This window comes from Anolis carolinensis, chromosome 3, assembly GCF_035594765.1.
Source record: "Anolis carolinensis isolate JA03-04 chromosome 3, rAnoCar3.1.pri, whole genome shotgun sequence".
Taxonomy (NCBI): Eukaryota; Metazoa; Chordata; class Lepidosauria; order Squamata; family Dactyloidae; genus Anolis; species Anolis carolinensis.
The window spans coordinates 100,847,360-102,000,792 of record NC_085843.1 but is presented as its reverse complement, the minus strand read 5'-3'; the positions used below and the strand labels follow the sequence as shown (position 1 = coordinate 102,000,792).

Below are 1,153,433 nucleotides of genomic sequence, written 5' to 3'. Positions count from 1 at the left end.
GAAAACATAAGGCATCATTCTTAAGATAGCACTTCTGTGGGGTCCTTTGCCTCTCAAGCCCCATAGTCCAGAGGAGACACAATGCACCATGTGTTGTCGAAGGCTTTCATGGCCGGAATCACAGGGTTGTTGTGTGTTTTCTGGGCTGGATGGCCATGTTCCAGAAGTTCCAGAAGTTCTTCTGAAACATGGCCATACAGCCCGGAAAACACACAATGCACCACATAAAAGTGGTTAAGACATCACTTCTATAGTGTCCTTTGTTTCTCAAGCTCCTTGCTCCAGAGAAAACTCAAGATATTATTCTTAAGACACCACTTCTATGCGACCCTTTGCCTCTCAAGCCCCTTACTCTCTAGAGGAGATGAGCACCATTTTGAGAACACTTCTTTTTATGGGATCTACACTGTCTTTAAATCACTAATACACAGAAGGATCATGGAGGGGCATTTCATAAAATGTAATGTAATGGAGATATCCACAACTTCCTATCCCACAGACAGATACCCGATTTTAGGCATTTCTATGTGCATGCAATGGAGTGGAGTCAAATTGTGACCTTTTTTTTATAAATCCTCCCATTTCTACATGCCGTGGAGACGGAGTCCCACGCTGGGGAGATGACCAGAAGCAGTCATGTGCCATTTGATGGGCTCCATGGGAATTCAACTTTGAACTGCCTTTGATGTGTGTATAACAGAGGAGGAAAATTATCTGATGAAGTCTTTAGTCTCATTTGCAGGGTTGCCATAAATTGGCATCGGCTTGATGGCAGCTAACAATACCATAGTTATACTGCCATGTTGGGGGATTCTGGGTGCTGTAGCTTTTCAAACCTCTAAACATGCTAGATGTCATTTTCAAACTGGCTAATTTTTAATTTTGGCATCATGTTAGCTAGCTATAACGGAAGATGTCTGGGCAGTTTGTGAGGAAATATAAGTTATAAATTGCAATAAATCAATAAATAGACAAGAGACAAAGAGGACCATGCACTCCAATCCCCTGCCATGCAAACTACTGCTGCCTCTGGAGTATAAATGAATAAATATCAATTTTGGGTTGGATGCCTCTCAATGCCCACTAGTCTGGAAAAAATCCACTCCCCACAAAGCTAATGCCAATTTGCTTTGTAGTATTTTATCAGTGCACTGAAAGATGCTGTTGAAATCCATTTACAATAAGACTATATGTTGTAAGATTTATATTATTGAAGTCATGTGCTTGGACATGGAGTAAACCTCAAAGCCCACAAAATATAATTTATTTTTATTTGTATTCATTCTGAAGCCTTCAAGCCATGGCTAATTTTTGAAAGCGACTTTTCCATGGCCCAGATTATTTATTGGAAGAGGCACTGGAGCAAATCTAATAAAGTTCAAAGATGCAAATATATTCGCCAAATGTAAATGTTTTTGTTTAAGAATAGTCTAATGGGGATTCACAATGGCAACCTTTAAAAAATAATCAGCTAATGCTTTCCATTCCTTCATACAAGGGAAACAAATCAATCATTATTCCTTTGATGTTGATGGGAAATTAGCGAGCTTTTTGGAAGTGAGGAACTTTATATTCTGTATTCTGAGTAGACCTCTCATAATGGTTTCAATTGTGCACAGAGAAGGTTGAGAAGGCCTGATATCTAGTTCTAAGCGATGGGCAAAACAGTCACCCAGCTTAGCAATATTATTTGTAGACTACAACTCTCATTTTCCTTTCAGGGAAGAGGCTTGTGGCCTAAAAATTAGCTTTGTCAAAGTCATGAGTATATAAGCAAAAAAGAATCAGAGAAATCGGAAGCTCAGTCTTGAACTAATTTCTTTCCTGGGCAATCGCTGAACTATTTATTTACTGTTCAAGGGTTTATTAAAATGTATAATTATGTATATTTTAATGGATATTCTTAATTTTATTGTAATTTTTAATCTTGATGGATTTTTAAATTTGATGACAACTGTTTTTAATGTGTATGGTTATACTGTAAGCCGCCCTGAGTCCCCTGATGGGTGAGAAGGGCGGGGTAGAAGTGATGTAATAAATAAATAAATAAATATTTATTAGATTAGTCTGAGGGAAAGAAATGGGAAGATAAATACATTGTTATGGAAAAATGAAATAGCACATTAGGAACTTCAAAGAGAAGGAACTGCCAAAGAGATATTCTATCACATGGAACTAGTAGATAACAGTTGCTTTCTCCACACCAATCCTGTGACTTTCAGTGGCATGATTTATTGACAGAATATATCACTGTAGCTCATGGCATTAAAAAAAGTTCTTGAAACAAAAATGAATGTTCAAAGATGAACAATAACATCAAGATTAGATGCTGTGGGTTTTTAAAAATCAGGGTCATGAAGAGAGGGTTTTGAGTTTGTATTGACATTAGCCTCATGTCTCTCTTAGGCAGAAAAGGTAGGGATTTCCCTCCAGATGACCACCTTCCATATAGGTCCTGATTAGATCCTATGAAAGCCTCTAGTCCCTCCTTAAACTACAAATGTAGGACTCCATGGGATGCATCCATAACTGTTGGAGTGTATGAAAGATCCTTTATATGTAACTAATTATATTTTTATTAGAATTGTTCATGGCTTCATTGACCTGGTTAACTACTTGTTCATCCCCTGGCTTGCAAAACCCCAAAAGCAGTGCTAGATATCCAGAATTACATAAATATATATTATTATTTAGATAACTATCAAGAGATATCCATATCAGAAATATTGAAAGAATCTCTATGTGAAAAATTAATTATACAACTATACCCATATTCTATGGGTGATAGAATATGGTAAATTTTAGTTTGTTTATTTATTTGCTTTGAGCACAGAATATGGATAGGTTACCATACTCTTTTTTTGCAAGTCACCTGCAAATTTAACTTAATCAAAGACAGTTTTACAGCTTTAGTTTTGGGCTGCAGTACTCAGTGACATAACATGGCATCAATTATACTTCTAAAGATAATTGTTTAGGATTAGCAGTAATCAGGCATGTAGCTGGGGGGGGGGGGGGCTTGAGGGGCTTCATCCCCTCCCCGAAATTCTCAGGGTGGTCCGCGAGAAGGCCTTACATTTATTATTTAAACTGTTATGTTTATTCATATCATGATCTGATCACCATGCTCAATATATCCCATATGCATGGGGGTATTGGGATAACAATACAAAAGGTATGCTAGGGTAGATCCTCTCTCACTCAGACTCAGCCCCCCCTCCAAATCAAAATCCCAGCCCCCTCGAATCAAAATCCCAGTCCCCCCCCCCCCGAATCAAAATCCTGGCTATGGGCCATTTATCAGGGTTTTTGCTGATGTTTAGTATAAAACATTGTGTGGGTTGGTCAAGGACTGGGCTGTGGCACAGGCTGGAAAGCAAGCCAGCTGCAACAAATCAACAAATCAACAAATCACTCTGACCAAGAAGTCATGAGTTCGAGGCCAGGCCGGTGCCTGCGTCTTGTCTCTGTCTCTGTTCTATGTCACGGCATTGAATGTTTGCCTTTATGTGTGCCATGTGATCCGCCCTGAGTCCCCTTCGGGGTGAGAAGGGCAAAATATAAATGCTGTAAATATAATAATAATAATAATAATAATAATAATAATAATAATAATAATAATAATAATAATAATAATAATAATGCACAAATCTAGAACTAGTGGTTAAAGAATGATTATCCATTTTACAATCCTCAACAAAAAGGGATCTTTTTTTCACTGTGAAATTCAGAAATGAAAAAAAATGCCCTTTTAGATTTTTTTCTACACAAAATTTCTCTGCCAGAAACATGTGGGAATTTTTGCACAATATGTGTTTCTTGAACAGAAAATGATAGGAAACATGTTTCCTCACCAGAAATATTTTTTTCTGTGAAAGAAAAAAAAAACCTGTACAGAGAATCCTATTTACTCCATTTTTAAGAGAGAGTGAATTTTCAACTTCCAAATTGTCTTTGGAAACTGCAGTTTTCTAGTCCTCTCATTGGGTGGAGAGAAATTTGTTTAATTCTGTTTATTATTTACAAAAACTGAATAAAGATTTACATTTTTAAACAGTGTGTGTGTGTGTGTGTGTGTGTGTGTAGATATATAGATATAGAGATAGATATACCCACACAAACATATAGAAGTCCTGGACATAGGCTGGGGTTTGTTTCCATTGATACCAAAAACTGTGAATGCTTAGATCCTATTATCTACAATGGCATAGTCACACTATATACAATGACCTATTTCCATTATATAGAACGGCATAGTAAAATAGGATCCCTTATATAAAATGCCTTCTGGATTAAAAAATATTTTCAAGATGAGCCATTTGTGTTTAAATGTCATCCTGTTCTTCGCCTTTCAACAACAATTACACATACACTCATGGGGAACATGGAACTCCTCGGATTAGAAATCAACAACAAATAGTAGATGCATACTATCAACTCCTCTTCAAACCCTTGCTTCTAATTGCCAAACAGCTTTGTTTTAATGCATGAGCTCCATTTCATAACTCAATGTCGTTTTTATACTATTACATAAACTTCTTCTGGCAGGTTTTAAAGGTCTATCTGGAGTTATCACAGAAAATAATTTAACAGAAATTTAAAGAATTTCCATCCTCCACATTTGACCTATCTGAAGTCTACAGAGCATGGTCAGGTACACATCACACATTTCTCCTTCATTTTGAAATATTCTCAGAGGAAGCTGTGCAGAGAAACAGAAACACCAATGCAATAATGAAAAAGAAAGAAGCATGTCTTATAAACCAGGAAATGAGAACAGGAAGGAAACAGAAAAAGAATTGCTAAATTCTAGAGGATCCATTAGACTTAAACATGAAAATGCACTGGGTGATTTTGAACAAGTCATATTCTTTCAGCCTCAGAAGAAAGATATGGCAAATCCTTTGAACCAATCTTGTCAAGAAACCTCAATGATAGGTTTGTCTTAAGGTTGCTATGAATTGGAATGTGAAGGCACACAACAACAACAAAAAATTCTAGGCATTTTACTTTGCCCATGATCAAGCCGGATAATGGTGGGACAGGATGTTTTCAAAAGCCATGATACTCGATTTATGTAGTTTGTGGTTCATCTGGCCCTATGGAAAATTATGACCACATAACTAACTAAATCCACATATAATTTTCTGGATTTATTGTTTTAAGCTTTTGGGGTGTGGGGAATGGAACAGAAAGAGGGAAAATGTCTCTGGAATGACAACACCATATATTGAATCAGTGACTTCAAAGGAAACAATTCCATGAACTGTAATCCTTGTCACAGATGGAGAAGCCACATAATAATGCCTCGAAGCAATTGCTTAAATAGTAATTTTGTCCTAGATACAATAGACATAAACAACACCACATCATTTCTCTATTCCAGTGTGCTTTAATAAAATATACCAATTAGTACTGACATAAAGGAAGTCAAATGTAAAGTATTTCTCTTTGTGGCATGTTCTTCCTGAGTAATTTTAACTGAAATACACTTCTACATGGACAGGTCTACACATCCCATCTGTGACAACAACATTGATAGTTCCCATATGTCTGCTGCATTTCCATTCTGGCAGTTGACCCAGGAACCTGGTAGTAGCTGAAATCCATTTTGGGCTGTTGAAGAAACCACCCAATCCAGGCCACCAAAGTGTTTTTAACCACAAAGTCACAAACTTTGCATAAGTTGCAATTCTGGCAGTACCTATACCACCATATCAATTAGGACCTCAGCCACCGAGTGACTCTCAGCTAGAATCTCTCCTTCTGCAGGTATTTGATGCAGATTTCGAAGAGTTATCTCAAGTTTCTCTTTAAGCCTCTCTTGCTGTACACTTGAGCATCTATGATACAAATTATGTAGGCAGATCTATAGGTATTGAGATTCCTTTTATCAGAAGAAAGCAACCATTTAGTTCATAGTTATGCCAGAAAGAATAAGAGCATAGTCCATGATGAAGTGAACAAATTAGCCTTATTTACAATATGCAGCAATATACAGAGTTCCAGGAAAGTATCACAGTTTTCCAAGAATGTCACTATCAGTTTGCCACTTTTCTTCCCTTGCTATTATGCTGGCATTAATGAGATAATGTACTTCAAAGAAAAAACATATGTGTTCTTGGATACAGCATGTTGATAGAATAAGAATTCATTCTTTTGTAACATTCATGTATCTGTAAAGTCAGTTCTTTAAAAAGGCTGAGATCCTAATCGGAAATACTAGTGTAAAATCCTGTCCCTGTCTCTCTTCTCCATGCATGTAGGATTCACCATCCTCCTGCCAGGGCCCCCTCCCCTAGATAGCCACCAAGGACTCTTCCGCACATGTCAGGTTCTTGGGATCTCTCAGAAAAAACCACAGCACACAATGGTTAAACATTTTATTCTCGATCACTAAAATACAAGCAAGACAGTTATAAAGAAGGAATTTTACATGGCTGGTTTTATACTCTTTTACACCCCAACACCCCCCCCCCTCCTGTTCTCTAGTTTCTACATTCCCATAACAAATGGCAGGTGGCCTTATCAGCATGAGTTGCTTTCTCCTCCTTCCTCCTCACATTCCATGTCAAGATGACTTATGCGGCCCTTATACTCAAGGCCAACAAATGGCATCCTGACATAATAACCCAGGCTAAGTCAGGTTAAAAAAGGGGGCAGCTAAACTATGTTTAGCCAAAATGCAGGAGGAATCAAGTTAAAGGCTTCAAAACATGTGTTTTAAAAGTTGCCCTATAAACCCGGTTCTTCTTGGGTGCTTGAAGACATATATTAAATCTGTTTCGGAGGGGGTTTAGGAAACCCACTCCGAAGCGGGCTTAAGTCCCCACATCCTGGAGAAATTAATGGGTTTTCCTGTGGGATGTCCTCATTGTAGCACAGTCACTATTGCGCTGGAATGAGAATCCCCCCTTAAAACCTTTGAAATAAAATAAAAATGTACCGGTTTACCACTATGCCTCTCTATGTTGCGCTGGGAAGCAGGAAGGGGGGGGAGGAGCAATTTGGGGCCCCTGCCTCCTAGCACAACATTGATACACACCAGGAGCCTCCAGAGAGGCATAATGACAGCCTGGTAAGTTTTTATTTTATTTTAAAGGTTTTAGGGGGGATTTGGGGAGGGAGTGGGTTCCCTCTTCACTTCTCTGGGCCCATGGGACCTAAAGAAACAAATTGGGCTGTGCATACTGACCCCTTGGTAGTCTCAGTGTGGTCGAACCCAGGCGGCCATCTGCACTCAACTTAATCTGTCCTGCAGCAGGGAGTTCCGCAGATCAGGAGGAGCCATGCTGAGACCAATCCGGCCATGCCTGCATGCCCCAGCAGCAGCTTAAAATGTATCTTTTGCTCCTTCTCTGTGCCTTCCAAACTTTTAACTATGTAACAAAACCTCTAATAAAGAATCTCCTTACACTAACCTCCTCCCTAATGGCTATTATGTATCCTTCCTTGCACTGAAACATGATCTCCCTCCAGATCTCAGCCGCTTCGCCTTCCCCTCCCTTTCTCTCGCTCTGAGCAAACTGCGGAGCTGTGGTTTCATCCCCCCAGTCCCTATTTCCGGTGATATCTCCCTCATTTGGACCCCAAGCATGACCATCTTCTATACCACTAACTCAAAAGGCCTCCCCGTCAGAAGGAGACCACCCGTTCTCAAATTAATAAAGTTTTCGGAGGCAAATCAGCTGATTGTCAAAATCTGTCAACTGTCAAAAACGGAGTTTCCTCGCGCTGCGACGCAATTTTCTCTGGAAGCACGGACTCACAAAGGTTCAGACTACGTGCTGGATGTGGAGGGGGCCACCCAGGGTTCCCTGCCTTCCATTCATGAACTGCCCACATCTCCAGAGTGCCCCTTCCCACTGACCTTTGACCCAGAGAGGCTGCTTCACCCAGATTGTCGCAAATTGAACTCCTTTTCTGAACTTTTATTTCTTTATGGATTCCTACATTAAAACTTGGGCTTTGGGATTGGTGAAATAAGATTAAATATGTTCCCACACGTGACCTGTGTATCCTGCATGCCCCCTTTTCCCCTTTATCACCATGAAATATATTTTATATTAAAGAATGACCGAAATCTGACCTAGGAATCAAATGGACAGATAGTTGCAACACCCTCCAGGGGGGATAATCCCTTGCACCAGGAAACTGTCAAACACCCATCTTTGTGTGGACAATAGATCTGGTCTCCCCTCATTAAACATCGGAGCTGGCCCATTTAATGGAAAGGTGACCATCTGGTTTTCAAACCACTTACAATAGAGACAATCAAAACCTATGATTGTCCCGGCTGTCAAAATGAACTAAGACTCTTTCAAAAACAAATACAGCCCATTTGATCAGTACTGACTCACTGGAATATGGCAAAGCCTGCCAGACAAATATGTATATTTGCACCCCAAGAAGCAGTTTAGAAACTACCTTGAGGGTTTGAAAAGGCTCTCAGTATTTCCTTCTGGACATTTACACAATGACTCAATCATAATCCCTTGCTAATCCGTAGCAAAATTATTGTTTTCAGTTTAGCCCGTCTCCTCGTCTCTGATTGGTAGGAAACACCAAGGCACTAGGAGCTCCCTGATTGGACGGGGGTTTGCGCCACCGCTTCAAGGACCAATCAGCGAACAGGAGGGCAGGGGAACAAATGGCGCAAATTCAAGTCGCGCCCCCCATTTTCTGTATTATAAAAGTTGTTGATCTGTAATGCATGATATGGCTCCTTTTTTTTTTCGTGTCAGGAGCAACCGGAGTTGCTTCTGGAGTGAGAGAATTGGCCGTCTGCAAGGACGTTGCCCAGGGGACGCCCGGATGTTTTGATATTTTTACCATCCTTGTGGGAAGCTTCTCTCATGTCCTCGCATGGAGCTGGAGCTGATAGAGAGAGCTCATCCACACTCTCCCCAGGTGGGATTCGAACCTGGCAGCTTTCAGGTCAGCAACCCAACCTTCAAGTCACTTAGTCCACTACGCCATCTGGGGGCTCCTTGACAAACGATTGCAGGCTGTCATCCTTTTCAGCTGAACTGAATAAACAACTCGGTCTTCTTTCTTCATGTCTGAGAGTGAGATTTTTGCAGCAAAACCTTGATTTATAGTGCGCCCCCCCCCTTGCCAGGATTCTCGAACCTGCAGCTGGGGCAGGAGCGGGGGTTCCCTTCAGAAGGGGATTCCCTACCAAATCATAGCTCGATATCACCAGTCCCCACAGGGCCCATACTCCATTAGACCCGGGTCTTTCAGGAAGGCTCAGGTCTAATGAAGTATCTAAATAACATGACAAAACCGGGTTTCCCTTTTCCTCTTTTACCAGAGGCATTTTTGTTTGGATGCCTCTGGTAAAAGTGCAGGAGCTCATGCATTGTGGGTTGTGTCTGGGTGGACCTCCTTTTCTTTGCCTGCATATCCCTGCAGGTATGGAAAATGTTTTTCTCTCCCCCTGCCATCTGGACTCCCTCCAGCCCCCCATTTCCCCCTTCACTTACCTTACAAGCAGGCCAGTAACCATTACCTCTGTTCTTCCTCCCTGGAAGATCCAACAGGGGGCCTTGGAGCAGAAATTCCCCCTTCACTACCCAAAGCCCTCCTCCTGCTCTTCCAAGGGAGGGGAGATGGAGGCAGGGAGGCTTCAGACCTTGTCTAGTCTTCTTCCGGTAAGTGCAGGGGAAGTTAAGGACAGGGGAGGGAAGGCTAGCAGTGCCAATGCCCAACTCTGTTGATCTCAGTTCAGCTAGGCTGAGTATCTGGACATACACACCCTGCAAAATCCCAGGGTTTAGGACAGCTGTGTGGCCTCCATCTCAAGAGGAAGTGGGACTTAAAATTCCAATTTCTCTTGCATTTTTTCCTTCTGGAAAGGGTCCCAAGTGACCGGGAAGGATTTGGAAAAACCGAGAAGTACCTGGCTATCTTCCACTAATAGCATGGATGCATGACAATTTAATGCATCTTCCAGGATCTTCTGTGTCTTCTTCTGAGGATAATATTAGCAATGTGCATCAAGTTATCAAAACAGTCAGGTGAACTACATGGCCATGCTAGGGGCCAAGGAAGATAATGGTGAGTCCAATAGTGAGAAGGACATTGTATGAGGGAGGTAGTAATTCCTTCCTCCTCAATAACCAGAAATAGATATACACTGACTTAAATTGTACAAGATGTCAGTTCATATCTTGGAAAGTCAAATTGGTCCACAAAATTGTTTTTACTAGAATGTATTAGGAGAAATTTCCATTTTAGGAGTGTTCCAACAACTTTTTGTGGTGTCTTCCAGCGCCACTGCAACACTCTGTACAAATCACTAAAGTATCTTCAGAGCTAGACAGCCCATAGGATTCAGCCAGAACAAATCATTATATGCTAAAGAAGAGCTATTGATGAGTTTTAAAAATAAGTATTTTAAAATTTACTTTTTAAAAACTACCGTATATGTTTGTCAGTCTTGTTCTAATTACTGCTTTTTGGAAGAGAGTAAGAAGAACGATATATGTATAGTAGCTTTACAGGAATTCCTTCTAGATTCATAATCACTTGCTTCATTTTAAACAACTCCAGAAATAAATTTACAATATTCAGATAAAATTAAGGGGCTGATATTAAAGCATGCAATGCTTAGAAGATCCCACTTCCTATTATTGTAAAGAGCTGCTGCATATGTCAGGACCCTCTGCAAACATGTGCAGATGCAAATGACTAATCTGTAAGCAACATAATGCCTACTATACATATAACAGATGTCCATTGTAACAAGGGGCACATTAGTTACATGTTTATATTAAAAAGGAGGAAGGAGCTTTCTATTTTACAGTGGGGAGTTGTGGGAAAGATTTCACATACACTTGGTGAGGTGGAAAATGATAAATATTTGCAAATGTTTATTCAGGTGCCCAGAGAAGTACATTGCTGAAAAGAGGGAAGGAAACAGCAAATGCAAATGTGACTGTGAGATGTTTCACTGATGCCTCTCATTTTGATGACAGTGAGACTGAGCCACACACCAAGAGACACAGTTCAGAATAGTGATATTTAAAGAGCCAGCCAGTATATTACATAGAACATTCATTTCACTGCCATACAAGCACAAGATGCAATGAGAGGATAGTTTCCCTGGGGGAGATGAAGGAGAGGCAAGGACAGATTACAGCAACTATAATATTTTCTCTTTCTAAGTAAAGTCTCCTTCATCTCTAGTCTTTTGTCATTCAGAAAGATCTACTACAAGTTGTATCCTTACATGCATTTCATAAAAAAGGTACAAAAATGAAGGACTTGATTGCACAAGGCAGGTAAAGTGTCACTGAAGCTGGACCATCACTTTTGATGGCAACTTTAATTTGCTTCTCGCTATTGATGGGCAAAGCCATCAATAACTCCCAATCCTGCAAAACTCTCATCACCTGCCTTGAAGCAATAGATCGCTCCTTTTTCTATTCTATCTTGTTGGCAAATAATGATGTCTGGGATAGGATTCTCCTCCTCTCCAATTCCCTTCCCAATAAGTGTTAGAAACACCCCATCTGTGTAATACTCTCCTTCTTTGGCCCCTTCCACATAGCTGTATAAAATCCCACATTATCTGCTTTGAACTGAGTTATATGGCAGTATGGACTCAGGCCGCTTCTACACAGCCCTTTAAACCACACCCAATCTGGTTTAAGAAACCCGACTGGGCGTGGGTTAAAATCCACACACAACTTACAAACACCCACACTTTCCTGAGGGGGTGCCTAGATGCCCTGCTGGACCTTCCCCCACCAGAAAACTCCCACCTTCCCCCACCAGAAAAGCCTTAAAAAGACTCCAGAAAATCCAAGACAGAAAAACTTCTTAGGGTTTTCCTGCTTTGTGTTGAATGAATTTGCTTTTACCTGAGGCATAGTTTGGATAGGCTGCCACTGTTTTTGTTTGCTGTGTTAATATACTTATTTCTGTTCTATCAAATTTATATCAAAAATGTGGAGTATGAATTACAGTATGTTATGTAAATCCATAAAATAGAGGAAGGTATTTTTTGAAAAAAAATAGTTGTTTGCATATTCATCCACAAATCAATACTTGCACATCTAGGGATGTAATCTAGTAATGTAGCAATTTATACAAGCAGCTAATTTTAACATAAAAAGCTAAAATGCATACTGTAATACTGCAAAACAAGTCTATTACAAAATCTCAGAAAAATCAAAAACAGATTAAAAGGAGACATTCCAGAACCTGGATTTAAACAATAAGACAAATAGAGCCAAGGCTTCCACACCCATCTATGGGAAACTAATTAGTACTCAGTAACAACTTCAACTTGGAAACTAGCCCTGTTATTTCCAAGCATGGCTTTATCAGCATTGTCTTTCAGGCAATATGCTCTGGAGTTGTGACATTTTCCCCTTCTAGATCTATAATCAAGGTATTTCTTACAGCATGTGTAAATAATTACATACAGAGAACTTAGCATCAGTTACAAAAACTAAAGTCTTGCTTACTTGTTCAAGAATGGTATGCCATCACACTGACATTCAACTTTCTACAACTATTTCAACACATATATACTTCTTGTATCCCACAAGCCAAATAATTACTTATTTTCCCTTTAAAAAAGAAAAAAGCAGGCAGCTTTTATGCTAGAAAGGGTGGATTTTAAACTGGAATCTGGTTTCATAGGAGTCTATGACTCAACATGATCTGTCTCGATACAACACTTTTGACAAGAACTGGCTTGCATCCCAACAGAATTCTTTCCTAATTCCATCACATTAGGAAGAACGAATGTCTTGAGAGTATACAAGCTTGACAATACATGAAAGTCACACTTGCCTGATGGCCTCTACACATTGTCACTGGGTAATGGTTTAGTCAAGTACACAGTACTGTGCAGCTGTAAGGTTATTCAAATACAACAAACAACACATTAAAAAAAGCCCATCAACTTTTAAATTTCGAAAAGGATCAATATTCCAGTGGTCCGTTACTGGAATCTGAGTTATGAAAAACAACAGAGAGTATGTTTTTAGGTTTCATCAAATTATGAACAGTATCAAGGTATTCTCTCAAAATACCAGGACAAGTTGACCCAATAACACTGACAATGCAAAGTAAGGCTGGATCTACACTGCCATATAATCCAGTTTCTAAATCTTCTTTGAACTGAATTATATGAGTCTACACTGCCACATAATCTAATCTAAAGCAGTTAATCTGGATTCCGAAACTGGATAATTTGGCAGTATATATGGTGCCTAAATCTTCCTCTCCCAGCATGAGAAGGGAAACACAAAGGTGTGTTTGAGCTTGAGGTAAAAGTGGCACCCTTCCCCTGGGATTGCCAGATAGAATACGGTAGAATAAGGGAGGGGTCACTTTTTCTTTTCATTGTTGTGTAGATAATCAGTGTCTGCTGACATGATCTCTTCTATACAGCTACAAAAGAAATAGAAGCTCAATGTGTTGTCGAAGGCTTTCATGGCCGGGATCACAGGGTTGTTGTATGTCTTTCGGGCTGTGTGGCCATGTTCCAGAAGCATTCTCTCCCAACCTCTGAGGATGCCTGCCATAGATGTGGGCGAAACGTCAGGAGAGAATGCTTCTGGAACATGGCCACACAGCCCGAAAGACATACAACAACCCAATAGAAGCTCACTTTAAAGGTGCTTCTAGACAGCACCAAAATCCATGTTTTAAATGAGGGTTAAAAAATCCCTTATCACTGACTGCTGCTCCCCACACAGTCCTGGATTGGGTTCCCTCTGTCATCACAGGCTTTCTCCGAACAAGATGAAAGGTGGACAAGGGACATCTGGCAGAAGGTGTTATGTGTTGGACTGTATATGTGCACATGCAAATATCTTAATAAAAATATAAGGAGATTTGATGTGCGCATATGAGGTTCAGCACTTAACAAAGTGATTTTTTTTAAAAAAAAATACTTCCACCAAATGTTTTCTTCTTTTTAATTTATGCAAGCTCTATTTAATATTTTAAAGTGTAAAATAAAGAGTTTCAGAGTTTTCTAATTGCTTTCTACTTGTGTTTCTCCTGAGCCACCTGTGTGTCCTTTTGACAGCCTGACCAATTGATCAGCTGTTTCAGGCTTTTAAAAAGGGCACATGCACTGGAGCAATGTATACAGGGGAAAGGAAGGAAAGCACATTTTTGCATAACTGCATGGATATACAGTGATGCGAATATGCACATTTTCTGTCCAGAATCAGGATATAAACAGACCTTTTTAACATGTGTTTTTCGTCCATTGTCGCAAATTAGCATGGATTTACTGCTAGCTTAATTTAGCCACCCCCCTTTAAACCCAGTAACTTCTGCATTTGGGGTGCTGTGTAGAAGGGCCTAAGGCCTGTTCTACACTACCATATAAAATCCAGATTATCTGATTTGAACTGGATGATATGGCAGTGTAGACTCATATAGTCCAATTCAAAGCAGAATGTATATTATCTGTGTTGTCGAAGGCTTTCATGGCCGGGATCACAGGGTTGTTGTATGTCTTTCGGGCTGTGTGGCCATGTTCCAGAAGCATTCTCTCCTGACGTTTCGCCCACATCTATGGCAGGCATCCTCAGAGGTTGTGAGGTATGGAGAAAACTAAGCAAAGAGGTTAATATATATCTGTGGAAAGTCTAGGGTGAGAGAGGTCAGTGTGAATGTTGTGTAGTTAATCACTTTAATTAGCATTGAAAAGCTTATCTGCTGTCTTCTTCCTGCCTCTGGGGCATCCTTTGTTTAGAGTCGTTAACTGCCCTTGGTTGATTCATGTCTGGAAATCCTCTGTTTTCAGAGTATTGCTTTTTATTTACTGTTCTGATTTTTGAGTTTTTTAATACTGGTAGCCAGATTTTGTTCATTTTCATGGTTTCTTCCTTTCTGTTGAAGTTGTCCACATGCTTGTGGATTTCAATGGCTTCTCTGTGTAGTCTGACATGATAGTTGTTAGAATGGTCCAGCATTTTTGTGTTCTCAGATAGTATTCTGTGTCCAGGCTGGTTCATCAAATGCTCTGCTATGGCTGATTTCTCTGGTTGAATTAGTCTGCAGTGCCTTTCATGTTCTTTGACTCTTGTTTGGGCGCTGCATTTGGTGGTCCCTATGTATACTTGTCCACAGCTGCATGGTATCCGGTAGACTCCTGCAGAAGAGAGAGGATCCCTCTTGTCCTTCGCTGACCGTAGCATACATACCATACATCAAGGGAACTACTGACCGCATAGGGAAGCTGATGAAGAAGCACAACCTACAAACTATTTACAGACCCACGAAGAAAATCCAACAAATGCTATCATGTCAGACTACACAGAGAAGCCATTGAAATCCACAAGCATGTGGACAACTTCAACAGAAAGGAAGAAACCATGAAAATGAACAAAATCTGGCTACCAGTATTGAAAAACTCAAAAATCAGAACAGTAAATAAAAAGCAATACTCTGAAAACAGAGGATTTCCAGACATGAATCAACCAAGGGCAGTTAACGACTCTAAACAAAGGATGCCCCAGAGGCAGGAAGAAGACAGCAGATAAGCTTTTCAATGCTAATTAAAGTGATTAACTACACAACATTCACACTGACCTCTCTCACCCTAGACTTTCCACAGATATATATTAACCTCTTTGCTTAGTTTTCTCCATACCTCACAACCTCTGAGGATGCCTGCCATAGTTGTGGGCGAAACGTCAGGAGAGAATGCTTCTGGAACATGGCCACACAGCCCGAAAGACATACAACAACCCTGTATATTATCTGCTTTGATTATATGGATTACATAGCGGTGTAGATCCAACCTAAGATTGTTTAGTTACACGACAACCAGCATCTACTGACATTCCTTCTGCTACATGATTATATATAAAAAAGACAGGAAGTATCTCCAGTTTTCCTGGCAACCTTGAACTATTCTTTATTTTCCCATTCTACCTTCAGTAATAAATTGGATTGATAGTTAAATCAGTAGTGTTCCATTAGCCAGTCAGAAGCCAACAGGGGGTGCTAGAGAGAGAAGGATCATCTATTTCATGGGGGTGGGGGTGGGTTGAAGGAGTAAAACCATTTCGCCCTGTTTTCCTGTTGTCCCCCGACCCATTTCCCCATCTTGGAAACAATCCTCATTTATGCTATGAAAAGGGGGAAGGGGAAATAACCAGCAAAAATGGGGAAATGGTTTTCTTCCTTCAACTTTCCTCCTAAAATGAACTATCCTTCTATCTCTAGCACCCCCTGGTGGCCTCTGCCTGGATAATGGAACAGTACAGTTAAATCCTCATGTTGACATCAAGGGCAACAAGTAAACAAGGGGGCCTGGGGCTGAAGGGTATTTAGGAGCAAAAAGGTTTGTTTTGTGTGTGTGTGAGAGAGAGAGCGAGGGGAATCCAGTGGAGAAATGCAGCCATCAAAGGATGGAGGGGAGGCTAATGAAGCCCTCTAGCCACCCATAGTATATAAATAAATATATATTTCATATGAGATAAATTTTAATATTTTATGTAAAACATTCTATATTTTTATCTAAAAACTTTTAAAGGAATAGATTTATTTGGCAGTCATCATTTCTTGTTTAGTATTGTAGTGTGTGTATTGTTCTTCACATTCAGCAATAAACATATAAATGTACTTGTAGAAAACAATTCCTGAATATTTAGGTATGTCCCAAAGAGATCAAAAGAGCCTTTAAAATTCTCTTTAAAAAAAAAAAAAGAAGAAGATCTGAAGTACAAATTCTTTTCTGGACCGTTGAAACCATCCCAAGAGTTCAGGCATTCTTTGTTATAAACAATAAGCATGCTCTGCAAAACTAAAGTCTGTGACCCACTGCATCATTCAAATGAATTAAGATTTTGTTGAAACACATAAAATTATTTAGAAGGAATAGAATTTATGACTGCAAACATTTCACAGGAAATCTCACAATATGTAAAAGGAGGGACCCATATGCACTACACAATCAGGTGCTGTGTTGTGTCCTTTGGAATCTTAGGATTTGCAGTTTAGACAGGGGCATTAAAAATTCTCATGAGACTACCAATCCCAGAATTCTCTATTATTATTATTATTATTATTATTATTATTATTATTATTATTACCACCCCTCTTTTTCTCCCCACAAGGGAGACTCAAAGCAGCCATAGGATGGAACCATGGCATTAAAGGAGAATACAAGTGCTATAATTGTACAGTGTTAATGGAGCACTCACTATTTTTTCACATTTTAGAAATATGTGGATGGTGTTCTGCTGTGTATAACAATTTCTTGGCTTCCCTTTAACCAATATGCAAAGCCCAGCAAGATTAATGTTTTAAACCCAGAAAGTAGTCTTATATTGTTACACATAGCCAGATATTCTACTGGCTGATAGCAGCTTAACAGAGTTTCAGAAATGGCTATTTCCTCGCTTTGCGTGTCGATGGCGAGGGAGTGAGCTCAGGTATTCAAAGTATGAGCAAAATCCCTTCCGCAGATAGGATTTCTTTCTTGGTTCTGTGTAGAAGTTGGCTGTTTGGAGGCACTGTCAAATTAAAAGAAAATATGAAGTGGAAAAGAAAATATTTCTTAAGGAAATTACAGGTCTGATGGCAGGGCATGGAGGCTGCTAGCCATGACTAAATGACCAAGATAAAGGCTGCAGGAAGAGATGACTGAGAAGAAATAAATCCAGACCTGAGAATATCAATTTTAAACAAGGCAGTAATAGAACAGAACAAATGTAAAGGGAGAACTCCAGGGACTCATAACTATCTGTCTTCCTACCACAATTACCCCGTTGACATACAGCTGTTTGTACACACATGGTTGTATTTCTTTAACTCTAACCATTTCTAGCAATATTTTTGGAACTACAAAGTACTCATCTGATGGGGTTCACCTTGTGGTTGGAAGAAAATAGTTATAAATGCACCCTCAGAGAAAATGAGAAAGAAAACAATTGACCAAAAAGAAGCCCTCAAACATCTCTGACTGTATTTTGGGATTGGAGACGTAACAATCGTGCTAAAAGGATTTCCTTTCTAAAGGTTATGCGCATTCTGTTTTAAGCCTATCCCCGAATGTGTCTGTGTCAAGGGGAAGAAAGCATGAAGGGTGATTGGAGGCAGCAATACTATGTGCTTTCATAAATGATAAACTCATAAAAATTAAACATTCCTTTGTGGTTATACCGGACCTCCAACCCCATTGTCTTTAAAGCTCTCTCAACTGAACAATCTGTATAAGCCTCTGGCAGAAAGTATTTGAAGAGAACAGTTCTTCACTCTGAGAATTGTCTTTTGCCTCTAGCAATGACTAGCTTTCGAGTGGCAAGGTGACTGACAGACAAGGCGGCCAGAGAATTGTTTTTCCCGGGACAAGCATTCTGGAGACATTGGTTCACAATGTGTTATTGTCACACCAAATTTCGTTTACTGTTTCTGTTCCAATTTCCATAATCCATTTATATGCATGGCTAAATTGACGATTCAATGAGTTATTTTGGTTCACAGCATCAAGTCTCAGATGCTTTTCTGAAGATTTGTTTCTATGTGACTTTTAAAAAACAATTTGGTTTTTTTTTCCTTCTTGAGAAATAAGACTACATAACCAACATTCCTCTTGAAGCTGCACATTTATTTTAAATTGCTGTAGATACTTTCTGTATGGTCTGTTCCTCATTTCATGAAACCTAAGAAAGAAACACAGTTTCCTTTTGAACATTTCATTTCATTCATTTTGAACGTTTGGTCTATGGAAACAGACTTGCAGTGAAGTGTTAAGATGCCACAAGCCAAGTGATAGTGTAAGGAAGCTACTAGGGTGAAAACGATGCTATTCATTAGGAAGGATATATTTCTGTTTTTCATAATGCTTCAATTCAAGTTCCAAGCCCACTAAAATCTCATTTTGCATGTTTGCAGAAACTTGAAATGATTTCACTGCCAGGGCTAACCTAAGACTTTTCATTGTTAGAGATTTACCTTTCGATAATTTTTTTCAAAATCAAAAGCAAACCATGGCTTAAATAAAAAAAAAGTCATTGGAATCAAAACTGCCATCAGATATATCAGTAAACATTAAACTTATTTTTAGTGTCACTGTGTGGTTCTCAATCTTTGCTTCTTCAGATATTTTGGAATTCGGCTCCTGAAATCCCTCAGCCTTGGGCATTCAGACCAGAGCTTTTGGATTATTTGGTCCAAAATATCTGGAGGGCCAAAGGCTAAGAACCACTGTTGTAATTTGTAAGATAAACTACAAAATGCATCACCATTTTCCTAACAAACATGCTCCACTCAACAATATTTTCTCTAAGACCATTATTCTAAAATAACTGGAACAGAGACCATTGAGAAGAATATGGAACATTACCACATGCTGTTTGGATCCACTGTTATGTAGCAAATTGAATGTGTGATTTAATGTTTCTAATTAACAGAAGATTGTTAGGATAAAATAGCATAGGACTTGCCGACCAGTTGTCAGCTTTGCCTCCAATGAAGGTCCCTCAACTAGAGCATGTAAGTGTTATTATTTGGAGTATACTTTCTCTAAATTCCCTAGCCCACTATATGTATACTGGGTGCTGTTTGTACAAAACAGCGGATGTTGAAGATGTACCAGGAATAGCCTTGGACCTTCTATTCACCACTTCCCCCCTTAATCCTTTCCAATGCCCCTTAACATCAAACCTTTCCCTTACATTGAAACCTGTTGGGAACGACTAAGGACTATAAAAGGGAGGGAAGCCCAACCTTTTTTCCCATCTGCTACCTTGCCCAAAGTAAACTAGCAGAGAGAATCTTCCATTACCTTGTCCTTCCCAGTTTAAAATTGTTTAAGATCAGTTTAATAAGGGAAATATGTGCAGGTAGAAAATATGCTGGAATTTTTTTTGGGGGGGGGAGATTTTTATTTGCGAAGTCAATGCCCTCATTCTCGCCCTGCTCCAATAGTAACACCCCTAAGACTTTCTCCCGTTCTTGTAACTATCTAAAGATGCAACTCTCGTCTATACTCTTGATGTGGCATTTCATTTCATCCTAATTCATTGAAACACTTATTCCTAGTCTTGAAAACCCAGAAATTTGTTTGAATTGGCATTTATAATAGTATCATGAGCTTAGATGGCCTCCTAGTGGTCACATGGCCAGTCAGTCCAGAATTACACACACTAGACATCATATAGAGTGTTTTCACTCCAATGGCACTTCCTTTTAAGAAATATTATTTCCCATTATAGCTAACCACAAGCCATTCAGTAGATGAGATCTATTGGCTAGATGACAACTATGCTGTGTACTCAACCATTTCCCATGCACTTACAGCATTTTAAAGTTGAACATAAAGACTATATTCTTCACATCCTGCTGACTGCAAAACAACTGCATGCAAAACACTTTTAAACTGATGATATTTCACATAATGGTTTGGGCAAAAAAAGCTTAGAAACATCATAGAGTGAAATCATGACTCTGCCATCAAAAATTGATCCCATGAGAAAAAAACCCAACAAAAACATAGCCTTAAATGTGTAGATGGCAGAGATTTTGCTAACACATTCCATATATTAACATTTAGCCTAAAGAACACCAAATTAAAAGTATTAAGGCTGCTATCACATGGTTGTTGGATTCTACACCCTCTGTGATGAGCTGTCTTTGGAAAAGTCTGTCTTTTGAAAAGGAGATCTGTACTCATAATTCACCTCAGAATTGCCATGCCCATTTCAATAGGCTTTGCTACTCTAATTTGAGTAGCAACAGTGTTCTGTGATAATGTTGCCTTTTAGTAATATTCCACTGCAGTTGAGGAACATTTCCCAGTAACTGTCTTTGGCAAGTAACTTTGTTGGTTGCTGGCCCCAAAGAAAACCACATTATTTATGACTGGGTACACATTACACAACCCAACAAAAACATTGGAGTCTCAGTTTTAGGCCTGTTTCTGGGTGAATTTGACTTGCTGATTCTGAAGATTGCATTGGAGAAACCTGATCAGCTCTAGTTTCTTAGATATGGTTATCATGGTTTTCTGGGTGAGCAGAGGGCAACTGGTATATGGGATACATTCTATATCTCAAAAACTAGAGCTAATGGAGGGGGAAGTGGTGCCATTTTTGGAATCAGCAAGTCAAATACACCCAGAAACAGGTTTAACATTTCAGGTACCAAAATGTGTGTTGGCAGTGTTATACCATAGCCTCACTGATGAGTTTGTAAGTCATTGTTACTCTGGTCTTCTCTAACCTGATAACCTCCAATGTCTTTTATTACAACTCCTATTACCCTCAGGTGGAAAACTGGTGGAACTACACATGTTGGAATGGATATCCCCATCAGGACGGAACTGCCATCCAATTAAGCTAAAAAGGCAGAATGGATTTGTACTTTATTAGTTGCAGTCAACAATTGGTGGGTTACACTCAGTCAGTCAATGGTCACAAGTTTTGGGACTTGTACGTCAAAACATCTGTAGGGCACCAAATTGAGAAAGGTTGCTATATATAGACGGTGACTCACGATACAACCAAACCTTGCTCTTTAATCAAAGATTCTCCTTGGGAATGAAAGAAATGTACTGATTTCTCATGCATTAAATATTAAATGACGCACAGTGTTTTACACTGTGATCTGAAGTATATGTGAACAAACCTTCAGGGATTCTTTTGCAAAGTTTCTCAGTGTAGAGTCCTTTCTTTCTGGACCCTGAAGCCTGTCTCAGGCATCTGTAGTAGAGTGTAGATTAAGAGTGCTTGAAGCATAACAGAAAGATAAAAAACATTTCTAATACACAAAGCTTGTTTTGAGTCCTACTTTTAGAGTAAGGAACTGGTAAAAATACCTCTGAGTATTTTTTGCTTTAGTAAAGGCTATGAAATTCATGGGTTTGGCAAAAATAGACAGAAACCTGAAGGCACGCACGCACGCACACACATGCACACACACACACAGGAAAATATATATTAAAATTTATTGAAATATGAATGATAAAAAGACTTACCTCAGTATTTATCAAATTGGAAATACTTGGATTTTGGATTGTCATTGTATTTTTAAAAATAAGAATGGAACGTAACAATAGAAAGTCTTAAGAGATTCTTCCATTTTCAGATTTAAATTTTTATTCTTCTTGTCCTTGCCTCCTCAATCTGCATATTAAATGAATTTTAAGTTTTTATTTTATAAGCCTAGTCCAATAGGTGAGTAGGTGCAATTATTAACTTCTTCTCAAGGAAAGCTTTTGAGACCTAGCAGTTCTTGTTGGTTTCTTAAACCTGCAAGGGTAGACTGTTTTTCCAACATACTTTGCTGTATGCCACAGTTCTTATCCAGAGATGAGAAAATTCTACTGGTTCTCTCTCTGCTCCCCTATTTCTTTTTTTTGTTATCACTGTTGTTATCTATATTTCTGTCAAAACCAAACAATCCAACTATCTCATTTTGTCTTGGACTCTTCTAAAATTAGCAAGCAAGCATATACATATGTTGTCCCTTTCCATATGTCTCTTGCATGCACATTCCCCCTCTGGCATTTTGAGCTTGACTGACTCTCATGTACTACTGTAAACTCATGGCTTATTTATGCTCAACAATTCAAAAATTATAGAAATAAAAACCTGAAATGTATAAAATCATGTATTCTTGTTTGGTAGATTTTTATTCATTGTGGCACAAGATATAATTTAAAGACGTCACTGGATAAGTAACTGCGTCAAAATTAAGACAAGTGTATTTATAAGAATATTATAGACATATCTTTTCCTTGTGAAGGGAGGAAAAAACTTTGAAGTAGCAACATATTGCCATCTGCTGGCCCCAAACACTTTTGCAGTTAAGCTATGACTTGCACTGAAACACCAATTCTTTTTTTAAAGACAGTATGACACTTTTGGTATGATTTCTTCTGGAATTTTTATGTGGGATCCTACAAATACTTGTTCAATGTACAGCAAGGGTATCCCCTTAATTCTGATTGATTCAGGATTTCAGAAATAAGAAATGACTTATTTCAGTTTCTGATTTGGATTCCAGTTTGCTTTAAAATTATATATTTATAAATATATATTATATATTGTGTATACAAAATTGCATTAGTTCTGGAATGGCAAAAAGATCTTTGGGATTTCTTGATGTTTTCTTTAGGCACGGCCTTTCTTCTGAAGGATTAACTGAAATTGCTTTCTAATAGAGTCTAATATATATATTTTTATCATATTGCATCAAATCTTAACATATTGCATCAAATTTTTAATTTTTATTTGCACTTCCGCCTCTAACTTGCTCACTATAAAATATATGGCTTTTAATGTTTCTATTCCACATTAGTGTTCTTCATAGTGAAAATATATGTCTCCCACAAACAGGTTAGTTTAAAAGCACAGAAACCAGCTTGTGCACTTCAAAGAGAGCCTCAATACATGTTGTGGTAATATTACTAAGTGCAGTGATTAAAATAATTCTTTTTCTTTAAAAAAGCAGTCAAAAGTTGTTTTCTCTTGCATATGAAAATACCATTGTACAAAAAAGAAGACTTTTTGCAGAATATACAATCATCTGAATGGCAGATACATAAATATATCTTAGCAACATCAAGGCTGCAGTTTTTATCATACACGCAGCTTATATTGTACGGAGTGGTTAGGCCTTGAATTGTTATCGCATTTTTCCTTCTTATGACGATTACAAGCAAGAACCAAATTCATAAATTTTACAGTGCTACTTAAAAAAAATTATAAAGTGAACATAGGGGGTTTTTTTGTTGAAAAAACAAACAAATGGCATCTCATCTGCTTGGTATAAAACAAAGCTGGAATTTGGTCCCCAGGCTTGTTCTTCCTTTGGCTGTGAAAAAGCAATGGCACTCCAAGTGGAATTCCCCACTCATACTAGTGTTTCAGGGAGAGAGTCTGGATTATCAGGTGATAAAATTTCCCAGATTTGCCATCGATCCCTTTGCCAGTCATGCCAGTCTGGCTCTGATAAATGCTTATGGTTCTGCTCGCTCTCTGGGGCTGAAGCCCTCCTCTCTTTTTGCTCTTGTTGCTCCTCACATAGGGTTGCCTGCTCAGGCACTTGAGTCATTATTCTTGCTCCTATGGTCCCTGAATGGGAATCTGGCCTCCGAAGCCTCCACAATGGATTCTCAGTTGGAGAGGCAACAGGCTGCAAGGTGCAAGTTGGCTTTGCCTTGTCAGGATAAGGTGGTGGCGGCCTATCTCTCCGCATTACTTCAGCTTGCCTCAAGTACAAAGGTTTTCCCGTGTTGTGCAAACAAGCTGCATCTGAGTCTTGTTCTGTAAGGTGTTCTGTGTTTCCCGCAGAGAAATGCTGCTCTGGATTGGACTGGCTGGAATTCCTTCTGCTGACCTCCATTTGTGGGGTGCTGCAAACCCGAGAGAGGGGGGGATGTGGGCGACATTCAGGTAGGGCGGCTGCAGTCTGGCTCCTTCGGATGGCTTGCCTCCCGTGATCTAATTCTGTGTTGCTCCCCCGCCACTGGGATGAGGGCAGTGACAGGTTTCCTTGAGAAAGAGAGCACTGCCCTGGCCGCAGCGAACTGCTTTCAAAGATGTCTCCATGGGACCCTGCAGAATGATAATCAGTAATGAGGCATGTATGTGGTTTTTACAGCTAGGATATTACATTATGAATAGATAATAAAACTGACCATTTCATGTAATTCAAAGTTAGCTTCCAACTGCTGCCGCCAGACAACAAACTCTCACAAAAACAGGGTTGTTGTGTGTTTTTCAGGCTGTATGGCCATGTTCCAGAAGTATTCTCTCCTTACGTTTTGCCCACATCTATAGCAGGCATCCTCAAAGGTTTTGAGGTATATGGAGAAACTAAGCAACTTCCACCCTGTGGAAGTTCCAGGGTGGATGAAAGAATTCTCGTCTGTTGGAGGCCAGTGTAAATGTTGTAATTAAAAAATTCAAAAATCCGAACAGTAAATAAGGAACACTCTGAAAACAGAGGCATTCCAGACCTGAATCAATCAGGGGCGGCTAACAACTCTGAACAAAGGATTCCCCCAGGCCGGAACATGAGGCTTGCAAGGCCATTTAATGCTAATCAAGGTGATTAATTAAAGAATATTTCTGGAACATGGCTATACAGCCCAGAAAACACACAACAATCCTGTGACTCTGACCTTGAAAGTCTTCGACAACACATCTCACAAAAACATGCAAAAGAAAGCCTTTAATACACATCAGTGCTCTGTGGCTTGTATAATCACTATCCGGGTCTCACAACTGGTTCTATCTGTACAGCAAAACTACTTTCTTAAATACCTGTTTGAAACTGCATTAAACGGTCAGCATAGATGGGATTAGAGATAGGACTATTGCCTTTTAATATAACATTGCCATTGTTTGCAAGCTATTCTATATGGCTGATCCAAGTGCCTAAAGCAAGTTGTTATTTTGGCACACAAAGCAGAAAATCTCAGAAACACCTTTCCTCCTCCTTGGTAGCAAAAACAGAACAGGAGCAACAAATTAAATTACTGCACTCCCACTTTTCTTTCAGAACACCTAGAACCTGCTACTGACAAAGGTTATCTCAACCAAACTACTCAAAGGTAGAAATGGCCCAGTGTTTTCCTAGAGCTGGGAAGGCTTAGATAGAAACTAGGAAAATTCAGGACTCCTCCCTGCTTTTTCCAAGTACATTTTTCTGTTTTACAGGTGCATAATTCAAAACTTTAATGGGTGTTAGGGGAAAAAAATATGACCAAATATTTTCTTCTGGAATAAGTGAGATGATTTAAAGACAAGGCTTAACTAATCCAGAATGTCAGTAGCTGAGATGACACATTTTGTTAAACATGGATAAATGAACCTGTGAATCTGGGTGCAACAGATACTTGGGACATACTGCGACCGATATAAGTTGCATTTTATGACACAGAATTTGGATAACACTGTGACAAGGCGGCGGAAAGAGTGAAAGCCAAAAACCATGTTCATGAAGGAGAGGCAGTGTTTTTAGGGGGAAGAAGGGAAGCGAAGAAAAAGAGGGATTTTCCAAATTGGTTTACAGAAGTGTTAAGGTCTTACAACAGTGGTTCTCAAACTGTGCTCTGGGGAGCACTTGAGTCTTTGTGAGAAGTGGTCAGGAGCTCTGCAGGTGTAGCACCCCCCTGGAGTATCTGCTATTATTATTATTATTATTATTATTATTATTATTATTATTATTATTACAAAGACTGGATGTCCACCTGTTGGGGGTACTTTGTGTTTTTACTGCATGACATAAGGGGGTTGGACTGGATGTCCCTAGGGGTCTTCCACTGAAATACTGTTACATTTATTTTAGTTTAAATTGCTCTTCATTTTAATTATTGTATTTTTTTGCACTGTGTGAAGTAGTTCACACAAACACTCTCCATGGCCCAGCCCATGCCACACACACATACACACACATTATATATAATATAATATAATATAAATTTCTTGGGACTCCATGAGAAACTTTGCTTCAAAAAGGGCTCAATGGCTGAAAAAAGTTTGAGAACCCCTGTTGTAAAATATAGCTCCTTGAATTTTGCTGGTTGTTGCCTTCTCCAGATCCATTTGTTCCATTCTTTCTGCAGCAGGGGCTGCTGGTAGCAATTTCTTGGATTTGCACTAGGGCTCTTCCAAATAATTTTCTTTTTTGAAATAATAGGAGGGGTTTGCAGGTTAGATTTTTTTTCTTGTTTTAATTCTTGTTTCTAGAGTTATTGTGCACACTTGCCATTTTAATGATTCACCATGGCAACTGTAAGAAAATGTAAGTGAATAAAAAGGAGTAGGAAAGAATGGTACTTTTTTCTGTATATCTCTGATTTTAAAAGAAACTTACTAAAAGGTAAATATAAGATATTGTAGCTGGTGCAAGGAATTGTCTAAAAACACCCAAACAACAGACATTTTTCCATCAATCCCTTTGGCAGAAATATTGTTTGGATCACTGTTTGGAGAAATGTTGTTCTAAGGTTAAAAAAAATCCCAAGAACTACAATAACAAATATCTTGAGACATTTATCTAGAAGAGCACAGAGCTAAATCGTGGCCTGTTTTATTTTCATTTTTCTTCTCCTTGCCTTCCCTCTAGTGGACATTGATAGGACTGCAGTAAATCCAAGCCCTCTTAAAATCAAGAAGGCTTTTTCTGTCTTAGACTACATAGGACTTATGCTGGCTGTCCCATCATAAAAAAAATCAGAAATCCTCATTTGCTTTCCTTTTTGCTTTTATCACAGAAAGCTGGGCACTATCAGTTTAAGGAAGGAAGGAAGGAAGGAAGGAAGGGAGAGGAGGGTTGTTCATTCTGACAAGAGCTAGTAAGCTCCTATTCACTGGTGGTGATCTAAACTCAAACCTGCTACAATAACCCCCTTGTGAGTTAGCCCACTTTAGGGATATCAAAAATTGTCAGACACCTCATTCAATCATATACGAGCAAACAAGACTGGTGGTCTCGTGAATGGCAATCAGTGTTATCATTCCATGCAACATAAGACACTAAAATTAAAATAATGTACTATTTTTTTTAAAAAAAAACAGCTAAGCATGCAACATGCAGTGGTAAGCATGACTAAAGTGCCACAAAATGTATACCTGCAATGTCTGTATCTTTGCTACCACTTTTCAACGTTGAATGCCAGGTTCCCCATATGTCAAAATAGTCTTCTGAAACATCTACAGGGTAAGGAAGAATATGAGGGAGATTATCTGGTAAGAATTCTTCAACAGAGATCTGAATAAGGACAATGGCCAGGATCCCAATAACCTTTTAGCCTCATCTTCAAAGGGTTCAAGCTAGCACAATAATTTTATTTATTTGTTCCTCCCTTTGAACAGCAGATTCCCATGCTTTATCACAACTTGCTTTTGAAACTTTACAACGTCAGGGTGAACAGGCAGTGCCTTTCCAGGCCAAACTCTCAGACTTACAAAACTATTTTACAGCACTGGAATTCTGTTCTAAACATCCTCAAGAAAAATATTTGTCTTTTTCAAGATTTCTAAAAGTAAGTAAAGACTCAAGATGAAACTATGTTATAATTGTAATTGTAAAAACGATTTGATGACGTATAACAGACAGACCTGGATCACGACTCAAAATGCACCTTCTAAATGTATGTTTCCATGGATATTTTAAAATTAATGTTCAATTGTTTTAACGGTAATTTGTTTTAAAAACCAAGTTGTTCAGCATCTAATGATTGCTAATTGTAAGGCTGCCTGAGTCCCCCCGCCCCTCGGGGGTGAGAAGGACAGGATATAAATGCTCTAAATTGCTTAGATTTTAGCTGTTTTTGTAAGTCACTCCAAGCCCTGGGGGAGTGTTTTTGAGATTTTTTAAAAAGATATTTTAAACATGTTTTTAAATTGTTAGATTTTAGCCTTTCTTGTAAGCCGCCCCGAGCCCTAGGGGAGTTTAAATAATATAAGTTTAAATAATAAATAAATAACAAAATAAATAAAATACTAGTGTTCTGAATCTATGTGCCATAGATGGGAATTGTGCAGCTTTCCAGATGTGGTTATAGCTACTCTGAACAACATTAGTCAATACAGTGAATGCTGAGGACTGTTAAAAGTTGCAAACTAAAATATATTGAGAGCTGCACAATTCCTATCCCTGCTATATTCAACATCTCAGTAGTAGCTCTTTGAAGACCTTTGTAAAGGTGTTATATGACTGATGCTATATTATGTGTATATTTTACAACATTTAAGACCTTAAAGCTTGTATATTAGAATGAAGAATGGCAAGAAGTGTACTCTGTGATCATTGCCTTTACAGAGTTAAGAGCATATGATGAAGCCAGTTCTGGGAGTTCAGCCACCTATATATCAATAATAGAATAAATGGAAAATATAAGAGAGTCTAGCTGAAGGGGTTGGACTATCCTCCCTGCAAAAAGTGTACTTAATTGGTACAATAGTTCTTAATCATGTTGACCCATATATGATGTGATCATCCGAAGACCGGTAGTCAGAATAATGATATATCATTAAAATGTCTATCTGATTGATGGCACTTTAAAAGGCCAGTAAAATTTAATTTTCAATTGGATGATGTGTGATATTGAACACATAAATGATTACATGTCTGGTCTAGTTGGCTAATAAAAAAATACCACTAAAACATTACTCTTTTTAGTTGAACAGAAGACCAGTAGCTATTATTCCTAACAGGTAAATAGACAGGAAGAGCCTGAGATAGTATAAAAGAATGTCCAAATGACAGAAATAGTAAGCAGTGTGTAACTGCTTCAACTACTTATACGGTTGCATATAAACAGCTACCTAACATGCTGTTCTTATGAAAATTACCACACCCAATAATACTAGTAATAGTTAGGCTATTGGACAAATGCCTGTTATTGAAATGTGCAATGGGTGCCTCAGGTCTGGATATGTGCAAAATTTGTGGTTTTGTCCCTGGATCACTGGAACTATATTAATTTCATAATTTAGTCCTAACAGGGTAGTTCTCATAATCAGATGCCAGGATACTTTGAAGAAATTCCCCTCTTACAAAATGGAATAAAATGACCATTTTAGAAATGGAAAATTTTCTATGGAAAAGTTAGAATGCTACTCTGTAGAGTTAAAAAAAAACCAGGGCAATGCCACTGTGCATACTCATCATACCTTTCCCAAGCCATGATCCAAGGGAATTTTCTCTTGATTTTGGTTGAAAATTGCTAATCAACGTGCATTGTTCTGGTACTTTAAACAACTTCTCAGAACTGTGAGACATGTCTTCTTGCATTGCCAAAAGAGACCGTTCAGAGAGCACTGGGGAATTGTTGTCATAAGGTGAGATGTCGCCACTTGAGGCTCTATTTGAATCTATGGACGAATGTCTGCCTTCCATGGAGAAAGAACCTTCCGACTGGAGCGCTTCTGGGCTTCTGATAAAAGCATACAGTAATAAAGTTCAGCCTCTTAAAAGCTGTGCATGTCAACAACATTTGGACAAGATACAATCATGGATGCTGGAAGGAGTGCATTTTTATAACAAACAATGATGTGAACGTTTTTCACAATACATAAGTAAAAACTCACTACCACAATATATTGAAGACAACAACCACAAATCAATACATATTGCAATGAAAGTGCTTTCATAAAATGAACTGAAGACAGAGCTAACTTCTTGTGTTACATAGATTGTTTTCTTTACCATGAGATTATTTTTGTTAATGTGTTTAAAATGATTTTTCTATAAGGGCATACTCCAGGTTTGTGTATGTTCCATATACACAGTCTGGTAAATTACTAGAAAAGAAATATATGAATAATAAAGCAAGGTAACACAAGAAATGTTGAGGGTGGGATGGAAGAACACTCTACAAACACCTTGCAAACTTCTTAAAGTACCTTACCTTAATAAGATTTGTGACCTTCTAGATCTTCTCAAATGAAAATTCCAAAGAACTTAAAACAGGCCACTGCTGCTTTATATAAGATTTAACAAGAAAGCTTTCACAGCAAGAATTTTGATTTTAAGTTTAAATGATAGCTTGACTTTATGTTACTGTCCTGCTGGAGAGTCAGCTTCTCATCCTTGTAAGTCCAGGGGTAAGGAAAATCCAGAACTAAACAGTCATCACAGTAAGCTACAGCAGCAAGCAGCGTCATAGCAATGCCCAGTATGGCTGTATGTTTTCATCCTAACAGAGCTGTATTAAATCAGGCAAGCTTTCTTTTGTATTCCCATCAAGACAAAAAAGAGAAATGTTGAGGCTATTAGCTAAAAGTAACAACAAAGACTACATTCATAATGCTTCCAATATAAAGGGCAAACAGCACTCCCAACACACATTTCATATCCTTTATATATTGTCTCAGGGCAATCATCATGAGAAAGAGGTATTGAGCAGTTCTTACACACTTCTCTATGGAACGAGTGACTTCCACTGGCATGCATGTGCTCAATTCACACTGCAGAGTTTCAATCTTTTTCATTGAATTGATCTACATTTTAAATCCACCATCAAGTATCGTCAGTATAATTCCAAGAGTATAAAAGTGGGTATACATTTTAGTGGTTTACTGAGTTGGTAACTAGATTTTTATCTCACTTATTTTTGGTTCCAACTTCTCATCTGGGGAAAGGCACAACCCAAACAATTTGTAGCCTATTCTATTCAAACTGGAATAGAAACAGGCCATGTCTAAAGAGAATAACATTTCCTGCATGCTGAACAAATGCCCCTCTAATCTTCTAGCTCAACTCCTTCCCATAGCTTAATGGTTGCTGCTGAAAACATGCTAGCAAAAAATGTGATTTCTTCTTAAGGAAACATGTTGTTTAAATTTTTTTTTCTTGAGGGACAAATGACACTGAAAAAACAAGTAAATATAAGAAAAGTACCAACTTATTTTCCAAATTAATAAAGAAGTTCTTATGAAAGTCAACTGCAGCTGCCAAGTTATAGGCAAATTATCTATGATTATATGTAATGTTCACCCATGAATGTATTCAAAAACAAACTCAAGCACTTACATTCATTTAATATACTTGGCAGTATTACTGAAACTTTAATATTTGCATCATTGGAACCCACTAGAATCAAGCAATATGGACTTGTGATCAGGTCAGCTCTTGTATGTGTTGGTTTCAATGGAATGGAGATGTCATAATCTGCTAGATCCCAATCAGCAAACCCAGCTGACTTGAAGATTTTGGCAGCTCCTGTTTACGATCTTCATTGTTCTATCAATTAAGCAAATTAGGAAATAGTAAAAGTAAAGGTTTCCCCTGCCGTTAAGTCCAGTCATGTCTGACTCTGGGGGTTGGTGCTCATATCCATTTCTAAGCCGAAGAGCCTGCATTGTCTGTAGACACCTCCAAGGTCATGTGGCCGGCATGACTGCATGGAGTGCCGTTACCTTCCTGCCAGAGCGGTACCTATTGATCTACTCATATTGGTGACAACTGCTAGATTGGCAGGAGCAGGAGCTGGAGCTAACAGCGGCCGCTCATGCCGCTCCCGGGGTTTGAACCTGGGACCTTTCGGTTTGCAAGTTCAGCAGCTCAGCTCAGCACTTTAACGCACTTTGCCACCGGGGCTCCAAATTAGGAAATATGTATGTCTAAACTGGGATTTCCATACTTTTAGAGAATGGTTGATTAATCGTTATATAATACATTAAATCAGAATTCCATTTAACATTAATGTAGAGAGAACCAGCTGCAATACACCTGCTTTTCACGAATCCATACCACTCAATATGCCAAGCAACCTGTGGGTTTTAAATTGCACAATTAATGTATTAGAAAATCATTTTTGTTTTGTAATTGTATCAGCAACACAAACAATTGCAACAATAAAGACTATAAATAGTCACCTCTCTTATAAAAGAAATACAGCAGAGTCTCAATTATCCAAGCTAAACGGGCCGGCAGAAGCTTGGATAAGTGAATATGTTGGATAATAAGGAGAGATTAAGGAAAAGCCTATTAAACATCAAATTAGGTTATGATTTTACAAATTAAGCACCAAAACATCATGTTATACAACAAATTTGACAGAAAAAGTAGTTCAATACACAGTAATGCTATGTAGTAATTACTGTATTTACGAATTTAGCACCAAAATATCATGATATATTGAAAACATTGACTACAAAAATGCATTGGATAATCCAGAACATTGGATAAGTGAGACTCTACTGTAGTAGGTTTGACATCATAGTAATTCACAGCTTATTATTTTTCTTTTAAATCTTTGCTAACAAGATTTTGAGACTAGAAGCTTTCGAATAATCCCAGGAAATAAAATACCCATTTGTAATTAAAGGAAACAAGTTACTCACGATGACTGAGATGCTTTCCTCCTCAGCAAATAGTCAACAACATCAGGGTCAGTCTCAAGCAGACTAATAAGAACTTCATTTTGAAGGTCAGCGGGGACCTATATGTGAATGAAAAAATTAGAGAGGTAAGTACATAAACATGCAGCACTGCATTGTTTAGACCAAGGTAAATTGTCATTAAAGTAAGACAAAACACCTAAGAATAGCAGATCACTAACTGTAAATTGCTATTTCCATAGCATGTACACATAAATGCTGCAAGTCGCTTCTGGCAGCCAGCACACCAACGTCTTAAATCAAGAAACAGTTTTCTAAGATCTACAGAGATACTCGCAGGAACACCTCAGCAAGCGAGAGTCCAGAAGTGGCAGGTTAGGACCCGGAACTGCAATCAGTGGCTGAGATCGAATGAGAAACTCCCTCCTGGGCATACAGAAGACTGGGCGGCTTGGAAGGCGCTGAAGAGACTGTGCTCTGGCACCACGAAATGCCGAGCCAATCATATGAAATGGGGCTACAAAGTGGAGTCCACGAAATGTGAGTGCGGAGAAGAGCAAACCACAGACCACCTGCTGCAATGTAGTCTGAGCCCTGCCACATGCATGGAGGACCTTCTTATAGCAACACCAAAGGTACTCCAGCTACTGGTCAAAGGACATTTAGCATAATGCCAAGTTTTAAACTTTGTTTTTAAATATATTACAACTATACCTTCAGTTTTACTTCTGATACAAGAATAATAATAATAATAATAATAATAATAATAATAATAATAATAATAATAATCTTAATAATAATCTTAAATATAGTTTGCTGTGAGTAGTATTATTTTATTTCTTTGCCATCAACTCTCCTTTTCCTTTCCTCTTATATGGTCCAGATCTGGCTTTCACAACTCTCTTTGGAAGTGGCTTTGAAGGAATATTTACATATTTCCTTTCATTTACAAAATTGGAAAGTCTAGAAAGATGTGCAGGTTGAGGTTAGGATGGAAGTGTGAGATGAGGAATGTTATCTCCGAATGGTTATCCAATTTCTAATGAATGGTTTAAGACATGGCCTTGTGTGCTCTTCAATGTTCAGAACTTGACTGTGATACTTAGACCATTATTCTTTCACCTTCTCTTTGTTAAATGGCATGTATTCCTGGTATTTGAAGGAATTTATGCACTCATCTGTTTAAATTATTTCATGCTGCAGTGAATCCTTTTGATTACATCTATGGTTTCTGTACATAAGGCTAGATATCCCTATGCACTTTCTATTATTTAAATGAAGAAAATAAACAGATTAATTTCATCGCTCTTGAGTAGTACACATTTGCAGGACCATTCACAGCCAAATTTTTTTCTTGTTGAGACATGGTCTAGAGTCCAGATAATAGAATCCTACATACCATATTAAATGTGGCAGGCATATAAAATGTTTCTAGTTTACAGAGGTCTATGTGAAGCATATAAAATGTTTCTAGTTTACAGAGGTCTATGTGAAGCATATAAAATGTTTCTAGTTTACAGAGGTCTATGTGAAGCATAGTAGGGGCTGCCCCTGAAGACAGCCCGGAAACTCCAACTGGTTCAAAGATCGGCAGCCAGATTTAAGCACTTAAAACCATGTATGGCTCAACTTCATCCCACAGATTAGATCACCATGACAGATGATCCACAATTTTATCACACATTTCTAGTGAAACAAGTTTAATGCAGCCCTAGTTATATAAATCTTGGAAACTACTTGTTGAACATACCTATCTTCCAGGTTGCGATGCTGCAGCTTTATAAAAAAAATAGTGTAATTGATATTTGACTATTTACTATTGTGCTAAAATCACTAGCAGATTGTTGGTGCTGATCCATCTAGGAAATGAAAACAATCGCTCCCCATATTATGTATTACTCCTGACAAATAGAATCATCTTGACCTGACAGTAAACCCATGCAGTAGGCCAAATATCACATTCTGTTCTATTGGATTTTATTTTGCAGATCTTGCTCCAGTTTCAGTGCTGAAGCCATTCACAGCTGGAAGAGAGAAAACTTGGCAGCACCACATTGAAGCTGTACACTCTGGGCCCATGCTCTTGGCCAAATGTTTCTCTATTTGAAACTAGTTGATATATCAACATCTTAACTATAAACAGTGCTCTGGATTCTTCCTACTCGTTTAAAGCATTAAAAACAATTTGCTGCTGATTTTATGTGGAGCTATGAAGAGGTTGTTACAACAAAATCAGCAAGGCCATTTCTATTAAACTATCACCCCAGAAATCACAGCATATAATCACAGCATATAACAATTTCTGGTGAATGAGATAAGCAACTGAAATAAGACCACCACTTTACCGTGTCCTTTTTGTAAATGGAGAAGCAAGCTCAAACAGCTTGATATAAATATGCTCTCAAGTATAAGAAGCAATTTGGGGCAGAGGTAGCCTAAGAAGGAAAACATTGGCACAAACAGGACACATCTCTCCAGAGAAGTTTTTTTATTGTACGTATCTGATGTCAAACTGACACACATCCACAGTGCTCTCTGATTATAAATATGTCATTTGAAATGGTATATTGTTCCTTTGCATCCAGCAAGCCACTTAGCTTGGCCTTTAGAGCTGCAGGATATTTATCAGCAAAACAGCTCCATGAAAAAAACCATAAATAAATCTGTACTACTCATTTTAAACAACAATACAAACTGACATGAAAAAACAGATTAAGGCTATTAGAATCAAAACAATCCGCAGGCAGATTATTCATCTTTAAGCCCAGCAGCCAGTAATTTATGGCTCTCCAAATGTTGCTAGACTGAAAGTCACATCATATTTCACTATTCATTATGTTGCCTAAGGCTGATGGAAGCCATGTTCCAACATTTGGGGAGCCACTTTAAACTTGTTTACTTGTTTCATATATTTAATATTCTGCCCTGTTATTGGAAATTATATGGTTCAAAAATGTAATAGGTTAAGCTTTATGGAGTTCATAGAGCTATAACTGGACAGTATGACTTCATATTTTAGAAAAAGAAAGGTTTGTATTAATTGAAATAGGTTTCTTGGAATCTAATAATTTCACATGCTCATGCTACGAATGTGCATTCCTTTTATGTGATCACATAATAGAAAATGTCTAAGAGATGTCCATGAAACACAAACAAACACATTCAAGCAGCAAATACAACAACTGTACTTGTGCTAATTCATGGAAATTTGTTGCTGGCATAAAATACTGAGAAAAGTAAACATTGAGGAGATAGGCTTCAGTGAAGCACAATTGTGATGAAGGATGTGTGTTGTTCATATGTTCCATTTGCTGCACAGAAAACTGTCAGTGTGGGAAGGCTTCAACAGTTGCTTTACTCATTTTTAACAACTCTTTAGTTGCCACTTCACTTTGTGTTATACACTGTGACTCACATACAAATTACTGTACTTTCCTATTTCTAAAGTACAGTATACTCAGTACAATTTTCTACTAATCATTAATACCATAATGATTTTGAAAAAATATGTGTCAAGTACAAGTTTACATTTCTATTCTTTTTTTCCTAGATGAGAAAGCTCTTGTTCTTACAGGTCCCCTTTACATGCAGAATCTGTATCAATGCAAACTAAGAAAGTCTTCACTTACCATGAAAAGCATTTCATAGTTTTCAACCATCTTCTGCACCACAGTAATAATTGCATTACTTTCTTCAGCACGTGCTGTACTTTGAACTGTGAATTCTTTGTCTGTTGTCTTCTGTTTATGCAACAGATTAGGTCCAAATATAGTAGCTAAGTTGAGTGATGTCATTTTGTTACCAAGAATCTATGGGAGAAAACAGCAAAAATGTGTTCTTTACTCTTGAAGTAGCTACCTAGTAGTGTTGTGCATTTGTATGGAATTGCTATCTGTTTCTGTATGTTCCATTTGTATGGCCCCAGTTTCATTTTTGGATGCCACTTCCAAAAATGGGTGCCTATGCAAATAGAGTTTCGAAAAAGGTCTGAAACAAAACAAATATTTTTGTGCCTGCCAGGGCTGCAGGCCCTGGGAAGCACCGGTGCTTCTCTCTTCCCCCTTAACTGTGTAAAGCAAAGGAAAAAAACTGTACTGTAACATCAGCGTGTGTGGACGCGGTGCATCTTCAGGGTCTGGGACATGCACACGTTTTGGGCCTGCTGACCAGACGCATTCTCCTTGGAAAAAGACTACATCTGATGAGCAGGCCTGTCAGCAGGTCCTGAAGTGGAGCACCAAAATAGCATATCTTACTCGATGCTTCGCTTCAAACCAAATGCCAAGCGCATCTCCAGGGTCTGAAGTGGAGCGCCCAGTAAGATGCACTATTTTGGCGCTCTGCTTCAGGGCCTGCTGGTAGGCCTGCTCGCCAGATGCAGTCTTTTTCCAAGGAGAGTGGTGAACAGGCCCAAAACGCGTGCGCGCACCAGACCTTGAAGATGTGCTGTGTCCGCACATGCAGATGGAGTTATAGTAAGGTTTTTTTCCTCCTTTGCTTTACACAGTTAAAGGGGGGAGAAGAGAGAAATGCCCTGGCAGGCATGAAAATCAGATGACAAACAGTTACCATTCCCACTTTTCATTCGTTTCACTGGTGTTTCTGAACCAGAGGGGGGTGTACAGTTTCGTCCATTCCGAATAAACAAAACAGTATGAAAACATGAATGAAACGGATGAAACAGTAACCGAGTACAAGTCTACTTCCGAGTACTTTGTTTAGGCTACATTTCTTTTCTTAACCACATTAGGAATTTGCATTGTTTCAGGATCTTGAATAGTCTGCCATAAAAGTGTACATTCCTAATTTGTTCTAAGTCTGTCAACACAATTTCATTTTTCAGTCTTAGCTTGTCATCAGTGTAGCCATATCCATCAAACAATGAAAACTGAGGATCATCAACACAACCATGGTATTTTAGAATATGAAGCAATTTACGAGTTGATTCACCCATTACACTTATCTTACAAAGGGTGCTGAAAAGGCGCTCTTTACAGTTGTTTTGCAATGTCCACGTTATGCAGTATAAATACCATTTCATGTGGTGAGTTTCTACTTCTATATTAGTGATTGATGGAAAAATAAAAGTTCTGAAATGAAAACTTCTCAGCAGGTGCAACATCACAAAAGAAGCACCATGCAATTTTAAAGAGGTAAGAAATTTTGCCAGTAGCTAATTTAATGACTAACCTAATCACAAAACTGTTGATTAAAATAATAGAAAATCTGCATTCATATTTATTGATAAGGAAAGAATCCTGACTAGATAATTATTGTGAAAGAAGATAAATACAGTACTCTAAATTTAGAGTTATGAATAAGAGTTATTTATTTATTTATTTAACTAGCTGTGCCCTGCTACGCATTGCTATGGCTTATGGGAATTCTTTGTTGGCTAGGTGGAATAGCAGTGAATAGCCTTGCAGCCTCAAAGCAGCCAGGCTTTGAAGCTACAAGGCTATTCAATGGTATTCAAGTTGGCCAACAAAGGATTCCCCTAGGTAGGAAGCAGCCAGGCTGTGATGTTGTAAGGTTACTGAGTGCTATTCAAGGTGGCCCACATAGGATTCCCCTCAGTAGGAAGCAGCCAGACTTTGAAGCTGGAAGGCTATTCAATGCAATTTAAGAGGGCAACAAAAGATTAGTAGCTTGGCACCAGGACTCCTTGGCAGAGAAGGCAGAACTATGAATCCCAAGATTGAATGACATTGCTGCATGGCAGTTGAACTGGTATCAAAATGCAGTAATCCTGCAATGTTGATGAACTCTTAGGCTATGAATAATACAGCATGATCCTGGGCTTTTACAGTGCCGTCACTGGGCCGCCCTGAAACTCAGGGCTGCTCCTAGACCAGCTACAAACTGAATATCTGACCAAAGGGTGTAAGTCCACAAGCCACTGGGCCCCTGGTGAAGGAAAAAAATCCATAGGAAAGCCCTGAGGACAGTTTTCCCCCAATCCAAAGATCGCATGATATATTAGGAATAGTTCCAAATTCTCATTCTTCATAAAAGGTTTCAGAAGGTGGTCACTGACTCCTATCTCTCATTAACATCAGTTACAAGCATCTGCCAAACCTACCAAGATAAGTTTTATTCTCTCTTGCAAACCACCAAAAAAGTCTCACTCCCCAAATCAGATAGATGAACTCCATCATGTCTGGGTAACCCAGGCCTGTGATAGATGATTTCCAGATAAGGAATATAGAAACCTAAACCATTTTAAAGGGCATGCCTTTCCTCGCTGTCAACCTATTTATGAGCAGCAGTGAACATTCCTTGGGCAATATTAATGGGAAATAAGGGCAGACCAAACCAACCTTGTTTTTTGGACAAAAGTCTTGGATTTTTTCAAAATCCTTTAAGGTCTGTATGGTAAGTGCTTTCTCTTTTAGAAGGTTCAGTTTGCTGCCTTTCAGATGGATGAGGCAGGAGGACAGAGTTGGCTCAACAGCAAGAGAAGCCTTAAAGGCAAATGATTTTACGTGTGGCAGAGGTCAACAGAGCTGCCCACTACATAAATGTACTAAGTGGAGGCCCATTGTGCTCCTCATTATTTGCATATGGTGAAGGCCGATTAAGCCATGATTGCTGGTGTATCCATAAGTGTGAATGGTCCATGTATTTCAAGATCTCTACAACACACATAATACACATGATGGAGAAAGAACAGTACTAATATAACAGTGACATTTGGTAGCTGATTTTGAGACAATCATGCAGTTCAGTGGTGCTCAACCTTTGGTTTTCCAGGTGTTTTTGACTTAAACTCACAGAAGTTTAGAATTGTGAGAGCTGAAGCCCAGAACACCTGGAGATCCAAAGGTCAAGAACCACTGATGTAGTTTGTTTGTTTTAGGATCAACATCCCATCCATTCAATTTTCCTACTAAAATGCAACCAGGCACTGGAAAGTGTGCTTTGAAAAATACAAAACCTAATGCAAGCATATACATATATAAATACATATTCAAATACTCCTAGGGAAATAATGACTGCCATTTAAGGCTATACTTTACAAAGTTTCCAAAAATACTGAATACATGAACATTCAAGACCTGATAATTTTATTATTGAATCAAAACTAATTTCGAGACAATGTATTGTCGAAGGCTTTCATGGCCAGAATCACTGGGTTGCTGTGAGTTTTTTGTGCTGTATGGCCATGTACCAGTAGCATTTTCTCCTGATGTTTTGCCTGCATCTATGGTTGGCATCTTCAGAAGTACTGTTGGCAAGTGAAACTATATATCCACAGATATATATATACTCCACTTGCTTCACTGCTAAAAGAACCTCAGAACATGCCAGCCACAGATGCAGGCAAAATGTCAAGGGAGAATGCTACTAGAACATAGTCCTACAGCCCAAAAAACTCACAGCAACTTAATTTAGAAACATTTCAAATCCATTTATATCTAAATATGCATAATTACCATTAAATTACCAATAAATTACCATTTATTTATTTATTTATTTATTTATTTTTACAACTCCTGTGTGGGCATGGATTGCCCCTTTGGCCTTCCTAGAATGATCTTTCACAGTATGTGTCAATGACTAGTGCAGTGATTCCCAACCAGTGGTCCCCAAGAACTAAGATATGGTCTGCAGCCTCACCGTTACTATGCCATTGAATGAGAATAACTGGTCTCGTGAAACTCTCTTATAGTGCCAAGGCAATGGGGATGTTGGGAGGAGAGAGGCTGACTACACACTAAAGGCATGACAACAAGACTGCTGACTGCTGCTTCTCCTCCCCCTCCCTCCCCCTGAGTAGAGTCATTCCATGTGGTGCCTGGAAACAGTGTCTCTGTTTTTAGGCCTGTTCCTGGGGTTATTTGGGGTGGTGATTCAGAAAATTGCACTGGATAGACCACACCCGCTCTAGATGGTCCCTGGTCAAAAAAAGGCTAGGAACCACTGGTCTAGTAGAAGGAGGAATCCACATAAATGGAGCATTCCCAAATTCTACCTCACAGGTGGGAATGACTGCTTCCTTCTTGCATTACTGTTTATAAAGTAGATCTACCAAAAGTTGATTGAACTTGTCTATTTGCTTGATGAAAATAGATGGGTTCTTCTATCCAGCAGCTTTAAAGATCTCCTCTAATGATACAATACGCTAAACTCTACATTAGGACATTCAGCCAAAACATTCACATTGCAGTTTTTCATTTTGCTTTTTCTCTCACCATGGTACATACAGGAAAAAAATGAACTTACTTCTTGGCTGTCTTCGTCTATTCGGTCTTCTGCATGGCTAGCTACAGTGGCGAGGAACTGCAAGAGTCGATGCAAAGTGTCACAGTTGCAGGGAGGGAGAAGAAAAATAAGAAGTTGCAACGTGCTTAGTTGTTCATGAGGCTCTAATACTAAAAAAGAGGAAAAAGGTATTCTAAGGTGTACATTTATAGTGAGGTTCACAAGTGCATTCACTGCTATCAATTAACAAATAGTGGATATTTTATTATTTAATATTCCAAGGATTAAACATCAAACTGTGGTGGTGGTATCTGCCCTCAAGTCAGCTTAAACTTATGACAACGGTATCAAGGAATCTTGGCCCAAAGAAGTCCTGCTCAATGATCAAATACTGCTATGCAACATCATCAAACTGCAACTATATAACTACAGAGCAAATGTTTATGCTGGTCTTAAACTCAGTATTCTAGACATTCTAGAATTTCATCCATGGTTAACATCAGTTCAACATTTTCAGTTGATTTAAAAGTGTTTGAGAAAAAAAACTACTACGAATGACATCTTTGCAACTATCCTTTTTCAATGGCATTTTTGTGATAGCTAATGACTGAAAAAATGGAACAAAATAATAATAATAATAATAATAATAATAATAATACTTTATTTTTGTACCCTGCCTCTATCTCCCCGAAGGCACTCGGGGTGGCTTACATGGGGCCATGTGTGTTAATTTAATGAATCAGGCAACAATAAAATTGCACTGCTTACAGAGAGTGTTGATAAAAGGAGTATAAAGCTCTCGAGTCAGGAGTGGGTCAGGCATGTCACGAAGGAATTCCTTTAGTAAAGCAGCCACATCATGAATGCTATGTTCTTCATCCAACACCACATCTACACCACGATCAAATTCCTCACGTAACTATGGAAATTAATTTGGGGGGGGGGGAGAAATCCCACATTAAAATATGTATATTATACAATTTGAACATGACACAAAAAAGGCTGATGTGTAAAATTATAAGTTTGGACATTCACTAGAATCTGTCAAATCTGACATCTAAGATAATATTGTATGATTGTGACATGGATGCATTACTTCTGTATTATTTGAAGATGAATGGGCATTTGTGTTAATCATACAATCATAGAATAATAGATTTGGAAGAGACCTCATGGGCCATCCAGTCCAACCCCCTGCCAAGAAGCAGGAAATCACATTCAAAGCACCCCTGACAGATGGCCATCCAGGATCTGCTTAAAAGCCTCCAGAGAAGGAGCCTCCACCACACTCCAGGGCAGAGAGTTCCACTGCTGAACAGCTCTCACAATGAAGAAATTCTTCCTAAAGTTCAATGGAATCTCCTTTCCTGTAGTTAAGTACTGAAAAATGCACTGGTAGTATTATAAAGTATTAAATAATATTAATGTTTGCAATGTAGAATTATTACAAGTAATATCACATGTGAAATGCTGCAGTGATGCAAACATAATATTAAGGAAACTAATTTATACTCACAAGTTTAGGAATCTGCCATACAGTGGTTCATTTAATTACAGTTAAAGCAAACTGCATGCTTTTACTTAATTATAATCTTTAACGTAATTAAAATTGGAAGTGGAAGTTTTTGATTTCCTCTTTTTGCAGAGAAGAGAAGGGTAATACATGAACTTAAGGCTTGATACAACTAATGAATCCTCTTGTTGCAAGATTCATGGACTAAGTGAATTTGCAATTGAAAGTTTCCCATGTTTTTAACTTTGTGAAACTGAATGACGAAGATCCTTTTCAGAATCTCATTTCCCCTCTCCCCTTAAAAATATGCATAATTTTCTTTGCAGCACATCTCTCTGGAAATCATTGTATTTCATGCTTCAGGAAAATAGAAAAAAAGATAGGCCTAGTTTGTGGAAGGAGACACTCAAAAGTATGAAAATAAAATTTAGCTAAAGTAAAAAGAAAATAAGCTGGTGTTGGAAAGAAAAGGAAAAATAATTTAGGTATATCTCTAACAATACCACCCATAATGACCAAGAGGTGTTTTACAAGATTGATAGTATCTGGAATCAGCAATTGCCAGATGGCAATTGGAATGCAACTTCAGAAAGAAACACTACTTTTTACTACAAAAATAACTGGAAAATATATATAAAGAAAGAACATAGCTCATGATGACACTTTCAGAATGCATGCTTTTTTTTTTTTTGGGAAAAAAACCTTTTTTCATTGTAAAATTTAAAAAATGAAAAGCTTTGCAAGTCATACTCTTCTCATAGATTTAGACAAAGGATAGTACAGTCCTCTGGAAGTTGTACTACTCAATCCCAATATAGTGTTGAAAAATGCTTGTAGCTGGTCCAATCTGTGGTGCTCAATCCTGTCCTAGATCTTTTGTTTGATTAATCCAGTTAAATGCTATATAAAACAAAGCTTCCTAATACTAATTCCTAGGATATCATAGATGAGATACAAAAAAGGTGCATTTATGTGAAAGACTTGCCTGTCTTACTCTCTTTTTTGAGCTCCCAACTCGGAATATACCTACTGTTTGGAGACCTAGAAAAGAAGAAGCAAACCACTGATTATTTGAAGCTTAAAAGAAACACTTATATTATTAAGACAATTATGATACTTCGATACTTTTATGTATTTGTTTTGCTGCCAAGCAGCTCAAAATTATAACATAACTTATTATCGTCTATTTCACTCCTGACTCCAAGAGTATAATTTCCATAGGTCAACAGAATTATACCTAAACTCACTCAGAAAAAGTTAGAACTGATTACGTTTCCTCTTCAAGAAGTATCCTTGCTATTCAACAAATTTTGAGTAACTCTATGATAGCTGTCCAAGGATGACACTAGAGCAGTGATTATCAACCTGTGGGTCCCTACGTGTTTTGGCCTACAACTCCCAGAAATCCTAGCAAGTTTACCAGCTGTTAGGATTTCTGGGAGTTGAAGGCCAAAACATCTAGGGACCCACAGGTTGAGAACCACTGCACTAGAGCGAAGTCTAAGATAGATCTGGGTTATAACCCACCCATCTCATTTACTAAAAAGATGCTTCAGCATCAGCTCATTGAAATGGTCAAAAGTATTGTTAAGTTGCCTTTTGTACTGAAAGAGAATGATCTTGGATGAAGATTAACCTAAGCCCCTTCTACACCGCCATATAAAATCTAGATTATCCAATTTGAACTGGATTGTATGGCAGTGGATTATCTGCTTTGATAATCTGGATTATATAGCAGTGTAGAAGGGACTTAGAAGTATTCAATGTGTTCCTTTGCTTCCCGAGAAGAACAGAGTATGGTAAAAGTCTGAATATACATGTATCCCAGAATTTGGCATATTTTCATAGAGTTTAAAGGGGGCTCACTGCCCATCAACCTTCTACTCAATCCTCAAAGAGCATCCTCAGTAGGTAGCTGTCTAGCCTTAGAGAGAAACTCCACCACCTTCAGATAATTGGTTCCATTTTCAAACTGATCTTAGTATTAAGAAGTTCCTTCAGATCCTCCATCAAAAACTATTCTCCTGTAATTAAAAACCATTAGATCTAGCCCTACCCTTGAAGAGTACAGAACAGGCCTGTTTCCTCCCCCCTTGAGATATTTAAAGAGTGCAAACATGTCACCCATCAATCTTCTGCTCACCATTCTGAACATGCTGAGTTCCCTCAATCTTTCCACATATATTTGAACAGAACCATTGATCAGTTTCCTGATAGTTTTCCCACCCCATCCACCTGCAACCCAAAAGAGGTAGGGAATCTGGTTAGAATATTGGTGATACTTAACATATCCTGTTTTTTTCTCGTGATTCCTCACTCCCCCCAAAAAGTTTGCTTTTCCATTTAAAAATGGAAATATAGAAGATGTTTACCTTTTCCACTTAAGGGTGGTGAGCAATCTAGTAGAGAGGGATGTTTTTGCCATGGGGAATGGCTTTAGGAGAGAGGACTCTGAAATCTGATTGGGTTTGCAGCCCCATGGCAGCATTTTGGGCAAGAGAAGATCCGTACCATGAACGAGAATACTAGAAGTGTGTATCCCTAAAAGTTACACCAATCAGTCTTAAAGCATTTCAAACTGAAGAACACTTACCATGTTTTTCTAAATGCTGGCAGCAACTGTCTACAAGCCGAGGAACTTGCCTGTAAATAGGATTAAGACTAAGTTTCTTGTCCCGGGACTTTTCTTTCTTGCTCTGCGCTTCAGCAGGCAATGACAGCTGCAGAGCTTCCAGCAGTCGAGACTGACTGTCGTCAAGATCAGTAATGGAGTCCACAGACATTGCACCCTGCAACACACATGGATGTAAAATATAGATGTTTCATTCTGAAAACAATTCAGGTTTAAAATCTTTGGCAGACTTGCAGTTTATCTACAAGGGCAGATCACGGTGGACAATCTTTGATTTTAAGCCAAAAGCAAGCCTCCAAGACTATATCACAGAATTCTTTCTAGTTCACAGTCCTTTTACCTCTTCGTTGCAGCTCTTCTGATTCAGGGCTATGGCAAAGCAAGATGACTTACCAGACAGAATCTTCATCATCACTGAGTTTACTCGATTTATGAGTACATTTATAAGGGTACAAGTTTGGGCGAGCAGCATATGTATCTTTATAAATAGACTTAATATGCTGCCATTAAAATATCCACCTCAGCGGTCTATTATAAAAAATGATTTAAAGCATTAAACAATCAAATATAAAAGATATAGTTATTTGAAACAATAGAGTAGATGAAATAGTCATGGAACAAACTCTTAAAGAATTCATTAAGAAGTGCATATGTAGTGTGCTATATTTTTAAATCTTTTATTAGAAAGCATGTTTCCAATAAATACACTTTAAGGGTTTTATCTGTTTTTAATCAGGTATTTCAATAATGTTATTTAATTCTTTGTTAAATTATTGTAAGGCACTGTGAATCTCATCTTGGGAGAAAGCTTGAATATTATGGCAATTAATTAATTAAATGTGAACATTACTAGTTTTCATTTTGAGTCACTTATCAGATATTGGTTATTGCATATTTTTCAGATGTGAAATATTAATCAAATCATTGACCCTCAAAAGTATACAAGCCAACAAACTTGAAAATAGATTTTTTTTTTAAAAAAAAGAACAGATTAGTTCAGTTATGACAAATTGTTGCTGAACTATATTATATAGAAGGCTAAAATTCTAATCCAATAAAGTGCAATGGTCCATTTTAGAACTGAAAACACACACAGCATATTCTTTGGATAGCCAAAGAATAACATTAGGTATTATTGGGCATTGCCAATCCTATAATAATTGTCGTGCCCCATGAGGGTCTTCATGGGGCATGACAATTATTAAGCCCTTTTTAGTTAAGCCCTTTTTAGCTAGAGGAATTAATATTTTATGTACAGTTTTTGTGGGGTCAGTCTAGACCAGTGGTTCCCAATCTTTGGACCTCCAGGTGTTTTGGACTTCAGCTCTCACAGTTCCTAACAGCTGGTAAGCTGGCTGGGATTTCTGGGAGTTGAAGTCCGAAACACCTGGAGGCCCAAAGGTTGGGAACCACTGGGATAGCCTCTTTGTATTTGAAGCCTCCATTGTCCTGTCCCTTTAAGAATCCCCTCAGGGACAGAGCTTCCGGTTTTGGTTGAATGTTTAAGATATAGATACTGGAAGAACGTAATTTCTTCCCAGTTTGCCTTTCTAAATCTCTATTGTGCATCTATTGCAAATGGAAGATAAAGCTAAAGGGTGTCAGATGGTTAGGTTCCTTAACTATTTCATCCACGAAATAGTTCTGCTAGTGTACCAACCACTGCGCTGCACTACAGTCTCCCTGCCTGAGCTACCCGGGGTGGTCTCGGGCCTGGCTTTGGAGTCCCAACAGCTCATTGTGCTGGAGACTTCAATGTCCATGCCGAAGCCACTCGGTCCGGTGCAGCTCAGGACTTCATGGCCACCATGGCAACTATAGGGCTGTCCCAACTAGTATCTGGCCCTACCACAGAGTAGGGCACACACTTGACTTGGTTTTCTGCCAGGGATGGGAGGAAGGTGGCGGTGTGGAGGAGCTTGCAATCACTCTATTGCCATGGACCGACCATTACCTGATCAGGTTTAGACTTGCTGCGCCCTCCAACCTCCGCAGGGGTGGAGGACCGACTAAAATGGTCCGCCCTAGGAGGCTTCTGGATCCGGATGGATTCCTGATGGCTCTTGGGGAGCTTCCTGCCACCTCGGCTGGTGACCCTGTCGATGCTCTGGTTGGCCTCTGGAACTAGGAGGCGGCTAGGGCAATAGACACGATCGTTCCAGAACGTCCCCTCTCGAATACCCGAGCTAAACCATCTCTTTGGTTCACTGAGGAGCTGGCAGCGATGAAGCAAAAGAAGAGGGGACTAGAGTGCATGTGGCGTTCAAAGGCGAGGGAGCCAAACTAAACACGGCTATGTTCCTATCTCAGGGCATATGCCACGGCAATAGATGCTGCAAAGAACATTTTCTTTGCAGCTAATATTGCGTCCGCAAAGAACCATCTGGCGGAGCTGTTCCGAGTTGTCAGAGGTTTGTTATATCCCGTTCCCCAAGACGAGATCCCTGACAACTCGGCAGCCCGCTGTGAAGCATTTGCTCAGTTCTTTGTGGACAAAGTCGCTTTGATCCGTTCTGGCTTTGACACCATATTAACGGCAAGTCTTCAAGGATGTAGCAAGAGCACCTGCTTGTCCCATTTTGATGGATTCGTTTCAGTTGGTTCAGCCTGGACAAAGTGCTTGGAGAGGTGAGGGCTACCACATGCATCATAGACCCCTGCCCATCCAGGCTGGTGAGAGAAGCCAGAGGGGGATTGGCCGAGTGGGTGAAGGTGGTGGTGAATGCCTCCCTTCGGGAAGGCATATTTCCAGTGAGCCTTAAATTGGCTGTGATCAAACCGCTGTTGAAGAAGCCATCACTGGACCCCACTCAATTGGAGAACTATTGGCCTATCTCCAATCTCCCCTTTTTGGGCAAGGTTGTGGAATGTGTGGTGGCCACACAACTCCAGGCATTCTTGGTAGATACCGATTTTCTGGATCCGGCACAGTCTGGTTTCAGGCCGGGCATGGTACCGTGACAGCCTTGGTTGCCTTAGTCCATGATCTATGCTGGGAACTGGACAGGGGGAGTGTGTCCCTGCTGGTTCTGCTGGACCTCTCAGCGGCCTTTGATACCATCCATCACGGTATCCTTCTGGGGCACCTTGCTGGAATGGGGCTCGGGGGTACTGTTCTGCAGTGGCTCCGGTCCTTTCTGGAGGATCATTCCCAGATGGTGTCACTGGGGGACACCTGCTCAGCCCCACAACCATTGACTTGTGGGGTCCCACAGGGTTCAGTACTGTCCCCCATGTTGTTCAACATATACAGGAAGGCGCTGGGAGAGATTATCCGGAATTTCAGGGTGTGGTGTCATCTGTACGCAGATGATGTCCAGCTCTGTCACTCCTTCCCACCTGTCACTAAGGAGGCTGTTCAGGTCCTGGCCACCGTGTCGGACTGGATGAGGGAGAACAAATTGAAACTAAATCCAGACAAGACAGAGGTCCTCCTGGTCAGTCCTAGGGCCAAACAGGGTATAGGGTTACAGCCTGTGTTGGACGGGGTTGCACTCCCCCTGAAGACATAGGTTCGCAGTCTGGGTGTTCTCTTGGACACATCACTAAGCCTGGAACCCCAGGTTCTCAGTGGTGGCCAGTGGAGCATTTGTACAACTAAGACTTGTGTGCCAGCTATGCCCGTACCTTGGGAAGTCTGACTTGGCCACGGTGGTCCACGCTCTGGTTACATCCCGTTTGGATTACTGCAGTGCTCTCTACATGAGGTTGCCTTTGAAGATGGCCCAGAAGCTCCAACTAGTACAACGGGCAGCAGCCAGATTAATAACTGGGCCGGTTTACAGGGAGCGTACCACCCCCCTGCTAAGCCAGCTCCACTGGCTGCCGATATGTTACCTAGCCCAATTCAAAGTGCTGGTCTTGACCTATAAAGCCCTAAATGGTTCTGGCCCAATCTACTTGTCTGAATGTATCTCCTCCTATGAGCCAGGAAGATCCCTAAGGTCAACTGGTGAGGCCCTGCTCTCGCTCCCGCCTGCCTCGCAAGTGCGGCTGGCGGGAACGAGGGACAGGGCCTTTTCGGTCGCAGCTCCTCGGCTGTGGAACACCTTCCCCAGAGATATAAGACAAGCCCCAACCCTTTTGAGTTTTAGAAAAGCCTTAAAAACATGGCTATGTGCCCAGGCTGTCGATGAATAAATGATAATGACGACCTGGACTGATTTATGGTTAAAGCACGAGGATATTGGATGAACAGATTTTAAACATATGTTTTATATTTTTATACTGTATTAATTGTTTGTAATGGATTTTATTTACTGTTATGTTTAATTATGAGTAGGCATCGAATTGTTGCAAAATGTATACACCACCTTGAGTCCCTTTGGGTGAGAAGGGCGGGATATAAATATTGGAAATAAATAAATAAACACATTTTGCTTAGAGCTTTTTTTTTTCTCTGCCACTGACACCAATGCACCTGACTGCTCTGTGAAGTAGTAAGAGAGCTGCATAGAAAGTGTAGCTTCCTTAGGAATACAATCTTCATGACTGATACTGTGAAGATGAGGAGAAAAGTCTGCTGACTTTTGCTCAGAGTTCAAAAAAGAAAACATCTCTGCTCAGGGGCGCATAACAAATGCAGTACTGTCACCACTATGCACCCACCTACAACAAACAGCTTTCTGAAAAACAGAAAGTTAAAAAGAAAGAGGGGTTAAATAAGTTTGTTCCTTGGTCATTTGAAAAGATCAACTAGAATCTGGGGAAAAGTAAAGTTTCCAAAGAATCTTTGTGTCCCCTGAGGTGTTGGCAAGAAACTTGTGTCTATCTCATGCTCTCCCACGAACAGCTGGGAAAGAGAGATGACCATTAAAATTTCAATTTTTATCATTTCAATCAGGGCTTTAATTTAATTACATGTCAAGAGACCCATAACCCTAACCTCTGCATGCAGGGCAGGGCCTGGGAATATCCCAAAATGCCTAGGGTACACACATAAAATTAGCAGACAACTTACTCTCCTCCGGGCCCGTGGAGCTGGTTCTGGAGTATTTGGTGAAGTGGATTCATTTGGTGTTTCCGAGGTGGAGCTAAGAGATGAGTTACTGCTTGAGAGTTCCTTGTTTTGTCTTTTGCTCCCAAATGGTAGAAGGGAGGCTACAAATTCTGAAACATCCCTCTGCTCTTCCTTCTGAATGTCCTGCTTCAGTTTGTATGCCCGATCATTAGCTATTACCTGTGATAAAGGCATGCCAAATGCCTGGGGTACAAATTCTGGAAAACAAAAATGAATTTTTATATTGGAGCTACTAATCTTAAAAGACAGTCATCACTTTTCTGATGTTTTTAGTCAGGAACAAACACAGCATTTAAATGGATTCAATTAATACTAAGTAAATAATTTCACCATAGAAAGTATCCTCATCACTGTAAATCTACTTGGTGTACCTCTATGATCTCAAAAGTTGGAGAAAATATCACCCTGTTCAGACTTTCATAACCATTGTATTGGACAACAATTCCCTAAATCTCTTGTGAGATGGGTGTTATCATCCCACCTGGCATATTTACTCAAATCAATGTGCACCTTTTTTGACTGAATGATCTTGCCAAAAGTGAGGTGCACATTAGATTCGATAGCACATTACAATTACGCACCAAAGGAGGGTTCCCAACTGGCCTCATTCAGCCTCTGAATGAGGACGGTTGGGAAGCCACTCCCCTCCACCAAGGCTGGCGAGTTTGCCAGGCTCAGCACAGAGGCGACACTACTCTCTCTTTTACTTTTCCCCTGGGTTTCTGATGCTTCTCCCAACTGGGGAAATGCAAGACAGCCCTTCTTCCTTCCCAGCTAGCTTCTCTCGTCTCTCCTCAGCTGAGAGGCAAAGAAGAAGCAGGTTCCCCCTCAAGCTGATGCTGTAAGTGAAATCATTTCTGCTTGCACCCTGATGGGAATGGGCACAAAATGTATGAATAATCATTTTGTTTGTTTGTTAAAACTGAAATGTGCATTACAATCAATGGCACACTACATTCCAGTAAATATGGATAGTTGAAGATGTTTTGAGTAATGCTATAATAAATGACAAAAATTGGGTAAGGGAAGGTAAAAAAAGAAGAAAAAGATTGAAACAGAATGCAAAATCCCAATGCTTTTTTGCAATTTACTGAACAGTGACTGACAGGTAAAACTCGTTCAGTCGTCTTCGACTCTTTGTGACCTCATGGACCAGTCCACACCAGAGCTCCCTGTCGGCCGTCTCTGCCCCCAGTTCCTTCAAGGACGAGCCAGTCACTTCAAGAATACCGTCCACCCATCTCGCCCTTGGTCGGCTTTCTCTTCCTTTTTCCTTCCATTTTCCCCAGCATCATGATCTTCTCCAAGCAATTTGGTCTCTCGGTCCTCTGCCTTTTCTGAACCCAACTTGAACATCTGGCAACTCTTGCTCCATGGAAGCAAGAAGCTCCATGGAAGCTGAGGCAAGGCTATTGTTATTGAAAGTGTTGGCTTCCTATTGTTATTGAAAGTGTGGGCTTCCAGAGGTGAGGAGAGGAAGCAGGAAGGCAGCTTGCTCCTTGGTTTGGGTAAGGCCTGTCTAATTCCTTAAAAAACCTGAGAGTGTGCACTCTTTTCTTAGATTGCCTACTCTTTTCTTAGATAGCCTTAAAAAAACTGTGTCTGTTGGACTCTTTACCTTTAAAAACCTGAGTCTGGGCTGATTCTTGAGTGTGGGCTAGCTGTAATTAAGGCTTGCTGTCTGCTGTTGTTTGGAAGCTGAGGCAAGGCTATTGTTATTGAAAGTGTTGGCTTCCTGTTGAAGCTTTCTGAGCCAGCGTCACGTTCTTACAGTATATACAATAAACATAACAACATTAAAAACACACACACAGGAAGGTGGATAGCATTCTGCCCATAACACACACAATCCTGCTCGGTCACTTCACTCACCAAGAGATGGATCAACAGCAAATACTTGCCACCACATGCACAAGTTGCGGCATGTTCACCTTCTTTGCACAACAACTACTCAACTACACCTGCACCAAGTGTAAACAGATTACTCTGATGGAGCAGAGGATCGAACAACTCGAGGCCCGCATTAAGACCCTTAAGGACATTCAGGCACTTGAGCTCTTCTTGGACACTGCACAACACGCTGCTGTAGATCTGCAACCTGCATCACACCAACACCACCATGATCAGGAACTTTATGGGGAGATCAACTCAAAGGTAGACAACTCTCAGGCTTGGAAGGAGGTCACCCATAGAAAGAGACACAGGACCAGGCAGCCTCCACAGAACTCCTCTGCTCAGCTGCATTTGCACAACAGATTCCAAATTCTCACACCATTAACAAACAATCAGGAAACACATCTTGTGGAGGACCACAGTTACTTAGATACCACTCAGAGGGCCACTCTTGATCAATGCGCAGGGGATAGCCCTGACGGGGACAATGCATCGCCACATTCAAACTTATGTAATCATGCAAATGCTCCATCCCCAATTGTAGACGAGGCACAGCAGGAACACCCTTGGGAGAGTGATGGGCTCTTGGACGCATCTCAATGGATTGTCATTGATGAATGCACTGGGGATGTCGAGGAGGAGGGCAACACTTTACACCTACACAATTCACTCCAACAGGAACACACTTCAGGGGACATACACACTGTCTTGCACAAAAGGGACCCTGTCAATCCTCAAAGGAAACAGGTCTTGGTAGTAGGTGACTCCTTCCTTAGAGGAACGGAAGCCATCATTTCCAGACCAGATGGGATGGCTCGAGAAACATGCTGCCTCCCGGGGGCAAAAATACACCATATCACTCAGAGGCTCAGCAGGCTCCTAAAGCCCCATCACCCTCCCCCCTTATGTTGATTCATGTAGGTACCAATGACACCGCTAGGCATACTTTTCAAAAGATCACAAATGATTTTCGAGCCCTCGGAAGTAAGCTAAAACTGTGTAATGTACAGGTGATCTTTTCATCCCTCCTCCCCGTTGTAGGACACGGCTCTACAAGGGCCGGAAAAATAGTACAGGTCAATAACTGGCTCAGAAAATGGTGTCAAGAGGAGCATTTTGGCTTCCTTGACCATGGTCTACTCTTCCAGGAGGATGGCCTACTGGCAAGTGATGGGGTGCATCTCACACAAGTAGGAAAACATCTTTTTGCACACAGACTCACAAACTTCATCAGGCGCACTTTAAACTAGATCCACTGGGGGAGGGGAACAACAGCCTGGCAAACACTATATTACCCACGACCACAGGGAACTGCCAAAAGGCTAAATGGAGGGCTGCACAAACACAGCAAGGACCAACTACCGAGAGCACAATAATCCCAAATAAACAGCTCAAGGGGAGGTCACAGGGGCTTACACTAATGCACAGAGCATGGGAAATAAGCAAGACGAACTCCAACTTTTAACACAGCACCACACGTATGACGTCATAGGCATCACTGAAACCTGGTGGGATGACTCCCATCACTGGAATGTAGCCATTGAGGGCTATAACCTCTTTCACAGAAATAGAACAAAGGGGAGAGGAGGGGGAGTAGCTTTATATGTCAAAAACAGTTACGTTGCAGAAGAAATGCAAGACTGTAATCTGGGAAACCAGCTTGAAAGCATCTGGATAAGAATCAAGGGAACCGGGACTCAAAAAGATCTCGTCGTGGGTGTCTACTACAGACCTCCGAACCAGGATATAGAACTTGATGAAGCCTTTTGTCAACAGCTGACCAAACAGGCACAAAGAAAAGATATAGTAGTCATGGGCGACTTCAACTATCCTGATATCTGCTGGAAAACAAACTCGGCCAAGAGCACAAAGTCCAACAAATTCCTCACTTCCCTTGCAGACAATTTTATGGTCCAGAAGGTAGAGGAGACAACAAGGGGATCAGCAACTCTTGATCTAATCTTAACAAATGTGGAAGACCTGATCAATACAGTAGAAGTCGTCGGATCCTTAGGGGCAAGTGACCATGTTCTCCTGCAGTTTGTGATACAATGGAGGGCTGAAATTAAGACAAGTCAAACACGCATTCTGGACTTTAAGAGAGCTGACTTCCAAAAAATGAAGGAAATACTGAGCAGCATTCCATGGATGCCAATATTAAAAGACAAGGGAGTTAACGATGGATGGGAATTTTTTTTAAAGTGAAATACTCAAGGTGCAAATGCAAACAGTGCCAACAAAGAAAAAAAATATGGCACATGCGAAGAAGCCAGAATGCATGTCCAAAGAACTTCTAACTGAGCTAAAACTCAAAAGTGACATGCACAAGAAGTGGAAAAGGGGAGAAATCACCAAAGAAGAATTCAAACGTATAGCCAACTCCTGTAGGGAAAAGGTTCGCAAGGCTAATTTACCAAAAACAAGTCATGCCAGACTAATCTGATCTCTTTTTTCGACAGAGTTATGAGTTGGGTCGATACAGGGAATGCTGTGGATGTAGCCTACCTGGATTTCAGTAAGGCCTTCGACAAAGTCCCTCACAACCCTCTGGCAAACAAACTAGTAAAATGTGGACTAGACAAAACTACGGTTAGGTGGATCTGTAATTGGCTAAGCGAACGAACCCAAAGGGTGCTCACCAATGCGTCGTCTTCATCTTGGAAAGAAGTCACGAGTGGAGTGCCGCAGGGTTCTGTCCTGGGCCCGGTTCTGTTCAACATCTTTATTAATGACTTAGACGAAGGGTTAGAAGGCACGATCATCAAGTTTGCAGATGACACCAAACTGGGAGGGATAGCCAACACTCCAGAAGAAAGGAGCAGAATTCAAAACGATCTTGACAGACTAGAGAGATGGGCCGAAACTAACAAAATGAAGTTCAACAGGGACAAATGCAAGATACTTCACTTCGGCAAAAAAAATGGAAATCAAAGATACAGAATGGGGGACACCTGGCTAGACAGCAGTACATGTGAAAAAGATCTTGCAGTCCTTGTGGACAACAAGTTAAACATGGGCCAGCAATGTGATGCGGCTGCTAAGAAAGCCAACGGGATTTTGGCCTGCATCAATAGGGGAATAGCGTCTAGATCCAGGGAAGTCATGCTCCCCCTCTACTCTGCCTTGGTCAGACCACACCTGGAATACTGTGTCCAATTTTGGGCACCACAGTTGAAGGGAGATGTTGACAAACTGGAGAGCGTCCAGAGGAGGGCAACTAAAATGATCAAAGGTCTGGAGAACAAGCCCTATGAGGAGAGGCTTAAAGAACTGGGCATGTTTAGCCTGCAGAAGAGAAGGCTGAGAGGAGACATGATAGCCATGTACAAATATGTGAGGGGAAGCCATAGGGAGGAGGGAGCAAGCTTGTTTTCTGCTGCCCTGCAGACTAGGACACGGAACAATGGCTTCAAACTACAGGAAAGGAGATTCCACCTGAACATCAGGAAGAACTTCCTCACTATGAGGGCTGTTCGGCAGTGGAACTCTCTCCCCCGGACTGTGGTGGAGGCTCCTTCTTTGGAGGCTTTTAAACAGAGGCTGGATGGCCATCTGTCGGGGGTGCTTTGAATGCGATTTCCTGCTTCTTGGCAGGGGGTTGGACTAGATGGCCCATGAGGTCTACTATTCTATGATTCTATGATTCTATGTATTGCTGGAGTCTGCCTTGCAGGATCTTGAGCATTACCTTACTGGCATGTGAAATAAGTGCCACTGTACGGAAGTTTGAACATTCTTTAGCATTTCCCTTTTTTGGTATGGGGATGTAAATTGATTTTTTCTAATCTGATGGCCATTCTTGTGTTTTCCATATTTGCTGGCATATGGCATGCATCACCTTGACAGCATCATCTTTCAAGATTTTAAACAGTTCAGCTGGGATCCCATCGTCTCCTGCTGCCTTGCTGTTAGCAGTGCTTCTTAAGGCTCATTCAACCTCACTCCTCAGGATGTCTGGTTCTAATTCACTCACCACACTGTCAAAACTATCTTCTATATTTTTATCCCTCCTATACAGATCTTCTGTGTATTGCCGCCACCTTTACTAAATTTAGAACATTATGTGTGCAGAAATTGAAGTCATATAAAATTCAGGATGGAAGTCAACAACAAAAGCACCACAATAGTTAATAGGGTAAAGATTTCAATTTGGAGTTCTCAATAAGGAAAGCCTGATCACAAATTATTTTTATCTCTTGCCCCACTATATTCTAATACTTTGATCTGGAACGAGGGATTGCATTGAGTCTCCTGCTTAATGCAATTGCGAATGCATATTTTTAGACCATGCTTTAACTTTGGTAAATGCTAAAGTGACACAATCACAAAGTTATTATAACAGGGTTGTTGTCCAACTGAGCATAAAGGATGCCTACAATTTAAACAGCATTGAAATACAGAACAAATAATGTTCAAAACAGTATCATTTCTAAGAACTAAGGAACATGCTGTTTTATATTCATTGTGGGACTCTACTCTCTCTATGGGAGAGGCAATTACATGCTAACATCACTAGTGGAAATTACTGTTGGAATAAGTTAAACATAAATGGCAAGAAATACTTTATATTAACACAGAATGGGCAAAAAGTAAACATGGAAGAAGAACATCTATTTTCTGGTTATAATAAATGAAAAATCAAATATTTATTCACAGCAGTGAATCTTTTCCTGGAAACAACTAGCAATGGAATGTGGTAAGGAACTCTAGCATTCCACCAGGTATTATAAAATAACAGCTCTGCAAATATTCATTGAAAAGATATAGCCATATTGAATAGCTCTTCGTTACTGGTGTGCCAAACAAGGTATCAATTTGTATTGTCCATTCAAAGCAGAGAAAAACAATGCAATGCAATGACTCATCTGCCTTCAATTACTGGTACCTTTTACCACACTATTTACAAATATTATTTTATTATGTAGTGATAGAGTTTCAGGATAATACTTTACTGTACCCTTTTTTTCAATAGGAAAAGTGGGTGTTGGTTCCAACCACTTTATTTACATAATAATTGGGATGATTTTGTTTCTGAACACTTGATCTTCTATTAGTTTACAGAAGGAAAGGGGGCAATTTTGCACAGAACTATGCCCCCTTCCCTTCTGTAAAGAAGATAAAGACACACAAAAAGATGCATTAACTGGCCTTTTTTAAGCTTGACTTTTTAGGTTACTCCACTTCTGGAGAGGTTTGTTGATTCTCTAGGAATAAATCATACAAAGCAATTAATTAAAAAGTGATTTAGATTTTAGAACTCTCCCTTCAATTGAACAGTGCTTAGGGAAATACACTGTCAAAGTAAGGTTAAAATCAACACTACAAAACAGCAGTTCTCTTGACAAAGTTGCACACCATTTGACATTAAGGAAATGCAAACACTATATATTTCTGTTCATTTTTGAAACAGTAATGAACATTAACAATAAAAGCCTCCAATCATGTAAAGTGTCACAAACTATTTATACTAAAGTGGCAAAATGTATTGAAAAATGGCTCATGAGTTAGTAGATAACAGAGGACTCTCAATTTATTCTCCATGATTCCAGTTTAGTTGCGTCATGTTGCATATTCAAGTCCTTCCTGATCTTATTCTCCATAGGTGATTCAAATGGTAATCATTACTCTTTGCCCAAGGAACCTCCAAGAAGATTGCTTCATCCTCCCAGTGCCTCATTGCATGTTGGCCACATAAGTATTTTGGAAGGCCAGAAACTACACAATGCAATGAGTATGTACATGGGCTTAAACCAATTACTTTATTATTATTTATTATTCTGCAGTATTTTAGTGTCATCGAGCAAGGAAAGAAGGAAAACCAATGTAGTGGCCGATCTTGTCTCAAAGTCCCTAAATTGCCTCCCCTTTCAGGCTGTACTGAACTTTTTGTTTTTTCCTATATACGGCTACAGAGAATAAGATGATTTTTATCAGATGAATACAGTAGGGTCTTGCTTATCCAACCTTCACTTATCCAACATTCTGGATTATCCAACGCAATCTGCCCGCCCAGATCCAAAGCTGTTTCTCTAGGCAGCAAGGACTGGACTTTTTACGGATTTAACTTCCGACAATATTGTTACTGTAAGTTCATTTTATGCAATTCTATCTTTATTTGTAGTCAATTTTAAGTAGTCAATATTTTTGTAGTCAATGTTTTAAATACATTGCAATGTTTTGGTACTAAATTCATAAATATAGTAATTACAGTAGAGCCCTGGTTATCCAAGATAAAGGGCGGGCCCAATCTCGGATAACCTAAGAGCTCGGATAGGGCGAGGCCTCGCCGAGGGAAGTCTCCCCGGATCTCCCTTGGCAAGGCTCTTGCTGGAGGAAACTTTTTCCTCCAGCAAGGGCCTTGCCGAGGGAGAACCGTGGCAAGCTCCTTGTTTCTCGGAGGGATAGGCCCTTGCTGGAGCAAGGGCCTGTCCCTCCGAGAAATGTGGAGCATGCCCCGGATCTCCCTTGGCAAGGCCCTTGCTGGAGGAAAGAGATTCCTCTAGCAAAGGCCTGGCCGAGGAAAACCTCGCTCCTGTCCCTCCAAGAAACTAGGAGCGTGCTGAGGGTTTTCCTTGGCCAGGCCATTGCTGGAGGAAACCTTTTCCTCCAGCATTGGCCTGGTCGAAGGAGATCCAGGGAGACGTCCCTCGGCAAGGCCTTGCCCCTTGGAAGGAGCCCACGAGCCCTGCTGCCTAACAGCACTCTTGGGTTGCTTCCCAAGGGGCGAGGGCTCAGCCCAGAGAAGCAGCCCACGAGCGCTGCTGCAGCAGCAATTGCGGGCCACTTCTGGGACGCTTCCTCCTCCCTCTCGAGTTCCCTTCGCGAGGGAGCTCCTTCCTTTCCCTCTCCTTCACGCGAGCTCCCTTCGCTCATGAGAAGGAGAGGGAGGAGCGCCCTCGGCGGCACCTCAGATAATACAGAACCTCGGTTAACTGGAGCTCGGTTAGCCGGGGCTCTACTGTACTACCGTGTATTGAACTGCTTTTTCTGTCGATTTGTTGTAAACATGATGTTTTGGTGCTTAATTTGTAAAATGTTAATGTAATTTGAAATTTAATAGGCTTTTCCTTAATCCCTCCTTATCATCCAACCTTTTCGCTTATCCAATGTTCTGCCAGCCCGTTTAGGTTGGATAAGTAAGATTCTACTGTATCTGCATGTTAGCTAAATGAAGCCCAATAATGCTTCTGCCTCAGTGTGTATGAATCCATTCTGCTTTTTTTTCAAATTTCGGGTGACCCCAGTTCTATTTTCTGGAAGATTCCAGGAGATTAAGAGGGGGCCATTCATATTTGTAATTTGGAACCCTGATTTCCGTTTCCATTTCAGGAAGAAGTTTCCAAAAATAGAACCGGGGAGGGGGGCACCTGAAAACAGAATAGGACACCCCTACTTCTTCTAATGCTTTCTAACTACAGCTTTTTTTGTAGTGAGCCTCATAATGAAAAGGAAATAGATATGCCCACTTCTCTCTTCATATATGGGGCATTATTGTACACTATCATTATAAAAAGCCATCTGACAGCAAAGGAATGCAAGATTATTTAGTTAGAAGAGGATAGACTTTTGTCCTTTAAAGTTAACATGTTTCTACAAAGAACAAATCACTGTTGGAAATAGACCTACACAATATAGACTTTATTTCCTATGGCCCAAGTGAACCAGAAGGAGCATGACTCAAAAGTTCCTAGGAAAATGTGGGGCTCTTGGCTTTGTTTCCAACTTATCGTGAGTTAGGGGTGATCATTAACATTGGTAAAGTGATATCTCTGGTGAGCAAAGTGACTGAAGTCTCAAATTCCCCAAATAAACTCAGTGTGATCTGCAAAAAGTATGAGATTGCCAAGAGACTAGGCCTGCATTCAAACACCATAGTTTTCCTATTCTATGAGAAAACAACTAAGTTCTCTAGTAAGATTAGTTTTTTAAAGACACCAATTGCTTAACAAAGAAAAGCTTGTGAGCTTGTGGCTGTTCATCTGCATAAAATCATGTCATAGAAGGATTTATGAGACATGATTCGGAAATCTTCCAATTTCTCTTTCCCTCGTCTTTCAGTTAATAAATCCTTACCACTACACTAGAATTAAATCAGAGGCTTAGCATATAAAACAAGACAGCTGCAAGGCAATGGTTGCATGCAGGCAGACTTAGAAGAAAGTCACTGTGAATGAGAATGCTCAAGACACATCTGTGGAAGGACGCCTACATGTGCTGTGCTGTACAGAGCAGAATGTTTGTATTGGACAAGTTGCCTGGCAATGGAAAGCATTCACTTTATAAAATAAACTTCTGAAATGCTTATTAAAAACACAATTGTGTGAGCAGCTAAGAGAACATTTTTCAACTCACTGTCAAGCATAAAGGAGAAGGGTGGGGGGTTGAGGGTAGACTATGAATGTTGCTTGGGACAGCGTGGGCTGACGATGAATCAAGTCACCACAGTATACCCAAATCCTAACAGGGAAGAACAATGTTGAACAGCTTATTTAAGTGGCCGGGCATAATGTACAAAGGAGGGACCCCACAAAGAAAAATGAGGGCATAATCTTGCTAAGAAGGCAGTTGGTTTTTCAAACTTCTTCATACACAGCACACACACAAAGCATACACTCAGCAATTTAGCCAAGAGCATGTTTTCTCCACCAACCATATTTAATCTGATGGTGCTTCTTAAGAAAGTAAAAAGAGCTAGCTGTGGACCAGACAAAAGTTTCCTGTGTATTTTGTTGATGTGCACCTTCAAGATCTTTCTGACCTATGGTGACCCTAAATTGGTCTCAACTGGATTTTCTTGGCAAGATATATTTAGAAGGAGTTTACCTTTGCTTTCCTCCTCCTTCCTCTGAGGCTGAGAAAGTCTAATATTCCCAAAGTCATCCTGTGGGTTTCTGCTCCAAAGTCTTGGGCCCCTTTCACACAGCTGTATAAAATTCACATTGAACTGGGTTATATGACCGTGTGGACTCAGATAACCTTGTTCAAAGTAGATATTGTGAACTATCTGCCTTGATATTCTAAGTTATATGGATGTGTGGAAGGGCCCTTGGTCCTCACTTAAACCACTACACTATACTAACCTTCTTGCTTGTGTACTGCATATATTCAATTGCAATGCAGCTTTAAAATATAATATGTGTGATGGCACATCAGGGGAAAAGAAAACTATATATCTGACTACCCGGTGGCTATTGGTATACCCTCTGATGTACTTCAGTTCTTAAAATAAAAACTCTTGAGACTGGATAAAGTTAACCAAATAAGTTTACTGAGGCAAAGGCAAAGTTAATTTCAGTCAGGATTCTTGAAAGGTGAATCAAAATAATATATTACAGAGACGAGGTTTGCTTATTGAATTTAGTTACACTGGAAATAAATACGACTATATTTGTATAGTATGAGGTAAAATACTTTAATATAATTGTGGTAAGTCACTTAGTTATTAATCTATATATATAAAAGGGTAATGAAATTTCGGCCTAGGACAAAACAACAAAACTACACATCCCATAAAACTAAACTTGGCAGCACAACCCCTCATCCATGCCTCTACGTTCATACTCCAGAAATCGGCCAGACTTTGAGACTGCAAGGCTATTCACTGCTATTCCACCTGGCCAACAAAGGATTCTCATTAAGCCACAGCAACGCGTGGCCGGGCAAAACTAGGACAATATAGAATCAAGATGGCAAAGTTCAAAACTATAATGAAAAAAACTATACTATAATGGTTATGAGGTAAAATACTCCAAACTATAATGATATGATACTATTTTGATGGAAAATGCAGACTATAGTGGTAAATGCCTGGCTATATCTATATATATAAAAGAGTGATGGCATCACGGCGATTCACAAAACAACAAAAGTACAGGCCCCCCAACCTCAAAATTTGACAACACAACCCATCATCCACGCCTCAAGGTTGATACAACAAAAAGAAAAGAAAAATAAAGTCCTAATTAGAGGGAGAGCAATACTTTTTTTTATCCAATTGCTGCCAGTTTAGAGGGCTAATCTCTGCCCACTTGGTTGCCTAGCAACCAAGGGACAGCCAGGTTTCAGTTAGGGGACAGGCAGATTTAGGCCTCACTTAGACTTCTTCCACAGATCATCTAATTTGCACTGGATTATATGGCAGTGTAGACTCAAGGCCCTTCCACACAGCTATATAACCCATTTATAATCTTATATTATCTGCTTTGCACTGGATTATCTTGACTCCACACTACCATATAATCCACTTCAGTGTGCATTTTATACAGCTGTGAAGAAGGAGCCTCATATAATCCAGTTCTCAGCAGATAATATAAGATTAGAAATATACAGTAGAGTCTCACTTATCCAACGCAAACAGGCCGGCAGGATAAGTGAATATGTTGGATAATAAGAAGGGATTCAGGAAAAGCCAATTAAACATCAAATTAGGTAATCGTTATACAAATTAAGCACCAAAACATCATATTATACAACAAATTTGACAGAAAAAGTAGTTCCATGCGCAGTAATGCTATGTAGTATTTACAGTAGAGTCTCACTTATCCAACACTCGCTTATCCAATGTTCTGGATTATCCAACACATTTTTGTAGTCAATGCTTTCAATATATCGTGATATTTTGGTGCTAAATTCATAAATACAGTAATTACTATATAGCATTACTGTGTACTGAACTACTTTTTCTGACAAATTTGTTGTCTAACATGATGTTTTGGTGCTTAATTTGTAAAATCATAACTTAATTTGATGTTTAATAGGGTTATCCTTAATTCCTCATTATCCAACATATTCGCTTATCCAACGTTCTGCCGGCCCGTTTATGTTGGATAAGTGAGACTCTACTGTACTGTATTTACAAATTTACCACTAAAATATCACAATGAATTTAAAACACTGACTACAAAAACATTGATTGTGAAAAGGCAGACTGCGTTGGATAATCCAGAACATTGTATAAGCGAATGTTGGATAAGTGAGATTCTTCTTTAATATGAAATAATTACTGGGATAGAATAATGCAGAACAATATAATCTCTAAAACCAGGACAGTAAATAAACAGGGGAATTCCACACAGGAAACAATCAGGGCCAGCTAACACCTCCCAACAAAGTATTCCCATCATCAAAGTCTGGAAAATCCTCTGTTTTCTCAGGGCCACAGACAGTAGAAGCACATAAAATATCACAAAGAACACCACTCTGAAAACAAGGGAATTCCAGACAGGAAACAATCAGGGCCAGCTAACACCGCCCAACAAAGTATTCCCATCAGCAAAGTCTGGCAAATCCTGTTTTCTCAGGGCCACAGACAGTAGAAGCACATAAAATATCGCAAACAACACCACTCTGAAAACAAGGGAATTCCAGACAGGAAACAATCAGGGCCAGCTAACATCTCCCAACAAAGTATTCCCATCAGCAAAGTCTGGCAAATCCTGTTTTCTCAGGGCCACAGACAGTAGAAGCACATAAAATATCGCAAACAACACCACTCTGAAAACAAGGGAATTCCAGACAGGAAACAATCAGGGCCAGCTAACACCTCCCAACAAAAAATTCACTCAGGGAGGAAACAGCCAGGCTTTAAAGCTGCAAGGCCATTACATCCTAATCATTTTTCCTAATTGCAGCATTCATACTTGCCTCCAAAAAACAAAAAAAAACCAATCAGAAATATTGTATATTCACAACCTTTAGGAAATAATATCCCCTGATGGCGCAGCGTGTTAAAGCGCTGAGCTGCTGAACTTCTGGACCGAAAGGCCACAGGTTTGAATTGGGGGAGCGGAGAGAGCCCCCACTGTTAGCCCCAGCTTCTGCCAACACAGAAGTTCGAAAACATGCAAATGTGAGTGCATCAATAGGTACTGCTCCGGCGGGAAGGTAACGCCGCTCCATGCAGTCATCCCACATGACCTTGGAGGAGTCTACGGACAATGCTGGCTCTTCAGCTTAGAAATGGAGATGAGCACCACACCCCAGAGTCAGACATGACTGGACTTAATGTCTGGGGAAAACCTTTACCCTTTACCTTAACTACCACCAATTCCTCAATACTTTATTTCCCATACCACCATACTTCGCCACAGCAACGCGTGGCCGGGCACAGCTAGTTGTCTATAAAGTGAAGCTATAATGATAAGGTACACATTATAATAACTATAAGGTAAAATAATCTAAGCTATGTTGGTAAAATACACTAGGCTTTGCTGATGGTAAGTACAAGCTATCATGACTATATGGTATAGTACTAGACTATTGAGATAAGGTATAAACTATAATGTAAAATACTAAACTAATAATGGTAAAATACTCTAAGCTTTAATAGCTATATGGTAGGCTATATGAGGCCTAGAGGTAGCCTATCCTCTAGGCCAGGGGTCCCCAAACTTTTTAAGCAGCGGGCCGGTCCACAATCCTTCAGACTGTGGAGGGGCTGAATTATCATTTGAAAAAAAAATACAAACAAATCCCTATGCACACTGCACATGTCTTATTTGTAGTGCAACAACAACAACAACAATGAAAGAACAATACAATATTTAAAAATAAAAACAATCTTAACCAACATAAACCTATTAGGATTTCAATGGAAAGTGTGGGCCTGCTACTGGCCAATGAGATAGTCAAGTTAATTAGGATTGTTGTTGTTGTTGTGTGCCTTCAAGTCATGTCAGACTTTGGCCGAGCCTAAGTCTAAAATTAATTATTTATTTACTGCATTTATTTACTACATTTATATTCCACCCTTCTCACCCCAAAGGGGACTCAGAGCACCTGTATGTACATACAATATATTATATTATTAGCATAACACTATATTACTATATTGAACTATACCACTATACTATTATATAATATGTAATATATAACATATAATTAATATTATTATATGGTATTACTATTAGTATTATATTGTATAACATAAGATTATCTATATTATATGTATATACAATATATTATATTATTAAAAGTTATATAAAATATTATATTATAAAACTGAGGGTGGGGGCCAGGTAAATGACCTTGGAGGGCCGCATCCGGCCCCCAGGCCTTAGTTTGAGGACCCCTGCTCTAGGCTATATGATACGTACTGGCTTTAATATCTATTAGGTAAAGTACATGCTATATGGTATGTACTCTAGTTTTTATAAGGACAGGTTGCTTACCTGTAACCGTGTTTCTTCGAGTGTACTCTGTGAATTCACACTAATGGAGAACGCTGCACCTGCGCAGGCTCCAACGGATACTCTTCCAAGCTAAAGTTTGAAATTTGGCGGTAACCCCGCCCCTCTCCCCAGAGGGTATAAATGGCGCCCTCCGCGCCCGCTCTCCAGTTCCTACGCCGCAAAGGCAGCGAGAAAGGGAGAGGTTTGCATGTGGGGAAGGAAGGGCGGGATTGTGTGAATTCACAGAGTACACTCGAAGAAACACGGTTACAGGTAAGCAACCTGTCCTTTTTCTTCGTGTACTCTGTGAATGCACACTAATGGAGACTAGCAAGCTGAGGTGTAGGTAGGTGGGATAGCAAACCCGATAACCAGTCTAGTGTCCAAACAACACATTTATTGAGCACAAGGTGCAAAAACAAGCAAGTGCAACAGTCAAGAAGACGATGCAGCAGCATATAGTGCAAAAAAACCGATCCTTGCTATTAGGACCCAGAACACAATCACAACATTGTATGTGAGCGATAGTCTGTAAGAAAATACAGAGGTAAGTATAGACCCATTTCCTGAAAACAGAGGTAGAGGTATTCATGAAATACATTTCAGTGCAGTGGGTAAGTATAGTACACAAGCACTACGTTAATGAACCCCTGAACACATGGAGTACATAAAGGGTGGATGACAGCGGTCAGCTTGTAAGAAGGATAAACCAAAAAAAAACTGGTTTTGAGTAAGGCAACAACATTAGGCAAGGCAGGAGGAAAGGATAGACCTGGCAAAGGCCGAGTCCTTGAGGTTCTTTGAGTCCATCCTGTAGTGTGAAACAAAGGTGGATGGAGTGGACCAGATAGCCGCTCGACAGATGGAGTCGAGAGGGACGCCCCTCAGGAAGGCCGTAGAGGTGGAAAGGCCCCTCGTTGATCTAGGGCGGATCGAAGAGGGGGGTTGGCGTTTAGCCAGCTGGTAAGCGAGTTCGATAGTCTGAGCAATCCAGTGTGAGAGTCTTTGAGAAGAAAGCGGTTCGCCCAGCTTATGGGTAGCGTAAGCCACAAACAATCTAGGTGACTTACGTATGTCCTTAGTCCTGTCCTTGTAGAAAAGGAGGGCTCTCCTGACATCCAGGAGATGAAGTTTTCGTTCCAAAGAAGAAGAAGGATTAGGGAAGAAAGCAGGAAGTATTATGTCCTGGTTCAGGTGAAAAGCAGAGACCACCTTAGGTAGGAAGGTGATGTCCGGGCGAAGAACAGCCCTGTCGTGGTGGAAACGGAGGTAGGGTTCGTCCACCCGAAGAGCAGCCAGTTCCGAAGGCCTGCGCGCAGAGGTGATAGCGATTAGGAAGGCAGTCTTCCAAGAGAGAAGGTGAAGGTCTGCCGAGGCCATAGGTTCAAAGGGAGCTGAAGCTAGTTGAGAAAGGACGAGTTCGAGGCTCCATCCGGGAGTTGGAGGTTGAACTGGAGGGTGCAGGTTGTTGTAACCTCGAAGAAAGGTCTTAATGAGATTGTTAGAAAAAAGAGAAGGTTGTCCCTGACGCTGGAAATGCCAGGAGAGAGCAGCGAGATAGGATTTTATCGAGGCCAGAGAGAGTTGACGATCCGCAAGAGAAAGTAGGAAGTCCAGGATCAGTGGGATCAAAGTAGACGTGTCGGTCCCGAAGGAAAGTTTGGAATTTTGCAAGCTTGTAAGCATAGGCTCTTGACGTGGCCGGCTTATGGGCGGCACGAAGGATCGCCTGCAGGTCTGGGTGGAGAGAATTTAAGGAAGTATCCTCCAGGCAGTCAGGTGTAGGGACGGGACGTCGGGGTGGAGGACCTGTCCCTTCTGTGAAGATTGTAGATGAGGGAGAGTTGGGAGAGTGCGGGGAGGATCCGCACACATCCGGAGTAGAGTTGGGTACCACGGCTGGCGTGGCCATGCAGAGGCGATCAGGATGGCCGATGTCGGCGTTAGATAGAGTCTCTCTATTACCCTCGAGATGAGAGGGAAGGGAGGAAAAAGATAGACGGGCTCGAGGGTCCAGTCGAGGAGAAACGCATCTCCGAGACAGCCCGGAGTCGAGTTTGGAGGTAGTCTCGCTCTGAAGCGAGGAAGTTGAGCGTTCGAGGGGGAGGCAAAAAGGTCCAGAGCTGGCCAGCCCCAATCGTCGAAGACGGATTTCAGGATTTTGGGATCGAGACCCCACTCGTGGGTGGAGGTTGTCATTCTGCTTAGAGTCTGCTAGGGTGTTTTGAGCCCCCGGAAGGTGAACCGCTGACAGGGTTATGTGTCTCGCTATGCACCACAGCCAAATGTCCATCGAGAGAGTCATCAGTTTTCTCGAGCCCGTACCCCCTTGTTTGTTGATGCAGTACATAGCTACTACGTTGTCTGTTTGTATCAGAACAGTCTTGTGGGGAAGAAAGCGAGCAAACGCCCGGAGGGCTTTGAAGATTGATAACAGTTCTAGGAAGTTTATGTGGTGAGACTTTTCTTGGATGGACCAAAGGTCCCTGACGGTGAGGTTTGACATGTGGGCTCCCCACGCAAAATTGGAGGCGTCGGTCGTGATGGTGACTGACGGGAGGGAGGGATGGAAGGGAAGTCCCACACAAACGTTCGCTGGGTCCTGCCACCAACGAAGGGAGAGGCGAACGTGGTTCGGTACCGTGAGAAACATTGAGCTCGGATGCCGATGGGGTTTGAAAGAGTCTATAAACCATCTTTGGAGAGGTCTGAGACGTAGTCTGGCGAAAGGAGTAACCATGACCGTGGAGGCCATGTGACCCAGAAGAACTTGGACAGAGTGGGCTCGGATCCTGCGGTTGCGGAGGAGGAGAGAAAGGTGTTGTTGAAGGGCTAGGAACCTGTCCTTCGGTAGGGAGGCGGTTTCCGTGATGGAGTTGAAGAGAGCTCCGATGAAGCGGATCTCTGTGGTTGGGAGGAGTTGAGACTTTGAGACATTCAACTGAAGGCCCAGCCGTTGCAGGAGAGAAAGAGCTTGAGAGACGTGGTTTTGAAGGGATGAGGGGTCGGACGCGACAATCATCCAATCGTCCAGATAAGGAAAGACCATAATGCCCTGTTTTCTGAGGTGCGCTGCCACCACGGCGACCACCTTCGTAAAGACCCTTGGGGCCGTGATGAGGCCGAAAGGGAGAACTGTGAACTGGTAAGACTGTCCCAGGAGCTTGAAGGAAAGGAAGCGTCTGTGGGATCGACGCACCGAGATGTGGAAATACGCGTCGCGTAAGTCTATAGAGGCAAAGTAGTCTCCGTGTCGGAGCATCGGGAGAATGGAGGCCACCGAAACCATTCGAAATTTTGAAGGCAGAATGAAGAGGTTTAGGGGCCGCAGGTCGAGGATAGGCCGAAGACCTCCGCCCCTTTTGGGAACCGTAAAGTATCTCGAGAAGAAACCTCGAGTGTCCTGCTCGGAAGGAGAAGGCTGGATTGTGCCCTTCGCCAGAAGGGAGTCGACCTCGGAGCATATTTCCGGTGAAGGGTCGGTGTGGAGAATGTGACCCGTGGGGGGCAAAGTTTCGAATTCCAAGGCATAGCCGTCTCTGACAATGCGAAGAACCCAGGCATCTGAGGTTATAGACTCCCATTCGCGGTAGAAAGGAGCTAGGCGATCGAGGAAAGAGCAGAGAGGAAGGATCTGGTCGGGGCCTAGGAACGGCATGGCAGTGGCAGTAGTAGTGAAGGTAGAAAAGTCCCCGAGAAATTGGGCGTCAGGCCCGTCGCTGGGGTTGTGGCATAGCTGCAGCACCCTTGCCCCGACCTTTCGGGACCTGGTGCTGGCGGCAAGGTTGTTGCTGATGACTGTGGTGACTCGAGCTGGACGAGCGTCAAAACGGCTGGTGACGAAAAGGCTGAGGGTAGCGACGGTACCGTTGCGGGAACCATCGGGTCCACTGAGTCTGAGGCTGATCGATCCCGCACTTTGTTGCGAGAATCTTGAAGTCATGATTGGACTTCAGTTTGTCATCAGTACCAGAATTGAAAAGGCCCTGGGTGTCGAAAGGAAGGTCTTCGATCACCTGTCGAGAGGAAGAAGAGAGTCCTGAGGACCGAAGCCATGCATGCCGTCTGATCGCGACTGCGTGGGCAATCATTTTTCCGGCGGTATCACCGGTATGCTTAGCCATTTGAATTTGGTGGTGTGCGAGAGAGTCCGCCTCCTGTTGGAGGGTCGAAAGGACTGACCGGTCTTCGTCAGAAAGTTTGGCGAAGAAAGGTTGGGCTTTCTCCCAGAGGATCTGTTGATAAGCGCCCATGCAGGCCCCGTAGTTCGCCATACGGCAAAGGAGGAGAGCGCCGGAGTACAGCTTGCGGCCTACCACATCGAATCGTTTACCCTCCCTGTCGGCAGGGGAGTTGGAGTGTCGACCCGACGATTGGGAGGCCTTTACCACCATGGAGTTTGGGTCAGGGTGATGCTTGAGCCATTCCAAGGCTTCGTCATCGGTTCGGTACCAGGCCTCTATTTTCTTAGAGGTTGGAGGTATCGAAGATGGAGTCTTCCAAGATGCCTGGATTACGTCCAGGAGGTATGGAAGAAAAGGCAGCAAGGTGGCTGGCGGGGCTTGGGCTTGAACCCTCTTGAAAACGGGGTCGGTAACAGCCTTTGAGGTTTGTTTAATTTCCATCCCCAGAGCGTCTGCCATTCTGACCATCTGGTCGGAGAAAGCCCGAATATTATCCGTCGGGGAAGGTGGGTCGACCTCGTAGGCGTCGTGAGGCGGGGAGAGGTCGAGACCGAGAGAGACAACGGAGGCGGAGAGTATCGACTCGGGGCGTTCGATATCGGGGTCATCCTCCTCGGGGCCTTGAGGGGACTGGGGAGGAGAAACAAGCACAGAGTCCTGATGAGGTATCACCTCAGGAGCAGCGGGAGCCGGCTGTGGAGGAACGCCCTTGGACGCGGAGGCCTGGGCGGCACGGGCTAAACGCGTCATCTGTCTACCCCTCTCAGGTGTTTGAGCCGGGGGAAAGAGTTCTTGTCGAGCCGGAAGACGAGATGGTGCCGGCTGGGGAGCCTTAATAACTGTCCTGACCGACCGGTCGGGGGAGGCTTGAGCGTCCGCATCCGAGGACTGACCATGAGGAGAGGAAGAGGAGCGGAGGCGTTGTGCTGGTTGGATAGGAGAGGATCTCCTAGAGGAAGGCCCAGAGGAGGGGACGTCCTTCTTCGAAGACGCTGAGGAGGACGACCTCTGGATCATTCGTTTCTTTGCTGGGGGTTGCTTCGACGCGACCCTCAGCAATTTTCCTGGCGTCGGGGGGATCGGGCACACAGCTGCCGAGTCAGATTGAGCCCGTCTGGATTCCTCCTGAGCCCTCTTGAAGGCAATCTTCATGGCGGAAGAAGATGGCGGCGAAGCCAGGCGGGATCGAGTGGAAATGGCCGAAGCCACCGAACTCGAAGTTGATGAAGGGCCCATTTTGCCCGACCGGGTGGATACCGTAGCGGTGGTCACCGTGCAGGGCGGTTTGGTCGGTCGCGGTCTCGAAGTTTTTGAGGTTTTAGATGATACCGATGGAGCAGGCCTGGACGCCATCGAGGCCGAGGTGGAAGTAGAAGCCTCAGGAGCAAGAGTTTTTTCGTAAAGAGCTGCGCGGAGTCTCGCAGCTCTATTTCTTCGGGCCTGAGCTGTAAAGGCCAGGCAAAAATGGCAGGTACCGACGACGTGGCTTTTGCCGAGACAGAAAAGGCACTTAGCGTGCCCGTCGGAATCTGGAATCTTAGCGGCACACTGAGTGCACCACTTAAAACGCGTGGTTGACATAAGAACGAAGAGTCCGAAGTGAGCTTTGCGGCAGAAAAAAAGGAACTGGAGAGCGGGCGCGGAGGGCACCCTTTATACCCTCTGGGGAGAGGGGCGGGGTTACCGTCAAATTTCAAACTTTAGCTTGGAAGAGTATCCGTTGGAGCCTGCGCAGGCGCAGCGTTCTCCATTAGTGTGCATTCACAGAGTACACGAAGAAAAATCTATATGGTATATACATGCTATAGAATGTCAGTTTGGATTGCCAGGCCAAGAAACACAGACAATTTCTGGCCTTCTTCTTTAAACTCTGACACAGAATCCCAAAAGGGAGTGAAAAAACCTATCAGATAAGCTCTGAGGCAGCAGGGCTAAACCAACTCGCCCAAACCTTTAGGAGGGTTTTAGGCTCCACCCCTAAAACTAAGTGCAAATGGAAAAGTCCACACCAAAGGGAGAATTAACCAGAAAATGAACAGAGGAGGGAAAAGCTAGGCAAGACATCACAATATGGACTTCTGCAAAGAAGAGCATAGATATTTTAAAAGTTCACTTATATAACCAATTTTCAGAATATTATAGTTTTGACCTAAGTGCTATTATTGTCCCCTTAATGTCATTGTATTTATCATTGTAATGTTTATTGCCTTGAGTCTTTCAAAAGCCAACTAGGGATATACAAATAGAAATGAAGCATAATTCAAAATAATGTATATTGCCAAGTTTTGTACACATAATTTTTATGTCCCATATCAAATATTCTTTTATTGCTTGTTTTGAATATTTTCAAGTCGTACATGATTGAATCCATGGATACAAACTCTGTGGATATGGAGACAAAACTGTACCTTTAAAACTATTATAATGAATTTACTTGCTTTCCTTGTTCAGTTTGAATAAAAGGATGGAATACATCCTTAAAACCTTTTTTTAAAACCTTGTAACAGTAATAAATTGCATACTATCTATATAGTAATTATGATTGTATTTTGTAATACTTGTATTCCGCTTATATAGATACATATTTTGTACTGTACCTTTATCCTTGTTTTTTTCCTTTCCAAGGGAATCCAGTTTCTTTCGTAATGATTTCTTCCTTTTTTGTCCATCTATAAATTATTTAAAAATATGTAGAAAGAAAGAATTAGATGAAAGGTGTGGCATAACTGATAGTGGAGCAGAACAACTTGCTTTAAGTATGCAGAAATTATAAAACAAAAACATTACAAATACCTGTGTAAATGTATGTAAATGTTGTATGGAAACAGACAAATTATCTTTAATCTTGCAAGTTAGGCTATGAAATCATGTATTTAACAAAGTGACTGTGTTCTACAAATGTTTATGTCTCAATAAATTGTACTGCTCTCTAAATTATTATCATTAAAATTACTGCATCTACTACAGGGAAAGGTGTGGTTTTGGGATACTCATAAAATTTGCTGTCAGTGCTTACTACAGGGAAATTCATTGAAATATTTACAGTGGGCCTGCAATATTTGCAGTGCATTATCTGCGAATTCAACCAACCATGGATTCAAACTACAGTACTGTACACAAAACCACATGCAGTATTTTACACAACATTGGTACTGTGTTTATGAGGCTGAAGAAGCCGCAGAGAGATGTGTGGCTGCAGAGAGACATGAAGATCTGTGAAATCGTGGGAATTCTAGCCTAGTACTTGGTCAAAATCCATGCCTCTCACAATTTCACTGATCATCACATCTTTCTCCAGTATTTCATTTCTGCCCTTATTTATATCCCTTATTAATTGCCTGGGGTAGGCTTTTACCACAGGCCAAAGACTTGTCATATTTAGATATTTTAAGGGAACTAGAAGATATTCAAAATCCTTTTGAGGAACATGAATCTGACACACTCTGGAACCATAATCAATTAATTCTTTCAAATAACTCTCACTAGCTCAAATTGCAGTATACAGTATTTACTATCTATAAAACGACTCAGAGGAAACTTCTATCTCCCATGCAGTAATATTTCAGGCTTGTGGGAGGACAGACAATCTACACTCCCTTTTGTAGAGGGATCTTTGGCTCTTGCAAAGTGTAAGTGGCAATAGCCATTAAACTCACCTGGAAGAGTGGGCTATTATGAGAATAAAGCGAGGAGGGGAGCCAAAGGTGCTACAGTAGAGTCTCACTTATCCAACCTTCACTCATCCAACATTCTGTATTATCCAGCGCAGTATGCCTTCATAGGACTGAACTTTTTACAGATGTAACTTCTGACAGTGTTGTTACTACAAATTCATTTTATGAAATTCTATCTTTACTTATAGTCAATTTTTAGTAGTCAGTGTTTTTGTAGTCAATGTTTTCAATACATTGTGATGTTTTGGTGCTAAATTCGTAAATACAGTAATTACTGCATAATGTTACTGTGTATTGAACTGCTTTTTCTGTCGATTTGTTATGAAACATGATGTTTTTGGTACTTAATTTGTAAAATCATAATGCAATTTGACATTTAATAGGCTTTTCCTTAATCCCTCCTTATTATCCAACATTTTCACTTATCCAATGTTCTGCCAGCCCATTTATGTTGGATAAGCGAGATTCTACTGTACTTAGAACACATTGGAGGAATAGTGGGGAATATCTATACACATAATAAAAGTGAAAATCTGTACATGTGTACAGTTAATACAGACAATCTCTGGACTCCACAAACAGGCTATAGTTCCCAGTGCTGAGGAGCCACCAAGTCACTCCCTCCCAGGACTTAGCAGGTTACAGCGAGCACATCTGTGTTCCTTTCTCTCCCCATTTGCATGACCCCACCCACTGCCTCTCCCTTAACCCTTTCCTATCCTTTCCTATGGCACACAGCAAATAGAGGAATTGATCAGCAACTCCAACATATTGGAGAGGTTTGGGAAGAATTCACCATGATTTATAGGAGTTGTAAGGACTGGGATGTATAGTTCACCTGCAATCTAAGAGCACTCTGAATCGCACCAACAATGGACCTGGAACTCACTTGACACACATGACCAAATTTGCATACTGGCAAGGTTTGGGGGTGACTGGTCTTAACATCCAGGAGTTATAGTTCACCCATATTCAGAGAACACTGAACCCATCTGATGATGGATCTGAACCAAACTTGGCACACAAATTCAACATGGCCAGCTGGGAACACTAATGGACTTTATCTCTGGGAGTTACAGTTCACCTGTATTCCGTGAGTCCTCTGAACCCCACCAAGGATGCATCTGGACCAAACTTGGCACACAGACCCAACACTGCCAACTTGGGGTGATTGACCTTGGCATCAGAGAGTTATAGTCCACCCATATTCAGAGAACACTAAATCCAGCAAGTGATGGATCTGGACCAAACTTGGCACAAGATCCAACATGGCCAACTGTGAATCCTGGCATGGTTTCGGGGTGATTACCCTGGGAATCTGGGAGTTGCAGTTCACCCTTATCCAGAGAACACTGAACCCAGCAGAAGAAAGATCTGGGCCACAATTGGCACACAGACCCAACATGACCAACTCTGAATACTGGGGGAGTTTTGGGAGGGTTGACCCAGGATTTTTGGCAATAGAAGTTCACCCATATCCTTATGCATTTTCTAATGGGAGCAGTCATAAAAAATAAAAGCAAAAACTGAGGTTTTTTTCTAAGACATAGCGTAACATATGACCAAACTGATATCATCTCACATCCAAACGCAAGCAAGGCCCTTTTGAAATAACCCAGGCATCGCCGGGTACCCAAGCTAGTATATAAATAAAAATTAGTATTTGTATGCAAAGACATACTTTTCTCCTGCATAACAATTTAAATAGGATTCAAGTGAAAAATAATGAGAAAGGCTTCTGTTAAAAAAAATCAGTGGATTAGATTAATATAGAAGAAAGTCATTCAACTGTAGGACACTAAAATTGTAAATGGTAATAATACATAATAACTCCCAGAGTATGTTCATATCTTTGAGTTTGAGGCTGCACTTCCTCCTATTGATAATCTGCTTAATTCGGGCATTATGGCAGTATTAAATGGCTGAAAATTTTCAACAGTTAAGGCATCCCAGGCGCCATCTACCCTGCCATATAATGAAGCTTGAAACTGCATTAAATGGTTAGTGTGTAGACTCATATAATGCAATTCAACGAAATTAAACTGCATTATATGAATCTAGCGCTGACCATACAATATAGTTTTAAACAATAAACAACTTGGAACATTAGCAGGCAAATTTCCGCAACAGTGCATATGGCCAACCTGTGAATTGTTATACACACATTTTTGGAAGAAGGCAGACCTCCCAACAATAGAAGAGTGGATACTTAGTCTTTTAAAATAGCAGAAATGGACACATTAGCAATGATGAACAAAGAAAAAACACAAAAACATTTTATCAAGAACTGGGAACCATTTCTAAACTATGTTAAAAAAGGAAAAAGGAAAAGTTTTTATAGAAGGCATCATAATTTAACCTGTTAAAATCTGTGTAGGGAATTTATAAATAATAAATATTAGGCCAGGGGGAAGAATAGAAAAACAATGTAATAGGTAGAAAGAACAGAATTATATATGAATGACTCAAACCCAAGGGACAAGAAGTCACTAAATTGGAAGGGGTAGGAGAAGGGGAGAGCATAATCAAACACAAATATTGTATAGATATTAGGAAGTATTGCATTGGTTCATGCATATATACATGTATATAGATTTATTTCACTGTTTTCATGAATATGTAAATTAAAAATAAAACATATTAATCACCAGATTGTGCTTTTCCTGCATGGAAGGGGGTTGGACTAGATGACAAATGTGGTCTCTTCCAACCTTATTATTCTATTATTCTCCAGGTGAGAGTAAAGCCATTCAAAAACAAGTATTTTGATTTCCAGTCGATAATAAATGTCTATATTACCATAATTACCAATATCGCCCACTTTTAACTAACTCACTAGACCCAGCAAGCTTGTCTCTTCCTGAACATTTCTGGTCATCTGTTTCAGGTGACTAGGGTCATATCAGTTCAAAATTAAGACTGGAATCCTGACTGATAAGGATCCAGAATGTTTCCTCAAACATTCCTCAAAGCAAAAATCCACCATTGTGTCCAAGAAAGGGAGGTTTGGCCTATACAATGTTACAAAACCATAAAATGGTATTAAAGTTTTAGAAACAGGGTTAGCACTGTTAATTTTCATGCTATTATTTACACATTAATAACCATCTCAATCAATTCTGAGATAAGAGTTGACACTAGTGAACATAGTACCTTTTAGAAGGAACAATTCTAAGGAGATTTAGGATGTGATGTAAAATTTTAATGTGAAATTATACTAGCCTTTAGCATACAGAAATGCTAAAAGCACTCTCATGGGCCAGTATAATTCTTTCAAAAAATAAAGTAATTAGTTTTAGGATTATAAACTGCTTAACATGAGCATTTAGAGAGGCGATGACTGTTCTTTTGTATGCTGACTGCTCAAGAATATTCTATTTGACAATGTCAGAATTTGTCCTAAATGTAATGCATAAACAAAAGGCAACAGGAAATGCCAAGAGCTCCAACCAATAAATTCCACAGTTTCCCAGTTTTTAAAAAAAAGATCTTTAAAAGAATTACTGGGGAATTTGGCTGCGCAAGAAACTAATGGATTCACTACCCATCACTAAAAAGATAATTTATCTGATTCTAACTTCTCTTCCTCTATTTTGAAAAAGTCATGCAGTCCTACTGCCACTGAAAAATTAAACAATATGCTCTTTAAATCCAATATCTGACCTGGATATAAAACCCGGAGAAAACTGCATGCAATGCTAACAACAGAGTATAATTTGAAATAAAGATACGGCAATCTGAGAAAACTCTATATGCAAAACTTTATAGGACCTCACTACTACATTTTCTTTTTCACAGAACATTTAGAAAATGTTTCACTTTCAAAATAATGGATTTGAAAAGTGTCTGTTGTTTTCTTTAGGAGACAGTTGTAGCCTTCACACTGGTAGCTTTTACTTTTCTTAAATGGGAAATAAGACCTTTTATTCTGGAAAAGTGCTAACATGGAATAAAACTGTCCTTCATATATACATTTGTATGTGCATAAACATGGCAATTTGATTAGATCAAGGAGTTTGAAAAATACAATTAGTTTTTCCTTGCTAGATTGAAAATATTATCTATGCTATCTATGATAAAAATAAAATATTAAACAACTCCAGTACCTTGTCAAATTTAAAGAGTTTATTCTGTGATTATCACCATGATATCAAGAGTTTAATATGACCATCATATGCATTTCAGCCCTGGTTACAACTGCTGCTAGGAAAAAATGGAGCTAGGAATCCTAAACAATCTACAAATAGATCTAAATCTCCTTTATACCCATTCTCTGTGCAAATGAATGTAGGGCAGGGTCTTGAGGCACTGCATAAGTGAATGCCTTAGACGTCATAACATTCAGCATCTGTTTCTATGCAGAGTCAACGATGAAGGCTTTCTCCCCTGGGAGGGGAGTAAGATATTTAATTGTTGTAAGATGTCTGTCTAATACTTTAGACCTCTGTATTATGTAGGTTATACATGAAGACTCTCTTGATGGTGAAGTTGAAAGCAATAGTGGACCAGATTGCCCTCATTGAGCATTTTCTTCTACAGTAGCTTTATTTAGTATTTTTATTTTATTTCAAGGAAAATTCCATGGTTGAAGCTTTCTTAGTTTTGCATCATTCTCAGTCTTTCAAAACAAAGCTGATTAAATGTGCTCGGGAGGAAAAATATATTCCATAAAAAGGTTACAAAAGTTCAAATAATGTATCATACTAGTTCTTAAGCCTATTTTGCCTTTAAGCAAAACATAACCAGATGAAAGTATTTAATATCAAAAACGGAGTGTACCACTACTACACTTTGGGAAAAGCAACAATAAAACAACTAAAGTAAACCCACTCATAAGACTGCTACTCCCCATTGTTATAATCCTGAAATACATTCATTAGATTAGTCCTGATAGGCACATGGGGGAGGGCCTGTATCCTTCCTGATGATTTATACCCCAGCTTTCATTAGTCCCTGCTCACTTTGCCAGTAATAACAAATAATGGTAGTTGGAGTTCAACCTCACCTCTAGGTCCACCCATCTAGCAAGAATATCAATATCATATCAACATCATATCGATTTTTAAAATTAAAACACCACATTTAAGCACCTGAACAGGGTTACTACAAGAGCTAGCATGACGTAGAAGTTTGTGTGTTGGAGTAGTATCCTGTTCAGTCAAGGAAATTCACTGCTTTCCATGGATGAGACAGGTTTTAGGCAAATTGCATTTTCTTAATCTAAAAAGGACTCAATGGCAAACCTTTTTGGACTCATTTTGGCAATAAAACCTTAAGATAGCCTTGCCATGAGTCAAAGCTTACTTGAAGGTAGAACACAAGTTTGTTTTGGGGCTGAGACACTCCACCTATCCATGCCACTATATTAATTACCACTTTCTCTATTTCTAAACTATGTACATGCCCAAGTAACACCCATGTTGGATAGATACAGTCAGGGCCGGCCGGAGATATTTTTTAATGGGAAGCGGGGGTGCTGAAAAGCGCCCCTGCCACCGGCCCCGCCTCCCATGCCCTGGCCCCGCCCAGCGTGCCCTGGCCCCGCCTCCCACGCTGCATGGGAGGCGGGGCCAGGGCGATTAGTGAGGGGGGCGGGGCCAGAGTTGGCCCCGCCCCCCGCCCAGCGTGCCCTGGCCCCGCCTCCCACGCAGCGTGGGAGGCGGGGCCAGGGCACGCTGGGCGGGGGGGCGGGGCCAGAGTTGGCCCCGCCTCCCACGCTACTCCCGCTTGCCCGTCTGGCCTTTTCTAGCAGGCCAGACTGCAGCAGAGGTCCCTCCAGGCCGCGATTGCGGCCTGAAGGGACCTCCGCTGCAGTCTGGCTGGGTGGGGGGGTGGGGCCAGAGCTGGCCCCGCCTCCCACGCTACTCCCGCTCGCCCGTCTGGCCTTTTCTAGCAGGCCAGACTGCAGCGGAGGTCCCTCCAGGCCGCAATCGCGATTGCGGCCTGGAGGGACCTCCGCTGCAGTCTGGCCTGCTAGAAAAGGCCAGACGGGCGAGCGGGAGTAGCGTGGGAGGCGGGGCCAGCTCTGCCCCCCCCCCCCGCCCAGCGTGCCCTGGCCCCGCCTCCCACGCTGCCTGGGAGGCAGGGCCAAGGCACGCTGGGCGGGGGGGGCGGCGTCAGAGCTGGCTCCGCCTCCCACGCTACTCCTGCTCGCCCGTCTGGCCTTTTCTAGCTGGCCAGACTGCAGCGGAGGTCCCTGTAGGCCGCGATTGCGGCCTGCAGGGACCTCCGCTGCAGTCTGGCCAGCTAGAAAAGGCCAGACGGGCCAGGGCGCACTGGGCGGGAGGCGGGGCACCGTCAGGGCGGTGCCCCGCCTCCCGCCCAGCCTGACGGCACCCCCCCAGGCCTGCGCCCGAGGCGGCGGCGTCAGGTGCCTCAATAGTGGGGCCGGCCCTGGATACAGTTTTCCATTTGATCTTTTGCTCAGGAGAATAATTATTTCTTCTATATATGGAACAGCACCTTTACATTATAAACAAAAATATTATAACCAATGAAAAATATTATAATACACACTCAGGAGGACAGTCACCCCCATCCAAAAACTCCACATCACCCCAAGTTGCTGCTATCTATGCTCTCTCTAATCAAGCTAACTCTTCTTTTTAATAGTCTCTGCTCTCACCTTGGTAACAGAAGTATTATTGTTCTAAAGCAGTGGTTCTCAACCCATGGGTTCCCAGATGTTTTGGCCTACAACCCCCAGAAATTGCAGCCAGTTTACCAGTTGTTAGGATTTCTGGGAGTTGAAGGCCAAAACGTCTGGGAACCCACAGGTTGAGAACCACTGTTCTAAAGTATTTGAGTTGAAGTAAGAATCAATGCCTTTGCAAGTTTTACAAAGTACAATCATGGGTGAGTGAGTCGATGATTATTGGGATTTGTAGTTGAGGAAATTGCAAGGCTCAAGTAGATTCGTCCTCTGGAGCTTTGGTTTAGTGAAGATATCCATTGATACTTCCCGTATTTACTCGAGTCTAATATGCCAGCTAATCTAATGAGCACCTCAATTTTCCAAACCCTGAAACCCAAACAAGTATTTACCATATTACATGAATCTATTGCACACCCTATTGTTGTTGTTGTTGTTATTATTATTATTATTATTAATTCATTTCTATCCCACTTTTTCCCATGGATTGGATTCAAAATGGCGTACGAAAATTTAAAAAACACAAATACATATGCATCGATACATAAAATACATAATCAACTAAAAACATCATATGCCAATTTAGAAAATATCCTAATTTGAACACTCCATATATAAATTTGGAAAGGTAATTTAGTCAAAAAAAGGTGAAGATTAGAATTGAGTAAATACAGTGGGCAGAAATTGCAAAGAGGCAGATCTACCTAAGTTTTAGGAGAACAAAACATGCGGTGTGTCTCAGGGTAAAACTCATTATTGGTCAGTAAATTTGAAAACAGTATGAAAAGCATAAAATAGTTGAATTGACTCAAGAAAGCCCCAGCCTTCAGTTTGCAAGATCTGAACAGGGTTGGGGACAGGTTCTCTTGGAGGTACCCAATTCACTGGGTCACCATAAGTTAAACCTAAGGTGATGGCCCAAAAAGACAACAACACTAAACAATAGGACCATGAGAAATATTAAGAGCTCTTCAACAGTTAAAAATACTATCTCAGAACTTGGTATGCCTTCCTTTCCTGGAAAAAATAGGGTAGGTATCTGTTACAAGTGCTGGACTATAATTAACCATTTCCTTTCCAAGTCTATGATTCTAAAAAAAAGTTGCTGGAATTAGTGATGGCTAGTGAAAAGCTATCCTATTTGTTTTTGGATCATTGTGTGCTCTTGATGTTGACTATCGTGCAATGAACAAGGAAAAGCTTCTCATCTGTCCTAACTGCCATCATCCACTCGGGCTTCTCTTTCTCCTTGGGTGCAGATAGTGTCTTTTTGTTTTGCTCCCCAACAATGTTTTTGGCTTCACTCCAAAGTTCATCTCACTCCCAAATCTATTTTTTTTTTTACATTGTGTTTAAATTCTATGGGGATGCTCTTCAGGTTGTACAGCTGGTTCTTTATGTTTACTTTCTTTTTTGTTATCCCTACAACAGGCAAATAAGAGATTAACAAAACCCATCTAATTGAAGAGCATCTGGGAAAAAAAATATCATTCCAATGTAGTTCCAACTGGGGGAAAACTCACAATATTTATAAAGCAATATATACACTGTTTTTACGTGATATATATATATATACACAGTAGAGTCCCGCTTATCCGACCTCCGTTTAACCGACACTCCATATTATCCGACGCCATCTTGTGGCGGATTGGAAACATTGCATCCTTTGCCTTCATTCAATGCACAGCGAGAGCCTCCTGCGAAAAAACATCTCCGGAGGGAAGGGAGGTGAATCGCCCCATTGGGGGCCATTTGTATGCAAGGGAGGGAGGAGGGAAAAAAGGAAACACAATGGCTCTCCTCTCTCTGCTCTTGGTGCATGCAGAGCCTCGGTCTCCTGCTTTGGAGATGTCTCTCCAGCACAGCATAGTTTCCAAATCAGTGCGAGAAAAGGGCTCATGATTGGAAGGAAGGAATGGAGGGGAGAGAAGCCAAGGCAAGGGCTGGGCTTGGGAAAGGGAGCCAGGGCTGGCGAGTGGGGAGGGGGGGGCTCCCTGCCTTCTGTCATCTCCTGACCTGGCCAGGTGGGCGGAGAACCCCCCCTTTCTTCCTGCACACACACACTTTGCTCCAGATCCTCTCTCCCTCTCCCCTTTTCACCCCCACACCCTCCTCCCTCCTCCCTCCTCCTCCTCCTCCACCACCACCTCTTCCTCCCACTTTTACCTCTGACAGCCTTACAGCAACTTGCACTTCTGACCTTTTTTTTTAAGAGGCTATCCAGCCCCATTCTGCTAGGCTGGAAGACATAAGCCAAGCCTTCCCAACACAGACCACTAGCTCCAGGTGAGATTCTGGAGACAGTTGACCAATATCAGTGTTTAGCAAACTTTGGTTTTCCAATGTTGCCATTGCTCTATGCTCAATGTGGGATTCTACAGTATATCAGTGTGTTTCCAACTCTGATCTTCCAGGTGTTTTCAATTTCAAACATGATGTTTTGGTGCTTAATTTGTAAAACCATAATGTAATATGACGTTCAATAGGTTTTTCCTTAATCCCTCCTTATTATCCAACATTTTTGCTTATCCAACGTTCTGCTGGCCCGTTTATGTTGGATAAGTGAAACTCTACTGTAGATAGATCATAGCAGATCCTATGTTAAAAGCATCACCTCCCATTTTCATACCTGGGAAAAAATGGCTCTTCTGAAATGGTGCTTGCAGTGTTTTACAAGAATGTATATTAGACAGATAGGCTGGCTTTATGTATGCAAACACACCTGGCTGCCTATCTACCTGTTCCCCGATATGTTATGAACACTTCTTAATCATAAAATCCAAATTATTAATCTAATCAACCAACTGATTAAACAATGTAATTTTACTTGAATATAGTGCAGTAGACCATTAACGAGTTGCATGGGACCCTTCTTCACCCATTCTATTTCTGTCATATTTGATAACTTTGTAAACTTGGAAAACTACAGTGTAGGGACTGAAACTCTTTGGTTTATTTTTCAATTTCTACTTCTTGCCAATTATGGCTAATAGGGAGTGTTTATCGAAATGGAAGAGAAAAAGTAATTTATAAGCTTTCTCCATTTGATTATGGATAGATTTTAACAATACACTGCCAAATGATATCTAATCTAAAAAGAAGATAGAACAGACTGTACTTATAAAAGCAATTATGGCCTATGGGATCTACCAATGTCTCTTAAAACCATTCTTTTCTCATAACTATAGAAATTTGAACTATGCCACCTATAGGTCTGCTTTAACACAACTGTGACCTGTGAAGCTCCATGCACAACATAGGTAAAGGTAAAGGTTTCTCCTGACGTTAAGTCCAGTCGTGACTGACTCTGGGGGTTGGTGCTCATCTCTATTTCTAAGCCGAAGAGCTGGCGTTGTCCATAGGCATCTCCAAGGTCATGTGGCTGGCATGACTGCATGGAGCGCCGTTACCTTCCCGCCGGAGCGGTACCTATTGATTTACTCACATTGGCATGTTTTCGAACTGCTAGGTTGGCAGGAGCATGCACAACATAGTCATACGAAATAAAACAGCTTCAGAACTCCTGAAAGTCATTTCAAATATTACTTTATCTATATTGGATTAAATGAACCTAGGAAAACGGTATATACCATGATTTGAACAGTGATACTCTATGCTTGGGTCACTTGGTAGTATTAGGTATAGTTGCTAAGGTTTGTCTACAGCTATTATATTCTCTTACAGTGGTTCTCAACCTGTGGGTCCCCAGGTGTTTTGGCCTACACCTCCCAGATATCTCAGCCAGTTGACCAGCTGTTAGGATTTCTGGGAGTTGCAGGCCAAAACATCTGGGGACCCACAGGCTGAGAACCACTGTTCTATTCTGAGAGAAACAATGCTTTTTCAGCCTCCTGACTAATATTGCATTCCAAGCCCTTTATGGAGTGTCAAACTTATTTTCACCAAGAGTCACATCAGCCTTGTGATTGTCTTTGACGGACCGGTTGTAATTGTAAGACTGTATAAATGTAACTGTATTGTCCTGGCATTGAAAGCGTTGGGGGCCACATAAAATGACATGGCAGGCTAGATTCAATCCACACGTCTTGTGTTTGATACATGTAATCTATGGGGACTGCCATGTATGAATATAATCAGAGTTAAGTTACTTTTTGAACAACAAATCATTGATTGTGAATCTAGGATGGCAACTATTTGACTAGGGTTCTGGGAATAGTGATCTACAATTATTAACTTTTCCCAAGCTCTAAATATACTTTTTTACTGCCATCAAGTTGATCTCAACTTAAGGTGACCCTATAAATGGAAAACCTCCAGGTTACCCTATCTCAACGGTCATGCTCGGATACTGCAGACTCTGGGCTGTGCCTTCCCTAACTGGGTCCATTAATCAGGAATGCAGCCTTTGCATCTAATTTAATTTTCAGTTTTTAAATCTGGGGCACCATTTGCTAAGGTGATGCTAAAACTGGTAGAATTATCTACTGACATTTAGAATGATGCTTTCTACATCTGTAGGAACAGTTTGGATACTTTAACAGCATAGTTAGTGATTAAATACAAAAGACGAGCAACTATTTTAAAAGCACAAAAATAATTTAAAAGTAGTCAACCTCTATGTAGAAGACAAATAAGCAATTAAATATGGCAAAGAGCAATGTAAACAAAACTCTAAAAAGCTTCTCCTTGCCAAAATAAATACAAGCAGAAAGCACATTCCCACTTTTATTCATAGCTGAATAGAAACATACTGGGCACAGAACCAAAAATAGTATAGTAAAGGTTCGGAATGTTAAATTCCTTTCTGCTCAGTTAAATCACTATCTCCCCCAAAATTATTCTTTTCATTTACTAGGGGTTCAGTACTGATCAATCAATTAATCTAATTTTGATTATCAGCCTACAAGTAAAATATTAAAGAAAACAACTCACATCTTGAGCATCTTACTTGGAAGGAGGAACAAACAAAGGAGAATAACACATATCACTTCCTGTCAGGATCTTTGCATACCCTCAGCTAGCACAGAAGTTATGAACAGTAGTAAATGAAAGCAATCCATTACACTAAGTCACTTTATCATCAGACTTTTGTGCTTGGTTGAGGCTGTTTATAAAGTCACTGAAAAGTTATAAAAGGGGCTGCAAACCTCAGGGTATTTCTCTCTCCTTTTGACTATGTGACCTGTTGATAGCTGTTTTGTTACAAGAGAAATGCCCTGGCCATCTGGCACAGAGAACAACTAGAAAGATATTTGAAACTGGACTAACACATTTTGTACCTGTTGTATGCTGAACACATGAAAGTTGTGAGTAAACCAAATATGTTATTTCCATAAAAGTCTGCTTCATTTTTGTCTCTCAAATGCATGATATGAAACAAGTTGTTTTATGGGAGAGTACCTTTTTTGAGCACTGAAAAAAAACATTTCTAAAGCTGGGTTGTTGTATGTTTTCTGGGCTGTATGGCCATATTCCAGAAGTATTCTCTCCTGATGTTTCACCCACATCTATGGCAGGCATCCTCAGAGGTTGTGAGGTATGGAGAAACTAAGCAAGGAAGGTGTATATATATATATATATATATATATATATATATATATATATATATATATATATCTTTGGAAAGTCCAGGGTGAGAGAAGAACTCTTGTCAGTTGGAGGCCAGTGAGAAAGTTGTAGTTAATCACCTTAATTAGCATCAAATAGCTTTATCTCCTGGCTTCTTCCTGCCTGGGGGCATCCTTTGTTCAGAGTTGTTAACTGCCTCTGGTTGATTCATGTCTGAAACTCCTCTGTTTTCAGAGTGCGGCTTCTCTGTGTAGTCTGAACAGCTATCATGTCGGATTACACAGAGAAGCCATTGAAATCTACAAGAATGTGGACAACTTCAACAGAAAGGAGGAAACCATGAAAATGAACAAAATCTGGCTACCAGTATTAAAAAACTCAAAAATCAGAACAGTAAATAAGAAGCAACACTCTGAAAACAGAGGAGTTCCAGACACATCAACCAGAGCTCCCTGACGGTCGTCGCCACTCCCAGCTTCTTCAAGGTCAAGTCAGTCACTTCAAGGATAACATCCATCCCTCGGTCAACCCATCTTCTTTTTTCCTTCTATTTTCCACAGCATCATTTTCCACCATTATCTTCTCCAAGCTTTCCTGCTTTCTCATTATGTGGCCAAAGCACTTCATCTTGGCCTCTAATATCCTTCCCTCCAGTGAGCAGTCGGGCATTATTTCCTAGTTGGATCTTCTTGTGGTCCAAGGCACTCTCAGAATTTTCCTCCAACACCACAGTTCAAAAGCGTCTATCTTCCGTCGCTCAGCATTCCTTATGGTCCAGCATTCGCATCTATAGGTTACTACGGGGAATACCACTGCTTTAACTATGTGGACCTTCATTGATATCCCTACTCTTCACTATTTTATTGAGATTGGTCATTGCTGTCCTCTCAAGAAGTAAACGCCTTTTGATTTCCTGGCTGCAGTCTGCATCTGCAGTAATCTTCGGACCTAGAAATATAAAGTCTGTCACTGCCTCCATATTTTCTCCCTCTATTTGCTAGTTATCAATCATACTAGTTACCATAATCTTGGTTTTCTTGATTTTTAACTGCAACCCAGCTTTTGTACTTTCTTCTTTCACCTTGGTTATAAAGCTACTCATCTCCTCCTCACTTTCAGCCATCAAAGTGGTATCATCTGCGTATCTAAGGGTGTTAATGTTTCTTCCAGCAATTTTAACTCCAGCTTTGGATTAATCAAGCCCCGCACATCACATGATGTGTTCTGCATACAAGTTGAATAGGTAGGGTGAGAGTATACAGCCCTGCTGTACTCCTTTCCCAATCTTAAACTAGTCTGTTGTTTTATATATTTTAAATTTTATATTTTTTAAATTATATATTAAATTAAATATATTTTAATATATAAACTGTTTCATATATTTTAAATTGTTGCACTAGCTCTTTACTATTTATTCTTTAAATGATGCCCTTTAAAGCAGTTTTCTAAAAAGCTGCAACAATGTAAAAAGGGAGAACAGGAGGAGAAAAAAGATGGACATTTTTGATAAATATTTATCACCACTGAAACTACAATGAACTAGCCATTTATTTAACATTTTGAAGCTAGCCATTTTATATGTATCAAGTGTGAATTCACATAGGCAGTCATTTTTGTTACTATTCACATGACTGCTACTTTAATTCACATTGTATCACTTTAAAATCCCTTTTAAAAGAAATTAAGTGACTGATCTGCTAAATTATGGGTATCTCTCCAGATGTTGCTGAACTACAGTCCCAGAGATAGCACAAATTGTAATGAATAATAGGACTTGTAGTTCAACATTGAGTGGAGCACATGTTCCCCATCAGTACACTAAATACTGTCAGTACAAAAATATTACAACTTGCCTTCATCAGATCCAAATGTTCCCCGGGAATATATAGTTCTAACATAAATTTATACGAATGGAAAAAAGAATAGGGTTATATGGTACTGGGTTTACAATTGATCTTCCTATGTGGGCGGTATCACAATGATGTCTGTTTATTTAAGGGGAGTTCATTCAGTGTAGAATCTCTTCTCCTTCTTAGGTGATACTATCAGAGGCCAAACATATTTTAGGCATGGCATCTTGAAAGGAGAAGAGGATCACAAAATCCCTTAAATCTTTACAACACTATAAATGGCTCTGACTCATAATGTGGCTATTTCATGACCTCTAGAAGAGCCTTAAAACAATGTTAGTAGATGCTGTGTTTCCCCAAATAAAGCTTACTTTTACTGTTTTTCCTTGCACCTCAATTGTTCTAGCTTCACCTTTTTACACAAGTAAAATAGCCTTAAGCTCGAACAGTACTGAAGTTCACATAACTCAGATGCAAGGTATGTGTGAAGCAATCAGCTGCATAGATTTTATGTAAGGAGAGCCCTGCCAAGTCAGGCATACGGTGGTTAGCATGATTCTTCCTAAAAGATCACAAGAAAACCAGTGAAATAACAGCCATATGATCTGGTAAAGTTTTATTTATGGAATTCTGGAATCTTGAATCCTAGGTGGAAAGGGGAAGGGAAGCATGTAAGGGCAAAACTGTATAATGGTAAGTGGAAGTAACAGGCCCCAGAAATATCTCAAGGTATTCATGCATGAAGCACCTCTCAGCCACACATGGGCTATATATGATTCATTTTCCTAACATCCCTAATATTTCCAATAATTTTTGAGCTGATAGCAACCCTTCTCCTATACACAGTCTGAATTCATGTTTGCTATAGGCATTTTTCAGTTCCAAAGATGGGAGATTGCTACTAATTTTTTAAACAATTTTTGTTGGTGAATTTAGGGCTATAAGGGAGTCTTTTGTGCATCTGTTACCTCAACTCTTCTAAGGGCTGCCCAAGACTGACCTAAAGTACTTACATAACTACCTCTTCCTTAATCCATGAACATGCAGAAAGTAACTAGGTTTTTTTGAACAACTTTTTGAGTCACAATTGCACAATATGTATCTAAGATTTGAAGAAACAGGACCGTCAAGGCCAGAACACTGATGTCAAATAAAATAAAAATGGTGACAGATAAGTGACTTTAAGTAGATAGAAATTACTAAAAAATTAACCCTCTGTGATTTGCATTTTAACATTTCAAGAAATTTGTCACTTTTCTCAGAAGACTTAGAGTGCATCCTTACCTTTGGGAATAGTTATCTGACATCCTAGGTCACAGTCCTGCTGCAACTGATAAAAAGCCACTTCCTGTAGGCGGGCACGCTCCAATTCTGAAAGACTTTGGACAGGCACAGATTTGAGTCGAACACTGCGCCCCGACATACTATTCCAAGTGAAGTCACCCTGCAGAAAACAAAACAGGAAAATATGAAGCAGCAAATAAACTTCAGACATTCAGTGAAAACACCATACAATCACTTCACAATTAAAATTATAACTCTTTCAAATTTGGTATTTATTTGTTTTAACGTAGCCAGACTTAATTTTTATTTTTGATTCCACAATCAGAGATGGGTAATGCCTTCATTTTCCACTGGGTGAAGCAGTTACCCATACAAAGATTTCAGAAAGATGCTTCATATAAATCTCACTCTTATTCCATTTCTAATTCCACACTGGATGTGCAAGTAACTGCATCTCTTCTCACATTGGCACTGCAAATTATTATAAGTGAACTGAAGAATATGTATTTGTACAATGTCCATGTATTTCAATTACTTGTTTAACTATATGGGCCAAGGAAGATTATTTACAAGATTATTTACTTTATATGCCACAACAAATTTCTTAGCAATATACAGTTGGCCATCTGTACTCACTCCAATCACTTTTGAAAAACCAAGGAATCTGTGGTTCATTATGCACACAAATGAACCACATTTCAGAGAATGAGAAATGAGAGAAGGGTAGAGAATCAATGATCCTCATAAACAAAGTAAGCACCTAATTTGCAGTAGATTCCAGATTCAAGGCATCTCCAGAATAGACAAAGAAATTCCTTCATGAAACTTTTGAGAGCCACTACCAATCAAATGTGACAGTACTGGGCTACAAAGATCAAAGATCTGCTTCTGCTTCCATGTTTTCTACATGAATAAGAATAAACTTCGTATTTATGAATTCTTTATAGTACAGCCCTTCTCAAATGAGCAAAACTGTGCTTTGTGTAAACCATTAGTGTGTTTTTCTGTTTGGGCAAACCACAACTAAAATTCACCAAAGTTTTTTCTTCATTTGGGACAAAATAACAAACTTTAACTGAAATCCATAGCCTTGTTGGGTGAGATGGAAAGATATAAAGCCTGAGTCCACAAGGCCCTGGTAGGACTGAGAAGCCTGCTGTTCTGCTGCAGAAGAGGCCATCTGGAGGAAGAAGAAGGCAGAGGAACTGACGTTGGCGTTGTTATTTTTCTCCCCTTTTCTGTTCTCTTCCTCCCCTGTTAAATTTATGTTGTTTTTAGTAATTATACTGTTTTTAATTGATTCTGGGCCATTAATACTTGTTGGTTAGTGTTATTGATATTTTATAGGTTTACTAGGACTAGGTTATCACGCAATTCCCTAGAAATGACTGACATTTATGGAAACCATGAAATGTCTGAATTGTGCCAGCTGATGGGAAGGTCTTTTAGCCTAGTCCTCTCTCAGCTAGTAACCTTGAACGAGAAAGTAGATCTTCTTCTTAAAGGATTCTCGTTGATGGCAAATAACTTTCCTCAGCATAATACCCCTGGGGAGGGAATTAATATCATTGGACATAACTCAACGGAGATCAGTTGGCCCTCAGATATGATCGGAGAGGGAGAGATTGGACAACATAAGGGTAGCAAGGATGAAATACTAGACAATGGGGAAGCTGAGGGACGAGGAGATCTGTCTGGTGAACAACATGGACAGGGAAAAGATAAGAGTATGGATTTTGAAACGGGAGCACCAAAGCAGATAATGAACACTGCGTTGGGGATGGACTTTCCCCTCTGGTCTGCAGGATGCCATTATGACCATCCGTTTCAAGTGGAACAACTGGCATTTGATATCAAAGACTTTCAACTGAATAGAGGCAGATGGATGTCAAAAAGAGGGATTCGGAGGTCCTTGGCCCAAATTCTTTCTAGGAGCCTGAAAGAAATTAAGATTAAGACCATCTCTTGGCTTTACAAGGACTTTCAATCCTATGATCACTCGACTCGCCTCATTACCACCTTTGAGGACAAGCGGTTAATAGAAGAACTATGGGCTCTCAGATCCTGGCTGAACTCTTGGGGTATCACCATCAGAAGGGTAATTGTAGACCCCTCGACTCGCCCTCTTATGCCCAACCTGCCCTCACATACCCGAGCCCCGGCTAAGTCAAACAAGATGTTTAACCCTTTGTGCAGGTCCTCTTCCCCTGTAAATTCGCTTTCAGTTAAATCTGCTCAACCCCTCTCCATACCCTGCCCACAAGCCCAGCTTTTTAACACCTTGTCAAGCTGCTTCGAGAGATCTCCCTCCTTTGATAGGCTCTATCTGTCCCCTTCTCTAGACACTACTCAAGATGGAGATCCTTGCAGCCCTTTGAATTCAGGGAGCTGACTAGGCCCTCTTAATAATAGGCCCTCAGTAGAGCCAGGATCTCTGGGGGGTGGGGTCCGGGGGGAGGGTTCCATTGAGGGTTCCATCGAGGTCGTGTGGGGGAGGAGGGGGTGCGGCCAACAGTTTCCCAGGGAGAAGCGCAACAGGTGTCTTGCGACCCTGGAGAAGGTTAGGTGTGGTAGCCTCCATGGCAGCCCCTCCGGGTTGAAGGTACTGCTGCTTAATGCCAGATCCGTCAGTGGGAAATCTGCAATTATCCAGGACTTAATCCTGGATGAGCAGGCGGATCTGGCTTGCATCACCAAGACCTGGTTGGATTAACTGGGTGGGGTAAACCTTACCCAGCTTTGTCCTCCGGGTTTCGGGGTGCATCAGCAGGCCAGGCCTGGAGGGCGGGGAGGTGGGGTTGCGGTGGTCTTTCGGCAGTCCATCGCCCTGGTCAGATGCGCCGTTCCGCAATCTGCTGGGTTTGAGTGTCTCCACTTGAAGGTGGGTACCCGGGACAGTTTGGGGATTCTGCCGTCCACCCCGCGACACAGCAGTCTCCCTACCTGAGCTAGCTGAGGTGATCTCTAGCGTGGTGTTGGGCTCCCAGCGCCTTTTGGTATTGGGTGACTTCAATATCCATGCTGAGGCCACCTTGACAGGTGCGGCTCAGGAATTCATGGCCGCCATGACGACCATGGGGCTGTCCCAAGTAATATCGGGTCCCACCCATCAAGCTGGTCATACACTTGACCTGGTCTTTGTTGTGGGTGACGGTTTGGTCAGAGTGGAAGAGCAAACTATTCTTCCATTGTCATGGTCTGACCATTATCTGATCAGTTTAAGACTCACCGTGTCCTCAAACCTCCGCAGGGGTGGTGGACCCATTAAGATGGTCCGCCACAGGAGACTTATGGATCCTGAGGGACTCCTGACGTCTCTTGGAGTTCTGTCTGCTATGGAGGCTGACGATCCTGTCGATGCCTTGGTCGCTCGTTATAATACCGAGTTGTCCAGGGCTATTGACATGATCGCTCCCGAACGTCCCCTCTCGCTGCGTGGAGTTGCCTCGGCTCCCTGGTTCACCAGGGAGCTGGCGGAGATGAAACGTGGGAGAAGGAGACTAGAGTGGCGCTGGCGGAGAACTCGCGACGTTTCTGACCGAGCACGGTCTAAAGCCGCTATTAGGGCTTATTCCGTGGCGTTGCGGGCAGCCAGGAAGGTTTTCACGACTGCCCGCATCGCGTCTGCAACAAATAGATCTTCTGAGTTGTTCCGAGTTGTTGGGGAGCTCCTCCACCCTTCTCAGGGTGGGGGGGCACCTGACTCCTCGGCAACTCGGTGTAGCGAGTTTGCTCACCATTTTGCAGACAAAGTCACTCAGATTCGTTCCGACTTGGACGCCAGTCTTGATGCATTGCCAGGTGAGGTAACCGAGGCATCTGTCTGTTCGATCTTGTGGGATTCGTTTCAGTTTGTGCAACCTGATGATGTGGACAAGATTCTTGGAGCGGTGAGGGCGACTACCTGTGCCCTAGATCCCTGCCCATTTTGGCTTTTAAAACAGGCCAGTGGTGGGTTAGTTGATTGGTTTGTGGCAATAATTAATGCCTCTTTGGGGCAGGGCAAATTTCCATCTAGCCTAAAACAAGCAGTGGTAAGGCCTATTCTGAAGAAGGCCTCATTGGATCCGACCAATCCGTGTAACTACAGGCCAATCTCTAACCTACCATTCTTGGGCAAGGTCTTGGAGCGGGTGGTTGCCTCTCAGCTCCAGGGATTCTTGGAAGATACGGATTTTCTGGACCAATCGCAGTCTGGCTTCAGGCCTGGGTTCAGTACCGAGACGGCTTTGGTCGCCTTGGTGGATGACCTCCGCAGGGAGCTGGATAGGGGGAGTGTGACCCTGCTGGTTCTCTTGGACATCTCAGCGGCTTTCGATACCATCGACCATGGTATCCTTCTGGGGCGGCTCTCTGGGATGGGCCTTGGGGGTACTGCACTCCAGTGGCTCCAGAACTTTCTGGAGGGTCGTTCCCAGTTGGTGAAGCTGGGGGACACCTGCTCGGACCCCTGGCCATTGACCTGTGGGGTCCCGCAAGGTTCTATTTTGTCCCCCATGCTTTTTAACATCTACATGAAACCGCTGGGAGAGGTCATCCGGAGTTTTGGAGTACGGTGCCATCTCTACGCGGATGACACCCAACTCTACTACTCTTTTCCACCTAAATCCAAGGAAGCCCCTCGGATTCTGGACCAGTGTCTGGCCGCTGTGTTGGCCTGGATGAGGGTGAACAAACTGAGACTAAATCCTGACAAGACAGAGGTCCTCCAGGTCAGTCGTGCGGCCGATCGGGGTATTGGGTGGCAACCTGTGCTTGACGGGGTCGCACTCCCCCTGAAGGCGCAGGTCCGCAGCTTGGGGGTCCTCCTGGATTCGGGGCTGACACTTGAGGCTCAGGTGTCGGCCGTGGCCGGGAGGGCCTTTGCACAACTAAAACTTGTGCGCCAGCTGCGACCATACCTCGAGAAGTCTGATCTGACCATGGTGGTCCATGCCTTAGTTACCTCTAGACTGGACTATTGCAATGCGCTCTACGTGGGGCTGCCTTTGAAGACGGCCCGGAAATTACAACTAGTACAGCGATCGGCAGCCAGGCTTCTAACTGGAGCGAATTACAGGGCACATTCAACGCCTCTGTTTAAGGAGCTCCACTGGCTGCCGTTTACTTTCCGGGCCCAATTCAAGGTGCAGGTTATCACCTACAAAGCCCTAAATGGTTTGGGACCCACCTACCTTAGAGACCGCATCTCCCCCTACGAACCCGCACGTTCTCTTCGCTCATCGGGGGAGGCCCTCCTCTCGCTCCCACCACCCTCGCAGTCACGGTTGGTGGGGATGAGAGAGAGGGCCTTCTCCGTCGTGGCCCCCCGGCTTTGGAACTCGCTTCCTAGAGAGATCAGGCAGGCCCCCACCCTCCTCTCCTTCCATAGGAGCTTAAAAACCTGGCTCTTTCAAAAGGCCTTTGATATTTAATCTGGTGTTGGACTGATCGATCTGCCCATTTTATAATAGCCCCATTCTTGAGGTGTTGCCAATGCTATATTGCACTTTGTCCATTTTAACTGTGAAATTACCTTCCCCATTTCGGCCCATTTCGGCACATGTTGCACGTTGCCTGGGTTCTATGAATTAGTCTCCAGTGTTAATATTGTATGTTTTATGTTGATTTTAACGATTGTTTTTACTGTAATTGATGTTTTTATTGGATAACTGTTTTATTGTTGTGTTTTGATATTTGATTGTTTTATCGGGCAAGGCCCCATGTAAGCCGCCCTGAGTCCCTTCGGGGAGATGGGGCGGGGTATAAAGTTATTATTATTATTATTATTAACTGATGCAACAGTAAATACTGGTTTGGGATTGCACTTAAACCAAGCAAATGAGTTCAAAATTACATCAAAGAATGATGTAAATTCTCAAAAACAAACAAGCAAACAATAGTTTAGAAGTGCATGCCTGCTTTAATATTGTTTTACTGAGTCAGAAATCAAATGTCCACAGGTAGCAGAGGTTAGGATCTACTAGCAATGACTGTCAAATCAGATGCAGCACAAGACTTACACAAAACCATCTGACTCCTTGAAATGATATATTAAGCACAAAGCAAAAGTATAGGCAATAAATTGCAATCATTGCTACAAAATTACTTCAAAAATATGTTATGATTTAGATTGTGATACAGTATTTATTACATTTTTATAGAAAATAAAATTGCACAATATATTTTAATAGGCAAACATTTAATTCCAAAACAGAAAGTGTGAATTTTGAAAAAGTTATTCTACCTTGAAGCCTCAATATACAAATTAATATTAGAATAAAAGTTTTATCGGGACTGCCTTAATGTCTACCTCAGAATTGACTAGAATATTTGTGATCTAAAATACAGAATATCATTACAGCACACAAGTGAGCCAGAAAGCTTGCAGGCACTCTAGTCACAAAGTATTTTTTGAATGAGAGGCAGAACTACTACATGCTTATACTGGTGATTTCAACATATATGTACTTCGTAGAGTAATGTGAAGCCGTAAAAGTTATCATTAATCTAATTCTACAAAGCAATACACATGTATATTTTGGTCTTATGACAACATTGAAACTTTAATGACTATCTGGGACACAGATGTGAAACAGTTATACTACAGTAGTACCTGTCCACAAAACTAGTGCTGCAGCACTTACAGGATCAGAATATTGGGCTCTACTTGTGAAAGGCTATGACAAAGTTTAGAAAGGGATGAGAGGAAAAAACCTTATGTCAATTATACATTCAGTTAAGGAAAGCTCCCCCAGGTGCTGCTAGAAGACACTTCTCATTACCGAGCACCTGCATTGCTAAGTGCTGGGGAAAGATTAACTACATGCATCACTTTATATTTGTGGTTTTGACTTTTATAGATTTGATTATTCACAGATTTAGTTAAAAGTGTTCTCTCTAGGAATCTCTAGGCTCCGCAGTGTGACTCTATTGTCAACACCCTCCATTCATCCTGGAAGACCTTAAGATTTCTAGAGAGAACATCTATCTAGGAATCGCTTGGTCCTCCAGTGTGATCCTATGGCTAGTGTCCAGCAGAAGTCAACTATAGAGTCATGTCAAGTTATATCATATTTAAATTGTATCATTTCCAGGTATTATTTTTATATATCATGACTAAAAAATTAATGGATAAGCATACATTTCTATATAGGACCGCAAAGGAAAAAAGTTGTGCAAATGTTCAGTCTTCCCCACCTGTACACACATGGGCTAACCTTGCACTAGTTCTCAGAGTCTCTTGCAGGTCACTGTAACATTATTGGGATAATGCCAGTGAAGACTGTATCTGTCAAAACATTTTTGGAAAATGCTGTGTTATGAATGCTGGAATCTCCTGATCTACCACAAATGACCAAGAAATGTTTACTTTCAGCTGTCTGTTTTATTTAAAAACTAAAATATATTTAAAATCCAGACCAAAGCAAATTAAAACTTCAGACTCTTGACAAAGAGGGCATAATATAGTGGAATTTGATTTGCAAAAAACATTGCATACTCTGCTTCCCTTGTTCTTGAAAAAAGAACAAGGGAAAATGTCATTTGTAGATCTTCCCACCTTCATGGAACACATCTTCCCTTTGATGACAAAAAAAATCAGAGAAGAGAAAACATGGGAAGCTGACAGTCCCACAGAATAAATAGATGGGAACAAAGGAATTCCTTTAGTGTATAAACAGATTTATTTATTTTAGCATGAGCTTTCATGGATTAAAAACCACTTCCAGAGATATATTGACATAGTACAATATTTAAGCCTCAGATATAATGCAATTATATCACTGAAGGAAGTGGAAACAGAATGAAGTATAATGCAGAAAAGGAAAGCTGTCAAATGGCCAGAAGACAGCAAGCAAAATCACCCTGTGCAAAGGTCTCTTACATGATCTGCTACATTGCCAGTTCTCTCTGGAGTACAAAAGAAGAATGGGATGATGATACAACTACATCAGATGAAACTTGTTTCCTTATTGCTCCCCTCTCCCCTTACCTAAGAATGTAAGGTCCCAGGTTTAGTCCCTGGCATCTCAAGTTAGAAGAGAGGATCAACGTGATGCAAGGCAGTCCCCGAGTTATAAGCATCAAACTTACAAATGACTCATAGTTATGAACAGCGTGAAACAACAGGAAGTGAGAGAAATCTACCCCTGGAAAGGTAAATTCACCCCTAAAAGAGTTATCATGGGGGAGTTATCAAGTCTTTTATTTACGGTCAACGACCAGTATAGAATCCCATCTTACAATCATCCATCCACATCAGTACAGTGTTTGCATTAGGTTCGGATATAAATTAAAATTAACACCATTATAAAAGATACTTACCGTATAAGACCCTACTCTGACTATAGGTTTTAAAAAGATACCCTACACCTTAAAACTATATCATGTTAAAAACATCTTGTTCCATATGGTCTGACTGCTGAATGTCACTTTTTATTTTTACACACTGATGCACAGAAGCAGGCCAATAATCTTATAATTCTGGAGTTGCCGCCTATTAACATATAGTCCAATATATCTTGAACATTTGAGCCAGACAGGCTTACTAGCACTAGACTGTAGATTCCCTTAAGGGGGTTTTCACAGCTAGGGCATCTAAAAAGCATATGCTCTGAGGAATCTATTTCAGCAAGTGGGCAGGGGCAAAGCCTCCTTTCAAGTAGAATTTTCTTATATTTGCTCTCTAACATCTTGGATGTCTGGCCAAACTGAATGATCTTCTCAGGATGCTGTTATCAATGAAGTAAAAATAAGGCGCTGTAATTACTTGCCATCTTAAATGTTCTGGTGCTAGAAATTTAGGTGACTTCATGAGTTCTATCTGCCTTGGTATATCAAAACTTTTCTGACTAGTGCACAGGCCCTATCATCTCCCATAGCTAGAAGGGATTGAGTGGAAAGACCCATCTGTTGTAGGGCTCTTAAGACTGCCCTGAGCCAGCTGGACTGGAAGTTTTTATGAAGAACAAAGGGGATAATACCATGATGATTATGGTGACAACTTAACCATTTTGATAGATCAGCGTTTCTACCTATAGCATCCTGGTTTCAAATCTGATCCATTAATTAGAAACATTACTGGGGATCCGTATAAGCAATCTAAGAAACTTAGATTATACCCCTTCTAGTGGAGCAAATGATGAAGTAGACCCCAGAAAAGAACCACAAATGAATTGCAGGATTCTTTTTGCTTTAAACAATTTCAATGCTGCAGGGACATATACGACTCCCCTAGTTTTATATACTGTTAGGATACTATTAGCAGATCTATCACCTATGCATGTCATTTAGCTATAGCGAGCAGATTTAGTACCTGAGGCTTGAAGTACTGAAGTATGATGCAGGTCATATTGTCTTTCCCAAAATGTATATGCTGCAGTTTACGTCATCATTAAATTAATATGAATGCATTACTAATGAGGATTGTTTTTCATTCCCATGGCAGGGTTCTAATCCTCACTGTAGGAAGTGGTTCGTTAGTGATTGGTACAAATCAAGCGGTTATCATTAATTCTTGGGAACTCCCAAAATTCAAACAGTCCAAATACTGCCCTTTAGTTTCTTTCTTTGTTTTACAAAGAAACATTTATTTTGGACTGAGAGAAGGAAAAATAGCCTGTAAAATTTCCCACTGTTATGAAAAACAGAAACAATTGCTAGAGTTACAAGATACTTTTAGACTGAGCCAGGAGATGACCAGTCTTTATTTGGGACTGCTATACTTTGCAGTAAGTTGTCTAATTTGAAGATTTGGTTTAGAAATGGTGGGTGGAGGTGGCTACCTTTGGAAAATGGTTTTGGAATTCCTGACACCCCTGCCCTACACAATTGAGGTTATTAAATATTCAACTTTAGATACATGAAACATTATATTGAGATATATCTTCATTATAAAATATGGTGCCATTTTTTCTTTAATCATGAAACTATGGAACAGCCTGGGGACATATTTTGCTTAAAATTCAGCAAAGGGTTTGACTAGATAATTAACTGACAATTGAGGTTTATTTTTTTTAAAAAAATGAGGTAATAATACCCAGGAGGCAGCATAGTGCAGTGGTTTAAGAGTTGAACAATGCCTCTAGAGAATGGGGTTCAAATTCCTGCTCAGCCATTATACCCACTGGGTGTCCTTGGGTAATCCACACTTTCTCAGCCTCAAAGGAGGACTACTCTTTCAAAGAAAACCCTGTGGTAGATTTTCCTTAGAGTCGCCATAGGTGGGAAACAATTGGAAGGCACACAACAACTACTACAACCAAATGCACTCAGCCATAATAATGAGAACATTAAACCTTTCATCAAGCTATGCAACATATCTACTTTCAGAGCTATCACACATTCATTTACAAAGATAATTGAACCCTAGCAAAAACTTCAAAGGATTTTCAAATAAACCATGTAGTTAGTCATATAATTGACTTTAATTACACATCACTTATGCTGGTGAAGGTCTTTTCCCCCTTTCCAGCTTATTAGCAGCGCATGCAAAATCACAGGAACAGACAAAATAAAGATCTCTGAGAATGTTCTGCTTGTTGACTTTTAATTTACTAAATGCCAGGTACAACTGTCGCTCTTTTTAAGCAAGAAATATGTTCTGTATAGATAGAGAAACATTGCTAGGACAGGGCCTTGTTCTTTATCTATTTAAAGCAATGAAAAATTAAAACAGAGTCATTTATTCTTTCTAAGCATTACTACAGCACTGTTGTAGATTTAAACAACAATTTTCTTACCCATTAAACACATCTGATTTCCCATGGACGTTCTTTGTTGATTTGATAAAGCCAAGGATGAAGACGTTTAATCCAGTTTAAAACTCTTGCAGGAAAGAGAGACTGAGATACTTCCCTGGAGTCACCTAACATCAGTTGTCTTAGAAACAGGCTGCACTCCTACAGTTCCTTTAGCTGCCAAAGATATTTACCATCATAAATCATAAAAGTCAAAAAGAAATCGTTATCTAGATTCTCAAGTTAGCTCTACAGACTTATTCTTGCCAACTGCTATGTTAAGTGTACATATGAGGAAAAAAGTAGATACAGCACAATCTGTTAACTTGCTGCTTATCTGAAGAAGATTGTTTTGAACCAATACAAGAACTAAATATCTCGTTTTCCTTCCAAAGAAATTCTTCTGCGCTGCTATACAAATGCAGAACTGAGCTGTAACTGTGCAAAGTTTCCTTATTAGGAACACTCAAAAGAATGCTGCACACATCTGGTAAAATCCATTTGAGTCTGGTAAAGATATCTGATCTCTCTCTCTCTCTCTCTCTCTCTCTCTCTCTCTCTCTCTCTCTCTCTCTCTCTCTCCCCCTTCCCTCTCACCCATTCTCATACAAGGCTATCCGTCCTTTTATTTTTAATCTTTTCATGCAATTTCTCTAACCCTAAGAAATTACACCACCATCTGCAATATGCTTAAAAACAGAAATTACACACGTGTTAACTAAATGTTACATAAAAACAACAAAAACAAAGCCTTCTTTTGAAAGAAAAAAACCACATACAATTAACTTCGTAACAATTTACCTGTAATAGTACCACCAAAATGGGATATATGAACCAATTCATGCACAACTAATTTTGGAAGAAGTTTAAAATGTTAATTCATGATTAAAATGGTATTCACTTCACCCTACAAATAGAGAATTCAGCATTTGTTGCATTAATATGGGACATAAATTCAAGAATTAACATTTGTATGTGCTCAAACAGTTTGAGGTAGGTTTGATGGATATTTTAGGGATGATAGTCTTCATTGTGCCTTTTGCCAATGTGTTTCTTTTTTTCCTTGGTGTTAAGTTTTAAGGCTGTAAAAATGGCCACCACAAGATCTCTACAGACAGGGTGATGCAGCAAGACCTTAGAAAAACGGCACCGCTGTTGCACTCCACCCCAAGCACTCAAAATGGTAAGCACACTGCTTCCCAAACTAGATAGAGGAAGAAGGAGACCACCTTTCGTTCTTCAGTTTGGACAAGAGAAAGATAATGATATGGAAGCACTTCCCTCTCTGCCTTTAGCCACTGCCTTCACATAGGGTACTTAATAGAGGCTGATTGTTTTTCTTGCTATTCTACCCCCTTCCTTTTTATGTTGTGTTTTATTTCTTCTCCCTTATTTAGATACCCATCACTATATATATTTGCATAGATGGAGACATTTTAAGAGCAGCAATACAATTTATTCTTCCCCATTAAAAGGTAAGGTAAAGGTTTTCCCCTGATGTTAAGTCCAGTCGTGACCGACTCTGGGGGTTGGTGATCATCTCCATTTCTAAGCCGAAGAGCCGGCATTGTCCATAGACACTTCCAAGGTCATGTGGCCGGCATGACTGCATGGAGCACCGTTATAACCTCTTAAATAGACAGATGTTCTCCTTTGCTTTAGCTCTTCCTTGCAGGGATGGGCTCATTGACCTTCCTTCCTTCCTTCCTCCCTCCCTCCCTCCCTCCCTCCCTCCCTCCCTCCCTTCCTTGGAAACTTGCTGCAGAACAGCAGGGACCAGGTGCAATTGTGGACCAGGATTATAACTGCTTCACAATTTCCAGCAGTACCTGTTTTCAGACATATGATTGCTCTTCAGTTAGTATATAGAGTATAAAATGGTAATGTATCAGGATTTGATTCTGTGTTTACATGTAGGTGGCCCACAGGGAACTGGTGCCTCCAAACAATATTGAGCCACAACGCCCCCTCCTTTTCTTCCACCACACTTTTTCCTGGCATTGTCCAAGTAAAGCTGTTTATTGCCTGCTCCATTCGTTCCACCCATGAATATATCTTCTAAAAGCCATGACAGCTCAAAAGCTGTGCTCAAAGATATATCTCCGCATACTGGATATGAAGGGCAAACAAAGGTTTGCTTTACAGTCCTCAAATATAGAAGGAAAGACATACACTTTTAGAGGCATCTGAATTTCCACTGCATAAAAAGAATGTTATTGGAAGAGCTCTACACACTCCTGCTATCTCCAGAATAATCTCTGCTTTGACAATTTGCACCTTCTGATCAACATTTCCAACAATGTCAGAGCAGGCAATGCTAGGAAGTGCTTTTCTTCTTGGTTCCATTTCACAGAGATAAAAAAGGGGGAAATCAAGCAGAAACACTGAGAACTATGTTCCACAATGGAAACAATACCAGGAATTCAACAATGGAGACAATTTAAAGCAATCACTGATAATTAGGACAACGAGCTTAAGGCGGGGGGGGGGGGGGGGAGAGAGAGAGGTCAAGCAAACAAACCACACATCTTCTCATCATTATATTACTGGCAAATCATGCTCACAGAGAATGACTGGCCCAAGGTCATCCAATAAACATCATGGGTTACTGGAGACCAGCATTTGAATCCATCAAGCCCTAATCCAAAAGTCTAACTACTATACCATACTGGTTCTCAGTGTTATATATAGATTATATTAATCTACTATCGCAGTTAAGACTATGGGCATAGTCTCCATGTTTTAATAGATGAAAAACATAGAGATTATGCCCCATGCAATTGTCTTAGGTCAAAACCTAAGCTTATCTAACTGTTAAAAAAAGATGGCCTTCTTTATAAAGTCTTTTATGCCCCCTCGGCCTCTGCAGAGTCTTTGGCATATGAACAAATTGTTGAATTCCACCTCTCTATACATTTCTGCTCTGGACTGGCTCCAAATTCCACAGAGCTGTCCAGATGCTCCACCTAAACCCAGGACAGTGGAGTCCAGGCTGGCGAGTCATTCTGAACCCGATTCGGCCTTGGTCACTCTTACCAGATCTGTTGTCCCTGTCATGCCGATGCAAGCAAGGAGAAGGTTTCACTCTGTATTAAGGACTGGAAGTGCCTGGATGTCACGTGAACATCCAGGTTCAATTTCTGGTTAAAATCGGGGGTTTAGGCCAGTGTCAACAAACCCTAAGTTCAATATGAAAACATTTTCTAGATTTTTGCAAAAGTAATGTATTGACTGTAATGTTTGGGAAAATTGAGGTGATTACCTTTTCCCAAAGAAAATTAAATACAAATAACAGAGAAATAGCAAGTAATTCTGGTCATATACCATAAATACTTGTGCTTATATTTCGATTCTTTCCTAAAAGCGCTCATAAAGAATATTCAGTAGCCAGGATTACTTATGAGTATTTTAGGAAATACAGTAGAGTCTCACTTATCCAACACTCGCTTATCCAACGTTCTGGATTATCCAACGCATTTTTGTAGTCAATGTTTTCAATATATCATGATATTTTGGTGCTAAATTCGTAAATACAGTAATTACTACATAGCATTACTGTGTATTGAACTACTTTTTCTGTCAAATTTGTTGTATAACATGATGTTCTGGTGCTTAATTTGTAAAATCATAACCTAATTTAATGTTTAATAGGCTTTTCCTTAATCTCTCCTTATTATCCAACATATTCGCTTATCCAACATTCTGTCGGCCCGTTTACGTTGGATAAGTGAGACTCTACTGTAATGTTAGATTTCATAAATATGAGATGAAAGGAATGGTTGCAGAGAATAAAAATGCACACATGTGTTAACTCTTTGCAACATTTCCCACATGTGTTACAATGCTCACAATTTTATGACTATAGTAGCCTAGCAAAAGGAAAATTCCTGTACTCATCAAATATTAGGACCATGTCCTCCAATCTTCTTGAAGTTGTCCACTCCAATTTTCCACTGAGTTCAGAATTAGTGCTAGAAATGTTTTCTCCTATTCTTCTTCCACACAGGCATTCCAATTCTGTTATCAAATTTCCCTGTTTTGAGATTGGTAAGAGGACAAAGTTGCAAAACCTAAATGAAAAACTACATGAAAAACTATTTAAGGAATTTATTTATCGTTTCTCATTCAACCAATGCCTTTGAGGTGATGTACAAAACATTATTCAAATTAAAAATACATAAACAGATAAACATAATTTCCTTACAGTACTTTAAGAGCTGAGGATAGTTAAAGCAGCCAGATATGGTATTTCCATTTTTATGGATCAAAGCCACACAAAATATTAGTCCTAGCAGCAACATCAGAAGCTCACCTGAGAATCAGCTGAGGTGCCACTATCAATAAAGCCCTGTCATGTGTACTTACCAACCTATTTGTTTACTTATTTAAGAAACGTATTTATTGTCCTTTGGTTCACCAGGTCCTCCCAGGGTGATGTAAAAGAGGTAAAGTACTTTTAAAACCATCATTAAATAACTAGAAATCAAAATAAAATGTAGACTTTCAGGGATAAGCAACAAGACCTCAAGTGAGGATTTCAAATTTCAGACAGTTAGCTACCAAATTTAATATCTATCATTAAGCCAACAAATCTGTATAGTTCATTTAAAACATTAAACAGCAAACAAACTGAAAAACTTTTAAGCTTGCCTATTGGCATCGACTCAGATTTTCAGAGCATAAAATATATTGTGTTTGTCTTAAACATTTATCTAATAAAGATTATTCATATTTCCCTTGTCAATTTGTGAAATATATAGCTGAGTAATATCCGCACCTAAACAATCCTTAATGGTTAAAAACACATGTATTTTAACACTTGCCTTGTCTTTAGTTTGTTTAGTTAATGCTTTTTCTCTCAGTATTCACATCTGGTATGCTATTTCACTCACAGACATCAGCTACTCGCCATTTTCTTTTTACTAGGAGAGGAAATAATCAAGTCCTCAAATCACTACTGCACTGAAGGTTCCAACATTCCTTGCCATTGGCTATTTGATGGAAGCCCAACAACACTGGAGGAAAGCATGGTTCTCATCCCTAAACTTTTAATTTTAAACAACTAAAGAGAACACAAAATATATGGATACTGCTATTTGACTTTTTCTGTAACCTGAAAGATCTTTTGCCTAGGAATCTGTATGGGAATTATGGAATACAAGTGCATTGCTGTAGTGATGGTGTTTTTTTTTAAGACGTTTTAAAACCAAAATGAAAACACACCTATTTATTTATTATCCTGGATTTCTTTCTATTTGAGACCCCAAACAATATATACTGTGAGATCAACAAAGCACAGACATATTTTATTCCCTTTCTTCTACATTTTATTTCTATATTGGTATGCTACCACCCAATGAATGGTAGGGTAAATTTCTGAATTTCTCCATTTTTGTGTGGGTTGACCTATATTTATTCTTTAATTCAATTTTGCAATGGGATTTTTTGTGTGGTTATATATCATAACTCCTTATCTAGTCAAATCACCAGTTTAGGGAAATTCCATGCTATAGAATCAATTGTGAACAAACAGTTGAAAAAGATTGTGTTTGCAGTCAGTAAGCTCAGCTCAATGGAATGTGCCTGTGTGCCTGTATGCTATGTTGGCTCATAAATGTATTCTACTTGTGCAGCCAAAACAGATCTGAAAATGCACTGCCTCTTTCAAATAAATATAGAAAGAGGGTTCCAGAGAATAGATTAAAAAGCACTATTTTAAGTGTTCCAAATATTTTTGAATACAAAAGTAAGATGTCCACATAATCTCAGTTTTGTAACGTTAAAATTGTGTTCTTGTTTAGAATGATCAAGCCAATGGGAATGTACAGAGTTTGCCATGTAGCAAATTGACAGAATTTCGTGGTTTAATGATCCAAGAGGATTTCCCTTTCCACACTGAAATATTCCGCCTCATCAAGTCCATGGAATAATATATTAACACCACATCATGCAGGGAAGAATCATGGCATATGTTCATTGTCAGTGTAAGTGAAGTGCAAAGGCTGTTTATACTCTGCTCATTAGCATAGCATGTATGTGTTCCAGGTCTCCTAATTTAACAGACTTGCCTGATCTTCTAATCAGTCTTCTGGATAATCCAGTGCCTTCAGAAAGTACTCATCTTGTTATCAAGTAAAGTGATGGAAATTCTTATCTGAGCAGCATTCTGAGATAACAAATTTATTTTCAACTATGATTGCAAGTCTCCTTGAACTGCTTCTCCTTCCCTCCCAAATTTTCACAAGAGCCACTGAGCCAGTGTTCTGCCTGGCCCTTTCTTTAATTCTCTACCCCATTTCTTTCTTTCTTCCAAACTATAGCATAGTGCGGAGTTTGCACCATGCAACCATTTGATTGCCTTTTTCTTCTTAATTTCTTTCATATTTCAATATGTCTTCCTTTTCGTATGGATGCCTCCTAATGTCTGTTCTACATTCTTCAAGTAAAAAGGTAGTTTTCCCTAGCTTTTACCTATTTGTTTGTTTGCCACCACTATGGTTTTGGCCACTTCCTATTTCTTTTTTCTTTTAGATGCACTTAAATTTGTCCAAACCTATAGAGACAGTGAAAATTTGCATGAATGTCCTTCATGTAATTATTCTGCACCTCAAAAGACTGCATCTTCTAAATGGAATATATCTTTAAAGGTAAAAATGGTTTACATAGTGAAACTTGGCTCTACCTCTGAATGCATGAAGTGAGACTGAGAGGTTCTCAAGAGCTAAGCAAACTGGGGGGGGGGGGGGGGATGACTGAGAAACAGCAGTGCAGAGGTTGGCTTCCAGCTCTTTCAATTCTGATAAGATACAAGATTATGAAAAGGTGGGCAGCAAAAAGGTGGGAGATTGTCTTCAGCTTTTATTGAGAATTTGGAAGGAGGTGGGACTAAACATGGCTTCCAATATCCAGAAATGTCCTTTTTATTTGCATTTATTGTGATAGGTGTGCCGTCCGCCGGACAATAAAAAGCTATAAATCTGAAACGTGCTGTCCTTTATCCGGGCGAACTGCAAATCCCTATAAGCTGTCCTATAGATATTGAACGACTGAGTCTGGATAACTTCAAAAAAGGATGTTTATTCATACAAGGCTGTAAACCTGGCACAGATCTTAAAGTTGCAGAAAATGAAACAAATTTCCATAGGTTTTAGTTGCAGAATTATCCCTGGTTCCAGAAGGCAAAGGTGATTATAAAACCACTATACCCTAATCACGCTGTCTATATTAGAAGGAGAAACTCTTTCCTTCCCTATCTTTACAGCAAAGATTAGTTCTAGAAGCGATGGAATAACCCTGCTCCTCTAACTAGATTTTCTATTCCAGATCAGTATAATTCAATACTTATCTAATTTGGATAGGCTTAGATTGGCCTGGTTTTGAGGATGATTTGTCCCAGTTAGCCTTGCACAGCTCCAGCACGTTGGAAGACTATAGCCAGAATGAAGCTCCAAAATGGAGACTAGACCCTGGTAAAAAGGGCGGTCCTAAGATGTTGCACTCTTTGACCAATCACTGCAAAGAAAACTGCAGCCAGCTCTTGCAGATTCCAAGCCACCTTTCCTAGGCCTTTGCAGCCAGAGGCTCAAACAAAATGTAAAGGAGGGAAAACAAACAAACGACCAATAGGTAAGGCAAACCATCGTCCTGGGGGACGGAACACTCCCCGCTAAATTCCCAGGATGTGGGAATTTACCAATCAAAAACATACAAACACCTTTGTATACACAACAATACAAACACTATAAAACTTACACACTTTGGACAAGCAACACGAGATTGCTGGTTGGTCTGTCCAGGACAGACATTTTGTCCTTACTATGAGTCTTTACCTGAACTTTTCTAACCTTACCGTCAGGGCAAGGAAAGGTCTTTAGTGTAATGCCCATAGGCCAGGCATAGCGGGGCAAGTCTTTGTCCTTTAGCAACACAAGGTTTCCCACCTTGAAATTGTCCTCTGGGGTTTGCCAGAGTCTTCTGGTTGGAAGCTGGCTTAAGTATTCGGCCTTCCACCTCTCCCAGAAGTGGTTGGCTAAGGTCTGCACATGCAAAATTGGTGCCACAGTCCGACCAAATTGACTTAATTGGCCCTCTGAGGGCTATGAACCTTTTCAATGCGTTTATGAATGATGAAGTGTCCATTCCCTCTGCAACCTCTATATGGACAGCTCGTACTGACAAACAAGTAAACAAAACCGCACATCTTTTGTTATTTACAACACCACCCCTGGTTTTCCTAGTGACAACCTCCCAAGGACCAAACACATCGATTCCCACATGGGAAAGGGGTGGGTCTGTCAAAGTCCTATCCTGAGGTAGTTCTGCCATTAACTGACTTTGACAGTTACGTCTGAGTCGCCGACATTTGACACACTTAAAAATAACACTGCTGACCAAACTTTTAGCATTTACCACCCACAGGCCTTCATTTCTAAGGGTCGCCTCAGTCAGAGTTCTACCCTGATGATGGATCCTTTCATGGTGATGCCGAACGAGCAGCAATGCAGTGTGACTATTAGGGGGTATGATGATGGGGTTTTTTATGCACGCCTTGAGTTTAGCTTTGGCTAACCTTCCTCCAACTCTCAAAATACCCTCCTTGTCTAGAAATGGGTTTAACTCATTTAGAAGACTTTGATTAGGGATGTTGAGCCCTTGCTCTAGCCTAGCTATTTCCTGCTTGAAAGCAGATCTCTGTACTGACTTGAATATGACGCTCTTAGCCTTTATCATATCCTGGACCTGTAAAGGCTCACTATCTTTGCAAGCTAAACGATGTATAAGCCTAGCTACTGCTCTAAGAAGACTGTGCCACTCCGAAAAACATTCAAAACGGTGTGGTTCCAGGCAAGATCTTTGGCCCATCTTGATTTCTGTGGTCATCTTGCAAACTTTCACCTCTGCACTTCGTGAGACTTGAGCATTCATAATGTCCGAAAACCTTTGCTCATCTTTCGAGAGCGCTATGGCTTCGTCTCTCTCAGAGACTTTGAAGGTGGAGGAATACTCTGGAGTTATTCCTTGGCAGTAGACTGAGATGTGACTTAGGCAACTGCGCACAAGTGTAGGACGTCCACCTTTAAGCACCTGTGCTTGATTGGAGTCCAACGACGATGGTGGGTGCATCTTGTTTATGCACACTGGGCCTGTAACTGTCCAGCCTAGTGGTAGCAGCTGAGCAATGGGCGCCCCTGGAGGTCCCTTAACTTGGTCGTTCACATAGAACAAGTTCGGACAGTCCGCACCAAGCAGAAGGGCAATGTCCACATCTGGCCGAAAGGCCAGTATGGCATTCTTTAACCGTCGCAAATGTGGATGAGCCTCCACAACTTCTCTAGTTACAATTTGTTTTTTGTTCCGAGGGATGGAGGAACACTCAATCAGGTCTGGCAACTTGAACTGTCTCTTCTGGTCGCAAGAGGAGACAACAAAGCCAGATGCTATGCGACCCTGCAACTTCTTTTTTCCTGCACATGTAGTCATGGTGTAATCGACCATCTTGGTTTTAAGGTCAAACATGCGGAAGAACTCTGGAGTAGCTAGGGAGGCATCGCTCTGTGAATCTAGGGCCACATAGAGTCTCTTTTTAAGCCAAGGGCTCTTGGATGGATATACATCCGCTAGGCAGATAGGATGACAGACTCTGAACTGGTGCACGTTAGAGCATAGTTCAGTGCAGGCGACCGATGGAGCATCCTCCTGCATCCGTGACGCGGCCTGCATGTTGGTGGCTTCAGTAGATGACCCTTCTTTGGAAAACGTGTCCCCTTTGGCGTGGGAGACAGCGTCAGAGTTGTGCATCGCGGTGCAATGCTTAAGGCTGTTACACCTTGCGCATTTGACATCCTCTTTGCAGTTGGATGCAAAGTGAAGAGTTGCTCCACAGCACCTAAAACATATGCCCAGCTTCTGTACAATCTGTTGTCTTTCTTTATAAGGCTTCTTGCCAAATTCCCGGCAGTTGGCCAAACTGTGAGGCTTTTGGTGAATGGGGCAGAGCACCTCTTTTACCTCCGACCTGGGTTCATCAGTCTTGTGTTGAGTTTCGACTGCCTTTACGCTGACAGGTCTATTGGCCTCTCTAGATGGTTTCTTGTCCACTTTAGGTGCCTTCTCTGGCTGGGTCCCTTGGTATAAGGTGGGGAGGCCCGTCTGTGGATCATTCCTTTCTCTGGCTGCCCTGGTGATGAACTGGACCAAATGAGAAAATGGAGGGTATGCCTGGGAGTGGGCCTCCTTGTAGTTGAAGACCTCCTGTCCCCAGCGTTCTTGCAAAGTGAAGGGCAGCTTGGTCAAGATCTGCCTCTGGGACAGGTGCTGATCGAGGCACTTCAAACCGGGCAGTTCTGGATTCTCCTTGGCCGACTCTAATTCCGCAAGGAGATCGCTGAGGTCCCACAAGAGTTTGAAGTCTTTGAGTTTTAAAGCTGGGAACCTTTGGAGCTTGTCCATAAGAGATGCTTCAATCTCTGTGCTGGCCCCATACCTCTGCTGCAACCTGGCCCAGGCCTTTTCCAGGGCTTTGTCGGGATCGGCTACGTGGGCTGCGTAGATCTTCTTAACTTGTGAGGATGAGGCTGGGCCCAACCATGCAGCCAGAAGAGTCAGTTCTTCCTCAGGCAATAACTTTAAGTCTCTGATTGCTCTCTGGAAGGTGGCCTTCCAGAGAAGAAATTCCTCAGGCTTGTCCGAAAACTTTTCGACACCCTTGTCCTTAAGATCTCTTCTGGGGCTTCTGATGATGGAGACAAGCTGGGACTCTGGCGTCGAAGGGAACAATTGAGGAGTTTGCTGTTGTGGAGTGGACTCCCACCGTGTACCTTGCGTCAACCTTTGGCCTCTTGGAGGGATGACATCGACCACTGACGAATCGATGGTTCCCTGTGCAGCTGTCTGTAGGGGCCAACTAGCACTCGGCCTTGAGGCCCTGATTGACTGACCTAGGGTTTTAGCAGGAGGCACAGGTAGCTCGAGCAAGGGTGAGCTCCCCGCTATGACGCTCTGCTCTGCAGGAAATTCAAAAGTGACTTTGGGGCCCTGCTCTGGGTAAGGAGAGAAGTCTCCCTGTTCCTCATCCGAAAACTGACTGTACATGCTGCCAAGGTGCGCAAACACTTTGGCAGAAGGGTCCTGTATTGGTAACTGGCTTACATTTTCTTCTGTGAGTGGCTCAATTAGGGCCTTGGCCAAAGTCTCAGCCCTTACCCTTTTGGCTGCGGCATCCATCTTTATTCTAAGCATCTCTATACGAGCCTGTTCTATTTGCATTTCGCTTTGTCTACGGGCCTGTTCTATTTGCATTTCGCTTTGTCTTTGGGCCTGTTCCATTTGCATTTCGCTTTGTCTTTGGGCCTGTTCCATTTGCATTTCGCTTTGTCTACGGGCCTGTTCCATTTGCATTTCGCTTTGTCTACGGGCCTGTTCTATTTGCAGTCGTTGCTCTTCTTCTTTAAAGGGAAGGGTGAGATCAGCTGCCTTAGCATCAGCCTCCGCCCCCGCTACCTTGCTCTTTAGCTCCAGACGTGCAGCCTCCTTAATGTGCAAGGCAGCTAGGGAAGAGATGGCACTCCCAGCAGCAGAAGACTTGCTAGAGTGGCTATGTTTAGATGATGCACACTCCCTTAGTTTAGATACCTGGCTAGAGCGGTTGGACTTAAGACTAAGTGCCACAGCAGGTGATTTTAAAAGATTGGTCTCATGGCTGCATAAGGAAGACTGATTTCCTTTTGGCTCAGACCTTAGATTAACAGGTGGAGAACTAAATTCCAAGGCATCTAGAATTGCCCTCACCTTATTTTCTTTCTCATTAGTGTCAGCTAAGACACTCACTATTTCTAACTCTGAATCCTTGGCGTTAATTCGCTCGAGGACCTGGACTATCTTAGACACCAAACCCCTCCAGAGACCGAAGGTCTCTTCAAGGTCTGTCTGTAATATGGATGGCACCCTTGTAATACCCAAGCTCTCAATTCTGTCCATCAATGTTACAATTCGCTCCCATGCCGAACCTAACCTCACATGGAGGAGCTCCTTTTCATCTATTAGATGGGCTAGCATCTTGGCTGAAGGGTGCTTTATCCTTTGGGGCCTTTCATTCCTACTTTCAGCCTCAGAAGGAGGTATACCATCTGTATCATCTTGAAATTGCATAGACATTATGTATTCTTAATAGCAAGTAAATTTACAACAAAGGCAAATGCAATATACCTGCAAGTAAATTTACAATAAAAGCAAATTCAATATATAATACAATTCACAGCACTTAACCATAGCAATATATATCACTAAGTAACTATACTTTACAAAGATTGTGACCTTTGGCGCCAGACTTTGGTGGGCAAGCTGCAAAATGTCAACTGACAGCAACTTGCCACTTGATACCTCCCTTGCCCGAGTGACGTAAACTGCCAAAATGGCGACTTCGCCAAATTTTCAAGCACCTCGTGCTCTGCGGCTCGAGGCCTGCCGCCGAAGGAGCACCGAGGCTGGCTTTGGAAAGGAGGAGAGAAGAGACGCCTCCTCCCCGCTGTGAAGGGAGGTCACCACCGCAGGTCGATGAAGCAGGTCACCACCGCAGGACGATGAGGCAGGTCACCACCGCAGGACGATGAGGCAGGTCACCACCGCAGGACGATGAGGCAGGTCACCACCGCAGGACGATGAGGCAGGTCACCACCGCAGGACGATGAGGCAGGTCACCGCCGCAGGTCAATGAGGCAGGTCACCACCGCAGGACCATGAGGCAGGTCACCACCGCCGGACCATGAGGCAGGTCAAAGCCGGACGAGTGCTCCGGCCGAACTCCTGATGAAGAGGCTGTCAAAGCCGGTTGAGTGCTCCGGCCGAACTCGCAGCAGCGTTGCCAGGCCTGTCCAGGTTCTAGCCTGGTTTTGGTGGGCTCCACGCCTCAGAGCCAGCCAAAGAACTGTCGCTGGTGCTCCGCGGCTCGAGGTCTACCGCCGAGGGAGCCCTGGACGTTGCTGGGAACTGCACAGCCTGTGCAAACCCAGAAAGCCACTGGGCTACGTGCGCACACGCGAGCCAAATAGCAAGGAAATAGAGCCCCACTATTTGACTCCTTCAGGTCTGAGAGCGGGCTCCACTGCCTCAGACGCTGGTAGAGTCTTTAGGTATGCAGACTGAGCTCAGGCGGAAAAGCCGCAGCCTATACTAAAACTTCCTAAACTATAAAAAACTATAAAGCCGTGCAAGCTAGCTGAAGCGGAAAAACCGCTGATCGACCTCAAAACTGTGCCGTCCGCCGGACAATAAAAAGCTATAAATCTGAAACGTGCTGTCCTTTATCCGGGCGAACTGCAAATCCCTATAAGCTGTCCTATAGATATTGAACGACTGAGTCTGGATAACTTCAAAAAAGGATGTTTATTCATACAAGGCTGTAAACCTGGCACAGATCTTAAAGTTGCAGAAAATGAAACAAATTTCCATAGGTTTTAGTTGCAGAATTATCCCTGGTTCCAGAAGGCAAAGGTGATTATAAAACCACTATACCCTAATCACGCTGTCTATATTAGAAGGAGAAACTCTTTCCTTCCCTATCTTTACAGCAAAGATTAGTTCTAGAAGCGATGGAATAACCCTGCTCCTCTAACTAGATTTTCTATTCCAGATCAGTATAATTCAATACTTATCTAATTTGGATAGGCTTAGATTGGCCTGGTTTTGAGGATGATTTGTCCCAGTTAGCCTTGCACAGCTCCAGCACGTTGGAAGACTATAGCCAGAATGAAGCTCCAAAATGGAGACTAGACCCTGGTAAAAAGGGCGGTCCTAAGATGTTGCACTCTTTGACCAATCACTGCAAAGAAAACTGCAGCCAGCTCTTGCAGATTCCAAGCCACCTTTCCTAGGCCTTTGCAGCCAGAGGCTCAAACAAAATGTAAAGGAGGGAAAACAAACAAACGACCAATAGGTAAGGCAAACCATCGTCCTGGGGGACGGAACAATAGGCAATGGGACTGAAAATAATCTTCTTTTTGGGAGCATTACATTGAAAATGTAAACTTTTGGATTCCATTTTGCTAGGCCTGCCTGGTTAAGAAAAGATTGCATAGGTTCCCAACCACAAACAGCCCTTTGCTCTCAAATTGTTCAGTTACTTGTGCTTGTAAATGCATGGACATAATATATTTTTGTGTGGTATCCCCTTATTTGGGTAACAGGGAACTCTGCAAACTAAGCGTGCCCATGCCCTTTGACTATATATGTCGAAAGAGATATATTTCTCATTGGCCAGAAGGTAATGAGATGAGGCTAAAAGACGCCATTTGTTCCTCTTATAATATAGTAAACATCTCACATGCCTGTGATTTTGGGGGGGGGGGGGGAGGGTTGACAATCTTTTGAACAATTTTCCCTCACTTGAAGCAAAAAACACCTGCTCTCAGTATTGCCTATCTTTTGAGCCTGGCAAGCTGATTGCCTTAGACATGGGAGTAACATTTTTGCTTTAAAAAACATATCCTTCTCTCAACATACTGCAATAGTTGCACTGAGCTTGATACTTAAAAATGAATTATATTTCAATAACTATCTATCAGAAGCTACATAAGCTCATCAGAACTATTCAATGCCTTCTTTGCCTCAGTCTTCTCATAAAAAGAAAGCCAGCCTCAACCTCAGCAACATAGAGTGGATGAAGGATTGGGGGAAAGCCAACCCCAAATAGAGAAAGAAGTCATCCAGGAATACCTGGTTGCTCTAAATGAATTCAAGTCTCCAGGGCCGGATCAACTACACCCAAGAGTATTGAAGGAACTAGCGGAAGTTATTTCGGAACCACTGGCAATCATTTTTGAGAGTTCTTGGAGAACGGGAGAAGTCCCAGCAGATTGGAGGAGGGCAAATGTGGTCCCTATCTTCAAGAAGGGAAAAAAGACAACCCAAACAATTACCGTCCAGTTAGCCTCACGTCGATACCAGGCAAGATTCTGGAAAAGATCATTAAGGAAGTGGTCTGCAAACACTTAGAAACAAATGCAGTACTTGCGAATAGTCAACACGGATTTACCAAAAACAAATCATGCTGGACTAATCTGATCTCTTTTTTCGATAGAGTTACAAGCTGGGTAGATGCGGGGAATGCTGTGGATGTAGCCTATCTGGATTTCAGTAAGGCCTTCGACAAGGTCCCCCATGACCTTCTGGCAAACAAGCTAGTCAAATGTGGGATAGGCAAAACTACGGTTAGGTGGATCTGTAATTGGTTAAGCGAATGAACCCAAAGGGTATTAACCAATGCATCTTCTTCATCTTGGAAAGAAGTGATGAGTGAAGTGCTGCAGGGTTCCGTCCTGGGCCCGGTTCTGTTCAACATCTTTATTAACGACTTAGATGAAGGGTTAGAAGGCATTATCATCAAGTTTGCAGATGACACAAAACTGGGAGGGATAGCTAGCACTCCAGAAGACAGGAGCAGAATTCAAAACAATCTTGACAGATTAGAGAGATGGGCCGAAACCAACAAAATGAAGTTCAACAGGGACAAATGCAAGATACTTCACTTAGGCAGAAAAAAATGAAATGCAAAGATACAGAATGGGGGACGATGCCTGGCTCGACAGCAGTATGTGTGAAAAAGACCTTGGAGTCCTCGTGGACAACAAGTTAAACATGAACCTACAATGTGATGTGGCAACAAAAAAAGCCAATGGGATTTTGGCTTGCATAAACAGGAGTATAGCGTCTCGATCCAGGGAAGTCATGCTACCCCTCTATTCTTCCTTGGTCAGGCCACACCTGGAACACTGTGTCCAATTCTGGGCACCACAATTAAAGGGAGATGTTGACAAGCTGGAAAGCATCCAGAGGAGGTCAACTAAAATGATCAAGGGTCTGTAGAACAAGCCCTACGAGGAGCGGCTTAAAGAACTGGGTATGTTTAGCCTGCAGAAGAGAAGGCTGAGAGGAGACATGATAGCCAAGTACAAATATGTGAGGGGAAGTCATAGGGAGGAGGGAGCAAGTTTGTTTTCTGCTGCCCTGAAGAATAGGATATGGAACAATGGCTTCAAACTACAGGAAAGGAGATTCCACCTGAACATCAGGAAGAACTTCCTCACAGTGAGGGCTGTTTGGCAGTGGAACTCTCTCCCCTGGACAGTGGTGGAGGCTCCTTCTTTTGGAGGCTTTTAAGCAGAGGCTGGATGGCCACCTGTCGGGGGTGCTTTGAAAGAGATTTTACTGCTTCTTGTAGGGGGTTGGACTGGATGGCCCATGAGGTCTCTTTCAACTCTACTATTCTATGATTCTATCAGAAAGCTTTGAAAATGTGTCAGATAAACACTAGTTCGAATTATTTTCTTGGAATTTTTTTTTAAATAATCAATGGCTTGAATCCCAACCTTTTACTCAGTTTACATAACGAAAACTAAATTCCCAACAAGACCGCTAAAAGAAAGTTAAGCTCATACTTAGTACTTGTCTCTTTCTTTCTATGAATCAAATCTCCGCAGTAACAGAAAGCAAAATAAGTATCTTAGCTATTGAAAATCAACATGAACAAATAAGAAAGCTGATACAACATGAATGCAAAGTAAAGAAAATTGTTTAGAATTCTTTGAGAGTAACAGCATTTACAGCTCTTTGCTGTGACTTGATTTAAAAAATCCATGTTGTTTTTCAATTTAGCTGTCTTGCCAAACTTTGCTAGAAGCTAATTCTCCAAGTATGAATACCGTATTTCATCACATAATAGTCACAATGCCATAATAGTTGCACCCCATTGTTTTGTACTAAAATTGGTATTTTTTGCTTTGCTCACATAAGGGTTGCATCCTCGATTCATCGTCCCAATGTACTGCTGGCAGATGAGACAACCAGCACACAGTGTAGCCAATGGATGAAGGCAGTCTCCCACTGTAAACAGTCTAACTAGGCTTCCTTACACAAAAAACAACTTTGCCTGCCTGTCCTCCCCTTTCAGTAAGAGCACTTTGTTTGCTTGCCTGCCCCCTTTCAGCAAGTGAGCTTCACTCAAGGACTCCCTCACTAGACACTCTTCAAGCCACTGACTCAGCTGTGCCTGAAAGGTGAGTGGGAGGGCGAGTGAGTGTATCACCCTTGTTGAAAGGAGGCAGGCGGGTGAAGCTGTGGTTTATGTAGTGCAGCGAGACACATGGAGAGGGAAACCTAGTTAGTTTGTTTACTGCAGGAAGGCTGTCTTGTTTTTATATTTGCCCTGATTATTTTTCAACCACATTATAGCGGCACCCCTCTTATAAAAGAAAAGTGATAAATGTGTGACTATTATGCAATGAAATACAGTAACCAAGAAGAAAGAGAAAGCTGAGGTTCCTCTGAATACAGTGAACCTCTGTATATATGGATTCTGCATCTATAGATTCACCTTCCACAGTTTTAATATATTTTAAAACTCCTAAAAATAAATCTTGAGTTTGCCATTTTATATTAAGAACATCATTTTGCTACACCATTGTACATAATGCGACTCGAGCATCCACGGATTTTGGTATCTATAGTGGGTCTTGGATGCCCAGAGAATGCCAAGGGCCCACTGTACCAGAACTGGGGAGCACAAACAGAAGGCTGTTGTTATCCTCGTGCAACAGTTGTGGGTTTCCCATAGGTATCTGGTTAGTCCCTGTATGATCAGAATGCAGGCCTACGTAGGCCTTGTCTGTCTGACCACACATGACTTTCTTGTGTTCATTCATTACCCCAAAGAACCAAGGACTTCCTACTAAATATCTATATTTTATATGATAAGTTATGGGATTATTTTTCACTTTTGCTAGATGGTTTTGGTGTTTTGTTTTTGGCTGACTGTGCAATTGAAGGAATACAGACAAGCAATTCTTACTGCTTTTACATAATTAACCATTTTCCAACTTAAATGCTATTCATATACATCATTCTAGCTTAGTAAAAGGAAGTTTTCATGATATCTAATTACTGAAGCCTTTCAAGTACTCGAAATTATAAGTTTATGTCATAATATGACTCATGTTTCTTGCTTTAGTGGTACTTTTTAAACAGGGGTGAAAGAACAAGCATTGGCATATAGTTTTCAATATTATGTCTGCATAAAAAGTAGCAAAATGGACAAGTTTTGCTTTCAGTGTAAACAAGTAAGCATATTTATCTGATTTACATCAGTATAAACATCGAAAAAATTTACATGGTTTCATGTAAATTACAGACCCTGAAAAGAGTAACATTTCAACATTTTACATGTAATGAAATTTGGAAAGAGTATAATTTTAGAAACCTTAACATTTTAAAACATTATTTAAGCTTGCCCTTTAGGCATCTCAAGATGGAAAATCTGAACCTTTCTGAACATCAATGCAATCCCTAGTGTCCCGATGGCCGCCAGTTTTCTGACTCTTTTTAAAAAATGTATTTATACTGCACCAGGACTGTTGATATATGCAATACGGTGTATAAGCCTCCCACGCATATACACATATAGCCTAGGATCCAACTGGGTACTTAAGTTGATGGAAGAAACCCTCTCAGAACACAAAAAACTGGGGTGATTTCCCTCCCTGTGCAATGCCCATGAGATGTTCTTCTTTCCCTTTTCCCCACTTCCTGTCCTCAAAACACTGCCCTGAAGTATTTGTCAGCACTCCAGAATAAATACTGAAGCTGTGCAGGAAAATCCTCTCTTCTATCATCTGCTTGGCATCAGCATAAGTACTCAATTGAATTTTGGCTATAGTTTTAATCAGATCTCAAGTCACAGTATTCATAGAACTGCTATTCCTCCCCTATTTGCAGCAATGTAGATGAATTTCAAATCCTCACTGGTTTGAGGTTGTTTCCCAGCAATTTATAAGGAGAGCTAGTATCTACCAAACCACATCAAAGATGATGGTGTGAACAGGACCAGTGATATGTTTTAATCTGCTGTAAGCCATGCATGATGTCAACTTTACATTTCTAAATCCATGAATGTTCTGTTTCTTCCAGACAAAGAGCAGAAGAAATAAGCCAATCCCTCCCCCTGCCCCTAAAATACAGAGCATGAAAGCAAGCAGAAACTGAAAAGATGGGAGTTCTAGAGACACCTTGGATGCATATGTTGTATGTGAGGGAGAGACAGAGGGGCAGCAATCACATTCTGCACAAAACAAAAATGATGAAAGGAATGGAGGAGTTACAGAAAGAAAGAAGTATTACCCTATATACTCATGTATACGTCTTGAAATTTTAGTCAAAGAATAAACAAAAAAAACCCTGGGATAACCTATCTGCAGGTTGATTTAAGAACTGTATCTTAACTCTTTTCAAATAAGTGACTCTTTTCTTCTCTGAGTAGTTGGAAAAACTCCCTTTGTGCTAAGGCACTACTTTTGGTCTTTTTGAATCCTTGGGCAAGGAACAGAGGTGGTGGCAGCCACGGCCAGTTGGCCCATCAAGGAAGCATTGGCACATTCCCCTCTCTGTGGAATGACCCTTGACTTATCCATATCGTAATCCATAATTTTGTCTCCAAAGCCTTATACACGAGCATGTACAGTAAGTGTCATGTAGCCTACATAGAAAAGGAAGATTAACAGAAGTAGAAGGGGCTTCTGTTATTTAAAGTTAAAATGCTTTCTTATTGTTATAACTAATGGATAAGATCGTTGGAATTTAAGTGCCATACAAAATCTGTTACAGCCATTTCCCTCATTTGGCTTATAGTAGTAGTCATTGAGGGTACTGGAAGCTGTCAATTCCTATTTGCAGCCAGAAACAATTCTAACATTACTGAAAAGAGGCAGTGATAAGATAGTTGTTCAAAAGTCTCTCCCTGAATTCCACCATATTAATAACTACCAGCCAGTTTCCAAGCATTCAAAGCTTCTGGATGACACAATTTGTTTCGATCTATCTCAGTATGGTGTCAGGCCTGGTTAAGGAACAGAGGCTGCTTTAGTCATCTAAGGGCCCTTCCAGACAGGCCCAATATCCCAGGATCTGATCCCAGGTTTTCTGTTTATCCCAGATTATCTGGCAGTGCGGACTCATAAATCCAATTTAAAGCAGAAAACCTGAGATCAGATCCTGGGAGATAGGGCTTGTTTGGAAGGACCCTTAGCGGAGGATTCAGGCTACAGAATAGACAGGAAACGCTGTTCCTGAATATACCTCACAACCTCTGAGGATGCCTGCCATAGATGTGGATGAAATGTCAGGAGAGAATGCTTCTGGCCATACAGCCCAGAAAACATACAACACTGTTCCTATTGGTAAAGCTCATGCTTTATCCATCATTATATCCAAAACAGTAAATTGATTTTGATTTCAAGTTAGTGTTTATCTTCAGTGGACTGGATGAGGGTAAACACACTGAAGGTTAACTCAGGCAGGGCAATTCTGATTAGGCAAAAGGCAAATTACGAAACAGGACTTCAACCTGTGTTAGAATAGGTTGCATTTCACCTAAATATTCATATTCAAAGTTTTGATCTTTTCCTGGATTCAGCCACTGCCGTGTATACCCAGGTTTTAGCAATGGTGGGAACGTATCTGCTAAGGTAAAGCCAATGTTCTAACTGTATCTATTTCCTGCAGATATTAGTTCGGTCATAGTGATGTATTCCTTGGTTACATCCTGCTTGGATTATTTTAAGATGTGGTTTAGAACATTCCACAGATTGCAAATGATGCAACTAGGCTGCTCAGAACACATGGTTCCAAGGATAACACTTAACCTGCTACTATCTTAAGCAAATAGGTATAGCTATTTCCAGGTTTAATTAAAAGTGCTCATTATCTGAAGGACTATATTTCTCCATAATAAGGAGAAAAAGATCCCTTTTGTAGAATAATCACTGTCACAGTCAGACCTGGTGGGGATGAATAAACAAACTTTCTCCATAATTGTGCCCATGTTGTGAAACTCCCTTCCAAGAGGCTAAGCTGGTTCTCTCCTTGTTGTCCTACCAACAGGCAACAATCTTTTTTATTCAGGCTGACCTTTAGCAACTATCATATTTCATCTCATAATAGTAGCACTTTCCCCCCTTCCTTTTGGAAAAAAGGGAGAATACAAATGTTATGCAAGGAAGAAACCCTTTTTGTTTGGAAACAGTAAGGCAGCTTCCACAAAATAAATGCTCCCTAGAGCTTCCTCCACATGCCTTTCTGCCCTGCCCTACCAGTTTTGCTGGCCCCTTTTAAGCAAATGCACATCTCTCAGCTATTCATCCCTCTGGAGCCCCCAGTGGAGTAGTGGGTTAAAGCCTTGTGACTTGAAGGTTGGGCTGCTGATCTGCAAGCCGCCAGGTTCGAATCCCACCCGGAGAGAGCGCGGATGAGCTCCCTCTATCAGCTCCAGCTCCATGCAGGGACAGGAAAGAAGCCTCCCACAAGGATGGTAAAACATCAAAACATCCAGGCGTCCCCTGGGCAACGTCCTTGCAGGCGGCCAATTCTCTCACTCCAGAAGCGACTTGCAGTTTCCCAAGTTGATCCTGACATGAAATAAAAAAAAACCCTGGTCAGAGATCCAACCACCCACCCACCCACCCACCACTTCGCTCACTCACTTGGTCACCCTTCACTCACTTGGTACTCCATCCACCCACCCAAAGACCTCACAGCCCATCCGCCCAAAGATCCTCCCTCTCATTTATAATCACATACACTCTTGAAGTGGCTTTTCTGGAAGCAAATGGTCATTGAATGGATGGGTGACCAAGTAAGTGCCTGTATGAGTGAGTGAGTGAGTAAATGGCTGGCTAAGCAGGCAGCAGGGCGGGCGGATTGGTGGGTGGCTGGGCAAGTAAGTGAAGCAAACTTGTGACTCTTTGAGCGGGCGGATGGGCAAGTGGATGGACTGGTAAATCAAGGGTGAGACTATTACACAAGGAAAACAAAAATACTCTTACACAATGGGGACTATTATACGAGGAAATACAGTAAATGCCTACTGATGAAGGGGCCTTTAAACGGTGTATGTGCTGCATTTCCCCCCTTTTCCTTGATGCACTTTCAAAATTACATCATCATATTAATTAATATCCACCCCTTCTCCCTATACTGGTAATCAAGGCTGCTAACAACGTATTAAAACAATACAAGTTAAAAGAATATAAAAATCAAAATAAAGGTACAGTATGAATATAAACTTAAAAAAACAATTAAACATTAAAAATATCTTACAAACACAACATTAAAAGTCTAACCTTTATCAATTTCTAAAAGCTTGGAGGCTTGTGTAGTTTATGTTTGTTTAGCAATTTTCCCGGTTTGACTGTTCTGTAAACTCTTGTATGTTATTCACTTAACAGCTATGGGTCCATGGACCATAATAAAGTTATATATTAATAGCTTGGAGGCACAAAATAGTTGCATCGTGGTCTCCTCTCCACAGTCTGGGAACAGCCTCCAGGGGCAGGCACTGAGAAGGTACTCTCCTTAATTCAGTTTTGCTTAATATCAAATCAACTTATTTTTATTTAATCTAACTTCTTATGATGTTTGTAATTGCAACTTAAAAAAATCATATCTTGAATCACAGTTCTGAGGAAAAGATGGAATACTAATTAATAACCATCAATGCACTCTCTCTTGCATTAATAAACATGCATAAAATTTAAAATCAATACATGGCACCCTGAAAAGGAGAATCAAGTTGTTATTGAATTCAAGCAGGATAAATTGAATCTGGGTCTATCACTAAATCCCAACCTCCCAGGCAATGTAGAAATGCAAAATAATACGTCTTCTGAAGCAATGCATGTATAATGAAAGGCTGCATGCACAAATAACACTTCTAAGCATGATCTAATGTCTGAAAATGTATGGCATCACAGATTTGTTGATTGAAAAAAAAAATGCTGATTGGCTGTTGTATATGTGGAAACTGTTTAAATATGAGACAAAGTTGAGAAAAGTTCCTAAACTACCAAGCTTCTGAATCAAAACAGGTAACAAGAATACCAGAAAGCTTCTAAGAGGTAAGTGTACATTGGTAAATGTTGAGTATTTTTATCTTCATGATTTACTGATATTCTCTACACAGGGTTACAATATCGATTTACGTGTATGTTATGTTTTTTTCCCCAGAAAGATTTAGAATATAGAAAAGTTTGAAATAAAAACTTAGCCTTCAATAATATCCAGTTTTCAAGATCTTGCAGAATTGTTCACTGATTTGTTTAGGTCTCCTATAATATCAGCAGTCATTCTTAGCATTTAACCTTGTTTTGTTTTTGCTTTATTTTGTTTTTATTCTACTTCATGATCAAGTAAGCCTCAAATAAGAGCAGTCAACTGATTTTTTTTTAAATTAACTTTTTGACTATGAATTAGAAAACTAACTGTTTAGTTCCAAAAAACACAACTTTGAAAGGATTATAGAATCATACTCATAGAACCACAAAATTGATAGATACCACAAGGGCCATGCAGACCAACATTCTGCCATTCAGGAAAATATTAGCAAAGCACCCTAACAGATGGCCATCCAGCCTCTGCTCAAAAACCTCCAGAGAAGGAGACTGCATCACACTCCGAGGCAGCATATTCCACTGTCTGACAGCTATTGCAGTCAGGAAGTTCTTACTAACATTTAGGTGGAAATTTCTTTCCTGCAAATTTTATCTATTGTTCTCTGTCCTAATCTCCAGAGCAGTGGTTCTCAACCTGTGGGTTCCCAAATGTTTTGGCCTTCAACTACCAGAAATCCTAACAGCTGGTAAACTGGTTGAGAACCACTGCTCCAGAGCATCAGAAACAATCCTGCCCCCTCCTCAATATTATATTCTTTCAAATATATAAACATGGCTATACTGTCCCATCTCTTCAAACTAAACAGACCCAGTTCCCTAAGCCACTACTCACAGGGTTAGTTTCCATAGCTTTGCCCATTTTGGTTGCCTTTCTCTGGACACATTTTGGTTTGTGAATATCCTTCTTGAATTATGGTGCCCAGAACAGTGGACACAGTATTCCTGGTGAGGTCTGGCCAAAACAGACTAGAGTGGGATTATGAGTCCTCTCAGTCTCAAAACTATACTCCTATTGAGTAGTAGTTTGGTAATTTGGATATATTCAGTGCGGGATTTACCATTATGCTTAGGTCTACTTGCGTACTGGGCCCTGTTGGCCAGGGGGCTCTATATTCCTGCCAAAAAAAATTTTTGACGATGGATTTTGCTTATGTGATGGAATTTTAAATTTGATGGTGTTCTGTTTTGGAGTAGAGCCCCGGTGGCAAAGTGCGTTAAAGCACTGTGCTGGAGACCAAAAGGTCCCAGGTTCAAACCCCGGGAGAGGCATAAGTGGCTGCTGTTAGCTCCAGCTCCTGCAAACCTAGCAGTTTGAAAACATGCCAATGTGAGTAGATCAATAGGTACCACTCCGGCAGGAAGGTAACAGCGCTCCATGCAGTCATGCCAGCCACATGACCTTGAAGGTGTCTACGGACAATGCCAGCTCTTCGGCTTAGAAATGGAGATGAGCACCAACCCCCAGAGTCAGACATGACTGGACGTAATGCCAGGGGAAACCTTTACATTACCTTCTGTTTTGGAGTGATTCTAAACATAATGATAGAACTGATAGTCCATGGGAGTGTGCCACAAAGCAGGCAGTCTAGGCCTGCTCTTTCAGGGCCCAAGGAAGGGGCTTCATAACTGAACTAGTTCAGGGCCTCATTTGTCCTAAATCTGGCACTGGATATGCCTCTTCCAAGGGTTAGAAAAAGAAGTCTTCTTGAACTCAGTGGAAACCTCCACAAGCCTTACAGCTGAACTCTGAAACTCTTAAAGCAGAGGTGTCAAACTTTGTAGCCCTCCAGATGTTTGGGCCTCCATCTCCCATAAGCCCTAGCCAACTTGTCCAATGGCCAGGATTTTTGGGAGCAGAAGTCCATAACACCTGGTGGGCTACAAGTTTTGCCTTAAAGGCAAAACAAAATTAATAGTATGTTATGGGGAGCTTAGGGGAGGTCCCAAATTTGCAGGATCCAGAGTCCCCCAGCCTTCACATAGGCATCTAATATGGCAGGAAATTAATGTCATTCCTTGGTTACATAGGAAGCAAAACATTAAAAGAAGAGAAAAATGGTAACAGCAAAGGGAAAAGGAAAGGAAGGAAAGGAGCAGCTCCTATATTCTTTGTAGTCTGCTGGTGCAAACCCAATAGAATTTTGGATTAACAGATCCAGTGACTTGCTATCATCTGTACATAGTTGCACTGATATTAATTGCATTGATTTTCAGTTCAAATGCAGTCCTATTAGCTTTAGTGACCCATAACATTTCCTATTTGAAATTAAAATTGCCTGTCAGTTTTGAAAACATACTTGAAGAAACAATTTAGGCTCTTTTTTTCACTCAGCCTGGAACAGAGAGGAGGAAGTGTTTGCTTTTTGCTATCTCCATGGATCAAATGAAGGACAAGTTTTAACTTTCACTTAAACTGTTTGTTTATTCCTGTGATGAAATCGTTCAGTCTACTAAAGCAGTATTTTCTCATAACATCACATAATTGAGGGGGGGGGGGAGCTCTGTAATACTTAGAACATGAGGCATGCAAATTGTTATACTAATCCAATCTCAAGCTATGATGTTAACTCAAAAAAGAAACGCTGCAGACAGATAATCTTGTGCAACTCCGAAGGTGAGCAAGACCATTGTTTAATTGAGGATCTTCACTAGATTTCAAGATTAATCTACATTTCTCCACCGAAGTTCAGCACCTTAAAATTTCATCTCAGTGGCGAGAACTGGTGTGCCAGACTTTCTTGTTGAACTAAAAGGGACTTAGATTGGATTGTATCCAAATCCATTAACATTCAGATGAGACAACACAGCTCTCTTTACATTTTAAAAGTTAGTTTAACAAAGAACAGATGAGATATACCAATACTAATTATATATGTTTGTGTGCCTTGAGTTGACCTATCAAGGGAAAAAAAGGCTTCTCTTTTATATTACAGGACCTGCAATGAGGAAGATGGAAGGCTGGACTTTGGTTATGTGCCTTTTAAGTACCACATTTGCTATTCCAGTAAGTGCCCGTTACTAATGTCAAACTACTAAATGAAAGCAATTAGTGAAGACTGTACAGAACAGTTAATGACAGTGAAGGCTTACACCTAAGGTTGAGCAAATGTCTTTCTTTGAGTACAGTCCTCCCTTTGAAGAGTGGCCGAAAAGTAGCCCTCTCTTGGATTGTCTAGCTGGTTTAAAGATAACACAGCATAGGAAGAGAAAGTGGGTGTCATGCAGCAGCCCTGAATAACCCTCTAGAGCAGAGGTTTTACCCTTTTTTCTTCCACAAACCCTTTGCTAGTCAGGTGAAAACCATACTTCCCTTCTCAGAAAGTAGCAGAGAATAGATTTATGAAACTCCAAATGGGCGTGTCTTTAAATTAATTTTTAGGATTATTCAAAATTGTGTTCTACAACTTTTCCACAATTTCAATACTTGATAACCTAACATGGTTATCAAATGGTCATTTTCAGCAAATGTTTAGAAATTTGAGTTTACCATTTTCACCATCCTTACTAACCTTTTTGCAGGTAGATATTCACTGTAACCAGAAAAACAATGCATTAAAATAAAAACCACACTAAGCTTATGCTATACACCATGGACCTCAGTTAAGAACCTCTGTTCTAGTGGATTAAGCAGCTACAAAGGTCGCACTATCACACTTGTGTCCACTATACTGTATTTGTGTTTAATTCACAATAATTCATTCTAACTTTACTCCTATAAATACAGGCAATTTCCTAGTAACAAGCATCTGACTTACAAACCACTCATAGGTACAGACGCAGGTGAGATAACAGGAAGTGAGAGAAATCTACCCCTAGGAAAGGAAATTCATTCCTGTAAGGGTTATCATGAGGAAAAGGTGTCTCTACTGAAACCTTATAAATCCTTGTTTCCACAACAAGCAAAATTTAGCACATACAGCAATGGCTGTACTTACACTTAAAAATGTACCTGTTTCTGACTTATGTACAAATTCATCTTAAGAACAAACCTACAGAACCTATCTTGTTCATAACCTGGGGACTGCCTGTATAAGCAAGCAGCAGAAAAGAAAAGAAAAAGCAAGCAGAAGCATATTTAAGCAGCCTTGTGTCCTCTTTTCTCTTCTTTTTTTGGTGATATGTAAGAGATCACCATATTTACAACATATATACTATCAATTTCCTTTCAACCTCTGTTTTCCATTATAATTCCCAATATTACAATTAACACTTTCTTAATGGTGCAGCGGGTTAAATCACTAAGCTGCTGAACTTGCTGACCAAAAGGTCGGCAGTTCAAATCCAGGGAGTGGGTTGAGCCTGCATGTCCTTGCAGGTGTCTACGGACAATGGCGGCTCTTCAGGTTTTTTTCGTATCAGGAGTGGCTTGAGAAACTGCAAATCACTTCTGGTGTGACAGAAATGGAGGTGAGCACCAATCCCCAGAGTCGGACACAATTAGATTTAATGTCAGGGGAAAACCTTTACCTTTTTATATATCGACAACCTCTTCTTATCTATATCTACTTACTAGAAAGTTCAAAATTATGCAACTTGGTGAGAAAAAAAGTTGCTTGAAAAAAGACGTAAGGAGACAGGATACAGATTTTTTTCATTTTCTAATACTATCTAATGTACCTTGAGAAGGGGATTAATGATGAACCTAAATATGTTTGTTTTCCTAATGATAATATGTTACTATTTTTTCTACAGTTGCCACAACATCCTGGTTATATCAATTTCAGTTATGAGGTACCAATTTTTAAATTCTGTTATACTCTTGTTTTTCATATTAAATTAATACAGGATAGATCACATTGTTACTCTTAAATCACTGAATCTGGCATAGAATCATAGAATCGTAGAGTTGGAAGAGACCTCACAGGCCATCCAGTCCAACCCCCTGCAAGAAGCAGTAAAATCTCTTTCAAAGCACCCCCGACAGGTGGCTATCCAGCCTCTGCTTAAAAGCCTCCAAAGAAGGAGCCTCCACCACAGCCCGGGGCAGAGAGTTCCACAGCTGAACAGCTCTCACAGTGAGGAAGTTCTTCCTGGTGTTCAGGTGGAATCTCCTTTCCTGTAGTTTGAAGCCCTTGTTCCGCGTCCTAGTCTGCAGGGCAGCAGAAAACAAGCTTGCTCCCTCCTCCCTATGACTTCCCCTCACATATTTGTACATGGCTCACATGTCTCATCTCAGCCTTCTCTTCTGCATGCTAAACATACCCAGCTCTTTAAGCCGCTCCTCACAGGGCTTGTTCTCCAGACCCTTGATCATTTTAGTCGCCTTCCTCTGGACGCTTTCCAGCTTGTCAACATCTCCCTTCAACTTCGGTGCCCAGAATTGGACACAGTATTCCAGGTGTGGCCTGACCAAGGCAGAATAGAAGGGTAGCATGACTTCCCTGGATCTAGACGCTATACCCCTATTTATGTAAGCGATATAGTGTCTAGATCCACTGCTAATTGGATGTAGCATGGTTAATTAGATAGCCTATGTTTTCAGGTGCTCTGAACAAATATGGAATGTGTTGGAAAAGTACCCTGTACATCAGAAAGGACAAAATGTGGTGGAGAAATAAATGTTTTCCTCTCAATGTCATTATGTTATGCTACAGTTTTTGTAGAAAAGCATATTATCAAACAAATCTCCATTCAATCCATATGCAGTATTAAATGTGCATGTATTCAGCTCATTATACTAATACCAATCTCCAACTTAGAAAATATTGTATTAGTTACCTGAAAGATCTATTCAAACCAGATTTGAACGTAGTACGATGGTTCAATTAAAGCTGCAGGAATAGACCTGAGAAAGTTGGGTTTTGCATGTTTCACTGCGAATGTAATGTGCAAAGTGATTTATGTCATATCAGTTTTATTTATTGAAGGCATGAAGAGAAAGGAACAAGAATGCTGGAAAATAATCTTTATACAAACCAGTGCATCAATGCGTGTCATGTCTCACAAAGTAATCTATTTGAACTGTCATGAACATAAGAACTGTTTTTGTATATCCTCCAGGTAATGACACCTTTAAAATGGTACCAGAGCCTAATAGGACACCAGGTATGTCCTCTATGATATTACCACATTTTCGTATACAGTTAATCTGCACTAAGTTTAAGATTTTTTGAGGTGCAGCACATAAACTGTAGCTTTCGTAAATGTTTTTCATGTCAGGAGCGACTTAAGAAACTGCAAGTTGCTTCCGGTATAAGAGAATTGGCCGTCTGCAAGGACGTTGCCCAGGGGATGCGCGGATGTTTTTGATGTTTTACTATCCTTGTGGGAGGCTTCTCTCAGGTCCCTAGATGGGGAGCTGGAACTGACAGAGGAAGCTCATCCGCGCTCTATCCAGATTCGAACTGCCAACCTTCAGGTCAGCAACCCAATCTTCAGGTCAGCAGTCCTGCCAGTACAAGGGTTTAACCTACTGTGCCAGATCCATGGGGGATATCTTTCTCAGTTCACCAAAACGGTTCACCACTCTTTGCTCCAAGACAATCTTGCTGATCCAATGAATTATGGTTACAAGCCTATAGAAAGCTGAACTGCCGTAATCACATGCATACTACCACGGATGACTCTGTTTTGAGTCTGTTTTGATGCTCAAACAAGTTAACACATTCAACCTGTGAAATGAGCTTTTTGAAAAACGTTTCTGTACATTTAGACTGTTATGTGACAGTTTGTTTCAATATCACTGCTGATAATGCATTAGTCATGGTGCTCATTAATATGATAGAAGACGGTGACAGAGAAAAAAGGAGATAAAGAAGGGAATATTTGGTTTGTACAGGTAACATGTGATACAGCATCAGCTCCCACTATATTGTGATCTAGCAAAAAGCTGAGCCACAGCCAAGAGTCACCGTCCTTTAAGTGATTTGGATTGATACTTGAACACTTGCAAGTTTGTGTTGTGTTTCTATACATATAGGGAAAAGTTTGTTGTGTATATACTTGTGTACACAAATTGCCATGTGCATGTATCAGTTATTTGTTTATCTATTAATTTTATTAATAGCTATCCTTTCCTGTATCATGGTATCTCAGAGTAGCATAGAGGTAATACTTATTTGAGCAGTTTGAAACAATTCAGAATTTAAATGTAAAAAGTCAGATAAAGCAGATTTTTACAGTATTAAATAATTTATCAAGTTAAATGGTTGAATGACGTTAAAACCATGTACATGTACTTTGGAAAAAATACATTGGGATCCAAAGGCTTTAACAAAACATAATGTTTTAATTTGGTTCCAGAGCAAAGACAGAGCCAATAAAACGCCTAGGATTCCAAAGACAGGAGTTGCACTCCAACAACAAAGGACTGAAGTCCCAAACTAGCTTTCACATTGACATTTTTCATAGTTTGTTTTGTCTTGTTATATTATATATCATATAAATGTAATAACCAAATTTAATTCCTTCCATTTACAAGTATCCACGTTATGGCTTTGAACCAATGGGAGGATGGATGCACCATGCTGCAGGACCAACAATGCACCAAACTACCTTCCAAAGCCATCCTTCAGTGCACTCAACTCTCCATCAAATGCAGCCACCACATCCAGCACTGAACCCACACATGCAGCCACCTGGGCACAACCCATTTGGGCCAATGCCTGGTCAAAATACATTGATGCCCCAGTTTCAACCAGCTCATGGAGGACCAATTCATCATCCATTCCAACCACATGCAGGAGAACACCCAATGCACCCTCAGCAAACAGGGAATCCAGTCCACCCAATGCATCCTCAGCAACCAGCAAATCCAAATTCACCAATTTACCCAGTTCAGCAATTGCCACCACTGATATCAGATACACCTCTTGAATCATGGCCACCAGCTGACAAGACCAAGCAAGAAGAAGTGGTAAGAATTTCTGTAACATTGCCATGCCCATAATATAGTGAAAACAGTACCCTATGTAGATATGATATGCAAAGCTTATTATGTCCCAATATATTTTTAAGAAAACATAGCACTTTCCTCTCTTCTTACCTAGTAGCTTTGGAAAATTTGATGTCCTGTGTTATGTGTGAAGTGATTAGAAGTGTAATTACAATAGCATTTCTCATATGTATGAATAGGTGACCAGAAGAGTGACTATGATAGCATGATGCTAAAACATAAAAGCTCTGTGGCCTAAAAACTAGCTTATTGTGGCAGGATCTTCCAAGGATAGCATGTGCTTTCAGCCACAGAAATTTGTCACATAACAATTATGTTCATGAACTCTTCCATACGGTAGTACAGCCTACCACTTAGTTCTTTCAAATTAAATTCAGGATTATCCACTTCAGGTGAAAAGCCAAACTATTTGCCATAACAGATCAGTTATTTTTCCTAGAAACAAGGGATACATCACATCTTATTTCAAATTTTAAAACAAATCATTGCTTTTCATATCATAACTGCATGCATATTTGAAATTGCACAAGACCACATCAAGTTTCCAAGATTTGGTTAATGTATAAATGTGTAAACAAGCATAGCCTAGTATACAACCTTAACAACATGCCGGTCATGTCTGCGTATAACCAGTCCTTCACCTTTAGCTTTATACTGTTGCAGATGCATTGGTGAATCAGTGACTTTTATTTCACTACACTGAAACAAGCAGTCCTGATAATTAAGACAGATATTCAGTAAGAATCAGCTTCAAATGTTGGCCTTTTTCTTCTTCTCTTCCAGGACTAAAAGACCCAAGAAACCAGAATAATGCAAAGAATAATCAGGCCTTGTATTTTGCTTTCAAGAACCCATACTTTTACTTCAGTGAGTGATATATGGTTCCATTAACCCACAGTTTTAGTAAATGTTGTAACTAGATGGCAAACTAATGTGAAGTAGCAAATAATAAAATATGTTTTGATCAATACTCAATGTGTTTTTAATTTTTGAATTGTATTTAACAAATCCAATCCTACAATAACATTGGCTTGGGAGCAAGATAGGGCATTTCCAGACAGGTGCTTAATCCAGGGTAAGAAAGTGGCATTTAAAACCCTGGTACCTTAAGGTGAGTCCTCACACTGAGACATTAGTATCGGGAAATTATCTCACAGCATCCAGAATGGTTTGGATAATACAAATTGAAGGGAACCGCAAAAGGTATGGGACATCCAGCAGAAGTTTCTTTTTCTTTTTTTCTTATTGACATCCCAGGATGCGCTACACCTCATAAGCGCTGAAGTGGATATAACAAAGTGCACCCATGCAGATTTCCTGTCATCATCTCTCATCACCCTCCTGGTGCCTTGAAGTTTAATTTCAGAAATATGAGAACAAAGGAATGGTTGGAGATTTCTTATGGGAATTACTTTCCTCTCTTACTTCTGTTTGGCTCCATCTGTTTACATCCCTCACCAGCTGTTTCGACATTATAAAATGAGCATAAGCGCTGGAGCAGTTTACATCAGCTTATTGCAAGGAACTCTCATGGCTTTCTTTAAGTGCAGGGCTATACAGTACTCCATAGCAGCGCATTTTTACCTGATCGCATATTTTAAGTGAATATTTTTATTGTTTTTCACGACATCCAGTGCAGATTTTCAGTGCACGTCATCTAGCCACCTTCCCTTTTATTCCAGTTTCTTCCAGAATATAAGGCCTGTGTAGAAAAGGCTGTAGTCTCCCTTCTAAAAAGGGGGAAAGATGCCATCTATAAGCACACAAACTTTTGCTATATATCTAAAAAGAGTTCATTTGATTATTTGAATGAATTGTCATTCAGTCATTACAGAATTACAAAAATATAGCATAAAATATCAAAACCATGTTAGAGTATAACTGCTAAGAGAAAAATCTATTTATCAGAGTGTGAAGAAACATTTCAAAATGATAGCTCATTAACACTTGCCAAAGGGGTGGCTATTAAAAACCAACAATCAATTCACTGATTTACACAATACACGTGGAATATCCCTTAAAAACAGAATCCTCACATCTGAAATACTTCAAAATCCAAAATTGTCCACACTTAAGCTTTTTGATGATTCAAAATATGCACATTTTGTTTCGTACACAAAAGTATTACAAATATTGTGTATAAAATCACCATTGGGCTACAATAGACATACATTAAATAAGTATTACTTTAAAAATGTAAGTACTCAACATAAATGATTAGAAAAAACATCTCTTTTATCATACTCTGGCCTGGCCAGCCACCAGAGTTAATCCAGTCACTGCCTGACTTTGATCAGGAAGTTCTGGTACCATCTGCTACTGTTAAAAGCTTTGGTGTTGTGTTGGACTCATCGCTGACAATGGAGGCCCAGATCACTGCCATAAGTAAGCAGGCCTTTTTTCATCTTCGTCAGGCAAGGAAAGACAGAAGCATTGGCAACGGTAATCCATGCAACAGTCACTACTAGGTTGGATTATTGTAACGCCTTATACGCTGGCCTTCCGAAGACAAAAACCCAGAAGATCCGAATGGTCCAAAATGCGGCGGCCAGGCTGCTAGCGGAATCATCTATAAGATCCCATATTACACCGATTCTAAAACAATTGCATTGGCTACCAACAGAACATTGGATCTCTTACAAGATACTGATCCTGACATTTAGAGCTCGAAATGGCCAAGGACCATTATATCTTAGGGACTGCCTCATTCCTTTTTTCCATCAGTGGTCACCTCGATCCTCCCAGGAAAATCTCCTATACGTACAGGGCCCTAGGGAGGTACACCTGGAAGCTACAAGGCTTTTCGATCTATTCTCCAATTCTGTGGAACTCATTGCCTCCATATGTTAGAGCAATGTCGGAGTTGCGACCTTTTGTAAAAGCGCTCAAGACTTGGCTGTTTGGTTGTGCATTTAAGTAAATCAGATCTAATTTGCCAAATAGTCACTGCTGAATGTTTTTATGTTGAATGTTTTTTATATTGTGGAATGATATTTTAAATTGTAAGTCGCTCGGAGCACTCTGGTGGAGAGCGACTAATTAAGAAATAAAGTGAAGTGAAGTGAAGTGAAGATATGATAAAAATTCTCTCCACATTAGAGTTAAGAACAGGAAGGACATGGGACAGAAAACATGATTAATCAGGAAGTAACTGTTGATTTTGAGCCAAGAATCCTCTATTTGCCAATGGGGAAAAAGACTGCAGAAAGTCTCAGGAGCCATGTCAACTGGCAAGGAGTGAGTATTTTGTTTCCCATTGCAGATTCCTAACTCTGCTGGGATTGGGAAAGAAATGGCAGCATTTACTTGCCACCTCGTGCCATTCCTAAAGTTGCTTTTTGGGACTTGGGGGAGGAAAAAAGTGAGCAAATGGCAAAAGGGGCTTTGAAAACAGACTCAAGCTATTGAAATTGAGAAACATTCTGACAGCAACACTCTCAAGGATCCCAAATATTCTTTAGTCTGCTGTCACCTCCCTTTCTTTCCTTAAAAAATTGGAGGAGAAGGGACTATTTTTCACTGTTTTCATCTCACTGCTGTTAGAATTTTGCTGAGTTATACATAACTAGTGGTATTTCTATTTATAAATTCCTATATACAGCTGCTCATGGGATACATTTCACAACTGATGACTCAATTGAAACTGGCAGGAACAGAAAAGCGTATGTTAACAGATTTCCTTCCTTCCTTCCTTCCTTCCTTCCTTCCTGCCTTCCTTCCGTCCGTCCGTCCCTACTCTGCCTCTGTTTATAGTGGGCCAGAATTAGTTGAATTACCTCTTCTAAAAAATTAGCAATGTGTGCGTCTTATCTGCCAAAGATTTCTGGTGCTTCACCGAATTACAAATCCAAAGATTCCATCGCATTAAGCCGTGGCAAAGTGGTGTCAAACTGCATTAATTCTACAGTGTAGATGCACCCAATGACATTTGATCAAAGCAACAGTCCAAAAATCAGACTCTGATTACTAATCATTCTAGTACCTGCCAAAATATGAGAATATGCAGTAAAAATAATATAGTATTTCATTTTTTTTTTTTAAAAAAGGATCATTTTTTGCAATAGCAATAAGTTATTGAAAAGAACATCCAAGGCCACTACAAGCTGAGAAAATGCAAGGTTAAACACTTTTTTGGACGTGGAGACAAGCCCTTGACTCATTCAGATACAATTACAGTAGAGTCTCACTTATCCAAGCCTCGCTTATCCAAGCCTCTGGATTATCCAAGGCATTTTTGTAGTCAGTGTTTTCAATATATCATGATATTTTGGTGCTAAATTCGTAAATACAGTAATTACTACATAGCATTACTGCGTATTGAACTACTTTTTCTGTCAAATTTGTTGTATAATATGAAGTTTTGGTGCTTAATTTGTAAAATCATAACCTAATTTGATGTTTAATAGGCTTTTCCTTAATCCCTCCTTATTATCCAAGATATTCGCTTATTCAAGCTTCTGCCGGCCCGTTTAGCTTGGATAAGTGAGACTAGTGTACATACCATGGGCTCTTGGTATCCACTGAAGTTTGGTTCCCCTGTAGATAGCAAAATCTGCTAATGTGCAATTCCAGTATAAACAATGGCATAATAAAATTGTGTGCCTTGTATAAAATGGCAAACAACTCCAATGAGTGCAGGAGAGAGGCTAAGGATATGTGAAATGGTGGAAATTACATCAACATGGTGCACAACATGTGGCAAAATCAAGGTTTGCTTTTGGGAATTTTTGTTTATGAGTATTTTCAAGTCATGGTTGGTTGAATCCATGGATGCAGAGGAGCCCATTGTACAACAGTTTCTTGTTACAAGGAGAAGCTTTAGCCAGTCCTGAGTTTTCCCCCTTTGTTTGCTTCTCTTCTTGTGACCTATAAGAAGCTTTGCAGTGTGTTCCTTCTAATGTTTGTTATAGCCAAAGGTTGTCACGACTATGGCAAAACCTATTCAGAACATGTAGTTTTTCCCACAGTGATAAACTCTAAAATTCCATTATATTTAAATAAAACCATTCAACTCAATATAAAATATAGGGTCTTGGCTGACAGATGTCTCAATGAGTTGAAGCACTTAAAAAACTGCTTAAAATAATTCCTTTTCTTGTTTTCTTCAGTTGTTTGTGTTGTAATTTTGCATGTCACTTCAAAATGTACTCTAGAAAATGAGTAGGTCATGAGCTATTGCTGCAGAATCACTGAATAGTGCCCTGGTGGAATGGAAACAATTACTGTTCAATCTACACTTGTCACCAGTATAGACTGGACTAATACTGAAGCCAAAAGAAATGTATGTTTTGGAGCCAGGAGACTATACTCCTCTTATATTACATCACAAACTAAAAACAGCTTTCCCTCTCAATGTGTTTGTTAATTTTTCATCCTTTAATTGTAGCAAAATGGTGTTTTGAGCCATTTGGAGAAATAGTGCTTTGTTCTAAGGACCAAAATAGAATATGGGAATAAGAACTAAATCCCTTCACAGAACATTTATAAACATTCTAAATTCAGTACATGAAATAAAGTACAACATATCAAGCATATTTCATCTTAGAAACATTTGAGGTTTGTCATTTTTAATGAAACAATAGGTACTGAGCTTATTTTATTTCTACATTAGATTCCATAAAAGCGCATGTGTGACAATGAGGTATTCTATGTTTACGTGCAGTAAAATAACTGTTTTTATGAGCACTACAACACTGTAGCATAGTGCTGTGATATAGCATACATACACCACATATTTACATGTTCTTCAGCTTTTAGAAGTCCCCAAGTACACACACAATTGTACCTGCTGAAAAAGCTGTTTTGACAAGCATGCCTTTCCTAAAAACTATTCCGTGAAGATTTGAGACTTTACAACTAGAATTCAGGTTATCTCATGCTGTCCTAACTTCCACAATGCCAGGAAATTAAAGTAAAGACTGGTGCTGCCCCAAAATCAAGAAAAAAGTGTGCGCAATGTCACAAATTCTGATTGCTTAGAAATTACACTTACTGTGCCTTGATCTCACTGGGAAAAAAATCAGATGGAAAGGATAAAACTAATTTTAAAAGCCCACACTGGCCTGTATTGCTACACTCACTCATGGACGTAACTTAATATGTAACATTGATTTATTTGTGCCAGAGATGCATCACAAACAACTGGATTTTAAAGTTTTCATTTACTGTATTTGACTTCAGCAATGTTACCATATGGCTAATTCTGACTAAATACTTGGCTGTGTGAACCTTGACTGTTTAGATTGAAATTCACACAGTTGACGTGAATCACTTTTCAAACCTTTATAAAAATATGCTAGGGGAAATTATAAGCAATGAACAAGACTCACTCCTTAAAATATCTATATTCGTAAATGTACACCAAAACATTGTTAACTCACAGATTTAAAAAATATACACAATGTTCTTGATTTTCTGTTATGTTCCTAGTCTAAATCAAGCCACAGAAAAGATCTATAAGGCACTATCATCAAGAGTGAATGCATGAAATCTAAGTGTGACCAGCTGAATGAATGGGGCCAGATACTTGTTGGTTTTCTATCGTTATGAAGCTGGGGTTCTCATGGTGTTGTTTGATTATGTTGTGCTAGTTGCTAATTACTTCATTTTAGGGATTTTAAAATAATTGTTTATTTTATTAGATATGCTTCTTTATGATGGTGTTGTTCATTTTATTGTATGTCATGTCTTTTTGTTTTTATATGCTGTTCGCCACTTTAAGTCCCAACTCGGGAGAAAAGCAGGATAGAAATAAATAAATAATTGATAACAACAACAACAACAACAACAACAACAACAACAACAGCATGACTATATTGCCACATTAGATTAAGTAAGGTGGGAGATAATTTTTTTCATCAAGTTGCAATTGGTTGAAGATATCCTAATCATAGGCCTAATTGTAATTCAACAGAGTAAGCCATGTCATCACGCCACAGATCTTTTTGCAGCCAAGAAGTAGCTAACAGTAGTAGAAAGCCAACCAAGAATAAAGCATATGCAGGACCTTGTCTGCAAATAGCACTTCTCCATCCGGGTGACATATTATGTAGGATATCTGAAACAACTCATGCCCTTCATTGTAGGATGTCTCCATTAGGAAGGACAAGCCTGTTACTAGAACAGACCATTATCAGAAAATAATATTAATGCTACATTTTCCTGGGGGGAAAAACAGCTTTGTTCCTTCAGGGTTTATGTCCATTTCCTAATTTTGGGGGTTAACAACCAGATTTGTTTTGTTTTCAGTTGGGAATAACAGTGGCGATATTTTTAGCTTTAAACATCATTTTGGTTACTTTGGAGAAGGAAGCCGAAAAGGAAGTCTGCCAGTTCCTCAGAAAAAATGTTCCATCACATGTGAATGTGTTTTGGGGCACTTGGGTGATGGGAAATAACCATAAAGATTCCTGAAGATATAGTCCCTAATACACTCAAGGCATCAGATCCTGTCTCATCTTGGAGGCTAAGTAGATTAATATTTTGATAGGATATTGTCAATGAATACAAGATGCTGTAAACTATACTCCACAGGAACTGGAAAAACCATCTCTGAGGATTCCTTGCCTAAGAAAATCCTATGAAGTTCAGAATATCACTTTACGTCAACAGGCGACCTAAAGATATATGTGCACATGGAGAAAATCCCTACAGGGTCACTCATGTATCTGGATGGCAGTTAAAAATGGTATACTGAACAAAGAGAAAAACAGGTCATTCCAAGTGTTTCACTCTTTGCAGGGCCTATTTATAACCTTGTTTCTACCCATATCATACATTAAAGAGCACCCGTATGAGAGTGCTTTACGAAAATTCATAATCTTTATTTCTAAACTATGGAGATCTATATTAAGCAGCATCTATTGAGATGCAAGAAATAAATGGGCTAGGGCTAGGGAAGATATACACAAAGTGGATCTGATCCAAGATGTTGCAATGCAGGAAAGTTATTATTTTTTGTGATTACATGAACAGAGCTTGTTGCTCAGACACCCATATACCAAACAGTGATAGCAGAACTAATGATTAATTATCCAACAGCAGTTTTCAGAAATGACTGTTGCATTATATGAAGCAGAGAAGTATGTACTTTAGAGTAAGAAGAATCAAATATTTAAGGTACATGCTCCTGATTCTTGTCTTGTGAAACTTTCTATTTCCAAGGGAGGGAGAGAAAAACAAAACTGTAGTAGCACCTTTACGATGAACTGATTTTTATTTTAGAATGAACTTTCAAGTGGATATAAACCCACTTCTTCAGATGCAGTACTGAGTTGTCTGTGGGATCTCTGGCATAAAGCGTATTTTTACAGTTGTGAGATTGGGAAAGAATATAACAGGACTCAGAAAATGCAAAAATCCAAAATTTTCAAAATGCTTCCACATTAATTTTTTTCCTCCCACACCCTGGTGGAATATTTTACATACCTTTAAAAGATTATGAATACCTGTTTAAGGGGTGTATCCAACACCACAATTCAAAATGGTTGGGTTACTGCTTATTTTTTCCTATGGTTAATCATGAGACATGAGCGATCCATGGAAAAAATTATTCTAAACTCGCTTCTAAAGTAGGGGGCGCTGGTGCTTCGTTTCTGAAACTACTTCTGAAATTTGGCCCTAAAAAGTTTTGAAACTTACAAATATTCAGAATATTCTAAATTAATTTGTTAATGGCGGACACCCATGCACGGTGTCCAAAAACAGCACCGGGGGGAACTTTACAGGACTCTCCTGCCCTCATTTTTTGAGCTATCTTCTTCAAACTTGGTACAGTGGTGGAACACATTTAAAATTGCTAGCTCACCAAAATTCAGAATGTTTCACTTATCCTCTGATTTTTGACAAATTTTCATAGTTTTTGTAATAAACCATTTTTTAATAATTGTAGAAATCTGTTCCTGGTTTGAAAGTCTTATTTCCTGTTTCATTGGGTTGTCTTTACTTTGAAAGTCATTGTTCTACTTCAGAAACTTTGTTTTTGTGGCTGAAATTTTGTTAAATTGGTGGACAGTGTCCCAGGAAACCATATGTGCTATAGCACCATGTCCCTTGCGCAAAGACAAAGTTCAGGCAGTGTCATAAAATTTTGACATGTTTCTATGACAGAACCAATTAGGAAATGACATTTATCACCCAGGAACAGAAATCATAGTACACCATCAAATCACTCCTGACAGATGGCCATCAGCCTCTGGATAAGGAAATCTGTTCCTGGTTTGAAACTGTTTCATTGGGTTTTCTGGGGCTGAGAGTGTGACTTGCCAGTGGGTTTCCATGGCTGAGTGGGGGAATGAAGCCAGAGTCATAGTCCAACTCTCAAACCATTACACTACACCATGCTGTCCCAAAAGGGGGCCCGCTGTTTCTTCCTATGAGGCTTAAAACCTCAGTCTTGTTTTTTTATGAATGCTCCCATGAGAAAATGTATTAAGGATGCGGGTGAACTACAATTCACAAAATTCTTGGGTCAACCCTCCCAAAACTCCCCCAGGATTCACAGCTGGCCATATTGGGTCTGTGTGCCAAGCTTGGTCCAGATCAATCACTTTTCTTCTTATCCCAGATTATATGCAGTTGGGACTCATATAATCCAGTTTGAATCAGATAATCTGGGATCAGATCCTGGGAATTAGGGCAGTGTAGATTCACCTGAGGCCTTGTCCCTATATCCCAGGATCTTATCCCAGATAATATGCAGTCGGGACATATATTATCCTCCTCCTCCCCCTCCTCTTCTTCTTCCTCCCCCTTCTCCTCCTTTCGGAGGAGGTTTGCAAAGCTTTGGAGAACTTTTGTGCAAAAGAGGTAGAGAGAAAGGGAAGCCAAGGGAAACTTCTTCTCCTTTCCCCCCTCCTCCTCCTTCCTTCCTTCTTTTCTTATCCCAGATTATATGCAGTGGGGGCTCATATAATCCAGTTTAAATCAGATAATCTGGAATCAGATCCTGGGATATAAGGCACTGTAGATCTTCAACACTCTATCCCAGGATCTGATCCCAGATTATCTGCTTTGAACTGTATTATATGTCCACACTGCCAGATAATCTGGGATAAGAAGTTAATCTAGGAGTGGATTTCTTCCAATGAGGCTTGGCCTGCTTCTAACCAGGAGGAGAGGGAACGAGCTCAGTAGTGGGGCTTATGTCACATACACACAAATATAGAGCAAATTTTAAAAGGAAAAAAACATAGATTTAAAATGCACCCTTTTCACTTCCCAGAATGATACTATTAATATTATACATATATTAGCTTTCCTCGCCCATTTCCAATTTTCCTCTCCCCCTGAAGTCACCAACCTGGGTGGAGAGTTCTAGTTTGGGGTTTTGCCAGCACAAAACCAGAGTGAAGGGATCTGGATCATGGATTGGGATTGATCCCCCCTCTTTTTCCCCCTTTCCTCACTTAAAGCTTCTGGCAAAAGCAGGAGGGAAGGCTGCGAAGGGGAAGAGCAAGCGGTTTGCAAGGGAGATCCTGCAATGCCAACTTCCTCCTCTTGCAACCCAGTTTAAACAACCACTCCAGGACGGGGAAAGGGGAAAGGGATTTCTCTCCTGAATAGCAATCACAGCCAGCCACCAATGCCCTTTGCTCTTGCAACCTGGTTTAAGAGGCCCATAGAAAGCAACCACGGGGAAAGACAAACGAGACTCCCTCCCTTCTGCGATTGGCCACAGGGAGGCAAGGCAAGCCCAGACTAGTCTGCACCTCCCTCAAACCAAGTTTGGATGCTTTAAAAATGCATGGCTTGTTGGCTTAAGTACCGAAAAACATATGACACCATTAGAAAAATTGGCTATCGTGGTTCAATATCACGGGATACACACGATGGGATAACCCGCTTCGAAACACGATTCAAAAGTGACAAAACAAACAAATTTGATCAGACAAATGAAGGATTTGATTTTTTTGCCCTACTCTATTAATTACCTCTTTGCCTCTTCTTTCTTTGAAGTCACAGTGGCTTAGAGAAAACAGCCTAAATTAACTGACAGACTTACCTATTTTTAAGGGAGTTGAAAACTAGACAAAAATAGTTTTTAAACAAAAGCATAACTGAAAAATCTCTTCAAAGATTAATGTTCAATACTTCAGTTTTATACCAGATGTTTAAAAAAATAAAGTTACAAAGAGATGAATGCTTATAACCTACTAGTATAAAACAGCCAGCAAAAATGTATAAAGGAAAAATAAATTTCTGAGTGCCTGAAATATCATTAAATTTAATGTGAGTATTGCTTTGCGTTTTGATGGTCCTAAATGCTAATTCTTCCAGATATAAACTAATATATAATTGTACACACACAAGAAACAATTTACAGTGACCCATGGGTTTCTGAAGCACCCACTTCTCTGGGGTGGATGAAAAGAAGTTCTGAAACTTTGCCTTACATTTTTCAAAGAATAGTATAACAAATATAAAATAAATTTCCAGACACATTTATTAGGCTCATCATTGGGGATATTTTGGTGTTTAAATCAAGTGGTAACATGTTGCTGCATGCCCTCAAGTTGTTTCTGACTTACGTTGGCCCTTTAACAGATTTTCTTGGTACAATTTGTTCAGGGGGGATTTATCTTTGCTGTCCCTCTGAGGCTGAGAGAGAGCACAATCTGTCCCAAATCACCCAGTGGGCTTCCATGGCCAAGCAAGGATTTGAATCGTGGTCTCCAGAGTCAATATAATTCAATGCTCATACTGACCACACTGACTCTCAATGGCACACCTTTTAGATATATATTCACAGAAAAGTTCAAATGAATTTAGAATGGAAAATACTGCCCCATTATGTTATCATAACTTGCTATATCTGAGAAGAAACAGTTAAACAAAAATAAAATCAAAAACTCTCTTGTAGCCATGCAATGGGGAGGAAAAATACAAGTAAATGGTTTACCACATCTTACTCTTGTTAAAGTGTACTGTGGTTTAACATAGAGGCTACAGTTACCACTAGACTGATAAGAAATGTTGGGAACTATTAATTCAACAACATCTGTGAAGAGGCACACAATTCCAACCATGCCATAGCCTGCCTTCATCTGTAGCCACAGAACTACAAAATGGTTGGCAACTCCCCAGTTTTTATCTGCTCAAATTAAATCTGTTCAGCTACACTGCAATTGGTTTTTCAGCAACTTAGATTTTCCATTAAAATTGGCTATTATTTCCTGCTTATCTGAAACACTAAAGGACTTTGCAAGGTAATTCTAGTTCTAATTGCTGCTTTGAACTGAGACATGCAGTATTTGCAAGATGTTTTTCCTTCAAAAAAACTATGACCAGAGAAGAGGAACGTGATAAAATATCTGCCTGTAACTGGTACTAGCATATGGTTTATATATACAAAACTCTTCCTTGTGTATATAATTTCCATCTATAGAATTTTCTTTGTAGAACTATTTGTACAATGAGATTTATTTGAAAGTTTTGGCGTTTTTCTCGACAAAACCCCCCTTGATCTTGTACATGCAACAGAAGTAACTTTCTCTTTCATGCTGAGAGGAAATTAAAGGTCTTTGCTTTGTTATGTGTTTCTTTCATTGCAGAGAAATGATTCCACACATTTAACTACAGTTAATTAATTGTTATAACACTGACCCCCACATAACTCCAGTTTGTAACAAGTCTCCCACTACCTTAACAAACAGAGAAATATTGGAGAGGTCAGCATCCTTAAAGCCAGATTTCCCTGACACTGAAATTGTCAGAGATACTATCATAACACATGATACCTTTTTTATGACCTATGCCTCTACCTTCAACTTTGTCCATATCTTATTTAGTGAACTCAATGATACAGAACCACACTGTTGGAAGACTAAAAATGTTGCTGTTACTAGCATGCATGAATTAAGACTATTTTATAATAATTAAATTAAATTTTCATGTTAATGAAAATGTTCAAGGCAAATGTTTTACAGCTTTTCTACTAATTCATTATTCTACATATTGTTCACTGCTTGTTGTTCCCTCAAGCTACAGTTTCTATTTCCTTTCTTATAAAAGAGCTTCGCTTAGGAATGTGGTTTGATGGCATCACTTCATTAGGAAACCAATCCAATCTGCATAAGTGATGTTGTATTTGTACTGTGGATCAGGGTCTGCTCATCTTGTTAGTATGACATATGTAGCAACTGATAGATCAGTAGCATTTAAAACTACTGTGTTCATGCAAGAAGCCATGCATTAGGGTCACAGAAAGATAGAAGAGATCACAAGGACCATCCAGTCCAATCCCTGCCATGCAGGAAAAGCACTCCCAATGCCTGTGCTTAAAAATTTGCAGAAAAGGGGACTCCTCCACCATCTTAAGGCAACATATTCCAGTGTTGAACAACTATCTTACGTATCCATATCCAGAAATCCAAAATGACCCAAAATCCAAAATGGTCCACATGGATAGTTGAGACCTTCTGATGGTTCAATGTACACAAACATTACTTTATGCTCCGAATCTGAAGAGAACATTGTCTATTCATTGTTCAGCAATTCATAGAATCATTGAGTCGGAAGAGACCTTGTGAGCCATCCAGTCCAACTCCCTGCCAAGAAGCAGGAAAATCGCATTCAAGGCACCCCTGTTAGATGGCCATCCAGCCTCTGTTAAAAAGCCTCTAAAGAAAGAGCCTCCACCATAGTCCAAATCACTTTTATTTTCTTTCAAATATCTGATATTTATGTAAAGCCCAACTACATTTTTGGAACAAAAAAGTATTTTTCATTTGTATTTTAAATTATCGGGAGTAAATAAGTCCTTTGTCGTCCATAATTTATGTTGCTATTTAAGTTTTCTTCCAAATGAGCTACTTTTTCATGGTACTTGGCTAAACCATGATTTGAGGAGATTAGTCTGATTAGCATTAAGATTATGAAAATTTGTTCTTAAAATTGTACAATTCATTCTTCAACAACAAAAGGCCTTTTATGCAGACACCTTTCTCTGCTATATTACTTGCAGAAGATAGCTTCCCAATAACATTAGAACTGAAAAGCAGAAGATAGCACGGATATGCTAGTCCTGCACAAAAGATCACTCCCACATATTGCTTATCTCTTTCAGTTTCACAAACACTGACCTTTGAATGTGAGGACTCTTTGTAAACTTGGTGTAAAGACAATTTGTCTTAAGAATTCCTGCCTATGCATGCACATACCTGTATGTACTGGAATCTGAGTCAACTTAAAGCTTGCTGGTGTGCTGGTTCATGTCAACATCAAAATGCAATGCAGGTAGAATAAGGATATTGGATTTCCCACTTGTAATATGGATTTTCTGCTCATGGAAAATTGATTGCCCACCAAATTTCCTACAAAACAAGTTTGCAATTTTTTCATAGACTGTGTAACTCTCATTGAGAGTTTTCAATTATAGTCAAATTCTCTCATAGTAATCATGGCAATCAAATCAGATTTTTTTTTAAAGCTACTGTTAAAACAAGAGTCGTTATCGTTGCACAAATATATCTGAGGCTGCTTCTACATAGCCATTTAAACTGGATCAGGGCATGGATTAAAGCGAAATGCTTTGCTTCAGAGTGCCTACATAGGCACTCCAGGACCCAGCTGGAAGCTGGGATGGTGTCCACAAAGATCTCACCTCCTCAAGCAAGATGTCATGAAAAGAAGCAGACTATCTGATGAGAATCGGTGCCAGAGCAATTTAGAGCAAAACCAGAAAGGGAAAGTGAGGGTTCCCATGAGCATGTTGCAATTTCTTCCCTGGGGGAGGCGTTGGTTTACCTTCCAGCTGAGCCATGTATCTAGTTTCTTTTTTCAAATACTTTAACGCTAACCCTGTCGTCACAAGTGCTCCCCACTGTGGTCTTGGATTCCTGTTTGGTTTTGTCTAAAATATTCAGCAGGAGTCTCACTTATCCAACATAAACGGGCCAGCAGAATGTTGGATAAGCGAAAATGTTGGATAATAAGGAGGGATTAAGGAAAAGCCTATTAAATGTCAAATTATGTTATGATTATATCAATTAAGCACCAAAACATCATGCTTTGCAACAAGCCTGCCACTTGTTTGGGAGTGTGGCTACACTTGTGTTGTTGTTGGGTGTGTTGGCCTGCTGCGCATTGCTGACTAGAGAAACAGCTGTGGATTCAGGTGGAAGGCAGATTGTGTTGGATAATACAGAACATTGGAGAAGCGAAGGTTGGATAAATGAGACTCTACTGTACCCTGTTTCTGGCTGGATGTGTGCCGCTGCGTGCATCCTGACCTCAAGTTGCCTTCATGTTGAATTTTAGTGCCTGTATAGAAGAACCCCAAGGCTTCACAGCTCTTTATCTGTGTGATTTCTTCTTTGGATTTCTGCAAACATGCAATTTACATGGATATTCACATATACTCAGCAATTAACTGGAACAGTTTTAAGAGTTTATGTATACTACTATTTTAAGGCTATACTCTTATGCATATTTATTTTGGAAGTAACCTCTCATAATTCAACTATTTCAGGCTAAATGAACTGATCCTCAATACTGGATCCTATTCCATTTCTTCTCTACTTAGCTGGAAATGTGTCTGCTGTGAGACCAGGATAGCTGTTTCCAAATGAAACATTTAAATGTGAGGTCCCACTAGACTTGTGCAATTTTGCTGGAGGGCGATCTGTTTTTAAAATTTGAATTTTGTTGGGTACCCAGACCCATTTTCAGGAGCCTCCCAAAAATCAGCTAATGGAAAAATCTGTTTTCAGCTAGGCAGCCGAAAGATCCGACCCATTGGCAAGAATGGGAAAGTTACGAGATGGTCCTGGAAATCCTTTCCTTTCTTCCTTTCAAGGGGGCCTGGGTTTGAGGAACAAGGTTAAAGAAGTATCCTTCCTGGGCTCCTTTTCTTTCTTCCTTTCAAGGAAGTCCGGGTTTGAGCAATGGGATTATGGGAGCATGTGGTACATGCTTCCAAATAGAAAGAAGCCATGCCTGGCAGCAACATGGGCTATTTCAGCTGAAAAAACTTGGTGTCTAAGCTCTTACCATTACAGCCAGCCAAACAAACCACATTAGCCAAAAGTAACCAACCAAACCGAATCTGTGCACAAGCCTAGGTCCCACCCACCTACTAAGAAATAAGCAAATGCATTGTATCAAACTCCATTCTGGTTATGTAAAGCAGTCCTGTATCAGCCAGAGCAAAGCAGCATCCAACTCTCCAGCAACCAAATGTAACTTTTAAATACCTGACTTTGTACTTGAAATGTGTAGCAAGTTCAAAAGCAGAATAATTTCCATTATTGCAGCAGTGACACAATTCATCTGGTACATTAATCTTAACATTCCTCAGAAGTGACTCAGGGATGTAGAAAAAAAACATTCCCACTATCTGATCAGAAGCACGTCATGTTTCCCACACATAAACGGCTAACAAAAAGTACTGGACAATTGCACCACAGCACCATTTTCATGCTTACTTTGTTAAGACAATCTCTGTCTGTTTAGAATTTCTGTGTTCTTCAAGATATATTTGTCCTTTATCTCACCCCACTCATAGTAACAAATAGTTTTCAGAGAAAAAAATAGTGTAAACCCAACCTTTCAGTTAAATTTTAATTGTAGTAGGCACAGCAAAGTGAAGATATGTATTTATGGAGAAAACACAAATGAAAAGATCCTTAACCTGACTGGCATATAGTTCGACCTTCATATCCACAAATTCTGCATCGACCTACAGCTTGAAAATATTTTAAAGAAATGTTTCCAAAAAATAAATATTGATTTTGATATTTTATTTAAGGTAACCGTTTCATTATGTCCATTGTACATAATGGGACTTGAGCATCCACGGAATTAGATATCCTGGAACCAAACCCCAGCAATTACGAAGGGTCCACTGTACTGAGGATTGCTATAGATAAACAAGAACAAAATGGAATCTAACCTATCTATACATATAACGAAAGTGAAAATGTGTATGTGTGTATGCGGTGGAGGGGTCCACTTACAGACTCCCACCTCCACAAACAGCTATAGGTCCTACTATGCAGGAGACGCTAATGGCCCTCCCTTCACTGACACTGCAGGTTACAGTGAGCACCATGAATATGTCAAACGAACACCATATTGCCCACCACCCAAGTGAAAGTTTTCATTCGGGGACAATTTCATCCTAGATTTTCTGTTTTTCCTCCACCAAAGACACATCCCAGTGTTCCGTTCTCTCTCCACTGGTGTGGAATTTGCATGGCCCCGTCCACTGCCTCTCCCTTAACCCTTTCCCTCCTCTTCTCTATGACATACAGCAAACAGAGCGGAATTGATCAGCAACTAAAGTTACTGGAGGGGGTTGGGGGGACTGACTCAAAATGATGTAATTTGTAGTTCACCCTGCATCAAGACACAGCTCTGTAACCCCCCCCCCCCCCCCAAGCGACAATGGACCTGGACTACATTTGGCACACAGAACCCCCATGACCAGGTTTGTGGGGGATTGATGTTGATTTGGGGGAGTAGTAGTTCACCTACATCCAGAGAGCACTGTGAAACCAACCAACAATGCATCTGGACCCAACTTGCCACAGATGCTGGGGTTTGCAGTACCTTCACTCACTTCTAGAGACCACTGTGACCCCCACGAATGACGGACCTGGACCAAACTTGGCACACAGACCACCCATTACATACTTTACATCCAGGTGCAGTTTGGGGGAGGGTGGACCATGGATGATGGGATTTGCAATACCTTCACCCGAGTTGGCTCCCACAGATCACTGTGATGCCCACAAATGATGGACCTGGACCACACTTGGCACACAGACCCCTCATGAACCACCTCACATCCTGGTTAAGTTTGGCAGAGGATGGGCCATTATGGGATTTGCAGTACCTTCACTCACTTTCAGAGACTATTGTGACCCCCTCGAAGGACAGACCTGGACCAAACTTGGCACACAGATCCCCCCATGACTCATTTTACTTCCTGCTACAGTTTGGAGGAGGACAGAACACGGATGATAGGATTGGCAGTCCCTTGACCCAATTCAGCTCCAACTTCAAAAGACCACTGAAACCCCCACGAATGATGGACCTAGGCAAAACTTGGCACACAGACTCCCCATGACTAACTGAACATACTGCAGGTGTTTTGTGGGAACTGACCTTGGTTTTGGGAGTTTGGGAGTTGGTAGTTCATCCTTATCCAGAAAGCACTGAACCCAGCTAACATCAGATCTGGACTAAACCTGGCACACAGACCCAAAATGGCCAATTGTGCATACAGGTGGGATTTGGGGGTGATTGCTCTAGGACTGTGAGAGTTGTAGTTCTCTCTTATCCAGAGAACACTGAATCCAGCCAACAACAGATCTGGACCAAACTTCAGTGATATTACCTAACATCCCAAAACAAACAATGCCTTTTTCTAATAACCTGGGCACCGCCAGGACCCCAAGCTAGTATATAATATTATTTCAAAAGCATGTTTGCCTTCTGCCAAAACAGCACACAATCGGATAAATGAAATCCCCAAATCCTTCCCCCCAAGCACTAGTAAGGCCCAGATCTGCTAAAGAAAATATGTTTGTAATTTCTTTCTGGTCATTCTATCTTAGTGCAGTTTTTTCAAAAAGGGAGTTGGAGAGGTATAAGGTTTAATAGCAGAAGAAATCTTCCTCAACCACCTCTTCAAAATGTGTGTTCAACAGTCTCACATTCCTATTATCCTTGATCAGAATGGGTTTCCATGGATTTTCTCTAAGGTCCTTGTTTTCCTTACTGAACCTGAAAAAAAAAAGACTCAAAAATGTTTTGAGTACATTCAGGGGAAAAGTATCACTTCAAATCTATCCACTGAAATTTTCCATGCACTTTACATGACAATATCCTTATAAAACATTGTTGATGCTTCCCAGTGATCAGAAGAATCAGAGTGGGTGGCATCAAAACACATTATTATTAAAATTATTATTATTAGTAGTAGTAGTAGTAGAAATAGTAGTAGTAGTGGTAGTAGTAGTATTACATCTTATTTTCCCCCAAAACTAGGCTCAGAAATGCTTCCATGAATTTAAAAAATGTATACAAAAAGCACAAAAATGTAAGCAAGCACATTTAAATTGTTTTTAAAATGTAACTACACTTTTTATAAAATTAAAACTACTTAAAACAAAAGCCTTTCTGGAAAGAAGAGCTTTCACTTTACTGATATGATGGCAAGGAAGGTGTAAAAAAAAAGTCTTTCTAAGCTGGAAGTTGCCACCAAGAAAGCCTTCATGATCTCTTACATGTGACTACAAATATAGGGCTCACTGTCCTTGTGCAAAAATGTGATAATTGAGAAATGAGAAACAGGAGTCAGTAAGCCAGGATAACTCCAGATATGAAGTGTGCTCTTGCCCCCCCCCCCCATCTCTCTCTCCCAAATTAAAATAGTCAAGAAAGCAAATAAAAAAGAGAGAATACAACCCAATGGAGACTGAGCATGCTTTGTGCACTATTACAGTAACAAACCACTGACAAATCAGTTGGGAAAGGGAAAAGAAAACAGGGAAAGGGGTTCACAATGCAAAGGCCGTACTTGAACACCTCACAGTTTTCTAGATGGCACAGATAGGGTGCTGACACCTTCAAATGGGGGAAATGTTGTAGGCTACAATGTCTAATTGTAGAAATAAGAACAAGAAAAACAATTTCCAACAAATTGGAAATAATGAAGCTGGAAGAATAATTTCACTGTATTGAGGGGTTTTTTTTTCTCTATAACAAGCCATACATTAGGTTATACCAGGTTTGGAAGCTTCAGTTAGTTTAAATCATGGCAGCCAGATTGGTTTCTGGCACATGTAGGACTGATCATATTACACCAATATTAAAATCACTCCACTGTTGGCCAAATCCAACCTCCCACCCTCCCAAATTGAGTTCTAGATGGCAGCACACTGTTGGCTAAGAATAGAATACTACATACAGATCAAAAATACCAAAACGTATCAAATCACCTTAATACAGGACTTGGAAAATTGTGCTTTACAGCAAAAGAATGCCTATCCTAAGTGTGTTTTCTCGATTCCTGTAAAAGTTGTTCAGGTATATTTGGTATTTTTTGGGAAATAAACTGCACAATTAGTTCCTGGGCAAAGAAAAAAATATTATTACCTTTCAGCCCTACATGGTTTGGATCCACGTTACTTATAGTATCACCTCCTCCCATATAATCTGGAACATATCATCAGGTTCTCTAGGGGACATTTACTTCTGCCAGGCTGGCAACAGTCACTCGAAGCACTTTTTCTTCAGCTGCACCTTAGACTATGGAGTGACCTGTCGGAAGACACTTGACAGCTGAATATGCTGTCTGCATCTAAAGCAGCATTAAAAATAATCTCTTCTGGCATGCTCCTCTAGATTAATTTTAAATTGCAAGTTTTGAAAAATGAATTGACTGCTTTGAATATATTAGTTCTATGTGCTCTTTTAACAAATGTTATGTGTCTTTGAACTAGTGTTGTGTTTTAAGTAATGTTATGTATCCAATCTCTTGATGTAATCCAGCCACAAAAAGAAGTGGGAGAGAAACCATCATCATTATCATACTCGCAATGTCTCCTAAAGAAAGCTTTTCTTAATTGGATCTAAATTGTTTCTGAAGCCTGAAATGAGATGTGAAGTTCAAAGGAGATTGTATGACCCAGACATATACAGTTTTATTCAGTATAATGATTATTAGTCCATTGGAGAATCAGTCCTGATAAAAGAAAGGAAATTAAGACAGATTTCCTCACACTGAGATATAGGTTTTTTTAAAAATCAAGTTCATTTTGGATTAGTAATCAGGAATTTGGCATTCTCATTCTCTTGATGGATTTCACTTCAAGCCAAGGTACTGCTGAAAGGCACAATCCATTTATTCAACTGACCTATAATATCTAATACCATTCCAAACAAGCAGGCTTTTCCAATCTGGTGCTCTCCAGATGTGTCGGATTAACCCATTCCTTATAAGGAGGGAATAATGGAAGGTGCAGGACAACATATCTGCAGGGCACTGGGCTCTACAGAGAAGGTTATAATAAAGAACTTCTACTGTAAAAAGATTTACTATTTGAATCTTTGGTTTCTTGGTAACAAATCCCTGTTTCAGGAAAACTTAACTGCATGTTTATACAGACCACTGCTTGCACCAGTCACATCTATCAGCAAAAGTGCAGGAAAGGAATCCTGCAGCAATACAGCATGAAGCAAAATTTAGTCTTGATTAAAAGGTAAACTACAATCAAACCAAACAGAACTATTACGTATTAACTAGCAAGGTTTGGCTCCTAGCAAATTAAAAAGCATTACATTTAGTCACTATGCTTCTAAAAATGACTTAAGTCTTTTTAGCACTGTATATCCTATTAAATAAAAGTATCTGCTGAAATCAAGCCAAGTTATGAAGCTTTATACCGGATCCATGAACAGGATTTTTAAATACTTTGGCTTGGTTTACAGGATGTATCAAATAGTTTCATTAAGGAAACACTGATAATATAATGCAGAACTTGAATTCTTTTTTAAAAACTGAATACAATAAGAATATAATTAAACCATCAAATAAAAATAAATAACTTTATTTATAACCCTACCTCTCCTAAGGGACTAGGCATTATCTTAATCATACCAGTACCCATATCGCACAAATAAACCATTTTATTTTTATGCAAAATTTGTGTTTATATATTTTTTGCTATATGCTTTTATCTTGCAGTACCAGTATACATGCTAAGAAGTATTTACAAATGATATAATGGAGGCTGTAAAAGCCTTTAACAGCAAGGTTTGTGGTGGGACTCTTCATGGGGACAGAGGGGCTTTGATGAAGGGGGGAGGACAGGAGAGACTTCCTTCAGCACCCTCACTGAGAGTGGGCCTTCTTATACTTCGCAGGCAGGCAGGGGCCTCTGTGGCCTTCTTTTAGGCATTAAAGAGAAAGGAGAAACAAAGAAGGGGGTTCTCCTTTTGTCCTGGAAGGAAGTAGAATGCCTTTTCTCTGGGAAGTCCTTTCAGGATGTGATGCCTCATGGGCCTTGTAGTCCTACTCCTAGTGCCATCGTGGCAGATGAAGACGAAAACATGGCGTTTTCACCGGTTCAACAAGAGCCGGAATCTTTCCAGCTGCCGGATGTTTTCGCCCAAGAACCCAGTAAAACAGACCTTGGGCATTCCTCACCCCCGTTCCCTAGGAGACAGTCCTATTCTGCAGACAGGGGAGTGAGAGAACAGACTCGCAGGAGCTTACGGATTGCAGCTAAACAACAGGCTGATTAGCCATGCTTCCCTTGGGAAATTCTAAGGAGTTTCACATCTGGACAAAGTTGGGTTTCGTTTCCCGTTCTCTAGGGAAAGAGGCAGTTGGCGGGAAAACGAGACCCCAATATAGGTGCCTGGCACGTTAGAATTGTTGCGGAGTCAACAGAGCAGCTCCAGAAGCAACTTCGTGTTTCCAGCCTTGTGTGGACTTCGCAAAGTCCGCAACCCCAGTTCCTTGCTTTCCGGATCAAGTATTCAAGATTTGTCTAGCCTTGTTTTTAACCACGGACCTTGTTCTTAGAATCTCTGTTTCGCCTTGTTCCTAGTCACGGACCTTGTTTAATGATTCAAGTTTGTTTCCAGCCTTGTTCTCAAGCTACCTTGGACTTCAAAGACTCTGGGCATTTTCCTCACACTATTGCTTGGCAATAGTGTGTGTTTCGGTTATTGGATTTAAAACTTTGAACTCTAATATCATTTATTGGACAATACATTTTTGGACTTTATTTGACCTCATTTGATAGGTCAGCTTCTGAACTATATTCTTCACTTGTTTTTATTACTTTTATATATTTACTTAATAAAGATATTAGATAGATATTGGCCTCTGCGTCTGGTTCTTGGTGCTCCGTTGCCTCGGGTGTGACACAGGACCACTGTTGGAACAGATTGATAGCATTTCAATTCATTTCAAAGCAGAAATCTGACTTGACATACGAGCAATTTGAGTTATAAGCTTGATCACAGAGCGAATTAAACCTGTATGTCAAGGTATCACTGTAAATACTTCCTTTGCCCTCCCTTCAAAACAACTGCCTCAAGTCCATGCTGAAACTAATCCATGTCTCTTTGTTACATGTGTCTTAGCCCAAACTACTTCAAACAAACCATTATTTCCTCATAAACAATTATTACACCTTGATTTTCAGTAGGGTTATTGTTTATATGCCTGAAAAATGTAAAATGCCTGTCAGAAGTAAGGAATGTTGAGGGGAAGGTAGCAAATCTCTACGAAGTGAAAGTGACCTTTCATCATGAGGCCAGTTCCAATCTGCAAGCTATGATTGTCCTGGATCCTGGACTATCATAGCTCACAAACTGGGAGCTGGCCTTATCATGAAAAGGCAATTCATCTATGCTTCTACTGTATATATCACAGTGAGTAGTAAATCTACTGAGTAGATCACAATGAGTAGTAGTAAATCTACTGCTGTAATCTGTTGAGTTCTGACATTTCCCACCCCCTCAAAGGAATGCAGCCTTCCATTATCTTGTCTCTTATTACATAGCTTCAGATAATTTTCATCAAAGAGCAGAAAAGAACAATTTGTCTAGAAACAAGTATTTTGGGTATGATAACAGAAGCAAGATATGCTAGATATCATTTTCACAACTGTAGAATCATATGTCAATCCATATGCTAATAAACAAATTACACTGTATGACATCATCTCCCAAGTTGGTGCCTTTCTGGCATTTTTGGCTTGATATGTTACACAAAACAATTATCAATCATAGTAAGATGTTTAAAACTTTTTGTAAGTTGTTTAAAACATCACACCGAGATATCATTTTGACACAAAAACCAGTACTGCATCATCTTGAAACTAGTCAAAATAACTGAAATGGCAAACCTAGCCATGACTATGCATGTGTGAAATATGGTTTTCTTTTTGCACTTGTCTTTTAAATTTAACACGAAATATTTCTGAATGCTTAAAGATACTGACATATAGTACATAGAGTCAAGGTCCAACAGAGCAGGTGTGAATATCCTGCTAATTCCAGATGTTACTGGACTGTAACTTCTAATATCTCTGACTATTGGCCAGTAGATATATTGATGGACACTGGAGACCAGGGCTATCTACATATCCACCACCTTTGTGATGGCGAATGACTAGGAGAAAAATTCTACATTGGATTTCTCTTCCAGAGAAAACAAGTTTAGAAACAAAACAAGTTGTTGTGGTCTGAATATAACGTAATGTACAGTACACTTATTATAAAGTAACCATAATTAACCCAGTGTACTCAACATTTGGGTAAGCTCAAGCCTGATGTATTCAATTGACATGTGTGCATGCATGTGCATTTCATGAAAAATTAATGGTACAGCTTAAACATATAATACACATAATACACATGGTGTGATCTATTGCTGACATAAACTCTCATTTCTGTTCCTATTCTTACACATAGAAATACGTAGATAATATGGTGCTAACCGTAATAAATCCTTTTTGTGAAAAATGTTACAACCTCATCTTAACCCTTCTAGCAACTTTCAGTGCCTTTTGCTCCACTTTTCAGTTTGTTTCAGTCTTTCAAGCAGTATTCCATTCAAAGATTTATAACGCTTCTATAGCCTTAACAATAAGGTAGACTCCTAATATAGCCTTTAAAGGTATTGTTTACATTTCTGTGATTAGTATGTCAAGGTTGTAGTGATCCAATTCTCTCTCTCTGCTCATACGTTACCCCCTTTTCAAGCAAAATGAATTAAACAGAACAAAAGCTTTTTTGTTCTAAATCAGAATTCATAAGTTTTAACACAGACTTATACTTTTACATTTACTTATAAGCAACATGAGAATCGCATTAAGTGATTTAAAAGTGGTCAAAACTTTGTTAGCTTTGTAGAAACTCAACATATTCTGTACAAACATACAGACACGCATAGAAATTTAAACAATTCCTTTTAAGGCTGCATAGTTTCTGTCTCTAAAAAAAATCCTTCATGAAGTGCCTGAAGTGGGATGCTAGTTCTGACAATACTCTGTCTTAAAATAATCTACATCCTATGATACCTTGTGTTTTGCTAGCTTGAAAGAAAGGGACAATGGAAATTGAAAGTTGAAACAATGGGGGAAATATTGAAAAGACTATTCATTATTTGGGTAAAAGAGTCTGATTACAGAGTTTACGTGGCTCTTATAATGACAGGAGGTAGAATCCTTAGTTCCTAAAAGGTATTTTGGATCCCAGTATTACTGATGTCTGCTTAAAACCCAGAAATTCTTTCTTGATATAGATTGTCTTCTATTCATATATTACACCATTTCTGATGCAAGCATCAGGGTATCTCTGGAGATGGAAGATGAAGGCACTACCTGTACTGCCATACCATGAACAGAAAACAACTGTGAATTATCAGCTGAATCTTAATTCATTACTGGCATTTGGAAAGCATTGAAAACTGCACCTGAAGGTAGCAGCTTACTTCACAGGGCAAAGAGGAGACAATGCTTAGATCCAGGAACTTGGTGGTTTCAAAGGAAATAATTGGTAGCAGGGCCGTAGCCAGAAAAAAATTTGGGGGGCCGTTTGAAACATTTTTTTAGCTAATCATGAAGAGTAGTGCCATAATGCAAAATAGTTTAGAAATCAGGCTTCATCAATAAACTTCAGTGGACACTCATGGGGATTTGGTTAACCAGTTAAAATTCATGAGTAAATCAGGTTTAAAAAAAGCTGAAAAATACAGCCCTGGTTGGGAGTCAGAGCTTGCTCATACCAACTCCACAAATATCACAACATCTGCCACCTGTGGAAGCTACGTCATTTCCTCAACTGTAGGATTAACCCTTATCTGCAACCAATGAAGAAGCATCAAAACATGAACAATCAAAACTATAACATATAAAGATTCTGAACACAGAATAAATTGTTCTATTAGAAAGAAAACAAGGGAAAACCAGATGTACTGTACATATTTTAAAATGCTTCATCCTACACTGTTCCAAAAGGTATTTGCCTCTCACATTGTTTCATGTTCTGTTATTTATTTCACCCTGTGTATCCTATCCAGGAGAGATGTGAGTGGAAATATTTCCATATCATACATATCAATCTATCTATCGACCCATATCTGTTAGAGCTAACATGCAAAATATAGGATATTAATTTCCAATTATTAGTTCTCGGGAGAACCAACCAACAAACGAACAACCTGGTAATGCTTCTATTTCTCAAAATCTCTTGTTTCTCAATCGGTCACAAGTACAAATACTCTAGTTAAGATAAATAGAACTGACAAATAGCACAGAGAGTTGGGATTATACCACAGCAAAAGAACGTGAAAGTATGGTGAAAAGATATATTATGTACAACTCTCTTAAAATGTGTTCTTCAGATATAGTCACTTTCATTAAATATAAGTGAAGAGTAAGTTATTTTCTTATTACTACAAATATTATAATAAAATAACTTACATATGTAAATCTGACTGTATTTCAATGTAATATTTAAGCTAAAAAGTACAAAATTCGGTAACATTATTTATTGCTTTACTCTAGTGCCTCAGCTCTACTTTTCCCAGAAAATCTATGGTCACTGGCACTTATGGTCATTGTTTTCAGGGAGCTCAACAGCAAAACAAGTGTGAAATATATTTGCCCCACTGATTCAAGTTTAGTTTTCTGCCTAAACCTAAAAATACGTACTCCCCCCCCCACACACACACACACACGTTATGCTCTGTCTGCATCCATAAGAAATACAATGTGTCCTTAAGAAAAACCTATCTGTTAAGCAGTTGAATGAATTCTATTGAAATGCTGTGCTTATTAAGCTATCTGATATGAGGGATCAGCAGTTTTTTTTCCCCAATATGCCAAACACAGTGTTGAGTAGATTTGTTTCTTTCTTTCCTGGAAACTCACCAGGAACCAGAAACGACTGCTCATGGACTGACACTGGGTCCAAAGAACACCGTTTTGAATATTGTTGCTGTAATGTATTTCTCAGTGATATAACAAAACATTGAATAATGTTATCAAAATCATGTTTTCTTCAACAACAACAATGTTCTATATACTATTCCATCTTGGTTTCATGCCACAGTATACCCACTAAGAGGAGATGAAAGAAGATGCATCTAAACTTCTGCAATCATCAAAGCAATACATCTAGGATGGAAGCAAATCCATGTGGGTTTTGAAAACATACTACAAGGAAAAACTATAACCCATTGTGATTTAAAATTCCTGAATTGCTTTAAAAGGAAAAATGTTGGTTATGATGGGAAAGAAGGCTGTATCACTCAGAACAAGTTATATGTTGTGTGAATTCTAAATGAGAAAGGAAAGTACAAAGACCAATGTATGAGTCACTCCTTGATCTGAATTCCCTCAGAGCCATGAGAAGCAGAGATAGTAGCAACAAGATGAAAGATTTCCCCATTTGAGGGAAAAAATAAAGAACTGAATTGGGGTAAAACAATGAGATTTCTTGCATATGTTACTTGATTTCAAATCATATCAGACTTACCCAAAAGTGCATGAACATCTGGGAAGTCAAAATTGTTCCTCTTAAATTAAGCACTTAAAATGTAATTGAGATATAGTTGTAATAAACAGCATCTTCAGACAGTAGGCACACAAAGAGCAATTTTTCTTATAGCTTGGTGAAATACAGGCACAAAATAGGTAACTGGATTTTCCCAGAATGACACAAAAACAGAAGCTTGGAAGGAAAAGCCCTATGCCATTGTAACATTTCCCCCTAAACCAGGGGTTCTCAAACTTTTTCAGCCATAGACCCTTTTTGAACCAAAAGGTTTTTTTGTGGAGCCCCAATAAATGTGTGTGTGTGTGTGTGTGTGTGTGTGTGTGTGTGTGTGTATCAGGCATGGGTAAACCTTTGGACACAGGGACCATGTTGCATTTTAAAATTTGACATATGGGCCTGGCCCGTGACATATGGGATGGAGAGTGTTTGTGTGAACTAACTGAAAAAAACATGGACAGATTCCCATGCACACTGCACATATCTCATTTGTAATGCAAAATAAAATAAAATAAAAAGCAATACAATATTTAAAATGAAGAACAATTTTAACCAACATAAACTTAACAGTATTTCAATGGAAGACTCCACCCAGTCTAACCCTTTCTGCCATGCAGTAAAAGCACAATCAAAACACCCCCAATAGATAGCCATCCAGCCTTTGTAATAGTAATGGGGGCAACCCCAGGGGCCATCCAGTCAACCCCCTTAATCTATGCACAATCAAATCACCTCCTGAGTGGTGGGAGGGAAATAGGGTTTTGGAAGCAAGTGGGGGGGGGGATCTGGGCAACAAAAAGAGTCTGGGTGGTGAGGGTGGTGGGGAAGAAAGAGTCTGCGCCTCGGGAGGATGCTGCTGCTCTTGTTTCGGCAGCTCCAAATATTAATTTCCCTGCATTTCTCAGGAGGAAGAGAAGGAAAGAGGAGGAGGTGGAAAGCAGCATGATGCCTTGGAGCCCCTTACTATCATTTGTGGATAGTAGCCCCTTACTATCATTCTGGCATCCCAAGTTCTAAATAACAGCACAGATAGATACATGGATATAAAATGACAGGAGTAGCTCTGTGTAATCTTGTATAATATTTATTACAACCATAATGTGCTCTGTGTAATCTTGTCCAATATTTATTGCAACTAGAAATCTACTTCAGAAAGAATTGAATATCTTAGATTATACAAATGGCCTTCATTAAGAAACTGAATACCATCCAACAGTTATGATTGCATTTTTCTCCACTATTTGCTTCCCTCAGAAAAACCTTAGATGCGGTAGTTATGTACATCTATGCAATCTAGATAGAAAACCAAATCCTTTCCTACACAAAATTTCTAAATCTTTGAAAAAAGAGATTTAAGATTAAAAAGGCAGTGTAGCTGGCATATTTTCAGTTGCTTATTTCAAAATCATCCCACACAATACTATATCTAGTGTACGCGTTACATATACTTCACAGGAAGGAATGAGCAAAAGCAGTTTATTTTGTGTAAAAACCAAGTTTTTATTTTATAGCATTACAATTAATGTTTGCATATGTGCTTCTGAGAATCCCTTCCATTCACCTCCCCAAAAATGTACGGAAGAATACTTTGTTTTCCCAGGAGTGGTGAGGAGCAGAGAGGGAAACACATCACATGTTGTAAGGAAGTGCAGTATGATCCCCTCTCCCATATTGGCACCGGATATGTCCCCAGAGTTACTGCAGTTAGCAAAAATAATGGAAAATATCAAATACCAAACCATGCATACTTTAGAATTGCTCTAAATAGGCTAGAAAATGCCCTGCAGACGACAGCTATCCAGGCATTTTCTAGGTGCTCCAGCATAACTCTATAATCATTTTCCAGCAGACGTATACCATAGCACTAAACTGGAGGACCTAGAAAATTCCCAGTGGGGACATATTTTGTTGGATGCGAGTAAATGAAACTGCAGGTAATGGTCCTGTCAATATGGGGGTTATACTGTATCTCAAATTATTATATCAGTCCTGTTTGGTACTGATAATCACTGTTATGTATCTTTTTTGAAGTTTAGGTAAAGGTAAAGATTTCCCCTGACATTAAGTCTAGTCATGTCTGATTCTGGGGGTTGGTGCTCATCTCCATTTCTAAGTCAAAGAGCCGGCATTATCCGTAGACACCTCCAAGGTCATGTGGCCGGCATGACTGCATGGAGCGCCGTTGCCTTCCCACCAGAGCGGTACCTATTGATCTACTCACATTGGCATGTTTTCGAACTGCTAGGTTGGCAGAAGCTGGAGCTAACAGTGGCCGCTCACGCCGCTCCCAGGGTTTGAACCTGGGACCTTTCGGTCTGCAAGTTCAGCAGCTCAGTGCTTTAACACACTTCACCACCGGGGCGAAGTTTAAGTTTAAGAATGTTGTAAATGAAATGCATATAGTGCTAGTGGTGCTTTTATTTGTGAGTTCAGAAAGCAAACACGGACAGTTCTGCATGAACCGAGAAATAATGAATCTACTGTGAAGATGATAGGAAATACATTAGATTTTATTCATGCATTTGCTTTCCCACTAAACATTATTTCACTAGTCTCTAGTTTCCTATACAATACACAATAAACATTCAGTCTTTTGATCATTAGAACATTACATGCAACCAGAGTTAAATCCATTTGCTGCATATAGTAATATAATTATTTGGAAATGTGAGTAATCAAACAATTTTCACCAATATAATATTTATACAGTATTTAAGCAGTTTAGCTTCTCATGTTTAATGTAAATAAACTTTACAATGCAAAAAAAGCAACAGCCACAATAGTAGGCCTTTGGTATACACAGGGGGGTTGCATGCTCATTTCCCATTTCATACAATGACATACATACATACATACATACATACATATGGCCCATGTGGTTTCCTCTAACTCCACAATATTCAAGCTGTGGATGGTTGAAAACATTGATGCAAAATCCATGGATGTGGAGGGTCAACTGTACACACAATTAATAACTACATGTTAATATCTGTTGTGGCTGTCAAAACATGCCAATGGAACAGCATGCTAAATAAGGATGACGTCTTTGCTCGTTGTATATTTCCTTAAAGCAAACTGCAGTACTTGAGTTGTTTGCTCATACATTAATTGTTATGTTTAATAGAGACACAGTATACTAAGAAGCCCTTTCTATTAGAAAACTGGTATTCAATACACGGAAGAGATTAGTCATACTACTTTTCCTGTCGACAGGACTTAACAAAAAGATTAGTTTAAAGTAATGATGGAAAGTGAAAAAAAAAACAGTGAAGCCGTGATGGCATGCAAGTATTTTCCAGTGTCATTATAAAATATTACTTACAAACATAACTTTCTGAAGATTCAACTCAAACAGAACATCAGTCAAAAACATACTGAATAGAAAGATATAGGTCTGGATCACACATAACAGTAAACACTGTTGTAGTTAGCCGAATCTTGCATTTTATCACCCTAATGCAAATTGCCAATTGGACTAACATCAAGGAGTAGACCTACTGAATCAATGGAATTGACTTGTGTTAATTTACCATTCAGCTATTGACTTAATGGACCTGTACTAGCTGATACTAACAATTGGATTTAAGCCACTGCTTTCATTAGAAAATGGAAATATAATTCATCAAGAAACTGTTCTCATATGTTCTATTAGCACCGAGGATCTACATCAACTATATAAGATTTTTTTCATGTCAGGAGTGACTTGAGAAACCACAAGTCATTTCTGGTGTGAGATAATTGACCGTCTGCAAGGATGTTGCCCAGAGGACACCCAGATGTTTCTTTGATGTTTTACCATCATTATGGGAGGCTTCTCTCATGTCCCCACATGGGAAGCTGGAGCTGACAAGAGGGAGCTTATCCAGGCTCTCCCCGGATTTGAACCAGCAACCTTCAGGTCAGCAGTCCTGTCGGCACAAGGATTTAACCCATGCGCCATGTACGGTATATGCCTGGAATTAACTGTAGTTAAAAAGACTTATCAGCGGAAAACTATGAATATGTTTTCCCCTGGTTACAGCAATATTTATCTTATTAATAATTAAGCTAGGTGACTGCTATATATCACGAATCATACATCAACGTTTTTATCTTCAACACTTAACAGAGAGTAGCTACAGCCTGTATTAATAGCATACCTTCATGTCACCCCATTTTGCTGCAAGCAGACTCCAAAACAGCAAAAGCTGCTTTAAAATGGTTTCTATTCCTGGTCAGAGCTACTCTTTGTGGGGAGTGTGGCACTTTTGTATAAATTAGGCCTATTTTTGGATTAAAACACATTAAAGCATAGGTAAGATGAAAAATCTTACTGTCTTCCAAAGAAGCTTTGGAATGAAAAGTTCAATTTACTTTCCTATTCATTCAAATTTGGCCTGGAAATGAATTATCACAACAGGGTGCTATTAGCTTATTCCCAGCCACATAAAGTTTCAATCAACAGACATGACAGTATAAAACCTACAGATTTGTGTTGCTAAAGGAAAACAAAAGGAAGGGAAAAATGGTTGCCGGAAAACTTTTGGCTCATGCTGCCATGATATTTTCTGCTGTTAGCTGGGAAAAACTGTTTGTAATGACACTAAAATCTGAGGAAAGTTCCAGCAGACATTACTGTTTGGATGCTTTATACCCATTTCCAACAGCATCTGCTTGCTCTAAATGTTTTTGTTTGCACTTTCCTTTTTTTCTTAACCCATTCTTGATATTTGGGGCCCAGAGAGTTCTAAATGCTTGGATTAGCTGTACTGGATTTAGAACACAATAAATACAGGAAATCCGTTCAGCTGTACGCTCTTGATAAAAAGAGGAATACAGTTGCCTATAAAACTCTTTTTTAAACCCCATAACAAACTCATCTGTGGGGGTAAGACATTTCCTCAGAGATCTTTGACAACAATGCTCCCTTAAAATTGGTGAATGCATGCCAGTGGGTGCAGCTACACAAGGCATGGGCAAACTTTGGCCCTCCGGGTGTTTTTTTTACTACTGGCTGTTAGGAATATTGGGAGTTGAATTCCAAAACACCTGGAGGGCCAAATTTTCCCCATGCCTGATCTACACTGTAGAAACAATACAGTTTGACACTACTTGAATTGCCATGACTTAATGTTATGGAAGCATGGGAATTGCAGCTTTATGAAGCACTTTGACAGAGAAGGCTAAAAATATTTAAAACTAAAATACATAGCATTGAGCCATGCCAGGTAAAGCAGTGTCAAACTGAATTAATTCTCAGATGGGCCCAATGTCATGCATATATGTATCTTCAAGCCTATGGACTTAGAATGACCCTATAAATTTCACCGGGTTTTGTTAGGCACTGACTACTCAGGGGTGGTTTTAGCCATTCTTGTCCCTGAAATATAGCCTATAGCACCTGGTATTGGTTAACCATCCAGAATTTATTACAGCCAGGAAATAATTGGGTATTTCTGATAGAATTTGTGAGCTCTCACTTCTTCTTACAGCTCACCATACATCCTAAAAAACTTCTCTAGTGAGTTTCTCATCCTTTCAGAGTGATTGTAGGGTGCAAGGGGTGGGGGAGGAACTACAAGATGGGGGCACATCTGGTGTAAGTAGTGGAATCCAGCCAAAGTATATGATTGGATTCAAGCATAAGTGAAAATTTAAGACATTTGTGAGATACATAAAAAACACCCTAGTTTTGTCAGAGACAATTCTGTGGGCCCCAAACTTAACTTCCCAAAGAAAAAGTGTCAGCAAATCCAACTACTATACATAAAAGATTGGTTGCTCCACTCTGTACTTTCATCAGTGTGTTAGCAGTTGCTAAGCGAAGTAGTATTCTTTAGGTCTTAAAGTTCTGTGACTATATTAGGTTGGCTGGATACCAGTCACCTCTCTTTACTGCAGAAAATTGCACATGAATTGCACATATTAATATAATTATAAGGCAAATTAGAAATAGCTCAGGGTTTTTTTCATGAATTCTGGATTCTCTTAATGGATACCTGCTGTAATTCAAACATCCTAAGGGCACCAGATCCTGTCTGATCTTCAAGCTAAGCAGGATTATCCCTGGTTAGTATTTAGATGGGAAACCACCAATGAATGGCATGCATTGAAGGTCACATTTTAGAGGAAGGAACTGGCAAAACCATCTCTGAGTATCTCTTGACTAAGAAAATCCAGTGGAATTTATGGGGTCTTTATAAGGCAAGTACCTGAAAGAATATACACACATACAATAGCTACACTACACAGAAATTATAATCAGGTTGGTCAATGAAGAAAAAATACAGTGAGCTTTCATGTTCTTGGCACCGCCTGTGTGTAAACAGGCTTAACAGTACTGGATGAAATTAATGTTTAGAACTTTTAAGTATTATGCAACGTATCAGGATTATTTGATATACTATGTGAGTAAAGGATAGATTATTTTTGTGTTTATTTAAACAGCCCGGGGCTGTGGCGCAGACGGGAGAGCAAGCCAGTGCAATTAACTGCAATGAATCACTGACCAGGAGGTCATAAGTTCGAGGCCCGCTCGGAGCTATGTTGTTTGTCTTTGTCCTGTGTTAAAAGGCATTGAATGTTTGCCTATATGTGTAATGTGATCCGCCCTGAGTCCCCTTTGGGGTGAGAAGGGCGGAATATAAATGCTGCAAATAAATAAATAAATAAATAAAAGATTGCATATTTCCTGAATGTGCCAACAGTAATATGCTGCTATACAACAATAGCTTCAGAACAGATAAAGCTAGAGTGGATAGAAACTAAAAGCATGCTTATACATTTTTAAGCAAAATTAAAAATATTAAGCATATATTGAGATCCAGGCATAACATTTAAGCTTTTTCTCAAAATGACAAAGGGAAAGATTATTAAAGGGATCAGTGGTAGGTTTTCCCAACTCTGTTAACATAGAGCCATAAAGGAGTCAACTCAGTAGTATGTTAAAAATATGTATTCCTTTACCCTATGCTACCTTTGAACCCTCTCACCTGCCACTAGCCGCTGAACAAAAGAAACAGCAGCAGCAGGGTAGACTTTTTTCCTAGCAGCACTGCTTCCATACAAGTTATCATCTTCTTTTAACTGGTACATCAGAACAACGGTCCGGGGAGGTTGAGTAGGATGGCGGGAAATATGAGTTTTAAAGGCCGTTTCACTGTATTTAATTCTGTCTTAACTACACTGTTAAAATTTAATTTTTTTTAACTTTCATACTGCACTTTTTAAACTTGTCTGGTGTGGATTGTTAGCTGCCTTGAGTCCCCACAGGGAAAAAGACAGGGTATAAATAAAGCTAATAATAATCTCCTATTAGACACATAGTGTGGTCTTTTATATACATACAAAATAGTGATTCAACAAAAACAGACAATGTTGTAAGTTAAGAAATTTAAGTATGCTTCACAAAATGCATAAAACAGTTAGAGCAGAGTACAGTGTTCCCTCACTTATCGTGGGGGTTACGTTCCAGGACCACCCACAATAAGTGAAATTCCGCAAAGTAGGGGCACTATATTTATTTCAATATTTACACATTATATTAGTTGGTGGCCTTTCTCCCCTTTGCAAGCCTTCTTCCTGCACTTCTTCCTCTGAGGTGCCTGCCAGTTTCCCTTTTGTGCATGCGCCTCCCTCTTGTCAGCATCCAAAGTGGCCTGGCTGGATGCTAACGAGAGGGAGGGCGCATGCGCAAAAGGGAAACTTGCACCTTATGCGCATGCGCAACTCTCAGGAAAAAAAACGCGAAGCAGTGAGGGAGTGAAAAGTGAACAGCAAAATAGGGAGGGAACACTGTACTTCTTTATTGGCAGTGGAAAAGATCAGCAATGCATATCCATAAATTCAGAATATAAAATCAGAACACAGCTGTCAAGTTCAAGTTTTTAGCATCACCAATCTATCCAACAAACTGACATCTATTTCAGTAAATACTCAGTACTTTAAAAATATTTGACCTGTAATTTTAAAGCTTCCAAACAGAATCCAGATGCCTGACATACTCAGGTATAAGTTTGGAAATCTTAGTAAAAAAATCAATCCAAAAATCTGGACCAATTTATCTACAGGTCAGTATGAGTACTGTATATTAACCCTTATCGCAAAAGGAAGACCCCTTTCTCTGGATAAAGTGGTAAAATGCAAGGGCTGAATCAATCCTGGGAGAATCTGAAAGAAGCACCAAGTCCCTCTATTCCAGTGGTTCTCAACCAGGGGTCCCCAGGTGTTTTGGCCTACAACTCCCAGAAATCCTAGCCAGTTTACCATTTGTTAGGATTTCTGGGAGTTAAATGCCAAAACATCTGGGGACTTGATATAAGGTAATATGTTTACCTTACAAGAACATCTACATATATACTTCACTACTGGTAGTGCAGCAGGTTAAATTGTTGAGCTGCTGAACTTGCTGACCAAAAGGTGGACAGTTCGAAACCAGAGAGCGGGGTAAGCTCCCACTGTTAGCCCCAGCTTCTGTCAACCTAGCAGTTCAAAAACATGCAAATGTGAGTTGATCAATAGGTACTGCTCCGGCAGGAAGTTAACTGCACTCCATGCAGCCATGCTGGCCACATGACCTAGGGGGTGTCTATGGAAAATTCCAGCTCTTCGGTTTAGAAATGGAGATGAGCACCAACCCCCAGAGTTGGACACAACTAGACTTAATGTTGGGGGGAAACCTTTACCTTTACCTTAACACAAAAGATGACATACAACAGGATACCCTTTCCTGTACTTTAAACCCATCTTTTTAACCAGTCTTAACCTATGGTTTTGATAATGGTCTCTGATTTTGGCTTTGTCGAAACCACTGATCACCTTAACCAAACCTGCAACTATGCTTGTTATTAGCATGTTTCTTCAACAGCCCACCATGGTTAACACTAACCAAAGCATATTGTGTTTGGAAACACAACCTTTATCACAGATTATAATGAATTGTGAGTAGTATTCTCATTTGGGTTGGCTTGTTGTAAATACATACTTTTAATAGTGTGAATTGTTGAAAATAACTTTGTTTACATATTCAGCTATGGACTTCATGAGCACTGAATTCTCTTTTGCCATAGCAAAACCTTTGCTCTCAAATAATGTTTTCAATTTCACAGACAAACAAAGTATAATTTATCTAAAAAGAACTGAGAGTTTGTATTTCTAGTCTGATATGCCACTGTTATCATTGTGTCAAACTGTTCTTGAAAAACAGGGCTACTAAAACGCTTTGTGCTCTGTTCTCTCATGATATTTCACACTTTCAGGTTTGCATTGCAACACTGTTACAAAATACTAAGAGGTTTAATAGTTTTGGTTCCCCTTCCCCCACCAAAAACGCAACTTCAAAGGAAATGTTTGTACAGAGGAAATGTCTGCTATAAACTTGTGGATACATTTAGCTGCTAGTAGAGTTACAGTTTCTAGTCTTAAAAGGCCTAAAACTGTTTCACATCACTTATGAAGTAAAAAGTACTTTTTAGTAGCGAAAATGGAATTTGTCCTGGAAACCAGAAGAGCCATCCCCAGACCCATCACTCAACTAGAATATCAAGTCAAATCAAATACCCTCAGACTCAATCATTTATTTATTTATTTGTACCATGTATATGGATTCCTCATTAGAACAATAGTCAGAAGAGATCACATAGGTCATCCAGTTCAACCCCATTTTACTATGCAAGAAAAGCACAATCAAAGCACCCCCAACAAATGACCATCCAGCCTCTGTTTAAAAGCTTCCAAAGGAACCTCCACCACACTCTGAGGCAGTGAGATGTTGTTTTATTATTATCGTTGTTATTATTATTATTAACTTTATTAACTTCTACTGTTGAGCAGCTCTTACAGTCAGGAATTATTTTTGTCTTGATAAAGTCTAAATATTTTGTTGAAGGATAACACATATCCACATATCTAGAACAGAATTTCTCAAACTGTTCTCCTCGAGATGTTTTGAACTTCATCTCTCACAATTCCTAACAACTGGTGAACTTGCTGAGATTTCTGGGAGCTGAAGTCCAAAACGCCTGGAGAAGCAGAGTTTGAAAAACACAGCTCCTTCACCAATTACCACAAGACAGGACAACAGGATCTACATCAGTGGTTCTCAATCTGTGGGCCCCTAGGTGTTTTGGCCTAGAACTTCCAGAAATCCCAGCCAGTTTACCAGCTGTTAGGATTTCTGGGAGTTGAAGGCCAAAACATCTAGAAACCCACAGGTTGAGAACCACTGATCTACATCTTACATTTGTTCAAACCCTTAAAAACAGGCACCAGAAATGCTTTTTAATATTGCCTTCAAAATCAAGTGCAAAATATCCTACTGCTTATACCAGTTTAATTTTACCAATGCATTACATCTAAAAAGAGTATCTGCAAGAGTAAACTCGTCTCGGTGTTCATGTTTGTTGTGGGGCTGCTATGTGCATTTAGCAAAAAGTAAAGCTGTGGATGAAAGTAGGTAAATAAAAAACTTAATAACAAAAAGCATGGTTACACTCCAATTAACAGGACAATAACATCCTTCTCAATGTGTGTTTTGCAGTAAGGATCACAGATGGCATTATAATAAGTAATTTCTCTATGATATACTAATAGATTGTTTCAGCCTGGTATTATAATAAGACACTATTTAGTGGTTTTCAATTATTTAAACTTCCTCCTTCATCCATGCCAGCTCTTCCCAACCTAGTGCTACCCAAATGTAGACTCCAAGTCCCATCATCCCTGATCACTGCCCAAGGTGACTGGGGTAGGATGGAGAAAACTGTTCAATGCAATTAAAACATGTCGTTTATACTGTTGCTTGATAATACAGCCATCTCCCCTTAATTTTTATCCACAGGTTGGCTTTTTTCACCCATAGCTCACTGAATAAAGAATTCGTGCCTCCTACTTTAATGAAAGCTCCTAAACACAGACATAAAGCATAACCAGCTCTCAATCAGTCAGAGTTAAAAGCTTTGCTGGAACAAAACCTCTTACTGGCATCAGCACAATTATGAAAGATTTTACAACTTTTGAGTCATAAAACATACAACAGCCAGTTATAACTTATAAACACAAATTCTGCTCGTTGCTTTATAGTTTAGCTTGTTTAAAGCAAGAGGTCCCCTCTGTATGTGCATCAATGGCCAACAAAGACACCAGGAGTACAACATGGGGACAAAGGTATAGCATCTCCTGTTCAGGCTCCCCAGAAAGTGTGCAGAAAGAGAGAGACATACAGGCTCCAAGAGACCTAACATGTTATGGATTGTATTGCAACTCCAAAACAAGAAGCAGACATTGTATGTTATGAACTATTCTTTATTTTTGATTATTGTTTGAGATTAAAAAAAAATAACAGGAGGCCTATAACTGGAACTTCATAAACAAAACAGTTTCCTGAATTTCTAGGAATCTCTGACAACTACTCCAGATCCAAACATCTGCTTGCTAATATCCATCACATATTAAAACCATGCACTATGTAACTTATTTCAAGTTATAACTCTCACTAAAACTCTCATAAACATAATCTCTGAATATGCATACTCAACATCCAAAGCTACTTATGGTTTTTAGATTTTTTTTTTTCCTCTAAGGATTGTTTTCTTTCAGCTCAAACTCTAATCCTTGCCATGTATCTAAACTAAAATCAGAAACAGTCATATGAAATATCCTAAATCTGGTGAACAGTAACTATTATTCCAGCCATTTAATCATTACTATTTAATGGTAACAAATGTTAAATGGGCAGTTTGCACCCATACCCATTATGCATGGAAGCAAACTCTGTTGAAATCCAACCTCATGCATTAGTAGCTGCATTTTCTACTTAAAAGTTCCATATTCTACCAGCAGAAATGTAGTTTTTGAAAGATATAATAAATATAGAAGCACTGAAGGCTGAGAAAATGTGAAATCATTCTCAACTATGCACTGAACTGAAAGAAGTATTGCTTTCAGTCACTGAAAATGTATTTCACTTCACCTATTTAAATTCTAGTAGGATAATTAACAGTGGATTCAAGCTTAACTCTAAAAAAAAACCCCAGCTATGTAATACATGTAAAAGGCATGTGTTCCATCAAAATGTAGTCTGTATGTTGATTGTTTATTCTAGTACAGATTTCTTGTATTATTCTGCTATACAGAATGGCCTCCATTTTTGTGGGGCAGTGATTTCACTTACCAACATCCAAAAAAGTTATCTCTAGGCATTTTCTAGGTCTAGGTCTATGGTATTTTTTTTACCAGAAGTTGATCACAGAATCAAGTTGAGGGAGCCAGAAATGCTACAGAGGTGTTCTCTCTAGGCATTTGCTAGGGCCCCCAGCAGGATTCCACTGGAAGTCATTCATGTCAATAGGTTCACTATTATCCATGATTTCATGTTTCCAAATTAAGTCCAGAAACATATCCCCATTGATAAAGAGGCCATATCATATTCTACTTTTATTGAGAAAAAAATATGACATTAGAATCTGCCTAAATATGCAAACAAAAATAGTACAGGAACAGATCAAGAAGTCAAAACATTTGTTGTCCACCAATGAGAGGTCAATCATAGAGGCATGTACTACACAAACTTGAGAACTGAATTCCAGTACTGATTCAACAAAACAGGACTGATTACCTTTTCTGCAAGTGATATTTTCCATACTACACCAGCAGAGATAGTAGTAGCAAATTTTACATGCTTTTAAATTACTTTAACATTTACATATAGCTACAAAAAGCAAACTACACCAAGATAAGGTGGTTGGCTTTAAAACACAAGCTTCACAACAAATGCTATCCATGTTAATAAAAAATAAGTTCCTCAACTACCAAGCTTCCCAAGACATAATATAATATAATCTTATCATATAAGGAGTTGAAGAAATAACGAGGAGCTTTATTGATAGTACTTTCAAGTATTAGTGATTCACCTCTCAATTTAGAAAGATGAGAATTAAATCTCAGTGCAACTCTGATTTAAGTCTCATTATTATCTTCAAAACACATTGTCTGTTAACAGCCTGACTCCAGTAAAGATTCAATGACTAATTAAAGCTGCTATGTTACATGGAACCTTTGAAACAATTTAAATGCTTTAAAATATTCTGTAGGAAAAAAATTCTGAATCATAATCCTTTGTCATGATTTCAAGATTTTTCAAACATGTTATGTTTGTATTTTTGCTTTTACAAAGAACTTTCAACTAGGTAGTATTCTGTCTCCAGTTTATTGAAGAAAAATACTACAGTGGAACTTTGACTTAAGAGTGTCTCGACCTAAGAGCATTTTGAGTTAAGAGCCCTCGTTTGGCCTGTATTTTGCTTTGAAATAAGAGCAGCATTTTGTGTTAAGAGCTAGGGCAAGAAGGAGCGCTAGTGCAAGAGTGCAGGACTTTAGGGCTTCAATGGAGCAGCCTCTGAACCTCATGCCTTGTGCTCTTGTCCACTTTGGGAGATTGCTCTCTGCTTTGCTTTTGTCCACTTCGAGGAACTTTGGGTTAGCTGATTTTATGCGGTTTTTATTCCTGGTATGTTTGGCCTCATGAAGAGAGAGAAGGAGAGAAAGCAAGAAAGGGAGGGAGGCTGGAATGAATACAGTATGAAGAAAATTATACTTCTGCCTCTTCACTTTGTGCTTTATGCTTCCTTGCCACAACTTTGTGCTGCTACCATTTTAAAGTTAATCTTTCTTTTTTATTGTTCCATGTGAAAGTGCACTAATACATTATTTGTTATTTTTAAAGTACATTTTCTTATTTAAAAATATGTAACAAAAACATGGAGCGGGCCCAGAGTTGATTAATAGCATTTCAGTGCATTTCAATGGGAAGAGTCACTTTGAGATAAGAGTTATTTGAATTAAGAGCTCAGTCACAGAACAAACTAAACTTTTAACTCAAGTTATCACTGTATAATTTTATTTTGGCACATAATTCATGCTGAGAATTTGGCACACCCATTGAAAATATAATTCCCTGGATCTTTCCAACTTTCAAGCTTATATAAACAAATGAAAAAGATGCCATGAAAGCATCCTTGAATTTAATTACTGTTAGATATACTTCAGAACAAGAAACATAACATTCATTAAGTTTACAAGGATGACAGTTGTCTCAACCCAAAAATGTCAGGCCTTAGAAAATATTGATGGTTTTTATGATAAACATCCCAAATTTAATAAAATAATAAAATATAAATGTCATAAGTGAGCATTATGTTAATTGGATTTCTTCCTCTATGCCACTTTAAAATTAAATGCAAGTTCTTATTTTCATCAAAAATGAGAAGATTCCAGCTCAGTAGAAGTAAAAACTATCAGTTCTCCACATTCACTGGGGTTAGGGGCACAGGAGCCCCATTAAAGGGAAAACGCACAAATAAAGACATTGCAATTTTTTTTAGGTGAGAGAACACTTCTCTATGAATTTCTAGTTCTTCTAGCATGACTATATGGTCAGCTTCCTCTGAAAGCTGAACATAGAATGGCATTAGATGACCAAGAGATTCCTAGACAGGTTTTCTATCTAGGGACATAGAGATCCTGGGGGACCTAGAGGACTTGGAGAAAATTCACCATAAAGTCTTACTAAAGGACCTAAAGAGACATTTCTTGTGAAATCCATAAAAGTTAAAATCGCAAACCTGGAGGGACGATTGTAGTAGAGGCAGATTCTAGGCCATGTCTTGGGGGTTTGCATTTTCCTTATCTCACCCCATTTATCTACAATGAATTGCCAAGAAGAGGATGTGATGAGATAAAAAAGGGAAGAACTGCCATCAGAGATGACCCATTTCCATTCTATGGGTGGCAAAAATGAGGGGATAGAGGAAGGGATAGGGGCTTAGAAAGCTCCCTCGTCCTTATTCCTTCTGAGGTGGCACAGCATGGAGACAAGACAGGCGTATATCCCCTTCATTACTCTGGCAATGAGCAAAAATATTTAATTCTATCATTTCCAATCTTCCTTTGTACTGCAAACAGCATTGAGAAAGATAGCAAAAGACCCAATCTTCCCTCTTGTGCTTTCCAGAGAAAAGTCAAGCAAGGATGCATTTTCTTTGGACAATGCCATTGGGACCAATCCTCACCAAATCCCAACCCAGTGAGAAAAGAAGATGAATGAACAGCAGAAATGACAGCTGTTGAGAATTGATGTGATGTTTGGTAAGCAAACAAAGAGAGGTGCAGTTGTCATTTTCTCTTGCTCAGTTGTTTACCTGCACTGACATTTTTGCAAGTACTATGTACACCAACAAACCACTGACTCATTTCAACTTCCTGATAACCTATTTCAGACCCAAAGTATCCTGAATAGGAAAAAAAATGCTTTGAGTCTGGGGCTGGAAGACTGTGCATATTAAGGTCACAAAAGTTGTACTAGGACTATTTGAAGTTGTGTGCAAAAGTAAGTTTCTGTTCATGGCAAACCAATCATTCATATGTATTCCAAGAAAAATGTATGAGAGGATACTACAAAATTACCCAAGCTTCTCTCAGAAAAGGCATGCATGGGAAGGGGGGGGGGCGGGGGGAGAGAACAGCATCAAAAACAACCAAGACACAAAAACAAAAACAGATGTGAAGGAAGGACCACATATGATTAGTTTGGCTTTTCTTTTTCCCTCTCTGGGGGAAGAAAGATCTTTAGGATATCTAAATGAAAAACACCAAAACTCCTCCAAAAGAGGATTGATGCAACACACCAGTAACCTTTTTAATCCAATATTTCAGGAACTGGACATATTCCATGTGCATATCATATTCACATATAAAGATATAACACATCTCAGATCACAAATACTAATATTTATTGTATATATTGGAATGGGAGTGTGCATATTAAGTAAAGTACACTATATTTATGCAACTATTCTACATTAAATAGAATGGCCACTATAACATAGAAAGCTAATAACTTCATGTCACAAAAAAAAATCACGAGTTGCAACTGAAAACTTGTACAGATGCAACTTCTTATATTTACAGGAATAGCTATATCTTTAAGTGACACAGCATATCACTTACAGACACATTACTTCTTGACGTCCACAGAAATACAAAAACACTCAGCAATAACAGAAAGACCACTTAGTGCAGTTATACTTAATGACACACATACCATTCATTTCTCCCCATTGCTTCTCCCAAACTCCCTTTTCCCCAGCACAGCTGCTCTTTCTTTGCATGCACTGCATGCATGCATATGCATATTCCTCATTCACTCATATACACATCTATCTGCTCAAATGTATAGACTTCCCAGTTATCACTCAGATGCACACACTCTCCCCTTATAAAGTGCCTCCATGACCTTACCACAACCTCCTGTGATGTTCTTCTTACTTATTTTTATTAACTCAAAATCAGGTAGATTTTTGGTAGATTCAGGGAAATTTGATTGGGTTTAGGGAAGCTTTGTCCTCAACATATCCTTTTATGTACCTCCAGGATACTGCTAAAAATACCTCTGTTAACATCTAGTTTGTAAAAAAAACCCAAAAAAACCTAGCATAAAGTGCAGCTCTAGAAGAAGCTGGAAGGTTCACTTCTATTTGCATGATATTGAGTCAGAGTGTCTTCACGACTTTCACGCTACTCTTCTATGTGGGGAGGCTACCTTTAAAACTATTTAAATCTTCAGAGAACTGAGATTGTTACTCATAAAAATATACAAACCACTTTGCTTGGTTGGAGAAAGGGTCTCTCCCACCTGACCTTTAAAAGCTGCTGTTCTTTCTGTTCTACTACATTCACCACTCCTTCATATGCCCACTCACTCACATACACTCTGTCATCTGTTTCATGCACAGCCTCTTCCCTTACCGCTTTACTCCTCTCTACCACTTTCTTTACCAATTGTTGTTGCTGTTGTTGCTGTTGTAGTTATTGTGTGCCTTCATGTTGTTTGTGATTTATGACAAGCCTAAGATGATCCTATCCTACGGTTTTCTGGGGTTAAGAGTGTGGGATTTGCTCGAGGTCACCCAGTGGGTTTTCATGGCCAAGCAGGGATCCAAACCTTGGTCTCCAGAGCATAGCCCAATGCTCAAACACAATTACACCATGCTGGTGCTCACCCTTTTTGCTTCTTTCCAAAGGTTTCCTGCTCTTCTCCACCCCATTTTGCTCCTACCTCTAAACCAGTGGTCTTCTTAATTCTTAAAACTCCAGAAAGCAAACTGTGGTATCTCTGTTAAACTTTCACCACATTATTTTCTCAATCCAAATTGGGTTTCAGACACTCAGTAAAATAAACTAATCTAATCTTCACTCGTATTTTTAGGGTTGTCTGCAGCTTCTTTCTGTGAGTCCTGTGCAATAGACAAATATACGGGGAAGCATTAGAGAGAAGAAAATTTCTAAATATCATCTCCTCTCCTAGAAAATGATTTGGCAAAGGGGAAGGGAGTCCAGGGAACAAGCAGCTAGGAACAAAGATCTTCCAAATCCTTCCATGTGTTGACTCCAATCCAAACTGGGCCTCCCTATTTAGTTAGGAACACGGTAATAACCAGCTTGCTCCTCTAGACTGCTTTTGGGCATCCTGTGCCGTTGTTCTCAAGCAACTCAAATCTCCCTTGCATCTATCCCACTGCTGCTCTCACAGAAGGCAAATCAGAACAGGATGGATTATGCGCCTAGCAGACACATTATAAAGCACAGAGAGGCATCACAAAGACAAGAGGGATTATTCTTTTTAACTTTCATGGAGTAAGAGGAGGGTATTCACACTTCAGAAGAACCAGGTAAATGTAGGCATGGCATCATTTGAGTTGGAAGCACATTGAAGACCAGAAAAGACCTCTGAGATGCTCAGGGAAGCCAACTCTGTTCTTCCAAAACTTCCACCAACCACCAACCCACGGCTCCTTGAATAGCACTGCACATTTAAACCCCCCAAATGCCCTTCTAAGCACTAAAGCCACAAAGTGCAAGTTCTCAGGAACAGCCTGCTCTGGTCAACCAAGTGTGGACACAACACTGCCACATGTTGCCACAGGCCTGCCTTATCTGGACACTCGAAATGCTCAGGCATCTGAAACTGTTTGCCTGGGTAGCTCAGAATGTGACACCTTTGCTTTCCAATGGCACACAAACAATTTCCTGCACAAATAACATGATCATCAATCTGTATGCATACGGTATATGGAACATAAAAAAAGAATGTTGTCAAAGGCTTTCATGGTTGGAATCACTGGGTTGCTGTGAGTTTTCCAGGCTGTATGACCATGTTCCAGAATCATTCTCTTCTGATGTTTCTATGGCAGGCATCCTCAGAGGTTGTGAGGTATATTGGAAACTAGGCAAGGGAGGTTTATATATCTGTGGAAGATCCAGGGTGGGAGAAAGAATTCTTGTCTGTTGCAGACAAGTGTGAATGCTGCAATAAATCACCTTGATTAGCATTGAACAGCCTTGCAGCTTCAAAGCCTGGCTGATTCCTGCCTGGGGGAATCCTTTGTTGGGAGGTATTAGCTGGCCCTGATTGTTTCCTGTCTGGAATTCCCATTTTCTGAGTGTTGTTCCTTATTTACTGTCCTAGTTGCCAGATTTTCTTCATGTTCATGGTTTTCCCCTTTCTGTTGAAATTGTCTACATGCTTGTGGATTTCAGTGGCTTTGCTGTGTAGTCTCACATGGTGCTGGTTAGAGTGGTCCAGCATTTCTGTGTTCTCAGATAATATGCTGTGTCTAGGTTGGTTCAACCAGTCCTCTGCTCTGGCTGACTTCTCTGGTTGAGTTAGTCTGCAGTGGCTTTCATGTTTCTTGATTCGTGTTTGGGCAATGCTGAGTTTTGTGGTCCCTATGTAGACTTGTCCACAGCTGCATGGTATATGGTAGACTCCTGCAGAGGTGAGAGGATCCTTCTTGTCCTTTGCTGAAGGTAGCATTTGTTGGATTTTCTTAATGGGTCTGTAGATAGTTTGTAGGTTGTGTTTCTTCATCAGAAACACAACCTACAAGCCACCGTATTAAAAAAAAACCTCTAAAATCAGGACCGTAAGGCGCAGCAGGTTAAACCGCTGAGCTGTTGAACTTGCTGACCGAAAGGTCGGCAGTTCGAATCCGAGCTGCTGTTAGCCCAAGCTTCTGCCAACCAAGCAGTTTGAAAACATGCAAATGTGAGTAGATCAATAGGTTCCACTCCAGTGGGAAGGTAACGGCACTCCATGCAGTCATGTCGGCCACATGACCTTGGACAATGCCGACTCTTCAGCTTAGAAATGAAGATGAGTACCAACCCCCAGAGTAGGCACAACTAGACTTAATGTCTGGGGTAAACCTTTGCCTTTATTACAGGACAGTAAATAAAGAACAACACTCTGAAAACAGGGAAATTCCAGGCATGAAATAATCAAGGCCAGTTAACACCTCCCAACAAAGGATTCCCCCAGGCAGGAATCAGCCAGGCCTTGAAGCTGTAAGACTTTTCAATGCTAATCAAGATGATTAATTGCAACATTCACACTTGCCTCCAACAGACAAGAGTTTTTTCTCCCACCCTGGACCTTCCACAGAGATATAAACCTCCCTTGCCTAGCTTCCAATATACCTCAAAATCTCTGAGGATGCCTGCCATAGAAACGTCAGGAAAGAATGCTTCTTCTGGAACATGGACATACAGCCCGGAAAACTCACAGCAACCCATAAGAAATGAATTTCGGCTTAAACTTGGGTCTTAGGTCTCATTCGGCAAAGATTACAAAATAGAGGGGGCGGGGTGCGAAATAATAATGTCATATTAGAGATACTCAAGCTTGCAGAGAAGTGCAATTCCTGAAACTGGCAGGTTAGCATCCAATTGAAGGCGAGAGGGACCCCCTCCTTTCTCCCCGCCCCCCGCCAGAGCCCCTGAGGGGACGGAGGCAGGAAAGCCGCTTCTTCTTCTTCTTCCATCCAAGGGAACGCATGTGGCTCCCGCTCCCTTCGGGGTCCCCTTGGCACCCCCACTTCCCGCCAAAAGAGCCCTGTCGTTGCCCGCTCCGGGTCCGTGCTCAGCTCACCGCATAGTAGAGGGAATGCCTGGCCTTCAGCAGCGCTGCCTCCCCTCCGGAGGGCGGAATCAGCCCCAGGTCCCCCCGGCGCTGCAGCATGGCTGGCGGGCGGAGAAAGGGGGCTTGGATTTAAACCGACTTCGATGCAGCCCGGAGCCCTGCCGCCTCCCACCACGACCGGGCAGAGAGCATCCTCCTCCTCCTCCTCCGCCTCCTCTCAAACTACTTTCCCCACCGACTCAGTCCCTCGCCAAGCCGGGATGGGGACTGAAGCGCGGCGGCTGGAGGAGCCTGGGTTGCCGCCTCTCGGAGGGCGGGGCGCTTGGGCTCTGGGTGGCCCTCCCGCTTGGCTTCCCTTTTCGGGTTGAGGCGGAGGAGGAGGAGGAGGGCGAACGCTTCGCCTCAGCAACAGCTGGAGGCGGGAAATGTCCTGGTTCTTCTTCTTTCCTGTCCTTGGCTTTTTAGGGCGGAGGGGAACTTGGGACGCCTCTGTACCACGAAGGCAGCCTGACCCTGCTTTAACTGCCATTGCTCAATTATATGGGATCCCGGGATTAGCAGTGTAACGAGTCACCCTTTGGCAGAGAAGCCCAAAGATATAGTCCAGTGACAAGAAATGCCATTTAGCATTGAACCAGGGCAGTTCAAGTGGCATCAAACTGCACTGCACCTACAGGCGCGCCCTTGCTTGCACAGAGAGGGGGGGGGTCTATATTGCCTTGAATGTGGCAGTTTTTTCCCAGCTGATTTGCCTTGCGCTCCTTTGTCTCTATACCAGGCATGGGCAAACTTGGGCCCTCCCTCCAGGTGTTTTGGACTTCAACTCCCGCCGTTCCTCACAGCCTCAGGCCCTTTCCTTTCCCCCCTCAGCCGCTTAAGCTATAGGAAGAATTTCTTTTTAAAAGATCTTCATGTTTTAGAATAACCAATTCAAGAGAGAATTCAGTAACCAATCATGTTTTAAAGGAGATACATATCACCTTCTATTCAAGGTTTTAAAAAGGCTTTATTTACTAAGGGGAAGGGGAACGAATTATCTTCGCAGTTGTCATCTACATCAGCTGGGAAATTTCAAAAACACTAAGCATATTGAATATCATGAATTCCTGCCTCAGTTCTGTTCATGCTGTCTTAAGCGACATAAATCTGGAAGAAGAAAATAGTCAAATTCACCTACTGGTATTAGTTGTTAGAGGTAATATGAATGAGTAATTACTAAAGCAGTTAGTGGTCTTTCAAAAGCTGGGCTAGCTGTAAAATGTTACTGAGCTAATGTAAGGAAATCATTAACCTTAAAACCTCTTCTTTAACAAAGCTCAGAATGGCATAATCCTACGCCTACTTGGCTGCAAGTAAATCTTTTCCAAATTAAGATTAATTTTTGAACAGCCATGGGTACGATTGTGCAGTGTTCCCTGCTTTTCTTCAATCTAGCAAGACATTTTATTAATTCTACAATATATTCTCTTGTTGCATTTTGTGTAAGGCATTGTTGACTTTCAATCAGTGAAAGACTGACAAGTTGATGCTTACTATCTAAAACAGAAATATGTATATAAAAAGGAAAATGAATAATAATAGAACATAATCTTACAACCTACCTTTAGAGATAGCATACAACTGTGCACATGGTGAAATAATACTGTTACTATCTTTCATCTTCAGTGAGTAAAGTAACAACATTTTAAAAATTGGGAAGATTACTTTCTCTACTACATCTCAGAACAGTGACTTTGAATAAGCAGATTACTGTTGACATTAATATTTTCCTTAAACTTTTCTCTTTTCGTTTGACTGTGAACCTTTACTATTTGCTGAGGTTTGATCCCAGGACCTTGGTGGAAACCAAAATCCATGGATGCTCAAGTCCAATTATATACAATAGTATATAATTATACAGAATGTCAAAATCAAGGTTTACTTTTCAGAAATTTTGATTGAATCCATGATACAGAATCAATGGGTATGGAGGGCCACTGAATATTACTTTGCAAAATCTGTACAGTGCAGTAACCTACAACTGATGGGACATGACTTCTTAAATGTGCATATAAATGTCCTGGACAGGTGACTAATTATATGTGAAAAAACAAATAAAGGAAAGGGTCAAATATATGTTTATGCAACCATTCCATGTTGGAGCTGGTGTGACCGACGAAGCCATTGCAGGTTGAATTTATTGTATGGAAAACTATTGTGACAGTTCAGATTAACCCGATTTACTCAAATCGAAGAAGGAGATGAGCCTTCATATTCATATGAAACATGGATTCCATCATTCATCCTGTCAGCTATTTCAGAATATCTTAAAATAGCCATACAAATTCAATCATGACGCAACTATAGAAAAATCAGATACCATCTGATTGCCAGATGCAAGGGAAACTTGACACAGATTCGAAAATATCCTGAGCATATTTTTAAGCAATAGGAATCAATAACTTTGCCAGAAAAATCTTCACAGTCATCCTCAAAAGAATCTATTTATTTTATGGTGTACTGTTTTAACATAATTCAGTGCTACAATAGACAAATACAATTTTAAAATGCCAAAGTCCTTGCAATTTTCAATTATTCAATTGTTGACAAATGATCTAATCCATCTGAGGCATTTTTATTGAGATCCAATCAGTATATTTTTGCAAGAGTATCTTAAAACGTTGACAGCAATAATTATTTTAGATATTTCTCCCTTTTGCCGCTTTAAAAAATAAAAATAGCCAATATATATCTTCTATTTTAAAAACAAAGGAAGTCAATCTAAATAGATGACATCTAAAATAAAAAGATATTCTAAGAGAGTATTTTAGATTCTCTTTGAACAGATATGTGGACAAACAGTAAAAATAGGAAAGTTTGAATTACCTCCTGTCTCCTATAAAATTATGTAATGGATCCATAATTAAAGTTAAACCAGTTAAGGACATTCTCAAATAATATACTGTATGTAACATTGCCTGAGTTATAATACAAAAGTATACATTTAATAAAAACAAACATTCCATCCTACCTGCTCACCCATCAATATTAATACCACAAATGTTACTTTTAAGAAATTCTAACCTAAAATTAATATTAAAAATCCATTATAGCAGGATTCAACACATGCTGCAATTGAGTTGGCTAGAATATGGAATATTTTGTTTTCTTTTACTATTTCTAAACTGCTCTGGGAACTTGTTGAAAGCAGATAATAAAAACATGACTAAATAAATACTTTCTGAAAAACAATTACAGAAGCCTTGGACGAATTGGTTGAGAATTTAAAAGAAAGAAAAATAATAGAAAAGAGAATCAGGCTGAACTGGCCCAGTTTGAAGGCCATCTGGATGGGGAATTCTATTGTTGTTGTTTTTGTTGTATTAGGTATCTCTCTTCAAAAACGGTTCTATACAATTTTACAGTTATTCAACAACATGCCAGGGTTAAAGAGACAATGTTGCCAATTGGACACAACTTTAAAACAATCTGGGGGGAGTTTAATTTGAGCCAATGGTTTGTTGTTTTGCCCCAAGTAAGTTGACATCTATTCTTGCATCAGTTAATCATCTGTTAAAAGAGAGTAATTGTGGCCTATCTCAGAATATTTATTTGAGAAGAAGACACAGAAGTTTGCGTGTTTTAGAACAATTTTTAACTTATTGGCTTCTTCTATTTTCCCACTCACCCATGAACCTTAATATTTGTTGGGTTTTTTAAAAAGCTGGTTCAAGTAATGGAATGTATAAACAAATCCAATTTCCCAAGAAGAAAATATTGTATAAATATAGCATGTGGTTACATTCCCAAATAAGAAAGTTATAGTAATCTTTGGTAATTGTAGACTGTACATGAAGACACCCTAATGCCAGTAAATCATTTTGTGGGGTTTGTTATTAAGGAGAACTTTTAAAAGTCAACTAGCTGTGCCCAGCCACGCGTTGCTGTGGCTTATGGGACTCATTTGTTGGACAGGTGAAATAGAAGTGAATAGCCTTGTAGCCTCAAAGCCTGGCTGTTTTCTTCTTATGCGAATCCTTGTTTGGTGAGCTGGAATACAATGGAATAGGCTTGCTGCTCGGAGGGCTGCATACTTGCATTCTAGGGAAATAATTTTTTGGGCTGCTAGAATTGCACTGAATAGCCTCGCTACTTCAAAGGCTGGCCGCTTTCTACATAGGGGCATCATTCGTTGCCCAGGTTGAATGGTATGGAGTAGCCTTGTGGCTTCAAAGCCTGGGTGTTTTCTATCTAGGGGAAATCTTGGTTGGCCAGGTTGAACAGCACTGAATAGCCTTGCTGCTTGCAAGCCTGGCCGCTTTCTACCTTGTGGAATTCTTGGTTGGCCAGGTTGAATAGCAATGAATAGTCTAGGTGCGGCAAGTAGGAATACTGTAATTAGTCACCTTGATTAGCATTTAATGGCATTGCAGCTTCAAAGCCTGGGTGCTTCCTGCCTGGGCAAATCCTTTGTTGGGAGGTGTTAGCTGACCCTGGTTGTTTATGGAATTTCCCTGTTTTCAGAGTGTTGCTCTTTATTTTATGTCCTGATTTTAGAGATTATATTGTTCTGTATTATTATACCACAGTAATTATTACATATTATATTTGTAATCTTCTATTATCTGCTTAGAACTGGATTACATGAGGCCCCTTCTACACAGCTGTATAAAATCCACACTGAACTAGATTATATGGCAGTGTGGACTCAAGATAATCCAGTTCAAAGCAGATACTGTGGATTAAGTGCCTTGGCATTCTGGTTATATAGCTGTGTGGGAGAGACTTGAGTCTATACTGCCATATAATTCAGTTCAAATCAGATAATCTGTATTTTATAGGCAGCGTAGAAGAGACCTGAGTGAAGAGACCTGAGCGCCATTCTGGCTGCGTGGGTTGCTAGGAGACGAAGTGGATGGAGCCTACCCTTCTAACTGGCAGCAAGGGGGAAAAACAGTTCTTCCTCTTCCTCTAATTTGGACTTTATTTTTCTAGGTTTTTTTGTCTGAAATACATAGACTGAATGATTATGTCTTTTGTGGCCAAATTTGGTGTGAATTGGTTCAGTGGTTTTGTTGTTTACTCCATAGTAAAACGTCACATTACATTTTTATATATACAGTGTTCCCTCACTTATCGCGGGGGTTAGGTTCCAGAACAAACCACAATAAGTGAAAATCCACAAAGTAGGGATACTATATATTTATACATTATTATTTACACTATTTTAGGTCTTTATGAACCAATTGTGTGTTGACAAATCACCTCCTTCTCCTCTCCTTGCCACTTGGACTCCTTTTCTCTCCCTTCGGCTTCTCCTTCCTTAGGCTGTAAATTGTAAATTTTTATGATTTATAATATTCTTTTAGATTTTATTGAAAAACCGCAGAAGAGCAAATCTGCAAAAAGTGAACCGCGAATTAGTGAGGGAACACTGCTTAGATAACGAAGAAGGCATGAAACCCACATTTCACTGTGTTTTATACAATTTCCTAAGCAGCAAAATGATCCTGTAAATGGTAGAGTCTTATGACAACTCAAAGTGAAGGGTTTTATTGTAATGAGTCTTGTGGTGTCTTAGAGATGAACATATTTACTGGCAAGCATTGAGTGTCACAGGGGGAACCTGCGTGTAAAGTACATAGTGATGATGGACACACTGTTTACACATGGATCAGGAATTCTTATGCATACTGAGATTAAAAAATAAAATAGAAACATCAAGGGAACAAAAATATGATATGTACACATCAAGCCCAAGATTCTAATCAACTACAGATATGTATTTGGGCAAATAACTGAAGGTATTTTGGAGGACATATGGATTTTTTCTATATAAAAAAAAAGATTGTCCAAACTAGAATAAACACAGGATCTATAACATGAATTCCCAAACGAAGGCCCCTAAACCTGATGCGGCCCTCCAAGGTCATTTACCTGGCCCCACCCTAAACTTTAGATTTAGGGTCACCCTAAGTCTGAAATGACTTGAATGCACACGACAACAATAATCCTAATTAACCTGACCATCAGCCAAAAGCAGACGCACGCTTCCCACTGATATACTGGTAAGTCATATGCACAGTGTGCATAGGAATTTGTTCATGGAACTGTGAACTGCCCTCTGCTTTAAAAGTTTGATCTATAACAACAGTGGAAGCTCTTAGGAATTCAAGAAGCATCAACTTCAAATGTCTCCTGTACATAACTAGGAACCACATAAAGTCTTTTTGTATCTCACTCTTAAGCATGATCTCATTGTTTTATAAGCAAAATAACACTCAATGTGTATGTGCTGGCAATCAAAGAATCCATAGATTTCTGTGCAATTGGGTTGATTAACGGTAGAAAATGGCAAATGACTTAAGTGGGATACTGATCTTAAAAAGGTCATTAAAAGTCATTAATTCTATTAAATACAACAGGGAAAATCAACTTTAGGAAAATCACCACTCGCAAACCGTTTTACACTCCTTGGAAATCTTTGTTGGCCAGATATAAGCATATGACAGGAATCTAGCTCCCAGTGGCTTTGAGTCTTTCATTTCTCCCCCACACCCCTCTGAGTAATAAACATAAGGGATGGGTTTTTTTTTTTGGGAAATGAGCTTTTGAGAAAATCCAGAATACAGACACATTACTAGATTTTATCCTGGGAGCCAAGCTTTTTAGTAATGACGTTTACTTTTACTTAGCCCCCTTCTACATTGCCAGATAATCCATGTTATGACAACAGAAAATCCACATTATCTGATTTGAACTGGATTATCTTAGTCTACACTGCCATATAATCCAATTCAAAGCAGATAGTGTTGATTTTATATGGCAGTGTAAAAGGGACCTCACTGCCGTTTTCTAAGACCACAACTGTTGTAAAATACCTTGTGGAGGAGAAATTAATTCATCATTCAGAGGTGATAAAATCATAATATAGAACTAAAAATGCATTGGTGAAGGAAAGAAAATAGTGAAGTTAGTTTCATGTTCCTGTTTCAAACATTTCATTTTTACTGCTTTTGAAAAGTAAATGTTATGTGAGTATCATGCAGTGGCAGAGTTAAATTAAAATCCAAGTAGCATTCCAAGGATAGCAGTGTAGAATGAGAGTAACCCCAGTATTGTTTTCTTAAGATCTCACATTGCCAACAAGGCCAAATGAAGTAATGCACTGTGTCAACATATAGCATGCTCCAAATGAACGGTCACTTACCCATGCAATTAGCAAAGCCTTTCAAGAGAAATTACTCTAACAACAATGGAGAAAATGGAGAAAAAGAATTTTAAAAATTCTTTTAAAACTTTTTAAAATACCAGATGCTTTAGAAAAAAGTAACAGCCATCCTAAAGCTGCAGCTTAGCTGAACACATTTCATCTTGCTTCTTGTTTAAGTAATCCATTTTGGACTAGGGTGGATTTCAGTGTTGATGAGTTTCAAAATGAAGGAGCTAACTCTAAATGCTAAGAAAATAAATCAGTTTCTGTGCCACTTCTTTCCATCCCGGAAAGAATGCCTCTCTTCTTTGCAGAGTCAGATGAGTGGATAAGCTTGCCCAGAACAGATTAAGCTGGTTGTCACACATTTGCAGACCTCTCCAAAACTAAAGTTTGCTGATCCAGACATTGTGGAGTTTATGGAGCCAGGCTCATGATATAAGTTATTTCCATAAGACTCAGGTAAATACACACAGTATCTATTTCATTTAGGCAACTGCTTTTCATTTTCGAAAGGATATTAAGTCAGCTTTAAACTAAAATCTAAAATGCATTCAATGCATTTCTGTTTATTTTTCCTTCATTCAAGTAAACTGTTTCATCCTACCCAGTCATATTCTTCCCTAAAAATTCATTGAAATGCTAGTTTTTCCATGGTTAAAAATTAACCATGCCCCCATGCAGAATCACTTGTTTTAAATTCTTGGGAAGGGTAGAATATAGTGCTCAAACATTACAAAAATGAAAAGGTTCCATCGGTGGAGAAAACCATGAGGCTTGTTAACATAATTGAATGTTTAAAAGAGCAAGGCAATTGTGGAAGACTAGGAGAAATATTAACCCAAGAGATCTACAAAATGTGGTGGAAATTCACAACACAACCCCTAGACCAGTAGTTCTCAACTTGTGGATCTCCAGATGTTTTGGACTTTACTTCCCCAAAATCCTAACAGCTGGTAAACTGGCTGGGATTTCTGGGAGTTGTAGGCCAAAACAACTGGGGACCCACAGGTTGAGAACCACTGCCCTAGAAGACATTTTGGGACATTTAAGGACACATTTTGGGCTTTGGAAAATTAGTGTATTCTGAGAAATCTAGAACCTAGAAATGCCTAGAGAAGTTCTGTCTCTGGTAAACAAAAAAAAAGAAAGAAAGAAAACATTATTGTGCTTATTCCTATATTCTCCACTTTCACATGGGTCCTGTATCCTTAGCCATTTTGAAGTGGAAGGCCTACTGTTCTTGTCTGTGTTGCTCCCTTTGCTTTCTCCTCATCTTTCACCCATTCCCTTCTAACGTTACACTCTTTGTGATTTTTCCATTCTATTGAGTTTCTCCCTCTCCACGATTTTCCCAGGAATCATAAGATCTAATTGCAACACACATCACTTGGAGGATTTTAGTATTAATTCCCCGATTCTTGGGAAAAACAAATTTGGTTCTATAGCTTCCTTCTTGACTAGGATTGCTGATCACTTTGGTCCTAAATATGAAAGTCTGTACTGTACTTCTGGGCTATTTATGTATTTATTTACTATATTTATACTATGCTCTTCTCACCCCAAGAGGGGACTCAGAGCAGCCTTACAATAGGCAACAATTTGATGCTGTATAAAATACATGCAATAAAATAAACATATATATTAAAATCAAAGAGTTATAAAACATATCCACAATAAAATCAATTATTAAACCCACAAACTCCAAAATCATAATCCAAGGCTGTTCCAGTCTTCATTTCACTATTTTGTTTTGACTTATTGCACTGAAAATGAGCTACTCTCATGTGAAATGTAGGAGTGAAAAGGGAACTAAACAATTTCTCCTGCTAGGCAAGCAAAGCAATGTGTTCTTAAAGTTCAAAAATCTATCATAACTCCAATGCTTTTAAATTTTTAATTTTCATCAGTAGCTTCAAAGCTGGGCAAGTAGAGGTGGAATTACCTTTAAATGCTTAAGATAGGCCTCCAGATATATGGATGAACAAACACACAGTGCATACAACTGTTCTAAGATTTTGCTCAGAAAATAATCTTTTTCAAAGTTACAACTAACTTTACTGAAGATAAACTGAATAGAAGATAAAGAAGAAATCTAAGCAAGCTATCTACTGAAAAAGAACATGGTGATTGCAAAAGAGTAATTTCATTCTGAAACATTGTTTTGCCAGATTTAAGAAGCAGCCACCGCTTTGAATCTTTTAATCATCTTTATAAAGAAGTACTTATATTTATCTTTCCATGTTTCTATTTCACATGAACGAAAAGCTCTAAGAAATCACGTTAAGAAAAGGTATACACACCACCTGCCTCTGCCTGCTATGGTAACACTCAGCCAGGGGCGGTTCAACCGTTAGGCCAACTAGGCCGTTGCCGGAGGTGCCATTCCCTATGGGGCACAGTTGAGGCACTCCCGCGTGCATGCATGCACGCATGCGCACGTGGGAGCGCCTCAACTGCGCCCCCGGGAAAATGGCGCCACCCATGCCTCCTCCTGCTTCGGGCCAGCGTGGACTCGCCTTCTGGCCAGCCTGGGCCTTCCGGCCAGCGTGGCCTGCCTTCCAGCCAGCGTGGACCCGCTTTCCGGCCGGTGTGAGACCACCTTCCGGCCAGCGTGGGCCCGCCTTCTGGCCGGTGTGAGCCCGTCTTCCAGCTGGTGTGGGCCCACCTACCGGGTGATGTGGGAGGCTGCCTCCCGTTGGAAGTGGCGGCGTGTGCGCTCTCCAGTTGCTTCAACTGGCGGGAGGCAGCTTCCTGGTCCAGGAGGCTGCCCCCCGCTGGTTGAAGTGGCTGGAGAGCACGCACGCTGACGCTTCCGGTGGGAGGCTGCCTCCGGCCAGAAGCAGCAGCGTGCGCGGTCTCCAGCTACTTCAACCGGCAAAAGGCAGCCATCTGGACCAAGAGGCTGCCTCTCGGGAGGCTGCCTCCTGCCGAGTGAAGTCTCCGGACTGCCTGGCCATGTTTCAGAAGCATTCTCTCCTGATGTTTCACCCACATCTGTGGCAGGCATCCTCAGAGGTTCTAAGGTCTGTTGGAAGCTAGGTAAGTGGGGTTTATATATCTGTGGAAAATCCAGGGTGGGAGAAAGAGCTCTTGTCTGTTTGAGGCTAGTGTGAATGCTGCAATTAGCCAGCTTGATTAGCATTTAATGGCCTTGCAAATTCAAAGCATGGCTGCTTCCTCCCTGGGGACATCCTTGGTTAGGAGGTGTTAGCTGGCCCTGATTGTTTCCTGTCTGGATTTCCCCTGTTTTCAGAGTGTAGTTCTTTATTTAGGCTTTTCCTTAATCCCTCCTTATTATCCAACATTTTCGCTTATCCAACACTTTTATTTTTCAGTGATTGGTTTGGGGGGGGGGGGCGCCAAAATTCTGTTTGCCTACACTTGAAAATTACCTTGGGATGGCCCTGCACTCAGCCACAAGACACATTGTGATCACCATAAAACAGTGCATAATGGTGTCCAACACCAAAAATGCATTTAAAACATTCCAATTTCAGGTGGAAGCAGAAATAGCAAATAGAATACATCAACATAAGAACTATATTTAAAAAAAGATGAATGGGTAATGGATTCATTTGAGTAAGAGTCTACAAAGTCTATAAAGACAAACCTCCAGTTTCAGAAATGGAGGCTGTAGTCAAAACAGTTGGGAAAATAAATCACCTGCTTCAACCTACAGAGACAGAATCTACTCTAATTCTAACTAAAATATGTCAATAATTATGGAAAACAAAACAATGACACATAGATTAAAAATGCTCAATATACATTTTAATCCCCAGTAAATAGGAATCAGAGATTGCAGTAACCAGAAGACCATCGCATTGATTTCCCAGACAAAAAAAATTGATGCTCAAAATTCTACAGCAAAGACTTTTGCCATATATGAAGTGAGAAATACCAGATGTACAAGCTGGGTTCAAAAAAAAGAGGAGGCACTAGGGATCATATTGCACCATAATGGAGTGCACAAAAAAAAATTCAAAAGAAAACCTTTGAAAAATATTGCTATTGTGTTTTCCCACTTGTTCTTTCCCACTGTATCTTGAATCTGAAGAATTATCTTGATAAAACTTACAATATAATTAGCTTTTCTAGAAAGTACATCTTTATCCTGTGAAACAAACAAATTTATCTTTGTTGCTAAGAGTTCAGGTTGCTGAGTTGATAAGGCAATGGCATCTTCATTATAAAACTTCCTCGAAAAGGAAGTCAGGATGGTTCCATGCCTTTTGAATTTCTATTTGGCAGTCCAGACTGCATAGGTTAGTTTCACCGTTTCAAAAGTTGGAATGGTTGGGGTTATTTTAAAATAAACATTAGTTTTACAATTCTAACACACATCACATTGAGGTCTCAACTGGCCAAGAGATGATAAACAAACACTTTTATAAGAAATAGCCCAATCAATTATGGTTAGCAAAGTGCCAATTTAATTTTAATTTCCTTTTTTAAAAAGAGAAGTAAATATTTGAAGATATTTTCCTGGTCTATCCTAAATTTTGCTATCTTAAGTAAGGAATGTGCAACCTATTATGCTCCCAAAGCTGCATCCAGCAAGGGGGCTCTCAGAAAGAAGGACTAAAGATCACAGAGTATGGGTTTTTAATATTTGGAGTAGATAGAAATTGAGGAAGAGAGTGCTTTAACTCAGTTGGTATAGCAGCTACCATTCGACCAGTAATTGTGGAACAGCAAAGCCCTTTACTGACATGACAGAGGGGAAATCAGTGATGAAAAAGTGAACAACAAGCCCTGGAGGTACTATGCACAATCCAAGACCTGTGTAGTCTCTCTTAAGAGCTGAAAGATTTTGACACAAATGAGTCACATGCTCCAAAATATTTTTGCCTCTTTTTCTACTGTTTTCCATTTTATCAGCTCTCCAGAATATCCTATTGTCTCATGATGTGTCCAAAGTATAACAGCCTATGTTCAGTTGTTTTGGCTTCTAGGGAAAGTTAAGACCCATTTATGTCTTTTTGGCAGTCCAGTAACATATTTCAAAAGAGTTGATTCTCTTTCTGTCATCTTTTTTCACTGTTCATTTCTCACAACTATACATAGAAAATGGAAGTCTGACTTTGGTATTTAACTCATGTATTATCTGCATATAACAATATACCTTCTGAAAGTCCCAAAAAACATATATAGCTTTATATTCTAGAAAGCTAGGACTACAATGCTTTCAAAAGCAAAAAAAGAGAATATATTTACCGACTACTTCAAACTGCCAATTGCTATGACAACTCTCACTTTAAATACCCCTACTATATATGCTGTGATAATTACTACTCGAAATAACCCTAACCTACACTCTATTGAAATAATAACAAATTTGCTTTGATTTCCCCTTTCCCCGACTCTTCTAACAGCCACTTTACCTGCTCTGCCAAACTGGCCTGTTCACCCCCCCCCCCCCCACCAACACAGCAAGGGCTCCCTCAACCGCCCACTCTTTCAGCCCAACTTTCCCTTCTGGATCCTCCCCTCTTCTCTCTCTACTCCTAGCCTGAGCTGCTATCTCTGTCCCTTCTCCTAGTGGATCTCTCAATAGAACCAGCAACATGGTAAGTGAACATTTTAAAAATCTAACCAGATAGAAATTTTAGCTCTGAAAAAAGAAGGCATGTCCAGGAAAAAGAAAATGTATGGTATCCCTAGGCTTGGCATGGAACAATAATAATCAAGTACATATGTTTAACCACAAATTCCTAAATTATAGTGTATGACACTATGCACCTTGGCAGTGCCTTCACATACATACACACATACACACACACACACACACACACACACACACACACACAAACCACTATGCAATGGTTTCAGTGTGAGCATTCTAATTTGCATTTTAAAACAAAGTTCCCCACTATATAACAAGAAACTCTACAAACTAGGATAACTGAGCTTATGTTTTCAGGAATATCTCTGCATAGTTTCCTACACACAAAAAGCCAACTTATAAAAGGGAAGAAAAGGGAAAAGATACTATTTCAAAAAGTGAATTACTTATGGGCATGCTAAGCTGATAAAGTCCCTTTAAAATGCTACGGCATTCTCTTTCCAAGTTGGCTCTCAACTAAGTTGTTTAATTTTTTGAGAAAGAGAGAATTTTGCCAACATTTACTGACATGTACATTGTTTACTTGAGTTCCATCCAGTTTTGTCCCTTGGTTTTTTATGTCTCAGCTGAACAGAAGCAAGGAAAAGCTTAGCATTAAAAATAGGAATTTGTTAATGCAGATATAAACACTGTTTTTTCCAGCTTCAATCAGATATGGGTAGCATGGAGTTCCCAAGCACTGCACAACGGAAAGTGTCCGGATTATGGGAGAGGTCTTGAAAACTGACTCCTAAGACCAATATTGCTGTTGGCCTCAGAAAGACTTGATCACACACACCCTACTGGCAGGAAGATAGTAAAGTGTCTGCCAGAAAGCAGACAAAAGGTGAAAGGAAGGTGAAGGCCAAAAGGTTCTTCAAGGAAAAGTATTCCAAGGCAACTATACCGAACTGAGAAAATATAGGAATGTTAAAACTAATTTTCAAGATGATGAATTTTTTGGGGGCTAATGGATGCTTTTTACATTATTCAGAATCTATTTTCAGAATACATTCAGAATCGGTTGTCTTTTTAATAGCTCCATTTTCTTCTAAGTTTCTCAGACTGCTGTATCTGTGTTTAACTGAAAAATTACTGGGGCAAAATGTTCCCAGCATTATCTGAAGACAAACTGGAAGTAGCACGTACTGGTAAGGTCATGATTTAGGGACACTATGAAAAATAATAGGGAGAAAGGCTTCAAGCAGAATTCAAGTAGATCAGATTTCATGAACTCTCTTCTCCAATGCCCCCAAATTACCACTGCTGTAACTTATGGAAGAGATTCATTTGACTCTCTTCCTTCCAGTATTGCGGCACTATGTATCCCTCAAAACTCTGTACTAAGTAAAGGTCATTCTGTGTGATAAGCCACTTGCAAACCACTTGCAGCAACAGACCTGTGACACAAAGTTGCTATACTATGATGTTATCTATTAAAATCCAGGTCGTCAGGAGTGGTCATATGCATATCTCTGGTATCTTACAAATATTAGTGCATTGCAGACATGTTAAGGTCAACCTCTGGCAGGAAAACAGATTGCATGGCCAAAACTCAGTTCAGTCTAAACTTAAGGACAGACTGGTCTAACAGCTTTTTGTACAATATTGGTTCTTATTTAAATTAAGAATGCCCTTTATTTCTAGTGAAAGAGGGGAGGCAGATCAGGAGCAACAGCCTACTCTTTCTGGAAGTGATCTGTTTGAATTATTTGATACAGGAATTGATAGAAGAATACTAATATCTTCCCCCACCCCCAATTTAGAAATTGAAAATTAAAATGCATTTTTAAGTCAAAAGATGAAAATAAAATCAGGGGAAAATAGAACCATAAAATAAGCTTCACTGGCCAAAATAAAAATGTACTATGGTAATGCCTATGAATTAGGCCAGTTCAAGGATTTAAAAAGACGTTGTTAGCAGTAAATGTTAAAGCAAAGTTGTGATGGAATAACTGCAGTAGTTAAGCCATAGTTCCATCTTTTAAGACCTGCCAACTGTTGACTCCTTACTAGCACAATCGTTGGTCTGCTATGCTATCCATAATGGATGATTATGCATCTGGCCAGTCTTTTTCTATGTTCAAACAAAACAAAGAGAACATATTTTTCATGTTATTCTACATATCAACTTTTATGAAGAAATATGTTGTAATGTATACTTTTGTAAATATTATGGTTCAACTGTGAATATTGATATCTTAAGATGGAAAATTAGAAGAGACTGTAGATACTCGACTCTACAAAGTACTGGGATAATTTCAGATTCTATCTACCATTTTGCAAATATAAATTCAGCTTTTACTCAAAACCATCACAAAGCATAAGTTCTTTAATAGCAAAGCAAAGCAAAGCAAAATAGTACCAGTACCCAGATTAACCTAAATTTCCATATTTCCAGTACCCTTTTGCTTTCTGTCTTTGGTCTATAACTAACTACAGACACCATGGCTTGAGCATCAGTTATTTTCAACACAACCACATTCAGGATTTCTTTACCATCTTCCTTGATGAAGAATTCTATAAACTCGAAATTTGTCCAATATTTCATGATCTCTAAATTTAGCCTAATAAACCATTTTATCTTAAAATCAATTACAAAATAAAATGGTACGTTAAAAATAAACTCACATTTTATGATGTCAGTAGACAGAACTTTTCATTCCATTAAGTAGTTGGGCTAGTTCCAAATTGGGCTAGTTCCAAACCGACTCAAGGTGACACAGAACATACAAATTAATCATAAGAATTAGATGGAACTACAGATGGTGGCAAACGAATCACACAGGAATCCAGGAACCAAAGGACAAATCATTCAAGGAATCAGCCCAGATGTCATTTATGTACCTGGAGGAAAAAACAACTTTACAACATTCAACTTGAAAAGAGGAAGAAGAGGAGGACAGACTTTAAGACTATGAGAACTCTTCTCCTGAAGACTGCTAGATCTATGATCACCACCAGAAATAACTCTATCCACAATGTTTGCTGTGAGTTTTCTGGGCTATATGGATCTGTTCCAGAAGCATTCTGACATTTCGCCCACATCTATGGCAGGCATCCTTAGAATTGTGAGGTCTGTTGGAAACTGTTGACCTCACAACTCTGAGGATGCCTGCCATAGATGTGGGCGAAATGTGAGGAGAGAATGATTCTGTAACATGGCTATACAGCTCGGAAAACACACAGCAACCCAGTGATTCTGGCCATGAAAGCCTTCAACAACACAATGTTTATAATGTTATTTCTCAAGCAACAACCATTGTCCATGATGTCCACAAGTCCATATTATGCATTCCTTCTTCTCTTTCCAGTACAAGCTTTTTTGTGGTGGTCCTTAACCTGCTGATTAAAAAAAATCACATTTAATAATAATTTCATAGATTTAAGATGTGAAAGTGGACTCTTTTGTATCATTCCATCATTTTCATCATAGGGCCCATCTACACCAACCACTTAGGTAGATTCAGTGACGGTTTGGCAGAAACCGATGTCACTGTGCAGATTATTAGATTGCATGTCTGGAACAGGTGCAAGGTCAGGATAGTGATTGCATTAATCATAGAAGGTGGCCTCGAACAGGTTCCAGAATCCATAGAATCTGCAGCTCAATGCTTGCTTTGGTGGCATGAGTTGTATAGCAGCCACAACTTGAAGGTAGTTTCAAATTGCATTATATGATCAGTGTAGATGAGTCTCTAATCTCACCTCTTGTTGTCACCTCGTAACAATCAGGATCAGTCTGTTCTAGTCTTACTTCCTTAAACCTCTGATGGCCTCTCTATCCACCACTCTCTTTGATAATGGAGCAGTTACTCTGGGAAAGAGAAAGGTACTGAAGAAAGCCGGGGATGGAGTTATTCTAATTTCACCCCTTGTGTCACCACCCCATCCTCAAGGAAGAGAACAATAACAACCTTGAGAAGGAGGCAGAGACAGTCCTTAAAGAAGTCATCCACAGGCTCTGAAAAGTGAATTTGTGAGTGGGAAGATTGGGATGCTTCAAAGTGGCAATACCTGAAAGTTTCCCTTTCCCTTCCTTAGGTGCAGGGAAGAGAAGCTATTTTCAACTGGAGGTTGAATTCTGTAGGTTTAATTTTTGGATATTTGTTTATTATGGACTTTATTAATACATTCTCTCTAGGAATCTCTAGGTCCTCCCTTGTGACTCTATGGTTGATGTCTGCATTTCTCTAGGCATTTGTAGGTCCTTCAGCAAAAAATGTGTTTTTATTTGCAGTTTTGCCACATTTGCAGTGGGCCTGTGACCTTATCTCCTGCAGTAATACTGTTCTTTTAACACCCTGAAACAAAATTCCAGAAAGCACTGTGAGCATTCGGCAAAAACCCTCTTCTCTACTGCTCTGCTGTTACCCATTTTCACGAAGGCAAGCAGCAGGGAAACATCTGAGTATCAGTAAGAATCTTATTTTTAAAAAACTTTTCTTTAAACATCTTATTTTTAACTGTTTAGAAGAACTTAGTCAAGGACCTTCGGTTATGGTTAAGCTGAATAGAAAAGTGGGGAAAGGGAAAGAGAACAGAGAGTGTCTGTTTTAAGAAAAATCTTTCACACAGCCCCTCATTCTTCCATCAACTATGGTTTGCTTTAGTGAATGGCTAAAAATAATCTCAGGAATTCCTGGAAATCAGGATACTTTATAATAACAACAATAACAACAACCATAATATAATAATTTTTTAAGAACCTGTGACATTCCTAACTAGAGGGGAGCAGAATGATATGGAAAACGGCCACGTGAGAGAGTGTGTGGGAAAGAAAGAATATGCCTGCCTGCTTTTCTCACTAGCTCCATCTACTGCTGTTACTTATGTGAACCTATGCAGCTGCCTGGCCTTCTAGTTCACTAGCATTGTTCATGTGTCATTGTTCACAATCAAGATTGATTGAAGTCAAAGGTTTTGCTCCTGCTCTTCCCGATTTTTGTTATTGTTTTTATTGCTGTAAGCTTTCAAGTAATTTCTGAAGGCAATCACCTATCATGGGGTTTTTTTTTGGCAGAACGAGTTCAGGGTGGGTTTACTCCTAGCTTCCTCTGAGACTGAGAGAGTGTGACTTGCCCAGTGGGTTTCCATGGCTGAGATTTGAACCCTTGCTCTCAGTATCCTAGTCCAACACTCAAACTACCAAACCATGATTTTAAATTTTTATACTGGCCTCAACCTTCAGAGCTTATATAAAATGTTCCTTGGACATGCTGAGAGCAGACAAAAATACTCTGTGAATAGAAAACATGTCTATTGATCTTCAAATTAAAATGAAAAAGAACAGGAACAAAATCTGGGGCTTTCTTGTCTTTTGAATCTGGATGCACAGTTTGCTACATAACAATTATTTGACCACATTTTGTCACAGCATAATTAGAAGTTGTCCGCATCCATACAGGTAAGGCATTTTTATTGGCTCCAGAAGTCCTTCTTATGACTGTGCAGTTCATTCACTCCAAAAGCTTTAGTAAAAGCTTTAATTGAGTTATCTGAGGTGCTGAATCCTCTCCCCCAATAGTTTCTACACCTTGGACATCTCCTTTAATGTTTGCACTAAAATCAAGAGCAAATTCACTCCCCCACTGATGTGGGTGCCCCTAACTACCACTAGTGGCATCAAGGCACCATGGAAAGGTAGATGAGAATGCTATCTGGGCAGCAGATGTCCCTGTTACTCTCTGGCTCAACTTTCCAGATAGCTTCTTGCTTATGCATATGAATTACAAAAAATGAACATCCTACAATATACAGCTCTTGGGCCAACTACTGAGCAAAGCAGAAGGCAAACCATCATCTGCTTCTGAGAGATGGGGTTCAGCTACAGTATTATTGCTAACAAAAGATATGGTGTTGAGATGGCAGCTGTAACAAAATACTATAATCATCCTAAAATTGGTTTCACACCTTAAATGTCTCATTACTGTTGGAAACTGAACCTAAAAACCTCCACCAGTGTAATTTATCAGTATCTGGAAGCACTAGAACAAAATCCATTTGAAAAAAACCTTTTTTTATATAAGCACAAAAAAATACTTCACTGCAGCTTTCTTTTCCATAAAGGTTACGGTCACCCTCGCTTAATTTTACTCTGCAATCATGAACCTCTTTGTCAAAGCAGGAACAAAAGAATGATAAGGTGGCAGGTATACATTTGTCGCCAAAAATCAAATTTCATACAATGACACAATACTGCAGCACAAAGTGTGGGAGTAATAAGAAAAGCAGTATTACATTTGAACTGTATCTCCTTAGCTATACTTCCCTCTCACATTTTCTTGCTTTATTAACAAGGAATGATTTTACATCCACTTATATCATCTTCACAGTAGAAAACTCTCTGCCTCGGAGTCTGATGGAAGCTCCTTGCTTGGAAGTTTTTAAACAGAAGCTGGATGGTTATCTGTCAGGGGTACTTTGTGCTTTTCTTGCATGGCAGGGGATTGGACTAGATGGCCCATGTGGTCTCTTCCAATTCTATGATTCTATGATTCTAATATATCTAACAGTAACTTCCCACAAGGTCCAGAAGTTATCTTCAAGTATGCTACCTATGTACAGTATTTGCTCAATGTATAAGAACTGTCCCCATATTTCCTTTTTCTAATCTTGCCATTTGATATTATCTCTCAGGTACTGTAAAGAATATAATCTTATCAAGGTAGCCTACTATATAAACACATATAAATGCAATTGTTCCTTAAAGTCGTGGCAATGTGGAAGAGTACCATGAAGCTAGATTGTCAAATTCATGCCTTCTGAATATGATACAAGAAACTGACTTCTCCACAACATTTGGAATAATTGACGGAAGCATCTTGGTACACTTTTATTTTCATTGTATTTCATTGCTTCAGAAACTGGAGCATTAGAAAAAGTTCAACGCATTTTGCTAATAACAGTTATCTATAAACATAATACTGTAATCTGTTTACATTAATCTATATATATATAAATGTTATGTTTGCTTTATTTTGGAGTAAACAGCAAAACTATTGAACACAATCATACCAAATTTGCCCACAAAAGATATAGTCATCCAAAATATGTCTTTAAAAAAACCCTAGAAAAAATAAAGACCAAACAACAAAATGAAGACAAAATAAAAACCCCATTGCTTACCATGCAAATGCATAGCCCCCCTGAACTGAAACAACTACATTACCCAGAAGACCTTGTACCTGTGGGCGGAGCCTAACCCCACTTCCTCAAAACATTGCCATGGTGGGCGGGGCTTGCGGTTAGCAACCATTGACAGCTGCTCCTTCCCTTTCCTCGGCCCTTTTCTCCCTCAGAAGAGAGAGCATGCCCTGAGAGCAGCAGTGGTCCTAGGTTTTTTCACTATGTACGCAAACCTAGTGCCGCGCCCCCCCCCCCCCGGAAATTACACACACACCCCCAATTTACCGGCGACAGTGCGCTCTCCAGCCGCGGAACTCCAGGAAGTCCTTGCTATTCTCACGAGATTTCGCAAGATTTCTGCAAGATCTCACAGAAATCTTGCGAAATCTCACAGAAATCTTGTGAAATCTCACGAGAATAGCAAGGACTTCCTTGTTCCGCGGCGACTGACCCAGTGGTCACCGCCGTGAGAGCGCCCAGCAAGGGCTGCGCCGAAGCAGCAGGTTCATGGGCTTCCATTACCAACCGGCCCTACCTGAGAGAAATACAGCTGTATTATTGCGTTAAGCAACTGTTCTCAGGAGGGAGAGCAGCCGCTATTTACATAGCTCTCACATCTCCTTTCAACTTTCTCTTCTACAGGTAAACAGACCCAGCACTTTAAGATGCCCCTCAGAGGGATTATTCATCCCTTTAAGATGCCCTCTTTCTTTGGACAACTCCCTCTTCAGTCATTATTATGACTATTATTCTTCTTCTCATTATTATTCAGGGAGGAAACAGCCAGGCTTTGAAACTACAAGGCCATTCAATGCTAATTGCCCTCTTTCTCTGCACATCCTCCACTTCTGAGTTGTTGTTGTTATTGCTATTATTATTATTATTATTATTATTATTATTATTATTATTATTGAGTTGCTGTGAACCATGAAAATGAGTTCACACCCAGCATTACAAAACTCTACAACCAGGAAGGTAAATAAAGAACACTCTGAAAACAGGAGAATTCCAGACAGGAAACAATCAGGGCCAGCTAACACCTCCCAACAAAAGATTCCCCCAGGAAGGAATCAGCCAGGCTTTCAAACTACAAGACCATTCAATGCTAATTGCCCTCTTTCTCTGCACACCCTCCACTTCAGAGTCATTATTATTATTATTATTATTATTATTAAGAATAACACTCTGAAAACAGGAGAATTCCAGACAGGAAACAATCAAGGCCAGTCTTTGAAGCAGTGATACTACTCTCTACTACTGAAGCTGACTAACCAAAGATTCCCCTAGGTAGCAAGCAGCCAGGCTTTGAAGCAGCGGGGCTATTCATTGCAATTCTAGCTTCCTAGCAGCAACTCTATTCCATTGCATTCCAGCTCACCAAACAAGGATTCCCATAAGAATAAAACGTCAGGCTTTGAGGCTGCAAGGCTATTCACTGCTATTCCACCTGGCCAAAAAATGATTCCCATAAGCCACAGCAAGGCGTGGCCAGGCAAAGCTAGTATGAATCTAAAAATTTGGTAAGACTTACGTGTCAATGTAATGCTAACATGCTTAAATCTAGAATTTACATGACAGTTGAAATTCTTAACTGAATTTTAATTGTAATGTTGGTGCTGTTGTTATTACTGGTCATCATGATGCTTTGACTTATTGCCATCCTATGAGAGAACTCCATGGTCATCAGTAACCTTGCTCAGGTCTTGCATCTTTGTGCCCCGGCTTTCTTAATTGAATCAATCCATCTGTATTGCGATATTTCTTTTTTCCTACTACCTTCCATTTTACCCGGTTTTATTGTCTTTATCATTTCATCTCATGATACGTCTAATGTACCCTAGCTTCAATTTAATCATAGCAGCTTCAAGGGAGAGTTCATGCTTGATTTGCTTTCAAACCTATGGCTCTCTCCCAGCATCACATCTCAAACACGTTGACCATCCTTCTGTTTTCTTCACCGTCCAGCTTTGTCATGATTTTTGTTTTCTTAATATTTACCTGGAAAATTGCCTTTGCTCTTGCATAGTCATTACAAGTCTTTGTTATTCTCTGCTACTAACATAGTGCCCAATTCATATACTGTTGATGCGCTTTCTCCAATCTTCACACCTCTTCTTCTAAATCTAAGACCACTTTCCATATACTATGTTATGCCTATAAATTAAAGTTTGGCCATATCTTATCCTCTTGCCAATAAGGAACCTTTCTGTTTCTCCATATTATGTTCCCTCGCATCCTGAGTATCATTTATGCATCAGATATTGTGGCAAGCTATCAGATCTTGTGGCAAGCTCATTCTTTTAAACCATAACTTCTTGTGACCAACACAAACAAAGGATTTGCTATTATCTATAAAGCACAGGTTGATTTTCCTATGAAATTCTTTGGTGTGTTCCATTGCTCAACCTATGTTGGCAATATAGTCCCTAGTACCTCTTTCTCTTTTGAACCCAGCATTTCTAACTCTATATATGGCAGTGTCAAAGTGGATTATGAATATAGCTGATTCCTATAATTAAACCTTAATTTCTTTATAAAAGCCAAAATCAGGCCTACAAATAACCGACAACTCCTGCTTGTGGAACATTCTGAACCCATTCTTTCTCTTAAAATATAAACTATTGTATTTTTATATATCTGTGGTATATATCTGTATATATCTTCAAACCTCATCGCTGTCTCCAACTTGGTATAAATTGTGTTCAGCCAGGTTGGTAGCAAGGCCCAAAGTTTTTGATGAGTCTTCTTGATAGTGAAATGCCACCATGTATGAATTGTTATTTTAAATATCAGCATGCCTAAATGTAAGAAATATTATAACAAAAGTAGATGCTTCTATTCAACATAGTAAGCCATGCCCTCCTCTCTCCCCATGCAAACTGTTATTTTTGCAGTAGGGAAGCAGATAAGAAAGAACATATCTTCATTATTAGCAGGGTTTTTATTTTATTCTTGGAGGTTGAAAATTACCCCATAAACCACTATTGCTTGAACTTCAGGTGGTTACAACACATTTTTGTCTCCATGTTTTCAGTTGCAATAATGGTATATTTATTTACTATACTTATACCCTGCACTTCTCACCCTGAAATGAACTCAGAGCAGCTAACAATTTGGCCACTTAAGTCTCACAGTGTATAAAACATCATATTAAAACAATATACAAATAAACATATAAATGCAATAAAACTGTCAAAACTGTTAAAAACATAACAGTTGGGATTAACTTATTTGAGGTACACATCATATTTGTTATTTTATGGTTGAAAAATAACCCTATTAACTTAAATTGATATTTATTTTCTGGCTCTCAGTATTTAGATTTTGTGAAATATCCTTCATTTTATACTTATAAACACTTCCATAGATATGAGGCATTTTAAACTCTAAAATACATTTGTTTATTGATGGGCTCATTCATAAAATATCCTCATTGCAAATTTTCAAATGAACTTGAGCTAAAGTGGTCACGTTGCACTATATATTGGCAGAATGATCAAAATAGTATTTTATATCTTATTTGAAGGCATATCAACCACTGAAGGGAGAAGGTTAGGAAGGACCTATCTATGGCCTTGTATGTTTTCAGGCAAGATAAGTTTTTGCATCGTAGTGTAGAAAACAGATAGGAATTTGGGGGATTGGGGTTTTTTGTATTTATCTACAATTAAAAGACCTAGAGCTCCTTGTTGGTTAAATTGGAATAGAAAATTATGTTTTGACTGAACATAGTGTTTAGACTCCAGGACATGGCTACAAATCCTTTATGCAAAGGCACTTATGCCTAGTTGAAATAAAACTCTATATGCATCAGGATTGGTACTGCTCCAAAGAATTATGGCATTTCCTCTTAGGTAATGAGCAACAGTCATCTCTTAAGGTTTCTGGAAGCTTCAATGAAAACAAAATGATTTAAGTTAATAATGAATCTAGCTCTATATTTTGATTCTTTTACAATCGTGATTTGAATAGCACATCAATAGTAAAGGGGAAAATTTTTGTTTCTTTCTTGTGACCCCATTTTGCCATTGTACAGCCTTCTATTTGTACATGTTTTTGTATTGCCACTGCTTTAACTGAAAATTGCAGACTTCTCCTACCAATTCTCTATATTTTTAGAACATGTGTTTAAAATATTTACTCATTATTTTTCAAATGGAAGTGTTCTTGATATATCATAGTATAGATATCAAAAGAAACAATAGTGTCCTCTTTTAAAAACACACACCAAAGAAAGCAACTATAGTAGAGACTCACTTATCCAACATAAACGGGCCGTCAGAACATTGGATAAGTGAAAACTTTGGATAATAAGGAGGGATTAAGGAAAAGCCTATTAAATGTCAAATTACGTTATGATTTTACAAATTAAGCAGCAAAACTTTGTGTTTTATAACAAATTGACAGAAAAAAGCAGTTCAATACACAGTAATGTTATGTAGTAATTACTGTTAGCACCAAAACATTGCAATGTATTGAAAAAATTGACTACAAAAAATTGGATACTAACAAGTTGACTTTAAGTAAAGATAGAATTGCATAAAATGAACTTATAGTAACAACATTGTCAGAAATTAAATGAATAAAAAGTTCAGTCCTTGCTGCCTAGAGAAACAGCTGTGGATCTGGGCAGGAGGCAGACTGCGTTGGATAATCCAGAATGTTGGATAAGCGAATGTTGGATAAGTGAGTCTCTACTGCATGTACTTTGTGTGCTGTTGTGGTTTAGAGTTATTCTGGCAAAGAATGGTCATAACTGGTAGCAATAATAAAGCCCCAGATGCTCTGGGCAAAGAATCTGAAGTATAACTCATTCATAACTAAATGTGAGTTTCCAGTGAAAGTAGATACTTCTAGGGGCTGTTACTGGAGAATTTGGAAGTGTTGAAATGTTTCAAAAGCATGAGAAGCTAGAATAACATTCAACATACATAACTAAAATCATATCCTTGTTTTTGTTTTAAAATAGCACTTGCGGGTCACAGGGGTAACTCTTGTGAATGCACCCAGATCTTGGCAAATGGGGCATTGAACCAACCGAACTTCACATGTTTCTCCTCTGCTGGAGAAACAAGCAGTAGCTACTACATGTGCAAAAAACAACAATAACACTTTGATAAGTACAAAGAATGAATGCAGCAGTAGCTTCAAAGCTGTGAGATTAGTTTTAATCAGCAAACAAATTTTGAACCATAAAAAGGGATGTAAATATCTGCACTAAGTGAGGTCCTGTAGTGTTGTAGCACAAACAGTTTACATCTCCTCTGAAAATTAAATTGTGATTTGCCCCTTTTACACACCCATGGTTGCCCGTTCTTTCGGCATTTCTAGGGTCCTCTCTCTCTCTCTCTCTCTCTCTCTCTCTCTCTCTCTCCCTCCCTCCCTCCCTCCCTCCCCCTTTTAGGAAGTAAAAAGGCCAAGTCAAGTCAGTCGTACTTGTTGCCCAAGCACTAACTGCATTATAATATGCAAAAACAAGATATGTTTTATGCTAGAACATACACAATTTAAATCCTCATAAATATGCCCACTAATGAGTGTCTTGCCTATTTTAGCCTTTCCCTTTCTTCCTTTCAGGAGATATGGATATAATTCATCAAAGCCGAGTGCTATGACTCTATGGCCAACTTTTGCTGGAAGCTGATCACAGAATTGCATTGGAGGACTTAACAGATCCCTAAAGAGATGTTTTGTCTAGACATTTCCAGATTTTCCAGCGTGACTGATGGAAATTGACTAGAGTCACATTGAAGGACATAGGGATTCATTGAGAAAATGTTTTAAAACAAATCCATGAATAATCAAAATAAAAATGTGGAGGGACAACTATATTGCCTTTTCTCTCTTCAACAGTAAATAAAATCAATTGTAAACTCTATCCTAGCACCAGAATCCCTTAATATTTGTTCCATGTTCAATAAACACGGATAAAATTTTAAACACAGAGACAATTAAAAGACAAATAAACCATAAAAATAGCAACAACAGCTCGCAATGGGTTAAAAACATTCCAGCAGTAACCTTGCATAAATGGGCTAGGTGAACAGGACAGTTTGCAGTACATAATACAAGGGATATATTTTCTATTTATTTATTAAATCCTTGTGAATGCCTGAACATGTAGCTTATATATATATTTCTACAGAAATTGTTGACTTTCTTCTACACCAACATTCCACAAAAGCTAATTACTTTAGGAGCTATGAAACAGGAAGAAATCATGGTGACTAATATACAATAAACTCCATTAAATACAAGACATCTGGCTTTGCTTTTGTCAACATGGATGCATTAGGAAGCTTCTAGTTTGTTGCACATATCAGTGCCTACATAAGAAGAGAGGGGAGAGTTTTTGTGTTATTAGTTCACTGAAAGGCAGCTCCGAGATGTCATTTAGGGTCAAGCTTCCTGCTAACACTGAAGCTTCAAAGTGTTGTCTTTTTTGCTCTAGAGCTGAGCTGGGGCCTCTGTCGGAGGGAAAATCTGATAATATCCTCTGCTAATCAGCCCAAGTCCCACAAGGCAACATAAAACATTGGCAGTAAAAATGAAGACCAAATCTGAAGAAACGAATGATCAGATTTTCTTGCAATTGCAAACCCAATAAAAATGTTTTTTTTTTTATTCTCCTTCCAAGTGTTTTAGAAAAAGACTACAAAAAATAAAGCTGCCCTGGAGATTCAATTGAATTGTTTTTATTTCAAATGTATGCTCCTAAAACTACAATTTAAAGAGGATGAAAGATTTGTGAACTGACTTTTGAGTAGATGGGTTCTTTATCCATTCACTACACATGGGGCCAGTACTTGAAGGTATGGATGAGAAAAACATGAAAGAAGTTCCTTGGTCCATATGTGGCCTGTAAGCCACAGAATATTCACCACAGATCTATAACTTCAGATGAATGCAACTGAGTTTTGTCAGTTTAAAGATAGCTACAATCTAATACAGTCATTACTGTGCTGTCGGCTGGGGTTTAATTGGCACTTGTCTTGATAGAAGATGCCATCAGTGGATTTAAGTGGATATGATTTCTCCTCATGTACCCTATTTTAAATGTTCTTCTTTATTCCATCACCTCAGTCCAGTCTAGTTTTCCATTCTACTCAAAATGCTCTGGAAAGTTTTCTTTGCCCTTTATTTTACATCCTCCAATATTTTCTTATTTTATCAAATTAATTCTGGACCCAAAGTAGGATTTTTGTTGATATTCCAAATCCACTTAATTTCATAGGCACATGATAAAGGAAATATTCTGAAAGGGAGTCATCAGGAATTGTTCCATGATCTATCTGTAGAAGGAAATCTCAATATTGGCCAAAAAGTTTCACTGTGTTCACTGTTACATTCAGGATACTTTAATGCAGTAGGATGCTGGTGAGCTCCAATCTTTTTTTCAAAATTGGAGTTAAATGAGAGTAATAAACAACCTCTCCCTTACTTATTTTTTGACAATGCTTCAGAGACAAAAACCACACCTTCCCTTATTGGGACAGGCAGAGATTCCTGGAAAATACAATAATTGGCTGGCTGTCTATAAAAAAAATTGTGGCACCCTATCTACAATGATTCCATATCATGCACAGCTGGGAATCTTTTGGAAAGATTAAAAGGCCACTGTATTTTAAAATATTACTCTAAAAATTCATTTTAAAGAGTAGATAAATTGCAAGATGCAAAGAATATGTTACACACAAAATGACACAACTCTAGATAATGGTCTGATTTGATCTGTAAAATGGGAAAAGTAATGCTAAGCCCTTGATACTTTTCCCATTTTGAATTATTTCTAGCTAATTCTCTTCTCCCAAGTGGGATTTAAAAATGAATAATAGAATATAAATCCCCAAAACCATCTATTCCCAAATGCAAAAAAAAGCCTACTCTTTTTTAAAAAACATCACTCCATAAGTCCTCTGCTTCTAGTTAAAAAGCAATTTGCCACCATCTCAAAGCACAGAACACTAATTATGAATAACAAACTACAAACTAGCTTCATCCATCCTGGTTCCTTCCTAATGTGTTTAACTATAACTCCCACAGTCCCAGCAAACACATCTAAAAGTGAAAGGGCACCACACTGGGGAATGCTGAGGCTTCCTTCTTTCCTGTTTCACTGTACAATCATCTGTAACATGAACAGTGAACACTTATTGCAATGATACTTCCCATGGACTGAGTTCAACATAGTTAAAGGATATACAGGAAATATCCCAGTGTCTGTCCATTTTCCATAAATGTAATTAGACTTCACATGGGTAACTTTTTCATGGCCATTGTTAAGCAGATTCAGAGTGGGGGAATGGGTATATACAAATTCCACATATAACGAAGTCTTTGACAAAGACTTTTTATGCCTGTCTAACAGCCACCTTAATCTCCTCTATCTGAAATTTTGACATTAGCATTGCTTAATATCTTTACAAATAACTTAGATGACAGAATAGAAGGCATGTTTATCAGATTAAGAAATGACACCTGATTGAGTTAGCAAATACCCTAGAGGTCAGAAACAAACCTCAAAATGTTATTGACAGATTTGAAAGTTTGACCGAACTAACAAAATTAATTTCAACAGGAAAAAAATGTACATTACTACAACTCAGCAGGAAAAATCAGCAGTTATCTTGTAGGTGCTTTGATCCTGACACATGATGCCTTTGACTATTGGTTGCAATGTTTTCCTTTTGATTTTTAATCCATTTCAAAAACCTTGCCTTTTACTCCCAAGTTTTTCAGAAAATCCAAACTTTTAGGCATACAGCTGTTTCACTATGTCATTGGGGGAAGAGCTAACAGTGGGCAGAATTTGTCAGAAGGAGGTAAGTATTTCTGCTGGAAATTGAGGCTTTTTCCTCAATTTTAATTTAATTGTTAAAGTGAAGTTATTGTGCATGTATACACACATATCAGAATATTAGTATTAGTACATCTCTAATTAACAGAAAATATATTTATTCAACATGCAATATGGGGGGGGGGAAGCACAGTTCCACAGCCATGAGGCTGAAAATAACAGGAATGACTGTCTCCAGTTGGAAGGTGGGTGAGGCATGGGGGAAGGTGTGGTTGGTTGTGGCACTATCACTATGATATGTGTATAGTTATCACAGCAGGACAATGCAAACCAGGAATACATAACATGGATCTACAGTGTCATGTGGAAACCAAGGCTGTATAAATAGGAGCATAATGTCCAGATCAAGGGATCTAGTAGTGCTACTCTATTTTGCTTTGGTCAGGTCTCAATTGGAAAATAGTGTGCAGTTCATTTTAAGAAGGATATTGAGAACCTGGAACATGACCAAGATGACCAAAGGTCTGAGAGCTGGGCATATTTAACTTGGAGAACAGAAGACTGAGAGGTGACATAGTAGCCACCTGTAATATTTGAAAGGATGAGATTTAGAAGATACAACAATCTTATTTTTAGATGTTCCAGAGATTACAACATGAACTGGTGAATTCAAATTACAAAAAAAAAAAAAGATTTGATCTAAACATTATGAAGAATTCATTCACAATAATAGCTGTTCAACAGTGGAGTTATTTGGGAGTCCTTAAACAAAAAATCTATGGAACCGTTTCAGGAGAGCTTTAGTTGTAAATTCCTGTATGGCAGGAAGTTGGAAGGAGATGTTCTTTGCAGTTCTTTCTAATTCTTCTATGCTTCTAAAATTGTGAAAGAGGGCTGGAGAAACATAAGCATTCAATACTTAGTGCAGCAGAATGCCAGCAGTAAACAATGCAATAAACCTGAGCTAAGAAAGAATGAGACTGTATTCCAGTCAAACCTACTGTAGCTGTGAATGTTAGCCTACAACAAGCAAGGCAAGCTTCCAGAATCTCTTTGTGAGCATACATGAATAGCAAAATAGAGTGCAAAGGGTAAACCAGATAAACCTGTCTTACCAAATTCCCCTAGCTGCATGTTAAAGAAGTATATATCTGGCCAACAAGATGAAAACCATATGAAAAATGGAAACTGGTGAAAGTCATCCTTTGCATGTGTTTTGAAAGAAACCTTAAAGTCTTCTATCCACGTTGACCTGTTCTTCCTTTGGTTGTGTAGGAACCTATCCCTATTTTTTCCATATTATTTCCGCCTTGGATACCAAATTTCTGAAGAATAACCTATTTTGTTAACTGAGGTACACAAATAGTATCATTTATACTGATTGTATCACAACATTAACCATCCAAATTCTAGGACTATGGACCAACATGCAATAGTCATCCCACTAATATGAATGAAGTTGTGTACATGGACACCTATTTCTGGACTGTGCACAAGAACAGAATTCCAAGGCACAAAAATATCATACCTAATAATGTCCAAAAACAAATGCATAACTATTGTCACAACTGCAAAGCAAAACTGAGACAGGCCACTATCACACTGTTTTCATCCACTAACAATAAAGGGAATTTAGAAGTCATAGAAGCATAGAATAATAGAGTTGGAAGAGACCACATAGGCCAACTGATATAAAATTATCAGGCGTACTTATCAACACACTCATGTCTGCTTTTTCTTGAATGTGAGCAACAATATTGCAACCTCCAGCAGCTGATGAAAGAGGCCAGCTCAAACATAAATGTACACTGGAGTCCAAAAACTTCAGGAGAGTTTTCATGAATATCAGATTCATCTTAAATCAACAGAAATCAGTGTTGGAATCTACAGCTGCAACAACATTAATATCTGTTAAACAGTTCACTGTTATGTGAACTTTCAGCTTTGATTTTTGTTATTACCATGCCTCTCTGTGTCAGATAAAGATTTTATTTTACTTAGTAATATTAGCTCATGCACACAAGAACAAAGAATAGCCGTAAATCAGGATTCAGATCAGCTTTAAGCATAAATTTAATGGGCACATTTAAATTGACTTTTCTTTTCTACTTCTTAATTCATACAATGAGAATACCTGATTTGTGAGTTAATGAAAGCCAAAAGGCCGAAAGGCAATATGTATATTAAATGTGCAATGCAAAACTGTGAATAATAACAATACTTTGGTTACTTTTTAATCGTTAACAATAAAACCTCTCAAAGGTTGTATAAAATGATGTGAAGGACATGTATGACTAAAAAAAATACATCCACAAAGTCCAATATAGTGAAAACTAGCTAGTAACGAACCCTATTGAAATGCTTATTACAGATCTAGATCATATTATTTTGTAGGCGATTGCTATAGAACCTGCCTATTATACTAAGTTGATTCCATTATGCACACTTTTAAAGTGAGATTGAGGCACAATAAATGGAAATACATGTTTTTCAAGATGGATTCTACTTTCAAAGCAAAGTTCAAAACTTCTCTTTCAGTCTATTAAAACTTCTGTGCCTTCTAAACCAGGTCTGCCTTAATTTTAACCTACTAGCACAATAAACACAACCTAAATAGTAGCTCGTGAAGAGTTCAAATAACAGTCCATGGGATGCAGCTGGCCTAGGAAGAAAGGCAGGGTTGGGTTTTTGTATGTCTTTCGGGCTGTGTGGCCATGTTCCAGAAGTATTCTCTCCTGATGTTTCGCCCACATCTATGGTAGGCATCCTCAGAGGCTGTGAGGCATGGATAAACTGGGCAAGGAAGGAAAAAAATATATATCTGTGGAGAGACCAGGGTGTGACAAGAGTCCTTTGTCAGTTGGAAGCCAGTGTTAATGTTTCAGTTAATCACCCTAATTAGCATTGGAAAGGTTTGTCTTGCCAGGGGGGCATCCTTTGTTAAGAGTCATTAGCCGTCTTTGGGGCTCCTCTGCCCTCAGAGTGTTGCTTCCCATCTACTGTTTTGATTTTTGAGTTTTTTAATACTGGTAGCCAGATTTTGTTCATTTTCATGGTTTCCTCCTTTCTGTTGAAGTTGTCCACATGCTTGTGGATTTCAATGGCTTCTCTGTGTAGTCTGACATGATAGTTGTTGGAGTGGTCAAGCATTTCTGTGTTCTCAAATAATATACTGTGTCCAGGTTGGTTCATCAGGTGCTCTGCTATGGCTGATTTCTCTGGTTGAATTAGTCTGCAGTGCCTTTCATGTTCTTTTACTCGTGTTTGTGCGCTGTGTTTGATGGTCCCTAGGTATACTTGTCCACAGCTGCATGGTATCCGGTAGACTCCTGCAGAGGAGAGAGGATCCCTCTTGTCTTTCGCTGACCATAGCATTTGTTGGATTTTCTTTGTGAGTCTGTAGATAGTTTGTAGGTTGTGCTTCTTCATCAGTTTGCACTGATCAGGGTTGCTGAGTGCTTGGCTCTGAGTAGGGATTTTAGGTTGTACTTGATTTGCTCAGAAACAGAGCTTGGAAATATGTAAGTTACAAGCAATATAATTACAGTACTGGGTGACAAAGTCACATTTCAAAAGTAACAACACAAAGGAGATCAACAAGAGATATGACAAGAACTATTCTCTAATTACTTTCAAAAGCTCCTTTAAAGAAAAATTTTAGAAGTATTTTTAGCAGAACTTTTGAGGCTCTGTTTTAAAAAAACTGCAACAATAATGCTAACAATCTGCTTTTTTGAGTGTTACATATTTCATTATTCTCATGAAGTCACTTTTCATGGTCTGGTCACAAATTGCACTATTCTAAGAAGTGGTTGCAAATTAGTGAAAGTGGAGGAGACTGCCAACTAGACAGAACCTATGCTATTATTTCAAAAGATCATTCTTTCAACCAACATAAAATAACAAAATAATTTTCCAGTCCATGTATTTCAAGAAATTGCATTTACAATCAACCACAGAAAACTGAGTAGTAGTCGCATAGAGCAGGAGGTGAGGCGCTACACCTGTTGCATCAGCTGTTGTGGAAGGACACAGGACACATTCTCTCCATGACCATACGAATCTGTTCCCCTCTATTTCTGCAGTCCCAAATGCTTCACTCTGAGGAATTCTTCCTCAGAGTGAAGGTGGGTGGTTGTGGAGTATATGTATCTGTTCTCCCGTATGACAGTCTCAGCCTGTCTCACAAAGGTTTGCTCCATTGTCCCATTACAAGTAGCAGCTCATACACGGGAAATGGGCACACACTGGAATCCCATATACTCTGTTATATATTTAGCAAGAGAACTAACTGGAGGGCATTTCCTCCCTGCACTCATGCATTGCACGCTAACTCAGGGCAGTTCCATTAAACATGCTTTGGAGAGAGTTTAAGTCTGCCCACCCGGCGCGGGGGGGACGGGACGGGACGGGGGGGGGGGGGGGACGGGACTGGGCTTTCCTGTGGGTGGTGCTCATTGCAGTGTGGTAACTATCGTGGTGCAATGGGAACACCACAACCCCCCCCCCTCTAAAAGCCTTAAAAATACAGGCAAACCTATTGAGCTGCCATTAGCAACACACACACACACACACACACCCGCCCCCCGCCACTTCCTGGAGCATCATTGGTACATTTCAGGAGCCTGCAGAGAGGCCTAATGGCAGCCTGGTAAGGTTTTCTTTATTTTTAAATCTTTGTTGGGCGGGTTTGGGAAGAGGGTGGGCAGCATCTCACATCTTTGGGCTCCAGGAGTCTGTCCCCACAGGGCCCATAGCCCATTAGATCTGGGTTTTTAAAAAAGGCCTGGATCTAATAGGTTATCTAATTAATTTGGGACCAAGCAGGGTTTTCCTGCTTTGTCTCGAATTAATTTCCTTTTACCAGAGGCGTTGTTTGGACGCCTCCAGTAAAAGCACGAGAGCATTCATATTTTGGGCCCTGTCTGGATGGGCTTCAAAGTCTACAGTCTAATTCCTGTGTCCTTCTCAACTCTCCACAAGAACCTTCCAGTTTCATTCAGTAAGATTTCCGTTACCATGGAACATATATCCACTGTTTCAAATACTTACGTCCAAGGAGAAATTGCCCATCAATTGAGAAGCTGTTTTGTGACTCAACTGAGATAAAAGCAGGATGATGATGATTGATATTTCATACACAACAAGACTGATACACAACAAATAAGATCACTTTGCTGGCTGTTGTATTTTATCACATGTTGGACACTTCCCAAGTGTTTTTTTGCAATGCCAATGCTGATATATAACATTAGTCTTCTGTGCCATCTACTGGCAGGATTTGGTAGACTGAAAAGCATAAACTTCATATATGACTTCATGATTTTTATTTAAAGAAGGAACAACTTCCTAATTCCAGTTTAACATTCTGTATATACGGTTAGTGCATAGTTCTTCTTTGTGCACAGTTTTTATATATATTCAAAGAACTATTACAATATATTAAGAAACAGGTTCATTCTTACTGTTAGATGTTTGCAGTTTGGGTCTATTGGTTCTGCAGGGAAATATCTGTAGCCTACTAAAGTTAAAGCTTTGAGGGGGGGGGGTTAATGCATTATCATTTTAAACTCTGGGAACAATATGAAAAGCACAGTCCACACAAATTTTACTTAGCCTTTGCAATGGCTGCCTAAAAACCTACCTCAACTTGGTTTGATGTCACTGGGTGAAAAGACTAAAGGAAGCATACCAATATATACCAGATTTTCCTATTTGCTTCAGAACTATGTTCCATATGTTTCAATTACTCTAAAGTGCTACAAGTCATGATGTACAGTCACCATTTTGGATCACAAGTAACTACCTTTCAGGCCACCAGAGATTATTTCAAGCAACATGCAATAGCACTGGAAAGATGTTCTTCTTTAACCCTTTAAAGATGGTTTTAAGCTGGTACAGGGAAAGGTCTAGGGTTACACACTGATAAGCCTATCTCAGCCCAAATAGATCCTGCCTTTTAAAGAAGTGCTCATGGCAAATTGAGGGAACAAAAAAAAAACCCTTTGAAGCCTTCATGATAAAACACTCTAAATAAGGGGAAAACATATTCTGTTTCTAGCAGATCTTTAAAGTACACACATATTCTTGGCATCAAAAGAGGAATGCTGTCCCAGATGCCCAAAATACATTTCAGTTTAGCTGCACATAAATCTTTTACAAAATTTTTCTACAATCTTAGAAGTACTTTAATATATATGGGTTACATTTTTTTCTTTACATATATATGTGCATATGTGTGTGTCATACAACAGATGCACACACATTGTGAATGCAGACACAATTATGCAGGTATACACATTCATGCCTGTACAAGTATATATTCTCCCTATCTTATCAGACTATTTTGTAAGGGATGATTCAAATGCAGTATCAAAATCTCCTTTCAGAGTTACTATTCTTACAGTTCCAAGGCCACATCCAGATTAAATGTGATCCAGGATGTACCTACACTTTAGAATCAATGTAGTTTGACACTAATTTAACAAATTGCCAGCCAGTGCAACTATGATAACAAGAAAATAATAAGGTCCCTGTAACCTGCTCTAGTTAAAAGTTTGGCTGCAGCTCTTTTGAACTAGCTAAAGTTTCCAAACTCTTCAAAGGCAGCCATATGCAGAGCGTGTTACAATACAAATGGGAAATATTAAAGGCATTTACTACCATGGCCAGATTTAGAGTCTCAAGGAAAAGGCACAGTTAGTACACAAGCTTTTAATGTGTGAAACCACGTCTGGCTAATGCAGACTCATGGGCATTAAAGTTCAAAGACGAGTACAGGAGTACATCCAAACTTCACATCTATATTTTCAGGAGGAGTGTAATTTCACCTAGAATAGATTGAATCCCTATTCTAGCTGCAGTCTCCAGGCTAAATGCAACTATAAAGCATACTTAGGTTAAAAGTGGCAGAAGATATCATCTGATCTCCTCACTGTTTTTGCACAGAGGACAACCAAGTGTTTAAGTCCAAAATATGAACTGGTTCGTTTCCTATACAGTTAACCCACCATATCCATGTATACACATATTCAACCATCCTCAGCTTGAAAATCGTCAAAAGAAATCTAAAAAAGAAGCCTTGATTTCTTTTCATTTTCTATGATAAACACCCATTTACTATGCCATTACAGTACAATGGGACTTGAGCAGCCATGGATTTTGGTACCCATGGGAGTCTTGGAACTGAACTCTCATGGATATCAAGGACCCATTGTAAATGTTAAATAATGAGATCAGGATAAAGTGGGAAACCTGTGACTTTCCAGATGTTGATGCACTACAGCTTTCATCATCATTGGCCATACCACCAGAAGACTGAATGGAAATCTCACCAGGGAGAGATTGGAAATTAGGAAACTTCAACATCTCAAAATCACAGGTTCCCCAACTCTACTGTTGCATTAAATTTCAAGTGGGCAAAATGTAACTAAATAGTTATGAGAAAGATCATATATTCTGGTTCTCCAAAATCTTCAGAATATGCAAGATGTATTTTACAGCCATCAAAAATCTGCTCTGAAACTCAAATACTGCACACTGTAACCTACATACTGTACTATATCCTGTTTCATCTTATCAAGGAATTTTAAAAATGCATTTAGCAAATACTAAAACAAGGAAGTGCTTTAAAGTGCAATTCAGTAGTAAATGTGTCCCTGTGCTATCAAGTTGAAGCAAATACTGTTTCAAATGCTGCAAAGGAAAGAATCCCAAAAACTTTTACAGACTGGTTTGATAAGTCCAGTTTCCCACCCATAGCAAAATGCATCTTTGTATTTGGAATGGGAGGAGGCTAATGTTTCTGGATAAGCAGCTATTCAGCCTTTAAGTCAGTCATGCCAAAAGCTGGGAATGATATTCCCTTCTAGGATTTATTTTATTTAATGTCAATACTGCACTTGGTCCTTTACAAGTAAAAGAAGAAGAAAAAAGTTCCCTGCATTCAGGCTTACAATCTAATTAAGGCATGACACACACAAAAAAGGAAATGGCAGTATGGGATGGGACTCTTCTTCTCTCCCTCCGGACAGTTTTCATCTTCTTCTGGGCCCAAACAGGATGGAGCTGTGCTTGTCTCTGCTTCTCTCACACACAGGACAGTGGCAGTTGAGACAATGGGAAGACGTTTCACATGTTTTGGAGTCTAGTCTCGATGGAGCTATACCTGCCTCTTATTTTCTCCCTGCAAGGAAAAGGCAGAGAAAATTGGATAACTGGGTTCACTGGATAAACCCAGTTAGCCTGTATTGTGGTAGCCACAAAATAGCTTACATGGTCCATGCTGGGAAAGAAAATAATAATGTATCCAGACCACAACTGATATATCTGCATGTTGTTTTTAATTTCTAGCCATTTTTCTAATACTGTTTCTGACCTGGGGTATACGACCTCTTCTCATGGGTTGGGAATTAGTTGAGGAGGCCAGAAATTGCTTTAACCATCTTTATCTGGGAGCTTCATTCATAATAAATAACTGCTGCCTTGACCCACTGTTTTAGCCATTCTACCTCCCAAGTGAACTAGTAAATGGCATGCCTAAGTTCTAAGATCCTACCCAAGGATTATTTTGTTTCAAAAGTTGGCAATCTTGCTATAACAAATTCCCAAATATTTACATGGCCTAGTCCTATGATTATCATGGAATAATAGAGGCACATATTAGCCTCTGTTACCAGTCAGAAAACTGACAGAATCTATCTGGCTTCCAGTAAGAATTTCATGGCAAAGAGAAGGCCAGATAAGACTCAACCATCAGTAAGTTTCAGAGTAGCAGTTCCAGTGTTTGGTTTTTTTTTCTACTCCCCATTGTCTTTTCCTTTTGTATCATGTTTCAAAAAATGTAAACAGCTGACAAAGTCAATAACTAACAGTAGTAATTAATAGATACTAATATCCTAATATTCTTGTCAGCGTTTGACTGTGTAAACAACCAAATTGTTCAGAGGTCACAGAGATCTATAAAAATAGGTACCTACAATAGGATACAGAGAGCTGTTCAGAATGTTGCAGTGATGAAAGAACGGCCAGATTTTTTGAGGTCAAAGACATATTTTCCCATGTTTGCACACAGTATATTTTTAATTGCCTCCAGTTGCAACAGCACCAAAATATATGACATTCCTGGCCCAGCCCAAGTCAAACAGGAAACTGTCTCTGATAGTTATGCTCTGCTTCTAATTTTAAAGTTGAGAAGTTAGAAAGAGTTGCTCCATAAAAGGTCCTGCAATAATATTGCCATTGATTAATTAATCTAAAACATAATTACAAAGAAATTTAATCCTGTCTTGCATTCACCTAATGATGCTCATCTGAACTTTTTTTTTTAAAAAAAATGTAGTTATTCTTAAGATTCACTTTCTAGTGGGGAAGGGGAAGATACAACAGACTGAAGACAAAATAAATCCACTGATCTAAGTGCTCCATTATTCTTATAGAAATTCTAAAAGAAATTTCCAATGACAGTCATTGTATTTCATGCATTCCATTTGGGATCATGAGGTAACAATATGGTCAATATACTAATGGTTTGGATTTATCTATGTGGCCACCTGCATGTAATATTTAAAGATATATAAAAGTAAGATATTGAAGCATTCACATATATTAATCAAACAAGATATGGTTACACACCCGTAAACCTTTCAATTTTAAGCTGTTTACCATACATTATGATCACTTATCTCCAGACACTTGGTTGGGTTCTAAGCATTCCAGAACTGAACATACACACTTACCAGTCTCTTTCCAGACTAAGAAAAGCATTAAAATACACTACAAATAGCACCACTAACCCAATTCCATAAAGAACAACGATCTGGAAACAGAAAATATCTCCTTCAGCACCAGAGGAGGGCAACTAAAATGATCAAAGGTCTGGTGACCATGTCTTATGCTGAGCATCTTAAAGAGCTGGGTCTGTTTAGTCTGCAGAAGAGAAGGTTGAGAGTAGACATGATAGCCTTGTATACATATGTGAAATGATGTCATAAGGAAGAGGGAGCAAGCTTATTTTCTGCTGCCCTGGAAACTAGGACTTGGAGCAATGGGTTCAAACTGCAGGAAAGGAGATTCCACCTGAACATTAGGAAGAACTTCCTGACCATAAGAACTGTTCAGCAGTTATACTTGCTGTCTGGGAGTGTGATGGAAGCTTCATTTTGGAGGTTTTTAAACAGTGGCTGGATGGCCATCTGTCAGGGGCACTTTGATGTGCCTCTTCTGGACACCTTCCAGCTTGTCAATATTTTTTGAACTGTGATGCCTAGAATTGGACACAGTATTCCAGGTAAGGTCTAACCAAAGCAGAAAAGAAAGGCACCATGACTTTACTCAATCTAGACACCATACTCTTTTTGATGCAGCCGAAATCAACCAACGCAGCCCAAAATCAACCAAAGCCAGCATGGCCAATAATAATAAAAAGTCAGGTAATAAAAGTCAACATCAAAATAAAACCATCCGACCACAGTTCTGCCAGCAGGGGAACCCCCCCCCCCCCCCACACACACACACACATAGGCTTTTGAATTCAAGTTTTAATGGTAAATACTTGTAAGAGGATGCTAATTATTGCTGTATTGTTTTAATTGTACTGTTTATCGTTATGAAATGTATTTTTTTTTAAATAATAGCTTAATTCTACAGTATTTTAATGCTGGATTTTGATATGTTTTTAACCATACTGTAATTGTTTTAATTCATATGTGGTCATGAGTCCCAATCATGGGGAAATGCCAGGGTATACATTAAGAGAAGGAGATTTTGATCATGGTGATGACAGAAGTTAAAATGCCTCAAGTCCACGAGATTCATTCAGTCCAGAAGAGAAGTGCAAAATATTCTCAATACAAAATCCTTTTTGAGAAATGCAGTTTTAAAGAATTGCAATACACAATAGCATTTCTACACACAAAGCAGATTGAATACTAAGAACATTTATTGGGCACTTGCTTTCAACCAATAATAGTGAGAACATTTCTAGAATCAGTCCAAATCAGTATACTTCTAATTTCCACTTGGGGGCATCTGAAAACTGCAGTAGTTCGTTTGGAAAAATAAACTGGAAGTTACATGAACTATTATTCTGCTCATTGTTATCTGCTGTCATATATTAAGCATATTTGCTATTTATCCCAGTCCCAGATCAACCATCTAAAAGAGAGTTTTGTTAGATCATAGGGCTAACCTCAGGCAACATATATGTGATCTGCAACATCTCGAGCTGAATTCATTAGAATTATTTGATGTATTGTGCATCTGTCCTACACATTATGTTCTGCCCCCACACTATGCTAACTACTTGGAAGGTGAATTGGCTGCACAGGGAACAGATTGGAGACTATATAGTTGAATCAAACTGGAATTTATTAACTGACAAGAATTTTAGAGTTTCTCTCCTCCTGAGTCTCATTACAAAGTCTTTATGAGGAGAGGTGAAGTATTTGAAAGATAGACACAGTTCTGGCCAAACTGAGGCTCTTGAATCTTTATTTCTTCTTATTGTCTCTTTTGTGAATGGTGTTCAACTATCTCTAAAATAGGGGAATAGTGTCTAGATCCAGGGAAGTCATGCTCCCCCTCTATTCTGCCTTGGTCAGACCACACCTGGAATACTGTGTCCAATTTTGGGCACCACAGTTGAAGGGAGATGTTGACAAGCTGGAAAGCGTCCAGAGGAGGGCAACTAAAATGATTAAGGGTCTGGAGAACAAGCCCTATGAGGAGAGGCTTAAAGAGCTGGGCATGTTTAGCCTGCAGAAGAGAAGGCTGAGAGGAGACATGATAGCCATGTACAAATACGTGAAGGGAAGTCATAGGGAGGAGGGAGCAAGCTTGTTTTCTGCTGCCCTGCAGACTAGGACGCGGAACAATGGCTTCAAACTACAGGAAAGGAGATTCCACCTGAACATCAGGAAGAACTTCCTCACTGTGAGGGCTGTTCGACAGTGGAACTCTCTCCCCCGGGCTGTGGTAGAGGCTGTGGTGGAGGCTCCTTCCTTGGAGGCTTTTAAGCAGAGGCTGGATGGCCATCTGTCGGGGGTGCTTTGAATGCGATTTCCTGCTTCTTGGCAGGGGGTTGGACTGGATGGCCCATGAGGTCTCTTCCAACTCTACTATTCTATGATTCTATGATTCTATGAAAATGGTCTCAATATTTAACTCTGACTGGATTTGAATACAGCTCATACAGCTTTGACTGGATGTGCTATTATGTAGACTTTTCAGCCTTCCTCCCTCTTCATCTTCCAGTCATGAAAGGGTGACTATTACAAGAAAGAGAAGTGCCTTGCCTGAGGCTCCGCCCCTGAGGGAATTCTTAAAGGGGCAGGGTGACAGAGGCTTCAAATACAAAGAGACTATCTAGACTGACTCTCCAGAAACTGTATATAAAATATTAATCCTTCTGACTAAAAAGGGCTTAACTAGGGATAAACAGTGAAGGTCTTCACAGGGCACAATACATTAGGTTGGATTCAAACAAGTTAAATCACACTTTAACTCTTGATTTAATTGAGCGAGCAAATGTGCCACTAATTTGGACCTCAGTGTGAATAATTTGCAGCATTAGACTCAAGTTCTTTTAATATGTAGTATTCCAAGTTTTTACAACTACTGGTCAGTTAACTGTGCAAACTAAAAATACAGTTTGGTGAACAACATACAACATAAAATAGTTACCTCAGCCCAACATTGCTCTTTATGCACCCCATTTCAATTTGATCTTGTAGGCTTTCTGTTATTCTCAGAATTAGCTCTCTTGATGACTTCTGAGAATTTTGTCTTAAGTATACATTGAGTTATCTGAATATATCAATTTCCTGTTTCATGTACAAGGTTCTTTTTTCCTTTTTAAAAATATCTTGTTTGCTTGGCTGGTTTAACTGGATTATCTCATTTGTAGATATGTTTGCTCTCCTTCTTCAAAGAGTTTATTTTTAGAAGGAAAGGAATCTATAAAATGGATATACATAACATAACTAGTGCCAAACATTTCTCCTGCTGTACTCCGGTCCAGCATATACAGTATTATAAAATTGGCTCCCAAAGCTATGAGAGTGTTGTCAAATTGGCTCTTGGTTTTATCAGATTTCTTAATTTGTTACAAGAGGTCACCTCCTTTGGGGTACAGTCAAACATTGCCGTACCAGCATTGTATCTCATTTTGTTTTCCTTAAAAAAATGAAGTAATTACCCTTAAAGTTAAATAATTTTATCTACAACCAAAGAGTGCAGTTTGAGGCCACTGACAGTAATCTGAAACTCCTGCAGACAGTCTGTTCTGCATCAGCATACAAAAGATAATTAAGATGGGTTCATGCAATTTTAGCTCCAGATGCAAATTAGTAAAAGGCAATTATTGCAAAGGGCATAAGCCATACAGACACCAGCAATACAATAGACCAGTTTTATGAAGTGTGACTATAAAACCTCTTACTTTGATATGGAAGTTCTACAATTTGTTTGAAAATAATGCAAACCTCATTAATGCCACTTTACCCACACACCTCATTACCATATGGAAGTCAAACAGCATACCTGGCCTTCTTACTAACATCTATATTGTACAATGCTGAAATAAAGTGCATCAAGAGGCAAATCTTACATCAAAGGTAGCGTCTTACATTAAATATCAATTGTGACCTAGTATCACTTATCTGCAAGCAAAGCGTAATTTTTACTAGAAAATACACCTTCTACTGCAATATATTACTTCAGGAATATGAATACAAATATTCTCTTTCTTCTTTCCTTGTAAGGCTTTTCTTGACACCAGTGAGACCTCTAGAGCCTGCAATACTATTTTTGGAAGTTAACCACTTGGGACTGTTTTTAGGAATCTGCTGAAGTTGTAGCCTTGTCCATTTGCCCAGTTTTTTTTATGCTGTCATTTTCTCAAGACGGGAAATCCTACAAAGTTTCAATCTTTAAAGTAAGGAAACATATCCCCAGAAAGCAATTCAAAGAGCTTTCTCTCTCTTAAAAAAAAGGAGATTCCTGCTGATTATCTCTATTAATTGGTTAGCTCCCCAGATGCCCAACATATTCCCTTACACTCTTAACTCTTATTATTCTTAAAGGCATTTAAGATGATAAATTCAAGCTTTAAGCAATGTAGAACTTTGGAAGAACCACAAACAAAAAAGCAATCACATATAAAATAAGGGCCACTTTTGAGACCCCAAAGTGTGTAAACACGGTGGGGAGCTCAAGTCTCCCCAGCTGACAGTTTGCTTCACCATAATTTGTTAATGAAATTGCTTCCTTGTCATCTAATAGTGGATTTCTGATAGCATACATGAGTTAAATCAGGGATAGGCAGGGCGGTGGTGCAGGCTGGTTAGCAGCCAGCTGCAACAAATCACTCTGACCAAGAGGTCATGAGTTCGAGGCCAGCCCGTGCCTGTGTCTGTCTCTGTCTCTGTTCTATGTTACGGCATTGAATGTTTGCCTTATATGTGTGCAATGTGATCCGCCCTGAGTCCCTTTCGGGGTGAGAAGGGCGGAATATAAATACTGCAAATAAATAAATATGTCTACATTTGAGAATTAATGCAGTTCAACACCATTTTAACTACCATGGCTCAGTGCAATATAATACTGTGTTTTAGTTTTACAAAATCTTAAGCTTTCTCTACCAGAATGCTGGTGCTTCACCAAACTGCAAATCCCAGGATTCTATAGCATTGAGTTAAAGCAGTGTCAAACTGCATTCATTATAAAGTGTATATGCACCAGCACCACCACAACAATAGTTTTATGTCTTACCCATCCCTACCTGTGGCTTGAGGCGGGTTACAGAATAGTTAAAACACATAAACATTGTAAAGTTCCTATAAATACACATATTGAAATGTATTTCTATAAAATACATATTAAAATACACAGAATAGAGATTAAAACGCAGGACACGAGTTTAAAATTAATGATCAAAACTGGCTGGGTAGGTCTTTAGATTATTTTTAAATTCTGACAGTTCATTTAGCTGTTGGAGCTCTTTTTGGCAGGTCGTTCCACGGTCTTGGGGCGGCCAATGAAACAGTCCTCTGAGTGATGGTTGCCAGCCGGGTTCTGGCTGGTTGGAGTAGCCATCCCCCAGAGAACCTCAGTGTTCGGGGCAGATTGTATGGGGGAAGGTGATCCTGTAGGTAACCTGGACAAAAAACATGTAGGGCTTTAAAGGTCTAAAGAAACCCTAGGTACTGTAAGGAAACAAGCTGCAGAAAGCTCTGTGATGCATATGATTCTTTTTGCTGAGGAAATTAGAAAAGACCATCCCAATTTATATACTAAATTAAGTATATATTATCTGAATTTCTGTCTCTAACAATGGGATTTTGTACAGATGTGTACCTTATCAATAGGACTTGCAAATAACTTTCAAATGATAAATCATACAATAATAATAATAGTAATAATTTTTAGTTATAACCTGCCCTATCTCCCCAGGGAGGCTCAGGGCGGTTTCCAACAAAGGATGGCAAACATTTAATGTCAAAAGTCAGACGCCAATTAGAGAGCAAAATAGAGTTTATTAAAGCAACAGTCCAAAAAATAGCTCAACAAACTAAAAAGACTTAAAACACTTAACTTTCAGTGTAGAACAAGAGGGAAAAACCCCAAAAAACAAGAACTGGCAAATAATCCGGATTAGCCAGAGATATAATCCAGGTTAAATTTAAAATTCTAGAACTTGACCCAAAAGTTCACAATGGGCTGAAAAACGGAGGCATGAACTAAAGCAAGCAGTATTGAAGCCCACAAACCTTTTCCAAAACTCAAAAGTACAAAAAGGAGTTCAAAACAAACAAATGCCCAAACTGAGCTAGGGAACTCCCAGTTGAGAGCAGCAAAGCCAGTGAAATAGCGAGATGCTGGCGAGCTCGCTGCAACCGCTGCTGGAACGTACACCAAACCAAGAGTTAAAGGAGCAGAGCGGGAAAGCGTCGTCAAGCCGGTCCAAAGTCGGGATAAGCAGACAGCGTCGGTATCAGGAGTGAAGGTAGTAGTCAGCAACAGCAGACAGCCATGGAATAGAGAACGATGCCAAGCCACGGATTGAGAGCGAAGAGCAAAGCCGAGTCAAGTTCCAGTCCAAGGTCCAAGAGGTTGAAGTCATCCAAGAAGGTCACAACACAAAATGGCACAGAGAGCCAAAGCAACAAGGGCGAACAGCAGCTAATACAAAATAGTAATAACATTGCAGTCCAGGAAAACCCACACAATTCCAGCCCTCCGTTACAGAATAACCCAGATTAAATTTACATCCATTGCGAAGTCCCAGTCCAGTCTTCAGTAACACACACAGGAAACTCAATGGCGCCCAGCAACACCTTGCCACACGCAAGGTATAATGGCCAAACAACCCCAATATATCCAGGTCTCCCTGGGCTTCCAAACTATCCACGCCCAAAGAGCAGGTGTCTCAACTTCTTAATCTGAATCAGAACTCCACACAGCCAATGCCCTTGGGTCAGGTGTTCCGAATTCCTAATCAAAGTCCCAATCATCCTACCCATGCCCAACTCTATCCACACCTGTGGACCCCCTCCCACTCCTCCAAGCCGACTAAGTGGGATCTGCTTCTGAAGACACCCAAGCTTCCCCAGCATCAGCATTATCCATGGGCCCCGATTCGTCCCCAAGCATCTCCGGTGCCCGTGCCCAGTCCGTGCCCAATTCCTCTGTTAACACCTGTTCCCCAGCATCCATTTCCACCTCAGGATCCCCACATGAATCCTCCTCAGAAGACTCCCCATCAGTCTCCCTGACCCTTTTCCTAAACAAATCCTCCAATGAGCCCTCCTCGCAAGGGTTTTTCCTTCCTCTCCTGATCCCACCACTATCATTCAGTCTCCAAAGGCGCATTCACAACATTTAATGCCATAATAAGCAGTATAAACAAAACAAAATAAATCAAACTAGTAAACAAACAAGTCAATACAAACTTATAGTAACCAGCCAAAAAGGTAAGTAATTAAATAGACGTGGTAGATCGAAATCAATCACACTTATAGCATAATAAAAATCTAATCAACTAAAACCAAGTATGTAAAACTCTAATCAACTAAAAACAAGCTGAGCAACTCATTTGGACAAACACATCTCTCTCATCATTTACAGGAACAACATTTATAAATACGGTAACTGGTAAGGCAACATCTACAATAGAACCCCATAAGGCTACAGTCCACTTTTTAATTTCCTACACTCCAAATCACCATTTTTTACCCCCAATTTTCATCCCAGTTTTGTTTCCTGGCAACGTATGTGATTCTATAAGAATACAGTAGAGTCTCACTAATCCAAGCCTCGCTTATCCAAGCCTCTGGATAATCCAAGCCATTTTTGTAGTCAATGTTTTCAATATATTGTGATATTTTGGTGCTAAATTCATAAATACAGTAATTACAACATAACATTACTGTGTAATGAACTACTTTTTCTGTCAAATGTTTTGTATAACATGATGTTTTGGTGCTTAATTTGTAAAATCATAACCTAAATTGATGTTTAATAGGCTTTTCCTTAATTCCTCCTTATTATCCAAGATATTCGCTTATCCAAGCTTCTGCCGGCCCGTTTAGCTTGGATAAGTGAGACTCTACTGTATTTTTATTTTCAAAACTAGAAGTGATTGGTGAGGCACATGCATTTACTTCGGGCCTCTTTCTTCGAGCAAGTGATCTTGGCTCAAAGATCCTTTCTAGTGGAAAGCACACCAAACAGAAATATTTATATTCACAATTGTTCTCCTAACTCTATAGATATGCTTAGTTGTAAACATTTTTGTTCAATAGCACTCTTTTGAAACATAGTTTATATTAGCAAATAGTGCTCATATTAAAGTTTTTTGTTCTTTCCATTAATTGGATTTTCAGTTGAATAATGTGATAACAAATCATGCATGAAAACGCAACCTTGGAAACTGTTATCTGGGGGATTCATGTCAACTCTGATTTACCCATTCACTTTCATTTCCAATATTCTTCAGTACGGGAGAATAAGCTTAGGGATATATCTGTGCTGAAAATGCAAAAGTCACTTTGTAGTCTATAGATGACATTTTCCTTCAGACAAAGGAACTGAGCCAGAGGTTTGCCTGCTTCCCTAAATGGATTGATATAGGAAGAGAGAAACTATAGAAATAGATTACTGCCAAAGAAATCTGAACATAGTTCATTGACTTGAACTATTTTGTCTTTCTTTGTGTTTTTTTTAAATGTCTAATGTGCTCATTAACACCTATTTCCACATCAGAGTTGCTAGGTCAAGAGCATCCCATAAAAATCTCATAGCCAAAACTTAAGATTTAGGGATCCCTTCCCTGCACTGATGTCCCTAACCATGGTGCATTGTCAACTAGAATTCCTCAGGACATGTAGAACAAATGTAGATCAAATAATAAGCACATTCCCTAAAAACATTCTAAAAGGCGAAAAGCTGGATTTCAATGCAAGAGTTTGGAAACAAATATGTTATGTCTAAATAAAATATATTACACCTGTTACAGAGTTGTTAAAGGGAAGGAACCTGCCAGGGAGAAAAAATTATAAAAGGGGTGACAAACATAATACAGCACCAATGTGACTGCATGGAGATTCAAAGCCAGACCTTTAAGAACTATAACCTCAAAATTGTCAAACCTACAGGTTTGGATGAGCAAGCCTACCATTTTAATTTTCCCTCACATTAAAAAAAATGCTTCATTTCTCTCCTTCCAGGGTACAAACATTTTTGTAATGTTTTATTGAAAATTAACTCAAATGAATTTCTTATCATTCTCTGTTGCTATTCTATTTCCCAGTTCGTATTTAGGGGAAAAATCTTATTTATATACAGTACTTTATATACCAGAGAAAGGAACTGCAGTGAAAAGTACTGTTCAACACCAAGGTAATTGGCTGCATAAAAAGTTTATTTTCACAAATTCATGACATTTGATACTTACTCCCAGGCAGGGCCGGCCCTAGGTAATTTGCAAGTGTAAGTAAGCAGTATTTTTGGTGCCCCTCCCCCCCCCCAAACCAATCACTGAAAAATAAAAGATAGAAGGTAGAGGTGAATAGAATATAAACACACACACACACATATTTATATGTCACATATGGTCCTTGCATATGTGTTTGTATGTGTGTGTGTGTATATATATATATATATACCAGTATATCTTATCTCACTTATCCAACACTCCCTTATCCAACGTTCTGGATTATCCAATGCATTTTTGTATGTTTTCAATACATCGTGATATTTTGGTGCTAAATTCGTAAATACAGTAATTACTACATAGCGTTACTGCGTATTGAACTATTTTTTTCTGTCAAATTTGTTGTATAACATGATGTTTTGGTGCTTAATTTGTAAAATCATAACCTAATTTGATGTTTAATAGGCTTTTCCTTAATCCAACATATTCGCTTATCCAACATTCTGCCGGCCTGTTTATGTTGGATAAGTGAGACTCTACTGTATATACATACACATACACACAATGTGGAGAATATGTGGCAAGGTAGATAGATAGGTAGGGAGCCACAACAGAAAAACCTTCCCTGGAGCAAGGCCTAATAATAATGATAATAATAATATTAATAAATCATCCCAACAAAGGATTCCCCCAGGCAGGAAGCAGCCAAGCTTTGAAGCTGAACGTCTATTCAATGCTAATCAAGGGGGGCAATTGAAACATTTATACCTGCCTCCAACAGACAAGAGTTCTTTCTTTCTCCCACCCTGGACTTTGCGCAGATATATAAACCCCACTTGATTACTTTCCAACCTCTATGGATGCCTGCCATAGATGCAGGCAAAACATCAGGAGAGAATGCTTCTGGAACATGACCATATAGCCCAGAAAGCTCACAGCAACCCATTTGTCTTTACCATATTACACAAATGTAATGTGCTCCTCAATTTTGGCATAGTCATTTAGGCAAAAAAGGTGTGGCTGAGATTGATGTAAATATGGTAGTTTTAGCCTTCTTACTCAGATAAAAGCTTAAATAGGGCTACAGTAACTAGGCTTTGGCATTTTGGAGAATATGCTCAGCATGATAACTATGGTCCTTGCCCTCTGCTGAGCATGAGAATGATAAGCAGACCATCTTCTCAACCTCTGACAACTCTGATGGCAAGGCTGGGGTGACTTACTTGAAATGGAGACAAAGTTAGTAGATGCAGGCGAAACGTCAGTATTTTAAAAACTCTAAAATCAGGACAGTAAATAAAGAACACCACTCAGAAAACAGAGGAATTCCAGACAGGAAACAGTCCGGGCCAGCTAACACCTCCCAACAAAGGATTACCTCAGGCAGAAAGCAGCCAGGCTTTGAAGCTGCAAGGCTATTTAATGATAATCAAGGTGCCTCAGACAAGAGTTCTTTTTCCCACCCCGAAAATTCCACATATATATAAACCCCACTTGCCTAGTTTCCAAGAGACCTCACAACCTCTGAGGATGCCTAACATAGATGCAGGCGAAACGTCAGGAGAGAATGCTTCTGGAACATAGCCATAAACTCACCACAGAGTCAGGGAAAACGGTCAATGAATGTCGGTGCAGTAGAAAGGAGAGGAGGAAGGAAGGAGGGAGGGAGAGAGGGAGGAAAGAGAAAGAAGGGACAAAGGAAGGAAGGAAGGAAGGAAGGAGAGAAGGAGTGAAGGATGGGAGGGAAAGAGGAAGAAGGAAGAGGAGAAGGAGGGAGGGAGGAAGAGGGAGGGCACCAGGGAATCCTCAATCAGGGCCAGCTAACACCTTCCAACAAAGGATTACCCCAGGCAAAAAGGAGCCAGGATTTGAAGCTGCAAGGCTATTTAATGCTAATCAAGGTGGCCAATCACAGCATTCACACCTGCCTCAGACAAGAGTTCTTTTTCCCACCCTTAACATTCCACAGATATATAAATCCCACTTGCCTTGTTTCCAACAGACCTCGCAACCACTGAGAGTGCCTGTAGAGATGCTGAGGGTGACAGGGAATGGAATCCTTTTGATCCCACCGCTGCCACCAATTTATGTGGAGAGCTGAGGTGACAGAGGATGGAATCCCCTTTGAATCCCACCGCTGCCACCAATTTATGTAAGGAGCTGAGGTGGCAGAGGATGGAATCCCTTTTAGAATCCCTCAGCTTAGCCACCAATATGTACAGAGGTGAGGTGTCTGACAGGAATGTGTGTCAGAGATGGAACCCTCTGATCCTCCACACACACACACACAGATACCACCACTTAATAAAGATGTTTTGTGAGAGATGATGTTAATTAATTATTTAGTTGACTATCTTCTTCGCTGCCACCAATGGAGAGACGTCAGGCAGATGGCACTGGTTCCTTTAAGCTTTCTCTATTTGTTCCACTTCGGGTGTTGATGTTACTTAACTTAATATGAGAGTATGACAGAGGCTTGATTAGAATAAAATCAAAACAGGTTTATTGCAGCTACAGAGCTTGATGGTTTCAGATAACTTGGTAAAGGCACTTCGCTTAATGGTTACAAACGGTTATGAGGTGGTTAAACTTTCAAAAATACTTCTTTCTCTGGATTACACTAAACCCTGATCCTCCTGGATCCCTTGGGATTAATGTTCCCTAATCCACAGATTCTATAACTGACCCTAGACAAATCACCTAACTTGCCTAGTCTGGTCCAACCTAAATCTGACTCAAATCTCTTTATTTAAGCCAGCCTGATTCTCCACACAAGAATCAGATCCTTCCCTGTGACTAGGAAATCACAGACTGCTGGGTTTTAAAATATTCCCCCTATTCCTTTCCAGGCGGCGGTTGGCTCCGCCCCTGTTGCTATGGTAACCTGTTCTAGCACTCTAAGATGGCTACCTTCCCCCATACATATTGTCAACTTAAATACTCACCATTTTAACTTAGCCAAACCTGGCTGTATAAACAAAATCAAATACACATATCATCTATAAACAAAATATAATTATACACTTCTTCACAGTGCCTTCCAAGGCAGTCTTCACTTCAGCCTCCTTCAGAAGCAGGAGAAGCAGGGGGCATGGTCTCCTGGAAGGGGCGTGCCCTCTATGCCCGTAGGCCCCGCCCCCTCCACAGCCCGCACGTGGCCCGATCAAGATGGCGGTTCTCATGGGTTGTATGGCCATGTTCCAGAAGCATTCTCTCCTGAAGTTTCGCCTGCATCTATGGCAGGCACCCTTAGTGGATGTGAGGTCTGTTGGAAACAAGGCAAGTGGGGTTTATATATCTGTGGAATGTTTAGGGTGGGAAAAAGAACTCTTGTCTGAGGCAGGTGTGAATGTTGCAATTGGCCACCTTGATTAGCATTAAATAGCCTTGCACCTTCAAAGCTTAGCTACAAGGCATTCCCTCCTTGCAGAAAGGGAGAGCAGGGAAAAGAGGAAGGAGGGAGGGAGAAGAGGGAGGGCGCCAGGGGATCCAGAAGCCCAGCAGCAGCGGAAAACAAAGGGCTGAGCCCGCTGCTGCTGCTGCTGCTTCTGGGCGTCGGAGGGCAGAAAAGAGAGAGAGGCGCCCCGGGGACACAGTTAAAGGGGCAAGGCACAAAGAGGGCGGGGGAGCAGGGAGGGGGGCCGGCACTGCGCCCTTCCAGGCTCCGCCGGCTCTTGCGCCTTCTGCAACCGTATAGTTGGCATATGCCTTGAGCCGCCCTTGCTCCCAGGTTTACCACAGGAACAAGGAAACGAATTTGAAATTTTTCACATAGAAATGGATGCCACTTCAGAGTGATGCACAGTAGATGCTGGAACAATTGCTTCACTGAGAAAGGAAGATGCTTTGTCATAATTCAGTTACTGACTGAATTCTTGCCCCATTTTCAAGACCACCCAGTAATAGGGGGGCTTTCCTTTTTGCCAAACCAAACTGTTACTTGCCCTCACATTTTCCAACTATGTAGATTAAAATGGCTAAGGTCAAATGGGGCTGGCATATTATTGGAGCCTTGGCACAGATCATGCCTTTCCAAAGCTCAGAATGATTACTTTTACTTCACACTGAAATATTTATATACTACTGTGCTAAATCATAAATATTATGCTTAATAAAACTGATACTGACAACCCACTAAAAACTTGGCTGTTATAAAATTCGGAGCCCTTGTACCACTGTTCTATTTCACCTGGAATCAGACAGTCAGACACGAATCTAAGGCTGACATTTCCGAAACCCATCAATTTTACAGATGGTACAGCAGTGCAGAGAAAAATAGTCTACCTTTATGAGTTCCACCTGCTTTTGACTTAAGAAGATAACTATAGGCTGTGCAGAAAATGCATCAAAACAATCTGATAAGGTGTTAACTCATTAAGGCTTAAGGGTAAAGCTTTGGGAAGATAAAAATATTAAGCCTCCAAAGAGTAATTTCTTCTCTCTCAACCAATTTCATTCAGTTACAATTTAAATAGGAATGAACAAGAAGCATTTTATTCCTGAATACATCTGATCTTCCAAGTTCCTGACATCCCTGGTTGGGTCTCAGATTATCTGATTAAACTAGATTATATGAGTCTACACTGCCATGTAATACAGTTCAGATCAGATCATCTCAGGACCGGCCCAAGGGAATCTTCAGGGGTACGCAAAAAAAAATTTGCGCCCCCCCCCACTGCGCCGCAGGAGGCGTGGTCAGATCTGGCCCCGCCTCCCACACCACGTGCGGGTGCCCTGACCCTGCCCCCACGGCGTGGGGCAGCACGGGAGGCGTGGCCAGACCTGGCCCCACCTCCTACGCGTGGGCAGCTTGGCCAAGGCGCGCACGGCAGGAGGCAAGGCCAGAGCTAGCCACGCCTCCCACCCCCGCACACCCTGTCCCAGGCAGGCTGCAGCGGGAATCCGGTCCTTCCAGGCCACGGTGAAGGTCCAGCCGCGGCCTGGAAGGACTGGACTCCCGCCACAGTCGGGTTGGGCCAGGGTGCCCGCCGCGGGAGGCGTGGCCAGCCCCGCTTCCCGCGGCGGGTTACCCTGTCCCAGCCAAGCTGCAGCACGCCTGCTGCAGCTTGGCTGGGACAGGTGCCTGCCGTGGGAGGCGTGGCCAGCCCCACTTCCCGTGGCGGGTTACCCTGTCCCAGCCAAGCTGCAGCGGGCGTGCTGCAGCTTGGCTGGGACAGGTGCCCGCCGCGGGAAGCGGGGCTGGCCACGCCTCCTGCGGCGGGCACCCTGTCCCTACGGCACGCACCGCAGGAGGCGGGGCCAGACTTAACCACGCCTCCCGCATCGCGCGGCCATGCCTCCCACAGCACGGGAGGCAGGGCCAGGGCGCCGGAGGCGGGGCCAAGTGTGGCCACGCCTCCCAGGGGCTCGATAGCGCCCCTGGGAACATGGCGCCCAACGCGGGGGCGTGGCTAGTGTCCCGTGTTGGGCCGGGCCTGGATCATCTGAATTTTATACAGCAGTGCAGATGGGGCCTCACTCTCACAGTCGAATTATACTGCGTCTGTCTTTCTTCAATTGACTGAAAGAGTCTACAGCAGCTGGAAATTCGGCCTTGAATTCACAAAGTTTTGATTTAAATGATAAAACATACAGATATAAATATGTATGAGCCATCCTTTATCATGAGATCTGTGGGTAAAAATATAAGAACCAATTAAAAAATTTAAAAAATAAAAAATCACATAAGCTAAATACATATTAATTTTTTTTACAAATTAAACCAGATTAAAGGTTTAAATCAGTTTACAACCATGTACATTTCAATAAAAGCTGCATTTTAACTTGGCAGTGGAATGAAACCAATGCCAGTAATGACCACGTCTTGAAAGGGAGAATGTTTCACAAACTGGGCAACTGCAGCAGAACCAGGGCAACTGCAGCTATAGATCTTCTCACATTAGTCCCATTGGCAGAATACATCAAAATATGTGTATATGTTGTAGTGGTAGTGGTGTGTTTTCAGTTCATTTTTGTATTATAGTAACCCAATGGTGAACCTATCACAGGTCTGAGGATGTGTGAGTCATCTAAGGTCATCAAATGGGTTTCCATGGCCAAGTGGGGAATTGAACCCTGGGCCTCAAAGTTGTAGTCCAATGCAAACCACTACGCCATACCTGCTTGTGCATGTGTATTTATCCATACACACACACACACACACACACACACACACACACAAAGAGATATGTTCATATATGCATGTGTGTACACATATATTTCCTTTTAAAAGATTCAGAGCACTACTTATACTCACACTTTAAGATTCTTCACAACCTGGAAGATCAGCAGGAGTCTGCTATTTAGAAAAGTACACACATTTTCATTTGCTTTTATCACCACATCTCTTCAACTTTTCAGATTCAATTTTATATTTTATATGAGCATCTTTCTCAGATTAAGCATTTTGAAACTGAAGTAATGTATTCCCTGTGACATGTCATACCATGAATAAATATATTGAAGCAGTTATAAGCTAGGCAGAAATCACCATGGAAAAGGCACTTAAGTGTTTTAAAAAAAGACACATCATTATGGAATTTTAACTGCCTGTAGGTTGCCTACTTAGGCTGGATCCACGCTGTTAAATAATGCCATTTTAGCATTATTTAACATTATTATTACTAATAATAATTACTAATGCTTTCTTGTGTGGTCTTTTATGGTTAATAACCACATTGGGGGATTTTTGTCAGGCTTTCAGCACTTTGAGGGAGAATCTTACTGACAAAAAGAGCATCTTTGCAAGTATAAGAACAAATCAGAGCACTTGAACTGATATGCTTTGTATCATATCAATTTTGACAGTGAGAATGGAGTTTGCATGTGATACTGATAAAAAGTTGTTGTTTACAGAAAACTAGTACATCAAAGATAATGTGATGCTAAAACTTTTTGTTAGAGAAGATTTTAAACATGCAATTCCCTACATACAGCATCATGTGCAATACTTTTCTAACTAGGTAGTGCCATGTGAGCTCTCTCGGTATTGGTGTTTTTATGGGACTGAATTCTTGCACTCTGAATTAAATGTAGCCTATAGATATCTTAGTTTAAACAAAGTGTGAGCAAATGTGAAAAGAATAGGAGTCCCTGCATCTCGCAATGTACTTCCCTTGCCCAAAAGTAAGCCAAACACCAATAAAAAAAGTAAACTTCCAACTCTGCATTCAATAAGGTGGCACAGTGGGTAAAACCCTTGCGCCGGCAGACTGCTGACTTGAAGGTTGGGTTGCTGATCTGAAGATTGCCAGTTCGAATCCAACCAGGAGAAAGCACAGGTAAGTTCCCTCTGCTCCAGCTCCATGAGGGGACATGAGAGAAACCTCCCACAAGGACGGTAAAATATCAAAACATCTGGGTGTCCCCTGGGCAACGTCCTTGCAGACAGCCAATTTTCTCACACCAGAAGCGACTTGCAGTTCCTCAATTCATTCTTGACACAGAAAAAAAAATCATATAATCACCTCCCATACTATTTTTTTTCAAACAAAATGTAAGCATCAGTTCTTAAAACAATAAAACTCTGTGAGACTGGTTATCTTTTTTTTACTTTTTCCCTGAATGTGATTACAATAGCAGCACACATTTCAAAACTCATAGTGATGTTATTCAGCACACAGTTATGCAAAGTCCACTTTCATTATAAATGTGTTATACTAAAGGTAACATATAAACAGCATAAATCCTATGAAACCTTCTGTGAATGTTATGTGCCACTGTTTTTGTATCCTTTTACAGTACAGTTCTGATAAAACACTGCTTTAAAATGGAAACTTATTCAATCTGTATAATGTCACACATACCTAAAATGTTATACAAATGTGAAACTTAGAAACAACTTCACACCACTCCCACCCCAACATGTATTTCAAAAACCTATCTCTAAGAACCAAGAAATAACTTGAAGTGAGCTGCATTTCAACCATTAAAACTCAGAGTAGTGTTCTTGTGGCTCCGTAAATATTTCATTAATATCTTTTACCCAGCTAAACAATGCTCTTTTTATGTAAGGTGGCAATGAGTGCTGAGTTTTTCTATTATCACTAAGCTCATTCTGAGTAACTTTGCAGCAAAATCCTTTTAGCTAATATTGACTTGCATACCTGCAAACAAAGATGCTCTTAACATTGACACAGAACTATTGTTATAGTTGTTATTATATTTATTCAATTCTATCTCATTTTTCCAGTTCATGATTCAAAGGAGCTTAAACAAATTAAAAAATACATTGTTAAAAAATATACAACTTTAAAACAGCTTAAAGAATTAAAAACCATATTAAAACTTGCACGCACACACACCAGCACAATTAGCAAGATGCAACACCTTGTGTAGGTGAAATAAGCCTTATACAATCAATTATACTTGGTCCTTGTTGCATTGGGGGGGGAGGTGACCTTAAAGGCTGATCATTTTATCTGCTCTGCGGTGGGGATAATGATTCCTCACCCCTGCAGTAAAGGAACATTATAGTACCATTATATTCTGCTTTGGTCAGATATAAAATGGAAAATGTGCCTAGTTCTGGGCATTACAGTTTAAGAATGAAATTGACAAACTGAAATATGTACTGGTGGCAACCACAGTGCTGAATGGTCTGGAAGTCAGACAATGAATATGAATTTCATATGCTCTTCCTGGGCAAAGAATACTCAGAGGTGGTTTTTAAAGTTCTGAGAGGGTTTCGTACATTTAGTCCAGAGAAGACTGACAGATGATATGACAGACATCTTTAAACATTTTTTAAAAATCATTTTTATTGCAAGGTTTGTAAGCAACAGTGTTACATTTTCTTTAACATCATTTTTCTTGACACAATAAAAACCAAATTGACTGCTATGGATGGTTAGGGAAAGGGAGGAGAGGGGGGGTTGGGCGAGGAGTACGAGGGGAGGGGAAGGAACAGGAGGAGAAAAAAGGGGGGAAAGGGAGAGAGAGAGAATGGTTAATAAAAAACAAAACAAAAACAAAACAAAACAAAACAAAAAACAAAAAAATTATAAACACAGTTGCTATAATTTTCCTACTACTTCCAGAGTCCGTACTATGGCTTTTTTTTTTTTTTACATTCTCCTTTATAGTTGTATAGATAACTATACATTTGCCTTTTAGAATCGCCCTGGGGTTCTCAATAATCCAACTTTATATACATATTTATTTTTTCTTTTCGTAAGTAATCTATCAGTGCTTTCCAATCCATTCTGTTAATTGATATTCTTTAAACATTTGAAGGGCAAGCTTGCATTCTACTGTTCAAGAAGATGGGCTTCAAAACAATGGATTCTGATTCCAAGAAAAAAGGTTCCAAGCTAATATTAGAAACAAATTTCTGACAGTAAAAGTGGTCTGACAGTAAAATGTGCTATCTCAGAATGTGGTGAACATTTCTACACTGAAAGATTTTATACAGAGGTGAGACAGGTACCACTTGGGGGTGATTTTCCAGGGGTTGCCTCCATGGCCCTTGGAGTCTCTTCCAGTTTTATCAATCTGTTATCTATTTTCCTTCTTCAGAAAAAAGTAGGAGAAAGTGACTTCCAAGATAACTCAACAAAATTGCAAAAGCATCATATACATAATAATACACAGTGCTCCTTTCATTATGTTTTTTGATTTCCCGCATTGAATCATCATTCTTTTATTTATTAAAGCAGGTCTACCACATATGGGGAAAAACTGAATTTAAAGATTTCTAATACTTAAATCGTCGTCTTTTCATCTCAGGACTTAACTGATAACAGATATTCTTGAATCAGTGATCATATCATGAAAAACAGTTTTTATTACAAACTTGCAAATACTACTTTGAGAACTGATTTTGGTACTAGAGCAGATATTAAAATATGCTTAGACACTGTATGTCTTCCAAGTTTCAGAAAGGCTGTTTGACCTCTACCTTGACTTCTGACACTTCTAAGCTATTTGGAAAAACCAATAACACACCTAAGAATGTCTATTAGTTCTGTTGGTGGTCAAGAACAGCACCCATCACATTATCAACTGCCACTAAAAGACCAAATTCTAGTTTAATAAGGCAGTAAACAAGCAAGTCAGAAAAGTCTTTAGTCATTGATTACTGGCTGCTTATTAAGACAGGATTAGAAACAAGGCCATCTTAACAGCATTACTGGGTCCTGCCTACACAACCACTCACAGAAATAAAAAGAGAAGAGAAGGCAGAGGACCCCCCCCCCCCATGACCCTCCCAATAGAGGGGGGCACTTTCCACTTTCCTCTTGGTGCCAAATGTGCCCTGTGTTATGCACAGCATAACACACCCACACCTCCTTTTTGTTTGTTTTTTCCTGGACCCCCCATAGGAAAAGGAGAAAAGGGAAGATGTGAAAAAATGTCAACGAAGGAGAAGTATACATCTTTATTGAAAGTAATAAAAACTCTTAACTCTTAACACTTATATCGTGAATGCAGACATGCCAGCTCTTTGCTACACATTGTAATTGTTCTCCTTCTACCAAATTAGCAATGTTCTGGCAAATGATCAGAAAATTAGTGTTAAATTCTGGTCTGTGCAAAAATTAGCACTCGTCCTCTCTGCTTGTGAGGCCTCCGGGCAACTGCCCAACATGCCCATGCGTTGAGACAGCACTGATTGGGAAATTACCTTTAAATCATAGGTGTTGAAAAAGAAGTCTATGTGAATTCCAAGCATTCATAACCATTGGGTATACTGGCTAAGATTGATGGGAATTGCAGTCCAACATTTTAAGGGCTGCACTTTGCCCACTTCTGCCCTGGACCATTGGGTCACAAACACAAATGCTTTATTTGGAACTGTACACAATGTACTTGCAGTGGCAAAAGAATGCCTCTGTTCTAATAGCCGGAGAAGGATTGTAGCTGGCAGAAAAGAAGACACTTTAAGGCCAGATTTACATAATTCCAAGTCAAAGCCAAAACAAATATTATGATTAAAAAGCCAACTTCCATTCAGTGTCCCTTAATTACATTTTATTTGTTTTTTGAAAAAATGTTGAATTACTCTATTATACATTTCTACAAGAGCCTAACTATTTTAAAAGTCTCTGATCCTCTCTGATCATGGAAGCTTAGCAGGTTCATACATGGTTAGTATTTAGATAGGAGAGCACAAATTAACACCAGGTTCTGTAGTCTATATTTCAGACTGTCAAAACCACTTCTGAATATTCCTTACCTAAGAAAACCTGATGGTGTGTGGGACTCAATTCTTTATATCACAACCAGAAGATAAATGGGTAGCTGACCTGGGGGGGGGGATTTCATGCAGAACTATTCACTCACAATGAATTCTACATAAAGTATAATATGTGGAGTTTCATATACAGTCAAGCCCTCTACATTCTAGTTGATTCTACTGTAGCTGTAGATGCTTGCCTACAATACTCAAGATAAGCAGCAGCTCCCTTCAGAAAACATTATTGAGCATGTTTAGACTGCAAAAGGAAGAGAAAATAAATAAGCTCGCTTCAGCAACTACCCTTAGCCTGTTAAAGAAACACTGATTTATATAAGTCTGGCCACCAAAATGGAAAGAAATGTTGAGGCTGGTCAAAGAAAAAAAATCTTCCATTGATGCGTTTTAAGATGTTTTCAAGTTATCTCTAGGAGGTTCAAAATCTTTTTGTTTATTTAGCCAAGGCCAACCTCACCTGGTTGCTTCATTCCACAAACACCTATTGGTAGTTTGAAATTAAAAAAATCACTGAAATACATTAGCTGTTCTCTCTTTTTATAGTATAGGAATCTATTCCAATCCTTCACATGTTATTTCTCTCTCTGGTACTACATTTTCTGTTAAAAATGCCAAACCCAGGGAAGATAGCTACTTTGTTAACTGGGTAATACTTGAATCTGGATCTACATACACTGCAGTTGTCTTCCAGACTAAGTCTGCCCACAGCAGTGGAAAAGATGAAGCAGCTCCTCTCTCAATCTCTTTCTCACTCACTCTAACACCTGCACACATTTCTCGGTGTCATTTTTGCCGCCCAGCTAAGCAGTTCATCCTATCCTTTGTAATGTCCTCTAACAGCTAAGAAAAATAACACAGACTATACATCTAAAATACAAGCAACTGAAAAATTACATAGCATAAGAAAACATACTCTGACAGCTCCTGAAACTATCTCTTTTCTTTGAAGAATTATTATCTACTGCTATATAAACAAGATCACTCAAGAAAATTGGCTTAATACCAACAATAATAGATATCCCTGTGGGGGCACTAGTTTCCCTATTTCTGAAACTATCCTGCAAAACCTAGAATATGCTCTGTTGAAACATTAGCGCCATCTATTCCATTTTAGCCTATGTAAACTCTTATGGTATAAAAATTTAAAGATTGTTCCAAGAAAGTTCCAAAGTTTCCAGGGACTGACTACAGATGACAGTATCAATTCAGTCTCTCAAAACCTGTTTTTTCTTTGAGCACATAAAAACATTGTGTTTGCGTTGTGTGCTTCAGGCCATTGCCAATTTATAATGACCCAAAGGCGATCCGACCCTTTCATGGGATTTTCTTGGCAAGATCTGTTCAGAGGGGGATTTCCCTTTGCCTTCCTCTGAGGCTTAAACAGTGTGACTTGCCCAAGGCCACCCAGTGGGTTCCTACAGCCAAGTGCTGAACTGTGACACTGGAGGCCCTGGTCCTAGTTCAACTCAACCACCCCATCAAGTTGGGTCTTACATAGCCATGTGACAAAATATTTTTAAAATACATATTTGATTGTCCAGAAGATATTCTGCTTGTGGTTATATACAAACATGTGAAAAATGATTGATACTGACAATATAGGGAAGGACCCAGGTTACACACAAGATAGGTTCTGGAAGTTTGTTCTTAAGTTCAATTTGTATGTAAGTCAGAACAGGTAAGTTTTTAAGTGTAACTCCTCTCTCTCTCTCTCTCTCTCTCTCTCTATATATATATATATATATATATATATATATATATATAGGTAAAGGTTTTCCCCTGATGTTAAGTCCAGTCGTGACCAACTCTGGGGGTTGGTGCTCATCTCCTTTTCTAAGCCGAAGAGCTGACGTTGTCCGTAGACACTTCCAAGGTCATGTGGCTGGCATGACTGCATGGAAAGCCGTTACCTTCCCGCTGGAGCGGTACCTATTGATCTACTCACACTGGCATGTTTTCGAACTGCTAGGTTGGCAGAAGCTGTGGCTAACAGCGGGCACTCATTCCGCTCCCACTCAGCAGCTCAGTGCTTTAACACACTGTACCACCACCAGGGGCCCAGATATATATATATATATATATATATATATATATATATATATACACACATACACACACACACACACACACACACACACACACACACACACATACTGTGTGTGTGTGTGTATATATATTTACACACACACACACATATATACATATATACACATACACACAGAGAGAGAGAGTTTTGGATGGCATAGGGAAGTGTTAACACTCGATAATGTTTGTTTTGCTGTCTGTGCCCCTATTAAGAAGATTTCACTGCACTTTATGTCCCTGTAACAAATGGATTTTGAAAAATTTGGTTTGTCATGGAAACAAAGATTGGTGATAAAGCTTCAGTGGAGACACATTTTTCCCATTATAACTCTTACAGGAGTGAACCTCCCTTCCTAGGAATATATTTTGGTCTTACTTCCTGCTGCCTCACCCTCGTTTGAAGCTAGGAGTCAAATGTAAGTCGAATGTTCGTAACTGCCTGTACTACTGTAGTCTCAATTAGAGCAGTCCAATCAGTCAATTGTTGAAGTATGTACAGCTGCTTACAACATATAAATTCCACTGATTCAATGGATCTACTTCAATTGGGACTGCTAACAGGATTCAGGTTTTGATCGTAAGTAATTTCCCTGAAATGCCAGTAAAATGTTTTTAGGAACCCTTTCACTGTTCTTAAAGAAAAAGAAGTTTTCCCAAAGATAACTTACTTCAATAACTTAGGTGATCCCTCTTAGGCTGAGGATGATGGTCCTCCATTTCTGGTGTCCTTGGGGTGTGTCCGTAGGTGGCTGAAGAGACCTATTCTTGATCTGTATGTTCTACTGCAGTGAGGGCTTTGTTATTTATTTTTTTGTTGGCTGATGGCATTGCTGACTTCCTCCAAACTAGGCAGTGCTGCAAGCTCATCCCTGGTTTGTTGTTGTGGGATTTGTGAGAGGGCCTCTTTGGCCACATTGGAGCTGCTATTCAGAAGGTTCTGGTAGTGCTCTTTCCAACATAGTGCAATTGATGTTTTGTCCTTCAGAAGTTTGGTTCCATCTGATGAGCATAGAAGCTGTATGCCATGGTTTCTTGGTCTGTAAATGATCTTTGTGGCTTTGAAAAATCCCTGAGCATCATGGGTATCGGCAAAGTATTGGATTTCTTCAGCTTTCTTTGTCCACCAGATGTTCTTGAGTTCTCTGGTCCTTCTTTGGACCTCAGCTTTTGCACTGGCATAAATCTTTTTCTTAGCAGCACAATTGGTGTCTCTCTGCCATGTTTGAAAGGCTTTCCTTTTGTTATCAATTGACTGTTGGATCTCTTTGTCATTATTGTCAAACCAGTCTTGATGTTTCTTAGTTTGATATCCAATGGTTTCTTCGCAGGCTGTGATGATGGAGGTTTTCAGTTTGTTCCAATGTTCTTCAACATTTTTGGGGTGTTCTATGGGTAGATGATCCTTGAGTGTTGTTTGGAGAAGGGCTCGTTTGGAAGGCTCCTGAAGGGCTTGGGTGTTCATTTTGCACCTTATTTTTCTTCCTTGGAATCTGCGTTTGGGGGCAATCTTGATAACCATCGTGGATCAGATTAACCTGTAGTCTGTCCAGCAGTCATCAGTACCTGTCATGGCTCTTGTGAGAAGTACATCACGGCGGTCTCTGGCACATGTAATTACATAGTCCAAGAGGTGCCAGTGTTTTGACCGGGGGTGCTTCCATGATGTCCTGAGCTTGTTTTTCTGGCGGAAGAGCGTGTTGGTGATGACAAGGTTGTGTTCTCTGCATTTGGTGAGAAGCAAGATGCCATCTGAGTTGCTGTTTCCAACCCCGTCTTTTCCTATGATCCCTGGCCACAGGTCGGAGTCCCGTCCAACTCTTGCATTAAAATCCCCCAGGAGGATGATTTTGTCCTGCTTAGGTAACTCCGATAGGACGGTGTCCAGCTGTCAATAAAAATTTTCCTTGATGTCTTCATCAGCATCTAGTGTTGGTGCATAGGCACTTATGATGGTTGCCTGTTGGTTTTTGGCAAGGTTAATTCGGAGAGTTGAGAATCGTTCATTAATGCTAATGGGTGCTTCAGTCAGGTGCTTCACCAGGTCATTTCTGATAGCAAAGCCAACTCCGTGTATTCTTCATTCTACTTCAGGCAGTCCCTTCTAGAAGAAGATGTAGACTCCCTTTTCTTCCTTCAGCTGTCCCTCTCCTGCTCTCCGGGTCTCCTGAAGAACTGCTATGTCAATGTTAAAGCATCCCAGCTCCCTTGCAATGATAGCAGTCCTGCGTTCGGGGCATTCACTGTAAGTGTTGTCCAACAGTGTCAGTACGTTCCATGTTCCAAAGTTCATTTTTCTTTTTTGGCTGCAGAGTGGTGACCCCTCTGGATGCAGCAGTCCAGTCAGGGATAAGAGAGACAATGTTTAGGGCACCTTTTCTAGCCCCTTCGTCGTGTGGGGTGAGCAGAGCGGATCCTAAAAAGGGCTGCTCAGTCATGGATACAGCTGGTGGACTACTCAACTGCCTTGGACCTTGAAGTAGAATGACTGAGTCCATATCCACCACCCATGTGCCAGTCTGTGAGTAGGAGCTTCCAGATTTCACAGTCTTGCCCCCATTGCCACTCGCTGATCGCCATGGGACTTTTGTTGGTTTGTTTTTCTTTTCTTTGGAAGACACCTGTGCGTGATTTTTTTTTAATGTGTGGAGGTCAGTGCACAGCCAGTCAACACACAGTCTTCACAGAGAGAGGTTCCAGCAGTGGCGTGATTAACACAATGACAGTGGCTTCTCAGTCTGTTGCAGCCTTCTTCCACCTTCACGGCCGTTGTAACATGTTATCCTCCGCCTGCTCTGCCGATGAGGTCTTAGGGTCTTCGGATTGTTCTTGGTCTGGAACCTCCCCCTGTGACCCCTCCTGGGAGTGCATGACTCCAGTGGTTGTGCCCGCAGGTTCATTGGAACACGCAAGCCCCCTCACCACGGCAAGGTGGCAATCCATCGACAATCCATCCCAAAGATAACACTCAGAGATTGGCCATATACTGTCATGGCTGTGTGCCTTCAATTCATTTCCAACCTAGCATGGGTTTTCTGGGCAAGACTAGTCCAGAGTGGATTTGCCATTGGCCTCTTCTAAAGGTGAGAAAGTGTGATTTGCCCAAAGTTCAGCCAACTAGACTTTTTAGAGTTCTAGTGCAACATCCAAACACTACACCAAGCTGACTTCCATACACATTTGTTTATATTGTTGTATTCCTTCAAGACATTTGTGACCTATGCCAACACGAAGGCAAATTGATCACAGTGTTTTCTTTGAAAGATTTTTGCAGAAGATGCTTGCCGCTACCTTCTTCTGTGACTGAGAGAGTATGGCTTGCCCAGTAGGTTTCATGGCTAAGAGGTGATTCAAATGCTGGTTTTGAGAGTTGCAGTCCAATGCTCAAACCACTATACCATGCCGGAATACTGGAGCTCTATTTATTTGACAGATTGATTTATATCCTGTATTTCTTCCAATGAAGATTCACAGCAAGATAATTTGATTTATCTTTTAAATTTTTCTCCAAAGCTCACTCATAAAAATGAAACAAATACAACAGAAAAAATTATATTACAATTCAAATAAATTATAATATTAAAACAGAGTGACATTAAGCCAATTTATTGTTCATGGCTAGATTTGAATGAACAGTAACCTGTAAAATCAATGTTCAAGTTTCATTGATTCAGTTTCCCTATTTGAGTGTGGGCTAACTATTAGATTTAAGTCAATTTAATTAAAATGACTTTAAGTACTGCATCCATCTACTAAAAATCCCATCCCAAACAGCCAGTCAATTGCCAAAAGTCCACATGAATGAAAATGGGTTTTCCCAACATTTTCCTAAAATGTACATTATAAATAGATAGATTGCTGGAAAATGGCTAACAAAACAATGACCAACCACCAAAAACACTATTTTTAAAAGAAAACTAGTGACAGGCTTTGCACATACGTTGGAGCATTTCTTTTCAATGAAAATATTTAAAACTTTACCATAAGCACATACAAACCTTCATATGTATTTGCCCTGCTGGATTTGTGTGAATTTTATGATGCTATGCTTACAGAAGGAAGAAGGTTTTATTTTCAAGAAAGTAAATTCTCAATAAAGAAGAAGACAAAACGTTATAACTCATGCAACATACACCCCCTTTTCAAGTAAAGAATACTTGGTTCCAACGCACACAAAAACATCTGCCTATGCAAGACACATAGTCTAAACATTCTGAAGCCCATCGTAATACTGTTTACATACAAACTGCTATTTCTATCAGGTATTGATGTCTAGAACACTCACTGACTGATGTTGAACTGCAAGACTGTCCAGGAGTGGTTTTACAGTCACAAAACAAAACAGTCTCTATGGGCATTATGTTACACATTCCTACAGCTATCAAAACTACAAGAGGCCAGCTGCATAGTTTTTGGAATATCCTAAGCAAATAGATTACTATACTATAAAGATTACTATAGGGATGGATGGAAAACTTCTTTGTTCGGCTGTCTCCTCTACCTTCCCCACACCATGCATAGGCTGGATCTACACTCGGCTATATCCCAGGATCTGCTTTGAACCAAATTATATGTATGAGTCTACAGTGCCAGATAATCTGGGATAAGCAGATAATCTTGGATCATATCCTGGGATATAGGGTACTGTAGATCCAGGGCCCTTCCAGTCATGCCTGAATCCCAGGAGGATATTTTATCCAAGTTCCTCCCAGGATGGAGGCCCCACACCTTCCTCAAACCCCAAGCTCCTTCAATCCCCCGGGGGAGGGGTGGCTACATGTCCTCCCGGGTCTATCAGAGGTTGACCAATGAGAACATGGAGACAGCCCGCAGCACCCTATTTACCCCCAAAACTTACCTGAGGGGTCCACCTGCATGCTCAGGCATTGAAAGTTCCTGGCACATCAAAATGATGCAATGGGAGGTTGGGGGTGAGGAATCTTTCCAAGTGTTTAATTAATATGGAGTAAACTGGAAAATTCCAGTTTACTCCAGATTAATTTGGGTTTATCTAAGGCGTCATTTGGATGCCTCAGGTAAACCCGAGACAGGTCCTATATTTTGGGTCTCAACTCAGTCTCCTTTATCCATCTTCTAGTCTTGGGGGGGGGGGGGGTGATGAAGAGAGCTTACCCTTGATTCATGTATGGGGAGTGGGAGGGGATTCCGTCAAGTTGCTGGTAGCTAAGGCTGGATCTACACTGTCCTATATCCCAGAATCTGATCCCAGATTATCAGTTTATCTCATATTATCAGACAATGTAGACTCATATAATCCAGTTCAAATCATATAATCTGGGATAAGATAATGGGATGCAGGGCAGTGTAGATCCAGCCTTAGAGCAACCAAATAAATGTCTCAGGGTTTCCTAAGGCCCTTTCTACACTGCCATATAATCCAGATTATAAAAGCAGATAATCTACATTATATGCTTTAAACTGGATTATATGAGTCTACACTGCCCTATAATCCAGTTCAAAGCAGATAATCTGGATTTTACATGGCGGTGTAGATGAGGCCTCAGCCATCTGTCATACATGTGATTGGTCAGGGAAGGTGATGGACCCTTCTTCTTTAAAACAGTATCTTGCTTGATTTCCACACTTTACAAGTAAAGTCTGCTTTGGAGCCTGATATGTTGTAAATAATGTAGGATAGATCTCTTGCAGTTCAATCCAACTGCAGTGCTCAATAAAGTCTGACTAATTATGTTTACAACTTGAACAGAAAAAAATGGCATTTGCCAGTCCTAGTCACAGAAATCATTCACGGACAAGGTAACCTTGATTCATCCTGTTTTGTTCTTATATTTTAAACTGTTTATTTTCTCAAACAGCATCAAAATAAAAGGTTAAGTATGCTTTCATGCCTCTTTACTCTGGATTTAAACTGGATGCTATTTATTGAGAACAATATATTGTACGCATTGCAACATGAGGATGTATTGGTCTCCAGAATTTTTTTTTAGAAAAACCAGACTGTGGCTTGCTACTAAAATTCAGTGGCAAATTTGTAAGTGTACTATAATCAACAGGTCAAGGAATCAAATGTGTTATAGTTAGTGGGATTATCTGGTGCATGATATAGGTTTCAGGTGTGTGTATGGTTTGTAATGTGTTTTGTGCTGTTGTTTGGTTGTTATGGTGAACTTCTATATTAATTAATAAAAAATATACTGGAAAAAAGTGGTATAATTAAAGGGACAGCTGCAATTCATCAAGGTATAGTGGTTTGATAGTTGGGCTAGGATTCTAGGAGATGAGGGTTAAAATCCTTGTGTAAACTCCATTGGGTGATCTTGATGAACTCAAATTTTATTGGCCTCAGAGCAGTGGTTCTCAACCTGTGGGTCCCCAGGTGTTTTTGCCTACAACTCCCAGAAATCCCAGCCAGTTTACCAGCTGTTAGGATTTCTGGGAGTTGAAGGCCAAAACATCTGGGGGCCCACAGGTTGAGAACCACTGCCTCAGAGGAAGGCAATAGCAAACCTTTTCTCAATAACTCCTGCTAAGAAAAACCTAGGACAGCATCACCATGCCTCATAATTATCTTGGGGGCACCAAATAAGGTAAAGGAACAGACAACTTATTTCCATAAAATCTTTCTCATTCTGGAAATAATATTAAAAGCAAATTAAGTATATTTGAGTTCCACTTACATATGGATATAAATGTAGCAATAAAATGTAATAGTGCTGTAATGTTGACTGTTCACATGGTGCAGAAACATCAATCAGATGCCTGAACCTGCTTGTGGTACCCAAATATATCAGTGAGCACCTTAACTCAGCCTTTCCCCCATCAAATAAACCAATACAGATATATGAAAATAGAAACGCTGCTTAAGATTCTTTCTTGAAACTAACTGGTATAAATGTCAAACAAAAAAAGAAACTTTGAGATTTACATATGTGTAGGCAAGAGGTCATTTTTACACCAACTGCTCTTTAGATGTAGGTGGGAGAAAATACTGTAGGAAATAAGTTGACAAAGAGTTCATTCACCCGCATCATAGAAAGGCAAGATCATTTGCAGTTTTACCACTGGTTGAAATGAGATGCATGGGGTAACTTATTTGAAATTTAAATGATAAATACTTCTATTGATTGATCCAGTCAAGACATATACATACAAAGAAGAATTGTTCATTGTCTAGTAACTGCTTATGCACATTTGTTAGTCGCAGAGGTACTTTCACTGACATTTTAAGAATTCTTGCAGAACAGATTTTGTGCAGCTATCGTGTCATTTTCCCAAATACTGTCTACCAAATTATGAACTGTGTCACTCCTGGACTAAATGTTGCTGAACTTGCTTAAAACTGAATTGTTTCACTTCTGACTGGCAACATCAAAGAACTGTGGTCCTCAAATCTGAAAATAAGGGGAGAACCATACTATAATTGAGATTGCACTTCCACAAAGAAGCTGTACAGAGTCTTCTTCCAAGTTGCTTTGTTCATCAGCTCTGCCATCCCCTCTGACAGATATGATCTAGCTCTCATTAATTCATGCCTCGGTAAACTCCTCATTGTAAATGTGATTATTGTAATGTGTTCAATATCTGTCTGCTTTTGAAGATATTCTTAACACTTGTAAATAACACGTGTATGAATGTTGAGTTGTTTAACTATGAGACTACATAACACAGGTCCTTAAAGAGTTGTACCAGCTGCCTATTTGTTACTGAGTCCAACTCAAGGTGCTGATTTGTGATATAAATCCCTATGACTGGTTAGAAGCTGGATACTTAAAGCAGTATATCTTCTGAAATCATCCTGGCCATAAATCTGCACTAGGAAAGCTCAATTAATTATAACGCTGATTTATGAAGTCCACACTATCATAGTCATAGAATCATAGAATAATATTCCAGTTCAAAGCAGAAAATGTGGAATTTTATTCAGCGTGTGGAAGGGGCCTCAGGCCCTTTCTACTCTGCCATATAATCAAGATTTTATTTGTTTTATTTTATCATGTCAGAAGCAAACCAAGGGTACAAGTTGCAATGTATTTGAAAATACGAGCAAAGTTAAAACAACAACAACAACAATTTGGAAGTATACTACACATCCTTTGACCAGTAGCTGGCCACTTGGAGTGCCTCTGGTGTTGCTGTAAGAAGGTCCTCCATAGTGCATGTGGCAGGGCTCAGACTGCATTGTAATAGGTGGTCTGTGGTTTGCTTTTCCCCACACTCACATGTTGTGGACTCCACTTTGCAGCCCCATTTCTTATGGTTGGCTCTGCATCTGTTCAGCACCTTCCAAGTCACCCAGCCTTCTGTGTGCCCAGGAAGGAGTCTCTCATCCAGTGTCAGACACCAACTGAGGTTCCAGTTTTTAGCCTGCTACTTTTGGACTCTCGCTTGCTGAGATTATCCAGATTATCAAAGCAGATAATTCATATTATCTGTTTTGAACTGAATTATATGAGTCTACACTACCATATAATCCAGTTCAAAATAGATAATCTGGATTTTATATGGCAGTGTAGAATGGGCCTAATATACTCCAGTTCAAAACAGATAATCTGGGATCAGATTCTGGGACAAAGGGCAGCATAGAGGGGGCCATAGTTAATGGTGGCACTGGCTTTATATGGATTTGTTGTTGATACTGACCCACTGCTGTGTATTTATTTCAGTTTTACAATACACTGTGGATAGTACTGAAATAATTCTATTGCAGACAGAATATCATTTTTGTATATTAAATAAATATTGTGCTATTGTGCATAACTGAAAAGAGACTTTTATGCAATGGAGCATAGCAACATCACTGGGGATATAGATCATGCACTCCCCACTTTAAATCAGACATATTTTACATGCGATTACTAAATCAAGGATGAGTGAAATCAAGCTAGACAATATTTTTAGCTCAAAATTTAGCAACAGATTTCTTGTCTTGAAAAATATGCAAATTATTTTACTGTAAAGACTTGATACAACTTGTTTATAAGTAAAACATAGGTACATGCAAAGTAACTATATTGTTTGACAGCTGAACTTTCCACAGAACAATATTTTTATAGCACATGAAATCTCCTTGAACTTATCTGTTGGAAAACAAGCTGTAACTTCTGAGAAGGATGATTTCATCATGCACTTAAAACTACTTATTGGAAAATAGGTTTGATGAAAAATATTGTATTCCAAAATTTGGCCTAAGCTTCATCAAACCAAACTGAGTGCTGAAGAATTCCAAGTGACCTGTTAACATACATAGACTTGCAGCTCAGTAGGCGACATGCCTGAGGGGTCATGTTTTACATTACCATGGAAGCAGCTGAATAAATTTATATCTCAAGTCATACCACTGCTGCGCTGCCGGTACACATATATTAACTGATGCCGCATCTTGTTTAAAGGCCAATTAAGCACTGCTTGCACAAATAAAACAAAATCACTAGGAATGTCAGAGCACTGGAAGTGGACATAACAAGCTACAGTAAAACAGCTACTTTGAAAAGCAAATACCCTGAAGCTAACAAGCACTTTGCTGCCTTTAAAGACACTTTCTTTCATTTATCGGGTTTATTTGAGCACACTAAAAGGCACTGCTCTGTGGAAATTGAACTATGCAATCTGGAAAGTGAAGAAAAAATGTAGCTACAGAATACTGGACTGAACAATTTCAGGGTCATTTTAAAAAAAAGTTCCATCATGTAACACAGACCCTTTTCTTGCTAGAATGCTGAAGCATATAAGAAAGATAGCCTAGACAATTCTATTCTCCAATGTAGTAGTTTCTCATAGGAAAGGCCAGATTTGCTAAAGATATCACTACAAGAACATTCAACCCCAACCTTACCCTATTGCCTGTGTGACATGGTATGGGATATTTGTGTATTGGCTTTTAGATCCACTTCTGAGACTCTGAGTGCATCTACACTTGAGAATTAATTCAGTTTCACATAATCTTATTTTTCTATGGGTGAGGCACCAGTCTTCTTTGGCAGAGAAGGCTAATGATTTTGTAAAATTCCAGCTTTTATGATTCCATAGCATTGAGATATGGCAATTAAAGTGGTGTCAAACTGCATTAATTCTACAGTGTAAATATACCCTGAGCTATTGGCAACAGAAGGGTACCATTCAGTTCCTCCTGACTACTGTGAAAACTATGAGATCTGTATCTTATGGACATCAGTATGCAAGGCCTGCTCCTCTCCATATTAATCTTGCTCTAGCATTTAGAAAGGTTTATAGCAGTAATGTGTGCCACCAATGTAAGGTAAGAAGGGAGTATAAACATAAACAACATCACAATCCTTATTGTTCCTATTTCAGCAGGTGAAAACAGAGATTGTGAATAGATGTGTTTCTTCCAACTCTGATTTGCAATGGTGAGGTTCAAAACTACCAGACCACAGGGTCTAAACTCTAATACTATTTATTGATGTGCTACATAGGCACTGTTACCCCAGTAAAAGAAACACCTTTTTCATGTAGCACACAAAAGGAAATACTGGTCTACAAATGTATTTGAATACATATCTGCATTTTATATGCATATTCCGAACATAATCTATGCAGACCTTAATCTGATCTACTGTTCTGATGCACTACAAAAATAAGCAGGATCATTTGCCGCAGTCAAAATCCACCACAACTATTGAAATTCGGAGCATGTCCTACTACTTTTGGCATAGATAAGTCAAGACTCACTAGAAAAGGCAAAATACTTGGGAAGACAGAAAGCCATAAGAAAAGAAGAAGGTCACATTACATAGAGATAGACTCAAGCAAGGAAGCAATGACCCTGAATCTGTAAGATCTGAGCAGGGCTGTTGATGGTAGAGAGTATTTGCAAGGCTTCCTAAACAGGCTGATTTCCCTTTTTGTGGAGTACAGCTGTAGCATTTTCTGCAGAGACTACTATAAACACAGCACGTTGTTGCTAACAGATTTTTATAAATGGGTAGCGTTCAGAAACCTTTTACTGTTGCCTCATTTTTGTGACCCCATTTGGTGACAGGACCCACAGTTTAAGAAGCAGTGATCTTCACTAACTCTCTGCTTGCTCTAATTTCTACAACCAGAGACTAATCGGTAGCATGGATATTAAAGCATTTTTTTTCTAGTTAAGCAGGAATACACCATTGATTGAGCTTTGTTCTTCTAGTGGGTCTCAACCTAGCTAGGGAGGAATTACCTAACCTAAAAAAAACTGTAGACCATTTATGTTACTTAGCCTACTGTAAATATATAATGAATACAATAAACCAGGATATTCATTTCCCTCTTGAGCTGCTGATTCTTAAAGAACTACCATCAAGGATGGTAATGAGGAGAAATACAACAGGCACCATCCTATACATGGCCATGGAATTGCCAGCACAAACAGAAAGTGAATAACAACATGTCAGTAAATTGATTCCTATTTGAATACTGAGAAATATCTATTTTCTTGTAATAGATGTGCTAGCTGTAGTAATGCTGTCTTGAATCAGTAACTGTGTCATCATTGCACATTTTCTGCAATGGGTAAAGTTCTTCACCTCTGCCTTCACGGGATTCTATTGCTCATTGGTTCTAATGTTCATCTTACATTTTCATTCAGGAACAGCACAATGGATATAAATGAATTTTCTTGGTTTGTGGCCTGGGTAGATGGGCCTTAAGTAAGTAAAGTAATGAGTTCATTGTTTGCCTTGAAAGCAATTTGTTCTTCAATATCCAATGTTTCACTTACTCACGCTCCCAACCCCCCCCCTCCACTCCCACCCCCCAACCAAGCTGTCTGTACTCCTCTCTAGATCCTTCAGTGTGAGTATGGCATGCCTTTTGCCCAAGTAGATTCAAAATATGGAGTTTACTATTATCCATGGTTTCAGGTATTTAAAGGATATGTGGGCCACATTATATATCACCTGGACTATTTGTAATATATGTGTGTAAAATGGCATTCTATGATCAAAATATGAAAGCATTATTAAAGATACTAACAGTTAAGATGACTGGATTTCTGTTATTCTAACTATAAGGGTGTTCTACTTTTGGACAAGATTTCAACATTTTCTGCATAGCAATTCATACTACGGAGTAGGACTGAAAAGTTAACAGTCTCAAACAGCTGTACAAAAAGTGAGAGGAATGTTGAATCAACTATTTAGTTCTTTTGATGTTTCAATAGTTTTATTATAATGTTGGGTAACAGAACAAAGCCACACTTTAATAATTTTCCAATTTGTTGAAATATGCCATTTCCTCTTCTATCATTTCATGTGCAACATTAATAAGAAACTGGAAGCTAATGATAATTTTAGATTTAAGCGATGGGCCCAAGAATGTTTCTTTCCTCTCCTTACTCATGTGGCTTAGAACAATTACTTTCTTTTATGATCAAACCATAGTTTATACTTATGTCCAAAACCAGCAAGCTATCCAGATCAGAACTTTCCCACAAGCTATGGTCTGATAAGAAGCATAAGAAATCAAGAAGAAACCATTAGAAGGAAGGCAGAACACTCAACCCCGATTCTTCCCTCTTTGGCATGGATAAACAAACAAGCAAGATCTCTACATCTCATAGGGAGAAAAGTTTTGGTCTCCTTAGGAAATTTTAAGACTAAAGGAGAATTTTTTCAACCAGAAATTAACTATGGCTTAAAAAAATAGTTATTTAAATTCAGTATGTGGCGCACAGAGCTATCCAATAGTCTACAAGTGGGAGCAATATGCCTTCCCCGTCCCCCAGCCCCTCATAGTTTCCTACCTTTGGGTGAAAGGCACTGAAGGATAAGCTTACTACAGTATAAGTAAATGTACAATTGGGTTGTCACAAAGTCACTTTGGGAAGCTAGAGGTAAGGAGTTTTTTTTTAATTTGATATATTCACCTCCATGAAGATTAGAAACACCTCTCCCTGTCCACAACCTCATTCACAACCCCAGTGCTCTTCTTTCTCTTTTGAACTTAATCCCTTGATTCTTCCTTTCCTCCTCTAGTCCCTTCTTGCATATTACCCTTTTCCTTCACACAAATGCTCATTCAGCCTTTCCTTTTGCTCACTCTCTTCTCTTTATCTCACTTGCCAGAAACCAGAATCATATTTTCTGCCTCTCTCATTCTCTCTCTCTCTCTCTCTCTGAACTATTTGTAGTGTTTGAAGGCTCTATAGCAGGCATGGCCAAACTTCGGACCTCCAGGTGTTTTGGACTTCAACTCCCACAATTCCTGACCTCAGGCCCCTTCCTTTACCCCTTAAGTGGCTGAGGGGGAAAAGGAAAGGGCCTGAGGCCATGAATTGTGGGAGTTGAAGTCCAAAACACCTGGACGGCCAACATTTGCCCATGCCTGCTCTATAGAGAGAAGCATTAAATGGAGGAGCCTGGAGGCCACCTGAAGAAACAAATGCACTAGAGTGGCTGGTTTCTTATTCTGTAGCTAAGGAAATATTCTGCCCAGTGATTGAGGAAATTAATTAATCAATTTTAAAAATAAAAATACTGTAACAGCAAAATTGCATACCTCCTAGAACCTCCTTGTATCCATGCCATAGTCTTGGAACTATGGTTGAAACACACACATATTAACTGACAGATTCACTTTATTAGAAGTCACTTGATGTTAGACTTGTACATTTGAAACTTTCTCTATGTTAAAACATTACATTAAAAATAATAGTGGAGCATGAGTGAGTGACAATATGATCACTGCATTTTCTCAGCACAAATGTATCAAGGAGTAAAACAAAGTCACCACAGGAAGCTTTCTTTTAAAGCAATTACTTTCCAGGCAACAAAATAAAATCTTGAAAATCTTACCCTAAGATGCTCTTATCTTGTTTTGAACAAAATTATTCAGGACACAGAATGATTCACTGTATGACATTCCAATTTAATATTCAGTTCATCTGAAACCTAGAAGCATGCCATAATCCAGTTATGCAAATACACAGCAAAAAGATAACTTTTGAAATTGTGTATAAGGTACTACTAGTGAAACAAACCATAGTTTATACTTTATTACTAGTAGCTTATTTCGTTAACAGAGGAAGGATCATAAAAAAGATTAAATGTTAGCCTTCATTATCGTACAACTCATCATGAGAACACAAAGGAAAAAGCACTTTCATATTACATGTAGATTGGGAAATTAAGATTTAGTGCCAGCAGTACATCACTGTAGTTCAAATTAAGTATGAAAATGACTGATTCTAAAGTTGCTATTCGATGATCCTCAAAGAGTCTTTTGTGTGGCACAAAAATCTCCCTCCAAGATCTACAACAAATCCCAAACCAAAAAGGGTGAAATTCCGTGTTCTATACTTCATCTAAACTCTATCCCTGACTTTAAAATGCCAATGAAAGGCATGTTGGAAGTGTGATAGTGATCATTTATATCAGGGGTTCTCAGATTTTCTTCAGCAGTTGAGCTCTTTTTGAAGCAAAAGTTTCTCGTGGAGCCCCAAGAAATGTTTATATATTATATATTATATTATCTATATATAATGTATGTACATCAGGCACGGGCAAACATTTTGACACGTTGTGTTGCCAGGCCAGTGGTAGATGGATGGAGAGTGCTTGTGTGAACTAACTGAAAAAAGGAACAAATTTCTATGCACACTGCACATATCTCGTTTGTAGTTTGGGGGGAGAGAAAGAACAAGACAACATTTAAAGTGAAGAACAATTTTAACCAACATAAACTTAACAGTATTTTAGTGAAAGACCCCAGGGGCCATCCAGTCCAATCCCCTTCTGTCATGCAGGAAAAGCACAATCAAAGCACCCCCAACAGATAGACACCCAGCCTTTGTAACAACAACAGAAACGCCAGTGGCCATTCAGTTCAACTCCCTGCTGTCATGCAAGAAAAGCGCAAAGGACCCTCTCAGCAGTGGGAGGAAAATAGGGTTTTGGAAGCAAGGAATGCGAGGGGGAAAGGACCTGGCCGGTGAGGGGGGCAAGGAAAAAAGCTTTTGGAAGCAAGGGAGCCAGTGGGAAAAGGCTTTTTGGTGACAGAGAGGTGAGAAAATGGACTTTTTGGGGCAAGGGAAAAGGGCTTTTGGAGGTAAGGGAGGGAAGGGAGGGGGATTAGAAGGAAAGAGATGGGAAAGCCTGGAAGGGGGGGGAGGATATTAGTGTGGAGCCCCTCAGTATGCTTCTTAGAACCCCAAGGGCTCCATGAAGCACAATTTGAGAACCACTGATCTAGAGAAAAATATGAATATGCTAAATCCACAGTCCCAACTTTCAATCAACACAGCCCCATGGAGAGCTATAGGGATAGCCCAAAAATAGTTAAATGAATTCTCTTTCAATGCTGTCAATGGTGGGGGAATTGTGTATCAGAGAGAAGACAACCATGCAAAGGGATTGGAGGTAGGTAGTCAAAAGACAGGTGCCTTTACATTTCTGTACTCCCATCAAGAGCAGTATGAGAGTGTGGTGGTGTTAAGGCTTCCTTATCTTAGGACTGCAGAAAAAAACAGTTATAAAGGGGTAAAAAAAACACCACTGAGTTTTATTTTTAGCCTCTGGATTATGGCTGAGATGCAGTCAAGCAACTTCAAAATGTTTTCTTCTCTCTGATTTTCCAAGAACTATTGCAAAGGAACATTTTGTATCAAGGGATTTCAGATGTATATATCAAGCATAAAATGCATAACATTGTCTCTGGCTGCAGTGACTGTATTGCTCTTGAGCATTCCTTATCCTTCCATGCCAAGTTCAGATATATGTTTGTGCACAAGTTATTCTAACACAAGAATAAAATGTGGTGCAGTCAAGCAATTGAAAACCATTGAAGTAAAATTACACATATGAAAATCATTTTGAAAGACAGTCCCTGTGGAGAAAACACAGTAATGCTTTTTTTAAAAATGAGTTAGATTTGACATGCATAAATAATTGTTAATGTGAATGGTGATCATCAATGTATTGTTAACAATGCCTGTTCTTAAAACTTACCCTTATGTATTTTGAGAATATGTTTCCCAATTATTAACATCAATGGAAAATCAATACAGGGAATCAAACTCATTTTCTGAAGTAGAATTAATATTTTTATTACCAGATCCTAATGTTTCCTGAGCATTCTTTTAAAATTAATGCTTTAGAAATCCAGTTTCAGTCCCATGTTTGATAAGATTATTTTAGTTTGCAATTTTCAGACAAAGTGGACACAATTTGTATTTCTTGATCCTGCTGTCTATGGACAAGTATGCATTAATCATTGTGCAGATAACAATCAAATGGGGCATACAATTTGAAACATGCACATATTTACACCCATTTGGGAAAAATATGCAAAGAAATGAACAAGCCTTCTATTGCTGAAAAATACACAAAGATAGGGTCAGGCATAGATCAGATATGAAGAGAGAAAGGAAAGATGCTGATAAATGTGAATGTGTACATTCTTAATCTGCATTTTTGGTGTTAGTTCGGTTAAAGCATACTCAGCCCTCCCTTGTTCCCCAAAGGCAAAATGTTCTGCTTTGATTAGAAGTTTGTAAATGCAAGATTGCAAAAGGAACAAAAATATCCATGCCTCACTCTCATTTCCCTCATCTATCATGTGCCAAATTATTAGTGCAAACCTGGACAACCATTTTTATGAACCACATGACCCGAAGTTGTGAAAGTTGAGCAACAATGCTATCTTCCTCTTCTGATTTTCTTTCCCCTCCTCAAATAAAAGCACCATGGTGAGTCTATTCACACTCTTAACAAGCAAGATTTACCTCAGTGAGAGCTCGCTACCTTGAAACTAGACTTCTTTGGTCACTTCAGCTCTGAGTCACGGGGAGCTTCTAGACAGCAATTTATTGTGGGTAAAAATGGGTTAAAGTAACCCGTTTTCACCCATGTTGCTGGCCCCATAGGCACCCAAAAGAAGTGGGCTTTCCAAGTGGTTGTCCTCATGCCAACACGGTAACTACTACACTGGCATGAGGCCACTCAACCCCCCCCCCCCCCCAAAAAAAAACCCCTTAAAAATAAAGGAAAACGTATTGGGTTGCCATTAGGCCTCTCTGCAGGCTTCCTGGAACATACCAATGATGCACCAGGAAGTGGAGGGGGGGTCGGAGTGATTTGTCCCCCCCCCACCTCTTGGTGTGCCATGGGTACATTCCAGGAGGCCTATATAGAGGCCTTTGGGGTTTCATGGAAGCAAGGATTGGTGATAAAGCTTCAGCGCAGACACCCTTTCCCCAAGATAACTCTTACAGAAGTGAATTTTCCTTCCTAGGGATGGTTTTCTTCTCACTTTCTGTTGTCTCACCCCCATTTGTAACTAGGAGTCATATGGCGGATGTTTGCATCTTGAGGATTGCCATTATGTTTGTTTACAAGGGAGCCCCCAGTGGTGCAGCGTGTTAAAGTGCTGAGCTGCTGAACTTGCAGACCGAAAGGTCGCAGGTTCAAATCCCGGGAGCGCTGTTAACTCCAGCTTCTGCCAACCTAGCAGTTCGAAAACATGCAAATGTGAGTAGATTAATAGGTACCGCTCCAGCTGGAAAGTAACAGTGCTCCATGCAGCCATGCCGGCCACATGACCTTGGAGGTGTCTATGGACAATGCCGGCTCTTCAGCTTAGAAATGGAGATGAGCACCAACTCCCAGAGTCGGACTTGACTGGACTTAATGTCAGGGGAAACCTTTACCTTTACCTTTACTTGTTTACAATACTTACTTTACACAGATGCATATTTATTTTGTTTTGAATAAAAACATTGTTGAAACCTATTGAACTGCTACTCCTTTTTATGAAGCAGGAACACATTACTATTCTTTCCGTGTTATTTCTGCCTTTGGTACCAAGGTTTCTGTTAAGGAAGAAATGCATCTTCATTGTTAATTGAGGTATGCTTGCAAGGTTTTAAATCTTAACATGCTTTCCCATGATACTGAGAAGCAATGGTTTTTTCACAGAAGCCAAAACATCAGAAATGTTTCAAAGGGAAATAGAACTCCAAGAAATTACTAAGACATGAAATGTAACATCTTCCTTTTCCAAGAAAGGAAATAAAACAATAGTCGGAATCTATAGCAGTTTTTTTGGTTGCAGCTATCTACCTGTATCTTTAGGTGTTGTGTTTAAGAACATCAAAAGGTACCATAGTTGTTCCAAGTGACCAATAGAAACCATCTCAGAAAGAGGTAAAACTGCCCATCTATGGGCCCTTCTACACAGGCTCAAACCCCATGATAGGTAATAGCTTTACCTGAGTTGTCCAAATGACGCCTCAGGTAAACTCAGATTAATTCAAAGTAATCTGGGTTTTCCCAGGTTACTTAGGCTTAATTAAACACCTCAACAGATTCGGGCCTTACTGAAAGGTCCAGGTCTGTTGAGGTGCTGGGCGTGTGGGGATTGAATTCTGGGACCACATTCCACGATCCTCAGGGTCAACCCCCATTGCCATCCCAATTCTTTAGGCTCCTGGAGCCCAAAGGATTGGGAAGCGCCCACTGCCTCCCCTCCAGCACTCTGTTTTCCCCAAACCCAGTGCTTAAGAAGCCATCTTTCTTACATTCATGCAGAAGTTATGTTAGCTTTCTGTGACAAAACCCTTAATGCCAGGAAATGGTACTACCATTTCACAAATAGTGCCCTGACTATTGAATCAATGCATATTTCATTAGAGGCTGCATTAATGCAAGTCCCTACTTTTTTATAACAGTTCTTCAAAAAATTATGTTGAAAGATAAATATAAAAATATTACAGACTTTATGCCTTAAAAGAAATACACAAAATTCTAAATAAGTTTATCATACAATTTAATGGAAACTACTAAGATAACTAGCTTCTTACTGGTGAGAAAGCTATTCTCAGCATAAACTTTTTAATAAAGTTTGGTAAGAGTTTTATTAAAGATGTCATTAGCAATTAATTATATATGTAATCTAAACTTTTTTCTCTTCCATATTAGAGTACAGAAAATGAAATAGAACATGTTTTGTGAAATACAGTTGCCATAGATACAACATGAAACACAAACACAGAAATTCTTTGTAATATAATTGTTTGGAATATAAACATTCTCAGTTGTAATTTTCCAATTTGAACTGTTTCCACAATATTTTGCAAACAATTTTCATTCCAAGCAAATTCAAATCAACCCACATCTCGAAAATCTAACATTCAGCATTAATCCCTTCTACTAGCATAGTAGCAATTCGTTGTCGAAGGCTTTCATGGCCTGGCATCACAGGGTTGCTGTATGTTTTCCGGGCTGTATGGCCATATTCCAGAAGTATTCTCTCCTGACATTTCGCCCACATCTATGGCAGGCATCCTCACAATCTCTGAGGATGCCAGCCATAGATGTGGGCGAAACATCAGGAGAGAATACTTCTGGAACATGGCCATACAGCCCAGAAAACATACAACAACCCATAGTAGCAATTTATGATGCTTCCCTGGACAGACCCAACCTAGCTACAGTAATCCACAGAAGTAGTAATAGTAATAACAATAACAATAAAACATTTTATTTGTTATCATTTGTTTATTTTATTTGTTTATTTGTTATTTGTTATCAATAATAATTGATAACTCAATAATAATTAAAAAAACTTTTAATTATTATTGAGATAGCTCAATAATAATTAAAAAAAACTTTATTTATACCTCGCCACCATCTCCCCGTGGGGACTCGGGGTGGCTTACATGAGGCAGAGGCCCAAACAACATAGGACAAAATATAGGCAACATAATACAAATCACACTATAAAAAGATAAAACAGTAATACAATATATCAATTAAAACAAAAATACAGGATAAAAAATTGCATTTAAAAAACATAAATGGTAAAATCATAATAAATATAGGATAGATTATTAAAAACTCTCCGGGGCTGATTAATTAATGACTGTATCTCCGAAGGCCTGCCGAAACATCCAAGTCTTCAGTTGTTTCTGAAGGAAGGTAGAGAGGGAGCCAACCTAATTTCCCTGGGGAGGGAGTTCCAGAGTTGGGGGGCCACGGCCGAGAAAGTCCTCTCTCTCGTCCCCACCAAATGCAGTTGTGAGGAGGGTGGAAGTGAGAGAAGGGCCTCCCCGGAAGATCTCAGCGATCGGGTGGGTTCATAGGGGACAACGCGGTCACAAAGATAGGCAGGTCCCGAACCATTTAGAGCTTTATAGGTAATAACCTGCACCTTAAATTGGGCCCGGAATATAATCGGCAGTCAGTGGAGCTGCTTGAACAGGGGGCTTGACCGCTCCCTATAAGAAGCTCCAATTAGTAACCTGGCTGCCGACCATTGTACCAACTGCAATTTCCGGACCGTCTTCAAGGGCAGCCGCACGTAGAGTGTGTTACAGTAATCCATCCTTGAGGTAACCAGAGTGTGGACCACCATGGTCAAGTCAGACTTCTTGAGGTATGGTCACAGTTGCCGCACTAGCTTTAGCTGTGCAAAGGCCCTCCCGGCCACCGCCAACACCTGAGCATCAAGTGATAGCGATGCGTCCAGGAGGACCCCCAAGCTGCGGACCTGCGCCTTCAGGGGGAGTGTGACCCCGTCAAGCACAGGTAGCCACCCTATGCTCCCATCGGCCTTACGACTGACCTGGAGGACCTCTGTCTTGTCAGGATTGAGCTTCAGCTTGTTGGCCATTACAGCGGCCAGGCATTGGTCTAGGATCCGAGGGGCTTCCTTGGAAGTAGGTGGAAAGGAGTAGTGGAATTGAGTGTCATCTGTGTAGAGATGGCACTGAACTCCAAAACCCCAGATGACCTCGCCCAGCGGTTTCATGTAGATGTTAAAAAGCATGGGGGAAATAATAGAACCTTGCGGGACCCCACAGGTCAAAGGCCAGGGGTCCGAGCAGGTGTCCTTCAGCTTCACCATCTGGGATCAGCCCTCCAGGAAGGAGTGGAGCCACTGCAGTACAGTGCCCCCAAGGCCCATTCCCAAGAGCCGCCCCAGAAGGATATCATGGTCGATGGTATCGAAAGCCACTGAGATGTCCAGGAGAACCAACAGGGACATACTCCCCCTGTCGAGTTCTCTGCGGAGGTCATCCACCAAGGCGACCAAAGCTGTCTCAGTGCCATGACCAGGCCTGAAGCCAGATTGGATTGGGTCAAGATTATCGGTGGCATCCAAGAATCCCTGGAGTTGAGAGGCCACCACTAGCTCCAGAACCTTGCCTAAAAATGGGAGGTTTGAAATTGGTTGGTAGTTCGATAGAATAGAGGAATCAAGAGATGCCTTTTTTAGAATTGGTCTAATAGTTGCCTGTTTCAGGCTAGATGGAAATTCCCCTTGTTCCAATGAGGAATTGATAATCCTCAAAAACCAATCGACCAACCCTCCTCCCCCCCCCCCCGGCAAGCTTTATAAGCCAAGTAGGACAAGGGTCTAGAGCGCATGTGGTTGGTCTCATTGCTCCAAGGATCTTGTCCACGTCATCAGGCTAAACAAGCTGAAACCAATCCATCAAAGTTGACTCAACAGATGCACTAGGTACCTCAATTGGAGCTGTATCAAAATTGGCGTCCAAGTCGGAGAGCAAACGAGCGACTTTATCTGCAAAATGATGTGTGAACTCGCTGCATCGAGCGACCAAGTTGTCAAGGGGCTCCTCCCCCTAATGAGGATGAAGGAGCTCCCAGATAACCCGGAACAACTCTGCTGGTCTATTTGTTGCAGATGCGATGCGGGCAGTCGAGAAACTTTTTCTGGCTGCCTGCAATGCCACGGAGTAGGCCTTAATGGAGGCTCTAGCCTGTGTTCGGTCGGTGAGGCTTCGAGTCTTCCACCACTTGCACTCTAGTCCCCGCCTCGCCCGCTTCATCAAAGCCGGCTCCTTGGTGAACCAAGGAGCCGACTTGGCTCTGCGGAGCGGGAGGGGGCGTTCAGGGGCGATTGAGTCAAGAGCCCTGGTCATCTCGGTGTTATAGAGATCTACTAGGGTCTCAACAGGATCATCAGCCAACATGACAGGAAGTTCCCCAAGAGACATCAGGAATCCATTTGGATCCATAAGTCTCCAGGGGTGGACCATCTTAATCGGTCCACCACCCCTGCGGAGGTTGTGGGTCACGGTAAGTCTAACACTGACCAGATGATGGTCAGTCCATGACAATGGAAGGATGTTTTGATCTTCCACACCAACATCTCCCCCGTTCGTCACAAATACTAGGTCTAAAGTGTGTCCAGCCTGATGAGTGGGACCAGATATCATTTGGGACAGTCCCATGGTCGTCATGGCAGCCATGAAGTCCTGAGCTGCACCAGATGAGAGGAGGTACATAATTAAAATAGAGATAAAACATAACACCATTAAAATACATATATTAAAAGACATTGCACAAAGCTTAAATACTATTACCATGAAATGGACAGTTTAAAATTGACTAGGTAGATCTGTTAGAAGGGATATGTTTTTAATTCTGTTTTAAATCCTGACAGCTCATTCTGGTGTTGAATCTCTTCCAGTAAGTCATTCCACAGTCTAGAGACAGCCAATGAAAAGATCTTCAAGGTGAAGGATCTCCAAAGTAAGGCCCATGGGTTGGATATGGCCCTCCAAGGTCATATACCTGCCCTGCCCCCAAAACTTTAAACTTGGGTTTGCCCTAAGTCTGAAACGACTTGAAGGCACACAACAACTCCTAATTAACTTGACTAGCTCATCAGCCAAAAGCAGGCCTACACTTCCTATTGAAATACTGATAAATTTATGATGGTTAAAATTGTTCTTCATTTTAAATATTGTGTTGTTTTTTCATTATTATTTTTGTACTAAAATAAAATATGTGCACACGTTGTTTTCAAGCTATAATATGCCCCCTCCAACCAACCAATCAAATAAACAGTTTTTACAGAGCAAAAAACAAAGATGAACAAATACAGGGGAGAGAAAATATCTCCCTCAAAATGTCAGTTGGTAATAAGTTAATAGAAGATAGAGGAGAAATCTATGAGTGCAACACACTTTAATGAAATTTCTGCTTTTAAGCAGCCAGTTGATATAGATTCTAGTCACACCCTCAGCTGATGCCATACACATTAACGAATGCATCTGCCCTTCAACTGACCTGCCAGGTTCTCTATCAGTGCATCCCCCACTTCAGCCCAGGCGGCTTCCTGAAAAAGATCTAATATAATTTGAATGCTGATTGTTCTATTAGCCAAAATTCAATTGCTTGTCCCAACCACAATAAACGCATGGTCAATGGAGCTTACTTAATTGTTGATCTATCTGTGTGTGCACATCTTCAAGTCCCCTGTCAATATATGGTGATCCTATGCATGCCAATGGTTTCTCTAAGACACGAATACTCAGATGATTCTGTTTGTTTCTTCCTCTGAACTACAGCACCTGCTATTTGTTGATGATCACTCATCCAACCATTAATCAAAGCTGACTCTTCAAGTTCCAACTAATTCAATATATCTGTTTTTCCTGGGATTAGGCCTTTGGTTCACCAAATTCACTAGGAAATTTGAGAACAATTTCTATATCTTTAAGGCAAATATAAAGTAAGCATAAAATATCTATTGCACACTTTTCCATACAAAGAGGTATGGATGGGTATGGTTAAGAGAGACAATGTTAACTTTAGGGTAAAAAGCTTGAGGAGCCAACTATTTACTAGTACAGTGTTCCCTCACTACTTCGCAGTTCACTTTTCACAGCCTCGCTGTTTTGCGGGATTGCGGATTTTCACTTTTCGCTGGTGGTCCTGGAACGTAACCCCCGCGATAAGTGAGGGAACACTGTACTACCTCCCTTAAGATCCTGTAATATAAAGTACTACTCGAAAGTAAACTCCTGTCCATCACTCAACAAAAGTGGCTCAGATGACTCATCAAATGTTGAGTCAGGTGCTATCATTCTAGGCTTGCAAAATACACATACTAATTGCATGAATGCATTTAATACACTTTGGAGGATTATTGTCTGGGAAACAACAGAAAAATTGGAAGCAGTTTTAGGGGTGGGAAGAGAGAATCAGTTATCATTGTCTCCAGGCTGCTATCTGCATTTCACATACCTTTGGCACATCTGATAAGCAAACAGTAGCTTTGGTAAACTTAATAACTAACCCAATAGGAATTCATTTCTGTTCTATGGTAACATTTCCGCTTCTCCAGGCATTTGGGGACAATTCCAGCCTGCTCTTAATGGATAGTGACACGCTTTAAAAATCATTTCTCTCAGCTCCCCTAGTAACAATTTTATACTTGTGTCCCTGCAGCAATATCCAGCATTAAATAAGCCTATTCCAGCTGCCAAATGATGGAAAAACAGTTGAGGAGCAACCAGCTGAGAATAAAAAGAAGATAGGTCTTTTATACATCTTTTTATAGTATTAAAATGCAAGGACTCATAGAACTTTCCAAAACAGTAAGACTAATGATCTTGTTTTCAATACATTGGATGGAAGAAGAAAAATGGGGAAGCAATATACAAAAGTACTCAAATGTAAAAGATAGAATATCTCCATATAAAGGCTAAAGGTTGGCATAGAATCATAGAATCATAGAGTTGGAAGAGACCTCAGGGGGCATCCAGTCCAACCCCCTGCTAAGAAGCAGGAAATCGTATTCAAAGCACCCTCCACAGATGTCCATCCAGCCTCTCTTTAAAAGCTTCCATTGAAGGAGCCTCCACCACACTCCGGGCAGAGAGTTCCACTTCTGAACAGCTCTCACAGTGAGGAAGTTCTTCCTAATGTTCAGATGGAGTCTCCTTTCCTGCAGTTTAAAGCCGTTGTTCTGCATCCTAGTCTCCAGGGCAGCAGAAAACAAGCTTGCTCCTTCCTCTCTATGACTTCCCCTCACATATTCATACAGGACTATCATGTCTCCTTTCAGCTGTCTCTTCTGCAGGCTAAATATGCCCACTTCTTTAAGCTGCTCCTTGTAGGGCTTGTTCTCCAGACCCTTGATCATTTTAGTCACCCTCCTCTGGACATTTTCCAGCTTGTCAACATCTCTCTTGCACTGTGGTGCCCAGAATTGGACACAGTATTCCAGGTGTGGTCTGACCAAGGCAGAATAGGAATGTATGTTTACCATTACTTACTTGTCAGTAAAGAGGGAAGTTACAGGGGCTGTTTGTTTGTTCCTTTTACACAAATGGATTTTGTCAGCTACATCTAACCCCTTTTACTATATCGGAAAGCCAGAAGCCCAGTGGGAAGGAAGAACTAGTGGCCCAACATCTTGCTGTGTGAGTTCCAGCCCATGGAGCCAGTGTAAAGGGAGGCAGCTCTCTCCAGGCCCATTCAGGGTTCAGCTTCTTTGTGGCTGTCACTTCAAGGCTACACCAAGATCCAGGCAAAGGAGCAAAGCTAGACAAAAAGCCCTTATGACAATACCAATATAGCATGGGTTGACTTTGGATGAGATGCAAAATCATCAGCCGGGATTAAATGAGTTTTTAATCTCTGAAATATTGAAATACTGAGATTTAGTCTGCAAAGAGCTGTTGTTGTTATTCAGGATGAAGTTTATTGTTGATTATTGTAAGCTACTGTCAAATGGTTTGTTTTATTTATTATCTTTCTGATACTTTGTTTTCAGATCCTCCCCTCCCTCTGGCCTGTTACTTTTGGGCTTCTTTCAAGAAGATAGGGCAGGTTATAAGGAATATATTACTATTTCAACCATAATAACTTTTTGCTTCATTTTCAGTGGCAACCTTAGCAACTGCAATCATTTTTATCATAATGCAACACCCTTTCACATTTTATGTAAATGTAAATTGAGGAACAAATATTTCACAGAGCTCAAGGTGATCCAAGGAAATATGGCCTGCAAAGGGATAAGAAGTTCCAGATGCAAGCTGACAACATGAAAAATTAGCAGGTACAACAGTGCCAGAATAACGGCTGGGAATAAAGTGTACTGATACTGTTAGTTGCATGGCAAATTTGTTTATGGTTTCTCTGTGTCAAGACTACAGTACAGATATGGAAGCCAGAAAGCAATACACTAGTAGTAGCTCAATACATACAGCTCATCCATAAATAAGTAGAATTTATTTCTAAAGTCATTTTATTCTATCAAATGGCTTTCCTAAGCTGTGGCTATGATGCAATAACTACTACTGAGCAAGCACTCAAGTTGACAGAGCTGAACATTAATTGCTTTGAGATAAGATGATCTTCCAAAGTGCATATTAAACAAAACATACTAAAACTGTTGGAATTGCATTTCCGTTATCAAAATTGCCAAACAAACCTGATCCCAGTTATTGAGGAACAATAAAAAGGAGAAAGTAAATAATTCTGTCTTACTTGCTATTAAGTGAACATTTTATGTTATTAGGAATGGCTGTGTTAATGTAACAAATTCCAAGGCATCTGAATTAATCATTCATGTCTCCAGGGACATTCCCATTCCTAATTTGCACAGATGACTCAGACTGCAAATTGCTTTGGTCCATATATTTCTTAATACTGAGTCACTTCTGTATCTTCAAAAGCCTTCTAAATTACATTTTGTTGTAAACATATAGGGTGCATCTACATTGTCGAATTCATGCAGCTTGACACAACTTTAATTGCCATGGCTCAATGCTATGGAATCATGGGAGTTGTAGCCTTCTCTACCAAAGAGAGCTGGTGCTTCATCCCAAACTACAAATCCCAGGATTCCATAGCATTTAGCCATTACAGATAAAGTAATGTTATACCGTAATCATTTGACAATGTAGATGTACCCAGAATATTTGAGCCAATATCTCACTGAATGATACTGGGACTGCTATCCCAAACAGTGACACAGGTCACTATTTGGTATCTCAAGGGGTAAAATTGCTTAGAAGTGGGAGAGAAGAATTTACATTGTAAGTCAGAATCAAATCCTATCAATATGATAGAAAAATGGGATCAGTTAAACTTTTAGTAAAGTTAATGGATGTAATATGAAGAACTCTACGGTTCAGGTCTCTACCTTTATCCTTTCTCTGTATTGTACTACATTATTTAGATCAGGGGTCCTCAAACTTTTAAAGCAAAGGGCCAGTCCACAATCCTTCAGACTGTTGAGGGGCCGAATTATCATTTGGGAAAAAAACCCCGAACAAATTCCTATGCACACTGCACATATCTTATTTGCAGTGCAAAATAACGACAATAACAATGAAAGAACAATACAATATTTAAAAATGAAAATAATTTTAACCAACATAAACCTATCAGGATTTCAATAGGAAGTGTGGGCCTGCTTCTGGCCAATGAGATAGTCAGGTTAATTAGGATTGTTGTTGTGTGTCTTCAAGTCATTTCAGACTTTGGGCGAGCTTACATCCAAAATTATTTATTTATTCATTTACTACATTTATTTACTACATTTGTATCCCACCCTAATCACCCCGAAGGGAACTCAGAGCAGCGGTATGTACATACAGTATATTATATTATTAGCATAGCACAATATTAGCATTATATATTACTATATTGAACTATATCACTATACTGTAATATTATATGTAATATATAACATATAATTAATATTATATGGTATTATTATTAGTATTATATTGTATAAAATGATAATATTATTATCAATATCATATGTATAGACAATATATTATATTATTATTAATAATATTATATTATAAATGAGGGCAGGGGCCAGGTAAATGACCTTGGAGGGCCGCATCCGGCCCCCCGGGCCTTAGTTTGGGGACCCCTGATTTAGATCCTCTCTCTCTCTCTCTCTCTCTCTCTCTCTCTCTCTATATATATATATATATATATATATATATATATATATCTGTGTCTGTAACAAAAACCCTAATTTATAGGCACAAACCACAGCTCAATGACTCAGATTCAAAAACCAAACACCACAAACCACAAACCAGGATGTAACTAATTAGGCAAAGTGTATAATGAAAGTAGTAAATATTGCATATTTTTAGAAGTACAGTCAATCTTCCATATTCACAGACTGTGCATCCATGGATTTCATCACCTGTGGTTTAAAAATATATTTTTTAAATCCTGAAAGAAAGCTTTAGTTTTGCCATTGTATATAAGGGATTTTATTATGTCATCTATATATATAAAAATGTTCCGACCATTTCTAACTTAAAGTAAACAGCGAAACTACAAACCCAAAACCCACAAAACTTGGCCACAAAAGACATGGTCATCCCCACTGTGTTTAGACAGCAAAAAAACCAAGAAAAATAAAGTCCTAATTAGAGGGAGAGGAATAATTGGTTTTTTTTCCCATTGCTGTCAGTTAGAAGGCTAAGCTCCACCCACTTTGTCTCCTAGCAACCCACTCAGCCATTTAATGGCGCCCAGAGCCTCTTCAATCAGGCCTCTTTCACACTGCCTATAAAATACAGATTATCTGATTTGAACTAGATTATATGGCAGTGTAGACTCAAGTTCCTTCCACACAGCTATATTACCCATTTATAATTTTATATTATCTGCTTTGAACTGGATTATCTTGAGTCCACGCTGCTATATAATCCACTTCGGTGTGCATTTTATACAGCTGTGTAGAAGGAGCCTCATCTAATCCAGTTCTAAGCAGATAATATAAGGTTATAAATATACAGTAGAGTCTCACTTAGCCAACATAAACACCCCAGCAGAACGTTCGATAAGCAAATATGTTGGATAATAAGAAGGGATTAAGGAAAAGTCTATTAAACATTAAATTACGTTATTATTTTACAAATTATGCACCAAAACATCATGTTATACAACAAATTTGACAGAAAAAGTAGTTCAATGCACGGTAATGCTATGTAGTAATTACTGTATTTACGAATTTAGCACCAAAACATCACAATATATTGAAAACATTGACTACAAAAACATTGACTACTAAAAGGCTGACTGCATTGGATAATCCAGAATACTGGATAAGTGAATGTTGGATAAGTGAGACTCTACCATAATATGAAATAATTACTGTGGTATAATAATACAGAAAAATATAATCTCTAAAACCAAGACAGTAAATAAAGAGCAACATTCTGAAAGCAGAGAAATTGGGAATTCCAGAAAGGAAACAATCAGGGCCAGCTAACACTTCCCAATAAAGGATTCCTGCCACACTAAGACTTTTCCCCTAGATAGAAAACCCCCAAGCTCTGAAGCCACGAGGCTACTCCGTCCCATTCAACCTGGCCTAGCAAGGATGCCCTATGTAGACAGCAGCCAGGTTTTTAAGCTGCAAGACTATTCAGTGCAGTTCAAGCTGGCCAAACAAGGATTCCCCTACTAAGGAAGTAGCCAGGCTTCAAAGCTACTCTTTGATTGAGGGTGCTACTCCAGTTACTCCAGAAAACGGCCAGGCTTTGAGGCTGCAAGGCTATTCACTGCTATAACACCTGGCCAACGAATGATTCCCATAAGCCACAGCAATGTGTGGCCGGGCAAAGCTAGTTGTATATAATTGGGACTTGAGCATGCAGGATTTGGGGATTCATGAGACATCCTGGAACCAAAATCCAGCAGCTATTGTTATCAAGAAATTAGGCCTCCTAAATAATGAATTCTAAATTAATATAAATGAATTTATATTAAATATTTTCTCTGCAGTCCCGCAATGCCAGTGGTCTGCCTTCCAATGTTTCCCAAGCCAGCTGCACCTGCCTCCTTCCAAGGACTGAATTAACTGATATCACCTTTGGAATGCTACCTAGCCCCTGAGCATGTATACCTGTTCTAACTAATCATCTCCAAGATCACCCCATCCCCATTGAAAAAAATATCTCATGAACTTATGAACTACAACCTTTTCCTAACACCCTGGATGGTATGACTAGACCTTCAGGCTAGTCTTGCACCCAACTGGGAAAGCCCATTTTTGGGGGTTGGACATGGGTTTTCCCCATGTCTGGAAGCATCCCGGCTTTCATTGATATTGTCTGAACTATCAACTGCTGGAGATCTGTGTACAAGTTGAGGGCAAAGCTTAGTCTGTTGAAGTGTTGATCACTTGCAATTACCCATTGTATTTACTGGACTATCTCTGTGTGCTCACCTGGACTGGGCCATAGGTTTCCAGCCAATCAGAGGCTGACACAGGTAGTTTGAATAGCTCTCAAAGGGCCCTTCTACACAGCCATATAACCCAGAATATCAATGCAGATAATCCACAATATCTGCTTTGAACTGGAATATCTGAGTCCACACTGTCATATAATCCAGTTCAATGTGGATTTTATACAGTTATGTGGAACTGTAAAAAGTGAATAAAATGTTCTGTATTTTCCAATGCTTTATGTCAGTACTTTGAGCACTAGATCTGCTGCTATCACGTTTGGCCATTAAGACTAAAGACCCCTGCTTTTGCCTTCATACCCTACTGTGTCCCATTCGACCTTCTGACTGCATGACACGCCAGGCTCCCAGAATCACAATTTTGTGGTAACTGAAATCACTCAACATTATCAATTATTGAACAGACTTGATAATTAAAACAATTCAGCTAACATGTTAAACATCCTATGATACAATTTTTAAAATATGAATAAATAAAATCATACAAATAGGCAGATTTTTTTTACAAGGGTACATGTTATTAAGGGCAAGATGAAAGTCTAAGCAACAACAACTCTGTATGAAGTACAGAATAATTTTAACACTTGTTTCAGTATGATCTACACTGAGTCACCAAATGTTGTTGGACTTGTCAACTCCACAAAGCCAGTCAGCATGGGGCCCATTAATATTGTATAATTAGTATGCTAATTTTCCACCTTAATTGCCACGTGGCTCTCCTATGGAATCATAAGACTTGTAGTTTAGGAGGGGCAGTTAAAATTCCTGGCTAGAGAATTCTAGTGGCCCTGATAAACTATAAACTCTTAGATGCCGCAATATGCAACCATTGAAGTTAAAATGAAATAATGGCACTATCATTGTGTAGCACGAATTGGCCCATAATCAGTGGCCAGAGATTGTGACAGCTGAAGTCCAAAACACCCAGAGGACTAAAGGACACTGACCTTCAGGCTTGTTTTGCTCTTATCTTGATCCCTAATGCACTTTGGCAAAACATCATTTAGCCATACACATACACACCCTTTTAACCAGGTTACTTCCAGGTTTTACAGCATGTGTAGAAGAGCCCTCAGACTAGCTTATTTTCACATTAATTTGGAATGAAAAGAGACCCCGGTGCCGCAGTGGATTAAACCACTGAGCTGCTGAACTTGCTGAAGGAAAGGCTGGTGGTTCAAATCCAGGGAGCAGGGTGAGCTCTCACTGTTAGCCCCAGTTTCTGCCAACCTAAGCAGTTCAAAAACATGCAAATGTGAGTAGATCAATAGGTACTGCACCGGTGAGATGGTAATGGCACTCTATGCAGTCATGCTGGCCACATGACCATGGAGGTGTCTACAGACAATGCTGGCTCTTTGGCTTAGAAATTGAGATGAGCACCAACCCACAAGGTTGAACACTAGACTTAATGTCAGGGGAAAACCTTTACCTTTACCCCTTGGAATGAAAAGTGAAAAATGAGATTGGTGTGCAACCACACATACATCCTTTGTTGCATCCAAGCACCTCTATTCATCTTCTTTTAAAACAGCCACTGCATCACTGGCAGTATAAACTGGACCTGAGTTACTGAGATAAAACAGATCCCAGCCATAAGTTTCAAGATTCTTCTAACCTTGTGCCAATGGTGATGTCATTTTTTAACTAAAAACAAAAGCTAAAAATAGCTGGAGTATAACTTTACAGTATTTTCCCATGTTTGGAGCCCTGCCAGGATTTCAAAGCCTACACAAAGAATTTAAGTATTGATTGATGTTCTAGACCAACTATAATAGCAGTCAAGAATATTTTAATATCAAAGTCAATTTGAGGGTAAAGTAAGAGGCTATGACTCACTGGACTGCTAATTTCAAATAATGTTCACAAGACAAATGAATTAACAGCTGACAGCTTAGCTCCCATAAAGGGGAGAATAAAATACTTCTAACAAGACATCCACACTTCCTATATGGTTCAGTTCCACAGTCTATTACTTGAAAACTTTAGAGATCAACCTCCAAGACCATTACTCATTGATTTCAATAGGAGAGGAACCAAAACAACAAGTTAAACATGAGCCTACAATGTGATGTGGTGGCAAAAAAAAGCCAATGGGATTTTGGCCTGCATCAATAGGAGTATAGTGTCTAGATCCAGGGAAGTCATGCTACCCCTCTCTTCTGCCTTGGTCAAACCACACCTGGAATGCTGTGTCCAATTCTGGGCACTGCAGTTGAAGGGAGATGTTGACAAGCTGGAAAGTGTCCAGAGCAGGGCGACTAAAATGATTAAGGGTCTGGAGAACAAGCCCTATGAGGAGCGGCTTAAAGAACTGGGTATGTTAGCCTGCAGAAGAGAAGGCTGAGAGGAAACATGATAGCCATGTATAAATATGTGGGGGAAGCCATAGGGAGGAGGGAGGAAGCTTGTTTACAACTGCCCTAGAGACTTGGACGCAGAATAATGGCATCAAACTTCTGGAAAGGAGATTCCACCTGAACATGAGGAAGAACTTGCTAACTGTGAGAGAGAGCTGTTCGGCAGTGGAACTCTCTGCCCCGGAGTGTGGTTGAGGCTCCTTCTTTGGAGGCTTTTAAGCAGAGGCTGGATGGCCATCTGTCAGGGGTGCTTTGAATGTCATTTTCCTGCTTCTTGGCAGGGGGTTGGACTGGATGGCCCATGAGGTCTCTTCCAACTCTATGATTCTATGATTCTATGAAACCATCACTAGACCCCATGAAAATGGATAACTATTGATATTCATTAAATCCTCTTTCCCTTTAAATACTTTTCCCCAAAATTCATTTACATATTTACATTGCTTCACAACTCAAGGGATTTCTGGATGACACGGATTATCTGGATCAATTTCTGACTGGTTTCAGGCCTGGCCATGGAATGAAGACAGCTTTCGTCACCTTGATAGATGATCTACATAGAGAACTTGACAGGGGGAGTGTGTCCCTGTCCTCTCAGTGGCCTTTGATATCACCAACCATGGTATTCTTCTGGATCACCTGGCTGGGATGGGATTTGAAGGCACTGTTTTGCAATGGCTCCATTCCTTCCTGGAAGGTTGTACCCAGATGGTGGTGTTGGGAAATGCCTGCTCGGCCTCACGACTGTTGTCTTGTGTTGTCTCACAGTGTTCAGTTCTGTCCCCTATGTTGTTTAATATCTCAGCTGCTGGGAGAGATCATCAGGAGGTTTGGAGTTCCATGTCATCTGTACTCAGATGACACCCAACTCTACTACCCATTTCCACCAAAAGCCAAGGAAGCAGCCAAGACCCTGAACCAGTGCCTGTCAGCTGTTGTAGACTTTATGAGGACTAACAAATTGAAATTGAATACATACAAGACGGAGGTCCTCCTGGTCAGTCGAAAGGCACATCAGCGTATAGGGTGGCAATCTGTGTTGGATGGGCTCATGCTCCCCCTGGAGACACAGGTCCGAAGACTGGGGGTCCTCTGAACTCATCACTAAACCTGGAGGCTCAGGTGTTGGCAATGGCCAGGAGGGCCTTTGCACAATTTAAACTTGTGTACCAGCTGCAACTGTACCTTGAGAAGCCGGACTTGGCCATAGTGGTCCATGCCATGGTTACATCCCATTAAGACTACTGTAATGAGCTCTGCGTGGGAATGCCCTTGATGAGTGTCCAGAAACTTCAATTAGTACAGAGATCTGCAGCCAGGTTATTAACAGGTGCTGGACCCAGGTAGCATACTACCCCCCTCCTAAAGCACCTGCATTGGCTTCCAATTCCTTTTCGGATCTGATTCAAGGTGCTGGTTTGGACCTTTAAAGCACTAAATGGTTCAAATCCTATATACCAATCTGACCGCATCTCCTCATACCAACCTATCTGAATGTTAAGATCTTCTATCAAGGCCCTCCTCTCATTGTCGCTGCCATCACTAATGAGGTTGGCAGCGATGAAAGAGCCTTTTGATGAAGACACTTAGCTGTAATGATAGGAAGGCTAACTTTTATTGAGTTGTGCTAAGATCAGGGCCGTAGCCAGAAAAAAATTTCGGGAGGGGTTTTGAAAATTTCGGGGGGGGGGGTTTAACCCCTAGCACACACCCCTCCCCGCTACAAACCTGTCAATATCTGCTTGAGATAGTGCCTGGAGGGACTCTTAATGTTTTGTGTCTCATAGACTTAGCATGGGGATTTGGTTAACCAGTTAAAATTCATGAGTAAACCAGGTTTTTTTTATAACCTGAAAATTTTCGGGGGGGGGGGGGTTGAACCCCTAAAAACCCACCCTCGCTACAGGCCTGGCTAAGATCACCATCTATCTAGTTGAGTTGCCTGCAATAACTGTATTAGACAAATGTTTTTAAAATGTTTATTTATTTCTTATTGTAAATTTGTTTTAAAGGTTATTGTTTTACATATGTATATTGTTTTGTATTGTTTTTTATATAATGTTGTACGTCGCTTTGGATCCCGTTTCGGGAGAAAAGCAGGATATAAATAAAAATGTATTATTATTAGTAGTAGTAGTACCGTAGTAGTTGTAGTAGTAGTAGTATTAATTGTATGAATACTGGTGTGATATTATAGTAATATACACATTCCTCCATACACATTTTCTATTATTATTATTATTATTATTATTATTATTATTATTATTTTCTCTTATTCTGTACTTCAAAAAATTCTGGCCTTCTCAAAGGTTAAGACCTTTCTCTGCTAGCAGGAATTTGGAGCAGGATTCAGTACTGAAAAGTTATCCTGCTGAAAGTCTTTACCAGCCTTGTGTGATAAGATTTTGAATGACAATTATTCAAAAATCATCAATCTTGTATTTCAACATAAGATATGCCCTTCACTTCAATTTGATACTTTCTTCTGTTAATGAAAATCAATTCAAAAAATGTCATAGCATCCTCAAAGAAGGCAGAAAGTTTTTCCAATAGTTATCACCTGTTCTTAATTTTTTGGTCTAGCTCAGCAATCTCTCTTCTGTATTCCCTATATTCTTCATATTTCTCCCCAGCAGGATAGAAAAGTCCTTAGCTAAAGATTTATCGGCTTCACTTTTCCCCCCAGGGAATTTCTCCAGCTTGATTCCCTTCTTGCACTATTCATAGCCATTCAATATACATTTGTTTATACATATTATCATTCTCTTTTTCAAATAAATTCTCCCTAATAAACCTAGGAAGAGCAATATGGACTCCGTTTGCACATTTGTGACTAAACTTTAAAAAGCAACGAATGCATCAAAATATTATTTACAATAGTCACAATAGCTTCTATACATATTATCAGAAAATATGTGTCCAAACAAAGGAAACATAGCAGAAAATGTCTGAGAAAGGAATATCCAAATGCCACTTCAGAAATATTGTGTCCATACTCTGGTTTCTCTTCAGATCGTATAAATCTTTCGCCCTTAGAAATATTGTGTCCAAGATGCATAAAAATGTTTTAGGAAGCACTGCTCAAAGGGAAAATTAAATTTTGTACCCAACTTTCAATATAACATATTCTTTAAAAAGAAATCCCTGTAATATTGATATTCTGCAAAGAGAGCTATGCAAAGAATTTTATTATTGTCTTATGGGGTTGGGAGAAGGAAACGAGAACACCGATCTGAATATCCATATACACGTTCCATGTGTGTGTGTGCGTGTGTGCTGCAAGTTTAAACTTCAACCACTGTCAGCTCTCAACCATATTCTGGATCATACTGAACTCTTTCAGTTGGGGACAACTACGTTAACTCATTCGGATTTCAGACAGAATGTGGGATAAAAGCCAACTCTCTTTCCTTTCCATATAACTCCAAGAACATGATATTACAGCATATTACTGTGTTCCTATTAATCAACAAAGTCTCCGTTTCACATTAAGGTATTTTCCCAACTAGAAAAAGCTTAGGAGGAGAGTGATTGTAATGCTGCATCATGACAGATTACAGACATTCCACTGGCCAAATACTATTGTTTAATGCACTACTTCTTAAACTGTGGATCTCGACTCCTCAGCTCAGGGGTCATGAAAAATTAGGGAACAGTAAAAGGTTTCTGAATGCCAGCCATGTGCACAAATCTGTTAACAACAATGCGTAGTTTCTACAGTGGGCTCTGCAGAAAAGGCTTCAGTTTTACTTCATAAAAAGAAAAATCAGCCTGTTTAGCAAGCTTTGAAAATATTGATTTATTATCAGTAAAAATGATTTTATACCTATTTTATATACTTGTATACCTGTGATCACGTAAAAGTTTCTCAGGTGGAAAGGGGTTGCAAGTGGAAAATTTTTAAGAAGCTCTTGTCTAATATAAATGCACACATTATATACATGGATGCATTAAACTGAAGTAAACTAAAGTATAGAAGCCCCAAATCACAAGAAAACAAACTTGAATAAAAAATTAATCATTTTATAATGAAACAGCTGGTTAGTGTGGCACAGCTGGTTAGTAGCCAGCAGCAATAAATCACCAGTGACCATGAGGTCATTTTTTCAAAGCCTGGGTCGGGTTTAAAGCTTCTGACCATGAATAGCCTAGCTTGCTGTTGACCTAGAGCAGCTCGAAAGCAGATGTCTCTGTAAGTAAAAAATTCTAGGTACCGCTTATGTGGGGAGGATAATTTAACTAAATTTATGACACCAGAAATCTGCCAATGGTGGGCGAAAAACATGAGGAAGTACTTCCATCAAAAGGACTTGAAGTCACAGTGGATGATGAAGCGACAGCTCCCCCTATGGCTGGAATCGAGCATAACCTCATGAAGCCAGAAGCTGGAAAATTGTTAAATAGCCTCTGATTGTCTCTCTGTATATGTTGTATGTCTGATAATGGCACTGAATGTTTGCCATGTATATGTGCATTGTAATCCTCCCTGAGTCCTCTTCGGGGTGAGAAGGGCGGAATATAAATACTGTAAATAAATAAATAAACAAACAAACAAACAATAATTAATCCATTGAGTTTTCCCAACTCAATAACATGAAATATGAAATGCAGGGCAAGGGCCCGAATTTTGCGAATTGTGTGGATACTCCCTCCGACAATCCAGTTCAAAGCAGGTAATGTGGATTATCTGCCTTGATATTCTGGATTATATGGCAGTGTACAAAGACCCTGAGTTAGGCCCCTTCCACATGTGGCAGTGTGGACTCAGATAACCCAGTTCAAAGCAGATATTGTGGATTATCTGCCTTGATATTGTGGGTTATATGGCTGTATGGACTTGTCCACTCAGACTAGTACCCTTGGATGACAACGACAAAACTATCTGATTGGGTTTGTTGTTCACTCTGAGCCCTTTCACACAGCCATATAACCCAGAATATCAACACAGATAATCCTCAAATTCTGCTTTGAACTAGATTATCTGAGTCCACACTGCCATATAATCCAGTTCAATGTGGATTTTATACAGCTGTGTGGAAAGGGCCTCAGGGCCCTTCCAGACAGGCCCTATATTCCAGGAACTGATCCCAGATTTTCTGTTTATCCCAGATTATCTGGCAGTGTAGACTCATATAATCCAGTTTAAAGCAGAAAACATGGGATCAAATCCTGGGATATAGGGCCTGTCTGGAAGAGACCTGAGGCAACAGTAGACTTTCTGGTTCTGATATCTTTCAGTTTCCTTTCAGTTTTGACATTCATCTTGCCCCCTTAACTCTGGTAGCTTTTACACAGCTGTATAAAATTCACATTGAATTAGATTATATTTGTTTGTTTACAGTGTGTTTATATGGCAGTGTGGACTCAGATAACCCAGGCCCCTTCCACACAGCTGAATAAAACCCCACACAATCTGCTTTGAACTAGAATATATGACAATATGGACTCAGATAACCCAGTTCAAAACAGATATTGTGGGATTTTCTGCCTTGATATTCTGTGTTATATAGCTTTGTGGAAGGGCACGCAGTTCAAAACAGATATTTTGGATTATCTGCTTTGATATTCTGGATTATATGGCTCTGTGGAAGGGCCCTCTGTGGAAGTGGGAAAAGAGGAAAAGACCAATGGGACAGAATCAGTGGGAAGAGACACACAGAATACCTATATATTTCAATGATGAAAAATGTACATTAAAAAAGCTCGGAAAGATTCAGAACTATACAACATATGTTGCATCTTGTCATTACTGATTTTTTAAAAAGAAAAATCCCCAGATTTGGATCCTGTGTGGATGTGCCCTGAGGCTGGCTTTGGAAAAACATGGGACACTTCAGCTGCGCTTATGCAGGCACGTTTTCAGAGGTAAAAATCAGACCTCACACTGCTTTATGTTTTTATGGGGCAGATGTATGAACATGACTTCTGCTACCACATCTAACCAGGTCCCAAAAACAAAGATAAATCCATTTTGCTTAGCAATAAACAATAACCAGGCATATTTTGAGGCTTTTATTGAGCGCTGGTATAAAGAAACATGACTCAGAACATGGCTGTCATTGAGCGCTGCTTAATACATAGCCAGGGTTAAATAAACACAGTCGCATCCTGACTGTAAGCAGCAGTGTTCAGCTGAATTTAGTTACTGCATGCACAAGTCTACTTGGATGAATATTCAAACTAAGCTTTCAGCTCAATTTCTATGGAACTCTACTCAACCAGATTCCTTTAAACATCAATGGATCAGTCCTCCGTGACCTCCTTGGAAAGAAATTGCAAACCAGAAATTCCAAAGCGAATATAAGAAAAGCAGGAGGGGCAACTGTGGAACAAAACCCCCAAAGCTGTACAGTTCTGAAAAAAATATATTTTTGAAAAATACAGACAAGTACCCATGTCCAAGTAAGCCTATTGTACAATCCTAGTAAACTAGAAAAATCAAGTACTGAAATAGTGTGATTTTGAAAACAACATATAAAGTGACAGAAATCCAATTACTCAAGTTCTTCCCCAGAGCAGTACAACTACACCTTTACAGTACACTGGGATGACAATCCTGTAAATGGTAGTGGGACTGCAAATCTCAATTGTACTTGCCAATATTAACAATGCTGAGAACTCTTGGGAGTTCCAGTCCAACAATATTTGATCAGCTGGAAATATTGTCAGAGTATTACGTCCACCTGTGTTTCCTAGAGGAGAGGTACCTTACCTACAGACCCTTGTTCAAGGAAATGTTTTCAGAGCACAATTCATTAAACCTTATTTAAAATATATTCTCCTCATTCCTTTCACTGTCATCAACTTTGCTGTCTTTTCCTTTCTTGTACATCATTATCAGAAAAATGTTAGAAAAACAAGAGTAGTGGAGTCAACTTTCTCATCCCTCCCCCCCATCAGTTCAAATTTTCTTAAATGATTAACTTATGGTCAGGGTCGTCTTTTTTAAAATAAATCTCTGTGTAGGACCTAGAAATATCCAGGTAATGTATATATGATAACAATATCACCTCTTGATCAAACTATTCGAGAAGATACTATAATCTGCCTACATCTCTTGAAGTGTAGCTAATAAGAACTACAAACAGAATTCTTACCTTATAATGAGAAGAATGGAAAGAATTGTAGTCCAAAACACAGGGAGAACAATATAATTCCTACCTCAGATGTAAAGCCAAAGTTAAGCCTACCCATAGAAGACTAACTGAAATCAGTGGGATTTAAATTAATCGTGACTAGCAAGCTTAGATATTTTAAAAAGTCACCCTAAAGAGAACTAGCACTGATTTAACCTGAAATCCATTTTCAAATGGATTTATGAATTTGCAGCATGCCTGCATTGTCAAAATCCATCTTTGGTTCATATGAATGCCATCCACATTAAAAATTATCAGTCATATTCACCTTCCAAACAAGATGTTTGAATAAAGATATGAAACGTCAACAAAAACATGTAGCTAAAAGACGCCCCCCCCCCCCCATTAGAATGAGATAGAAAGTTTGGCAACAGGAGACCTTTAAAAAGGGCGAAAGAGGGAGGGAGAAAGGGAGAGAAAAGAGAGAAACTTGATTCATAGTTTAAAAAAGAAATGCCTTCAAAGTGAAATTGAAGAAATCATATGGGGTTTTTTTTTAATCTGCAGGCAAACCATGCATGGGTTACATTTCCTCTTGGCCCTCAATCTATCATACTCCATGTAGGCTCCAATCTCCTAATGCTTACAAATCTCTTTAACATTGATTACATCTCTTATGAACACAAGACACTCTTGGTTCTATAATGCCTACGTTCCTATGGGAACCCAGCCCAAAAGTAATACCTCCTATGGGAAGCAAATGACATAACAGAATGAGAAACATTTCCTGTTGGTGAAATATTTTTAGATTGTTCAGCGAGCCAGGAGAACAAAGAGAAATTGGAGCTGGGTAACTGCTTACTGAAGTTACTCTTAGTAGATTGTAACTAATGAACGTGGTGTTTCCAAGTGTGGTGTTTTACTCTAACAAACCATTTGATATGTGTTCTTTTTAAAGGTGTGATTAATGAGAAGCAAAGTAAAACTCGAACTAAACAATCAAGAGGTTGGCTCAGTCACCAATGCTACACTGTAGTAGTAAAACATTCTAACAAAAATAGATACATCTCTTTTGTATATAAATTAGGCTTGATCGATCCACGAAAAATTTGATTCTAAACTCGTTTCAAAACTAGAGGGGGGCAGCGTTTCGTTTCTGAAGGTATTTCCGAATTTTGCCCCCCAAAAAATTCGAAATTAACAAAAATTCGTTATCTTCAAAATTAATTCGTTAATGGCGGACGCGCATGCGCAATTCCCAAAAACAGCACAGAGGGAGAGGACTTTACAGGACTCTCCCACCCTCATTTTTTGAGTGATCTTCTTCAAACTTGGTACAGTGGTAGAACACATTTAACACTGATAGCTCACCAAAATTTGGAACGTTTCCCTTATCCTCTGATTTTTGACGAATTTTCATAGCTTTTATAATAAACCATTTTTTAATAATTGCAGAAATCTGTTCCTGGTTTGAAAGTCTTATTTCCTGTTAAATTGGGTTGTCTTTACTGTGAAAGTCATTGTTCTACTTCAGAAACTTTGTTTTTGTGGCTGAAACTTTGTTAAATTGGTGTGTGTGTGATATATACTGTGTATATATATATAGTCCCTGCATATGTGTGTGTGTGTTTGTGTGTGTGTGTATATAGGTAAAGGTAAAGGTATCCCTTGACATTAAGTTCAGTCATGTCTGACTCTGGGGGTTGGTGCTCATCTCCATTTCTAAGCCCAAGAGCCAGTGTTGTCCATAGACACCTCCAAGGTCATGTGGCCGGCATGACTACATGGAGTGCCATTACCTTCCCGCCAGAGCGGTACCTATTGATCTACTCACATTGGCATGTTTTCAAGCTGCTAGGTTGGCAGAAGCTGGAGCTAACAGCGGGCACTCACTCTGCTTCCGGGATTTGAACCTGGGACCTTTCGGTCTGCAAGTTCAGCAGCTCAGTGCTTTAACACACTTCGCCATCGGGGCTCATGTATATATAATATACATACACATACACACAATGTGGAGAATATGTGGAAAGGTAGATAGATAGATAAGTTGGAAGCCACAGCAAAGGCACCTTCCTGGGAGCAAGGTCTAATAATAATAATAATAATAATAATAATAATAATAATAATAATAATAAATCCCTTACAATATCCAAGATGGCTCACTGCTACAGAATCTTGGGAGGTTTAGTTTGGTATGGTACCATTATTGGAAGAGAAAGCCAAGCTGTAGGAGTTGAAATCCAATCATTTCTCCTCCCTATAGAATCAATTTTATATGCATTTTTAGCTACAGAAAAGCTAAAATCAGGACAGTAAAAGAACAACACCCAGAAAATGGGAATTCCAGACAGGAAACAATCAGGGCCAGCTAATACCTCCCAACAAAGGATTCCCCCAGGTAGGAAGCAGCCAGGCTTTGAAGCTGCAAGGCTATTCAATGCTAATCAAGGTGACCAATTGCAACATTCACACTTGCCTCCCACAGACAAGAGTTCTTTCTCCCACCCTGGACCTTCCACAGATATATAAACCCCACTTGCCTAGCTTCGCACAGACGTCAAAACCTCTGAGTATGTCTGCCACAGATGTGGGTGAAACGTCAGGAGAGAATGCTTCTGGCACATGGCCATAGAGCCCGGAATACATACCACAACAGTGTGATCCTGGCCATGAAAGCTTTCGACAACACAACCACAGTATCCATTCAAGTTCATGTAGCGTGGTATGGAGACCTGTATTGGGGGGAGGGAGGGTGCGAATCTGGGCCCCTGGGAGTCGTAGTCCTCCCTCCCTCCCCGGGAGCAGCCGAGGATGGGCCTGGCCCACACCCCCTCGCATCCCGGGCCTCTTCCTCCTCACCGCCGGGCCCCTCTCTGTCTCTCTCGGTCTCTCCATTCCCGGCTCCATCCGCCGCCTTCCCGCCTCACAGAGAGACACCAGGTCTGAGCTGAGGTGAGGCGGCGGCGGCGGCGGCCATTTCCCCCCTCCGTCTTCCTCCTCCTCCTCGGCCTCCTTCCCCCTCGCCCCCTCCCATTGGCTGAGCCCGTGACGCCCCTTTTGCTGAAGGGCAAAAGGAAAGGGCCTGAATGGTGGGAGTTTGGGTGATTTGCAAAAGCTTTTTTTTCCTAACGAAAAAAACGACGAAATAAGAAAAAACGGCCTCTCGCGATTCGAAACCGCGATATCCAGACGTGTGGACAATCAAGGCCGTATATTGCTTCAAAACTAATGAAAATAACGAATTAATAACGGGTAACGGGGAAATCGAATTATTTGAGCAAGCCTAATATAAATGTATTCTTTGTAACATTAATACCATATTCTTAAATAAAATATTAGCAACAGCTCCCTCTGGGTGAAAACTAGATCACAGATTCCATCAGGATTAATAGAATCTCAGCATTAAGAACCACTAATGGCCCTTCCACACAACCATATAACCCAGAATCAAGGCAGATATCCACAGTATCAGCTTTGAACTGGGTTACATGAGTTCACAATTCCATATAATCCAGCTCAAAGCAGATACTGTGGAATTTTATACAGCTGTGTGGAAGGGCTTGTCTTATCCATAGAAACTGTTTGAATTACAAACTCCATATTTTGTCTCCATAGTGGCCCCCCGGCTCTGGAACTCTCTCCCCAGGGAGATTAGGCAGGCCCCTACCCTCCTTATTTTTCGGAAGAGCCTGAAAACTTGGCTCTTCCAACAGGCTTTTGGCGACTGATCTCCTTAGTTTACCCTGTTGTTTATCCTACTTTTATAGTATTTTTTACTCCTTAGCCATACATAGTTTTTAGGTGTATGCCTTCTTCAGCACTTTAATGGAATAATAGTCCCTGGTACCTATCTCTCTCTTAATTGCATCGTACAAAACTATTCACACTTTTCTGGCCCACTTCCCCTTTTAGGAGCCATCTCAGGATTTTATCAAAGTATGTTTATTGTGTATTGGTATATGTGATTTTATCTATTTATGATTTGTTTTTATTGTTGAGTTTTATATTGTTTATTGCCTGGGCTCGGCCCCATGTAAGCCACCCCGAGTCCCCTCGGGGAGATGGGGTGGGGTATAAAAATAAAATTATTATATTATTATTATTCTCAATGGCTTGGTAGGGCTGCTTGGGTTTGCAGTCCAAAAACATCTGGAGGGTCACATTATCCTTTTGCTTTTAAAATATGCAGCTAGGTAGAAATAGAACATCAACAAAAGAAAAGGAATGAATACTGAAAAGGCTTTAAGCTTTCCACCACATGTGTCGGAATTTTACTGGGAGGAAAACAATTGCTACAAGACTAAGCATCACAGGCTAAAGATGAAGTCTTTTGAAGAAATCACCAACAAAGGATCCAAGAAGAAACAGAACAGAAAACTGTAAAGGGATAATCAGTATGTTGTGTTGGTTATGGGAAAAGTTTAGTAAATTTAAAAATAGATAGGCAAACAGATAGATAGATAGGAAGATCATTCAAAAAGTAATGCCTAACATTTGTTTTCTCAGCAAAGATGCACTTTTGCATGTTGAAATCTGATGTTTCAACCCCACATGTACTGAGTTTCAAGGCATTCCAAAAGATAGTGGAGCCGTTAAAATGACATCTCTTGCAGACCCCTGTTACAGGGCCCTTCCACACAGCCATACCATATAACCCAGAATAGCAAGGCAGATAATCCACAGTATCTGCTTTGAACTGGGTTATCTGAGTCCACACTGTCATATATTCCAGTTCAAAGTAGATAATGTAGGATTTTATTCAGCTGCGTGGAAGGGGCCTGAGTTGTCGTGGATAGATCATTTCTTGATCAGAGTATCATGGCTATGATCTGTCTCTGAAGGGTAATGGACCTGTTAAGATGGTTTGCCCTTGAAGGCAAAGTGTACAGCTAGTTTTATATGAAAAGGGAGTAGTATAGCTACTTTGCTTTTCAATAGAAAGTATAAGTGGTATACGTTCTTTCATTCCAAATTATACTTCTGTGTTATAGCTTTCTTTCCTAAAATATTGCTTCCGAGTCAGTTGTGAGGCCAAAAAAGGCTTCAGTCACCTAATAAACACACAAAATGCATCACCAACTCTATAAAGATTAACAAAATATTTCTCAGCTGTTGCTTGATGAAGTATCTAGTACACTTAAGAAATCCAAGGTTGCTTGCCAGATGGTCTATCTAACAGTTTAAAAAAAGAATGTACTAAGTAATATATTGTTATCTTTATTTGAACACTAAATCATATTGGTCATTAAAATTCTAATTCTCTTTGGGATATGTGAAATATGAGTATATAGACTACATTTATAAGACTTGCAAACAGAGCACATTTTTTTTTAAAAAAATTAAACTAAACAGCTTATCTGGAAAATAATAGTTCATGCCTTTGGGAAGAGATGGCATAAAATAAAGATTATTATTATTATTTCTCAAAACCTCTGAGGATGTCTGCCATAGATGTGGGTGAAATATCAGGAGGGAATGACTCTGGAAATGGCCATACAGCCCAGAAAACTCAAAACATCATCATCATCATCATCATCATCATCATCATCATCATCATCATCATCATTATGCCTCTATACAAAACAATAGCAAACAAACAAAAGTCCTGTTATGATTTTTTTCTGATTAAACATACAAGGAAATCGATTTTGTCCCTCTGTAGCTCTTATCTGATGATGAGAGCCTCCCCTGTTCATTGAAGTTCTTCATAGAATTCAAAATTAAATCTGATCCATTCACTATTCATTCTGAATGAGAGTTTTACTCTTGTTTTGCACTACAACCGCCTGAATCGCCAAACCATTATTGGTTGAGAAATTCTGGTAACAGTAATTTTTAAAAAGTAACGTTTACAAGTTCTGTTCTAAATTGTGAGTTCTTAGTCAGAAATTTCAATTTGTACATAGACCGCAATGCAAGCATAAATGAAGGGAAAAAGTACAAGCAGTCAGTGTGGAAGATGAACACCTGTACAGATCTAATATTAAAACCATATGCAAAAGAGGGGCAAACCCTTACTACGTAGATGCATCTCTAAAATATCTACTTGCTGAAAAATATTATTTTGTGCAATGAAAAGCATAGAATCAAAGAATATGAAATCTGGGTATACTTCTTGTTGTTCAGATGCCACAAAACGGTAAACTCATGTTGAGTGGAAGCTTGGGCGAGATGGGTCTTTTAAGAGTGTAAATTGGTTTATAAAATTAGGGTTGGGTAGGAATGAATAATGTATTAATTCTCTGAATAACTTCCCCAATTTATAAAGCAATAATTTTAAGAATGTTGATCCTTGTCAGGTCAAGAGTTTTCACAACAAAGACTGTTTGGATATCCTTATGGGGAGGGGGAGCACTCTCTCTAATCCTAATAATTGCCCAAGTCTATTTTAGTTGTAAAACATCTAACAGTTTAAAGTATCCAGGAGGTGTACAATGAGACATTTATCCTACTATTCCAGTTTTCTCATCACAACATAATATGAAGGGTTAAAGTATAAAACAAACATTCCTTTCCCTACAGTGTGACTATAAGGTTCATGACTAGTTTCAGAATTCCTTATTCAGCCTCAACAGTCAGGTCAGCCCTATATGAAAACTGCGGAAGGTCAGCTGAAAAACTATTCATTTGACCTCCAAGGTAGCAGGTTCAGACTACAGAAAATGAAGTTGTTAACTATTTCTCTCTCAAACCACACACTCATGATTTCTCAGACCACATGTTATCTTAGGGTAGATCTAAAACACTGTAGAATTAATAAACTTTGACACAACTTTAACTGGCATGGCTCAACTGTATGGAATCATGGGAGTTGTTGTTGTGATGGAGTCTTCAAGTAGAGATACTACTAGTTATATTAGAAGCAGAGCCGGCTCTAGGTATTTTTCAAGTGTAGGCGAACAGAATTTTGCCCCCCCCCCAAAAAAAATCACTTAAAAATAAAAGCATTAGATAAGCAAAAATGTTGGATAATTAGGAGAGTTTAAGGAAAAGCCTATTAAACATCAAATTACATTAAGATTTTACAAATTAAGCACCAAAACATCATGTTTTACAACAAATCAACAGAAAAAGCAGTCTCGACTGCGCCCCTGTATGTTTAGCGCCCTAAGTGACCGCTTAATTCGCCTCATTGTTGGACCGGCTCTGATTAGAAGAGGCAGGAAGACGACTCGTGAGCAAGACTCTGATGAGGAGCAACAAAGGAAGAGAATCTGGGAAATACTTATGGAGCCCACTGATGATGATACCTTTGAGGGTTTTGAAGGGGATTATGGGGCTGGGAGTCAGGAGGATGGGATGTCAGACTCTGGGAGTGAGGACATGGAATGGACTAAGGGTCAGGAGATCCGGGAGATTCTTGAGGAACCCACAAGCAGTGGTACATTTGAGGGATGGCACAAAGAAGAAACAGATGGATCCTGGGGAGTTATGGGTTTGGATAGAAGGTGGTCTGGCTGGAGAGATCGTAGAAGTGCTGCAGCTGGAGGTGGGGCGTTGGGCGACTCCAGCTCTGATGAGGATTTGCAGCAACCAGCTGTGGATGGGGCATTGGCTGGCTCAAGTTTGGAGGAGGACTTGTAGATAAAAGTAGGTTTGTTGCTAATGTAACTTTGCAATCGGCAAGATGTTTTCTTGGGCGCTTTTCGGGATCTCTGTTTCAGAAGACGTGTTTGGAAGACTGCTTTGGGACGTGTTAACCCGGGTTTTTAGGTGGCAACGGGGGCTGGCATTGTGTGGGTTTGTGCTGGATTGTCCTGTGTTGGTTTTATGCATTAGCTGCCGGCTTGCCTCCATCGCTTTGGCTCTTTGTGTTGACCTTGGACTGGAATTCAGTGACGCTGACTTCTCCCTGACGATTTGGACTGGAATTCGGTGACTCTGACTTCTTCCTGACGGCTTGGACTGGAACTTGATGCCTGTGACTCTCCCTAACAACACAGATCGGATGTGGCGGCTGTGACTTCTCCTTTAAAACATGGTTTAGCTTTAACTACGTTTCAGGGCATTGTGTGGCCGTTGGTCACTGTGGGTAACTACTGGTAGCTTTCCTGTGTTTGTTTAGCTCCAACCAGCAGGTGGAGTGAGTTTCCAGCTTTTTCAACTAAATTTGTTTTAATCTGGATTATTTCCCAGGATAATCCAGATTATATCCTGAGTTTGGATTTTTCGAGTTCTTTTTGGACATTATCATCTCACACTGAAGAAAAAGTGTTTTTGAGCCTCTTTTGGTTGTTTCTTAGGCTCCTTTGTGTTGTTTTTGCAATAAACTGAGTTGTTTATATTGGCTGGCATCTGACTCGTAACAGTTGTCATGTAGAGATGCCCCAGCATTATTTTTAATAAATAAGGCTAAAAACTTTGTAAAACTACAATTCCTATTGAGCCATGGCAGTTAAAGTCACATCCAACTGCATTAATACTACAATGTAGATGCACTCTAAATCTTATAAGGATTATACAAATTTTATCTAGCTGGACCTCAGTGTCCAATAAATAATGCATGAAGTAGCAAATTGATAAAGATACATTCAGATACTGAATTAATTTAATTCAACTAAAGCTTAGATCACATCGAATATAAAGTTCCTTAATACACAACCAGGAATTACACACATAAACACATACATGTACACACAGTATGACTCCCATATCAATGGGGAATACATACCGTGACTTACCATAATTGGCAAACATCACGGATTATAGCAAATCCTATTGAGCAAGCAACTCTAGGTGGAAGCATACCATAGCATAGACTCAAGTTGGAGAATCCCGAAAATGTCTAGAGATGAAACAGCAGGTAAATGAAACTGTGGGTACTTGTCCTGCAAATACAGGACTTGTACTATGTATTAAATAAATCTCCAGAGCATGCAACACTTCCACCATGTTGACAACTATCATTAACATGCAGCTATCTTAAAATTAAGAAATTCGTACTATTTCTTTTTAAATATTTTAAGAGTTTGGGAAAACAAGCAATTCAAACAGCCGATAATACCGAGTTGTATGAAAATAAATCTAAAGGAAATGTTATCCCATTTAAAGAAATAATATGCTCAGGAAAAATCACATATTTAATTCAATAAGCATAGATTCACTTAATTATAAAATGTATGCTTCCTCTAATGTTGGCCACAGTATACACCTTTTCATGTACATGCATGGCATGTCTGTCAATTTTGAAATATTATATATAAATACGAGATCTGGTGTCTCCCAGATTAGAGTTGAGTTTCACTTAAAGCTTGAATGAAACAGAAATCCAACTGATTGCAGCTACAATCTAAAATTTGTTTCACCATGGTCCATGCAAAAATTGAACCAAAACAGGTAACTTTACCTTCCCCAGAAAAAAGGTTACATTTCCTGCTTATTATTACACTTCCATGAAAATGTTCAGAATGTCAATTTAAGTCTATCACATTTGGTCAAAATTAATCCAAAAATGTATATTCTAGCCCAAAAAAGTATAGATATCTGAAATGCAATTAAGAGAGTTTCTGAAAATAATTTAGATCCTTACTGCTTCCAAATTGACTTCAACATGGTGATCCAACATATGGTAACCCAAGAATCCCTGCCATTAACTGTCCTACCCACGTCTTGAAACTGCAGGGCCGTGGCTTCCTGTAATCCACCTGTAATGGGGTCTTCCTTTTTTCTACTGCCTTCCCCTTTAACAAACATTACATTTTTTTCCATCTCATGATATGCCTGAAGTACAACAGCCTCAGTTTACTCATCTTGAGGCATGATTTCTTCTAAGACCCATTCATGTGTAGAAGTCCATGATATTTGCAGAACTATTCCCAAGCACCACCTTTCAAATGAGTTGATTTTCTTCTTGTCACTTTTCTTCTCTGTCCAGTTTTGACAACCAAACACAAAAATTGGAAATATTAAGGCCTGGATGATTCTGATATTAATATTTAAAGATACACTTGAGGATATTATCTAGCTCCTTCATGGCTGCTATTCCAAGGCAGTCTTCTGCCTTTTTGAGTATAGTCTCCATTTTGGTTAATAATTATGTCAAAGTATATGGTATTTTTAACAATCAGAATATCCATGTAAATAATCTGTGGTCTTCATTTTATCCATTGAGATAGCCCACTTTGCTTGGTGACTCCATGATGAATCATGCATTGAGACAAATGCTATTCACATTTCCTCGTCCACTCCACACACACACACACCAGCATTTACAGGCAATTCTGTGAAAGTGCTCTCAGAGCAGCTATATCTAATTTGACCTGGGTGGCCAAAAAATATGTTTATATAAAGTAGCAGATTCACAATAATTTCCTGTGGGTTCCTCATAAATGTTACAATGCAGCACATAACGGCTAATATTACAAAAGTCTTGGCTCCAGAGACACAGACCCAATGCTCTGAAATACCATGATGCTAAAACATTGTGAAGGTATAATTTTGAAATATAAGCCCAGCAAACTCTAATGCACAGCTATAGATGCAGTCATAAAAATATCTCTCCGATGCAATCTTAAAACAATGCAGGTAATAGGAAAATAATGAGATCCGAATAGTCTCCGTAACTGAATCACATTTTTTCTTTAAATTCTTTTTACCAAACATAAAAACCAAATCCAGAGATAACTCTCTCGTGATGTGAAAGTCAATAGGAAAAGCATACCCAAGACTCACAGCAATGTGCCTCCTGATCTATTAGTTACTACAGGCAGCCCCTAAGTTAAGAATAAGATAGGTTCTGTAGGTTTGTTCTTAAGCTGAATTTGTTTGTAAGTCAGAACAGGTACATTTTTAAGTGTAACACTAGCATTTATATACACACACACACACACACACACACACATATGCTTTGGATAGCATTGTGGTGTTTGTTTTGCTGTCTGTGCCCCTGTTCAGAAGGTTTCACCTCACTTTCTGTCTAATTGGATTTTGAAAAATGTGGCTTGTTCTGGAAACAAGGATTGGTAATCAATCTGTAGTAGAGACACCTTTTGTCACGATAACTCTTTCAGGATTGAACTTCCCTTGTGATGAGTAGATTCCTCTCACTTCCTGCTGTTTCACCCACATTCTTAATTATGAGTTGTTTGTAAGTCGCATGTTCCTAACTCGAAGGCTGTCCGTATTTAGTAAAAGGTGCTGTGATTTGTTTCTCTCCTAACAAAGTAGAAAAAGAAGCATTTAAAAACTGGGGAGAAAAATAAGTCAGACAAGAAGCTGCACCTTTTCACTGACACAGTAGAGATTTTGAACTGCAGCTCCCAACATTTGTCATCTATGCCTATGCTGGTTAGTGTTGATGGGAGATACAGTACAATATTTGGACAACTGGAGCGTCCCAACCCTTGTGGTGAGCACCACAGAGCAAAGTTCTTTAATTTGTTGAACTGTTGCTACTTCAAAGGTGAGTCATTTTGCAGCATGTACCTGCATGCTGTTCATGCAAAACAAACCGTTTTGCCTGACGTTCCCTGGCTTATCATATCATCCAGTCACTGATTCAACTGGACAATGTCAGATGTAGTTAACAAGATTTCTATTGCTTTGAAGGCTAATACGTTCTGCACAGATCATAAAATTTGTTATCTCTAACTTGAATCTCAGGTTTAGGAGAAACATGGGAAAAAATTAAATACATGATTAAATAAATATTTAATCATAGTCATCCATCTCATACTGTTATGGTTTTCAATTATCATGAGCGCCCTCCTCCATGCATAAAGATGGTGAAAACTTCTGCTCTTTCTTTACTTTAGCTAAAGTTTAATATTATGTTCAACTCAGGAGACCGTGGTTTTGTTCTTACCAAAACTGGTGAACAAACCATGTGCTGAACCATGAGTTCATTCTGTAGTACTAACAGCTAAGTTTATTAAACATAAAATATAGTTCCCCCGGGACTTGCCTTATCCAGAATTTTGGCTTCAGAACTATGTAAAAGCAAAAATCTTGACCTTCCTCTTTGGCAAGAGAAGGAAATACATGCAAGCCTAAGGCTTACCACTGCAAAAACTCATTTGTGGTCATTTGAATTATTATCTTGTGGCTCATGTCAACAAACCTTAAGGTACAGTTAGTTCACTTCTCCAGATCTCTGATGCTGGATAGCATTTAATTAATGGCATTTAATTAAAATTGTCCAGCAAACCCATTTAATACAGTCATATGCTTGGTTCTATGAATAAATTTATGAACGCATTTATACCACAGCAAAAACAGAATTAAGCATTTCAACTTTAATAAGCTGTTAGTGCTAGGATGCCCAATATGTCTACATGTACTATGTACTTTTGTGTATATATGAAAGTGGACATATACATGTGTGTGCATGTTTCTATTGTTCTGTAGCTTGACCGGCATTGCGGCTAAAGTCTAATATTTTGATCATACTCCTGCAAGAATACCACTTCTAGACTTATCTGGAAGACACACACAACTACAGGATCTATCTGTTTCTTTGAACCAGTCTGGAAGCAATGCAAGGCACTGGTAGCAATGCAAAGTACACCTTTAATGATCTGCAGTAAAACAGAGTTGGGTGATGTTTCATACTGTAAACAACTGTTTGTATGTTATGCCATTCATGCTTAAAAGCCATACGCTAGTTTGTATTCAATACATAAAAAAGTAAGGCAAAAGAGTGCAAACACTCCTTCTGACTAGATTTAAGATCGTCTGCTTGAATGCTCAGGACTGTAAAACTGTGCTCTGCAAAAAAGGCATGCTGGATCAAGACCTCTGCAGTTATTTTAGGTCAAAATAGACAAGCAAACAGTAATCTCATATTTAGATCTATCCTCCTTTGACAATACAATATTTCATTGTGTGTCCCTGCTACTGAAACAGCTCATCCTATAAATTATTTGATGGCTGCCTAATAAAGATACAAACATCTGGATTAAAGAAGACAAACATCCATCAACTTTTCTACCTTTTGAACTGCATTTCAACACCAAAATTTCAACACCCTTTTATTCAGCATGTGTACTTCTAATATTACTCAATTGAAATCTCATCCTCAGAATCAATTCCAACAGTCAACCAGCTCTTGCATGCACATACAAAACAAAAATGTCAAGAAACGATCCTGGAAATTGAGCAATGTAAACCACTGGCACTAGTCCTTCATTTATGTGAACTGAAAGGAAGAAGCCGCCATGATAAAATCCTCATTTGAAAGTATTCTCAGTCTTTGTTATGGACCAAATCCTCTGTAAAGGAAAACAATATGCCATTCTTGTTCTTGTTTGACTTTTGTATTGTATGTTTCAGATTGTATGAGTGCAAGTACAGACTGGCAAGTTTCACCCTGCTCTGGAAGCCTTTTTATCTGAAGAGCAGGGTGAAAATATATTAATTTAATGTAATTAATGATATGTACATACAAGTCAGGCATTTAACTCAACTAGACTGGCTGTTCACATCAGCAATTATTTATACACTAAAACCTGGCAACTGTTTGTCTGTTAAGCTTTGGCTGTGAAATAAAACTAGACAGTTGAAATACTTTTGCATTTTGCACTTAGCACTCTGTTCTCCAATACGAGGCTATTTTACTCAAGAATGCTACATTCACAATGGGAGCACTAGAACCGGATTTAGGGTGTATTAAGATGTCCCTGTCTGGAAATACACACAATTGCATCCCAAAATAAAGATTGGGATAGGATTTAGCAAGGAAAGATAGAAGATTGCAGTTGCTACAGGTCCAAGAGGTAGTGTGAACAAATCCTAAGCTGTTCCAAATTTAAACAGAGCCTATATTAAAATAATATTGGTTGCTTGCTACAGCCAAGTACTATTGGTAGGATTGCTAGTCCTGTAAGGCTATATTTCCAACTGCATCAAAATGTGTGCACACTAGTTTCAATTTATGAATAAAATGCAATGTCTGACTAGATATAACTCTTATTACAAGCACCAGTTTTTCCGATCCAGGTTCAGCTATGTTTGGTGAGATAGTTCATCCCCCTTTTTGTCCAACAAATTAAAAAATGTACCTCACATCAATCTGCAGAATCTACAGAACATTTACATATTCTCATGTACAATACTACAGTTTCATGGTCACATCATCATCACATCGTACAACTAACAAGTTTTCAAAAGTAGCCTGAGTTAATACGACAGAAATATAATTAGTCTTAACAGGACCATGCATGCATACTGTTAAACATTTGCAATTGCAGAAAGAACTTTTATATGCTCATTACAACTATATATGGAATAAACTGAGTGAGCAGAAGTTTGCCCTACAAACACAGAGCGTGTATTTCAATTGAAGTTTTAACCATTCTCTTCTGCTACTAGAAAATAACATCATAAACATATGAATGGAGAAAGCAAAGTAATTTATTCTTGTATGCTTTTTTGAGAAGTTATGTAATCAAACAATAAAACCAGCTTGTTTGATGAGGAAATTTTAGGAATTCACAAAAATGAAGTGACCTTTTAAACGTTCTCCTGGCGTCAGAAATGCAGTTGAAAGGGATAAAATAACAGTCCCAAAAGACATTACGGGTGAGGTTGCCTGATGTGACTATATTGCTTTTTTAACCTGGTATTATTTCCTGCTTGGTTAATATAAAAAAAAACCTTTCTCTATTTGTGTTTTCTACCTACTAAGGAATCTCTGCATTGTGCCTCAGGATGCAGACAGATCTGGATTTCATATTTTTCAAACAAGGAGAATCAACTGTTGTACTTTTTCCTTCCTGGCAATGCTAAGAACACTCCAAGGTGCAGTTGGAAAACATCACAGCATCACTTGTCCCTTTGGGAGTCACTCTGTAAGGGACTGAGGACCAATTTTCCCACCCCAAGTCCCAATGCAGGCCATACCAGCCTCCCAAATGTGAAGGAAACAAAAATAAATAAAACTGGAAGTGTCAGAAAGTCCCCATGATATGATTTAATGCACTCATTTCAGCAAAGCTTTTTCTGTTTATTTAAGTCAATTTTCATGAGCTGATCTTACCATCTAAACTGATGCTGCAAAAAGAGGAAGTAATTTGGTTAAGAAACCTCATTAAAATGTCTTATTTTTGTAGAAAGGTATTCCATAAGAACAAGAGCAGTTCTCTTCCTACAGACCATTAGATAAGTGTGTTTCCGTTCCTCACAAACTTCAATCCAAATTCTCACTCATGAAACCAGAAAGCGCATGAGCTTCTTGCAGTTCCTTTATTGCCACTATTTAGGACAACGGGCCAAACACCTTAACAATTCTGTCTAAATCAGAAGTGATGGCTTATGGCTTCCAAAGAAAATCATGATTCAGAGCTTGCTTTGTAGCTCATGTACAGAAATGGCTGTGACATAAATCTCAAATGTATCCTGGCTTACTGATCCAGGATTTGATCATGAATGCAAACAGTAATTAGTATTGTCTTGAGCTGATAACCACTGTCTCTGCAAATGAAACCTGTAAAGTAGCCATGATTTCAACAGCTAAGGACATCTCACAGCCCCCTCTGTCTCTTTCCTCCCAAACATTTTCTCTTTCTCCAAACCTTTGGCCATTTATGTCAAATGACAATGCATTCTTGTTACTGGAGGCTTGCAGCGCCTTACATTATAAATGTGTGATTCATATAGTACTTTATTTGATCACACTTGGATTTATTTATCTTGCCTATTTTCCAAAGTGGGATCCAAGGTTTCTCACAACAAAAATGAAGACAATGTACAACGAAGCACTGCCAAATACAAAATTCAATATCTCTCAATAACAACAACCATGTTAGTCTTGAGTATTCCACTACTTGGTCCCTGGTCAAAGTGGTCTCCGGTCAAGGGGGTTCCCAGTCAAGGTGGTTCCCAGTCAAAGTGGTCCCTGGTCAAGTGGCCCCTGGTCAAAGAAGGGTTGGGAACCACTGGTCTAACTGCTTCATCCTTCTAGGTGGTAATCTGATTACAAAATTTTTAAACAACATTTTGTAACCAGTCACAAATAGCTCTTTGAATGGGGATGGGATATGGGTGAACTAGACAACTACAACACAACAGCATTTTTCTCATATTCATTAGCTCTATACTTGGAAATTGGATGAACTGCTGATTTATGAAACTGCTCAAACTTATATTTTCATGTTTAAATATAAGCGGCTGTTATTCATACCACTGAGCCCTTAGAAAGACTATAGTACTTTTCCTACATCTATTAAGTCATCAAAAGACAACAAAGAATAGCCAAACTAGGATGCAGGTTAGACAAACATTCACCCAGAACATACATAGTAATTAACATGACTTGCCTTTATTTAGTAGAATATAATCAGGGTTTATCAGGAACTTCCCTGCTACTGGAATTTGGTTTTGGGAACGATGCAAAAATACTAAAGCAAATTTAGAGCATCTTCTCCTCTGCACTAGAGCCGCATGTAATGTCGACTAAGATTCCAAACTTTCAGACATGTGAAAGCCTATGTGAAAGCCCAGTCTCTATCACTTTTTTAAAAAGGACAGAAAAAGAAAGTGTCTACACCAGACATGGACAAACTTGGGCCCTCCAGGTGTTCTGGACTTCAACTTCCACAGTTGCTAACAGCCTACTGGATTATCTGTTTTGAACTGGATTATCTGAGTCCACAGTTTGCCCATGCCTGATCTACACCAATGGAAAACACATGGTTCTTCAGATGTTGTGGCACTACAGTACCTATCATGCCCCACTATGGCAGGATAGTTTAGGCTGATGGAAATTGGAGTCCAAAACCTACAATTTCTCCAGTTCTAGTCTCTACATTTTGAGCACAGTGGATGAGTGATTCCATGCTCGAGGACTCGTAAGACTGTTTTGGGTTTTAGTTCCAATTTTAAAGGAGCTATCTGAGGTGCTAAATCTATTTTTCAGGTAGCTTTCAGAATGCTGAATAGCTCCTTCAAAATACAAATGAGACTTCACAGTACTTTTGCCTTGTCAATATGTTGGTGTACACTAACAGGGAAACCACCAGCCACTGCTGACAAGGAACATTTATTTGATGTAGCGACTTGGCCACGGTGGTCCACGCTCTGGTTACAGCTCGTTTGGACTACTGCAACGCGCTCTACGTGGGGCTGCCTTTGAAGACGGCTCGGAAGCTCCAACTAGTACAACGGGCGGCAGCCAGACTAATAACAGGAGCGGCTTACAGGGAGCGTACTACTCCCATGCTGAGCCAGCTCCACTGGCTGCCGATATGCTACCGAGCCCAATTCAAAGTGCTGGTTTTGACCTACAAAGCCCTAAATGGTTCTGGCCCATCTTACCTGTCCGAACGTATTTCCCCCTATGAGCCTTCTAGAACTCTCAGATCATCGGGGGAGGCCCTGCTCTCGGTCCCACCAGCCTCGCAGGTAAGGCTGGTGGGAACGAGGGACAGGGCCTTCTCGGTGGTGGCTCCTCGGCTGTGGAACACCCTCCCCAGCAACATACGGCAGATACCAACTCTCCTAGGCTTCAGGAAAGCCTTAAAGACATGGCTGTGCACACAAGCTTTTAATGAATAAGAACATGGACTTTACTTGACCTGTACGAAGAATCGAGGATTCTGGATGAATGGATTTTAATCTTGGACATTCTTAAAATTTTATATAATGTGATTTTATTTTGTAATGGTACTTGTTTTATATGAACTGTTGTTTTGTAGATTGTTTTATATGAATTGTTGTTTTTACATTGTTTTTAGGCATTGAATTTTTGCCTGTTTACTGTAAGCCGCTTTGAGTCTCCTCGGAGAGAAAGGCGGGGTAAAAGTGATGTAAATAAATAAATAATAAATAAATAAAAGGGAGCCTTTCTGAACTTCCCAAGCACAGCGGTGGAGGAGAAGAGAGTCTTCCCTGTAAGTCTGCAGCCAGCCATGCCACTGGACTGCTTGATCATCATAATCAACATTTAAGTGCTTCATATACCTTTTCATGTTTACAACATCCCTATAAATCTCAGTGGATGAGCAGCTGACATTAAGAGTTAGCAATTTGCCTAAAGCCTCCTAGTTTGAGAAAGAGAGGAAATTTGAGGACTTCTGCCTGTAATCACAGTCCACAACGGACAAACACAGAAGTCCTGAGGTCCAAATCTGCAAAGAGGTCCAAATCTACACTGACCACTTAATGTGTATTGAAGGCAGTTTGAAAATGCAGTGTTGAGATGATGTATGGCAAGAATGTGTGCAGGAATGCAAATAAAAGACCTTAAACCAAGGTAAGAAAATTGGGGATACTCCAAAATGGGACCCATAATGAGCATTAGCATTTGAAGGTGCAAACAACATTGCATGGTGAAACTGACTTAGTGACAGATGCTTTGGTGATCCACACACGCACACTGTGGAGGGAGTGATTTTAAAAATCTGAATCTTCTACAGCTGTGAAGCCAGATACTGCAAATCCTGGCACTGGGCTGGAGCTGACCTGTTTGATGCATATAAGCACCACCCAGGCCCTGATCTGGTTCCTGAGATTGGCATATGATCAGCTCCACGTTCAAATCTCTCACTCTTTTGCTGCTTTCATCCCACATTACGTGAGTAGTACAGATGTGCCTCATGTCCAGTGACCATGACTGCGGGGAAATTTACTCAGTGGCGAGGGCACTCAATGTGTGATACACGCACCCTGGGTATTTGGTCAGAAAGTGTGTAATCAGATCCAAAAGTAAAAACAGGCCCCATTAAAACTTGTAAGAAATATGGGCAACCAGATTTTCTAGCCCAGTGGTTCTCAACCTTTGGTCTTCCAGATGTTCTGGAGAGATTCCAACCTCTCCAGATGATTTAGCCAGGATGGTCAATGATGAAAGACCCCAAAATGTTGAGAATCCAGGGGTACATCTACACAATTAATGCAGTTTGATGCTCCTTGAACTGCCGTGGTTCAATGCTATGGAATCCTGGGATTTGAAGTTTGGGTGAGGCACTAGTAATCTTGGCAGAGGGCTAAAAATCTTATAGGACTAAACACACTGAGCCACAGCAGTTAAAGTGGTTCCAAACTGCATGAATTCTTCAGGGCAGATGCACCCAGGGTGTAAGTTAAAGTGGTTCCAAACTGCATGAATTCTGCAGGGCAGATGCACCCAGGGTGTAATCTGCTCCAAATAGGCCTGGAGGGTTTCAAACTTGCAACAAAAAGGGCAAACCAGAGTCTTTAGGTGAGTGGTCTTCAATCTTTGGCCCTCCAGAAGTTCTGGAGAGACTCCACCCCTCCAGATGTTCCAGATCAAGGCTGAGGAATGAGGAGTAGAAATTGAGAAACCTACACTGTTGATTTAAGGGAGTTTGAACCCCGCTTGAACTGCCATGGCTCAATATTGGAATCCCTGGAGCTGTCTTTTGGTTTGTTTGGGGGGGGGGGGGTCCGTGTCAGGAACAACTTGAGAAACTGCAAGTCGCTTCTGGTGTGAGAAAATTGGCCGTTGCAAGGACGTTGCCCAGGGGACGCCCAGATGTTTTACCATCCTGTGGGAGGCTTCTCTCATGTCCCTGTATGGGAAGCTAGAGCCGATAGATGGGAGCTCACCCTGTTCCCTGGATTCAAACTGCCAACCTTCCCACTGAGTAGGTGAGACACCAATGGCTTTCTCTGCACTGACATGCAGGCTAGAGAGTGCCAAGAACATGTAGCCCAAATCCAGCCAGTGTCCTCCACAAACACCATTCTGCCCCCCACCCACGTGAAGGCTTTCATGTGGGGACAATTTTACCCTAGATGTTCTGTTTTTCCTCCAGAATGGGCATCCCAGGGCTCCTTCATTTGGATTACCACTGTCTCTACCTTAACCCTTTTCTACCCTTTCCTATGGCATAGTTAACAGAGGAATTGATCAGCAACTGAACGAGAGGTTTGGAGAGAATTCACCATGATTTACCAGACTTGTACTTGACCTACATCCAGAGAGCACTGTGAACCCAACCAACAATAGATCTGGACCAAACTTGCCACAGATAATGGGAATCACAGGGAAGCCCCATGACCAACTGAACATACTGCAGGGTTTAGGGGACTGGACCTTGATTCTGGGAGTTGTAGTTCACCTACATCCAGTGATACTGTGACTCCCACCAACAATGGACCAGGACCAAACTTGCCACTGAGAATCTCATGATCAACTCAACATACTAGAGGGGCTAGTGGAAATTGATCTTGTTTTTTGGGAGTTGTAATTTACCTGCATCCAGAGAAACAGTGACTCCCAGCAATAATGGATCAGGACTACAATTGGCACAGAGAAGCCCCATGACCAACTGAACATAATGTAGAGGTTTAGGGGAATTGACCTTGATTTTGGGAGTTGTAGTTCACATGCCTCCAGATAGCACTGAACCCAGCTGATGTCATATCTGGACCAAACTTGGCACACAGACCCAACATGGCCAACTGTGCATACAGGCCTGATCTGGGGGTGATTGACCTCGGATCTGGGAGTTGTAGTTCACCCTTATCCAGAGAGCCCTGAACTCAGCCCATGAACGATGGATCTGGATTAAACCTGGCACACAGACCCAACATGGCCCGATGCAAATACTATCAGGGTTTGGGGAAGATTGCCCTGGGAATCCGGGAATTGTAGTTCACCCTTGTCCAGACAGCAGTGAACCCAGCCAACGATGGATCTGGACCAAACGTATGTGATATTACCTAACATCTCAAAACAAACAAGGCCTTTTTCTAATTTAAAAAAAAAGCACCGCCGGGTCTCCATGCGAGTAAATGAAAAATGTTGGCGAGTGGTCCCTGGTCAAAGTGGTCTCCCCTAGGGCATGGTGCCTGTCGGTGGCGATGCTGTTGCAGCGGCATTGGCGGCGGGGGGTGGCGGGGGCGCCTACCTGGGCTTTCCAGAGGGCGTAGCTGCAGGCGGGGCTCCTGGGCGGGTGGGCGCCCTTCCTCTGCTGGAGCCACTTCCTGGGCGAGAAGAAGATGCTGTTGGCGCCTCCGCCGCTGGGGGCGCCGCTGAGGGCGGAGGCGGAGGGCGCGCGGGCGAGGAAGGGCAGCTCCCAGGCCGTGTGGCGCTTCCCGCGCGCCGGCCCCGCGCCTCCCGCCTCGTACTCGAAGTGGCAGCTGCCCGAGGGCGACTTGTCCAGCGGGGTGCTGGGCGTGGAGAGCGAGGCGCAGGCCCCCGGGGGCAAGGCGGGCGGGCGCGAGCGGGCCAGGGAGGAGGACGACGCCGCCGCCGCCAGGCACTCTACCGGGGAAGGGCCGCCTCCTCGGCCGCGGGACAGCACGGCCGGGTCCAGGCTGCGCGTCTGGCGGAGCCTCCGCTTGGAGAGGCTCTTCGCGGCCGGAGGGGCCGAGGAGCAGGAGAAGACGCTGTTGAGGAGGCTCTGCGCAGACATCGCGGAGGAAGGAAGCCTCTCCTCCGGAGGGTCAGGGTCTCCTCGCCCGCCGGAGGGACGGAGGGAGGCTGTGCCTCGGCGGAAGGAGAGCCCGGTCCCCTCCCCTCCTCCCCTCCCTCCGGCCTGGGCTCGCTCCCTTCGCAGCCCCGCGCGGCGTGGGCTCCCCGTGGGCCCGGGACGAGCGCCTAATTTGGCCGCCGCCGCCGCCTCCTCCTCCTCCCCTCTCGCGTCGCTCTTCCCTCCCGCGCTCCCAGACGCGCAGAGTTGGAGCCATGCAGCCCAGCCCCTTTCTGCTAGGAACACACCATCCTCAAAGCCCTCCCGGCAGATGCCCATCCAGCCAATCAAGGCCAGCTAGAACCTCCCAACGAAACATTCCCCCAGGCAGAAAGCAGCCAGGCTTTGATGCTGCAGTGCTAATCAAGGAGCTCAATTGCAGCATTCACACTTGCCTCCAACAGACAGGAGTTCTGTCTCCCATTCTGGACCTTCCACAGTTATATAAACCTCCCTTGCTGAGTTTTTCCAACAGACCTCACAACCTCTGAGGATGCCTGCCCTAGATGTGGGCGAAAGGTCAGGAGAGAATGCTTCTGGAACATGGCTATACAGCCCGGGAAACTCACAGCAACCCATCCAGCCTCTACTTCCAAACCTCCCCCAGGCGCGCTCCCTGCTGAATCTCTTCCCCATGAAATCTCACTTGGGATCCATTGCTCCCTGTCCTAGCCGAAAGCCCCTTTCCTCTCAAATCGGGAGACGTGGCTCCCAGGCCCCCTCGCAGCCTTCTTCGCCCCAAGTGAAATGCACACTACTACCCAGCTCCCTCAGCCGCTCCTGGAATCCTCATAGAATAACAGTTGGAAGAGACCATATCCAGTCCAAGCCCCTGCCATGCAGGCAAAGCACAATCAAATATCCCTGACAGATGGCCAACCAGCCTCTGTTCAATAGTTCAAGGAAGGAGCTTCCACCATACGCCGAAACAGAGAGTTCCACTATGTCAGACTACACAGAGAAGCCATTGAAACCCGCAAGCATGTGGACAATTTCAACAGAAAGGGGGAAACCATGGAAGTGAACAAAATCTGGCTAGCAGTATTTAAAAAAACCCTATAAAATCAGGTCACTAAATAAAAAACAGCACTCAGAGATAGGGGAATTCCGGACAAGAAACAATCAGGGCCTGCTAACACCTCCCAACAAAGGATTACCCCAGACAGGAATCAGACAGGCTTTGAAGCTGCAAGGCTATTCGATGCTAATCAAGGTGATTAATTGCAGCATTCACACTTGCCTCCAGAGCTGTAGCCAAGGGGGGGGGGTAGGGTTTCAACCCCCCCCCCGAAAATTTTCAGTTTAAAAAAACCTGGATTACTCATGAATTTTAACTGATTAACTAAATCCCCATGAGTTTCTGTCCGCTGAAGTTTATCTGCCTTGAGTGTCAACTGAAGTTTATTGATGGAGTCTGGTTTCTAAATTATTTTGCGACATTTTTTTCTTATTATGGCCTTGCTTGCCTCCAACAGACAAAGAGTTCTTTCTCCCACCCTGGACATTATTCCACAGCTATATAAACCTCACTAGCCTGGTTTCCAATATACTTCACAACCTCTGAGGATGCCTGCCTGGATAGATGTGGGCGAAACGTCAGGAGAGAATGCTTCTGGAACATGGCTTTACAGCCCGGAAAACTCACAGCAGCCTATCCAGCCTTTACTTCCAAACCTTCCCCACGCACGCTCCCAGACAATCGATGCTACTGCTGATTCTCTTCCCCCGTGGAATCTCACTTGGGATCCATTGCTCCCTGTCCTAGCAGGAAACTCCTTTCCAATGGGGAGACGTGGCTCCCAGGTCCCCTCGCAGCCTTCTTCGCCCCAAGCGAAACCTGCCCAGCTCCCTCCGCCGCTCCTGGATTCATAGAATCGTGGAGTTAAAAGAGGCCACATGGGCCATCTAGTCCAAGCCCCTGCCCATGCAGGAAACACACACAGTGTTGCTGCGAGTTTTCCGGGCTGTATGTTCCAGAAGTATTCTAAAGGGCCCCGGTGACGCAATTGATTAAATCCTTGTTCCGGCAGGACTGCTAACGGACAGGTGGGCGGTTCGAATCCGAGGAGAGTGGGTGAGCTTCCTCTGTCAGCTCCACCTCCCCATGCGGGGACATAAGAGAAACCTCTCACAAAGATGGTAAAAACATCAAACATCCAGGCGTCCCCTGGATAACATCCCTGTAAACGGCCAATTCTCACACACCAGAAGCGACTTGCAGTTTCTCAAAAAAAAGAAGAAGCATTCTCTCCTGACGTTTCGCCTGCATCTATAACAGGCATCCTCAGAGGCTGTGAGGGCTGTTGGAAAGTAGGCAAGAGGGGTTTATATATCTATGGAAAGTCCAAGGTGGGAGACATAACTCTTGTCTGTTGGAGGGAAGGGTTAATGTAGCAATTGGCCACCTTGATTAGCATTTAGGCAGTAAGTAGCCAGTCCTTGAAGCTGCAAGGCCATTCAATGTCAACCAAGGTGGCCAATTGCTACATTAACCCTCGGACAGTCAAGACTGTTTTCTCTCACCCTGGACTTTCCACGGATATATAACCCCCACTTGACCTAGTTTTCAGCAAACCTCTGGGGATGCCTGCCATAGATGCAGGCGAAACGTCAGGAAAGAATGCTTCTGGAACATGGCCATACAGCCCAGAAAACTCACTGCAACTAAGCGATTCCGGCCATGAAAGCCTTCGACAACACAATTAAAATATCCCTGACTGATGGCCATCCAGACTCTGTTTCAAAGCTTCCAAGGAAGGAGCTTCTACCACACTCTGAGGCAGAGAGTTCCACTACTGAACAGCTCCTACGGTCAGGAAGTTCTTCCTCATGTTCAGGTGGAATCTCCTTTCCTGTAATTTGAACCCATTACAGTACGGTTTCGAGGGTAGCAGGAAACAAGCCTGCTCCCTCTTCCTTATGACACCCTTTCACCTATTTATGAAGCCTCACCGGGTTTAACTTCCCAACCTTGGATGGTTTTGGTTGCCCGTCTCTGGACGCTTGTCGCTACCCTTCTTGCATTGCGGTGGGTGCCTAAAACTGGGGACTCAGTCTTACTCCAGGTGAGGTCGGACCAAAGCGGAATAGAGGGAGGACTATCTGACTTCTCTCCATCTGCCTCCCTGTTTGACTTTTGGGGGCTCCGAAAGGTGACATTGAGAGAGGGGGGGAGGCACGCTTCTGGGTTGAATGGCAGGCTGAGGGATTGTGGAAGGAAAACGACGGCCGCCGCCTTGACAAAGAAAAGGCGGGAGCCTGGACACGCCCACTCGCGTGTTGTCAGAGGGTTCTGAATGGGTCATTAACTCCTTCAGGGTGCGTTTTGAGGAAGCAAGACAATGTAGGGCAGGCATGGGCAAACTTGGCCCCTCCAGGTGTTTTGGACTTCAACTCCCAGCATTCCTCACAGCCTCAGGCCCTTTCCTTTTCCTCCTAGGAAAGGGCCTGAGGCTGTGAGGAATGCTGGGGATTGAAGTCCAAAACACCTGGAGGGGCCAAGTTTGCCCATGCCTGGTGTAGATGCACCCATAGATGGCTAAGGGCCCTTCCAGACAGGCCCTATATCCCAGGATCTGATCCCAGGTTTTCTGCTTTAGTCTGGATTATATGAATCCGCACTGCCAGATAATCTGGGATAAACAGAAAACCTGGGATCAGATCCTGAGATAAAGGGCCTGCCTGGAAGGGCCCTAAGATAGCAACATTTATGCTTTCTGATAGTTCAGCGTAAGCAAGCTTTGTCTTATGCCATGAGGAGAAGGGGTAAGAAATTAAATTATTATTATTATACACATGGAGGGCCATCATCCTCAAGCTACAAGGGATCGCCTACGTTATTATTTTATTATTATTATTATTATTATTATTATTATTATTATTATTATTATTATTTAAGCATTCCTGTCTCTTTAATGGCTGTACTGAAGAGGAAATCAGTTCTCACCTATGGGATTGTAATTGCAGCGGTAGAGAATCCAGTCTTTTCAACCTCTGTGATAAATGTTTCTCCTTGGCATTAAGTCTAGTCGTGTCCAACTCTGGGGGGTGTTGCTCATCTCCATTTCTAAGCCGAAGAGCCGGTGTTGTCCATAGACACCTCCAAGGTCATGTGGCCAGCATGACTGCATGGAGCACTGTTACCTTCCCGCCAAAGTGGTACCTATTAATCTAGTTACATCTGTATGTTTTCGAATGGCTAGGTTGGCAGAAGCTGGGGCTAACAATGAGAGCTCACCCCACTTCCTGAATTCAAACCACCGACCTTTTGGTCGGCAAGTTCAACAGTTCAGCGGTTAAACCTACTGCACCACTGGAGGCTCCCACCTCTGTGATAACCTGCAGGATTTTCTTATCATCCTTGCAGATGACTTCAGAAATTATGTTCATAGTGCATATACACTGCTGCGTCCAGTTGTAAGAACCAAGGTACAAACAGAATTGTGGAGTGCAATGCATTCCCCTTTCCGCACCACGGCACCACTTTGAACAAGTGCGACTTCCACCTCCTGCAACTCCTTACAACCCATAAGTACATTAGTGGTGGATCCCACAGAAATAATAATTATTATTATTAATGCACAGATTTTAAACATTATATATAACATTACCTCAAGGCTATGTGGCACATAAATGAATTTCAGATTTAAACTTGGGTCCCAGTATTTCAAAATTTGAAAAAAACCAAAATCCAAAGCACTTCTGGCCAGAAGCATTTTTTGATAAGGGATACTCAACCTGGACCTTGGAATGTAACATTGTTAGGTTATCAGGAGTAAAATTATCCATTGATTGTATTTGATTTTTTTTCCACACAGTAATGACTAATTTTGAAAGTTAAGCTTCCCAAGTAGGCACGTTTGCCTAGAAATAAACCCACACTCACACACACGCCAACCCAGAAGTGTGCTGTGTGTGTGCATGCAGGTGTGATTGGTGGGGCAAGTGACAGGGCCTTCTCGGTGGTGGCCTCTCGGCTATGGAATTCCCTCCCCATTGAGATTAGATTCACCCCCTCCCTCCTAGCAATTAGGAAACAACTTCAGTCCTGGTTGTTCAGGAAGGTATTTGATGAATGACAGGAGTATTGAAATATGGAAATAGTTAATATAACCTCAGGATTGATGCAAGACTTAAATGATTTATGTTGTTTGTGGGTTTTTTTTATAGTTTTAATGGTTTTAATCTATTTTTATATGTGATTAATTTGATATGTGATATTTTATATGTGTAAGGCATTGGATTTTGTCATGGATTATGTTGTGAACCGCCTTGAGTCCCCCAGGGGTGAGAAAAGAGGTACAGTAGAGTCTCACTTATCCTAACTAAACGGGCCGGCAGAAGCTTGGATAAGCAAATATCTTGGATAATAAGGAGGGATTAAGGAAAAGCCTATTAAACATCAAATTAGGTTATGATTTTACAAAGTAAGCATCAAAACATCATGTTATAAAACAAATTTGACAGAAAAAGTAGTTCAATACGCAGTAATGTTATGTTGTAATTACTGTATTTACAAATTTAGCACCAAAATATCGCGATATATTGAAAACATTGACTACAAAAATGGCTTGGATAATCCAGAGGCTTGGATAAGTGAGGCTTGGATAAGTGAGATTCTACTGTATATAAATACAAAATAAATAAATAATGAGGCTCTTTCCATGCTAAAATATGCACCTGGTTTTCTTTCTTTCTTTTCTATTTTTACTTCAGATTTTTAAAAGACATTTCTGGTATTCAAAATATGGGTTTGGTGTGTTGCACCTAAGTTATTAGTTCAAAACAAATCTCTTTTGTTTCCAGGTGCCAGTGAAAAATCTAAATTTTGCTACTTAGCACACTAAAGCCTATGCAAAATAGATCTGTTAAATATACATGTTTAACCAGGGTTGTTGGTTGGGTTTTTTGCCTTTGCAAGTGGCAAAGTTTACTTTAAAAGAAAATGCATTTGTTCCGTACATCTATTTTTATTTTTTGTAAACTTCTTCTTAAGACATGAACACAACTGTTTCATGGTTAGTTATATTCACTCCAACATATGATACATATCAAATCCCTTGACACATTCCCTTCCTATTATGGGCTGCTTATAAATCCTGTGGCAGGCATTCTTCTGTGTAGGCTCTGTTGGATACTTTCCTTCCCTTGCTTACAACTACTGTATATGCAGTTAACTAACATGAACCAAGTCCAGAACTGCGCAGCCTGCTCTCCCACCCCACTGAAATTAATGGGTAATATTCTTAAAAGTGGGGTAATTGAGAAATATATATTAATATAAACATCTTCACAGTAGGAGTTTTTTCTCCTGAAACTGGTCCAAAGTGCTTGTCTAGTGCTCCTCATTGCAACGGAAATCCCACATGGCTTAGTCAAGTGTCTTCAAGTTCTACTCCGTAACGGCTTGATATGTTGATGGATTTGGTTGAAATGCATTCACCTCTCCTACCTATGTGATAACCATAGCCTGGGAACTGTGCTGGCTAGAGAATATTGATAGCTGCAGTCAAAAAGCAACTTTTCTAAACATTCTTGGTCATGGAGTCCGTTGGGTTATGAAGATGTCCATCTCTTCTGAGCCCTGCACTTGCACTGAGACATTTCAGTCTTGTAAACAAGCCCACAAAAGTTACTAATTCAACATAGTATATGCATTAAGCAGAATGAGACAGTTGCCTCAGGCTGTGATTCTGGCAGGCAGATCCAGGCAGAGTTGGAAACGAGAGTTGTGTGACACCTAATTTGTTCTATGCACTGTCCTATAGCCATTATTGAAGGAATAGTCAGCTCCCAGTTCAGATTGAATGGAAGAAGTGTAATCTCACTCTTTGTCTCAGGCACTCTAAACAGCTTCTTGAGCAAGCCTTTTGATACAGTAGAGTCTCGCTTATCCAACCTTTCCTTATCCAACATTCTGTTATCCAACACAGTCTGCCTTCTGTTCCACAGCAGTTTCTCTAGGCAGCAACATGCCCAACAACAACACAAGGGCAGCCACACTCCCAAACAAGTGGTAGACTTCTAAAACATGATGTTTTGGTGCTTAATTTGTAATTTGATGTTTAATAGGCTTTTCCTTAATCTCTCCTTATTGTCCAACATTTTCGCTTATCCAACATTCTGCTGGCCCATTTGTGTTGGATAAGTAAGACTCTACTGTATTACATATTATATTTATTGGTCTTGCAGGGCAACAAAAATATTAATAATTGCAGTTTTACAGACTATGTGTGCCTGTATTCTGGTACAAAGTTTGGATCATTTTTTAAAAAAAAAACATATGCCCTCCATATCCACAGATTTTGCATCCAGACTCCATTATCCACAGTTTGCATTTTATTTTATTCTTTTTAAAAAATTCACCTCAATTTTGTCATTTTATATAATACCACTGTCTGTGCTGAGACTGAGCACCCACAGCTTTTAGTATCATGGAACTAAAGCCCAGCAGATACTAATGGTGCACTGTATGGCACTCTAACCCTATGTAACAAAATTTGAAAAATGTTCTGTTCCTGGTTTGAAAGTAATATTTCCTGTTTATTCGTGTGGTACGTACTTTGCAAGTGCTCGTTAAACTCCAGAAACTTCATTTTTGTGGCTGCCACAAACTATGTTGCATTGGTTGAGACTCTAGGACAGGCATGGGCAAACTTTCTAACCTGGGGGCTACATGGCAGTAGGAAAGGGGTGGGTGGCCCGGGAGGGAGGGGTTCCCTCCAAGCCCCCTCCCTGCTCTTTCTCCCCTTCCTCTTCTAATTTGGAGGCAGAAAGTGAAGGAAAGTCGAGAAACGTTTGGATCCCAAAAGGGTTGGTTTTGGTCAGGATGAGATGGTGGACAGGAGAGAAAATGCCTATCCATTAGACCCTGTATTGCCTACTCCGCATATAGAATCCTAGTGTTGGAAGAGACCCCCAAAGGCCATCCAGTCCAACCCCCTGCCATACAGGAAAGCACAATCAAAGCACTCCTGATAGACAGCCTCTGCAGAAAAGCCTCATGAGAAGGAGACTCCACCACACTCTGCAGCAGCCAGGAAATTCTTCCTCATTTTTTCAACCGAATCTCTTTCCCTGCCATTTGAACTCATTGCTCCCTTGTGCCCTGGTCTCTAGAGCAGCTGAAAATCAGTTTCCCCCCTTCCCCCTCCTCCTCAATAGGACTCCCTTTAAATCTTGAAACACAGCTTTCATGTTCCCTCTCTCCCTCTCTTCTCCCAGCTAAACATCCTCCAGGAGGAAGGAAAAAGAGAAGGAAGTAAGGGAGGAAGATAAAGATGGAAGGAAGGGAGGAAGAGAAGGATGGATGACAGGAAGCGTGGAAGAGAATGAACACAGGGAGGGAGGGAAGAAAGACAAAAGGAAAGACAAAAGGGAAGGGAGGAAGGAAGGAAGGAAGGAAGGAAGGAAGGAAGGAAGGAAGGAAGGAGAAAGAGGCACAGGGGGAGGGAGGGAGGAAAAAGGGAAGGAAGGACGAAAGGGTGAAAGGGAAGAAAGTAGGGAGAGAGAAAGGGAAGAAAGGGAAGAAGGAAAGAGAGAAGGAAGGAAAGACAAAAGGGAAGGAAGGAAGGAAGGAAGGAAGGAAGGAAGGAAGGAAGGAAGGAAGGAAGGAAGGAAGGAAGGAGGAAGGAAGAAGGAAGGAAGAAGGAAGGGTGGAAGGGAAGGAATGAGGGAGGGAGAAAGTGAGAGAAGGGAGAGAGGAAAGAGAGAAGAAAGGAAAGACAAAAGGGAAGGAAGGAAGGAGAAAGGGAGAGAGGGAAGGTGGGAGGGAAGAGGGAAGAAAGGATGAAAGGAGAAAGAGGGAGGTAAGGAAGGGAGGGAAGGAAGCAAAGAGATAAGGAAGAAAGGATAGGATGGTGAGAGAGAAGAGGGCCTGAGAAAAGAGCCCAAGGGGCCACATCCGGCCCCCAGGCCTGAGTTTGCCCATATCTGCTCTAGGAGATATTCATTGAAAAATTATAGCAAAATGTGCAGGATGTCCCGCCAAAACAAAGTTTTTGTAATTTAGTAAACGTTTTCCATGTTTTTATGACAGAACCAATTAGGAAATACTTTCATAACCTAGGAACAAAATAGTGTTACATTGTGTAATTCCACTTAAACTGTCATGATGGCACACACTATTGAAGTTTGGTGAGGTACTTGAGAAAATTATTCCTGGCAGATAATTCTAAACATCCGTCTCTGCTTCGTCTGTGGTTGACATTAGAAAAGAATGTGAAAACTCTCCAGTGGAGTAAAGGAGTAGGGACCACAGATTGCAACTCATTTCTTTGTCAGATGGTAGGGCTTAACATCCAATCATTAGAAGCCATGTATTGCTGAGAGTGCCTTCACCCAATGAAGTGAAGTTGACAGCTTTCCAAAGGAGAAGGCCCTTTCACCAGAGAAGTTTGTTAAATTCCATTGACATTTCTCTTTGCTCATGCCTGCCTTGTATTTAATTTTTCCATTTAAATTGTTTTCTGTGCTTGTTTACAATGACTACCACCCAGAGAATTTTAGTTTTGAAACTGCATACAAATATAACAAATAATGATGTGTTGGAAAGAGGCTGGAGAACATTCAGCTCTTTCTAAGATGTCTGGTTTTGAGAGAATAGGAAGTGAGATTTCCCATGAGGATTTCTGGTTGCAAAAGCTTTTGCTGACAAGTCAGGAGGCCCTTAGCCTCAGTGGTCATTTTGGTACTCAAAGATATAGCAATATTAGTCTGGAATATCAGTATGCAAAGGGATCTTATAGCACCTTAGAGACCAACTGAGGAAGTAGAAGCTTGCACTACCTGCTTTGTTCTCTCCATTTCTAAAGTGCTACAAGATCCCTTTACGTACTAGTCTTCTTAGTATGCTAACCAAAATCTGTTATCTATTCAGCACAAAATTATGTTTGGCACTGGTAAAGATAAACAATGATTGTCCTCCAGGTGATGTTGAACTACACCTCCCATCATTCCTGACCACAGCCTGTGCTGGCAATAGCAGGTAGGAGCCATCATCTCAAGAACATTGCTGTGGCACGAACTTCGCTTGTGGGTTGCCTACATCTTTGATCACTGCAAGAGGATGTCCAATACCAGGTGCAGGGAGCAGACCAAAAGGTAAAGGATAAAGAGTATTGCCCCCAATCTTTTTCACTTCCTACCACCTCTCTCTGTCTTTGGGCAGATGAGAAAGGCTTGGGAATAGCCTTGGTGTTCTGCTTTGCCAGCCCTTAGCTGCACCCGCCCAGGAAAAGTGTAAAAAGCACATAAGGCTCTTCCACTCCCAGTGTTTGAGCTTATTTTTTTTGCAAAATATTTTAAGCAAAAATACATGTTAAAATAAACACAATTTATATCAGGTTTTGCTTAATTAAACTGTCAATTTTTATGTGGGAGGTCCATTGAGGCCCTAATCCTGATTTTGGGCCAGATTGACCTCTTGGGCTGAATATTGGCACCTCCTGGCTGCATTTGCCCTGTAATGTGATATTTGCAGTAAATGGTATCATAAGGGAGTTATGAGGGGGATGTGGAAAATCTGCTACAGAAAACAAACTGTATTTTCAGTAGGAACTCAGGCTCAGATTGGGAACAGTTATTTGGGGAATGAGGAGGGCCCTCAAGGGGAAACACTTAAAATAATGATACTCAGTGACCTAGGAAGGCAGTGATTCCTTCCAGATCCCCCCCACCCCCCACCCAAGAGACAGGGCTGCCAGGGTGATAACTGGGAGATATGACAACTCTGATCCCTAAGTGGGAGGGGGCTACTGCTAGGGAAGGAGACGTACCTAGATAAGAGCAAAGCAGTTTGCACACACTGGAAAAGAGAGACAGAAATAACTGTAATGTATACATTAAAGTAGTGATTCTTAACTTCTAGATACATTTTGATCTAAACTTATAGGAGCATCAGTCAGCTTAGCTAATAGTCAGGAATTCTAGAAGCTAAAGTCCAAAGCAACCATAGCAGTGCTATTGAAGCTGTCTGGGAGCAGGGTTTACAGGCTCGTTGCCCCCCCCCCCCCCCCCCATATACCAGGGAATGGCACCATACTTCTGCCCATACCATTTTGGGTAGCATTCATCTAAAGCAGTTCTACTTAAGCTGTTTGATGCAGAGAAGCGGTTCTTAACTAGGCATCTGTGGAAAGATTTCAGCTTGAATTAGAAAAAAAAATCAACTTATCTTTATTTTTTCTGACCTCTAATTGAAATCTAGTTTTTCCTTCACTTATGAATGTATGCAAAACATTACAGTGGGTATTTATTTCATATCACATTACAATTGCTACATATCTAAAAAAAAATACTTACACTTATCCATATTTTGGAATTACTGTAGTTATTAGACCTGACACTAGATCACACATGATCACATTCCTACTTTATAAAAACTATTGTGCGACATGCCATTTTTTAGTGTCATAAAACTACTACATTCTGAGAAGGAGGCCTATGGATTTCACTTCACAGTCAAAGGGGCCCATGGAACAAAACAGATTAAGAACCCCTTATGTTGAAGATTAGGAATTTTTTGTCCCAGTGTGATGGGCAGGTATCATACACTACAATTGTTTATTTTCTGAAAGGTGCGCAGGGAACAGCAGGAGACAGTTCAGAGACTAGCAGCAGCCCATGGATCCCACTTTGAATAGCAGTCATCTGGACAGGACTATTTAATCTTTTCCACTTGTGATCCCTTTTCACCGATAAATTTTTATGTGACCCCAGGTATAAACTGAAAATATATATCCTCAAAATCTCCTACATGGCTTGATGGATCTGAACCAAACTTGATATGCATACTCTTAATCATCCAACCTCAAATATTGGTGGAGCTGGTATGTGTACCAAGTTTGGTTCTGGAGCCTTTGTGGTCATGTTTTCACACACTCACACACACATATATATGTGTGTGTGTGTATCAAACCAATGTACAGTAGAGTCTCGCTTATCCAACATAAACGGGCCAGCAGAATGTTGGATAAGCGAAAATGTTGGATAATAAGGAGGGATTACGGAAAAGCCTATTAAATGTCAAATTACATTATGATTTTACAAATTAAGCACCAAAACATGTTTTACAACAAATTGACAGAAAAATTAGTTCAATACACCATAACGTTATACAGTAATTACTGTATTTACAAATTTAGCACCCAAACATGGCAATATATTGAAAACATTGACTACAAAAACATTGACTACTAAAAGGCAGACTGTGTTGGATAATACAGAACGTTGGATAAGTGAAGGTTGGATAAGTGAGACTCTACTGTATGTGTTTGTTTATTTTTACATGAAGAATTAAATATTGACTGAATATTTGATATTATAGGACATATAGCATTTTCAATATTTTTCATGCCATGTTGCCATGCTTGCTTTGCAGCCTCAAATGGCAGTCTATTTATTTATCATGTCAGAAGAAAATTGAAGGTATAGTTATCATGCATTTAAAACACAAACAAAATTAAAAGCTTGGCTCTTAAAACCTCTGGTTCTTTTGACCAGAAGCTGGCCATTTGGAGTGCCTCTGGTATCACTGGAAGAAAGTCCTCCATTGTGCATGCGGCAGGGCGCAGGCTGCATTGTAGTAAGTGGTCTGTGGTTTGCTCTTCTCTACACTCGCATGTCGCAGACTCCACTTTGTAGTCCCATTCCCAAAGATTGGCTCTGAAACTTGTGGTGCCAGAGTGCAGTCTGTTCAGCACCTTCCAAGTCGCCCAGTCTTCTGTGTGCCCAGGAGGGAGTCTCTCATCTGTTATCAGCCATGGATTGAGGTTTTAGCCTGTCTCTTTTGCTGAGGTGTTCCTGCAAGTATCTCTGTAGATCCTAGAAAGCTATTTCTTGATTTAAGGTGTTGATGTGCTGGCTAATATCCGAACAGAAGATGGGCCGGAGATGTCAGTGCCTTGGTCCTTTCATTATTGGCTGCTACTTCCCAGAAGATGTCAGGTGGTGCAGTATCAGCTAAACGGTATAATTTCTCCAGTGGTGTAGGGCATAGACATCCTATGATAATACAGCATGTCTCACTAAGAACCACATCCACTGTTTTAACGTGGTGAGATGTATTCCACACTGGGCATGCGTATTCAGCAGCAGAGTAGCAAAGTGCAAGGACAGGTGTCTTCACTGTGTCTGGTTGTGATTCCCAGGTTGTGCCAATCAGCTTTCATATGATATTATTTCTAGCACCCACTTTTTGCTTGATAGTCATGCAGTGCTTCTTGTAGGTCAGAGCACGGTCCAGGGTAACTTCCAGGTATCTTGGTGTGCTGCAATGCTCCAGTGGGATTCCTTCCCAGGTAATCCTCAGAGCTCGAAATGCTTATCTGTGGCAGCTGAAGCATTTGTGAGATGTACTTGCTAATAGATTCATGTAAATGTCTAAAACAGCCACTAGAGATGGAAAACGATAAAAAAATCATAACGCTCAAATTCAATTTGGGGAATCCCATATGGTGTTGCAGCCCATAGTTTAGGAAGCTATGAAGATCCCCATCTTTAAGAAGGGAAATAAAGAACAACCCAAACAATTACAGTCCAATCAGCCTCACGTCAATATCAGGCAAGATTAAGGACTTGGTCTGCAAACACTAAAAAATAAATGTGGTCATTGCTAATAATCAACATGGATTTGAACATCATTAGCAAATACTTGCTGGGGTTGAGAATCAGATCCAAAAACTAAATGCTTCTCACTTAGCATCCCAGTCCAATCCTTGGGTTCTCCATGATGCTGTGTTTAGGTGATTACTGGTTTTCTGGCTTTTTAACAATTTAAAATGGTTAGAATGTCCCCCTCAGTATTGCTTGAAATAATCATTTTTAGCTAATATTGTTGCTATTTTGGCCCTATTCTTTGCCCTGCCCAGCACTGGGATGTGGCCTCAAAATAACTTTTCTGAACCTGAATGTGGCCCTCATTCTGAAGGAAGTTCCAAAACATGTACCAGAGATTTGTGTGTCTTGTACAGAATTTCTGGTGGTGTACAATTCAGGTAAAGTAGCTTTAGATAGTTAACTTCCTGTGCAGTGACTTAATACTATAAAGATAAACAAGCAGCTGCTGTTTCATTCTTATGGGACACACTGCAATGATTGTCTGTAGGATCAGATACAGTTTAGTTGACTATGACTTCCTTTTAACCGTTAAAACAGAATGAATTTATCATGACTATTTTTCCTGCCTGCAGCAGCCCAAGAATCAGGCTTTTAAAGGTGGAGGACTTGCATCTGCAACCCATTAAAATCTCTATCCAGTTCTGTTTGTTTCATAACAAAACTGAGCAATGCAAGCTTGACAATGGTGGATATTTCTTCAGTAGCATCCCCTGATCCATCCTTCAGTGTTGTTCTAATGGGACAACATAGAAGCTTGTGGTTTTGCATGACTGGCATAGTACTTTCACCACACCACAGTTGCTTGTTACAAGAGAAGCTTACAAGAGTGACCATTAGGCTGTTTTACTTGCAAATTACACAAAAGCCAGAAACACAAATGCCTTGAAGACCACTGTGTTGATCTATTAGAGAAAAATGCACACTGTAAGTAAAACAACATAATTGCTGGTCCTAATAAAACAACATATCCTTTAAAAGCCAAAAGATTTTTCCAAGCTCAAGAGGAGAGTTGGCTATTATCTAGGGATCGGTCTGGTGTGACTTCAGATTTCTAAGTAGGTGTCAATAAAGTAATAAAGATATGTGGCATGAGGTCAGCTCTTTAGTGAAGCCAAGAGATGTGCAGCCTTCCAGACACTGAACTGCAACTTCCAGAAGTACTAGCTAGCACAGCCAATTGTGAGGAATGCTGTGAGTTGCAATTTCAACTCTGTAGGTAAAGGTAAAGGTTTCCCCTGACGTTAAGTCCAGTCATGTCTGACTCTGGGGGTTGATGCTCATCTCCATTTCTAAGCCGAAGAGCCGGCGTTGTCCGTAGACACCTCCAAGGTCATGTGGCTGGCATGACTACATGGAGCGCCGTTACCTTCCCACCAGAGCCGTACCTATTGATCTACTCACACTGGCATGTTTTCGAACTGCTAGGTTGGCAGTATGCCTGCATAATTCCCATTACTCTTCTAAAATATTGCTTCTTAAGCTGTGGGTCCCATCCCCAAATAAGGATCTCCTTTGCTCAGTGTTGGGATCCCAAAAATTGTCAACAGAAAAAGGTTTCTGAAAGCCACTTAGACATTTGTAAGAATCTGTTAGCAACCATGTGCAGTGTTTACAGTGGACTCTGCAGAAAATGCTTCAGCTATACTTCATAAAAAGGAAAATTTGCCTGTGTAGCAATCCTTTCAAATGCTAATTTATTATAAGTAAATGTTTCATTTTAAACCTATTTATATTTATGGGATCGCATAAATAATTCCTGGGCAGAGAGGGGTTCCAAGTGGAAAAAGTTTAAGAAGCCATGTTCTAGATTACCACTAAATTAATTTCATTGGCACATACATCAATCTAGGTTTTTGTAAAATGAATGTCAAGGTTTTAGTACAGATTTCAAAATGATTCTGGCTACACTTGTTTCTTGTATTTAAGAATATAGTGTTCCCTCACGTATCGCACAGGTTAGGTTCCAAGACCATCTGCAATAAGTGAAAATCCGCAAAGTAGGGATGCTATATATTTATACATTATTTTAGTAGTTATACACTATTTTAAGTCTTTATCAACCAATTGTGTGTTGATAAATCGCCTCCTTCTCCTTCTGTTGCTACTTGGGCTCCTTTTCTCTCCCTTCGGCTTCTCCTTCCTCCCTTCCTTAGGTTGTAAATTGTAATATTTATGATTTATAATATTCTTTTAGAGTTTATTAAAATCACAAAACAGCGAATCCACAAAAAGTGAACCGTGAAGTAGTGAGGGAACACTGTATCCAATCCACATACTTTTGACTGAACATGCCTATAATGTATGTATAATGTACTTGAGGTTTTACAATTTGAAATGACCTTAAGTATCTTTTCTGCCAACATTACAGGCATAGAAGAGGGGCTAAATATTTGAACAGTGTGGGAAGAGAAGATACCACAGTTTTCCAAAGATTAGCAAGCATTTACTTTCTTGCTAATATGTAACTATATTTGAACCATATCAAAACTACTCCATTGTGGGTAAAGAAACAAAAAATACCCTATCAAGAGTGAAGCTAGGTCTATGCAATTGATTCCGATTGTTGAAGTATATCCCTGTGTACATGTCACAATACAGTAGGCTATAGTGTTGCATTCTTATGCACAGTAGGGTTGATAGCAAATCCCGTATAATTTTTTGGGAACATTTAAGGAATTGGTATTGGCATGGAGCAATTTTGGAGGAATATGGGAAACACAGTAAATACACTTTACAGTCAAGGGGTGGAAAAGCATGGCCTTCTGGAATGGTGATTTTTATTTTAAAAGAACAAATTGCTTTTCTGGGACTACCAATTCGCCTTGTAAAAGTGCAACACCAAATACTCATTTTACAGGGCAAGAGGATTTCTGGCTGTTAGGGAGGAGTAACTGGAGGGCTGCAGATCAGAAAATTGGCTCCTTGACCTGCTGTAGTTGCCTGTCCCTTCTTTATAGCATTGTGTCCGCCCTCTTCACCAGTGTTGGGAGATCTATCTTGGCACCCTCAGTTGGTGCAAGTCATGAAATGGTGAGTTAAACCATATGTTTTGCTCTGTGAGAATATTTGTTGGGTGCTGCTTCACGCAGGAGAAACTTCAAAATCAAGCACTTCCCATTGAAGTCTATTGGTTGTGCTAAACAGCATTGTAAAGATGGTTGTGGCCTTTGCAAGCTTAAGCATCCTTCTCTGTTTGCATCTGCAACACCACCCCATTTAACTATTCATGTTGGCAGTGTTCCACCTGTATAACTGGGGTACTTTTTTGGGTCTATTTGTCATGCTGATGGCACATTTCAAATTCTGACAATGGTTGGTATAATGGAGTTTCCACATACACTCCTTAGGATTGGAAGGGCACCTCTGGTGTGCTCAGGGACCAGTTTGGTGAACTGCCAAGGCATTGCACACACATAGATATAGCATATAAAATCTTCAGTAAACTGGAAGAAGCCATTCAATTATAGATTTCTTTCAATGTTGAATGGAATCATAATTCCTTTTTTTAATATCCAGGAAATATTGGTTAGCCAATTACACTGCATCATCCATACTTTTCAAATAACTGTTTATGATTGCTCTGAGTACCTCCAAGTCTAATATAAGCAGGTGGCATTCTCTCATTTTCCCTGCAACATAATTGATTATTATTTGTCTCCAAAGGTTTAGCATCTTTTGTTTACAAGTTTCATCAAATACCATAGAATGTGTTGCTGAAATTAATCTTTCCAATTGTTTCTGTTCAACTTGTAGAAATGAGGATGATGCTGAAATAATGGAATTCCCTAGTAACTGAAAGGACCCAAGGGCTATATACTACTTGGGAGGATTCCAGATAGGTCTATTATTACTGATCTTCCAGCGAGATAAAGATTTGTTTTCACAGATGTACTTTTCAGCATCCTATTGACATTCGTTGTTGTTGGAAAGAGAAAATTAAAAACACTGAAAACAGAAAAAGTGCCAGATGTAACATGACTTAAAGAACGGCAAGCCCTGTGTTGGACCTCTTTGGCAGCATGTAGCCAATGAAGCCAAGGCTAAATTAAAGAGATTTTTATTTTAGTGGGGTGGGGTGGGGATATTTAGAGCTAGCTGACACTGAAGTTTCTTCCTAAAAATGAAGTCATCCCAGTGGGACACAACGACCCTGACTCAACCTCTCACTAGGGAAATCAGAGTTTATTTTTTTACACATGTTCTATAATTATGTATCACTATTATGAGTAAATTTCAGCATAGAAATGAATATTCCTTGGGTTCTTCTGAATGCTTAAGGCATTGTGCATTTTCCGGGCTGTATGGCCATGTTCCGGAAGCATTCTCTCCTGACGTTTCACCCACATCTATGGCAGGCATCCTCAGAGGTTGTGAGGTATATTGGAAAACTAAGCAAGGGAGGTTTATATATCTGTGGAGGTTTATATATATCTTTCCACAGATATATAAACCTCCTTTGCTTAGTTTTCCAATATACCTCACAACCTCTGAGGATGCCTGCCATAGATGTGGGCAAAACATCAGGAGAGAATGCTTCTGGAACATGGCCATACAGCCCGGAAAATGCACAACAACCCAGTGATTCAGGCCATAAAAGCCTTCGACAACATGCTTAAGGCATTATTTTCTTCTGGAGAATATTAAGGAGAAGAGGAACAGTATCTTGTCACAAAAGCAAAAAAATAAAGTAAATCTCTGAGGCTGAAATCTAAACTTGTTTGACTAATTGTTAGATTGGTTCTGGGTTTGTTTGTTTTTTCCAACCTTGTACTAGAAAAGATAACATGCCACAAAGATGTGTCACAAAAATCTGCCCATAGTCATCTCACTGCAGTGTATACAGAGTTTAGATATATCCAGAATATATCTAAATGTTAAGACTCTGACATAGTCCAATGACCTCCAGATGGTCCACACATATAATATTCAATCATACTGGTTTTTTCAAAGTTTTCTTTGCCGACCAAATTTAGTTTTGGAGACTGCCAGCAGAAGCAGATGATGTCTAACTTTTCCAGTTAAATAATTCGGGTGGCAGCTAATGGTGGAGACTTTTGACTGAGATCCTAAAAAGCTGTTGCAATTCAGAGGAGATGGTTTTGGACTGTGTGGACAAAAAATCAGCCAAATAAAAAGTAGCTTCCTGGATTCCCAGTAGACAAATGAAATGTAAGGTTAGTACTTGGAATGTAACTTTTGAAAGAAACTTTACTTATTTTCTGACCACACAGCAAGACATTTCTTGTCACGTTTGTTACTAGACTATTAGAAGACACAGGGAAATGCTCTGTTTCTTTGAAGTGCCAGTTCAGATCTTACACCTTACAAATTCTCAAGAAAAAGAAAAAAGAAACAAAGAAAACATAACAATAATTACTTTCCGATTGTAGCAATAGTTGAACTCTCTGCCCCGGAGTACGATGGAGGCTCCTTCTTTGGAGGCTTTTAAACAGAGGCTGAATGGCTATCTGTCGGGAGTCCTTTGAATGCGATTTTGCTGCTTCTTGGCTGAGGATTGGACTGAGTGACCCATGAAGTCTCTTGCAACTCTATGATTCTGTGAGGTGGCCTCCCATATAACTCTTTCATAGCTCGTCCTATTGCTAAAAATGAATCGGTATACACACCCATAAATGAATAACAGGTCTCCATTCTATAATGCTGGTGGGAAAAGTCTAGGAATAGGATAGACTCTGAGGAAATAGGCATGAAATCAGAGGAAGGTGCATCAACACTTTAAAATATGCAAATAATATAGCAGAAAATAACATTTTGGAATGATTGCTGAACTAAACTGAAAGTGTTATGTTTTGGTCAGATGATGACAAGATATAACTCACTAACAAAGACCATAATGCTTGGTAGGAATCATAGAATCATAGAATAGTAGAGTTGGAAGAGATCTCATGGGCCATCTAGTCCAACCCCCCGCTAAGAAGCAGGAAATCGCATTCAAAGCACCCCCGACAGATTGCCATCCAGCCTCTGTTTAAAAGCCTCCAAAGAAGGAGCCTCCACCACAGTCTGGGGATAGAAAGTACAACTGATCATCCATTAATTGTTGCAATTATACTTTTCAAGCTACCCTGTGGTTCTAGCATCCCCTACTCTGTGTTGACTAAAACTTGACTCTTTTAGCTAGGCATTAGAAAAAAAGAGAAATATCACTACTAAAAGTTTCACATATTTACATTAGTTTGTTGTTCTTCTTAACTACTGCCAAGTGGTTTTGAGTTATGATGATGCCTAGCTAAAAGAGGATAGCACTTTTAAACATTTCTGTTCCTCCTGGTCTCCTGTTAAAAGTCATTCTCTTTTCCCCTTCTTCTCCTCTCATAAGAAAACAATGCTTGAAACATGAGGTGAAGGTTTCACTTTAGAAAATAAACTCATTTCCCACACAAATGAATCTACAGCCCATGATAATAGGCTAAATACAAACTGTGCATGTTTTAAAATACATATATGCATTCACACGTGTATGTGTGCACGTGGATATGTTTAATAGTTTAGTGTAGGACCTTCAGAGCTTGGAAATTCAGGCTACATTATCCAGTATCCAACAGCCTGTGTTGACTAAAACCTGACTCAAGTCCAAAAGAGTAACTTTTCCCAGCATTAATAGCTCTTAGTAAGCAAAGAAAGGAGGGGCTTGGGACATTCTAAGTGAAACGAAAGCAGACTCTCATCTGGAAGTTCTCACTCTTAACCTTTGCTTGGAAACATGAATGATGAGGAAAGAAGGAATGAGGCAAGAACTTAAGTCGGGGTCAGATATTCCAATAAGGCACAGAATTTATACAAAGTTAGGTTTTAACTACATGTCACATTAATAGTTTTGATTTGCAGCCATGCTCTATTTCCATCCCCACCCATGTGTTTAAGCTTCAGCAAATTCCCATCAAGATAACAGCTCACAGATACAGGAAGATTAACTCTACTCTTTCCTGCTTCAATCCTTGGGGAAGCTTCACACTCCCATGTCCCAGGCAAAATGGTCCCAAACACACACATACACAATATAAAAGCAACAACCTGGTGTGACTACAAGCTGTGGTATTAATATATAATTAGGCCTTTACTTCAGCAGGTTAAATTGCTGAGCTGCTGATCTTGCTGACCAGCGGGTTCGAAGCTGGGGAGCGGGGTAAGCTCCCGCTGTTAGCCCCAGCTTCTGACAACCTGGCGGTTCAAAAACATGCAAATATGAGTAGATCAGTAAGTACCACTCCAGTGGGAAGGTAATGGCGCTCCATGCAGTCATGCCAGCCACATGACCTTGGAGGTGTCTACAGACAACGCCGGCTCTTCGGCTTAGAAATGGAGATGAGCACCAACCCCCAGAGTCAGACACAACTAAACCTAATGTCAAGAGAAAACAGTTACCTTTACTTATTTAGTGAAGAAAGCTGACAACAGTTCAGTTCTCAAAAACAAGCTGTGTGGCATGATGTTCCCTTTAAAATTAATGTTGTTGCTGCTGCTGCTGTTGTGTGCCTTCTATGATGACCCAAAGGTGAACCTATCACTGAGCTTTCTGGGACTGAGAATGTGACTTGTTTAAAGTCATCCTGTGATTTTCCAAGCAGAGAATCCAGCTCTGGCCTTCAGAGTTGTAGTCCAATGCTGAGACCACTTCTGATTGTTCCAACAGCTAGCTCTTTTACATGAAACATAGCATACAAATACAGAATTTCACTTTCAGTGAAATTGGCTTGGGGCAAAGGATAAAGAAAAGTTAATGAATTAGAAAATATTAATAAAGCTTATAGCACCAATATCAGGTGAAGGAATTTATACATGTGCTTTTTCTGCCCACTGAATTGTATGAGAGGTGGGTGTTTTGTTTTGTTTTTTACCTCAGTGACATAGTAAAAATATTCTATCGGATTGTTACAGCTTCATATGGATGACCTATCTTGCAATCCACACAGTAGTCTTAATTTAAAGCTTTTATGAAAGAAGATTTTATACATTTTTTTCCAAGCGAAACCTTTCAAAGTATCTGCTGTGTGATATCCATACCAGTAGAGCGGCAGCACATAAATGTCCTGCTTGATCAACCATGCTTCTTTTTCCTCATTGATGATAATGATGATGATGATGATGATGATGATGATGATGATGATGTGTGACTTCAGATCATTTCTTATTTATGGTGAACTTAAGGTGAACCTGTCACCATGGTTTCTTGGCAAAATTTGTTCAGAGAAGCTTAGCTTTTGCATTACTCTGAGGCTGAGACCCCATCTACACTGCCATATAAAATCCAGATTATCTGCTTTGAACTGAATTATATGGCAGTGTAGATGGGGCCTGACAGAATGTCATTTATCCAAGATCACCCAGTGGATTTCCATGGCTGAGCAGGGATTTGAACCCTGGGATCCAGAGTTTTAGTCCAATGCTCAAATCACTGAAGGCTTAGGGCCCTTCCAGACATTTATAAATCCTGAGAGGAACTGGGATATTATTCAGATCTTTGGATTTTAGATATTCAACAAATGTAATATCATCATCACATTTCCAACCAGTCAGTTATCTGGATCTGGTCTGGATACACATAGCAGCATGGCTGCTGAACAGGTAACTCTACAAACCAGGAATAGTTAATTGTGATTTAATGACATCAAGACAACTTCTACTACCCATTTATATTTGCCCATGCATACGCACAGACATTACATAGATATATAAATGGTGTGTGTGTGAGAGAGAGATAATATATAACAGCATTTGAAATATATCTCTTTCTTATGTGCAGAATTGAATCATAATGGTTGAGTACAGTCATATGGTTGGTAAAAGGCTTCTGCTCTTATTCTTGGTAAGGGGTATTTGAAGAGCACTGGATAATATTTGATCTGTGTGCCTCTTCAAATGACAGTTGCAGATGATGTGACTAAACACTGTGCCCTAATGAATTCAATCCAATTTCATAGTTAATTGAGCTCACTTCTCATGTTTAATTAAGACATGGGGGAAATTCAGAATAATGGCGTCTTTTTATCTGCAATTGTCTTCTTGTCTTTCCATTGCCAAATTAAATTATTCATGAATAATCATGTCCCATTAAAACACAATGTCATATGCATAATAGTAATTTTGATTCTTTATCACTTATTTGATGTTTGAAAAAGTCTTCTGGAAAGGTTATCCTAGATAGTAAAGGTAAAGGTTTTCCCCTGACATTAAATCTAATGATTTAGACACCTCCAAGGTCATGTGGCCGGCATGGCTGCTTAGAGCGCTGTTACCTTCCCACCGGAGCGGTACCTATTGATCTACTCACATTTGCATGTTTTCGAACTGCTAGGTTGACAGAAGCTGGGGCTAACAGCAGGAGCTCACCCCACCCCCCAGATTCAAACCGCCAGTCTTTCGGTCAGCAAGTTCAGGAGCTCAGTGGTTTAACCCACTGTGCCATCGGGGGCTTCTATTATGTTAGATAGCAATGATCTATTTACAGATGAGCCTGAAATGTATTGAGAAAATAATTGAACTAAATGTTGCTGGATTGAACCCCTCATAATTCCTCCCCATTGGCTATTCCTCCCATTGCAGACCAACAAATGGAGAGATGCATGATTCCCACATGCAGTAAATGTATCCAACTTTGAAGTTTACTGTGTCAACAAAGTTGACACAAATTCCTGTTAAAGATGCAAATAAATATTCCTTGACATTGAATTAGACAATAGGATGAAAATAAAATTTAGAAGTTTGATGACTTGATGTTTATTCCTCAGTTATAAATATCAATTCCTAATTGGTTCTATTATAAAACATGGAGAAAGTGTATTAAACTTCAAAAACTTTGTTTTTGTGGGCCATCCTGCATCACATTTTGTTATAGTTTTTCAATGAATATCTCATCAAGTCTCAGCCAATTCAACATAGTTTGTAACAGCCACAAAAATTAAGTTTCCGGAGTATAACACTACTTTCAAAGTATGTAACGCACAATTAAACAGGAATAACACTTTCAAAGCAGGAACAGATTTCCTCCCCAAAAAATTTGTTACATAGTGTTATCTATGCCTATAATGTGCTTGGATATATTTCATACTTGTCTACAGGCAAATGGACAATACATGCACACACACATCTCTACTGTATGTACATACATTCATTAGGATGTAGATTTTTGGCAATTTTATTTTTGTTTGCAAATATAATTGATGTAGTTTTCTTCCTACTGTAGTTTTCTTCCCAAATATTTCTCCCCACATTTTCTCCATGCTCCTCAAGCATTGCAGAGGAATTTTTCTACAGAGAAAAACATATGGGGTTGTGAAACCATGAAAAAAATTGTGCATAAAATATGTTTTCTGCATAGGAAATATGTTTTCAGGGGGAAACTTCCCATGTGCAGTTATTTCTCTGCAGTGCTTCAGTGTTCAAATACATTGCACTAAATTCTTATTGCTCTATGATTCTTGATGTGGTTTTCCATCTGCCAGGGAACTAATTTTTCAGCCTGGAAATAAATAATGTTGATTATGCAACCTATCTCTAATATACAAAGACACACTGTATGTATGCACACACAGTCACGCACAGAGACACACAGACACAATACCCCCACATCCACAGAAGATACATTCCCAGCTGGACAGTGGTTAAATGAAACCATAGAAATGATTGAACACCATTACATTGCCTCTTCTGGTCCCAGCATACCATACAGTAATAATGGAAGACCTACAGCAGTGGTTCTCAACCTGTGGGTCCCCTTGTGTTTTGACCTATCACTCCCAGAAATCCTAGCCAGTTTACCAGCTGTTAGGATTTCTGGGAGTTGGAGGCCAAAACATCTGGGGACCCACAGATTGAGAACCATTGACCTGAAGATTCTTAGAAAACTATCCTCCCTAGAGATTTGTTATGTCATCTAACACAACTCTCTGGTAATTTCTGGTGAAAGAATACCATAGAATTGCCCAGAGGACCAAGATCATTTCTCTACAGGCATGGAGAAGTGGAACCATACAGGCACTGCAGTTATGGGAGTCTAATGATACTCACAAACTATATATATGTATCTTTTGTGTTAATACGTAATGACCAAACTTAATTAATCAAAAAGGTACTGTTCCATTATCCAGGCGGAGGCCACTAGGGGGTGCTGGAGAAAGAAGGATAGTCCATTTTCTGCTAGTGGAGGGTGGGTTGAAGGAGTAAAACCCTTTTCCTCTGTTTTCCTGTTTCCCCCCCACCCATGTCCCCTTCGTGGAAACAAGCCTTGTTTATGATATAAGAAGTGAGGAGGGGGGAAAACCAGTGAAAACAGGGGAAATGGTTTTCCTCTTTCAAATCCCTCCTGTAAAATAGATCATCTTTCTCTCTCTAGAGCCCCCTAGTGGCCTCCATCCACAGTACCCTCAAAAATATACAGTGTGTGTATGCATATGTATACATATGTGTGCATGTTGAGATATGTGTAAGCATACACCCATGAATACCAAAATTGTGGATTGACAATTCTTTTGACATGTCAATTTCTCAGGACAGTCTTTATTCTCAAGAGCAAGACAATTTATGAATAGTTCTGCTTCACTAGCATAGGACTGCAGCATTAATGCACTCTTAAAATTAAAATTCGTTCCATTTCCTCTTTGCGTCTTCAGCTCCTTCTATGTTGTGAGGGTAAGTCTAAGAATAGAAACTAATTTCACTCTATTTATAGTACTATCTTTAGTATCTCTTTTGGTGGTCCAACTTGGAACCAGTTTTTGTGTTTCCAAGTTGTTTTGGCTCAGTACAAAATCGTTGTTATTCAGCACGTATCTTGAAAATAACCCTATGCGTATACATTTATAACTTAACCATTGCACGTGCAGGGCTTTTTTGCCAAAATGCTTTGTAAAACTAGCAAAACAATTTAATCAAAACACAGCAAACTTAACATGCTGCACATGCAGTGTAAAGGTAGAATAGTTCTCATACTATACACTTACCTTGTAGTTCTGTCATTCATGATACAAATTATTAAGGCCTTCCCATTTTCTTTTTGGCCATGAAAATCTTAGAAGTGTTCAGCTCTAGCAGGCATGGGCAAATGTTGGCCTTCCAGCCTACCGGCTGTTAGGAATGGTGGGAGTTGAAATCCAAAACACCTGGAGGGCCAACGTTTGCCCATGTCTAAGCTATGGCGTAGATGATGTAATCAGACGAACCAGAAATGCTCTCAGATAATTTGGTGCCCGGAGCCCATTTCTGTTCTAAGTATGCTTAAAGAAGAGCAAAACTGTTAAGTGGTTAGAATATTGGACTAGCAACCAGGAGAGCTGCACTGAAACCTCACAAGTTCTCTGAGTGCACAAGATGAATTTGGGCACGTCTGTTTTTCAGGACTCATCTATGAAGGAATTTAAATCTGAACCCATCCTGAGTTAGGCCTCTTCTGTACTGCCATATAAAATCCGCTTTGAATTGGATTATATGGCAGTGTAGACTTATATAACCCAGTTCAAAGCATATAATGTGGATTATCTGTTTTGATAATCTGGATTATATGGTAGTGTAGAAGGGACCTCTGAAGCAGTGGTCTAGAGGTGTGCTCCTCCACCCAGTTCCTTGGCCGAAGTAGTTTTGTTAGCTGCAGGCTTTCTCAAGTTGTAATTGTAGCAATTGTAGCAATACCTGCCTGCAGCCAATCAAGCAGTCCAGCCTGTCCTGCCCCTTTGCCTACTCTGTGGGCAAAGGAAAGCCAACAGAATTCCTTGGTCCTGCCTCTAACTAGGTATTGGAAATAACAGCAGGGATTCCCCTGCATAGTGCTGGCCTTATCTGCTGGGAGTGGCAGTGGAATGGGGAAGGGAACCTCAAGGCTATCTCCAAAGAGGATAGCAATAATTTCTCCCCAAGCGGTGTCATTCCCAAATGGGAGGGCAAAGGGCACATTGGGGACACTCCCCAGATATTTCCAGTCCAATGACTGGAGATAACATTGTTAGCACTAGCAATGCAAGAAAGTTTTTCCAAGCCTAGTTAGGTGTGATTTGGGGAAAGTGAGGAGTGTCAGAATTTGTAAATTACACAGCATTTCTTTAAGTGATAATGGGATCAGTATCTCAGGCTTAACCACAATGTAACTGAGGTGTGGTGGCTAGTGCTGAGACTATAGTCCTGTGCATAGGTTGTAGTAACGTGTTAATTTGATGAGGATGATGATCAGGGATGTGGACGGTGAGTTGGAGGATTATACAGAAAGAGTTTGTATATATTGTAATTATACTGCTGCAACTAAAGAGAAAAACCTTCATTTTGGAAAGACCAACTTTGTTTGTGTGTTGCTGTTCCTGGAAAAGACCACTACAACTACCTGACGGTATCTGGCTCCTTAACTGGAAGTAATAGAGTCCTTTCTCTATGACTGCATAGTACCCCTGACAGGGAGGCCTCAGTCTGTGAGCCAGACAGACCAAGATAGGCAAAACTAAAGAAATACTCTTCTTCTGGTCTAAAGCCTCCTTGAGCTCAAAGAATTAGTCCCAACATTCTTTGTTTCCTGCCATAACAAACTAAATTGGCAACCAACTGGCACAGAAAAATGTTTACCTTATATTTCCTCCTGACTGTGATCAGGAATCATACATAGACTTGGAGCTTGATGGGTGTTGCAGGTATGGAAAACATGCAGGCTAGAGGGTTCTTGATGTTGTGGTCTAAAACGTAATGCTCCCCCAACTTTTGTTGTTTCTGCTTATACTTCAAGGCCAGACACACGAGTCACTATATTTGGAACTAGGAAAGAATTCTAGCTCAGGTCACATGGGAGGTAGATTTGTGGCCTGGCCTGTTTGTTCTGTTTTTTACTTTGCTCTGCTGTGTGTGCATTAGCTTGACACATATCTTCTTAGATGCTTGAAATCCAGCAAGTCCACTTATGCTTATTCCTCTGCTACACACACACATGCAAAGCAGAAGCTTGTTGCATTGTATAAAACTCCCTACTTTTAAAAAAATAGCTTGCATTGCATGCTGCGTAAGGTGCTATTATTTCCCTTTATTTTTGTCTTACTCTTTACTATGTAAACAACATTTTTGCAGTATTCAGCTCACAGCTTTCACAGAAATTTTTACACAGCAAGCAATTCCATGAGCATAAAGTAACCCATAAACCCAGTTCTCTTCTCCACTGAAGTATAGGCAGTCTCCGAGTATCCATCCTAAAATGAGTCATTTACAAATGGCAGTGTGACAACACGAAGTGAGAGAAATCTACCCCTAGGAAGGGAAATTAACTCCTGAAAGAGTTATGGGAAAAGGGTGTCTCGACTGAAGCTTTATCACTAATCCTTATTTCTACAACAAACCTTTTTTTTTTTTCAAAATCCAGTTATTACAGGGACAGAAAGTGTGGTGAAATCTTCTGAACAGGGGCACAGACAGAAAAACAAACACCACCTTCCCTATGCTATCCAAAGTTAATTTTAAAAAAAATGCTGGAGTTACACTTTTAAAATGTACCTGTTCCAACTTCCATACAAATTCAACATGAGAACAAACCTGCAGAACCTATCTTGTTCGTAACTTGGAGAATGCCTGTAAATGAAATGTTCATAGAAGAAAAGAAGGAAGCATAATGTAGATTGGGAGCTAGATCCCCACATATGTTTGTTCACATTCTTATTTAAAGCATCATACACCCTCTGGATTCTTCTTTCAGATGTCTTCCAGGGTGCAAATTGCGTTCTCACTGTTCAGATAATCTGCTTGATAATGTGTGAAGATCTATATTTTCACTGTCACCACACATACTGGGAGTTCTCCCATCTTAGATTCATTCAGAATAAGAGTTGTATTTTGAGAAATACAACCAACCTGTCTGCCTTTGCTTTTTAGGCCCGGGGGCCGGATGCGGCCCTCCAAGGTCATTTACCTGGCCCCGCCCTCAGTTTTATAATATAATATTTTAAATCATTTTAATAATATATTGTATTTACATATAATATTGATAATAATATTATAATGTTATACAATATAATATTAATAATAATACCATATAATAATATGAATTATCTATATATATAAAAGGATAAAGTTGCGGGCGCAGTGACTATAACAACAAAACTAAACATCCCAGAAATACGAAACTTGGCAACACAGTGCAAAAGCCTTGCCTCCCAGTTACAACAACACAACCACACCACAAAACCACAATCTGGACCCACAAAACTCACAACAACACATCATGACTATAACAACACAACTAAACGCCCTAGAAATACAAAACTTGGCAACACAACGTAAAAGCCTTGCCTCCCGGTTGTAACAACACAATCACACCACAAAACCACACTGGACCCACAAAACTCACAACAATGCATTGTGACTATAACAACACAACTAAACGCCCCAGAAATACAAAACTTGGCACACAACTAAATGGCCCAGAAATACAAAACTTGACAACACAACGCAAAAGCCTTGCCTCCTGGTTGTAACAACACAACCACACCACAAAACCACAATCCGGATGCACAAAACTCACAACAAAGCATCGTGACTATAACAACACAACTAAACGCCCCAGAAATACGAAACTTGGCACACAACTAAATGCCCCAGAAATACAAAACTTGACAACACAACGCAAAAGCCTTTCCTCCCGGTTGTAACAGCACAACCACACCACAAAACCACAATCCGGACCCACAAAACTCACAACAACGCATCATGACTATAACAACACAACTAAACGCCCCAGAAATACAAAATTTAACAAAACAACGCAAAAGCCTTGCCTCCCGGTTGTAACAACACAATCACACCACAAAACCACAAACCAGACCCACAAAACTCACAACAACGCATCGTGACTATAACAACACAACTAAACGCCCCAGAAATATGAAACTTGGCGACACAACGCAAAAGCCTTGCCTCCCGGTTGTAACAACACAATCACACCACAAAACACAATCTGGATCCACAAAACTCATAACAATGCATTGTGACTATAACAACACAACTAAACGCCCCAGAAATACGAAACTTGGCACACAACTAAACGTCCCAGAAATACAAAATTTGACAACACAATGCAAAAGCCTTGCCTCCCGGTTGTAACAACACAACCAAACCACAAAACCACAATCTGAACCCACAAAACTCACAACAACGCATCGTGACTATAACAACACAACTAAACGCTCCAGAAATACAAAATTTGACAACACAACGCAAAAGCCTTGCCTTCTGGTTGTAAGAACACAACCACACCACAAAACCACAATCCGGACCCAGAAAACTCACAACAACACATCGTGACTAGAACAACACAACTAAACGCCCCAGAAATACGAAACTTGGCAACACAACACAAAAGCCTTCCCTCCCGGGTGTAACAACACAACCACACCACAAAACCACAATCTGGACCCAAAAAACTCACAACAACGCATCGTGACTATAACAGCACAACTAAACCGGATGGCCATCTGTCTGAGGGGTTTGGGTGGGTTCTCCCTCCATGACAAAAAGAAAGAAAGGGGTTGGACTGGATGCAAACTACAAATCCCAGCACCCCATGGCATGGAGTCCATGCATTTCAATTAGAGGCCTCTTCCTTCTTTCTTTCCCCGCCATCCAACCCATTGACCCAGTTCCATGGATCCGCATGCAGGAAAGGCTGGGACGGATAGAACAAAGGAAGGAGGGAGGGAGGGAAGCGAAGGAACGCCAAGTACAAGAGCCCTCCTTCTTTGCCCAGAAGGCCAAGAGCAAAAGGGAGAGAAAGACCATTGATCCGGTTATATTTACCCTCCTTTCTGACCAGTGTGTTCTTATCAGCGAGCTCAGGATCGGAGAAGAGAAAGGGAACAGCATAGGAATAAAGGAAACAAGGAGAGCACCCACTCTATCCATCCACTCATCTATCCATCCACTCACCCACTAATAATAAACACCTACACAGGCAAGAATCAGCCATGCACTGAGTCTACAAGGCCATTCAGTGCTCATCCACCTCCCCAATCCCTACATTTACACTTGGCCTCCAAAAAAACAATTACAATAATAACAATGACAACAACAACAATAAGAATCTACACCATCACAGGCAAGAAGCAGCCAGGCAATGAGGCTGAGAGGCCAGTCAGTGCTACACTGGGCCTCCAAAAAACAATACAGTAGCATCTAACTTATCCAGCTTCATAACCACTACAACAACAATAATAAACACCTACACAGGCAAAAAAAAAAGACTATTGTACCACAATAAGATGTGAACCGCACTCAGCAGAATCAGACATCACGATTAACAACAAACCAAAGACAACAGGGATCTCAAACAATTATCAATCAACACAAAAACTGAAGAAGGTAACAGACTTCAAATACTACTACAAATGTGAGTATAAAGAAGGGTGAAGGTCACAGCATAAATACAACCTAATGTAGACTGACCAACACCACCAGACTAATCCACAGCAACGCGTGGCCGGGCACAGCTAGTATGTTATATATTACATATATTATTACAGTATAGTGCAGGGGTCCCCAAACTAAGGCCTGGGGGCCGGATGCAGCCCTCCAAGGTCATTTACCTAGCCCCCGCCCTCAGTTTTATAATATAATATTTTTATATAATTTTTAATAATATAATATATTGTATATACATATAATATTGATAATAATATTATAATGTTATACAATATAATATTAATAATAATACCATATAATAATATGAATTATATGTTATATATTACATATAATATTACAGTATAGTGGTATAGTTCAATATACTACTAATATTGTGCTATGCTACTAATATAATATATTGTATGTATATACAGCTGCTCTGAGTCCCCTTCAGGGTGAGAAGGGCGGGATATAAATGTAATAAATAAATGTAGTAAATTAATAAATAAATAATTTTAGACTTAGGCTCGCCCAACACAACAACAACAATAACAACAACAATTCTAATTCACTTGACTATCTCATTGGCCAGAAGTAGACCCACACTTCCCATTGAAATCCTGATAGGTTTATGCTGGTTACAATTGTTTTCATTTTTAAATATTGTATTGTTCTTTCATTGTTTTTTTTTTAATATAATTTTTATTGAGTTTCTACAACACATCACGCTAAAAAAAAAGAAGAAAAAAAAAAGCAAACAGAAAACCCCCCACACACCCATTTACATACTTGTAGTACTTCCCATCCTCCCTTTTGGGGGTCTAATTTAAGTCAGTTTTTATAATTGTTTCCCAGTCCTGATTGTATTGGTGTGTCCCAATTTATTCCTTCTGTGACAAGGCCTGTTTCTTACTGCATGTCCATATACTTTTTATATTGATCCCAGTCTGTCCTTTTAATTGGCTGTCCTCTATACATCTTCAATAAAAATGTTAGTTCATCCATGTCTCTTATGTCCTCAATTTTCTCGAGCCATTCTTCCTTTCCCGGAGTTAGCTGTGATTTCCAATGTTTTGCAAAGATGATCCTTGCAGCTGTATTGATATATGTGAATAATTTGTCGTCGTTTATGTTAAATTGTGTTTCTGAGTCTGTCAAGTTTAGTAAATAATATTCTGGTTTCATTGGAAATTTTTTCCCTAATATTTTCTGAGATTCTGTATGTATCATTTTCCAAAATTTGCCCGCTTCGTGACATGTCCACCAAGCATGGTAATACGATCCTATATGGTCTTTACATTTCCAGCAGGAGTTTTGAGTTCCCTTGTACATTTTTCCTAACTTTTGGGGTGTGATATACCACCTATGGAAGGATTTCAACCAATTCTCTTTTAAGTCCCACGCATAGGTATATTTTATTTTCTTCTTCCATAACGTTTCCCACTCTGTCATAGTTATTGTATGTCCTATGTTTTGTGCCCATTTCACCATACATCCTTTAACTTCTTCTGCTGCATTTGTCCATTCTAATAATTTATCGTAGATTTTGGTTATTTCTTTCTTATCTGATTGGAGGATCTTATCCCAAAACTTCTCGTTGGAACAAAAGCCCACTTTGTTATCTATCACAAATTTTTCCTTAATTTGAGCATATTGTAACCACGTTAGGTTTCTATATCTTCTTTTTAGTTCTTCTATGGATCTAATTTGGAATTCATTGTTTTTCTTGATTAGAATGTCTTTATATGTAGGCCATTGTGACCAACCTAATAATTTCCTATTGTTCTCTTCCAGTGGTGAGATCCATAGTGGGGTTTTATCGTACATATATTTTTTATATTTTTCCCAAACTTTGATCAATGATGAACGTATAAAATGGTTTCCAAAAAAATTTTCTATACGTTTTTTATCGTACCATATGCACGCATGCCACCCCCTTCTCAAATCAAAGCACTCTATGTTTAGTATATTCTCCTTTTTAAGATTACACCAATCTTTAATCCACGTCAAAGCACAAGCATCCGCATACAGCTTTAAGTTCGGCAAGCCAAATCCACCTCGGTCTTTTTTCTCCGTCATTGTTGCATACCTAATTCTGGGTTTTTTGCCATTCCATATAAATTTAGAGAGGTCTTTATTCCATTCCGCAATTGTTTTCATCGATCTAATTATGGGTAAATTTTGAAATAGGTAGAGCATTTTTGGTAAAATGTTCATCTTAGTTGTTGCGATTCTTCCTAATAATGAAATGTTTAAATTCTGCCATTTTTGTAAATCTTGCTTTATTTCCTTCCACATTAGTTTATAATTATTTTCTAATAATTGCGCATTCTTAGCTGTAAGCCAGATTCCTAAGTATTTGATCTTTTCGGATATCGAGATTCCTGTCATGTTTTCCAGTATTTCTTGATTGATTTTAGTCATATTCTTTGTTAATATCTTGGTTTTTTTCCTATTTAGACGGAAACCAGATATTTCTCCATATTCTTCAATCTTAGTTATCCACCTAGGTAGTTGTATTTTCGGGTATTTGCTGACTAAACATGTTTAAGACTATATACTGGATATCATAAGAAAGTTAAAGCAGGTATACAGTCGCTCTGGAGGACCTAGAGCTTCGGAGATAGCTGATCTCTACAGTTGACTACAGTCCTAGATAGAACATTTTAATCAAATCCACAAAAGTCAAAACCACAAAGATGAAGGGACAACTGTATTCTGCCCCAGAATAATGGAAATACTTTTTTACACATCAAACTGTCATATGAAATTGCAAAACTACAGTATTTGAATTTTGAATGATTTCGAATACGGTGTACACATTATAGCAAACAGGTTTAGATACTACACAGATTCTAGCAATAAACTGTTGGGACAAATATAGTCAGTGATTGATTGAGATTACTGACTCCTCTTTGATAGAGGAAATATTCTGAAATAAGTTTTCATACTGATTGACAAAAATCAATTCAAGTTAATTTATAACTAACAAGTGGCCAGTAACAACCTGAGAAGATCCATAATATGAACCTGAATATCAGGGCCGGTTGTTACTAGGCGGCCGCTGACGCGGCCGCCTCGGGCGCTGGCTGCTAGGGGCGCTGTCGAGGCGTCGACAGCGACCCGTAGCGCCACCGACGCCTCCGGTGTTTGGCGCGGGCCCGCGGGGCTTCAATCCCCGCGCCCACGCCAAACCGCGACAAGCAGCTAGGCCATTTTGCCCTTAGTCAACAAACTAAGGGCAAAAATGGCCTATCTGTGCTGTGCGCATGCGCACAGCCAGATAAGCCATTTTTGCCCTTAGTTTGTTGACTAAGGGCAAAATGGCCTAGGTGTGCTGTGCGCACGCGCACAGCACAGCTAGGCCATTCGGGCCTTACTTCCTGGTCGCGGCCGGCGATCGCCCGGGCGATCGCCGGCCGCGACCAGGAAGTAAGGCCCGAATGGGCTATCTGCGCTGTGCGCACGGGCACAGCGCAGATAGCCCATTCGGGCCTTACTTCCTGGTCGCGGCCGGCGATCGCCCGGGCGATCGCCGGCCGTGACCAGGAAGTAAGGCCCGAATGGCCTAGCTGTGCTGTGCGCGTGCGCACAGCACAGCTAGGCCATTTTGCCCTTAGTCAACAAACTAAGGGCAAAAATGGCTTCTCTGGCTGTGCGCATGCGCAGATAGCCCATTCGGGCCTTACTTCCTGGTCGCGGCCGGCGATCGCCCGGGCGCATGCGCACAGCCAGAAAAGCCATTTTTGCCCTTAGTTTGTTGACTAAGGGCAAAATGGCCTAGCTGTGCTGTGCGCACGCGCACAGCACAGCTAGGCCATTCAGGCCTTACCTCCTGGTCGCGGCCAGGGCACGCTGGACGGGGGGCGGGGCCAACTCTGGCCCCGCCCCCAGCACTATTCGCCCTGGCCCCGCCTCCCACGCAGCGTGGGAGGCGGGGCCAGGGCATGTTGGGCGGGGCCAGGGCGTGGGAGGCGGGGCCGGTGGCGGGGGCGCTTTTTAGCACCCCCGCTTAACATTTAAAAATATCTCCGGCCGGCCCTGCTGAATATCCACAGAATTCTACAAAATATAGGGCAATCATCATTGGCCAAGAATATGGTGAATGTGCACATATGACCAGGCACTGCACATTAATTCAAACCAGACTGACTCAAAAGGTTTGGAAAAAAAAGTCTCAGAGCTTAGCTAGGCAAATCAGAACTTTCCTTTGCACTTTCTTAACAGTAAACAATGGGAATAAAAAATACCTGTAGATAATATATGCATTGTGTATATCAAAATGTGACACCAACAATCAAAGGCATAAGTAAAAGGAAAACTGTGTTGTCGAAGGCTTTCATGGCCAGGATCACAGGGTTGTTGTGTGTCTTTCGGGCTGTGTGGCCATGTTCCAGAAGCATTCTCTCCTGACGTTTCGCCCACATCTATGGCAGGCATCCTCAGAGGTTGTGAGGTATGGAGAAAACTAAGCAAAGAGGTAAATATATATCTGTGGAAAGTCTAGGGTGAGAGAGGTCAGTGAGAATGTGTGTAGTTAATCCTCTCTCTTCTGCAGGAGTCTACCGGATACCATGCAGCTGTGGACAAGTCTACATAGGGACCACCAAACGCAGCGCCCAAACAAGAGTCAAAGAACATGAAAGGCACTGCAGACTAATTCAACCAGAGAAATCAGCCATAGCAGAGCATTTGATGAACCAGCCTGGTCACAGAATACTATTTGAGAACACAAAAATGCTGGACCATTCTAACAACTATCATGTCAGACTACACAGAGAAGCCATTGAAATCCACAAGCATGTGGACAACTTCAACAGAAAGGAAGAAACCATGAAAATGAACAAAATCTGGCTACCAGTATTAAAAAACTCAAGAATCAGAACAGTAAATAAAAATCAATACTCTAAAAACAGAGGATTTCCAGACATGAATCAACCTAGGGCAGTTAACGACTCTAAACAAAGGATGCCCCAGAGGCAGGAAGAAGACAGCAGATAAGCTTTTCAATGCTAATTAAAGTGATTAACTACACACATTCACACTGACCTCTCTCACCCTAGACTTTCCACAGATATATATTTACCTCTTTGCTTAGTTTTCTCCATACCTCACAACCTCTGAGGATGCCTGCCATAGATGTGGGCGAAACGTCAGGAGAGAATGCTTCTGGAACATGGCCACACAGCCCGAAAGACACACAACAAAAGGAAAACTCCTTGCCAGCTCACACTGTGAGACAATCCAACATATTGCATCCTGTGAAATGCTAACTGAAATTTATGCTACATTCCTACATCAGTACCAAAACTATGTGTAGCTCAAAATAACTTCCCTCAATTGCTATAAAAGATACCTCAGGTTGGGGGAAATGATGCATTTCGTCTGAAACAACGCAATATATGAATGTCAATGAACAAGTGTCTGGGAAAAGGCTTTGCAAATGGCATGACATTTGCAAAGCAGTCCAATTAATATTGAATATGCTATTTAATTTGTGTGTGTCTGTGTATTATCTATGAATAATAAGCAATGGAAAACTTTCAGCAATGATTTAGTCACAGCAGGTCATAAACATTAGGAATGCACTTTTCAATATTGACAAAATGCACAGCTGCCTAACACTTGGAGGCTTGAAAGAGAAAGAATATTATCATCAGTTTATTTCAACTGTATAGAGGAATATACTGAATAGAGTAAAGCATATGGATGATCAGACATTTGGTTCTGCGCCTTACTTTGTTGTACACAATAGCTAACTTTTCTATGCATACTGAATACTGAACACAAAGTGTTTTGATTTTTTAATGCCTCTTAAGGTGCTGCTAGATGCCTCCCAGCCACCTCCAGTTTTCCTTTTCATGCTGAAACAGATTAACACTGTTGTCACCTTGCAAATATTTATTATTTATTTCCGGTATTTCTACCCCGCCCTTCTTCCCTGGGGGACTCAGGGCGGCTTACAAATTGGCAACACAGTGCCATCACATCAACAATACAATACAAAAGGCATTAAAAACTAAAAACATTTAAAACATCATAAAAACCAATATACAATAATAAAACATTACCGAGGTAATGTCCTTTCATTCACTAGACCTTGTTAATCCAGAATCTTAAATACTGACCGTGCCAAGCTTGAAAGTTCATTCATTGAACACTTGAGCACATAGCCATGTCTTTAGTTTTTTTCTGAACCCTAGAAGGGATGGAGCCTGCTGGATGTCACTGGGGAGGGAGTTCCACAGCCAAGGAGCCACCACCGAGAAGGCCCTGTCTCTCATCCCCACCAGCTGTGAAGCAGGTGGGATCGAGAGCAGGGCCTCCCCAGATGATCTTAAAGTTCTTATGGGCTCATAGGAGGAGATACGTTTGGATAGGTAAATTGGACCGGAGCCGTTTAGGGATTTGTAGGTGAAAACCAGCACTTTGAATTGGGCTCAGTAGCATATCGGCAGCCAATGGAGCTGGCTTAACAGTACACTCCCTGTAGGCCGCTCCTGTTATTAACCTGGCTGCCGCCCGTTCTACTAGTTGGAGCTTCCGGGCCGTCTTCAAAGGCAGCCCCACGTAGAGTGTGTTGCAGTAATCCAAGCGGGATGTAACTAGAGCATGGACCACCGTGGCCAAGTCAGACCTCCCAAGGAACGGGTGCAGCTGGCGCACAAGGCAGAGTTGTGTGAATGCTCCCCTGGCCACCGCCGAGACCTGGGGCTCCAGGCTCAGCGATGAGTCCAGGATCACACTCAGACTGCGAACCTGTGTCTTTAGGGAGAGTGCGACCCCGTCCAACACAGGCTGTAACCCTATTTCCTGTTCAGCCTTGCAACTGACCAGGAGGACCTCTGTCTTGTCTGGATTCAATTTCAATTTGTTGGCCCTCATGCAGTCCGACACAGCGGACAGACACCGGTTCAGGACCTGAACAGCCTCCTTAGTGACAGGTGGAAAGGAGTGACAGAGCTGGACATCATCTGCGTACAGATGACATCTCACCCCGAAACTCTTGATTTTTCTTGTTTTTATTTCTTAAATGCTCCCATCAGATATGCTATAGCCGGCTTCCAGTTTCTTCCAAAAACTTCATGGCTTTTATGTTTCAAATTACTAGAAATAGTGGCCATCTGTGTAATCCCACAGTTTGTCCCTCCAATTTTTAATTCTTAGTGTTTTTTCACCTTTCCAATCTTTGGCAATCGTATGTGCAGCTGTGAAGCTCTACTGGAAAAGATTGTCTCTGAATAACCCTAATAGGCACATCCTGGATTTTTAAAAACTTTGTTGTGGATAATTTCATTTGTTTCTTTAATAATTTTTTTCCCAATAAGCCTGCACCAATTCACAAGACCACCACATGTGGAAGAAGGCTCCTATTTATTGTACACCTCCAACAGAATCCTGATTGCGAATTATTTATTTTAGCTAAGAGAGCTGGGAGTGTATAGCACCTATAGAACATTTTATATAAATTGTCACTAATTGAAACCAGAACTGAAAATTTGAAACCTTTGTTCCACAGGTATTCCCATTTATCAAGATTTGATAAATGTTGATAAGTGTTTCGCTCTAGATCTTTTGCCCATGAAATCATGGAAGTTTTTATTTGGTTGTCTTCCAGGTTATAGCGCAAGATATATTCATACAATCTGGATATTAAACCTTTTTTTTCCTTTTTCTAATATAGTTTCAAGTTCAGATTTTTTTTGAGACAACCCCCCCCCCCCTTTAATCCTTTTTAAACCTTTTGTATAATTGGTGATATCAGAACCAGTCTTTAATGCCCAGTTCTTCTTTTCCCCTGTGTCCACTGGACATTGAGTCTGATAAGAAATTCATCATATGTGCTTATTTCATCCTTGGAGGTGGGTCTTGCAGTGGCTTCTATTGGTCTCAGCCACAGGGGTGTTTTCGGTTCCATGCCTAACTTTTAGCTGTTCCAGACATCTATGAGGCTTCCTCTAATTATGTGTTTATTAAAATCCTTATTTAGTCTCTCTCCTTTTTACCATAGGTACGTGTGCCTCCCAAATCTTAGTCTGTATCCTTCTAGATTAAATAGATTTATATTTTTTTTAGTTGTATCCAATCTCTAAACCAGCTCATGCAAGCGACTTCGTAGTAGGTTTTTAAGTCTGGTGAATTTAGTTCCTCTAGCTCTTCGGCATCAATTAAGTTATTGTTTGCAATTCTAGCTTTTCCCCTGCCCAAACGTATTTCATGATGTCCTTTTTCCATAGAATAAAGATTCCCTTTAATGATGGGTATATTCTGAAATAAAAAAAATCATTTTGGGGAGTATCATCATCTTGATTATTGCTATCCTGCCCAGCCATGTTAATGGTAGCTTCTGCTAATTATCCAGGTTGCTTCTGATCGCAGCCCACACCTTTTCATAGTTATCTTGGAATAAGTTAATGCTTTTACTCATAATCATGATTCCTAGATATTTTATCTTCAGGACTACCTTACATTCAACTGCCTCATCTAATTTCCAAATAATTTTGGTGTCTATATTTTTTGTAATAAAATTGGATTTATCTTTGTTTATTTTAAATCCTGATACCATATGATTTGATTATCTCTAATAATTTTGGAACACTGTGTTGAGTTAGATAGAATGCAAACCATGTTGTCCGCATATGTTCTCGTTTTGATTTCCTGGCCCCTTACTATGAACCCTTCAATTTGCTTGTCATCTCTGATTCTTATGCTTAGAATTTCCAATCCCAAAATAAACAGCAATGGCGAAAGTGAGCAACCTTGTCTGGTCCCTTTCTGTATAACTATAGCCTATAAAGGGGGGAAGGGGGTTATGGGAATAACAATAAAACAGAATACACATAAATGGGTAGAAACTTGTAATAGAACTATAAGTATAATATGTTTAAAGAGGGGAAAATTGAAAACTAGATTGTTATGTTCATTGTTATTTTAGATTAGAGAATACAAAATGCTAATATGTTTAATGATGGTAGGTAAAAGTTGTTTTAAGGGGTTAAATATATGTAGATGTCTTTTTCAAAATACCATGTACTTTTCCATCATAGATATTCTTTCTTTATTGTTGCATTTTTGGAACAATTGTTAACTGTATATTAATATATTATTTAAAAAATATATAGCCTTGGTCTATTGTCCATTTATTTTTAGCTTAGCATTTTTTCTAGAGCATATTGCCCCCACTACTTTTTTAAAATGGTGACCCACCTCATACAATCCCAAAACTTCTCCAAATAACCCTAGCTAACACGATCAAATGCTTTTTCCACATCCAGGAAGAATAATACCAGATCTTTATTGGGGTCACTCTCTGCTACCTCCAGTATGTTCAGAATTGTTCTGACGTTCTGACTCAAATATCTGTCTGGTAGAAATCCTGCTGGGTCCTTATGAATAATCCTTGCTAGCACTTGTTTAAATCTATTTGACAGAATTGTGGCAAATAATTTATAGTCACAATTCAATAACAAAATTGGTCTGTAATTTTAAATTTTGTCTAAATCCTTATCTGATTTTGGGATTAGTATTATTGTGGATTCTTTCCAAGATTCTCAGAGTCAAATGTGTGTGTGTGTGTGTGTGTATATGTGTGTGTGTGTGTGTGTGTGTGTGTGTGTGTGTGTGTGTATATATATATATATATAAACTTCTGGCAAATGTCCCATATCCATCCTGTGGATTTCTAAAATCCGCAACAACCAAACCTGTCAGGACATCAGGGGGCTATTTGCCGGGACTGACAGCTCTGTTTGGATTTGCTTTCCAGTACCGTGTTTTTTAAACCCACTTCTTTGTCCTGCATTATGAGGTTATCTGGAAGGGCCTTAAGAGCAGTACTCACATTGAAGAGTGCTACCAACTGCCACTGACTCGTTTGCATCTTACTGAAGCTTGTTCCAAAAACAGAGTCTGAATGATGTGCTGGTTTATTGAATAATGGCATTTAATAATCCTCTGTTCATGTTTATAGACTGCATAGTACACAATTAGCCAGAGGGTAAGTTTTAAATTCAGGGGAAGATAAACAGTATCTCAGATCTTCACAATAATATCTACCGACTTTCATTTCTATAAAGATATAAAAGCTTAATTTTCAGTGCTTTTTTCAAATAGCTGTAGCTTACCAAAATAGTCATCTTGTTTTTATAAGGATAAAGAAATAGTCAGAGAAAAACAAAAAAGCTGCTTCTGAGAAGTTAGGGCATTTCCCCTTTTCCTAAACAGAAACCTGAAGAAACAGCTGTTATTCATTTTCAACAGTTTCAGTGCTCCAATAACCCATTCAGTTAGTCTGACCTCCAGCATTATGAAATAAATATTTTGACTTGTTAGTTTCAAAAAACAAGTACCAGTAGGTTATCAGGCCATCTAGTGGAGAAGTAGGAAAATTGCCTTCTGTACTAGAAATTACAAATTTGAATTCAATAATGATTTATCTTTGGACTGTTGTACCAATGATTTATCTATGTTATGTATTATATTGTCATAGCAATGGATAGGCAGAATTGTCTGAATTGTCTAAAAAAACCAACCCAGATATTTTACCTAGGAAGATAGCACATGATGAAATAAATGGCTCAGAATTATGGATGTACAGCAGGCACCATGGAAACCTTCCAATCTGGTATCAGTCATGTCCGTTCTTCATACCTGCCACTTCCAGCCTGCTGGCCTTTCAGATGAGCCAAGAAGAACTATGTCGTCTTGACCCAGGGTGCATCTATTCTAGAATTTATAATAATAATAACAATAATAATAATAATAATAATATAACAACATATAAATTTATTTTTGTATCCTGCCTCCATCTTCCTATGCCCGATCAGACATAGATAAAATGCAATAAAATTTATAAAAAACATCATAACAACATAGAAGCAACATCATAAAACAACTAATAGACTGAACAGTAATTAATGCAGTTTGATGCTTTTCTAACGGCCCCCATCCAAAACCAAAAAGGTTGACAAGGTTTTGTCAGTGTTACCCCTACCAACTGTTCTAGTTTGGCAGAGAAGTCCCGATTAATAGTCAGTCATCTATTTTGTTCAGCTGCTTTTAAAATGTCAGCTCTTTTCTCTCCTTACTGCTTTTCCTACGTAATTCAGTTGATCTAGTTGTAAATGCAAATGTCTTTGAAAAGATTGTAGTGGTATCAGAGAGGCACAGAAATATCATGAAAACTTAGGTGTGATGAATGCTGTAAAATGCAGTCTGATACTTTAACTGCCAGGGATCAGAACTACGCAACAATGGGAATTGTAGTTTTACAAGGTGAGGCAATCTGCCAAAGATTGCCTCACCAAACTACAACTTCCATGGTCCTGTAGCATTGAAACATAGAAGTTAAAGTAGTGTCAAAATGCATTAATTCTATAGTGTAGATACAGTTCTGGTCAATAATGGCTGAAATCAGTCATACTACAATGCTAAGAATACTTTCCTAAGAATGAATCCACAAGAGAGTTAGTTTTTGCATGAAATGAATGATTGCTTCATAAAGTTCACACTTTTGCAATAGTAACAAAAGTTATTGTGATTTTATTGTGTTTTTATTGATGTAATACTGTTTTGGGCTTGTCCCAGTGTAAGCTGCCCTGAGTCCTTCGGGAGATGGAGCGGGGTATAAATAAAGTTTTATTTACTATTTATTTATTCTAGTTGCTTTTAAATTATTTTATTGTTGGTCTTTATTCTTGTTTCACCCTCTCTCAAACACACATTGTTTTTAAACAATACTTTACAGTTTTCTTAACTTACCTTGAACCATGAAGAAAGGTGTGATTTCCATGTTTAACTAAATCAATGGTTATGCTATCAACAATATAAGTATTTACACTGAAGATAAAGGAATTAATTTTCCCCTCAAATTAGAAATAGTTTTTTCTGACAGATTTGGCAACTTATCCATGACTATAAATCAGTGTGGTTGAATTATACAATTGTTTCTAGTGTTCAATTAAATTAGATCCCCAAATGGCCAATTAACAACCCCATAATATTCTGCCATCCATTAAACTCATGAATGGTGGAAATGTACATGGAGAACTTGAATATTGTCAACTGATTCAGGAAAGCCATGCCACCTCATCAACTACAGAAAACCATTTGAACAAATAATATATTCCCAAATTATTCCAGAGTGCATCCATATTATAAAATTAATGGCTCAATGCTATGGAATCCTGGGAGTTGCAGTTTGGTGAGGCATCAGCATCCCCATAACCCCATTGACAGTCTGGCAGTGGTAGTCAGACTGCATTAATTCTAGATGCATCTACAGTCTGCAAAGATAGTTGTCTCCATGGAATGTAGCTATTTGGGGGGGGGGTTCACCTCCAAACAACAAATCTCACCCCCCCCCCATGAATTTTTCCATCAGCGCCCCACTTCCCAAATTTCTAGAATTACAGGGAGGAAGATGCACAGCAAGGGAAGATGCATTGTCCACACCTAGAATGCTTGCATTTTTAAAATTCATATTCCTATGGTAGTTATACCTGACCCCTTTTTGGATGCTTAAATATCAAAATGCTCAATTGGAGTTTTAAGCTACTGCACTGCTAGATGTTTGGGGACTGAAGAAAGATTTCATGTGATACTGAATTCTATTGGGGAGAAGAGTTGGGTAGTGGGGTGTCCTCATTTCCCCCCTCCCCATAGTTACACCACTGGAAATATCTATATCTATAAAAGAGTAATGAAATTGCCGCCTAGGAGTAAACAACAAAAGTACAAGCCCCAGAACCTAGAAATTTGGCAACACAACCCACCATCCTTGCCTCTAGGTTCCTATAACACAATTACACATCACGAACCTCCATGGGGACTACACAACCAAAAAACAAGAACACAACATCTGCACATGCGCCAACTGGGACCCCTCGCGCAGACAGAAAAACCCCCATCACTCCCCTCAATGACCGCTGCCGCATGGCCCTTTTTTCTCACCGACACCCCCGCCAGCTTGCCCACCATCCCCAACACAACGCGCCCTATTGACTCATGCAGCGGCCCTCAACGTTTCCTCAAAACTTTTTCCCCTGCTCCACATAATCCGCATTTAAAAGTATAAAAAAACCAAACAAACCATCTCCTCCTCCGCAAAAAGAGATCTTGCGCGCGGCCACAACATCCACCCCTCCTCTCAACGGTCGCTCCCGCACGCTCCCCTTTTCCAACCGCCACCATCTTGGAAGCACGTTGTTCCTTACCACAGGTGATCTTGGGGATCCACAAGACATCCTCAGGGCTTATGCTGGCCTTGCGCAGGAGCTCCTCCTCACTCCACAGGGCCGAGGAGAAGGAGCCCCCCCAAAGGAAAAGAAGGCGGAGGAAGGCGGCACCGCTCCCCTGGACCCCGGCCCCACGCCTCCCCCTGTGCCTCCCGGGCCCGTGCTGCTTCCCTTCTTCACCTTCATGTTCCCATCGGAGACGAGGCCATGTCTGCCTCTGGGAACAGAAGGGAGCGGATCTGCAACTGAGGAGGAGAGAGCCTGGCTTATCCCTCCTTAACCGCCTTTGCACCAGGGAGGGAGGGAGGAAGGAGGGAAAGGAGAGATGGCACCCCTGAACATGTGCAGAGTGCTAAGCAAGGGAGGAAGGAGGAGGAGGAGGACCCTCCTTACTGAGAGAAAGGATGCTGGGGAAAAGAGAGATGCTAGATAGGAGAGGGGTTTGGGAATGTCTCCTCTGACCATGTGCAGAGTGTCCAGGACCACAATGGGGAGGGATGTTAAAGATATCTGGTATATGTATATGTGTGTATATATATGTGTGTATAGATGTATATTGATATTCACACTGCATCACAGGGACTCCAGACCATGTGCAGAGTGCCAAGCAAAGCATTATTATTATTATTATTATTATTATTATTATTATTATAGTGAGGCGGGAGGTTAAAGAACCCCAGGAAATACCATATATGGGCAGAGATGGCGACGGCTAGCGACCCGGGTGCATAAACTCACAGAAACATGTGGTTTCTGGGAAATCATGTGTTTCTAAAGAAATGAAAGCTAAAGATAAACAAACTGCGCATGCGCACGCAAGCGCTCTGAGTGATTGTGAACACGGCACAGAAAGAGTGCGCCCGGGCCGCTGGTCAGCACTGATTGGATACAAGTCAAGCCCGTCACAACTCTAAGCCAATGAATTTGCTTGTGGGCGGGCATAACCCGAACCCTGTAATGTGTATAAATATTTACTCAGCCCGCCGCTGGGGGTTCTCCCTTTGGAAAGCACCTTGTTGTGCAGGGGGGGAACCCTAGCGGCCGCTTGCCAATAAACTGTTTTCTTGGAAATACTCCAGTTGTCCATCTCCAATCCCTCCCACTGCGCTCGCAAGGACCGTAGCACAAAGGTACCGCTACATTTTCTGGTGACCCTGACGTGATTTCCTGTAAGACGGGCCAGGGAGGTGGAGGTGGATCCCGTTGACGGGACGGCCCCGACTCGGCGGCGGGAGCCAGAGACAACTACCGTGAGACGAGGAAAGGGCCCCTGAACATCTTAAGACCGGCTGCGGTGTTTGTCTCTATAGCCAACGCCGACCGACAGAGGGAGCTGCAACACCAGCGAGGTTCCATAGAAACCAGCCAGGAGGGAAAAGGATCCAGGGAAAAGCCCAGGGGCGAAGGTTGGTCCGACGTCTACAGAAATCTGGCAAGTATAGGGGTTAAATGAGACACTAAGGGAACACCGACGCCGGGAGGGACACACAAAGGTTCCCAGGGAGGTAGAAAAGGGCTCTGTTTTGTGTTTCCTGACGCATGCCGTTGAGTGTCCGGGTGCCCAGGCCAAGGCAGTCCCCTCTATTAGGCAGGATGGGAGGGAAAAATTCAAAGAGCTCCACTCCCTTACAATGCATCTTAGATAATTTTGGCTCTTTTGCCACCCGAGCCGTAGCAGGCAATCCAAGGGACCTGAGAGATTATAGACTGAGGAATTTGTGTCAGGGAGAATGGCCAGAGTTTGGGTTAGGTTGGCAAGTAGAAGGGACGTGGGATCTGAAACTGATCCGAACAGTGGAAGAATATTGTGCTGTGAATCATCCGAACCAGTGGGTCTATATTGCTACCTGGGAACGGGTAGTTAGAGAAGATCCAGGTTGGGTTCGACAGTGCAAGAATGGCAAATGTATGGTGGTGAAGAAGGAAGGGAAAAAGAAGGAAGTTTTCCAATCCAACGAGGAGGACTACCCAGATTTACAGTTGAGTGTACAGGCCAGACAACAGGAAATACTGCCGCCACCGCCCCCACCCCAGGGAATAGCCCCCGGTGCACCTACACTAGGAACGGGACCCCCACCCTACTCTCCAGAGTCAACCGAAGCAGCCAAGAAACACTATCCTAGCCTAGAAAAATATCAGGAGGAAACAAAGGAAAAGAAGAAGTCACAACGGATGCCCAGTGATGCTTCTCCGGCACAAACTCGGAGACAGGGAGCTCCGGTGTGGCCTGGTGATTCACCGACCGGCCCGGCCCTCCAGATGCCTTTGAGGACGGTGCCTGTGATGAACAACAGGAATGATATAGTTCAAGCATACCAGGTAGTGCCTTTCAGTAGTAGTGATATTCTGAATTGGAAGAATAATACTCCACCTTATAGTGAAGAACCCCAAGCTATGGCTAGGCTATTGGAAGGGATTATGGCAACCCATAATCCCACCTGGCAAGATTGCAGACAATTGTTGAATATGTTGTTCACATCAGAAGAGAGAAGAGCAGTGTTGAATAATGGGGTAGCCATAGCCCAGGTTGGGGCCCCACAAGATGGTGATGCAGCCGAGTGGGGAGCACAGAGGTTTCCTGTGGAAATAGATCCCCAATGGACACCATAGAAGAAGGACATTTGCAGAGACTGAAAGGATTCCAGCGTATATTGGTAGAAGCGGTAAAGAGGGGCCCGCCGCGACCCGTCAACATTATAAAAATTCAGGGAGTGGTACAGGAAAAATCTGAGTCACCAACAGCCTTTTTGGAAAGGCTGGAGGCAGCATATAGAAAGTATAGCCCGTATAATTTGGAGGATGAAAATGGTAGGAGGGCGATTCAACAGTCTTTTATCAGTCAAGCGGCTCCTGACATCCGGAGAAAGATTCAAAAGCAACCAGGATTTCTAGGAAAGACTATGAATGAATTGTTGGCACTCGCAGATCAGGTTTATATGGCAAGGGACCAGGTAGAAGAGGAGAAGAAGGACAGGAAGAAGAAGCAGGAATACCAAGCATTAGTTACCATGATGGAACAGAGTGCAAGTGGACAGAGAGGAAGAGGAGGATATGCCAGAGGGGGACAAGGAGGAAGAAGAGGGCCCCCTCGGAGGTTAGGTCGAGACCAATGTGCTAAATGTAAGAAATTTGGACACTGGAAAGGTGAATGCCCAGAAGGAAAAAAAGGAAGTCAGGAAGGACCGAGAGGAAGAGGAAGGCCTGAGAGAGGAAGAAACCCAGGAAGGGGAAGAGGACGTGGAAACTACGTACCTTTTCCTGCGAGAGAGGTGATAGCTGCAGCAGCTGTGATGGAAGAAGAATGGGAAGATATGGATGGAGGAGAGGAATGAGGAAGCCAGGCTCTTGTTTTGTTGGACCCCGGGGAGCCGATGGTCACACTTGAAATCGGGGACCAACAATTGGACTTTTTAGTGGACACAGGTGCCGAAAAATCAGTAGTAAATACAAAAATTAGTCCACCAACTCGGGAAACTACGAAAGTAATAGGGGTGTCTGGGAAGACCCAGAAGTGCCCCTTCCTCAAGGAACGCACCTGCAATCTGGCCGGACATCAGGTTAAGCATAAGATGTTATATCTTCCAGACTGCCCAGTCCCTTTGTTGGGAAGGGACATTTTATCAAAATTACAAGCACAACTCCAGTTCATGAAGAATGGACAAATGGAAATATCATTTCCCATGGAAGAGGAATGGAGACTGTTTCAAGTTAGGATTTTTACTGAAGAAATACAGTGGCCATGGCATGAGACTCCTTTAGTATGGGCAGAAGATAATCCTCCAGGATTAGCTAAATATGTTCCACCGGTGGTGGTGGAAGTGAAAAGAGGAATGGGACCCATATGTAAGCCACAGTATCCCGTCAGTCGAGAGGCGGTGCAGGGGATCAGAAAGCATCTAGAGCGACTTCTGCAGCATGGGATATTGGTACCATGCAGTTCCCCGTGGAATACGCCCCTGCTCCCAGTCAAGAAACCTGGAGGACAAGGAGAATATCGCCCAGTTCAAGATTTGCGGGCTGTGAATCAAGCCACCATTCCCCTAACCCCAGTAGTGCCTAATCCATACATCATGATGAGTCTAGTACCAGCATTTGCCAAATGGTTTACTGTATTGGATTTAAAGGATGCATTCTTTTGCATTCAATTGGCCCCTGTATCCCAACCGATCTTTGCTTTCCAATGGGAATCTCAGCAGTCAGGGCAAAGGACCCAGTATGTTTGGACACGCCTTCCTCAGGGGTTCTGGAACAGCCCGACCATTTTTGGTCAAGCCCTGGCCAAAGACTTGCAAGATTTTGTAATACCTAAAGAAGAGGGAATTTGGCTTCAGTACGTAGATGATCTGCTTATCGCTTGTCGGACACTAGGGGGCAGTAGAGAGCATACTTTGAGGTTACTCAAGGAATTGGAAGAGAAGGGTTACAAAGTGTCAAGGAAAAAGGCTCAGTTGTGCTGTCCCACGGTGAAATATTTGGGGTTCCATCTGACCGAAGGAAAGAAGATGTTAGGAGCTGAAAGAAAGGAAGTTGTTTGCGCCATTCCCACTCCCAGTACCCGGCGACAGGTGCGGGAATTTTTGGGATCAGCAGGATATTGCAGACAGTGGATCCCCAACTACGCCGTGTTGGCTAAGCCGCTGTACCAGGCTATGAGAGGTGGAAGAGAAGATCCGTTTGAGTGGACAGAAGAATGTCAACAGGCGTTTAAGGCATTAAAAGAAGCATTGATGTCATCTCCAGCATTAGGACTGCCCGATTTGGAAAAACCATTCACTCTGTTCGCTGCAGAGCGGGAAGGAACAGCGGTTGGAGTATTGACCCAACCACTAGGTTCATGGCAAAGGCCGATTGCCTATTTGTCAAAACAATTGGACACAGTGGCTCGTGGATTGCCACCTTGCCTGAGGGCTGTGGCAGCATCAGTAGATTTAATCAAAGAAGCGAATAAATTGGCCCTAGGACAGCCACTGACAGTTAAGGTGCCCCATAGCGTTAAGGCACTGTTAGACACTAAGGGACCACGCTGGCTCACAAGTGAGAGGTTAATGAAATACGAGGGATTGCTGTGTGACAACCCACTGGTGACCCTGGAGACTTGCTCCACTCTGAATCCGGCCACCCTGCTCCCGACTCCAGGAGACACCACGATCCATCAGTGTGCCCAGGTGATGGACGAGGTATTCTCCAGTCGACCGGACTTGAAGGATGTGCCACTGACGAAGGTGGACGACACTCTGTTCACAGATGGAAGCTCCTTTATGGAAAATAATCAAAGACACTCAGGTTATGCGGTTGTCCGGTGGGGGGGAGAGACGCTGGAAGCAGGGTCACTGCCCCCGGGGACTTCTGCCCAGAAGGCCGAATTGATTGCCCTGACCCGAGCGTTGGAATTGTCAAGCGGAAAGCGGGTTAACATCTACACAGACTCAAAATATGCCTTCACTACCCTCCACGCACACGGAGCACTGTACAAGGAGCGCGGGCTCCTCACGTCTGGAGGAAAGTGCGTGAAACATGCCGGAGAGATTGTGGATCTCCTGGAGGCGGTTTGGAAGCCAAGGCAGGTGGCTGTGATGCATTGTAAAGGGCACCAACGTGGAGACGATCCCGTAGTACAAGGAAATAGGCAGGCTGATCTGGCAGCCAAAGAGGCAGCTAGGCTGCCCCATATTGAACATCAGGTAATGGCCCTACAGGTAGAATTAACTGAACATAACGTTACATATACACCAGAGGAAGAAGAATGGGCCTTAAAGGAGAAGGGTCAGTGGTCAGGAGAACTCATAGTGATGCCAGACGCCCGTGTCTACGTCCCTAAGGACTTGGCATGGCATTTAGTCCAACACATGCACCAAAACACACATTTAGGAAAAATGGCATTGGCAAATCTGCTAGGACGACAGTTGTATATCGATGGATTACATAGCCTAACGGCAGCAACAGCCCGAAGATGCTGGACATGTATCAAAAATAACCCCAGAGAAGGACCCCTCAAGCCACCAGGAGTCCAACATGTGGGTGGGGTACCCTTTGAAGCTTTAGTCACTGACTTTACAGAAATGCCCCCATACAAAGGATACAAATATTTACTGGTGTTCGTGGACACATACACAGGATGGGTGGAGGCTTACCCTACAAAGACTGAGAAGGCTGTGGAGGTTTCAAGAGCTCTAATGAAAGATGTTATTCCCAGATTTGGCATACCCTTAGAAATTGGATCAGATAATGGCCCAGCATATATTCAACAGGCCGTGCAAGGATTATGTAGAATTTTGGGCATAAAATGGAAGTTACATTGTGCATATAGACCCCAATCTTCTGGAAAAGTGGAAAGAATGAATAGGACATTAAAGGCTCAGCTTGGGAAACTTTGCCAGGAGACAGGATTGCCGTGGACGGTGGTTTTGCCCATGGCATTATTAGGAATCAGATGTACACCACACAAACGGACAGGACTCTCCCCTTTTGAAAGACTCTATGGACGACCCCCTTTGAACTTGAAGGGAGCCTTAGAGACAGGAGCTGAGCAACACCTCATAGGAGAGAAACAGACATTGGCCCAGGTTCAGGCTTTGGGCAGACAAATGCAGCAGTTAGAAAAATACATTTCTGAATTGAACCCACCATTCCCTACCACACCTCTACATTGTTTTTCACCAGGTGACGAGGTTTTGGTCAAGGATTGGAAGATTGAGCCATTGGGACCCAAGTGGCGAGGACCCTATGTTGTGCTCCTGTCTACCCCCACTGCAGTGAAGGTGAAGGAGATTAAGCCGTGGATACATTACACCCGTGTAAAACTAGCACCTGCGGAGTGGCGGACGGAGCGAGTTCCTGGTGAGGACCTAAGACTCAGGATCATCCGGCAACTCCCTGAGGGGTCAACAAGGCCATGAAGCTGATCCCTTCGGGTGCAACGGAGCGTCGGTGGTCAAGTATGTCGCAGCATGGCCCAACAAAGGCGCTCTCCGGGAGATGGTGGCTAGACATTTTGAGAGGAAAAAGTGGGAGACAAGTTATGAGGAGGGGAGGAAAGCGTACTGTTTTTGGTATATTATTTGTGCTGAGTTTTATTCTTTCTTTTGGAAAAAGAGCACATGGGAATTGGATAAAAGAACATGCCAATTATATGTTTGAACAACATGGGAAAGAGGCAACATTGATTTATGAACACCCCCTCACCGTAGGAGATTTTTCATTTCTTCCCGATTTGATTGATGAACCACAGATTGTTTTAGAGGGACTAGTAAAGGTCCAGAATGCGTGGCCACCCACTCTATTTTCAAGCATATCCCGGAAGTTAAACTCCACCCGATTCCGGCGTTTCAGATATCATGCCTCCACAAGAGGCCTGTGCTTCTGCCATGGGGGGCCAGAGGTTGATAATTCCATGTGGAAACATTGGGGACCCAGACAGGCATTCTTTTCCCGGTTAGGAAATTACTCCTATTGCCGGGACCGTTTCTATCTACATGGTCTGTATAACAGATCATATGCCTTCCCTAATCTAGCTGATACCGAGTGGACATCTATGTACCCCAAATATCTCCCCCCCGAACCTATTCACCCCGAGGACATGTTCAAAACTGACAATTCTACTGATGGTAAGATGGGATATCTTCCTTATCTTAGTTGGGGGACTGGTCAGGTACTACAGCCCGTTAGGACCCTGCCTGATGTGCCGCCTTCATGGTTAATCAGAGACCCCAACTTGTGGTTCTTTTTTGATAAGTGGGCAACAAACTATCACCCAGGAGGCTATCAATGTGTTGGAATAGGATACTTAACTTTCCCCGTTAGAGTTTATCAAAAAACACAACTTAGACGTAAGCGAGACATAATCCAAACCGATCCTCTGGGATCAGAATGTATAGATGAAGTAATTATTAATAAGGCTTTGTCAGGCTCAGAAGCTTCTCGTGTAGGAGGAGGCTTGGTCACTGGCTTATTGACCCTGGGTGCCTACCCAGGGATTGTAGCCCAGGCAAATCGTAGAAGTGTTCTAGGCCTGACTTGCCGTCTTGAAAAGTCCATATATGCTACTGGTAAAATTTTCCGGGAAATCCAGTCTGAAGTAGAAGAAATCAGCCAGATGGGCCTACAGCATAAGCTGGCCCTTGACTACCTACTGGCGGCCGGGGGGGGGGGGGGGTTGTGCGCCATGGTTAGAGGGCGTTGTGTAGTGAAATTTCATAACTTGAATAGTACTATTGAAGATGACATCGAGTCATTGCAAAAGTTAATTTACAATAATGTCCAGGAGGTAGAAGGTTGGTCTCCTTTCTCCTGACTAGCTGGTTACTAGCTGGTTACCCTCAGTAGAATGGTTGAAGGACATATTGTTGGTAGGGATTTTAGGATTGTTCATTGTTCTCATAGTTATGTGCTGCACTCCAATAATGATGCAAATGTGTACTAGGTGTGTCACACAATCTTTACCTGGAGAAAAGATAGCCATACTCCAAGCCAAGCGGGATTGGATGGAACCATAATGCTTTGCTTCAGCTTTTGTACACGCGCTTCGCAAAAAGAAAATGGGGGAGTGAGGCGGGAGGTTAAAGAACCCCAGGAAATACCATATATGGGCAGAGATGGCGACGGCTAGCGACCCGGGTGCATAAACTCACAGAAACATGTGGTTTCTGGGAAATCATGTGTTTCTGAAGAAATGAAAGCTAAAGATAAACAAACTGCGCGTGCGCACGCAAGCGCTCTGAGTGATTGTGAACACGGCATAGAAAGAGTGCTCCCGGGCCGCTGGTCAGCGCTGATTGGATACAAGTCAAGCTCGTCACAACTCTAAGCCAATGAATTTGCTTGTGGGCGAGCATAACCCAAACCCTGTAATGTGTATAAATATTTACTCAGCCCGCCGCTGGGGGTTCTCCCTTTGGAAAGCACCTTGTTGTGCAGGGGGGGAACCCTAGCGGCCGCTTGCCAATAAACTGTTTTCTTGGAAATACTCCAGTTGTCCGTCTCCAATCCCTCCCACTGCGCTCGCAAGGACCGTAGCACAAAGGTTCCGCTACAATAGAACATTAAAATCAGAATATATAAAAATTAAGGTGGTAAAATAAAACAGAACAATACAATTTCTAAAATCAGAACACTAACTAAAGATCAATCAATCAATCAATTTATTAATGCTCCGACCAATGGTCATATGCATATACAGAAACAACATCAAACAAACATCTATACAAAACACTATAAAATCCAACACTTAAAAGTAGGATGCAAGCAGGATAAAACAGAACCTGCAAACTATACATTGTGAGGTACAGCAGCACAAGTGCAACATGTGCTGAGAGCTGCACAATTACCAGTAAAATACCAATGTATAAGATCAGTCATTTAAAAAAGGTAAGTAAAACTAACTAAAGAACAACACTCAGAAAACAGGGGAATCCCAGACAGGAAACAATCAGGGCCAGCTAACACATCCCAACAAAAAATTCCCTCAGGGAATTGGGGGAGCGGAGTGAGCCCCCACTGTTAGCCCCAGCTTCTGCAAACTCAGAAGTTCGAAAACATGCAAGTGTGAGTAGATCAATAGGTACTGCTCCGGTCATGCCACATGACCTTGGAGGAGTCTATGGACAACACCAGCTCTTCGGCTTAGAAATGGAGATAAGCACCAACCCCCAGAGTCAGACAAGAGTAGACTTAATGTCAGGGGAAAACCTTTACCTTAACTACCAACAAATTCTCAATACTTTATTTCCCATACCACCATACTTCACCATAGCAACGCGTGGCCGGGCACAGCTAGTGCATATATAAAATGGATTTCAAAATAACCCATGTATAGCCATGTTTGCTTAGTCAAATTTTCCTTAGTGCTGCAGAAGTTGACTTTTACAGAATTAAACAAGTTACTATTGAAATCTCACACTTGAACTCAGTTTATCTGTATATTTAAATATCAGCTCAGCTCATGGACTACTGATTTGTGTTTTCTTTAATCCCAGTATTTTCTGTTAGACTGAAGTTTTTTTTTTCTTTATCCATAGTAAGATATATAATGAGGAAAGATAAGTTCCAAAGTTGTCATAGGCAGACAAATGTGTTTAGGTAAAAGTCAGCTGTCTGTAATAAGCATGTATAACTTCATGTCATTTGAAATTAGGACAGTATATGCATTTTGGTAAATTAGTTTAAAAGATTGCTTTCTTTCCCTGTCTTTTCTCTATACATTATATCAAATCAAACCAAAACAAAAAGATCATATTCACTGAGTTTCCCCAAAACCAACAGCATTATTTCGTTTGCTGATATTTTTTCCTGGTCCTTAAAGTAATCTGAGTTTTGACTTTTTATTCAAGTTTGAAGTATTTTCCAGAAGATATTACGGTATCCTGCTTCTCAGGGAACAAAAACAGTGCTGGTTCTCACTCATGAACTTGTTTGGAATGATTCCAGTAGATTTATGTAATCACAAAGCTTGTTGTGGAGGCAGGAACATTTTCCACAGAGACGGAAGAAATAGCCAGGTAGAGGAAACAATGGAAATCTAAGCAAAGTATTGAAGTTAACGCAGATGATATCGGGAGGCATTAAAAGACGGTGGGTGCTTATTACATGAAAAGTAAGATAAGAGGACAGAAATATAATGAAAGAAATGAAGACCTATTAAATTTCCCAGAAAAAAGAATACCATAATCAAGAGTTGTTTTATAGTTCAAAACAGAAAAACATCAGGATCTAGGCTTATCAATTGATACCCAGCAATTGTGCATTAGGCGCAAGTAATTACTTAATCTAAGTTATGCGTTTTACAAGATCTCGTAACAGGTAACATTATCTTTACAGCTGCAATATCACTTGATTTTAAAATGTGAGGCGTGGTCTTCAGGGAATTTGCATCAAAAGGTTATGACACTTTCTGCCAAGATACACATAAAACAAAAATTAACAATAAAACTACTGATAAAGAAATATAGTTCCAAAATCATTAAGCACCCATTAATGACTCATAAATAGTAGGACCATAAAACAGCAGCAATTAATCTATTACAAATTCAAGGGCCCTTCTCCGTTGCCCTATAACCCAGGATCTGATCCCAGGTTATCTGCTTTGAACTGTTCTCCACTGCCAAATAATCGGAGATAAGCAGATAATCTGGGATCAGATTCTGAGATATAAGGGCAGTGTAGAAGGGGCCTTACTAAAGAGAAAGCCTTTACTCTGGTAGTTCTTAACGTCCCAAGGCAAAGGTGTGAAGCATTCCCAGTACCCCAGCTACTAGCATAGGAATTGGTTTTGAAAGTTTTTTTCATCACAGGGAGTTGCAGTTTTATAAGGTTTAATGCCTTCGCTTCCAAATAGTTTTACAAATAGTTGTATAAGGTCTTTAACGTTCTCTGCAAAAGAGATTACAACTTCCAGGATTCCATAGCATTGAGCAATGGCAGTTAAAGTGGTGTCAAACTGTATAAATTCTACAACTGCAGTGATTCCCAAACTCTGGTTTTTCAGATGTTTAAGGACCTCATCACACTAGAGCTTAGATCCACTTTAAATCAACTTTAGGGAGGGGCTTTTAAATAGTTCAGCCAGATAGGTCCTGGGCCTCACCAAATTACAAACCCCAGAATTCTGCAGGAGGCAGAAACTGGATTTAAAGTGGATTCATGCTCTAGTGTGATGAGGCAGCTAGACTTCAGTTCCCACCAGCCTCTGCCACGTTTGCCTATAGTTATGGATTCTGGGAGCTAAAGTCCCAAAAACCTGGAGGAGCAGTGTGGAAATCATTGCTTGAATGGGGAAGGAGAACCATTAAATTGTAAACCAGAGATGAAGGGGGGAGGGGGGGTATCGGGGATGAAACTGTTTTGCTGTTTTTATTTGTATAAACAAAAATGGTAACAATTAAATTGTAAACCTGAGGGGAGAGGACTGTTTATTGTGATTGTCTTACTTGTAGAAATAAAAATAACTATTAAATTATAAGCCTGAGGGAACACCTTTGTTGTTCTTGTATTTGTGTAATAAATATACTATAAAAAAATTAAAAAAAAGATGTTGTAAACCTGAGGGGAAGAGAACTGCTTTGTTATTTACAAAAATATAACCAATTTTTTGTTTATTTATTTATTTATTTACTGCTTTTCTCCAGGATCAGGATTCAAAATGGCATGTAACATGTAAAAAGCAAAAACATAACATACAACAAAAACAGCAGTATCATAGACATAATCCTCTCTATAAAAATAAAAACCCACATAAATGTGATTGACATCTAAACACAGAAACACAATTAAATAATCCATAGATTTAAATAGATGAAAAATAGATGTTAAATCCCATCAAATATTAGTTCATTTAGGCTGTAGTCAGGTCCACTGACAAAGATCTATTTCAATCCAGACTTGCACATGATAGATCTCACATTTATTCTCCACAGGAAAGTTTTCACTTGGTTCCTGAACTATAGCAGGGAGGGCGCATTCTAACTTCTTTAGGAAGAGAGATCCAGAGCTGCGGGGCCACCACTGAAAAGGTCCTCTCTCTTGTTCTCACCAATCGTGCTTGGGACGATAGTGGAAACAAGTGTAGGGCCTTTCCTGATGACCTCAGTGCTCATGTGGGTTCATTGGAGGAGGTGCGGTCCGTTAAGTAGGCTGGGCCCGAACTGTTTAGGGCTTTAAAGGCTAAAGCCAGAACCTTGAATTGTGCTCGGAAACAAACTGGTAGCCAGTGCAGTTCTTTTAACATATTTTAACATGTTGTCGTGTTGTCGAAGGCTTTCATGGCTGGAATCACTGTGAGTTTTCCATGCTGTATGGCCATGTTCCAGAAGCGTTCTCTTCTTACGTTTTGTCCATATCTATGGCAGGCATCCCCAGAGGTTGTGAGGTCAGTTGGAAACTAGGCAAGTAGGGTATATATCTGTGGAAGTCCAGGGTGGGAGAAAGAAGTCTTGTCTGTTTGAGGCAAGAGCTAATTATAGGGAGCATATCATGCCCCTATTGAAGCAGCTCCACTGGCTGCCAATAAGTTTGTGGTACCAATTAAAAGTGCAGGTTATCACCTATAAAGCCCTACACAGTTCGGGTCCAGCCTATCTTACAACACTACAACATTTTAGGAAAAAGTTAAAAACTTGCTTTTTCCAGTAGTCATTTGAAAATGTTTAGATAGTAACCAAAACTGTTTGCCAACCACTTTCTACATTTTGTGCATTCAGCTGGATTGTATATTGATTACATGGATCTTCTTAACAGATTCTATTTTAATAGAGGTTTTATCCAATTTATATATCTGGTTTATGTAATGTTACTGTTTTCATGTTGAAGTATTTTATTTTATGTATTACCGTATTTTATGTATGGCATCATTGAGTGCTATTTTCTAAACTGCCCCAAGTCCCTATGGGAGATGGTGGAGGGGAATAAAGTATTATTATTATTGCAATTGATCACATTGATTAGCATTTAATGTCCTTACAGATTCAAAGCCTGTCTGCTTCCTGTCTGGGGGAATCCTTTGTTGGGAAGTTATTAGTTGGAAAGATATTAGTTGATTGTTTCATGTTCACAATTCCCCCGTTTTCAGAGTGTTGTTCTTTATTTACTGTCCTGATTTTAGAGCTCTTTAATACTGGTGGCCAGATTTTATTCATAGCCAGCTTTGAAGCTGCAAGGCTGTTCAATGCTATTCAAGGTGATCAATTGCAACATTCACACTTGCCTCCAACAGACAAGAGTTCTTTCTCCCATCCTGGACCTTCTACAGATATAGAAACCCCACCTGCCTAGTTTCCAACAGACCTCACAACCTCTGCGGATGCCTGCCATAGATGTGGGCGAAACGTCAGGAGGGAATGCTTCTGGAACATGGCCATACAGCCCAGAAAATTCACAGAAACTCAGTGTTTTGTTGTTTTTAGTTGCACTAATAGAAGCATTGAGTTGTGAACCTGAGGAGAGAAAACTGCTTTGCTGCTCTTTTACTTGCATATACAACCCTAATCCTCCTAACTAACCCCTGTGAAGCCTGCCTTCCACTCCCTCGGAGGCGGGCCTGCGCTTCTGCGTGGGCTTGTCTGCGTGAACGCGCCTCCTTCCTTCCTTGGGCAGAGGCAGAGGCGGAGCCGGCCGGTCCCGCGTCGCGCCGTGCCCGGGCGTGGCGTGGCTGCCTCCGTCGCTTTCGCCATGATGAACAAATGACCTCGCGGGGAATGAAATTTAAATTCCACAGGGGCGAGAGAGTGCTCTGCTTCGAGCCGGACCCGACCAAGGCGAAGGTGCTTTATGATGCCAAGGTGGGTGAGGAAGGCCGCCCCGCCCAACCAGAACTGGGGCGCGCGGGGGACGGAAGGGAGGGGGGGAGCAAGGAAGGAGGGCGCGCGCGCTCTCCCTTCTGTTCTCTGGTTGGCTGCTGAAGAGGCTCGCGCCGCACGCACGCACCCCTCCCGCTCACCTCCTCTTCTCCAACCGCTGTTAACAGAAGCGGCCTCCTTCCGGCGCGGCACTTCCGGTTGTTATCTCTTGTTCTCTCTTACTTGGAGGCGAAAGCGGATGTTTGCCTCTATGGTGGCCCTGCAATCTTTGAAAGGGTTTTAAGGGTTGGCTGTCTTCTTTCATTCCTTTCCCATCCCTTCCTTTCCCGTTCCAAACTTATGGGTCTTTGGTAGGGAGGATATTTTATTAAGGATTTTATTGTTTCTCTGTGTTGTCGAAGGCTTTCATCCCTGGAATCACTGGGTTGCTGTGAGTTTTCCGGGCTGTATGGCCATGTTCCAGAAGCATTCTCTCGTGACGTTTCGCCCACATCTATGGCGGGCATCCTCAGAGGTTGTGAGGTCTCTTGGAAACTACTCCCAACAAAGGATTCTACCCATGCAAGAAGCAGCCAGACTTTGAAGCTGCAAGGCCATTTAATGCTAATCAAGGTGGCTAATTGCACCATTCACACTTTCCTCAAGCAGACAAAAGTTCTTTCTCCCACCCTGAACATTCCACAGACATATAAACCCCACTTGCCTAGTTCCCAACAGACCTCACAAACTCTGAGGATGCCTGCCATAGATGCGGGTGAAACATCAGGAAAGAATGCTTCTAGAACCTGGCCAGACAACCTGGAAAACTCACAGCAACCGAGTTATTGTTTCTGTTGTTGCAACAGTGTCTGTTTTTCGGGAAGATAAGAGTTCTCCTTCCACAGAGCTGTATAAAAAGGACTCAAGGTCTTTTCACACAGCCATATAACCAACAATATCAAGGCAGAAAATCCCACAATAACTGCTTTGAACTGAGTTTACACTGCCACATATCCCCGTTCAAAGCAGAAAATGTGGGATTTTATTCAGCTGTGTGGAAGGGGCCTCAGATAACCCAGTTCAAAGCAGATACTGTGGATTATCGATTATCTCCCTTGATACCCTACCTAGGCAGCTGTGTCTCTGGGTCCTTCTAGACCAGGGGTCCCCAAACTAAGGCCCGGGGGCCAAATGCGGCCCTCCAACGTCATTTACCTGGCCCCGCCCTCAGTTTTATAATATAATATTTTTATATCAGTTTTAATAATATAATATATTGTATATACATCTACTATTGATAATAATATTATGTTATACAATATAATACTAATAATAATACCATATAATAAAATTAATTATATGTTATATATTACATATTACAGTAGAGTCTCACTTATCCAAGCTAAACGGGCCGGCAGAAGCTTGGATAAGCAAATATCTTGGATAATAAGGAGGGATTAAGGAAAAGCCTATTAAACATCAAATTAGGTTATGATTTTACAAATTAAGCACCAAAACATGTTATAAAATAAATTTGACAGAAAAAGTAGTTCAATACGCAGTAATGTTATGTTGCAATTACTATATTTACGAATTTAGCACCAAAATATCACAATATATTGAAAACATTTACTGCAAAAATGGCTTGGATTATCCAGAAGCTTGGATAAGCGAGGCTTGGATAAGTGAGACTCTACTGTATATAATACTATAGTGATATAGTTCAATATAGTAATATATAATGCTAATATTGTGCTATGCTAATAATATAATATATTGTATGTACATACAGCTGCTCTGAGTCTCCTTCGGGGTGAGAAGGGTGTGATATAAATGTAGTAAATAAATGCAGTAAATAAATAATTAATTTTAGACTCGGGCTCGCCCAAAGTCTCAAATGATTTGAAAGCACATAACAACAACCTTAATTAACTTGACTATATCATTGGCCAGAAGCAGGCCCACACTTTCCATTCAAATCCTGATAGGTTTATGTTGGTTAAAATTGTTTTCATTTTTAAATATTGTATTGTTCTTTCATTGTTGTTGTTGTTACACTACAAATAAGACATGTGCAGTATGCATAGGAATTTGTATTTTTTTTCAAATGATAATTCGGCCCCTCAACAGTCTGAAGGATTGTGGAACGGCCCTCTGCTTCAAAAGTTTGAGGACCCCTGTTCTAGACAGACCCTATATCCCAGGGTCTGATCCCAGGCTTTCAGTTTTAAACTGGATTATATGAGCCCCCATTGTCAGATCATCTGGGATAAACAGAAAACCTGGGATCAGATCCTGGGATATAGGGCCTGTTTGGAAGGGCCCTCTGCTCTTCAGGATGAAAACAGTTCTCCAAGGTCCCTTCCACACAGTGTATAAAATCCCACATCTGCTTTGAACTGGGATATATGGCAGTGTGGACTCAGATATTCCAGTTCAAAGCAGATGTTGTGGATTATCTGCCATGATATCCTGATTTTATATGGATGTGTGGAAAGCCCCCAGGTTGAGTGTCCCTTATCCCAAAATCCTCCAAATTTGTCCACACATGTAGCAGAGATTGCTCTCCTATATTTTAATCCACACAAGCCTAGTTTAGTGCTCAAAATTACAAAAAAAGCATTGCATGAAATTCCTTTCAGGTTGTGCATTTAGAGTTGAATTCCCCCCTCCCCCCCCAATTTTTTTTTTTCATTTTGTGTGTATAATATGCAAATAGAGGTGTGGAAAAAAAGCTAAAATACTTCTGGTCCCAAGCATTACAGATAAGGCATACTCATTCCGTATAGCAGAGATGTGCATCATGTTGTGACACAGTAATTTCATATTACGAGCAAACTAGAAGTCAGTCTAACCTCTTATAAGACATACAGCGACATACATAAATTGCAATGATGAAATGTAGGAGGACATAACATTTCTCATGTTAAGCCTTTCATTTATATTTCTAAAAATATATATGATTTGTAAGATAATAGCATACATAACATGCAAGAATGAGGCCCCTTCCACACAGCTGAATAAAAACCCACATTTTCTGCTTTGAACTGGAATATATAGCAGTGTGGACTCAGATAACGCAGTTCAAAGTAGATATAGTGGGATTTTCTGCCATGATATTCTGAGTTATATGTCTGTGGAAGGGCGCTGAGAGGTTTCTTGTTACGTTTGCTTGACACAACCACACAGTCCAGCTAACACAGGGCCTTTCCACACAGCCTTATCCCAGAATATCAAGGCAGAAAATCCCACAATATCTGCTTTGAACTGGGTTATCTGAGTCCACAAGGTTTTCTGCCTTTATATTCTGGGATATGAGGCTGTGTGGAAGGGCCCTGAGTCCACACTCACAATGTGGGATTTTCTGCCTTGATATTCCTGGATATAAGGCTGTGTGGAAGGGCCCACAGTTTGGAAAGCTCTGCTGAATAGTGTAATGCCAACTATGTTTGACACTGTTGGGATGTGAAGGAGACAGAAGAATGGGAACCGAACAGGCAACACATCTCCTCCTAATCTTATTATTTAATGGATCTCTAGGATTATCTGTGCCCTACCTTTAAAGAGTTTTTCCCATGGCAGACACATAACTGCCACAAATGAAAAATAAAACCAGCAGTGGTGGCATGTGCATGTTTGATTTGAACATTTGTAAGGTCTCACCCCAATATGTTTAAGATACAAGTTGTTTCTTATGGAAATGAAGTGCTTCACTTTTTCTCTGAGAAAGCATAATTTAATTTGAGTATCTCTTAACCAAAATACATGGTACCAGAAGAGTTCTGGATTTCAGATTTTTCAGAATACCTGTATTTGCATATACATACATAATGAGATATCTTGGAAATGGGATCCAGGGCTCGTTTATGTTTCGTATATGCCTTATACATATAGCTTGAAGATAATTTTGTATTTTACATTTTTTTTGCATGAAACAAAATATACGTTGAAATACGAGAAAGCAAATGTGTCACTATCCCAGCCACCCATGTATATTTTGGATTTTGGAATTCTGGATAAGGGATGCTCAAGCTATATGTGTAGTACTTCTTAAAATATCTGGTGCAATTTAAGACTGATTTTCACAGTCTCCAGTATCAGCACTGTATGTACACCCCTTTAATACAGCAGTTTATTACCTCGAAACGAGTTGTGGACTACCAGTTTTAGTAGTACTGATTCAGGGAATCTAGGTGTGCCAGGGATTGGTAAAGTATCAGAGAAAGTGCAACTTGGTATTAGTAAAAACTTGACATGCGTGGGATAGATGCTAGCAGGTGGCATGTATTTATCATTTTCAAGTGTTGTGGGGAATTGTTAACAGTCTCTGGATTTCATGATTAGGGGGATAAATGTATAATGAACTTCCTCATTCATAAGACACAGTAATACACCATGTAATAAGATAGACCTTTTCTACACTGCCATATATAATCCAGATTATCTGATTTGATCTGGATTATATGACAGTGTAGAGTTATATAATCCAGTTCAAAGCAGATAATGCAGATGCTTGGATAATCTGGATTATATGGCAGTGTAGAAGGGGCCTTAGTTATATGTGGGAATATATTTACACAGGAGAATCATCTTAATCTGCAGATCAGACTGTTTTTAAAGGTACAAGAGCTGGCCAGGTGCTTTCATTTTTTGTTTCTCCTGACAACTCCATTGACAATTTTGAAAGGCATGTGATAAATCAGAAGTAGAGAGCCATCCTCTAACATAATGTGTACTTTAAAGACAGCCACAAAACAACCTGCAACACATTCTTAAACACCTTTTCAGCCATTAAATTTTTTCTTCTATATTTACTTCAATAGAAGTAAATTCCAACACTTCATCCAGTAGTATCTTAGTGATGTGACAATTCTGTTATTTTTAAAAGTGTAGTCCACCTATGTACTGTTCCATTTATTTTTGAAAACATAAATACCACATCTTCCAAATATAGTATCACCCAAACCAAATATATTGATTAAAAAAGAAAAAAATAATATTATTACAAGCAGTATATGGTGCAAATGTCGTTTACTGATAATTTGAGTATAGGACGAAACGTTTACAAAATCATGTACTGTATAAATGTCTGATTTCAGGTTGTTGACATTATTATTGGAAAGGATGATAAAGGAAGAAAGATTCCAGAATATCTGATCCATTTTAATGGTTGGAACAGAAGGTGAGAACACATGTGCATATTGCACATAGTAATTCTTTTAATTCATGAAAATACTGTCAAAATGTGAAACATCCACATTCAGGGCCCTTCCACACAGCTATATAATCCAGAATATCAAAACAGAAAATCCCACAATATCTGCTTTGAACTGGGTTATCTGAGTCCTCACTGCCATATATTCCAGTTCAAAGCAAAAAATGTGGGATTTTACTCAGCTGTGTTGAAGGGGCCTCAGAGGGCCCTTCCACACAGCCCTTTACCCCAGAATATCAAGGCAGACAATCCCACATTATCTGAGCGTGGACTCAGATAACCCAGTTCAAAGCAGATATTGTGGGATTTTCTGCCTTGATATACTGGGATATAGGGCTGCGTGGAAGGGCCCTGAGTCTATGCACCTGTGATATCTATTGTACAACAACAAGGCAGCAGTTTTATATACCCACCTTAAATAATAATATATCGTACTAGGTATTTTAGATCATATTCACTAGAGTAATAGGCATATGAATAAACTATTTCATACAGTAGTTGTGTGCATTCACTAATCTGGTGTTTGGAATTAATCTGAAAATGACTGCATGGTCTCAATAACCAATGACTAGCTGAGGTCTTATCCACAAAAGTGCATGTTGATGCTGTACCAGAAAACCAGAATAGTGAATTCCACAGTTTAATTATCTGCCGTGTTAAAGAAATGTTTTCATTTATCACCCCAAATCTTCCACCTTTCAATTTCAGAGGATGGGTTCTGATATTTTGAGACAGAGAGCAAGCTACTTATCTCAGCATCATCTGTAATTTTATACCCCTCTATCATCTGTCTTCACTTGTCTTTTTCCTCTAAACTGAACAGTTTTGAAATTATGCAGTGTGCCATCAAAGAAGAGTTGCTTCAGACTTATCGTGCTTTATTTTTGTGTTTTTAAAAAATACTCAGCTGGGACAGATGGGCAGCTGAAGATCATGTTCTTCGTGACACTGATGAGAACCGCAGATTACAGCGTAAATTGGCAAGGAAAGCAGTAGCTCGCATGTAAGGCTCAAATATCAGAATTGTAATAAATTACACTATATGAAATACAAACTTGATGTACAAAACTGACTCAATCAATTACTAGCCTCCATTAAATACATTTTGAATTGTAAATTAATGCTCATCCGTAGTTAGGATTAGTAATTGAATTCAGATTGATTATTATTTTGATCTATAATTATATTTTCTCTGATAAGATACATTTATTCTACATACTGAGGGCCCTTCCAGACAGGGCCTATATCCCAAAATATTATTTCAGGTTTTCTGCTTTAAACTAGATTAAATGAGTCCGCACTGCCAGGTAATGTGGGACAAACAGAAAACCTGGGGTCAGATCCTGGGATATAGGGCCTGTCTGGAAGGGCCCTCAGACATTTCCCCTTGTCTGCTGAACTTTTAGAATCTAGTGTCTCTATTATCATAAAATAGCTCAGGCCATATGCTGCCTTTGTAATGAAGGAAATTAATGAGAATCCATGTTTGGAATTCTAGAAACAGGAGAGAGGTAGGCCTTATGCTAGCAATTAGAACCGTAATGGTGAGTCAGAGTTTCCAATAACTTGCCTCTTTTTCTTGTAAAAAGAGAAGCCGCTATCCCTTTCTTTCTTTTTCTTTTTTTGTTAGCTAGTTTGATCTGGGATGAATAACATTTTTAAAAAGATAGCTGCCTAGTTAGAATAAATTGTAGCCCTTGATCATGAGGCAAGCCAACAGTTTCTGAGACATATGGGAAATAGTGATTTGCCTGAATTATCCAAACAAGAATATAGTCATAGTTTTCAAACCTGATATCCAAAACTGTCACAAAGAAGAAGAAGCAAGCTCATCTTGGTCATGTTTGAACCCCAGCAGCTGCTAGATTCTTTTATCTCAAGAGTCAGGTTGCCATTGCTTTGACTATACAAGGGTGAGAAGAGCTGAAATATTTTAAATGTATAACAAAAGAACCTATGGTTCACTAGTTTTGGCTTATTTGTGTATTCCTTCTCATGCTGTATTTTAATTGATTTAAGGAAGGATTTAAAAGTATTTTTAAAAGATATGTTGATGAATGTTGTACTTTAAAAATATTTTAGGAGAAGAAAAGGAAAGAAGGGGCGTCGGAGGTTGCCTGGTGTTGATTCTGTATTGAAGATCCTCCCTGCTGAAGAAAATGAGAAGACCAGTGTAAAATGTAAGCTAATCCTTACTTTATCTGCGTGGTGTGTTTGGGTATCAAAGTGAGCCAGGATCTCACATTGATTGTATCTCCCCTTCAAACCTGGATTGCTTCTCCTCTTTAAAAGTCTCAGTAATTAACTTTAAGCCACACCATAGGTTATTTTTTGGACTTGTTGGAATTAAAATAATCCAGTGTGCTACCTACAATTGCATTTGGAAATCATGAGAAACAATTATACTGGGCTTTGTTGTATTGTGAATATCTTAAACCAATTATTGACCTGGATTATACATTTTGTCTTTTATGGCAATTACATTGATGAATATCTGTTGAGGTAATGAATGCCTTATCTTGAGAGGTATTCAACAATATGTCTGAATGCAAGTTCTGGAAATCAATATTTTTGGTATGGTAACTGAAGGGTTAAAAGCCTTAAAACTATCTGTATATGTATAAAAGCTTCTAGCAACTGGCTCTAATATAAATTGCTGTGTTTATTTTGATGCTTTCATAGTTAAAACACCCCAGTATTATCCAACACAATATTAGTGAAGTTAGCATTTTAGAAGGCTAACTTTTGCAGAACAGATAGAACACCTCAATATCCATTATTTATCATTGTTATTAGCAAGTATTAAGTATTGTATTAAGTGTTTAGAGGCTACCAATTTTAGCTTATTCTGTAGTTCATATCTTTGATCAGTGAAGTCAGTAGGAATGTGTTAGATGCCAAAAGTGACTCATTTTTTCTTATGCAGCTATAAGTAGTAGTTCTTCTTCTGATGGCAGTGATGAAGGCACAGATGAAGAAATAAGGAGTGAAGAAAGTGATACTGATTCAAAGACAGAAATGGTATGTTCATTCAAGCTATCTTGACCCTCTTTGTGAAAAACAACTTTCTTTAAACAGTTTATCAGTGGCTTCTGAGTACAAAGAGTGGATATATTATAGGTTTTCATTCTAAATGTAAGGAACCCACAGCCTGGTAAACTTGTGATATTAATCTTATTGAAAGTTTTGGATTGGCTACAGAATAAAGCATGTGATAAACCAGTGAGAATTTTGTATTTTAAATTTAAAGTCCCATTGATCTCAGTAGTATAATATAAACCGATTTTAAATTCAACCCATTGTAAAAATAAGTATTAACATGCTGTTATCATTGTATGTGTACATTGATGTTATAGAATATGAGCACACACAAATATTCAGTTCTGTATAAGGTCATCTTGTAATATATGAGAAGAAGTAATTTTGTACATATTTCTTGTAGAAAGACGAACAAGAGACTCATACCAAAAGGGACATGGAAGAAAGAGCAATAAACATTGAAATTCCTGATATATTGAAAAAGAAGCTTGAAGAAGATTGTTACTATATTAACCGAAGAAAGCGGGTATGAGTGACTTATATGAATGAAAATAGGCAGAAGCATCTATGCTAAATTCTTGTATGCAGAAAAGAACACTAGTGTGGTCCTATACATGTCTACTCAGAAATAAGCACAATTGCATTCATGGATTTTGCTCCCAAGTAAGTCTCTGTAGGATTGCAACTCTAGTTTTTACTAGAGGCAGGATACAAACCAGTGAAAGAGAGTTCTAGACTGAAAATACATAGCTTGTTTCTTCTATAGGTAATTAGACAGGATACTTAAATAATAAAAAATATGCTTTGCGTAACCCTTGACCACTTTCCTCTCAGACAGCATAGAATAAAATAGAATGTAAAAAGTAGGCTACCACATAGTCCTGTGTAAGTTTATTTATGTATTTACCATACGAAATCCCAGAATACTTGTAAAGTATCTACACAAACACAAGATGGTCTATGGTACAAAGAAAATACGTCCAAATAGCATATAATATTATTAAAGTTCCCCGTACAAAGCTCAATTTGGCAGTACCAGACAAAATGAAAAAGAGCAACAGCTCTAACACAAAAGTATCCAAGTCTGATATTTGAAGAAAATAATGATGGAGCACCGCTCTCAAAAAAGTCTTTGCAAGTAAAGTCCAAATAAAGTCCCAAGTCTACAGGGGTTCCCAGGTATTTTTGTACCCTGTTTCGGGGAGAAAACCCCCTTCTTCAGGAGTTGGTATACTCAGCAACAATGAACTTATATATAGTGCCTAATTGCTTACACAGTGTGACTCTGCTTGTGGTGATTTCAACTGCGAGTTGAAATTGTTGCTGAGTATACCAACTCCTGAAGAAGGGGATTTTCTCCCCGAAACAGGGTACAAAAATACCCAGGAACCTCTACAGAGTTGGACTTTATTTGGACTTTACTTGCGAAGACTTTTTTGAGAGCGGTGCTCAATCATTATTTTCTTCATTCCAGTATACAGCAACATGACCAACCATTTGTTTACTTTGTTTGGAAGATATTTTCATTGACTATGTATCCCTGAAGCCTACATAGTCAATGAACCAAATATCAGACTTGGATACTTTTGTGTTAGAGCTGTTGCTCTTTTTCATTTTGTCTGGTACTGCCAAATTGAGCTTTGTACAGGGAACTTTAATAATATTATATGCTATTTGGACATATTTTTTTTGTACATAGACCATCTTCTATTTATGTATTTACTTCATTTATATCCTGCTCTTCTCACCCCGCAGGGAACTCACAGCGGCGCACAACATATATTTAGGCAAACATTCAATGCCTCAGTTATACAACTATTAAAAGTTTGTTTTGCTAAGTCACATCGTTTTTAGAGTAGTCATTTCTGAGGCAGAAGTTGCCTAAATCAGAACTGGTCCAGCTATTTCATCCATGTATAGTCAGGAGCACATGTGAAGTGAACATTAAATAATGTAATGTGGTAGCTAAGTTTTGTGGACACCCTAGACTTGGAAACTATACCCACTGAAAGTAGAACAGTGTACTTGTTCAGCAAACTGAGTGCAGTGAGCAATTATTAACTGGGAAATTGGCCTTTTCATGTTTACTGTATTGGCTGCATGACCTATAGTGCTTTCTTTTCCCCCCAATAGTATGCATTTTGCACAGTGTCCCCCTATAATATACATTGTAGTGTGCATTGGTTGGAAATATGTACATGTATTTTCCTATAGTCAATATACATACAGAGTGACAGATACAAAGGGGATAGGTAGGTGAGGCAAATGTCATAAAGGATGCCTCTATTTGAGAAATACAACTCTTCAGTTTAAAGTAAAATGAGTTTAAGATTAGGGAAGTGTATGGTGTACATTAGATAGCTGCTGTCTACTGCTCCTCAAACATTTAACTATGGATTTCTGTCACCTAACCTATTTTTATGTATTTTTTGCCTGAGCTTAAAATGTGTGTGTGTGTGTGTGTGTGTGTGTATGAAAATATTGGTATTAAAAACAAAGAGCATTCATTAAATGAGTTTGTATGATGTTGCATAAAACCACTTCTTCAGTTTGACACGTGATTGATTCTCTTATCTAGCTGGTGAAACTGCCATGTCAGACAAACATAATAACCATTTTGGAATCCTATGTGAAGCATTTTGCCATTAATGCAGCTTTTTCAGCCAATGAAAGATCAAGGCATCACCAAATGGCATCACACACCAACCTGAATATTCACTACATCCCACCAGAAAAGAAGTAAGCAAGCATTATTTCAGTTTTGTGCTTCTACAGCAACCATTTCAAATGAATGGCTAAATTTCCAAAGCAGCTCATGTTCACTTACTGTTAACGAGCTTATAATTAGCCACTTGCCTATGATGATAAATACAAAGGTTAACTAATGCACTGTAGCAAATTTGTTGAGTAATGAGATTATGGCTTTTTAGTTATCTGAAGAGCTATTAATAACTACCTTGTTTAGTTTTTGAGCAGGAAAAAGTCAGCTATCACAATTAATTTTTTCATTTGGATTATGGCCTTGTCTTGGATGAAAGCCAATGATCTAGTAGTTTATTGATGCAGTTTGGAGAATAAAAGCTATCCCCACTTCCCCCAATGTATAGCTGCCTTTCAATAGCTGTTTAAGAATTCATTTCTCATTTTATGTACCTAAGCATAGGATCTAAACATTATCTTCACCTTGAGAAGAGGCAAGGAAACAGAAATGTGTTTAGTTAGATTGCAGAGGATTTAAACCTCCCTATATTATTTTGATTTGAAGGGATGTGTTTATTGTGGAGCGTGGATTTCTATTAAGTACAGCATGAGTTTCTAATGAACTTTTATAAGCTGTCTTCTTTCATCTGATACACCTTTATGGATAAGATGAGCCAAAGACACACTTCATGTACTGACTTGATGCAAAATACAATTTGCCATCATAGTTCTTAGTGCAGCTGACCCAAACTCTTTATATGTATATTTCAAATGTAATCACCCCAAACTCTTGGTGCTTTTAAAGTTGATTTTACAACATTTTCTACCTATCTCCTACCAACACAACTTACGTATCTGGCTGTTAACTATTAGGAAACCCATCACTCTGCTCCTAAGATTTGCGTGAATTCCTCCTGTAACCCTACTTTGATCAGCTCCATCTTTGTTCCTCCCCATTGAATCCCCTTGTTTGAAGTATATGATTTTTTGCCTGCTTGAAAAAAAACAAAACCCAGTTTTTAATACAATATTTTTTCTATTGTAAGGTGCTATTGATTGTAAGGTGCACCCTAATTTCAGTACCACTACCAACAACATGCACAAGATACAGTTGTGATTCTGAGATATACCCCATTTTTACAAATGTTTACACATGGAAAAAGTGCATCTAAGAATTGAAGAAATACAGTAGTTCACAGAGTTATGTTTTTTTTTATTCCTGGACTCCAGACTTGATGCAGATATTTTTCTCTTCAGAGTATTTAGTTTGTCTTGGTTTTGGCATACATCTGTATTACTTCAATATGTTTCTTCCTTTCCCCAATTAGATCTGTGATAGTATGTTTTTGGTTTTTGTCTATTATTATTATTTTCCTCTGCATTGGGGGATGGGGCCTTCCAAAGTTCATAACGATATTGTACAAAACCCACTTCTTATTGAATTCTGTTTTGGTGATAATGACATTTAGCAAAGTCTAGCAAAAATTGTGGATGCTTATTCATTTGAACAGCCAAATCCCATGAAATTTTGCACAGTTATGTAGAATAGTATACATTGACTGTGCAGTGCTGCTAAAACAGCATAACCTGTTTAGCTCTCTATTAGTTAATTATACAAAATATTTATTTTACGTTCTTATTTTTCTAGTGTTGAATTATGTAAAGAAATGGTGGATGGACTAAGAATAACTTTTGACTTCACTCTTCCATTGATTCTGTTGTATCCCTATGAACAAGCACAGTTTAAGAAGGTGACATCTTCCAAATTTTTTCTTCCTATCAAAGAGAATGTAGCAAATTCCAACAGGTGGGTTTGGTGTCTTCATTTTTAAAAAATACCTTCTTGAGCATATTTTCAATCATGTGCAAGGTTTTTAATCTTTAGGCTGAAACTTTGGTGTGCAGTTATTTCTTTGGTATCAAGCATTCAGTCTAAGAAAAATTAGAAAGTAATTTTTTTTACTTTTTAAAACTTGCATAGTTAAGATTTTAGTGTGGATGCATGCATAACTCATAAATGCCTAACTAACTTCTTACAAGCATACAAGTTAACAAAGCCTCTGACTAAGTAGTTCCTTTTTACAAAACCTTTTTTCTTGACACCCAACCTCACTTCTGTCCACATGCTCAATTTAGTTGGACATTTTGTTTTTAGTGCTATCATGGACAGTATGATGAAATAGGGCTGGAGAAATAGACCTTTGTGTTGTATTGCAGAGCATGTCTGCAGAAAAGAATGCAGCAAAGCCAACAGTTATCCCCAGCATAGATGAGTATGTTTGGCTGCTGGCCTGTGGGGTTCCTCGGGATTCCTCAGGGTTCCATTTTGTCCCCCATGCTGTTTAACATATACATGAATCTGCTGGGAGAGGTCATCCGGAGTTTTGGAGTAGGGTGCAGTCTATATACAGATGACATCCAACTCTACTACTCCTATCCACCTAAGCCAAGGAAGCTGTTCTGACCTTAAACCAGTGTCTGTCATCATTAATGAATAGAGGCGCAGTGGGTTAAACCCTTATGCCGACTGAACTGCTGACCTGAAAGTTGGGTTGCTGACCTGAAGGTTTCCCATTCGAATCTTTGAGATGGGGTGAGCTCCTGTATGTCAGCTCTAGCTTGTTAGGACATGAGAGAAGCCTCCCAGCAGCACAGCCAGGCGTTCCCTGGGCAACGTCTCTGTAGACGACCAATTCTCTCACTCCAGTCTCAAGTTGCTTACTGACATGATTAAAAAATCAATTAATGGACTGGATGAGGGCAGACAAATTGAAACTTAATTCAGGCAAGACAGAAGTACTTCCAGTCAGTCGGAAGACAGATGAAGGAATAGGGATTCAACCTGTGCTTGATGCGATCACATTCCCCCGAAGACACAGGTCTGCAGTTTGGGGTCTTCCTGGTCTCAGTATTAAACCTGGAGGTTCAGATGTCAGTGGTGGCCAAGAGGGACTTTGCACAATTAAAACTTTTGCATTAACTGCGCCCATTCCTTGAGAAGCCAGATCTGACTATGGTGGTACATGCCTTAGTTACATCCCGTCTGAATTACTGTAATGTGTTCTACGTGGGGCAGCCCCCGAAGAGTGCTCGGAAACATCAGCTGATCCAAAGAGCTGCAGCCAGGTTGCTAGTTGGGGCTGTCTACAGGGAGTGGACAACCCTCCTGTTGCAGAAGCTGCATTGGCTGCCAGTCAATTTCCAGGTACAATTCAAAGTGGTGGTTATGACCTTTAAAGCCCTAGACCAGTGGTTCGCAACCTGTGGGTCCCCAGGTGTTTTGACCTACAACTCCCAGAAATCCCAGCCAGTTTACCAACTGGTAGGATTTCTGGGAGTTGAAGGCCAAAACATCTGGGGACCCATAGGTTGAGAACCACTACCTTAGACTGTTCAGGTCCAGGCTATTTGGCTGACTGCATCCTCTTGTACGAACCTGCCCAGGCCCTGAGATCTTCAAGAGAGGCCCTTCTCTTTGTCCCACCTCCATCTCAAGTTTGGTTGGTGGGAACAAGTGAGCGGGTCTTCTCTCTTGGTGACTGTCCCTCAACTCTGGAACTCCCTGCCCAGGGAAGCCAGAATGTCCCTCTTCCTGCTGTCCTTCCTTTGCCAGGCTAAAACCTTCTTATTTAGGCAGGCTTTTAAGATCTAATCAGGGGGTGCTGTGGTTTTTAACTTTAAATATGTTTTAATAGATTTTAACTGAATGTTTAATACTGTTTATATTTAATTCTGTTTTAATGTTTACATAATTGTATATTTTAAATTGTATGCTAATGCTTTTATGTTAATCCACTTTCCGTCTCCTTTAGGAGAGGTCAAGCAGAGTATAACAACAACAACAACAACAACAATATAAGCAGAAATGATAAGATAGCAAAAGAGTTATGAAAGAAAAAAATCATTGAATCTATTTTGGAAAAAAATTTCAAATGGCATCTAGAAATTTCAAAATGGTTCAGTTTGCTTATGCAAGGCTCACTTGATGTGACTCTTTCTCTTCACATGTACATATTGTTGGTTTTGAACATAGTATTTGCTGGAATATGCTGAATTGCTTTCTTTTTGTGATGTTCTTTGCATGTTATTTCTTTCTTTGGTAAAAAAATTCTGTTGAAGAAGTAATGTGTGGGAACACATCCAGTTCATTAACTGAGGTACACTTGTATTGCTCTCATACGGTTCTCTCTTTTTGCCCTTCAGAAATCAAGAAGAACTTTCCCCAAGCCCACCTCTTCTGAATCCATCAACTCCACAGTCCACAGATAGTCAGCCTATGACAGTAGAACCTGTAACACCTAAACGGCGAAAAACAGAGCCTGAAATACTGCATTCTCTAAGGCGATCTACTCGTCACACATCCAACTGTGATAGATTGTCAGAAAGTAGTGCTTCTCCACAACCAAAACGACGGAGTATCGATGCTCCTGCTTCAATGCCAAAATTGTTTTTGCATCTTGAAAAGAGTATGTTGGGGTTAGGGGAAGGAGATAATCTCTTTACAGGGAGGGGCAAAGTATTTTGTGAGCATTTCCCTGTTGGTCATTGATTCCTTTTTAAGAAATGGCATTAAGTGCAAATGGCTTTTGATTGTCAAAATTGACTTTGTATATCACTGGGTAGGGTAGGTTCTTGGGGTTCCTAATCCCCCCCCCCCCCGCCTATAGATAATAGCTATTTTTGAGCCTGAATGCATGTGGTTCAAACTTCTCTCATCAGCATTCCTTGGCCAAATAGATTTGTTTTAATTAAGAACTGGAAGAGAAATTGGCTGGATCTGAACTTGAACCATATGTGGAGTACCTCAGCTGAAATTGATTGCTTATCCTGTGGATTTCATTGTTAAATATAATTAAGTCTGGATCAGTCCCCATGTGGATTGTTTCTCATAGACCTTTGTTGTCTTTTAAGAAATAAAAGCCAGCCACAGCTGTTAAAACATGTTCCTAGCAGAGTGTCAAAACCTGGCTCTGTTGTGACATTCCCTTCATGATTCCCTGCTTACATGTGTCAGCAGTAGAAAAGGAAGAGACTGTGGTAAGGCAACATCATAGTGATATTATAGCATTTTGTTTTATTAGATACCAGTAGAAACAGGGCTGTCTTTTTTGGGCAGCAGCCAGGCATCCTTGGTTATAGCTAATTTCCACTTAATTGCTTTGTCTAAGTTTTGTATAAGTACTTGAGAAGGAGCAGCACTATAGTAACAATTGGTCAATGTCTTCAAACTGTATGGTAGGCAGCAAAGCTAAAAACACTTGACAGTAGGTTGAATATGCTATATTGTACTGAGGCAGCATATGATTATGAAGAGTTTTTCAGACCATGGGCATTGATATTCTGGAGAATGAACATTGAGAAAAGGAGGTCACATAATAACTAAGCTAGCAATTCTAAATATTTTAAATAGACCAAAAGGCATGTTTTGCCCACTGCTCTGCTTTAATTTTATCAAAGGGTGCCATTTAAATATCACATAGTTGGAGAACGTACTCTTTGTGAAGTTGTACTTTACTGTGTTTCTATAGTGTTTTCTTATTAACTACCTATTTTAAATGTGAAAGTATTTTTCATGGTTGACTATATCAGTGGTATACCTTGTTGAATTGTAGTTGTAGATAGCACTAGCGTATTACCAGGGGAGCGGGTCTCACTAGGTGGCACCATCAGAAGTGTCTATAATGTTTTTGTCTATAAATATTTTTTGCAATGTTTTAGCAGAAATCTATTTTTAAAAATAAAAATGTAATGTGCTGTTTTACTATGGAGTAAACAGCAAAACCACTGAACCAAATCACACCAAATTTGGCCACAAAAGACATAATCATCCTGTCTATGTCTTTCAAACAAAAAACCCTAGAAAAATAAAGCCCAAATTAGAGGATGAGAAAGAGCCGTTTCCCCCTTTAGAAACGGCTCAAAATGGTAGGCCCCGCCCCCTTAGGCCCCGCCCACTTTGTATCCTAGCAATTCCCTCAGCCAAAATGGCGTCCAGGACACAGGCAGAGTGCACGTAGGCCTCATCCACACTGCCTATAAAATAAAGATCTGATTTGAACTGGATTATATGGCAGTGTAGACTCAAGTCCCTCCCACACAGCTATATAACCCAAAATGCCAAGGCACATAATCTACAGTATCTGCTTTGAACTGGAACCAGTTCAGTGTGGATTTTATACAGCTGTGTAGAAGGGGCCTCATATAATCCAGTTCTAAGCAGATGATATAAGATTATAAATATAATACATAATATTTAGTGTGGTATTATAATACAGAACAATATAATCTCTAAAATCAGGACAGTAAATAACAACACTCTGAAAACAGGGAAATTTCAGACAGGAAACAATCAGGGCCAGCTAACACCTCCCAACAAAGGATTCCTCCAGGCAGGAAGTATCCAGGCTTTGAAGCTGCAAGGCCATTAAATGCTAATCAAGGTGACTAATTGCAGCATTCAATTAATTACTATTCAGACTATTAATTACTATTCAACCTGGGCAACCAAGGATTCCACAAGGTAGAAAGCGGTCAGGCTTTTAAGCTGCAAAACTATTCAGTGCAATTCAAGCTGGCCAAACAATGATTCCCCTACAAAGAAAGTAGCCAGGCTTCAAAGCGGCTCTTTGATTGAGGGTGCTACTCCAGCTCACCACACAAGGATTTCCCTAGCTATAACACAGTCAGGCATTGAAGCTGCAAGGCTATTCAGTGCAATTCAACCAGATCAGCAAAGGATTAGCATTGGTAGAAGGCAGCCAGGCTTTGAAGCAGTGACACTACTATGTACTATTGAAGCTGACCAACCAAAGATTCCGCTAGATAACAAGCAGCCAGGCTTTGAAGCAGTGAGGCTATTCATTGCAATTCTAACATCTCCAAAAATCCCCCTGGAACACAATTACCCAGCATCCCAAGCAGCAAGCCTATTCCATTGTATTCCAGCTCACCAAACAAGGATTCCCATAAGAAGAAAACGGCCAGGCTTTGAGGTTGCAAGGCTATTCACTGTTATTCCACCTGGACAACAAATGATTTCCATAAGCCACAACAACGCATGGCCGGGCACAGCTAGTCTTTTTATAAATAATAAAACCATAACATTTTTTCGTAAGCAGTACAGGCAGTCCCCAAGTTACAAACATCCAACTTACAGATGACTCAGTTAAGAACATGGCAGAGACAACATGAAGTGTGAGAAATTTACCCCTAGGAAGGGAAATTCACTCTTGAAAGAGTTATCATGATGAAAAGGTGTCTCCACTGAAGCTTTATCACCAAGCCTTGTTTCCATAAAAAGCCGATTTTTTCAAAATCTTGTTACCACAGGGACAGAAAGTAAAGTGCAATCTTCTGAACAGGCACAGACAGCAAAACAAAGACCACAAGGGTGTTAACCCTTCCCTATGCTATCCCAACATTTTTGCCTAGAGTTTTAAAAGGTACTTAAAATGTACCTTTACCTTACATACAAATTCAACTTAAGAACAAACCCACAGAACCTATCTTGTTCATAACTTGGGGACTGTCTGTATGTAGTTTTGAACCTTCTAATTCACATGTGCTGAGCTGTTAATATTTCCCGTTTGCAATGATGTTTCAAATCACATTGTTTTGTCTCCATGCATTACCAGCACCAATTGTTGCTTTCATTGCTGCTGGTCTTTTATGGCAGCTGATCTTGTCATTAGATTTAGTGGATGTCCATTTATACAAAACAAATTACTAAGGACTCTGCATAGTCTGGTATAGAAAAAAGTCCCTGGGGTTGAAACCATGAGTTACTACACTGAGTGACACCAACTGTAGTGATGCCACTACCTAATATGGCTCTCAAGTGTATACATTTCATTTGACATCACTATGAGAAGAAAGGATTGATACGTGTTTAAACATACTTTCTTTATTGGCCATCTGATAGGTGTCTGAAATAACTGAGGGGTTCCTTTTTTGTGATGTAGGATTTACCTGCTCTCCTTAGAGAATAACTGCAAATGTCCAGATGAATTTTCTGGTTACAGGTGGAGGAAACTTTTCATAGCTAAGTAACAGGTCCTAGGCACAGTATATCAGTTAATATAATCCATTCATACTTTTTCTTTTGTAGAAACCCCTGTCCACAGTGGATCATCATCTCCTATTACATTGACTCCTAGCAGAGAGGGTAGTGCAGTGTTCGCTGGCTTTGAGGGAAGACGGAACAATGAATTAAATGAGGTAAACTCTTGTTAGTCCAAGAATTTGTATCCAGAGAGCTGTAACGTTAGTTTTGGGACTAAAATATGTTTTTAGATTCTAAAAATGTATCAACCTCTCCCCCACGTTGCATGACACACTGCTGTTCGGAGCTATGGCAGGATTTCAAGTCTTTTATAATGGAATGGAGGCTTGTCTATGTGTCTTGTGAGCTTCAAAAGCTGTTTTAATCTTTGCTAAGATATGTACAGTGGGGGGAAAAGTATTTAGTCAGATACCAATTGTACAAGTTCTCCCACTTAAAAAGATGAGAGAGGCCTGTAATTGACATCATAGGTAGACCTCAACTATGAGAGACAACATGAGAAAACACATTCAGAAAATCACATTGTCTGATTTTTCATGAATTTATTTGCAAATTATGGTAGAAAATAAGTATTTGGTCAATAACAAATGTTCATCTTAATACTTTGTTATATATCCTTTATTGGCAATGACAGAAGCCAAACGTTTTCTGTAAGTCCTCATGAGGTTAGCACACACTGCTGGCCCATTCCCCCATGCAGATGTCCTCGAGATCAGTGATGTTTTGGGGCTGTCGCTGGGCAACACGGACTTTCAACTCCCTCCAAAGGTTTTCTATAGGGTTGAGATCTGGAGACTGGCTAGGCCACTCCAGGACCTTGAAATGCTTCTTATGAAGCCACTCCTTCGTTGCCCTGGTGGTGTGCTTGGGATTGTTGTCATGTTGAAAGACCCAGCCACATTTCATCTTCAGTGCCCATGCTGATGGAAGGAGGTTTGCACTCCAAATCTCTTGATACATGGCCCCATTCATTCTTTCATGCATACGGATCAGTCACCCTGGTCCCTTGGCAGAGAAACAGCCCCAAAGCATGATGTTGCCACCCCATGCTTCACAGTAGGTATGGTGTTATTTGGATGCAACTCTGCATTCTTTCTCTTCCAAACACGACAAGTTGTGTTTCTGCCAAACAGTTCTACTTTGGCTTCATCTGACCATATAACATTCTCCCAATACTCTTCTGGATCATCCAAATGTTCTCTAGCAAACTTCAGTCAGCCCTGGACATGTACTGGCTTAAGCAGGGGAACACGTCTGGCACTGCAGGATCTGAGTCCCTTGTGGAGTAATGTGTTGCTTATGGTGGCCTTTGTGACATTGGTCCGAGTTCTCTGCTAGTCATTCTCTAGGTTCCCCCGTGTGGTTCTGGGATTTTTGCTCACCGTTCTTGTGATCATTTTGACCCCATGGGGTGGGATCTTCCATGGAGCCCCAGATCGAGGGAGATTTTCGGTTGTCTTGTATCTCTTCCATTTTCTAATTATTTCTCCCACCATTGATTTCTTCACACCAAACTGCTTGCCTATTGCAGATTCAGTCTTCCCAGTCTGATCCAGGGCTACTATTTTGTTTCTGGTGTCCTTGGACAGCTCTTTGGTCTTCACCAAAGTGGAGTTTGGAGTGTGACTGCTTGAGGTCATGGAAAGGTGTCTTTTAGACTGATAACAAGTTCAAATAGGTGCCATTACTACAGGTAATGAGTGGAGGACAGAGGAGCCTCTTCAAGAAGAAGTTACAGGTCTGTGAGACCCAGAAATCTTGCTTGTTTGTTGGTGACCAAATACTTATTTTCCACCATAATTTGCAAATAAATTCGTGAAAAATCAGACAATGTGATTTTCTGGATGTGTTTTCTCATGTTGTCTCTCATAGTTGAGGTCTACCTATGATGTCAATTACAGGCCTCTCTCATCTTTTTAAGTCGGAGAACTTGTACAATTGGTATCTGACTAAATACTTTTTTTCCCCACTGTAGAAAATAGCTGGAAATATTTAATAAGATTTCCAAGAGAAATACATTACAGAACCATTTGGCATCTTGTATAGACAATTGGGTAACAATTTTGTTCCCAGATGAATAAGGAGTGGAGATTAATTTTGGTTGGTTTTGTTTTTGTTGCGCTATAATAAATAACAAGCATTATGACATCATCTTACTGAGAACATGTAATGGAGATAGGTTTTAGGTCAATAATCACCTATCTTAGTTTTGAGGAATTCTGTTTCATATTCAAAGCTGTTTTGAATTCTGAATGCATGTAGATCATGTACCCATTCCATAGTTTTTCAAGCATCAGCTCTAGAAATTGCTCTGGTTGAAAGATGAAATAAATTTGTGTAAGACTAATCTGGTTATCTATACAATTTCCAATAAAATATTGGCTGAATTTATAATATGCTCTTAAATTGTTGCTGCTATAATGTTTCATTTATAGGTTTTATCGTGGAAACTTATGCCAGAAAATTATCCTCCAGGGGATCAGCCTCCACCACCTTCTTACATTTATGGGTCTCAGCATTTACTACGGATGTTTGGTAAATATAGTTTTGTTTTTGAGCACTTAAAATGCCTTCCTTTGTATTATCTCATGCAAGAGGTTTGGTGTATGCTTACCTGGAAGTAAATCATATTGTTCCATTTTTAGCTTGTAAAGTGATGTGGATAATGATGATTTTGCCCATGTGACTTAGTTATGAGCCCTCCACTCCGAAGCAGGCATACCTTCATTAACAATATCAATAAAGTTCCTTTTTACAAAGTATTTTTAGGGCTGCTTTATCTTTTGTATAGCTATGAGTTTTTTTAACAGCACCAACAATGGAAATGAGGCAAAGGTGGGCTGGAGAATTGCAGACTTTCATAAAGAGTTGTAGAGGGGTATTTGCAGTAAACAGTGCGAGCTACGAAAGAACACTACTGAAACTGTGTGTGGTTAAATAAGAGCTAACTCCAGAATCCCTTACTGACTACGCAAAAGCGCAACGAAAATCGGGAAAGTGGATAAGCCTGCCTCACCTACTACTCTTAGCATGAACAAAAAAACAAAACAAAAACAATGGCATCGATTTGTGCCACCAAAATGGAAATCATAAGAAAAGTGGAAGTTAATGAAAGGTGTTCACCCATATATTTGGCAAAGAGATCACAAAGAAGAAAAGGTGTTTACCTGTAACTATTTCTTTGAATGGTCACCTGTTAACTCATACAACCCTCACATTTGTGTGAGTTCACAGATAATCATTCAAAGAATCACAGTTCCAGGTAAATCTGTTTTTCTAATACCTTTTTCTAAAGATGGTCACATTTCTGTCTTATTTTGTGTTAATGTAACTATTTTTAATAGCAGGGAAGGAAGAATACAAAATGTACTTTTTTTTCTTTTACAGTAAAGCTCCCAGAAATACTTGGGAAGATGAGCTTTTCTGACAAAAACTTAAAAGCACTAGTAAAACATTTTGAATTGTTCCTAAGGTAAGATAATTGGAAACTTAACAAGTCTATATACTAAGGTACCTAATAAATCATGGCAGTGCGAATTTATTAATGGGAGAGTTTTTGCTATGTACTTAATTAATACTCTGTAGGAGAAAAGTGCACATTCCACTAAAGAAATTTTAGTTTTATTTAATGAAGTTGTATAACATACATATCTTAAAAATAGCTGGCATAAATGATAGTATGAAGAGTGATCTTGTGCCTTTCTTCTATGGACAGAAACTTGTGAAGGTCACAACAGTAGTGATGCACTCTATTTGCATATGACATAGAACTGATATCTTATCTTATAAAGCCAGTACTGTGTTATTGTTCAAGTTGTGATTTTCATGGCAAGGTATATTCAGAGTAGCTGTTCCTCTGAGGCTGAGAGAGTGTACCTTGACCAAGCTCACCAGGTTGGTTTTCATGGCTAAGCAGGGTTTCAGGCCCTCATTTCCAGAGCTGCAGTCCAATGCTAAAACCATTCCGCCAAACTGGCTGCTTCCAGTACTGTCTAGTGCCTAAACCTGCCCAAATCTAAAACATCTAGACTTAGCATTCACTAAACCATTTCTCATTCATTGCAGCATTCTTACAGTTGACATGCAAGATTAATATTCATTATGTACCATTTCGAATTAGTCATTCTGTGGAATGTCATAACTGTAAAAGGACTGATTTTGATTAGTCTTCTGATTGGAGTTTGCAATCCTGTGAGTAGGAAGCACTGATGAAGTGTAATTTAACTTGCAGTAATAATGTATAGACACTAGTCTGTACTGTTGAGCAGTTTATGATATGAACTTCCAGTTCAGATTTTTGAGGACTATATAATGGATTTATGTGAGGAAAAACATATTTAATCATAATTTTGGAAATTAAAGCAGTTTAAGCATTATTCAAATGTAAGATGAGATACAATATTTTTTAAAAGAAATGTATTTATATTGTTTTTTAAGGAGTGTTGCTTCTAAAGATACTTCAGTAGACCGTTGTTAACAGGAACAGAGCACTAGTAACACAACCTTCAGAAGGTCTATTTTAAAGTAAGCCTTATTAAATTAAGTGCAAACTGTATGTGCAGCCAAAATAGAATTTGAACATTTGTTTTTTTAAGCTTTTGGTACATTTTTTTTTCTTTTTCAGGTTCTTAGCAGAATACCATGATGACTTCTTCCCAGAATCTGCTTACGTTGCGGCCTGCGAGGCCTACTACAGCACAAAGAATCCACATGCCATCTATTGAAGTTGTTAATGTGGGTGCAGTGAATTGTACATATTCTGTGGTTGCTGCTTTATTTCTCTGCTTCAAGATCAGGAAATGTTAAAATGTATTATTTCACCAGCATTGTCATTCATTTGACAAAAGAAAATCACATTTCATTTCGGAGTATGTTGACATTGCATCCCAGTGCTAGACATCTTTCACTGTTAAACAAACGGAGCACTGCACTGACTTCTGATGCATAGAACTGCGTGTGAGTAAAGTAAAAGGAATTAGGTGCATTAGAAACAGACTTCATGAGAAGTAACCATCCAGTGTTCCACTTTAACATGAGCTTTCTTCAACATGAACTCTCAACACATCACCTGTGGCTAATGCAGGAGTGGCATTGTACAAGTTCTCATTTGGGATTCATACTTCATTATTTAAAGCTATTGTGATAAATGGATTTTCACAGATTTACCAACTGGTGTCTTAGCATAGTTTCAGCTTCAGGATTTCTTGTGGATAGGGTAACCTAGTGTTTGTTTGCTTTTTCCCACAGTTAGGTGTGTATTTACCAGTGTCTGAATAGGGTTTGTCTATTCATTCCAATTGCTTTGGGGGGGGGGGGGTTAAACCAATTGTTTAGAACAGGATGTTCTTGTTGGCTTGAAAATGTCAAAATGACATTCTTTGCCAAAAATGTAGCAGAGCTCTCAGCACAAACAATGACTGCTTACTGAACTTATGAGATACAGATTCTTTTCTTTGGACTAGTTTGGGCTACTATGTGTATAGAAGCGTAGACATAAGTATGCCTACTGTTTTAGTTATACCATAGTAACTCTAATGTGTAGATTAAATAACTTATAGTCACGTATGTTTGTGACAGTAAAATAACTTGATCAATACAAGGATTTCTTTAAAATACTTGGCAAGCAATTAAATAGGCATGAATAGCAACACTACTTACATAAATTGATCTCATAGTAGCACTGCCCCCCCCTTTTTTTAGTAGGGCATGTAGTGTTCATCTCAGCCTATAAATGAAAGAATTAATTTATACTTTGTAAAAGGCAGAAAAACCAGAATACATAATTGCCCAGAAATTTATTTTTATAGTAGTTCTGATTGGATTACAATTTAATGTTACAATTTATCCACCCCTCACTTCAGTGAACCTTTCACTTTTAAAATTCACAATCTATAGTAGGAGCTCAACTAGCTTAACTGTTTAGAGGCTGGGGGAGGGCCTTCAAGAGTTTCCCCCATCTCCACACAAGTGGACATAGTGTATCATTAGGGGTTGAGTATCGAGAGAGAAGTATGGAGGTACATTATATAGTATGGCAAGTCTGTTGTATTAATAGACTTTACATATTCGGTACTAACTGGGAGTTAATACATTGGTTCCATCAGTTATTTTTTCCTGACCACTGTTTCTAAAACCATGTTGAATTGGTCTTAGATTTGAAGCTTCAGAATGAGGTGGGCTTGTATTAACTTCGATATAAAATACTGATTTGTGCAGAATGGTTAAATATTTATGAGTCATTTAATATAATATAGTAGAATAAGGGTGAATCCTAATTCCTAAATTCTTCTGTTGTATTTCAACACATTTTGTGCCATGTACTGTTTTGTTCCATTCAAACAATGCACAGAAATAAAAAGGGCTGGTAGTTGCACTGAAACATTTTGTATGAATGAATTGTAAATAAAGCTGGCATGTTTGGAACAGTTTTTTTTGTGTGATTTTGTGCTTTACCAATGTAATATGATATTTATCCAAACTGTATACCCAACCCATAGACTGAGTACATCCATAAAAGTCAGGTCCACCCACTATTAAAATGAGTGATGACTTGTCACCTGCTCAGACTCAAAATGCATGTCATCATGACCACAATGGAAGTTTATACCTATCTGGAGAAAAACCTTATATATTTACTGAAATAACATTTACAATTGCATGGATTTCAACTTAATTAATTTCCAGAGGAGTAGCTTTGTCTGTTGCAGCAATTAGTAGGAGTGTGACACAATAAGGATTTAACAAATTACTTTGATACAGCTTTTCTGTACTATAAGCCATGAAAACTTTTATATAGTGACTGCATGAAAAGTTGTCATCTGTTTCTGTCATCTTTTCCCCCCATTTAGAAATAAATCCTGATATATACTGTTAGCATGATGTTTCAGGAGTCCAGAATGGCTTCAGAAGGTGAGGAAAATATGAGCAGACAGCAGGATACCAATTATTAACTGAACTGTTAGGGGTCAGCGGACAGTAACATAGTAAATGCATTAATAATAATGTAAACCTTAACAGTAAGTCTTGCAGTTTGAGTAAAAATATTATTCAAGGCAAATTAAAAATGTAATTTCAAGAACCCATAGCTCCAAATATACTGATATTGTCAGAATACCAGACTTTTTATTCAAACATTATCCTCCTTTCTGACTTATGTGTGGGGACTACATTCTGCTAAAGAGCAGATCTATTTTTCAGCATATAGAATAATTCAAAGAAAAAACTAACAGAAAATTTAGAAGAAAGGGGAAAAACTAAGGTTAATACAAATTGCAACTGTTATAACAAGATTTTTTTTCTGGATGAGAAAGTGTTACAACACTGGAGACTAGCTAATTGAAGCCTCTAGAACAGGGAAATTACTTGCTCTTTGAATCAAGAAAGCAACAGACATGCTATCACTAAGAAAGACTCCCAATGGTCACCTACAAACAATTGATCCCAAAGTACTGTAACTTAATTTTTATCAAAAGTGTTACCATCTCTGAATAGAATGGCAAAAGTCAAGAGCTTAGTCCGTCCTGGGAGAACCTAAAAGAAGGGCTGACCCCACCCCCCTCATTCGCTTTGCTATTTTACCCTCTATCCTTTTCTAATGCCTGGGCAAGGAAATCATAGCCAGAAGCAGCTGGCCCTGGAGGCAACACAGGCACTTTCCCCCTGTCTATGAGCCTCAAATTATCTATGTGTGACATCAAAATCTGTAATTGTGGCTGCCCTACATGGTTTGGTTCCAAGTTACTTAGAGGATGATCTTCAGCCATATAATCTGCCCTGGTCACTTAGGTCCTCTGGGGGTGATTATTACTATTTGATACACAACAAGATTAGTACACAGCAAACAAGATCACTATGCTGGCTGTTGTTATTGGATCACACGTCAGTCAAACACTTCCCAAGGGTCTAGGACTGTATGATGTATTGGCGAATAATGCATTCAGATCTGAGTAAGGTAGCCTTTTGCAGTTGACAGATGGTAATTTTGTCAGCGGCCATTGTGTTTAAGTGTAGGGCAAGGTCTTTAGCCACTGCACCCAATGTGCTGATCACCATTATTTTTATTATTTTTCTTCTTCTTCTTCTTCTTCTTCTTCTTCTTCTTCTTCTTCTTCTTCTTATTATTATTATTATTATTATTATTATTATTATTATTGACACAAAACACAGTATGACACAGCAAACAAGATGTATATGCTGGATTTCATTTGCTTATACTGTTATTATTTTTACTGAAAACATGACTATGTGATAAAAGCAGATGTCTCAAAAATTTTACTATATTTAGAGGGACTTAATGAGAAACAGATCCCTTATATTTTTAGATGTGGAAAAAGCAACTGATAATTTTAACTGGGTTTTAAAAATTCAGAATGCTGGAAAATATTAGTTTTTGCCAACAATTTCACTACTTGAATTAAGGCAATTTAAGACAAACAGATGGCACAAATATTGGTTAATGGGGAGTTAATAAAATCATCTGAGATAAATATATATATATATATTTCACTTTCACTTCCTTTGCTTCTTTTTTGGTTTTTGGAAGTCTTAAATAGCACTAAAAGACAATCAAAGGTTTAATAAATATCTCTCTCAAAGATAAACACATTCACGTTGAAAACAGAAACTGTGGTCTGCCCGTTTGGCACATGATGCCTGTTTGCTGACAAGAGTAGGTCAGTTGGCAAGGGCTGAAGTAGCACCACCACTCATAGTGACCAGTAGTGGAATTTAAAAAGAAAATTGCCCCCTTTTAAAAAATCTGTTTGCCCATTAGGAGGCCGGCAGTTGAACCTGGCCGGTATATCCTTAAGCTAAAGATTGCACCACACCTTCTTCATGGCAAAGATTTGCATTTTATCCTTTTTGTTAATATAGCTATATCGAATGCATCCTATTCTCATACAAATCAATTGTCAACCTTTTGAACTTATGTTAAATAATAAAAAACATATTATGAACAGGAATGTATTTCTCCTCCTGAGCAAAGATATGCACTGCAGTTCTGTGCTGTGTACTGAAATCCACATGTATGTTGTGAAACCCCTGAGTCTACCAAAGTCAGGGCACTGAAAAGCTACACTTAAAGCCAGTGCTTAAGATTTGTTACAATTATAACAGAAAGACAAAAAATAAATAAAGATGAAGATGCTGTAAAAATGAGTCATGAATAAATTATTTATCACACTGGTGCTCTGAATGTCCATTAACAGCTAAAGGCTTTTTAAAAATAGAAATTACTCAAACTGACAGTCTTAGAAGAATTTTGTATCTCTACAAGTAAATCTGCAGTCCCAGAAAGATCTCTGCAGTTTTATTAAAAAGTGTAGCTGCCTGTTATCCACAAATTTATGAGTTTTTCTAGAATACTAACAGTCTCCAAGTTTAGATGATTTAGTGGGGAAGTTGTGGTCCTTCAATTCCTCTTTGTCACAATACTTCTTCAACATCTTGAGGGCCACAAGTTTTCCACCCTTGAAGTAGACATTCCAATAGTTGTCTGACTGAAGTGTTAGAACAGACAATGTAATAATCCAATATATCTAGGCTTCAATCTCATTTTGTATAGTCTGCTGTTATCATCGTCATTCCACATGTCCCTTTTATTTTGTTCAGTTACCTGATGTACTGGGGGTGGGGAGACAGTAAATGTATTGCACATTGGTTAAAAAAATCATTTAATAACATATATGTTTTGATAAAGGAACAGTAAAAGATTAAAATGTGGGATCTGTAGTACTGCCAGCCAACTAAGAGATAAACAAAAAGAAAACAGGACCATTTGGACAGACTAGGCACAGCTGGAAATGTACATCTGGGCAACAAATAAAGAATTGCCAAATAATGAAAGCCAGGAAGAGAGCCAGAAAGCTGGTTGTTCTTTGTCCTTTCCAGGCACAGTAAAATAATTGGATAAGATAATGTCAATAAAAGCCTTGTGAACTCTATAAATAGAGAGAAAGCACCACAAGTCAAGGCTGGTCTGCTCAGTGTGACCACACTGTACTTAACTGAGTGTGAAGAAGCTGCTGACTGCATTCAATCTCTAGGATGAGTGAAATCGTGTTTTATATTAAAAGCAAATATAAAACTGAGTTTCTACAAAACAGGGGTTTTTTTCTTTGTTGGTTTAGGAAGAACACTTTAATACTGCATGTAAAACAATGATCAGAAAGTGGGAAATCAAGTTTTAATCTTTTGTGTATACAAGCAGTCCCCAAGTTACAAACAAGATCAGTTCTGTACGATTATTTTAAGTTGAATTTGTTTTTAAGTGTAACTCCTTTCATATCTATATCTATATATATCTTTCCCTATGCTATCCAAATCATGTGTGTGTGTGTGGCTTTGGATATAAAAGCTTTGGATAGCATAGGGATGGGTTAATACTCCTGTAGTGTTTGTTTTGCTGTTTTGGGCTCTGTTCAGAAGATTTCACCTCACTTTTTATCCCTGTGATAATTGGATTTTCAAAAAATTGGCTTGTTGTGGAAACAAGGATTGGTGATAAAGCTTCAGCGGGGACACCATTTCCCTATGATAACTCTTTCAGGAGTGAATTCACCTTCCTAGGGGTAGCGTTCTCTCACTTCATGTTGTTTCACACAAAAGAAACTCAGGTGAGAACTACATCTATTTTAATGTTTATTTTTTACATTTGGCCTCTGCTTGCCAAGGTACCTATGTGTTTTGCCTAAGGTTGGAGACAAAACCAAAGTAACAAATGGATTTAATGTTCTTAAAAGAGGAAGGATCTGTTATTGCTATATTGCCACTGTTCTTGGGGTAACCAAGCAATCTGTACGTCAACTGCTAGAGCCAAAGAACCAGCCTTTCCTACCTCCTTTGAACATCTGTTTGTTTTAAAACGTTGTCGGGTGTAGAGATAGGGAGATCTCAAAAACTGGCTTGCAATTTTGTTCATGTTGGTCACTTCTAATTCAAATGTTGCCTGAGAATTTGAGTTTTCTTAAGGGTCGACACAGTTTAATTTTGTTTAATGCAATAATTAAGTATCTTGTAGTGTTTAACATGACTTGGACAAGTCAGAAGGAAAAATAAGTGGAAGTCATGTCAGATCCCTATTATGTGATCTCTTGCAATGAAATGGGATCAGTGATTAGTGATGGGATCAATACTTTCAGTAGAAGGAAGCTAAAGGATGGGTGTTCCATTTCAATTTACACCACTTCTAGTTTCTGCTTCAGACATCAAAGCAAACTTGATTCTTCTTTTTAAAAAATGGATGAAGACCTCATTCTTTCTCAGATTCTCAAGCTATTAGATTTTTTTTTCTTGTAGGACAGCTCTGTGCCATCATCAACAATTAATCTAAGCAATTACTACATCATAATTGAAGGGAGGCTTGGGAGGTTGTGCTCCTGCCCAGCTATGCCTAAACAGCATTAATAATAATAATAATAAAACTTTATTTATACCCCGCTACCATCTCCCCAACGGGGACTCGGGGCGGCTTACATGGGGCCATGCCCAGAACAGTACAATATTGCAAAATATAAAAACAACATATCATAATACAATTAAACAATACAATAAATAATCATGTACAGTGCAACACAAAATAAAAAAACAAAACAAAACAAAACAAAAAAACAATATAACAGGGCGGGCTGCATGAGACACTTAGTTAAAACTTGGGGTGAGAAAAGGATAAGAATACAACCACGGGGAACAGGAACATAAGATAGAAAAACAATCTAGAGGATAGATGTTGGGGGGAGTAACAAAAGAAGTGTGTAATAGTTACTCTCCGAAAGCACATCAGAAAAGCCAGGTTTTTAAATCTTTCCTGAAGGCTAAAAGAGTGGGGGCTTGCCTGATTTCGATGGGCAGTGAGTTCCACAAATGGGGGGCCACAGCAGAAAAGGCCATCTCCCTTGTTCCCACAAGGCGGGTCTGGGATACAGGCAGTGGCGACAGGAGGGCCTCCCCTGATGATCGAAGAGATCGGGCAGGTTTATGGTAGGAGATACGGTCACGAAGGTAGGTGGGTCCCAAACCATTTAGGGCTTTATAAATGATGGTCTGCACCTTGAATTGGGATCGGAAAGTGAACGGCAGCCAGTGGAGCTCCTTAAACAGGGGAGTAGATCTCTCCCTGTAACTCGCCCCCGTTATTAATCTGGCAGCCGAGCGTTGGACCAGTTGTAATTTCCGAGCCGTCTTCAAGGGAAGCCCCACGTAGAGCACATTACAGTAGTCCAGTCTAGAGGTAACTAGGGCATGGACCACCGTGGTCAAGTCAGACTTCACGAGGTATGGTTGCAGTTGGCGCACAAGTTTGAGTTGTGCGAAACCCTCCCAGCCACCGCCGACACCTGAGCCTCAAGCGTCAACGCTGAATCCAGGAGGACCCCCAAACTGCGGACCTGTGATTTCAGGGGGAGTGCAACCCCGTCCAGCACAGGTTGCCACCCGATACCCCGATCAGACGAGCGACTGACCAGGAGAGCCTCTGTCTTGTCAGGATTGATCCTCAGCTTGTTCCTCCTCATCCAGTCCGCCACAGCGGCCAGGCACTGGTTCAGCATCCGAGGGGCTTCCTTGGATTCAGATGGAAATGAGTAGTGGATTTGCGTGTCATCTGCGTAGAGATGGCAATGCCCTCCAAAACTCCGGATGACCTCTCCCAGCGGTTTCATGTAGATGTTAAATAGCATGGGGGATAAGATAGACCCTTGTGGGACCCCACAGGTCAAAGGCCAGGGGTCCGAGCAGGTATCCCCCAGCTTCACCATCTGGGAACGGCCCTCCAGGAAGGACCGAAGCCACAGCAAAACCGTGCCACCGAGTCCCATCCCGGCGAGCCTCCCCAGAAGGATACCATGGTCGATGGTATCGAAAGCCGCTGAGATGTCCAAGAGAACCAGCAGGGTCACACTCCCCCGTCCAGCTCCCTGCGGAGGTCATCCACCAAGGCGACCAAAGCCGTCTCGGTGCTGTACCCAGGCCTGAAGCCAGACTGCGAGTGGTCCAGAAAATCAGTGTCATCGAGGAACTCCTGGAGCTGCGTGGCAACCACCTGCTCCAGAACCTTGCCCAAAAATGGGATGTTGGAAATTGGTCTGTAGTTGTTACATACAGATGGGTCTAAGGAGGTCTTTTTTAATAACGGTTTTACTACCGCCTGCTTAAAGCAGGATGGAACTGACCCCTGAACCAGGGAGGCATTTATAATAGCCACAAACCAATCCAACAACCCATCTTTGGCCAGCTTAACCAGCCAAGAAGGACAAGGATCCAGAGCGCAAGTGGTCGCCCTCACAGACCCAAGAATCCCCTCCACGTCATCAGGAAGGACAAGCCGGAAAGAATCCCATAAGATCGAACAGACAGGTACCTCGGTTACCTCCACTGGAACTACAGTTAAGCTGGAGTCCAACTCAAGACGTATCTGAGCAACTTTGCCTGCAAAATGGTGCGCGAAATCGCTGCACCGAGTTGCCAAGTCATCAGGAAGCCCCTGGGTCTCAGGAGGCCGCAGGAGCTCCCCAACAACTCGGAACAACTCCGATGGCCTGTTGGCTGCAGACGCTATGCGGGCAGTCGTGAAAGCTTTCCTAGCTGCTCACAGAGCCACAGAGTAAGCCTTAATAGCGGCTTTAGCCCGTGCTTGGTCAGACACATCCTGAGATTTCCTCCAGATGCACTCTAGTCCCCTCCTCGCACGCTTCATCACAGCCAGCTCCTCAGTGAACCAAGGAGTCAACGTGACTCTACGCAGCGAAAGGGGACGTTCGGGAGCGATCGTGTCAAGTGCCCTTGCCAACTCGCTGTTATAATGATCAGCCAGGACATCAACAGGATCGCCAGTCTCCAGAACAGGAAGATCCCCAAGAGACCTCAGGAGTCCATCCGGATCCATCAGCCTCCTGGGGCGGACCATCTTAATGGGTCCACCACCCCTGCGGAGGTTAGAAGCCACGGCGAAACTTAAACCGATCAGATGATGGTCAGACCATGACAATGGAAGAATATTTTGCTCTTCCACTCTGACTGTCCCACCGTCCACAATAAAAACCAGGTCCAACGTGTGTCCCGCCTGATGTGTGGGCCCAGATATAACTTGAGTCAGCCCCATGGTCGTCATGGCAACCATGAAATCCTGAGCTGCACCTGTCTAAGTGGTCTCAGCATGAATGTTAAAGTCCCCCAAAACTATGAGTTGTTGGGAGACCAGGGCCGAATTGGAGACCACTTCTGCTAGCTCGGACAGAGAGACTGCTGGGTCACGGGGTGGACGGTACACCAGCGGAATTCCCAAGCTGTCTCGGGCTCCCACCTTCAGGAAGACACACTCAAACCTCGAAGACTGCGGAACGGCGCATCTGATCAGGGCGATGGACTGCCGAAAGATCACCGCAACTCCTCCTCCCTGCCCCCCAACCCTGGCCTGCTGATGCACCCCTAAACCCGGTGGGCATAGCTGGGTGAGATTCACACCACCCAGCTCGTCCAACCACGTCTCGGTGATGCAAGCCAGATCCGCTCCCTCATCCAGGATCAAATCCTGGATGACAGCTGTTTTACCATTTACGGATCTGGCGTTCAAAAGCAAGACCTTAAGGCTGGGGGGTCTGTCCTGAAGACTACCATACCTATTCCTCTCCAGGGTCGCAAGAACTCTGTTGCGCTTCTCCCTGGGACGCAGGTGACCGTTCTTCCTCCTCCCCCACACCACCTCTATAGAGCTCCACCCGTGAGAACCCGCTTCCCCCTGGTGGGTTGGCTGATTGAAGTTGTCATGTAAGGGGGATAGTCAGCTGTCCTGAGAAGGAAAGCCTCCCAATGGGCTTGTTCGTTTAAGGAAGGAGCCTATCTCCACTGGTGGGAGAGAAAGGGAGTCATCTGACCTGGCATCTTCTAACGTGGGAATGGGACTAAATAAAAAAGAGGACTGAGGGCAGGACTGAGGGGTAGGACCGGCATGACTTGACATCGAGGAGTCTTGTATATCGAAGTTCAGCCCGATGACCAAGGGGCGAATCAATGGGTCTACTAATACCCTTCTAAGAGTGATGCCCCACTGTTGTAATTTGGGCCCACGCAAAAACAATTCCTCTATTAACATCCTGTCTTCCAGTCCAATAAGAAGACACAAGGAGCGGTTCCAGGATTGGTAATCTCTACGAAGCCAGTCAATAGTCTTGATCTTCAGTTCCGACCAGCTTACAGATAGAATTTGCGATAGAGATAACTGGACCGCTCGCTTAGATGTCCATCTGCCTCTGTTCAATAATGAGTCTGAAACTTCTACTGCCACCCTATTAGTTCGTAACAAATGTTGGGAATTGCAGGAAGTGTCCAGAGATTGTCCAAACAGTTCAGCGAATGACGTATTGTTTGTCCTCTGTACGACTCTATTGTTCTCTTTCCAACCTTCCCTCCCCTGTCCCTCTCCCCTCGATACAAACCCATCCCCCTCCCTAGCCACTTCATGATCTGACCTATTGCTCCTCTAGCCTCTTCCTTCCCTGGCCTTTCAGAGCGCTTAATTCCTCATCAATATCAATGAAACTGGCTGGTACAGTTGTTGTAATGTCAATAGGAGAAGGATTTTTCACAATCAGGGAAATTCCTTTAAAAAGATGGTCAATTTTCTTGTTCAGTATCTCCAACTGATGCAAAACTGTACTGAACGATTTTCCCAAAAGGTCACATAAGTGAGAAAGATCGTTTTTCCTCGGAGTTTCCTGCGAACACATTTCCTATTATCTTCTCCGGAACCTTCCTATAGTAAACCACTCTAGTCTTTCAAAATTCACACCCCGTTCCTACTGTCTCTTTCCGTCAGCCTTTCATTCAACAATATATCAACCAACATTCACAGACCATTGTTCACATTCTAAAACCATCAATTTACCAATCAATTAAACTCCAGGTACTCTCAAATCCTATCTGATCTCTTCCTATGACTTTAATACCAGCATTGGCAAGGCTGGGCATATGATCAGTCCCCTGCCAATGAGGCAGAGTTTAACACCCAAGTGTAGCCACAGTGGGACTCACAACCAGCATTTTTTTACTGGTTCAAGCCATGTTATGTGGTTGTGTAGAAGCACCTTAAGGCCAGATGTAGTAGAGACATTTCTCAATCATGGCCCCAAATCCTTGGAACTCTCTTTCAATTTATATATGCCTTGCACTTTCAAAACTGGCTTTTGGACAGACCTGGGAAATTTTCTTTTTCAAGCTTGACTTTGATTGATTCTGACTGTTGGCAGAACACCTTTGTAAGTAATTTCTTGGCATCTTCTGTAACATGACAAATGCATTTAATCTGTACTTTGTTTCTCACTGCTTCAATACATAGCTTTAGGAGGGATAGCCCCTGAAAGACTTAAAATAAGAAAGTGCATAGCTAGATAGTTAGCCTGTAGGGGCCCATTCAATACAGGTTTAATAGCTATGATTCCACATTCTTTCAAAGACAAAGAAATAATCCCTTGAGATATCTTTCTATATTAAAACTTTTTATCTTTCCATATGTTCAATTTCAAAGAGAAAAAAAAATAAAGAAGAAGATATCATGGTTTAGAGCTATATGAAAACGATACTGTGTGGCAGTAGTCAATAATATTATTGTAAACTATAACACCAACAGAGGAAAGCAATAGTTGGATTCACCTGTATCCAACCTTCTGTTATAATGACTAAGTTGGAAGCCCTTGAATGATTTTAAATTTGCAGCAATAGTATAGACATTTTTTTTTGTAAAAGTAGGCAATAGCTGAATTATATGGTTCACTAAAATGAGATCAGGTCCTAAGGCATCAGCAGCATCTCTTGTTATGCTATCTCAGCTGTGGCTAATGTTGCTGAAGCCATATCCTGTCCATCTGGACAGCATAAGGAATTATTTTGCACATGGGGGATAAGGAGGAGATAAATAGCTTGAATATTGCTCTGAAAATACTTTTGCTCTCATTCTCTGTCCCTGTCATATATGTTAAATGGAGAATTAAAATGTCTAAGAATTATGGGATGGTTCCATTGTTTCAATCACCGGTGAGAGAATCTCTTGGAGAAAATTGTATACAGAAAGGATCATGAATTAATCTTATTTTTCCCACCCTTGGCACCCAATGATAGTGGTTTTCCAACTCTCCAGAGCAAATGAATGCAATGGGGAGAGGAAACCAACCTAGTGTATCAGCCTAAAAATCAAGTTTGCTTTGATAAATGTTTCATTTAATCAGATGGTTTCTTTACCCAGAAGCTGCTCTATCACCCCATTTAGCTTCTGTTTTTAGTTGGCCCTCCAACAGTATTCTATAGATGCTGAGCATGTCTAGTCCCTCTTCTCAGCTGATTTTATTTTGTTTTCCTACCATTTTGTATGCAATAAGGACAGGAATTAGGAAATACAATATCTGGAAAGACACTGAAATGTATGGCGTAAAATAGGACTGGTTAGCAGAAAGCACCATGATAAAGTCACCCCAGTGCCCTATCATACTACACAATTATGCTATTTTAGCAGTTTAGCTGCCATGCCTAGAACCTATGGAGTCGTGGGATTGGCAGTTTGGGGAGGAGTACTTTGAATTGTAAGCCAGGGAACTCTGCTAAGAAAATCAGATCAAAGTACACAAATACACATCACATGGGGATTTATGGGCACAATACAATTTATATGGATCCATGTATGCCATACATTAGGGGACTAAGATTCCCAAAGAGATGTGTCAGTAAAACTTTCACTGGTAGCAAAACAGTAGGGAAGAGACCTCAGTGGGTCGATAGGCAGGTCTTGAAGTATTTCTTGTACTATGGGAGTATAGGATTGTAGAGTTCTACCTTCCAGTAAATACAGAAGAAAAATGAAAAGCTGAGGACTCACTTAGACAATACAAGGACACATTTTAGAGATGTGATGAGAAAGAAATTGATTAAAACAGGAACAGCATGAGATGTTAAATAAATGAGAAGTAAAGGATGAGTAATGCACTCCTGATTAGAGAATGGATACTTCATATCCACTCGCTTTTGGCTTTTTCATCCCTGTGGATAGTGGTTCTTTTACTTTCTTTTGAGGGATATAATTTTTACTGCTTCATATTAAATGGTTTCCCCTCTGAAATGTGCTTATCTCTGAAGTAGGTACTCGCTTTGATGAAGAAAAATCTCACTGTATTTTATATGCACTTTTCCCAAGTGTAGAAGATTATGCTTTCTTCTTCTTCTGCATTTTATCCTTATAGCAATCCTTTAAGCAGTGTTTCTCAACCTGGGGTCCCCAGATGTTTTGGCCTTCAACTCCCAGAAATCCTAACAGCTGGTAAACTGGCTGGGATTCCTGGGCGTTGTAGGCCAAAACACCTGGGGATCCACGGGTTGAGAACCACTGCCTTTGAGGTTGGTAAGACAGGTAGTCTGTAATTAACTTCATAACAAGAAGAGTCTGTGGTGAATAATATTAAACTGGCTCAAGTTCTGATATCCTTTGCCTTATCAAAAAAAGAAAGAAAAAACAACCGTATACCTTGGATGGCTGTTATAGTAAATATACTAAAATACACTTCTGAGACAAATGTCAGATGTGTTGATTGAGCTAGAATAACAATGACAGATATAACTAACAAATTAAGCAAAAACTAGCAATAAAAGATGCATTCAGCTTCAACACAATCAGGCATATCACACAACCCATTCATCAACAGATTTCTGATCAACTTCCACCATGCCTCTCTATTCACTATGCTAGCTATGGATGATGGAAATTCTAGTTCCCCATTCCTGGCCTTAGCAGTTCTCCAACTTTGGGGTAAGTTTCTGATAGACAGCATGCTTGCCATTCCTTGGTCAATGTTTATGGTTTCCAGCAAGGATGAGACACCCTTGAGACTGAATATGTACAGTCCATCAGACCTTTCAGAACAGCTTCCTCAACCTCTGTCCCTTGATAAAATCTGGACTACAGTTTCCCATCATCCTTGACCATTGGCCAAGGATGATGCATAGTCAAGAACATCTGCAGATTTTAGTTCTAGAAGACTACTCCATATAACTAGAAGCAGTACTAATTACTTGAGGATGGAGCAGCAATGTGTAAACAATGATGTTTTTGGATGATACATATTATGCTTCTACTGAAACTGTCTCTTTCAAGCCTGATTCTGGAATGGCAAAAATATATTATCAGTGATAATGGGTTGGATCGAGAAGACACATTGAAATAAATGAGTCTCAGCAGCATGGTGCATTGGACTTTAACTCTGGATCCAATTCTCCCAGACCTCATCACACTAGAGCTTGGATCCACTTTAAATCCACTTTAGGGAGGGGCCTTTAAACAGCTCTGCCAGACAGGTCCTGGGCTTCACCAAACTACAAACCCCAGAATTCTGCAAGAGGCAGAAATCGGATTTGAAGTGGATCCATGCTCTGGTGTGACGAGGCAGATTTTTTTTTGCAATTTCCCACGTGGTCATGCAAATCCACTGGGTGATTGGGGTCAAATTACACATTTTCTGCCCCAGAAAATTTAGTTCTAGGGTCACGTAAGTCAGAAACTTTTTGAAGGCACACAACAACAACAAACCAATTTTAAGTTCCATTGCTTTCAAGTGGATTTCTCTAAGTACACATCCAAACCATCATTTTAAAGAAACCCAGTAGCATTCATCCCATGACTGTAACTGTATTGTTTTTTGGTGTTCTTTAGAGTAGATTAATTGAAATGTCAGAAATCAGCCAAAGTTGAGCTTGATTTTCATAGTCAAACTGTATCCTTAGTTGACATTAGAAGTCTTTAGAAACATCTGTCTTGTTCTTCTGACTGTTTGCATATGATCACAGTGGAGTAGTGGTAGATTTTGACATGCAGGAGCTTCAAACAGTGGGGATGCTCAACACTGACAGGCAAGTGATTATTAATTTTGACTGCATGTGCATATGAATTTACAGAACAATGAAAATGCAAAATACTTTGCAGTAGCAGTTGTAGCAGTAATACAATCAATAGCTATCACAAAAGCAATGGCAAAACAATAAACGAAACATCCTTTATCAAAATTGAGTAAATGAAAAATACAATTAACATCTAAAATTTAGGACAATATGTAAGATCCTACTAAATAAATGCAAAGCTACATATAATGTTTACTACACACCCACTCCTTGTTTGTAATACTTTTAACAGCAAAATCTGAGGAGATTGGTTAGAAGATACAGGACCGCAGATAAAATATTATCAACAGAAAACACAAACCTTGCTTTGCTCTTGCATGCCTCTGAGTCATTTTCAATTTATAGCAATCCTAAGGCAACTCTATCATGTGGGGCTTTTTTGGCAAGGTTTTTTCAAAGGGGGTTTGCCTTTTGCTTCCTTAAGGCTGAGAGAATGGGATATGCCCTTACTCAAAAATAACCCAGTTTTCACTGTGTAACATAACCTCCCAGCATTTCACTGATGACAACTGGGACACATATAACAACAGCAACAACAGCAACAGATTCAGATGGACAGAGTTTTGTAGCACAATACTCCTGAACTCACGATTGTGTGTGTGTGTGTGTGGGGGGGGGGGGGGGGACGACAAAGTATGGATCATTGATGTTGCAATCCCAGGCAACAACAGAATCAATGAGAAGCCACTGGAAAAGCTTACACAATATGAGGATTTAAAGATCATACTGCAAAGACTTTTGCACAAGCCTGTAAAGGTGGTCACGGTGGTAATTGGCACAATGGGTGCAGTGCTTAAAGACTTTGGCTAGCACTTGAAAACAATAAGTGCTGACAAAATTACCATCTGTCAGCTCCAAAAGGCCACCCTACTCAGATTTGCACACATTATCTGCTGATACATCACATAGTCCTAGACACTTGGAAAGTGACCGATGTGTGATCCAATACAAAAGCTTGAATAGTTATCTTGTTTGCTGTGTACTAATCTTGTGTACCAAATAACAACAACAACAACAACACTTTATTTCTATCCTGCTCTGTCTCCCTGATGGGGACTCAGGGCGGTTCACAACATACAGTCGCAAACATTCAATGCCATAAAGTGCATATTTTAAAAGCAGCTGGGAAAGTAAGACACCAGAAGGATTAACTGCCAAACGGAGATACTTGCACGTTATGGTGTACTGGTCTTTCTATTTTTTCTATTTAGATTTTCCCCCACTAGTACAAAATAAAAAATGGTTGATGCAAGCTGGCGTCCTGCATTCTCTTACTGCAGAAGATAAGAGCCTCCTTGGACCAATGACACAAATAAAGAATACAGATGTTTTCTGGGGCCAAAGACAGCAGGGCAGTCTACCTCCTAGTCTGATCTCCAGTCAAGCCATCAAAACAGCTAACCAGAAAGAAGGCAAACTCTTTCCTTCTCTCATTCATTGTCAATCAACCTTGATTACAAACACTCCTACAAGCACAATGTATAATTAGAAATACCCTTCATGTGTTCAGTGCAGCTTACTCCCAAATCAATATGCATAACAGATATAACTTTTTAAAAGTTCCTGGAAGGTCTCACTACATTTAATGTCTTAATTCTGGGTAAATTTGATCATTTATTATGCTTTTGACTGATGCTTTTGAAGAGGCTCAATTACACGGTCAACTTTGCCTGATAATTGCAGGGAGTTTCAGTCCACAGTCTAGGCTTGAGCTCCCAGCCCCATTGGTGATCATCATCTGTGTCGATAGTACAAATTGATCCTCTGAAAATGCCAACCACAGATGCAGGCAAAAAGTCAGGAGAAAATGCTGCTAGAACATGGTCACACAGCCTAGAAACCACACAACATCCCCTACAAATCAATATATTTGCAATTTTATCCTTGCACACAAGGTGTAATGCCTCGCATAGTAGTTTCAACCCTGGAAGAAAGATTGTTACCCAGTTTTAAGAATTATTCATTTTTAAAGAAATACCTTGAAAAATGATACTGTGCAGAAATGCCTTTGGTTCCTGTTTTTTGTGCATGGAAAATATGTTTCATGTGCAATATTGTTTCCTGTGCAGACAGCATGTTTTATGCAGAAACCCTCAGGTAGAATAATTGCCCATAAGACTTCATGGGGTGCGAATAATCTTGTTGCTGGTCTGTTCTTTTCTATGGGGGATTTTCTGAATGTCAGGAAACCCATAATTTTAGCTGGAAACAAACTCTGGGAATATTATTTCCATCCCTAGTCAACAATATTTATTATATGCTGTGCATTACAAACACACCCCATAAAACAGAAGTGCATGGCATAATACTCAGATGGTCTTGGAGCAGTAAGCTGAGAAAGGAGAGTATAGCAGAAGGCATGCTGAATTTTAGCTTAAAGGAACTGAGGTGGCATTAGAAAAGGGAACCTATGAGTCATGACATGTCCCCAAAGGGTATAATGACCATAACTTTCATTTCCCAGCAGAAAGGGAAATGCTTTCATTTTATATATCTTATAGGCAACGAGTCAGTTAACTGGTTAGCTTTTCTCTCCACAAGCAATGGGCAGCTTGCATATCTATGTGTGCACATGTGTTCGAAAAAACTAATGGGTCTTATTTCATTAGACGGTCAGCACCCAATTCTTTACATTACAGTAGGGATACATCAGTATGCTTCTTGGAAAACCTATTATTTCCCTTCCTTTACCTCTGAGGTTTACAGATAAACTCAGCATAAATAGGGAAGATTGACATCTGAATGAAGGAGCTGAAAACCAACAATTATGCATCCCTCCAGATATTGGACTATATCTCCCAGCATTCCTTACCAGTAGTTATACAGGTTAAGGCCAACAGGAGTTGCAGTTCAACATTTAAAAGGCTGCATGATTCCCATCTGCAGTATAAGCTCTATTAATCAAATGATCTTTTGGAATGATGTTGAGAACTGTGATGTGCCATATAGCCTTCCATAGCAAATGCTGTTGTATTTTCCTCTTTTAAGGATTTCAGCTTAGTATTTTTTAAATGTATGTTTTCAATGAAAAGCAGAATGGGTGAACCTAAAAATATTTGTATATTTATGAGAAGATTTATTTAGCAAGTACTTGAAAATATTCGGAACTACATCGACCATTGCTGGTTTATGGCAAATGCAAAATAAATACATTTCTTTTGCCTCTTTCCCTTTTCATCTTTAGCTACTGGACTGTGAAATTAAACACAATTTTGTCCTAGTAAGCACCTGGGTCAATTAAACTGTGTCTACCAAAACAAGTATGTGAGAGAGCTTGTATTTCAGTGCTTCTGGGAATAGAATTGAAAGCAGGAAAGCATAGTCACCGTGGTTCAGTGTTTTTTCACTGAATTTAACAGGATTGAAGAACAAGTTCCAGCCTCATTTTTGTTATACCCAGACACATGAACATTCTTAAAGATGGTTTCCCTACAGCTGAACATTAAAATATCAATCACGCTATTCTTTTCACACATTTACCTCCTGAATTCAAGGCAACACATATGGCTCTCCCTCTTTCCATTTTATTCTTGCAACAGCCCTGTGAAGTAGGACAGGCTAACATACGAGGGCTATCCACAAAGTAGGTTACGTTTTGGATTTTAAAAAGGACAAAGTATAGGAGAAATCATTTACCATATGCAGCTGAAAGACACATTCCAATATTACAATCTCACATAATCCCCACTGAAATCTAGGCACATCTCATATAGATAAATGAGTTTGAAAAGGTCTGCCCCAGTAAATTTGCCGCCTCTCTCCTCTGTTTCCAACAATGGGGGCGTGGCTGGCAGTGCGGCGTTTTGGCTACGCTGCAGAAAGGGAGAAGGGGGAAGAGCTGAGGACACAAGTGGGGAATTTACTGGAGCAGTACTTTTCAAACTTATTTATCTATATGAGATGTGCCTAGATTTCAGTGGGGATTATGTGAGATTGTAATATTGGAATGTGTCTTTCAGCTGCATATGGTAAATGATTTCTTCTATACTTTGTCCTTTTTAAAATCCAAAATGTAACCTGCTTTGTGGATAGCCCTCATAAATAAATAATTGATATCACAAAGCCACCATTTTGGCAGCTATCTTTGTACAAGTTGTGCTGATGTGAACTACATCCACCTGCAAATGGATGTAGTTTACTTACTTCGTACATTAGTATAGAATCTGTGTAAAAAAAAAATTAGACCTCAAAATTGGTGCATGGTTTGTATACTTACAAAATAAAACTAGTTCATGTGTATAGTTGCATGAGTATTGGTTTTCCCAAAATAAATGAGTATTAACCAATATTACCCTAAACAGTTTGGGTCCTGCTTATGTCCGTGACTGTATCTCTCTCTATGAACCGGCACAAACTCTAAGATCTGCCGGGGAGGCCCTTCTCACTCTCCCGTCCCTGTCACAAGTATGGTTGGTGGGGACGAGAAAGAGAGTCTTCTCGGTGGTGCCCCCCCCCCCCCAGCTCTGGAACTCTCTCCCCAGGGAGATTAGATTAGCCCCTATCCTGTCCACTTTCCTTAAAGACTTGAAAACTTGGATGTCCCAACGTGCCTTTGAACAATGGTTTAGCTTGTGATCATGGCTGCCCAGCACTAATTTAATGTTTTTCCCAACACTTTATTTCTAGCCCTGGCTTTATTGCTCTGCGTTTTGCACAAGCCTTGCCCTTCCCTCTCATATCTGATCATGCCCACTTTTTCCAGTTACTGGCTGTGATGTTGATTGATTTATTTTTATGATGTTTTTACTTTCTGGTTTTAATTATATTGTTTATTTTTTATAAGTTTTTAATTATGTTACTTTGAATTCCTTTTTTACATTGGGCTTGGTCCCCATGTAAGCCACTCTGAGTCCCTTTGGTGAGATAGTGGCAGGTTATAAGAATAAAGTTATTATTATTAATAATAATTTTTAGCACAATTAATATATCAGTGAATGTATACAAAGTACATTTGTTAAGTGATTTCAGCTACCACAAGAACCATGGGTTTGGGGCCTTGTCTGTCAAGCTCCCAAAGGACCAAATGAGACACAGATTGGATGAAGACAAAGAACAGAGGCTTTAATCGCCTTGGCTGAAAGTGGCTGTCAACAGAGTCTGCAAAGCCCCCAGTGGTGCAATGGGTTAAACTGTTGACTTGAAGGTTGCATTGCTGACCTGAAGGTTACTGGCTCAAATCCAACTCGGAGAGAGTGTGGATGAGCTCCCTCTATCAGCTCTAGTTCTATGAGGGAACATGAGAGAAGCCTCCCACCAGGATGGTAAAACATCAAAACATCCGGCTGTCCCCTGGGCAATATCCTTGCAGATGGCCAATTCTCTCACAACAGAAGCAACTTGCAGTTTCTCAAGTCACTTCTGACACAAAAAAGCAGAGTCTGCTCTTCAAAGACTGTCGTAAGTGCAATTATGAACATACAGATTTATATTTAGCACTTTGACCACAATTCAAAACAAAGATACTTTGTTGATTGGTCCAGGACAGTGAGGACTAGAATCTGCTCCTTGATAAATCCAGGAGTGCTGTCCATCAGCACTGCTCATGGGCTGAATTAAATTTAATAAACTGACATTTTCTGAATTTGAAGTCTAGCGGTTGTTCTTGGCCCAGGGAAGTGGTGCATGAGGAAGGAAATGGCTGGGTTGGAGGTAATGAGATTTGATGGCCCTGTTCCTGTCTGGCCAGAACAGGACAATGGGTTTTTGGCTGACAATGCAATGAGTGCTGAGGGTATTGGCACTTTGAATGGGATCCTCAGGGAGGCATCTGATTTGGCAATAGGGATGAGGACACATTTCCAGGAATTAAATATGATAAATCTGGGGGGAAACCCTGTGGCTAAGCTCATTATGTGTTGCATTGTGAAGGGATCAGGGGTTTTCCTATACTAAATGTTGAAACATGCCCTGAGGTGTGGGGTGCATATGTAGTGCTTCTGCAACTTTTGGCAAGTTCATTGAAACATTGTGCGAAACTGGGAGAAAGGTCATTGTGGGCTTGATTGCTGGCACCTATGGGGCCATGAATTTTGGTGTATTAGTAATAGATTGGGACTACTGGTAGATCTTTGCAAGGAATTCTGATTCACAGTAATCGAAGAATCATAACAAAATGCATTCAGCATCCATCATCAACAGTAAATTGAAATGCATACACAAGATTGAATTTGGATTTCTATAGAGAATGTGAGCAATTGAGTCCAGTACTAGTTGAAAATGATGTTCATGTTCTAGTAGTTCATTAAAGAGCAACACCTCCTAAGAAATTATTGAGAGATTGAGGTGGTGAATAGTTGAAACCCTAACAAACTTCTAAATTTTAGTCCATGAGTAAGCAAATGGCCTCCAATTTGATTATTTCCATCATCACTAAAGCAGAACAAGTTTTTATAGTCTTACAGAGACTATAAGACTTAAATTGCATACATTTAAGGTTTCAACAGGTGAGCATTAGAGTGAGAAAAAAGCAGCATAATAAATGGTTTTCAGATGAAGCTTTAAAAATCAATACATTCAAAAGACTAGTGAAAATCAATGTCATAAAAGGAAGAAAAGTAGCTATAATTGTCTTTATTTCAGAAAAAGCTCATTTCTGATTTTAGCACCCAAAGCATGCTAAGCTTTTGAGAGATTAATTAAAAGCTGAAATGTGCTAATTATTTTTCTTTTAATGTAGATAAAACTGCTCAATTTGCTTTTCAAATCACTTAGATCAATTTCATCCTGAAACAAAGTCAATGATGATTGACAAAATTGCCTTGTAACACAGAAAAAATTAAAAATACATCCTTTTTAACTCTGAACTCTTCAGAGGAATCTTTGGATTTTAGGTACTCTTTGTCTTCTTTCTTTTCTTGTTCTTGTTCATTGAATCTGATTTCTAAACCTGGAAGTGTCATAGAGTGTTTTGCTTTTCACGGTCATTCTTGACTCAGAGTTTTAAAAAACAGCTTTTTGGCCATACTGTCCCTGTAGAACTTCCCCTGTAGAAACAGAGACATCCTACAGTGCCTATACCTAAGCAGTGTTTCCGTCCAGCACTTTCCCTTCCCTCAAAGCCTAATCCTGTTTGCATAATTTGCATTTTCTGGCATTATATTAATATTTTCCGGCAATACATTAATTTAGAGTTGTAATGGAAAAGTTGGGAATGGGATCAAATAGAAATCTTCCAGTCTTTCTAAGGAAAGAAATTGCTTTAAATAAAGCAGGAATATTTGCTCATAACTGATTCCATATTAAGTCAGGCATCCTCAAACTGTGGTCCTCCAGCTGTTTTAGCCTCCAGCTCCCAGAAGCCCTAGCCAGCTTGTTGAGTGGTCATGAATTCTGGGAATTGGAGGCCCAAACAGCTGGAGGGCTGCAGTTTGAGGATGCCCGCGTTAAGACATGTATCTTTAGCTATTCCATTTCTTGAAAGGCCCCCATGAATTGTTGAGGCTTAATAGGTGATCCTGTTCAAGCTCATATTCAAAGCAGGAAGTTCAGAATCAGAGAACTCGAAACAGCTGGCAGTAAAGACTTGAACATCTACAATGAGAAAGCGCCAATCTCTTACTTATGTAACTGCAGAGCTGTGCTTAATGATAAGCAGTTTATTGATTTTCAGCCAAAATCTATCCTTTTTTAGCATAAACTAATTGGATCTAGTCTTGTCCTCCAGGCCTGCATAATCATCATTGTGCTTTATTGATTGTTCCTCATATATTTGAAGGGTAATGTCTAGGGTTACCAGTTCTCAAGAACTGGCCCAGAGTCTCCTGTGTTCATGGTTCTCTCTAGACAGGAGAGCAGGTTGCAAATTAACCAGCTCTGGTGGACTTAGCTTTGTTTCAGGCAAGACAAAAAAGCTGTGTGCAAATTTCAAGTTCAAGTAGGAGATCACCAGGTGGCTACAGTTGACATGGGCCCATGGCTTTGTTGCTACAACTTGCAAATACTCTCCAGGCAGAGGCGGTTCAACCACCAGGCCAACTAGGCAGTTGCCTGTGGCGCCATCTTGTTGGGGGCGCCATCGAGGCAACTCCTGTCTCCTGCGGCCTGCCTCCGCAAGGTATTGAACTGCTTTTTCTGTTGATTTGTTGTAAAACATGATGTTTTAGTGCTTAATTTGTAAAAATTTAATGTAATTTGATGTTTAATAGGCTTTTCCTTAATCCCTCCTTATTATCAAACATTTTCGCTTATCCAACGCTTTTATTTTTCAGTGATTGGTTTGGGGGGGGGGGGCAAAATTCTGTTCGCCTACACTTGAAAAATACCTAGGACCAGCTCTGTCTCCAGGAGTTCCAAATCTTTGCTTAGTTAGCTTTTATCTGTACAGGCTCTGTTGCCTGTACATAGTGCAAAGAAGCTTTATCTCTCCAGTCTTCAAGTTCTCTAAGTGTTCAGGAGGCACCTGAAGGAACAACAAACACAGCAGATAACAAAGGTTCATTCCAAGTCAGGAAGGCTCTTATACTCAAGTTCAGCAATGCAGACACAAACAGCTATATACAAATATACATGCTCTCTCTCCTCTCCTCTCCACAGAAAGTTTCTTTATACAGATCTCTTTTCTCCAGCATGCACTGATAAACAGCACCCAGGAGAACCATCATTCAACACGTGGTTCCTGTCCTGCTCTTATACACATCCACATGATGCAATGATACATTCATATTTTCATTTTTCATTACCTGATGCAAGCACACATTTCTGGTTGCATCAGACACTTGCTATGTCATCCTGACTCAGCAATTTACCACCTGGATATGCCTCCATGTTTTATCAAATCGGAATAGCTTCCCTCTTTCTTCCCAGTTGTGTGCTGGGTCTTAATCTCTGGTCCATTCTGCATCCATCTTCTGGCTGAAAGCAAGTAGGCTATATTAAATGTTCCTTATCTTGTCTCTCTTAAGTAAGCAAGAAGGAATAATGACTTCATTTCACTTTTAATCTAGCAATAGTCCCTTTAGCTGTGTGCTTGAATGACAGGTTGTGAGCAATTGTGGTTTATATTTAATAATCAATGCTTAATGACATCTGCTCCATCCCTAGGTTTTTAGAGACCCTGAACTGGCAATCATACTGGTGAAAGTTGAGTAACCCATATCTGAAATGCTTGGGACAAGAAGTGCCCAGGAGTTCAGATTTCTTTTTGTATTTTGATACACCTGTATTTGCAGTTATGTAGATGATGAGATATTTTGGAGATGGAACCCAAGTTTAAACAGAAACTTCATTTATGTTTCATATACATCTTTTACACATTGTCTGAAGGTATTTTTAATTACTTTGTGCATGAAACACATTGAACCATTAGAAACCAAAGGTGTCACTATCTTTGTCAGCCTTGCCGACAATTTTGGAGGACTTTGGATTCTGGAATTTTAGATAAGAGATGTGCAACCCATGTCATGTTCCTCCTTTGCCTGCAGTGGATAATACAGGGACAGAGGGTCATGGATATAACACTTCATGACTCTTTTTTCTTTATTATGGTGTTTATTAGTGTAGCAGCATAAAGTTTCCAATATTTCTTAATTTACTGGTCCAAATGTCATTGCTAGTTATAACAAGGACAGACCCACCACATCACGAGTAACTTATTATGATGCAGAATCAACTCCAATACTTATTGGTAATTCAGCACTCTTCCCATTGTTCTGCAATCATCTATATATATAAATATGTAATATGTGTTTTTCCCTATGGAGTAAACAACAAAACCACTGGACCAAATCACACCGAATTTGGCCACAAAAGACATAGTCAGCCAATCTATGACTTTCAATCAAATAAACCTAGAAAAATAAAGACCAAATAACAAAATAAAGACCAAATAAAACTCCAATTGCTTACCATGCATGCGCAGAGCCCCCCCCCCCCCCAGAACTGAAACGAATACATTACCCAGAGGAGCTTGCAGCCACACACGGAGCCTAACCCCACTTTCAACGGGGCTTGCGGCTGGCAACCATTGATAGCCGCTCCTTCCCTTTCCTCACCCCCTTTCCCCCACAGAAGAGAGAGCATGCGGTGAGAGAAAAACAGCTGTACTATTACTGTAAGGGATTGTTTTCAGGAGGGAGAGCAGCTGGTATTTACATAGCTGTAATGTCTCCTTCAACTTTCTCTTCTACAGGTAAGCAGACGCAGCACATTAACATGCTCCTCGGAGGGATTCATCCTTTTAGTTGCCCTCTTTCTCTGGACATCTCCCACCTCAGAGTCATTATTATTACTATTATTATTGTTCTCATTATTATCCAGGGAGGAATCAGCCAGGCTTTGCAACTACAAGGCCATTCAATGCTAATTGCCCTCTTTCTCTGCACACCCTCCACCTCGGAGTCATCATTATTGCTATTATTCTTATTCTTATTATTTGATTGCTGTGAACCATGAAAATGAATAAAACCAGGCACCCAGAATTACAAAACTTTACAACCCGGACAGTAAATAAAGAACAACACTCTGAAAACAGGAGAATTTCAGATAGGAAACAATCAGGGCCAGCTAACACCTCCCAACAAAAGATTCCCCCAGGAAGGAATCAGCCAGGCTTTGAAACTACAAGGCCATTCAATGCTAATTGTCCTCTTTCCCTGCACACCCTCCACCTCAGAGTCGTCATCATCATCATCATCATCATCATCATTATTGCGTTGCTATGCACCATGAAAATGAACAAAACCAGGCACCCAGCATTACAGGACAGTACATAAAGAACAACACTCAGAAAACAACACCTTCCAACAAAGAATTTCCCCAGGGAGGAAACAACCAGGCTTTGAGGCTACAAGGCCATTCAATGCTAATCAAGGTGACTAATTACAACAATCATACTTGCTTCCACAAACAAAAACCAATTTAGGACTATGCCACAGCAACGTGTGGCAGGGCACAGCTAATAGAATTGTAAATTTGGAAAAGACTACAAGAGCCATTCATGCCAACCCCTGCCTTGTAGGAACACACAATCAAACCAGATGGTCATCAGCCTCTGTTTAAAAACTTCCAGTGAAGGAGATTCCATCAGCTCTTACCATCAAATCCATTGTCTTTGAAGGTTGATAATTTTCCTTCTGTCCTATAGCATGCTCTGCTAAATCTCTGGGATTATAGGGCAAAAACCACTTAATTTCATTGGTAGCTTGAATGTCAAACTGAATTAAACATCATCTATGTGTTTCATTTGTACCCTCAATGCAACATAAACTTGTATGCACACACATTGACACACACACACACACACACACACACACATTTTATTTAATTATTGGAGCTAGCTTTTTCCTAAATGGGTTAGTAAACTGTAAAATCAAATCACATTGCTTAGAATTTCAACATGAGATTATAGTGTCCATTCAAACTAATGATTCAAATGATCTGAAATGCATGTTACTTGAGATTTTATTTACACAGGGGTTTTGGTAGGATGGGAGGAATTGTCTAGGCTCTCTGAATTTTATGAGTATTTACATGGGAGTTATACTGTTTTGGAGGAATAAGAAATTATCTTGTAGTCAGTCAGTCTAGATTTGTCTGCTTTATAAAAAATGGATAGTGTGATTATATGAACCTCATTTGATGCCTCCCGTTTGGCTGCATCATTACACTGGGGAAAAAATCCTTGTAGATATCCAGATATGTTCCTGGCATGAAAATCTGTTCAAAGTAGCATTTGGTTGAAATAACAATTTAGCCAGATGCAAAATTCTCTGAATGCTTCCTGGCTAACTGTTCTAGTACATGAAAAGTGATTTTGGATCGATACCCTACCTTAATAGCTTTGCCAATTTATTCCTTAATTTTTATCAGTAGTCATTCAAGTTCTTGCTATTTTCTGTCAGGAACATGGTGTCATTTGCAAATCCTACATTGTTCGTGTCCCCTCTAAAGCCTGATTTTTCCTTCAAGCCTGATCCCTCAGAAGCTGATTCTCTTTTTTATGTGATATGTTCTATATACACATTGTATGGACAAAGTGATAAAAATGCAGTATTTTTGGACCCTTTTGTCAATGAAAAACCATGAAAATGAACAAAATCTGGTTAGCAATATTTAAAAACACCAGAATCAAGACAGTAAATAAAGAACATCACTCAGAAACAGGAATTCCAGATAACTAACAATCAAATGCCATTTAACACCTCCCAAACAAAGGATGCCTCCAGGCACAACAACCACACTACCTCTATGCAAATATCTTCACTGATGGATTTTGCAGCTCCAAAGCTACTCAATGCTAATCAAACTTGCTAACTACAACATTCACACTTGCTTCAAACAGACAAGGGTTCTTTCGCCCACCTTGGACATTCCACAGATATATATATATATACACACTCTCATCTCTAACAGACCTCTGAAGATGCTGGCCACAAATTCAGGTAGAACGTCAGGAGAGCATGCTACTGGAACATGGCCATACAGCCTGAAAAACTCACAGCAACCTAATGATACCAGCCTAATGAAAGCCTTTGAAAAAACACAATGAAAAGGTATTCAGTTTCTTCATATTCAGTCCTGACTCCCCTCTTGTCCAAAGTACAGATTATACATCAGAGCAACCCAATATTGCTCCATTCCCATTCTTTCACAGGGAAGCATAGTTTTCATGATCTGCATAGTCAAAGTCTTTCCTATGGTATGTAATAAAAATCAGATGTATTTTTCAGGATGGCTCCCACATCCAGAGAGCCATATCATGGCCAGCAATGACAGATCTGCACACACCTATCATGACCATCTTAAACTACAGTACACACTGTAGTTTTGCACACACCTATCATGACCATCTTAATCTACAGTAGGGGTTTCTGGAGGATTGACCCAGGATGGTAGGAGCCCTGTGACTCCCACTGATAATGGATTTGGACCAAACCTGGCACAAACACCCTTCATGACTGACATAGGGTCTCATCAGAAAGGTCAGCTGAAGCATCCTGCTTTGTCTGGCTTCTGCAAAAAGAGAGAGGGGCAGCAGGGCAAATCTGTCACCTTGCACATAGCTTCCTTTCTCTGTGACACTTTCTTCATCACACAGGAAAAGAGTCACCCTCTTGGAGAGGCCCCATGGAGCCAGAACAACACAGGAAGCCTACCATGTTCTAGGGGAAGCGTCTAACAATGTTTCTACCCCAGTTGGGGGCAGAGACTCCACAGTGTGAGGCTCCATCCTGAAAATTGGGTAGAAGTGTTCTAGGCCGCTCTTTAAGGTAAGTATAATGAGGTCCCTAAACTACTGCCAGGATTTGAGGGATAGGATAGACACTGGGTGATGGGAGCTGTTGTTCATCCACATCCAAAGAGTCATGTGAACCCCACCAACAATGGCTCTGGACAAAACTTGGCACACACACACACCCAATGGGAGCAATGGCAGAGGATTATGAGATAACCGCAACATTAAAAAACAAACAATGACTGTTTCTAAAATTCATCACTACAAAAAACCTAATCTGGGCATTGCCGGGTACCTAAACTAGTAATCTATAAACACAGGCTGATAGTCCATTTATTTCTCCAAAGGCTAGAGAGTTAGAGACAAAGTCCTGCCACAACTGGACATTACAGTTTCAAAAATCATAGAATCAGCCATAATGTTTTTGTTTTTTTCAAGCAATCCTTGTTATTGGGTGACTTCAAGTTGTTTTCAATACATGGTGACTCTAGGTGGTCCTATCATGAAGTTTTCTTGACAAAGATTTGTTCCTAAGGAGTTTGACTTTGCCTGCCTTGGAGGCTGAGAGAGTGTGCCTTGCCCAAGGTCACCCAGTGGGTTTTCATGACTACATGACTACATGACACTTAATTTCTTGATGTCTATATTACCTTTTCACTTCCGCTAGCCATACTGGTGCCCACACAAGGAGAAAGACAGTGAATAAATTCAATAAAGAAATATTCAGATTTAACAGCTCCTTTATCAAGTCACTTTTTGGATTCACTTCTCTTGCTTCCTGTTATGAAATCTTGCTTGATAAAGAAGGCTGAAGATCCTGATTATAATTTTTCTACGAAAGGCATGTCATTGCCTAATCATACATTTTAGAATGTTTATTATATTCCACTACTTTTTAATTCATAGTTTTGTACTTATTTTCCTTTGATCATGCAATTCTTATTAGAGTGCATGCAGTGGTGAGAGATCTTGATATAAGGAGCAAACATCCCAAGGGTTTGGAGAAAGAAGCTAAGCTTTACTGTGGGGACTCATAATAAAATAGGAAAGTAACTCAAGATGCTGATGAAGCCTAGATACATCTGAGGGACCTCATCACATTGAGGTTGAATAATAACTTTATTCTTATATCCTGCCACCATCTCCCAAACGGGACTCGGAGTGACTTACATATAGAACAATGCCCATAGACACAAATACAAATGATCCATCAAAGTAAAAACATAGAAAAAATGAAAACCGTAAGAATAACAAAACAGTTAAACACAATTTCAATAAAACATAAGAATGTCAAACAGCCACGTAATCAATGCTCCACAAAACCAATTGCAGTAATACAATGGGCGTGATCAGGATATAAAAGGGCTGGGTAAGGCATGGGGTAGTGCAAGCATCATAGACTGGGTATTGGATAAAGTGAAGATAGCAGCATAATCTTGTTGAACCTAGGGACTGGGCATTTATTTATTTGTTTACAGTATTTATATTCTGCCCTTCTCACCCCGAAGGGGACTCAGGGCGGATTACAATGAACACATATATGGCAAACATTCAATGCCAACAGACAAACAACATATAAAGACAGACACAGAGGCATTTAACATTTTTTTCCAGCTTCACGATTCCGGCCACAGGGGGAGCTGTTGCTTCACTGTCCACTAGTGGCTGTACTTCCTCATTCCTTTCCTCGTGTTTTGCTGGCAGTTTTATGATGTTTTAAATTAGTTAAATTAGCCTTCCGCATAAAGCGTACCTAAATTTCCCTAATTGACAGATGCAACTGTCTTTTGGGGCTCCATAGGTCAACAGCAAGCCGGGCTATTTAATGGTCGGGGGCTTAACCCGACCTGGGCTTCGAACTCATGACCTAGTCATTTGTGACTAGGGACGAGACATTGTCAAAAGCAAGCTGAAACAAACAGGTTTTCAGGTCCTTATGAAAGGTGGCCAATGTTGGGGCTTGTCTAATTTCCCGAGGGAGGGAGTTCCAAAGCCGGGGGCCACCACCGAGAAAGCCCTCTCTCTCATCCCCACCAACCATGCTTGTGACGGTGGCGGGAGTGAGAGAAGGGCCTTCCTGACAGAACTAGGAAGAAAAAGCGGGTGACAGCAGGGAGATTAGCTAGGCAGCATGACGAATCCAGTGGGCAGTGGGGGAAACCGTCACCCCATGCCCCACATCACTGACATGGCCACTTTCCCCTTGCACTCACCCCATTATAATCAATGAGAACACAGGAAGCCTCCCTTGTTCTTAGGGCTCTGTCTTAGGATTTTTTCCAAGATGGAGCCCAGCTGGAAGTAGCTTTGCATCACGTGATAGCCTCCAGTGGGCTCCATCTGGGCTTCATCCAGGAAGAGTCCTAGGACAGAGCCAAGATCTCATGTGATGAAGTCCTTAGAAAGTTGAGAGAGGAGTCATGGGAAGAAGAAGAGGTGAGGAAACATCTCCAAGAGTATCAGTTTAAATCACAGAGAGGCCAGGATAGGTAAACATAGAGGGAGGACATACTCAAACTGTCTAACCCTATTACTACTACCCACTGTTAAGCATTCTTCAAACTTCCATACTAAATACTGTTGCATTTCCAACAAGTCTGAATAAAATACATATTTAAGATTTCACTTGCAAATTTGTATCTAACCAACTAAAGCCTTGGAAATTGTCTTATTAAATGCTTAATAGCTGAAGGTGGATAAAACCTTCAGCTATTATTTAATGTCTGTTTAAAGGGAAACTATGGTTTATTATTGCAAGATCTAAGGCACAACATTAATATGACTTAATGGATGCCTTTGATTTTTGTTGTTCCACTAACTATTTTATTGCTATGTAATGAAATACATAAGAATCAAAGGGACAATAAGAATTCCTAGGCTAACTTTTGCAATTCCATGAAACGTGTTCATATCTGCTTTCTTTTATGGCTGCAGAGGAAAGATTCTGTTAGGGGGGATTAATGAGGTTTCTGTAACACAATTCTCCAAGTCTCCAGGAAAGGTCATGGTCAGTAAATAAAACCCCACTTTTATTTAGGGATGCTGACATTTAAAAGTTCCCCAGAAAGACATTTTCTGCCCTATATTTTTATAATCCCTTCCATCCTACTGTGTGTGGTTTAACTTCTTCATAGATATGGGTAGGACACTCAGGATATATGAACATTACATTCAGAACATTACTTTTCTGTGAAAAACACTAAGTGCATCTACATTTTCCACCATTCAGAAATCCAATTAGATTGCATAAACATTTTTTAAATGTTGTAAACACTTTTAAAAAAAGCTTTTGAAAGCTACTTATGAATGGCAGGGGAGATGTGAACAAATTAACTTGTGACTTGATGGACCTTGAACAAGATCTGTTAAAGCTTTTCTGTGTGCTGGATGATTATTTGTGAAGGACAGTATGCACTATTTCATTTATAAAGAAGCTATATAGAACAAATGAACATCATTTACCCAATGTCAAATTCTTGTAGACTTGTTTTTATGAGAGGGGGAGCACACGCTTAACTCTTTCACTGAGTTAATCACACTTAAAATATTCCTTTGGTTTAAATCTAAGAAAACTTTCCTTATGATATTTTTTCTTTAAAACTAGATAGTATTGTTTTAAAATGTCTTGATTGTTTTAATAACTTTCCCAAATTGAATTATATATGCCTTATTTCTATTTCCTATCCCATATCATTGTACAGAAGTAGTAAAGTTTGGGCATTTTTGGTTTCTTGTTGGTTTCAAACATGAAACATATTCACATCCTCTTTGTATCATAACTGTGTCTTTATTTTCTTTCTGAAAATGATGGATGAAGGAAGAATTTAGAGCATATAATGTCATATTTAAGAACGGCAATAACCCAATTTTTATTGTCTTGACATTTTAGTTATTACAGTAGAGTCTCACTTATCCAACTTTCGCTTATCCAATGTTCTGAATGTTCCAATGCAGTTTGCCTCCTGCCCAGATCCACAGCTGTTTCTCTAGGCAGCAAGGACTGAACTTTTTATGGATTTAACTTCCAACAATGTTGTTACTGTAAGTACATTTTATGCAATTCTATTCTTGTTTGTAGTCAATTTTTAGTACAGATAGTCAATGTTTTTGTAGTCAATGTTTTCAATACATTGCAATGCTTTGGTGCTAAATTCATAAATACAATAATTACTACATATTGTTACTGTGTAGTGAACGGCTTTTGTGTCATTTTGTTGTAAAACATGATGTTTTGATGCTTAATTTGTAATATCATAATGTAATTTGACGTTTAATAGGCTTTTCTTTAATCCCTCCTTATTATCCAACATTTTCACTTATCCAACATTCTGCTGGCCCATTTATGTTGTATAAGTGAGACTCTACTGTATGTTTAAATAAAGAACAGGTTGCTTATCTTGCTTGGGACCAAAAGTGTTTTGGATTTCAGATTCCTCTTCCTCCCATTTTTGAATACTTGTATTAACATATATGTACATAATGAGATATTTTGGAGATAGGGCTGAAATCTAAACACAAAATAAATCGCTGGAAGGCAATTTTATTCAATATTTTTAATAATTTATGTATGAAACAAAGGTTGTATCCACTGAACCACCAGAAAGCAAAGGTATTACTATCTCAGCTACCCATGTAGACAATATCAAATTTTGGAGTATTTTGGTTTTCAGATTTCCAAATAAGGGATAATCAACCTGTAATATGTACCATCATACAAGTAATGTACAGAGTTTGACTAGGGCTCTTTAGAGCAGGATTCAAACCTCTTATCATCTACAAAGCTCCAATGTGTGACCTTGAACAAATCATAATTTCATTCTCAGATGAATGCAATGCCAATTCTTCCCTCTGAACAAATCTTACCAAGAGATTTCTAGGATAGGTTTATTTTAGGATTCCCATAAATTGGAAATAAAGCAACAGTAGGAGAACTATGTTGGCTTATTAATAGCTGTAGAAAGACAGGTTTGAATATAATATCATTCACTCTGAAATATGTCTTTCTTCATTATCTTGACTGATGCTTCTTTGAGGTATATTTTGATAACTCTATCCATCTCTCAGTGTTTTCCATACAGAGTGGGGAGAGTTAAAAAGATTTCACCAACTGTTGTCATATCCCTACAGAGTTCCTTTCATGCAGAGCTTGAACTATCTTCTTTTATGAGAAGGGGGATATTCTAGGCATGTAACAAAAATCCCCAGATATATATCAAGTGATGCCCATGATGAGAATATGGAATATTGTTACATTCAGCAAACAGAGTGCATGCTTACCTTGTTTAAAATTTCTTATCGCTAAGAAAGGAGACATAGTATCACTAAATTACAGGCAAACTGTATCATGTCATTTCAAGTTCATCTGCATAAGTGTTATATGTGCATATGTGCATGTATGCTAGTAAAACATATAGAATATACAGTCAATCCCTAAGTTACAAACAAGATAGGTTCTGTAGGTTTGTTCTTAAGTTGAATTTGTATGTAAATCAAAAGAGTTCTCTCTCTCTCTCTCTCTCTCTCTCTCTCTCTCTAAGCTTTGGATAGCACAGGGAAGGGTTTACAACTCTGCGGTGTTTGTTTTGTTGTCTGTGCCCCTGTATAGAAGATTTCACCTCACTTTCTGTCCCTGTGAGAATTGGATTTTGAAATAAATAGCTTGTTTTGGAAACAAGGATTGGCGACAAAGCTATAGTGGTGACACCTTTTCCCCATGATAATTTATCCAGGAGTGAATTTCTCTTCCAAGAGGTAGATTTATCTCACTTCCTTTAGTCTTACAGAGGTGAGACTAACTATGAGCCATTTGTAAGTCAGATGTTTATAACTTGGAGACTGCCTGTACATGTTTCTGCCTCCTCCTTCTTCTATATTTCCTGCATCTAAGAATGTAAGCCTATAGGCAAAATTCTAATGTTTAATTTTCAGCATTATTGATCTCCTCAATTGTATACTTTTTTGCTTAGGTTTGTAGTAAATAAAAAATAGAACGGTTTTACTTAGGTCCTGCTTTATGGCCACTTATTAGCAATATTACATATACTGTGACATCAGGGTGGTGAATCTATAAGTTGTTTACTAGACCATCATACTGCATTTGCCACAAGTCAACAGACAATTTGAAAGCTCATATACATACACATATTTAAAGGACAGCTTAATTCTCAGTAGAGCTGAGCTCTATTGATGTCTTCCTGGAAAGGACACTCTTCAATGTTACACACACACACACACACACACACACTTTATTTTCATTATCCCTGTGGTAAATTGCTCTGGCTGAAGAGTCTTCCTTATCTGGCAGAAGTATTAGTCGCTGGGCCCTGGGTCCTTCCACTTACAGCTTCAGACCCTTCAAGGATGCTAAAGAAGGGCAGAAATCTGCTCTGCTAAATGACTGAGGGGAAAAGCAAACTTTATGGTTTATCAACGTCCTTTTTAAGAAGCTCCACAATTTGATGCAATTCCCAAGCCTGAATGTCAGATCTGAACCGCAGAAAGCCATCCTTCTACAAAGGAGATGGCGTGGGTTCCTGTGGTTTCTGTCAGAGCCATTGATTTTGTAAAGCTTTCTAAAAGCACATGACCTCTTAAACATATCTTGTTTCTACACGGCAGAATAATGGAATATGATTGGTCTCCAAGCACTTATTGCTGGTCTTTTTTCCTAGTGTCTGTGTCACTGTCATGCTCACACACTTTCCTTAGCTATTTTTGTGTCTGCTTCCTTTCCCTGGTGAAGAACCTCAGCTGCTGTCCTTCTGAAAAATACTAATAGCAAGGCTAGCTCTGGCTGGCTTAATGAAGAATATAGAGACAGCGGCTACATTTCTGTACCTCTAAAGATCATGGAGAGAGAGTTCCCCGAAGAAGAAATTCAGCAGACCCTTGGTCTTCCCTGGGACACTGACAAGGTCACAGAGGATGAAGAGAAGCAGCTTTGTCAGTGAGTAATTTTGCAAAGCTCCTTCATCATTTCTGCACAATGATATAATCGGTTTGAGCTTTATGTGGAGGTACAGAAAAATGACATTTGGCCCTTTGACATTCAATGTAACTGCTGATTTGTATAGCTAGAGATAATATTCTTGTGCAACAGCAAATCCTTCTATTTCTAGGCAGGATGCAAACTATGCTATATATAGTGATATATATTAAGTGTGAAGAAAAGTAAAGTTGGGTAGTACTAATTTATGTAGTTGTATTGCAGAGTGATTTGTCTCTCTCTCTTAATTCCCCCCCCCCCCCGCCCCAATCTATCAGCATAAGCTATATATGACTTCCTTATGTATCAGTCCAGAGGCAACTTTCAGGACAATATAAAATGGTTTTATATTGACGTGTAAGGGATGCTGTCTGTACTTTTTAAAAATACAGGACAAACTAATATAATGTAATGCAAAACTGAAGCTGAAAAGTCAGCAAGTTGAACAAGCAATAATATTAGAATGTCAATGTTTCCTTACCTTTTAATTTCATTTTTGAAAAGGTTCAATGTTATTAAAATTGTAAAAATCAAGAGAAATAGCTGATAAGGTTTTCAAATGGGTTAAGTACTGAAAATGGCACTATAAGTATTTGTTCTACAAACACACACACATATAACCTGATGGGTATTTGTCTTTTAAAAAATCAAAGCATTAAAAATGAATTGAAATGATTTAAATAAAAAAGCAATTTAATAGAGAGGATGTAAAATATTTGCCCCTCCCATTTTGCTAACTGTTCTATTCACCATAATTGTGGCATCTTCTCTTTGTTGACAGCAGAAGTATAGTGACATAAGGCAGAAGAGCTAATTAAATGGCTAAAAACATTGCAAAAATAAAATAAAATAATATCTATTGCCACTTTATTTATTTATCTATTCTTATCAGAATGACTTCCATTTTAGGGGAGCAATGCTTTTTCTCCAGGTTTAAGTCCAGGCTTTAAAAGAGCTATCCAAATATTATTTTGATGGTAGCCAGCACCTCAGTGAGCTCCTTTAAAATCTTCTTCAAAATCTGGAGTGGGCTCAGTGCTCCACTGACATGGACACCACTGCCAGCTGCTCCTTTTTTTCTTTTAATTTTTAAAATCCCATGCTTCTTCCAAGCACTCAAGACTAAAGCTGACAAAAATCCCCTTTTTTCACCTACACATCTCAGAATATTTGTAGTCCAGAAAAATAATATTTCCAAGCTTCAAGAAAAGCAACATACATGGCTTCCTCCTAGCACAGTGGTTCTCAACCTGTGTGTCCCCAGATAATTTGGCCTTCCACTCCCAGAAATCCTGACAGCTGGTAAACTGGCTGGGATTTCTGGGAGTTGTAGGCCAAAACACCTGGGGACCTACAGGTTGAGAACCACTGCCTGAGCACGTTCTGTTAGGGTACCTTAAGGAACCACAAATTCTGGGATTTTTGTCACAGTGCACCAATTTAAAATTGGCTCATCTTCGCCTAAGCCAGGTATTCTGTCTGCAACACCATCATTTGCTGAGATATCATAATATTCAGGTTTCTACCCTTTCCATTTAAGAACTTCAGTTGCACTGCTTTCCCTTATCTGTTCTCCAAGAATTGGTTTTTAAATGAATGCCACAACCACGACTTCATGCTTAACCTTTTTTTCTACACTTGTCAGGAGCCTTTTTCACAAAGCTCCTCAGAAGCCAGCCTTTCCACAATGCCACCTAAGTTCACACTGCCTTTTGCATGCTGCTCTTGTCAGACAGCAGATGCATAGCAGGAATACAGGATATATTTTTAAGAGCTGTTTCCCATTTGTTCTACAGTGCCAGCCATACTCAAGAAAGACACAAAGGCACCAAGGCTGGAAAAGAGACAAATTACAAGATCCCCTAACTCATGTGTCCAGTAAAAGGAACGTCTGTAAGCTGTGCTAAGGCAGCAGTTTCTTTTGTCACCAAGGGTCCATCTCCATTGGCAGATTTCCCATTCCCATGCAGTGTTTCTATACTTGTTCAAATACAGTCTGAAGAAATTGTCTAATGATTGTTGCTCCCTGGTAGAACAGTGGATGCATTTCTTTTTGTTGTTGTCTTTGTCGTCATCATCATTATGATGATTTACAAGTAAAAAAAAAAAACACCCAAAACAGTGGATCTTACCAAAAGTGTACATATATAAGAAGTCCCCAAGTTATGAACAAGATAGGTTCTGTAGGTTTGTTCTTATGTTGAATTTGTTTGTAAGCCAGAACAGGTATATTTTTAAAGTCTCTCTCTCTCTCTCTCTCTCTCTCTCTCTCTCTCTCTCTCTCTCTCTCTCTCTCTCTCTCTCTCTCTGACACATACACACAAGCTTTGGATAATATAGGAAACGATTAACACCCCTGTGGTATTTCTTTTGCTGTCTTTGCCCCTGTTGAGAAGATTTCACCTCACATTCAGTCCCTGTCATAATTGGATTTTGAAAAATGTGGCTAGTTATGGAAACAAGGATTGGCGTTAAAGATTCAGTTGAGACACCTTTTCACTCTAATTTTTTTTCCGTGTCAGGAGCAACCGGAGTTGCTTCTGGAGTGAGAGAATTGGCCGTCTGCAAGGACGTTGCCCAGGGGACACCCGGATGTTTTGATGTTTTTACCATCCTTGTGGGAGGCTTCTCTCATGTCCCCGCATGGAGCTGGAGCTGATAGAGGGAGCTCATCCGCGGTCTCCCCGGGTGGGATTCGAACCTGGCAGCCTTCAGGTCAGCAACCCAACCTTCAAGCTACAAGGCTTTTATCCCCTAGGCCACCGGAGGCTTCTTCACTCTAATAACTCTTTCAGGAGTGAATTTTCCTTCTGAGGTATAGATTTCTCTCACTTCCTGTTGTTTCCCCCTGTTCTTCACTATGAGTTTTTAAGTCAGATGTTTGTAACTTGGGGATTGCCTGTACACAGAAAGGGAAGGAAAGAATTAACAAAGATTCTTGTTTTTAGCACGTCACAGCAGCTATCCAAGGCGCTGAATCTGAAGTCCTCTCTCCACTCATCACCTTGGTTAGAAGATAGAACTAAAACCCTTAGCAGTTTATGCTGTACATCCATTACATAATTTAAAATGAAAAGTGGCATTTTGTTACTGTTCTTCCTAGATAATAAGGACTCAGAATTTCATGCCAGTCTCCCTGAAGTCTATCCTGTATTCATTCCTTGAGGTCGAAGGTGTTAAATTTATTTATTTATTTATTTATTTATTTATTACATTTCTATATCACTTTTCTCACCCCTGAGGAGACTCAAAATGATGTAGTTTGTGGGCTGTGGTTAGCACTTTTAAAGTTTTGCTTGAAACCTGGAGTCCCACTGACATAGGAGGACCCACTACCCTTGAATATATCCCTTTGGCTGTAATCATCAGATATTTTAACAGCCTTCAGAATAGAATATAATAGTTTCTCACTTCGCTTTTGTGCACCACAATATAATATTTCACTGTAAGAGCCTATCACAGACTCTTTATGGGATACGATAAAAAAAAACTTGCCCATGTTTGGTTAAATTTTGCTGAGTCACGTGAGCCTTTCTACCCAACTACTCCATTCTCATATGCACCTCAGAAAACAGGGGACATAATGCTATGTTCCTCAGTGAAGACCCTTAGAAGTGATGGAGTCTCCCAATGGGCCACCCCCTCACTCCATGTATCAAGTAAAGCACCACTGGGAACATCAGCTCCAAGAATCTGAAAAACTCCCTAGATCATTAATCTCTGAGGATGTACCAGTTTTGTAGGCTCTCTATCCTCATTTCTCAGCTGTTGAAGGTTGTTGGGATTCATGCCTTTAAAAGATTCATGCCTTTATTGTTACCAAGGCTACTGTCAGAAGATAACTCCTTTTAAAGTACAGTTGGGAGACTTGGGAAGCTCTGGCGTCCCATTAGACTTTTCCTCAGATGCAACAGGCCACTCCAACCACTTTGTCCTTCATGTCATGATTCGCTGTTGGACTGTAATTAATATCAGTTCTGGTCAACATAGCCAAATGGAAGCTTCACAGGAGTTGCCATCCAATAACATCTGGAAAGTCTGATATCCCACATTGTTGTTAACCAGAGCCAAGTAATTCTAAATAAGGTAATAATGCCTTTTTGCAGGAAACTGTCTTTCCTACTGTCTTTCCATTGCTGTTGGCTTTCTATCAGAAAGTAAAAACCTTTTTATTTGGGAAGGGCCTTTGGTTTTTAACTCATTGTAGCAAATGGAATTTTTCATGGAGAGTTTTTTTGTTATGTTTCAATGTTTTTAAAAATTATTCTTGTATTTATTAAAAGGATTGCATTTTAATTTTGTATTAATTGCTTTAGTTGTACTTTGTTTAAAAAGGGTTTACACTGCCATGAATCCTGTGCAGAGGGAAATATAAATAAAGTAAAAATAAGAGGAGAGTCTTAAATTTACAATAAATTGCCTTGATTTCCTTTGTTCCTGCAGCCATGTGTTGACAGCTCTCACCTTTTCTGAATTCATTTTGAGAGTATTCATCCTTGTATGTCTCAGCTGGAGAATGTTGAATCACAAAATGTATTGCCTGTGGCTGTGTACAGCTTGTGTGTGTGTGTTTATGATTTGTACACTACCTTTCTCTACAAATAGGGATGTTCATCACCCCAGAGTGAGAACAAAGCATTTATTCTAGAGGGAAATAATAGCATTCATGGTAGGGCCATTAGACAAGATGAAAATAAAGTCACCTTGCATCAAAAGCCCAAACTAAGCATGGGTTACTATTTTTTTTCTGTTGAAAATTCCACTGCCTTACCTGTACTAGATTATATATATATATATATATATATATATATATATATATATATATAGAGAGAGAGAGAGAGAGAGAGAGAGAGAGAGAGAGAGAGAGAGCATATAATAATATAATATAATATAACTTTATATTTGTATCCTGCCTCCATCTCCCTGAAGGGACTTGGGGCAGCTCACATGGGGACGAGCATAAACGGCAACAAATTATTTTTTATCCAGGGCTTATAAAAGTTACTTGTTGGTTTACAGTTCCTAAGATCTACTAATGATCTGGGATCATTAGTCCAAAAAAAATGTTGCACTCCAACCCTGGAACATCTTTCCCCCCAACACCACACAATGTTCAGATAGTCCAATAAGTAAATGTTTATCAATGAATAAGTATAAAAGGAAAAAAGCAAGTCAAAAAAAGCAGCAAAAGTACAAAAAGTAATTCCCAACGAGATCAAAAGTTCATCAGCTTTTGAACCAAGGCGTCAAAAAGCAACCCGCTGAAACTTTAGTTAACACAAAGGAAATTAATACTTCAGCAGGGTATTATCAAAGGTTATATGCATAAACATGAAAACAGGAACACAAGAAAAGCAAAACCTTATAAAGTCATAACAGGAATCAAACCAAGAATCTTGAAATATAGGAACCAAGAACATAGGACTAGAAACCAGGAGTGGTTTCCCCTTTTTACAACATTGTTCCCACTAAAGGCCTGAAAGGCCAGACACCACTTCAGAGGCCTCAATCCCTCCCATGACATCACTTCACACACACCTGCTTTTTCTCTCCTTATCTCTAAGCCTCTGAGAAAAATGGGTTTGTCTTTGTTTTACATTCTGTCTCCTAATTTATCTGGAAAAACATTTGTCTCCCACATTCTTCTCCAAAGGCCACTCTGGCCTATTCTCATCGGAACTGACATCACTTTTTCTGTTGCCTGGGAACGGCCTGGAGATTCCAAAATATCTTCCTCCAGGCCCCTGCTATCTTCCACAGACTCCTCGGAAAATACAGGTTGCAACCCATCATCCCCTTCCTCATCCTCTAAGCACTCAGAAAGTTCATCCGATGCATGCCAAGCTACAACAAAAAGTAACTTTTCTCAAACTCTGGTTTACCTAATAGGGCAAATGGCAGTTTGTGAAAAAAAATTCTAAACCAAAATAGCAAGTAGCAATTATTTGAACAGAACAAAACAGTAGAGTCTAGCCCTAAAAACGCCATACATAATTTTAATTTTCAGATGACGTCTGTGTATGACCTTACATTCTCTTTTTTTTTACCTCACCATTCTTATTATTAGATATAAAGTTTACAAATAAGACAACAATAAAATCTGGAGTCTTTCAGAGAAAGGATTGTGGTAAAATACTGATCCAAAGCCCATTAGCACACATTGTGGCATTTCCCGCAACTCAGGGATTTGATGTTGGGCAATGCAGCCAGCCTGGAAATTGCAATGTACTTATATTGCTTTCTTCATTTGTCCAAACATATACTAAAAAGTCGCTTTGAAGACAGTGATTACATTTTGACCTTTTAGAGCTTGCTCAGAGAGTAAAGATTTTTATCTCATGTTACAGATAATTGCTGACTGAATTTAATGCAATCCTCCCAAAGAGCAGGAACTGAAGAGCTAGGGATGTCTGAGATTTAATAGATCATTTATCTTGACTAGGAAGGCAACCTGACCCTTCTTTCCATCACTATTCCTTACCTACCAGCAGCATCTATTGCTTCCTACTCATTTCTCACCAACTTCACTAAAAGATTGTAATCCGGTGGGTATTTAACCCTTTCCCATTACAGTAGGAACACAACTTCAAATTATTTTCTTACCCCCATGAATTCTAACATCCTTTCCACCACTATTGTGGAAGAAATTTCAATTTATCATGGATGAGACCAAGTTATTGACAAAACAGCATATTATAACTCTGCATTCCTGTCACTGGAATTTGGAGCCATTGTTTACATCTGTGCCAATTTCAGAGCTGCCATGTACATTTAGTTCTATATTCAGTATGTAACAAAATGTGACTGTGGGATTATTATGTCCCATTGTAGTGCTAGAAGATTAATAATATAATTTCCAACATTTAAAAAAATGACAACTGGGACACATGCGGGAATCAAGCAATATCAGAATGTGGTCAAGATGGTAGAAGGACACAGAAACTGTGGGAGACATAGCAGTTTGAATTTTACCTTAGCATACGCTGAAAGGCAAATTGCATCCTCTTCTCTTCTTTCACCCATGTTGAAGTAATTGAAAGCAAACTAATTTTGTGTTTGTTAAAATTTTTGGTAACTAAAATAAACAAAGGATAAAGGAGAAAAATGGATGACAGAGAGACAAATTGGAACATTTTAAAATCAGCTGAAAAAGTGGAATAACATAGGCTAAATCAGGATTCTTGTTTTTGCCAAATGAGGACAGCTGGAGAGTATGCATCCAAAAAGATAGGCATGATTTCAGTGAGTTTAAATAGTAGGGTGGCCAGCAGGGCCAGCCCTAGATAATTTTCAAGTGTAAGCAAACAGAAATTTGCCCCCCCCCCAACCAATCACTGAAAAATAAAAGTTGGATAAGCAAAAATGTTGGATAATAAGGAGGGATTAAGGAAAGGCCTATTAAACATCAAATTACATTATTATTTTACAAATTAAGCACCAAAACATCATGTTTTACAACAAATCAACAGAAAAAGCTGTTCAATACATGGTATTATGTAGGAATTACTATATTTGTGAATTTAGCACCAAACATTGAACTGGGATAAAGGGCAATGTGGACCCAGATAACCCAGTTCAAAGCAGATATTGTGGGTTATTCTGCTTTGATATTTTGGGTTATATGGCTGTGTGGAAGAGCAGTGAGGGTCCTTCCACACAGCCATATAACCCAGAATATCAAGGCAGATAATTAAAAGGCCACCGAAAGGGAATCTGGCCCCTGGTATTTAAAAAAAACCCTCTAAAATCAGGACAGTAAATAAAGAACAATACTCTGAAAACAGGGGAAATCCAGACAGGAAACAATCAGGGCCAGCTAACACCTCCCAACCAAGGATGCCCCCATGGAGGAAGCAGCCAGACTTTGAATCTGCAAGGCCATTAAATGATAATCAAGTGGCCAATTGCAACATTCACACTAGCCTCAAACAGACAAGAGCTCTTTCTCACACCCTGGACTTTCCACAGATATATAAACCCCATACCTAGCTTCCAACAGACCCCACAACCTCTGAGGATGCCTGCCATAGGTGTGGGTTAAGGCGGGCCTGGCCCTGGGCCAGGCCCTGAAGGCAGGCACAGGCCAAAGGCGGCCACAGGCCCCAAAGGCAGGACCACGCCCGAAGGCGGGCCCAGGCCAAAGGCAAGTGAAGCAACTCTGGGTGGAGGTGGTGGGGATATGCATGCGTGCGCATGCCTCAACTGCGCCCCCTAGAGGATGGCGCCACAGGCAACTGCCTAATTTGCCTTGTGGTTGAACCGCCCCTGGTGGCCAGCCACTATTATTTTAAATGTATCATGTATATGCCAAACTCATGAATTAATTGGGAGCAGGTTTTGTGGATAAGTCAAGACTCATTCTGTGGAGAGGAAAAAGCACCAATTCTGCCCTGGCCACTACTGCTATTTTCCCATTTAGGCATTTAAAAAAAGCCAGAAGCAGTAGAGAGAGTAGAGGGGGTCAGTGCTTTTTAAGGTTCTTCCAGGACAGATTAATCTCTCACCTTTTGCCACTGCACTCAAATAAAATAATGATTCTTTAAAAAAAGAGTTAAGGTACAGGGCTCACTTTGATCCATGGATAAGTCGACCCAGGTTTTTTGGGTTGAAATTTCTAGACTTATAAATGAGTACATAGAGTATGCTGGAGCCTGTTTTGAAAAAGGGATCTATGCACAGCCTACTATTTAGAAAAGATTTTACATTTAAGGATTCCTGTAAACATCTGTCAGAATCCGTGTGATGTCGGGGTTTGAGAGGTGGATTATGACACTGAAAGACCAGGGTTTAAATCCTTGTGCAGCAATTGAAACACACTGGGTAACCAGTGATGGGTCACACTCTCAGTTTTAGAACACAACAGTGGCAACCTTCATGAACAAATATTGCCAAGAAAATCAGTTTTAGGATCACCTTGAATTTGAATGGGTCCAAAACAACTTGAAGGCACACAACAACAGCCATCTTTCAATGGTTTCATTTAGAATTATTCTGCACATTGTCTTGTGAGGCTAGTTACACATATTTACACAAGTACCACAAAGTACCGTAGTTACAGAATCTATGTGTTGAATAGTATGAAGAGTAATGAGTGAGAACAATATGGCCCTGGCACTGCACTCTAAAGGTATTTTTACATCTCATCTCCAGATTACCCCTTTTTGTCCTAGGGGTGAACTAACTCTTAGATAAGTCACAAGGCTGCATTTTCAGAGAAAACTCTTAGCTCCTCTGAACCCGCCATAGTTGCCTACATGATTTCAAACTCTATTGTAATTCTTCTCTTTCTCCCCTCTCTCTCTTTCCTTCTGATTTTTAAAATTTTGACTTGATTTTTTTATTTCATTTTTTTGTGTTCTTATCAGCAGGCATCTTTTCCCATAAATAATTTATCTCTGTCTGCTGTTATTTGCAGAAGATGTCTCCCCTTATGACAGTTGAATGCAAAACAAAGGTGCTGTTGGGTTGTGCTTTATATTTGAAAACCTATCAAGACAGAAATGATTCCCTTCTCAAAGGGATACATGTGCCCAAGCTATAGAAATGTGTAACTCCAATAGTTCTTACCTACCCTCCCCATCCCCTTCCTGGATGAGTGACTTTCTTTGCAGATTTTTGTTGGGGGGGGGGGCTTGTATCCTGGTATCTTTGCACAATCATAAAGACTAATCCACTAATTACCGTGATGCAAAAGTATTTAAACATATAAAAGCTCAATTCATACATACAAACACAAATGAAGTCAGCAAAACCTAAGATTGTTACATTCACAATGAAAAGAAAAAACTTGTTCTTTTCTCAAAAAATAAATGAATGAACCCCTCTTCATATGTCTAATAATATAAATGAAAAAAGAACATGTTGTATAAAATAATAATTTACAGTGGCACGGCAGTTTTTTAAAGGTAGCAATTTGAGCTTGTCCCAAAAATTGTATTTTGCAAAATTGAAATATTAAATTATATTTTGGCCCAGTGAAATACTATGGCAACATAGTGTTGGTGAAAGACCCTCATGTGTTGGTGAAAGACCCTCATGACATCTCTGTTTAGCAGTACAGCACAAAACCTATCTATTTATATTGTAATTATGTAGGTGTGTGGTTGTAATTCTGTGGTTTTGATCGTTTCATATTTATGTATTATCTATATGCGGCACTTCACTGTATTTAGTTGGCCGTCCCAAGTCCCTTCGGGGAGATGGTGGTGGGGCAGAAATAAAAATTACTATTATTATTATTATTATTATTATTATTATTATTATTATTATTATTATTATTATCCCAGTAAAAGCAGACTCCTTTTCAATGTGCTTCTTTTCCCTACCCAAATACCTTGAATACCAACAGTTAGTCACACCAGCTTCTGTTTGGCTGGTGAAAGGAGAAAAGTGTGTTGTGAAGTGTCATCATGATCATTATTAATATGGCTTTCTGGAAGTTGTTGGACTGCAACTTCCAGCATTCCTAACCAATGCCTATCTTGCTGAGGGCTGCTAGGGGTTTCAGTCCAACAGTACCTGGAGGGCTACACAATTCCCTCCCTTGAACTCCACCCAAACGCTTCTCTCATTGAGATGCACTGATTATGTGTCAAATTATTCCAGATTTTGAGCTTTTGTTCTACTTGTGTGGGGGACTCATTTCTGCCACATCTGTGCATGAGTTTTCCAGTGGGGATTACAGTGGAAATGTGAAAGCAAAAGTGTGGCCCAGCTAGTGCTTCTCGTGTCAGCTAAGGCTACTCTCAGAGGCTCCTCTTTTCTTTCATCGTCCTCTCTCTGATTTATTTCTTGGCATCTTTTCTTCCGACATATTCTTCAAAGCACACTGCATTTGTGGCTGTGTTCATGAAAGTAACTGGCTGAATGCTGAAATAAAATGCTTTAACAGTACACCCCCACAGTTTTTGAAAGCTGAGGCTCAGTTTCATTAGTGATCTTATGTAAGTCTTATTTCCATGCTGAATTTACAAAACATGTTTTTTAAATAAAAATATATATTTCTCTTTAACAACATGGCTAGTGTACAGTCCAAGTGCTATTGTTAAAGAAGACCTTGTTTTAAAATGAGTTTTCTTCCAATTCTAATTGGTGCTTTTGAATGCTCTTAGATACATATTTTAAAGATTAAAGAAGTCTATTTGATATAGCCACAAAGAAATTCTCTTGAGCATTGTTCTTGAAACAAAACTTCAATTTTCTTCTTCCATAATTTATCATAAGCTGTTTATAAAGAATGTATATACCTGTCTAATATTTGCATTATAATTTTGTGCACTCTAAACAGGGAAGAAAATGAAAAAGAGGTGGTGGTGGGCGGAGCTCTTCAGATTTAAAATATTTTATGGTTTGCTATATATTTATGCCAGGTGAGCATCATATTCCTATAATCTCTACCCAGTCACCTTAGTGGCTGAATTTAATGGGAATTATAGTCCCATATAGTTGGGCTGTGGCGCAGGCTGGAGAGCAAGCCAGCTGTAACCAGCTGCAATGAATCACTCTGACCAGGAGGTCATGACTTCGAGGCCCGCTCAGAGCCTATGTTTGTCTTGTCTTTGTTCTATGTTAAGAGGCATTGAATGTTTGCCTATATGTGTAATGTGATCCGCCCTGAGTCCCCTTCAGGGTGAGAAGGGCAGAATATAAATGCTGTAAATAAATAAATAAATAAATAACATGCAGAAGTCCATAGATCTTTCAGCTTTGGTTCATAGTGTCTTCTCCATAGTGCCAGAGTTCTGTACATCTTAGCTTACCTTTTGACTTTTAGTCATCTATTTAGACGTGTCATTGTGAACATTATATTTTAATGGTCATAACTGGCATTCATATGCTTTAAAGATGACCATAGGTTTTCCAGATGTCATTGTACTGATCAGAACCAGAGTTCAACAATATCTGAAAGCCCAGAGTGTTCCCAAGCCATGAATTTGGGGAGTTACACCATTTTGTTTTTTATTTCAAAAATGAGATGCATGTGTGTGCACATTGTTGGAACTTTTCTCCCACACCCTGCAGTAATTTGTACCACTTGGTCCTCAGGGAAAACGTTCCTTTCTCCTTGGAGGTACTGTAATTGCCTTCTCAGCCAAGCACCACATTTTTCATTCTTTCTCTTTGGGGCCCATCAAGCACTTTCCAGCTGGAGCCAACCATAAATGAATGGTGAGAGGGAGACAATTGGACTATGATTTCACCATTGATATTATGGTTGGGCGTTTGTGTTGTACCCCACTTCAAGTGATGGGGAGAGGTTGGTAAATAACAACAACAACAACAACAACTTCAAAGCAAGCAATTTCATCATCAGGCTCTCCAGGGAAGGTGTTTGGGTGGCTCTGAGAGGAAAAAACCTCAGTCCTAATAAGAATTTTTTTCTTTCAATAGTGAAGGCTCCAGTTTCTTTCAACAGTGAAGGCCCCAGTCATTGTTGATCTTATGACTGTAAGGCAACTCTGAGAAGGGCAAAAAGGAGAGCCAGTTTGAATCTGGGCAGAGGAAATGTGTGGCTATCAATGCAGTTTCAGTTTGGTATATTGAAAGTAGATGTGGGGCTAATGGGATGAATCTTGTGAAGCCCCATGACAGAATATTGTGAATTTCAGCTGCATTATTTTGCTGGTGTAGAAACTCTGTGGTCATGTTTTAGTGGTCTGGTGCAAAAGCTGATTTGCTTGAAATTCTGCATTGAGTTCTTCCAGGAGGGGCTTACTACGTGTAAAGTGTGGTTTGAAGTCACTATAAATGAAGCATGGGACAGTTAATTTGTGAACTGCATTTCCCCCAGGCAGCAGAGATCACAGTGCACTTGGTGTTTCCATGTATGATTGATGGATTGCTCTTGCAGCAGGTATATTTCTTTGAGTTCTATTTGGAAAAATGGATAGGAAAATGTAAAGTGTACTTAAACAACATAAATGGATATGGACAGCATCCAGACCTTGTAACTTCTCTAATTTCAGTTTGTCACTTTGCCTGGAATCACTTTTCTCACTTTTTTCATATCAGTCTCTTTATACCCACTGAGAAAAAGGCAGTTTGCAGCAGGCTGATAAATATGCAAAACTGCAAGAAAAACTATTAGAACCAGTATGGAAGTGCTTTGTAACTCTGCTATTTTGCATCAATAATGTTTTCGCTTCTTTCCCCACTAATGGCCCAAGAATGCCCCTAAGCTGATTTCTGGTTTCAGATACCACTAAACATTTTTAAAAAGAAAACTACACATTGTGCAGTACAATCTGATGTATGTTGACTGAGGAGAATGTCCAATTCAATTGACCGGGAAAGTTCAATATAATTTATTGTCAAATATGAGAGTAAGGAAGTAAATTAAATGGGACTTACTCCTAGGTAGGGGAGTGGGGGTCGCTGATACACTTCTAAATATTTTTTGTCATTGTTTGCCTTTCAATTGATGTAGATTATGTAGTCTTTCATATTTTATTGTTGTGTGTAGGTCTTCTGTTCATTAAAGGCCTTTTGCTTATCAAACGAAGCCACCTTGCCTTGTATAGTTAGCTGGACCCTGCATGTTAATGACAACAGCATTCTGTTTTCTGAAGAAAGGATTTTTGAGGATGTGATATTTAGGCATAAGACCAATCTATAGACCTCAACACACTTACCAAAATCGGCATCCTAAGATGCTTATAGCCTGTTTTGGGGATGGAACCCCATGGTGGCCATCACATGATGTTGTGTTAATTACTGAGGAAGCCCCGCCCCCAACTGGGATAGAAGCATTCTTGGACACTTCCCTCCCAACACAGGAGCTTTCCCGTGTTATGCTGCCTCAACTGTGTTGTGCTGGATCCACATGATGGGGAAAACATTGCCACGCTGACGGAGTTGCCACACATTGCTGCCGTTTTGCAACCCTTGCTGGTAAAACAATACCGGGGGGGGGGGGGTGTGCTCACGTGATAAGGCCCTGCGTCTCTTGAAGATCCGGTATTGTATGTATCCAGTAGAACAGAGGAATCCAAACCAATTGGGGTGATCTCCCTTCTCAATTAGCCTTTTCCATGCAATTCCAATAACCTGCTTTGGAGGGTTGGAAAACCATCTGATTTTTGTGAGTCACTGGGACATCAAAAGAAAGGGCAGGGATTAGATGAGCTCCCATTAGCAAGTTCATGACCTTCCTAGCTCCACCCATTAGATTCCGTCTAACTTATCATTCTCTTTTCAAATTTAGTCATGTCGGGGCAACTTACTGTGTATCTATATTAACTTTAGCAGTACTGTATCTGCCAAAACTATTCAATGACACACACAGCACATTTCAAACAATAGCAGATGGGGGTTTCCATGTCAGTGGAGTAGTTAACTCACACAGGTTTTAGCCCTGAGTTTTAAAAGAGAATTCAACATGCTGAGCTCTAACTCCCCAAATAGGTTTTGCCATTTGAATAGCTCCTTTAATTTTTGGACTACAGCACTGAGCAAATTCCCTGTTCCACTGATAAGGAAGTCATTAACAACCACTGTTACCAAATTTTGGGATTATTCAAGATGATATTGTGAGTATTTTCTCTATAATTAACTTCATCTTAATTTGAGAATTCTAAAAAGCATTCTGCAAGCCTACATCACACTGTATCTTCTAGAGTAGGGCCCAAATTCTGTTTCATCTGTTTCTTTCGTCGTTTTGTACCATTTTGTCCATTCGGATTGCATGGATTGTACAACCCCATGGGAACAAAAGAAACAGTGAAATGAAAGGCAGAGGGAAACAGTAGCTGTTTTGTTGGATGATTTTCAGTGCTTGGCTGCAGGCCCTGGCTTGCTTGATGCTCGTAGGCCCTGCCTGCCGGGCCAATGAGCATTGAGCGCTCAATATCTCATAAACCTGGCTCGCAAGGCCTACCGCTGAGCACCGAACGCTCAATTGTAGGCCCTGCAAACTATGAGCCATCAAGCACACGATGCTCGTAGGCCCGGCTAACAGTGCCTGGTGCTTTGCTGCCCAAGGCTTGAATTTTTTTTGTTTTTTTCGGACCTTGGATGGAAAAGCCCATTTGTATAGGCTCCCGTTTCCATAAGCGGTGGATGGAAATGGGGCCATACGAATGAAACAAACAGAAACTGTAAGTAATTCCATACAAATGCACAAGCCTAGTATCTTCTAAAAACTGGGTTTCACAGTGTCATCAAATTATATGCATTCAGTTTTCTTTGCACTTGAGCTGGTGGTGTGACTTGCAAAGTGCTATTTCAATAAATACACAACTAACATAATTATAGCCTATTTCGTTCAATTGTAACTAACCAGAGAAGATGTTTGAAGTCTCATTTTTCAGTCTATAAACCAGTCTCCCACTGACACATGGATCTATCCAAAATATACATCCTGTCTGCATCTCTTTCATTGCTTTGTGATGCATAAAATTGCAAAAGGTAAAATGCAGAAAATTATGTTCGTGAAGAAAAAAGGTAATCTGGTTACTATTAAGAAATGAATACTCACTCAATAAGAATCCTTTTCTTCTTGCCTTTCAAAGACAATTTATTTGCTACATTATTATATTTCTGTACTTTAAAAAAACCCAAGAATTTGGGTAGACTATCATGTTAGCATTTTTGTATTATTAGAGTCTTGGAACTAGAAGATAGATGAAAATGTGCCAGAATTTGATTGTGCTTATTTGAGTATGAAGAGACCAGACTGAATGCAGAATTAAAGTATTAAAAAACATACTCTTGGTTTCTTGTAAATTCAGGCATGTATTAAGAAATTGTTTATATCTATTTGAAAATTGGAATATCTTGCTATATATAAATCAGTACCTTGCCGGTTTCAACTTGACTTGAAGGTTGGGTTGCTGACCTGAAGGCTGCCAGGTTCGAATCCCTCCCGGGGAGAGCGCAGATGAGCTCCCTCTATCAGCTCCAGCTCCAGCTCCATGCAGGGACATGAGAGAAGCCTCCCACAAGTATGGTAAAAACATCAAAAACATCCGGGCGTCCCCTGGGCAATGTCCTTGCAGACGGCCAATTCTCTCACACTAGAAGCAACTCAGGTTGCTCCTGACACGGGGGGAAAAAACTTATTTCATGTGCAGGGTGCAGGTGGGGTCCCAGAGCAGGTGGAGGCTAAGGGCTAGAAGCAGTTATTATGTTCAAAAATGAACTGGTGTTGGGTTCTGGATCTGGGAGGGATGGGGGGGGGGGAGATGAGATAGGTTGATTCTGTTCAACTGACAAAGGGGATAGGTGTGCCTTTTGACTAAGCTGCCCTTGCAAAGTTCCTTTACCTTCCTTCCTATACAGTTTAGGAGGCTGTTGTCGCTGCTGCCACCATTGTTGATATTGGCTATCCAATCAACTTCAAGCTTTGAACACTTGGCCTGTTCAAACCTTGCAAAGTCAGTACCGCGGAGCGGACTCCTTGACTAAATCAATCTACCTGTAGTGTGGTCTAGCCCATTTTCTACTGCCTCCCATGTTAACAAACATTATTGTCCATTCTAGTGAATTATGCCATCTCATATTATGGTCATAGTACAAAAGCTTCACTTTTTTAGTTTATAGGGAGATATCAGGTTTGATTTGCTGTTAGACCCATTCATTCGTCTTTTTGGTTGTCCATGTTACCTGCATCGTATCCATTGTTTAAGATTACTGCTTTCTTTTTTTTTTTTACTTATCTCTAACAACAATAAGTCAACATGGCACACAGCAAAATGAAACCAATAAAATGTCCAAGTACCCAGTAAAAAAACTAAACAACACAAAAAGTGTCCACCACCACAATAAATAGGGAAAAATTCCAAGCGGTACAATAAAATAATATGTGATATAACTCAATGCTGACATGCAACAATTTTACTCCATAGGATCTAGGATTATTGGATATAGTAGAAACCTTCTTTAGTAGATAACATGTTCTTGATAGCATAATATGTACATTGTTTGTCATGTAGAAAGATGAGGTGGCAATTATTCTTCAAGTAAACATTTCAACTTACTTGAGAGATTTGTGAGGTTCATTTTTTCTTCCCTGCCCTTTTGAGTAAGAAAGATCAGCTAATAGCTTGGAACAGATAGCCGGTCATTCTGTCTCTGGAGAAGGATCTTATCTTTATACTAAAAGGATCAGAAACCCATAACATCCTGCAGCACTTGTACATTTAATACAAGCATCCAATTGGAAATTATTAAACACGTTCTTTTTCTCCAAATTAAAAAAGACTGTGACTCATTCCTATACTGAAAATTAGTCCCATAACTCCCAAATATAAAACAATTAAAATAACACACCTATAATTCAGAGCCTCTTTCAAATCTATGATTATCTTAAGAAGCTGACATCCAAGTCTCTTGTACTAAACAGAGAAGATGCATTAAAATAATATTCTCTTTTTGTTTGGTTTGAAATTAGCCATGTTAGTGGAACATATTTTTCCCCATAAGAGCACTTACATTGTGGATATATTATCTAGGGGTGGATGAATGATCAGAATCCTGTCTGGTGCCATTTTTTGTTCCCTAATGTCTGTTTTGGCGCATGCTCTTTCTCTTCGGCCAAGTTGCTACTGTTTTGTGCACTGGACATGTTCCGTCCCCCAGGACGATGGTTTGCCTTACCTATTGGTCGTTTGTTTGTTTTCCCTCCTTTGCATTTTGTTTCAGCCTCTGGCTGCAAAGCCTAGGAAAAATGGCTTGGAATCTGCAAGAGCTGGCTGCAGTTTTCTTTGCAGTGATTGGTCAAAGAATGCAACATCTTAGGACCGCCCTTTTTACCAGGGTCTAGTCTCCATTTTGGAGCTTCATTCTGGCTATAGTCTTACAACGTGCTGGAGCTGTGCAAGGCTAACTGGGACAAATCATCCTCAAAACCAGGCCAATCTAAGCCTATCCAAATTAGATAAGTATTGAATTATATTGATCTGGAATAGGAACTCTAGTTAGAGGAGCAGGGTTATTCTGTCGCTTCTAGAACTAATCTTTGCTGTAAAGATAGGGAAGGAAAGAGTTTCTCCTTCTAATATAGGCAGCGTGATTAGGGTATAGTGGTTTTATAATCACCTTTGCTTTCTGGAACCAGGGATAATTCTGTACCTAAAACCTATAGAAATTTGTTTCATTTTCTGCAACTTTAAGATCTGTGCCAGGTTTACAACCTTGTATGAATAAACATCCTTTTTTGAAGTTATCCAGACTCAGTCGTTCAATATCTATAGGACAGCTTATAGGGATTTGCAGTTCGCCCGGATAAAGGACAGCACGTTTCAGTTTTATAGTTTTTTATTGTCCGGCGGACGGCACAGTTTTGAGGTCGATCAGCGGTTTTTCCGCTTCAGCTAGCTTGCACGGCTTTATAGTTTTTTATAGTTTAGGAAGTTTTAGTATAGGCTGCGGCTTTTCCGCCTGAGCTCAGTCTGCATACCTAAAGACTCTACCAGCGTCTGAGGCAGTGGAGCCCGCTCTCAGACCTGAAGGAGTCAAATAGTGGGGCTCTATTTCCTTGCTATTTGGCTCGCGTGTGCGCACGTAGCCCAGTGGCTTTCTGGGTTTGCACAGGCTGTGCAGTTCCCAGCAACGTCCAGGGCTCCCTCGGCGGTAGACCTCGAGCCGCGGAGCACCAGCGACAGTTCTTTGGCTGGCTCTGAGGCGTGGAGCCCACCAGAACCAGGCTAGAACCTGGACAGGCCTGGCAACGCTGCTGCGAGTTCGGCCGGAGCACTCAACCGGCTTTGACAGCCTCTTCATCAGGAGTTCGGCCGGAGCACTCGGCCGGCTTTGACCTGCCTCATGGTCCGGCGGTGGTGACCTGCCTCATCGTCCTGCGGTGGTGACCTGCCTCATTGACCTGCGGCGGTGACCTGCCTCATCGTCCTGCGGTGGTGACCTGCCTCATCGTCCTGCGGTGGTGACCTGCCTCATCGTCCTGCGGTGGTGACCTGCCTCATTGACCTGCGGCGGTGACCTGCCTCATCGTCCTGCGGTGGTGACCTGCCTCATCGTCCTGCGGTGGTGACCTGCCTCATCGTCCTGCGGTGGTGACCTGCCTCATCGTCCTGCGGTGGTGACCTGCTTCATCGACCTGCGGTGGTGACCTCCCTTCACAGCGGGGAGGAGGCGTCTTTTCTCTCCTCCTTTCCAAAGCCAGCCTCGGTGCTCCTTCGGCGGCAGGCCTCGAGCCGCAGAGCACGAGGTGCTTGAAAATTTGGCGAAGTCGCCATTTTGGCAGTTTACGTCACTCGGGCAAGGGAGGTATCAAGTGGCAAGTTGCTGTCAGTTGGCATTTTGCAGCTTGCCCACTAAAATCTGGCGCCAAAGGTCACAATCTTTGTAAAGTATAGTTACTTAGTGATATATATTGCTATGGTTAAGTGTTGTGCATTGTATTATATATTGCATTTGCTTTTATTGTAAATTTACTTGCTGGTATGTTGTATTTGCTTTTGTTGTAAATTTACTTGCTATTAAGAATACATAATGTCTATGCAATTTCAAGATGATACAGATGGTATACCTCCTCCTGAGGCTGAAAGTAGGAATGAAAGGCCCCAAAGGATAAAGCACCCTTCAGCCAAGATGCTAGCCCATCTAATAGATGAAAAGGAGCTCCTCCATGTGAGGTTAGGTTCGGCATGGGAGCGAATTGTAACATTGATGGACAGAATTGAGAGCTTGGGTATTACAAGGGTGCCATCCATATTACAGACCGACCTTGAAGAGACCTTCGGTCTCTGGAGGGGTTTGGTGTCTAAGATAGTCCAGGTCCTCGAGCGCATTAACGCCAAGGATTCAGAGTTAGAAATAGTGAGTGTCTTAGCTGACACTAATGAGAAAGAAAATAAGGTGAGGGCAATTCTAGATGCCTTGGAATTTAGTTCTCCACCTGTTAATCTAAGGTCTGAGCCAAAAGGAAATCAGTCTTCCTTATGCAGCCATGAGACCAATCTTTTAAAATCACCTGCTGTGGCACTTAGTCTTAAGTCCAACCGCTCTAGCCAGGTATCTAAGCTAAGGGAGTGTGCATCATCTAAACATAGCCACTCTAGCAAGTCTTCTGCTGCTGGGAGTGCCATCTCTTCCCTAGCTGCCTTGCACATTAGGGAGGCTGCACGTCTGGAGCTAAAGAGCAAGGTAGCAGGGGCGGAAGCTGATGCTAAGGCAGCTGATCTCACCCTTCCCTTTAAAGAAGAAGAGCAACGAATGCAAATAGAACAGGCCCGTAGACAAAGCGAAATGCAAATGGAACAGGCCCAAAGGCAAGGTGAAATAGAAATGCTTAGAATAAGGATGGACGCTACTGCCAAAAAGGTAAGGGCTGAGACTTTGGCCAAGGCCCTAATTGAGCCACTCACAGAAGAAAATGTAAGTCAGTTGCCGAAGCAGGACCCTTCTTCCAAGGTGCTTGTGCATCTTAATAGCTTAAACAGCCAGTTTTCGGATGAGGAACAGGAAGACTTCTCTCCTTACCCAGAGCAGGGCCCCAAAGTCACTTTTGAGTTTCCTGCAGAGCAGAGCGTCATAGCGGGGAGCTCACCCTTGCCCGAGCTACCTGTGCCTCCTGCTAAATCCCTAGGTCAGTCAATCAGGGCCTCAAGGCCAAGTGCTAGTTGGCCCTTACAGACAGCTGCACAGGGAGCCACCGATTCGTCAGTGGTCGATGTCATCCCTCCAAGAGGCCAAAGGTTGACGCAAGGTGCACGGTGGGAGTCCACTCCACAACAGCAAACTCCTCAATTGTTCCCTTCGACGCCAGAGTCCCAGCTTGTCTCCATCATCAGAAGCCCCAGAAGAGATCTTAAGGACAAGGGTGTCGAAAAGTTTTCGGACAAGCCTGAGGAATTTCTTCTCTGGAAGGCCACCTTCCAGAGAGCAATCAGAGACTTAAAGTTATTGCCTGAGGAAGAACTGACTCTTCTGGCTGCATGGTTGGGCCCAGCCTCATCCTCACAAGTTAAGAAGATCTACGCAGCCCACGTAGCCGATCCCGACAAAGCCCTGGAAAAGGCCTGGGCCAGGTTGCAGCAGAGGTATGGGGCCAGCACAGAGATTGAAGCATCTCTTATGGACAAGCTCCAAAGGTTCCCAGCTTTGAAACTCAAAGACTTCAAACTCTTGTGGGACCTCAGCGATCTCCTTACGGAATTAGAGTCGGCCAAGGAGAATCCAGAACTGCCCGGTTTGAAGTGCCTCGATCAGCACCTGTCCCAGAGGCAGATCTTGACCAAGCTGCCCTTCACTTTGCAAGAACGCTGGGGACAGGAGGTCTTCAACTACAAGGAGGCCCACTCCCAGGCATACCCTCCATTTTCTCATTTGGTCCAGTTCATCACCAGGGCGGCCAGAGAAAGGAATGATCCGCAGACGGGCCTCCCCACCTTATACCAAGGGACCCAGCCAGAGAAGGCACCTAAAGTGGACAAGAAACCATCTAGAGAGGCCAATAGACCTGTCAGCGTAAAGGCAGTCGAAACTCAACTCAAGACTGACGAACCCAGGTCGGAGGTAAAAGAGTTGCTTTGCCCTATTCACCAAAAGCCTCACAGCTTGGCCAACTGCAGGGAGTTTAGTAGAAAGACATACAAAGAAAGGCAACAGCTAGTTCAAAAGCAGGGAATCTGCTTTAGATGCTGTGGAGCAACTCCACACTTTGCATCCAACTGCAAAGAAAACATCAAGTGTGAGAAATGCAACAGCCTCAAGCATTGCACCGCAATGCACAACTCCAATATCATCTCCCACCCCAAAGAGAACGCTTCACCAAAAGAAAAGTCAGCAGTCGAAGACACCGACAAGCCAGCCGCACCAGAGATGCAGGTGGAAGTTTCAGCAGTCGCCTGTACAGAGCTGTGTTCTGACTCGCACCAGTACAGAGTTTGTCATCCTATCTGCCTAGCGGATGTATATCCAGCCAAGAGCCCTTGGCTTAGAAAGAGACTCTATGTGGCCCTGGATTCACAGAGCGACGCCTCCCTGGCTACTCCAGAGTTTTTCCGCATGTTTGACCTTAAAACCAAGATGGTCGACTACACTATGACTACGTGTGCAGGAAAAAAGAAGTTGCAGGGTCGCATAGCATCTGGCTTTGTTGTCTCCTCTTGCGACCAGAAGAGACAGTTCAAGTTGCCAGACCTGATTGAGTGTTCCTCCATCCCTCGGAACAAAAAACAAATTGTAACTAGAGAAGTTGTGGAGGCTCATCCACATTTGCGACGGTTAAAGAATGCTATACCAGCCTTTCGGCCAGATGTGGACATTGCCCTTTTGCTTGGCTCGGACTGCCCGAGCTTGTTCTGTGTGAACGACCAAGTTAAAGGACCTCCAGGTGCACCTATCGCACAACAATTGCCATTAGGCTGGACAGTCATAGGCCCAGTGTGCATAAACAAGATGCACCCACCATCGTCGTTGGACTCCAATCAAGCACAGGTGCTTAAAGGTGGACGTCCTACACTTGTGCGCAGTTGCCTAAGTCATATCTCGGTCTACTGCCAAGCAATAACTCCAGAGTATTCCTCCATCTTCAAAGTCTCTGAGAGAGACGAAGCCACAGCGCTCTCGAAAGATAAGCAAAGGTTTTCGGACATTATGAATGCTCAAGTCTCACGAAGTGCAGAGGTGAAAGCCTGCAAATCAACCACAGAAATCAAGATGGGCCAAAGATCTTGCCTGGAACCACACCGTTTTGAACGTTTTTCGGAGTGGCACAGTCTTCTTAGAGCAGTTGCTAGGCTTATACATCGCTTAGTCTGCAAAGATAGTCAGCCTTTGCAAGTTCAGGACATGTTGAAGGCTAAGGGAGTAATATTCAGGTCAGTTCAGAGGCATGAGTTTAGTCTAGAAATAGCCAGGTTAGAACAAGGGCTTGACACCCCCAGTCGGAGTTTCTTGCGTGAGTTAAACCCATTTCTAGGCAAGGAGGGTATTTTGAGAGTTGGAGGAAGGTTAGCCAAAGCTAAACTCAAGGCGTGCATAAAAAACCCCATCATCATACCCCCTAATAGTCACACTGCATTGCTGCTCGTTCGGCATCACCATGAAAGGATCCATCATCAGGGTAGAACTCTGACTGAGGCGACCCTTAGAAATGAAGGCCTGTGGGTGGTAAATGCTAAAAGTTTGGTCAGCAGTGTTATTTTTAAGTGTGTCAAATGTCGGCGACTCAGACGTAACTGTCAAAGTCAGTTAATGGCAGAACTACCTCAGGATAGGACTTTGACAGACCCACCCCTTTCCCATGTGGGAATCGATGTGTTTGGTCCTTGGGAGGTTGTCACTAGGAAAACCAGGGGTGGTGTTGTAAATAACAAAAGATGTGCGGTTTTGTTTACTTGTTTGTCAGTACGAGCTGTCCATATAGAGGTTGCAGAGGGAATGGACACTTCATCATTCATAAACGCATTGAAAAGGTTCATAGCCCTCAGTGGGCCAATTAAGTCAATTCGATCGGACTGTGGCACCAATTTTGCATGTGCAGACCTTAGCCAACCACTTCTGGAAGAGGTGGAAGGCCGAATACTTAAGCCAGCTTCCAACCAGAAGACTCTGGCAAACCCCAGAGGACAATTTCAAGGTGGGAAACCTTGTGTTGCTAAAGGACAAAGACTTGCCCCGCTATGCCTGGCCTATGGGCATTACACTAAAGACCTTTCCTTGCCCTGACGGTAAGGTTAGAAAAGTTCAAGTAAAGACTCATAGTAAGGACAAAATGTCTGTCCTGGACAGACCAATTAGTGACCTCGTGTTGCTTATTGGAGATGTTTAAAGTTTTATACTGTTGTATTGTTGTGTATACAAAGGTGTTTGTATGTTTTTGATTGGTAAATTCCCACATCCTGGGAATTTAGCGGGGAGTGTTCCGTCCCCCAGGACGATGGTTTGCCTTACCTATTGGTCGTTTGTTTGTTTTCCCTCCTTTGCATTTTGTTTCAGCCTCTGGCTGCAAAGCCTAGGAAAAATGGCTTGGAATCTGCAAGAGCTGGCTGCAGTTTTCTTTGCAGTGATTGGTCAAAGAATGCAACATCTTAGGACCGCCCTTTTTACCAGGGTCTAGTCTCCATTTTGGAGCTTCATTCTGGCTATAGTCTTACAACGTGCTGGAGCTGTGCAAGGCTAACTGGGACAAATCATCCTCAAAACCAGGCCAATCTAAGCCTATCCAAATTAGATAAGTATTGAATTATATTGATCTGGAATAGGAACTCTAGTTAGAGGAGCAGGGTTATTCTGTCGCTTCTAGAACTAATCTTTGCTGTAAAGATAGGGAAGGAAAGAGTTTCTCCTTCTAATATAGGCAGCGTGATTAGGGTATAGTGGTTTTATAATCACCTTTGCTTTCTGGAACCAGGGATAATTCTGTACCTAAAACCTATAGAAATTTGTTTCATTTTCTGCAACTTTAAGATCTGTGCCAGGTTTACAACCTTGTATGAATAAACATCCTTTTTTGAAGTTATCCAGACTCAGTCGTTCAATATCTATAGGACAGCTTATAGGGATTTGCAGTTCGCCCGGATAAAGGACAGCACGTTTCAGTTTTATAGTTTTTTATTGTCCGGCGGACGGCACAGGACATGTGGGGTGATTTTATCATAGATAAAAAACAATATTCAGACCTAATCACTCAGCCACTAGTGGAGGATGATGATGTTTCTAAGGACAAGTTATAGGTAACAATAACTGAAAAAGCAAACATTGTCAAAGAGTGCTGAAAATAGTGTGTGTGTCTTCAAAACACCTGTCAACTTATGGCAATCCCATGAATTTAATGGTTTCCTTAAGCAAGAGATACTCAGAAGTATTCTGAAATAGAGCTTATAATAAAGCATGGGCAACCTTTGGCCCTCCAGGTGTTTTGGACTTAAACTCTCAGAAATCCTAGCCAGCTTACCAGCTGTTAAGAATTGTGGGAATTGAAGTCCAAAACACCTGGAGGGCTGAAGTTTGCCCATGCCTGTTATAATCATTGGTATTCATTGGTAGTTCCCTGTCCAAGTATTAATCAGGGCTTACCATACTCAGCTTCTAGGTTTACATGGGACTAGAACTTTCAGAGCATAGTAGGTTACTATTCTATATTGATAAAATGATTAAGCATGTAAATGCACCCGAGGTATGTCAAGCTGAGGCAATATAACTGGTCCATGGTTATGCTACAAGTATTATCGGTAAGAGAACATTTGAACATTTGAAAATGGATCTTCCAACATTAGTTCAGTGCTCTAGCAGTTTTCCTGCACAGACTTTCTAGTAAAGGATGAGATGTTGTAACTTTCCATGTGTTATAGTTTTCATAGAACAATGCTACTTTTAGGACCTCATCACATGATGAGTTCCCACATTCTGATTCTCCAGCTTCTGTGGCAAATCAGTGGGACAGCGGGGTAATCCCGGTGCCCCATGTCCTCGCTAGCAGCAATGCTCCCCCATCACATATGAAGATTACCAAGCAGCTAATGGAACACAAGGAGGCTCCTATGTTGCCAGCACAGTGTCATGGGACCTTTTGTCCCGGCTGAACCATGGAGTCCCACCAGAAGTGAGCCTGCATTATCTGATGGGTGGTGTAGGGCTCCATGGCTCAACGGGGGTGAAAGTATCCTAGGATGCTGAAATTTCTTCTTATGATGAAGTCCTTAGAGCAATGTGTCATCAGCGGCCAATCCCTGACTGGAATGAATGCAGTTTGACACCACTTTCACTGCCATGGCTCAATGCTATGGATTCATGGGAGTTGTAGTTTTACAAATTCTTTAGTCTTCTCTGCCAAATAATGGTGATGCCTTACCAAGTTCCCAAAATTTCATAGATTTGAGCCATAGCAATTAAATTGGTGTCTCTGCATTCATTCGACAGTGTAACTGCAACCTGAGTCTTAACTGAACCAATCTTTGTCTACTCCAGAACTGCAGTTAACAGTCTAGGAAATCACCCCAATCCAACAATCTGAAATACCCTGTATTTTGTTTGCAGACTGTATAAGCACAATAACATTATTTATATGAAATAAATATATTATCTTTGTTGTGTTGTTTTGGCTTGCCTTCAAGTTGTCTAACTTATGGTTATCCCAAGTTCCTAAACCTATTACTAAGTTTGCTGGAAAAGATTTGTATTGGGGTGAGGGGAGGGGAGGTTTGTCTTTGCCTTCCTTGGGAATAAGAGAGAAGTACCATCAAATATAATGGTTTACTGGGAAGCTTGGTGTATTTTATGGTACATAAGAAATCTGTTAAACATGATTTATTGATAGCATATTTCTGTTCTTTTTCTATTCTGCTCACCTGCAACCTCACACTTTTTGAAAATAAACATTTGTGGGGTGTTTTTGTTATAATTCTGGCATATAACCTCCTTCTCTGGAGAGAACAGATCCTTTTCTGCACACAGACAGTTAGAGAAGGATAAGGAGGACGTTGCTGGAGAAGTTGTGGGCTGGATTTATTTTAGGGGGATCGGGTGCTTTAAAATGCATTTTAATTGTTTTATTGTATTTTAACACAACACACACAATACCATTTAATTGTTTTTTTTAAAAAAATTGTATTTGTTTTGTTTTAAATTGTGTAACTGTTAACCGCCTTGAGTCCCTTCAGGGAGGAAGGCAGAGTATAAATAAAATTATTATTATTAATAATAATAATAATAATAATAATAATAATAATAATAATAATAATAATTTCATGTGTCTTCTGAGAAACACATCTTTTCCAGGATCCCCCTCAGCCTTGAGTCTGTTTTCTGAGAGCTTTGACTTCTCATCTAATGAAGACTCATCTCACTGTGAAGTGGTATTTTTAGGAGATCTAGTTGAAAATATATGGGGAGTCAAAGTTTTTCTAGTCCTGTTCTCTATATTATGGTTAACAGAAAGCATGACAAAAATAGCCTGAATACAAATACGTCAGCAATCACTACAGAATATTGTCTGCCAAGGAATGTGAAAAGCAAGGTAGCAGTCAAGCACGTGACAGTCTCAATACATAGCTGGCAGGCTGCTTTCAGCTTAGTGAGTCACAAACTGTGCGGGCCTATTGTAATTTTTTTACAGAGTGGGATGGCATGGGAATCTGGGAAGCATGAGGATCAGGCACGGCTTCGGAAGATTTCCAGATGGCACTGTATTTCAGTCTGTAGGTACCAACTTCATCTTGTGTTTTCCTGCCTCCCTTCCACTGGGATTGTGATTTTTGTGCTAGAAATAAAAACAGAAATACTGCTGATGACACACTATAGATACAATTATAAAAAAGAAGAAAATGGACATGTTTTGGTGCAGTTGAAAAATGTTTTCTTCCATGACTATAGTATAATAATTTTGTCAGAAAACTGCCTTATCCTTAAGAAGGCCATTGGTACTTGAAGCTGAACTCTGCCTGGCTAGGACTGTACAGGATTTCAGGCAGGATTTCCTAACCCTGGGATTTTTGGTGGTCCCCAATGTAAATACCCACCTTGCTTAGCCTCTGAAATCAGGTAACATGAACCGTATTGGTGGCTGGTGCATTCTTTATTCATATGCATGTCCTTTGAAGATAACTCCATAATGTGCTACTTCTGATTTCTTTGTGCAGTGTCACCACCCTGCCCCACAAAGCTATTACTAAGGGCAAGTGCAGCCTACGTTATTTAGTGCCTGGGGATGGTGTAGGTAGGGCATCCAAGAACCATGCAGCTACAACCAGAAAGAAAGAGCAGCTGTTTTCCTTCTGCCAATATCTCCGACATATTGGCAGAAAAGCAGCTGAATGTTCCTATGTACCCTGTAGCCTCCCCTGGCTAGTGTTTTCTTTCAGAGGCATCAGCCATTTACAGAGGCTGTACATCTGTACATCTTCTACTTGGAAATATTTATTTGAAATCAGTGGAATCATCTTCAGGATTACTGAGATGTAAAGTCCATAGCCCCTGATAGCTGAATTGACTCAGCTTAATAATGAACAGAATTACTAATGTAGAAATCCTGTTTATCACAGCATGAGGCAAACAGCTGACTGGATGTTTGACAAAATCTGTTGGATAATTTAGACAAATGGCTTAATTTAAATCAGTATTCATTATTTTCAGTCTGATTAGATTCAAGGTCAAGAGAAATGCTGTCATTATGAATCAGGCAAAACCAATGTTATATATTTGTATCCCATTGTATTCAAAAGTTCAAAGTAGCTTGCAAAAGCAAGACCTGTTGTTTCAATTAAGATAGAAGTATCTTGGTGAGATAAATTTCTCTGGATAGGGAATCCTAAAGTTTGGATGTAACTATTAGAAATAACTGAGCTTTTTCATATGAAATAGATGTATAATTAGTTCTTTGAACATTTCAAGTGCTTCACAAAGAAGACCTTTACATGGATCTCTTCAGAAGGATGGGCCATGGAGCTAAATTTCTGCATAGAATGCTTTCACTGTTATGCCTACATTGAATTAATCATCTAGAAACACAAATTACCACACAATTTCAGCCATCTATATTTTCAGAAACAAGTCTGACAAAGAGGAAACAGTGGTCATCATAAACAAGTCAGACTTCACACAGAAAGATGAAAGGCAGTAGACTACTCAACACCATTTTTATAGAATCCTTGGTTAAGATCCCACTGGTGAATATCTGAAGGATTTACACCAAGTTAGACCCAGTCCAGGAACCCAACCAGGCATCTTCTGTCTACTTCCCAAACAAGGCATTCCAGGAAGACGTATTGTCTCCAGTATTAGAACCCTTGATATATTTTACTATATGGATTCAGTTCTCACACCTTCTACAATCAACACTCCAAACTTCTTCAATAAACAACTTGCTTTGCTTACAGTCTGGGGCTCCAGCATGGTTTTGAGGTGTCTCTGTAACCTAGGGGTGCAACAGTGCACTGGATTCGAATAAATAGGATATCTAGTATTAGTCATGGCAATACTAAAAAAACCAGTTGCAGAACATTTCAGCCTTCCTAGACATGCAATAAAAATGTATAGATTATGATTCTTGAACAAGGAAATTACAAAGAAAGACTAGAAAGAGAAACTGCTGAATTGAATTGTATCCACAAATATGTATGAACAAAGACAATGGGATGATACATATATGTATTGCCTTACAGATCAACAATAATTAAGCGCTGTAAAGATCTGAAAGCCCTGTATTACCTTTGAAAATTTAGGACAAGGGACATGATTTGAATCCTTCTCGATCCTGTTACATTCTATCGCACTCCCACAATTGTGTAATTATGATTCATTCCTGAGGCCTTAACACAATTCTATACTGTATCTGAAGAAGTAGGTTATGCCCGCCAAAGCTCAGACTGAAATAAAAAAACCAGACCAAAAAGTGATGCTGCATTTAATTTTTTTTGCCTCTCCCTCTTTTTTATGCTGTAAGACTTCTTTGAAAACTTTGTGCTTGCTAAAAGGCATGGAAAAAAAATTAAAAAGAGGTCAGAAATTATGAGAATTGCAACAGTAGTTGGAGGGTCACATTTTCCTAACCTCTGCCTTAATTTCTATGGAAATGCTTTTACTTTCATATGTTTACAGTCTTTTAGAGACAAGGCTGTTGAAAGCTAGAGTTCAGGACTTCATACAATAATGCTTAGCGTATAAGTACAAATTACTATGACTAAATATTTCAGCTTGGATGATGGCCCAGTTATAAAATCCTGTTGCTAGAACCTCAGTTGGTTTCTGTTCTGAGAAATTCGGCTCCAAGAGTTCTGGGAATGATCTGCTTTCATTCAAAGTAGAATGAATAGATGTTGACACAGAAGCTTCTATGAAACTGTCTGGAATTTGGCTTTTGACAATCCAAGTAATTTGTTGTATTCGAGATCTAATTGCATCTCCTCCCTGAATGACCAGTCAAGAGTGACAGAAGGCAGGTTGTTTTCCTTACTTGCCCCATCAACTTCTTCACATCAACAGTACTCACAAATTGAAACTGACCCACTCACAGTTGCTGGACATCTCACTGTTGACTTTTGCTCCAATGACAGCATCTAAGTTAGCTGTTATGCAAGAGATTTTATCTGCAAAATTGTTGTTAAAGGCATCACAGTGAGCTACTGAAGGCTCTAGCAATGTGTTTGGAGGGAAGGGCATCTGGGTTAAGCCTCTCACACTCTGAACAGCTAGATGTGAAACCACAGATACACCGCTTGCAGAGAAGAAATGTCTTGTCACATAAAAGTTGAATTTCCCACCATCTCTTTCCAAAAGTCTGTGCAGTTTTCTGGGGTCTCAAATGGAAACGAAAACCTAACACGATTTATCCCTCAGCTGCTGGATAGGAATGAATGGTTAATTGGATATGTACCTTGGCTAGAAACAAATCTCCTAGGGATCTCCTCATCAATCAGCATGGAAAGTTGTTCCTACTCTCGTTCTGTTTTTTTTTCTCTTTTTTAAAATGATTCTGTGTCTTTGTTTTTTCATGACATTTATTTTTCATCAGTACTTGGGAGCCTTAAGCTCAAGGCTCATACAATTGCTGAACCTGCAAATTAGCTACTTTAATTGTGGCCCTGGCAGAATGGAGCTTCTCATAAAGTAGGGGGGGATAATTGCATGAAGGCCAGGGTGTATCTCACCACCCACTTGTGGGCTGTACTTCCCAGTGCTCTAAATACCTCCTTTTTCTCTGCAACCCCCTCAAATGGTGAAAGAAAGTTATATTGTCACTTTCTGTCAGTGTTTTGAATGAAACTGAAGAGGAAAATTGAGCTATTGGGAGTAGCACAGAATTCTAGGCTGCTATCTCATACGGAATAAAAATACAGTGTTCCCTAGCTACTTCGCAGTTCACTCTTCGTGCCCTTTCTGTTTCATGGGTTTTTTTTGTGGTCCAAGGCGCTCACAGAATGCCTTGAACTTTAATGCTATCCAATCAAAAGTGGTATCTATCTATCAAACTAACCAATTAAACAACACAAGGCAACTCACAGAGGACTAGGCCACGGCGGTGCCTGCCTTTTGCACATGCGCTCTCATCCCATCCCCTCTTCCGGGAAGGCTTCACTGGCTCCCCAGGAATCCTGGGAGTTGCAGGTTTACAGCCTTCTCTGCCAAATTGCTGCCTGCCTCACCACACTAAAACAAATACAGTGCAAAACGGGCTTGCAAAGGGGAGAAAGGCCACCTAACTACTAAAATAAGGTATACATATTAAAATAAATATAGTGTCCCTACTTCATGGATTTTCACTTATTGTGGGTGGTCCTGGAATGTAACCCCCGCGATAAGTGAGGGAACACTGTACCTCCATGTGTTTCACATATTAGGGGGACTTTCTGTGTGATTTTAATTCTAAGGATGCCTGAAACTTTACCAGATTTTGTTTGAAAAGCCTTTAGAGGACTGAAGGGGACTTCAGAGGCCAAAAAAATGGTGGCAAGGGGCTGCGTAAAGACTGTGGGCTAGAGTATGCCCACCCCGCCATAAAGGGAAGTTTATACTTAGCCTAAGTGAAATAAGGATTGGAGAGAAAGATTCAGCAAATACGCTTTTTCTCCATGATAACTCTTTCAAGAGTGACTTTCCCTTCCTAGAGGTAGATTTTTCTCACTTCCTGTTGACTCACCCCTGTTCTTAACTATGAGTCATTTGTTAATCAGAAGTTTGTAACTCGGGGACTGTCTGTATATAAGAATTGCCAATCTACAGCTTGGTCTATGGCTTTACCATGATGTTTTCATTATTATTTATAACTGCGTTAGTCTATATTTTCAGAGCTCCAGATTTTGAATTTCTGAACTCATGGTTTGTACTGCTGTTATATCAAAACTTTCAACTTAGTGCCACCTTCCTGTGTCTAAAAGTGTAGAATTGAAAGACCAGGATTTTTCCCCCACCATTCACCCTTTTAGTCAAATAAGGAAACATTTAACATAAATAAAAATCAACTATGCAAATCATTTCTGTTAATAACATATCCCCCCCCTGCCCATCTTTGCTGGCCTGGCTAGGGACTGGAAATCTTTGTTTTTAAAATAAATTGTATTGTGGTATATGAGATAAAACGAAAACAACAAAATACAATTTTCAAAATTCAGCACTCAAAATACAAGTATTATTTCCCCTGTCCCGCTACCTCCTCATTCCCACCCATGAACCACTATCTATGATTTCTGACATCATAGCAAATGGAATTTGTATCTAACAAAAATCTGTTCTTATCTTTCTACTGTTTGGCTATTTCAATATCTATTTTTGTCTTTTATTTTAATTACCCAAAGACCAGTCTCCATTTTCTAGCAAATTCATCTTTGTTTCCTCCCCTTATGCCATTGGAGATCTTGGCTATTTGGATACATTCTACTACTTTTCTTCTCCAATCCTTAATAAGTAGTTCCTTTTCCCCCTTCCAAGATCTTGCTATAACGATTCTCACAGCCACATAACTATATTGGCATATTTGGAACATCTTTGGATCCTGCAATCCCAAAGCCTTTCCCAGTATTTCTAAGGACCACCCATTGATCTTCCTCCCAGTGCTTAAAAGGTATAGAATGTAGACATTTTTTCAGGGGCTAAAAAGGTGTTCCTGAGGTTGTGAGGAAATTATCCCATGCTCCCCCGCTCCCGTTTTAAAAAAGCTGTAATCCATTTAGGCAATGGAAAGTGACAGAGTCCATCCCACAATGCAGGAGGACTTCGTGTCTGCGCCCTTCACACTCCATAATGTAAACATCTAAAACAGTCTTTTAAAAGGGAGGGGTGAGAAGACAATCTGAGATTGTCTCAGAAGCTTAGGATCCATGATATTCCATTTCTAAAGTATCAAAAACATGTGGGATGGGAGCTATCAGAATTGAATAGGATGACATGGGCATCTGGGCTACTCTGTGGGTGGTCTCCTAACCAGCAGAGAGTCTCTGGTACTCTGCCATAATGTGGCCACTCAATCCTTTCCAGTAATTTAAAAAAATATTAAAAATTAAGAAATATTACAACTTTGTAAGAATGATATTTTCCTTTGCCTTTAATAGTAGAGTTCAATCCTTTGCAATGTCAAAGTTATACACATTTTTAAAGGGGAGAGGTCTGGGAATCCACTCGATTGTGGCATAAGGATGAAAATGTATAATAACAGGCAAACCAATTCAGGCAGCATTTAAATACAAAACATACTGATTTGCAATTCTACAGGACTAAACAACACACTACCCCCCCCCCCCACACACACACACAGAATAAGGTCCCTAATCTATAATTGCTACAACACCTCCCCACCACCCTCCAGGCCACACAGTTGCTTAATATCTTTATTTGTTAATTTATGAAGTTTTTATGCATGGGGCTGCATAAAACCACAATTTATTACTAAGTTGTTTAGTATCTTTTTACGTTACTCCACCCATACCCATGTTTTACAAACTGGTGGGAAATGAGATCAATCAGAAAATGAATAAACAATAATAATTTCTTCCTAAGCAGTAAAAACACTTTACAAAAATTACAAATGGCTAACATCATGATTTCAAAAGGCTAAATTACTGGAGCCCTCGTGTCTCTCATATACTGGATAACCTTTCAAAACTATCTAATTCTTTTTAATTACTGTCACTTAATGCCTACTACATCATGATGAATCCCAGCAACTTGTAGCCAACCATGCATTTCTTAAAAGTCCAAAGAGGGCACCTGTGATGCCTCATGGGCCTTGTAGTACCGCTCCTAGTGTCACTTTAGCTGATGAGGATGAAAACATGGGGTTTTCTCCGGATCAACAACAGCCGGAATCCTTCCAGATGCCTGATGTTGATGTTCTTGCCCAAGAACCAATTAAAACAGACCTTGAGCAGCTCTCACCTCCCTTCGCTAGGAGACAGTCCTTTGCTGCAGACAGGGGAGTGAAAGAGCGGGTTCGCAGGAGTTTTAGAATTGCAGCCAAACAAGACACTGATTAGCCATGTTTCCTCTGGGAAAATCCAGGGAGTCTCACAACTGGAAAGTTGGGTTTCGTTTCCTGTTCTCTAGGGAAAGAGAGCGCTGGACACATGTTTGGCAGGAAAACGAGACCCAGTTAAAGGTGCCTGGCACGGTTGATTCCGTGCGGAGACAACAGAGCAGCTTCAGGAGTCAAATCGTGTTCCAGCCTTGTCTGGACTTCGCAAAGTCCGCAAATCCAGTTTCCTTGCCTTGCTTATTCAAGTATTCAAGAATTGCCTTGCCTTGTTCATAGTCACGGACCTTGAACCTAGAATCAAGTTTTGTTACCAGTTTTGTTGTGGATTTTACCTTGGACCTTGAAAGACCCTAGATGATTCCCCACACTATTGCTTGGCAATAGTGTGTGTTTCGGTTTATTGGATTTTATCTTTGGACTCTAATATCATTTATTGGACAAACTATTTCTGGACTATATTTGACCTCATTTGAAAGGTCTGCTTCTGGATTATATTTTCTACTTGCTTTTATTATTCTTATATATTTCCTTAATAAAGATATTAGATAGTTTATTGGCCTCCGTGTATGGTTCCTGGTACTCCGCTGCCTTGAGTGTGACAGCACCACATCCTAAATTTTAGAACATCAAAAAATCATCAGGTAATTTTGAGAATAAAATGTATTCCATTGCAGTACATATGCTTATCAGCAGCAGTAATTAAAATCTGGTATCTTTCATAAGCATGGATGCTGAAATTTCACTAATAGTTCAGTATTTGTGATAATAAAACACATAGTTTCACAAGCCAGCTTGATTAAGCACTAATCTGGCAGATAACACAATCAACATCTATAATGTTTCTCATTTCACTAATGGCTGCCTCCCTGCTGATATATTTTCAATTAGTGAGAAGGAAACATCTGATCCAGCATCCTGCCACTCTCGGGCTTGGCTTTTGTCCCAATTGGATAAGAGGGCTGCAGTGTTTCCACATAGGTATCATATTGTAGCAGCAACGAGCCATGAGGTTTCCTTCTACAGCTCTTCTGGGGAGATTTAACAACACACCTTTTGTGCAATTTTTAATGGGATAGTGACACACATGTTCAAATCTCTTCCATTAAAATGAGTGGGATGAAAATGTGCTTGACTGAGTCTGAATGGTGCAACTGACATCCATACCACTGTTCAAAGAGTAGTGAAAGTAACTTTTCAGAGTTCAGTGTATGACAAGGTTGGCCAGCTGAGGTCAGTTTGACAAGGGTCAATTTTCACTCTCTCACACCTTCTCCAACCCTGGTCTATGAAAACAGAAAGCTAATTTTGATCCACTCAAAATTTGTCTATCACAAAGACAAGTGGAGCAGAGGGAGAGAAGACAGAGCCAATAGAAAATATTTAAAACAGTTGTTCTCTGGGTCCAAGTGAGCGGATTTTTGAACCTTAGTAACTGGATGTCATCTTATATTCCATCTACATTAGGGGGTCTAATTATTATTTGATTAAAATTAAAAGAATTTCAGTTATCTTATTTATTTATTTATTTACTACATTTATATCCCGCCCTTCTCACCCCAAAGGGGACTCAGAGCGGCTTACAAATTAAATTTACGTACAATATTATATTATTAGCATAGTAGAATACTTGCAATAAATTAGTATATTGTACTATATCAATATATTGTAATATTATTAGTAATATTACATATAAAATATAATATATAATTAAAATTATTATATTGTATTATTAGTATTATATTGTATTACGATATAATATTATGAATATTATATGTATATACAATCTGTTATATTATTATATATTATTGTAAATTATATTGTGTTATTGTGTTATATATATAACTAATTAGCATGTTACTTAGCATCTTACAGAATGATCACTGCAAGGCAAATTCTTACTCTTTGAAGTATCACAATCTAATAGTCTGTAAGGTCTATTTGCATAACCACTATTACGTTCTTACAGCATAAGACTGTAAAGTTTTTTTTGTTGGATAACAAGTCTTAATAAAAGCAAACCAACAGTAGAGGGGTAAATCATAAAGTTAATTTTAGGATTCCATGGTTTCTCATAATTTTGTTGAAATTGGCTGACTTAATCCACAGTATTACAGCTTCCTATTTTATACACACTTAATACACATTTTTAAAAAGTAGTTTAGTAATAGAGTTAATCAAAAATAAATTCATTATTCCAGTCAGGGAGGCCAGGGTCCTTCTTGCAGGTTTTTATAGATGACTTTGTGTCAAATAGCATATATACACCTTCATGCCAGTATAATATTATTTACTGTTGGTTAAGTATACATCCTGCTGCTATAGCCGCCCTGTGAAATGTACATCTGTTATGCTCTTTCCCTCTACAGTGGGCTACCATATGTCATCTCAGAGTCTGATGACAATGTTCTCAAGTCAATGGGCCGTGAAATGGCAGAACTCCACAAAGACCCATCTTTCAAATATAGTAAATCACAACCACTGTTTGAATTATTTAAAGATATGAAAGGAGGAGAGGGATAGCAGTTGTCTGCTTAAAAATTCAGTACATTTCTTTACTACAGGTACCTCGTATATAGCTGTAGCATATTATGTGGATTTCAAGGCCTTGGAACAGTGGTTTTTAAGTGTTTTGCCTCCAGAAAACCTTTTACTTATGAAAAGATCTTCTGGGGAATCACCTCACATGCAGTACCAAGAACAAAGAACATCTTTCAGGCCAAATTCAATTTTTGCCGAACTTCTTGGAGGTTCAAATTTCATTGTGGTATGAAGGATTAAGGCAAAAGGATGGGATTGAAATCACAAGCATATATAATCTGAAGCTCTTACTACCAGTGACTAAGGGCACCTACATGAGCCACAAAAATCTGAGGCTGGTCCAACAGTGATGGGAGTAGAGTCCAGACCATTCAGTCATTTGATGGTCACTGTAACATGAATTTCACAATCAGGCAGTTTTGTGATCCCACCGCTGCCACCATTAAATATGTAATGTAAATCCCACTAAGGCAGGGGGAGATTTTTATTCCAAGATCCCAACTACTGCTAACAATAAACACATAAGCATGTGCGTGAGCACATACGAGGCAATGAGGCATTGAGGGGCTGAGGCACTGAGGGGAGAGTCTATTTCTGCTGCAACTTTTTCGTTCAGGAGCCTGGCTTTATTTCTTTAAGGTTTGGAGATGAGAGTGAGACTTTATATATGATAAAACAAGAACTATTTGTTTATTTGACTCTTTTGAGGTACATCAGGAACATAAATATGGTACAAAATTATTGGTGGTTTACAAATGGCTTTAGAATGCTTTCTTAAGATGTTTTTACTTCAAAATGTTTCTGTGAGACTTTACTTTATGGAATTCCTCTGCCTTTCTTCCCCAAAAGGCTTTAATACAATTACTTCCAAAAACTGATTTTTAAAACTTGAACCAGACTCTAAGGTCCTACTTAATGTTGCACCTCAGTGCTGGTTCACCTTGTTCTTAACACACACTCCACCACAGCAGACTTGGTTTAAACAGTTTATTGATAAAAGATAGCAAAGTCTGAATAAAAAGCAGTAAAGAAAGCAATAATCCAAATGCAAAGGCAGTCAGTAGAAGGCAATAATCCAAATGCAAAGATAGTCTGTAGAATATAGTTCAAAGTCTCCAATATAGCAAATCAATCCTGAAAACAAGGCAGCATGAAATTCAAAACACAATCCAAAATCCAAGATCCAAGCATGAACAAATGCAAGAATACTTTTCCATGAGCATAGACAAGACAGGAACTCTGCTTCCAAAGCCAGCGTTGCTTCATCTGAAATCTTTCCCTGTTTCTCCCTTATTTAACCATGCTTACAGGCCAAAAAAGCATTCCTTTGTCTTTGGGTTCCCACACGCTTACCAGCTATCCTAAGAGAACGGCTAGGACAATGAACTTTTAACCTTAACCTTGTATCCCTATCTAAGGAAGACTCCTCTGACTCGCTGCCAGGGACACCTGGGACTTGTTGATGTTCTGACTCCTGTGAAAGGTCACCCTTATCACTGGCTTCTGCTTCACTGCTAGTCTGTTTATCACAAACTTCTGCTTCGCTGCTAGTCTGCGGCTTCTCTAACAATTCAGAGCCTTCAACATTTCCCTCAGCAATATTTCCATGGTCAGCCTGCATAAACCCAAATCTCCCTTCATCATCAGACTGAACCACAACACTTAACTGCTTTTTCAAACCTAAACTAGAACTGTCTGTCCTCTCTTTAGCTCTCAGCTATTCAGTTATCACTATTAGCTATCTCAGCTAACTCTCTGACTGAACTCTAAGGAACCAGCTATCTCCTTAGCTGTCCCAGCTCAACTCACTCACTGACAAGAATGTTCAGAAATAACTGCAGTAACTGACGTTTTAGTTCTGCCCCTCTCTCATGCCTCAGCACCTGCTCATTTGCATCTGGCCAATCAGGCCGCTCCATGCAAATAGTTGCTAGATGGCTCCTCCCCCGGCTCTGCTGTACAATGGGAGCCACAAAATGTCTGCCTAACTTCCTGGTTCTACAAAATGGCTGCTCAGAAACCAACTCTTCTAAGTAGGCTACACACCAGCTTTTCCTCTGGTAAGTCAAATCCATTACAGTCACCCTCTTCTAAGCTGTCATGTGTTGCTACAGTGCTCCATGGCTAACTGCAACTTTGACACAGACTGCTGCAGCCCAGCTGCCTATTTGATTCCTTTTTCACCAAAACACCACAGATGAACAAGAATAGTTAGCTTATTAAGAAAAGAGTATATAATATAAAAACAGTTTTAAAATACATCCATGAGTTAGATTTCCAGAATCTTAACAAAAGCAATGACCATCGCTGAACAGGAATTCCGAAAATCGCTTAAGGCAAAAGCAAGAAACTGTAATCCAAGGTTTGTTGTGCTTAAACAAGAATTATATCCAAATGCTTGAAAGCATGAACATGACCACAATCCAAAGGCTTTATATTTGAATTTGGCTATAATACCCAATACTTGAAAATTGAAACAACATTTGTAATCCAAACAGGAGGCATGAAACTTAAACAGGAAAACAGAACAGAACTCCTAACTCGGAACTCCCAAGACAGGCAACTTGACACAAGAAAATCCAACGTTGATCTCCCCACTGAATATTGACTCCAATTCCTTAAGAATACTCCCTCTTGCCCATGACATCACTCTTTCTCACACCTGGGTTCCCTTTGTTTATCTTTCAGTCTTTGGGAACACTGGATTTGTCTTTGTGTAGCATTATCTTTTTTTGATCTGTAAACAGTAGGTTATCTGAAACTCTCCTGTCTCCTCCAAATTCCTTTCAGAGTCAATCCCTGGCTGAATCTCATGAGAATCACTGCCTGTTTCCCCGACAACAGATCTACCCAAAACATTCCCATAGTCTTGAAAAACACTTTAGCCCCCCCCCCCCCAAACACCAGGCTCAACCAGAAAATCCTTGTCCTCATTCTCAGAGGCTTCACAGACCTCAACACAGACCAACCCAGATACGTGCCATCTCCTTTCCCCTCACTGCAGACTGCAGGAAAAACAGAATGGTGGCATGGGCCTATGTGGACAGTCAATCAGTTCGAATTAGAACCAGTCCAGCTGTCCACATCAACTCCACAGCATTCCCTGGAGTTTTTACTGATACCTCCGAATGTGTTACACCCCAAGGTTACGGGAGCACCCTGAAAACCAGACAGGAGCCAGTATCACACACAAGCAGTTTATTAAGGTATATATATATGTGTGTGTGTGTGTGTGTGTCTGTGTGCAGTTAGCGTAAAAAGTCAGTATAAGAAATAGTATTTAAGGTAAAGTCTTTAGCAGTTCAAAACAAGTTCAGCAATGTCCCAGTTGTAATCCACAAGTGAAACTCATTAGTTCCACCAAGAAACCAAAGTTAGTCCAATAACCAGGAAACAGGAAGAAAACGCTGCAAATCTGCAAACTGTAATCCACTCAGAAAGTCCCATTTCAAGAACAAGAATAACACGGTAAATGAGGCATGGTCTACACAAGAGTCACTGATGCAGCACGGCTCAGCTGGAAAAGTCTTGACTCAGGAACAAGGAAAGCAAGGTAAACAAGGCAAGGACTACTCGGAAGTCACGGGCGCTGCGTGGTTTGCCTGGAACTGGAAACCCATCACGGATACAAGGCTGGAAAAACAAGGCTATGAGCTGGATACTGGAACCTCTTCTGAGGAAAGTAAAGTTGACACTGCAATGAGGAACACAAAGAAGAACACCTTTAAGGAGATCCCAAGGTTGCAAGATTCAGGGAGTACAGGACCTACAAAACTTCACATGGGAAAGTTAGCCATTATCGAGTCTGAGAGCTAACCTTTTACTTCTTCGCACACCCTCCCTCCTGCTCCGATCTCTTGTAAAAGCCTCCCTCCGATTAAAAGGCCCATCTTTGCCCATGTCAGCACCATCTGGTGTAGGCAAGATTGACGAGGCCTCGGAATGCTCTCCAATTAGCGGATCCTCTGGCGTTAGAACATCTGGCAGCTGTAAGGCCAAGGGGCCTCATTCCAGGTCTGGAATGTCTCCTAGATCCGTAGTATAGTCTGTTTCCAAATCCATCTCCTGATGAAATATAGGCCGTGATGGCTGAGCTATAATAGAATGTGGAATTAGTCCTAGTTATACATCAGAAGTCCCTGGATGTTGTCTGGTCATCCAGGACTGACTTCTGTTTTAATCAGTGTTCCTGGCTAGTGTAAATGAGTGGTAGCAGTCAATACTCTATAATTGTCCCAATTTGGCAGACAGTCCTATATAATCCTCTGTCACCCCAATTTTTGCACAGATTTTAAAATATCCCAGTTTCTCTTTCCTTTTTCTGTTTCTTCCCCTTTCCCTGAGTTTTCCAGCCATTGGTCTGTGTTTTAGGTTCATTGAGCATGCTCAGTCATTATTGGTTGAGGGCATTCTCAGCTCTCCTGGTGTTCAGTATTTTTCCACTGGAGCTTTATTTATTTATTTTTTAATGTATGCATATGTATTCGGGGAAAACCTTTATAATTTTCCCTGACAGACTTCAACAGAAAGAGACAAAGAGGGAAGTAATGCTAATCTATCATCCTTGACAAAGTTCTAGTTTTCTTCTTCCTCTTCTCCACTCCTTTTTCCTTTCATTGCATGCCAGGACAAGGGAAGGAATTGTCTTTTACTGATTGTATGTTATAGCCTCTGGAAACTTTTTTGGCTGATGATCAAATTAAAAAATACTTTAAATTAATAAAGAAATAACCAAGCCAGTCTACCGATATCTGTGTGTATAGTTTAGCTACACAAAAATATTAGTATTGTTATAGACCTCCTAGTTGACTTCAGTTTATGCTGAACACATTATAGGGTTGTCTTGGCAAGTTTTATTTTGGGGAACTTTGTCAATGCCTTCCATATTGTCCAAAGCCATAAAGTCATAGAGTTGAGACTGCAAGGATCACCTAATACAATCCACTGACATGAAGGAATATGAAGCTAAAATACTTCTCAGATATGACCATCCAAACTCTTTTTAAAGATTTGCAAAGTAGAAAGAAAAAAATAGTCTGTCTGACACAAATCTATGTATTTATGTCTTGCTGTGCTTTGTGGTATTGTCCCAGGTTCAATCCCCAGAAGCGGCGTGAGCGGCCACTGTTAGCTCCAGTTCCTGCCAACCTAGCAGTTCGAAAACATGCCAATGTGAGTAGATCAATAGGTATCGCTCCGGCGGGAAGGTAACGGCGCTCCATGCAGTCATGCCAGCCACATGGCCTTGGAGGTGTCTATGGACAATGCCGGCTCTTCGGCTTAGAAATGGAGATGAGCACCAACTCCCAGAGTCGGTCATGACTGGACTTAACGTCAGGGGAAAACCTTTACCTACCTAAATATATTCTATATTTTCAGTTATATATATCTCTTTGTGTGTGTTTGTGTTTTTAATATATTTAATAAAACATTTTTAAAGGATTTACAAAGCAGAACACAGTTGCACTAGAATTATATTCGATTCTTTTAACTGCTCCATAACACTGAATTCATTTAGAGTAGTTAGAGGCTTCTCTATCACTTCTTTACCGATTCTGGGCTGTAGCCCCTTACTGCACCATTTGTTCTGTTTTCAGCAGATACAGTACTGTTTCCCCTTGGAGAGATGGCCAAGGATAGCATTACCTCCACCACACAGTTCATCTCTATTGGTTAGGATCAAACATAAAATTGCTGATGCCCATTTTCTGGAAATGAAATTGTCTGCAAAGCTAATGTAAATATGTCAGACCTCAAATTTTAGGCAGGGTTGAACATCTAAAAATATTAGGGTGGTCATTTCTTTTCCTATGCAGTCCACAGCCATGCTCTATCATCCCTAGCTGCTACATTAAAATAGGCCTTCATGAGTTTTATTCCTTGGTGACGATTGGTTTGAAAATCACCTTTCCTTTGATCTGCAACCTAACACAATAAAAATGAAATAATGGCCAGTGTCCTTTAAACTTTGAGCATTGTTCAACTTTATGGCAGGGTGGTTATGCCAGAACCTATCATGCAACTGACTGCACAACAGGCATCAAACCCTTGAGTTCACTTATTGCCCAAGATGAACAGCTCACTGCCACCAAATCAAATGTGTGAAAGTGGATGCTGTGTACTTGCAAAATATCTACATGCATAAGAAAGAAATCACTGACTGCTTATGCTACTGTTTTTGCACCAGTGTGGTGCATAGGATTCCAAGTATGTGCCCACTTGGTATCAATAGTTAACAAAATGAAACCCTTTCTTGTGATCACCACATTATAATGTATTTATGGGACTGAGAGATGATAAACTCCTTCAATGGAACTGAACTGAACAATCCACTAGTTACTACTAATCTGAGACACAATTCCCAGATAAATTTTGTTGTAAATGTCACTGAAATGAGTCAGAATGGCAAAAGAATAGTGCCTTATTTATTTACCCCCCCCACACACACACACACAAACACACATCCTGGTCTTTTTTGCCCTTAGATTTTATTGGCACATAGTCAGAGTCCATTATTTGCAGCCACTTATGGCATCTGCCTGCAAATACAATGAAGAGATAGCTATCTAGTTAACAGCCTGTCTGCATTAGTTTGCTAACCACATTAGACACACATTCCTCAAATTCAGCATGGTTGACTTGCAATCCACATTTGGTATTCATATACATGTGCTATGGAAACAATCCATCTTGATTTTTAGATTTGTCAGAACTGGCTGAAAGAAATGAAAAAGGGAGTGTCTGAAAGAGAGGAGTGAAAGATGGAACTAAAGAGCTGTGCTTGGAAGAAACCCAAAGATTTAAATATTAGTAAACTGTGTTGTCTGCTGTGAAAATAATATATAACATTTGATGAAATAGTTTGAATATTTATCATAAACATTATAGGAAGAAGGTTATTTCTAACATTATAGGAATGGAAAATATATTCATTGGATTCGTATTTTCTTCTGAAAATATAACTCCCCGGGATAATATGCATGTAGATTTTGTGAAGTCTGAGAGTTCTAATACATTTTGCAAATTAAAATTACACACTGTGAATATGGGCAACTAGAATATGGCAATCCTAGAAGACAGAGTTTTGGTGCCTGGTGGGTGGGAATGTTGGAAGAGCATCAGAAGATATGGTTGCGTGAATTGAGGGAGATAAGGGCTGAGAGGGAAGACTGTTGAGAGAGGGAAAGAACAGAAGGAAAAGAAGGGAGGATAAAGATTTTTGAAGCCATTGGAGGCTGACATAGGTCAAGTCAGCTCTGGGATGGAGAAAAAGCTCAGTGAAAAAGATATTTAAAAGTGGAAAGAGAAGAGAAATAACAATGAACTGTAGGTGGGATATTGTGTTTAACCCCAAGCAAAATTACTGGAAGAATAACAGACCATGGACTTAAATCACATTAGGAAATACTAAGTTTCTGAAACTATTTTAAACGGGTTCCATCACATGATGTTTGTCCCATCGCATCAGTATTCCATCTGAATCTCTTCAATGTATCACAGAAATTGATTATTTGCACACAGGATTCTAATTGTGGTTTTAAAAAACCAAAAAAAACCCCTACAGTTTCTTCTGTTGCTGAAGCGCATAAGTGACTAACAGATGTGGAGGCTTTTGGTCCCTGAACTAGCATTATTTAACCCTATCTCTGCTGCTTTCTCCAAAACATCTTTAACTCCAAATGCTAAATATTGTTGCATTTCCAACACAAAGACATGGGAGATTAACTTGTGAACCAAGAATATTGATGTGAAACATCATCTGCCTAGAGATATGTAAGAGAAATGATGTATTACTGAGCAGAAAAACTAGTTGTGACTGTAAATGTTTACACCAAGCTTGTCCCAAATATCAACAAAATCTTTAAAAAGAAGATCAATCTTGACATTAATCTTTCAAGAATAGTCTGGGGACATTTTAGCTGATCTTATTCATCCCAACAATTATTTGCCTTTGCATGACACAAGGTGAGAAATGCTTCACAAGAATAGGCTTGGTCAGTTTTAAACATTGACTTCCCATACAGATTAACAATTTTGACCCATGGGTGGCCTCCATAAAAGGAAGGCAACTGTTGAAATAAATATTCAATATTGCATATATTCATGCAATTAGGTTGGAAGGATGGACATTATGAAAGCAACAGAAAGCCACAGAAACTGAGCCATAGAAAAAAGAATGTAGCTAGCTTGCTTGCTAAGCAGAATGCTGAAAAAGCCTTTTGGGAAATGAAGGGGCCTTCTGGCCTGCCAAGGCTGGGTCTCAATAGGTAAGGCTGCCTGATGGTAATTATCTTTCCCAGTTAATCCAATGTGTATTGCAGTTAGAAATTGTGTTTGCCCCATGGCTCTGTAGCAACCAGATTTGTTGAACAGAATTACAGGTTGTATTTGTAACTTGTTTCTGTAATGTAAAAGACCTCACAGCTAAGTAAAAATGGCTCACCAAAGCAACACATTTTATAAATGCTCTGTTGGGCTGATAATTGAAAACTGGATAGCAGGAACAGATATTAAAAGAGAAAATCTTTTCTCAGGCTTATGAAAGGGGAAAGCCACTTCAGAGGAACAAGACAGTATCTACTTATGCAGAAGGAGTACAAGTATTAAAACATATCCCAAACGTGTTTTAAGAAGATGAAACTATTTTGATTTGAAGGATGAAATTATTGATACAATACTTCACATTAACAAGCAGGTTTATGGGAAAATGTCTGGGTCTAACAGCTATCATGGCATAATACTTGTAGGACAAAATTGGAAAATGCATACACAAAATTCCTAAATTACAAGTGCTGGCAAACTGAAGTGGTAATCCACATATTGAATCTATCATCCCATGAACTCTGGGCTCAATTTCCATATGCTTTGGAAACGAAACCCCATGGAGCCCATCTCCAGCGGAACTCTGTGGGGCTTCATTTCCAAAACGCATGGAAATTGAGTCCAAAACAAGGTTTCAGGAATCAGATAGCATCTAACTCCTGAACTGCAAAAATCAGGGGGGAGGGGGAGAGAAAAGGTAGGGAAAAGACTTGGGATGGCTGGCCATCGAAGAAGAAGGACCACAATGGGAGGGAACATAGTCAGACAGTTACCTCTGCTCTTCTCCAGTTCCCCCTGCTTTCTTGCTACTCATGAGATAAGGGCCAAAATCATTACCAATGTAAACAACATTCAGAAATGAGTGTGTGCTTCTAAAAAATGTATATTGCTCTCAGTTGTAGAGCAAAACAGTGTGTTTAGGACAGTCTGTGACTATACCTAAACACCCTAAAGGCATCATATCCTGTTTGATCTTGGATACTAAGCAAAGCCAGCCCTGAATAGTACTTGGATGGGTAATCCATTAATGCAGGGGTCCTCTATTTAAGTAGAGGGCTCGTTCACAGTACCTTAGACTGTTAGGGAGCTGGACTATAGTTTGTAAAAGGCATGAACCAATTCCTATGCACATATCTTATTTCTAGCTAAAAAAAACCATGAAAGGACAATACATTATTTAAAATGAAGAACAATTTTAACCAACATAAACTTACCAGTATTCCATGGGAAGTGTGGGCCTACTTTTGATTGATGAGAGTCAAGTTAATTAGGATTGTTGTTGTTGTTGTGTGCAGAGCCGTCCCAAGGTAATTTTAGGGAGTAGGTGACCGGAGTTTTGGTGCCTCTCCCGAATTTTGGTGCTTCCCCCCCCAAACAAATTGCGGAAAAATAACGGTGGCGGTGGTGGTGGCGGCCCCCTGGAGAGCCACCCGTCCGCGCGGTCCAGCCACACGTCCGCGCGGTCGATTGGAAGGCCTGCATATGCGTGCAGGCCCATCACCCAAAAAGCATGGGTGATGGGCCTGTGCACGTGCACAGGCCCATTGACCATGCTTTTTGGGCGATGGACCTGCACGGGTGCGCAGGCCTTCCAATTGACTGCGCGGTCGATTGGAAGGCCTGAACATGTGCACGGTTGATTGCGTGGCACCACGTGGAGCAGCCTAGGCGGTCCGCGACTCTTGGCGCATGCGGGGGCGCCTCAACAGCGCCCCCCGGTAACAATGCGCCACAGGCAACCACCTAATTGGCCTCGCCGGTGGACCGCCTCTGGTTGTGTGCCTTCAAGTTGTTTTAGACTTAGGGTGACCCTAAGTCTAAAATTTAGAGTGGGGTCCTGGTAAATGGCCCAGAAAGAGGCCCATAGGCCTTAATTTGGGGATACCTGCACTAATGAATACCATACAGAAATACAGCATTATGCTATCTTTCTGTGGAATAAGTTGGCAAACCATTTCCTTCCTAATGAAACCTAATGAAAATTATGGAGTCACTGTAAGTCCACAATGATTTGAATTTAACTGCACAAGACAAGCAGGTTTAGACTTCAGGCAAGTTAAAAACTCATTGAAGAAAGAAGAGAATTTAATCTGTGAATGATTCTATTTCAAGATGTCATGAGCAAGTTCTTATAGTGTTCATTCACTGCACTTCATGAAGCATTGCACTATGCTCTGATCTGCTGTGGCACTTCCTTTGTTCCTTCATGTTTTTCTAGCCCTATATGTAATGGAGGTCACTACATGCATTGTGCTTGATTTGTAAGAATCAAGCTTATTACTTTTTGTAACAAAGGCAATGGATTTTGAAGTGACTCAGTTTTTTTCTAATTGCTATACTGGGAACATGTTGAATAGAAACCTTGTTTGGATTTTTTCCTGTCACTATCCTGGTGAATCAGACAGGCTGACATTTTTCACAATAGCTCACATTAATAATAAGAGAATCATGGGAAAGACACCATGCCAGACAGCAACTTTGCCACCTCTGCACACTCATAAAATCTAGCGATTGTAATGGTATTATAGCCACTAAAAGGAACTTTGTGATTCAAGGTTAGATTGTAAATCTTTACATCCCCACAAAGAGTCTGTCAATCCACAGAATTTAGAAGAAACTAGGAAAATCACAGAATCTAAGTTATCCAAATGATAAAGGACACCTTTCAGAGAGAAAAAATCATTTCCTTTGGAATAATACTTTCCCCATAAGTTGTTGTGTATACTGGAACGTGTATTTATTTTATTTTATTTTATTTTATTTTATTTTATTTTATTGTATCAGGAGCGACCTGAGAAACTTCAAGTCGCTTCTGGTGTGAGACAATTGGCCGTCTGCAAGGACATTGCCCAAGAGATGCCCGGATGTTTGATGTTTTTACCATCCTTGTGGGAGGCTTCTTTCATGTCCCCACATGGGGAACTGGAGCTGATAGAGAGAGTTCATCCGTGCTCTTCTCAGATTTGAACTGGCAACCTTCAGGTCAGCAACCCAACTTTCAAGTCAGCAGTCCTGCTGGCACAAGGGTTTTTAACCCATTGCACCACCGGGGGCTCATCTCTTTACTGAAATATATAGATACAGGCATATTTTCCTAGCTTTTTATTCCATTCGAGCTAAAATTCCAAATATGTAAAAGGTTTATTTATTTATTTCGTGTCAAAAGCATTGCATAACAAATACATTTTAAAATGATGAAAAAAAAGGAAATCACAAGCAACTAAATAGTTTTAGACCAAAAACAGGCAACAGCAACCTCATTGTCCGTAGCTTTAAACAACTCCTCCTCCATGCATGAGGCAGTACATTGTGGGCAAGCATACATATGAGGAGTTGTTTGTTCTGCTCCAGGTAGTGCCACCTCGCCGAGTTGTCTTTAGATCTGCCCACTCCACTTCTGAGTCTGTTCAGGGACTTCCAAGTTGCCCATTCTTGGTTTGCCCCTGGAGGAAGACCCTCATGGGGGGCCATCCAGTTGGAATTGCCAGGTTTAGCTGCCCAGAGGGAGACTCTTGCTGTTGCTGGAGGAACATCAAGAGGAGTGGTGGTTCTCATGAAGCCCTTCCTTGATTTGAGTCTGGTGGGAGGAGGCTGATAGTCATGCAGTGGGTGGCTTTCACAGTGTTCGACCTTATTTCTCTCACCGTTAGCAGCAACTTCCCGTCGCATGTCAGGAGGGGCAATGCCAGCTAACTTGTAGAGTTTATCAACAGGTGTAGGTTTAAGGCATCCTGTGATTATTCTGCATGTTTCATTTAGTGCTATGTCCACCTGCTTCGCATGGGCAGACTTTTGCCAGACAGGACAGGCGTACTCAGCAGTTGAGAAAGACAAGGCCAGGGCTGATGTTCTTATTACTTGTGGGTCTGCATCCCATGAGCTGCCAGTCAGTTTCCGCAGGATGTTATTGCGTGCAGCTACTTTGTGCTTGGTGTTCATGCAGTGTTTCCTATATGTTAATGTTCGATCTAAGGTGACACCAAGATATTTAGGATGGAAACAGTGCTCGAGCTCTTGGCCTTCCCAAGTAACTTTCAGTTTCCTGTTGGCTTCATGGTTACGTAGGTGGAAAGCACACACTTGTGTCTTGGCAGGGTTAGGCTTCAGGTGGTTCTCTTTGTAGTAGCTGGAGAGGTCTTTCAAGGCATTAGTGAGTTGCTTTTCAACTGTTTCAAAGTCTTTTGCTTGTGTTGTGAGGCCAAGGTCATCAGCATATATAAAACTCTTTGTGAGTGGTGGTTGTGGCTGATCATTCGTGAAGATGTTAAATAAGGTCGGGGCAAGAATGCTGCATTGGATGTAAAAGGTAAAAATATTAGGAGTGTCTGTCTGCCTGTGATCATTTTCTTTCTCTCTCTTGCACATACAGTTGGTCCTTCACATTTGTAGCTTTAACTTTTGTAGATTTCCTTATTAGCATATTTGATTAATATGATCTGTCTAGGATTCTCAAGGTCCTCCAGTGCAGTTGCAAGAAGGTTACCCTCTGATGCAAAATGACCATACACTTATCCCAGAGGACCTAGACATTCCTAGAGAGGTTTTCTCGGGTTAAAAAATTAGGCTTTTCAAAATTCACATTTTCTCCACTTCTGCAAGGGTCCTGCAACCCTAGCCCAAGTGAATGTGGAGCGGTGACTATCTCACAATACATGAACACAACATTATTCTCCTCTGGGCAATTTTGGAGTAATAAGCTAACACATATTGAGAAGCAAAATAATTATCTTTAAACTCAACAGTCCTCAGACTGCAGTTCAAAAAACTATTTTCTGTCTTTGTAGGTGGTAGATTGGTAGATTCTGTCCATCTCCACTTTCTGATCTACAATTCTTTATTCTCTCTACCATCTTCCTTATCTGGTGATCTGCTGCTGCATTTGCACAGTTACTATGCTGTCGAGGTAGAGAGATGTCTTCCATATTATATTGATGTCCATTTCAGGGTGGCCTGAAACGGTGATTTAGTGGGAAACTGTTTGGCAAAGAATATGGGTGAATCATAAGGCCCATTAAATGTATTGTATTCCCCAGAATTGCTAACCCATTGGCTATCCTGGCAAGCTCAATGCAAAATCACCGGCAGGATTCAAAAAAAAAACCCACCTCTTTTTCTTTTCACCAGTTATTAATTTTTTTAAATTTGTTTTTATTAATTTATCAATCCAAATGTACAAGCTCACATTTTCCTCATTCTACAATATCTCAAACACATCACATTGCATACAATCCGACAGCAGGGAAAAAAATCAAGAACATCTCCAAGCATATTTCCCATCAGTCTTTTAACTTTTCCATTACAACTTCACTATACATCTCTCTACTACACACCCTTCATCTACCTATACATGTTTTATTTTCAATATTATTATTATTAATTTATAATTTAAAATATATAAGTATACATTCTTTCCCCATTTTACAGTATCCCAGACTTATCACATTGTATGCAATCCAACAATAAAGAAAAATCAGAATCAAAACATCTTTATGCATATTTCTTATCAGTTTTAGACTTTTCCATTACAACTTTACTACAAATCTCTCTACTACACCCTTTTATCTACTTATACATGTTTTTTTATTATTATTATTATTATTATTATTATTATTATTATTATTATTATTGTCGTTATTATTGTTATACCTTTTCCCCCTCTTCCCTTCCCCTTATTTTGTGCCACCTTCACCAGGACCAACCAACTCATACTGTTTCACAAGTCCAAAATTTCATTGTCTCTGTTGCTAGCTTATACCCCTTTCCCTCATTAAAAATATACTCAATAAATTTTCTCCATATTTTCCAAAAATCTGTTTGTTTCGATATTCCCTTTTTAATTTTAATATTGCAAGTCAGCATATCATTGATTGCTATGTTCCAAATTTCCCTGTACCATTCTTCTAATTGGATTTCCTTTTTTTCTTTCCAGTTTTTTACTATTAGCAATTTTGCTGCAGTTATCAAATTAGAAACCAATTCTTTCTCCTCTTGTGAGAGAATATTATCATGCATAAGTAATAATGCTGATTTAGGTGTATTCATTATCTCTATTTTTATTATTGCTCTTATTTCTTTAAATATCATTTCCCAAAATGTTTGTATAATTTTACATGACCACCACATATAAAGATATGACCCTATTTCCTGACAGCCTCTCCAGCACTGATTTGTGTATTTTTTATCTATCTGATTTAATCTGATGGGAGTTAGGTACCACCTCCATACCATTTTGTAATAATTTTCCTTAATTCTTATGGACATATTTTCACCAGTTTTTAAAATCAAAAGGATTGTTGAGAGGAATGAGACAGATGAAGGGCAAAATCACAAAGCAGTTCCTCTAGACCAGGCTTGTACTACCTGTGGGCCGCCATGTGTTTGGGACTCCAACTCCCAAAAAATCTAGGCAGCTTGTCCAATGATGAGGAATTCTGGAAGATGAAGTAAAAAACATCTGTGTCACACTTCAGCTAAGTCCACCTTGCTATAGATACCCAGTCAGACACACAGATAGTCTTTTGAGGTTTTTATTAAGCAAAGCAGAATATAAATCAAGCAAGCAATCAAAAGGTAGCTCAAAGTTGTAGTGAAAGAGTCAATAAGTCCAAGAAGATCACAAGGTAAAGAAATGTCCAATAATCCAAAATGCAAGGTCCACAGGTTCAAAGCACATGGCAGGAGCAATAATCCACAAGGCAAGGTATTAGTCCATAGAGTCCAAAGAACAAGGCCCAAGAATCCAAGAGCACTAGCAAGGAAAACATCCACATAGATGAGGCGATGAATTGCTCTGACAAAGAGTGATCTACAAAAGCACACTTTAATAGCAACTTAGGAAGGCGTTCCTTTTTCCACAGCTAGTTTCCCTTTTTCGCGCCAAACGCTCACTTCTACGAAACTGGGAACCCATCCAAGACAAACGGTCTTCTCTGGATAACTCATTGCTTGTGCCACCATTATCTTGCACCTGGCCTGGAGCTAAACCGTCTCCCTCATTATTTTCCAAAGCTGAAGTTTCTCCCTCATCATTTCTCAAGGGAAGAATGTCAGCCTGACCGTTATCAATCTCTCCTGGGGTCAGCAGTTCATCCTGCTCAAACTGAAACTGTATCTCTGAGCTGGCTTCAGCCTCAGACTGGTCTTGAATCCCAAAACCAGAATCCCCTTCAGAATCTTCATCTTGAATCTGGCCAGCCTGTGGCTGGGATACAACAATCTGGAGGGCTACAGTTTGTGCAGGCCTGCCCCAAACTCTGTGCAGCCCCATGGGCCACAAGATTCCTGTTCTGCAAGTAAAATTGAACAGAAGCACTCAGATGTTCTTGGTAGCCATTCTCCACTATGCCCTATTGCAAATAAATTAAACATTGCCCTCATAACATAAGATTTGCCATTTGTGATAAGAAATTTTAAACTTACTTTAGCCTGTAGTGTAAGAACTGAGCTATTTTAATATTAGAGAATATGCTGGTAAAAATTCTGTTTCCATAACAATAGGAGACATGCCTTGTTAACTAAACCAGCTTTTTGTACAGAGAGATATAAAAGCTCATGATTGACACATCATTTGCAGTCTAAGCCAAAACCATCCTAAAAAGCTTTGCCCGTTATGACACACAGGGCTGCCTTATAGAAAGTTCAAGTGACAGAAATAATAGCTTACATGAGATAAAAGCCAAAGAGACTGTTGAAAGGAGACTCTGAAATATATATTGGGATGCACTGTTTCTCTTTCGATTTTCAAAGTATTGGTGCTGCTCACATATCTAACGTTAGTGATGTAGTTTTCTCTGCAAGCTATCTTGGGTAGACTGGAATCTGTTCAGGACTGCATCTACCATTCATCACAGTGGAGCAACTGACAACATTACACCACTCCAGCATTTCCTCTTGAGCTGTTCTTTTGTTTTGGAGGAGATTTGTGCAAGCAAAACACACTGTCTTGCATAAAAAGGGAATATCGAAACAAACAGATTTTTGGAAATTTGTGTGCTTTTCCATTTAAACCTTTACCAGTGCTGACATAAGATTTAGCTGTCTTTTTATTCAGTTTCTCTGCTTCAAATGGTTTTGTGCGTGCCAAATCTTTTTTGTCTATGGATCTCTTCACACAGGGCTAAAATGGGTGGCATGCACCGATTTTAGCCCAGGTCACCCACAGAGCCAGCTGGTTCCCATCAGATAACACTGGCACAACTCTGTGAGTGAAGGAGAGCGGAGCCAGCACATGCCACTGTCACTAGAATCAGTGGGGGAAGCCATGCGCTCCATACTTCCCCCATATGATTGACCTCACCTGGGTTCAGGCCATGTGGGGTATGGGGTACCAGATTCCCCATGCCCCCCAATGGAGTGGAGCTACGCCGGTGGCCTTGTAATGAGACAACAGAATTACCCATTATATGAGCCATGCCATTTCTGGGTGACTTGCTGTAAAGCAGCAAAGGGCACTTAAGCCCCTATCTAAACATATTAATAACTAAAAAGCCACTCTACCTTGCTGAAAAAAATACTTCATGACAACCCAAATATGAACCTTTGTGAGTTTGGTTTTTGCACTGATGACAATTTCCTGACTTCACTGTGTACTCAGAACCACATCCTTTCTTAACTTTCATTAGGTGGAAATTGGTATTCCACTTTTATACTTGTCTGGTTGCTGAATTTTAGAGTTCTAGCAAAATACAACCTCCTGGAAGCCAATACCTACACGGCTGTAGCTTGCAGCAAAGTTTGGATGGTTTGTGTGAGACTTTCTCCAATGCAATGTTCTCATTGACTGTAATCCTGGATCCATCTAATTTACTGGTCAATCCTCAACAGTGACCAGCTAGATGTCACTGGGGAATTTACAAATAGATTTGTTGTTGTGCACCTTCAAGTAATTTCTGACATATGATAAACCAAGGCAAATCTATCATGGGATTTTCTTTGCAAAATTTGTTTGGAGGGGACTTACTTTTGCCTTTCTTGGAGACTGAGAGAATGTGACTTGCCCCAAACCACCCAGTGGTTTTCTATGGCCAAGTAGGAATTTGAACACTGTTCTTCAGAGTCCCAGTCCAATGCTTTAACCACTTTACCATGCTGATTCTGACAAATACATTATCTGATATTTTTCTCTAGTATATTAACAATGGAGAGTATTCTGCTTCAGAACATGGGAGCTTCTGTTCAGTAGTTGCAGCTCATTGAAACACAAACTGAGCTTCCCAAGTGATCCCCATCATTAAACAGATGAGACAAACCCCTTATGTGGGTGAGAAGTAATAGAGAAGTAATAGAACCCAGGCAACATCAGGTACTTAGGCAACATTATTTATTTATTTATTTATTTATTTATTTATTTATTTATTTACAGTATTTATATTCCGCCCTTCTCACCCCGAAGGGGACTCAGGGCGGATCACATTATATACATTATATACTCTTGGAGAAGAAGCTGTTTTTCATATGCCCTGCTCTCCACCCTCAAAGTCTATTCAATGTGGCCAGGTATGATATCGAGTAATCAAATAACACAACTGTGCCTATCAGACTCTGGAAATGAAATGGAAAGCATACTGCCATATTCTTTTTCTCAAAGATATTTTGGCCTGGTCTTAATAGATTTCATGAATCCTCATGTAGTCATGGCTTGTGGTTCTTGATCAGGGAACATGGCATGATGTAGGACTTATTTCCAAGTCCTAGAATTGCCTTTTTCAGTAGCCAGCACCATTTAAAGGACTGTGATTTCTTTACCAGGTCCTCCACCATTGCTTCTCCTCCAGCTAGGGCCAACCTTGCCACAATGGCTCCCATGGACATTTATATTTTGGGTCTCATGAAAGTGCAGCAAAAATGTGGTTTATTCTTGGTGTATTTTTGTTATTATAGATGTGAAAAGCTGCCTCCATGATTTTATGTTCTATATGCCAAAATAACTTCTCTCTCTTTAAGTACTATAAGCCTTTATTTAAAGATGATCCATTGTTTTGTTTCACCATCCCACCTCCATTTGTTTAATTTTTATCAATTAATTTTATTATTATTATTTCCAAAGTATATTCATTATAACATAACTATTGATATACAAAGCCACCAATCAACGATAGTAATTTTATGCTGCTGCTCAGTCGTTTAGTCGTCTCCAACTCTTCGTGACCTCATGGACCAGTCCACGCCAGAGCTCCCTGTCAGCCGTCACCGCCCCCATTTCCTTCAAGGTCGAGCCAGTCACTTCAAGGATACTGTCCATCCATCTTGCCCTTGATCGGCCTCTCTTCCTTTTCCCTTCCATTTTCCCCAACATCATGATCTTTTCCAAGCTTTCCTGTCTCCTCATGATGTGGCCAAAATACTTCAACTTTCCCTCTAATAGCCTTCCCTCCAGTGAGCAGCCGAGCATTATTTCCTGGAGGATGGACTGGTTGGATCTTCTTATGGTCCAAGGCACTCTCAGGATTTTCCTCCAGCACCAGAGTTCAAAAGCGTCTATCTTCCTTCGCTCAGCCTTCCTTATGGTCCAGTTTTCACATCCATAGGTTACTATGGGAAATACCATTGCTTTGACTATGCAGACCTTCGTTGCCAGTGTGATGTCTCTGCTCTTCTCTATTTTGTCAAGGTTGGCCATTACTCTCCTCCCAAGAAGTAAACGTCTTCTGATTTCCTGGCTGCAGTCTGCATCCGCAGTGATCTTCGCACCTAGAAATATAAAGTCTGTCACTGCCTCCACGTTTTCTCCTTCTATTTGCCAGTTATCAATAGGTGTAGTTGCCATGATCTTGGTTTTCTTGACATTTAACTGCAACCCAGCTTTTGCACTTTCTTCTTTCACCTTGTGGTAAGGCTCCTCAGCTCTTCCTCACGTTCGGCCATCCGAGTGGTATCATCTGCATACCTAAGGTTGTTATTGTTTCTTCCAGTAATTTTAACTCCGGCCTTGGAATCCTCAAGCCCCGCATGTTGCATGATGTGTTCTCTGTACAAGTTGAATAGGGAGGGTGAAAGTATGCAGCCCTTCCGTACTTTCCAATAACAGTAAAACCCATGTGTCCCATTTGAAAAATAAACTTCCTGACCCTACATCAAGATAGTGCCTTACAATAATTTTACAAGAAGTATTCAAAGGTGACCTAATTGTACAACATTTATCATAATCTTGATCTTCTTTCTGATCATGTATTTTAATCACTCAACACTATTATAGACCAGTCTTTAAATGGTCTACCCATATATTGTGTGAAAGGCTTCCAATTATTTTGAAAATGTTGCATTGTTTTATTTCTAAGAAGACAAGTTAGTTTATCAAATTCTGCAAAATTTAGCAGTTTGGTCAACCATTCATTTACAGATAGAATAATACTTTCTTTCCAGTGGCTAGCATAAACCATTTGAGCAGCTGTTATAGCATTTTGAAAGAAAACAATATTTTTCTTGGTTGCTGTGAGTTTTCCGGGCTGTATGACCATGTTCCAGAAGCATTCCCTCCTAGGAGAGAATGCTTCTGGAACATGGCCATACATCCTGGAAAACTCACAGCAACCCAGTGATTCTGGCCATGAAAGGCCTTTGACAATATTTGACAATATTTTCCAGCCCCAACAAAAATATATCTGCTGAAAATGGAATGTTCAGTTGTAAAATTATTTGGATTGTTTCTTTAACAACTGTCCAATATATATGAGTTTTATGACAGGTCCATCACATGTGGGGAAAAAACCCTTATTTTCTCTTACATTTCCAACATTTATTATCCAGTCTTTTTGTTTTTATTCATCTCGGCAAGTTTTACTGAAGTGATGTACCACATGTGAAACATTTTATAAAAGTTTTCTTTCAATTCGTTTGTTTCTGTAAATTTAAGGCCTTTATGGAACATTATGGAAGGCCTCCATTTCTTTCCTAATGCTGCAAGTGGGATGGATATTTCAAGACTGGAGTGATTACAGGGGGGAAACGAGTCAAGAGTGAGAATGGGTTTAACTTAAACAAAATTATTTGTTGGGCAAAAACTACCACAATTCCTTGGGCATCACAACTATTTTTACTGGGGCATTCTGGGAGTTGTAATCCTGAAAAATATTTTTCTAAGCTCTGAACTGAAAAAAAAAGCATGTAACACTTATTGTTAGTTGAAGACTTGAGAGGATATCAAAGTTCACATCTGTACATTTCAGCATGTTGCCACTTGTTGAAACATATATTCCGATCAAGAAATAGGCATTAAAAATTCATAGCAAATGTTCTCAGGCAGAAAGAGATGTTTAAGATCAGCTGTCTGTATAAACAGGAGTAAATGACTCAAACAGTATGTCCCTAAAATGCTGTTTGTATGACAGTGCAAAGATTAATTTGGAACCCCAACACATTACAGTTATGATATACAACAGCATTTGTTGCTTAAACCTGGCAATTGAGGAGAGGATAAATGTGAGTAAATTGATAATATTTCCCCTTGTTTGAAGGAAACTGCATAGTATTATAAATCACAGGATGTGGTGATCATTTTTCCTCTTTGCCTCTTTCCTCTTAACTCATTTTTAAAAATAAAGATTAATGATAAGAGATTAAACAGGCTCACATTATGTGCCAAAGGGAATGGCATATGCATTAACATCCTACTGGGATCTGCAACTGTGACACTATGAAATTAATTTGCAGTTCCTTTTCAGTATGCTTGATTTTTCTTAACGCAATGTCCTGTACACATTGTAATTCTTTCATGTGGTAGAATTGCAAAAGTGAACTAAAATACATAATCAATCTACTGGGAGTGTGAAATCTTATCTGCATGCTTCTGTTACCTTCATCATGATTAAAAAGTAGGGCTCACACAGTGTTGCTTATAGTTATACCTACTGCTGAATTAGGAAAGCCCAACTTGATTGTTCTTTCTAATTAAAGGGCCTATCTCCCATTCATTTCATCACCAATTTACTATATATATTCGTAAATCGCAGTGGAATTTAGGTTGAGCTGGGGGGCAGAAGCATAAATCTACTGGTAGCTTCCATAATGTTGTACAGTACAGTTTCCAAATCCACTGGGGATATATTCCTAGATTTCACTTGGATACGTGAAACAGAGAATAATAGCAAACTAGTATTTGCAATGGGGTGAATGATAGAAGTATTGAGAAAAGATTGTAGTGAACAAGTGAAACAGTGGATGAGTGAAACTCCTGTATCATATCTGCTAATATGCATGCCATATATGATAAGTTTTTATCACACAGGGCTGTATAAAACATAGAACATAGTAGCTCATTGTCACGACCCAGGCTACAGAGCACCAATAACCATACGCAGAGGCCAGATTCTATCTAATATCTTTATTAAGGAAATATATAAAGTTAATAAAAGCAAATGTAAAAGTTAGTCCAGAAGCAGACCTTTCAGGAAAGGTCAAAATTAGTCCAAAGAAACAATGTCCAATATGAAATATTAAGGTCCAAAGTTGTAATCCAATAACCGAAACACTCACTTTGCCAGGCAAAGTGAGGGGAGATGACAAGGTCCTTTAGTCCATGAACTTGAGCAAGGCTAGGAATTAACTTGATACTTGAAAACAAGGCTTGAATCGTGGCACAAGGTAACAAGGAACAAGAACAAGATCCGTGGAATTACTTGGTAAAATCCGTGAAACAAGGCAAGGCTTAGTCCTAAAAGGCGAGGCAAGGTCCGTAGGTAAACAAGGCTGGGAAACAGGAGCGAAGGCTTGAAAACAAGAACAAGGCTTGAACAGGAACGAGGCTTGGATCGGAGCGCGCTGTCCAGACACAACTCGCTCCGGAGGCTGACGAATTGACTCCGCAAAGTTACTCCGCGGGTAAAACACCTATATAGAGTCTAACTTTCCCGCCGAGAGCAGTTCTCTGGGAACCAGAAACGAAAGCTAATCTCTGAGACCAGATGTTTGACTCCTTAAAGATTCTCATGGAAAGCAGGCTTAATTGGCTAAATTCTTAGCAATTATTCTAGCACTCCTGCGCGAGGCCGCTTCCAAACCTCTCTGTTGTTTACAAAACTCATGGCGAGAAAACACAGGAGATGTAGCCTCAGTGTTTGTTTGACATACTTCTGGAACATAACCCTCTTGCAGGTGCAAGGTTCCCAGATCTGGCTGGGAAGAATCTGTCTGGGAAGAATCCAGTTCTGACTGGGAAGGTAAAAAACCCAAGTTTTCTTCTTCATCAGGCATCACAATGTCATGAGCAGGACTACAAGGCCCATGGGTCATCACACTCATACATTAAGAGCAAATAAATGTAGAAAGCATTTCCATGATGCGCAGCTGTTTTAACAAAATATTTGGTTCTGTATTGGCGTGTATTTGTTTGGGCTGTCGGAAGCAGACATGTTCTTCTTTAGTTTGTTTCTCTATTCTGTTTTCAATTAATGGGCATAAAAATATTGATGGCAATGTACTATGGAGGTAAGTATGTAGGAGGTGATGCATCATAAAATATTATCCCAGAGATGCAAGGAATTGCCGGCAGCTCTGAAGGAAAGTGTAATGGGGTGATATGATATATCTCTTCTTGGAAAGATGTAGCCAATGAACTCTGATGTCAAAGCCATTCATGCTGAATTAGTCCCTTTCCCAGAGTGAACTCCAAAGGTAGATTTTAACTGAAAAGTCTGTTTGTGATTTATGTACAGCTCATTGGGAAGGAGGGGAAGAATCAATATTTAAGAATGACTTGGAAGGCCTCTTAAACCACCCAGTTTAATGTGAAATGCTTGAAACAGACCGGGAAGTTCCAGAATTAGAGGAAAAAAACCATTAAATGACTTAAGCAGAAAGTACTTCAATTGGTTATAATGCCAGAAAACCATTGAGTGGAATTAAACTACTCAGCGGTAGCAATTTGATACCACTTTTTCTGCCCTGGCTCCATCCTATGGAATCCTGGGATTTGTAGTTTGGCAAAGTATATCAAATTATTTGCTGGAGACCTTTAATGCCTTGGACATTCTAGGTTTGAGAACAAGTACTACTGTTCAGATATGTTAGCTGTCTTACGATATTCAGTGATAACCACTCATAACATTAACTGAAGAATTAAGATGTAAAGCAAGTATCCTTCTCAAGCCTCAGGGCCAAGTCTGCTGTTGGAGAGAGTAACATAACTGCTTCAGGCAATACATTCTGATAGTTATAAAGTTCAGCTAATGATTAGTTCTTTAATTTAGCAATGTTGTGTTTTTATTGTTAGGGTTGAGAAGAAGGGCTCCAGTTGAGGTTGTTAGGGTTGAGAAGAGCTGCTCAAGCTTGGTTAGTTTTGGCTACTATGGATATACTGTCCCATTTGTTCCCACTTTTATGAGGGCTCTGTGCTTTTAGCCCCAATGGATGTGGAGGGCTGACTGCACTAATTTAATGTTAGTTCCAGCTTGAGCAGATATATCAGTTTGAGAGGAATTTGCTAGTCACCTTCATGTAAACCCAGTTAACTTCAATAGTTCTTTCCCAGATGGGACTATGGTTGAATTCAGCTGTATGTACTTTGAAGGATGAGTGGCAGAGGACCCTGTGGTGTAAGGTGCCTTTAAGACACAGCCCCTTCTTAATACAGCTGCAGTGTATTTATACTGTAGGCAGTGTTTGAAGAGTAGCTCTTCAGACAAGGCTTTGTGTGGTAACCTATGCCTGAAATAAAGTACTACCTTACAAGATACTGGACTCTGTTGGGTGGTGAGTGTGTCCATCCACCGGTTCGTTACAGAATTAGGGAAACGTTACAGACCCATTTATTGTTCTATCACAGGCAGCAAAGTATCTTAGACTAGATCTATTCAGGTTTCTAATGATCCAGATTCTTTTCACTATCTTACATCACATAGAATCATTGAGACTAGCCTTCTGACAGCTAAACACAAGAATTGCTAGGTTTTCTTTGCTTTTTAGCACCTGTAACATTTGTCTGTTTGCCTAAGTGTCAGGTCCCATGGTAACAGCTATACACTACAAGGCACAGGTTTCCTGCTGAGATATCCATGTGGTATATGCAGCTGAATCAGATGTTAGGTTCTGCTGACAGAACATGAAATTGTTTCTCTTTTTTCACTCTGTCTCTCATCTTTCTTGTTGCAGTTTTCTCCAGCTCCAGTTCTGGTTTTGGGATATTTTCGTATGTGTTTACATCAAAGCTGGCAACATGAAAGCAGATTCATTTAAAACAAATAAACAAAAAACAGTCAACCATTGAATTCATTGCTTTGGGCCACACTGAAGGGCAGAGATGTGAAGCAGGCCAAACATTCAGCAGGGGAAAGGAGTCCCACAGCAACTTAGTTTTTCCCCCTGAAGATGAAATGCCAATCCTAAGGGGCCAGAGCAATCGATCTTTCTAGAGACTTCATCACATTAGAGTAGGGGTCCTCAAATTGTGCTCCTCAGATCCCTTGGGGCTCAGCGGGTGATAGTGAGAAGCTCTGCAGTGCCATGTTGCTTCCTGCCTCCTTTTCCTTCCTCCTCCTGAGACATGCTGGGAAATTTAAGGTTTGAGCAGCAGCAGTGTCCTTCCAGGGCACAGACCCTCCCCTCTCCTCACTGCCCAGACCCTTTTCCTTGCTGCCCAGACTCCCCCCCCCCACTTTCTTTGCTTCCAAACCCTATTTCCCTCTCACCGCTCAGGGGGTGCCTTGATTGTGTTTTTCCTGCATGAGAGAAGGGGTTGGACTGGATGGCCTCTGGGGTTTCTGCTATTATTATAAATGTAGTTTAGAGTGGGGCTTTTTGAATACTCTACTACAAAGATCCTAGCCTTCCCAAACTACATTTCCCAGAATCTGCTCTTACTAGAAGAAGGGGACTGCAGTTTAAAAGAACCCAGGGGAAGGTAAGGGCTGTATGTTTTGGGAAGGGAGTGGGAATTTGGAAAATATTTTGGGGCAAGACACACAAATGCTGAGGGGGAGCTGACAGTGAGGAGGAAGGGACTATTTGGTCTCCCTCCTTACTCCCACCAACCACCATTTCCCCTCACAGTCCCATCCATTCGCACTTGTTGCTTTGGTCATGCCCATTTTTACCTCAGAGGGGAGCCTCAGCCTCGACTCTTGGAGAAATCATAGATGAAGGAGGAGGCGGCAGTGAGGTCCTTTGCTTGCCTCAAGAAGCGGGACCACTGCCAGAAGCACCAGCCTATGAAACAAGACATCTTTACAAATCCCTCTAAAAGTTTTGGAGGCTGCTATTTTGATTAGTGAATGCGGTGCCCCAAGTGGTGGCTTCAACAGCCTCCATGATGAACCGGCCCTGATGGAACCAACTGCTTTCTTACTGCATAGGGCAAAAGGTCCTTGGAGCCAGGCTCTGTGGCATAGACTGGACTAACTGGGTAAGACACCTGTGTTGCCACACTCTGTCATGTATACCTAGAAAGTGAGAAATCTAGGAACCACCCACACAGAGAAATGAGGACAAGCCATTTCTGCCTTCTACTGCACAAAAAGATTCAAGGTCGAAAAAGATGATGAAGAACCTCCCAGTTCACAAGGAGGAGTCTCATCTAAAGCTATCTTGATTGGTAAGAGCCACAAAGTTAGGCTGGATTAGGCTTCAGCTTTATAAGCAAGACAGTTCTTCGAGATAACATAATTTTTGGCTCTAAGGAATACTGCCTACTGCTAAAGTTGACCCGATGAAGCCAATGCAAGACAGTTCCACACCCATTAAATACTAGATGAGAGGATATTGACACAAATAAAAATGAGTATTCAAACTAACTGGCAGAATCCAGAATAGGAGGATAATCACACTGTTGATGTCTGCAGTGAAATACCTCACACTGCCAACCCACCCATGTGGATTTGGTCTTGATTTAAACTGCTGACCCATACAGAAAAAAAAAGAGTAATTAATTTCAGGTATAATTCAAAGGGATTTCAATCAATGGCCTCACAAGGCTGATGTAATGACATTATACAATTTTACATGAGGATTAATGAAGAAAATGTTCCTTCTAAATTGCTGCATGGAACAGCCTCCAAAAATTTTTTTACGAACTATTAGGGCAAAATATAAAAAATCTCACTAAAACAAGTGCACACCGTGCTCTATATATCTAAGTGAGCAGAGCTAGCAAAATCTAGATTGCTTAAAATCAATCATTTGGGTGGAGAGGGTTTATTTCTGGATGGCTGAATAGGACTTGTAAATAAACTATTTTAAATGTCAGTTCTCCCCTGCCGGTGTTATGAAAACAAATGCTCCTGCATTTGTAAATCTCTTTGAGAGGTAAACATCATTAGGTTGGCATGGCCAGTAGTGGCCAGCAAGGTATGCATGATAAATCAGGTTAGACTATGTGATTTATTCAATGCATATTGTGTAACTGGAGGTATTTTTTTATTTACGAGTAAAGATACGGAGGTCTGATCTGCACTGGAGTCTTTGTATTCCTCACCATTTTTAACCTAAATCCATATATTCTTTCAACCATATGGGATATTTTTTTAAATGATGGTAATGGTTGCCAGTTCAGGATCATCCCAGGCTTCGAGGTTTCTGGGCCAAAACATGAGATCTTAGGATAATGTAAGGCTTCTTCTTCTTCATTCTTTCACTTAAGTCAGTGGTTCTCAATCTGGGGTCCCCAGATGTTTTTGGCCTACAACTCCCAGAAATTCCAGCGGGTCTACCAGCTGTTAGGATTCCTAGGAGCTGAAGGCCAAAAACTGGGGACCCCAGGTTGAGAACCACTGACTTAAGTATAGCAGAATATTGTTATTTATTAATTTGCCAATTCTGTCATTCTGATTTGTTTTTAATGTCCCTTGCAAAAAAAAAATGATTCAAGATTGGTGAAGGGCTCAGATATGTCCTATTATGAGGTTAAATTAGATTATGCCCCCAGCCTACTCTCCATCATCATAGAACTTCTCAGCTCTTATATATGATGTGGAAGACACAGATAATGATGTTTCTTCTTCCCTGCAGTACCTTTTCTTGGCTGTGACTCAGACCACTGCATCACAATCATGTCATGTTTGTCTTGAGAGTCTTGGTAACTGACAGTAACAGAGCACATCATTTTCCATATCAATAGAGTTGCAAACCAGGACAGAATTCAAATTGCATGTTTGTGCTCAAGTGAGTAACTATATCTATGTGTTATTATAGCTGACTTGGATGTGTGCGTGTTTCTATAGGAGATTATGAGCTTGAACAGGGTGGGGAATGTATGTCCCATGGACAACATCTCTCCCAAGGCCCTTTGATGGGGGGTGGGGTCTCCCATGCCTCGGCCCCCAAATACCTGGGCATCCCCCATCATTAAAAAAAATAGGCACAAGGTGCCTGAAAAACAGCCCAAAACAATCATGCTTTCCAACATTTCACAGACAAAACTCAGGGCACATGTGGCATCTCAAATGTAGTCAAGATGGCAAAAGTTATTGATAATGACAAACACACAAGCTAGAAAAAGTTGCAGCTGTTTGTTTTTTCCTGGATCTACTGGGAAGGGAAGTTCTTGTCCCCGCTTCTTCATCCTACTGAGATAAAAGAATGGAAACCCTTTTTGTACTTTGAACTCAGTTTTCAGCAAATGAAGGAAGCTGAAGACAAAGTGGAGGGGATGGGAGGAAGAGAGAGAAACTGGGAGAATTTAAAAGCAGTTGAACAGGTGGAACAAGAGGAGATTGATTAAACAATTTCAGAAAGTTTGAGAATATGAGCACTGTAAAGCTGCCCCCAAATATTACAGTTCACAATTTTCTATACCCCAGAGTCCTATCCAGATAGGGAATGCTGTTGTTTATTCGTTCAGTCACTTCTGACTCTTCATGACCTCATGGACCAGCCAGAGCTCCCTGTCGGCCGTCACCACCCCCAGTTCCTTCAAGGTCAAGCCAGTCACTTCAAGAATACCATCCATCCACCTTGCCCTTGGTCGGCTCCTCTTCCTTTTTCCTTCCTTTTTCCCTACCCAGCATCATTCTCTTCTCCAAGCTTTCCTCCCAAGAAGTAAACATCTTCTGATTTCCTGGCTGCAGTCTGCATCTGCAGTAATCTTTGTGCCTAGAAATATAAAGTCTGTCACTTCCTCCATGTTTTCTCCCTCTGTTTGCCAGTTATCAATCAGATAGGGAATAACAGGCCTCAAATAAACCAAAATCCTGAAAGGTAAAAACCTGGTTGCTTTCAGGTCACATTTCAGCTGAAATGTGGTAATGTGTTGTGCTGGGGGCAAATGATGCTGCCCTGCCACTGTTACTTATCCCTAGTCTACAGCAGGGACACACTTTCAGCCAAATAAGTTAGTTTAATTTCATAAAAATTCTCGAGGGATGATTTTGAGTTTGGGCATGATTGAAGCCAAAAGTCTGGGACTTTAAAAACTGTCACCTGAATGATGATGGTGGTGAACTGTTTTATCTCCTTGTTTTTAACATGTGATGTATGTATTGATTGTATGACTGCTTTTCATGTTTGATTTTACAATGTGTAATTTGTCACTGTTTTTATTATTGTTGTGAGCCACCCCGAGTCCCCTCGTGGAGATGGGGCGGGATATAAGAATAAATTTATTATTATTATTATTATTATTATTATTATTATTATTATTATTGATGATTATGATGAGAGGATGGAGGAGAGGCCATAAGAAGCTTAGAGGGCCAATTTAGTCCAAGGTCTACACCAGGGGTCTTCAAACTTTTTAAACAGAGGGCCAGTTCACAGGACCTCAGACTGGTGGAAAAACATAGTTTGAAAAAAAATGAACAAATTCCTATGCGTATTGCACATATCTTATTTGTAGTGCAGAAAATCATGAAAGAACAAGACAATATTTAAAATGAAGAACAATTTTAACCAACATATACCAATATTTCAATGGAAAGTGTGGGTCTGCTTTTGGCTGAGGAAATAGTCAAGTCAATTGGGATTGTCGTTGTGTGCCTTCAAACTGTTTCAGACTTAGGGTGACAATAATTCTGAAGTTTAGGATGGGGGCCAAATAAATGACCTTGGAGGGTCGCATCTGGCTCATGTGCCTTAGTTTGAAGACCCTTGGTCTAAACCAGGGTCATTTACCTGGCCCCCGCCCTCAGTTTTATAATATAATTTTTATATCATTTTAAATAATGTAATATATTGTATATACATATAATATTGATAATAATGTTATAATGTTATACAATATAATACTAATAATAATGCCATATAATAATATTAATTAGATGTTATATATTACATATAATATTACAGTATAGTGATATAGTTCAATATAGTAATATATAATGCTAATGTGATATGCTAACAATATAATATATTGTATGTACATACAGCTGCTCTGAGTCCCCTTCGGGGTGAGAAGGGCGGGATCTAAATGTAATCAATAAATGTAGTAAATGAATAAATAAATTATTTTAGACTTAAAAGGTAAAGGTAAAGGTTTCCCCTGACATTAAGTCCAGTTGTGTCCAACTCTGGGGGTTGGTGCTCATCTCCATTTCTAAGCCGAAGAGTTGTCCATAGACACCTCCAAGGTCATGTGGCTGGCATGACTGCATGGAATGCTGTTATTTTCCCGCCAGAGCGGTACCTATTGATCTACTCACATTGGCATGTTTCTGAACTGCTAGGTTGGCAGAAGCTGGAGCTAACAGCGGGCGCTTACTCTGCTCCCCGGGTTTGAACCTGGGACTTTTTGGCCCACAAGTTCAGCTGCTCAGTGCTTTAACACACTCAGCCACCGGAGGCTCCAATTTTAGACTTAGGCTCACCCAAAGTCTGAAATGACACAACAACAATCCTAATTAACTTAACTATCTCATTGGCCAGAAGCAGGTCCACACTTCCCATTGAAATCCTGATAGGTTTATGTTGGTTACAATTGTTTTCATTTTTAAATATTGTATTGTTTTTTCATGGTTGTTGTTGTTTTGCACTACAAATAAGACATGTGCAGTGTGCATAGGAACTTGTTTTTGGTTTTTTTCAAATGATAATTCGGCCCCTCCACAGTCTGAAGGATCGTGGACCGGCCCTCTGCTTTAAAAGTTTGAGGACCCCTGGTCTAAACTATGGATTTAGCATCTACCTACTAGTATCATGATACAGAGCTTTTTTTCCTTTTGTATCTAGTAGCACAAATGTGCTGCAAGTACATCGGGTGAATGCTGTTTAGGCAATGTTCCACCTATACAGATATTAACATGAAGAATGAAAGGTTCTCTTTGGAAGCATGGAGGATAAACAAGAGAGACAACCAATTTTCAAAAGTACTCAGCCACTAATTGCTCCTGTTCTTGATGGGAGCAGTTGGATGCTTGACCTACTTGAATAATCATGCTAATTATGAAGGAGCACAGTCGTAGAGATCCATCTTTGGGGATGTGCCATAGCTTATGGAGCAGGGCTATCAATACACTTGCGTTGAAGAGTAGATCTGTTTAACCCAGACTAAAGTCAAACGACTGCAAAGCTACAAATTATTAGTGTTTCCAGCTTTCTGTAGTTCTTTTTTTTGTTGTTGTTCATATCTGAGCTGATGGATGTGGTAGCATACCCTTTCTCTAGCAAGTCAACAATCCTATTGCTCAGTGAATATTTTGACAACTATAAGAGATGCTGTTATTACTCACATTGGGAACTGTTGTATATGGAAATGTCACGTGGGCCTACCAAGCTCAAGTTTTATTGTTGTATTCTGTATAGAATAAATGCAACACATACAGTAATTAAATCATCAAAGACTACGCTGTAGCTGACTAGCATTGATTTGCTTATAATTTATATGTAGCAGTAATCAAAGATAATAGCCCACAAGCTACTATTTTTATCTTTTCATTTCTAGAACACTGAATGCTTACAAATTGCATTTCTTTCTTTTTTTAACCCATACAATCTGATTTGCCTTATAATTGTCTCTGATGCTCATAGAACTAGAGATCTGTAAAGCAAGCTAACACAAAGCTAAAGTACGACGAGACAAAGAGGCCAGAGTTGCAGATAGGCATTACCTAGTACCTAATATCTTCTCTTGGAATGGGGAATTAATGAAACCAGATTCTGCAATGTTTTACTATGTTTGTTGCCTTTTCTACCAGCATAACTAAGTGAAAGCTTTGCTTAAACTAGTTTGAACAAGCACTGGAGGAGGCTTAAAATCAATAGCTTTCTAAATAGCAAGCAAGTAAAGTGCTTCCTAGGCCATTATGGAGGGAAAAGCCTAATGCTAATTCATGGACAGATATTAATCTATATATATAAAAGAGTGATGGCATCACGGCGATGGACAAAACAACAAATCTACAGCTCCCCCAAACTCTAAAATTGGCAACGCAATCCATCATCCCCGCCTCCAGTAAGATACAACATAATCAAACAAAAAACACAATCACAACACCAAAAAAACACAACAGGCAATCTGCGCATGCGCAGAAACACAGTCCTCCCAACTCTTTCCGCGCACGCACACACACACAGAACCGTTCCCCTCCCTCCCTCTCTTGCACCTCCTCCACCGCCGAAGCCAGGGACTCTGCAGGAGAAGGCACATCTCCGCCTCACGAGGCTGAGCTCCCCATCCTCGAATCGGGAGTTCTACTCCAAAACACCCGGAGGGCCTAAGCCGACCCTTCCCTGCCCTCACCTCTCGCCTGGAAAACAAAAAGGTCCCTCCCTCGGGACCTTCCTGGTTTTTGGCGCCAACACTGTCATTGCCGCGCCAGGCACTTCTGGGAAAGGGAGTCCTGCCTCTCTCCCTCTGTGTGGAGGGGAAGCCTTTCCCACCCCTTTCTCTTCCTCTCGGGCCTGCAGCGGCGGACGAGCACCACGTTGCCCGCCTTCCTGGCCCGGTTCCCCTCCTCCTCCTCGCCGCTGCTCAGGCCTCCTCCTGTCCTCCGCGGGAAGAACATGGAGGCCGGCATCGGGAAGCGCGGAGGCGGGGAGGAAGCCGCGACGCCCCAGGCCTGCGCCTCCACTGGAGCCCGCTCTTGCCTGGCCTACAACCCACCACCACACCGGCGCCACCTCCGGTAGGAGGGGAAGGGCCGGGATTGAGGGGCAAAGGGGAAGGGCAGACCTCACCCCGCCACGCCTCCCGCCTGGCCCCTGAGCACGTACAGAGCGCCTTCTCCTCTTCTCTTATTTACCCTTTTCCAGGGCCCGGGGGATGGCGCAAACGCCTTCCTTGCAAAATTATAAATATACAGTAGAATCTCACTTATCCAACATAAACATCCCAGCACAACATTGCATAACTGAATATGTTGGATAAGAACGGATTCAGGAAATCCCAATTAAACATCAAATTAGGGAATCATTATACAAATTAACCACCAAAACATCATGTTATACAACAAATTTGACAGAAAAAGTATCACAATTTAAAACACTGAATACACAAAAATTGACTACTAAAACGCAGACTACATTGGATAATCCAGAACATTGCATTACCAAATGTTGGATAACTGAGATTCTACTGTAAGATGAAATAATTACTGTGGTGCAGTAATACACAACAATATAATCTCTACAATCACAACACTAAATAAACAACACCACTCTGAAAACGGGAATTCCAGACAGGAAACAATCAGGGCCAGCTAACACCTCCCAACAAAGTATTCCCATCGCCAAAGTCTGGCAAATCCTCTGTTTTCTGAGGGTCACAGACAGTAGAAGCACATAAAATATCACACACAACACCACTCTGAAAACAAGGAAATTCCAGAGAGGAAACAATCACGGCCAGCTAACACCTCCCAACAAAACATTCACTCAGGGAGGAAACAGCCAGGCTTTAAAGCTACAAGGTCATTACATGCTAATCATTTTTCCTAATTGCAGCATTCATACTTCCCTCCAACAGACAAAAACAATCAAAAATATTGTATATTCACAACCTTTCGAAAATAATACCCCTGATGGTGCAGCGTGTTAAAGCGCTGAGCTGCTAAACTTCTGGACCGAAAGGTTGCAGGTTTGAATTCGAGGAACAGACAGAGCCCCCATTGTTAGCCCCAACTTCTCCCAACCCTAAAGTTCAAAAACATTCAAATGAGAGTAGATGAATAGGTACCACTCCAGCGGAAAGGTTACGGTACTCCATGCAGTCATACCACATGACCTTGGAGGAGTCTACGGACAACGCCAGCTCTTCAAGCTTACAAATAGAGATAACCACCAACCCCCAAAGTCGGACACGACTGGACTTAATGTCAGGGGAAAACGTTTACTCTTTACCTTAACTACCACCAATTCCTCAATACTTTATTTCCCATACCACCAGACTTCGCCACAGCAACGCGTGGCCGGGCACAGCTAGTAGTGTTATAAATGGAAAAGTTAAGGTTGTTTTTGGAAATGAGCAAGTTGGATCAAACCTTAAATATCTCCTTGTTGCATCAGAAATGTAAATACAGCCACCATTCATTCCCATATGAGAATCAGAACCTAATTACAGCATAAAGTAGAATGAAGGCAATTAGCAATTAGCCTGATTTCCTTGTCTGCCTGGGATGGGACACACTCAGAATAACACAGCTATTGCTGGCAAAAGTTAATTAGCTCTGCTGGCAAAATTATTTCTATTTTAAATACTGCTATAAGTTACTTAAAGCAATGTTACTCAAAGTGGTAGTTCATGGATGAGTGTTGGTCCCTGACCTTGGAAGGTTTCCAGGAAAGAGAAAAAATACTAATTGCCCATAGGCACAAATAGGGTACCATTCCCAGGTATACTTGGGTGACAGGAGGGGAGAGGGACTGCTGGTCTCTCACATCAGATAGCCTGATGTATAATGATCTAAGGGATATTTTAAAATGTATAAATATACAATATTATTTATTCATTCCTTTATTGTATTTACATCCTACTGTTTCTCTGGGATAATTAATTGCATTCATTGAGCACTCTTAACATGTGGGGAGGGCTGCAAATATTTCTTTCACTTTCCTGATCTGAAGCAGTTTCACCCAGCAGCTATGTTGGAATTATAGGCCAATTTAATATTAATTTAGTTAAAAATGCCTGTACCACATTTCTGGACCTGAGAGATATTCTTGGCATGCTTCAAATCCTCAGTAAAATTCCTTCAACACTAAAATGAATATCTGATTGATATAACAGTAAGAGTGAACAAAACAAATAAGTGGAAAGCATTTGAATTTCTTGTGGTATGGGGTACACACATCCAAAGGCATTGCTGTGCTTCCCAGATCCTATGTACACTGCCATGTAATGCAGTTTGAAACTGTATTTGTGTAGACTCATATAAATATAGCTTAACTGCATTGAACTGAATTATATGAGACTAGATCTACACTGCCATATAATGCCTTTTCAGAATGCATTATATGAATCTACACTGCCATATTATCCAGTTTAATGCAGTTAATCTGCATTCTGAAACTGAATTATATGGCAGTGTAGATCCAGCCTGAATCTACACTGACTCATATAAACTGCTTGATATGGCAATGTAGATGAGGCCCCAATCAACCAAAGCTCCAGTAACAACAGGATGCAATGCAAAACCTCTGAAGACAACTGCTGAAAATAGGAAATAATATGTCATCTTGCAAATCTCAGTTTTTCAATGTAATCATTCCAAATACTTTAATATTTTTTAGATAATAAGCAGTATCTTGAATTGTACTCAGCAACAATTAGGAGGACCTGATCAATACATGCCTTCAATGTCAGGCATTAGCAGTGTGAATTCTGTAAACATAGATGTCCAGAGGAGGGCAGCTAAAATGATCAAAAGTCTGGAGACCATGCCCTATGAGGAGTGTCTTAAAGAGCTGGGTCTGTTTAGCCTGCAGAAGAGAAGGTTGAGAGGAGATATGATAGCCATGTATAAATATGTGAAAGGATGTCATAAGGAAGAGGGAGCAAGCCTGTTTTCTGCTGCCCTGGAAACTAGGACTATGAGCAGTGGATTCAAATTATATGAAAGGAGATTTCATCTGAACAGGAAGAACTTCCTGATTGTAAGAGCTTTTCAGCAGAGTGTGATGGAAGCTCCTTCCTTGGAAGCTTTTAAACAGAGGCTGGATGGCTGTTTATCAGGGGCACTTTGATTGTGCTTTTCCTGCATGGCAGGGGGTTGGACAAGATGGCCCATGTGGTCTCTTCCACTCTATGATTCTATGATTCTATGATACGAGGAGAGAAAGCATATTAAATGCTTCATCCCTTCTCATTCATTTCATCCACTTTCTAAGGACTTTATCACATGAAGTGGCAAAACAGCATTGAAGAAAAATTCTTATCTAACAACAGTTTGTCTCCTACCCATGGTTAACCTCTTCCCTTCGATTGAAAGGAAAAACCCAGCTACCAATCATGCAATGTTCCCCTCACCTTCTTGGTGTGATGGGAACCTTTTTGCCTCTGTGCTGTATACTGGCACTCAGGTGAAGTCAAAGGCAAGATTCTCCTCCTCTGACATTCTCCTACATCCCCTTGCTATTCCTGAGCCTGTAGTTATCTTTGTTGTTTTTTTTTAAGATTCACTACATCTGGAATTGCAAAATCACTTTACAAACATTTATTTTTAAAAATATAGAGCAGTGGAAGTGAGGGAGGGCAACATTACAAGAATACGTGGAAGTACAAGCGTGGGACCATGGATTGGTGAATCTGCACAGTTGCGTAAATGAAGGAAGATGTGATAATGAATGTGCTTGTGCTGGTATGTTGTCACTATCAGTGTTGATGTGACTGTGTGAAATAGCTGCTTCATGTAATAAAGTCCCAAACTGGATTCCAAATTCTGTGAAGGGTCTCCATGTATTGAAAAAGAGAGTCATTTTCAAAAGTAACTTTTAAAGGGCATTTAAAATATATTTTGACAAGATGTCTGTTCATTGATCTTGAGTCTGTCAAATTCTTACCTCACGAGAGTGACGCATAAATGTTATGACAAAGTATATTAGGTCCTCCTGTCCTTTTCTGGACACTACAACACATTGAGGCACTGATAGCTTCAGTCTTACTTTTGGCCAGTTGTCATGCTAACTGGGAGACTGTGGGGGCAGTAGTCTGCAAAAGCAACATTTTAAAGCTGTCAGTAGGAATAGTGCACCCTCCCTGTCTCACCATGTTCCAAGAAGGCTTATTATCACAATTTGAAAGCTCTCATTCTGAGCAAAGAAACTGGAGAGCTTTAATTATACTTGCTTGTGCAAAGTCTGTCCCTGGGAAAAAGCAGTCTTATGTTTTAAATTTATCTTGACACTCAATGAAAATGTTTTTTCATGTGCCTTTGAAAACTATCAACAGAATGGCAGTACACATTGCTTCAAAGTATGCCCTCCTAAACACATCACTTGTTACTTTGAGAGCTCGCTGTTGCCCATTTTTTGGTCAAGAGATATTTAGCTGCTTGTGCTCCTTCTATTTTTATCAGTTTTATACTAATTTATGTGATGCTTTTGGTACAAAATAAAACTTGGTGATGGAGTCCCAGAACCCCAATTTTGGCCATTTACTCTTTTGTCTGAAGCCAGCTTTGTTAGTGCCTGTTCTCAACTCTTATGCTGTAATAATTGCTATTATGACACAGCTGTGAACCATTCAATCTTGCAATAAGCATGTTCAGTCACTGAAATAAAGTGTTTGACATTCAGCCTTGCAGTTCAACCACTTATTCATATGAATTAAAAATACCATATAAAATAGCTTGGTAGCAATTTTATTTCCAAGGTTTTCCATCTACTGTGGTCATATCTTCAGAGCCTGCTTTTCAAACAAGCCCATTCATTAGAGGTGGTGACTGAGCAATTACATGTGTGAACTGGAGAAACATTTCAGTACTAATTCTACTACCTAGGAAATTGCCATCCATTAAAAACTTGTTCATCACCCAGACCATATCTGAACTCTTAAAATTGTCTGCAAGGTGTTTGGGGGGGGGGGGGAGATCAAAGTCTGGAATTCATTGATGTTTTTAAAAAGTCTAACAGGAAAAGTTTGGGGAGAGAAGGAAAGGAAATATAGAGAGACAGTACATTTAATTAGAATGTGTGCTAGGCATATAGATCAGTCAAATGTCTTTAAATATGTGTGTGGGGGGGGGGGGGGGGAGAAAGAGGGTATTCATTCTTAAACCAGGAAAAAACTGTGTCATCCAGATCTTTTAAGCTGAAACTTCCATCAGTCCTTTCAATTGGTTATGTTCAGAGGGCTATCCAGGGAGCAACTGGTGTCATTTGTCCCCCAGGTTCCCATCTGTACACTTAACCATTTGCTCTAAATATGCCATATTATTAATCAAAGGTCACCCATGCATAATTTCTTGTAGGGATAACATCAAATCTGGCCAGGGCTAACGGAACCTGTCATCCAAATACATCTGGGAGACGACACTTGCCCACCTTTGAGTTAAAATGAAGTGGAACCTCACTTTAATGGTGTGAGCTCTTGCTCTCAAACAAATTCCTGGGCTCATGCTAAAAGAATGTCACATGCAGTACTCCACTTGCAATTTTACCTATTTTCAGTGCCACCTGTAGTCTCCTTCACACAATTTAATATGCTATGCTGTGTATATATTGATGCTGATTGATTAGTTATTGATCTTATGCAACTACATGGACATTGTAAGATTGCAGAACTGTTTGTTTATATTTCAACTCTACAAGCAAGAGTAAAGTTTCCTTTGTTCATTTAAATTCCTCTGCCTGGTCTGAGTCTTTTGCACATGGTGTTATCTGGATGCTACTGATTCCGCTATACTCTCACCTGGCAACAATAAAGTCATCCACCTGCCCTAGTTTGCACATTTTCCCTCATTAATAACAGTTGCCATCATAATGTTGTTCAGCTACACATGCCCCAGTTTTCATCTGTGACATGTAGCTCTGTAGATCTATTTACAGTAATCAGTTGCATTTACATAAGTGTTGATTTACTATCCAGCTGAAAATTGTTGGGCCTAGCGATTGGACTTAGGTCTATATCTGCCAAATTAGTTAGATATGATTTCTAGGTAATCTACAGAAGCAATACTGCTCTTTTGTTTTTCAGTAGTTAGAATAGAAGTCCAGGAGCCATTTTCATTCCTCCTTCAATACTTGAGGCTCCAAGGCACACTGATTTCTTTTGTTGCTTGAGACTCATAAAATCATAGAACTGTAGTGTTGGAAGACATCGCATGGGCCATCCTCTCCAATCCCCTGCCATGCAGGAAAAGCACAACCAAAGTACCCTGACAGATGGCCATCCAGCATCTGTTTAAAAACCTCCAAGAAAGGAGTTTCCACCACACTAGAAAGCTTTGGTCATGAAGAGCCAAAAGAGAAAGAGAGAGGGGGGTAAGTAAGTAAGTGGAGAAGAAACGTAGTCACCAGCAGACTTGAAAAAAAAAGAATAGAACAGAGAAAGATGGCAACTATTGCTACTTCTGAAAAGTGTGTGCAACAAAATATTGCTTTCTTCTGGTGGCTGGTGAATTTCTCTTGGCAGCTGGGGGTTTTGGAAGTTCTATAAAATGTACTGTAGTTCAAGTTCACTTCATTATGGACCATAATTTATGGTCAATGACCAGCTCATAAGAAGAGGGACACAGTCCCGCACAAACACATCAGGTCTAAGGGTCGGGAAATTTAAAACTTCAAAACTCTAAAACTCAAAAATGTAAAATAAGAGGATAATGGCCTAACTAGCCACTCTCCCCATTAGTCTTTTTCTTGGTCCTTGGGAAATGTCAGCTGGAAGGTGGGTGAGATAGCATCCACCCACTTTCTGCCCTAATTGGCCTTCACCTGGAATATCGGAAATTACTCCAGAATGTGCTTGGAGATCTGCAGAGTCACATGAGCATCCACTCTTTTTCCTGCCCATCTTTTAGGAGGTGCTGATAGAGGAGATAGCATATTTGTGATTACTGATGGAAGATGCTGTGAGTTGAGAAGCTCATTAGACTAGCAAACTACTCCTGGTGCCTTGGCAAATGTTTTCATCATTCCTCTTCCAAAAAAAACATAGAGGATTTTCTTCTTCAATGCCCAGTGTACCATTGCCATCATCTTACATATGGCAGATATGTAAGCTATTGCAGCACAGCCAATAGCAATGTGTTGCCAGAAAGGGGACTTTGAAGATTTCTCTTTTTAAGGGTCAAACTATGTGTATATGGGAATGTAAGGGTCAAACTAGATGTATTTGGAGATGTATATTGTCTGTAATTACCTTGATTCCTCTTCCCAAAAAACAAGATTTCATCAGAGATACATGAGCCCCCAATGGTACGATGCATTAAACCCTTATACTGGCAGGACTGCTTATCGAAAGGTCGGTGATTCGAATCCGGGTAACGGGGTGAGCTTCCATCTTATGTCCTACTCATGTAGGGACATAAGAGAAGCCTCCCACAGGATGGTAAAACATCAAAGACGATGGTAAGTCTCTAAAAAAAAATTGCACATCTGCAAGACAGGGTGCGACAAAGGGCCAGTGATGGCGTTTTTATCTGCTGTTGGCTCCAGATGAAATGGCACAGCTGTGGGGGCCACACCCAGTATGTTTGGTGAGGCTGGTCCCAGGCAGAAGTTCTGAAGTAGAGCTCTCACCCTCTGGCGGCCTCTGTTGCTCAGTAAGCAGGCTCTGGGTCTGTTTGACATTTAGTATGACTTCATTGGGTCATTTGACATTTTATTGTAGAAATTGAGAAATATGTTAGCTTTGCTTTCTCCAGTATTTAAAAATGCAATCCTCAAGCTCTTTCTATTTCAACTATAAATGCATTAATTGATGTCTTTGTTATTTAAAAAATGAACCAAATTAAATTCTTCACCATTGGCACTCGCCTAATTCAAAAGCTAAAGCTATTTTCATCATATTGTAATTGTAATAACATAGATGTTAACGATTAAGCTTCTGTCAGTAGAAAAAAGATCATGCAATCCTATGTTAGCACTTACATGCATAAATATGCCATCAGAGCTTGACATTCTCAGATTTAACTTCTGCAGGTTTGTGTGTGTGTGTGGGGGGGGGTTGTGAGTTTGCTTTCATTAATTAAATGTATGTTTTTTTAGTTTGTGCAACTACACACTTTGTTTGGAGAGGTCACAATCTTTGTCTCATCACTCGTCATCCACACATGCTTTTGTGTTTTACTGTGTGGCATATCTCACATTTCTCACAACTTTTTGCATCTTTAATAGTATTAAAAGTTGGACCTGGCAGCCTGGTTTTTCCAACATTTCATTTCATTTTTAAAATATTCATGTTATTTTAATTCTAAATATAAAGATATCTCTGTCATGATAGCCATGTACAAATATGTGAGGGGAAGTCATAGGGAGGAGGGAGCAAGCTTGTTTTCTGCTGCCCTGCAGACTAGGACACGGAACAATGGCTTCAAACTACAGGAAAGGAGATTCCACCTGAACATCAGGAAGAACTTCCTCACTGTGAGGGCTGTTTGGCAGTGGAACTCTCTGCCCTGGACTGTGGTGGAGGCTCCTTCTTTGGAGGCTTTTAAGAAGAGGCTGGATGGCCATCTGTCAGGGGTGCTTTGAATGCGATTTCCTGCTTCTTGGGAGGGGGCTGGACTGGATGGCTCATGAAGTCTCTTCCAACTCTACTATTCTATGATTCTATGATTCTGAATTTGTGGATCTGTCAAATGAACTAAACAGCATTTTTATACTTCCCTATTTAACAAAATTTCTCAATACAACATCATTTCAAAAGAAAACCTCAATTTCCTCATTTTATATTTAACATCAACATTATTGTGCAAAGGTGAAGAACTACCACTTCCCATATATTTTGAGACTGTAACTCTGATAATATTTAATAATGAGCTGTGCTATCTACGGCTGATGTAAATCATTGGCCAGAATCATCTGACAGATGGAGAGAAGCCATTGCCTGCCTGTGGTCTATGGATTCATTAGGAAGGCCAATCTTTTGATATAGCTTTCCCACTTATGTAAGGTTTCTAAGAACAAATTGTATGTTCAGTTAAAATAAGTGGAATTTATCAAATTATGGCTAGCATTAGACTTACATTCATAGAACAATTTTTCGAATGCTTTATTAAAAACACAGCCGGGTCAACTTGACCAACTTTACAATTTAAGAAAAGATGAGCACAAATAAATTCTGCTGCTAAGGACAGCAAGTAGAACAGTAATTAATAAAAGCACTTTGATTTTATGTAAGAGACACACACTTAACATTCTTTTTGTGTCCAGTCAAAGCTGCAAAATGTACTGGTTGTATTTAGGTTAATTTCAAGGCAAGTTACAAGGTTAAGCTTAAATGTTTTTAAAGTGAAAGATGTTTTTAAATTGCTCTATAGCATAGAGCCCTGAACGATTTTGCTTTTTTTGTTTTGTGCATTGATTCTTCATGTCTGTGATATTGACAGAAGCATGCAATGCGAGTGTGACACAATAGCTGCCCTATGCCTAGTGGGCATCAGTTATTTTTACTTTTAAGCTGCAAATACAATAGTAACAGTGTTGTGGTTGACTTCATTTGGAGACGTGAACTGGATAAAACAAGAAGATCTCAAATGTGAGATGTTTTCACTAAGAAGACTTTTCTAAAAAGTGCCATCATTTCCTTTAAGTACAATGGATGATGAGAAGCCACTGGGAGTATTTACAGTGATTCAGTGAGTATGATAAGACTTTTGTGTTTCATGTTTAAAAAGCATGAATATTTAAATATGTGCATACTTTTAAGGCATTGATGCAAGATGCCCACTCTGAGTACTTGCAAAAATATTCAAGAGACATGTTTAACCTATATTATTGCCTTAAAACAAATATCTTTTTTCAACTCAATTAATATAAAATGTTGGATTGCATTAGAATGATTAGCTTAAGAATTTATTGTTCCCCTAATAAAACGAGAGCAATAGTACTTCCTTGGATCAACAAATGTGAGAATAAGAAGTGTTTTTAAAGCCTCTTCTTATTTGATGTATTGAATTATGTACTTTGCAAAGGAGTTATGGGTTGTATTCTGTTTCACTCTCTGACAGTTACAATTTTTAAATAAATAGTCCAATCATAAACTGTTCTATATCTGTACAATATTTTAAAAAAATGTTTGATAAGCACTGCATTGTCCAGAGCATGTAGGGGAATATGACAGTTTCTGGTCAGTTTAAGAGATGGAGGACAAATGGTGTTCATTTGTTTATGACATGCACTGTCTCAAATCACTTGCATTATTATTTTAGGCCAGAAATTATAGATTTCAGCACTATCTTTGATCCCTCAACTTAAGGAGAAGAAATAGAAATGCAGTTGATGGTCTGTTCAAACCCATTCAGTGCTAGACTCATTTGGATCTTTTTGAAATAATCTGTACAGCCCTTCTTTGATTTTCAGCATGATCAGAGGAACAGAAATTACAAGTGAATGTATAATCAGATTTTGACTAAAGCCATTCTCCACTATTCCCCCCCCTCCAAAAAAATGCAAACTCAGTTCTGCTGCATATCTCCTATTCCAGATAGCCTCAAATATGTCACAGGAAATACTCCATTAAGTATATTTTAATTGCTAAGATACCAGGACTATTTTTATGACTCAACTATCTTTTTGGATGAACAGAGGGAAAAATATGGCAGTCAAAACGAAAGTATCTGATTCTTCTGATAATATAGCAAAAATCAGTGTGAAAGATACAAATATTATTGTATACAGAATTTAGTAACATATTCAAATAATAGTGCTGATTTTTTTAAATCCACCATTCTCTAGTTTTTCAAGTTATAACATATAAACATGTTCTGTTTATGAGACCTTTTTGTATACACATCCAAGCAGTATCACATGAAGTATGGTTGTATCCTTTTTAAAGAGTATTTTCTCTGAGAAAGCAGGATGTTCACACATGCATACAGGTTACATTCACATGGATATCCTCATTTCCCTGGCAGAATCTCTAAATGGTGGACAAAATACACACATTTTTGAGCAGTTGGGAACTCATTTCTGGGCAACTAGATTGACCAAGTGTGCATAGTCCATTAACATCTGGTGGAACTGCTATGGAAAACCCAGTTGTATCACCAACAGTAGTGCATAATATGTAGCATATGGAGTTGTCCCCATTATGTTTTTTTCCCATTCTCTTCCTGCTTATCAACAAGGCTAAAACTCATCCAAATCATTTGGTTTTCTTCCCATTCTATTTCATGTATATTGATTCAGATCTTTGACTAATGACGCCCCTCTCAAATAAATTTGCTAGAATTACAACCTGGTCAGAACATGTCTGTTTAGAAACTAAATGTCTTGTCTTCAGAGGCGGTCCAACAATGAGGCGAATTAGGCAGTCGCCTGTGGCGCAAAACATACATGGGTGCAGTCGAGACTGCTTTTTCTGTTGATTTGTTGTAAAACATGATGTTTTGGTGCTTAGTTTGTAAAATCTTAATGTAATTTGATGTTTAATAGGCATTTCCTTAATCCCTCCTTATTATCCAATATTTTTGCTTATCCAACGCTTTTATTTTTCAGTGATTGGTTTTTTTTGGGGGGGGGCACCAAAATTCTCTTTGCCTACACTTGAAAAATACCTAAGGCCGGCTCTGCTTGTCTTCATGGCTTTTGCATTACTATTTTTCTGGTCATATATGTGATGCGCAGAAAGTAATTTATCATAGTATGACTTCATTTTGTAGAGTTCATAAAAATGTATTTACCTCTCTTGCGGGTATGCTAAAGAGTGCCATTCTTTTATTGGTGCAACTGCTAGTAACCTTCTTCACAAAACCGCACAGATAGAAATGTTAACAAGGTGGTCATTTTCTCTCAGGTCGACCCATTGTTAATAGAGTACCTGTGAGCAGGGACTGGAATAATTGCAAGGGGTAGATGAGGGCAGGTATGGAAGGCAGTCAGTTACAATTCCTTGGAGGAAAGATGGATATAACTATCAATAAAATATTGTAGAAGAACTCAGCTTATTGGCAAACACAAACCATCCGCTTTCTCTTTTCATCAGACTACTGGGCAGATCAAAATTAGAAACCAAAAATGAATAAACTGAAGCTGTCAGACTTTGCAAAACAAAACAGACATAACAAAAAATGATTCATTAGAAAAAACCATGATTCTTGGTAAAGTTGGCACCATTAGGAAAAAAGAAAGACCACATTACAAGTAGATGGACTCAATTAAGGAAGCCCTTAAGTTTGCAAAACCTTAGTAAAGCTGTTGATAATTGTTGTTGCTCAACAGAAAGGCTATAGATAACTTGCTATTCAGACTTTTGCACATTTGGTTGCCATAAGTCAAAGCTGAATTGATATCAGTCAAAAATAACAAGACAGATGTTCTAATGATATTCTGATTTTTTGCCCTGTTCATCAGACTTACTTAAATAGTTAATTTTAGACTATATCTGAAAAAGCAAGATATTTGATACGCTTTATTAACTGAAAAGGATCCTAATTATCATTGGTCCAGACATTACTGGGCTTTCATTACATTTTTTCCTTTCTGCTAGAGGTCACATTATTGATAATAAAATCAGAAAATTGATTTAGCTTAGTTCCAAGTCAAGTCACTTCAAGTCACATTTCCTTAGAAATGTTTGCATCCTTATTATGTTTAATGTTATTATATACAGCTCACCACAAAACACATGAACATTTGCTAAGTTGTGAGAAAGTTGGAGAGAGATATTCTAACTTCACTGTTTACTGAGAGATTTGGGTATCTTACTGACAGAGAAAGAAATAACATGATATCATTGACATACATTATTGGCGTAAATAATAATAATAAATAATACACTTTATTTATATTCCACTTTATCTCCCCAGAGGGACTCAGAGCGAATTACAGTATACACATATAAGGCAAACATTCAATGCCTTTTACACATTGAACAACAACAACATACAATACACAGACAAAGGTAAAGGCCTTCCTCTTTCATCTCCGGCGTCTGGAGGCGATACTCAACTCTGGCCATGGGGAGGTGCTCTTGTTCACTTTTTCCATGCTGAGGAGCTTGTTGTCTGTAGACATTTCAGATGGTGTTGCCAGCATGTCTACATGTCTGCATGGGACGCCCTTTTACCTTCCTACCAAGGCAGTGCCTATTGATCTACTTGCACTCCATGCTTTTGAACTGCTAGGTTGGCAGAAGCTAGGGCTAAGAGCGAGAGCTCATCTCGACTTGTGGCTTTGAACTGCTAACCCTCTGGTCAGCAGATTTCCTGCAGCTAGTGGTTTAACCTGCTGTGCTACCACAGCCCCAACATGGCATTAACTCCATGACAGGGGGCGGGACTAGATGGTCTGTGTAATCTATTCCAATTCTATGATTCTGTGAAGGCATAAAACAAATATCTGTTCTCATAAACTGCTATAGCTTTAGAAATTATATCATATTATATTCCATTAAAAGCCATTCCAAGTGAATTGTCAGTTCTGTTTGATTCACTGAATTATTATGATACTTTCACTGTTTATGTTTTTATTCTGTCACAATTTCAAGCAACTTGCAATTGTTGTGCACGGCAGTCACAGCACAGTAGAAGTAGAATTCCATTTTCTGGAGTGACATATTGCCTCAATATTAAATATAGTTTCCCTGTTTTCAGAGCAAGCAATAAGCTTATCCTACTATTTATATCCTGCATCTTTCATTTCTAGAAGTGTCAAGGAGCATCAAACTGATTTTCACATAAGCATGCATGAGATAGAACCCAATTGTATTCATGTCTACTCAGATATTCATTCAGTTTAACTCAAAGAGGTTTACTTCCTGGTTTGTGTGTTCAAGATGGTAGCATTACGGAGATTTTTTAAAAACCAGTTATCTATCTATTCTGCTTAACCATTGAAGAGCAAACTTTGGCACATGCATAGAATGCTAAGTAATTTGGAAACAAAAAAAAGGAATTTCTGTGGATCTGCTAGGGACACACATTGCAGGATGGCATTTGCCAGAGATCAAATGTGGGAAATGCATCCTGATTACATTTTGGCAGCCTTGAATACCATCAAATCTCTGGATGGCCTAGCTGGATTGGGAAATGGGGACACTGCATTTCAAAGTTTCCAATTCTGTCCTCTAAGTTTATATCCATAAGGTCAAGCTGTGAGACTTTGGGTTAAAACCATAGCTTTTGATTCTGAAATCCCACATGGTTTAGTTATGTCACTGAAGGTATTAGTATCTATGAAACTACTGGAGCATTTGGAGCTTTATAGCAAGTTGTTTCTTTGTTTATTTATTTACTTTATTTCTATCCTGTTCTTCTTACCCTTACAGTGGACTAAGAGCAGTGTATAAAATGGCAATATTCAATGCCGCATATTCAACAACATAAAATACAATACATCAATGCAATAGACAGTTTAAAAATATAAAAATCATAAAACTATTAAAACATCAAGCCCGGTCCTATGGTTGTCATTTACGTGCTGCATTGTGTTGGTTCTATATTGCACTACCCAAATGCCTGATTGCAAAGCCAGGTCTTCACCTTTTTCCTGAACACCAGGAGGGAGGGGGCCAGTCTGATATCACTGAGGAGGGAGTTCCACAACTGGGGGGCCACCACAGAAAAGGCATTCCCTCTCATCCCCACTAGTTGCGTTTCCGCTGGGGGGTGGGACCAAGAGCATGGCATGCCCCACGGATCTCAACTTTCTAACAGGTTCATAGGGAGAGATACGTTCAGACAGGTAAGCTTTATAGGCCAAAGCCAGCAGTTAGAATTGTGCTCAGTAGCAAAATGATGTTGCTAATATACTGACCAAACTATTTTTCCTAATGCACTAATGAGCTGGATGAGACCAAACAAGTGGAAGTGAAGTCCTGATCTTTATAGGATAGAGATGGGCAGTAGCAAGTTTGCCTCAAGGACTGGAGTTCAACCTGTGTTGGAAAGAGTTGTATTTGCTGTGAAAGATCCATTTAGTGGTCTAGAAGCCTTTCACATTACAGTGTATAAAAACAGGATTCCACTTTAATTGCTATGGCTGTAATGGAATCCGCTTGAGTTCTCTTGCTGACAATTCTAATTACCCCCCACCCCGCCCACCACAATTTACTGCCAATACTTAGATTCCATAGGATTTTACCATGGCAGCTAAAGTGGAATTGTAGTGCTATGTTAGTTTAGTGTGAAAGTGCCCTAGGAGTCTTGCTGATCTTGTGCTTCCCTTTGTTAACCCTGTGCTCCTAGGTCAGTGGTTCTCAACCTGTGGGTCCCCAGGTGTTTTGGCCTACAACTCCCAGAAATCCCAGCCAGTTTACCAGCTGTTAGGATTTCTGGGGGTTGAAGGCCAAAACTTCTGGGGACCCACAGGTTGAGAACCACCATCCTAGATAGTGATGCTGGAAGGGAGTGCCGTTGCACAATTCTTTGTTTCAAAGGGTTATGCAGTTACAAAGTTTCTCTCTATTCAGAATTATCTGATTTAAAGCAATAATATCATTTATTTCTAAAGTACTGTTAAGTTGTATTGTCGAAGGCTTAAGTTCTATTAAGCATTTGTAACAATGGCCACAATTATGTCAGAAATATATGTCAAAAATAGCCCAAAGAATTTTGTTGAACATATTATTTCTAGTTCAAAACTCTCCTTATCTTCATTCAAAAGCTAGAGTTTCCGCTGTTGCATTGCTACTATGCCAAACACTGAATCTATTACATCCCTGGACCAAAATTGTGAATTAGATACAGACCTTAGTAGGAATCCAATAGGGTAGAGCAGGGGAAAAAAGGGAGCTCTCTCAGATGGAAGGAGATCATGGATTTGCTAGTGGGAAACAATTCCTCTTTAACAATGAGGAACCCAGGTAATAAATGACCTGAACTTCTGGGGAATCTATACATCAACTGCATGGAGCCCCATACTTTCCCTCAGCACCCTGTGTGCTCATTGTTGAGGGAGGAGAAGAGAAATCAAAGCCTGCTGATCAAGAAGGCTTCACATATGTTCTAGCTGGCTAGAACAAACCTGCATTTTTATTTTGTAAGATCTCTTTTCTGAGGCAGGGCTTTTGGCATCAGAAATAGAAGATACAACTTCATTGTTTACACTGTTGTATACTCATACAATAGTTTATTTGTTCTTCTGCTGCTTTGATAAGAAATCTTAATTTTTTTCTTGATAGGATTGCTTACACTTTGATCTCAGGCAGGGATTTCATGGTGTCATTGAGTTATGGAGAAAATTAGATTACTTGCATTTGATGACATTATAATGAGCAAATGGAGCCATCCCATTGCTCTCACTTTGAAAAGAGAATGGGAGCAGAGATACAGTCTTGAAAAACAACAGCAACATTCCATTGAAACAAAATTATTACCCATTATATAACTTGATGTAACCACTTTAGACAATCACAACATATGGTGTTCCATGTCTCAGCAACATAGCATAGTAACAAACCCATTTTATTAAAGAAACTCTTTCAGCTTTCATTTTTAATTAAAATAAGTTTAAAAATGTAATTTATCCTCTGGCCCCCATTTTAAAATATTTTATTAGCTCCTTTTGTATCTTAGAAGTTGTTTATTGCTTAAAGTTGATCAAATTGCAAAATCAAACATATGCAAGCATTTTTCTTGGGCAACTTTATCATCTTGGAAAGCTAAAGGCTGAAATCTTGCACTTTAACCAAACTAAGCAGGATGAAGCCTCTTATAACAGTGGTTCTCAACCTGTGGGTCCCAGGTGTTTTGGCCCACAACTCCCGGAAATCCCAGCCAGTTTACCAGCTGTTAGGATTTCTGAGAGTTGAAGGCCAAAACATCTGGGGACCCACAGGTTGAGAACCACTGCCTTATAACAAGCACCTTCCCCACCAGAATCTCCCACTCCACTCTCCTCTTGCTGTATCATTGTCATGACAAGCGCATGACTTTTTGGTAGATCTACCCTTCAAAACAGAGCCCCCCTCAAATGGGACCATAGGACACAGACGAGCTAGACTTCTAGGTTCGAAGCTGTGATGGTCATGGGCAAGAATGGGGCATGGTGGGATTCTTGAAGTTCAGTTGTAGAGATGTGTTCATCAAGAGACATAATAATGGGAAGGGGGGTTTCACTGGACTTTGAATACAAGGACACCCCCTTGAAATAAGCATTAATTTCATGCAGAGTTTAAGTTGCAGCCCCAATCACAAAGCACAACACTACACATTATTGGTGTCTCCATAGCTCAGTGATAAGCATATTCTTTTAATTTCCTGCAGACATTATAGCTCTGCAGATTGTTTTGGCTATCTGTTCTCATAAGTCATAATCCAGTGATGGAGATATTATTGAAGTCACAATCCAAAGACATCTGCTAGATTGCATTTGGCTAGGTTCAGACAATGTCCAGCTGACATATCAGGTAGTGGTGCCATTGCAGAAGTGCTTAAGGGCAAAAGACCAAAGCCCCACAAAGCAGAATGAGCAGGAGGGTGTCCAAATGCAACAGGGCTTTGAGTGAAATGAAGTAATACTATACACTTAAATCTAATAAGAAAACCAGAAACAGAGTCTTAAATTACCTAAACTGCTCAGTTGGTGGTAGCAGGTGGTATAATATGTGGGAGTATGGAAAGTGCTGCTACTAAGAAGACACAATGCTAAAGAATAAACAAATAGTCTGAGATGGTATTCGAAAGTGTGAAATGGTGAGTTGGACAAGCCTGGGTACTGCCTGTCAATCACAACTCATGGAATACTATGAAGTGGGGCCGATGAGGGACAAGGGTAAAAACCAGAAGCTGATCTATACAATTACGTAAATAGAGCCAGTTAGGAATAGTGGAGTGGAGGAGGTCTGAATAAATTTTAGGAAGCTGAGAATGTGGGAAGGATTCAAAGAGAAGTGCCCATTGTTTGAAACTAACATGTTACAAGTTATTGCGTGCATTAGCAGTGTAAATCTAGATTCCGTCTCCTGTTTTTTCTCTCATTGTTTTTATTTTCTACATCCCTGCCTGAATGTTTTAATTCGTTTTTGATAAAGAACATTCGCTCAAACATTACTACACTGACTGAGCCCACTGGTTAACATATCTACTTTTTGGATCACTTTGATGGCCAGGGCATCAGATCCAGGGATGGATTTTAGGGGGAAGGAGCAAGGTGTATGATTGGAGCCTAATGGTTAGAAATGTGAGGTCAACCTGGATAGAGTTCCATCACAGACAACTTCATAGCTTCTAAGGCTGGATCTACACTGCCTTATATCCCAGGATCTGATCCCAGATTATCTGCTTTGAAATAGATTGTATGAGTTTACACTGCTAAATCATCTAGGAACAAATCCTGGGATATAGGGCAGTGTAGATCCAGTCTCAGTCCCTAAGCACCAGAGTTGCCAGCTTATTTAGAGCAGAAATAAGACAGGCTCGAGGCAGTTGCTGAATTGTTGATTTTTTAAAGTTCAAATCTCATGGCCCCTACTCCCACCACCCATTGAGTTCACATAATGGGAGAAAAATATAATTCGAACCCTTGATATTATTTCTTTTTTGAAGCCACTGAAGCTAAAATGGTAAATTTACATTGTTCATGCATGAGGCCCTTGTAAGATAAGAAAACCTGCCTCAGGTAAGGCATGAACCATCGCATAGTATTCAAATATTTAACCATCAAACAGATATATTCTACAAGATGATAAAAATCCTCTGTGTCTGTATTAATGTTCCCATGGATATCTCAAATCCCCATGAGGTTGAATTAACCTGCACTTGTGCAATGACAGACGAGGTTAAATACTACTGTAGGAAAAGAAGATTTCTATGACATATATATATGGTTCACTGTTTGGGACAGTATTAATCTCTGTCAGTTTATACTAGCTGACTAACTGATTTATGAGTCTGTGAACTGTGAACAGGATCCTGTCCTGCTTCTTTGAGCACCAGAGGGAAAGGCAGCTTTGCAAAATCAGAAACCAGCCATTATTAGATTCTATGAATATGTCTTTTTACCTTTCAGGCATTCCTACTTTCTCCTTAAGGGATACTGAGATAATCTGTAAAGGGTAATACTAGTAGAATCTCAAGCCCGAGCAAAAGACACAAAGGAAAACCTCTGCCTTTAGTTTGAGTTTGGCCATACCATCCTATTTTCACATTATGTATAGGGATGAAATAGTTTTTGTAATCATGTGAAAAAATGATAAGTTATATCATACTATTACCTCCCTGAAGTGAGGCAAAAAAAACCCTAAAAGAAGAGCAATAGTATCCAAAGCCTTAGGGAATCAGGGCAAAGGCAAGAAAGATAATCATGGTCTGCTAAGTGCAGTTGACAAGACAACACAGGGAGAGACGAGGTTCAAAGAGGATTATACAGAGACAATTGGTTTTCATAGGAACTGGGAGGCCAAGATAACTAGTAGATGGGAAGTGCAAGCCATTTTAATCCTCTACCACCACCCCCACCCACCCACCCCCACACACCCCCACACCACCCCCTTATTCTTCCACTGACAGCACTGTCATGCAATTTCTAACTCAGTGGTTCTCAACCTGTGGGTCCCCAAGATGTTTTTGGCCTACAACTCCCAGAAATCCCAGCCAGTTTACCAGCTGTTAGGATTTCTGGGAGTTGAAGGCCAAAAAGATCTGGGGACCCCAGGTTGAGAACCACTGCTCTAACTGAAGTAAGTAAAAGTCCCTCCAAAACCTTCTATGCCCTTGTATTTTTTTCCTTCTTGGAGTGGATTGACTACATGCTCTCTACCACCCATTCCAGTCCCAAGACAGTTATTATGGATTTACCCAGCCCCCAAATTTAATTTCATGATAACTTTGTACTTCATAATTTCAAATGCCTGTAACTAAGAAATCGGCTTTATGAAAGAAATTTGACATTCCCCATCTTGCTGAAGGTTCATTGGCCTTCTTGGTGAAAGGCTTTATAGAAGTACATATCCACCCTAGAAGGAGCATCTTTGGTATCCAAAGAGCAGTGAAGCCTATTGTGATTTTGCTGTTCCTAGGCAACACTCCAATTTGGAAAGCTACAATAAAAACCAGTTTCACTTATTAACAGCTAACCTTTTAAAGGTAATCCACTTCCAGGCTCCATGCCATCCAGGTGTGCTCAGTAAGAAAAGGTCTCTCTAATCCTTGATTGTTATTATAAATACCAGTTTATCTAGTTTTAGAGGCACAGTTCTATTTCCCAAAACTATATTTTTAGAATATAGGAGACTTCATTCAAAGTTATCCCACAGGTGGGAGAGAAGTGGTGGGAAGTGGAAGAAAGAGGGGGAAAGAGTCCTGAAGAGTGGCTTCTTCTGACTTTCCTGTGCTTCCTGTTGCTTTCTTCAGTCAGGAGTCAGGGAATACCAGACTCCTGAAAATTGGAGTCTTCTGACCTTCTGGCAAGATGGATTCCTACAGGTGGTCACCGGAAGTGGCTGTGTGTCATGGGATGGTCTCTATGGGACTCTGTTTTGCCAACTGTGAAGATGGTAAGAAAAGGGGGGAAAGTTAAGGTGGGACAACATCCTTAGTTGTTTTTTCATTTTTTATCATGTCAGAAGTGACTTGAGAACATGTTGTCAGTCACTTCTGGTTGAGAGAATTGGCCATCTACAGAGACGTTACCCAGGGGATGCCCAGATGTGTTACCATCCTGCTGAGAGGCTTCTCTCATGTTCCCACAAGCTAGAGCTGAGAGACGGGAGCTCATCCCATCTTACAGATTCAAACCAGCAACCTTCAGGTCCGCAACCCAACCTTCAGGTCAGCAGTTAAGCCCACACAAGAGTTTAACCCATTGAGCCACCATGGCTCCCACATCCTTAGTTACCAATATAAATTATCACTCTGGAATTTTAATCCAATGTATGTTTGGTTGGAATTTAGCCCCATTGAATTCAGTAGAATATCTAAGTAAATATGGTTAGTTTTGTGTGGTATGTGGTGTGCAAGTTTGGAAGAGCATGGAATTGCCTGCTCAGTGACTTACACTCTACTTATTTGGATTAATGAGTTGGCTGCAACAAAACACCAGCAACCAGTAGACACCCTCAAACTGTGGCCTTTTTAAGGAGCTCCACTGGCTGCTGTTTATCTTCCGGGCCCAATTCAAGGTTCAGTTGATTACCTATAAAGCCCTGAATGGTTCGAGCTCCACCTAGCTTCGCATTTCCTCCTATGAACCTTTGTCCCATGTAAACCACCCCAAGTCCCTTCGGGGAGATGGAGGCGGGGTACAAAAATAAAGTATTATTATTATTATTATTATTATTATTATTATTATTATTATTATTATTATTATTGCTGTTCGGGCCCCAATTCCCAGAAGCTCTAGCCAGCTTGATCAATGGTCAGGAATTCTGGGAGTTGGAAGCCCAAACAGCTGGGGGATTGCAGCTTGAGGATGCCTGTTCCACAGTATAAAATGGTATCAGTTAGAACAGGATGGAAAATGTTTGATTCACCATATGTTGTTTGGTTCCATTTCATAGAAGCCTCAGACTTCAGTCTCCAGAAGCCCCAGGTCACTGGTCATATATGCTGGGATCTGCCTTTCAGCATGATTGAGAGAACCATTGGAATGATGCTTGCCTTAGAAAGTACAAAAGCTCCAGCCAAAGGGTGTTTAAGATTGAATGTTTTTGGGAGACTATGAGTACTCTGTCCTGTGAACTGGGAAAATGGTGCCATTCAGTGTTCTGTCTCAGACAACAAAAGTCTCCATCTTGATGGCTGTTTATTGCTGCCTGCTCTCACATGATTGCTTTGTAGTAGATGTGTACACACACCATATACAAATCCAACCAACCAACACTCACTCACTTCCACTTCCACATCCAAAGCTTATCTGACATATGAGCAGAGATAGAAGACTTCAGTCAATGTTCAGTGATTTCCTTCATTCCAAATATTTATGTTTAAAAAGTACAGAGAGATAAAAACTGATATAGACACCAGACTGTAGGCTACTCTTTCCCCTTCTAGCTTTGGAGTATATGTAAGTGCCTTAACATGAGACATTAATGTATCTTAAGAACATGTAGTTACTGACATAATATCAGCAGAGGTTACATCAGTTTGTCTGGAACAGAATTTATCTGGCATCATGGTCAAGACTCCTGATTTTATATAGTCTCTTGCAGAGGTCAGGGCAATAAGACCTGGACTTTAAGCTGAGATCATACACTGATCAGATAAAATTTCAATAGGGTTCATTTAAGGATAAAATACTTTTACCTCTTTTTCTTCATTTCTCATGACCTCCCATGTCCAATTCTTTGGGAAAGGATAAAGGGCATAGTGAGTAATGGGAGACATCAGCTAAAATGAATACTATTGAGACACAAGGCTGACTAAAATTCAATAAGCAGAAAAATATAACATATTATGTTCCTGGAATTTAATCTAACCATAGGTCATGATGATGGTATGTCTTGGCAGTAAATGGTCAGCTGACTTTTCTCCTCACTAGCTGGAAATGTTTGACCTTGGGGTTGTTTTTTCTGTTAGAACTCAAAGAGAAGGGGGATGAATTATCGTTTTTTAAAGCTATTCTCATTAGTTGCATCTTCTACTCTGTGTCCTTTGGGATGGATGGTGCATTTCTTTCTACCATCCCCTACCCACAAGAATTGAATTACTGGAATAACAATCCACGAGAAAGTAAAGATTCGCTATCAATATTAAGTGTATATATTTCATCTAACTGATACCTTTGTCCTTCTTTATCCATGCTCCTCTCCCTCATAGTTCTACTGTTACAGAGACTGCAATAATATAAAATCTTGGAAACCCTGTATTTGTCAATAGAGACATCCACACTCTATTTATATCTCAGTTTATATCCTTGATCCATTGTTAAGCTTGTTAGTTATAGTACTGGAAAACAATACTGGAAAACAAAACCCACAGTGCTGTGACACCAGCATTGTTTTTTTACAAGTTCTTTAGCCTTTCCTGACAAATAATGCTTTTGCCTTACTAAACTACACCCCCATGACTCTGTAGCATTGAGTCATCACAGTTAAAGTGGTGGCAAACTGCATTAATTCTATGATGTAGATGCACCTTTAGACGGGGGACAAGAACTGATCAGGACTCAGTTGCAGTTCATTTGTTGAAAACTCTTAATAGTTGCCTAATATAAGATTTGAGGCGCTATGTAATTAATTAAGTGTATCATTTAAGATCTAGCATGGTGTTATGATTTTGGAGTTGGATTAGGGCTCTGGAAGACTAAATCTGGGGTTAATCCAGAGCAGAAATGCTTTGGACTACCCCAGAGGTAGCACCACACACCATCTTCAACATGTGCTGGTGGCACAACTAAGAAGAAGGGGGAAACCAAACTCCTATTATTCTTCCTGGTTTCATAAAGAACCTGCAATGGCCTGTAGCTTAGGCAGAGCTCTGTGGCCATCAAGTAGACTTATGAATCATCAGTAGTGTATTGAAATGAGAAAGGCGGAAATACCCTGTGTAGACAGTGGTCCAATCCGAACTGGATTTCATCCTGCTGTCCATATTGTCCCAAAGAAGGCAAACTCCATAGTATCCCCTGACTTTTCCTATCGTGATCCTAAACCAGATTAACTTGGTTTACCCTGCAATACTTGCTATAAGTGCAGCAACATTGTGGGGACAGCCAGGAGCAAACTCAGAGTAGATACAGGTTATAATGCCCATGTAAATGAGCACAAAGCTTCAAATACCTGCTCAACTATAGAAACCCTCTTGGTAGGTTTCTCATCCCAAAAAGATATCAATAGCAAACCTCCTCTGAAGAAATCTTGCCAAGAATACCCTATGATAATATCTATGTGTTGCAGTCAAGTGAAAGGCAAAGAACAACAATAACCCTTGAAGTATAAAAAGTCAAATGTACAAGACTTTATGAATTCATGATAGCCTCCTAGCCATCAAAATATTTCAAGCAAACTTTGCTGTTTTGGATTTTTCCTCCTTCCCACCTCCTTTCATTTAAAGATATAGGTGTATAAAATTTGTTGAGTAGGAGAAGATGGATAAGTAAAGAAAAGAAACTGTGGGAGGAAGATTACGTTTTTGATACAGCAACTAGAAAATTACTAAAAGGAAAGAAAATTGTAGTCTATTGAAAATTCTTTGTCTTGTGACTATCACTAGGTAGGAGAGAAGCAAACATTTGAGAAGCCTTCACAAAAATAAATTATAGTACAACGTGGCAGAAATGAATGAGTTAATCCATTATTTCCTGACCATTAAATACTTTTTAAAAAAAATGAGCTATTGATTTCTTACTGGGAGGTGGGTCTTTCCTTCCTTGCTTGCATCTGTTCTGGTATATAGATTTCCAAACATTTATTTATTAATTTCTTTCCCTGGATAAAACTCCTGTCTGTACTTATGCTCAAGTTATTTTCTTTGAGCTGTAATGATAGATATTTCTGGTGAGACATTGTGTTTAATTGGACACAGTATGATTGACATAAAGGAGCACTTCCTTAGCAGCCAATTTAGCAAATGGACTACATAATCTTTTTCCAGGCATACCACACCGTCCAACATTTCACAGGGCACTCATGCTGCCAAGCAACATCAGAGTGAGGTATATGCTACCAAGGCCAATCCAAGATAACTTGGTGCCTAAAGCAAAGGAGTACTTTGCATCTGCTACATATACAAGCCAACTGGATTGACAGCTGCATTTTACTTCAACACTGTCAAAGAGGCATGGTCTTCTGGCATACCTGAGGGTAGCAGTCTAGTCCTGGGGATGCAAGATGTGATCAAGGACTGCCATTGCTCTGCCATAGTAGAACAGAAATACTCCCTCACTCAACCAAATGATAAGATTGGCCTTCTGGGCAAAGGCAAAGCTTTCGGCATAGCTGTCATCATACTAAAACAAATCTCAGTGAAGATTTTGTTTTAGTTTTTTGTACAAAGCTGTATTAATATTATTAGGTAAACTATATAAGAGCTGGAAGATTTTATTGTTTAAAACCTTGAAAATTGGCTCAATAGTGCAGCATTTATTTTATTTTTTGGGGTGGTTCAGTAGTTTGGAATTGATCACAATGGTGGTCTTTTTCTATTGGACAGCTGGAATTTTCCCATTTATATTGCAATAAAACTTTCATTCCTGTCCCTGATGGATTGCAGAATAAAACCATAAACCTCTCATATCTCTACTGCAGAAGTGTATATAGTCCATTCCCAGGCCTAGGTCAGTGTAACACAGAGAGAAAAAACAAGTTATATCTGAAAATCCACTCTTAAATCTTTTTAAAACATACTTTTTGGGAAACACTGTAGACATTTAGGATACTAGAATAAATTATGGTGAAGTTCAAGTATTGGGCAAAATGGTTTTAAGATAGTCACGGGGCACAAAACCATTATATATCGTTTCAAGCATATAAGTATATAATTTTAGTTTCTGTCATTTGCCATTAACAAAGTGTGACTGCTCCTGCTAGTTTTTGTGGAATAGCATTGAGTGAAGGGGCCGGGCTGTGGCGCAGCTGTTGAGCAGCTGCCTTAAATCACTCTGACCATGAGGTCATGAGTTCGAGGCCAGCCCGTGGCGGGGTGAGCACCCGTCAATTAAAAATAAAAAATAGCCCCTGCTCGTTGCTGACCTAGCAACCCGAAAGATAGTTGCATCTATCAAGTAGGAGATAAGGTACCACTTATAAAGTGGGGAGGCAAGATTAACTAATTTACGACCTGGAATGAGGAAGTGCCGTCAGTGTGGATGATGAAGCAGCTGCTCCCCCCTGTGGCCAGAATCGAACATCCCCTCAGAAGAAGGTTAACTTGCCTCTGCGTGTGTCTCTCAGTCTCTGTTTGATGTGTTTATGGGCATTGAATGTTTGCCCTATGTGTGTTATAATGTGATCCGCCCTGAGTCCCCTACGGGGTGAGAAGGGCGGAATATAAATACTGTAAATAAATAAATAAATAAAAGTGGAAGGAGCTATTCCTTTAATCTTTTTGATTACACAGAAAACTATATATGAAATATTTTCTCAAGAAGTCTAAACAGCAAAAATAACAGTCACAGCAAACTATACAGTATATGTTTTCTTTCAGACCAAAGAGATGGAAAATATCAGTTGGTCTGTTTTGCCAGTTTAGATTTAGATCATTCTTTTCTTTATGTTTTATCTCAGTTTCTTATTTATATTTTTGTAACTGTACCTTAATGTTAATGGGAATAACAATACAAGGTAGACCTTTCATCACACTAGAGAAAAAATCCACTTAGAATCCAGTTTCTGCCTCCTCCAAAATTCTGGGGTTTGTAGTTTAGTGAGACTGCTAAAGGCTTGTCCCTAAACTACAAACCCCAGAATTCTGCAGGAGGCAGAAACTGGATTCTAAGTGGATTTTTTCTCTAGTGTGATGAGGCCCCTATTTGGATCTTCATATCTAAATTGCTTAAATTCTATGAAGTTTCCTGTTTTATGCATGGAGCTCTCTATGGGCTAATTGTATTTGAGCTTCTTGATTGATGCATCACTCAGAATGGGACATTTTGGCTGGTGTGGGGGCTATTTTCTGCTTTCAGACTCCCAGGGGACAAATGTGAAAAATGCTAAGACAACAAAAAGCATGGCCTGACTTACCAGGCCAGGCCTATTGCGGAGGGGGGCGCCCTCCGCCCTGTCATGGCGCCGGGAGGGGGCTTCTTCTTCCCAGAAGCCCCCTGGGAAGCGGGAAATTTTCCTGCCGCCGGACCCATGGGCCAATGGGCGGCGGGACCACCCCTCCGCACCATTGGCCAGACCCGCGTGGGGGTGGGCCCGGCAACAGTCCTCCAGGCCCGGACGGGCCTGAGCTGGCATTCGGCCGTTTTTTGGGCTTGAAAATCTGTTTTTATTGGGGTTTTTTGAACATAATGAGAACCTGTGCCTTGTGGACAAGCATACTCTCTCATCTGGTTCCAATAGTGACCTGCCAGACGCAAACCAGGTTATCCGTGTAGCCAGCAATAACAACAAATTAAAAGTAGTCAAAAATCCACATCTAGTTTTGAAAGATTGATATTTTTAGTGTTGTACAATGCATGTCAGACCTTGATCAATTCAATTTGAAAGGTCAATTGCTGTTCCTGGAAATTTCCAGGTGTCCTTTCACACTGCACTGTTAGAGCATTGTGATCCCACTTTAACAGCTCTGTCCTATAGAATATGGGATTGGCAGTCTAGGAAGGTAGTATTTCAAATGGCCAGCCAAAGAAAGCTGTGGTGTCTCTAACCAAACTACAAAGTCAGGGATTCCATAGGATGCAGTCATGGCAGTTAAAGTGGAATCATTACATTATGACTACGTAATGTGAAATGGCCCCAGGACAGGCAAGTCAATCTTTTGCAGGAGAAATAAGGGCAGTCCTGAAAGTCATGAAATTAGAGTTTTTGTGGCTCTAAGTCCAGGACTTCCCAGGACTTCCCATCTTTCTCCTACAAAAAGGTTAGTTGTATATCCTTTTTGCCATATGGACAGGTGTGGTTTTCTACTGGTGACTTAGGTTTGGAAAGTGTGCACTGAGTTATCAAATTGTGCCCAAATGCTTCATATTTATGCCTGAGAATTCTCCAAACATCTCTTGCAGGCCTCCTGAAAATGAACTTCAAGTCCAAGTCTTTGGAGGTCATCTGTCACTGTTAATAGCAATGTCAATCATTGCTCTGTAAAAAGAAAATGGAAATATCCAATTATCTTGCTGTAAAGTGCTAGAACTTGAAGGATGTGATCATGCACTACTTAAGAGGTGCTGAGAGGTGACTTGTCAAAAAGGGAGAGTCAAATTCCATTTAGTTTTGAGTTGTGTCAAGTGCATGATAAAATATTGTCTGTTTTCACAACATGCCCTAAAAAAGGGAAGAAGTCTAAGTCAAACATTTTCCCATTTGTTCAAATTATTCCACAGGATAGTACTCTATTAATAGCTCAGTTCTGTTATTATGTTTTGATATTGTGTTGTGTATGAAACAAGAAGCTATGAATTAAATGCTGTACAAGAAACAAGGGTATTCCCAAACATTTGTGGGAATCTTTTTGTCAACTTCCTGATATGATATCACATTTTTTTAAAACCAGAAAGTTGCACTTGTTATGCCTTATACACATTTTTTCATGTATATTGTATGCAAAAAATATAGAAGCTGTTCTGACTCCTTCGTCTTTTCTTTTTTACTTCCTATTGCTATGAGCCATTTACCTTGAAAGCTAACATAAGATTAAGTGGCTCCTAGTCAATAAGAACTCTGTTTTGTGTTTATCCAGCCAAGTCTAGTGTTAGAACTCACATCGGCTCCCTTGGCATGTGTTCCTTTTAGCTTCGTTACATAAGAGTTGCTCTTCTTCAGATTAGGAAGGAGAAAAAAGAATAGAGAGAACACTAGTTCCAGGAATCAATAGACTAATGTGACCTGACTCCTGCTGCAATGTCAACCGTTATTGTATCAAACGTTTTGTATGCCATAATTTGGACAGAAAATAAATTAATCAGGCAGTCATTTGTTTCAGTGCTATTTCTCTCATGATCTTTACTATAGGTTTTGCTTTCTAAAAGCATATAGAGGCCATAAACTTTTCCTACTATGAAATGCTTTCATTTTAATCCCTTGGTGAGCAAAATAATTCTCCTCTGACGTTAAGTCCAGTCCTGTCCAACTCTGGGGGTTGGTGCTCATCTCCATTTCTAAGCCAAAGAGCTGACGTTGTCCGTAGACACCTCCACGGTCATGTGGCTGGCATGATTGCATGGATTGCCGGAGTGGTACCTACTGATCTCACATTTGCATGTTTTCAAACTGCTAAGTTGACAGAAGCTGGGGCTAACAGCGGGAGCTCACCCCACTCCCTGGATTCGGATGGCCAAGCTTTCAGTCAGCAAGTTCAGCAGCACAGCAGTTTAACCTGCTGTGCCACAGGAGGCTCCCATATTCTCCTCTACAATCTCTTTATATTGATCCAAAGTCAGATCAGTGTGGAGTCTCTATTGTGGAGATGTGAGGAACTTAAAGCAGCATTTCTAACCCACAAACCCAGCCTATTTTGATTGGTGTTGATATGACAATATTTTAATTTAGTTTAGGTATAATATTAATTCTATGGGGATTCCTGAGAAATTCCTGTCGCAGGAATTGATTATACATGGATGGGATATGATCTGTCCAGAGTTAGATCCTACTGATTTACTGGGAAAGTTAACCCTGAACTGTGCTTTATCCTAATGAATTATGTTCCTAAAGTGGTTAGTTTTATGTATCTTTCTTTGTCTGTATATGCTTGTCAGCAACAGAACTGAGAAAAAAAAATCTTTTCCAGACTACCTCTTACAGAATCCCCAGCCAGAATGTATTGACTGGGTGATTCTGTGAGTTGTACTCCAAAAGTAACATTTCTAACCTCTGGTCATGACAACACCAATAATTTAACCTTGCAATTTTAACCTATTACTTTCTATAAAGACTTTTTTCCTTCTAAAAAGTCACTTCTCCTTCTTATATAATCTGCTTCACTGCTGCTTTTCGTCACAATCCTTTCCTAGGTTCATTTCTTTTGGAGGAAGGAGAGAAAATAGGTCAGTTTTTTAACAACTTGAAAATAAAGCTTCATGCAGTTACACAAAGATGCTTAATACATCATTGTTCAAATTATGTATCATAACTCTTATAATGACTGTACAATACCCCATGTGGTCCTTAAGCAGGATCTCATTGCTTCTACCAAAATCACTGATCCCCTGCTTCTTGTAGTCTCTCATACACCCTAAAATTCGCATTCTCACAGCAAGCATTGGGGTTGCATAGAGAAGTCTCATTGGAGGGAGGGGGTTACTGAGTCTGACAGACACAGTGTGCTTCAGCTTAGTTGCCCAATTATATCTTGATATTTTCAGAGAAGTGATGTCAGTTTGAGAGAGCTCTTTCTCCAGATACTGTATGAAGTCGAGTCATTCCATTGTATACCATACCATCAGTATTATGTCACATGGAAGCAGAAGGCAACCCACTGAAGGGTTATTATCTTGTTCGACAGCACAGTTCTTCCAGACCTTTTTACTCATCACCATCAATGTTTGGAGCCAGCAGCAAACATCTGCTTCAGAGTCGGCATTCTGTTTATTGACAAGTAGTTAGACAGATAAAGTGCAGGCCTTTTGCACTTGGAGGGTTAGCCCCCACAAAGTTGTCTTTGTGCTTTGAGCATTCAATTTTATCATTTATTTCTGTAAAGGTTGAGCATCCAGTATCCAGAATTCCAAAAACTGAAATACTCCAAAATCTGAAATTGTCTACATGGGTGGCTGAGATAATGACAACTTTGTTTTCTCATGGTTCAATGGAAACAAACTTTATTTCATGTACAAAATTATTTAAAATATCTGTAGGACTACCTTCAGATCATGTGCATAATATGTTCATAAAACATCAATGAATTTTATGTTTAGATTTAGGTCTTGTCTCCAGAATATCTCATTATATACATATAGACAAATGCATGTATAACAAATTCTGAAAAAATCCAAAATTTCAAACTCTTCTGGTCTCAAGTATTTTGGATGGCAGATACTCAAGCTGTAGTTGAAGTAATTTATTGCTAATCCAACACCTTATTTTAACATAGCTGTTATAAACCAAGACTTGTAACCAAAAAATACAGTACTGCAAATACCGAAGCCAATCCAAATCCTGAAAACAGTAATGTTTCTAATCTTTCCAATAAGTAGAATTTTAGATACTACTCTGGTGCAGTGGCAATGGTGAAGGATAATTTCCCTGCCCCTGTTGACAAAGCCAGATTAATGGGGCTAGAGTCCTGAGACATTCTAAAAGCAGTGCCTCCTCTGAGTAGATATATGAGAGCTGTTGTTGGCACACCTACTTCATGTTATAGCAGCTCAGACTTGACAGTGCTGCTGGGTCAAGAGGGGTCCTTCATCGGACTAGTGTCAGCTGCTTTTGGGGCCACCAGTGAGATGGCTCTGAACATTCATCTGCTTGTGCCCCGGTGGTCTAAACTGAGACTAGAGACCTAGGAACAATGGGACCCCTCTGTTCAGTCACGCTACAGATGGCAAAAAAGGGTATCAATCCTTGCAGAGGGGAAAAAAGAGATAACTAAACTCCCACTCTTCCCAGTATCACACTACAAAGAAGCATGTAAGGAGTAGGTTGCATGGGGCCAATAGCAAGATGGAACCCCATCCATTGAGAGGCCTTGAACATTTGCTCTAATGGCATCATAGCTAGTGAAACTTTAATGCATATATGTAGTGTCTGTGTGTGTGAAAAACCTGTTTTGTTCAGGTCCATTTAGCTGTTGGCAGCAGGCCATTGGGAACCTGCTGTGATCAGACTGTAAGGTACTTTGTAGATAAGATCAGTTACATCCATTCCTATTTGGATGCTTTAGTTTGAGATATATTTCTGAACAGGCCTATGACTCTTTCCTGACCTATTATACATACAAATTGAGATGTGGATAGCATAATTGGAGAGTTGAGATTGATTATGTTCCCTTTCTAAATTGATAAAAGATTCCAAGAAAGATCTGGAAAATGTAAACACACCTGTATTGAAGAGTGAATGTAAAATAAACAGTTGGCTGGATGAGGTCTTGGAGTTGTGGTTTGACAACATGACCTTTCAAAACTCTCATCTGCAGGGAATGGGGACATGAAGTGGTTGTTTTTGTCTTGCTTTTTTGAAAAGCAAGGAATTCTGTCCCTGAAGATATTCACATGTTTTCTTTATTCTTGCTTTTCAGTCAGGCACCACAACTTGAAAGCTTTGATCTGAATTAATTATCTGCTGTGAAAGTTTCAGCTACTCACTCTTTCTCTCTCTCTTTCTCTCTCTCTCTCTCTTTCAAATATTGGCTGTTTTTAATCACTTGGTTATTTTAATTTTTCTTATTGTAAGCCATCTTGAGAATCATTGATGGAAAGGTGGGCAAGGCTGGATTAAAAAGGCTGGGCCCACAGAACTGTTCCCAAATGTGCACACTTCTGTGAGTTATTTTGTGAATGGTGGCATAGAAATAAAGTAGTGCAGTAGACAGCAACGCACACACAAGTGCCTTATGTAAACTTCTTTCCATCCCTTCAACTTGGTTGAGATTAACAGCCACATCTTCTGCATTTTTACTCAGTTGCTCAAGTTGCACTCCAAATGTTAATTGTAACAAAATCCCTGGTAGGATCATGAAGTAACTGAAGAAGAAGAATCAAGCTGGATTTTTTCTTTTCAATTCAGCACTGGGTTGAGGGAAGCAAATGCACTAACTAAAGGTTTGATCATCTATCCATGAAGTTGTGGACATAAATAGGCAAATAAAGCAAAAACATATAATGGACTGTATCCTCTCCATCGATAGAAAGTTATAAAATGAACAATGTTGGAATCTAAATATCACTACCTCTCCCACCACCCTTCTGCTTATAAAAGCCATTGCTAGTTCATCAGCAGAGGGAATACAATTCAATGAGGCTGAAACAATGACATTATCATTAACGCAACTCTTTTAATATTATGCCAATTCTGTATCTATTAAAAAGGCTTTGTACATTTTGTGAAGAAAGCACTGAAAGAACAGCAATTTACATTCACACTCATGTGAGAAAATGAATTTGAACAGGGGCTCTGGGTGATGAAATAGTTTAATTATCTTCTGCAGAGATAGATTGTCCTTTTCTATCACTGTATCAACCATATGAAAACAGATTATTATTATTGAAAATGAGCACAAATATGAGTGCATGTCCCTGGCACATTTATTTCAGGTGAAGAAACTGGCAAATCCACCTCTGTGTATTCCTTGCCTAAGAAAACTCTATAAAAATTCATGGGTTGGACTTGCCGACAGAGGATTTGAAGGCACACATACTCATATACACAAATTATCACATTGGAAAAAACTAACTGTTGGTCCCATACATGAGATATTCTTGTATTTGTGACCAACAGTTTCTTCTTTCCAATGAGAAGTGGTGATCTATAACACTTTGGCTTTACCTATGTAAACAGAAGACCGGGAGATTTTGTCAGACCTAGGAAATCTTATATTTTTGGGATGCCACTCCCTGGATCCCACTAATAAGATTCTGAGAGTTGTAGCCCCAAAAGTATTTTTTTTAACCCACCTTGGAATATATTGGCTCTTATAACACATATTGTCCAATAATTTGGTGGGTTTCTCTGTTCCCTAAATTATTTATCTTAATATACTCTACATATCTGTAGAATAGCCAGTATTTTTTCATTATTACAGTTCTTAACTGGTGAATGCTACCAGTCCGTTCACACCCCACCCCACACCCATTTTAATGGCAGTTTTAAATTGCTTTGACCTGGAACAAATCTGCAATGAAACATCTTCCTTGCCATATTTTTACAATTTCAGAAATGGGGTGAAATAATAAACTCCCCGTGGTTTCAGCTGGTTTCCCAACAAGCTGCCACAGAAGAAAATGATAAAATAACAAGCTGTCACAAAACAAAAATTTACAAATGAAACTTGCAGGACTATTTCCCAATATTTACCCATCTCTATTGGGTGAAGTGCTTGCTTTTTTTCTTTTCTTTTTCTTTGTTTTTCTTTCTTTCTTTCTTTCTTTCTTTTTTTTTTTTTTTGAATATCTTAAGGTCTAACATGAATTTCATATGAAATTTAACATACAATATCTTGTATATATGGAAAGAACAGAAGCCATTTCAAAATGAAGAGTTTGATTTCCTTTCTCATAATAAAGATCTATATTTGTTTGCAGAAGTCATTTATCACTTCCTGAAAGATGTACCTTACATCTTAAAAGAATGGACTGAAATAAACTAAAACAGTCAGTTATGGTTCTGATTAGTACATGTTATGCTGTGTCACCTATGGCCAGAATTAGTCCATGAATTATAGTTAATAATGATCAGTATTTTATAAGATACCTGTTAATATTTACCAAAATTACAGGCCAACTATATGGCAGCAAACTAAAAACAGAGGTGAAGTGCTTGCTTTTGAAAATGAAGCACTGTATATATTTGCTACTGTTCAGTAACTCTACTTCTTTTCATTGCCAAAGACATGAGCTTTCACTTTAAAAAGATGAAAGCATCTCTTGCACTCATTATTTAAGTATTTGCATCCTAACACAAAATAGTAGTGAAATCTAAATTATAGGTGACTCACACTTCAATGCATAGCTTATTGATATTGAGTACATTTTACAGGATTTTGCCAAATGTTCAGTAAAACTTAACCTACTCCTATCCCCAGGGCCATAGCCAGAAAAAAATGGGGAGAGGGGTTGAAACTTTTTTTAGCGAAGCATGAAGAGCAGTTCCATAATGCAAAATAATTTAGAAATCAGGCTCCATTGCTAAACTTCAGTGGACACTCAAGACAGATAGACTTCAGTGGACACTCATGGGGATTTGGTTAACAAGTGAAAAATCATGAGTAAACCAGTTTTTTAAAAACCCTGAAAATTTGGGGGGGGGGTTGAACCCCTAACACCCCCCCCCCCCCCAGCTACAGCCCTGCCTATCCCCTAAAAACACTGGGATAAATAAGCTTCAAACGCACTCTGATTTAGTCTTTCATCTCTTTCTAAAATGCATTATGATCGATAGTAAAACTGGGAAGCTCTTCTGCTACTAGATTAGGCTTTCAGAGTTTTCTTACTGCCTTTGATGCTGAAAGCTCACAGTTCTTTGATTAAAGGATGCATTTTCCGAAATACTAGATTGCAATCACTAAACCAATTACTCAAGAATAATCTTACTGATTTCAGTAGGATTTCTCAAGCATAACTGATTTCTAGCCTTAACTCTCTGGCCGATTTAATTCTTGTTGGCTTTCTCTCTTCCTGAATTTGGGATCTTGCAAGCAGAGCCGGCCTTAGGTATTTTTCAAGTGTAGGCAAAGAGAATTTTGGTGCCCCCCCCCCAAAAAAAACCAATCACTGAAAAATAAAAGCGTTGGATAAGCAAAAATGTTGGATAATAAGGAGGGATTAAGGAAAAGCCTATTAAACATCAAATTACATTAAGATTTTACAAACTAAGCACCAAAACATCATGTTTTACAACAAATCAACAGAAAAAGCAGTCTCGACTGCACCCATGTATGTTTTGCGCCACAGGCGACTGCCTAATTTGCCTCATTGTTGGACCGCCTCTGCTTGCAAGCAAAAGTGTACAGGACTGCTATCTGCATTTAGAAAAGTGATAGTGCAGGATCAGAAAAAAGAATGAACAAGACAGATACCTGGACCAGGGCTCCCTAACAAAACTACCCAGAACAGCAATATGCACCATCATCATAGACTATCACTTGTAGCCGAGTATGACTGCCTTTCAAGGGTAGAGTATTGGTGATGGGTCCGTAAGTTACTGTAAAGATCTGTTCTGGATCTGCATGGTCTTTTGCAGTGAGGACATTTTCAGAAGGAAGGCAGTCCTAACAAAGGTTTGCTTGATGCACCTTCTTCTCGGAATGTTTCTCTTTTTTGCCTCTTCAAAATCCTTAGCACTGTTGATAACAACTGACCTCCAGTTAGAATACTCAAGTGCCAGGGCACCCCTTTTCTCAGTGTTTATTCCATATCTATTCCCATCTACAGGGTGTTGATGATGTCATTTTATTTATTCATTCATTTATTTATGTATTTATGTATTTATTTCCAACATTTGTATCCTGCCCTTCTCACCCAAAGGGACTCAGGGTGGCTTACAACAATGGCAACAATTTGATGCCCACATAAAAACAATATCAAACAACACATACAATCAATTAAGACTATTAAATACAATATAAAATTACAATATATAAATTTAAAACATTTGATCAGATCCGTTCGTCCAAAAAACCTTGTGCTGTATCCTAGGTCCATCTGTGTCGTCATTATCATTTATTCCTTGAAAGCCTGGGCACATAGCCATGTTTTTAGGGCTCTTCTGAAGCCCAAATGGGTTGGGGCTTGTCATATATCTCTGGAGAGGGTGTTCCACAGCCGGGGAGCCACCACCGAGAAAGCCCTGTCCCTTGTTCCCACCAGCTGCACTTGTGAGGCAGGTGGGACCGAGAGCAGGGCCTCACCAGATGACCTTAGGGATCTTGCTGGCGCATAGGAGGAGATACGTTCGGACAAGTAAATTGGGCCAGAACTGTTTAGGGCTTTATAGGTCAAAACCAGCACTTTGAATTGGGCTCGGTAGCATATCTGCAGCCAGTGGAGCTGGATTAGCAAGGGAGTTGTACGCTCCCTGTAAGCCACCCCGGTTATTAATCTGGCTGCCGCCCGTTGTACTAATTGGAGCTTCTGAGGCAACCCCACGTAGACAGCATTGCAGTAGTCCAAACGGGATGTAACCAGAGTGTGGATCACCGTGGCCAAGTCAGACTTCCCAAGGTATGGGCGCAGCTGTCGCACAAGTCTTAGTTGTGCAAATGCTCCCCTGGCCACCACTGAGACCTGGGGCTCCAGGCTCAGCGATGATTCCAGGAGAACACCCAGACTGCAAACCTGTGTCTTCAGGGGGAGTGTGACCCCGTCCAACACAGGCTGTAACCCTATACCCTGTTCGGCCTTCCGACTGACCAGAAGGACCTCTGTCTTGTCTGGATTCAATTTCAATTTGTTCGCCCTCATCAAGTCCATCAGATCTTTTTACCTTGTGTATTAATGAGAAATCTCTTAGCTTAATATCATGCCCCAAATCTTGCACCATCAGATTTAACTATGATAACAGAGATCCTTCATTGTGGTATGTCTGACATTGCTACCCCCGGAAAAAAAAAATCTCTAACTTTTCATTCAAGAGGCATTCCAACTGAATGGTTTCTAGTGAGGCACTACAGATTGGTGTACTGAGAAATGACATTTGCAGAGCTCTCCCAATTATGGAGCACACTGAGAATAGACAGCTGGAGAGACCCCCACCCCCAGTGTCTTGACATGGCAGCTTCTCTTAACATGTCCAGCAGTCAGGAGAGGACAGCAGGCATCATTTTCCATTGCCTCAATATTAAACACCTTAGAAAGCCTTTGATTAGGGTGCTGCCCAGCTGAAAAGTTAGACTTTAGGGGTCACATTCAGTTATTAATAACCATAAATGTGAATTTCAGGATTATATTGTCAAAGTCTGATGATCTTGTAATTACTAAACAGGTTGTTAGCTCTTGGTTTTAATGATGCTATTCAGTATTAAATGTCAGAATTTTAACTAAGCGGTGGTGATATTAGTTTCTTATTGTTTTGCAGAGTGCCAGAGTGGCACTGTCATTTCATTACTTCACTTGATATAAGAGTGGCATGATATGAAAACATGGAGTCAACAACCACATCTTGTAGGACAGTGGTTCTCAAAGTGTGGGTCCCCAGATGTTTTAGCCTTCAACTTCCAGAAATCTTAACAGCTGGTAAACTGGCTGGGATTTCTGGGAGTTGTAGGCCAAAATACAGGTTGAGAACCACTGTTGTAGGAGATGCAGGCCAGGGATGGACAGAAGGTAGATTTGGGTGGGGTAATTATCAGTAGATCAGAAAGCACATCTGATTTCCATTTGTTTAGCAATAGCAACTCTTTCCTCCTCCAAATCATACAGTGAAACATTAGCAACTTTTTGTTTTTTGCTTTTGCTAGAGGTAAGTGGGTATGGCCCTGAATTCATTTTTGCCAGATCTTGGTTCAGCTTTAGCATTCCAAACAAATTTATTTCATTTCCTGTCTTTTACGCCAGACTCTGGTTTGTACATTTCAAGGTCTTCATCACAACAAGTCTCAAGTCAATTTACCCCAATTCAGGCTAAGCATGAACAAACATTTATTCATTCATTTAATTTATATACCGCTCTTCTCCCTCAGGGAGAACAACATTGTTGTTGTTCATGCCATTGTATTTCCCATTTCTATGTATGATTGCGAAAGATGGGCCATTAAGAAAGCAGATAGGAAGAGAGTCACCTCATTTCAGATGTGGTGCTAGAGAAGAACTTTGTGGATACAAAGACTGCTAGAAAGATAAATAAATGGGTTCTAGGTCAAACCAAGCTTGAAACCTCCCTCACCACAAAAGTCAAGAAAACTAAATTTCGACTTTGTATTTTGGACATATCATGAAAAGATGTGATTCACTAGAAAAGATGTTAATGTTTGGAAAGGTAGGAAAATGTGGGGAAAGAGGTAGATTGCATTGCAGATAGGTAGACTCAAACAGAGAAGCAATGGTCCTGAGTCTGCAAGACCTGAACAGGGCTATTGAAGATAGAGTGACTTGGAGGCCTCTCATTCTCTCCCTCCACCCCTTCTTCCTCCTCTTCTTCCTCTTCTTCCTCCTCTTCCTCCTTTCTGTTGGATGAGTGAGATCTTTCTCTTTCTCAGCAATGCAGCAGATTCATTATATACAGTGTTTGTTGTGTTTGCCCACATTTAAAACTCTGGAAGGGGAAGAAGTGGTGGGTGGATATGTGGAACAGCAAAATGGTTGCCATGGAAAGGGTTAAGCATCTGCTCCCCATATTGTTCCCCTGTTCTTGTTTGTTCCCTCCTGAAGCCTTTGGTTAAAATGGCACTGAGGAAATGCTACAAATATCTTCATGCCATATCTAGTTTAGCCTTCAAACAAAAGAAAAATCAAGATACTTGTCAAAGCAAAACTAGGCACATGCATTAACATATAGTGGGAATGGGGAGCAAAGTTTGTTCTTACCAGATGGAGAGAAAATGTAATGGTAGAACATTTTGCTCCTTACTTTGAGTTGGCTTTCAGCTGCATTTAGCTTTCTTTGGTCTAATAGGCTGTGAATTCCCTTGCCATTGTTGCACCTTCCAAACATTGCAACTTCCAAACATTTCTGAGCCGCTCTGTAATAAATTAACGTAGGCATCACTGCTCCACATCGTGACAAGCATCAGCTTGAAGCTTGGATGAGGTTACTGCTGCCACTACCAAAACTGTGTTTTGTAAGCAGGCGCCCTCAAAACCTGAGGGGATGTACTTGACTGTTTCAGGCCAAGGATTATCTTGCTCCATGGTTCCCTTCAGCCTGGCTAACCTAAAACAAAACACAGAGTGGCACATCTGCAGAGTTGTTACATACTCATTCTTCTAATCACACAGGAAAGCAGTGAACCACTCCAGAGCTGAAAGCACAGGCACATCGAGATTTGTGAAAGCAAATACACAGCAGCCAAAAGCACATGAGAAAAATAAACTGCATTAATCACTTGGCTTAGTTGCAATCCACACAACAAAGGCCTGACCAGAAAGACCATGCCTTCTGATATCCAAAGCATGAATTTTATTGGAAAATAGGACAGGATGCCATACTGCACATAATAACTTCCATTTGCAATTTCTCCTAAAATGATTTGAATACATAGATGTTTGAAATTTACAGCAGTTGGGTTTATAGAATACAGTTATGCATTAATGTTGCTGCAAACAACAGCTAACTCTTATACATTAGAGACAGCAGTGCTGAACATATACCATACTACAGTTATGGTTCTATCTGAGTCCTGGGAGTTGTAGCGTAAGGAGGAGTATTTAGAATTCTCAGCTAGAGAGCGCTAGTTCCCTGACCAAACTACAAACCCAAGGGATACATAGCTTGGCTATGGCATTTAAAATGGAATAATGGTACTGCAGTTGTATAGTGGGAAGAAGCCCCAGGTCAATGGGGTGATAAATCCACTCTAAGTTTTGTTCAAAATTTAAATCCCATAGACACCAGCAACCAACAGTGATCAGTGAAAGATTTAGGGAGTTGTCCTCCAAAAACACATTGAAACCCACATGGCTTTCATTCCTACTTGAATGTTACATATCTGTCAAGACAATAGTGTTATTTAGATGTTCATGCACAGCTGAAAGATATTATCTGCCAGCATCTCTTTTTACACATTTCCCCCGTTCTTTTGGGGTCTTTCTTTCTTGCACCTCTTAATTAATGAAACTGTGACTGTACACACACACACACACACACACACACACACATACCGCAAATGAGACACCAATGAAAGTGAGCTTTTATTTGAAACAGACTTTGCTTCCAAATAATTAATGAGAATTTTCATGGCATGTTTTGGCAATCTTACATACACAATTGTTAAGAAAGAAATGTTCTGTTGCACATGCTTCTGGTTTCCTATGACATGTCATTATAACCTTATTTGAAATGTCTCACATGGTATTCCTCAGCGAACACACTTTTAACGTCAGTTCTTAGCAGTCTGTGGGGATAAAAGGTCAAATCTATTTGCTAAATGAACACTTCCCTAGTATGCCATACCTAGAGATTATGCATAATGCAAGTTCAGAAATATCTACAGTGTTCGAGCAAACTCTGCATACCATAACAGTTACTCATCAAAGTCACATAGATGGTAAGGAGATCAAGAAATGTGGTTTCTTTTAGATGTGATGATTCCAAAGACCCACAGCCTTAAAATATGATGATTCAGACGTGCATGGAATGGTTGGGGACAAAACAAAACCACAGAAGCCTTGAAATCTGCAGTCGTTTCAGGGGAGCTGTCCAGCAGCCGAACCTGAGCTGAGATCTGCTCAGAATGGCTTCACGGGCCTCATTAGCATGCATTTACAATAACCTATCACTAGTACAGGAAAAATCAAATATTATTTATGTGCTAACCTTTTTTTCTTACAATAAGACATATTATTTCTTATAAGAAGGAATATGTGGGCTTCTTACTGGGCCCATGATGTTTAGCTGCCAAAGGTAAATTTATTTATTTATTTACATCACTTTTACCCCGCCTTTCTCTCCGAGGAGACTCAAAGCGGCTTACAGTAAATGGCAAAAATTCAATGCCTAAAAACAATGTAAAAACAACAATTCATATAAAACAATCTACAAAACAACAGTTCATATAAAACAGATACCATTACAAAATAAAATCACATTATATAAAATTTTAAGAATGTCCAAGATTAAAATCCATTCATCCAGAATCCTCAAGTGACAAGATGGTGCCCAATCTGTTGCCCCATAAATAGAATCTGATTGGACTTCCAATTAAATCTTCCTTTTGGTAGGGCACTTTAAGGGGGTATATAAACTTATATCATTCTGCTCAGAAAACTCTGGCATAATGCTGCTTTGGTTCTACATGGGTCAAAGTGAGAATAACAAGGGGAAGAGAGAATTTCAGCAGAGACAGCTGGGTAACTATTATCACTGCTTTCATTTTCATGTACTGCCTGAAGCAATTGTCTCATTCTGTCTAATGGTAATGCAGACTCTGCTTCTTTAAACTAGGATACCAAGCGCCTTTCACACTACACTAAAACTAGTCGAGTATCCCATATCTGAAATTCTGAAATCCAAAATACTCCAAGATCCTTGTTCAAGTGGGGGGCTGAGATAGTGACACTTTTCCTTTGTGATGCTCTTTGTTTCATGCAATTACTAAAAATATTGTTTATAAAGTAACTTTCAAACTACATTTACAAGGAGTCTATAAAACAGATGTGAATTTGGTATTCAAAATTGGGTCCCATCTCCAAGATATCTCCTTGCCTACATGCAAGTATTCCAAAATCTGAAAAACATTGAAAATATGGAAATTTGTCTGGTCCTAAGCATTTCAGACAAGGAATACTCAACCCTTACATGCTTCCACTTTACCTGCCATGGTTGTCCTGGGATTTGTCATTTGAGGAGAGATATTTAAGATTCTTAACCAGAGAGCCTCAGGAGACTACAAATCCCAGGATTCCACAGGATGTAGCCATGGCAGTTTAAGTGGAATCACAGTGCTATGTTTGTGTAGTGAAATTACCTCAGGTTCAAAAACTAGACTTGGTAAAGGAGGTCCCATGCTGCCAGCTATGGAGTTCATCTTTTGTTCAGGTTCACTGTCACCTTTGTTCTTGCAATCTAGATAATCAGCAAGGGGTTTTTTGGGGTTGTTTTTTTTTTTTTTTGCAGGATAAAAAACACAATGACATAGGGGAGATCTTGAACTCCACACATCCAGCAAGGTATAAGGGTGAGGTACTCTTCATTGTTCCGCCCAAAATCCTTACTAGTGGACATCAATTCCCCTAGTTTGCAGCATATACACTTGGATGTAATGGTCTCCCTTCTGAGAACTGGAAATCCTACTTTAGTGTTTTTCAATTCCTAGATTGTCTTATGATTGTCCCCTCTATTCATCTGTCTGTACTCATAGCTTAATTCAATGACAGCTCTGATTTTGTACATTAAATATTGGAATATACACAAATCAGTACATATGTCAAAACTCTTTTGACTGAAAGTTGATATTCATCATTAGACAAGACTCAGCATGTATGTACTAATACCTTGAACAAAAATCCCTATTGTTCTAAGGAGAGCAAAGATAATTATTAGAATTATCATTAACAACTCTGAAATGAAACATAGTGCCAATAATTTTGAAAATGAAACATACTAGTCCATCATTTTAATCATGTGAAAACTGATTCCATTATAATATTTTAAAAGTTCATTGAGTCATCTGATAGTCTAGGGAATGGTATATTAAGTCATCATTCCTAACTGGTGGTATTAGCAAGTGATCTAAAACCACATGGATTTTAACTCTGCCGTTTGGGTCCTTGTCAAACGTAAGTTATGTCCTGCTATTCAACATTTTTCAATTAACAGCTCTGTCACAAAAAAGAAGAAATGCACACAAAGGTGTACTTAATAGTAACAAAATAAACAGCTTGTTTGTGAAAACGAGCTTTTAATTGCTTCAGTGGGACTAAAGCAATTTGGATGTTATGAAAAGTATTCATGTTCAAAGTGAGTTAATTAGTTTTCATCTGCTGTGGAGTCAAAAGTGCAATGAAAATTATCAAATACTTTCCCTGGCTTTCAAGATGGAGGCTGAACAACAATAAAAACCGTTTGTTCAATTAGAATGGAATGTGGAGTTTCTGCCCCTCTCAAAATGAATGAGCTAAATACTTTTTATAGCATATTATATTATGTAGTGTGCTGTGTCTGGCGCCCTTGAATGACTGGCACATTTTCACCAAATGCCTTTTGGATTTTTCTTCTCTAGTCCACTTATAAGATAATGAAAAAATTAAAATGTGTGTAAAATGATAAAATACTGAACAAACATTATTCCTTGTAATTTTTTGTTATGCAAAGGGATCAGGTGGCACCTTAAAGGCTAAGAGAATAACATTGGTAGAACAAGCTTTCATAGGTCAACTCTATTTTCTCAGATGCAAACCTACAAAACTAATATTCCAAACATTACTGTCTTTGAAAACTTGTTGTTTATTTATTTTATTTATTTCGTGTCAGAAGCATTGTACAACAAATACATTTCAAATAATGGAAATAAAAAAAGAAATCACAAGCAACTAAATAGTTTTGGACCAAAAGCGGGCAACAGCAACCGCATTGTCTGTAGCTTTAAACAACTCCTCCTCCGTACATGAGGCAGGGCATTGTGGGCAAGCATACATATGCTGAGTTGTTGGTTTTTTTTTTTTAAGCATTGGATAAAAACTTGTTGTTATGAGCCTTTGAGTTATTTCCGACTTATGGTGGCCCTAAGGGAAACTTGTCAGGGATTTTCTTGGCAAGATTTGTTTCATAGAGGGTTTGCCATTGCTCTCTTCTGAGGCAGAGAGAGTGTCACTAGCTCACAGTCATGCAGTGGAGTTTTCTATGCCTGAATTGGGATTTCAGCTCTGTTTTCCACAGTCATAGTCCACTGCTCAAATTAAAGCCCAGAATCATTATTACAGCACACTGGCTCTCCATATAACATGTGTGATCGTACACACATAGATGTTACTTGTTGGTTGCTATACTGCCTCTGGGTTGAAAATTGGTAAAATCATACCTGATGTAGAAGCAGCTCAGTTTTTAATCAAAATGGAAACTAATTTTCTAGAAATGAATTATATTTTTAAAGCTTTCCTATATTATAAAGCACATTTCTGAAAAATAATAGTCATATAAAACTGCAGAATATCATCCAAATATTTAAATATTTACTTCTCATTGTGTTTTGTTTGATTTCTGATATCCATTATTATCCCCTCTTTTTGTTTGTGCCTTGAATTTGCACTAGGAACAGTATGAATCACTCCTGCTCATAAGTTAGTACTTCATCCTGTTGATCCACTAAGTGTATGAAAGGACATAGCTAACCAAATTAACCCACCTTCAAGAAAGTGGATTTTAGCACATAAGGTCTTCAGCATTGTAATGAAATATTTTATTGCTTTATTGCTGTTTGTCTTATTACTTGCTCTTGCTATATATCATGCGATTGAATCTTGAAATACTGTAAACTGCTTTGGGACTTTTGAAATGAAAAATCGTATAGCAATGTTTTGGTAAATAATGAATAAGCATTGAAAAAAGGATTGTGCAGTAATGTCATTCTCCTTTCATTCATGAGGCACTTGCCCCATGGCATTGTGTGCATAGAACAATTCATAAAACATGGTTGGGAATTTGTGTGAATGATAGAGAGAGAAAAGGACCAATTGTATAGGTCTCCAACCTATTAGTGCTTTCCCCCTCGAGAATCTCCTTTGTAAAACTATCAAATGCAAAAGGTAAAAGCACAGGTAGAAACTCCTAAGAATATATCTTCCTTCATTGACTTGGACTGGCCTTAGAAGAAAAGAAGTTTATACCAGAGGAAGGGGAATATTTGCATGAAAACAGGATAAGTTTTTGTACAAGATGGAAATAATAATTTAATAATAATTTTATTCTTATATCCCGCCCCATCTCCCCAGAGGGACTCGGGGAGGCTTACATGGGGCCATGCCCAGACACGACAGCACAAACATGGGAATTCCCTTCTACAAAATATCAACAAATGCCGTGAAAGGAAGGAAGACTGTTTGTGGCTGCCAGGGTATTTATTTGTTTGCACAGTGTAAACATATGTGTATCTATACACATACATATTAACTATGATACCCTAATCATTTTGAAGGGAAAAAATATCTGTACTTAAGCTGATAAAACTGAGTATTTTTCTTGGCATATGTCTTAGGTAATAATAGGTTCCGGTTCTATGGTTCTAATCAAATTTGTTTTAATTTTGATTATAGTTTTGTTGTGAAAAGAATGAAATGAGAAGGTTTTTTAATCCTTAGTAGAAACCTGAAATTAAATGCCATGCTTGCAAGTGGTGTATTTATGAGATGAATGGTTGTTTCTTCTATGAGCTGTTCAGTGTTCTCACAAGGTAAATAGGCAGTCAATCATTTTCTTTATTGATTTGAAGAAAAGAATAGTATTAAACCAACGGTAAACTGGGCATGTGTACAAACTGTTCCTAGTCATATTGTTACCTTTCTATATAATAATTAGGACCTGTCAGATCCTGTGAGGACACTCTGTTCAGATTCTTATTGAGATTGGACAGCCTTGCTTTAGAACATAAATGAAATTGCACAGCTTGTATATTGCATAAAAATAACTAATATGCAGATAACACAAAACAAATTCAGGACAAAATTTCCCATGTGGTACACAAAATGGCTTTTTGCAATCCAGAAGGGAGAGCTCATACTCTTTTAAATTGCACTGTTTTGCCACTTTGAAGAAAACCTCTGAGAATTTCTCTGCCAGTGTTACACTCTACTGCTAAGCAGAAGTAGCCACAATTAATTAAAAAATGGTCTAAGGGTAAAAAGCATTACTGCCTGAAGTAAATAATGTCATATAGGCATAGATCTTATATAATTCATTCCAAAATGATCAGAGGTTTTGTGTTTATAGTAACAATACTGTTCAAATCCTTCATGACATTCCCTGCTAGTCTTCTGTCTCTCTCCCTCTCACATGGCTTTTGATGACACACACACACTTGCGTGTGCGCACGCGCGCACCATGTTGTCTTTCAAGATTTGGGGTGAAATTTATTTATTTAATACTTCTCTCCTGCCTGTTATCACAGTATTTCAGGCCAACATACAATATGAATAATTGAAAAATATTTTCTGATTATAACATACTTAATTAATACTTAATAAGTTAAAACGTATTAAACATAGTAACAATAAAAACCACTTTAACATGTTGACCTGAAATACATTAGTCCCCAAAGGCTTGACCAAAAAGCTCATCTCTAGAAAGAAACCAGTGTTGATGCCAATCAGTCCCATAATAGGAGGACATTCCAGGAGTGTAGTGATACAACTGTGAAGGCCCTCTCCCATGGTCTACCCTATAGTATTTCCCACTGTTGTTAAAACACAAAGAAGGATCCTGTTGGTAGATTTAAATCCTTGAGCAACCATATATAAGGAGAGGAGAAGTTGGATAATCTGTATATGAACATTCTGGCATCAGTTCATAGACCAGGCATGTAGCGAGGAATCTTTGGATCCACCAGATGTTTGTTTCTTGTATACTGGTGAGAGACAACCGATTAGTACGGTAATGCGCATACCATAGGAACATGAAAGAGACAGATCTAGGTAAAAGAATACCAAGACACTGGGTGAAATACTGCTACCTGAGAAATATATGCTAGATCAATAGATTCAAACAGGGTAAGGCCAATCGTATCACAGAAATATGGTTACTTACACACAGTACTGTAGAGAGAGGACATTCTGTATCTGACACAGTTTTACATGCCATATAACAATGAAAGACACAGGGCTAAATTCAACCCTAATCCTATTTAGAGTAAATCCATTGAAATGAATGAGGCCTGTTGATCATAAATAAATCCAATTAATTTCAAGGGGTTTAGTCTATATGGGATTAATGTTGAATTTAACTCAACGGTGGGGATCATTTTGCTGGACTGGGAGCCCGAGCAGTCCTGGTGAGAAATGCGGGGAATTTCAGTCCAGCATAGTTTCCACCACAGATTTAACCCATGAAATTTCATTCATGGCAAGTCAAGTTACCACTGGGAACCAGACTGATGAAGAAGGGATATACTGGTTCAGACATCTCTTCCACCATCATGAAGCATGAAGCATGAACATCAGAAGATGTTAAGGACTATAAAGAACTGTATATCATTCTGTTTCTTTGAAGAATTATTATCAAAATGTGTAAACAACATTGACTTTCGAGGGAGCACAGAGGTATTTTCACACAATGAGAAACTCATGTCCTGGCTGAAATCATAGTTTGGATATTTTCTAAGGCTTGTTCACTTCAGTGTATGGGAAATTCCCAAGATTTTCAGGACCTTAAACAGAAACTTTTGGGGCTTTGTCATTTTCCTATAATATTTTGAATGTTTATGTTCTTGACATTCAGTTTCACCCCCAAAAGGCATTAAGAAGTGGGAGGCCAAGAGTGCAAAGTCTGCAGTTAATAGTTGTTGCTTCTGTTATTGTGTCATTGATTCCAAAGCATTTTGTCTGCAAATGACCTTTAACATTGTACTGCATATTAGGAAGAAGGGTATAAATGGAGGACACACATAGAAATTTGAGAAGGAGATGAGAGCATTCTGGAATGACTACAAGCCAGAGTCATCCAGCATTAGGCCCAAGTTACTTTATTGTCTTTATGAATATTATATATAATTTGTTTGATCTTTTTCTTCTCTGTCACTCCTAACCAGCAACAGCTGCTGATCAACTGATTTCCTTTCCAAATAGAAGTGGTAGGGTTAAGCATGCTATTTCAAAAAATGTGTAACATAACCTGTATTTTTGCCCTAATTATTCTGACTGCCAAAATGCACTTTTACCTGAGAGAGCACTTAGGGGCATTCATTCCTGCAGGAGCAAACAAAAGTGAAGCAGTCTTAAATACCAGATCATCTCTGAGTATAGGCAGACTGTCATTCTATAACCAGTGAAAAAATGCAGCCAGCTGGGCTTAGAGGCAAGAAGGAGTACCAATACGCAGAGCTTTGGAAGCTGGCATTCAATAAGACTGAGCAGAATAACACGTCAGAGCCATCTGTGACTGCCATCCAGAGCAGTATCCTTCCACTGCTCACAATAAATTCAACAAGTCATTTATAGTCATTAGTCTTAAAAAGGACTTCCTAAACTCTGACACTAAAAGGGAGCAGGCTTGGATATTGACCTCCTCCAAAGGACAAGACCTGGGGTGCCTGAACAAGAGGCTCCCAGAAGACTAGCCAAGGTCTCTCTTGAAAGGATCTGGATAAATTGGGACTGCCAAGATGCCTATAGAGTGGAGTCTCCTCAGAAATTCTCAAAGAAGCACTAAAAATACTATTTAGATAGTGATTGTGAGCAGCCAGGATGGTGCAGTGGTTAGACTATAGGACAGTGGTTCCCAATCTGTGGACCATGGACCACCAGTGGTCCCCAAGAACTTAAATATGGTCTGTGGCCTCACTGTTCCACCATTGCAAGGAGAGCAACTGGTCTTGTGAAACCCGCTTATAGTGCCCAAGGCAACAGGGATGTTGGGAGTGGGGAGGCTGACTACCCAGGAAAAGCATGACAACAAGCCTCCTGACTGCTGCTTCTCCTCCTCCTCCCATCCCTCCCACTGAGCAGAGCTATTCCATGTGGCACATTGGCGTCTTCGTTGTTGGGCCTGTTCCTGGGACTATTTGTGGTGCTGATTCAGAAAATTGCATTGGATAGACCACCTCAGCTCTAGATTATTAAATATGGTTTTCTGTGGGCGAGCAGATGCCGACTACTGGATGTCATATGTTCTGTATCAGAAACTAGAGCTGATGTGGTCTATCAATGCAATTTTCTGAATCAGCAGAGGGCGGGAAAGAGGGCAGCTGCTGGGCGCACGCGGCCAGTTCCACAGCTGCTGAGTTCCCATCCTCCAGGTCTCGTGCCCCCCTCGCGCCTTCCAGTCCCCCCACCCCACTATTTTTGTGTGTGTGTGAGAGGCTTGTCAGAGCAACCAAGTGTCTCGTGCCCCCCCCCCCCGCGCTGCCTGTCGTTCTGCGCAGGCGCGGAAGCGGCTTGCTCCCTTCTTCGCCCGCCAGGCACTTTCGGGTCGCCCCGAGTTGGCCCCGGCGAGGCGGCGGAGAGGGAGAGCGGGAGCGGGAACGCGCGCGCGCGCTCTCGCGGCCCCGAAGCTAAGAAGGAGCCTGAGGAAGAGACGCCACCGCTGCCTCTTCATTCTCTGCGCTTCTTGCTTCTCTCTCTTTCTGTCTACCTCTGGGCCGCTGGGAGAGATGCTGCACGGCCAACTCCTCGCCGGAGGGGGGTAGCAGCTCCCGTCCCCGCCAAGGCTGCTTCTGCTGCTTCTGCTGGGCAAGGAGGAGGAGGAGGAGGAGAAGGAGGGGAAGGAGACCTGCTCTGCCAAGGCAGCCGCCTTCTCCCAGGCATGGAGCTGCTGGAGTGAGGGAGAGAAGGGCGGGCGAGGCGAGCGGGCAGAGCTCGAGCGGCTGCATGGATGGATGTGTTTAGCTTTGTCAAGATCGCCAAGCTTTCCGGGTAGGTCCGTCGCCTCCTTCACAGAATGTTTTGCTTTCAGGATCGCTCAAGGCTTTCCCCGTTGGTCTCCGGGCCTCCTGGCGACGCTGGCGAAAGAGTGAACCCGGTGGCCCCGGTTCAACTTCCTTGCGAGTCCCAGCCCTACTTTCCCCTGGGCATCTCTGTCTCCATCCTGAAGGCGCCTCCACCTCTTGGGGAAATGTGGCTTGGGATGCTTGGGAGCACTTGAGGAGGGAGCCTTCTTGAGTCCTTAGGGCAGGCCTGGGCAAACTTGGGCCCTCCAGGTGTTTTGGACTTCAACTCCCACCATTCCTAACAGCCGGTAGGCTGTTAGGAATGGTGGGAGTTGAAGTCCAAAACACTTGGAGGGCCCAAGTTTGCCCAGGCCTGATCTCCACTCCACTGTAAAGGTTGCTGTAGCCTTTGGAAATCCAATTTGCTCAACTCAGACCCTTCCAGAGGTGCCCCACTTTTGGGGTGCTCAGCCAGGATGGCGTTTCTAAGTTGGAGGTCGGGTTGCTTCAACTCTCCCTGATGCTGTGTCAGAAGCAGATCACGTTGCACACCATCAGGAGTATTTTTAGACAAGATGTGAAGCCATTGTCAGACTTTCAGTTCTGCTTGGCATTGCCCCCGACTGGGGAGTTGGTTGTCTTGATATCACAATTTAACATGGCAAAATGCATCTTGCCAATTTTAGGAGAACTTGGTAGTGTTTGTGAAAATATTGTCTCTTCATTCCCTCCCCACCCCAGGGTCACCTGAATGCAGTTTTTTTTTTTTGGGGGGGGGGGGGTTCTGTGAGTTTTCCAGGCTGTATGGCCATGTTCCAGAAGTCTCCTGACGTTTCACCTACACCTATGGCAGGCATTATCATAGGTTGTGCGGTATATTGGAAACTAGGCAAGGGAGGTTTATATATCTGTGAAAAGTCCAAGTTGTGAGAATCTTGTCTGTTGATGGCAAGTGTGAATGTTACAATTAATCACCTTGAATAGCATTGAAAAGCCTCATAGCTTGAAGGCCTGGCTGATTCCTGCTTGACAGAATTCTTTGTTGGGAGGTGTTAGCTGTCCCTGATTGTTTCCTGTCTGGGATTCCTCTGTTTTCAGAGCATTGTTCTTTATTTACTGTCTTGATTTTTTAATACTGGTAGCCAGATTTTGTTCATTTTCATGGTTTCCTCCTTTCTGTTGAAATTGTCCACACGTTTGAGGATTTCAGTGGCTTCTCTGTGTAGTCTGACTTGGTGGTCGTTAGAGTGGTCCAGCCTTTCTGTGTTCTCAAATAATATGCTGTCCCCAGATTGGTTCATCAAGTGCTCTGCTATAGCTGACTTCTTTGGTTGAGTTAGTCTGCTACCAGTATTTAACAAAATGAAAAAAAACCCTCTAAAATCAGGACAGTAAATAAAGAACAATATTCTGAAAACAGAGGAATTCTAGACAACAAACATTCAGGACCAACTAGCACCTCCCAACATAGGATTCCCCCAGGCAAGAAGCAGCCAGGTTTTGAAGGTGCAAGGCCATTCAATGCTAAGCCCGGGGCTGTGGTGCAGACGGGAGAGCAAGCCAGTGCAATTAACTGCAATGAATCACTGACCAGGAGGTCATAAGTTCGAGGCCCACTCGGAGCTATGTTGTTTGTCTTTGTCCTGTGTTAAAAGGCATTGAATGTTTGCCTATATGTGTAATGTGATCCGCCCTGAGTCCCCTTCGGGGTGAGAAGGGCGGAATATAAATGCTGTAAACAAATAAATAATAATAAATAAGCCAGCTCCATTGGCTGCCGATATGTTACCGAGCCCAATTCAAAGTGCTGGTTTTGACCTACAAAGCCCTAAACAGCTCAGGTGCAATTTACCTATCCGAACGTATCTCCTCCTATGAGCCCATAAGAACTCAGGGAGGCCCTGCTCTCGATCCCACCTGCTTCACAGGCGCGGCTGGTGGGGACAAGAGACAGGGTCTTCTCGGTGGTGGCTCCTTGGCTGTGGAACTCCCTCCCCAGTGACATCCAGCAGGCTCCATCCCTTCTAGGGTTCAGAAAAAAACTAAAGACATGGCTATGTGCTCAAGCGTTCAATGAATGAACTTTCGAGCTTGGCACGGTCAGTTTTTAAGATTCTGGATTAACAAGGTCTAGTGAATGAAAGGACATTACCTCGGTGCATGGTAATGTTTTATTATTGTATATTGGTTTTTATGATGTTTTAAATGTTTTTAGTTTTTAATGCCTTTTGTATTGTATTGTTGATGTGATGGCACTGTGTTGCCAATTTGTAAGCTGCCCTGAGCCCCCTAGGGGAGAAGGGCGGGGTAGAAATACTGGAAATAAATAAATAAATAAATAAATAATCAAGGTGATTCATTGCAACATTCACACTTGCCTCCAACAGACAAGATTCTCCCACCCTGGACCTTCCACAGATATATAAACCTCCCTTGCCTAGCTTCCAATATACCTCACAACCTCTGAGGATGCCTGCTATAGATGTGGGCGAAAGGTCGGGAGAGAATGCTTCTGGAACATGGCTATACAGCCTGGAAAACTCAAAGCAACCCACTGATTCTGGCCATGAAAGCCTTTGGCATCAGAATTTTTTATTTGTTGCAGAAGAGACTTCAGTTAAAGAAGTTGGGCCTAAGGGCTCCCAGATAGGTGAAGACACAACCAGACCAAAAGACATTTTACAATACCGTAACAACAATGTTTTTTGGAGGAAATTGTTATGGAAACTCAGATACATTCTCAATGATGTAAAAGAAGAGGTTACAGTTGCAGGCTTTTTGTTTTGTCTTCCAACAGTACCTGCCTTGGACTGCACACAGAAATAGGTTGCACTTTCTGATGCATTGGTTGACATGCCATATTTACCACTGGCCTTTAAGCACTTCAGTGTTACTCACTGAAGTGGAATGTAGTCCAAAAAGAGCATTCTTGTTGCGGAAGTGAAGCATATATGCGTACTGTATTATTTCAGGGTCTTACAGGTTGTGCAGATGTCACATTGACAAATGGTTCCTTTTATAGCACAGTGTATGCTAAAGTTGGAAAATGCCACAGGTGTGGAATCAGATATTGCCAAGGTCTATCTCCAGTAAAATTACAATAATCAGCAAAACAACACATTTGTCATTTCCTGGCTTCCAACTATTTCTTTCCAAGGAAATCACCATTTACACTTCCATTGAGTGGAAAGCAGTGATAATGTATAGAAACTGCTATTATTTGATATGTAAGATTTAACTGGTTCACCTCACATTCACTTTTATACCATATAATTCTTGTTAGGATGAGTGGATCTATCAGATTTAAGAGATATTCTCAAATGATGAGTAGCAGCCATCTTGTCTCTTCTTACCTTGCATTACAAAGTTGCCTGACATTATAAGAAAAGGCCCAGTAGATGATGTCAATTTTGTGTTTTTGGATATAAGTTACAATTATTGCAATTATTGTCTGTGCAATGTGATACCTGCATGTCTCCTGACCCGAAATACATGTCTGCTGTAAGGTATACCACTGATAAGATTTTAGGAAACCATTAGGAGAAATGTTATTATAAATGTAGTTCTCAAATGCATTTCATATTAAATATGTGGGATATTATGGATCATCAAATGGATGACAGTGGCCAATGTTACATTAAGCTAAATTTAAATCAATTAAGTGTTGGTGAGTACTAAGATGCAGAAGAAAAAGCATGAAAAAAAATCTAAAGAAGTTGGAGGGAAAGGGTTAGATGCTACAGTGGGACCAATGGTAGAGGTGGCAGAGGCGGCGGGTCGGGATTGGAAATGGATGAAAGTGGGCAAGTGGTTTATGAAAGGAGAACATGGGGCAGCAGTGATCCAGAGAAAATGTCAGTCGAATCAGTAGGAAACAGTTCATGTTTATGTCCATGTTTCCATACAGCAGCCTTTCATGTTATTGTAGAAATGATTCCTATTTTGTATTGGACCCTCTTCTTTACTTCATTTGAGGACAGGTAAATATGTTATTTAAAGTAATATATGTCGCTGTCTTCCTTAAGGCTGTGGCTGTTAAAGGCTCATATATCTCAGCTATCATGGACAGCGTTTGTTTCAGATAAGCAAAAGGTACCCAACAATGATGAGGGGGAGCTTTATATGAACAATCTGTGTGCCTCCAGATACAAATATAGACTGGCCTTTTGAAAAAAGCCAATTTCTTTCAGCCTGGGAATACAGTTTAACTCAGTAATCTAGAGAAGTACTGCTTCTGACATATTCTGATGATGCAAATTACATACTTAGAATCTGATTAGTTGATTTCAGTGGGACTTCATTCCAAGAAAGTTTGTTTAGGGTTGTGATGTTAGTCCCAGAATGTGAAATGCTTATGATCAAAATCTAATCTGAAACTTTGTGTAGTGCAACCTTAAATTTTTTTCTGAACATAAAATAAAAATATTTTTTATAGTCAGTTTTAGTGATGGATGTGAATTCAGCAATCTTTATATGTTACATTCATAGTATTTTGATCATAGGCAGATCTTTGGACATCTCAAAGCCAGAGACCATCCTAGTTTAGATATGCTGGTGGTTTTAGTTCAAAAAAGAATGTTTTTTAGTTTGGGCACCATAAGTTGCATATGACCAAGTTAGAGTACTGCTCTGTCTGGTTCAGGGCTGTCTGCAATGGTGACAGTTCTCCATAACTTCAGGAAGGACTTGTTCTTAACCTGACTGAGAGCTTCCAAACTATGATTTTTTGCATTTAGAACACATGCATTACCACTGATATACAATAATAGATATTGTGGGGACGTGTGTGGGATATGTGTATAAAGAACAGATATTTTAAATAAATACATTCAAGCTATAGCTTTTTTCCATAGTGAAAACATTGCAATGATTGATAGTTTATTTTCTCTCTTACATGAGCCAAGTGTTTCCTTTTTTGAAACAATGGGGTACTTTCTTCAGTGAGCAATGTGAAAATAACACTTCACTGATGCTTTGAGGGAACATGACATTTTGTTCAGTGAAACAAAAAAGTATATTTGGATGTGTGGTGTTTTCCTTTAAAGGAAGATTATTGGTAGATTTATAGATATCCATCTGAGTGCTTATGACATGAGTTTACAAATGAGTAGATGCAATACTGATACAGGGGTGAGCTCAGGATTAGGTCTTGTTGAGCGCTTCCTCTCAAGGTATTGTTTTCAAAGCCTTCATTCAGATATGGCTCTGAGCCATTCCTACCATTAGGCAGAGTAAGACCATTGCCATAGGCACAATCATGAAAAGTCAGCAAATAGTTATTTATTTTGTTATAGTTTGTTTTTCTGTCACATGGGTGACAGAAGGGTGATTGTGGCTTTTTCTGGCAATAATAACTTGCTAGTTTGGTTACTGTACACCCAGATTTGAATGATTAGGGACTGTCACTTGCGTCACTTCAAAAGCCTAAGTGCTTTGGGATTATGCTATCACAAATGAGGAAAGGCTTGGTGAGGTGTTGGATTCTCACTTCCACTGGCTGCATGTATTATGGCCTACGTGAAGTAGATGAAACATGAAAAATGTATTTGGTTTGTCAAGTAAGCAATTCCCTGGTAACAAAATTCCTATCACAAGCAGGAGCATCCAGAACATAGAATTAATCCTGGAATGGTTTTGGGACAGGGTGATCTTTTAATAATACAGTAGAGTCTCACTTATGCAAGCCTCTGGATAATCCAAGCCATTTTTGTAGTCAATGTTTTCAATATATCGTGATATTTTGGTGCTAAATTCGTAAATACAGTAATTACAACATAACATTACTGCGTATTGAACTACTTTTTCTGTCAAATTTGTTGTATAACATGATGTTTTGGTGCTTAATTTGTAAAATCATAACCTAATTTGTTGTTTAATAGGCTTTTCCTTAATCCCTCTTTATTATGCAAGATATTTGCTTATCCAAGCTTCTGCTGGCCCGTTTAGCTTGGATAAGTGAGACTCTACTGTACATACATTTGTAAAATCGTGGAGCTAGAAGATACCACAAGAGGCACCACGTTCAATTGTCATTCATGGCATAGCAGTGGCTGAAAGAAAAGGAAAGGATTTTTCCAGTTTAAAAAATTTCCTTACTTGACCCATAAATGAAATCTCTACTATAAATATGGCAAAGACTAGAAAAATTGCTTTTTATAACCCTGCTGTGGAAATAGCATTTATACAGCCTTTTCTCTGCAGACATGAGCTATGTTAGTAGTGCTGGAAGTCCTTAATACATATAATTCATTTCAATATCCCGCTACCCACTTGCAGCTTTTAAATTTCTCCCATTATCTGTAACACTAGCAGTAGATAATAGAAAAAGGGAGGGGGCTTTTTTGAAGGGGGGTTATTTTTGGGTGATACAAACAAGGCCATAAAACACTATTTCCATAATAACACTACTTTAGAAACACTGCTGTATCTTCAGAAACAACTATTGATCCTGATAAAGGTATTGCTCATCATTGTCCTGAGGAGCTTCTTTTATTTTCATGGAGCAACAGAGTCAGGACCATTTTTGAAGGTGTTCAGAAGGTTACCAATTCTGTTGTAGACAGAAATAGTTTGTCTGAAATCCATTTTATTAAGACACCACTTGGACATGACCTTTTAAAACATGAAGCAGTCTAATAAAATGATTACCCCAAACTATGAAGATTTCTAAGTGTTGCACAGAATCCTATGTATTGCACTGTTGATGTGCCTGTTTCACTCTGTCTTTGAAGAAAGGTGAAGGTGTAAGAACAGATTCAGCATGGTGCTAGTGGAATGAAAACTCTGTTTGTGTATTTCTGGTGATTATAACCATTGTGCAAAGATATCATATGTTAGCATTCACACATGGTCTGCATTGCATGACAAACTGAACATTATTGTTATACTTGTATGTATTCATATCCCACTTTCTCTCTCTCAAAGGAGATTCAGAGTAAACTGCCCTGGATTCGCTTCTTGCATTAACTTCAGATACACTGGAACTTGTCTGAATGTAATGCCACTGTTGTGTTTAGCCCATAGTATTTATAGAACAACAGAATAACCTCATTTATCATAAGTGGGGATTGCACAGTGTTGAATGCATCCTGCAAGAGAAACAGTGTTGAACCTTCTTTAATTAACTTTTTTTTCATGTCAGGAGCAACCGGAGTTGCTTCTGGAGTGAGAGAATTGGCCGTCTGCAAGGACGTTGCCCAGGGGATGCCCAGATGTTTTGATGTTTTACCATCCTTGTGGGAGGCTTCTCTCATGTCCCCGCATGGAGCTGATAGAGGGAGCTTATCCGCACTCTCCTCGGGTGGGATTCGAACCTGGCAGCCTTCAGGTCAGCAACCCAACCTTCAAGTCACAAGGCTTTTATCCCCAGGCCACCAGAGGCTCCTCTTTAATTAACTATCCCATCTACTCCCAGCCAGGCCTGACCTTACGCAGAAAGAGGATACCACATATTATTGGACAGTAATGTTTCATTCACAATATTTCTGCTAACTTTGCATGCAGTTTCACTCATGTATGCTAGGGGACCATTTAAATGTAATCTGGATAATTGGGCATATTTGATAAATCACAAAAAGCCTATTGCCTAGACTCAGTTGGATTTTGTTCAGTGTTCAGTATATAATAGGAATGTGTTTGGTTCTATTTTTGAGCAATTTGTTCTGGCCTTATCGCTGTTAAATTGACCAAGAAGATATTAGCAGTAAGGGTCCTTTTCATTGCCTGTATCATGAAGGGACTTTTAAAGGCAGGTTTTCTTCTTTTATGCTATTTTAGGTTATTATGGTAACCCAGCCAATTGTAATTGAAGACTTAGCCTGAAATTATAAGTGGATTGTAGATATTCTTGGGTCTGCATAAAATAACTGATGTTCTGTTGCAATTTTCCCAAATAGGGATTACAATGTAGTACATCACAATTTATCATCTAAGTGTTAAAAGAAATAACAGATTGGATATATGGATTAGGTAGCATCTCTTTTAGTAAAGATACATTCATTATTCTCCTGAATGCACAGGACCCAGTATGAAAATGTAAAAAAAAAAAAAAGGGAAGGGAAGGGATGCTTAAAACTAATAGTGCTGCTCTGTTTTTGCATTGTACCTTTCCTTTGGGTATGCTCACGTAGAGCAAGTGGCATAGTTAATTAACAACTGTCCTCCTCCCCTTCTCTCTAATTTTTTTTAGAACACCATGGTCAATAATAATAATAATAAATTAATAATAAATAAAACTTTATTTATAACCCGCCGCCCTCTTCCCGAAGGGACTTAGAGCGGTTCACATGGAGACCAAGCCCAGAAGTCAAAACAGAGATAAAAATTAAAAAAAAACACAACAACAATATAATTAAAACAGTTGAGCAGTAAAATAAAACATCATAAAATATTGAAACTGCGAGGTGGAGCTATTAAAATTACAAGGGAGTGGCATGCATGTGCAAAACGCAAGACAATATTATCAAGAGTGGGAGTAAAGTGCTGGAGATCAGGGCAGTAAACCATTAAGACTGGGCAGTAATAAGTTATGAACTGACCTATTGTTCAAAAGCACATTGAAACATCCATGTCAACTATTGCAAATAGATCCTAGAGGAAGATAGAGACATTTCTTTGATAAATGCCAATCCTAGAACATACTGCAGGTTCTTAGTAAATTTATTGTGGTACAAATTAGAACTTTAAAGGGCTGCCTCTCTTATCCCTATGTGTGTATGTGTGTACTGAGCACATAATACAGTCATTCCTTCACATCCATAGATTTGGAATCCATCCATGGCTTGAAATTTTTTAAAAAATCAAAAGGGAAGCATTTTATGTGAGGGACACCATTTTATTGCACTATTATATAAAACAGGACTTGAGCATCTGTAGATTTTGGTACCCATGAGGGCTGAAACCAAAACCCAGTAGATACCAAGTGCCTAATCGCATATGGTTATAAAGGAAAAAGTTATCAAGGTTAAAAGAAAAATATAAAATGTGAGGTGTTCAGTATGTCTTCATTCTCACGTCATGATAACTATAGTGTAGTACAAGAGTGGAGTACTTCAGATCCTTTATATGTCATTAAACTTCACCTCTCATCAACCTAACCACATGGAAAAAGATCAGACCTACTGAGAATTCTAATACCACAACATCTAAAGATCTTGCATAATAAGGAGGGATTAAGGAAAAGCTCCCTCTTGGTTTAATATAACTAACACAAAGGAGTAGGAACAAGCTTCAGTGAGTTTTAGGGCCCTTCCAGACTGGATTGTATGAGTCCGCACTGCTAGATAATCTGGGATAAACAGAAAACCTGGGATCAGACCCTGGGATATAGGGCCTGTCTGGAAGGGCCCTTAGGCTGGAGTGTTGTCCTTTTCCTCTCTTATTTTCCCGTTCAATTTGGAAAAGAAATGTGTGGACTGACTCTTGCTTCTGCCTGCCTGCCTTCTATATTAAAAAAACCTGTGGTTCATATTAATTGCAGTTTATAATAAATCATGGGAGGGTTAATTTTGTTTTTCCTTTTTATGATAAAACACTGAGAATACCCCCAATCCAATATAGCTATATTTATGTCAGTTGGGTTTGTAGCCTAGGAAGGCAACTTACCGTGCTCTGACTTGAAACAGGCCAGCTTCAGAACATGGTTTCTGAAGCTACATTATTTAAATCAACTATATGGTAAATGTTTAACAGAGTTACAGCTGTGGGTGAGTTAAAAGCTGCAAGTAAAAAAAAAAACCCAGTATAAAGCCTATTTTGGGGGCGGGGGGGGAGGAGGAAGGAAATTGAAAGTAGCTGAGAAGGCTTTATGTAGTTAATGCAAGCTATAATAGATTCTGGCTAGTTCCTTGAAGACATTTACTTCTTGGGAGGAGAGCAATGGCCAACCTCGATAAAATAATGAAGAGCAGAAACATCATACTGGGAATGAAGGTCCACATAGTTAAAGCACTGGTATTCCCCATAGTAACCTATGGATGCGAAAACTGGACCATAAGGAAGGCTGAGCCAAGGAAGATAGACACTTTTGAACTGTGGTGTTGGAGGAAAATCCTGAGAGTCCTTTGGACCGCAAGAAGATCCAACCAGTCCATACTCCAGGAAATAATGCCCGGCTGCTTACTGAAGGAAAGGATATTAGAGGCAAAGATGAAGTATTTTGGCCACATCATGAGAAGACAGGAAAGCTTGGAAAAGATCACGATGCTGGGGGAAATGGAAGGAAAAAGGAAGAAAGGCCGATCAAGGGCAAGATGGATGGACGGTATCCTTGAAGTGACTGGCTTGACCTTGAAGGAACTGGGGGCAGAGACAGCCGACAGGAAGCTCTGGCGTGGACTGGTCCATGAGATCACAAAGAGTCGGAAGGGACTGAACGAATAAACAACAACAAAAGTTCTTTGAAGGTTCTAGTGGTTTCCTATAAAGCTCTAAATCAGTGGTTTTCAACCTGTGGGTCCCCAGGTGTTTTGGCCTACAACTTCCAGAAACCCCAGCCAGTTTACCAGCTGTTAGGATTTCTGGGAGTTGAAGGCCAAAATATCTGGGGACCCACAGGTTGAGAACCACTGTCAAGACCCAGGCTGCAGAGCACCAATAACCATGCGCAGAGACCAGAATCTATCTAATATCTTTATTAAAGGAATACAAAAAGTCAATAAAAACAGGTGAAGAATAAAGTTCAGAAGCAGACCTTTCAGGAAAGGTCAAATATAGTCCAGGAAATTAATGTCCAATATGAGATATTAGAGTCCAAAGTTATAATCCAATAACCGAAACACACACTTGCCGAGCAAAGTGTGGGGAAATGACAGGGTCCTTTAGTCCAATAGAGCTTGACAACAAGGCTGGAGAGCAAAATAGATTCTTGGCAAACAAGGCTTGATTCAAGGCAACAAGAAGCAAGAGACGAGAACAGGGTCCGTGGCGAGGTCCGTGGCAAGGTCCGGGGAAACAAGGCAGGGCTGGAACAAGAACAAGGTCCTGGAAACAAGGAACAGGAGTAGCGAGTCCACACACGATCTCGCTCCCGAAGCTGACGAATTGACTCCGCAAGGATTCCCTTGCGGTTAAACACCTATATAGGATCTTGTTTTCCCGCCAAGGAACACTTTCCCTGGGGAACAAGAAGTGAAACCCATACTGTGTCCAGATGCATGACTCCTTAAGATTTCCCAAGGGAAACAGGCTTAATCAGCTAATTGTCTGGCAGCAATTCTGGCGCTTCTGCGATTCGCCTCCCTAGCGCCTCTATCTCGATTATAATTATCCCGGCGAGAAAACGGGGGAGATTTCTGCTCAAGGCTTGTTTGGCTGACTTCTTGTGGGCAAACATCTTGCAGGTGCAAGGGCTCCAATTCTGGCTGAAACGGTGGGAAACCCAAGTTGTCCTCTTCATCTGCCACAATAGTACTAGGAACGGGACTACATGGCCCATGAGTCATCACAACCACTGCTCTAAATAGTTAAGGGCCATTTTCTTCAAAATGTGTTATTGTAATTGGTACCATTGTGATCACCACACTCCAAACTACAGCTACACAACATTATAGCCATTTCTTGACTTCATTTTGTGCCCTTGTGTATTCTTGGTTCTTTGATGGACAGTGGGATATTGTTATTGAATAAATGCTTGTTTGAATATCCTTTAGTATTTCATCAGCTTTATGTGGATAGTCATAAGACATGTGGCACATGAAAGTAAGACTCTAACACCTCATCAATTCTTTCTTGGTTTGTGGTTAATCTTCAAAACTGTGTTTCTCATTTTTCTTCCCTTTATTAGGTGGTATGGAGAAATGTTTTATTTCTTTGAGTATGTAATTTTGGGCATAATCTTTTACTATGAAAATAATTCTTTGTGCCTGTAATATATGTTTACAGGAATTGCTGTTTTCATTCAAAAAGCAGTTGGAAATGCAAATAGTGAAGGAAAATGGTGCACCAAATGCTTATTATGTAGAAAGGAATCCAGTGATATTGACATGACTAGTCCACACAGTAAATGTTCTTTCATTATCTAATGATTTAGGAGGGGTAGAGTTGGATGCTCTATAAGCAGAGCGTTTCTTATTAAGCAGTAGGGATTTATGAGTTTCTCTTTCTGAAAGACCTGAGGGGAATCATTATGCTGTTGACTGCAAAGGGAATTGCTACAAGAGAATTCTGGTGTTTCTGCAACAGGCTAAATAAAGGAATGAAGAAAGGAAGAATGTCTCTCAGGTAAGAAATTCTTGGGACAAAAGAATAACAAATGCCCATTCTGTTTCCTTTTTATAGTAATCTGTCAGATAGGGTGAGGTTCCTCTGCTCTCTTTGCAAGTAGTCAACTTCAAAAATGTGTGCAATAAAAGGGGGAGGTGTATATTATTGTATATTAAATTTAAAAGGTGGAACAAGAGAGAACAAAGAAGTTTTTTAAAGAGGAGGATTGTGAATTTGAATGGCTGTGGAGTAGGGATATGAATTCCATTTATTCCCACTTTTCTGTATGGAAATATTCTCTTTCGTCTTGGTAAAATTTATTTGAAACTCACTGCAAATGAGACTCCAGAGATTGTTGTGAATATATTAAAACCATTTTGCAAGGAAACTGTAGATAAAAATTCAGTATCAGATATACTGCATGAAACTTTAATTGCACTTTTTATGAACAAATCAAAGGAGGACTAAGAAGGTATGAGTCACCCGTAAATGGAAAAGTTATTTTTGGGTTGACTTGGAATTTTGTGTGGCACTTTTTTCATAAATGGTTATTAAAACATTTTCTATCACCTTTGTGCAATAATCTGCAGCAATTTTTGATTGGTAATGTTTCTTATAAAAATAACTCACAACTAAGACATAACCACTACACATCTATTTTTGCAAATGTGCATGCATATATTAATAGATTTAAATATATATTTGATCATGGTTATATAAAGAAACATACAAATTCTGGAGAAAATTCAGTGAGCTGTTCATATTTCTATGGGTCCTTCTGCTTTGTCAGATATATTTCATATATCTAAAACATCTCCAAAAGATCTTTGAACAGCTATTACAGCAAAAGCATCTTCTGCTTGTGCAATTGCTGTTCTATTTCATTGAGCAAGTGATTCTTGGAAGGTGAAACTGTTGCTAGATCAGAGGCATTGAGCAGTATCCCAATCAGAGTTCATAGCTGACATGCACAGCTCATGATGTGAAATAAAGCTCTGTCAGTCAAAAATGGACCAATGGTCTAACTTGGTATGAGGTACCTTGGTAACTTCCTGTGAATCTGCAGTTGCTATTTCTCAAGCTATTTCACAGTGATATGTATCCTGTGTACAAGTGGGATGTGGCCTGCACCTCACTGTCACTGCCAGTGGTAGATGGATACAAAAACTGAACCATGTGTACAGCCTTACATATGGATCACAAAACTAATCAACTGTACTTTAAGCTGGTCCTAACTGTCCTATGTAAGTAATCATGGAGATAACAATAACATGGAATTATCATGCTCTGAAGTATCATACAACTTTCAAGTACTGTACTTGTATTCATTTCCAGCTGTTGTTTGGCTTTGCATAGCTGAAAAGGCTTTTCAAAACTTTTTAAAAACTTATCTGGAGACTATGGTTATGACATATCACCTTTTTTTCTTCTACAGCAGTATTTGCCACAAATAGCTCTCTGCTGTTCCATCTCGTGTGTGTGTGTGTGTGTGTGTGTGTGTGCTGGTCACTTACTGGGACTCCATTTTGTGATGATATTTGAGGGCTTATTTTATGCTTTCAAAAGCACATGGCATTTGAGGTTGTCTTAATCTGGTAAATATGTTTAAAGCCTGATTGACTATAATTCTTGTTATGCCTTCATGAATATGCAAGGTATATTATGATGTATCTCAGGTATTTTAACAGTAATTCTAGAGAAACAACCATATCACATTTTAGAAAGAAAATTCCTACTTCAAAGGCAATTCTCATATCCCCAAAAAGGGATAATAAATATACTTCATACTTTTTCTTTAACAACTGTCCACCTTGGCTGGGTGTATAGTAATAGTGGATTAATATATTCTATGAGAAATATGAATAACAAAAAGTGAATATTTTAAAACTAGTAATGTAAGTGTTAATCAATATAGTCCAATTTTGAGAGATTTCTCACATTCAGAATTTTCCAGTTGAATAGTTTTATGTCCAGCAGCTGTTCTTATGAATCTTCTATGTGTGATCAACCCTCCTCCTTTTCCTTTTCTTTTATCACTAAGCTGATTTCTTGTTAAAATAGAATGCACAACCGCACAAGGTGAAAATGATGTCCAGAGTTCATGTGGAGAATTCTGCTTTTACTTATAGAACAGATTTCTGGAATGAGTTTCAAGGAAATTGCGTCTGTCTCTGTCTCGGTTCTGTGTGTTTATGGGCATTGAATGTTTGCCCTATATGTATATAATGTGATCCGTCCTGAGTCCCCTTCTGTGTGAGAAGGGCGGAATATAAATACTGTAAATAAATAAATAAAATAAATTGGAGAGTGTGAGCAAGGGAAGCATGGAAAAGGTTTAGGAAGCTGTGGTTATTGAGCACATAACAGAAGACATCTATACTTGTGAATGTAGAAGTATGAGAAAGTGTTCTAATTTTTAAAATCTGTAACCATGATGGCAGGTGATATTGCAATCAGGTACACAATATTTTGGAAGAATTGCTGTTGAACTTGACATCAAAGGTTAAGCCATTAGCATTAACTTATCCCTCATTGTTGAAAAACCAAGGTCTTCTGATTGTGTATGTCCTGAGTATGTAAGGAAAATGAATATGTGGTAAATAATTTGAAGTAAATGTCAAGCATGCTATTTTTAACTGTTCTGATTAGTCATTATTTCTACTTCAGTTCAATTCCTTAGTGAATTTAAATGTATTAATTGGATTCATGTCCAGTGATATCAAAGTAATATACATGGCTCATCTCTTCTTTTGATCCTTACAACACATTTAGGGGGTGAGGTGTTCTGCCGTTAATTTAAAAGAATTCTTCAACAAACATATTCTTTAATCTCTTGTCTTGATTATTGTCTGTAGGTAGAAGGGTTGCTTTAACCATCAGGAGATGTGTTTGTTTCAAATGTCACCATTTGAAACAAACACATCATTTAATAGCTTTGACAAATGCAGCTCCATTTGTCAAAAGTATTAAGGGCCATTATTGTGATGTGATTATATGTGTCAACATAATGTTACTGGCTGATTTTAAAGCTGTCAAAATGAGCAAGGAATGAATGGGTTCCTACTGTTGTACAATTATTGTGCAATTTTTAACTTTTGGATGTCTTATTTATGAATTATACTTAAGTTCAGTACCTATTTATCTCAGTGTTTTGTTCCTTTCTGCTCCCCAACCCAATATTTCCATGAAAAAAGGTGTTATTTAAGTGTCTTGTGGGTTTGACAACATATTTGGGGGACACGGGTTGCATATACAGTAGTAACTTTTAAAGGAACATGCCCTCAATTCCATATAATAGGTGCCTTCTTGGTAGAATTACCATCCATCAATTCAGGTGACCAGATCTTTAAACAATACCTCAGATTATGCAGTTCCCAGAAAAGCCCCTGATAGTGAGCTGCGTTTAGAATTGTGAATCATAAAATAGCAGTCTAACAATACAGTTATGTGTATGTGCTTATTTGTTTATTTATTAATTAAAATATTGCTGTTTTGCCCTGTGTCCAAAATTGTGTTGGGGGTTGTGTTCAGTTAACTTAAAAAACATTTTAATTCAAGTGTCTAGGAAAACCCCAAGAAAATAATTGCACAACACATAACAAATGGAAAATCTGGTGAGCTTCAAAATATAGACTAAACAGGTATGTTTTGGCAATGAAATGAGTCCAAAATCAGCATCAGTCTAGCCTCCCAGAAGAAGATATTCCATATCTAAATACCACAGTTGAGAAGGCCCTCACACATTTTCACCTAGCACACAAAATATTTGGCTCAACACCTCGTCCAGTCTTAGCTGGAAGGCTGTCCTGAGGGTGCTCCCTCCCACCCAGAGTTTTTTTTTTAAGAATTAGAAAACCTTCATTCTCTTGCCCCAATGAAAGCTCCTTTTTTACAGCCCCCTGAGCCACAAAACCTATAGCGACTGTTAGGGAAGTCCCCCATCACCTGCAAAAGGTGGGTGCCCTGGTTGCTACAGGAACTATTTAACCTTTAACAGACCACCAAAAGGAGCAAGCGTCAGCCTAGTCCCTTTTACCTACTAGGCTGTCCTTCATGTGCTTGATTCCTTCTTTCAAATCATTCAAAAACAAAACATTCCCCTCAAGACAGAGGTGCACACTATTGGCCCTGTACAGCTCCAGGTGGGTTTTGGAAACAGACACAGGAGTGGAGTCAGGCAATATCCCATCTGCATTTTTAATTCTTAGGCAGCAACATTTCACAAGTTATTCATAGTTATCAGTGGTTGTCGTAATGAGGGTAAACTGTATTTTCTAGAATAAAAAAATGTTGCATTTTAAGTGTTTGGAAAACATGGTATCACTTCAACAGGAGCATACTTTTGAAGAGAAATGCTTTGAGCCTATAAAACCAACCAAACAAATAAAAACCAGCAACAATTGCACATCTATTGCTACAGAAATTATTATTTCGAAAGACCTTGTAACTTATTCTCATGGTTCTTTTAGCGGTGCAAGCACACATTGCTTTTATCTCTTTGCTCCCTGTTTTTTTCTAGTACACTCAACTGCTTCCTTTTTTCTACAGTGCCCTACTTTATTTGTCCTTTGTTCATTTTTTTAACCTACTCAAGCAGCTTTATTCTGTCAAATCCTCATATCAACCCTGTTGTGTAATCAAGATAGTCTGTAAGTTGATGGTGTCTGACTTACTGCTCAAGGACTAGCTTTAATGATCATGCATGCTAAGTGGTCTGGAACATAAGGTGGTGGAATATAATTTAGTGACAATAATTTTGGTATCCTTTAGAAATGTTTTTTGTGTTCTGGTTGTAAGATGATCAAGGAGAAAAACAATTTCTGCTTCATAAATGTCCCTGGAATGAGTTCTATTTAGCAAAATGGATTTATAAATGCTTGCTTTCCTAATGTCTTAGGGGTGGTCTCCAGCTAATACTCTATGGAGTGTAATTTACTCCTTTTTGATATAATGCAATGGCAGAACCTGCATCCAGAATGAGTAGAAATGATATTGTAAAAGTGGGCAGGGGATGGGTGTGTATGCATTAACTCCCTTTCTTAATGCTTATTTTTAACTAAAAATGGACTCCCCACCTGCTGTATGCTGTACAAATTTATAAAGCAACTGAGAACACAATTTTTATTAGGAGGGGAAAAAAAAGAATGATTGGATATGCATGAGAACCTCTTTTTCTTGCTGTTTGAAGCTCCATTTATCAAAACAATCTTTTCTATTTGGAAGCATTAGGAAAACAGGAGCCTCAGGAAAAACCTTTGTGATTGAGTACAAGGGCCTAAATCTAACTAATAGATGTGTTACGCTCTAATAGAAATGAACATAGAGAGTTGGTACAAAGGAAGAGATCCAACATAATTCTCCGTTGTGCACTCGGTTGCATGTGTGCCTATCTGTTTCAGTTATCTAATAGTGAAAGTTTTCACTCTTTAAGCATCACATTGGATCTAGATCCAACAACTCTGGAATCCACCTGGTTAGAGAAGGCTGCTCATATAATGCAGTGGGAAAAGTATGTCACTAGCAATATATTGATATTTTAAATTAACAAAGTTAGATAGGAGTAACACAGCTTCTTTAAATACATTTCAGCAGGACAGTATACATACAACTTTCATATCATTCCTTCTTCTTTTGTTTGTAAAATACTTTTTAAAAGGTGGAAAGTACACCTTAACTTTTTCATGTCTGTGGTAGAGAATATGATTTGCTTTCAAAACAACAATTACTTATATATGTGGCTAGTTAAGATGATTTCATTATAGAATATGTAGAGAAAAAGGATTCCTATAATAATTGCACTAGTGGATTTCCTTTCTTTCTATAGAAGATCTGAGATACCAAAATAAGCCTTTAGACTGGGTTTGCCAAAGTTATTTTGCTGTAAGTAAAGGTAAAGTTTTTCCCTTGACGTTAAGTCTATTTGTGTCTGACTCTGGGGGTTGGTGCTCATCTCCATTTCTAAGGCAAAGAGCCAGCATTGTCTGTAGATGCCTCCAAGGTTATGTGATCAGCATGACTGCATGGAGTGCCATTACCTTCCCACTGGAGCGGTACCTATTGATCTACTCACATTTGCATGTTTCCGAATTGTTCGGTTGACAGAAGCTGGGGCTAACAGTGGGTGCTCACTCTGCTTCCCAGAGTCGAACTGCTGACCTTTCAGTCAGCAAGTTCAGCAACTCAGTGGTTTAACCCAATGTGCCACCATCACATTTTGCTGTATGTTTCTAGATATAGCAGTTGGTAGGACTGGCATATTATGGTGGGTTAACTTGCCTGAGGATAACTGGTTAACATAAGTGTTTGGGGCAGGATATATGTTGCCCCCAGCTCTGCCATCCAACAGAGAGGAATAGCTTGAGGAGTCAGGAAGAAATGTCAGGAAGGCTTCTATCATCCTCATCATCATCTTTTGCCTACATTAGTTTTGTTTTTTAATCTATTGGCTGTCCTGGCCTCATTAACACAGTCATCCTTGCTGTGGCAAAAGTTTCATGCCATATCTGGTAAAACATATTTTTATGCACAAACTTTTCTGTATTTTGTTATGTAGGACAATTGCCTTGAGATTGTGCTTTATTGTAGAGGAATCTATTTCAGCAGAAGCATTCTCTTTTCACCCAATTTCCTATCCGGTATTTACTAAATGTGCTTTCCTTCTGTAAGATGTATTTAGCATTTTCACAGAGTAATATGTCAATCTTCCCTTCCTTTTCATGCCACATGAATCTAGTAATAGCGGAAACATTTTTCCTGATAAACTGGAAAAGATAAGAAACTTCCACACTTACAACAGGACAAGGACCGAAAAATACCTCTGATTCTGCATTTGAGGTGCTATAAAGTACATAGCTGTCAAAATATGTGACAGTTTTTTACCAAAGAACTTGAAAAGATTATAAGGCTAGAAAACACAGCTTTCTGAAAATAGACTTCTAGTGAAGCATATCATCCTAATTGAAAAGGAAGAAGCTGAGTAGCTCCTGCCCTCTAGCTTTTTGATGTTGGAGTTGGTGATGATAATGAATCTGTGCTCACAGCTTATGGAAGGCATGTTTAAAACATGATAGTAAACTAATTACTTAAGTTTTTAATAGACAATGCATGCAATCTATTTCTGCGTTTGGGGGCTTTCTAATAGCCCCCAAAACAGAAATAGATATGAAAGTCCTCAATTGTGTCAGTATTTTAATACACAAATCAGTACACTGGAAGTCAGCAAGGGATCTTAGGCATATTGTATTTTTTTTAACCTGGTGATTAGCAGCATGTTTTGAATGGTCACCACAAGAACAGCTAGTGGATGATAGTTTCCAAGTCAAGGAATATACATTTCTATTACCCGAGTCCATTTTAATACAGTAATTATGTTTCATATCTCCAGACTGAATCTTTGAAGTTCATGGCTGGTTTTTTTTTTTTTGTTTTTTTGGGGTTTTTTTACTATTAGATGGCAACCTTGTACCCATGTGTCTGAGAGCTCCTTTTGGATAATTATATGTTTAGAAGCTTGGAGTTTTGGGAAGTATAATATAGACTCATCAAATACTGAAAAGATGCAAACCTTTGTGGTCTACTGGTCAGCTCTGAGGATCCTTCCACACACACAGTTATTTTAGATCATAATGTGGCTTATAAAGAGCCTGTCTCCTTTAGAGTGGCTACATCTACACTGACCATATAATCCAGTTTCTGAATGCAGATTGTCTGCTTTAAATTGGATTATATGAGTCTACATTGCTATATAATCCAATTTAAAGCAGATTATCAAAAATCAGAACCAGCTGCAAAGGAGTCTACACAGAGTCCACACTGAAGGGGGAGCCGGATTTTAGTGCCTGACATGTTGGTTCTATCTTAGGTTTTTCTTCCCAAGATTATTCACAGGAAGTTTGCAATTGCCTTTCTCTAAGATTGTGATAGTTTGACTTGTTCAAGGGCATTCCAAAGGTTTCCATAGCTGAGTGAGAATCCCAAGCCTAGTTTCCCAGAATCCTACCCCAAAATCCAAAACTTATATCATATTGGTTCAAAGACCACACTACAAGTTTTTATTACTGTACAATTCTTTTCTGCACCAAATGTTTTATCCTGCTGAAGGTGCATCTCCCAGGAATCTCTATCATTGAGCCATAGCAATTAAAGTACTGTCATGCTGCATCTATTCTACAGTGTAGATGCATGTCTAACATATTGTTATCCTCGAATATATTGTTATGCTGTGGAAAGTGTTCCTCAGTTTAGAAAGTTGTTACTCTCTCACTGTTGGAATGCTTAATGACAGCAATATAAATTAATAGCTTCCCCAGTATCTGCCATACTCTTGCTAAGCAGTAGAGGTGAATCAACCAGTTGCTGCAGGGGTAAGAGTTCCTACGCATGCATGTATGTATGGAAACAGAGGGGAAATGTGTTGAAATAAAGTTGATTTTTCATACTCGACTGGACCAATAATACCTTTTGGGAGTTTTCAACATTAAAAAATACCTATATACAACTTCAGTGGAGTGTGAAGACATTCATATCAATTCTGGTGCTACAGCTATGGATTATTTAAAAGCATGAAGGCAGAGTGCTTCTTTCATTTCCCTTCAATTATTTTTAATTGGGCTGTTAGTGTCCCAGTGTTTCTGTTCTTCGCTCCTATGCTTCCCATTGCATGTTTACACTGGAAAAACAGAGATGAGTGAAAGAATTAACAGATATGGGCAAAAGACTACAGTTTGTTTAGATGGGTAGTGGCCCATATGGTGGATTCAGATGAATCTCTTTCCCCAGGTCAGATTTTCCAATGAGAACCTCAGTTGGAACTTTGCAGTATCAGACTACTCCCAGTGAGATTCTCCTGGGATATTCTTTGGAGGAGACAAATATGATATAACATGCAAAGACTGGATACAATGAGGGATATTCCTCCAAGGGTACTGATAAGATAGCAGCAGTAGAAAATATCAAAACATTATTTTAACCTACTTTCCTTCTGCAATCCTCCCAAACATTTCCTCAGAACTGCAAATTAAAAATCCCTTCTACAATGATTATTTTAAAAATTCTCGACTATCTGGTTTTCAGTAATCACCTCAGTCAGGTGTAAGGAAAATACCAGAAGGTGAATATCTTGGAAGTCTGAAACACACACATATTTTCAGCACTTCAACCTGAACTGTGCATCACACTATACAGGTGCCCAACAAAGATTTGGATTTTGCGGGAGAGACATTATTATTAGTAAGTTGTAACAATGTTTAATCCAATGCATCCAGTATTAATATGTTATATCTATTATCTACTATCATATTTTAAAAGATATATTGCTACAGAAGCTAATACCCGCAGAACCTATACCACTTGTAAATAGTCTAAACATTAGGAAAATCTTCCTGGTGGTAAGAGCTGATCGACAGTGGAATATACTGCTTTGGGGTATGGTGGAGTCTCCTTCTCTGGAGGTTTATAAGCAGAGGTTAGATGGCCATCTATCTTGATTTAATATTCTTGCATGGCAGGAGGTTGTACTGGTTAACTGTTATGGACTCTTCTAATTCTATGATTCTAGCCTTTTCAGCACAGATACTTTCCAAGTCACACAAGCTAATTGCTTATACCATCTTCCTCCTTTTCTATATCATCTATCCTGTAAGTTCTAATATTTGACTGAGTGATACTATAACATTCAAGTCCAACAAGGATGCAAAAAGAACTAAGTTTTTGACAAGTGGGACATATGGAAAAATGCAGAAGTGTAGATATCCCTTTTTGAGGGTTCCAATGACCAAGACATATATTTTCCCCAACATCCATAACTATATTTAACCATTTTAAAAATACAGTACTATGTTTTGGGTTCCTCACACCTCCTGAAACTTCTTTTTTATATATAAAAGTCACTTTCATAGAATTTGATTGTGGTTAGTAAACGTGATACCCAACATTCCTGCTGGTTCCAGATGGTTTAGAAATAATTGGTACTAGCGCTAAACTCCAGGTGGTGTAGGAGAATTAACAGGGTCATGCTTTTCCCATTGTAAAAATAACAAATAATTATGTGGCACATGAAAAGACTATACCATAGTATGGCATGAGGTCTGATGGGTTATATCTCAGGTTGCAGTATGGTGATGGGCACTTCAGACTAATTTTATCCTGTGTTGCAACCCAGTTCCTGTTTACTATAATTCTGTTATTATTTAGATGTCCTTGTGGGTGGCTCCCTAAAGCTTGTAAGAAAATATCTTGAGATAGATTGGCTTATTCCTTACAACCTTCCCCCTTCATCATGTTTTTTATTTCTTTTCTGGAATGGTCAACCACCCTTCCATGCCTCTCTGAGATAGGTTTGAGTTCTCCCACAACTACATTTAACAGTTTTAAAAAAAATCAGTAACTTTTCCACAAGAAGGTAAAGACTTTGGGAACAGATTTCACTTGCTATGGGAAGACTCCTTAATTGGATGGTACTGTCTTTTTATTGGAGTATTTTAAAATTAATTTTATTTTATGTATTTAATTTTGTTTGTGCTATTTGTACACCTTGATTTCTGTCCGAGGATGAAAAATAGGATATACATTTAATAAACTGAAGAAGCAAACTTAAATGGCAAAATTAGAAATGTACTCAAATTTCTAAGTCTGTAGGATGGCCATCACTGAACCTCTATAAAACAAAATCTATTTTGCATTTTAGGAATAATTCTTTGTGCTCCTAATAAATGTTGCACTTTGATAGTTTTCAACATTTTAACCTCAGCAACTATGTAGCTTACAAAGTAGCCCTTTTTGCTCTATCTGCAAAAAGATCAGAAGAACAGAGTTAGAAAAAAATTGCAATCAACTGCTGAAGAAACTCTAAGGATTAACTGGAGTCTCTTTCAAAATGTATTTGAATTATTGTTAACTTGCATTGTTTTTGCTCTTAGTGGGACCATGATTATGGTTTCTACTTAGTATCTTTGGTGCCTGTTGCTCCAAGGGTACTACTGTTTTGTGCGCATGTGGTTCTTTTTGTTATGTCCTTGGGCCCGTATAATAAACTATTTTGATTTTGAACATTTTAACCTACCTTTCTTCCAGATATGTATTTGTTGATCCATTGCTTAATTTTTAAATATGCATCTATACGGTGGAAGTGTTCCTGATGCAATTCAACATAAGCCACCCATCAGATGAGATACAGAAATTCTGTAGAGACCTCATTTCTCAGTAATTCCATCCATATCCTTGAACCCCAAGATAGATCACATGTATATTGGGCACTTAGATCAGTGTAGAGGGATATTAGCTTCGTGGCAGCCAAATGCTGGGTGGGGCCGATCTGGGGTAACATGGAGCAAGGCCACACATGACTAAAGTTGGGGGAAGGTCCAAATTCTGCTACAGAATTTGGATTATCCCCTGACTTAGGTTTGTGGGACGTGGGGTGTCAGTTCCCCCTTTCTATGTCAGGCATTCTCCGGCCACAACATGGGTCCCACCTGTCCACTTTCACAAAGAGTGACCTCAGCTGGGGCAGTGGGGAGTTCTGGGAAGGGAGAAGAGAGAGTAAGAGAGATTTTGCCTCTTTCGCTTTTCCCCAGCACTCTCAATTGCCCCAGTTAATGTCACAAAACATGAAGGCAGACAGGTAGCATTTGTGTCACTGCTGCAACATGGAGGCTGGGCAGGGAGAGGAACGGTGGCTGGCCAGTGGCACCAAACTGCATTGGGAACCAGACAGCAAATTTTGGATGCTTCCTCTTGCTGACAGGGAAAGGGTACCTATCCAAAATTAAGGACAAAATAAATCCATACTCCCCCCCCCCCAAAAAAAAAAAAGGCTTTAGCAGAATGAGAAATGCAGTTAGGTGGCAGGTTACATTTCATCAATATGAGAAATATAGATTTCTCTCTTTCTGTTTGGAGTTTGTGTATAAATGCCTATCACTCAAAGCATCCAGTACTATATGACTTTTATAAGTTTTGAAAAAGCGTTATCAGGGCTCAATATGAGTAAATTAACACAAATTAATTTCAAATCCATTGACATTAATATCCAGTGTTACTAAGCATGAAACTTTGCAGTGAGAGAACAGGACATTGTCTCATTTCACTGCTGTTTGTCCTGGAACAGATAAGACATTGCTTTATGTGATTTGACCAGATATCCTGATACTTTTTCTACAGCAATTTGCAATTAGGCATAATAAGGTCAGCAAATACATTTAGTTCTCATGAAGATTTATTGCAGTCAAGCCCTGTAAGATTAAAAGCAATGATGAATTGCCTCCTGTCTTGAGGCTAGCATATTCAGTACCTATTCCGTCACATATAAATGTGATTAAATTATTTTAGAGCAGAAGCGGGGGGCAGGGGTGGGGAGAGAATCCCAAGCTTCACAAATTTGGCTTTGTGGATTGCTGATTTTTTTTTGTTCCAGATCGTCTTGGGGTAGTTGTAGAGTGAGTAGAGTACCTATAAACAGTACCTAGTTGTTTCTTCTGTGAGGCAGTTCAAATTGCTTATGATTCTTTTCAAATGGCATGTGTACTTGTTCCAAGTCAAATGCTATTTCTTTGCCACTGATTTTGTCTGGACCATTTATCTCCCCCCAACCTATGTCTCAAATATTCATCAAATTATGAATCCATTTGAGAAAACAATAACTCTTTTAGCTTAAGAATACAGTGACTTGAGAGTCATTGAAATGTATTCGTTTGATTGTTAGACTGGGGAACATCTACACTGACCATATAGTCTGGTTTGAAGTTAGAGTCTGGTTTGTGGTGGCTACAAAATGCACACTACCAATGGACACTGCAGTAATAATTGAAGCCATTAAAGCACATTAAAACAAAGTTCAGGGAAAGCCAAAGTTAAGCCTCTTAATGCATTTCAACAAGCCCAAATGTAAACCACATTGCATGGTGTAATCAGTTCCACAGAATGCAAACTGCTTTATAGACAGCTGCCTATACTGGAACACTTTGTAAAAGTTTGAATGCAGGAGTGGAGAGCTGCTTAAAAACACTTCCAGGCCATGGTTGGCTAGCAGGGGACTAATTGACCACATTATTATTATGATTATTTATTATATTTATTTATATCTTACTTTTTCTCTCCATACGGAGACAAAGTGGCTCACAATTAAAAGCATTTCAGTGCAACTTAAAATATACAATTATAAAACAGTATTAAACAACATTAATATTAAAACAATCCAGATTAAAACCATGAAAGCATATAAAATTACAGCATAGAAACACAGCAGTCCTTGATGGTTTTAAACACCTCCATCTTTCAAAGCCTGCCTAAATAGAAAGGTTTTAGCCTGCTACCGGAAGGACAGCAGGGAGGGGGCCAGCCTGACTTTCCTGGGCAGGGAGTTCCAGAGTCAAGGAACAGTCACCAAGAAGTTCCCACCAACCAAGCTTGAGATGGCAGTGGGGCTGAGAGAAGGGCCTCTCCTAAAGATCTCAGGGCCCAGGCAGGTTCGTACAAGGGGGTGCAGCCGCCAAATAGCACATTTGATGGTTGATTACCTCCACTACTGTTACCTTTTCCTTAGGCCAGGTCCTTGATTAATGTATTTTACCTTCCTGGCCTCAAACCTGTTCCAGACATGTCAGTCCAATCATCCACACAGTGAAAGTGGTTTTTCCCAAACCGGCTGCAAACTGACTCCTCCTTACCTTGCTTCATCTCTCTAAAAGAGGCCCAAAGCAGTTGTAAATAGGCCAGTACCTAGTTGTTTCTTTATGGTCAGTGAATATGTGCCCTAGTACTCTGGAACACTAAGGTTTGGATCCTAATTTAGCTACTGGCTCATGTGGGACACACACTGACTTATGTTGGGCAGTTCACTCTCTGTCTCAGAGAAAGGCAATGTCAAATACCCTTTGAACAAATTTTGCCAAGGAAATCTCATGATACATTTGCCGGAGAGTCTCCATAAGTTGAAAAATGAACTACATCTATTTTCAGGAAATCCAATGTTACTGGGGCTGTGAATCTGCTCTGGGTTTTAGTACAGACATTCAGGGAACTATCCACTGTGTGGACCCATCAGCCTCATGTAAGTAACTTTCTTGGAGCAACATGGCACAAGTGGTCTTTACCCACTGGAAGAGGCAGGGATATTGTGGTTTTGTTTTTTTACCAAGGCAAGCAATAGTATTTCTTTAGATCAGTGTTTCTTAAACACCTCCAGGTGTTTTAAACTACAGCTCCCAGAAATCCCAGCCATCTTACCAGCTATTAGGAGTTGTGGGAGCTGAAGTCAAAAACATCTGGAGAATAGTTTGAGAAACTCTGCTTTAGATAACAGATTCAAATTGTAGCCCTCCACAGGTTGTTGAATTTTATTTCCAACCAGAATGACTATGTAAATAGCCATTGGTCTTGGGGGTGTCTTTTGACAATATGTAGGACATAAAGTTTTATATCCTTGCTTTAGATGAAGACACAGAGCAGTGCTTCTCAACCTATGGATCCCCAGATGTTTTGGCCTTCAACTCCCATAAATCCTAACAGCTGGTAAACTGGCTGGGATTTCTGGGAGTTGTGGGCCAAGACACCTGCAGACCCACAGGTTGAGAGCCACTGACATAGTTTTTTTCTCTCTTGTGAGTGTGTTACATATGCAGGATTACTACTCATTGCAATTGACTATATGTGTGTACATCAATCACAGCTGCAAGTTGCTTCTGGTGCAACTTGCGGCTTGGAAGGCGCTGAATAGGCTGTGCTCTGGCACCACAAGATGCAGAGCCAACCTTACGAAATGGGGCCACAAAGTGGAGTCCACAACATGCGAGTGTGGAGAAGAGCAAACCACAGACCACCTATTACAATGCAGTCGGAGCCCTGCCACATGCACAATAGAGGACCTTCTAATAGCAAGAACAGAGGCACTCCAAGTGGCCAGATACTGTCAAAGGACATATAGTATAATACCAAGTTTTTAACTTTGTTGGTGTTTTAAATATGTTACAACTGTACCCTCGGTTTGCTTCTGATACAATAAATAAAACAATCACAGAAGGTGGAAACAGTGGCTCACCAGATTTTTTGGAGCTTCCACAGTCCCTTACCATTATCTATACCAAATTATCCTGATAGGAAACTAGGCGCTGTCATCAAATCTTGGCATAGAAGTTAGCTTTGCTGTTCATCTTCCTTGTTTGACATTTATTCTGTTTCTAAGAAAATGACAATTATGATAGCTGGGGTTTATATAGAGGAAGAACAGCTGGCATACTCATTTCAGTCTTTGTTGGGTCTTCAAGTCCTTGTTGTATGCATAAAACAAGGTTGGAATCGGAGTTATTAGGAGCAATGCATGGTTTCTACTCCCAGCCATATGTCACACTTATCTGAAGCCAACCTGATGGAATAGCAGCTCAATTCAGTTGAAAAGAAATCACTCTAAGCAAGCCAGATACAAAAATGTCTGCAGTTATGACTTCAATGAAAGATGCCACTTTAGCTGTTATTGTCCTCCACTTGCAAAGTGGCAGCTTAAGAGGAAAGCCACAACAAATCTTTTGGGCCAGTTGGGCCTTAGTCTGCTTTAGGGGAGAAGTTTTACAGATCCCATTGAGCAAATGAGGACAAGAATGAATGGGAAAATATTGGAAGAAAAGGGGTTAAGCTTCATTACAGGCTGTTGAGTGCAGCCTCTTTTTCTTTGTATTTTTTGTAAAGCAAAAACCCTTACACAAAAGAAAACCCTACACACATGATTAAAGATCCATATAACACTATTAAAGATTCATATAAAACCATATAACACAATGAAGTATCTCATTTGGCTCTTATGTGTTTCTCTAGACTTGGCAAATACTGCTGTTCAGAACATAAATCCTACAACAATGGAAAATGCTGTTTGAAGTACAAGAGAAAATCATTGTCTACATAGAATTGCTGATGACAATTTGTGATAGGTGAGCAAAGTAGAAGGTACTGAATAGAAACATAGGGTGCTTCCTTCCAAATATTATTTGGCTTTCTTGGGGCCCTTCCAGATAGGCTCAAAATGCGGTATCTGTCCTGGTTTTATCTGAGGCGTCCAAATAACGCCTCAGGCAAAACCTAATTAATCCGGAGAATCCTGGGATTTTCCAGTTTTTTCTGGATTAATTAAACACCTGGAAAGATCTGGACATTAATCTAAGGTTTGAATCTTTTCAGGTAAAGGCCCTTTGGGGACTGACTCCCAAGACTGCTTCTGAAATCAATCCCCACAGCAATCCTAGTTGGATGGCACCCACCCCCTCCCCTCCCAGCCCCCCCCCCCCATTTCACCTCCAGAATTTACCTGAGGGGCCTGCCAGCAGCACAGACCCCTCCAGAGAGCTCTCATGTCAGGAGGTGTGGGGAAGAATCCCTCCTCCTCCTCCCACCTCCTGATGCATCATTTCTTCATGCCAGCAGGCCCCTTAGGTAAGTTTTTTTGGAGGAGGAATAGAGGGCTGGGGGGAGGTATGCCCTCTTGAATCAACCTCTAGTTGATCCAAGAGAGCATGTAGCCACCCTCTCAGGGAAAGCCAGCAGTTTGAATTGTGGGTGGGGACTAAATCCCAGGAGGAACTGGGATTGAATATCCCAGTTCTTTCCAGGATTTAGCTAAATCTGGAAGGGCCCTTGGTTAGGACTGTTTACCTTGACTAGTAGCAGTTGTTTGACATTGACTGTATATGATAAGGACTGAAATCTATTGTTCTTTTCTTTTTAAATAAATTATTTTTCCTCTCCTTGTGTGTCTCCACCACCAACACCATGATGGTTTATCTGAAGAATTACTTACCTTAACATTCAGATTATTGAATATCTGGGAGGACAATTTGAACCCATAGCAGACACAGGATGTACATGTGACTGGCAAATAAATAGTGTTTATTTATACCTAGTCTTAATTTAGATTTTACATGGCATTTGTGTTTACAGATAACTATAGTAGACTAGTAGAAGACCTTGAGGCAATGCACAGGAAGAAGTATGTGTTTGTCCTTTTATGTTAACAGTACATAATTTGAGTTGTTTTTTGATACCTCTGTCTGAATATCATGACTGGAGAAAGGTTTATATAAATTACATTGAACATATTGTTAAAAGTTTCCAATTATTTGTCTAGAGATCCACATTTCTATACTGTGGTTTTGTCCTGGAAGCTGTTTAAAGAATGCTGTATCTTTAAATCAATGACTTAAAAAAATCAACCCCATAGGAATAATTATGGCCTTACTTCTGGATATCTAGTCATTACAATGACACTTGCTTTTGTTTTGGAACAAGAAAAATGTAAATTAACTTAAGATCGCAGATGTTGTTGAGATTGTCATACTAATCAGACTCTTAAATTACTACTTTTCTTTTCTTTGTGCATACTGAGGAAGGGACATTCAAAATGCTTAAAGATGTTCAAACAACTTTCAGGCTAAAGAACTAGAAATCACAGAATTCTCCCAATAATGACTCTTGGTCAGTGTAAACCAGGGGTCCCCAAACTACGGCCCGTGGGCCACATGCGGCCCCTCGAAGGCATTTATCCGGCCCCCACCCTCCTCCAAGGAAGGTGCATGCCGCTGCCGCCTTAACTGTCTTCTCCCTCCCTGCATAAGCCTTGGAGCCTTTCCTTATTATTATTATTATTATTATTATTATTATTATTATTATTATTAACATTGAGGCTGGGTGGCCATCTATCAGGGGAGCTTTGCTTGAGCTTTTGGTGCACAAAGATAGAAGGGGGTTGCACTACATTGCACAAGGGGTCTCTTCCAACCCTCTTCATTATTTTTATTTGTATTATTATTATTAACATTGAGGCTGGGTGGCCATCTGTCAGGGGAGCTTTGCTTGTGCTTTTGGTGCACAAAGGCAGAAGGGGGTTGGACTAAATTGCCCAAGGGATCTCTTCCAACCCTCTTCATTATTTTTATTTGCGTTATTATTATTATTATTATTATTATTATTATTATTATTATTAAGGCTGGGTGGCCATCTGTCAGGAGTGCTTTGCTTGTGCTTTTGGTGGACAAAGGCAGGAGGGGGCTGGACTAAACGGCCCAAGGGGTCTCTTCCAACCCTCTTTATTATTTATATGATGATGATGAAGACGACGATGATGATGATTAATATTATTATCATTGAGACTGTATTTTTTCCTGTTTGGGTTTTTTTTTTTACTTCAAAATAAGATATGTGCAGTGTGCATAGGAATTTGTTCAATTTTTTTTTAAAAACAAAACAAAACTATAGACTGGCCCCCCAATGGTCTGAGGGACTGTGAACTGGCCCCCTGTTTAAAAAGTTTGGGGACCCCTGGTGTAAACCATGAAGTAACAGCATTTTCCTGCCAACTATCACATATTTTGTTATTTGTGAAGAGGATAAGGAAGGACAAATACATAGTTAATTTTCCATAGCATTCTATAAGCTAGATAGATAAATAGATAATCTTTTGGTCCTAAAGTACTCTGCACACATTGGTAATCTTAGATTGTATGTAGAGATATGAAAGCATGGAAGGGTAAATTGGAGGGGGGGGAGGGGGGGAATGACTCCTCTCTCCATATTCCCCCAAAGACTTTTTCTTGAAAAATTAGAAAAATAAAATAAAATCAAGCAAAAATTAATTAAGGAGCATTTTATTTTAGAATGATTACAGTATTTTAACCAAGAGATTAATATAATTAATGTTCCCAAATATTTTTAAAATCTATGTAACAGCCAGAGTTTTCTGTAGGAGAATGTATAGGTAAAGGTAAAGTTTTCCCCCCAACGTTAAGTCATTCCGACTCTGGGGGTTGTGCTCATCTCCATTTCTAAGCTTGTCACGACCCAGGCTGCAGAGCACCAATAACCTTACACAGAGGCCAGAATCTATCTAATATCTTTATTAAGGAAATATATAAAGTTAATAAAAACAAGTATAGGAAATAGTCCAGAATTAGACCATTCAGGAAAGGTCAAAATTAGTCCAAAGAAGCAATGTCCAATATGAAATATTAAGGTCCAAAGTTGTAATCCAATAACCGAAACACTCACTTGCCAAGCCTTTAGTCCATGAACTTGAGCAAGGCTGGGAAATAACTTGATTCTTGGAACACAAAGCTTGATTCAAGGCAACAAGGAAACGAGGAGCAAGAACAAGATCCGTGGCAATTACTTGGCGAGGTCCGGGAAACAAGGCAAGATCCGGGGAGAAAACAAGGCTGAGAACGAAGGCTTGGAACAGGAACAAAGGCTTGAAAGCAGGAGTAGCTGTCCACACACGCTGCTCCGGTAGCTGACGAATTGACTCCGCAAGATTCCTTCGGGAGCAAGGAACCTAAATAGGCCTCGTTTTCCCACCAGAGAACACTTCTCTGGGGAATCAGAAACGAAAGTCAATCTCTGTGTCCAGATGTATGACTCCCTAAAATTTCTCATGGAGCAGGCTTAATCATCTGAATGCTTTGCTGCAATTCTCAAGCTCCTGCGATTAGCCTGCTGCACTCCTTTTTGCTGGAGATAATAATTACGGCGCGAAAAAGGGGGAGAACTCGACTCAGGGCTTGTTTGGCAGATTTCGGGAAGACAAGCCTCCTGCAGGTGCAAAGGCTCAATTTCTGGCTGGGATAGTTCCTTTTCTGGCTGAAATGGTGGAAAACCCAAGTTTTCCTCATCATCAGTCACAACAGCACTAGGAACGGGACTACATGGCCCATGAATCATCACACTATCCCCCTCCTCAAGCCCCCTCTCAAACTGGGACTCTCTCCCCGAGGCGCGAGGCCGCGGCTTGGCGGGATAGGTCTGATGGAAGCGGCGGGTTAAATCGGGGGCATGGACTGTGGAAGCGTCTTCCCAAGAACGTTCCTCGGGGCCAAAACCCACCCAGTCAATGAGATATTGTAGGCGGCGGCGGTGAAAGCGAGAATCCAAAATGTCCTGAACCTCGAATTCCTCCTCCCCATCCACCAAAACAGGAGTGGGGGCCGGCCGGTCTGCATCAGGGCGCACACCATCCGCCGGAAGGAGCAGGGAGCGATGGAACACTGGATGAATGCGCATAGAGCGCGGAAGTTGGAGTTTGAAAGTCACGGGGTTAAGTTGCGCCACCACTGGGTAGGGCCCAATGAAACGGGCATCTAATTTCCGGCAAGGGCGATGGGAGGGCAAAAAGCGAGTGGACAGAAGAACCCAGTCTCCTACCTTGATTTCGGGGCCCGGCTGGCGATGTTTGTCAGCGTGGCGTTTATAGTCCTCCTTGGCTTGGTCCAGTTGCTGGAGCAAAAGTTGTTGCACCGCTGTGAGTTCCTGCAGCCAGTCCTCTGCTGCGGGAACTTCTGAGGTTTCAATGACAGGAGGAAAGAAACGTGGATGGAAGCCGTAGTTTGCAAAGAACGGGGTTTCTTTAGTTGAAGCCTGGACCCCATTGTTGTAGGCAAACTCTGACAGCGGTAACAGGGAAGCCCAATTGTCCTGCTGGTAGTTCACATAACAGCGAAGGTATTGTTCCAAAGTGGCATTGGTGCGCTCAGTTTGCCCATCCGTTTGGGGATGGTGAGCCGAAGATAAACGAGAGTCTATGCCCAATAGTTTTTGTAGTGCTTTCCAGAAACGAGAGGTGAATTGGGACCCACGGTCTGTGACCAAACTCTTGGGCAATCCATGTAATCTGAAAACATGTTGAAGGAATAGATCTGCAGTCTCTTTGGCCGTGGGAAGGCCATCACAGGGAATGAAATGGGCTAACTTGGTAAAAAGGTCCACCACCACTAGGATCGTGGTGAATCCACAGGAAGGTGGTAGATCAGTGATAAAATCCGCAGAGATTATTTCCCATGGGTGGGATGGGGTAGGGAGGGGATGCAGAAGCCCTGAGGGTCTTTCCCTTCTTGTCTTGGAGCGCTGGCATACTGGGCAGGTGTTGACATATTTTTCCACATCCTTGCGGATCTTGGGCCACCAGAAGTCTCTTAGGATCAAATGCATGGTTTTGAATAGTCCGAAATGCCCTGCTGGCTTGCAGTCATGACACAGACGAAGTGCTTTTTCCCTGCCCGGTCCTGGGGGGATGTAAACATGATTTCTATAGCAAAGTAGCCCATCCTTGAGCGAAAAGGGAAAACGTAGTCCTTGGCGAAGTTGGTCCTGTGCCCAAGCATCTGCTTGCTGACTAGCCCTGATTTCCTGAGCACAAAGGGGCCCTGGAGTAGAGGGAGTTGATTCAATGGGAGTGGATTTGGTGTTTCCCACTGTGAGCGTGGCAAAGTTCTCGGGTTGTAGCAGCTGGGACTCAAAAGTCTCCTTGCGCCCTGCAGCGTATTCCGGTTTCCGTGACAGAGCATCTGCTTGCTTGGTCTGGGCTGGGGTTACATAATGAATTTGGAAGTTAAAACGTTCAAAGAATAAAGCCCAGCGTTGTTGCCTCTGATTTAGCTTGCGGGCAGTTCTTAGATGCTCTAGATTCCGATGATCTGTATGGACTTCAATGGGATATTTGGCCCCTTCTAACCAATGTCTCCAAGTTTCAAAGGCTGCCTTTATGGCCAAAAGTTCTTTTTCCCAAATAGTGTAATTTCTCTCTGGTGCGGTCAATTGACGGGAATAAAAGGCACAAGGATGGAGATGATCTCCCACTGGTTGTAGGAGTACAGCCCCAATCGCCACATCGGAGGCGTCCGCCTGCACGACAAAAGGGGTTTCAGGATCTGGATGCTGAAGGATTGGCTGGGACGTGAATAATTTCTTTAGTTGCTGGAAACCTTTCTCTGCTTGATCTGTCCAGCGGAAAGGCTGTTTCCCACGGATGCAGCTGGTGATTGGGTCAGACCAGCGGGCAAAGTCTGGAATGAACTTACGGTAGTAGTTCGCGAACCCCAAGAATCGTTGCACCTCTTTTTTGTTGGTTGGCGCCCGCCATTCCAATACTGCTGCAACCTTTGCCGGGTCCATGGTGAGCCCTAGTGGCGAGACACGATATCCCAGAAAATCTACCTCTTGTAGATCAAAAGCGCATTTTTCCAACTTGGCATAAAGTCCGTGGTCCCGCAATCGTTGTAACACCATTCTGACGTGATTCTCATGTTCTGATTGTGATCTAGAAAACACCAAAAAATCGTCCAGGTAGATAATCAGGAACCGATCTAGATAATCCTGAAAAATATCGTTGACAAAATGCTGGAACGTTGCGGGAGCTCCACATAAACCGAAATTCATAACCAGGGTTTCGAATAAACCGAATTTTGTCTGGAAGGCAGTCTTCCACTCGTCCCCTTCCCTGATGCGAACTAGATTATAAGCTCCTCGAAGATCCAGTTTGGTGTAAACCTTAGCCCCTCGAAGCCGGTCTAAGAGGTCTGAGATCAAGGGCAGGGGATACCGGTTTCGTTTAGTGATATTGTTCAATGCTCTATAGTCCACCACCAAGCGTAGGTCCCCTGACTTCTTTTTCACAAACATCACTGGGGAAGCGGCTGGGGATTGAGAGGGTCTGATAAACCCCTTGCGGAGGTTTGTCTCTAAGAACTCCCTGAGAGCTTCTTGCTCTGGTTCAGTCAGGGAGTAGAGGTGTCCTCGCGGAATCGGGGCCCCCTCCACCAAGTCAATGGCACAGTCATAAGGTCTATGTGGGGGTAGTCTCTCGGCTTCTTTTTCATTGAATACATCCCAATATTCTGAGTACTTCTTGGGCAAGGTGATGATGGGTTCAGCGTCTGTGGCATGGCAGACCTTGGCTACAAGGCAATGGTTTTGGCAATATCTTGAAGCAAACTGCAGTTCTCTGTTGGACCAGGAGATACTTGGGTCGTGGAGTGTCAGCCATGGAATTCCCAAAATCACAGGGAAGTGGGGAACCTCGGTAACAAAGAAGGAAATCTCTTCCATGTGTTCCCTTATCCACATTCTGGTGGGTTCCGACCACTGGCTTACTGGACCTGTCTTGAGGGGGCGGCCATCGATGGCTTGCACCACACGGGCGTTCTTGAAGTCGTGATATTGTAATCCCAGAGAGTCGGCATACTCTCTATCAATGAAGTTGTTGGTGGCTCCTGAGTCTATCATGGCGTGGACCATGACGGGTCCTTTTTTTACTGACCACAAGGTGACCACTAGGAGAAATAGGACCCCGGTTGGCGGCTCTTGAGTGGGTTTTTTGACCGGGTTGGCGAGCCTCTCTACGCCCGGTCGCTGGCTTCCCCCGCCGGCTGTGCGCCAGCCGCCTCAGACGTCTTCGTCTCCGTGGAGGAGGACGCCGCCAAACGAGCGGCGGGCTTCCCTTTGGCTGGACACTCTCTGGCAAAGTGGCCCCCGTTTCTGCAGTACCAACAGAGATTTAAGCGTTGGCGGCGGGCCTTCTCGGCGGCATCTAATCTGGGACGCACATTGCCCAACTGCATCGGCACCTCCTCGCTTCCTCTGGGGTATGGGGCTGGTGGCGGGGGTCTCCACACTGGACGCAGCTGGACGCCGGTGGGAGCGGGAGGTCTCGCTCCGGTCCTACCGCTCTGGCCTCGGATCCATTGTCTTCTGTTGGCAATCATGACTTCAGCTCGTAAACATTGATCAATGAGTGCTTCAAGAGAGTGTGGAGGATCCACCTTGGAGATTTCCTCCAGCATCTCGATGTTGAGACCCTCCCGAAATTGTCCTCTGAGGGCTATATCGTTCCATCCGGTGTTATGGGCCAGCACTCGGAACTCGGCTATGTACTGGGACATGGGTCTGTCCCCTTGGGAGAGGCGCCGGAGTTTGTGGCCGGCTGCCTCCAAATTGTCCTCAATCCCCCAAGTCGCCTTAATGTGATCCAAGAATTGTTGCGCTGATCTTAGATGTGGGGAGTCTTGGTCGAACAGTGCCGTCGCCCAGTTGGCCGCTGGCCCGTCCAGGAGACTGTAGATCCACGCCACCTTGATGTCTTCTTGGGGAAACTCGGCATTACGGGCCTCTAGATAAGCCTGGCATTGGCGACGGAAAACATGAACCTTAGAAGCTTCTCCAGTAAACTTGGTTGGCAGCGCCAGGGCCGGGAGACGGATTCCGCGTTCCTTCAATCCCCTTATTTCTCCCTCCTGCGCATTGAGCTTATCACGGATGCGGTCCACTTCATCCTTGTCGATGGTGTAACTGAGTGGTTGGGCCCCCGGTCCGGCTCCGGTAGACATTCTGGCCTAGGTTAGTTGGTGCTTAGGGTGGCGGAGTCAAACTGTCACGACCCAGGCTGCAGAGCACCAATAACCTTACACAGAGGCCAGAATCTATCTAATATCTTTATTAAGGAAATATATAAAGTTAATAAAAACAAGTATAGGAAATAGTCCAGAATTAGACCATTCAGGAAAGGTCAAAATTAGTCCAAAGAAGCAATGTCCAATATGAAATATTAAGGTCCAAAGTTGTAATCCAATAACCGAAACACTCACTTGCCAAGCAAGTGAGGGGAGATGACAAGGTCCTTTAGTCCATGAACTTGAGCAAGGCTGGGAAATAACTTGATTCTTGGAACACAAAGCTTGATTCAAGGCAACAAGGAAACGAGGAGCAAGAACAAGATCCGTGGCAATTACTTGGCGAGGTCCGGGAAACAAGGCAAGATCCGGGGAGAAAACAAGGCTGAGAACGAAGGCTTGGAACAGGAACAAAGGCTTGAAAGCAGGAGTAGCTGTCCACACACGCTGCTCCGGTAGCTGACGAATTGACTCCGCAAGATTCCTTCGGGAGCAAGGAACCTAAATAGGCCTCGTTTTCCCACCAGAGAACACTTCTCTGGGGAATCAGAAACGAAAGTCAATCTCTGTGTCCAGATGTATGACTCCCTAAAATTTCTCATGGAGCAGGCTTAATCATCTGAATGCTTTGCTGCAATTCTCAAGCTCCTGCGATTAGCCTGCTGCACTCCTTTTTGCTGGAGATAATAATTACGGCGCGAAAAAGGGGGAGAACTCGACTCAGGGCTTGTTTGGCAGATTTCTGGAAGACAAGCCTCCTGCAGGTGCAAAGGCTCAATTTCTGGCTGGGATAGTTCCTTTTCTGGCTGAAATGGTGGAAAACCCAAGTTTTCCTCATCATCAGTCACAACAGCACTAGGAACGGGACTACATGGCCCATGAATCATCACAAAGCTGAAGAGCCGGTGTTGTCCGGTCATGTAGGTCATGTGACCAGTATGACTACATGGAGTGTTGTTATCTTCCCGCAGAAGTGGTCTACTACCTATTGATCTACTCACATTTGCATATTTTTGAACTGCTAGGTTGGCAAAAGCTGGGGCTAATAGCGGGAGCTCACTCTGCTCCCCGGATTCGAACTGCCAACCTTTTGATCAGCAAGTTCAGCAGCTCAGCAGTTTAACATGGGTTTATCTACAACAGCAAAAACGATCCAGATGCAAACAAGAGTATTTTCCGCCGGATTCATCCATTTGTGCCATACTGGTGACAATAAAGTGATCCAAAATTCTTATGCTGTCAACACAACTCTCCTGCCTGAATTCAAGATGGTTCCACTTGCAGTCATGCCGGCCACATGACCTTGGAGGTGTCTACGGACAACGCCGGCTCTTCGGCTTAGAAATTGAGATGAGCACCAACCCCCAGAGTCGGTCATGACTGGACTTAACGTCAGGGGAAAACCTTTTTACCTACCACTTTTTTGCCCCCTTCTTCCCGAACATCCACCACCTTCCTGACAAACTACCTCCCTGGACCTCTGTTGGCTCAGTGGTCACTTGTTCTGGCTCTGGGAAGGTACTTTGTCAGAAAGACACTTTGGCATCAAAATGAGGTGCACAGCCATATATAATCAGTAATGGCTTTATCAAATGATGTTGCCAGTGGGTCTCCAGGGAGATGTTTTGATCAGCCATGACAGCGATATGTGTTTCTATTTCTTCAGTTAAGTCATCTCCTCTCAAATTCATAGATGTTATATATAGTGCAACTCTTCCTTCTATGGTGAGAAGTTCCTTGGGCAGTGTACTCTTTCCTCTGAAGAAAAGACTAAAGCAGTTTTAAAATATTTGATTTTATTTACTAATATGTAATGTAATATGTAATGTTAGTGTAAGACTTCTAAAGATAAATAGCAGCAAGTGCTATGCTCCACACAGTATTTTCATAATGTATGGGAAAAAAATCCTGGGTTTGAAGATACCCCTGCCAGTTGCAGAGACAATATATCTTGCAAAATTGTCCCCTGTATCTCTAAGGCATGGGGCCATGGTTGCAAAAGCAAGCTGGCGTGAGGAGAAGAAGGCATACAGGAGGGGTGGGGGATATTGGGTTCCATGTACACTAGAAAGACTTCAAAATCTTCTATGCCATCTCCAAATTTCTTATATGGTGTATGTGGCATGGAAATGGCAGCAAAATTGAGATCATGGCCCCTTCGTTAGTTGTTGCACTAGCATGGAAAATGTTAAATTTCCATGCTAAAAATGTTATTCTGTATGGGCAATGATGTGGATTTTCCTATTTTAAAACAATAAAAATAAAAAACAATTCTCACATGTTTCAAATAAGAAACATGGGCTGTACTGCAAAGTTAACATTAATTATAGCTGAACTAATTTATTAAATTTTACTTTATGTGCTTATTTTGTATTTGATAGCACACAAGGAGAATGGTGCAGTAAAAATATTCAAAGCTGATGCAGGTTGGGATGTGATTTATCTTACATAAGAATTTGTGATGTTCCTTTAAATATAGTCTTTTTTCTGTGAACAGTAATGAGTTATTTATCCTGGAACATGTCTGCAGGAGTTTGTATGCTTTAATCTGCATTTGCTTAGATTCTGCCAAATTGCCTTTTCTTTTCTGTGCCAGCCTGTCTTCTTTTTCTCAACCACTCTTCATCTTCTTTGAAAGACTGAAGGGGAAAGAGAGAGAAATCTCAGCCATCTGTATTGGCATTTTGTTTCATGCATGATCAATTTTTAACTATAACAACTGTGCATCATCTGGATTTTATGAATGAAAAGCAACATGTGCGTGTTTGTTAAATAATAAAGATATAGGGACATTGGCAGGGTCGTTCAAGAAAGTTTGGTTTGTTAATCTAAAGCTTTAAATACATACATAAGTACATAAAGAGTTGACAAATTGTTTCAGATTAATTTAATCTGTTTATCCAGGTTTTTCCCAGTTGTAATTAGAAAACTGAGGGATGAAAATGATGAAGGAACATTTTCTAGTTTGGGATAAATGACATTTTCCCATTTATGCTGATTTAATAATGACTTATTAAAATGCCATTAACTTTAAAAATTGCAGTTTTTTTTTTTAGTATAAATTGATTTTAACCAAGATTCCTCCAGTGATAGAATTAATTTATAGTGAATGTATGCATGCCATATGGATTCAACTATATTTACAGTTAAATTTGTAACTATAGTAAGATGCAAGAAATTGGGTTTGTCACTTCAGAGTTAGGTCATTCAGAGCCATTTACGGGAATGAATTAGCATTTACTTGGGAGTTACACCAAAATGTTGATTTAAAAAGATGTGCCACAAAAAAGTGCTTTCACAAGTCTCAATAAACATAAAGGAAATGCACCGGAAATCCTGAAATGATTTCATTCATTGTAAAGTTATAACCTATATAGAGCCTACATACTCTAAAGCACCAGGCCCTGTCTAATCTTGGCAATTGAGCAGAATCAGCCCATTTAGTACTTGGATACCAGGTGCTGTTGGCTATATTTAAGAAGAAGTACCTGGGAAAACAACTTGTATTTCATGCCTTAAAGGACTTCATCCGACAGTCTTCAGGCTCCATTTCCATGCACCTGGGAAATAGAGCTCTACAGGAGCCCCACAGAAGCCATTACATGACATAAGGACACTTCTAGTTAGATTCAGTGGCACTTTGTTTCCTAAATGCATAGAAACAGAGCCAAAAGAATCAGGTGTTACATGACTCCAAGCAGCAGAATGTGGGAAAAAGCAGGGGACAGACAGGGAAAGGAACAATAGGCATGTGGAATGGCTGGCCTTCCCAGAAGATGGAGAAAGACAGGAGGGAACAGGGTAATATGATTCCGTCAGCTTTCCCCCACTTTCCCCTGCCTATCTGATGATGTCCTAAGAAACCCCTATTAAATTAATTGGGTCGCTGTTGCTGGAAGAATAGCAGCTCTTGCATTTTGCACTAGGGCTGAGATAGCTTTGTCATAAAAGACTTCCTGGTGACTTCCTTTTCTGGTGGCTCAGCTATCCCAAAATTATTTTGGACAGATTACATTGTCTGGTTCAGTCAGGGTTCATTAAGCATATTTTTATGGGTAGTTTAACACAGGATGGGTGAGAACCAACAATGTCGTATCCACATGATGCATGGGACAAGGACTCTTTTTGTGGTTTTGCCCCGTGTTTGTCCACACATATCCTTAAATGAGGGCTCACAATTCTTAACTGGAATGAACAGTTAAGTTTATGTAGAGCATAGTGCAGGCAGGCAGGTGATGGAACATGAAAGTTAATATAACCAGACAGCACCATGGTATAAAACTTTGAGTGGTTTTACTCCCAACCAATGCAGTATCACAGTATGGACATGATATATATCTCTCTTCCATGAGCACAATTCTGTCCACTGAAGGATCCAGGCTGGTAAGCTTGCTAATGAAACTCTTAGCCCAGAAACTCTCCAACCATTGTGTAGAGTACAGTTTCTAAATTTCTCATCCTTAGATTCTGGAGTTATGTGTTGTTTGATATATTTTTAAAGCAGATGTTGTGCAATGGGCTATCTTCAGTCTTCGTCTCTTAATTCTGACCTTTCTACAGAGCACTGTGCATATGTGGGTATTTGGCCTATTAGTTGGTTTGTGTCTCCTTAAATGTTTATTATTTAGGTTTATGTGCATATTGTAGAATTGTTGGCTCTTTGCAACATTTTATCAGTCCCGATGTTATTGGCATGCATTGTTGCCTTAAGATTCTTTTTGAATTGTGTTTTTACTGACCTAAGGATACTATAAACAAATACATTCAACTTTATGTGAGAAGATCATATCAATATTGTATGTGAGTGGATGCAGTTGGACAATATTTGGGAGCATCTGTAATACACTGCATTAAAATGATTGCACAGTTTCTGTTTAACTTGTATACTGTTGTAACATGGCTGAGGTAGGAGATGTAAACTGGTAAATTGACAAAAAGGCCATGCCTTGATTCTGGATTTTTCAAAGAACTATTACTAGATAAACTGAAGGCATGAAGTATATGGAAAGAGCAATTCTGTCATTATTAATTTGTTTAGGTGAAACTGAGGGATTTTTTCACAGAAACTGCATGGACCTACTGCCCTTTGAATGAGTGAGAAAGGCATCTGGACTTTCATTATTGCCACCTTTTTAAATGCCATGTTTTATTATTTTAGTTACAAGAATATGACAGGTTCATTCTTAATGATCTTATATAAGAAACTCTAGGAGACTTGTCAGCTGCAGAACAAACATCCCTTTAAATACATAAGAACAATGGGGAAGGAAAATGTACTCATCCCTCATTGTCAGGCTTCCTGTCTGTCAGTTTTCTCACTCCCTTCTTATTTCCACAGTGTAGCAAGTTGCAAAGAAAAGGAAAAGATAGGCTTGATAGGAGTGAGGACATGTTAAGTCAAAGGCTCTCCCTAGAGTCCAGCTTTTCTGCATTTTAGAGATTTTAGAGAATATTCCAAATCTCTGCAACTCTGGAAATCACAGTTTTTAAAAACTACCCAGTACTAGTCTAGATTCCAACATTTTAAAGCAATTTTCTACATTTATTGGAGCTGAAATATGCTGCCATTTTCCTGTTCAATTATTTTATGACAAATAAGCCTAGCACCACTTTACTATGTGTTGTTTAGCCAATAAATAAAATCTTATTCATATCTTATGCTATGGCAAGAAGAATCCTGGTTGTGATAAAGTGTGTGAAGTGGTTAAAGATTCTAATCAAGCAGCAGATAGATTAGTGGCTTGTAGAAACAAGCTAAAAACTTTATTGTAGGAGATCTACAATGTACTTGGAGTGCTAATCTAACTGACAGAGGACTAGTGGGAATAGACAAGGTGGAAAATATCCTTAGGAGTATCAGTTTTCATCATTAACCCATTTTTCTGCTGTCTTTAAATGCCTCAGTTTCTTTCTACTCCCCTCCCACTTTCCCTATTGTTCTAAGGATACTTTGGTTGCTGCAAACTCTGTGCTCAATCACAGCCATGGAGGGAAAACCCAATTCAGAAAGGTCCTCCTCTATCCCGGTTCCAGGAGAAAAAAGTGGATTTTCCCATGACTGTGTGGCTCTGCAGTCATTTAAAGTTTGGGATTTCCCTCTTTACCCACTGTGGAGATTGCTTCTAACCCGTGCCAATTTTAAAAAGCCCGAAACACCTGATTGGCTGTTTGGGCTCCGGTGGAGACACAGCTAATTTACAGCTGGTTTCAAGAGAGGAGAAGCAGAGAGCCATTAGAGGTCTCTGAAAATGTTTATTTTAAACTATAATATTAAATAAGCAATTGGGGAAAGAGAGAAATCTGGTGGCATTTAAAAAAAAATCCCACTGTTATGCACTGATGCATATAAGGACAGACAGGAATGTCTCCATATTTGCATTAAGATATTCGTATGTGTGCATGTAAGCATCAGCAAATAACTGAGTGATTTAAAAAAAAAACTTCTGGCAGATGTCCCCCATTTACCCTCCATTTTATCCCAAGACACAGAAAGGCTGTGAAGATGGCAGGGGAAGAAAGGCTGGAATCAGCAGATCTGTGTGGGGACCTGCTCTGAGGTCCTGGTTTTGTTTACCCCACATATTAATCCCACATTTTGGTGCTGTCTGGAAGTGCCCTGAGTTCAATCCAAGAGTAGCTTATCCAGAACAATCTAGAACAAACCCACATTATTGAAACCAACACTCTATTTTATTTATGTCTTCTTCCCAAGTCCCCCCCCCACGTTAATTTGTTTTTCCCTCTTGTACTGCCTTCGTCTGACTGCTATGTAAAGTAGAATTGCACTTCATATACAGTAGAGTCTCACTAATTCAAGCTAAACGGGCCGGCAGAAGCTTGGATAAGCGAATATCTTGGATTATAAGGACTGATCAAGGAAAAGCCTATTAAACATCAAATTGGGTTATGATTTTACAAATTAAGCACCAAAACTTCATGTTATGCAACAAATTTGACAGAAAAAGTAATTCAATACGCAGGAATGTTATGTTGTAATTACTGTATTTATGAATTTAGCACCAAAACATCACGATAAATTGGAAACATTGACTACAAAAATGGCTTGGATTATCCAGAGGCTTGGATAAGCGAGGCTTGGATTAGTGAGACTCTACTGTAGTTGTTTTAGAGGGCAGGCGGATAGCAGCACAAAAAGAGGCATGTGATGTAAGAACAGAAAGGACAATTGCATGAAGGCGCAAAAGCTTAGGTGCATGTGGGTTTTACACAGCCAATTGGGGGAAGGGAGGGAATGTGGGAGGCACAGTTATGAGTGCAAAGGAAGAGCAACAGCATGACATGTGACAAGGGAGTGGATGGAAGGTGAGAGGTGCATGAGATGGAGTGTGTTTTGTAATGGAGAAGTCATTGTGAAGGCATGAAGTGAGGAAACGTAAGCTGACAGGCATAGTGGTAGGCTGTAAACAGCAGGAGAAGCATGCATGAGTGCAGCAGAGGGTCTTGTAGTTGCTCAGACTGAGGCAAATAGAGCAGGAGTTGGAGTAGCAGAGTATAAACAGAGAGGGAGGTATGACAGTGGCATGATGTAAAGGAATGGCAGGAGAAGAATTTCTTTAAGATTTTCTTTTGTTTGCATGATTTGCCTTTTGTTCAGTTTCCAATCTCAGAATTTGTTATTCACCAAACACAACATTTCCTAGTGAAGCAAAAGAAAATTACCTCTGTCTGTCTAGAGAGCATTCTTCCAAACCCAGCAGGTCACCCCTGTGATCTGTAGTAAACTTCACACAGGCAGCAATATTGTTTATACAAAGTAGTTATGTTCATCCCATAAACAGCAGTATTGTTTGCCTGATTGTTAAGTCATGAACACACACGTTAGCTGAGGCAATGTTGGCCTGCAGACATTTGGACTCTGCGGTACTTTGTACCTTCATGGGTGATGTGCCAGGTTTATTTATATTTTAGTGTACAGTAGAGTCTCACTTATCCAAGCCTCGCTTATCCAAGCCTCTGGATAACCCAAGCCATTTTTGTAGTCAATGATTTCAACATATTGTGATATTTTGGTGCTAAATTCGTAAATACAGTAATTACAACATAACATTATTGCTTATTGAACTACTTTTTCTGTCAAATTTGTTGTATAACATGAAGTTTTGGTGCTTAATTTGTAAAATCATAACCTAATTTGATGTTTAATAGACTTTTCCTTAATCCCTCCTTATTATCCAAGCTTCTGCCGGCCCGTTTAGCTTGGATAAGTGAGACTCTACTGTACTTGCATTGTTTTAATTTACAGTGTTCCCTCACTTATCACTGGGGTTAGGTTCCAGGACCACTCGCAATAAGTGAAAATCCACGAAGTAGGGACACTGTATTTATTTTAATATTTATACATTATTTTAGTAGTTATACACTATTTTAAGTCAACCAATCGTGTGTTGATAAATCACCTCCTTCTCCTCCCGTTGCCGCTTGGGCTCATTTTCTCTTCCTTTGGCTTCTCCTTCCTCCCTTCCTTAGGCTGTAAATTGTAATTTTTTATGATTTATAATAGTCTTTTAGAGTTTATTGAAAAACCGCGAATCCGTGAAAAGTGAACCGCGAAGTAGTGAGGGAACACTGTACATTGTTTTATATTTATTGTAAGATGTCTTGAATCCATATAGTTAAAGAAAAGCAGGATAAAAATAAAATAAAAAATATAAGTAAACAAATGAATTGTTGTTGGTGATTTTTTGAGAATGATCATGAACCTTCTTCGTTTGGAGACTGTCTGACAGAGGATCATTAGAAATGGTTTTGTAATCCATTTTACATGGATGAGCAGCATTAATTGCTTTTGAGATCCTCAGATATAGCTTTACATTGTGTATGGCAAGTTTCTACACAATTATATGTTAGAGACCAAATTTCCAAAGTTGCCTATCATATACTCCCAACTAGTTATTTAAGTTCTTGATTGTAACTATGGTATTCCTTTTAATTAAACTTAGGTAACTAGAGTTCAGTTACGTTTGCTGCTTCCCTGATCCTTTCGTGTACATTGTTTACCAAACTTGAACATAATTTTATTTTACAAGACAGGTAATTGGTTAATATTAATAAGTCATTTTGAATATTTAGCAAAAACTGATTTTGATACACAAAGGTCATGATAGTAAATGGAATTTCAATAATTATCATTTGATAATGACTGGTCACTTTTAAACATTACTCTTTACTGTTTTCTCAAATCAGTGGTTATTATAAACAGTATAAAGGCTGAAACATAGAGATACAACAGGTAGAAAAATGGAACAAATGTATTCAGTTTGGAAATTAGAATGCAAATAATATACATAACATTATTATAATGAGACTAAAATATATTGTAAAATCTACTCTACTGCAATAATAATTGTTCCTTATTAAATGAGAATTTGGATTTCTTATGACAGTTTATTTTAAGATTTATGTGGCTTTTTTGTCCCTCTGAAAACCTCTATCTAAATATGGTGTATATTTTCATTTGTACATATTTGAAGATGTATTTTTTAAGCTAGGCACTTAAATGCAAATTACTATATGTGTTGTGTGTGTGTGTGTGTGTGTGTGTGTTGTTCTGGAGGGATCACATCCGATAACGTTTAATATAAAATATGTCTATTTGTGTATCTTTTCCCAAAAAACTTCATATGTTGCTCTTAGGAGGCTTTAAAATGAGCTTTTCACTATCAGCAGACAGAACCCATATTATGAAAGGTCTGGGAACTGTGTGCATGACATATGTGTGTGATATTTTTGTTCTTTAAACCTAAGCAGCGAGTGACCCAAATAGGAAAAAAAGGAAGAAGGGAGAACAATGTATTAGCAAATATTATTTTTACAAAGATATTTTTCCTCTGATGGTAGAATGGTAGAAATATCATGAATTTTTGCGTAAAACTGTCATCTGGATAATAGTGAGGATGAGGGAAGAGGAGAATCCTGCACCTTGATGTCTTATTATTGACGGCTGTGGCTAGAAATGGAAGAATCCCAGGGTGATGGAAGAAGGAAGAGGCAAACTGGTAGCAGGGTGCACATTACATTATATGATGGTGCTAATTTCCCTGCTTTGTGCGGTAAAGTACTTGGCCTCTGCAAGGATTAATACTGACTGGAAGATGCTTGAAGTAGCTGCAATTGTTTCCATTTGATCAGCCTTCAAACTGGAAATTACAGGTAACAGTAGAGGCATAAAATAATGTGTTAGGTTGATTCTAGTTTGCTCTCCCATCAGTGAAATTACAAGACAAGACAGCATTGTGAGTTAACTATGTGCAACTTTTATTATATGTTACCAAACAATCTCTTCTTGATCTACCAACCAAATCAAACTTTCTTTTGCAAAAAGAAACTAATTATATATGAATTTCCTGCCTGTTTCAGACAAAGTGTGTTCTTCCAAAATATTTTGTGAATTTGAATGGAGTAGTTATAGGACAAGATAAATCCTGAAGCCCAACAGAAAAGGTTATGCTGGTGTGTGTGTGTGTGTGTGTGTGCGCGCGCACGTGTGCATGTGCGAGCTTTCACTACAGGATTAAAGGCTTACATAATACATTTCATATTATTTCCAATATTTTCCTGAAGACAAATATTTGAATTCAACATACAGTATTTTAATCGTCTCAGTACCTGTTCTAAGTGAATGTGTCAAAACAACTGCATTATTCTTTATTCTGATAGGCTGTATTTAAATATCAGTTATTTCATAAGCAAGACTGACAAGATAGAATGTTTTGAGAGTAAATGTACAGCATGAATTGGAATCCAGCTGCTAATGTTTTGCTGAGCTAATGTCTTATTATATAACATCATTATGACTCTGCATATCAGTGCAATTACTGAGCAGTTCTGAAAGCTGTGTGATGTTGCTAATCTCCAATAGATTATTAGGGCACAGAGCAGTTAGGAGAAATTTTTTAATCTTGGAAGAAGAACCAATTTTGTTTTTATCAAAGGGATTTGTGTGCATCTCCTGAGGCTATAACATACAGCTCTCGGAATTTTTAAGGAGGTGATTATACTCTATATTGAGCTCTGAAGCTTTACCACTGGTGACTTGTGGACCACAATGTGTGTGTGGGTGCACGCACACTTCTTCCTATAATTGAAGGCTATCCCTCCTGTTCAGTCAATACATTATCCTGCTTTATTCCTGGTTCATGATGTGAAACAGCTTAATTAAAAATATAGTGTTAAAAATCTATAAAATGCAAGAATTAAATTGAGATGAAAGAATAAAAAAACTACAACCAGATTAAAACATAAATAAAGGAGGGTGCCAATCTGATTTCCCCATGAAAGGGAATCCCAGAGCCTGGGGAAGAGTCACTAAAAAGGCCCTCTCTTGTGCTCCCACCAGATGTAGCTGTGGGAGTTGTGGAAGAGAGAAAAGTTCCTCCCCAGCAGAGTCCAAAGGATGGGCCACTTTGTAAGGGAAAATGTGTTCCTTCAGGTATTAATAGGGCAAAAGCTGTAAATGGCTTTAGGCTTGTACTTCTGCTTCTAACAATATTTTGATATTTCTTGTACAGATGCTTTAGGTTAAATCGTGAGTATATGTGACAGTTCCACAATGTAAAGTATACTCATTTGAATGATGTACAAACTAAGTATAATAAATTAGAGCTACTACCTTCAGAGCAGACAGAAAAATGGAGGGCATAGATGTAAAAAGAAGGGAAGACTTCAAAGCTACATGAAGACAATGTGACAGTTCTGCTTATCAGCTGAATGGTTTCAAAACAGATTTGAAAGGATGGCCCCTGAGAAAGAATAGAAATACATGAAATATAACAGTCTAGTGAAGCATTTCTATGCAGTTCCAATTCTTTATTTATTGCTACCTGTGCTCCAACAGTGTATTTATTTCCTCCGCACACATGGCAGATGCTAGGGTAACGTTGATATTCTGCCATTGCCTTGCACTCACTTCCATTCTACGCAATCACAGGATGTGAATAATACGACTCAGTTGCTAAAAGTCAGAGTAACAGATTTGTTACTTACATTAGGTTCAAACAGCTATGTGTAAATATGAAATGAGGAATATATAATAAAACAAAGAGAGAAGTGATATTTTTGAATTTAAGCATGTTCATGTTGCACAGATTGCCTTTGGTTATTGCAGTATGCCTCCTTTTCCCTTTTAGGCTAAACTGTTTCCCTATACCCTTTTGATTCCTGAGCTACTAATACTGTATGTAGCATGAACAAACTTGGTGCCTTGATTCTTTAAAAACTTTTTGCTACAAAAGGACAAAGTACTGGCAATCACAGCTAAATCCTCTGTTATGAGGTAGCTGTTAAGGGGAAAATCATCTAATGTTCACCATGATTTATGTTTCTTTGGAGCTTGCATTTCTTTTTAAAAGTTAGGTTTTTGTTAATTAAGAAATTTATTTTTCTCAACTGAAGCCTCCTCTTAATTAAGGTATCCTATATATGGAACATGAATACCTATGTGCACCATGTCAACTAATGCAGAACAACAAATATTGGAGAATTGGCAGTTAGACATAATGGCATATAAGTGATGAGTAATTCAATAACTTTAGCAGAACCATGTATGCCAAGATGTATCTTAATTTTAAAACAACAAAGATCTTGTTCATATGCCAAATCAAACTACTGTTTTACACACTGTTAGGCTACATTACCTCACACTAGTGCCATTACAATTTTTCAAAATTGTCATTTTAAAGTTGGAGTTCACAGGGAGAACCAATAGTGTGGAAGAACAACTCAGTCAGAAAAGCAAAGTTATGGGCCATTCTAAATGAAGGAGAGAAAAATTGGAACAGCAAACTACTCTGAATGCAACTACTGTAATCTCATTTGATTTTGAGAGCTAACCAGAATTTCGTTATTAGTTGGCAGGAAGGCAATCTGGGAATTGAGGCATCCCCAGGTAGGGCTAGTAATGGCTAAGGCTGTTTGAAACAAGTTAACTGCTACCAATCAGATTTGACAATATTGGAGTAGTTGGAACAATGATCTGAGTCAGTTTATGAAAACTTCCCTTATTATTAAATTCATACATCCAAAAACAACAGTAATGAGGAACTGGTGACCGAACAGGATGATTTTTACCTATGGCTGGATCCTCTGCCCCTCTCAGTATTAGAAGGGTCAGTGATTCAAGCATTGGCTTCTATGGAATGAGATGAGAAGAGGTCCTCTTCTGTCAAACATTTGAGGCTGAAATCCAGGGATGGTGAGAAGAACTTTCCTCCAGTCCTTGTGTAAGTGGAAACAGCAACATTGATTTGAGTTCTACTTTCATGAAGCTCCTGAATATAATGAATCTTCCAGGATATGTTTTGATCATGATTTTCCTATTTCAATATCTTCCTTCTTGATGTCCTCAAACTCTTGTCATGACATATCTGCATGAACTTACTGCATCAAACCATATTCTATAATGATGGCCACAGTATGATTCAAGGTTAGTAATGGAGGGGAAAATGTGACATATTCAAGATGACTAGGGAGAAAACTCTGAGCATTTAAAAATGACAAATCTTATAATAAACTCACTTTTTTGGCAGCAAATATCTTCACAATATTGACTGGAGAGTGTGAGATGGGTCTGTGTCACAGCTTGAAAAAGTTACTTACTTAGTTAGACCTAAATCTAATTGCTGGTCCCAACCATTCCATTAATGAAATTTGCAAGAATGTAAGTTTTCCAACTGTTGATTTTGTGCCACAGGCTACAGTGTAGTCCAAAAATGTATCCTTAATAGACACTGGAATATAAAGATGTGCTGAGTAATTTGTAATTTTAGAATTCACTGATACATAAGCAGTATATGTACAGCAAAATGGTGTGAATTAGCACTGATGTGAATGTGATTTTTAAATCATGTAAAGCATCAGGTAGTGTCTAGAAATAACCTGATGTGTTGTGTGTCTTAATGGTAAACACCTTCTAGTGAAGCAGATCAACTTTTACCAGAGTCCTATATGACCATTATGTACCACATAGCACCATAACTATGGTGTTACAAAGTGAATTTCGGCTAACATCACCAACCAGCCCACTTACCAGCTTCTGGGATTGATGGGGGGGGGGGGGAGGGTCTGTTCCTTTGTCAATAGAGAAGCAGCTGCATGAATTCTCAATCGCTTCCCAAGAACAATCTCCAATGGGAAATTCAGAAAAAGGACTCTTGCTGCAAATACCCCATGTGCTGGAAGTCTCTTGTGTGCAGGGTGTGAGGAGTGGGTGTACATCAGCCAACTGTTTTTAGAGAATGAATCCCCATCAATCCCACTGGCTGCATACCAATAAGTGGGGCTTAGGGAACTTTGATGGGAGATATATGGCCCTTAAACTATCGGTATGTCACATTTGCATTTTTGTTCGAAATCAGATTTTTGTCTTCTAGGACATACTAATAAATAAATTCTGTGGAAGATAACTGCAAGTAATGCCATTTTCACATGTACAAATAAATATATTCCTTGCATCTTCCTCTGTTCCCATTTCTCTTTTTTATGAATTCTTTTAAACAAGACACATTTTTGCAAGAAAAAGTATATTTTAATCCATAGCAAAGGCTCACCCTCACTGATGTAAACTATTAAAAAAAGAGAACAGTAAACCTGTCCCATCTGTTGTGAAATATTATTTGTTTTGTGGATATGTCTCTGTTTAAAGCTATGTTTTTACATTAAATTTTCAAATGGACAGGCATGATGCACTGCAGAAATACTAATAATATATTCATCAGGTTTTATTTCAGTTCAGGGTTATTCTTGTTTTATGGAACCTATCTAACAGATTAAGATACTTATGGACTTGAATTATGATATCTGTAATAGTTTCAAAGTGTTGTATTGAGCTTATACTTGGTTTTTATTGAATGCAAGTTAAGTTTATAAATCAGTGTAATGTGTACACAGATAAAAAATTGACACAATGAAGCAAGTTATTCCACAATAATGATTCTTTTAGAGCCATAGCCCTTGAAGAATAATGTTACAAATATTTCTCGAAGTGGCCTACTTTTTCCATATTTCCATATTGTTATAATGAGACTCCCCTAGAAACTTGGTGGTCCATACCATATATAATTCACGTAGAGTCTCTACTGTAAACTGAAATGAAACAAAAGTAGATAGAAGCTTTAGTTTGGCAGGAAGAATGGACATTTCAATATACATTTTCTCAGAGAAAATAAATGTATATAGCTAAGAGGCAATGTGTTTTTCTGAAGATCTTCAGTTTGCCTCAGCTTTCCAATGCTGGGGTAAGTGTCCCATGTGCCTGGCATTTGGAAAATGGAAAGCAAAGTTAGGAGTACTGTGGATGGTCACAACTATTTTCTACATAAGCCATCCTTTTGCCTTTGTCTCATCATAATCTCACCAGCCAATGGCATGGTGTGTGATTGACATTAGAACTTTATAAGGCTTCATATCTATTCCAACTCCATGCTATACGTGGATAGGTGCATCAAAAACGTGCCAGTTGTAAACACGCTGTGGCATGGTAATTTTTCCCAGAGGTCAGTTGCTATGACACCTAGAGTTGCTCTGTGAATCCAGAATTTCTAGATTTAATTAATCTAATGTAACTACAGTAGAGTTTCACTTATCCAACTTCCACTTATCCAACGTTCTGTATTATCCAACGCAATCTGCCTTTTAGTAGTCCATGTTTTTGTAGTCAATGTTTTCAATACAGTGCAATGTTTTGGTGCTAAAGTCGTAAATACAGTAATTACTATATAATGTTACCATGTATTGAACTGCTTTTTCTATCAGTTTGTTGTGAAACATGACGTTTTGGTTCTTAATTTGTAAAACCATAATGTAATTTGATGTTTAATAGGCTTTTCCTTAATCCCTCCTTATTATCCAACATTTTCACTTATTCAATGTTCTGCTGGCCCGTTTATGTTGGATAAGTGAAACTCTACTGTATTTTGTGTTTTTCCTTTGGCTCTGAATGTGGTTCCTCATATTTCCTTCATTCATTGAATACTATTCTTGCAAAGAGAGCTACTTGTTATTTCTCGAGATCTAAACGAAGCTGTTCCCTGTTCCATTTTTGGAATGAAATGATGAAACAGTTCTAGATGTTTAATTATTTAGATTTTTACCCCACTTTCCTCAATATGATCATGACAGGTGACAGCATTGTCAAAACTGAAACTAACTTTGAAAAAAACTCATTGCATACAGCATTAAAAAGAAATCTTCAATTGCAATGTATGTTTCCCCCCAAAGGAATGTCTTACAGGTGTTTTTGAAAGTTACTTGCTCTTAAACTCACTTGCATTGGAAGGGAATCTCATAATGTGGAACTTCCCTATAATAAACACTCTTGAAGTGAATGCAGATTGTTCAGCATTAGTAGCTGACGAGATGTTTCCCAACAGTGGCTGTTTTTTCCCACTGACTGCAGCCTGTCTGCTCCTCAAATGGGCTATAATTTCCATATCACTGAGATGGAGTTGAAAGCCAGTGCTCATGTGCAAATAGACATAGAATTCTAACTAAAGAAGCAGGCGCTCTCCCACAGATTCTATGAAACCATAGAAAATGTTATAGTCACAAGAGTGGCTATATGTGTAAACAAGTAACTAACATGTATCTGCATTGTACCTACAAGTTGTTTCCTTGTGGTAGTCCTACCAATTTCATTGAGTTCTCTGCAAGCTAAAAAAAACAAGATATATCTTGGGAGTTTTTAATGATGCTTCCACAGATACCACACTGCTCCTGCTTTGGAATGCAATGTAAAGGAAGCATGGGGGACCAGCCTCCCTAATTTTTAAGGAGTAGACCCAGCCTACTTAGTAGTTATCATATTGGAGCCTCCATATTTTACTTAGGTTAATTGACTACAACTAACACTAGGCTGTCTTCTAAGAACATATCACTAAAGTACAAATGATCAGTTCATTGGCTGACACCCCTATCTATCCTGGCAAGGCTAGTGGAAGTACAGCAGAAACAAGGAGAGGAAAGATCCCAGGTTAGTGGCTGCAAAGGAAATAACATAAAGTTGTCTTCCTTACCATTATAAAAAGTTTACTGACTCTTAGAGATACATTTATACCATGCCTGGCTTCCTATGGATGAGATGTGTCTTCAGAAGCATAGGGCTTCAGATGGCTGGCCTGGATAATCACCTGTTTCACAGAGTAGACAATTGCCCAGCCCAGCCTTCACAAACATCTTGGGAAACATCAGCACTTGTGACAAGTAACAAACAGAAACAATTTCACACTCCATGGTTGCTGCTATAATAGGGACAGGATGATGAAAGTAAGAGTGGCCATCCACTGGGATGGCACCAGTGCTTGGCCATAAATACATTATTCCACTGCCACAATGGCTCGGGGGCTGATCCATAGCACTCCATTCCAGATCAACCTCAGGACCTCATGCACACATCTGAATCTGCTTGTGTCTATATTAAGATATTTGCATGTGTGCATATATGGTCCAGTGCATAATGGAGGGATTTTTTTTTTAAAAAAAACTTTGGCCATATGTCCCCGTATGCCCTCCATCTCAATCCACTTCAAAAGAAGAAATGAAGATGGCAGCGGACCATTTCCTGAGACTGATAGGTTTGTGTGTGGACCTGCTGTCAGGTCCCAGGATTTTTTGCCCTAGATTTAAAATACAGATTTTGGTGCTGTCTGGAAGTGCCCTAGGGTTCTAATTTTCTAGTTGTGAGTTGATCCTATTTGCTTGCTTGTTGGTTTGTTTGTTCAATTTATATCTTGATTTCCTCCTAGATTAAGTAACAATATATAACTAAAACAATATGTAATATGAAATGATCAATACTGTTAAAATTAATTCAAAAATAAACAAATTACCCAGATTAATTTAAGAATGAAATTTAAAGCATTTTAAATACTTCAGTGTATAAAGATCAATGCCCATCACACTCTATTAAAAAAACCCTTTGACTCAGCCAAATAATAGTCAAAGTACTGACAAAATAAAAAAAGGGTTTTGCCTGCCTCTGAAAAGCGTTTTGGGCCTTCCAGAGGAGAGAATTTCATTGTCTTGAAACAGATACTGAGAAGGCCCCTTCCCCATGTCCTGACCTGTGATGTACTGGGTCCAAGAAAAAGCACTTTTCTAAAGATCTTAAAATGCAGACAGGTTCTTTCAGACAGAACGGGCCCATAATGTGTAGGGCTTTTAATTCTTCTTAGATATGGACTTCAATGATAGTTTGATTTCTGTTCAGAAGCAGATTGATAGCCAGTGAAGCTGTTTCAACAAGGGTGTTTTTATTCTCTATGACTATTTGTAGTCAGAAGTTGGCTGCAGCATTTTAGACCTATTGAAGTTTCTGAATGGTTTCCAAAAGCAGCTCCATGTAGAGTGTTCCAGATTTGATGTTTACCATTCTTCTGTGTAAAAAAAAGGAGAACAGATTTCTCATTGTTCAGTTCATTGCTTTCCTGTCCAAATTAAAATTATAAAGTAATTGTATAGCAGGTAGTATCAGGTTTCCAACAACACAGACACCCCACAAATCCTATTACCAGCAACAAATGATAGCCAGGACATGTTTTCCTACCTGGAAATCACAGACTTCTTAATATGAAAAGATAGCCTGCAAGTCATTTGCTGGTTGATGTATGTCAAGTGCTCCCTGCTATCTGTATCGTAAAGATTAAGCTTTGAGGGACAGGCAAAGTTATAGCAAAGGGGCCACCAGAGAGGTGGAGGCGGAGGGCTCAGTCCAAGTGAAAGGATGGTCTGATGAAAACGAAAAGACGTATTTTTTAAAAAAGAAAAACAGGCTTTTCAGGGGGTTTCAAATTTTAAACATGCTTTTCACATTTCAAATTGACATGGATGTACCCCTTTCTATGGAATACTATAGAAAGTTTTTTTTAAAAAAATGTAGGGAAATATTCAGTTGTCCAGCTGAAGTTTAAAATGGTACAACAAGATTCTTAAACAAAATGTTTATATCAAGACTTTACAGAGTCCTTAGTAGATGCTATATGAATGGGAGTGACTTTTTTAGGCTGATTTCTTAAAAAAAAGAAAAAAAAGAAGAAGAAGCACCTAGTTTTAGCAGACTGGAAGAAAATTGCTTATAATACGAATGTGAAAATAAGCTAATTTATATTCCTGGAAACATACGTGTTTTAATTGTATTATTTTAAATATATATACACGATATTGCTTAGCATACTGGCTTTGAAACACAACCATAGAACATGGAATTTAGATAGTGGCTTTATATGCATGTACTGAACAGACATTAACCCATAGTTCCATGTGTGCATTTAGCCCATTTATGAATGAGTTAAAAGTGCAAGCATCAACCTAACATAACTGTACATCTGGCTTTTCTAAATACATTTTAGTACATTTTGGGAAACTTAGAATCGTTGACTGCAGCTCCAAGAATCCCATAACCAGCGTAACTTCTCAAAAAGTTATAGAGACTAATGTAAATGGAAAAAAATAATAAGGTAAAGGTTTCCCCTGACGTTAAGTCCAGTCATATCTGACTCTGGGTGTTGGTGCTCATCTCCATTTCAAAGCCAAAGAGCCGGCGTTGTCCGTAGACACCTCCAAGGTCATGTGGCCGGCATGACTGCATGGAGTGCCATTACCTTCCCGCTAGAGCGGTACCTATTGATCAACTCACATTGGCATGTTTTCGAACTGCTAGGTTGGCAGGAGCTGGAGCTAACAGCGGCCACTCCCGCCGCTCCCGGGGTTTGATCATGGGACCTTTCGGTCTCCAGCTCAGTGCTTTAACGCACTTCGCCACCGGGGCTCCTGTAGAAAAAATAATACAGCAAGCAATTTAACAAGTGAATTACCTCTTGAGATCAGCAGTGTGTAAAAGCAGTGTGTTATTTTTCAAATAGTGTTACAAATTACTTTTAAAAAGCAGTTTCCTAGCTCTGTTCAAATCTTAACACTAAACATACAAAGGTCTTTTGTAGAACCTGTATTTCTGGAAACACTGGGATCAGGGTTTTTGAATGCATGTCCCTAATTTTGTTCTAACTTTTGTATGTATATTAATACTCCAGAAGTGTATTATACTGTATTTTAGCTATGCAGCCCACGTATTGTAATTGGCTTCATAGGAGTTTTTCAGTTCAATTTTAATAAACAGCACTAACATTTCCAAAATACCTCCAATATGCCATTAAGCCTGAGAACTCTGATAATGGATGAAAATTATTCTTGTCAATCTAACTCATAAATGTCATTGTATTCTATCAAGTGAACTCTTAGTTAATACACCTTGAATAGAATGACACAGGGTTTATTTATTATTTATTTATTTCCGGCATTTATACCCCGCCCTTCTCACCTGGGGGGACTAGAGTTGGCAACATTTAATGCCAAGAACATAATAATAAAATAAAAACAGTGCATACTATCAATTAAAACTATTAAAATACATCATTAAAATACATTATAACAATTAAAACATATGTAAATTAGATTCATTTGTCTAAAAACCTCATGCTTCAGCCTTCAATTGGACCATGTCGACGTTATCGTGTTACTCATTAAAAGCTTGTGCACACAGCCATGTTTTCACAACCTTTCTGAAACCCAGAAGAGTTGGGGCTTGTCAGATATTTCTGGGGAGGGTGTTCCACAGCTGGGGAGCCACCACCGAGAAGGCCCTGTCCCTTGTTCCCACCAGTCGCGTCTGCGAGGCAGGTGGGACCGAGAGCAGGGCCTCTCCAGATGATCTCAGGGATCTAGCTGGCTCATATAAGGAGATACGTTCGGACAAGTAGATTGGGCTAGAACCGTTTAGGGCTTTATAGGTCAAAACCAGCACTTTGAATTGGGCTCGGTAGCATATCGGCAGCCAGTGGAGCTGGCTTAGCAAGGGGGTTGTACGCTCCCTGTAAGCTGCCCCAGTTATTGATCTGGCTGCCGCCCGTTGTACTAATTGGAGCTTCCGGGCCATCTTCAAAGGCAGCTCCATGTAGAGCGCGTTGCAGTAATCCAAACGGGATGTAACCAGAGCGTGGACCACTGTGGCCAAGTCAGACCTCCCAAGGAACGGGCGCAGCTGGTGCACAAATTTGAGTTGTGCGAATGGTTCCCTGGCCACTGCTGAGACCTGGGGCTCCAGGCTCAGTGATGAGTCTAGGAGAACACCCAGACTGCGAACCTGTGTCTTCAGGGGGAGTGCGACCCTGTCCAACACAGGCTGTAACCCTATTCCCTGTTCAGCCTTATGAGGACCTCTGTCTTGTCTGGATTCAATTTCAATTTGTTCGCCCTCATCCAGTCTGACACAGAGGCCAGACACCGGTTCAGGACCTGAACAGCCTCCTTAGTGACAGGTGGGAAGGAGTGACAGAGCTGGACATCATCTGCGTACAGATTTATTTTATTTTTTTACAGTATTTATATTCCGTACACCTCACCCCGAAACTCCGGATGATCTCTCCCAACGGCTTCATGTATATATTGAACAACATGGGGTACAGTACTGACCCCTGCGGGACCCCACAAGTCAATGGTTGTGGGGTCGAGCAGGTGTCCCCCAATGACACCATCTGGGAACGACCCTCCAGGAAGGACCGGAGCCACTGCAGAACAGTACCTCTGAGCTTCATCCCGGCAAGGCGCCCCAGAAGGATATTGTGATCGACGATATCGAAGGCAACTGAGAGGTCCAGCAGAACCAGCAGGGACACACTCCCCCTGTCCAGTTCCCAGTGTAGATCATCGACTAAGGCGACCAAGGCTGTCTCGGTACCATGCCCCGGCCTGAAGCCAGACTGCGCTGGATCTAGAAAATCAGTGCCAACCAAGAATGCCTGGAGTTGTGTGGGTTTGTAGTAGATACTTTAAAATGATGGTTGCTGGATGTGCAGCCAGAGTACGAAAGGCACTTTGGTGCATCAATAAAGAAAGAGGTGATATTACCAAGTCACCATAGCATCAGCAAGTTGCTCCCCTGTGCATTTGTGAAGGGCAATGCAGTACCTATTGATATGAGAACATTTGTGCTGGATGATTTATTCTTAATAATAGAAGCATAACCTAGATTTATGCAGGGTGTTTGAATCAATGAAGAGTAGACCATGTCATTTTCATTGCCCCATAAATGAAATGGGAGAGATGAGCATACTGAAGGTAGAATTCAAATGGCCAAGATTAAATATTTAATAAGATAAATTTTCATCTTCTTAGGTTTGAATTTAAAGCAGAGGCATAGTCACAACAATGGGTTGGCACATGGAGAGCAGGGGCAGGGAATTTAGTAATTTTTCATGGATTCTTTCAAAACATTGTTTGTGGATCTTGTTCTCTGTTAAATGAAGGTTACTTGTATACTGCGATTATAAGTTACTTCAAATTGATTAGTCTACACAGTCCCAGACAGAGCTGATTTAAATATCCTTTTCCAATAGCATACCAATAGAGGTTTTCTTAATGCAGTGCCCATTAAATCTGCTATGTATCATCTTATTAAATTCCATGTGCAAGCTGGATTATTCCTGTGACTAATTGCTTTGCTGTATCTTAGCCCACATTTAGAAGACTTACAATAATGTTGACTGATACTTTCCTGAATATGCTGGTCATAAATTATTTGTTAACTAGTTCAGCAGTTTTGTATAATACTATGACTCTTGCCAATATAAATGGAGAGACGGAATTCCAAATTGTTTGTGTAGAAAAACTGGGAGAATCTATGCTTTGGGCAAAAACACAATTTGATCTGTTTGTCATAGGCATGATGATGTTTTGAGGTCTTGAGTGTATGGAGGTGGAATGAACCAGCCACAGCCTGAAGAATTAGGAAAAAGCTCCTCTACTAGCAATTTGTAAGAATTTTTTTTGGGGGGGGGGGGAGCCTAAAATTACTCAAGCTGTATTGTTAAAGGCTTTCATGGCCAGAATCACTTTGAGTTTTCTGGGCTATGTGTACATGTTCCAGAAGAATTCTTTCCTGACATTTCACCTTCATCTACGACAGGCATCCTCAGAGGTTGTGAGGTCTGTTGGAAACTAGGCAAGTGGGGTTTATACATCTGTGGAAAGTCCAGGGTGGGAGAAAGAACTCTTGTCTGTTGGAGGCAGGTGTGAATGTTGCAACTGGCCATCTTGATTAGCATTTAATGGACTTTCAGTATCAAGGTCTAGCTGCTTACTGCCTTGTTCAAGCTATTTTCAGTTTGTAGAAAAGCTTCAGATTTAGTCTTGAGGTTCTTAAATGAAATCAATGCGATTGTACTTCAATAATACAGTAGAGTCTCACTTAACCAATGTAAACGCGCTGGCAGAATGTTGGATAAGCGAATATGTTGGATAATAAGGAGAGATTAAGGAAAAGCCTATTAAACATTAAATTAGGTTATGATTTTATAAATTAAGCACCAAAACATCATGTTATACAACAAATTTAACAGAAAAAGTAGTTCAATACACAGTAATGCTATGTAGTAATTACTGTATTTACGAATTTAGCACCAAAATATCATGATATATTGAAAACATTGACTACAAAAATGCATTGGATAATCCAGAACGTTGGATAAGCGAGTGTTTGATAAGTGAGACTTTACTGTATCACCTTAATATATCTTTCGTGAACGTGTTGCTTTTCAAGTAACATTCAGCTAGGTTATGAATATACTTCAACACTGAATTGTTTTCTAACAGTTGGTTCTATGCAGCAGTTGATATTAAAGGCATGGCTTACAGCTGCCATGCGTCATTTTAATAAGAACTAAATGTTGCAAGAAATTGTATCCAAAATTAGTAACATGATTAAAATGGAAAACAAATTTCTTGCTGGAATGTTCAATAGAAAAAAATCTTGAGCATTAAAACTACCTGATTTATTTCTGTATGCAGGGATGGTTAGTTCTGAACATTTGCTGAGTGCGTCCATTTGAACCTATTTTGCATATCAAGCAATATCTATGCTGAAAAGGCAAAAACTATCTTTGGGAAATGTGTTTTAAATCTGGTGCAGCTGACAGGCAGCTTGAAAGCAGATACACATACATACAACTTGAACATAATAGAATGTGGTCAGTATTGTTTTTTATTAATGATAATATTCTTTATATGTGACCATTTGATTTAACAAGATTTCCATCATGGTGATTGCTCTTCCACAAAGTGCAAAATGAAAAAATAAAATAAAAGGCAACAACAACCACCCCTTCACCATTGCCTCCGTCTTGTTCTTGTCACCTCTTGGGCCCACACAGCTATATAAAATTCACATTGAACTGGAGTATATGGCAGTGTGGACTCAGATAACACAGTTCAAAGCAGATATTGTGGATTATCTGCCTTGATATTCTGGGTTATATAGCTGTGTGGAAGGGCCCTTAAACACCAAAAGTCCAGAAGAATCTCAAAGCAATGCTGATAGAAAAAGTAAATACATGTGCCAGTCTTTATAACAGAGGGTATGGGTTAATGTTTGTGGGCTGCCTCTTTCCTTCATGTATGCACTTAATTTCTGGCACTTCTAAGTAGAATAAATTATTACTATTAAGAACAGCAATCTTAGTGCAATTCTGAATTAGAATTATAAATAAGGACACATCACTTGCACAGGATATTGAACTTTGAATTCATACTCAAATACCTTGTTTCCTTTTCTGTTTGCCTGCTTCGATGGATGCCCCATTATTTTAAAAGATCTATGAACCCAGTTCTTGTAAACATATTTTGCAATATTGATTATTTACACTGAAATGAATGTTTGAAAATAACGTAGTTTTGTGAACTGGTGGTTTCAACCCATATCTCATGATAACCTCCCAATTTTATCAAATAAAAACATGTTTATACACATTTTTGCAGGTAGTAAGAGCTGCTAAGAAAATGGATTTCGTGTTTTTGAAAGAGATGTTTCCATTTGCCTTGTAGCTGATGGTTAGCTCATGAATATGTAACAAAACACATCATCTGAAAGGATATCAGACTAGATCCTGTAAAATCTTGTTTTTGTACTTACTGGTAAGGAGTTTTAGTGATTGTACTCTCAACCATTTTCACAACTCATAAGTCAATTTTGGTGTCTTTTATGATTAAACAAATTCACACCTGTTTCTTTAGATCTAGGAATATCAATATATAGGATAAACCTTGCTTAAGGAAGTGGCAGCAGTTCCGTGCCTCCCAGTAATGCTGGTATTATGAGTGTGGCCTGTAATAACATGTTGCAGTGTATTAACCACTGTTTGGCAAACTTACTTTAGGGACTCAGCCAGTATGACAATTGGTCGTAGTGGCAGGGAGAATGTGGGAATTATAATTCAATAAATGTAACTTTACTGAGATCTATTTCTTACCTTCTTCTGTTCAGGCTTCCTGGCAACAAATTATGCCCTAACCCAGACACACTCAACCTATGTTGTTTCCAACTGATAGTCAGCATCCCATGGTGACACAACACATTCAATTCTCATTGGGGTATTTATGATGGAGTTGCCTCCTTAAGTTGTATTTTCAGCCCCCTCCCCTCCCTGCAAACCTCAAGCATTCCCATAACACAGGAGCTCCTGTGGTTTTACCAGAGGCATCCAAATTACATAGCCGGTAAAACTAAATTAATTCCTGAAAGACCCAAGTCTAATGGAGTATGGGCCCTATGGGGTCAGTCTGTACAGCCCAATTTGCACCTTTGAAGGAACCCACTCCCTCCCCAAATCCCCCCTGAAAAAAACCCTTTAAAATAAAAGCAAAAGCTACTTGGCTGCCATTATGCCTTTCAGCATGGTTTTTGGAACTTACCAATGTACCACTAAGAGACAGGGGCCCAAATCACTCTTGGCCCCCACCCCCATCTCTTAGCGCTACATTGGTACATTCCAAAAACCATGCTGAAAGGCATAATGGAGGCTGGGTAAGATTTTCTGTTTTAAGGCCTTTGGGGTGGTGGTGGTGGTGGTGTGTGTCTCTGTGTCTAAGTGTTTCCCCCCATGGAAAGCACATAATTTAGGGGGAGGTGTGTGGACTTTAACCCACAGGTTTTTTAAACCCTCTTGGTGCGGAGTAAACTGCTGTCTGGAAAAAGCGTCAGTTATCCCAGTTGTGTACCTCTTGAGTTCTCAGATTTTTGTAGACCAGTAATTTCCATTTCTACTTCCTCATATATTGGGATGTGTAGCTCCTAAACGATCTATCCAGCATGACAAATAATAAGAAATTTTGGGAGCTTTAATCCAGTCAACATCAGAAAGCTCACAGGTTGGGAACTGCTGGTATAAACCAGCTGTGCCTTATATTTCAAAGTGATGGGAAACTTATGTTTTGTTTCCACCAATGTCTTTACTTTTCTTCAGACATTCCTTGGGAGCATAAAAATGCTGCAAGCACATATGGCTTCTCCTGTTCCTTTTTCCTAAAGCAATTATAAAAGAGAGAATTGCCATTCACGTGATCTGCTTTTGTGTTACACTCATACAAAATTCAAATTATTTATATAATTCAAAATTATTATGAGATACTTTGGGAGCTTCTGTTCAATATTTGGGAGGAAAAATTATGCTGCAGCTATGCATGCATCGAGACCTCATTTTCTCAGCCCGGTTTTAGCTGAAAATGCCTATGGGCATCAATATCCTCCCAAATCTTTATGATGCTTTCTCAGTTTGGCCATCTGGTTTCTGCAGTGCTGTGAAGGTCTAATTAATAACTTTAGTCCATGTGGAGGTGTCGATCACTCAGAGCAATATTTTCTGGTCCATCTCCAAATGAATGACTAGGTTCTGGGTAGTTCTCCCACACTGTGCCTTGTTCTTGTTGCAGCTAGCTACAGAGCGGCTGTGAATATCATGGAATATAGCAGAGAGGGGAAATGGAAGTGATTCATCTTGTTCCCAGCACCTCTTTGTGATGTTCAAAATGAAAAGAAATTCATCTTGTGCCACAAACATCTACATCCATAGGTTAAAGGAGAAACAAACAGACCACAACATCACTAAAGACGTAGAAAGGGATATTTAAATCAGGCTCATGTACAATGACAAACAGTTAGAATTTGCTTTCAAATATGTAACTAGACATACCATTTACAAACACATTGTGTTCTCATTATAGAGCTGTAAGGCACCCTATTAAATTTGCATACTAAGAATACAATTTGCCAGATGTGTTTTATCCTCCAGAATCCTGTTCAGCTGCACACACAAACACACAGAGATCAATACTCCTCCTTCCAAATAGTGATATACTGGACTAGTTCCCCCCCCCCCCCCCAATAATTAATTAGTGTTCCTTGGTGGTTCAGAAAAAAAGATATAACTGCTCAGGCAAGGAAACAGACTTTCTGCATACTGAAACCTGAATACCGATGGATCATACATATGGATTAGATGCAGATAACTCTAGTAATAAGCTCCAAAACGACCAGAGCCTTTAAAATCTTGATTCCTTTTATAATTTAGGCCACACATAGGGCCCAAATCCCTGGTTTTCCATGAGGGGGGCTACATGGGGTCGACCCAGGAGGACATTTAGCCAGCCCCCAGCCCCTCGTTTTCCCTGTAAACTTACCAGAGGGGCATGGCTGCATCCTGACATGTCAGAAGCTTTGTCCTGAGGTGCCTGAAAACACAGCCAGCCTCCGCCAGTAAGTTTACAGGGAAATGGGGGGCTGGGAGGAGAGGGTTGGGATACCAACATGCTCCTTCAGGCTCTTAGAGCCTGAAGAACCAGGATGGCAATGGGGATTGACCCTCAGGATTGCAGAAGCCAGTCTCGAGAGTCAATTCCCATAGGCCCACACCTGGAAAGATCTGGACCTTGCGCTAGTGTCTGGATCTTTTCAGGTGTTTTTATTTAATCTGGAGTAAACTGGGAATCCTAGTTTACTCCAGATTAATCTGGATTAACCTGAGGCATTGTTTGGTCACCTCAGGTTAATCCACAACCCACCACGGGTTTTGGGTCTGTGTGGAAGAGCCCTCTACACCTTAGGAACCTCATCTCATCATATCCATCCAGTACCGCATTCAGATGCATCAAGTGCTTACACAAGCACATCTTGCTCATTTGGGGATAGTCAATTCAGATCTTATAAAAATACACAGAATTGTGTGGGTCCTTTGTTTTTCCTGTTCTGCGTCTTGTGTGTGATATACTTAGAGCCTCTCTGTAGGGAGCACTGATCACTCTCTCTTAAATAATCGTTCTTTTCTCTTAAGGCTGCTTTCAGTGGCTCCATTAGGACAATCTTGGAGATTAACAAATGTTATTTATCAGACCACCAAAAATCTAAATAAAACTCTCAGTTTCTTCAGCATCAAACCAGCCTTTATATTGAAGTTGTATACAGTATACCCAGTCTAATAAGAAGGAACTGCTACTCCCTTTGACTGAGGGTGCTTCCAGACAACCAAATAATCTGGAACAAATAAGTGGGGCAGAAAAAAATGCAGTACCTGACAGCAAGTCCAAACACAAAGCTATCATTCCCAGTAAATATTCCCCTGGCATCCTGGCACCTTCCTTTGTAGCAGATTTTAGAAATCTGCAAGGTGGACATCTGAAATGTGCTGATTTGAATATCTTAAGTGTGCACACAAGCAGATTTCTTATTACAGTAGAGTCTCCATTATCCAACCTTCACTTATCCAACGTTCTGCATTATCCAACGCAGTCTGCCTCCTGCCCGGATCCATAGCTGTTTCTCTAGGTAGCAATGTGCAATGAGCCAACATGCCCAACAACAACATAAGTGCAGCCATGCTCCCAAACAAGTGGCAGACTTATTGTAAAACATGATGTTTTGGTGCTTAACTTGTAAAATCATAATGTAATTTAACATTTAATAGGCTTTTCCTTAATCTCTCCTTATTATCCAACATTTTTGCTTATCCAATGTTCTACCGGCCTGTTTATGTTGGATAAGCAATACTCTACTGTATCTCTTCTCACCCTCCTGTAAATTCAAGCTTTTTTAAATTTCATAACCATCATAACAAAGGAATAGTTGCAAAGAGTTCTCACTGGTAATTGTTTTCCCATTGTACTTCCGTATAGCCACATGTATGTCTGTGGCTCCATTTGTTTAAAGCCCTCATCAGCTGTTTCAGGATTTTAAAATGTGCACATGTGCTGGAGCAGTCCACACCAGCATATAGGAATGAAGTCACATGTTTTCCTTGACTGCAAGGATATACTGTATAATCATGCAAATATGCACATTTTTGGCTGAAATCTGGTTTTAAGCGCACCTTTGTAACACAGGTTTTTCAGCTGTTAATGCGAATCAGCGTGCATTTTCCTTAAATATCATTTACCCCCCCCCCCCCCCCCACACACACACACATACACACATCTTTTAAATCTTGGCTTCTTTTGCATTTTGGGGCCTGCCTGCAAGGGCCCTGAATGATTAAAAGCATATCCGAATTAAAGTGTAAAGATGGTTTACAAATAAGTGATTCAGAACATTGAAACATGTACATACTTTTTAAAGGTTTGCTTCTTTTGTATTGTTTAACAAGAAATTAGCTATTTCTAACATTCAAAGGAATTGAAATGAAGTTATATAGATTAACTGTGGGCATTTCATTGAGGCTGATAAGCTATTATGATTAAATGTTTTTCATGTTCATGAAGATAAATTGTGTTTTGTTCCCATTCAGCTGGAAAGCAGGAATCTGTTTAAATGTTTTCTACATACAGGTGATGCTAATTTGATAAGAGACTATGCATGAACTTTATGGAATAACATGCAGTCCTTTTGCTCCCACCTCTCTCTCTACCCATCCTGTTGTTGTTGTTGTTGTTATACCATTTTTCTCTCACGAAGAAACCCAAAGCAGTGAACAGTGTTAAAAACAATACACAGTTTAAAACCTAAACATGAATAAGTGAGAGAGTAGACAGAATGCTATTTGACAACCATGGCATTTTATTAATTCCTGGTTCAGATACATGGTTAATGGTTCCTAAACAAGCAATGATTCATCAACTCTCTTCAAACCAGGGCTTCATATCCCCGTAAAGCCAGGTTTTTTGTATTGGTTAATGACCATTCAGTAATGGTTGGCATCATTCCTATGAATAATATGGGCATAATCATTGTCATTAGTGGATATACCAAACGTAACACAGAATTTGACTTACTGGCATATCTACAAAATCTAGGACTATTTTCAGAATTCTGGAAATCTTAAATATATAGACATGTAGTATACTTTTATACCAATTAATTAACACACATTCTATTTATCTGTCTCTGCTGAAATGAAAACAAATTTTTCATCTGTCAGTAAATAATAGTTATAGGAGAGAGCTTCTGCCCAATCCCCAAAACATCTATTGGGCTCATTATAATGTTTTGAAATGATTAACGTAATGCGTATTTATAGCCTACTGACAAGATATCACACAAATAGAAAAAAAAAATCAGATAAGATATTTCTATTATTATCTTGGGATCTTAGTTTTTTTTAGCTTTTATTAAATCATGATGGATTCTGTTAGAAGTCTTAAGAATGCAGGCATGTAACTGAATACTTCCTCAGTAGTGATAGTAATAGTATGATTTGATGTACATGCTAGAAGAGATTAATTTTGTTGTAGAAACCATTATTTAATTTTAAATGAGGCTCATCTTGGATGGATCTATACTATAGAATCAATGCAGTTTGACAGCATGGTAACCATGGAATCATGGAAACATGGATGATGTATTTTGTTAAGGCAGCAGCACTATTTAGCAGAAAAGGCTAAACCCCATTTAAAGCTACAATTCTCATGATTCCATAATGTTGCACCATGGCAGTTGAAGTGGTGTCAAAGTGCATTAATTCTACAATTTTGGGGAAAGCTCTTGGATTTAGCTGGTATCCATAGTATTGACCGTACCTTATTTCTAAGGTGCAGATAATGCTCCTGTTCTCATTACATGAAGGTGCTTTTGTTGTTCCAGAAGAGACAGAGCTTCCTCACTGGTGGCAACATGAATGAGAGTTTGCCCTTTCCAGATTGCAGTGAGACTGAGCATTCTTGTCAAAATGGAATAATTCTTGCAAGATTGGGAGAAATTTACAAAAGAAATTACTGATGGTTTTGCCAGCAAGATTCTACAGTGACTTTTACAAGTAATTAGAGGTGCAATATAAAACTCAGTGTGACATTGAATCATAACACTCCTTATGTGATCAGAAAATATTTTGAAATAAAAATATTTTGAAATAAAAATATTGTGATGAAAAGAAAAAGACATATCTTAAGTAGCTAGAGTTATTGATTCCACTAAAATATAAGCAGCATATAGAAATAAAAAGGTAAAGGTTTCCCCTGATGTTAAGTCCAGTCATGTCTGACTCTGGGGGTTGGTGCTCATCTCCATTTCTAAGCTGAAGAGCCGGCGTTGTCTGTAGACACCTCCAAGGTCATGTGGCCAGCATGACTGCATGGAGCGCCGTTATATAGAAATAAGCTGTGATAATTAAAGCAGAGTCAAATCTCAGTAGGTCTGCCGTGGAGTAAATGACTTGTTGGTTATAGTGTGAGTCAGAGCTCTCTTTGCATAAAAAGAGAAAACAGTTGTTTTGGATTCTAATACTAGAAAAGGATGTAATTGATAAAGAATAGAAATGTAAAGGATCTGAAATCTGACAAGGCATCTTGTAAAATTGCTGAAAATACAATGGCTTGCTAGCAGTAAGAGATAGCGGGCTTAAGCACAGTAACTGAACTGGGCATAGTCCTAGAAAAACTGGAAGCACAAAACCAACATTCTTGGTTTTAAGGCAAAATCTTTTTGAGTTCTGGAAAATGATATGTGTCCCTTGAAGTGAGTGTGAATGGTACAGAGTGCTATCAGCAAAAATTCACAACCTCTGCACAGTTGAGCAAAGATATTTTGTTGTGCTTGAATTGAAAAACAAGCTATATTTATAGATGAATCTCTGGGCAGTGTCTTCTACTACTAACAGCTAGCTTAGAGCTGAAAGGCAAGGGATCTGGCACATAGATTTATTGGCAGTATACTTGCTAGTGTCTCCTATAATATGTTACCCTAAGTGACTACCACTCTCTGTAATGGTAGGCTGGTCTTGAACCTGCTCAATAAGATTGTTTAATAAATAAATACCTTTTTATGTATTTCGGGCTGTATGGCCATGTTCTAGAAGTATTCTCTCCTGACGTTTCGCCCACATCTATGGCAGGCATCCTCAGAGGTTGTGAGGCATGGAGAAACTAGGCAAGGAAGGTTAATATATATCTGTGGAGAGTCCAGGGTGTGAGAAGAGTTCTTTGTCAGTTGGAAGTCAGCGTGAATGTTGCAGTTAATCACCTTAATTAGCATTGGAAAGGTTTGTCTCTTGCCTGGAGGGCATCCTTTGTTCAGAGTCATTAGCTGTCCCTGGAGCTCCTTTGCCCTCAGCGTGTTGCTTCCCATCAACTGTTCTGATTTTTGAGTTTTTTTAATACTGGTAGCCAGATTTTGTTCATTTTCATGGTTTCCAGGCAAGAGACAAACCCTTCCAATGCTAATTAAGGTGATTAACTGCAACATTCATGCTGACTTCCAACTGACAAAGAACTCTTCTCACACCCTGGACTCTCCACAGATATATATTAACCTTCCTTGCCTAGTTTCTCCATGCCTCACAACCTCTGAGGATGCCTGCCATAGATGTGGGCGAAACGTCAGGAGAGAATACTTCTAGAACATGGCCATACAGCTCAGAATACATACAACAACCCTGTGATCCCGGCCATGAAAGCCTTCGACAACACATTAAATACCATTTTTTCTAGGAGATGTATGATGTCAGCACTCTTGTTCCAAAATGTTGCATATATAATAATAATAATAATAATAATAATAATAATAATAATAATAATAATAACAACAACAACAACAACTACTACTACTACTACTACTACTATTACTACTACTATTACTACTACTACTTTATTTTTGTATCCTGCTCCATCTCCCCGAGGGGACTCTGGGCGGCTTACATAGGGACCAAGCCCAACAACATACAATAAAATACAGCAGTATAAAATACACAGTATAAAATACAACAATATAAAATACATAACAATCCCAACAGATTAATAAATCAACTCTACAACACAGCTTCACAGAGTAAAAGCATGGCCATTGAATAGAAGCGATATCATGGGACTTCAATCCACAGTCTTGGAGGAGAGGAATAATTATAATTGTGCAATGTATTAGGAGAAGGTCCATGATAAGGTGCAGAAGACTAGGATGTAGGGACAGGTAGGGACTCAATCAACTGCTCATCTCAGTCAAAGGTGGCTTGAAAAAGCCAGGTTTTCCAAAAAAAAAAAAAAAAAGCCAGCTTTTCAAAGCTTTTCTAAAAGACATCAGTGTAGGGGCTAATCTGATATAGTCTGTGAGATAAGATTAAAATACACTTTGAAACTTGTCTAATTAGTAAAATAATGTTGAATGGGTTTTGTCATACCTGTCAAATTTCAGGATGTCTCCCATGAATTGTAATCTCATAGAGGCGACATATTTAAATTACTTCAAGTTAAGTCAGTTTGTTTTACCTAGCCTTTCATTAACTATGTGGAGAAGGCAACATGTTTGAAACCATAAACTGTCAGCACTGCAAAGGAGGAAGATATGCAGATTGCTCTCTTCTTTGAAAAGATGTTTTGCTCTGACTTAATTCATTCTGTCATATGTAATGACTCGCTATCCATGCATTCTTTGAATATTAAAATTGCCTTTGCATTCACTTGAAATATTTTGTTTCCCAGCAGTTTTAACTGATGGAGGAAGTCTCTTTGGACAGCATAAAATTGCAGGATTAATAGTAATACATTAATTCCAAATGAACAAACATCAGTTTTAATATGTGTGAATGAGTAGGTGTGTTTGTGTTTCATATGTGGATGGATACTGTAATATATGTAAATGTAATTGGGTTGGATAGACTAAAGTTAGCATTAGGGTTTAGAATAGTTATGTCTTTGGATTACAAAGTTCATCCAGAACTGCGAAATCAGGTCCTGTAGGCATAGTCTGTCGTCTGTTGTAGGTAGATCGTGCATTGTTCCTTCCTATACTGATTTTGACCAACATATGCTTCCTTCGTTGGATTAGGCTGCACATCAGCATGACTAACTTAGAGTCAACAAAAACAGAACAATAACCATGACTAAGAGCTCTGTGTTCAAATCCACTCTTGCCATTTTACAGTTGGCTTCAATTATGTGTAGTGATCTTGGGTGGTGTATATGTGCCAAAATGGCAGGATATACAATGTTTGGTGCTTACACAATTATGGTAATAAATTATTTTCACTGAGCATTCATGGATTAATTAGCATCTGTCAATATAATCTTCCCTTTCTAGGGTAGATTTCTCTCACTTCCTGTTGTCTCACCCCTATTCTTAACTATAAGTTGTTTGTAAGTTGGATGTTTGTAAGTCGTGGACTGCCTGTATTGTGAAATTAAAGTTAGTTATAGTGCTCTAAAATGTTTCTGGTCAAACAGGGTGGTGGTAACCCTATTTTCTTCAACCCATTCATAGAATCATAGAATCATAGAATAGTAGAGTTGGAAGAGACCTCATGGGCCATCTAGTCCAACCCCCCACTAAGAAGCAGGAAATCACATTCAAAGCACCCCCGACAGATGGCCATCCAGCCTCTGCTTAAAAGCTTCCAAAGAAGGAGCCTCCACCACAGTCCGGGGGAGAGAGTTCCACTGCCGAACAGCCCTCACAGTGAGGAAGTTCTTCCTGATGTTCAGGTGGAATCTCCTTTCCTGTAGTTTGAAGCCATTGTTCCGTGTCCTAGTCTGCAGGGCAGCAGAAAATAAGCTTGCTCCCTCCTCCCTATGACTTCCCTTCACGTATTTGTACATGGCTATCATGTCTCCTCTCAGCCTTCTCTTCTGCAGGCTAAACATGCCCAGCTCTTTAAGCCTCTCCTCATAGGGCTTGTTCTCCAGACCCTTGATCATTTTAGTTGCCCTCCTCTGGACGCTTTCCAGCTTGTCAACATCTCCCTTCATCTGCGGTGCCCAAAATTGGACACAGTATTCCAGGTGTGGTCTGACCAAGGCAGAATAGAGGGGGAGCATGACTTCCCTGGATCTAGACGCTATTCCCCTATTGATGCAAGCCAAAATCCCATTGGCTTTTTTAGCTGCCGCATCACATTGTAGGCTCATGTTTAACTTGTTGTCCACGAGGACTCCAAGGTCTTTTTCGCACACACTGCTGTCAAACCAGGCGTCCCCCATTTTGTATCTTTGATTTCCATTTTTTCTGCCGAAGTGAAGTATCTTGCATTTGTCCCTGTTGAACTTCATTTTGTTAGTTTCGGCCCATCTCTCTAGTCTGTCAAGATCGTTTTGAATTCTGCTCCTGTCTTCTGGAGTGTTAGCTATCCCTCCGAGTTTGGTGTCATCTGCAAACTTGATGATCGTGCCTTCTAACCCTTCGTCTAAGTCGTTAATAAAGATGTTGAACATAACCGGGCCCAGGACGGAACCCTGCAGCACTCCACTTGTCACTTCTTTCCATGATGAAGACGACGCATTGGAGAGCACCCTTTGGGTTCGTTCGCTTAGCTAATTACAGATCCACCTAACCGTAGTTTTGTCTAGCCCACATTTTACTAGTTTGTTTGCCAGAAGGTCGTGGGGGACTTTGTTGAAGGCCTTACTGAAATCCAGGTACGCTACATCCGCGGCATTCCCTTTATCGACCCAACTTGTAACTCTATCAAAAAAAGAGATCAGATTAGTCTGGCGTGACTTGTTATTGGTAAATCCGTGTTGACTATTAGCAATGACCGCATTTGTTTCTAAGTGTTTGCAGACCACTTCCTTAATGATCTTTTCCAGAATCTTGCCTGGTATTGATGTGAGGCTGACCGGACGGTAATTGTTTGGGTCGTTCTTTTTTCCCTTCTTGAAGATAGGGACCACATTCGCCCTCCTCCAATCTGCTGGGACTTCTCCTGTTCTCCAAGAACTCTCGAAGATGATTGCCAGTGGTTCTGAAATAACTTCCGCTAGTTCCTTCAATACTCTTGGATGTAGCTGATCTGGCCCTGGCGACTTGAATTCGTTTAGAGTGGCCAGGTGTTCCTGGACAACTTGTTCCCCTATTTGCGGTTGGATTTCCCCCAATCCTTCGTCCATTCCATGTTGCTGAGGTTGAAGATGGCTTTCTTTTTGTGAGAAGACCGAGGCAAAGAAGGCATTAAGCAGTTCTGCCTTTTCCCTATCCCCTGTCACCATCACCCCATCTTCTCCTTGCAGTGGCCCTATCGCCTCCTTTTTTCTTCCTTTTTCTACCAACGTAAGCAAAAAAACCTTTTTTGTTGTTTTTTATGTCCCTGGGAAGCCTGAACTCATTTTGCGCTTTAGCCTTGCGAACCTTTTCCCTACAGGTGTTGGCTATATGTTTGAATTCTTCTTTGGTGATTTCTCCCCTTTTCCACTTCTTGTGCATGTCACTTTTGAGCTTTAGCTCAGTTAGAAGTTCTTTGGACATCCATTCTGGCTTTTTTGCATTTGTCTTATTTTTCTTCTTTGTTGGCACTGTTTGCATTTGCGCCTTGAGTATTTCACTTTTGAAAAACTCCCATCCATCCTTAACTCCCTTGTTTTTTAATATTGGCGTCCATGGGATGCCGCTCAGCAATTCCTTCATTTTTTGGAAGTCAGCTCTCTTAAAGTCGAGAATGCGTGTTTGACTTGTCTTAGTTTCAGCATTCCTTTGTATTGCAAACTGCAGGAGCACATGGTCACTTGCCCCTAAGGATCCAACCACTTCAACTGTATCGATCAGGTCTTCCACATTTGTTAACATTAGATCAAGAGTTGCTGATCCCCTTGTTGCCTCTTCTACCTTCTGGACCATAAAATTGTCTGCAAGGCAAGTAAGGAATTTGTTGGACTTTGTACTCTTGGCCGAGTTTGTTTTCCAGCAGATATCGGGATAATTGAAATCGCCCATGACTACTATATCTCTTCTTTGTGCCTGTTTGGTCATCTGTTGACAGAAAGCTTCATCAAGTCCTTCATCCTGACTCGGAGGTCTGTAGTAGACACCCACGACAAGGTCTTTTTGAGTCCCGGTTCCCTTGATTCTTATCCAGATGCTTTCAAGCTGGTTTCCCGGATTACAGTCTTGCATTTCTTCTGCAACGTAACTGTTTTTGACATATAAAGCTACTCCCCCTCCTCTCCCCTTTGTTCTATTTCTGTGAAAGAGGTTATAGCCCTCAATGGTTAAATTCCAGTGATGGGAGTCATCCCACCAGGTTTCAGTGATGCCTATGATATCGTATGTGTGCTGCTGTGCTAAGAGTTGGAGTTCGTCTTGCTTATTTCCCATGCTCTGAGCATTAGTGTAAAGACATGTAAGCCCCTGTGACCTCCCCTTGAGCTGTTTATTTGGGATTATTGTGCTCTCTGTACTTGGTCCTTGCTGTGTTTGTGCAGCCCTCCGTTTAGCCTTTTGGCGGTTCCCTGTAGTCGTGGGTAATATAGTGTTCGCCAGGCTGTTGTTCCCCTCCCCCAGTGGATCTAGTTTAAAGTGCGCCTGATGAGGTTTGTGAGTCTGTGTCCATTAATAATACTTTGAATTAGGTAAAGTGGAGATCTGGCATTGGCTCTCCTCTCTTACGTTTTTGCAAAAATCAACCACAAAAGATTGGTGGGTTCAGATCAGTGTACAGTCCTGCAGAAATATGGTTGAATTTCCCCATTTACCCAATTCTCATGCTGTTATTTGCCCCATTAAGGGAAAATAATGACTTTGCTATGGCACAAATAGCGGTTTGAAACATGATGGACTAAAGTTCACAGGGAAAATTGTTCAGGGGAAAGTGTCAAGTGCTCTTCCTCCTCCTTTGTGGATCGTCGTTTCTCAAATAGAGGAAGGCATGAAATTCCTTTTGAGAAACACAATGTAATGAAAGGATCTGACAGTGGATCTTTATTGTTTCATCTCCTATCATCTTTACATTTATTCATAATCTGCCTAAGATGTCACATACCATTGTATTTTGTAGTAAAGATTAATATTTACAGAATCAATTTATTGTACTTATTCCCCAACTCTCTGTCAACTCACTTCCCATCCACAGGCATGTTAATCATAAATGTGGCATGTCCTTACTTTTCTGGAGTTCTCTTATGGTGCTACAACTTTTAAATTCTTCATCCAAATTATACTGGCTGCTTTCTTTTATGAGGTAGTAATTTATCATGGAACTCAATGGACTAAATGTACCCTAGGATCTCTGCTGGAATGACTGTCTGCTATGAATAATGACAGGTGCCAGGATTTAAGTACTAAGTCTAATTTAAAGACTGGGAGATAGCACACTGCCCAGAGCACTAAGCTTTGTGTGTCCTGCATACAATTAATTGTGTCTAAACGCCCCCTGTTTTTTGAAAGTAGACTTTCTACAAAGCATGCTTTCAAGCTCATAAAATTATTTTCTTGTTCTTCATATTCTTTGCCTACATATGATTTTAACTGGAGCTCTAAGTTTATTTTGGTGCATACAGGCAGTCCCCAAATTACAAACAAGAAAGCCTCTGTAGGTTTGTTCTTAAGTTGAATTTGTATGTAAATCAGAACAGGTACATTTCTTAAGTGTAACTGCAGAGATAGATAGATAGCTTTGGATAGCATAGGAAAGGATTAACACTCCTGTGGGGTTTGTTTTGCTGTCTGTGCTCCTGTTTAGAAGAGTTCACCTCACTTTATCTACCTGTGAGAATTGTATTTTGAAAAATTTGGTTTGTTGTAGAAACAAGGTGAGAAAGCTTCAGTAGGGACACCTTTTCCCGATAACTCTTTTAGGAGTGAATTTCCCTTTCTAGCATTAGATTTCTCCTGTTGTCTCATCTCCATTCTTAACTTTGATTTATTTGTAAGTCAGATGTTTGTAAGTCGGGGACTGCCTGTACTGTGAAATTGAAGTTAATAATCAGGCTACAGCTGAATGTGTGAACAGAGTACTTGAGGGTAGGGAGCATATCAGATCAATAATAGCACAAATTCTGAAGTAGCAGTGTTGGTGTTCAAGAAGTAATGAAGAAAATAGATCAAATATTAGTTAAACATTTAAGAAAATTAATTAATTAATTAATTAATTATTCTGTCAATGAATCATGAACTAATTAAATTAAATATCTAAAATAATCACATTGTATGTTAAAGTAGCGACAAGTATTATTCTAGGTAGTGGCAAGTATTACTCTTTGATATTTAAATGATCAAGCACAATTTATTTTAGTTTTCTTCGTTTAGAGTAAATAGTTATATTTGTTTCTTTTTCTTAGTAGACAGACAAGTGAGGTAATTTTTGTAGACATTTAATTCCTAACCTGACAAGAAAAGTTGACTGCAAATGTAGGGGAAACCAGAGTGAGAGTTGTATGTTTTCCGCTCAAATACAACATCGTCCATGTCTAATTAAAATTAATACCCTGTTGGCATTTCATCATTTCATATTGATTGCTTGAGCAAGCCATGGATATGTCTGGTCATAGTAGAACGGTTCTCCTAGGTGAAGTGTGATCACATAAAGATAGGTAAATTTCAAAAACCATGTTTCATTTACTTATTACTTACATTGGTAAAAAGAAATGATCTGTAGGTCACACTTAATGTTTAGTTCAATTCTACACCCTTTCTGCACTAGTGTCTTTCTTAGATTGTTTTATCATTCAAATTGGATAATATAGCCTCATTCTTCAAAACAGGACATGTTGTTGAAATGTCCCATTTAGTTCACTGGGAGCTGTACTGGTTAATTGCTTTTGAAGGCTGAATATAAATCATCCAGATAAGGCTGTCACTTATTTTCTGCTGACTCTTTCTAACAACTAAACAGGAAGAAATTCAAGAGGAGCAGCTTAAACTTAGAGATGAGAAAGAATTTGATTTAGGCCTACAACATAATTTTGAAATATGCACTAAAAAGAGGTCAGAACATACCCTTCCGGTCAGGCAGTTCTCTAAATTATGAGGTTTAATTCTCAGCTGAAAAACTAGACGCAGAAATGTTTATAGTATAAAAATCTGCATTCAAAAATGCAGTATTGGGCACAAGACAGTTGTATATTCAGAAAAGGAAGAATATACAAGTACCATCACAAGATGAATGAATAATGAAAATATTTGAACTGACAGAGATGTTTGTTCTGGTTGGACTATGAATAAATGGACTCCGGTGATGGGGAGCACAATGGGTAGAACACTGGGGGAAGGAAAAGACTTAATTATATGAATTGTAAAGATTTTCTTTTCTTTGTAACAAAATTAATAGTAATGTAATAAAAAATATTCAAAAAAAGAGATGTTTGAATTATCTATTTTCATAAGAAAAAATAATTAGATGCATTTTTGAATAATCGAGAACCTTTTTTTTAGTATTTTTTGGAAGAGAGAGGTGATATTTGTGAGTTTGGAAATGTATTCTTTTAATTCTTTAATTGGGAGATAGAAGCAGGGAAGCAATGGAACTTGCCCAAGGTTGCCCAGTAGGGTCCATGGCCAAGTAAGGATTCGATTAGTAGTCCTCAAGGTCTCATGCTCAGGCCACTACAATGCACTGGTTCCTATATAGATTCTTTTGAATAAAATATTTTCCCAGAAAAAATGGCCACAAAATATGTATATTTTATATTAAGGGAAGTTGCATACAAAAATGCATATATTAGATCAAAGTGCAAAGTGTGGACATCCTCCCACTACCTAGGCGGCCAAAGACTTTACACTGTGATCTTATACATGTTTTAAGTGAGACTGCAGTGTAAACTCATGTTTACTATCAATAAAATAGTACTGAGCTCCAGAAAAAATACTTGATATATATTCCAGGATTGTTAGTCAGAAAATCCTATGTTTGAATTTGTTAAGGACAGATTGGATTTATTTATATAATGCACTAGCTGTGCCCGGCCACGCGTTGCTGTGGCGAATTATGGTGGTATGGGAAATAAAGTATTGAGGAATTATGTGATTAGAACTGGATTATATGAGGCCCCTTCTTCACAACTATATAAAATGCACACTGAAGTGGATTATATGGCAGTGTGGAGTCAAGATAATCCAGTTCAAAGCAGATAATATAAGATTATAAATGGGTAATATAGTTGTGTGGAAGGGCCTTGAGTCTACACTGCCATATAACCCAGTTCAAATCTGATAAACTGTATCTTATAGGCAGTGTGGAAGAGGCCTAAGTGAGGCCTAACTGTGCCTATCTCCTGGGCCTTAGTGGGTTGCTAGGAGATGAAGTGGGCAGAGCTTAGCCTTGTAACTGGCAGCAATTGGATAAAAACAATTATTCCTCTCCCTCTAATTAGGACTTTATTTTTCTTTTCTTTTTGTTGTATGAACGTAGAGGCATGGATGAAGGGTTGTGCTGTCAGTTTTCGCAGTTGTGGGGTGTTTAGTTTTGTTGTTTTGTCCTAGGCCGAAATTTCATTACTCTTTTATATATATAGATTGGTTAGTTATGAAGTCTTTTGTTTTCTCTTAACTCATTAAGAGGAAAACTTACAACTTGGGACTGAATTCTGTTTGATACTACAGTAGTCTCACTTATCCAAGCTAAACGGGCCGGCAGAAGCTTGGATAAGCGAATATCTTGGATAATAAGGAGGGATTAAGGAAAAGCCTATTAAACATCAAATTAGGTTATGATTTTACAAATTAAGCACCAAAACATCATGTTATACAACAAATTTGACAGAAAAAGTAGTTCAATATGCAGTAATGTTATGTTGTAATTACTGTATTTACTAATTTAGTACCAAAATATCATGATATATTGAAAACATTGACTACAAAAATGGCTTGGATAACCCAGAAGCTTGGATAAGCGAGGCTTGGATAAGTGAGACTCTACTGTATTTGCTGTTTGCATGGTGCAGCATGCTCCCAGAGAACAATGACAGCTGTAGCCTTGACATCAGCTTTCAAAATAAATTCCAATGAGGCAGCAAAGAAACAGAATGCTTGAGGAAAATATGGGATTGGAAAGTCAGCAAGAATAATGTCTTTGAAATAGAAAAACCTGCCTAAAAGCAATTGCAAATTAGATGGGATATTCAACTGGATAGATAAATACTATCAAAGTAGCACAGCGTATTTACTAGTGGCATTTGTCATAGTCAAGCAGCATACAGTAGTTTACAGGCAACCAATATACTGGGGTGGGCAGCTTGTCACCCTACAGATGTTGGATTTTGAGCTGCTGATAGAAGCTGCACTCAACAGCATTTGGAACAGCTTGTTGTTTTACCCCACTATCCATTATAAACATTTCCACACACATCCTAGTGCAAGGCTTGTGGTTTAGAGGGGTTCTGGACCTGATTAAACTATAAACCCTAGAAGTCTGCAAGAGGCAGCCACAGAATTCAAAGTGAGATGCACACTCTATACCAGGCATGGGCAAACTTCTGCCCTCCAGGTGTTTTGGACTTCAACTCCCATAATTCCTAACAGCTTACTGGCCTGGAGGGTGGACGTTTGCTCATGCCTTCTCTTTAAAGTGTAATGTGATGATCTCTTAAAAGAAAGAAAATTTGAGTTCCTAGACTTCATATGGGAGGATCATGTCAAATCGTTAAGGCTTGCTTTTTATATTATTTTTAAAATAGAGGAAAACTGAAAGATTAAGGGTTCATGTGTTGAACTGCGAACAATGAAAACATCCATAAAGCATCTTAATGTTTATTTAATAAAAGTGTGTGTGTGTGTGTGTGTGTCTATGTCTGTCTGTCTGTCTATCTATCTATCTATCTATCTATCTATCTATCTATCTATCTATCTATGTTATTGTAGCTAGCCACACATATTGCCTATGCATTGGATCTAGTGATAAAACCAAGAACTAAAATAACAGCTGTATATACCTAGTGGAAGTGGATCTAGTAGGGATCTTAGTGGCATCAATATCCTCAGAAGAGAGATAAGACGAGATGGGATTACTGCAGATGGTAGTTTGCAGTGTGATGACCAGGATGAGCTTATCTCAACCAGTTTAACATCTACTCATACTCTTACACTGCATCTCTTTATAGGTCTAATTCCTTTTCTCCCCCCCCCCCCCAAATTCTGAAGTTGGAGAAAACAACCCCATCCATCATTCCTGATAAAGTGTTTCCAACTACAGGCCCAAAATTGCAAACAAGATAGGTTCTGTAGGTTAGTTTTTACATTGAATGTGTATATATAAGCTTTGGATAGCATAGGGAAGAGTTAACATCCTTGTGGGGTTTGTTTTCCCTTTCTAGGGGTAAATTTCTCTCACTTCGTGCTGTCTCATCCTTGTTCTTAACTAGGAGTCGTTTATAAGTCAGATGTTTGCAAGTCAAGGGCTGCCCATAGTCCCTGATATATCCAATATACCTTCCATTTACAGGTGTGTGGCTTTCCCTACAGGATTAATATCATATAGTGATCCTTTGTTTATGCTGCTACCTATGTCTTATTGGGATATTAGTAAAAGCTTTGTCTTGTATTGCAATTATAGAACCTACTATGAGCCTAAAAAAGAGCATTGTGTTTTATTTAGACATATTTTCTGGTTTGAACAGCACTGAAAAATTGATTCTTACAGAAGAAGACTTCAAAGCTACCTGCTCTTTGTAGCATACCCTGTGCAGGAGAGAAGACAGAATGTATATTATGATTTATTGATGTAATAGGAGACTTTTAAGAGTAAGGCGTAGCAGACAGACTGGCTCAAGGGATCTGACATAGAACTAGCTGGTTTAAGTGCACCAGAACATTTTAAAGATAGATTTGTGAGATGTTATATAGTTCTAGCTGGATTTAAGAGAAATGCCAGGCCAGATAAGTATTGTAATACTCGTGGTGTGTTTCTGTATTATCCAACCAAAATATTGAGTGGGGCTTGAGGCGTGGAAAGAATTTAGCCAAATAGCCAAAAGAGAAACAGTGGTAATAATTTGTGTCCTTAACTAACTTCATATTCTTATATGGAATGGGGAGGAAAGCTAGAATTTCATATCGACATTTAGTAGATGCCAAAGATAGAGGGGGCTTAGCGCTTCCAGACTTTAGGTATTATTATGAAGCCGCAGGCTTTAACTGGCTAAAGGAGTGGGTTAGATTAGATTAATTTAAGATTTGGATGGCATGCGTATTTATGAAAAAGATAAGGTCTACAAAGACTTCAATAGACACCTCATAAGAGCTAGACTCCTAGCGATTTGGAAGAGATACAAGGTGGGGATGGAACAAAAAAAACCTTCTATAGCTGCCTCCTTTGGAAGTAGCATTAAACCCAACATTTAATCAGGAAAGGGGAACCTAAAGGGAGTCAAAGAAAAAGAACATTGAAAATTAAGAGGAAGAGAAGAGTTAGAGATAAACAACTGGTTTTGATATCAATTACATGATACACTTATGAAAGATAATAAGGTAGGAGTCCCCAAATGGAAATTGAAATTGGAGAACATTTTTAGAAGGGGAATTAGGGATTAATTTCCAGACTATAAAAATACATTTTAGAATATAATCTAGAAGATAATTGAATAAAAACAGTGATGATCTTGTGTGCTAAAGGTTTAGGGGAAAATATTGGTTTGGAAAATTGGGAATATTCATGGAAAAGAGGATTTAAATTTTCAATTACTTGATCCCTTAGAGAAAATATGTACAAAATGTTCTATAGAAGTTATATAACACCTGATGTAATAGCCAAAATAGATAAATCCCAACCAGGGGGAATTAAAGAAGCAAATAAAATGATTGCTAAAAAGGTTAAGAAAAACCCAGAAATGTGTCTCTTTGGTTCATTTTGTGAAAGAGCTAGTAAAGAAGGTGCAAAAATTTGTCAATACAGTTTTGTTGCTGAGAAATTAAAAATATCAAAGGGGGCGGGGAGAGATTTACTTATAAAGGATTTGAAAGAAAATTATTCTGCAAATAGCTAAGCTTTCCAATAGTATTCAGAGAGGAAATAAGGAGTATTTGGCTAGAAACTGGATGCTTGCATTTGGATATTTAGAAAGGAAGACAAAAGTAGACTTCAAAGTAGCTGCAAGGAGAAATTATTAATGCAAAGATAAGGGTCGGTTTTTATGAGATATTAGTTTCACCCTGAGTGGTGTTGAAAGTTATGGGTGGGTGGGTGCTGTGGAGTGACATATCTGTATTATTTGTACTTGAGAGGATTGCTTTCTCCTGCATTCTGTGTGTCAATTATACATAATACAAATTATTATGAAAAATTAATTTCATATCCATGGGGTAAATGCAAATTTGACTAACAATTACATTAAAAACATTTCCTCCTTTCCTATCAGTGATTCAATATGTCTATTTTAATAGGGACAAAATGTTGGATTCAGGGCAATGTGCATCAGAGTAGTGCTTTCTTGACTAGTCTTGAAAGTATGGGCTTTTCACTTCATTCATGAAGGAATGCTGGTTGCATCTTTGATCTGATTTTGAGGGCCATATATTCTTTTTCGCCAGAGGGCTCAAAATGTGATCTGCATGATTGTTGCATGCAAACAACAAGAATTATTCTATTATTTATTTATTTATTTCCCACTTTTATCTCAACATTGGGCCCAAGAAAGTCACAGCAAGATTAAAACCATATGCAAAAAATCAATGTAGATCATAAACTGGTAAGATTGGAAGCACAGTGATTTTTTTCTATCTGTCCATGTCTTTATTCATATCCCACCTTTCTCTAAGGATGAGACTCAAGACAATTTCCAAAACACACACACACATACCAAATAACAATAAAACATATATAGTATACTTTTAGACAGCTACATGCAAAGAAATTGAAGAAGATTAAGATTTCATTTCAGGAAGATTGGATAATGAAAGTATTTGAAGTATTTGAAGTATTTGGACAAATAGCTTATTTTGATAAATGAAATATCACTGGATAGCTTTTGGAAAGATTAGAAAGCATTTTTTACAAGAAAGAGGAGAAAATACATAGATTCAATGGTGTTTCAGAATTAGAAGTTTAGAGTAAACTGTGGAAGTGTGAATTATTATGAATGGAGAAGCAGAATCCATTATGATACCTATACCATTGGTAGGAAAGTTGAAAGTCAACTTTTGACTCTTTCTTTCTTTCTTTCTTTCTGATTTGTATGTACCTTTTGTTTTTAAGGGTTGTGTATATTTTTTAGTTTATAGTGTGTAGTGTGAGGTACTATAGATGTAGTGTATGAACTATATAATATATCATATAGTTCATACAATACATCTATATATAGTGTATTTTTCCTATTACTATATGTAGATTTTAAAATAATAAAAATCCTCACATTTAATGTATTTGCTTGATGTTGCCCTCTTTTTAAAATTTATTCTATATTGAATACTTTTTTCCCCTTCTGCCTACATATCTAAAGTATAGCTAATGTATCTTTGTTGAACTTTCTAAATTTGATAAAGAGGTTTGCTTTTAATGTCATTTTTTTCTGGCTAACAGTGTGTTCTGCCTGAAGCAACTTCTGCAGAAAATCAGGGTAACTAACAAAGGGTAAAGTAGAAGGACATGGTGGCATATTTAATGTCAAACTACAGTTATGTCTAGAAAAGGGAAACCATATGTTTGTTGCTAGATCTAGCATCAAGAGGAGAAAATTATATGTTTCAATAACTCTTTAAAATATATTCTCAGGGTGCAGTTCTTGTACCAGGGATAAGTAATTACCATTCAATACTGTAGAATTATGTCTGAATAAAAATGCATAGGTATGCATTTTAAATAGCTGTTTTGAGCACTTGACAAATATGCAGACCTTCACTGGACTTTGCACTTTGCCTGCTTGAATCATAGAATAAATCATAGAATCATAGAGTTGGAAGAGACCTTGTGGGCGATCCAGTCCCACCTCCTGCCAAGAAGCAGGAAAACTGCATTCAAAGCACCCCTGACAGATGGCCACCCAGTCTCTGCTTAAAAGCCTCCAAAGAAGGAGCCTCTACCACAGTCCGGGGCAGAAAGTTCCACTGCCGAACAGCCCTCACAGTGAGGAAGTTCTTCCTAATGTTCAGGTGGAATCTCCTTTCCTGTAGTCCAGTCTACATGGGCAATATATGCTGAAGAGGGCAAGGAGTCGCTCCATGGCATTTACATGGCACACAGCTTTCCCCCAATGCAGGGTAAAGCCACATAACACATTTTTACCCCATGTCAGAAAAAATTAGGGGTTGTGTTGTGAATTCTGTTTTGGAACTAGCCATGCTGTTCACATGTTCCAGTGTCACCATCAGGCTTTCACTGTGCTCTTTGTCATGGAAAAAATGGGATGGCTTTTATTTTTACCATTGGAATGACCATGAAGCTCTGGAAAGATCTTTACTGTCTCTCAGTGCCTTTGCGAATGTTAGCAAAGGTGGCTATGTGATTTGGAAAAGAGAAAGATATAGACTCTTTCCTTCCCCACTCTCTTACCCAAAAACACTGAGTGTCAGGCAGGAGCTCCCTGAAGCTCCATGGGTACTCGTATAGCAACGAAAAATGACAAATGTAAGGTGACTGACCAGTGAGACTAAATTGAGTTTGACTTAACTGGACAGTGAGGTTCTCTGTTCCTGCTGCTGACACCGTTCAGGAGTAGGGTATCTTCAATACCATAGCAGATTCTGGAGAACACTTGAAGCAGCAGTTCTTCAAAGCAGTCCCAGACCTGTGTAGATGGGCCCACAGATTTAGTCTGAGAAAGCTTGTGCTACCAACTTTTTCTCATTTACTCTTTAAGGTACACCTGCACGGTCTGTGGCCTTCCAGGTTTTGGGCTTCGGCTCCCAGAATTCTTGACCATTAGACAAACTGGCTAGGGCTTCTGGGAGTTGGAGGCCCAAACATCTGGAGAACCACAAGTTGTGCAAGCCTGCTCTAAGGTGCTGCTATAAGGTCCATTTGCATACTGATAGTACCCCTCCCCCAAATCAAACATTACCCCTTGTCATCTTAACCACACTTGGATGTTGCTTGGCTATAAGACTTTCATCTACGAAAAATTAAGATGTGTATATATGAGACTTTCCACTTTCAGAAATAACTCACTTTTTACAAATTTAAACCTGATATTTTCCTATAGCAACAAACAAAGCCATTAAATGAACTGAAATGACTTCATCCCATAGAAATCTGTATCATGCAGAAAGAAATAAAACATACTTTATGTTGACAAAGTTGAAACAAACTAGAAATTGGAACAATTGATTTCTTAAATAAAAGCAATTACATTTTCCAGCTTTTGATTCAGATTTTTGATATGTTTTCCCTGCAATTTTGATTGTATTCACAGTAATGAACAATTTTTGAGCTTGAGCAAGAACTCATCAATCAAAGAGAAAACTGATTCAGTTGTGATTATAAAATCACTTTGTGCATCACACATATTTAGTTATCTATCTGAAAAGTAAAATATCTCTAGGTATGTAAACTTTAAATAGGAAAAACAATAAATATTATTCATTTAGAATCTTTCTATAGTTGCTTGATTAAATGGATTGTGAATGGATTTCTGAAAATGCTGCTGTGTACTATAGGAATTGCTCTCTTAATAGAGGGCAAATGTAGGAAAAATATGGCATTCAAAATGGGTGGATGCTATGTTGAAGGGCCAGCTTCATATTTCGTTTGCCCCATCTTTCCTCCTTCTTGGCTTCTGCTTTCTTTGGGAGCTTCAGCTGTCTTGTGCTTCATTTGAAGCAGCACATACTATCCCTGATTCTTCCCTTTGATTCTCAACATCTCTGCTCTGCTAGCTGATGTACTATGGTCTTTAGATCTGGATTTACTTTCCCTTCCTGGTATTCTTTGGGGAGTGGGGCTTTTGATGGTTCTCTCTCACACTCACTTGATCCCTCTTTTCTCTGATGGAAAATTAAAATAAATGTACTAGATCACATCCCATTCCTCTTAGCTTCTATATAATGTATCTCTGAGCTGAGCTAAGGAGAGGCAGAAGTGGGCAGAAACATATGACATTTGTCATTGTTGTTTTTGGCTGGAATAGAATCTATAATTTGAATGCTGAACCAATTTTGGGATCTCTGTCATTTCAATATTACACTCTAAACCCTCCAAAATGAAAGTGGAGAAAAGAATCCAGAACATCATAAGCATTTGAGGAAAAGACTATGATGCATAATCATCTGTTACACACTTAAGACAAGATTGAAATTTTCTGAAAACAGCAGCTGCTAATAGTTGAAATACACACTAAGAAAACCAGTAAGACAGAAGACACTTATTTGTCTCATATATAGTCATTAAAATACATTTAGGTAGATTTAGTGACTATAAAATTTACCTCCTTGAGTATGTGGCAGGTGTTTGCATTGCAAGAAAGACATGGGAAGGGTATAATTTAATAGCAACTAACCAACTAGCCATCTTTTGCTGAATGAAATCTTTGGGGATTTCAATTTATCCCAGATTCCTTAACCTTGTCAAAAAAAAAAAAAGAATGGACTTGGGAGAGAATTTATTCATCTTGCAGCAGAAGAGCCAAAGCCAGTACATGCTTTGTATGCAAAGAGACCCTGAAAAAACCCTGCCTGTAATCCTAGAGAATTGCTTTTCACTTAGATTGGAATGGGCTAGATGAGCCAATAGAATGATTCAGTATACACATAGACATATACTGGCCTTAGATTAAAACAAGAATTTACTATAGAAGATGTACTTTGCCCTTTTAATCCTGGTACAGGCAGTCCCCAAGTTAGGAACAAGATAGGTTCTGTAGGTTTTGCCCCCCCCCCTTTTTTTTCACATTGACAAGAAGCTGAGAAGCTTGGCGTTTACACCTCAAACTTCAAAAATACTTGGATATGATGATACCAAATCTGCCATTAAGCACTGCATCTGGGATGTGGAACTACAAGAGCATCTGAGGGAAATGGACAAATATCCAGAAACTAAAAACAATATGATGTTATTCACTCCAATGAGTTCCTTAACAAAGACAGACATTCCCAAATTTAGGAGCCCCTTCACTCTGGCCAGATTCCATGTGTTACCATCACTCTTGCTTCAGCAGTGGTTCTCAACCTGTGGGTCCCCAGATGTTTTTGGCCTACAACTTCCAGAAATCCCAGCCAGTTTACCAGCTGTTAGGATTTCTGGGAGTTGAAAGCCAAAACATCTGGGGACTCACAGATTGAGAACTACTGGTTTACAGATATTCCCTACCATGGGAGTGTATGGAAAGTGGAAACTGCCAGGCATGTCCTTTTACAATGTAATTCCTATAAGGATATTTAATCTGTTTTTATTACTCCCATTGTACAAAAGATCCCTGGCAGAAATGAAGAATATTGTTTAAACATCTTATAGAGAACAGGAATCTATCACTTATAGAGTGGCTAAGTTTTTTGGGGCAGATATAAAAATAAGGAAGCAGTTTGTGGATGATTTTAGCTGATAAAGTTTTAACTTACTCATTTTATTACCCATGATTTCTGTTTTTAATGTTATGATTTAAAGTTGACACTTTTCTATATATACACACATACACACAAACACATATATACACATGCATATACATACACACACACATGCTTTGGATGGCATTGGAAAAGGATAACACTCCTGTGGTGTTTGTTTTGCTGTTTGTACCCCTGTTCAGAAGATTTTACCTCGCTTTCTGTGATCGGCTTTTGAAACATTTGACTTGTGGAAAGAAGGATTAGTGATAAAGGTTCAGCTGAGACAGCTTTTACCTATGATAACTCTTTCGGGAGTGAATTTCCTTTCCTAGAAGTAGATTTCTCTCACTTCCTGTTGTCTCAGCCCTGTTCTAAACAATGAGTTGTTTGTAAGTTGGATGTTTGTAATACGGAGACTGACTGTAAAGGCAAAGGATGCAGCACAGCATTTTAATGACTGTTGCAAGGACACAGAGAGAGGATATTGTTATGATAGGAAAATCAGTGAAAGGGAATGGAAAAGAAGCGACTCAAAAGAACAGCATAACTATTTTGCTCAACTGCATCACTCATGGCCTTAGGCTAAGTGAGAGTCACACTCATGTGTCACTGTTAGTTCGTCCTCTGTGGCTGTTACATTTGGCAAGTAAACATAGTGTTTGCAATGCCTAACCATGTTGGAAGACATTTATTTTAGCTTGTGAACTACATAATTGCCTGGTGGTAATTTACAGCTTACGTGCTGGGAAATATCACCATTATAGTGATTCTGTATCTTACTTTATCAGTGTTCTAAAATAAGATGCCACTATTTATCTTTGGTGATTTGCTTCAAAGTCATGTCCTTAAAAGTTTGTCAGCCTTGAATATAAAATCATTTTCCACTAAGCTTTGCCTAGCAGCAAAAGAACAAAGTGAGACATAAAAAGTTCGTTGCTCTTTCAAAGTGCTTTTTTTTTTTTTTTTTGCATATCTTACTTCAGCAAAAGGATGCAGACTTGGAAAGGTTTTTACCCCCTAGTATTAGGAGAAAATGGGGCCAAAACTCTGTGTTGGTATCAATTATTCCTTCTTTTTCATGGGATGATTTTTGGCATTTCTTCCTTTATCCATGTGACACATGTTTGTCATTAGCAACAATGAATACGTATTAAATTCTGAATTATAAATAACAATTGTCTCAAATGATATACATATATGATTAGAAAAACACAAAAATATGTACTTTTTAAAAAAATCTTGCATTTAAAGTTAATAATGTGCCACTATTAAAAACATACATTATAGGTCTCTATCAAGCAAAGATTCATCTACTCCTGGAAGGTGTTATGGCTGAAAGGAGGTCTCCTGCTGGAGTAGATGAGTAGAATAGCAATGCTTGCCAATCTCCCTTGCAGCCCCAGGTCACCTCACGCTGCTGTAGGGGTTCTCTGTATCTTCCACAACAGTTTTGCAGGAGATTGCAGTTGTGGCTTCAGGAAGAAAGAGGAATTACAAAACAACAGGTCCTTCCCACTTTCTACAGTGGAAGCAGATCTCTGTTAAACCACGTCCAGGCCCCTTGGTCTTGCAGCCAACTGGCAGTTCATAACAAACAAGCAATTCATATTGATGCTGTATTCAGTCTTCCATTCCAGTTTAACTCCCATTAATATATGTGAAATCATTTTTCATGTTTTGGAATATTTAAATAATTATATTTTAAACTTATTGTTTCTGGGTCCATGTGAGAAATATCCATTGGTATCAAACATAGTTTATTTGTAACCCATCAGTTGAAGAGCAGATAATCAAAAAATCATTTATAATTTTCCTCATTTGTGCTCTTCATTCTTTTTGTCCGCTTTTTTTCAAGGCAGTCAGTTGTGGAAACGAGTCAGGGACATGCCGTTTTTTGCAGGTTTGTAAACCAGAATGCGTAAAACTGCAAAACAAAAGTGTGGGTTCTGATTTTAATTTGTGCCCATGAAACAGATTATCCGAAACAGATTAACACATCACCGCAAACCAGATTTCAACCACTATACCTTATCTTGTTATGATGTGGAAATATGGTCTATCTAATCTTTCTTTAAATTTAGAAGGAATTTTCATTTTATTTAATTATGTAATCTGTTAAACCTTTGAAAACTGCTTTAATTTTATTCATAGTTTGATAATAAAATGTATTTGTAATTCGATAATAAAAGCAAAATGTATTAGTATATAGCTACAACAGAGTTGTTTGGGAAAGATTTCAAATTATGTAATAAAAAACTGAATGTCACCTATTTTGCTGTAAAAGTCTTTCCTGGTATCTTATTATCTCTGTCTGAGCTAATCTGCTTAAGAATCCCCTTGTTTAGTTTATCTAATAAATGTAAAGTACATATCTGTATGTATTTTTAACTTGAACTTCCTAAGTGCTGTAATTTAACACTATTTCCACTTTTTCATGAGATTCCGTTAGTTGAAAAATCTTAATCTTCTTTTGCTTTCAAATTGTATCACATTTTATTGTCTTTCAGAGACTTTTTGTGTATCATTTCATGAATGGTGAGTGGCTGGCTCTTCCTAGGCTTGCTTTCCTACTTGTGGTTCATTGTGTAATTTTGTCATATTGAATGGGACTTCAAAGTGTGCAATACTGAGTAAACTGTATGCACAGTGTTTTGAAAACTGGTATAGAATTGAAATGTTTAAGGACCAGAGAAATGGAGCTAAGATTTAGCATGCAGGAATAAATAGTGTGTTATTTGCAATTTAAATTAAAAGATAATTATTTTATAGCAAATCAAATGTAGCAGATATATGTGTGTCTAAATTTAGCCATGGATTAAATTGTCTCCTGCTACTAAAGGAAACACAAATGGAAATTAATTGAGCTACTTAACATGATGTACGAATCTGAAAATCAAATGATGTTGAAAAAAAGGTTTGCTGTGATGTAAAATTACATAAAAAGACAGTTTCCTTTAGGTGATTTCATGGGAAGAAAAAAATTGTTTGCCTTTTACAGAATTCCATAATTATTAAGATTCATTTTACTTTTTAATAATTTATCAACACTTCCCATTGTAGCTATTTCTATGTTAATTCAGAAACATAATTTTAAGTGTTCCTTACCCTGAGATTCAGTTCTCTTCCTTTGGGAGATTTCTGCATATCAAGCATCATAATATCTTGGGGAGATAGTCTGCTCATAATGAAAGATGTGGCTGGGGATGAAAACTCATATGACCTAGAAGAAACCTGATTCAAACATTTTATAATGGTTAACTCCTTCAAGATCCTGTGTGTAGTCTGGAAAATTCTTAGAAAAAATATTGCAACATTTCCAAGGGAATAGCCTCATTTCTTTCTTGTAGCAAATAACAGTCTAAGGACAAACCCATTTTATTTAATATAAACTTTCATGAATGGCTGAAATGGGCCGTGGTCAAGAAAATATTAAGCCAAGTAAAACTTGTTCATATTTATAATATACCACAAAACTCTTGTGGTTTAGCAAAATTGGTTGGAATTAACTTTATGTTCACTGACTTCTTTGGGGCAAACATGATTTTTCTGGTCTATGGCCTAATTCACCTGTTTGTCCCAACCTGAGTAGATCCATTGAATTTGTAAGTATTTATTAAGTCAGCACGTATGCAGTTTCCACTGATTCAATAAGTCTACTAAAATTAGAATAAACAATTATATGTAGGACTTTATTACACAAAACTGCAATTCCACTACAATTGCAATATCATTGATAACTGGTATATACTGCATTGAGCACCTTTGATATCACAGCTCTCTTCTTTAGCACAGATTTAGTAGTCCACAATTATACTTCTGCACAACCTTGTAACCCCATTATTATTATTATTAGAATAATAGAATCATAGAATAGTAGAGTTGGAAGAGACCTCATGGGCCATCCAGTCCAACCCCCCGCTAAGAAGCAGGAAATTGCATTCAAAGCACCCCAAACAGATGGCCATCCAGCCTCTGCTTAAAAGCCTCCAAAGAAGGAGCCTCCACCACAGTCCGGGGCAGAGAGTTCCACTGCCGAACAGCCCTCACAGTGAGGAAGTTCTTCCTGATGTTCTTTCCTGTAGTTTGAAGCCATTGTTCTGCGTCCTAGTCTCCAGGGCAGCAGAAAACAAGCTTGCTCCCTCCTCCCTATGACTTCCCTTCACGTATTTGTACATGGCTATCATGTCTCCTCTCAGCCTTCTCTTCTGCAGGCTAAACATGGCCAGTTCTTTAAGCCGCTCCTCATAGGGCTTGTTCTCTAGACCCTTGATCATTTTAGTCGCCCTTACGATGATTTTAATGCAATTCCAGTATTTAAAAACAAATAAAAATATAATATACATAATAAAAGGAAAAGATAGACTGGGAATAGCAGGGGAACAGGAAGAGAATCGCATTCCCTCATGTTATTTTATTGCTGGCATAGAAGTGGAAGGGATCCATTGTGATAAGGTGACAGTTCAGCTGCAAAGCGGATTTGCCTACTTCACGCAATAAAGTCATTAGTGTCTCCAAGTGAATGAATGATCTCATAATTGTGCAGGAACTTCACATGTTTCTGATGTAACTGCCAAACTGGAGAAGCATCTTTCTGAATAATGATTTCACCGAGAGACTACTGTTTAGAAAGAGGTGTTAATATTGTCATATCAAATCACCACATGATTACATTAGTAAATAAGGTTCAGAGTGGCAATCTTAACATCTCTGATGCATTATCACTTTAATAAATAAGTAAGAATCTGGTTGTTGCTTAAAAATAATATTTAAATAAAACCATTTTTAAACAATTTGTCATGAAATTTTCCAGCTCCACTGGCTGAAGAATTCTTGGATTTGTAATCTAAAGAAGTATATCCATGTTCTGAGATTCCTTATCTTGCAGATATAACTCTAGTGTGTTTTTGATAATGGGCTCCATAATAAGGTTTAATATAATAAAAAATTAAAGGCAAAACACAGTTTAAATAACACATTTCTTCATGATGGAAGGTATATAGTAATAATATTATCATTCATGGTATTCATAATTAGCATTTTAAATTGCACATTGATAGTCTGTTTGCAAGATGTGCTTGATCTTTCCCCTTCATATGAATACTTATAACTACACTACAATACATTGTCATATAAATTACAACTTCCTTCAGGGTTGCATATTTAACATAGCCATCTTTTCTAAGCTAATTTTAACTGTAGTCATTGTACATTGTTTATCTTTTTTAAAAAAAACAAACAAACAAGGCAGCATCTTCTAGAGATTTTCATTAATTTTTATAATGTATGCATTGACATATTATGTTATCAAATCTTAGAAAACACATGTATGTATATGTACATGCCTTTAAGGCATCTTTGCCAACCCCATGAATTTCTGAGGGCTTTCTTAGGCAATAAGTACTTAGGGTATATTTATCTGTAGAATAAACCTATCTATTTTAAATAGAGAGAGGTATATTTTTATTTTACATATAATATAGCACAGTTTTAACATCCAGGGGGATAACTTTATATCACCAATAGACCACCCACACTACAGAATTACAGCAGTTTGACACCACTTTGCCATGGCTCAATCCTGGAGAATCTTGGGGTTGTAGTTTGTTGTGGCACCAGAGCTCTCTGGCAGAGAAGGGTAAATCTATATACAGTAGAGTCTCACTCATCCAACACTCACTTATCCAACATTCTGGATTATCCAACGCATTTTTGTAGTCAATGTTTGCAATATATCGTGATATTTTGGTGCTAAATTCGTAAATATAGTAATTACTACATAGCATTACTGTGTATTGAACTACTTTTTCTGTACAATTTGTTGTTAAACATGATGTTTTGGTGCTTAATTTGTAAAATCATAACCTAATTTGATGTTTAATAGGCTTTTTCTTAATCTCTCCTTATTATCCAACATATTTGCTTATCCAATGTTCTGTTGGCCCATTTACGTTGGCTAAGCGAGACTCTACTGTATGTAAAAGGATAAAAAAATTCGGCCTAGGACAAAACAACAAAACTACACATCCCAGAAACACTAAACTTGGCAACACAACCCCTCATCCATGCCTCTATGTTCATACAACAAAAAGAAAAGAAAAATAAAGTCCTAATTAGAGGGAGAGGAATAATTGTTTTTTATCCAATTGCTGCCAGTTACAAGGCTAAACTCTGCCCACTTGGTCTCCTAGCAACCTAATCAGCCCAGGGGACAGGCACAGTTAGGCCTCAGGCCTCTTCCACACTGCCTATAAGATACATATTATCTGATTAGAACTGGATTATATGGCAGTGTAGACTCAAGGCCCTTCCACACAGCTGTATTACTCATTTATAATCTTATATTATCTGCTTTGAACTGGATTATCTTGAGTCCACACTGCCAGATAATTCACTTCAGTGTGCATTTTATACAGGTGTGTAGAAGGGGCCCCATATAATCGAGTTCTAAGCAGATAATATAAAATTATAAATATACAGTAGAGTCTCACTTATCCAACATAAACAGGCCGGCAGAATGTTGGATAAATGAATATGTTGGATAATAAGAAGGGATTCAGGAAAAGCCGATTAAACATCAAATTAGGTAATGATTATACAAATTAAGCACCAAACATCATGTTATACAACAAATTTGACAGAAAGAGTAGTTCAATGCTCAGTAATGCTATGTTGTAATTACTGTATTTACAAATTTAGCACCAAATATCACAATGAATTTAAAACGTTGACTACAAAAACATTGACTACTAAAAGGCAGACTGCCTTGGATAATCCAGAACACTGGATAAGCGAATGTTGGATAAGTGAGATTCTACTGTAATATGAAATAATTACTGTGGTAATCCAGTCCAACCCAATTCTGCCATGGAGGACACAATCCAAGCATGCCCAAAAGATGGCCACCCATCCTCTCAATAATAATAATAATAATAATAATAATAATAATAATAATAATAAGAAGAAGAAGAAGAAGAAGAATATCATACAATCATAAGGTTAGGAGACACCCCTAAGGACCATCCAGTTCAACTTCCTTCTACCATACAGGATGACACAATCCAAGCACTCCCAACAGATGGCCACCCAGCCTCTCAATACTACTAGTACTACTACTATTACTAATAACAACAACAACAACAACAACAACAACATACAATCCTAAGGTTTGCAGTGACCCCTAAGGATCATCCAGATCAACTTCCTTCTACCATGCAGGAGGACACAATCCAAGCACTCCTGACAGATGGCCATCCAGCCTCTACATAATAATGATGATGAAGATAATAATAATAATAATAACAACAACAACAATAATAATAATAAGCATAGAATCCAAGAGTTTGGAGAGACCCCTAAGGGCCATCCAGCCCAACCCTTTCTACTATGCAGCAGGACACAATCCAAGCATTCACAACACATGGACTACATATAAATACTATACAATACTACACAGGGACATAGACCCCCTCTACCCTCACCACTTTCACAGTACACAAACAACCAAATGCATCCTAAACATAAAGACAACCATACAACAGACATTCAATACCACCACTACCTCAACAAGTTCTCACCAACACCACCATACAACGCCACAGCAACGCGTGGCCGGGCACAGCTAGTATCTCATAAAACTACAAGCTCCAGATTCCCATATCATTGAACTTTAGCAGTTATATGTAATCAATAGCAAATCAAAGTTCAAAGTCAATGAAACAAGGTTTTAGTCCATAAGGTACGAGATACTTAAGAATCTTGAAGCCAGGGTCCATGGAAACCAAACACAAGAATCAGCTTTGAGCAAAGTGACCAAAATTAGTCCAAGGAACAGGATCATAAACTGGAACGAAAAACAGGATCTTTAACTGGAACAAGAGATTCAAACTGCAAGGCTTTCAGGGACATGACTTGATAATCCAAAATCCTCTGGAGCAAGGACAAAACTTGGAACAAAACTCAAAATGCAAGGCTTACAGGAACTTGGCATGGAAGTCCAAAAGCAACATGAAACAAGAGTCCATGAAGCATGAAACAAACCTCTCAATGAGCAAAGTTACCGTCTCTGAAATTTCTCTTAGAAGCAGCTCCTCTTAAACTAGAATCAAGGCCTCTTTCTGTGGGAAGTTTGCTCAAAACTCTTTCTCATTAGCAACCGTCTGCTCCTTTCTTGCAAAACCTCCCTTTCTTGTCTCTGTTGACATATTGCTTTCTTTCTGTCAACCTCATTACTCTTATAATGACTGGAATGCTCATCTGCCAAGGGATAACTCGAACTTGACTCTCCCAAGGAATGCAGTTCAAGCTGCCTGCTTGAAACCATTGTATGCCTGCTCCCAGAATCCTCAGGAACAGAAACCTCATCTAACTCTGGCTGTAAATAATCATTTACCTCTGACTGCATGGGAATCCTAGGCCCCAACCCAGATTCATCTGATAGGTCAGGTGCAGGTACAATCACAGGCTGAACAGGCCCAACCTCAGGCTCACCTGACAGTTCAGGTGCAGACTGGAATACAACAGCCTGAGATTCGTACATCTCATGTTTTGTTTGCATATAAATATTCACCAGGCATGGGCAAACTTCGGCCCTCCAGGTGTTTTGGACTTCAACTCCCACAATTCCTAAAAGCCTACCAGCTGTTAAGAAATTGTGTGAATTGAAGTCCAAAACACCCAGAGAGCTGAAGTTTGCCCATGCCTGATCTACACTTATATTAAATAGTTTCCCTCATGTCCATACTTTACTAGCTACTGCTGCTCTTTCAGCTGCCTCAGAAAAGTGACTTTTATGACCAAGGAAGGAGTGGGATCTAGAAGTTATAAGCCATAAAGAAAGTTTATTGAGCTCTTGTTTCCAACATGACTTTTGTCAGCCTCCATATTCCTCTTCATGTCACAGAGACTTTCAAATGATTTGTCCTGATCCAGGTGTTTCACAAGATATCTGTTGGTTTGTAAGAGCTTTTAAACTACTCCTTAAAACTACTACTATTCTAATCTACCCAACATACCTCAAATATTGGCTCAGAAACAAACTAAACACCTCAAGCTGTGTCTCTGTAGAAATAATATAGAAAGATACGCAAACAGATGTATACACACACATCAATCTTTTAACAGTTGTGTTGCTGTTTGATGCTACTGTGTGCGATAAATCTAAGTCTCTAGAGAAGAAAACTGTCATTCTGAATGCAGCAATAACAATACTCCTATACATGTGCATGACAGCAAAGAGCCAAATACTTGACCTGTGACACAACTACTAGCATCACAATGATGTCTCCAATGTGAATATATACAGTGTTATAGCCATGGAAATTGATGTCAGCAGCAGGTACATGATTCACCCACATACATTCACTTGTTTCAATGGATGCAAGAATTTTAAATGTCAAGTATTTGATTATATTTCAGATGACCAACCATCAATTCCATAAAAGTATTGCATATCATCACTTCATTTTTCTGTTTTGTGTTTTATATTTTTATATGTAAATCTTCAAGATATTGCTTCTTCTTTTAAATGAGGATAAAAATGTATGCATTACATCACTGGGACCACAATATGCTTGTTGTGTATGTATGATATACTGTATATAGTGTCATCTAATAGTCTGTTGACTGTAATAAAGGCTGATGTTTTTGTTTTTGTTGTGGTATATTAGTTATGATAGAGAGAGATCAAATCTGTAGAAAGGCTTTATGAAGCCATGATGTTAAATAGCCCGGCTATGAAGCAGAATTTCTGCTGTATATTTGGTGGTGTCTGTGTGTGTTCATCTCTTACTGCATGACTGGAGAGGTTCATTATCGACAAAGTACTGTTGAATTATTAGCTATTAAAGCAAATATCCTATAATACATTGAGTAATAAAATGCAACATTTGTCATTTTTACTAGAAAAATAATAGAGAATATTTTGCAATCCATACACAAAAGATCCCAGGACGTTTACTCCAAAATATTTATTTTATTTTATGTTATTCTATATTCTGTTCACATCCTACTTTTTTCTTATACAGGATCCAAATGAAAAACAGGGTAAAAATAAAAGAAAATATTTGTACCCAAAGATCAAAACAAATAAAAGTTAAAATAATATAAAACACAATTCAAACATATTAAAAAAAATATAAAACTGTATTCTCACCAAAATTATAAGCCAAATATCTACAAACAGTGTCTGCCTGCTGGAAGGAGTGGAGGGAGCCAATCAAACCTCCCATGAGAGCTGCCATTGAGAAATCCCTGTTTAAGGATTTGTATAAGGCAAGAAGTTGATATCCACGGGAGTGCTGGAACAAAACCACAGTGGATCCCAAGGGCCCACTGCATATTCAAGGCAGTCCTGTGTTTTCCTTAGTTGGTTTATATTATTATTATTATTATTATTATTATTATTATTATTATTATTATTATCTGCGCACATCATCCGAAAATACATCACACAGTCCTAGACACTTGGGAAGTGTTCGACTTGTGATTTTGTGAAACAAAATCCAGCATATCTATTTGTTTGCTATGTCATACAATAATAATAATAATAATAACAACAACAACAACAATTACTACTACTACTTTATTTCTGTATCCTGCTTATTTCCCCGAGGGGACTTGGGGCGGCTCACATGGGGACCAAGTCCAACAACATACAATAAAATATTGCAGTATAAAATACACAATATAAAATACAATATAAAATGCATAATAATCACAACAAATTAATATATCAACTCTACAACACAGCTTCACAGAGTAAAAGCATGACCATTGAACAGAGGTGATATCATGGCACTTCAGTCCACGGTCTTGGAGGAGAGGAATAAAATTATAATTGTGCAATGTCTTAGGAGAATTCATCTCAATGTCCGTGATAAGGTGCAGAAGACTATTTTATTTATTTATTTATTTTATTACAATATTTATATCCCGCCCTTCTCACCCAACAGGGGACTCAGGGCAGCTTACAAAAAACACATATATAAAAATTATACAGTGCAATATAAATAGTTAAAAAATTATTATTAACTTACATCAGTATTCATAAAACACATTATAAAATACAGATAGGCGTGTTCAGTTCAAAAAACTGGGTCTGTCGATTGAGTTCCAGCGTACATGATAATAATGCTGCCAATTATTATTCAAAAGCTTGGCCCCACAACCAAGTTTTAACTTTCCTATGGAAGGATAGGAGGGAGCCTGCCTAACTTCACTGGGGAGGGTGTTCCATAGGCTAGGATGTAGGGACAGGTAGGGACAGTCAACTGTTCATCTCAGTCGAAGGTGGCTTGAAAAAACCAGGTTTTCAAAGCTTTTCTGAAAGACATCAATGTAGAGGCTAATCTGATTTCTCTCAGGACAGAGTTCCAGGGTCGGGGGGCCATGACTGAAAAGGCCCTCTCTCTCGCCCCCAGTAAATGGGTTTGAGATGAGGTTGGTAACGAGAGTAGGGCCTCTCCAGTGGATCACAGAGTTTGTTCAGGTTTATAATAGGAGATGCAATCACAAAGACAGACTGGACCTGAGCCCTTTCGGACTTTATAGGTAATAACCAGCACTTTGAATTGGGTTTGGACATTTATCGGCAGCCAGTGGAGCTGTTTCAATAGGGGGGTAGTCCTCTCCCTATAGTTTGCTCCCGTTAACAACCGTTTACTTGGAAGGAAAGGGGAAACACATTGTATATATCCTTTTCTTCTGAGTGTGCATATCTCCATAGTTCATCATAGGGAACAGAATAGCCTGAACATAAAGATGCTGGAACTGTTTGCTTCTTTGCCACTTTCAGATTTGGCCACATGAACTGGGATGTTCGTTCTGCTCTGTTAAATAATTCATTATATGAACTGTAATGTATTTATTTTTAAGCAATATAATGCTTGTCAACATTTATTGAGCTAATTACGTGGGCTATTTGTCATTACAGATGCATAATTAATTTCTTGAATGCTAAATAAGACTATATAAGGCTCATTTGGAGTCCCTCCCAAAGATTTGTATGCTTTGAACCCAGAGACCAAGCTGGAAGATTCCATGTCAAACTGGCCTAGAAGTGATCCAGAGGAATTTCATGGTGCATTCATTCTTCTTGACCTAGATGTTTACCATAGACTATTTTGTTCAAGACTTGGTTACTAAATGCAACTGAGAAAGAGCTCAAACATTTTTCTTACAAAAGTAACTACTGCTAACCAAACAGTTACATCTAAAGTGACAAACCTGTTACGATTTTTGGTACCTCTTATAATTTTCAGATGCTTTAGTGGAAGCCAAATCCATCTGACAATTACAATAGATAAAACATTTACAAACTGCTTTCTCCCAGTCATAGGGAGCCTACTAGGTTCAAACAAAGCAGGGGCTAAGGGTAAAACAATACTGGTAAAACTTACATTTCCTCATAGCACAATTCTTATTTATCTCACCATCCATTGCTATTATTATTGCTTATAATGGTTGTCATGAGATAGAATTAGAAGGACATTTAAACTTGAAAGTAGAAAACATGCCAGCTTTTGATGTTGTAATGAACTGCATTTGGCAGAAATGGGCTTTTCCTATCATATTGATCATGGGCCTCAGCTAAAGCAACCCTTTTCTCTCACTTTATGCCCTTCCCTTTGGCTCATCTTTCCCAAAATCATTTGGAGAAGGAATGGGATGTCTCTTCTGAAAGTAGAGACCAGAATCTACTCTTTTTTTGCCTGTGCTCTTTAGGCCTTGCTGACCATCCATAGGATGACAGTGATGACCACACAATGACCACTAATGTACACAGCTGCCTATTTTAGAGAAAATTATCCCATGTTACTTCTGAATTAAAATCTACATCAGCACAAGCTTTATTTGTGTAATTATATCTAGAAGAAACCTTTCATGTAAGCAGGAAGCCGTGTAGAAATTAAAAAAAACAAAATCTACTTGGTGCAACATGCTATTATTTTCATACAGGGCTTTTAGAATTCAAACATTTACAAACTGCCTGTTTATATCAATGCGATATTTAAAAAGAAAGTAAAAGTTTGAATTCTTTGAAGAGTGAAATTTATGAAGTCTCCCAACTCCTGTAAAATGTATTTAGAACTATGCAATTTTGTAGTTTAGCCATATTGATATGGATCATAGGAAACTTAAGTGGATTATTACAAGGAGGGATAAAAAAAGAAGGAATGGAAATAAATAGGAGCTATATAGCAGAGGAATACACAGGAAAGTAGGGCAATATGTTCAGTGGTGCATGTCCAAAGCAGATCTCCTTTGTGCTTTACTGAAGCATAGTGCTCCAATTGTGATAAAAGACTCTAATGGAGGACAAAATGCATGCAATGTATAATTTGTGTTAAATGATTTTGTTATTATACACCTCATAACGACTTCTGATAACATTCACCTGTGTTACAGTGCTGAAAGGACTTTCCTGGCATGTTAAAAGTATTTTAATGAGTTCCAACGTGGTTTAATGCCCATTCACAAGGGCCCACCAATCCATCTGCATTTGTGCAGTTTCCCATCATCCAGAATGAGAAATAGCATAATCATCATGAAGACTTCTTGGTAAGCACCTCGGAAACAGAATTTTTGTATGGATGGAAGAACATTTTAGGTCTCTGAAATGAATATCTAGCAGAGCCTTCAAACATTTTCCGTTGTAAAGGATTGTCAAAACAACTTACATTTAAAATGATCATCAAAGAATGGATATGTGAAATAACTGTGAAAAGCTTCTTGGTAGTCATAGCATCTTTGGAGCAGATCTCCTGCCTGAATTGAAAACATCTGATATTACTAGCAACTACTCAAAGTAGCATGTTTTCAATAAGCAGAAGACCCAGTGGAGTTGCATTTTTCTCTTTACTTATTTTTCATGGAACCACTTACCATAGAAGAAGGTGATTTTTATTTGTTTTGAGTTTAAATTAGTATGTTAGGTGAAGGTACATTGAAGAATTAAAAATAATTTATGTTCTTCAGGGCTTTATTTTAACTTGCAGGAATATGCTATAACTACGGGCAGCTGGTGACTCCCATATCAGAAGTGGGTTTTCATTTCAACTTGAAAGTAGCTTTTAAGATGTTGAACCTGGTGGAGGGAGACAGTGTTCAGCACCTTAGATAGCTCTTCAAATTTTAAACTAAAGTCAAATCAGGATAGATTCACTGCCTCGTTTAAATGGAAGTAGCCATCCTAAACGGTTCCGGCCCTGCCTATCTTCATGACCGCATCCCCCACTATGAACCAATACAGGCTCTAAGATCTGGGGAGGCCCTCCTTTTGGTCCTGCCACCATCAGAAGCGTGGTTGGTGGGGATGAGGGGGAGGGCCTTCTTGGTGGTAGCCCCCGGCTTTGGAATGCCCTTCCCAGGGAGATTAGGCAATCTCCCACACTTTCCTCTTTCTGTAGGGACCTGAAGATCTGTCTGTTCAAACTAGCTTTTGATAATGCCTAGTCCCTAGTTGATCTTTGCAATTGTTATATAGCCTTGCACTTCATCCCATGACCTCATCCCATGGTTACAGCTTTGCGCTTTTCCCATTTCCTTGCCCTATTGTTTACAGCCTGGACACGTTTACAGTAGCTTACTGCCATTGGTTGATGAGCACAGTTTTTATTGAGTTTTATGTTGTTGTTTTATATGTCTATATGTTTTATTCAATTGTATTTTATATTGTATTTTATTTTATGTTCTGTTTTAAGAACCTTGTGCTGTGTGTAAGCCACCCCTAGTCCCTACAAAGATACAGTGGTGGGATATAAGAATAAAGTTGTTGTTATCATCATCATCATCATCATCATCATCATCATCATCATCATCATCATCATCATCTGGCACTAGTTATGGTATATAGTGAGCCCTTGGTATCTGCTGTGGTTTAATTTCAGAAGCCCTGTGGATATCAAAATCCATTGATGTTCAAGTCCTATCACATACAATGGGATAAAATGGCAAAATTGCAAGATTTGCTTTTTAGATGTTTTTTTTGTGGGTAGAGGAAAAATTTCACACTGTGGATGGTTGAATCTGTGGATGCATAATCTGTAGATATGAAGGGCTGACTGTATTCATTATAAAGAGCTTTTCAAAAAGATAGTGTTGGCCATTCACTTGTACTTGCATTGACTTTAGGTTCCCAAAATGAATAGAGTTTGTGAGTTTGACTTTTGAGGATTTGATTGAAATGATTTCTCTAGGAATCTCTCAGTGCTCTTGAATTTGGCTATAGAGTCACACTGAAGAGCCTAGAGATTCCTAGGGAGAAAACCTCTCTGGGAATCTCCAGGTCTTCCAGCAGAATTTTGTGATCAGCTTTCAGTGGACATTAACCATAGTTTTGTGCTGGAGAACTCAAAAATTCCTAAAGAGATGTTCTCTCAGATTAAAATATGGCATTTATTCTTTATTTACGGGTTTTCACTTTCATGGGGATTCTGTGCTCCTAAACCCAACAAATGTGAGCAGGTGTGTGTAGTCTACAATTTTTATGTAAAACTTGTGAGTTTTCCATATTGTATGGAACAAATAGGGGGCTTATAGCAAATTTGTCCCTAGATATGTGAATAGTGATGATATAGGAAAAGAGATGTGAAAATTTTAAAATATAGTGCAAAAAGAGGCTTTTGTTATTCATGTTCTTGTAGAAGGTTTCCTTTTTCTCTCATATTGCCCTTGTAGCTTTTTGATGTCTTCGGAAGACATTCCGTCTTCTAAAGAACAAAATGCTTGTCAGAATTATGATGAGAATAGGCCATAATTCTAGAATTTTGTTGCCTTTCATTGAATCAGCGCAACACCTCAGGCTTTCTTATTGGAACCTTGAGTTTCCAAGTCTCATTGTTAAGCTCTCCAAATGTTCTGCTATTTTTTGTTTTTCTCTCTCACTGTCTTTCTCTAAAAGCCCTGCAGTTGACTATGTTGTTATATATCAGTATGCAGTATTGTTATATATCACTTAGGTGTACAACTAAATATATTCAGTCTAGCTGTGCTAGATTACAGTTTTAGGGGTTATACGTATATATGTAGGGATTATGCCTAAGAGACAATGGAGACCAATGCATATTTCCTGTGATGTGTCCTCTCGTGTTTACTTTCCAGTGAACAGTGATAAAACAAAGTATGCTAAATGCTTGTGAATAAAGCATATATTATGGCAAACAGTTGTCTTCCATCAATTTGGAGACAATGACAATCCCTTCTTGAAACTCTTATTATATATATTATTTTATTCTAAGTCATATATCACCTATATCTTATTATGTTGCAATTCAAAAAATGTTTCCTTGCAAGTGAAACCTTCCACATAAGTTGTGGTGATGTCAATAACAGTAGGTTTCAGGTTCAAATCCCAAAAACATATTCACACTGCTGATAAAATTCCCTAAATCTACCCAAAGGACTACAGTGTATTATCTGGGATTCTGGGTATAAAAGTATAAAGTCTTTTTTCCAGAATCACAGTACTTCTGTTTGTTTGTGATCAGATGAATACACTATGGATGAGCATACTCTTAGAGCAATGTATTGATCTCTGTATGTAGTTTCAACTGGTTTGGCTCACAGAATGCTAATTATATGCCTTTGGGATATAGAAAAGGAGGTCAGGACAGTTTGAACCTCCAGAACACATTCCTGTGATAAAAAGAGTGAAATCAAGTGGGGAAGGGGCATTGTCTTTAATCAAATATGATTAATCTACTGGTGTCTCCCTCACTTTGGTGGACCTATGAATGCTGAAGTTCAGTACAAAATTACATTTGACTGAAAAGTCTTGAGGCAGAAGGCTAGGCAACCCTTTTTTTTTTTTAAAGTCATATACAGTACAAGTACTGAAAGTGGATAATAACTAGTCAGGCATGTTTTTCCCCCAGCACAATAGAGTTTTATTTTAGCATATCATAAATATTCATGTACTTACTCATTTTCTGAAGTTGTACCTTGCATGATGAATAATACATTTCCTTTCAGTCTAAATGAGCCCCTGCTTGGTCATTTTGGTGGTGGTAAAAATGGTCAAAACAGGCATTTCACATTTAGCATTGTACTATGACAGACTTAACATGATTTCTATCCTTTGGGTTTTATTCTAATTGAGCCAAGGAAGAAAGCTTCAATTTGGCAAATAAAATGGTTGCTTAAGAGCCAAATAAGGAAGTGGCTTTAAATATGAAAGTCTGCCCAAAGTTTGTTCAGTTCTCCCTGATATATTGAATTATGAAACCATCCACAAAATAGTTGTTTAATGCCCACAAAATAACATTTTAGCCGCTACACTATATTTTACTGTAACTTATAGAATGTACGTAATCTCCTCTATGTACTAAACAATCTCCTAAAAAAATGACACATATAGTTTGATTCTCAACACTGTGATTGAAACCACAAGTTATTGCCCGTAGTTCCCTCCACATTCTATGCAATCCTTCATAGGCAAAGCTATGTGTAGTGAACTGACGATATAGTTACAGCAGATTTTATTGAAACCTCAAAACTGAAACTTATCAAGAAACTATGACTCCAGCATAAGACACGAATATTTCACCAGTATGCTGACACAGTTGCCGACTCCAGTTCCATTGGAGACAGACATGCTTCAAAAAATTAGGCATATAATGAAATATATTATCCCTTATGATGTCAATCCCCTTCCCTAGTCCCCTACCCCTCTTTTTCCTTTTCCTTTTCTTATACCCCCCACCTCCCTTTCCCCTTGTTTTGTATATTTCTTCCTTGTCCTTATGTTTTTGCACCTATCCCCGTTTTTTAAATGTGCACTGAATTTGAAAATTATAAATATTTTTTTTTAAAAAAAATAGGCATATACAATGTCATTTGGGATGATACATAGCCTAGCTGATGTTCAACACCCCTTCAAGCTATTGCAACTAATCAGAGCAGCAGGATCAATTTTGGTTCAGGACTGTGGCCAAAATCAGGAAAAATGTTGAATTGTAAGTCTGCAAGTTGTACTTGATGAAACTGCCCTCGTTATTACAACCTAATTGTAATTTGGTGCATGGTTGTAACTTCCAGATATGACTGTCAGTGGCTGTCAGTGGATAAAAGTCCTCCCATGATGAGTTTTCCTTCACAGAAACAAGGAACATTATAGCTTTGTGTATTTTCATTCTCGTTAATTTCAATGAAATAGTGAAGAGTAGAGACATCACATCATACTGGCAACAAAGGTCCGCATAGTGAAAGTAATGGTATTCCCCGTACTAACCTATGGGTGCGAGAGTTGGACCATATGGAAGGCTGAGCAAAGGAAGATAGACGCTTTTGAACTCTGGTGCTGGAGGAGTGCCTTGGACCGCAAGGAGATCCAACCAGTCCATCCTCCAGGAAATAATGCCCGGCTGCTCAGTGGAGGGAAGGATACTAGAGGCAAAGATGAAGTACTTTGGCCACATAATGAGGAGACAGGAAAATGGAAGGAAAAAGGAAGAGGGGCCGACCAAAGGCAAGATGGCATCCTTGAAGTGACTGGTTTGACCTTGAAGGACCTGGGGGTGGCAATGGCCAACAGGGAGCTCTGGTGTGGGCTGGTCCATGAGGTCACAAAAAGTGACTGAATGAATAAACAACAACATATTTGTTAAGTATTTGCATCACAGAATGTAGGAATGCCAACGAATCAGACTTGCATTAATTTAAAATGAGGTATTTAATCCAACCTGCTTCTATTCAAGAAAGGTCTATTTATTAAAAGTGGCATTAGCAGCATTATCTGATGCAATTTAGAAGTGGTTGTAATTGCTATTAAACCCGCAAATACATGTTCGAGTTGAATTATATTCACAACATTCTTTTAACAGCTATATAGAAATTCCATTTTGTTTCTCACTCCCTCTAAATTAATAACCATTACTTCTGTAAAACTTTACAGTCAACTCAGTACAAAATGTTCTGTTTTGTACTGAGACAATCCAGTAGTTACAGGAAATCAAAGATTATATTCAGTTCAAATAAAAAGAAAGAAAGGAAAAACTCAGTGACCTCCTAATGAGATATTTAAGAGGAAAAATTGAAGCCATTCATACCCTTCAGTAATACGTTAACAAATTAGCTTTCCCACAGATATAACCAAACTGTTGAGTTCTACTTAGTTCATATACTATGGTTGTCGAAGGACAAAGAGAGTTTTTAGTGCATTCCTATATCTAAATTTAATGGTGGAGTGGGCAAGGTGTTTGCCCTGGGTTTGTATGCAGGTTCAAGACAACCCCCAACTCCCTCCGAGTCATCCATTTTCTAGCAAATAAAAAAAAATAAGGTCAAATATTCCAAATGCTTCTTTTATAGCAAAATCCTATTGACCACTTAAATGTGTCAATAGGATTTTGCTACAGTAGAGTCTCACTTATCCAAGCCTCGCTTATCCAAGTTTCTGGGTTATCCAAGCCATTTTTATAGTCAATTTTTTCAATATATCATGATATTTTGGTGCTAAATTTGTAAATACAGTAATTACAACATAACATTCCTGAGTATTGAACTACTTTTTCTGTCAAATTATTTGTATAACATGATGTTTTGGTGATTAATTTGTAAAACCATAACCTAATTTGATGTTTAATAGGCTTTTCCTTAATCCCTCCTTATTATCCAAGATATTCGCTTATCCAAGCTTCTGCCGGCCTGTTTAGCTTGGATAAGTCAGACTCTACTGTATAAAATTGAAATGGTCAACATGAAAGGGGGAGGACCTTCACGAGCTGCTGTTTAAGTGCCAATAGAAAATGTGAGCTTCGGTTTTGAAATTCATCCTTTAGCCAAAGCAGGTTGAATTAAATTTTAGCCAAAAAATTCAGCAGGTAAGCATTTAAAATAAAAATAATCCAGTATCAATAAACTCTGATTACAAATTTGTCATTCAAATGTTTGGTTTAAAAATATGTTTCTTTGGAAGTAATATTCGTCTGCCAATAAACATACAGTCTTGTCATTATACAACACTATATAAATTGTAATATTCTTCTGCCAATAAACATTATACAGTATTGTCATTATATAATCTATATATATAAAAGAGTGATGGCATCAGGGCAGTGGACAAAGCAACAAAACTACAGGCCCCCCAACCTTGAAATTTGACAACACAACCCATCACACATGCCTCAGGGTTGATACAACAAAAAGAAAAGAAAAATAAAGTCCTAATTAGAGGGAGAGCAATAATTGTTTTTATCCAATTGCTGCCAGTTTAGAGGGCTAATCTCTGCCCACTTCGTTGCCTAGCAACCAAGGACAGCCAGGTTTCAATTAGGGGACAGGCAAATTTAGGCCTCAGGCTTCTTCCACAGATTATCTAATTTGCACTGGATTATATGGCAGTGTAGACTCAAGGCCCTTCCACACAGCTATATAACCCATTTATAATCTTATATTATCTGCTTTGCACTGGATTATCTTGACTCCACACTACCATATAATCCACTTCAGTGTGCATTTTATACAGCTGTGAAGAAGGGGCCTCAGATAATCCAGTTCTGAGCAGATAATATAAGATGATCAATATACAGTAGACTCTCACTTATCCAACATAAACAGGCCGGCAGGATAAGTAAATATATTGGATAATAAGAAGGGATTCAGGAAAAGCTGATTAAACATCAAATTAGGTAATCATTATACAAATTAAGCACCAAAACATCATATTATACAACAAATTTGACAGAAAAGGTAGTTCCATGCGCAGTAATGCTATGTAGTAATTACTGTAGAGTCTCACTTATCCAACACTCGCTTATCCAACGTTCTGGATTATCCAACGCATTTTTGTAGTCAATGTTTTCAATATATCGTGATATTTTGGTGCTAAATTAATAAATACAGTAATTACTACATAGCATTACTGCGTATTGAACTACTTTTTCTGCCAAATTTGTTGTCTAACATGATGTTTTGGTGTTTCATTTGTAAAATCATAACCTAATTTGATATTTAATAGGCTTTTCCTTAATGCCTCCTTATTATCCAATATATTCGCTTATCCAACATTTTGCCAGCCCACTTATGTTGGATAAGTAAGACTTTACTGTACTGTATTTACAAATTTACCAGTAAAATATCACAATGAATTTAAAACACTGACTACAAAAACATTGATTATGAAAAGGCAGACTGCGTTGGATAATCCAGAACATTGTATAAGCGAATGTTGGATAAGTGAGATTCTACTTTGCTATGAAATAATTTCTAGGATAGAATAATGCAGAACAATATAATCTCTAAAACCAGGACAGTAATAAAGAAATAAAAAAAGTAAATAAAGCAAGGAAATTGGAAATTCCACAAAGGAAACAATCAGGGCCAGCTAACACCTCCCAAGAAAGGATTCTTCCAGAAAGGAAGCTGAGAAGGCAGTGAAGCACTATGTATTACCGAAGTCATTATTATTACTATCATTACTATTATTATTATTATTATTATTATTATTGTGTTGCGGTCAACCGTGAAAATGAATACAATCTGGCTCCAAGTATTCAAAAACACTAAAATCAGAATATATAAAAATGTATGTGGTATAATAAAACAGAACAACACAATCTCTAAAATCAGAACACTAAATAAAGAACAACACTCTGAAAACAGGGGAATTCCACACAGGAAACAATCAGGGCCAGCTAACACCTCCCAACAAAGTATTCTCATCATCAAAGTCTGGCCAATCCTCTGTTTTCTCAGGGCCACAGACAGTAGAAGCACATAAAATATCGCAAACAACACCACTCTGAAAACAAGGCAATTCCAGACAGGAAAGAATCAGGGCCAGCTAACACCTCCCAACAAAAAAATCACTCAGGGAGGAAACAGCTAGGCTTTAAATCTGCAAGGCCATTACATCCTAATCATTTTTCCTAATTGCAGCATTCATACTTGCCTCCAACAGACAAAAAAAAACAAAACAAAAACAAAAAAACAGAAATATTGTATATTCACAACCTTTAGGAAATAATATCCCCTGATGGCACAGCATGTTAAAGCGCTGAGCTGCTGAACTTCTGGACCGAAAGGCCGCAGGTTTGAATTGGGGGAGCGGAGAGAGCCCCCACTGTTAGCCCCAGCTTCTGCCAACCCAGAAGTTCAAAAACATGTAAATGTGAGTGTATCAATAGGTACTGCTCTGGCGGGAAGGTAACGCCGCTCCATGCAGTCATCCCACATGACCTTGGAGGAGTCTACGGACAACGCCGGCACTTCGGCTTAGAAATGGAGATGAGCACCAACCCCCAGAATCAGACATGACTGGACTTAACGTCAGGGGAAAACCTTTACCCTTGACCTTAACTACCACCAATTCCTCAATACTTTATTTCCCATACCACCATTCTTCGCCACAGCAACGCGTGGCCGGGCACAGCTAGTACTATATAAATTGTATCCAGTTGTAACAATGTTCAAAGGGTCTGTGAAGTGCACTAAATCTTATTTTCATATTGAAATCTTGTTTTCAAAGAACAAATCTCAAGTTGATCTTGCAACACAACAGCAGATATAAAGCATGTATTTGTATGTCAGACATTGTAATTTGTGGGCTAAAGGAAGCATTATTTGCACCACGGTTTTGGGAATTCACATTCCAAGCATACAAATTTGACTATTAGTGCTCCTAAATAAACAAATTACAAGACTGAATTTTCAGTAAACTATGAGCTTTCAAAAATAGAGTAGGCAATATAGCTAGCTAATAAGCAAACCTTAACTGGAATTTCCTTTTCATTATAACCTAAGTGGCCATTAAATTTGTTCCATCACTATGAGGTGAAGAGTGGACTAAGAAAGTGATGTGGTTGATTTGAGCCAACAAAGCACTTAAACAGCAACTTGTTCTGTTACAGATCTTCTGCATGATTAAGTCTATGACCTTCCTGTCTTGGATCACAGAATACAATTGGTTAGTTAATCTGCAATGCCACATTGTGTCATATGCTCAAAGGCTTTGAAAACCCATACCAACTATTCAGTCAATAGCAGATCGTCCTCTTGATTAATGGCTCTCCATAGTTTACGCCCTAGGTAGAAAACAAGTCTGTTACTGGCACGAACTAAATAAAACTAAATTCTCTTTGTATTATGTAGGATATTTGGGGGAAATTTGGGGGAATAGGTTTATCATTGAAAGTATAATTATAAAGACATGAGAAATGAATGAGAATAATAGATGAAAGGTGTGAAGCACCTATTATCAGCATTCACTAGGCATATAATTAATGTAAGTTGACCGTATTTCCAAAAATATGTTTTCTTGTAATAGAAATCTCCAAAAGATACATTCATGCATAGGTAAAACAGTAAGTTCTTCTGAGCATTGAATGATAGATGGTAAATGTTTATTGTTCCAGCCTTGGAGTATAAGACTTCTAGCAAAAGCACATGGCAAAAGCATAATGAGATTGGCCATCAATTAAATTCCACATAGCAGTGACAGAAATTAAAGTAAAACATTAATTTGAATGTGTTTATTGGTTTAGGTAGCAGTTTACACTAGGACTAATAATGAATAGTATCATCACACTAGGGACCCTTCCAGACAGGCCCAAAATGCGGCACCTGTCTCGCTTTTTATCTGAGGTGTCCAAACAATGCCTCAGGTAAAGTGAATTAATGTACAATAAATTGGATCTTCCCGGTTTACTCTAAATTAATTAAATACCTCTAAATATCTGGAACCTAAGCTAATGTTTGGGTTTTTCAACGTGAGGACCCTGTGGAGACTGATTTCCGAGACCACTTCCACAGTCCCGAGGGTCAGTCCCCACAGCCATCCCACTTCAGGCTCCAAAAAGCCTGGAGAAGTGGGACAGCATCCAATCCCTCCCTCCAACCCCCCGTTTGGGCCCCAAAGTTTACCGGAGAGGTCTGCCAGCAGTGCAGTCCTCTCTCTACAGTCCTCCTGGTGTGAGAAAATGGCACATCAGGAGGTGGGGGCAGGGATTTCCCCCCCCCCCCATCATTTTTTTGTGCTAGGAGGACTGTAGAGAGAGGTCTGCGCTGCCAGCAGGCCTCTCTGGTAAATTTTGGAGCTCAAATATGGGGCTGGATGGCATCCCAAGTCAACCTTTTATTTGACTCGGGATGCCATCTAGCCACCCCACCTAGGAAAGCCTGGGGTTTAGGTGAGGGGTGGAGACTACAACCCTAAAGGAAGTAGGTTCCTTTAACTTGCTTCCTCTTGGGTTTTAGTATAGTGTAGAAGGGCCCTAGCTCAAATTATGTAGCATAAGTGAAAGCTTCTGTTCTGCACACTCAAAGCAGTGTCTTTGTTTTTTTTTTTGTTATAACATCATATACTCTCCAATATTTCACAGATAAAAGCTAGCACACATGTGGCCAATTGAGATCAGAGTGTTGTCAAGATGGCAAAGCTTATTCTAAAGTACAGGTTCTCAACCTGTGGATCATCAGATGTGCTTTCTGATCTACTGATAATTACCCCACCCAAATCTACCTTCTGTCCATCCCTGGCCTGCATCTCCTACAACAGTGGTTCTCAACCTGTATTTTGGCCTACAACTCCCAGAAATCCCTGCCAGTTTACCAGCTGTTAGGGTTTCTGGGTGTTGAAGGCCAGAATATCTGGGGACCCACAGGTTGAGAACCACTGTTCTAAAGAAAGCAGAGATGAGTTAGGAGGGGCTATACCGGTTTGTTTTTGCCTGTTGGGAAGGGCAAGATCCCAGGCACTCCTCTTCAGTCATCCAGCTGACTTAATTGAGTGCATACTGCATTTGCATTTTGAACTCATTTTTCAGTAGTTGAAGTCAGCAGATGACAAAATAAGATAGTTGGATGAGAAGAGATAAGGTGGGATATTTTAAAAGCAGCTGAACAGTGGGCATAGCAGAGAATTAATTGGAACCGAATCAGCAGTTGGAGGTCATGACAAGACTAGCGATCTCTTACAGTTAGTGACAGAAAGATTGGGTAAACAGTGAATGTAGACAATCTTGCCCAGAAACACAAGAGTGTCTACTAGAGCATGCATCACATATACCAGTTCTGAAACTAGACCATCCAGTGGATCTCTACCAGGTGCACCATTGTCTTCTGGGAGCAATTCATTAGATTTAGACCTAGAGATATCCTATCTGATCTTGGAAGTTAAGCAACAAATGCCTTTTGCTGTAGGTTCTATTTCAAAAGAAGTAGCTGGCAAAACCAAGTTTATTCCTTGTCTAAGAAAACCCTATAAAATTCATGGAGGAACCATATGTTGACAGGCATCTTGAAGGTATGTGCGCGCGCACACACAATATGTGCACTTCCTAACAGTGATTTCTTAGCACCACAGTGTTTGAGTGTTGCCATGACCTGAATAATATATGTCCTTTAAAAACGTTCAGTATTGAGGTTCATAACTTCAGCATTCACACATCAGCTTCAAAGGCTTTGCATTCCTCAGCATGCATTATCTGGAAACAGTTAAGGTTGTATTCTCTTCCATAATTGCCCCAAAGTTTTTCTAATTGCTTTTACTTTGCAGTTATCTTTAGTTTGAAAGCTATTGAAAAATTGTGATGTTGTATCAGTAGTTTGTTGCTGTAATATTGATTGGAATTTGTTAGGAATCACACTATATTTCATCCTGGATCCTGTATCAGGCAGTATACAAAATACCCTGTGAATAGCTGAAACTCACTCTGTTCAAGTAACCTCTTTCCCAGTCATTGATTTATCTATGATAAAATGTAAGGCTATGAAACGGAAAATAAGTCTTTTCAGTATTTGTTTTGTATATAATGTCAGTGTTGCCTTTTAAAATACAAGAGACAAAATGGGACACAGAAAATTAATTTTAATAGCTTGAAAGATAACTACTGAATATTAATACAAGGGCCAATGTAGAGAGTATATAGCATCTAAGATAAAATAGTAAGAAAATATTGTATCTTGTGTTATGATAAATGCTTTGGTTTTTTTAAAAAAATAATCTCTTTTGTTCATATTATAAAACCATAATTCTGCTCACATTTATGCACAAGAAATAATTGGCTTAATCAGAAGATGGCTAGAATTAGATTAATTAAAAATGATGATTACAATGAGAGTAAATTTTGTGCAACAAGAGATTAAATAGAAAAATTCACGTTTATTTTGAGGTTTTGTTTATTCTGATTGTTTTTCTATTTTTGAAAATGAATTGGAAAAACACATTAAAGATGTACTTGCTTTCTGACAAGGGACTGGATCCAAAACTGGGCTTGTGCTGCAAAAGAAATAATAAGAAGTTTCTGGTTTTGCTACAACTTAACGTGTTCTAGAGCAGTGGTTCCCAACCTCTGGTCCTCCAGGTATTTTGGACTTCAACTCCCAGAAGACCCAGCTATCTTAGCAGCTGTTAGCAATTGTGGGAGCTGAAGTCCAAAACACCTGGAGGATCAAAAGTTGGGAACGACTGCTCTAGAGCCCTAGGAAATCTGTTGGAGCTACTTTTTGGACATCCTAGAGTGCTGCAAGAAAGAAGTGAGTGGAAAACATTACATTACAGTGGTGATGCAGTGCTTGCACCATGTTAGATTTAGGCAACATTGTTAATTAAAGAGTATCTCTTTCAAGGTCTTAAAAAGGGAAATTTATTGATATATTGTTGATTGATTAATTAAGTAACAAGGTAATAGGAAGATGATAATTTGAACTGCCTGATAGTCTTATGTCTAGTATTTGCATGGTTTTAGTGAGAAACTAAAACCATAAGAAACAAGTGAATAAGTTAGTTCAAAATTTCCCCAGGAACTAATGAGCAAAAACAGTTCCAAGCATCAAAATTTCACAGCTGTTGACATCATACTCTGCTCCTATGGGCCATTCGATGTTGCTAGAATAAATTCAGGGTAAGATTTATATCTTGTTAAAATTGAATAGCAGTATTCCTATGACTATATATAACAGTAAAAAATCATAATCATCTTATTTATCTAAATGAGAAATATGTCAAATATTGAAGGAGCTTCATTTCAACAAATATGGAATTTACATGAAACAAGGTTACGTAGGGATAATCGTTTTCCTGAATAAATTCATATAATGAAAGGTTTTAAAACACATTTTTGAACATTGTAAGGTGAAGCCTATGAGCAACTGTAATGTTGTATTCCAGCAGAGAAGATTTATAGGGAGTAAAGAGTGGAGGAGATACTGTATATACTCGAGTATAAGCCCAACCAAATATAAGCCAAGGCACCTAATTTTACCACAAAAAAACTGGGAAAACTTATTGATTTGAATATAAGCCGAGGGCGGGAACTGCAGCAGCTACTGGTAAATTTAAAAACAAAAATCGATTCCAATAAAATCACATTAATTGAGGGAGAGAGACACATGCATTGCGAGAGGAAGAGGGAGGGATGCATGCGTGTGGCCTCTCCTCTGCTTTCTGCACAGCAACCCAGCTGTGCAGAGAGGTAAGGGTCCAGGCGGGAAGGTGTGGGGCTTAAAGAAGGGCTTCTTTCAACCCCACACCTTCCCACCAGGACCTTCACTGGGGTATAAGCTGAGAGGGGCTTTTTCAGCTGAAAATGTCAGCTTAAACTCGAGTATATACAGTATATAGAATTAATCAGTTAAAATTCCGTTTTTTTCCGTGTCAGGAGTGACTTGAGAAACTGCAAGTCACTTCTGGTGTGAGAGAATTGGCCGTCTGCTAGGACATTGCCCAGGGGATGCCCGGATGTTTTGATGTTTTACCATCCTTGTGGGAGGCTTCTCTCATGTCCCTGTATGGAGCTGGAGCTGATATAGGGAGCTCATCCACGCTGGTGGGATTCAAACGTGGCAGCCTTCAGGTCAGCAACCCAACTTTTAAGTCATAAGGCTTTAACCCACTACACCAACGGGGCCTCCAATCCCATCTTAAAAGCTGCTGAAACACAATCAGACCTTTCAGATAGTTGATGTATGTGTGCGTGTGTATGCGGTGGTGAAAATACATACATTTCTTGATCTTTCTGACAAAATGTTTTGGGGCCCCATGCACAAGAAGTGGAAAAGGGGAGAAATCACCAAAGAAGAATTCAAACATATAGCCAACACCTGTAGGGAAAAGGTTCGCAAGGCTAAAGTGCAAAATGAGCTCAGGCTTGCCAGGGACATAAAAAAAAACAAAAAAGGCTTTTTTTGCTTACGTTGGTAGAAAAAGAAAGAAAAAAGAGGCGATAGGGCCATTGCAAGGAGAAGATGGGGTGATGGCGACAGGGGACAGGGAAAAGGCAGAACTACTTAATGCCTTCTTTGCCTCGGTCTTCTCACAAAAAGAAAGCCATCTTCCACCTCAGCAACATGGAATAGACGAAGGATTGGGGGAAATCCAACCCCAAATAGGGAAACAAGTTTTCCAGGAACACCTGGCCACTCTAAACGAATTCAAGTCCCCAGGGCCAGATCAGCTACATCCAAGAGTACTGAAGGAACTAGCGGAAGTTATTTCAGAACCACTGGCAATTATCTTCGAGAGTTCTTGGAGAACGGGAGAAGTCCCAGCAGATTGGAGGAGGGCGAATGTGGTCCCTATCTTCAAGAAGGGAAAAAAGAACGACCCAAACAATTACTGTCCGGTCAGCCTCACATCAATACCAGGCAAGATTCTGGAAAAGATCATTAAGGAAGTGGTCTGCGAACACTTAGAAACAAATGCGGTCATTGCTAATAGTCAACACGGATTTACCAAAAACAAGTCATGCCAGACTAATCTGATCTCTTTTTTCGATAGAGTTATGAGTTGGGTCGATACAGGGAATGCTGTGGATGTAGCGTACCTGGATTTCAGTAAGGCCTTCGACAAAGTCCCCCACGACCTTCTGGCAAACAAACTAGTAAAATGTGGGCTAGACAAAACTACGGTTAGGTGGATCTGTAATTGGCTAAGCGAACGAACCCAAAGGGTGCTCACCAATGCGTCATCTTCATCATGGAAAGAAGTGACAAGTGGAGTGCCGCAGGGCTCCGTCCTGGGCCTGGTTCTGTTCAACATCTTTATTAACGACTTAGACGAAGGGTTAGAAGGCACGATCATCAAGTTTGCAGACGACACAAAACTGGGAGGGATAGCTAACACTCCAGAAGACAGGAGCAGAATTCAAAACGATCTTGACAGACTAGAGAGATGGGCCAAAACTAACAAAATGAAGTTCAACAGGGACAAATACAAGATACTTCACTTCGGCAGAAAAAATGGAAATCAAAGATACAAAATGGGGGACGCCTGGCTTGACAGCAGTGTGTGCGAAAAAGACCTTGGAGTCCTTGTGGACAACAAGTTAAACATGAGCCAACAATGTGATGCGGCTGCTAAAAAAGCCAATGGGATTCTGGCCTGCATCAATAGGGGAATAGCGTCTAGATCCAGGGAAGTTATGCTCCCCCTCTATTCTGCCTTGGTCAGACCACACCTGGAATACTGTGTCCAATTTTGGGCACCACAGTTGAAGGGAGATGTTGACAAGCTGGAAAGCGTCCAGAGGAGGGCGACTAAAATGATTAAGGGTCTGGAGAACAAGCCCTATGAGGAGCGGCTTAAAGAGCTGGGCATGTTTAGCCTGCAGAAGAGAAGGCTGAGAGGAGACATGATAGCCATGTACAAATACGTGAAGGGAAGTCATAGGGAGGAGGGAGCAAGCTTGTTTTCTGCTGCCCTGCAGACTAGGACACGGAACAATGGCTTCAAACTACAGGAAAGGAGATTCCACCTGAACATCAGGAAGAACTTCCTCACTGTGAGGGCTGTTCGACAGTGGAACTCTCTCCCCGGGGCCGTGGTGGAGGCTCCTTCTTTGGAGGCTTTTAAGCAGAGGCTGGATGGCCATCTGTCGGGGGTGCTTTGAATGCGATTTCCTGCTTCTTAGCAGGGGGTTGGACTGGATGGCCCATGTGGTCTCTTCCAACTCTACTATTCTATGATTCTATGATTCTATGATTCTCTGTTTCTAATGGATCTTCCCCATTTCATCATTCCAAAACTCTCTGAAGCAGGTTAAGGGCATCTACAAACAGCCCTCAACTTTTGAAGGTTTCACATCCTTGGTTTTGATTATTTGTAAGTTTGAAACACACCACCTCATGAAGTTGGGGCTGCCATGTGAACACTTGTGGCACACAGGCAAGAGGAGAACCTGACACCACATTGATTCACTACCCTGCAAATTGGGCTCGTCTTCCTCTCTCTGTATTGAACTAATCTCTATTCCACCTGGGCTAAGGAAGAGGCGTACTGAGGGAACAGGAATATGTGGCACACATGAAGAGGGGGAGGAACCAGAGCTCCTCTTCTTCCAGTTTGCCATGGATTCTATTTATAACAAAAGAGTACATGCAAAAAAATGAAGCAGGCCCACTGTAAAGATATAAATGATTTTCCTATCCCCTCCCCATGCTGAGATATACTTTGAAAGTAACTACAGCATCATAAGAAGCTTTTATCTAACCAACAGTTAAATTTGGAAGAAATATAACATGTGCCTAAAAGAAATAGGAGAGCAAGCCATCTGCTCTAAGCAGATGTGAAGTTTTGTGTCAAAAAATTTAATCTACAAATGCTTGTTTCCTTGCTTGTGAAAGACAATCAGAAATATAACCCAAAATATACTTGCTACTAGCTTTCAAGTAACATTTAAAACACATCAGTTGTATAATGTCTGTGTTAGACCTACATTTTTTAAAAAAACAGTCTGCAACAATTGTGCTCTAAGCCATAATTATTGATTGGATGGATGAATGTTAGCCTCCTGACTTTTTCCATGATGTTGAATATGTGGTTACCCAAAGGCATGCTGATGAATGGGCATTGATTTGCTTAACTTTATTTAAAAAACAAAAACAACCCCTCTGCAAGAACATAAATAGATAATGGCAAAAACCATGAATATTGTCACTGCATCATTCCAGATTTTGAGCAGAGGGTATGAGGAGAAATAAATGGATTGGGCTAATAGACTAGTAATTTCAGCAATGGCAGTGCAGCCATTTGAGAAATTTAAAAGTGGCTTGAGGGATTTGAACACCAAGCAGAAATCAAATCCAGTGGAGCTATGTGATAAAGAACAACTAGCAGGCTGTTGGCATATTATATAGAGGCTATGTCCTTGCTGTGACCCGAAACTCATTAGAAGTCCCCAGTGAATCATATTATGAATTTGACTGAACTTTGTATGCTTCTGTGAGTGTGATTTCAAATAGTGTATTTCACTAGGCAAATGTAATGATATTAATTTTAAATCTGAGCATTATAGAATACAGAAAATATTATTTATTCATTTTTGTTATTACTTTATTTCTTATTACTTTATTGGGAAAACTTGGGAAAAGTACACATATAGGTGCTACTCCTAACTTGCGAATTAAGGCTTAGAGTTTTTAGCCTTCTAGGTCTACTGATGTAATTCATGCAAGTTGGGTTTACGTATTTGTGGTTATACCTAATTACAGGAATATTTTTATTAAAAGTAGTAAATTTTTGCTGAAGTATTACACAAATATTTGGTGCCACCCCCTCTGAGAGTGTCACCTAGTGCAGTTTACACTTACACTCACTTTGCAGGTTCCTTGCAGGGCTGTTCTTATAAATGGCCACTGGATGTCTTATGGGTTATATGATATGTGCAGACTGATTTAAGCAATCTTAGCTTCTGTCTTGAGTCTCTCTCTGTTCTTGGCCAAAAATAAATTCTTCCAATCTTCTTTCTGTTTGGCTTGCTTCCAAAGAACTCAGTTCTGAGAACCAAAGCAATTAAATTAGATAGCCTGGTGTACCCTGAACACTTACAAGCAACTGAAACTATGGTAGAGTAATGCAGTGGTCATCTTAATTTATGAAGCTGCCAGACCAAAGTTAAATGGAAATTCTAGCAAAGATAATAGTATGTTGTTACTGAAGGCTCCCACACTCTTGATTACTGGTGGCAGTGAACAGGGCTGGAAATTGTATTGAGTTTCTATTGTTAATTTATTATTATTCATGCAGCATCTTTTGAAGGCAGATGATATAGGAGAAAATTAAAGTGAATGTTGGCTTTTCAACATACCTGCCAGAATTTCATAGATGAAAAATGGGACATGTGTGGCAAGCAACATCCATTTGTGGTCAAGAGGACAACATATTTTAAAGAGGAAAAATACACGAGCAAAGAGAGGCTGCTGCAATTTGCTTTTGCCTGAATTTTTAGAGAAGGATAAGATTCTACCATTACGCTTTTCTTTATTACCCTACACTAGGTTAACTGAGTGCAAATTGCTTTCGTATTTTAAATTCTATTTTGAAGTAAGCTGAGGATAAAGGGATTAGGGGAAGAGGGCAGAGAAATGGTGACATTTTAAAAGCAGTAAAAAAAAGTGAGATGACAGAGGGTTAATTGGGACAGTCCTTGGCAAAACTGGGGCAGTTAGAGGGTATGTATCTTGTAAATGCACAATGGAGAATCTTATAATGTATACTCATTGTTGTGATTAATCCCTATAAAGACTGTTCTCTGTCAATACAGAACATTTTTAAAATACCATATTTCCTCAAATCTAATGAGCATATTTTTTGGCTAAATTACACCACCAAAATTGAGATGCACATTAGATTAATAATATTAACAACAACAATTGTGATGCTGAATTTACCACCCACCTCTCCTTGCGGCTCGAGATAAAATACTATTAAAAACATACAACAGAATACACAGAGGTAAAATACAAGTTAAAATCCACTGATAAAATGCAGGTTAAAATTTACAACTTAAAATTGACAGGGTAGGTCTTCTGAAAGAGATGGGTCTTCCAACTGTGTCTTCAATTCTGACAGCTGATGTAGCTGTCAGAGCTCTTCTGGCAGGTCATTCCACAGTCTTGGGGCAGCTGATGAGAAGGTCCTCTGAGTGAGAGTTGCCAGTTGGGTTTTGGCTGGCTGGAGTAGATGCCCCCTAAAGGACCTAACTGTGCATAGTGGATCTGTGCATGTAAACCATCCTGTGCAATTGAGAGATCCTGGCTGAGGACAAAGAAGGGAAAGACAGCGGTGGCCACAAAAAGGTTGGTGGAAGCCAATAGTGGCCATGAACAGGTTGGTGGGAAGTTGCACTTCTCCATCAGGCCTGATGGGAAGCCAGCTGCCCACCAGCCTTTGGACAGCCACCACTGCCTAACACTACATTTGGCTTCTTATCCTTTTTTGGTAATACGCACCTTCAACATTCGATGGCGCATTATACTCAAGCAAATATGGTATGTTTCTGTCTTGCTCTGTCATTTTCCCTGTGTTAAATACTTTGGATCCAAGATATCAAAAAGATAATCTGCTCTCATATGTGTATGCTTGAAATGAGAGATCTTCACTAGAGAACATGTTGCATACCTGCTACCCAGTAAAGCTAGATTAGTGGGGACTTGTGATAAAACTTTCTTTGCATTACCACCCTAACTGTGGAACTCCCTCCCAAGGAAGTCAGGTTAATTCTGTCCCTTCTGGGTTTCTGGAAAGCAGCTAAGTCTACTGTATTTCACTGCATAATAGTTACATTGTCCCCCTTTTGGAGAGAGAGGCTGCGACTATTATGCAGTGAAAAGGGGGCTTTTTCCCTTTGGGGAACTGTCATGGTGTTATCCACATGCGTACAAGTCAGCATACATTTATGTGTGTCTTTTTACAATTGTTGTGTAATTTATAAATTCTCTAGTGTTTTCTCAAACTCTGCTCCTCCAGATGTTTTGAACATCAGTTCCACAATTTCCTAACAGCTGGTTAGATGGCTGGGATTTTTGGGAGCTGAAGTCCAAAACACCCGGTGGAGTAAAATTTGAGAAACACAGCATTGGATGATGTGGGTTCTCAGCAATCATTTAATTCTGTAGTAGGAGTACAATCCCATATACATTTCTTTAGATGTAAATCCCACTGAATTCTAGATGGCTTATTCAAATTTATTTTTATCTCAAAATAAGGTGAATGGGTAGGCAGAAAGAATAAGAGTAAAATACTGTTGTACTTTATTGTGGAAAATTCAAGCAACAGAATTGGTACTTTGTACTACAATAAATGCCATATAAAACATTTTATTTTTCTCTGAATTGCTCGTAGATTGGACTAAGTAGGACAATAAACATAAAACACTCAGAACAATAAGTTACATAGTATGGTCCGTTTCTTTACAATAAAAATAAGGGTTTGTATTTCATTACAACGAGGTGTAGGTTTTAATGAAAATAAGTCAGAAGCAGTTTGCTGAAAAATTGTAACAGGAAGAAATTGAATGTGCATATCAGTGAATATGGGTTTCTCTTTTTGTAATGACGGGCTGCTTCATAAATGCAATATACTTCCTTTTGAATATCTCCTCCTCCTTGCCCGCTCCCTTCTCTTTTTTTTAGGCCTCACAATGGAGTAACTGTACTAAACAAAATGTTATCTGATGTGTTTGCATTTTAACAAAACAGTACCTTGGTCCTCAAAATATTCCTTCTAGAATCATAATTACCATTATCTGCTCTTATTAGAATACTGAGGACACATCTACAATTGTCATTTAATGCAACTTCAAGTTGACTTCAAACTGTGATGGGTACAAAACATATGCTGCCAATGGACGCTGAAGCAGAAATCAGGGTCAATGAAGTGCATTAAATGCAGTTGAGGAAAGTCTGACTTAAGCCCAATAATGTGCTTCAGCAAACCACAAATGTAAACTGTTTCACACAGTGGAATCAACTCCTGCCTGTGTTGGAGCTCAGCATTTATCAGAGCTTGGAGACTCACTCTGCTAGATTTCTGGCTCCTAAGGAAACCTGTACTCAAAGTCTCTATTGTAACAACTTAAAGTGGCAGTGCATCACTTCCAATTGCCTTTCTGGCTGTTTTTTGGGAGCAGGAAGGTTGGATATGTCAGGTAGGGGAAATGGCAGTATATACGTTTTTCACCTATAATTTGTTTTATTTTCAACCAGAAAAAAATTATCAGCAATAAAATGGCAGAGCTCTAGCACTTTTAGTTATGTCTGCATTGAAAGACATAATAGCCGTTTTACTCTGGAATATCAGATGCCAAAGTATCTTCTATTACTATAGAGCAGTGGTTCTCAACCTGTGGGTCCACAGATGTTTTGGCCTTCAACTCCTAGAAATCCTAACAGCTGATAAACTGGCTGGGATTTCTGGAAGTTGTAGGCCAAAACACTTGGGGACCTACAGGTTGAAAACCACTACTATAGAGATTCACTGAGAGAATGAAGTTGGTAGCGTAGTTTGGGAAGGCACCAGCACTCTTAGATCGAGAAGGCTGAAAACCTTGTACAACTATAACTCCTATGATTCCATAACATTGGTGCATACCAATTAAAGTGGTGTCAAACTGCATTAATTCTACAGTGTTTTTATATCTTCAGTATGATTCATTAGGACTCAAGATTGGTACTGCATGTAGTGGTTTGCACTCAGTCAACTTGGCAAGGGGGAGAGTAGGAAAGTGAGTGGTGAATCTTCTCCTTCCTAGCCCCTCCCAATCTGTGTGTTCTTCGTCATTAACCACATCTAATCTTAACCACAGTATGATGTTGCTTGGGCACACCTGTCTCAATGTCAAAGGATATGGTGTCAAGGCCTTCAGCATGTTTAACTTTCTTACAGATCTGTAGAAAAGGCCACTCGAGTGCCAGAGCACATTCTGTCTATGAGAACTGCTTAGTATTTTTTAATTTCACTTTCATCCTTTTCTCCTCCATAGATCCACAGCACTGTAGAAAGGGTCTGAATGTCATTTCCAACACAGGCATGATCAGATCTGGACATAGAAGTTTATTTGTAAAATCTTTTTTGGATTCTAGAATTGTTTTTTGACATTAGAGCATGTATCAACATCTGTTTCCTTGTACTTTTCAGGGTTTTGAAATAACAAGCATGCATCACAGGATCCATCCCTGCTCCTCTGTTTATTTTAATTTACAGCAGAGGAGAAAGTTGTGTGATCTTCCTGATGTTGTTAGACTACATCTCTCATGCTTTGTCAGCATTGGCTAAGCCTGCTGGATGATATAGTTGAACAACGTCTAGAGGGCTGCTCAATTCTCTGATTTAAAAATGGGAAGAAAGCCAGTGTGTGTTCTGATGAATGTAGATAAGCTCTCGTCTGATATTATTTTTATGGGTTTTTAAATTTTGGATCGTACAAGTAGGGTTTAACATAACCACATTTACTCATGAGAAAAAAATAACAAGATAATAAAGGCGACGTATATATTATATATCAAGTTTAGCTAAGAAAGAAAGAAAACAAACTTCCATACATATTCACCCTCTTTTGGCGTCACCTATTGTTTATATCTTATTAGTATGGTTCTCGTCCCATACTTGTATCCATCAATTTTCCACTATTTTCCTCTTCTTCCCTCCCTCTCCCATTCACCTCCCTCCCTCCAGGAGCATTTCCTTTATCGTTCATTCTGTTTCTTGGATTGTAAGGTTCAATTCCTTATATGTTCTGTTACCCTTTACCTTGGCTATGAGTTCTTCCAATTTCCCTCCCAGTTTCCCCCGGGGTATCCATTGATATATTTATTTTTCCTTTCCAAAATATAATCTTGACGCATATAATCTGCTAAATATTCATATCCTTTTTGTGTATCCATTTTTTATGTTTTTTCCATCCCAGGGCGACCGTAGCTTGTGCAGCTTCTAACATATATTTTGTCGTCTTGTCCCAATCTTTATTGTCGCTTTTCACTTCCAGTTTTATGGTAAAAACTGTTTGTTGTTCAATCCTATTTTTGCCCTAATAATTAGGTTTTTATTGTGGTGGTGGAAGAGTAGAACTGTTGAGAAGGCAATTCCCTACCCAGAGAACTTAGACTTGCACTATGTCTTTTAAGTTTCCACCGAGCAGCTAAAAATGATGCTGTTCTGCATAGCATCCAATGTTTAAAAATACAATGTTTTAATGGTTTCCTAGGATTATTTTTAGACTGCTTTTAGGAGTTTTGAAGAGTGTATTAATGTTTTTAAAAACATGTTTATCTTAAGGTAAAGGTAAAGGTTTCCCCTGACATTAAGTCCAGTCATGTCTGACTCTGGGGGTTGGTGCTCATCTCCATTTCTAAGCTGAAGAGCTGGCATTGTCCGTAGACACCTCCAAGGTCATGTGGCCAGCATGACTGCATGGAGCGCCGTTACCTTCCCGCCAGAGCGGTACCTATTGATCTACTCACATTGGCATGTTTTCGAACTGCTAGGTTGGCAGAAGCTGGAGCAACAGCGGGCACTCACTCCGCTCCCGGGATTTGAACCTGGGACCTTTCGGTCTGCAAGTTCAGCAGTTCAGTGCTTTAACACACTTTGCCACCGGGGCTCCTTATGTTTATCTTAGCAGTGTTTTAATTGGCTTTTATATGTTCATTGGCTGAGAGATGATACAGAAAAACTTAAAATAAATAATACCGTATTTCTCCCTATGTCCACTCATTGCAACCATAATGAATGTTCTTAACGAGTAAAACATTGTCACAACCTGCAGCTGTATCACATTTGAATACCATTGGAAGCATCTTCAAAAGCAAAAGGATATTGCTATTTACAGAATACCTATTTACACTGTAATATATATGAAAAGTTCAATAGTCTGCCTTTATAGTAATTGTCTTGAGAGAGATATGGACTCTTTGCCAGGCACCATAGTATGTGCTAGGAAAGTGAAAGAGAGCCTTGTAATGAAATCTCATTGAAGATGCAGAGAGTATGTTTCAGCATTAGGCATTCTCCTCATGTTTCACATAAATGCATCCCGGCCTCATGAGAGGAAGAGCAGTGCATTTGCACTGGCTCATTCAATTTGAATGTTGGATAAGAGGAGCATCTTAAGCAAGCAGGGAACAGCTTGGTTACCTCTATCTTTCTAATGCATTTATATATTTATGCTTTTTTTAAAAGAGAGGTTAAGCTGTCACTGACTTACTTGACCATTTTATTGGATGTTTATATGCTGATCTTTGTGTAACTGCTGAAGTGAAGGCATCTTCAAGGCATCGTTGGCAAGATTACAGATTGCTGCATAGCACAGGTCTGGACAAAATTAAACTATGAATGTTTTGCAAAATTACATTCATCAGAATGTCACCTGTTGTAGCCTTGTCTGGAATAGATAGTGCTGCCTCAGAAGGCATAAAAAATACAAATGTCTTTATAGATTTTTCTTTTCCTTTTTCATGAAATTACTTCTTAAAATTGCAATAGCTTTGCAGCTCTCATCTATCTCCCTTTGTATGTGTCCCTCTATCTCTGTTTTCCTCCCCACTTAATGCTGAAATGAAATGGAACTAGAAAGCAATATTTATGGGCAAAATCCTGCTTTAGAATCATAGTTTGCTGTGGTTAAGTATCCACAACCCTGGGACTTCAATGTACTTCACATTTTCTCCATATTGCACAGAATGCTTTGCTGAAATGAAATCGAAGATTTTCTTGCTGAAACGGGGGGAGAGAGATATCATCTTGAATGTTTAGTGGATATTTTTAGGAAGGGTATTAACTTGACTGAGTAAATAAAACAGAATGTTAGAGAAGAATGAAAAGCTTAAACTTAATACTCCGCATAGCTTTCAGGCACATCTGTGTTGCAAACCCAGCTTGAAATGTTGTAGCTGTATAATGGGAGAGTATGCTATTCTTTTGGAAGTGACTGCACATTTGGGATATATGAAGTGCTTTCTTTTTCTTCTTAAACTCTAGCCACTGCAAATTAGTAACGAAGCATTAAGTTACTGCATTGTATTGTGGGACAACGTTTGTCTGATACCAAAGAGGAAAGGTAGGCTTTAGGGAAGATAAAGGAATTTCTGCTTTTTTATTCTCATCTAGTTGACTTTTTCTGAAACTGCAGTACTAAAAACTGAATTTCTGAAAGGAACAGAGTGTTTCAAGGTAACAGGGTATGTGTTGCTGAATATGAGAGCACATACACATGTGGCTGCTGATGCACTTTCTAAATGAGCAGTATGCGCCTTGCAGTAAGAAAACCAAGAACCACTTGAATGATTTACCTAACAAAACAGACACATAACTGTGTAGTAGCAAACTTGATATAATTAATTTAGAGTAAATATTTTACATGTTCTCTGGGTCTGTGTTCACCCAAAACATACACTACATTCACATGCACAATAAATCTCTTGGATAAAATATTATAATTTGACCATAGACAGAAATATGTTTCATGGACACTGGGAATGGACTCTTGGATGAGGTTAAGTTATCTTTATATTTTAAAATGTATTTGCATCTCTCACTTCCTCACAAGAACTCTGCAGAATCCTTGTCTTCATTTAAAGGAGTGCTATTTCAATGTTAAATGTAAGAGTGTATTTTATGTTGCATTATACCTATGGTACCATTATTAAATATTTCAGTCACATTGCAGTCAGGATTTGTAATCTAACAAGGCATACTGGAATAGCACTTCGCAAGTATATTGTGAGAACAAGATATTTTTCTGGAGTTCCAAGGATTCACAACAAACTTATAAAAGACATCTGAAGCTGTGTTGCTATTTCTTGTGCTTTCGCTTGTTGCGAATGAGATGGCTCATATTCCAATAAGGTCCAATAAGAAAAGAGGGAGAGAGCAAAAGGGAGTGACAAGTTGTCAGGCAACAAATTAGTGTGAAGGATTGCATTGGTTCCCCCCATTTGTCAAATGTTCTTGTTTGTGTTTTTCATTTTCTTTCAGTGTGGTGCAAACAGGCAAAAGGCTCTTTAAAATTCTTCTAGTTGTTTGTGGGGAAAGAAATAGATGAGCCTATAAATTCTTCCAGGTGATTAAGGCCTTCTGGTATGTAAGGGAATCTCGTGTTCTGATTCATGTATGCAAGTGTATGTAAATGGTCAGGTTGATATGTTGTAAAGTAGGTTACAGGTACCATTCCAAAGATGCTTTCTTTTACAAATTGTATTAACTTTGTGTTGTTGAAGGCTTTCATGGCCGGGATAGCAGAGTTGTTGTATGTTTTCCGTGCTATACAACCTCCGAGGATGCCTGCCATAGATGTGGGCGAAACGTCAGGAGAGAATACTTCTGGAACATGGCCATACAGCCCAGAAAACATACAACAACCCTGTATTAACTTTTTCTCAATTTAGAATGTATATGATAAATTAAGTTTGACATTATCAATTACAGTAGATGGTTAGTTAACTGGAACTCAAGCAACTGGAATTTCAAAGCAACCAGCAATAAAAATTGAAGAATTAACACTTCATTTAAAAAAAGAAAACTGTTTTTATTCATAATACAGTAAAATCATTATATTAAAATTGTCTTTATTTGCTATTTATTACTATATTTCAATATTAGTATCACATCAGTACAGACTTTATAATATGTTACAGTTTGGGATTTAGGATTAGTTTGGCCTGTTTTTAATAGTAACCCTCAAGAAAACAGAAACTACATTTATCTAGTGTCTTTCAATCCCCATGGGTGCTGGGTCAACTGAGAGTCAACTGTATCAGATGGGAAATAAATCATTGACCCATTTTCCTTATCAAAACATATATACATTACAAATGTTTACACTTGCCAGAATTGTGTCTTTTATAATTTGCAAAATGTGTAGATGGCAATGACAACATTGTTAGCATGCCCTGAACAAATGTATTGGGAGTGAAATTCTTGCCTTTTCCCTGAATCAGCTTCTACTGATATTATTATTATTATTATTATTATTATTATTATTATTATTATTATTATATAATGATAAGGAGAAGACCTGGCCATAGCTCATGAATGGGACACTGAAGAAGGAGACAGAAGGCCTGATCCTTGCAGCCCAGGAGCAAGCCATCAGAACAAATGCAATTAAGGCCAAAATCGAAAAATCAGCTGATGACCCAAAATGCAGACTGTGCAAGGAAACCGACGAAACCATTGATCATATCCTCAGCTGCTGTAAGAAAATCGCACAGACAGACTATAAACAGAGGCACAACTATGTGGCCCAAATGATTCATTGGAACTTATGCCTCAAGTACCACCTCCCTGCAGTAAAGAACTGGTGGGATCACAAACCTGCAAAAGTATTGGAAAATGAGCACGCAAAGATACTATGGGACTTCTGAATCCAGACTGACAAAGTTCTGGAACACAACACACCAGACATCACAGTTGTGGAAAAGAAAAAGGTTTGGATCATTGATGTTGCCATCCCAGGTGACAGTCGCATTGACGAAAAACAACAGGAAAAACTCAGCTGCTATCAGGACCTCAAGACTGAACTGCAAAGACCCTGGCAGAAATCAGTGCAGGTGGTCCCGGTGGTGATCGGCACATTGGGTGCCATGCCAAATGATCTTAGCTGGCATTTGGAAACAATAGACATTGACAAAATCACGATCTGCCAACTGCAAAAGGCAGATCCTACTGGGATCTGCGCGCATCATCCGAAAATACATCACACAGTCCTAGACACTTGGGAAGTGTTCGACTTGTGATTTTGTGATACAAAATCCAGCATATCTATCTTGTTTGCTGTGTCATACAATAATAATAATAATCTTTATTTATATACCGCCCTATCTCCTCAGAGCAAATTCCAACATATTAAAACATATAGCTGGTTAAAATACAGCAATTAAAACATTAAACACAACAATGTGCATAAACAGATAATCATAAAAACACATAACCCACCATATAAAGCCTAATAACAAAACTCCTTAACGCTGTTCTAACCTTTGAAGTGCTGCTCCATCTCCCTTGCTGCGCTCTACATTCTGTGATGGTTACCTGTTTCCTGTGTGTGGCTTCATTAATGCTGCTTAAATGTTATAAAAACTGAAATATGGCTCTTTTTCAAGTAAATATAATTTTCCACTGTAAATTATGCTATTTCTCCCTGAAGAGTATTGAAATATTTTTCCCATTTTCAGCTACGATAATGGAAAGCTGTTGACACAACTAATATATTTTCTTTAAATGAATCATTTTATCCAGCTCTTCTGAAAGCACTCAATTTATGTTGATGGCTAATCATGAAACAATAACCCAGACACAAAGACATGGGATAATTAGAGCCACATTATTAGACCTCAATAATATTTACGTTAGTTATGCCTGAATGAGAAGAAGGAATGGGGAACAGCCTAAAGATGTTGGCCGTGATAGTGGTGGTGGTTATGGCAACAGCAGAAGAAAGGGAAAATGAAAAAAAGTGAAAACCCAAGCAAAAAAACCCCTAAGTTGTTGTTTTTATAATGATCACTTGGAATGGAAATTGATCATAATGATCACTTGGAATGGAAATTGTCCTGTTCCAAAAAAGATTTCCTTGGAATGGAAATTGTCCTGTTTCAAAAAAGATTTCCTCTACTGTCCTTTGGAAAGGAAAGAGGAGCCTGATGGCTTTACATCAGTGGAGGTAGGGTAGCCATGATTAATGTTCCCCATCTGCTTTAACATCATCAAATGGATGTTGCCAGGTGACAGTTGAAGAAGAAGCCTGCAAAAGAGGTCTTTCATTAGACATACTGGAATAGCCATTGCCCAACTCTCCCTGTTGCAGAATTTTGGAAGCACTAACAGTCATGTTCTTATAATGAAATTTCACAAAATGCTTCAGATAAAGTATATTCACGAAGACCTGTTGGCTGGAACTATAAATATATGTTCTGTTAAAAGGAACCCTTGTGTTTCTTTATTTTGTAGTAAGCATTGCACTTTATATGCAGTCATATCGTTGGGTAGCCTTTGTTATGTATTGCATGCAGTATTGTGCAGTACTCGGGCAGGAGCAGACTTTTTTCTCCAGCATCCATTCACACTAATCTTTGAGTCCTTAAGACACCACAGGGCTGCAGCTTTGAGACTGCCCTAGGCAGAAGATGAAGGAAATATTCTTGTTTACTCCTTAGCTTATAGCATTCTTCTATCCATGGTGTATGATGTATAGGCAGGAATAGGATGATTTCTAAATGGTCTGGTGTAACATTGCTGCTATGACTGAAGTAGTAGTTAACATCAGCAGGTCCCTTTTTATTGAGTTTAATGTTGATTTCATATGAAAAGAGAAATTCACACTGGTGGTGTTGTGCTGTATACTGTGGCAACTTGTGTCAGTGAAGCTGTGAATCTACTCTGAGATTAAATCTAGACTATGAAGCCACTACCCAGATTGATAAACCTGTCTCCAAAATAGGTTTAGCACTGGAATATCTCCTTTAAACTTTATAATAAAATCAGATGAGAACCTCCCCTCTGGAGACCTGGAAGCCACCAGCTGTCCCTAGAGGTATAGTTGAATCTTCCATATATTATCAGTGATGAGAGCGGTTGTCCTATGGCTTTGGCCCTTAGGATAGCTATCAAATCATTATTGTAAGTTTCCTTTCTGTACCTGTGACTATGTATCTAGGCCATTCCTCTGTAAACTTAACAGTCTGGATTTTCCAAGTTCCCATTTAGGACTCTTTAATTACCATAATGCTATCCTTTGTAAAGAAAATAAATGTTCACATAGTTGCCAGTACCACTATTGTGCATAGTACTTTTATATCTCTGAAATCTCAGGCATGACAGTATGATTTGGACCTTGCTATTTGGAAGACTAGATGTCATAACATGCTCTTGAAGGGGTGGGGGACACTACAGGATTTTTAATTAATAATTCTGAGCAAAGTGGAAATGAAATATGAGACTAATAGGCAGCAATTGTATAAACACTTACCTAGGAGTAATTATCTCATTAAGCATTACACTGCTGATACTTTATCTAATTGTGTGACCATTTTGGCAAAAAACCTTTGAGTCACTAATGGTATTTATTCGTGTCTTCTAAAAATGTCTTCAGCTTTCATTTAAAACCCCCCTTTGCTAGATAATGTAGCAAGATTAAACATGTAAAATTCTTGAGAGTAATTGAGCTTCATAAAAATAATCAGTAAAGAAAATGTTGGTAGCATAAATTATCAACCTAGAAATTCAAATAATTCCTTGGGAAAGTTTATAAGTTCCTCATTTGTTGCACTTTATCTTGTCCCATTAGTCACAGGGTCCACCCCTCTCCAAGTTTGCTCTCCCATTGATGGTAGCACTTAATCAACTACCTCGTTTACAATATTCACTTGTTGCACTTTGCCCAGTTCATTTTACCCCCTCTACTTGGGTGCCAAATCCATGTTTTTACTATGATTATCATTTTATACTTTTGCTATGTTTAGAGTATTAAATTTTAATGCCTGTGTCTGTATTTTCTGATGTCATTTTGTTTTGTTTTGCTGATTTATCCGAGCTTGGCCCCATGTAAGCTGCCCCCGAGTACCTTCGGGGAGATGGAGGTGGGGTCTAAAAATATATTATTATTATTGTTGTTGTTGTTGTTGTTGTTGTTGTTGTTGTTGTTGTATGACACAGCAAACAAGATAGATATGCTGGATTTCGTTTCACAAAATCACAAGTCGAACACTTCCCATTATTATTATTATTATTATTATTATTATTATTATTATTATTATTATTATTATGCTCAAGATTGGGTAGGGTATAGTATTGCTGAGGTCAGGACCATGGACAGCTCCATGTGGAAGATGCTTCAGGATTAGGTCAGGCAACCCAGGAAGCTCAGTGTTCCTCCAATATGATCTGCTGCTGACTGATGGGCTGTATCAGGATGAAAAGCATGCTTTTAGATTGCAACTCCCATAATCCTTGAATATGCTGGCTAAAGATGGTGAAATGAATTGACCAATAACCTTCAGGAGTACCAAAGCAGTCCATCTCAGTCTGGTCACAATGAGTATAAATAAAACTCTTTCTCCTTTTAACCTACTTGGGGGTTCAAATAACAGTGATCTATGATGTGCTTGTGTATTGTAATAACACAATGTATTTTGCTCTGGGTCATTGCAAGAGAGAACAAGGAGACCACTGTGGGATTTTGGTTGGGGGGGGGGGGGGCAGAATACCTATTGGTGCCTCCCTCTCCATTGGTCTCCTCCTGTGAATAAATGTCTACAGAGGTCATTTTTCTGAATATCCCATTTTAGACATCTTTAGAAACCCAATTATTTCTGACTCCTGAAGTTTCTACCAAGAGAGGAAATATAAAGATAAAGAGTATATAAATATAAAGATAAAGAATATAAAGAGTCATAGCATTGGCCTAACTGTAGAAAGACAGTACAGAAAAATGTCATGGAAACATCTCAAGGGAAGGCATTCTAAAATCTGGGCATATCTGGTCGCATTTTGCCACTTTGCTTCCACAGTTGTAATCAGTCACATTTTGAAGCTTAAGCTAATACAGATAGTCACATAGTCAAATCAGTGTGTCTTTGCTACAAGGCTTTGTGTATCTGTGTGCGTGCGTGCATGCACTAAAGTTGGGATAATTCAGGCTCAGAACTATGCACCCAAAGAAAGCACTAGATTGTGTGCTGTATCCTGTCAGGATTCTTCAGCATATGCATGTAGAGTGAAATATACACATAGGTTATATTATTGCTGATATTTCTGTATATGTGAGTGCATGTGTGTGCAATGTGTGAAAGTGAGTATTCTTACCAGAGCCTTGGAAAGGTTGAAATGGTAAATACAAAACATTTGCTGTAGTCCCTCCACTTTCATGGGTGTTAGGGGTGCAGGGGCTCCCACAAAGATGAAAAAATGAAAATAAAAACCCCTATTTTTTTAAAAAAAACTCTGAAAATGCCTCTCTAGAAATTCCAGAAATTGACCATGTAATCACTCTAGAGGACCTAGAGATTTCTAGTGAACATATATTAATCAAATTTGTAGAGTCATGCTTATCCAACCTTCACTCATCCAACATTCTGTATTATCCAATTCAGTTTGCTTCCCACCCAGATCCACAGCTGTTTCTCTAGGCAGCAACGTGCAGCTGGTCAACATGCCCAACAACAACACAAGTGCAGCCATGCTCCCAAATAAGTGGCAGACTTGTTGTAAAACATAATGTTTTGGTGCTTAATTTGTAAAATCATAACATAATTTGATGTTTAATAGGCTTTTCCATAATCCCTCCTTATTATCCAACATTTTAACTTATCCAACATTCTTCCGGCCCATTTATGTTGAATAAGCGAGACTCTACTGTACCTACAAAAGTTAAACTTTTACATATGGATGTTTGTTCTGGCCCCACTCTATCTTAACTACTTGGAAGGTGAATTGGCTGAGCAGGGAACAGATCAGAGACTATATAGTTGAATCAAACAAGAATGTATTATCTGACAAGAATTTTAGACTTTCTCTCCTCCTGAGTCTCTCTACAAAGTCTTTGAGAGATAGACTTAAGAAATAGACTCAGTTCTGGCCAAACTGAGGCTCTTGAATCTTTATTTCCTGTTATTGTCTCATTCTTGTATGGTGTTCAACTATTGTTAAGATGGTCTCAATATTTAATTCTGACAGGACTTGAATACAGCTCTGACCAGACTTGAGTATAGCTCCGAATGGACGTGCTCCAGCCTTCCTCTCTCTTCACCTTCCAGTCACGAAAAGGCTGACTCTAGAACCAGAAGTGCCTTGCCTGAGGCTCCACCCCTGAGGGGATTTTTAAAGGGGCAGAAAGATAGGGGCTTCAAATGCAAAGAGGCTATCTAGACTGATCCCCCGGAAACTATACATAAAATATGAATCCCTCAAATTAAAAAGGGCTTAACTAGAGGTAAACAGTGAGGGTCTTCATGGGGCATGACAATACTTATTGTAACTAAAGACACAGAGACTTCATGACAAAATAAGCATGTACACAAGTGAGTGGATGAATTTATTTATTTATTTATTTTTCAAACTTATATGCCGCCACTCCCCTAGGGCTCGGGGCGGCTCACAAGAACTAAAACAACAATTTAAAAACATCTTTAAAACATCTTTAACAAAACATCTTAAAAACATCCTAAAAGCACCTTTTAAAACATCAATAACAGAACTCAAAAGCCTGCCGGAACAGATGCTTCTTACATGCCCTGCGGAAGGCCGACAAGTCCCGCAAGGCACGAATGAATGAAAAGGTCAGGGGTAAAATAAACATATAGCATACTGTCTTATGTTCCATAGGAAAATTATCCAATTTCTACTCTTGAATTAATTTAAAATAATATTTATTTTGAAAATAGGATTTGTACCACTATAATAGCCATTTCATTAACATAATGAAAGCACCTCATTGAGAAATAGATTGAAATAATTTGTTATGAAGACAAATGGAGCTGGCAGTACTGTGGGTTCAAAACTATCCTTGAAGCTCTCAGCTCTTGCATAGACAGCTACCTATGCCTCATCCAATGGACAGAATAAGGATGAGATGATATTGCTATAAAAGCAAAATTTAATAACTATGTTCTGTTCCATTTTCAAGGACTCAGTGACGGATTAAATTTTAGAAAATTATAACAACACATCCTAGTAACAAGAGTGGACAATTATTACATTGCTAAAGCTGAGAAAGTGACAGAGTGGCTGTTAAATGCTGTGAACCAATGAACTATCAAAGCTCTCAAGCTAGGAATAAATGCAGCCTTTTGTATCATGATTGTTGATGCAGGAAAAAGATGAAAAAGATGGGAAGACCAGGGTGATAATGTCACCATGCAGATACGCACAATGTGTGGAGGTGAGTATGTGCTATGAGTAGTAGCCATCCACCTGTCTCTTTTTTGTTCTAGCTTCTTTCTGTCCTTTGAGATCAGCTTACTTCAGCCACTGAGGAGTTGAAGATATATGGATAGGTCCTGGAGAGGTAATTGTGTGATTGCCATTTTTCCAGACCTAAGATGGAATTTTCTCTTTATTATAGGAGCAGTGTTAGGTGTAGGGTATCTAGGTGGATTCCCCGTGGCGATTCAAGTCTGTATTAGTAGTATAGCCCTAAGACATTACAACACACTTGCAGCTATCCTGCTGTTTTCCTACAGTGCAGGATAGTAGCAACTTACTGTCATGGTGATGGGCAGTTTTGCACAGTGACTTGTGTCGTGTGATGACAACATCTTGGCTGTGCAAATAGGTACTTCCAGATAGGCAGCGTAATTCTGCCCTCCTGCTATGTTGCTTCCCCTCTATGGATTTTTGGGGTGGGGGAATGCAAGCACTTTGCAATTGCCAGGTAGAAACAATTAAAGAAAAATAATTATAGTGAAGAGACCATGGCAGATAACACCTCAGAGGTGCATGGAGTCATTCCCCAAGATAAGCTGTGGTACTGTGGCTTTATACACCATTGATGGCTTCATTGTGGGGAGGTGGCATATTGGCAATGCATATCACATGATGCTGTGTGCTATTGTGCTGATTTGCTACTTCTATGTGATAAAATCCCTAGTTAAACCAAGCCACATGTGTGCCATCTCGTTATTGCTATCTGGGATAAAAATTCTGGTTGCTGCTGTATATATGAGAGACAGCTTTCCAGGGACAGCTTACATGGAATATGATTAGAATGCTTAATAGTAATTGAAAATCTTGTGTGCAGTTTGTTATATTGATTTGCTATAACTTATTACTTCTGGGAGAAGTAAAGTACAATTGTTGTTGATGTTTTACAGTTTATATTTAAGCCCTACATGGAGGCAGAATGCTATGCATGATGAATATGCAAGGTTTCAGCACTCAACTACAGAGGCATAAAATATACCATTTATTGGGATTGGGAATTGACCAGTGAAGTTGAGTAGATTATTATAGATTGCTGTCAAAGTTTGCATATAAATTCTCAAGGTTTACTGCCATTGTCAATTGGCAACTGCAATATGTAACATACATAGTTGTTGAAACATTACAAACATATTGTTGAAATAATTGGTAAGAGGGCATTCTGAAAGATGTATGCTTGCATGAAAGAAAGTAGACGTTCATTATATATTTCTGGACTACTCCCTCATGTTTTCCTATGAAATAATACTGTGAGACTATTTGAATTATTATAATTGGCAGAAATAATTCAGTTATCAGATTCGTATACCTGTATTTACATATTTGAATGCCTGAGAAAAAGGAAAACACACTAGGATGCTGAAGAATGGCTTCAAGCTACAGGAAAGGAGATTCCACCTGAACATTAAGAGCATTGTGAGAGCTGTTCAGCAGTGGAACTCTCTGCCCTGGAGTGTGGTGGAGGCTCCTTCTTTGGAGGCTTTTAAGCTGGATGGCCATCTTTTGAGGGTGCTTTGAATGCGATTTTCCTGCTTCTTGGCAGGGGGTTGGACTGGATGGCCCATGAGATCTCTTCCAATTCTATGAATCTATGATTTTGAAAAATCACTGAGCAGTGTATGTTGAAAATCATGATATCTCTACCCTGATATTTTTTAATGCACTTCAATATTAAGTCTAACTCTCAATTCCAAAATTGAAGAACTTGAGTGCAATATTTGGAAACCTGAAGATATATTTTTATTTTGCAGCTTAGTGTTTTTTGCAAGGGGGTACTGCTCTCACACATTAAAAGTAGACCGCACAGAGAACACTGATGTATTGGGAGCCCTATAACTATGACAAATACAGAAAATGAACTATAAAATTTCACAATATAAAGAGCAGGGCATTCCAACAGCACCTAAAGAATGCCACAGCAAGTGAGAAATGAATAGCAAGCAAAGTGAAAACAAATAGGAAAAGACTAAGGAGCTTGTCCCATGGTGTTTGCAAGTGCTTTATTGGGCTGTTTCCAATGGGATTCCACAACATTTGCATCTTTCAATATAGACTTACCTTTTGAACTCACTGGAAATGCGGCTGCTACCCAACTGAAAGAAACGTGGGCAGCAATCATCTTCAGCACTCTGTAGCATGTGCAAATCATCCCTGTATATTGTGGGATGGATTCCATCATGTTCTCCCACCTCGATTTCATCCTTTCCCCAATGACATCTGCAGTGAGCATGCTAAGGGCAGGCTCAACTTTTGGCTGAGTCTCGCAGGGCTGCCATTACCACTCAGTAGCAGTGCAGAAAAAAAATAGGATGGAAAGGAGGGGATGTGGTCAGATGAAACAGATGAAACAGCCATTGAATGTGTGATACTGGTAATCCTGTGTCCTTATTTACAGACAGGAAGGAACAGAATGTGTGTGAAGGCCAGAGTAGTCAAACCGTCTGATTAAAGAACAATTTACACACTGAACAGGATGGGATGACTACTCTGGCAGAAAAAGAAAAGAAAAACTAGAGAGATTGATAGGGATGGGAAGAATTGACAAAATGAAGGAAAGGCAAAAAGGACAGTCTATCCAGAGCTATTTGGGAAAGTACCAGAACTTTGGTACTAAAACAACCATCACAGCTGTGGCACATAAAAAGGCATCTAGTCTTTGCTATAATAAGACACATATTTCACAGACCATCCTAGTAATTGTTCTACCCATTGCTCAGTAGTAGAAAAATGAGGAGACTTTTAATATCAGAGGATCAACCTCTTGGCTGCTAAAGAATTTCAGTGAACTCATGAAGTACCAAATATCAAAAGTGTGCATATGGATAAAACATTTGGGAGTGCTTTTAGAGTCTAGCCCTAGTCAGCTGTCCCAAATGTATATACAGTAAACATGAGCAGAGGGGCAGTATGGTAAGTTCGCCACCCTCTTTTTGCATTACTGTTGGTCTCTACATGTGGAGAGTGGCATTTTGAACAGTATGTGCCTGATCTTGGCTGCTAAAAGAAATAAGTGTCCTGAATTATAAGCAAGCTTTCTATCTCAGAGATTTAGGGCCCTTCCAGACAGGCCCTATATCCCAGGATCTGATCCCAGGCTTTTTGCATCAAACTGGATTATTTGAGTCCCCACTGCCAGATAATCTGGGATAAACAGAAAACCTGGGATCAGATCCTGGGATATAGGGCCTGTCTGAAAGAGCGCTTACATATCACAGCCCACATGAGGACAATGACAGAAATTCATGAAGAGTACACAGGGATCTTCTCTCCTTGTGTGCATCTACATACCCATATTATAAACATCTATGTAGAACTTCTGTTTCTACCAGATTGCAGTCCAGATTTCTCAGCCAGCTTCTGTTCTTGGTTGTGCATATCAGATACATTTATCAGAACAAGGCAAAATGCTGGGATTAATTATCAGTACACACATACATTTCTGGAATTTTGCAAGGTAAATGAGGAGAAATGCCTATTCCATTTACTATCTTTATGCTATATTTTTTTTTAAAAAGGATTAAAATGAAAGCCAATAATAAACAAAGTCATATCCCTAAGGGACCCATTTAAAATGTAATGATGTAATTGTGTAGGTTTTTTAGAGGTAACAATAACAATTTGTATTATACATTATTTTGTCATTTTAAAACATTGTTGTGAAATATATTTCCATTCTATTCATTTATTCATTTATCCAATCATTTATTCATTTATCTAATCATTTATTCATTTATCCAATCATTGATTCATTATTCATTTGTTTGGGGATATATGCTCAAAAACTATTCTGGCATCACAAAATGCAGATGTCCTGCCAAAATTTAAGAAAATGGAAGCAAGTGGATGTCAAATGGATGTCTAAACAATTTCAGAAGACACATACAGATGTGGGACTACTTTTCAAATAGTTTTTTTTTAAAATCATTAAAATAGTTAAATATATGTTCATTTTATTACATTACATATTATGAAGGTCAACTAAATTTCCTACGCAGTGTATCCCAGCTTACTCTAAATTGTATTTATTTAGTTATTTTGTTGCCATCCTTCCCACCTTGCTTTCGTATAGCTGTAGGACCATTAACTTTCATGTACGTCCACCGTTACTTCTTTTCTTCCCTTGAGTGGATAAAGTAAAGAGAAAGACTCATTACACACCACCCGTGCTGATGTGCTCTCAGCAGAGCCGGCATGGCCAGTACCGCCCCCCCCCCCCCCGGTTTTAACCCCAAAATATCAGATACAGTGTGTTGACTGATGCAGGAGGCTTCCCTGTAACTCCATGGTGCTCAGAAATGACTCAACAAAAGACAAATCCCCCTCTCCTCTCCAAAGCTCCACCATGCCATTTTTGAACACCATGGAGCTACAGAGAAACCTCCTGCATCAGTAAGCAAACTATATCTGATGTTTTGGGGTGAAACAGTTGGTAGGGTGAGAAGGGTGGCACTGATATCTCACCTCCCCAGACTTCCTGATCCTTGGGAGTGGGGTGCAGATCCGGACCTTTGCTGCTGTTTTTTATAATCTGGAATAAACCTATATTAACAGGTTTATCCCGGATTAAATCACACTAGCCTTAGTTTGGATGCTTCAGCCTAATGTGCCGCTGTGTTATCTGGTAGTGTAGGTGTGCCCACTGAAATCCGAGACCATTCATGGATGTTCATTTAGGTTCAACAAAGAGCTAGAATGTCACATCTTTTCCAACCTTACCATTTTGTGGATTTGCAATAATACAATTTCTGCGATTTTTACACCTCTGCGATCCCTGGAAGATATTTCCCATTCACATAGAAGCCTTTACCCTTTCTCTTCAGCATTTCCTCAAGCATGCCATATTTTCCAAAATGACTGCATTTTCTGATGTACTGGTTATTAAATATGTTATTGCTCTAGAGAGGAACATATTGAATCATGAGTGCATTTTATGTGCCCTATGATGGTTTAAATATATTACAGTGTTCTAAATAGGAATAATTTTTTCTGTTTTTTGCAAATATGAGTTAATCATTCCTCATAGCAAATCTTTAATTAAAGCACAACACCTGCATAGTAATTATGTCATTTCCTGTTTAGGATTTCTATTTCAGGTAATCTCTTATGATAATTCCAATTAGCATCTTTATATAGCTTAATGCTGTACATAATTAATACTATGCAGTTAATTGCCCAGTAGCAGTTGGATCTTTTGCCCATTCTTAGTGACTTAGACCCCTTCCACACAGCTCTACAAAATCCCACATTGCCTGCTTTGAAATGGATTACATGGCAGTGTGGACTCAGATAACCCAATTCAAAGCAGATATTGTGGATTATCCTCCTTGATAGTCTGAGTTATACCTCTCCATCTAAAAGAAGTTATGTTGCCTTCTTCTGATTTAGGGGACTACAAACTAGAAAACTAAACAGAACCATGGTTTACGCTGGCTCAGTGGAGTTGATGACCATTAGATCCTTTTAATTGAAGAAGCTCTCCACACTAGAGATGGAACTATCCCTTTGGATAGAAACATAGCTTCATTCAAGGTTCATTCTGGGCCAACTTTTCATACAGAGATCTATGTTATCTGCTTTAGCAGAAAAAATAAATACAATGAAGGAAGTAGGCATCTAGCAGTTTTAAGATTGAGGACTACTGTTGACATAGGATGAGTTATCTCACATTAAGAAATAAACAAATATACACAATAAAAACCTTCAGTGTTGCAGACAGAGTAGATGTGGAGGTCAAGTTGGTTTATAGTAGGAGTTTGTCTCCATATTTTGTGTTGTTGTAGTTCCACAATTGTTTAATGTTGGGAGCCTGTGAATTGGCAGGATTATTTTCTAAAATTGGTTGTCACCCATTGATTGTATGTTTGAGCAGTCTCAGCTTGAAGCTATATGTGACAATCAGTGGTGTTCTGTTGCTTTTTTGGTCTGTCTTGTATTAGATTTTTTTCTGCATGACAGTCTTGTCTTGTGGGTTTTCTTCCTGGTCACATTGGATAAGCGTGGTAGTTTGAGAGATGCCTGCTGAAAATCCATGAATGTTGAGTCTCTTATATGCTGGAGCAGATGAGGATGTATCAGAGGTCTTGGCTGTAAATAACAGATTTCATAGTGTGTTCTGGATGGAAACTGGAAGCAGCTACATAAATGTAGCAATCATTTGATATACCATAGTATGGTGCTTATGAATCCATTGTAGAGAGGTCTTTGTTTAATTTTATTAATTCTGGAGAAATTTCTCAAAGTTCTTAAAATTATGAATTGCTATGCTTAATAGAGACACTAAAATTCTTTCTAAGAATCACCTCTTTTCCTCATATTTTATAACACAATATCCTTTGTTCTCATATAATTGAAGATTTAAGAGAGAGAAGTACAAGTTAGAGTAATTATATATAATGAAATCTACTATTCTCATTGTCACCTAAAATAACTATGGTTAGAAGAGCATGCAAGTCTAAACATTTATTTATTTAAATATGCATTGTTGTTCTTGTTATGAGTTCAATTTAAAGTGCTGAGATACGTAGAAGTTTTTTTTAACTTGGATTGTGTTTTTAAAATAGTTTTTAGATACCTTTTGTCAGCATTTACAAATAAATGAATAATGTGGAAACGTTAAAATTTCCTCATCATATGTCTATTCTTGTAAGTCTGTGAAACAATGCGAAAAGCCAAATAACCTGAAAACAAGGGAAGGGGTGAGGGTTGAACTTCAGACTGGAAATTTAGAGAGCACCCAGACAGGTGTTAAAACGTGCGCCCTACCTCTTCTTCAAGTGGCGTGTCCAGATGACACCTCACAAAAACATGAATGCCTTTGCCTCAAAGCAGGAAAACCCTGCTTTGTGGTGAGATAATTTGATAGTGGATTTGAGCCACGTCTTTTTGAAAGGCGCAGATCAAACCCACTAATTCCCCTGTGTGGATTGCCACCACAGAAGTCCTGGGACATCTGAGGGGGCTCTCTGCACAGCCTGCTCACATTTTCTGGGCTGAAGCAGGAGCGATTTTCCTCCTCCTACACTTCTCCTGGTGGGTGATTCCTACACGCCAGGAGAGCTCAGGCACCACACTAATGGCAGCTGAGTAAGTTTTTTTTTTCAATTTTTAAAGGCTTTTTGGGAGGGTTTGGAGAGGGCGTCTGAGTGTCTCACTGTTTTCCCAGAAGGTTCCAGGAGGGCATCTAGACACCCAGCTGCAAAAGTTTGGGCTTCCCCCCACCCGGGTTGGCGCAGAATTTACCACTGTCTGGAAGCGTCCCTACTCCTTTGAAACCAGTTCCCTTTCTCTCGCATACTCTCACCCCTTGTTCATACAAGCAAACTCATTCCTTCTCTCTCTCAGGCCCCTTCTACACTGCCATATAAAATTCAGATTATCTGCTCTGAATTGGATTAAATGGCAGTGTAGACTCATATAATCCAGGTCAAATAAAATAATGTGGATTATCTGCTTTGACAATCTGAATTATATGGCAGTGTAGAAGGGGTCTGAATTGGGCAAGTGGAAGCCAATGCTTCACTTTAAGTGCCTCAGACACCCAAAATAATGCTTTCTTGAGTCTATTCTACCAGCTCCTAAAACAGACAGACATAAGTCAGCTTCACAAGAAGGTTACTGCAACAATATAATAAGGATCAGATGCTTCAAAAGGCAATATACAACCTTAATGATATGGAACATCTTTGATCGAGTACCATGCACATGATGCAAGGCAACTGGATATAGGCCGGAAACACCAAATCAAAGTATGCAAATGAATACAGTTTGCTTTGCTGCATGACATAATTCCTGAACATGAGCTATGTCTTATCAGGTTTAGGCGCCAGTTTTCTAGCTTTTTGAAGTATGAGTTGACACAAGATGGCTTTTCTTTGGTTTTCAATTGTAAGGGTTTTTTTCTCTCAATTCTTGAATGGTAGGGTATTTCTCCTTCCGCTTTCTCAATGAACCATTCACATAGGTCATCATGTTCTCTTCCCACCTGCATTCTAGAGACAATAATAACTCTGCTACATTTTTCCTGGGCTGACAATGAGACCCTGATTTCATTCCTTTTCAGAAATGTGTGAACAAATCAGAGGATAAAGAGAACTGAATTCTCACACAGTATAATGTGATGGTTTTGCTTTATTTTTAAAATCTATTTAGAAATCACTATAGAAAAAGAGGGCTGCCTATAGGGAAAGTTGGCCTGGGAAGGGAGAGGGCATTTCATTTCAACATATTTAAACACTATAGCCAATATATCATTACTGCAAAGCCTATACCCTGAACAGTAATTTACGTGCAGGACACAAAACTATGCTGCTAATTGCTATTGACAGCTGTGACCTCTGTTTCAGACAGAATAGTTGATCTTTTTGTTGTCATTCCCTGGATGGAGTTGAGCAAAGATATATTGTGTTTATTCTTCTCTCTCTTTCTTGTTGTTTCTACAAATGGGCTTCATGTTCCATGTGAGTCCAATTATTTAAGCAAATAGATTATTCATCTCACACTTTAATTCCATTCGAAATGAAAAAAAAATCTTACAAATCTTACAAATTAATATGCTTTCAGCTACCACAACTGTTTGGCATAGATTTTATTGAACTAAACCTTATTCGTTTTTGCTAATGGGAAAATAATCTCTTAACGTGAAAATCCACAACCAATTTATGCAAATATATTGTTTGTTTCACCTGCTGTTATGGTTGCATCTCTGTGTTATTTTCTAACTGAATGCCTCAGAGCTATTTTAAAAGCAAGGACATGACATGTGGCTTGAGAGCTGCACATTGAACATAGCAAACCCAGTTTGATATATATTGCTTTTCAAATTCCTTTTTCTTTCAACTATAAATCACAAAAACCCAATATATTTCAGAATGTTTTATTTTTTTTCCCGTGGCATAAGAGGTAATCTTTTAGAAACATATAGAAATAAATGCCACAACTAACAGAGTGCAGTATAAATTAACTGTATTATTCTATTCTATTTCAATATATATGCAAAAATAAAGTAGTGGAGGATGAAAGAAGATAGCTGCATAGGTTGGTACTATTTTTCAGAATTACCTAAGAAAATGTTGGATATTGCAAAAGTCCAACTCCTTCAATCTTTTATTTTCAACATTCTTAAAGGATATAGCCAAAATGGTAGAAATTAGAATAAAAGAAAATGGAAGATTGCAAGATTGTAGTATAGTGATGTAGTGAAAGGAGGAGCAATAGAAGAAAAATCAAAGGGCTTTCATAAGAAACTACTATCAGCAAGACATTGAGGCTTTAAAAAAATAGACTGCTTTGAAACCTGAGGTTACCACTTTTGTGAGCCCCAGATAACACAATAGGTTAAACCCTTGTGCCAGCACGACTGCTGACCGATAAGTCAGTGGTTCGAATCTGGGGAGAGCAGGTGAGCTCCCTGTATCAGCTCCAGCTCTGTGTTGTCAAGGCTTTCATGGCCAGAATCACTGGGTTGTTATGAGTCTTCCGGGCTGTATGGCCATGTTCTAGAAGCATTCTCTCCTGATGTTTCGCCCACATCTATGGCAGGCATCCTCCAAAGTTGTGAGGTCTGTTGGAAACTAAGTAAGTGAGGTTTATATATTTGTGGAGTATTCATGGTGGGGAAAAGAACTCTTCTCTGCTTGAGGTACATGTGAATGTTGCCACCTTGATTAGTATTTTAATGGTCCACAGTTTCAAGGTCTGGCTGGTAGCTGCCTGGAGGAATCCTTTGTTGCCAGGTATTAGCTGGCCCCGCATGGAGAACTTCAGCTCTCCATGAGGGAACATGAGAAGCCTCCCACAAGGATGGTAAAACATCAAACATCCGGGGATCCCCTGGGCAATGTCCTTGCAGACAGCCAATTCTCTCACACCAGAAGCAACTTGCAGTTTCTCAAGTCACTCCTGACACACACAAAAAACACTTTTGTAGTGGGCATCAGCCAAAGCAAAACCATTAGTAAGGCTACTACAAAGATCTCAGAGTCTGGCACATACAAGGATAGGTGATCATTAAATACTTTGGTTCCAAAGCCATTTAAGACTTTAAAAGTTAAAAAACCAATGACATATAGTAATATCATAAAGAATAGCTGTATCTGTAGCATGAGTCCAGGTATGGGTGCTGCTCAACAGTGTTTGTTCTGACACTAATTGAATTGAATTGAATGAATGAATGAATGAATGAATGTCAACAAATACTTAAAATTGTTGCAATTAAGTTGTAATGACGTGTATATGTTGTAATGTTTGTGTCATCATAAGATTAATGAGGAAATGGTTTATCATAGTGGCAAGACAGTTATTTGAATGAACTCCTGACTTTATTTTGTTTGGATTTTTGTTACTTTGCTTTAACACCTTAGCCAATACAGCACACTCGCAAATCAACTCTATATAAAAATGAAGATCTCACAATTTGTGAAAGCTGTTTGTATCACCTCACTTCCTCACTTGACACATTATAATTGTTTCTCACATCAATTTCAATGTGAGGTCCATAAAGATGTCTGTTGCAAAAATAACTGTTCACTCGCAAAATATATTTTTATTTATTTCAACTAAAAAGAGGAGATATGATCTCGAACTTGGCTGCCTTGCACAGCAATATTGTGCTTGCCTTTAGGTAACTGGTTAGTAAAGTAATGCATGTTATCAGTAATCATATTTGGGTTTTTTCTGAACTGAATTCAAACGTTTTTGAAGTAAAGTTCATATATATATACCAGTGCACTGCAGGTGATTCTGAATAAATTTTCAAAAATGTCAGAAGTTGATGAGTAATACACACTATGAGAAACATTGTCAGTAACCAATACCAATACTTCCACTTGGTGTTTTTACTGCATACATGTAGGCTTTATTTTACACTTACCTAGTGTAACAGATCCCTCTCCAGGCTGGCCCATGGTCCCAAACCTTTCTGCTCCTGTCACTCACCTTGCCCCCCCCCCCCCAATCCTCCCTGGAGTGGGTACTTGGACCTCAAGGCAACTCCTATATGGATCAATGGGGATGTTGTTCTGTGGTTTCAGAGTGGCAACAAAACTTAACAGGAAAACCAACACTGTTGTTAAAAAAAGAATAAACAAATCGATCAAGCATTGACCCTGAACTCTACTCCTTAATCATTCACAACTCCTTAAAATCCTATTAAGTTCTCTCCCCCCCCCCCCCCCCCCGGTAACTGTCATAGCCTCAGTGCAGCTTTCTCCTATCTGCCTTTTGCCAAAGACAAGCTCAAGGTAGCATTCTTTCCCCTTCACAGCATTCCCTGAGCTGTGATTGACTGGCACTACCCTGGCTTACCCAGCTCCACTCTTGATCCCTGCTCCACTGGATTCCGTGGCATTGTCTTATCAATATGACATGTATGACATTCTGCTTTTGACCATTATTTTTAGTTTAGTAAATTCCCCTTTTCCCAAAAAAATATGCAACTTTAAACAAATATGGTATCCATAAACAGTACCCTAAGTGTTTTCTGTTACTCTGCAAAATTATTAGGTTTGGAAATGTCAGCCTGTTATGGCAAATAAAAAACATTTTTCTAGTTATAGGTATCCATGGCCTCAGAATAGCTCCTTAAGAAATACCTTCCATTTTTCTTTCAAAAGGCTAAAAACATCTACAGAGGCAACCGATAGCCTTTGTATGGAGGGTTGTGTGATATAACGATGGTGCCAGACAAAGATGGGGTAATCTACAACACATCTCTGATTGTTTATGAAGCTGCTTAGGTGGCTTTGGGCAAGTCACCAATTTTTCAGATAAATAATAAATGTCCTTGAAACATTTACAGTTGATTATGTATTTCACAATATTTTTTTATCTTGGTATCTCATATCTCCAAGCAACAAAGACTCCAAGGCTGCAAGCATTCCCCAGGAGGTCACTAGAGGGTTTAAGACAGTTTTGTGACACAGGGTTTATTTACACCCAAATGCAGGTTCGCAGCAGGTTCCAAGCAATATTGCTCCCTTTCCTGATTTCAAGTAGAATCTTTGAATCCTAATGATGCCTCCAGAGCTTCATCTCTGATCTTTGATTCCCTCTTTGATCTTGTCTATTTCTCAACTGGAACTTGTGCTCTTTTTCTATAACATTCAGCACACCCCTTTGGAGAGATGGTGGTTAAATAGGCACCTGATGTTTGCTTACCATTAAGATCCATTGGTCCAAAAAAACCCAGATATACCAGGCCACATCATTGTTGTCTTCCCAATAATCCTGCATCCTAACTCGTGTCACCCTCAGTTGATAGGTCAGGGATGATAGGAATCCATTACATCTGGTGGGCACCCAGTTGGTGAAGGCTACTGGAAAGGTCAATTAGACCATTCAAACCCTCCCTGCAATACAATGCTAATCGGTTTTTCACTTTGGAAGGGGCCCTGGAATTTACTTTGGGGGTCAGGTGGTACTCAATGTCAGTGTTCCGTTTTCCCCAAGGCTCTTTTTAACATCAGGGCTACTGAGCCAATATCAATGAGAGCAGTTGTACCACCATGTTTGGGTGCCCCAGATCAGTACTACTCACTGTGGTTGTCTGTAGAGTCCTGCTAGTCAAAGAGTCATTGGTTGCCATTCTGCAGTAAGCTTCCAGAAAAGAAAAGAAAAGAAAAACGAAAAGAAAAACAGTGATCACTAGTATCAGCTACTGGCACAAATATAGGGTCACTACCTGAAACATTAGGGGCTAACTGTGCTGACATCCTATGTCAGGTTGCTTACGAAGCACTGCCCTAGGGATCATGCAGAGATGTAGGGATAAGCGGGCAGTTGATCTATTACAAAGAATAATGCTGCTGCTTCATGACGTCAGGCTAGCCAAATGTATCAGGAGTGGGGTACGAAAGCATGGCAAAAAGGAGGAAGGTGAGGTAAGTTTGAGGTTACGTGACTCATGCAAATGCATCCTGGGCTAAAATTCATGACTGCCGTAGCCTACATGCTGACATTCTGTGCCCGGAGTCAGATGAAGTCTGACATGGTTCTCACTTATATACTTATATTAACCTGGCCAAATATACAGTTCAGTTTTAAATGATTGACCCACAGGGTGCAGTAAAAACTCACAAGACATTCAAAAACTTCTGACCAAAGTACTGCAGCCACCACTACTATGGTCCAATTAGAAATGTTCTTGGCAATTTCACTTAAAAGTATAAGATGCTTCTACAGTATTAATGAATAAGACATATAGTGCTCTTCAGGAAAGAACTCAGAGAAATAATCTTGGTTTAATTTGATTGAAGACTCTGTTAGTATTTACAGAAATACTCCCTCCTCCCCACTGAGTGTTTGATTAATAATGTTAGTTTGAAGCTAATGGCATCATTACATTAAATTTCTAGCAGAGCCATTTATATTCGGAAGGAAGAATATCATCGTCTATCTTGACGATGCTTCACAAGCTAAATTACATTTTGCATAAGCAGGAGTCTTCTGCATGAATTTGAAATGTCAAAAACAATGCTGTATGACAACGAGTGATCATTTTCTATATGAATATCCTCACTTTGCTTTTGACGTCAGCATGGCTGGCATTCCTAAAGGCTCAGTTTAATATATGGAAACCTAGCTACTGGTAGAACATAGAGAAGATACTTTACACAGAAACTTACAGGGTTGCTTTTAAAAACAACAATAAAATGTATAGATTGTACTACTTAATAAAAGGAATTCGACCAAAACTTAATAAAAGTTTTATCAAACCATTACACATTTTAAAAAATCAGAATATACAGGTGAGCAATTTATTTATTTCGCAACAGTGTGCATGTTTTTATACAGTTAGATAGTTGATAGATAAGAGCCTGTAATGTTTCATTGGGCCAAGTGTTTAAAAAATGGGAGGAGGGAAGATGTGTGGAGCTCAAAATATGGTTATAAGCCACAGAATTTAAAACTAAACTAAATCCTAAGGTGGAGAATGCAAGCTTCCTGAGTCAATGGCAAGAAACACATGACACCAAACAACAATGGCAAGACAAAATGGTGGGTCCCCACTTTTGATACCTGCTCAGATGTCTGATAGCTGTTGGCTGGACATCTTGGAACTGAAGTCCAAAACATCTGGAAGACTATTAATCTATGTGAGACCCTTGACAACTACTGCCAGTTTGGGTAAATATTACTGAGTCTGATGGGCTAGTGCAGGGGTCCCCAAACTAAGGCCCGGGGGCCGGATGCGGCCCTCCAAGGCCATTTACCTGGCCCCCGGCCTCAGTTTTAGACTTAGGCTCGCCCAAAGTCTGAAATGACTTGAAGGCACACAACAACTACAATCCTACTTAACTTGACTATCTCATTGGCCAGAAGCAGGCCCACACTTCCCATTGAAATCCTGAAAGATTTACAGTATGTTGGTTAAAACTGTTTTTATTTTTAAATATTGTATTGTTCTTTCATTTACTAATATAGTAGAGTCTCACTTATCCAACATAAACGGGCCAGCAGAATGTTGGATAAGCAAATATGTTGGATAATAAGGAGAGATTAAGGAAAAGCCCATTAAACATCAAATTAGGTTATGATTTTACAAATTAAGCACCAAAACATCATGTTATACAACAAATTTGATAGAAAAAGTAGTTCAATACGCAGTAATGCTCTGCAGTAATTACTGTATTTACGAATTTAGCACCAAAATATCACGATGTATTGAAAACATTGACTACAAAAGTGTGTTGTATCCAGAAGGTTGGATAAGTGAGTGTTGGATAAGTGAGACTTTACTGTATTATTATTATTATTGGCACAAAGACAGCATAACACAGCAAACGAGATATATATATGTATGCTGGATTTCGTATCACAAAATCACAAGTTGAACACTTCCCTGGTGTTTAGGACTGTGTGATGTATGATGATGATGATGATGATGATGATGATTAACAACATTGAGACTGGGTGGCCATCTGTCAGGGGTGCTTTGCTTGAGCTTTTGGTGCACAAAGGTAGAAGCGGGTTGGATAAGATGGCCCAAGGTGTCTCTTCCAACCCTCTTTATTATTTTTATTATGATTATGAATAACATTGAGGCTGTATTTCGTCCCGTTTGTTTGTTTTTTTACTTCAAAATAAGAGATGTGCAGTGTGCATAGGAATTTGTTTCTAGGGTTTTTTTTTTCAACTATAGTCCGGCCCTCCAACGGTCTGAGGGACCGTGAACTGGCCCCCTGTTTAAAAAGTTTGGGGACCCCTGGGCTAGTGGCTTAACTTATAATAATGTAGCATCCTGTGTTTCTCTTATGTTTCACACTGGATAATGACTTCATATCTCTTTGTTTTTTGTTGACTGCAATCTCTGATTACTTGATTGAGCCAAGATATGAAAAATCTTGTTTGTTTTCAAGTTATGTAAACCATCTGGGGTCATTAATTTTGTTTTCTTAGTGTACAAATATAAAAGTGGCCTTACATTTTCTTTTAGTAATAGTTCCAAGTCTTTGCCATTTTATGCTATTTTGTGCTAGTAGTATGGTTTCATTTGCTTATCTTAAATGGTTGATGTTCCCGCCTCATATTTTCATGACTTCTTCCTCCAAGTATACTTCTACATATCATATATTTAGAGCACAAGTTAATCAGATAAGGTGATAAAATGCAGCCTTGCCTGTCCTGCTTGCCTCTGTTTCTCCATATTCCATCCTGACAGTAGTCTCTTGTACTCAGTATAGATTACACATCAGGATTATCAAAGTTGTGGCATACCCATTTCTTTAAGCGCAATCCACCGTTTTTTATTATCTCTACAATAAAAAGCTATAATCTATAAGGCTGGTTTTTTTCTGACATTTTGGGATATGCTCCATTACCCAATGTGTGTTTACAATATGATCCCCAGAATCTTTTACTTTCTAGATTCCAGCTTGGACATCTGGCATTTCTCATTCCATATACTAAAAAGGACTTTCTTGTAGAATTTTGAGCATCCTTTTGCTTGCATGGGAGACTAATGCAGTGGTGCTATGGCTAATGCAATCCCTACTTCTCCTTTCTTGCAGATTGAAATATATTTTGAGTGTTTCCATTCTGTGGGCCATTTTGTTTTCTGAATTTGTTAGCAGATTTTAGTTAAAACTTTAATAGGTTCTATTTCTATAGCATGAAGCAGTCTATTAAAATCCCATCTGTTCCTGGTGATTTTTTTTCTCCCAAGTATTTTCAGTGCAGCTTCTTCTTAATTTTCCAGAATTGTAGGTTCATCTCCAAATTGTTCTTCTTTGAATGAATCTGTTGTTATGTTATCTTTTTAAGATAGTTCTTCAAGTGTTTTGTCATTCATTGCTGACCAAATACAAATAGTTGTTATTGCTATTATTAATTGGTATTATTATGTTATTATTAATTTTTATCCTGCTTTATCTCTCTAAAAAAGAGACTCAAAGCAACTCACAATAAAACGAATACAATATAATTTGAAACCTAAAAATATGCAAGCATTAAAATAAAATTAAATGTCAACAGTATTAAAAAAAAACAGGTAAAGCTCTTAAAACTAATTAAAAACTTATTAATCTAGTTAACACCACAGCACCCCCTGACGTGATCTTTAAAATGTTTCTCTTTAAAAGCCTGCATGAATAAAAAGGTTTTAGCCTGCTGCCAGGAGGACAGCAGGGAGGCGGCCATTCTGGCTTCCCTGGGAAGAAGAGAGTTCCAGAGTTGAGGGGCAGCCACCGAGAGAGAAGGCCCGCTCTCTTGTTCCCACCACTTCTGCTTGAGATGGAGGTGGGACCGAGAGAAGGGCATTTCCTGAAGATCTCAGGGCCCAGGCAGGCTTATACAAAGGGGTACAGTCAGTCAAATAGCCTGAACCTGTGCGGTAACTGGTCATAACTGGCACTTTGAATTAGCTATGATGGCACTACCATTGTCTCTAATTTCATGGCACCCATAATGCTGCTGCCCAGTAGATGCTTAGTCCTTTTCATCTGGGGAGCCTCCAGTGGTGCAGTGAGTTAAACTCTTGTGCTGGCAGGACTGATGACTTGAAGTCTAGGTTGCTGACCTGAAGTTTACCAGTTCGAATCCAACCTGGGGAGAGTGCAGATGAGCTCCCTCTATCAGCTCCAGCTCTATGTGGGTACATGAGAGAAGCCTCCCACAAGGATGGAAAACACATCAAAAACATATGGGCGTTACCTGGGCAACGTCCTTGCAAATGACCAATTCTCTCAAACTAGAAACTACTTTCAGGTTCTTAAGTCGCTCCTGACATAAAAAAAAATCTGGCTACTCAGCCAAAGCCTTTCTGACATACAGGTCTGGCCCTAGGTAATTTTCAAGTGTAAGCGAACAGAATTTTGGCACCCCCCTCCTCAACCAATCACTGAAAAATATAAGCATTGGATAAGCGAAAATGTCGGATAATAAGGAGGGATTAAGGAAAAGCCTATTTAACATCAAATTACATTATGATTTTACAAATTAAGCAGCAAAACATCATGTTTTACAACAAATCGACAGAAAAAGCAATTCAATACATGGTAATGTTATGCAGGAATTACTATATTTGCGAATTTAGCACCAAACATTGAACTGGGATATAGGGCAGTGTGAACTCAGGTAACGCAGTTCAAAGCAGATAATGTGGATTATCTGCCTTGATATTCTGGGTTATATGGCTGTGTGGAAGAGCCCTGAGGGTCCTTCCACACAGCCATATAACCCAGAATATCAAGGCAGATAATCCACATTATACCAATATGTCTATCTGGTCTCTTTTTTTTATAAGACAGCTGGCTCATTTTTATAGGACCTCTACTCTGGCAACCTACTATTCAATATGTATGTGCAACATTACTGGCACTCCATTGAAATATTTTAATAAAAGCTATCTATTTGATGATAAGCACTGTGCAGAATGATCTAAAGTTAGGGTACCTATTTCCTTCGCATCTTGGGAATCTAGGGGTTTTGCCTTTCTTTCCCATCTTGGGAGTCTGGGGAGTTTCCTTTTCTTCCCATCATGGGAATCAGGAGACACTGTCCTTCCATTCTCATCTTGAGAATCCTGTGAGTGGGTATCTCTCTTCCTCTTGGGAGTCTGGAGGGTCCATCCTTTCCCACCCTCTCCATCCTGTTTGGTCTGTCACAGGAAGAGAGACGTAGAATCTAGACTGGATTCTTCCTTTTCTCTTTCATCCGTTTTGCCTCCTGACTTGGGTGTTCCACTTGTGCTTCATACTCCTCCCTTCCTCAGTGCCTCAACTGGCATGTCTATCCATGAAGGCACTGCCTATGAGAGTTTATTTCTCTTTGAATTCTTTGTGCAGAGGAAGAGAGAGATTGCTTTGAAAAATACTAAATTGTTTAAAATAAATTTATGATTTATTATCAGTCAATGCTTGATTTGTATACATATTTTATATAGATGAGGTCACATATAAATTTCTCAGACAAAATGGGGGCATGAGTTGAAAAATTTTAAGAAGCCCTGGCATAAACCACAGCTTTTTAAATGACGGGTCCCGACCCCAAATGAGGTCTTTTACCTCATTGTAGAGGTCCTGAAAAACTTGACAATTGTAAAAGTTTTCTGAATGCACCTAGTGGCTATTTTAGGCATTTATACTAATTTTTTGTCCCCTGCATCTTTCTTCTGTTTTGGTACATCTATATAAAAAGAAATACTCCTCTTTGCCTATGTGTTTCCTTGCCTCTGCAGAAGATGCTTCAGCTGTACTTCATAAAAAGGAAAATCAGCCTATTTACCAAGCCTTGCAAATGCTGGTTTGCTATCAGTAAATGATTGATTTTTTTACCTATTTTATATACCTATATACCCATGGTCACAAAAAAAAATCGGGTCTAAAGGGGTCCTAAGTGAAAAGGTTTAGGAAGTCCTGGTTTAATCAATGGTAAGAAGTCTTCTAATTTCTGTTAAGCTTTGCTTGACCTATAAATTTTTCAGATGTCTGAAGGGTTTTTATCTTCTGATTGTTTCTTCATTCTCTGATCTGTTTTGGTTTTAGCTCTGCTCAACTGTCACCAAAATTTTCCTTTGGTTCTATCATACAGCTTAATTTTGACACATTTTCTTTTCTTAGTTTCAGCTCTCTGGCACTATGCATTGTTCACATTTCATATGCATTTACTCACTGTAGCATGGGCATGGAAATTAGAAGGGAGGAAATGCTGGAATGCTTCATTGATGGTTTAAATGCCCTAATTTTAGCAACTATATTTCACAACTTCCACTAACTCTTTTGATAGCAATACTTTGAGAGCAATAGCACAAGGAAATTCCATTCATCTGTTTGTAATAATGAGACTGCATTATTCCTATTTGACTGTTCAACATTTACATCTGCTGTGGCACATAATTACCACTTCCCAATTTTGCTGTACTAGAAATTGTAATGGCTTCATATTTGTCTCTGGAACACTATTCACAGTGCTCATTTTGAGATCTAAAGCTCAAATAATTACAGAAAAATTAGATTTTTGAACTGGTAACTCAAGATTTTTCTGAATGGCTGAAAACTGGTGCAAGAAGCAGGAAGCTGGTGCGGAAGGAAAGTGTGGGACAAAAGTTGTAGTTGTAGGAAGAGTTAAGCACCCTTCCATATTCCTTGTAGGAAATTTGGATTTCAAGATTTGGTTCTTTACTGAATATCTTGTTCTACCCAAAAATATCCCTCCCCCCTTTATATCTAAGCACAATCTCTTAGGTCTGTTGAGGATGCTCAGCTCATCATGCTGTCAGTTTGCCAAGTAATTAACACATTGCTATCACATTGTAGATCAGTAGGTCTGGGAAGGCATGATACCCCTCTATTCTGCCTTGGTCAGACCACACCTGGAATACTGTGTCCAATTCTGGGCACCGCAATTGAAGGGAGATGTTGACAAGCTGGAAAGTGTCCAGAGGAGGGCAACTAAAATGATCAAAGGTCTGGAGAACAAGCCCGATGAGGAGCAGCTTAAAGAACTAGGCATGTTAATCTGCAGAAGAGAAGGCTGAGAGGAGACATGATAGCCATGTACAAATAGGTGAGGGGAAGACATAGGGAGGAGGGAGCAAGATTGTTTTCTGCTGCCCTGCAGACTAGGATGCGGAACAATAGCTTCAAACTTCAGGAAAGGAGATTCCACCTGAACATCAGAGATGGGGCGGGGTATAAGAATAAAGTTATTATTATTATTATTATTATTATTATTATTATTATTATTATTATCCACAAATGAGTCAATAGAATGTTTTTAGGTGAGTGATTATCCCAAATGAGCTGTATAATACCATGAAAAAGTGATGCTGACTATTTTGTTTTTTTGATATAGTAGTAGCAAAGCGTGTTGTCTTCTGATGACTTTCATGCCCTTGAGAACTGTAGAAGTAGCCTTGTTTTTAGTAGTCTCCAGGCAATGGATTACTTATGACTCGGAAACCATCAAAGTTGAGCATTTTAAGTCTTATTGATTCACACAGATGATGCAAAGTTTATGTTTAAACTCTTCACTTGACATAAATGAAACCTAATTAAAGATTAATACTGGATTGTTCTGTACTCTTTTCACATTACCAAAGTGTCCAAAGGTGTTTGAATCCAATGCAATACTGTTTTATGTTTGGGATTGAAAAATTGAGAAAACTGGGTATGTGTAGGATATAGATCCAGGGAGGAATGGAACACAGCAGAGTTGTTTCATAATTGTTTTAGAATGCTGCTGTTTCTGTTCCAATAGGAAATTGGGTCCTCAGAATTGTGGGATTATGCAGTTACAGTGTTTCCACAGAGATCGACAGGGAAAGAGTCTGAAGCCTGAAATACCTAACTCTGCTTAAGTCTTAAACATTATAGAAAGGGTGTCTTCAGAGATGAGCTGTTTTTTAAATCTCTCACTAAGCTTTTCTAGAATGGTAGCCTCAAGCAGTCTTCATTTTCCAGTTGCCATATTGCCATTAACCTTTGTACTATTATGAATTGTTAAGAGTGGCAGGAGTAAGGATAATCTCATTTGAAATTCATAGTAAATCAGTTCTTTCCAGAAAGTTTATTCTGCCTTCAAACTGGATTCCAATCCACTAGATTTTGCCTTGAAAAACATATCAGAAATGTGGAACTACAAAATTTAGGTTCAATACACTTGTAGCAGAGTTGAGGGAACCAACTGACCCTAGATAGACATCCTCCTTGTTGAATCTCTTCTCTCCTCTGCATCCTGCCTCACAGCTAATTATTCTGTTTGAGTCACTGTTTAGGGAATGTTTCTTGGTTGCAAGAAGACAAGCCTAGAGCCCTGACTCATCCAGAAATAAAAGCATGTTAAATCTTTATCATGAGAAAGAGTAAATGACTCAGTCACACCTAATCCAGACATGAAGCCAAATTCCATGACAATATCATAGAATTAAAGAACACAGCAGTCCATAATGCAGAGATGCAGCAGAACTGTGGGTAAGTCGTTTTATGACCTCATCAGATGGGCCACCAGAATCTCCACGCATCATTGTGAATCTGGCAGTGCCCGGTGGGGGGCATGGATAACCTGTCGCCTCACACACCACATTGCCTGGCTCCCTCCCCCCCCCCCTCCAGCCTCATCTCACGAGGGGAAGCATCCAGGCTGTGTAACACGGGAAGTCTCTTGTGCTACCGCAACAGCAGCATGTGCCAGTTCCTCTATCGTTTTATGATGGAGCCACACTGGAAGAAGCCCTACATCATGGGATGGGAGCCACTGGGCTCGGTTATAAAACTATAGATTAACTGGCACAGGCTGCTAAAAAGTATCCTGTCTGATGAGGTCTTAACTCTTTCAGTTAATAAATAACATCTTTCTTTTGCCATGCAATGTTGAAATTGTTACATGAGAGCAATTTGTAATGAAGTTATTCTGAGCTGCTTTTTAGCTCTCTGTGAATGTACTATATATACACGTACATGTTTTTAATAAATGACAAAAATCAGCCAGGAAACACTGAGTCGACAAGTCCACAGATCAATGCTGATTGCAGTCTGTGCCATTTTAATACTGGGTTACTGTATAAACTTGATGAGACTTGGAAGTATATCTGAGCTTCATGAGCCTTATATGGTCAGCCCCTATAAAATGGCCACTCTATCTCAAGTGCCCAAAATGGCAGGAAGTGCAAAGTTTATACAGAAAGTCATTATTGAAAAAGTTTATACAGAAAGTCATTATTGCTCTGCTCCACCTGAAGTACCCAAAATGGTGGGCATGCCACATTCATTGCACTTCCCCACATTGCTTTCATTGCTGCTCTGGTTAAAACATTGAGGAAGGATGGACAACTGATGGAAGGATTTCTTTCTTTGGTTTAAGTAGGAAATCGGGTGGAAGCGCTGCTTCCATGTCCTACCTTGGAAAAAGGGGCTTCTTGCCTCTGTCTCTTGTCACTGCATTTGAAATAGGTCCATAATAGCTCTTCTTCCCTATCTCCCATTTTATTGCCTTACAAGTTTATGTAAATTGCTGAATAAAGTGAAGGTTAATCATATTATACTAGTGATGCTTTAATGTCTGACTTTCAGAGAAGCAGTAAATGCAGCTCATGGACAACTGTGGTGCTGATAGACTTTGTAGAACTGGTAAAATAAGAATTACAAGTTCAGCTGGTCTGTTGTAATAGGCTTGATTAACTCCATTTTGACAACAGCCAACATCTCACCCAAGGCCTCTACTGTTTTGCTGAACTCTGCATTTGTACTTCATTGTACCCACAGAAATGCTGTTACCACAATATTAACTACTCAGAGCCAACAACCAAATGTTGAGGCTACCATGCCAGATCCTGAGAACATCTTCATAAACAATATAAATCTCTGTCTACATTCTGTGTAGGTTACATAGACCTTAGATAAGTCTTATCAAAACACTTCAGGTGCCAATAACTTCAGATAAGGGATACTCAGCCCTTATAAGAAGGCAATAAAGACTTCTCTTCAGCTAGTGTCTCCAGGCTGTGTATAATTTTATATATTCTTCTGTTACCCACCACCACCTAATTTTCCTTAAGCATTTTTTCCATATTAATAGTGGTTATAGCAACACAATATACTGATTCCAAAGTGTTTTAAAATAGTAGAGAGTATGAGTTTTACATTCTTGTACATACATTTTCTGGTAACCTTAATGGTAAGTGACAGGAATCGGTTTCTGATTATAAAATGTCATAAAACCTGTTTAAAATCTATTGTATTCTTATTCATAAAATATGTATATCTTGGGCCAATATATCCTGGCTTTTGTCACTGAAGGGTATTCCACACCTGTCTTTTATATTTTTGACCTTGACACACTCCCATCCCACATTTTAAAAGGTTATGGGATGCTCATCTTTGGCTTAGCAGCAACCTCCAGATGTGACTACCAGCAGTCACCGCTGGTCACATCATCTGCTGCTGATTAATGTCTGAGAGCGACTGAAGGAGAGAGTGGGGAGCATCAATCCAGACCTGTACTCCACTCTGCATCAGCACCAATGTATGTGGCCTGTTTAGATGAGCCCAAGGATTCATTCAAAAAATCTTGGGATTTTCAGAAACTTGCTTCCTCTTGCAATATTCTCTAGTTTTGAATGCGGATATCAGTGTACATCACCGCCAACTGATCAGGTGGATCTGTGCCACTCTTGAGTGTTTTATTTATGACTGAGCAAAAAGCCTCTATGGTACCCTGTTCTCAAAACAAGCTCTTTTGGCTCCTTACCAGAGGTTTATATGCCATCTTTGTGATGACTCATGGGCCTTGTAGTCCTGCTCATGACATTGTAATGCCTGATGAAGAAGAAAACTTGGGTTTTTTACCTTCCCAGTCAGAACTGGAATCTTCTCAGCCAGATCTTTCCCAGGCAGATCTGGGAACCTTGCACCTGCAAGAAAGTTGTGTCCCAGAAGTATGTCAAACAAACCCTGAGCCTACATCTCCCGTGTTCTCTCGCCATGAGTTTTGTAAACAACAGAGGGGTTTGGAAGCAGCTTCGCGCAGGAGTGCTAGAATAGCAGCTAAGAATGTAGCCAATTAAGCCTGCTTTTCGTGAGAATCTTTAAGGAGTCAAACATCTGGTCTCAGAGTTTAGCTTTCGTTTCTGGTTCCCAGAGAACTGCTTCGGCGGGAAAGTTAGACTCTATATAGGTGTTTTACCCGCGAAGTAACTTCGCGGAGTCAATTCGTCAGCCTCCGGAGCGAGTTGTGTCTGAACAGCGCGCTCCGCTTCAAGCCTCGTTCCTGCTCAAGCCTTGTCCTTGTTTCCAGCCTTCGCTCCTGTTTCCCAGCCTTTGTTTACCTACGGACCTTGCCTTGTTTCCCAGGACTAAACCTTGCCTTGTTTCACGGATTTTACCAAGTTATTCCACGGACCTTGTTCTTGTTCCTCGTTACCTTGTTCCACGATTCAAGCCTTGTTTCAAGTATCAAGTTATTTCCTAGCCTTGCTCAAGTTCATGGACTAAAGGACCTTGTCATCTCCCCTCACTTTGCCTGGCAAAGTGAGTGTTTCGGTTATTGGATTACAACTTTGGACCTTAATATTTCATATTGGACATTGTTTCTTTGGACTAATTTTGACCTTTCCTGAAAGGTCTGCTTCTGGACTAACCTTTACATTCGCTTTTATTAACTTTATATATTTCCTTAATAAAGATATTAGATAGAATTTGGCCTCTGCGTATGGTTATTGGTGCTCTGTAGCCTGGGTCGTGACAATCTTGCTGCTGTTACATTACTCACCTCCTACCACATTTTATGATCAGTCATAAAAGTTATGACAATTGCACACCACAAAATTAATAATGTTCATAATAAAAACAGGCTGTTCTTTTAAATGTTTATAAAAGGTCGGAGTTAAATCTTTAGCTAGATACTGATTGCTATAACATAAACTCCTCTTACAATTTTTTCCCCCAAAGGTGAAAATCACTAACAGTTTTCGAGAGCGGTAAAAAGAGGAAATGTGCATGATTTAGAGTAACAGCTAGTATAATTTCAAAATTCGATCAAATGAACATTATATTATCTTAGAAATTCTATTCAGTAAGGGAAAGCTGTTTAAAAGCAGCATACAGCCCCATAACTTATGAAATCAGACATACTTTCATTCTTGTAATAAATATGGGTGCCTAACAATAAAACCTAATGTAGTTTAGCCCATAAGTAATGTTAGAAGAAGAAGAAAATCAGCCTTTAAAGCATACTGTGCATTTCAGTCTGGGAGTCAACATAAGTAATTGCTAAGGGCCCCTTCATACTCACTCAGTAGAGAGCTTTAGTCTGTCAGGTTCCCTCTCAACTATACTTCCATGGTACACAGTCTGTCACATTATATTTTGGGGAACATTTAACATATCTGAGGTGAAGAGTTAGAAAAATGTAACTTGAGGAGTAAAAATGCACATGAACATGAACATGAACCTATAAAAATGAACATGAACCTATAACAAGATATGTTGGTGGGAGTTTTCCATTGCCTTCCAATGAGCTGGAGAGATTATGACTTGTCCATGATCACCCAGTGTGTTTTCATGGTTGAGCAGGGATTTGAATGTTGGTTTCTCATAATCCTTATCCAGCACTCAAACCACTGCACCACATTGACTCTCTTTTGAGTTCCTTGCCCTAATCCCTAGATTCCTCAAATCTCGGGGGGGGGGGGACTAGAAAGCCTTTAATATCAGCTATTTCTCAGCCAAATATTGGAACTGGAAATGATGCACCAGGGGTAACAGTGTACAGTCCACAGAATGTAGTTGTGAGAAGGAGTGGTCCCTGCCTCCTTTGCAGTTCTTTGCTGCTAGTTTACAGCAAGAGGAAGAATCCGTTTCAGTAAGTTCTCTGGGATCTTTATTCCAGTAATGGGTCTGGTAAAAGGGATAGATGGGTCACATAGTTTAGTATTGCAGTGACTAATAGTTCGTAATGAGGTGGGAAAATTCTACAAAATATGGGAAACGTAGTAACGGAATAGTGGGTAAGGCGGCACAGCCATTGGGAATTTCAGAAGACTTGACTGGGACATGATGTAAAACAGATTCTGCCTTAGGAGCTGAGATTCCTGATCCCTGGTTCTTCTTCTGCCTGAAACATTATTTAGGGTTATTCATGCCATCATCTCTAGTATGCAAATCTTTGATGTCAGTTTCTTGAATTAAATGAAGTACCATGTACTAGCAAGAAGAGATGAGAAGTTGCAAGAGAAAAAGAAAAAGATGTAATTGATAACTAGAGGCCTTATGCTTTTCTCTCAAATGTCCCATCTTGCCTTTGAAAAATGGTGGAAGTTTGCTTTTGCTTGAACCAACAAGGAAGGGCAAGATTCCCCTCCTTCTCCTTTTCTATCTTTCCTTTCCTCCTATTATATTAATTGAGTGCAAAAAACTTTTGCATTTTGAAATTAGTTTGAAGGAATTGAAGTAAGCTTTGGACAAAGAGAAATGTGGGAAGAGGAGAGAAAATGGGACATTGGAATGGTGGGTGGCAAATGATCGATCAGGATTGTTCCTGCCAAATCAGGACTGTTGGAGATAAGGAAACGGCGATAAGGCAAACAGGGTCATACCTTGGTATTGTGCAGTGCTCAAAACATACAGGGGCATGGAGTCATAATACTTTATTCCTCACATTATTACCCAGATTAATTTGGCAGTGAATGTACTAGGGGTTTGTTTTGTCATGTCAACATGAACACAGCAAGAATAAAAAGTGGATACCTCTTACTGAGACTCTGGGTGCTATCTTTATTATTTGGGAACTCAAGGAGGGAAAGAATATACTTGGAATGAGCTTTTTTTCTCCCAGTACCTGTAGCTGTCTGAATTCAGTTTTGAGACTTTCCTCCTAAACATGTGCAGAATATTTATTACTTGCTTGGATGGCACTACAGATAGAGATAACCTTACAAAGGCTCTCTTTTTCTTCCTTCTTTTTCACTAGTTTGCATTTGATGCAATGACCTACATTCAAGTTAAAAGTAAAGCAGAAAAACCTTGATGAAATGGCTGCTTTCACAGCTTGTTTTCCAGTTCATTTTTTGCCAAGTATTAAGCCTGACAAAAATGGAATCCAATGACATATTAGGGATAATCTTTACCTCTGCTCTTCCCCCCTTAACTTCAAATGGAGACAAAACTCAGCCAAGAATAACAATTCAATTTGAAAATACGCCAATCAAGAGATATGTCAATCAGAAAGAGCCAGAGATCTTGCACTCATAGAAGAAACCAAGCTATGAATTTCCTTTTAAAATGCAAACTAGTTGTGCGAGGAAGAAGCAGCAGCCAGTTTTATTAAAATGTGTGCTGCTTGATCACTAATAGAACATATAATCATAATGTGTTCTCCACTGAAATTTGAACACATTTCAATGATCTATATATCAAGGAAAATAGCCCATATTATGGCATGGTAGCTAGAGGAGTATATACTGCGTAGGTTTGCTGTAGTGGTAATTACAATATTATAAAGCAAACCTTTATATACTTTAAAGGAGTTCCTCGATGACACTGATTTTCTGGACCGCTCGCAGTCTGGCTTCAGGCCTGGGTACAGCACCGAGACAGCTTTGGTCGCCTTGGTGGATGACCTCCGCAGGGAGCTGGACAGGGGGAGTGTGACCCTGCTGGTTCTCTTGGACATCTCAGCGGCTTTCGATACCATCGACCATGGTATCCTTCTGGGGAGGCTCGCCGGGATGGGACTCGGTGGCACGGTTTTGCTGTGGCTCCGGTCCTTCCTGGAGGGCCGTTCCCAGATGGTGAAGCTGGGGGATACTTGCTCGGACCCCTGGCCATTGACCTGTGGGGTCCCGCAAGGGTCTATCCTATCCCCCATGCTATTCAACATCTACATGAAACCGTTGGGAGAGGTCATCCGGAGTTTTGGAGGGCGTTGCCATCTCTACGCGGATGACATGCAAATCCACTACTCGTTTCCATCTGAATCCAAGGAAGCCCCTCGGATGCTGAACCAGTGCCTGGCCGCTGTGGCGGACTGGATGAGGAGGAACAAGCTGAGGATCAATCCTGACAAGACAGAGGCTCTCCTGGTCAGTCGCTCGTCTGATCGGGGTATCAGGTGGCAACCTGTGCTGGACGGGGTTGCACTCCCCCTGAAATCACAGGTCCGCAGTTTGGGGGTCCTCCTGGATTCAGCGTTGACGCTTGAGGCTCAGGTGTCGGCGGTGGCCGAGAGGGTTTCGCACAACTCAAACTTGTGTGCCAACTGCGACCATACCTCGTGAAGTCTGACTTGACCATGGTGGTCCATGCCCTAGTTACCTCTAGACTGGACTACTGTAATGCGCTCTACGTGGGGCTTCCCTTGAAGATGGCTCGGAAATTACAACTGGTCCAACGCTCGGCTGCCAGATTAATAACGGGGGCGAGTTACAGGGAGAGATCTACTCCCCTGTTTAAGGAGCTCCACTGGCTGCCGTTCACTTTCCAATCCCAATTCAAGGTGCAGACCATCATTTATAAAGCCCTAAACGGTTTGGGACCCACCTACCTTCATGACCGTATCTCCCACCATAAACCTGCCCGATCTCTTCGATCATCAGGGGAGGCCCTCCTGTCACCACTGCCTGTATCCCAGACCCGCCTTGTGGGAACAAGGGAGAGGGCCTTTTCTGCTGTGGCCCCCCGTTTGTGGAACTCACTGCCCATCGAAATCAGGCAAGCCCCCACTCTTTTAGCCTTCAGGAAAGATTTAAAAACATGGCTCTTCCGATGTGCTTTCAGAGAGTAACTATTACACACTTCTTTTGTTACTCCCCCCAACATCTATCCTCTAGATTGTTTTTCTATCTTATGTCCCTGTTCCCCGTGGTTTTATTATAATCCTATTCTCACCCCAAGTTTTAACTGAGTGTCTCATGCGGCCTGCCCTGTTATATTGCTTTTTTGATTTTGTGTTGCACTGTACATGATTATTTATTGTATTGTTTAATTGTATATGATATGTTGTTTTTATATTTTGCTATATTGTACTGTCCTGGGCATGGCCCCATGTAAGCCGCCCCGAGTCCCCGTTGGGGAGATGGTGGCGGGGTATAAATAAAATATTATTATTATTATTATTATTATTATTATTATTATTATTATTTAAGGAGAACCAATTTATTTTTCCTGAACAGGAATAAGTAAATAGGAATTAGGCAGCATATAAATGAGACATGCTAATTTGCTCTGTAACCCATCAGAAATCCACAGTTTGAGAATGTATAAGCAACTAAGTATAAGAACTCCTCCTGTAACTCCAACTGGCAAGGATTCCATGGTTGAGAGAGAAAATGATGCAACCGTCAGTGCTTCTTGCCACAAAAAGAAATAATTTCTGAGTAAAAGATGCCTTGAATAGTTTTGGTGCGAGGCATTTATAGGAACTTGTTTGGACTTTTTGCAAATGAGAAAAACACATAGCTATTAATAGAAAGGATGCAGTGGACAGAATTTAAAAGTTGCCTATATGCACATAATTCTTATTTTAATTTACATATTTGGGGGGAGGGATAAACCTTTTCTTCTTATTCTTTTTTATTGGACTATATCATCAGATTTTTACATATCCTTTCATATATACAGTAGAGTCTCATTTATACAACAGGCCAGCAGAATGTTGGATAAGCAAAAATGTTGGCTAATAAGGAAGGATTAAGGAAAAGCCTATTAAATGCCAATTAAGTTATGATTTTACAAATTAAGCACCAAAACATCATGTTTTACAACAAATTGACAGGAAAAGTAATTCAATACATGGTAACATTATGTAGTAATTACCGTATTCATGAATTTAGCACCAAAACATTGCAATGAATTGAAAACATTGACTACAAAAACATCGACTGCTAAAAAAAATTGGCTACAAATAAAGATAGAATTGCATAAAATGAACTTACAGTAACAACATTGTCAAAAGTTAAATTTGTAAAACGTTCAGTCATGTGAAGATTTAAAAATCTGTGATCCTTGCCTGCCTAGAGGAGCAGGTGTGGAGGGAGGCAGACTGTGTTGGATAATACAGAACGTTGGATAAGCAAAGTTTGGATAAGCAAAACTCTACTGCATAAGAATTTTTGTTGTTTATACACATTAATTTAAAGTAGTCTATTTCATATTTCTGTTCTGAGTATTCAATCCAATTACAACTCAATATGAAATACATTAAAATTAAAATATTAAAATAAAATCTGTATTCAAAGCGTGTAACAAGTATAAATAAAAATAACACTTTGTAACATGATTTTTGTTCCTAGGTTATAAATGTCATTTCCTAGTTGGTTCTATCATAAAACATGGAAAATGTTTATTAAACTGCAAAAACTTTGTTTTTGCGGGACATCCTGCAGCACATTTTGCTATAGTTTTCAATGAATATCTAATAGAGTCTCAACCAATTCAACATAGTTTGTGACAGCCATAAAAATAAAGTTTCTGGAGTATAACAACTACTTTCAAAGTAAGTACCACACAAACAGGTATACAGTAGCACTTTTAAACCAGGAGCAGATTTTTTTCAAATTTTGTTACATACATCTATGACATCTATGTTCCACACTTCCAATATCAAGATTAAAATAGGTGTACATTAATTTATTTAAACAATTCATTTCTCCTTTTAATTCAACAGCTCCAAGCTTAGAACAACCTTATTATGAGGTTTTCTTGCAAATAATTAATTGTTCCGAGGGAGATTGTCCTTGCTTCCCTGTGATGCTAGAAGTGTGTGACTTGGCCAAGATTACTCAGTGAATTTCCATGATGGACATGATTTAAACTCTGGTCTCCAGAGTCCTAATCCAACAAGAGATAAAAAATAAAATCAAAATAGGACCCCGTTCTTGAGGGTTTTTTTTTTTTAACTACTGAAAAGGAAAAAGATTGGGAGGGGAAAGAAAAGAAAACTTAGAGACAAGTTCTCAGACCGATGCATTTCTTATCATGATCAGCTGTATGGGAAACAACGCTCATCATTCAAAAACAGGGACTGTGTCCATCTATTTGAAATAGTCTGGGGAGGCCTAACTGCCTAGAAATTCACTGAAATGCACATGGAGGCTGTTGGTGTTAATAGGACTTGGAGGGATCTTGGTCTTCTAAGATTTGGTTGGAATGCTCTGGCTTCTTCACAGTCCTTGCTTGTGTGTTTTGGACTGTGTGGTCTGCAACAGCTCAGCTAATAGGAAAAGGATGAGAGGAATTTCATTGCAGCATTTGAGTGTGAGGCCTAGAGTGTTGTGACATCATCCTACAAGTTGTGTGAATATGAATTGTAAGGAAGCTACTGCAATGAAATGTTTGTTTTCTGAAGATGTGGGTACATATAACTTCAAATGCAAACCTTTTGCCTTCCTGGAAGAGAAGGTGTAATCAGGGCCATAGCCAGAAAAATGGGGGGGGGGTGAAAATTTTGAGGGGGGGTTGAACCCCTAACCCCCCCCTCCCCCGATTACAGGCCTGGGTGTAATGGCTGAAGGCTAATGCTGAAAGAATAGAGTAATCTCTCCTAGAATGGCAACACATGAGAACATGCCAATGTCTTCCAGATGTTTTAGACTTCGGTTCACAGAAATCCTGACAATTGACCAAGCTGGCAGAAGTTTCTGGGAATTGAGGTCCAAAACATCTGGAGGACAAAAGGTTGGGAGCCACTGTCCTAGGAAGAAAGATAATTCCAATGCACAGGAGTCTGACATTTGAAATAGCATGATACAAAGAAGCAAAGCAACAAGGAACAATGTTGTGAGTTTGATCTATACAATCTGTTTCACGCTCTCTCATTGATCAGTGAATATTTGACATAGAAACCATGGGGTTGACTTTGATGAATTCTGTGGATGGAAGGAAGTCTGTTTACTTAATTGACTGTTCAAAATCTAAGTGTGAATGTAACCCATTTTAACCAGGTTTGATGGCATAGACCACACTGGGAGAAACTGGATTCCCAGACACCACCCAATGAGCAGAAATTGATTTCTGCAACTTGTAAGTCCAATCACATTTCCCATTGCTTCATAAAGTTCTAAAGAATGTTCTATGATTTAATAGTTCTTAAACAAAACACAGCTTTTACACTTTTATTAATTGTGCCCATGATTTATTTGTATTAGTACTCTGAAAGACTGACATCAAAGACATACATGAATTAGTTTTACAGTCGTTTGGTAAGCAGAAAAATAGTTTTCTGAAGAGAACTTCTGAAGAGAAGTTAATTGGCTATTCTTTTAACAAAAACTCTTTCATATTTTTATGTTGTTATTTCAGAATCTGTTGCTCTGTTCTTACTACAAGTGAGAATATAGCGAGTCGGAAGTGATACACATTTGCCAAGAATGTTGAATGTCATATACTAATCTTGTTCTAGTTTGTAAAACTCATTAAAATGTGAAAAACCTTCCTCAGTGATCGAATATGTTCCCTGTTTTCTCAATTAAAAACAAACAAACAGTTCCATGGTTTCATTCAGGATGTTTAATCATCAAATGATTCTTGAGAGGTGGGTGTTAGCACAATTAACATTTTCAAAAGAGTCTAATTTGCAGATATAATTGAAGAGTGTGTTTTATAGAGTCTTGACTCTTTCTCCTGTGTATACCTTAGCCCCTCCACTTTTTTAGAAGGATTTAGCAATATCTGCCACATGGCTGCTTTGGGTCTCAATTAAGGGAGAAGAGGAGGGCAATCATCATCATCATCATCATCATCTTCCTAATCTGCTAAAACTAACTTGCTGTCCCCAGACTCATGATGGAAGATGCTACCCCCTTGCCAATTCCACTGACAATCCGGTCAGCATCTCTCGGTGACATGCAGTGCCATCTTGTTCTTTGCACCTGGGCTACATAAATGTGTGCATTCTTCCATTGGTATCTCCTTCATCTCGACAACCCTCAGTTGCCAAAAGGGTATCCATGTGTTAATTGTGTATGTAAGGACTTGCCTCCTAACACTGTATGTATTGAAACATTGCCTGGCAATAAATCCTGTTAGCAGTGCTTGTTTCACAAATAACTACACTCTATGCTTTGGGGATTATGATGATACTATGGTGTAGTTCCAGGCCTTCAAGCAGATGCCCTGGAATTCTAGACTGGCTATTAATTTTTCATTTAGTTATAGTAATGTATTATTAACGCTGGCTTCTGCCTCCACAGTCTTAGATTTTGTAGGTGAGTTCAGCAGGAAGGAAAGAGCACAGCATGCTTTGGACTGTGAAAATGTTTCTTGCACAGATGCAGGAAAGAAAACTCGGACTGAATGTAAAAACCTAATTTAAAGAAATAATTATGTTCTTGTTGCTTTAATAAAAGAGAATTACTAGAGTTTTGTTTTTAAAAAGCCTTTCTTTTCAGTTAGGATATAAGTTATATCAATAAATATGGGCAATTTTTTAATATTACATATTGAGATTTGTGTATGGTGTTGAAAATTAGCATTGGAATGTGAAGGATTCACAATATCTAGTAAGGTGTTGTTTATGTTGCTGTTGCTGTTGATATTGTATATTATTTTTGGTCTTATTTATTTCAAGCTCCATAGCACAGTGGTGATAGCAAAGGGAGCAATCCAAGTCCCCAACCCCACACACAAATTACATTCGGAGTAGCTCTGGAAATAAGGAATTGTATTTCTTTTATTACTTCAATCAATTATTTTCTTCATGAACATTTTCTTGTCTTCAAATGTTCCTGTGGAACATGTCTTCGGCTTTTAGAAACATAATTCCATCCACTGGTATCATTCTGCTTCTATATCCCACTTTTACCTTTTCATATTTCTAAAAAAGTCCAGAAGGTTGATTCCATTTTCTGCAGGAAACAAGGGAGAGCCTCTAAATATGTAGAATGCCAACTGAGAATCAGAAAGCAAAAAAGTGTTAATATAGATAATAAATATACTGTGAAAAACATAAAGAATGCAGAACAATAGAACCCTTCAAACCAGGGGTTCTCAAACCTTTTCAGTCGTGGAGCCCTTTTTGAAGCAAAAGTTTCTCATGGAGCTGCAAGAAATGTTTATATATTATATTATATATATTATACTATATACAATGTATACATATCAGGCATGGGCAAACTTACTGACTCATTGTGTTTTAAAATTTGACAGACGGGCCACCGTGACAGTGACAGATGGATAGAGAGTGTTTGTGTGAACTAATTGAAAAAAACCTGAACAAATTCCTATGCACCCTGCATTTATTTCATTTTTAATGCAAAAGAAAATGAAAGAAAGAACAATACAATATTTAAAATGAAGAACAATTTTAACCAACATAAACTTAATAGTATTTCAGTAAAAGACCCCAGGCGGCATCTAGTTCAACTCTCTTCCGCCATGCATGAAAAGCACTATCAAAGCACCCCAGCATATAGCCACCTAGCCTTTATAGTAGTTATAATAAAAATAAGAATAGCAGAAACCCCAGCGACCATCCAGTTCAACTCCCTTCCGCCATGCAGGAAAAGCACAAAGCACCTCTGTGTAACACTCCTGAGCGGCGCGAACACTGGGAACCAAGACAGAAGCCAATAACAATATAATATCTTTATTAAAGCAAATAAAGTTCCAAATGGAAATAAGCAGCAAAGTAAAAGTAGCAATTGACCTTCCAGAAAAGATCAATTTTAGTCCAATAAAATAAAGTCTTATGTCCAGTATTAGAGTTCAAAATCCAAAAACCGAAACACACTCAAATTCCATCTGAGTTTTGAGTGGGGAAAGGAGCAGAGAGCAAGGAAAGTCCTTAGAATAAATGTCCAAATTCATTTGTGAATTGTATCCTTGGAGTCTAGTATATTCTATGTGTGATACTGAGACAATTTTAGAAAATTTAATTTTCATCAAGTCAGGGATCAAGTCTAATTGAAATGGCTTCATATTCTAATAAATAGTCATAATTGATCTCTTCATTTCAGTCTTCAGCAGTACACAGCTTGTGGATTATATTTTGCTTATTTGTCCTATTCACATGGATGTTTGAATAGACATGGATATTTATATGAATCCAGTTTTCATTATGGGATTCCATAAAAAAATCCATTTATATGAATCCAGCTTTCATTATGGGATCTTAGGACTATTTACCAGTGCTGAAATTGTTATCTAGCTATATTAATTCTTATAAGTGTCGTTCATTGTCTACATATGGTAACTATAATTTGCTTGTATATGGTCTTACGGTGTTCAGCTATATTGCATTGCCTGTAGGCTTCTGTTGTTCTGTATTGCTTATGTTTTTCACACTAAGTAGTAGTTACTCTCTTATTAACACAACTTTAATTATCTGTTGCAGCCCTTCTTTCTACTTACAAGCCATTGCACAAACTACAGTATTGAACAGATACTTTCACAATTCATGACAGTTTTATTATTCTGGGTTTTACTACTTCATTATATTAGTGTGGCTTACATTAATTACTCTATTAATACACTCATGTTAACGGGACTTCGGCCATTAACAGAATCACACCTCTTCTACTTTTTCTTCTAACATTATATTGAATAACAACTCTGTACTATACTTTTCTGCTCAGATTTATACATCCATTGCTTTTGGTATCTGATGCACACCTATAGACTTCTGTGTTTTGGATCTATGCTTTGCAGCTCTTGGCATGCTGCTGTTGCTATTTTTGATTACAGTGTGAATAGTGCCATTTTTCATGTTTATGTTTCATCCTTTAAAACTAGCTCAGTGTGTTGTGTTTTGGGTCTCTTATGTAGGTAAGGAAGTGGAATGATAAAACAATATTCTGAGCAGTTGTGTTATATTATTTGCTATTTGCACTTGCTAAGACACATCATATTGCTTATTATTTGATAATGATAGTCTAGAACTATGTTCTTCAAACTGTGCTCTGCAGAGCCCTAAGGGCTCTATGAACCACAGTGAAGGGCTCTGTGGGGGAGCGGGGGAGCTCCCCTTGTGTATGAAGCTTGCAGCCTGGGGAGTCCCACTGCACACATCGCCTACAAAGCCCCAACCTGGATGGCCCATGGGATTGCTCTTATTGTTGCTGAGAATCCCTGGTCTGGAAGACTGCATGTGCAGGGAGCATTAGGGCTATTATTTGATGTATTTGCAGCAGGTGTTATTGATATGCCATACTATATAATAAATAAATAAATACTGACGGTTTTGCATTCTGTGGATTGCTAGAGTGGCTGGAGAGTGGTTGAGGCTCTTTCTTTGGAGGCTTTTAAGCAGAAGCTGGATGGCCATCTGTTGGGGGTGCTTTGAATGCAATTTTCCTGCTTCTTGGCAGGGGGTTGAACTGGATGGCTATGAGGTCTCTTCCAACTCTATGATTCTGTGATTCTAGGGTTAGTGGAAGTCTTTTGTTACAAATGAAAATCACAGTTTAGAATGTAAAAATGTAAACATCAGAGTAGAAGGGAAAGCCAAACTATATAATGAAGACGAGAGGTTCCTATAATCAAATATGAATTGTGAGTATACAGTAAGTAAGAGGAGAGCAGATCCAGCTGCTGAATTATCTCCTTGAGCATGCAGATATGCTAAGCAATTCTTCAGAAACACTTTGCCATACTTACTTCTGGCATGGAAAGCTAGCTGAGTCTCTCTGGAAGGGTATGTGTTGTGTGGAGTAGATGTTACACAGAATAATTCCTTCCTCCCCCACTCTCTATCCAATACTTCTTTCTAATATCATGCTTGATCCAGGATTGAGGCAACATGGGTTTGAAAGCCATTTATTATCATCATGTTTAACCTTGATGCGTAAGAGTACATGATTTGTTAATTGAGTCTACTCAAATGTTGCACTGAATGATACTAGCAAAGAAGGCTGATTTCCACATTTTTTATTTAGGCTTATTGCAACTTTTAAGGTGTTATCACTATGCAAAATCTTGGTCAAGAAAAGTGTGGAAATATGCCTACTGCCTCAGTCTGTGAAATAATAGCAAGATATCATGAGCAAAATATTAACCCACAAAAGCCCTATGCGATTCTCAGTTGCAATTTCAAACAGGCAAAGAAAAGCACAGTTATAGCCATTATTATATTGAAATGCACTTGCCAAGCAAACTGAAAGGACATATGTTTACAGGGAATTATGGAGTCAGATTGCGATGCTGTCATCTATTTTCTTATTTTGAAAGTCTTAAAATATGTTTATTGTAACTTATATTCCTGAACTTGTAGGTTTTACATTTGCATGCTGATACTTATATTTTGTGTAAATAGTGTATATTGTTTTCATTAACATTAATAATACATTTATATCTGATTTAGCAAATGCTTCAAGTCAAGATGGGCCAGAGAGAATTATAATCTATCAGAAGTATTTTAATTTTAAAAAATTGTAGTCCTAAACAAAGGCAGTCCCTCCCAGGTTCTGTAAATTTGTTCTTAAGCTGGATTTGTATGCAAATCAGAACAGTTACATTTTAAGTGTAACTCCAGCCATGGATAGATAGATAGATAGATAGATAGATAGATAGATAGATAGCATAGAGAAGGGGTAACACCCATGTGGCATTTGTTTTGCCATCTGTGCTCTTCTTCTGAAGATTTTCCCTCACTTTCTGTTCCTGTGATAATTGGATTTTGAAAAATGTGGCTTATTGTGAGAACAAGGATTGGTGATAAAGCTTCAGTGAAGACACCTCCCCCCCCCATAACTCTTTCTGTAGTGAATTTCCCTTCCTGTTGTCTCTCACTTCCTGTTGTCTCACTCCTGTTCTTAACTATGAGTCATTTCCAAGTCAAATGTTTGCAACTTGAGGACTGCCTGTATTTTGTCATAGCAGCAATAAATGGCTACTACCATGCCATCCTAAATTAGACTTTATTAGGAATCTACCCAACACTATTTGACTTCAAACTAAGCAGTTTAGTACTTGGATGGAAGCCTTCCTGAAAATATGAGGCATCTCCTGATAGGGTTAAGAAAGAACCATGCATGAAACTCTGTAGAACCATTCTTGTTGGTCATTGCTAATATTGATAATTCTGGCCTAGACAGAACACTGGTCTGATTCAATATAAGGCAGCTCTCTGTGCTCCATTGTTTCTAAGCCTTGAAATATTAGATGGAAGAATAATGAGCAATGTTCTTTTCTTATCCTCAAAAATGAATTACTGGGCTCAGAATTCCTAAAATTAAAGACACTGATGCATTTAAGTATTTTCATGAAAGGAAAACAATACATTGCATCTAAAGAAATCAATGTCTACCCATCTTTGCTGTAAGTGATTGGGGGGTGGGGTAGAGACAAATCACTTATAAGAACTGTTGGCCGTTTGTAGAAGGTCCTCCATTTTAATCTGAATTAAACTGATTTTCCCCCTGCATAAGCTGCGCTCCAGAATTAGCATAAGATAAATTATTCTGTACTGTGGTCTGAGAATGCTCAAATTACTTTCAGTTATGACCACTTTCTTTATATATGAGTATTATATAGTCTATAGCAAGATTTGTTTTCAGTCTGAAATATGGCAATAATACTACAAGCCTACATGGCAGAATATATCAGGATATATTAAGTATCACTGTGATAATGCACAAGAGTAGTTTCAGACACTCAAAAGGCATAATTTGCGTGCTAAAGGGATTAATAATGCTTAGCATTTATATAATACTTTTTCAGTGTTTGAAGAGTTCCATGAACATTTATCTCAGTAAATTAGCAAGTAAATAAACAGTCCAGGTTCACAGCAGGAGAGCAGAAGCAATCAGTGGAAGCTCCTAACTCCACAGTGTTGATTCACTTAATAAGCACAATTATTTTGTTTAAATCAAAATCACTGCAGGAGAGTATCAGAGATGGCAGTCAATTCTGAAGTCCTTCACAGGTTGTTTATTTCTTTCTGAAAAGCCTCTTTTATGTGTTCTGGCTCTTCTTCTTCTGTCCTGCCTTATATATTTTCCCTATTTGGCTGATTATCAGAAGCTTCTGAAACAATATACAGTCACTTGAGAAATTCCATTTTCTGCACTCTACTCCAGCATTCTTTTAATGCTACAGGGTGATCAGAACAAACTATGCTGCTGTGTTGGGTAAAATGAAGTAACTACTGTGGTGCCTTTTTCTTTCAGCCTGGAAATAGAGCATTTGCTGCAGTGCCCATATGTCATGTACTGAACCCCTCACCCTGTTGCCCCCTTAAGCTGCAGAACCACACTGGAGCCCCAGGCTATAAGCAATGCAAGCTGTTTATTAAAGATAATATGTAAACATTAGCAAATCAAAGTTCAAAGTTACTAAGACAAGGTTATAGTCCACAAGGAATGAGTAGTCAAAATTAGTCCAAGGAACAGGGTCATGAACTGGAACAAAGAACAGGATCATGAACTGGAACAGGAGATTCAAAATGCAAGGCTTTTAGGAACATGACATGATAATCCAAAATACCCAGGAACATTAACTGGAACAAGGCTCAAGGTACACGGCTTACAGGAATTTGGCATGAAAATCCACAGGAACTAGGCATGAAAGTCCAAAGGAAACATGAATCAAGAGTCCATGAAGCAGGATCAAACCTCTCAATGAGCAAAGTTGCCACCTCTGAGCTCACTCTCAGAAGCAGTTCCTCTTAGAGCTAGAATCAAGGCCCCTTTCTGTGGGAAGTTTCTTCAAAACCCTTTCTCCTTAGTAACCATTTGCTCCCTCTCAAAACCTCCCTTTCTTGCTGAAGACCTTGTTGGGGGCGGAGCCTGGTGCGGCCCCGCCCACGGAGGGCCCTGACGGCGGGAAACTTTCCCGCCGCGCCGAGGGGGCTCCTGGGAAGAAGAAGCCCCCTGGTCGCCGCCATGTTGGGAAGGAGGGAGCGCCCTTCCCAGCAACCTGCAGGGCCGGTGAGTCGGGCCCTGCCCTTTCTCTGTTGACATATTGCTTTCTTTCTGTTAACCTCATTACTCTTATCAAGACTGGAATGCCCATCTGCCAAGGGATAACTCGACCTTGACTCTCCCAAGGAATGCGGTTCAAGGAATGCTTGTTTGAAACTGTTGTATGCTTGCTCCCAGAATCCACAGGAACAGTGGACTCATCTAACTCTAGCTGTGAAAAATCATCTACCTCTGGCTGCATGGGAATCCTAGGCCCGAACCCAGATTCATCTGACAGATCAGGTGCAGGTACAATCACAGGCTGAACATACCCAAACCCAGGCTCAGATGCAGGCTGGAATACACACAGCACTTTGTAATTATTCTACATTATTAGTATGGCATTCTATAAACCATAAAAAGTAGTGCCAATAAATTGGTTCAGATGCAAAATGATTAGTAAGTGTTGGTGTCAACACTCCAGAAGACAGGAGCCAACACTCCAGAAGACAGGGGCAGAATTCAAAACGATCTTAACAGACTAGAGAGATGTGCCGAAACTAACAAAATGAAGTTCAACAGGGACAAATGCAAGATACTTCACTTCGGCAGAAAAAATGGAATTCAAAGATACAAAATGGGGGACACCTGACTCGACAGCAGTATGCGTGAAAAAGACCTTGGAGTCCTTGTGGACAACAAGTTAAACATGAGCCAGCAATGTGATGCAGCTGCTAAGAAAGCCAATGGGATTCTGGCCTGCAGAAATAGGGGAATAGCATCTATATCCAGGGAAGTCATGCTACCCCTCTATTCTGCCTTGGTCAGACCACACCTGGAATACTGTGTCCAATTCTGGGCACCGCAGTTGAAGGGAGATGTTGACAAGCTGGAATGTGTCCAGAGGAGAGCAACTAAAATGATCAAAGATCTGGAGAACAAGCCCTATGAGGAGCGTCTTAAAGAACTGGGCATGTTTAGCCTGCAGAAGAGAAGGCTAAGAGGAGACATGATAGCCATGTACAAATATGTGAGGGGAAGTCATAGGGAGGAGGGAACAAGCTTGTTTTCTGCTGCCCTGCAGACTAAGACACGGAACAATGGCTTCAAACTACAGGAAAGGAGATTCCACCTGACTGTGAGGACTGTTCGGCAGTGGAACTCTCTCCCACGGACTGTGGTGGAGGCTCCTTCTTTGGAGGCTTTTAAGCAGAGGTTGGATGGCCCTCTGTCGGGGTGCTTTGAATGAGATTTTCCTGCTTCTTGCAGGGGGTTGAACTGGATGGCCCATGAGATCTCTTCCAACCCTATGGTTCTATGATTCTGTGTGGTTTCTTTTTAGGTTTATTTTGGCAATTCAGTAATAGTGCCAACTTTCCTTGCGGGTACTTTGAATAACTGTTTTAAAATGCTTTGACTTTGGGAAAGTAAAGTACTTCATCCATTCTCTTTCTATAGAGAGTCCTAAGAACAGTAGATCTGGGAGGTAGTCTATGAATCAATGAATTAAGGAAGATTTGGAACTCTTGACTTTATGGTGGGATTGAGTGTTAGTGCTCAACCATTGATCTCTCCGGTATTTATGATACCATCTTCCAGAAGTTCTGGTCATCATGGCTAGCTATTTGGGGTTCTGGGAATTTTCTCCTTTTTGTCAAACTTAAAGTATTCAAGCCATGAATTTTCTACAACATGCATGAAGTTAATAAATACCTGTGCTGGAACGGCATGAGTTCCAGTATCGCTTTGTTTGGCTTCCTTCCCATAGTTTTAGAGCAGTTACTTTTATGTTAGTTTATAAGGGTGGAGTTTAGGGAAACCCTTCTTGTTTTGTGTCAGCCATTTTGTTTACCCTTTTGTCTGAGGAGAAGGGGCCATTTGTATCCGTTAGTTGGCCATGGCCCCCTTTTTCCTGAGGTAAAAAGAGCTGTTACAGAGCATAGACCACCAGGGAATTCGAGAGGAAGGACGTGTCTTCATTCAGTCTCAGAGTTCCAGGTTTTAATAAGCCAGCTCAAGGCAATACTCTAACCAATTGTTTTGACCAGTTACTATTTCTATCCAGTTACTTATAACCAGTTTACCTTAACCAGCACTTCAACCAGCTACTTTACAACCAGCTTGTCAAAACAGTATCTTTCATCAACCAACAGTTAAAGAGCAACTGGTTATCGCCTTTGGGTATAGGGTGTCTCAAAGGTCCCTGCACCAGAGACTGAGAACAAGGAAAGCTGTCATCTTGTATCCTTAGAAACATCCACGTCTAAAAGCTCCAGAATCATTAAGTTATCTTTCAAGTTTTGAATATGAATTTTATTGTGGGGAAACCAAGTTAGTTTCTGCGTGGAGTTAAATTATCCTGTTAATAAATCGTTATAAATTCCCTAAAAGCAACAGCGTGAACATTAGTTATTTGGGGTTCTTTGTTCTTAAAGAAGGCATCCATAGCATCCCCCAAGCTGACAGAAGGTTTGGACACGTTAATGCCAAAGTTACTTTAACAGCAGCTTGGGTGCGACTGCATAATACCTATTGCAGGGCTGTTATGACTAGATTTCTACATATAAATTCCTCGTGGGTCCCCCTTACCCTAATATTTTGTAGTATACCCTTTTAATGGAAGTCTGTATTTCATTCTTCAGGGGATATCTCTCAACTCTAAGAGAAAAATTAAAATGACTAAATTGCGAGGAACTCTGAAATTCACTTTGTAGCCTGCTGGGTATGATGCAGGACACAGCATGGCAAAAATTACCATACTGCTTGTTGTTCCTTCTTTACAAAGTGAACAGTACTGTATGTGTCCATGTTAAACCCATCTGCATTTGAAATGGTCCTTTTGTACATGCTAGCAAGACAACATTTAAAAGGCAAATTTTAAGTGTACATGTTTATTTTTTCCTCTAGTGTGTAGCTTTTATCTTTTATTTCTTCTTTTACACATAAACAATTGCATCTGCAAACACTAAAGCATGAAATAACTACAGTACATATAATTAGATTTCTGTTATAGACCTGAAAATGGCAGCATATAATTAGGATCAAACCTGAAGATTGTGTTTAGAAAATATAACATATCTGAGTAACAACTGATTGTTCTGTATGATCCCAATGATGTTTTCACCCCATTGGATTGTTTCACATTCTCATTTTGCTTTCAACACTAGCAATTTAGAGGAGACTTAATTTTAATTTTTTTAAAAGCAAAGAATTGGAGAATAGTATTAGCCTCACATCTGTGGGTATATCATACTTCACAAGATCTCCCGCTGATACCTGAAACCATGGATACTATTGAACCCTATAGATTGATTAAAGTTAAGCTGGGCACATATTATAAAATCACTAGCTGTGCCTGGCCACGCGTTGCTGTGGCAAAGCCTGGTGATATGGGAAATAAAGTATTGAGAAATTGGTGGTAGTTGGTATATGTCATTTCCGAAAGGTTGTGAATATGTAGTATTTGTGGTTATTCCTTTTTTTGTCATTTGGAGGGAAGTATGAATGGTTCAATTAGCCGGAATGGTTGGCATGTAATGGCCTTTCAGCCTCAAAGCCTGGGTCATTCCTGAGTGGGGGAATCCTTTGTTGGGATGTGTTAGGTGGCTATGTTTGTTTCTTGTGTGAAATTCATCTGTTTTCAGAGTGTTGTTCTTTACGTCTTGATGTGGAGAAGTCTGGTGGTGTTGAAAATAAAGTAATGAGGAAGTGGTGGTATTTGGTATATGTGTTATGGTTGTATCTATGTAGAAAATGAATAAGATTGTGTGTGATCTTGAACTCACATCATGTCTGGTGAACTCCCAGTAAGTCCATTAGTAGTTAAGGTCTGAAGGAAGTAGGGTTTGATGGTGTAAGGGTATCGAATGGTATTAAAGGTGGTCAAGAAAGGTTTAGCTTAGGTAGGAAGCAGCCAGGGTTGGAAGGTGAAAGGATATTCAATTGTATTTAAGCTGGGTAACAAAGGGTTGCCCTTGGTAGGAAGTAGTCATATGTTGTACGTTGAGCATCCCTTATCCATATACAAATGTGTGTATATGTATATAGATTATCTTTCTCATATAGAAATAATCTGAAGTTGCCTATCTATATTCCATATATGTATGTATCCCACACCTATATATGGTGTATGGTGAGTATGCGTTATCCATATATACCTGCGTGTGTGTGTGTGTGTGTGTCTATACAACCTGCTGTATTATATTATTATTATATTATATTCCAAAGGTTTATTATTATGATTTAATATTATTATTATATTTGAAAGGTTTATTTTCATTATTACTATGTAATATTATTATATTTAAAAAGTTTATTATTATTATTATTATTATTATTATTATTATTATAGAATCATAGAATCATAGAATCATAGAATAGTAGAGTTGGAAGAGACCTCATGAGGCATCCAGTCCAACCCCCCGCTAAGAAGCAGGAAATCGCATTCAGAGCACCCCCGACAGATGGCCATCCATCTGCTTAAAAGCCTCCAAAGAAGGAGCCTCCACCACAGCCCGGGGGAGAGAGTTCCACTGCCAAACAGCTCTCACAGTGAGGAAGTTTCTTCCTGATGTTCAGGTGGAATCTCCTTTCCTGTAGTTTGAAGCCATTGTTCCGTGTCCTCGTCTGCAGGGCAGCAGAAAACAAGCTTGCTCCCTCCTCCCTATGGAAGAAGGAGAGAAGGGGAGAGAGAGAAAGACATAGTGTCTGGAAGAGGAAAAGGCGGGTGATGAAGAAGTCGCTGAATGGAGGCTCTCTTTTTCTTTTTCTTTTTCTTTTTCTTTTTTTTTACCTCTGAGGCCTGGAGAGAGGGAGGAGGATGGAGTGTTTCGTTGGGGGGAAGGTGATGATGGAGGGAAGGATTGGTGAAGTGTTTTTTTTGTAAGATGGAGGCGGTGCCGGAGGAGGGAGAAGTTGAGCACGTGGGCAAGGGGTATGTGTGTGCGCGCAGGAAGGGTTTATAGGATTGTATGATGGTGCAGGTGCACATCGTCTGTTGTGGTTTTTGGGCTGTTTTTGGCCCTGTGATTGTTGTTTGTGTGAAATTTTGTTGTCTTGTACTTGAGGCAGGGATGAGGGGTTGTGTTGGTAATTTTTGTGGTTGGGAGGTGTTTAGTTGAGTTGTTTAGTGCATCGCTGTGATGTCAGAACTCATTTATATAGAGAGATATTGAAGGGCCTAGAGAGTCCCACAAGCATCTCTGGGGTGGGGGGCTGTTTTGGAGCATGAATAAGTGAAAATGTGGATATAGAAACCACAATTACAAGGAGGGGGGGTCATACACTTTTTTTATTTCAGATGTTGTCATAAACTCTTTTAGCCAGAGGCCCATCTACACCAGTTCAATTAGTTGGTTTGGAGGTGAATGAACTCTATGTTGTCTACATAATACATGAGGTCAATTCACTTTTAACACAGTCTTGTCCCACATTTTAAAAAGTCATGGCTACAATTTGCACCATACAGTTGGCTATTTCCTGTTTGGAAGTGGTTGTGACTATTCAGGCAGCCTTTGGTTGTCGTTAAGGGCATATCAACATCAGGAAGGTGAGGTGGTGATCCATGTAGTCACCCTGGTTCTTCTGAAATTTGTCCTTTCAGCAACCCACAGAAAATGCTGCTGCTCACTGAGTAGATTCCTCCACTGAGCAAAGAGACTCAAAGGAGTGCTCTTCTCTCCTCTAACCCTTTCCCTCCAGAAGAAGCCAGTTCCTACTTAATAGGGCACTGGCCCTCTAACAGCAGGATTTGGTATAATGGAAGTTCCAGAAAGATTCTCCTTACTTGGCTGTAAAATGCTTTCATTAAATTCAGTACTGTACCAAGATAATTTGTCTGTACTGCAGTGTTGCTCTCCATGGTGCTGAAATATAATGCAAAATCTCAGACGTTACCCAATGCATTGGTTGTGGTTGTGATTCTACTATGGATCAAGAACATTTCCAAAAACTATCTCACATCTTGCTTTTGCATATCTGAGATAAACCTTGGAAATGTGAAGAAAATCCCCAAAGAACTGGAGATAAAGTAATTAAGTGTGTGAGAAAGATAAAATCACAATGTCTTGCCACAGTCTTACATTTTAAGCATTCTGTACTTTTAAGGATGGCATTAAACAGATAGATGACAACAAAAGAAATAAGATAAATAGGATGAGGAGCCCAAAACTCTGTACTAGAATTATTAAATATAATCCAAATTAAATAAGTGAATTTTGAAATGATATTTTAACTATGTATAGAGAGAATTAAATGCAAAATAGCTTCTGAACAATTTCAATGCACAAAAAAACGAAGACAGCCAAAGCCATAAAGTAATGCTCTTACCCATTAGATTTGTGTTCTTTCTACATGAGAATAGTGCTTTTAACTGAAGATAGTGCTGCAAAAGCATATAGGGATGAAGTACATAATATGATGATGGTTGTCAACAAGTGTAAGTGGGGAGAGGGAAAAGAGGGTGTAGTACAATGCAGTCCCAGGGTGGCTTGAATTATTTCCTATTTTTAATGTAGGTCATTCAAACGCATTGAATCTTCTGGGGAATTACATGAGAAATGTTAACTAATTTGTTTAGTTTATTGTTTGTAAGAGTACTACAAATATTGACATATAACGCAGAGCTGTGTTGTTCACTTTTGTCATATTTTTAGTGGCATACTGTGGTGCTCAAATGATTGCTTACAAAGAAGATTATAACATAATCCTGCTACTGTTTAAATCTAGCCAGGGAAAAGCCAATGCAAAAGCCTTTGAAATAACTAATAATTAGATAGGTGAAGAATGAAGACAAATAATCTCAATGAGTCAATTATTTGTGTTTCAGTCATTTATGTCACTTTTTAAAAAAGTTTAGCAGTCTGTGACAGAAAAATTAGTCCAGTGCAGTCCTTTAGATAATGTCTCATTCTCTTTTCTACATTCAGAAATTCGTCATTAAAATGGCAGTGCAGTTTAAATTTTATCAAATATATTTTAGAAGCTTCCTGGAAATGGGTTAACAGTGATAAATCTCTTCCTCTTTCCTTTTGAAACAAAAAGTATTCCTTTGTGAAATTTTGATCATATGGTGTGTACATGTTGATCTAATGTGATTAATCTATTAATGAATTATTCATCCTTATTCTTCAGGAAATGGTCTAAAATGACTAATACTTGGCAAGCACAAAGACACTGAGTAAGACATCAACTAGGAAAGAAGTTGTGTGGCCCTTTATTTGTTTGTATTCTGTATCTGCAAACCAAAGTTAGGACTATGTCTCATGATAGGGTTAAAACATAAGAGTGCTTTAACCCTCAAATATTGAGAGCACATGTACAGTGGTTGTAGGGTTGTGTCTGCTATTTCTGCTTTCACTTGAGAATGCCTGGACCAGACATGCATTTATCAACCTTATGAAAAGGTCTTCTACCATCCTGATACATAGTGATAGAATGGGGTGGAAGCTGGGTCCTAATTCCAGCAGGATTTTCTCATTGCGTGGAGGAACCCAGTCCATTTGCATTGGTGTGCATAACAAAAATGAAGGTGTCCAGTGAGAAAAAGACCATTATCAAGTTTACATCCTAAGGCTTTCAATGGCAAAAGAAGTCAAGTCTGAATCAGATTTAAAAACAAGTTATAAAAATTTCATCACATTTATTTTACTGTTCCTTTGTGTTGAGCATTTCTTATCTGAAATGCTTGGGATTTTTCTTTCTTTTGGAATACCTGTATTTGCATGCATAATGAGATAGGACTGAAATCAGAACACATAATTCTTTTGTTTCATGTACACTTTATACACATCGTCTGAAGATAATTTTGTACATGGATTTCCTAATTTTGTGTATGAAACAAAGTTTGTGTACATTGAACCATCAAAAAGCAAATGTCCCACTAACTCAGCCACCCATGTGAACAATTTCAGATTTTAGAGTAGTTTGGATTTTGGTCTTCTGGTTATGCCCTACCAGACACGCCCTATATCCCAGGAACTGATCCCAGGTTTTCTGCTTTAAACTGGATTATATGAGTCTCCACTGCCAGATAATCTGGGATAAACAGAAAATCTGGGATCATATCCTGGGATATAGGGCCTGTCTGGAAGGCCCTATGTGTAACTCCAGCTCTGTGTGTGTGTGTGTGTGTGTGTGTGTGTGTGTGTGTGTGTGTGTGTGTGAGAGAGAGAGAGAGAGAGAGAGAGAGAGAGAGAGAGAGAGAGAGAGAGAGAGATGTATATGTATGGTGCATTCTTTGGATAGTTTCTAAAGCTTCAGTGGAGACACTTTTTTCCCATGACAACTCTCTCAAGTTGCTGGTATACATCCATCCCTATTGTTTTGATACTGATTCTCATGGCTTTGGTAATGTTTTACTGACTGTTTGTCTTGTTGTTTAAAATTACATGCTGGTAGAACATTTTTGTTTTTTATATTATCTTTAACCATAAAGTATGCTCAAGTTATTATGGCTTTGTTTATAAATATTGAGTTGTCTTATGAGAGCTATTACTGGATTAAATGGATCACGCTTATTTATAAGCCAATGTATTTTCTTTTTGTTTTTAGCCACAGGACCAAGTCTTCAGGCTGGCCTCCTCCTTCAGGATCCTGGGCGTTGAACCAGGGCACTTCCTATGGATGGGAGATGACGGGAAACAGAGATGGGAGAGACTACTTCATCAAGTATGTTAATGGACTTTTTGATGAACTATATATAGACACCACAAAGTAGAGGTTAAGCTCAAGCATGAATACGTATTGGATTCAGATGGTCAATCTCTCAGAACCAAAAGATTATACATTTGAAATTAATTGCATATAATGTTTCAGAGTGAATCCTAACAATTTCAGTACTATAGACGTCCACTCATCTAGGTTTTATTTCCTTGCAGCCTGTTTCACAGATGCAATTTGCATATCACTTCAATCATAGAAGCAGTTGTAGTAATGAATATAATAAAGTGGAATTCTTCCCCTCCAAACTTGAAGCAGTTCCAGTGGTGGCTAGCTGCTTGGTGAATGTTAGGCAATGGTGGGAGTTATTGTCTTTACTTTTAGTACACTCGATCATCTATATCCATGGATTCTGTATCCATGGATTCCACAGCATAGAAATATTTCCCCCCAAAATCAAACCTTTATTTTGCCATTTTATATAAGAGACACCATTTTACTATGACACTGTTTATATGAGCACAGATTTTGGTATCCTAGGGAGTCCTGGGACCAAACCCCAGCTGCCACCAAGGGACCACTGTAACTCGTGGAAAGAAAATCAAACTCTGAATATTTTCAGTTTTCTGGTGAATGTGTCCTGTTTACAGTCTGGCATAATACACTAACTTCAAAAGAACTATCTAAACAAAACAATTCACTAACCTGTTTGGAGTCAAGTGTTTTGCAATTAAAATACAAGGCTAAACTTATGGTTGTGACTCTCTACAATTACAGTTACTGCAGAATGTTTTTATTCATATGTTACCAAGACAAACAAAAATGTTTTTGAAAGCTTTGCTATATTTGAATCTCTCCTCATTTTAATTAGTATATGGCTGTCTCTCTTCAAAGACTCTCTAGGACACAAATTAAAAAATTGTTCTTCATATCCATCTCCTAAGAGATACCTGACACTAGTAACGTGAACTTACACTTCTGAAGCAAGGGAAGGTATCCAGAAATTTTCCCTCCCTGTTTGCACACATTCTCCAGTATTATGCAGCTAATTTCATCCTATCTCCTACGTGTTGCTAGATCTTTTCTAAGCATTCAGTAATGGAGTCAAACAGTGAATGGGGTTTGGTGAATTCCTTGATGTATAAACAAAATAATTCACAAAGCAACATGTTAAATTTCAATTTTATTGTCCATTATTCTGTTCTTGAATGGTCCTTGTTTTCAAAGAAGCATTGTTCTGAAGGTTTGCAAGTTTAAAGGCATTAGCTGAAATGCAATGACCTGCCCAAGGCAATTTTATTCAGCACTTTCATAATATAAAATAGATCTCACTTCAAAACAGAGGGGTGGAAGGAAGGGTGGAATAGAAGTATGGAAAATAAAGGGAGAAATGTATGTTGTATCATCACTTTTTCAAGGCTTCTTATCCTGTTAGATCTTAGACCTAACTCTTCTTCTTCTCTCTTAGGTTTACCTAAAACCAAGCATTTTATGGTTAAATCCTAGAATTTCAACAATCCCATTCCTAAGTTTTATTTTTCTAATTTCCTAGGAGAAATCTCAGCCCTGGTACAAAATGTATCATGTTAGCAGAAAGGCAAGGATGAGAAAGGCTTTTTTGGGACTCCCTTATGATCTGATGCTCTGCAGACTACAACACAAACCAGTATACTCAAATTACAAAATAAAATAATCCACATACACATTAGGAAGGATGTTTTCTCTGTAAGAGCCATTCAACAAAGAATTAACCTGTTTTAGGGAGGTATGGATTCTCCCTCTTTGCATGTTTCAACAGCACTTGAATTGAGTATTTTAGTTCTGTATTCCTGCATAGTAAGAAGTTTGACCAGATGGCCCTTGCAGCATTTTCCAATTCTGTGATTCTGTTTCTCAGTACAGGTGAAGACCTTATTTTTAAAAACATTGTAACACTTAATAATACATTCGGATATCAGATCATTTAAAGTACATTGGGACAATGAAGAACCAGGTTCCAACCTTCTTAAAAGAAACCCAAATGTAAAGGGAATACGTTTTGCTGGAGATATGTTACCTAGCATTTGGGTTAATAATGGAAAGTGAAGTGTCCTGTTGGCAGTGGTGGCAAGGAGAAGACAATCAGAAGGAGAAAACTGGATGAGTTCACCAGCTCCATGAACCTGTTTATGTCAAAAGTGTTCCCAATGCCTGGAAATAAAAGAGGGCACAGGCCTGACTACCAATTTCTATGTCTTCATCTCATTCCCCATTATTCTATTCCAAAGAGCTGGCAATGTTCCAGAGTAGCATTAAAGAAGGAATTAGAAACAATTGCTCCCCCACTGCCAGTCCATCAGAGGGAGCCTATAATCAGTCTAGTCAGTGGATGAAAAGTACAGTACAACCCCCCTTATCTGTGGAACATACATTCCCGGACTTTGCAGGATATATGAAACCATGGATAAGAGTGCACCATCTTATTATCAATAAGAGAAATGTTGGAGGTTTCAAGAAGCGGGTGTAACTTGTACAGAAGGCAATAGGTGAGTAAGTAAAATCGCAATATTGGCTCTGTGAATACGAGGTCACACTGTACTTGCATGCAGGAAAAGTAATGTGCAAAGGCACTGGTGTATCCATTGGTTTGTGGGCAATATTAGTAATTTATACAATTATTGAATTTGAAATTAAAGCCTTGCCATCTGTTTGCCAAAGTATATGTAGAAAGCTTCTATACTAGATACTGCAGTTTTAAAACACAGCAGTGTTGCACTTTTGCAATTGTTCTGCACTGGGGATCCCAGTGTTGGGTTTTGAGTTTGCAATATAGCCCAAAGGACTAGTATGCAATAACGTAGTGCATTTGTTATAATGTTTCTTTTCATTCTTTAGCTGCTTCTGCTTGGTTTTCCCTTGGGCACATTGAAGGAAACCATGCAATAATCCAATGTTCATGAGAATGAGCTTTGTTTTGTTATTGCAGATACAATTCTCACAGTTGCTTTCTTTAAGCTCTAGGCAAGCCAAACCCCTTCATTTATATAATTAATGACATGTCACTGGTAGGTTCTGCTCTCTAGCAGCCAATAACACAAACAGTATGCACTGCTAAAGCTCACAAACATATTCATCAGCTTATGCTCTAAAATCAATAATGAACAAATGAGAAGGTCAGGATCATTTCTAGCAAAACTCCTACTAATTCTGATATGGCATGTATTCTGTAGGTTTATAAATCTCTTCCTTTTCCTAGAATTTTTTTATTACAGAGTTTTCCTTACTTTTTGACTTGCCCACAGATTCAAAGGTTCCCATAAGTGTTAATTACAACAAGGCAGAAAATTCTAAAGTTTTCATCCATTGTATTTTGGAGGAACCATTTTATAGACAGGAAGGTGACCTCAATGGTTTTCAAACTTGGTGCATCCACCCACTTCAAGTACTATATAAATTTTAAATTGTAAAAAAATGTTCATGGTCACTAAGACATGAGCTTTAGATTCAGAGGTGTTTTTCTTTTCTTAAAATTTATACTATTCAGACTGTAGAGTTTGGAAATAATTTCTTACGTTTTTGATTCAGTAGATTTTCCTGCTGCTCTGACCCAGATGACTAAATTGCCTGATCAACACAGAAGCTAATATTATGCTTTAATCAATGAATTGCTGTTAGAATGTTAAATTTCATTACAGTGGGTGACTCTTCTTCTCACTCAGTAGGACAAAAAGGCTAAAGAAGGAAAAGTATTAGGATTGGGGGAAATAATAATAATAATAATAATAATAATAATAATCGGCGCTCCATGCAGTCATGCCAGTCCATGACCTTGGAGGTGTCTACGGACAACGCTGGTTCTTCGGCTTAGAAATGGAGATGTGCACCAACCCCCAGAGTCAGACATGACTGGACTTAACATCGGGGAAACCTTTAGCTTTACCTATTATTATTATTATTATTATTATTATTATTATTATTATTATTATTATTATTTCTTACGTGCCTCTCCTCATGGCTTAAGGTAGGTTAAAACATTGCTAAAACAAACACATAATCATTTAAAAGCACTCTATAAAATACACATATTAAAATATAAAATACATATTAAAATACACTAAACAAAAATTAGATCAAGAAATGAAGCTTAACATTCATCATTAAAACTGTCTGGGTAGGCCTGCTGGAAGAGATAGATCTTCACTTGTGTCTTTAAGTTGCGACAGCTGATATAGCTGTAGAAGCTCATCTGATGGGTCATTCCACAGTCATGGGGCAGCCGATGAAAAGGTCATCTGGATGACAGTAGCCAGTCAGTTTCTGGCTGGTTGGAGTAGATGCTAGACAACGGCCTGAAATTTGTCTCATCCATTTGATTTGTGTTTCCATTTCGTACCATCCATTTAGATGGCACAGAACGGGAAGGCCCCTCCTGGAACAAAAATACACTCGATACGAAAGGCAGGCGGAAGCTGGAACCAGCTCCAAGCCTGCTTTTTGGATTGACGTAGGGCCAAAGTGCCGGAGCCTGGCAGGGCCTGCAGCCAAGCACCGAGTAAGGAGCGCTCCTTACTTGGCGCTCAGCTGCAGGAACCTTGGCGCTTTGGGTCTATATCTGCAGCCGAGCGCCGAGTAAGGAGTGCTCCTTACTCAGCATTTGGATGCAGGCCCTGCCAGGCCCCGGCACATAGGCTCAAAGCCTGCACCCATAGGTCCAAAGCACCAGGGTGCCTGCAGCCAAGCAGCAAGTAAGAAGCACCTGCACGCATAGAGCCTGGCGCTTTGAGCCTACAGGTGAAGCCCCCCCCACCCCAAAAAATAATGGGCCAAAAAAATTGATCTTTCGGCACCGAAGACGGAGAACAAATATCTGCCCTCCTGTTTTTGGGAGACTCCATTGAAATAGATTGGGGCCCGCACCAAAAGCTAGGAAACAGATCGAAGTTTACCACAAATGCACATGACTAGTAGATGCCCCCCAGAGAACCTCAGTGTTTGGGATGGATTGTACAGGGAAAACGATCCTGTAGGTAACCTGGACCCAAATGATGTAGAGCTTTAAAGGTCAATACCAACACTTTATACTTTGCTCGGAAACTAATTGGTAGCCAGTGGAGTGATAGGTGTAATTTGCTCACTCCTAAGTGTTCCTGTAACCAATCTGGCTGCTATATTTTAAACCAACTGGAGTTTCCAAACTTGGTACAGAGGTAGCCCAATGGAAAGCACATTGCAGAAATCCAACCTTGAGGTTACCAGTGTGTGCGCTACCATCTTTAGGTCCTCCGAATCTAGGGAGGGATGCAGTTGCCGTATCAGCCAAAGCTGATAGCAAGTACTCCTGACCGTTGCATCTACCTTGGCTGACATTTGGAGAGACAGATACAGGAGTTCTCCCAAGCTGCGAACACAGTGTTTCAGAGGGAGTGTTTGTACACTCAGATTCAGCTTCAATCATATGGATATGTCACTAGAGCGTAGTACCCAGCAGGAGAATAACTGCAAAGTAGGTGACAAGCTGAGATTGTCATGTTGCTTAGATCTTCCCTATTTCCTATATGTCTTTGGAAGGCAGATGCACTGTAATTGTTTTCAATTCTCTTCCTTCATAATTTATTCTATTTTTGTTATATGGGCTGTAAGGAAAGTACCATAATTCTTTTGAGTTGTGCTCCTCATCTTTGAAGATCACAATTCTTGATAGGGAATGAAACAGAGAACAGACTGTGTTTTAGTGGTACAGAAGTTTTTTTCTACATATTCTCAGAAACATTAAAATAACTTCTATTACAGAATTATCCACTTTCATCCACTGATTTCACATTTTCTTAACCTTCAATAATCAAGACATTTAAAGGCCAATGAACAGTTCACATATTGCCAAGGATAGGATAGAGTGGAAGAAAGGAGGGAGATAGCTACATATCAATGTCAAAAGTTAATTTAAGGAATTGTAAGAATACAATCTATATGTCAGGACTTACGTAAGATGAGAATCCATACTGTCCCAAGCTGAGGGTTTCCAGATATGTTGAAATCCCACCATCTTCAGGCTTTATAGTTCATCTGTGGAAAAATACAAGCTTGGGGATGCCAAATTAAAAATGACCAAAATACCTCTTTAGTGTGCCAATACAAATTTGCAAATTACCCAATTTGAGCAATTGCTGCATGGATCCTTTTGGACATGATTTAGACTTGGCAGGATTAAGGAAGGAGAAAAACTTGGAAAATTTCATCCCAAGTATTATTTTATGGGCGACTCCTGACATCACTTGAGGACATTATTTTCAATAAAATCAGTTCAAATATGAAGTTGTTAAAGTTTGAATATACAAAATATGATTTTAACATGAATGTGAGAAATAGTTATAAAAATAGGAATTTGTAAGATATTCCGTGAGCATGTAAGATTTTAGTAAAGAGGAATGGTTATAGGAAGCTGCAGATAGAAACTTCCCATTGGATTATGCTGAGCAAAGTCTCAGTTACCTTAGTGATTTAAATGGATGTGTATGTATGTAGAATTTAGACAGAAACTATATTAGGGCATCCAGTTGAAGTTCTGAACAAATGCCTGCTGCACTTGTTCATCAAATTATGATTGAACTGGTAGAGTCAAATTCAACAAAAAGCAGTTTGCAGTTTGACTGCGATATGGACCAGTTATGTTGAATCACATAGAGTTTGTGTGTTTGTGGCTGCCTTCAAGCTTTTTGTCAGCTCATGGCAACGCTATTTTTTTATTGAGTGTTATTAGGCAAGGAAAAATCAGAGGTGGTTTTTCTATTTCGTTCCTCGGAAATATAGCCTACAGCACTTGCTATTCATTGGTGGTGTCCCATCCAAGCTCTAACCTGGGTTCACCCTGCTTAACCTCCAAGATCCAATGGAATCTGGTGCTTGGGCCCAGAAGGAAAGGAAATGCTCTATTTTCATCCTAAATGACACTGGTCAGGCCTTGGAGGAAGAAAAGAAGAAGCAATATAATCCCCTCCCACATTGCCACACTCTTTTCTTTTTGCATCATGTCTTGATTAGATTGAAAAACTGGTTTGTTAGATTTTTACTTGTAAAGTGGCATGTGCAGAGATAGTATTATAATTTATCATCTTCATTATCATCCATGTCTGCAAATCCCATCCTGAAAGAATGTGACAACCTATCTATTCTGCCATGAATGCCAATAAAATGAGGAGAGAAACTGGACTGCCTCTCATAACCATTCATTAAACTCAGACCTTCTTTCATTCTAGCTCAGTGCACACAAAAAAAATCATGAGTAGTCAAATTGGAAAGAGATGGAGAAGATTAGTCATATACTAATAAAGAATCAATTGGGTAGTCACCAGAGGGAGACTGATGATCACTTTGGCGAAGTCAGTGGTTGGATTTGTTGAATGTTGTCCTCTAGCAGTGTTTCTTAAAATTGAGTAGGAAATGTTAATTTTAGAAATACATGTCTCAGAACTTTTCAGTCCTCAAACACAGCAATTATGCTTGGTTTGTGATGTTGTAGTTTGACCACAACTTTGGAGACCACAGTTTTAATCATCACTTGGCCATGGAAACCCACTTGATATACCTGGTAAATCATAGACTCTCAGCCTCAGAAAACTCCATGCATGGAAGAATTTTTCTAAGTTGTGGCATGTTCCAGAGCTTTATGCCTTTATCAAACTTCATCAGCCACCTCTGCATGTGAAAGAGATGTATTTACTTAAATACAATGTACTGATCTATCAAAATGATCATAGAATCTACATTTGTACCAGTTATGCCAGTATTGTTCAGCCATGCTTTTCATGAAAGCAAGCTTTTGGGGCTGTTGAAGAACTACCTCAAAGCCGATTACACATTCTCATATAACGCACCTCAAACTGGAATGAAAACATGTGCCTGGCCGGGGGGGGGGGGGGATTTTGTTTCCTTCACCCTGTCTCTACTGGCCCATCCAGCATACTTCGACCCCATCTACACTGCCATATAATGCAGCTTCATAATGCAGCTTGAACTGCAATTGTATTCCCCATAGTAACCTATGGCTGCGAGAGCTGGACCATAAGGAAGGCTGAGCGAAGGAAGATAAACACTTTTGAACTCTGGTGCTGGAGGAAAATCCTGAGAGTGCCTTGGACCGCAAGAAGATCCAACCAGTCCATCCTCCAGGAAATAATGCCCGGCTGCTCACTGGAGGGAAGGATATTAGAGGCAAAGTTGAAGTATTTTGGCCACATCATGAAAAGACAGGAAAGCTTGGAGAAGATCATGATGCTGGGGAAAATGGAAGGAAAAAGGAAGAGAGGCCAACCAAGGGCAAGATGGATGGACAGTATCCTTGAAGTGACTGGCTCGACCTTGAAGGAACTGGGGGTGGCAACGCCCAACAGGGAGCTCTGGCGTGGACTGGTCCATGAGGTCACGAAGAGCCGAAAACAACTGAACAAGTGAGACGACGACGATGGTGCAATTTTAAATGTGAAGGCATTGTGTTTTAGCGCTATTCCAGACATAATGATAGAGCTGACAATCTATGGAAGTGTGCCGCAAAGCAGAGAGTGTAAGCCTATGGGGCGACTGCCTTCAGGGCTCAAGTGAGGAACTTCATAACTTAACTAGCACAAAGCCTCATTTGACCTAAATGTGACACTTGTACAGTATACACTACTGAAGTCTTCATTCTTGATTTAGTCATTTATGTGACACAAAACCTCCATATTGTCAGTTCTCAAACTTTTTAATGTGATGAGCAAGCATGCTGGTTTGGGAGCTATAACCCAAAAGTAACATTTCCAAGCTCTGTCTAAGATACAGATAAAGATGAAAAGCTCTGATTATTATTGGTAGTGTCCTTCAATGAAGTAAGCTCTTCATTCATTTAAAGACCTTATTAGAAATTACTTTATAGTGGGTTATTAAGACTTCAGTGTACAGCTTTTCAATTCAGTTTTGCCATAGCAACAGAAATTAAGCATGCAGGGAAAGAAACCAGCTGACTGTGAAAACTGTGTTTAAGAATGTCTTTAGCAGGAGCTTGAATTGAGCAGTTTCATACAAAAGAAGAAGGGCTGAAGTGTTTGTTCTGGACTTCAGAGAATTTCTTTTTGACAGAAGAAGTAATTAGCTGAAAATACATACAGGAGTAAGGGAGACAGGTGTCAAGTGTAGTGCTTCCTCGGGTGACACAGATGGATTTCTAAAGCCAGGTCTGTGTTAAATTTTAGCATAGAGTTGACTTGCACTGTTCAAATATTTATTCCTTAATGTTGTGTATAACAACAATGACACCTTGGATAAAATATGTGCATATAAAGCTTACATATACCTTAAATATGCTGCATATTTGTATATATTATTTCCAAAACAGGTCACTGAAAACAAATTGAAATGTGAGGCAATTTTCCTGCAGTTCTGCTAAACAGTATTAGCTTGTAACCAATCAATGTATGTGGCATAACATTTAAATAGCAAATGTCAGTGTCTGCATGCCTGCACAGCATTAATGTCTCTTGGTCCTAAGGCCATGCCATGAGGATTCTCACTGTCCAGAAAACTTACTTTTCCTGGCATTGGCCATGCCTTACTTTTTTACAAATGGGTACCCTCTAAGAGCCCCCAGTGGCACAGTGTGTTAAAGCGCTGAGGTGCTGAACTTGCAGACCAAAAGGTCGCAGGTTCGAATATCGAGAGCAGAGTGAGCGCCCGCTGATAGCTCCAGCATCTGCCAATCTAGCAGTTCGAAAACATTCAAATGTGAGTAGATCAATAGGTACCCCTCCAACAGGAAGGTAACGGTGCTCCATGCAGTCATGCCGGTCACATGACCTTGGAGGTGTCTACAGCTTAGAAATAGAGATGAGCACCAACCCCTGAGTCAGACACGACTGGACTTAATGTCAGGGGAAACCTTTACATTTACCTTACCTTACCTTCTAAGTGCAATGCATAGCCTACACAAGCAATTCAGAATGGTACTAACAATCAGATGTTTGTTGCTTTGAGGTCAGGGCTTTTGGAAGGAGCCCTTTCTTCTCAGCTGCATGTTCCTCTCTATCTCCTGCTTCCTTTCCTCCTGCTGCCATCACTGTTTTTCTTAAACTAGCAACTATGTAAGTGCTAGATGAAAAGAATATTTATAAATATTCAATCCTAGATGAAAAGGGGATTTCCTGGCTGTCGGAAAGCTTGACAAGTGGTATCCTGAATATGTAAGGATCTTTGTAATGTTCTATTTATTCTGAACGAAAAAATGCATGAGTTTTTTGGGGTTTGAAAATGCATTATATGTCAGTGTAGATTCATATAATACAATTCAGTACAGTTATATGAGTCTACACTGACTGTAAAATGCTTCAAACTGCAGGTGGCAGTGTAGGTGGGGCCAGTGATGGGGTATATTCAGATTCATTCTCCCACCTCTGCCACCACAATGCACTTTGAACTTTGAAGGCACTATCCAAGGCATGTGATCGGATTCAGCACCCGGAGAAGCTCTGTTAAAAGTTGGGATAAGACCCATGAGGGATTCACTACTACCATGGGCAGGTTGGTGATGAAAGTATGGCAGTGGTGGTGGAAGACAAGGACTATATAGTAGCAGCTGTTAAGGGGGCTGTAACTCAGAATTTCCAAATGTGCCTTGATCAAAGAGGTGAAACATCCTCATCTAGGGAGAGCAGCTGGGCATGAGGAGTCCGGGGGAGGAACATTTTTCCAGCTGCAGAATGGGTGGGTAAACAGCTTGCTGAGATGCATTATGTATGGCATAACAATAGATGGCTAAGCCTGGAGGTAGAAAGCTCAGGGATGACACAGATAAACCATGTCTTTAAAGTATCATTCATTCTTTCTTTTTGTTTTTCATTTCCCTTTTTGTGATTGGGATGTGGTCCCCTATGCTTGGACCTTGACTGCTTTATCCTGAGGTTCAAATTTCATTTTATCAGTATTAAAATTTTGTAAGGATTAGGGAGTGGGGGGTTGCTAGTGTTGTTTCTTTTTCACAAGATTGCTGGACAAATGTTACATAACATTCATGTCAGGTTTTAATAACTGCATCTCTTTTGTTATTCTGGAATTTTACTGATTCTGCCGCTAGGTATCTTATAAAAAGTACTATATTAAACATCTCCATGAAAGGAGTTCTTTTGTTTACATAAGGTAATTGGCAATGTACATTTGGCCCAATGGATTTGTGCAATAATATGCTGTAGTCAGTGAATACTTTGAAAAATTGCTTTGGCATCAGATACACTATAAATAGTAGTTACTAAACAAAGTGTGTTAAAATATGATGGATGACAGTTCTGCCAAAAATCCATTTTGCCACCATCAGAACGCAGCTGTAGAAATGTAGTTTCTCATTTATTAATGGGAAGAAATGGTCAAGAAAAAAAACCCTAGCAAATCTCTTTTAAGAAAAAAAAATGTTCACCTGCAATCTTGTTAAAGTAAAAGCTCTAAAATGGGCTATAAATGTATAGGCAAGAAATTCATTGCATTAGCAATATTTTATTGGCATGTTGGAAGCTTACACAATTGAACAAATAAGAATGGAAATAACAAGTCATTCAACTTATTCAGGTTTGCATGTTGCCAACTTCTTCCTATCCAGATAAAATAATTGCTGACACATGGATTTTGGCCTACATAATTAAGTGCTGTAATGTTGTTTTTGCCTTTTTGAAATCTGCTGTGCGTACTTGTCTTGGTGGCGTATGTTAAAGCAGGTACCCCATTTTTGGGACATATAGTACTTGAAGCTGATGCGTCTATGAAAACTCTCCCATCTAGAATGAAAAGTGGGGGAATGCTGCAGCAGATCAGATTTTTATATGGAGGAGAAAGATTTAATTTTGAATCTTGGCCTTTTTAATGAACTTCAAGGAGCAAAAAGCATTATAACTGAATTTTTCAAAAGGTTTATGTTGTTTCTTTTATCATTTCTTCAGCATAAATTCTTAGTTGCTAGACTCTAGCTCAGGGACTTCACTTTCTGCAATCCAAATACTGAAAAGGCTGGACAAATGAGAAATCCTCTTACGTATAGCCAATTCTGAAGGCTGATTCTAAGGCAAGTGATCATAACAGACAGGTGAAGTAGCAACTTCTGATCTGTAACATTTCAGGTGGCAGAAGGTAATGTTAGAATCCTTTCCTACTGTACAGGCAGTTCCCAAGTTACAAACAAAATAGGTTCTGTAGGTTTGTTCTTAAGTTGAATTTGTATGTAAGTCAGAAGAGGTACACTTTTTAAGGATAACTCAAGCATTTTTTGAAGCTTTGGATAGCGTAGGGAAGGGCAAACACCTCTCATGTAATCATAGAATCATAGAATAGTAGAGTTGGAAGAGACCTCATGGGCCATTCAGTCCAACCCCCTGCCAAGAAGCAGGAAATCGCATTCAAAGCACTCCCGACAGATGGCCATCCAGCCTCTGCTTAAAAGCCTCCAAAGAAGGAGCCTCCACCACAGTCCGGGGAAGAGAGTTCCACTGCCAAACAGCTCTCTCTCACAGTTAGGAAATTCTTCCTGATGTTCAGGTGGAATCTCCTTTCCTGTAGTTTGAAGCCATTGTTCTTCGTCCTAGTCTGCAGGGCAGCAGAAAACAAGCTTGCTCCCTGCTTCCTATGACTTCCCCACACCTATTTGTACATGGCTATCATGTCTCCTCTCAGCCTTCTCTTCTGCAGGCTAAACATGCCCAGTTCTTTAAGCCGCTCCTCATAGGGCTTGTTCTCTAGACCCTTGATCATTTTAGTTGTCCTCCTCTGGACGCTTTCCAGCTTTTCAACATCTCCCTTCAATTGTGGTGCCCAAAATTGCACACAGTATTCCAGGTGTGGCCTGACCAAGGCAGAATAGTGGGGTAACATGACTTCCCTGGATCTAGATGCTATACCCCTATTTATGCAGGCCAGAATCCCATTGGCTTTTTTAGCAGCTGCATCACATTGTTGGCTCATGTTTAACTTGTTGTCCACAAGGACTCCGAGATCTTTTTCACACATACTGCTGTCGAGCCAGGCGTCCCCCATTCTGTATCTTTGCATTCCATTTTTGGGGTTTCTTTTGTTGTCTGTGCCCTTGTTCAGAAGACTCCGTCTCACTTTCTGTCCCTGTGATAACTAGATTTTGACAAAATTGGCTTGTTGTGGACAAAAGGGTTGGTGATAAAGCTTCACTTGAGAAGTGAATTTCTCTTCTGAGGGATAGATTTCTCTTGCTTTCTGTTGTCTCACCCCTGTTCATAACTATGAGTTGTTTGTAGGTTGGATGTTTGTAACTTGGGGACTGCCTCTAATTGTTTTGTATATTCACTGACAAGTCTAATGGACATCTATCACATCTACAATAGAGTCTTTGGTGTGTGGTATTGACACAACCTGGAAAGGCTGTTTTTTGTTTTTGGTTTTTTTTGGAGTTGTTGGTATGGGAACTGTGAAGCTTGAAGTCCAAAAAGTAACTTCCCCAAACTCTGCTTTTATTTTTTATTGTTATTTTTTGCACCACTAAACAGCACATGCTCCATACTATTTCTTTGGAAAGTCCAATCAAAGGATTCATTTGCTATCACAGAGAAGTTGTTCAAATACAACCTCCCATTGGTGGTCTGAAAAGGGCAACCTGGAAGAGACACAACATGTGTCTGCTCCAGAAGCAAACCCATGCTTTGTGCAATTTAATTCCAAATAGCAGTGACATTTATTTATTTATTTATATACCCCATTTATACCCCGCCTCTCCACTCCGAAGGGAATTCAAGGCAGCTTACATATGGCAACCATTCAATGCCTCACACATACAAATAAGCTTAAAATAGAATTTATATATATATATATACATACACACACACACACACACACACACACATATATATACATACATACATTTAAAAACATTACAGTAATATTAAAATAATCCAAAATAATAATCTGAGGCCATTCTGTTATCATTGCACATATATCGAATCCATTATTGCACTAAACTATTCTCCAAATGCCTGGTCCCAAAGCCAGGTTTTTACTCTCCTGAAGGCCAGGACGGAGGAGGCTGATCTCATGTCACTAGGGAGGAAGTTCCACAGCCGAGGGGCACCACTAAGAAGGCCCTGTCTCTTGTCCCCGCCAGTCACACTTGCGAAACAGGCGGGACCGAGAGCAAGGCCTCCCCAGATGATCTTAATCTCTGAGATGGTTCATAGAGGGAGATATGTTCAGACAGATAAGCTGGGCTGGAACCATTTAGGCTAAAGCCAGCACTTTGAATTGTGCTTTGTAGCAGACTGGCAGCCAGTGGAGCTGACACAACAGGGGAATTGTGCGCTCCCTGTATGACTCTCCAGTGAGCATCCTGGATGCAGCTCGTTGGACTAGGTGAAGCTTCTGAACCGTTCTCAAAGGCAACCCCATGTAGAATGCGTTGAGTAGTCTATATGGGATGTAACAAGAGCGTGGACCACTGTGGCCAAGTCAGACTTCCCAAAATACAGGCGCAGCTGGCCCACATGTTTTAGTTGTGCAAAAGCTCTCCTGGCCACTGCTGAAACCTGGGATTCCAGGTTCAGCGATGCGTCCAGGAGGACTCCCAAGGTGCAAACCTGTGTCTTCAGGCTGTAACCTTATGTATCTGGAGGTTGTGCTGTGGCTCTTCACAGTAATAGCATACAAGCTGCATGCCAACAAACCAAAAAAGAAGAAAGGGGCAATACTGTAATGAAGGCCAATTTCCTCATAATATTGTAGGCTGTTTTATTATGATACCCTGAATCAAACTGCATTAAGAATTCACAACCCCTGCGAATACCATCTTAAAATTGGCTTTGAAGATGTGTCTGAGCTCCATGATTTATTCTGTAAACAAGTAACTCTTCAATATGCAATCATAAAAATAATCACAGGTCTCTGCATATGATGTTGAGATAGCTCTTTCATCCAGCATTTATTATGGGATCATTATATATATATATATATATATATATATATATATATATATATATATATATATATGAATACTGCCAACAATTGTGGCGGAAGAGAGGGCTGCTAACAATTGTGGCAGAAGCTGTTCTAGTTCTGGCTGCCTGTTCTCAGTCCAGGACTCAAAATGATCTAATTTAACAGACTGTAGAGGCAATGGCACACAGTTCAGATATAACCTGTTTGTTCCTTTATGTACAGAGGAACAGAGATGAATAGCTAATTTTGCTGCAGAGAATTTGCCTGCTATGAATCACAAATACTCCTTTGCTTTGTGACTCTAAGGGTATGATCAAAATGTTGCAGCACAATCTCATATGACAGAAGGGATGTATTGTTCTTCCTCCTGTTCACTTTGCCCTGCTCCTCCAGCCCCCAGGCAAGGAGCAAGGTTGGGAGAAAAAGAAGCATTTGCATCATGATTTAGAAAAGAAATGTAGTGCTTCCAATCTGGCTAATACAGTTCTCTTTTCACCTAAAATTTACATTGGCATTGTTGAAATGGCCTGAAGTATCGAGAGGGAAGTGCAAAGGCACTGAAGTAACCCAGAAGCACCAGCTTTATATGCATGACACATCTGTCCACACTGAAGAACACATCTCACTAGGAGAAAAATGCATATTCACCTGTGTCTGAGATACAGAAGCCACCTTTGATATTGATGTTATGCCAAGTTGGTACCCAGAGCACACATTTGCTCACTGCCATCTGAGCCTCAGATTTGGGAGTCAGTATTCACAAAGTAAGAGCATGTGGTAACAGATCCGCAGCTACAATGTCCTTCGTATCCACCAAGATTTTAAATTTTGCTGTTCACTGGTTGTCTTGAAAATCACCTGTGCAATTGTATGAGTATACACAGTTTTGTTAAGAGCCAACTGGAGAAAGAAAGAAAATTAGATGAAGGATCAAGAATAATACCATCTTTACATGCAAGAATCATTTCAAAGAGATTACTATATACACACCCATTGCACTGAATCTAAGAAGAAAATATACAAATACTATTTCTCTCTATCAGGCATTTTACAATAAAGACATGGGGATGAAGAGAGACTAATTGATCTAAACCCCCCACACACACACACGAACAAATATGGTAGAGATTCGTCAGCATCATTAATAAAATTTCAAATTGCAAATGGGTTTTTTTTGTTATTGTTAGTTTAAGACCCAATTATCTGAGACTATATCTCTGAAGACCAGGGTTTGAACTCCCACTCAGCCATGGAAATCCACTGGGCTACATTATACTCTCTCAGCCTTGGTGGAAGGTACTCCCCTCAGGACAAATCTTTGGTGTTTTTGTTTTGTTTTGTTTTGGGTTTTTTTGTGTAAATTTGTATTGTGTTATACGAAGAAAAAAACATACTATCTTAAAAATTCAACAATCAAGATACAGATATTATTTCCCGAATCCCACCACCTCCCCCTTCCCACTCATGAACCACCATCCATGACTTCCGACACCACACTATATGGAACTAGTATCTAACCAAACTCTATCCTTATCATTACATTAATACATTCCTCATGCGGCTATTTCAAAATCTATTTTTATCTTCATTTTTAAGTGCCTAAAAACAAGTCTCAATTTTCTAACAAATTCTTCATTGTTTCTTCCCCCTAAGCCATTGGAGAGCTTGGCCATATGGATATACTCGACTAATTTTCTTCTTCAGTCCTTAATTAATAGTTTTTTCTTCCTTCCAAGACTTTGCTGTTGTAATTCTTGCAGCCATGAAACAATATTGGCAAATTTCTAGATCATCTTTACTAATTATCTCTTGAAAGAAGCCCAGTAGACATCTTTCTGTCTTTCTGATGATTTCCACACCGGTAGGAAGCTTATTTTCCCATACCATAAGTAGGCATGCCAGCCATATCTTAGATTATGCCCCTCTAGATTGAGTTTCCCTAACTTTATCCAGTCCATTAACCTAGTAAAGTTTATGGCTTCATAATAATATCTGAGATCTGGAAGTGCTACTTTTCCCCTATCTTTGGCATCTATTAGATTTCTATATGCTATTCTAGCCCTTTTTCCCTTCCATATAAAGTTGACCATGTCCTTTCTCCATTTATCAAAGACCTTCACTCCCCTAATTATTTGTAAATTTGAAATAAGAATAGCATTACAGTAGAGTCGGCAGAATGTTGGATAAGCGAATATGTTGGATAATGAGGCATTAAGGAAAAGCCTATTAAACATCAAATTAGGTTATGATTTTACAAATGAAGCACCAAAACATCATGTTAGATAACAAATTTGGCAGAAAAGGTAGTTCAATATGCAGTAATGCTATGTAGTAATTACTGTATTTATGAATTTAGCACCAAAATATCACGATATATTGAAAACATTGACTACAAAAATGCATTGGATAATCCAGAACCTTGGATAAGCGAGTCTTGGATAAGTGAGACTCTGCTGTATTTGTTAAAAACATCCTTTTTAGCGCTGCTATTCTTCCCAACCAGAATAATTAGATCCTTTGCCATCTTTCCAGATCTTTTTGACCTCTTTCCATGGCTTCCCATAGTTGTCTTGAAATAGATTATTGTTTTTATTATCCATATTCCTAGGAACTTGACTTTCCTTGTGACCTTACATGCTGATAAGCTCTCCAGTTTATCAAGATTATTTTCTGTGAGGTTTTTAGTTAAAAACATTGATTTCTCTTTATTTATCTCAAAGTCTGTCACACTTCCATAGTTATCTGCCCAGAGTCCCTTTGGGGAGATAGGATGAAATACAAATTTATTTATTTATTTATTTATTGTTTAGTGATTATTTCCATCAAATTTGGTATACTCTTTATAGGATCTTTTGTAATGACCATCATGTCATCTGCATATAGCTTGACTTTGAATTCTTTCCCTTTTGTTTTCACTCCTTTTATATGTCTGTCTTCTCTAATCTTAATATTTAGTACTTCTAACATCCATATGAATAAGAGGGGAGACAGTGGGCACCCTTGTCTTGTTCCTTTTTGTATTTTATCCAATTTGACAGTTGGCTATTTATCGTTAGTTTTGTTTTTTGATTAGAATAAATTGCACCCACCACATTTCTAAATTGTTGGCACACCCCGTATTGATTCAATACTTTATCCATAAATTCCCAGCTAACATTATCAAACGCTTTCTCAGCATCAAGAAATAACAATGCGGGTTCTCTGTTGGGGTCTTGTTCAGCTATCACTATTATATTTAATATGGTCCTTACATTCTGATTTAATTGTCTACCTGGGAAGAAGCCTCCTTGATCTTTTTTTATAATTTTAACCAGAATTCTTTTTAATCTGTTTGCAAGAATTTCTGCAAATAATTTAAAATTGCAGTTTAATAACGAAACTGGTCTATAGTTCCAAATCTCTATCCTGTTTTGGGATAAGAACTATATTTGCCTCAGCCCAAGAATCTGGAATCTCACCTTTTTGCAACACTTTATTCATTACAGATAACAGCATTGGAGCCGACCAGGAGCTTTATTTAATTTAGCTTTATCAAAGGAAAATATTGTGATAGATTTTCCTTATATTTACAAAATGAACTTTTTGTAAAAATGAACTTGATTGTTTTCTTCCATAACTGATGAAAACGCCTTATCTTTTGATAGAATGTCATCTACTATGGACTACTACCACTACTAGTAGTACTACTACTACTGTTGGAGCCCCTGTGGTGCAGCGTGTTAAAGTGCTGAGCTACTGAACTTTCAGACTGAAAGGTTTTAGGTTCAAATCCTGGGAGCGGAGTGAGTGCCCGCTGTTACCTCCAGCTTCTGCCAACCTAGCAGTTCAAAAATATGCAAATGTGAGTAGATCAATAGGTACCACTCTGGCAGGAAGGTAACGGTGCTTCATGTAGTCATGCCAGCCACATGACTTTGGAGGTGTGTACGTACAATGCAGGCTCTTCGGCATAGAAATGGAGATGAGCACCAACCCCCAGAATCAGACACAACTGGACTTAATGTCAGGGGAAAACCTTTACCTTTACCTTACATCTACTATACAAAGCCAAATACAGCATAAATGCACATGCAACTAAACCAAAATATTTGAATGTAAAATTGTTTGTTTGTTGATCTATTTCATTTATTTCATTTGTTTGCTACCTTTCCCCTACAGTGGCACCCAACGTGGCTACAAAAATAATCAGTTTAAAACCTAGCAATAAAAATTTACAAGTACAGTAGAGTCTCACTTATCCAACACTCGCTTATCCAACGTTCTGGATTATCCAACGCATTATTGTAGTCAACGTTTTCAATATACCGTGATATTTTGGTGCTAAATTCATAAATACAGTAATTACTACATAGCATTACTGCATATTGAACTGCTTTTTCTCCCAAATTTGTTGTCTAACATGATGTTTTGGTGCTTCATTTGTAAAATCATAATCTAATTTGATGTTTAATAGGCTCTACTGTAGTAAAATCATTACATTAAAACAGTTTAAAATCAATTTAAAAGATATACAAATTAAAAGGTACATAGGTAAAGGTTTTCCCCTGATGTTAAGTCCAGTCATGTCTGACTCTGGGGGTTGGTGCTCATCTCCATTTCTAAGCTGAAGAGCCGGCATTGTCCGTAGACACCTCCAAGGTCATGTGGCCGGCATGACTGCATGGAGCGTTGTTACCTTCCCGCCGGAGCGAGATTGATCTACTCACATTGGCATGTTTTCGAACTGCTCGGTTGGCAGAAGCTGGAGCTAACAGCGGCCGCTCACGCCACTCCCGGGGTTTGAACCTGGCACCTTTCGGTCCGCAAGTTCAGCAGCTCAGTGCTTTAACACACTTCACCACCGGGGCTCCATAAAAGGTACATAAACACACCCAGTAATGTTTATACATTAAAAGCTATCTTAAATAAATATTTTTTTAAAAAAAGGAAGGAGGCAAATCTAACCTACTGTTAGAGGTATTTCCAGAGAATGGGAACATCCACTGAGAAAGCCCTCTCCCTCCCTTCCCCTCTCTCATATGTCTTCACCAAGTGAGCTGTACTGAGTGATAGCACTACTGAGAGAGAGTCCTTCTCTGTAGATCTTAAAATTATGGCAAGTTCATATGAGGATAAATGCTCTTTCAGCTAGTCTGGCCCTAAGCAATATAGGGTGTTATTGGTCATGACCACCACTTTGAATTGTGCCCAGAAATGTTTTAAAGTCCTTTTCAGGTTGTAAGCCAGGATGAATGAATGGATAAAATAAGGCCTATGGCCTTTCCCCCCGACCACCTCACATCTACCACACAGAACACAGGTTCCCTGTGCAGACTCTACATTTGGGAGGGGGCAGCCCCTGGGATTGGTTATGTGGTCACTATTTTTTAAATGCCACCAAAGAGAGTGTGGGGGGACAATTGTGCCTCATTGCACCTCCATAGGCTGTTATCACCTTCTAGTCATCTCCTGTAGGATAAAAGGTCATTTTTTGTTGTGGAAAAAGGACTCAATGATCCTTATGAGACATTGAGCAGCAAAAAAGGCATAAAGGTTTGTGGGACTCTGGTGGGAAAATGCAGCCCACCAAGGTTCCTTGGAAGAACAAAGTGACCCCCTCACACTGAACAGTTGCATCCCTGATGTAGACCTTCAGAGATCCAGATGTAATCATATGGTACCCACTGAAATCAATCGTCATGACTCTTTTAATTTGAGGGTGATTTTCTTTATGTATGACTACCAAACTTGTATATCCAAAAACCTTGTGTGCCTTCAAGTAGTTTCTGCCTTGTGGTGACTAAGGTGAAACTATCACAGGGTTTTCTTGACAACATTTTTTGAAGTATTATTTCCTTTTGTTTTCTTCTCAAGCTGAAAGAGTGCGACTTCTCCAAGATCATTCAGTGGGATTTCATGGCTACGTGGGGATTTGAACCCTAGTCTCCAGAACAGCAGTACAATGCTCAAACCACTTCACTACGCTGGCTACCCATCTTATTGATTTTAATAGCCTTATTTTAATCATTAACCTCCTTTAATAAAATAGTGTTTGGTAATTAAAGAAACACCAACTTTGGGGTGCCATAATGCTCCCCCCACCTTTTAAAGGTTTTCTAAATTCACTAAGTGGAATGTGGTTTTGACATTAGTCCATATTAAATGTGAATTGCCTGACACATTTTTTTCTAAACTGGAATGTACAGGGAAACATCTCCGTTTAATTGGAAATTAATACATTTAACTTTCAGAAGTATGTTATATAAGTTAATCAACTCAAATATTCTGCAAAATATTAATTTTATTAGAGCTGCTCTCTCGGTTATGCTATTCTTTTTATCTAAAATTCACTGTACAGTTGAGAAATCTCCATACTATTGTACATTGAAGTGCATATCTTAACAGAATTAAATGATAGCTTTATTAAGGTCAGGCCAAACCTGTCTTCTTAATACTGCCGTAGATTCTAGTAGAATATACAGTAATTATAGGAGTTGCCACAGTCATGGGAGAATTAATGCAGTCTTGGATTTCCCATATTCTGTAATGGGCTCTACGTGGGGAGTGCTTGAAAACTTCAGCTGGTCCAAAGAGCTGCAGCCAGATTGCTCACTGGGCCGGGCTACAGGGGGTGGACAACCCACTTGTTACAGCAGCTCCATTGGCTGCCAATCTGTTACCGGGCACAATTCAAAGTGTTGGTTATGACCTTTAAAGCCTTAGATGGATCAGATCCAGGCTATTTGTCTGACCGCATCCTCTTGTACGAACCTGCCCAAGATCTAAACAGGGGATGCTATGGTTTTTAACATGTCTCTGCCACTCACTAACATTTCCCTAGGAAGATGCCTAGCATTTCTCGCTCAGACCATGATTTGGTGTTATGTCAAATGGAATATAATAAAAACTTTCATTTCTGACTTTAAGAAACATGGAAAAAGAAGTATAAGACAGTTATTGTTTGCTAGCTTTTTCTTATATACTTTCTTGTTTTCATTCTGGAGGTAGTTTTTTCACAAAGCCCTCTCACATACACAGAGAAAAAGTTAAATAATGTACAAAATCCTAATGGCTTTTTTAGAATAGCAAATTGCAAAAATGTAAACATCAAACTTCAGATGTCACATTACCATACTACTAATGCAATTACTTAAAGCAGAACTTGGAAATGTTACTTGTTCCTCTATATGGCCACTTGCTGGGCCTGGGGATCCTGCGATTAAAAAATAAGTTTTCCAATCTCAGATTTGAAGTAATTGCTGTGGGGTGGGGGGATAGATTTATTTGGTGTGAGGATAATAAACAGTTTGGACAATAGCTGGCAATATAAAAATTTGTGGGATCTGCTTTATGGCTCACTAAAGCCATAAAATAAACCAACTGGAGCCAGGTGCAAAATAACAATAGTAGGCCAATTCCCGCTCCAAAGAATACCAACAGGTTACACATCCACTGTAAATATCCCTGTTTTCCTCTACAGTCTTCTTAAAATGCCAACTGTGCAAAACAGAGGTACAGTAGAGTCTCACTTATCCAACATAAACGGGCCGGCAGAATGTTGGATAAGCGAATATGTTGGATAATAAGGAGGCATTAATCCAGAACGTTGGATAATCCAGAACGTTGGATAAGCGAATGTTGGATAAGTGAGACTCTACTGTATTATAAGATAGTATAAGGCTTTGGGGAGTTTGTGAGGGTAGTTGGAGTATTTTCATGCATAGACAAGGTTTTTATGTGATTATATACATACACATACAGAGGATTTAGGAATTGGGGGGGGGGGGGCAAATACAACTCACCATGCCCACCCCAGCATTAAAAAAGATGGTTTTGCTGAACAGCCAATATGCACAGCAGTTTGTTTTCAACACAAAAATAACCTTTCCATGAACAAATCCATTCTTGTTTCCCACTAAGGTTGCTTAATTAAAGTAGTCTGATTAGGGCAAAGAAGTAATATTGAAATATGAGTCAGAAACTTTGTAGAGATTTTGCAAATCTACAGCAAACAAATTCGAAAGTTTCCAGTGAATGCTGATGTGTCTTCACAAACTAGAGATTCGCCAGTAGTTCCTGATCTACAAAGCATGTTAAGTCTGTAGTTGCACATGTGCACCCAAATACACCCCCCAGATTATAGGTCTTTGTTTATCAGTGAAATCACTGGATAGACTTACAGTAGAGTCTCACTTATCCAACATAAATGGGCCGGCAGAACGTTGGATAAGTGAATATGTTGGATAATAAGGAGGGATTAAGGAAAAGCCTTTTAAACATCAAATTACATTATGATTTTACAAATTAAGCACCAAAACATCATGTTTTACAACAAATTTGACAGAAAAACCAGTTCAATACGTGGTAACGCTATGTAGTAATTACTGTATTTACAAATTTAGCACCAAAACATCGCAATGTATTGAAAACATTGACTACAAAAACATTGACTACTAAAAGGCAGACTGCGTTGGATAATCCAGAACATTGGATAAGCTAATGTTAGATAAGTGAGACACTATATTGTACTGTATTTTAGCAATTCTCCTTTTTCCTTAGAAATAGGACAGTGGCTTCTCATAGGCTTGCCTTACTAGAAAATATCTAGCAAGGTCCTTGAGCACAATAATATTTATGTAATATTTATGCGCAGAGTACTCATTGTTTGCATGCATCTTTGTGATTAATATTTATTTGATTGGAAATTAAGGAGAGACAGAAACTGAGCCTTTAAAAAAGATGATAGTCTCATTTACTTTTTTTTTAGTTGAAAGCACTATATTCTAATTTTCCTCTCTCCGTACTGAGCTTTTCTATTTTAAACATTAATGTTGAATTGATTCCAAGCACACTGCTAGAGCATTTGGATGCCATGCTGCTGATTTAGGTGCTTTCACACGTTGGCTACTACCATCTAGATTTTTATATACTGCTTTTTATTCAAATATTGTTATGGAAAACAGTGGGTTTCTACCTTTGTTATTGTAAAGGAAAGAAATTAAAAAAACTTCAGCTGAAAGCATATTGGGCTTGTATATGCTGACCTAGACTGGATATAAGCAGATGGATTGCATTCATTCCCCTTAGAATGAAACCTGTCAGTGACGCAACTAACAAGAATTGTTCATTCCGGTTTAGTATAGACCCTTTCAACCTCAATTAATTTACCATGTGTTGGCCCACTTTATCTTATTTTATCTTTCATGCCGCATTTCTCTAGACTCAGCTATAGAATTCACTAATGCATTTTTATGAGATATAAAACACACTTAGTTCATTTATTTCTTATAAATAAGGTTATTGACCAGTAGTATAGCCAGTATAAACATATGCAAATAAGAATGTGAATAGAGCAGATTTCAAAAGAATAATTGTGTTAGACTTTGGGCCAGTTCACATAGTCACAAATCTAGAAGTACTGCACATGAGGTGTGGCATTGTACTCACACTACATGAGCAAAAGAAGATGTACCCTGGGCATACTCAGCAGGCCTTCAATGTCAGAGGGAAAGGGCCTTCAATGTGCTGTGTTGTTTGTACTTATTGTTCTTTTGTACAGTGATGACAAAACAACATCTCAACAGCCAACCCCCCCCCCCCCCCCAAACATACCTCAACAGCCAGCAGCCACACTAAGTAATTGAATCATGTCCTACTGCTGATCCCAGCAGGATGGTGCTTTCTGCTCCCTTTTATTGTTTCCTTTTATTGGTGAGTGAGGTTGCAAGGACCAGAAGCAGGACCTCTGTTTGCAATTCCATGCTGGCAGGAATAAGGTGGAAAGGTACCGTAGCAGAACAGACCTCCATTGTTCAATCTACCTAGGAGCTGGTAACATGAAGAGAAAGTATAATTGCAGCAATGGAATCATAATCCTGAATATGTAGAATTAATAAATAGGAACATTTAAAGACCTGTTATTCTAGGTTTTGAATTAATAATTAGGATGTCAGGATAACAATGTGATGATTTTTTAAACTGTCATCTGTTTTAACTTTTGTAAGTTTCTTGGACTGGGAAAAAGCAAGGAAATTATGAAAAGTTATTTTTTGGATTACATATCCCAGAATTTCCTAACTAACATATTAGCTGAGGTATTTGGTGATCTCTGGACTTTGGGCTTTGGTATTTGGATTTTTGGATTAATCCTTGACTCTAGACTCTGTTGGAATCGCTTTGGATCTTGAAATTGACTATTAGCTTCCTTGGTGTTATTTCCTGCTGTTGCTGCCTCTTGGCTGGATTCTGTGGCTTGGACTCAGACCATTTGTTAACCTCCTGTTTGTAAACGGAGTCTATGCTTTTAATACCAACCTCTTCAATTGTGAGAAATTTTTGTCCAACTTCAAGATGCTCATACATTTTCCAACCTTTTCTGACCTGGTATTTTTCAGATGTGCTTTCCTACTGAGCATGGGTTTACAACTAAACTGTGGTTCCTCCCTGTCATGACTAAATCCCCCTCAACTCCCTTACTACAAAAGACATAATACAGAGATTCATGCTGGTTTAATCAGTTTTAGATTTCTCCACCTAGTTAAAGACCCTGTATCACTGATGGGCAACTGCTACCTGTCTGGGGGCTAGTTTTCTGCACAAGAGCCATATTGATATTTGCTAATAAGTGAGTTTATTAATGAGGGACCTCCACCTCCAAGAATCCCATTTATCAGCTGCCCTGCTTGGATCTTGCAAATTCAGGGTCACAGATTCCTTCATTAAATCAATCCACCTGTAACATGTGGTCTTTTATATTGACTTTACTCATGATTATTACCACTTTTCCATTGCATCAATATCCAAAGTATGAGAGACTCAACAATCATCTTACTTCCTACTTGATTTGCTCTAGGACCCATTGTTTTCATTGGATGTTTATTCATGTCATATGAAGAAGATAGCATTCTCAGGAAAGTTTTCTATATTTTATTTTGAAGAGATCATTTGTGAAATGAAAAAGCTCATTTTATTAAAAACCAGCAGAACTTTTTTCTCATTTCTAATTACATTTCTACCATATGCTCATCCAGATGGCTTCAACTTATAGGGTGCTATAAAATGACCTTATTTTAGAAGATTTAATCACTGAAGAAGCTTATGGAGAAATAGAATTGACACTTTGTCAGAGAAGAAAATAGGTAGCTCTCCTGAGAGTGATTTACCTTATGTTAATGTACAGTGTAATGGTCTCTACCTTCTGTTTACAAATACGATCCTTTTGAAAACCGAAGGCCCAGGACACCTGATGTTGGAAGACTAGTAACTGAAAATATGCTTTTTCCTATTCATTTGAAAGAAATCTGTTTGGGTATTCTCTATATACCATTTTGAGAAATGGCACACTATAGCAATTAAAAGTGTAGAAATTGTTAAAAGTATTTATTTCACTGTGTATTGCCATCTGTCATTGTTTGATATCAGCAGGCAAAATGAAAACACACAATGACCTAAATCCTATTATTATTCCTGACTAAAAAAAAACCCATAGAATCAATGGGATTTAGCTACACTTTGACTTACCATTCAAAAATTGATTGAGTAGATAATGATATACTTTAGTTCAGAACTAACAGAATTCTGACCAACATGTGTAATTGTGATTGCCTTTAGGTAGTTCACATCCATTTCACTGGAAATGGTGCATAAGAACTTCCAAATTTTTCTAAAATGATGGAATCCTTTTGACACATTTATATTTTCTTGCTATGAAAGAGAATGTTTATTCTGTCAGAGTAATTTGGTAAACACTACCAATACACAAAACCCACATTAACATATTCCAATAGCATTTGACGTTTCTAGGTTCTTTTTTAAATGAATGTTACATTCAATGTGAATTGCATTGTAATGTTAGCTTCAGTGTATTTATATTATGCCAGACTAGATTTTGCTAGGAAATCATGGTTTTTCCTGGGTTAAATCACCTCATTAACAATCAAAATACCTTACAAATTACAGTATCGATTATCTATTAAGTAACAAGATAATAACACATTTTTACTTCTTTGGATTAGGGTTTATTTGCTTTAAAAACAACAACACAGTCCCTAAACCCATGTATGTGATGTTTGTAAAAACTCCAAGCTGTGTCTCAATCAGTATTCAGAATTCAGCTATTAGCACAGAATATGAGCACAAAACATTGATACAGCCCATGTGTGCTAAAAAGTTTAACCTTCTCTATATTTGCACTGTATTGTGCCCAGTGGGGTATTCCTACAATCTGCTCATAAAATAAAGGATCTTTCACACTATACATTTATAGCATTGTTATGCCAATATGGGATCCAGAGATTTGGAGTTTGGGAAGGGGTGTTTTCAATTTCTGTCCAGAGAGCTCTAATGTATCACCAGGCTACAAAACCCAGGATTCTTCAATTTGGTTTTCTAAGACTTTTAGAAAAAACTGCAAGAGGTTTTTCTAGGCAAGATTTGTTCAGAGAAGACTTGCCCCTGTCTTCTTCTGATACTGAGAGAATACGCCTTGCTCAAGGTCACCCAGTGAGTTTCCCTGGATGAGCAGGGATTCAAACTCTATTCTCCCAGAGTCCTACCACCTTATCACATTGAGAAATTTCCCTGTCATAGGACACTTCAGCCTCTTTCCAAGCATGTAGAGGCACTGAGCTCATCATATGAGTTAAACTACTTCTGGCCGTCATATATAGCCCTCCTTGGTTGAAAAGAGGCAGAAGTGTCCTGAAAGGAGGGAACTATGGCATCTGACCTCATAACAGGGTTGTTGTATGTCTTTCGGGCTGTGTGGCCATGTTCCAGAAATATTCTCTCCTGACATTTCACCCACATCTATGGCAGGCATCCTCAGAGGTTGTGAGGCATGGATAAACTAGGCAAGGAAAGGAAAAAAAGAAGAAGATGCACAATCAAAGCACAAAGACTGTGCACAAAGAATCTGCGAAACTCACCTCCTCCAAGGTGAACTAAACCACCTAAACTGGGCTCTACAGGCCAATGGATACTCCACCACAGACATCAGAAGAGTTGAATGGCCAAGAACAAGCCATGAGAGTCAAGACAAAGATCCACCCAGAGGAAAGGTGTTCTTACCATACATCAAGGGAACCACTGACCGCATAGGCAAACTGATGAAGAAGCACAGACCCACAAAGAAAATCCAACAAATGCTACAGTCAGTGAAAGACAAGAGGGATCCTCTCTCCTCTGCAGGAGTCTACCGGATACCATGCAGCTGTGGACAAGTCTACATAGGAACCACCAAATGCAGTGCCCAAACAAGAGTCAAAGAACATGAAAGGCACTGCAGACTAATTCAGCCAGAGAAATCAGCCATAGCAGAGGACTTGATGAACCAGCCTGGACACAGTATATTATTTGAGAACACAGAAATGCTGGACCACTCCAATAACTATCATGTCAGATTACACAGAGAAGCCATTGAAATCCACAAGCATGTGGACAACTTCAACAGAAAGGAGGAAACCATGAAAATGAACAAAATCTGGCTACCAGTATTAAAAAAAACTCTAAAATCAAAACAGTAGATGGGAACCAACACTCTGAGGGCAGAGGAGCCCCAAGGATGGCTAATGACTGAATAAAGGATGCCCCCAGGCAAGAGACAAACCTTTTCAATGCTAATTAGGGTGATTAACTGAAACATTAATGCTGGCTTCCCAGTGACAAAGGACTCTTGCCACACCCTGGACTCTCCACAGATATATATATATATATATATATATATATATATATATATACACACATATTCCTTTCCTTGCCTAGTTTATCCATGCCTCACAACCTCTGAGGATGCCTGCCATAGATGTGGGCGAAATGTCAGGAGAGAATACTTCTAGAACATGGTCACACAGCCCGAAAGACATACAACAACCCTGTGATCCCAGCCATGAAAGCCTTCGACAACACATTGACCTCATAACATTGAGAAATTCCTCCCTTGTAGGACACTTCAGCCTCTTTTCAAGACTGGAGAGGCAATTCCGGTGTGGCATGCATGGCGGCTAGGTGGGCACTCTGAGAGATCTCCGAGTGTCAGTCCTGTGACCATGTAGAGTGACAGCTCCGTCCTTATTGACAGATTGAGGTCAGAAGGATTGTAGAGCCCACAGGTCACAAAAGATTGAAACAACATAAAAACGAATGGGCGGTATGAAATAAAGGAGAGTAAACAACAAATTAAAGACTGTTAAACCTCGATGAAAGAGATTGGAGGTCAACAAACTCCACCTACTATCCCAGTTTTCCACTTTGACTTCCCCGCATATCCATCCTCTGATTGTGCAAACTCATGCTGTGGCCTCTTTGATTGAATCAATCCATCCGTAATGTGGTTTTCCTCTTCTCCCATTGCTTCCCCCCCCCCCCCACCCCCAATGAGACACATTGAAAGCATGGCAGTCTTAGCTTAGTCATCTTGGCTTCTAGGGAGAGTTCAGGCTTTACTATTTGCTCTAGGACTCATCCATTAATTTTTTTTGCGATACATGATATCAATTGAACTCTCCCTCAGCATCACATTTTGTTATTATTCCTGTCAGTTTTCATCAGTGTTGAACGTTCATACCTATAGACTGAAATCAAAAATACTATGGCATTGATTCTGATTTGGGGATTTAATGATATATCTTTAAATTTAAGTACTTGTGTAGTCCCTTCATAGCCGCCCTTCTGAATCTGTTTTCTCGTTTCTTGACTATAGTTGCCATATCCTCAGCACTCCCTAGTTAAAACAACTTTACTAGCAACCAGTTTGTTTCTGGGATCACTGCTAAGTGCTCATTATGACCTATAAAGCCCTATAAAACTTGTGTCTAGATCAGGGGTTCTCAAACTTTTAAAGCCGTAGAGCCCTTTTTGAAGGAAAAGCTTCTCGTGGAGCTACAAGAAACATTTGGACACAGAGGCCACATTGCATTTTAAAATTTGACATATGGGCTGGGCCAGTGGCAGATGGAGGGAGAATGTTTGTGTGAACTAATTAAAAATGCATGTACAAATTCCTATACACACTGGACATATCTTGTTTGTAGTGCAAAAGAAAGAAAGAGCTATGTTGATTATGCTTCGCAGAGCCCTTAGGGCTCCATGGAGCTCAGCTTGAGAACTGTTGGTCTAGATAATTTGAAAGACTCCTGATATGAACCTACCATAGCTTAATGATCTTCGGCAGAAGGCTTTCTCTTGATCTTGCCACCATCATGTTATACTGGTTGAAATAAGGTGTTTTCATACTTTTTAAAGTTCTTGTTATCTGTAAGCCACCATTTCTGGAGAAAGGCAGAATATAAATTAATAAAATAAATAGATAAGTGAAACAATGTGACTCTCAAAACTGCAGGATGCCCAATGAGATAAAACTGGAAAACCTATGTAAACCAGTTTTCTAATTATCAAAGCACTATGCAATCTTTTAAGTGAGGGACTAAAATAAAATCATAAAACAGAACCAAAAAAATCTGTCATCAATTAATTGTTGTGTCACTATTGCCTGTGTGTGTTATCATTAAGAGATGAAATAAGCTCACATTCTTATTGTTTCTTTTTCCCTATCCAGTCACATGACACAGTCTGCCACTTTTGATGACCCACGAATAGATACCTGCCAAATCACACCTCCAGCCCCTCGGAAAGTGGAAATGCGGAGAGATCCAGTGCTGGGATTTGGTTTTGTGGCTGGCAGTGAAAAACCTGTGGTGGTGCGCTCAGTAACACCAGGTATGATCTCTCATTAGGCTTTAATTCTGATTTTATGGTCCAAGGAAAGAAACATCTTGCAGTTCCAAGACCTATTAATTAGATTTTCCTGGTAGAACTGTTTCCATCTACATAATTGGGCAGGAGTAATCATCTTCTCACCTGCAGCCTCTGTGAACCTCCAGAACCTACTCCATTGGGGATAACAAACTTTCTAAAGGTAGTTGATGCACAGGGCTGTGAAGAGATGGGGGCATGGGGTGCCTTTTGCACTAGTGGTCCAGCCCTACTACATTTATTGAGTTAAATGGCTGAAACTGTCATCACCTGACAATTTATATTGTCAGGTGATGACAGGTATTAAAATGTATGGTTGAAGTCCTTCAGTGGAAAACATTTTGTAACATTCTACCATGATAGACCTACAAACTGTTTCCTCTCCCTGTAGGACTCACCATGTAGTGCCCGGTGGAGAGTAGGAGACAGCAGAATATTATCTGGCTACGTGATTATAGCTGGATGCACAGTAATTATGTCATCTTCCAGGACCTCTGCAGGAAAATGAGAAGGTCCCAGAAGATGTCTTTGAGTTCTTCTAAACTGGTACAAATGTGAAGAAAACAGACATTTAATATATCAGTTTTCTTTACATTTCTTGGCTATACAGAGGGCTGATACCCCTCTGGGCATGGTATCATCCCTCTCTCCCCCCAGCCCCCCATTTAGCACTTAAAAACAAAAGAAAACCCACTGCCTTACCTTCCTGGGTCTGGAAAATGAAGCTAAAGAACTGTGGAGTTGGGAGGGGGGATTCCTCAGCACTCCCTACATCAGGGGTCCCCAAACGAAGGCCCGGGGGCCGAATGCGGCCCTCCAAGGCCATTTACCTGGCCCCCGCCCTCAGTTTTAGACTTAGGCTCGCCCAAAGTCTGAAATGACTTGAAGGCACAACAACAATCCTACTTGATTATCTCATTGGCCAGAAGCAGGCCCACACTTCCCACTGAAATCCTGATAAGTTTACACAGTATGTTGGTTAAAATTATTTTTATTTTTAAATATTGTATTGTCCTTTCATTTACTAATATTGTAAATAAAATATTGTAAATGAATGATATGGTAATAATATAATATATTGTGTATACATATAATATTGATGATAATATTATAATGTAATACAATATAATATAATATTTATTTATTTATTTATTACAGTATTTCTACCCCGCCCTTCTCACCCAATAGGGGACTCAGGGCGGCCAATAATAATAATACAATATAATAATATTGTATAATATAATAATATTAATTATAGATTATATATTAAATGTAATATTACTAATAATATTATGGTATAATGGTATAGTATAATATAGTAATATGTAATGCTAATATTGTGCTATGCTAATAATATAATATATTGTATGTACATACAACTTGTAAGCCGCTCTGAGTCCCCTTCAGGGTGAGAGATGGTGGGGTATAAATGTAGTAAATAAATAAATAAGTAATTGTTGCTGGGGGGGGGGGGGGTTGCACTACAAATAAGACATGTGCAGTGAGCATAGGAATTGGTTCGGGGTTTTTTTTCAAATGATAATTTGGCCCCTCAACAATCTGAGGGACCATGAATCGGCCCTCCACTTAAAAAGTTTGCGGACCCCTGCCCTACATTATCCTTGAGAAGAGGGATGTCTGTGAGGAGCACCTCCTGGGAAATCTCAGGAGACAGTCCCCACTGCCTCCATATCTGAAAAGGTCCACATTTTTCAATAAGATCTGGACCCATGCATGTATTTTTAAAACCTGGATAATCAGGTTTATTCCAGGTTGAAACGGATTAGCCTGAAACATCATCTGGACACCTCAGGCTAATCTGTTTCCTATTCCTCATGTAGCTGTGTAGATAGGACCTTCATCATTCTGTGGTGTACTCTCATAGCCAAATATTACTCAGTTGTTTTCTACTCTCCCCTGGCCACTACAAGGTCATGAAGGTGCAACACAGGGGGGAAATAGCAGGATAAAGGGATATCAGATTAGGAACAAAGAAGTGAAGATAAATCTTTATGCTTTATGCAACAGAAGCAATAAGATAAATACAAATAATTTTAAAAGATTTTGAAAGGTATTCAGGATTCAAAGTGAATATGAGCAAATCAGAAATGCTTATGTACAATATGGAGGAAAGGGAGCAGAAGGAGCTGCAGACAAAAATGGGAGACATAAAAATAATAAGAAATAAAATATTTAGGAATAACTATTACAAAAGAAATAACTAAGTCAAAAGGGGCCAATTATGGGGCAATATGGAAAAAATCCAATTAAGTATTAAGTATTCCACAAAAAATACAAGCACTGAAAATGTGCATAATCCCCAAATTACTTTAACTTTTCCAAACCCTATCAATAAAAATAGAATATAGACAATTTAAAAAATGGGATAATACTTTAAGAGAATGGATATATGGGAAAAAGATGAGCAGAATAATGAAAATGATTCAATATACTCCAAGGAGAATACTTGGATTGTGTTTTCCAATTCTACAATACTATTGCGAGGCCTTCCAAATAAGATCATTAACAGAAATAAGTTTAAAGGGAGATGATAAATGGATAAAAATAGAGAATGAAATAAATGTAGGATGGGAAAAATACGGGCTATACACTAGAGATATTTAAAAAAAATAAAAGAAAAGAAAAACTAACAGGTCCAAGAAAGATAGAGTATGAATGCTAGAAAAATGGCAAAAATTACAGGCATATAACATTTTAGAAAAGACCCCAATTAAAAGCATGGGACTCCCTGAAAGGTTGGCAAATAATTTAGAAGAAAAGGAATTAAGGAGGGTAAAAGATATGTGGAAACAAGATGGAGAGTTAATTAATTGTCTAGAGCTTTTGGAAAAGGGGAAAAAAAGAAAATCGGTTAAAATTAAGAGGGATTTGGGAAAAAGTAAAAACAGAAGGTGCACTGCCCACTGAAGAACTAAAGATAGATAAATTGCTAAATGCAAGAGAAAAAAACAAATAAAGGAACAGTGGCAAAAATATACAATTTAATGGTAGAAGATAAGGAATTTATGATCAGAGCAATATGTATCAAATGGAATGGGGTTAAATCATTAAGGTTACAAGAAATAATCAGGAATATGAATAAAATAAAACAGAAAAATATAACGAATTAGAAAAAGATGGTAGTAAGATGGTATAGAACTCCTGAACAACAGGCTTATATGATAAAAGGGAAGAATTTGAAGTGTTGGCATTGTAATAAAGAAAAAGGTACTTATTCACATATGTGGTGGGAGTGTTCTGAATTAAAAAAATCGGCTAATGATACAAGGAAAAATTCAGGAGATATTACAGATAATATTACAGATGCTACTGTGGGGAGTGTTGGATCATCCGAGTATAAAAACCAACTGCCTAGAGTTATTTAAAGTAACAATAAGAGCAGCACACACAGTGATTGCTAGAGGATGGAGAGACAAATCAAAATGGACGTTAAGTAATTGGAATGATTATATGTATGATCAAGTGTTGTTAAACATTACGGGAATTATGACTAAGCAAGTAACAAGAATGAACAACAAAAGGACATTACAAATAGATGGAAGGACTACTTCAATGGGGTGAAAAATGGAGGAGCCAACAATTATATCAAAGAAAAAAATACAAAGACTTTACCTGTGGCTGGGCCTACAAGATTAGCAGAAATATATTCTGGTTGAGGAGGCAGGGTAAAAATATAGGATGATTTGGAAAGCAAATGTTAAAGGAAGTACTACTGTTATGATCATGAATATAAAATCCAATAAAATATTTTTAACAATAATAATTATTATAATTATAATTATAAAAAGGACAGTGGGTTGCCAGGGACAAATAGAATCCTAACCTTGAAAATGATCCCCTCATTTTAAAAAAACACCCTGCACATGTGCACGCTAATGGTATGACAACTGTACGTACTGCTACTTAGTCTTATCACTATCACATATTGGTAGTAACCCTTAACTAAATCGCAAGTGATAGGTTGCCGGAGCTTCCTTTCCCTTGGGTTTGGCAATGGGACAGGCTTACACAGTGGTGCAGGTAGGACTGGGCTTTGGGGTAGAAATTTGGGTCTCTGCAGACATAATTTTTTATGCACTCAAGTTCTATCCAATCTACTGCAATCCTTTGGCAAACCTATCATGGGGTTTTCTGAGACTGAGAGTTTGGGATTCAGATGACCACCAAAGGATAATGTGTATGGTGTAAATGGACTTAGTAGCAATACATCAGCTTTCTGGCTCACTGGAGCTAAAGCTAGTTATCATGGCTTCTTCCTATTTTATGATTATCTGACAGCCAAACTTGTAACAGTTACATGCCTATTTTATTACACTGGGCAACACACATTTGGGTGCCTCAATTTTAGCCCTGCTTTTGGTATATTTGACCTGCTGATTCCAAAAATGTTTTTCCTTATCAGCTCTATTTTTTAAGATATAGAACATATGACATCTGCCAGTCATCATCTGCTTTACTCTAGAAAATCATGCTATGAAATCAGCCGATGCAGTCTATCCATCCAATGCAATCTTCTGAATCAGCACCCCACATAACCTTAGGAACAGGCCTAAAAACCAAGACACCAAGAAATTTTTTTGTGCTGTGTTCTAAATAGACATGACTATGCTTCCTGATGGAGTCTGGAAATTGTAGTCTCAAAAATATACCTTTTAAATATTATTCTAAAGACTGAAGAACATACAAGTGCAGCTCATGGAGAGAACAGGGCTAGATGGGTACTTACAGTTGAGTGAAGCTTTTCTGTAGCTGGAGTTCAATTGTGTGCCACTAGGCAATTACAGGAGTCTGAAGCACGAAGCTGAAACCACTCCTGAATCTATTATGCAATGATGTGTCACTGTGCAACAATGTATGTATAACTGGTGCTCAAATATTGTGTATTTACAGGGGGTCCTTCTGAAGGAAAACTTATACCAGGAGATCAAATCATAATGATTAATGATGAGCCAGTCAACACTGCTCCAAGGGAGAGAGTCATTGACCTTGTCAGGTAGTTGCTATTTATTTTGCTTTTTTATTTAATCCTAAATACAATTGTTAGTCACAGCTCAAGTAGACCCCCTGAATCAATGGGAGCTTGGTAAGTGAACACTTCCATGTGTTCAGTTGATTCATTTAAATGTGCTTGCTCAAGTGGATACTGAGAATTAGATTTAGGCTCTAGCATTTAATCCTATCTAATGCTAAAGCTGTGGTTTAACGAAAACAATTTACCCATTGCATCCAGCATCTTACTGCTCATTTGTCCTTTTTTCTTTTTTACGTATTTTAGAATTAGGCTGCCAAAGTTAAATGTTGCTGTTGCTATTGAATAAATTACTATATTTGATTAAATACATTGCTCATGATTGAACACAGTATGTCAGAAGTGGCATTGCAAAACTTTCAGTTTATGCAGTAGTAGAAAACAAGAAATACGACCATTTGTGGCCTTTGAAAATATATTTCTTCCCTTCTCTTATAGCTGTTGTGAAAAAGCAGGAATTCTGTGTAGCTTAACCGTCTGACTGTGGCAAACCTAAAAACTGTCAATCTGGACAAATTACTGCTGAAAAAAATGACAGGTGACAAGTATGGAATTAATAAGCACGTAGATGTGCTCATGGATCAGAATTGGCTTAGTGCAGACAGAGATGTAATAAGGAGAGGGCTATGGCAGTTGAGAAAAGATAAAAGAAGCTTCATCCAGTATGAAACTATAGTGAAAAAGAGGAATTATGCAGTGCATGGATTTCCCAGATGAAATCCCGTAGTCCTATCAGGACTGTCACATTTTTCTTTCCATTCACAGGAAGTGAGGAGGTTGTTTCTTTTTCTTTTTGAAAAAAATGAAGGCAGAGATCCTAAGAATTTTTTTCTAGATATTTATTTATTTATGTAAATCATGAAACAATGGAAAAAATACTAACTTCCACTTGTTCCTATCAATATGGTGTCGTATAGGGTAAACAAAGAATGGCTTATAGCTCTTTAAAACACTCATGAATAAGCCATGCATTTTCAGGACTAATTCTGTATGTCCTCCTTTGGTCTCAGTTTAGTCAGGCAATTGTAAGCAGATCTGTAAGCAGTGATGAATTCTTGGGGGAATTCTCTGACGGTGATGTACTTAGTGTGGAATCCTACCTTTTCTTTTTCATGTATTTCTGCCGCTGGGACTTCGACAGCAGTAGTCTTTTCTGTAATGAGTTTCAGTGAGCTGTATTAAAGTTACATAATACTTCATTCCACATAAACAGCTTACTATCATCTCAATAGGGACATCTGGAATGATTAGGAAAAGTACTGTACAATCACTGTATTATAGGAAAAAGCAACCCACTGTGCCAAGGTACTACATTATCCCTTCTCTGCAGCAAGTCAAACCAGGATTGTATCTGTTTCAGGTGTATTCCTTTTCAGAAACATGCCCCTATCTACTTGCATAGACATTACGTGTCTATTTTTCCTCTACCAATTCACAGCATTTCCAAAATATAACCATAGCATAATAGCATCCATTCTGTACACGCACACTATGTACACCTTTTAAAATATAGCAGTAAAGGAAATACAGACACAAGGGTTCATCTATGACTCTGCAGGTACAGGTTGTAGCAAAGGAAGAAATGCATTCACTTCCATCACCACTAGTTCTTGCTCCAGTTCACCCATATACAATCCTTCTACTTCCTGTACTCTGTTGTCTCTACAGGAAGGATACAGGACAAGAAACAAAGCCACCCGAGATAACCATTTAGACATAAAGTTGAGGAAACCTTGTTGGAGTCACTTGTTCGCATTCATTTTTCCTTACTTATGTGTCCTTTAGGAGCCTCGGTGGCGAAGTGTGTTAAAGCACTGTGCTGCTGAACTTGCAGTCCGAAAGGTCGCAGGTTCAAATCCCGGGAGCGGAGTGAGCGCCCTCTGTTAGCTCCAGCTTCTGCCAACCTAGCAGTTCAAAAACAGTAAATCAATAGGTACCACTCCGGCGGGAAGGTAACGGCGCTCCATGCAGTCATGCCGGCCACATGACCTTGGAGGTGTCTACGGACAATGCCGGCTCTTCGGCTTAGAAATGGAGATGAGCACCAACCCCCAGAATCAGACATGACTGGACTTAACGTCAGGAGAAACCTTTACCTTTTATGTGTCCTTTATGGGGGGATAGGTTAAAAAGTGAGCCACATTCCCCATCTTAGGTTTAACTGTACAGATTATCACCATTATATTAGGCCTGCTGAAAGCCTCAAAGTGGCTAGCATGAAATGTATCATCTCTTGGCAACTATCCTAGTTTGCCATTGATTTCAAAATATCTGAAAAACAAAGCATGGTATATATTCCTGCCTTATATTTTAAGGTATGGTATCTTAAGCTACATTCTGAAACTACAGATAACAGCAAGTCCTATTGAAATGAAAGACACCAGGAATACCATAGTCAGACTGGAGGACTATAAAATGTCTAGAGAGGACATATTTTGTTGATGTTGATAAATAAAACAATGGATATTTATTTATTTATTTATAGTATTTATATTCCGCCCTTCTCACTACGAAGGGGACTCAGGGCGGATCACATTATATACATATAGGGCAAACATTCAATGCCCATATACACATAGAACCAAGACAGAGACAGACACAGAGGCAATTTAACCTTCTCCTGAGGGGATGCTCGATTCTGGCCACGGGGGGGAGCAGCTGCTTCATCATCCACTGTGACGGCACTTCCTCATTCCAAAGTCGTAAATTAGTTAAATTTGCCTCCCCACTTTATAAGTGATACCTTATTTCCTACTTGATAGATGCAACTATCTTTCGGGTTGCTAGGTCAGCAACGAGCAGAGGCTATTATTTATTTATTTTTTTAATTGACAGGTGCTCACCCCGCCATGGGCTGGCCTCAAACTCATGACCTCTTGGTCAGAGTGATTTATTGCAGCAGGCTGCTCACCAGCCTGCGCCACAGCCCTACTTTGGCACTAAAATAAATAGTGATAATCAAAGATGTATTTAAAATATAATCAGAAACAAGTTTTATAAACTGAAAAGAACAAAAATTATATTAAAATAATTAAATAATCAACATCATTAAAATAATCACAACAATCACAAAACATCAAAATACTTCTTCCTCGTCTGCTTTCTTCAATTATATACTGTACTTATATTGCTTGCTCACACTGTCTCTCACGTATGCATCTTCTGCTGCTGACAAGCTGATCCTAGTACATTAGTAAATGCACCAACCTCAGAATAAACACACATTTTAAATAAAATGGGCTAATTGTAAAAGGTTGTGTATAAGAAGCAGACAGGCTTATCTGCATAATTCACTTGGAAGCAAGTCCCACTGTAGGCTTTCTGGGCAAACAGAGCCGGTGTTTTTGGTGCAAAGAGGGGAAAACCCATGAATCTAAAAAAATGCACAATTCAACCAATTTGCAATTCATAGAAAACATTGTGTCTATGCATGCTAAACTAAAAAAGAAAAGTAACCAAGAAATAGGACAAATATGACACATAAGACTGTTAGACAACTACAGCCACTAAAAATGCACTAACATTCTGCCATAGATGGATGGTACCATATGGTTGTTACTTATGCATTTTACTGCCCAATCATTATGGGTGTAGGGGAGGATATTCAATTATACTACATTTAGATGGCTTTTTCGTTTATCAGTTTTGTAGTATTACATATAAGACTGAGACTTCTACACTTCTACACTGACATATAAAATCCAGATTATCTGCTTTGTACTGGATCATATGGCAGTGTAGAAGGGGCCTAGAAAGGGCCTGAGTATTTTCAGAGCTTGTAAGAGTTACTTTTGAGGGCTTCAAGTCCCAGAATGCCCAGTGGTTATTGCTGGCTGAGAGATTTTGCAACCTGAAATCTAAAACAAACAGACAAGAAACCCTGCATTGCTGCACCATGCTAGGGTTTTTGAATAGGCAGTTTGTCTCCTGATTTGGACAAGAACTTTGAAAGAAGCAGAGTCACTGTTCTTGGAATCCTAAAACTGCTCAGATTGTGAAGTTAAAACATCAGGAGACCATCTCATACATGCATCGCAAAATAATGAACTGTTGTTTTTTTCACATCTCTAATTTTGCTTGACTGCTGCTATACTGACCACCCTTAATTAGAGGACTGATTGCCTTTCGAAGGCTGGTTGCTCAGGGAATGTGATATAGTACAGCTTGAGGCAGCGATACATATACACTCATTATATCTAGTATTCGGTAAAACCTTTCCTCCTGTGTTATTCGCAGCTGAGTTTTTTAGGCAAAGAAATTGACCCTTAAATCATTATTTTTAAAAAGAAAAGCCTGGTACCATCCATATTTGTAAGATTGGCTTTGTGCTAGGAAAAGGGGAAAAAAACCTTTCCTTTATGAGTACTGAAACTGAGAAGAGGTTGTGTATTTTAAAACCAGTGAGTTTTTTTTTACCATATCATTAAAATAGACTGAATGGGAGTAACATGCTGATCAAACGGCCAAGGACTGTTTAAAGAACCAGCTGTGTTGCTACATAGCAGCAGCTGCCTTCTGGTGCCTTAAAGTTAATCACAGTTCAGTTAGGAATTAGTGGCCATATATGGTTTTGTTCTTTATCCCTTTGTGCATGCTGCATTCCTTCTGCTCTGGATTTACTATAAAGTAATAGTGACCAAATCATAGGAGGTTTTCCTAAATTATATAGCCCAATTCTAGTTTTAGCTTTTAGAATTTTGCATCCTGGGATAGTTGCTACTTTAGGACAAGGGTGGGCAACTGCCACCCTTTCTTTCCCCCAGCAGATTTTACCCACAGGCTACACACAGAAAGCCCAACCACCTCAATTTTCTCTTATAGAAGATTACATCACTTTATGCTTCATTTTGAGGGGACCGCAGAAAGAAAATGAAATACTTAGGGGTAGCACACGTTTCCAAGGTGCTTATGGGGGTCTTTTACACTTTTTGTGACTGTGAGATAAAAATTGCTCTGGAATTGTGCCATTTAAAAAAAAAACAGGGGATGTGCAGAGACAGTGGGCAGTTGAGGAGCCATAAAAACAAAGTACAGGGGCTTTATACAGCCTGTTGGTCACAGTATTCCCATCTCTGCTTTAATACCTGTCTCTCTATATGAACGCATTTGCCTGTTGAACAAGTTGTGTTGTCTATTCCATCTTTGCAATAGCTTTGGACAGTATTGACTGGAACAAAGGGGACATCCATCTGTGTTAAGGCTCCAATACTGTAGACATTTCTACCTAAAGAGTTACCTCTTTATTGAACATTCTGTGAGGATCATGAGGCCCTGCAGATGCTCATGTGTTGCAGTTCCCATTATGACAAGGCAGCATAGCTGATAGTGATGAGTGCTAGAAGTGGCAGTCCAACAATATGTGGAGTGCTGCAATAATCCCATCTTTGCTTTAGATGATGTACTTGTATGAAGTACATATATATATGCACATAATGCTAACACATCAGTTTTCAATAGTGTGTGTGCGTGTGTAAATAGTAAGTTGTAAATCAAATAAATAAATGATATTCCTCCCTCTCAAAAATATATATTACATATGTTTTCCCAGTAACATGATCTGTTGTAGCTGCTGCATTGCCTCCTATGCTCAGCCAAATTTGTACATGTTCACCTAGTTTGCCACTCAATCTACTTACTTGAAAAGTTAAATTCTGAGAACTGAACATTATCTTCTTAGGACCTTCATTGACCTGGAATATTTAAGAGTTCAGCAGAAAGCAAAATAAGCAGTACAAATAACTAAGTAAAAAGCTCTAGAGAAAAACATCATCAGTCTCTTCGTTAGTTGCTTTCTTCTGCCCATTGTTTGAATGACATAACACTAATGCCAGATTGAGAATGTAGTATTTTAGCATAGCAGGCCATTAATGTTTTCTGTTAATTGCTTTTTATTCTTCCATAAAACTTTTCCATGAATGTAAATTTATTTCCAGTTATATAATTTACCAGGAATTTTGTCCTGGCTCAATGGGGTTAGAGCTTTGAACAATCCCATTTCATACAGTAAGAGAGGTTAGGGTTAGAAGAGGTTCACGTTCATTCCAAGGATGAAAATCAGAACAAGAGCAGGGAAAGATTTTGAACAATGAGGTACTGCAATCAGGAGGTGCAGGCAGACTTCAGGATTCCAGAATTGGGAACTTTCAACAACCAGAGTCAAGTACATAATAGTGGCTTATAACTCGGTGCATCTTCACTGGCATTTTACTGGGAAGTGGGAGGAATCTGGTTCTTTCTATTATAGCTGTTACTGAATGAATAATGGAAGTACAGTTTTGTTGAGACTAAAGAAAAAGGGGTCTCAGTTAAACTAATTTACTGTTCTAAACAACTTTCTCATTTTACAGTATTCCACAAAATATATTGCAATTGCTAACATGGCATCTCAATTCCTCATTTGCTGCCAAGTTCATTCCATACACATGCGAAAAATGAGATAAATTCCTCCAAAACAAATTGCTATATTATTTAATATATATCCCAGTGGTTCTTTCCTTTGTTTTCTTACATAGTCTGGAATCCGTGTTTTAATCGCTACCATGAATTCATTTGACAGTATTTGTGCTTCTTGCTCAGCACATGAGGCTTCAAGTGGTGTGAAAAGGCTGTTATTTCTTTTGTCTGCATAAAATTGTTTGAAAACTTTAAAATACTAGAGGGTAATAGAGTGACCTTAGATACACTGGTTTGTGTTTAGGTTCTTTTCACTAAGATATAACTTGCACATTTATTCAATAAGGAGCAATGAAGCAAGTCTGAGAAATGGCATACTTTGAGAAATTTGATAAATGTTTTCTCTAACAAAAACTAAAGGATTTTAAAAATTGAATGCATTTTGAAGTACATGACTATAGCCCATAGCATCCCTAATAAAGGTACACTATAAACTATAAGTTATGCAATCACATTGTTCCTTTGAGAGACTGCTCTCACCAACGATATACTGCAAGGACAGGATACCCTCTTTTCCTTGTCAGTAAACCCTTCAGACCAAATTTTTAACGGAAAAGACAGATCAGAGAAAGACAGCCCTCCCATGCCAGTGTTCAGGCACCAGTACAGGTTTTGGTTTTAGGTCTGTGTTTATGTTGGATATCCCATGTTATCATAATTTGCTTTTTGGCTAGTTTTTTGCATATAAATGTCTGAAAAAAACAACAGTGTGAACAAACAATAATCTTACTGTGCAAGTAGTAAGATCTGGAAAAGCTGCTAAGGAGGCATCAGTTGGGCTGTTTTAACAATCTCTTAGGACTTTATCACATTGGAATATAATCCGTTTATATCAGTATGCATCCCCCATTTTTTTTTTAGGACTGGATGCATACTGTATTGATACGGGATGCATATTCTCCTCATCCACCTGATTATTACAATTCTTATGATTTGAAAATAGTGTGCTTTGACTCACACACCATGGAAGGCTGGCTCCTCCCAATTCATTCAGAATATCCCCTACATCACTCTATGGCCTTTTGAAAAGTATAGTTGCTGATTGGATGCATACAGATGTTTCTATCACAGACAAAAACTGCACTTCAGCAAAGGAAGACTCCATAGTATTTCAAAAAACACAATTAGAATACCATCTGTAATTAATCTGTTTCTGTAATGCTTTACAGATAGATTCTGACAGAATACTGACAAGATAGGGCAAACATCATGTGATGGGACCAGTTTGAACAGTCTCAGAAACAGTATTTCCTAATGTGATAAGATCCTTATGCTGGATCTACACTGTCATATGATGTATTATATGGATCTACCCCAGGCACGGGCAAACTTTGTCCCTCCAGGTGTTTTGGACTTCCAAAATTCCTAACAGCCTACTGGCTGGCTGTTAGGAATTATGAGAATTGAAGTTTAAAACACCTGGAGGGCCAAGATTTGCCCATGCCTGGTCTATACTGACCATATACTGTAATTCTCAACTGCATTCTATGGCAGTATAGATTCAGCCTTAACTTCAGCTGCAAACAGGGAGGTCCTGTCTTTGAGATTCTAAATTTGAGAAATTGTGATTTATGTCATGATGCACTGGAAACTGATTTTCCAAGGATTCAGTTCTTCCAGCACTAGGTAAAGCAACATGATTCATCCTAAAGTGAACTTTGGTGGCTCCTGCATTTAAGGTAACCTAGATGCTGAGAACAGAGAAATTTTCTGAAGATATTAAACACAATCTGCCACCACGGGAGTCTAAGCCTTCATAGTAGATGCAAACAGAGAAGCCAAACTGGTTCTGTTTTACTGCTCCCCCCCCCCCCACCCAGTTTACAGAGCAATGCCACTTTTGATCAATTGACACTACTAACAACATCTAAAATGACCATAATATTATTGCACTCCCCCCCCCCCCCCCGCTTAATGCTATTTTAACACCTTTGTCTGAAGAAAAAGCCTCTGAAACTTTGAAAGCTAGCATTATATATTTAGTGTGGTTTGGTTTGCCCCATAAATATATCATGATGGATTTTGCATTTTATTATACCTTGTGTCTTTCTCAGCTACATCTGAAATGGTAACTTAATTGTATAGTTTGTAAATTATTATCAAATGTAAAATAGGACCATTTTTGATAACAAAATATATGTATGATTTAAAAGAAAAAATCCAGTAACCTAAGGAAAAGGGAATGGATTAATTAGTGAAGATGAGAGAGGAAAAGAACGATCAGTGTGCCATTTGCTCAAGGCAAGAAGCATGTTCTCTGCATCATTTGGGAGATTCTAAAAGGAATAGCTGAATTTAATCACAAAAGAGCTAATTACAGGGTCAGAAGAAAACAGCCTGGTGGTCAGGTTGCAAAGAAAGCCAATGGTAGCAGGGGGCATTTCAGTGCAAAGGAAGAGATACTCAGTTAGTGCCTTCTTTAAGGAGCCAGGCCTGAGGGAGTTCAAGTCTTAGAAGGATCCTAATTTGGGATTCAAATTTGTGCTTTGTCTGTGCTGTTGGGCTGCAATATCTCCCCTCCTGCCCTTTTGGAATGGCAAAGCTCAGGCTTGCTCACTCTTTCACCTATAGATTATCCTAGTGGTGCAAAAAGTCCCCGTGGACTTACCATATTCATTGGTTTAAATTTGCTGGCACCCAACACTCACTGTCTTGGGTCCCTTCCACACGACTGAATAAAATCCCACATTTTCTGCTTTAATCTACAACATATGGCAGTGTGGACTCAGATAACCCAGTTCCAAGCAGATATTGTGGGATTTTCTGCCTTGATATTTTGGGTTATATGGCTGTGTAGAAAGGCCCTTAGTGGAATTGATGTTCTTGTGGTTTGCAAATAAAATATTATGACCTAAACTAAAGCCCACACATTTTCTCCCACACATTGTGTCCCCCATATTTCAGGTTGGATCTACATTGTCATATAATCCAGTTTCAGAATGCAGATTAACTGCTTTGAACTGGATTGTATGAGTCTACACTGCCATATAATCCAGGTCAATGCTGTTAATTTGCATTCAGAAACTGGATTATATGGCAGTGCAGATGGGTTATAAGTCATAGTTTTAAAAAAGGAAGCATATGGCACAATGTAATCCATATTCAGCATCCTCACTACTCTTCAAAAGGGCTTTACAAATTAAGGAATAAAGTGTGGGCAAGAAAATGCTGGACCCCATAATGATCTGCCTTCTATTAATTTGGCTCAACATTACCGAGAGAGCACTAGGAAACATGTAAATAGTAGCAGATATTTGTTGCTGACATAACTTACAACTGAAGAACTTTATATCAACTGGCTTGTACATTTGGTTGACTATATTCTAAAAATGGGGAACCAACATGTTTTCTCTTTTTAAAAGATTTTTGTCGATGGCCGTGCAGAAAGCAGAGATCCTGCATTTTTTAGAGCCCCCCTTTGGGTCATTTGGGAACTCCTCTTAGCTTCTTTGATCCAGGTCTCTAAAGGAGCTTCAGCGATGTATAAAACTTTGAAAATTTCTAGCAACCCATAGCAGGGGATTTTCAATTTGACACCTAAAAATACTGAGCTTCTTCTCCTGAAACAAGCCCCTTGTCTCCTAGCTGTTTTATTTTCTTTTTCTTTTATAATGAGATAGATGCTGTCAAACTATAAAATGGAAACCCACAGAGTGAGATTCTAACTTCAGAGTAGATAGTTGTCAAGACATGAAGGATCAATCTTGAGTTCAAAAAGGATTATGGGATGACAGAAGAGAAGAGAATATAAGGATATACATAAAAGAATACAGCACACTCACCCATAACTATTTACTTATATGGCTAGGAATGTTTTGACACTTCATCCCCTTAATGCTAAATCATAACTCTTTCCTAAATGGTCCAGGGAGGAGAAGACAGACCAGTTACATAAAAGTATAGAAAAGCAAGATGCCTACAGTGATTTCCTGTCTACACACGGCATTTTCTCTGAATCTTGGGACCTCTGGCATCTCACTTTATTCTGTACAACTGGCATATAAAATCACTGTATTATGCCCCTTCAATTGCCAGAAATCTGCATCTGTCATTTCTGCCAGTTTCCCCCAGCCATTTTATTCATTCATTTTAATATTTCACCTTTCTTCCAACATGGGAAACATGCAAAAGATTCAAACAGAACACAACAAAAATAGATGATATAAAAGTTTTAAAAATAATTAGCTTTCATAATAATAATATTATAATAATACTTTTATTTTTCTATCCCAGCTCCATCGCCCCAGGGGAACTCGGGGCGGCTAACATGGGGCCAAGCCCAAAGAGCAAAACACAAACATTATTAAAACATAAGTAAACAGTATAACAAAAACAAAATAAAATAAAATGGATTAAAACACAATGATACAATATAAAACAATAAAAGTTAAAATCAAGTGATAAAATAATATAAAACAGACATCACCACTAAGGATAAAATAGGGGGGGGGGGGGGGGGGGCGGTCAGGTCAAAAGTGCAGATATATAGTTGTAAGGCCATTTAATAAAGTGTCTGAACAAAGTGCCAAAGTGTACTCTAAGAGAATTTGGTGTAGAGTAGGAGGTCAAGTTATTTTCAATACGGGAGCAAATAAAGTGCCCAAGAAGAAGCAGTTCTTTAGAAGAGGTTATATTTAAACACCTATACTTAAAAACTGTATAAACTCATAAAACATCACTATGAAGATAAATATTCAGCCCACAAAACCCGTTAGAGAAACCTGTGTGAATAACCAATTGATTGCCAAATACTTGTTTAAATAAATAAATCAATTTGCTATTAGCTGGCAAATGAGAGTAGAGGAGGAGCCAGTCTAGCTTCCTACAAGAGGTAATTCCACCTAATCGGAACAGCTACTGAGAAAGCTTTCTCTTCTGTCATCATCAGGCAGGTCTCTGACAATAATGAGATCGTTATTGTCACAAATCGTCTCTCAAAAGACTTATATGGGGTTAAGCTGGACCTGAGCCACACAGGGCCTTATAGCTCATTAACAGCACTTTGAACTGTTCCCATAAATGAATCAGTAACCAATGAAGCTGTTTCAGCAAGGAAGTTGTTTTCACCCTATAACCAGCTGTGATCAGGATTCTTGTCATTATATTTTGGACATAAGAAAGTTTTAGAACAATATCTATATGCAGCCTACCTTTTAAAAAAAGGAATGTAATCCACGCTAACATAGCAAAATACTAATATTTCCAGAATTGGGTGTAACTGGTGCAATAACTTTAATTGTCCAAATTAACTCTTCATCAATGTCAGAAGCCTGAGCATCCAGAGTCAGGGCAGAGTTCAGAAGCAGAACTTTCGGGGGTCTAATAAGCACATTTATCACAGACTAGGAATTGTAAGAATTTCTGAACATATTTTTGTATTTTGAGAAACCCTGACGAGAAGAAAACTAGAGTAATTATAATCTTTTCATCTGGGGACTTATCTTGGTTGTTTGTGCCAAGAAAGCAGAAATATTATTTTTGCATGCCGGAAATATTTCTTGTTCAGAAAATGATGTTTTCAATGCAAAATAACTGTGACTTTTGCACAGAATAAATACTGAATTATAAATACTGTTCAGAAAATGAATAGTTCAAAAGAATATTACTGAATGGAAGAAAATTGCTAAAATTACATTCCGAGTATAAGCCAAATCCCTGTTACCTGATCTTCCTTTAACTGACCAGGAGTTCATCTGTCATGTACAAAATGTTTTGGTCTCTTGTTTAGTCTTTTTAACTTTATACACTAGACATTGTTTCTACATCCCTAGAAATGATACATTAAATCATATGTGTTGACTGGCTGTTCAGCAATTGATTAGGTGGATCTACTCTAACTAGACTAACTGAGGGTGGTTCTACTCAGGCACATAATGCATCTCCGATCAGTCTGAAGAATATTGGTGTGGAGTTACATTGTGGCTACACAGAGATGCTATCAATAGCCTTGGAGATGAGACAGTGGCCCTGCAGCCCAGTCCTGATGAAATTGGTTTCAGCATGTCTGGGAATTGGACAGAATTCCAACCCCCAGCACTCCAATTGCCCCCCCCCCAAAAAAAAAACAACTTGCCTGGGGCTGGTTAAACCACCAGCTACAGAAAATCTTGTTGACTGGAAAGTAGGCAGTTCTAGCCGCAGGTCAAGGTGAGCTCTCACCATCAGCCCTAGCTTCTGCTTCCTTGCAGTTTAAAAATAGCAATGTTAGTAGATAAATAGGTACCACTTTGGAGGGGAGGTCAAAGGCACCCCGGAAAACATGTCTGCAATTCAGTCAGGAAGGTGTGGACAACAGGCTCCTTGGCGTGGAAAAATGGAACAGCAGCAACTCCCCATGGTAGAGTCATTCATGTAATCTGCTCTGAGTCCCCTCAGAGAGATAGAGTGGAGTATAAATAAAGTATTATTATTATTATTATTATTATTATTATTATTATTATTATTATTATTATTACCAGAAGTCCATGCTCTCTATGTCATGGTTTGATGCTATGTGACTGAGGCTGGCAGCTTTGGAGGAGGGGAGGGGGCTCACTCCACCGGAGCTGCTTTGCTCAATCACATGTAACAAACCAGGAATTAGAGAAAATTGAGCTTTGGTAAGTACAATAGAGTCTCACTTATCCAAGCTAAATGGGCCGGCAGAAGTTTGGATAAGCGAATATCTTGGATAATAAGGAGAGATTAAGGAAAAGCCTATTAAACATCAAATTAGGTTATGATTTTACAAATTAAGCACCAAAACATCATGTTTTACAACAAATTTGACAGAAAAAGCAGTTCAATACACAGTAATGTAATGTTGTAATTACTGTATTTACGAATTTAGCACCAAAATATCACGATATATTGAAAACTACAAAAATGGCTTGGATAATCCAGAAACTTGGATAAGCGAGGCTTGGATAAGTGAGACTCTACTGTAGTTATTTTCCTGTCTGGGGGAGGCACTTTCCCCTGTATTTTTTAACCTGAAGTGCGGTCGCATTAAGTAAACACATCCGCCTGTGTGTGTTGTGATGCACACTGGTTAATGTGACTATACACTGCATTATATGATAGTGTAGAACTGCCTCAAGTCTAGGATCTCTCCCCCCCCCCCCCCCCCGTGTTTAATGCAGAAAATAATAAATTGCTAGGGACCTTTGAAAGTTATTAGAACTTGTGTGTTCTTCAGAGAGGAAGCACAAATCAGTTGGTTCACATATCTTGAGCTCTGCCAGCTCTTAAAATCTAGTTTATAGTGAAATAATACATTTATAGAGAAGAATATGGGATGAGTAAGACTGTGATAAAGAAATGAATGGTTCTATATTCTGTTTGATACCCTTTAAACTACAGCAGGCAAATTCATCTAATTTGTTTCATCCGTCTATGAATTGCAATGCTCTGCTCTCAAGGAAGGAAAGTTATCTTCTCATAGATTATGGTTAGGGTGTCAAAATCAATAATTTCGGCTTTCAATAGCCTTAAAGATAATCTGAACTGACTTTCAGGGTCATTGTTGTACCTAAACTACTTAGTTGCCATTTTTGAGTTATATGTACTATGTTTTGTGTTTTCCTTTTTATTTTATTGTTATTGAGTTATTTTTGACAGTGTCTGCATTTATTATTGGTTTCTATTTTCTTGTTGTAAACCACTCCGAGTCCCTTCGGAGAGTGAATGGGATATAAATAAAGCATTATTATTATTATTGTTATTATTATTATTATTATTATTATTATTATTGTATGACACAGCAAACAAGATAGATATGCTGGATTTCGTATCACAAAATCACAAGTTGAACACTTCCCAAGCATCTAGCACTGTGTGATGTATTTTCGGATGATGCACATAGATCCCAGTATTATTATTATTATTATTATTATTATTATTATTATTATTATTATTATTATTAGCTTATAGTTAATTAAAGCTTTCCAATTAAATTATGCTATGTGCACACCTTGCACATATGTAGAAAAGAGAAAGTAGTGTCTTTGCAGAGTTGAGAAAAAGTATATTCCATAAAGATAAAATCATATTACATCCAGTGCCCACAGAAGCTACACATATGCCCAGGAAGATCTCATGAGAAGGAGTGGATAGTAACAATGCCCATTATTTTTACAAGGGAAAAATAGATTAGACAAAACTGTAGATACACCAATCCTTGTTTTATTCCTACAAATCAATATAAAAATACTCTTCTTTATGAGTAGCATATGTACAGATATACTGCCCCTGGTGGCACAGCGGGTTAAACTGCTGGGCTGCTGAACTTGCTGACTGAAAGGTTGGTGGTTCAAATCCAGGGAGCAGAGTGAGCTCCTGCTCTTAGCCCCAGCTTCTGCCAACCTAGCAATTTGAAAACATGCAAATGTGAGTAGATCAATAGGTACCACTCCAGTGGGAAGGTAACGGCTGTATGTGCAGTCATGTTGGCCACATGACCTTGGAGGTGTCTATGGACAACGCCGGCTCTTCGGCTTAGAAATGGAGATGAGCACCAACTCTCAGGGTCGGATACGACTAGACTTAACATCAGGGGGAAACCTTTACCTTTACCTACTGATGCTGTTGGCAACCAACCCAAAAAATCTCTCAGTAAACAGAAACCATATAAAATTGCTCTTCAGCCATTCCTTTTCCATCACTTACAAATATTTCAGCCTTGAAAAGAGATTTAATAGACAGTATTTGTAAAAAAAACCCACAACTTTTCTTGTATCCCATTCTATTAGAAATTTAGTTTTACAATTTCCTTCTGACCTATTCATAGCATCCTAGTCTAAACTGAAAAATATCACATGTTGAGAGTACAGTAGAGTCTCACTTATCCAACACTTGCTTATCCAACATTCTGGATTATCCAACGCATTTTTGTAGTCAATGTTTTCAATATATCGTGATTTATGGGTGCTAAATTCATAAATACAGTAATTACTACGTAGCATTACTGCATATTGAACTACTTTTTCTGTCAAATTTGTTGTATAACATGATGTTTTGGTGCTTAATTTGTAAAATCATAACCTAATTTGATGTTTAATAGGCTTCTCCTTTATCTCTCCTTATTATCCAACATATTCGCTTATCCAACGTTCTGCCGGCCCGTTTATGTTGGATAAGTGAGACTCTACTGTACTCTTATAGTTATCAACAGCACAGATAAGAACTCATAATATACCCTATTATAAATATATGCTATATGATTGGTTCCTATACTGTACCAAAATATGTACAAACCAGCAATGGAAACATGAAACATTATTGCTGGATTACAGCCTCTAGCCTTGCCACCACTTTGACTGCTTAAGAAGCTCAATCACAATAGTATTCTGATAGATAGTCCATAATATTTTCTATATAATACACATTTCCTAATTACTTTGACTGAAGTGATAGCAAATAACAAAATATGGTTGAAAACAACAGTCACATGTGTGTGTTTTGTGTTTTCTTTGCTTGGTTCTACACATCTGTGAAAAGGAAAATCCTAGGATTATCAACAAGGCTAACTTCTAAGGAGACAGCTGTGAACACAGCTGTAATTGACATTTACAAACGTTATGTTTCTGAATTTCTCATAAAATCTTCTTTAGTATTGATATATGGATCCAGCTCATTGCTAGACTCATGAACTCCAGAATTCCTTGCTGGTACTTGGCATGAGAAGGATCACTGTCCATATTCTAGACTGGGATTCAGGAAAGCAGCACTTGCATTTTCCATTCCAATTGATCTGTTATGTTTCAGTGAAATTACGAGATCAGTTAGGAAATATATCCCTGTTCAGAAGAAGCAGGAGAATGAGGATCAGTATGTAGCAAAAGGTGGGTAGAAGAGAGCAACAACGGTGATAACTTTGTAGCGAGGGAAGGGTGGCATATACAGTAGAGTCTCACTTATCCAACATAAACGGGCCGGCAGAACGTTGGATAAGCGAATATGTTGGATAATAAGGAAAGATTAAGGAGAAGCCTATTAAACATGAAATTTGGTTATGATTTTACAAATTAAGCACCAAAACATCATGTTATACAACAAATTTGACATAAAAAGTAGTTCATTACACATTAATACTATGTAGTAATTACTGTATTTACGAATTTAGCACCAAAATATCACAATGCATTGAAAACATTGACTACAAAAATGCGTTGGATAATCCAGAACGTTGGATAAGTGAGTGGATAAGTGAGACTCTACTGTAATTCATTTTTGACTTGGTTCTTGAACACTGAATGTTTTATGTTTACATGTTTCCAGCAGATACATTCCCTTACTTAATCAAATGACCCTTGTTCGTTATCATGTACATGTACAGGGGGTTGGACTGGATGGCCCATATGGTCTCTTCCAACTCTATGATTCTATGATATGCACACTCAGACAGGCCCCTTCTACACTGCCATATAATTCAGATTATCAGGTTTGAACTGGATTATATGACTCTTCACTGTCATATAATCCACTTCAAAGTAGATAATCTGAATTTTATATGGCAGTATAGAAGGGGCCACTCATTGCCAGTAGCACGTTTTGCTCTGTAAAATATCGAACAGACTAAACATGCTTGTGTCAAAAAGTAACAACTGATATCAAGATGATATGTTCTAATTAAACTCAAAAGAAGTGGGCTTTATTATAATAATAGGTATTATTTTAGTTCACTAAGAACTATGGGATGTGAAATTTTAACATGTCAAAATTCGTTTCTTTCTTCAAAGCATCAAGACTGAGTATTTCTTATTTTATGTATTTTTTAAAGACCATTTTCACTTTTTGCCAATTTCCTCTTTGCACAGAGATTGCTGATGAGCATGGAGTTTGAGATAACTAGGTTAGTGAATGAATAGGAACAGAATGAGGTTCATTCCAGGCTGTTACCATAATCTCTAGCTACATAATTTCATTTCTTGCTTTGCCCTTAACTTTTCATCTAATGCCTGGAAGGTCAGATTTGCTTTATGCTGCTGAAGGGACTTACATATGTTATGGGTGAGCTTCACCAAACGGCTTATACAAGAAGTGAGAGCTCTCACATAAAAACACAGTAAGATTTTGCTTTGTTTTCCGTTTGCTTGCAGATGACAATAAAAAAGCACAATACTATTTTTTTATTGTATTTGTATTACGAAATAGTTTCTGAGGTTGGATGTTACCCCTCTAATCTTTTTCCTGAGTATCCATCCCCACTTTTTAAATTATTTACACATTTACTTCTTTTTCAGTAGGAGCCTTTATTCATTGCAGCTGATTATGTTTATATCACCAGTGCTACCTATTGAACTGAATTTTCCTTCTTAATGTGTCAAGCTCTCCATCATCAGTAATATGATTCAAACTTGGCTATTCCATTGTTCATCTCCCTTCAAGAACATTCCTTCTAATACTTCCTACACTAAATAAACAACAGGTAGGGACCACTCAGCCCACAAGTTTACAGACTACAGTCAGTGAGCAATTCTTTATTAAAACATCCATGCTTCATGTAGTCTGAAATGGTTATTGCTTAGTAATGCTGCTTTGACCTTTACAATGTTCTGTAATTTGATCCTTCTGTTCACCTTTCTATTCCACGTGTCCTGCATGTCAAGTACCTGTAGGAAGTGACTAGGACTGCACAGTGGGTTGCGCTTTTAATGTCAAGTAAGTAACAGTGAAGTTCCCATCCTTTTGTACTATATCTACTTCCTCAGACTTAGTCTACAAAAACATTATTCTCTCAGTCTCAAAGGTGTTACAAGACCCTTTTGCATACTGACATTTCAGATTAAACCAGCTATGCCTTTGGGTGCATCTACACTGTAGAATTAATGCAGTTTTGCACTACTATAACTGCTATAACACAATGCTATGGAATCATGGTAGTTTTACAAGGTCTTGAGCCTCCTTAGCCAAGTAGTGCTTGTGCCTCATTAGTCAAGAATTGGGATGCCATCACATTGAGCCATGGCAGTTGAAGTGGTGTCAATTACAATAATTCTATAGTGTAGATACACCCTTTGAATGCCTACAAAATTCACATCCAATTTCTCTTTAAACTAGTTCTAATTTTTGAAAAATAAAGAAAATCTTGACATTAGTACTTTTGTTTGCACAAAAAGTATTACTCCTTCATTAGTTAGATAAAGAGTATAGTAATGACAGCAGTTATAATATGTACTGAATATTGTTTCTTTTGGTAATATTCAAGTATGTGTGGGGAGGGTTTTTCTCCAGGAACATAAAAAAATGATGTCATATTTGTACAGACGAAGAGTAGAAGACACCTCCTAAGTGAAATTTGCCTTCTTGGGCTATGCTGCTAAACTAAATTACACTAGTGGCTATTATTAACCTTTTTAAAAAATGTTTGTGACTTTGACTGATTAAGACAGGGGTCCTCAGACTTTTTAAGCAGAGGGCCAGTTGATGCTTCCTCAGATTGGTGGGGGACCGGAGTCTAGTTTGAAATAAACGTGAACAAATTCCTATGCATACTGTACATATCCTATTTGTAGTGCAAAAAAAGAATGAAAAAACAACACAATATTTAAAATTAAGAACAATTTTACAGCGGGTTAAACCTCTGAGCTGCTGAACTTGCTGACCGAAAGGTCGACGGTTCAAATCCGGGGAGTAGGGTGAGCTCCTGCTGTTAGCTCCAGCTTCTGCTAACCTAGCAATTTGAAAACATGCAAATATGAGTAGATCAATAGGTACCGCTCTGGCAGAAAGGTAACAGTGCTCCATGCAGCCATGCCAGCCACGTGACCTTGGAGGCGTCTATAGATAACGCCAGCTCTTCGGCTTAGAAATTGAGATGAGCATCAAACCCCAGAGTCTGACACGACTAGACTTAATGTCAAGGGAAAACTTTTACCTTTACTAAACTTACCAGTATTTCAATAGGAAGTGTGGGCCTGCTTTTGACTGATGAGATAGCTAAGTGAATTAGGATTGCTGTTGTTGTGTGCTTTCAAGTAGTTTCAGACTTAGGGAAGATCCTAAGTCTAAAGCTTAAGTTGGGTAAATACCTTTGGGGACCCCTGGACCAAGGGATGAGAACTATTGCTCAAACAAAACATCTGTAATAATTTGAAAAAAGAAAAACTTGTTCCCACTAATCATGTTTTTCATGAGTTTGAAAAATATGGAGTACTACATTGTTGCCTAACTGGGAACATTAGTGGTACCTCTTGATCAGGTATAGGAATTTGTGTAACTTATCTTTGTTGCAGCAGTCTGATTTAAGACTCACTGTATCAAAATTGGCTAATCACTGTGGATTCCCCATCCCCATGATAGACCTTGTATCTACGACCATTTCCTCATCTGTTGCACTTTATCTTGCCTTATCTGTTTAATATAGTCACATGGTCCACCCCTCCCCAAGTTGCTCTCTTATTGACGGTAGCACTTAATCAACTACCTTGTTTACTCATTGCACTTTACCCAGTTCGTCTTATCCTCTCTACTTGGGTGCCAAATCCATATTTTTACTTTGATTATCATTTTATATTTTATCATGTTTAGAGTGTTAATTTAATTTTTGTGTCTGTATTTTCTGATGTCTTTTTATTTTGGTTTGTTGTTTTACCCGGGCTTGGCCCCATGTAAGCCACCCCAAGTACCTGCGGGGAGATGGAGGTGGGGTATAAAAATAAAGTATTACTATTATTGTTGATGATGATGTTGTTCTGTTCCTTCAACTCAAAATGATCTGAACAAATTAGAGAGATAGCCCAAAACGAACAAAATGAAGTTCAACAGGGACAAATGTAAGATACTCCACTTAGGCAGAAAAAAATGAAATGCAAAGATACAGGATGGATGATGGCAGACTCAACAGCAGTACATGTGAAAAAGATCTTGGAATTCTCCTGGAAAACAAGTTAACATGAGTCAACAAAGTCATGTGGCAGCTAAAAAAGCCAATGGGATCTTGGCCTGCATCAATAGGAATATAGTATCTAGATCCAGGGAAGTCATGCTACCCCTCTATTCTGCTTTGGTCAGACCACACCTGGAATCACACTTTGTCCAATTCTGCGCACCGCAATTTAAGGGAGATGTTACAAGCTGGAATGTGTCCAGAGGAGGGTGACTAAAATGATCAAGGGTCTGGAGAACAAGCCCTATGAGGAGCAGCTTAAAGAGCTGGGCATGTTTAGCCTGCAGAAAAGAAGGCTGAGAGGTGACATGATAGCCATGTATAAATATGTGAGGGGAGGTCATAGGGAGAAGGGAGCAAACCTGTTTTCTGCTGCCCTGGAGACTAGGACGAAGAACAATGGCTTTAAACTACAGGAAAGGAGATTCCACATTAGGAAGAACTTCCTCCCTGTGAGAGCTGTTCAGCAGTGGAACTCTCTGCTCCAGAGTGTGGTTGAGGCTCCTTTCTTGGAGGCTTTTAAGCAGAGGCTGGATGGCCATCTGTTGGGGGTGCTTTGAATGCGATTCTTGCCAGGGGGTTGGACTTGATGGCCCATGAGGTCTCTTCCAACTCTAGGATTCTATGATTCTAAGTTGGTTTTGACTAATGGTGAATCGATAAATGGGATGTCTCCATTACTAAATGCCCTGTTAAAATCTCACAAACTCTTGGCCACGGCCTCTGTTACAGTCAATCCATATGTAAATCAGTTTTTTCCTCGTTTTCTGCTGCCTTCAGCAGAAACTTTATCCAGCATTAATGTCTTTTATTGTGAGTCATGTTTTCCTATATTGTTCCCAAAGTGTGCAGACCCCAGTGACAATTCAAAGATTATTTGTTCTAGGAACAATTTATGCATATTTTTGGTGGTCCATGGTGTCAGTAAAACCTTCTTCTAGCATCATGTTTTGAATTAGTTATTTTTCGTCAGTTTTCTTCATTCTTCAATTTTACATTGGTATACAGATATTAAAAATATCAGCATATGGATAATCAAGATTTACTAGGTAATTCTTACATTTAATGATTACCTCTTTCAGTGATGTTGATAGCTAATCAAACTTGAATGCTTACATCAACACCATGAATTTCACAGAATTTTCTCATGCTAATATTATACACATATTTTTCTTGCCTCAGGCAGGCATGATGTTCTCAATAGCATGCATCACCACAGAATCCCATAGGCGACATTATTTAAAAAAACAAAAAACTAAAATAAGGTACTCTATAGCCCTAAATAAGTAAGATTGCTTTCCATTTGAACAAGTAGACACAGTAACAAAACATAGTCACTACTTTACTACCACTATAACTACCACAATAACTGTAATTGGTTTTAAATGTTTTTAATGCTTAATATTTATTTATGTCTTATTTCTGGACATTATTATTCTTTGAGTGATTTTTTGTCTTGTATTTTATGTTAAATGTGATTTGATTTGTATTGTATTATATTTATACACTGTGTATTTGCAATGTGGTACAGAAATGACCAAACTGTAAGCTCAGCTGCTCTAAGTCCTGTTCAAGGTGAGAAGAGCGGCTTAAATAAATGGTAAATAAATAATAAATCCCACAAATCTGTAAGCTCAGCTGCTCTAAGTCCTGTTCAAGGTGAGAAGAGCGGCTTAAATAAATGGTAAATAAATAATAAATCCCACAAATCCCACTGTTTGAAGATCATTATTCATAAATATGCACTCCCTGGCTTTATTTCTCATAAACTCTTTCTACCTCTGGACTGTTTGGTATAGCTGAAAAGGCATGGGAGAGATAGAGGTCATCCTATCTAAAGTCCCTGGGGGTGGGAATGGAGAAAAGGAGCCACGTTCAGCTGCTATTGCGATAGTTTCCCAACATACTATAGATTTTCACAGAAATGCTACAGGCTCCATGGGATGCAGAGATCAATAGACTTTGAGAGCAGTAATGCAAGTTTTATGTCTGGAGCTATTCACCAGGAATCCCTGGTTGCTTTATTTGGATTATTCATGACAAACTTTTTCAGAGCTTTCTATTCATTCAGCCTAATGTTGTGGTGGTGACTTATTTTGTTTTTCCTATGAACAAGACCAGCATGCAAATTAGTTGCACTTCTCTCAACCAGGCAATGAATCTCAAAAGTAGACAATTCATTACATTGGAAAATTAGGCAAACCAACAGAAAACCTAGTTCATCACAATGAAGTGCCAACTGATCTCTCCTCAACTGATAAAAAAACAAACAGCACATCAATGTTAAGACAAATAGTGGCATTGAGAGGGTTACCTGGCAAATCAATGTGCATTTAGCAATATGTTACTAAAGGACTTGATGATATAAACAACTTTTGAAAAACCTTGATTAATGCAACATAGATTTTTATGTCCTCTGCCCTTTTCTGATTCAACGTTTCAGAAAACCAGTGTCTGTCACATTTCCGTAAAGTATAAATAAATCTAATGAACAAAAAACACCCTTTTTATTCTGAGGAAAATTTAAAAGAGATTGAAGGGTTGAGTCTATCCACTTTGTAGCAAATCTCACTTCATGTACAAAGAAGACACATGGCCAATTGTTTTGGAAGAATCAAGTCATACTTAATTTTTTTACAACTACTAATAGACTTGGCACACACATGGCAGGAGATGCCTGCTCTTTTCTGACTCTTGGACAAACAACATGGGGATTTGGGGGGGGGGGGGGAGCCCCATCCCCTATGCCAAAACATTGTAACCCATTGTTCTGTTTTGCCCCAAGCTTGTCAAACAAATCCATATTATGCTGGGGAACACCTATTGGATGTATTAAATGCATGTTTTACAGTAACTACAAATTGCATGTGAAAAATACATGTTTGTCTATATTTCTCAGAGCTAACATAGAAAATGTGGTAAATATTAATACAGTATACCTTTAAATATCTGGATATATATTTAAACATCCAAGCATCTAATTAGTCTACATATATATCTTCCATACTTTAACAGTGTGTTCATATGTATGGTTAGTTTTTAAATGCAGCTTCTTTCCAGGAAATTGTCTATGAATATACAACATCTGTGCTGATGATGGAAACAGTGAGTGGCATAAATGTGGAGCTACACATAATAGCTCTGAAATCCATTAGCCTTAATAACATTAAAAAAGGATCTTCATTTTTATATTCGGTTTGATATTTGTTTTGATATTTAAAGCCATAACTAGGGTTATAGCAGATACTTGTCCATTGGTTTATAATAATAATAATAATAATAATAACTTTATTTTTATACCCCGCCTCTATCTCCCCGAAGGGGACTCAGGGCGGCTTACATGGGGCCAAGCCCAAATAAAAACAGTAGCAGTATAAAACACAGCAATAGACAACAACTTGCACAATAAAAAAATAAAAATAATAAAATAAAACATTAGCCAATAAAAAACAAGAACTAATAAAAACATGGATTAAAACTGAGAGATTGTAAAAGTAGACTGGGTAAGGTGCACCATATAAATATTGTAGACACAAGGTGACTGATAAAGTGCTGCAAATTCTGGAAGTGCAAATTGGGATGGGAATAGACCCTGTGTCTATATCGAGTTGACAAAGGTAAAAGGTGCAAACCAGTACAAGAATGGTCACAGATACAGATTGCTTCTGGATGAGCAATCTTTATCTAAAGGCTTGAGTAAAGAGCCAGGTTTTCAAGCTCTTTCTGAATGCTACCAGGGTGGGGGCTTGCCTGATTTCCCTGGGGAGCGAGTTCCAGATAAAAGATGTACAAACGGGAATTGAATGAACTTATAATAAGAAATGTTTAACCTCACAATTGTTGTTTGCTGCTAGATTTTCGTTTGTATTTCTCATGCATTAGCACATTTCATCTCTCTCTCCTGTGTCTTTTGTTTGATTTTATTAACTGGTGGAAGTGACAGTCAACAATGAATGATGTCACAGCACTATTGGCTATGCAAGAACATATATAAGAATAAAGATCATTAATCCTTCCAGTATCTGTTTGGGCATCTACCACCTCATTTTGGAGAAGTTCCTGAAAAATCACTAAAAGGGGAGGTGCTGTATACATCTCCCTTTAGACAGAAATGTTTCTGAAAAGGACAACTTTTTCATTCAGCTTTCCCCTTCAATACTGCATTGTTGTAATAAAACACTGATAAAAGATCCTAATTCTGTCCACTGAACAGAAAATGTTGTAATTCTGAAATAAAAAATGAATTATCACTGTTGTCTCCTTTCTTTACAGGAGCTGCAAAGAATCAATCCTCCTTACTGTTATTCAGCCTTACCCCGTAAGTAGTTATTATGTTTTTAGGAAATAGTTTCCTAGCAACATTTACTGCCTTTATCTGCCTTTTCCCGCACTGTGTCTCTTCCTTATCTGCATAACTAATAGCAATAGTGAAGCACATACTGTGTCTCTGAGAATAAATGTGATGATTATATACTACTCTAGACAGGAATGCTACAATGAATGTGTTATCTAAATAAATATGGATATTTTCTGACCTGTATGAAGTATATTTCTTGGAGAGAGAACAAGCAGGCTGATCTCGTCTTGAAAACATTTCAGAAGCAATCTTTGTTTTGTCATCTTGTTGTTAGCTTCATTTCCTAAATTGCTATATCTTGTATAGGAAAACCTCTATTATATTTGTTTTCCTACACTGCTTTTTAATTTTTGAGAAAGGCTTCTGCTGGAGCTGTCTCTGTCTACATAATCTATTACTGACTAGGCACTAACTTGAGTTTCAATGAAGGATAGAGTAAAATTAATACTGGTGATGAGTTTTTTGGTCTCCCTTAAATGTGCTATACAAGATTTAATTTAATCTAATTATCTAATTGAATATTTAATTCACCAACTCTGCTATGAGAGTAAGTGTACTTACAGATATACATTAAACCTGTTTTGAAGCAGGTTTAAGAAACCCATTCTGAAGTGGGTTTAAGTTCCCACAATTTGAGGGAGGGGAGAGAAATGGGGTTTCCTGTAGGTTGTCCCCATTGTAATGTGGTAACTATATCACTGGAATGGGGCGACCCCAAAAACCCCTCTAAAAGCTTTAAAAATAAATAAACCACTTACCAGGTCGCCATTAGGCCTCTCTGGAGCTTCCTGGAATGTACCATTGTAATGTAATGTAAACTTTTATTACGGTCAATGACCAGCTCATATCAAGGGCACCCAGTCCCGTACATCCATATGAAAATCGAGAGGTTATAGACTTCAAAATTAATAAAACTCCTATAAAACTAAATCATAGACAAAATTTAAAATCTAGGTTAAAAACTTCAGTATTAATATAAACCATTATAAAATTGAATCATTGACAAAATTTAAAATCTAGGCTAAAACTTCAACATTAATAAAAACCATTATAAAATTGAATCATTGACAAAATTTAAAATGGTACCAGTACCATTAAGACCCAACTCAACCCACAGGATCATCCGGGGGGAGTCTAAAGGGAGCGGGGATGGCACCGGGGGGGGGGGGGGATACCCATAACTGTAAATAACAACCTATAACTTTAAATAGTGATCTATATCTGCTTTCCCAACTCTATTCTATAGATGATACTTAGTTCTTTTGGCTCTCAATCATCATCTGCCGGATTTTAATTGCAGCCGTGCAGAACTTGGTGACATACGTCATAGCTGAGATGGTATCTGAGAGCAATAAGGTTATGTAAAATTGTCCAGAACGTCCTGGGTATTTAGTTGTTCATGGCATGATGAGACGTGTTCGAATGTCTCTATAAAACAGGCACTGCAGAAGTACATGCTCCCCTGACACACAATAAGGTAGGGGGCAGGACCAATCCCCCCCCCCCCCGGCACGTGCTTCCAGGAGTCAGTCCCCACAGGGCCCATAGACCACTAGAACCGGGCCTTTCAGCAAGGCATGGATCTAATGTGGTAACTAATTCATTCAGGATAAAGCAGAGTTTCCCTGCTTTGTCTTGAATTAATTTGCTTTTACCGGAGACATCGTTGGTAAAAGTAAAAGCGCGAGAGCTCTCACATTTTGGGCCCTTAAGGTGGTTGCTTCAGGCCCTTGAGTGCTGACCAGTGGAGTGTGCCATTCTCTTCTGCTGCCACCCATGCAGCTCTGGGCAGTAACCATTATGGGACACTCAAGTAGAAAAAGTTTGCTACTTGTAGGAGAAATCATGGACAAATCCAGTGCTGGCTGCCACCCCATTACCAGAGCAGCCCAAAAGGAGGTGAAGAGAAAGGGTTACGTATCTCTTAGTCATTTGCAAAATCTTTTCCCCCAAAAACTCTGGCTTTGAGTGATTATTAGAGCCAAAACCTCTTGAGAAATTTGAGCTGGGAAAACACCTGTGGCTTAGCCTAGTTTATATAGTTGGTCATCTCTCTTACAGCCTTGGCTTTGATGACCCCTCCAGAGGGTCTTGGTGAGCCAAATTCTAGAAACAACTGGGATGTCCATCTGTAACTCTCCCCTCTCTCTAGCTGTCTCTTTGGGCTGTTTTGTCAATTAGTGGGAGTGCCAACACTCTCTCTACCTCATCAGTCAATGGCAAGGTTGGAGATGCTATCTTTGTGACCATCAATGGCTTGTGGGGTTTTTCCAGCATGACAGAAATGGCTGGTTGCCAGTATGAAGGAACATGCAAGGAAAGTGTGAGGGTGAAAGAGAGGAGAGAGGTTCTTGCCACTTTGCAATGTGTATTGCTGAAAGAGTGAACACTGAAAGTCAATAATGACATTTTGAGCAAAGATAATGGATTGATAGCTTCAGCTACAGGCACAGCCTAAGATACTCTGTTGCTGCTTACTGTGGAGCAAGACTTTGGATTTGTCCTCTCTTTCCCTTTAGCTTTATTTACACATTTCATTCTTCTAGCAGATCATTTATGTTCATATTTATTTATATAGAATATTACCTACCCTCTGTGACAAAATTGTAACATTCTTTGCTATAAGGAAGGGAGGATCTCAGAAACTATATTATGCATACTTCTACTAAGTGGGGAATTGTCCTTCATGCTTGGCCAGCTCCCTATTTAAATGGTAATGGTGTATTCTCCTGTACTTTCCCTATATACCTAAAGCCACCATCAGGAAATACGTTGCCAAATTATTTTGCTAGTATAGATCTGATTGAGGCCTGAAATCTTTATCTTTCAGTACATCTTATCCCCTTTTGCTATAACCCAAATTGTTATTAATCACTAAGACTAAAAAGGGAGATCTGTTAAAATGTGCAGATTAATATATGAGGCATAAAATACTGTGTGCTTAATAATTTCAAGAAGTTCATCCCATATTTTGTAGCTTGAACCTGAAGCTGTGTATAGCAAGAAAGGAAACAAATATAGTACATATAAAGCCTGCAGTGAAGCTGTGTGTTTCTTGAGGAATAGCTAAATTCAATCAGAAAGATAAATGTTATAAGTTTTATTCTTGCTCTAAGGCCAGACTACTTCTAATTAAATGGCATTTATTTCCTATACACATTCATTCTCCTGAGAGGTAAAATGCTGAAGCAATAACTGGATGTGTACTCAAAGTGAACTGTTATTTGATTTAAAAAGAAGAATTACATTTTTAAAAACTCCAGGTATAAGCAAACTGAATCAGCTGTTTGAGCTTTCAGGAGCTGTCTCTAAATGTTTATAGGACCCACAGCATCCTACCCTGCTGACAATAGTAGACAGGATTACCAACGACCTGCAAACTATTTGTGCTACATGTCTATGTTTAAAATGTTCTTGTTTTTTGTACCGAGTTTTCCCATTGGCTTCAACAAACAGAGCCACCTGGTCTTCATTGTTTAGCCAAGCAAGGTGTGAAATCCAAAAAGGATGTGCAAGGTTTTCCAGTAGCTTGTCTCAATAATAACTGGGGTGAAGATTTTTATCTGGATGAAGAATTGTTGGGTGGATGATGCTACCTCAGCTACCAGTTTTTTCAGGTTGCTTTGTAATTGGGTGAAACGTAGATGGTAGGAGTGGTATTTGTACAGCCCTTCAAATGGTGTCAAACAACCGCTCCCAACCATCCTTGCCAGCCCAGCCAATATGGGGGAGTATCAGGGATCACAGTCCAACAAGATCAACATTATTCCCATTTCTGATACAGAAGAACCAAAGGTCATTTTTGTTTTGTTTTTAAAATCAGTTTCTCAGAACACTTGCTCTCCTGTTTTCCCTATTGTTTTCAAAGTACAGGAATGTATAAGTAAATTATGATTTCTCCAATAGAGTTGGATTTGTCAAATTATCTCCTGAAAAAATGTTGCTTATTTTGCTAGGCATATAAAAATAGGTTTTTCAGAACTTTTCAGAAGTTGCTTAATGAAGAATAGATAGGACAATATGCTGAAGCCATCCAGAACATCATCTTATCATTGTTTAGTTATGATGGCATCACCAGGGGACCATTATTCCCCCTTCTTTGAAACAACTTTTCAAGCACTGAAACATGTTTTTCTCCGCTGTTGGAGAAAAGGTTTTTCCTGCATTGACTTGTAGTATATTTACGCATCACTAAGAAGTCATCTGCATGAAACTAATACTATTAATGAATTATGGTACTTTGCTTGCCTGCTGAGTATAATTTATTTTGTGTTGTCCAGATTAGTTTTGCTTAAGGTCATTCATTTTCAGTTTAATTACAACCAAAGCCAAATGCACTTCTTTTGTATTTCCTGTCAGTCTAATAAATCTTCCCAGGTTAATTTGAATGTCATCTGTTCTGATAAGAAAAGGATTTAAGAGCTTAATCTTCAAGCTCTTTCAAGTTTCACTTTTTTGGAAGTTTATTTGAATTACCATTGAAAACAGTTTGTTTTATGAATGAGTTATGATTGCAATGGAATATTTTCATAGGTTTCAGCATATTTCCAGTTAAATTGTTGCACTGTTGTGCTGTGCATTCAAGTTTCATGAATGAATTTTCAGTGGTGGATAAGTTGTCATTCTAGATCCCTATTTCATTTACAAAGGTATCTTGCTGTAATGAAACCAGTCTTCCTTTCCTTTTAAGTGCCTGGCATTATATTACTTTATTGCAGTCAACAGAACATTGGAATGGCATATTCAATATTTTATACATGAGCACCAATGGGCCAGCAGTATAAATGCAATCGAAATCAAATTGGTAAATATAAAATACAGTATTAGATACAGTTAAAATAGCCAAGCCTAAACATTTTGCCACTTGCAGGGTGAACTATTTGTCAGAAGCCTGAAACAGGACAACCATAAGAGACTCAGGGGAGCATCAGGAAGAGTTGTGTGATAAGATATAATCAATCTTCCCTGGCCCCAGATAAAAACTACAGCGGAAATTACATGAGATATGGATTCAATTTCGAAATTATAACAGGGGCAGCATCTCTTGTTCACTGCCATTTTGTTAAATCTGCCAGTTAATAGATTAGAGGAAAGGACATTGAAACTTGTCAAGAAAAAGGACTCTCTGTATTTTAAAATAGTTAAGCAATCTAGGTAAGGCATTCCATCCTGTAAGGAGGGGCATGATAAATCCAGAGACTAATGGGAGCAGGGGTGACTTGGAGCTCCTTGGAGCTTTTGATTAGTGTCCATTAACTTATCGTTAGCAATTGCTTTGGCCCCTTCTAGGTCCATGGATAAAAGACAGGAGGAAGATAATCAATGTGATTTTACACTCAACTTGCTTCCTCCAAGGGGATTTTGAAAAGTCAAAATTTGTCTTGGACACCTCGGTGTTAGGCAAGAGTGGAGCCAAAAAGGAATAGAGTAAATCCAAGAAATTTACCACCCATAAAGAAAAAGAAGTGGGTTGTTGGTTTCACATTTTGTTCCACTTTATATTTAATATATTTATCCTAAATCTTCTGGTGTATAGCTTCATGAAACTATAATTTTGGGTATCTATAATATCTACCTCTTCAGTTCTCGCCTCTCCTATGACCCATGTGAATGTACTCATCCTCTTAGCATAAACCAAAACTTTTGTTTTTGAGTAATTAATTGTTAGGAGATTATTGATTCAGTACTCATAGAAGCTGCTCAGTAATCTCCTGAGACCCAATCAAGTCTGGAAAATCTGTACAGCATCTTCAGCATAAAGGACGATGGAAACTTTTGTTGAGTCAGTCTTTGGTGGATTGGATGGTAAAAAACTATTGCAGTCTCTGCATACACAGACATGTATGAATACCTTTTAAAAATCTTACGACTGTATTGCAGATTTGTGAAAAAGCACAAAAAATGAAGGGAGCTTACATTCTGATTTGGGTTTGAGAAGTGCAAATTAGGTTGATTCACTGAAAGGAATAAATCATTTAGCCTTCCTGTTCAATGCCTTTATGGCTGTTCTTTGTTTAAAGGTTATTTGTGGTAAACATATATTTATACACACTTCTGCCCTTTCAAGAACTCTAGGCTAATTTTCTGACTCCAAGCCTCCAGACATTAGAAATGTTTCCTAGATAAACAAGCACTGCCCTCAGTTCAGTCTACATTAGTTCTAACTTACTGTTATGAAACAGAAAATGAAGACAGATAAGCCAATGTCACAGTAAGAAAATAAGGTTTTGTTCATGGTAGCAGGTCAAAGAACTAAGATCTGTCCAAAGAATTGGCCTGCTGGCTGCCGCCGCCTCCATGTATGTGTTTGCCTCTCCACTTACACATATCTTCCTTTTGTTTTTCTGAGTATATCTCTTTCTTTGGGAGTGGTTAACTTCAGCAGTTCTCTTCCACCCTTCACTACCAAATCCTGCCATGGGTTGTATCTTCACCCAAAAAATGTGGGTTTTTTCTGCATTTTTTCAAGACTGTAAGTAACCATTTTTATATTTGGAATGGGTAGCTAAAACACACACCTGTTTCACTTTAATGGAAAGTTACACTTCTGGGGGATTCTTAATGTATTTAGTGAGTGCCCAGGTGGAAAATATTTGGAGCTGGGTGAGATGAAAAAAAGGGGGGGGGCTGCTTGGGGGACAAGTTGTTTCCCTTGATGGTTTCACCTCCCAGGTTCTGCCCCAGAAATTAACCAGTGATGGTTCTCATTTGTATTCCCAACCTGGGAGTTTCATCACTCCACTATTTGGACTAACACAAAAACTTGAAGAAATGATCCTGATCTTTTCATTTCACATACTACTCAGTCTCAATGCAATATCAGACAGCCAATTCTCTCACACCAGAAGCAACTTTCAGTTTCTCAAGTTGCTCCTGACACGAGGGAAAAAAATTAGTTTGCTCTTAGTGAAAATTAAATTTTCACTAAAAACTGGTTATCTGCCTTTCCAAGATACTCTTGTTAAAACAAATACTGGAAATTGTGGCAATATTAATGCCATATTTAGATGCCTGTATTGTAGGAGTTTAAAACAGTCCATCCTGATAAGTAGCACTATGAAAGGAATGGGCAATAAATTCCAAGTGTAAAATGCAATGTTAACAAGTAGAGGTTTACTTACAAGGTGCAAACCATAGAGGGCAACAGCACCAGAAGCAGCTGACACCAAAATTATTTAGTGTGCAAATTCATTATTTTTATTTAAATTCATTATACATTCATTATATAGATATAGATATAACCAGAAAAAGATTTTCATAAGCCTGCCTTACATGCAATGTCTTATTAATAAGCTTATTAAAACTATCCTAATTTGCTTTTTTAAAAAACCTTTTAATGCACATGCATTCCAGTCAGGACTATTATTTTAATTCAATTAAAATTATTTTGAATCACATAATTTCATTGTTGCTGAGGGTTTTTATGGTAGCTTATTGTGTTGAATGTTCTAGTGTTTTAGCTACAGGATTCTGGTCTGGTCTGGTCTGGTCTGGGAGGAATTCATGATGGTGACACCACTAATTAGCACACTGGGTGACACCAATCCTAGTGACACCATTGTGCAGACCTCTTATATCCTCAAATCTCCACAGGGTCCCTCCAACATGAAAGTACAAAGTGCTGAAGGGTGAATCACTCCAACTTCCTCTTCCACTAAGGAAAGAACTTCCATCAACTGAAAAAATTAATTTAAGCCCTTCTAAGGATACATAAGAGAGCCAAAGTGGTGTAATGTTTTGAGTGTTGGACTACAACTCTGGAGACCAGAGTTTAAGTCCCCTCTCTGCCTCAGCAAATCTTATATGTTAGCCTTGAAGGTGCAGCACAATAACAAATATATGCAAGGTTTTTTAATTGCTATAAATCTTCTCATAGAGGTTTCAAACATTTTTATTCTTAATTGTTATTGGTTTAATTTTGTTTTCCAGTATACTGATTTTTGTTTTTGTAAACTTAACTGTTTGTATCTTTCGGCTGTTAATGTATAATGAATATAAAGTAGTAATGTAATATAGAGACATATGTAACGTAAATATCTAAGAACATATATTATTTCTACAGTTATTTTTACAGCAGGCTCATTCTCAGTGAATAAGAAAAATTGCATTGATACCGAATTCTGAAGAATATTTTTCTCTGATATTTTTTATTATTAAATGGAATATGAATTTTGTTTTATATATGTAAATATGAATGTATACTGTTATCTTCACAAATAACTGTAGTGGTAAAAAATATAATACAGTGACAGTATTGCCACAGACTGTATTGACACAATATGATGAATTTTGGAGGTGCATAGATGTGTAGATGGTATACAGATGACCTAATTGTCTTATTCAGGACATTAAGAGCACAGGTTCTACACAAAGAACGAATGCAGCTTGACAGCACCTTAACTGCTATGGCTCAATGTTATGGAATCCGGGAATTTGTAGTTTGGTGAGGGACAAGCTCTATTTGGCAGAGAAGTCTAAAGACCTTGTAAAACTAACATTCCCATGACCCCGTAGCATTGAGCCACTGAAGTTAGTGGTGTCAAACTACATTCATTCTGCCATGTAGGTGCACCCAGATACCTATTCTGACAAACCTTCTGTTACTAGCATTATTTTGACTTGCATACTCTTCACATTTCACAGATGAAAACAGGGACCATATGGCCAAGCAACTTCAAAGTGTCTTCAGAGTCATAAATGTTATTAATAGCAAAGAACATATAACCTAGGAGAGGCTACAGCGGTTTACTTTTGCTTACACCTAGTAAGAAGGGTACGATTCAGACCCTGCTCTCCTCTCTTTCACATTTCATTAATTATAAAAATTAATAATAGACCACTTTTTGGTAGTGAGAGATTTATAAGACAGGTTGGCAAGATTCATGATTTTAATGCATTGGATGGTTTGGAAAAGTGACACTTCACTCTTTAGCAATGTTTCATTTGGCTTTCCATATTCATGCTGTCATCAGCAGTTTGCCTCCAAACCTGCAGTCATCACTGGTCAACACAAAACTGAATTTTACTGACTTTGGTTATGGTGGGTTGTTAATGCTTTCTTATTTCTGTTTTTTAAAACACAGAGTACTAATTATACTGATTTTATTATAAACTCTTATCTTACAGACTACATACTGTAAATACTCAACATTTCCTGACAAGTGCATTGCAGTAGCATAAATACCTCCTGCTTAAAGTCATTAACTGAAAAATAATGTCTTTTATCTGGCTAAAAATAAATGCTTTGTAACAAAAGAACTGGCCAATCCAGGAATCATTAAACACTATTATATTCATATTACTAATATAAGACATTAAAATGGAAATTGTTTCCACTGATCAATTTGGGTTTTATATATTTTGTGTAGACATCTGAACTGTAACAATTATTTTAAAATGTGTCTTTCATAAAAGAAAGCTCATCTCCTTAACTTTTAAAATATGAAAAAGCCAAGCATCAACATGAAGTGATATTACAAACCAAAACAGCATTTCAGCACTTCCCATAATCAGTGGGGAAAATTTAAATGACTAATTTCTCCTTTAGAGTGAAATAGAATGGGATTGCTGGAGCAGATGCAATGAACTTAAATCACCAAATATGAACACAAATTGGTACTGTATCATATCTATAGCCATCATTAAAAAAATCAAAACATTATTTGTAAAATGTCAATGGAATAGAATTACACCAAAAGAAATATGCCTTATCAAAGGTGAAAATATTTATCTAATTAGCAGCTGCATGCCATTCTGTAAAACCATATTTTATTGAGAAGGGTCTTGTGAGATTGAAATGACAAACATAGAATCAGCAAATGAAAATCCACAAGACCAGAAGGAAGTGCAGAAACAGATTGTTCTAGTACTCTAGAATCAAGTGCAAACTGAGATCAGTGACACTGTTACAGACATGTTTAGGGGAAGGAAGGCATTCCATAGGAATATGAATACACATTCTTTGTTAGGTTGTTCAGTCTGATAAACTAAGACTGTGCTCTCTCCCATGTGATGGTCCTAGCATGAGTGGGGGAAGAGAAGGCATGGGTTTTAAAGCATTTTCAGCAAGAAAAGCAAAACACAAGGAACTCCACGTTCAAATTTTGGGAAGATGAGTCAACCAAGACAGTAGTGCCCTGGTGAGCCTTGTGTGAAACTCAAGCTGAAGAGTCATTCAAGCAAGAATTTATTTATTTTTTTGCTTAGTGACAGATAAACCCAGGCTGATCCTTGAAAAAAATATGACCACTATATTCATAGTTACTGTAATTCTGCATCCAGCAAAGCAATGTCTTCCCACTTAAAAGTGCCTAGTCTGCTTCAGCAAGCATTGATTCAAGATCAGAGAAGCTTGTAGATTTTATAGGATTCGTCACTGTAGGACAATAAAAACAGACTCTTCAAACTACAGGCATTTGGACAAAGCTGGGGTTCTTTTGAAGGTGCTAGGAGACATCTGGAAGCAATCCCTGAGGTGAATACCTCTCCCATTCTTAATCCACAGCCTTGTCTCCTAAAGGCCATGACAAACATGGAGCATCTGTTTCTTCATGGCCATACAGGTCCTATTGGCTTATTTGGTCCACTGGGATTATGAATTGTTATGCCGCTCTGTGACCATTATTTGGGCTGTAGCACAGTACCAGTTAGGCCAATACCTACTTCAGCCTGACTGCAACTCACCATTGGTAAAAAAAAAACAAAACCCAAAAAACCCCCACTAATTTAAGTCCCTTTCACAGGTTTAACTGAAAATGAAAAATATTTTGCTTCTTCCAGATATGATGCATGAATTCTTACCTCTTGGACCATTATAGTCCAACCTAGAATGAAGAAGTACCTTGATCATCATATGTGATCCATTGGAGGAGCAGAATAAGAATTCTACTCCCTCAGTGAAATTTTCTTTCAATCTTCAGATTTATAGCATCCCAGTGACTTAAACCTCAAGCATTTAGAAGAAGGTATCCAAAGAAAAGGGGCAAAGAACGTTACCAATGGGGTGTTAGCCTAGCAAATACATAAGTATTTGGGAGAATGAAAGAAAAATTCATTTGGGAAGCAGAATTCTTATGAGTTCGAGCCCCGCTCGGAGCCTATGTTTGTTTGTCTTTGTTCTATGTTAAAAGGCATTGAATGTTTGCCTATATGTGTAATGTGATCCGCCCTGAGTCCCCTTCAGGGTGAGAAGGGCGGAATATAAATGCTGTAAATAAATAAATAAATAAATAAATAAAGAGGTCAATTCCCTCTATTTGCAACCTCTCCATAGCTACACCATTTACAGATGTACCAGTGAAACATATCAGAAAGTCATGCAGATGCGCCCCTGCTTTAATTGAGACATAAGGATTGTAAGAACAACAAAAAGAAATGTGGTTGACATACTGTATCTTACTTTTATCTGCTAAATGATATCGAGTCTATGAAAGAGTTGGTGTAAAATGCTACTGGAACACCTTACAAAGTGCAGTGCAGGAAGATGTCACAAAGAGCAGAGGGAAACCGAGATATCCATCTCTGCCTTCTGAGCCTGGGTCAAATATAATGTGCTCTTGATATCCATTGAGGGTTGGTTGCAGGAGTCTCCCCCCCCCCCCCCCCGACACACACACACCCTCCGATAGCAGAACCCATGCACAGTCAAGTTATGCTACTATGGTGTAGTAAATTATTTCCCTTATATAAAATGGCTTAATCAAGGTTTGCTTTCTGGGAAGGTTTTATCTAGGGGGGAAGCGGTTTCAAATTGTGGATGGTTGAAACTGTGGGTATGGAAGGCCAAATGTACATATTTTAAAATATAGGACTGCAAGTATCTGTCAAGACCCAGGCTACAGAACACCAATAACCATGCGCAGAGGCCAGATTCTATCTAATATCTTTATTAAAGGAATATATAAAGTCAATAAAAACAAGTGAAGAATATAGTTCAGAAGTAGACCTTTCAGGAAAGGTCAAATATAGTCCAGGAAAATAATGTCCAATATGTGATATTAGAGTCCAAAGTTATAATCCATTAACCGAAACACACACTTTGCCAAGCAATAGTGTGGGGAGATGACAAGGTCTTTTAATCCATTGAAGCTTGACAACAAGGCTGGAAAACAAACTTGATTCTTGGCTAGACAAGACTTGATACGAGGCAAACAAGAAACAAGAACAAGGTCCGTGGCGAGGTCCGCGGCAAAACGTGAAACAAGGCAGGCTTGGAACTTGGTCCGGGAAACAAGGAACTGGGGTTACGAAGTCCACACACGATCTCACTCCTCAAGCTGACAAGTTGACTCCGCAAGGTTCCCTTTGCGGCAAAACTCCTATATAGGGTCTCGTTTCCCGCCAGAAGAACACTTTCCCTGGAGAACGAGAAGTGAAACCCAACTCTGTCCAGATGCATGACTCCTTAGAATTTCCCAAGGGAAGCAGACCTAATCAGCTAGTTGTTTGGCTGCGATTCTGAGGCTCCGGCGATTAGCCTCCCTGGCTCCTCTATCTCTATTATAATTGTCCTTTCGGGAAAACGGGGGAGAATTCTGCCCAAGGCTTGTTTGGCTGACTTCTTGAGGGCAAACATCCTCCAGGTGCAGGGGCTCCGATTCTGGTTGAACCTGTGGAAATCCCATGTTTTCCTCCTCGTCTGCCACAATAGTACTAGGAACGGGACTACAAGGCCCATGAGACATCACAGTATCCTTAACATTTTTGATATATAATGCTGATATATGCTTAAAATAATATTACATAAAAGTGTCTAACAAGCAGTATTCCCAATTTTAATTAAAATTCGTAGATGCCAACATCAGAATCAGCAACTTAGGGAATGCAGCTGTAGTATTCACAATGTAAGAACAAAAAGTTTTATGTAGTTGGGTCTGTAATGGAATATTTTCTGTTCCAATAACCTTACAATATTTCTGGTATTAAAATGTATTTAATATAAAGAAACCATGGTGTTATTTTGACAACTGCCATATTGTATTCATTAGCAAAACATTTGATAGAATATGATGACCTTCTGTCCAGTCAGTCAGATGAACGTTGCAACTTGGAATTTCATTTTGTTATTTTACTGTCTCCACAAAGGGTTTAAAACTCTGACCATTAAAGAAAAACAGCTTGTTTTCTGACATGTTCGAGCTATGGTTTTCTAAACAAGACAAAAATGTAATACATGATGCTAATTATACATTCTGCCATTCATTGTGTCATACATAGCTTTCACTAATTTTAGAAAATTATTAATTAGTTCCCGTGTATACTTTTTCTTTAATGGTTAGTTTTACTGTTAATGCAAAAATATTGATCATGAGAAGAGATTGAGAATTAAAGCACCAATCATACAACCTGTACCTCTTCCTCCCTTTCTCTCTAGTCTCCCAAATCGGCATTTATTAGTGCTGCAAAAAAGGCCAGATTGAAGTCCAATCCTGTCAAAGTGCGCTTTTCAGAAGAAGTCATTATTAATGGCCAGGTTTCAGTGAGTACAATAGGAAATATTTTCTTACCAGTGGAAAATTCTTCCTTGATTTCTGTGTAGAGCTTTAAATGGAGAAAACAGTATGGTTGGTTACATTACTTAGATTGCTTAGACTAGAAGGAATTGATAGGTGAACCCATGGAAGATGCAATTAACTTTAAAAAAAATGAAACCATAGTTAACAAGGATTCAAAAGTTTTGTTTAACTATCCCGTTTGTGGTATAATGTAGTCCTTTCAATCATTTGGAGAGTACCCCTCCATAATATGTAAATTATTCATACAAACTGATTTTAAAATACTGACAGTTACCAGAATCCCCAACAGAATTGCCAGTGGATTCTGGCAGTCATGGTCAAGAAAAATACACTTTTGCAAGCTCTGTCTTTTCTGTAATTTATTTTCAGAGATCTTAATTGTGAAAAGCTTGTATTTCAGACAAGCAGATGTGAGGGAGAATGGTTGAACCAGCCCTAGGCAATGTTTATGAGTTTTACAAAAGGACTACTGAGAGATAGGAACATACTGCATGCACACGTGGACCATGCTATGAATCCCCATGAGGAAGAAGGTGTTGCAAAAAATACAATAGTAACAGTCTTGTGCCCTGAGATGTTTTAATAATTTAAAGAAACCTGTTATGAAACCAAGGACACAATGAAATGTTTGGTTCTTGGGAAAATAAACAACATCTCAAGATGAATATTTCATAGGAATTTCCTACTAATACAGGAGCAGTGAAATGTTTTACTTTAAATCAATTCAGCTTTGTTTTGGAGTTTTGTCTTTGGTTTCTTTGGATTTTGACTTCCAAATCATGGCCTTGCTCCTTACCTGTGAAGAACAAACAAAAAAACACTTAGTTTTTCAAAAAACATGCCATTCTTTTTTTTCTATGATTTACATCCTTGGAACACATATTCTGCATTGTTGGTTGTATAGTTTTCTGAAAGAAATGTTTTACAATAATTTCCATGCCGTCATGAAATTTAGCTTAGCATTCTATCTTTTGGCAGTGATAAAAACAAGTGTGCAAGTTTCAGATGGATTTATGCAGTTCTTCTTGGATATTTTCCCTTTGAAGAACACATAAATAAAAAGTTTCTTCCATTTATCACATTGCACAGAAGATAATAACAGATAAAGATTAAAGGTAAATATTTTCCCCTAACATTAAGTCTCATCATGTCCAACTCTGGAGGTTGGTGCTCATCTCCATTTCTAAGCCAAAGAGCTGGCATTGTCCATAGACGTCCCCAAGGTCATGTGGCTGGCATGACTGCATGGAGCACCATTACCTTCCCGCTGGAGTGGTACCTATTGATCTACTCACATTTGCATGTTTTCGAACTGCTAGGCTGGCAGGAGCTGAGGCTAATAGCAGGAGCTCACCCTGCTCCCCGGATTCGAACTGCCAGCCTTTTGTTAAGCAAGTTCAGTAGCTCAGAGGTTTAACCCACTGCACTGCCAGAGCTCCTATAATGACAGATAAGCCATTTAAAAACATGAAGCTGGCCCTTTCATTATCATTTTGTAGCCTAATGAATAATCAGTGTTAGATTTTTAACATTTGAAGCAGAATAATAGTTCATACATAATTTTTCTCTGAGTAGGACACCAAAACCAGCTCAATCTTGGGATTAAAATATAAAAAATGGTTTTGCTTTGTGGGATCAAATGTACTTGATTTTAGATACCAGAAGGCTACTCTAGCTCTATTCATGTGAATCAGAAATTTAGACTAATATTTAGCTTTGTGGCATGAAAACTCTAATCCAAAATTATTATTTTTAACAGGAAACAGTAAAAGATAATTCACTTCTTTTCATGCCAAATGTTCTGAAGGTATATCTTGAAAATGGGCAAACCAAATCATTTCGTTTTGATTGCAGTACATCAATAAAGGTAAGCTCACTGCTAAAAAAATAATGATATAGATCACTTGAAATGTCCACATAAAGATATTTTCATGAAAAGGCTGTTTAACGTCTTTGTAATAAAACCTGCATGCACAGGTCCCAAGTCCAGGGCTAACTGTTGTTATTCTCATAAAATCTAGTGTAGTACTGTATTAGTGAATCAAAACTACAGGATGATCATTTTAATGACCATAGCTTAATTAAAATTAAATGGACCCAAGAAATTACAATAGGCTGCCAAAAAAGGCAGCCTAGTTTGCCAGCAAAATGCAAAGCCAAATTCAAGGTATTGGTTGCTAATTAAACAACATGAAAATTATTCAATAGCATGAGCAATATGTATGTTAGGGCTATATATCACTCATTGGTTCCTTCAGTTTTGTAAAATATTTTGCTGATTAATGAGGTGTGTTTGTTAATGTGGGGAGACAGGAGAGAAAAAACAACAGTTTGGACATGTCCAGATAACCATTTTCTGCATGATTTAGTAACCAATTTAGCACAAGGTGTTTGTGTAGTCTACACAAAGGTACACCACCATAATGTCATGTAGCATTTCTGCATGTCAAAGAAGCTCATTACAGTGTCATACTCCTGTGCAAAGTAAGTAGAGTAGAGGTGCATAACTGCAGTTCCTTTACCACTAAATACCAAACCAAGCTACAGTCCCAGACAATGAGGACATTGCAATATTATTAGAATAATAGCTTTTAGAAGGAGCTACAGGAAACCTGAAGCAGTCTTTCCTCTTGTTCTAGACAGTCTCTTCTTGTAATATATACTTGGATGCAAAGGGCAGAGACATCTTTGAGCACATTTGCTGGGGCTCAGATTTCTGCATTTAACTGCCATTATGCCTCATAACATAGAGTCTAGGTTCTTCTCAGCAATGTCTTTATTGATATGTTCCTAGCATAAATTAGAACTAAATAGGTATGTATCAACCTAAGGAGACCCCATAAATTCCATAGCCATCTTAAGCAAGGAATACTCAGAGGTGGTTTTCCAGTTCTTTCCTCTGAAATCTAGCCCACAACCCCCAGTGGCCTGCAGTTATTAGACGGGATCTCATGCCTTTAGAGTGTTTAGTACAAATTATAAAATACAGATAAGTCGATGGATTGGTTCAATATCTCCTAATACGGAGCTTTTCCTCCAATTCTCCCCATGCATATCATCTCTGTTCTCATAATTAATTGTTAGTGTTGTAATTGATTTTTCATTCATTTTATACTTTATCAGTGTAAGTCTTGCTAATTGCATAAGTAAATATGAGAGGCACAAATGTGTATGTTTGTATTTCACACGTATTTTTTTAAAAAGAAATCAGTCAAAAATAGATGAAATAATTATAAAGAATTAAATAATTTAGACTCCTTATGAGGAATGGCATAAAGAGCTGGGCATGTTTAGCCTGTAGAAGAGAAGGCTGAGAGGAGACATGATAGCCACGTATCAAGATGTGAGGGGAAGTCATAGGGAGGGGAGGGAGCAAGCTTGTTTTCTACTGCCCTGGAGACTAACAAATGGAACGATGGCTTCAAACTACAGGAAAGGAGATTCCACCTGAACATTAGGAAGAACTTCCTCACTGTGAGAGCTATTCAGCAGTGGAACTCTCTGCCCCGGACTGTGGTGGAGGCTCCTTCTTTGGAGGCTTTTAAGCAGAGGCTGGGTGGCTATCTGTCGGGGGTGCTTTTAATGAGATTTTCCTGCTTCTTGCAGGGAGTTAGACTGGATGGCCCATGAGGTCTCTTCCAACTCTACTATTCTATGATTCTATGATTCTAGCGCAGCATGACCCCATCAGCTGTTGGTCATCTGTCGGGGGTGCTTTGAATGTGATTTTCCTGCTTCTTGGCAGGGGGTTGGACTGGATGGTCCACAAAGTCTCTTCCAACTCTATGATTCTAACTGAAAGCCTGTATGTTCATACCTACCAGTAAATCTCACACTTATTGAGGCTTACGTCTGAGTGGACATCCCTCTGGTATGGAAGTGTCTTAAAAATGTTTAATGCTTTTATCTTTTCAGAGTAAAAATGAGTTTGTGAACTGACGTTCTTACATTCACAGTTAACTATGTGTCTCCTTCTAGCAGTTAATTCCCTAAACCAAAAGTAATTGCTAAGGGTTGATCAACCTCTAACTGAAAGTTAGAGGTTGATATGAAAGATTATTCCAAAACTATCTACTCAATTCTTTTCTAATACAAAACAAGACATTAATGTTTTTAAAAGTTCTTTTAGAAAACTCCCAATTTATAATGATTAGTGGTCAGAGGTTTTGATAAAATGGGTTCAGAATAATATTTATGGATAAAGGACCATAAAGGTGAACTTAAATTACATTATAATATTAATACAACACAGTGGTGTCGCAACATGGTACCATCATTCAGAATTTTTGTGTCCACCTACTATCATATCATGACATTTCATTAAGGGCAGAGGCATAGCAATGAGCAATACAATGATGTGGTATTGTTGTAAATAAGATATTATGAGGAGGAGGGAGCTAGGAAACAAAAAATGGCAATATGCCTATGTCTTGTAGAATTTTCTGCTCTGCTCAGTGTGTGTGAGAAATGCCCTAATTTAGGAGCAGAAAGATGTAATGGAAAACTTATATTTTGACAGCAGATATTTGAAAATTAACATTGAAATGTCCATGCAAATATTGGCACCAATCCAACAAAAATCATTTTGACTAAATGATATTGAGTAGAATATCATTGTGTGTCCTATTGAAACTATGGAAGAAGTTGAATAGAATTGATTTAAATCCCTGTTGCTTTGAGTTAGCCTCACAGAGTTCAATAGGGCTTATTGTCAAGTAAGTGGGTATGTAAGACTATCTTGTAAAAGGCTACATTTTCATATTTACTTAACAGTAGACCTAAGTAAGACTCACGTATGCACATAGACATACACATAATTGTAGACATACACATAATTGTGTTACAGACTCAAGCTGTCTTAGGGTCATTATCTGAGGATGAATTCAGTAAATATACACTATCAAGAGAAAAGAAGGAAAACACATGGTTGGAAGAAAAATGAATGGGATGTGGCTGTCTTGTGAATACTTGAGCATTCAGCCATATTATTTAGTGGTACATACACTGGGAATTTAAGTCACAATGTTGTAGGTTCCAATTACAGGTTTCTGTCATTTTATTTCATTTTAATTCTTCTGTTTTCAAGGATGTCATTTTAACACTTCAAGAAAAGCTGTCAATTAAATGTATTGAACACTTTTCCCTGATGCTGGAGCAGAAAACCGAAGGGTCTGGAATCAAACTTCTCTTGCTACATGAACAGGAGACTCTAACTCAGGTTGGTGTAATGTTATAGCTAAAACAAGGAACTAGATTTAGCTTCAGTATTTTAGGGAATTCATGTTTAAAAAGTTCAGATTGGTTTTATCATACTTCAAATGAAAAACATTTGCCCTTGATAGTCAAAACTTAGAGCATGGCATTTATCTCATACTGGCAGAAAGCAAGCTGAGCATCATGCTGGGCAAGAGTGTTAGGCATTCACATTTTCTCCGTATTATAGGTGGGTGGTATAGAGTGGCAGAGTATGCATGAATCCTCTGTTATGTGTACTTCTGGTAAGACTCATTTGCTTTTTCATTGTTTTTGTATTTCCAGTAGTACTAAGCAAGCTCTCTTCCACTCATTCAAAGAAAAGCTTTTGCCTGGTTGTTTCATTAATACCACAATCCATCCATTTCTACTGTGATATATGATGATGCAGAAAACACTGCTGGGTAACTTCATTTATTAGATCATTAAGGAAGATTAAGCTTATTCGAGAAGCAGCACAGTGGGTTTCTTAGAAGCACTCCATTCTGGCCTAATTCTCCTGTCGCATTGAAATCAATTGTTGTTTTCATTATCCTTGAGGACACTCTCTTATGTATTTCTGCATTTGTGTGATTTCTTATCTCTTGGGAATTAAAACAGTAGCTTATTAGAGTAAGGATAAGAAATGTATTATGAACTAGGAAATTATATAATAAACATTGGCCAGAAATAGGAAGGCTTTTGTTTGAAAAAGCTGGACAGCAATGCTAACTATTTCTGTGGATCAGAGCATACCCAGGTGAGTATAATTACATCACTAGATTCAGTAGAACAGATTCAAGCACAAAGCTTTGGCTTTTGGGTGTCTCCTTGCCACTGAGCTTACTACTATCTTTGGCAATGCCAACACAACAGGAGAGTTTAGCTCTGTGGCTTCTCTCATTCAATTCCTTTATCTTTTTCAAACTGATCACTTCCTGAATTTCGTGCCGTTTTCTAACACCCCTCCCCCAATCCGTTTTCTTGGAATTTTCATTTTTCAGAATGGGTGATATGCCATTTTTTGGGATGGCAGCCAGATTTTCAAGAGTGATCTGGCTATAGGTGGCAATGGGGAGGCATCACGCTCTCCTCTTTCCATCATTTTTAATGCTTTCGGGATGAAAATGGCCACACTAGGAGAACGCAGTTACCACTGCAGGCCATCCCACCATTTTTAGTGATTTTTTAAATGTTTCATTAAAATGTCCTTTTAAAAATCCAAAAGCTTCTCCTCCTATCCCCTGGAATGTCTCCACAGGGAAGAATAGCAGTAGGAGAAAGAGAGAGAACGTGAGTGAGTCAAAGACGTGAACATTACAAACAACTTCCAAGGACTTTGTTTATTTTTAAATAAGTGTTTGGGGGTAAGGAAGACTGCTACTGCTAGACTGGTGCAGTGGGGCAGGTAGAAGCATACACACACACACACCAGATGAATTGGAACAGCAGGGGTACACAAGCCCAAACAGGTAGGGCAGGGGAGAGAGAGTCAAAGAGGTAAAGGAGAACAGGGTTTTTTTGTAATTTTTAAGTATATGTTCTGTGGGAAAAGGAAGGTGCAAGGCAGAATGCAAGCAGCAAGATAGATAGATAGATAGATAGATAGATAGATAGATAGATAGATAGAAGGATAGGATAGGATAGGATAGGATAGGATAGGATAGGATAGGATAGGATAGGATAGGATTGGGGAGAGATGGAAAAGAAATAGAAAGAAATTCTCTCATGGGGACTCAGCGAAGTTCGGGCTATCTCCTGATCCCTCCCTTCTTCTCTATATATTGAAGCAAAGAGGATTTTAATGTTGCTCCATAGAACTAGTAGGAGAATAGAGTGATGGGATAGACACAGTGATTCCCAATCTTTAGGCCTCCAGGTATTTTGGACTTCAACTCCCAGAAATCCCAGCCAACTTAGCAACTGTTAGGAACTGTGGGAACTCAAGTCCAAAATGGTGGAGGCCCAAAGGTTGGGAACCATTGAGACAGAGGAATGAATATCAGGAAAGTACAATCTCATGGCAGTATGACTGATCTTAAAAGTATAGGTATGCATCTGGGTAGAAACATAAATTTATACTGTAATTAAATACACTCCTGATATTTCCATATGTACTGGTTAAATTTATTTGGTAAACAATTTATTGGTAAAGATGTGTGTCACCTCTTAATATTTTTGTTTTCTTGCACTTGGTGTATTTTTATATTTAAAAACTTTTTTCAACCTCCTCCCCCCTGAGAGTTTATTAGCAAATGGAAAGCACCTTAATTATTTGGATGGGTACATTACTTGTACCTTTTCTAACTGACTCTTTCGCTTAATGCAATCTCTTGATTGGAGATAAGAGGGCTTAGCCAAAAAAAAAACTGATTGAATTGATTGAATCACAGGCTTTTCCTCCCAATTGCTGTTGATATTTTCAAGTAAGTTTCCCCCATTATGTCATTATAAAAGCACATCCCATAAGGATGCCTTGATCAAAAAGGAACAGCCTGTTTTTTTTTTTTGGTTTTTTTGTTTGTTTGTTTTTTTGTTTTTTGCAGTTTCCTAGATGGAAAGAATGAGCTATGACAGAATATTTCATAAAGTAACACAATGTTGTAAAGCAAAACAATGTTTACACTGCATTGAATGAATTTTAAGTTTCTGTTATATAACGGGTGGTGTGAAACCATTTTCTGAAATTATTCTGAACACCGTCTCTCTGTGTGTGAATGTTTGCTTAATTTGTAAAGCACAAGAAGTGTTGTGTGTCCTCTATAAGTCTGATTCAGCTCCAGGGAAATTTGAGGTAAGATCCTGGTGTGACAGATCAGGTAGATCAAAGAGACGATAAGGGGCACTTGAGGACAGGTAGCAGGCAAGAAGGAATCAAAGGAAAGAAACAGAAGTGAATTAGTCTTTCTTACTCTCTTTGAAGTTTCATTAGTTTATTAATCCTCTCAACATTCCACTATGGCAACTGTTGATCTCCAAAATGATAGGTGTTTCCATGAATCAATCAAACCCCATTGAGAGCACAGGTGGCACTGTGTTGAGAGTCCAAGTTTCACTGGGCCCTCAGAATTCCTTCCCCTCATCAAACTGTGAAAAACCAGTGTTGCATAGTTGTTTGAGCATTGTACTACAACTCTGGAGGCCAGGGTCCAATGCCCTGTTTGGCCATAGAAACCAACTGGGTGACCTTGGGCCCATCACACACTTTCAGCATTAAGACTCTTTACAAACCTTAAAACCAACATTGCACTGTGTTACAATCCCAACCCAGTTTATAAAAACCTGAGCATAAAAATATTTTGACTTGGGCTTAAAATTAGTAGCACAAAAATGGGGGCGTTTGCTAAGAAAACTGCAAAGGAAGGAAAAATTATGGGCATTTTGTCCACGGTTTATGAGCTTTGTCCGAAAACGTGCGTTATACATCATTCTGTGTTGTAACACAAATGTCCCGCTCTTCCAGGTGACCCAGAGGCCAAGCTCCCATAAGATGAGATGTCTCTTTAGAATCAGTTTTGTCCCAAAGGATCCCATTGACCTTTTACGAAGGGATGCAGTTGCCTTTGAATACCTATATGTACAGGTAATTTGTTGCTATTTGCCATTAAATTAGCTTTCACTGATTGTGATCATATGCATGAGAGATGTCCAAGTGCAACAGATATCAATAGTATGGCTCACTGAGGCCATGGCTTCCTTGATCAAATCAATCCACCTGTAATATGCTCTTCCTCATTTCCTTGTGCTTTCAATTCTACTGTCAATTATATTCTTTTCCAGTGAGTCATCTTGTGATGTATCCAAAATATGGCAGCTAGAGTTGCCACTTAGAAATTGGCAATGACAGTGGCACAAGGTGATGAACTGTCTTCCTAATACAGAGACAGAGCTGTATGGTGCAAGAGGGCACTCTGATGCACTATTGTGCAGTAGAAAGTTGCAGCTGGAGATTCCTGCATTAGTAAGGCAATGAATCTGCTCTGTGTTTTAATCCAAAATTTAAAGTGGAACAACTGTAATATCATAGCTTCTTCAAAGTTCAAACTAAAATGTGGAGCATGTCATGAAAGACTCCAGGTGACACTGACGACAGCAACATTTATGGACATTTCTGAATTTCATCATGAGCAAGGCAGCTCCCCACCCCAGATATTTTTTATCTCTAGGTTAAGCTATGAAAGAATGATTGAGCACAGTAATTTAGAAAATTTAGGAATGAGCATGATCTCTGCAATCTGCACACGCTTCAGTCTCCAGCAGCCTCTGTAAGAGAAAGTAGGAGAACGTTGCTAGTACTCTCTTTGACATATCATGTATGGAGCCCTTTGCTTCTCATATAACTCATCATTCTGCTTTACTCTTGGCTAAGACTTTGAGCCCTAGCTAATTAACTGGCAAGAGCTATGGAAGGAGACTAGGCAAAACAGTCCATTTGTCTTTCATTCACTAGGCGAGAGATGGGGAACCTTTTATCCTCCTGCATTTCAGTTCCCATCATTACTGCTGTTGCTATTACATATTTAAAAGTAGTGATCTCTTTCAAGTTCCTTGGCATTGGCTATGCTGGATTTTGATTATTGGTGTCAAATCCAAAACATCAAAGTTTTCCAGTGGTATCATCCCTTGGTCATTGATTAAGCAGCACTGTTATTTATTTTATTTACAGTATTTATATTCCGCCCATCTCACCCCGAAGGGGACTCAGGGCGGATTACATTACACATATAAGGCAAACATTCAATGCCTTAACATAGAACAAAGACAAAGACAAACGCAGGCTCCGAGCTGGCCTTGAACTCATGACCTCTTGGTCAGAGTGATTTGTTGCAGCTGGCTGCTCACTAGCCTGTGCCACAGCCAGGGCCCATTCTTGGGAAAGACAAGGTGACATGGAGAGTTAGATCTCTTTTTCTTAATCCCAGGGCACTTTCAAACTCCATGGCACTATGATTCCACTAACTGCCATGGCTGCATCCTATGGAAACTTGAGGGTTTTTAATTTGGTGAGTCATCAGAGCTTTCTGGTTGATAATTCTAATTCCTTCTCTCTAAACTCTATAGGAAATTGCCATAGCTGTGAAAATAGAATCACAGTGCTATACTTGTGTTGTCTGAAAGGGCTGCTGGAATATGATAGGGATTCTAACCTGATGTGTCTGACACTCCAGTTAAAACACCCCCAGTGGTCTGTATATGAGAGAAAATGAGGTTGTATTCTAATATCTTCATCTTAACAGCCATAGTCTTACATATAAAGCCAAGTTAATATAAGTATTTTTTCACTTTGTGATCTTTGGAGATTCATGAATGGCTTCACTGGCAGACCCACTTCTTGTTAATTATAAGCTTGTCTTTTAGAGATGAATTAATTGTATTTCGATGTTTATGTCTAAAATCAGAGATTCTTGAGCCTGATACTCCCTCTGCTGGTTCTTTGACAGAGCTGTAATGATGTGGTTCAGGAAAGGTTTGGTCCTGAACTCAAATACGACATTGCACTGAGGCTGGCTGCATTACAAATGTATATTGCTACTGTGACCACGAAACATACACAGAAAATCTCTCTCAAATACATTGAGTAAGTATGCAATGTAATTGTCATAATATTTGGGGTCGTTAAAATGTTATAACTCTACAGATATCAACATTTATTTTGGAAATGAACTGAATTACAAATGACCAGTAAGACTCAATACTTCAAATAACTTGCGCAGAAAAAAACCCTCATAAGAACAGTAGTTTTTAGGAAAGAGCCTGAGTAATTGAATTAAATCATGAATATGTACCTGGGGATTGGTTGCTAATTTATGTTGAAATAATATTATTTTATTGATTGCTGTGGTATAGTAAGAGCTAGTAAATCATCATCACTGACTCACCTACACATCCCCCAAATTGTCCTCTCCTTCCCTTCCTTTTTCCCCACCAGATGCACATATAGAAAACTATGATTTAAACTTCCATGATATTTTGGGGGAAGAGAGAGAGTCACAGCAATGGTCAGAGAATGTGACCTTACCTTAATACTGGAACTGCAGCTCCATCATGGCTTCCTATTTACTATTTCATTAACCTTTGCTGTTAAAGTGACACCATTGTTTGTCCTCCACTCTGCTTGCAAGGTCACTCACAAATCAAAACAGTAAATCTGCCATTAAAAGCCAGAACAGATAAAGTTAAAGAAATCTGCTGTCTGCCAGGCAAGCCTTCACAACAACATAGCAGTAAATATTGTATTAGTATTGCTGTTGTACAAACCTGAGTTTTACAATGAACTCCCATCAGGGAGCTGTTCCTGACAAAGTAAACTTGAAAGCCTCAGAGAGCAGAATTTATAGGGCTGTGGTGGGATCACAGTTGTGGATGGAAATGCCCAGCAGCCTGAGCTAACACAGCCAAGGAAAATTGAGGGCCCTTCCACACAGCCATATAACCCAGAATATCAAGGCAGATAACCCACATTATCTGCTTTGAACTGGATTATCTGAGTCCGCACTGCCATATAATCCAGTTCAATGTGGGTTGTATATAGCTGTGTAGAAGGAGGTTGAGGCTTCTGGAGAAAGGAGAAGAAGGGAAACTTTCTGTCCATGCTGCTGCTGCTCAATCACGTAGTCGTTTCCGACTGTTCGTGACCTCATGGACCAGTCCATGCCAGAGCTCCCTGTCGGCCATCGCTGCCCCCAGTTCTTTCAAGGTCAAGCCAGTCACTTCAAGGATACCGTCCGTCCATCTCGCCCTTGGTCCATGACATTTCTTAAATTAAATTATCCTGATTTGGGTCAAGTTCTCCTCCACACAAGAACACATGTCCTTGATTATACAGAGATACTTTGGAGAGCAATGCAGAAAACATTCCATCTATGAACTTCCTTAAGCTAATTTAGGATGCAAGCTGCAGTTTTTAGGCTGTCACACATGATGTGATAAACATGTCCTTCTGTTTCCACTCAGTTCATACTCTATACCCAAAGAAACACCATAGATGTTCAAAGGAAGACCTTTCCACTCTTGTCTCACTTTTCTCAGGTGTTAGTTTACAACTACCATGGCCACCCTGCTGCAGTGTGAAAATGGTACAAAAAACCACAGTGTGAAACTGGCATGCTTTCTTTAAAGGAGGATTTCAAAAACTTGCTAGTTCTACTGCTGCTCTTTTGAAGAATTTACACAGTTTTTTAAGAATGCATCTACACTACAGAATTAATGACACTTGACACCACTTTAACTGACATAGCTTAATGCTCTGGAATCATGGAAGATGTAGTTTTATAAGTTCTTCATCATTCTCTATCTAAGAGTGCTCATTAAACTACAAATCCAAGGATTCCACAGCATTTATCCATGGCAGTAAAAGTTGTCAGACTGTATTAAATCAACAATGAAGATGTACCATAAGTGTGCAAGATGTATTGCAACAAACTGCCAAAATAAATGAAAGAAAAATGGTGGGAGGGATTGATTATTTATTTATTTTTATTTATTACAATATTTATATCCCGCCCTTCTCACCCAACAGGGGACTCAGGGCGGCTTACAATAAAACAGACATATAAAAACAGTACAATACACTATAAATCAGTTAAAAAATTAACTTACATAAACATTCGTAAAGTGCATTTATAAAATATAGATAGGCGTGTACAAGTTTAAAAGACTGGGTCTGTCAATTGAGTTCCAGCATACATAATAGTAATTAATGCTGCTGATTCTTATTCGAAAGCCTGGCCCCACAACCAAGTTTTTACCTTCCTACGGAAGGATAGGAGGGAGGGAGCCTGCCTGATTTCAATGGGGAGGGCGTTCCATAGGCGGGGAGCCACTACTGAAAAGGCCCTGTCTCTCGTCCCCACCAGCCGCACCTGTGAGGCTGACGGGACCACGAGCAGGGCCTCATCCGACGATCTTAAGCTTCGAGGTGGGTCATAGCGGGAGAGCTGGTCCGGAACCGTTTAGAGCTTTATAGGCTAAAGCCAGCACCTTGAATTGTGCTCGGTAGCTAATCGGCAGCCAGTGGAGCTGACGTAACAGAGGAGTGGTACGCTCCCTGTACGCCGCTCCAGTTATTAACCTGGCAGCCTCCCATTGGACTAACTGAAGCTTCCAAACAGTCTTCAAAGGCAGCCCCACGTAGAGTGTGTTGCAGTAGTCTAAACGGGATGTAACAAGGGCGTGGACCACCGTGGCCAAGTCTGGCTTCCCAAGGTACGGTCGCAGCTGGCGCACAAGTTTTAATTGTGCGAAGGCTCCCCTAGCCACCGCTGAGACCTGGGGCTCCAGGCTCAACGATGAGTCCAGGATTACCCCCAGACTGCGCACCTGCGCCTTCAGGGGGAGTGTGACCCCATCCAGCACAGGCTGTAACCCTATACCCTGTTCGGCCTTCCGACTGACCAGGAGGACCTCTGTCTTGTCTGGATTCAATTTCAATTTGTTGGCCCTCATCCAGTCTGACACAGCGGCCAAGCACCGGTTCAGGACCTGAACAGTCTCCTTAGTGACAGGTGGGAAGGAGTGACAGAGCTGGACATCATCTGCGTACAGATGACACCGGACCCCGAAACTCCTGATGATCTCTCCCAGCGGCTTCATGTAGATGTTAAACAACATGGGAGACAATACAGAGCCCTGCGGGACCCCACAAGTCAACGGTTGTGGGGCCGAGCAGGCGTCCCCCAATGACACCATCTGGGACCGACCCTCCAGGAATGAGTGGAGCCACTGCAGGACAGTACCTCCAAGTCCCATTCCTGCGAGGCGTCCCAGAAGGATACCGTGATCGACGGTATCGAAGGCCGCTGAGAGGTCCAGCAGAACCAGCAGGGACACACTCCCCCTGTCCAGTTCCCGGTGAAGATCATCGACTAAGGCGACCAAGGCTGTCACGGTACCATGCCCCGGCCTGAAGCCAGACTGTGCCGGATCCAGAAAATCAGTGTCCACCAAGAATCCCTGGAGCTGCGAGGCAACCACATGTTCCAAGACCTTGCCCAAATAGGGGAGATTGGAAATAGGCCGAAAGTTTCCGAATTGAGTGGGATCCAATGATGGCTTTTTCAACAGCAGCTTGATCACAGCCATTTTTAGGCTCGCTGGAAACTTGCCTTCCCGAAGGGAGGCATTCACCACCACCTTCACCCACTCAGCCAAACCCCCTCTGGCTTCTCTCACCAGCCAGGATGGGCAGGGGTCTAGGATGCATGTGGTCGGTCTCGCCTCTCCAAGGATCTTGTCCACATCCTTGAGCTCAACCAATTGAAATGAATCCAACAAAACTGGACAAGCAGGTGCACTCGTTACATCCTCAGAGACTGCCGTTAATATGGTGTCAAAGTTGGAACGGATCAGAGCGACTTTGTCCTCAAAGAACCGAGCAAATGCTTCACAGCGGGCTGCTGAGTTATCAGGGCTCCCACCTTGATTGCTGGGAGTTAACAACCCTCTGATAACACGGAACAGCGCCGCCGGACGGTTCTGTGCGGACGCAATGTTGGCCGCAAGGTGGACTCTCCTTGCAGCTTTGATTGCCGCGGCATATGCCCTAAGATAGGAGCCTAGCCATGTTCGGTCTGACTCGTTATACTCTGATCGCCACACGCACTCTAGTTCCCTCTTCTTTCGCTTCATCACTGCCAGCTCCTCAGTAAACCAAGGAGCTGGTTTAGCTCGGTTACTCGAGAGGGGACGCTCCGGAGCGATCGTGTCTATTGCCCTAGTCATCTCTCCATTCCAGAGAGAGACCAGAGCATCAACAGGATCACCTGCCGAGGAGGCGGGAAATTCCCCAAGAGCTGTCAGGAATCCTTCTGGATCCATAAGTCTCCTGGGGCGGACCATTTTAGGTACACCACCCCTGCAGAGGTTGGGGGGCGCAGTAAGTCTAAACCTGATCAGGTGATGGTCGGTCCATGGCAAAGGAGCGATAGTGAGCTCCTCCACACCGCCACCTTCCTCCCATCCCTGACAGAAGACCAGGTCTAGTGTGTGTCCCGCACTGTGGGTGGGACCAGATACGAGTTGGGACAGCCCCATGGTTGCCATGGCGGCCATGAAGTCCTGAGCCGCACCTGAAAGGTTAGTCTCGGCATGGACATTGAAGTCCCCCAGCACTATGAGCCGCCGGATTACAGAAAGATTTGGAGATTGTACGGACTGGGATACTGTTCTGCAAAAGCAGACCTACAATGTTTGTGTTAGAAACTGAACCTCTTTGATAGATGTCATGTAATTTCTATTATGGCATGTAGAGTTGCAAATTTGTCTTCGTTAAATTACAGAGCATATGGTGTTTTATATAATACTAGCTGTGCCCGGCCACGCGTTGCTGTGCCGTTGTCTGGTGGTATTGGTGAGAAATTGTTGAGGTAGTGGTGGTATTGAATGTCTGTTCTATGGTTGTCTTTATGTTTAGTATGCACATTGAAGTGGGTTATATGGCAGTGTGGAGTCAAGATAATCCAGTTCAAAGCAGATAATATAAGATTCTAAATGGGTTATATAGCTGAGTGGAAGGGCCTTGAGTCTACACTGCCATATAATCCAGTTCAAATCTGATAATCTGTGGAAGAGGCCTAAGTGAGGCCTAACTGTGCCTGTCCCTTGGGCAGAGTAGGTTGCTAGGAGACCAAGTGGGCAAAGCTTAGCCTTCAAACTGGCAGCAATTGGATACAAACAATTATTGCTCTCCCTGTAATTAGAACTTTATTTTTCTTTTCTTTTTGTTGTATCAACCTAGAGCCGTGAATGATGGGTTGTGTTGTCAAATTTTGAGGTTGGGGGGCCTGTAGTTTTGTTGTTTTGTCCGCTGCCCTGATGCCATCACTCTTTTATATATATAGATTTTTGTAGTGTTTTTAACTTTATTTTTAAATTTGGTTTTACAATATTAAAAGCATAATACATAGCTACTATTTCCTTTGGACATCCTACTTCATCACGGTCTTTTTTATTAAATACATTTTGTTTTTAAGAAATGTTGCTCCAAATTTTCTTGTGATTTGGTAGAAGGCCTTGATCCATTGTTAGATCCAAAACCTGAGGTGGAAGTGGAGATACAACATTTTCTATTATTATTTCTTCCTTTGCCATTGAGTTTTCGTTATTAAGTTTTCAGCTACAACATAACAGGGTCTACCCAGAAGAAGAAAAATCAATCTTCATTTTCCCAAGGTCTTACTATTTTGGTTATATCAGCTCCAATTAGTATTCAGACCAAATCTTTATCTGACAATTCTATATTTTTCTTATCAAAACTTATATTAATAAAGATTCTGAAATGTGTGTGTGTGTGTGTGTGTTGTGTAACCTTATTGTTTGATTTAACTAGATTACAGTTTTGTTCCAAAAATCCATACTTTCACAGCAGAAGATCCCCACATGTCACAGGGCATTTATACCCCTGCATTGTCTCCAAAAATTTTGTGAGCATGTATTATTAATTTTGTGTAATTGAATGAGTGCTAAATGCCATATCTGAACTGCGTGAATTTCTTGTTCTTCAGAAAAGGTAGAGAATCGATTGAGTGGTCCAAAATTTTCTCCAGTTCCCATCTGAAATACACTTTTTGATCACTATTCCCAAATTAACTTTTCCCCTCTTTGTGTCCCAAATGAATCCTCTAAAATGGTTTTAATAACATCCTATAGTTTTGAGAGATTTGTTTACACATGTAGATTCATGTATACTTTAAGCTCTCAGTTACAGTATCCCCAAAACCTGTGCAAAGGCAGTAACTCGAGCAATATGATAATATGTCCATTGTTATTTTAGTTTGAAGGGGTGACACAGTTAGGTTCATAATAAGAATTATAAGACAGCCTCAGTGTCCATGAACAAAATATTGGCCCCAAACCATTTCAGTGCTACCCACTTGAGGCTTGATTGACAAATGGCAACCAAATATGGCTGTGGGCCCTTGAAAGGGAATTGAAAATGGAGATAATTTGTTTGCATGCGATGTTTCCTACATTATATAACTAATTTTGTCTTAATATCACCACAATTCCTCCCCCCCCCTCCCCTCACCCCAGTTGCAATTGCAAAATATTTTGCATTGTATAGACCAGGCTCTTATACTTTTCCACTCTTAAACCCTTTTTGCCCAAGGAATTTTTATGTGACCCCAGGTATATAGGTATATAAAATAGGTATAAAAACCAACTATTTACTGACAATAAATTGTCATTTTCAAGGCTTGCTAAACAGGCTGGTTTTCCTTTTTGTGGAATACAGCTGAAGCATTTTCTGTAGAGTCCACTATAAACTCTACATGTTGTTGCAAACAGATTTGTGTAAATAGGTGGCATTCGGAAACCTTTTCTTGTTATCAAATGTTTTGTGGCCCCAACATCGAGATAAGGGGATCTCATCTGGGATCAGGACCCACAGTTTAAAATGCAGTGATACAGAAGACCATTATCTGCTGCCTTCTCACCTCAACTGCACAGCTTTGGTTTGGATCATTCACCCATATTGATGCCTGCTGTGCGTGTGAGCTTATGATCAGCTGTTGTATTTATGTTGCAATCACAATTTGCAGTTTTACATCAATGACAAAAACCACAGTATTCCTTTTTTAAAATGAAGCTTTTCATCGGGGAGCTTTGCTTTTTACCATTAAAATGATCTTTCTGTGGAATAGAGTGTGCCTTGTCCACAAGAACAAGAGAAATTTGCCCCGAATGGCCTTTACCATGTAACTGTGTCTTGTGAACTCTGCTTAGTCGAGGTAATTGTCTGAGAAACGTGAAATTAAAGGTATGTCTTCTATTGCAGAAAAGAATGGGGACTGGAGACTTTTCTTCCATCTGCTGTACTGCAGAGCATGAAAGAAAAGAACATAAAGAAAGCACTTTCACACCTTGTCAAAGCAAATCAAAACCTAGTTCCTCCAGGTAAAAAGGTAATGCATTTGCATCTTAATAGAACTATATTTTCATAATCAGAAGAGCTGCATCTGAAGAAAGGTATTTTAAATAAGCGTTTTAGGGGGGAAACGCCATATTCTACAGAGCAGTGTGCTTATTGTCATGTTTCAAAAACAATTAAAGAGAATTAATTTAGCCAAATCATTCTTTTATCTTCAGGGTGGTTGGAATTTCTAGTAAACCACAAGGGCATGACTATTTCTCTACCAGAATTCATTTGACTTCTGCATTTCATAAGAAAATAGCTTAAAATTGCTTTCCCTGCTCTGACTTGCATTAACTTGAGTGCCTACTGCAGCTGAATATCTTTCTCATCATGCAGCCCATTGATTTTTCTCACACTGCAGAGTGAAGTATCTTGATAAATAATTCACCTTTGACATGAATGGATGTATGCCCTGGGTTCTTGAGATTTGTATCAAATGGGTTCTATTTGTAATTTCCTTCCAATGTTCTGACCTAGTTCAGTGGAAGCCAATTGATTTTTAGTTCCACCAATTCAAGAGATAAGCACATACTGTACTTAGATCTCTCCAACTGAAATTGTTGGGGACTTGAAAAGCATTAATTTGGTCACATCTTGCGTTATATTTTGAAGATCCAGCCTGTTAAAAAATGGGAATGAAAAATAAGAGAAAACATAGCAAGTTATTTCTTTACTTCAGCAGGTCCAGTGTTAGCACTTGGTATTGTTTAGCAAATACTGTCACCCTGTTTGTTCCCACAGATGATGTTATAAAGAATCATAGGATTGGAAGAGACCGTAAGGGCCATTCAGCCCAATCTCTTGCCATACAAGAATACACAATGAAAGCACCCCTGGCAGATGGCCATCCAGCCTTTGTTTTGGAACCTCCAGAGAAGGAGATTCCATCACACCCTGCAGCAGCATATTCCATTTCCAGTTTTTTAAATACCCTTGAATGTAGCTCATCTGGCCTTGGAGACTAGAATTCATTTAGAGTATATAGGTACTCCAGTGGCAGCTCTTTATTTATTCTTGATGGCTTCCTATAATTGGATTAGTGGTTTGGTGTGATGACTCCTGGACTGTCTGATGACCTTGCTCCTGTTTCTCCCTCAATCTTTCTGGATTACCTGAGACTGATTTAAACTGGTTTGACTATCCTATGGCACTTGGGTCACTTCCTGATTGTAGCACAGGCCATTTATGGAGCAGACAATGGTGAGGAGAGGTTGCCATGCTCAGCCTTGGACAAAGAAAATAAGTAGTAGGTGAATTGGCCATAATGCCTAGCCCATCCATTTTTTCATACAGTAAACATACAGTTAATCCAAATTGTTTTCTACCAGTACAGTTTTAGTGCTGCTGCAGGTAGAGTATAAAATTCATCTGAAGAAAGCAAACATGGTTTTAACTCAAAGAGCTCAAAAGAACTACTGCCTTTATGGGGTTCTTTGAGGAATGACCTGCTTATTGAATTTAATAATCTCTTGTTGCCATTCTCCCTAGCCTAAGTAACCCAATTCTAATTTATCTGCTTGAGGCTCACTGCATCTTATCTTTATAATCAATTTGTTTGTTTTGGTCTTATTTTTCAGCTATCTGCTCTTCAGGCCAAGGTTCACTATCTCAAGTTTCTCAGTGATCTGCGACTATATGGAGGCCGAGTATTCAAAGCAACACTACTAGTATGCTTTCTATATATTATTCTTATTTTTTTCCAAAGATTCTGCACATGGCTGATTAATGGAACAATTAATTGCAGAACAATTAATGTTGAGGCAAATCTTGTAATAGTTCTAACTCTATAAATATAGTAAATAAATAAATACTTGAAGGAGTCCCATATCTGATCATTTGTATTATAGTTGCCATCCTTTCATTTTTGTTTTTCAGGTATTGTTGGACTGTAAATATGATCATCTGTCATCACTCTTTGTATTGTCCAGGCTCTCGACTACAAGTTGTCTGTTAATGTCTTAGTACTATAGTATATATAACCTCATGAAGAGGAAGTAGAAAAATATTTTCTGTGATAAAAATTGTATGTTACTCACAGACTCAATGTGATGAAATACTCAGTCCCTTCCTCTGAAATATAGTTTATACAACATGGTATGCATTGGTAGCCTCCCATCCAAATATTAACTAGGACCAACCCAGGATCTGATCCCTTTAGAGTATTGGATTTGATACCCTGGAGTAACATAACAGCAGTGACGAACATTACCCACAACCAGATCTATATGTCTAACATATTTTAAAGATTATATGCATTGCATCTTTACATAAAGATCTCCCTCCCTCCCTCTCTTCTCTCTCTCTCTCTCTCTCTCTCTGCTTTTCTTGTTGCAGCAGGGAGAAAAGCGTTCTGAGGTGACATTGTTAGTGGGACCACGATATGGCATTAGCCATGTAATAAACACCAAAACTAATCTGGTGGCCCTTCTGGCAGATTTCAGCCATGTGAACAGAATCGAGATGTTTACAGAAGATGAAACAATTGTTAGGGTTGAGCTTCATGTACTAGATGTAAAAGTAAGTTGAATGTTAATTTTAAGTGTTTAACACCTGTCAAATAAAAGCCATGGTCTACATGTTAGACAGCAGTGGTATCAATGTCTCTGATATTCTGTATATTATAAAAGTTAGTTAGAGATGTAAGAAACTATCATTTATCCTATTTATGTTTCTGAAAACCCCATTGAACCTAATGTGACTTGCTTCTGAATAAATTTGCTTAAGATCATGTGTCAGTTTAATTATATTCAGAATATTTGCTTGCTGTGATTTTATGATTAAAAAATATTTTAGGCTTTGTGTATCTAATACTTCCTGATGTAATAACTTTGGTTTTGTTTTTTTCTTAGCCAATCACTTTGCTGATGGAGTCATCAGATGCCATGAATCTTGCCTGTTTAACAGCTGGATACTATAGACTTCTTGTTGATTCCAGGCGCTCAATATTTAACATGGCCGCCAAGAAAAATGGTGGAAATGGCCGTGAAACAGGTAACAGGATGTATAAATGCAGTCCACCTGCTTCTAGGTCACTGGTTCCCAACCTTTGGGCCTCCAGGTGTTTTGGATTTCAGATCTTACAGTTCCTAACAGCTGGTAAACTAGCTGGGATTTCTGTGAGTTGAAGTCCAAAATACCCAGAGGCCCAAAGGTTGGGAACCACTGTTCTAAGTAAATGGGTTCCAATAGAACAATCTAAGCAATCTGCAGTCAATTTAGGCAAAGTCACCCTACAAATAAGCAAAGAACTGAGAAAGGGAGTCATAAAACAAAAAAGAAATCAAAGTAGCATATTCCTGTAAGTCAGCAGATAAATCGGGTAAAAATTATCCACAGCCAGTCAATCAATAGTGAAGGGTCTGAAACTAGTTAAGCAACAGTCAAACCCAGATAGTACTACAGACCAAAGTCAATTACTGGCTGAACAATTATAGTAAAAGCTAAACAATTGCTAACAAGGTCAAGAGCTCAATATAAACTTTGTTCAAGTTTGATCATGGGCTGGAATTGCTCTCACAGCCCATGATCAAACTTTTGTAGCTGAGTTGTCTAGATCTCACTCCGTTCAACTGGAGCAAAATGCTTTCTTGAGGAACAAGATTTTTTTCTTGGGGAGCTTTCTTTTGCTGATGGACTCTTGTTCAGGTAAACCTCAGGCCCACGTGTATCTTCTCTACTGAACGAGGAGGGGTCCTACTTCATCCCCTGAGTCCAAACCTCTCTGTTCTATGGGTTTGGCATCCTCTGCCCATTCCTCAAGGCCTAGAGTTCATGGGAGCAACCACTATTATAGTGTCTTCAGACTCAGATGATCCAAAATTAGCTTTGCTTTAAGACTCTTCAGCAAAGGACAACAGCTGTGTACATTCAAAATGCAAAATAATAAAGAAATTTATTTTGTTGAAAAACTTTTGTCCTGTATTGTTTTTAACATGTAAGCTATACTGAAACCCATTATTGGAGAAATGTAGGATATTAATGAAATATGTGTGTTGCAGTTGGTGGCATCTCCATCAAATTAAAAGCAAATACCTGTACCCAACTAATTTGCAAAATCATAGTTTTAAAGGCAGAATGTTGGATTCAAAAATACCTTCAGATTAACATCTCTTTTCTGTGTCAACACAGTTTACTGATCCAAAAGTATAGGTCAACATGGTTTTGATTTCCCACTATGTCCTTATAGAATTCCTCTATAAAGTATAAAGAGTCAAAGAAGAAGCAACTAGGAAAATACAGCTGTTAAATTTGTATTTCAAGGTTATAGAATACTTTACATGGTTGTTTAAGAATAACATATTGTTTATTCTGTTGTATCCCAAATAACATAAACTAAATTAATGATTTGCCTTCCCTTCTCCCGATGTACTAATTTTCAGGAACTGAAATGAAGGGGAGGCATATTCTTCATGGCTCTGAGTGGAACTGCGTGGCAAAAACTACTACCTTCCCAGCAGAGGAAGAACAGGAAACCCACATGTTTGTAGACTCCAAACAGAAGACAGTGGATGTCTCGGATAGTACTTTGTGTTCAAATGAACACAGGCACATGTACATCGAGAATGTTTATGGGCCTAGTGGGCATGATCAGCAGCTGGCCAAACAAACTGACTCCAGGGAGGCAGAAGAAAACCGAAATGTGAGTGAGCAATCTGTGCTGTCATACTCAGGACTGGAATTGAACAAGAAAACACAAGGGTCTCCAAGAGCAGCAAAAGTGTCTTTTATATTTGGAGATCACAGTTTGGATGGTATTAACCCCCAAACTCTTGGCTATGAGAGACTATTGGATGAAAGTCCAGAAGCTTTAGAGAAGCAAAGAGCTCTTTATATAAGCCATGCCAATGACATTAAGGGCTTGGAGTTGTCTCCAGATGCTGAAAGCATTCAGTTTGCTGCTAATACTGTTTATTCGGGCTTACATGATAGCAAAATATTTGGAGCTGCAGAAGGTATTGAAGAGCCTTTGCTGCACGATATTTGTTATTCTGAGAACACAGATGATGCTGAGGATGAAGATGAAGCAAGCTGTGAGGAAGACATAATGGTGGGAGAAATCAATAGACCTGCTCTTCTAAGCCTTTCAGGTTCTAGTGATGACATCATAGATTTGACATCCCTTCCACCACCAGAAGGTGATGATAATGAAGATGACTTCCTCTTGCATTCTCTAAACATGGCCATTGCTGCTCCTCCACCTGGGTTCAGAGATAGCTCTGATGAGGAAGATTCTCAGAATCACACATTACAGTACAGAGAAGACAAGGAAGAAACTGATAACCTAGGAAGTGGGGATATTCCAGTGTCACTTATAGATGCTGTCCCAACTAATACTGAAGGAAAAGGAGAAAAGAGGCTTGATGATGCTGTAGTCTCTACACTCCAAGCACTGGAGGCCTTGGCTGCTTCTGAGGAGCAACAGTCAAATGATAATTCAGGTTCTTTCACTACTGTTACATTTATTCATTGAAATACGTCATACCATTTCATCCATTTTCATCATTAGCATTGTTATGATTATTATTATTATCATTATCATTTTGCCATCATCAGACATACCCATATGTTAAGTTGCCTTTCTTGGAAACTATGCAATATATGAATCCGTATTCTTGAACATTTCTAAGCTTACAAAGCTCATTTTCTTATTACAGTGCCTGACAAGGTTTCATTAACTGGTTTCATTAATGTTTTGTGGCATACAGGTGTAGCCATCATGAGAGCATATAGCCCTGAATCATCGTCAGATTCTGGAAATGAGACTAACTCTTCTGAAATGACTGAAAGTTCTGAATTGGCTGCAGCACAAAAACTGTCTGAGAATGCCACGCGTATGTTTTTGCCCACTAATGATGGTTACCAGCCCCTTGGGGAGCCACACTCTGAATTCTCTGTCTCGAAGAGTCAGGCTGGGGGTTTGCTAATGAAATCCTTGCAATCATCAGCAAATCATCAAGTTATGGATCTCCAGTCAAAAGTTGTGCCTTCAAAGCAGATTCTCCATTCAGATAACATGGAGATGGAACCAGAAACCATGGAAACCAAATCTGTTACTGAATATTTTAGCAAGCTGCACATGGGTTCTGCAGTATATTCTTGCACTACTAAACGGAAGAATAAGGTGAATGATGGAGAAGGAAAAGGAACTCCTGAAAACACTGCTGTTGTGAAAAAACAGCAGGGAGTTAAAAAAACAGAAACTGATGAGCAAAAGGGTAAAGCCAGTATGCTCTCTTCCAAGGAGAGTCAACGCATAAGCACTTTTAATGTGGAGAGAACTGCTTTTCGCAGGGATGGCCAAAGATGGTATGCTACTTCAGATGAGGAAGCAGTAGAAAAACCAAATTCAGAAGGGATGAATGGAAAGACAGTTTCCAGAGTTTCAAGTCCTGGAAAAACAGAAGTGGACTGTAAAGATGAAACACATCCTGAAACTGACCACAGCAGTATTTTGGGACATGGGCCAGATGAACACTTTGTGTCTGATGTGACCACGCACTCTTCTCCCAAAGAGCAAAATGACTCTGAAGATGCCGATTTGTCTGTGGATGATCATCACTTCTCAAAGCTCCCAGAAGTGGAGCAGGGTGTCACTAGATTATGTGAGTACCATTTAGCTAAGCGCATGTCATCCTTGCAGAGCGAAGGGCATTTTTCCCTGCAAAGCTCTCAGTGCTCTTCAGTCGATGCAGGGTGTAGCACAGGCAGCAGCAGCACATGCGGGACCCCAATCGAATCTCCTCTTTGTACTTCTGATGCTAAGCACATGATGCCTGACTCCACAGGGAAAGGCATCAATTATATGTCTGCCGATGAAAGAGCTGCCATGCTTCCCAACCATGGAGCAACATACAAAGATCTGCATCAACAGCCCGAAACTGTGTGCCACCGAATGAATGTGCCTGTTATGCATTCTGCAGTCAATTCTGCTGATCCCCTATTTGGCACTTTGAGAGATGGATGTCACAGGATTCCCAAGATTAAAGAAACTACAGGTATGGCAGCACCAAAGCATTCATCTGAGTATGCAGGATAGAAATGTGTGTCACCTAAAGCCATTTAAGTGAACTGAATGACTGTAGATATGACATGACTATATGTGCACAGGCTCTGTGACACCAAATGCATAAGTATGGGGAGGAAAATATTAGAATGTACATGTATTAGAGTGTAATGCATGTAGGCTGTCCACATGCATTAATGTGGATTCATGTGGGCAGACTATATTATTCCCATGACCCTCCTGCAAAAAATTATCCAATGTGCCTCTTATCTTTTGAGCCTTCAACTGGGTATCTTATCTATTCTTCAAAGGAAGGCATATTTTGCCTTTCATCATACATACATACATGTTGGCTGTCACTAAATGAGTAAATATAGTCTCATCCAAAAAACAAGTGCTTGAGCATGTAGCTAACAATGTGATAACAATGTCATTAATTAAGTATGATAGAAAAAAATTCTCTCCTTCAGACGTGCTGTAGTTCTACAGCATGTTCTTCGAGGTTGTAGTATGCAGTTTGCCTTGTTTAAGAGCAAGCTGTGAACAAGCCAAAGGAATGGAACAATGCTTTACATTTTTTCTTTGAGTACAGAGAAACATGACAAACTAACAATGGCATTCAGAAGGAAAATATTAATCTTACTTCTTCTGGAATTCCTAAAGACAACAACCTTGGCTAAGTATAATTTCCCATTGGATCATAAATAGGAGAGTTAAGCATACTAATCATGTGCTCATATCTTTTCTGCTGCTTGTAAAAATTTAATATCGCATTAATGTAGATCTAATTTTACTCAGAGCACAGTTAATTGACTGAAACAGAGAAAATATTTGTGGTATAATCAACCATAAAACACATGGTTGATGGCAGGCTTCCCTCAGCCCAGGGTCCTCTTATCTTCCCCACAACCAATGCTTCTTTGGCTATGACTATTAGGAACTATAGTTCAATAGATCTAGAAGACACTGAGCTAGAAAAAGCTGGTCTTTAGGGTGATGGGTGCTTTTGTTCCCACAACTGCCACAAAGCACTGGTAAAATAGGAGGGAGAGCATCAGTGTTTCCACCAACCAGTATTGCTAATGTATAATGACTGCTAAGAAAACCTCTACAGTCGTTATGCATGTCACCATTTCAGAAACTTCTCTTGGGCACAAATGAGTAATTGGCCTGCTCAGTCTCATGGAGAGAATGAGCGGGTTCACTCTCCCATTTGGCAGCACAATGAAATGATGAGGTGAGATTTTAAATTCCCAAATTCATATTCCACTTGGAAAGAAATTTAAATTTAAAAACAAGTTGGATGTGTGAGAAAGCACAGTAGTAAATCCTGGTCCTGGTCTTGTGCTTAACTGAGTCAAAAACAAAAAACAAACCTTTGACTTTGAATCCTTGCGTATTCAGTGCATGTTTGTTCTGCTTTAACATTGCCACCTCTTTTTTCTAAGCTTTAACAGCTGTGCTCTGCTCCATGCTATGCGTGTTGCATTTGACTTCATGTTTAATTTCAGCCTTTTAATTAATGATATTTCAGCTGTTTTATGAAGAATATACCCAGATTTGCACATTTGTTTATATGTGAGATGGAGAGAATTTTTGAATCTTACAAAAATACGGGGGAAAGTGGAACCGACAGGTTTCTCCATTTTTATTGAACTCACATGAATGGCAATCCATAAATTAAATCAGTATTGGATCTAAAAACCATACATGACTGATTTCACATGTTTAGTTTAACCATCTGAATATTTCCTGAAACACCATGATTATTTACTTACTACTTACTTAGGCAATTCCTCATTATGCAAGTATGATTGTCCTCCAAGAGTAGTGTCTTGGTGGTGGGTACATAGGTGACTGTGGAGTTCTGTTCTTGACCCACATGTTCTTCCACAGTGGGGACATCGGATTCCTGTTGCTGCTAAATCTCTGGGCCTGATGATACTAAAATATGTATTTTATAGTGTATTTTTAAAAAATATAATGCATGAAATAGTCACTACAAGCCTTTCTGAGATGTGTAATTTCTCTCTCTGTTCTTCTACTACCCCTAGTGTAGCTTTTACAGAACCTGTGACTGGAAGACAAGGAGGCATGCCTTCAGCTTTTCCTAAACAGCCCAGTGCTGAATCCATCAAGCTATCATCCCACATTCACTCTGAATCAAAGGTGCCAAGTCAAAACCAAGACTCTTTTGATGTTCCCAAAGTCAGCCAGTCAGGTGGGGTAGCCGTTAGTTTATGGCCATATGATGTGATGGGAGGAAGCCTCAGAATGCCACACAATAGAAAGGTTTTACGGCGTAGCAGCAGTGTCATTGCAGCCACTACAGGAATCGAGGTGTTTCTTGAGAAGGAGAAAGCCACAGTCAGTGTGATGTGCACTGGAGTAGGTGACTCAAAATCTGAAAAGAAAGTTGAACTTCCTCTGGGCAAAGTGCTCTCAAAAAGTTATTCCCAAAGCTCTATGAATGTCAGTGTGAGCACTAAAAGATCTTCTATCTTGAACACCATGCAAAAGGAGCCCAAGCAGTACCGAACACTGCCCTTGAGAAAACTAGATGCCAGCAACTGGAAATGCCACGGTCCCTTTAGCTATTGTTTTCTAAAGAGGGGAGATGCTGATGAAGATGATGATGAAGCTGAACACAGAGACAGCACCCAGCTCTCATGCCGCTATCATCCTGAAACGCAGCACACCGTAGCAGAACTTTCCATCCAATCCACATCCACTGGGCATGAAACGGAAGGCATTGGGATCCCTGGAAGTGGAGAAAAGAGTCCACACAAAAAAGGCAGTCTTCAAGAGGAGGAGGGTAAAATTGTTGTGAATCTCAGTGACATGTCCTTTGATGCATGGATTGCAAGACTCAGTGTAATAAAGGAGAAGAATTATACAGTGCCTGATGGATTTCTTGCAGCACAAAAGGATGCCAATGAGTTGCTCTGTTTGGTCCGATCTTGTGTGGGAAAGAGGGAGGATCATCCAGAAACATATGACCTTAAACTTTCTCAGTACAAACAACTGTTGTCTGTAGAATCAAGACAGCTGGGAAGTGCCTGCAGGAAAATGGCCATGGCTGAAACAAGCCCTGAGGAAATGCTTCTAGCTATGACTTCTAGCTTTCAAGTACTCTGTTGCTTAACAGAAGCCTGCATGCGTTTAGTTAAAATCATGAACTCTGAAACACAGCAGGAGGAAATTGTAGCTAAAATAGATGAGGTTTTAATAAACTACATTTGTCTTCTAAAGGCCGCAGAAGCAGTGACTGGCAAGTCCTCCGGTGACTCTAGCATTAAACTCTTGGCTCGTCATTCGACTACCATGGCCACTATTGTAAGCACACTAACACGTTCTCTTAAAACACTTTTAAATAAATAAACAGAAGTCACTTCATAATTTACCTTTGCAAAGCCATACATTTAAAAAAGAAAACCTTTTATTTACTTCTATGTGTTATGAACTAATGTTAACAGATACAACTCTCTCTGTATATTTTGTTATTTTATATAAAATAGGAATGAGGCTTTTAAAAAAATTCTATAAAATGATAAATGTCTAGCCAGCTGTATCCTCTGTTTCCTTTATTTGAGAGTGAGAGAAAGCAAAAGAGAAAGAGATACTGTACAAGATCATTTGGACATTTGGCTTTTTCATGGTCAAATCTGCAGGGGTATTATTTAACTTCTAAAGACTGCAGTGCTACAGGAATTACATCCTTTTCTTCTCCAGGTTTATACTTGGAAACCATACAATCCATGGCTGGAAAAAATAAGAAATGGGATCATGTTGTATATAACAATATTTAATGTTTGAATTATAATTTTTAATAGCAAAATACATTTTAAACCCCAGAGACTATTATAACTTATTAGAGATTATATATATATAAATATATATACATACACAATAAATTAATCTTTTGTTCATATCACTTGCCTAATCCATCTGTTCTTCTCTTCTATTTCTTTCCTGTCTCTTTGCCCAAAAAACCTCTCCAAAGCAGCTCACAAAGGGTAAAACAAATACACATGTCTAACAATAAAATACATCTTAACAAATATTTAACACAGGAATGGTATTAAAAGGAGCTAAATCAAAATATGTCATTCAGCTAAGAAACATCAAAGAAAACCCCAAATGTTAGAAAACTGAAGAAGAAACAACTCCCATACCCGGTGTCTAGCTTTTTAAAAGGTACCTGAATGCAGCTCTCTTCCCCACTGACTGCTTTTTATGCTTTCAAGCCAGAAGAGCTTGGCATACAATACTGTTACACACCAAAATTGCACTGCATCAGTTCTGTCTTTGCTTGGAGCATATTGCACAACATAATTCTCCTGGTGCTGAACTGTGATGCATACTATGGGTTTGCCTGGAAATAGATTCTGCCCACACCAAAATAATATTTTTATGGCCCCCTATCCCACTATGGTTTTGTAACCACTTTGAATTATGCTTCATTAGGTGCATAGTGGCTCTGGCAAGTTTTCATTGTTCCTCCCTGCAGATTTCTAACAGCGAAATACCAAACTACTTGTGGTGATTAAACTGGGAAGAAACCAGGATTCCCAAGTGTTCCCAAAGAAATTGCTATACATACATAAACACACACAAGTAGGAAGTAGTGCAACAGTGCAATTCCAATGTATCAGGTGTAGCAAATGTAATCCTACTAAGGATTAATGTCCAGAGGAGTCCTAGGGTTCAGGAAAGGATGTGGATTATCTGCTTTGATAATCTGAATTATGTGGCAGTGTAGAAGGGGCCATAGAAAGACAGAATAGACACTCAATAAAGTAATAGCTATAGTTATATAACTAACAGAGCCTGACTATTTATAAGGAAATTTGGGTATTCCTAAACTATAGAAAAATAAGTTGTCCTTGAGAGTGCTGTGGATCCATTCCTAACCTAGCTTTATTCTCTAAACATCAGTTATCTATTGAGTTTAGTAGTAGTACTGATGCAGATATAGGATAAATGCAGTTGGCTACATCTTTCACTGCCTTGGCTTCATTCTATCAAATCCTGGTACGGGAATCTTCTAACAGAGAATTGTAAGTATCTCACCAAAGTCTTACCATAAGATTCTGCAGAATAGAGTCGTAAATTTACTGTGCTACTGAAACTGATATAACTATGAACAGCATATACATATAAGTTGTACTATGATGAAAGTACAAGGAAATTGTGAGTGGACACAGCACTTCATTTCAGTAGGCTGAAATCAAAGCCAGACTTAGAGTTCTCTATTTTGGTTGCCTGAAATTCCTCATCAGCAAAGAATACAGCTCTATTTCCTTCAGCAGTCTGATATAAGGCAACTACCAAGGGGCAATCTTAAATGATACCAAAAAGCACTTATGAAAGACCAGTAATAGTAGTCAACATTGGCAATATCATTATCTTAGGGTGCATGTACACTGTAAAATTAATGTATTTGACACTACTTTAACTGTTGACTTAATGCTATGGAATCATGGGAATTGTAGCCTTACAATTTATTTAGTGGGTTGCTGTGAGTTTTCCGGGCTGTATGGCCATGTTCCAAAAGAATTATCTCCTGATGTTTCGTCCACATCTATGGCAGGCATCCTCAGAGGTTGTGAGGTCTGTTGGAAACTAGGCAAGTGGGATTTATATGTCTGTGGAATGTCCAGGGTGGGAGAAAGACATGCCTAGTTTCCAAAAGACATGCCTACTTTCCAAAAGACATGCCTACTTTCCAACAGCAGTGGAAACCTTTAGGGGGAAAAGGTGATTAACACTTGCATTCATGTTGTTCTTGTTGCTGTTGTATTGTTAATTCAGTTACATTTTATCCCACTGTGCATCCCTATAGATTCCCAGAGCAGCTTTCAGAAATCAAAAACAGGCAATTTCAACCCATAGACTATCTGCCCAAAAAACACAACACAAAAGAAAAAGGGGCTGGTAATGAAGAAGAATATATGTGTGTAATGTATATACACACACACTCATTAACTTTAGAAAGAAACGGATAAGCTGGTTTTCTGATTTTTGTTTTTTCTTTTAATTGTTTTTTGAAGGGTTTTCATTCTATGGATAATTTAACTGAATTTTAATAGTAACTTTCTACATGTTTTTACTTATATTTTTGTAAAGCCTTTTAACTGTGTCTGTTTTGATTTCTATACAATACCTTCAGTCTCAACATTGGGGAAAAGGTGGGGTAAAACGAAGATGATGATGATGATGACAATTTAGACTTCAGCCATCATGAGATTCAGATTGAGTAAGTAGCCATAGGAAAAGGAAGACCAAGTGGAAGAGCCCGTTGACTGTCACAGAACAACATATCTTTTGATCTCTAACCTGATCAGGACAAGCACATAGATGGGAAAGGTCTGCTTCTAAAATCTTAAAAGTACTGGCACACGTGGCCTTCCTGGTGGATTTTGCTCCCATTCCTATATAAGCATGATACCAGTCATGCTTTTTTTCCTTTTCTGTGCTGCATTGATGGGCTGTTTCCCTGTGCTAGAAAGATGCCTGGAGAAAGAGCTTCTCAGTTAATTTCCATTTGAACTTATCATCACAGTGTCTGTTAAATCTTTGGAACAGGATATGCAAGTCCATAAGAGATACTTTCTTAGAAAATAGGCTGATTCTAATGAAGATATGTGCAACATCCACTTTTATGATCTTTAGATATTATATTTATTGACAATTACAATTACCAAAGAGCCAATTCATACTACATGGGTTTGTTTAACTTGCTGCTCAGAATCTAAACTGAGGCCCCTTCTACACTGCCATATAATCCAGATTATCAAAGCAGATAATGCACATTTGAACAGGGTTATATGAGTCTATAAAGTCATATAATCCAGTTCAAAGCAGATAATCTGGATTTTATATAGCAGTGTAGAAGAGGCTTGAAATCATTTGAACTTCATGTTGTAGCCTTATTGTGAAATAACTTATTTTCAGGCTTCAGTTCTTCTGAAAATATTGCAGCCCGCCAAATTTTCATTTCTGCAAATGTGGCTACTGTCAGACGTATTCCTGTACATAAGAGCTTATTTTTTGTAGTCATTTGTAATGTCTAGATAAACATTTAGACAAAGACTAGATCAATACCACCTCAGCTCTCCTGGGAATGAGAAGTGTATTCTCTAAATGTATGGTTGCTAAGAAATTTGGATATCGACTGATATATTCCTTGTTGTCTTGCTATTATTTCAAAACAGGAAAAATTCAATGTGTTTAAAGCGAAAGGTTTGAAAGTAATGGCATGTAGCACAAAGCATGAAATGAAAAACAAGAATTCAATTACCTGGAAGTCTGCGTTGACTGATCATGCTGATATCTTCTATCAGCATTGTTGCATAGCCATTCTGTGAATGTATTTGTACAGAGAGAGTTTTTTTTAATGGAATGAAAGAGTGCCTAGACTGTGTTTGTTTCCCCTCTTCTATAGATTATACCCAGTTCTGATATATTAAACATCATTAAATTTATTTTATAATACTGAGATTTATACTGGCTTGAATGGTTTACATTTTGCACTGGAAATTCAGTTGTTTTTAGTGGAGAGGATATGATCAGGAAGGGCATGATAACATGAAATTATGCTTGCTGAAGACAATCCCTTGCTCTCACTGTATTATAATGTGGGGTCCTCCTTTGCAGAAACTAATCAGCCTCAAATTCAAGACAGAGTATTTTTGCACAAACACAGAAGATGGACATCAGCAGATCATTCATAAAAGGGATTAAGCAAATGTAGGGATTGTAAGGCTATCAATGACTCTTAGCAACAATGTTAGTAAAAAATGGAATGTCAAGATTCTGGATCCACTATAGTTCCATCTCAGGGCTGCCATATAATCCAGATTATCTGCTTTGAACTGGATTATATGACTCTACACTGCCATATAATCCAGTTCAAATCAGATAATCTGGATTTTATATGGCAGTGTAGAACGGGCCACAGTAGATTTAATGCAGTTTGACACAACTTTAACTATCTTAGGCCAATGCTACAGAATGCTGAAATTTGTAGTTTGATGAAGTGCAGCACTCGTCAGTAGAAGCCCCATCTACACTGCCATATAATTCAGTTAAAACTACGTTATAATAGTCAGTATAGAGGCATATAATGTCGATCGAAGGACATTGAACTAGATATGAGTCTACACTGCCATATAATCCAGTTCAGTCATTAAATCTGCATTCTAAAACTGAATTATATGGCAGTGTCAATGGGGCCAGAAAAGGCTAAAGACCTTGTAAAACTACAAATCCCATAGTTCTATAGCATAGAACAATGGCAATTATAGTGTTGTCAAACTGCATTAATTATACAGCTTAGATGCACCTATATCTTCTTGCTAGAGAATGATAATAGGGTTCAGCTTTCCTGGTTGGCCTTTGTGAGAAATAGGATGATCAACCTTTGTGTAAACCAGCAGGGCTCTTGGTGTGCTCCACATCACATATAATTTTTTCAAGTGTACAGGGAGACTATAGCTTATAGCATTATTTTAAAAACTTAATACATTAGCACAAGCTAGTCCTTACTTTTATATATAACAAATTGCTTACATGCTACTTTTTTATTAATTTTTCTTTGCAACGCTAGTTTTTCTTTACAAAATGTTAACCACTAAAAATGTCAAAATGTTGGAAATAAAGCTTTCTCAACTTTAATCATCATGCCGAAACCACAATGGACAAAATCCTACTGGTGATACATGCACATGTGTGTTGCTCTTTTTTTGGTCTTGGGCAAGGAGGCATTTACTACTTTCTTGAGCAGTATCTAAACGCTTCCTATCAAGGACATAAATCAAATCTGGGAGACTTCCCACAGTCATTTCCTGGCCAGGAGCGGAAATTTATGAGGCAGCATCCATTCGAGCTGGACTTCTGCCACAGAAGAAAGAAATATGCAATGCTTCCAAATCAACAGCGAGTTGCTGGAAATCCAGGAAAGCAACTGTATTTCTCTTTACCTGGCTTAAGAAATGCAGCAGGGCTCCATCTTGTTGCCTCCCTCACCAGTAAATGCCCACAGCTTTGCTCCTGGGTAACATTACTTGTAACATGTTCCTTCTAAGCTCTGAAACCAGCTGAAAGCACAGCCCAGGGCTCAAAGAAGTGGTGCAGTGCTTTCTGTGGAAACAAGAAGGCTAGTAATAGGAAGAGGTAGTTCGCTTCCTCTTTCTCCCTCATATTTTTGGGAGACATTTAAAAAATATGGCAAACAGCATAGAAAGATCTAACTTAGAACTGCATCGTTTCAGAAGAAGAGCTAAGATGCCTGAAAGCCAAAGTAACACAGTGATTTGGGTTGGCATGAGAGAGGAGGAACTAGCTTTGACAATCAGAATTGCTTTTACAAAACACATTGATTGGAGTACTTTTAGTAAAACATGCCTTATGACTAGGAGGGTGTATCAATCAGTCACATGTCTCCCCTACATCCCCTTGCCCTAAATGCATTTTACAGAAAATACATTTTTATTACTATTTTGTTTGCTTTTCTAACATCTTCAACTGAACAAAGCTTTGGTTCTGTTTTGTAAGCTTCGGAGAGAATTGACCACTTTAGGAAGTGTCCAAGACAATCCATATCTGATGCACAACTCTAATAAATATCCATTTGGAAACAGAACAACAGGGACCATTATGGGGAAATAGCCGAGTTGAAAGAAACAGTATTCATTTCTAACTGGTCATTGTGTGAGAGATGAGGTTTGATGTTATGTTTGCTCAGCTGTGTATTTCACTGAATTGAGTGATACATTCTCAAATGAATACAATGAGGAATACAGTTGGCATTCCTCTGTATCCACATATTCTGTATCAGTGGCATGAAACACCCCCCACCCCAAAAGGATTCTCAAAAGAAAAGCCTGCTTTTGTCATCTTATACAAAGAGATACCATTTTACTATGCCATTGTATATAATGGGACTTGAGCATCCATATTGGCCGTGGACCCTGATCCCAGTGGATATAAGGCCCCACTGTATGCTAAAAGTGCCAAATCCTAACTAAGCATGCTTGCTGTGATCTAAGTCATTGATACTCAAAACACAGTGGGACTTTACCTCAATGTAGAAGTACTGATTAAACTAATCAGCTATGCAGGAAATACATTTAATCTAAATCCATCTGGATACACAAATGCATTACAAGCACCTTCATACCATCTTCCTGTGCTACTGTTTCTCCTGTGCAGTTTACCTATGAGACCAGCTCCACATCCTAAGTATTGGTGTGTGGTGCCTCTTGGAAGAACCTGCTAAGAGGCATCAGAAAGTGATGTTCTTTTCCCTTGATAAAAGTGCTCCTTTAAAACCCTGTTACCATGATAGCTGATCTGTTATTTTGCTTTTATGGAGCAATTTCAATCCCTCCAATAGGATCAGAGAACAGTTGATACCAGTTTATCATAGGCTGTGGCAAAGCAGGGTCTCCTGATCTACAATGGACAGAGTTGGGGGAATTGAGCAAAATGTTACTATTTCAGAACTTTTCTGAGGAAAGGCATATTGAATTACCACAATTGCTGTTTGTTGAGAGGAGAAATCTCACCATGTGAATATTAGTCCTTTCCTGCTTTTGCATGATGTGAAGAAACAGCTGATGGGGTCATGCTGCAGTAGAATCATAGAATCATAGAATAGTAGAGTTGGAAGAGACCTCATGGGCCATCCAGTCTAACTCCCTGCAAGAAGCAGGAAAATCTCATTAAAAGCACCCCCGACAGATAGCCACCCAGCCTCTGCTTAAAAGCCTCCAAAGAAAGAGCCTCCACCACAGTCCGGGGGAGAGAGTTCCACTGCCAAACAGCTCTCACAGTGAGGAAGTTCTTCCTGATGTTCAGGTGGAATCTCCTTTCCTGTAGTTTGAAGCCATTGTTCCGCATCCTAGTCTGCAGGGCAGCAGAAAACAAGCTTGCTCCCTCCCCCTTATGACTTCCTCTCACATATTTGTACATGGCTATCATGTCTCCTCTCAGCCTTCTCTTCTGCAGGCTAAACATGCCTAGTTCTTTAAGCTGCTCCTCATAGGGCTTGTTCTCCAGACCCTTGATCATTTTAGTTGCCCCAGAAAATGTAAAAATCATGTGTTAAAAATGTGTGACTTTAAGCCAATTTCACCTGAAAAAATGTGCACCTTATCATGACTGTATGTCCCTGAAGTCATGCAAAACACATGCCCCCCCCCCCCTTGACTGCTTCAGCACAAGTGCACTTTTTAAAAGCCCAAAACAGCTGATCAGCTAATTGGGCTGTCAAATGGACACATAGGTGGTTCAAGGGAAGCCCAAATGGAACTCCTTGAAACGCTTTATTTTATGCTTTATCATCTTAAACAGAGGTTGAATTAACAATTGGGGGAAGAGATAGATCCGATTGAAGGGTTTTTGTTTTGTTTTTTAAGTCCTCTGTTATGCACTGGACCTCATATGTGCACATGTGAATCTGCTTGCTTTTATATAATTTTTTTGCATTTTTTATTGTGGAATATATACACACACATAGAGACATACAATCATGATATTCCACAATCAAAATACCAGTATTTTTCCCAATCCCGCCACCTCCCCATTATCACCCATGAACTTATCCTTATGTAATACGAGGGTACAGAAATACTATTGAATATTTATACCTAAGTATAATTAAGCATGTATACTTCCCCCTCTTTCTTTCTCCCTCCCACCCTCCCTCCCTCTTCTCCCTGGAAACAGTTTATTACTCTTACTATTCTTATTATAGTTGTTCAATCATGAGGATAATCTTAATTCCTTATATTTATCTTTCCCCTTTATTCTGGAAATGAGGCCCTTCCATTTTGCCTCCCAGGTCTTTTTGGTTTGGCCCAACTTATAGTAGCTTTTCCTTTCACTAATATAGTCTTGAAGTAGGTAGTTGGCTAAATACTTATACCAAGTTTTTGTATCCCTTTTTTTTTTGGTCCTTCAATCCTAGGGCAACTGAGGCTTTAATTGCATCTAACATATGTTTTATTATTTCCTTCCATTCTTTAAGTTCTCCATTGCCTTCCATTTTTTGAACAATTTTTTGTTCAAGTCTATTTTTGTCCCCAGTAGCTCTTCCATTTCCTTCTTAATTATATTATAGAATCTTTGGTTTTTGTCGCATTCCCACCACATGTGGGTATAGGTTCCAGTTTTCCCACAATTATGCCAGCATTGTTTTGGGTAGGTTTCCGTTATATAAGCCAATTGCACAGAAGTTCTGTACAATTTTGCAAGTATTTACCTTTGCATTTCCTTAATCTTTAATCTTTAAATGTTTAATTTTATTAATTGATTTTATCCAATTGTCTATTTCTCTCTTGTTGGTTTTATATTAAGATATTCGCATGTGCGCATATACGGTCCAGTGCATAATGGAGGGAATTTTTTTGAAAAAACTTGTGCTGGACATCCCCCCTCCATGCTCTACATTAACCCACTTCAAAAGAAGATTGTGAGGACAGCAGGGGACCATATCCCAGGACTGACAAGTCTGTGAATGGATTTTTTGATTCAGTTATAAAATGCAGATTTTGATGCTGTCTGGAAGTGTCCTAAATCCTTACTGATTCAATGTGATTACAATATAGACATGTAACTGGCTCCCAATTATGCAGCAGAGATGCACCCTTCTTTTTCAAGGAAAGTGTGAAATATTCTCCCAGCCTATGTTTTCATTCTTCAACAGTATAAAGGCGCTTAAAATGTCATAGAAGTTCTAGAATTCTTTTCACCTAAAACTATGTGACAAAGTGGCTTACAGTCAATCTTTAGCTAGCAATAGTTTCCAGAACAGTGCTTGCTCAAAGGAAATTCTGGAAATTAATGTAACCTGCAGCTTTAGTTTGTTTGGTATTTTCATACATATATAGGTATATGTACCTCACAACCTTTGAAGATGCCTGCCATAGATGTGGGCGAAATGTCAGGAAAGAATGCTTCTGGAACATGGCCATACAGCCACAACAACCCAGTGATTCTGGCCATGAAAGCCTTTGATAACATATATAGATATAGGTATAGATACACAAACATACACACATAAACATTGTTCAAAACCTAGTTCACCTCCTCAAAATCTGCTACAATATACAATTGACTCTCAGTTAATCAGAACCATAAGGATTGGTAGCTTCTGGTTGCTTGACTTACTGACAGACTGACTTACTTAGACAATCCCTCGTTGTCTGAGTATGATGGCCCTCCAAGTGTAGTGTCTTGATGGTGGACATGTAGGTGACTGTATAACCCTATTCTTGACCCTCATGTTCTTCCACAGTGAGGACATCGGTTTCCAGGTGGAAGGCGAGCTCAGTCAGGGTTGGCTGAATGCGCCTTCCTCTTGGCACATTTCTCCCTTTCGCCCTCCATTTGTGCCTCTTCAAATTCCACAATTGCTGGTCACAGCTGACCTCTAGCCAGAGTACTCAAGGGCCAGGGCTTCCCAGTTCTCGATGTCTATGCCACAGTTTTTAAGGTTAGCTTTAAGCAAAACTTTAAATCTCTTTTTCTGTCCACCAACGTTCCATTTTCCATTCTTGATTTGGGAGTAAAGTAACTGCTTTGGGAGATGGTGATCAGGCATTCCAACAACGTGGCCAGTCCAGCGGAGTTGATGGTGTAGGAGCATCACTCCAATGCTAATGGTCTTTGCTTCTCCCAGAACACTGACGTTGGTCTGCCCGTCTTCCCAAGAGATTTGCAGGATTTTTTTTGGAGGCAACACTGATGGAATCATTCTAGGAGTTGAGTGTGATATCTGTAGACAGTCCCATGTTTTGCATACATATAGCAGGATAGGGAGGACAATAGCTTTATAAACAAGCACCTTGGTATCCCTGTGGATGTCCCAATCCTCAAACACTCTCTGCTTCATTCGGAAAAATGCTGCACTTGCAGAGCTCGGGGGGTATTGTATTTCGGTGCAAATTTGACTTTTGTGGAGAGGTGGCTGCCAAAGTAGTGGAAATGGTCAACATTTTCTAACATTACACCATTAAGCTGTATTTCTGGCACTGGAGAGGGATTGGCTGGTGACTGCTGGAAGAGCACTTTGGTTTTCTCGATGATCATTGAGTGGCCAAGCTTCTCGTATTCTTCTGCAAAGATGTTTTTAGTGGCTTGAAGATTTTATTCTGAATGCGCACGGACTACGTTATCATCAGCATATTGAAAATAGATCTAATACTATACCATACCATATTAGAAAGTCTGTATTGACTTGATACTAATATTTAAATACAGTGATTAAAAACAAATAAAGACTAGTTTAATGTAACACAGTTTTGCTGTATTATACATGTATTTTAAGTATTATTTAAAGTATTATTCCCTGAATTTTTTGTCAGCTGCTTGAAAGCTCTGGTTGCTTACATGCTGGTTAATGAAGAAACTACTGTGTTTCTAAACCCAGTTATTGAAATGTTAAGTGAATTCCTTCACAAATTAGTTTATAAGCATGAGGATCTCTTTAACAATAGGCATTTTGGAAATGTGTAGAATTGAATTCACATGAGAAGCATACGACTGCAAACTGCCATTCAACAAGTAGTAGGAAAGAGAAGTCAAGCATAGGGCATCAAATTCCTGACATGCATGAATCTAGGCGTTCCATTTTGTTCCTTTTTATATCGGTCTCTCAGCATCAGTGTGTAGCTAGTCATTTGCTCTGCAAAATTACAGCAAAACATGCACTGATACTTCATTAATGACTGTGACAAAGCACTAAAAATGAGAGTCAGTCCTGGTTGGAGACTAAATAAAATATGTAATTTGAGAGAGAGATTTGAGATTAATGCTTTATCCATTATCGTTTATGGAATTATGTAAAATATAGAGAAGTACATACCAAGGACATTTGTTAAAGAGCAAAATGTCTGGAGAAGTAATAGTATTGTGTTGTAAGTTACTGCATACTTGGTGAACATTACCATTTAACTCATATAACTAAGATGATTGTCATGAAATTCTTGACCTCCTATCTTTGTTTCTTTCAAGGTAAGGTTTTTCATAACCATGTTTTCAACTACAAGGAATATGTAACATATCTTGGGTAAAGCATCTATCCTGTCCTCATTTGTTTGGAAGGAAATCTATGCTGTCTTTCTAGCTTTCAGGAAAGGATGCATGGGACTGAAAAAGTAGTTTGCAGCAGGTTTCAGATGAAAAACCTATTCCAGAGGAATTGTTGCACGATTTTTATTTTTATTTTGTGTCAAAAGCATTGCATAACAAAATACAGTTTAAAATGATGAAAAAAAAAGAAAGGAAATCACAAGCACCTAAATAGTTTTAGACCAAAAGCGGGCAACAGCAACCACATTGTCCGTAGCTTTAAGCAACTCCTCCTCTGTACATGAGGCAGGGCATGTGGGCAAGCATACATATGCGGAGTTGTTTGTTCTGCTCCACAGTCACACAAGGTGAAGAATTCCTCCAGGTAGTGCCACCTTGCCAAGTTGTCTATAGATCTGCCCACTCCACTTCTGAGTCTGTTCAGGGACTTCCAAGTTGCCCATTCTTGGTTTGCCCCTGGAGGAGGACCCTCATGGGGGGCCATCCAGTTAGAATTGCCAGGTTTAGCTGCCCAGAGGGACGCTCTTGCTGCTGCACAGTCTACACAGCTTTGTTTCATATGCTTCTGTGAATTCATCCAACTCAGAGACATTTTTTTGAAATTACTTTATTTATTTATTTATTTATTAGCGATATTTATATCCCGCCCTTCTCACCAGAAGGGTTTCACTTTCACTCTGATTTGTTTATAAAGAACTAGCTGTGCCCGGCCACGCGTTGCTGTGGCTTAGTCTGGTGGTGTTGGTCAGTCTACATTAGGTTGTATTTATGCTGTGACCTCCACCTTCTTTATACTCACATTAGTAGTAGTATTTGAAGTCTGTTACCTTCTTCAATTTTTGTGTTGATTGATAATTGCTTGAGATCCCTGTTGTCTTTGGTTTGTTGTTAGTTGTAACGTCTGATTCTGCTGAGTGCGGTTTATATTTTTATTGTGGTACAATAATCTTTTTTTTTTGTTTTGCCTGTGTAGGTGTTTATTATTGTTGTTGCTATAGTGGTCATGAAGGTTGGATAAGTTAGATGTTACTGTATTGTTTTTTGGAGGCCCAGTGTAGCACTGACTGGCCTCTCAGCCTCAGTGCCTGGCTGTTTCTTGCCTGTGATGGTGTTGATTCTTATTGTTGTTGTTGTTGTCATTGTTATTATTGTAATTGTTTTTTTGGAGGCCAAGTGTGAATGTAGGGATTGGGGAGGTGGATGAGTTGTGTTGTCAAATTTTGTATTTGTTAGTCACAATGCGTTGTTGTGAATTTTATGGGTCTGGATTGTGGTTTTGTGGTGTGGTTGTGTTGTTACAACCTGGAGGGAAGGCTTTTGCGTTGTGTTGCCAAGTTTCGTATTTCTGGGGCGTTTAGTTGTGTTGTTATAGTCATGATGCATTGTTGTGAGTTTTGTGGGTCCTGTGTGGTTTTGTGGTGTGGTTGTGTTGTTACAACTGGGAGGCAAGGCTTTTGCATTGTTTTGCCAAGTTTTGTATTTCTGGTGCGTTTAGTTGTGTTGTTATCGCATGATGCGTTGTTGTGAGTTTTGTGGGTCTGGATTGTGGTTTTGTGGTGTGGTTGTGTTGTTGTAACCTGGAGGCAAGCCTTTTGCATTGTGTTGCCAAATTTCGTATTTCTGGGATGTTTAGTTTTGTTGTTATAATCACTGCGCAAACAACTTTATCATTTTACTAGCTGTGCCCGGCCACGCGTTGCTGTGGCGAAGTCTGGTGGTATGGGAAATAAAGTATTGAGGAATTGGTGGTAGTTAAGGTCAAGGATAAAGTTTTTCCCCAGACATTAAGTCCAGTCGTGTCTGACTCTGGAGGTTGGTGCTCATCTCCATTTCTAAGCCGAAGAGCCGGCGTTGTCCATAGACTCCTCCAAGGTCATGTGGGATGACTACATGGAGCGGTGTTACCTTCCTGCCGGAGCAGTACCTATTGATGCACTCACATTTGCATGTTTTTGAACTTCTAGGTTGGCAGAAGCTGGGGCTAACAGTGGGGGCTCTCTCCGCTCCCCCAATTCAAACCTGTGGCCTTTCGGTCCAGAAGTTCAGCAGCTCAGCGCTTTAACACGCTGCGCCATCAGGGGATATTATTTCCTAAAGGTTGTGAATATACAATATTTCTGATTGGTTTTTTTTGTTTGTTGGAGGCAAGTATGAATGCTGCAATTAGGAAAAATGATTAGGATGTAATGGCCTTGCAGCTTTAAAGCCTGGCTGTTTCCTCCCTGAGTGAATTTTTTGTTGGGAGGTGTTAGCTGGCCCTGATTGTTTCCTGTCTGGAATTCCCTTGTTTTCAGAGTGGTGTTGTTTGCGATATTTTATGTGCTTCTACTGTCTGTGGCCCTGAGAAAACAGAGGATTTGCCAGACTTTGATGATGGGAATACTTTGTTGGGAGGTGTTAGCTGGCCCTGATTGTTTCCTGTGTGGAATTCCCCTGTTTATTTACTGTCCTGGTTTTAGAGATTATATTGTTCTGCATTATTCTATCCCAGTAATTATTTCATATTAAAGAAGAATCTCACTTATCCAACATTCGCTTATACAATGTTCTGGATTATCCAACGCAGTCTGCCTTTTCATAATCAATGTTTTTGTAGTCAGTGTTTTAAATTCATTGTGATATTTTAGTGGTAAATTTGTAAATACAGTACAGTAGAGTCTCACTTATCCAACATAAACGGGCCGGCAGAATGTTGGATAAGCGAATATGTTGGATAATAAGGAGGGATTACGGATAAGCCTATTAAACATCAAATTAAGTTATGATTTCACAAATTAAGGACCAAAACATCATGTTAGACAACAAATTTGGAAGAAAAAGTAGTTCAATACACAGTAATTCTATGTAGAAATTACTGTATTTATGAATTTAGCACCAAAATATCACGATATATTGAAAGCATTGACTACAAAAATGTGTTGGATAATCCAGAACGTTGGATAAGCGAGTGTTGGATAAGTGAGACTCTACTGTAAATACTACATAGCATTACTGCGCATGGAACTACTTTTTCTGTCAAATTTGTTGTATAATATGATGTTTTGGTGCTTAATTTGTATAACGATTACCTAATTTGATGTTTAATTGGCTTTTCCTGAATCCCTTCTTATTATCCAACATATTCACTTATCCTGCTGGCCTGTTTGCGTTGGATAAGTGAGACTCTACTGTATATTTCTAATCTTATATTATCTGCTCAGAACTGGATTATCTGAGGCCCCTTCTTCACAGCTGTATAAAATGCACACTGAAGTGGATTATATGGTGGTGTGGAGTCAAGATAATCCAGTGCAAAGCAGATAATATAAGATTATAAATGGGTTATATTGCTGTGTTGAAGGGCCTTGAGTCTACACTGCCATATAATCCAGTGCAAATTAGATAATCTGTGGAAGAAGCCTAAGTGAGGCCTAAATCTGCCTGTCCCCTAACTGAAACCTGGCTGTCCCTTGGCTGGTTGCTAGGCAACCAAGTGGGCAGAGATTAGCCCTCTAAACTGGCAGCAATTGGATAAAAAAAATTATTGCTCTCCCTCTAATTAGGACTTTCTTTTTCTTTTCTTTTTGTTGTATCAACCTTGAGGCGTGGATGATGGGTTGTGTTGTCAAATTTTGAGGTTGGGGGGCCTGTACTTTTGTTGTTTTGTGAATTGCCGTGATGCCATCACTCTTTTATATATATAGATATATATAGATAGATAGATAAATTAATGCCCTCAAACAATGATTAAGAAATTAAAGGGTTTTTTGATAAAATAATATGATTCAGATATATTTGAGAAACTAAGATCCATCCACACTGATTTTTCAAAAAGCACTTGATGTTTCTGTGTGCACATCTACAATGATCGTTTAGGTCAGTTTGGAACTGGTTTGGGAGAAACTGATTTAACCGAGCAGATGATTAGGTTGACATGCTTGCAACAAGTTTGAGGCCAGGAAAATGATTACATTAAGGTGGCCTCAAACTGCTATGTATTTTTTTCCCCATTTCCCAGGGAGATTTGCAGAAGATATTTATAAAGTGCTTTGAATTCTGCAGAGCTGAATTCACCATGTGATATGCTTTAGATTTGGGGCTTGCTGGTGCGCATTAAGCGACTTAACTCAGCTTTTCCCCCAACTGTGTTTAATGCACTTTACTGGCCATAATTCACACTGCAGCACACTTTGGCAGTGTCCATTCTGTAGCCGCCACAGTTTGAAGTCAGCTTCAAGCTGCATTAAATGGTCAGTGTAGATATGCCCTATGATGTGTCTCATCTTTTGAACAGGAATGAGAGAAAACCCTTAAGCATCAATGATCATGCAACAGAACATGCATAAATAAAAGAAAATCTGGACATGTTTGAAATCTCAAAACAAAAATGGATATACTCAAGCAACTGATAAAGGCATTAAACACCAAGGACCACTGTGATGTCAGGTAAGCTACAAATCAGGGTGGCCAGAGAAGGCTGAACTTTATCAGTAATCCAACTCATTTTTGCCAGATTCAAGACTTGTTTAATATTTGAGAAGCACTGATTGCTGGCACCTTCTATTATGCATGAACAACTGTGGGCAACTTGTGGGCTACTAACTCGTGTTGGATTTCAACTTAGTCAAAGACCCTAACTAATCAAAATTCCTACCCATCTTCAAAAGCCTACATTTAATGAAGTTATATATGTCCTTCACGGCTTTACCTATTGTGTTGGATCGGGAGAAAATTTCAATGTGTTCAATGTGAATGCTTTAAGAAGACTCCTATTACTTTAGTCTTCCTGGCATGGCCCAGCACTAGTTTTCCCCACCATTAACTGTCAATAAGGTGGAGTATAGGCAGGAAAATGCACATCACTGTGGTATAATAAGAACCCTATTAGTTATAAGAGAAGTCATGGGTATCAGTGGAAAGTAACAATGTAGGCTGGAATCCTGTTATGTCCAACTATGCTTCTAAATAAAATGCACGACTAGCCTTCTCATTGATTAAGTCATTAACATTAACAAGTAATGGTTTGGTGTTCAGGTATGATTATGATAGTGATGACGACAATGAATGGAATCATTTCAATTAAAGTATTATAATGGAAATGTGTGCATTTACTTATTTCCCTCCTTCTTCCAAATTTTATGATTCCTTTAAATGTATAGTTGATGCACTTTAGGGTTTTATATTTTGAGTTAAGTCTTGGTGGTCCACAGCAATAAAAGGTATGTGAATGGTTGAGAACTGTTGCACTCCCTATACTGCCTGGGAGTGTGGTGGAGTCTCCTTCTCTTTAAGATGAGGGGCTTAAAGAGTGCTTTAATTGTTTATTCCTGCATGGGAGGGAGTTGGGCTGGATGACTTTTGTGGTCTGATACAGCATGAAGGAATATAGATATCAAAAACTGACCCGTGGAGTGTGATTAAGGCTTGCTTTCTTCAAGGAAGCAGTTGTAGCAAACCACATTTACTCAAAAGTAATGTGCATCATTTTTTAGCAAATAACATCACGGAAATTAGGCTGCACATTAGATATGATGGTGCATTAGATTCAATTGCAAATTTGAAAAACACGACTGATTAAATTCTGGGGCACTTCTAGGCAGGCCCTAAAATGCAGAAGACAGGATAAAAGGAGGGGGGGCTACATGACGTTTGCCAAATACGTTTATATGGAATGTAATGACTCCAACTCATACTTCACTTTTAATTAATTAATTAATTAATTTAGAGTATTTATATTCCACCCTTCTCACCCCGAAGAGGATTCAGTGCGGATCACAATGTACATATACATGGCAAACATTCAATGTCATTAGACATACGACATACAGACAGAGACAAAGCGGCAATTTAACATTTTCCAGCTTCCGGTTTCATGAGGGTATGCTTAATTCCGGCCACAGAAGGAGCTGCTGCTTCATCATCCACTGTGACACCGAGTCATTGATGCAGTACTTCCTCATTCGTCTGCATGCTGCTGGATGTTTTTAGGGTGTCGTAAATTAGTTAAATTAGCTTCCTCAAATAAAGCGGTACCTAAATTTCCTATTAGACAGATGCAACTGTTTTGCGGGTTGCTTAGGTAAACAAGGAGCTAGGCTATTTGGTTGGGTGCTCAATCCGATCCAAGCTGTTTTGAACTCATGACCTCTCGGTCAGTAGAGATTTATTACAGCTGGCTACTACTAACAACACCACCAGCTGCGCTTGTCACTATCTGATCAACAGCTTTTGTTCTTACATTTGTTGTTGCCGCTTTAAAAAGAAAACCTTCATGTACAAGGATAAACCGGAATGCATTGTGGGAGTTTGAGGGTATTCTCTAGCTGCTGTTGTGGGATATAAAAATCCTCTGCCTCCAAAGGAATGTTAGTCTGAGCAGAATCAGAATCAGTGTGTTCCATTGAAAAATCTGCACTAAAAGGCATACAGTGGGATAAAAATAAATGAAATGCAGTTATTATATTGTAGAATACTTGGACCCAATAAAGTGCTATATGCTCCCAAAACCCAAAATTTGACACCCCCTCCAGAATGGGACCAATGCACTGATCTTGTCTATGGTTTATTTGATCATCTCTGTGAAATGTTGCTATTAGAGCCAATGAGTTGTAATGGTTTTAGCATGAGACTATGAGTCTGCAGTTCAAATTGCCAGTTGGCCAGGGAAACCCAGTGAGTGACCTTAAGCAAGTCACATTCTCTTAGTCTCTAACATGCATTCTAACATATTTGGGTAGCTTTTACTGACATGCTACAATTTGGGTTGTGACTTTGCTATAGTGAAACCATAGCAATTATGACATTTATTTTTAAGGCTGGCTAATTAGGAACAGACATCTTTTTTTCTACAATTTTTATTTATTTCTTTATTTGTCTGCTCTGATTGTGTTGTTTATCTATTAGAAACCATTAAAAAAATTCAGAGCTGGGTTTTTTGGTTTTTTTTGGTAGTGGCAGAAAGCAACGCAGTTGATTTCCTTTCAAGTTATCTCCGCTTTTATTCTCAGAACAAAGCTGCATAATCAATGGTGCAACTGAAATAAACTCCCCAGGACCCCATGCTCTTTGGTGGTGGTGCCTGCACATCCAGCATGTCTATTAGAAACTATTATACATAAATGTTCTTTTAAAAAATATGTTGCAGGGGGAGGCAGATGTCCTGTCCACCCTAGTTCCAGTGCATTTATGTAGAAGCCTCTGAAACGCCAGTCTCAGCCATGCCAGCTGACACACGGGCAAGAGTGTGCCCAGCCTGATCTACCAAAGCTCTCATTCTGAACTTCAAAGATATATGCATAAATGGGTCCTTGTTTTTGGAAATGCCAAAACCTTAATCCACCAAAACTGGGTGGCTAGGGAGCAACAGAAAGTCCTCTGAAGGTGTCATTTTTTATTTAAGGAAAGCATTTGTGTATCCTTAGGCAAGAAAGGGAAATGTTACTCTTGTGGTTATGACGATGACGATGATGCAGTCATTCCCTGTGAGTGATGAGTTTTCAAAGACCACCCTAGTTGTTAATGTCCCATAGCTGATTTCTCCTCACCAATGGCTGATATTTTTCTCCCTCATGAAACCATCTCTTTAATACAACCGTATCTTTACCTGAGGCGTCATTTGGGCCTGTCTGGAAGGGCTCTCTGTTCCTCTCAGGATTTCTTTATGTGTTGTAAAGTAAGCATCATTGTATTCTATATACCACCAACCACTCCCTCCTCCACACACAAAATATGCTTTGAAAGTCTTTGTGTTCTTTAGACATCTATTACCGTTTATCTGAAATTAAGTCCTAGCCCAAAAATAAGCCCTAGCATGGTTTTTTGGGATTTTTGAGGATGCTTGAAATATAGTTACAGTTCACAAAAGTCAATTTAAATAGTGTTCAGGCAGCTATACATTAGCCCTAACATATATTTTGGAGCAAAAATTAATATAAGACTCTGTATTATTTTTGGAGAAACAGGGTAGGGCCTTCCCAAGCCAGAACTTGGGAAATTCCTAAGGCAGAAATGGTCATGGCTGGGTGGAGGAGTCTGGAAGTTGTAGTAAAAAAGGTAAAGTTCTCAAGAGCTGTCTAAGGTCCCCTGCCGTATACAATCCAGATTATCAAAGCAGAGAATCTGCATTATTTGCTTTAAAATGGATTATATGAGTCCACACTGTTATATAATCCAGTTCAAATCAGATAATCTGGATTTTATATAGCAGTGTAGAAGGGCCCTAAAATACATTCTCAACTTGTACTTTCTCGGCTTTTATAGGGGAAAAAACCCCCATAGATTTGGCCTGAGTTGTCTGGCAATTGCTTGTGTACCCCTATCCTAGTGTTCCCATAATCTTCTCCAGTTTCATCCTGCTGTGGCAGACAATAAAAGAGCAAGGGTTTCGTGATGTAGAAAGCATGAAAAGCACTAAATATGACTCCCTTGCAAAATTTAGTCTCAAACATAAGCACTTGGCCACAATTTTTAATTTATTGAGTTAAAAACTATTCTACATTTAAACATATTTTGAACACAAAGTGAAAACAGAAACAGTTTAAAGTAATTTTTGGAATCAACACATAATAAAAGCAGCTATTTAAAATATTTACACCCCTTTAAATATTAAAAAGTTGTTATTCAGATAGTTCCTCAAGAGATATAGACGATCAACAATGGGGACAGGTTTCAGTGTCACTGTTACTGGTGGATTGCTTCGGAGTGACTATGATAGAATGGCCTATATTGGGCCTAATCCAAAATTTATCACTGAGAATAAATAATGAACTTGTTAACTGGAATCCTGAAGCAGAAATCCCCACATAGATGGCAAAACCAATATTCTGCTCATATGGAAGTGTAGGCAAACGAAAATCACTGGGGAAATGAATACTTTCATGGACTAATACAGAATACATATTCCACAAAAGTAGGATAAGAATAGTGACACCAGACGGTAAACTGAGAACTCCCCCAACCCAGAAAAAATAAGCAAATAATTCTTCAGACTTACTTTGTGAAAAAGGTTCCATAAGGCAAAGGACATGAAAGCTAGAGCTAAAGATACTACAATACAAGCTAAAGACATTAAGTCTTGTGCAAAGAAAATCTCCTTTGGGAGGAACCAGTGTTCATCCAGGAACTCCAGGCATTGCTTTGTGGGATCAGGAAGAGGTTCCAGGAAACAGTCTCCTCAGATCCCAACCCAGATCTTGTCAGCGCTGGTGCCAGGCATGGGATGCCACTCTCCATTCCTCTGCTCTCAGGCACAGGACTCAACCAATCATCGCAAGGAAGAAGCCACACAAATAGATATAAGCCAGTTGGATGAGCTTGGGTGCAGCTGGAAAGTTACCTTCAGCCAAGCCTAATCTCAGTCTAAACCACTTCTCCATGCTGAGAAATCTGCAGATAATGAAACAAGGCAACCTGTATTCATGGAATTATGCACATGCACATTCTCTCACATGGGAACCTCCCATCTGTTTTGGGAAAATTGTGATACACAGGTAAACCCTTCTCCTGGTTCGAAACCCCCCCCCCCACTTTTCTGTGACAAATGACCTCATGCCCTACTTGACCCACAGAAATGGGTAGCGTGCTGTAACACATGGAACTGAGGTGTGATCCAGACAACACAGAAGTGCTTCTGGTCAGTCATAAGGCAGGCCAGGGAATAGGGACCGGACATGTGCAGGATGGGATTCAACCAGATGATAGATATCAACAAAGAATGGCTTCTCCGGCTCTTTCACATGGGAACCTCCTCCTATCTGTTTTGGGAAAAAGCAGAAGACCGGAATATGGTTTGGGCTCTTTGAGACACAAGAGCTGAACCTGGCTTGCGATCTGTCTAATATGGAAATGAACAACAGATCAGCAGCGGTGATCTTTGAACAGGGCACCATGGAAACCGCTCTTTCGAGTTCTGAAACCATTTAGAACGTTGTCAATAACAGAAAAACTTAAGATCAAAAGATCAAAGGCAGATTCCCCCCTGGACATTGGGACCTTTGCAGGGGTGGGGGCTCCTGGTCACCCAGATATTTGGACATCAACTCTAACAGTGGACCAATGTATTATTTTTTTTCAAAAATAGAAAGCAGCTCAGCAGTCCCATGTGGCTACTAGTTCAATTGACATTAAAAGTTGTAATCACATAACATACCTGCAGTTTTCTTTTTTAACATGTGTGCCATCCTTCAACTTTCTACTGAACATAACAGTAGATATTGTAGTTGTGTCAGTTGTAAAGGTGCTTTTGGCACTATCCCAAGACACCACAAGGAGGTGTGATTTACCAAAAGCTTTTGAATAACATTGGGGGTGTTCAGCATACATAGTGTCCGGAAAGATTGAAGACAAATACAAGTCACTGGCATCTTTTTATCTTGGAGGCAAGACGATTCCAGATATGTCTTGTGGATATTATACGGCTGTGGATATGTGGACTGTGAGGAAATTAATACATCACCCCCAATGCTGAAATGCAATACTTAGGGCCCTTCCACACAGCCCTATATCTCAGAATATCAAGGCAGAAAATCCCACAATATCAGCTTTGAACTGGGTTATCTGAGTCCACACTGCCATATATCCCAGTTCTAAAGCAGATAATATGGGAATTTATTCAGCTGTGTGGAAAGGCCCCTAGTTTATTTCCCTTTGTCAAGCATGCTGATTTATCAGCAGGTAAAAATCTAAGAAACAAAAAGAATTTTTTTTTTTTACTCAGAGTAGGAAACGTGACAATGGGAACAATCAGATTTTTTTTCACTGTACAAAAAAGATCTAAAATTTGCAATGATCATCTATAAATGCCAAATGTCATTACCACCAAATTCTCTTCCTTACAATGTGAAGATAGAACTATATACAGAATTACTGGCTGAGGAAGGGAGAAACCCTCTTCCCGAGAACCTGCCCAGAACATAAATTTTAAAAACAAAACAAGGAAAAAGAAATGTGAAAGGCAAGATGACGTTGGTGATGGAACAACAAATTCTGTAAAGTATTAAATACAATTAGACATTGATTTCCATATTACTACTATAAGAACCATATAAGTTACAAGTACTGCATACATACTGAAGTTATATTTAAGGCTTAAATGCACAAATGAGACTATTACAACAGTGTGTATGTAGGTGTGTGCATATATATCAATATATGTGTGTTTGTATATGGAAGATGAAAGTTTGCACCTAAACAAAGCAACTACAACAATAAAAAAGTTATTTTTCAATCTTTCAATGTTTATAATTACCCAATAAAAAAGGTTATTTTAAATTACTATATTGACAGGGAAGAATCAAGGGATTGCAAAGCAGTGTGGAAGCTTTGACTTAAAATTGTTTGTATACATCAGAAGTTAATATTAACATGTTGGGAGTCTTATGAGCAGTAGTAAACATTAGGAACCGCTAGTATGACTAGGACCTGAAGGAACTGGATGCCAGAGGAGTATGTAGGAACTGGCATGATTTGTGGCGATTATTTGCTGTGAAGTCAACTTCGGCTGATGGTGAATGCAATTACCCTTGATGAAGTCCATCCACCCGAAATTGCTCTCTCTCCCTTAAGGCTGGGAATGAGGCCCGTTGAATTGAATCAGGACTTCTATCCAAGTAGATTGGCATAGGACGGCACAGTGTGCCTGCTTGTGAAATCCTTGATTTGCTTTGAGCAAGTCACACTTCTAAAATTCTTGAATTGCTACTTTGAGCGAGTCATACTCCCTTTGAAATAAAGTATTTTCAAACTGTGGCCTTGGGCCAGTCACTGTCTCTTGAACTTGAGTCCCAGGGCCCTTCCACACAGGCATATAACCTAGAATATCAAGTCAGAATAAACCACAATATCTGTGCCATATATCCCAGTTCAAAGCAGATAATGTGGAATTTTATTCAGCTGTGTGGCAAGGGCCTCACTTTCTCAACCTCAGGAAGGCGCAGACAATCCTGGGAGGGATTTGAGTCACCTCCTCCCCTCCCCACTTTTTTAAACACTTGAATACCCTGATGGCTTCCTTGACTGGTGTGGCAGCCCTAGCCATGGACACCCTGCAGGGCCCCTGTGTGCCCTTCTCTCTAGAGTATTACGCCATTTGGATTGCCAGTCATTACAGGGAGTGCCATTCATGGCCGACTCTTTGTGAGAGGGCTCTCCAGCTTTCCTGTTCTCAGGCTCATGGCACAACCTCCTCAAAGGCAGAAGATCAGGTACAGGCACACACACACACACGTCTTCTAAAATATCAATCTTGGTTAAATGGCTTACTTTTCGATCTGGGATAAAAGCTTTGTCGGCTGCTGCCTTTGTGGCCGGGTTTTGTTTCCCCCGGAGGACAGTCAAGTCAAGGCAACTTTATTTATACCCCATCCCATTTTTCTTTGGGGACTCGAGGCGGCTAACAACATAAATGGCAGCCATTTGATGCCATACAATACACAGTGAAAATAGAAATACATAATAAATTAAATGTAGATATTTAAAATGAATTATCATAAACAAAACATGAAAACAAATTAATAAAACCCACATGACACACAACCTTTGCTCTGTTGCCCTTCCCTCCTCCTGCTTTGGTCTATTCTCCATGCTTTGCCGGCTCAGCCTCATGTGGCCTGAACATCTGAGGTTGGATCTGCACTGCCCTATATCTTAGGATCTGATCCCAGATGATCTGCTTTGAATCCCACTATATGAGTCTCCACTGCCAGATAATCTGGGATCAAATCCTGGGATCTAGTGTAGTGTTGATCCAGTCAGAGAGGCACCAGATCCAGCTTCTTCTTGGAGGTGATGCAGGTTCAACCTTGGAGGGAGTTCACATTCTCTCTTGCAGGTTGTGTTCTAGATGAGAGAGGGGAGGGTGGACCTGGCACAAATCTCTCCAAACCGAGTGGAGGGCCAGTAGCTAATGCTAGCTGTGGCAGATCGTATTCCTTAGGGGGGGGGGGGGATCAATATTGAAATGCAATACTTAGTTTATTTCCCTTAGTCAAGCATGCTGATTTCTCAGTAAAAACCTATGAAACAAAAAGAAATATATTTTCATTGCAGCTGAAGAAATGCTATGGCAGTATAGAAGGGGCCTAGGATACATTCTCAACTTTTACAGGAAAGGCCTGTAGGTTTGGCCTGCAATGCCTGGACACGGTGGTTGTGTAACCCTATCCTAGAGCGTTCCCATAATCTTCTCCTGTTCCATCCTGCTGTGGCAGACAATAAAGGCACAAGGGTTTTGTGATGTGGAAAGAAAAACCACACTACATAAGTACAGGTTGCTTACCTGTAACTGTATTTCTTCGAATGGTCATCTGTGAATTCACACAACTGGGTATTCTGTGCCTGCACAGAGCACTGTTTGGAACCTTCTAGAATCACTAAGCAGATAGTGGATAGATCTGAGGGTAACCCCGCCCACCTCCCAAGGCTCTGTCAGACCCAGTTACTACTGCCAAAACCCCTCTGCTCCTAGGCCAGAGCTGCAGCCTGTATTACGACCTGAGGTGGCATTACCCTTACACAGGGAGGATGTGTTGTGTGAATTCACAGATGGCCATGCAAAGAAATAGTTACAGGTAAGCAGCCTGTCCTACTCATTTGTGGTCTCTGGGAATCACGCAACTGGGTGTCTAGCCAGCACACGTCATGGGAGGCAGGAGTCATGACACACATCCCTTGGTATACACTAGCCCTAGCATATCTTTTGGAGTAAAAATTAATATATGACTCTGTCAAATTTTTGGAGATACAGGGTAGGGACTTCCCAAGCCAGAGTTTGGGAAATATATATGTTTTGACTATAGTTCCCATAATCTCTAAGGCTAGCTGGAGGAGTCTGGAAGTTGTAGTAAAAAAAACATAACATTTCAAAGCACTGAGTATAAGATACATTCTCAACTTTTACTTTCCCACCTTGTGGACAATTTCAGCAGAAAGGAGGAAACCATGACAATGAACAAAATCTGGCTACCAGTATTAAAAAAAAACCCTCTAAAATCAGGACAGTTATTAAAGAACAATTCTCTGAAAACAGGGGAATTCCAGACAGGAAACAGGAAACAATCAGGGCCAGCTAACACTTCCCAAGAAAGAATGCCCCCAGGCAGGAAGCAACCAGGCTTTGAAGCTGCCAGGCTATTCAATGCTTATCAAAGTGGCCAGTTGCAACATTCACACTTGCCTCAGGCAGACAAGAGTTCTTTCCCCCACCCTGGACATTCCACAGATATATAAACCTCACTTGCCTAGTCTCCAACAGACCTCACAACCTTTGAGGATGCCTGCCATTGATGTGGGCGAAACGTCAGGAGAGAATGCTTCTGGAACATGACCATACAGCCCGGAAAATTCACAGCAATGACTTCTTTCTTTTAGGCTCAGACAGGTGACGTATTCATACTTCTCTCTCTTGCTATTTTTTCTGTGATGATTATTTTGCTAAAAGGCCGTAAAGTGAACTTGAAGGTATTGAACAAAAGAAAGGTTGCATCACTCTTCTCTTTTGTTTTTTTCCTATTCTCGCCTCTATGGTCCCCTCTATGAGACCGTCCCAAACCCCGTCCCCTTTGGTGACGTCACGGCTTCGCCCTGACTCCGCCCTAGTGGAACCTCTGGATCCTGAAGGAAGAGGTCCTTTTCGATGTGGGAGGGGGCGTGGCCTGGGCGGAGGGGGCGTGGCCTCGGGCATTGACTTTCCTGCGCGCGCTCTCTGTGCCTCTCTCTTGGCCCTTCCTCCTCTTCCTCTTCTCCCCAGCTCCGGCCAGGCTCCGCTTCCCTCGCCTTCGCCTTCGCCATGCCCAATATTGTGCTTTTCAGCGGCAGCTCGCACCAGGACCTGTCCCAGCGCGTGGCAGACCGGCTGGGGCTGGATCTGGGCAAAGTGGTGACCAAGAAGTTCAGCAACCAGGAGACCAGGTGAGGAAGCAGGAAAAGGGAAGCAGGTGGTTCTGTGCCAGGCATGGCCAAACGTGGGCCCTCCTGGTGTTTGGGACTGCAACGCCCACCATTCCTAACAGCCTCGGGCCCCTTCCTTTTCCCCCTCAGCCGCTTAAGCTTTCTGATGTCTCAATGGACACAAACTTTGTATCAGGCACAAAATTATTCAAAATATTGCATATTAAATTACCTTCAGGTTTTGTTTACTTTCAGGCTATGTTTATACACATATGTTTAGATTTGGGTCACATCTCTAAGATATCTCATTGCATAAACCATGTACCATATGATAACAGCAAACTTTTTATTTTGACTTTACTTGGACTGGAAACCTACCATAGAATAGGACTGAAGGACCTAGCATGGCTCACAGATACTTCTGGGGAGAGGAATATTTTTGGAGCATTGGTAACCCATGAGTAAGGGAGTTGTACTAGATCTCTAGGAGCCCCCGATGGCGCATCGGGTTAAACTGCTGAGCTGCTGAACTTGCTGACCAAAAGGTCAGTGGTTCGAATCCGAGGAGCAAGGTGAACTCCTGCTGTTAGCCCCAGCTTCTGCCAACCTAGCAGTTCGAAAACATGCAAATGTGAGTAGATCAATAAGTACCACTCCGGCAGGAAGGTAATGGCCACATGACCTTGGAGGTGTCTACAGACAACGCCGGATCTTCGGCTTGGAAATGGAGATGAGCACCAACCCCGAGAATCGGACACAAGTGGACTTAATGTCAGGGGGAAACCTTTACCTTTACCTACTAGATCTCTAAAACCATACTTGTGTCAATTAGCCAAAAGCTCTAATAATTGATCCAATCACCAGAAGACCTGGGTTCAGATTTTTACATAGCCCTAGAAATCCACTGCATGATCTTGGACACCTCTCAGCCTTAAGAAAAGAAAGTGACAAACTTCCTCAAAATAATTAATGTCAAGAAAACCTTGAGACAGGGTCACCATAAGTCAGGCTTGATTTGGAGGCACAGCAGAATATAGAGGGCATAGCATGATCGTGAAGGTGGTTTACTCAAAGAAAGGACCATGTTTTGCACCTTGGGTGTCCTGAAATGCTGAAGTTTCCTCAGATGTGGGAACCTGACTGCATAATTCGTGATGAGTTAACAACACCTTTGTGTCCATTTTTGATCATTCTTTGCAGAGCCTCCAAATATCTTTGTCCGTGAATCCTTTCAAAGCTATATCATGCCATCTCCCCAACACTTGAAAAGAATAACATTTTGCAGTTGTAGAAAATGTCACATGGATCTCTGCTAGACTTATGATCATTGTGTGAGTTTTGTTAAGACAGGAGCGAGCATTTTCACAGGATCTGGGGACGTCCCTGTCCATCTGGCAGGCTGCACTGGTACATTTTGGCATACCTGAATTGATGCTGGGGTGGGATTATAGGACACAGAAGGGGAAAGGAATCAGGCATTGCCTTTGGCTTGATGTTACTATACTTCATGGTCTATCTTAAGAACTCTTGTTTGACTACTCCGTTTTTTATCATTCATCTCCAAGACCTAAGGAAAAAGACCTTCCTATACATTTGTAAAATCACAAAGGACAGCCTTCTGTACTTGAGTTGTGCCAGATCATACAAGCAGGAACATTTCCAGTTCTGTACATAGGAAGAAAAATGTTATTGAAAACGACATGTTATTGAAAACATCACTTTGGGCTGCCATTTTGGGTTTTTTCTTCTTCTGGGAGTTTAGGTGGTAGGAAACAAATTATTGGATTTTCAGACAGTTTTGGTGACCATGGACAATTTGGGGGAGGCGAGAAGCAACCCCTCATTAAACTGCAAGTGTCTTATGACTTCAGAAGTCACACTTAGGAATCCCTAAAAGCTGGCTGCAGTCCATAGATTGTATCTTTAGAGCTGAAGTTAAGTACCATTAATAAGTTTTGGTTTTCCGCTCCCATTTTCCACTTGGTGAGGGATTCTGGGAGTTGAAGTCCAAACAACAGGAAACCAGATACATTCCTCATATCAGCATAGATGCTTTGCCTGTCACTTGACTCTTCTGGCTAGGATTGATGGGTGTTGTCATTCAGTAACATCTGAATGGTTGCTGCTCATGTGAACAAAGTTAAATCCATGAATGATTTCTACATAGGTTCATATCTTCCAGTTTTCCCCTTGCTTTTGATGCTGAGAGAACATCAGGAAAATGAACTTGAAAAATGATTAGTTCTGGAATTTTTTGCATTGGTAAACTAGATATTGGAGGCACTTGCATTTCTGGATTTAGGCATACTTGTAAGGCCTGTTGATTTCAAATCTGTGTGCTTAGCCTTTCAGCTTTCAGCTATCCTAGATTGACTTGGAGGGCAATAGCACCATTATTTGTATCTGCTTCCTTTAATTTTCTAGCATGTGACCTTCCCGGGAGCTTAGAATATGTACTCTGTGTACTAATCACTTCGGCTTCACATGTGTAATCAAGAGGAGCTTATTACTATGTTTCCTGAAACATAAAACTCACCAGTGAAAGTGACTCCAATTGTTAGGACAGTGGCTGCAAAACCCCACCAAGAACAGGTTAGGACAGAGTTGCAGTAACTGATATAAAGCATACTAGAATGGTCTGGTTTTAAAATTAGTTTAAATGTATATGGACAGTTTTTCTGTTCTATTCAGACAGCTAGTTCTTCCTCTCAAAAACTCAATCCTGTTTGTCATTGAATCACAGCTGGAGAGAGACCCCAAGGGCCATCCAGTCCAACCCCCAAAGCACCCTCGACAGATGGCCATGCATCCTTTGCTTAAAAACCTCGAAAGAAGGAGACTAGCACACTCTGAGGCACCCTATTCCAATGCCAAACAGTAATTATTGACGTCAGGAACTTCTTCATAATGTTTAGATTGATTTCCCCCCTGCAATTTGAATCCATTGCTCTGTGGCCATCAGAGCAGCAGAAAACAAGTCTGCCCACTCTTCAGTGTGGCATCCTTTCAAATCAGAGTTTCTTAAATTGTGTTCCTCCAGATGGAAGGGCACAGTTTGAGAAACACTGTTTCGAGTATTTAAACCTGGCTCTCATGTCCCCTCTCAGCCTTCTTTTCTCCAAGCTAAACATAACCAGCTCCCTCATTTGTTCCTCAAAGGACTTGCATTCCAACCCTTTGATAATTTTGGCTGCTATTCTCTGAACACTTGTCAATATCCTCCTTGAATTGTGGTGCCCAGAACTGGACACAGTATAACTCCAGGCAAAGTCTTACCAAAGCAAAATAGAGGGGGATTATATCATCCCTTGATCTCAAGGGTATTCATTTTGCCTCTGGCAGAAGAGTACAGTGTTCCCTCACTTATCACTGGGGTTAGGTTCCAGGACCACCCGCAATAAGTGAAAATCCACGAAGTAGGGATACTATATTTATTTTAATTTTTATACATTATTTTAGTAGTTATACACTATTTTAAGTCTTTATTAAATCGCCTCCTTCTCCTCCCATAGTCGCTTGGGCTTCTTTTCTCTCCCCTCAGCTTCTCCTTCCTCCCTTCCTTAGGCTGTAAATTGTAATTTTTTATGATTTATAATAGTCTTTTAGAGTTTATTGAAAAACCGCGAAACAGCAAATCCGCGAAAAGTGAACTGCAAAGTAGTGAGGGAACACTGTACTTTAGAGTCTGTAGGGCAGATCAGGCTGAAAAATAGTAATTTAGTTAATACTTGATATAGTTTCCATACCCAAAAATGTTATCCCATACCTTTGCAATGCCTCTTTCAATCACTACTTGCCAGTTTTTCTCTGCCACCAAAACATTTTAGCACTCCCAATTTACTCAGGTATTTCCATCCCCTTGAGAAATATTTGACTCAAGTTACTTCAGTCTGACTCCAATCAACATTTTATATTGGATCCTCCTTTGCTCTGAGTTTTTGCTTTTGTTGTAGATCTATATTTTATATGCTCTTAGTTCATTGGTCTGTTCATCTAATATAATTCTATACTAATTAAGTCTTGCTGCAATGGTTAAAATAGTTGCTTTAGGGAATGGCATAATTTCTGTTAGTATCCAACCCTTCTTTGAAAGAGATCAGAGTGATTCTTTTGGCCCTCACAATACCGTGGTATAGATTAGTCTGAGAAATAGTAACTTAGTGAGTACAGTAGAGTCTCACTTATCCAACGCATTTTTGTAGTCAATGTTTTCAATACATCGTGATATTTTAATAATAATAATAATAAAACTTTATTTATACCCCGCCACCAGCTCCCTGCGGGGACTCGGGGCGGCTTACATGGGGCAGCAGCTCAAACAACATAAGGACAAAATATAGGCAACATAATACAAATCACAATATAAAAAAGATAAAACAGTAATACAATATATCAATTAAAATAACAATACAGGATAAAAATTGCATTTAAAACACATAAATGGTAAGACAGTAATAAATACAGGATAGATTATTAAAAATCCTCTGGGGCTGATTAATTAATGACTGTATCTCCAAAGGCCTGCCCAAACATTCAAGTCTTCAGTTGTTTCCTGAAGGAAGATAGAGAAGGAGCCAACCTAATCTCCCTGGGGTGCTAAATTCGTAAATACAGTAATTACTACATAGCATTACTGTGTATTGAACTACTTTTTCTGTCAAATTTGTTGTATAACATGATGTTTTAGTGCTTAATTTGTAAAATCATAACCTAATTTGATGTTTAATAGGCTTTTCCTTAATCCCTCCTTATTATCCAACATATTCACTTATCCAATGTTCTGCCGGCCCGTTTATGTTGGATAAGTGAGACTCTACTGTACTTGATACAGTTCCATATCCAAACACTTTAGTAGTTTTGCTGGTTTAACATTATTTGTTTGATCAGTCCAGAGGAAATACTTGACTGATGAATAACATTGAAACAATGCTGGTAGATTATTGTGATGGCTGCAGTTTTATCTTAGGTTGTTTCACAGGTTGCAAACATGCTTTCTTTATTCCCAAATGCAAAGATGTAGTGGTGCATATAGTAATAGATGTTTTCATATTGCCTTTAAAAAGCCATGTCTGTGTTTATTGCGGTGTAAGAGAGAGACAGCGATAGAAATTCATATTTACCCTTAACAATATTAGATTTCAGTCATAAATTATGGATGGAATAATCAATATTTGTGTAGTTCAAAGAAAATTGGCTTCTTTCCTTTTTTATGATTTTTTTTATTTAGCTAGATTAAAACAAAACCTACATGCAAACATATAAAAATCATCAACAACAAAAGATTAAAAATACTTTTTCTAGAATGATACTCCTCCATCCTAAATATCAAAATAACCAATAACTACGAACTACAAATAATCAATGCTATCTAATCTAAGGGCTTTACATTCTCACTGGTTTTTTGGACTAGAAATGTGTTTTTATGTGAGAAAGTGTGTATCAATTGTCCCTTTTATTCAATGGGTGTAGAAAACAGAATATAACCACCAAACAGAGAATATAAATTAGCCTCTTTCCTGTAGTAAGCAAGTTAGGAACTTTACAATCTCATTTAACATTACAGCAGCTTTCCTGGCTGTGTTTGTTCAACTATCATTGAAGCACTGTTCATAGATTTTGCAATGTGGGTTCAATGTAATGCAGTAATACAAATGAACAATTAACTATATGGCTCAATATTAAAATTCTGGTAATCTCCCAGGAAAATCCAAAGCTCTTCCACACAAGCCTGGTGGTGACTGCCTGTGTACATTGATAAGCCTTACGCTGAGGGTCAACAAACCCTTGTTCTCTTGGACCAGCTTAGGGGGCGAGATCCAGAGTCAATAGCCTGGCCAGCCCTTTTAAGTTAGTCTTTCCCCAAACGGCATGCAGACCTTTTATATGAAAGTATGCTAATACAGCCCATAACAAATCCACTGCTGTGACACGCAGAAGCAGTTTTAAAAGGGCAGAGGTGTTGAGTAGAGCTTGCATCATTTCAGTGAAAAATCTTAACATGATTTTTTATGTGCCACATTTTTTAGAAACATTTGCTCTGTAAATATAAATAAATTATGTTATAAAGTAGGCTCATGCATTATGCAACAAATCTGTTTCCGAACCCTCCGTGCCATATGTTTTTTGCATAGAATCTGGAACCTTGTTTTTATTACTTGAAATGAACAATATTTTGGCCTTCTCCTCAAAGCATACAATGGTAAAATGGGGGGGGGGGGGGGCTAGCAATATCTAAAGAAGTCTTCCCCCTTCCACCAGAAGTCTAGAGAGGACATTTCTCTAGGTGTTGCTAGGTTCTTTTCCACAATATTGTGTGTTCAAACTTTTTACACGTAACTGAATCTGTTTAACAAGCTCACATAATTAGCAGGTCTACTGTACTGGTATTCCTTCAAGAAAATGTATACACTAACCCCTTCACATTCACTGGGTTTAGGACCATCACAAAAATGAAAACCATAATTTTTAAAAATGTGTTTTAACCTGAGAGAATACTTCTTTAGAAATCACTTGGTCCTCCAGCTCAGCTCTGTTGTCATCTTCCATTGAAAGTTGAACATAGAATTGCACTGAAGGACTCAAAGATTTGTAGAGAGAACATTTTAATAAAATCTGCAAAAGTCAAAATCTGCGTTTATGAAGGGCAAACTAACTACAGGAGTGGGATTCTTATGGCCCTCTAGGTTAACATCTAGGTTAATAATATCCTTCCCATTAGTTGTACAAGCTATGTTCCCGACCCCCACCTGACCTAAAGATATTTCTGAAATCTTGATAAAGAGCTAGCTTCCCAGATAGAAAATTCTATATTTTAGAGCATAACTTGATCCTTAGATCCATGAACTGGATTATTCCTATCTTTTGTCTAAAAAAATCTATTTCTATCTAAAACATTGAGAATGTAATTCATATATATATGAAAATGAATGAATGAATGAATGCCATTCCCTATGTCTTAGGTAGAAATAGATTTTTTTAGACAAGAGATAGGAATAATCCTGTTCATGGACCACAGGTGGTCATTTTGGAGATCCATTGCAGCACTGGACATTCCCAACAACCTTCCCAAAAGCCTTGGCTCATTTTATTCAGTGAAAAAAGGTCCCCACCCCACCCTTAAATACAGTAGGCTTTGAAGTGATCTATTAGGGGTCTGCCGCCCCAGATCAGCCATGGGGCCTGATATTCCTGGTGCTGCAGTCTGCCAAGCCCTGGAGTGCATCTATCCCGATCTAGACCCAGTTCTGTCTGGGTTGAGGTTTACTTTTGAAGTCTAGCAGATACTATTTTGGTCAGAAAGAAACCAGAATGGGATGTGCCTTGTGGCCTCTGCTGGCTTTCTTAGCAACTCTTGATGTCAACAGTTGTGCTAGCCTTCTGGACCATTTCACATACATGGGTCTCAGGACCATCATTTTAAAATGGTTTGGGTCATCTCTGGTCAGAAGATGGTGTCAGAGGGTTCCCCTTGACATTTCACCTGTAGTGCTACATAAGGTTCCATCTTCTCCTTTTTAACACCTGCACACATCTCTTGAGAGAAGTCATCTGGATTCAGAGTTCATTGTGATCATTATGCGGACACCAGAGATATTTCTCTGATTTTAATCTGATTCCAGAAAAAGTATTCATATCATCGGCTGAGATCTGAGTGCAGTAATGACTGGAATAAACTCTTAACAAACCGAATTGAAATCAAGAAATCTCTTATCCAGGCAAGTTTGTTTTTAATAGACTAGTTCTCATCTTCTAAGAAAAAACAATCAGTATGGAATTCTGCACACAGACTTGTTGTTGGGTGTCAAGATTACACCTATGACACCTATGACTTGCATGCCAACTGCACCCATTTTGGTGCAGTCTGGACATAGCCGCAGTGGGGTTTCTTTTGGTTAAATTAAGATTGGACTATATTGAATGTTTATATGACTGATTTCGAACAATTCTAAAAAGTCTATATTAGTTTAGAAAGCAGTGGTTAGGAATATGCCTATAGAATCATAGCAAGTATTTTATATCCTTATAGAACATCTGTCATGTTTATGCTTCCAAGCATAATCCAGAGTGATGGTGGTTATCTGTAAATTTTATGTTGGATTCAGAATATATTGAAAAGCACTTCTTTATATAAATGTGTCTAAACCAAATTTGTCGTGGAGAGACACTTTTTTCATCTCTTATGGGTGAATGTAAAGTTTTTTGGGTTTACACCCCAGTGGTTGAAAATTTACTCACAACCTGTTCATTTGAACATCTCTTTCTCTAGTTGTGAGAGCCGGTAACTTTGTTCAAGTTATTATGCAATCATGTCCTACTTACAAAGTTAACAATTTTAAAATGCTTCATTATTAACCTTGGTATTTTAAGATGACTTTGATTGTATGCCATGCTATCCTGGCACTTGGGGTTTTTATTAGTTTAATTATTGCTAAGTTGTTCTTTAAAGTTTGTTGCCCTCTCTGAACATAGCAATTTATTCATTTTGGACAGCTGTGTTATGAATATGAGAATTAATGCTTTTAATTAACTTCCCCATGATACCTATTGAGTATCCCTTATCTGGAAATCTGAAATTGTCTAAGATTTGTGGGTGTATGGCTACATTTCTGCGTTCTAATGGACTATTGGATACAAATGTTTATGTGTAAAATTATTTTAAAATATTGTAAATAAAATTACCCTCAGGCAATGTTTATAAAATGTATATGAATAACTTTAGTGTTTAGGATTGGGTCCAGTCTCCAAGATAACCTCATAATGTACATATATATAGCAAATACAGGTATCCCAAGATCAAACAATTCTGGTTCCAAGCATTTTGGATAAGAGATACAAATAAATTGTATATGTTCCTTACTACTATACTTTCACATACCTTGTTCTGTCCATTTTCCAATGATTTTATTCTCTTTGCTTTCTTCTTCTTCACTTTCAATACCTGTTCTAATAACCACAGTAGTTTAATGTTAAGTGTATATGTATTTCTGCCACATCTTCCATTTGATATGGGTGTATTCATGGACTGGAGTAAATAAACCTGAACAGAAGATAAGCTGAGGTGAGGTGTGCCATATAGCCAGGCAAGCAGTCTGTTGTCTTGAGTTCATAATTAAAAACCATGTGATGCAGTTAAAGGGAGAAGCCAGCAAATCTCTTCCTTAGTAATCTGCTCAAATTAACAGAGAGGAAGGCCATGCATAAGTCATGGCTGGCTGGATTTTCTACCTTCAAAGGCTAAGTGGCAATTACATTCAATTATGATGCAGTGTTAAATATGAAAGCTGGATATTCTTATGGCACAGGAGAAAACACTTTGCCATTATTCTTTGATTTGCCTCTTCTATTATTGGGTTTTCCTGCTCCAGCAATATCTGCATCTGTATGTCTTCTTTTGCTGAGCCAAAGAAATACAGTAGCCTAACTGAACTACCCACAAGTAGCACTTAGTGAATGGTTCTGGGGGTATGCTAGCCATATATAGGTCAAACCCTTCTCTCATAGTCCAAAGCCAAATAACATTGGAGTCGGCATTATATTGTACGTCACTTCATTTGCTATGTACTGAAAGTTCTGATAAATTGCATAAAACAAATACAGATGTCCTGCTGGGAGAAGATCTCTTTCGATTGCCCTTGCATCTGTCTCATCACCTTGTTTAAACTTGGGGGATGGAGGAGAACTTTGATGGTTAATTAGTAATTTTGCTCTTGATATGCTACTGGAATAAAATGAAATGTTGTAACAGTGTAACTGATGCAAACTCTTGGATTAATCGGGCAATAGTTTAAGTACTTTTAAAATCATTGACTTGTAGCAAAAAATTGTGTTTGAGATTCATTTTTGAGACCAGTGGGTCTTGTTCACTTAATTCTGCCTGAACTGTAAAAAGTGGACCAGCCTTGTATGTTCTGCCAGGCCCACTTTATATATTATATTTATACTCCTGAAGAAAATGGAACAATTATGGATGCGACAACCAAGTTTAATGTATTGGCTCAGTGATCAGGGCCGCAACTCATTGTTCAATGCGTACATCATTGCAAATGTATTTGTGCAATAATGTGTAAAAGAAGTCTCAAATGGACCATGCTGTAAGGGAAATAAAGATACTTAGAATTGGATTAAGTAATTTTCTGTTTAATACTGAAAATTACATATGTTGAATCATCATTTGGCCAGAAACACTAGAGAAGTATACAAAATGTGCCATCATGTCTGTGAAGTGCAAGGTTCAGATGAGCTACCTGTTGTCTAGTAAAGCCTTTTTTTTCTTTAGTCTTGTACTGCAGCCTTATAACAGTGTTATAATTTATGTTCTTGACCAGTGGTATATGGAAGATAGCCAGATGGCACTGTATAATTTGTGTTAGACAATGCATAGGAATTCATTTAGCCCTAAAAGATCTTTATTCATCAGGTCAGAAATGCTTGTAATTCATTACCATCTCTTTGCGCTATGCCTTCAAGACTCAATACTAGTAGAATGATACTAATCGGGGTACAAAGAAGAGCTTCAACTTTCAGAAATTGCCACTGCCTCAATACAACAATGGGGGTAGAGTTGTCAAACCAAGAATGTGACTATATATTTTAAGGGAGTAGACTAAGAAGGGATGGTAAGCATCAGAAAGAGAGTGGGAATCTTGCAGAGCTTTTGATTTTATTAGTATGTGTAATATATGTGTGTGTTTTGGTTTCGTCTTTATTTTGTTATTTTAATAGACATGTACTTCTAGTCTTGTAGTCATAGATAGTTTATGGTTGTTTAGTTTTTAAGTTAATATATCTAAAATTCACTTGTATGTTTTATTTTGTTTTGTTTTTTTCCCTTCAAATTACTTTTGGGTACCACATCAAAACAGACAAGAAAACATTAGCCTTTAATAGATGTGCAGGCAATATCCTCATGACTTCTGGAATGAATGTTCTTGTGAAATCCTTGAAAAGAATAAAGTGTTATTAAACATTTGAAATAGTTTGATTAAAGCCAATTGTTAACCAGCTCCTCTAAAAGCTTAGCTATTATGTCTCCCTCTTTCTTTCAGTGTAGAGATTGGTGAAAGTGTAAGAGGGGAAGATGTGTACATTATCCAGAGTGGTTGTGGCGAAATCAATGACAACTTGATGGAGCTTCTCATCATGATCAATGCTTGCAAGATTGCCTCATCCTCCCGTGTTACTGCAGTAATACCATGTTTTCCCTATGCTAGGCAAGATAAGAAAGATAAGGTAGGTGAAGGTTGGTTACGTTTCGTCATCACAACAGAATGATTTTTCTCCTGCATTTTGCCAAGTAATGAAATTACTTTAGACTATAACAAATTACAGTAAGTTAAAGGTGCACTCCTACGAATTTTTAGTTAGAAGCACAATTTTCCTAAAATAAATATAATTAGCTTTCAAAGAATTTCCCCCCTATAAATGGTTGATCCTTTTTAGTGTAATCATTAATTTCACTGCCTTACCCTGAATCTTTGAATAATAAAGTTCTCCACATTCCAGAACATCCAGAAAGGTTTTCTTTGATTTACAGACCAATGTAGCTCGATTCTGAAGATATGTTAAGGGAAATTGACCTATGTTTCGGTTCTGGGGCCATACATTTTTCCTTTTTTATTCTGTAAGCTAAAGGAAAGGATGCTATGACAAGAAATGCTTCAGCTCATTTTTTATGTTACCGGTGCAGTATGGCTATTGTCGACACTTTGCATCAGCTCCCATGAAACAAGCAGGTTTGGATGACTGTAAAACCTTTGGTCTGTAAAACCAAAGCTTGTTTACAATCTAGTTGTCTCCTTAGTGGCTGCCAGGCTGAAGAGATCACTATGATCACTATGAGCTACACCACAATCTTGAACAATACTGAAGAGTTAAAATACAGGATGTTTCAATACAATGGACCCAATTTCAAAGAAATATATTTCATGATGGCAACATGTTAAAATTACACATAAAGTTACAAACAGTTAATGAGTAATCAAGTTTTACTAACCATTTCAGGCCAAAAGGAAATCTAAAAAATAGCTCCGCAAATGGAGAATGTCTCAGTAGGACTTCTATTGCAGGGTAACCATTTTGTGGATGGGACCCCCAGTGTCCCAGTGGCTTAAACCCTTGTGCTGGCAGGACTGCTGACCGAAAGGTTGGTGGGGTGAGCTCCCATCTGTCAGCTCTAGCTCCCCATGCAGGGGCATGAGAAGAGCCTTCCACGACAAACATCTGGGTGTCCCCTGGGCAACATCCTTGCAGACGGCCAATTCTCTCACACCGGAAGTGACTTGCAGTTTCTTAAGTCGCTCGTGACACAAAAAAAAAATCTTGTGGATGAGTGAGGCTAGGGGCTGTTTGTGCGCTGGCCATCTAATGGTCATCATTTGAAACTGTTTAGCCCCACCGTTTCAAGGGATAAGGGTTTCTTTCATGGGCAATTTGTGGTTGCTAAGATGTAGGGATTTCAAATTGGGCACATCTTTTTGAAACACCCTGTAATTCTTACATCTTCCCATCACTGCCCTAAAAAAAAAACCACCCTGCTTGACCACGAGGGAGTTGAGCATATTATTCTGTCACTGAAAAGTATTCCTGCCTTTAGAGAAAAACATGCAGATCCTTTCCCTAAGGACAGTGAGGTTAATTTTTGGCAAAGTCATGTGATCACAGGTTGCTTTCAGGGAACAGAAGGAGTGGCAGATTCACCCAATGGGATGAAGCTGGACAGAGTGCTCCCTTAATCTCCAAAGCAACCACAGAGGGGAAAGGGTTGCTGGCTTTGAGGCAATGCTTTGTTTGCTATGCTCTCTGAACCACAGTTCCCCCTCCGACAGTTGCTTTGGCTGTGGAAGAAAGTTTGGTGCTCTCCAAAGTCACCATGTGTTGGAGGAAGCAGTGTTTGAAACTTAAATGTTTACAGGTACATGAAATAAAATATTAACTCTAAACAAAGCTATTAATACAAGACACAAAGAGATTTTTATCTTGGCAAATATATTCCTGCCTTACTCATTTTTTTCTGTAAAAATAATCCTTGCAGCCTGGTGCTTTTGACTTAGCCAGAACAATAGATGTCCCTGAAATAGTCAGTTATGTTCTGAAATGTGGGGAAGATTTTTCTTTTCCTACCTTGGCACATGCCCCTTGGAACCAACATTTTATTGGCTTAGCATTTGGTATAATAGTAAATATGATGAGAGGCACAAGGTGAGTGAGTATATACTGCAAATGCAATGAGAAAAAAATTGATACATTTATGCCAACGTAATACAGAATGCACAAAAAAGCATATTCTTATCTCCAACATACGTATTTATTAAGATCACAGTATTGAAAAGCAATCATGTATATTTATGTCAATGATAGTTTTGTTTCATATCAACAATAAAAGCATGCCAGCTTCTAGTAAAGCTTTCTCTGCTATATCTTCTGTCCTTTGATTATTTAATTCAATTCCCTTAATTTTGCTGAGCAACATACTGTATGAAATCTGTTCTTCAGTTGTGTTTCATTATTTGGCTACAACAGTTTTTGCAGATACGGCAAAACAGCTAAAGCCTAGTACTCTTTCAAGGGATATTCAAATAAACTAGTATTTTGACTGAGTGATGTATAGCCGTTTTTCATTCTGTTTTTAACACTTTAGAAAATAAGGAGGCCAACTGCTTATGTAACTAACCAATATCATGGCAAACTATCACCAATAATATTATAAATTGTAATGGTCTGGAGACTAGTAGTCAGTAGTCACAGTATAATAACTTGTGATTTTATAAAATATGTTGGGATTTGTAGTTTGGTGAGATACTTAGAATTCTCTGCAAAACACTACTCTCATGAATTACAGTACTCAAACTCTATAGCAGAGGTCCCATCTAAATTGCCATATAATGCAATCTGAAACTGTATTATGTGGTTACTGCAAACTCATAGAATGAATACACTATGCATTATGAGTCTATTATATGAGTCCATACTGACCAGTATACACTATGCATTGTATGAGTATAAACTGAGTATATAATGCATTTTCAAATTGCATTATATGGCAGTGTAGATGGGGCCCAAGATGGTAGGCCAGCTTCTTCTGCAAGGGATCCACATATGATTTTCTCATATCTGGAACCCTTTCCTGAAAATACTGTACAGTACACAGTCAAAATATCCCTCCTGTCTCACTTTCTACTCTGCATAGCTGAGTAGCTGAAGGGAAGAAGTGCGTGTTAGAGCACAAACTGTAGTTCAGTTTTATTCTTGGTGGATAGAAGCTACTGAAGCATATTTTTTCTATTGAGAAAGAAATTGACACCTTTCTGTGGAAAGAGAAACACAGCCGGGCTTCAGGTGCTTCTCTCTGCAGAGGAAAGAGATGGACTCATTTCTCAGTAGACAGAAGCGCAACCACTCTCCTCTTCACAGAGGAAACCGACTCTTTTCTTAGTAGAAAGATGTGTATACTGCATATTAACATACTAAAAAACCCAGGGATGTTTAGAACCAATAGTATTGGGATGCTATCACAGTGTAATGTAGATGCACTCTTAAATATCAGAGAGCCATTTTTTTCTAGAGGAAGAATTTGAAATTATTTCCACATGAAATATTCTTTACTGTGATAAGATGGTAATATTTTGACAGTATGCCCTTATAATAGGATTTTTTTTTCAAATAAATATATTCTATGAAGTGCCATGCACATTCAGGGTACTATAATAATAATAATAATTTATTTGTTTGACCAGTCATATGACCATTTCAAAGTGCAACATAAATAAAAACAAGGCAAAAAGGATGGGAGGGTACTAAATAAATTACATAATTAACGTTTAATTTTTTATTTACGTAGCTTCTTCATTGGAGGCTCAGAGGATATTATTATATTGTTCTTATCCCTTCAATTCCATGAAATATCCGTCTTTCAATACATCAATAAATTTTAATTCTTAATGTCTAACCCATTCTGTTTGCAGTACTAAATTTTTCAATATACTTGAAAGCAGTCAAGTGGGGATCTGGATTAATTGAAAATAATTTTTAAACTTCTCCTGTTCTTGCAGATAAGAGAAGGATTTGCACATTTATTAATTTATTTTTGTTGTGTTTTCCTATATAGGACCAAGGTAGATGGGTAAGTGGTACCTTGCAGCTATCTTGATCACAAATGTACCATGGCTTTTAAGTTTCTGGCACACCCATTTTGATCTCGGCTTCAGTCTCACTGCATGCTATTTAATTACAATTGGGAAAACTATATCTTCTTTATCCAAGTCTTTGTAAAGAAAAACATGAGATTTTTTTTCCATCACACATACAGTAGTATTTTTGGCAGTGTGACAAATTCTATATTGATATCAGACCTTTTCCAAAGTAAATAAAAAATTAGAGTTCCTTTAAATAACAACTCCATTAAACTAGGCATGCTTTAAATCTAAACTATTAATATATCTTGAGTATATAGGTATTGGTTGTAGTTTAAGTCGAAAAACGTGGTAGGCAAATACACAACAAATGCTGAGTAAAGTCGTGTAAGATTCTTGGAAAATTTTGAATTTTCTATAGTGTGGCTTTTCTATATATTCATATCATTTAAAAGATTTATTGTTCATGTTACATAACAGAGTTGTGATTAATAGCTTAATTGCGTGCTTAATAACTTTAACATTAAAGTATAATTTGCAAGAAGATAAAATTGTGTCTAGTTAGATAAGTATATTGTAAACAATGTGTAGGCATCAAAATGTGATTTCTCTTAGTGCTTTTAAATTGGTCCATTTATTGCCTCTCAGATACATTTTATAAAATATAGTAAAAATAATCCAGAGTAGTTCATCTGTTAGCCCATTGTGTCTGAAATATTCCATTTGAGGAATTTGTCTGCAGACTCTCTTTTGGTTTGGTATGTTATGTTATATACAAGTTCTTTGAGACAAGGTAATAATCTGAGAGGTATGAAACATATGTAGGACTAATTCCCATCAAGACTGTATTTATGCTGGATAAGTGAGTTTTTTCACCAGTGCATTGCAATTATAGGCATGTTATTCTTCAGAGTGAATCAACTGAGTATCAGTCAAAGTCTTGAGTGCTTTACCTATACTGTTTTCTCACTGTAGATTTTTAAATATCTCTATATAAATGCAGGCATACTAATATTTTGGAAGGGAGAGCTCTTTGATTTGCAGTAAGCTTTAATGACTAATTTTTCATCCTTGTGGATTAGATGTTCAGCTAAGAAATGTAGATGGTGTCTAGCTGAGAAATATGGAATTGAATTCTAGCCAGTGTGCCCGTTATTTTGGCTGTGAAATGGACAGAGCTTCCCGTGAGCCAAAAGTAGCTTCTTTAACTGTTCTAGTTCCAACAGATACCCTTTCTGTAGCCATCCTGCTGTTGCAGAGTTTCAAGGCAGCATGGTTGTTCGGGGAGTGTGAAATCCTGAACTGAAGTGTAACAAATAAGATGGTGCCTTTGCATGGAGTAACTGCTGCTGCTGGTTCTGTTTTCTGTTCTTGTTGAGATTGATAGTGTAAGGTGTATGCTGAACTTTGCCTCCTGACTGCTGATGTAACCACATAACTAGTGAGCAGTATGACTGTTCTTTGACTTTCATGTTGCTATGCCATGTTTATTTTTATTTTTACTCAGCAGTATTTCTGACAATGAATTGTGTGGCTCTTCAGCTGTGTAAATCTGTGCTTGAAAGATTATGCAGTTGTGATGTGTATGCAGTCAAAGTCTGGGTGCTTCACTTGTACTGTTTGCTTACTGTCAGAACTGAAAAAAAATGTTTGTATAGAACATTCAGCTCTCCATTTTTGAACATTTCATTTTTTACAGATTTGATTAAAATGTCCTCTAGAAATCTGTAGGTCCACCAATGCAATTATATGGCCAACATCTAGGAGAAGATGACCATAGAATTGTGCGGGAGGATCTAAAGATTCCTGGAGGTGTTTTCACAAGTTAAAAAAGAGGATTTTATATATATAAAATGAATGGAAGTTGTATAGCAGCAGTGATGGGTGGATGATGTAGTGTATACCATTTGTAATCATAGTTTAGGTAAAGCAAGTTGTCTTTTGCTTCCAAATCTGAATATGAACAATCACTCTTTATTTTAAATGTTAAAAGCAGTACAAAATTCATTAGTTAAGATTTCTAATGAATAAACAACAAGATTAATAGAATTTACTTATGAAATGAATCCCAGACCACTACTGCTAATGAGAAGTGTTGCAAACTGAACAGTGATTTCTTCCATAGTTTCTTTCACTCGTCTTCACCTGCCACTTTCCTGATTCTGTATGATGTTTTATCTGTCTGCCTTCTTTTCCATTACTTTCTTTTCCCTTGCAGTTTCTTTTCTGCCTCTTATCTACAGTTAATCTTCTCTTTCTAGCAGTGAATTGATTCTGATTGCAACTCTTGCATTTTCAAGGAGTGGTATAAATGTTTACCAAACATTCCAACTCCAAGAACCATTCTTGTAGATGTGTTGCGTTTTGTATGTGCATTGACCTGAATGTGAAGATATGGAAACCTTTTTTTACTAATCTCCAGTTAGCACTGGGTTAAAGATAAAACCATTTATGTTTACTAGGAAATCTATCATTACTATTGATCCAAAATTTTAAATCGAATACTAACACATTTAAATGATCTGCAGTTGATTTTTCTAACACTTTCTACTTCTTAGTTGTTGTTTATTCGTTCAGTTGCTTCTGACTGTTTGTGACCTCATGGACTAGCCCATGCCAGAGCTCCCTGTTGGCTGTCGCCCACCCCCAGCTCCTTCAAGGTCATTCTTTTTAGTATCATTCTGAAAGGCCTATTTTTTTTTTTAGTAAAACCCAACTTCTTGTACTTGTGAGCTAAATTCCAACACATGACGAAAAACCAGAATCAGCCTCACACAATTACCTTCGCAGAGCAAATACAATTTGAACCTTCTGGTAAAGGGTCGGGCACCTTGTCTGTACCTCAAGTACCTCATCCTATTTTGCAAGGATAGAATAAGGGCAGTACATGGCTGGGATACAAATTTGCCTGTAATATTCAAACAGAAATTTATATTTTCCTATAAGCTGAACTCTTCAGCCTGAAGCCTGGACTGGAAGATAAAAGGAGAGTGGAGGCAAATATGGCATTCTGAGAGGGCAGAGAGCACACAAGGCATCCAGCTAGGGATTCAAATATCTGCAGATTTTCCTCATAAATGAACATTTTCTCTTTTGAGCACCGTCTTGGTAGGTATCCTCTATTGCTCAAAGGTCCCTCACCATCTGACTCACGGAACGTCTTCTTGAACCCCCATGCATCATCATTTCAAATCATATGGAGAGCAGGTTGCTTCACATAAACATCTGGTTATGGGTGCTTCTACACAGGCATTTAATCTGGAGTATAAAGAGGATTTAAAAAAGAAAAAAGAAAGAAACGTTACCTTAGAGCAGTCCTCCCAGTGTGTCTGCATTAGTCTGGAATGATCCAGATTGGCGAGAAATTCACCTGAATGTTTTCGCCCGTCCCCCAAAATAAATGTGGAGATGCGCTGCAGTGCTTGTACAGACTGCAGGAGTGCCTACGGTTTTAAAATGTGGTTGTGCACTGATGCCATCTACACCAGCACACTGCATGGAAATCTCACAAGATCTCTCAATTTCCTACGTGCCCGAGATACATTGGTCTCCGTTGCAGTGCATTTTTCAGCTGAAACCAGACTTTCTCCTGATTTTTTTTAAACACAAGTTTTTCCCATTTAATGCGGTTCCACCCGGATTGGGCGTGCACCGTTTGTCCCGACCTACCCCCCCCCCCCCAATAATCTACTTCAATGTGGATTACAAAGACAGTGGAGATGGGGCCTATGTCCTCATAGCCAGACATGAAATGGTGACACCAACAGTGGTCTCAGCAGTGCTGTAATTATTTCACAACTGGCTGTCAGAACATAGCCAGATACTTCTGTGATCTTTCTTGATCCTCATGAGGCACAAAGTGATTGTGTAGCAGGTTTCATTGGCCTTAAAGACCAGTATTTGGTCTGCACATGAACCTCTTGCACGATGCTAAACTATAGGGGATTACAGCAATGTTGCACTACTATGCAGAAATAGAATAGACCTATTTTAATTATGGCGTCTTGATATGGAACTTCTCTGTCAGTTTTGGCACATTTTGGGCTTTTATCTTTTGATTTTGATTAGAGATGAAGGGCATGATTCTCAACATCTATTAATAATGATAGCCTAAATGTTACCTCCAGTATTAGTAGACCTTTGAATACCAGTTGCTGAGATGATGCTCATATGAAACTGGCAGGCTTCCTATAGACCAAATTAAGAACAGAATCATGAAAAAGGTAGGCTTTGGGTTTGATCTACAAGGTTTCTAAGTAGCCATGCACAAGGGTATGCGATGAAGCACCAGGTTAAACCATTTTTTGATGTTGCCCAGCTGTTACATAGAGGCTAAGCTTATTTTTGTCTTTTTTCCTTAACTTTCTATTGCATGTTGTAAGGTGCCTCGCGGATACGTTATCAAAAGATGGGATTAAATATCTTTTAAATAAGCATCCTAGGGCATTCTGGGTAGGTTCACAATGTGTGTTCACACCATTTCTGCCATACTTTGAATGCTATATCTGCCTTTGCCCTTTAATCTTTGCTCTAACTAAAGTGCTACAGCATACTTACCTTTCTCCTTCTAACAGAAGAATTTTAACTTCAATTGAGCAAATGTCTTCCAGTGGGGTATGGCATTTTTGTATCAGAAAAAAAACCCATTTAAGAAATTGCTTCCAAAGTTGGAGGGGGAGGATTCTTCATACTACCTTCTACCTCCTTTTATATCTAGGACACACAGAAAAATGTTGTGTTCCTCTTCACGTTTATGACCAGGCAAGTTATGTTTAAGTTACTCTCATTAACCCCATCCTGCCTTAAACAGCTGGGACAATCAGATGTTATTAGCCTGTATTAACATCACAAGAATATCAATTTCAAAGGAATCTCCTTAGGGTTTTTCTTGACTTTTTCTTTTGCATGTTTGAAAACCTTGGAGTTCCCCAGAGCTTTTTTCTCCCTTCCTCATAGGTAATGCCTGCTTTGGACTCACACCTAGAGAATGGGTTCGCCATTAGTATAAAAGGTGTCAGAAATCTGTCCCTTTTTGCTAGGCTTAGTTCTTTTAGCAACAGAAAGGGAGATCCTGGGAGCCATTTCATATTAGAATCAAAGAAAAAAAATGAAAAATGGGAGACAACTGTTGCCTACAGCTACTAACACTAAAACACACACTTGAGGAAGATACAATTCATGGTTTATAAGCCTTAACTCTGATTAAGGGATAAAGATTCAGAACAATGTTTTGTTGGCAAGTGCTTCCTAAAACTTATATGAGTGTTTGTAATGTTTATTTATTTCGTGTCAAAAGCATTGCATAATAAATATATTTAAAAGTGATGAAATAAAGAAAATCACAAGCAGCTAAATAGTTTTAGAAAGGGAATTGATTGATGTCAATGTAACTTGAACAGAGAAGTCTTAAACCTACTTTTCTACATTCATAAAACTGCTGTTTTTTTCCCTTCAGAGTCGTGCTCCCATTTCTGCAAAGCTGGTTGCCAATATGTTATCAGTGGCTGGAGCAGACCATATTATCACCATGGATTTGCATGCATCCCAGATACAGGTAATTAGGAGTGCTTTCCCGTTCCTCATCTGTTCTGCGCATACTTCACTTTCTGTATTTGAAACATTACCATGGCTGTTTTAATTAAGCTAAAATGTGTACCCTGCCTTTCTAAGCCAAAAGCAAAATCCGGGTGATTTCAAAAACTGGAAAAAAATTAAGAAATATTACATGTGATAAAATAAAAGTTCACAAACTTATCATTCAGAGACTCTGTGTGTGTCTATATGTGTATGTATACATACATACACATGCATGTATATGTGTGTGCCTGCTAAGGACCAACATGGAAGCAGACAATGCGTGTCAATGGAAGCTCACTGTGAAGGTTGTTTTTAGATGTGGAAAATGATACTTTGGGGGGGGGACTATAAAACCCAGATTTGCCTACTACTGGAATCCCCCTCCCCATTTTTATCCTGGGAATTGTAGTCTAAATACATTTTTCCAGCCTCTGCTCTACCACAAAAATTGATCTTTGTCTTCTTTGCAACTAACCAAACATCTTGTTATCAAGTGGATGCTTAGGACAAAAAACTGAATGAGATCTTGAGTGATCTTGATTGCGGAAACCAAGAAAGCTGAAAGGGGGGTGAGAGATCATGCAAAGTAGCCCATCCTTGAATTAAGCAAAAGACCTTGATGGAATATTTCCTTTCTGCCTGATTTCTGAGGCAATTAATGGTCTATCCTGAAAGAGCTCAATCATATGGCAAATCATGTGTTGTCTCTGAATGTGTTCTTCCCATCTCTAGGGTTTCTTTGATATCCCAGTGGACAACCTTTATGCAGAACCAGCTGTGCTGCAGTGGATCAAAGAAAATATTCCTGACTGGAGGAACTGTGTCATTGTCTCACCTGATGCAGGTGGAGCTAAAAGGTAGAAGCATGATTTTCAGAAAGTGCAGCAGCATTTGGATACTTGATATTTGCCTAGGTGCAAGGAAGCTTTATCTTCATATGGGCAACATGAATGAACTCTTGTATTTTGAATAGTAGTCAGACTCAAAAGGTATCCTAGCCATCTCAGAAAGATCTGTGCTCCCAAAATACAATAATTTTATTTTCCCCCATTATTTTGTCCTTATGAGTTGAGTTCCTATGAATGGAGAGATTCTCCTTCCTTTCATCTTACAGCTCACCTGCTATGTTCTTCATGATTCATTGTGTCTGTCTCCAAGTCTCCTTAAGCTCAGTTTTTCTTCCCTGTAAAAATATGAAAAAATATATCTGCACATTCTGCAATTTGGGTAAGAAATAATCTGACTGATTTTTTCAACCAAAAACAATCAGGATACTGCAGAAAGAATAGGAGTCATGAACTCAGATACATACTGTCTTATGAAATATTGTGCAGGCTAAAGGTTACCACTTCAGGTTGATGCTGGCTGCTGAATATTCCAGCAGGACACTTACTACTGAGTTGCACTCATCTGATCTGTATAAAGGGAAATTGAGCTTTTAACAAAGAGCATAAATCATTACTTTGCTAGGATTTTAAACATCTAGCAAAGTTCCTTTCCCTGAGTGGTTCACGTTTGCTAAGATAAACCACAAGAGGTCACTCTTTCTTTTTAGAAAATAAATACAGAAATAAATTCACATAAAGGATCATCAATTAAAGGAGAAAACACTAATTAAATTTTTTATCCACTCATTTCAGTTGAGGATTTTCGAGTCATGGAATAAACTAAACTATTCATTCATCCTAACGTAGAACATTAAGAAATAAGACATAGTGCACAAGTTTTAAGACATTTTTACAGATTAGAGAGGACTACTGGTAAATTGATAGGTGGGCATCCTATGTACATAATAGGTGTGATAAAGTTCTGGTGTCCCACTCCAATATTTTATAAAATTTGATTTAAATTTTGTGTGCTTTCTTGTTTACCTTCAAGTCACTTCTTACTTAGGCAACCCTAAAGTAATCCTATCATGGGATTTTCGTAGCAACGTCTGTTCAGGGTTTGCCATTGCCTTCTCTGCGACTCACAGAGATTACTCAGAGTGTCCATGATTGAGTGAGGATTTGAACCCAGGTCTCCCAGAATCCTTATCCTACATTCAAACCACTACACCACACTGGTTCTCTTCAATCTCTACCAGTACTATTTGGCATTTCACAGGATATTTCACACTGAGACAATTGTTGATGATATGGTTGCCTTTTTTCGAATTTCTATATTTCCTAGATGATTTGATAATTTATTGCAGTGTCACTCAAACTCTGCTCCTGGACTTCAGCTCCCATAATTCCTAACAGCTGGAAAACTGGCTGGGATTTCTGGGAGTTGAAGTCCAATACACCTGGAGGAGCAGAGTTTGAAAAACACTGGTTTATTGTAAGCATTTTCTATATAGTCTGGGGCCCTTTCACTCTGTACAATTATAGCCCTATAATTCCACCTTAATTGCTACATTGCCGGGATCCGCATTACAGCAATAATATAAGCCTGTGCTAATCCCAAGGAGTAGCTAGATCATATTGTTATCCTCCATGGAAGCAATTCTAGAAAAGTAGTAGTGGAAATCACTCTCAAGCTGTCTGATGAGGACTTGCTTGTGTTACCACGGTGACATAGAACCCGGCTTTAGCTGCTGCATCATCAAGAAGATATATTGATGGGGCTTTATTTTTAAGTCTGACTTGAATGTTAAGAGCCTTGACGGATAACTTGTGGCAATGTTTCCACATAGCAGTAGCTCTATGGAGTTGTGACAGGTGAGAGCTACTCACCACATGGTGCACGTTTTTGTAATGTAGGGTGACATATGTTTCCCTGAAGGCTGCAATTTAGTCACTGAAGATGGCTTTTAAATCAAGCCATGTAAAAGAGAAAGGACTTCATAGAATTCACATTTAATCATTTAAATTAGAAATGAGCAACTATAGTAGGTCTAAGGGTCAAATAAATGCCAAAAAATTCCACCACGTTTTTGGAGGTTTAAATTCCCCAAGGGGAAAGGCTACTTTGCCCACTTCTACTTTAAATGCATGTTAAGAAACTAGTAAATCCAATATATAAAGGTTATGTTTTATTTAGTGAAGCAGATAGATCTGAAAGGTTTCATACATAAGGAGTTTGCTCTTTTTAACACTGTAGTCAATGACTCATCTAGTGCTATTACATGTCATACAAAAATTGGATCTGATAGCTGTCTGTTCTTTTGAATTTTTTTAAGCTACCTTTTCTTCCCATGCATTGCAGAGTTACTTCAATTGCCGACCGACTTAATGTTGAGTTTGCCCTGATTCACAAAGAAAGGAAGAAAGCTAATGAGGTAGACCGCATGGTCTTGGTTGGGGATGTGACAGATCGTGTGGCAATCCTTGTGGATGATATGGCAGACACATGTGGCACAGTTTGCCATGCAGCAGACAAGTGAGTAAATACTAGCAAGCACTATTTCATAGTTAAAGAATTGAGGGTCTTTTTACTTTGGGGGGGGGGGGGGCTCTCCAGAAGTTGAAGAACATATACTTGGGTTTCGTGGAATGGATTGAGGCCATGTTCACTCTTGGTTTAGGGAAAGAAAAACCATTATGCACAGAGCCATTCCCTCAGGTATGGCTTTCTCAGCATTAATGAATTGTGAATTATCATTTAATAAAATAACAATGAAACCTTTGTAAAATGAAACATACCTATTATAGATTCATTTTGATTTGCCAAGTTACCATTTTACTTGTTCTGAGTAGACAGCTGTGAAGAGTCACCACACATTGTGACTCACGGACCCGAGTCTTGAAAAACCAAGTCATGGTCTTGATAAAATCTGGAGATTGTGAGAGTCCTTCTCTATGTTACATAGTTGTTCAAGTGTAGTCAGATGGTACCATGCTCTGGAATAGAGTGCAGAAGGGAAATACATTTCCCACTTGCGGTATTGATGCTTGATTGAACACACTTGGCAAGCTCTGTTCAGAGCCTTGCAAAAGGTCTTTGGACTACGGCCTCCAGGATTCCCAGTGTAGCATAACCAGTTGTGCTACCTAGGAGATTATGGGCACTGTAGTCCAAAAGTAAATTCAATAAGCTGTGACTTTATTCACAATGTCTTCATTATCATTATGTGCCTTCAAGTCAAGTTCAACTTACAACATTTTCAACTTAACAAGATTTATTCAGAGGAAGAGGTTTGCAGTTGCCTACCACTTAGAGATAGAGAGACCTCTCCAAGTTCATCCATTGCATTTCCATTGATGAGTCAGATTGCAAACCTTGGTCTCCTTAGACCAACATTCAAACCACATAAGCTGCCTTGCAACACTTACTTACTTACTTAGGCGATCCCTCGTAGGCCAAGGTGTCTTGGGGGTGTGTCCGCAGGTGGCTGAAGAGACCTATTCTTGATTCACATGTTCTCCTGCAGTGAGGACATCGGTTTCCAGGTGGAAGGCAGTCCTGGTCAGGTTGGCTTGATGCGCCTTCCACTTGGCCTGTTTCTCCCTTAAACCCTCCATGCGTGACCTCCAGTTAGTGGGCTCAAGGGCCAGGGCTTCCCAGTTCTCAGTGTCTATGCCACAATTTTTAAGGTTGGCTTTAAGCCCATATTTAAATCTCTTTTCCTGTCCACCAACTTTCCATTTTCCGTTCTTGAGTTGGGAGTATAGTAACTGCTTTGGGAGACGGTAATGAGGCATTTGGACAACGTGGCCAGTCCAGAGTTGATGGCGTAGAAGCATCGCTTCAATGCTGGTGGTCTTTGCTTCTTCCAGCACACTGATATTTGTCCACCTGTCTTCCCAAGAGATTTGTAGGATTTTTTGGAGGCAACGCTGATGAAATTGTTCCAGGAGTTAAGTGTGACGTCTGTAGACCGTCCACGTTTCGCAGGCGTATAGAAGGGTTGGGAGGACAATGGCTTTATATATGAGCACCTTGATATATCTACAGATGTCCCGATAATCAAACACTCTCTTCTTCATTCGGAAAAATGCTGCACTCACAGAGCTTGGGCGCTGTTGGATTTCAGTGTCAATGTTGACTTTTGTGGAGAGGTGGCTGCCAAGGTAGCGGAAAGGGTCAACATTTTCTAATGTTACGCCATTAATCTGTATTTCTGGCCTTGCAGAGGGATTGGCTGGTGTCTGTTGGAAGAGCACTTTGGTTTTCTCTGTTCAGTGAGAGCCCGAGCTTCTTGTATGCATCTGCAAAGGTGTTTGGAGTGGCTTGTAGATCTTCTTCTGAGTGAGCACAGACTACGTTGTCATCGACATATTGGAGTTCTATAATAGATGTTGTGGTGACCTTGGTCTTGGCTTTCAGTCTGCTGAGGTTAAATAGATTATTTCCACTCTGATGGGAAGCTTCCCATCAACAAGGTGAAGTATAGAAGATGGAAAATAAGGTTGAGGCAATAACACATCCCTGTTTGACACCTGGTTCCACCTTAAATGGGTTGCTTTGGGAGCCATTGCTGTCCAATTACTCAGTTTCTAATTACTCAGCTGTATTTCTGGAAGCTATTCTAGCTGAACGACGTCTCTGCTCTGTTTCCTTTCGTCTCTCCTGAAAAGTGGGTACTTGCAAAGTCTCCTCCTCAGATTCCAGCTCACCCTCAGGTTCATGAACACTTTCCTGCTCCCCTTCCTCTTCTGAAGAAGAGGAATCCCTAACAGGTTAGGAGGGAGAACCGCAATAGTCTGTTCTATCCCCTTTCTTGAAAAGGGTGATGATGGTGGCATCCTTGAAGTCTGCTGGGATTTTCTCGGACATTCACACTTTTTCAATGAGCTGGTGGAGTTCTATCAGCACAGGTCCGCCCTCTTTGAAGATTTCAGCAGGGATACCGTCAGGTCTGCTGGCTTTGTTATTTTTTTGTTGGCTGATGGCATTGCTAACTTCTTCCAAACTAGGCAGTGCTGCAAGCTCATCCCTGGTTTGTTGTTGCGGGATTTGTGAGAGGGCCTCTTCGGCCACATTGGAGCTGCAATTCAGAAGGTTCTGGTAGTGCTCTTTCCAACGTAGTGCAATTGATGTTTTGTCCTTCAGAAGTTTGGTTCCATCTGATGAGCATAGAGGATGTATGCCATGGGTTCTTGGTCCGTAGATGATCTTTGTGGCTTTGAAAAATCCCTGAGCATCATGTGTATCTGCAAAGTGTTGGATTTCTTCAGCCTTCTTTGTCCACCAGATGTTCTTGAGTTCTCTGGTCCTTCTTTGGACTTCAGCTTTTGCACTAGCATAGATCTTTTTCTTAGCAGCACAGTTGGTGTCTCTTTGCCATGTTTGGAAGGCTTTTCTTTTGTTATCGATTAACTGTTCGATCTCTTTGTCATTATCGTCAAATCAGTCTTGATGTTTCTTAGTTTGATATCCAATGGTTTCTTCGCAGGTTGTGATGATGGAGGTCTTCAGTTTGTTCCAGTGTTCTGTGGGTAGATGATCCTTGAGTGTTGTTTGGAGAAAGGCTTGTTTGGAGGGCTCCTGAAGGGCTTGGGTGTTCATTTGCACCTTATTTTTTGTCCTTGGAGGTCTGCGTTTGGGGGCGATCTTGATAGCCATCGTGGATTGGATTAACCTGTGGTCTGTCCAGCAGTCATCAGCACCTGTTGCTGTAAGACCAAAAAGTGTCCCATTCCGCAGAAGATATAATTTCAATAAAGCTAACTGGACAAAGTTTACAGAGATCTTGGAAGCTGCAATTTCTGATATAGAACCTTCTATAGAAAATTATGACCCCTTTGTAGAAGCTGTGAAAAGATCCTCAAGGCTCTCAATCCCTAGAGGCTGTTGCACAAGCTACCTACCAGGCCTAAATGAAGAATCGCTAAATCAGCTACAGGAATATCTCAGACTATTTCAAGAGAATCCATACTGCGGTGAGACTATAGCAGCAGGCCAAAAATTATCTACAGCCTTAGCTAATGCTAAGAAAGACCACTGGATAGAGCTGCTTGAAAATCTTGATATGTCCAAGAGCAGCCGAAGAGCCTGACAATTGCTGAGACGCCTGGATAGTGACCCTCTGGTCAACCATGGACATGCAAACGTAACACCAGACCAGATAGCTCACCAGCTAATTCAGAATGGAAAAACCAACTGCAGTAGAGTAAAGCTGAAAATCAACAGGGTGCCAGAACTTGAAAACCACCAGTTGTCTTCTCATCTAAACCTGAAAGAACTCAGAGAAGCCATCAAGCGATGTAAAACTGGTAAAGCACCTGGCCTAGATGACTTAATGATGGAGCAAATCAAATACTTGGGGCCCAACGCTGAAAACTGGCTTTTGAAATTCTACAATCAATGCTTGGCACACAAACAGATTCCCTGAGTATGGAGGAAAACTAAGATCATTGCCATTTTAAAACCCGGTAAAGATGGCTCCAATGCCAGGAGCTACCGACCAATCTCTCTCTTATGTCATCTATATAAAGTCTATGAGAGGATGCTTTTAAATCGATTAGGACCTGTTATCGAACCCAAGCTTATTGCACAACAAGTAGGTTTCAGACCAGGGGAAAACTGTACAGGTCAAATTCTTCATCTGACTGAGCATATTGAGGAAGGCTATGAGAAAGGCTGCTTTACGGGAACAGTTTTTGTGGACCTTATGACACGGTGCAACATAGAAAAATGCTGCATAAAGTCTACCATATCACCCGGGACTTTGATTTTACAAAAACTGTCCAGACCCTCCTGGAAAACCGCAGCTTCTATGTGGAGTTTCAGGGCTGGAAAAGTAGAAGGAGGAGGCAAAAGAATGGTTTACCCCAAGGCAGCGTTCTTGCACCAATCTTATTTAACATCTTCACGAACGATCAGCCACAACCACCACTCACAAATGTCCTGCCTCACCACAATGTCCTTCCTCATGTACAGAGGAGGAGTTGCTTAAAGCTACGGACAATGCGGTTGCTGTTGCCCGCTTTTGGTCTAAAACTATTTAGTTGCTTGTGATTTCCCTTTTTTTTCCATCATTTTAAAATGTATTTGTTATTCAATGCTTTTGACACGAAATAAATAAACCACTCACAAAGAGTTTTATATATGCTGATGACCTTGGCCTAACAACACAAGCAAAAGATTTTGAAACAGTTGAAAACCAACTCACTAATGCCTTGAAAGATCTCTCCAGCTACTACAGAGAGAACCACCTGAAGCCTAACCCTGCCAAGACACTAGTGTGTGCTTTCTACCTACGTAACCGTGAAGCCAACAGGAAACTGAAAGTTACTTGGGAAGGCCAAGAACTCGAACACTGTTTCCATCTTAAATACCTTGGTGTCACCTTAGATCGAACACTTAACATATAGGAAACACTGCATGAACACCAAGCACAAAGTAGCTGCACGCAACAACATCCTGCGGAAACTTACTGGCAGTGCATGGGGTGCAGATCCACAATTAATGAGAACATCAGCCCTGGCCTTGTCTTACTCAACTGCTGAGTACGCCTGTCCTGTCTGCCACAAGTCTGCCCATGCGAAGCAGGTGGACATAGCACTAAATGAAACATGCGGAATAATCACAGGATGCCTTAAACCTACACCTGTTGATAAACTCTACAAGTGTGATGACCCATGGGCCTTGTAGTCCTGCTCAGGACATTGTAATTCCTGATGAAGATGAAAACTTGGGTTTTTTACCTTCCCAGTCTGAACTGGATTCCTCTCAGCCAGATCTTTCCCAGGCAGATCTGGGAACCTTGCACCTGCAAGAAAGTTGTCTCCCAGAAGTATGTCAAACAAGCCCAGAGCCTACTTCTCCCGTGTTCTTGCGCCGGGAGTTTTGTAAACAACAGAGAAGTTTGGAATCAGCTTCGCGCAGGAGTGCGAGGATTGCAGCTAAGAATGTAGCCAATTAAGACTGCTTCTCGTGAGAATCTTTAAGGAGTTTAACATCTGGTCTCAGAGTTTAGCTTTCGTTTCTGATTCCCAGAGAACTGCTTCGGTGGGAAAGTTAGACTCTATATAGGTGTTTTACCCGCGTAGTAACTTCGCGGAGTCAATTCGTCAGCCTACGGAGCGAGTTGTGTCTGGACAGCGCGCTCCGATTCAAGCCTCGCTCCTGCTCAAGCCTTGCCTTGCTATCCAGCCTTCGCCTTGCTTCCCAGCCTTTGTTTATCTACGGACTTTGCCTTGTTTCCCAGGACCAATCCTTGCCTTGTTCCACGGATTTTACCAAGTTATTCCACGGACCTTGTTCTTGTTCCTAGTTACCTTGTTCCACGTTTTAAGCCTTGTTTCAAGTATCAAGTTATTTCCTAGCCTTGCTCAAGTTTATGGACTAAAGGACCTTGTCATCTCCCCTCACTTTGCCTGGCAAAGTGAGTGTTTCGGTTATTGGATTACAACTTTGGACCATAATATTTCTTATTGGACATTGCTTTTTTGGACTAATTTTGACCTTTCCTGAAAGGTCCGCTTCTGAACTAACTTTTACATTTGTTTTTATTAACCTTATATATTCCTTCAATAAAGATATTAGATAGATTCTGGCCTCTGTGTTTGGTTATTGGTGCCTTTGCAGCCTGGGTCCTGACAGTTTGACTCCGCCGCCCTAAGCACCAATTAACCTCGGCCAGAATGTCTACCGGAACCGTGCCCGGTGGGCAGCCACTGAGCTACACCATCAGCAAGGACGAAGTGGATCGCATCCGCGACAGACTCAACGCCCAGGATGGAGAAATAAAGGGCTTGCGGGAGCGCGGAATCCGCCTCCCGGCCATGGCGTTGCCTACCAAGTTTACTGGAGAAGCTTCTAAGGTTCATGTTTTCCGTCGCCAATGTCAAGCTTATCTAGAGGCCCGTGATGCCGAGTTTCCCCAAGAAGACATCAAAGTGGCGTGGGTTTACAGTCTTCTAGACGGGCCAGCGGCCAATTGGGCGACGGCACTGTTCGACCAAGCCTCTCCACACCTAAGATCAGCGCAACACTTCTTGGACCACCTCAAGGAGACTTGGGGAATCGAGGACAATTTGGAGGCAGCCGGTCACAAACTCCGTCGCCTTTTCCAAGGAGACAGACCTATGTCTCAGTATATAGCCGAGTTCCGAGTGCTGGCCCACAACACCGGCTGGAACGATGTAGCCCTCAGAGGACAATTCCGGGAGGGTCTCAACATTGAAATGCTGGAAGAAATCTCCAAGGTGGATCCTCCCCAGACCCTCGAGGCACTCATTGATCAATGTTTACGGGCTGAAGTCATGATTGCCAACAGGAAACAGTGGGTTCGAGGCCAGGGCAGTAGAGCCGGGGCAAAACCCCCCGCTCCCGCCAGCGTTCAGCCACGTCCAGTGTGGAGACCCCCACCGCCAACCCCATACCCCAGAGGAGGCGAGGAGGTGCCGATGCAGTTGGGCAATGTGCGTCCCAGACTAGATGCCGCCGAGAAGGCCCGTCGTCAACGCTTAAACCTCTGTTGGTACTGCGGGAACGGGGGCCACTTCGCCAGAGAGTGCCCAGCCAAAGGGAAGCCTGCCGCCCGTCTTGCGGCGGCGTCCTCCACGGAGACGAAGGCGTCTGAGCCGACTGGCACACAGCCGGCGGGGGAAGCCAACGACCGGGTGTAGAGAGGCTCGCCAACCCGGTCAAAAAATCCATTCAAGAGCCGCCAACCGGGGTCCTGTTCCTTCTCGTGGTCACATTATGGTCAGCAAAAAGGGGACCCGTCATGATCCACGCCATGATAGACTCTGGAGCTACCAACAATTTCATTGATAGAGAGTATGCCGACTCTCTGGGATTACAATATCATGATTTCAAGAATGCCCGTGTGGTGCAAGCCATAGACGGCCGCCCCCTCAAGACGGGCCCCGTAAGTCAGTGGTCGGAACCCACCAGGATGTGGATAAGGGAACATATGGAAGAGATTTCCTTCTTTGTTACCGAGGTTCCCCATTTCCCTGTGATTTTGGGAATTCCATGGCTGACTCTCCACGACCCTAACATCTCCTGGTCCAACAGAGAACTGCAGTTTGCTTCACCGTACTGCCAAAACCATTGCCTCGTAGCCAAGGTCTGCCATGCCACAGACACCGAGCCCATCATCACCTTGCCAAAGAAGTACTCCGAGTATTGGGATGTATTCAATGAGAAAGAAGCCGAAAAATTACCCCCACATAGACCTTATGACTGTGCCATTGACTTGGTGGAGGGGCCCCCGATCCCGCGAGGGCATCTCTACTCCCTGACTGAACCAGAGCAAGAAGCTCTCAGGGAATTCATAGAGACAAACCTTCGCAAGGGATTCATCAGACCCTCTCAATCCCCAGCCGCCTCCCCAGTGATGTTTGTGAAGAAGAAGTCAGGGGAACTACGCTTGGTGGTGGACTACAGAGCATTGAACAATATCACCAAGCGGAACAGCTATCCCCTGCCCTTAATCTCGGATCTACTGGATCGGCTTCGAGGAGCCAAGGTTTACACCAAGCTGGATCTTCGGGGGGCTTACAACTTAGTTCGCATCAGGGAAGGGGACGAGTGGAAGACCGCCTTCCAGACCAAATTCGGATTATTCGAGTCCCGAGTTATGAATTTCGGTTTATGCGGAGCTCCCGCAACGTTCCAGCATTTTGTCAATGACATTTTTCAGGACTATCTAGACAGGTTCTTGATAATCTACCTGGACGATTTTTTGGTGTTTTCTAGATCACAATCAGAACATGAGAACCACGTCAAAATGGTGTTACAACGATTGCGGGATCATGGACTTTATGCCAAGCTGGAAAAATGCGCCTTTGATCTACAAGAGGTAGATTTCCTTGGTTACCGCATCTCGCCTCTAGGGCTTTCCATGGATCCAGCCAAGGTTTCAGCAGTATTGGAATGGCGGGCGCCAACTAACAAGAAAGAGGTGCAGCGTTTCTTGGGGTTCGCGAACTATTACCGCAAGTTCATTCCAGATTTTGCCCGCTGGTCCGACCCCATCACTAGCTGCATCCGTGGAAAGCAGCCTTTCCGCTGGACCGATCAAGCAGAGAAAGGGTTCCAGCAACTAAAGAAACTATTCACCTCCCAGCCAATTCTACAGCACCCAAATCCTGGAACCCCTTTTGTTGTGCAAGCGGACGCCTCTGATGTGGCAATTGGGGCTGTACTCTTACAACCGGTGGGAGATCACCTCCATCCCTGTGCCTTTTACTCTCGTCAACTAACCACACCAGAGAGGAATTACACCATTTGGGAAAAAGAACTACTGGCCATAAAGGCAGCCTTTGAAACTTGGAGACATTGGCTAGAAGGGGCCAAATTTCCCATTGAAGTCCACACTGATCATCGTAATCTAGAACATCTAAGAACTGCCCGCAAACTAAATCAGAGGCAGCAACGTTGGGCTTTATTCTTCGAACGTTTCGACTTCCAGATTCATTATGTGACCCCAGCCCAGACCAAGCAAGCAGACGCCCTGTCACGTAAACCGGAATACGCTGCAGGACGCAAGGAGACCTTTGAATCCCAACTATTACAACCCGGGAACTTTGCCACGCTCACAGTGGGGAACACCAAATCCATTCCCATTGGTTCAACTTCCTCTACTCCAGGACCCCTCTGTGCTCAAGAAATCAGGGCTAGTCAGCAAGCAGATGCCTGGGCGCAGGACCAACTTCGCCAAGGTCTGCATTTTCCCTTTTCGCTTAAGGATGGGCTGCTTTGCTATAGAAATCATGTTTATATCCCACCCGGACCGGGCAGGGAAAAAGCACTTCGTCTGTGTCATGATTGCAAACCAGCAGGACACTTCGGACTATTTAAAACCATGCATCTGATCCTAAGGGATTTTTGGTGGCCCAAGATCCGCAAGGATGTGGAAAAATATGTCAACACCTGCCCAGTATGCCAGCGCTCCAAGATAAGAAGGGAGAAGCCCTCAGGGCTTTTACACCCCCTTCCTACCCCATCTCGCCCATGGGAAATAATTTCTGCGGATTTCATCACTGACCTACCACCTTCCTGTGGATTCACCACGATCTTAGTGGTGGTGGACCTTTTCACCAAGTTAGCCCATTTCATTCCCTGCGAAGGCCTCCCCACGGCCAAAGAGACTGCGGATCTATTCCTTCAACATGTTTTCAGACTACATGGATTGCCCAAGAGTTTAGTCACAGACCGTGGATCTCAATTCACCTCTCGTTTTTGGAAGGCGCTACAAAAACTATTGGGCATAGACTCTCGCTTATCTTCAGCTCATCATCCCCAAACAGATGGGCAAACGGAGCGCACCAATGCCACTTTGGAGCAGTATCTTCGCTGTTATGTAAACTACCAACAGGACAATTGGGCTTCTCTGTTACCACTGTCTGAGTTTGCCTACAACAATGGAGTTCAAGCTTCTACAAAAGAAACGCCGTTCTTTGCAAACTACGGCTTCCATCCACGTTTCTTTCCCCCTGTCATTGAAACTTCAGAAGTTCCCGCAGCAGAGGATTGGCTGCAGGAACTCACAGCGGTGCAACAACTTTTGCTCCAGCAACTGGACCAAGCCAAGGAGGACTATAAACACCACGCTGACAAACACCGCCAGCCGGGCCCCGAAATCAAGGTAGGAGATCGGGTTTTTCTGTCCACTCGCTTTCTGCCCTCCCACCGCCCTTGCCGGAAGTTAGATGCCCGTTTCATTGGCCCCTATCCAGTGGTGGCGCAATTAAACCCCGTGACTTTCAAACTCCAACTTCCGCGTTCAATGCGCATTCACCCAGTGTTTCACCGTTCCCTGCTCCTTCCGGCGGATGGTGTGCGTCCTGATACAGACCAACCGGCCCCCCCTCCTGTTTTGATGAATGGGGAGGAGGAGTTCGAGGTTGAGGACATTTTGGATTCTCGCTTTCGCCGCCGCCGCCTACAATATCTCATTGACTGGGTGGGTTTTGGCCCTGAGGAACGCTCTTGGGAAGACGCCTCCACAGTCCATGCTCCTGAGCTAACCCGTCGCTTTCATCAGACCTATCCCGCCAAGCCGCGACCTCGCGCCTCGGGGAGAGGGCCCCAGTTTGGGAGGGGCCTTGAGGAGGGGGATAGTGTGATGACCCATGGGCCTTGTAGTCCTGCTCAGGACATTGTAATTCCTGATGAAGATGAAAACTTGGGTTTTTTACCTTCCCAGTCTGAACTGGATTCCTCTCAGCCAGATCTTTCCCAGGCAGATCTGGGAACCTTGCACCTGCAAGAAAGTTGTCTCCCAGAAGTATGTCAAACAAGCCCAGAGCCTACTTCTCCCGTGTTCTTGCGCCGGGAGTTTTGTAAACAACAGAGAAGTTTGGAATCAGCTTCGCGCAGGAGTGCGAGGATTGCAGCTAAGAATGTAGCCAATTAAGACTGCTTCTCGTGAGAATCTTTAAGGAGTTTAACATCTGGTCTCAGAGTTTAGCTTTCGTTTCTGATTCCCAGAGAACTGCTTCGGTGGGAAAGTTAGACTCTATATAGGTGTTTTACCCGCGTAGTAACTTCGCGGAGTCAATTCGTCAGCCTACGGAGCGAGTTGTGTCTGGACAGCGCGCTCCGATTCAAGCCTCGCTCCTGCTCAAGCCTTGCCTTGCTATCCAGCCTTCGCCTTGCTTCCCAGCCTTTGTTTATCTACGGACTTTGCCTTGTTTCCCAGGACCAATCCTTGCCTTGTTCCACGGATTTTACCAAGTTATTCCACGGACCTTGTTCTTGTTCCTAGTTACCTTGTTCCACGTTTTAAGCCTTGTTTCAAGTATCAAGTTATTTCCTAGCCTTGCTCAAGTTTATGGACTAAAGGACCTTGTCATCTCCCCTCACTTTGCCTGGCAAAGTGAGTGTTTCGGTTATTGGATTACAACTTTGGACCATAATATTTCTTATTGGACATTGCTTTTTTGGACTAATTTTGACCTTTCCTGAAAGGTCCGCTTCTGAACTAACTTTTACATTTGTTTTTATTAACCTTATATATTCCTTCAATAAAGATATTAGATAGATTCTGGCCTCTGTGTTTGGTTATTGGTGCCTTTGCAGCCTGGGTCCTGACAACAAGTTAGCTGGCATTGCCCCTCCTGACGTGCGACGGGAAGTTGCTGCTTACTGTGAGAGAAATAAGGTCGAACATTGCGAAAGCCACCCACTGCATGACTATCAGCCTCCTCCCACCAGACTCAAATCAAGGAAGGGCTTCATGAGAACCACCACTCCTCTTGATGTTCCTCCAGCAACAGCAAGAGTCTCCCTCTGGGCAGCTAAACCAGGCAGTTCTAACTGGATGCCCCCCCCCCCATGAGGGTCTTCCTCCAGGGGCAAACCAAAAATGGGCAACTTGGAAGTCCCTAATCAGACTCAGAAGCAGAGTGGGCAGATCAAAAGACAACTTGGCAAGGTGGAGGAATCCTCCACCTTGTGTGAATGTGGAGCAGAACAAGCAACTCCGCATATGTATGCTTGCCCACAATGTCCTGCCTCATGTACGGAGGAGGAGTTGTTTAAAGCTATGGACAATGCAGTCGCTGTTGCCCACTTTTGGTGTAAAACTATTTAGTTGCTTGTGATTTCCTTTATTTCATCACTTTTAAATGTATTTGTTATGCAATGCTTTTGACACGAAATAAATAAAAAGCACCTGTCATGGGTCTTGTGAGAAGCACATCACGGCTGGCAGGTGTAATTACATAGTCCAAGAGGTGCCAAAGCTTTGACCGGGGGTGCTTCCATGATGTCTTGAGCTTTTTTTTCTGGCGGAAGAGCATGTTGGTGATGACAAGGTTGTGTTCTTTGCATTTGGTGAGAAGCAGGATGCCATTCGAGTTGCTGTTTCCAACCCCGTCTTTTCCAATTGTCCCTGGCCACAGGTCGGAGTCTTGTCCGACTCTTGCATTAAAATCCCCCAGGAGGATGATTTTATCCTCCTTAGGTATCTCCGATAGGACGGTATCCAGTTGACAATTAAATTTTTCCTTGATGTCTTCGTCAGCATCTAGTGTTAGTGCATAGGGCACTTATGATGGTTGCCTGTTGATTTCTGGAAAGGTTAATTCAGAGGGTTGAGAGTCGTTCATTAATGCCAATGGGTGCTTCAGTCAGGTGCTTCACCAGGTCATTTCTGATAGCAAAGCCAAATCCATGTATTCTCCATTCTTCTTCAGGCAGTCCCTTCCAGAAGAAGCCTCCTTTTTCTCCCTTCAGCTGTCCCTCTCCTGCTCTCCGGGTCTCCTGAAGCGCTGCTATGTCGATGTTAAAGCGTCCCAGTTCCCTTGCAGTGATAGCAGTCCTGCGTTTAGGGCGTTCACTGTCAGTGTTGTCCAACAGTGTCCGTACGTTCCATGTCCCAAAGTTCATTTCTCTTTTTTGGCCGCAGAGTGGTGACCCCTCTGGACGCAGCAGTCCAGTCGGGGATAAGATAGGCTGACTGTGTTTAGGGCACCTTTTCTAGCCCCTTCCCCATGTGGGGTGAGCAGAGTGGATCCTAAAAGGGCTGCTCAGTCATGGATACAGCTGCCGGACTACTCAACTGCCTCGGACCTTGAGGTAGAACGATTGAATCCATATCCACCGCCCATGTGACTAGGGGCTTCCAGATTTCACAGTCCTGCCCCCGTTGCCACTCGCTGATCGCCATAGGACTTTTGTTGGTTTATTTTTATTATTCTTGGAAGACGCCTGTGCATTTTTTTTTTAATGTGTGGAGGTCGGTATATGGCCGATCAACACCGTCTTCACAGAACGAGGTCCCAGCCACTGGCATGATTAACATGACAATGGTGGTTTCTCAGTCTGCTACAGCCTTCTTCCACCTTCACAGCCTTTGTAACATGTACCATGTTATCCTCCGCCTGCTCCGCCGTTGAGGTCTTAGGGTCTTCGGATTGTTTTTGGTCTGAATCCTCCCCTGTGGCCGCTCCTGGGAGTTCATGACTCCTGTGGTTGTGCCCGCAGGTTCATTGGAACACGCAAGCCCCCTCACCACAGCAAGGTGACAATCCATCAAGGGATTCATTGCAACACTAAGGATTCATGGGGAAATGGAAGTGTTCATTAGGCTGTCTTGTTTGCTATGTATGAATGCTATTTTACTTACACTTTTTATTACCTTCACAAAGGTGATTTTTTTCTCCCCTCTGATAGAAACTGCCAGGTAGTTCCACTGATAATGATATAAATGTTTTGCTTGTGTTCTGTTTTATAGGCTGGTCACTGCAGGAGCAACTAAAGTCTATGCTATCCTCACTCATGGGATTTTCTCTGGGCCTGCTATTTCTCGGATCAATAATGCTGCATTTGAAGCTGTAGTTGTAACTAACACAATTCCACAGGAAGAGAAAATGAAACATTGTCCCAAGATTCAGGTACTGTGCTCTTTTACTGTGGTAGCTATTCTTCTTGTGCTGTTCAGTTGGCTCCTTATACCCACAGGTTCCGTATCCACGGATTCAAACAACCACCACATATATATTTGGAGAGTGATTGCAAAACATGACCCATTATTTTGTTTCATGCCAGTTGTTATTCTGATTTGAGGGTGAGTCCTGCTGTTGCCTCCCACCATTTCTCAGGTCCTCAGTCTTTCTCCAGCACTTGTTTGAGTTGCTCACCATTTTATATAAAGGATGCCATTTTACTACGCCATTCTGTCTAGTGAGACTTGCATATCTACAGATTCTGATATCTGTAAAGGGGTTCTGGAACCAAACCTCAAAAGGTACCAAGAGCACACTGCATATAGGAACTTTGCACTTAGATGAGCTTCACAGGCTGCAGGAAGCTACTGATAGTCATGGTTTTTAGGCTTGTTATAATTTATTGAATCAAAAATTGTAGGATAATATTTTGCAAAAATTAGAAAGCTTTAAGAAAGTACTTGCAGCCGAGTTAACATATTTTAAATACTTACAAGCATTTTATTGAACACTATTTTCCAGGGAAGTTTGGAACTTGTTTGCAAAAATTACTTTAGATCTATGTCAAACAAACCTTTAGAAATCCTTATTTGAAAGAATAGCCCTCAATATACTAATGCAGCATATAAAATTAACATGCCTGTTTAAAGTTTGTTTCCTAGTTAATTAAAGGCCTTTAGAACGTTTCCCCAAAGTGTTTCTGAATACCTTTTTGCACAATTTTTCAATTTCATATTTCCAGAATCTGGGAATTAGTTATAGCTGACCAAGTTAAAGTGCAAATGAATCACAGTATCACATTTGGGAATTACAGCTTGGGTACATAAATTCCATTAGGTTCTCGGCTATTTCTCAGCAACATTCAGATACAGTTGGGGGGGGGGGTATTTAGTCAGATACCAATTATACAAGGTCTCCCACTTATTTACTAATTTATTTGCAAATTATAGTGGAAAATAAGTATTTGGTCCATAACAAAAGTTCATCTCAATACTTTGTTATATATCCTTTATTGGCAATGACAGAGGTCAAACGTTTTCTGTAAGTCCACACAAAGTTGGCACACACTGTTGCTGGTATGTTGGCCCATTCCTCCATGCATATCTCCTCAAGAGCAGCAATGTTTTGGGGCTGTCGCTGGGCAAGATGGACTTTCAACTCCCTCCAAAGGTTTTCTATAGGGTTGAGATCTGGAGACTGGCTGGGCCACTCCAGGACCTTGAAATGCTTCTTACGAAGCCACTCCTTTGTTGCCCTGGCGGTGTGCTTGCGATCATTGTCATGCTGAAAGACCCAGCCACGTTTCCTCTTCAGTGCCCTTGCTGATGGAAGGAGGTCTGCACTCAAAATCTCAGAATACATGGCCCCATTCATTCTTTCATGTATACAGATCAGTTGCCCTGGTCCCTTTGTAGAGAAACAGCTCCAAAGCATAATGTTGCCACCCCTATGCTTCACAGTAGGTATGGTGTTCTTTGGATACAACTCAGCATTCTTTCTTCTCCAAACACGACGAGTTGTGTTTATGCCAAACAGTTTTACTTTGGTTTCATCTGACCATATGACATTCTCCCAATACTCTTCCGGATCATCCAAATGTCCTCTAGAAAACTTCAGTCGGCCCCGGACATGTACTGGCTTAAGCAGGGGGGCACGTCTGGCACTGCAGGATCTGAGTCCCTGGCAGTGTAGTGTGTTACTGATAGTAGCCTTTGTTACAGGTCTCTGAGACCCAGAAATCTTGCTTGTTTGTAGGTGACCAAATATGTATTTTCCACCATAATTTGCAAATAAATTCGTGAAAAATCAATGTGATTTTCTGGATGTGTTTTCTCATGTTGTCTCTCATAGTTGAGGTCTACCTATGATGTCAATTACAGGCCTCTCTCATCTTTTTAAGTGGGAGAACTTGTACAATTGATATCTGACTAAATACTCCCCCCCCTCCCCCACTGTATAGGAATCTGCTTTTTGCACATTTGATAAAAGAAAATCAAAAGTCTGAGAAATGAGTAAAAATGCCAGGGATCTAAAGAAAGCAGACTGCTGACTGGATGGTTTGATCATTTAAATGTAGCAGGCTTGTGTAAGTTGGTTCAGTGAAATACAGCGGGACCTTGGTATTCACTGGCATTTTGTTCCAGAACTACCTTACAGAAACCAAAATATGACTACTCGAGTCCCATTACATACAGCGATGTAGTAAGATGGTGACCCTTACATAAAATGGCAAAATCAAAGTTGCTTTTTGTAGCTTTTAAAAATATATTTTCAATCTATGAATGGAGGAATCTGTGGATGGAGAATTCTGTTTTCAAAGTACAGTAGAGTCTCACTTATCCAAGCTAAACGGGCCGGCAGAAGCTTGGATAAGCGAATATCTTGGATAACAAGGAGGGATTAAGGAAAAGCCTATTAAACATCAAATTAGGTTATGATTTTACAAATTAAGCACCAAAACTTCATGTTATACAACAAATTTGACAAAAAAAGTAGTTCAATAGACAGTAATGTTATGTTGTAATTACTGTATTTACGAATTTAGCACCAAAATATCATGATATATTGAAAACATTGACTACAAAAATGGCTTGGATTATCCAGAGGCTTGGATAAGCGAGGCTTGGATAAGTGAGACTCTACTGTATTAGGAAAATGAATTTCCAGAGCCCTCTGGTGGCTCAAAATGGCTCATTGCATTGAAGTGCTCTTTATTTTATTTTATTTTTATTTTTATGTTTATTTTATCCTATGGCAAGGGTTGCCAAAAATTAATTTAATAAGTTATACAATAAGCTTCAAATGTTTGAGGGCCACAACACATACAACACAAATATTATTACATGCACATTTTTTTACAAAACGTATTATAAATACCATTAAATAGTTCTGCATAATAACATTTATCCATGTAGTTTTTAAACTTGCAATTTGAACTAGTTTCAATAATTGCAAACTACAGTAAAAGTTTTCAAAATCCTCATTGATTTGTGTTTTGATTATACTGAGTATATTTAATGTGGTAAGAAAAAATACAAATTTGCATTTCATTTGATTGCCCAAAGTAAAAGGCATAAACCAGTCATTTTTGATGATATTTATTTGTCTCATGGATGAAAATATGTAAACCAATAGTAATATGTGCTAATCTAAAATTTATTTCATCCCAGACTTGAATTTAGCATTAAAATTGTGGTTTAAATTCTTAATTATTGTAGTTCAAAAAAGAGCTCAGCCAACACATTTCCCCAATCTGTACATTATTTGTCAGAGAACTACATGTGGCTCAGAACAGCTATTTTCCAACTCCATAAAAAAGAAAAAAATTAAAAGGGGCTGTCTGAGTTTTGTGTAGGAGAGTGATGCTTTCCCAGTTTCTTCTTGCTTGTGACTGTTTCACTGTTTTCCTGTAAAACACTGAATCCCTTTTCATATGAGGCTTAATTTTGATTTGATTTCATATGTCACTGGGGTTTTTTTTAACAAACCAGGCCAAAGTAGGTGTGGATGAGTGATATTTATAAGTAAGCATTTGCCTTTTCTTTCTAGGTTATTGATATTTCTATGATTCTTGCTGAGGCCATCCGAAGAACGCACAATGGCGAATCTGTGTCCTACCTGTTCAGTCATGTTCCACTATAACTCCAATGAAAGCTGTGACGTGCGGCATTCAGTACCAAATAATGGATTTCTTTTTAAGGATAGCGAATGTCTATGACGGCTTCATGTTGCCTGTATGCACATTCCTTCTTCTGTTATGGGCAATAACTAAAATGGGCACGAGAATACTATTTTTGAAAGCCAAAGGTAGCTCGGGAGTTTAACCTGAATAGGAGTTTGCTTGCTGAAAGTTATGGAACCTCAGAAATAACATAATTTTATACTGATTTGCAAACTTTAAAGATTTAAATGGCTTATGTATGTTCCCTTTGAAAAAATTAGTGTCTGCCATAAGCTAACTAACGTTCTCTGGCAATTGTCTTAGCCCTTCTGGAAAGTGGCCCCAGAACAAGGATTAACTGTTCTCAGACCACTGAAAAATCTCCTCTTTAAATGTTCCTTTTAATAGATAGGACCTTGGATGCATTTACACTATAGAATTAATATGGATTGAGACCACTTTAGCTGTCATGGTTCAATGCTATGGAAGTGTGGGATTTGTAGTTTAGGCACTCTTTGGTAGAGAAGGCTAAAGGCCTTGTAAAGCTACAACTCCCATGATGCCATAGCATTTATCCATGGCAGTGAAAGTGGTGTTAAACAAGGTTTAATCCTATAGGTTTCACATACTTGAAGGAGAGCTCTATGTCCCCCTTGGATGTTATAGGAGAGACTTCAGTGGGAATATTTTATGTGGTCTGAGGATTTTGCAATAATCTGAGTGTTGTCATCTGCAGAGACCAAATGAAATAGGCCTTGGGACTCCAATTTATTTTAAAGCTAATCCTTCTTCCTTGGTTTTAGTAAAAATAAAAAGGACCAATTATAATCCATCATAATCATCCACATGTGTAAGAGAATTTTGGTTATCAAAAGGTACTGCCACTGGCTTCCCTATCTTCTACTAATGAGTTTGAACTTTTTAAAAGAGTATCTTCTGTGCTGTGTTTTACTTGTATGAAAAAGTGGCATGATTTTTTTTTCAAAACCATAATTCCCACAAGAACATGTGTATTCTCCAAATCTCCCCATCTGCAGGGGAACTGAAACAATCCTATAAATACATTTTGTTGTATAAATTTGCAAAACCAATTGCTCAACATTTGCTAATTGTGCTGTTCTGACTGGTGTATTTTCACAAGAATGAAATCCATGTAAATCAAACCGCATTAATTCTACAGTGTAGATGCTTATCTGTCCCCTCCTCTCCAAAAAAAGTTTGATGTAGCAGTCCTCAATGTTGTTTCTGTTATCTTCTTTGCCATTCAAGTTGGTCCAGCTAAAAGCATTTTGTTACTATGAGAAAAAACTATAGATCTTATTTTTTTTCTTTGAAAAAAATCAGGAAAAAATCTCTTTATTGTGTTTCAAGTTTCTCAATAAACTCAGCATTGTTCTACAAGCTGGTTGTGTTGTCTAGCTTTTGTATTTACTGGAGTGCTTCAGTATGGCAGAATACTGAGTTAAATAGTCCTTGGGACCCCTTCCAAACCTAAGATCCTATGATGGCATGATTCAAATTTGGATAAGCCCAGAAAACCTTTTAATGGCAGACCTATATATCCATAAAGGCCTTGAATGGATATAAAGGTATGAAATTATTTATAAAGATATACATGGATATCTTTACACATTGTTTTGGCCTCAGAATCAACTTAGGACCAGAGCATTTTGGAATTTGGAAACCTGTGATATCTTTTTGTAATCCAGATGCCATCATATGCTGCCACTCAGGTGATGGATCATGCAGAGAATACAATTTTCTCCTTTTTTCTATGGGATGAGTTCAGAATTTATCATGCTTCAGACTGGACCCATTAAAATTAGTGGGATTTACGGTAAGCTAATCATACCTCAGAGTTCAAGAGTTTGATTTGATTATGTCTGGATCCCACCTGATTTGTTTAGAGAGCCAAAAATGACCTGCTCTTTGGGAACCTGATAGTAAGTTGTGTATCAGATGACTGCTGGGAAATTTCATTGCCTTCCAAGGGGATTTTGTCAGGGGAGAGGTTTATTTTCATTTTATGGTTCAGTTCAGAATGAACTTCTTTTATAAGTGTAAACTTTCAGCCTGTCTTGCCCAGTACAACTGTGACATCTTGGACTTCTTATATGGATGGTGGGTCAAGCAGCCTATTATATACATCAGCACACATATAATTTTGGAGTTTGTATGTGAGATGTATACAAACACCTGTATTGCATGCTACAGTGTAAATGTTGGGTACATATACAATCCTAATATCCCCAAAACACATACAGCATTCTTGAATTTTAAACAGATGTTGTCATCTAAGGATTGTAAGAACTAAGTATTGCATATCTTCTGAGAAGAATCAAGATGCTTTTCCGAACTACTGTACAATTATGTGTGTGTGGCAAAACTTTGACTTCTCAGTACACAAAGGTTTTAGGCTTATTAGGCCTATTACATGGCTCACTTTCTCCTAAGGACCGTGCCCCTTTCAATTAAAAGAAGGCTAAGCTTGAAAAACTTAGTTAAGCTTGCATTGTAAAACTCCTTCTTTCTTTGTCTTAAATCAGACATTACTTGTGGTTTTTATTTTTAATCAGGAGTTAGTTTAGATTCCTTTAAATATCTTGATACTATATTTGTCAGATTCATTTCCAGCCATCACTGAATGCCTGTGAATTCTGCACATATACAAGAGACTGGTGTGTATGTATAGATCATGTTAACCTGAATCAAGTGCTTGGAGCAGCATCATTGTCCAGCCTTCTGATTAGGATAGTTTTTGTTTACTTAGTAACTGTAGCTTCCATTTTCCTATACTGTGTGCTCACATGTGAAGTCAAATGATAATAGACTGCTATAAGGTATAGCTACTCCACTGAGAAAAGGGCCTCTTTTGAGGATCTCAGGGCCCAGATGGATTTGTACAGGAAGAGGCAATCAGCCCAACAGCCTGGCCCTGAGCCAGTGGAGCTTCTGCACCCGGGGGGGGGGGGGGTGTCCACTCCCTGTAGCCAGCACCAGTTAGCAACCTGGTCATAATTCTTTGGCCCAGCTAAATTTTCTGAACACTCTTCAAAGGCAGCCCCACATAAAGTTCATTACAGGAATCTAAATGGGATGTAACTAAAGCATGCATCACCATGGCCAGACCCATCCTCTCAAGGAATGGGTGCAGCTGGCACACATGTTTTAAATGTGCAAATGTCCTCTTGGCCAACATAGATACCTGGGCCTTCAGGTTCAGTGCCGAGTCCAGGACGACCTCCAAACTGCCGACCTGTCTTCAGGAGGAGTGTGACCCCATCCAGCACAGGTTGAATCCCTATTCCCTGATCTGCCTTCCAACTGACCAGGAGTACCTCTATCTTGCCTGGACTAAGTTTCGATTTGTTTGTCCTCATTCTGTCTGTAATAGATGACAGGCACTGGTTTAGGGTCAGGACAGTTTACCTAGCTTAAGTAGAAAGAACTAATAGACTTGTATGTCATCTGAATATTTTTTTTACATGTTGAATGTACACCTGGCATTTGAAATATTGTGAGCAGGAATATGGGACTGAAAGGAAATGAATTAATTGCAAATGTGAAGGCAACAATTCATAGAGAAAAAGTATCCTGTTGTATAGGCTGGACTTCCAAGGAACCAGCAGTAAATGAAGAAATGAAAAATGTTCCAATTTGTATCCTGAAACAGAATGGGTTTACTGTTGTAATTCTAATACTCCAGAGTGTAATATGGGAATGTGTAATTTTGTGTTTGTGGAAGCAAAGATGTTTTCCCATTACTAGGAAATTTTAGCAATGTTGACAAACACATCCACACTTTTTCAATAGTACTGCAGGAACATTTCCCCTGTCCTTCCCACAATTTCCTGGCTTTATGGATTGGCGCAGTTAATTGTCATTCAATGCAAGTAACTCTGCTGATCCATGTGGCAATTTTTGCCTTCAGCAAGAAATGTACTGTCAGAATTGTGAGATTATCATCTTATGTGACATTCATTGATGACTGCAATACTTCTGAAACCAAGTCATTATTCTTATTTAGGAAAAATTGTTTAGATATTGTACAAGATGTCACACCTGCATAGCTATGCTTATAAAGGATATTGGCAGTCATTTGTGCATTTCTCTACAGTTAAGTTTCGTTTCACTGTGAATTGAAACTCAAGTACTTTTGAACAGTTGACAACCCTCACGGTCAGATGTGGGTGGAGGAAAGAGAGGAGAGGAATACATTCTTACTAAGCATAGTTTTAGAAAAAAGAAACACATGATCCAAGATCTCCCTGGCTTTCACTGGGTGCTGTTGGGTTTCAGAAATGTTGGACAGGCCACAAGATGCAATCAAATGACTAAGCCTTTTGCACCCTAAGTGTCACATGTTGCTTTGATTCAAAATTCAGCAGTAGAATCAAATTTGGAAGTCTTGGTAAGACAAAATATTCCCAGACTATCAAAATCAATCCGATTAAAGGATGCAGGATTACAGGACTCAGGAGTTTGTATAACATTAAATTGAAGGAGAACCACATTAATCCACATTTCTCCATTGGCCAATACCTTTACGACCACCCCAAATCTGCACTTATTTTAATTCTCCAGAGTTCTTCTACAAGGTCAAGGGTTCTCAGTCACTTCAAATCACTTTGAACTATAAATCTCATTATCTTTACTTACATTAAAAGTAGTTGTTATACTCCAGAACTGCGTATTTGTTGCTGCAACAAACTATGTTGAATTGCTTGAGACTCTTATGCAGAGCCGGTCCAAGGTAATTTTCAAGTGTAGGCAAACAGAAATTTTGGTGCCCTCCCCCCCCCCCAAAAAAACCCAATCACTGAAAAATAAAAGTGTTGGATAAGCAAAAATGTTTGATAATAAGGAGGGATTAATGAAAAGCCTAAATAAGCAACACTCTGAAAATGGGAAATCCAGACAGGAAACAATCAGGGCCAACTAACACCCCCCAACCAAGGATGCCCCCAGGGAGGAAGCCCCACTTGCCTTGCTTCCTAGACTTCCTACAGAGGAGGAGTTGGATGACCCAGTAGTCTGAATCAGTACAACTATTTCTGACAATGTATGTCAGATTTTCTCAAACACATTTTCCAGAAGTACTGGACATTCATTACTGCCATCTCTGCCTTGCACATCCATTAGAAAGTGTAGATTCTATATCTTTGCTAAACTAAATAGTTGCATACAGGTGTTAAAACTTTAATCCTCGGGAAACTCTACTTATAAATGAAGGTACTCGGACTTATTTAACAATTTCCCTCCTTTCTCATAAATGGGGACAAAAGTGGCTCACCTATGAATTAAAACAAGCTCCATAAATTAAAAAGTAACAGTAGAAAATGAACATTCAATTAAATAAGTGTGTATGCATTAAATTAATTCACCCAAGTTAGGTAAGATAAGCAATACTTACTTCACAGGCTTCCCAAAAACCATATTGTCTTCCTAGGCTCCTTTCTGCTGCAGGAGACAGGAGTTGCCTCGATGGCGCCCCCAACAACATGGCGCCACAGGCAAATGCCTAGTTTGCCTGGTGGTAGAACCGCCTCTGCTCTTATGAGATATTCATTTAAAAACTATAGCAAAATGTGCTGCAGGATGTCCCACAAAAACAAAGTATTTGCAGTTTGCAGAAAGAACAATTTTTTCCATGGTTTTATGACAGAACCAATTAGGAAATGACATTTATATTCTAGGATCCAAAATTATGTTACATAGCATAATTGGTCATAATGTGTTTTTGTTAGTGGTTGCTAATTTTCAATTGTAGGATTGCACAGAAACATTTTAAATGGGTCAAATTAGATAAATATTTAAGTAGAAACGATGTTTGAGTATGCATTGTTATCTACCAGAAATAGTTACATTACTTTAATCGTCACTGGCTTAAAGACACTTGAAAAACAAACTCGTTGTTTTATATAAAAGAACCAAATTTCTTTAAGTTCTTTAATAGTAAATTTTATCTTCTAATCCCAACAACTATGAAGTAGAGGTGGGAGCTCACATGCCTCCCCACATGTTTTAAAACTTCAAGTCCCAGTAGGTCAAACATAGGCAATGAGGATGGCTGGAATCTGCAATCCAGCAAAATTAATGACTTCATTAATTTTGAACAAGTTACTTCTTCTCAATCTAAATATACAGACCCCTTTGCTGGTATAAGATACTGGTGCTACACATTAGGTATTTTGCAGCCATGACTATGTTAAGAGCTTCACGTGTATTTTAACAGATCCACCTCACAACTGTATCTGAAATGTGTTGCAGAAGGGAAAGGGGGAAAATATTTTTGTGAAAAGTGAATATTAAAATTGGCCTGCATGTAGAGTTATAGTCTCTCACTTGAAGTAGAAAAGTTATCTCATACTATGCCATTTTGAAAGGGCACATAAGATTTCTAACTTGATGAAAAGTAGTTGTAGCTGTACTAAGCAAACTGAGCACAGTTTTAAGGACATGAGAATTTTAAAAACAATTGGCTCAAGTTATTTTTAACTGGGGAATAAGAAAAACGGTTGAGGAAGTGAGTACTGATGACAGCTGCCATGCTGTTTATTTCGTAAGTCATATCTTCAGTAGAGGACCCAAGTGTGTGCAGCATGTGACAGGATCACACAAGAGAACTCTCCTGTTTTGTATGTTCTCTCACAGATTTGACCTGAGGTTTTAAGTTGACTTTTCATTGCTATCGACAGCTAAAGCAGTGCTTCCCAGGGACAAGACAACTTTTTGCATCAAAAGAATGTCTAAAATGGTAGGTTCAACTTTTAATTGTAATCTTGAAAGCCTTTGTTTTTAGCACTGATGTGAGATGGATTTGCCAGAATTTATCATTCTGTTGATCAAGTCCATTCCTATCAATGCAATTTTGTGAAGACATTTCTCCTAAATTATGAATCTGTCTGAAGAATAAGAGGTAGATGTGCATGTTTCCTAGCCTGGAAAATTGGTTTGCTTTGTTATGTTATTATAGCCCACAAAACCGCATGGTCCCATCTTTTTAGAGAGGTCGCATGAAACGTTGCGGAGTGTTTAGGAGAGGAGGCTTCATCAAATATGCACACCAAGGGAATGCAAAAGACTGGGTGAAAAGGGAAGGTTTCTGAACCCAAGAATGCTTATTTGACTGCATGCAGATATGAGTTACTCGGAGAGGTGGTATCTTTCTGAGATGGCTGCTTCTATACTAAAAGAAAGAAAAGAAAAGTGCAGCAATGCAGACATTAACATAGCTGTATATTTGTATGGCATTTTTTTTAGCTTTTCACAACTCCACTGGCAAATTAAATAGGATTTTTAGTTGTTTTTATGGAATTTCACAACTTCATGGGTAAAATAAATGGCTGCTTTTATTTATGGAGGCCCTCAACCTCCATAAAAGCCAGGCCTTGTGCTGGTATAATCAAACATTCAGTTTAGAGAAATGCAGCCTAATGATAAGTCTCTTTTGTTTGATACGTGACAGTCCTCTTCCTTTGCCTCTTTGCCCTATTGAGGGCCCTTGACATTTTGCCTCTTTGCCCTATTGAGGGCCCTTGAGTCCCCTGTTGGGTGAGAAGGGCGGGATATAAATATTGTAATAAGTAATAATAAATTTTCTGCAGCTCTTTCTACTTCTTTTGGCCCTTGTTCTTGCAACCCTATATTATTCAGACATGATTTCCTGACGCTTCTGCTTTTTCTCACATATCTCTTCAAATCTCTATTCATTGATTGGCTGGGGGGGGGGTGCAAAAAAGAAATCTGCTCTTGTGCAGAATAGGAATGTTTTCCTGTATAATAGAGACACAAACCTTTTAGACTAAGATTTAAAGCTGCAGTCTTTTTTTAGCTCGAGGAGAGGTATTTATATCTTCTTTATCTTTTTGTGGTTCTATCTGATATCAGTCGCTATTAACTGTTAACAGCTGTGGAACTGTTTAGGCAGACTCTTTTTCAAGTACTACATAACTCACTAGCTTTGCCCGACCACGCGTTGCTGTGGCTTATGGGAATCCTTTATTGGCCAGGTGGAATAGCAGTGAAAAGCCTTGCAGTCTCAAAGCCTGGCCGTTTTCTGTAGTAGCTGGAGCTTTTTGTTGTATGAACGTAGAGGCATGGATGAGGTGTTGTGCTGCCAAGTTTAGTGTTTCTGGGATGTGTAGTTTTGTTGTTTTGTCCTAGGCTGAAACTTCATTACCCTTTTATATATATATATTGCCCTACTCGATCCCCATTCCATCAACTGCACCATCTTTGGATCTTCCCTATAATCAGATTTCAAGCATTCAACTTCCCTGAATGCCCAAACATCTTGGGTACTTCAGGATGAAACTTTTATTGTGCACTTATCTTGACTCAGATGTGAATACGTAGGCACCAGTTGAACAAGCATAGTAGTACTAGTATGAATATTCAATTGGGAGATGGGGGTTCAAATCCTTGATCAGTCATAGAAACCATGAGCAATGGCATGTCACAACCTCTGAGGATGCCTGCCATAGATGTGGGCGAAACGTCAGGAGAGAATACTTCTGGAACATGACCATTCAGCCCGGAAAACATACAACAACCTTGCCCTTCTCACTTGGCTCAAACAAAAGTAAACTACTGCCTTTCCTAGCTTTTGTGTTCTTCCTTCTTAATATTTGACATCTTGATTGCACTGTGACATTGTTGGGTTCATATATATTCCAATTGCTAGCAAATCCTCATCTTTTTATGACAGTATACTTGCCCTCCACTTTTGTGAGGGTTCAGGGTACCACTCTCCTACAAAGGTGGAAAAACTACAAAAACCTCATGTGGTAGGAAATGTGGCACCACCACCATGGCCCCTATGGAAGAGAAAGGACCAGAAGCCCATAGAACTAGTTCCTCCTCCTCTTCCTGTGCTTTGCATTTTCCCATTCCCCTGGTATTTGTCTGCTTCTGCCTGAGTGGAACAGAGATTTGTGGTGCATAGAAAGAGAAGCTGCATTTGTCAGGTAACTGAAGCAGTGGAGAGCCAGCTCCTCTTGCCTGTGTGCTACATATCTCTGCTTCACCTGGAAAAGGAAAAGAAATACTGGGCAGAACAGAAGCCCATGGCATGCATATCTTCCAGACAGCACCCTTGCTCACTAGCTCCAGGTGGTGGTGGTTTTCAAACTCATTAGTCATGAAAACTATGAGTGTGAAACACACAAAAGTGAATTGCTAATTGTATTTTAAAATATAAACAAGGTTACAGCACCTTGTAATTTATTTACAAAGTGATTTTCAGAACCTAATTAAAAAGTGATTACAAGAGGTGCAATTAATCTTTTGGGATGAGGTAGCAACCAGCACCCAAGGTAAAAGATGGATGGACTCAAGATAGCAAAAGCATGCTTGGAGACATATACAGTCCAAGGCACTACTTCTTCCACCTGCCCTAAATTATGTGATGGTTTCTGATGCACTTTTGAGTTCCTGATTGTCCCTCTGTTATAGATATGATGCTAGGTTACAACTATGATAGGAAGTTCTTCAGCCAAACTTACAATGTATAGCCAAACAGTTGTGATACTGAATTTTTAAAAATGTAATTTGTTCAGACTCTACACATTTTTCTTTCCCTGTAGGCAATTTATCCTTGGTACATCATAAGCAGACGGGTTCTCTTCATGATCCAATTGGTTTTCTTCATGACCTCATTATTGCCAATGATGATTCCAGCCATCTGGTATCCTAAAACCTTGCCCTGCATTGTGACTAATACCACCAAAGGTTATGTAACTGTGGATTGCAGTGAGCAGCACCTCAGAGTATTCCCAGATGGCATTCCTTCTGAAGTTACCAACCTGTCACTTACCATTAATGACATCCACAACATTGACCCAAGCAACTTTGAGAAATTTAAAAACCTTCTGGAGATAGATTTCAGGTGCAACTGTTTGCCTCCAAAGTTGGGACCTCAAGATCATGTGTGCAACACAAAGCTGAAAATTGAAACTCACAGCTTTGCAAACCTTTTCCAACTGAAATCACTGTATTTGGATGGAAATCAGCTTTCAGCAATCCCGCGGGGTTTACCTCCTAATTTACTTCTTCTGAGTCTTGAAGTAAATAACATTTTTTCCATCCATGAAGATGACTTTATAGAACTTGGGAAGTTGGAAAGTCTCTTCCTGGGGAAGAACTGCTACTATCGCAATGCTTGCAATACTTCCTTTTTCATTAACGAAACAGCTTTTCGCAACCTTAAAGCATTAAGATTGCTGTCCTTGAAGGCTAACAACATATCAACTGTTCCAAAGAACCTGCCTTCCACTCTAACAGAATTGTCTCTTTATAACAATGCCATTCGCAATATCTCAGAGCATGATCTAAGTGGTCTTCACAACCTGGAAACACTTGATTTAAGTGGCAATTGCCCCCGGTGTCATAATGCTCCCTATAATTGCACAGAATGCCCCAAGAATACAAGTATTGAAATCCATCCCAACGCCTTTGACTCTTTGAAGCAATTAAGAATCCTACGGCTCCACAGCACCTCCCTTCGTGCAGTCAAGAGCCAATGGTTTTATCATACTAAAAAACTGGAGGTGCTGGATCTTTCTCAAAATTATTTGGCTAATGAAATTGAGAAAGCCGACTTTCTAAACTACCTTCCCAATCTAATAAACCTGGACCTATCTTTTAATTTTGATTTGGGAGCATACCGTTCACATTTAAGCCTATCAAAGACATTTTCTAATCTTACTAATCTGCAAACCTTAAGACTCAGAGGGTTTGTTTTCAAGGAACTAGATGGATCCACGATAAATAATTTGATTTCTCTCAAAAATCTAAGAGTGTTGGATTTTGGAACTAATTTTATCAGGAATGTTGACCTTACTCTGTTTAACAAGCTTCCAGCTCTTAATGTTATAAACCTTTCCTTCAACAAAATATCTCTCTTTTCAAATGATGCCAATGGTAGATGTTATTCTGGCCCGGAACCATCACCAGATCGGAATGACAGATTTTTACTTCAAGATATGCACTATTTCATGTATGATGAATATAGTCGAAGTTGCAAATCTAAAAACAAAGAGGTTACATATTCTTTCCCTTTTACCACTGAAGCTGCTTGCAGAAATTACGGAAAAACATTGGATTTAAGCAGAAACAACATCTTTTTTATCACAGCCTCTGATTTCCAGCAGCTCACTTATCTTAAATGTCTCAACTTGTCCAGTAATGCTATGAGCCAAACATTAAATGGAACTGAATTCAAATATCTACCACGTCTGAAATACCTGGATTTTTCTGACAATAGGGTTGATTTGCTATATCCAAATGCTTTTGAAGGGTTGAGAGAACTGGAGGTTCTAAACCTTAGTGATAACAGTCATTATTTTAAGGCAGAAGGCATCACTCATATGTTGGGTTTTACCAGCAATTTGACAAGCTTGACAACATTGATCATGAATGGGAATGAGATTTCTACATCAACTGAAAAAGGGATGGCAAGTAATTCACTCAAAACACTGGAATTTAAAAGGAATCATTTAGATGTTTTATGGAAAGATGATTACTATTCATTCTTTAAGAACCTGACCAACTTGGAAAATCTTGATATTTCAGAGAACTCTCTCACTTTTCTGCGTCCTGATGTATTTGATGGTCTGCCTTCATCGCTTAGGGAACTGAGACTGGCCAGTAACAAAATGAAGTATTTTAGATGGGACAAACTTCAGGTTTTGGAAAAACTGGAAGTCCTAGATCTTAGCAACAACCAACTGACTACTGTTCCTTATGAACTAAGCAACTGCTCAAAGACTCTTAAAAAATTAATACTGCAAAACAACAACATAAAAAGACTGACTGATAACTTCCTTCAAAATGCAGTCACCCTGAAATACTTAGATCTCAGTTTTAATAAGATCAAAACACTCAGAAACTCCAGCTTCCCAAAGGATGTTATTAACAATCTGGAAACACTACTTCTACATGGTAACCCATTCAAATGTAATTGTGATCTTGTGTGGTTTGTCTGGTGGGTCAACCAGACAAGTGTGACTATTCCTTTCCTGGCAACTGATGTGACTTGTACAGGCCCAGGGACATGGAGAGGGAAAAGTGTGGTTTACTTAGATTTGGAGACCTGTGAACTAGACTTCTCTCAGATCTTGTACTTATCGTCTGTCTCAGCCATCATGTTTGTGATGATAATCACCACAATAAGCCAGCTATACTTCTGGGATATGTGGTATTTATACCATTTCTTTGCTGCCAGTTTAAAAGGATATAAACGTTTGTTTTCATCTGACATCGTGTATGATGCCTTTATTGCTTATGATAAGAGAGATGCAGCTGTATCTGAATGGGTCCTAAAAGAACTAGTTGAAAAACTGGAAGATGAAAGAGAGAAACAATTCAACTTATGCTTGGAAGAAAGGGACTGGCTACCAGGGGAACCAGTTCTGACAAATCTTTCTGAGAGTATACAAGTGAGCAGAAAAACTGTATTCGTGCTAACAAACAAGTACATTGCAAGTGGCAATTTCCGCATGGCCTTTTACCTGGCGCACCAGCGCCTCATGGATGAAAAGGTTGATGTCATCATTTTAATATTTCTCGAGAAGGTTTTGCAAATGTCAAAATGCCTTCGTCTCCGGAAGATACTGTGCAGTCAATCTGTCCTTGAATGGCCAACCAATCCACGGTCACAGTGTTATTTCTGGCATTGTCTGAGAAATTCATTGACAGCAAACCATGACACGAGCTATAGTAAGCTGTTTAAAGAAATGGTATAACTTGGTACCATTGAAAGCAAAAGCTTGGTAATGTAAGTCACCTTTGAATGAAGATGAATTTTACTCTCTGTGCTGAAGAGATTTTAACACATTGGCGGAGTTGTAGAAATTACTTATAGCAATTCACTACCCATTGAACTCTTCTTTTGTGTGGTTATGTGTTCTGCTTTCCAGAGTTGTCCTCTAAAAGCTACTTGTTCTTAGTTTAAAGATAAAGCACCTTAAGAAAGGACAACAGAATAGAAACTGAAGTTGCCTATTTAGACCATGGACAGGATCGAGACTTAAACTCTATCAGGTATAGTGATTTTCTGGAGGATTATTAATGTCCACAAATTTCTCTCTGTCTCATGTGGGAATTCAGTGCTTTTGCTTTCTTCACTGTTTGATTAAATCCTGTCCCTGGAATGGCTTCTTTTGGAGAAATTGAATATGTATTTGTTATACAGTAGAAAAATCCTTTAACACTATCAACAATGTCTTACTTATGTTGTGAATACTGTGGTATTATTTTTTAAATAAACTTTTTTATTAACCTTGGACCTTAATCCTCCTGGTGGCCAATTTTTTTTCATTGTTTCCTACTAATCATGGAAATACGAAATGGGAAATATCTCCTTCTTGATTTTTCTTAGGATACATCCACTCTAGTTGAAAAGTCATTTTACTCCTGTTTTTTTTTTAAAAAAAAAAATCATATTGGATTTAACTAAACTGGGTAGCTGTAATATTGATGATAATGATAATTTATATATCGCTTTTTTCTCTTAAAGAAACTTAAAGTTGTATTCTGAGAAAATAAAGTGTGGATGGATCACTAGTCTGTTAGCATATTTACAAAAGCATAATGGCTCTTCTCCTTCACCCTAATTTTGTTTTACATTCCTTCTTGAACTTTCTCTACTTTTCCTGCTTTTTCTGCCTTGACCCAGATCAAAACCACAGCTTTTATCATATAAAATAAATATTTTAATCACAACCACATTGTAATTAAAGAAAAAAATCTTTCCTGGGGTTCATGATGGGAAGCAGAAATAATGCATTTTGGATCAGTGATTATCAAGGCCATTTTACAAGTGAGGCCTTCAGCATCCACTGGAGATCTGCCTAGGATCTCTCTGCCTCTTTTAAAATCCAGATTCTAATTAGTTATCCCTCCAGCCCATTTACAAAGAGAATTTATTTGAATGCTCACCTACCTCTTGAAAGCACTTACCTTGTCAGGTTGACCTTTAAATAGGCATTTGCACAGAAAATTTCACCGTTTATATGCCTCTTGAAATTTGCTCCATTTATGCACGCTAGGGGAATATTAAACCGGCATGACATTATGGGAGTCTGTGAATGAACTTCTCATGAATGTTATTCATGGAGAAGGCAGAGAAAAAACAAATCGTTGGAAAGTTACACTTAGGTATCCTTGTTAATTTGACCATTGAGCATTTTAAAAAGGAAGGAAGCAGTAAAAAAAATTAGAGTAAAATCTGCTTTTAACCAACCCCTTCCACCTCCGTTAGTTAAGATTTCAAGATCAATAGCTTTCCATTTCCTCAGGAGTGGATCTAATTTTAACCCAACTCTGCAACATAAGATTGCTACATTATTTCCTTTATTTATTTGTCCTCTTCTGTCAATCAGAATTTCTTTTTTTTTTTTGTGTCTATTTGAATTTCTTTTTATCTATATATGTCTTTCTCTATACTCCTGTTCTTTCCATATATGTTCCAAATACAAATACGGCATTAACCAGAAGTGAAGAAGTTATTTATGAAGCTGGTCGAACCCAATTTGGTTTGGTTTATGACCCACTTTGTGGTACAACAATGGAGAGTCTTGCAACCAGTGTGGCTAATTGAAGATGGATTTTGTTCATTTTTGTTTTTTGTGTTGCACTTAAATTATTTAAAAATTGCTGAGGTTTTTCTTAATGTATTTTTAATCATAGATTTCCTTTAAGTTTTTCATTCCTGGGCAATTTTAAATCCAGTAACAAAGATCATACAACTTCTCATCCCCTTCTGCATCAAACATGAAACTAGCTACTTCCTGTTGTTGTGGGCTCAGTTGGAGGAAGTTTAGTTACCATCTGTGTTGTGTGATTTTAACAATGCTCCTATCTTCTGCTTTCTACAGACCCAGTTCCAGAATCCCCTAAGTATGGTATAATATCTGTTATGAAACTGTGATCTTATGCATTCCCACAACAAACGAGAAAAAACAGCAGCACTCTAAAAGACAAAAACTCTGCCAGGCATCACTATGAAGAAAATCAGGGGCACATCACATATTTCCCCTATATCTTTATCTTTAACAATGCGCCTAGAATCACATGTGCTTTTTTAGCTGCCACATATAGACTCGTGTTTAGCTTGTTGTCCTCTTTAGATCCCTTTTGCATGTACTGCTGTCAAACCAGGCATTATCCATCCTGCATGTGTACATTTCATTTGTATTGCCAAAGTGTAGTACTTTTCTCCCTCCATTTTGTTAGTTTTGGACCAGCTCTCTAATCTGTTAAGGTCATTTTGATTTCTGATCCTATCCTCTGGGGTATTAGCTATGCCTCCCAGTTTGGTGTCATCTGAAAATCTGATCAGCATGCCTTCTGTTCTATTGTTCAAGTATCTCTTCACATGGTCCTTTTGGGCTGTGCTGGTTGATGTGGGGGAACAGTGCATTCTCTTGATCTACAATTAAATGTGTATAAAGGTACATGTGAATGTAAATGTGTGATTTCACCATGAAAATTTCAGTTTTGGTAAACTCCAATACATATTTTAATACTATTTTAACATTTCATTTGCCTACTGCTCCCCCAAAATTTTTAAATCTGGTTAGGAACATATTCGTAATAAAAAGATATGGTGCCATTAACTTTTTGTTTTTTTCCTCAACTTCTCCTACCATAGGAATCCAAGGCCTGTAAATATAAAATAATTTTACATAACCATTAAATATAATCCCAAGGAATATTTTACGTACTGCTTTAGGCATTAAGACTCAGTCAACCAAAATGTGCAAATATCAGCTGTGCATTGTTGATTTCACAGACTTCTTCCCCATCTCTATTGGAAAAGGGTGTAGCATACACAACTATAATTCTCAGTTATTCACAGATAGCTTGGTATTTTTCCATTACAGGGCAATGGGTCTTGAGGCAAGATAATCTCAAACGGAGCAAAATAGGAGGATAGAGGTTGTGGATGAAGAGAAAAAGAGGAGAAACTGGAGCTGGTGTTGGAACACATATAAAAGCAGCAAGGACAAAGAGGTCAGGAAAGAAAAGGACAATAGAGACAGCATAAAACTAAATCTTCTGATGTAATGTCCCACATCTTTCACTTTGCTCACTGCCTTCTGCTCCTGAATTACATGGCACCCACAGCAAAGGTTAATATTGTGAGGGAATAGGTTGCATCCTGGGCACCTCCAACGTCATGCCTGGATGTGAATGTGAAGGGTTGGTTGCTTTCTGAAATTTAGTGAAAGCAAGAGCATATGACATTAGTGTTAGTACATAATTTAGTTTAGATTTTTGGAGGTCGGTCTTCTCTCTTTAGCCATGAACATGGTGTCATGGTTTGCAAAGACACTGTCCTGTATGTGTTAACTGGAAAATGAAGTGTATGAAGCCGATTGGCTGAGCCTGTAAAGACCTGGGGTTGATTTGATACTGTTTGTGTTCTGCTGCTGCAGAACCTGTTTGGACAGGTTTCAGTGCTGGCTGAGTACTGCTGGAGAAGAGAGCAGTGTACTCAAAGAGGTCTTGCTATTTTGAGGCCTGTTTGCTACTGAAAACAGAGTAAGAACCAGGACTGTATTCTTCCCTGAAGCAGATTTGTGGACTAAGAAAGGACTATTTATGACTGTGGATTTCTGTAAGTGATCAGAGGGACCATTGTAAATACTACTGTTTTTGATCTCTTGGAATCAGTAAAGTTCCTGTATTTTTTGTTGTGCAAATCTGAGTGGCATGTTATTGTGACTCTGGATCGAGGGCACACGTAAGAGCTTCCATTTATCATCATCAATCCACAACACATGGAGCCCCTGGTGATGCAACGGATTAAACCCTTGGGCCGGCAGGACTGCTGACCGAAAGGTTGGCGGTTCGAATCCAAGGAGCGAAGTGAGCTCTCATCTGTCAGTTCCAGCTCATAGGAGAAACCTCCCACAGGATGGTAAGGCATCTAACATCCAGGCATCCCCTGGGCAACGTCCTTGCAGACTGCCAATTCTCTCACACCAGAAGCTACTTTCCTTTTCTCAAGTCACTCCTGACACACAAAAAAAGCTATGAATATGTCGACATATTGCGGGGTACTGTCAAGAGCAGCAGCTGACCAGAAGGTTAAGTGCTATCTCCTATGGATTGAAAAGAAACAAAGGATTTTAATCTAACTAGGAATGTTAATCAGCTAATAAATATAAGGATATCAGCATCACCACCACAGTGTTGCTCATTAATAGCCACTTAGACAATTTATTCTGTTTGCATTTCTACTCTATCTGATCACACTGGTTATTTTCTCCCACCCACAAGAGTTTCCCTGGTGATATAGCTCAGTCTCTTGTGACCTGAGTAGGACAATGCCCCTATGTACTCACCTGTTTAACTATGGCAGGATGTCTCTACTGCTGTGTTAAGGACATCACTTGGAAAATGATTAAAGTTTTACATTTCTATTTCATCACCCCACTGACTACATTCCTCACACAACCATTCACTGAACCATGTGTTTAATCCGGCAAACTACCCACAAATGCCACATAAAATTTATACAAGCCTATAAGGTGTCACAACACCCTTTATTGCAATCAGGAAATGTTATATTTAACTAATTAACTGTGTATTTCTTGAAGTGGAAAATTTCCTGCTTTTAAAAAAAACCCACCTTATCATTTCAATTAAAAAAATGATTTGGTTATTAAATATAAGTGGTTTAAAAATAAAGCTTGGACCCTGTTGCAGCATAAGGCAATATATAGACTGTGCATTCATACTTTTTTATCATGTCAGAAGTGACTTGAGAACATACTGCAAGTTGCTTCTGGTGTGAGAGAATTGGCTGTCTACAGAGATGTTGCCCAGGGATGTGTTACTATCCTGCTCGGAGGCTTCTCTCATATCTCCACAAGCTAGAGCTGACAGACAGGAGCTCACCCCATCTTGCGAATTCGAACCAGCAATCTTCAGGTCAGCAACCCATCCTTCAGGTCAGCAGTTCAGCCGGCACAAGGGTTTAACCCACTGTGCCACTCCTATTTGATTAATGCTTCCATGTTATTACTTGGTAAGAGCAAAACAACTGCATCAACCTAGTGATGAACTTTCTCTGCAATCATAATTTGTTGATGGATATAAAACACTTCATATCAAATATACCCCTTACTGTTTAAATGTAATGAAGATGTCTGACATCAAAAATGTTTTTATTTCGATTCTTCATGTCTTCGTCCCACAACATTGTTATTCTTCCTTGGAAAAAGAAAATCAAGAGACATTTTTCTTTAAAGCTGTCCTAACTACCAGCCAATTAGGTTAATCCAGAATAAGTGACAGAAGACTGCAAGCAGGAATTCTAAAAACTGAAAGTCCTCCCTCATATTATAGATGACTATTTGGGGTTCAAGTTAAAGAGGTTTACACGGTGCTCAAACATTAAAAGCTTTACTGTGCTCAGTATTATTTAAATATAACCAATATATGGGTTGATCGTGTTTTGCTCTGCAGAGGGCAGCAGATCATTGCTCCTGAAATCAGATTTCTCCTGACTACTTCCAGTATTGGTTTGACTTCTTTTTAATTGCTCTGTGTGTGTGTTCAGCTCAACCAGAATATTTGGAAGCATTTGGGAAAGGAAAAAATGATCTGCATGAATCAGAAAGTGAAAACTCTCAAATGATTTGTTATCAAAGGCTTTCACGGCCGGAATCACTGGGTTGCTATGAGTTTTCCAGGCTGTATGGCCATGTTCCAGAAGCATTCTCTCCTGACATTTTGCCCACATCTATGGCAGGCATCCTCAGAAGTTGTGAGGTATACTGGAAAACTAAGCAAGGGAGGTTTATATATCTGTGGAAGGTCCAAGGTGGGAGAAAGACCTCTTGTACAGTGTTCCCTCACTACTTCGCGGTTCACTTTTCGCGAATTCGCTGTTTCACGGTTTTTCAATAAACTCTAAAATACTATTATAAACCATAAAAAATTACAATTTACAGTCTAGGGAAGGGAGGAAGGAGAAGCCGAAGGGAGAGAAAAGGAGCCCAAGCAGCAATGGGGGGAGAAGGAGGCGATTTATCAACACACGATTGGTTGATAAAGACGTAAAATAGTGTATAACTACTAAAATAATGTATAAATATTAAAATAAATATAGTGTCCCTACTTTGCGGATTTTCACTTATTGCGAGTGGTCCTGGAACCTAACCCCAGCGGTAAGTGAGGGCACACTGTATATAATATAAACCTCTCTTGCTTGGTTTTCCAATATACCTCACAACCTCTGAGGATGCCTGGCAAAGATGTGGGCAAAACGTCAAGAGAGAATGCTTCTGGAACATGGCCATATAGCCCGGAAAATGCACAACATCTCAAATGATTGTCATTTCAATAATAAACATTAATCAATTCAGCAATGGAAAGTGATCAAAACCTGTCTTGTTCTTATGTAACAAACCCTTTATTTTCTTTCTCAGTGGGAATAAAGTCTGAATTCAAAAAATACAAGATAAATTACTAAGATTATCTTACCTATTCTTCCCTCCTCCCTGTGTCCAATATCAATATCTGCAATTAGTGGAGTTGGGACAAAATATGATAAGACTTGAATTTTGCAGTTCAGTTGGGGGTCAGTCACCAAGAGAAATGTTTGTGAAGAGAAGCTCCATGCAAACAGGAAACTCACGAGGAAAGTGATAATGGAGGAAGGAAGGAAGGGCCCTGCTCTTATCCTCCCCAAAGTGCGTTGAGGGATGACTACACAAGGCTACAGTGTCTCCTAGAGGCCAGAATATTTCATACTATCATTTATTTCCATTCTAATATATATAAACAGTCTTCATACAAAGCCATTGGGGCAAAATCCAGATAAAAATGAAAGCACAAAATCCTAATTACTTTCACTAGTTTCAGTTTCAGAAAATTAATTGAATCAATAGGCTCTCGGTAGGCTGACATTTAATGTATTGGTTCAATTTGTCTATTCTGGTAAGAGTAACAGTTAAATTTGAGCCAATATTTTGAATAAGGCTACCAAAACCCCACAAAGTTACATTTTAAAACAAAGAAAGAAAAAGGAAGGGGAATGAAAAGATGCTGTTGGTTGAAGTTCTGATTGAATTCCAGCTTGCAATATCGTATTCAATGATAATTCAGGAAGCACTGCCCAAAGTATTTTGGTAAAGCAATGAAGAGTGACACACCCTACAATTGTACTCATATACAGACAAATTATTTTCGCACATGAGAAATTCCTACAAGTATGTTACAATATAAGAATGTTACAATATAAAAATCAATATATTAGCAGGCCTTTCATGACTCTCAGTGGTACCGTAGGCTAGCCCTGTGTTGTTGTTGTTTTTTTAAAAAACATTTTTATTGGGTTTTACATTCATAATTCATAATTCATAACAACACTACTTCCCTTTTTTCCAATATTTTTTCCCTCCCTACCACCCACACCCTCCCTCCTCAACCACAGTATGTTTATATTAATCTTGCAGATCCAGCCACAGGTAAAGTCTTTGTATTTTTTCTTTAATGTAATCGTTGGCTCCTCCATTTTTCACCCAGTTGAAGTAGTCTTTCCATCTGTTTGTAATGTCCTTTTGTTTATTCATTCTTGTTACTTGGTTAGTCATAATTCCTGTAATATCTAACAACACTTGATCATACAAATAATCATTCCAATTATTTAACGTCCATTTCGATTTGTCTCTCCATCCTCTAGCAATCACAGCATGTGCTGCTCTTATTGTTACTTTCAATAACTCTTGGCACTCAGTTTTTATACTTGGATGATCCAGCACTCCCCAAAGTAACAAATCATTATTAATTTGTATTGTTATCTGTAATAAGTCCTGGATTTTCCCTTGTATCATTAGCCAATTTTTTTTTAATTCAGAACACTCCCACCACATATGTGAATAAGTGCCCTTTTCTTTATTACAATGCCAGCACTTTGAATTCTTCCCTTTTATCATATAAGACAGTTGTTCAGAAGTTCTATACCATCTTAATACCATCTTTTTTTCTAATTCATTATATTTTTCTGTTTTTATTTTATTTATGTTCCTAATTATTTCGTCTACTTCTTGTGTGCTTAATATTTTAACCCCATTCCATTTGTTACGTATTGCTCGGATCATAAATTCCTTATCTTCTACCATTAAATTGTATATTTTTGCCACTGTTCCTTTACTTGTTTTTTCTCTTGCATTTAGCAATTTATCTACCTTCAGTTCTTCAGTGGGCTGTGCACCTTCTTTTTTTACTTTTTCCCAGATCCCTCTTAATTTTAACCAATATTCTTTCCCCCCTTTTTCCAAAAGGTCTAGCCAGTTAATTATCCCTCCATCTTGTTTCCACATATCTTTTACCCTCCTTAATCCTTTTTCTTCTAAGGTATTTACCAACCTTTCAGGGAGTCCCATGCTCTTAATTGGGGTCTTTCCAGAAATTTTATTTGCCCATAGTTTTTGCCATTTTTGCCAACATTCAAACTCAATCTTTCTTGGACCTGTTAGTTTTTCTTTTATTTCTTTAATATCTCTAGTATATAGCCCATATTTTCCCCGCCCTTCATTTATTTCGTTCTCTACTTTTATCCATTTATCTTCTCCCTTTAAACTTATTTCTAGTAAAGATCTTAGTTGAAAGGCCTCATAATAGTTTTGTAGGTTTGGAAATCCCCATCCAAGTAATCTTCTTGGGGTATATTGAATCTTTTTCATTATTCTGTTTCTCTTTTTTCCATATATCCATTCTCTCAAGGTATTATCCCATTCTTTTATTTGTCTATAGTCTATTTTTATTGATAGGGTTTGGAACAGGTAAAGTAATTTGGGTATTATGCACATTTTTAGTGCTAATATTTTTCGTGGGATACTTAATTGTTTATCTCCCCAGGCTTTTAATTTTTCCTGGATTTTTTTCCATATTGCCCCATAATTGGCTGCTTTTAACTTAGTTATTTCTTTTGTAATGGTTATACCTAAATATTTTATTTTATTTCTTATTATTTTTATGTCTCCCATTTTTGTCTGCAGCTCCTTCTGCTCCTTTTTCCCCATATTGTATGTCATCATTTCTGATTTGCTCATATTCACTTTCAATCCTGAATACCTTTCAAAATCTTTTAATATTATTTGTATTTCATGAATAGCTTCTGCTGGGTTTTCCATTATTAGTAAAATATCGTCCGCATAAAGATTTATCTTCACCTCTTCGTTCCTAATTTGATATCCCTTTATCCTGCCGTTGTTTCTTATTCTATCTGCTAGAGGTTCCATTGCTAATGCAAATAGGAGCGGAGACAGAGGACAACCTTGTTTTACACCTCTTTCTGTTTTGAAATATTTTGTTAAGCCTTCATTTACTCTTATTCTTGCTCTTGAATTACTATATAACTCTTTTACTATTTTAATAAATGAAATGTCAAATCCGTAATTACCCATTAGTTGTAACAGATATTTGTGGTTTAGTGAATCAAAGGCTTTATAAATGTCTAACTTTAATAGTGCAAACTTTCTTTTTTTGTTATGATTAAGGATGTTTAATACATTTCTTATAGGGTGCGCAATATTCCTGCCTTTTATAAAACCATATTGATCTTCCTTTACTATTTTGGATATAATCTCTTCTATTCTATTTACTAATATTTTCGTGAATATTTTATAATCCTGATTTAGGAGGCTAATGGGTCTGTATGAATTGGGATCTTCTGGATCTTTCCCACTTTTTCTTACTGTTATTATCTCTGATTCTCTCCATGTGTCAGGGATTTTCCCTCCCTTCATTATGTTATTAAATAGAATCTTCAATTCTGGAATTATTATTTCTTTCATTTCTTTGTAAAATTCTGCAGTGTATCCATCCCCTCCTGGAGATTTTCTATTTTTCAGTGTGTCGATAACCTGTTCTATTTCTTGATATGATATTTCTGTTCCTAGTTTCCTATTGTCTTCTCTATCTATTATTTTCTGTACTTTTTCGTCAAATTCTCCATGTATTTGTTTTTTATACAATTCCTGATAGAAGTCTACAAATGCCTCCCTTATTTCCTTGGTCGAGTTTACTTTTTTATTATATTTATTTTTTAACAGAATGACTCTTCCTTTCTCTTTCATGTTCTTCAAATAGTTAGCCAATTTTTTCGTTGTATTCGTATTTTGTCTTTGGAAATTATTTTTAATAAATATATCTTTTTTCCATAAATCCAAATTATCAATTTCTTCTAACTGTTTCTTTAAATTTTCCAACTTTGCTTTCACCTGCACTTGGTATTTATTTTGTAGTAATTTTTGTGTTTCCTCTATTTCTCTAAACACCCTTTTCCTTTCTCTGTCTTGCTGTTTCTTTACTGCCACTTCTTTTGCTATACAGTAACCCCTAATTACTGCTTTTGTTGTGTCCCAGACTGTTTCTGTACTTGCTGAACCCCTATTCTCTTTGAAGTAATTTTTTATTTCTTCTGATAGTTCATTCTTAAGTTTTTCTGTCTTAATTATAAAATGTTTATATCTCCAAGTTTTTATTGCCTCCGTTTCATCAGGCTCCTCTATCCTTAACTCCACTATAATAGGTGCATGATCTGAAATCCAGATCGGTTGTGTTTCCATATTTAAAATTCTAGACCTATTAGTATTTTTTATTAATATATAATCTATCCACGAAAAAGATTTATGACTTTGTGAGAAGTATGTTGGCTTTTGTTTTATGAGATTTGCTTCAAATATGTCCTCCATTTTCCATTTTTTTACAAGGTCTTTGTTTTTTCTAAGGTCCATATTAAAATCCCCTCCAATTATTAGCTCCCCTTGATAAATTTCCTGTACTTTCCTAAACCACTTTCTAAAATATTTCTTTTGTCCTTTATTTGGGCCATATACATTTCCTATTGTATATTTCTTGCCATTTATTTTGCATATTAGTACTATGTACCTCCCTTCCTTATCTATTATTGTTTCTAATATTTCCAGTTTCAATGAGTTTTTCATTATAATCGCTACCCCTCTAGCTTTATTCGTACCTCTCGCTTCAGCTATCACGCTCCAACCTGGAATATTTATTAATTGTTTGTTATCTTTCTGATGTTTGTGGGTTTCCTGTAAATAAAGCACATTGCAATACGATTTCTTTGCTAGTTGTATTATTCTTGACCGCTTGAGATCTGAAGCCAACCCGTTTGTATTTAAAAAACACATTTTTAACTTGTCACCCATTATCTATGTATATTTGTGACTCCTCATCTGCAATGTTCCCTTCCCTTATTACTGTGGTTACCCCTCCCCCCTTCTCAAATGTTATTTTAAGGAAATGAATCTTTCCTTTCATTTGAGATTTCTTGCGGCACTGCGCCCCCTGTTCCCTCTCCTATTCGTTCTTTGTTATTACTATTCCAGGCCATACAGTTACTTCACTGTTTTTGCCCATTATATGCCTGCTTTCAACCCTCTACCCGCCATACATATTAGTTTTGTTGTACATAAGCTTAAACATAATGTCCATTCAATCCTGCATCCATCTTCCACAGAGATTCTAAGGTAGAGACCCTACTTATTATGATGTTGTAGTCCTTGTTCATTTTAATGGTCTTGTTAATCCACTAATCTTCATCTTCGTCACCTTCCTCTGACTCACTTTCTTCTCTGTAGAGTCTCTGTAGGGTCTTTTGTTTCTGATGTCAGCGGAAGGCCCAATTTATCCAGCATTGAGTGAGCTTGTTCTGGTGTTCTTGCAGTATATTTTTCCTTGTCTTTGTAAACCAGAATAGCCATTGGTAACACCCAGGAAAACTTTATCCCGTGAGCAGTCAGTCTGTCTGCATACGTTTTTAAAAGAGCTTTTATCTTCAGAGATTCCGGAGACAGGTCGTGTTTTGGAATTATTTTTTTCCCTTTATATGTTAAGTCTCTGTTTGCTTTAAGGAGTTTAAACACTTCATCTCGTTTACTTTCTGTGGTGAAGGCCATTATGATATCTCTTACGCCTCCCCTTTTTGCATGGTGAAAGGTTCTGTGAACTCTTTCAATTTGAGTTTGCACTATTTCCATGTTTAAACCTTGAAGCCATAATATTATTTCCACTTGTAAATTCTCTGCAGAAATTTCTTCTGGAAAACCGGACAGTCTCAAGTTTTTTCTTCTTTGTCTATCTGATAGCTCAGCCACTTTATATCTTAAAGCTGCAATTTCGTTCTGGTTTTGCTGCGTTCTTTTCTCAGTCTGTTTAAGTTTTTTTTTAATTAATTTATTATCTTGTTGTATGGTCTTCATTTGTTTCAGCAGCATGTCAACTTTTGGATTCAAGGTTTCCGACAGCTCTGTAATCATTTGTTGAATATTTTGTAGTTCCCGTTTGGACGCCATTTTTGGCCGTCTTCCCGGTTTGATTCTTGCTTATCTTACTTAATAAAGTCTCTTTCCCCCAATTATTTTACTGTAGAGAAAGTTTGTTGGCTGCAGGGGTCTCCCACGAATAATTATCCATTAACTGACTGCTAAATTAATACTTATCTCCGGCTCTGGACTTTATTTCATTTGTATCTCCGGAGAGTCAAGAACAGAGCTGCTTCCTCTTACCCAGGCATGCGCAGAGCCCTGTGTTGTTCCAAGGAGTTTACTGGCATTTATTATAGTCAAGTATATTACATGATGTAATAAAATCAGATTTTTTTTTCTGTTACTGGTTTGGAAGTATAATTTCCAGTTTAATTGTTCAGTACTTATAACTGGCACAAACTCCCTACTTGAGTATAAGCCGACCTGAATATAAATGAGGCACCTAATTTTACCACAAAAAAACCTGGGAAAACTTATTGACTTGAGTATAAGACAAAGGAGGGAAATGCAACAGCTACAGGTAAATTTCAAAAATAAAAATAGATACCCATAAAATTACATTAATTGAGACATCTCTGGGTTAAATGTTTTTGAATATTTACATAAAACTGTAATTTAAGATAATAGTAAGACAAAGATAAAACTGTCCAACTCTGATTACCTATATACTTGAGTATAAGCTGACCCAAATATAAGTCGGCCAGAACCCTCACTCGAGTATAAGCCAAGGGGGGCTTTTTCAGGCCTAAAAAGGGCTGAAAAACTCATCTTATAAAATATATGTGATTTTCCTGCTTCTTGGCAGGGGGTTGGACAGGATGGCCTATGAGGTCTCTTCCAACTCTATACACAATGTGGTGAATTGGTTGAGACTTGATGAGATATTCATTGAAAAACTGTAACAAAATGTGCTGCAGGATGTCCTGCACAAATAAAGTTTTTGCAGTCTAATAACTCTTTACCATGTTTTTATGATACAGTCAATTAGGAAATGACATTTATAACCCAGGAACAACAATTGTATTACATAGTGTTATTAACACTGAAAGCATAGACTCCACCACCTCTATTATGGGAAGATGGATTTTCCTGCAGGAGAAATTTGCATCTTCCTCTTTTGAACATGAAGGACACTCATTAATAAAGGGAACACACACTTCTCCTATTGACTGTGTTTGGGCATATCATGAACAGCCCAAGTTATCCTTCATTTGTGACCTTGTGCAGGTCACCAAATGACTCAGTTTAGTTCCTTACTGATAAAATTGGAACAATTGAGAGCTTTTGTTCTTTTCTTTAAACTAATTGTGACAAATTCCATTTGCTTTCAAGGGATATGTTGCTAGATCTGTCAATTTAATCCATGCTCTGTGCCGAATTAAGTTCATAATATGCACTATGACTATAGAGACCAGAATTTGAACGTCCATTTTGCCATAGAATCCCACTGAGTGGCCTTGGATAAATTACTAGGCTTGATCGATCCATGAAAAATTTGATTCTAAACTCGTTTCAAAACTAGAGGGGGCATTTTTTCGTTTTTGTTGCTAATAACGAATTTGGCCCCCAAAATTTTTCGAAATTAATGAAAATTCGTTATTTTCGAAATTAATTCGTTAATGGCGGACGCGCATGCGCGGTGGCCCAAAAACAGCCCGAAGGGGGGGGGGGACTTAGGGGGCTCTCCCGCCCTCATTTTTTGAGTGATCTTCTTCCAACTTGGTACAGTGGTAGAACACATTTAGCACTGATAGCTCACCAAAATGTGGAACGTTTCCCTTATCCTCTGATGTTTGGCAAATTTTCATAGCTTTTATAATAAACCATTTTTTAATAATTGCAGAAATCTGTTCCTGGTTTGAAAGTCTTATTTCCTGTTAAATTGGGTTGTCTTTACTGTGAAAGTCATTGCTCTACTTCAGAAACTTTGTTTTTGTGGCTGAAACTTTGTTAAATTGGTGTAGTCCCCGGCTGAGACACAAGCAGCCCCGCTTGTGTTTGAGAGCGGTGAAGGGACAAAGGCACCCCCCCTTCTTTCCCCAAAAGGAGTTGTATTTTGTACAGGGAAGTATGGGATATGCAACTCTTTCCCAAACTTGGCTTAGGATTATCAGAAAGCGTCCCTGGCTGAGACACAAGCAGCCCCGCTTGTGTTTGAGAGCAGTGAAGGGACAAAGGCACCCCCTCTTCTTTCCCCGAAAGGAGTTGTATTTTGTACAGGGAAGTATGGGATATGCAACTCTTTCCCAAACTTGGCTTAGGATTATCAGAAAGCGTCCCTGGCTGAGACACAAGCAGCCCCGCTTGTGTTTGAGAGCGGTGAAGGGACAAAGGCACCCCCTCTTCTTTCCCCAAAAGGAGTTGTATTTTGTACAGGGAAGTATGGGATATGCAACTCTTTCCCAAACTTGGCTTAGGATTATCAGGAAGCGTCCCTGGCTGAGACACAAGCAGCCCCGCTTGTGTTTGAGAGCGGTGAAGGGACAAAGGCACCCCCCCTTCTTTCCCCAAAAGGAGTTGTATTTTGTACAGGGAAGTATGGGATATGCAACTCTTTCCCAAACTTGGCTTAGGATTATCAGAAAGCGTCCCTGGCTGAGACACAAGCAGCCCCGCTTGTGTTTGAGAGCGGTGAAGGGACAAAGGCACCCCCCCTTCTTTCCCCAAAAGGAGTTGTATTTTGTACAGGGAAGTATGGGATATGCAACTCTTTCCCAAACTTGGCTTAGGATTATCAGGAAGCGTCCCTGGCTGAGACACAAGCAGCCCCGCTTGTGTTTGAGAGCAGTGAAGGGACAAAGGCACCCCCCCTTCTTTCCCCAAAAGGAGTTGTATTTTGTACAGGGAAGTATGGGATATGCAACTCTTTCCCAAACTTGGCTTAGGATTATCAGGAAGCGTCCCTGGCTGAGACACAAGCAGCCCCGCTTGTGTTTGAGAGCGGTGAAGGGACAAAGGCACCCCCCCTTCTTTCCCCAAAAGGAGTTGTATTTTGTATAGGGAAGTATGGGATATGCAACTCTTTCCCAAACTTGGCTTAGGATTATCAGAAAGCGTCCCTGGCTGAGACACAAGCAGCCCCGCTTGTGTTTGAGAGCGGTGAAGGGACAAAGGCACCCCCCCTTCTTTCCCCAAAAGGAGTTGTATTTTGTACAGGGAAGTATGGGATATGCAACTCTTTCCCAAACGTGGCTTAGGATTATCAGGAAGCGTCCCTGGCTCGGATCCCTTGTTTCCAAAAACACTTTTGTGTGGAAAAAAGGAAGGAGAAAGCCCACCCCGCCCGCAAGAAGAAAAATGGCGCCAGGAAAAAAACACCCACAGGACAGCCCTTTGCAAAAACAAAAGAAAAAGAAAGACCCAACTAACACACACCACCCAAACTCAGCCAGCCACCCCACCTTTTCTCCCGGTCTTCACACAGCCATGCTGTGACGCAGCAATCTTTCCTGCCTGCCAGTGCCTGCACCAAAATCTCCCTTCCACCCTCTCCAAAATTCCCAGTGCGACTGAGCCACGAGGCGTGTGCACGCTCAGGACATCCTACCAGCCCCTCCCCCTGGTTAAACGTGCTCTCTGATTGGCTACAAGGTGCAAACAACACGCTAGATTGCCCCAGTGGACTTAAACAAATTTGGATGATTTGCCAAAGCATTTTTTAAAAACGAAAAAAAAGGCGCCATAACGGAAAACGGCCAATCGCGGTTCGAAACCGCGATATCCAGGCGTGTGGACAACCAAGGTTCGATATTGCTTCAAAACAAACGAAAATAACGAATCAATAACGGTAAACGGGGAAAACGAATTATTTGAGCAAGCCTATAAATTACAGTTCCCCAGCCTCAAAAAAAAGGGCAAAGGCAACTCCCTCATGCACACACACTGAACAAATCTTGCCCAGAAAATTATGTGACAGGATCATGAATAAATGAAAGATGGAAGGACAAGGGAATATACATGATCTCTTTAGATGGTTGACAAACCTAAACTTCCAAGAGAAAATTACTCTGCTGGGAGGGAAATCCTCACTGTATAGCAGTGGTTTCCAATCTGTGACCCATGGACCACCAGTAGTCCCCAAGAACTAAAATATGATCCGTGGTCTCACCATTACAACACCATAGCAACAGGAGCAACCGGCCTCACAAAACCCTTTTATAAGTTCCGAGGCAATGTTTCGCCTGCATCTGTGGCTGGAATCTTCAGAAGTTCTGTTGGCAAGTGAAGCAATATATCCACAGATAGACAGATAGATAGATAGATAGATAGATAGATAAATAGATAGGGACACACGCATGCACACACACACACACACACCACTTGCTTCACTTCTAACAGAACCTCTGAAGATGCCAGCCACAGATGCAGGTAAAATGTCAGTAAAGAATGCTACAAGAACATGGCCCTACAGCCCAAAAAAACTCACAGGAACCTAATATAGAGACATCTCAAATCCATTTATGTCTAACTATGAGTAATTTGCTTCATATTACCATTTATTTATTTATTTATTTATTTATTTATTTATTTATTTATTTTTACAGCTCCTGGGTGGGCATGGAGTGCTCCTTTGGCCTTCTTAGAATGATCTTTCACAGTATGTGTCAATGTCTAGCACAGTGGTTCCCAAGCAGTGGTCCCCAAGAACTAAGATATGGTCCGCAGCCTCACAGCTACTGCGCCGTTGCAACGAGAGTGACTGGTCTCATGAAATCCTCTTATAGTACCAAGGCAACGAGGATGTCAGGAGGGGAGAGGCTGACTACCCACTAAAGGCACAACAACAAGCCTCCTGACTGCTGCTTCTCCTTCTCCTCCCTCCCCAAGTAGAGTTGTTCCATGTGGTGCCTGGAAACTGAGGTGCCTTGGTGTCTTTGTTTTTAGGCCTGTTCCTGGGGTTATTTGGGGTGGTGATTTAGAACATTGCATTGAATAGACCACGTCAGCTCTAGATTATTAAATATGGTTTTCTGTGGGTGAGCAGATGGCGACTACTGGATGGCATATGTTCTGTATCAGAAACTAGAGCTGATGTGGTCTATCCAATGCCATTTTCTGAATCAGCACCCCAAATAACCAAACCAAATCTAAAGTTGACCAAAAACTGATTTGTAATCCTTTTGGTACTTATGTTGGAGAGTGGTCCCTGGTCAAAAATGGCTGGGAACCACTGCCTAATAGGGATGATGCCATTATTTCTTTACTTTTTTCTCTAGCCTCATATGGTAAGACAACCCACTGTTATTATCCTCATACTGCAAATAAATTTCAGAAAAAATTAGTAACTCTCTTAAAGCTTTCTAGAAAAAATTGTGATTGTTGTTAAGACTTTCAGCCCTTACTTTTAGATTGTGTTCTTAGGTAGCACAATTATTTCAGGACTCACTTTCAACCTAACTGTACATTTTTAGATCTAATGTGTGGCAGCACAGGATTCCACGAAGAAAATGAACCTCATGGGGATACGTCCTTTGAAAGCAACTGCATGCCGCTTATTTCCAAAGCAGTTATGGAAAGAAGAATGCCATGTGTAGGATGCCTTCGTGAGAGGCAAATGCCATCCCTGTGAGGTCGGGTAAGGGGCAGCTTTGTAACAAAATGTGCTGCGCTGCTTTGTCAGCATTGCTGCGTGACAGTTCCTCTATAGCTTGCAACCGCCTGCATATCTCTGAAGAACTTGCTGTTTCTGAGTAGGTGGACATATTTGAGGCCTCCAGGCTGTTGGCAAGATTTGCTTCCTGGACCCTTTTCTCCTTCTTTCATAGAGAAACAACATTCAAAACAACAGCTTTGAACAGTGAAGAGGAAGCAAGGTTATGTTTCTTTTCAAGCTCCTTTTCCAAAAGGGGTTTTCCTCAGCCCTCTGAATAAGCCTTTCCTTCCTACGACTTGTCCAGGAAAGCTATTCGTATATCCTGAAACTGATGCAGAATCCATGTTATCTTTGCAAAGAGATGGGGCTAACCACAGCAAAGACAATAGTTTATTCATCTCCTTGACTGTCTTTGCTCTGTCAACAGTGACTATTGACACTGGATTTGCCTGAAAAATCTAATTAGCTCTGTTTACAGTCTAGGGATGGAGAGAGGGTGTTCTATTCTGTTTCGTGTGGAAAGTCGGCCCTTGTATCCACCATCACAAGATGTTTGTGACAATGAATTCACTATCTGTATCTGCAGCAGAAACAGGAAGGATGTGTGTGTGTGTGTGTGTGTGTGTGTGTGTGTGTGTGAATTCTGCTTCTCAGGTGATCATTGATATTTACAGGAGGGTGGAGACAGGCCAGTCATCCCTGTGACCACAAGAGAAGGCTGATGGCTCTTCAAATACCTGTTTGTTTATTTCTTGCTTAGTTGTGGGTTTCTTTGCTTTTTTACTGAAAGCCTTGCAGATTTATAAATCAACCGGAGGAAGTTAGAGAATTCAAATAGTGTACTATGCTTTCCATATAGTAAAAATGGGTGGGGATGATGGAGACTGATATCGAATTAACTTGGAGAGTACAAAGTTAGGAATGACTGGCCTAAGGGATCATCTAGTCCAAGCTCTCCAAAACAGACCCAACACTGTCCACCAACACAGCATTTTCCTCCCTGCACCAATAAAGCAGATTTTTAGAGCAATTTGTTGTGGAACTAACTTGTTCTTGCAACACAGATGTATTTCTTGATTCTTCATTGTGAATCAGCTCCCAGTAAGTTAAATGTGCGTTGCTTCCTGTCCTAAATTCTCCCATATTGATTTACCAAGACTCCATACACATCTTGGAATGTGCCATTCTCGCATTTATTATATTTTAGAATATAGGGAGCTTTCTCACCATTGATCCAACACTATGCATTTGCTCTCCAAGCATCAGGTAAGAAGTATTTTCGAAAGCAATGATGGTGGTGACGGGGATAGAACCGGTTAAGCATCTGCTTAATAAAATCATCATCATCATCTTCATCATCATCTTTATTTGTATACCACTCTATCTCCCTGAAGGGACTCAGGGCAGTTTCCAACAAGTGCAAAACAACATACAATATACAGTACAATAATTTGATACAGTAAAAACACATCATTAAAACAAGATTGAACAATTCAATTCAAATAACAAAAAAAAAATCACAATCAGAACCTTCGCTCAGAGGGGGCAGGAATCATTAGTCAGGGTAGACTGACATGGTCCATTTTAGGGATAGAGGACTTATGCACATATCTTAGGGCCAAGAGGCGAGCAGTGTACCAAAATGGGGTCTTATTTGGCTAATGAAGCTAATCTGACTCAAAAACCTGTTGAAACCACCAGGTTTTTAATTCCTTTCGAAAAGTGGGCAACGTGAGGGCCAACCTGATCTCTTTAGGGAGGACATTCCAGAGCTGGGAGGCCACTACCGAGAAGGCCCGCTCCCTTGTCCCCACCAGTCACACTTGGGATGGCGATGGGAGCGAAAGGAGGGCCTCCCCGGCTGATCTCAAAGCCCGCACCTGTTCATAGGGGGAGATGCGATCATGGAGATAGGCAGTGTCCGAGCTGAATAGGGCTTTATAGATCAATACCTGCACCTTGAATTGGGCCCGGCAGCTTATCGGTAGCCAATGGAGCTGCTTTAATAGGGGCGTTGTGTGCTCCCTATAGCAAGCTCCCATTTGAAGCATGGCTGCTAACCTTTGAGCCAGCTGGAATTTCCGGACCATCTTTGGGGCAGCCTCACATAGAGAGCATTGCAGTAGTCCAATCTGGATGTAACCAAGGCGTGGACCACCGTGGCCAAGTCAGACTTCTTGAGGTACGGTCGCAGCTGGCGCACAAGTTTTAATTTTGCAAAGGCCCTCCTGGCTACTGCCAACACCTGAGCCTCAAGCATCAGCATCGAGTCCAGGAGGACCTCCAAGCTGCGGACCTGCACCCTCAGGGGGAGTGCAACCACATCGAGCACAAGTTGCCACCCAATACTCCGATTGGTCCCACGACTGACCAGGAGGGCCTCTGTCTTATCTGGATTAAGCTTCAACTTGTTAGCCCTCATCCAGTTCACCACAGCTGCCAGGCACTGGTTTAGGGTTTGGGCAGCTTCCTTGGAGTTCGGTGGAAAAGAGTAGTAGAGTTGGGTGTCATCTGCGTAGAGATGGCACTGAACTCCAAAACTCCGGATGACCTCACCCAGCAGTTTCATGTAGATGTTAAAGAGCATGGGGGATAGAATGGAACCTTGCAGGACCCCACAGGTCAAAGGCCAGAGGTCCGAGCAGGTATCCCCCAGCTTCACCAACTGGGTGTGACCCCTCAGGAAGGAACGGAGCCACTGCAAAGCAATGCCCCCAAGACTCATTCCCAAGAGCCGCCCCAGCAGGATACCATGGTCGATGGTATCGAATGCCACTGAGATATCCAGGAGAACCAGTAGGGATATACTTCCCCTATCTAGCTCTCTGCAGAGGTCATCCACCAAGGCGACTAAAGCCGTCTCAGTCCCGTAACCAGGCCTGAAACCAGACTGTGACAAATCTAGATAATCGATCTCATCCAAGAATTCCTGGAGCTGGAAAGCCACCACCCTCTCCAGAAATGGGAGGTTGGGGATTTGTCGGTAGTTGTTCAATAGCTGGAATATGGCTCAAACCATTCAGTAGCACTCCAAAAATGCTCATAGGGACAAAGAAAAATGTCTTATATTTCCTACATACTACTAGGTCATTGGGTTGCCATAAGTCAAAGCCAACGTGACAGCAAATACCAATAGCTAGATCACACTATTTGTCCCATCCAGCCCAGTATTCTCAACACTGATTGGCAGCAGTTTTCCAAAATTACATTCACAGAACTTTCAAGTCATCATTTGCCTGAAACTTTTAACTGAAGGCACCAGGAATAATTCTGAACAATATTCTGCACCCTTAACAGAAGGTGATGCTCAATATTCCCATGTAAGTTGTTTGAAAATGCTGCAAAATTGTCTCAGAAATCATGGCAACAATCCTGAAGTGCAGATCTGTATGATTCTTAAATGAGTAGTTTATTTTCCTACAATTAACCATTTAGAGTCTACCAAGAGATGTGACAGCCCAGGAACAACAACAAAAAAACACAAAAAATCAGGGGAAACGTCCAATTTTCCTCATTTTTGAGTAAAATAAAATCAGCAAGAGGAAAGTCTTTTTTCTCTACTAAGCCTTCCCATGTCTAATCCTATTCCAACACATTAAACTTTTCCAAATAAATGCACTTAAACCATGAAGACTTTTCACAATAGGAAAATTATGACTAGGATTTGCCTCCTTTACTTTACACAGTAAACAACAGACAAATCAGAATTACTTAGTAGCTGGCACTTTAAAAATAATGCTTTGTTGTTTTTCTTCCTACACTGGCCAAAAGGGAAACAAAAGTTGAAACAAAACCAGACAAGATAGATTGACTTCTCCTTTCCCTGCCTGCACTCCCGGTTTTGCAAGCTGCAAGAAAGTGTCTCTCCTTTACTACTTTCACCAAGCCTAATCTTCTATCAAACATTATCTAATTTTAGAATCACTCAATTCACAGAGATGTCATTACTGCCATCTTTTTATACAGCTTTTGTCTAGACATGTCAGTATTTCCCCATGAGTGTGTCTGTGCTTTAATCAACTCTATGGATGGCAGTAAGTCAACAAGTGATGCTCTTTTTCATCATTGCATTGGTCAGGTAAGCTGGAACTGACGCTAAATGAAGCATGGCAGGGGTTCAATGCCTGCTCCCTTACTAAAAATTTTCACCTATTAATTGTAATGATTCAAGCTGCTATTAAAGGCATAGTTACAGTGCCAAGTGCAAAAGCTGAAACCGAACCTTACTGTACATTATTCATTTGCACATTTCTTTCACATGCTGCCTTTCTTCGGCACAGTAACTCTTCTTGTTGCACCCTAGTCTTTGCACTCAGGAGTCCAGTAGTATTAACTAAATAGTGTATTGAGAAAAGCAAAAGCAAATATAGTGTTCCTTCACTTATCACGGAGGTTAGGTTCCAGGACCACCCGCAATAAGTGAAAATCCGTGAAGTAGGGACACTATATTTATTTTAATATGTATACATTATTTTAGTAATTATACACTATGTTAAGTCATTATCAACCAATCATGTGTTGATAAATCGCCTTGTTTTCCTCCTGTTGCCGCTTGGGCTCCCTTTCTCTCCCTTTGGCTTCTCCTTCCTCCCTTCCTTAGGCTGTAAATTGTAATTTTTTATGATTTATAATAGTCTTTTAGAGTTTATTGAAAAACCGCAAAACAGCAAATCCGCGAAAAGTGAACCGCGAAGTAGTGAGGGAACACTGTATAAAAAGGCGAAACACACACAGTAATAGGAAATGCAGTGTTGAAAAAGCCAAGGGAACAAAGGCTTTTGAGAGGCAAACAGCAGGTCTGTTCAACAGGAGTACAAAATAGAGAATGCCAGGAATCATAACACAGACATAAATACAAAAGCAAGAATCATAAATCCAAAAATAGGAAGCATAAATCCAAAACCAGGAGAACAGGAACTTCTTAAGAACCCAAAAACCATAAACATGAATACAAAACTTTCCCAAAAGACTTAAACTTGAACATGAACAGGGAAACAGGACCCAAGATCCTCACGGTAACACAGTGTTGCCTGATCTGACTCTAAAGAAAACAATCCTTTAATTTAAAGACCACAGGCCAAGAAATCATGCCTTTAGCATCTGCTCTACTGCTTCAAGGATTTCTCACAAATTTGGTTTGACCTCCACAGCTTCGCTCCCTCCTCCCTAAAATTGAGCCTCAAACTCTTACTACTAACTACAGGTGTGTTCTTAAGGGAAACTTCCCTCTCATGAGAAACATCTCTCTCTTGCAGCTCCTTATCTTGTGCTGCTAAGGAATGATTAGGGCAAAGGATCACCCTATAGTCTGAAGCCAGTCGACTCGGCTCAGAAGCTGTTTCCCTTTTCACAGGCAGAATCATGCTCTAAAATCCCCTCATTTTCTCCACTGGAAAACCCATCCATCCTCACAACGATCCCCTCATCTTTAGCCTCTGGCTGAATTACAACACCTCCTATTTATAGAAAATTGGGTACAAGCAGTCCCTGAGTTATAAACATCTGACTTACAAATAACTCACAAGTTAAGAATGGTGGTTAGGCAAGAGAAAGTGAGGTAAATCTACTCCTGAGACCTCATCAGACAGGTTGCTTTCCCCATCATATTCTACTTGATATCCCCTTTTGGCACAAGACCATTACAAGATGCACATGTACTTCCAGAAGGGCTCCATGCCTAAAGGGGACATCCTTTGGAACAATGGGGGGGGGGGGCTGGGCAGTGGACACTTCCCCCCATGGGATGGGATTCCAGGTAAGTCGGGTGATGCAGGGAGTGGGGCAACAGGTTTCCCATGCCCCCCAATGGGACCCTATGGATTCGCCTTGATAAGTGGCAAATCCATTAGCCCAGAATTTTTCAAACTGTGCTCATCCTGATATTTTGGACTTCAGCTCCCATACTTCCGAACAGCTGGTAAGCTGGCTAGGATTTCTGGGAGCTGAAGTCCAAAACACCTGTAGGAGCACAGATTGAGAAACATGGCATTAAGCAATGTGATAAGGTCCATAGGAAGGGAAAGAGCTAAACAAACACCACTGGGGTGTTAGCCCTTCCCTATGCTATCCAAAGTTTATATATAAATAATACATACATATTTGGCTGGAGTTGCACTTTAAAAAATGTAATTTACATACAAATTCAACTTAAGAACAAACCTACAAAGCCTAACTTGTTCGTAACTTGGGGGCTGCTTATACATACACTCATTTTTATTACAAGTATTTTGTACTCCCCTATAGTTATAGTACTAGTGAGGTCTGCAGAATACATAAAGCACTAACATGAAAATAACATTCTCTACTCTCACACTGGCATCTCTTTTTTTCAGCAGAAGTGCATCCTGATGCAAGCTAATGAAACCCATTTAAAAATCAGTAAGTTTAAAACTAAAGAATAAAAACAGGACAGGACAAAAATTGCAGAAATATTGTAGCATAAAACCAATTGCACCAGAGGTTGAAAAGCAGAAAATATTATTGCCTGATATAGTAAAGAAAAAATAGTAGGTAAGCTTTCTTTTGGAAAAGTATTCTAAGATATAGAATGCCACAACTGAAAAGGCCTTCATTCCAAACTACATTACTATAACCATAACCAATAGGTTTTACCTGGCTGTTGATTCATCATTCAACAATTGAATCAGGTTTGGGATTAATGATTAGGATGCTTCACTTGGTCAGTCAGCTGTTTGCACAATTAGTGGAAAAACGGGGCAGTGGCAGGACTAAAAATCAACGATGCAACGTTCTTGTTCTGTTAACCATTGCAAAGAAGGGACAAATTCAACAGGTATAGATTGCAGGGCACTTGCAATGATTAAAGAAAATGCTTTGCCCTCTTTTTGCATTTGACTATCCTAAAGTATAAATGAAATCATTAATTTATAGTTATATTGCAAACTAATAGTGAGGAATACTGGGAGATGCAGTCCAACAGTATCTGGATATGTTGCCGATGGCTTCATGGCCTCACAACCTCTGAGGATGCCTGCCATAGATGTGGGCAAAACTTCAGGAGAGAATGCTTCTAGAACATGGCCATACAGCCTGGAAAACTCACAGCAACCCAATATCTGGATGCTTGCCTAAAGGTGACCCACGTATGCCATTCCAAGAAGGAGAGGGCTGGAATACAAATGGAGCTGATAAAAGGTGCTTTTCTGGACATTTCCCCAAAATCCATGACCAATATGGCCAGTGGTCGTGCTGATTGGTGCATTCTGTGTGTTGTCACCAAAAATCACCTTTACTGAATAAAAATGTGATGGATGTTAAAGAGCTATGTGCTGTCTATAACACTGGTGAAGCATGGTTTAACCCAGGGGTCCTCAAACTTTTAAAGCAGAGGGCTTTAGAATCCTTCAGACTGTTGAGGGGCCGAATGATCATTTGAAGAAAAAAAATGAACAAATTCCTATGCACACTGCATATGTCTTATTTGTAGTGCAAAAACAACAACAACAACAACAACAACAACAACGAAAGAAAAATACAGTATTTAAAAATAAAAAACAATTTTAACCAACTCAAACCGATCAGGATTTCAATGGGAAGTGTGGACCTGCTTCTGGCCAAGAAGATAGTCAAGTTAATTAGGATTATTGTTGTTGTGGGCCTTCAAGTCATTTCAGATTTTGGGCGAGCCTAAGTCAAAATTTATTTATTTATTTATTTATTTATTATTTATTTACTACATTTATATCCTGTCCTTCTCACCCCGAAGGGGACTCAGAGCGGCTTACAATTTATATCTATATACAATATATTATATTATTAGCATAGAACAATATTAGCATTATATATTACTACTAACTGTGCCCGGCCACGCGTTGCTGTGTCAAAGTGGTAGTGGTATTGGTTAAAAATTGTTGTGTAATTTTTATTTGACTTTATTTGCATTTTTTAAATTAATTTTATTGTAAGATATATTTTTATTTATTATATTTTATTATTTTCTTGTATTATTTTTAGTTATTTTCTGTTATTATAGTATTTTATTGTATTAATTTTTTAGTGTTTTTTATTATTTTTTATTGGGTTGCTAGGAGACCAAGTTGGAGGAGCTTAGCCTTTTAACTGGCAGCAATTGGATAAAAGCAATTATTCCTCTCTCTCTAATTAGGACTTTATTTTTCTTTTCTTTTTGTTGTATCAACCTAGAGGCGTGGATGATGGGTTGTGTTGTCAAATTTCGAGGTTGGAGGGCCTGTAGTTTTGTTGTTTTGTGGGTCGCCATGATGCCATCACTCTTTTATATATATATAGATATTGAATTATACCACTATATTGTAATATTATTAGTAATATTACATGTAATATATAATATATAATTAATATTATTATGTGGTATTATTATTAGTATTACATTGTAATATTTCTATCAATATTATATGTATATACAATATTATATTATTAAAACTGATATAAAAATATTATATTATAAAACTGAGGGCAGGGGCCAGGTAAATGACCTTGGAGGGCTGCATTCGGCCCCCGGGCCTTAGTTTGAGGACCCCTGGTTTAACCATTTATAACAGATGTAGGGCAATTTTATTATTTTCTAACAAATCTTTAATGTAAAAAACAGACACTTTCCTGTCCTAACAAGACATGGAAACTGCAAGTAAGTGGATGAATATAGCAAACAGCTCAGTCCAGAGAACATCCTCTTTAATGGTAGCAGACAGGAAACACAGATGCATAGAGAAACTGACACAGGTCCCTCCACAATTGCAGAAAGATACACAGTGTTTTATCACATTACTTATTTATAATACTATGATTTCACTAAGTGACATAGTTTCCCCCTGTGAAATCTTGGGTTTTGCAGTTTTGGGGGAGTATTTATTAGGCTTGATCGATCCATGAAAAATTTGATTCTAAACTCGTTTCAATACTAGAGGGGGCAGTTTTTTCGTTTTTGTTGCTAATAACGAATTTGGCCCCCAAAATTTTTCGAAATTAATGAAAATTCGTTATTTTCTAAATTAATTCGTTAATGGCGGACGCGCATGCGCGGTGGCCCAAAAACAGCCCGAAGGGGGGGGGACTTAGGGGGCTCTCCCGCCCTCATTTTTTGAGTGATCTTCTTCAAACTTGGTACAGTGGTAGAACACATTTAACACTGATAGCTCACCAAAATGTGGAACGTTTCCCTTATCCTCTGATTTTTGGCAAATTTTCATAGCTTTTATAATAAACCTTTTTTTAATAATTGCAGTAATCTGTTCCTGGTTTGAAAGTCTTATTTCCTGTTAAATTGGGTTGTCTTTACTGTGAAAGTCATTGTTCTACTTCAGAAACTTTGTTTTTGTGGCTGAAACTTTGTTAAATTGGTGTGTGTGTGATATATATTGTGTATATATATATATATAGTCCCTGCTTGTGTGTGTGTGTGTGTGTGTGTGTGTGTGTGTGTGTGTGTGTGTGTGTGTGTAGGTAAAGGTAAAGGTATCCCTTGACGTTAAGTTCAGTCATGTCTGACTCTGGGGGTTGGTGCTCATCTCCATTTCTAAGCCCAAGAGCCAGTGTTGTCCATAGACACCTCCAAGGTCATGTGGCCGGCATGACTACATGGAGTGCCATTACCTTCCCAGAAACACCCAGAAAATGGGAATTCCAGACAGGAAACAATCAGGGCCAGCTAATACCTCCCAACAAAGGATTCCCCCAGGTAGGAAGCAGCCAGGCTTTGAAGCTGCAAGGCTATTCAATGCTAATCAAGGTGACCAATTGCAACATTCACACTTGCCTCCCACAGACAAGAGTTCTTTCTCCCACCCTGGACCTTCCACAGATATATAAACCCCACTTGCCTAGCTTCGCACAGACGTCAAAACCTCTATGTCTGCCACAGATGTGGGTGAAACGTCAGGAGAGAATGCTTCTGGCACATGGCCATAGAGCCCGGAATACATACCACAACAGTGTGATCCCGGCCATGAAAGCTTTCGACAACACAACCACAGTATCCATTCAAGTTCATGTAGCGTAGTATGGAATGGAGACCTGTATTGGGGGGAGGGAGGGTGCGAATCTGGGCCCCTGGGAGCAGCCGAGGACGGGCCTGGCCCACACCCCCTCGCATCCCGGGCCTCTTCCTTCCTCTTCCTTTTGTTATTTAAACTATATATTGTGAAATTATGGTGTGTTTTTTTTCATGCGTGTTCTGTGTTCAAGATAGGGAGACCAAAGAGGAAAAGCAAGGGAGGGACGGAGGCCCCAACACTTCCGGCTCCCATGCGAACTCCCCCTTGTGTGCCTTGGAGGGTGGAGCATGCTCTCCCTTTCTCTATGGCTCTTTTCAGGTCGCTTGGGAACCCGAAGTGCCTCCTCCCTTTGCCTTTGTGTCCAAGAAGGAGAGAAGGACGTTGCAAGGTTTGCATTGAGGGTGTTTCTCTGGTGGGTTTGGCTTGGAAGGGGGCTCATTAAGGCCCAATTAATTAATGCACTGAGCTGAGGCGAGGCGGCGGCGGCGGCGGCCATTTCCCCCCTCCGTCTTCCTCCTCCTCCTCGGCCTCCTTCCCCCTCGCCCCCTCCCATTGGCTGAGCCTCCCATTGGCTGAGGGGCAAAAGGAAAGGAGTTTGGGTGCTTTGCAAAAGCTTTTTTTTCTTTTCGAAAAAAACGAAGAAATAAGAAAAAACGGCCTCTCGCGATTCGAAACTGCGATATCCAGACGTGTGGACAACCAAGGTTCGATATTGCTTCAAAACAATAGAAAAAAACGAATCAATAACGGTAAACGGGGAAAACGAATTATTTGAGCAAGCCTAGTATTTATGTATAATTATCTGTCAGAGAGCTCTAATGGCTCACCAAACTACAAAACACAGGATTGTCGAGGATGGAGGCATTTAAAACTGAATCTTTAATAGTAAAACTGTGTGGGATAGAAAGGACTCCGTTATTCATTTAGGCAGGAACAATCCTAAGGGCTATAAGAGGAACAGACAGGAACATGTACACAGAAAGGGTTATGTAATCCTTCCCCTCTTGCTTTGGAAGAGGAAGCAAACAGAAAACTCAAATAGCATAATGCCAGCAGCTCAACATTTTTCAGGCATGTGGGGAAAATGCTTTATCCTGAGGTCAAGAAAAGAGGTCTGCTATTTTACATGGACCAAGTCTTTTATAAAGTTAATTAATCTTTATTGTCTTTCAACACCTAGCCTTCCCCATACCAATTTGTGTATAAAAAGGGAAGTTTACATTACTGTTACTGGTCCAAGTCAGAGGGAACACAGAAGCCTGAGAGCCTATTTCAACTTCTAGAGCACTCCAACATGCTGCTGGTGGCTAATGATTACTTTTTAATGGTGTATGACGTATTTCTTAGTTGCAATTGTTTTCAGACCTGCTATTATCCTGTCACATGGTCGGCCCTAAGCATTACTCAGAGACAGTCAGACTTCTTCACATAACTGATCTGAGGCCCCTTCCACACAGCTGTATAAAATCCACATTGAACTGGATTATATGGCAGTATGGCCCCAGATAATCCAGTTCAAAGCAGATATTGTGGATTATCTACCTTGATAATCTGGAAGGGTTTTGAGAGATTGCAAAAGAGGAGCAAATTGGGGGTGTTGTGTGGTTTCTGGGCCATATGACTGTGTTCTAGCAGCATTTTCTCACTGTTTCATCTGCATCTGTGGGTGGCATCTTCAGAGGATCTGATGGTAGTAAAGCAAGTGGAGTATATATACCTGTGGAATGTCTAGGGTGGGAGGAGAACATTATTCTTTATTTTATGACTCCGTTTTTACTGCTAGCGATAGACAGCAGTACTTGGATATTCTCATCACATGAAATATCTTGGTTGGTTTTGGTTAATTAATGTCTTTACTTGGAGAACTTGGTGGCACGGTGTATGAGTTTCAAACTACATTGTATGGCAGTAGGGATAACCAGAGAGAGAGGTTGTCATTTGCTGATTTACCTCAGGCAATAAAATACCTTGAGTAACATCTTCTTTACTTCCAAAAGATCACTATAGAACTGTTGAAGATGCAACAGAAGAGTCTGAAAAAAGGCACCACTCTTAGGCACAAAGGTCCCATATTCTGTATGAACCAGAAATGCATCAAACACAACCCTATAGCTAAATATTTTACTGGAAAATATCAACAGATGTAGTAAGTAATATGTCACACCTGAATGTGTCCATGAGGAAAATACTTGGAACACCTGACCTACAGGGGATCCATGAATACACAATGCGAAACTACTTGTACCACCATCAGAATCCTGTCTTTTCTATCACCTCCTTAGAAATATAGCTCCTTGTCAGACAAAAAGCATCAGTTCCCATCTTATCACGTTAGCAGAAAATTTTATGGACACACCACTGCTATGCTATTAGATTATTGAATTAAATTGCTTCAATACAATGAGTTTAAATTTGGCATACGAATGTGCTGACAAAAATAATGAAAAGATTTCACAGGTCATTAGTATCCAGAATTTACACCAATATTCAATTTATAAAGTCTGATAAGTCCAGCAATGATGGAAATTCAACTTTAAAATGCACCTTAAGGTCTTCTTTCAACAAAAACCCCTGTAGGCATGTTTTGCAATGTGCTGGCCTTGCAAAACAGGCCACTTCCTAACTGTCATCAGGTCATTTCACCACAGTTCAACTCGAGGCTGCAAGAGAAGATTTGTACATGGATATATCTTCCAATTAAGTAGCTGACATGTCTGTTTTCTTCAACACTGCCACTGGCTCCAGGAAGAATAAAAATACGGACAGCTTCCCACATTAGTTAGATTGATTATTTGGGAGTTTAATTATATGTTCCCTTTAGGTCTTCCAGCATGACTATATGGTCAAATTCCACCACAGAGTTGTGCAGGGGGACTTAGAGATTCTTAGAAAACACACTTCGCTAGATACTTGTAAGTGCTTTAGCATGGTTCAATGGTCAACCTCCAACAGAGATTGACCACTGAATCACACTGGAGGACTTACAAACTTCAGATAGAAGTTGACCGTAAGAGTTATGCTGAAGAACCTAAAGACTATGACAATGGTGTTCTCTCAGCTATTTTTTTTTAATTGGAGGTTTTTCCACTTTTTCAGGGGTTCTGTGCCCCAATGTATGAGGAGATATGGTGGTACAAGATGTAGTTGATATGTCCAGTGGAAGGTTGGGAATCATGTGGCCCTTCAAATGAAGTTCGACCGCAAGTCCCATCCAATATAGCCAATGGTGAGGAATTCTGGAAGTAGCAATCCAATAATATCTGGAAGAACCCGTGAGTCTTACTGTTTACTTTCTATTCAGAAAAGCTTTTAAAGATGAAGGTATTTAGTCAGGGCTCAGTGGTTTTTAACTTTAGATATGTTTTGATAGATTTTAACTGTGAATTTTTTAATGCTGTTTGAGTTTAATTCCATTTTAATGTTTGCATATTTGTATATTTCAAATTGGATACTGATGCTTTTATGTCAAGCTGCTTTGAGTCCTCTTTGGGAAGATAAAGTGGGACATTAATAATAATAGCAATAATAATAATAATAATTGCAGTACAAGATATGATCTTGTGTCCAGCATTGCTATGTTCACGCCTTGCAAAGTGTCCTGTCCCTTTAAGAGCACATGTTTTTTTCACCACTGAAATTGTCCTGCTTTTTTCAAAACAGTGTAGTAGTTGAGGAAGGGTGGGTCATTCATATCATAAAATAAATATTTGCCTATGGTGCTTCTAGTAGTCTGCTATGCAGCTGTTGCAGGCAAGCTTTAACAAAGTTCGGTAATGAACATTACCTTCATTCAACATTTCAAGGAGAAAAATTCCATCAGAATGAAAATCTCATGACTGCAGAAGTGAAGAATGAAGAAAACATTATTTTAATGTTGTTCAGGACAAAGTGGCTCCCTTTGAAGGACAAACTCATACCTTTAGCTTGACTGCAATCCTGTGCTCACTTACCTAGTAGTAAGGATTACTTACTGAGCTCAGTAGGAATTACTTACACATATCTAAGGTTGTGTGGCTTTCCAAACAGCATCAGTATGCTTCTATAGCAACATGGTTAACACTTCTTTAATGACCATTTTATTACAGTAGAGTCTCACTTATCCAACACTCGCTGATCCAACGTTCTGGATTATCCAACGCATTTTTGTTGTCAATGTTTTCAATACATCGTGATATTTTGGTGCTAAATTCGTAAATACAGCAATTACGACATAGCATTACTGCGTATTGAACTACTTTTTCTGTCAAATTTGTTGTATAACATGATGTTTTGGTGCTTAATTTGTAAAATCATAACCTAATTTTATGTTTAATAGGCTTTTCCTTAATCCCTCCTTATTATCCAACATATTCGCTTATCCAACATTCTGCCGGCCCGTTTATGTTGGATAAGTGAGACTCTACTGTACTTGTCTTCTCTTTGTCATTATTCAGAGAAAAAAAATCCCACATTTATTTGTATCTAGAGAAGGTTGAAGATAGATACTATGTTTAGGAATAGCATGATAATTAATAATGCTGTTATTTTATGTTGTGGTCCTTCTTCAACAAGGTATCACTGGGAATCCAATATTGCAGTTATGAATGTGTAACCTAAGATATGCACTCTCATGAGCAGTCATCTGCTTCAAGGGGGGGACAATCGTATAAGCCCACCAATACCTACCCTGTTTCCCCTAAAATAAGACATCTCCAGAAAATAAGACCTAGTAGAGGTTTTGCTGAATTGCTAAATATAAGGCCTCCCCCGAAAGTAAGACCTAGCAAAGTTTTTGTTTGGAAGCATGCCCAACGAACAGAACACCAGAGCATGCAGGATCAGCAAATGTACGTACCATAGATGGTTGTACATGGAAATATTGGTAGTAACAAAAAATTCTTGATAGCATTCACAGTTTGTCTGGTTATGATGGTTTGTGATGACAACTACTGTACAGTATATAATAAATGTTCTTTTTCTTTTTTTGTTCTACAATAAATGTGAATTCTTCTTCATGGAAAAATAAGACATCCCCTGAAAATAAGACCTAGAGCATCTTTGGGAGCAAAAATTAATATAAGACACTGTCTTATTTTCGGGGAAACACGGTACTTACCAAGCACAGCTACTGGGATTGAGAACAATTCATTCCCCTCTGGTTCCAAAAATGGCAGACTGATGGTTTCATTCACACACCCCTCTTACAAACAATTCAAGTATAATGGGAATTGCAACAGTGGTCTTGCAGGGGATCAGATCCCCTTTAATCACAGCTGCTGCTCTATGTTAAGTATGGATGAGCAAGGTTGGGCTGTGATTCAGTATGTAGCACTGCTATGGTGCAACACAATAGGTAAGTGCCATACAGGATTCTGCCATATTTACCAGAATTCCCCAAATGAGCAGTGTATATTATTTCTGCAATGGGCCGCAGTGGGTTCTGGGAATTCCAATTCAAAAAGAACTTTGTTCCACTTCCACCCTTTCCTGTTTTCCTCTGGTAAAGCCACCTGGCAGATAGTGAAAGCTTTTGCTTCTATTTTCAGTAAAAAGCATCCGCATAGATGAGAAAGCAAATATGTTTTTATTAAATGATCTATTAATAAATCCAAAGGTCAATCTCAGGATTCAGCAAATTACTATGAAAGGCCAGAATTTACTAATTTACATAGTCACCTAGCTCTATAGTGTATCTCAACCCCCTCAATACTCACTGAGAGCCTGACATCCCATTATGGGATCTCCATTGTAACAACCAAAAGCAGGGTTTCTGTCAAATGCATGAAGGACTGGCTGCATGAGGGGGGATTGGGAGACTTTCAAAGTCCCTATATATTCTCTAAACTAAAATCCGGGGATCAAACCTTGGTCAATTCTCTGTGAATATTTCCATAGGTATGAAATATCAGGGCTGTTTTTGCCCCCTTCTTCCTTTGAAATATTGCTCACAGTTAGCTGTCACCCAAACAAGTGCTAATCAGGGATGATCCTACTGAGGCTGGATCTATGCTGCCATATAATCCAGTATCTGATCCCAGATTATCTGGTTGAAGTGAATGAGTCCAGTTCAAAGCAGCTAATCTGGATTTTATATGGCAATGTAGATGGGGCCTGAGTTTTCAATATCATTGTCCACCCCGCGACTGTGGAATGACCTGCTAGACTCATAGGGGCCATAGTGGCACAATAGGTCAAGCCCTTGTGCTACTGAACTGCTGACCTGAAGGTGAGGTCCCGTCTGTCAGCCTTAGCATGACAACATGGAAGGCAGTAGGGGAAAAAAAGGATTCATCTACATGGTCACCTAAATGAGACCAGGCCAGAGCATTGCTGCTTTGGATTAGCCCTAGATTCAGTGGAGCTGTTGACACACCCCTAATCATAGTAAGAGAGGGAGCAGAATCCAGAACTGTCCACTTGGGCTAAACCCGATTTGGCCCTACTAGATGGTCACTTTTACCTGAGCTGTGCCATGTTGCTGTTGGAAGCTGTCATGAGCGGCTCCTGGCCATCACCACACACTGTTGCTGACATCAGCAAAGGCAGGCACCCCACAACATGGGGAAAGGAAGGAGGTGATTCCCCTCCTTTCTTCAGGTTGTGTGGGCATGATTTCGGATATCACCAAAGCTATGTAGCAATGACCTGGAGCTTTCTGTAGTGATAAGAACAGGCAAGGTAAATTCTACCCCCTTTCCCCCATGCCAGAGTGTAGGGAAAGGGGGTAATGGCACTGGCCCATGCGGTAGTGAGCCAGTTTATATTGGAACCAGTCCAGCTGTTCATACTAACCTGACTTCTGCTAACACAGGTTAAAACTAGGTTATTTATTTATTTATTTATTTACAACATTTATAGCCCGCCCTTCTCACCTGAAGGGACTCAGGGCGGCTTACACAATTGGTAACAATTCGATGCCGACACATAGTTAAAATCATAACAATATAAAAAATCAATTAAAAAACAATACAATATAAAAATGTAATACATATGGTTAAATCCATTCATCCACAATCCTCATGCTTTAGTCATAAATCAGTCCAGGTCATCTTTGTTGTTTATTTGTTAAAGGCCTGAGCACATGGCCATGTTTTAGGGCTCTTCAAAAGCTCAAAGGGGTTGGGGCTTGCCGTATATCTCTGGGAAGAGTGTTCCACAGCCGGGAAGCCACCACCGAAAAGGCCCTGTCCTTCGTTCCTGCCAGACGCGTTTGCGTGGCAGGCGGGACCGAGAGCAGGGCCTTACCAGATGACCTTAGGGATCTTCCTGGCTCATAGGAGGAGATACGTTCGGACAAGTAGATTGGGCCAGAATCTTTTAGGGCTTTATAGGTCAAAACCAGCACTTTGAATTGGGCTCGGTAGCATATCGGCAGCCAGTGGAGCTGGCTTAGCAGATGTGATGCCTCATGGGCCTTGTAGTCCCGCTCCTAGTGTCACTGTGGCTGACGAAGATGAAAACATGGGGTTTTCTCCGGATCAACAACAGCCGGAATCCTTCCAGATGCCTGATGTTGATGTTCTTGCCCAAGAGCCCATTAAAACAGACCTTGAACAGCTCTCACCTCCCTTCGCTAGGAGACAGTCCTTTGCTGCAGACAGGGGAGTGAAAGAGCGGGTTCGCAGGAGTTTAAGAATTGCAGCCAAACAAGACACTGATTAGCCATGTTTCCCCTGGGAAAATCCAGGGAGTCTCACATCTGGAAAGTTGGGTTTCGCTTCCCGTTCTCTAGGGAAAGAGATCGCTGGACACCTGTTTGGCGGGAAAACGAAACCCAGTTAAAGGTGCCTGGCACGGTTGATTCCGTGCAGAGACAATAGAGCAGCTTCAGGAGTGAAATCGTGTTCCAGCCTTGTGTGGACTTCGCAAAGTCCGCAAATCCAGTTTCCTTGCCTTGCTTATTCAAGTATTCAAGAATTGCCTTGCCTTGTTCATAGTCACGGACCTTGTTCCTAGAATCAAGTTTTGTTTCCAGCCTTGTTGTGGATTTTACCTTGGACCTTGAAAGACCCTGGACAATTCCCCACACTATTGCTTGGCAATAGTGTGTGTTTCGGTTTATTGGATTTTATCTTTGGACTCTAATATCATTTATTGGACAAACTATTTCTGGACTATATTTGACCTCATTTGAAAGGTCTGCTTCTGGACTATATTTTCTGCTTGCTTTTATCATTCTTATATATTTCCTTAATAAAGATATTAGATAGTTTATTGGCCTCCGTGTATGGTTCTTGGTGCTCCGCTGCCTTGAGCGTGACAGCAGGGGGGTGGTACCCTCCCTGTAAGCTGCCTAAGTTATTAGTCTGACTGCCGCTCGTTGTACTAATTGGAGCTTCCAGGCTGTCTTCAAAGGCAACCCCATGTAGAGAGCGTTGCAGTAGTCCAAACGGGATGTAACCAGAGCGTGGACCACCGTGGCCAAGTCAGACCTCCCAAGGTACAGGCGTAGCTGGCGCACAAGTCTTAGTTGTGCAAATGCTCCCCTGGCCACCGCTGAAACCTGGGGCTCCAGGCTCAGCGAAGAGTCCAGGAGAACACCCAGACTGCGAACCTGTGTCTTCAGGGGGAGTGCGACCCCGTCCAACACAGACTGTAACCCTATACCCTGTTCGGCCCTACGACTGACAAGGAGGACCTCTGTCTTGTCTGGATTCAATTTCAATTTGTTCGCCCTCATCCAGTCCAACAGCGGCCAAGCACCGGTTAATTGGTTGGCCCACATTACAGGCTGGATGTCCCTGGACATTGTGCGGGAGTAGCTTCTATCTGAATTTGGCATTTCTGGCTAATGTAGACAAGCCTGAGAGATAATGCTCCACTTCAATTGATTCAATGAAGACAGTCATGACCCTGAGATGTGAGCAGAGAAGTTTAATGCTGAGAGATCTAGGTCATAGGATCACCATACATCAACATTCCCTTAACAGCAAAAAACAACAACAAATCATTGTCTTGTGGCACACAATGAGAAAACATTCCTAAGCAATGAGGAACAATGCAATCACTTTATTTTGTTTTAATTGAGAAATTAATTTCCCTTTTACAATGGTAATTAAAAATTACAAGGTGAAGGCCAGCTCAGAAAGAAGCAATACCATCCAAAACAAAAAATGTGGCAGATTTTAGGGTGGAAACAAGTATGTTCTGTGCCATAGACTGCAAGGAAAACTATTATATACTTTGCAACATTTCACAGATGAAAACCAGGACCAGTGTGGCAAAGCTACGTAGTTCATTTATTACCATATGTATACCCCGTCCTTCTCAACCCCGAAGGAGTCCCAAAGTGGCTTTACACATAGGCAACTATTCAATGCCTTTAAAAACAACATACAATTAAAATAAAGATTTAAATTAAGCTTAAAATTAATACACATTAAAATAGTTGTGAAGCAGCAGCTCTCAACTGAATAGGGACATTGTGCACCTTCACAATTCCATCTTTTGCACACATACATTCATTTACAAGCATGCAACACCCCAACAGGATTCTAGTCCACTCCCCATCCCCCAAACCTAGTTTGCACCAACTGCAATTACACCAAGAATTAAGGTGGAAAGTGGACGGAGTGGAGAGAAAATGGGACATTTTTATAGCAGCTGAAAAACTGAGGATTAATTGGAAATGTCCTTGCCAAACCGTAACAGTCCTAGAATATGGAATTAATGTAACACATACAGTTGTGATTTGATAATAGCAATATCCTGCTGAATGTATACTATGAGAGCAGAGTTTGCCTTCCACATTAATCAAATTTTTGCAGATTGACTGTCTCTTGAGCAGTCAATTGGTCTTCCAGTGTGTATCAATGATCAGTGGCCTTAGTGACCAGGGGAGACCTTTGGACTGGACTCAGTCTATTCTTGTTCATTCTTTCTATCATTAAAATATTTATATATTTATATCCTGACATATATCCAAAGATAACAGGGTAACTTACAAAAAATCAGTTTTAAAACAATAAATAACAAATAATTTTAAAAGAGCAAAATATATTAAATATATATGACTTAAAAAAAAAACAATTTTAAACTGGTGCATTTTTTTAAAAATGCCAGTCACAAGAACAAACTGCATAAAGTCAATTAAACCCAAAGGCTTTCATTTAACGAAAGGCATGTGGTGATTTGGCAATGAAGTTATTTCAGCATTGGTTGCCAATCCAGCCCCCAAGAGGAGGGTTTCCACAATGGATGCCACTGCAGGGAAAGAATGTATTGTCTCTACTGGGAGACACAGGGAGGGCCCCTCCATTGTACCTAAATCCTCAAGGACACACATGTGTGTTTGGTAGGTGCTCCCTTTATATCAGGGGTCCCCAGACTTTTTAGACTGGGGGCCAGTTCACGATCCCTCAGACGGTTGGGAGGTGGGACTATAGTTGGCCACCAAACAACAACAACAACAATAATAACAACAACAATAATAATAACTATCATAATAATGAGGGTTGGAAGATACTCCTTGGGCCATTTAGTCCAACCCCCTTCTGCTTTTGTGCACCAAAAGCACAAACAAAGCACCCCTGACAGATGACCACCCAGCCAATAATAATAATAATAATAATAATAATAATAATAATAATAATAATAATAATAATAATGATGATGTAGGAAGATACTCCTTGGGCCATTTAGTCCAACCCCCTTCTGCCTTTGTGCACCAAAAGCACAAGCAAAGTACCCCTGACAGATGGCCACCCAGCCTCAATGTTAATAATAATATTTAATATAATAATAATAATAATAATAATAATAATAATAATAATAATAATAACAACAACAACAATACTTGGGAAGTGTTTGACTTGTAATTTTGTGATATGAAATCCAGCATATATAACTCGTTTGGTGTGTCATACGATGTCTTTGTGTCAATAATAATAATAATAATAATAATAATAATAATAATAATAATAATAATACATCACACAGTCCTAGACACTTGGGAAGTGTTCGACTTGTGATTTTGTGATACGAAATCCAGCATGTCTATCTTGTTTGCTGTGTCATACAATAATAATAATAAATAGGGTTGGAAGAGACCCCTTGGACCTTTAGTCCAACTCCCTTCTGCTTTTGGGCCATAGGGGCCAGTTAAATGGCTTTGATGGGCCGCATGTGGCCTGCGGACCGTAGTTTGGGGACCCCTGCTTTATATGGTCAAATCTATAGTAACTGTAAAAGGTCAGTAGATTTCACGAAGTTTGGGGCCCTTCCAAACAGGCCCTATATCCCAGGATCTGATCCCAGATTTTCTGTTTATCCCAGATTATCTGGCAGTGCGGACTCATACAATCCAGTTTAAAGCAGAAAACCTGGGATCAGATCCTGGGATATAGGGCCTGTCTGGAAAGGCCCAGTTTCTCAGCCCCTCCAGAAATTTTTGAAATTGAACCATGGATCTTCTGTGTGCATACATAGTGGTGTTCTGCTACTGTGTAACACATCTCTTTTAGACAATAGACAACACTGGGCAAGATGGCCAGATATGGGGCAGTATAAAATTCAGGCTGAGGTTTTGCGCCTATATTCCAGGATCTGATCTCTGATTATCTGCTTATCCCAGATTATCTAGCAGTGGAGACTCTTATAAACCAGTTTAAAGCAGATAATCTGGGATCAGATCCTGGGATATACAGTAGGGCAGTGCAGAAGGGGCCTGAGTACCACTTATCCAAAATACTAGGAACCAGAAGTGTTTGGGTCTTTTCACAGGATTTTAAGCTGCCTGGAGTTTTTATCTTTGTGTGTTTAAATACATTACAACTGTAGCCTTGATTCGCTTCTGACACAATAAATAAATACTGGATTTTGGAATATTTGCATATATCATGGAGATGGAACCCAAGTCTGAACACAAAATGTATTAATGTTTTATATGCAACCTAAATTTTATTTATTGTATGCCTATTTTTGTGTATGCAATGAGGTTTAGGTACATTGAACCAGACTAAAGGTGTCACTATCTTAGCCACCCATCTGGAATATTTCAGATTTTTTAGTATTTCAGATCTAGGAATTCCAGGTAAGAGGTGCTCAATCTGTATTTATAATCCTTTTGATATATTCATTCAGAGATCTTCAGTAAACCCTGCTTCTCCTTAATGTGTGTTTTGTATACGGCAGGAAGAATATTTAACCTGTGTTGTTCTTATGAGTCATGGATTAGCTATCGGGCACACACATTTTTCTGGTTAAATTGTCACCCTCGGGTCTTTGACTAGTGTCCAGTTAAGATTCTGAACCAACTGCTTCAATTTTAAAGTTTTTATTCTGGCAGGCTTTTAAAGAAGAATATTTTGCAGACCAAGTCAGGAAGTGCTGAGTAGTGTTTTTAGGTAAAGGTAAAGGTTTTCCCCTGACGTTAAGTCCAGTCGTGACCGACTCTGGGGGTTGGTGCTCATCTCCATTTCTAAGCCGAAGAGCAGGCATTGTCCATAGACACCTCCAAGGTCATGTGGCCGGCATGACTGCATGGAGCATCGTTACCTTCCCGCCAGAGCGGTACCTATTGATCTACTCACATTTGCATGTTTTCGAACTGCTAGGTCGGCAGGATGAGTAGTGTCTTTATGTATTTAAAATTGGTTTTGATTGTGCATACATGCATAACTTTATTATGGTCCATGGACCCACAGCTGTTAAGTGAATAACATACAAGAATTTACAGAACAGTCAAACTGGGGAAATTGCTTTATTTACTTATTTTCAGATAGTATTAGGTTTATTTCTATTTCAATGTTTATTATCTTTAGGTTTTAAATTGTAAATTTTATTTTTTATCACTCTTCATCACTTTGTGTGCCTTTAACAGAAAAAGTGGTATATTAATGATGATGCTTAAAAATGAGAAAGTACACATTGCCCATCGCCCACATGCAAAGAACAGACCATTGGAGAAAAGGAAAAGGGTGCTGAGTCTACTATAAAGGTTCCCAGTTATTTGGCTTACCACCCCCATTTCACAAGAAAAAGTACTCAGCAGTGTATCTATATTTCTTTCTACATCCTACAAGAGTCAAGTAATATATTTCACCTATTTATTGTATCATATTGTAAAAAAGTCATTGTGTGCAGATATTCCTGCTGATATACTGTAATGCTGGACTTCCTGATAATGCCCAACATGCTTACCTTACAACACTTGCTTATTAAGTAACCTGTCGGCAGATCTGACCACTGATTGGTTATAATTTGCATTTTGTGTGTTAATTTAGAAGACAAAGTAATCACTATGACTTTATCTCTATGTTGCACAACAAATGAAACATGTTTCTTTGTTCAGTCGCTTCCGACACTTTATACTTCATGGACCACCGCCACCCTCAGCTCCTTCAAGGTCAAGCCAATCACTTCAAGGATATCACCCATCCATCTTGCCTTTGGTCGGCCCCTCTTCCTTTTTCCTTCCATTTCCCCCAGCTCTGTCACTGTCTCCACATTTTCTCCCTCTATTTGCCAGTCATCAGTCTGTCTGGTTGCCATAATCTTGGTTTTTTTGTTTATGTGCAACCAGCTTTTGTACTTTCTTCTTTCACCTTGGTTAAAAGGCTCCTCAGCTCCTTCTTGCTTTCAGCCATCAAAATGGTATCATCTGCATATCTAAGGTTGTTAATGTTTGTTCCAGCAATTTTAACTCCAGCGTTGGATTCATCAAGCTCCGCATGTTGCATAATGTGTTCTACATACAAGTTGAATAGGTAAGGTGAAAGTATACAGCCAGGAGCGGCCCTAGGTTTTTTCAGTATGTACGCAAACCTAGGGTCGCCCCCCCGCCCAAATTACGCCCCCCTCCCAATTCACCGGCGGCGGCAGCAGCGACCATTGGGTCGCTCGCCACGTAACAAGGAAGTACTTGCTATTCTCGCGAGATGTCACGAGATTTCTGCGAGATCTCACGAGAATAGCAAGGACTTCCTTGTTCCACGGCGAGCAACCCAATGGTCGCCACCGCCGCTGCCGCCACTGCTTCGAGAGCGCCCAGCAAGGGCTGTACCTGAAGTGACGGCTTCATGGGCCTCCATTAAGAACCAGCCCTGTATACAGCCCTGCCGTATTCGTTTCCCAATCTTGAACCAGTCTGTTGTTCTGTGGTCTGTTTTTACTGTGGCTAAATCTGGTCTTTATACAGATTTCTCAGGAGACGGACAAGGTGATTTGGTGTCCCCATACCACCAAGAAGTTGCCACAATTTATTATGATCCACACAGTCGAAGGCTTTAGAATAGTCAATAAAATAGAAATAGATGTTTTTTCTGAAACTCCCTAGCTTCCTCCATTATCCCGCGGATATTGGCAATTTGGTTTCTTGTTCCTCTGCCTTTTCGAAACCCAGCTTGTACATCTGGCAACTCTTGCTCCAAATATTGCTGGGGTCTACCTTGCAGGATTTTGAGCATTACTGTACTGGAATGTGTAGTAGGTACATGTACAAATAGTTTTTCACAATTTTCTTCTCTTTCTTTGGTTCCACCTTTGCTTTATTTTTATTCAACGTTCCCCAATTGCACCCCAGGTAGCAATGGAGCCCACGCTGGGAAGCACTGAGCTAAGCGGAAAGAAAACACAGCCCAACAAAACATTCTTGGTCTCTTCGTTTTTAGGTCTATTCCTGGGATTACTTGGGTCGCTAGTTCAGAAAATTGTTATAGGATAAACCATATCAGCTCTAGTTTCTTAGATATGGTTATCAAGATCTATGGGCGAGCAGGTAACGAGTAGTATGTGGCATATGGTCTGTATCTCAGATATTAGAAGTGATGGGGGGAACTGGTGCCATTTTTGGAATTAACAGGTTAAATAAACCCAGAAAAAGGAATAACATTTGAGGCACCAAAATGTTTCGGACAGTGAAATGAAACCTGAAACAGTTCTGGCCCAGCTTACCTGTCCGAACGTATCTCCCACTAGGAACCATCATGGAGGTTAAGATCTTCTGGGGAGGCCATGCTCTCAATCCCATCTGCTTTGCAGGCACAATTGGTGAGGACAAGAGACAGGGCTTTCTCTGTGGTGGCCCCTCAACTCCCTCCCCTGTGATATTTGATCAGCTCCTTCCCTTCTAGCCTTTGGAAAGACAGTTAAAACATGGCTATGTTTTAGTTGTCTGGCTTTTAATGTAGATATTTACCAATTGTATGTCATTTTAAGGTATAGAATTGTTGATGATATGTGAGGCTGCTCTGAGTCCCCCTTGGGCTTGAGACAGGTGAGATACAAATATGGAAAATAAATAAATGTTCTATTATTTTCCCACATCCATGATCCATGTACAATTGTAATTATCTGATGCCAAGTCTTTCTCTTGTGTAGAAAGCACCCTTGCATCTGCCAGCATGACACCCAGCTCCCACGATTTGTACCAAGGTCACCTCTGCATTCTTGTGTTATGCATAAAGTGCTTGGCAGGCTCAGCTTTTGCTCCCAGGAGGCCTGTCTATTTGGAACTTCTCCCTTGGTAGTTTATTCTCTAACCACAAAGGCCAGACAGAAGCATGCGAGAGGGTGGCAAGGCCCACAATAAGCATCTGGGAGTGGATGTGGTGGCAGGCGGCTGGGAGGGGAGGGGAGGAGACCACAGCCTCCTGACACTGCCGCTATTGTCTGCCTGCCGAACCCTCCAAGAAAGCATGGCGCATGCGATTTCCAGAGGTTGCAGTAGAAAGACTGAAGACAAGAGGCCAGGATAGATAAGATTTTTAAAAAGGAGGGAGGACAACCTAGGGCCCTTCCAGACAGCCATATAACCCAAAATATCAAGACAGAAAATCCCAAAGTATCTGCTTTGAACTGGGTTATGAGTCCACACTGCCATATATTCCAATTCAAAGCAGAAAATGCGGGATTTTATTCAGCTGATTTGAGCCTTAGAGATCAAATCTTTGCTCTGAATGAGATCCAAGGAGAGAAGGGGCTAAAGGAAATGTCTGCCCAAATGAAATGTGTTGCCTATTTTTAAAAAAGCCCTGAGCAGCACACAATCTACTCATTTGGGCAACATATGACTGGAAACGGCCCCAGCAGCAGAAAGCCAAAAAGGAACTGGGAGGACTAGTCTTAATAATTGCATAGCCTCGCTTTGTGTTGCATGCCTTCTGCTGGGCCACCGCTTCCTTCTTTTGGAAAGAATAAAGGCCCTTCTCCAAACTGCAAGCCTTAACGTTTTTATCCTTGAGACAAAAAAGGGGGGCAGGTGCAGCATGGCACAGAATCCTGGAAGTGTTTGTCCTCAGATAAGATTTCACTGGCAATTGCTGGTCCTAAGAAAAGCCTGACCCGGATCACAGGCTTGGTGCTTCCCTGCCCCACTTATGAACCCACCCCACTGAAAATGGATTAGTTTTGGGTTGCTGTGAGCTTTATGGGCAGTATGGCCATATTCCAGAAGCATTCACCCACATCAACGACAGGCATCCTCAGAGGTTGTGAGGTATATTGGAAACTAGGGCAAAGGAGGTTTATCTGTAGAAGGGCCAGGGTGGGAGAAAGAACTCTTGTCTGTTGGAGGCAAGTGTGAATGTTGCAATCAATCACCTTGATTAGCATTGAAAAGCCTTGCAACTTCAAGACCTGGTTGATTCCTTCCTGGGGGAATCCTTTGTTGGGAGGTGTTAGTTGCCCCCGATTATTGTCTTGAATTCCCCTGCTTTTTTAAAAGTCTTGCTCTTTATTTACTGTCCTGATTTTAGATTTATTTTTTTAATACTGGTAGCCAGATGTTCATTTTCATAGTTTCCTCTTCTGTTGAAATTGTCCACATGCTTGTGGATTTCAATGGCTTCTCTGCGTAGTCTAACATAATGGTGGTTGTGAGAGTGGCCCAGCATTTCTATGTTCTCCAATAATAGTCTGTGTCCAGGTTGGTTCATCAAGTGCTCTGCTATGGCTAACTTTCCCCCAGGCAGGAAACAGCCGGGTTTTGAAGCTGCCAGACTATTCAATGCTAATCAAGGTGATCAATTGCAACATTCACTTTCCTCCAACAGACAAAGAGTTCTTTCTCCCACCCTGGACTTTCCACAGATATATAAAACCCACTTTAGTGGTTGATCCCTCAACGTCTGAGGCTGCCTGCCACAGATGTGGGTGAAAAGTCAGGAGAGAACGCTTCTGGAACATGGCCGCACAGCCCGGAAAACTCACAGCAACCCGGTGATTCAGGCCATGAAAGTGTCGACAACACATAGGGTTAGTTTTCTTAAAGATCCCCTTTCTTTCCCTCCCAATTTGCTTCCACTGAGTCATGGGCGACGGACGGCTCGGCCTCCTTGCCTTGCAATCCCCGGAGGCAAGTTTGGGCAAATCCTGCAGAGACGAAGGGGCGGGCCGCTCTCTGGAAGCCTTGGGGGCATCCACACCGTGGAATTAATGCAATTAATGCAAAATAGATAGCGCTGAGCTGAGCAGACTGGGGTAATTCTACAGTGTAGAGCAGACATGGGCAAAGTTGGGTCCTCCAAGGGTTTTGGACTGCAACTCCCACCCTTCCGAACGGCCTCAGGCCCCTTCCTTTTCCCCCTCAGCTTAAGCGGCTGAGGGGGAAAAGGAAGGGGCCTGAGGCCGTTCGGAAGGGTGGGAGTTGCAGTCCAAAACCCTTGGAGGACCCAACTTTGCCTATGCACGATGGAGGGAGACGCCCTTCCCGACGTGGCGCGCCAGCAGCCAGGCATTGTCTGCGCTGCCTTCTTCCTCCTCCTCCTCCTCCTCTTCCCGCCCTTAAAGGGGAAGCAGCAAGGCTCCGTCGCGCAGGCGGGGAAGAGTTAATCCGCTTCAAGGTGACATCACTACGCCATTTGCATAAAAGTGGGTCTATAACTGCTCATGCGGAGAGGGAACCGCTTTATACTACCGCCTGGAGCCGTTACTGCCAGCATTGGAGTTGAGTTGCGCCTGCTGCTCGGTGTCACTGGTGAGAGCCTGCTTTCTTTTCCTTTTTTTTTGGGAGGGGGGGGGGGTTCTTTATGAAACGTAATGCAACTTCCCTGCACTCTCCTGTAAATTTTTTGGTCGGGGAAGGGGCTTATATTTTGGGACATTACATCCCCGATCTTCACCTCTCCTTTGCAGGGAAGGTTTTGCATGGCGTGCAAAATATACTCCTCCATGCAATCGACGTTGGGAAGATTCCCCTCCTTGGTAGGGGATCTTGTAGTTTTCTCAAGGAATCATTGAAAAATTGGCTAGTATTCCCCCTTTGCTTTATACACCCCTCCCATGTGCAGATGCTTGGGTTCCTTCGCCTTGGAGAGCAAGAAAAAGGGTCCGCTTTTGTCTCCAAGGGTCCTTTAAAAATTGGTTAGCATTCCCTTTTTCCTTATACATCCCTCCCATGTGCAAATGTTTGGATTCCTTTGCCTTAGAGGACAAGAAAAGGGCTTGTTTTGTTTCCAATTCTGCAGTAGAAGGTCCCTTCTTGCAACTGGGAGGTGGAGAGCCTCCCTTGTATTGAATGGGTGGGGAAAAGGAGGTAAAGGGGTGGCCATAAAGCCACTCTCCAATGCTCCCCTTTCATTCTTTCTTTGCAACAAAGGGCCCTGAATAAACCCCCACATTATCTGCTTTTAATTGGTGATTTATGGCAGTGTATGTTGGGAAGATTCCCCCTCCTTGGCAGGAGATCCTGAAGTTTTCTCAAGGATTCATAAAAAAAATGGTTAGCATTCCCTTTTTCCTTATACATCCCTCCCATGTGCAGATGTTTGGGCTCCTTCGCCTTGGAGAGCAAGAAAAAAAGGGTTCCCTTTTGTTTCCAGTTCTGCAGGAGGGTCCCTTGGACGCATGCACTCTTGCAACGGAGAGGTGGAGAGCCTCCCTTGCAGTGAATGGGTGGGAAAAAGGAGGCAAAGGGGGGGGGGATACGACCACCCCCAAATGCACCCCTCCCCACCCTTCCTGCTTTGCAACAAAGGCCCCTGAATAAAATCCCACATTATCTGCTTTGAGTTGGGAATATATGGCAGTGTGGACTCAGATAACCCAGTTCAAAGCAGATATTGTGGGATTTTGTGCCTTGATATATTCTGGGTTAGATGGCCGTGTGGAAGGGCCCTTTGTCTGACCTCTGGAGCCTGGATGGCGCTGGGGCCAAGAAGGAGAAAGTGGGGGAAGGGAGGGGGGAGGGGGAGGAAGGGCGTTGGTCAGGTCTCCTTGTGCTGCGTCTCTCTCTTTGTGAAAAGGGGGAAAGGCAGGAAACCCCTCCAGATACTTTAGCGAGACAACCTTCAGTCTGGAGTATCACCTCCTTGCCTTGGTTTTCATAAGAGGCGCTTTAATTTTGGGGGGACAACAATAGCAGCCAGCTCCTTTGTTTTAGTGCAAGTCCCTGGCTCCTTCCTTCCACGCAGCTGAATACAATCCCACATTTTCTGCTTTGAACTGGATTATATGGTAGTGTGGACTCAGATAATCCAGATCAAAGCAGATATTGTGGGATTTTCTGCTTTGATATTCTGGCTTATATGATTGTGTGGAAGGGCCCCTTATAAGAAAAAGCAAGTTGGAGATTGTTGGTTTTTTAAAAAAAAATAGACTGGCCACCTCTCTTTACAAGGAGCCTTTTGTTTTGTCTCCCATTCCAAACAAAACAGACTTTGTATTTTCATTTTATTCAAAGCCTCTCCATCACACACACCCTCTGCTTTGCCCAAAGGTTCAGCCATGCGGGTTGCAGGTTTTTAGGGCTGCTGAATAATAATCTGTTATAAATAGTAAAAATAATACAACTTTATTTGTTTTCCTCCCTATCTCCCCAAGGGGACTCAGGGCGGATTCCCACATGCAACGCCAAACATTGCATGCGTCCATAAAACAAACAAATCCCAGAAAATCCCCACATATGAAAACAACATTCAAACCTAACATCAATCAAGTAAACTACACAAAGTCAAAATTATATGACATAAAATCTGAACAAACCTCCACATTAATGCATAAAGGAGGGGTTTTAAAGGGAGATCTAGTATGATGGGGGTTTCAGCAAAGAAGGAGGGGCTGGGGAGAAGGGGAAATGTGGGTTCCAGGAGGAGGGAAAGGGGTGGTATAATATAACCATCTGCCTCTTTTTATTTCCATACTTTTTGTGTGCAGATTAATCCGCAAATATGTCTGACAAACCCGATATGGCTGAAATTGAGAAATTCGACAAGTCTAAGTTGAAGAAGACAGAAACGCAAGAGAAAAACCCACTACCTTCAAAAGAAAGTAAGCAAGTGCGGGGTTTTGCACACTAGAAGGGAAGGAAGGAAGAGGGCGTGGGCCAGAGGAGACAAAGAGAAAGGCAGAGCCCGGAGCTGATGCCTTTTTCTCCATCGACGTCTATAGGAATTTTCTGTCCCTTTCAGGACAGCAGGCATTTATGTCCAAATAGGTACAATAAACCAATATAGATTATACAAATAAATAATATTTTCCAGAATTTTAGAGATTTATGAGACATTTTGAAAATGATAAAATATGGATGCATTTTCAAGCTTATGTAATCTTGGTGATGCTTTTTGCACTGAGATCATTTCAAATGCTTATTTTTTTTCCTTTTTCTGTTTTTTCCTCCTCCGCCCCCACCCGTTTCCCCCCTTTTGTAGCGATTGAACAGGAGAAACAAGCGGGCGAATCGTAATGAAACCAGCCCTTCCAAATTATGCACTGTACATTCCACAAGCATTGCCTTCTTATTTTACTTCTTTTAGCTGTTTTAACTTTGTAAGATGCAAAGAGGTCGGATAAAGTTTAAATGACTGTACTGCCCCTTTCACATCCAAAAAAAACCCCACCACCCCACAACCGACGATGATGACAACAAAAGAATAGAGAGAACTACTGACGCTGAAACAAAGGCGCTGTCTTTTCCATCTGCCTGTCCAGCTTTGGTCTTGGTGGCACGAAAGAGCTTGCATGTTTCTGGAAAGAAGATCCTGGGAAAAGGGACTACAGTAATCTAGTAACACCTGAATAATATGCAAAGCTGTACCCAAGGTCCTGCAAGCTGTATAAAATGCAGTTAATCGAGTGCCATTTTTTTTTGTTCAAATGATTTTAATTATTGGAATGCACAATTTTTTTAATATGCAAATAAAATGTTTTAAAACCTGGATTATACTGCTAATCTTTTTTTTTCTTTGGAGAATATGACCAAACGAGGAAGTGCCTATACTAATGTGGGATCATAGGAATCAATAGAAGCCTGCATAAAAATCCCATTTTCCCCTCAGCATGTGCCTACTTAAGCCTGGGCACGTTTCGGAGTTCACACCTCTTGGAAGAATTCCTGCCGAGGCATCTTTAAAATACAGAATTCAATTTCTAAAAGATTACCCTATTGCCGCTGCTCTTAAAGCATTTGGATTTTAATTTGCTATTCATAGGTATAAGACTATCTAGTTTAATTTGCACACACAGAATATTTTATATTTTAAGTGATCTATCCTTTTCCATGTGCATTTTAAATTTCCTGTGCCAAATGTAGCCATTTCTAGTATATTTCCCTCCTTTTCCTTTTTTTTCCTGTGCGTGAACCATAACTTAGAGGACACTTAAATATACTTCATGGTGGTAGACCATCAGAATTGGAGAACATTTTTTTCACTGCCATGCTGCTTTCTTGAATAGCCAGTTATTCCAGATTCTTGGGTGTTGTGAATAGCTAGAAAGATGTTTTCAGAATCTGTTTTTGTTCCAACGTATTCGCTTGAGGAAGCCCTGAAATGTTTGTCTGCCGGCATAGCACAGATATTTCTGGGAGACGGCTTCAAGGGCACACTTCAATCTTGTGGAGGGTGGGTGGTATTTCTCTGCTGGGCCTTATGATCTTGTGTGAACTGAAGAGCATCCTGGAATCCATTTACTGTCTCCTACCTGTACATTGCAAACAATGATGGGTGAGCATACTTTTTTCATAAGAAAAAATGGTTGGTCATTCAGATCCCTGTGAGCTTGGGAGAACACCAGTTTTACTATTGCGGTTTGAAAGGTTATGCTATATAAATATTTTAATTTATGAACTCCAAAAATCATGTTTAGTTATATCAGGCTGGTGTTCTGGCCTTTAAATGGAAGTTTTGCTTATTCGATTAATGTGTATGTGTTGTCAAAGGCTTTCATGGCCGGAATCACTGGATTGCTGTGAGTTTTCAGGGCTGTATGGCCATGTTCCAGAAGCATTCTCTTACGTTTCTGCTGGAAATTAGGCAAGTGGAGTTTATATATTCAGTGCTAATCACAGTGGCCAATTGCAACATTCACATTTGCCTTAAACAGACAAGGAGTTGTTTCCCATCCTGGACATTCCACAGATATGTGAACCCCACTTGCCTAGTTTCCAACATACCTCACAACCTCTGAGGATGCCTACCATAGATGTGGGTGAAAAGTCAGGAGAATGCTTCTGGAACATGGCCATATAGCCTGGAAAACTCACAGCAACCCAATTTATATGTAGCTCCATTCCACTCTTCCAAAGCATTTGGGGCTGATTGTAGATATGGTTTTCAGATGTACTAGACTAGAATGAAAACCATATAGTAATTTGGGAAAACCAATTCCCTTTGTTCACACAGGAAGAATGGAACCCTACACTTGCATGCTCAGAGACCAACCCCTTTTATTTTAATAGCCCTAGGCAAGTGGGTGTGGGGTTATTTTATACTGAATCTTCACAATGAATGTGGTGTATTATAAAGCCAGGGATTACTGACGATTTTTGATGTTTTTTGGATTCTATTGTATACTTGTTGCAGATTATAGTTAGTCACTGATAATAAGTTGATGTGTAACTTGCCAGTATACTGTTCAACAAAAGGTAAGTCATTGCCAATCCAGCACAGTGTAAAACGTTATTTATCCTTTCCTTTAACACTGTATTTTAAAAGCAATTGGCTGTCAATTTATACCGCCCCCCAGCCCCGTTTTTGTATAGCTATTGGATGTCCATTCTTAATTATTCCAATATAGAGGTGGGGTAGTGTTTTTTAAGCATCATACCTTGTATTTGCTTATATATTTAAGTTTTCCCTCTCTTCCTCCTTATGGTTGGTTTGCTGTGGAGAGAGCATAGAGTTTGCCAGTTTGGTCTACAGAGTGGGAAATAAACAGCTCCTTTCTCTAGATAACACTATCTATCAATCCTAGCCAGCAGGAAGAAGTGAAATGCAATCTGCCTGCATCTGTAAGACCACACATTCCTCTTCCTTTCTTCATTTCAAGAGTATGAGATGGATTGAATTAACATGCTGCCTCACTTGGGGCCACTCTTTGGTGCAAATTAAATTGGGTTGCTGTGAGTTTTCCAGGCTGTATCACCATTTTCCATAAGCATTCTCTCCTGACGTTTTGCCCACATCTATGGTAGGCATCCTCAGAGGTTGTGAGGTCTGTTGGAAACTAAGCAAGTGGGGTTTATATAACTGTGGAATGTCCAGGGTGAGAGAAAGAACTCTTGTCTGTTTGAGGCAAGTGTGAATGTTACAATTGGCCACCTTGATTAGCACTGAATAACCTTGCAGCTTCAAAGCCTGCCTGGGGGCATCCTTTGTTGGGAAGTTTTAGTTGGCCCTGGATGTTTCTTGTCTGGATTTCCTGTTTTCAGAGAGTTGACTTTATTGACTATCCTGATTTTAGAGTTGGTTAATACTGATAGCCATTATTTGTTCATTTTCATGATTTCCTCTTTTCTGTTGAAATTGTCCACATGCTTGAATAGGCAAGAGTTCTTTCTTAGACATTATTCCACAGATATATAAACTACACTTGCCTGGTTTCCACCAGACCTCACAACCTCTGAGGATGCCTGCCATAGATGTGAGTAAAATGTCAGGAAAGAATGCTTCGGCAACTTAAATTGCTTAATAGCCTAAGAACTCATGGGATTTTTTACCTTTGGTTCAGAGATTTGATGGGTTAAATACTTCTTTCTATGAAAGGGTGTTCTGGAGTGGGTGGTGTCCTCCAGATATGACTGACCTTTTCTTGCTAGCCATTCTGGCTAGGAATTGAAAAGTTCAAAGCATCAACTAAATTAACTGGCCTCCAAAGAACAATTTCTTCAGCAAAAAGGACCTTTATATTTGCTCTTCTCATTTTTTGCCTAATACTTTTTGTACAAAGAACCAAAACATCGACAAAAATGCAGAGATTAATATTGGTTTGCATTTGTAACCTCTGGGTCCACTGTGCACCTACATTCAGTCAATGCACAGGAGGAACTTGTACTCATTTTAATGTGTCTGTTTCTCTATCCAGGACATTTAAGTTGGGGGAAAAAGTTAAAAAGGAACATTGTAATATTGGGTTATAAAGTGTGTTAAGCACTAGACAAATCAAGCTTCTTGTGCCTCAGCCAGCTAGTTGATTGTGTTTGTTTTTTTGTATACTGCATGCAAAGTACAGGAAATTACTCCTCTGAGACACCGCTCTGCTCCTCTTAAAGACACCGCTCTGCTCAGCTTTGCACGTGATCTTTATCAGGAAGCACAGGATGTAGGCTGTGATGACTTAAATCTAAAGTGCAGCAGATATCAGCAATGGTGAGGTTAAGACCATTCAAAGAGAAAATGTGAGGTTGCAAAGGTTTTCTGCTATGAGAAGGGTCATGTCCTCCTAACAGGTCTAGTCTAGTACCTTCCAGATGTTTAGGACTTCCAGCTGCCAGCGTTCCTGACTCAGTGCTGACAAGGTTGTCCAAAACAACTGGTATGTACCAAGTTAAGGGAGGTTATTATATGCTAAGGGTTGCAATTGATAGGGAAGGATACAGCTTTCTAGATGTTGCAGGCTGCAACCCAGAAGCTTTGGCCTGTACAGCCAGTGGTGAGGAATTCTGGGAATTACAGTTCAAGAACATCTGGAGAGTCCCCTAATTCCCAGCCCACCTATAGAATATTATAGATCTTTATATGAAATGAAGGATTATTTTTTACCAGTTTGTGTCAAAAATTTTGTGTTTAAGGCATTACTAATGTTCTGGCCAATTTGAAAATCATGCAGATTATTAGATTTAGAATTTGGCCCTTGTATATCTATTATTGTAATTTCTGATTATAGGAGCCCCTGGTGGCACAATGGGTTAAACCCTTATGCGGGCAGGACTGCTGACCAAAAGATCGGCAGTTCGAATCCAGGGAGCGGGGTGAGCTGTCTGTCAGCTCCAGCTTCCCATGTGGGGACTTGAGAGAAGCCTCCCACAGGATGGTAAAACATCCAGGCATCCTCTTGGCAATGTTCTTGCAGAAGGCCAATTCTCTCACACCAGAAGCAACTTGGAGTTTCTCAAGTCACTCCTGACACACACAAAAAATTTCTGATTTATGGCAACCCTAAGTGAACCCATCATGATTCATAACAGTAACAAAATTACAGTTAGAAAGTAGCAACAAAAATAATTTTATGTTTGGGAGTGACCACAATATTAAGAAATGTATTGAGGGGTCACATCATTAGGAAGGCTGAGAACCACTGGTCTAGACTGCATTCATATTTTTAAACTCTTACTATCCTATCAAACACTAATGGAAAAACGATGATTCTCAAGATATTATTTTACTTCAGGCCTCGGTCTTTATCTGCTTGCTAATTAGGGACAAAGATATATCTGGATGGTAGAAAAAGAGGGTATTGTCTCAACAAATACAAAATTCTGCCCCTTAAACAAAAATTTCCTTTCACGCAATCTTTGCAAAGAATGTAATATTGAAAATCATTCACATCTCGAGTTCTTATACATGCTGTGTTCACATTCCTTTCATAACTTTGCCAGCTTCTTTAGGGTTCTTAACTGTATTTCTAAATACTCAACTAATGTTTCAAGTTACTGCAATGCTGGAATTTTGGGAATGAAGGCAAATGTCATGGTAAGAAGAACCTGTATTTGGGGAGAGGGAAAAGCCCTTTCCAACTACACTGGAGCTGATGGGAGCTGCAGTCCATGTGCTGCCCATGGCTGCTATGCTAGAGCTGTACTAGCTTTTTGGACGTGTTTCCCAATATGCTTTTTAAATCTCTGCATCTGTTAGTGTCATGTTTTGGTGTCTATCTTCTGAATGTATTCAACTCATTACTCTGGATGTAAAAACTACAAGCTCAATCTGTAGGTAGCTATAAATAGAGGGTATTTTTAATGGAGCAGAACATTTCTCAAGCTTTTCAGCACAGGAAGCTTTCATGACTTTTTATTAGGCCTTATGTTCTTTTTCCTATCTCTTAGAAAAGCAGATCTTAGCTTTAACTTCCTGTATTGTGAAATGTCTGACTACAGTTTGAAATGGTTGAAGGACAGTTGCTTTCAATGCTCATTTGCCCTTTTTATTTAAACAAGAAGCGGGAGTTTTAAACATCAGGAATTTTCTTGCAAAAACGATTTACGTGCATTTCTTTTATATACATTTTGACTTTGAAGTTAACCTTGGTGCATGGTGTAAAATTAATTTTTGTTCTGTAGTCAGACTTCCTTAGAAACATCCCACTTCCCTAGCAACAATGCAGATATCGCAAGCAATGCAAGAGTTTTTCTCTTCTTAAGTGAAGACATACAAAGCTATCTCAAACAGGAAAATGGTTTTGGGAGAGCCAGAAAAGGATATGCTAGCTCAAGCTATTACCAAAGTCACCCCATTTTTTCCTTGTTTTTATTTTGTTTGTTTTTGTTTTTTTGCCTAGCTGGATTTTTGTTTTTGTTGCATTGGCTTTGGGAGGACAACTGGACAAACAGAACTTATGTGTCAGATTGCTTTGTGTCTGCAGAATGAATGCAGTAAACCTTGAGCAAAAAATAGGATTTTGCTCCAGCCAGTTCCACTGTTTGTGCCTTCAGGTTGCCTGTTGGCTTATGATGACCCTATAAATTTCATAGGGTTTTCTTAGACAAGGAATACACAGAGGTGGTTTTGCCAATTCATTCCTCTGAAATATATTCTCAGCACATGGTATTCATTGGTGGTCTGCCATCCAAGTATCAACCTGCTTAGCTTCCACGTCAGATAGGATCTGGTGCCTTCAGGATATTTAGGCAGACTGCCTAAGTCCTGCCCAGTATATGAAAAAAGTATAGACCTATAGGATGGACTATCAAAACAAAATGCAAAATTGGAGGCTAGTGAAAGCAAATGTGATCCCTAGATGCATTTTGGAGGAAGCCTTCAAATGATCTCAAGAAGATTCAGAATGTTTTTTTTATTCACACAAAGACTAGCAACTCTGCTTGTTTCATTTCACAGGAGCATATTGTTAATTTCTAGTGAAAAGTTTTTTGAAACTTTTTTTTAAAATGTAGAAAGCTATCACTATTCTTTCATGTTATTTCTACCTCTGGTTCAAACGTTTCTGTTAAGTAAAATCCAGGAACACATCTCCTTCGTTAACTGAGCTAAGCTAGGCCAACTGAATTCATCTTAATCATACACATCAGGATGGAGAAAGTGTAGCCTTTGGGATCACATATGGGCCACAAAAGATGTTTATGGCCCTCAGCTTCTGACTCAAGTTTTCTTTTCTCGCCATCATTTGAAGGCCTCAGGGAGCAGCACTTTGCCTTCTTAATAGTTGCAGGAGTTGGATGAGTCTTGCACTGTTTAAGATATTCAAAATCGAAGTAGACTTCAATCTATTTTGGAGGGGTTTTTTTGTTTCTCAATTTCTTTTCAATCTGTGTAGCTCCTCTGTTATTCCAAGAGCAGGAAATGTGTTTTTTTGACCCAATGCAGTTACCCAATGCATATCCAAGAATGAGATATATTCCCTTCAGAGGGATAAAAAGGGCATTTCAGATATATGCATCAGTATTGGCTCTAAGACATAACCAATAATGCATGTATATATTCACATGCATTCCTCCATAAAATGTTGGGATACTTGGAGGATAGGGTGTCCAGCTGTAGAACAATTTTGATTATTTGTAAACAATGGATCATTCAAACAATTCTATCCTGTGAACCTGAAAGGTACTGGCTGAGATTCTACATCAGTGATTCCCAAACTCTAGTTCTCCAGGTGTTATGGACTTCCAGCTCCTAGAAGCCTGAGCTGTCTTGGCCAATGATCAGGAATTCTGGCAGCTGAAGTCCAGCACTTGAAAGATCAGAGTTTGGGAAACACTGTTCTACATGCTTGCAAGTAGTATAAGAGTTCCAGATGAGGAACTCTTCTGTAGCTCTTCTGCCATCAACCCTACGATTCACCAAGTTCTTTCAATAGCTGCCTGCAAAAACCATTCTTTGGCTGGTGTCGGAGAAACATTTGGCTATGTTCCCAGAGTCAGACACAGACCAAAGGCATCCTCTGCCAAGATCCGCCAGGGTCCTCCAGAGGTCTCAGCAGATGATGTCATTAATCTACATCTAGCTATTGGGACATAGCCAGGTGCTCCTTTTATCTCCTCAACTCTCCTCCAGCAATAGAATGGCTGCTGGGATGCACCTCTCAGAGTTATGGTGAGTCCTGGTACGGGATTTTGGTTGTTGCAGAGTAACATTTGAATCGACCAAAAAGCACAAAGCAGAATGAGTCTTGTGTATGTCACTAACAGGTTATTGGCCAATGTGTAATTTATTCATTTCAGAATGTAGCAGCTTTATCCTACTACTCATTCTGATGGGTGGAGCTCTAGGTGTCTCTCCAGAAGTCAGGCCGTGAGGGCACTGCTGCTGGCATATCAGCACAGTATTTGGTAATCTGGGAGAATGTCTTATCATGTCTGTTGGGCTTACCTTTATGGAAGGATGTGAAGGATCAGACTACAAAGATGATGGCTTTTGTTGTTTGTTCTTAATGGATCCACATAGTTATTGCAGGCAGGAAGCAGAGTAGTAGTCGTTTTTGCTCCCCACATACAGCTGATATTATGTAGAACATTGTATGGTGCTTCTGTTCCATGTATACAAATTAGAGCCTTTTAAAGCAACTCACAGAAAGCTTTCACCATAAGCTAAGCTGGCTAGGTTATCCTAGGAGTTGTTCAAAACAATGGCCTTCCCAGGCTATTGTACAGTGAGTCCACATAAGACAATTCCAAGATCAGAGGCTGTATACTGGGAGAAAAACTTGCTTCCTGCCAGGTGAAAACAATTTGCCAATGTGGATTACGTCTCCTGTTCTTTAACCTCTGCAGTTGTGTGACTAGCAAAACAGAAAACTCAGTTCCTTTTCGAATGAAGGAAGGAATCATATGTTGTCAAAAGACTTGCTATAATTTTTTTTACACACTGACTATTGCCAAATGAATGACCCGTGGCTCACTCGCACAGTGAATTCTTGCTCAGATCCTCAGGCATATGGGATCTTTGTTGACTTTGGAGAAAATGTTTACTTTTATTTCCGTCCCAAAATCAGATACTTGTGGAGTTGGCTAAAGAGACAAAAATGAAATGTAAATATTTTTCTAGCTAAAAGCAGCATGCTATTGGTGCTCTTTGTGGGAACAGGTCAGATTACAAATGGTTCTTGAATCAGCAGCGGGTGCCAAAGCCTTTTAAAATAAAATCTGCAGCAAATGTTTCAGGAATGAGTTGTGCTTATTGCACTGTCAAAAAAGATACATTTTTTCACCTAGGAGGAGCATATGTTTTAAAGAATATGTAAGTCGGATTTGTTAATTGAATGACTCCCATGATGTAGTTAAAATTGAGTTTTACCATAATGTCAATATCTGTTATGGTTTTGGCTGGGGTGAGTAACTATGGTCTTCCAGACATAGAAGAACAGAGGCCTTGACAATCATTCATCACTAGCTGTGCTTTTTTTTTTTTTCGTGTCAGGAGCAACCGGAGTTGCTTCTGGAGTGAGAGAATTGGCCGTCTGCAAGGACGTTGCCCAGGGGACGCCCGGATGTTTTGATGTTTTACCATCCTTGTGGGAGGCTTCTCTCATGTCCCCGCATGGAGCTGGAGCTGATAGAAGGAGCTCATCCGCGCTCTCCCCGGATGGGATTTGAACCTGGCAGCTTTCAGGTCAGCAACCTAACCTTCAAGTTACAAGGCTTTTATCCCCTTGGCCACCGGAGGCTCCTACTAGCTGTGCTAACTAGGGCTGATGGGAGTTGATCCTCCAACCTTTGGGAGACCAGAGTTTTCTCGCCTGTTCTTTAGTTATATTCTAATAACCTGATTAGGCATGAGTCACAGAACCTTCAGACATATGGGAGTTATGGAAATAACAGCACACAGGAAGTTGCCTTGAAGTCATTTTTGGTTGATTGGTCACCCTATCACAGGGTTTTCTTGGCAAGAGTTGTTAAGAAGGGTTTTGCCTTTGCCTTCCTCTGAGGTTGAGAGAGTGTGACTTGTCCAAAGACACCCAGTAGGCATCCATGGCTGAGTAGGGATCCAAACTCTGGTCTTCAGAGTCCTAGTTGAGCATTCAGATAATGACACAAGGCTGGGGTGGTCCCTTTTGAACAAATCTTGACACCTGTGATAGGGTCACCATATGTTGAAAGCAATTAGAAGGCACATAATAACTACTTTGGGTGCATTCATTCCCAATATCTTCAATGTATGTTACGACTGTATGGCTCAGTCCTGACCTGCTTATATTGGACACATTTAAGACATCGGTGAGAAACGATGGTATTCAAGTGGTCATGAATGCATCTCATCTACCATCACAGAATCATGTTGTTAGGCCTCTGTGCTAAGCTGCACTGAGAAGCCAAGTATGCAGTTTCTGCTTGTATAGTTCTGTTCTTTTTTTGAATGGATGTACAGCCATTGCAGGTGGGGAACAGATGTGCTCATTAAAGTTTCTTCTGGCACTTATTATTGTGGTGCATCTGTAACCGTTTCTTAAAAGAAAATATGGTATAATGAACTGAAGAGTCCTGTAGCTTTTGATTCTGCAGCCAATTTGGGACTATTGCTTATGACTAAATTAGCACAAGAAGAATATCTGTGGTTTTGTTTTCATTTCCTTTTTCCTCCTCAGACATGTAGTTCACCACCCAGCCCACATATACCTGCTCAATTCACATTTAGAAGAATTGATCTACCGTGTGCTTGTGTTGAAGACTAGTGACATTACCATTACTCTCTTACATATGCAGCACAACTAATATATTCATTTACATTTTCATCATGCAAAGGAACCATTCTGTTGGATGGAAGTTGTCCCTTGGAAATGCTTTTAACAATGTGCACCATGTCTTGATTTAGAAAGTCAGTTTTGGTCATCAACATTCACACCATCTTGCATTCACTATATATGTGATTAACCAACTCCTCTGATTAACATTTTCCTTTTGAAATTATTGCTACTTTATCATGACAGGAAACTAGAGAAGAAACTGTGGAAACACTATGTATTCTATTGAAGTTCTTGGAATTAACCCATAAGACTTTAATAAGGTTGCACAGAGAATTTATGACAGAAAACGAATTCTGAAAAATTATGTATTTATTTACGTTTGTGCATTTGTACGCCACCCTTCTCCCAGAGTTGTCAGGCATTCATACATAGCAGGTTAAATACCCACAAAAGTCACTGTTGTAGTCTGTGAGTAACAATTAGTTGAACTAACAAATTATACAAGACCTCCCCAATAACTAATTTTTTAGCAATAAAAGTCATATGATGTCAGGACCCAGGCTGCAGGGCACCAATAACCATACACAGAGGCCAGAATCTATCTAATATCTTTATTGAAGGAGTATATAAAGTTAATAAAAACAAGTGTAGAAAATAGTCCAGAGTTAGACCTTTCAGGAAAGGTCAAAATTAGTCCAAAGAAACAATGTCCAATATGAAATATTAAGGTCCAAAGTTGTAATCCAATAACCGAAACACTCACTTGCCAAGCAAGTGAGGGGAGATGACAAGGTCCTTTAGTCCATGAACTTGAGCAAGGCTAGGAAATAACTTGATACTTGGAACACAAGGCTTGATTCAAGACAACAAGGTAACGAGGAGCAAGAACAAGATCCGTGGAATTACTTGGTAAAATCCGGGAAAACAAAGCGAGGCTGAGTCCTGGAAAACAAGGCAAGGTCCGCGAAGGTAAACAAGGCTGGAAACAGGAGCGAAGGCTTGAAATCAGGGACAAGGCTTGAAACAGGAACGAGGCTTGGAAACGGAGCGCGCTGTCCACACACAACTTACTCCAGTAGCTGACGAATTGACTCCGCAAGATGTCTTTGTGGGTAAAACACCTAAATAGGGTCTAGTTTTCCCACCAAAGAGCAGTTCTCTGGGGAACTAGAAACGAAAGCTAATCTCTGAGTCCAGATGCATGACTCCTTAAGGTTTCCCATGGAAAGCAGGCTTAATCAGCTGAATTCTTAGCAGCTATCCTAGCACTCCTACGAGAGGCCGCTTGAACTGCTCTCTGATGTTTACAAAACTCGTGGCGAGAAAACACAGGAGATTTAGGCTCAGGGCTTGTTTGACAGATTTCTGGAAGACAAATCTCTTGCAGGTGCAAGGTTCCCAAATCTGGCTGGGAAGGTTCCAATTCTGACTGAGACGGTGAAAAACCCAAGTTCTCCTCTTCATCTGGGACTACAGTGCCATGAACGGGACTACATGGCCCATGACTCATCACACTATCCCCCTCCTCAAGCCCCCTCTCAAACCGGGACTCTCTCCCCGAGGCGCGGGGCCGCGGCTTGGCGGGATAGGTCTGATGGAAGTGGCGGGTTAGATCAGGAGCATGGACTGTAGAAGCGTCTTCCCAAGAGCGTTCCTCGGGGCCAAAACCCACCCAGTCAATGAGATATTGTAGGCGGCGGCGGTGAAAGCGAGAATCCAAAATGTCCTCAACCTCGAACTCCTCCTCCCCATTCATCAAAACAGGAGGGGGGGCCGGTCGGTCTGTATCAGGACGCACACCATCCGCCGGAAGGAGCAGGGAGCGGTGGAACACTGGATGAATGCGCATTGAACGCGGAAGTTGGAGTTTGAAAGTCACGGGGTTAAGTTGCGCCACCACTGGATAGGGGCCAATGAAACGGGCATCTAACTTCCGGCAAGGGCGATGGGAGGGCAAAAAGCGAGTGGACAGAAGAACCCGGTCTCCTACCTTGATTTCGGGGCCCGGCTGGCGATGTTTGTCCGCGTGACGTTTATAGTCCTCCTTGGCTTGGTTTAATTGCTGGAGCAAGAGTTGTTGCACCGCTGCGAGTTCCTGCAGCCAGTCCTCTGCTGCGGGAACTTCTGAGGTTTCAATGACAGGGGGAAAGAAACGTGGATGGAAGCCATAGTTTGCAAAGAACGGCGTTTCTTTAGTAGAAGCCTGGACCCCATTGTTGTAGGCAAACTCTGACAGCGATAACAGGGAAACCCAATTGTCTTGCTGGTAGTTCACATAACAACGAAGGTATTGTTCCAAAGTGGCATTGGTGCGCTCAGTTTGCCCATCTGTTTGGGGATGATGAGCCGAAGATAAACGAGAGTCTATGCCCAATAGTTTTTGTAGTGCTTTCCAGAAACGAGAGGTGAATTGGGACCCACGGTCTGTGACCAAACTCTTGGGCAATCCATGCAATCTGAAAACATGTTGGAGGAATAGGTCTGCAGTCTCTTTGGCCGTGGGAAGGCCATCACAGGGAATGAAATGGGCTAACTTGGTAAAAAGGTCCACCACCACTAGGATTGTGGTGAATCCACAGGAAGGTGGTAGATCAGTGATAAAATCCGCAGAGATTATTTCCCATGGGCGGGATGGGGTAGGGAGGGGGTGCAGAAGCCCTGAGGGCTTTTCTCTTCTTGTCTTGGAGCGCTGGCATACTGGGCAGGTGTTGACATATTTTTCCACATCCTTGCGGATCTTGGGCCACCAGAAATCTCTTAGGATCAAATGCATGGTTTTAAATAGCCCGAAATGCCCTGCTGGCTTGCAGTCATGACACAAACGAAGTGTTTTTTCCCTGCCCGGTCCTGGGGGGATGTAAACATGATTTCTATAGCAAAGTAGCCCATCCTTAAGCGAAAAGGGAAAACGTAGTCCTTGGCGAAGTTGGTCCTGTGCCCAGGCGTCTGCTTGCTGACTAGCCCTGATTTCCTGAGCACAAAGGGGTCCTGGAGTAGGGGAAGTTGATTCAATGGGAGTGGATTTGGTGTTTCCCACTGTGAGCGTGGCAAAGTTCTCGGGTTGTAGCAGCTGGGACTCAAAGGTCTCCTTGCGCCCTGCAGCGTATTCCGGTTTCCGTGACAGAGCATCTGCTTGCTTGGTCTGGGCTGGGGTTACATAATGAATTTGGAAGTTAAAACGTTCAAAGAATAAAGCCCAGCGTTGTTGTCTCTGATTTAGCTTGCGGGCAGTTCTTAGATGCTCTAGATTCCGATGATCAGTATGGACTTCAATGGGAAATTTGGCCCCTTCTAACCAATGTCTCCAAGTTTCAAAGGCTGCCTTTATGGCCAATAGTTCCTTTTCCCAAATGGTGTAGTTTCTCTCTGGTGCGGTCAATTGACGGGAATAAAAGGCACAAGGATGAAGATGATCTCCCACCGGTTGTAGGAGTACAGCCCCAATTGCTACATCGGAGGCGTCCGCCTGCACAACAAAAGGGGTTTCAGGATCTGGGTGCTGAAGGATTGGTTGGGACGTGAATAATTTCTTTAGTTGCTGGAACCCTTTCTCTGCTTGATCTGTCCAGCGGAAGGGCTGTTTCCCACGGATGCAGCTGGTGATTGGATCAGACCAGCGGGCAAAATCTGGAATGAACTTGCGGTAATAGTTCGCGAACCCCAAGAATCGTTGCACCTCTTTTTTGTTGGTTGGCGCCCGCCATTCCAATACTGCTGAAACCTTTGCCGGGTCCATGGAGAGCCCTAGTGGCGAGACGCGGAACCCCGGGAAATCTACCTCTTGTAGATCAAAAGCACATTTTTCCAGCTTGGCATAAAGTCCATGATCTCGCAATCGTTGTAACACCATTCTGACGTGGTTCTCATGTTCTGATTGTGATCTAGAAAACACCAAAAAATCGTCCAGGTAGATGATCAAGAACCGATCTAGATAATCCTGAAAGATGTCATTGACAAAATGCTGGAACGTTGCGGGAGCTCCACATAATCCATAATTCATAACTCGGGACTCGAATAATCCGAATTTAGTCTGGAAGGCGGTCTTCCACTCGTCCCCTTCTCTGATGCGAACTAGATTATACGCTCCCCGAAGATCCAGCTTGGTGTAGACCTTGGCTCCTCGAAGTCGGTCTAGTAGGTCCGAGATTAAGGGCAGGGGATAGCTGTTCCGCTTAGTGATATTGTTCAATGCTCTATAGTCCACCACCAAGCGTAATTCCCCTGACTTCTTTTTCACAAACATCACTGGGGAAGCGGCTGGGGATTGAGAGGGTCTGATGAATCCCTTGCGAAGGTTTGACTCTATGAACTCCCTGAGAGCTTCTTGCTCCGGTTCAGTCAGGGAGTAGAGATGTCCTCGCGGGATCGGGGCCCCCTCCACCAAGTCAATGGCACAGTCATAAGGTCTATGTGGGGGTAATCTCTCGGCCTCTTTTTCATTGAATACATCCCAATATTCTGAGTACTTCTTGGGCAAGGTAATAATGGGTTCAGTGTCTGTGGCATGGCAGATCTTGGCTACAAGGCAATGGTTTTGGCAATATTTTGAAGCAAACTGCAGTTCTCTGTTGGACCAGGAGATGCTTGGGTCGTGAAGTGTCAGCCATGGAATTCCCAAAATTACAGGGAAATGGGGAACCTCGGTAACAAAGAAGGAAATCTCTTCCATATGTTCCCTTATCCACATTCTGGTGGGTTCCGACCACTGGCTTACGGGACCCGTCTTGAGGGGGCGGCCATCGATGGCTTGCACCACACGGGCATTCTTGAAGTCATGGTATTGTAATCCCAGAGAGTCGGCATACTCTCTATCAATGAAATTGTTTGTAGCTCCTGAGTCTATCATGGCATGGACCATGACTGGCCCCTTTTTTGCTGACCACAAGGTGACCACTAGAAGAAATAGGACCCCGGTTGGCGGCTCTTGAGTGGGTTTTTTGACCGGGTTGGCGAGCCTCTCTACGCCCGGTCGCTGGCTTCCCCCGCCGGCTGTGCGCCAGCCGCCTCAGACGTCTTCGTCTCCGTGGAGGACGCCGCCGCCAAACGGGCGGCGGGCTTCCCTTTGGCTGGGCACTCTCTGGCGAAGTGGCCCCCGTTTCCGCAGTACCAACAGAGATTTAGGCGTTGGCGGCGGGCCTTCTCGGCGGCGTCTAACCTGGGACGCACATTGCCCAACTGCATCGGCACCTCCTCGCTCCCTCTGGGGTATGGGGCTGGTGGTGGGGGTCTCCATGCTGGACGCGGCTGGACGCTGGTGGGAGCGGGAGGTTTCACCCCAGCTCTACCGCTCTGGCCTCGGACCCATTGTTTTCTGTTGGCCAGCATGACTTCAGCCCGTAAACATTGATCAATGAGTGCTTCAAGAGAGTGAGGGGGGTCCACTTTGGAAATTTCTTCCAACATCTCGATGTTGAGACCCTCCCGAAATTGTCCTCTGAGGGCTATATCATTCCATCCGGTGCTGTGGGCCAGCACTCGGAACTCGGCTATGTACTGGGACAGGGGTCTGTCCCCCTGAGAGAGGCGCCGGAGTTTATGGCCGGCTGCCTCCAAATTGTCTTCGATCCCCCAAGTCGCCTTAATGTGATCCAAGAAGTGTTGCGCTGATCTTAGGTGTGGAGAAACTTGGTCGAACAGTGCCGTCGCCCAGTTGGCCGCTGGCCCGTCTAAAAGGCTGTAGATCCACGCCACTTTGATGTCTTCTTGGGGAAACTCGGCATTGCGGGCCTCTAGATAAGCTTGGCATTGGCGACGGAAAACATGAACCTTAGAAGCTTCTCCAGAAAACTTGGTTGGCAATGCCAGGGCCGGGAGTCGGATTCCGCGTTCCTTCAATCCCTTTATTTCTCCCTCCTGCGCATTGAGCTTATCACGGATGCGGTCCACTTCCTCCTTGTCGATGGTGTAGCTGAGCGGCTGGCCTCCCGGTCCGGCTCCGGTAGACATTCTGGCCTTGGTTAATTGGTGCTTAGGGTGGCGGAGTCAAACTGTCAGGACCCAGGCTGCAGGGCACCAATAACCATACACAGAGGCCAGAATCTATCTAATATCTTTATTGAAGGAGTATATAAAGTTAATAAAAACAAGTGTAGAAAATAGTCCAGAGTTAGACCTTTCAGGAAAGGTCAAAATTAGTCCAAAGAAACAATGTCCAATAAGAAATATTATGGTCCAAAGTTGTAATCCAATAACCGAAACACTCACTTGCCAAGCAAGTGAGGGGAGATGACAAGGTCCTTTAGTCCATGAACTTGAGCAAGGCTAGGAAATAACTTGATACTTGGAACACAAGGCTTGATTCAAGACAACAAGGTAACGAGGAGCAAGAACAAGATCCGTGGAATTACTTGGTAAAATCCGGGAAAACAAAGCGAGGCTGAGTCCTGGAAAACAAGGCAAGGTCCGCGAAGGTAAACAAGGCTGGAAACAGGAGCGAAGGCTTGAAATCAGGGACAAGGCTTGAAACAGGAACGAGGCTTGGAAACGGAGCGCGCTGTCCTCACACAACTTACTCCAGTAGCTGACGAATTGACTCCGCAAGATGTCTTTGTGGGTAAAACACCTAAATAGGGTCTAGTTTTCCCACCAAAGAGCAGTTCTCTGGGGAACTAGAAACGAAAGCTAATCTCTGAGTCCAGATGCATGACTCCTTAAGGTTTCCCATGGAAAGCAGGCTTAATCAGCTGAATTCTTAGCAGCTATCCTAGCACTCCTACGAGAGGCCGCTTGAACCGCTCTCTGATGTTTACAAAACTCGTGGCGAGAAAACACAGGAGATTTAGGCTCAGGGCTTGTTTGACAGATTTCTGGAAGACAAATCTCTTGCAGGTGCAAGGTTCCCAAATCTGGCTGGGAAGGTTCCAATTCTGACTGAGACGGTGAAAAACCCAAGTTCTCCTCTTCATCTGGGACTACAGTGCCATGAACGGGACTACATGGCCCATGACTCATCACATATGATTAGAAGCATTAACAAATAGTGAGTAAAATATCCATGCACATTCTCTCCACCGCCTCCTTTCACTTCAGATGCCTCTAACTTGTGAGTAACATGAGAACTGCTCCATCCCATCCAATGATGGAAGCTTTGTCTTGTTTCGGTTTTGCACCATACCTTGTTCAAGGTAATAAGGTTGGCTAGATTCCATGCATTAAGCATTAGCTTTTTTACTTCTGCTCTGATTCACCTTGTTACATTTACACTGAAAAATGTGATTGTAATATAAGATGTGCTTTAGTAGACTGACTAAAATGGTGATCTGTGTGCCAGGAAGTCTGAAGTACAATCCTCCACAATGAACAACACATTTAGTTGTCCTTTCAGAAGGTCCTGTCTCTAAGCCTCAGCCCTTGTCTACAATGGGAGACTATTCACTTATTTCAGTGAGGTTTTTTACTTCCTGGATACTTTTCGCAAATCAGATGTCAGCTCCTGTTTCTATCCTCTGGCACTATTGCCTTTGGCTTATTTTTAGATAATTGAAAGTACTTTTATGCTACTTTTTACTACTATTTAATTGTAATGTTCAATTGATTATTTTTACCCACCTTGTAAAACAGGATAGGAATCAGACAGACGCCCAAAGGTTGCTGGACTGCAGGTCCAGCAGCTCTAGCCAGGATCACTATTTGGCCACTTATTAAGACACTCTGATGACGAAGCGTTATTTTTAGTTTTATGGTTTTTAAGATTGGCTACAGTTGCTTTCCTATGTATGTTCTTGGATATCGTAAGAGCCTTACAGTGGCAAATCCTCTTCCTTTCTCTGCCAGTTTATCTCTAAGAGAAGAGAGGGAATACAAGGCCTTCTAGATGTTGTTGAACAACATTCCTTGCTATTGGCAATTTTGGCCAGGACTGATGCCATCTGCAGTCCATCGGATGTCCAGAGTTGTCCATGAGTTTGCAATCAACACAATTAAGTCTCCTCTTTGGAACGTGTATCTGCCATGAACACTGCAGTTCTTATTATCCCTTATTTATCACTGTGTTCTCTTGAAACCCTGAGAATTTCTGACAGTTGCAATCAAAATCATGATAGCAGCCTTACTTGAGTTGGAATTCCAGTGCTTGAAATGCCACCTGTATTTGAAAATAATGACAAAAGGGGGGGGGGGGGTTAAAGAATCTTGTCAATGTATAGCAAGTTTTATGCAACTCGCTGTTGACCAGTCTGCTTTCCCCAATATACTGCAGCTGGTGGCTTGCAGCAGTCAGAAAACTGTTTTCAAAAAAAGTCTTAATTTCTAGAATGGGTAAAATCTCTTCTCCACGTTATGAACAACAACATCAAAAGTCAATGAATTTTTCCTTGCTCTATTGGATACAGGACTGAGGTATTTCTTTCCATTAATAACAAAACTTGTTTTCATCCATTTAATAATGATGCTGTCTTTAGTTTCTGTTTGCATGCAGCACAGTGCCATTAAAGAGAGGAAGTGAACTGACTGTCTTATTCAATCATTACAGAATAATTACTTGTTCTGAAATTGTGTACTTGTTCTATGCAGTTGTAAAAATCTACTGCAGCATCAGGAGTGTTATGTGATTCTGGAAGCATACCCCACAGTTGAATTTGGGCATACAGGTTGTATTTGTTTAATCTATTGAAACTAGAAATGTTCAGTTCCTATACCAGGGGTCCCCAAACTTTTTAAGCAGAGGGCCGGTCCACAATCCTTCAGACTGTTGAGGGGCCGGATTATCATTTGAAAAAAAATACAAATACATTCCTATGCATACTGCACATGTCTTATTTGTAGTGCAACAACAACAACAATAGAATACAATATTTAAAAACGAAAACAATTTTAACCAACATAAGCCTATTAGGATTTCAATGGAAAGTGTGGGCCTGCTACTGGCCAAAGAGATAGTCAAGTTAATTAGGATTGTTGTTGTTGTTGTTGTTGTTGTGTGCCTTCAAGTCATTTCAGACTTTGGCCAAGCCTAAGTCTAAAATTAATTATTTATTTACTGCATTTATTTACTACATTTATATCCCACCCTTCTCACCCCGGAGGGGACTCAGAGCAGCTGTATGTACATACAATATATTATATTATTAGCATAGCACAATATTAGCATTATATATTACTATATTGAACTATACCACTATACTATTATATAATATGTAATATATAACATATAATTAATATTATTATATGGTATTACTATTAGTATTATATTGTATAATCATAGATCATAGAATCATAGAATCGTAGAGTTGGAAGAGACCTCATGGGCCATCCAGTCCAACCCCCTGCCAAGAAGCAGGAAATCGCATTCAAAGCACCCCCGACAAATGGCCATCCAGCCTCTGCTTAAAAGCCTCCAAAGAAGGAGCCTCCACCACAGTCCCTTGGGGCAGAGAGAGAGTTCCACTGCCGAACAGCCCTTCTCACAGTGAGGAAGTTCTTCCTGATGTTCAGGTGGAATCTCCTTTCCTGTAGTTTGAAGCCATTCTTCCATTGTGTCCTAGTCTGCAGGGCAGCAGAAAACAAGCTTGCTCCCTCCTCCCTAGGACTTCCCTTCATGTATTTGTACATGGCTATCATGTCTCTTCTCAGCCTTCTCTTCTGCAGGCTAAACATGCCCAGCTCTTTAAGCCGCTCCTCATAGGGCTTGTTCTCCAGACCCTTAATCATTTTAGTTGCCCTCCTCTGGACGCTTTCCAGCCTTTCAACATCTCCCTTCAACTGCGGTGCCCAGAATTGGACACAGTGTGATTCCAGGTGTGGTCTGACCAAGGCAGAATAGAGGGGGAGCATGACTTCCCTGGATCTAGATGCTATTCCCCTATTGATGCAGGCCAGAATCCCGTTGGCTTTTTTAGCTGCCGCATCACATTGTTGGCTCATGTTTAACTTGTTGTCCACAAGGACTCCAAGGTCTTTTTCGCACACATAGAATCATAGAATCATAGAATAGTAGAGTTGGAAGAGACCACATGGGCCATCTAGTCCAACCCCCTGCTAAGAAGCAGGAAATTGCATTCAAAGCACCCCCGACAGATGGCCATCCAGCCTCTGATTAAAAGCCTCCAAGGAAGGAGCCTCCACCACGGCCCCGGGGAGAGAGTTCCACTGTCGAACAGCTCTCACAGTGAGGAAGTTCTTCCTGATGTTCAGGTGGAATCTCCTTTCCTGCTGTCAAGCCAGGCGTCCCCCATTCTGTATCTTTGATTTCCATTTTTTCTTATAACATAAGATTATTATCAATATTATATGTATATACAATATATTATATTATTAAAACTGATATAAAAATATTATATTATAAAACTGAGGGCGGGGGCCAGGTAAATGACCTTGGAGGGCCGCATCCGGCCCCCGGGCCTTAGTTTGGGGACCCCTGTCCTATACAGTCTAAGGCTGGGAACAGATGATATAAGGCATGCAGTAAATAAAGATACCCCAAAGTGGCAAAAATCCTGATTTCAGATTAGGAGGGGTATTCTGTATGGGACAGGATATTGTACACACAAAGGTTTCTGTTTCCTTCAGTATTATTCCTCAGTACTGTTAACAAAATGTTAGCATGAGGTTCCTTAAAATGATTTATTTTAATCAGGTGGCATTGCATGTGCTATTCCCCTCAGTTAAATACTTCATTCCTCCCACACCAATTTCTCTCCAGATAAACAAGATAAGATAGCAAAGGCTGAAAAAAAGCTAGTCCAGTTTAGTTGTTTTTTTAGCAGTCTGAGTCAAGGACAGATGGATTTTTAAATCAGTGATGAAAGAGAGCAGAGGTGTCGTGAAAAGGGGTGACGAAGGCTGCCTGTTCAAGATTAGGACTGGCAAATGATCTTCTCACAATGGCTGCTAGAATGGATTCCATTTTTGCACAGAAAGGCAATCTATAAAAACACTTGAAAATCCCACAGCAATACCACCATTGTTTTATGAGGTCAACTAAAACGTTCCCAAAAATGTGCAAATATTCCAGATCTCCAGCTCTTTTTATCAGCAGCTTTTTACAAAAAGGAAGTCAGGGGAGAAACGAGAGAGGCTCATTTGTTGAAGTCATCCCATCTCAAGGCAGAATGGGGGAGGCAGGTTCCACAGACTCTGAAACCAGACTCTTACCAAACAAGCAGACTCTTCGCTTGCACCTGGAGCTGCTCCCATGACAGCTGGGAACAGGAAAAGCAGACAAGCTTGATCCCCCTGTCCTGAAAATAAAAAAAATAATCCAGCTGTTACTCTGAATTGTGTTCCTCCTGGGCAAAGCACACAGGCTCCTTTATGGGTGGAAAACAAAAGAAACCCAAGCAACTCCTACATGAGTAAAACTGGAAACAATTTTAGCTGGTGGACTAGGTTAAAAAAATAATGGCAATATAAATTGGGTGTTTTTGGCTCCTTTCTTCATAAGACTGAAGTCTTATCCATATCTAAGAAAAGGGTTTGTTGAATTAATGGGATTTTATATCTGAGCAGACACAGGGAGGACTGCATCATAACACCCCAATTTCTAAAACAATGTTTAAAAATCCAAAATCCATAATTTGAACCTAGAGACAACTCGGCTGCTCCTCTTTTCTTGCCTTAATATTATTATTCATAAGTGTAAAGAAATAAAGTGTTAGTTGGTAGGGATGTCAGGTCTTATTGTGCCAGCTGAATTGTTGACAACCTATTGATGACCTATGTAGGAGCAAATGCAATTTACCAGCCTTTTTATGGTAAAACATTTCCTTAATCATAGAACCCATCTGCTGTCTCCTACACATTCACTGTAACCCTTCAGGGGAGGGCAGGGGACAGCCTCACAGCATCTGGCTATGTTTGTGGAGCTGGATGCATGGTACCTACAGAGAATCCACTGAGAGATCCTGGAACACAACATCATCATTGTATAACTAGCTATAGCAGTGGTTCTTAACCTGGGGTCCCCAGATGTCTTTAGCCTTCAACTCACAGAAATATTAACAGCTGGTAAATTGGCTGGGATTTCTGGGAGTTGTAGGCCAAAAACATCTGGGGATCCCAGGTTAAGAACCACTGAGCTACAGGATCATAGCCAGATACAATATGGCCGTTCTCTCCTATCCAGTAGAGGAGTTTGAGGAGGGGGCAGAGGGGAAACAGAAGATAGATGAGTTCTCTGTGTAGGTAAAGGGGGCATGGTAAAGTTTACATTCTGCCAGATGATGAAGGATCTCAGCCACTGCCATTCTCTGGATCTTCTACTGAGGAAAGAAATCTCAGGTCAAGTTGTACTAGAGAAGAGAGGGGGGGGGGGAGTGCAAGTGGGACAGAGAGGAGAGTTTTAAGGACTGCGCATCTGTTTTCACTAATTTTCAGCCAATGCCAGGTTTTTCTAATTCAGTACCAATTGTTTGTGCATTTTCCCCAAACAAAGAGGACAACCGATGGTTTATATGTGCAAGTTGCTTAGAACAAGGCAGGGAATGTGGAGAGTAGATAGCCAACATGCCGTAGTGGTTTAAGTACTGGACTACTGTTCTGGAGACCAGGGTTGAATCCCTGATTAGCCATGAAACCCCACTGAGTGTTCTTGGGTAAGTCACACACTCTCAGATCAAGAAAACCCTGGGATGGGTTCACCCTAGGACAGTGGTTCTCAACCTGTGGGTCCCCATGTTGTCGACCGCGTTTTAGGGGATCGGGCCCTTAAGGAGAGACCCGATCCGGTCCTGAGAGAACGGACCTTGGCGAAGCCAAAAGGAGAATTACGAGCCGCAATACAACCTGAAGCCGAAATGAAGGTCCGCCAAAGTTGAAGGAAAATCCGCCAAGGAGTCTTTATTGAGCAATTCAGCTGAAGAGGACTCTAGTAGCGATCATTCGGTCTACTAGGGTACCATACAATAAAAATAAAGCCATACTTATACAAAATTTCAGTCTGACAACCCTTTGAATTTCCCGCCCTGCTTCCCCGCCCATCTGATCGTTGATAGGCTAGAAGGTTGAACGAGGCGGGCTTTCGTTTCCCGCCTTGCTCCGTTGGCCCAATAGGAAGCTGCCTTTTGTCTCTACTCGGGCCAATCAGGAAAGAGAAGGCGGGAGTTATCGAAACAATGAGGTGACGGGACAGGAACTAGCAGATTAAGTCCTGCTAGACCGATTTCTAAAGGGTGCTTAATTTATTAATGGCAGCAATCAAGGGTGTCCGGGTTTCTGTCACGTATACAGATTTTAGATATGCCTTGGGGTGTCAGAGATGGAAGCAAAGATGGGTGGTGATGAGCCATATTGACAGGCTCTGCAGGGCGCCTTCCTGAGGTGTCCTGGATTTTCCTTTGGGTGAGCTATGACAATGTTTGCCTTGGGGCGAATCACCTTTAGGCCAACACTCCGAATTCGGCGACTCAAGCCCTATATTGTCCATGCAATTTGAATTTGATTGGATTTAGCGGTGGCAGATTATCCTTTTGTTTTTGGGAAAGGAAACCTGGGTCATAGGAAATGGGGTTCATATTGAGTTCAAAATATTTCCTATTTGATTTCATGATTTGACAATTATATGAAATAAAATGAAAAATAAAATAAAGTTGGAATATAAACCATGCTGGGAAAAATACATATTTTCCGGGGATCCCAAAGAGTACAAATACATATAGGCAGATAGATAGATTTCATGGAAATAAGGGAGAATCCATAAAAGTGAGTTACATTGCATAAAGGGGAATCATGAATGATATAAACAATTGAAAATATTTGATAAGAACGAAGTTCATAACATCTGGAGAACCCAGCATGGAAATTCATAAAAGTGGAGTTTTAGCAGCATGATTTTACAATTCATGATGTTGTTATCTCTTGCCTCAGGCTAAAAGGTCAAACACCTTTTGTACAGAGAGTTTTAGTAAACCACAGTAAACTCCAGTAAAAAGTCTCAATCACCTTCTACTATAAATATATGGAATATAGAACATAAAGTCTTGATTTTTGAACTATCTTTTACAAAGTCCTGGGGGGGGGGGGGGTGGTCACCTCGATCACACCCAGGTGGTTTGGCCTACAACTCCCAGAAATCCCAAGCAGTTTACCAGCTGGTAGGATTTCTGGGAGTTCAAGGCCAAAACATCTGGGGACCCACAGGTTGAGAACCACTGCCCTAGGATCACCATAAGGCATGTGACACCATAACCAGATGTAACATCTCAAGAAATGGGTGCTACTAACACACCAGTGTTATCTGTACAAATGCACTCCCAGTCACAGCTGTACCCTAGCATCCAAAGCTTATTTCTGAGTCCAGGAAACCAGCCACGATGCAAGTCTGAGATTTCAGGTAGAATATAACCCCACCCAGTGCATACTGGGCCCCCATTTTCTGATCTGCCATTCAACTGACCAGGATTAGACAGGTTTGACCCGGGTTTTGGGTCCAGAAGTAGTCTAATCTTTACCTGCCCCAGTTCTGAAACTTTACTCACTTTTGCCCTTCAATTATGTCCCTGGGATTTATGGAATGGGTTGTGATTGACCTGGGAACTCACTCGACAGCACTTCTTGTTCCAGCTGTGAAAATTCTCTAAGGTTATTATTTATCCTTGGATTAAGAACAGCAGATTCTTAAATTAAGAATTTGCCTCTTCACACAAATCACTTTTCTTATTTCAAGGAGCAAAGGCCCTGCAGTGCAACTCTTTGCGGTGTGAGCTGTAACCATGGGCAACATGCTCATGTTATAACTCCCACCCACGTATCTTCAGATCAACACAGAGTACTTAATCATTTCAGGGTTTTTTTTCCTCTAGAATAAAAGTATGCATAGCATGAATTTCCTGGCATTTTAGAGATTTAGCTGATTTATTGTATCCAGTGGCACTGTGGGGGAAAGGAAGATTTGGACTGGCAAAGAAAGGCAGTGAGGAATCACTTGGTCTGTTTTGGTGCCTCCAGGGTAGCCAGGGGCCCTCATGTAGTGAAGGAGAATGCTCTATCACTAAATTGGGGATTGGTGGCTTGCAAGGCAGTGGAGTGGTGAATCCATTTCAGATTTTAGCCAGAGCTTTAAAGAAGCGATTCAGTTTATTAACCCCTATATACCCTATGCCTTGGCTAGTTTCTTTAACATTCAAACAAAAACCCCGTTGGGAGTCTAGTGGGTGTCTGTGTATAGTAATGAAGGTGGCTGCTCCCCATTTCCTTACTTCAGGCAGCAAGATTACCTGGATTAGCCCTGTCTCCCTTGCTCTTCCACATGGGTCCATGTAGCCTCTGACAACATATGCTTTGCAGATATAGGGATCGTCCTACATTTACATTCAGTAGAACTTGCAGAGTAGTACTATTTTTTGTATTCAAAAGGAATTGTGCAACTGGATTTTTAATCCTATCCTATAAGGGAAAAAAAGTCAGAAGGTACAAAAGTAAGGAAAAACAACAGTGATACAAATTGACAAAGAATTGTCTGTCTGAAGTCACTTACTAATTTTGAAAAGTGGGTTTTATACAATGTTAAGGAGTGTGATTATATGAGTGTTAGGGTGGTGGCAATGATAACCCATTTAAGAGATAAAGTGTTGCTCTTTGAGACTTTCAGGGCTTTGGGGCTGCACTTTGCAATAAAGTCTTTTGTGCAAATATGAATGTGGGTAGACCACAACAATCCTTTAAAATTGAATATATTTCCCAATTGATGTATTTTAAATCATTCAAATACCATGTAAATAACTATTGAAATGATCTCCATTCTATTAAATAGTGAATCATAAATGCCGCATCATTTATAGAAATGCTGTGAAAAAATTAAGGTGCCATATAACAAGTTAGAATACACACACACACACACACACACACACACACATACAACCATAATTTAGGCACAAAATTGTGTCATCTGTCCTCATAGACTGATAACAGCAGAAATCAGTATATCGTTCATAGTGGGAAAGTGATTCCAACAGAATAGAGCAATTTTTAATTAATCTTTGTTGCTCAGCACAGTAGGAAATTAATCCAAGCTTTTACTTAAGCAAATGACAGTTGGGGCTAAAGCAATAGCACCATGATTGCTCAGAGCTGACATATCTTGCAAATTGGCTGGAAAGCATTAACTCGTCTAAATTCCAGCAATCGTCTAGCCACTACACAACATACACATAATCATGTATGGAAATGAATAATGACAGAAGAGGACACAGGTTTGCGGAGTGTGTGAAGATGTAAATTTAGATATAAGCAACTAATTTACAGTCGATACATTACAGCACATCCCACCTTAGACTGTAACCAAATGATATGGGAGTCTGCTCAATCCATTATCTAGATATTGATTGGAATTTCAATGCACCATCTTTATCTTCTTATGGTGCTTCATCTTTAAATCGGACTTGGAAAGGGCATCTCTTGAAGCAGAGGAGTATCTTCTGCCAGCCCTTCAAATAAGGGACTTTGTTCTATAAAGGCAGATCTATCCAAGCAAAAATGCTTAACATTTGCAGGTTGTTTCAACTACTATGCAGTTATTTCCCAAGTTCTGCAGGGTACAATAAGGCTAAGACAAACTTTTATGTACAGATATAGACATATGAGATTGAACTGAAATTCTTAAGCCTTCCCGTCATCTCAGATTGATACCATTCCAGTAGGTACATTATGCCAAGATATATCAAGAGGATGTCATGTGGGAGGGGACACTGTTTGCATGGATAATATTTGTGAGTTTTTGACATAGGAAGGATAATTGTATCATCAGTGATGTCATTAAAGCTTTTTGTTTTATGTAACCCACACATGGCTGGTCGAATCAGTCGCATACTATTACTAGATGATGTGAGCTGAAGAAATGTATCTAATTGATCAGAATCCTCACTTTCACTGAAAAATAAATGGGCTTGCTTCCATTTCCAATGTGTACTCTTTTGTAGATACCATATTTATTTCTGTAGTGATCGTGCAGGAAAGCTTTTCACTGGATTCCAGCCATTGCGATTACATTCACGATGTCTCATACAAGTTTAGCTTTGATTCTTCCCTGTGCTTGCATGTATTTTCTGATTAAACTCTCGCCTTTGTTCTCCAGAAAGTTGAATTATTTATTATCCACACTGCTGTGCTTTGCTTTTTGTACGCTGAAAGCATCACTAAATTTAATCAGATCCCTAGAAGTCACCATACACATGTGACACGCCTGCACATTAATTTTGTTTTCTATAGATTGCTTGTGTCTTATGGGCAGAATGCAAGATATTCTTAACCTAGTGACAGACCAATCTCCTGCAGCGCGCTGTGTTTCATCCAAGGAAAGTAGGCCATCTCTTCACATTTAGTATGCTGAATACATATTTTATCAGAGACGGATGAGCAGGGTAATGCAGGCACTAGGTCTTTCTGAATAAGCAGTATTTCTTCTGGCAAAGATTGTCAGTGAGCAGCATTCTTTGATCAAGTAAAGGCCCAGTGTTGCTGGTAATACTCTGTTGGGAATTATTAATACAGTACAACCTCCATATTTGTGGGGAATACATTACAATGCTCACATACTGTAATGACAAACCCTATATTTTGACTATACTTGGGCTGGAAGTATACCATAGAATCACACTGGGGAGCCCAAAACCACTTATGGGGGCAGTGGTGGTATTTTTGGAGCATGGGTAAGCAAAACCATGGATATCAAATCTGAGGATAAGGGGGCCATACGGTATTCAGTGTAAAAGTGCAAGGACATCCTATTTTACTCTGGTTAATGAGATTATTACCATGCCCTGTGTCCTGTACTCCAAACTGCTAATACCAGAATATCATTATGGTCACACTTTGCTTCAAAATGTGAACTAAAAGAAAAAGAAAACCCTGGCCTCCATTTATCACTTTGGTTATTGTTCCTATTAAGGGTGTTAAGAGGCAACTAATTTACATTTCAGGGTTTTGAGTACGCTCTTAAAAGGCTTTCTCCCTTTCAATCGATAATAAAATCCTCTGCGGGTTTCTAGAACACTGGATCAATTATTTTAGGCTGAAATTATAATTAGTTGACTCTAGATGGATCTTATTACCGTCAATTGGAACATGTTGGTGAAAGCAGATTATTGATTGTAGAACTGTACAGGAGCAGGATAATTTGTGACAAATATATATGTTGTTTGTGTTCATCAGTTATTCTGTATCATTTGCTGACTGTGTTACAGCTAAAAAGATGTAAAAGAACTACAAGAATCTCTTTTTACTCTCTAAGGCATAAATTATACATTACAGTTAATTGACAATAAAAGAGGAATTAGCAGGTATTCCCATCTTGGATATTATACCATAATGCAAATGCCAGAGCACGTTGACCATGATCCAGGACCATTCTTCTCCTCGGGTAGAAAGACAATCCTAATTAAAGTATTACAGTACTTATTATACTAGCTCTCTATTATGGGAAAACATTAGGGTAACACACATTAATTTTCCCCACTTTGGGAAATTTCAAAGTAACTCATATGTATACCAGATCAATAATCTTATATTTACAAGGTTAAGAAAAATGTTGCTTCTATTGCAGATATTGTCTTTGTGCAGCCTGTCGATGCTATGCTGGATTTACTATTTCCTGCATAGGAAAGCTGCAAGAAAGAATGTGCTTAGTGCAAATGAATTTTTGCAAAGAATCTCATGTCTGTTCCGCATTTTCACAGTGACTTGTCTCAATGGTAATGATCCCCATTTTTCATCAAGGATGAGAAACTGTAAGGATTTCTAATCTGTATGTTGTAGGGCTGGCCCATATTGTTTGGACAATCTCTTATATAACACATTGTTTCTCACTCCTGGTTTAAGAGGTGTGTGCACTGTATTTACATAAGCACAATATTTGCCCAACTGTCTGAGATAAAGTCTGATAATTTTTTAAAAAATGACTCACTTGTAGCAATGATATGACTCCTTGGCAACATTATCTTCCAAGACCCACCTGAAAAAATGACGTGTTTATTAATCAGTTAGATTATTTTTCCTACTTTGTGAAGGTTAAAACAGTGCAGAAACTAGAAAAAATGTGCACCATAGTCATATTTTCCCGAAGACAGCAACATTCCATCAAGTTGTCTTGGTGAAGAATGAGCTTGTGATTTGCAACTTAACTATACTAAACAATAACCAAAACCAAAACCTTGTTTTTAGACCTATCCATGACTATAGTGATTTTAAAAGCACTGGAAAGTTTTATATCTCTATGTAAACACTTTAAATAAATTTCATGCTCTCAAACAGTACCTTTATATTCTCCAACCTTTCACAGATGAAAATATGAGGCCAAGCAATGTTAGAGGATGGTAACGATGGATAAAGTTATGAAGGAGGAAAAACGCACAAACCAGGCAAGGCTGCAGCAGTTTGCTTTTACCTGAGCCTACAGAGAAGTGCAAGAGTGGGTTAATACTGTCTTTTATTATGATAAATATAATTTGTTTTTGTTTATTCGTTCAGTCGCTTCTGACTCTTTGTGACCTCATGGACCAGCCCACGCCACAGCCCTGTCGCCGTCGCCACCCCCAGTTCCTTCAAGGTCAAGCCAGTCACTTCAAGGATACCATCCATCAGTTTTTCCTTCCATTTCCCCCAGCATCATTATTTTCTATAAGCTTTCCTGTCCTGTCATTTGTATGTTTCTAATTCAAAACAAATATATTTACTCATTGATTTATATTGAATTTGCTTGATTTCTCTGCCAAATTTAACTTAACTTGTTTATTTTTGGTGCATAGCTCTCAAACAGAAAAATGGCTACAAGAATCATGGGACTGGATGAACAAACCACAGTGAACAGTTCTAATTATTTCTGATGAAGGATGTCTTGATCACTTTCTGTGGTTTAAAGATCACTTGTGTCGACTGAATGGGTGGAGCTGCTCAGATAAAACACAGGTGGATCAAAGTTTAGTCTGCATATTCTCGCTTGGTGAAAGAGAAGATGATGTGTCACATCGCCCAGATACATATTTCTTTTTGAAGGTAACCATTGGTCTTTCCTTTCCTTTTTAAACTGCCATATACTGCTCTTTGAAACAGTCACGGGCTTTTTCAGCTTTTTATTCCAGCCCATGGAGGAAAAGGTTTGCCCATGCCTGGTCTACACTGGCTAGTCTTAGCACAGCAGACTAAACCACTGTGCTGCAGAAAGATCCTACTGATCAAAAGGTCAGTAATTCAATCCCGGGTTGTGGATGAGCCCCTGCTGTTATGCCCAGCTCGCCTGCCCACTTAGCGGGGTTGAAAGCAGAAATGCGAATAGATAAAATCTGTACCACTTTTTAGCAGGTAGGTTATAAAGGTGCTTTTAGGGACAATGATTGGGAGGAGCTCCCTGGCATGGAAGATGGCGCAACAGCATCCCACATGTCTGGAGTCAAGCACAGCCTTCAAAGATGCCGGAAATAAGATGGGGAAAAAATTGCCGTTTCCTCTTGTGTGTTGTCTGTCCTTGTTAATTGTATAATTGGCATTGAATGTTTGCCTTATATGTGTTCTGTAAAGCCACTCTGAGTCCCCTTCAGGATGAGAAGGGCAGGGTATAAATACTGTAAATAAATAAATAATATATAATGCAGTTTCAAACTTCATTATATGGCAGTGTGGAGGCAGTCTCTTTTGCACCAGAGACTTCTTAAACCTTTCTATACTAGATGTCATGATGGCAGACTTTATTTTTACAACACATGTTTAAAAATTAATAATCCAGTTGCCTCTTTAGGGATAACTGAAATGGTTTCATTTTTTAAAACCGTGAGTTTCCAAGAATAATTGCTCACTTTATTAGACAATTACTGACTTTCATCAGTGTTAATGCAGAATGTAGACTGAAAATGAGAGAAATCAGTTCATGGAATGTTTTGACATTTCCTTGTGCTTTGAATTATATGAGGGAAAATTCAAGATACAAGATCAAAAGTGCTCCTCTTTCTAAATCAAAGGGGGAATTCTTTTTCTTGAATGGAAACAGTTTTAAAAATCTCCTATGTGTTGTGAGAAGGAAGACCCAGAAGAAAGAGAAGCAACCCCTATGCTCTAAACTGTGGATTTTTTCTTGCTAGACTAGAAGGTTGTGGAGGTGGGTAGAAATTCTTATCCCGACATCCTGCCTTTCAAAGATATTCTTGCTGATAAAACAAGATATGCCTAGTGAGCGAGAGGGAAACACGCTCTTAGGTATGGATAGAATACAGGATGCAACATGTTATACCGGACAACATTTTTTTGGTCCATAGTTGAAAAGTGACTAATGCAACACATGGATATCTGAAAAATTCTTCTCCTTGAGAAAACATGTGTGCTATTGTCCTCAAGGGAAAATGGCTCTCTTGCTAAACTTCCTCATGTAGGGAAACCACAAGAGTTACTTCATAGCTTAAATATAATTTAGCCCAACTGAAATAATATAACACCATCTACTTACTAACATAGGCCCAGTGTTGTCTCCTCTTCCCTACTTCCTCGCAGAGGTTACAATCAGATGACACTGGAGTAATAGCCAATTGCTCTACAAAACAAATCAACCAAAATGAAAGCCAACAATATAAAACAATTGCAGAAATGGCTGAGGTTTCAAGGGCGCTTCCAGACAGCAGGAAAACGCAGGCAAAAATGCAGGCAAAAAAGTAACCAATTTTCGTCCCTATAGGAGTCCCACAGCCCATAGAGAAACCCTGATTTGATTTGAATTAATTCACTTTTACCTGAGACGTCATTTGGATGCCTCAGGTAAAAGTGCAACAGGCCCCACATTTTTGGGCCTGTCTGGAAGGTCCCAAAGGCAGATCACTGACAAAAGTAGGAAAATTACTTTAAACCTCTTTTCATTCTTCAATAATTTCAAAAAAAAAATTTGTACCTTCCATTTTCAGTAATAGACAAGCTTGAGTATAGAGCTGGCCATTACTTTATAAAATATCTGATCAAGACTTGTTTTTGAATTTAGCATATAACTGGTATGAAAGTAGCTATGGTAGAATGAGTATTTGATTTGGGCTATTAAAATAGAATGAGAATGAGAGCTAGTGTGGTGGTTTGAGTGTTCATAGAATCATAGAGTTGGAAGAGACTTCAGGGCAATCTGGTCCAACCCCCTGCTAGGCAAGAAAGGCACAACCAGAGTACCCCAACAGATGGCCATCCAGCCTCTGTTTGTTTAGAAGCCTCCAAAGAAGGAGCTTCCACCACACTCTAAGGGAGAGTTATTTCAGTCAGGAAGTTCTTCCTAATGTTCAGATGGAATCTCCTTTCCTGTAATTTGAACCCATTGCTCTGAGTCCTAGTCTTCAGAGCAGCAGAAAACAAGCCCGTTCCATCTTCCTTATGACAGCCTTTCAAATATTTAAATATGAAATAGGACTCTGGACTAGCACTCTGTGAAACCAGGGTTCAAAACTCATTTTGACCATGTAAATCTACTGGGTGACTTTGTGCAAGTCACACCAACTCAGCCTCAACTCCAAAACCCCATTGGACCAATCTTGCTAAGAAAACCTGGTGATAGTTCACCTAAGCCATCAAGTCAGAAATGTGTCTTGAAGGCATATAACAGCAATAATAGAAAAGGATGATCACAGACAAGCCTCCTTTGATAAACTTATCAGTTAACTGTAGAGACTTAAGGTGTAAGCTAAAACTATGCAGGTTTCCAACAATTACTCCATAGGCACAATGGCTAGAAATGTACTCTGTACCACATATGTTAAACTTGTTGTATTCATGAACTGAGAGTCTACAAGGAATCATCCTTTTAGTACACCAATGCAGTTCTATAACTCTTTAAAGTACATCTCTGGACTTTACCCTCCTTTTCACCTATATATAATTTATGACTATTTTCATAGGCCCATCCCAGGTTTTAATTTTAAAAAATAATAAATCTATTCTTTTGGGAGATGTATTAAGATGCATATGCTTCTTAAGTGTACTTCTTGGGCAGATTTTTCTATTGATTAAATGGTGTTAAGCAATGTTTTGCAAGCATTTCAAAAGTGCATTTCTTTTTCAGACACGTCAGCAGCTATCTATCAATGTGTAATATCAGAGCACAAACTGTGTCTAGTCAACACAGACAGTCTAAAAAGTGCTAACCAGGTGAAGCATGCAAAAACAAACAACAATGTCCACTGCAGAAGATTGCTCACACATTCCTAGATAGATTATTATCATAGATGGTAGTGCAACAAACTACCTTGGTAACTTAAGAGATCACTTTTGCTGGTTTGTTGTGTGTGTTTGTGTGTGATGTAAATAGTCCAAATAGCAATCTGTCAGAAATGTTATAGTTACAGCCTTTCTGCTTTGTCCAAGAGCTCCCATCAATCAACCTGCTCCAAGCTGATATCCTTAAGAGTAGTGGTTCTCAACCTGTGGGCCCCAGATATTTTGGCCTTAACTCCCAGAAATCCTAACCGCTGGTAAATGGCTGGAATTTCTGGGAGTTGTAAGCCAAAACACCTGGAGACCCACAGGCTGAGAATCATTGTTCCAGGGGTTTTCAACGTCATCTCCCATGAGACCCAGCCAATATGGCCAAGACTCGGAAATGACATAATTTATACTTCAGGATATGTGTAAGGTGCCAGCCAAGGGAAATCTTGCCTAAATGACTTCCAGGTTCCTCTCCAGTCTGACAATTCTTTGATTCGGTGATTGTGTGATGGTGTAACTGTCACATTGAAAAGGGACTGGTGTAGCCACAGTGGCATCCAGTGATTTCTATGAGAAAATACTATTTTGGTCTGCTGTAAGTAGGAAACTGCAGTTATATATGGCAGTATGAACCAGAAAACGTACTTTTATTTTTATCTCCCCCCAGGTCCAAGCACATCATGGTCTAGCTTTCTTTTTTGCTTTAGTGTAAGTGATCTTCTGGATGTTCTGCCACAGCATGTGATTGCAGCTCAACATGGCCTGGGAAATCTGTCAAAACTGAGTTGAAGCCGGATGTGGTTAACAGAAATCTCAGTAAACACCCAAGTATTGGGAACACAGCTTCAGATACTCAAATTACTACAGAAAGCTGACTGAAGACAGTTTAACTACATTGAAAATTTACTGTGGAAACGGATGCTGTATCAGAACCCAAAACTTTATTAGGATTATCTGAAACGGTCTAATCCTGGATTTCTTTATAAAATTTCCAATCTTCAACAACAACAACAACAACAACAACTTTATTCTTATATCCCGCCCCATCTCACTGAAGTGACTCGTGGTGGCTTACATGGGGAACAAGCCCAGTAATACAACAATAAAATACAACATAGGACATATTAAATTACAATGAATTAATACAAAAAACATATTAAAATCATAAAAGAATAAATTCAACAACAACCGATAACCAATAACCAATAACCATTACCTTGGTAATTACTAGAGATGTGTGTGGTATTTGTTCCTTTTGTTTCATTTGTGTTTCTGTTTCATACCGTCCATTCAAATGGCATGAAATGGAACCCCCCCCCCCCCCGAAAGAAAAACCAACTCAAAACGAAAGACAGGCGGAAGTCAATATTGGCTCCAAGCCTGCTTTTTGTATCAATTGGCCGCAGGCCCTGCAAGGCCTGGGAGCACTTCCAGGCCTACGGGTGCAGGCTTTGGGCCTACACACCTGGGCCTCGCAGGGCCTACAGTTGAATGCTGAGTAAGGAGAGCTCCTTACTTGGCAATCGGCTGCAGCAGGCCCAGTGAGGCCCGGGTGCACTGCATAGGCCCAAAGCCTGCACCCGTAGGCCTGGGTGCTTTGGGCCAAAAGAAAACAAATCTTTTGGCCCTGAAAACAAAATAAAACAAATATCTGACCTCCCAATTTTGGGTGGTCAGACAAAACAGAACAGGGCCCCACCAAAAGCCGGGACATGAATTGGGACACGGTAAGACCCAAATACACACCACTAGTAATTACCATAATTTTAAAAAATGCTTCCATGTTTGCAATACTTTATTACTAATAATGTAAACTAATTCAGGCAGCCATTAGCTTGACTCTTATTCAGAACTGACTCCAACTTGCTGCTGATCGTAGACCTGATTTCGATTTGTTCTGTGAAAAAAGCAGTCTAAATTGTACTTTTCTGGCATTGTCTTCTAGCATCAGTTAAAAAACATTGTCAACAACAGAACACGTTGTTGTTGATGATGTCAGTGTTACGTTTCTACCCTTCTTGATGATGGCAGAAACTTTCTCTAGCCCAATGCCACACCATCAATAGGCCTGTGCCTTTTGCACCACCCCTTTCATTTTTACACTAGGAGTGTAACATTTCTCCCAATTTCCACTGTCTTTTGAAAGCTTCCATGCGTTTACTTAATAGGCACAGTCATATGTCAGGTTTTTTTCCAAGTGATATTTACCCTGGCATCAGAGGATGTTCTACATGTTAACATAGCATGCTTATTTAGGAAAATAATTGGAAGGTGATTATATATATATAGCAGTGTAGATGGGACCTGACTGTTAAGACTGTGGAACCCGATACATTCCGGGGGTTGGGCTGTGGTGCAGCTGGTTAGTAGTCAGCAGCAATAAATCACCACTGACAGTGAGGTCATTGGTTTGAAGCCCCAGTTGGGGTTAAAGCTCCCAACCGTTAATAGCCTAGCTTGCTGTCGACCTTAGCAGCTCGAAAACAGATGTGTCTGTAAGTAGAGAATTCTAGGTACCGCTTAATGTAGGGAGGCTAATTTAACTTAATTTATGACACCATAAAACTGCTGGCAGCGTGAAAAGAGCATGGGGAAGTACTATCATCAAAAAGGACTCAGCGTCACAGTGGATGATGTAACGGCAGCTTCCCCTGTGGCCAGAATCGAGCATACCCTCATGAAGCCGGAAGCTAGAAAAATGTTAACTAGCCTCTGTTTGTCTGTCTGCATGTGTCATATGTCTGATAATGGCATTGAATGTTTGCCATGTATATGTGCATTGTAATCTACCCTAAGTACCCTTCGGGGTGAGAAGGGCGGACTATAAATACTGATAAAAATGACCTATTAAAAAAACAAGTGGAAAGACAATGACAACAATCCTCCGAGTATTCCTTGCCAAAAAAAAAAAAACAATATAAAATTTACAGACAACTTGAAGGTGAAAACACGCACACATGGACAAGTACAGTTATGACACAGTTTGTACACCCTGTCTGGTTGAAGCCAGATCATTGAAACATTTGAGGGAGGCCATCTGCCCACCTCTCGTCCTATAACTCTCAGACGATTCTTCTTTGGTTTCCAACTGTATCTGATACAACCTATACACTGATTAGAAAAGTCTGCCTCCTAGTGATTGAAGATGGTAATGCAGGTTTCAGACAAGTGCATTTGTTTAAATTAGTTAAAATGAATCAATCAATTCTTAAAACGTTCCATGCATACCCTCATAGAATCATAGAAGAGAGCACAAAGGCCATCCACTTCAACCTCCTGGCATGCAAGAACACACAATCAAAGCACTTCTGACAAATGGCCATCCAGCCTCTGCTTAATGGGTTCCCTCTAGTTTATCCAATCATTTTCAGATCATGGATTCATGATCATGGTTCTGGAAAAGAAAAGCTATCTCCTTTTATTATCACAGAGGAAATGGGTATATCATTATAAAGCGACAAGAAAGAGACTAGTCAATCAAATGAATTGAAAACAGATTTTTTTCTAGCACAAAGTCAAGGATTTACAGGGGATTTCACAATCCATTCTACAATAATAATAGGTAATAAAATATTCCAATTTCAGCTCATATAAATTGGCTTCACATGGGTTAGAATAAAATCATTCATTTTGCTCATTGTTGTCTTCAATCTCAAATTTAATACAATTCAGAGATACCAGTTAGTACTGTGGAAAACATAATCATGAAGGAGAGAGTGAACAAGAGAGAAAGAGAGAGGGGATGTATGATGATTCATTTAAAAAGTGTACTCAACGTGGCTTGCATTTTGAAAGCCTCCTGCTTTTAAAATGCTCTTGACACAATAATTTAGCAAGGAACAACATACTGTCATTTTCTTACACCATGGTGTTATTTCTTCTGAAAGAACATATGCATGTCCTTGACTTTTTCACATTGGGGTACAAAAAGGAATGAAATACTAGTTATTTTGTAAGAATATTTATCATTATTTTAAATTGTGGATTAGTTTTGCCATTACAACTGGCCCTCCATATTCAGAGTTTCTGTATCCATGGATTCAACCACTCATAAAGTGAAAATATTTTTTTTAAAAAATTCAAAAAACAAATCTTGGTTTTGCCATTTTATAAAAGATATACTATTTATGACACATTATATACAGTAGAGTCTCACTTATCCAACATAAACAGGCCGGCAGAACGTTGGATAAGCGAATATGTTGGATAATAAGGGGAGATTAAGGAGAAGCCTATTAAACATCAAATTAGGTTATGATTTTACAAATTAAGCACCAAAACATCATGTTATACAACAAATTTGACAGAAAAAGTAGTTCAATATGCAGTAATGCTACGTAGTAATTACAGTATTTATGAATTTAGCACCAAAAAATCACGATATATTGAAAACATTGACTACAAAAATGCGTTGGATAATCCAGAACGTTGGATAAGTGAATGTTGGATAAGTGAGACTCTACTGTATAGTAAGTCTTGAGTATCAATGTATTTTGGTATCCAAGAGGGTCCTGGAACCAAACTCCAGTGAGTCCATTCTAGAAATATGACTGGGTTAAGCAGTAAAAATACTCTAGTAATCAATGGAATGTCAATAATTCTGAATGTACATTAGGATTCTGGACTGTTTTAGAAGTGATATACTTACATCTTCATACATGTATGCACTGGGTGCAATAACTGGCCTCTGAAAGAGTTGCATAAAGATATCTAAGGTTATCAGGTGATTTTTGATAATGGAATGTCAGTATTACAGAACATAAATTCGGATTTTTGAGTTTTAGAAGTGATATTTTTGCATTTTTATATATACAGGTACATTGTAAGCAGGAATCTGTGTCTGAAAGGTGCATTAAGAAGACTTAAAGGTGTTTCAGTGTTGTGCACAGTGTTCCGCCTGAAAATATATCTCACAGGAGTGCACTACTACACTCAAATCTTACCACTGATGAAGAATTAGTACACAAATGGGGCTTATCAACAATCTAGAAGTTCCAAACAGTGATTGAAATTCATGCTCAAGTCACTTCAGTGTTACTCATTTGCATACTGATTAATGTATGAAGGCAATGTATCCAAAACAAGAAATCTTTAGAAATGGGTTACAAATGTAGTAAATTACTGAAGATTAGTACCATTAGACTGTTATAACGGAGGCAGATCATCTATGATAGCTTAACTCCAAATGTATCAACTTTGCATCAAACTATTGAGGATTAGTGCTCAGTCTGTCAGATACATGAACTGGTATCCTAAAAAGATGAAGCTATAGAGGTGTTGATATGTTTTTGGACTGTGGGCTGAAAGGCCATGAAATGGAAGTGGGGGCAGTAGGTCTATAATATGTGAAGGAGTGATTTCAAACATTTTGTGCTCAGAAATTTTCTGTGTCGCAGTACATTCCCTGTTTGCAATTTGTATATGAAAGAGTGCCAAATTAGCTGCTTTCTAAAAATACAGAACATGGGGGCAAGGAATAACTGCTTTGTACTCTTTTCCTTGAATAAGTCCTTTCCATATTACTCATATTATGGATCTTTCCATATTATGTACAACGTGTCTCTAGTCTGTGCCCACCAATGTACTTCTATTAATTATTGCTTTGATATACATGGCAAGTAGTTATTACAATCAGGCATTCATAACACTTGTTAGATTTAAGTCACTGATGTGCTACACATACAACTGTGGCCATCAAAAGACTCTTAGAAGCTTGTAATCCAAGTCTTTTGAGGTTTGAGACCCTGGAAGGTTTTACATCTCAATGTGCTTCCATCCCTGCAGTATAGAGGATATGTGTGGGGCTCACAGAGAAAATGTCAGAATACCCCATCTGTTTATGTGGGGGAAGAAGGAAGGTTATTGATTATTTAGCTCTGCCTGGGTGCATACATTTTCACGAATCACCATCTTGTGCCCCAGGGTGACACAGATGTTATGACAATAAGTTGTAGGCATTGTAAATGCACATAAACTAAGTTGTGTGCTGGTTTTGTTGATCTTTTGCTTGCTGTTGCATATTTGTTCATTCTCTTTGGAATTTGCATTTACAGTATTAAGTACTGTTGGACTGGTCAAAAATCTATAATAGGCCCTTCCATACAGCCATATAACCCAGAATATCAAGGCAGATAATCCACAATGTCTGATTTGAACTGGATTATCTGAGTCCGCACTGCCAGATAATCCAGTTCACTGTGAATTTTATACAGCTGTGTGGAAGGGTCCAATGTCTTCATAAATGCTCTTGTGAACTTTAATCACACGTTCAAATACTACTCAGTGCAGCCACCTCCTCTTCCTCTTCCAAGATCATGTACAATCCTTTTGCATTATACAACCCCAACCTGGTAATACAGGGAGCAACCATCTTCAACAAACTTTTGTACAGGGACTATTAATTGGCATTTTATTTATTATCCAATTGTGTCTCATCCACGTGGAATGTTTCCTTCTCCTCAAGATATTGTAAATCTCCATATAACTCAAAACTTCAACTCCTCATTCAAATTCTTTTTTGGGAACAAACCCAAGTTAGCTGAAATATGGTTTCAGATTGTCCAAGATTTACCCCTGCTATCTCATGTTATTAACTAAATCACCAAATCAGAGGAGAGGCAATGGAGCTAAGTTAGGACATTTGGAAGATGTGCTCCAATGTAAGGTACACACTGGTTACATCTCATTGACTAATATGTCTGAGTTTGAATCACTTAAGTGGAGTCAAAGAACACAGGATTCCGTACAATTACTTCTCCTAATTTTACTAAATTTTGTTATGTTCTCAACAGCTGAGAAAGCAACTTTCTCTTCCTTATTTTCATTTGGAACACTATCATTCTTGCTTCAGCTAATTACAATACAAAGATTAGAGAAAAACAGTACTCCTTTACTGATTTGCACAGAGGTGCTAACAGCTACAATCACAAGATTCTACAATTCTCAGTTCTAATTTTGATGATTTCATGAAGAAAAGGCAAGACACGTAAACACTAAATTCCAAAGCAGGCTGTAATTGTAACAGGCATAATCTAGAAGTGCATGGTTCCAAAATAAACATTTCTTTTCAGTCAACTTCCCACAATGACCTTCCTGGCCAGTGAAATTGTCTGGAAGATTGCCAGTGCCAAGCAGTCACTGAGCAGAGAGAAATTATGTCCATACCGACATCTATTACAAGTGTGCACTTAAAACTGGGTGCGTTTTAAGAGATATGTTACTTGTTTGCAATTGTAGTCATATGGAAACGTGTACATCACTTATTTAAAGTTATAGATCTTTATTTGCCTGAAAATTTACATTGTATTCTTTCTTTAGATATTTCAGTGAGCCTTTATAGGAGGTTCACAGTAGCTTCTCACTAGGCCCTTTATCACATGAGGTTGCAAAGTGGAATTTCAATAGGATAATAACATCTTGGGCTGGTTCTTTTTACCTGATGTTGTGTCCTTCTACTCCTTTGCATCCCATCCATTAGCATAGTGCAACTTTTGATTGATGGGTAAACCCTGTAAATGGCTCTTGGTACTGCTGCCTTTTCATTATGGACTTCGGTATAGTGGGTCCCTCCTGCTGCAGTTTCGATATACTAGTCATCACATGACCTGATCCACTTCACAAACACACACACACATACACTATTCCCAAGCAGGATGTTTTCTCTTTCCAACCCATCCCCATTTCTGGGTTGCTGTGAGTTTCCCTGGCTGTATGGCCATGTTCCAGAAGCATTCTTTCCTGGAAAGAATGCTTTTGGAACATGGCCATACAGCCTGGAAAACTCACAGCAACCCAATGATTCTGGCCATGAAAGCCTTCAACAACACATTCTTCCCCATTTTTTTCTTTGAAATTCTTAAAATTTGTGTTACCACAATTCTGGAATTGAAATATGAATTTAAAATAGGTACGTAAATAATAAAAAAATCAAATGGCATACTACACAGTGTATAGAGTATACAGGTAGGATTACAAAGGCATGCCCTGATTGGATGAGGCAGTGGCGATGTAGCTGGGGATCTCCTCCCAGCTGGGCAGAGAGTCCCTGGTGCTTCCAATGGACTGGCAGAGGATGTCTTGGGGAAAGAGAGGTCTCCAGGGGTTATGCCAAACCCTGGGTGGGTAGCAATGGAATGCTGGAGACAAAGAAAAGTCCAAAAGATGATTTGACAGGATTATGCGGATACTGGGTTCTGTTGGAGAAGACAATGAGAGTTGTTTTTCCAAACATCTTCCCATGCTGGGTAGACAAAAAAGAGTCCCGAAGATGTCTATTGCTGATGGGATTGCAATCAAATTTTGTCCTAAATCTTTGTCCTGTGGATAGCCAAGATCCCCTAAAGAGAAGTTCTGGGCAGCAGGCAAATGGACTTCTGCTGCGATCCTGGAAGATCCTTTGTTCCATTGATTATGTCCCAACTCTGGTTCCCACTCAGGGCATGGCATGGGTATCTGGAATTGCTCAAGAGATTGTTTGAGAGGTTACTGTAGTTCACAAGTTCATGTATATTTGCCTTCATTTTATAGATTTCAATTATATATATATATATATATATATATATATATATATATATATATATAGAGAGAGAGAGAGAGAGAGAGAGAGAGAGAGAGGGAACTCATTTGGTATTCTTGTTATAGGCTTATAGAGGGAAAAGGGGTTGAAGAGAGGGGATCTCGCCATTGCTGAGCGTGGGAAAGGTTATTTGCCATATCTATTTGTATTTTATCTCCTCCACTCATGTGCATATTCACATAAGGAAAAAAATAAAAATAAAATAAATATAGAGAGATACAATGTAACGGGGTTGGAAATGAAGATGCTTTTGATACATTGTGGCTGCTGTGATTGTAGCTTGGCTGGGGGAAAAGTGAGAGAGGAAGATCATGAGGCGATTTCCACCGAAGCTCTGGAGATTCTCTGCTGCAGACTGGCTCAGGCTGAACAGCTGAGCTAGGTGTGTGTGTGTGGGGGGGGGGGGCTTGGAGGCTATGGGGTCAGGGTTCTTGCCGGTTCTGAGAGGCTTGAAGGAGGCTGTGTGGACAGGGGCATGGGGATGGGCATCTTTGATAACAACACTAGGGATATAAAGAGGGCAGCCCCACATTTCGGGCTTCTTCTGCCACCTGCAGAATTCTGGGAAATGCAGTTTAGGGTGGAGCCTTTTGAATTCACAGCTACAAGGGTCCTCATCTTCCCAAACTACATTTCCCAGAATTCTACAGGCAGCAAAAGATGCCAAAAATGTGGGGCTGCCTGCTTTAAAGCTCTAGTGTGCTAAAGAAATCTCTGGCTGGAATGGATCTGACCCAAGAAGAAAAGGACAGACAGGACTTAGGCCTTGGATAGAAAACAGAGTGTAACTTTTATATTCTGCCTGGTTCTTCTACCCATTCATTCTACCTTTGAATCTCCTCTACTTAACAGTTGGAGTGGTTTATCGACTGAACAAATTTTCCTCAACTATTTTGTGAGGATACATCCCCCACCCAGCTTAGTCCATGAACTGACACTACCTCACATAGTTCTTTGTAGGATTAAGTCATGAATGTTATCTTGAAATAATTGGATGAAAGGTGGGGCACAAATGTAATAAATAAAAAAATAGTCTACCATAAATCTTCACTGAGCAAACCAGATTAAAGATATTCTCTCTTGTCCCTCCACTGCCTGGGGGTTCCAGGGCCTTTCTACACATGCATTATAGCCCAGGTTAAATCGAGTTAAAAGGAAGGGTGACTAAACAACACTTATCCAAAATGAGGGAGTAATCAGGGGGAATTGCATTAAGAGCTGGAAAACCTGTGTTAAAAAGGTGCCCTTTAAACCTGATTCCTCCTGGAAAAAGGCACCTTTCCATGCCTGTGTATCTCTGCAGGCATGGAAAACACATGCTTTCCTTCTCTCCCCCTGTAGATTCCCTTTGTGCCCCCCATTTCCCTTTCAACTTAGTGGAGGAAGACTCCTTCTCCCTTGAAGAGCCAACAGGGGACCCTGGAGGAGGACTCCCCCTCCCCCAAAGTCCTCTTTTGGCTCTTCTGAGGGAGGGGGAAGGGTGAAAGACTTCAGGCCTTGTCAGAGTCTTCTCTCGGGAAGCTGAAGGGGAAATGGAGGGCAGGGAGGGGGAGGCTGCAGTGCCGTTGTCCACCCCTGTTGATCTCAGTTCAGCACAGGAGAGTATCTAGCCGCCACCCCCCCACAAAATCCCAGAGTGTGGGCCAGCTATGTGGCCTCCATCCCGAGTGGAAGTGGGATTCAAAATCCCAATTCCTCTTGGATTTTCGGCTGGTGTAGAAATGCTCCTAGAAAATACCCAGAAACTATATTTTTTTCAGAAGTGGATAAATGAAACTGTGGGTACTGGTCCCATGAATATGGGGGTTGCACTGTATTAGCCATTCTTTGGAAAGCGATTACTGAGGCTTCTCATGATTCTTGTAAAGGTTCAAATGTGCCACACACACACACACACACACACACACACACACACACACACACACACACTGCTTTTAGAGTTCTGTGAAGGGAGCTACGAGGAAGTTATAAGAATTTTTTCAGAGGAATATATTTTTTCTTTAGGGTCAGGCAGATTACTTGGAAATCCTTTAAAGGTTTAGCTTCACTGTAGTGTTGGAGGCAGTAAATATACAAAGAACCAACTGTGGGATTTTTCTTCTTTACAAACTGATGCAGCAGCTTTCAAATGTTAGGAGGATAAGAACAGAGGAAAGGATTTCCCTAATATGTGACACTGAAGAGCTTCAGTATGAATTCACATGAATCTGAAGATGGGAAATGCAGGATTTCTTTCTTGAATCTTTGGCTGGTCGTTGGTGGCTGTCTGCTGAGAGAAATGGTTATGACATTTCTCTTCTGACAGCTTGTTTTTGTGTGAAAAATGAAGTAGGTGGGTAGATTAGATTTCATAGCTCACCAGCATCTCAAACATTCTGCACCATGCAGCTGATTACTTTGTAAGCAGCAGCGGACTCTCCCTCCCTCCCTGCATTTCCTCCCACACTTTCCATTCTGTTCATGCACTACATACACAGAAAGAGGCTTTTTTCCTATAGCAATCAAGTCATAATCATTCTCAAGGTCTCTTAAAAAGGGCAGCTAGCCAATTGTTGTTGCTTTTTAAAAAATAGGGAAAACACATAAAGTCTATGTCTTTAATGAAGATAGATCCATTTGAAAAAAGACGAGTCAACGGGTTTGCAGAAATGAAAAGCAAGGAGGATAGAAGAAAGGAGGAACACGCTGCAGAGAGATCCTGCAGAGTAGATTTGTTTTTCTCTGAAAAACATATTAATGTATGAGCAACAGGATCTTCAAGAGGATTTGAAACAGAAGAAGGAAGTTTTGAAAACTCTAGAGAAGGAAGGGAAGTCTCTCTCTCCTGATTGCACTTCCTGTTGTGGGCAATTTACAGTGTTTCATAATCTCCCAGGGACTGAAGAATCCTGAGCTATAATGAGGAACAAGGTGCATTTGGATTGTATGTGGTTAACTACATCCTACACAACAAAACACGGGGGAAGAAAACAATTCACGCTGCCTTTAGAGTTGTCTCCACTTCAGAGACAGTCAATCACTACTTGACTAATTCCCCTGCTCTGTCCCCATCCCCACCTCCTCACAGCCGCCACCCCAAGGCATCTCCAGAAATGTGAAGTGGCTAACCTAGAGAACCACTCCAAAGCTTGAGAAGTGTTTTTCAGGTGGTTGTTATTTACAGACAGTTGCAGATGTCTTGTGATAAACCTGCTGGGAAACAATTCCAAATCTTAAGCTTGCCACCAAGTGGCTACTTGACACTTTGAAAGGCTGTAGACAGCAATATACTTCTCCCAAAGCAGACAAGGAAGAATAAATATTCATACTTGCAATCCACATGTGCCCCAGATAGGTAGCTTGCATTTTTAAAAGCAGTTCTCTACAAAACTTGCAACCTTTTAAGCTATTTTTAAAAAGAAACACCAGAATGCTGCATGTGGTACCAAATAAATACTAGTAGTGGGAGCCCCAAGTGGTGCAGTGAGTTAAACCACTGAGCTGCTGAACTTGCTGACCAAAAGGTTGGCAGTTCAAATCCGGGTAGCGGGGCGAGCTCCCGCTGTTAGCCCCAGCTTCTGCCAACCTAGCAGTTTGAAAACATGCAAATGTGAATAGATCAATAAGTACCTCTCTGGCTGGAAGGTAATGGCGCTCCATGCAGTCATGCCAGCCACATGACCTTGAAGACGTCTACAGAAAATACCCGCTTTTCAGCGTATAAATGGAGATGAGCACCAACTCCCAGAGTCGGACACAACTAGGCTTAATGTCAGGGGAAATCCTTTACCTTTACGCTAGTGGGAGTACATATGCCCTATATCTGTAAAAGCAATAAAAAGTTAGAACTGCACAGCAAAAACAGAGTAAGGGTACCACTGGTCATGTTACAACTGTAAAGGTATATGGGATGAGGTGAAATGAGGTTATTGTTTCCCAAGTGAGATGCCTGGCTCTTCACCAAACTTTCCTTCAGTCCCCACATATCTAGGATTCCAGATATGAAAACTGTCTATACCTGGAATTATTTTATTTTGTTGTACAGTAGAGTCTCACTTATCCAAGCTAAACGGGCTGGCAGAAGCATGGATAAGCGAATATCTTGGATAATAAGGAGGGATTAAGGAAAAGCCTATTAAACATCAAATTAGGTTATGATTTTACAAATTAAGCATCAAAACATTATGTTATACAACAAATTTGACAGAAAAAGTAGTTCAATATGCAGTAATGTTATGTTGTAATTATTGTATTTACTAATTTATCACCAAAATATCACGATATATTGAAAACATTGACTACAAAAATGGCTTGGATAATCCAGAAGCTTGGATAAGCGAGGCTTGGATAAGTGAGACTCTACTGTATTACATTTTCTTAATAATTCCACCCACCTTATTATTATTATTATTATTATTATTATTATTATTATTATTATTATTATTATTATTATTATTTTGGATGACTGAATTGTATCCCTAACTGCTCAGCTAAAGTGTTCAGTTGCCACAATGCATGATGGCATTATAGCAATATAGGCATTAATGGAAATTTCATTGGGAAGGATAGAATTCATATTGGGGATAACATCCTAATTTGATTCTTAACTATAGCTATACCCCCAGTTATATGTTAGTTGTTGTGGAAAGGATTATTATGATGGAAAGCTCAAACCTCCCACTTGGAATACCACAGGCCATATAGACAGTTAGAGTCTGGGAATGATTGTCTAAAGTATTTACTTCTCCAAGCAATGTTTCAGTGAAGTTTAACTGAGTGGGGAGATAGTTACAATATTCTAGTCTTCTTCTCATTGCTGATGCTATCTAACTATCCAGCAAAGTTGACTCTAAAGGTGCCTCAGGAAAGCAGGGAAATAATGTGGTATAAAGGTTGTTTCCATAACCTCTATAGACATGAATACCATAGTGCTCAGATGCAGTGCATAGTAGTCCAAAAGCTAACTTTCTTGAGAATGAATGATCAGCTGTGAGGTGTGGCTGTGGTTGGGACAAAGGGAGTTGGAGTCCAAAATATATGGTAGGTACCAGCTTGGAGAGGTCCTAATGGAAGAAATACGGTAGATGAAACTAGCTGCAAAACCCTCATTCTTTAGCACTCCTCATCAGTCTGTTTTACGAAACAAGCGATTTGGGCTGTGTGTTCTGAGGATGTTTGTGAAAGCATCCTGGTGTATTGCAGGAAATGACTGCAATCCCACCAGGCCAAAACCCACTATCAGATGTTTCAGCTCTCTTTCTCAACACAGTGGGCTTGGTGACTGTGTGCTAACCCTCCTTTAGTCGGAGTAAATGAGGCTGTTTCAGGATACTACATAGGTTGCAGTGAGAGGAACTCCTCCCTTGACTGCTCTCTACATTTAATTTGGTTCATGACTAACAAAACAGCTATAGGGTGAGTAAGCAGGGTTCCTCCCATTCCCCTCTATGACATTTCAGAATGGCCATTCAGAAGAAAAAAATGAAACGTAGTATGGGGTTTGGAAAAGCCTAGATATAATACACATAGTAAACAAACATTTCTTTCTCTGCATAATCTGATTGTTTATAATTCTTTGGGTTGGAACAACATCAAATACTATGTATCAAAACAAGCAAGCAAGCAAAGAATTAATCTCTGATAAAGTTCATGGACAGAAAACCTGGTTAATGAAATGCAATAGAGTGAGCCTTTGATATATACTGGGACTCCTCATGGATACCAAAATCCATAGATGTTCAAGTCCCATTATTTATGTAGTACAATAAATTCCCTTATAGAAGATGGCAAAATCAAGGTTTGCTTTTTGGGCTTTTACAACTGTTTTCATGTGATGGGTAGTTCAATTGTGAATACAGAATCCATGAGTATGGAGGCCTGACTATTTTCAGAATCCATGGCCATAATCAGTCAGGGCCAGCTAACACCTCCAAACAAAGGATTCCCCCAGGCAAGAAGAAGCCAGGCCTTGAAGCTGGCAAGGCCATTAATACTAATCAAGGTAATTAATTACAATATTCATACTGGCCTCCAACAGACAAGAGTTCTTTCTCCCACCCTGGACCTTCCACTGATATATAAACCTCCCTTGCTGAGATTCTAATATACAGTAGAGTCTCACTTATCCAACACTCGCTTATCCAACGTTCTGGATTATCCAACGCATTTCTGTAGTCAATGTTTTCAATATATCATGATATTTTGGTGCGAAATTCGTAAATACAGTAATTACTATGTAGCATTACTGTGTATCGAACTACTTTTTCTGCCAGATTTGTTGTATAACATGATGTTTTAGTGCTTAATTTGTAAAATCATAACCTAATTTGATGTTTAATAGGCTTCTCCTTATTATCCAACATATTCGCTTATCCAACATTCTGCCGGCCCGTTTATGTTGGATAAGTGAGACTCTACTGTACAACCTCTGAGGATGCCTGCCATAGATGTGGGCGAAGCATCAGAAGAAAATGCTTCTGGAACATGGCCATAGAGCCCAGAAAACTCACAACAATCCATAACCCCTTTGTTAGTTCCAACTAAGTAAGCTCATTAAATCAATGGAATTTGCATACAAGTTAATATACCAATGCCTAATTCCTGTTATTAGCACTGAATAAAACAGACCCACTAAAGGAACTGCATTTACCTATATTGTGACTCTCAGATCATTAATTGAACTGGGACTAGAGAAGAATTCCAGCCAAGTGTTAAATGATTCAGAGAAGTCTATCTAGTTAGGATTAACAAAAGGATTTAGGTCTGCATTCTTAAATGAAAGCCTACCTCACATCTTTGTATAACAGAAAAAAATGAAAATTACCATTTGTAATTCACTGCAGAGACTTTATTATTTACGCATCTGATTTTTCAAAGGGACAGTTGTTCCAATTAGTCTGTTTCATCATTAAAGAAAGAGAAGTAATCTAACAGCATCATTTAAACTAATTGGTTTATTTTATCATGCATTTTCATACATTTCAATCTACTTATTCAGATGTGTTGATAGACATTATATTAAAGCTACAGATATATACTATACACACATAGTTGATTGGGGTGTAACAAGATACTGAAAGAGGCAAACCAGTTTCTTTGAAAAAATGCATTGTTCTGTGATTACTTATTTTGTTATTTGAAACCATTATATCTGGTCATTCATTATCTCTGTTCATTAAACTGAAAGTATCAGAAGTGTTTACAATGTAAACCCAAGTGGATGAAGTACCAGAGACACACCCACACATTGCAAAGATGATGACAAAAGAGCAACAAAGCACATTCTGGGATAGCAGTCAAATAACTGCAATAAAAGTACTGGTAGAGATAAGAAAATATGCATTACAAACATGTCTGTTTGATAGTCTGTCGTGCCAAAACACCATCCTGAAAGTCTGTGGCTTAGGATGTAATGCCTCTAATGCTGATATACTGCTGGAGATTTGGGAAGTAAGACATTTTTCAAGAGATAGCTGCATGAAGGATAACAGTTTCAAAGCTAACAGCCTTGCCCTTTGGTCCGAGTATCACAAGACAAGCTTTGTGCAGGGAAGCACAGGAATAATGGTGTTGAGAGATCTCCTGTACTTTGAGCTTAACTGGTGCAATGCCATGGCTGCAGCCTATTTCAATATTATGTTTTTGTGTGCCTTCATACCATTTCTGATTTGTGGTGGTGGGCTTTTCTAAGAAAAAAATTGTTTAGAAGGGAGTTGCCATTGCTTCCTTCTGAGGCAGAGAGACTGTGACTTGCTTGAGGTCACCCAATGGATATCCATGACTTTAATGGGATGTAAACCCTGGTCTCCAGATTTGTATAGTTCAATACTCAAAGTTCTATACTTTGTTTGCTCTTGTCAAATACCTTAAAACATGGAAAGCAGAATACTTTGGCATTAAGTACCTTTGCATCACTGTTCAGAACAACCAGTACAGTCTTCCATGCAGAGCTTGGGAAAGTAATTTCTCCAAGCTCTGCTCTGGGTCAGAGGCTATGACTACTACCCAGAAGTATGACATCGCTGTTAAGTTTCCTTTTAGAAGTTAAGCACTGGACTGAACTCTATCCTCAAACTCACGTATCTTATACTGTTTGAGGATTTCTTACACAGCTTTACACAAAGGTCAAAAGGTTCATGGAAGTTCTGGCTTCCTTATTGTGCACTTATATGATTACTAATCAAGTGGATGACTATACTATCTATCCCTATGGAGTGATTCTTTTAAAAAACACTGTGTACATGTTTTGTGCCATGCCATTGGTGGTGGTGGAAAACCCCCCAAAAGGAATACTAGTAATGGCATGATGCCCGTTGGTTCAGTGGAGAAACACTTCAAACATACCTTAATCTCCACTTAATAGGAATCCAAATAATTCCATTTTAGGTAGCCACTCATAAATGTGTATTCTACAGAACTTGGGGACATTACTTGGCTATGATTGTTGGACATTCTAGTCCAACAAATCTTCCCCATGAGTAAATGGGCAGATCAACTGTTGTGGTCCAACAAAATAATATTCTGCATGTTCTAGATTAACAATATGTGAACGAGCCTAGAAACTATAAGACAAATAGCTGCATGGGGGTATATTTATCATCTGAAAGTACTCTGATCTTCTCTCCACATTCCATTCCCTCATTTTAATGAGTTAGCTACAGATCGGCACAATCTGTTATTTCAGAAGGCAAACGTCTGCTCAGTTCCTTTTTATTTTTAGTCACCAAAGAAGATCATCATGATCCCTTGACCCATGTGTGTGTCTATGGAACACATCAATGATGGGAACAAGAGGTTTCACGACTCATGATTAAACACATTCCTGTGATTGGTTTGTCTTTTACATGTTGCTACAAAACTGAGGTGGAAAAACACACTATTTGACAGATTGCTGATCTGACAGTTGGGTTTGTTTACTTCTATGACTCAGATAGCCATATCCTGTGAATAGTATTAATGAAGCTAAAGCATCCAGCAACAGTCTATTGCCTGGTTTATTATGCAGCATTAGATCATTGCTATGGCCTCATTTGGTCTACAAAAGCAGACATCATGCCAGGGGCAAGACTCGAGGATCACTTCCTAACAGATGACAATCATCAGAATAGACATCAGAATAGACATTGGCCCAATATGCTACAAAAGAATTTCACTTTAGAGGGGAAAAATAAGTATGCTTCCAATTTTATTGACCAATATGGGTTCTAAATCCCATCTGTCTGTTCATCTGTTTGTCTGTTATATATTTATCACCTCATTTTTTACAATGAAATAAAATTGAGACCATCCATCAACAAAATTATCATCAAACCACCCTTTATTTGTATGGCTGTATGGAAATGAAAGTAAAACTATGTCAATATAACTCTACAATCAATTTCTGAACTGATTTAAAGCACAAAGATCTTGGCATTCAAATTCAGCTATTATTACAGGTATTTTACACCATGTGCCATGGTGAATAAGTATTTCCTGGCTTAAGAAATTGTATCACGGTTGGCACTAGGCAAAGCTCCTACATTTTGTAAAGACGGTACCAGGTTGAAGAAGGCTTTCTCTCTCATAGGTCAACCTTGCATCCTACTTAGCAGTCCTCTGTCTGAAGGGAGCTTTCTGTCTGAAGGGCTGTTCAATCCAAGTCTGGTTTAAATATAATGTGCCATAGCAAATGGGGACAAAGAGTAATAGGAAATGGGAAGTTGTCCATAAATCGCAACCGGGGGAAAAATCAAGGATGCACAGAACTTCCCTGGGAACACTTAGAGGCCCACAGTCATCCCCACTGTAGTGAGATTTATTTTTATTTGTATGTAAACTAGATGCAACTTTCCAGATGTCACTGAACTGCAGTTACCAGCAGCCCTAGACAACACAGACATTGGTAAGGAATGATGGGGATTATAGTCCAGCATCTGGAGGGCTGGATATTCCCTACCTGTCATTTATTTCTACTTTTCTGTCTATACATATTAATCAGCATGTGCATATTGAATACAAACATCCCCCCCCCCCCAATTATTGTTTGCTGGTTCCTTTTCTTTTTATTTTTTTAGGCCATATGTGAGTGGACAACCTGCCATCCAGTCACTATCGGCTTGATATATGTGGTTGGGCAGATTAGTTTTGCCTCAGATAGTGAAGACAATGTGGTTGAATGCTGTCTTTTAGGTGCTTAGGTACCAAGACATTTAAGGTCCTCTAATTAGAGATTTGCACTCTGAATTGTCCCCACTGGTAAGCTATGTTTCTTATGACCAGCTTAGCTTTCCAAACTGTCTTCCTGGAAGTCTACTTTTAAAGGAAATGTTAAAAAAGCACCAAATGTTGCATGTTGCAAACTCTCACTTATCTATCTAGCATCTTTCACCTATCTATCATGTGTTACTCACAAATAGAGTGGAGTGCGAGCAGCCTCCCACAGTTTGACTCAGGGCGCTTCCAGACAGGACTAAAATCTGCATCAAAGCGGGTTTAAAAATCCACTTTGGCATGGATTTCCGTCCTCACTCCACCCAAAAAACCTGGGCTTTCCATGTGTGTGTGTGTATGTGGTTACATGCCATCCCGATTAAAATCAGAATAGCATGTAGGCACCCTAAAAAACCCCAATTTACCACTAATAGTTAAAGAAAATGTACTAAAAGTTAAAGAAAATGTTCACCTTCCGGTCCCAATTCAAGATGCAGGTCATCAGCTACAAAGCCCTGCAAGGTTTGGGACCTGCCTACCTTTGTGACCGCCTTTCTCCCTATAAGCCTGCATCTCTTCGATCTTCTGAGGAGGCTCTCCTCTCGTTCCCTCCAACATCACAGGTTGGGGACGAGGGAGAGAGCCTTCTCTGTGGTGGCCCCTTGGCTCTGGAACTCCCTCCCCAGGGAGATTAGGCTGGCCCCAACCCTGCCTGCTTTTATTAAACAACTTAAGACATGGTTCTTTCAGCATGCTTTTGATTAAACAGACACTATGGACCCCTCAAAAACTATGCTGCTATTTTTGCACTTTACCTCTGTCAGGACCCAGGCTGCAGAGCACCAATAACCATGCGCAGAGACCAGAATCTATTTAATATCTTTATTAAAGGAATATATAAAGTCAATAAAAACAAGTGAAGAATATAGTTCAGAAGTAGACCTTTCAGGAAAGGTCAAATATAGTCCAGGAAAACAATGTTCAATATGTGATATTAGAGTCCAAAGTTATAATCCAATAACCGAAACACACACTTTGCCAAGCAAAGTGTGGGGAAATGACAGGGTCCTTTAGTCCAATGGAGCTTGACAACAAGGCTGGAAGCAAACTAGATTCTTGGCAAACAAGGCTTGATACGTGGCAACAAGAGGCAAGAAGCAAGAACGAGGTCCGTGGCAAGATCCGGGGACAAGGCAGGCTTGGAACTAGAACAAGGTCCGTGGCAAGGTCCGGGAAACAGGGAACTGGAGTAGCGTAGTCCACACACGATCTCACTCCCGAAGCTGATGAATTGACTCCACAAGGATTTCCTTGCGGGTAAACACCTATATAGGATCTTGTTTTCCCGCCAAGGAACACTTTCCCTGGGGAACAAGAAACGAAACCCATACTGTGTCCAGATGCATGACTCCTTAAGATTTCCCAAGGGAAACAGGCTTAATCAGCTAATTGTCTGGCAGCAATCCTGGCGCTTCTGCGATTCGCCTCCCTAGCGCCTCTATCTCGATTATAATAATCCCGGCGAGAAAATGGGGGAGATTTCTGCTCAAGGCTTGTTTGGCTGACTTCTTGTGGGCAAACATCTTACAGGTGCAAGGGCTCCAATTCTGGCTGAAACGGTGGGAAACCCAAGTTTTCCTCTTCATCTGCCACAATAGTACTAGGAACGGGACTACATGGCCCATGAGTCATCACAACCTCTGATCCCACCCTATCCTACCCCTAACGCCATCTTAGGTAACCTTGGAAAACTTGGCCAGGCACTTTATGGAATACCTAGTTATCATGCACTTTGCTCTGACCCCGCCTTTATTTTGTCCTTTTGGTGGTTGAAATTGAGATTGTTTTAAAACTTTTTACCTTGTCTTATGTATTTATATATAATTGTGCTTGAACTTATTTTGATTTTATACTGCCTGTTATTTTATTGTTTGTTTTATATTTTAACTTGTATACACTTTGCCTTTTCTGGGCTTGGTCCCATGTTAGCTGTCCCGAGTCCCTTCGGGGAGATGGTGGCAGGATACAAAAATAAAGTATTATTATTATTATATTACTTGGCTGCCATAAGTACCATCCTTGCACTGTCCTGGCATGAGGAAATGATGTGTGTGTGTGTGTGGGGGGGGGGGGGGAGGAGTAGGGCACTTATGGCAGCCAGATAAATTTTCTTTAACATTTAGGAGTAAATTGGGGGCTTGGGAGGAGTGGTGGGTGCCATCCAGGAGCCCAAAATGTGTGAGATGGCAATGGGGACTCACCCCTGGATAGTTCCAGAACTACCAGTAGTGAATCCCCACAGACCCAATACTCCATTAGACCTGGGCCTTTCAGGAAGGCCTACATCTAATGCGATATTGAATTAATTAGGAACAATTAGGAACAATTTGTTCTGAGTTGATTCATTTTTACCAGAGGTGTTGTTTGGAAGCTTCTGGTAAAAACCGAGACAGGTCTCAGAATATGGGCCTGTCTGGATGGACCCTCAAATATATATAGAGGGAGAGAGGAGGCAATATACATGGAGATAAATACATATAGGAATATGTAAAGGCACAAGATCCTGTCGTAACTTGGAAGCTAAGCAGAGTCAACCTGGTTAGGATGATGGGAGACAACCACCAATAAATACCTAGTGCTGTTGGCTATATTTCAGAGAAAGGACCTAGCAAAACCACCTCTGAGTATTCTTTGCCTTAAAAAACCCTAAGAAATTCTCAGGCTCGTCATAAGTCAACAGTTGACTTGAAGGCACACCCACAAAGTTCAATTTGGTTGCTTAAAAATTGCTGTTGGTGTATCCTTTCTCAGTTGGAATTATTCCCTTCTAATGGGTGTGGATCCTGTTTTGCCCTTCCCCACCATCCATTTCTACAGCAGAGGTCTCAAGGACAAGCGATGACTAATGCAATCGATTGACGGGGGAGGCGAGAAGGAGGGACTGGGAGGGTCTCCCTCTTTCCCTTTCTTTCTCTTTAACAGCTTTGCTTTAACCTCTGTTAGAAGTGGAGGCGGCTGCTCTTTTGTCTGCGATCTGCAGCCTCAGTAATGGATGAGATTGCAACTATGAAACCACTTACTCGCCTGCACTTCCATTAATGTCACTCATTGCAGGCTGAGTCTCTAAGTGAATAAAATGTGAGAGAACTGCAAGTGATATACACACTGTGCTTTACTGACAACATGATTCATGAAGCTTCTGTGTATAGGATGAGATCAGAGCACTGGGAAGGCCAATTAGAAATAGGTGGAGGGAAAATATAAACCTGTCAAATAGTGAATGATAGCACTATGTTATCAGAGCCATGGGCCTATGGCTTTCCTTTCAACAGAAATGCTGGGCAGTAAGAAAACCTCTTGTGTATGTTTACTCTAAAGTAAGCCCTATTGGGTTCAATGGGGCTTATTCTCATGTAAGCTCAGAATTGTAGCCTATGCATGGTGAATCAGCTGTAAATTGTTGTGCCCTAGCAAATTATATCATTGCACTAGTGAAAAACATTAGTAGTTATATGTTTTTCAGAATAATACAGTACCATCCTATTATCCACAGACATGATATTTATGGTTTCACTTGCCCACGCTTAAAAAAATATTCCTCGCTCAGTCATTCCATGTATGTGGGCCTCTCTAAGTTCTGCCATGCAATTCTATGGTATGCTGCCTGCCCAAGTATAGTCAAAATATAGGGTTCACCATAGTTTCAGGTATCCCTACTACCATTTCTTAGAACATGTTCTCCAAGGATACGAGGGCGGTACTATATACAATCATTTTTTTATTGAATGAATTTTATTGTAACAGTCACAGGCCAGGAGTGCAAAGCATTAAAACTAGAGGGTTTTTTTTAAACACAATACATCATGTTTTTATTGCACAGGAAGCTATGCAAAGTGGCTGTGCAACTGAATGAGGAACTGACTGCAGAAGCAATTGCTTAAATAATTGCCCATGTGATTTGCACAACTGCTTACACAAAAGTGTAATCCAGTTCAATTGTGCTAGCAGCTTGCATTACTTGTATCTTTTCAGCACCCCCCACTCTGAAGTGACTGTAAAAGAGCCAGATGCATATGCTGTTGAATTACAATCCAACCTGCCCCAAAATATGGTTGTGTAGGATCAACCGGATGCAAGAGCAGCTTGTATGTTTCTCTGAGCAAGATGGAGTACATCTACACTGTAGAATTAAATCAGTTTGGCACAACTTTAACTCCCATTGATCAATGCTAGGGAATCCTGAGAGTTGTAGTGTGGTGAGGGATCAGCATTCTTTGACAAATAGGACTAAAGACCTTGTAAAATTGCAGTTCCTATTATTCCGATATTCAACCATGACAGTTAAAGTAGCATCAAATTGCATTAATTCTGCAGTGTAGATATACGGCCATGGAAGAAGGTCATAAAGACGAAGACCTTTTTTGGTGCTGAAAGTATCTGGAAGATTCTGAAAAAAGATACCAGGCAGGTTTTAATTCATGCAATTTTACGTATATTCAACAATAGCTCAGTAGTCTTGAAAATGGTTCCATCTGGATTTTTTACTTTTGAAACTGAAGTGCCAAATGTATTCTGTGTTCTTGTGTGACAGTTTCAGGTGTTTGCAGAGAGAACAAATGGTTAGTGGTTTCCTTCCAATGCCAAATATGTCATATACTGAGTTAAAGCAAAGGAAAAGCTCAAAAAAAAACCCTATGAAATGTATGGGGTTGCCATAAAGCACATACACAGCTCTTTTGCCTCTGTCTTCCATCTCCTCACCTGTTGAGTGAAATCAGGGCAAACTATTGTTGCACTTTCAGCTCAATTTTATATTAAGCTGAGGACAAAGGGGAAAAGCTGGAAGTGGAAAGAGATAACGGAACATTTTAAAAACACTTGAAAAAGTAGGGTGACAGAAAATTCATCAGGAACATCTCAGCCAAATAAAGACAGTTGGAGGGTGTGCAATGAGCAATAGATCTCTATGACACAAGTATCAAGCACATAGCCTGTGGATCGAATCCGGCTCACCTGTGAGGCTTTCCATGCCAGAGCAACATAGTTACATTTATACATTCTTACAATTAAAACCAGCCCTTTGAAGGGAACCACAAGGCTGATGTAGCTCTTAGCGAAATGAGGTTGACACCCCTGCTCTAGGGTTTCAAATTGATAGGAATCCCAGAGATTGAAATGGAAAAACTTTATACATGATTTCTACCACTGAGTTATCACCCCTTTCCCCACAAAATTTATCTCCGTGTTTTCTGCATACCTCTGTATAACCAGAGCCTTTGGGACACAAAACTAAGCCAATTAATCATGAACATATACTATAAAAAGCTATCTAAAGACATGGCTGGACCAGCGGAGTAAGTTAAACAAACCATGTATATATTGTTTTTTTTTCTTTCACACTCTTTTTTGAACATTTAGCTCTGTGTAAGTTCAAAGGTATACATGCTACATTGTAAATTTCATTGGGTCCTATTCAAGATATGCTTTTCCTGCACATTTTCCTTTTTAAATTTACTTATTTTAAATATATAATTTTTTATTTACATACATTAACAACTTACAGTGTAAACAAAACACAAAACAATGAACATTTTACAAACACATAACCCCACCACCCAGGCCTGAACAAGTATCATTGCCTTTGCCATAATTTTATGAGTCAACCAGTACACAAAAGTCATATCCAAAATTCCTGACCAACAAGGTTGTATTGTTTTCCCTTACCACTCTCTAAAATATATTTAATGAAAACCAACCAATATGAATCAATTCCTGCCTATTTTTCTATGCTCTCCTGAGGTCTATCAAAAGGCGCAGCAACAGGATCAGCGAAAAAGATAGAATTCTACGTCTATTTAAGCCACAGCAGACTTAAACAGAGAGTAAAAGCAGGGTACTGGCAGGTTTTATCACCCACAGTTTTAAGCCTGCTTGCCAGCATAATTCTGAGCCATATGCTAACTTCACTCTTAATCGATTTCCTCCTGAAATAGTGGAGGGGCTTGATATTTCTAGAGCTGGTTCCTAGGCGTCTGTGATTGAAGGTGAACACAAAAGGTGCTTGCACTGGGTGAAATGTGCTATTAATTGGCTGATCTAGAGGAAACTAACAGTCTTTCTGGGCACTTCCTGTTGCTGCTGCAGTGAGAAATAGACTTCCGAAAGGCTGTGCTGAAATGAGTCAGCTGTGGTTACTGAAGTCCCTTGATAAGGGAGACTCTGCAAACAAGCAGGCAAAAAAAAAAAAACCTGCTGAAGGTGGATTGAGCTAAGCTCATCTTTTGCATGAAAAAATAAGCATTAAATCAACCCCTTATGTATCCCAAAGAAAACACCTTGCCCTGATATCCCTTGTTTCCAGAAGTCAAAAACTGAGCAAAATGAGAGAAAATACCTTGAAACAGAGACAATTTCTACAAAAGAAGTCATGAAATGATTTCAAAAAGAGGTGTGGGTGATGTATGCAGTGTAAGTGGGGACAATTTTACAAGGAGTGGGGCTTTGTTGTGTCTGTGCATTGTCGAAGGCTTTCATGGCCAGAATCACTGGGTTGCTGTGAGTTTTCCAGGCTGTATGCCCATGTTCCAGAAGGAGATAATGCTTCTGGAACATTGCCATACAGCCCAGAAAACCCACAATAACCCACTTTGTTGTGTCTGCATGAAGAAAGCCATTCAGGAAAGATGCTTTGCATTATTTCCTGGCATTTGTCAGATTCAGGTGTAGCTACTATACTAAGAAAAGCACATCCGGGCTTTGCTTGGCTCATTTAATTTTTTTTCTTGCTAGGATGAAAAAAAGGGCAGCCCCTGGTTTTATTTCTCCGAATGCATCTCTTTAAAATATTTAAGGCTCCTCCATAACATCGTGTTCAGTGCTAAAAGGGGTGGAGTGGGGGATTGGGAGAGAATATATGGAAGGAAGGATGGAACGGAGGAGCTGTTTTCGAATGTATCTTTCTAAAGTGAGATGAAATTTACTACCAGGTACCCTCTCCCCAAATCATTATAAGCAGCCTGGTTGTCTCACAAACGTGACTACAGGCAGTCCCCAAGTTACAAACAAGATAGGTTCTGTAGGTTTGTTCTTGAGTTGAATTTGTGTGTAGTTGGAACAGGTACATTTTTTAAGTGTAACTCCAGCCATATATTTACACATATATCAGCTTTGGATAACATAAGGAAGGATGAACACCTTTGTGGCGTTTGTTTTGCTGTCTGTGCCCCGTTTAGAAGATTTCACCTCACTTTTTGTCCCTGAGATAATTGCATTTTGAAAAAAAAAATTGGCTTGTTGTGGAAACACGGATTGGTGATAAAGCTTCAATTGAGACCCCCTTTCCCCATGATAACTCCTCCAGTAGTGAATTTCCCTTCCTAGGGGTAGATTTCTCTCACTTCCTGTTGTCTCACATCTGTTCTCAAATATGAGTATTTGTAAATTGGATGCTTGTGATTCCAATTTGGGGATGGCCTGTACTATGAAGAGACGTAATCTCATCCTCAAACAATACTCATGGTATTTCATGGAATTTACTCTTTTTTCTTAATGATTTTTTAATTCAAGTGTTTCTTGGGTCCAGGTTATTTGAAGGACTCTCTGAGCCTATCAAAGCACTAAGATCTTCTGGGGATGCACTTTCCTTCCCATCACTTTCTCAGGCTTATTTTGTGAGAATAAGGAAGGGGACCTTTTCAGTGGCTGCTCCCAGACTTGGGAACTTCCTTCCTCGAGGGACCACTTTGCTCCTCTTCTGCTAGCAAGTTAAGATAGTCTTCTGCCATCAGGGTTATAGAAACTGTCAGGGGTGGGCTTTCAATGCTGTGTGGTACTCTTTTAAATGTTTGTATATAGGGTTTTTAAAAATAATAATAATATGTTTTTAATATTTCAACATTATAAATTATTTAATGGTATTTAAAATAACTTTATATCTATACTTTTATTTATGCTTTTGTATAGTTTTTATATGGTTTTAAAATATGTTCTTAGCTGCCTCAGTCCCATCATTGGGAGAAAGGTTAGATATCAATGAAGAAAATTGTATTATTATTATTATTATTATTATTATTATTATTATTATTATTATTATTATTATTAAAGCCCAACAAAATATCCTGGTGTTTTGGTTTTTAGGCCTGTGTCTGTGGTTGTTTGGGGTGTTGATTCAGAAAATTGCAGCAGGTAGGTCACATCAGCTCCAGTTTCTTAGATATGGTTATCATGGTTTTCTCTGGATGAGCAGATGGTGACTGGCAGATGGCATATGTTCTGTGTCTCAAAAACTAGAGCTGATAGAGGGAAACTGGTGCAATTTTTGGAATCAGCAGGTCAAATATACACAGAAACAGAGTGAACATTCGAGGCACCAAAATGTGTACTGGCCAGTGTAATAATATAGTAAGTCTTCCTGTGCACATCTCATTGACATTTACTTTTTTAAAAAAAGTCAGGCTTCACAATTTTATTCTCTCTGCTTTTCAAAAACTGGCCAAAAAGAAGGAGTACAATCAATCATCTGTTGCCTTCTATTTGTGCTATTCTAGTGTTTTATTTATGCCCCACCTTTATCTTAAAGATGGACTCACTTTCTGAAGTCTGGTAAATACAGCTATAACGCAGAATACAACCTGTGCCAGTTCTATGTGTGAAACTTGCTACTGATGGTTTGGAGCATTGCAAAGATGGTGTGCCTTTTTTCACTGTCTATTTAAGAACTGATTAAGAATTAATATCAGAACTCCATACCCTCAAAACATTATATTAAAAAAATCTGAGACGTGTGGCCAAGCGACATCAGAGATTGATCAAGATGACAAAAATGATCAGTGAGGAGGAACATACACACAAGGAGAACCTGCAGCAACTGCCTTTTGCCTGAGCCTATTAGGAAAGGCAAGATTCTTTCCTCCTCCTTTCCCTCCTTCCCCATTTTCCATCCATAACTTTGAACTCAACTTTGCAGCAACTGAGTAGGCTGAGGTCAAAGAGAAAAAATGGGAGGGCAAGAAAGAAGCTGGGGTATTTTAAAGCATATGAAAAAGTGGAATGACAAAGCATTGACTAGGACTGTCCCTGCCAAATTGGCAAAGTTGGAGACTTATGAATTGGCCCAGCAAAACCATCTTGATCTGGCTATCTTAGCATCTTTTCCCAGTATACCTAAAAAAAAGAATACTAGGAAAGGTCAAAAGTTTGGAATAATTTGATCTAATGCATTCCCTAAAAAATGTAGCCTGTGTGGTGGAGGTTTTTATCATGTTCGTGCTAAATCATCTTAAAATGTGATACCTCCAAATGTCATTTGAAGACAAATCAATAACAAACCCCTCTTGGTTCAAGAACATGCAAAATGAAAAATTAAATAAACTTACAGGGACCTAACAGATATGAGCAAAGGGAATAGTCTAACAAGAACTAGGAATCTAGTTTTAGGTTGCTGATTTCTCCCTGTGCTCTTGTTTTAACAGCTGCGCCAATATACTAAAAAAAGATGGTGATCTCATCTTTCCTTTCTTAGGCAAGCCATTTATTACATCCTAATGAACACGTGTGGGAAATGGTGTCTCCTTTCCTTCTCACTCATGTAGTTCCTTTACTCATATCATTTTGTAACAAAATTTTATTTATGTAGAGAAAATAATGTGAATTAAGGGAACTCTGTGCATTTTTTTCTTATTCATAATAAGATTTTGACAGCAGTGCCTGGATCCAGATGTCCATGGATAGCAACATTTACATTGGGAGTTGTGAGAACCTGGCCATCTACATTGTGGCCCCTTTGACACTGCCCTATATCCCAGGATCTGATTCCAGATTATCTGCTTTGAACTGGATTATATAATCTGGGATAAGCAGATAATTTGGGATCAGATCCTGGGATATAAGGACAGTGTAGAAGGGGCCTGTGTGTTCACCATCTTCTTCCACAAATGTGTTCTGCATTACATGGCTCCCTAATTTGTTCCTGTGTGTATAAAGCAATAATTTACAATTTAGTGAAATATCATCCCCACTAATCAAATAAGATGGAATCATGTTCTTCTCCACAATCATGTATATGATATGAAACACCTCCTCATTGGATTTTTCCCTCCACAAAAGTCTATGGGGAAAGGCCCTTTCTTTCCATAGGATGGCACAGTACCTGACATTTTTGCTTGCTTGTTTGTCATGGGCAGTTCCTGTTTCTTTCCTCACACACTTTCTCAGTTGTTGAAGACATTGTGCCTCCTTTCTGAGGAAACCGATAGCAAGTTTGGCTGTCTGCATTTCTATCTTAGTCTACACTAGGATTTCTTTCAACTTTTTATATATGCATTCCAGTGGAATTGTGTTTTCTTACAAGCTTCATGGTATTTCATAGAGCTAAAGTGCTTAATGAAAGCTTCTTTTCACTCTGTCATCAGAATCCAGGTCTTTATATTACAAGTCCAGATCTCTATCCATTGCAAAGGTACTTCTGGTAAGACAGTTATTTTATTCTTTGTTTGATCATCACAATGGCTGGAATTCACAATTACAGTTATGAATGCAGTGATTCCCAAACTCTAGTTCTGTGGGTGTTTTGGACTTTCAGAAACCTTAGCTGATCAGGGATTATGGGTGGTGAAATCCAAAACATTTGGACAACCAGAATTTGGGAAACACTGACCTAAAGTTTCACATTCATAGCCAGTAGTACAGGGAATATATAGATATAGATATAGATCATAAACATGTCCCAGTCCTGATATACCAGAGAGCAGCCACTGCAAGTGATGGGGATTTGTTCCCCTATCATTTGGGAAGCAGGAGCACCATTCCCATGATTCATCTCTGGTGCAAGGAATCTTAACAGGGACCCTGCTTCTCATTATTGTCCCAGATATCATTCATAGGAGACTGGCAGAAATGTCTGTCTTTCATGTCCTGATCTACAGAAGTACAGGCCATCATTATTCATAGCAGCTGCTGTCCAGAAAGTCAGAACTGAGGGGCATCAGGCCAGGAGATGCTGTTTAAATATATAAGTAAGATGATTAGATGACTGATCTAGAATTTCTTGTCACATTTTTGTGAACAAACAATGCACAATCTAGGAAGTGGGAAAGCAACTATTATAAATAGATCAGGCCATAACGGAAGGGCAACTAAGCCTGATGTGAAATGTGAGAAACATTTGAACACAAGGAGATAGATCCTAACCCTTCATAACTGTTGAAACAGAAAAATAATGTATTTTATTTCCTGCTTCTCCCCAAGGCTTTATCACTAACAATGGTTAATGATTTTCCCAAGTAAAGCTGGGAACTGCAGCTATTATCTAAATTAATGTAGCAGCCCAAAATTTGAAGTGCACATACTTTATCCAATGGGAATTTTAATCTGCAAAACAGCAATATTTGGAAAATGCTTTCTCATTTTTCTCAGAAAATTACCTCAAATGATAGCCAGCCACAAAACAATGTGGGATAGGATAATAGTGTAGAGGAAGTGGCTATATTTATATAGCTGTATTATATGCTGTGGTATTGTATTTGAATGTAAAAAAAACCTTATACACAAAGTACAATTGTGGCCAGTTTTTAACCAAAACTTATTCTATTCTTGAGTCTATATCCCAAATAAATGTACTTAGACTTAACTTGAGAGCATGCACTTATGTGACTGTCTTCCTATGCCTAGTTGTAAATTTAACATCAAGTAATTCTCTGCATTAATATGCTTAATTTTCATTGACCTTTTGGCTGCTGTCTTGCATTTTGAGTATTATTCACCATGTGAAAACAACTCTGGAAAAAACTGGCACACATCTCATTCAACACACATATAGCCAACACATAAAATACATAAAATGAGAATTTTGAAAGGAACTTCCTTAATATTTTTGGACAGGAAGATAACCCATGTTTGTATCCAAGAACCTTCCCTTTGAAAATATTTTTAAGATAGGGATCTAACCAGTGTTGGAGATGAAATGCTTTTTAAAGTGAAGTTGTTTAATTTGTAATCAGGTAGCCTAAATTCTACAAAGGCATGATATTGCATCTGTCATGCCCCATGAAGACCCTTACTGTTTACCCCTAGTTAAGCCCTTTTTTAATTGGAGGGATTAATATTTTATGTATAGTTTCTGGGGAGTCAGTTCAGACAGCCTCTTTGCATTTGAAGCATCCATCACCCTGCCCCTTTAAGAATCCCCTCAGGGGCAGAGCCCCAGGCAAGGTTCTTAGAAGAGTCAACCTTTTTTGTGACTGGAAGGTGAAGAGAAAGGAAGGCAGGAAGGTCTACAAATAGCATGTCTAGTTGGAGCTGTATGAGCTGTATTCAAGTCCAGCCAGAGTTAAATATTAAGACCATCTCAGAGACAGTTGAACACCATACAAGAAAGAGACAATAAGAAGAAATAAAGATTCAAGAGCCTCAGTTCAGCCAGAACTGTGTCTATCTCTCAAAGACTTTACCTCCCCTCATAAAGACTTTGTAGTGAGACTCAGGAGGAGAGAAAGTCTAAAATTATTGTTAGTTAATACATTCTTGTTTGATTCAACTATATAATCTCCAATCTATTCCCTACACAGCCAGTTCACCTCCAAGTAGTTAAGATAGTGTGTGTGTGTGGGGGGGGGGGGGGAGAGAGATTTTGGAAGTTTGGCAAGGTCAGCTTTGGTTAGAACTTGGGCTGGAGACCACAAATGAGTGCTGTAGGCTATATTTCACAAGAAGCAACTGGCAAAATTATATCTGAGTATTCCTTACATAACAAAAACCCAACGAAATTCATGGAGTCACTGGAAATCGACAGGTAACTTTCAGGTACTTGTCAAAAACCAGGCCCCAAAAGGATGAACCCCAGAATCCACAGCTACATCGGGACTAATAGGGAAACTGCGTTGACCCTTTCTCTAGATTCAAGCCGTCATTCATTAAACTTCTCTAGAATGTTGCATAAGCACTATACACACCTCGGCCATCAGGGGATGACTGCATATTAGTCAACATAATCCCTTCACAATACCCTGAGCAAACACACAGAAAACATAAATGGGTTTTAGAAAGACCAACTGGGCCATCTCTATTGCTAGATCAGACCCCCTCCCTGCAGTCTCCATTGAATTTGCCAACACTCTGAACACCCCTTTGTCTACATGACTGGCACTTCAAATACTTCAGTGATAGTTTATTAAATTTCCCTCCAAATCTGGAGACAAATTGGCAACAATGACAGACAGTGCATCCCAGCCAACTAGTCTGCAGATACCAACTTGCCACAATCTGGACCAATCAACACTCAGGACAGCAAAAGTCCTTTGTTCCTAACTGTTGTCAATGTTCTATAAATATTTCTGTATGTTTGCATTGTGGTATGTCAGTCTTTGGAGCACAGACTCTGCTGACATCCTCTTTATCCAAGGAGAATAAACACCTCTGATTTTGCCTTCAACCCTTATGCATGTCTCATTCGATCCTTTGGGAGCGTGACACTCCAGGCTCCAAATCCACGATTTTAATGGAGCTAACATCAGATAATACACACACACAATTTGTAATATTTGCTTAAGGATTATCTTGTATTTGTAATTTTATATTTCTAAGTGGTTTTGAAAGCTGTTATGTGTACATCTAAGAGAGGGTTTAGATAAACATGTGTTCCATATAAAATATACAATGATTTCTCCAGGCAAGAGGGAAGCTGTGAGAAGCAATTTTCACACAACTAAGCTTTGAAGCATATTTGGGGTAGCTGTGTTGGCCATGCAGTAAAATAGGACATTGGGCCAACTAAAGCATACAAAATGCAACAAACTTTCAAACTTTCATGGCTTCTTCATTAGGCATTTGTTTCCATTTGTTGGTTTTCTCCTCTGTTTTTCTGTTACAATTTGGTCAATGTACAGTAGTAATAAGGAAAACAATTTGATACAGGAAACTGTTTAGGTTTCTCTGTCTGAAAATCCATTATTATGCCATTTGTAATTTTGCCACAATACCTGACAAACTGACCATTTTATCTAGCCTACAATGAAATGAGTTATTTCTTCCATGCTTAAACCACTAAGGCTTTTTCTGACTTAGAGTTTAATGAGCCATAAATGTGTGGCAGTTGCAACTCATTTGTCTCAAGGAATCTAGGCATCTTCCCTGAAGCTGGTACTTTCTTGAAAACAATATGGCATTTTCCCAACAATCAGATCATTCATCACCAGGAAAATAAATGTTATCATCCCCATCTCTCAGTCTGGTGCATCAACTGGAAATATCAGAGCCATGGGAAATGTGACTGTGTGAAAGGTCTGATGGATGCAATTGGATTAATGTCTGTGATATCACTACTGTATGAAATATAACAGACATGCACACACACACACACAATTCCAAACTGAAATATTAATTTTTTTAGAGGATGTCTATTACTAACACACAATAAAATATAGGATGACTCTTAAGTAGCCCATTAAAGCCATTACCTCTGCAGAAAAGATAAACGATTTAAAGAATCTTTTACATCAAAGAAATAAAACAGCTTTATATGATGACTCCGTTTCTCTTTTCAGTTGCTGGGAAATATATCCCATCACTGATTTTTTTTAAAATGCATATACTCTGTAGTAAAATTGTCCTTTGCTGTAAGACCATGCAGCAAGTTTACTTCCCCTAAATTATATTTTTACTAGATTGAAATGAGTATCAATATGAGAGTAACATTAAAAACAAAATTCAGGAGGTTTTACATGACACTTCCTCTTGTAAGATGCAATGTTGATTCCCTTTCTGATGGGCAAGAAACTTAAGGAGACAGTAATGAGAAATACAGATGTAAATCACACAGAAGTGACTTTTGTCATCTCAGGATGGAATGCCTACATTGATTTGAGGGACAAAATTTCCCCCTTAATTTGCCAAGGACCTAGTAATATACCTGTGCTCACTGGCACAATGGGAACAGTCTTTCTTTCCTGAAATTTCTTAGTAGACTGGCAATCAATAGTTTACAGACAGGCCCTGGTCCACAGAGTAGCAGTGAATTACATGTGTACCTAAGACACGGAAAGATCACCTCCTACCCACAGCCAGACTCAAGCCCATATATGGAATACAAGAGGTATGATTTTCTCTAAAATTGTTTAAAAATTTAATGAAAGAAAGAAGATATTCTTCTCTCTCTCTCTCTCTCTCTTCCCCCCCCCCCATTAATTTTTTTTTTCTGCTCAAGGGAGGTGACAATTGGGAAAACATATTGAACAGGGGTTCTCAAACTTTTTGAGCCACAGAATCCTTTTTGAAGCAACAGCTTCTCATGAAGCCCCAAGAATTTTTTTAATATATTGTATTATATTTTATTCTATTCTATTATATTTATAAAATCAGGCATGGGCAAATTTTTGGATGCACTGCATTTTAAAATTTGACATATGGGCTGGGCCAGTGGCAGGCGGATGCAGAGCGTTTGCGTGAACTAACTGAAAAAAAAAACATGAACAAATCCTTATGCACACTGCAGTACATTTGTAGTACAAAAAAGAAAGAAAAAAAGAAAGAAAGAACAATACAATTTAAAATGAAGAACAGTTTTAACCAACATAAATTTAACAGTTTTTCAGTAGAAGATGGGCCATCTAGTCCAACCCACTTCTGCCATACAAGTAAAGCACAATCAAAGCACCCTCAATAGATGACCATCCAGCCTTTGTAATAATAATAATAATAATAATAATAATAATAATAATAATAATAATAATAATAATAATAATAATAGGAGCAACCTACCTCGTTCATAAGGCTAGGCCTTATTTGGGAAGAAGCCTCTCTGCGTCACAGGACTTGAAAAGTTTGTAGGAAACAGAGTTACAGATTACAGAACAAGATATGAGACAAGTGGTAGAGACAATAGGAATGACAAGGAATACAAAAGTAAGAGAAATGAGGAAAATATTACATAAATGGTATCATACACCCTGTCAATTAGCATATTATTATAAAAGGGGTGCAGCCAGTGCTAGCTTGGATGGCAACAGAAAGGGCGTTTTATGAACATGATGTGGGAATGCAAACAGGTACAATACTTCTGGCAGACTATACAAAATGGGTCAAACCAAATATTAGGAACTGATTGGGTTATAACAGAAGAAATGGCGGTCTTAGTACAAAGAGAGGGAATGGGAAATTACAGGGAAGCAATAATTGAGTGCACACAAATGGTGATAGTATTGGGATGGAAAGATAAATCAAAGTGGACAGTAAACAAATTGTATCAGTATATGGTGGACCAAATGGAATTTGAAATTATGGATGTTATGGATAAATTGATAATTATGGATAAATTATGGATAAATTGACATTCTTACTAAAAAACAATCACGGTATTCCAAAAAAGCAAACAAATTGGGATCCGATTAAAAAGTACTTGGTAGAAATGCAAATGAAGGTGCTGATATAATTTATATAATTTATATAGAAGGTTTGTATACTAACTGAAAGCAATATGAAGGTGTTGTCACCAAACAGAAAGAAGGAAGGAAAAAGAAAAAAAAAAGAGGTAAAAATACAAACTTCTTAAAGTAGCTGTGTAAGAGATGGAAGTCACTCTTTTGGATTTTATTACTATACTTGTTTTTGTTTTATGTTTTTGTTTATATATTATGTAATTTCTGTATCTTGTTTTTGTTTTTGTTTTTTTTGTTTTTTTTCCCTCTATCATTATTACCATTATTACCTCCCCCTCTCCCCACAATATGTTTTACTTTATGATTTTTCTTCTTTCTTCTTTTATCGCATTTCTTTCACCTTCTTTCCTGGAACTTATTGTTCTCACACTCTCACTGTAATTTTCAGTTGCAAAACTAATAAAAAATATTAAAAAAAGAAAAGAAATTATGGATGTAAAATTAAATGATTCAAAAGGTAATGAAAATAGAATGCAAGAAGTTGAAGAAAAATGGAACCAGGTCAAGGATTATATTACGAATAAGTCTAGAGATCAGAACATAAGAAATAGGATACAAATGTTATATAGTATGTAAATCTAGAAGGATTGTCTCAAACAGGATTAATATGTAAAAGAAAATAATCCTCGTGGTGGTGGTGGGAATTGTAAATATTGTGTATGTGTATGTCTTAAAATTATATATATATATTTTCAAAAGCCTCTCTGCTTCACTAGCAAGACCCTAGCCCTCAGGAGGGGCATCCTGTCCTCGAGTCTGTCCATCGCCAGGGAGGGCAAGGGAACACAAGTGAACACAAGGGAACACCACCTGTGTCTGCTGACCTACTATTGCACCGCCCACCCCTACCTGCCTTCCTCCTTTGAGCCCAGAGAGCAGAGAGTGGGCTCCTTCCCCGATCTTCTGTTCTGCCTCCCTCCTGCTGTGAGGGCAGCTGCGTCAAAATCAGAACAAGGTGGTGGAGTAGTGGGCCACCAGGAGGGCAGTCATCCACCCACCTGCCCCGCCTGTTCTCTTCTGATTTCTTGGAGAAGGTCTGCTAGGCCCCATTCCCCCCAATTGGTGCCCCCAGTTAGAACCTCCCCCAAAAATGGGGGCAGCCAAAGGCACTTTGCTTCTTGGAAGTCCTCTGGGCTGAAAGGAAGAGGCCCCATCCGTTTGCATTCCTGAGGAGGGTAGCGCAGAGCCCCTCAGGAAGCTTTGCAGAACCTTAAGGGCTCCACGGAGCACACTTTAAGAACCACTGATATAGAGGAAAGGGAGAGTTATTTCTTCCCTCCCCGTTGTTGATTACCTGGCAATTCTCACATACAGCTATTAAACTTTAAAATGCCTCAGTTTGTGTTTTTATTATCATTTTATTTGCAAATGCAGGGATAATGATGCGGGGAGGAAAGAATATTGCCAACATCAGAAAGAATGTGGGAAACTGTAGGAGCCTATCTCTGGAAGGGAATGTTAATCCTTCTTCCCAACTGTCATCACCCTTAAAAATCTCTTCTTGCAAAGTAACAAAGGTATTGAACAAACCCTCCTCTACAACCAGCAGACATTGAAGGGACTGAGGCATAGGGGCTCATCTACAAAGGCCACTTAGGGCAATGTGTAAACAGCCTTGATGTTAACCCAGTGCAAGAAGACTTTTTCATGGACTTTCTCTGGGTTGAGCTAAATTGGGGCAAAGCTTGGGACAAAGCTTGGTGCTTCGGTTGACATCAGCCAGAGCGTCAAGGACAAAATGAGTGGCATGTCATGGCTGGGGACTGCTGTAGTATGCGGGAGGGGCAGGTGAGGGACTCTTAAGGTGGCTACTTAGCAGCACCGAACCATGTTTGGCATGGCTAGGCAGTAGGGACTCCCTCCCATCTTTGAGGTGGTCGAGGAAGCCCCTGTCAATGCAGGTCCAATTCAGCATTTGGATATTTGATTGGGCCGCATATTAGTTTTGAGGGCCACTGAAACAATGGGGGATAAGTCCTCCAGGGCTAGGCTGGGAGAGGACAGAGACAACCTCCCATCTTTAAAAAAATGCCCGGGTACCAAGGATGAAAACCACCCAGATTCCTGTTTAGTTGAACCCCATCCAAAGTTTCTTAGTTTTAGCCATCTTTGCATTCACTTAATGTGATGTTATACCCTTTCCCTTTTCTTTGATATGCTTTGTATAAGCTTTACATAATTGTATAACACTAATTTAACCATTCACTATCTTTATAGTAGTTACATTGTAAGAGTTTGTGGCATCATTATTACTCACTGTTTATCTGTTTTTCAAAGCAACATGCAAAGATGAAAAATTCGAAGACCTGCCTGCCAGTCTTAAGACTATCACTGTAAAAACAGTTCCAAGGGCCCTGTTTGGGATATTAAGGAATAGATATGGACCCACCTGTCCATATGGCCAGGTTTAGCAATGTCCGTGTGGCAGGTCTAGCTAACATAGTAAAGGTCATCATTTTAGATTTCGACAAAGTTTTTTTTACCATTTCCTGCAAATCTGGTTCACAAACTGTCTCTAGCATCCCTTGGGATCATTATTATGTTATATTGTACTATTTCCTGTGCTTGTAGCAAAAAAGGGGAAAGAAAAGCTAGTCAAAATATCCAATTGATGGATATCCATTAACACATAGTTTGATTAATTTACAGAAATGGGTGAAAAATGTACCTACGCTGCAGTTTCTTTGCTTTAGCAAATGAGGAATTTCCTGTCTAGAAGGATGGCAGCTTGAAGAATGATTTTATTCTTTTTTCATTGGAATGTTGCTTTTCTAAATTGTGTTTCATTTCTGACCTAAAGAAAAAACCTACATTAAAAGTTTTTAAAAATACTTATAGAAGTTGATTTATTATTTGAAGATGTGATTGTAGGCACTTGCATATACCAATGTAACTGAGTTCTCTGAAGCATTCAATGCCCAATTATTTATTCAAAATGACTTCTATTGATAGACAGTTTATTACTATCACAAGGGCTTTGGTATGAGGACTATTTTTCAGCTGCACCTATTTTAAAGCTTATTTTTTGAGACTTGAGCTTCTCAGATAGGAGCCAGTATATTCATGGCTTAGTGGTGCTGGTGACATTAATTATCCTTTGATCTTGTTCCACTAGACATTTTCATGGCTACCTAATGATGATTCTTCATTCATCCATCTTCCTTGCACTCTTGAATTTCTGCAGTGATTCAGACTGAAAACAAATGTTAAGTAGTCAGGACCGTAGCCAGAAAAAAATTCGGGGGGGGGGGGGGGGTTGAACCCCTAACACACACACACACACACACACCGCTACAGGCCTATCAATATTTGCTTGAGATAGTGCTTGTAGTTCTGGAGGGACTCTTAATTTTTTGCGTCTCGTAGACTTAGTATGGGGAGTTGGTTAACCAGTTAAAATTCATAAGTAAACCAGTTTTTTTTTACCTGAAAAATTTCGGGGGGGGGGGTTGAACCCCTACCCCCGCCCTCCCCGGCTACAGGCCTGGAAATAGTATTGGCCAGTTGTATATATGAAATCTCTCTCACTCAAAATTAAATTTATCAGGGATGAGAAAAGTGAAGGCAACAAGCAAATAAAATACACGTGTAAGACTATATTATGATAGCCAGACCAAAAGGTGGAAAGGTGGGTTGGTTGGTTATATAAGCATGTATGTTTATTTATTTATTTATAATATTTATATTCCGCCCTCCTCACCTTGAAGGGGACTCAGGGTGGATCACAATGTACACATAGAAGGCAAACATTCAATGCCATATGAACACAGAGACAGACACAGAGGCAATTTAACCTTCTCCAGCTTCCAGCTTCCTGAGGGTATGCTTGATTTCGGTCACAGAGGGAGCAGCCGCCCCAACATCCATTGTGATGCCGACTTCCTCATTCCAAATGTTGCTGGATGATTTTTATGGTGTCGTAAATTAGTTAAATTACCCTCCCCACATATAAGTGGTACCTAAATTTCCTACTTGATAGATGCAACTATCTTTCAGGTTGCTTAGGTCAACAACAAGCAGGGCTATTTTTTTTAATGGTTGGGTGCTCATTCCAACATGGGCTGGCCTCGAACTCATGACCTCTGGGTCATAGTGATTTATTGCAGCTGGCTACTAACCAGCCTGCACCACAGTCTGGCCCTATCTATTGATGTTGACACTACTGCAAATGATGATGATGATGATGATGATGATGATGATGATGATTATGGTGGTGATTTTCCTCCTACTGCTAGCAAGCTTCTCCTTTTACATTTTCCCTTTCCCATGGATTCCAGTGACAGTAAAAATCACCATCCTTAACTATATAACCAGACAATCTAAAGTACCACTTTACTGCACCTACCTGAAAGTGTTGGAGATTAAGCAGCTTTTGTAGGTTGCTAGGGGAATTCAAACTCAGGAAACAGAGTACAGACACCTAACATCTCATACTATCAAAGCAGTTTGCAGGCTGAAAACAATTATCAGCCGAAACTTTCTTTTGTTACACTGCCCCCCTTTCCTCTGGCTAAAGATGGTGTTGCATCTTAACCACTTAGATCTACATAATGTATGGATGCATTGCTGACCTGGCTGTTGCAGCCCAGCCATCTACTCGATCCCCTGTTCACCCAAACACCACACAGATGAACAAGAAGAGTAAGTGTATTAAGAAAAGTGTATCTAATATAAAAACAGTTTCGAAACGCATCCATGAGCTAGATTTCCAGAAGCTTAACAAAAAGTAATGACCAACTCTCAATAGGAATTCCAAAAATCACTTAAGGCAAAAGCAAGAAACTGTAATCCAAGGGTTGTTGCACCTAAATTAGAATGGTATATCCAAAAGCTTGAACATGACCATAATTCAAAGGTTTGATACTTTAATTTGACTATAATCCCAAAGGTTTGAAATTTGAAACAAGGTTTGTAATCCAAACAGGAGGTATGGAACTTAAACGGGAAAACAGAACAGAACTCCTATGCTGGAGCTCCCAAGACAGGCAACTTGATATATGAAAATCCAATATTGATCTCCCCACTGAACACTGACTCCAATTCCTTAAGAATGTTCCCTCTTGCCCATGGTATCATTCTTTCTCACACCTGGGTTCCCTTTGTTTATTTTTCAGTCTCTGGGAACAGCAGATTTGTCTCTGTTTCACACTATCCCTTCCACTCTGTAAACCCTGGGTTACTTGTAAACCTCCTGTCTCCTCCACCTTCCTTTCAGAGTCAATCCCTGGCTAATTCTCATGAGAATTGCTGTCTGTTTCCCCAACAACAGAAATACCCAAAACATTTCCATCATCTCAAAAAACACTTTTGCTTTCCTCCACAGAAACACCAGACTCAACCAGAAAATCCTTGTCCTCATCCTCAGAGACTTCACAGGCCTCAACACTGTCTGACTCTACAGCAGCAATTCTCAAACTTTGGAACTTCAGGCTTTTGGACTACACTTCTTAGTGGTTAGGAATTCTAGCAGCTGAAGTCCTAAACCCTTGAAGGACAATAGTTTAAGAACCACTGTTGTTCCATTCTTGTCTACCGAATATGAGCAATCTGTTGCGCCAAAAAAGCCATAGAAAATCACCCCAATCTGTCTATGACCACATCCTTTGGCTCTGGGTCTTGCTCCTTGTCTTAGTTTGATCCTGACACTCCACCACATCTACTTTCGACTATGTCACTTATGTCTGGCAGTTTCAATCTATCAGTGTAATGTTCAAGCTTTGTCGCAGGCTGCCCACTTTTCCCACAGCAAAAGCTAGAATAAATGTTGTTGGAATAATCCTCATTGTTCCAATTGCCTTGATGACCATGATGTTTTCAACTGAAGTCACAAAGCTCATTCTGCCAAAGACTGGAACAAAATTTCATTTTCTTCATTAACTATTTTAGTGGTCTCTAATGGATCAAAAGGAAGTTTCCCAAAACTGAAAATAAAACACAATTTCTCAAAACCCAGATTGTTCTTTTAAATCATTCAAGCTGCTGACCTTAAAATTTTGAAGTCAGTACATATGTCCTGCAAATCAATGTTTTCACTTCCTCTAAGAACTTCCCAAACTCATAGAGTGTAGAGGCAATTTGGAGACCAGATTTTAATTTAAAACCACATTTTCAAACATTTTCAGTTTCTGAAACTGAATCATTGAGGTAGTCGTTTTGAATCAATTGATTGCCCTTGCTGTGATTTGTTCCTATGATAAGTCTTGTACCTGGGCTTGGCTTGATGCTAGCCAGAATCATATCATGTTTTGCCCAGTCAGATTCAAAGGGCCATTCAAACACCCTGCTTGAATCCACAGTGTGTGAGTTACTTCTTAAATCACAGTGATCAGACCCTTTGACTAATAGGCTTACATCTGACATTGGGACACCTTGTCCCTTGCCTTTGCTTTCTTTTTGTGGCAAAGTATAATTTTGCATAAATGCAGATTATCTCCTAAAACACAAAGAATAATATGTTACAGATGTCCACCTGTTCCCACTTACTTGCATGTGTGGTCCTGTATCTTCCATTGCATTCATTGAAGCCTCAACACACATCTCAATTTAGAGTAGCATCAGAGTTTGCAAATATTTTGACTAAGAGCATTCCAGCTTTGAAGCAGAAGCATACAATATGATCATCAACATGTAACTGATGGAAATTGGAACCTCTAAAAGTTACTTTCCAGAACTACAAATCACATAGCAAAATAACTGTGCTAACTGTGGGAATTTTGTTAGCTACCATATAAAGATTATAGACAAGCCCTCCCTGTTCCCATGAAGGAACTATGTACAAGAGGAAAAACGTAGAAGAAAAGCACATATGGTTCTTAGATTTTAGGCCTTAGCTCTGGGTCTCAGGTCATGGCCATTCCTTTACAGTCCTCAGCGTAAAAGTGAGAACTGTAAAAGAATTGCCATGATCTGAGACCCAGATGGAGGTCTGTCCTGGCTCCATCCTGGACACATCCTTGCTTAGAACGGGGCCAGGCAGCGGAAAGCTGAGAGGTGACACTTCCCCCTGTGTAATGGGAAAGCAGCGATGTGGGCAATGCAGGGTGACGGTTTCCCACGCTGCCCCATGGATTCATCATGCTGCCCGTCAAATCCCCCTGTTGTTGTCTGAGTTTTGGACCTCAATGTGACGATGTCCTAAGTGAAACTGTATACTGGAGCTGCAGATATGCATTTTACAGTACTTCTTCATTACTTGTTACCAGGACCTCTTGTTATGAACTGCCTTCAAGATAACTTTGACTTATGACTAATATTGGAAAAAGGTTTATTTTTAAAATGTCCTTGTTCTAATATTTCTGCCCCTATATAATGTTAGCTTTTTTTTTGCATCCAGCTAATGTGTCTTACACCAGGGGAAAGACTTGCAACTTTCATTTCATTATTTTTCTTTGGTGGGCTGTACATGGATAATAATAGCTTTAAGCATCTGGTTCACATGAAAATAGACAAAATGGGACCCACAAATGAGGGAAGGGAGATTATTATATAGGAACGTACACCATTGTCATAGTTTTCTAATATAATTGTATTGTTGTAAGTAATTTTACATCTGTTTCTGATTATATAGTGATGATGCCAAGAAGAATAAGGAGGATGGGGAGGAGAGGAAACTCTTTTTAAAGAATGTTGGTGATTATGTCAAAAAAAGAGGGAGGGAAATTGTATATTATAGTTCTAAGCATGCAATAAAGACACAGGTATCAAGAGCATTTAGTTCTTCTTTTCAGAGAAGTATTAAAGGTAACCTTCAAGGTAACTGGTCTCTGAGCTACTTGACTCATTTGCTGCATCTCCAGGTGAATCCACACTGTAGAATTCATGCAATTTGACAACACTTTAACTGGCATGGCTCAATGCTATGGAATCCTGGGAGCTGTAGTTTCCCAAGATCTTTAGCTTTCTTTGCTATATAGTGTCAGCACCTCGCTAGACTGCAAGTCCCAGGATTCCATATCAATGAACCAAGGCAGTTAAAGTAGTGTCAAACTGCATTAAGTTACACCAGAGAACCAGCCCCCGTATTTGTCAGTAGACTGTCCTGCTTCGGGCCCTTTCAAATACAGTAGAGTCTCACTTATCCAAGCTAAACAGGCCGGCAGAAGCTTGGATAAGCGAATATCTTGGATAACAAGGAGGGATTAAGGAAAAGCCTATTAAACATCAAATTAGGTTATGATTTTACAAATTAAGCACCAAAACATCATGTTATACAACAAATTTGACAGAAAAAGTAGTTCAATACGCAGTAATGTTATGTTGTAATTATTGTATTTACAAATTTAGCACCAAAATATCACGATATATTGAAAACATTGACTACAGAAATGGCTTGGATTATCCAGAGGCTTGGATAAGCGAGGCTTGGATTAGTGAGACTCTACTGTAGGCCTTTAATCCACAACTTGTTACGGGTTTACCTGAGGCATCCAAATGATGCCTCAAGTAAACCCAAATTAATCTGGAGTAAACTGGAGTTTCCTAGCTTACTATAATTAAACACCTGGAAAGATCCAGACCTTAATGTAAGGCCTGGATCTTTCCAGGTGTGGGCCCTGTGGTATTGATTCCTGGGACTGCTTCTGCAATCCCAGGGGTCAATCCTCACAGCAATCCAGTTCTTTGGGCTCCTGGAGCCCGAAGGAACAGGATGGCATCAGAAGGTTGGGGTGGAGGACCAGGAGCTTTCAATGGAGGGGCCTGAGTATGCAGCTAAGCCCCTCAGGTAAATTTAGGGGGTGAATGGGGGCTGGGGGCTGGCTCCTGGTTGACCCAGGAGGCCATGGAACCACATCCAGGGAAAGCCCAGAGTTTGGGGTAGGTGTGGCAACTAAATCCTGGGAGGAACTGGGATATAATATACCAGTTCCTCCTGGGATTTAGTCATGTCTGGAAGGACCCTTAATCAACCATCTTTATCAACATTATCTCCCCTAATCTACCTGCTCCCTCTCACTAACTGACAATATCAAAAGGGAAGGAAATGAAATGCACACTGGATTTTTGCATATGCAAACATTTGTAGCACCATGTCTTCAAATTGTTTCAACATATGGTGACTTTAAGGCAACCCTTTTCCTGGCATTTGTTGTGCGGGGGAGGGGGGTTGCCTTTGCCTTCCTCTTGAATGATTAGAGTGCATTCTTTTAAACCTATCTCCCAGGAGAGTACTGTATAAGGAAATGTGTCCGCTCTCTCTACCTTTGCCACCAGTAGTTGCCATGGCAATAATCTCTACTACCTTGGAAAACTGGGAACCTAGAACAGTAAATCTTATTTTCAAACACAAGTCTTATTATAAAACAAGATTAGAATGAACCCCAGCATCCATCTAGTGTGGCAAAGATCCTGATCCTATTTAGCACTGAAGTAGCCTTAGTTGTTCAGTTTCCAAGTGGAGCAATAAGAACAAGAAGCAAAAATCCAAATATGAATATGAGAGGTATTTATCTTTTATTGAAAAAAAAAGAGTATTTGTTGTCTTTCCGCCCACCAGCATTCTCAAGGCACTGCTGAGCAAATTTTAAAAATAAATAAAACATAGCACTATTTTTAATCTCTTTTTAAAAGACCAAAACATTTATTAAAAATAGCTTTGAGAAATACATGTGCCTGAAACAATCAGAAAAGTCATTCTGGTTTTAAGGACTGCAGGAACCCTTATTGTTTCCTCTACTTCAGCCCTTTTTAGTTAGTGGAAAAGAAGGTGCAAAATGGACCCAAAGGCAGAGTTAGGCAACAGTATTTGACTCTTAAATGCTCTACAAGGACATAGGAGAATATGATAATGAAACTGCATGCATGTCTGTTGATATTTAAAGAAGTGCCATAAACAGCAATAAATAATTGGAAAATTAGTTATTTCATGGAACATTCTGTACTAATGTGAGCATTTTGCATATTCTTTTAAGAATACTTCAAATATGTTACTTCTGTAAATGCCAATATGTTTATGTTCATTTTGCAATGCTGCTTGACATTTCAGAAAATTTGCCAAGCACAAAGTAATTTCACAGTGTATCCAATTAATGTTGCTGGTGCTTGAAAGATAAGGAAGTAGTCATAAGCTCAATAAAGGATTCTGGAGGTGGCAGCTGTTTCCTTTTCCTGTTGTATGTAAGTACGTACATCTACAGTAGCATTGGTTCAACACTGGAATCCTACTCTTTCTCTTTTCATGCTTTATCAGATTGTTTCCTACAGACATGCTGCTCCAACCTGACAGTGAAAATCTGTGTTTCTTCATCCTTCTTCATCCTCCTTCCATTGCTGATGCTGCCAAAAAATACCTCCATCTAGACAGGATGCAGTGAACAGAGGAGCAGTCTAAGCAGGCACAAACAGATGTTGCGAAAGGAGTTCCTTTGTCACAGCTTTGCTATGATAATTGAGATGTGCCTGTATTCATATCATATATTTCCTCCAAAGACATCTAGGATTTCTATATTTCAGGATGAGCTTTCTGAAAGACAAAAAAGAATGAAATCAAGAAATGTTAAGGCTAAATGAGAAAGGCACTTCATCTTCACAGCACATTCAAAATTCCTGGCACATTCTTTCTTATGTAACACAATGACCAAGCAAGATTGCCATTCTGAGGAAAGCTTACCTTCAAAGGGCACCTCACAGTAAACATCACCACATTTATGGTCTTTTTAACTAGGTAGTAAAATCTGTATCAGTTTTGCCCCCCTCCCCATCTTTTCTAGGGGTGCTATACTTTTTAAGGAGTGCTGGACAGTTTGAAATTATTTTTAGTTCATCATAGTTGAATTCCATTGTAATGTTTTGACTTTATTGTATTTCTTTTTTTTCCTTACATGGGCACAGAGCAAGCATTTATATATTTTTTGCAATATCTGTCAGCCTTGTGACACTGTCATTTGAATCCTGGTAATTTTTAAACTTTTTGCACAGAAATGTTTTGGGTGTATCGCATTGGCAGGTGTTTCTGCTTGATATTTGCAGGGTTGACACTACATGATTGGAGTTCAAATGAAAGCATTGCCTCCACAAATAAGAATTCTTTCCCGTTTCCACCCTATGAAGTCCCCAAATTTCAAACTTTGCAGAGAGTGAGACACTGAAAATAATTCACACCTGGAACTTTTTAAATCCTCTGCATTTACATTCCCATGGAAACTCTGCCTACCCTTCTTCCTTTGGATGTCTAAATTCTATTTCTAAATTCTCAGCTGAAAGTATAAGGACCTCATCCCAATCCATGTTTCCAAAGTGCACAGAAACAGAGTCTAGAAGCTGTGGGATGAAGTTCCAGGTTACTGCAATGCTAGAAATATGGGTAGTGGAAGAACATTTTATTTGGGAAGAATTCTTATGGGAAATTCAGTGCTCCACTTTTCCCTTCCCTCTCTGGTACTCATAAGAACTCTATCCCTCCTTTTCCCTTGAAAAGCTGTGTCTAAGGACAGATCATCTGGGACAGAATAGGGAGCACCAGAAAGTGTTGCAGTTGATGGAGGCTGGTTCAACAAAAATCAGGTCTGTTAACTTAGAGCCGGTGAATGAACTCTCAGGCATTCACATGATTCACAAAGCTGATTCACTCTGCATTTTGGGCAAGACTGCTTAACATCTCGTCTCTGCTTTCCTCAGCAACCATGAAAAATGCTTTCCCACATCCCTGTGTGTGATGTGCTTGGTCTCCTGATCAATCTGCAAAAATCTTCCACCCTCTAACAACACAAGTGCACCACTGGGTGCATCCTTTCTATTTTCATGTTTTTGAAAATCCTTCATCCCAAATCTTTTCTTGAGCAAGTCTTACACTTGCAAAAATTACTAATTTTGCAGTCGAAAGACTACAAAGCCTGAGTTTTTGTGTTACATGCATGGAAATATCTTTCCTTGAAGCATGAAACCAATGAAATGGCAGTAGGAGCTGACGTGGAGAGACTTTGGAAGACAGGTCTACACAGCCACTTAAACAGAATTAGGAACTGAATTTAAAGGAACTGGTTCAGCTGTGGAATGCCTACTTAGTTATTCCAGTTGGAGGCTGGGACGGTTGCTACAGGATCCACCAAATGCTAAAAGGGACCGGACCAGGAGCATTCCCTCACTTTATCCAGTTCATTAGGACGTAGTTATGTACATCGCCATGATCATTTGAGATCAACACTAGACCATGGCAGGGCAGGCAGAGATAAAGGGGTGGAAAGCAGGTTACCCCAAGGGAACAATGTAGATTCCTCTCTTGGGTGTGTGCGTGTGTGTGTGTGCTGCTTTACTGTCTCACCAACTGTGTTTTTTGGGTTTTCAAAGTGTGCCGGTGTTAACCCTGCCCTGATGAGCACTCAGCATTTTTCGATCCCGTGTTCTATCCCTGCATGGAATATATACCGATCAGCTGCAGCAGATTTTGTGGTTTGTTCTGTAATTCCCGGTGAGCTTTTAATGTGCTGTTAGAGTTTTAATTGCATGCTGCAGCACCCATTGGGGGTGTACACTTTATAAACACCCCAACCTTGAGCCACTTTCAAGTTGCATTATAGTGCCTGTGTAAAGATGCTCACAGAAATCTGCTGTTTAGAGACTGAGAAAGTGAAACTGAAACCAGAACATATTTCTTTGTTACTTGAAGATATTAAAAACAACGGCTTGATGTCTGAACTGGAAAATCTAAATGGTTCTAAACATATTTAGCTGTCTTCAGTACAAATCCAATAAATAAAAAATAACTGTGTATTTTGCTTCACTTGAACTTTTTCATCTCATGATTTTCATGGGAAAGGGCATTCAAAAGTGGTTTACTTGTTCCTCCTTTTGCACATTGCTAACCCCTTTAAAGTCAAAGTATTATTGTTGCAGTCTCTGGGACATCCTCCGCTAGTGTAACCCACCATATTTGCTGTTGGCAAATAGCTATTTGATACATCTAATCTGGCACCTTAGAAAAAAGTCTATCTTACACGTGAAACCCTATCATTACCACAGCCTCACAAGCAAACCAGCAGAAATGTAGTGAGATGGAGGAAGGGAAAATGGTCATCTGGACAGTAAAGAAAGTTAATAATAAAAAAAAATCAACTCAGTTGAAATGTGATGTTGGACAATAATTTGAGCTATCAACAGTAATAAATCAATTATCACTTTTGAGCTGGAAACTTAAATGTAGGTTTGCAACTGGATGATCCATTATTGTTGATACAGTCAGCCCTCTGTTTCCAGTGATTCTGTACCAAAATTCAATAACAAACCTTGATTTTGCCATTTTAGATAAGTAACACTATTTGATTATGCTGTTGAACATCCATGGAATTTGGTATCCACAAAGGGTCCTGGAATCAAACCCCAGAAGATACCAAGGGCCTGTTGTAGTTTATATAAAGTAGATCTATGTTTGCTGGAATTTATTCTTGTGCCAGGAACCATTGTAGCATTTCGCTTATATGTTGCACATCCAAAATGGTTAATGAAGAAAGGTAAACATTCAAAAGCAAGAGCAGTGTCAAAATCTGCCTTTGATGCAGTTGAACACAGAAGGGCTATTTTTCTCCAGTGTTTTAAGAGCTTTGGGGATTACTTCTCTGCAAAAGCTAAGTTAAACAACTACTGCACAATATCCATTTCCAGGAAGTGGTCTGCTTTTTTAGGATCATGAAAACAGATTTTCCCCTTTTCCAACCCCTTCCTCTTTTGAAATGACTATGCATTCCAGACTTTTCTGTGAGTGTGAAGATGAGGTGGGAGGCAGTTGATAATGAACAGAACCGCACGGGAGATATCCAGCTCTTACAAAGCGGCTCTTACTAAACACAGTTCTCTTTTTGTTGTTCCCTATTGCCGTTTCTCCCTAGTCACAATTCCTAAGAATTATATTTTTCAAAGACACCTAAAGGTAAGCAGGAAATAACGAGCAATATCTGGCCTGTGTTAGAAATAGAGGGATATGACAAGAGGCTGATATATTGTACAGTATGAAAGGCTTTACATGGAACTGCAAATAATCCAGACTTGATATAATTTAGGAGAGTTCTGCCATTTACAAAAAAAACATATGAAATGCATTGTGCCATATCCCACTCTTCTCACTCATCTTGGCCATAAAAAGAAAACATATATTCCTGTGTGAGTGCTGGCATATGTGAAATGGAGGACAGTTGTCTCTTGAGAGCACACAAAAGTGGCCATTTTGGATGGGAGGTTTTGGGAATGGTAATCCAAATAACAGCATTTTTATGGAGTGTGGGAAATCAAGCTGGGGTTGTGCTTCTTCAGTCATTTCCTAGGTGCACACATTATACAGTTGCTCCTTTGTATCCACAGATTGAAAAATTCACCCCTAAAATAATTCAAAAAGCAAACCTTGATTCTGCCATTTTAGATCATTTTCCATTGCCATTGTATATTATGGGACTTGAGCATCCATGAATTTTGGTATCCATGCTGGGTTCTGGAATCAAACCACAGTGGATACCAAGTGAAATCCATTAAATAACCTAGACCTGAATTGTGTAGGTATTTATAGTTCGTGGCCAGCTTTTTAAATTTTGTCTGGAAACAAACTCATAGCGAGTTGCAACAAGAGACTTACATCTGCTATCTGTAGTCAGCCTCAGTTATTTGCAGCTCTTTGGACCAGCTGAAGTTTTAAAGCACTCTTCAAACAAAGGAAGCTCCAAGTAGAACATGTTACAGTAATCCAAACAAAATGTAACTAAGGTATGTGCCAGATCTGCACTTCAAGGCTCAGAGTTAAATCCAAGATCAAACCCAAGCTATGGACCTGTGTCTTCAGGAGTAGTGTAACCCCACCCAGCACAGGATGAATCTCTTTTCTGGTCTGCCTTTCAACAGATCATATCTGGGTTATGTTTCAATTTGTTTCCTTTCATCTATTCCAATACTAATGAATGGTCTAGGACCAAAACGGTTTCCTTGGATTGAGCTGGTAAAGGCACATTGGCTCTATCATTCCTAACTTTCTGGCTTCATGCATTCTCCTACTACAACTTTAATCTGTCCCTTCCTTGACTCACTCCCCTTCCTTCCTAATCCTGCCTCAACTCCATGTCCTTGTAATGCATCTTTCCTTGATTCTTGCATTTTGCCAACCAGCTTTTCTTCTTTTTGGCAAGCCCAAGGCCCTTGGGATGTTGGTGGTGGTGTGTGAAAAATCATAAATTGGGGCTTTTACATACCTTTGACACATACTACTTGAAGACAACGTGCAGGTGTGTAACCAGCTTTGGCAGCTCCTTTTGCTCCCATATGTCATTTACACATCTTTGCCTCATGAGAAGCGTTTGGTTTTGAAAGCTAGCACCAAGATGTTTGTGTATTTTTATTGAGCTAATAAAGGTATCGCCACAATCATATGGATTTCAGCATTGTTCTAAAGAAATGTTTACTAGACAGACATATTGGTTTATTCATTTTTTCATTCCATATTATTTGTTGTTCTTTCTTTCTTTTTGCTGAATTCAGTCATTTCTGTGTGTTTTCTCTATTTTCCATTCCTTTTGCAGCAGTATCATGTTTGTAAAACTAATGCTGAGCTAAGCCTTTGAAAATACAACACGCACACACAGAGGACATTGCCCAGCATATACAACATGGTACTGCTAAAGGAAAGAATATAATCTTTTAACTTCAATAATTTTAGATGAATGTATAGTGAAACTGGGTATGCTTTGGCAGATCTGAGGTGACAGAGGCCATTGGTCTCTCTTTCCCTATAGTCACAGTTTTATATATGATTTGCACTAGAGAATCCATGTGTGTATTCTTCTTCCATGTCATGCATCTTGATGATTCTTTTCTTCCTTATATTTTTTCAACTAAAAAAGAAATCAGGCAGAGATCTGATTCTAATACCACATGGAAAGCAAATTATTTTGCTTTGTAACCCACTGCTTTTAAAGAAAGAACTCATAGGGCCCTGCCACACAACCATATAACCCAGAATATCAAGGCAGAAAATTCCACAATATCTGCTTTGAACTAGGCTGTCTGAGTCCACACTGCTGTATATTCTAGTTCAAAGCAGAAAATGTGGGATTTTATTCAGCTGTGTGGAAGGGGCTTTAGATCACTCTGAGAGAGAACTTTATCCCCATACTGAATGCACATGCAAAGACGAATTTGTGCTCCTGGCACACCTACCCACATAAAGTATATGACAGAACGTTGTTCTGCTTTGGTGGAATTTATTAGTTTCATAGTTATCTTCACCACAGAGTGATAATTCTTATACTAAACTGCAAAGGAAGCTGGCTTGCTAGACTAGGCATGGTCAAACTTCTGCCCTCCAGGTGTTTTGGACTTCAACTCCCACAATTTCTAATAGCTGGTAAACTGTCTGGGATTTCTGAGAGTTGAAGTTCAAAACACCTGACGGGCCGAAGTCTGACCATGCCACATGACTAGTCACATGACTCTCTCAGACACAACCAAATACAGTACTCCTCCTCCCACCCTCACTGTTTCCAAAGAAAATATTAAAGTGCAAAAACCTTTTGAAGACCCTTTGTAGATTTTAACATAATAAAATGTGGAAAGGGAGAGGGCTGAATATTTTAGCAAAGCATTACATATTTGTTTCAAGAAATACCTTACATGTGTATGACATATTCACAAAGAAATAGATAATGACAGGCTTGTCAATGTCTACCGAAAAGATGATAAAAAATCTGAGTTGAACATAGCTGTTTCCTTAAATTACTTCTGTCTGCTTCACTGTAGATCCAAAAATAAAGTAAAACCCCCTTTATATTTGGATGTTATGCAATCCTTCCAAGAACTGTAATAAAAGTTCAAAGAAATGAGTGCAGAGATATCTAACTATAAACATGGACACATCCACATTGGCTTGTAAAGGACTGCATCAAGCCAACATTCAGTTGCATGGTGCATTTATTCCAAGGAAATCAAACCAAAGCTGTGACTAGCCCATATATGGCTTAGAGCTACTTTAATCCTAGTCCTGACATCAGAGCAACACTGAAATCCTATGTAGATTTACTGAAAAATTAGTTCATATACTCGAGTAAGTCTAAAATTTCTATTACAGTTGGAGCCTTGCCATTAAAATGTCCAAAAGGGACCACAGTGCTATCTCTCTCCTCACCTCTCTACTATATCTTTCAGACTGTTCTGCCCCCACACTATCTTAACTACTTGGAAGGTGAACTGGTTGGACAGGGAACAGATCAGAGATTATATAGTTGAATCAAACAGGAATTTATTCACTGACAAGAATTTTAGACTTTCTCTCCTTCTGAATCTCATTACAAAGTTTTTTTTTTTTTTTAGAAGAGGTAAAGTCTTTGAGAGGTAGACACAGTTCTGGCTGAACAGAGGCTCTTGAATATTTATTTCTTCTTATCGTTTATTTCTTGTATGGTGTTCAACTGTCTCTGAGATGGTCTCAATATTTAACTCTGACTGGACTTGAATACAGCTCTGACCGGACGTGCTATCTTGTAGACTTTCCCGCCTTCCTCTGTCTTCACCTTCCAGTTATGAAAAGGTGGACTCTTCCTATAACCAGAAGTGCCTTGTCTGAGACCCCACCACTGAGGGGATTCTTAAAGGGGCAGGGCAATTGAGGTTTCAAATGCAAAGAGGCTGTCTAGACTGACCCCCCCCCCCCAGAAACTGTACATAAAATATTAATTCCTCTAATTAAAAAGGGCTTACCTAGGGGTAAAAAGTGAGGGTCTTAATGGGGCATGACACTCCCCACTTTCTCCAAGGCACTGGCTTTTTTCTTTTTGCCCTGTTGCCCTGCTTTGCTTCAACCTTACCTGGCATCTTTGAATGATCAAGTGAACCCAGAGGATTGATGGGAAAATGAATGCAGCATGCTAAAACAAAATGCTGAATCAAAAAGCGAATTTCTAAAAGAGCATAGTCTTGCTTGAGGCCAGGGTTTCTTTATGTACTTGATCAATATTCTTTATAGAAATGAACATACTGGTCTCTAATACATTTGAAATGGAGAAGGGTTGGAGACACAATCAGCACAATTGTGTGTGAAGGGAGTGCATCTGAATAAACTTCAATACTTCGGATCTAAATTCTCAAAAGACACCAAATCCTATCTGATCGCAGAAGCTCAGTAGGGTTGGTCCTGGTTAGTTCTTGAATGAGAGACTGCCAATGAATACCAGGTGTCAGTTCCTTTTTAGAGGAAAGAACTGGAAAAAACCTTTTTAGTATTGCTCACGTAAGAAAACTGTATTAAATTCATAGGGTCATCCTAAATCAACAGTTTGAAAGCACACATAGATATCACCTAGTCACCTTGAAATATGTAACTGGAAAGATTAATGAACTATAGTAATTCTTCATCTCAACCAACTCTTAAAAGCAGATACAGTAGAGTCTCACTTATTCAACACTCACTTATCCAACATTCTGGATTACCCAACGCATTTTTGTAGTCAATGTTTTCAATGCATTGTGATATTTTGGTGCTAAATTCGTAAATACAGTAATTACTACATAGCATTAATTGTAATGAACTACTTTTTCTGTCAAATTTGTTGTATAACATGATGTTTTGGTGCTTAATTTGTAAAATCATAACCTATTTTGATGTTTAATAGGCTTTTTCTTAATCTCTCCTTATTATCCAACATATTAGCTTATCCAACGTTCTGCTGGCCCGTTTATGTTGGATAAGTGAGACTCTACTGTAAGTGAGCTGGGCAGTTTTAACTGAAAAAATGTCCTTTCTTTTTTGGCATCTAAATATGGTTATTTAGTGTTTAGGAAACTTTTATAAAAGTTCCTTTAAAAGCAGCTATGAGCTTCCTATTAATAAACAGTGTATTGTTACATCATTATGTAGTAAAGAAATTAAATTTCTGTTTCCAGCACACTTTATTTTCTATTTAATTTGCTTTCTAATTACCCTCTAAGCAGTAAGTGAGGCAAAATATCCTAAGGCAGCTGTGTGCTTCTGTGGAGCATGTTGTTGTTATACTATTATGATGCTTTCTGAAAAGAGGGTGGTGGAGAGATTGCAAAAGACTTATGCCTTCATTCAACAATAGTTAGAAGTTTCTCTGTAGTAACTTCTCACTCTAAGGAAGATAGTTAACCATTGAAGGTTTGCATCCAGGGTTTGTAAAAGATGCATCTGATAGAAAGGATTTGTTAGCCTGTGGAGACATTAACTTACATAAATATGTCATATCAAAAGCAAAATTTGAAATATTTATCACCTGTTAGATGGGTGTTTCCCTGTACTTTTGATCTAGCAAAGTCATTTCCTGCATATTTTCCACTGCATTTGATATTATGTTTAGCTTTGGGGAAATTCTGAAACTATCAAAATATGTCCCACCACACCCAGGATGGAAATGCTCTCCTGCCACTCTTCTATTTTCCTTTAACCTTCTTGGGTCCAGACTCAAAAAAGTTTATTAGCCTTTGAACTTGCTCCACAATGAAAAAACGATCAAGGGGTTGAAACGGCAAACAAAACTTGCTCCTAACAAAATGGTATTTCACGTTGGAATAAGGCATCATATGCACAATGGCAGGGACAGTTATTTGTGGTGGGTTACTTGAAACAGTAAACAACCAAACATGGCCAAAACAATTTGGAACTGATTTTTTTTTGGGGGGGGGGGTCTACACAAACACTATAATCCAGTTTGAAAGTGGATAAAAACAAACACAAAACACCCCAGGAACCCGTTTGAGACTGGAATGGTAGCCACAGTATTTGCTGATGGTGTGTTGATGTCACGCCCTAGGCAACGGAGCACTAAGAACCGAACACAGAGGCCAATAACTATCTAATATCTTTATTAAGGAAATATATAAGAATAATAAAAACAAGTAGAAAATATAGTCCAGAAGCAGACCTATCAGATGAGGTCAAATATAGTCCAGAAATGTTTTGTCCAATAAATGATATTAGAGTTCAAAGTAGAATCCAACAAACTGAAACACACACTATTGCCAAGCAATAATGTGGGGAAATGTCCAGAGTCTTTCAAGGTCCGAGGTAAATCCACAACAAGGCTAAAACAAAACTTGATTCCATGAACAAGGTCCGTGGCTAGGAACAAGGCAAGGCAATTCTTGAATACTTGGTTAGGCAAAGCAAGGAGACTGGGGTTGCGGACTTTGCGAAGTCCACACTAGGCTGGAAACACGAAATCACTCCTGAAGCTGCTCTGTTGACTCCGCACGGAACCTACCGTGCCAGGCACATTTAACTAGGTCTTGTTTTCCTGCAAAGCAGGTGTCCAGCGTTCCCTTTCCCTAGGGAACAGGAAACGAAACACAGCTCTCTCCAGATGTGAGACTCCCTAGATTTTCCCAGGGGAACATGGCTAATCAGTGTCTTGTTTAGCTGCAAGTCTCAAACTCCTCCGAACCTGCTCCTTCTCTCCCCTTCCCGCAGTATAGGATTGTCTCCTAACAAAAGGGGGTGAGAACTGCTCAAGGTCTGTTTTAATGGGTTCTTGGGCAAAAACATCAACATCAGGCATCTGGAAAGATTCCGGCTCTTGCTGAGCCGGCAAAAACCCCATGTTTTCATCTTCATCAGCCACGGTGGCACTGGGAGCAGGACTACAAGGCCCATGAGGCATTACAGTTGATGCACATAATCATGTCCATTTGGGATTACCCAGTTTCATTCCCTCCAATCAGCTGCAGCATATTACCTGGCTTGTTCTGAATTTTCTGGTGAGTTTTTTAAAATGGGCTATTTTTGGCCTGACGCATGCTGCAGCATGCATTGACAGTGTGAGTTTTGTGAACATGTGTCCTCGAGCCAGCTTTAGATTGCATTATATGGTCTATGTAGAAGCACCCTTTGTAGAGAAAAAAAATCAGTGTTATCATTAGTATTTTTCTAGAACATAGACCAGGCAGGTTACTCCAGGATATTTCTCCCCTGGGGTTGCCCCAGATTCAGCAATACCTGCTGAATCTGGGAACAGTGTCCAGACGGTACATCCCATCCCAATGCTGCCCTGTCCCCTTGTCCTGCTGCCTCCTCTTACCATCCATGGAGCTCCCTGTGAGCACCCGGCTGTCACTTGTCATGTCTGCTGCTGTCAAAATTGGGGATCCATGTGTTCAGAAAAGAGGGGGTAGAGTGCCCCCCCCTTCTTGCTGGCCACACAGGCACGGCATTCTGACATCAACAGACAAGACGAGCAAGGAAAATATGATGATGGGGATGTTTGTCTGGACAGTGGATGGGACTGAAATAGATGTTTCTGGAGCTTCCAATGAGAAGGATTACTCTTCCCAAAATGTCCATGGGACACATGATGCTGGCTAGAAATCACAAGATCAGTGAAACATAATAGGCTGAAAAGACTACTTCCGGGAAAAAGAAATCAAGACAGGAAATACAAATGGAGTCTCTCCTAATGATAATAGGAAGATAGTTTTAGATCCAAACTGGCCTACTGGGAGGTCCTCTTTTACAGTTATTTTGCGGGTGATGGGGAAAGGCCTCTGCCAGAAATCCTTCAGAGCTGCCATCGCAGCATGCAATATAGGCTAGATGGACAAATAGTCTTACTACAAGCTTGAAAATTTATACTTATATATGATCAGCTATAGTAATAGAACCAAGAAGAGTAACTTTGCAGACGGGTTGTCACCCTGTGCACAACTTATGTCTTGCATGAAGAAAGTGCCAGACAACAGCATCTTTAGATTGTTATTTGCCATTGAGTCGATTTCAACTTATGAAGATAACTAATCTACCCCAGCTAACAGAACCATGTTCCATTAATTAGTCACATATCTCTTTTATTTTAAAAAATAATTGAGACAAAAAAATTGTATTCTGCTGTTCTTTTTTTTTTAACCTGTTTCTGTTTGATAATTACTTAAACAGTTTTGGTGATATTTTGCTTTTAAAACAACGTTTAGGTCTTGTGAAGTAGGAAAGCATTGACATTTATTTTTAACTAAATAAAAATAAAGACTATGCACCAGGCTTATCAGACTTAACAGCTGTCATGTAATTCCTGGCAGTTATCAAGAGATCAATCTCCCTCCCTAAAATCTTGTTAGTATTCCCCCTCTTAGACTGGTCAGAATTTGCAAAAGGAACCACCATTAATTATGCTTGTGTTTCTTTAGATTTCCCAGAATCAGTTAACAGGCTTGACACTTTTATGATGTACATAGAGAAAGACACACGCAGAGCAGCCTGACAAAATATTTACTAGACAGAACAAACCAACAGCACATGGAAAATGCAAACAAGCTGTCACATCAAAACAAGTGGCTATTGAAAGGAGGGAAATATTTCCTAGCACATACACAAAAGTGCACAGAACTGGAATCCTCTATTAAATTTGACTTGCATTCCTCCAAATGTGAGCATGCATTATAGGTAACTCTTGTCAGAAAGAGCTGTCCAGTTCTGTAACATATTAACAGAGCAAATATCTTTATTTTTAATGTTTTATTATAGTGAATGTACTCCCCCATCCCTTATGAAATGGAAAAGAAATAAAAAGAAGTCTTTGTATGGCTTTGCAACTTTGATCTTGAGACCCTGAGTTCTCCATCTCACCCACAGTATCACCAAGGTAAAGGTAAGGGTTTCCCTTGACATTAAGTCTACTACTTGTAAAAGATGCAAGCCAGGGACACAAGGCATCTCTTAAAATGTTTCAGCTGTGTATAACAATTCTGTGAAAGCCTAGACCATTTTCCTAGTCATAAAGAAAACTTACAAATACGCAAGTCTGACACTGTGCTTCCAATGCATCCAATGCAGGAGTGGTGCTGATGATGGGAGGCCATTTCTACCATTAAGAATAGTAAGGCAAACACTGGCTAGCATAGCATCTGTTGTCATTCCTCCAGTGGTTCTCAACCTGTGGGTCCCCAGATGTTTTGGCCTTCAACTCAGAAAGAGCTTGAAAACCTGGCTCTTTACTCAGGCCTTTGGATAAAGATTGCTCATCCCCATAACAATCTGCATCTGTGACCATTCTTGTACCGGTTTGCACTTTTTACCTTTGTCAACTTGATATAGACACAGGGTCTATTCCCATCCCAATTTGCACTTCCAAGAATTTGCAGCACTTTATCAATCACCTCATGTTTACAATATTTATATGGTGCACCTTACCCAGTCTACTTTTACAACCTCTCCGTTTTAATCCATGTTTTCATTAGTTCTTGTCATTTGTTTTTATTGGCTAATGTTTAAATTTTTATAATTGTGCATGTCTTTTGTCTATTGTTGTGTTTTATATTGCTACTAGCTGTGCCCGGCCACGTGTTGCTGTGGCAAAGTGGTGGTGGTATTGGTTAAAAATTGTTGTGTAATTTTTATTTGATGTTATTTGCATTTTTAAAATTAATTTTATTGTAAGTTATATTTTTATTTATTATATTTTATTATTTTCTTGTATTATTTTTAGTTATTTTCTGTTATTATAGTATTTTATTGTATTAATTTTTTAATGTTATTTATTTATTTATTTTGGGTTGCTAGGAGACCAAGTTGGAGGAGCTTAGTCTTCTAACTGGCAGCAATTGGATAAAAGCAATGATTCCTCTCTCTCTCTAATTAGGACTTTATTTTTCTTTTTGTTGTATCAACCTAGAGGCGTGGATGATGGGTTGTGTTGTCAAATTTCGAGGTTGGGGGGCCTGTAGTTTTGTTGTTTTGTGGGTCGCCATGATGCCATCACTCTTTTATATATATAGATTGTTTTTATTCGGTCTTGGCCCCCATATAAGCCACCCTCAGTCCCCTTTGGGGAGATAGAGGTGGGGTATAAAAATAAAGTTATTATTATTATTATTATTATTATTATTATTATTATTATTATTATTAACTCCCAGAAATTCTAACAGCTGGTAAACTGGCTGGGATTTTTGGGAGTTGTAGGCCAAAACACCTGGGGACCCCAGGTTGAGAACCACTGCCAGTGTAGACACTCACTCCTGCTATAGGACAGAGTAGTTTAAACTAACTTCCTGCAGTTAAATATTTTGAGGGACATTGAGGTTAAAGTAACATTCAATTGTTACTCCAGGTCTGTATACTGAATGAAGAAAGTTGCAGTTCTTTGCCTCAGGCATCAAAATATCTTGTGACTGGCATGAGAGATGAAAGGAAAACCGAAACCATCTGTGGTGTGAATGTCTCTTGAGAAAGGACAAGGAACTTCTCACAAATAGCTTCCTTCTCAACTTTCAATAAGGAATTAAACTCTGAAGACCATTTCTCACAACAGTCATCCTTTGATTGCCTTCCTCTATGTTGAGGTTCTGCCTTTACTTAGAGACATATGAAGGGATGTCACTGTGGGGAATCTAACCAAGTCTTCTTTGCAAGGGAGGAAGGTTGCCATTGCCTTCCTCTGATGCTGAGAGATGTGCGGTTTGCCTAAGGTTTGTTGTAGAGATGTGCTTTTGGGACTTACCTTGTTCTGTTTCGTGTCCCGGCTTTTGTCGAGGCCCTGATCCATTTTCATCTGACCTGTTGAAATCGGAAAGTCAGACATTTGTTTTGTTTTTGTTTCATTTCAATTTTTTGTTTTTTGAAAGGGGGGGGAGGCGCTGGCCAAGGCCACATACCAGCCAGCACCGCTCAAATGCCCGGTAAGGAGCCGGGCAAAGGGAGAGGTGGGGGAGGTGCAGGATGACCCAGCCACTTCCAACCTCCTCCCCCCCCCCCCCCGCCAGGCCTGTGTTCGTAGGCCCAAAGCCTGCACCCATAGGTCCGGGCGCCTGGGCATATGGGTGCACACTTTAGGTCATACCTAGCCGGGCCTCGCAGGGCCTACGGCCAATTGCAGAGTAAGGATTGCTCCTTACTTGGCAATTGACTGTAGGCCCTGTGAGGCCTGGGTGTGTAGGCCCAAAGCCTGCTCCCGTAGATCCAAAGCTCCTGGGCATACGGGTGCAGGCTTTGGGCCTATGCACCCTGGCCTCGCAGGGCCTACAGCTGATAGATCCAAGCGGCAGGCTTGGAGCCGATATCGGCTTCTGCCTGCCTTTCGTTTTGAGTCAGTTTTTGTTTCGTTGGGGGTCTTTCTGTCTTGTGCCATCTGAATGGATGATACAAAATACAAACACGAATGAAAAAAATGAGACAAATACTGCACACATCTCTAGTTTGTTGCATGTAGAATTTGTTTCATAATCAAGCCATGAAAAACCATCTTGAATGACAATGGTATTTGCCGCAATATTTTATGATGTTGCTTGGTCACACGCAGGAGCGGCCCTAGGTTTTTCTATGTGGTAAGCCAACCTAGGGCCACGCACCCCCTGCCCGAAATTGCGCCCCCCCCATCCCAAACTTACCGGCGGCAGCAGCGGGCGACGGCAGCGGCAGCGACCATTGGGTCGCTCACCGCAAAACCAGGAAGTAGTTTCTATTCTCATGAGATCTCGCGAGATTTCCGTGAGATATCGCAGAAATCTCGTGAGATCTTGCAGAAATCTCGTGATATTTCGCGAGATCTCGCAAAATATCTCAAGAATAGAAAAATACTTCCTGGTTCTGCTGTTGTCGCCGCCGCCCACCACCACCACCTCGGGTGCGCCCAGGAAGGCACTGCGCCCAAGGCGGGGGCTTTAGCGGCGTCCATGACGAACCGGGCCTGGTCACACGTGCCTGTTTTTATCTGTGAAATGTTGAAAGGTATGGTGCAAGAAGAAATACTTCCGTATTAAATGCATGCCTCTTCTCCTGTGTTATTTTAGAAAACCATAGACTATCATTCAAACTAAGCACCTCACAACCATTCTGCTCTACAATTGACTTATGTTTTTGTGCAGGATGCTCAGAATAATCTGTTCATTACTCTTAGAGCTATAAAATATATTTTGGTCTTGCTCTTGGTTTTTATTTATTTAACAGTAATGTGCCTGGCAAGAGGACTGAATTGAATTGCTGTTTTTCCCTTTCCCTGCTCTACTTTTAAACTTCTCTTGTATGATGTAAGATAGCACAGATAACCACGCTTTCTCACTCGAGAAAAGCTGCAGATGCAAGCTGTTTTAATAAGTTTTCCTCCTGTTCCCCTGACCCCATTCTACATCTTTCTAGAAACATACAGACAAGCCTGGTTTACTTAACATTCTATTAAGCCAAAATAGATAATTCAGTGAAGCGAAAATCTGGTGAATCAAAAAACAGAGTTATAAAAAATTCAAGCAATTCTGATTGGTACAGCCCTGAGAAATAAACTCTTGTTGAGAAATGGCCTCCCATTGGCATATGGCACATGAGCTTATTTCTTTAAATTTCAACATCATCTCAATAATTGTTGTTCACATAACAACTAGACAGACATGTCTAGTTGCAGCAAAAGCCATGGTGGTTTCCTGTTACTTGCATTCAAGATAAATGTTCCACAACAGAAACCCTCAACATTTTTTAAAAAGTCAGTTTCACACAAGCTGTTATCTCACTACGTCAGGTTATGTCAACTGTGACAACTGTGACAAAATGGAACGTGTTATCAATACTAGTGCAAAACAGCTAAGCAAAGACATTTAAAAATTTGCTATCATCACACATTCTATATTTAAAACAACGTATTCCTCTTATTTACATAAATAAGGACTCAAGTACAAAGATGTGAGTGTAAGTGGCTTCACAGTTTAGGGAAAAACAAATGCCACAGACCTTGGTGTTACATGTTGTGGCGTGAAAATGTTTCACAATTCAATATAGAACAAAACAAACAAGTCAGACAGTACAATTTGATACAGATCTGCTCAGAAGTAAATTCCACCAAATTTAGTGGGATCACTTTGAATTTATGGCAACTCTGAAGCAATCCTAGCATGCTGCTTTTCTAGACAAAATTTGTTCAGATAAAGTTTCACTTGTGCCTTCCTCCGAGGTAGAGAGAGTATAACTTGGCTAAGGTCACCAAGTGGGTTTCCATGGTTCATTGGAGACTTAGGACATTATTTCACAAAGCAGTAAAAGCAGGCTGTTGTGTTGCAAACCCATCTTGCTTGAGACTGGAACATACCTGGATAGCCACTTTTTTATTGCACCAATCCATTTTTAAGCATTTTGAAAATGCTAAGAGGGCTTTCGTTTACTGCAGCTGGTGGGATGTAACTCCTCCCAACCCATACATTGCCCTTCTCCATTTATTCCCCCTTTTAAAATGGTTTTTTTCTGGAAGAATTGTGTAACTTTGAGCCAGTTTACCAGCTGTTAGGATTTCTGGGAGTTGAAGGCCAAAAACACCTGGGGACTCCCGGTTAAGAACTACTGTGCTAGACTTTAAAATCTCACAAGAGTGGAGTTTTAATTAATTACTTCCTTTTTTCCAAGTTCACAAGCACTGTCCCTACTAACATTTCAAATATTAATAAAAACTAAGGATGCATTTTGTAATTACAAGCCTTTCTCTAATTTGTGCATTCTAGGGGGTGTACTTTTGATTTGCAAACTTTGTTTAGCAATGCACAAGCGTGCATGAGGTGGAAGTTTAGCAAAACAGGTTTGCAAAAAACAACAACGTTTAATTAAATGGAAAAGAAATCCCATCAGAGCTTTGTATTACCTTCAAAACTGTTCAGTATCTTGAATTTTAATAATAATATAATAATAAAACTTTATTTCTATCCCACCTTATCTCCCCAATGGGGACTCGGGGCAGTTCACAAGATAAAGCAGAAAACATTCAGTGCCATAAAGTGGGACTAAAAAAAGTAAATAAACAAATCATAATTCAAATAATAACATCAACATCAGACAATAGTAAAACATTACAGCAAATTAGGCATCACACAACTAAAAATTCACCTTTTGATGAATAAATATTTTAAAACAAGATTTTTTAAAATTGTGTTAGAAGCAACTTTAGAACATACTGCAAGTCACTTCTGGTCTGAGAGAATCGGCCATGTACAGAGATGTTGCCCACGGGACGCCCGGATGTGTTGCTGGGAGGCTTCTCTCATGTCCCCACAAGCTAGAGCTGACAGATGGGAGCGCACCCCATCTTGCAGATTTGAACTGGCAACCTTCAGGTCAGCAGTTCAACCGGCACAAGGGTTTAACCCACTGTGCCATCACCGCAGCTCCAGAAAACAAGATTTAAAATTTGAGACTAATAAGAATTAAACATTAAAATTTAAAAGCCAGAGTAACAGGTCATTTTAGAAAATAAAATAAAAATGAAAAGAAAGGGGTGAAAGTGGGAAGTTAATGGCTTTGCAGTCAGAAGCCTGCTCCATCTGCCAACCACAACTTGTAATGGCATCAGCTTGGGAACAGGGAAGTGCAGATGAAAGAAGAAACATCCACAGCACACCCACAATCAGATGTCACTGCTCTGGAAGTAGCTGCAGGAACGCATTTAGATTATCACACAGCTGAAAGCACTTTGAATCCAATTCAACACACTTTCAGCAGTGTAAAAATTGGCTTCCCCCATTTCTAGAAAAGTACTTCTTCAACACAAATTGCAAACTGGTTGGCAGTGAGTCTGAATGACTTTGTGCAATGGTGAGCACTTGTGGGCAGGCAGCTTCAAATGCACTCCTATTTTCTAGGAATTAGTATTACTATTAAATATTGATGCTTACCCTTATGAGGATATTTGGGAATTGTCTTTCTAAAACAGCATTGGAACTCTATTGTACCAAGGTGACAAAGTGGCAAAGAAGTAGATGACAGTCCCCTTTTACATGATATCATGCAACACTTGTTGCTGATCTGCCACAACAAATCTGCTCCCTGCTATTGATGGGAAGAACTGTCAATAGCCCACAATCATGCCAGTTTCAGAACTTAGCTGTGTGATGAGCTCGGTGTACAGGAGCTAGGTGAACAAATGAGACAAACAAGGAGTTTGTGTGGATGTTTGGCGAGTGGTTAGACTGAATGGCCTTTGTGGTCTCTTCCAACTCTATGACTGCAATCTGTGATGATCTCCAAGTGCTTCTATGTCAGCATGTCGACACTGAAGTGACAGCAACAGGTAAAATTGTCTGTCTCTCCCCTTTCCCTCAGTATAAAAAGAGAGAATACACACAGAAAAAGTATAATTGTGCAGCTATGGAACTACGGGAAGGCAGAGTTCCCTTTCCAAATAAGAAATCCAGCCACAGAACTCATGGGACAGCAAAAACATCACAGTTGTGGAAGTACAAAGAGCTGCAAAACAAGGATGACCATCCAGGTAAATTCCTGGGAGCAGCGATCATGTAAATAGGCAAGCAGCTTCATGCGATAAAGTCCTATGTTTGGATACAGCCCTTCAGTTGCTATTTTGGGAGTTGTCGCCCACTTCCAAAGCAATATGATGTGGCAAACAGATGGTGGAGATGACTTTGTAATGATGATGCAATGGGGTGGGTGGGTGAGCATGTTGTTCAGAAAATGTTCTTTGGTGTGGGGTTGTGGATTTACAAAGACACAAGTGGATCCCTCCTTTTCGTCTGTGAAATGTCAAGAGGCATGGAACAGGCAAACATCTAAAGCGCACGTGCGAGAGAGAGAGAGAGAGAGAGAGAGAGAGAGAGAGAGAGAGAGAGAGAGAGAGAGAGGCTTTCAAAGAGCATTTTAAAATGCTGATTCCAAACTGTCAGCATCTAGCATTATCAAACAAAAGAAATTATACAACTATGGATTTTTTTCATTCTCTCAATGAGTTTTTTGAAGGAAAAAAATGTAATAGCAATAATTGGAAGGCACATTAGGGTCATCCAGTCTGATCAAATGTGTCAGGATTCAGTAGTTCCCATGACTGTACTAGGAGCCGCAGTGGGCAGTGGGTTAAACCCTTGTGCTGCCTGAAGTGCTGACCTGAAGACCTGAAAGTTGGCGGTTTGAATCCATGAGATGGGGTGAGCTCCCTTCTGTCAGCCCCAGCTACCCATGCGGGGACATGAATGAAGCCTCTCACAGGATGGTAACACATCCGGGCGTCCCCTGGGCAACATCTTTGTAGATGGCCGATTCTCTCACACCAGAAGCAACTTGCAGTATATTCTCAATTTGCTTCAGACACGATTAAAAAAATGACTGTACTAACATACAAATAATTAAACAATATTTCGTGAATCTTGGGATTATTCAGTGTTGTTGCCCCCCCCCCTTTCAACCTTTTGCCCTCCTACCAGGAAAATTAATTTATATAAAAAAGATACATTTGTTATGTAGCACATGAAATCATCTGGTTCCCTATCCATAAATTTCCATGAATGAGGCAAGACACATGTAACCCTCTCTGAAGCCTCAATGCCTTAGCTAAAAGTACTAGAAAATGTCTTCATTATTTCTGTCTCGCTCAGCTTCCTAGCATGAGAAACTCTGATTTACTTTGTTTCTTTCAGGTACGTGAGGGGATTTAAATAGGAAGCAGCACCCGTTGCAATGGCAGTAGTGAGCATTTTAAGTCTGTCTGTCGTGTTACATCTTGATTCTGCAATTTTAATTTAATTCTGTTGAAACATTTATAGGCCATCCTTCAGCATTACTGCTCCCAGGGTAGGAAAAAAACTAATAAAGTTCACAAATCAAGATTCACGAATCTAACAGCAATAACAAAAACAGGAGGAAAATTGAATATAAATATAGACAGTAGAAGGAACCTAAGCAGATGGAACTGTGTATTCAGTGACGGTTTTGTGGGCCCGTGAGAAGCCCTTAGGTTTGATGTCCCTGTGCTGCAGCATGTGTGAGATTTCCTGAATGAAGTTCCAGGTTGCTGTGTTGTTATTGCATGTTTAGGGGTGAGTCCATGACACAAAGAATCAACACACAAAAACCCTTGTAAAGGAAACATAAAGACAATGACTTTATTGGGGATAGCTGCGAATAATGTTGGCCCAAGCATATGGATCTCAGGTTCAGGCATTGACCAACATGTCTGTTGATTGAAGAGCCTGATTCCTTGAACTTCTGCTACAACTCTTGGGATGGCAGGAACGGAGCCACGTGGGCATAAGCCCCCAATAATAATTTCCCCTGCCACCAGAAGGTGCCATAAAGCATCCTCCCCCCCCCCCCCCCACACACACTCACCCAGCTGGGCCAGACCTACCTCCAGTACTCAAGTCCCATAAAGGAATCCCCCCTTTACATTATCAATACCCAAGGGGCACTGCATCTCCCAGATTGAAAACCTATGTCAATACTTTTGTGATAATACAGAAACAACACATTGCAAAAGTCCAATTTACAAAACAAGAATAATTGTAATGTGTGTGTTTTGCAACTCAGGAGGCAAAAGAGGGCCCTCCTTCCCAAATTGGGGCTACAAAATACATGCTGAGGACTGTGTACTGCCAGATGTAAAACACCCCTAATGTGAAACAAATAGCAATACAAGTCAGCCCTCCATTATCCACAGATTCTGCAACAATAGATCTCAACATCCACAGCTTGAAAATATTTTTTTTAAATCCAGAAAGCAAACCTTGATTTTGCCATTTTATGTAAGGAATACCATTTTACTATGCCATTGTATATAATGGGACTTGCGTATCCACAGATTTTGGTATCCAGGAGCAGCCCTGGAACAAGGCTCACAGCTTTCCAAACTGTGTGTCATTATTATTATGTATTTATTATTATGTTTATTTATACCCTGCTTTATTTCTCCCAAAGGCGACTCAAAGTGGCTTACATTAAAAGTAAAGGTTTCCCCTGACGTTAGGTCCAGTTGTGACCACGTAATTTAAAGCATACACACATTCAAACATTAAAACAGAATTAAACATAACAGTATTAAAATGTACAGTTAAAATTCATTAAAACATATTCAAAGTTAAAAACTGCAGCACTCTCTAAACCAGTGGTTCTCAAACTGTGAGTCCCCAGGTGTTTTGGCCTACAACTCCCAGAAATCCCGGCCAGTTTACCAGCTGTTAGGATTTCTGGGAATTGAAGGCCAAAACATCTGGGGACCCACAGGTTGAGAACCACTGCCCTAACATGAGCTTAAAAACTTTCTTCTTTAAAAGTCTGCCTGAATAAAAAGGTTTTAGCCTACCCCCTGGAAGGACAGCAGGGAGGAGGCTATTCTAACTTCCTTGGGCAGGGAGTTCCAGAGTTGAGGGGCAGCCACTGAGAAAGCCCGCTCTCTCATTTCCACCAACTGAGCTTGAGATGGTGGTGGGACTGAGAGAAGGGCCTCTCTTGAAGATATCAGGGCCTGGGCAAGTTTGTACCAGTCAGCCAAATAGCCTGGACCTGAACTGTCTAGGACTTCAAAGGTTATAACCAGCACTTTAAATTGTGTCTAGAAACGGATTGGCAGCCAGTAGAGCTGCTGCAACAGGGAGGTTGTTTGCTCCCTGTAGCCAGCCCCAGTGAGCAACCTGGCTGCAGCTCTTTGGACCGCTGAAGTTTCTGAGCACTCTTCAAAGTTAGCCACACGTAGAGCGTGTTACAGTAATCCAGACAGAATGTAACTAAGGTATGTACCACTGTGGCCAGATTTGGCTTCTCAAGGAATGGGCGCAGTTGGGGCACACGTTTTAATTGTGCAAAGACCCTCCTGACCACCGCCAATACTTGGACCTCCAGGTTCAGTGCCAAGTCCAGGAGGATTCCCAAACTGCAAACCTGTGTCAGAGAGATTGTATCCCCATCCAGCACAGACTGGATCCCTATTCATTAATCTGTCTTCTGTCTGATCAGGAGTACCTCTGTTTTGTCTGGACTAAGTTTCAATTTGTTTGCCCTCATCCAGTCCATTACTGATGGCAAGCATTGGCTTTAGGTAGAAAGGAGTAGTAGAGTTGGGTGTTGTCTGCGTATAGGTGGCACCATACTCCAAAACCCCAGGTGGCCTCTCCCAGAAGTTTCATGTATATGTTAAATAGCATGGGGAACAAAATGGAACTCTGAGGAACCTCACAGGTCAATGGCCAAAACTTCAAACAGGAGTCTCTCAGCACTACCTTTTGGGTATGGCTTCCAGGAAGGAACGGAGCCACTGTAAGACAATGCCTCCCAGACCCATCCCAACAGGATGACCTAGAAGGATACCATGGTCAATGGTATCAAAAGCTGCTGAGAGATCCAAGAGAACCAATAGGGACACACACACCCGTCTATCTGTGGAGGTCTTCCACCAGGCAACCAAATCTGTCTCTGTTCCATAGTCAGGCCTGAAAGCAGATTGAAATGGATCTAGATCATCCATTTCATCCAGAAATCCCTGGAGTTGGGAGGCCACCACACACCCTAAAACCTTGTTCAAAAAGGAGAGGTTGGACACTGGCTAATAGTTGTCCACCATGGAGGGGTTCGGAGATTATTTTTTAAATGTGGATCTCACAACTGCCTTTAATGTGGATCTCACACTGCAGCTGACACACATTAATTTCCATGAGATATATTGTGTTCTATACATTTCATTATTGCAATGTATGTTTGTGTCTCTTATAAGGGGTTGGTTTTACTGTGTCGCAAAATGATGCATGTCAAAAAAGTGTTTCACTAACATGAAATGTTTGGAAAGCTCTGCTGTATACAATTCCGCTGATTGGGGATTAATGTATTTAGGAGCTCAAGAACTTCTTAGGAAATATTTTGTCTGCAACACAGAGAAAATGAAAGAAATAAAAGACACAACCGCCTTCCAGATTGTGTGTGCAGCTGGCTGGCTGGCTTGCTTGCTGTAGTGTCACTGCTTCTGTCCATCACCTTTGCCACAGTCTCTCATTACACCCAGTTTACATCCTGCTGTAATGTGCTGCTTGAGAAAGAAAGCTGTCACTTAGTCTATATCTGTATGCAGTTTGCCCTGTTCACCGGTTAAATGAAACCTTTCAGCACAACAGGAGGACATTTAGGAGATAACAGCTTGCAACAAAGGAAGGCTGTAATTAGAGAAACAAGAGCTGCGTGGAGAAAGCTGGTACTAGGGCAGTGGGGGGAGGGGGATCATGTAGGCAAAAAAACTTTTCTTACTGTATGTTCCTTCTTATAAGGGATTCAACTGGTATAATACATTAGAGTAGTGAAAGTCAGAGTAGCGATATTTCTAGGGATCCATTAAAGTGTAGTGGCTTGAGTGCTGGACTAGGGTACTTGATGACCAGGGTATGAAACTCTGTTCCTCCATGGAAGTCCATTGGGTGACTTTGGGGAAATCAGATTCTCTCAATCCCAGAAGAATGTAAGGGCAAACTCTTTCTGAACAAATTTTGCCAAGAAAACCTAGTAGTAGTAGTAGTAGTAGTAGTAGTAGTAGGAGGAGGAGGAGGCAAAAGCAGAATTCTGGGAAATGAAGCTTGGGAAAGCGAGGACCCCTGTGGCAGAGAAATAAGGCCCCCCCCCCCTAAACTATATTTCTCAGAATTCTTCCCACTTCCCGCGTTAAAGCATTTGGGTTTTTCCTCTTCAAGTTGGAGAAGTTATTTTCAAAACGCAGGTGCTGCATTGCCTCCAGGTCAGCAGTGCCAGAGATTTCAAAAGGCCCTGTCCTAAACTACATTTCCCAGAATTCTGCTCTTTTCCCACGTTAAAACCTCAATGTGAGTGTGGTCTCTGCCTCTCTCTCTCTGGGCCAGCCATGTGTGGAGGGGCTTCTTTCTTGCCCGGTCATCCATCCAGGCATCCTTCCCTCCCCCCCTCTTGCCATCCCTTTTGGGAAAAAAGTGGGGATTCTCCCTCCACTCTGGCCTCACCATCCTCCTCATCTCCCTTTGGGGGAACCAAACCCATCCCTTTTGGGGGAGAAGCGGTGCCCGCAATGGAGACCTGGAGCCATTTATGACAGTTACAAAACTCATCTGAAAGTCATAGGTCAGTGTTTTGAATCTTAAGGGTTTTTGTTTTTTTGTTGTTGTTTTTTTTTTGCATGGGGGCCCTTTGTGTTTCTTAATATTGATTTGTATGTACAAATCTAACAAATTAGATCCCAAAAACAAATTAAAAACAAAATTTTGCACAGCCCTAATATACGAGGGTTGAATGAAAATAATGCCTCCATCTTTGTAACTCCTCAACAGATGGCAGTACAGGTATGTGGCAGGTACTAGCTTGTTCAATAGACTCCTGATAGCCAAGCAAAGCAATAATGTGACCCACACGTTCTTGTGAAATGCCAATGATGCTTGAAATTTCTCTCTGACTGTTACTGTCACAGGACATCCAACTCTTTGTTTGTCATGCAAGTCAGATGTTCCCACCTCAACATCTTTAAACTTGCTCGCCCAACATGCACAGTACTCACATAAACACAATCACCATAAACAGCTTGCATTCTCTGATGAATCTCCTTTGGGGTGACACCTTCTGCTGTCAAGAATTCAGTGATTGCACGTTGCTTAAGTCGCATTGACCGACCGCCTGTGCAGGGTTTCATACTTCGCACTTTAACAACACAACTGTTCAATACTAAGGCTTCCTGCCAAATGGAACTGTAGAGGAGAGTCTACTGAACAAGCCAGTAACTGCCGCATACCAGTACTGCCATCTGTTGAGGAGTTACGAAGGTGGATGCATTACTTTTCATTCAACCCTCGTATGTATGTATGTATATGTGTGTGTATATATAGAGAGAGAGGGGGGGGAGGGAGAAAGTGCTTTGGATAGAATAGAGAAGGATTAACATCCCTGTATAGTTTCTTTTACTGTCTGTGCCCCTGTTCACAAAATTTCACCTCACTTTCTCTCCTGTAAAAATTGGATTTGAAAAACTTGGCTTGTTGTGGAAACAAGGATTTGTGATAAAACTTCAGTAAATTTATCTCACTTCCTGTTGTCTCACTCCCGTTCTTAACTGTGAGTCATTTGTTAGTCAGGTGTTTGTAATTTGGGGTTTGCATGTAAATGCATCTAAAATTATTTGTGCTCTACTCATAGCTATTGCTCGGTTTTTCTCTAAAAGGGGCCTATGTGCGTTGCTCAGGAGGGAATCAGTTCTGCATAACAGCTGGATTTTATCATTTCAGAAATTGGGGAATCACCCTTCCCTCCCAAGCAGTCACAGGAGCAGCTGCAGGTGGAACCTAAAACCATTATATTGCTTGCAGACGCCTTTTTTCATTGTCTGCAAATCTTTTCCTCCTTCCTCCCATCTTGAGACTGAGATCATGCAGACCTCATGACCTCAACATTAGCTTTTTGCACTTATGTATTTACTATAAAATGTATATCCTGCCCTACAGCCAGATATTTGAGGGCAGAGTGCAATAAAAATTCTAAAACAGAAACAATAATCTTTAAAGATGAAAAACATTTTAAACCATTTGACGAGTTAAAACAAGACAGCGTAAAACCAGTTAAAACAGCTTCAGGCAGTTTACCACCATGGAAACATGCAGATTTGAAGGAACTCAGTTAGGCTGCAAAGACTCTTGTGAAAACCTTGTGTTTTATTTGGCACCAGCTGGATCTCTAAGGGGAAAGTGTTTCACTCCCAGAGCATCACAATCGAGAAGTCCTTTTTCATGTCCTCCTATAATAAATTGACCACACTAGTGGATCAGAGGTGGGTTCTTAAATCTACACACCTCAGTTCTTGAGCAAAGGTTTAAAGGGATCCCAAGGCATATCATCACCTTCGATTTTGAGTGGTAGTGTATTGGCAGTCAGTGTGTGAATCCCTTAAAACCAGTGAGATATTGTTTTATATGGTGTTCCAGTCACCAATGTAGAAGAAACATAGTGATTAGTCTAATTTCTAAACTTTGCTGATGAAAAGATCTTCAGATCTAAAAACCTTGAACATTTTGTGACATTTTGGTTGATCTAATAAGGGTTTTACACAAACATATTTTGAGATTTGCCTCATAGCCCATGCGGGCAGACTAAAAGGTTATTACTAGGATTTTCTTTATTTTTTTAAAAAAGTTGAAATTGATCTTGAATTGGCACATTATGTGTAACTCTAGGTTATGCATTCAAAACTGCCCAACAGGATTCCAGCCATTAAGATATCAAATGGCACATGACAATGACGGGACCTCAGTTTAAAATTCTGTGTATGCAACAGGCTACAGTATTATTATCATCTAAAAGGCCTCACACCTGTTTTGATATTAAACAAATAAATTGTTCCAGTTATTAGCAAGGGCCTTAGGAAATGAGGGAGAAGGGATGATTTTTTTCAGGCATGAGCTGTTCATAACAATGCTAGTTATTGCATCTGCACAGTAATAAACATGCCATGCTTGATACAGTTGATCTAGTTTGCTGGCAGGTTTGTGCGTGTTATTACTGAGTTTACATGCAAAGAAAATAAAGGGGAACAGAATCAAATATAATGAAGAGAATTAATGTGGCTAGATCGAGCAGATATATGACCAATGGTGTGATTGTGTAATTTAAAAAGAGGGAGAGGAAACATTTGATAATGCATAAGAAAGGGCAGAACAATAGCCAGGAAAATGTTAGCACAACACTTTTGTCTAGCTAAATCCACAAACAGCTTTTTTAATGAGGTCCAAGAATTCCCCCCTTCTTAACCTCTGTTCCCTCAATGCTCAGGAAACAGAGCACTCTGAGATTTTTTCCTAGAAGACAACCTTGAAGAACCCCCATGATATGAACAAGAGCTAATTCTTTATATTTTTGCTTCCATTTCCACAAGGAAGTTCCATACAATAGGTTCCCAACTCACAGTTCAGTCCCTTAAATATTCACACAGCTGTGTGGATAGATCACTATATATTTCTTCTGTGAGTGGGAGAAGATCTAAAAGGCATGAGTCCTCCTCTCCTCACTCCTCAAATGAGTAGTAAAATAAATGCCAGTGTAGGCAAGGCACATACTTCCCCGGTTCTCAGGCTTTGAAGGAATCACACAATTTCTGCACAAAGTTAAATAAAACTGTATCTTCTTTGCTGTTTTCCTCTAAATCGGGCTTAGGTTTGTTATCTTCTTGCTCTTTGGAATTCATTTCTGGGTTATGCAAGAGGCTTTAACCTAATCCCAAACAGTCTGGCTATAATGCAGATAAAAACATGCTGATTGAACAAGCAGCAGAAGTTGTAGGGTTTCTATTAGAATTACTCCAAAGTCACTGACTTTTGCCACTAGCAAATTCCTTTATGCTACATGGTGAATCTGTTCATGGTAAGGGTAGCCACACTGGAGAAGGCTGAAGGTCAGTCTAGTCCAGCCTTCTGTTCCCATAGCAGCCAGCCAGGTGCCCAGGGGACTCCTGCGGGCAGGACATGAGGAGAACAGCATCTGTCAGTCTTCACTCTTCTGCATGATGAAATTTGTACACCAAGAACTCCCTTTCCTTTTGAATCTCCTGCATTTGTTGGCATAGAATCCATCCCCCTAGCCTTGTAAATTTACTTGTTTCCATAATGAGAGAAAGAGGGTATGATCTGGTGAATCATCCGCCGCATTCTGCACATTTTCTATAATACCACATTACTTGACATATGATATCACCATGGAAAGGTTTTGCACGCCAAAGAAAGGATTGTCAGCGTTATCTGGGATTTTCTCTGCCTTCAGAGACCATCAAGAGTGAGCAGGTCAGCACTGTTTATGCAAAGTGCGACAGATCTGAATGTTCTAGTTTTTAAAGTTATCTTGCAGGAATGCTTAAATGCCATGCACTACTTTTATTCAAATCTGAACCAATGAGAATGCAAGAACTCGTACAAAAAAGCATCTTCCCATATTTGGCAACAGGCTTGCTTCATTCCACAAACCTGATATCATGCTAACTAAAATCACAGGCCGTACTTCAGATCTTTTAAAAAGAGCCTTATCCGAGTCGGACTGGAGATTTTGTTAAGGAAGAAATGAAACACAGCGAAGTTGTTTTGCATGTACATATTTAGCTTTTATGTAAAACCAGACATTATTTTTCAGGAAGGGGGAAGAATACATATGTGTCCAAAACCCACACAGTTGGATTGCTTTCTAATCTTAATCACATGACAGGAATGATTTCTTCACTTCACTTGTTACTCTGTAGTGCCAGATGGTCAATATATTATGTCTGCTTGGAGTGCTATCCTCATTTTTTGTTATATCATTTACTTCTCAAAGAAGTGACCATATCTTTTTGCATTTGACTGCTTCTCTTTATTATAGAGCTGGAAGTTAGCTGTCCTCCCATTTCTGTGAAATGCACAATTCCTAAATTTGTGTTTGTGTGCATTTTAGCATTAGCTGTTTCCTCGACTAACAAACAATTCTGTACAATTTGAAACAGGAGAGGTCATCTATCAGCTGAAAAGGGAGCAGGGTGAGTTTCCGCTGTTAGCCCCAGTTTCTGCCAACCTAGTAGTTCAAAAACAAATGTGAGTTGATCAATATGTACCGCTCCAGTGGGAAAGTAACAGCACTCTATGCAGTCATGCCGGCCACATGCCCTTGGAGCTGTCTATTGACAATGTCGGCTCTTCGGCTTAGTAATGTAGATGAGCACCAGCCCCCAGAGTCGAACACAACTAACCTTAATGTCAGGGGAGAACCTTTAGTTTACTACAGTAAATGCTGGTCAGCTAGGGCCCCTTCCACACAGCTGTATAAAATCCCACATTATTTGCTTTGAACTGGGTTATATGGCAGTGTGTACTCAGTTAACCCAGTTCAAAGCAGATATTGTGGATTATCTGCCTTGATAATCTAGTTTATATGGCTGTGTGGAAGGGCCCTGAGAGTGTTGTTGTTAACTATAGTCAAATGAACTCCTGCAGTACCTCTGTCAAAGAAGTTCTCTTACTAAGATGTATTCAGAAGAGGTTTTGCCATCGCCCATGTATGGCTTGCCTAACTTTTGTTTATTTATTTATTTACAGTCTATATTTATATACTGTATATTTATTTATTTACAGTATATATAAATACGAGGAGTCCCGGTGGCGAAGTGCGTGAAAGCACTGAGCTGGAGACTGAATGGTCCTAGGTTCAAACCCCGGGAGCGGCGTGATCAGCCGCTGTTAGCTCCAGTTCCTGCCAACCTAGCAGTTCGAAAACATGCCAATGTGAGTAGATCAATAGGTACCGCTCTGGCGGGAAGGTAACGGCGCTCCATGCAGTCATGCCAGCCACATGACCTTGGAGGTGTCTACGGACAACGCTGGCTCTTTGGCTTAGAAATGGAGTTGAGCACCAACCCCCAGAGTCAGACATGACTGGACTTAACATCAGAGGAAACCTTTACCTTACAGTATTTATATTCCACCCTTCTCACCCTGAAGGGGACTCAGGGTGAATCACAATGTACATATACATGGCAATCATTCAATGCCGTTAGACATATAGACAGAGACAGAGATGAAGACACAGAGGCAATTTAACATTTTCCAGCTTCCAGGCTTCATGAGGGTATACTTGATTCCAGCCACAGGGGGAGCTACTGCTTCATCATCCACTGTGACACCGAGTCCTTGATGGATTGCTTTCTCATTCTTTTCTGCATGCTGCTGGATGATTTTTATGGTGTTGTAAATTAGATAAATTAGCCTCCCCGCATAAGCAGTACCTAAATTTTCCTACTTGAGAGATGCAACTATCTTTCGGGTTGCTTAGGTCAACAATGAACTGGGCTATTTTTAATGGTCGGGTGCTCAATCCGACACGGGCTGGCTTTGAACTCATGACATCTTGGTCAGTAGTGATTTATTGCAGCTGGCTACTAACCAGCTGCGCCACAGCCCAGCCCTTTGCTAATGTCCAAGCAGGTCCAGACCCTGATTTTCAAGCAGTTTAGTTCATCACTCAAATTATTATGCCATACAGGCTTTGCAGCATGGTTACCCTTCAGTGAAATGTATGTTTATGTGTCTTCATGTCATTTGTCAACTTATGATGACACAGTAAATTGCACATGGTTGTATTAAGTAAGAAATACTCTGGTGGTTTTAACAGTTCCTTCTTCTGAAATACAAGCTACAACACCTAGTATTCATTGGTGATCTCCCACCCAAAAACTAACCAGGGCTGACCCTGCTTAGCTTTCAAGATCACATGAGATCTAGTGTCTTTGGGGTATTTAGGTCCTACCTTTGGGTGATATTTTATCATTTTCCCTTTAATGTAATAAATCATTTTGAAAAGCCTGATTTGGGAATATCATGATATCTCGCATATCTCATTCCCGTCAAGATCAAGATGAAGTCAGGCTCCCATCTGTTCTTTTCTCACTGTGATATGATTAATCATCATTAAAGTAAGCTGACCACCAAGCTGAAAATTTTAACTCAACACATTATATCATCTTGAAACTCTTCTCAGGTCATTAACTAAGCATAAGGCATCCAAAGCAAGAAATGGGCCAAACAAGCAAACATAGAATAAAATAAACAAACAAAACCCTGACATATTTGGGAGGCCAGTGTATGTGTGTGATCTTTTAATTAAATGAAGTACAAAGTAAACTGACATTTAATTTTCTATTTAATAAAATACAGTAGAACCCCCCTCACAGATACTTTTATCAGAGTCAAGGGCACAGGGCCCCTGTGAAAGTGGAAAACTGAAAATAAAAATAACAACACATTTTTTTAGCCTGAGAGAATACCTCTTTAGAAATCTCTAGGACCTTCAGTACAACTCTATGGCCAATGTCAAGCCCCAGTCATGCGGTAGGACCCAGAGTCTTAGGGAGAACGTATTTACAAAATCCAGAAATAATCAAATCCATAAAAGGTAAAACAGCCAATGTGGAAGAAAGGGATAATAGATAGTGGTAAAAGGAAAACCAGCAACTGTATTCAAATAGTGATAAGCAAGCAGGTTGGGTCGTTGTTGTGGTGGTTATATGCCTTCAAGACATTTCTGACCTAAGGCAACCCTAAGGCAATCCTATCCCAGGAGTTTATTGGCAAGCTTTGTTGGGAGGCGGGATATTTTTGCCTTCCACTGAAGCAGAGAGTATAATTTGCCCAAAGTCACCCTGATAGGTTTCTATAGTCAAGTATAGGTTTAAACCTTTGAGCCTCCAGGTGTTTTGGACTTCAGCTCCCACAGTTACTAACAGCTGGTAAGCTGGCTGGGATTTCTGGGAGTTGAAGTCCAAAACACCTGGAGAACTACTTGTAGTGGTATACAACAGTTAAACACCACACCAGTGTGGTATGGCACTTTATGTTTCAGTCTAAGGCTTCCCAACTGTCCCTATTTGACAGAGAAAGTCTAAGTTGGTTTCCAAATGGTCCATTTTTTCTCTTCTCCACCCATTTACCCTCCTTTGTCTGCAACTTCCCTACATTGCTATAAACTGAGTTCAAAGTGAAAAAGTAATGTATGCTCAGTTAGCATGGATGGGGGAAGAAGAGGAACAATCTTGTTATTCCCAGTATATTCAAGTAAAAGTAAACTTCTGCAGCCTCTCCTATCTGTGTGTTCTTTCACATTAATAACTTTTGACATCTTGAAGTCACTGTGACATTGCTTGGTCACGTGTGTCCTGATTTTCAACAATGAAATTTTGGTGGGTACGAACTTTAATCCTCAGTCTAACATGGAAACCTTCTGGGTGGCATTGGGAAACACATCTACTCTGGGCGCTTTCAGACTTCACGTAAATGTGTGCCAAAGCAGGTTTAAGAAACCAACTATGGTGCAGGTTTATAATATAACAATTATACCATAACATTACATTATCTTTGGCTGACAAACTCACCTGTTGATTTCTTGTCTGTGATTACAGGTCTGGAATTTATATGTAACGAATGCTTTAGGTGTGCTGCTTTCTTCTCCTTCATATTGTTGTTTTACTAGACTCACAGACACTTTTGGATTCACTAATCATGAAAAGATTACCATAAAGCCTCTGATCATGGAAGGGTTGCTCTGAAGTCTCACTGTACCAAAAGAACAGTGTGCTACACCAAGGGCAATGTTTTAATTGAGTAGAAATATGTTGAGGAATGACTCATCAAATTCTTATGTTCATGTAGGCTGGTTGTACACTGTCAAATAATGCAGCTTGAACAGCATTATATGGTCAGTGTAGACTCATATAACGAAGTTTGAACTCAATTGAACTGCATTATATGGGTCTACCCTGACCATATAATGCAGTTCAAACAGCATTATTTGGCAGTTTAGGTCCTCCTTAGAGAGTAGATTCTAATCAGCATAATATTAGATTTCATGCCTCTCAATCACAGCATATTGACTATAGGGGGGCTACAATTCTGAGAAAAGTAACTTTTCCCAGCACTGTTACAAATCAAAATTAGATGGTCTGGGGTCTTAAATTGTAAAAAAGGGTTGGGGCTGTCCCTGGTATGAAGTCACCACTTTTTAGTTGTAGGTGGAGGAGAAATAATGCCAGAGGAGGTCTGAAGAGAAATAGGACAACTGTGCAAACAATATTGGAATACAACTAGTTGAGTAGGCTAGATGTACTGTGTGGGCGAGCGGTTAACCTGTAACATCCCACACCAATTTCCAGGTCTATGTCACTGCCTGAAGTTGTTATGAGCCACCAGTGGAAAAATGTAGGTATCTGATTTATTTTTACATTTTAAAAAGTTACTTACCCAACGCAGGGGTCAGGTTATAACCTGCAGTCAAAGCGCTTTTTAACTGTGAAACTAACTTGGTAACTTCTAGCTAGTCAAGTTTCCTCTACGTAATAATCTACAATTATAAAAACATCAATTTAAAATTACACAAATTCAAGTCATAATCCAGAGTCTGTCCATTATCAGTTACATAAATCGTTCCTACTATTAATGCCTGGTCCCACAAAAATACATTATTATTATTATTATTATTATTATTATTATTATTATTATTATTATTATTATTATTATTTGCACACAAGCACACACAAAAATATAGAGGCCAACCAAAAATGGCAAGGAGAAAACCAGTAAGACAGATTGTTGCATCATTAAATGACAAGAGAGTTAGTAATGTCCTAAAGAAGGATATAAATACTGTAGACAAGGACCTAGGAGGTGTCTACAGACAATGCTGGCTCTTCAGCTTAGGAATGGAGATGAGCACCAACCCCCAGAGTCGGACACAACTAGACTTAATGTCAGGGGAAAACCTTTACCTTTACCTAAGGTGTTTAGTCTTCTCTGCTAAATAGTGCTGATGCCTCACCAAATTGCAAATCCCAGAATTCCATAGCATTGAACTATGGCAATGGTAGTGGTGTCAATCTGCATTAATTCTACAATGGAGATGTACCCTATGTTTCTCATAAGGTGGGTCACAGAGCAAAAAGCAAACTACCACTTGGAACAAGGAAGCAAACAGTTGTGAGGCTGTGATGGTGTACCTATAACACCATCAGAAAATGTGTTTGTATCAGAGGTGTCCATGGAGACAAATCCTTGGGAGGAGAAGAGTTACAGTATTAGGAAATCTGTGCTGTGGAGAGGATATCCAATAAACAAGATTATATATAATGTGATTATGTCATTACAAGTGACAACAATGGGAGGAAGAGAATGGCAAATAGCTCAGTCTTTGATGAGCTGTGAACATAGGGAGTTGGGAAGATGACAGCTGAAGACGAACAGTGTGGGAGCACAGAGGGCATCAGCTTAGTAGAGAAGATCATTTCCCACCAGAAATCTCCAACCGAAATACCAATCCACTTCATTCACCCTACTGTTTTTCTATTGTGTGCTAATTAATCAGTGCAGGCTTTGCACCATCTCTTCTGTTTACCATCTGTCACTCCACATAGCCTGGGAAACTGGTACAGTCTTCACCTCATCCTTTTCTTCTCCATGATTGTAATGATTAGAGCCCTATCTTGTTTCTTTGCCTGAAAGTCTGCATTTATGAAAGTAATTATTTTTGCTTCTCTTCCAACAAAGGCTCCTCATTTTATCCATTGTTCCATTTATTCTCTGATCATTACTGAAACATTTTTTTTAAAAAATTCAAAAAAGACAAGACAATGCCTCATTAACCCCTTCCCTATTGGTTCAGTGCTTGTTTATTTCTCACTGTGTACCCCATGCCTTCAAACTCTAGCATCAGACAAAACAAAGGAGAAATGCCGGGAAAACAGGAGAGAAATTTGATGAAAAGCACAGACATCTTACTAATTGCTTCTGCTATTTTTCAAAGTGGATAAAACTGTCTTGCACAACTGTAAACACAATTCCACTGGAAAGTTCTTCAATGACTTGTTATGTTCTGTGCCTTCAAGACATTTTTGAGTTATGCTGACACTGAGGTGAATCTATGATGGGATTTTCTTAGCAAGATTTTTTAAGAGCTGGAATTCCCTTTGACCTCCCTTAAGATTGAGATAATGTGATGTACTTAGGATCAACCAGTGCCTTTCCATTGCTGAGCAAAAATTTGAGTCCTGGTCTCCAGAATCATAATCCAACATGCAAACAACAATACTGTGCTGGCTCTCTCTTATATATTTATTGCATCAGAATTATTTGGCATTCATATAGGTATATGAATATAATTTTACACAATCATTTGGATTTTTAAAAAAGCATCAAAAGACTACAATCCTGATAGAATATTTGGAAAATAAGCTGGGTAAGCCTCAGTTAATGCTTGGCTGGGCGGTCACCAGTGACTATATTTCACAGAAAGTAACTGACAAAATCACCTTTGAGTATTTCTCTCCCTCAAAAAAACAAAATCAAAAAAACAACAAACAAAATCCAGAAAAAACTCAACAAAAATGATGGGTTCATCATAAGTTGATAAGTGACATCTGCTAATAGTACAGACTGGCTCTTTTTTGCTGACCTGCTGACCTGAAGATCTGAAGGTCAGCGGTTTGAATCTGTGAGATGGGGTGAGCTCCTATCTGTCAGCCCCAGCTTCCCATGCAGGGACACGAGAGAAGCCTCCCATAGGATAGTAACACATCCGGGCATCTCCTGGGCAATGTCTCTATATGGCCGATATTTCACACCAGAAGCGACTTGCAGTATATTCTCAATTTGCTTCTGACATGATTAAATCAATCAATCAATCAATAATAAAAAACAGACTGGCTAGCATTCATACCCTTCAGTTTTATTTCCACAGTGACTGGAAACTGCAACAAAGTCACAATAGATGCAATAATACACTAAAATGGCTGTTAAGAAGCATAACAAATAGCAAATGTAAAGAGATCATGGCTGAGACCTTGCATAACCAGATATAAGTATGATGACAGAGCTACCCCCACCCATAATAAATCTTGTCAAGGAATAAATACACATACACCACCCCATTATTCTAATATATACCGTATTTACTGGAGGAAGATACTAATAGAGCGATATTAACTGGTTGGAATATGTTCAGAGAAAGCTATCAAAATGGTCCATGGTTTGGAAGTCAAGCTCAATGAGAAGCAATTTAAGAAACTGGTATGTTTAAGAGAAGGTTAAGAGGAGAAAAGATAGCCATGTTTAAATATTTGAAAGGATGTCATATTGAAGCTAGAGCAAATTTGTTTTCTCTCTCCTAGAGATGAAGATGTGGAGCAATGGATTCAAAATATGAGAAAAGTTAGTCCACCGAAACATTCAGAAGACTTTCCTGATGATAAGAGCTGTTTGACAATGAGATGCCTTATTTTAGAGTGTGGTGGAGTCCTTTCATGAAATTCCATCGTTTAAACAGTGTCACATGCCAATTGTTACACTTGAACATTTGAGAACTCTTCCCCACCAAGAACCACAATGAGGTGTGTAGCCTGTGGATCTCCAAACAATGCTAGACCTTAAGTCCCACCAGCTCCACACAGTTTCATTGTGGTCAGAGATTATGGCAGTTGGAATCCAACTTCATCCCTACTTCATACCCTATTTAAAGGGTCCATCCTTATGACTGTTCCTTGTTTAGACATGTATAAATTGTTGTTAATTGCCATCAGACCATGAATGAAAAACTTCAGAGTTCCGCTATCTTCAAGAGCCTTACTCTGTTCTTGCAGAGTCAGGGCCATGAATTCCTTGATTAACTCTATCCATTGGTAATGCTGTCTTCCTCTTTGAGGCTCAGAACACCCTTGGGAGAAAGGCTTGGTAATTATAATTAAACATGCCAGACAGCTAGTTTAATTATTGAAGCAGCAGCTTCTTGTCTTTTCTTAGAACCTGAGCAGACTGCCTCTTCTTTCCCTAATTAGTAAAATCTTACTTTGAGTGCCATATTCAATGACACATAGAGAATGAATTATTTTTATTTCCCATGCCTGAGGATGTATGGCCAATTTTTTTCTTATAAAAAAGAATCCCACATAAGAACAGTCCATAAAAGGCATCAGATTCTCTTCTCATTACTGTGCTGAACTTCAGATAGGAAAAACAAAATACTTATTCATGATTCTGGAAGGTAATTTGGAAAACCAGGGTGTGTGTTTGTCCTCACTCTTTCTCTGACATTTCTACTGTTTTCTTGCCAGATTTACGCTCAGGGGATCTGTTCTACTTTGAAATGAAAGCCAAATGTGTGCAGTACTGATTGGCTGGTCTCTGTATTCATCACAATGAGGATCAATGTGGAATTGTTATTGAAAAGTAGACCCCAAAATTATGAATTTTGAGACATGGTTCCATTGAGAAATGTAGCTAGCTACATGGTTATTTCTGATTGCCATACAGTAACCTTTCCATGAAATCCCCTGGAAATTCCCCAGAATGGTACCTCACCTTGCTCTCACCCAGAGGAAATTATCATAACCCTCACACAGTGAACTGGGAATAATGGGAGGAGGGCACACAATGAATTTGCATCAGAACCTTTAAATCACCTTTGACTGTTTTACCTGGTATGATCTAGGTTAGCTGGGAATGACCCTTTTCGAGGTCTCTGTATTGGATCCCTATGGAGAGACTTATTAATAGGATGCTTGACCTATTGGACAAGCACACTATTGTTTATCAAGCCTAAGACCATTGCCTACACTGGAGCTGAAAAAATAGGGACTCATTGCAGCCCATTTTCACCAGACATACCACATTCCTTCTCGATTGCACCCCTCTCCTGAGCAGACAAGAAACTTCAAAATAATCCAATGACAGCTTATTAAATTTCCTGTCACCACAAAGAGCCAATCAGTAATGATGTCAGACAGAGTCCTGAGCCACTCAGGATATGGATGCTAGCTGGGCAGTTTTTAAGCAAATAAGGAGCTGGTACGGGTTTTTTGGATGGCTGTCAAATTAAATAAAAAAATACCTATATTTGCAATTGTGATATGTCAGTTCTTTGGAGGACTTTCTCTACTGACATCCTTTCTGGTCATTAACCAGAAAGAATAAACCTTTGATTTTGCCTTCAACTTGTCTGTGTCTTATTCAGCTTTCTGGAAAGCTAGACATGCCAGGCCTCCAAACCCATAGCTCTTCTGGATGCTGAAATCAGATAACAGAATAAAAGTACCAAACAAGTGTTGGAGTCAATAAACCTACAGGTCCTTGAAAGCAATCTACCAAAGAAATGGAAACATTGCCTGAAATATTATGAGCAGCCAAGTGAAAAGGGAGCCATTTGCATGGGGCCAGATATAGCTATCAGAGCTGAGATGCTATAACCAAAAGAGCCACCTTCCTATTCCTCTTTGAAGTTTTATTTATATGATTGAGACTCAAGAGAGAGGGGTGCATGACTGAGTGAGACATTCCTAGCTTAAGGTACTATTTATTGCTAACTAGTCTCAAGTCAACAGAGGCGGTTCAACCACCAGGCCAACTAGGCAGTTGCCTGTGGTGCCATCTTGTTGGGGGCGCCATCGAGGCAACTCCTGTCTCCTGTGGCCTGCCTCCGCAAGGTATTGAACTGCTTTTTCTGTTGATTTGTTGTAAAACATGATGTTTTAGTGCTTAATTTGTAAAATCTTAATGTGATGTTTAATAGGCTTTTCCTTAATCCCTCCTTATTATCAAACATTTTCGCTTATCCAACGCTTTTATTTTTCAGTGATTGGTTTGGGGGGGGGGCACCAAAATTCTATTCGCCTACACTTGAAAAATACCTAGGACCGGCTCTGCAAGTCAACCTTCACTCATGACAACCCACTCTGTTATCAACAGTCTTGCTTAGGTTTGTCTGATTGTTTGATATCCTGCCTTTCTCCCAGAGCAGGACCCAAGGACTTTGCAAACTCAGGGGCATGGCCTCTTTGATTGATTCTTCTTGCCTGTAATGGGATTGGGTCCTATACTAAGGGACAAGATGTTAAATTTTAGAAGTTAATTTTTAAAATATTTTCATTTGTTTTCATTAGATCTTTGGTATTGTTTAACAGAATTTCCTTTCCCCCCATTTTTTGGCAATCTTAACACAATGCATTCTTCATGGTATGAAATGTGGGATAGAAATGAAAAGGAGAGATTACAGGTATTTTATTGATTTTTTGAAATCTGCACATCAGTGGAGATTATGTATATTGTGTCCTGTTTCCCAGTTAGATGACTCCTTTTTCCCAATCCTTCCACAAGGCAACCTGTGCAATGCTGTCAGTCATGCATTTTCACCACTTCTCCAGATATATATATTTGTGCTCAGCTGTGACCTCTGGGCCTTCAGAAATGGCCCATGTCTGTCGAGGAACAATTTAGTTTCAGTATTACACACATTAAATTTTAACTCTTTGGCAACACCAATTCATACACATTATAATGCATTTCTAAAAGTTGTAAAGTAACCTAAAATAGTATCAAAAGCTGGGATCTCTGCTTGGCTTGAAATACAAGATGTTACTCAAAGTGAGGAAAAAATTACTTTCTACAATTGTCTGAATCCTCCAATCATTTTGAATAATAGAAATAATAGAATCATAGGTTTGTGCAGTTGTTCGACATTGACTAGTGTCTAAGTCAAAGATTTTTCTTTTCATTTTTAAAAAAACATCTGCGGAGAGGGGAGGGAATTGATCTTGTGGGGAGGGGTATGTTTGGGGCAATTTATCCCGCAAATTTAAATCTAAATCAGAGCCCCATAAACACCTGAATCTGAAAGAGAAATAATACTTATCCTATGAGTAAATTACAAAAAAGTGATTCTTGCAATTCATGTTTTGTTTCGGTTTTAAACAAAAAGTGGTGGTGATTGAAAGATAGAAAAGATTAGCATGGAATTATAAAACTACTGCCGTGTTTCCCCTAAAATAAGACCTCCCCAAAGAATAAGACCTAGTAGGGGTTTGGGGGGATTGTCAAATATAAGGCCTCCCCTGAAAGTAAGACCTAGCAACTAAGAATGGGACCTTCCAGGCTGCAGCAGAGTTCCATTGGGAAGCATGGCTCCTGCAGCAGAAACAGCACTCATATGCACTGGAGTGCTTGCTTTCTGTCTTTCTGTGGCTTGCCTTGCCTTCTGCCTCTCCCCCAGCCGCCAGTGCATATATGCGGCTCGAAGCACTTTCCCTCGCTGCCGCTGTGCTGCCGTTTCTTCCTTCCAAGACAGGGCTCCGTCCTGGCCACACCCCCTTCGCCCCAGAGGCTTCTGATTGGCTCCTGGTGCCAGGGCGAGGGAAGGAGAGCTTGAACACCCTTTCCACTCTGCTCCTTCTGTTTCTTAAAGGCAAAGGGATTCTCCTCTCATTCTTATTCCTATGCCATGAAACGTATTATTTTATATTATTATTCTATTACCATATTATAATCATCATATTCTGTTATTATTACCATATCCCATTATTATATTGGGATATATTGGGATTATATAGTTATATTATACTATATTTTTCTATTATTATATCATTATATTATTATTCGATTATATTTTCATATTATTATTATATTATTCTGTTATTATTATATTCCATTTTACATTATCCTATTAATATATTTCATATCATTATATTCTATTATATTATTCTGTTATTATTATATTCTATTTTATATTATCCTATTAATATAATGTATACCATTATATTCTATTCTATTATTCTATTACATTATCATATTATAATTATATTATTATAATATTCTGTTATTATTATATCCCATTATTATATTATCCTATTAATACCATATTATTATCATCATATTCTGTTATTATTATTATATCCTATTATTATATTATCCCATTATATTTTATATCATTATATTATTATTCTATTATATTGTCATATTATTATTATTATATTTTTTATATTATTCATCATTCATGACTACATTGAAACTAGAATAGAGAGAAATCAGTGTGGAAACCTTGTGAAACCTAAACTGCAAGAGGTACCATAGATTGTTGTACATGTAATTAATGGTAGTAACAAGAAATTCTTGATAGGATTCACAGTTTGTCTGGTTATGCTGGTTTGTGATGACAACTATTTTACAGTATATAATGTTCATTTTGTTCAACAATAAATGTGAATTCTTCTTCATGCAAAAATAAGACATCCCCTGAAAATAAGACCTAGTGCATCTTTGGGAGCAAAAATTAATATAAGACCCTGTCTTATTTTCGGGGAAACAGGGTAGCTGTGCCCGGCCATGCGTTGCTGTGGTTTATGGGAATTATTTGTTTACCAGGTGGAATAGCAGTGAATAGCCTTGCAGCCTGGTCGTTTCCTTCTTATGTGAATCCTTGTTTCGTGACCTAAAATACAATGGAATAGGCTTGCTGCTTGGAAGGCTGGGTACTTGCATTCTAGGGAAATGATACTTTGGGCCAATTTGAATTGCACTGAATAGCCTCGCTGCTTCAAAGCCTGGCCGCTTTTTACATAGGGGCATTCTTTGTTAGCCAAGTTGAATGGGACGGAGTAGCCTCATGGCTTCAAAACCTGAGGGATTTCTATCTAGGGGAAATCTTGGTTGGCCAGGTTGAATTGCATTGAATAGCCTCACTGCTTCAAAGGCTTGCCGCTTTCTACATAGGGCCATCCTTCGTTGGCCAGGTTGAATGGGACGGAATAGCCTCATGGCTTCAAAGCCTGGGGGTTTTCTATCTAGTGGAAATCTTGGTTGGCCAGGTTGAACAGCACTGAATAGCCTTGCTGCTTGCAAGCCTGGCCGTTTTCTACCTTGTGGAATTCTTCGTTGGCCAGGTTGAATAGCAATTAATAGTCTCGGTGCAGAAAGTATGAATGCTGCAATTAGCCACCTTGATTAACATTTAATGGTCTTGCAGCTTCAGAGTCTGGCTGCTTCCTGCCTGGGTGAATCTTTTGTTAGGAGGTGTTAGCTAGCCCTGGTTGTTTCCTTTCTGGAATGTCCCTGCTTTCAGAGTGTTGCTCTTTATTTACTGTCCTGATTTTAGAGATTATATTGTTCTGTATTATTATACCACTGTAATTATTATATATTATATTTATAATCTTATATTATCTGCTTAGAACTGGATTATATGAGGCCTCTTCTACACAGCTGCATAAAATCCACACAGAACTGGATTATATGGCAGTGTAGACTCAAGATAATCCAGTTCAAAGCAGATACTGTATATTATCTGCTTTGGCATTCTGGGTTATATAGGTGTGTGGAAGGGCCTTGAGTCTACACTGCTATATAATCGAGTTCAAATCAGATAAAATCTGTATTGTATAGGCAGTGTGGAAGAGGCCTGCCTGATTGAAGAAACCCTGAGCTCCCTTGTTGCTGAGTGGGTTGCTAGGAGATGAAGTGGGTGGGGCATACCCTTCTAACTGGCATTTAGGGGGGGAAACCGCTTTTCCTCGTCCTCTAATTTGGACTTTATTTTTCTAGGGTTGTTTTTTTTTGTTTGAAAGGCATATTTTGGATGACTATCTCTTTTGTGGCCAAATTTGGTGTGATTTGGTCCAGTGTTTTTGTTGTTTATTCCATAGTAAAAAACACATTACATTTTTTTTAATATATAGATAAAGAGCCTCCAAGGTAATCTCATTCAAACATACTTGTGTGCATTGCTCTTGGATAACATGCTCCATTTGAGGATATTTTCACCTTATAAAATATCACATTTCAACGCTACCTAATTTATCAAAGTGGATTGCACCCATAGTTTCATTATAGTTAAAACACACATACATCAGTGTGTGTTAAGATGGGTGATGGTAATATACCTATATTACAAGTGAGCTTTGAGTCCCCCTTGGGGTAGAAAAAGGAGGGATATAAATATTGTAAATGAATAAATAAATAAATAAAGTGAAGCTCAAAGGTGACAGCAACTTCAAGAATCAAACAAGATGGGATTTTCAATATAATTTGAAATCATATGCTTCCAACTACATTTGGCTTACAGTATAGAAATGGGGCATATATGTGTTTATGTGAACTGAGACCACATTGGTGTTTGACAGTGTGTCAACTGCTGATAAATAATCCTCAATGAAGTTATAGTTATAGAATGGGAAATAGCATTTCCACAGGTCTTTGAAACCTCTGGTTGCTGCCTATAACAGAAATGTATGAAATCATGTTCTTAGGTTGCAATCCTATAACCAAAAACCTCACAGCAAGCCCCACTGAATTCAGTGCATCTTACTAGACATGTGTAGAAGTGTACCATTAAATTACTTATTGGTACTCAGTGAATAGATGCCTCATGAATATTATATTTGAGTGTTGTTGTATTTAATTCTAAAAAACTGAACAACTTTTGGAAACAATCCAAAGTTTCTGGCAACCAGCCCAGGGGCTAAAAAACCAACTGGGCCAAAATAAAAACAAAGTGATTTTTGTTTAATTTTCTTTGTTGTTCTGAGCACATGAAGCAGCCTGATGCATCGAACTGTGGTTCATTATTGAGGGGAGAAATTGCTCACTGGATCCTCTATTCTTGTTTGACACCAGAGTAAATACATTTTGGTGCAGCAGCAGAAATACAAAAGCCTTGAGTCACTCTGCCTCCCAACTCTGCCTCAGCTTAGAACCCTGAGATGGAGACATATCATTGTCATCACTCACTTTGTCTATTTTATTGCTCACACAGGAGGGAAAACATCATTATTTACATGCTAGATTATTACCTTTTGTAAGAAGTCACTCATTGGGTAACTAGTAAATGTTTCATCCTCACACCAAAAAGCAAGTTAATTGAGAAAGTGATCCTCCATTTTGGGCAGCTGGCCAAGGTCAGGCATACAGACCAATGTCAGCATTACATAAATGTCATTCTTACACCATAGCTGGCTTTCTTGAAAGAAAAGCAAACACCATCCTTTTGAGAGAAACAACTGAAGGGATTGCATATATACATACAGTAAGAAACATCATGGGTTAAGACTGAAAAAAACTGACGTTTACGGTGGGAGTCAGTGGGCACATTGCAGGATTCTCTCTGTGATATTCCCTGCATTTTTATCCCATAAGTCTTTGTAAAGATAGATTCTATAGCCACTAACTTGACTACAAACAGTACCTGCAAACTAAGAGGGAGGGAGAATCGTTCAGAGCAAATGAGATGATGCCATAGCAACAGGACTGAGCTGAAATTCAGTTGATTCTCATAAGATGAGTTCTTTATTAATTTGTCTTGGCTGATGGAATAAAATATTTGGTTTTGTCTGGTCTGCTCTGTCCCCTGCATCACTGCATGGTTCCCTGTTCTGGTTATACTGTGTTCTTTCAGGACATTAAATGTTCAGAAGCCACATGAGAGGCTAATGAGGTTATTATTGAGGTGTCTGTGCAGAGCGGACAGACCAGAACAATTACAGGGGCAGCACAGGTGTCAGAAGCTGGATGAGAAAAAGATTAATCACATTAAAAAAAAACACACACACACACACATGCACACATAGAACCCTTTTTTATCAGGGCTGTTTGAAAAAGCCCTATTAAGCTGGCTATTCATTCTTTGGTCCAGGCAGCGAAAGAAATGCTTTGTCTGCTTTTGCACAACTTTAAAAGCCCACTTCAGGTGTTGGGAACATAGGTATCCACAGTGTTTGCCAGAGCTGGCAGGCTCGGAATGAAGGTGAAATGTGCCTGTATATTGTGCTTGCACACATATACCAAAAAACTGAGATTGAGGAGAGAGTTGGTGGAGGCACAAGCTTGGACCCATTTTTCCATTTGGAACAAAGCAAGGAATGGAGGGTCAGTGTCATGGTTTGTGAGTTTTCTTGTTGCACAAGCCATAGGGGCAATGGCACAGAACTGGGCATGGGATGGGGGAACATTTTCCATTGGCTGGTATTTATCTCAAGAGTTCCCCTGGCTCTGAATTCCCATACTTAAGGTTGTCTGGGTTACATCAGATTCTAGACCCATTTACCTAGATTCTCCTTCTGCCCAATTCTACAGACGGATGGTCTGGAAACAGTTTTGATATCCACTTACTATTATCTCCTTTGTCTGTCTGACACTAGAAGGACTCAATCTTTGGTCTCAGGTTTTGATCCTGACCTTTCAGAAAATTGGATGCTGGTGGACTGGCTTCTATAGATGTTCATCCAGAAGGAGAATCAATTGTAACCAATGGAGGTTTATCCCTTTCAGGTCTCCATAGAGGTACTGTCGCTATTATAATAGCTGAAGGTAAACTGTTCTTAAGTTGCTTCATCTTCAGTGTTTCTGGAAAATAAAGGCTCAGTCAAAATGCATTTCTATTTCAGCTTGATACTTTACTGTTTAGAGAGCATTAACCCCAGTTTTACTGTCAAGATGTGTTATATCTTATGTCTTTGGATACATGAGCACTAGGGTTGCCAGGTCAGGAATACCTTGGGCCCTGAAAGCAAGAGTCTATAAAAGTCACTCAAAGAACATAGTCCAAACTGGATATCTAAGTTAGTCCCAAGAAAGGTATCAAGAATAGTCCAAGCAAAATATCAAGGATTAATCCAAGGCATGAATTAAACTGGAGACACAGGAAGCAAAACTCCTAGTTAATCCAAGGCACAGGGTCAATGCTGGAACACAAGGCAAGGGTCTTGGCTGGAGCAGAAATCCAAACTGCAAAATAACTAAAACATCAACAGGATATACAGAAATCCCCAGAAGCAAGAACAAGGCTGGAACCAGAATCAAGGTAAAAAGCTGCAGGAAATAACATGGAATTCACATGGAGCACAAAGCAGAGACCTCTCTCACTCTTGAATAAGCAAAGTTACCACCTCTGAATCTTTCAGAGAAGGCAGCCCTTCTTAAGGGAAACTCAAGGTCTCATCCTGTGAGAATCCTGTTCATTATTTTGTTTCAAAAACAGTCGGTTGCTGCATCTGAAACACCCCCTTCTCTCCTCTGCTGATTAATCAATATCTTCCTGTCAAACTCATTAACATTATCACTTTCAGAATCCGAACTAGAATGCCCATCTGGCAAAAGAAGGTCTGACTTTGACTCCTTTGAGGAATGCGGTTCAAGCTGCCTGCTTGAAACCATTATGTCTCTAGTCCCAGAATCCACTAGAACAAACTCTGGCAGGTTAGGAACAGGAATCTTAGGCCCTACAAACTCTGGCTGCATAGGAACAGGAATCTCAGGCTCTGACAAGCCAGGTGCAGGTGCAGGGACAACCACAGGCTGAGCCAACCTCAGGTTCACCTGACAGCTCAGATGGAGGTTGGGCTACAACACTACCTGACCCCTAACTGCAGAAAATGGGAAGGAAGTGGGGAAAGCATGACAAATGACAAGAAACAACATGGGATGGCCAGCCAGAAGATAGGGAAAGATGGTAGGGAATGAAGGAGGTCGGTTCCATCTGTTTTCCTCTGCTTCCCCCCTATCTGTTTGATGTCCTAAGTTTCATCTCTTGACTTGAGCTCCCATCCCTCTTTGACAGCTAACAGCTGGACCAGGTAAAGGAGGTCTGCTCAGCTACTGATGAAAGTGCAAGGGAGATGACATTTCCAACATCATCCTGCCGGCATGTGAGGCTGCAAAAAAGGATCTGTGATAGGGGTCCTGCTTCTGATTTTTGCAATCTCACTTGTTGGTGGCAGGGAGTGGGAATGTCAATCTCCCTATGTCCTGATTATCAAAAGATCAGCCTTCTTTTGTCTGAGGTAGTTTCTGGATGTTAAGGTGGGCAGGAAGGGAGCATTTAAATAACATAATACTTCCTGGGATTTGATTCCAGGACCCTCATGAATGCCAAAATCAATGGCAAAGAAAAAATCTTTTGGGTAAAATGGCAAACAAATTAAATGAGTGCCGGAGAGAGCCTGAGAATTTGCAGAATTTTGGGACAGCACAGCATGGTATGTTCAAAACCTATCAGCATACTCCTTGACATAGAGGAAAATCAAAATTTGCTTTTTAGATGTCCTCCCCCACCCCAATATTTTAGAGCAACAATTAGTTGAATTCATGAATGCTGACTCCATGGGTATTGAGTTCCAACTGTACAAAATAGTTATACACCTGTAATTCTGGGTTACGAATGTGCAACAGCATCTCTGAATGCTAAGGACCTCATCACGTTGAGGTCCACCTAGTGGGTGATAACGGGGGGATTTGCCATGCAATGTGGTGAATCCGGAGGGTAGCGTGGGAAACTTGTTGCCCCACGCTCTGCATTGTCCGATCATACGGAGGGGAAACTTCACCGCCTAGCTCCCTGCACTCACCCCGTTCTTCTCAATGAGAAAACAGGAAACCTTCTATGTTCTCGCTGCTTCCTCTTATGATGATTTCACCTCAGTTGAGGGACAGAAGTAGAAGTACATTGTTGATGGAATTCGTACATTGTTTTGATGGGATCCATACATTGTTTGATGGGATCCGGCGGGCTCCATCCCTCAACTGTGGTGAAAGTGTTGTATGATGTGTGATGAGGTTGTAGGTCTATAACACCAAGTGTGTGTTTTTAACATTTTTATTGTTTTATCTATGTATTTGTTTGATGTTGTACCCTGTCTTAAGGAAGAGCAAGAAAATTATTATTATTATTATTATTATTATTATTATTATTATTATTATTATTATTAAAATATACAAACTGAAATGAAATGCTTTTTTCTTTGTAAAAGAAGATACTTCTATTAAAGTTTCTTTGTAAAGGCACCACAGGCCAAAGCTACTGGAGCCTGATTTTCTTCCCTTCTAAATCATTAAATATGAGAGATTTGTGTTGGGAGCTTTTACATAACCTACAGTTTCTTTCATTAAGTGACACTCTGTAGTCATTAGAAGCACTAGTCTGCAAGTGCTTTCTGCAGCATCACTGTATGAATAGTATGAATCATCCATCGCTACCAAAACCTTTCATGGATTTCTTCATCCAGTAGTGACCACATCTACTTCGGCCCATTATCAGAAGGCCTGGGCGAAAAATTAAAAACATTATTGTGATAATAGATGAGAACAATCTAGAAAGTAAAGAACTTTTTTTCCCCGTGTCAGGAGCAACCAGAGTTGTTTCTGGAGTGAGAGAACTGGCATTCTGCAAGGACGTTGCTGAGGGGACGCCTGGATGTTTTCATGTTTTTACCATCCTTGTGGGAGGCTTCTCTCATGTCCCCATATGGAGCTGGAGCTGATAGAGGGAACTCATCCACGCTCTCCCCGGGTGGGATTCGAACCTGGCAGCCTTCAGGTTAGCAACCCAACAAGGCTTTTATCCCCAAGTCACAAGGCTTTTATCCCCTAGGCCACTGGAGGCTCCTAGTAAAGAACTGATAGAGGAGGGATATTATTACCTGAGCCTTATACACTGTACTTGTAAATCTGTTTTGGATGTCAAATCTCTACTATCTATTCTTGTACGTTTCACACCTATGGTAAAATGTTTAATTTGAAGCCTTAGGATTCAAAGCTTTATAAATTACTTTTAAGAAGGATGACTATTTAACTGGAGTTTCTTTTAAGAAATGATATCCAAAGATTGCCCAAGAAATTGTGGGATCATGCTCCAGGACTATTATATTTCTTGTTGATTGATAGAGAATGTCAATGCCTCATTGTAGCCATTTTTAAAAGTTACCTTCCAAACTGCATTTTAGATATACTGAGATGGGGATCAGGCAGGGAAAATTTATTTTCCTTTTTTCTAATTGTATGACCTGGTTTCTCTATATGAGGATACTCAAAATAGGCCCACAGCAGACCTTTTAAAAGATAAGTCATTTCAAGAGAATCCTGAGATAACAGCTGTGATCATAGCAGGAAAACACCAGTAATAAGACCAGGCAGCCTGCAGCAATAGACAATATATCCTACAATCAAAAGTACACTTCAAAGCAATTCAAGATATAGTTCAAGTAAACAAGATGAAATCTGCCATATGGAGCAATGAAGATTTACAATGGCTTTTATAATGACAGGCATGAAAGGGGTGCTGTAGCAATTATGCAAGTGGTTACTGTCAAGGAGAGCATCTCCACACTGTAATGAATGCAGTTTATCACCACTTCAACTGCCATGGCTCAATGCTATGGAATCAGGGCACTAGCACTCCCCTCTGTGGACTGTACATCGACGATAATAGTTAATAATAACTTTATTTTTGTACCCCGCCTCCATCTCCCCGAAGGGACTCGGGGCAACTAACATGGGGCCACGCCCAAGCACTTACAATAAAGCAAAATAAAATTCATACAAGACACACGACAACATCAAGTAAAAATGCTTATACAATAACATAATAAAACAATAAAATAGTAACAATAACATAATAAAACAGAGTATAAAAACAATACAAGAATTAAACGAGGGCGAGCTGGGCCAAAGTGCGAGGAGTGAAAATTGTAAAACCCATGGGGGAGGTAGATAGATAAAGTGCTGTATTTAGTGAGAGACTTGGGTGGGATAAACAATGAGATTATTCTCAACTGAGGATAAGTTGATAAGTTGAAGTGCATCATTCTTCAAAAACACACTGGAAAGCCAAGTTTTGAAATGTGTTGTCGAAGGCTTTCATGGCCGGGATCACAGGGTTGTTGTATGTCTTTCGGGCTGTGTGGCCATGTTCCAGAAGCATTCTCTCCTGACGTTTCGCCCACATCTATGGCAGGCATCCTCAGAGGTTGTGAGGTATGGAGAAAACTAAGCAAAGAGGTTAATATATATCTGTGGAAAGTCTAGAGTGAGAGAGGTCAGTGTGAATGTTGTGTAGTTAATCACTTTAATTAGCATTGAAAAGCTTATCTGCTGTCTTCTTCCTGCCTCTGGGGCATCCTTTGTTTAGAGTCGTTAACTGCCCTTGGTTGATTCATGTCTGGAAATCCTCTGTTTTCAGAGTATTGCTTTTTATTTACTGTTCTGATTTTTGAGTTTTTTAATACTGGTAGCCAGATTTTGTTCATTTTCATGGTTTCTTCCTTTCTGCTGAAGTTGTCCACATGCTTGTGGATCTCAACGGCCTCTCTGTGTAGTCTGACATGATAGTTGCTAGAATGGTCCAGCATTTCTGTGCTCTCAAATAGTATTCTGTGTCCAGGCTGGTTCATCAAATGTTTTGAAACTTTTCCTAAAGGATGCCAGGTTGGGTGCTTGCCTAATCACCCTGGGGAGCGAGTTCCAGAGCCGAGGGGCCACCATGGAGAAAGCCCTCTACCTTGTCCCTACAAGCCTCACTCGTGACGGAGGTGGAAGCAAGAGGAGGGCTTCTCCCAAAGATCGAAGGGATCACGCAGGATCATAGGGGGAAATGCGATCACGAAGGTAGGCAGATCTGAACCATTCAGGGCTTTGTAGGTGATGACCTGCACCTTGAATTGGGACCGGAAAATGAACAGCAGCAATGGAGTTCCTTAAACGGGGGGGGGGGGGGGTGACCGCTCCCTGTGATTCGTTCCAGTTAGTAGTCTGGCTGCCAATCGCTGGACCAATTGAAGTTTCCGGGCCATCTTCAAGGACAGCCCCATGTAGACTGCATTGCAATAGTCCAATCTAGAAGTAATTAAGGCGTAGACCACCATGGCCAGATCAGACTTCACGAGGTACAGTCGCAGCTAGCACACGAGTTTTAGTTGTGTGAAGGCCCTTCCGGCCACTGCCGACACCTATGCATCAAGTGTCAGCGCTGAATCCAGGAGGACCCCCAGACTGCGGACCTGTGTCTTCAGGGGGAGTGCGACCCCATCAAGCACAGGTTGCCACCCAATATCCCTGTAGTTTTCAGCATCTGGTTCACATGAAAACACGCAAAATTGGACTCACAAATGGGGGAAGGAAATTCTTGCAAAGAACTTGTGCCGTTGTCATCATTTTCCAATAAAGCTGAACTGTTGTAAGTAATGCAATGTTTCTGATAATACAATTATGATGCCACAGAAAGCAGAGAGGACACTCACTGTCTTAAGAGAAATTGATTATTTTGTCAAAAAGAGAGAATGGGACATTGCATACTAGAGTGCTATGCATGCATTGAAAGCACAGGTATCAAGAGTATTGTTAAGGATATAATGTTTTTCTTTTCAGCACTGCATTACTGTTTTTTTTAGAGGTACCCTGTTTGCTTCTGTGAATTGACTTCTTTGTGGGCTTTGAGAAGTTGTAGTTTAATGAATAACTAGCATTCTTTGGCAGAGAAGGCAAAAGACCTTGTAAAACTACAATTCCCATTTTTTTGTGTCAGGAGCAGCTTGAGAAACTGAAGGTCACTTCTGGTGTGAGAGAACTGATCATCTGCAAGGATGTTGCCCAGGGGATGCCCGGATGTTTGATGTTTTACCATCCTGTGGGAGGCTTCTGTCATGGCCTGCACAGGGAGCTGGAACTGACAGAGAGAGCTCACCCACTATCCTTGGATTCAAACTTGTTGGTCAGCAGTCCTGCCGGCACAAGGGTTTAACCCATTGTGCCACCAGGGGCTCCAAACAACTCCCATGATTCCATAACACTGAGCTATGGCAGCTAAAGTGGTATTAAGCCACATATGTTTTACAGTGTAGATGTACCCTTTGAGAGGTGGGTTATCTCCAAAACATGGTAGCACTAGCTAGTATATGCACACTGAGAAATTGCATCGCACTTTAAACCAGGCAATCTGGCACAAGCAAAGTTGGGGGAAAGTCCAAAATGAGCCCTTAATATGCATCAGTGCACTGTAGTATAAACCACATTGCACCACAAAATCAACTCCTAAGAATGCAAATCCCTGTGCAGATGTTCAAAGTATGTGCACATTCCGGAAGTGGGAATTGAAAAAACCTACTTTGTGGATCCTGGAAGCAGTTCAAAGTCAGCCCTTGTGTAGGTGTACTCACCATCCAGGCCTCAAACTGGTGACAGTCTTTACAATTTAATCATCCGGACAATGAAACTGCATTCTTCAAACTGTTTCAAACTGACCTAAGTGGCCAGTGTAGGTGTGCCCCTAGAATTCTACAGCAGTAAAATTCAGGAAGTTGTAGTCTAAAAAGATAGTGGGAGGTCAACAATCATACCACCAATGAATGCTCCCTGTTCGTGCTGATATAGGGAATGACTCCCCTGAATAGAATCATATTCTTGATGCTCCACTTTAACTGTCCTTGAAGTACTTAATCTGAATACTTCAGATAAATACGGCTGAGTGGAGAACAGAGGTGGTTATCTGAAGCCTTGGACAAACAATGGCCTTTGATGTATGAATAGCATAGCTGGAATGTTCAGTTGTTGGTCTGAGGCAAACATTGAAAACTGTGTCATATGTGTAGCTCTTGATCTGGTTTTAAACATCCAGTACAGCTCTGCTGTGCTTATATCTGTGGGGAAACAAGTAGCAGTAGAATTATCTAAGGGGTGATATACAGGCTTCCATACTTTTTATCTTAGCCTGTAGTTTTCTGGAAGATGTTATGCTATTGGAGGCTCTGCTGACTGTTCTGAAGAAACATGAGCTCTCACAACATGTCCACTTGGCCATTGCTGTGCTTTGCTGATTGCCCTTATCTCTGTGTCTGCTCATTCCCTTCCTTTGAGAGACTGTTTGCAGTGATTTGTAAGAGTAGTTAGGAGAGTTTGTTTTAAAATGGGGTTAGTTTGCAGAGGTGGTTCTATTTTTGAGGGCAAAATTTCTTCCTTTTGATTTTTTAAATTATAATTTAAAAAATCCCTATATATTGCCAAAATTGGATTACATAGGCATCGTAAATACATAGTAAAGGTAAAGATTTTCTCCTGACATTAAGTCTAGTCGTGTCCGACTCTGGCGGTTGGTACTCATTTCAATTTCTAAGCCGAAGAGCCGGCGTTGTCTGTAGACACCTCCAAGGTCATGTGGCCGGCATGACTGCATGGAGTGCTATTACCTTCCTGCCGGAGCAGTACCTATTGATGTACTCACATTTGCATATTTTCAAACTGCTAGGTTGGCAGAAGCTGGGGCTAACAACGGGAGCTCACCCCCACTCCCTGGATTCGAACCACTGACCTTTCGGTCAGTAAGTTCAGCAGCTCAGTGATTTAACCCGCTGCATCTCTGGGGGCTCATAAATACATACATGAACATCATAAATATGAACCAGTCACAAAGGTACTAATTTTAGGTTACACATTTGAAACTGCCTTAATGATTTCTGGAAAATAATATTAATAATAATGTGATTTTATAATAAGACTGCCAGGCCACTATCCTTACTATTTAAACATGTGAACGTAAGCATTCCTTTTTGTGATACAGTGGTTATTTAGAACCTGCAAATATGTTTTGTTTTTGTTGCAGCCTAGGGCTATGTATTTTTGCTCAGAGGAAAATCCTGTTGAATACTATGTAACTGGATATTGTGCATAGGATTTCAGCCTCACTCCCAGGGAAATTAAATATCCTCTCCTCGAAATCCAATTGGCAAGAATATTAGTGTTATTCTGATGCCAAGAAAAACCATGATTTTTGTTAAACTCTTTGGTGCCCAATGAGTTTTTATCCAAATCTGCACACATGTTAATGGTTTTAAATTGTTTAAACTCATTTTAATGGTCTCGTTTTAACTTGTCAATTTGTTTAAACTACTCACAGTCTGTTTAAATCATTTCTTACTGTTTTACTTTGTTTAAATTAGTTATATTGATTTTATTTAAGCACTGCCCTGAGATCATATAATACTGAGTGGCATGTAAACATTTAAATACATAAATATATGTGATAGGATTGAGTCCGAATGTAAAATTATTCGGAAACATGCTTATTTGCTGGTGAATGTCCTAAAAAGCAGTCCTGCAATATCAACTTTAATTTAAGCAGTTGCTTAAAGAGCTTTGGTCATGTTACATTTACTTGAGACAAATCTCTTAAGAAATAGTGGTTTGAGAGAGTTCTGCTAAACAGCTTTAAAAGAGGTGTGTATGTGGGGGGGGGGGGGGTTGAAGCTGTCTTTCCTTTTGAAAAGGTCAGGACAGCATAAAGACTATGTTTGTTTTCCATCTCTGGGAAAATAAAAAAGCCTAAGTAGAACAATATGCACTGATAAAAACAATAGTGTGTTACGCATGAAGTAATAATGAAATGGGGGCATTCCACACTGGACATCCTGAAACATCAGTTCCTGTATCCGACAACCGCAGGCTATATGGAGGCAGACCTACTGGAACAAGCTTTGTGCTCTAACAGCTTTCCTTCCGGCAACATTTGGAAAAGTAAACACCTTTGGGGAGGTACTTATTGAATAAATAAAAATAATCCAGAGATCGCCATTACCCTTGGTTTTAATCATTTTACACTTGCAGGAACTAGTTGTCGTTCCCTGCACTTCTACATAACTGAAATAATTTTGCCACATACTTTTTCTATGCTGCAGGCCAATAAGCATGCTTTTCAAATATTCTTCAGTCTTTTTCCTACTGTCCTGGGTTGCCCTTGAAAACTCTCAACTGCTTAGAGTCGCGAGGGATTCATGCAGCACTCTTGATTTTGTGCGACTGCCTCTCCAGACACCCTGGCCACCCAAGGTGAGGAGTGTTGGGAGCTGCAGTACTGAAGAGATACATAATCCCCATCATTCTCTTAGGATTGTTAAAACTCTTGAAGATACAGGAATATCCTATAAAAGAATGTATGGTTATACTTTACACGGTCTAGAGAATGACTGTACAAATATATTGGCAAGTACAAGGCTGCTATAATACATTCAGTTAGGGCTTGGGAAACCATGTGTACAGGATATCTTTTATTTTATTACCAGAAGTTCAAATCCACAAACTGAAGTCTAGTGTAAAAGTCATTTACAGTATAACCCAGGCATGGGCAAACCTTAGCCCTCTGGGTGTTTTGGACTTCAACTCCCACAATTCCTAACAGCCTACTGGCTGTTAAGAATTGTGGGAATTGAATTTCAAAACACTTGAAGGGCCGAAGTTTGCCCATGCCTGGTATAAGCCCTGTATATAGAGGGTGAGTACTCGCGGTTTCATTTACCTGCACATGACAAAATACATCCTCTCTAGGCATTTTCTAGGTCCACTATAGAGAATTCGAATTAATTATAATATTTATAGAAGGTATTTCAGTGGCTGTTTGTGGATTAAGCAGAGGGTGAAAGTGTACTCTGCTCAGTTTATGAGCCACCTATCTTATCTTTTAGCCACAAGACAGTGTACAACTACTACAACAATCAAAAAAGTAACTAGGTTGAAATGCAGAACAATGAAACTGACCAAAGAGTAAAACAAGTTAATGATTTTTATTTTAAACACATATAATTGCTGTACTGAATAAGATTTATCATCCTCACGATGGATCAATGGAAATCCCCCTTGTTTCCATCTAATGTAATGGCTTATGTAGTCAAAATGCCACCAGTTATGCATAAAACTAAAAGGTACAGCAGGGAGAATTGTCATGTTTGCTGATGTGCAAAACACCTTTGGAGGGGGATCCCAAAATGGGCCAGAATCGTCATAACAGTTGGATACTTTTTGAGCCATCTTGGTAGCCATGGGATACAAATAAATACATTTTGGGATGGAGTCTAAAGAACACTAAAAGCTCAACAAATAAAGAAACTGTTCACTGGGCATATGTAAGTTGCTGAATGTGTGTCTCTCTGTGTGTAATTTTCATTTTACTGTTTAAACCATGCATGTTTATCATGTTAAAACTGTAGTTTCAGTAAGGTTTGTTGCCAGGAGGATGTATAGTAGTGGTTCACAACCTGCGAGTCCCCGGGCGTTTTGGTCTACAATTCCCAGAAAACCCAGCCACTTTACCATCTGTTAGGATTTATGGGAGTTGAAGGCCAAAACAGCTGGAGACCCACAGGTTGAGAACCACTGAAGTATAGGGTAGCTACCCCAGAGCTTTCCATTCCATACATCAGTTTAAAAATACATCTGTAAGAGATTTAAAGATATGGATACCATCACCATCTGATCAGCGCAATGAAGGGGATGGACACCCTTGTGTTGCCACTACCACTCCTTGCTAGCCAGGGAGCTCCCTGTGGGCACTTGGCCATTACGTTCATGCCTGATGAGGTCAGAACAGGTTCCCATGAGATCAGCAAGAAAGAGGTGGTCTCTCCATGCTCTTCTTGCTTGTCACATGGGCATCCTGTTATTATCTCAGCAGGTTCAATTGGCTCATTATCACAGCATTATTACACTTTATCTGTTGGGATGTGAAAAAATAGCTCATACTCTTGAGCATTTAGATCCACCCACAAGCTTTCAATAGCATTGTTTTGTTTTTCTGCTGCAGATTCACTACATTCAGTAATTTTATTTACTGTTTTAGGAGCACAGGAATGAAAAAGCCTGAGATTTTTTTATAAAAAAGATGGGAACAACAAGGACAAGGATTATTTTTGTTTTATTAGTGAATGGGGATCTAAGCAGAGATATTACAATTAATTCTCTCCCTCTCTCTCCCTCTCCCTCTCCCTCTCCCTCTCTCTCTCTCTTTCTCTTTCTCTCTATCTTTTTAGATAATACTTTGCATGCAGACTGAGGAACAGGAAGACAGCTTTTTGATTACAAACGAAATGCAGTGTGCTTAGACCATGTTATTCTGATATAGCTACATTGTTTCAAGAAAATATAAAGCTATTAAATCAATGCACAGAAGTGAAAGGGAGGGAGGAAGAAAGGGAAAGGAGAGAGAGACCACATTTGAAAAATGAAAACAAAAGTGTAGGCAGCCTCCTTCTCCTCCCACAACTCTCGGGTACATTTTCAGATAATTTCTGATAGTTGTGCATGAGTCCACAGGGATTTGGGATATGTGAGGATGACAACTTTTCTAGGAAAGGTATTTCACAGCCATTAGAGAAATCTCCTTTCTATTTATACACACAAAATTCCTAGATCATTTTGAATATCAATGAGCTTTCAGCAGCTGCTTGTCTGAAAGCCACACTTGTTCATCTTTGCCTCAGTAGTTCATTTTTTTTTTAAATGGGGGAAATGCTTCTGTTTGAAATGCCAGGCTTTGTAACTGGTCATTAATTGTTTTGTAAAATATTTGTCTCACTGATACAAACTAAAAACATTTGAAAGGTGATGAGGAAATTATTTCTGAAGAGTTTGTCAGATGCTAGAAGAACAAGATGATATATTACAATAATCACTGCCTTCTACCTCCTAGAAAAGGAATAAAGTGCATGTATTTATTTACAGTAGTTGTTACTATAGCTCAATGTGTATCAGCAACTCTCAAAAATAGAAACTTAACCCAACAGGCTTTTGGGGAAGGGAGGCTCTGAGGAGAGTGGGTGGGACTGCAGGGGAGATGGATTTTAAAGGTCATTTTAATGCATTTGCTGTATTTTAATTCTGTTATTACCACAGTTATTATTTGTTTTTTATTTTTGAATTGCTCATTATAAACTGTTTAGTGTGGATAGATGTTAGCTGCCTTGAGTCCCCATGGGGAGAAAGATGAGATATAAATAATGACCATTATCATTATCATTATTATCATTGTTTATATTATCATACTACAAGAAGATTGTGCAGACAGACTATAAGCAGAGGCATAATGATCAGATGGTTCATTGGAACTTGTGCCACAAATACCATCTGCTTATGACAAAGAACTGGTGGGATCAGAAGCCTGAAAAAGTTATAGAAAATGAAGACGTCAAACTACTCTGGGACTTCCAAATTTTGTCTGACAGAGTTTTGGAGCACAATACTCCTGATTTCACCATAGTGTTAAAAAACAAAATATGGATTGTAGATGTTGCAATCCCAGGAATCGACAAGAAGCAACTGGAAAAGCTTACACAATATGAGAATTTAAAGATCGAACTGCAAAGATTCTGGCACAAGACTGTAAAGGTGGTCCCAGTGATTATCGGCACACTGGGTGTAATGCCTAAAGACCTTGGCCAGCACTTAATAACAAACAATGCTGACAAAATTAGCATCTGTCAGCTGCAAACGGCCACCCTACTCAGATCTGCATGCATTATTCACTGATATATCACATAGTCCTAGACACGTGTGATCCAATGCAACAGCCATCATAATGATCTTGTTTCCTGTGTACTAATCTTGTTGTGTATCAAATTATTATTATTATTATTATTATTATTATTATTATTATTATTATTATTATTATTTAGAAATGTTAGTTACCTAAAACTCCAGGTGTATCTATGGAGAAAAGGATGAGAACACACCTCCATCGCTACTTCCCCACATTAATGAAAGTATGTTGTATGACCATACTTGGATAAATTTTTGTTCCTCTCATTCTGCTCAATATGCAAACAAGGGGTTGGGACCAGAATGACATTTAGAGAAAAACAGGAGAATATCCCTATATTGAGTGTCAGTCCAGCAGCTGTGGTCCAGTTTCCTCCCTCCCTCTGTGCTTGTGTATGTATAGATGTATCTCTATGGCCTACATCCTGTTGTAGAAGTCTCAGAACTGGCCCAACCATTTATATGGCCCATGGTTGCAGTTTGTTCTGGGTTCTAGGGGAGAATTCAGAGCAACCTGCAATTTTAATTAGTGCAATGCAAGGCTGCTTAAAGCAGCTTTGGTCTGCATTAGGCCAGATCAACTCCATGTATCACTTAGCTGCCATGGAGCTGATTTGTGGGCCTTCATGGTTGGAAAAGAATCAAGGCCCCAAATAATTTTGTTCCTGAGATCAAATACAAGATGGCCCCATTCCTGATATAGATACAGGAGCAAACTGGAGTGGCAGTTGAATCTTACTTCAACACTTCTCATGAGACTTGTGTCCATCTCTTCTGAGGGCAGCAAGATAGCTGAAGGCATCCATGACAGTCCGCTTGGAATATATTATCTTGTCTTTAAATAAAGAATACCCAGAGAGCTGTTACTGCTTCTGTCACCACTCTTTCTACATTATTCAAGATCTTTCATATAAAATGACTTACTCTGATGGATGATAAAATTAGCTCTGGTCATATTGTGATTACAAGGGCATTTGAGTAAAATAATGCTTCATTTTCTCCATCTCAGGCATGCAAGAGCAAATCCAGACAGATACTTCCAATACAGAAGCCATCTTCTGCTCGTGACTCATACAATACGTGTTGGGCAAAGCAGTCTTGATAAAAGCTGTATATTTATTAAATATGCAGCAATGAAGAGCAAGCACAGAAATGACCGCTCCCAAGAGAGAAACTTTGCCGGTCATGAAGTCTAAAGGACAATACGAAACATGACAAGGCAGCATTTTTCCCCAGTCTGCTTCCTTTCTCTTGCAAAAGCGGAAAAAACAGCTGGAAAGGAACAGAGCCTCCTCCCCCACATCTTCCAATGAAACATGAAGCTGTACACGCTGCTATCAGGGTTAAAAGAAAATGTCAAAAATAGATTTACACAGCTGCATCTAATGTGCACCTTGGACCAGAGAACTGGACATCATTTAATGAGCTTTTTCTGTTTTCCTTTTATTTTATTTACTTTTATTCTTCTCAGACCCAAAGGAGAAATGTAGGGTTAGTGTAGCTATTTCAACATGTTTAGACTTGTATGAAGAAAAGATAATGCAAATCTACTCTTTTCATAAAAGAGGGAAGCAAAACCCACTCCTCCTACTTGTCTTGTACCTCATGCCTTTAATGAGTTTTTCCTAAGCCCTGTTTGCTCCAATAAATCAGGCAGGAAGAAAAATGTTGTAATCTCGTCTACTGATCATAGAGTAAATTAAAATTAAAATGTGTAAAAAGCTGTTAAATAATTAAAACAGTACAACATGACCTTAAAAGATAGTTTTAATAACTGTGAGGAAAAAAAAGTCTTTGTCTGTCCTGGATGGATAAGAGGAAAACCATCCTAGTGTCCCTAGGAATATACTGTGATTTGTTTGCTTCTTTGATTTAGCACAGTGTGGTCCAACACGCAGCCCACAGGCCGCATGGGGCCCACCAATTCATTTTTGTTGACCCTTGCCCTTCTTACTGGAAGCATATTAATATTTTAATTATGTAATTCAATATTAATTATGTAATTCATTTTCTTTCTGGAGTGTCTCTGGCCCTCACATTCCTATACAAAAGTTTAATTGGCCCTCGGGTAACTAAAGGTTGGACCACACTGATTTAGCAGATTAGATTACATTACTCCTGAGATTCTTTCTGATTCTACTGTCATTAGATACTGTCTATGGTTACCTATGGATCCTACATGGGCAGGGGACTGAATTAGATGACACTTGAGACTTTATCACAACCCCCCTCCCATTTCTAAACACTTAGAATCCATTGAGGGAACATTGTGTGATGGAGCCCACGCCATGACAAAGGTTGGCGTCTTGTCTGTGCCTGTCATGCTTTGTTAGTAAAACATCTGAAACAATCAAAAAAGAGAAAGGGGGAGAAAACAGTCAGAGATCATCTTCTGGACTTAGGAACTGGGATATAATGGGAGAAAACACACACACACACACACACACACAATCCACATGGGATGGGAGCTGTCAGATTTGCCCATGTTGAATCACTTCAGTGATGTGGAGTAAGGGGCATTTTTGTGGGCAGTCCCCTATCAAGCCTTGACATTTCTCTCTCAAAATCCTGTTTCATGAGCCTGGCATGGTAATTCTTTAAATTAATGCAATCATTCAAAATACCCAAAATTCAAAATGTCTTTGTTTTTTCTGTCTGTACTGCTAGCTTTTTAAGTTTCAAACATCTGCAATGGAGAGTGCTGACACTGGGAGGAAATCCCAGTAGCCCCAGAGTGGTGTGTATAAGAGCAATGCCTAGGGTCTACCTCAGAGCAGCAGGATTGGAGTGGAAAGCCCAGTATGCCCAGAGGTTGTTTTCTCCAAAGTTTTCCCCAAAAGTTTTCTTTCTGTGAACAGGATTTCCTCCTGAGGAATCCTATTCACAGCATGCCGACACCCTCAGCACCCATTGTATGTTCGATCAAATTCCATTGTCCTCTTCCCTAGGCAAAGAACAATAGCTAAACTTCAAATCCAACAAATGAAAGTTTATTAAATTTCTCATCACAACTAGAGCCAATCAGCATGGCAGACAGCTCTCCTGGATCTATGAGGGAGCAGATTTTAGCTGGCACTGTTTTGGACCAATCAACAGCTGACGTGGCAAAATCTCTTTGTTTTGATCAGCTGTCAAGGTACTATAAATAAATCTGGATGTTCACAATTGTGCTTTTGTCAATCTTTGGAGTGAAAACTGTGCTGACATCCTCTTTTGGCCAAAGGAGAATAAAGTCTCTGATCTTTGCCTTCACCCCATCTGTGTCTCATTCGATCTTTTGGGAGCTTGACACACTAGGTCCCGAACTCGGGGTTCTTGTGGTAGTTGAAATCACTCATCGATGAAATTCCTACGGGTATGGTGGCTTTTTTGTTTTCTGTGCAATTACACAGAATGGCATATTTTATGAAAAGGATGCACCACACAGAGATGAAGAAAGCTACAAAAACACTGCTGCACAAGCAATTCTAACTATCTTGAGGGAGTGCTAAATATGCTTGGAATGATTGTTACTTAACACTGAATTATGAGTTTTCTTTTGTGAATCCAATTTTTTGTGAGGTTTTGTGATGACTCATGGGCCTTGTAGTCCTGCTCATGACATGGCGATACCTGATGAAGAAGAAAACTTGGGTTTTTTACCTTCCCAGTCAGAACTGGAATCTTCCCAGCCAGATTCTTCCCAGCCAGATCTGGGAACCTTGCACCTGCAAGAGAGTTGTGTTCCAGAAGTATGTCAAACAAACCCTGAGCCTACATCTCCTGTGTTTTCTCGCCATGAGTTTTGTAAACAACAGAGAGGTTTGGAAGCGGCCTCGCGCAGGAGTGCTAGAATAGCTGCTAAGAATTTAGCCAATTAAGCCTGCTTTCCATGAGAATCTTTAAGGAGTCAAACATCTGGTCTCAGAGATTAGCTTTCGTTTCTGGTTCCCAGAGAACTGCTCTCGGCGGGAAAGTTAGACTCTATATAGGTGTTTTACCCGCGAAGTAACTTCGCGGAGTCAATTCGTCAGCCTCCGGAGCGAGTTGTGTCTGGACAACGCGCTCCGTTTCAAGCCTCGTTCCTGTTCAAGCCTTGTCCTTGTTCTCAAGCCTTCGCTCCTGCTTCCCAGCCTTGTTTACCTTCGGACCTTGCCTCGCCTTCCAGGACTAAACCTTGCCTTGTTTCACGGATTTTACCAAGTAATTCCACGGATCTTGTTCCTGCTCCTCGTTACCTTGTTGTCTTGAATCAAGCCTTGTGTTCCAAGTATCAAGTTATTTCCTAGCCTTGCTCAAGTTCATGGACTAAAGGACCTTGTCATCTCCCCTCACTTGCTTGGCAAGTGAGTGTTTCGGTTATTGGATTACAACTTTGGACCTTAATATTTCATATTGGACATTGTTTTCTTGGACTAATTTTGACCTTTTCTGAAAGGTCTACTCCTGGACTATTTCATACACTTGCTTTTATTAACTTTATATATTCCTTCAATAAAGATATTAGATAGATTCTGGCCTCTGTGTATGGTTATTGGTGCCTTGCAGCCTGGGTCCTGACAGTTTGACTCCGCCACCATAAGCACCAATTAACCAAGGCCAGAATGTCTACCGGAGCCGTGCCGGGTGGACAGCCACTCAGCTACACCATCAGCAAGGACGAAGTGGACCGCATCCGTGACAGACTCAACGCGCAGGATGGAGAAATAAAAGGGTTGAGGGAGCGCGGAATCCGCCTCCCGGCCATGGCGTTGCCAACCAAGTTTTCTGGAGAAGCCTCCAAGGTCCAAGTATTCCGCCGCCAGTGCCAGGCTTACCTAGAGGCCCGTGCCGCCGAGTTTCCCCAAGAAGACATCAAGGTGGCGTGGGTTTACAGTCTTCTAGACGGGCCAGCGGCCAACTGGGCGACGGCACTGTTCGACCAAGCCTCTCCACACCTAAGATCAGCGCAACACTTCTTGGACCACCTTAAGGAGACCTGGGGAATCGAGGACAATTTGGAGGCAGCCGGCCACAAACTCCGCCGCCTCTTTCAAGGAGACAGACCCATGTCTCAGTACATAGCCGAGTTCCGAGTGCTGGCCCACAACACCGGCTGGAACGATGTAGCCCTCAGAGGACAATTTCGGGAGGGTCTCAACATTGAAATGCTGGAGGAAATCTCCAAGGTGGATCCTCCCCACACTCTTGAAGCACTCATTGATCAATGTTTACGGGCTGAAGTCATGATTGCCAACAGGAAACAGTGGGTACGAGGCCAGAGCGGTAGAGCTGGGGCAAAACCCCCCGCTCCCGCCAGCGTTCAGCCGCGTCCAGTGTGGAGACCCCCACCACCATCCCCATACCCCAGAGGGAGCGAGGAGGTGCCGATGCAGTTGGGCAATGTGCGTCCCAGATTAGATGCCGCCGAGAAGGCCCGCCGCCAACGCCTAAACCTCTGTTGGTATTGCGGGAATGGGGGCCACTTCGCCAGAGAGTGCCCAGCCAAAGGGAAGCCCGCCGCCCGTCTTGCGGCGGCGTCCTCCACGGAGACGAAGGCGTCTGAGGCGATTGGCACACAGCCGGCGGGGGAAGCCAACAACCGGGCGTAGAGAGGCTCGCCAACCCGGTCAAAAAACCCATTCAAGAGCCGCCAACCGGGGTCCTGTTCCTTCTAGTGGTCACCTTATGGTCAGCAAAAAAGGGACCCGTCATGATCCACGCCATGATAGACTCAGGAGCCACCAACAATTTCATTGATAGAGAGTATGCCGACTCTCTGGGATTACAATATCATGACTTCAAGAATGCCCGTGTGGTGCAAGCCATCGATGGCCGCCCTCTCAAGACGGGCCCCGTAAGCCAGTGGTCGGAACCCACCAGGATGTGGATAAGGGAACATATGGAAGAGATTTCCTTCTTTGTTACTGAGGTTCCCCATTTCCCTGTGATTTTGGGAATTCCATGGCTGACACTTCACGACCCAAGCATCTCCTGGTCCAACAGAGAACTGCAGTTTGCTTCAAAGTACTGCCAAAACCATTGCCTCGTAGCCAAGGTCTGCCATGCCACAGACACCGAGCCCATTATCACCTTGCCAAAGAAGTACTCCGAGTATTGGGATGTATTCAATGAAAAAGAAGCCGAAAAATTACCCCCACATAGACCTTATGACTGTGCCATTGACTTGGTGGAGGGGGCCCCGATCCCGCGAGGGCATCTCTACTCCCTGACTGAACCGGAGCAAGAAGCTCTCAGGGAATTCATAGAGACAAACCTTCGCAAGGGATTCATCAGACCCTCTCAATCCCCAGCCGCCTCCCCAGTGATGTTTGTGAAGAAGAAGTCAGGGGACTTACGCTTGGTGGTGGACTACAGAGCATTGAACAATATCACTAAGCGGAACAGCTATCCCCTGCCCTTAATCTCGGATCTACTAGACCGACTTCGAGGAGCCAAGGTCTACACCAAGCTGGACCTACGGGGGGCTTATAACCTAGTTCGCATCAGAGAAGGGGACGAGTGGAAGACCGCCTTCCAGACTAAATTCGGATTATTCGAGTCCCGAGTTATGAATTATGGTTTATGCGGAGCTCCCGCAACGTTCCAGCATTTTGTCAATGACATTTTTCAGGACTATCTAGATCGGTTCTTGATCATCTACCTGGACGATTTTTTGGTGTTTTCTAGATCACAATCAGAACATGAGAACCACGTTAAAATGGTGTTACAACGATTGCGAGATCATGGGCTTTATGCCAAGCTGGAAAAATGCGCTTTTGATCTACAAGAGGTAGATTTCCTGGGGTACCGCATCTCGCCTCTAGGGCTCTCCATGGACCCGGCAAAAGTTTCAGCAGTATTGGAATGGCGAGCGCCAACCAACAAGAAAGAGGTGCAGCGATTCTTGGGGTTCGCGAACTATTACCGCAAGTTCATTCCAGATTTTGCCCGCTGGTCTGACCCAATCACCAGCTGCATCCGTGGGAAACAGCCCTTCCGCTGGACTGATCAAGCAGAGAAAGGGTTCCAGCAACTAAAGAAATTATTCACGTCCCAGCCAATCCTTCAGCATCCAGATCCTGGAACCCTTTTTGTTGTGCAAGCGGACGCCTCTGATGTGGCAATTGGAGCTGTACTCCTACAACCGGTGGGGGATCACCTTCATCCTTGTGCCTTTTATTCTCGTCAACTAACCGCACCAGAGAGAAACTATACCATTTGGGAAAAAGAACTATTAGCCATAAAGGCAGCTTTTGAAACTTGGAGACATTGGCTAGAAGGGGCCAAATTTCCCATTGAAGTCCATACTGATCATCGGAATCTAGAACATCTAAGAACTGCCCGCAAGCTAAATCAGAGGCAACAATGTTGGGCTTTATTCTTTGAACGTTTTAACTTCCAGATTCATTATGTAACCCCAGCCCAAACCAAGCAAGCAGACGCCCTGTCACGTAAACCGGAATACGCTGCAGGACGCAAAGAGACTTTTGAATCCCAACTACTACAACCCGAGAACTTTGCCACGCTCACAGTGGGGAACACCAAATCCACTCTCATTGATTCAACTCCCTCTACTCCAGGGCCCCTCTGTGCTCAAGAAATCAGGGCTAGTCAGCAAGCAGATGCCTGGGCGCAGGACCAACTTCGCCAAGGATTGCACTTTCCCTTTTCGCTTAAGGATGGACTGCTTTGCTATAGAAATCATGTTTATATCCCCCCAGGACCGGGCAGGGAAAAAACACTTCGTCTGTGTCATGACTGCAAGCCAGCAGGGCATTTCGGACTATTTAAAACCATGCATTTGATCCTAAGAGATTTCTGGTGGCCCAAGATCCGCAAGGATGTGGAAAAATATGTCAACACCTGCCCAGTATGCCAGCGCTCCAAGACAAGAAGGGAGAAGCCCTCAGGGCTTTTACACCCCCTTCCTACCCCATCTCGCCCATGGGAAATAATTTCTGCGGATTTTATCACTGACTTACCACCTTCCTGTGAATTTACCACGATCCTAGTGGTGGTGGACCTTTTCACCAAGTTAGCCCATTTCATTCCCTGTGAAGGCCTTCCCACGGCCAAAGAGACTGCAGATCTATTCCTCCAACATGTTTTCAGATTACATGGTTTGCCCAAGAGTTTGGTCACAGACCGTGGATCCCAATTCACCTCTCGTTTCTGGAAGGCACTACAAAAACTATTGGGCATAGACTCTCGTTTATCTTCAGCTCATCATCCCCAAACAGATGGGCAAACGGAGCGCACCAATGCCACTTTGGAACAGTACCTTCGCTGTTATGTAAACTACCAACAGGACAATTGGGCTTCTCTGTTACCACTGTCGGAGTTTGCCTACAACAATGGAGTCCAGGCTTCTACAAAAGAAACGCCGTTCTTTGCAAACTACGGCTTCCATCCACGTTTCTTTCCCCCTGTCATTGAAACTTCAGAAGTTCCCGCAGCAGAGGATTGGCTGCAGGAACTCACAGCGGTGCAACAACTTTTGCTCCAACAACTGGACCAAGCCAAGGAGGACTATAAACGTCACGCGGACAAACATCGCCAGCCGGGCCCCGAAATCAAGGTAGGAGATCGGGTTTTTCTGTCCACTCGCTTTTTGCCCTCCCATCGCCCTTGCCGGAAGTTAGATGCCCGTTTCATTGGCCCCTATCCAGTGGTGGCGCAACTTAACCCCGTGACTTTCAAACTCCAACTTCCACGTTCAATGCGCATTCATCCAGTGTTCCACCGCTCCCTGCTCCTTCCGGCGGATGGTGTGCGCCCTGATGCTGACCGGCCGGCCCCCGTCCCTGTTTTGGTGGATGGGGAGGAAGAATTCGAGGTTCAGGACATTTTGGATTCTCGCTTTCACCGCCGCCGCCTGCAATATCTCATTGACTGGGTGGGTTTTGGCCCTGAGGAATGCTCTTGGGAAGACGCCTCCACAGTCCATGCTCCTGATCTAACCCATCGCTTTCATCAGACCTATCCCGCCAAGCCACGACCTCGCGCCCCGGGGAGAGAGTCCCAGTTTGGGAGGGGGCTTGAGGAGGGGGATAGTGTGATGACTCATGGGCCTTGTAGTCCTGCTCATGACATGGCGATACCTGATGAAGAAGAAAACTTGGGTTTTTTACCTTCCCAGTCAGAACTGGAATCTTCCCAGCCAGATTCTTCCCAGCCAGATCTGGGAACCTTGCACCTGCAAGAGAGTTGTGTTCCAGAAGTATGTCAAACAAACCCTGAGCCTACATCTCCTGTGTTTTCTCGCCATGAGTTTTGTAAACAACAGAGAGGTTTGGAAGCGGCCTCGCGCAGGAGTGCTAGAATAGCTGCTAAGAATTTAGCCAATTAAGCCTGCTTTCCATGAGAATCTTTAAGGAGTCAAACATCTGGTCTCAGAGATTAGCTTTCGTTTCTGGTTCCCAGAGAACTGCTCTCGGCGGGAAAGTTAGACTCTATATAGGTGTTTTACCCGCGAAGTAACTTCGCGGAGTCAATTCGTCAGCCTCCGGAGCGAGTTGTGTCTGGACAACGCGCTCCGTTTCAAGCCTCGTTCCTGTTCAAGCCTTGTCCTTGTTCTCAAGCCTTCGCTCCTGCTTCCCAGCCTTGTTTACCTTCGGACCTTGCCTCGCCTTCCAGGACTAAACCTTGCCTTGTTTCACGGATTTTACCAAGTAATTCCACGGATCTTGTTCCTGCTCCTCGTTACCTTGTTGTCTTGAATCAAGCCTTGTGTTCCAAGTATCAAGTTATTTCCTAGCCTTGCTCAAGTTCATGGACTAAAGGACCTTGTCATCTCCCCTCACTTGCTTGGCAAGTGAGTGTTTCGGTTATTGGATTACAACTTTGGACCTTAATATTTCATATTGGACATTGTTTTCTTGGACTAATTTTGACCTTTTCTGAAAGGTCTACTCCTGGACTATTTCATACACTTGCTTTTATTAACTTTATATATTCCTTCAATAAAGATATTAGATAGATTCTGGCCTCTGTGTATGGTTATTGGTGCCTTGCAGCCTGGGTCCTGACAGGTTTTTGTTTTTCTCTCAGGCAGTAGCTTGAGCATGGGGAATTCAGATCAGAACAACAGCATCAATGATGGTTGGATTACCCCCAGGTGCTCTGCATTTAACAAAAAAAAAACCTGAGTGATCAATCACAACACTCCCATGTATATCTGGTTTGGTCCAAAGTTCTTCAGAAGCATTTCTAACAAGAATTCTGGCCAATACAACATTTCTGCCAATTAGGCAGATACCTAAATTATGACCTACTCAGCATAGGGATGTTCCCCCAACCAATTAATTGCCTCCTCCATACTAGAATAAATATTGCTGACACATTTGACAGCTGATATTAGGAACCTGTAGTTTGTGAAATGCTGCTCTCTACCATATAATGTGTGCTTCTATTAACCCAGAGTCACTCACAACGTCTTTATGGGTAGAAAGTGGTAAAAATACAAGGATTGGGGCAGATGGAATAAGGAAACGTTTGCACCCAATACCACATTCAAAATCACCTTTGGGGTCATCGGGACATTTCAGTAAACTGATCGTTTTTCTCAAAGACCATTGCTTAAATCAGCAGTAACAAATTGTCCCTCCATTCCACCTTCCCTATAATTCTGAAATTAAGAAAGCTTGTGGACAACCAGGCATAGATTTTTGTGTAGAAAAACATGGTTCCATTCATTTCTGTCTCAAAATTATTGGGTTCATGTTACAGTAGAGTCTCACTTATCCAACAATCACTTATCTAATGTTCTGGATTATCCAACACATTTTTGTAGTCAATGTTTTCAATACATCATGATATTTTGTGCTAAATTTGTAAATACAGTAATTACTACATAGCATTACTGCGTATTGAACTACTTTTTCTGTCAAATTTGTTGTATAACATGATGTTTTGGTGCTTAATTTGTAAAACCATAACCTAATTTGATGTGTAATAGGCTTTTCCTTAATCCCTCCTTATTATCCAACATATTCGCTTATCCAACATTCTGCCGGTCCATTTATGTTGGATAAGTGAGACTCTACTGTATCTTCAATTCTAAATTAGCCAGGCTCTAGTTGATGAATGTTGGGTTTCAAGGAAAAACAAAATTGGATCCCACAAGCCTGAATCCTGTCCATTAATGCAGGATAGCAGTGATGCTCAATAATAGGGAACATAAATCATTTAGATTTGGTCTCCTTGAATTCTCATGTCTTCTTGGGGGTCTGATGTGCCATTATTTATTGATTTATTTACTTACCATATTTCTATATCACCTTTCTTTACCCCGAGGGGGACTCAAGGCAGCTTACAAATGGCATTTATACAGTGCCTTAGGCATAAAACACAGACATGAAATAGAATTATAAAAATTAAAACAGACATAAAACATAATTAAAATACATTCCACTATGAGAGACGTCATCCAAAGGCAATGTCTAAAAATCCATTACACAAATACCAGGTTAATATTTATTTATTTTTGCACTGGGCTATTCATCAAAGGCCTGCTCCCAAAGCCAAGTTTTTACTCTCTTCTTAAAGGTTAGGAGGGAAGGGGCTGATCTAATATCACTAGAGAGGGAATTCCACAGCCGGGGGGCCACCACTGAGAAGGCCCTGCCTCTCGCCCCCACCAGTCATGCTTGCGAAGGAAGTGAGATCAAGAGCAGGGCCTCCTCAGACGATCTTAAACTCTGAGGTGGTTCATAGGGGAGATACATTCGGACAAGTAGACTGGTCCAGAACCATTTAGGGCTTTAAAGGCTAAAGCCAGCACTTTGAATTGTGCTCAGTAGCAGACTGGCAGCCAGTGGAGCTGACGTAACAGGGGAGTTATATGCTCCCTGTACACCGCTCCAGTGAGCAACCTGGCTGCCGCCCATTGGACCAACTGAAGCTTCTGATCAGTCTTCAAAGGCAACCTCACATAGAGTGCGTTGCAGTAATCTATACGGGATGTAACCAGAGCATGGACCACCATGGTCAAGTCAGGCTTCCCAAGATATGGGCGCAGCTGGCGCACAAGTTTTAGTTGTGCAAAAGCTCCCCTGGCCACCATTGAAACCTGGGGTTCCAGGCTCAAAATGAGTCCAGGATCACTCCCAAGCTATTATTATTTTTGTTGTATTTATTTACAACCATATTGTTGTAATTTGTTTTGTTTTTTAAGTTACTATAAAAAAATTTCGTGTCAGGAGTGACTTGAGAAACTGCAAGTCGCTTCTGGAGTGAGAGAATTGGCCGTCTGCAAGGACGTTGCCCAGGAGACGCCCGGATGTTTTGATGTTTTACCATCCTTGTGGGAGGCTTCTCTCATGTCCCCGCATGGAGCTGGAGCTGATAGAAGGAGCTCATCCGTGCTCTCCCCGGGTGGGATTCGAACCTGGTAGCTTGCAGATCAGCAGCCCAACCTTCAAGTCTCAAGGCTTTTACCCACTACAGAATGTATGTAAAGATAAAAACGTATGCCAATATTAGCAACCTACTAACATCTACATAATTAGCTATATCTAATATTTTGGCCCAAATCCTTATGACAGAGACACACTTTGGAATTCCCTCTCTAGAAAGTCCAAGGTGGTCCCATCCTGGCTCTCCTCCTGTTGCCTAATTAAAACATTTTTGTGCCATTAGGCTATTACAAAGAGACAAGGGCAGGGCTTTTAATGCTGTGTTTTAAGGTTTATATATACTTGTACCAGGCATGGGCAAACCCTCCTGGGGTGTTTGGACTTCAACTCCCACAATTCCTAACATCCTATCTTGTTAGGAATTGTGGGAGTTGAAGTCCAAAACACCAAGAGGGCCAAAGTTTGCCCATGCCGGATATATACTCACATATAAGTTGACCTCATGTATATATCAAAAGCAGGTTTCAAGGCCAAAATTATGAATTTTGGTATGACTCACGGATAAGTCAAGAGTCATTCTGCTGAGAGGGGAAAGCATCAATGCCACCTCAGGCAGGCAGCGACCCCTGGCCATTGCTCTCAGCCTGTCACCATTTCCCCACCCAGTCATTCGAAAAGGCCAGAAATGACACCATGGTGGAGAGAATAGAGGGGACGGCTACTTCCGTTAGGTTCTCTCAGAATGGACTAAGCTCATGCTTTTTGCCATGTGTCACACATCACCCCATGTGTCAGGAACTCCAGGTTGAATTGACTGTATAAAATACAGAACAAGTCATTAACTATATTCAAATTTACAAGTGAAATATCTCTTATCTGAAAAAGCAAATATACTGGTTCTGTATTTCTATTCTTTTAGGGGATTAGCTATTCAGTATGCATCCTATAATAACAATAACAACCTTCTGTCTAGGAAATTTCCCTAGTGTTCTGGCAAAAACCCAGATAAGAAAGTAGATCTAAATAGTTTCTATAGTCACTGGCAAATAGTACCATGTGAAAGTCAAACTACCTGTTATGTGCAGTCATTATTCTGTTTAGTAACCGAAAGTAACCTCAGAAGCCATGGATACTACTGCATGATTGGAAAAAAGGAGGGTTGCATAATCTTTCCCATTCTGATCACTTTTCTGTTCCAAATCCATCCCAATCTGCTTTTCATTCTGCAAATGAAAATATATGGAGCCCATCTTTCTAATCGCAAGCTGCTGGTCTCCAGCTACAGTCCCTGCTGCATTAGGGTTGTTTGGTTTTTTTACTGAAAAAGTTCACTACTCTGGCAGTTGAGGTATAACAATATATGAAGAACCCTGCTGGATCATACTAAATGCCAACAAAGAGGACATCTAGAAATCATGGGATTTGTAGTTTTATCAGACAAGAACACTCTAGGGCAGGGAAGGCAAGGACCTTGTAAAAATACAACCCCATAGCATTGAGCCATGGCAGTTAAAATGGGATCACACTGCACTAAATTCTACAGTGTAGACATGCACCTCTAGTCCAGCTTCTTCCTTATGGAACTGTCTGACTAAAAGCTTACTGTAGCTTCTGGTAGCACTTGGTTACAATAAGATGCAATGGGAATGAATAAAAAAAACAATGTAAAGCATTACATTTCATTGGCAGATTAATGGTCATTGCTGTGTCTACTATTCTGTTAGGAAGAATGGGCATCTGCCTTAGGAAAAAGGCGGTAAACACTGAGATTATACTGTCGGACAGTGGTTCTCACCCTGTGGGTCTTCAGATGTTTTGGCCTTCAACTCCCAGAAATCCTAACAGCTGGTAAACTGGCTGGGATTTTTGGGAGTTGTAGACCAAAACACCTGGGGACTCACAGGTTGTGAACCACTGTTGTAGGATAAAGACATATGGGGCCAGTGGTCTTCTTATCCTCCCCTAAGGTAGTAGTAGTGTAATAAAGGACACTATCCCCTTATCAGATTCGAAGGCCCAATTGCCCTTTGCATGCAATTGTTGGGAGTGATATTTTGAATTTTCCCTAAAGCAGATATATATTTTGGACGAGACTTGACATATGTATGCAAAGAAACAAGGAGAGATTGCTAGATTGTGTGATGACTCATGGGCCTTGTAGTCCTGTTCCTAGTACTATTGTGGCAGACGAAGAGGAAAACATGGGATTTTTGCCGGTTCAGCCAGAGCCGGAGCCTCTCCACCTGGAGGATGTTTGCCCTCAAGAATTCAGCCAAACAGGCCTTGGGCAGAACTCCCCCCCGTTTTCCCAGGGGGACAATTATACTAGAGATAGAGGAGTCAGAGAGGCTAATCGCCGAAGCCTAAGAATCGCTGCCAAACAACTGACTGATTAGGTCTGCTTCCCTTGGGAAATTCTAAGGAGTCATGCATCTGGACAGAGTTGGGTTTCGCTTCTCGTTCTCTAGGGAAAGAGTTCTGTTGGCGGGAAAACAAGACCCAATATAGGTGTTTGTCACAAGGGAAACTTTGCGGAGTCAATTGTTCAGCTTGAGGAGAGAGATCGTGTGTGGACTTCGTAATCCCTGTTCCCTGCTTCCCGGACCTAGTTTCAAGTCTTGCCTCGTCTCACGTTTTGCCACGGACTTTGCTTCATGCTTCAAGTTTGCCTCGTTTAAGTCTTGGGTCAAGTCAAGAATCAAGTTTATTTCCAGCCTGGTTGTCAAGCTTCAATGGACTATAAAGATCTTGTTATTTCCCCACACTATTGCTTGGCAAAGTGTATGTTTCGGTCAAGTGGATTATAACTTTGAACTCTAATATCTTATATTGGACAATACTTTTCTGGACTATATTTGGCCTTATCTGAAAGGTCTGCTTCTGAACTATATTCTTCACTTGTTTTTATTGATTTCATATATTTCCTTAATAAAGATATTAGATAGATTCTGGCCTCTGTGCAAGGTTATTGGTGCTCTGCAGCCTGGGTCCTGACAGATTGGCACAGATAAAAATAACCTCCCCCACCCGCACCTTTAGCCTCTTCTCTACTTTGGTGAGGTATCTTCAGAAATATAGATGGGAGGATGGTGGAAATGCACTGGGAAAAAAATCAGCAAGGAAGCTGCCAGTTCACCATCACCATTTTGAGAAATATACTGAGGATAGCACTAGTTTGGACAGAAAACGCATAAGTAAGAAATATATTCCAAGTCCTCACAAAAATGTAGGCTTGGAGGTGTATTAATTAAATCATAGTGTGTTGGCAACAGATATTTGCTTCCTTTAACGTTTTGCATTTAAATATCCCTGCCAAATATGATGAGATCTCAGGAGAACTTTTAAAAGAAATTTTAAAAGAGTCATTTACAAACCTACCATGTTTCCCCGAAAATAAGACCTCCCCAAAGAATAAGACCTAGCAGGGGTTTGGGGGGATTGCCAAATATAAGGCCTCCCCTGAAAGTAAGACCTAGCAACTAAGGCTGCAGCAGAGTTCCATTGGGAAGCATGGCTGCAGGGCAGAACCAGCACTCATACACACACCGGAGGGAGGGAGGGAGGGAAAGTGCTTGCTTTCTGTGCCTCCCTGCCTGCCTGCCTTGCCTTGCCTGTCCCCCTACCGAGGCTTGAAAAACCTTCCGTGGCTGCTACTGCGCTGCCATTTCTTCCTTCGGAGACAAGGCCATGCTGACCATGCTCCCTTGCTTCCCAGAGGCTTCTGATTGGCTCCTGGAGCCAGGGCAAGGGAGGGTGGGAGGGAGGGAAGGAAGAGGGCTTTCGTCCTGCTGCTTTTGCTCCTTAAAGGTACAGGACGCATTGGGATTCTCCTCTCATCTTCCTATCCTATGCCATGAAACTGATTATTTTATACTATTATTCTATTGCCATATTATTATCATCATATTCTGTCATGCAGCCAGATCCCAGGGCTGAATTTCCAAGCCCTGAATCTGACTTCATAACATAAACATGCGAGCACCTGGCGGGAGAAGATAAAATGAGCCTGGGAACTCAGGGGTGAAAGTATAAACAATTATAATTGCTGTAGTGTGGGGGGGATAGAAACCTTGGTGGAAATGTGATCCAGAAGGTGGGGTTTGATGATGATATTTGCGTGTGATATTACGTTGCATCAGAAGTGATAAAATTAGATGTATGTAAACATTAGGTCATTCTCGACTTTTCCAAAGTCATGTATTCTTCAATAAAGATTGTGTTTGAGAGCAGCTGTCTTTGATCTGCGTTCAGACTGGTCCTTTGAAGTAAGCCTGACATTAAAGTCGAGAATCCCATTTCTCACCCTCCTGCGGAATTCGCAGTGAAGTGATAATGAGCGAGGAAGAAGATCAAAGCCCAAATGAGGCAGAGAGGCCTTTGCAAGGGGCCCGGCCGAAGAGAGAAGAGACGCTGCAAGCCATAGCTTCCTCTACGGGGTACCCCAAGCCGAACGGCGTGACCCAGAGAATTCCCAGGCTCGGAAGAGGCGTCTCTGCAGCTGCAGAAACCAGTTGGGGATCTGGAGGAAGTATGCCGGAGACCGTGGCCCTGCGGTTATCCATCCTGGAAACTAATTTATCCAGGCTGTCGGAAACCGTGGGGAGATTGGTGCCATTATTGGAAGAGAATCTCCAGAAGGAGGCCAGCCGATATGGCGCCGAGAGAGAACCAAGCAAAGAAGGAGATTGGAGCCAGAGGGGCCAGCGGGCGTCAACGCAGAGCCCCGTGGCGGCAAGGGACGAGGGAGATGAGGAATACTGGCAGGAGCTGCAGTTCCGGGGCGGCATGGCGCGAGAAGTGGAGCGTCAGCGAGCCCTGGGGACCCTGAGGCCGCCGTCTCCAACAGAGCTCCCAACCCCCCGAATGGGCGTCGGGGTGGAAAGGCCACTGGGGCCAGGGATCGGGTCCAGTGGATTCGCAGACGAAGGCGGAGAGGAGCGGGGGGTCCAGGAAGAGGAGGAGGATGTGCCGTACGACGAGGAAAGGCGAGATGAGGGGGCTACAGCTAGGCCAGTATGCGGATGGGCGGAAGAGCCAACAGCGGCGGCAGACTTCCAGGAGCCGCGCAGAATGACCACCGGAGTGGGGCGCGGCGTGTTCCAAGGAGCCACCCGAGGAAACCTGATGCAACCCTTCCCCATGCCGCCCAGACAATATCAAAGGGCTGCAGAATGGATGCCTAGAAGGGAAGATCTCAAGCTGGAATACGGAGGGGAATCAGAGGAACTGAACTTTTTTCTAATTAGCATTAGAGGATACATGGAAGACAACGCACACACATTTCCCTCCGAAGCAAGCAGGGTTCGAGCCATCGGCAACACACTAAAGCGAGGAGCAGCCAGCTGGTATGTGCAATTGCATGCCAGACGCGACCCATGCCTGAGGTCAGTGCCCCGCTTCCTCGCCGCACTGGAGAACCGGTTCAGAGACCGGCTAGAGCAATTGAGGGCTCGAGACCAGCTGAAAGGAATAAAACAGAGGGACAAAACGGTGCCCGAGTACGCAGAGGAATTCCTCCACCTCGCGGAAAGGGTACCGGAGTGGTCTGAAGTAACCAAAGTGGAACTATTTAAAGAGGGACTACGCCCCGAGATTTTCAGCTGGGCAGCGCACAGAGACGACCCCGAGACGCTCCAGGGATGGATTCAACTAGCGGGGCGCGTCGAATCTACCCTGGCACAAGTAAAGCGCTTCAGGAGCAGCAGCGGCCAGCAAAGACCGGTGGCGAGAGGTCGAGGAGAAACGAGGAAGCAAGAAAGACCCGGAGGGAGGCCGGGGATTCCCTCCAGAGGAGACGACAACAAACCTAAACCGGGATGCTTTGTATGTGGGAAGACGGGCCACCGAGCAGCGGAATGCTGGGCCCGGAAGGGGGAGCCGCCAAAAGCCCCAAAGCCCAAGCCAGCAACCGGGAGGCGTGCGGAGGAGGAGGTGCAGGCCCCAGAATCTTCGGAAAGATTGGTGAGTCGGGACAAACGCATGATAGTAGTACCAATTTGCCTCTCGGGGCTAGAAAATCGGGCCACCTGCAAGGCGTTTGTAGACTGCGGGTGTTCTAGGAACATTATAACCCCAGAATTAGCAGGAGCGCTGAAATGCCAGCAGATGGCACTTGACTCCCCAATTGCATTTTCGCAGCTAGATGGATCAGTCGCTGCTGGGGAAGTATCTACAAAGGAATTACGGGGAGTTCCATGCAAAATAGGCAAATGGGGAGGAAGAATATCCTTTGTGATAGCCCCTATTGCCACATACCATGTAATATTGGGGATACCATGGCTCGAACAAGCAAATCCTGAAGTAGATTGGAGAGGAAAAAGCTTAGCATTTAAAGAACAGCAGATGCAATGGGAGATAAGCAAAATTGCAGAAGAGGAGGACGAGGAAGACGAAGCAGGGGAAATAGACCCACAGCTATTGCCACCTGAATACAGAGACTTTGCGGATGTTTTCAATCAGAAAGAGGCCAGTAAATTGCCTCCCAAAAGAAATATAGAAGTAGGGATTGAAATAACCCCAGGAGCAGACTTACCAAAACCAAAAGTGTATCCCATGTCTGTGCAAGAGAAGGAGGAATTGAGAAAATACATTGATAAAAACCTGGCTCGAGGCTTCATTAAGCCATCTAATTCTCCTCTCGGGGCTCCAGTGTTATTTAGGAGAAAGAAAGACAATTCCCTAAGATTGTGCATTGATTATCGAAATTTAAACGCAATTACCAAGGACAATAAATACCCTATGCCCTTAGTCAAGGATTTAATTACCGTATTGAAGAAAGGGAGCATATTTACTAAACTGGATTTAATTGAAGCGTATCATAAATTAAGGATCAAACCGGAGGATACTTGGAAAACCGCATTTTCCTGCGCATTCGGCCATTTTGAATACGAAATTTTGCCTTTCGGGTTAAAAAATGGAAGCGGCTGCTTTATGCAGCTTATAAATGAAATACTACACCCGTTATTGTACAGAGGGGTGTTCATATTCCTTGATGATATCTTGATCATTTCTGAAGATAAGGAAAAGCACGTAAAATTGGTCCGGGAAGTTTTGCAGAGACTAAGAGAAGCAAAGCTGTACGCAAAACTGTCCAAATGTGAATTTAATAAAACTCAAATTGACTTTCTGGGATATCGGATGTCTCCAGAAGGGTTAGCTATGGATCCAGCTAAAGTAGCAGATGTGAAAGAATGGGGAGTGCCTCAAACAAGGAGGCAATTACAATCATTTCTGGGGTTTGCAAATTTTTACAGACCCTTCATAAAAGGCTTTGCACAAATAACCGCACCCCTTACAGAACTTTTAAAAACAAAAGGGAAAGGGGAGACAGCAAAAGTGAAAGCTCCCGGCGCCAAACTGAGTTGGACGCCAGAATGCCAAAAGGCATTCGAGGCCTTAAAAGAATGCTTCACTGAAGGACCCATCCTAAAACACCCTGATATCAGGAGCCCTTTCATAATCCATTGCGATGCCTCAGACTGTGCGTACGGGGCAGTGCTATTGCAAAAGGATCAAAATGGGAACTTAAAACCCTGTGGATATTTGTCACGGAAGTTCAGCGAAACTGAAAAAAGTTGGCCAATATGGGAAAAAGAGGCATTAGCCATATTAAAAGCCTTAGAATGCTGGCGACACTTCCTCGAAGGAAGCGGAATCCCATTCGAAATTTGGTCTGACCATAAGAATCTCCAGTATTTAAAGTCTCCTAGAAAATTGTCCCCCAAACAAATCAGATGGGCGCAATACTTCAGCAGATTCGATTTCCAATTAAAGTTTTTTCAAGGGAAACAGAATGTCTTGGCAGATGCTCTTTCACGCATGCCTCAACACGAAGGCCTAACCACAGCAAAGGAGGGAACAATATTCTCTGACAAACAATGGGGCTTAGCTGTCAGGACAAGAGCACAAACCCAAAAGGAGGACACGGCTTTTGTCGAACTCGGCGGGGAAGATAACTGGGGAAATGAACTAAAACAGTCTTATAAAGGAGATCAATGGATCGCGTCCAACGCGGAAAAGGGGGACCAGAAGGGGGGATTTTGGTTTGTAAACAAGAAACTGTATATCCCAGCAATATTAAGGATTAAGATTCTGCATCGTTTTCACAACAACCAGAGCGCTGGTCATACAGGAATTACCAAAACAACAAAGGCAATAGCAAAACATTGTTGGTGGCCAGGAATGAGGAAGGACATAAAGAATCATGTTGTCCAATGTGATGATTGTGCCAGAAATAAATCAGGAGGAGGGAAGCCTATGGGATTGTTACAGACAGTAGCGGAACCTACCAGGCCTTGGGAATGTGTAGCTATGGACTTTGTGGGAGAACTGCCAGTCAGCAAAGGACATCGTTATATTTGGACAGTATTAGACCTGTTTTCTAAACAGGCCCACTTTATAGCACTGACGAAGCTACCATCGGCTGAGAAACTAGCTGAATTGTACATAAACCATATTTACAAATTACATGGATGTCCAAGTAGAGTAGTCAGTGACAGAGGAGTACAATTCACAGCAAAATTTTGGGAAAAATTCTTGGAAATGCTAGGAGCAGAAAGGAGTTTAAGTTCTGCTTTTCACCCCATGACAAACGGGGCGGTAGAACGTACTCAGCAAACGCTTGGGCAGTTCCTTCGAATGTACTCTAACATGAGACAAAATGACTGGTCTAGGTGGTTGGCGTTTGCGGAACTAGCCTTTAATTCAACTATACATTCAGCAACAAACAAAACCCCCTTTGAAGTAGTTTACGGGTATGAAATACAACCTTTACCCCAATTGCCGAGGTGGACAGAAAATGAAGGAACAGAGGCAGGGAAATGGAAAACGCAAATGATGGAATGTTGGAATCAAGTGACTGCTTCGTTAAAAGAAGCACACAAAAAGTATAAAACGTTCGCAGACAGAAAGAGGGTGGAAGGCGATAAATTAGATAAAGGAGATCTAGTGTGGTTAAGTACCCAAAACATCAAATTGGGGTTACCTTCAAGAAAACTGGGCCCCAAATATATTGGACCATTCAGAATACAGGGTGTTATCAATGAAGTGACTTTCCAATTGGCATTGCCAAAAAGTTTAGGGAAAATACACCCAGTCTTCCATCGCAGCTTGCTGAAAAAATATATGGGGACTTTAGACAAAATGGACCCATAGAGTTATTGTTTGATTTGTTTCAGGACTATGGTGAAAGAAGAACCGAAGAGGAGGACGAAGAAAACGGGGGCGCCATGTCATGCAGCCAGATCCCAGGGCTGAATTTCCAAGCCCTGAATCTGACTTCATAACATAAACATGCGAGCACCTGGCGGGAGAAGATAAAATGAGCCTGGGAACTCAGGGGTGAAAGTATAAACAATTATAATTGCTGTAGTGTGGGGGGGATAGAAACCTTGGTGGAAATGTGATCCAGAAGGTGGGGTTTGATGATGATATTTGCGTGTGATATTACGTTGCATCAGAAGTGATAAAATTAGATGTATGTAAACATTAGGTCATTCTCGACTTTTCCAAAGTCATGTATTCTTCAATAAAGATTGTGTTTGAGAGCAGCTGTCTTTGATCTGCGTTCAGACTGGTCCTTTGAAGTAAGCCTGACAATATTCTGTTACTATTATTATATCCCATTATTATATTATCCTATTAATATATTTTAAATCATTATATTATATTTTTCTATTATTATTATTATATCATTATATTATTATTCTATTATTATTCTATTATATTTTCATATTATTATATTATTATTCTGTTATTATTAAATTCCATTTTATATTACCCTATTAATATATTTTATATCATTATATTCTATACTATTATTCTATTATATTATCATTTTATTATTTTATTATTATTAGCATATTCTGTTATTATTATATTCCATTTTATATTATCCTATTAATATATTTTATATCATTCTATTCCATTCTATTATTCTATTATATTATCCTATTATTATTATATTATTATGCTATTCTGTTATTATATCCCATTATTATATTATCCTATTAATACCATATTATTATCATTTTCTGTTATTATTATATCCTATATTATATTATCTCATTAATATATTGTATATAATTATATTATTATTATATTATCATATTATTATTATAGTATATTATATTATTCATCATTCATGACTACATTGAAACTAGAATAGAGAGAAATCAGCGTGGAAACCTTGTGAAACCTAAATTGCAAGAGATACCATAGATTGTTGTACATGTAAATAATGGTAGTAACAAGAAATTCTTGATAGGATTCATAGTTTGTCTGGTTATGCTGGTTTGTGATGACAACTACTTTACAGTATATAATAAATGTTCATTTTGTTGTTCAACAATAAATGTGAATTCTTCTTCATGGAAAAATAAGACATCCCCTGAAAATAAGACCTAGTGCATCTTTGGGAGCAAAAATTAATATAAGACCCTGTCTTATTTTCGGGGAAACAGGGTACAAATGCACGCCACTGATACTAGAATTATTTTTACCACCATACTTCAAAATGAACAGGAGATTCAAAGTCTAAGTGTTGTTACTGTTTTGGTTTGAAGCTAGTGTCAAGTGAGCTGGTCCAAAACGTTCTAAGCAATTTTTTTTTAAAGAGCCTCATCCAAAATATTAAGTATAAAATAATATGTAAGTACATCTTTGAGTCAATTGTTGTCAATATGTTTGTACACAAATTGTTGTGTGCCATCATATGCTGACATATGGTGACCCTAAGATGAACCTATTGCTGATTTCTCTTGACAAGAATTGTTCAGAAGAGGTTTACCATTGCCTCCTTTGAGGGTATGACATTTGTATAACAAGATGTGTAATGAGTTTAAGACCTCCAAAATTCTGAGAATTCCGGCCCTTGTCCTACTCTTAACAAACCTATATTACAGATTGACTAAAAAAGTGTTAGTCAAAAGTTAGTTTTGCTTTTCTTTAAAGATGCAGGGTGAAAATTGTTTTAAAGTATGGGCCATTTCCAAGTTACTGATAGACTTATTTTTCTGGAATAACATTACTGCCACATGTTGATTGTTTTACTAGGAGAGAGAAATATATTGAGAGCTAAAAGGGTTTACAGACTCAGCAACAGTTTGTGTACAATTAATTGAATTAAGGCCAAAAGTAATCTTTGTCAAATATGTTGCTGGGACAAAATGATCCAAACATAAACAGGATGTGCTGAAAGAGCTGAAAAAGGAGAAAGAAGTGAAAGAGAAAAACAATCCCTATTTGTGGCCAATATATACCATGTTTTGTCTCCATATATGAATTCAAAATTCAAAACCAAAAGTCTTAGACCAGACTGTGCAAGAGAATTGGGACATTTGACTCTCCCGAAGTTTGGGGCTTCATCTCCTCAATGATAAAGGGTTATAGGCTTTTTCTGGAGGGCTAAAAATGCTGCATATACACTCTACAAATAAGCATGCCAAAATCCCTCTTCTTGTGCAGCTGTCATCTAAGCCATAGTGCCCAACTAAACACTGAATAACTACTCCTTGGACAACTTTCATTTGCAGGCTAGTTGGGCCACTGGTTTTCCAACTGGGATCACGTTGAATAGAAAAAAAAATCAAACAGTCAATCAAAATCAAGCAATAATACAAAACATTAGAATCAGTAGTAGTCTGTCTTCAGATATGGTTTTTGAATGCTGTACTGTTAAAAGGAGAAGCAGTGTTTAGTAGTACAATAGAGTCTCACTTATCCAACATAAATAGGCCAGCAGAACGTTGGAAAACCGAATAAGGCGAGATTAAGGAAAAACCCATTAAACATCAAATTACGTTATGATTTTACAAATTAAGCACCAAAACATTGTGTTTTACAACAAATCACCGTGCCACCGAGCCCCATCCCAGAGAGCCTCCCCAGAAGGATACCATGGTCGATGGTATCGAAAGCCGCTGAGATGTCCAAGAGAACCAGCAGGGTCACATTCCCCCGTCCAGCTCCCTGCGGAGGTCATCCACCAAGGCGACCAAAGCCATCTCGGTACTGTGCCCAGGCCTAAAGCCAGACTGCGAGCGGTCCAGAAAATCAGTGTCATCGAGAAACTCCTGGAGCTGCGTGGCAACCACCCGCTCCAGAACCTTGCCCAGGAACGGGAGGTTGGAAATTGGTCTGTAGTTGTTACATACAGATGGGTCCAAGGAGGTCTTTTTTAATAGCGGTTTTACCACCGCCTGCTTAAAGCAGGATGGAACTGTCCCCTGGCCCAAGGAGGCATTTATTATAGCCACAAACTAATCCAACAACCCGTCTTTGGCCAGCTTAACCAGCCAAGAAGGACAAGGATCCAGAGCATAAGTGGTCGCCCTCACAGACCCAAGAATCCCCTCCACGTCACCAGGAAGAACAAGCCGGAAAGAATCCCACAAAATCGGACAGACAGGTACCTCAGTTACCTCCGCTGGAACTACATTTAAGCTGGAGTCCAACTCAAGGTGTATCTGAGCAACTTTGCCTGCAAAATGGTGCGCGAAATCGCTGCACCAAGTTGCCAAGTCATCGGGAAGCCCCTGGGCCTCAGAGGGACGCAGGAGCTCCCCAAAACAATACATCACAATGTATTGAAAACATTGACTACAAAAACCTTGACTATTAAAAAAATGACTACAAATAAAGATAGCATTTCATAAAATTAGCTTACAGTAACAACAGAAGTTACATCCGTACAGCGCCTGCCCTAGGTATTTTTCAAGTGTAGGCGAACAGAATTTTGGCGCCCCCCCCCCCAAACCAATCACTGAAAAATAAACGCGTTGGATAAGCGAAAATGTTGGATAATAAGGAGGGATTAAGGAAAAGCCTATTAAACATCAAATTACATTAAGATTTTACAAATTAAGCACCAAAACATCGTGTTTTACAACAAATCAACAGAAAAAGCAGTTCAATACATGGTAATGTTATGTAGGAATTCCTATATTTGTGAATTTAGCAACAAACATTGAACAGGGATATAGAGCAGTGTGGACTTAGATAACCCAGATAGCCCCCGGTATTTTTTAAAAAACCCTCTAAAATCAGGACAATAAATAAGTAACAACACTCTGAAAACAGGAGAAATCCAGACAGTAAACAATCAGGGACAGCTAACACCTCCCAAAAAAAGATTTTCCCAGGCAAGAAGAAAGCAGGCCTTAAAGCCACATTAAATGCTAATCAAGGTGATTAATTAGAGTTCTTTCTCCCACCCTGGACCTTCTACAGATATATAAACCCCACTTACCTCACAATCTCTGAAGACCCCAAAGACGGGCCCAGCGCAGGCACCGGGAGGCCCAGCGCGGCCACTGGGAGGCCCAGTGCAGGCACTCCAGCAAGTGCTGGGTCACCCGGTGAGTGCTGGGCCGCCGGTGCTCGCCGGAGCGCTGGGCGGAAGGTGGAGGCCTCGTCAGGAAGGCATTCAGCGGTTTCTCTGCTCTGCAAAGCCCCAAACGCCTTCCTGGTGAGAAGGAAGGCACTCGGGGCTTTGTGGAACAGAGAAACACTGCTTCTCTGCTTCCCAAAGCGGCGACCTTGGCTCCTTCCTTGTGGAGGGAGGTGCAGCGGCAGAGGCAGGCCGCAGGAGACAGGAGTTGCCTCAATGGCGCCCCCCAACAAGATGGCACCACAGGCAACTGCCTAGTTGGCCTGGTGGTTGAACCGCCTCTGCATCTGTAGAAAGTTCAGTCCTGTGAATTTTTTTTTTTTAATCTGTGATCTTTGCCTGCCTAGAGAAACAGCTGTGGATTCAGATGGGAGGCAGACTGCATTGGATAGTACAGAATGTTGGATAAGCGAGACTCTACTGTAATGTGTTAAAGTAACAATGCTATAGAGACTAACAAGAGTATATAGTAGACCCTTCGTATATGCTGGTGTTTTGTTCCAGGACCCTCCATGGATACCAAAATTCATGGATGGTCAAGTCCTGTTATATACAATGCTTAGTAAAATTGTGTCCCTTATATAAAATGGAAAAATCAAATCTTGCTTTAGAGATTTTCTTTTTTTCTTTTCTTGTATGTGTGTTGGGGAGGGGGATAATATTTTCTAGCCATGGATGGTTAAATCTGTGACTGTTGAATTTGTGGCTATAGAGGGCTGATCTTTTTGCTTATCTTTTTGCAAAATATATTACAAGTGATAACATTGTAATTTTTGTGCAACAACAAATGTTTGCTCACAGGTTTTTCTATTTTTTTGAAATTGATTGTTTTCCTTTATAAAGAAGACCAGAAAATTAACACATAACATAATGACTGATGATATTTGATGTGCATTTCATTTGTTCAAAACATATTTTCAGGTTTGCAAATTTGCAGTGACCAGGTGCATTTTATCTTGTAATGGCCCTCAGGAGGTGTGAATGAATACTTTCATTGAGATTCTTGAACCCAGCAAACGTCTTTTACATCCTTAATCAGTGGATCAGTAATGACCTGAACTGCCACACACTTTGCCAGTCTCACATTCCATCCAGGGAAACACCATAGTAGATGATACAAAAAGCCAGGAGTTCTAGAGGAGTGTTGTAGAGTAAAAGCAACAATACCTTCTGTGTTGCATCTAGGGTTGGGAGGAGGGTGGAAGTATATATGCACAAGGGCTTCTCTGCTGATGACTGTGGGGGTCCACATGACCCCAGGTTCAACACAACACTTGGTGACTCCAGGGTGCCTCCTCCACAGTGAGCATGTATAAGACCCCTTTGATATTCAATAGCCACACAGTTTCTTCAGTGTGTATGAGTTTCACTATCCCAAAGAAAAGAACTTTGTACTCTCTAGTTTTATGATTGCCAGCAGAGTACATTGCTACACAGAGCACCTTTTGAAGGCAAAGCGGTTGTCTAAACCAGCAGGCAGTGTCTCCTGCAGATGGTCTTACATTTCAAATTTCATTGAAAAACAGTATGTATCTTATTAACATTATTTTTGTTTACTAAAACAGAAAAGAACAATATCACCTGCATATTCATATATTTGCAACTTCTTTGCTAAATCCAGTGGAATAGGTATGCCAAATAAAAGTAATCTAGAAAGTATAGTATAAACAGCAAAGGGCTCCTCTCGTTTAGATTTCTGTTAATCTTATTTTGCCCCAGTTAATATCTTATCCTATTGACTATTGGCCAAACTAGGCACAAGGTGAGATGTGTGTTTGCATCAACTGCGTGTCATTTAAAATGCTAAGAACTACTGCTGGGGAAATAATTACCATCTGAAGTGAAAAGAATTTTAATTATTTCATCCCCCACTAAAACACCTTGATAAAAACTGATCACTTGAATCAATTATTTGCATGAGAAGAAAAACTCCAGGTGCTGCCAATGGGAGCCTTCTTCCCAAATGTTTTGGGAAATGATTTTTGATATGACCACAGCAGGGGAGGAAAAGGGCCTTAATTTGCTAAAGGAATCTGATCCTGGAAGCTAAGGATGGTGAAACCTGGTTAGCACTTGAATAGGTGTCCTGCACTGAATTCCAGATGCTGGAGACAACATTTCAAATAAGGGAACTACCTCTGAGGATTCCTTGCTTAAAAAATGCCTGAAAAATATGTAGGGTCACCATAAGTCAACTCATGCCTTGAAGGCACACAGGCTTAAACAGTTAAGATGCCATTTCCCAGCTGCTGCAGTCATTGCGTCAGTCTCCCCCAAAGCTGTCCTGTACATCTTTATGCATATTAACAGAAAAACAGCTGTAATATCTTGTTTGGCTTACCAGCCACAACTCACGTTCCCTCCACTTTTATACTATTTGAGGCTTCATTACCTTTTGTCTCAATGAGTTGCTTCAAATATCATAGCAAAAAATAATTTATCCTAATCACATTATAGTCTGAGCATCCAGATAATTACAGGAAAATCATGGATTTGAAACAACTCAATATGTATCACAGGGGAAAAGATCATGTCTCTCTCTAGACTCTGGATTACAACTCCTAAAGATTCTTATGATTGACTATTGTGTCTAAGGCCCCTTCACACAGCTGAGTTTTCTGGACTATATGGCCATGTTCCAGAAGCATTCTCCATCATCCTGACATTTTGCCCACATCTATGGCAGGCATCCTCAGAGGTTGTGAGGTCCTCTGGAGATAATGTTTCTGGAACATGGCGGTACAGCCCGGAAAACTCACAGCAACCCAGTGATTCTGGCAATGAAAGCCTTCAACAACACACTGCTCTTGTTACCCTCACCTTCCTGAATAAGTTATGGAAATGAGTTTATACAGAAGAGAAACAATGTTCTAAAAACCCATACAGTAATAATTTTATTAAGTGAGAATGAGAAAATTACAGGAATGTTTGGGTGTTGGTTCTAGAAACATGAATGTAATCTTGGAATCTTTATTGATGCTTCCCTTCTGTGAAATGTGATTCTGACTATTGGGCAGCCATCCGAAATAGCATTCCCCCTCCCTCCTTGTGTCATAGCTATCACCACCTACTTATGGTTTAAGCAGAGTAACCTTGGGCATTGGGCCATTCCATAAAATCAAATCAGTGCAGAAGTAAATAAGACAAAAATCAGGGGTTTTTGTGGCTATCTGTGTGAAAGGTACAACTGGTTCTTTGTCCCATTGTTCTTGGTATAGCTCAAACAAGCTATTTAAACGAGGGGGATGGGTCAGGGACCAGCTGAACAACTCATAAAATTTACCAGTTCGTATCTTGTCTCTGCCACAAAATCAGGCGGCATTCACAGGCAATCCACTATTCTATCATTCCCTCAGCTCCTAATATGGTATTTTGATATTGACCTAGTTTACACTCTATAAATGAGCGGTAGATGGGGGATTTTGGAAGTCATAACCCAAAAAGGAATGTTTTTAAGTTCTATACGAATGTTAACCAATAAATAATTTCTACAGAAAGTAGAAGTAATAGTGGCAGCAGCTGTTGTTGTAAAATTCATGTGAAATATGAGGCAGAAAGGTAAGTTTTATTTTCTGTGATTCTAGCTAGTAATTTAAAAGAACCAGAATGGCATAGTAGTCTGAGAGTTTGGCCGGGGTCACTGATTACTTAGATTGGTATGACATAGGATTAGCCATGCGGCAGCTAAACATGACACGGAAAATCATCTGTTTTAACCTCGGGGAAGGCCACCTTAAGGGGGTCTTTGAGGGAATCCCTATTGGAGTGCCAAGCAGGCTCAATCTGGTATCAGGACTCTGGGGAATTGTGATGCCTCATGGGCCTTGTAGTCCTGTTCCCAGTACTATTGTGACAGATGAAGACGAAAACATGGGGTTTTCGCCGGTTCAGCAAGAGCCGGAGTCCCTTCACCTGCAGGATGTTGATGTTTGCCCTCAAGAATTCAGCCAAACAGGCCTTGGGCAGAACTCCCCTCCGTTTCCCAGGAAGGAATCTTATTCTAGAGAAAGGGGAGCCAGAGAAGCTAATCAGAGAAGTCTAAGAATCGCTGCCAAACAAACAGGCTGATTAGGTCTGCTTCCCTTGGGAAAATCTAAGGAGTCTTGCATCTGGACAGAGTTGGGTTTCGCTTCTTGTTCTCTAGGGAAAGAGATTGTTGGCGGGAAAACGAGACCCAATATAGGGGTTTGGCGCGAGGGATTCTTTGCGGAGTCAATTGATCACCTTGAGGAGAGAGATCGTGTGTGGACTTCGTAAACCTAGTTCCTTGCTTCCCGGGTCAAGCTTCAAGCCTTGCCCTGTCTTGCGGTTTTACCACGGACCCTGCTTCATGCTTCATGTTTTGCCTTGTCTCCAGTCACGGACCTAGTCAAGAATCAAGTTTATTTCCAGCCTTGTTGTCAAGCTTCATTGGACTCTAAGACTCTGTTATTTCCCCACACTATTGCTTGGCAAAGTGTGTGTTTCGGTCAAGTGGATTAAAACTTTGAACTCTAATATCAATTATTGGACAATACATTTTTGGACTATATTTGACCTCATTTGAAAGGTCTGCTTCTGAACTATATTCTTCACTTGTTTTTATTGATTTTATGTATTTCTTTAATAAAGATATTAGATAGAGACTGGCCTCTGTGTAAGGTTATTGGTGCCCTGCAGCCAGGGACCTGACAGGAATCCTGGCCCAGCATTTCGGTTGTCCTCCAAAATAGGGATAGTCAATACAACTGGTATGGAACCATCTGTCATTGTCTTGACAGCCACTCCATGTTCCCCAAACTCAGACAGTCCAGGGATGATGGCAGTTCCTTCCTGTCTCCTTCCCCCCATTTCATGGCTGTCCCCAGTCACAGCACACCACCATCTTGGTGGTCTAGCTGTCAATGTGCCCAAAGACAGCAGTAGGCTGTCTTTGGGCAACTGTGACACAAGGGTGGGGGTGCTATTTAGAGTGGCTTCCCAGTGGTCAGGGGCATGTTTGGCAGGGTTTGCCAATGGGGACCCCCTGCTGCCTCTGAGGGGGTTGAGGGAGTCCCTATTGGGCTGCCAAGCAGGCTTCATCTGGTGTCCAGGACTCTGGAAAATCAGGATTCAAACCACATTCAGCCATGACATGCTTAGACAATTCACACTCATCCGTAAAGGAAGACAATAGCAAGCCTTCTCCAAATAAATCATGCCAAGAAAGAAGCTTGTTTTAAATCTACAATGATCTGAGGTCAACAATGACCACCACCAAACATCATTTAGCTATTACCTACCATGTGAACAGCCTTTGTTCTAATCTTGGGCTATAGTAAAATTATGGAAATTATAAAGGTGCTTGACTCCATCTATTTATTTGCCAAACAATTCTTACTTTGCTGGCTTTCTTTTGCAGCCGCGCTTGTCCTCCATCCAGCTTCACACCCAACTGAAAGAACTCTGCCCTTTCTGAAAATCTCTCCCCAGCCTCCCTCACACTTGTGCTGCTGTGTCCCCAGATCCTCTGAAGAATGAGTCAGGATGACTCTGTTTGAAACTGAGGCTGGAAAACATTTTACAGTTGTCACAAGCCTGCTGGTGAAAACAGCCTTGCCATGGCAACTGATTCCTCCCCAGGTCATTTGGTGGTCTACTCTTTATGCTCCTGCTTCATGTTGCTGAGAAGAGCCATGGAGGCTCATGGAGTGATGGCAAAGACGTGTTTCTAAATGTTATGAGCTGGTCAAGGATCTCTTGCCATAATGGGAGGAGGCATTTCTACACAATCACCATGGTTGCCATGGTGAATGTTTTGACCCTTTTCCGCAGGATTCCATAACTCAATCTGATCAAATATTTATAGACTCAGACGTATAAAATAAAGAGGAAATGACTATTGTGAACCTGCAATTTTTTTAGAAATGCATATCTTTCTTTGATAGATTAAAACTGGCACAAGTGACAACAGAGTGTGATCACAGTAACAACAGTTATTAATTTGGAAGGACACACAAACTAGGAATTTGTGCTTGCATGAACATATTGGGGAAAAATTTGCCTCCCTTCCTTTCTCCCCTGCTGACTCAATTCAATGCAAACTGCTTTTGCACTTTGAACTCAGTTTGCAGCAAGTGAAGAAAATTGAGGGAAATGGGCAGTTGGGAGGAGAGAAAATTTTAAAATTAACTCAAAAGTGAAAAGACAGAAGATTAATAGAGTTGAAAGATATGGAAGTGTGGAAACTTTTGTACTGCATAGATGTTTCACAAAAGGATGTTAACATGTCCTAACTGTGTAATCTTCCTGCATTCAGCAATGAAGCTTAGTGTTTGATCACATCTACATGGACACTTACTCTGAAGGGGGGGGGGGGGGAGCAATCAGCTCCATGGTGGCTACATGATGCATGGAGCTGATTTGTGTTTAATGTAGCCTTGAACTGAGTTAACAAAAACCACAAGTTGCTCTAGAGCAGTTTCTCACCCAGGGGTCCCCAAATGTTTTTGGCCTACAATTACCAGAAATCCCAGCCAGTTTATCGACTGTTAGGATTTCTGGGAGTTGAAGGCCAAAAACATTTGGGGACTCCTGGTTGAGAACCACTGCTCTAGAGTTTCCCCCAAGAATCAGGAGCAAAATGAGACTTCGGGCTCATGAAAACACTACAGTTGGGCACATACCGAAACAGAACCAAATATAACTGTTTACATTGGCATTCCATTTTCCTGGACTTAGGAACACAGGATGGCACCTACCTTCTCCCATCTGGGCATCCCACAGCTGAGACCATGCCCAGTCTTGAAATGGCTGGTGACCCTCCTTCAACAACAGACGTAACATCAGGTAAGGCACTGGAATGAAAAGTGAGAAGCGAGAGAGGAAAGGAGGGGCATTTCCCCAACTTCTCCCTTATCGTTTCAACACCTCATCTGAGTATTTGAGGGTGTGCGGGGTCACAGCAGTGAATCAGACAGCCGGAGGAAAATAAGGGTAGCTGTCCAGTGGTGCTGAACTAGTTTTGGTCCACTGGATGGTTGGTGGTGGTAAGGACAATCTCTGGGCCAACCCAGAAGTCAACACTCTGGATTGTCCCTGGGATACTGTGTCTGTGTGGAACTGACCTGTGATTCTGGATTAGTTCACAGAATGGTCTCTTTCATGAATCCAATAGACAGCCTTAGGTAACACATTGTTTTATCATTCCTTCATCTCCTAATGTATGTAATAGTAAAACGGGACAACACTAGATAAAATGGGGGTGAGGATAAAATGGGGGGCAGCCTCTTTTCTTAGGAGAAAAAGATTGATTCCTGTGTAATCTTGTAAATTGTCCTGTTACTACTATACTTTCAGGCCTGTTTGTGGAAGGCCTATATAATAAAATTTTAGTTTTATATACCAAAAAACCCCAGTATGGTATAATTGTTGGACCATTACTCTGGAGACCATGATTCAAAATCTACGGTAGGTCTTGGAAACCCATTGGATGGTAAATCTTGCCAAGAAAAACCCATGATACGGTTATCTTAGATTTGCCAGTTGTCAAAAATGACTTTCAGACAGACAAAATCAACAATAGTAAAAATAATAGATTTCACCTAGAGATTGCCTACCAATTCTGTTTTGAAAAACAAATAATGTGAGTCCAAATGACATTATATAGACTACTGTTTGTTAATTCTAGTTTCCAAGATTAAACTTCCCTAAGCAATGCAGCAAATAAAAAATGCAGGAAAAGAGTTGAAAAATATTTGAAATAATCCTGTCAAAAATATACTGTCAAGAATATATTGGCATCAAAATCATGTTTTGAGAAAACAGAAGATATAGAAAGATTTCCCAAATTCAGAAGAGAGAATCACAAAACTTGTTCATATAAATTATTTAAATATATGGTATAAGTTATACACATTAAACAAAATAATAAAAAGTTGTTTGCAGGTTTTAAGTTAGGTTGCCTATTCTGAATTAAATGTTCATGTTTGAGACTGCTACCAGTTAAACGATTTTCAAGAATCTTCCCAAAAAGTTTGTGTTGTTTTATTATATAAAGAATGCCAATTTCCCCATACTGTACCAATGGACACAAGCATGGTTTTGTGCATATTTTATTATTTATACTGCTGTACTTTTCTGCTTCAGAAATTTTAACAGCAGCTTCGTGAACGGCATTGCATTTTATGTTGGCTAGCATGTTTCTGTAACATAAAATTTTAAAGCCACAGTAAATATGGAATTCAATTATCTCCTAACCACTAACTTTCTGGCTTAAAGCAATTTTAGGCTGAAGGACACGAAGGACTGCTCTGAGTCATCTCCTGTCAAGGGTCAAAGGACTGCACAAGAAGAAATTCCCACCCAAGATTTATGGATTACAAAAATGCTGGACATGGTAGAGATGGACACACAGACTAGGTTTATACAATCGCCAGATCCTTCCAAATTTGAAGAACAATGAAGGCAGCTCTTTATTGATTATTTAAAAGAAGAAAAGAAAATCAAAACATTGGGTTTTCTATAGCATCTAGGGGAAATTAGTAGAACAGGGATGTAGGAATAACAAGAAAAGAAAAATAGAGAAGTTAGTGACAAGACTTACAGGATCCTCAATGATATCCAAGGGATCCTGGAAAGGTAATCTGCCAGAGATGAGAGGTTTTATGACAAAAAGAATAGATTTTTTGATTAAGAAGGATACAGCAGAGACAGGATAGGAAGCATTAGTTAGGGGTTTCTATTTTCCAGTTCTCAATTTTTCTATCCCCTTTGTTTCAAAACACTGTACACCCGCTTTTCTATCCTTCTGTTTTAGATTAGAAAAAGAAAGTTCCTTTTTTTCCTTTTTTTCCTCTTTTCTTTTTTAACATTGTAGAAACCCTTTTTGTATTAAATAACAATGGAAGAATCTGCGGGGCAGCAGAGTGATCTTGTCGCCCATCGCCCTACCCACCCTTCCCTATTCCCCATGTTCAGAGGAAAGCATCCCACCATGTTGTCAGGATGCTTCCTCCACAGAAAGTATCCATAAGTCATGTGGTGGCATCTGGTGGGCTCCAAGGAGAAAGCATCCTGACAGCATGTGATGAGGTCATAAACCTACTTTTGTACCCTTCCCTATCCCTCATATATTTGCAATAAAAATTATATGGGGAAAAGGACTGCATTAGGTAGGGAATCACTTTTTGAGAGTACATTCATTTCCTGTGACTAAACAAGGGTGAAATTTAGATTTTGCAATCTGTGGCACATACTTGGCTTAGACATTCATTTTGCTGCTATAATCATCACCATTACCAACAGCTCCAGACACTTGGTAAGATGACAAGTTAAATTGTCACAGAAGTTCAACTGTATTTAATAGCTATTTTAAAATAACTGTGTGGGTTTTCCTCTCAAACAATTGCAAGTTAAGAAATATAATAAAATTGTGGCAGCTTTAAAAAGCCAAAGCAATTCTAGGTTGCTTCAATGAACGATCAAGGGAAGTCAAAGTACCACTCTATTCTACTTTGGTCTGACCTTACTTGGAATATTATGTTTGGTTCTGGTCACCACGATCCATAAAGGATATTGACAAGCTGGAATGTGGAAGCTATTCCCTACAAAGCATAGCTGAGAGAGCAGGATATCTTTAGCTTGGAGAAGAGAAGGTCAAGAGGTGAAAGTAGACATGTTTAAATATTTGAAAGAGTGTCATACCTAAAATTGAGCAGGCTTGTTTTCTGCTACTCCAGAAACAACACTTTATTGCACTAACTTGCTATTAAACCTGTAGTTGTGTCGGGATAGATAGTGGCTACATGCTGCATAAAGTTCCTTTGATATTGCACTTCTTTCATTAGCATAATTGCACTGATTCACCAGTCCATGGCCCCATGAACACACTTCTAAATACACTGGTAACTTCGTTTTCCTGCACTATTATGGTTCCTTTATTTTGAATTTTTGAATTAATATTTTTAAATGATCATAACTTGAGTCCCATACTATATATCTCTTCACACATCAGAAGGGGCCATGCCATTTCACTGGCAGTCACGTGGGGCACTTCATGGCACCTCTTGCACGCTCCCTTCTTTCCCTATCAGATGGGGACAATGGGACAAGGCATGTTGGCACCCTGTCTCTATCAGGGATAAAGGGTGGCAATGCGCATTGCCCTTTCTCCCATCACAAAGGGGAAAGAGCCCAAAAACCCACATACCTCTCCTTCCTGCTGAGCGTCATGTGATGGCGCTTGGCAGGGACCATCTCCAAAGTGCTTCAAAGGGGCCCAAAGCCCCCTGTATGGTAGGAGAAAAAAGAATATAAATTACTGTAAAGAAACAGATGAAGGGAGGGAGGGGAGAGAGAGAGAGAGAGAGGGGGAGGGAGGGAGGGAGAAAGAGAAAGAGAAAGAGAAAGAGAAAGAGAGAGGCTTGTAATTACCTTTCCAGACTTGTTAAGCATTTTTGCATTTTGCATGCTCCAAAGCCAAAAGGATAGTCACCTGTTCTGACTATCAGAGTGGGAGGAATAATTCACTTCTATTCATGGCAAGTCGAAGTCATTTTCCCACCTGGGGCAAAACACAAGAAGATACCCTTATTCCGTTACACAAAGAAATGCCCACAGGACTGACATATGAATCTTACATCAGCAGTGGTGATGGGATGTGTCTCTCACCAAAACTGAAAGTTGCAAATTTGAGAGTAGTGCAGGCCCAGTGTCACACATCCATTTAAGCAAGAACTCCTCCTGAATTCTACATGATAGATTACAATAGTGAAGTGTAGAGTTGGTAGCGCTTTTTTTTTCACACTTTATCTTGTCAGTGGCAACCTGACCTTCCCATTTTTCAAAGGAAGGAAGAAGCATTATCACCAAGGGTCACAGATATAAAGTGATGCCATAGGCTCCATCCCATGGGTGCTCATGACATTTGCACTTGGCTTCCAACAACATTCTAGAGAAAACACAATCACCTCGGAACATAAAACATTTCTTAGCTGGACAAAATGTTATAAATGAGTTGTGATGGAGGATTTGTTGCAGAATGTATTAGTCATCTGGGATGGCTCATAGCAAACATATGGTGTTATCAGTTCTTTACATTTCTATTCTAGAATTCCAGCTGCAGAGGAAAGTAATGCTTCCTGTGCTGAGAGAACATTAGAAGACAACCTCAGGAAAATGTAGTGTAGCAGTACCTGCTGGTTTTAAAATAGTTTTTGTTCTTTTGACTGCTAGATTCTGAAGCCATGCTCTTAAAGAGCAAGGAGAATTATCATGCATTATTCAGTGCCTTCCCCCTCTTCAGCTAGCAATGAATTTTATGATCTGCTTTCCCCCAGAATTAGAGCATTATCAGGAGGAAATGAGAGGGCAAAATGCTACCACGAAGGTTAGTCACTTTCAAAAACAAGGAGGTTATTTGGGGGGGGGGGGGGGGGCTGTCCCTACCATTAATGGTGCTGCACTCAATTTAAAAATAAATCACAATAATTAGGGACAGCAATATTTGGATGACATTTATACCCGAATCTATGCTGACTCAATGTAGCTTAATGTAAAAAGCATTTGTTAAGTCCCTTGTTAGGAGGCCCGGGTAGTTGGCTGTCCCTGATTTAGAGGCATATGATTCCACAGCCATTTTAAAAGTATGGACCAAGAGCAATGATGATAACAGGATGTTCCTTTTTACCACTGTTGTAAAAAATCACAATCATAAAAAGCTCTGAAGGAGTAGCATCCTAGACATGCAATTCTGCAACCATATGAAATTTGCCTAATTAAGTACACATCAAGTAAAAAGCTTTGAAACTATCTATCACATTATACAAATCTCACCTTACCGTAGGTAGCGTGAGACAACCATCTCAGATGGCAGAAGCTGGAGAAATAATAATGGCAGCTCCCAAGCAGTTCCTCTTGAGCTCTCAACTATTCCGTTTGCCTACCTTTTGCAGGCAAAATACTTGAGTTCAGCTTTGCCTCCAAAGAACACACATTACCATGTATTCATACTTTAATGGTTCCAATTGGACAATAAGCTTACCATCTGCATGAATGAAAAAGCAGAAAATGTGACTAAGGTAAAGAGTCATAGCATTTCAGTAAGAAAATTAGGCTACAGCTTAATGGTTACAGGTTACAGTGTTGGCATCTCCATGAATCTCCAGGCACTGATGAGTTCCCTTGTTGACAGATGAGTCAAAAACCTAGCTACTGAATGATATATGGGATGATAGATGTGACATTCCACATGAGCAGCTGCCAGTGTGTGGTTCCCCTACTCCCTGGGGTGTGGCAAAGACAGAAACCCCTCAATTGACTATGACCTTTGCTGCCCACACCACAAGAGTCCCATCAGGAGATACCCAGACAATTTTTGGAAGGGCAGGAGACTACCAAATACCAGCTTTCCTCATCCTGGCTTCAGAAAGTAGCAAAAAAGAAAATAAGAAAACAATGCAAACTGTTTGTGAAACCAGTAGGTACTACTGTAGGTACTACTGTAGGTACATTTTGCTTGTTTCTCTCCTAGTGTTCTATTTGTATAGAAAGGGTGGATCCAATACTGGGCTCGCAGCTCCATGCCACTTCAGGCTGCAAATTTGCTTGATGAGTGATGGGGACCACAGTTCCCATCACTCATTCTGAAGTAAAAGTCAACTGGCAATCGAACCATCTTCTGTGTGTGGTGTATAGGTAGTAGTAAGCTGTCATAAACTGGTGCTATCCAGCTATTTGGTTTTTAACTTTAATAAAAGAGACTGTGAGTATTTTATCTTACATACAAGCATGGTCAGCAGTTCGAATCCTCAGGACGGTATGAGCCCCCATTGTTAGCCCCAGCTTCTGCCAACTGAGCAGTTCGAAAACATGCAAATGTGAGATCAATAAGTACCGCTTTGGTGGGAAAGTAATGGCACTCCATGCAATCATGCCGGCCACATGACCTAGGAGGCATCTATGGACAATGCTGGCTCTTTGACTTAGAAATTGAGGTGAGCACCCTCCCCCAGAGTCAGACTCAACTAGACTTAATATCAAGGGGAAACCTTTACCTTTACAAACATGGGTCAAATGGAAGCTCCATTCCAAATAGATTTAAAATAAAATAAAATTACAAGAGATTAGGTGAATGTCTGTGTGATCAAGACAGCATTCCTCCAGGACTATACAAATCTGTGACAGTGGAGGGGGAAAACAGTAGGTCCGGGAGAGCATCTTACCAAGTTTTTGTCTATGCTGTGCTGATGTTACATGCTACCTCCATGAGGAATAAAAGCTGTGATAAAATTTCAGATGAGTCATTCAGGTAATGAGACAGATGAAAGTGTGACTAAGGTACACTGTGTGGAGTCATAGGATTTCTGTGAGTTTATGGCCCAAAAGAGAGACTAACAAGCTGAAAAGGAAGTGAAGATAACATTAAAGCAGAGCCTGAAGTATGAGGCAATCTGGCTGAGTGTACCTCAGATATTCGAAAGTAACTGTGGGAATACAAAGAAATACCTAACTGACATAGAAAGATATACATATCCAGCATTGCTTATTTTTGTCGTGTACCTTCAAGTCATGGAGTTTTGCCTTCCTCTGAGGCTGAAAGACTAAGTTGTCTAAGGTGGGTGTCCATGGCTTAGCAAAGATCTAAAACATGTTCTCCTGAGTTATACTCCACCATTCACCATGGTGACTCTCTACACAAGTGAAAGGGATGCCATGGTACAGATTTGTTAAGAGATTTGTAAGTCGTTTTGGACCATAGCAGAAGAATGTGAGAGGGAATTGCATAAGAATATCTCTTACCGTTTCCTTGCCATTTGACTGCTACCAACGTGTTTTGTTTTTTTTGTCCTCCATCATACGGTATTTCTTCAAAATCACGATCGATGAATAAAGCTGTATAAACGTATTGCTTCCCCCCCCCCCCTCCCCTGGTCCCTTTTTTGCATTGATTGCGCCATTTCTGTAGAAAGGTTTTATTTCTGACCCCCCCCCCCTTTTTTTTTTAACTCTGTGCTGTTTTGCCTCTTTTTTGGTGTAAAAAAAACCTCCATAAAATGGGGCAAAATAATAACAATCTCCTTTATTCAAACCCGACATTTATCTTGCTTCTGAACCGGAATGCTTTCTTTGTATTTTCTATGGAATGCATAGACTGCAGCCAGGAAATCAGAAGACGTTTAATTCTTGGGAGGAGAGCAATGGCCAACCTTGACAAAATAGTGAAGAGCAGAGACATCACACTGGCAACGAAGGTCCGCATAGTCAAAGTAATGGTATTCCCCATAGTAACCTATGGATGAGAGAGCTGGACCATAAGGAAGGCTGAGCGAAGGAAGATAGATGCTTTTGAACTCTGATGCTGGAAGAAAATCCTGAGAGTGCCTTGGACCGCAAGAAGATCCAACCAGTCCATCCTCCAGGAAATAATGCCCGGCTACTCACTGGAGGGAAGGATACTAGAGGCAAAGTTGAAGTATTTTGGCCACATCATGAGAAGGCAGGAAAGCTTGGAAAAGATCACGATGCTGGGGAAAATGGAAGGAAAAAGGAAGAGAAGCCGACCAAGGGCAAGATGGATGGACGGTATCCTTGAAGTGACTGGCTTGACCTTGAAGGAACTGGGGGCGGTGACGGCTGACAGGGAGCTCTGGCGTGGACTGGTCCATGAGGTCACAAAGAGTCGGAGACGACTAAATGACTGAGCAGTAGCATGGAATGCAAAAGAATTAATTATTATTATTATTATTTTAATTTTGATTTTTTTCCCCTAGTTTCCCATTTGGTTGGTTGGTTGTTGTTGTTCTTCTTTCTTTTTGAAAAGAAATGCATTTTGTAACACTTCGATTAGAATGTCCATCTTATCCTTGAGCCTCTGTAACTTCAAAAAGGACAAAAAGGAAATAAATCACCCACAAAAACAAAAAAGAATATCTCTTCCAGTTTCATATTTATATCTTTAATTATGGTCACCACCTCTGCTGAGGATGTGTATGGTAAACAAAATAGTATGTAAATTGAAATAATCACAGCACTTGCCTTTTTATGATTGCTGTTGTTATTGTAGTAAAGGTGATTATGATGATATTTGTCTAGTAGACTTGAATGAGGGGAATTGACTTGTTACATAAAGGGAAAGGGAAAAGTACTCTCAGGATTATTGAGAAAATACTTGATTGATAAAATGTAGCTTCAACAAATGTGGCCCTAAAAGTGAGTTGCTCCTCCCAAGGAGAATAGACCAGATGTATCAACTGAATTTACATAAGTGAGTGATGTTTCTATTGGTTCCGTTGGTTAAGACTGGCAGTTGGATTTATGCCATAATAGTTTATATAGAACTAGATTAATTGGTACACCTAAGTCCTTTCCCACACACAACATCCAATAAAATCAAAGTTCAAAATACTGGAAAAGAGCACCTGCTATATGTCATTAAATCTTCCATAATGGAATGATTCATTATATGTGATAGGTAGCTCAAGTTATCAAGTAAAGAGGGAGGTTCATAAGCTTCTTAGCACACAACCAACCTCTGACATTCAGATAGTAGCATCAATGACACAAAGATAACCAAAAATCAGAAAATTACGTTTTGTACATAAATGCTAAATGCCATTTTCCTGGTTTTTTTCTATATGAATCCATCCTTCTCTTATTAGTCTTAAGGTCCTTCAGGTTTCCAGTGTTCATCTTGACCTATCCTATGTCTCTGTAACACATAATGGAGGGAGCTCATTTTGAAAGATTAGATTTTGATTAATTACTATAAAATAGTACAATATAATTAATATTTGATAACAGTTAGATTTCACTCTATAACTATGATGAGAGAGAGATATATATGTATAGATGAATATAGATAGATTTATATGCAAAGTGATCTTGTAGCACCTTTGAGACTGAGAGAAATAAGTTGGTAGCAGTAAGGGTGCTTCTGCACAGGCACTATAATGCAGCTTAAAGGTGGCTCGAGGTCGGGATGTCTACAATGTGCTGTAGCACACATTCAGCCTGAAAGAGCGCACTAAAAAACTCACTAGGAAGTATAGAACAAGCAACAAAATATACTGCAGCCAGTTAGAGTATATCTCATGCAGGGCTGGAATCCAGAACTGAAAAATGCCAAGCACTTGTCAGGACAGGGTTAGTGCTGATGCACTTTGAAAAGCCAGAAACACAGCTGGCTGGATGGCAACAAGCATCCCCCAAGAGAGAAAACCACATTGCTTCCTTGAGGGATGCTCTCTTTCCACCCCTCTGCTCCCATTTTCTCTGTCCTGCCATGATCTAGTGCTGATCCCAGATGGTCATGGTGATGCACATTAGCACATCCCAGCAGATTGGGTAAGAAAAAAACACTCCTGTGTCTGGTTCCTATCCACATTCAGCAGATATTGTGGCCACCATCACACCCTTGAACCAGTTCCTGGGATGTTTGTGTCAGTGCTCCATAGTGGAACCAGTTCCTTTAAATCTAATTGGCTTTAAGTGGCTGTGTAGAACTACCCTAAGTCTCAAAGGTCTACAAGATCCCTCTGCATCCTTATCTAGATTAACATCACAGTACTGCAGGACATGTAACATCTTTTCGTTTGTTAACTGTCTTGCTTATTCAGTTCTTAAATTCATCAAGACTTATATCCTGTTGAATTCACAGACAACTTAGAATTCATGTGCTCTTTGGAGTCACTGTTCTTCCAAAATTTAAATAGCCACTACTATTATAATGGCTGTAAATATGCAGATAGATTTCAGTCCAAACGTTGATACTTCATTATAAGATCACCACCTGCTCAATGCTTGTTTTATAAGGTAGTCATACATGTGGCATGCATTATCATTTTTAACTGTGAAGCTTAGTTACTCACTTTATTGAATAGGTAGGTAAAGGTTTTCCCCTGACATTAAGTCTAGTCATGTCCAACTCTAGGGGTTGGTGCTCATCTCCATTTCTAAGTCAGAGACCCCTCCAAGGTCATGTAGCCAACATGACTGCATGGAGTGCCGTTACTTTCCTGCCGAAGCAGTATTGATCTACTCACATTTGCATGTTTTCAAACTGCTAGGTTGACAGGAGCTGGGCTGACAGCAGGAGCTCACCCCACTCCCCGGATTTGAACCACCAACCTTTCGGTCAGCAAGTTCAACAGTTCAGCAGTTTAACCTGTTGCACTAATGGGGACTCCTCATTTTTTTAATAACATGGGAGAAAATAATGTGTGGCTGTTTTATGAAGTAATTGAATTTTTTTCCATACTGTAGCTCCATCCAGTTCTTTTCATTTCACATGATTCATGTCACACCACAGAAAAAAACAGGACTACAGTTGCTAGCTCTGCCTCTGTCCCCAACTGACATTTTCCCACCACCCACTCCCAGCAACCTTCACACACCAGAGGAGAAACTCATATAGGCCAGGATTTTACTGGGGCCGTGCCATAATGCAACTTCTAATTGCATTGCTTATTGTATTTTTTAAAAACTAATTGACACAATGAGGTTTTCAATACTTCCTTACACAAGTGATTGCTAGAAGACACAACAACACCTGGCTACTGATGATCCCTGATTGCTTTGCGGGTGTGCTGGGATTTTGCCAACAAGATCACAAGATTGGTTATGTGATACCAAGACTGATCGCCATTGTTGTAGTTGTCTTGTATCCCATCTCAGACTCAAAATGACTTGTAGATTAAAACAAATATATTGCAGAGCTAAAAATACAGGAGAAATTTGTGAGAGACAAAGAGGGAAGGAGCATGATACAACAAAGAATGAGAAGATATCTCAGCCCAGTGTGACAATTTGTTCAATCATTTTCTATTTGGGAATTCACACAGGGCAGATGGTTAAGTCCACTCCTTTTCTATAAAAGATTTGAGGGAACTCCTCCTCTGAGCTGTGCTTCTCACACAGCAGGCTTTGCTGCATTCCAAACCTTGGATTGTTGCCTCAGTGAATAAAGGCAGGGGGCTTTTCAGGGAAACAAAAAAAATGATGGCTCCTTTATTAGCATATCAGAAGTGAAACTGTGGTGGGAACCCTTGCAGGGAACAAAGAATGCAACTGCCAGGCCATTGTCTACGCTGGGTTTACCCCTGGTGTGTGTGTGTGATAATTGTCCATTTGGTAGGCAGGCACAGACAGATGTTGACATTTCTTTTCCTTGGGGGAGGGGGTAAGGCTCTTCAGCTCTCCCTGCCAGGGTCCCAAGGAATGTTTCTTTGTATCCTACAGAGATGGCATTCATAGGGAGAGCTTGCAGGACAAGCTGTTTTGAATGAGACCATGCGCATTAACATACAAGTGCGTATTACTTAGGAGGGGAGCTGATTCCATGTGTGCAGTTGGTATTCTGCTTATGCCTTCTTTTATGCAGAATTTTTGGGAATGCATTCAGTTGGCATATTTTAGTTTTCTCCTATGTGTCTTTCTCTACTGTTAAAGTAAAATTAATTAGAAAGAACATACCACAGGTATCAAGATTATATAGAGATGTGCAAGTCATCAAATCACCAACAAAGAATATAAAATCAATACAGTTTTTAAAAAACCTTCAAAATGATGTGCCTAAGAGACAAAAAAGAACTGTAAAATTAACTGTCCAGTGATTTTGGAACTCCTTTAGGTTGAAGTGTTTGAGTCGATTGGAGCCTAGAAACCTTTGCTTCACTGATGACTGCCTTCTCTACATCAACCAGTACATAGCATGTGAAGGGTAAAAGTGCTCAACAAAATCAACGAAGAATAATGCCAAAGCAAGGAATGTTGTGGTGGATTCCTATTATTCATCAATATTTCATAGTCCAATGGCAGGAAGATCCCTCCTTTCTAGCCAGTTTTACCAACCCTCTGTTGGTGAGTTCTACCATGTCACTCGTCAGAGCTTGGAATCATTACTACTACTACTACTAAAAGGTAAAGGTAAAGGTTTCCCCTGATGTTAAGTCCAATCATGTCTGACTCTGGGGGTTGGTGCTCATCTCCATTTCTAAGCCGAAGAGCTGATGTTGTCCATAGACACCTCCAAGGTCATGTGGCAAGCATGACTGCATAGAGCGCCATTACCTTCCTGCCTGAGTGGTACCTATTGATCTACTCACATTGGCATGTTTTCGAACTGCTAGGTTGGCAGAAGCTGGAGCTAACATTGGCCGCCCACGCCGCTCCCGGGGTTTGAACCTGGGACCTTTCGTATTATAATATATTAGTATAATAATAATAATAATAATAATAATAATAATAATAATAATAATACTTCTTTCTTTCTCTTCTGGCACTTCTTCCTCTTCTTCAGCTTCTGCTGGGGCCCTTTCTGGATCACGTCCACGATGGCCGAGGTGGAGGGGAAGGGGCACAGGGTCGTCTCTTCGGTGGGGGGTGACAAGGTTGTGGGCCTTTGGGTGCTGCGCCATTTGCTGCGGGTGAAGTAAGGCGAGGTGTGGGGGGGCTCACAGTCTGGTCCGGGGGTCACGCTCTTCTCCTCCTCTACCGCTGCCACTTTCTTCTTCTTCACCCAGTAGAAGACCAGCATCATGTGCCGCTTCTTCCTCCTCCGGCCGGTGGTCTCTTTGAATGGCATTGTGGACCCCCGAGGCGAAATCATGGGATCCCTTCCTCAAAGGACGAGGAAGAAAGGCCTCCAATGGGACCAGGAGCTGTCCTTACAATGGCAGCCCTTGGGTGTCATCACTCAGGATGTCATAATAGGCCCCTGATAGGCAGTTTCCAACAAAAGATGGCAAACATTCAATGCTATAATAAACAATAGAAACAAAACAAAACAAATCAAAACAGTAAACAAACACATCAATACAAACTTATAGTAACTAGTAACTTGGTCTTTAAGGTGGTCTTTCAGTTCTTCTGTCACATAAAAATGATGTGCTTGGTCAGTAAATTTTTAAAATTTTTAAGGGTTTTTTTCAGGGGTTTCGGGGTGGCTGGATGCCATCCTGGTAATTACTGAGAAGGCATCTAGACACCCTTCCAAGAAAGACCAGCTTTGGAGGGGGTGAGGACATAAATACGCGACAAAGTGGATTTTTAAAACCCGCTTTGGTGCACATTTCTTCCCTGTCTGGAAGCGCCCTGAGAGCTATAGTTTAAAGACATTTACAAGCACTATAGCTATCAACACTGCTCTATTTTCCAACAAACAGAACAGGTCCTCCTCACATGACAGACTGCATAATTGATTTGTACACATAATCTTAAGTATCCACATGGAATTGTTATTGTCGAACACAGCACCCCCCCCCCCTAATCATTTATAGTCCGCCAAGGACTCACTTGTATTTCTCAATATGGACATGGACTTTCCAGGTACTCACCTTCTCCCAGGATAGCCACCCCTCAACAGCTGATTGGTCCTCCCCAGGCCAATCCTCCTCCATCACCTTCCCTCCACCAGGGAATCCCCACCTGGAGGCAGCAACATAATTGAGGTGCGGATCCAAGTCAGCCTCTCTCTTGGTCAATCAGGAAAGAGAGTGGGTGGAGTGGGAAGGGTGGAATAGCTGTCAAATGTACAAAACCTTGTGTTTCTATATTCATGGGTATGCTTGTACTTTTTTTGGCACTAGCCATACTGGCATCCATTCTGGCCAGATCGTAATTAAAACCTCTGTGGTTGTCTTCATGCTGGTGACCGTGTTTTCTAATCTGAAATTTTGGGCTGTTTGCATTAATGCTCACCAGGCAGAACCCTTCATATCTGTGGTCCTCGTCTAAATTCGACCTCAGTGACAATGCTCTAATATTTAAATATACAACATACATTGCTTCATGGCTACTCCAACCTTCGAGAATACTGTTACTTCTGAGTGGACTAATGGGTCATTGAATAATGTTCTGGAGATGCTCTGATCTTCTCCCATTTTGCCATACTCCAGTATGTTGGATCATAGCTGCCATCATTCTTCACTAGCATGCTTATGGGCAGCAGGGTGGAAGAGGATGCAGAATACCATAAACTGTGATGATATGAAAATATACTTCTCGCAAGATATAGTCATAGGTTGTGCAGGCATATCTCATAGTACCTTGAACTGTTGGGCAGATAGTTTTTTCTCTTATGTTCCATGGGAAGTAATCTCCCAGGTGTATCATGACAACAGGGACAAGAAGTGGTGGACACCATCAGAGATGGATGTAGGTGAGCCAAACCATTTTCTCTCTGTGTTTCCATCTTCACTCTTCTCTATTTATCTCTGCCCTATTATTTCTCTATCCCTTCTTTTTTTTCATCTTCCTTTTTCCCTTGTTTCCTGCTCACCTAGTGATCTGGAGGGTGAATCGATCACATGATAAGATAATAACTCTGCAGATTTCCACTTCTGCCCTACACTACAGATTCATCTTCATTTTTAAAGCATTTTAATTTTATTCATATGAATTAATTAATATTTACATCATTGATACTATGATGTGCAATTCCTCATGTCCCCGTAAAGAAACTTCCCTTGGTCTCTCTCCTTTCATTTTCTGACCCTCAATCAATTAGAAGAATGCTCTTTTTTGCCTATTCCAAGCACATTAGAAGAGTACTCCAAGGGATCTTCGGAATTTTTGAGGATCTTTGCTCAGAAATTAGATTCAGAGCCAAAGTTAAAACAAAATGGAATACAAATAAATCCTCAGATGTCCTGGGTTTTTGCCTGAAGCCAAAAACAGTGGGTTGAGCTGGCTCTGTTAAAGTTTGTTCAGAGAGGATGGTGAATGTTTTTCAAAATTATCCTGTTCTTTATTTTATTCTACTATTAACTTGCATGCTGAGAAAAAATTGTGTGAAGTGTAAGCATAAGTAACATTAATAGGTGCATACCTTAGAGCACTTAGAATACAAAAAATTAGCTACCCAATACAGTGATTAACTTGCTTTAACCATTCCGTTCTGTTCACAACCAGAGTGATTCAGCTAAAAGTTGCTTTAAATGAACGTAACTCTATCAGTAATGAATGAGATCACAGCTGGTTTAAATCTGGAGGCCTCCTTACATGTCTGGAAAGCAGACAAATGCCTCAGGGGGGAAATAGCACTGGTAACAAGAGGAATTCATGGAGGGGGTGGAAGCTCAACTATGTGGAGTATGCCTTATTTGGAAAACCAACGTTTGAGATAGCAAAAACTCTGCAATCTGGGCTTTTAAATGCTCATGCTTTAAAAAAGAAAGAGAAAAGAGCCTTTATGTAGCTATCAAAAGGTCCAAACAAGGACTGAAAATAATATGGTCAATCACACAACTTTAATGTTTAAAGCAATTTTCTTTTCTTTTTTCTTTTTGCCATTTTAACAGTTTTCTTTCATTACTCCTTAGCTATCAGATGGTTATAATTTAATTCAGCATTATTGATTAAGACTTTGCATTCGCCTCAGGAAAATTTTGGATTTTTTCAAAAAGTATTCTGTATTTAAGTATTAAATACTCAGCCAGCATTCTGATAATCAAAAAAATATTTTTCTGTCTTCTTTAACACAATCACCAAAGAATAATTGTAATTAGACTGTAAATTATTTTAAAATGTTGACTGCATTCCATTAGTTAAACTTACATCGGCATCATCTTACATCTGCATCTTGTTCGTCAAACTGTATGAAACTTTTGGTCATTGCAAAGACTAGAATCTCCTGCTGACCTGACAACAATCAAACTCTCCTCTCCTGTAAAAGGCAGCAGATCCCATTTGATCTTGAAAGCTCAGCAGGGTTGGCTCTGGTTAGTACTTGAATGATAAACTGCTATGTTGGTAAAGAGGGCCATTACAAAGGGGGTCACTGAAGGAAGTTTCCTGTCCTCTTCTGCCTGTGTCCACCTTCCTGCCAAGGTGCAGTAGGGTATAAGGGGACTTCTATTAAACATGGGGTTGTTACCCTCTTCCCATAATGTCCAGGACAGCTCCACAATCTGGAGAGTTTTTTTTTTTTTAAGATTACAAGGAAGTGTCTAGAAGTGGAAAAGATGAGATAGGATGGGAAACCTTTTCAATGAAATTTTCTTCTTTCTTTTTTTTTGCAATATAGTTTTTATTCATTTCTTAAGGATAAGAATACATCGAAGGTGGGGGAACAGACTAGATAGTGGAGAATAGTAGGAAAAGAGAGTAAGTGAAGGAGGGACAGAGAGAGAAAAATAAACATAGAATAAAAAAACAGTATGCACACAGTAGAGTCTCGCTTATCCAATGTAAACGGGCCGGCAGAACGTTGGATAAGCGAATATGTTGGATAATAAGGAGAGATTAAGGAAAAGCCTATTAAACATCAAATTAGGTTATGATTTTACAAATTAAGCACCAAAATATCATGTTATACAACAAATTTGACAGAAAAAGTAGTTCAATACGCAGTAATGCTATGTAGTAATTACTGTATTTATGAATTTAGCACCAAAATATCACGGTATATTGAAAACATTGACTACAAAAATGTGTTGGATAATCCAGAACATTAGATAAGCGAGTGTTGTATAAGTGAGACTCTACTGTATATAGGAAATAAGAGGAGGAGAAAAAAAATAAAAGTAAAAAAGGGGGGGGGGAATGGCGCTTTGACTTCCCATCCATTCTTCGAAGACTTTTCTTTGTTTTCTTCGACAGTTTCTTTCATTTATTCTAACCTCCATCTTTTTGTTTGTTTTTATATGCAAGACAGATCTATCATGAAGTTCATTCTTCTTTCTCTTAAGACGTTTACGACTTTTGTCCAATCCGTTTTATTATTCCCTTCTCTTATCTTTTGTGTCAGTATATCCATGTGCATAATATCTATTATTTTAATCAGTCAATCTTCAACATTTGGGACTTCTTCCTTTTTCCATATTCTTGCTAAAGTCAATCTTGCTGCTGCACTATATGGAATAATATTCTATCTTCATTTTTGTTTAATGTTGTAGTTGTGAATCCTAATAAGTATATTTCTAGTTTTAGTTTAAATTTGATTCCTAACATTTTTTGCTTCATTTTGTGTGCTGACTTCCAAAATTCTTTAATTTTTGGGCAGTCCCACCATTGGTGGAAGAAAGTTCCTGTTTTTTCCCCCACATTTCCAGCATGTTTTGGAATTTTTAAATTAAATTTTGCTAGCCTTTCCAGGGTGTAATACCAGCGATATTGCATCTTGTACCAATTTTCTCTAATATCAGTTGCTGCCGTGTATTTTATTTTTTTCCCCCAAATGTCTTCCCAGAGATCCAAATTTAAATTATGTCCTACACCTTTTGCCCATTTGATCATACATTCCTTAATTTGTTCTTTTTCTATTACCCAGATTAATAATTGTTGATAGAGTAATTTTATTAATTTTGTGTCTTTTTGCATTACAATTTCCCACATTCCATTTTCCTGATTGAAGCCCTTTTTAGCGTCCTCCTTGTAACTTGCTTGTACTTGATAATATTGGTACCATGAAATATGTTCGTGTGTTTTTTTAATTTCGGTTTGTGTTTTGATTATGAATTCATTGTTTTGTTTTTTTAATAGTTGGTGATATGTCAGCCAATTCTCTTTGTTAAACTCTCTTTTGTGTTTTGCTTCTATATCCTTTGTCCAAATTTTGAATAAGTGGTCTATTCTTATTATTGGTAGTGATTGAAACAGAAATAATATTTTAGGTAAAACCATCATTTTATCATGGCAATTCGCCCCATCAAGGATATATTTAGAAATTTCCATTTTTCTAAATCTTTTTTGATTTTTATCCATGTTGCTACATAGTTGTTTTTTTTAGTAATTTGGAATTATTAGCCGTGAAATGTATTCCTAAATATTTTATATTTTTGACTACGGTTAATCCTGAGATTTTTTGTAGTTCCTCTTTTTTCTTTTCATCTGTATTTTTAGTCCTTATTTTTGTTTTTCCTTTATTTAATTTGAAGCTGGCCAGTTTTCCAAAATTTTCAAATTTCTTTATCCATATATTCAGATTTTGAAGTGGGTTTTCTATTATTCATATGACGTCGTCTGCGTATGCCCTTATTTTATAATTGTAGTTTCTTATTCTTATTGCCGACAGTGGATTGGTTGGAGTGGAAGAGCAAACTATTCTTCCATTGTCATGGTCCGACCATCACCTGGTCACTTTAAGACTTACCGTGACCACTAACCTCTGCAGGGGTGGTGGACCCATTAAGATGGTCCGCCCCAGGAGACTAATGGATCCAGACGGCTTCTTGAGGTCTCTTGGGGATCTTCCTGTCATTGAGGCTGACGATGTTGTTGATGTCTTGGTCGATCGCTACAACAGCGAGATGGCCAGGGCGATAGACACGATCGCCCCTGAACGTCCCCTCTCAACCCGCCGACGCACCAGGGCTCCCTGGTTCACAAGGGAGCTGACCGTGATGAAGCGGTCGAGAAGGGGTCTAGAGTGCTCCTGGCGGAGAACTCGTAGGGTATCCGACCGAACACGGGCTAGAGCCGCTATTAGGGCCTATTCTGCGGCCTTGCGGGCAGCCAGAAAGGCTTTCTCGGCTGCCCGCATAGCATCTGCAATCAATAGACCAACGGAGTTGTTTCGGGTTGTTGTGGAGCTCCTCCATCCTCCCCAGGGGGAGGAGACCCCTGACAACCCAGCAACCCAGTGCAGCGATTTCGCACACTTTTTTGCAGATAAAGTCGCTCGGATACGCTCTGAGTTAGACACTGGGGTTAGTGCAATGCCAGGTGAGGTGCCTGAGGCATCTGTCTGTCCGATCTTGATGGATTCATTTCGGCTTGTTCGCCCTGATGACGTGGACAAGTTCCTTGGAGCTACGAGAGTGACCACTTGTTCCCTAGATCCTTGCCCCTCCTGGTTAATCAAATTGACCAGGGGAGATTTGTTAATTTGGCTTGAGAAAATTATCAACTCATCTCTGGAACAAGGGATTTTTCCATCTAGCCTAAAACAGGCAGTAATTAGGCCTTTTCTAAAAAAGGCATCCCTGGATCCGTCTACTCTTAACAACTATAGACCAATTTCCAATCTCCCTTTCTTGGGCAAGGTACTGGAGAGGGTGGTTGGTTCTCAGCTCCAGGGATTCTTAGACCACACTGATTTTCTGGACCATTCACAGTCCGGCTTCAGGCCTGGTCACAGTACTGAGACGGCTTTGGTCGCCTTGGTGGATGACCTCCGCAGAGAGCTAGACAGGGGGAGTGTGTCCCTTCTGGTTCTCCTGGACATCTCAGCGGCTTTCGATACCATCGACCATGGTATCCTTCTGGGACGGCTCTCTGGGATGGGCCTTGGGGGTACTGCGCTCCAGTGGCTCCAGTCCTTCCTGGAGGGCCGTTCCCAGTTGGTGAAGCTGGGTGATACCTGCTCGGACCCCTGGCCTTTGACCTGTGGGGTCCCGCAAGGTTCCATTTTATCCCCCATGCTCTTTAACATCTACATGAAACCGCTGGGCGAGGTCATCCGGAGTTTTGGAGTTGGGTGCCATCTCTACGCAGATGACACTCAACTCTACTACTCATTTCCACCTAATTCCAAGGAAGTTCCTCAGATACTGAACCAGTGCCTGGCCACTGTAATGGCCTGGATGAGGGCGAACAAGCTGAAGCTCAATCCTGACAAGACAGAGGTCCTCGGGGTCAGTCGCAAGTCTGATCGGGGTATTGGGTGGCAACCTGTGCTCGATGGGGTCGCACTCCCCCTGAAGGCGCAGGTCCGCAGCTTGGGGGTCCTCCTGGACTCATCACTGACACTTGAGGCTCAGGTGTCGGCGGTGGCCGGGAGGGCCTTTGCACAATTAAAGCTTGTGCGCCAGCTGCGACCATACCTCGTGAAGTCTGACTTGGCCACGGTGGTCCACGCCTTAGTCACCTCTAGACTGGATTATTGCAATGCACTCTACGTGGGGTTGCCCCTGAAGATGGCCCGGAAACTTCAGTTAGTCCAATGTGCGGCTGCCAGGTTGTTAACTGGAGCAAACTACAGGGAGAGATCTACTCCCCTGTTTAAGGAGCTCCACTGGCTACCGATTATTTTCCGGTCCCAATTCAAGGTGCAGGTTCTTACCTATAAAACCCTAAACGGTTTGGGACCCGCCTACCTTTGTGACCGCATCTCCCGCTATGAACTCACTCGTCCTCTTCGTTCATCCGGTAGGGCACTTCTTTCGCTCCCGCCACCATCCCAGGCTCGGTTGGCGGGGACGAGGGAGCAGGCCTTTTCTATTGTTGCTCCCCGGATCTGGAATTCCCTTCCGGAGGAGATCCAGCAAGCACCCACCCTGGCTTCCTTCAAAAAGCTGCTTAAAACCTGGCTCTTCCGCTGCGCCTTTGGATAACCGAGCCCATAGCTATAGTAGTTGCACAGGCCACCTCTTTGACTTGAATCACTGCACTTTATTCCTCTGCCCCAAAGCATCTTAGAATATCACATTGCATTTTAGTTCTTAGTGGTCCCTCCAGGCCATCCTCTCCTCCATCCCAGTGGTCTTTTTTTGTTTTGTTTTTTTTTTCCTCTTTCTTTGCAGATTCATGTTATTTGAGTGATTATATTCCTTCTGCTTATGTGATTGTTTTAGTCAATTGTTATGTTTTGTTTTTGTTTCTAATTCTTATAGCGTTTTATAGTGTTTTCAGTGTTTTATTGTACAATGTTTTATGCTGATTTTATATTGGAAACCGCCCTGAGTCCCTTTCGGGAGAGAGGGCGGTATACAAATAAACTTTTACTTACTTACTTACTTACTTAATCCTTTTTGTCAGAACCCTGCTACTAGAGCCTGGATACTGCGCTGAGTTTCAGAGTCACTGACATTGTGAACCGATAAGACACCTGCATCCCGGGATCCTAAGAAGAAACGGCTGCTGGACTTGGCTGGGAAACTTCATGGGGTTTTGTTGGGCGGGAAATGTATCTTCAAATGAGGGGGAAGAGTATATAAAGGAATGCTGGCAGAAGCCTCCCATTCTTGGCTTTTTCATGTCGATGTTTCCTGCAGTAAAGTTTCTGGCGACAACACAGTGAGTCTCGTGTATTCATTCAGGAGCGGCTGTAGTGAGCTGACACCTTCTAATTTGTTATCATCTTTAATTTCTTTCATGAGAGTTTCTAAAATCATTATAAATAGTAGGGGTGATAATGGGCATCCTTGCCTTGTGTCTCTTTCTATTTTAATTGTTTGTTTGCTTTCTTTACTGTTTATAATAACTGAAGCTTCTTGGTTTGTGTATATTGATTTTATTGCGTTTTGAAAATTATGTCCCATATCCAATTCTTCTATTAATATAAATAAATAATCCCAGTTCACTTTGTCAAATGCTTTCTCAGCGTCAATAAATAATAGGGCTAATTCTTTTTCGTTATGTACCTCATAGTATTCTATGTATTAAGAAGTATTCTGATATTACCTTTAATTTGTCTTTTTGGAAGAAACCCTACCTGGTCTTCTGATATCCAGTCTTTTAGAAATAATTTTAGTCTGTTTGCCATAATCAAAGTGAAGATTTTATAGTCATTGTTCAAAAGTGATATCAGTCTATAATTATTTATTTCTGTTGGGTCCTTATTTCCTTTATGTATTAGTGTTGTATTTGCCTTTTCCCATGACTTAGGGATTTGTTTGTTTTCTAATATATCATTGAAAATATCTTTTAATAGTGGGGCTAGCTTGTCCTTAAATGTTTTATAAAATAGTGCGGTGTATCCGTCCAGACCAGGTGCCTTGTTGTTTTTAAGGCTTTTTATTGCGGTATCAATTTCACTCATTGATATAGGGTCATTTAACGTTTTCCTTTGTTTTTCAGTGATTTTTGGTAGATTAAGTTGGCACAAATGTTTTGTTATGTCTTCTTTAGAGACATATTCCTTTTTATATAGATCTTTATAAAAGTTGATAAATTGTTTAAATATTTGATTATCTTCAGTGTATTTTTGTCCCTCTTTTTTAATTGCTGTTATATATATTTTTGTTTTTTTCTTTAATTTTGTTTACTAGCCATTTTCCTACTTTATTAGCATTTTAAAAATGATATTGCCTGATGGATCTTAATCTTTTTGCAATTTGAACAGATTGTATTAATTGTAGTTGTTTTCTTAATATTTCTAATTCTTTAATTACTTTTATTAGAGAAGTTCTTCAACTGTATTGCTTTATGTGTTATTTTTTCAATTAGTTCTTTTGTTTCTTTTTGTTTCTTTTTATTTTTGATTGAAGCTTGCTGGATTATGTGTCCCCACATGACAGCTTTACAAGCCTTCCATTGAGTATTTTTGGTGGTTTCTTTTCCCTTATTAAATTCTAAGTATTACTTTAGAATCTTTTTATTTAGTTCTATATCTTTTTCTTGTTTTAGCAAACTTTCATTTAGCCTCCATCTATATTGCCCTATTTTTGGTTTTATTACAATTTAAAGTGCACTATGGTCCGAGAAGAGTCTTGGTAATATTTGTATATTTCTTAATCTGGTAATGATTAATCTGGTAGTTGCCCATACCATGTCAATTCGTGACCAGGTATTGTGTCTATTGGAATAGATGGTATAGTCTTTTTTATCTTCATTTCTTACTCTCCACATGTCTTGTAAGTCTAAATTTTCCTTTAATGTTGTACATTCTTTGGGTAATTGGCTGTATTTTAATGTCTTTTTGGTTCCCTCCTTTTTTGATTTGTCTTTTTTCTGGATCTAATACTCAATTAAAATCACCTAATATAATTAAATCTTCATAGTCATATTTTTCTATTTGCTTCTATAATTCTCTTATAAATTTAATTTTTGATCCATTTGGGCTATATATATTACAAATTAACATTGTTTAATTATTTATTGTGACCGTTACTCCTAGAAATCTTCCCTCATTGCCCTTGAAGGCTAGTTCTGATGGTATTCCTTCTTTTACATATGTGACAATACCACTTTTTTTTCCCCCCCGAGGCATAGTACTCTTTTCCTATTTTCTTTTGGATTAGATATTTGGCATGTTTTTCAATAATATGGGATTCTTGTAATGTGATTAAGTCAAAATTTTGGGGGGTCAGATAATTGAATTTCTTTTTCTTTTGCTTGGTGAATTTAGCCCATTAACATTGTCAGAGAATATTCTTAAATGCATATTTATTCTTTGTCTTCAAAGTATGAAATGTTACTGCCTCCCAGAGTTGGGGCTTCCATGTGAACAGACCCATCTTCAAGAGGTGAGTGAGGAGGCTGTTTGGGAGCTAGTTGTTCCTCTTGTTATCTCCCTTTCTTTTCTGGGTGAAACAAAGAACTGCAGCACACAGATATGAAAAGGAACTGGACCCCATGCTGTTTCACTCTGTGGATCTGGCTCTTCTTCTTCCTCCTGTGTTCTGTGAATATCTGTTTTGCCCAGGCAAAGGAAGGGAATTAATAGGGAGAATAGGACATGTGGCACACAAGAAGTGGAGGATCCAGTTCCCCTTGGTAAATAATATTGTAAGGTCACATTTAAACAGCCCACACCCTCCTCCAGTTTGCTGTGGGTTTCTGTCCCCTTTGTAGCTTCCTTCCTCTGCCCTAAGCAGAATAGAGAGACTCACACCATACAGGAAGGAGAAAACAAGCTGGAGATGCACAGGGTAAGTGACGTGGCATGCAGGGCCATTGGCTGCAGCAGTTCATCCCATTCTACCTCCCTCACCATAGATCTTTTTGGTTTTCCCACTTTTATTGAGCACTCCCAACCGCTGCAAAAGTGGAGGGACAAGCATAGATGGCAGATTAGTGTGAGATGTATTATATTTCTAGATTAATTATAATAATTACTTACAAGTTTACATCTATACATATAAATTAGCATATGCAGTTTTTAATGCTAATCTGTGTCCTCTTTATGAAATGTATATGTTATCTTTTAAAACTGTGTGTACAAGTGATTTTATTTTATTTGTTTATTAAATAGTCAAACACAGTGGGTAATGAGACTTTGCTGCTGGAAAATGCTTGGAGGTTGTCAGAATCTATAAAGTTCTATTTTAGATGCAGATTAATAAGGTTGATTCAGTTTTATTGCACATAAATGTAGTTACATTATCTCATTTTGAAGACCTTATATTTTGACAGTCATTTGCAACTGCATCTCTATAGCTTTTATGTGTGTGTGCAAGCCCCTTTATCACAAGCTATCATAATCATGTGAACTAGCCTTTTCAGGAGTTCTGAAATGGAGGACATTGAATGTTATCATCTGCAAAGACACCATCCACAAAAGTATTCTCAAGAAACAGCTAATCATGAGGGAGCAAAGAAGGTGTCAGTTCTTTTCGCTTAACTGCATTATGTTGCATTTCCATCCTAACACCTTCCACTGATACATTTCGGAAAGAGCATCAAAACAGCTTGATAATAAAGCCTAGACATGGCTCCCAGATGTCAGGTATCCCTGGGGTTAGTAGGGATAGTTCAGAAAAATAAAACTTATTTCACTTTTTAAAAATACTCCGAAACATTCATGATTAATCTCTGTCCATAAACATAAGAAGAAAATCATGAATTTATATGCAGTTATAATCATCATTTGCCTTTTGCTTTAGTTTTTTAATTGATTTAACCTGAATGCATATGGCAAGGATGTTTTAAAAGTTATATTAAGCAAGGTCAGCAGTTCTATGAATCATGCAGTAATTTGTTATATACACTTAGTTCTATTGATATTAATAGGACTAACTACCTCATCAGACAGGCTATTTGGCCCATTGTACACTTCTTGCTCTCCCCTTTCAGGATGGAGCCCATTACATGACACACATGTATTTCTGGCCAGGCTCTGTCCAGAAAGGGGAGAGCAAGAGGTGTATGATGGGCCAAATAGCCTGTCTGATGAGGTAGCTAATCCTATTAATATCAATAGAACTAAGTGTATATAACAAATTACTGTATGGTTCTTAAAACTGCTGACATATGCTGCCACCGCGGCCACACCGAAGCCTTCCCCTGTTTTCTTACCAGCAATGGAGAGGGGGGGGGGGGTATAATAAAATGAGCGGGGCGGAGAGGAGGCTAAGAGGCTACTACTTCAGGCAGGGGGGAATCTTTTATTTTAATCCCACCACTGCCACCAATATAAAGGAACAGCTGAGCAGAGCGGAGAGGAGAGGCTAAGAGAGGCTACTTGATCAGGCAGGGGGGAATCTTTTATAATATCCCAGCTCTGTCACCAATATAAAGGAGAGTGGACACCAAATATATCAGACACCTTTCCACTCTACTCAGGCTCACACGCAAGCACACGTATGTGAGATGCGAGGGTATACCGTTTGACTTCAGATTTTCTTTTAAAATGGTAGCTGGCACCAACCTAAAATGTCTTTAGGATTTTTGTTGTTATATGTGTCTGAGGCAAATTTCTCCCATTCACTGCCCACACTGTTTCCCACCCCTGGCTCCCAAACTGATGTTCACTTTGAGGCTTTTCTGTGGTATTTTATTGTTGTATTGCTGGAACTTTTATAAAGGCTTCTAAATGGAAATATACACTGTGGAGGCTTTTGAAAGTTGAAAATAGAATAGAAAATTATTTTCTTAAAAACAGGCAAATGATTTCTTCAGAGAGGTTCATAAGCATAATCGGTTACAGACGTTCTTCAGCTTAACTTAGTTGTATGTTTCAGATTACTTCATTTAGTTTCAAACAGTTCCAACCAACCAATCTAACTATTGGTCACAAAAACCCTCGCTCTATTTGCTGAGAATAGTCACGTGTTCCCCTGGGTTGTTAATTAACTCTAACCTAGAGTCCTTCTATTAACCAGCCCAGTAGTGGGAATCAATCCCTTGAGTTATCTTCCCCTCAAGAGATCCAAGCTGCCTGACCTAGCCTGTCAGTTTCCACAGCTTTCAGTTCTCCCACACATATACCCTCCAAACTCCAAAACCGAACTGCTCTCTTCAAACCCCAAAACAGAACTGCCTAGAGCTCTTTTTTTCCTCTGCACTCTAAGACTTGGCTCCTCCCATCTGCTCTGGCTGGCCAATACTAGGAGTCTCTCTCTAAGCTCCTCCCCCTTTCTAACCACACCCAAGATGGCTGCCTGGCATTCCTCAACAAAATGGAGGCTTGCCCCACTCACTGTTACCCAGGCTTCATTCCAGGCCTAATAGGTAAGGTTCACTACAGGGGGGGAGCTGGGTGGCGACACTTTCCCCCATGGGATGGGGGCAAAGGCAAGTTACACAATGTGGGGCATGAAGTAACATTCTCTACTCCCTCCACTGGAAGCACGATATGTGGCAAATCCATGAGACTTTGTGATGAGGTCCTAAGTGAACATAATAGCATGAAAGGTTATCAGTGACATAGATATTCCTGGCGATAGTGACATATTTGAAATTCTCTAAATGCCCTAACTAAGTGAAACTCTCCGTACACTTTGTGGCTTGTGGAAATGCCACTGTTTAGCAGTTCAGATAGGCCTCAATTACATACTTGTGCATACGCAAAATTTTGTATATAAAATAGTACAATACTTACAGCATATCTAAGAAGCTTACGTATACGATTATACTGCTAAGTACAAGAGGAAGGGATGGAGAGAGAGGAGGAGGGAGGGAAATTGATTTGTGTCATGCTGAAGAAATGACTATTGATTTCTTCTTAAGAGGAAATGTGTCACAAAACTGCTGTGTGATCAATATATATGTCTCAAATCTATCTCCAGTGATCATGTGCTTTAGAAAGGTACATTTTGTTGACTGCTGGCACTGTGGAGAAATTAAGAACATGCAAACAACCGTGTAAAGTTTCCCATTAAATTTATAGGTGTTTTATGCTCCTTCTTCTGACAATGACAATATTTATTTAGATGTCCCCCTTCTCTACCCATATTTTTTCCTAGCCTCAGATGCACAGCTTCCAGACTATCCAAAGCTCAAAATCACCACATACGGTCACTAAGAAAAACCATTCAGAAATAAATGAAGGCACCTCAAATCAAATGTGCATAAGGGTGTGCCAGTGGGACCAGCCATTTCCAAAATATGTTTACCCTTAATCCTGTCAATAACAGTCATCTCGATTGCCACAGTTGCCATGGCAACTGTTCAGACACTGGCAATCCCTGGCAGGGATGGTGTCAAAAAACTACCATCAAGAATGCAAAAATCTGGAGCTGGATTCTGTTTCCATTATGGGTGAAGGAACCAAATTGTGCCACAATAATCTGTCAGTCAAATTAGCTCTACCATTTGTGGTTTGTGCTAGAGATATGCTTCCTCATGACAAAAGCTGTGTTCTTCTTCCTCTTCTTGTTGAAAAAGAGGGCAATTCCTTTTTGTTTGATATCAGAACAATTCTAAATTAATTTGAGTTGTATGAACAATACCTAATGTTTCATGTCCATTTCTTCAGTCCAAGGGCAAAGAATTCAGGGGGGAAATGACAGAAGAAATAAATCTCATGATAGCAATGATTAAACATAAAATAGAATGGAATATTCTTGAACTGCAAGGGATAAGAAAGTGCATACATTCTTTATAGAGTCTTAGTTGTATGGAATAGATTGAGTGCCCAGCGTACAATAATGTATGCACAGAAATCAATAGACAAAATTAATAAAACTGGCAGAGAAAAGAGAGCCATGGAACAACTTAGATGGCTTTTTACATGACGAAAATGGCTGCAATGATTTTTCAGGTCCCCCTGAGATGGAATATCATGCTGAAAGACATTGTGTCTGTTCAAAGCTCTTGACTGTTGGATTTCTGGCTCTAAAGGGCATTTCAGAGCCAAAATACACAGAACACAGAGACCTCTGTACAAGATTCCCTTTGAGTTTTGTTGTTCTTTTGTCATGTCTAATCAACAGCTACTGATTTAATTGAGGGAAGTGCCTCAAGAGAAAAGGAGGATTAATCATTTCATCCCACCCCATTTCCTGATAGGAGCAAATCGCCAAATGATATTTGCCTTGAAGTCAGCCGCTTTTAAAGCAGGTGTAGGGGAGTCAATGTGGTATAGTGGTTTGAGCATCAGACTATGACTATAGAGACCATGGTTAAAATCCCTGCTTGGCCACGAAACCCACTGGGTGACCTTAGGCAAGTCATATTCTCTCAGCCTCAGAGGAAGGCAAAGGCATAATCTGCTTTGAACAAATCTTACAAAGACTTCATCATATTGAAGTAGGGAATTATTTGGTAGAATAGGTTTATCACAAAGCTCATAGTTCATTTTGAAATGAAACAGATGATAAAACAGAAGAAACTCTGTTGTAGGTTTGTCTTAGGGTCATCATAGGTCAGAAATGAATGAATGAATGAGACTTTATTTCTATACCGCCCTATTTCCCCAGTGGGGACTCAGGGCAGCTTACAACATATAGAGAGGCAAACATTCAATGCCGTATAAAAATACAAAATAACATAAACCAAAAGATAAAACACAATGTAGACAAGCAACAACCTGAAATGACTTGAAAGCATATAACAACCAGGGGACAAATTACTTTTCAGATATCATTGAGCTGGAATTCTTATGAGGATTTCACATCAATGGTGAGGAATTGATTCTATTTATTTTTATTTAGTTTAATTCACATCCCACCTTTTCCCAGTACACAATCCAAGGCAGGAATGCTGGGAACTGCAGTCCGACAAAATCTGGAAAGATACATACTCCTCCAGTATTCCCTATAGAGGGTTGTTGTATGTTTTCTGGGCTGTATGGCCATGTTCCAGAAGTATTCTATCCTGACGTTTTGCCCACATCTATGGCAGGCATCTACAGCCCGGAAAACATACAACAACCCTGTGATCCCGGCCATGAAAGCCTTTGACAATACATTCTCTATAAAATTCCCAGTTTTGTCCTTGCATGGAAAATCGCCATTTCAGATGGAGGGTTTAAATCAGAGAAATTTGTGTGAGGAAAAAATTGAGCCAGTATATAGTAGTAATTGAAGCAAAGATAAGGAGATTTTGGCCCAATTTTTTTTGAAGGCTCTCAGGCTTTAAAAATGAATAACTACAGGGTGCTACATCTTCTCAATAGAAACAGTGCCTCTGTAAGCTTCACTGCATCATAAAGCCTGTGAGAAATGGTATCTTATTTGCTTCGTGACTGCCCATGACTGAAAAACTGTTTCATTACGTTGGGAGAAGCCAACTGTCATTTCCTGGTGGGGAAGATTCATGTGAAGTAACATTAACACAAATAGAACTGGAGTCACAGGAGGGAGGAGCTACTCTGTACATCTGCAGGCTATGGGTGAAGAGAGATGTGCAGATATTTGTTTATGTGTAGACACACAAATCATCATCATTAAAAAATACTTGCCTCAAAACATGCACAATTCTTGCAGCCGGGAAATCTATTGCCCTGACCCTTCCCTGTGTTTTATGGTTGTGTTAATCACGAAATTATTCTGCTACCCAAATTGATGACATATGCAATATAAAATGTGTATGTGAATGCATATATGTGATGGTTTGCTTTTTTCTGATCAACAGCAGAATCACTATATAGCTCTCTGGTAGAGAAAATACAGTAAATCCTAGATTCGATTTCTGACATTTCTACTGAGACAGCAAGACATGAGAACCAAGTCCCTCAATGGCTGAGACTATGGAGCTACCGGGGCTATCAGAGTATCAGTGGCCAGACCAATGGCTGCTGGTCGCTTTGGCATCAGTGAAGTGGCACTTGTTCTTGTTTTTTTCAGGCTGAACTTTGAAGGAACTACCTGAGTTGCTGATCTCTACCTGCAAAATACATTCAATAGCCTCTTTGAACCACAGCTCTGAGTAGATTCATTTATTTATTTATTTTGTGTCAAAAGCATTGCATAAATAAACAAGTATAAAACTGATAAAATAGAGGGAACACAAGCGGCTAAATAATTTTAGACCAAAAAGGGGCAACAACAACTGCATTGTCTGTAGCTTTAAATAGTTCTTTCTCTGTGCATGAGGCAGGGCATTGTGAGCAAGCATACAGATGTGGAGTTATGTGTTCTGCTCCTCAGTTGCACAAGATGGAGGATATTATAGGTAGTGTCATTTTGCCAGATTGTCTTTTGATCTCCCAACCCCACTTCGGGGACTTCCAAGTTGCCCATTCTTGGTTTGCCCCTGGAGGAAGATCCTTGTGGGGGGGCATCCCTTTGGGATTTCCTGGTTTAACTGTCAAAGGGAAATTGTTGCTGTTGCTGGAGCAACATTAAGAGATGCCTGCCATAGATGTGGGCGAAACATCAGGAGAGAATACTTCTGGAGCATGGCCATACAGCCCGGAGAACATAAAACAACCCATTAAGAGGTGTGTTGGTTCTCATGAAACTTTTCCTTGATTTTAGTCAACTGGGAGGAGGCTGGTTGTCAAGGACAGAACACCACAAGGTTCAAGATAACAGAGTTTATTGGATTACAGAACTCAAAAATGCCCGTAAAATACAAGGGCCAGGCAGTATTAGCCTTTAGGAGCAAAAAGGGACAGGGAAAAACGTTCAAAAGATAAACCGGATTAAACCGGAGTTTAATCCGGGTAAAAACAAACTGCTTGCTTCAGCCTGGGGATAAACAAAACAACAGCCGAGGAACAAAAGATACAAAAGAATGCAACTAATTGGCAGCAGATTCCTCTCTGCTGCCAACACTGTGCTTAGAGTAACTTGCGTCGCTCCCACACACACAGCAGACAGGATTTCCAACACGAACAGATCAGCCAAGGATTGTAGCAGTAGAGTAGACCAGTTCCTTTCCGTAGATCAAAGCCAGAAGCAGACGTTTGTAGATTCCAAGTCCAAGAAGGGGGAAGACAAGCCGTGGTCAGTTCAGTCCGAGTTTTCAAAGCAGGAGATGGCGTCCGTCAAGAAGACGACGGAAGGTCAAGCTAATAAGAGTAAGCACAGGTTTGCACAAACAAATGCCCACACAATTCCTCCCGCCGTCTGACCCTGAATTCCAAAACAACTTACGTATCAGCACACGAAAACACACCAGTCTTCAGGAAAGCGTCCCACACAGATCCCAAGCGTTCGTCCAGATTACCTTGCCCAACGCAATTTGCAATTGCTCCCAAGCCCCATTTTATGCCAGTTACAAATCCTCATCACTGTCAGCTGTCCTCCTTAACCCGGGCGTTTCCTCATCACTTTCCTCATCAGAGCTGGAACACCTCTGACTACGCCCCACAGCATCTCCAGCTGTGGATCCCGTCCCATTCCTCCAGCTATACCATGGGTCTAATCCTGAAGGTCCCCATTCATCTTCTATCCCATCATGACCAGTGGCACCCAATTCCTCCCTCACCCGAGTCCAATCCATCTCATCCTCCTCTGAGCTAACCAGCCCCTCCTCCATTCTCTCCGTAAACCCCTCAAAAGACTCTTCGTCAGATGGTGCTGCAAAAATGTCTCGCAGTCTTTTTCTTTCTCGCTCCTCGAGAGTATCTGACTCTCGAGGAGTCTTACGCCCACGTCTGTCAGTAACAGAGCCATGAGGCTCAATCATAACACTATCCCCTCTCACAAAGGCCTCCTCCCCCGATGGCGGAGAAGTGGCAGTGATACCCTCCGCTATAGCACCACGACGACTGGAGGTATCGAGTTTCAACAGCGAACGATGAAAGACTGGATGGACCTTTAAACTAGACGGTAAACGCAAACGAAACGCAACGGAAGAAATCTTTTTAACGATAGGAAAGGGACCCAAATACCGAGGCGCAAACTTTCCCCCAGCCTGTTTAATATGTTTGGAAGATAACCACACCAAATCCCCTTCTTCCAACTCCTCCCCTGCCTGCCTGTGGCGGTCAGCCTGAGTCTTTTGCGTTGCCTTAGCTTCCAACAGTAAGCGACGGGCAACATCATGCAATGCAGCCATTTCCGAAGAGCGGTACACAGGGTCCGAAGAGACCACATTGGTCGACGGCGCCACACCTCCCCGTGGGTGAAAACCATAAGTTAGCTCAAATGGCGTATGCTGACTAGACGCATTGTTGTAAGCGAACTCCGCCACCGGTAACCACTTCACCCAAGCCGTGGGTTGATCTAAACAAAAACAACGCAAATACTGCTCTAAGAGCCCATTAACCCGTTCCGACTGTCCATCCGTTTGCGGATGAAAGGCTGAAGAAACGTTTAACTTAGTCCCTAAGCACTCATGGAAGTGTTTCCAAAAGCGTGACACAAATTGCGGAGCCCTATCTGAAATAATCACCTCGGGTGCTCCGTGCAAACGATAGATGTGCTTGGTAAATAGTAAGGCCAACGTAGGGGCCGCCGGAATGGTTGAACAAGGAATAAAATGAGCCAGTTTGCTAAATAAATCCACCACCACCCAAATACAAGTATAACCCCCAGACTTAGGCAAATCCGAAATAAAATCCATGGAAATGATTTGCCATGGCCTCTCAGGAACAGGTAGAGACGACAACAACCCTCTAGGGCGCCCAACAGGCGTCTTACTCTGCTGGCAGACAGCGCAGCTGTCACAAAAGCGCAGAATGTCTTGCCGCATCTTTGGCCACCAGTAGCTCCTGGTGATAAGCTGTACGGTCTTGAACCTGCCAAAGTGCCCAGCCATGGGTTCATCATGGTGGGCTCTAATCACCTCCAACCTGAGGGCCCCCACTGGTACGTAGACCTGCCCCCTGCGTACCAATACTCCGTCTTGATCTTGTAGATGCGGCAGTATTGTACGGTTACCTGCTGATAGCAGCATCAGTTGCTCCTGAGTCCACACATCATCCCTCTGAGCCTCAAGGATCTGGTCATGTAACCCGAGCTCATTATCTACAACACATAGAGAGGCAGTAGGCAAGATGGTCTGACATACTACCTGCTCATTGGTCTTAAACTCCGGCTTACGGGATAAAGCATCGGCCCGCAAGTTTGCCTTCCCCTCCACGAACTGCACCTTGAAGTTAAACCTGGAGAAAAACAAAGCCCATCGGATTTGACGCTGGTTTAACTTCTTTGCTGTTTGCAAGTGTTCTAAATTCTTGTGATCAGATCTGACCACGATCTGATGCCGCGCCCCTTCAAGCCAGTGCCGCCACACCTCAAACGCCACCTTAATCGCCAACAACTCCTTCTCCCATATGGTATAGTTCTGCTCGAAGGGTGTTAGTTGCCGCGAGTAAAATCCACAGGGACGCAAGGTCCCTGAGGAATCCTTCTGAGACAATACAGCCCCCAACGCGTAGCTAGAAGCGTCCGCTTCTACCACGAACGGTTTGTCAACATCAGGATGTGTTAGTATGTTGTCCGATTGAAAACTAGACTTAAGTTGTAGAAACGCATCGTGAGCTTCCCGCCCCCACACAAATGGCTGTTTCTTACGCAGGAGCTGCGTCAGAGGTACCGTGAGCTTTGCAAAATTCGGAATAAACTCCCGGTAGTAATTAGCGAAACCTAAGAACCTTTGTACATCCTTCTTAGTCTTAAGCTCCTGCCATGAGTTGACGGCGTCAACCTTGTGTGGGTCCATTTTAAGTTCCCTACCTGACACTACATGACCTAGGAACTCCACTTCAGGCACATGAAAGACGCACTTGGAAGCCTTGGCGAAAAGCCCATTAGCCCGCAGACGGTGCAGAACCTGCTTGACATGTTGACGATGTTCTTTCTCGTCCTTAGAAAAAATCAAGATATCATCCAAATAAATCACTAAAAATTGGTCAATTAGGTCCCTGAACACATCGTTCATGAACCTCTGGAAGACCGCAGGAGCATTGCAAAGTCCGAAAGGCATGACTCGGAACTCGTGGCATCCGAAACACGTGTTAAATGCCGTCTTCCATTCATCCCCTTCCCGTATACGGATTAAGTTATATGCCCCCCGCAGGTCAAGCTTGGTAAAGACCTTGGCCCCTTGCACCCTTGATAACAGTTCCGATATTAAAGGTAGCGGGTACCTATCCCGAATGGTATATTTGTTTAGGATCCGATAGTCGCAGACCAGCCTAAGTTCCCCAGTCTTTTTGGCTACAAAGAATACTGGTGCCGCAGTTGGAGAGCTAGATGGGCGAATAAACCCCTTGGCTAAATTTTCATCTAGAAACTCCCGCAAAGCTTGCCTTTCCGGTACAGTCAAGGCATACAGCCTTCCTGCTGGCAATTTCGCACCTTCTGCTAGCTTGATGGTGCAATCATATGGCCTGTGCGGTGGTAATTTGTCCGCTTCTCTTTTACAAAATACATCAGAGAACTCCCCATACTCAGCAGGCACTCCCTCCATATCAGATTGAGTAACATTCAGAGTGCAACAATCCTGCCTCTTTAAGGTCAATTTACGTGTCGCCCAATCTACTTGTGGGTTTACTACAGCTAGCCAATCCATCCCCAGGATCACATCATATCTAGGCAAGCTCGTAATATCCCACACAAACGTTCCCGTTACTCCCTGCACCTCCCACATTACTGCTGAGGTTTCATGGT

At 39.9% G+C, this 1,153,433-nt stretch overlaps 8 protein-coding genes and 5 long non-coding RNA genes across 26 annotated transcripts; 8 read left to right on the top strand and 5 right to left on the bottom strand.

The window, feature by feature from the left end:
• Nucleotides 1-22,598: 22,598 nt before the first annotated feature.
• On the bottom strand, nt 22,599-299,322 carry arhgap6 (Rho GTPase activating protein 6). Of its 3 annotated transcripts, none has more exons than XM_062977254.1 (13): nt 298,618-299,322; nt 88,398-88,557; nt 72,006-72,077; nt 50,103-50,359; nt 45,104-45,299; nt 43,496-43,551; nt 41,766-41,916; nt 41,019-41,167; nt 36,422-36,601; nt 32,796-32,893; nt 29,622-29,884; nt 27,576-27,656; nt 22,599-24,551 (listed from the first exon to the last, which is right to left on the bottom strand). In XM_062977254.1, exons 1-13 carry the CDS (start codon nt 299,122-299,124, stop codon nt 23,848-23,850), a joined length of 2,874 nt encoding a protein of 957 aa, XP_062833324.1. In that variant the 5' UTR covers nt 299,125-299,322; the 3' UTR covers nt 22,599-23,847. The 3 variants fall into 3 exon arrangements, with proteins under 3 accessions (XP_062833324.1, XP_062833325.1, XP_062833326.1); XM_062977255.1 differs by lacking the exon at nt 298,618-299,322 and adding an exon at nt 177,483-177,762; XM_062977256.1 differs by lacking the exon at nt 298,618-299,322 and adding an exon at nt 99,119-99,452.
• Nucleotides 121,374-130,967, top strand: amelx (amelogenin X-linked). 2 transcript variants are annotated; one of them, XM_003228698.3, is made up of 7 exons: nt 121,374-121,498; nt 122,020-122,049; nt 125,037-125,107; nt 126,796-126,834; nt 128,104-128,148; nt 129,524-129,958; nt 130,781-130,967. In XM_003228698.3, the coding sequence occupies exons 3-7, from the start codon at nt 125,045-125,047 to the stop codon at nt 130,784-130,786; spliced, it is 588 nt and encodes a 195-aa protein (XP_003228746.2). In that variant the 5' UTR covers nt 121,374-121,498; nt 122,020-122,049; nt 125,037-125,044; the 3' UTR covers nt 130,787-130,967. The 2 variants fall into 2 exon arrangements, with proteins under 2 accessions (XP_003228746.2, XP_008120687.2); XM_008122480.2 differs by lacking the exon at nt 122,020-122,049 and having other exon boundaries at nt 121,387-121,498.
• Nucleotides 212,363-229,851, bottom strand: LOC134298011 (uncharacterized). The gene is made up of 2 exons (XR_010004979.1): nt 215,993-229,851; nt 212,363-214,383 (listed from the first exon to the last, which is right to left on the bottom strand). It is a non-coding gene; the product is annotated as an uncharacterized LOC134298011 (long non-coding RNA).
• A 58,156-nt stretch (nt 299,323-357,478) lies between the features above and the next one.
• On the top strand, nt 357,479-383,111 carry msl3 (MSL complex subunit 3). 3 transcript variants are annotated; one of them, XM_062975269.1, is made up of 14 exons: nt 357,479-357,670; nt 362,767-362,849; nt 363,790-363,885; nt 364,965-365,062; nt 365,809-365,903; nt 366,325-366,447; nt 368,500-368,660; nt 370,270-370,428; nt 372,825-373,087; nt 376,729-376,838; nt 379,119-379,218; nt 380,071-380,155; nt 381,121-381,207; nt 381,308-383,111. In XM_062975269.1, exons 1-13 carry the CDS (start codon nt 357,572-357,574, stop codon nt 381,158-381,160), a joined length of 1,512 nt encoding a protein of 503 aa, XP_062831339.1. In that variant the 5' UTR covers nt 357,479-357,571; the 3' UTR covers nt 381,161-381,207; nt 381,308-383,111. The 3 variants fall into 3 exon arrangements, with proteins under 3 accessions (XP_062831339.1, XP_003218901.2, XP_008105417.1); XM_003218853.3 differs by lacking the exon at nt 381,121-381,207; XM_008107210.3 differs by lacking the exons at nt 362,767-362,849; nt 381,121-381,207 and having other exon boundaries at nt 357,517-357,670.
• A 33,431-nt stretch (nt 383,112-416,542) lies between these two features.
• On the top strand, nt 416,543-820,626 carry frmpd4 (FERM and PDZ domain containing 4). 6 transcript variants are annotated; one of them, XM_016992376.2, is made up of 17 exons: nt 416,543-416,729; nt 717,536-717,652; nt 748,110-748,270; nt 753,218-753,320; nt 777,949-777,994; nt 791,406-791,510; nt 793,307-793,414; nt 796,634-796,765; nt 800,243-800,362; nt 802,221-802,357; nt 809,555-809,681; nt 811,270-811,359; nt 812,027-812,209; nt 812,542-812,683; nt 814,072-815,130; nt 815,398-816,687; nt 818,750-818,890. In XM_016992376.2, the coding sequence occupies exons 1-17, from the start codon at nt 416,632-416,634 to the stop codon at nt 818,752-818,754; spliced, it is 4,023 nt and encodes a 1,340-aa protein (XP_016847865.1). In that variant the 5' UTR covers nt 416,543-416,631; the 3' UTR covers nt 818,755-818,890. The 6 variants fall into 6 exon arrangements, with proteins under 6 accessions (XP_016847865.1, XP_016847864.2, XP_008105424.3 ...); XM_016992375.2 differs by having other exon boundaries at nt 416,564-416,729; nt 812,030-812,209; nt 818,755-820,626; XM_008107217.3 differs by having other exon boundaries at nt 416,565-416,729; nt 818,755-820,626.
• Nucleotides 820,627-840,223: 19,597 nt separating this feature from the next.
• LOC103278332 (uncharacterized) lies at nt 840,224-846,000 on the bottom strand. The gene is made up of 2 exons (XR_505961.3): nt 845,047-846,000; nt 840,224-841,157 (listed from the first exon to the last, which is right to left on the bottom strand). It is a non-coding gene; the product is annotated as an uncharacterized LOC103278332 (long non-coding RNA).
• Nucleotides 846,001-846,468: 468 nt separating this feature from the next.
• Nucleotides 846,469-889,696, top strand: prps2 (phosphoribosyl pyrophosphate synthetase 2). 2 transcript variants are annotated; one of them, XM_008107220.3, is made up of 8 exons: nt 846,469-846,677; nt 857,702-857,885; nt 861,760-861,774; nt 867,240-867,338; nt 868,094-868,218; nt 870,551-870,724; nt 884,424-884,583; nt 888,184-889,696. In XM_008107220.3, the coding sequence occupies exons 1-8, from the start codon at nt 846,556-846,558 to the stop codon at nt 888,274-888,276; spliced, it is 972 nt and encodes a 323-aa protein (XP_008105427.1). In that variant the 5' UTR covers nt 846,469-846,555; the 3' UTR covers nt 888,277-889,696. The 2 variants fall into 2 exon arrangements, with proteins under 2 accessions (XP_008105427.1, XP_003218945.1); XM_003218897.4 differs by lacking the exon at nt 861,760-861,774 and having other exon boundaries at nt 846,470-846,677.
• A 4,800-nt stretch (nt 889,697-894,496) lies between these two features.
• Nucleotides 894,497-901,583, top strand: tlr7 (toll like receptor 7). Its single transcript, XM_003218850.4, has 2 exons — nt 894,497-895,052; nt 897,883-901,583. Exons 1-2 carry the CDS (start codon nt 895,041-895,043, stop codon nt 901,039-901,041), a joined length of 3,171 nt encoding a protein of 1,056 aa, XP_003218898.2. The 5' UTR covers nt 894,497-895,040; the 3' UTR covers nt 901,042-901,583.
• A 26,464-nt stretch (nt 901,584-928,047) lies between these two features.
• Nucleotides 928,048-937,384, top strand: LOC134292354 (uncharacterized). 2 transcript variants are annotated; one of them, XR_010004287.1, is made up of 2 exons: nt 928,048-929,581; nt 932,290-937,384. It is a non-coding gene; the product is annotated as an uncharacterized LOC134292354 (long non-coding RNA). The 2 variants fall into 2 exon arrangements; XR_010004286.1 differs by lacking the exon at nt 928,048-929,581 and adding an exon at nt 929,589-929,897.
• A 9,543-nt stretch (nt 937,385-946,927) lies between these two features.
• On the top strand, nt 946,928-950,266 carry tmsb4x (thymosin beta 4 X-linked). Its single transcript, XM_003218836.4, has 3 exons — nt 946,928-947,086; nt 949,264-949,377; nt 949,758-950,266. Exons 2-3 carry the CDS (start codon nt 949,278-949,280, stop codon nt 949,790-949,792), a joined length of 135 nt encoding a protein of 44 aa, XP_003218884.1. The 5' UTR covers nt 946,928-947,086; nt 949,264-949,277; the 3' UTR covers nt 949,793-950,266.
• Nucleotides 950,267-975,490: 25,224 nt separating this feature from the next.
• LOC134297518 (uncharacterized) lies at nt 975,491-1,026,140 on the top strand. The gene is made up of 2 exons (XR_010004288.1): nt 975,491-980,097; nt 1,023,758-1,026,140. It is a non-coding gene; the product is annotated as an uncharacterized LOC134297518 (long non-coding RNA).
• Nucleotides 1,026,141-1,027,623: 1,483 nt separating this feature from the next.
• Nucleotides 1,027,624-1,114,192, bottom strand: LOC134297519 (uncharacterized). Of its 2 annotated transcripts, none has more exons than XR_010004289.1 (3): nt 1,113,316-1,114,192; nt 1,042,836-1,042,891; nt 1,027,624-1,028,893 (listed from the first exon to the last, which is right to left on the bottom strand). It is a non-coding gene; the product is annotated as an uncharacterized LOC134297519 (long non-coding RNA). The 2 variants fall into 2 exon arrangements; XR_010004290.1 differs by lacking the exon at nt 1,113,316-1,114,192 and adding an exon at nt 1,043,722-1,043,826.
• Nucleotides 1,114,193-1,149,387: 35,195 nt separating this feature from the next.
• On the bottom strand, nt 1,149,388-1,150,981 carry LOC134297517 (uncharacterized). Its single transcript, XM_062975267.1, has 2 exons — nt 1,149,969-1,150,981; nt 1,149,388-1,149,883 (listed from the first exon to the last, which is right to left on the bottom strand). The coding sequence occupies exon 1, from the start codon at nt 1,150,873-1,150,875 to the stop codon at nt 1,150,090-1,150,092; it is 786 nt and encodes a 261-aa protein (XP_062831337.1). The 5' UTR covers nt 1,150,876-1,150,981; the 3' UTR covers nt 1,149,388-1,149,883; nt 1,149,969-1,150,089.
• Nucleotides 1,150,982-1,153,433: the final 2,452 nt, after the last annotated feature.

Coding starts and splice junctions, on each gene's coding strand:
- amelx (XM_003228698.3), top strand. CDS start 125,045: ATGAGGAAGATGGAAGGCTGGACTTTGGTTATGTGCCTTTTAAGTACC. Junction 125,108..126,795: donor GTACCACATTTGCTATTCCA/GTAAGTGCCCGT, acceptor TTTTTTCTACAG/TTGCCACAACATCCTGGTTA. Junction 128,149..129,523: donor AGAGCCTAATAGGACACCAG/GTATGTCCTCTA, acceptor TCCATTTACAAG/TATCCACGTTATGGCTTTGA.
- arhgap6 (XM_062977254.1), bottom strand. CDS start 299,124: ATGTCTGCGCAGAGCCTCCTCAACAGCGTCTTCTCCTGCTCCTCGGCC. Junction 45,300..50,102: donor CTCCACGGGCCCGGAGGAGA/GTAAGTTGTCTG, acceptor TGTGTGTTGCAG/GGTGCAATGTCTGTGGACTC. Junction 29,885..32,795: donor AGGAAAGCATCTCAGTCATC/GTGAGTAACTTG, acceptor TGCTTTTATCAG/AAGCCCAGAAGCGCTCCAGT.
- msl3 (XM_003218853.3), top strand. CDS start 357,572: ATGACCTCGCGGGGAATGAAATTTAAATTCCACAGGGGCGAGAGAGTG. Junction 362,850..363,789: donor TTTAATGGTTGGAACAGAAG/GTGAGAACACAT, acceptor AAAAATACTCAG/CTGGGACAGATGGGCAGCTG. Junction 365,904..366,324: donor CTGATTCAAAGACAGAAATG/GTATGTTCATTC, acceptor TATTTCTTGTAG/AAAGACGAACAAGAGACTCA.
- frmpd4 (XM_008107217.3), top strand. CDS start 416,632: ATGGAGAGAGAGTTCCCCGAAGAAGAAATTCAGCAGACCCTTGGTCTT. Junction 717,653..748,109: donor GGGAGAGACTACTTCATCAA/GTATGTTAATGG, acceptor TTCCCTATCCAG/TCACATGACACAGTCTGCCA. Junction 753,321..777,948: donor AGAGTCATTGACCTTGTCAG/GTAGTTGCTATT, acceptor CTTTCTTTACAG/GAGCTGCAAAGAATCAATCC.
- prps2 (XM_008107220.3), top strand. CDS start 846,556: ATGCCCAATATTGTGCTTTTCAGCGGCAGCTCGCACCAGGACCTGTCC. Junction 867,339..868,093: donor TGCATGCATCCCAGATACAG/GTAATTAGGAGT, acceptor TCCCATCTCTAG/GGTTTCTTTGATATCCCAGT. Junction 870,725..884,423: donor GTTTGCCATGCAGCAGACAA/GTGAGTAAATAC, acceptor TCTGTTTTATAG/GCTGGTCACTGCAGGAGCAA.
- tmsb4x (XM_003218836.4), top strand. CDS start 949,278: ATGTCTGACAAACCCGATATGGCTGAAATTGAGAAATTCGACAAGTCT. Junction 949,378..949,757: donor CCCACTACCTTCAAAAGAAA/GTAAGCAAGTGC, acceptor CCCCTTTTGTAG/CGATTGAACAGGAGAAACAA.
- LOC134297517 (XM_062975267.1), bottom strand. CDS start 1,150,875: ATGGCTGCATTGCATGATGTTGCCCGTCGCTTACTGTTGGAAGCTAAG.